Source organism: Balaenoptera musculus, chromosome 17 (genome assembly GCF_009873245.2).
Source record: "Balaenoptera musculus isolate JJ_BM4_2016_0621 chromosome 17, mBalMus1.pri.v3, whole genome shotgun sequence".
Lineage (NCBI taxonomy): Eukaryota > Metazoa > Chordata > Mammalia > Artiodactyla > Balaenopteridae > Balaenoptera > Balaenoptera musculus.
Window position 1 is genome coordinate 32,982,372 of NC_045801.1, and position 1,153,433 is coordinate 34,135,804.

The 1,153,433-nt window shown below is 37.6% G+C and overlaps 7 protein-coding genes, 1 long non-coding RNA gene and 3 pseudogenes across 26 annotated transcripts; 4 read left to right on the top strand and 7 right to left on the bottom strand.

Moving 5' to 3' along the window:
- Positions 1-29,210: 29,210 nt before the first annotated feature.
- RIMS2 (regulating synaptic membrane exocytosis 2) lies at positions 29,211-618,458 on the bottom strand. 14 transcript variants are annotated; one of them, XM_036830452.1, is made up of 30 exons: positions 617,933-618,458; positions 498,704-498,736; positions 498,213-498,299; positions 479,473-479,683; positions 464,860-464,871; positions 415,797-416,107; positions 328,128-329,053; positions 304,199-304,407; positions 302,592-302,711; positions 300,373-300,472; positions 299,319-299,442; positions 297,955-298,001; positions 294,570-294,682; positions 284,662-284,792; positions 280,052-280,223; positions 277,829-277,982; positions 249,603-249,671; positions 247,217-247,373; positions 245,478-245,594; positions 220,643-220,822; positions 219,627-219,736; positions 196,225-196,257; positions 178,791-178,891; positions 158,965-159,137; positions 114,167-114,408; positions 36,220-36,361; positions 32,558-32,670; positions 32,163-32,264; positions 30,653-30,792; positions 29,211-30,149 (listed from the first exon to the last, which is right to left on the bottom strand). In XM_036830452.1, the coding sequence occupies exons 1-30, from the start codon at positions 618,106-618,108 to the stop codon at positions 29,931-29,933; spliced, it is 4,824 nt and encodes a 1,607-aa protein (XP_036686347.1). In that variant the 5' UTR covers positions 618,109-618,458; the 3' UTR covers positions 29,211-29,930. The 14 variants fall into 14 exon arrangements, with proteins under 14 accessions (XP_036686347.1, XP_036686348.1, XP_036686338.1 ...); XM_036830453.1 differs by lacking the exons at positions 196,225-196,257; positions 220,643-220,822; positions 464,860-464,871; XM_036830443.1 differs by lacking the exons at positions 220,643-220,822; positions 304,199-304,407; positions 498,213-498,299; positions 498,704-498,736; positions 617,933-618,458 and adding exons at positions 288,486-288,533; positions 304,530-304,597 and having other exon boundaries at positions 479,473-479,531.
- On the top strand, positions 29,606-32,239 carry LOC118883521. Its single transcript, XR_005017041.1, has 3 exons — positions 29,606-29,693; positions 30,468-30,625; positions 32,170-32,239. It is a non-coding gene; the product is annotated as an uncharacterized LOC118883521 (long non-coding RNA).
- LOC118883752 lies at positions 227,534-227,809 on the top strand (annotated as a pseudogene).
- LOC118883753 lies at positions 507,325-510,160 on the top strand (annotated as a pseudogene).
- Positions 618,459-680,818: 62,360 nt separating the features above from the next.
- Positions 680,819-707,245, bottom strand: DCAF13 (DDB1 and CUL4 associated factor 13). Its single transcript, XM_036830401.1, has 11 exons — positions 707,050-707,245; positions 705,137-705,336; positions 704,455-704,562; positions 700,848-700,937; positions 699,113-699,268; positions 695,284-695,361; positions 693,311-693,393; positions 690,112-690,276; positions 684,741-684,876; positions 683,314-683,477; positions 680,819-681,484 (listed from the first exon to the last, which is right to left on the bottom strand). The coding sequence occupies exons 1-11, from the start codon at positions 707,117-707,119 to the stop codon at positions 681,397-681,399; spliced, it is 1,338 nt and encodes a 445-aa protein (XP_036686296.1). The 5' UTR covers positions 707,120-707,245; the 3' UTR covers positions 680,819-681,396.
- Positions 707,246-707,366: 121 nt separating this feature from the next.
- Positions 707,367-763,640, top strand: SLC25A32 (solute carrier family 25 member 32). Its single transcript, XM_036830402.1, has 7 exons — positions 707,367-707,813; positions 750,049-750,199; positions 752,036-752,121; positions 753,412-753,572; positions 753,948-754,061; positions 754,388-754,533; positions 762,403-763,640. The coding sequence occupies exons 1-7, from the start codon at positions 707,660-707,662 to the stop codon at positions 762,536-762,538; spliced, it is 948 nt and encodes a 315-aa protein (XP_036686297.1). The 5' UTR covers positions 707,367-707,659; the 3' UTR covers positions 762,539-763,640.
- On the bottom strand, positions 743,118-744,603 carry LOC118883754 (annotated as a pseudogene).
- Positions 763,641-787,994: 24,354 nt separating the features above from the next.
- On the bottom strand, positions 787,995-799,311 carry CTHRC1 (collagen triple helix repeat containing 1). The gene is made up of 4 exons (XM_036829832.1): positions 799,017-799,311; positions 793,978-794,199; positions 791,785-792,001; positions 787,995-788,527 (listed from the first exon to the last, which is right to left on the bottom strand). Exons 1-4 carry the CDS (start codon positions 799,167-799,169, stop codon positions 788,385-788,387), a joined length of 735 nt encoding a protein of 244 aa, XP_036685727.1. The 5' UTR covers positions 799,170-799,311; the 3' UTR covers positions 787,995-788,384.
- Positions 799,312-823,823: 24,512 nt separating this feature from the next.
- On the bottom strand, positions 823,824-860,171 carry FZD6 (frizzled class receptor 6). Of its 4 annotated transcripts, XM_036830988.1 has the most exons (8): positions 860,040-860,165; positions 859,174-859,292; positions 858,741-859,073; positions 837,097-837,293; positions 834,124-835,141; positions 831,139-831,287; positions 829,532-829,957; positions 824,044-825,337 (listed from the first exon to the last, which is right to left on the bottom strand). In XM_036830988.1, exons 3-8 carry the CDS (start codon positions 858,915-858,917, stop codon positions 825,169-825,171), a joined length of 2,136 nt encoding a protein of 711 aa, XP_036686883.1. In that variant the 5' UTR covers positions 858,918-859,073; positions 859,174-859,292; positions 860,040-860,165; the 3' UTR covers positions 824,044-825,168. The 4 variants fall into 4 exon arrangements, with proteins under 4 accessions (XP_036686884.1, XP_036686883.1, XP_036686886.1 ...); XM_036830989.1 differs by lacking the exon at positions 859,174-859,292 and having other exon boundaries at positions 823,824-825,337; positions 860,040-860,171; XM_036830991.1 differs by lacking the exons at positions 858,741-859,073; positions 859,174-859,292; positions 860,040-860,165 and adding an exon at positions 839,447-839,453.
- Positions 860,172-902,011: 41,840 nt separating this feature from the next.
- On the bottom strand, positions 902,012-998,291 carry BAALC (BAALC binder of MAP3K1 and KLF4). Its single transcript, XM_036831010.1, has 3 exons — positions 997,991-998,291; positions 917,314-917,480; positions 902,012-903,943 (listed from the first exon to the last, which is right to left on the bottom strand). Exons 1-3 carry the CDS (start codon positions 998,148-998,150, stop codon positions 903,833-903,835), a joined length of 438 nt encoding a protein of 145 aa, XP_036686905.1. The 5' UTR covers positions 998,151-998,291; the 3' UTR covers positions 902,012-903,832.
- Positions 998,292-1,053,560: 55,269 nt separating this feature from the next.
- ATP6V1C1 (ATPase H+ transporting V1 subunit C1) lies at positions 1,053,561-1,091,504 on the bottom strand. Of its 3 annotated transcripts, XM_036830609.1 has the most exons (14): positions 1,091,340-1,091,504; positions 1,078,384-1,078,458; positions 1,077,797-1,077,969; positions 1,076,444-1,076,512; positions 1,071,209-1,071,291; positions 1,068,529-1,068,623; positions 1,066,889-1,066,980; positions 1,065,611-1,065,709; positions 1,063,675-1,063,743; positions 1,059,366-1,059,458; positions 1,059,186-1,059,279; positions 1,057,446-1,057,543; positions 1,056,114-1,056,240; positions 1,053,561-1,054,381 (listed from the first exon to the last, which is right to left on the bottom strand). In XM_036830609.1, exons 4-14 carry the CDS (start codon positions 1,076,497-1,076,499, stop codon positions 1,054,286-1,054,288), a joined length of 1,002 nt encoding a protein of 333 aa, XP_036686504.1. In that variant the 5' UTR covers positions 1,076,500-1,076,512; positions 1,077,797-1,077,969; positions 1,078,384-1,078,458; positions 1,091,340-1,091,504; the 3' UTR covers positions 1,053,561-1,054,285. The 3 variants fall into 3 exon arrangements, with proteins under 3 accessions (XP_036686504.1, XP_036686501.1, XP_036686502.1); XM_036830606.1 differs by lacking the exons at positions 1,078,384-1,078,458; positions 1,091,340-1,091,504 and adding an exon at positions 1,090,294-1,090,436; XM_036830607.1 differs by lacking the exon at positions 1,078,384-1,078,458 and having other exon boundaries at positions 1,053,747-1,054,381.
- Positions 1,091,505-1,153,433: the final 61,929 nt, after the last annotated feature.

Genomic DNA, 1,153,433 nt, shown 5'->3' on the forward strand with positions numbered 1-1,153,433 from the left:
TAAGGAGGAGTTAGAGAAAGGTTCAACCTAGTAATATAACTCTTTATATGCTTTATATTTAAAAATTAAAGTATTTTAAACATTTTTGTAGACCACAAAAGAGTTGATGTTATCGTGTTACTACTAGTAGGGCTACCAATATAATAATAAATAGATAACATTTTTGGCAGTAGGTTTCTGCTTCTAGCCATATAAGTAAGTGAAGTGCTGGACTTCCCAAAACAACTATAAAACTGAACAATGTGTATGAAGCATCTGTTTTCAGGTATGAAACAACATTCAGGGTAGGACTGTGAACTTGAGGGGAGGAAACGCAGGAAGTGAGCCCGTGGGCATTCTGGCTTTCTAGCTGGGGACGCTTTTCTGGCTCAGCATAAGGAGGAGCAGGCCAAGCCGAGCTGTCATCCTGGTGAGCTAAGGAATCAAGGAGACAAGTTCTGGGCTGCTGAAGCAGCTGGAATTTTTGGACAGAGTACCTGAGAAAAGGGAGCTGTACAGAGATGTGACCTCAGAAGTCAGCATGATAATTCACCTCAGTTTCTGGGCTGAGGACCAGACTATGTATGAAAGGGCTAGACTTTAGAGATCAAATATTTTGAGGAGATTAGCTGAAAAATGATTCTGGGAGATGTTGGGATTTTAGACCAGCCAGAGTGGAGACACCTCCCTGAGTAGTGCACACATTGTTATTACTCCAGAAAGACCATAACTTAGGGATGAGGGCCATGCTCTAAGACTAATTTCAAAACTGAAACAGACCTGCCCTAACATAGAATGAAAAAAGTTTGACAGGACCCAAAGACCCAGAAAAAAGTTTGACAGGACCCAAAGACCCCACCAATGACTTAATAGTAATTTAAATACAAAGAAAAGCACATCTAGGTAAAATGTAATCAAACTGCTGAAAACCAAAGGTGAAGAGAAAATCATAAAAGCTGTCATATTTTTAAAAATATACTAAAAAAAGAGAAGGAAGAGTATGAATAACGGCTGACTTCTCATCACGAATAATGGAGGTCATTATGATGAGAAGACAATGGAATGACACATTAAAGTTCTACAAGAAAGAAAAAATGAAACAAAACAAACCACAGAATTCCTATAGTGCAGTTCTGATGGCAGGAGCTGCAGCTACCATCTTCAAGGATGTAACCTTGAAGAAAAAATAAGCCTCTATATTTTAAGGCTACTTTTACTGGGGACTCTTACCTATGACTGAATGCAATCTCTAACTAATTCAAGAAATAACTTTGGTTGAGCACTTATTATATACTAAGCTGTGTTGGATGTGGTCATTTCTTTTGTCATTTAAACTCCCAAAGCCCTTTGAAGTGGGCATTCTGCACCTCAGTTTACAGATGAGTAAACTGAAACAGAAAAGTAAAGAGTAAACAGAAAATTTCACCTCCTTCAGGTGAGCATTTCTTCCTAAAGAAAACGAACCAGCTCTTCCTCTATATGTGCCTGTCTAGTGTATATCTTATCTAGCAACTGACACAGATTTTAGGCATAAAAACATACACTTTGGACATATCCAGAGAATCCCTTTGCAACCCGGAATGGCTGCAATGGCATTGCTAGTGCTTGAACAGAATTTAATATATACTTTTTAAAAGTAAAATCAAGAGAATACACTGTCTTACAGTATATTCTTCAGAGTTGTCATTATTAAGAAGACCAGCTGTGCAGTGGAGACAAGAGCCAAGTGGCAATTAGTGGAGAGTTTTACCACTAGGAAACCAAAAACTAAAAAGTTCTTACAATCTGCGGTCTCCCTCCAGGACCACTGCTTGCTGGTGTCTACCCTCCAGTGCCTTGGACCCTTGAGCTATGGTCTATGTTTCTACCAGTGTAATTCACCATGTTAACAGAGTGCAGGAGAAAAAACATATAAACATCTCAATAGAAGGAAAAAAGGCATTTGACAAAATTTAATACCCATTCATGTCAAAAACTCTCAGCAAATTAAGAGTAAAAGGGAACTTCCTCAATATGATAAAGAGCATCTGCAATAATCCTACAGCTAACATAATACTTAATCGTTAAATATTGAACACTTCCCCCCGTAAGACCTGAAGTCTTGGGCAGAACTTACAGGAAAGATTTCGAGATCCAGGTTTCCCTCACCATCACAAAGTAGAACATTCCTGTGAAACCTTCACAATTTGAAATGACTTAAAGCAAAGAAGCAATTACTTTAGGGCACGTCTTACTAACGGGTGCACAAAATAAATGGAGGTAAAGCAAGACGCTCACAGACACAGTTGCAAGCGATGGCAGCTGGATGCTGAGATGTTGAGTGCAGTTTCTGGGGAAGGAGCTTGGCGGGGCCACTTTCACTGCTCAGGATGCGCGCTGCCTCTATAAGGGCGCACTGCAGAACAGACGCCGAACACTACTTTTGCTTTCACCTTTTCTCATAAAAGCGAAAACCCTCTTCAGATTTCTTTCGGTTAGTGAAAACAATACTAATGTAGGTCTTTCCTAAAGGTGAAGTGGTGCAAAGTGGAGGGTGCCTGTAGTTCCCCACCTGACTGTGCCCTTTGCTCCTCCTGAAGAACTAGATCTTTGGTTTTGTGAGTTTGGGATTATTTCTCTAACAGTCTTGAAGCACCATGTACCTAAAGGTTGATTGGATGGTCAACCTTGAGGGCTCAGCACCTGTCAGAACTCAGAACGTTCAGGATCAGTCAACCCCCCATCTGCTCCCCATACCACCAAAGCACTGGGGGTTTGGGGGACTATTTTGATTTTTGTTTGGTTAGTTTCATTTACTGTATTACAAGCAACTTACATAAGCTTCCTGGCTGTTAGCACACAAATCAAGAATGAACTAGGCAACATGCACCTTTCCCCACATTTTTCAATAGTTCTCCAGCAAGAGCTTGAAATTTGCTCAGAAAAGCTTATGATTGCCTAACAGACAGTTTCTTGTTACCATGCTGTTCATCTTTCCCAGGTAGGGCCTGAGTCATCCATCAGTGGTTCAGGGTTTGTGTACCCCAGCATATTGTCAGGGCCGGGCCCTGCTGTCCTTGAGTGGAAACCCAAGAAGTCTGTTGTCCCTGGCAGCCTACCAGCCAGACCTATGACAGAGGGGAGCCCAGACTCTGGAGGTGAGACCCAGAAAAGAGCCTGACCTATTTCTTGCTTAGGAAACATCCAGAGAAGCGCATGATCAGAATGCAAGGATCTGCCTACGAGGATTCTGAGGTCGCCCTGCTCCCATCTAGTGTTATCTTCCAGGAGACGGGATTTCCCCTCCCATTCCCAATGCTCCAGGACACACAGAGCCAGCCCATATGGAGTGAACTCTCCCAGGGTATTTTTAAAGTCCTAGCTTTTGGATAACTGCCCAGCTCTGTCTGCCCAGCTGCTCCCTTCTGAGAAGGCCCTGAGCTGCCTTCCTTCTTGAGATTCCTCACTGGGGTCTCTCTTGTATGCAGCTCTGACTGTGGGCTGCTGAATCCATTGGGGGTACCTTCATCTCCAGGGGAGATTAGGCAAAGTCTGCTATGAGGGAACTCAACAGACCCACCTGCAAATCCAGCAGCTGGTGCCCTGAATGTACAGAGGAAACTATTTGTTTCCTTAGGAGTGCTTGTACCTTCGATGAGACAGACCAACAAAGAATCAAACAGTTTTCAGGACATTCTAATTAATTGCTATGCTCATAATAGTTGGCATTTGCAAGCACTTATTTTATACCTTCATGATGCTGTGGGTTCTACATAATCTCATTTAATCCTCCTGAGAACCCAATGCATTGGATAGTTTTACTGTTCCTATTTTGCTGCTGTGGGTAGTGAGACTCAGAATATAAATGATATTGTCAAGGCTGAACACTAAGTGGCAGAGCCAGGAACCAGCCAATAGAGTGTAATTCTAAAACAAACAAACAAACAAAAACCCCCAAACTGGTTTGTTAAGTAGAAGTTAGTCATTTACACTCTTGGGAGTAAGTCACTATTTCATTTTATATTTATCACAGTGAGGAAAGAAGATACTGGTCATCATCAGACATGTGTCCTAGAGCTTTTACTGGCGTGTTGAAAAATTCAGAGGATATAAGGATGATTCCCTGGCAGGAGTGGTAATGGCCAAAGAGGCATGCAAAAATCTAGGGAGAACAAATCATCCTAATATTCCAACAAGAAAAAAGGGAAAGGCAGACAAAACAGAAATACATAAACCAAACATATAAATGAACAGTCTAATTACAGAGAGGCTCCACTGATGAGCTCTGATGAGAAAAGGAGGATAGCCTCACTTTATCCCATAAGTGAGGATAAATAGCACCTGCGCATGTACCTGTAGGAAGAGTGGTATGATGGGGAGAGCTTCCATGAGAAGGAAAAGAGCTGCCATTGGTGAGTACCCACTTTATGCCAAGTCCATATCCGTGTTCTAGTCAAATCCAAATAATAACTCAGAGAAGTAGGTATGATTATAACCAGCAACTGCTTCCGCCCTCCCCACCTCACCCTCCTCCCCGTGCTTTGTTGGCACCTTGCAGTAGGAGGAAAATATAATAAAGGTACTGAAATAAATCTGTATTTCAGTAAGTCATTTGAGAAAGGTTCTATGGATTGCCTAAGGATAAAGAGGGAAAATGCATGGTGGATGACGTAAGGTGAAGTGGTCTCATAATTGATCGAACAGCTCAGTTTGTTGTCAGAGGACCCTGGTTTGCATCTGGATATACCACTTCTCAGATGGGAGACGTTGCTCACATTATTTAAACTCTCTGAACTACAGATTTCTTAGGTGCAAAATAAAGATAATAACACTATTTACTTCATAAGGATTAAGTTAGATTATGTATATTAAAGGCATCTTATAAACTATAATGGTATTACATGACAATAACTATTAATATCCAGCAATATTACCAGTAGAGGATTACAAAGCTTTGATCTTGACCCTATTTTAGTCAACATTTTATCAAAGACATGGATGAAGACAGGAAACACCAGAGCTGGCAATGAAAGCTGATACATTTGATGTCTTAATAATTCAGAGTTTATGCTAGAGTTAGGAGAGTCATAGTGATTTTAGCAGGCTGGAATATTCAACAAACCCAATAAGAAAAAAATTTATCAAGAATGAACTTTTCTATCTGTGCTTGGCCAAAAACAAAATTCCACAAGGACAGAATGAGGAAGCAGTTCACTGAAGGAGGGTCTGGGAGATTTGGTTAACCTCGAGCCCAGTCTGAAAGAGCTATGTGAGGGGGCTGCAGAAAAAGCAACAGAATTTTAGGCTGTGTTTATAGAAGTAGGGGCCATAGTCTAGTACTCTTCTTGGGCCAGTACCCATCTGGGGTCCTTTGTTTAATTCTGGAGATGGCATTAAAAGACAAGCAAGATGACCAGGTTTCTAGTAAATGAGAAATGGTTGAAGGGATTAGAAGTGCCTGGGTGAGAGAAGAGTAAATAGTGGTAGTAATAATTATAATCACCATCACCACAGCAATGGTTAATACTTACTGAGTACTTACATGTCTAGAATTAATATCTGTTATCTCACTTAATGCTCGCAAAAACCTTGGGAGGTAGGTACCATTGTTATCCCTGCTTCCTCATTTTATAGATGACAAAGCCGACTTAGAGAGACTAGTGGCTCACTCAAGTTTATACAGCTAGTACATGAAGGAGCATATTTTTGAACTCAAGTATTCTTATCTAGAACTGGTACTTTTAGCCAACTTGCTCTGCTGCTTTCTTAGAGCTGGGGAAAGTAAAACAGCTAACAAAATATTTGAAGGACTATCATGTGGAATAGAGATCAGCCCTTTTTAATATAGTTCTAGAAGGTAGTGCTAATGTAATAGGGGAGAACTTCTGTATTCCATTACAAGTTCGTCACTAAAGGGATGTTTCCTATAAGCTTAAATTATACAAAATGGCCCATCTCTGGGAACCCTGCCTCCTAGGTAATGAGCATTAAGCTAAAAAACCTTTGTTTAGCTCTTAGGAAACATCCTGACCAGGCCCACCTGTGAATGACTGCAGGGAGGAAGAAATTAACACATCCGCTCTGGAGGCGGACCGGAACCAGGAAGTGTTTGACTTTACTCCCTCCCCTTTTAGTATAAAAGAAGCCTAAGTTCTAACTCAGGTAAGATGGTTCTTGGGGATGTGAGTTCGTCCTCTTTTCAGTCCGCTGGCTTTCTGAATAAAGTCGCTATTCCTTTCCCCAACAACTTGGTCTCGGTAACACTGAGTCTAGGAAATGTAAAACTCCAGAAGGGAGATTTAGGCTAGGCGTTAGCAAGGAGAGTCCGTCTAACTGTTAGAGACTATGGCATGGGCTGCATTGCCGAGTTTCTCTCTCCAGCCTCTTGCCAAGCAGAGGTGGGATGGCCGGCCCCAGTTGGAAAATTTTCAGGTAAGGCCTTAGCATCTGCCGGGACCACTTGTACTGAGGATCTTCCCTTCAGAATTCTCTGAAGTAACAGTGGCTACCCCAGCGCTTGGCAGTTGGAACAAGGAATCGACATTCGGCAGCTGGCGAGCTCCATACGGTAGGGTAAGTCACGCCAGTGTGTACAGCTGGGAACTTTCTTTTCTCTCCGTTTGGGGCTTTTTCTCTGGAATAAGCCAATTTGTTTTGCATTTGAGTGGGGTACACTGTTGGAGAGAGGAAAGAGTTGTTGGACTTCTCCCCGATTTGTGAACAGGTTCATTTGTTTGTTTGGATGCTGGCATTTGTGAGTGAAGTTTGTGTTTTGTTTGTCTTGAATTTCTGTCTTTAAAAATGGGGAATGTTTCAACAATCCCTAAAGTCCTCTGAGGCGCATTTTGGATAATTGATCTGATTACAGCTATGAACACATGGGTGAGAGGAAGATGATATTTTATTGTAAAAATGTGTGGCCAGAGTACCTGTTAGGATCTCCGCAAGGTGTTTAGGCAGGGTTATCTTGGGACTCTGTGCACCGTGTACTGCTATCCTTGCTGTGATAATTACGCGGTTTATGATCTCCTGTGTCATTGGTATATGTAAAACCCCAAGACCAAACTTGAGGGTTTATTTAGGATTTTCTGTTTTTCCTTTGGGTTTTTCATTTTATTTTGTTTGGTACTGTTTCTCCATTTACAGCCAAATCAGTTGTGATATTTAAAACTTTTACTGATGTCAAATGTAGGAAAGGAACAGGAAAAATAAATAAATAAATAAATAAACCTGTCTGTTCTTCTCCAAGAGTGGGACATTCCCAGGAAGAAGAGAAAGGTTCCACTTGGTTCCTAAAATCACCAGCAGCTACGAATAGAAGTGCCTTTTCCATAAATATTAGTAAAAAGGGTTTAGTCATCTAGACAGGTGACCTTGATTTGTCCCATCTGCCAGAAACCCAGTTTGAATCCAACCTCTTTTGTAACTGATAGGTTTTACATTGTTGTACCTGATTCATGGCTGAAACTTTGGAATGGGAACTATGAGGTCCCTGTGCTTTTTTATTTTTATTTATTACTATACTTCTTATGGTTCATAACATATAAACACAGACTAGTTCGTTGGTGAAAATAGATTAAGAAAACTCTTTGCGTCAATGTATCATGCCTTGCATTTCCCTTGACATTCAATGTCAAATCATAAATGAACTTCTTTTAAAAAAACTTTGCCCCCTTATATAACAAAATAACTTTTAAAATGTTTATATTTATTATGAAAATAACAATATATAGATGGCAAACAATAAAATATAGAAAAATAACAGACATGAATATATATTTATATGATATAAAATATTATCTTCTATTTGGTATAAAGTTAGTTGTGCTGTATTAAAAAATTGCTATTAATTTATATCAATTATATATCTCACTTTTTACAACTGAACTTTTCTTGAAATCCAATTTTTTTTCCAGTAGAAATGGGAAAAATATTTTTCCAGACTAATGGACTATTCTTTAAAACATTGAAGTAATCTTTACATGTTCTTAATTATGAAAGCATATTTAGTATTTCCCCTTTGACCTCCTTCCCCAGCATATTGACTAAAGCATCATCAGAATAGTAGTTTCCTATGGTGCATTTTGTGCGCTGACGTCCCCCCAAGAGACTGCATTTCTGACCTCCTCATTCTAAGTCTCTCTTCACATCTAGAGGATACATTTTCTCAATGTAAACATGTTTAAAAAGAAAATAGTCAACATTAGCCCATTTTATGAAGTCCAGATCCATTTGCTTTCATATTCATACAGAAATATTATGAGAACTGTCCAATACACAACTAACAAAAAGGGTAATCATAATATCAATGATCCTAGAGCACTAACAGAGCAGAAAACCTGAATTTCAACGATAGTCCTTGTCTCCATTTTGTCATCTGTAAAATGAGAGGTTATAGATCTTTCTGTCTCTCTGCTTGTCTCTCTCCCTCTAATTCTTTCTCACTCTCTGCAGCCAACATCTTTAGAGAAACTCTTCTCACATTAACAGGTGAGCATGCTCAAAGAGGATTCCATAAACTCACGCCAGACTCCTTTGCTGCTAGGAAAAGGCATGTCTCTTAGGTTCTGTCAAGTACACATATGCATAAAAGAAAAATACGGGGAAGAACCTAATAAAATTTAGAAACTCGTTTTGTAGCACAACACTTGTGGCAATCAAATCACGTTTATATATTTACTACTGGTCTTATCACATTTCCAAAATGCCCAAAGTTTGGTACCTTCTGGGAGACAACCTGAAGGGCTTGGAATAAATGATCTGCATCAATTGAAAGTCTATAGTGACATTTTTTCAAGAGTTAAAATGTGTGCATTTGGAAAAGAAAGTGAAGAAGTATAAATTATACCTCTGTTACAACTTCTGATACATTCATAGAATTTTTGTTCTTCATTGCAGCAGTCTGGGCTCTACTTTTTGTAGGATTGTTTTTGGGTTTTTTTTTCTTTCTTTTTTTCTTTTATTGCCTTGGCAGTAATTACTGTTAGCTTTTTTTTTTTAGTTTTTATTTTATATTGGAGTATATTTGATTTACAATGTTGTGTTAGTTTCAGGTGCACAGCAAAGTGATTCAGTTATACATATATCTATTTTTCAGATTCTTTTCCCATATAGGTTATTACAGAGTATTGAGTAGAGTTCCCTGTGCTCTATGGTAGGTCCTTGTTGATTAGGTATTTTATATATAGTAGTGTGTAGTGTGAATATGTTAATCCCAAACTCCTAATATATCCTTCCCCCCACCTTTCCCCTTTGGTAACCAAAAGTTTGTATTCTAAGTCTGTGAGTCAGTTTCTGTCTTATAAATAAGTTCATCTTTATCTTTTTTAGATTCCACATATAAGTGATAATCATACAATATTTGTCTTTGTCTGACTTACTTCACTTAGTATGATAATCTCTAGGTTCATCCATGTTGCTTCAAATGGCATTATTTCATTCTTTCTTATGGCTGAGTTGTATTCCATTGTATATATGTACCACATCTTCTTTCTCCATTCCTCTGTCGATGGACATTTAGGTTGCTTCCATGTCTTGGCTATTGTAAACAGTGCTGCAATGAACATTGGGGTGCATGTATGTTTTCAAATTATGATTTTCTCTGGGCATATGCCCAGGAGTGGGATTGCTGGATCATATGGTAGCTCTATTTTTAGTTTTTTAAGGAACCTTCATACTATTCTCCATAGTGGCTGTATCAATTTACATTCCCACATATATACATTCCCACATATATTGAGGGGCTATCAGTAAAGGATGTGTCAGAGTGTTCCCTTTTCTCCATACCCTCTCCAGCATTTGTTATTTGTAGACTTTTTTTTTTTTTTTTGCTGCCCTGTGCAGCCTGTGGGATCCTAGTTCCCTGACCAGGGATCGAACCTGTGCCCCCTGCATTGGAAGCGCGGTGTGGTAACCACTGGACCGCCAGGGAAGTCCCTGTAGACTTTTTAATGATGGCCATTCTGACCAGTGTGAAGTGTTACCTCATCCTAGTTTTTTTTTTTTTTTAATATTTATTTATTTAATTTATTTATTTGGCTGCACTGGGTCTCAGTTGTGGCACATGGGATCTTTTAGTTATGGCATGTGGGATCTAGCTCCCTGACCAGGGATCAAACCCAGGCCCCCTCCATTGGGAGTGCAGAGCCTTAGCCACTAGACCACCAGGGAAGTCCCCTTCATTGTAGTTTTGATTTGCATTTCTTTAATAATTAGTTGAGTATCTTTTCATGTGCCTATTGGCCATCTGTATGTCTTCTTTGGAGAAATGTCTATTTAGGTCTTCTGCCCATTTTTTTTATTGGATTATTTGGTTTTTTGTTGTTGAGTTGTATGAGATGTTTGTATATTTTAGAAATTAAGCCCTGATCTGTTGCATCATTTGCAAATATTTTTCCCATTCTGTAGGTCTTTTCATTTTTCTAAATGGTTTCCTTTGCTGTGCAAAAGCTTGTAAGTTTGATTAGGCCCCATTTGTTTATTTTTGCTTTTATTTCTATTGCCTTGGGGGACCGACCTAAGAAACAGTTGGTACGACTTATGTCAGAGAATGTTTTCCTTATGATCTCTTCTAGCTTTATGGTGTCTTGTCTTATATTTAAGTCTTTTAGCCATTTTGAGTTTATTTTTGTGCATGGTGTGAAGGCATGTTCTCCACTGATTTACATGCAGCTGTCTAACTTCCCCAGCACCACTTGCAAAACAGACTGTCTTTTCCCATTTTATATTATTGCCTCCTTTGTCTAATATTAATTGACCATAGTTGCGTGGGTTTATTTCTGGGCTCTCTGTTCTGTTGCATTGATCCATATGTCGTTTTTTGTGTGCCAATACCACACTGCTTTGATTACTGTAGCTTTGTAGTATTGTCTGAAGTCTGGGAGCATTATGCCTCCTGCTTTGTTCTTTTTCCTCAGGATTGCTTTGGCAATTCTGGGTCTTTTATGATTCCATATAAATTTTAGGATTATTTGTTTTAGTTCTGTGAAAAATGTCATGGGTATTTTAATAGGGATTGCATTAAATCTGTATATTGCTTTGGGTAGTATGGTAATTTTAACAATTTTATTTCTTCTAATCCAAGAGCATGGGATATCTTTCCGTTTGCTTAAATCATCTTCAGTTTCTTCAGTTAATGTTTTGTAGTTCTCAACCTATAAGTCTTTCACCTTCTTGGCCAGGTTTATTCCTATTTTTTTTTTTTTTTTGGTGCTTTATTAAAAGATACTTTTTTTTTTTTTACTTTCTGCTATTGCATTGTTAGAGTAAAGAAATGCAACCAATTTCTGTATGTTAACCTTGTATTCTGCTGCCTTGCTAAATTCATTTATCAGTTCTAGTAGTTTTTGTGTGCCAGTCTTTAGGATTTTCTGTATACAGTATCATGTCATCTGCATATAGTGACAATTTTACCTCTTCCCTTCCAATTTGGATACACTATTTCTTTTTCTTGCCTGATTGCTGTGGCTAGGAATTCCAATACTATGTTGAATAGAAGTGGTGAGAGTGGGCATCCTTGTCTTGTGCCAGATTTTACTGGGAATGCTTTCAGCTTTTCACTGTTGAGTATTATATTGGCTGTGGGTTGTCATAAATAGCTTTTACTATGTTGAGATGTGTTTCCTCTATACCCACTTTGGTAAGAGTTTTTATCATGAATAGCTGTTGAATTTTGTCAAATGCTTTTTCTGCATCTATTGAGATGATCATGTGGGTTTTTTCCTTTCTTTTGTTGATATGGTGTATCACATTGATTTGCATATGTTGAACCATCCTTGTGAACTTGGGATGAATCCCAATTGGTTGTGGTGTATGATGTTTTTTGTGTGATGTTGGATTTGGTTTGCTAGTATTTTGTTAAGAATTTTTGCATCTATATTAATCAAAGATATTGGCCTATAATTTTCTTTTTTGGTGGTATCTTTATCTGGTTTTGGTATCAAGGTGATGGCAGCTTCATAGAACGTCTTTGGGAGTGTTCCCTCCTCTTCAAACTTTTGGCAGAATTTGAGAAGGATCAGTAAAATTCTTCTTTGTGTGTTGGTAGAAGTTGCCTCTGAAGCCATCTGGTCCTAGACATTTTTTGTAGGGAGTTGTTTTTTTTTGTTGTTGTTTGTTTGTTTTATTACAGATTCTATTTCACTTCTAGTGATTAGTCTGTTCAAATTATCTATTTCTTCTTGATTCAATTTTGGTGCACTGTATGTTTCTAGAAAGTTGTCCATTTCTTCTAGGTTGTTGAATTGGTTGGCATATAATTGTTCATAGTATTCTTTTATGGTTATTTGTATTTCTGTGGTATCAGTTGATATTTCTCCTTTTTCATTTCTTATTTTGTTTATTTGGGTTCGTTCTCTTTTCTTCTTGGTGAGCCTGGCCTGAGGTTTCTCAGTTTAGTTTATCCTTTCAAAGGACCAGCTCTTGGGTTTTTTTTGTTTGTTTGTTTGTTTGTTTGTTTTTTTATACTGCAGCTTCTTATTAGTCAGCAATTTTATACACATCAGTGTATACATGTGAATCCCAATCGCCCAACTCAGCACACCACCATCCTCACCCAACTGCGGTTTTCCCCCCTTGGTGTCCATACGTTTGTTCTCTACATCTGTGTCTCAACTTCTGCCCTGCAAACCAGTCATCTGTACCATTTTTCTAGGTTCCACATACATGCGTTAATATACGATATTTGTTTTTCTCTTTCTGACTTACTTCACTCTGTATGACAGTCTCTAGATCCATCCACGTCTCAACAAATGACTCAATTTCGTTCCTTTTTACGGCTGAGTAATATTCCATTATATATATGTACCACAACTTCTTTATCCATTCGTCTCTTGATGTGCATTTAGGTTGCCTCCATGACCTGGCTATTGTAAATAGTGCTGCAATGAATATTGGTGTGCATGTGTCTTTTTGAATTATGGTTTTCTCTGGGTATATGCCCAGTAGTGGGATTGCTGGATCATATGGTAAATCTATTTTTAGTTTTTTAAGGAACCTCCATACTGTTCTCCATAGGGGCTGTATCAATTTACATTCCCACCAACAGTGCAAGAGAGTTCCCTTTTCTCCACACCCTCTCCAGCATTTGTTGTTTGTAGATTTTCTGATGATGCCCATTCTAACTGGTGTGAGGTGATACCTCATTGTAGCTTTGATTTGCATTTCTCTAATAATTAGTGATGTTGAGCAGCTTTTCATGTGCTTCCTGGCCATCTGTATGTCTTCTTGGAGAAATATCTATTTAGGTCTTCTGCCCATTTTTGGATTGGGTTGTTTGTTTCTTTAATATTGAGCTGCATGAGCTGTTTATATATTTTGGAGATTAATCCTTTGTCCGTTGATTGGTTTGCAAGTATTTTCTCCCATTTTGAGGGTTGTCTTTTCGTCTTGTTTATGGTTTCCTTTGCTGTGCAAAAGCTTTGAAGTTTCATTAGGTCCCATTTCTTTATTTTTGTTTTTATTTCCATTACTCTAGGAGGTGGATCAAAAAATATCTTGCTGTGATTTATGTCAAAGAGTGTTCTTCCTATGTTTTCCTCTAAGAGTTTTATAGTGTCCGGTCTTACATTTAGGTCTCAAATCCATTTTGAGTTTATTTTTGTGTATGGTGTTTGGGAGTGTTCTAATTTCCTTCTTTTACATGTAGCTGTCCAGTTTTCCCAGCACCACTTATTGAAGAGACTGTCTTTTCTCCATTGTATATCTTTGCCTCCTTTGTCATAGATTAGTTGACCATAGGTGCGTGGGTTTATCTCTGGGCTTTCTATCTTGTTCCATTGATCTATGTTTCTGTTTTTGTGCCAGTACCATATTGTCTTGATTACTGTAGCTTTGTAGTATAGTCTGAAGTCAGGGAGTCTGATTCCTCCAGCTGCGTTTTTTCCCCTCAAGACTGCTTTGGCTATTCGGGGTCTTTTGTGTCTCCATACAAATTTTAAGATGATTTATTCTAGCTCCGTAAAAAATGCCATTGGTAATTTGATAGGGATTGCATTGAATCTGTAGATTGCTTTGGGTAGTATACTCATTTTCACAATGTTGATTCTTCCAATCCAAGAACATGGTATATCTCTCCATCTGTTGGTATCATGTTTAATTTCTTTCATCAGTGTCTTATAGTTTTCTGCATACAGGTCTTTTGTCTCCCTAGGTAGGTTTATTCCTAGGTATTTTATTCTTTCTGTTGCAATGGTAAATGGGAGTGTTTCCATAATTTCTCTTTCAGATTTTTCATCATTAGTGTATAGGAATGCAAGCGATTTCTGTGCATTAACTTTGTATCCTGCAAATTTACCATATGCATTAATTAGCTCTAGCAGTTTTCTGGTGGCAGTTTTAGGATTCCCTATGTATAGTATCATGTCATCTGCAAACAGTGACAGTTTTACTTCTTCTTTTCCAATTTGTATTCCTTTTATTTCTTTTTCTTCTCTGATTGCCGTGGCTAGGACTTCCAAAACTTTGTTGAATAATAGCGGTGAGAGTGGACATCCTTGTCTCGTTCCTGATCTTAGAGGAAATGCTTCCAGTTTTTCACTGTTGAGAATGATGTTTGCTGTGGGTTTGTCATATATGGCCTTTATTATGTTGAGGTAGGTTCTCTCTATGCCCACTTTCTGGAGAGTTTTTATCATAAATGGGTGTTGAATTTTGTCAAAAGCTTTTTCTGCATCTATTGAGATGATCATATGGTTTTTATTCTTCAACTTGTTAATATGGTGTATCACATTGATTGATTTGCGTATATTGAAGAATCCTTGCATCCCTGGGATAAATCCCACTTGATCGTGGTGTATGATCCTTTTAATGTGTTGTTGGATTCTGTTTGCTAGTATTTTGTTGAGGATTTTTGCATCTATATTCATCAGTGATATTGGTCTGTAATTTTCTTTTTTTGTAGTGTCTTTGTCTGGTTTTGGTATCAGGGTGATGGTGGCCTCATAGAATGAGTTTGGGAGTGTTCCTTCCTCTGCAATTTTTTGGAAGACTTTGAGAAGGATGGGTGTTAGCTCTTCTCTAAATGTTTGATAGAATTCACCTGTGAAGCCATCTGGTCCTGGACTTTTGTTTGTTGGAAGATTTTTAATCACAGTTTCAATTTCATTACTTGTGATTGGTCTGTTCATATTTTCTGTTTCTTCCTGGTTCAGTCTCGGAAGGTTATACCTTTCTAAGAATTTGTCCATTTCTTCCAGGTTGTCCATTTTATTGGCATAAAGTTGCTTGTAGTAGTCTCTTAGGATGCTTTGTATTTCTGCCGTGTCTGTTGTAACTTCTCCTTTTTCATTTCTGATTTTACTGATTTGAGTCCTCTCTCTCTTTTTCTTGATGAGTCTGGCTAATGGCTTATAAATTTTGTTTATCTTCTCAAAGAACCAGCTTTTAGTTTTATTGATCTTTGCTATTGTTTTCTTTGTTTCTATTTCATTTATTTCTGCTCTGATCTTTATGATTTCTTTCCTTCTGCTAACTTTGGGTTTTGTTTGTTCTTCTTTCTCTAGTTTCTTTAGGTGTAAGGTTAGATTGTTTACTTGAGATTTTTCTTGTTTCTTTAGGTAGGCTTGTATAGCTATAAACTTCCCTGTTAGAACTGCTTTTGCTGCATCCCATAGGTTTTGGGTCGTCGTGTTTTCATTGTCATTTGTCTCTAGGTATTTTTTGATTTCCTCTTTGATTTCTTCAGTGATCTCTTGGTTATTTAGTAACGTATTGTTTAGCCTCCATGTGTTTGTCTTTTTTACGTTTTTTTCCCTGTAATTCATTTCTAATCTCATAGCGTTGTGGTCAGAAAAGATGCCTTATATGATTTCAATTTTCTTAAATGTACTGAGACTTGATTTGTGACCCAAGTTGTGATCTATCCTGGAGAATGTTCCGTGCGCACTTGAGAAGAACGTGTAATCTGCTGTTTTTGGATGGAATGTCGTATAAATATCAATTAAATCTATCTGGTCTATTGTGTCATTTAAAGCTTCTGTTTCCTTATTTATTTTCATTTTGGATGATCTGTCCATTGGTGTAAGTGAGGTGTTAAAGTCCCCCACTATTATTGTGTTACTGTCGATTTCCTCTTTTATAGCTGTTAGCAGTTGCCTTATGTATTGAGGTGCTCCTATGTTGGGTGCATATATATTTATAATTGTTATATCTTCTTCTTGGATTGATCCCTTGATCATTATGTAGTGTCCTTCCTTATCTCTTGTAACATTCTTTATTTTAAAGTCTATTTTTTCTGAGATGAGTATAGCTACTCCAGCTTTCTTTTGATTTCCATTTGCATGGAATATCTTTTTCCATCCCCTCACTTTCAGTCTGTACGTGTCCCTAAGTCTGAAGTGGGTCTCTTGTAGACAGCATATATATGGGTCTTGTTTTTGTATCCACTCAGCAAACCTGTGTCTTTTGGTTAGAGCATTTAATCCATTCACGTTTAAGGTAATTATCGATATGTATGTTCCTATGACCATTTTCTTAATTGTTTTGGGTTTGTTTTTGTAGGTCCTTTCCTTCTCTTGTGTTTCCCACTTAGAGAAGTTCCTTTAGCATTTGTTGTACAGCTGGTTTAGTGGTGCTGAATTCTCTTAGCTTTTGCTTGTCTGTAAAGCTTTTGATTTCTGCATCAAATCTGAATGAGATCCTTGCCGGGTAGAGTAATCTTGGTCGTAGGTTCTTCCCTTTCATCACTTGAAGTATATCATGCCACTCCCTTCTGGCTTGTAGAGTTTCTGCTGAGAAATCAGCTGTTAACCTTATGGGAGTTCCCTTGTATGTTATTTGTCGTTTTTCCCTTGTTGCTTTCAATAATTTTTCTTTGTCTTTGATTTTTGCCAATTTGATTACTATGTGTCTCGGCATGTTTCTCCTTGGGTTTATCCTGTATGGGACTCGCTGCACTTCCTGGACTTGGGTGGCTATTTCCTTTCCCATGTTAGGGAAGTTTTTGACTATAATCTCTTCAAATATTTTCTCTGGTCCTTTTTCTCTCTCTTCTCCTTCTGGAACCCCTATAATGCAAATGTTGTTGCATTTAATGTTGTCCCAGAGGTCTCTTATGCTGTCTTCATTTTTTTTCTTTAGTCTGTTCTGTAGCAGTGAATTCCACCATTCTGTCTTCCATGTCACTTATCTGTTCTTCTTCCTCAGTTATTCTGCTATTGATTCCTTCTAGTGTAGTTTTCATTTCAGTTATTGTATTCTTCATCTCTGTTTGTTTGTTTGTTCTTTTATTCTTCTAGGTCTTTGTTAAACATTTCTTGCATCTTCTCGATCTTTGCCTCCATTCTTTTTCCGAGTTCCTGGATCATCTTCACTATCATTATTCTGAATTCTTTTTCTGGACGGTTGCCTATCGCCACTTCATTTAGTTGTTTTTCTGGGGTTTTATCTTGTTCCTTCATCTGGTATATAGCCCTCTGCCTTTTCATCTTGTCTATGTTTCTGTGAATGTGGTTTTTGTTCCACAGGCTGCAGGATTATAGTTTTTCTTGCTTCTGCTCTCTGCCCTCTGGTGGTTGAGGCTATCTAAGAGGCTTGATGGGAGGCTCTGCTGGTGGGTAGAGCTGACTGTTGCTGTGGTGGTCAGAGCTCAGTAAAACTTTAATCCACTTGACTGTTGATGGGTGGGGCTGGGTTCCCTCCCTGTTGGTTGTTTTGCCTGAGGCAACGCAACACTGGAGCCTACCTGGGCTCTTTGGTGGGGCTAATGACAGACTCTGGGAGGGCTCACACCAAGGAGTACTTCCCAGAACTTCTGCTGCCAGTGTCCTTGTCCCCATGGTGAAACAGAGCCAACCCCCACCTCTGCAGGAGACCTTCCAACACTAGGAGGTAGGTCTGGTTCAGTCTCCCCCGGAGTCACTGCTCCTTCCCCTGGGTTCCGATGCGCACACTATTTTGTGTTCGCCCTCCAAGAGTGGGGTCTCTGTTTCCCCCAGTCCTGTCGAAGTCCTGCAATCAATTCCCACTAGGCTTCAAAGTCTGATTCTCTATGAATTCCTCCTCCCGTTGCCGGACCCCCAAGTTGGGAAGCCTGACGTGGGGCTCAGAACCTTCACTCCAATGGGTTGACTTCTGTGGTATAAGTGTTCACCAGTCTGTGAGTCACCCACCCACCAGTTATGGGATTTGATTTTACTCTGATTGCACCCCTCCTACCGTCTCATTGTGGCTTCTCCTTTGTCTTTGGATGTGGGGTATCTTTTTTTGGTGAGTTGCAGCGTCTTCCTGTCGTTGGTTGTCCAGCAGCTAGTTGTGATTCTGGTGTTCTCGCAAGAGGGAGTGAGAGCACATCCTTCTACTCCGCCATCTTGGTTCCTCCTCCCCAGCTCTTGCTTTTATTGATTTTTTTTCTATTGTTTTTTTTTAAACCTCTATTTTATTAATTTCCTTCCTTCAGCTGACTTTAGGTTTTGTTTGTTTGTTCTTCTTTTTGTAATTCTATTAAGTGGTAGGTTAAGATGTTTATTTGAGATTTTTCTTGTTTTTTGAGGAAGGCCTGTATCACTATGAACTTCCCTCTAAGAACTGCTTTTGCTTCATCCCATAGATTTAATATGGTTCCGTTTTCATTGTCATTTGCCTCAAGGTATTTTAAAATTTCTTCTTTGATTTCATTGTTGATCTATTTGTTTTTTAGTAGCATGTTTAGTCTTCATGTGAGTTTTTTCTCGTTTCTTTTTCAGTGGTTGATTTCTTGTTTAATACCATTGTGATTAGAAAAGATGCTTGAAATAATTTCTACACTCTTAAATTTTTTGAAGCTTGTTTTGTGGCCTAGTATGTGGTCGATCCTAGAGAATGTTCCATGTGTACTTGAAAAGAATGTGTATTCTGCTTTTTTTGGTTGTACTGTCCTGAAAATATAAAGTCTAACTGTTCTGTTGTATCATTTAAGATCTCTGTTGCCTTATTGATTTTCTGTCTCAATGATCTGTCCATTGATGTGAGTGTGGTGTTAAAGTCTCTTCCTATTATTGTCTTCCCATCAGTTTCTCCCTTTATGTCTGTTAGTATTTGTTTTATGTATTTCAGTACTCCTATATTAGGTGCATATATGTTGACAAGTGTAAAATTCTCTTCTTGTATTGATCCTTTTAACATTATATAGTGTCCTTCTTTATCTTTCTTTATGCCCTTAGTTTTAAAGTCTATTTTGTCTGATATGAGCATTGCAACCCCTGCTTTCTCATCATTTCTGTTTGCATGAAATATCTTTTTCCATCCCCTCACTTTCAATCTATGCATGTCCTTTGCCCTAAAGTGGGTCTCTTGGAGCAGCATATTGTCGGCTCTTGTTTTTTTAACCAATCTGTCACCGTGTGTCTTTTGATTGGAGCATTTAGTCCATTAACATTTAAGGTAATTATTGATAGATATGTATTTATTGCCGTTTTAAACCTTGTTTGCCCATTGATTTTGTATTTCTTCTTTGTTCCTTTCTTTTTCTTTTTCCTTTTGTGGTTTGATGATTTTCTTTTGTATTATGCTTATGTTCTCTTCTTTTTGTTTTTTTGGAATCTATTATATGTTTCTGATTTATGGTTGCCTTGTTTTCTCAAGTATATTAACCCCTTTCTGTATCTACTTGCTTTAGACTGATAGTCACATAGGCTCAAACACATTATAGAAAAAAAAAATTCTACAATTTTTTTTTTTTTTTTGCTCTTCTTCCCCACATTTTATGGCTTTGTCCCCTTTATATCTTCATGTTCATCCTTTTGCTGTTCATTGTGGTTATCATCTCTTTCACAGATTTTTTATAAAATTCTCTACAGGCTTATTTAAGTGATTTACTTTCCAATTGTGATTTTCTCTTTCCTGTAGATTCTTACTTCTTTCCTTTTTAGAGAAGACCTTTAATATTTCCTTTAGGATATGTTTTTATTGCTGTATTCTTTTAATTTTTGCTTGTCTGAGAAATTCTTTCTGTCTCCTTCTAAATGAAGATCTTGCTGGGTAGAATATTCTAGGTTGCAGATTTTTCCCTCAGGACTTTGAATATGTCTTGTTACTCCTTTCAGGCATGCAACGTTTCTATAGAGAAATCAGCTGATTGCCTTATGGGGACTCCCTTGTAATTAACTCTTTGTTTTTCTCTTGCTGCCTTTAGAATCTTCTCTTTAATTTTTGCCAACTTAATTATAATATGTCTTGGTGTAGGTCTGTTTGAGTTTATCTTATTTGGAACCCTCTGTGCTTCCTGTACCTGGATATCTGTTTCCTTCTTTAGGTTTGGGATGTTTTAGCCATAATTTCTTCAAATACATTTTCAATCCCCATTTGTCTTCTCCTTATGGGATTCCTATTATGCATAGATTGGCATGCTTTATATTATCCCATAGGTCTCTTATGTTCTTTCTTTTTTTTTTCATTTGGGTTTCTGTCTGCTGTTCTAATTGGATGATTTTCATTATTCTATCTTCCAGATCATTTATTCGTTCTTCTGCATTATTCATCCTGCTATTCATTGCCTTAGGTCAGCTTTTGTCTCTGCAAATGAATTTTCTAATTTTTCTTGGCTCCTCTTTATAGTTTCTAGTTTGTTTTTTTTTGTTGTTGTTGTTTTTGTTTTTTTACAGTAATCTGCATTTCTGTCAATAGCCTTTCTTAATTCCTTCAGTATTTTCATTACCTTCTCTGTGAACTCAGTGTCTATTAGACTGAAGAGGTTTGTTTCATTGTTTGTTCCTTCAGGGGAATTCTCTTGATGTTTTAATTGAGAGTGGTTCCCCTGCTTCTTCATTTTTTTCCCCTTATATTTCTCCTACTCTGAGTTTAGGAGAAATAATTAACTACTGTGGTCTTGGAGGGTTATTTTTATGTGGGAGCATCCCTGTGTAGCCTGCGTGAGTTTAATATTTTTTGGTGCGAGGGCTGTTTTTAGTATGGATGCTTGCTGCCTCTTTCCTCAGTGTATGCTGGCCATTATCCCCTTAATAGGAGGTGTGACTGGTATTTTGGTGACCAGAGCCTGCACTGGATATTGAATGGGGCCTCCTTTTTGCTCTGTGGTTGTCACTGCCCTGTCACTGTCACTGCCCTGTCAGGGGCAGGGTCTGCTCCCTAGTTGTTGGAGTAGAAGCCCCCAATCCGTTTCTGAGCCGTGTTTCTGAGCTGCAGTATGAGATAGGCAGGATTGGAGTGTACCCACTGGGAAAGGAGCCCCTGGGTATTCCTCTGCCGGAGCTGTTCCCCAGTGAGTGTGCGCTGTTGTGTCACCTTTTTATCTGTTGTGCGGGCTCACAGAGTCCTTGGGAATGCCAGCACTCGGCCCTAGTGTCCCTCAGGCGTTGTTTTCACAAGGCCACCAGCACAGATCCACTAAAGTCAGGTTTTAGGACCACAGCAGTTGTGCACCTGGACCCACTGTGGAAGCTATGGAGGCAGCCCAGACCCTGGCCAAGCCCCCACGTGCACGCACCCACAAAGCCCACAGCTGCTAAGGCCAGACTGTCCCAGCAGCAGAAGCAGCCATTGTCCGTTTGGATGTCCCACAGGTGCTGAATTTACAAAGCTGGTGGCACAGGTGTAAAACTGTGGCTCACGCAGTCGCAGTCAGCCCTGCTTCCTAAGTCACGTGGCCCCTGGCACTCAGCTGTGGATGCTGCTTTTAAAGCGTTCAACAGGGAAAAACAAGAAAGATGATGCAAAACGAAATGCCATTTTTTTGGCAGTGACATTGGATTCCAGGAAAGCGAGTAACCCAAAGAGAGGTAAGCCACGACAGTAAGGAACAATGTACTTACTGTAAGGAGGAAGAACATTGGAAAACAGATTGCCCTAGGCTGAATCATAAGAAGAAACACAATAAGACGAGAGCCTCTCACATGGTAGGAAGAGAGGAACACTCTGATGAATGAAGAGGCCTGGGGCTCCCTTGGACTTGCCTAATTCCCCACACCCTGAGCCCTGGGTAAAATTGACAGTGGGGAATGAACTGCAAGTTTGCTGGGATGAAGGAGAAGATTGATCATCATTCTGGGAAAAAGCTGGAAGATGGCCCCAAATTCTTGAGATGTTGATATGGTTCCTGGCAAGCCCACTGTGTTGAGACCCTCTCTGACTACCCTGCTCTGGACCACTTTGCTGGTGGTGACATGAGACAGACGGTTGCTATAGGTGTCATCAAAGCAGTGGACAAGAAGGCAGTTGGAGCTGGCAAGGTCACCAAGTCTGCCCAGAAAGCTCAGAAGGTTAAATGAATATTATACCCGCCACCCCAGTCTTAATCAGTGGTTGAAGATGGTCTCAGAACAGTTGGTCTCAACTGGCCATTTAAGTTTCATAGTAGAAGACTGGTTAATAACAACAATGCATCGTAAAACCTTCAGAAAAAGGAGAATTTTTTGTGGACCATTTGTTTTGTGTGTGGCAGTTTTGTTATTAGTTTTTAAAATCAGTATTTTTAATTGGTTAAAGCCCTCCTTAAGGAAATTATCCCCTGATTTGGATTAAGGCATTGGAATTACATTCATCCTGGAGACCACAATCAACAGGAAAACCCGAGAAAATGGATACTAATTTAACTTGAGATAAGGCCTTGCCAGTTGCCCTGCTATGGATCAGTGGCTCCCAGTAGCAGGCTTAAATTAAGTCCCTTTGAAACACTGAATGGTAGGCCATTCCAGGTGTCTGCCCAGGTGAGAGAATCTATAGATGCTTTAAAAGACCTAGCAGTTGCCAATGATGTTGAAACTTTGGGCACTATACTAATCTCTGTTCATGAGTTTGCCTCCAAGAGGTCTGCCTATCCAACTGAAGTAGATGGGAATTTCATAGTAGCTGGAGAAGGGTCAACCATGTTGTTTAATTTTGTCCAAATAAATAGCACAGGAATTTAGTATATGTATTGGGAATTGGAACCAAGACACCCAAGTTCAATTACAAATTAGACAACAAAGTGCTAACGGGCTTCATCAGGTTCAGATAGTTGTAGATACAAAAAAGGACTGACTAAATATTCTAAGGAATGTTTGTCACCTCCGGAAGTAGCCAGAGCGGTCTTTGTCCTTTTCCCACAAGTTGGTGGAGTGGACATTGTCAGTCAGGAATTGTAATAGGAAAGAACCTTTGTATTCTATTACAAGTTAATCACTAAAAGTATGTTGCCTATGAGCTTAAATTATACATAGTGGCCCATCTCTGGGAACCCTGCCTCCCAGGTAATGAGCATTAAGCTAAAAAAAAACCTTTGTTTAGCTCACAGGAAACATCCTGACCAGGCCCACCTGTGAATGACTGCAGGCAGGAAGAAATTAACACATCCCCTCTGGAGGTGGACCGGAACCAGGAAGTGTTTGACTTTACTCCCACCCCTTTTAGTATAAAAGAAGCCTGAGTTCTAACTCAGGCGCGATGGTTCTTTGGGGCACAATTTCACCATCTTCTTGGTCTGCCAGCTTTCCGAATAAAGTCGCTATTCCTTGCCCCAACAACTCATCTCTTGATTTATTGGCCTGTTGTGTGGTGAGCAGGATGAGCTTGGACTTGGTAACACTGAGCCCAGGAAGTGCAAAATTCCAGAAGGGAGATTTAGGTTAGGTGCTAGAAAGGAGAGTCTGTTAGAGACCATGGAATGAGCTATATTCCCGAATTTCTCTCTCCAGCCACTTGCAAGCAGAGGTTTGATGGCCACCTTTTAGGGTTTCTCTTAATGCTATGAGATTGTCCTAGGTAACCTCAAAGGCTCCTTCAAGGTTCTACGATTCCATCAGCCTTGTCCTTGGCCAAATGTATTAATTAGGACTTGTGACTTCATATAGCAGGCACCCAACTAACCAGAGCTAGAATGTATGGGCTCTCTTGGAAGAGCAAAGATGCAGCTGATCCTCAGTCGTAACGGAACCAGGAACATGAAACCTGCGGGACTCTCTTCAATTCATGCCTCCACTTTGGCTTTGCTCACTTTCTTTTCTTTCTTAATCCAATTTCCATCATATATCAGAAAACATAGCCACTGACAGCTCCTGGCCTTTTTTTTCCCCATCTAATAGTTTCTGTCACTGGAGATGAACTGCCTCTTTGGTATCAAGGCAAAAAATAACACATCTTCACAGGCAAGAGTACAGACTGACCCATTTTAGGAGTCTGCACCCCCTATACCACCATCAGTTGAAGCCAGAAGAATGGGATTAGTTAGAAAATGGCAGGTCTCTTGGGAACACTATGGATAGATCAGAAAAGGAAGCATACTAAACAAAATAGTCCCCTACCTCAAAGCAAAATGACAGGAAGCTGGTGCTTGGGCATTAAGAACACCACAGGTTTAAAGTCTTTCTAACTACACCATATACAAACTATGAACATAAATTTTAGGACTCGGGAATCTTCCAAGTTGATAACCACAATCTTTCCTAGAATATCTGAAAGGGATATTCACTGTTAATGCTGTGTATTCGGCAACTGTAATGTGCTTAGTGCTGAGCTAGGTGCTATGCTGGGTACAGAGCTATAGACCATGGTTCCTATGTTCAAAGATCTAACAATTGAATGGGATTAAGGACTGAGGAGCATTCTGAGAACCATTTTAAATATAATTAAATAGAGGATTATCCCTTACCGATGACTATTTATGAATAGTCCTCGCATCAAGTTTAAGTTAAAACTATCTTCTCAAGGAAACCCTCAGTGGTTCAGAAGTAGCTTAGGCTGCAGAAATCTGTATTGTTTATTCATTTGTTCACTCATAAGCACTTCGTATGAACTCACCTTTGCTTTAGACACACTACTAAGTGGTAGAGTTACAGTTCCCTACCCTCAAATTTCTCAGCTGCTGTTCTCTCTGCCTGGATTATTCTTCACCTAACTCCCATCTCCCATTGCCACCATCACCTTGTATTTAACTCCTGTTCAGTTTTTTTTTCTTTTTTTTTTTTTAGAAATTCACGTTCTTATTTATTTATTGATTGATTGATTGATTGCTGTGTTGGGTCTTCGTTTCTGTGTGAGGGCTTTCTCTAGTTGTGGCAAGTGGGGACCACTCTTCATCACGGTGCGCGGGCCTCTCACTATTGCGGCCTCTCTTGCTGCGGAGCACAGGCTCCAGACGCGCAGGCTCAGTAATTTGTGGCTCACGGGCCCAGTCGCTCCGTGGCACGTGGGATCCTCCCAGACCAGGGCTCGAACCCGTGTCCCCTGCATTGGCAGGCAGATTCTCAACCACTGCGCCACCAGGGAAGCCCTCCTGTTCAGTTTTATAGATATTAGCCTTCCTCGACTCTCTTGACTGGGTTAAAACACTGTTGTATATTTCCATAGCTTTTATCCCCTTTGGAAAGTTATCTTACTTGTAATTTTTTACCCAATGTGTGTCTTCCTTAGTAGAATGAAAGTCCCATGGGGACAGGGCCATGCTTCTTCTGTTCACTACAATGCCTAAAATAGTGTCTCAAAATAGCAAGGACTAAATATTCATTAATTTGGCAGGTACTTATGGAACATCTATGTGTCCAGCATTGTTCTTATCACTGAGGATACAAAAGAGGGGGGAAAAAACCCATATATGGTCCCTTCCTTGAAGGAGCTTATAAGTTAGTCAAAGTGTTGATTTAATGATGGAAGAATGTTTAACTCAAACTCCTTATTTCCTGGGTGAAGAAATGATTGCCAGAGAGACTAAGTGACTTAAGTCATATGAAGAATTTGAGTGCTGTAGATTTTGTTTTTGTTTTTTATTCCCTCTTACACACTGCTTCTCAATACACATTTCACAAACCAAAGGTGGATGTGTAAACTTCTGTTCATTCAGTCCATGGATGCTAGAGGATATTGAGGCATCATGAGCTGTGTGAGTGGAGACAGACATGCAGAGAATGTGATTTTTATGCCAAGAATGTTAAAGGTTAAGTCAGTATAGACAGACAGCTTTGGTGATTTCTTGGCCAATTCTCCCACAGCCCCCATGATAGTGACCATCATGCCCTTCATCTTTGCTTGTGGACCCTCGGTGTCTGGAGTTCCTGGGAAAGTGAAGGTGTTAGCGTCGAGGCAGCCATGTGGTTAGGGTTTAGTCAGGAACTGCTACAGGAGAGCTCAGTCCTGAGCCAGGAATTGTAGGAAGGGACTAACATGGATCACTTTTGAGAAAGTAGAAGGGCTTTTCAGGAGAGGGCATATAAAAAGGGCAAGGAGATTTTTAGGAGTGTATGAACAGCAAAGAAATAGCTTGCTAGAGCAGAGAGTATATATTAAATAGTGAAAAGATAATATGGGATAGATATGGGGGACTGGGCTGGAATCAAGTCCTTGGAAATGAAACGGCTGGTTCAAGGAATGGAGAGAGAACTAGGTTTGGATTTCAGTTGGATTTCTAATTAATCAAACTCACTCTTAAATTTAGAGCCGGGGAGGACTTCCACTGGAACTCTGCTGGGGTTCTTTCTCGCAGTTTGAGGAACCACCCTAGAAGGGTGTGGAGAGACCCTCTCCTCCACTCATACTCACACGACAGAAGCCAGTCTCTGGACAGGTTGTTATATATCAGTTGCTCCATGTCAGGTTACCACACGTGTGTCCCCAACTGAAAATGCACCCCACCCCAGTCCCCCACAAAGTTGAACCGACACATCAGTGGAAACACATAGCATAGTGCCAACTGTCACCCTCGCCATCTCCAAACAGGGAATGGCAGAGCCTGTGTGTGATTCTCTTTGACTGCTGTTAGTGGAGGCCACACTGACTCAGAAATCTCACTCATTTAAATCTGTGAGTTGCTGAGTCATTTCATCAGAAAGCACCTCAATCTGCAATAACCTTTTTTAAAAGCAACCAGTTTTAATGATGTGAGCCGAAATCCTTTGGCATTTTAAAGAAGTGCTCTACTGAGGGCTATCTGCTAAGACCAGCAGTTTGCTTCTGTTATGGAGAGGTGGAAAAGATGATTTCATCGTCTTTAAATCATGTGCGGGCTCAGGGAATGAGCTGTAGCAGGCTTGGGAATGTGTGGGAAGAAGTCAGAAGGCCATGCATACAACGTCTGCAAAGAAAATGTTTTATTTAAAGTGTTAAATACCATCACGAGAATGAATTTGAGTTTTACATTAGTTGGTGTTCATTACAGGACTAATCTGCCCTTTTTTTTTTCCAACTGGAATTCCCTTTACTTTTAAAACATACTATGTACAGGGCAGCAATGGTCACTGGAATAGTGCTATTTACATGACTAAACCACAAGTCGAGGTGCAGACGTGAAAATTAAAAAAAATACACCAACATTAAAATAAATACTGCATAATGACAGGTATGTACAAATATTCCATACAGTCATGTCCTTCTTATTAAAATTAGAAATAATTTATATAGGAATATGCACAAAAGATTATGTGACTGCATCTTAGTATCAGGAAAATGGTAAACGTTTATTCTAAGGGAGAGTATAGACACTATAGGTCTATTAAATCAATTGTTGCTGGTACACAAGTGTCTAAATTATTTCAATAAAGTTTTATTCGTTCTTTTCAACTTTACCTGGGTCCATCGTAGGTCTCAGAATGTCAAGACACAGTCTCGGTGTATTTCGTATTGCACCACATAAAGAGAAGGCATTTTTAGTGATACTCATTTTTAACTTTTGCACCATATCAAGCATGATAGTTTTGAATGGTCAACACTGAATTTAAAAAGGAACACAAAAGAGCAATTTTTGTGCGTGGCCTTAACTTAAACAAATGGTATGTACGTGGATTTCAAAAGTTGTTGCAAGAAGTTAAAATCCATCTATAAGAATGTGTTATCAAAGTGCACAGAAAGAAACAAAGAAGTATGGGTGGTTTATTACATTACTAGGTGACTTTTCTCCTAAGTCGGGGAACTTAAGAGAAATTTGACCTTGCAGCACCACCCAATGGTAATAACTGTCTGTAAAACCAAAGGCAGGGGTTTGATTTTGGGGATTTGTGTGTAGACTTTCAGTGATGGCATCAAAGAACTGTTAATAGGCAGACTGACTTTCTTTGAGTCACCTAAAAATTAGAGCTTTAAAATTATCTGTTGCGGGCTTCCCTGGTGGCGCAGTGGTTGAGAATCTGCCTGCCAATGCAGGGGACACGGGTTCGAGCCCTGGTCTGGGAAGATCCCACATGCCACGGACCAACTGGGCCCGTGAGCCACAGTTACTGAGCCTGCGCGTCTGGAGCCTGTGCTCCGCAACAAGAGAGGCCGCGATGGTGAGAGGCCCACGCACCGCGATGAAGAGTGGTCCCCACTTGCCACAACTAGAGAAAGCCCTCGCACAGAAACGAAGACCCAACACAGTCATAAATAAATTAAAAAAAAAAAAAATGGTTAGGTTTAAAAAAAAAAAAAAATTATCTGTTGCAAATTTATGTTTGCTATATTTCTTTAGAAATATAATTTGTGAAAAATTGAATTTTACTACAGAAAAATGAATTAATAAACAGCCTTGTGTTTCAGGGCTCCAAATTGTTAGCAGTGTTTCTATTCACATAGTAAATGGAAATTGGCTAAAGGAATTGCTTTAATTAATTAAAAAACAAAACACAAAACCTAAGACCTTCTAGAAATAATACTTTAACCCCTGTATGAATAATGCTGGTGCTAAAAACAAATTCATTAGACATTACAATGGCCACATGATTTTAGGATTTTCCTGTAAACTGAACTTTGAAGATGAAAATAAAATTACCATGCACTGTACAATAAATTGCAAAAGTTCAAATATCTTCTTTATCAAATACATGCTGACTTACTCTAATGTACTCCCAAGTCATGTTGCAAAATCCTTTTCAACATGCTTGAAATAAAGAAAGCTCTTAAATAGTTTTTTCCCCCCTTGAGAAATTCAGAGATTCAGAAGCATCTATAGCTCTGAATCAAACATGGGGTATAAGAGAGTATCAGGTCAAAAACTTGTAATTTTTTAGCATAATGTTCACTCTGGTAGGCAGAAAGAAAATAAAAGATTAAAAGAGGGAGAAGAAGAAAAGTGAGATAGATAGTGGAAGAAAGATGTGAACAATTTGCACATATTGAACTTTGTAAGATTTGCATATTTAACATGGAAATAAATTGAATATGTTATACTTATTTGTCACATAAAGAGAATTTTAAGTATTTTCTAGAAAGTATTTTCTTCTGTAATGTCTGCCAAAACACAGACTATGATTACTTTAAAGAATAAACGTGGTGTGTCTTTGTATCACCCTGTTGCATTCTCTCCCTTTTTTAAAACCATGCACTAGTGAAATTTATTTTTAAAAATAATATAAATTGTTGAAAATGGCTGATTTTTATTTTTATTTTTTGCAAGTTGCAGCCCCAAGAAAATAATTTAAGTATTCAGCTAATCTGTGTCCATGCAAAAAAAAGTTTCTTTAATTTCATTCAGTACAGTGTAGCCACAGAATTTTGTTTTTCAGAGTCCAACTCATCTTGGCATTAGTGAGCGCCACGCCTGCTGGAGCTCCGGAGTCTGCCACTGTTCACGCTGTCACGTTGGACTGGCTGCTCCCGTCCCCGTCCAGAGGAGGGCTGACGTTTTTTGTCCTGGACCAAGTCTTTGGTCTCTTGCTTTTCACCTGATGCTTCCTAGGACTTCATGCCTTGACTTGTAACATGGCTTAATGGCTGGATAGCTCCATTTCTGTGGCATCACAGGACTTTGGGGTCAGAGAAATGAAGAAAAAGGAACGATAAAAATATAAAGGTGCCATTGAAAAGGGCTTTTGCTGCATGAAACTGATTCTTTGAGATTAATCCATGGCTTCAGATTGGACCAAAACGTGAGTGTTATTGAACTCCAAACCTGATAGTTCGTCATAGCTCCGCTCTTTCACCTGAGGGCCTTCTTTAGGGCACAATGTGTGCAACTTCCTCTGAGAACACAGGATCGCTTTGTATCCCTAGAAACAGGCTCAGAAGACACAACATTAAGCATGCAGTGTTACCAGGGTTTGCGACCTGTGGGTTTTTTTTTTTTTTTTGTAACGCTGGTTGCTATGACAACAGTTTTACAGCTGCTATGAACGAGAGTAAGAAGGTCCAGTTGAACTTTCCAGAGATGATTGGGAAGCTCTTCTTGTCAGAGGGGCCAAGGTTGGATCTACTAGGGAGGAAGGGGGGAAAAGTTTGAACCAGCCAATCACCATATTGGATAGCTCCAGTTCATCTAAAAGTATCTGGGCCACTCCCATAAAGGATTTGTGATCCATGCGGCCATAGTCTCCCCAGACTATGATCTGTTGGCAAAATTAAAAGAGCAATGTCAGTATAATCATGTATGTAAAAGCTTGTAAACTAAAATACATTCAGTTAATGCGCTGACATCAAACATCAAGTTATGTAGTTGTATTTAATTACTGGGATAGTTGTCTTTACTAGAATCCGAAGGTACGTTAGGAAAACTTTACAGGAGTGTTAAGATCATAAGCAATCAAGGAAGATGGGAGCTTATGTGTGATGGGGGTTTACAAGTCTATAGTCACTTTAAAGGAAACAACAGTGTGTATAGCTTTTTTTTCCTTTCTCACATTCATTTCCATTATGGTTTATTACAGGATATTGAATATATCGATAGTTCCCTAGTGTGTATAGCTTTATAGCACTGGCCACTGCTTTGAAGTTTCCCAAGGACTTCAGCTGTGAGGAATGGAAAAGGAATCGATAAGAAAAGATGTTGGATACAAATTTTGACTCCATGAAGACACTTTCTTAGGTAAGGAATATATAATTCAGTAAATACCTGTAAAACCTTTCCCTGGGGACTTTCTTCAAAAGATAATAGCTGCTGGTAGAGGGGTTCCAGCGTCTTTCTTGCCACTTTTGTTTTCTTTTTGGCTATGCAGACTCCATTATCTAATAGATACACCTTTACATATGGTGCTTGGGAAAGAAAACACAGAGGAGAGTTAAGTGATGAGCTCTGGTTACGGAACACCCAGCTTACGGGTGACGTCTGCCACAGCTTAATCTTAGGCTGGAAGAGCCAGCGGTCAAAAATCACTGGCCTTTCCACATTACGTCAAAATCATTAGCTAAACAATAGGTAACTATCAGCCATTCAGGTAGTTTTAGGCAATGTTAACATAGCCTCTGAGTTGATTACTATTTTGCCATCAACTGGTTATATGGATTTGAACAACCGCATTAAAAAAAAGAGAAATGCTTCCAGTTCCTAACAATTTCAAGGAAGATGTCTCGCTCAGTTTTTCATGTGTCAATACTTAAATCTACTTAAACATGCTCGAAATTATATTGTTTTACTCACCCATCCCCACAAATCATTGATCACTCAAAAGGGTTTATTTATTGATGGTGTGGGTACACAACAGGGGTGGGGTTTGATGTAATATGTTCAAATTAGCCAGGAAGAGGCAACTAATTATGAATACCATGGGTTGAAGTTTTTCTGACAGACTCTTCATAAGAACATTTTCGTGCGTGTACAAACTGCAGTGTTCTTTCTAGCAGAGTCAGTTGACTAAACGCCAAGACGTTTATGAACACAAGTGTCTTAATCACCACTGCAAGGCTGTACAATAGGTAACATACATTACAATTCGGAATTTCTGCAAGGACAGGGAAGCTAGAGATTCAAAATTACAATTCAGTCAGTGGAGGTGCTGAGGTGAGAAACCAAGTTTCAGAATTGTTCTATACTTCAGATCCAATGTTCTCTACATCTCTGCATCAGACATCTGGAATCTGTGGCACTCCCCATGGCTCTAAGCACCTTAGATTATGACATTTCGGTAAGAAATATGTGACATCACAATAAAAACTTATAATGGTGCCTCTCTATACATTACAGGAAGTAAGAATCTTATAATTAGAATGTCCTTCACATATGGGCTTATGCTACTTTGGGAGCCTGTAACTATTTTTATTCTAATTCCAGGACTCTAAGGATTCTTAAGGAGAATTTAGAAGCTCCAGATAAACTGAAGAATAACACAAACACCAGCTAACAAGAACTTCTTATGTACATGTCGTACAAAATGAATGTGATAGGTTTTATTTTGCAGTGGTTTCTACCACATATGTGCTTATCTAACGACTTGTCTTATCCCCGTCAGACCACCCTCACTGGGTGCTCACTCAGGACAAACACACAAACTACCACTTAACTGTCTCATTTATTAGTATCCTTGATCATTTAAGAGCAAAGTTTCCAGCATCTAATCAAAAACAAAGTCTCTGAATTGAAAAGTGTGGATTATGACCAATAATAGAAGAATATCTTCTGTTCTTACCTGGCAGTGTCTTGGAACCTGGTTTTACAACAAGGCCGCGGGCCCGAATGATTTCCACCTCCAACTGTCCCTTTTTGTCCATCATTCCTACCTGAATGTCACCTAATGGCGTGTGAGGAAGAAACAAACAGTAAGAGAAATGCTTGTGCCAAAGATCTTGGTTTATCATTGTTTCATCATTTCCTACATCTTTTCCTAAATTCAAATATATTTAAAAATTTATCAATGATACCTTACTTTAAAAAGCATATAAATTAAAATGGAAAAAATTAGTCAAAGTTTTTTGTTTAAATCTAAGCTACTCATTCCTGATAATACTGCTAAAGATCCTATTAAATTAAAGAATGTGATTTTCAATAATCTAAAAGAAAAACAATTACGTGACAAATTCTTACCCATGGCAGGTGTGGCCAGAGTCTGGCGCCCCACTAGCTGGGCAGGGCCAAGGCCATCCAGAAAATCACTGAATTGGCTATCAGAGGCCAAGCGGACACCAGGGAAAATCAGACTAAAAGTAAAATAACACACAGGATTAAACCTTTGACTCCTGTTTCCATCTAGCCCCCTTTCCGTGGCAGGAGCAGTTGGTACCTATTTTGCCACTTACATTAATTGGATCCCAACCTCCCCACTGCACCTCCACGGCTCTCCCTCCTTATCCTCTAGCAGCCCTCGTCCTGTATTGCAAGCCTCTGTTTATGTGTCTTTCTTTTCCTTGTCTGGAGGGCATGAACTGTGATTTCTATGTATAGCACTCAGTACACTTTGAGCACTTATTCCATGACAGGCATTAGCATATTGAATCTCTTAGCTGCACTATGAGAGGTTCTATTATTTAACCCATTTTATCGATGAAGAAAGTCTTCAGATCATTCCCATCAACACCCAAACACACTGCTATTTCTTCCACCTTAAAAAAATCCCTTTCCTAACCTCCTTCCCTCCCCAGCTACCACCCCGTTTCTCTCCTTGAAACTTCGTAGAGCTGTCTCTATGTACCATCTTCGATTTCTTTCCTCTCATTCTCCTTTGAAAATCGAATCAGTTTTTCCTTGCTCTCTTCCTCACTTTTTCTCCACTCCACCAAAATTTCTCTGATCAACGTTACCTAGCAGCCACAGTGGTAAATCCGACCATTAATACTCCAGACTTGTCTAATTGAACATATTAGCCTCATTTGACCCAACTGATCCCTCCCTCTTCCTTGAAACACTTTCTCCACTTGGCTTCCTGGACTCTCTAGCCTCCTGGTTTTCCTCTTTGGCTATTCTTCCTCAGTCTCCTTTGCTAATTTTACCACTAAATATAGGAGGCTCCATCTTTTGACTTCTTCTCTGTAAGTCCTGATTCCCTTGGCAATCTCATCCAGTTTCAAGGTTTTAAACACCATCTATGCTCATATCGCCTAGACTGACATCTCCAGCTTGGGCCTCTCACTTGGGCCCCAGACCTGTATTCTAACTAACCGCTCTGTCTCCTTACCTGCTTGAATGTCTAATAGGCAATTGAAACTCAACTTGTCCCAAGCTGACTCTCAAACCCCAAACAAACAAAACATCAAACTCTGCTCTTCTCGGAGGCTTCCTGTCTTAAATGGCAACTTCATTCTTTCAGTTGCTCAGCCCTGGAGTTGTCTTTCCTCTGGACTGAATATTAAAGCCGTAATCCTCAGTATGACTGTATTTGGACGTAGAACCTTTAAAGGGATATTTAAAGTTCAATGGGTCATAAAGGTGGGGCCCTAAGCTAACACGACTGGTGTCCTTCTTATAAGAAGAAAACACCAGGGGTATCCATGAAGAGAGAAAAGACCATGTGAGGACACGAGAAGGTGGCCATTTGGGAGCCAAGGAGAGAGGTCTCAGGAGAAACCAAACTTGCTGACACCTTGATCTTAGATTCCTAGCCTCCAGAACTATGAGAAAATAAATTTCTGTTGTTTAAGTGGTACTGTTTCTGTGTATTTTGTTACGGCAGCCCTAGCAAACTGATACACTCTTTCTCTCACATTCATATCAAATGCATTATTGAATCTTATTGTCTCTACTGTCAAAATACATCCAGAATCCGACCTCACTAATGCTACCACTCAGGTGCAAGCCATCATTTTCTCTTTCTGTATTGCTGCAACAGCCTTCTGAATGATCTCCCCGTTGCCACCTTTCTCTCCACTCCCACAGCAATCAGAGTGATCTGTTAAAACTGAAGCCAGATAATGTCAGGCCTCTGCTCACAATCCTCCACTGGTTTCACATCTCGATCTGGGTAAAAGCAAAGTCCTTGCAATGATGTATAAAGACAATACAACCTGTCCATCCCTGCCCCCCATATCTTAATTCCTAGTTTTTTTTTACTACTCCTGCCCTTATTCCCCAGTGCCACCATTCCCACTACTGATGCCAGGTAAGCTCCAGCCTCAGCATTGCTTCAGCCTGAAATGTTCTTCCTTCAAACATTCACGTGTTCACTAACTCCCTTCAGATTTTTAATCAAATGTGCCCTTTTCCCTGTCTAACCTACATAAAACCCTACCCTTAACCCCTGCCATCTCTTCTCTCACCTTTTTCTCCTTAGCACTTATACCACCTAATCTATTATATATTAAATATTATATATTTTCCTAATTTTTCTTTTATTTGAACAATTTTTCAAGTTTATTGTCCATCTTATCTGTTAGACTGTAAGTTTGATGAGGGTAGGGGTTTTTTCCTTATTTGTTCACTGATATATATCCAGCATTAGAACCATGCCTGAAATATTGTAAGTACTTGTTAAACTCAATCAATTAATTAACTAAAATGAATCTTAAAAAAATCACATAACTTGCCCAAGTTTCTACAGCACCAAAAAACAGATTAGAATTTAAGCCTATATGATTCTAAAGCCTATGGTCTAACCACCAACTGATTTTTGCTTCCTCGTATGACATATCCCCAACTCATAGCAAAGTGCCTAGAACACTAGGAGGTATGGAAATATCTGTTGAATGAATTTATGAGTATTCATCCCATTGCTCCAATAAGACTATAAACACCTGGAGCACAGGGGTCATAGTTTAAACATTTTTATATCCCTAACAAACAGTGTCTAACACAGTGCTTTGCAGTGATGAGTGCTCACTGCACATTTCTTTTTTACTTGATTCTCCATCTCTTTTAAGACTTCCTTGATTAATGTCAAATCTATTTCGTCCCCCAAGCTTAATTCCCAGATATACAGTTAATCTGAACATTTTTAATGCTACCATAAATATCCCACATAACCTTATTTATAAATGTATGGAAACCATATAAATCTCTTGTATTTATATAATTGTGCTAGCTGCTCCTATGACCTCACATCTGTGAACTGACTACACATAAGTTGCCTAAGCACCTGATGCTTCCATGGTGATGACAGATGAGGTCAGTAAACCCCACTTTCCTCTATTAATGTCCTTTACGCACCCATCTACGATCTGCAGTTGCTAATTATTGTTAATTTGTTGGGGACAGGGCTGTACAATCTTTACAAATGCTTTAAAAATATCTCAGACACAGTGGAGTCAAGGGAAAGCTACATGATAACTACCTAAAAGAAAGGCTCACCAACTTTGTGGCATTTCTTTCTGGCTGTTACATTTATCCGAACTGTTCGTTACTGGATGGAACTAAGTATGTATCAATATTCTATATTTTTTAGTAATAACTCTTAGAGCAAAGATTTAAAAAATCAGCATCGTACATGTGGCATGGGCACAAGTGCTTATTATTTCTGTGCTTTTATGTATTATTTCAAGGTAGGGCAAACTTCTATTTGTGACAGTCACATTTTAGCATCTTGCCCTTAAATTGAAACACTTTATCCCCAAACCTATTTCCATTGACATAAAAAGCCAGATATGCCACATTTCTCAGTGGCACGTAAGCAAAAGTTTTCTTCACAGCAAATCAGCCAGTGAAAGTTAAAATGGTGCTATAGGGCATGTGAGTTAGCTTTGGTGAAAGCACAGAGAGTGAGGTAGAGGAGAAGGTCTCCAGCAAGGCACGGAGACCACGGCCCAGCCAGCATCACTCACTTTCCTTCTGAGCTGTAGCTGTTCACGCTGCCGTCTGTAGATTCTCGGCTTGCCTGTCGAGTCATCCAGTTCCTCATTTCCACAGCCAAGCCCGTCTCTGTACTTCTCTGCACGGTGCTCCGTAGCTTTTTACCACCGGCTTCTGCACGGACAGAAAACAAAAGGGGTGATCGTTTTGTCATCATCATCTGGTAACAAAAAATAGCAGCCAATGCTTTGAGGTCCTCAGATGAAAAACCTGCATAAATACAAAATGCTTTTATGAAGGAGACAGAGAGAAAAGGTATTTCAAATCATGTCTTGTTGAGTGGGGTGAAAACTTTCTAAAAAATCTTCAAGAAGCACAAAATACCACTGTTTTATTTCCATTTAAAACAGTGTTCAAATTGGTAACAAAAGGAACAAAAAGGTTCAAGCTATGTAAAATAAGCTTTGTTTTCATTGTAATATTTAAATCAAGATGAATTTATGCCTGTCTTTTTCTTTTTTCTTTCTTTTTGTCATAGTCAAAGAAGTAGGCCTTCACATTATTTCCAAAGAATAGGTGGTGAGTAATCCTCAATTCTAGCTTTAACTTTCACACAAAAACCTGTTTTTGCAGGGTGATAAGTATTAGAAAGCAAAGAAAGCTACACTAAGGAGATAGCCCTGCCTGATAACACTTTCACAACTGTTTGTAACTTTCAGAGAGATTCTCATAAGGAATGCAAAACCCAGCAATGCCACATGAAAAAAAGAGCTTTTAAATTTTTGGTCATAGATAGTCATGTTCTTAAGGATCTTCCACAGTTTGAATAGGAGATTTGCTTCTGGAAGCCAATTAGAAGACCAAACAGGAAACTGAGTCAAGTACCACAGATGTAACAGAGGTACGAAGTGCCATCCGCAGAGGACAGGGAGGAAGGAGCATCACAGAGGGAGTTGGGATTTGAGCTGGGCTTGAAATAGGGCAGATTGGGATCCAAGAAACAGCCCCAGTTATCAAAGGCCTTGCATGTTGGAATGTGGAGCTGAGAGATGACTAAAGCTGGAGCAACAGGGGGATGGTTCAAATTACTTGTATTAATTTACTTCCTGTCAGGTCTAAATATTTATCTACATTGAATATTCATATCATTAGTATTTTGGGATATGGGAAGCTCTTTTAGTGCCTGGTATTAATAATTTCATTTTAGATCAATAAATATTTGGTGATATTGACAGTGACTTGTGGAAATCCTTTCCATCAAACCTCTTATAATATTTGCTCACCATTTTGAAACACTGTTTTAAATTTCATCTCTTCTCCACTTCCAACTTTAATGTACATCAAAATGCTTTAAAAAGTATATATAAAATATGTTATCACTGATCTACAACTCAGTTCCATAATCTGAGCCTATTTTAGATAATTGATAGTAAAACATGTTGTACTGATATGAACTATTGAGAGGAGCTAAAGCATCCCCCATTGATGACGGAAGGCTCTTCCTTCCAGAGAAGTGGTTAGTTAATACATGCAAAAAGTGAGAAAATTTTAAAATTACCAATTGGCAACCTCCAGTGGAATAAATGATTCAAATAAGGCACATCAATGGATGCTAATGCCATTAGATAAAAGGATATTCATATGAGCCAAAAAAAATCATCCCACAAATTAGTTCTAATTGTTAAAGGAAAACAAGTACTTTACTACTGGGAAACCTGGCTATGGCCATTTTAATCAAGTGAGCAAACTTAGCACTAATAGTGGGGCAATCACTGTAGCACCTATCAAGTTGTTCTGGACAAAAGTACACAACCTGTTTCTAATCAGGTCTTTGCAACCAACTTCTAAGTTTTCAAAAATAGGATAGAATAACAAGATAAAGGATACACACACACAAAATCAGACAAACCCAGAACATGGGATTTTGTTCAAGGGAATTGACCTAGTCTCTTAAAGTTAATATCATGAAAACAAACTGACAAGGTGGGGGAATTGTTCCAGCTTTAAAAATATCACAGGGATGTAACTATTAAATGCTATAAGTATACTCTGATTGGTTTCTTTTCAAGAAAACAACAACAACAAAAATGAAACCCTAAAAGCAAAACACTAAAAGCAATATTAGGACAAGTAGGGAAAATATGAATATGAATTGGGTATTAGATGGGATAAGAAAATTGTTAATTTCCCTAGGTAGATAATGGCATGTATTATAAAAAATTTCCTTATCATTAGGAAATACATACGCTGAAGTATTTAGACATGAAATGTTATATTGTTTGCAACTTACTTTCAAACAGTATAGCAAAAAATACACATATACATAAAACAGAGGATGAAATAACAACAACAATAACAGAAAGGATGGGGATGAAGAGTAGACCTTGATAGCTATACATTCAATATTTATGATTTTGTTTGAGAGTGATCCCCAAACGGTCACATTAAACTGAATGAAGTAAGTCAGACAGAGAAAAACAAACATCATATGATATCGCTTATATGTGGAATCTAAAAAAATGGTACAAATGAACTTAGTTACAAGACAGAAATAGAGTCACTGGTGTGGAAAACAAACTTATGGTTACCAGGGGAGAAAGGGTGGGGGGGGGGGATAAATCGGGAGATTGGGAATGACATATAGACACCACTATGTATAAAATAGATAACTAATAAGGACCTACTGTATAGCACAGGGTACTCTACTCAGTACTCTGTAATGACCTATATGGGAAAAGAAATCTAAAAAAGAGTGGATACATGTATATGTATAACTGATTCACTTTGCTGTACAGCAGAAACTAACACAACATTGTAAATCAACTATACTCCAAAAAAAATTAATTAAAAAAAAAGTAGTAAAATTTTGTCCAGGTGTGAACTGGAATCATGAAAGGTGCTGGGCTGGTGTGAGGGAGCCAGGCCAATGGCCGAGTCCTGGCCTCTCCGCGTAGCTTTACCGTTCACTTCCTGTGAAGAATGCCTATGAAGAATGAAAAACCACCACCAAGTGAGATACACAACTTCAGTGACGTTTGAAAATGCAGAATGAGGATAAGTACAGAAAACATGACTTCCTGAAGGTCTCAGGACATGGCCTTTGCAGTGTCAAAAATCTACTGGTTTTCATTTAATGCCTGACTCTTACCACAGCAAAAGTGACTTGAAAATCTGCTATTTTAGGGTGATGAGAACTAGTCACCATTTGGCAAAGAATAACAATACAATGAGCATGTAATCCTTTTGTTTACAGATTGCTTTTTACATGTGTCCTCTTTAGAACAACTCTCATAATCCCCATTTTACAGATCCAGTATCCAAGGGCCCCAGCAGGTTACACAATTCCCTGAAGCCAAACAGAAAATGACAGAACCAGAGTTTATACACAGTTCCCTGACTCCAAGTTCTCTGCTATTCACTATTTTGTCGTCAGAATATAACCAATGGGTAGCTTGGACAGCTGTCCATGGAGATGATACTAAGCTAACTCGATGAGTACATGTGGGAGGCCCTGCTAGAAGCAGCTGGTGGGGTGGAAAGAGCAGAGAATAGTGAAGAGGTCAGGCCCCGGTGTCCAACTGTTTCTCTCAGAATCCCTACTCTATCATGTACTAGCTGGGTGACATAAAGCAAGTTACCTTCTCTGTGACTCAGCTTTCTCAAACTGTGAAATGGCAATGATAATAGTAATGCCTACCTGATATAATTTTTGTGACGGTTAAGGAAAATAATATATTTAAAGTGCTTAGGATAGTGCCTGCTATATGGAAAATCTTCAATTAATGGTACTGTTATTATTATTTCTACCAGAAAGGAAATCAGAAAACATGTATTCTAGGCCAATCTTTACCACTGACTAGCTGGCTCTATGGCCTTCTCTGAGTCATATCCCTCTCTGAGTTTCAGGTTCCTCATTTATGAAAAGAAAACAAAGGAGGGGGAGGGTGCCAGATGATCTCTGATCTCTTTTAGCTCTAAAGTCTATGAGTTTGTGTCATTAATGTATGACCAAGACCATGATTAATAGCAAATATTGAGGAGATAAGGCTACTCCCTGTCATCTGATGGAATCAAAGAATTCTAGGCATACGCTGAGCATTTATAATAGCTTTTTAAAATATGTCTTTTAAATGTACTTTGATATATTTATAGACTTATTTTAAAAGTATGTATTTTTCTTTCTTTTTTTAACATCTTTATTGGAGTACAATTGCTTTACAATGGTGTGTTAGTTTCTGCTTTATAACAAAGTGAATCAGCTCTACATATACATACATCCCCATATCTCCTCCCTCTTGCGTCTCCCTCCCACCCTCTCTATCCCACCCCTCTAGGTGGTCACAAAGCACGGAGCTGATCTCCCTATGCTATGCGGCTGCTTCCCACTAGCTATCTATTTTAAAGTATGTCTTTTTCAATACCACAAATCCTTTGCATCACATTCACAATAAAAGTAATTTAACCTAAATATAATTCATTATGGTGATTCACATTTAATGTTTTGAATGCTGTCATGTTATTCAACCTAAAAACTGAATCTATATAACAGAGAATGCCTATATAAAGTATAGTAGGCAGAATTCTAAGATGGCCCCCATGACTATGTTACTTTACACGGCAAAAGGGATTTTGCAAACATAATTAAGGTTACTAACCAGTTGACCTAAAGATAGAAAGATTATCTCGGTGGGCCTAACACATCCACATGAAAACTCTAAAAGCAGAGTGCTTTCTCTGGCTGGTTCCAGAAAAGTCAGTCAGGGAGATCTGAAACACAAGAAGGATTTGGTGTACCTTTCCTGGCTTGAAGATGGAGGGGACCATGTGGGAGGACCTGAGAGCAGCCTTCAGCAATGCCTAGCTGACAGGCAGCAAAAAAACTGGATTCTGCCAACAGCTGAAGATCCTGGAAGCTGACTTTCCCCAGAGCCTCCGGACAAGAACTCAGCCCAGCCTACACCCTGATTTCAGCCATGCAATACCCTAAGCAGGATCCCAGTCATGGCATGCCAGACATGTGTCCTACAGAACTGTGAACTAATAAATGGGTGTTGTTTTAAGCTGGTAAAAATTTGTGATAATTGTCAAGCAACAACAGGTACTTCTTTAGATTATTGTTTTAATGGGAGATCTATAAAAATAACCTGTTGTGACCACAGGAGTAGAACAACTGAAATTATCTGTAAGAACTCAACAGCCATAATAGAAAAAGTATATATTTAAAAAAGTATATATACATATATACACTACATACATATCATATATTTATATATATGATATGTGTGTGTGTATAAAGATGTTTAAAAATACTCAGGTAGCAAACTACAAAACTAAGGCCCAGATTATGTTGTTGCAGAGTTCTTAAACCACTCATTCTGGTGTGGTATTTTAAGCCAAAGTATATTTGGAGAAGGTGCCTGTAGGTAAAAATCAAGTTCTTGAATTACAAAAGATCACAAGCATAAAGCAACACAGGAGGTGTCCTTGTTATTCTGCTCTGCTTAGTCTGATGACTCATTTGCTTGGCACCCTCTAAATTCAAAGAAAGCCACTTGAGTAAATAAACAACCAAAGTGTCAGTTTCCCCTAACAATGCTGAAAACCAGGAAACCCTTTGAGTGACTTGACAACAAAAATCAAAAAGTCCTCTCTGCTACTGACTGGAAAACTCTCCTAAGCCCCAAGATGAGACTCACAGTTAAATGCCTAACTTAATGTCAGGGCGACCTCTTTCCAAATCTTGGGTCCACAGAACCCATTCCTGCTTGCTCTCACCTGGAAAGTCTCATCCCCTTTTGCAGACAGACTTACTTTAGAGTCAAGATTTTCTTGATGTTAATATGGGAAATGATTTATGGAAACAGGTTGAAGACAGGTTGGTAGATTCTGAAACATGACTTCCCATCAGCAGATATTACATCCGGACATGAAGAGGTTGATTTATCTATTTGGTCCTGCAAGACCTCAATATGGGGACACTCATGAGTAGATTACTGTAGTTGTGTACAAAAGCTTGTGCACTTACATTTATGTTTGTCAGGGCTTCTTACTATAATAAACATAATTCAAATCTCAGAAAGTCTAAACAAAATACGGACAAATATCTGACAATTTCTTTTGGGCTAATCCAGGATTGGCATTAACAATTAAAATAAATAGAAATTTAACAGCTGATTTCCAAAATTGTTTCAGAGTTTAACACAAATCCATTCACTCCAACAGCTTTGTCACAGCTATTATGAAGTAGTAAGTGAGTTACAAGTAGAGGTCACAATTACGGTAGACATTAGGGCTGTCTAAATTCATTCACATTTCCCTCACTTATGAAGTTCAGTGTGGTCATGTAACTTGCTTGGCCAATGAAATGTGAGCAAAACTGGTCTGTGTAACTTTAGGGTAGAAGCTTCAAATCCAACAATGTATAAAAAGAATTACACACCATGATGAAATGGGATTTATCCCGGTTATACAATGCTGTTTCAACTTTCAAAAGTCAACTAATGTAATGCATCACATCAACAGGCTAGAAAAGAAAAATCACATGATCATATCAACAGGTGCAGCAAAAGCATTCAACAAAATCCAACACCTATTCATCATATAAACTCTCAGTAAAGTAGGAATAGAGGAGAGCTTCCTCAACTTGATAAAGAATATCTACAAAAAACTTCAGCTAACATCATACTTAATAGTGAGAAACTTGAAGCTTTCCCTCCAAGATCAGATACAAAGCAAGAATTTTCCTTCTTACCACTCCTTTTAACATCATACCGAAAGTTCTAGCTAATGCAATAAAACAATAAAAGGAAATAAAAGGTATAGAGATTGAGAAGAAAGAAATAAAACTGTCTTTGTTCACAGACAGCATGATTGTCTACGTAGAAAATCTGAAAGAATCGACATAAAAACTCCTGGAACTAGTAAGTGATTACAGCAAGGTTGCCGAATACAAGGTTAATATACAAAAGTCAATTGCTTTCCTATATACCAACAATGAACAGGTGGAATTTGAAATTAAAAACACAATACCATTTACATTAGCATCCAAAATATGAACTACTTAGGTATAAATCTAACAAAATATGTACAAGACCTATATGAGGAAAACTACAAAACTCTGATGAATAAAATCAAACAAGAACTAAATAAATGGAGAGATATTCCATATTCATGGATAGGAAGACTCAATATTGTTGATATGTCAGGTCTTCCCAACTTGATCTATAGATTCAATGCAATCCTGATCAAAATGCCAGCAAGTTATTTTGTAGATATTGACAAACTGATCATAAAGTTTAAATGGCGAGGCAAAAGACCCAGAATCACCAACACAATATTGAAGGAGAAGAATAAAGTTGGAGGACTGATACCACCCAACTTCAAGAGTTACTATAAAGCTACAGTAATCAGGACAGTGGTACTGGTGAAACAATAGACAAGTAGATCAATGGAACAGAAATATAGAACCCAGAAACAGACCCACATAAATATAGTCAACTGATATTTGACAAAGAAGCAAAGGCAATACAATGGAGCAGAGACAGTCTCTTCAACAAATGGCGCTGGAACAACTGGATATTCACATGCAAAAAAAAAAAAAAAAAAAAAGAAAAAAAAAAAAGAATCTAGAAACAGACCTTAAACCCTTCACAAAAATTAACTCAGAATGAATCACATACCTAAATGTAAAATGTAAAACTATGAAACTTCTGGAAAACCTAGATGACCTTGAGTATGGTGATGACTTTTTAGATACAACACCAACAGCATGATCCATGAAATACAGAATCGATAAGCTGGACTCCATTAAAATTAAAAAGTTCTGCCCTGCACAAAATCCTGCCAGGAGAATAAGAAGATAAGCCACAGGCTGGAAGAAAATATTTGCAAAAGACATATCCAATAATGGACTGTTATCCAAAATATACAAAGAACTCTTAAAACTCAACAATAAGAAAACAGACAACCCGATTATAAGATGGGCCAAACACCCTAACAGATGCCTCACCAAATAAGATAGTATATAGGTGGCAAATAATCATATGAAAAGGTGCTCTACATCATATGTCATCAGGGAAATGCAAATTAAAACAATGGGATACCAGTACACACCTATGAGAATGGTCAAAATTTAGAACACTGACAACACCAAATGCCGGTGAGGATGTGGAGCAACAGGAACTCTCATTCAGTGCAAACTGGTACAGCCACTCTGGGAAACAGTTTGGTGGTTCCTTACAAGAGAAGGCGACTACCCCAGAGAGTCAGAGCACTCTGCTCCTGTTGTTATTACTTGTTAATATTGCTAATAATTATTTATTTTTTTTTAAAAAAATTATTTATTTATTTATTTATGGCTGTGTTGGGTCTTCGTTTCTGTGCGAGGGCCCCCCCCCAGTTGCGGCAAGTGGGGGCCACTCCTCATCGCGGTGCGTGGGCCTCCCACTATCGCGGCCTCTCCTGTTGCGGAGCACAGGCTCCAGACGCGCAGGCCCAGCAGTTGTGGCTCACGGGCCCAGCCGCTCCGTGGCATGTGGGACCCTCCCAGACCAGGGCCCGAACCCGTGTCCCCTGCATTGGCAGGCAGACTCCCCACCACTGCGCCACCAGGGAAGCCTGCTAATAATTATTAATCCTTATTTTAGCAAGAAATAAAACCAAGCTTATGACTCTTTTGCAGTAAGATCATTCTAAGTTTTTTCCATAAAAGTTGAGGCTTATCATATATATATACATTTTTTAAAATAACAAACCACCCCAAACTTAGTGACTTTATTTATTTATTTTTGGCCACACTGCATGGCATGCGGGATCTTAGTTCCCCGACCAGGGATTGAACCTACGCCCCCTGCAGTGGAAGCGTGGAGTCTTAACCACTGGACCACCAGGGAAGTCCCTCATCTTGGTAATCTTAACACATTTAAATATAAGAAATTATAGCTCTCACTGTACTCTTTTGGGGGTTGTCTTTTTTATGGTACTTTTTTGTTCCTACTACCTGATGTTACTATTATGGCAAATGAAATTATTTAGAAAATTGTTCCCCCTGCTTTTTGGCTTTTTTTTTTAACTGACATCTGTCCTTGGCCACGCATCAGCCCACTGATATTTGTGCCTGTTTCTCTCTCAAAAATGGACATGAAATATCACGAACCTCCTCTTAACTCTCAAGTTAGCTATTTTGAGGCAGCATTTTTGTGGTGAGAAGAGCATGCCATTTTAGAATCAGATGATATGAGTTCAAGTCTTTATTCGATCATTAGCAAACTCTGGGCAGGTAACTTCCTTCCCAAAGCTCAGACTTCTTTTGTGCAAACTTGAGATCAGACTTAGCCTATGTCATAGAATATATGAAATGTAGTGGTATTTAATGAGTAGTGATAAATAAGGACCAGATACTGTAAGCTCTGTGAAAAAGTTTTGAAAACTGTAAAATGCTATACAAATCCTTCTTTGAAAAATGACTGGAATAATGTGAAATTATCCTAAACTTGCAGGAAGAAAACTATATACAAAAAAGTGGGGCCTTGCCATAGAAATGGGGAGAGCCTGCTGGCCAAACTGGATTAAGGGGCTGCTTTCCCACACAAACCCACAGATTTCAGATGATATCAAGGTGGTTGCCATTGAGAACAAAGGAAGTAGGCAGGGCACAGAGGGTGGAAACTAAAAGAACAGAATCTCGAGGCTTAAAATCTTTGTCCAATGAGGTGTTTGGTTGGAGTCACTCACACTTGAAACTGGCTGGAATCAAACAGCCTCCTGAATTTTTGAAGGATCTGTATAGAAAAAAATAATTACTAGCCCATTTACAAAAGCCTGTTCAGGAATTCCCTGGCTGTCCAGTGGTTAGGACTCCATGCTTTCATTGCTGTGGGCCTGGGTTCGATCCCTGGTTGGGGAGCTGTGCAGCATGGCCAAAAAATTAAAAAAAATAAATATTAAAAGAAAAAGCCTGTTCAACCCCTAAGGTAACTCCTACTTTTTTCCTAATCTGCACTAGGAAGAAGTGGGCTATGAAAGCTATGAAATCCCCTCTTCAATGCAAACCTTTGTGGCCATAAAGAATAAAGGACAAAGAAACACTTTCCAGAAAACAGAACCCAGGGTCCCAGATGAGTAAACCAAGAAATGTATTCTACTCTCAATCTTCGCCATTCCCTCCAAGTGGGAAAATTCCTGTGGATGACTGATTGCTTTGTGCTTCCTATTCTCTCCTTCAGAAATGAAAATTTTTATTTTGGTTATCCTGCTGCTATTTTACCATTTAAATTGGATGTACTGGAGGCAGATACTGCGTCTTTAGGTTTACAGGTCACTATAACCTGAAAAGTTACATGTGGATATGAAGGAGAGTACTATACATCACTCAAAGATCCTAGATTTCAATCTGCATGGTATATGGATGACATTTTAAGGTTGTCTTTCTGGGGGAGGGATTGACTATGTTCTATATGCAAAATAAAAATGTCCATAGATATTTTGGGTGGCCAAATCTGCAGGAAAAGTTAAAATTAAGAGAGCCACATACTTTACCTTATTGAGCAAAGACCAAATAGCAAGCCAGTATTTTTAAAGACTTAAAAATAGGTAATTAAGGCTTCCCTGGTGGCGCAGTGGTTGAGAATCTGCCTGCCAATGCAGGGGACACGGGTTCGAGCCCTGGTCTGGGAAGATCCCACATGCCGCGGAGCAACTAGGCCCGTGAGCCACAATTACTGAGCCTGCACGTCTGGAGCCTGTGCTCCGCAGCAAGAGAGGCCGCGATAGTGAGAGGGCTGCGCACCACGATGAAGAGTGGCCCCCGCTTGCCGCAACTAGAGAAAGCCCTTGCACAGAAACGAAGACCCAACACAGCCAAAAATAAAAATAAATAAATTAATTTTAAAAAAAAAAAGGTAATTAGGCTGAGCTTAACGTTTTTCCCCCCCCACTGGTAATTATATAATTAGATGGATATTTGTTAGGGTTTTTGGCACACCAGCATTTGAACCCTCTTTCTATGTATGAGAAATAACCCATCCTTTAACTGTAGAAGCTAAAATTGTCAGCTGTCATTTTTCCAACCTGCCTGGCAATTACGACATGAGTAAATGGCTGAGGTTCTGCTGATGAGACACCACCGCCCCAAACTTTGAATCTGAAGCTACTAAATTTGGAGATAAAGAGCAAAAAAGCTTAGTTCTACTAATTCACTGGGCTCCTAAAGGGCTTTGGAAGGTAGGGAAGCTAAACTGAATGTAAGAACCAGATTGTGAAAGACTTTGAATGTTAGGCTAAAGGTTTTATTTAGTAGGAGATGGGAATCTACCGAAGTTTTTGGAGAGAGAGTAGTGTCAAGATCAAGATGATGGGGACTTCCCTGGTGGCGCAGTGGTTAAGAATCTGCATGCCAATGCAGGGTACACAGGTTTGATCCCTGGTCCGGGAAGATCCCACATGCTGTGGAGCAACTAAGCCCGTGCAGTACAACTACGGAGCCTGCGCTCTAGAGCCCACGAGCCACAACTACTGAGCCTGCGTGCTGCAATTACTGAAGCCCTCAGGCCTAGATCCCATGTTCCTCAACAAGAGAAGCCACAGCAATAAGAAGCCCATGCACCGCAACAAAGAGTAGCCCCCGCTCGTTGCAACTAGAGAAAGCCCGCGCAGAGCAACGAAGACCCAACACAGTCAAAAATAAATAAATAAATAAATAAATAAATTTTAAAAATGATACTTTAAAAGTAGAACTGATATTATCATTTTTGTGTTAGCTTTTTCTTCAACTGAAAATGATTTCAAAGATGGACTAGTTCAGTCCTAAATTATCAAGGACTAATGATATCAAGGTGATAATGAGAATGGGAAGGAAGAAAAAGAACTGAAAAAAGCTGGGAAGGAAGCATTTCCTTGGCAGAAGGTGCCAACTGGTGGCACACATTTAAGCCACACTTGGTCAATAGCTATGTGGGTTCAATTAATAATGTTTAAATTTTTTCACTTAGGCACTAACAATTTAAAATTTAAAGGCTTTAAGTAAACATTCAGATTTATAGCTTCTCTTGAGAAGAATAAATTTGCCAACCCTGGGCTGATATTCAATTTGGCATCAATTAGCTAGAACTGAGTATTCACCATTCCTTTTTGGATGGATAAGCTTTCTCCAGATTTTCAGAGTTCCTGCATTTTCCCTCTTGTATTATATCTGGCCTACTTCACTGAAGTATGTTACTTTCCTGGCCCTCGACTTACAGGAATAATAAGAGAACAACTGATCACTGGAATAGCTAAAATAAATGACCCTTTCATTTTAGTCTCATTAGGCAAAATCTAAACCTTAAGAAATGATACTGCAGGGACTTCCCTGGTGGCGCAGTGGTTAAGAATCTGCCTGCCAATGCAGGGGACATGGGTCCACAACTACTGAGCCTGTGCTCTAGAGCCCGTGAGCCACAACTACTGAGCTCACGTGCTGCAACTACTGAAGCCCGCATGCCTGGAGCCCATGCTCTGCAACAAGAGAAGCCACCGCAACGAGAAGCCTGCGCACCACAACCAAGAGTAGCCCCCGCTCACCGCAACTAGATAAAGCCTGCACACAGCAACGAAGACCTAACACAGCCAAAAATAAATTAATTAATTAATTTAAAAAAAAGAAATGATACTTTAAAAGTAGAACTTATCATTTTTGTGTTAGCTTTTTCTTCAAGTGGTCAAATAGTATTATATATACATGGCGTTAGGTAAATCCCCTCCTCTCCAATCAAATACCATTACAATATGAGATAAAACAAATATACAGAACGATGTTTTCTGGTCAATAATAAGGGTCTATGAAGACCAGCAGAGAGCACTTAACCATAGTCCTTGGCAGCAACTGGAAGCTGCCATTACAGCTAGTGAAACTTACTAGTGGGTTTCTTTTATAAGTCATTATACACAAGATGTCTCCATAGGAAAGTGTGTCCCCGTTTCTAGTTTTTGGAATTTAGTGAACCTGCTGAAGGATGATAGCAAATTGGGGTTTAACTTGACTTTTGTATTAAATTTAAATTACTTTAAAGGGTATTATTTGGACAATTGGCAGTGAAAGATTCTGAATCTTAGATTAAAAATGTAATATCTGATAAGCATTATGAGTGGAACTGTTCTTTGATTTATCCTTTTAAATTCCAAAATATTTTGCTTCACTTTATCGACCTAGAATATAAATCTAATATAAAAATTGTGCTACTGTTGAATATGACGTGGACTCGTATAAGGAATGGTTTATTATACATAACCAATCATAATCTAGGAAAAATAATATACCCTAATAAAAGACACATATTTGGACTATTATTGTCCATCCATGTCCTGTCCCCAATATTGGCATTGTGAAAATGTACAAAAACTATGATCACTGAATTTTAGTAAGTCTAGATCACATGTTATAATTTTAAAATAGTATAAATATGATGGCTAGCAGTCAGTTACATTGATATTCAGCTTAAAAAGAATGGTAGAACTATATACTGTTATTCTTTTACTGTTACTATTAATAGACACTTAGTGAATACCTACTGTGCTAGACATGATGTCTGTACTTAGGAGGATTATATTTAAGTGTATGGAGAATTTTTTATTCCAATGGAGCATGGGCAAAGTGTTAAACTCCATTTTAATCAAATGGGACTGCTTATTAAGAATTAACTGCACAGGGAACTATATTCAATATCCTGTGATAAACCATAATGGGAAAGAATATAAAAAAGAATGTATATAGGTATAACGGAATCACTTTGCTGTACAGCAGAAATTAACACAACATTGCAAATCAACTGTACTTCAATAAAAAATAAAAATTAAAGAAGAATTAAGTGTATTATTTACAAAGGGATTAGAATAAGGTAACGTAGCCTCTTAAAGAGTGGGGGATAGTTAAATAGGTCTTCCGGTTACAGTCTGTTTAGTTCCTTTTATATCAATTCCTCATAGCTTCACTATCACCTGTAAAGATACTTTCCTCAGTTTTTCTGGTGATGTTTAAACAATTCTTGTTTCTTAGATGATTTTCCTGTAACTTAATTTTCAAGATAGCGGCATGTAAAAGAAATTAAATAAGTTAATTTATTCAGTTAAATAACCTTAAGATGACAGGATCTCTTCTTCTGTATAATTGCCAAGCCATATTTTAAACAAAGAAGGAAGGCCATAAAATCAAGCAAATCAAATTCATCACATATTATATGTACATTACTGAACAAGAATCACTAGCCCAGAAACACAAGTCACTTTAAGATAGCTTGAGAAACCAGATCTACAAATATTAGGATATGTGCAATTTCCCTACATTATATGACCGTACCATTTGCTCTTGGATCTGTGGGTGGGAGGGAGGCTTGCTTCTCCTGCTAGGAATGGTAACCATTTCACTGGTTCCTTCTCTCTTAGAATTATCTGTAATGTTTAAAAATTCTACATACAGTAATATTCTATATTAGGGAGGTGGGTTCAATGTTGGGGCCAAGTAGTTTATATAGTGAAGCTAATACTTATCTCAGAGGGCTCAATGATAAATAAACATAATTTATAAACAGTTAAAGAACACGTAGGTGCTATTATCCTTACTTTTACTTGAAAAAAAAATTACCCAGAGATTTGGAGAACAGTTATCTGGAATATGTCCCGAGACAAAGAACAAAAAGTAAATTAAAATAAAAAAGAACTGCAAGCAAACAAAAGAGATGCTACAAAGACCAGTCAACAATCTTAACTTATTTTGCTTATACGAATGTCCCTTTCCTCCTCACTTAAGTCAGCCCCACTGAGATTATAATCTGTGGCCAAGTTGTTTAATATCTCTAAATCTCAGTTTTTGCATATATAAAATGAAAATGATAATCTCCTTGAAGAATCATCATGAAATCAAAGGTATACGGCACAGAGAAGGTGCTCAATAAATGGTAACCATTATTATTGTACTTGATTTTCAAAACACAGCATATTACAAGAAAATGCAGTACAATAACGAAGAAACAGTACACAGAGTAGTTGGGATTTTAAACTTCAGAGCCAGATTATGGGTTTTGATCTCAGCTCCCCCACTTACTGGCTGTGGACTCTGGGCAAATTGCTTTCAAAGGTGTGCAGGAGGCAATGAGAGCTATCACTGTTTAACCCTCACTGTCTCAGGGTACCTACCCTTCTCTAACTCCAATTAGGTTTTCGTATCATCTCTTACTGCACTCTGTACTTCACCCTCCTAAGCCCTGTCACAGTTTTAATTACATAGTTATTCCTATTAATATCTATCTCCATTAGACTGTGAGCTCTAAGAAGGTAGGGAGCATATTCAGCTAATTCAGGGACTAGCATAGCGACTAACACATCTCAGAGCCTCAATAAATATTTCTAAATGAATGAATGAGTGAAAAGAATATGGTCTCTCAATAAATTTCTCAGCACTTCTTGTGTAGAATGGTAATTCCTGGATGTGCTGTCCAAGAATAAAATGAGAATATGGAACTGGAAGGCAGAGTACATTTGAGATTGGTTAGCTATTGCACTATATCTGAAAAAAAAAAAAAAAAAAAAAAAAGAAGAGAGAGAGAGTGTGAGAGTGAGAGAGAGAAGCTGTAAAATGAGATAGACTACTGATCAGTTACTTCAGCCAAATCACAATAGTTGGTAGACCACTGCTCTCTTTAGAAAAGCTGTTCTCAACCAGTGTGAAAATCATCTGTTGTGATGGTTTTTCTTTATAAATTAGAATGGGTTTCACAGTTGTGACTATGATAACATAGTCCTGAGTAAGCTTATGAGAGTATGTTATCCACATGAACTTTATGTGTCCTGTGTGGGTGTCTCAAGAGAAAATAATTGCAGAGAAGCACTGCTCCAGGCCAGTGATTTCTAACTTTTATAACTCTGCAGGGTATGTTGAAATACCCTCAAAAATCTCAGGACTTTCAAGGGTGGTAGGAGTATAGCAAAATCAAAGAAGAAAGTTAGGATTTCTTCTCTTGGCTGTAAAATCACTACACCCCAGTGGAAAGACTTCTATTTTATGGGGAATGCCTCCTCTCTAGTTACTTACTTTGGCTTCATTTTGTCTTGGCGACTCAAGAAACCATATTATAGGACAGAAATCTGTTCCAATTTCCCATATGTAGATGTAGGAATTTCCTTTGGGATTAGTCTGTATGAGCCAAGGTTAAGTCAATGTACTTTAAATTTTGAAAAAATTTCACACTTACATAAGTTTTTCTTGTCTCAAAAAAGGCTTTTAGGATGGTATGTTGTAAATCCAATTAATTCTAGCTACAACTTAAGAAAGAATGATGATAGTTCAACTGAAGCAAAGTCAAGGCTGAAGACTTGGTGTAAAAATTAACAATTGAGAAATGAGTGTATAATAATGTGTTTTATCTAAATATGTATTTTTAGGCACACCTGGCTTTGAGTTCTAGTTTCACCACTTACTAGGTATGTGATTGTGGCCAAGTATATGCAAATAATAAACTAATATAGCTTGGGTTGGGTGCACAGATTGTGTTGTTGACTGCCTGGGTTCATATGCTAACTCTATTACCTACTATCTGGGGGACCTTGAGCATGTTTCTGAATTTCTCTGCCTCAGTTTCCTCCTTTGTTAACTGGAGATAATAAAAGCACTGCCTCAAAAAAAAAATAAAAAAAATAAAAAAAATAAAAGCACTGCCTCATAAGGTTGTTATGGGCCTAAAAGAGTAAGTGCATGTCAGGTTCTTAGAATAGTGCCTAGATAATAGCTGATACTGAAAGTTTTAGCTACAATTATGATCATTCATTTACCCAATTTGATTTTCTAATATCTTGACTTGCTTACATTTCCTGAAATGTTAAACATTTAATAGTAGAAAACGAGTAAAATGTAAATGTACAAACAAGAACAGCAAAAGATTAGTATGAAAATTAAAAGTCACATTTATATAGAGAAGTACCCTACCATTAAACCTGTACTGATCTAGTGCAAACCGATATTGCAACAATAAGCTAGAAGAAACCTGGATAGCTCTAACTAGCGAATTATCTTAAAGAACACTTTTCAGACATATTATTAATCAGCCATCTTCCTCCTCCCTGCCCTCCACTGGGAAAAATCGGGGAAAAAAAAATTTCTACCTGTTCTCAGAGCAGGTAGTTAGTTTCTTCTAAATCAGGGGTCACTACAGATTTCCTAGTAAGAGCTCATTGATTGTCACAGAATAAAAGCCAAATAAATCCTACTCTATACAATGATATATACAATAATAGAGGTAACATGATGATGACCAACCCACTCTGGATATACGTGTGTGCAAAGATGAACACAGTTTGCAACTAGCTTATCAATAAATTAATAAACAGCATTTCAAATGTTGGGATGCTATTATTTAGCAGTCAATTCTTACTTTGATTTACAAATTATGTTTTTAGTATCAGTTGTTAAATCTTATAGGAAAGTTCTTCACAAAGAAAACGTATGTTGTATTATTGAAAAGTTTATGAAGGACTTGCAGTCTCTTGGTGAAAAGTTTGAGTCCCCTTTGCTGTTTTTCTCATTAGCTTAATTATAATGACATCACTCAAACACCAGAGACAAACAACCAACGGTGAGATTCATAGTGTTGTGCCTGCCAGCGAAGTTCCAAAGGCCCACAGCACAAACCAGCCTCCTTTAGCACTATCAACCTTTGACCTGTCCATTGTATCACCCTTTCCCCTCATTCGGATCTTGAGTGTTCACAGGCTGGGATTCCTGTTTCAAAGTTTTGCTGCTGCTTTTCCCTTTAAATTCTGATTGTTTGTGTCCTCGAAATCAAATGCTAATACCAAGACTTCGGGAGTAAACGAAAACAAAACAGAGTTGGGTGCACCCAACAGGGCCGCCTTGCCTCCCACCCGTCTCCATCCTCATCCAACTGCCAAGCACTGTTTAACTCAACTTCATTAGGAAAGCCTCTTCCCAAGTCAGCGCCTGTGGAGCTCCCCAAATAACCAATCAACAGAACTTCTCCTCGGCCCAGCTGGTGCTCTGGGGGTCTCCCGCTCCACAGTCCCCCAGAGAGGAGGGGGTAGGGACACTGCTACTTGGAGTTCTCCAACCCTGTCAACCCTCCAACCACCGACCTTCCGAGATGCGAGATGTACACAGACAGACACACTAACTACAGGCTCACCTCCTTCTTCCTCTTCCAGTGAGTTCATGCAGGGGAAGTAGCCGGCCAGCGCCTCGAAGGAGGCGGAGAGGCTGCTCCGGCTCTGGGAGCGCTGCATGGAGCGCCCCGCGGCGCCGGCGCCCCCCAAGCCCTGCCGGCCCATCTTGGACGAAGACCCGCTTTTCCCGCGGTACAAGATACGAGGCGTCTTGGCGGCTGGGGCGCGGCGACCGCAGCGCTTCGCGGGCCGGGATGCTGCCGCGGGACCCTGGGGTACTGGCCCCTGCCTCCCTGACCCGGTCCGGACCAGACGTGGTCTTCCTGGCTGCCGGGGCCTCCACTCCTTTGGGGAGGGGTACGAGGTGGGGACCCAGGCGGTGGCGAGCGGGGACGCGGCTGCTCGCTGTGAAAGTCCGAGGTCTCGCCAGGAGGGAGCTGAGGTGCCCGGAGGCTGCGGCGGCGAGTCGGTCCTGCCGCCCTCCCCTCGCAGGGAGATGCTGCTGATGCTGAGGTCTCCGCCAATCAGCAGCCGGAGGGGAGGCGGCGGCGGCGGCGGCGGCGGCACCTCGGCGGGCTGGCAGCTCCGGAGCGCGCTCCTCGGCTTCGGGGCAACTCTGAGCCCCGAGGAGCTCCTGCAGCTTCCGTTTCTTCCCTTCCCCCGCGTGATTAACACCAGGGAACGGTCGCTAATTAGACGCAAGACGTTAGGCATCGCAGCTGGGAACTATCTCAGGCAGATTTTGGTAGTCACTTTCCCCAGTCTCACTTAAAATTGGTTAACGTTCCTCAAGCGTAGATAGGAAATACTGAAATTTTCTCCAAATCATAAAACAAAGGCTCCCCAATTTTCAACAGGTCCCATGAAAGCCTAGAATCAAAGCTTTCTCGTTTACTTTCTTTCTTAAAAAGATTAAAAAGTCAACGGAAGGTAAAAAACGTTAAAAAAAAAAATCAAGAGCCTGAAAAAGAACCAACACTAAAAAAGTACTGTGATGTTTATCAATTTTGCGGTAATTTTGGGAATTTTTAATGCTTTTTTTCCCTCCAAATTAGATAATCTGCTACCTATTGTTGCTAAGAATGACAATGAACTCTGTAAGGCTTTAGTATCTAAATAACAGGTAACATCCTCTTAACATAAATTTGGAAGCAACACAGACATACCAGAAACAAAACAGTTTATAAGTGAAATAACATCACATTCTGCAAACTGCAAATCTCTATCCCAGAACATAAAGCAACCGTAATTTCATTTTAGCATAAGTCAGAAGACTGTCCTACTTTTTGTAACTTTAGACAAGTCACTAGACCTCTCAATTTCCCTATCTAGGCAGGTGGGAAGGTAGGGCACAATGATTCCAGTCCTAACCATGTCATAGCTTGATTGTTGGCTGTGTGTTTTAGGGGATTTCAAAAGTGTTTTGTAAATGTAAATTATACAATCTAAAATGGTTCTTTTATACAATAAATATTTCCTGAGTACTATATATGAACAAGTTCTTTGCTTGATGTACTGGGAAATACAAATACTCATTCAATTAATAGTAATTGAGCTCCCAGTGTATGTCAGGTACCTTTGTAAACACCTAGGACATACAGTGATCAAAGCAGATAAAAATCTCTGCTCTCATGGAACTTATATTCTAGTAGGGGGAGAAAGACACAGTAAATCAGTAAATTATATAGCGTTAAAAAGGAGATAAATGAAAATGGCAAAAAATAAAGTTAAGGGGTATGGGACAGTCTGCAATTTAAAAAAGAGCTGTCAGGGTAGGTATCATTGACAAGGCAACATCTGAATAGATGTATGAAGAAGTTGAGGAGGTAAGCCATTCGGATATGTGAGGAAGAGAGTTTGAGGCAAAGAGAGCCCGCAGTGCAAAGGCCCTAAGATATGATGTCCTGGTGTGTCCATGGAACAGCAAAGAGGCCAGGGTAGCTGGAGTGGAGTGAGTAGGAAGGAAAGGAGGTCAGAGAGATAAGAGGCAGAGAAGGGGACAGATCACACAGGGCCTTCTAGGTATGTTAACAGCTTTGGCCATAGCACATCACAATTTAGAAAGTACAAAACAACGCACTCAAGTAATAATCCTCCCAAATCTTTCTAAAAATTAGGCAACTTTCAAATAAGAGTGCTCTTACATAATAACAACTTTTGGTTGCTTAGACTTAGGATCATCCAGGTTTCTTGCTTCTGTTTTTCTGATAGGCTTTTGTCGTTTCTCATTAACATTCCTACAACTCTCTCTTAGTTCAATTTCCTATTCATTATTCACCTTCCTAAAATACCAGCATTTCAATAGACACTGATAAAACCAGGAACTCTGAGTATTTTTTCATACCATATTGCTTTTATTCAGAGAATAGAAATGTTTTTATTAAATGAAACTTTCATTATAAGAATAAAGAGAATCATAGAATTTTGGAAACTGAAAGGACTATTGTAAGTCATCTAATGTATTTTTTATAACTGTGGGTCACAAATTTTTAGTGAGTCACGAAAATAACTTATCATTAGAATGATCAGCATTCTAAAAAATAAAATGAAATAAAATATTAGAGTGTAGACCATGTAGTTATTGTATCAATTGCAGTATTGTTTCATGAATGTGTATGCACCCCTGTGTGTTTGTGTGTGTTCACATGTGTGTACTAAGTTGTGATCAAGAGAAACGTTTCAAGGAAGAGGGACTAAGTAGGAAAATCCTAGGAAAATAAATTGGCCAAGGGTGGAAAAGTTTTATTTTGGCACCCAGGGACATCATAATGATAGTTGAAAGTCACTTAGGAAGGGAATTATCTTGGGTTTCTACTAGTGACTGCATGGGGATAGGGAATCTAAGAACTCAATCAGTGGTCACACTCAAGTTGCTTGGGCCCTGCCTTCTCTATGTTAATAACCTGACTTTATGCACCAAGAAGAGGTTAGTCTGGAATAGCCCAGATGCATCTGTTTCTTCATGAGCATCACTTCTCTCTTGCAGTTTCAGAACAAAGTTGTCCTGGGAAGCTTTTTGATATTTTTTCCTATAGTTGGGATTTGAGAGATATAGATAAGTGATAAAAGAATGACACAAGGAGAAACAGGAAGTACTAAAGAAAGAAGAAAATCACCTTATTTCAGGGAAGAAAGCTTCAAAGAAAAAGAAGACTATTGGCACACAGGTATCAGAGAGACAAACCACAATAATGGCCAAGAGACTTCTAGTCTTGAATGATAACTTGTGGAATATACTGAACTTACTGAGAAAACTTACAATTCCACTTTTTTTTTGTCCTATGCTCAATTGTTTTCCTATATAATAAATATTATATAAATAATATTTCTGGTTTACATATATTTTAAAAGTTGATTTACTATTCCTTATCCCATTCTGATATATGAACTACCAACCCTAAAGGAATTTAAAAATTTATATAAAAAGAAACTACTGATAAAAGATAAGAAATGTCATCTCCTCCACACCAGAAAGTACATTCAAACGGCTTTGGATGTAGTTTTCAAATGATGGGCCACTACATAGTTTCATTATATAAAACTAAGTGTAATTCCAGAACAATTATAGTCTAGTATTCAAATTATTTATAATACATTTATAACTTTCTTACTCATCCAAAATAATCAGAGAAAAAGTGACTCACAAATATACATACTAATTGTTTTCTAAATGCAAATTCTGGCCTTGAAAAAAGATTCCACTACTGTATAAGAAAATCATATTTTTGAAGAAAAGATATATAGATTGATACAACTTGCATAAAAAATCATAGCATTCTATTTGATGAATATGAAACATATCACACCAATTATGCCACTTAATTCTTACATCAATCCTGAGAGTGTCATCATTATTTCTTCTTTATAGATGAGCTAATAAAGACTCAATAATATTAAATGACTTGTTTAATTAGAAAGTGGCAGAGCCACTGATTTTCTGATTTCAGGTTCAGTGCCCTATACACTGTATCACAGGTGTCTCATACCATATACATAAGCACAGATGAAACACATGCAAAACATAGACGATAGATATAATATGAACTATGTAGTAAATTATTTGGTTCAAAATAAAATAAATATTGAAAAAATATATTTAAAAGCCATAATGTTTATTCTAACTATATACCAATGTTAAATCCACATTTGCCCATTTAATCAAAACATATTAATATTACATAGCCATATATGTATTTCAGTTCATCAATTCTTAACAGGCTAGAAAGTTACTTGTCATTTATGTATCAGTTTTTATAATAGTTTCCTCGCCAAAATAAATCACCAAAATTTTAAAGTATGTTAAATTAGTTTATTCCTGAAATAGAGGCTTGGTCACTGATGTGAATGCATAAAAAGGTTATTTTGTGAAGTAGTTACGTAGCGTCTAGACCATGGATTAGTTCAGCTGGGAACATACTTATGCCTTTGGCAGCCTTGCCCTTTTCTATGCTAGAAATGATGTAGGTGATGATGATGAGAATGCAAACTACTACTAATGAAGAGAAGGAAAGACGGAGTAAGTCCTTTTGGGAAGTATTGGAACAAACAAGTAATAAGGCCTAGAAGTGGATATGCTAAAAAGAGATAGAAAAAGGACTCTTATTGCTACTCTGTCGTCACTATTTAGTGTATCTAGTCAACCCAGAAATGGCTGGTTGCTAAAAGAGATAGGAATTGCTCAGGATAGGCTATAAAGCCACACTGCAGACTGAATTAACCTCTTTCTTCTTGATACACATTTGCTCTTGATAATATAGGAATTCATCTCTACCTCAGTCTTCACAATTGATGTCAACTACCTTTGCCACTTTGGACTATTCCGCTCTACAGCAAATAATTCTATACTAAATAGAAATATTTGTGGATATATTTTGGTTTGTTTTATTCAAAACCAACTCTCAAAATACTTGCAAACAATGTGACCAACAAGGGATTAATCTCCAAAATATACAAACAGCTCATGCAGTTCAATATCAAAAAACCAAACAATGCAATCAAAATATGGGCATTAGATCTAAATAGATGCTTCTCTAAAGAAGACATACAGATGGCCAAAAAGCACATGAAAAGATGATCAACATTGCTAAGTATTAGAGAAATGCAAATCAAAACTACAGTGAGGTATCACCACCTCACACCAGTCAGAATGGCCATCGTCAAAAAGTCTACAAGTAATAAATGCTGCAGAGGGTGTGGAGAAAGGGAACCCTCCAACACTGTTGGTGGGAATGTAAATTGGTGCAGCCACTATGGAGAACAGTCTGGAGGTTCCTTAAGAAACTAAAAATAGAGCTACCATATGACCCAGCAATCCCACTCCTCGGCATATATTTGGAGAAAACCATAATTCGAAAAGATATATGCACCCCAATGTTCATTGCAGCACTATTTACAACAGCCAACACATGGGAGCAACCTAAATGTCCATCGACAGAGGAATGGATAGATGTAGTACATATACACAATGGAATATTACTCAGCTATAAAAAAGAATGAAATAATGCCATTTGCAGCAACACGGATGGACCTAGAGATTATCATACTAAGTGAAGTAAGTCAGACAGAGAAAGACAAATATCATATGATATCAGTTATATGTGGAATCTAAAAAGTGATACAAATGAACTTATTTACAAAACAGAAACAGACTCATGGACTTAGAAAACAAATTCAGTGTTACCAAAGGGGAAGGGTGGGGGGAGGGATAAATTAGGAGATTAGGATTAACATATACATACTATTATATAAAATAGATAGTCAACATGGACCTACTGTATAGCTCAGCGAACTCTACTCAATACTCTGAAATAACCTATATGGGACAAGAATTTGAAAAGAATAGATATGTGTATATGTATAACTGAATCACTTTGCTGTATACCTGAAACTAACACAACATTGTAAATCAACTAGGCTCCAATATAAAATAAAAATTAAATTAAAAAACCCAACTCTCAGAGTCCATATATATACACACAGAGTCCTTTAGGGCAGTGGTCATGGCAAGGATGGTTTCCAAGTTTGAGAAACTTCCTGCTCCAATATTCTCTTCCACTATTCCAGCCAGTGCTCTGGCTTTGTGATAAACTTACACAGTCTTCATAGTAACATTCTCAAACATTTGAGAGAAAAGAAGAAACATTTCTTCTATTATAAATGCCTTGGGATTCTAGATGAACATCACCTAGCAACTTCTCATATCGTTATGAGATCAGCATCACAGTTTTGTGAGTGTCAACATTCTGCCCAAATACACAGCAAGGTTTAAAAATTAGATATACATTTCAGGTACCAATGCCAGTAACTATACAATATTTATAAAAAGTGTGTTCATTTAAACTGCTTTATTCATTCATTATTAATTTATTCATTCACTATTCATTTACTCATTACTCATTTATTCCTTACACCACAGTGTGATGAGAATAATATTAGGTATGCATGGAAAATAGAGGGATTCTCTTAATTACAATTAAGTCTAATTCCTACTTGTCACTGTTCCTTCTTTTTCTTTACTGGCTAAAGCTTCATGTATTCACTTCAACATACATAGCATAAAAGACGGATTACCATTTAGTTTAACTGAATCATATGTTCGTTGTATATAAATGGTTATACACTGTTTAAACTGCTTGATACCATGCTGATATAAAAATAGAAAACTTAACATTTTTCACAGAAATTTGGCTTAATTGTCCGGTTGACTTTTAAATTGCAGGCACCTTAATTATTTTTCATTATATATCAAGGCATAAAATTTATAACAAAGTTATTTAAAGTTGTTAAAAATCAAAGGCAGTAAAAAAGAATGAGGATTCTCTCAAAGCATTAAAAATTGCAGGATTTTAAATAGCGTATTGCAAAAATAAAAAGCCCAGGAAAAACATTCATGGTATACAGATCCAGGTCAAACATCACCTAGATTGGGCATTAGTGAATTGCTGCCTGAAGGAAGTTCTATTCAGAGCTCAGTACCTTTGGTAAACAGTTAAGATTGTGTGCAAAGTGGCCAATTTAGGAACCAAACTAAGCAACTCATTATCAGCTGACACCCACTTAAGGTACTCTGTGTTAAAGATGCCTTTAAAGTAACAGTTCATCTGTCGTGTTGATATGAAACTTCATAATAGGAAACAGCAACACAGATTAAACATGTTTCCCTCCGAAAATTCAATTCAAAATGGTTCCATCTAATATGCTTCATTTATACTCCCACAATAAGATGAGAAGCTCAGGTCTAAGAAGACAGAGGTTTATTTCCCAGAGAAAACAGTCTCAGTAAGAGGTAAATTTGTGGTGTCACAGAAAAAATCTCTAAGAAACGCAAGTAATTATAAAAAGGCAAATCAGTATGTATTCTAGTTATGGGAATATTCTGTAATGCTTCTCCCTGACTACTGCTTTATAACTTGGATTCTTCTGCTTGGCAACTCCTTCTGCAACTCAGCCTAACAGAGTAGTGTTTCAAATCCCAAACTCCTTTCCCATACTTGACACCAAACTGGGAAAAGACATTTAGAGAGGAGCCAAAAGTCTTGATTCACAGCCTAAAAAATAACTAAATATGCAACTGTATGTGTATATATATATATATATATATATATATATATATATATATACTTAAATTTGGCCACACCATTCAAAAAGCTTTTCCAGAAATGTTTATTTGTAGTGTAGCCACCATTTATCAGCATTTGGACAGAGAAAAACTGTGGTGTAGAATTTCTGAGTTCCTTTATTTTCTGTTCTGTTACTTATTTTTTTGTGATTATCTGGCATTTGATCTAACATCTGAAGAAAGTCATTGCTTCACAACTCACTGTTATAAACTATTAATTTCATTTCAAATAATAGTGTATTTCACACTATGAAGGCAGCATTTTAGGGGTTCTCTGGGTGAGGCAAAAATACAAACTTTATATCTTAATAAATCTTGTATTGCAACTGAATAAACACTGAAAGACACTTTTCAAGAACAGTGATCTTAAAAAATGTAATTGTTACATATTTTATCACAATTCAAGGTGACTGCAATTTTAAACCAATATAACATTTTTGGTTCTATTGCTAATTTCATTTATTAAAATGATTCATTTTTATTCTCAACTTCAGATTATAGGCTAAGATCAGTTGACAAAGGGTACGTTTTCTGGTTTCTACAGCCACTTCGAAGGTGCTTGTCAGAGAGCCCTAGCGTTCGGGAGTCAATGAGAAGTCACAGCGTGAGTGAACAAGCCCCTTGTCAACCTTGTAAGACAGTTTGCCCCCATCCTTGCAGAACTAGAGCTCCACTCACCTCCTTACTCTTAGATCTGAGTCCCACCTCCATCCACAGTCTTATCCCAACTTTACTCTCAACCTCGTTCATTATTACTCGGATCCCGTGATTACCCTGGATTTACCAAACCACCATGTCTCCTTTGCTTACACCACTCTGTGGATGAACTTTTGACATAGATGATGGGATGGAAATGTCCCCCTATAACTGAAGTTCCTCTTTGCGTCCATACATTACAGTACTCCTTTTAATACAAGTTTTTGTGAGAAAGATCACAGTTTTTTTCCATAGTGGAGTCCATTAAGAAAAATGTAAAACAGCACTGGAGACTAAATAACTCTATGAGAATCTATTATCAACATGTATTTCTCACTATAATGATCACAATAACTATAAGAAAAATTCTCCAAATTATATTTTCTATAATGTTCTGTGTGTGTGCCGGTTTAAAAAAAATAATGCCAACGAAACAATTATTGACAGTTTTGTCAACAATATTCTAAGAATCTCTATAAAAACTTTTCCTGTAAATTTCTTATTTGTACTGGCCTCCAATTCATTGTTTGTCTTCCATTTGTGGACCACTGCTTAGAATTTTAATGTTTCACGTTAAACACCTATTAGAATTCATTCTTTCAGAGTCATTCTAGAGGGAGCAAGCCCTTACATACTCCTTGAGCTTACTAACATCTTCTACTACAATTGAAAATAATTTATTCCAATTTTAAGGGACAGTCCAAGAAACATAAAACAATAACTTTGGTCTACTGAAAACTCCATATACAGTTCCAAATGCTCAGCTTCTGACATTTATTTCCCGTGGTTTAGTTTTTCCCATGTTTTTAGATATTATGTCAGTCTAATGCATAATACTTTTGTTTTATACAATGACTTTCTCTCAAGTATTTTTTCAAAATCTATACATTCATGTCTAAAACATCTCTATGTAACCTGTCCGTGCTAGTCCTCATTTCTTATGTGCTAAAGTATAAGGAAGATAAAAGGTTACACATCCATTAGTGATAGGATCTGATGAAGCCTAGACAGTTAAACTATGGGTTTAAACCTTTTTTACATTTCTGCACATTGAAAAATTGTTCACAAAAAATATATGTAAAGGGTCAATGAATATATTCCTATCAAAAGGTAATCTACTGAAAGTGTTTAACAAAGACAACTGATTGTTAGCCTAGTAGAACTAATTGACCATTCAAACATTTGTTATTGAACAATATTAAACAAATATTTACTGAATGCCACCATGTCCATGTACAGTGTTAAGCAGTAGAAGTAGTAAACTGTATCATTTACTAATTAACTGACCATCGATTAAATCTATTACTTTTACTTATTTATTATTATTTCAACTGATAAATATAGAAAAGCTAAGGAAATGGATCAAGTAATGCTATGTAATTAAAAATAAAGAGATAATGATGCACTAGCATGTATTTGGAACATGTGTATGCAGCTCAAAAGCATTTAAAATATGAGCACCAAAGCAAAACAAAGACAGCTTAAGTATTCTTGTTTTGATTATAATAATGCCACACTTTCAAGATCATGAGACATTAATTTTAAAAATTATAGGACTAACATTTCTAAAATACAAGTTTGGAAAAGCACAGTATTCAACAGGAAAATAGAACTAAAGGGGAAATCTGAAGATAAATTACTTTGGTTATTACACACACACTCAGAGAGGCATTAAATTGTAGAGGCACAAAATGACTCAGAAAGAATAAACCAACAAAAATATAATAAATTGAAAATAAATCTGCTCTTTAGAAGGTCCAAAATGACCACCATGTTGTCACATCCAATGGGACTTTCAAGTCCTCATCTTACTGGCTCCCTGAGCAGCATTCTACAGAGTTGACCACTCTCTGGTCTGAAAGCATTATCTTCTCTTGACTTCCATTGGATCACATGCTTAGAGTTTTTCTCCCATTTCTCTGGCATCTCTTCATCAACCCTTGTGGCTGACTTCATCTCTTCTATCAAATTTCTACCTTTAACATCTTTAACACATCCTGGACCACCTTCTCTCATTATACTTTCCCCCTATATGATCAGTTCCATTTCCAGTTTTAATAACCATTTGTATTCACTCAAATTTATTATTGAGTGCAGACCTCTCATCTGAGTTTCAGAGCTGATTACCATCTATTTGACATCACCACCAGAATATCTCACAGACCTCTCAAACTACACTCTTGATTTCTTTCCCACAGAAATCTACTTCTTTTCTTATCTTCTCTCTCTTAATAAATGACATCATCAGCCAAATGGTTGCTCAAACCAGAAATTTGGACAACCTCTTTTATTCCTTATTTTCCCATACTGTATGCCTCTCTCATCCAATCATCATCAGACTCTATCGATTCTACTTCTAAAATAGATCTCATGTCTATCCATTTCTCTAATCCTATTCCAAGCCACTTTCACTCTTACCCTCAAGATATTATTCATAAAGCAGCCAGAATTATCTTTTAAAAATATATGGGATCATGTTACTACCCTTCTATCACTGCAATTACATAAAACACAAACACACAGCATGACCTCCCTCTAAGATTATATTTACTTCTTCATATTAAATGGTTTTCCTTATTACCCATTAAGACTTCCGTGTGGTGTCCAGTTTCTGTTATTCACTCTAAAAATCACTGAGTATCTTTCTCCATTGTGGTTTTTCTTGTTTTGCCATAGTGATATCCACTACAGAAAGTATTCTGCAATTTTAAATAGACCCTTTCCTCCTTGCTTCTCGTATTTAAGTTTAAAGAGAACTATGTAAAGGTTAGTCAGTTCCTACCAAACATGTTTTCCCAGGTCTCATGAAAGGCCAGGAATTCTTCATAGCTGTATCTCAACTTGGAGATTATTTAACACAACAATCACTTGCTGGAAGAGGGCTTTAAAACTTACACCTGCTTCCCTGAAGAACCTGTGACTCATTTATGCAGTGAGCTGCTATTACTGATGAGAAAGCATGGCATTCTTACGATGAAAAACAGTGGTGGTAGGCTCAGAAGCTCAGGACCATGATACAGGCTGTCAAATATTGTATATTATTATTCGTTAACATTTCATAATTTAATAATATTATTATATTATTTGATCCCATCAACATAACTATTTGCACAGTGGTTAATGGTGTGAACTCTGGAATTAGACAGGCTTGGATATATATCCTAGCTCTTCCACTTCCTAGCTGTATGACCTTGGGCAATTACTTAAACACTCTGTGCCTCAGTTTTCTCATCTGTAAATGGGACATAATAATAGTAATGACCTTGTAGGTTGTTGTGAGAATGATCTCATTTAACAGTGAGCGTGAAGCTCAGAAATTCCAAATCATCAGCTCCATATTTCTCCTCTTCCAATTAAGACTTCTACTCTCGAAGCACAGCTACCTTCAGACCGGTTTTAAGATTAACATGAACTGGTGAAATGGATTCATCTTTCAGACATATTTTCATTTTCAAACAATATCCTTAACTAATTGGTGAAATTTCAGGCAATGCTAAGTGATTTTTTAAAATACCTAGGCAAATTTAGGGAAGAATTGGTACATTTTCTCACACATAAACAAGGCTCTCCTGAGATTTTTCTCTGAGCTCAGTTCTCCTGAGTACCAGCTCTGTTACAGCTTTTCTCTGTCCTCTAAAAATGAACAAAGGCCAAATAATTTCTTTTAAAAGTCAGGTGTTCTAGAGGTGTTCCACAGGTGGAGGTTGAGGGGTTGGGGCCCGCTTTTCAGACAGGCATTTGTATGTTAAAGAATTATCTGTGCATATATGTTTAACATATTCAAATTTCATTAATACTATATAAGAAATTTAACACCAGCCTCTGTGAAACACTCCTTTGAGGCAGAGGGAGAACACCACACACAAATATTACACATTAACCTAACAGCATTACGTTGGACAAGACAGGTTCTTGATTAAACAAAGCCTGACAAAGCAGCCATCTTAAGGTGATTCATTCCAATTTCAGGACATAAGTTTATCACGTAGTTTGCATTACTTCATGACTATGATGTGAACATCACAAAGATTATTAAAGTGTCACATGCATTTACAGAAGTTCAGAATTTCCCCCTAACATTGTATACGTACATAAACAGGTCCACAATGTGGAATACTGTACAGTACATTTATTTATATTTTAATGTAAGTCCATATGTGAATAACTGCTCACAGATTTTATTTTATTCAAGTGGCCAGATGGATTCAGGATAAATTTATGTCCCCAAATGATTTTGCTATGTTTTATCTAGCATTTTCATGTGGGTGGAGTGGAAGGCGGAGGGTCTTGCTGCATCGACTACTCCTGCCACATTGACCGTGGAACAACTTTGAAGACGTGGGAAGTGTCAATTTAAAATATTCAAACTATTGGTTTTGCCTCTTCCCTTACTCAGTGAGAAGTAGCTATAGCCATTCTCTACATAAATCACCAAAGCAAAAGGGCAAAGTTTGAACTGAATGTTTCAGAAGTAGTTCCTAGTGGATGAATTCTTTCAATCATTTCATTTAGTGTAATTTTTAAAATTATAGCTTCTAGTTGCATGAAAAATAACTTTTAAAACTTGTGTTGAAAATTCAATTGGTTTTATATGGTCCTAAGTTGCTCTCTTAACTTAGAGCCCATCTGATCACTTATTTTATTATTATTATTTTTGACCATGCCTTGTGGCATGGTATCTTAGATCCCGGACCAGGGATTGAACCCGTGCCCCCTGCATTGGGAGTGCAGAGTCTTAACCACTGGACTACCAGGGAAATGCTGAGCCCACCTGATTATTTAAATAGGTTTCTGCATTTGGGTCATAATATATTTATGAGACATGATAACAGTTTAAGAAATTTACTATTTAAAAAAACCCTCTCACACATCTTTTCTAATATAATTCTTTTTTTGAATATAATAATAGACATACACTACATAATGAAATTTTGTGGTATTAAAAATTGTATGTAACTTTCTATTCTCAAAATTAATTTGTTTCTGGTAAACGAACTGTATAATTATATTGTGTGTTACTACCACAATTTTTTTGTAGTTTCTAGGCCTGATAAATCATTTTGTATTTGGGGGATTGGGAAGAATGACAATAACTTTAACATCTGAAAATGTCTTGAGAATGTACTGGTATAATTTCTGTCTATAAGAACAACTTTACATGAAGTCAATCAATTATACTTCTCTTCTAAATATTTGGAAAGATGCTTCCTAACCTCCTGTACTTCCAGGGTCATGGAAGTCTTAGAGACACAACCCTTTACATTTCATTCCATCCTTGGTCCTAGTAAATTGAAGAAAATTTATTGTGATTCATATCTCTTATATATAATGCCACATCATAGGTGTTATGGCTGAATTGTGTTCCCTCAAAATTCATATGTCAAAGTCCCAACCCCTAGTATGTCAGCATGTAATTGCATTTGGAGATAAGGTCTTTAAAGAGGTGATTAAGTTAAAATGAAGCTGTATGAAGCATTCAAACCTAATCCAATATGACTGGTGTTCTCATAAGAAGAAATCTGGGCACACAAATTGACACCAGGGATGTGTGTGCACCAAGAAAAGACCATGTGAATAGGCAGCAAGAGGGTGCTCTCTACAAGTCAAGGAGAAAGGACTTCCAGCCTCCTGAACTGTGAGAAAATAAATGTCTGTTGTTTAAGCCATGCAGTCAGTAGTATTTTATTATGGCAGCCCTAGCTGCCTATCCTTTGAGATAGATTAAGCCCCCTATAATCTTTATCTTTACAGTGCTTTCAAAAGCTTTCATTTTTTTTCCTAAAAATTTAAGAAGTTTACTTAGCATATTTAGATCTATTCTATTTTTTTTTAAACACCCTGTACAATTTTGATGTCCCAATAAACCAGGTCTTTTTGTATCATAAAAGTTTAGCTGAAAAGTGAATTTCCATAAATCAAATGGTATTTTCTAATTACTTTTGCTGTTTTAACAGCTGGTGTTTCTATGCCAATGGTGGATATTATGCTTCCAGTTTAAAAAAAGGTAAATTATTTACATAGTCTCTTAAAAAAACACATTTGCCAAAAAAATCCCACACTTTTCACTACATTTTTATATATATAAAACTAAGTTTCTTAAGGGCAGAAATTGTACTTTACTGATGATATTATTTGCATTCCCAGAGCCTACCACCATGATCGGGGCCGAGTTCACTGATTTGCTTCTAAGGACACTATTTTACCTAAATAAATTCTGATAAAGGAGCTGTTCGTTACCAACAGGCATACGCAAATTCTTATTTCATTATTCTGTTAAAGAAAAGGGTTAAAATGAAAACTGCGAATACCAGCTTCTGTGGTGAATGTGAATGAATCATCTGACTACTATTATCGTGGATGTGGCTCTTGAAATTGATTTTTCTTCATTAGCATTCCAAATCATTACTTACAAATTACATTTTTTTGATATTTAAAAGGCTCTACCGAATGCAGTTCTAACTTATCCAATTCAGCAAAGTAAATGGATGCCCTGAACACATCTTCTATTACCTCCACTTATCAGGAAGCAAATCGAAATGTTTCAATACGTTTCTTACTTTCATCATATGAAGTGTTCAGTACTAGAAGCCAAGCTAATTTTTTAAACACTGAATACATTAAAAATTAACTGTGTCATTTTCTACCTAATTAATTAAATGTAATAGAAATGTAAAATCTTGTATTTCTAAAATGTCTTAATCCAATATCATCATTTAAACCTGTGATGTTGAATTCTTTATACCCCTCAAATTGTTCATTTGCTTTCATGACCATCTCCTTCTCCTAGACATCATTAATGACATATATCAAACTGAAGTGAGTTAAAATTTATTTTGTGAATATTTTGAAAATTTTGTGATAGTTCTGAAAGAATATAGACTACAGAAACCCGAAGTGTTGTTACTAAATTAGTGTTGGAATGCACTGATCCACCTAGCAATTTTAAATTCCCATAAATTTAAGTATATATTTATGATCCTAAACCTATGTCATTCACACACAGACACACACACACGGACAAAGCAAATATATCTAATTATGTTCTTGAAATTATTTCAAAAATCAATTCTTATGCTAGGATTAAAACTTCGTTTCAGTGCACATTGGCATAGTTTTAAGATAAAAATAACTATTGATGCTGGTGCCAACCCAGATTTACAAATTGATACAATAAATATTTCTTCTTTTCAGCTTCCAGTCTCCATGCCCTGGCCCCAGACTTCTTTACTTGTGTCTGGATTCTTTCACAACCCACTCATTGGCATTCCTGCCTCCAGTCCCTCCCTTTTAATCCATTCTGGACATTTGTGCCAGGTACACATTTTCATAGAATAGATTTATTATCAAGTCTCTTTCTAAGAAAAATAACAAACAAACCTTCAGCGAGTTGATAGCACAAAATCTATTCCACCAATCTTGGAATTCAGGGCTTCCGACAAAAAAGAACTTTCCAACGTCACTCCTACTTTTCAAACACATACAGCTTTAATCAAGCTTTGCTACTCTATTCACTGCCCCCCACACACCTTTTTGCTTCTCATTTCTTATTTTCTTTCATGTGGGCCCATTATTAGGGTGGGGAATTCGTCTTCTTTGTCCAAAGCCTCCTGTCTGCTGTGCCAGACCTAAGTGCAACCCTGACTCTTTCCTTTATCCTGGAGCTGGAAGCTATTGGATTCCCCATACCCTCAGCCTCTAGACCCTCAGCATCTCTGATAGAGCTTCTAGTCTGACTCTGAATATTGCCATTTCTAGGCAGTTTCTCTTGTCACCTCGCCCCTCCCCACTTCCTTTTATCAAGTGGGTCCCGTTTCCTCACATCTCTCTTTACAGTACACTTTAGACTGTGAGTCAGGGTGCTAAGGAAGAGGGTCCAGCTCTACAGCATCTCCATCACCATCCAGTCCAAGTTTCCTTCCTCCCAATCCTAGCTTATGAATTCAAGGTCCCAGCAGCCTTGTAAATACAGAGCCTGTTAAAGACATGAATGTGTGCCAGTCAGAATGCTCTCCTGCATCTCTGCTTATATACAGTGCCTGTCCTTCAAGATTCAGTTTCATTCCACAAGCTCTCTGAATCCCCTGGTCCATAGTGATGTCTTCCTACTCTGAAATCCCTTTATCTCATTCACTCTTTGGGTACTTATCATAGTTTACCTGCATTATTACTGAACTTTTCTGTTTCAACTGCCTACTGTACATCTTTAGTTGAAAGTTCTAGAGATATAAACCCCTCAAAATATCCCCAAATGCCTCATCCTCTGCCAAACTTGCTCCTAATTCTGTACTCCCTCTCTTAGCAGGTGACAGTACCATTCATTCACTCAGTCCCTCAGGCAGGAAACTGGGGTCATTTTTGACTTCTCCCTCTTCTTCGCGCCCCCATCCATATCTAATCAATCATCAAGTCCTAATTCACACCTTCTAAATATCTATGAAACTGATTCTTTTTCATCCCAAGTTCAAGGCCTCACAATCTCTCACTTCTGTTATATAAGACTCCTAATTTGTTGCTCTATCTTTAATCCAAGTACTTTTCAATCTGTTTTTCATGAAGCCAGATGATCTATTTAAATAGCAAGTTAGCCCATGTCACATTGCTTTGCTTAAAAACTTTTCAGTGGTTTTCCTTCTCTTGGCCTAAAAGGCATGCCTACTATCCTTCTTTCTCTCTTGCTTCTTCCTGCCTCTCACTCCCAGCTCTAGCAATACTGGATTGTGTGAGTTGCCATGTACCTTCCAGGCTACTACTTACCTCCCACATGTATTTGAAGGTGGGATACCTGGAATGCCTTCCTCCCTCCTTTTCTCTTTACCTAGACATTTTCTACTTATATGTTCAGGTATCTTCCAGGGAACAAGTTCTAATCTCCTGAGGAAGTAAATGCTCCTTCTCTGAGATTCCACAGTATCTGGAGTCTGTCTCTACTACACAGTATTAAAAGCTATGTTATAATTATGTTCATTCATTCATTCATTCAAGTACTTATTGAATACCTATGACAGGAAACTTTTTGTGCCATGTAATAGATATTCAATAAATGATTTTTGCTAATGAATGAGTGAATAAGCCCAACTGAACTTTAAGAAGAACACTGTTATATTTTATTTATTTGAATTTATTTCCATTCACCCTCATGTCCTTACTCTATGTCTAACATAGTATTTTATATGTAGTAATAGCTCAAAACACACTTTGTTTGGTTTATTTTTACATTCAGTCTTGACATTAAGATGTTTTTGAGAAAAACATTATCATTGATTACAAAACACTATGAAGATTTAAAAAATTATATGATCATACAGTATAAATAATGCACAATAATATTTGTAAACTCGGAAATCTTAAATGCTCATAATTTTGATAAACTATTGGCAGAAAGCTTGCTTTCTCCAAAATATAAATTTTGGAGTCACAGTATCTGAAGGTTACAGAGTAATCATATGCAACAAAGAATCAAATACAAAAGTGGAATATAGGAGCATTTTGGTAATATGAAAAAAATTAAACTCTCATAATATTGACAGTTTCTATGGGAATTTATTCTAAGCAGTCTGGAAAATATTGCAGCTACTGTGAAAAAGACCATTTAAAGATCCTCACAGGGCCAAGGCACTATGCCCATACTGCCTAATGGTTAACAGTCTAGTTTGAGGGATTCTGGATGCTTCCAGATTTTACCCCACCACTTTCATAATGAAAAAAAAAATCTTCCAGATGATAGATTTGGAGAAATTTTCTGTAATATCTCAAACCAAAGAATGAATTAATATCAGAAACTGTTGAAAACCAAAATGATAAAGATAGCAGTCCCAACAAAAAAAATGAGCAAGAGTTAGAAACAGGCAATTCACATAAGAGCAAACAAAAAGATTGATGGGTATAAAAAGATTTTCAAACTCATTAGTTATTAGAGAAAAGCAAGTTAATACAACAATGAGAAATCACTCATTGCTAATATCACTTATATGATCAGAAATACTTGTATTAGATATTAAAAATTAGGAAGTAATGCCAATTGCTGGCATGGATGTTGGGATATAGAGACTCTTATGCACTGCTGTTTGGGAAGTAGACCAGAGCAGGAGATCTGGTGAAAGGCTGACAGAACTTGGCCAAATTAATTAAACACACACTGAACAACTCGATAAATCTAGTTCTGGGTATATATAGATATATGTAAAAGAAATTCTCACCCAGGCTCATAAGGAGACATAAATGAGGATATTCATCTCAGTGTTATTTGTGGTGGCAGGAGTTGGAGTCTATCTGGATGTCCAGCATTGGAAGAACAGAGAGGAAAAATGTGGTAAATGCATACCATGGAGCATACTACACAGCAGTTAGAAATACAGGAATAAATGTACACACAGATGCTCTGAAAACCATAATGCTCAATGAGAAAAATAAAAAGGGAATGTAACTTAAAAATGCATAAACACATATATGTATATATATAAAACAATAATGCACATTTTATAAGAGCACATAGATATACTGAAGGTACACATTAAACATATTAAAATAACCATCCTAACAGATGGAGGGAGGAAAATATGGATTAAAGGGGATTCAGTAAAGAGGGAGACAGAGGCAGACAGAAAGGAAGAGAGAGATGGAGAGAGAAACTCTTCTCTCAGTGTGGACCTGTGTGACCCCTCTTCACCCTGTTTCCCTAAGTGTTTCCTTGTGCTAACTCCTTTCAACCACTCCACAGTGTGATTATAGGTTAAATGTCTCTTCAGCCAGGTCTTAATTCACATGATGATGGGTACCATGTGTCTGTCTCATTCACTGCTGTATCCTCAGTACCTGGTACTATGCTTGCCCACAGTAGGTATTCAAGGAATATTTGTTGAAGGAATGAATGAATGCACAATTTGACATTGGCTGACCCATGCTAACAGAAAGAAAACCAAAAGCTGAACTTAAGATCTTGAAAAAAAATTTCACATGGATCTTTTCAGTTTTAAATTCCAGGTTTCATCTCAAGAAAGGTAAGTCCTTAGGTTTCATTCAAGCGAAGCAGATAGAGCAGCAATTCTGTTTTCAATGATACTCATATGTGGCACTGGCTGAATCACTTTTGTATTAGGTTCTACATTTAAAATGGAGAGAATAAAGATTTTTATCTTCAGCTTTTTTTATGTTAGCAAGATAAAGAGATACTACTGTTCAAATGGCAAGAAATGCTTTTCTCTTTTAAAATTTAAAGTGTGCATACTATAATTTTCCTATCGAAATAGGATTTTTATGCTCTCTTATATTGGAATTTCTGAGTCACAAAAGCTCTCAGTGAGTTTTCCTTTAGTATGTAATGTAACATTACAACATGATTCAGAATAGCATTTGACCTACAGTTTTACAAAGTATGCATTTACAACGTATTTCACTTAGAACCAAATAATGTACTGCCAAAGAGATATACAGTATGGAACAAATGACCCTATCCTTTCAATGCAGATACTGTTGATCCTTGATTTTTCCACCAGAATTCATAAATGTCCATTCACTACTGCCTGCAATTGAAAGAACTCTTACCTATGAATAAACTTCCCAAACAAAGAATCTTTTAACTGCTTTAGCATCCTAGCTTCTCTTTTACAGTAAAACTACATTTTTTTTGTTCATACATATTATAGTGAAAATTTTCATTAGACTTAATTCTTCTGGGAATGAACATTTTTCTAGGATAACTGCTCTTCTTGGGAAATGAACTTATTTTTCAGGACATAAGATAATTTACTTAAACAGAATTCTGCCATAGGGCTATGCTGATCAGCTCTAAACTAACAAGTCTGCATTGCACCATTTGATTGCTTATTATTAACAGATTAGAAATAGTCAGATATTTTAGGGTTAAATACTAATTAATGCAAGATAATTTGCACTTAGACAATAGTTTCTTTGGAATTGCTAAAGCTTCTAAATAATCTCTTCTGGCTTTTAATCATGTGTTACTTTCAATACATTTTCTTCCAAACCTCTTTCTATATTGGTCTTGAGCTCAATTATTTCTTGGAAAAGCACAGAAGTCACTCTAGTATGCATAGTGCCCCACTTTACTAACTCAGATCTTTACTGATCTGAAAAACCAGGGTCCTGAGACATATATATATATAAGATAGGTAATTAGAAGAAGTTTATTTCACCACAAAATACCTATTAGGTAGAGTGTGCTGATTCATAAAAATGGAAATTTACAAACAGCTATATTCTTTGCAGGAGCCTATTCATTTCCTAGGCAGAAGCCATGGCACAAATCTTTACAAAAATAAGGCTTGAAATGATAGGCTTGATTATCACTGTCTTGAGAAGCCCACCATAAATCCCACAGGAATATATATTACATTTCACTTCACAGATTAATTTTTTTTTAGTAGCCAATAATGAAAATTAGATCCTGCTAAAAGAGAGACTCCAAAAAAGCAGAACACTTTAGGTAACAAACTCTTTGTCTCTTCTGGTTTTTAGAAATGATCATTAAGAACTGACTGGATATTTTTGCTTGATTCTATATATTACCAAATTTCCCTACTCTTTCCCACCCCAGAAAAGAAAGAGATTAAAACACACTCACAAACAGAAAAGAGAAAGATTAAATGTAACATTCCTCAAATGTTTGAGAAAGCATTAAAAGCATAGGCTTTTAAAATAGTTGCAACCCTCTACAACAACGCAAAACCTGACAGCAGTTAACTGCATCTTTCTTATTTTTGATGGTTTGAAATTATCGGTGAAATGGTACTGCTGTTAACTAGTTTCCCCAAAAGCCAGGGTGCTCTTGGGCTGCCAAAATAGATGCATACTCTCAAATCTATAGGAAAGGAGGTGACAGGCCATTTTGCGTCAATGTAGTCACTGCACACTCAGAACCTTACTCACTTTTCAGTGCCAAACTTAAGGAGAAATACAGGCAAACTTGAATACATTTGGAGGAGTAGAATCAAAGCATTTGGAGACTTGGATAGTAAAGACAAAAAGGGTAAATACTAAAAAGGAAACTCAGGCAGGACATCAGAACTGTCTTTGAAAATATGGAAAACTGTCATATAAGAGTTACACAAGTCCAACAAGTAGAACTAGACCAATGATTGGAAGTCATAGCAAGTTAGATACAAATCATAATCAAAGCTCTTGGAAAGACGAAGTAAGTATCCTTATCTTTAAGTAGTGAGTTCCCTGTCACTGGAGGTGGTTAGCATAGGACAATGGCCCTGGAAGGTGATATGACAAGATTCAAGAAACAAATGGGTAGTTGGATTAGATGGTCCCTTCCAGTTCTGGCATTCTATGATCTCCGAAGCAAGGCGATGAATGAGTTTTTATTTGTCTTCAGAGATTCATATTAAAATTGGCTTGTTTCATAAGTTAATAATTAATAAAAATATACCACCTCAAATTATAATTTTGCAGCCATTATTCAGCATTAATTGCATATATATATCATATATATATATATTTGAAATATATATACATTTGGAGCATATATTTCTTGCTTTCCATATTGATATTTAGCCAGGACTTTCCAGAGTTTATGCTAGATATCAAAGAATGCTACTATTTCATTCTTTTGGACCTCTAGAGAAATAATAGGTTCAGTTCAACAGTAAGAGGGTATCAGAGGTAAAGGGAGCACCTAAGGGAGTGCACAGTTCTGTGCCATCCCCAGGTCTGGAAGATGGACCAATGACCTCGCGACAAAAGCCTAATGATTTGTCCTCCATCAGAGACCTAAGCATGTACGTTCTGGAATGTTTCTCTAATGCCAAGAGCTTTATAAGTCTTAAGGAGAGAGAAGATGTTCTTTTCCAGTTCCTTCTCATTTCTTCTTTTGGAAACACACTGGAGGCTTCCTTTTCTTTCTTTGATTTTCATAGAAGCAGCTATACTGTAGGATAACTTATGGAAAATTCTGGCTATTTACTGATCTTAAAATAACTATTAAGAAGCTGACTCACAATTTATTTTTTAAAACACAAAAATATAATTTAATTTACAAAGCAATTAAAGTTAAGGAAGATTGAGCAACTTGTAGACATGGGCAAACCAATAGAGGAATACTTAGGAAAGGTCAATATTTGTAATTCTCAAGACTAGGCATGCTCACTAGCAGTGCTATACAACTGCCGTTTTTTTTTTTCTTTTAAGAATATAAAAGAATGTATAGTTTTTAAATATGATTGGTTTATTGTAGAAAACCTGGAAAATACTGAAAAGTCTAATGAAAAAAATAAACTTTATACTTTCACTACCTGAATGAAGGAAACTATATTTTGGTATATTTATTATTTGTAATTAAATTTAATGAAAACTGAATCATACCCTATAATTTTGTGTCCTTTTCAAAAATTTACCCATTGTGAGCCTTTTCCCATGCCAACATTGCAAACGCTCATTTGGATACCACATTTCTCCACAATATTCACTAAAATGTTAATTATTTCACACCTCTCAGATGGGGCACACATTATATCTGACTTATCTGATAGATTTTGAGTGTTTCATGCATAGAAAATATATAAATTTTATTTATATTTGACTATCTAGGAGTTCTATAATGCCTCACACATAATGGACACTAGATATGTTTATTATTTACTCTTTGTGAATTGAATACAGGATTATCCTGAAATGAATACTGGGAATCTTGAGGAGTTTTTAGCTCAGGATAGCTCTAGGTAAAAAATTAGATAGATCAACTACATACTTAGATGATTTTATACATACACACAGACATAGACCCTCTCTATTTAAACAACTCAAACTCCTACTTCTTTCATAAAACCTTACCTGACAAATGGTACCCAAGCTGAACTCCCCTTTCTGTAACTTTCATTACCAACCAGTAAGCACTGTCCTATTGAACAGATGTGTTAGGCTCCATCAATTCCCATCCTATAAACTATCATTTTTTGATGACTCTTAGATTTCCTATTCTGTCTATGCAGCCCAACCCAATCCCCCAACTGGTGTATCAGCTGCCTCCTAGCTTTTTCCATAGGAATGTCAAAACTCATCATTCCCAAGATGGAAATAGTATTTCTCTCTCCTTGCCTTCATTCACTTTTTGATAAATGCTTCCACCATTACTATGGACTAAACTGTGTCCCTCTTAGATTCATATGTTGAAGCACCAACGCTCCAATGTGAAGGTATTTAGAGATGGGGACTTTGGGAGGTAATTAGGTTTAGATGAGAGTGGGGCCCTCACGATGGAAATAGTGCCCTCATAAGAAGAGACACCAGAAAGCTTGCTTTCTCTCTCTCTCCCAGGCATTAGAGGACATAGTGAGAAGCTAGCTGTCTGCAAGGCAGGAAGTGAGCCCTCACTGGAGAACCAAATCAGCTGGCACCTTGATCTTGGACTTCTCAGCCTCCCGAACTGTGAGAAACAAAGTCCTCTTGTTTAAGCCACCCGGTCTATGGTATTTTGTTATAGCAGCCTGAGCAAACTACAATAGCTACTAAATCAATCATATATCTCAAGTATGGAAAACTTTCTAGATTCCCTCTCACATTCATTTATCACATCTAATGTCTGTAGTTTAGTCAACATTATTGTACCGATTTAGATTTCCTGGTTTTGATATTATACTATGTCTATTGAAGATATTACCACCAGGGGAAGCTGGCTGAAGGATACACGAGACACTATGCATTATTTTTGCAACTTCCATAATTATTTCACAATAAAAAAGTTATTAAAAACCCCTTTCATATCATTTCAACCTCTAGTAATAAGAATTTCTGACAAAGAAGTGTGTGTGATGTTGGAAGATATTCACTGTTAAGAGAAGCATGTTGGATTCAAGCCTGATAAATTTTATCAAAATGAAGACTTAAAGGGTCTGGCTGGTCTTACCCTCTACAGAATATCACGATTTCTAAGTAGTAAATAATATACTTGAAATATGATTATGTTTTACTTCCTTAATTATTCATAAAATCATTTAAAATAATTCAATAAAAATACAAGAATAAAAGAAAAACCTTCAGCCAAACAAAATGGATTTCATGCCTCCAAATAAAACTTTAAAAAGCAAACAATGTTTCGCTTTTCATGTTGAAAGCAAGAGATTTAGTTTTCAAGTAGGTACATAGCTAAATAAAAATAAAGTTACATTCCTATGGTAGATCTAAACATAGTGATAGAACAAAAGACTCTTGCTTTGAAATGTTTCAGTTTCACCTACAGATTTATTTTCTAAGGCTATTTTAACTCTGCATTGATATTCCACTAGCAGCAGGAAACTATCTGCCTGTCACATCACTATGTTCCTTGAGATTTATTCTTAAACACACTATAGATTATCATCATTATATTGTTCACATTAGAATCACTGAATAGAAATTCTCACAGTGAAGAGGAACGACAAACCACAGAACCACGTGCCTACATTTTGAATTCTTTTGGAATTTACAAGAACATATATTTTCCACACTTAAATTTCTGTGGAGTGGGCCTCATGAAATCTATGGAGGAAGAGCAAGAGTCATGTAACGACTTTTGCATGGATTATCTTTGCTCCAAAGGCAACCATTTGACTTCTTGTAAGAGAAAGCATATTAAAATCACATAACTTGAGACTTGAGACTAATTGTGGCTTTGTTCTACTTCTCAGTCTGTCAGTACTGTCTTCTCATCCTTTCTTTCTTTTTCTCAGACCTCCCTGCGGAAATAGGTTCTTCCCTCTATTTTCCTTTGAATCATATTCTTTCCCGCACTTTGGAAAAACCAGTTGATTGCTAGAGTCAAGCAAGGGGTATGGCCTTTTTTAGGTCAGAAGAGCTTTTTTTCTGGATCCTGAGTTGGTCCTTGGATAAGTAAAAGGACAAGGAGATGGAATATCAAATATTCTCTAATACAGATGCCGGAAACTATCTGGCTTTATGTGGAGAAGCTTTTTACACTGCAGCTCAGCAATCTATGAGCAGGTGAGGCCTAAAAGAACAAAAGGATGTAGCTGGTGGAAGGCAGTAACACAGAAGGCCAGAGGCCTGACTATTAACATGAAGGGCCATTCTCAGCTCTTGGAGTTCTGAGAATGTAGTAACATTGGTAGTCAGCCCTATAGACAAAGAGAATTATTAATTCCCCAACTTTTTCTGCCTCCCCACTCTCTACCCTGGCAATGCTACAAGTCAGAGCCCTGAGAGTAAAGAGTGGTAGAAATATAACTAAGGAGATCTTTAGTGAGGGAGAAAACCATGAACTTATGTTTAACCTTTAGATGTTGATTACATTTGGAGTTTTTAATGATAATCCTTAATGTCTATTTATATCTCTTAGCTGAAGGCTCTCTTTAATATAATTTTACTATTTGCATTAGTGCATTTGGTCAGGATTTTGGGCTACAGATAACACTGATCAGGCAAACCTAGAAAGAATGAATGGCCTTAGGCCTTTTGGAAATAACACCTATATATTATTTAGACACGTCGAATGACACTTCATTCTAATCAGAAAATAAAAGAACACTTAAAATGACAGCTTTGAAAGGTTACAGAGATCAGGGATACTTAAAAATTTATGTATAACCTGCTATCACCAGGAAGGAAAAACATAAAAGTTTAATAAATCATTTTTGTTTGCAGTGAAATATAATTAATTACTGGCTTAAGCAAGATTTTATGCTTTATTCTCAGGGGTTACTGAGTTGAAATTAAGTTACTGGGATAAAATGTAAATGTTAACTGTAGAAATTTAAACATATTTTCATTTATTCATATGCATAAAAATAAATAAATAAATCTTCATTTATTCATATGCGTAAAAATAAATATTTAAGGCAATTATACTTCACACAAACCAGGGTTAACGCTGAAAATATTTTACAACTTACCAGTCAGAACAGATGCTAACTAGTACTATTGGTATACGCAAAACAGCAGAAGTGAAGCAAAAAACTATTCCATAGTCCATGAATTTTCTCTTTGTTTTCTTCTCTATTATAAACTTTTGCTAGAATCTTACTTTCTTACCATGGTACGTATGTACATATATCTAAACTAAAAGGTTTCCTAAACACAGTACTTTTCAAAGGAGGTAGATGAGTCTTAAATGACTTGTTCTTGATTACTTCCAAAATCAATCTTTGTTTTACTAAGAATTTCTAGGAAGTACATCACTTTATTTTATCTTAATTTTTTACTGAATATTTTAGGATTAACCAAAATAAAATAAAATAAAAAGTCATTCAATAGCAACTACAAGAACACTGAAAACTTCTTTGATCTATTTGGAAACAGTTCCAAACCTAGATATTGAAGAGAAATCATAGAGACTTAGGATCATAGTCAGTGAGCGCTTTTATCTTGATACTATCAGAAAGAGTATTTATGACCAATCAAGAAAGACATACCTGTCACACTATCCAATAAAAATACTGGTTTAGATATAACAAGATAGGTAAAAGAGTTATAATAAATGGCGTTTTCTCTCTAGTAGTTTTTTAATCTAGCTGGGTTGACTGTAACTCACATTACAGAAAAATAAAACACATAAGGTTGAGTGTAGATGCTTTAAGAATAATAGTTTCTAAAGAAGATAAAATCTTTGTGTTTGAGAAGCATATAATCTAATTCAGTATGAGCAATCTAAGGAGACTGTAGACATGATAACCTTGAGAAAATAAATACAGGGCATCAGAAATAGCGTCCGTCTAAATTTCATGTCATAGGATTGCTACCTTTTTTGTCTCTGGTGCATAGATGACCTGTTTTTAAAAAATCACGTTATATACCGTTTTCTACATAATGAGGTAGAGTACAAGTTATGACATAGACAGCTCACAGTTTATTTCTTTTTCCTTTCTCCCTCCCTTCCCTCCTTCCTTCTTTCTTTCCTTCCTTCCTTCCTCCCTTCCCTCCTTCCTTCTTTCTTTCCTTCCTTCCTTCCTCCCTTCCTTCTTTCCTTCTTTCCTTCCTTCCTTCCTTCTTTCCTTCCTTCCTTCTTTCCTTCATCCCTTCCTTCTTTCCTTCCTTCCTCCCTTCTTTCCTCCCTCCCTTCCTTCCTCCCTCCCTTCCTTCCTTCCTCCCTCCCTCCCTTCCTTCCCTCCTTCCGGGAACCTTTCCATGTTTTCATAATCTTTATAGATGAGCCCATACTAAAAGCAAGATTCTTCAATGTTAACTGAAGAAACAATAGTTTTCTCCTCGTAGATCCCCATAACGTAAGACCACTATTGAGTGTTATAGGAAGTTTTACCAAAAGTATGTTGCTTTCATAGTTTTTAACTCTAGCCCAGACTTCAGAAGTTATCTATATCTGCAGAACTTAGACTACTTATTGCTTTCCCCAAAAGTCCTCTAATGATAAAAATATATATAATTAATGGGACTATCAAATATAGACCATAGATTTAATTCTATTACACATCATTAAACTTAGTTATGGTAAAAGCAGTGGCTCTCACCTCCAGCAAAATCATATTCTTTTATATTCTGATGACTGTCCAGAATTTAATTTTTTAAAGGATTATCTGTAGCATTTCCTAAATTTCAGTCCTATATTTTTTGATAACTTAGCTTTTTCTCTTTGTAAAAAAGTCAAAGTTTATTTTCAAAATAATGTTCTTTTTTTTTCATGGTATTCTGGAACTTTTGCATTCTGGTGTGAATAATATTTTAGTATTCAGAATTGTCTAATTAATATCCTATTAACTTTAAAAATCTGTAAAATTTGTATTTATTTACATTTCTGGTTTTACAAAATGTATGAGTTTACTTAAGAAGGATAAGTGGAAAAAATAATGGTAAAATAAAGTAGAAAAAAAGAATGAAAAATAACAAAATGTAAATAAGTAGAAATATACTGCTATAAAGTCCCACTTAATTGTTATAGTTAAACTTCAAATTTAACTTTGAACTTCTTGGTAGCCAAAGTAATAAGGAGTACAGAATTAAATATTTAGACAGAAAAAAAATCCAACTCTTCCATAGAAAACAATCTTTTTCCTAATTTAATTCTTTGGAAGACTAGTACGTGAAAGGGTTTATCTTGTTTAGCTGTACTCCATCAGAAAGAATAGAACACAGAGCAGCAATACAACTTTCAATATGGGGTGAAAGTTGTAGTTGCTTCTATATTTTCATGGATTCATTTTCAACACCTTTATTTATTTCATTTTTTCTGAGGCTTAAAGGAAGAACGTGCTTTTAGTTGCATCTCTGGAACACCTGCAACTGCAACACGAAATACTATAAAAATCATCAATATTAGTAAACAGCTGACAAAATATCTTCACATACATTTTATAATTTGATTCTTATAGTAACCCATTGAAATGGATATTATTTCCATTGTACAGATGAGGAAGCCAAAGCTCAAGAATATGCACATCTACAAAGTGGAGGAGTCTGAACCTGCGCTGTCCAAGACAGCAGGCACAAGCCACACATGGCAAATGAGCACTTGAAATGTGTCTGGTCTGAGTTGAGATGTGCTATAAATATAAAATGCATACCAGTTTTCAAATACATGGTACCAAAAATTGAATGTAAAATATCTCTTAATAATTTTTATTGATTACACAATGTGGGTTAAATAAAATATATTAAAATTAATTTCACCTGTTTCCTTTTACTTTTTCAATAGTGTTACTAGAAAATTCAAATTTATAGATGTAGCTGACATTCTATTTCTCTTGGACACACTTGTCTAAACTAAATCTCAGAGCCCTATTTGACACTTTCCCAATATACTTTGCTCTGAATATTCACATTAATAATTCTATTTTATAAATAAATAATCCTTTTTGTAAAAATTTCTCAATTGTTGCCTTTGGTAGTTGTAGCTTTCATCATTTGTGGTATACATCTTACTCTATGTCCCTCAAAGTTATCCCCAGATTCTACATACACAACATTAAGGACATTTTAAAATAATTACAATATTCATACTATGTTTTATCACCACATTGTATTTCAAATCTACACGTCCCATTAATGCCATAGGTACCACTTTAGATTAGACCAAATCATTTCCAGCTAGATCACTGTACCTTTATTTCACCTGATTCCTTTTCTCTATCATTGCATCTTTCTTCTTCCTACTACACCTGTCATCTCACTTATTACCAATGCTGCTCGTTCTGAGTGGTCTCCTTATGATTCAGTGAAAGAATGGAGCAGAGACACATAAATCAACTAAGAAGGCCATTTTAGTCCTTAGTCAATCCATTTAATGTAAAATGTAACTAGAGATATGCAACTAGATAATCAAAGAAAAGTTTGTCATCTACTTCTAACTCTATGTTTTCTTAAAAACATATGCTGCAATTTAAATTTAAGGATGTTTAGGTGTTTTCCAAGGATATTAATTCCAAGATATGCTTCACAGACAAAGGGTTGGTCAAAATGAGTCAGAGAGAAGTTACATATTCTAACTTTCTTTTGAAAAGTCACAAAATACATAAACATAGCAAAGGACTTTATGAAGTCCTGCAATTAAAAAAACACATGTTAAAACTGTTTAACCCACATTTTCTATACTTATTTGACCATGAGCCCTATTTTTCTGTTTAACATCTGTTGCTATCCAGAGACCTATTGTTCTGAGGTATACTTTTCAAGAAATGATACTTTAGGTGAAAACGTTTTCCATTTTCACGCCTGATATTGTCCATTTTTAACGAGTAACACATTTAAATGAGGAAAGTTAGAATGCCACAGGCATAGAAGCCTTTATTAAACATGCTTCTTTCTGATTACTTTTGCCCTTGTTCCTGTCACTTTGTTAATTCATTTTTAAAATTTACTTTTTCATGCCTTTGAAAACATTGATAGCTGGAAATAGATTTTATATTGGCAAAAGGCCCAATGTCATATCAATACATTAAATAGTGCAATGACTTTAAAAAGCAATAAATCACAGATAAAAGTTTATGCTTCAAAGAACTACACAGGATACACTACAAAGGAAAACAATTTTGCTTTCTTTTTTGACAACATGACATATAATGCAGATTTGGGGTTGGGAAGGAAAAAATATTGCTTTTTCCACTCCCTCCCTTTTTTAAAAAGCAGAGAGTCATATTGATCCATTTTCTAGAGTAGCAGGGAACAAATGAAAAATAATTTCTGAACATATCTCAAGTCAATGCTCCAATTAATCTGTGATAGACCTGGGCGGATGCACCTTGAAAGTACACTTGGAGGAAGAGAGAAAATTATTTTCAGAAGATCTGAGGTTGTATTTAGGAAATCTAAAGAAAAAACTAGCAGAATTAAATATTAACTAAGAATTAAGTATATGAGAAAAAAGTATTAGAACTAATCAGAGTTCAGTTAGGTGGTACAAGATTTAAAGCACTATTTAAATCAATAATTTTAACAGATGAATACCAAAAATAACCAGTTAGAAAATGTAATAGAAAAAACAACCATGGTATTTACAATAGTAATATAAGTTACAAAATACCTAGGAATAATATTAACAAGTTATGTTTAGAAGACATATGATGAAAATTATGTAATGTTACTGAAGGACTTAAAAGAAGGCCTGAATCAATGGCAAGACATACTATGAGTCTAAATAGGAAGAATCAACATTATAAATATGCCAATTCTCCCCAAATTAGTCTAAATTTTAATGCAACTTTAACTCTACAGCTTACCAAGTAAAGAAAATATGGGAGTTTAGACGAGAGAATTTTGAAGATGAATAATAATGGTAGTCTTGCCTGCAAGTTGGTAAACTGAATTATAAAGATAGATTAGTATTTAAAACATTATGGTACTGCTTTAACTCCTAAAATTGATAGAACAGAATAGAAAATAATCCAGGAACAATAAAAAATAAGGACAATTTGATACATATAAAGGATGGGATTTTATGGAAATAAAGTTTGGGTTATTCAATGAATTACCTAGGGCCAGCTATCTATCTGGAAAAAATAAACTTAGATTTATAATTTTCACCATCTACAAAAGAAATTCCAGCTGCATCAAAGATCTAAACTCATAAAAACTTTATAGACACATCTGAGAATAAAATATAATAATATTTTTATAGCACTGGAGAGGAAAAATGTTTACTAAATATGATGGCACAGAACTAGGAAAATGGGCAAAAACTATGAACTAGTATTTCACAGGAATAAAGAAATAAAAATGGTTTATAAACCAATAAGTACATTGAAATATTTGTTACCCCACCAATAATCAAAGAATGCATTCAGTAAGTGTTTGTTGAATACTGAATAAAATGAAAATTTGTGCTAAACTAGCAAAAACACAAAAAATAAACACTAGTATAGCCAAGAGTGGGCAAAAATGAGCTTTCTCATAATCTCTTGGAGAGGATGCAAATAGTACAATGCTTCTGGAGATCAATTTGCAATATTTTTCAAAATTTAAAATGAGCACACCCTTTTAGCTATTCTACTTGCAGGAATTACTCTACAAATACGTCACACATACACTAGGATCAGTGTAAGGATGTTCACTGTAGCATTAAATAGAAAAGCCTAAATGTCCTTCAATAGAGCATTATGTTAAATCTATGAGGTAAAAGAGTAGTCAATAGAATTCCCTGAAAGATGAGATAAATCTATACATACTGACATATAAAGATTCCAAAATACATTTTGAAGTGAAAAATCCAAAGCAAATTGCAATAGAACATGTGGAGAGTGTATACTGAAAGATACATAGATGAAAGTTTGGATGATTAGCTTCTGCAACAAAATGTTAACAGTGGTTATCTCTGGGAGATGAGATCAAAGGGGAGGAGGTGGGTAAGTGAGGAAGCAACTTTTATTTTCTATTATAGGTGTTTGTATTATTTTGTTTCTTAAAAAAGAAAAGCAAATATTGTTTTTTTAAAATAGAAACACAGAAAAGCAAATATTTTTGATGCATGTTTTCCTGGACAGGCAAGGTGATGATTATACTTAGTAGATGCATATTCATCAGAGATTTACAATTTGAAAATAATGTGCTATTATTTTATTACATTTTCCTTAGTCAATCCACTTACTTCAGTGGCTCAGTTTACTTAACAACAAAATAGATATACAAATTCTAAAGGAGAAAATTTGGTGTAGTAAGTAATTAGTGGTTACATAAAATTCTGAATAAAATATCATATTTTATTTTATGAAGCGAAAATTGACTCTCCTGTGCATTATTATTAATAAAGGCTAGTCAGAGTACAGGAGAAATCAAAATTTTCAGTACAAATCCAGAAAAGATCTTCTTAGAATCCAGTTCAATAAAATAATAAACATGAGCATGAAGAACTGAGTGATTACCAGAAGCTTATCATTATAGAAATCCAATTATCCCATTGCACTGATATTTCATACATAGTCACTATTACTGAACTATTACAATGTATGTTTCTTGTCCTTGAAATAAGAAGATAACCAAAAAGATTCTGATTCTTAATTAGTAGGAGACATCTACTTTGGGTTTTAATAGATTAACCTGAGCTATTCTTATTATTATACCCATGTCTATACCCATATATTTCTATGTCTAATGACACAACAGCAAAAACCTGAAGGCCACTAGTCATACCAGGACTATGGTTCAACAATCAAGAAACTCTATTCAAACAACAAATAAACCAATTAAATGGAGACTATTAAAGATTTTATTTTAAATTAAAAAAAATCAATTCAGGTAAACGTCTAATAATTACCATTTATCATGGTATTCCCTAGCAACTGCAAAGACACTCATGTCCTTAATAAAATAAAATCCCAGTTTTCTCAAGCCAGCAATATTGTAAGAATTTCCACATGGAGAAGCACATTTTGAGCACAGTTTCTCTTACTATTCAAGAAAGTCTTTGAGGTTTTCCTGCTACCTGCTGTTGATCCTCCTCCAAATCTGTTTTAAGTATGTGTGGTTGAGTGTCCAACTTTTTTCTTAATTTCCCTGAGACATAGTAGAGAGATGATTGGAACAGTTAAATATGACTTCACACGTGCTTGTAATATCAACAACAAATAAATGTAAATTTTTAACCTGAAACTAGATAATCTCATTTATAAAATATAGCTTACTGTTTCTAGGGTCCTGTGGTAGGCAGAATTCCAAAGATGTCCCACTAAGATTCCGATCCTGTGGTTACTTAATCAAATACTAATCTAGGTGCTGATGTTAAAATTAGGAGATTGTCCTGGATTATCCACATGAGCCCATTGTAATTAAGTGAGCCCTTGAAAGCAGAAGAGGAAGGCAGAAGAGTCATTTATAGAGTTGTATTAAAAGAGGAAACTGGATCCACCAGAGGGCAGACAGCAGAAGCAAGAACTACAATCCTACAGCCTGTGGAATGAAAACCACATTCACAGGAAGACAGACAAAATGAAAAGGCAGAGGGCTATGTACCAGATGAAGGAACAAGATAAAACCCCAGAAAAACAATTAAATGAAGTGGAGATAGGCAACCTTCCAGAAAAAGAATTCACAATAATGATAGTGAAGATGAGCCAGGACTTCAGAAACAGAATGGAGGCAAAGATCGATGCAATATTGAACAAAGACCTAGAAGAATTAAAGAACAAACAAACAGAGATGAACAATACAATAACTGAAATGAAAAATACACTTGAAGGAATCAATAGCAGAATAACTGAGGCAGAAGAACGGATAAGTGACCTGGAAGACAGAATGGTGGAATTCACTGCTGCAGAACAGAATAAAGAAAAAAGAAAGAAAAGAAATGAAGACAGCCTAGGAGACCTCTGGGACAACATTAAACGCAACAACATTCGCATTATAGGGGTCCCAGAAGGAGAAGAGAGAGAGAAAGGACCAGAGAAAATATTTGAGGAGATTATAGTCAAAACCTTCCCTAACATGGGAAAGGAAATAGCCACCCAAGTCCAAGAAGTGCAGAGAGTCCCATACAGGATAAACCCAAGGAGAAACACACCGAGACACATAGTAATCAAATCGACAAAACTTAAAAACAAATAAAAATTATTAAAAGCAACAAGGGAAAAATGACAAATAACATACAAGGGAACTCCCATAAGGTTAACAACTGATTTCTCAGCAGAAACTCTACAAGCCAGAAGGGAGTGGCAAGATATATATAAAGTGATGAAAGGGAAGAACCTACAACCAAGATTACTCAACCCGGCAAGGATCTCATTCAGATTCGATGGAGAAATCAAAAGCTTTACAGACAAGCAAAAGCTAAGAGAATTCAGCACCACCAAACCAGCTCTACAACAAATGCTAAAGGAACTTCTCCAAGTGGGAAACACAAGAGAAGAAAAGGATCTACAAAAACAAACCCAAAACAATTAATACAATGGTCATAGGAACATACATATCGATAATTACCTTAAATGTGAATGGATTAAATGCTCCAACCAAAAGACACAGGCTTGCTGAATGGATACAAAAACAAGACCCATCTATATGCTGTCTACAAGAGACCCACTTCAGACCTAGGGACACATACAGACTGAAAGTGAGGGGATGGAAAAAGATATTCCATGCAAATGGAAATCAAAAGAAAGCTGGAGTAGCTATACTCATTTCAGATAAAATAGACTTTAAAATAAGAATGTTACGAGAGACAAGGAAGGACACTACATAATGATCAGGGGATCAATCCAAGAAGAAGATGTAACAATTATAAATATATATTCACCCAACATAGGAGCACCTCAATACATAAGGCAAATGCTAACAGCTATAAAAGAGGAAACTGACAGTAACACAATAATAGTGGGGGACTTTAACACCTCACTTACTTGAATGAACAGATCATCCAGACAGAAAATTAATAAGGAAACACAAGCTTTAAATGACACAATAGACCAGATAGATTTAATTGATATTTACAGGACATTCCATCTGAAAACAGCAGATTACACTTTCTTCTCAAGTGCACATGGAACATTCTCCAGGACACATCACATCTTTGGTCACAAATCAAGCCTTGGTAAATTTAAGAAAATTGAAATCATATCAAGCTACTCTTCCGACCACAATGCTGAGATTAGAAATAAATTACAGGGAAAAAAACATAAAAAACACAAACACATGGAGGCTAAACAATACGTTACTAAATAACCAAGAGATCACTGAAGAAATCAAAAAGGAAATCAAAAAATACCTAGAGACAAATGACAACGGAAACACGATGATCCAAAATCTATGGGATGCAGCAAAAGCAGTTCTAAGAGGGAAGTTTATAGCAATACAATCCTATCTCAAGAAACAAGAAAAATCGCAAATAAACAATCTAACCTTATACCTAAAGGAACAAGAGAAAGAAGAACAAACAAAACCCAAAGTTAGAAGGAAAGAAATCATAAAGATCAGAGCAGAAATAAATGACATAGAAACAAAGAAAACAATAGCAAAGATCAATAAAACTAAAAGCTGGTTCTTTGAGAAGATAAACAAAATTGATAAACCTTTAGCCAGACTCATCAAGAAAAATAGGGAGGACTTCCCAGGTGGTGCAGTGGTTAAGAATCCACCTGCCAATGCAGGGGAAATGGGTTCGAGCCCTGGTCTGGGAAGATCCCACATGCTGCAGAGCAGCTATGCCTGTGTGCCACAGCTACTGAGACTGCATTCTAGAGCCTGCAAGCCACAACTACTGAAGCCCATGCACCTAGCACCAGTGCTCCACACAAGAAGAAGTCACTGCAATGAGAAGCCTGTGCACCGCAACAAAGAGTAGCCCCCACTTGCCGCAACTAGAGAAAGCCTGGGCACAGCAACGAAGACCCAACACAGCCATAAATAAATAAATAAATAAATAAATAAATAAATAAATAAAAGAAAAAGGGAGAGGACTCAAATCAATAAAATTAGAAATGAAAAAGGAGAAGTTACAACGGACACCACAGAAATACAAAGCATCAGAAGACACTACTACAAGCAACTCTTGCCAATAAAATGGACAACCTGGAAGAAATGGACAAATTCTCAGAAAGGTATAACCTTCCAAGACTGAACCAGGAAGAAATAGAAAACATGAACAGACCAATCACAAGTAATGAAATTGAAACTGTGATTAAAAATCTTCCAGCAAACAAAAGTCCAGGACCAGATGGCTTCACAGGTGAATTGTATCAAACATTTAGAGAAGAGCTAACATCCATCCTTCTCAAACTCTTCCAAAAAATTTCACAGGAAGGAACACTCCCAACTCATTCTACGAGTTCACCATCACCCTGATACCAAAACCAGACAAAGATACTACAAAAAAGAAAATTACAGACCAATATCACTGATGAATATAGATGCAAAAATCCTCAACAAAATACTAGCAAACAGAATCCAACAACACATTAAAAGGATCATACTCCATGATCAAGTGGGATTTATCCCAGGGATGCAAGGATTCTTCAATATACACAAATCAATAAATGTGATACATCATATTAACAAATTAAAGAATAAAAACCATATGATCATCTCAATAGATGCAGAAAAAGCTTTTGACAAAATTCAATACCCATTTATGATAAAAACCCTCCAGAAAGTGGGCACAGAGGGAAACTACTTCAACATAATAAAGGCCATATACAACAAACTCACAGCAAACATCATTCTCAATGGTGAAACACTGAAAGCATTTCTTCTAAGATCAGGAACAAGGCAAGGATGTCCACTCTTGCCACTATTATTCAACATAGTTTTGGAAGTTTTAGCCATGGCAATCAGAGAAGAAAAAGAAATAAAATGAATACAAATTGGAAAAGAAGTAAAACTGTCACTGTTTGCAGATGATATGATACTATACATAGAAAATCCTAAAGATGTCACCAGAAAGCTACTAGAGCTAATCAATGAATTTGGTAGAGTTGCAGGATACAAAATTAATGCACAGAAATCTCTTGCATTCTTATACACTAACAACGAAAGATCAGGAAGAGAAATTAAGGAAACAATCTCATTCACCACTGAAACAGAAAGAACAAAATACCTAGGAATAAACCTACCTAAGGAGGTAAAAGAGCGGTACTCAGAAAACTATAAGACACTGATGAAAGAAATCAAAGATGACACAAACAGATGGAGAGATATACCATGTTCTTGGGTTGGAAAAATCAAAATTGTGAAAATGACTGTACTACCTAAAGCAATCTACAGATTCAACGCAATCCCTATCAAAATACCAATGGCATTTTTCACAGAACTAGAACAAAAAATCTTAAAATTTGTATGGAGACACAAAAGACCCCGAATAGCTAAAGCAATCTTGAGGAAAAAAAACAGAGCTGGAGGAATCACACTCCCTGATTTCAGACTATACTATAAAGCTACAGTAATCAAGATAATATGGTACTGGCACAAAAACAAAAATATAGATCAGTGGAACAGGATAGAAAGCCCAGAGATAAACCCACACACCTACAGTCAACTAATCTATGACAAAGGAGGCAACGATATACAATGGAGAAAAGACAGTCTCTTCAATAAGTGGTGCTAGGCCACATGTAAAAGAAAGAAATTAGACCACTCCCTAACACCATACACAAAAATAAACTCAAAATGGATTAGAGACCTAAATGTAAGACTGGACATTATAAAACTCTTAGAGGAAAACATAGGAAGAACACTCTTTGACATAAATCACAGCAAGATCTTTTCTGACCCACCTCCTAGAGTAACGGAAAGAAAAACAAAAATAAACAAATGGGACCAAATGAAACTTAAAAGCTTTTGCAAAGCAAAGGAAACCATAAACAAGATGAAAAGACAACCCTCAGAATGGGAGAAAATATTTGCAAATGAATCAATGGACAAAGGATTAATCTCCAAAACATATAAACAACCCATGCAGCTCAATATTAAAAAACCAAACAACCCAATCCAAAAATGGGCAGAAGACCTAAATAGACATTTCTCCAAAGAAGACATACAGGTGGCCAAGAAGCACATGAAAAGGTGCTCAACATCACTAATTATTAGAGAAATGCAAATCAAAACTACAGTGATGTATCACCTCACACCAGTTAGAATGGGCATCATCAGAAAATCTACAAACAACAAATTCTGGAGAGTATGTGGAGAAAAGGGAACCCTCTTGCACTGTTGGTGGGAATGTAAATTGATACAGCCACTATGGAGAACAGTATGGAGGTTCCTTAAAAAACTAAAAATAGAATTACCATATGACCTAGCAATCCCACTACTGGGCATATACCCAGAGAAAACCATAATTCAAAAAGACACATGCACCCCAATGTTCACTGCAGCACTATTTACAATAGCCAGGTCATGGAAGCAACCTAAATGCACATCGAGAGACGAATGGATAAAGAAGTTGTGGTACATATATACAATGGAATATTACTCAGCCATAAAAAGGAATGAAATTGGGTCATTTGCAGAGATGTGGATGGACCCAGAGACTGTCATACAGAGTGAAGTAAGTCAGAAAGAGAAAAACAGATACCGTATATTAACGCATATATGTGGAATATAGAAAAATGGTACAGATGAACTGGTTTGCAAGGCAGAGATAGAGACACAGATGTAGAGAACAAACATATGGACACCAAGGGGGGAAAGCCGGGGGCGGGTGGTGGTGGTGGTGGTGGTGGGATGAATTGGGAGATTGGGATTGACATGTATACACTAATATGTGTAAAATAGATAACTAATAAGAAGCTGCTGTATAAAAAAATAAAATAAAATACAAAAAATTAAAAAATTAAAAAAAAAGAGGAAAGTGAAGGAGAGATGAGGCAGAAGGAGAGGTCAAATAGATTGGGAGGCTGAGATGGACTTGACCAGCTGTTGCTGGCTTCGACAATGAAAGAAGGTACCCACCAACAAAGGAATGCTGGCTGCCTCTAGTAGCTGAGAATGACCCCCATCTGAGAGCTAGCAAAGAAATGGGGACTTCGGTTCCACAGCTGCATGGAATGAAATTCTGCCAACAACTACATAAGCTTGAAAGAAATGAGGTTGAAAGAAGATTCATCCCCAGAGCCACCAGAAAGGAACACAATCCTGCCAACACCTTGATTTTGGTCTTGTGAGAGTCTAAGCAGGGAATCAGCTGAGCCACACTGGACTTCTAGCTAAAGAAAGTGTTAGATAAAAAACTTGTGTTGTTTTAAGCCTCTAAATTCATGGTAATTTGTTACAGTAGCAACAGAAAACTAATATAATCTCCCAGACTCTAGCTCATCTTAGTCTCTTGCCTGCTTGCATGTGGTAGACCCAGTCCGTCATTAGTATTCCTTATCTGCAGCTTTAGTATCTTCCTTTAAGTCTAGAACCGAGAAAGCAAGGGCCAGAGAGAAATGCATTGTGGAGACACCATTACCAAACACCACTTTGCCTCAGTCTGTTACAGCCTTACATATGTATTCAATGTGTGGTTTTTCCTTCTTTGCCTGTGTAACTAATTTGAAGAAATCTCCTTTAAGCATTGTTATTTTACCTTTATAATCATTTATTATATGTTAGGAAAATTTTTCAGAAGCAGTTCATCTTGACTGACATGTAAAAGCTATAAATTGGGCATAAATTTGTGCTATCTTATTAAGCAAGGTATCAATTTAGTTCTGAAAAAAGTAAAGATAGTACATATGTTATATAAATTTGTCATCCTGATGTACTCCTGAAAATAGCTACTATATAGACAGCAGCTATGAATTTACATAGAAACTTTCCTAGTACAAAGGCAGCACAATCACATTATTAAACAAAGAACTAGCTTTGATCTTTGCTTTGTTATTAATATTATTATGAGAACTCAAGAAAGTCACAACATTTTTTGCTTTAGTTTCACATTCACAAATAATCTCACCAATATTTAAACATATTATAGTTGACTAACTCATATTATAAAATTGTTCTATGCACATGTGTATGTTGGCCTTTCATATTTCAATATGTATACTGTTGTTGAATTCGTGACATTTCTCACGTATGTCAAATAACCATACTGCTTGTAGTTAAGTAAATATTTGTAAAGGTTGCTAATGATAAAATAAGAGTAATACGTAAAACCATGTGCTTTCTGCCCTTCAGTTATATGTTCAAAAGTATACACAACTTCTATATAGTTCAGAAATATTGATAAAGCCTGGTGGAAGAAATATGACTATCATTTAATGATACCTGATAAATTTATTTGTTTAAAAAGAACATTATCATATAATGTTTATGCATCTCTTCTTCATTATGCCTCACCTTTCCTCTCCACAGCTATGGTGATACTATTACTTTTATTATGGAAATAGTTTCTATAATCTTACATCAAAGAGGAGAGAATAAATAAACCAGTAGCTTAAAGCAGCAGAATTAAAGGCAGAATTAAATGCCCATTATGTTACGAAGCCAGGCCAGGACTGGTGTAATGGAATAGACTGGCAAGAATGATGATGGTGGTGGTGGTGGTACTAATGGTGGTGGTAGGTGTTCAGTGTTATAGTCCAATCAGAGAAAGTTTCTAGATTGTTCCTGATTCAGCATGCTATTACAATCAGAAGAAAATTGCTTAAGAAATCTACCTATTACCTTAGTTCTTTGGATGAGTTTAGAATGGAAGACAGGAAAAGAAGCCAGAGCTGGAGAGCTGGAGATACAGGTAAAGCCATGAATCAGAACCAGCCAAGAAGCTAGAAGGGAGGGAGCACGTGTTGCCAGGGGGTCAATGCAAGACAGCACAGCTGTAAGAAAGTCAGAGCAACAGATATGAAACTGTAGGGCCAAGGCCTCCTGATATGGATATATTTCCCGCCTTAGATAGAACTGTAGATAGAACAACAGGAGAGAGAGAATGAATTTGCCATCCTGAGAAGCCAAACTGGTTTTGGAACATAGCTACGGACTTTATGCCTTTCCCAAGATAGAGAGGTATGTGCAGCTTGGCTCAGTTCTTTTTCCTCTTTAGGGGAAAGAAGAGTGAAAGAAGAGAACATACATTCGTGACTGGTCACCTCTAGAAACTGTGCTACGACCTGGCTCTATAGAGATTGCTGGGTCTGCTCAGTGATGCTTCAGATGTTGCTACTTCTGCAAGCTTTATGGAAAGAACTCCTCCAAGGTGTGAAAGCCGTACATGACTAATGATGGTACACTTTTCTCTACTTGTTCTTTGTCCTTGACGTATCCTCTGATTCTTCAAAATTCATATTGAGGAATAGTAAGTTTACTGCACCTAGGAGGGATTTAACTTCCAATAATGTGAATAGAGAAGTCTCTCTGCTTGTTAGTGCAACTTAAAAGTTACTGAAAAGTTGTTATGCTAAAACCATAATATTTTAGCAGGTAACACATCACTTGGCTTAACAATGGCAGCTCTTCAAAAGTGGACTTGGGTATGGAAAAGAAAGGAGATTATATAATCATCATGGGGTGATTTTGGAGATACAGGGAGACTCTTTGCCTCTCCAAACTTTTCTCTCCACTTGCTGATGCCTGAAATCTCAACAATACAGCTTCACTATTTTGGTTTAACACTCCAATTCTGAATATACAAATACTTGTAGAGGGCTTTTAAGCATTCCCAACTATTATTCTATATCCTAATGGGAATGAGTAGTCAATTATTTCCTGAAAAAAGAAAAAGGTGAAAAAGTCTGGAAATATTTAAGGGGGATCAGCTATAGAAAGGAAGGGAGTCCATTCAAAGAGAACAGAAAGTAGCGACCATCAGAGAAAATTCTCCTGCTTCACAATTTTGAATAGGACTTGCTCAAGGCATTGTTCCTCTCCTTCCCCGGCTACCCCCACCATCATTCTTCCTATTGCTTCTTTCAGTTTCCTCAAATAAAAAATGAGAGGTAGGGATTATAATCCCCACTCTGAAGAGCAAATATGGAGATCAAAAGAGTTAATAAGTTAGAACATAGCTGGTACTCCAGTAAATGTCCATTCCTCTCTTGCTGTGGCTCTTGGCTCTGTTTCATTTGGCTTAAGAGGAAAAGCATTTTCTCAATGAATTTGACAGTAAATAAACAGATATCAAGAAGATGATACATTAACATTATTCCTAAACTTTTTTTTTAGCCCTATGTGCCCTTTTAAGTTCAAACTCTTTCAACTTGCCATTTAACCTTCATCCCCAAGAAAAGATTTCAGGAACCTATTAACAACTATCACAAGGGCCTGCTTTAAATTTCACTTATTCGATTCCTTTTTGTCAAACATTTTTAGTAATGGCTAAAATGTTCCCTTTGATGTTACCCATTATCCGTAACAGATAATGCATAACTTAAGAGTCCTAGAATCAGATTCAATTACAAAAAGTCACAAAAGCTACAGCAGTAAATATTTTAAGAAAGCAATAGCTTATAATTTTTTCTTCTGTATAAAACAGACTTTTGCTTCATAACAATATAGAAGCTCATGAACAAATTCATAGTAAAACACACTGACTATTACTTCAGTAACATAATCTGATGTTTATTAAAATAAATAGCATTCAACGTCAACCTACAATTATCCACAAAAAACAGAACGTGCTAAACTACACACATCTGGAAGAAGCATGGCTTAACTGCTATGATCGTGTCATTTTTCTCAAAGACTGCCAAAATCCAGAGATAAAAATTCTAGGTTACAGGGTAAGAAACAAGGATCTTCCAATAGCATTCTGGACAAAGTGGAGAAATGATAAGGAACACTGCAAAGAATTTTTTCTTTTAACATGTATTGAGTTTGTTATACTTGTTTTACAATCTTAAATGCTTATGCTATATTAATCCAAAAAACAAAATGAGAAGATCAAAAGTGAGAGGAGGGACTTCCCTGGTGGCGCAGTGGTTGGGAGTCCGCCTGCCAGTGCAGGGGACACGGGTTCGAGCCCTGGTCCGGGAGGATCCCACATGCTGCGGAGCGGCTGGGCCCGTACACCACAACTACTGAGCCTGCGTGCTGCGACTGCTGAGCCCGCACGCATAGAGCCCATGCTCCACAACAAGAGAGGCCACTGCATTGAGAGGCCCGCACACTGCAACGAAGAGTAGCCCCCGCTCTCTGCAACTAGAGAAAGCCCGTGCGCAGCAACGAAGACCCGACACAGCCAAAAATAAATAAATAAATGAATAAATTAAAAAAAAAAAAGTGAGAGGAAACATCGTTCAGTGAACCAAAGGCAGCGGTGGTAAACAGGACAGCTGTCATTTTATGCAGAGCGTATGACAATTGTGCTAGATGGCAAATGTATGGACACTGATAAAATTTCGAGGTTATTTTAGTGGAAAACCCCACTCTCTCACAACAAGGGAGCAACACTTCTTGACTGGATACTCCTGGAGTGATCAGCTTTGCCAAGGTAGAGAACTCCTTTTGGAGTTTGAAAGAACTAAAAATTAAGCAGGAGATAGAAAGCTGGCTGGACTAAGTGACATTTAAAGTCTTTTTATATTTGAGATTTTTAAATTATCCAATAAAAATGTTTGGGGGTCTTCTTCTACACTTCGTCATTTCCTCTCTTATCTTCAATTACTCCCTTCCCTATAAGTGCAATCATAAAAAGATTTTTCTCATCTTGGAGGATAAAATCATGTTTGGATCCCCACCTGTAACAAACTAGACAAGGGCTTGGCCAACTTTCCTTGTAAAGGGCCAGATGATAAATATTACAGGCTTTTTGGATCACATGTTTTTCTCTGGCAACCACTCAGCTGAGTTGCTATAGCACAGAAGTAACCATGGACAACACGTAAATAAATGAACTTGGTTGTGTTCCAATAAAACTTTATCAAATGAAAAAATTATTTATCGAGAAAAAAAGCAGCATGGCCAAATTTGACCTTTGATCCATAGGTTGCCAGCCCCTGAACTAGAGCTTTTCTATAGCAGGGACCTCCAGATTCTACCACCCATTTCCTCCTTAAAGCCCTGATGATCTGGCTTTCTGCTTTATTAAAAGCTAATATTTATTCAGGATTAAATTAGGTAATGCATTAAAGATAATTAATAGATAATGCATTGAAGACAGTGAATATGATACTCTTAACACAGTGCCTGGCAAATAGTAAGTGCTAATACAGCTTTATATTCCTCAAAGTAACCTCAATGGTTCTCATTGCCTATCTCAATAAATAGCAAAACAATTGTCTACCCAGTTGCTCAAGCCAGACTTTCAGAAATCGGCTTTGATTCCTCTCACTTCCTCACCTCTAACTACCATCTACTCCTATTAATTCTCTCTAATCACGCCCATTCACATCCTCCCTCCCCCCATTATTACCTGGTGGTCCAGGCCATTACCTCCCTTGAAAAATCACTGCAAAGCTCTCCAGCAGCTTCTCCCTACCTCTAGTCTCCCTTTAGCAAAACTGTCAATAGTTTTAGGTTAAAATTCAATTTCCTGAACATAACTTTTAAGATATTCCATGATCTGTCCTCTGCCCAACTCTCCATCCTCACATCTCAACCCTATCTCTTGTACTCTATGCTTTGGGCACCCTGAACATAGCTTAGTTCCTTGAGCATGCCATACTCCCCTCTGAACACCCTTACAGATTATATTGTCTGGCTCTTCCAAATATTAAAAGGGTTCCGACTGCTTAGAAAAAAGTTTGAAAACCAACACTTGAGTCAAATTAGATCACTGATATTTCTCTGATGCATACTCTATGTTTTCCTAAACTTATACTACTAAAGTTTTCTGTGTTTGACATGCACTCCTGTATCATTTCATTAATCTTAAAATTCTGGCTACTTAATCTTCAAATTCTAGCTCAAATCGTAAACCTTCCAAGAAGCCATCCAAAATTTCATTCCAGTCAGAAGTGATCTTTCTGAAATCTTACAGTATTTTCTGCTACTGAAATGCTATCTAACACATCTTCCCTAATAGATTTTAAGCTTTTTGAAGATGTGTCTGTGATTTGTATACTCTTTGTATAATTTGTATAATTTTTTAGTAGTCCATAGTACCTGCACAGCACTCTTACTTTATTAAAAACACAGTTAATCATATTGACTGAATATTTTAAACGTGTAATACTTTTAAAAAGTCAAAGTTCAGTGCTAGTTTAATAGTCTATTTAAAATTTTAAGCAATAGTTAAATGCAATGGAATTTTAACTGACCTTAGTATATTAAAATGTCTCATTGGAAACAAAATGAAAGTAAATGGGGACTCTTACAAGAACAAAAATCAAATTACACCAAGAATAGATAAAGAAAGAATTAGCAACCATAAAAGACCAAAAAGATAAAGCAGATTAAAACTAAATGAACTTATACAGTTCTCTTATTCAAAATGAAGCAAAGAGCCATCATAAGATTTTACTGACACACAAATATTCCATGAAAAAATCACTATGTTTATATAATATTTGTATAATATTTTCCAGTTTAAGTTTCTACTCATTAAGATAAATGCAGAATAAATACACATCCAGGGAATACTGAATATGATTGAAAGGATTAAAAAGAGGAATAGTCCATTATGCAGTCAGTGAGGAAATTTTATTGAAGTTGAGATTATGTAACTCAGAATGAGAAGGCTAATTCATATCTAAACATGTGAAATATTATTCAACTATACAGAGAATGTGAACCACTTGGTCTTCATCGCTTAAAATATAAAACAAAAAACGATTTGATTGTAAGCTGGATTAAATTCTAGAATATGATTCAAAGAGAGGACCCTAAGTAGGCTTAAAATTGTGCATGTGCTGTATGATTTGGAAGAAGAAATATTATACTTCCTTGAGGAAGGAAATAAACTTCAGTTTTCCATTTCAGTTGGAAATAAGAAATGGACTTTCAAACATAGAGTTATAGGTATTTAGTTATATGGTATGCCATCTCTCTCATTGTTCAGTACATTTACTATTTTGTTTCTAAAACACAGGTATTTTCATTTGTGCAAAATAATTTTTAATGTCCTTATTTTGGGGGGAAATCTTTCAAAATGAAATAAGTCAAATGAACGCAGATTCTTAAATAGCATTTGTATTTTTTAAAGGAATCTATTTTAACATACTGAAGTAGAACTAACAAATTGTCGTTTCCTGAAAGATAATTTTACAACTGACTGGTTAAGAGAAGAATTCAGCCTGGTTGAGAGGAAGTAAGAAACCTCTGGTCGCACATCTTCCCTTTGACACAGATAGCTCTAATTCAGGATAAATTAGCTCTGGCACAGGAAGGAGGAAGACACAAGAGGAGGCTGGTGGCCATTGTTCTCCTACATTTTGCTACTATCCTGCCCTTAGAAAGGAGGGTTTGGATGAAAGGTGCTGAAGTAGAAATGACTCAGTTATGAGCACATCCCACTGCAGGTTCTCTGTGGTTTTCTGCAATTATTTCCCTGTCTCTACACATTTCTATTTTTTCTTACTTCTGCATTCCATGCTGCCTCACCATCAATTTCCTCATCAGTATATTCCCCCACCTCATCTCATACTTCACTATTAGCTATTGTCCCAATCTCATTTTGTAAGCCATCATGAAGCTTCAAGTAAAAAGCAATGAATTCCTCACATACTAGAACAAAATAAAAACCCAAACCCAAACCAAACCAAACCATTCTTCGGACTAAAAGGTACAGAAATTACATTCTCATGTCAGTACCAAACTTTAATGCATAACAGAATTATACTGGATCCACTTTCTCACTGTTTCAACCAAGCATATATCTAGGTTAAACTAGTATCTATTGCCTCTCTCCCTCAGAATATACATAGTATACAAATTCAGATCCTATACAGTTGAATTTAAATCCCTTTTCAAAAGGTCATTTGGCTTTCAACTGTTTTTAACAGAAACACACACAGATGCCACAGGGAGATTATTTGTGGACCATATTCATAAATGTGGAGATTGCTGAATAAACCATACATAAAGACAGAAGGGCACTGTACGTAAGTGCATATCATTCAATAGGCATTTGTTGAAACCCGACTATGTGCAAGAGCTGGGGTGGATGTAAAGATGAGCCAGACTAAATCAGCATCTCCTGTGATATGCTTTCATGCTACGTGGTACATTTCCATCAAGGCAAACTTTGTAATTTTGACTAATTATTACTTTATTTATTTGTTAAGGCCTGTCTTTCCCACTGGAACATAAATACCATATGAAGAGGATCCCAGTTAATATACACCATGGTGTCTGCCACAGAGTAGAATTTCAATAAATATTTATTAAATAACAATATGGGGACTTCCCTGGTGGCGAAGTGGTTAAGAGTCCACCTGCCAACATGTGCAGTGGACACAGGTTTGAGCTCTGGTCCGGGAAGATCCTACATGCCGCGGAGCAACTAAGCCCGTGAGCCACAACTACTGAGCCAGCGCTCTAGAGCCTGTGAGCCAGAACTACTGAGCCTGTGTGCCACGGCTACTGAAGCCCGCGTGCCTAGAGCCCATGCTCTGCAACAAAGAGAAGCCACCACAATGAGAAGCCCGCGCACCACAACAAAGAGTAGCCCCTGCTCGCCGCAACTAGAGAAAGCCCACGTGCAGCTACAAAGACCCAACACAACCAAAAATAAATAAATAAATAAATTAAATAATTAATTTAGAAAAACAATACGCTAAGATGTTATAAGGTAGTGAATAGGAATGTCAGTTTTTAAAAAAAGTCATACAATAAAAAGTTAGAAGGATTTGTCTACTTAGAGCAGCATCAGAGAGGAAAGATAGATTGTCTCAGTGTTTTTCATTCTATAAAGTCTGTGATACCAAAGAGGTTTCAAAGCCCAAGGGGACAATGAGCCAACACTCCTACCTTCTTCCATATGTTGAGAAAACAAATTACGATTACTCCTAGTAGAATTGTACACTGCTTAGCTAGGGCTTTATTACATTTCCAACAAATACCTGCAACTGTCTCTTTGGAAGTCTTCCTAGTGGGTAACAGAAAAAGGACTCATCAAATAAAAAGCACCTAGTAGCTCCATATACCTATTCAGAATTTCATTAAAAATGGCCTTTAACTTAAAATTAGATTTTTATACTCTGTTTATACTCTGTGCTCAAAAACCTTAAAGCACTTAATTTTAATAAAACTAAAAGACTTCTTTTCTTTAATATGTGCTGCTTAGCTTACAATTAAACTCATTATGGTTTAGTTATTTATTGGGCCTTTACTGATAACTAGGATGTACAATCTAATACTCTGGCTATTTACATCTTAAAATTATGTCCAATTACATTAAATAAAACCTACATTAAATTAAAAGTAGTTCCCTGAGAAACTTTTATTTTGAAGAGAACTTTTTTTCCTCTTAATGATATGAAAAGAACTAATTATTGAAACATTCTGTTAGCAGCAGTGGGGTCACATAAAGAGTACTAGCTTTGAGTATATCTGTCCACCAGGCAAATTCTAAGTCTCCATTTTCTAATATGTGAAATGAGGATGATAAATTATATATCTCAGGTTGTGAAAATTAAAATGAACAAACTCACGCTATTTTTAATTATGTCTTTTTAATGACTGACAAGTTATTTTCTAAATTTTATATTAGAAAAAAAGCTTATATCTTAATAACTGGTATGTGTTCTTTGGTCAGATACTGTAAATTGTGAAAGTTAACTTTTATTTCCATTTTGTATTGACTCCCAGGAAGCATACAGGATGTAAATAATAAATAAAAAAATATATCTACAATATTTCTTGAATCTCCCCACTTTTCCATCTCTATCCACTATCATCATTTGTGATAGGCAGAATCGTCCCTTAAGATGTCCATGCATTATTCTCTGGAATCTATAAATATGTTACATTATATTGCAAAAGGCACTTTGCAGATGTAATTAAGGTTAAGGAGCTTAAAACAGAGAGATATCCTGGATCATCTGAGTGGGCCCAATCTAATTACATGAGCCCTTAAAAGCAGAGAGCTTCCTCTGGCTGGAGAGATGCAGCAGAATGGGTACTCAGAGAGATTAGAAGCACAAGAAAGATTCAATGTGACATTGTCGGCTTGAAGATGAAGGGGGTCATGTGTCAAAGAAAATGGAAACCTTAGTCCTACGAAGGAAAGGAACAGAATTCTGCCAACAACCTGAATGAACTTAGAGAAACAGTCTTCTCTTGAGCCTTCAAATAAAAGCCCAATACTGATGACACCTTGATTTTGGTCTTGTAAGACACAGAGAAGAGAAACCAGCCAAGATCACCTAGACTTCGGACAGAGTGGTAGATTTCCACTGTTTTAGGTAACTAAGTTTGTTTTTGGTAATTTCTTATGGCAGCAATAGAAAACTAATACACCATTGATTAGGCCTGTATCATCTCTGCTCTAAACTAATAAAACTGTCTCTTATTTTTGATCTCAAGTCTTTATTGACAAAATCTTTCCAGCTCTGATTGTCATGACCCTGCTCCAAATCCTGCAGTAGCTCCCTACTGCCAACTCTATGGTTTGAACTATTTGGCCTGACATTAAGTTTTTTGTAATCTTGCCTCAACCTATATTGCTCGTGTCATCTCCCACTAAGTGTCAACTACTCTTTGCTCTGCTCATACAAAAACTGCATTTCCATGTCTCTGGGTCTAATACTGCCCATGTGTGAAATATCCATGCCTATTCCCAGCATCTTCACAAGTTTAAACAACATTTAAAATTCAAGGCTCAGAACAACTGTTACTTTGGCATCAGTGTTGAAAGTAACCATTTCCACTGCTACACTAATGATAATATAATAATAATAATATTAACAATAACAGCTAAACTAATGTTAATAATATTAACAGTCGCAGCCACCATTTATTGAGAACTTGTTGGACAATGTTTTACGTGCTTTCATAAGTGCACATAACAACCTCATGAGGTAGGAAGACAGATTCCATAATTTATACAGCTGAGAATGGAGGTTTAGAGAGGTTAAGTAACATGCCCATGTAGCAGAGATGGGATCTAGTATCTAAAACTCTAAAATCTCTTTTCTCCAATCTGTTACACTCCCTTATAGAATATTCTTTGTTCCTCTTGCTTGTCCTCATCATGTTCCAACTTGCTTTATATTTACTCAAGCCTACAACTCATTTCTTCTAGTAGATTTTAAGATTGAGTATAACAGCTATGAGAGAGTGGGGACTCCATTTTGTTAAGTTTTGTCTTCCATAGCACCCACTAAGATGCCTTCCTTGCAAAGAGTGATAAAAATGTTTACTTAATGAGATAAATAAATGCATGGTAATGTCTGTGCTTTAGGGAAATTATTAAAATACCGTAAGAATTCATTAGCAAATTTTTAATAATTTGATTAAGAGTGTAATATTTATGCTTGAGAAGGGATAATGAAAGATAATTTGCATTTGTAGATTTAAGTGGATATTTCCTTAACAATATCTTTCAAGAGCTCTGTTATTCTTTCCATAAATAATAATAACAAAACACGAGAATATGAGATGAGAAATAAGAAATATTTGACATATATTTATATGATCATTTATAGCTTTTAAAACTTCAATGTAGCAGTTTAACATCTGGAGGAATATAGTTTTAAGTTTTCTTGTCTATAACAAAGATGCACTGAATTGTTCATTCATTCATTCATTCAAAAAATATTGAGTATTTAGTGGATATCAACTATCATCTTAGGTACCATAGATATAAAAATGAATGAGATATAGTTCTTTCCATCAAGGATTTGAAGTCCAATGGGATTCAGACAAATTCAAATAAGTTATATATAAAATGTTATTAATACACAGATGACCCTTAAGAATCTAAAAAACAGGCTTATATTTTTCTGCCATAAAAAATATTTTTCAACTCAACAACAACAACAAAATAAACAGTCCAGTTAGAAATTGGTTTTCTATACACTAATAATGAACTATCAGGAAGGAAAAATTAAGAAAGCAATCCCATTTACAATTGCATCAAAAAGAATAAATTACCTAGGAATAAATTTAACAAAAGAGGTTAAAGGCCTGTGCATTGAAAACTATTAGACATTGGTGAAAGAAACTGAGGAAGACACAAATAGATGGAAAGATATTCTGTGCTCATTGATTGGAAGAATTAATATTTTTAAGATGTCAATACTACCCAAAGCAATCTACAGATTCAATGCAAGCTCTATCAAAATTCCAATGGCATTTTTCACAGAAATAGAATAAACAATCCTAAAATTTGTATGGAACCACAAAAGGCCCTTCAAATAGCCAAAGGAAACTTGAGAAAGAAGAACAAAGTTGGAGGCATCACACTCTCTGACTTCAAATTATATTACAAAGCAATAGTAATCAAAATAGTATAATATTGGCATAAAGACAGACACATAGATCAATGGGACAGAGAGCCAAGGAACAAACCCATGCATTTCTGTCAGTTAATTTACAACAAAGGAGCCAAGAATATACAATGGGGAAAGGACAGTCTCTTCAATAAATAGTGTTGGGAAAACTGGACAGCCACATGCAAAAGAACGAAACTGACCACTATCTTACACCATACACAAAAATTAACTCACAGTGGATTAAAGACTTGAAGGTAAGACCTGAAACCATAAAACTCTTAGAAGAAAACATAGTAAGCCCCTTGACATCCATATTGGCAATGATTTTTTGAATTTGACACCAAAAGCAAAGGCAATAAAAGCAAAAATAAACACGTGGGACTACATAAAACTAAAAAGCTTCTGCACAGCAGAGGAACCGTCAACAAAATGAAAAAGCAACCTACTGAATGGGAGAAAATATTTGCAAATAATATATCTGATAAGGGGTTAATATCCAAAATACATAAAGAACTCAGAGAACTAGTAGTAAAAAACCCAAACAATTCAATTTAAAAATGGGTAAAGGATCCAAATAGACATTTTTTCAAAAGGACATACAGATAGCCAACAGGTACATTAAAACATGCTCAACATCACTAATTATCAGGGAAATGCAAATCAAACCCACAATGAGAATATCACCTCACACCTGGTAGAATGGCTATTATCAAAAAGACAAGAAATAACAACTGTTGGTGAGGATGTGGAGGAAAGGAAACCTTTGTACACTGCTGGTGGGAATGTAAATTGGTGCAGCACCTAAAGAAAACAGTATGGAGGTTGCTCAAAAAATTAAAAAGTAGAGCTACCATATAATCCAGCAATTCTACTTCTGGGTGTTTATCTGAAGAAAATGAAAACCCTAACTTGAAAAGATATTTGCACTCCATGTTCACTGCAGCATTATTTATAATAGCCAAGATAGGGAAACAACCTAAGTATCAACTGATGGATGAATGGATAAAGAAAATGTGATACACACACACACACACACACACACACACACACACACTATTCAACCATAGAAAAGAATGAAATCTTGCCATCTGTGAGAACATGGATGGACCTTCAGGCTTATACAAGTAAAATAAGTCAGACAGAGAAAGACAAATATCATTCTGTTTGATATATATATGGAATCTTAAAAAAAAAACAAAAAGCACTAAGCTCATAGATACAGGGAACAGATTGGTGGTTGCCAGAGGCCAGGCGGGGGTATTGGTAAAATGGGTGAAGGGAGTCAAAAGGTACAAACTTCCAGTTGCAAAATAAACAAGTCATGGGGATGTAATGTACAGCATGGCGACTAATAATAATGCTGTAATAATAATACTGTATTGCATATTTGAAAATTGTTAAGAGAGTAGATCTTAAAAGTTCTCATCCCAAGAAAAAAAATTCTGTAACTATATAAGGTGATAGGTGTTAACTAGACTTATTGTAGTGATCATCTCACAACATATACAAACACTGAATCATCATGTTGTGTACCTGAAACTAATATAATGTTGTATGTCAGTTATACCTCAATTAAAAAAAAAAAGAAAATGGGCAAAGGACTCAAATATACATTTCTACAAAGAAGATACACAAACAGCCAATAAGCTCATGAAAAGATGCTCAATATCACTGATCATTAGGGAAATACAAATCTGAACTACAATGAGAGACCACCTCCATTTCAGTAAAAAGAAAATTATAAATTATGTATTTACTTTTAGAAAACATAAAATACATACAAATATTTTAAAAGATTAAAATGCAATAAATATTTGCAAATGGTAAAATAAGACTTTATGCTCTCAAGAAAAATATTTGAAGTAATGTACATTATAGTTTTAAAAGATATTGGTTTGCTTCCAAAACTGCTTCCTCTTTTTCCTGAGCACTCCCTAGACGACATTTCCCAACCTCCCATTTTCTAGCATCAGCCTTGTGACTGAGCTGTAGCCAATGAAATAAAAGCAGAAGTGACTTCATTATTTCCAAATCTTGCCCATAAAAACTTCCCATGTGCTGGCTGAATACAGAGGGCCCCAAGGCTCTAGAAGACGGTAGAGCCACGAGATGAAAAGAGTCTCAAACTCTGAATGACAATAGGCCACCGGCCCACTGGGAATAACTGCATTGGACTGATATTTGCTCAATGAATGAACTTCTTTTGTATTAAGTTTTCAAGGTTTATATTTTATTGCAGCTGGCATTATGTTAGCTACTAAATAGAGCAACTCAAAGGTCTGCTTCCAAATTCAGTTTTCTCATACTTAGTTTTAATAATGTCATAGTTGAAAAAGGAACTTCACAACAAAACACCATAGATCATATAAAGTATAAATGTAGGGTAAAGTTCATTGTTAATAATAGTATATGTAAATCTGCATTTTATTAATTTTCCTGAGAACTTAGGATTTTTTAGTGACTTCCTGTCAGATCTTAGAGTGTCACTGTGTTTATTTCATCAGTGGCTAACGAAAAGCCTGACTAGGAGTAGAAGTTTCAGAACTACCTTTTCTGTGTAGTTGCAGTATTAGTATCACACTTAATCCAGTTGCATTGCAGGAATCTTTGTAGGCCTCTTGCCCATTTTCTTGTGGTTAAGGAAACTAGCACCTCCAGAAAGGCATGCAACACCTGACTGACATCCTGACCAACTGTGCAAACTAGGGTGAAGCCATATATTAAGTATGGTAGTGCTTAATTTCTTTTTTGTCTTTTAGATTAAAAGGAAAAATAAGTTCTACCATTTTCATTCCATCCTCCAGAGAACTTCATCATGAACGCCAAAGGAGTACATGGGCCTTTCATCAGAGATCACTATATTTGATACTATACCAGACACTGAGAAGGATGTACAAAATAATAAAAAACAGTCTAGTCAAGAGATAGACAAATACATAAATGATTACAGTTACTAAGTGTTATAATTAGAGGAAATATAGAGTACTGGGTGAGCTTAGAAATTACTGCAAGATGAAAAGAGCAGAGATTACTGAGTGGCCACAGGTTATAACAGCTGATCTCTACTTAAGCTCTGGATCCGAAGCTCTCTCACCTACTCAGTTGTTCCCACAAGTATCCCCTCTCATTAAAAAACCAGAACTCTTCTTTGATCTATTTCTTCCAAGCTATAGTCCTATTTTTTTGTTTCCCGTTTTATCAAAAATCCTAGAAATTGTTTTTATTTGCACACAGTAGTCACTAATCATATGTGCCTACTTAAAATTATATAAATTAAAAATGTAAAAAAATTAAAAATTCAGTTAGTCACACAAGCCACATTTCAAGTGCTCAATAGCCACATGTTGGTTGTATGGTAGCCACATGTTGGCTACCATATTGTATTGGATAATGCAGATATAGAACAATGCTGACACTGCTAAAAGTTCTATTGGACAGTGCTGGTCTAGACTATAACAGAATAATTAAGAATGAAGTCTCCAGATCTATACTGCATGGATTTAAATCCCAACTTCGACCCTTAACTAGTTAAGTAAACTTGGGGAAGTTACTCCCCTTCTGCCTACTTTGATTCCCTCATTTATAAAATGAGGGTAATAGTAATTAATTCTTGTTTCATAACATTGTATGATTTAAATGATTTACATGTAAAGTGCTTAAAACAGTGCCTAGCACATGAAAGTGCTCAATAAGTATTAGGTGTTCTAATTTTTATTCTTGAAATTATTCTCACGGACTCTACTTCACCTCCCATTTTTGTTAACCTGCTCCAATCAGGCTTTGTCCACCATTGCAAGGTTTGTCAAGGTTTACCAGATTCCTCCATCTTGCGAAATCCAATGGTCAACTCCCAATCTTCATCTTATTTGAACTACCAGAAGCACTTGACAGAGATAATGATCTTTCTTACAATATTTTCTTCCTTTGGTTTCTAAGATACCACATTCTTCTTTTTCATTTTCTTTAATGGCTGCTCTCTCTTAAGTTTCCTTTAATGGATTCTCTTCCTGATATCTAAATGTTGGCCTATACCAGGGCTCTGTCTTTAGTTTTCTTCTTGATTCAAGTTACACAAAGTAATATTATCTAGTGCCATGGCTTTAAATATTACCTGCTGATTACTCCCAAATTACATGCTTAGCCTTGACCTACTATGGACGCATATCCAACTAACCATATAATGACTGTACTTAGACATCTCATGGGCATCTCAAAATCGACAAGTCTAAAATAGAATTCCTGATTCCCCATGAAGCGGAATTTGCTACTGATAGCTTACACCTATAAAGTGATTTTTAAGTTCTGAAAGCATTTTCTTATACATTTAAAGTATTATCTTTATAAAAACTCTGTTAGGACAGTAGGTGTTAAATCCAACTGTCAGATGAATATTCTATGACTCAGATATGTTGGGCAGGTTTTTTTAAGAGGCCATATTTGATATCTTATATAACCCAGAGTAAGCAATAGCATCCAAGTCTTCTTATTCATCCTATGTGCTTTCTACAATGTTGTGATGTTTAGCAAGATATATTTAAGCTTTAAAAATGGTGAGTTTCCACTTAACAGTCAAAGAAGGATACAAAATAGCCTGAGAAGAGAGATATGACTTAGCTACTATGTGTATTAACCAACATATCTTTATAAATGGTTTCCCCTTTACCAATTATTGTGTATGTATGATTAGTGATCCTACATAATCATACATAATCATAATCCAGAATAATTTTGACATTCTTTAGAAAGATACCATTTTGCTGAGTTTTCTACTCTTCAGAATTCAAGTAAGCAGTCTTTATCTGGTCTTGAAATCCATACTGGTAAAATGATATTTACTTTTACAATGATGAGTATCATTTTAAGAAGTTGAAGATATTATGGTATATCATTAATTAAAAGATAACTATAAATTAATTACATGCAGATCTCCATGCAAAGGCCAGAAAAATCAAACAAAGGATCTATTGTAAGATCCAACATCATAAATCCATTCATTGTTTTAGATAATGTTATCATATGATCAAAGAGTTTAGGTATTAAATTTGAAGATTTCAGTTTTAAACACTGTTAGAGCTTGTCACTGCATTTTTAAGAAAAGAAAACATAAAAACCTTACTTGAGACATATACACAGAAATACAGAATTTAGAAACCCACTGAAAGTTTGGAGTCCAGTAATTACAAAACAATCTCTGTTGGCTATTCTACAGTTAATCTCCGGCTTTAAAGTGAGAGATATTCTGAATTCTATTGTCAATATAGGTCAAAGCTATACGGTGTGTATGTAGGAATGCAATTACACATTTTAAGAATGATAAAAAATTTAACCATTATAATGTTACCGAATATAAATGTAGACAACAACAAAAAGGAACACGTTATTTTCTGCTACGCTATATACATAAGAAGGGGCTATATGGTATAACAAGGAACTAAACTACATTTCTTAAATCTGCTAACATCACAGTGTTTTTGACAATAAAAATCAAATCAGTGTATGATCAACAGATCTCTATTTTTAAATAAAAATATTGTCAAAGAAAGATATATGGGATATTAATGCCAAAACTATGAAGACATGAAATTGATCATTGAGAAATATTGACCATCTTCTTCAAACGTTCTATACTCTTAGCTTCTCTGACACTACTCTCTCATAGTGTTTGTCCTTTCTTCATGATAATTTCTTCTCGGTCTTCATTGACTCCTGTTCCTCTGTCCAATTCTAAAAGGTTAATCTTCCACAGAGTACTGTCTTCACCTACTGCTCTTTTATCTGTAGTGTTCTTCTTGGGCAGTCTCACTCATGTTCATGGTTTCAAGCAACCTCTAAACGTTATAACTCCCAGATTTATGTCTCTGGTTCTGACACGAGCTTTAGAAGAGTTTATTTAAATATGTTCTAGACATTTCTACTTCGATATTCCATAGATATCTCAGATTCAAAGTGTCCTACATTGACACCTCTCCTTCTCCCAACCTACCCCTTCTTTTATACTTCCAATACCCATTAATAACACCACAACCATCCATCCAGGGATGCAAGCCAGAAATATGGGGATTACCTTAGAATCTTCTCTCCTTCACCTCCCCACATCCGACCCATCAATAAATTGGGTGACTGACTACTAATTTTGCTTGTTAACAATCCCCTGAATTTATCAACCCCTATCTTTATTATAACTGACAACTGACTTAGTTCAGGATCTTATCTCTTAACTGAAATATTGTACTACTCTGCTAATTCATCCTAAAATCCTCTTTACCAGATGCTGACTTATGTTTACTTCTTTATTGCAGCTCCACTAGATATAAGCTCCAAGAGAAGGATCTCTTGTCTTGTCCATGATTTCTTTAGAATACAGCATATGGTAGATGCTCAAAAAATATTTGTTAGATAAGTAAATGGCAGTCTGAATGGCCTACAAAATATATATTATGTAAATCTAACCATATCAATTCTCTACTGGAAACCCTTTAAAACTTCCTATCACCTACAAATTAATATGATCTATAAGACTCTCCATGACCTATCGACCTTGCCTCTAGCCACATTCAGTCCAAAATTTTTTGTTAAAATCACACCTATTTCCTATCATTCCTGTATATGTCATACTTCCATTCCTTTGTCATTATGGTTTCTATCTGGAACACCTTTCTAATTGTCCTTTACCTGGTTAGCAATCACTCTTTTTTCAGGCCTTGGATCAGGCAACATCTCCTCGAGGTATTCACTCCTGGAATTCTAGGTTGGTTCAAACAATCCTCCTCTGAGCACTCAGCACACTTTCTGTGTAATTCTAGTTTTACCACTGACATAGGATCTTGAAGCAATCTGTTTAAGTATCTATCTTCTACTAGAGTATAAGCAACTCAGGTTATAAATGATTTCTTATTCATCTGTGTTCTCCATGTGCCTGGCACATAGTAAGTGCTCAAACCCCTGAATGAATAGAATTATTTATTTCATTTAATACCACATATTCTCTAACTTGCAGTCTTATCAGTGTCTATTTTAGGTTCTTCATTTTTTAGATTAATAGACTTTATTTTTTTAGAGCAGTTTTGGGTTTACAAATGTTTGTAAGTTTTAAAGAGAAAAATGCAATAAATAAAGTTCTAACTGCGAGAGAAAAAAACCTCTCAATTTCAAAAGGCCAACATCTATCACTTTAGCACAACACAGTTAATTATGTATAAATGTTAGCAATTTACAGAATCCTTTAAATATGATCTCTATGTTCATAAATTAAATTTCTAATTCTATATTAAAATGCAAAGTAACATTTTAAAACACCAAGTGAAAAATTACTCTAACATAAACACATTAAATATAGTAAGTTACAACCAGTATATAAGGAATGCCATCAAATAATTATTTCAAAATAATACTATTATATAAGGCTCAAATTCCAGAATCACAGTTACAGTTTGTAAAACCAAGGTTAGCCGGGTCCAGGAATTAACATATCCTTAAATTCTTTTGTGCTGTAGATTTATGCCCTGGCTTCTCTGTACCAGAACCCTAGTATTCAGACATAAATGAGATTTAATCCATTTGCCTATAATTTATTTGCTGTAAAAGAAACACCGTATTATATGCTTTTGTTTGTGTGTTAAGTAGAAGATATGTTATTATATCCAAGATACCAGGGACTTAATGCTTAATTATCAACACCCATTTGAAAAAAGGCATTGCTTTGACTCACAAATTTCTTAATTACTAACAGTGGCTTTTCTGAGTAGGAGTGTGGTATCTAATTTATTTTTGCAGATGTGATTAGAGGCTGAATTTTAAAGTAGCAAAGCTTTGAGTATCTTCCCTGTCAGCAGAAAATTCCTCCATCCCTGCTGCTGGAGAATATTGCTGCTTGAAGTGTTAACAGGGAAATAAAAACTGCAGTGAGAAAATTGATACAACTGGTAAATGCTGCTTACAAACTGAAAAAGAAGTTAGGTTGTCAGCAATAAATGAAGTGTATTATTCACACAAAATATGTGGTGTCATCTTCATTACGGTAACTTGCTGGGAATGGAAATTAACTTGGCTGGTTCCAACTTGAGGAACCTAAAGAAAAGCAAATATCTCACAGATCAGAGTACGTTTACAAAGGACCAGCAACTGACAATCAGGAGGACCACAGTTTAACTCCTCTCTGAGGAGAAAAGACGTTAAGTGCATTTCAAGGACAGTATCCAAGGTTCACTGAGAAGCAGGTTCATTGACCACTGAAAAGCAAAGCTATTGTTATATTTTCGGAAAAGTTAACTAGTTTAAAATGCCCCTTTCCTTCTGGAACATGTCATCATCTACACATTACTGAGACAGAATAAGTAAGAGAAAAGAAGATGTATTGTAATTAATTACAACTCAATTAGGAAGTCAAAAAAGTAACATAAAAATGCCTACCCGTTTGGCTGAGCTGAGAAGCACTGCGGCTTTTCCGGGAGAGACCAACAATAGCTACCATTTTGGCCCCAATGCTAGAGCGCCGCTTTTTGCTGCTGCTGCCCAAGGCGCCCACTGCAGTGTCAGACTGGCTGCCATCATTCTTCTCCAGCGAGCACATGTCTCCGCTGATGCTGGTGCTTTTAGTCATGTTCTTCCCTGAGATGCCCATTTGTCTGCTTTGCATTTTGGATGTAAAGACACTGTAGGCCGATGGATCATTAAAAGTGAGGACAAGAGTAAAAAGGAAAAGACAGAAAAGGTATTTTAGATGAAATATCTGGAGTATAATTCAATTATATCATCAGTGGGACATATTTTTAGGACTCAAAAATTTTCAAATATCATGGTGTTGAATGGGTTTTACCATTCAGGGCCAACCTTAACGTAACTATCCAAAATCAGACATGATTTCCTTTCTGCCTTCAAAGAAGGCACTGGTTTGCATGGCCACAGGAAAAAAATATTTGCGAAAAATCCGTGGGCTCATTTAAGAGAATATGCTGTCCTGCAAGTGCAATACACTTTGAGGCAGCCATATAACATATGAAAGAGGTTTCCAAAGCATTCTTCTCGAATTTGCTTTACTATAGCTTTCACAGAGAAATTCGATGAGTGGGGAAATTTTACAAAAAATGGCAAAAATTACAGCATCTATTGCTAAGAGTGGCTCTTTAAGTTCTCTCATTTTATTAATAAGATTTTTCTAATAGTTGTTAAACTTTCTAACAGGGATTGATGTTTTCATTAGTTTTGAATTAAAAATAATTTATTTCACTTTACACTTTCATATATTGATATGTTTATATTCCAAAACTGAAGAAAAGATTTTCCTCTTGCATTCATTTGAAAGAAAGAAGCATCATTATCAGTTTTCTAGACAATATGGTCAGAAGGAAATAATTTTTTAAACATTTAAAAAATTTTTAAATATTTTTTCCCCTCTATCCTAGAGGAAAACCTAGTGAAAGGTTAGGACCAGGGATCAAACCCGGGCCCCCGGCAGCGGAAGCATGGAGTCCTAACCACTGGACCACCAGGGAATTCCCAACACGTTACCTTTATTAACCTATGTTCGTTTCCTCCAAGTATTTAAGAGGGAAAAGACTCAGTATGAAAGGTTTAAAAAAGACAGTAAATTGTACTATTTGATACTTCGCTGTTAAGATAAACAGCAAACACAGGACAAATTCTGAGTTTGTGAGAGTATGAGCATAAGAGTAAAACTGTAAATAAAATATACAGTCATGAAAAAATATTTCATCTTATTGAGCGCTGGGAAGGTGGTTAGGAGAGAACCTGCCCAAGGAATTAGAGACTAGAGTGACTCAGAATTTTATGAATGAAGTATAGAGGGCCCAGCAGCTCATACAATGGAGTATGAAAACTGCAGCGCAGGGGCAGAAAAGACACTTGAGTGGGACTATTTATAACATCTTAGGCTAGTAAGTGGTGCTAGAGAGGGCTTGGAGGGCTTAAAAGTTAGAAGGAATAATGATAGAGTTATTATCATTATTATAGGAATAATGATAGAGTAGGAAAAAACCCAGTGAGACTGGCCAAGTTCCCAAACATTATGCCACCTTGAAAGCCTTAATTCCCTTTCCTTCCCATTCCTGTGTTTCTGGAGGCAGGTGCCAAGAGCTCACTGAATACCTATCACTATGATCACTCAGATTCGATTGCACCAGTTCCCAGTCATTGAGTGAAGGTCTGGATTTCGAGTGCCATTTCTTGAATTCTGGCATATTCCTTATGGGAGGGGGGAAGGGAGGGTAACAAACCCTGCTCCCATCTAAAGTTCACCTCACTAAACATTTTCTCTATATTAAATATTATTTCTTTCCTATAATGTGGAATTTGAAATTATTATGATCCTACATTACAGTTTAATAAGCTATATTTCATTTACTCAAATGACCATCTACAGTTTTCGGCTAGTAAAGTAGTAACCATTTATTCAAATGTTTATTGAATATATATCCCCACAAATATAGGGATACAAAAATAGTATGACACAGTCCCTTTTAATTAATGTACTGGCAAAAATATCAGCATGTAAAATGCAAATATAGCTGCATAAGAATGTGTTCTTAACTTATAACTGAAATTCCAATGATCAGCTCTAACATCAAGAAACCCTAATTAAGTTAAACATTCAAGAAAACATCTATCTCTGAAGAGTATATAAAAACTGAGTTTCTCATGCTAATTCTTTGATTGCTGGAGATGACAGGAATTTAAAATTTAGTATTTTTAACATTACTGCAGGTACTGTATATAAATGCATTCTATTAACATACTACAATGTATTAGTATAGTATCTAAATGTCTTGGAGGGTATGTGTGTGTATGTCTATGTCACAAAGTTGATGTCCAGAGTTAGGGAAGAATATTTAGCTCATCAATAAATTATTTTTAGTCAAAAACATCTGCCTTGATTATAGTTATTAGTAATGAAGCTGTGTTTAAATGTTCCTTAGTCTTGGGTCTCATGATAGGAAGCAGCGCCTTGCTGGTTACAGAGCAGCTCACTGCACACTTAGGATAGTTTAAGGAGCGCCAAGAAGGCCGGTCATCTCCAAAACTCCTTTCCCAACAGCTGCCTAATGCCTAAAATGCCACTATATTAAAGATTTCTTTAAGAAAAAAAGAGTTATTTCTTATTTTGAGGTTTGCTCCCTTTTAACACTTTGCTCCCTTTAACGATCAACTCCCAGGATTTGATCGTTCATTTAAAAGATATTTGCTTTGTACCTACTACGTGGCAGGCACTGTTCTTGGAGTTAGAAATACAACAGAGAAAAAAAGAGAATGTCCCTGCCTTCACGGAGCTTTCCTTCCTATTGTTGTGGGGAAAGACAATAATGAAGTAAATAAATGCCAACTTCAGATAATGATAAGTGATCTGAAGAAAGTAAGAGAGAATACAGTGGTAACAAGGGACAGGAAAGTTGGGGGAGGGACAACATTAAATGGGGTGGTCAAGGAAGGCCTCTGGGCAGAGGAGACAATTGAGCTGAGTACTGAATGAGGAAGCCAGTCACGCCGAGAAGAGTATTCTAAACTGAGAGGGGGGCAAGTGCACACACCTAGGGGTAGAAAGACACTTGGCTGTTGGAGGAAATTTATAAAACCAGTGTTAACTGAATGAGGTGAAGGTGAGCATACTAATATAAGGGGAGGTCAAGAGAGGATAAGGCCTGAATGTGTTGGAATAAATACATGTCCTGTACTGCTTACCCTTAGTTAACTGCCTATTCAGATACTATAGCAGAGCAGCCCTAAGTCTGAGAACATTGCATAGTTGGTTGCACCAAGAGCCCTGGGATCCAGCCCAATATTTTACCTCTAAATATATCATTAATGGACATTCTGGAGACAACATAATTACCTTCTTTAAACAGTGACAAATTTATAAAGGCTAGATCATTAAAGGAATAGGAAGATTGCTTTATTAATTGAGCATTCATAAATCCATTTAAACTCTTAGGTCTGTCTACCTATCTATCTATCTATCTATCTATCTATCTATCTATCTATCTACCTACCTACCTACCTATCTATCTTTACTATCTCTTGAATTTATAAGTTCTCCATCAAATCATTGAATAACAGATCCCCACCCTGCCATGAGTTTGAAGAAACTTACTTTAAGGAAAAATGTTAAACTTATTACTTTATAAATCAAAAGCGTATGTTTCTCTCTCTGCCTATCACACAGTGATTGAGACTTTGACTTTGTTGAGACAAATGAAATGTTAGTTGGAAGTGAGTCCTAGCACTTCTGTGGAGAAGCATTTAATCGGTGGTGTTCAACTCCAACTTCTCTTTCCCTCTGCCCCTGGGACTGTGAAAGACAGGGCCTCTATCAGGCTGAGCCCCTGAGTGACTATAATGGACAGAAATGAACTTTTGTTGATTATGCACCTAAGAATTCAGGGTTGTTTATCACAACAGCACAGTTTAATATGTCTTGAGTAACAAAGTCAGGAGAGACTGGCTACGGAAAAATCAATTAGGAGTTTATAGCAATAATACTGGGAAAGTAAATAAGAACTTAGGCTACTGTAATGCTATTACTAATAGAAAGCAAAGATTAGTGTAAAAGTTATCTGGAAGGAACCTTCTATACAGCTTAGTATCTGGACCTGGAAATAAGATATAATCATAGTTCAAATTAGTAAGCATTTACCATATTCCAGAGGCTATTTCAAGTGCTTTATATGAATTAACTCATGTAATCCTCACAACAACTCTTAAAGAAAACCAAGATCCTTAGAGAGTATAGTGTTTGCCCAGGTGGTACTGATTTAGGAAACGATCAACACTGGAACCAGTGGAATTTCCTGATGGAAAGGCTGAGTAGGAGGAGGCTGTACACTCAGGCCAAGTGTTCAAGGGAATAGTCACAGCTCAACAGATGGAGTCAATAAGTATTTGTTGAACAGGAGAGGACAGATGAAGCTAGGATGGCCTAAGTAGGCAAGCCAAGAGTGTAAAGAGAGAAATGAAAAAGGTTGAGAAGACAGTCCAAGGAATACTTATATTTTAAGATTAGGAAAAAGAAGAGTGACTAAGGTGAATAGAGATGCATTCTCAGAAATAAGAAAAATAGAATAGGGTTAAATTCCACAGAAGACAAGAGAAGAATGAGGTTCAAGAAAGTTGTGGTGGTCAAATGATGCAGAGTTAATTAGCAGGAACATTTAAGAAAAGCTATGGATTTAGAGATTTAGAGGGCACAATTTACCTTTAAGAAAGCAGCTACTGAAATAGAGAAATTCCTATTGAAATAGAGAAATTCCTCCAAGATGGAGAAATATATGAGTTTAAAAACTCAAGTGAAAGAGTTTGATTTAAAACATTAAATTTTTATGCTGTGAGGAATTTTATTCAAGGGGAATAGAAGGAACCCATCTGTATATCTGTTTAATAAAACTGTCTTATCACAATTTCTAGATTCAAAACTACACGGGTAATGGTTTACCAGAAAAGTTTCTTTTACTCATTGGTCCTCCTTTTCCTAACTTAGCGAATGAGGAGGTTAAAGATCATTGTTAAGGTACTTTTAACCTCCAAATTTTTGTGACTATAATACCTCTGTTAATGTGGTTTTTAAAATTAATCCCTTTCAAATTTTCACAGTTATTTTTCTTTTTAATTCAGCTTTGCCTATTGTTCCCCACAATTTCCCTTGATATATGTATTTTAAGCAATAACATGTCTCCCTTCACAAATTTCCAGAATAAATTCCATAATTCTAACCCATCAACTCAATGTGTGTATCATCTCCTTAAATTTTTCGATTGTTTTACCTGTACTTTTCAACTAACCTCATTATTTCTATATGTAAATATTTTAGGCAGAAATAGACTTCTCTCTAATTCATTTTCATGTCAGCTTTTCTGATTTTACCACATGATTACATAGTACTTTCAATAATATGAAAAAGTCCATGACAAATTATCAGAAGGTACGTTCACTGGCCTGTTACTTCAAGGATCAGTTTACAAATTTCACCATTCTTACTAATATCAAAGGAACACTAATAGTTATAATTTTGTGGGAAAAAAACCCCAAAAAACTGAGAACTTGATTTATTCTTGCTAATCATCCAGCTCTATAATCAGAGTATCAAGTTTTGTAGAGTATTTAACAAATGATGAATATTCTGCACTATTGCAATGATTACACTACATAAAAATTCACATTATGCTGCTAAAAATAACACTGAAAGCTAAACTATAATATGAAAATATTCTTGGACTGTAATTTTAACCTAAATAAAATCACTAGATGTTGAGTTTCAAAATGTATGAAAATGTATAAATGGCTATAGATTAAGGATATTAATTCCTCAGACTCTAAAGTACAAAGTACATTAGTTCCATATTTTGAAAAATAGTGGATACTCAGATTTTTTTTTTCAAAAACTTGATTACAGGGCTTCCCTGGTGGCGCAGCGGTTGAGAATCCGCCTGCTAATGCAGGGGACACGGGTTCGAGCCCTGGTCTGGGAAGATCCCACATGCCGCGGGGCAGCTGGGCCCATGAGCCACAACTACTGAGCCTGCGCGTCTGGAGCCTGTGCTCCGCAACAAGAGAGGCCGCGATAGTGAGAGGCCTGCGCACCGCGATGAAGAGTGGCCGCCGCTTGCCACAACTAGAGAAAGCCCTCGCACAGAAACGAAGACCCAACACAGCCATAAATAAATAAATAAATAAATAAAAATAAAATTACTAAAAAAAAAAAAAAAAAAACTTGATTACAAATCAAATCCAAGTTAAAAAAAAAATCTCTACTTTGTGTAATCACATTGCATCATTTGTAATCACATTGCATCAAACATATTTTAAACTTATAAATCTTGATTAAACTTAATTATTATCTATAAAACTCCCATATCTAATTAAAATCAATCTTTCAAATTCATATAGAAGAATCTACCAGAATTTCTGGAGTCCCAAAGGATTAACAAAACCAAAAACTCATTCTAGAATTTTTTTCAAGAGGCCAAATATATATTATCCATACATTATTCCTTTATATTTAGAAACAAGGTTACTTTATTGAAGTTGTCTATGTTTTCCTTATACTTGCCTGACAATAACTGAGCAAAAAGAAGTTGTTTCTTGCCCTTTTATCTTTCTTAGCATGTGTGGAGTCAGGTAAAATAACTTGTAGAGAACCAGAAATAACTTCCACTGTTCCAAGTTCTTGGAATTTGCGGCATCATGTCACCTGGCACATTATTCTTCTAATGAGCTTTGCATTATTGCTATAGTAAAGCCTTTGTTATCAGAAAAGATAGCCATTTTTACCATCTATCCTCTTTAACAGATAGCAGGGCTCAGGAGACTGGGCCATAGGATGTGGAAATGTCAGTGAAGAAGAAGAGCACATTGTGCTTTCTGAGACAGTGTTGTTATCAGTTACCAGGTCCTTGCTTGCTCAGGAGAAAATGAGGGTTCTGGGCTTAGATAAAAAGCCAAGAAGGAGCTCTTTCATCAACAGCACATACTGACAGGCCAATGATTACAGATATTTAAAAATATCTAAACAACAAAGCTCCAAGTGAAAATTTTTTGTCTTTCTTAATTCAATTTTAGTGGGTATTAAAAAATTAACGTCTAAAGAGTGTGTGTGTCAAAAATAAACTCAAAATGGATTAAAGACCTAAATGTAAGGCCAGACACTATCAAACTGTTAGAGGAAAACATAGGCAGAACACTCTATGACATAAATCACAGCAAGATCCTTTTTGACCCACCTCCTAGAGAAATGGAAATAAAAACAAAAATAAACAAATGGGACCTAATGAAACTTAAAAGCTTTTGCACAGCAAAGGAAACCATAAACAAGACCAAAAGACAACCCTCAGAATGGGAGAAAATATTTGCAAATGAAGCAACTGATAAAGGATTAATCTCCAAAATTTACAAGCAGCTCATGCAGCTCAATATCAATAAAACAACCCAATCCAAAAATGGGCAGAAGACCTAAATAGACATTTCTCCAAAGAAGATATACAGATTGCCAACAAACACATGAAAGAATGCTCAACATCATTAATCATTAGAGAAATGCAAATCAAAACTACAATGCGATATCATCTCACACTGGTCAGAATGGCCATCATCAAAAAATCTACAAACAATAAATGCTGGAGAGGGTATGGAGAAAAGGGAACCCTCATACACTGTTGGTGGGAATGTAAATTGATACAGCCACTATGGAGAACAGTATGGAGGTTCCTTAAAAAACTAAAAATAGAACTACCATACGACCCAGCAATCCCACTACAGGGCATATACCCTGAGAAAACCATAATTCAAAAAGAGTCATGTACCACAATGTTCATTGCAGCTCTATTTACAATAGCCAGGACATGGAAGCAACCTAAGTGTCCATCGACAGATGAATGGATAAAGAAGATGTGGCACATATATACAATGGTATATTACTCAGCCATAAAAGGGAACAAAATTGAGTTATTTCTAGTGAGGTGGATGGACCCAGAGTCTGTCATACAGAGTGAAGTAAGTAGGAAAGAGAAAAACAAATACTGTATGCTAACACATATGTGGAATCTAAAAAAAAAAAAACAAAAAACAATGGTCATGAAGAACCTAGGGGCAAGACAGGAATAAAGACGCAGACCTACTAGAGAATGGACCTGAGGACACGGGGAGGGGGAAGGGTAAGCTGGGACAAAGTGAGAGAGTGGCATGGACATATATACACTACCAAATGTAAAATAGCTAGTGGGAAGCATTTGCGTAGCACAGGGAGATCAGATCAGTGCTTTGTGACCAGCTAGAAGGGTGGGATAGGGATGGTGGGAGGGAGGGAGACGCAAGAGGGAAGAGATATGGGGATATATGTATATGTATAACTGATTCACTTCGTTATAAAGCAGAAAGTAATACACCATTGTAAAGCAATTATACTCCAATAAAAACGTTAAAAAAAAAAGTGTGTGTGTGTGTGTGCGCGCGCGTGTGCATGCATGTGTATGTGTACTGATTATATTTTTTATTTTCAAGATATTATGATGTTTTGCCAATTTAAAAACCTTCCTGGCTGGGGAGAGATCGCCCCTTCAGGTGCAAGCCAATTCTTACAGGCAGTAAAGGGCTCAGCCTGGAGCATGCCTTTGATATGCAAATTAGCCAAATCCAGAGACAAACCTCTTCTATCTGGCCCATTTACACCAAAACAATATTTCCCTGACCTAAATCATTCCAGGGCCTGGTACAAAGCAACTAGAGACCACCCCTATAACCCAAAGCCCAGCCTGCAGAAATTATTCAAACTAGCTAATCTTCAGCTGTTTACTCTGCCCTATCTTGTCTTTTTCTGCCCCCTCAATAAAGGTTCTGTCCTCGACTTTTCTCTCACTCCTGCGCCTTCTGCCTCCTGACCTACCCTGCTGCTTTCCCACATGGCTCTGCTTGGTGTGGCATGCCTCCTGTTTCTCGGGACGAAGTTTATTATAAACTTTGTTTTCCTGAGCCCCTTCTGTGTCTCCTCTTGTGGCCATATCTGTCCGACCATCACATAGAACAAAGAATAGTATGTATGTATGTGCGTATAAAATAACAATACTTCTTGTCAAGAACCACGGTTACTGGTATTCAGTATTACTGAATACTGGTAATTTCTCTTTGATTAAATGCAGTGTTGATAAACCCAGTGTCTTCAAATTCCCGACATTATCTCTGTGTTCACCCTAAGGAAAATGTTATTATTCTTTCATGTAAAAATGTGCAAATACATGATTAATTTAGTATATTTGCTTAGCTTGTATTTATGCATGTAGATAATGTTCCAGTCATCATTAACCAAGTATAAGCTTGCTTTACATGTCACTCAGAAATCGTCAAGAACAGAAAGATTATAATCTCCTTCAGTGATTACAATGACAGTAATATTTTGACAAGATGTCCTTGGTCATATATACTGAATCTTCCTTGGAACCATTTAGAGGAAAGCCTTCAGCTTCTCAGAAATCTAAACTTATTTTTTCTTTTTAGATTCCCAGTCAATCAGTTCTACAAAGATTGTGAATTTCTGTTCTGGAACTATGTCTCGGTACACACAATGCTAGTCTTTTAAGGTTAGAAAATCCACTGGAATTGGGGCTAACATACGGAAGTTAGGTGGACATTTTTTAGTTTAGTGCATGGTTTTTGAAGTTTTCCTACTGTTATTATAAAACTGAAAGACAAAGAATAACATGGTAAAACCATGCAGTGTAAAATAAAAAGAAGTATTGCTAAATTTTTCTGAGCTAAAGTATGCTTTCTTTAATGTTTAGAATTTCTGACATAAATGTGAGGTATTAAGTATTGCATCTTTGGCCTCATTAAACAAACAAAGCAAAATATACAGTGAGAATGTCAAGAATAAATCTATGCTTCTCTAAGTATCAGTATTTTATACACTTTCTTCGGTTGGAGTAATCAACAAAATGATTTTTTAGTGTTTTACATTTTGCTTGCCAAAAAATAAGGTATTTTAAGAGAGTTACTGTTCAACATGCTTCAAAGAAAAACAAATTAGATTTGAAATGGGCCTAATTCTTCATATCGGAGTAAGGAGGTAGTTCTTCTACTTTTCAGATTCTCTTAAGCTTAGGTCATGGTCCCTCAAAGGAAAAGTTTTATATTTGATTCTTAGGTAGATATGTACTTCAACAATATTAGTGATTTATTCAAGGCAACAAAATCTGGCAATTTCATTAAGAGGTGAAATGCAAGTTTAGGTTCAAAGTCAGTCAGACATGGGTTTCTATCCTATTTCTATCATTTAATAGTTCATGACTTTGAGCATACTTCTTAACCTGTTCTGAACTTTAGTTTTCTCATCTTTTTATTATATACCTTTCCACTTGAAGCTGTATGGGGCAAGAACTTTATCTGTTTTGTCCACTGCTAGAGTCCAGGTTTTAAAATAATGCCCGGGGTCTCCACTGTAACCTGGGCACATTTGTGGCAAAAGTGCTCACATGAAACACTGAAGTATTATTTTCTCAAGTTTGTGTTGAAAACTAACAACAAAAATTAATTCAAGGATATTATTACCTCCACTGCAGTTAGCTACTTTATGAAACTAATACACTTTCATTTTCAAATGAATTTTGAGAAGCCAAAGGCTAGAAAATAGCGTAGATAATATCTATTCACCATAATGAAATAATAAAGATAAATAGAATTTAAGCAATTTGTAAATGTCGTGTTTCAAACATACTTCTCCTGCAGTTTATTTATTGGCTACTTCTGCTTTCATGGATACCTGCCACTTCTCTTAAACTCATGTTTGAATGAGTGAATAATGAATTGCACGCACAAATGAGAATACAAAGTATTTTTTTCACCTTGACATTTCTTACAGTATTCAGTTATAAGCATATAAAAAACAGATGTGTTTATATTTCATGTTACACTGAATATTTATTTTATAATAGGATTTTGACTTTATATGTTGAAACCAATAATGTTGCTAACTGTCATTAAGTGGAAACCCTAAATTTTAAATGTAAAAATGTAAATTTAAAATGTAACATATATTACATTCTACAGGATTAAATCCTTATACTTAAAAATTCTTATGTTCCATAAATGGAAATTATAAATCCTCAGAACTTTTGAATGATTACATTATAGATTAATATACTATGAAACTATTAAATTGCCCAAGATTTATCATTAGTCATTTAGAGTCAAATTTATCTAAATAAACACAATTATGCCATATATATATATATATTTTTGCTAATAGGCATATATAAAAAGTTTAATGAAAAAAATTACGGTAAAGAGGATTTACCAATAAAGTTGTTGTACTAAAAGGGACCAGAAATTTGTAGCAATTTGAAAGTCTATTTATTTAAAACAAAACTATTTTTCTTTCTTCTTTCTAACAAATATGTATCTTTCCTTACCAAGATTTCTTAAACCATGCTTTTCTCCGGAGAAATAGACACAGAGCTTGACTTTGTATTACTTTGTTCAATTATACTTTTTGAAGGCTCTAGATCTCACTGCCCAGTACTATGGGCACTAGCAACATGCGGCTTAGGAACCCTTGAAATGTGCCTCCTCCAAATTGAGGCGCACTGCGTCATATACACACTGTTTAGATATATTATACACTGTAATACACACAAGGCTTAGAAGTGTTAGTACACCCCCCAAGAGAAAAAAATGTGTTAATCTTTTTATATACATTAAAATTTGAAATGCAAATATTTTGGATATATTAGATTAAATAAAATATATTATTAAATTAATTTCACCTGCTCGTTTTAATTTTTTTAATGTGCCTACTCAAATATCTGATCTTCCAAATTTGGCTCACATTATATTTTTATTGGATTCTGCTGCTCTAGATAACTGGTTTAAAATGGCATAGATAAATTTCAGCAAAAATATTTGATATGAAGTGTAGTTTCCTATGTAAATTATCATTTCCCTTTGATATTAATTATGAAATTACTGTTGTGCTGTGAATAAAATGGACTAGTGCAAAAACCTTATAAACGCAATCAAATGCTATCACTGACAAAATATTAAGCTTAATACTAAAAATAACAACTATAATACGACACTCAAAAGGTAAAATAAATACGTTGAAAGTGAAAATATAAAGCAGTAAAAGAATATTCAGCAAACAGTTATTACAAAGATGAGGCCGACACATGCTCTAAAATGAACAATCTATTTTTCTATTTTGATACTTATTAAGACATATGTATTTCAACTCTATTAAGGGCAAGGATTCCTAGTCTTGAACAAAGAATATCTATGATTTGCATATCTAGTAAGAAAAATAATTATCTACTGGGAAGCCAATTGAGTTTAACCAGGAGACTCACATTTAAGATGAAGTGTGCTACTCACGCTATAACTGAGTAATCAAAGTAGTTTGTGTCTCAGCTGCCCTATTACATAAAATGGGGAAAATAATATCCCAACCTTATTCAGAAAGTTGCTACGAGGCTTTTCTATCTCCTTTCTTTCTAGCTCATTTCATCAGGTATTCTCACTATCAGTATTCCGAGAACTTTAATTTCTTCACTTTTTCTCCAATTATCAGCCCCCTCATCTTCACTTACATTTAACTAGCTTAGACTCTATAGCCTATCATTTCAATCACTCTTTTGCAAATACCCTCAACTTTTTTAGTATCCCTCTTTATATGGCATCCAACCGGCAGAACCTTTTGATGAAGGCTACGATGTGTTTCTTCTATGCCTACATCTCAACGCATGAGCACCGTTGAGAAAACAAAATTCAGTAGGACACATTGGTTCCATTATAATTCACTGTCATCAGCCACAAAGGTTACTCTTCACACCTGCTCCCCACTCTCCACAATAACCACCGCACTCCTTCCTGCTACTCAAACCCTTTTGCTTTTCTCTTAGCAGAAACCTTTTCCTTACACTTCATAGAGAAAATGGAACTATCAGAAGAAATTATCTTACCTTAAAAATAATATATATACACAAATATTTACACCTATATATATAAACACACATACATACACAAACATATGTATGTATATATGCCAAACATCTCTAAGTTTAAGTTAGCTAACTAAGCTACTTTTCTGAACTCCAGCACTATCTACCCAATCACCTACTTGTCACACAGGATATCACAAATTTTATGTGTGCCAAACTGAACTTAATCTTTTTTATCAAATATATTCCTCCTTCAGTCTTCCCTGTTTCAGTAAAGAGTATAACTGTTCACCAAGTTGCTTAAGTTGGAAAGTCAAGGGTGCACATCATTTCATGAACCAACATTACATTTGACATCATGGACTTTCGGATGCCAATTACAGTGTTTTCTCAGGGTTTTATTATATCTCCATTATATAAATTATATTGCAATTGTTTGCTCTAATGGAACTCGGATAATTCATTTTTCAGTGTATTTCAGCAGCCCAGTACCTGATACTTGGCACTAAATAGATCTAAAGAAAGAATTCATTGAATAAGTGAATTCAATAAATTCATTATATGAATGAATGCTCCTAGTAATGTAGGGATAATTAAATACTAATGTTTAAGTGGCATCTAGTAAGTTTCATAAATCATTCTGGTGCTCAGTAAATATTTGCTGACGATAAAGAAAACAAAACTTCCTAATAAATGTTTTAGAAATAGATAGATGTCAATTAATTTATTTTTATACACACTATGTACAAGACACTGGAGTCAATACTATGCCAATTATAAAGAAATATAAGACACGGCATTTGTTCTAAAACCACTTATAACTCAGTTTGCTAAATGAAGCATAAAGACAACATATAACCCTGGGCAAAACATGGTAAGTGTCAAGTAAATGCTAAAGACACCAAATAATAAAGAATTTCAGATAATAAATTAAGAATGCTACTAATCTCCTCTGTCCATCTGTACACTTCACAACAGTCCTCCATCCCATGCAGGCCATGCAGTTCCCGGACGCTGCACTCATTTTTGCTTCTATGCTGGTACTGAAAGCATTTCACTAATTTGGAGCAGCTTCCTTCTTTCTTCCACTTAAACTAATCCTTTTATCTTCCATTATATTTAGCTTACATCTTCAACAATGTGCGGATAGTTAAAGCATACAGTGAGATGTCGGCAAATATTTTTATTTACTTGTTATACAATCTTGTTCTTAAGTCTCAGTTCTGTCTCTACATAAAAACAGCCTAGTCTAGAATGTATCACTTTGCTGTTCAGTTGCTTTTTAAAGTAGGGATGTAAGACATAACTTAAGGAAGAAATTGTATTTGGATCTAGAATGGAGTAACATTCAGGAATTGCTACATCAGATCACATTTTAGCCCACGGAGCCTAAGATTTTATAAACAACAAATACATTTTTTTCTTTTACAAATTGAAGACATTTAGCCATGCTATTTAAAACAGGTGAAAACACTCTATTTTAAGACGTTTACCCACTCTATTTACATTTAGCCTAGCATATCAAATAAACAAAAATTTTAATGAAATAGGGCACAGCTGACTAAATTGTACCACTTATTCTGTTATGTCAGAGAAAGATTATTTTTATATCTTAATTCCTCAAGGATTAGAAGATAAAATGACCTATTACTTGACTATTTAAAATGTAGCGTTCTGGTAACATTTTGAAAAGCCATTACCCTTGGAAATGCCCTTGGAAATTGTTTGATACTCAAATATCCAACTCACCAGCACAGACGAACTTCTAAATACCCTCCTCAAAACTGGATAAACACATTCTTGGCCGGGTTAGCTGTATGATCCTTCTCATCAGATGGTAACTGGGGAGAATGTAAATTTGGTGCTAGATCATTCCCACTCCTAAAACTAGCACATCTGGCCATCTTCTCAGGTACAACCAATGAGCTGTCATTTCATTAGACTCAGAAGACCCTCCCTGTTTCACCTGTTTTAACTAAGCTAAATACCTTTTCAATTTGTAAGAGAGAATATTTACTGTTGCTTATGGAATCTTGGGCTAGGTGGGCACCCTCCCCCTTTTCCTAGGTCACCAACCTGTGAAGGAAAGGCCTGCATATGAGAGATATGGGCAGAGTCAGTATCAGTTGGCTACAATTGAGTTACCAAGCTAGTCTTCATGCCTAGAAATTTTAAATTAGTAGTACATGACTTTAAAGTGTTGGTATTTCATGTATAAGTTTTACCTTTAAAGTTACAGTTAATATTTCTTTTTTATTCTATTTTAGCAAATAATTACCAGTGCTTCCTATGTGTCACTGTTATAAATGATTTGTTAATTTTCATTTACCTAATCCTCAAACAATCCAGTGAGGAAACTGTTAATATCATCACAATTTTACCGATGAGGAAACTGGGCACTGAGAGGCTAAGTAACTTGTCCAAGGTCTGTGCACAGACAAGATAGTAAGTAGAAAAGCCAGGATTCATACCCAACTGTCTGGTTCCAGAGCCTTCACTTTTAAAATAATGCTATATCCTACACACATTACTCTTTCATTCATTTACTCATTCATCCATTCTTTCTAACATTTAGTGTGCACTTACTATATATACCAGCATTGGGCATTGAGTAAGATACTCAGAAGATTTTTGTTGAATTAATGGTTTTACTTCAACTTTATTCCATTTTTGTGAATCCTTAGGTCACTTCTGAAGTAATTATAATTTAAATTAAAACAAGTACAACCTTAAGAGGCAATATTTTAGAATAGGCAAGAGTAGACATATTTATGGAAATAATTAGCCTGAAAGAAGTGAACGTTCTAGAGAGTTAACAGAACAAAAATTTAACATATATATGGTATTATATATTTTCCTACCTTTTACAAAAGCCACTGAAATCATTTAACTTTTTCTTGATGACTAGGATAATTATAAATATCATTTATTATTCTGAGTTTCAGATAATTTGGAACTTAGGGCTGAATGGGCACTAGCTTCACAGTGGCCATGATGGAAATAGGTTTGAAAACTTGTACTTTCTCTTTGACCCTTTATCTCTGGAGGCAAGTGTTAATCTGTACTTTCTCTTTGACCCCTTATCTCTGGAGGCAAGTGTTGCTGTATAAAATTAAAGACCAAAGCAACTTTATCAAAGGATATTTCTTGCCTTAAAAAAATCTTATTTTCACTAATGTCATCAACGTGCTTTGGATTTTCAGTTGCATTCAAAATATCTTTCTCATACTGCTTCAAAAACAACAGCTTCTAACGTCTAACATATTGAATGCTCACTGCATGCTAGCCATTGTGTTAAGCACCTCACATATATTTTATCTCGTTTCACATTCATAACAAACTTTAAGGTGGGTAATTATCCCCATTTTGCTGATAAAGAAACTTGACTATTTGGGAAGTAACTTGTTCACTCTGACAAGCTGATGAGTAGTTTTGATTTAAACCCAGGTTTACCTGGTTCTAGAGACCATTTGCTGAAGCACTGTACTCTACTGCAGGCCTGATGCACCCACTAATAAAACCTCATAGGTTCTTTCTAAAATCAGTTTATATCCATCACTTGACTTCACTGGCACTATTTGATATCTAGCCATCGAAGAGTTTTGATACCCTCAAGTGAGTTTGGAAATTATGTTTCACTGAAGTTGCAAAAAGGTAGAAGAACCAGTAAAACATTATTTTCCATTTATGCATTAGCTTACCTTTTTTTGGTTGGGTCAATCTTTTATTTTGCTTTTTTTTTAAAGATTTTTTTGATGTGGACCATTTTTCAAGTCTTTATTGAGTTTGTTACAATACTGCTTCTGTTTTATGTTTCGGTTTGTTGGTCCCGAGGCATGTGGGATCTTAGCTCCCCAACCAGGGATCAAACACGTACCCCCTGCATTGGAAGGCGAAATCTTAACCACTGGACTGCCAGGGAAGTCCCTTATTTTGCATTTTGACAGTAATTTCTCAACTTCCATACTTCTATTACTTTTCAGTAAGTAAAGTTAGAGTGGACTTGCTTTTTACCAGTCATAGTTAAGACATAAGGAAAATAGTAAAAAATTGACCAAAATTCCGATTTCTCCCTACTAGGGAGGGAGGAGTCTCTGGATCTGGGGGGTTAGGAGGATACAGAAATTTTTTTTTTTTTTTTTTTTTGGTTGTGCCACATGGCTTGCAGGATCTTAGTTCCCCAACCAGGGATTGAACCTGGGCCATGGCAGTGAATGCACCGAGTCCTAACCACTGGACCGCCAGGGAACTCCCCACAAGTTGGTTTTTATTAGGAAAATACTAGTGTTACAGCACTGAAATAAATTTCACTAGTCTACTTCTTAATTTCAAGCACAGGAGCACTAAACCTTGCTTCTGAGGAGGAGAAACTTTCCAATACAGAGAAAGACCAGCAAAGATGAGCCTATTACAACTTCATTTCTCACACATTTGGAAGAGACCCTCAAGATCAACAGCCATTCATTTATTCATCAAGTATTTTGGAGTTGTGAATGCTTTTCCCCACAGAAAAGATTTACCTTGCATTTTTAAGTGGTTAAATATGTGACCTTTTGAAAGGTCTAGGATAATAATTTTCTGACACCAAGATTAACATACATTTAAGAAAAGACAGTCAATTCTTATTTGTTTTCAAACTGGAGACACCTGATTTACTGACGTGAGCCATGGTGGAAGCGGGCGGTCCTTATATATGTTATTAGCTCTCCAAGATTGTTCAGGAGAGTCCTGTGTCAATGGATGCCTTATCTGCAACGCCAGGACATCCTTCCAGAGCTTTAGGATTGCTGACATTTTACTCAAGTTACGTAATTTTGTCTCTTAGTTTGAATAATAATAATGATAACAACAACCACTTATGTGCTAGGCACTGTTCTAACTGTTTTATGTATATCAACTAATTTAAACCTCTTAAAGAATCTACTATGTAAGTACTATTTTTATCTCAGTTAAAGACAAGAAAACTTGAGGAAGGTGTGGAATCAGGGCTCAAAGTCAGTACGACCCTAGAGTTCGTGCTGCCTCTCTTGAAGTGATGAAGCGCACCTTCTTAAAATACACATCGCTCAGTCAATTGGCGTTTAGAAGTATTTAGATTTTCAACTTGACCAGAAGTAGAGACACTTACTTTCTTTTCAACTTCAGTCACTCAGAGGTGATTGGTCGCGATGTCTTGATTTATATGTGTTCATGACACGGTCCTGTATCGCGGGAAGCACAACTCAATTACATGGATTGCTTGGATTTCAGTCTTTCCTCTGCCGCTCTCCTCTGGGTGCTCTCCTCTGGGTGTCTGCTGCTGACCACCTCCACTGCCTCTGCACTTCTCCTGCAACTGCTCACCACTAGCTATCTTTTAATACAATCTCTTTTCCTGTCACTTCTTGTTTTTCATATTCAGTGGCAAAACCTTTATAGACATGACCGGTAAGTCAAAGTGTTCCTTGTTCTCCATGGGACAAACTGACAAATCACAGAATGCTGACTGTAATCTTTGTAATCTTTTCAGCTTCTCTTACCGTGGGTTGGACAAATCTGCTGCTCTTTCGGCAAAGCTTTTGGGGATAATTCCAGAAACTTGAAGGTTCCTCAAGTGAGCTGGGCAATGAGCCAAGCAGTAAATTTTGTTCTTGACTTATAAATATTGTTCAGTTGGAAGAGTATATGAAGTACACAGTTTCCAGATGAATTAGAAGAGTAGTTCTTAAATTTTAGTGTTTGCCAGAATCACCCAAAGAGCTTTTCAAGCGTACAGTCTGCAGCTTAGTCTCGGGGATTCTAATATGCTATTTCTGGCATGAGAGCCAGAAATTTGCATTTTAAAGCTTCTCTAGTGATTCTAATGCAAGTGACCATACAAAAACCACTAAGAAACTCTGGTGTAGGCGAATAAGGAGTGACCTTATTAAAATATCTTATTTAGTTAGTTTTGCCTTTTAGCTTAGATAGAATTTTATGGTTAAATTCCTAAGTCTATCAGCAAGCAGATATTACTGGATTTCTCCAGCCCCAGTTACACATATTTTTGGAACCATCTAACTAAAGGATGATCTGCATTATCTTTAATTAGTTCTTCATACACCTGGAGTCATGTTAGATGCTTCTTCGTGTTATTCTAATTCGCATACACTTAAGAATGATTTGGATAAAAAGTATTTGTTTTTCCCTCATGTATAGATATGATTGTATATCATTAAATATTTTTACACTGGTTGATTTTAAATTTTGAGAAGAATAAAATAGTATTTTTGGTACAGCAGTTGGTATGATTTTACAGGTCCACTTTGGTTGATAATTCCACACATAAGAAAATCAACTTTGGGATTTTTTTCATGTATTTATATATAAAATTTTATTTGGAAATTAGCTAATTTTACTTTATGTATTCTGTGTCTTATTAAATTTCTGACCTTACTAGTCTCTTATTTTCCTGGAGTTGAAATAATTTTTGACCACAGAAGGCTTTAAACATTTGACCATTTGTATTTTGAGCTTTGAAAATAATTTTAAATCACTATGAAGCAACCTTAGACCTGTATATTAAAATTGGTTAAAAAAATACAAGTTAACCATCATTTGCAATTTTTTTTTGTAATCTACCAATGTTTTACATTTGGCTATATCCTGTTCCTATATGGAATGTATTTAAGAAATAACAGAAAGATCTAGTTTGCATATCAAATATGTTATTTTAAAAAAATCATCTACTATTATGCCTCAGCTTACTGTCCTCCTTTCATTCCCGTAATAAGAAATTTAGTGTAAATAATACTTGTCATACTCTTCAGTTCTTAAGTACTATTTTTATAACTAGTGTAAAACTTTATTCTTAGAGGTTTTTATTTTTTAAATGGGAGAAATGTTGCCTAAGTAGAACGATCTGGGGCATTCCATACTAAACTGAAGGATACAAATGATTTTTCTGTGACTCAGACTTTCCAGAATTATTGCTTATAATAATTAGAATAAAAACTTTTTAGAGTTGTTGAAACATCATAAGGCCCCTTCATTTCCTATGATCCTAGATTAAGTAAAATCAAGAAATATACAAATCAAATGAAGGTTAGCGTTATAAAATAAATGTATTTTATAAAAGGTAATTAAATATATTTTTTTCAGATGGCAAAAATCTAGTTACTCCCATATTCAAATGCAATATTTTCTTTGCTTAAAAATGTCATTCCACTTCACTCTCTAATTTATTGAACATTTTTTGTGGGATTACATTATACAAAAATAACATGACAACAATGCAAAGACCTTAGCAAACTGAAAATTAAGATATCAAAATATAGTGTCATTTGGTAAATCATATATTCTTTCCTTTATTCTGCAGTACAAGAAACTTTCTTTAGATTCATGTTTCTTGGCATTCTGAAAGGAAAAGAGTAATTTTTTGATAGTCAAGTACTCTATTCAGGAAGTATATAGGGTAATAGGAAATTTAAATGTCTGCAGAGGAAACAGTTTAAAATAGTCTGAAAGTGGTATAATTAATGACTTATTTTTATTACCATAGCTTTAAAAACTAAAGTTAAACATGAAGTTAATATCTATTTCAGTAACAATAACACGGATGGTTTCTTGTTTCCTTTTAACAGATTATACGTGTGAATCTAAACAGAAATATGCAAATCCACTCTCCAATTAGCTTCAGGCCAATTTCATGCCTTACTTTTAAAAATTCAAAAATTTGAAACTCTTTTACTCTTCATCTGCTCAAAATTACTAACCCTTTAAACTTCCCAACTTTTCTTTCAACAGTCATAGTTACCAAATATAGGAATACTGAGGTTTTCCACCTCTTCCTTTCCCTTTGCCCCCTACGTTGAGGACAAGAGGGAACCCCAAGCATCAGTGGCTACGTGTAAGATCACCCCTCCAACACCACAGGCTTGAGGGAAGTGGGCCCTGGAACTCTGTGTGCTCCTGCTGAGAAACCCCAACTCCAGCAAACAGCCTCACCCCTGCTATCAGGACTAATCTCACTATCTATTCCCTTCATCCCTGTTAATTTCAGTCACCACACAAAGCTCAGAATCCTTAAACCTGCACTAACTTTCTGGATTCAGATCTTCCCCTGTTCTCTGGGCAGTGAGGCAACGTTTCCATCTCCTTTACTCTAGCGCACTGCTGTCCTCCTCGCCTCTCATCATCTCACATCCAGTATATTTACTTCTTTGTCAGTCTCCTCCATCAGAATACAAGCTCCATGATGGTGGGAATTTTGTCCGTTAGTCCATTACTGTATCCCAAGCATATAGGGCCTGGCACTTAATAAGCACTCAATAAATATTTGTTGAATAAATGAATGAAGTAATTCAATCAATCATCAAACCCTATTGACTAATTTTTTGTAATAGTCTTGGATTTTTCCCTTTCTTGGCCCTTCTTGCTATCTCCAGTCCAGTACCTTATTAAAACCAAACTAACTCCATTTTCAGATTAATTGGAATAGTAATACTCTGAGGTAATAAAGCAAATGCTGAAATATGGTAAAACTGGGAATGGGCATTTGTTCTTTAGAACTTGACTGGTGTGTCTTCCCTTTACACTTCCTTACATAAGGAAAAGGTGGAATCATTGATTATTTAATATGTGTAACTTTATAATATTTAATATATGTAACTATGAAATATTCAATTATTGAATATATCTTTATAATAGCAGTTATAATAGTGTGTTGTAATTATTTAAGTGTCCACGTCCTCCACTAGCTTTGACTTCCTCAAATTAAGAACTGTTTTCATACATCTCAGTACCTCTCCAGGAATTATCACAATTGCCAAAATGTAGCAACTGAAAAAATGGCTGGAGAAACAAAGGGAGGGAAAGAGAGAAAGAGAGGAGAGGATGTGGGAAGAAAGAAGGCAAGAAAGAAGGAAGTTAATTAGTCCATTCACCTGTCAAATACTGCTAAGGAGAGGGGCCACTTAGTTAATCTACATGTTCATTTCTTTCTACATTTCAGTGGTGACTAGAGGGAAAGGACTGGATCCTTCATGTACCTATATGCAGTGATATTTCCCCCACAATGCAATGGAATTCATTATGTCTGGACACTTTAAAATGTGATTTTTTTTAGGTCTTTTCGTTTTTTCCTCCTCCTCCTTTTTGTATTTTAGTTTTATAGTACTGTTGCTGCCTATTCTAAGATTAATATCCCAATGTTTTTCCCTAGAAAACTTGTTTAAAAAGTTTTAAATAAAAATCAGTGCTTAAATTGATTATACATTCTGTGTTATAAAATGAACCAAAAGAGTGAATAAGAATAGCCTTTAACTTTTTTAGTTAATAAGTTATTTATTTAATCTAAGGCAATACACAGTTCTCAATGAGAATGAATTACTATTTTTGGTTGATGGATATAGTAATTACTAATACATTGTCTTCACTCTCATGAACAGCACAGTCTAGAAACACATCTCAAAATTATAAAATGGGGAAGAAAACACAGATGAAAAAGTTACTAGATACTTTTTCAAGAAATTATCAATAACTAACTTGAGTTACTAAATGGCTCATTCAAATTATAATATAAATATGATCTAGCTCATATTCTTTGGAGTTTAGATTGTTAAATACTTACCTTAAATGTTACTTAAAAGTTAAAATTATGATAAAAATCTGAGTTCAGTAGGTGAAAGAGACTTGAAGATCATCTGGTTGGCTCTCTATATGACTGCAAAAACTGAGAAATGAAAATACTTGCCCCAGGTCTCACAGAGTACCAATAGCCAGATGGAATTAGAATCTATCCAATTGAATGCTGTTTCTACTACAACATATGGAAATGTGTAGGAAAATTATTGCACATTAACTCTGCTTATCACAATGTGCTCCATATTTGTTAAAAATACAAGAGCTTTACTATGCTTAAGTAGAAACAGAGTTCCAAAATAATCTTTTATTAAACATGAGAGAATATTAATCTCAATCAAAATTTCTGTCCATATATGCATTTGCTTTTGCTGTTCAATCAAAAGATAAGGGTGTGCCACTTTTGCAGGCTCTAGGTCACTGCAATTTTTCAGTCACCATTGGTTTTATTTTGAGCAAGACTGCAGCAATATGACAGGCAAGAATGGTTAAATTGCCCTTATTCAGCTTCAACCTGGGAGCACTTGATTCAGACACCAATCAAGGAGAAGCTGACGGCCAGAACAGACACGCTTTATTTGTATTGTAAATTTTGTTTCAGAGAGAACACTGAGAAATCAAATTTAGAAGTAAGCAAAAATGAATAACGTACCATAATTTTTTAATTTAAAAATATTTTTTTTAAGTTAACATTTAGACAATCTTACCCTAATGAATAAGTGAACACTGGGGCATTTTGAACTTATTTGAAAATTTTACTCTTCAAACTTATGGGTAAAGTATATTTTGCAAAGTATTTTTCTTTAACTGCTATATATTTATATATATATATATGTGTATGTATATATATATATATATATATATATATATATATACACACAGACACATAGCATGCCTAAAATACTATAAGCACATACAAAGTTCTGGTTCTATACAATAATTTTTAAAAATATGTTTTATGTACATTAACCATGAAACTTTAACCTAGGAATTTATAATTATCAACTGGAAATAGAGTGAATCTTCTTATCAAGTTTTTTCCTATGACATTCTCATAAACTTCTTCCTTATAAAGTTCTTTCTTCATAGTAACACGTCTCTCTCATACTACATAAAGAATTCTAAAATTTAAAAATTTCTTATCTATCATAATAAACAGATAAAATAAGAGTTAAGAAAAGGAAACTCCTCTATCATTGGGATAGCTTTCTTAGTCATTGGAAGTATTTTTACTTCCTTCTCATAATTCATTTCTTCTACTGAAATCTTCAGTAGTCAATGCCAATAGAAGTTCATAGCATATTCTGTCCAGAACTGCAATGCATTTCTACTGTGCTCTTCACATGATTCTAAACAATCTGTGTAATCATAATATAAATGTTCCAGTAGGAAATCAATTCAAAAACTTAAGAATTCCCTTAAATTATACATTTAGATATTTAAATGTGCATAGATATTGAGCAGCCTGAGTGGAACCAGAAATTTGATAAGGTTATGTAGACATCTCAGAATTCAGTATAAGAGAGAAGACAAAATTTCCCAAATACTTATCTTAAGCTATTGGGTTTTGTTGATTAAAGCAGAAGATAATACTCTGCATAACCAATCAATAGAAAATGTAAATATTATTTTGCGCATAGTTACATTCTCTGGAAATTCTCAAAGATAAGTTTTCTTTCAAAGGTATATATTCCTACAAAAATTTAAAGTTCCATTACCCTAAAACTGTAAACCTGTTTGAATGCATTAGATTATATCCATGAAATAAAGAAAATATGCCAATATACACACTGTATGCTCATATATATCATTTATATAATTTAAATATTAACATGTACAGTGTGATGAATTTTGGACAAAGTTGTATTAAACTTGCATAAATAAATTTGAGTTACTAGATCAAAAAAAAAAAAAAAAAAAAGACGGCAAAGCTGTGAGCAGATTACCAAAGCACAGTTATTGATGTTATTCAGTTATTGAATTACTCCAAATTCATGCAATACTTTATTATACTTAGAGTGATTAAGAAAAGGTCTTTATCATTTAAAAAATAAATCTGAGAAGTATATTATGAGAGATATACTGTTTATACTTGTTAGATCAATAGAAAAATTGGTCTTTTTTTTAAAAAGGAATCTTATTTATCTTTATAAATAATAATAATTACTACGTTGTAATATGCCATGCCTATTTGGTTTTAGACACACATTTGATCAGAGTTAAAAACAAAATGGAAACCATTCTCTTTCATGGTAAATTAAATAGTATCTCCTAAATTCCAAAACTACCAGCTAAAAGTATCAAATTCAGTTTATCTCACTGTATACCATTTGAACCCTAAATCAATCAAGAATAGTTATTTAATTTTGCATTTTAAAGAGCTGCTTTTATTAAAACCATTTTTAGAATTTAACTGTTTTCATTTTCTAACAATCTCAATAAAGCTTAATTAATTTCCCCTTAATCTAGGTAGTCATATTATAAAATATAGAAAACAGTTTTTCACATGGGCAGCATCATTTATTTATACTTATTTAGCATTTCTATAATTAGCTCCACTCCTACACACTTAAAATCCATTACAGAACTTCCTTTTGTATCTGTTAAGGACTTTACAGTATTATACACAACAATTCCATATAACATCCTATTATTTTGCTTGTTATCAGAGAAAAGTGAGGCAGAGCCAAAGTTTAATTTGTTTATAACATCTCTCTCTCTACCTACTTACCTACCTACCTATCAACTTACCTATCTAGATAATCATTAACATGAATATTTTAGAAATGCAATATTCTGATTAATCTGTATATACATTACAAGAATGCTCTAAAACACATGAGCAGTTTTCTTAGAACAATATGAAGATATAATTTATTCCTTTTTTGACCATTTGGAACTTTTAGTAACTCATGGTCATTATTTTAACAATAATTACTATTTCAGCTGCAAACTCGTGGCCCATCCAGCAGATCTGGCCCACTGATGTACACCTTCTTTGTCCAGAAGAGTGGTTTACAAAGTTAATATAAGAATTAGGTGTCTTGGTTTCCTGAAACATGAGATCTGGCAATATTGCCTGCATGCCTGTGTGGCAACAACTGGCTGAAGCCAAGCAGTAATTTCCCCCTTCAAAGGGAGCATGCCCTTTCCAGTTGGCCAGAGTCCCAACACTACTTCGTTCTTAAATCTGATTTTAATCACTCATATTACCTACATGGTCCTGTTAAGCCTTTTGACTTTAAGATCCCCAGACTAGTATTAGAACACTGTAACTGTAGGAGTCACAGAAATTACACTTAATAAGTCTGCAGAAAATTCTGTGAAGGTTGCCTTTAGAAGAAATCGCAGTTTTCCTGGTGTAGGTAGTTTTTATGGTACTTTCCTATTTCTGGTAAAGCATGAGAGTAAATTGTAACTAATTACAATTCTAGATAGTTTGTTTCTAGTTTGTCAATACCAGAAACACTGAGCAATTGTTTCTACATTGTCAGGAGGAAAAGTGAAAGATTTTGTCCTAATAAAAGTAATCTAAATTGGAAAGGAAGACGTAAAACTTGTCACTGTTTGCAGATGACATAATATTTTACATAGAAAATCCTAAAAATGCCACCAGAAAACTACTGGAGTTCATCAATGAATTTGGTAAAGTTGTAGGATAAAAAATTAATATACAGAAATCTGTTGCATTTCTATACACTAACAACGAACTATCAGAAAGAGAAATAAAGAAAACAATCCCATTTACCACTGCATCAAAAGAATAAACTACCCAGGAATAAATCTACCTAAGGAGGTAAAAGACCTGTACTTGGAAAACTATGACACTGATGAAAGAAACTGAAGATGACACAAATAGATGAAAAGATATACCATGTTCTTGGATTGGAAGAATTAATATTGTTAAAATGACCATACTACCCAAGGCAATCTACAAATTCAATGCAATCCTTATCAAAATACCAATGGCATTTTTCATAGAACTAGAGCAAATAATTTTAAAATTTGTATGGAAACACAGAAGACCTCAAACAGCCAAAACAATCTTGAGAAAGAAGAACAGAGCTGGAGAAATCACGCTCCCTGACTTCAGACTATACTGAAAAACTACAGTAATCAACACAATGGTACTGGCACAAAAACAGACACATAGATTAATGGGGCTGAATAGAGAGCCCAGAAATAAACCCACACATTTATGGTTAATTAATCTGTGACAAAGGAGGCAAGAATGTACAATGGAGAAAAGATAGTCTCTTCAATAGGTGGTGCTGGGAAAACTGGACAGCTACATGTAAACTAATGAAATTAGAACATTCTCTAACACCATATACAAAAATAAACTCAAAATGGATTAAAGACCTAAATGTAAGACTGGAAACCATAAAACTCCTAGAGGAAAACAAAGAACACTCTTTGACAAAAATTGTAGCAATATAGTTTTGGATCCATCTCCTAAAGCAACTAAAAGCAAAAATAAATAAATGAGACCTAACTAGACTTAAAAGCTTTTGCACAGCAAAGGAAACCATTGACAAAATGAAAAGACAACCTACGGAATATGGGAGAAGATATTTGCAAATGATATGACTGATAAGGGATTCATAGCCAATATACATAAACAGCTCATACAACTCAACATAAAAAAAAAAAAAAACCTTGATTAAAAAATGGGCAGAAAACCTGAACAGACATTTTTACAAAGAGAAAATGCAGATGCCCAACAGGCATATGAAAAGATGTTCAACATTGCTAATCGTCAGGGAAATGTGAATCAAAACCACAATGAGATATATCCTCACACCTGTTAGAATGGCTATCATCAAAAAGAACACAAATAACAAATGTTGGCAAGGATGTGGAGAAAAGTGAACCCTTGTACACTGTTGCTGGGAATATAAATTGGTTCAGCCACTGTGGAAAACAGTATAAAGGTTTCTCAAAAAACTAAAAATAGAACTATCATATGACCCAGCACTTCCACAACTGGGTATAGAGCCGAAGAAACCCAAAACAATAATTCACAAAGATACATGCACCCCATATTCACAGCATCACTATTTACAATTGGCAAGATATGGAAGCAACCTAAGTGTCCATCGACAGATGAATGGATAAAGAAGGTGTGGTATATATATATATACATATATATATGTAAATGGAATAAATGGAATATTATTCAGAAAAAAGAATGAAATAATGCCATTTGCAGCAACATGGATGGACTTGGAGGGTATTCTGCTAAGTGAAATAAGTCAGACAGAGAACGGTAAATACTACATGATATCACTTATATGTGGAAGCTAAAAAATATAAGAAACTAGTGATTATAACAAAAAAAGAAGCAGAGTCACAGATATAGAGAACAAACTAGTGGTCACCAGTGGTAGAGGAAAGGGGGGAGGGGCATTATAGAGGTAGGAGATTAAGAGGTACAAACTATTATGTATAAAATAAGCTACAAAGATATATTGTACAACAAGGGGAGTATAGCCAATATTTTATAATAACTATAAATGGACTATAACCTTTAAAATTGTGAATCACTATATTGTACACCTGTAACTTCTATAATATTGTACATCAACTATAATTCAATAAAAAATTTTTTTAATTAAGTAGAAAAAACAGATAAATTTAAAAAAAGAAACAAGAAAAAAAAGAAACAGCTGTTATTCCTATGCAATTTATTTCATTAAAAGTTTAAGAAATTTAATCATTATTATTAAGATTATATTTTATGATTTATAATTAATTGAATGCAAATTTAAATACATTTATACTCTCAGCTTCAGAGTGCTATTATATTTTGTCATTGTGGAATAATTATTATAAACTATTATGTAGTAATATTCTGAGATAATACATCTAGTTATTTTCAATTCATAAACAATATTGACTCACAGGTGTTCTCATAGTTAATAGAGTTTAAAAATTTGCAATCCTTCAATGCAAACTTAAAAAGCTATCAGGGTTTAAATATTTTTCTTAGAAATTTATGTAAATGAAAAATTTAAATAATTAAAAAAAGAAAAAAACAAAATTGAACAATAAAAGCATTGTAGGAATATTGAATTTTTAGTCTATTATTCTCCAAAGCAACTCTCCTGATGATTAAGGCATGGATATCTAATCCATCGCTTCAGAAAAATGGCACTCTCAGATTTTTCAAAGTAAAGGAGTTGGTTCTGGAGTCTTACTTTGACTAACAGAAATATTAGATATTAACATTTATGAGCAGATTTCTAAAGGCTTAAATACTACTAATGACTAGATTTGACTTTACACAAAAGACTAGTTAGAACATTTTATAGCACACTTTATATATTTCTTAAATAAAATATATTAACTAATTCTTTCAATGTCTTTCATATCAGAGATGAACACCTGTGAGTCCTCTTTCATACTCATTTTCCTGTTTTTTTTAAAAAAATAATTGTTACAAACTTATAATTTTAAAACTTATTTTAATAATTTTAATTTTTTTAATAATAATTTTAAAACTTCAAAACATATAATGTTTTAAAATTGTGCTAAAGAGGTAAATTTTCACATTTTGAAGTTATTTTCAACCTTTCAATACAAGATGTATGATGTATTGATTTAATATTAAATTGTGCAATAACCTCAAATGGAGAAACAATTTGTACATAGTGAGTGAAATGCAGATATAAATGTAATAGAGATAAATGGAACATGGCAAACATTTATCCTGGGAAAAAACACCATTTAAAATGCCCAAATAGAATTTCACTTAGGTATGTGCTGTTTTTGTTTTAAAGGTAAATAATAATTTTAAAACAACAGTAAGAATATTTTAAACACACTTGGAGAACATGAAAATGACTTTCCATGTAGAAATAAAATTTGACATAAACTAGGAATTCTAATATCAGAGCAATGTATTTGTTAGAGACAAATTTAGATATTTAATAATCTAGGTTTATTAACTACACAAGCTGCATAACAATATATCTACAAAATAGATCATGATTTGACATTTCCCTTATTTGTGGTGTTTTACTTTTTAAAAAAAAGGAGGCTATTATTCCATTATCCTACCTTATACTGTGGTAAAAGACTAAAAACTGTGGATTTAAAAAAATCAATGAATTGCTTAAACATCTTTTAGTAGCCCTCAATAAAACTTGATAGTGGGAATAGTTTGTTGTATTGAAAAAAAAAACCCCACATAATTTGAGATCAGCAGTCTAGGGTTGGAGCATAAAGGATCTATAAAAAACATGAAGAACTGCACCGAAGAAGAATTATCATATGCATATATATTTATGTACAACGTTGGTTATATATATCCCACTGATTATAGATTATATTTATATATTCTATTATTACATTATATTTATATATTCATATATATATATATAGTGTATCTATATATAAAACCAGTGGATTAAATATAACTTGGTTCACTTCTGAGATGATAATCCCTGACACAACTCCCTCTTCCAATCCTGTTTTCATGTTCTTAAAGTTGTGAAATATAAATACAAAGGAGTGCATAAGACATATGTTTGATTAAAGAATACTTATAAATACTTTTATAATCACTCTCCAAATTAAGACATTGAACATTTTTTTAAAGTTAGAGGCAGGTAGGTTTTGGCTCAATTAAGGAAAGTCTTTCTGGTAGTTACAGATGTCTAAGAATATAATGCTGCCTTATAAGTTTAGACAGTTCTGAATTCTTCAGGCAGATTAGACAATCAACCATTAATGATATTGTATAGGGTTACTGATCATCACACCTAGATATACTGGAATAGAATGCTCATATCAAGGGTACAGAATTATGTTTTTAAAAAGCTCTCCTAGTGATATGTTTATGAGCTTGGTTTGGGAACCACTGATATAGGAGGATTCCTTCCTAAATTCAGAGTACTAGATAACTTCTAAAGTCTCTTCCAATAATGATGTGTGGCTTTCTGTGTATTATAGTCCAGCTATGAAAGAGAAGCTCTACATTAAGATTTTGTGAATCACTAATAAGAAAAATTGTAATTAAGCAGAGGGAATATGATGATTACAATATTTCATAGTGGTTAAAGGAATAGTGGGAAAAGGCACTTAATTTTATCTAATTATTTGATATTTTAAAATATTCTTTAGAATTGTCTTTCTTATTCATTGTCTTTCAGCTGTTTTAACAAAAAACACATTTTAAAAAAATACTGAAATAATTAGGCATTCGTTGATCCATTCATTCTTCAACAAGTATTTGTTGAGGGCCTACACTAGGGACTGGGGACTGGGGATACAGCACTGCCAGAACAGATGAAGACACTGCTCCCATGAAGCTAAAATTTCAATACCGCCTAAATATCTGACAGCAGCACGCCTAAATCAAAGTTTCCTTTCATTTTTATAGTGATAACCACTTGTACAGATTGAACCAAATTTTAAATTTATTTTATTAGAGCAGATCAGAACCTTAAACCAGGAGAATCCTCATCTCAAAATGTAAATAATAAAACCTTCTCTGTCAACCTCTCAAGTTTACTGTTAAAATCTCATCCTATATACATATGTATATATGATATATAAATAATGTGTACATAACATATAAATAATGCATACATATAATATTAAAGTATATAATGTATCAATATACTATATTATATACTTACATATATCATATTTGGATATATGTATGATATATAAAATCAGTTTTTAACCAATAAAGCACTCTACAAATATGATACTAACATTATTATTTATTAAAACAATGATAACAATAAAGTGGTGGAGACTTTGAAAGTATACTAGCACAATGAAGTAGCTATATATTAACGAGTACATAAATATGTCCCTTATAATATTCACTTATTACTTTATTGATAGAACTTGATGAATATTTTATGTATCCTTAAACATAAAGAGAATTTTGTTGTTTATTCTATATAATGTATAGACTTAATTCTTTTAATGAAGAGTATGTATACCAATAAATGGCGGAAACACTAAAGCTTAATGACGTGCTAAAACACTGGATATGGGAATCATGCACTACATGACTGTTAAATAACAATGTAAAACCAACTCTGGGAGTCTAGAAAATTAGAAATAAGAAGGCATCAAGTTAGAGTAAGATGAAGTAATTCATAAAGAGGGAAATTGGGAGACTTTTACTAAGTGTGTGCTAGATTAGAGCATGGCATGTATACACACATACACACACACATACATATATATACACACATGCGTATATATGACATAAATAAAGCTCTACACCTGTAATCTCCTTTCATCTCTGAAAATAATGGTTCCAAGCAAATGTGTTATTGCAAGTATAGAAAAGGATGAAAAAGATATAAAATGGGCCACTCATCAACTCCATTTCTTTACATTGCAGCTTAATTGCTTTATTTGAAGTGATTCCCTAAACAATAGAGTGAATTAAACTTTAAAATATACATGAAAAGTCAGCAAAAATGATCAATGTTCATGATATTTGTTGAAATATATAAGCTATTTTTATGTATCCCCTCTATTACTGTCATTACTTGAAAGATAAATCTTATCCATATTCCTTGGATAGTACTTCTTTTTGTTGGATTTGCTAATTCCTATTTGATTTTACAATTCTTTTCCTAGTCCCACCTGTCTGCTTCTTTAGGGACAAGATCAATCCCTACAGTAAGTTTTCTCAGCTCCAAGGATCTCTTCTGGGCAATCCCAAATTTTGTACCAAAATTCTATGCTTAAGCTCAGCAAAAATAAAAATATTTATTTCACGGAGAGAATGAAAGCGAAAGTTAGAAATGAAAAATTGAAGCATGTCATTGAGATTAAGGCATATTTCCCAAATACATTTTGAAAACATTATATTAAAATAGTCCATCATAAAGTTTGGGGAATGTTGGCTTAAACAACTTTTTTGCAGAACTTCTCAGAATGCTGATGTATACTATGAATCTTGAAGATAAGGATAGCATGTGTAGTACAAATTTATTGACCTTAAAACCATTTATTTTTAATCATCAGTTCATGGGAATTTCTGGAAATGCACTTGGAAAGCATTGATTCAAAAGATTTGTTCTTATATTTCTAAGTATTCACACTTCATATTCTTACATTGCTGACTGATTTTAGCTGGAGACAGACCCTTCCAGATTTACATAGCAGGAAGATTAAAAAAAAGCAAAACAAAACTAAGTAGGAGAACCTAGGAGACTCAAGTGAAAAATAATATATAATGTTTTAATTATTGTATTTTTTTAAAGATTTTTTAAAAGCCTTATGCTTGGTTTGCATCGGAGCTAAGACAACTATTTGAAAAACTTCAAATATGTTCTTAAGCTATTAATTCAGAAAGACTTTAAATGGTTAGTGGCTTATAAGAAATTGTGGATTTTCTTCTGAGATTGTTTTCCTATCCTGGATAATGCTGAAAGAGTCACTTGTCTCTTCCTGTCTCAGTTCACTTATTCTAAATGTTTTACTAAAGGTAAGCATTATCCAATCACATATTAAAATTACTTTTTACACTTTTACTCTATATTGTAATCATTTATTTACTTCTCTATCTCCCCTCTGGACTTTAAGCTCTTTGAGGGAAGGAATTAGGTCTTGTTAACCAGTATTTTAGCACAGAATCTGGCATATAGAAGATGTTCAAAAATATTGGCTGAATAAACGAAGGCAATTTAGGAATAAAATCATTTTAACTCCAAGACCATTAAAGGTCCATCACTTCAAACTATGAAACACATCCCATAAAAATTTTCCAGAATCTCTACTATATTTATTACTTTGTGAAATGATCTTACAATAAAATCTTTTTTTGCATTTCAGAAATTATTTTCTCTTGCACAAAACATAAGAAGGATCTATCTTATTCTGAATTGTCATCTGGCAAAGTGTTATAGGAAAGTTTCTATGAAATATGCAGATCTAAAAGCTTTAAAAAGTGAGAATTTCATAAATGTATTTTCCATCTCCTCTCCTTTTCTTTCTTTATCAACCCCTATTATATATCAAATGCTTGTCATGTGCCAGGAATGATGTTAGAAGCTTTCAGGATATAATCTCGTTTAATTTTGATGGCAACCCTGCAAGAATATTATTATTATTACCCCCAGTATATAGGTGAAGAAAGTGGTTTTTATTTGCCCAAGTTTACATTGTTAGCAACTGGCAGAACTAGGATTCAACCCAGTTTTGTCTGAATCCAGAGCTAAGTTTTAGCCATCATGCTATATTATCTCTCATGTTTATTTTCGGAGGACTTAGGTATTACTTATTATAATACTAAAAATACATTCTGGATGAGGATAAGTGATATTATGCTTACTATGAGTCAGTGTAACATGGCACCAAGTTCTTATTCACAACTTTGCAAAGCAAGCCAGCTGAATCCCCAACGTGCCAGACTGGAAGGCTAAGTCTCTGCACATGACAGGTGCATCATGGAAGGTAGTAATTCATGCTCCATGATAAACAGAAATAGTAAAATTAAGTTGGTTAATTCTTAGTGTCCTGAAAATATGCAGTTGTCTTCAGATAACTTCAGTATTAAGTGCTACATATCATCTATCCAAAATATTTTGATAGAAAGTCTCAGAAGACCAATTTACAAAGTTTCTTATTTTTGCCATCCTCAAATCATAGTCATTTCTCTCATCTTTGCACCTTTCAATAGGATTTTAGAATTCATTTTACACTATTCTTTTGGGACACATTAGATTGGTATGAGTTTGTCTAATCTTCAAATACTGTCTAATGAACGCTTTGCTATCTTTTCTTGTCTGTTTTTCTCCCATTCTTGTTAGACTTTATACAGGATTTTTATCTATAAAATAATGATTATCATTCATCATATATCAAATCAGTAAACCAGCCAACCAACTAAATCTTTTCTAACTGGAATACATATGTGTCATAAAACAAACTCCTCTGAAGTAAATTCCACTGACTTCTGAAATAAATAGGTTTCTTTCCACTGGGGAAAAAAGTGACCTCTTGGTCATTGTTGTCAGAGAAGATTGAGATGAGCATTTTGGGTACTGCACTATGTCAGAAGCTCTTCACACCTCTGAACTTCCACTGCTTTATTATGGTCTCACTGATTCACACATTCATGCACAAACTTTTATTGAGTGTCTACTATGTGTGAGGTATTGTAGATATTGAGAGGTAAGACAACAAAAAGATAAATACATATCCTCAAAAGGCTAACTAATGGTCAACAGTGGTAGATTAAATGTATGCATAATTAACTATATCACAGGGGAGGAAAATGAGCACCACAGGAGAAACTGTTACTGTAAAAGAATATTAGATAAATTGTGGAGGGAGAGCAGAGGAGGTGTCTCTTGGATGAATTTGTATTTGACTTGAATATTGAAGGATGGGCAGATACTTTACTCATAAAGAGAAAGAAAGAAACTATGCTTTCGACATCAGAAGCAACATGAGCATATACACGAAGGAATAAAAGCAAGAGCCTGTGAGGGAAAGGGCCAGTAAATGTGAAAGACTGAAGTCAAGATAAGGTTAAAAATTAAAGATTGGAATTGTGTCATTAAGGTTCTAAAGTCTCAGGCTGGGTGTTTGTGGATTTTCTTTTTTTGACTTTTGATCGCTTAAGACTAGACTCCCCCTTTCTATATGGAGAATCAGCGTTTGAAAATGAAGTCACACCATATAGTACCACACTGTACTGATATACTGGCATCTAACACAGTAATACTCATGACAGTAATACTCATGCACGGGAATCCTTTGACTTCAAACTTGATATTATTTTTATTATTTCTAGAAAAATCAAACTTCTATATGTTAAATTTGTTCATCCTGAGGGATACCTGTAGTTCTATTAGGAGTCACTGTCAGAATATTGTATGTAGTCTAGAATAACAGTTGTGAATTAATCATCCTTTTTGGCTTGTAAAAATAAATATTGAATATGATGGAAACTACTGCAGCAGTTTTTTCTACTGCTATTATTTTGTATGGTAGAAGTCATTCCAATTTAATTATTTCTCTACTTTCACACTAAATTTATTTTACTCTCTAACATACAGCCAGTGGAGAAAATGTTAGAAATAAATGTTAACAATGTTATAAATAAAAATGAACTGTATCCATTATAGCAGATAAGTAAATAGAAACATTATTTACCTATAGGTTAATCAATAGTGGTAATGCCAGAAAACAAAAATTTAATATGTAAATGAATGCTAATGGACATTTTAAATGTATATAATCCTAAATTGCTATTCTAACCAGAATGCAATTAATTCATCAGTAAAAATGAATCTGGGTAGGCATCTCTGAATAAGATTTCCTGTGTGATAACCAGTCACCAGAGAAATACAGATTAACAGAAATTGCTAATAATGATTACACTACAAAGTCAATTAAATCGAATAAGTCTCTTTCAGTTACTCTTTGAATAAGTTTTTTAATTTATGTAAGATGTGGGAGTAAATTTTAATTAACATCGATCTCCGATTTCATATCAAAGAATAGAGATGTGGTATTGAAGTATAAATATTGAGCTAGCTGTAAAGACCGCTCTGAAAATGTGGTGACACCAGCAGCAAAGCAACGCCAGGTGGCGCTGTTACAAAGCTATCCCCTGACCACTCATTCCTAACCCTTTTTACTACCATCTTAACTAAAACCTGGTGCTTTCTTGAACACACTGCTTCCCCTGAAATCCCCTCTAGTGCCAAATACTTATCCTTTTTCATAGGTTGTCATATTTCTAACTACTGACTACTTTTAAAAAATATATTTCTCTTCTAGTTTATTTAAAAGTTAAAATTTCTTTCCAGCTTAGGACTTCTGGCTATGCTGACATATACCAATCCTTTTTTCCCTTTCATCCTGTCATCTGATGACCTCATGGTCACTGACTCATTCGTTGAAGTCTTTAGGAGCTGGCTCAGTCTTCTTTTCAATTCCCAAATTCTCATAACAGTATGAAATATAAGTATTCATTAAGAAGACCTAACCAGATGCCTCATAATTCTGAAACTCACATATCTCCAGTTACCTTCATTTTTATTCTTTTCATCCACTCCTCTGCTCACTCCAATGCTTATGTCTTAGGATTTGTCAACTAACGAAAATAGCTTCATCACAAAATCTTGTTTCAATGACATACTGTAACTAAAACCGCTTATCCTCCCAACACCCTAAACTTACTTTTTGACTACAAGATCTAGTTTTCCAATTCTTGGATTTTCTCTGTACTGTCCTAGTCTATCAGTTCCCATCTGGACTTTTCCTCCCTCTTGTCTATAGCACTAACATTTACACAAGCACCCTCAATTGCTTTCCACTGCTATTTTTCCAACAACCCCATCCATCAAAACTCCCACTTCTCCTCAAATGCTACAATCTGAGTTCTGTTTCTCCACTTGGATGGGCTCAGTGCTGCTAGAAAAGATCACACTACTCTCCCACATTGGTGTCTCTTGAAATTGCTGGTCTCCAACCCTCAGCTAGATCTGCAGAACTATTCATCAACTTTTAAATTTGCCTGTGGTAAGCTACTTTCCCCTATTTTTTTCAGTGATTACTCCAAATCTTCAAATTAAATCTCAAATTCAACTTCCAAACTCTTATACTCTTTCCTCTTATGTGTTTGAGAACATTAGGGCCATTAGGCAGTGACAACCAACTTCCCAGCTCCCTGTCTAATAAATCATCTATTTTATTATCTGTCTTTCATCTGGCTTGAGCCAACAGAGAGTCCACCTATGCTTCTGACCCTAACCCCTCCTCCATCTCCAGGTTCTTACTCTAGTACCTGTGCCTTCCGCATCTTCAAATGCCCTTTCTCTTCGGACCATATACATGATCAAATCTCAAACTTCTCACTTTCAATGATCCAATATGGAGACTGTGAAGTCACGGCACACTCAGATTTCCCACACATGGAAATTTCCCTAAATTTTTATGAGAATAGCTTATTTACTTATTAACTGAGGAATCTATCTATCTATCTATCTAGAGAGACAGAGACAGAGACACATAGAAAGGGAGAATTATTTCAGAGTTTTAGGCCAACAATTATATTTATGTGAAAAGGATCAATCTGGGGCTGCAAAAAGAAGGAAAAGTAAATCATCGTCTTTTCTTGAGAATAAGGTCTGTGTTTTATTCATCTTCAGCAACCTGGTGATGTTAAAAATGTATGCAAGAATTTTAAAAAAAGAGAGAGATGAACATTTTAAGGAAAGGTGGCTCTTAAGAAGTATTGGAATAGAAAAAAAGACATACTTGACAAACTTAACCCTAAACAAAATATCATCTGCATTTTATCACCACTACACTCATAATAGTTACTGAAGAAGCAACACAAATTACAGATTTTTTTTTTTTTGCAGAGACCTTTTGAGCATTTTAAAAGATATATTCACATCCCATAAAATTCATCTATTAAAAGTATACAATTCACAAAGGAACAACTTCAGAAAAACTGACTACTCATGTTTTTATGCTATTAGCATAACGAGTTCAGATTTAAGGGCTATTATTTTTAAAAGACAAGATTTTCCTACTAATCTATGAAACTAAACTACTAAACTAATCTCCATAAGAGATAATAGCTTAAATTATAGAAGTAGATACAGGGTTAGGGAGAAATGGAATACTTCAGAGATAATTAAGCATTAAGATTAATAAGACTTGATTGGAGGGAGGGAATCGTGCTCAGTGGAGAAGGACTAGTCGAGTGATGCCTAGGTTCCTGGTTTGGGCGAGTGGGAGGATGCCGGTGCCACCCACCGAGAGAGAGCACAAAAGGAGGAGTGGGTTATTAAGTGGGTAGTTGCCTGTTCTGTGACAGTATGATGAATTTAATTTTACATGCTGAGTTTGGTACGTCCCCAGGACAGAAAAGAAGATGGCAAGGACAGGACTGGATAGATCTGGCAGATGATTAAGGAAGAAACCTGGGCTGGAAATCCAGTTTTGGAAGCCATCAATACACAGATGCTACTGGAAGCCACGGAATAGAAGGCAGCATCAAGATAGAACACGTAAAGAAAAGAAGGCCTAGTATGGGATTCTGGAAAATGTCAACACGGAAGGGGCAGAGAGAATGCTCCCAGAGAAGACAGAGGTGATCAGAGAGATGGCTAGAGAACTAAAGGAGTGTACAATCACAAGAGCTCAGAGAAAAGAGCATTTCAAGAAGAGAATGTAAAGGTGTTGAATTCTAAAGGTTGGCATGATACTATATAAAAACTGTTTCGATTTAGCAGCATATACAATTTGAGGCAGTTTTTTTAAATAGTTACATAACTCAATTGTAATAAAATAGAGGTAAAGGAGCAAAGCCTCAAAAAAGAGGCAAAAATAAAAATATCAATTATTATATATAATACAATGATTATAATATAATGTAGTTCAAGAAATTGAATGGAATTATCATGTCTTTGGCTATGAATTTGAACTTCCTGATAGACTAGATAAAGAGAACATACAATGGATTACATTGTTTTGTTTTCAGTGAAGTAGATACATCTATTCTTTAAGAGAGCTACTCACAAAATTTTAAAAGAAAGTTTCATATAGACTATTCTAAAATGGATGAGTGGCACAGGAGACATCCTCAAAAATGCTTTTAGAGCTAATGCAAAGTAATTCTACTAGGCTGTTTCTTTTAAGAACTTTCCATGAGCATTTCTATTTAACGTTGTAGTGATGGTTTTAGCCAGGTCAATTAGACAAGACAAAGAAATAAAAAGGCATTCAGATCAGAAAGGAGGAAGTAATCAAGTAATCTTGATTCACAGATGACATGATCTCATATAGAATATCCTAAAGAAATAACTAAAAACTTTTAGAGCTAATAAATGAATACAGCACAGTTGCAGGTTTCAAGGTCAATTTATACAAATAAATTGTGTTTCTATATACTAGCAATGATCAGTCTCAAAATGAAATTAACAAAAGAGTTCCACTTACAATAGCACCAAAAATAAAATACTTGGAATAAATTTAAAAAAAAGAAGCATAAGATACGTTCCCTGAAAACTATGAAACATCATCGAGAGAAAATAAACATAAATAAATGGAACACCTTGTGCTCATGGATTGGAAGACAACATTTTTTAAGATGGCAAAAATCTCCAAATTGATCTAATTAAACACAATCCCAGTCAAAAATCGCAGCTGCCTTTTCCCCCCCAAATTGACAAGCTGACCGTAGCATTCATTAGGAAATATAAGCAACCCAAAAGAGAGGAAGGACAGAATCATAACCACTTGGGGGGTGTTTGTTTTAAAAATGCGAATTCCTGGGTCCTTATATGATCAAAATTCTAAGAGTGATATTAGGTGTTTTTTTAAAAAGTCCCCTTTTTATGCACAATCATAAAACAGAGGAGGTCTATAACATAGGAGTAAATATGCGGTACACGTCGTTATATTACATAGTCAGGAAAATGTATTATCACATTTCAACTCTTATCTGTAACTCTGATCTGTAAGTTAGCAGTAATAAATATTTCATTAACAATTATTCTGCTTGCCCTTTTAAAGACTATAAGAACTTTTTGCTAGATAATTTAGATGGCTTAAGTCTTAAAAACAGCTATTCATGAATATTTGAACTGATGCCACCTTTTTCCTTTAAAAAATTTTCCTAACTCAAGAACGTTTTCTTTAAAAAGAGAAAACATAATTCCATACCGTTTATAGACATGCCTGAGAACTAAAATTTTTTTTTTGATTTTTGAAACTTTTAGTTTATATTTTGGTCTTACAAATAATCATTTTTAAATTGACTCTTCTGTAAGAATGTAAAGCACAAAAATTTGCTAAATATCAGATCCACACAAATCCACAAAAGGTTTTCTGTGTAGTCTTCATTAATGCAAATCTTTGTGTGAATATTTCACTCTTACCGTAGATCTTGAATCTGTTCTACAATAATGAAGCCATAAAGTTTTTAGGCAGTGCATTCATTATAAACTATAACATTTCTATTAAAAGGAAAGCTGGGTAATACAAAAATATGAGAGGATCTGAGAAGCAGGCAATCTGTTGAGGCTCGGTATATCTTATTTGGTTATCTATGAAAATTTATAGATAACGAGTTTCTTGAATTATTTTTTCTTTTGTCTTATATGCCCAGAACAGAACCTGGGGGAATGGATGAGTAATTTGATCACAAAGCTACCAAATGTTGTTGGTTTTAACAATACTATACTGTTCAATATTTGTTTTTCTATCTTCCACTGCAGATTTACTTAAGATCTCCACTTTTGTGACAAATTCTTTCATCAAATATCCTTGTGAATTAGTTTACGTTTCTTGATGAAATTTTCTGGATATGGAGCTATCCTTAAACATCCATCCACACAAGTCTAAGAAACTGCTTCACCCTCAGGCTTAGAAGTTTAGAAATGCTTAATTTCACCTCTATCCCCCAGTTCATAGTATATATTGCCTGAGAAAATTTCTAAATAAATATTGGTTGAACGAATGATTTCTCCTTACATCTGAACACTTTTTTTCTGGGCCAGCCTACCACATATATATGGTATGTAATCAGCAAATGTAGATAGATATAAAATTTAAAGCATACCTATGTACACAGAATGAGAAAAATATTTTAAATGGTAAATATAATTTTGGATTTTCAAGAAATGATTACCAAATAATCATTAATGATAGGGGGGCATTTAACCAGGTTAACATGCATGTGTGGAAATATAAATAGCTAAATGTGAATGTATTATTTATTAATCAACTTTGAAAAAATATTATATTCAAATATTTAATGGACCTTTTTTTGAATTTACTTTTTGCTATTCATTTCCTACTAGTACATTCAGAAGACTTACTTTAATAGACTTACTATAACACAAACAACATAATTCTGTATCACACAATGAGATACAATTACTGTAATGAAAATAGCAACTAAAATGGATTTGGTTCATTGTAGTCACTGTGTTAATTTTAAGTATACCAGCATTGCTATAGATACTTAAACCCTGAAGTCAGAAAAAAATTTTTCCTTTACAAAAGTTGGATTACAAGTAAATGTCAATGATGCATTATAGAATAAGACTATTTCCAATAATGTTGTATAAGCACATAAATTGTTTTTGGCATTTAAACAATCTATGATTCTGTTCATCAACTACCAAAACAAAATGTTACTGGCAGTACTCAGACATAATTTCTCTTGGAATAAAGACTGTTCATTTTATTCTGAGAAATGAAAGCAAATTCAAGATCCTATGCTGCAATAATTAATTAGCAACACCAGCATTTTCTCACAAATAATTGCAGTTGACACTTTTTGCCTTCGTATGGAGTATATGTTCCCTAGAGACATCAGCCTGGCCCCCCTAAAGTTTACAGTTGCGAAAGTATTATATCGTTACTTAAGCAGAGTACAATGCCTTGATGACTCATTGCTAGGAATATACCATCTTTCCCTTTCCTGTGTAAAATAATGTGGTCTTTTCAAGAAGAAAATGGTGAAGAAAGTAATATTAAAAAATCGAGAACTCAAGGTTATAATCTTCTTCAAACTTTTCCCCACGAAGCCAGATATGCTAACATAGGCTTTTGGCTTCAGGCAGACACCAAGGGGCTCATGTGTTCTCCTTTACACAGTTTATAGAATGGAAAACACATTAGAGGCTCACATTTTGCTCTGCTTTTGGAAGAAAGGAAACTCTGTGTCTCTTTCCAAGGAAATCTTGGAAAGCTTTTCTCTGTGAATTAATGATGAAATGACCCTATGCCAAACAAACCAGAAAAATGGTCTTCATTAATAAGGTAATGTAATTATCAAAAGTTAGATAAACAACAAAGATAGACTTGAAATTACTAGTTTAGACTTGAATTACAAAATATGCCTAATTTAAGATTTACTTTTAGGTTTTGTGTCTGTTACATAGAAACCTTCATAGATCACAGATATAGTTAAATATACCAATCTGAGACAGAAAGTGAAGTGTCATAGAATTAGACCACAGAATTTTATACCCAGGGGGTAAACATTTATTCCAATTATCTTTCTCATTAACTCTGAGTAAAGCACAAACTGAGATTGGATTTAGATACAATAAAGCAAAATTTGGCTTACAATCGGGGTGAGTATTAGGCCAAGTGCATACTAGCACAAAATCAAGGTCTGGACGGATCACTAGAAAACCAAATTCCTCCAAAATGCACATGATTTGCAATTCTCAGTCTCAGAGGAATGTAACTAGACAGATCTCATCTCCTCAGGCAGAAGGATGGAGTCTATTGTGGACTTGTGCCGACGTGACTTTCAGTACGGCACTGTAAAGATGGCTTCATACTTACTTAGTGCATTGTGTTATGAAAATGAAAACATAGTTGTTGTTATGCCTTGCTGATTATGTTTCTTCCCTTTTTCCCCTGTTCAAAGCTCCTTCTCTGGCAGTTTCTCTAGCTGAATGAATTTCTAGAGGGGCCTAAGCCAACGTGTCTGCCTTCTAATAAGCCCCAAGGCCTCTATCTTCTCAGAGTATCAAAGAGCACTGTTCCTACTCCACAATCTTCCTCTGGAATCGGAACTGCACTAGACACCACCAGATAACTATGATGAGGCAAGGGACTTGCTTTTTTCTTTATTCAGAGACAGAATAAAGCTTACTTTTTGCTACCTATTTTGCCATTCATTTAAAAAGTTCTAGTATATAGTATTTCTTATAGTGCAGGCTACATTTTTTCAGCCCCTTCAGAACCTCATTTTAAAGGTTTGACTCTACAAATGAGGAAGATATACAGTAATTCATGCTAAAAAAACTAAAGGGAGATTTACCTTTGATCCACCTAGTCAAAAAGAACTTGAAAACCCAATTAAATCAGACTCTCAGAGCTATGGTATACAAATTAAAGACTGTTTAATAAATCAATCTGTTAGGTAATAATTTGCTAACATTAATTAGTTGCATTAGAAGCTAAATAGATAAAACACAAGAAAATAAACCAAATGTAAATGGCAAAATAGTTTTTAAGAGTAGGAGAAAGGACATTACTAATGGGAAATGTCTACGAAAATGAGCAAATTTTACCTGTCATCATCTTGCGAGAATTGCTTTTGCAAATCCTCTTTATTCCACTGTTCTTTTTCTTTCCCTTGTTCAGGTATATCTTGTGTTTTTTCCTCGTCTCCTGATTCTCTGTTTTTCTCCTTATTACATGTTTTTGTAATCTCTTTCCCTTTCTCATTCTCATTAATTCTTTCTTCCTTTACCTCTTCCTCCTCATGAACTATCTCTTCATGCTTATCCCCTTCTTTCCCTCCCTCTTCTATTCCCTTTGGCCTTTTGAAAGCAACATAAATTGGAGGCATGCAAATAAACACAAAAAAGAAAGAAAAAGTCAAGAAAAAATGCATACAAAATTACATAGAAAAGTAATGATAACTACTAAAACATAAATAAAAATGACATCTTTTAAGCATTGAAAACTTTTTCTCCAGTGTACACCAGAGAAGCACTGTGTAAGCAACACTTAAATCATAACTGTTTTTAAGTCATATTTTCTTGTTACAAAATTGCATGGAAAAAAGTTGTGGTCTCTCCATTATTGGTTTTTTTTGATCCAATAGGAGTAAAAAAAGACTAATTTAGCTCAGGTGACCATAAAGTCTATAGGTTGGGTGATAAATGAAAATTATACTAACAAACATACATTACATTTATAAATTTTCTTGAGAAACTGAGAACTTTTTCCATGCATTTATAAAAATTTTCAAGAGGATGGGAGAACATGTTACTGAAAAAGTAATGTTCTTGTGTTTTCTGAACTACTAAAATGTATTCAGCTAGGAAAAATCCCCTCTAAAATATGATTTTTCATATTCCTTAGAATATTAAAAAATTCAGGTCTTCACTTAACCATCACTTTAATTTCAGTAAAGATATAAGAACAGAATTACTTTTTACATAACAAACATGAAAAAATAGCTAATGATATTATTTCAAATCATCTAGTAAGAAAATAGTTATAAGTTCTGTAAAACTCTTCTGTGCAAGAAGTTTGAAATGGAGACCAAAATATAATTAAAAGTAATCTGTACAGAAGTTCTTATTGTCTTAATGATATATATTAACCTTTTAGAAGTAAAAGATTTTACATTTATCCAAAGAAAAATAAAGACCTTCTAAAATATATTTAGAGGAATTTCCTGCTTAAAGTCCCCTTACTCACCTGATTTTCTTATTTCCTCTTGGCCGTTCTGATTGGACAGACATGTAGCTTGTGCTGCTGAAACGAGAAGCACTACTAGTCCTTGAAACCGCTGATATATCACTTACATCACTGTCCGAAGATTTAGTGGAAATATTATCTGCCCCTCTATGAGGATCCCATCCTGATCGATACTGTTAACACAGATTGACAAATACGCAGAAGTCGTCAGTATTACCACACAAAGCAATTATTCGCTTCTCCTATTTCAGCACTTTAATTGTCCACAGAGGATACTGCAAAACCCCACTCAGTTGCATATAAAATGAAAGTGAATGGCAATTATCCTAAAAGAAAAATTCAGTTTATATGAAACCCTTGTTTTTAGCAATGACAATTAGAGAATTTTTACCACACCCCAATGAAGACCATTAGAACAGTTTCACAACAGGAATGGCCTCAGGGAAGAACATTTAGGTAAAATCTGGGAAATAAACATTTGGCTTAATATTAGGAAGAAAAATTTTTTTTATTTCTGAATAAAATTTGAAAAAAAAAGTATGATGAAGTTGCCATTGTAACTTATAAAAACCAATTTTAGTAGCATCAATTTTCTCTTTAATCCATTATGCTTCACTGAAAACCTAGAGATAATATAAAATCTAATTATTAAAACACTAACTTTTTAAAGAAAAGCCAAGAGAAAAGAGAAAGTTTAATTTCTGAATGGTTGCTGGAATTTTGATGAATCCTAGAAGTACTAGAAAAAATCGTTATTATTTACAATAGTTCAAACTTCCTGGAACTGAAATAATCAGATGGTCATCTGGCACAGCCAGGGTGCAGGGTGTTCTGGGTGTTCAAATATTCTGATAAATTGAAAACCTTCATAAATGCTTTATGTTAATGACATGTGGAATGTAAAAAAGAACAGGTTTTGAAGTCTGAAAAATGTGGAGTAAGGAAAACTTACTAGCTGGGTAAACTTGAGCAAATTATTTCACCTTTAAAACACTGTTTATAAAATAATAGGGAAAATAATATCTTCCTTGCAGGGCTGTTTTGAAAATTAGAAATAATACATGTGTGGTATCTGGTATAATATAAAATAATGCAGCCAGTATTATTACTGTATGATTACTACCTGATGGCTATTACTAGGTTAAGAGACTATCTGCTAACAGATTTTTTTTTTGTTAATATGCTCTTAAACATAATGGTGAAAAATCCTTACTTGGTCAATTTCACAATGGAGATCTTTTAAATCATAGATACTGGCAAATTCCATAAAGCATTAGAAAGATGATTATCTTATGTAAACCATTTACTGTGACTTGAATAATCATTACCCTAATAAATAGTTCCGTATGAACAACAATTCACTGAAAATATTAGCTAGATATAAACATTTTGGTAAGACAAGTTGAATGGCAGTAGGGTGTAGCGTAAACATTAGATCAGATTCAAATGAGCTGGGGTTTTTTTCCCCCAGGATCTCCCAGTATCTTGTTGTATATTTTTGAGTTAATAACTGATCATTTTCTTTAAGTGTAAAATATAAGAATTATTTTGAAGGCTACACAAAATTTTAATAATCAAATCCTTAATCTAGAAATATATATTTATATTAGGTGAGATATGGCCTTTCTTAATCCACTCTAACTTTCGACTTTGTTGGAATTCTCAATTATCAAAAAAAAATACAGTTAAATTCTTCAAAAAGTTATTGCCTTTTTTTCAGGAAATATCTATGTAAATAGAACTGTTATGTTTGATTTTAAAAGGAAGACTATTTATTTACAGTGGATTTATTTGGAGAACATTTAGTCCATGGTATTTTTTTTCAAACTAAAGTCATTTTAAAATATCAAAAACAATTTACTTTACAATGTCTTTACAATGTCTTCAGCCATTGCCTAGAACAGCATTTCAGTGGATGGATCCAACATTATCTATGTTAACCATTATATTTAAAATATATATATATAATATATATACATATATATAGCCAGTATATACTGGCTAGCATAGATAATGTTGGATATATGTATATATGTATATTTTTCCACGATATTTATTAAAAGTAAATTTGATCTCAAGTTGAGACACAAATGGAAGTAATTTCCATTTTTGGACATTTCATATATATATGAAAAATGGATGTTTCAAGAAATTTCTCAAAATTATTAAATTGTTCCCAATACTACACTGTATTGAGAGAACTTTATCTTACTCATTCTTAGAATTTATAATAAAAGGAAGCATATTGCTATTTATGTCTTTAAAAATAGTTTATCATTGAATAGAAAAGCCGTTTTGGTATTATATTTTTTTCTTTGCTTTTGCTCATGGGATTATTATATCATCTAAATGCAAATGAAAAGCCACAACTTTTATCTTCAGGAAGCACTAAGGGTAAATGTAATCATGAAAAGCACATGCTCTGGAGTGAGACTGAATCATTGGTATGAATCTTGGCTACATAAATTATTAGGTTTGTGATCCTGAGTTCCAGTTTTTTATCTGCTAAAATGTGGACAGCAATCATACCCATCTCCTAGGTTTGCTGCAAGGATTAAATAAAATAATGTACATAAAGCACTCAGCACAGTATTGGACACGTAAGAAGTGTTTAATAAATGACAAATGATGACAATGATGATCATGATGATTAGATAGAAGCTGAATACTGGCTTAGTATCAATTCCAGGAATATATTTACCAAAAGAAATATTAGGTAAAATACCCAAGAGTAAATATATTATTTTAAGACTGCTCTAAGCTATAATAAAAATGTAACTATTTCTATATATATCTAAGAGATACATTTCAGAAAATATATTTATAAAGCAAAATAAAATATTAAATCAAACTTTCCCCCTAATATGTTCTCAGGCCTCACCTTCCCATTTGGACAGGTTCATTCATATCCCATCGCCTCATAGGGAACTACTGATTCTCAACTGCAGGATAAGGAATAGCTTTATCTCAGCAGGAAATATATGACACTTCTTGGCTGACATAGAAGATGCCTCATTTTTAATATTTGCTTCTGGTACTTTATCCTAATATCCAAAGCCACCTGGTACCTGTGTATCCCATGTCTTCCTGATTGGTTCTTTTCTGATTTTCTTTGCCTTCATTTCTGAATCCTAACTGCTTTTTGACTTTTGTATTTCAGTAGTTAGGATTCTGACTTTGCATATTCTAGCCTTTGTCTTTTCAGGTCATCATGACTTTTGATTCTGTTGCTATGATTCATAGGTACATACAGGCTAGCCTAAGGCTTAAGAATTTTTTTTTTTTAAACACACATGGTATATATACATTGCACATATCTTTGGCTAAGACCTCTCACATAATCTAGTTTGCTGAGCTAAAATTTTGGATATGCAAAATTTAAGGAAAGATAAGATTCCACATACTATAGTTTTAAGCCTTTATATAATTCATCACATGCTACCTCTTGTTATAGGTGTGTGTGTGTGTGTGTGTCTGTGTGTGTGTGTGTGAGTGTATTCATATTTATTGGTAGTTTTCAAACCTTCTATTAGAATAAAAGCTCCAAAAAGCCAGAACAATATCTTCCTTATCTTTGTAAGTCTCTTAGCACCTAAGAGTCAAAGATTTAACTTAATTTAAACTCGGAGGTTTGGCTTTTGTACCAGTAAGATAAGGATAAATTTCATTTTAAGGATTCCTGTGAGGAGTAAGAGAAATAATATATTCAAAATACCCAATCATGTGCTTAGTGCATAGCAGCTGCTCATTTCCAGCACCGAAAGCAGCGGGTCATAAATAAAAAGACACTGAACGGAATAGTTTAAATAAAGAAAAACTACGAATTAGCTAAAAGCTCTAGTTTGATGATGATTTTGTTGTCTACCTAAGGCTTGTACCAAATGCATTTTTCTGTCTATTTCTAACATGTTTACCTTCGGGATATAGCTCAGGCTTCCATTAAAAATAGACACATGATTAACAGAATGAGAAATTTGGAAAGTGAGAAATAGTGGGAAAAAAGTTTTAAAAGTAAAACTTCAGAGGAACATATTTTGGATACATTTAGATTATAGCATCTTCAAGTATATAATTCACAAAAAAACCCAAATCAAAGTCATAAATGACCTACTACGGGAGTTTACTTTTAAAATGGTTCATTCTTTTTGCTTTTCCTAAAGTATGAAAAACAAAAGTTATATAATTTAACAGTGAGACAGAAGCAGCTAAATTATTATTATACCAAGGTAATGAGTTACGAATGTGAATAAGTTCATTTATTTAGGAAATGGTTGGTATTGTGTTGGCACTATACAATAAATGTTTTAAACAATTAGCATCTATTAGTTTCCAGCTGACATGAACAATGGATGATGTGCTCATCATTATCTTTAATGAAACAGAAAAAGAAGGTTTACTGCATAGGATCACAGGATCTCAGCTGAAAACTGTGCTGACTGTAGATCATTAAAGTCTTGGATGACAGTGAGGGAGCTTTTCCCGACAACATTTTGATGTTTTGTACATTACTATTAAGCAGAAAAATTTACGGGAAATTATTATTCTCCGGGATGTTCCAGACTCTAGAGTTCTTAAGTGGCCTGGAAAAGTTAATGTTCTCCCTATTTATCTAACATTAGTGGAAAGTAACAGTACATCAGCAGAGCTCTATTGCAAGGAAAGTTATTATCAAAATTTTATAATAATATTCCTGAGAAAAAAGTAAACTCAGATTTCTAAAATAAAATTTTCATTTTCTCCTATATACTCATTTCAAGTTCTTAGATTAAGTAATTTCCTAGTTTGAGTTCTCTACAGCATCTCAGCAACTCAGGTCATCTGAGTTTTGTACATGAACTTCTATGAGACGTCCTTAAGCATTGCTTGTCTTCAATTTACTGAATCTCACCATAAAACTGCGATTTATTGTCTAAAACTCTAGTCCAAGAATTGGTTATGGCAAAATACTGGGAAGCAAGAAAGCCCACGTTTGAAGAAAAAAATTTTAGGCCATCAAGAAGACTTGGAGGAATATTTACATCATATTCAGAGAGAAAACATGAGTGGATCGAAAAGTAGGAAAAAATTGGGGCAAACATAATCTTTGGAAGATAAGAGAGAGGCTGAATTTCTGGGCAGGGCTCTTGATATCAGTCTGGCGGGTCTAGACGAGAAAAGAACAGAGCAGAGGGAGTCCTGGCACTGTGGTTAATGTGGCTCATAAGAGCAAGAAGATGCTCTCATTTTCATCAACTTATTTTTATTCCATATAATAATTCAAAGAGAGTAGAAGTTGTGTTTTGTTAGTAACACAACTGTAGGTACTCGCTTTTTGAGGAGCTATTTCCAGATGATTTTTTCTCTGTCCTAGCCAAAGTTCTTATCATTGTCTGATTTGAATGCTGCACTGTGTAAAAATCTGCTTGTCAATAGATAATTTTCTAAGACAGGACTCCTAAAGAAGGTATTTTGTGGTAAGTTCTCTACTTTGGAGGGAGAAGACAGTGAGGAAAGGCCACAGAAAACTGAGGGTTAATTTAAGATTTCGTTTTGTAAACAGTACCCTGCAAATGAAATCCCAGCTAGAAAACTCTTTAATTCCCTCAAAGAGAATTAATCACTGCTTTGAGTATTCCTAAACTACTTTATTTATGACTTTCTTATACTTTTATCATGTCTTTCTCAGTCTCTGTCTCTCTCTTATCTATCATCTATCATCTATCTATTTATCATCTATTTATCTACCATCTATCTATCCTGCTAGATTATAAATTCCTTGAGGATAATTACTGTCATATTTATTTTAGTATTCCCATTATCTAGATCAGTAGTGCCTGACTAGAAACTCAATGAATGTTTAATGAATAGAAATGAGTGGAATGGTTGTTTTACCTGGGCTATATACTGAGGTATTATCTCCAGTATGAAGTATCAAATCAGAGTATAAACTACTGTAATGATAGCTGAATAGAGTTGAGTCACTTAATCCTTTCATTCTCTGTGATGGGTATAGATAGGAAGTGGTGTGCTTATACGTATTTAACAACCAGCTATCCAAAAGGAAAAAGTTCTGATTTACAGAGTTGGCTCATTTCTGAAGGCTAAATACTCCCACTGTGGCTGATTTCAAGTTACCAAATGGTCACTGAATGCAGAGTTGGTGCATACCACCAGGGGCGGGGGCTTAGAAATAAATGCATTATTTGTAGGACTCACAAAGACTTGTTAGGAGAAAAGATGTACGTGACAACAAGATATCATTTCTGCAAATTAATCATCTTGTGAAAGATGGAACAATAACAGCTTAAGATAAAGAAACACAATTGCAGACAGAGTAGCCATTAGTTTGGAGGCAAAGACTTACTAAAGAGCCACTGTCTCTTGGTCTGAAGGAAATTTGTAAGTTTCCTGGAGAATTTGTAGAGGAGGAATTAATGCTAGTAGTCAATGATGACTTTCTCAAAGGCTTGGCTCTGTGGGAACTCTGTGTCTCTTAGTAATTAGCTGTTCAAGGAACCTCATCCTTTATTTACTTCCATTGATTCCTCACAATTTTCAGAGATGGAAAGGTCAGTTCTGCGATGAAATCCCAGGTTTCGAAATCTCAGGTAGTTGCAGAGCTTGTGCTTTTGCATTTAACAAATGCATTTACTATTTTCCTTCTCAGGATCCTTAACTCTTCCCCCATTCTAATCTATCACTTACTAGAACTGTTCTCAAAAAACAAATACCAAAAATGTCCTAATTTATCAGCCAGTAGTGTCTTCTTTCTTGATTTTGCTATTACATCTAATACTGTTGAAGTCCTCTCTTTTCCTGAAACTTTTCCATAATGGCTTCTCAGATAATGTCATTCATGGTTTCTCCCCTATCTCTCTAACTATTTATTCTTTTTTTAAATTTTATTTATTTAATTTATTTATTTTTGGCTGCATTGGGTCTTTGTTGCTGCGTGCGGGCTTTCTCTAGTTGTGGTGAGCGGGGGCTACTCTTCGTTGCAGTGCTCGGGCTTCTCATCGCGGTGGCTTCTCTTATTGCAGAGCATGGGCTCTAGGCGCGTGGGCTTCAGTAGTTGTGGCACGCAGGCTCAGTAGTTGTGGCTCGTGGGCTCTAGAGCGCAGCCTCAGTAGCTGTGGCACACGGGTTTAGTTGCTCCACGGCCTGTGGGATCTTCCCAGACCAGGGCTCGAACCCGTGTCCCCTGCATTGGCAGGCGGATTCTTAACCACTGCGCCACCAGGGAAGGCCTCTAACTGTTTATTCTTAATCTCCTTTGCTGGCATCACTTTCTCTAACCTGATTTTAAATTATATTCTCCCCAAATTTCAATCTTTAGCCTTCTTTTCTTTTCACTATATGTATTCCCACAGAATGATCTAATCCATTATCTACCCATGTAATGACTAAAAAATCCTTATCTTTCCCCCTCACTTCTCTCCCAAGCTTCAGACCTGTATTTCCAGGACATCTAACAGGACATCTCCCATATGTTGTTTTGTAGGTACGTCGATTTCAATGTGGCCAAAATCAAACTTATTCTCTTTCACTCCAAACCAGCTGTTCTTGTATCTCTTATATTCCCTCCGTTATTTAATAGGCTTAATAACCAACTAAAACCTAGAAAACTTGTGAGTTATCTTTGACTTCTCCCTCTCCAATATTCTCCATTCTAATCAGTTAAGAAGTATCACTCATTTTATGCAAACAAATATCTTGATAACAAGCTACTTGGGACTTATGAATGGGTCCTTGGTCTTTCATATTCATAGTTAGAGTCTGTTATACCTACTTATTTGTCTCACTTGCTGTTGAATGCCTACCAATATTCTTTCTTCCCCTTTGTTCTTTACTAAAAGAATCACATTTATTTTGGTGGTCCAACAGCAACACCAAAAAAGGAAAAGAACTTCATTTTTTAGGATCCCTTGTAGCTAGGGTGATCCTTTCACTTGAGTCTGGCCTCTGAGGTATAAGCAGGAATTTAGGGGACACAGTTTGGAGAGAACTATTACTTTTCTGATTACAGTGGGCTGGCTTAGCTGTTATGGTCTTTGCCTTTCCCTCTTTGCTTTTCTTTCTGATTGGAGTTTACATATGAGCCTAAGTTAGTAGTCATTTTGTGACAATGGGGATGAATGCCTTACTGTAAGAACAGGGAGCAGAAAGACAAGTTCTAAGAACAGAGAGCTCGGCTTTTGAAACAGTAGTACCAGCCCTGAACTGCTGCTTGAATTTCTTGTTCATGGAAAAAAAAAATCCTTATTTACTCAGATGACTTTGTCTGTTTATTTGTTATGAACATCTGAACGCTAACCCAAATGGTATATCACTCATCCTGTTCTGTGCCTATTCTGACCTCATGGTAAAAAGGTACACTCTTTAACCATAATGTAGTCATCTAATTTTAATGATAAGAGCCAGTATAGCATAATGACCACAGGGTATAGAGTTAGAAGATATGAATGTGTAACTGCTCTCCCACTTACTGGTAGCTATGTGATTCTGGGCAAATCTATTAACTTCTGTGAGCCTGATGTGAGCTTTGAATAAGATCACAGGTGCTGACACATAATAAGTATTCATCATGATAATAATTAGGAATGTAACTGTAAGTTTTTATTATATGTAATAAGAAGTTTCCATGATGAAACTCCAGAAGCTCTAGATTGTGATACTCAGTTTTCATCATCATTTGGCTATGATCGCAAACATTTTATCTTGAATTGAAAAAACTTGAAAATAGCTATGAAAACTTTATAAGTCCCTATTCCATATCTCATTTAAAAAATAAGGCATTGTCCTTTGACACCAGATTGGCTTATTTACTTAGGGTAGGATAACACTAAACCTGACTTGGAAATTCATGTTTTTTCATTCTTGAAACAGTTAACCTGGGTTGGTTTTTATAATTATGCTTATACTTGGCGCCAAGGAAAGTTAAACCAAAGAACATAACAATCCATGACCATAACACTAATAATTACTAAAATGTGAATAATTTTAATGGTTTACAAACAACTTTCAAATCTTTTATATATTATCTTCTTTTCCCCAACATCTAAGACAGCTATTACTTTTTAAATTTACAGATAATATGTATTAATACTTAGCCATTTATTATTTTAGATGTAGCTACATACGGTAAATAATTGTTTTCTTTTTCCACAGCCTTACTGAGTCTTAGATTTATTTTTATGCCATTTATTTTTCAGTAATATCTCAAACAAATGTCATCTGAAATTTCTGCCTCAATCAAGAAGTCTGTTCTTCCTAGACCCTTAAATGTATTAATAACAATATCTCATTCTGATATATGTAACATTTCATTTACATCCAAGCTCACAGAGAATAGAACAGAATGCCTGCTACTAGTGCAAAAACCAATGAGTCCATTATTCTTCCACAAAAGGAGTTACTATTAAAGCAATTATACCATTATTATGATTAAATGCTTCTCCAAGCCCCCGGATTATAAGCTTGTAAGATCCAGCTAGAATTAGGAAATATCATAAATAAACTCTCCTTAGTCATAAAATTCCTGACATTTAGTTCTTTGTAAATATCTTTAACTATTATGTGGCTTATTAAGTAATTTTTTAGAGAATATTTATATCTTTTATTAGGACATAGGGTGGTGATATTATAGATATTAAGTAGCAGGCTAGCATCCCAAAAGTTGTAACGGAAATAAGACATGAGAACATAGCAGTAGGATCATGGTCCTGGGAATCTATAACAGGCAAAAATACAAGAAAAATTAATGGATTGAGGATATGAAGTGGTGTTCTCTTTCAAATATTAGTACCTTAGAAAGTAATAAAGTAAGTCAAGGTACTTGCATCTAAGAGAATCAGAGCTAAATAATAGCCTGAAAAACAACATATTATTGAAGAAACTAAAAGGGCCTGAGAATTGCCCTGATGGATCAAATTCAAGCACAGGGCAGATATAATTACATTCTGTTGAAAATCTGGAAAAGGCCCACTACTCTTACTCCTTGTGTGAATAGGTAGGGTAGGATCGGTTGGATTTGCATGAAGACCATTTGGGGTGGAGTCAACAATCAACATGGCAAGGAATGACAATTATGTCTTGCTCAAACTCTAGCAGTAGCATCTGAATAGGACTCCTTGCCTTTAACATCCTTTTCAAATTCATCTGAAGTATACCATTAGAGTATCTTCTAAAAGCACAGATTTGTAGATACTGGTGACTTAAAAAACCTTCAAAGCTTATGATTTTAAAGAAGAACATTCTGGATTTTTAACTGAGTGATTTAAAGCCCTCCACAAACTGGTCCCAGACAACTTTTCCATTCTTACCTCTTAACATGTATCCCAATTTGTTAAATGTTTCTATTCTAAAGAACTGTTCCTTAAAACATAGCTTGTGCTCATATGCTTTTATAACTCTGCTTAAGCGCTCCCTCTGCCTGATATGTCCTTCACGTCATGTCTTATTCTACAATGTATTCCCAGATTTCTTCAAGCCAAATGAATATTTCTCTTTTTATTTTTCCTTTGTGTGATTTACTTGTATTGTACTACTTAACACGGCCTACTTTGTACGAGCACTACTTTTTGTGCATGTGTTTCCCTAATTCAATTATGAACTCTTAGACTGGAAGGATTATGCCTGCCTGCTTCCTCCTTTCCTCCCTCCCTCCTCTTTCTTTTTTCCATTTCTTCCGGCCTTTATCCCTTTCTTCCTTTATTCCTTCCTCATTCACTTAGTCCTCCATTTTATTATTATTTATTTGATTGTTTTTCTGGTAATTTTTCTTCTTTTAATGTTGCAGAACCAGAATCCAGACTTAAAGCTGATTAGCTTCAGAGATACCTGCGGTATGCAGTTCTGAGTAGCAGGAAAGAGAACATTACTAAATGTTCCCCGAGATAACAAAATACGTTCAGATATTAAAAAAAGAGGACTCATATAACCATCCTTTAAGAAAAAAAGCCCAGGAAAATTATTTGGCACTGAAACATACTTTTAGTTATTCACTCGTCACTGAGTCATTCAAAAAAATCACAGTATTTTAAAGCTGAAAGTGACTTCAGAGAGGATGTAATCTACCTTCCTCATTTTACGGATGAGAAAATTGAGAGAAATAAGTTAAATGAATTAACTAAGCTTATACAACTAACTCGTTAATATTAAAGTCATTCTATTTCTTTTCATCAAAATAAATTGTGAACCATAAATTCATGTTTAATGGGATACTAGGCAGCATATTTAGAACCCAAGCCATTTCTTTTTAAAATATTCACATATAGTTTTCTTCTTTAAAATAAAGATTTTCTTCCTTTTCTGAAATTTGAAAACTATATAAAATGACATGTATAATCAGAATACAAAACCAGCATGGAAATAACACTACTATACTACTTATAACTATATGTGAATGAATTTTAAACAAGTAAGATATTTAAATAATAAAAAAATAAAAACTAACCTGAATAAAAAGACATTTTATGTCATTTTGAAATAACACCTTCATATTCCATCTAAAATTCCGATGATTTTTCTTTTTGGCAGAAAGTGAAAATGGGCTTGAGAAGTAACATGTTCTTACATGACTGACCCTGAAGACTGTTAGCCTTGAAGTGAGTATTCCTAGTCATGAAAATTGACCTAACAAGGGTCAATCATAAAATCATAGCCATTTTCTTTGTTAGTCAGAAAGTTACATTGAATGGTGGGTTTTGGTTCATCTATCAGAATCGAGTTCAACTGTAAAGTTTTTGTTATTACTCCTACCTCACTTCTTATAATAATAAAAACAGCTACCATTACTGGGCTTTCCCATGTGCCAAGCTGAGTTCTGTACTCTTTTACATACAATATTTCTACCTCCTGAAATTATCACCAGCCAAAAGTTCCTTCTCTCATAAGAGATATATTCCAAGGTTAGCTATATTATTTCCAGTCTGGAGTATTATTTTACAATTTTCAAAATTGATGATGTAGAAATAATCAAAATTCCATGTTTAGGAAGATATTAGTAAATTAATTTTGCTAATAAATAATATCTGTAATCCTTCCAACTGAAGAAAATTACAACTAATTTTTGTGCTCATGAGCAAAGCTATTACATAATAAAATTGTAGATATGTTCAAATTATAATTAGCCAAATTAAATTGAAATTATAGGTGTGGAAGACTCCATGCTGCCCTCCTAGTTGACTGATTGCCTTAATTGACTAAAGGTTTTGACTTAAGTCTCAATTCAAACTTAGTTATCAATTATTTCATGTGAAGTATGAAGCAAAAACATTATACACATACATTTATTCTATAAATCATAATTATTATGCCATAAGTTAATTATAAAATCTGTAGATTCAATCATTCGTGAGAATACATTGAGTAGAGAGCCTGACACTGATCAGAGATTACTGAATCAATAATGAGACAACACTAGATAAAGGAAATGAAATACAGAAGATCTAGTTCAAACTTAATTTTAAAGATTAAGCTACAAGATTAAATGATTTGCTTAATTAATGATGAGCCTGCCTAAAACCCAAGTGTTAATACATAATGATGTTTTTCAATGTGGCCTCCAAACTACCATATATTTGTGTAGCACTTGATAGATAACACAGAATTTGTACACAGAAAAAAGTTGGGTTGTGAAGAACTATTGGGCAATGTATCCAAAGTCTTATCACATAAGTGGCAGAATCAAAATTAGAACCTAAGTCTTCCAATTCTTTCTGAGTATTCTTTCTATTATGATTAACTCTAGACAGAAACCAATAATCATATGTCCATCAGAAAATTTGTTTTAGACTCTTGGGTAATAACCTACCCATACTCTCTCCAGAAGTTCATATCTTGTCCTTACTTGCCCCTGGAGAGACTACAGAGATGAATAAACTATATCCCCATTCTCAAGAAGTGTGAAGTTTAATAAAAAGGTAAGAAATAAGCAAATAAGCACCACATAAGACAGAATATATGTATTTTAGGAAGTCATAAATGTCATGGTTGGTTCAGAGGGTTTATATGTTTTCATATCTCTGTTGTCTTGAATATTCTTATATTTGTAAATTTTTATACGGCTATACTTAATCCTTTTAAATTATATGAAATTTGAGTTGGAAAGAATGTTTCTGCATTATTTATCACATTTTCTTCCTTCCTTATTCCTCTTATCCTCCTTGATTCTATAAAGCAAGATCTCTCACCCTTCGGTGACCCATATCATTCATTCCTTGTATCCCCCAAAGGGTGCTCTAGTTGTTAGCAAACCAGCAACCCTGGAGGCTTGATGAAAGCAAAGGTGAATGCATAAATTTCTATTTTTGCTGGAGGTAAAAGAAAAATGTTTCCCTTGTGTGTTCTTAGGAAATATATAGGAAGAAATTATGCTCTTGGCAATAGCAGCTATTGTCCATAGACTGACCCTTTTACCAGAGAGTACCTAGATGCAATTTATTTAAAAATCTTTCTTTTGTTAGTTTTTAGCAACATTATATTTACTAAAAAGAGAGAAATTACAATTTCTTCTGTAATTTTATAGTGTTCTACAACATGTAAGTTGCTGTCCTAGTCATCTCAAATGACTTCTTCATAATTAAAAAATATCTTTTTTATATTTCCTGACCTGACATGTGGTTTTCCTGGCCTGATATGTGATTATATAGTATGAAGTAGCAATTCACAAATATAATGTAAAGAAAGAAGACACGTGCTTGAATGTCTGGCTAAGAAAAACATATTTAAATTTAAATGTGGTTTTATAACTATGAAAAATAATTTTTAAAATGAACTTGCAAACACAAAAATATTTCATCGCCTAGGATGTGAGAAGGTAGTTGGAGAAATAGAGAAAGTAAACACAATTTTAAAAAATCAAAAAGTTTGAAACAAAATAGCTATAGTTAGTTGCCTAAAAATACATATTTACATTATAATCAAATATGCTTTCATAATGCATTAAGGTGATAAACTAAAAGACCATTAACTACTTTGTATAGATATGTTATAGCTCAACTGTATATCCCCCAAATTCATATGTTGTAGTGCTAACTTCTATTATCTCAGAATGTGACTGTTTTGGAGATAAGGCCTTTAAAGAAGTAATTAAGGTAAAATGAGGTCACACTGGTGGGCCTTAATCTAATATGACTGGTGTCCTTACAAGAAGAGGAAATTGGAACATAGACACACACAGATGGATGACCCTGTGAGGACATAGCAAGAGTGTGGCCAAATCCAAGCCAAGGAGAGAGGTCTCAGAAGAAACCAAACCCGCCAACATTTGATCTTGGAATTCTAGCCTCCAGACTGTGAGAAAATTAATTTCTGTTGTTTAAGCAACCTAATCTGTGGCATTTTGTTATGACAGCCCTAGCAAATGTTAAGAAAAAAAGAAACCTAAAGTTAGAAACTTTTATATTCAAAGATCAGTCACAGATAAAACTATAAAATTTCTAAAATTCCATTAAAATTATCTACTATTAAGTTTGTAACTGTGGGTCTGTTACATAAAGTGAGGTATGTTTGTACATGTGAAACAAGGAAGAAATAAATAGTTGTTGCTTCCATCAGCTAAAATATGGAGGAGAGGAATTCTCCTTTGGCTCAGAGCTTCAGGATATGTGTGTGTGCATATCATAGATTTAGATAAATTATGTGTAAATTTAATTTTATCTCTCTCTATGTTTAAGTTAAATTTGAAGTACATTCCAGCTGGCTAAAGAGTAGAAATGGCAAGAATGATAATTTGTGGTAGATAAAAATTTGACTAACCTGATAAAAATGAGACAACCCAAATCACTTTTTAACTTTTTAGTTTATCATTAGTTTTTACACTTTTCCTCCCTTTCCACCCACATATTTTTTAGGATTACCTTAAAGATATACTAATCTGTATCTAGTAGATTGTTGCTGGCAACAGAAATAGACCTGGTAAGAGCAGGGTATCTGTTGAAAATGATTTCTCTTTTTCTCTTTCTTCCCCATCATCATCATCATCATCATCATCATCACCATCACCATCACCATCCCACCATCATCATACAACAGCTCACATTTACTTATTCCTTATTATATTCCAAACTCTGTTTGAGTTATACATAACATATAAATAGACTTAATCATGAAAACAATCCTATGAGGTAGGTACTATTACTAGCACACTGTGCTAACTTTGCTAAAGAACGTGAAGCTATCTTATTGCAGGGTTATACAGAAATGAACACAACAATAGAGAAAATTGACAAAGTAGATAGTATTCAGTATTCAAATACTTTGAATACTATAGTATTCTGTTCAGGCTGTGTTCTCATCTCCTACACTGTACTCAAGTACTGCTGCCATATTTTGGTGATATTAGAGCCTTAAAGTACTCCTGACTCACAAACACCAAACTTATAAGCAGCCCATAGATGCCACTCCTCACCAGCCCCAACCTGTCTCCCCTCTTCTGGTCCCTACTGCTTGTGTTTTGAAAGTCAATTTAAAACACTTAAGGCTAGCCTTAAATATGTATTCTCAGTGTTGAGAAGAGAGTAAGCTCTAATTAAGGGAACAGCTTAGTTAACAATGGTGATCTACTTGCCAAAAATACTTTGCCTTTAACAGTCTGAATTTTTTTTATATTGATACTGCCTACAGCTCCATCGTGTGAGGTTTATTTGTATTTACAGACCTTTTTCTTTAAACTATCTCTGTGTTGTGTAGTTCATATTATAATGTAAGTTACTTTAGTGGGATTGCTTTCTTCCTAATATGTCTCTTTGAAATCAGTGAATGGATCCTTACAAGACAAGAAGCCTGGAAGAAAAGGTGACAAGTGCCCAGGATCAGGTATGTACAAAGAATGGAGAAAAACTCTTTTTTTTTCCTTTCTTTTGCTGTGCTGTGCTCCACTCCCAGAACACTGACTCAGTCTATTAGATTGCAGGTTAAATGGATTAATATGAACTTCTGGTCCACATCTGAAAAGTTCTGCGAAATTTATGGGCTACCTTACTTAATTCTAGAGTGATAAATAAGAAAACAGAAGATTATAAGTGCTACAATAGGGGTAAAATATTTTTGTGATAATTTTGTGGGAACATTACCAACAAAAAGGAACATGTTTTTCTACAGGGAAATAAGCTTTGAGTTCCAAATAAACACGGTATCAATAAACTGTGTAGCTTCTCTGTTGAAATCTGATGGACTACCCTTTTAAAAAATATCCTCCAAGTTCACTTAAAAACATTAAATATGGCTAATTTAAAAAGCAAACATCATATACTTATATAAATATTATCAAATTCTCCATATTAATTCTCAGATATACCTACATTGTTTATCAATTATTGCTAATTATTGTAATTACGTAACTCAGGGAAGGGTAGCTGGTCTATGCTGAATTATAATTCACATTGTTAAATGTAATAAACAAATCATGTTTTTCTGAACCAATGAAGAGCAGAGAACATTGGTTTTAAGTTGATCCTTAAATTATGCTGAGAGTAGAACAGATGAATCACATGTAAACTGGGATAAAGACAATGCAATAGGCATGAAAGTGTGCATTGGCTACATAGTTAAATTCTGTTTTGAGGGGAAAAGCCCTGAGAAATCATCCACTGATTAAACAGGAATCATGTCTGCATGTGGTTTTGATGCTTTTTTAAATATAGGCTGTCTGCTTACAAATTTCCTCATATACTTAAAATATGTTTAGAAAGACAGTAACTTAATAGGCATTGCTCTGCAGGTACTTTCAAAGTGAATTACTAAGGAGATATTTTATAAATTAGTAAGAATTGTTTACAACTGTCAGTGCAGAATGCTTGAAAAATTCAGGGAAGCAATGTCATTTAAAATGGGGAATGTGTAGTTTAAAAAAAAACTTCGTTAACAATTATATTCCATGAAAGCTTCTTAATAGCTTCACTAGAATTTCAGGAATATAGCTCATAAGTATAGCATATGCTCCATAGGCTTTGGATTTAATCTCAGTTATCTCAAAATTGAAAACCAGATTAGCTACAAATAATACTTTCTATGATTTAATGTGAACTTGGGTAGATTACTTAACCTTTCTATGGCTTAGTTCCCTTACCAATTAAATGATTTTTTCACGAATTAGAGTTAATATATTAAAGTGCATAGCTCAATAGCAAGTATTTAATTGGCACTTGTTCTAAAACAAGGAAGAAAAGAATGGAAATATAAGGTGAATATCCCTAGTTAAAAAGAGAGGGGATGCAGTTGAAAATTTTAATCTAAATAATTGTTAGTATGGAAATGAATAATAACTAAATCTATATATGTGCTTGACCGAAAAATAATCCTCTGTAATTTTCTCTTTGATCCATGAGAGAGTTAGATCAAGGTAGGGATGATAGGCAGATAGATGACCCAGCAAAGATAGTTCCACATCAGGAAATTTGTAGTGGAACAAAATAGAGTTGTGCTTTGGATCCTTTTCAAAAGTTGTACCTTAATGACTTGATTTCATTTTTGGTTAGGCTGAGTGCACAACTCCAGCAATAGTAAACAGAATTCTATGTACTTGACATTCAACAGATAGGATTTGTTAGATACTAGGAGAGGCCCTGTAAAGGAGTCAGATCACTTATTCTCAGAAGAAAGTCTCCATTTTTAAATGACATCATCCATCACTGGCTTCTGGCTAAAACCCTAAAAAGAGGAAGTCAACTCATTCAGTTACCTGGAAGTAAATTTTACATGCAGCCCACCTTAGAGCAGTGGTTCTCAAACTGTAGTCCACATCACAATCACCTGGGAGGCTTTTTAAAACCAGGAACATCACCCCTAGAGTTTTGATTAAGTAGGTCTGGAGGGGGTCAGAGAATTGCATTTCCAAAAGTCCTTGGGTGATGTTGAGGTTATTGGTCTGGGTCTACACTTTGAAAACCACTGCCTTAGAGAATACCTAGGAAATTATATTGCTTAGCATAATAAGTCCTTTGCCAAGACTTAAATTTTTTCTAACCTAAAATAATTGGTACCAAAGTTATAAAACTTTGAAGCCTCAGGCATTCTTTAGTATTCCTTTGGTCCATCCCCTTGTAATGAATTTCTGTCAGGTATCCATAACAAGAATCATTGGCATTGCTTCTAAGGAACTTATTTTTATTGTATGAACAATGTAAATCACATAAGTGACCCAGTTTCCTTTTCTGCCTTTGCTGCTTGTGAGGAAGCTCACAGTCAAAATATAAGCCCCACATGTAGCAGGTGTATAGGATCTCACACTATGCATTTTGTTCACAAGCTTTACTTCTGGCGTTACCTTGTTTTTTCTTGACCTCATTTTCCCTTGATACTCATTTCTTCATTGACGATATTATTGAGAGTATTTTATGTATTTTTAAGAATCATCTACATTCCTTCCTGAAGTATAGTGGGATATAAACAAACAAAACAAATATGTGTTATCTTATGTTTATGGAAGCTTTAATATCCTATTTTATCAGGACTTCATGCCTTGGTCTTTGGATTATATAATATGAATAAATGAGAGATTAGAGCATAGCAGATGCCACAAAAGATCAGGTCTTTCTTCCTATTTAGCCCTAGGCAGAAATATTTTAAAAAGTACCTGGAAAGGCACAGATATCATTTCTGATACCAAGCTCAAAAGGTTAGAGATGTATCTGAAATATTCTATCACTGCAAATCTGTTTTCTACGAAATTCACTGAACCTATTTGAAGCTATTCATATTTTCATTTTAGAATAAAATTTCTATAAGTTAAAACCTGCTAAGTAAAGGCAAGGCTATTTTTTGTTTGTCTTAAATTTACCTTTCTCTTGGCATTAGGCCTGTGCCATTTCCAGGACAGCAGAACAATCCTGTATTCACCACATCAGTCAATATTCATGTACTCTGGGGAAGAGATTGGTGGCTTGGAAGGTGATGCTGAGGCAAGAATATCTGCCTCCTCTAGGTTGTATAATGGAGAAACTGAAACCTATGCTACCTACCACATACGCACATCCAGCATAGCCAGTTGTGCTTTACTTCATAAGTCTTATCTCCACTGAAGAATGGGCTATAATTGAGAGAAACTGAAGGTAAGGATAAAATAGACCTAACTGTATAAAAATCCAAATTGCTTTTCTCTAATACACAGATAACAGACCACAAATATTACATGACTGCAATGATTAGACCACATAATAACGAAATGTTAGGAATAAGTTTTGCTATTTTCATTCTTTTGTTAAATCTTAAATAGGTACATCAGAGCAAAGTCTTTGAATGAATAATACGATGAGCTTAAAAATGTTTTGAAAATACAAAGGCAATGAAGGGCAAGAACAATGAAATAATACTTTTTTTTCCTACATTGGTAGACTTCACACCTCAATTTATCACCAAAAAGTGGTTCAAAAAGATTCTCACTAAAAAACATTTTGAATTCTTTACAACACCTCATGAGTATGTATTTTGTTCCAATAACTTATTAATAAATCAGATTGAATTAAAATGCTATAAAATAAAAAAATTCTATATGTAGGAAAACCATAAGATGATAATAGAAGTTCTTCCTAAACATTTTTGAGGGTGTTAGGGCCTTTATAGGTTTTATAAAATGAAAAATTCTAAAAGCTTTGTTCTTCAGATCATTTATGAGTTTCATTTCCTTAATCTCCTATATTATATAATGATTTTTCTAAATATTAAGGCAAGTCTATACCTAAAAGTTGGTATACAAACACATCATAAATTTTAGCATTTAATAATATCATGGGGCCATTGCATTATATGTTTGTGTCTGACTAATCTGCATTCAGCAGTTTGAGAATCTAACAGTTTCATATGATTAACTGATTATTTTACAACTTTTAAAAAGAAAAATGTCTTGCCTTTGATTGGTAATCTTGTTCCAGTCTGGGATCTGATCCGGCTACCTGTTTGTATTTGTTAATTTTCATTTGGCGATTTCTCTCCTCTATATCCATAGCACCTATCGAGTAGAAAAAAACCCATAAAATTAATGTTCAGTTCTTATTTCTGAGCCCAACTTACAGGATGTATAAAAGAAGAAATGCTAGGCTGATATACTACTTTCATTCAAGGTAGTATGTACAAATTAAATGTCATTTTTAGATTTATTTAAGTATGCAATTTGGTGAATAAAAGCATGATTATTAAATATGTAAAATAATTTAAATCTGAATAAAATGTAAACAAATGTAAATAGAAGACAACAAATCTTCATTAGATAGAAAACACCTTCTGTTACATATATGTCCAGGAGAATATACTTGACAGCACATAAATATGACAATAGCAATATTATAAGAATTTTGGCTTGTAATGAATTCATCAAGGTTCGAATTATTTACTGGAAAGAGGTTGTAAGTCTCATTGGTTTCAAATACAATTTTACAATTGCATTTAGAATTATCATAAAATTGTCCCATGTATTAAAGCAGGTTGCTCCAACATACGTGTGGATGCAGTTACTAAGATTTTTGAACTTGAATTTTCTAGAACTAGGATCAAGAAAGAGGCACTTGGAATAATACTCCTGAAAACATACCATGCCTGTAAAGGCACAAAGTATTACTGAAATCATTTTAGGGGAAAAAAAGAACATAAGGAGGTGAGAAACTGAGATAGTAAGCCTATTACAAGATGAGATTAATGCTGTCTATAACAGGTGCTTCCTCAAAACACATCAACTATAGATATCAAGAGGGTCTTTAAGAACTTTGGTTAGAATAAGAACTAAATTCAGTAAGCAAACCTTAGCAAACATGAAAAAGTGCTTTAAAATTATATTTATGATTTTTATTAAAGAGATTTTATAGAGAAATTCCATTTCTCATTAATAGGCATAATGGAAAAACAAAATCTCAGTTGTATGCTACAAACCTACAAACTGGGAAAAACAATCATAGCTTAGCAGGTTCAGTGGGTTTCTACAATAAAATGTTGTCATGAAAATCCAAAAACACTGGGTCTAGGTAAGAATGTAAACATACACACACATACCCCTGGCTTAAGATCAGAACTTTAAAACTGCAGTAAAGACATATAGACAAAAGTGTGCCCATTCAAAAATAGGTGTTTTAACACTCATCCTGAGAAAAACCTCACTGTATATTTGATAATTGCTAGTAAAAAAAATTTAAGTAAAAATTGATAATTAAAATAAGATACAAAGGGAAGAAAATGTTTCAAAAAGGATTAAGAAAATCTTGACTAAAAGAATGTATAAAGAGTTTAGATTATATGATATCTAAGAGCAAATTTAAATCAACTAAACAGTTTGAGTCAAATTTTAATAATGATTTGATTAACTGATTCTGTGCCAAATTATAAAATGGGGAATAGAAATATAATGTTAATACCAATTGAATGATACACAAAATCAAGTGAGTGCTTCCATGATATAAGTGTGAAATATGGTCAAGTATAAATGTCTATTACTCTATTAAAATACAATATTGGAATTGTTTGTACCGCAAGAGATATTCTCAGATAAATATATTTATTTTCTCCAAGGGCAAGGGAACAAAAAAGCCATCCCAGCTTCAAAAAATTATGTGTGCTGAAAAAAATATTAGCTAAATTAAGTGTTTGGGAAGTTTCTTTTAAAAAGTTTAATTTTGATATTATAGTAGCAAAACAGTATTTTAAATATAAATAGCACCAATAGACAAAGTTTAAACACATTTTACATATACATATATAAATATATATAGACATATACATATAGACATATACACGTACATACATACATACATATATACATTTTCTAATATTGAGACTATTTCCTGGACATCGACCTCCTATGACACTACATTAAATTCTTCCTGATTATTAGATAGTAATGTGTAATATTCAAATTGTCTCAAATTCTTTTTGGTATAAGGTAAATTATTAATCAAGTAAACTAAGAAAATATGATTTCTTATTTCATTAATATCTTAATAACATAAGCCATTTAAGAGGTTTACTTGTTTTTAAACCAATAAACTAATTGTGGTTATTTTGAACTTAAAAAAGACTACTTAATGTGTCCAAAAAGTTAAAAAGTCATATTTATTGTGTTGGTATGGCAATCAAGTAAAAAAAAAAAAAGTTAAGTTATAGGTAGATTTTGTAATCAGAGATGCAATTGAAAATGGCCATATTAACCAACAGTAAGACAGTGGTTGCTTAGGTTTCTACATTTACACCACGAAGATCATCAGTACACCTTCAGTGATTTCTGTAGTGCACTTCAAACAATAGTTTTAAGTTTGCTTTTCCAAACACACACACACACACACACACACACACACTCTTGGGGTCCCAAAGCAGCTTCACACACCACACTTCTTTGAAATAGGGACATAGGTCTGGCAATAATGCAATTCATAATGAAGCTAAACAGTGACCAGAATATTGTAGGGCTGCTGACTCAGTGACCCATCTTGTGATCTTAAGCAAGATGCTCAAATCTGGGGATCTTAAGAGGGAAAAATCTCAAGTCCAACAGCAAAGCTCAAAGAAAGAACACCAAAATTCAGAAAACAAATTAGAGAACCTATGATTACAACATCAGGGAAGTTTAAGACTATTAATCTTATCTAAATCCAGAAACTGCATTGGTTAGTATCCTAAATTTTTGTGGCTAATTTAATGATTTTTCTCTTTTCCCCACCCTATCCTTTTCTTCTATCGATATATAAATATTTGGCTTCAGGTTTAAAAAAGTCTTCCTTTAACTGAGATTAAAAAGTTTCATTTCACTAAGTGGCTATCTGTTTCATGAGGGTTTCTGATGAAAATAATCACATCTGTGATTCCTTTTTTCTTTGATTATTATATGTCTTCACAAAACTTAAGATGTGCCTTTAAATAATCTGAGATTAGAAAACAAATTACATTGTTCATATTTTTAACAAAATAATACATCAAGAATTTCTGGAGTGATCATTAAAAATTTACATTTTATAACTGGATTTCTTCTAAATTTTATCCTTTTAAAGGTACATGTTAAATTTGCTTTCCAGTTAAATTTAAGAATTAAAGACATTTGTGCAATGTCTTAATCAAATTTTTATTAATAGTGAAAGATTTCCAACAAAAACTATTCCTTGTCGAAACTATCTAAATAATTGATGACAATGTAAATAAAATGTATTTGCACAAAATACATACAGAGATATCATAAATGTAGTCTGAACATAAATCAAAATATTATCTGAGGCTTTTTTCTGATTGAAGCTAAAGAAGTATATTACTTACCTATTAGAAATCTATTTATAAAATTAACTATATTTTGCCAAATCATCAAAGAAAGGAAAAAAATAATTTTTGATAACTATCCTATTGAATCCTAGTTTACAAACTTTTCTTCTAAAAAAATACAAACAATCTGGAAGAGGCACAACAAAACAAAAGATGATTATGGACAATAATGATGACAGTGACAGAAATAACGTATTCCAAATGGACAAAGTTTAAAAGGCCAAATTCATGTACTCTTTAAATGCTACAGTCACCAGTTAGGCATGCACCAAATTAAGTGTAATAAAAAAAGGTATAATCAGTGTATGCAGCTGTTTTCTCACTTTGAAGTAACAATTACACAAGAAAAAGCATGGCTATTTGTGTGTTTATTTTCTAGATTCAGTAGGGTAGAGTATAAAACAATTTACTGATATCTTTCAAAAGTCAAAGGAATAAGAATAGAAATTGTTAAAATGCATCGAGATAAGAATATGTAATACTTTGTTATAATTTTATTTTCAAAGGCAGTGCAATTCAAAAAGAAAATACTGTCTTTGGTTTTATTTTACCTGCTCTTTCAAGAGTCTAATAACTGCAAAAACACTTTTCAGAGTGACAGTAATAAACTAGCTGTTGACAAAAAAATTAACGGTCATTTATATGAACGCTTTCCAAAGTACCTGATGTACAAATATTAAAAGCAAATTACTTAAAAATAAAACATATTTGGTACTGTGTATTAAAAGGCTTTACAATGGTCATATTTTTGACCCTGAAATTTCACTTCCCAGGATCTTTCCTAAATAAATAAATCAATGTGCGAAGATGTACATACATATTCATTACACCACTGTTTGATAATCGCAAAGGCCAGGGAAAAGAAACTCCAAATGTCCAAAATAGGGGATTAGTTAACTGCATTTATGGTGTATCTACAGAATATTATACACTCACAAAAAACGATGAGAACAGTGTGCATGTGCATTCACATATATAAATTATATAAAATAAAGATGCTGCAGTTAGTAATTATAAAACACTAAATGGTGGATATGGTACTATAGTCTGTAGTTTAAAAAACCATATATATTCATAAAAACATATATGCACAAAATTGACAAAAAAGACAAAGACACGGAGTGAAAAAGATTTAAGATTTACACACCAGAGTAGTTATCAGTTATCACTGGTTATTAGAAGTTAGTATAAGTGCTTTTGGTTTTTATTTGGGTTAATATATAGTTTATAAAGTATCCACAATGATTATACATTATACAGAAAAAATATTTTAGAAACACACAAAATATGATGTTTATGTGAACAAGGACAACTTATCCAGTTTGAAAACCTTATATTTTTGTCATGATTTGATAGAATGCTTTGGAAATAAATGTTAAATAATTTTTAAGATGCAAATATGCAATCATTCATTATTTAATTTATCTTAGGGACATATATTTGTTAAATAAAAGCTGTGGGTGTATTGATTAAAAGTGGTACAAAATAAGAAATACTTCCAAATGCAATAAAGTGCAGATCTTTCCAATTTTTATGAATGTTAATACAAAAAATGATCTGACATGTTTTTAAATTTTCCATATTAGTTTTTTCAAGTGTAGGACTTAAGAAACTATGCAACAAAATTTAAAGAAGTTACTTTAAAATGATTTCTTCACAATCACTTGCCTGTAATGAATTTTCTCATACTTTTAGACAAAAACTTTATCATATACTAGAACCACATAAAAAGTACACTTTTGTTAGCCAAATTATTTGTTAAAGGAGATGTAATGAAGGGAATAACAAATATTGGAACACATTAAATTGAGAAAAAGTATGGAAATAAATATTGTGAAAAAATTAAAAATTATGCACCAGATTATTTTGTATTACTACTAGGGCAAATAGAAGCATTTTCTTTTAAAGTGTAAATAAACTTAGTCTTAACTGTGCAACTAAGATACATGAATTTTGAGGAATAATTATTTCCAAATCAATCAATTTTGAGGATTTTTCTACTGTCGTCACTAGGAAATAACACATTTGGAATGAAAGAAAATATAATTTATTTTTCTTATAATGTGTTGACTTATTTGCTCCTAGGAATGCAGGAAAACTGAACTTCATAGTTGCCTAAGTAAAATGTGGAATTAAATGAAACATAAGAGTTCTAGAAACTTATAAACTGTTGTCCTACTGTGAGGTTCATAGTTATGGGCTATAGTCTTTTGAATTATGTTCTAAACCTTTACTATCTGTTTTAGATACTTAGGTTACCTGTGTATCTGTATTCTGTTTCTCTATTAACTCTCTGCCATATTCATTAAATAATACTTCAAAGGAGATGTTATAGATAAATTTCAGACTCCTTTCACTATAGTCAAAAAAAACTAATATGCAAACTACTTTAGGACATAAGTTATAAGGAGTGATCTAGTGATCTCAGGAAACAGAGTATGTCTACTTTTGACATCTACATTCAGTGAACAGACTTACTGAGATTTTATTATTCAGAAGACTTGGATTTTAGCACCATTTTAGGTTTCAACATGTAAAATCAGGATGTACTTGGGATCGCGGTGGAAGATCAGGGTTTTGTCCATGGAGAGTGCAGAGGAGGTAATCATCACAGAGTTGAAAGGGCTTTGGAATTGCCCAGATTTAGGGTAATGAGTATATTTATGATACATAGGATTGAAGAAAATCTTAAAAACAGCACTGGTTTAGAAGGTGAGAGTCAAGACTTGGGTTCGAGTCTTAATTTCATGAGCCCTATAACTGCAAGCACTTCATTTTACCCTTCTGAGCATAAAGTTCATCATCTGTAAAATGAATAATTTTGGACCAGATACTCATTACGATTCCTTCTGCTCTACAGCTCTCTGGTTAGTTAATTCTGAAAGCAAATGATGCTTGTTTGTTCTTTTATATTGTAATACCTACTTCATCAATATAGATAATGTAAAGTGTACTAGAAATTCTTGCTCTATTTGCCCTGGTATTGCATTCATTAAAATTTCCTTTATAGAATGTGTGTATGCGTGTGTGTGTGTGTGTGTGTGTGTGTGTGTACAGAGGCAGGGAGAGGAATGGGATGAAGGAAGAAGGGAGGGAAGGAGAAAGGCAAAGAAAGAGGAAGGGAGGGAAAGAGAAAGAGAAAATTGAAAAGCTCATTAAACCAGGAACTTTGCCCAAGAAAAAAATCATAAAGGTGATCTAATCTAGAAGCATCTTGTAGACTAGCTAAAGTGTAACTGTTTCACCTACATATTGATACATTTGTCGCAGGGTGTACAGTGACATCTTTAGGAGAAAATGTTTAGGAAACTTCTAATAACTTAATTATTTTAAACTTGTTAGTCACAATTCCTATATCTTTAAAATAACCTTTAGTTCAGAGGATAAACTAAATTTTAAAATGAAAGCCCCTCAGAGAAGGAATGCAATGATTATCATTAAAATTGCTTTTAAGAAAAAATGCAATAACCATTGATAAAAGATAAATACATGAGTCAGATTCATCAGGTTAATAAACTATTTCTCATATGTGTTCAGCACTTTGGAATGTTCTGACTTTTCCCTGATAGCTAAAATCTACATTAAGGAAGAGATAATCCACAGAGTAGCACATATTATTACCATGCGTATGACTTGTCTCCTACTGTGTTTTGGTATGACACAATTATCACAGACCACTGTGTCCCACATCTGGGGCCTAATTAACATATCTTTAAGATATATTTCAACTACATCCACTCTTTACACACATCAAAAGATTGCACAGAAGATATGAAAGCATAATAAAGAAATTTAAATGCATCTTTACATTTGTTTGTTTAGAAACAAACAGAAATTTAAATATACTTAGAAATATTGACAGTTAATGTAAAAATCATGAAAAAAAAATATCCATCATATAAAAACTGGGATAAGACCTATGCTGGAAAAGAGATCCATATAATTTTTCTTATGTATATTAGTGTGGCAATTAATAATAAATCTATATATGCCCTTGAATGAAGTATTTAGATATATGGCTTTCAAGTAGTACTTGTGCTTGGACATCAAGCTGTATTTCTTTCTCCAAGGATGCTAATATTGATTACTATTGGCCAATGGTACAGGAATGACTATACAGAGCAACTAATGTCACATAGTATAACACTCCCTCAGAATTCAAAGAAATGCATCCTAAATATTTCATGAATAGGGACATTTTACAAAACTTTCCTGTTCAATACTGAGAAGAAAGAGGGATAAAATTTAGATGAGATCACTCAGAGAAAGAAGGATGAGGATTAGATGAAGAGGCATCAGGAGAGACTAACCTAAGTTAAGAGACTGAAATGAATTTCATTCAACTTTCCAAATACCCACATGGTAATATCAGTTGCACTGAGGATCCTTAAATAAAACTGCAAATTGGATTGAGTTGGTCTCCACTGACATTAGTGTTCCCTTTCTGAATTCCTCTCTTCCTGCTCTCCTCTTCCTAGACCTCTAGTATTGTTCTTTCATGTTGTTCGCCGTAAAATGTCCCCTCTTACATTCTCCACCTTGTCACAGATGAAGTGCCCATTTCCTGAGGTTAAGGGCATGGATTCTGGCACCAAATCTGATTCCTTCAGTTTAAATTCCAGCTTTAAATGACTGGAGTAAGTTATTTAACTGATCCGTATCTGAATTTTTCAATTTATAAACTAGAATTTAAAATAGTATTTACAAAGAGTGGGAAACTCAGTTATGGATTAAAATAATTTATACTACAGTGACTTAAAATTATCCAAAATGTTGACAGCATTTCTGAAATCTGTGATTGAGGAAATGCAAAGTTCAAATTGGTTTTGATCACTGAGTCCTAGTTTTGCAACTACTCCAAGCCCAAACCCTCCCAATCCCCTTGTCTGAGCTAGTTCTTACACTGGGTCTCCCAAGAGTAAAATCTATAGTATGTGGAATTAACTTCCAAGTCATCAATTATTCATCACCATTCCAAGTTTGGTAAGTGGGGCCCACCGTATCTAGTATAAAAACAATGGATTTTTACATGATGTGAGCATTTGTGCCTGTATAAGTGAGCCTTATATATTTGTGCTATAAAGTTAGAATACCCAAATGTAGAGAGCCTCTTACGGTATCTCCAATACTGAGTCAAGTGCAATATGTTATCTGGTTACTGCTGGTTCCTTCTTATTTCATGGTGACTTTACTCAAAGAAAAACGTTATCATTGAGTACTGTAGTTAAGTCTGATATTATGAAACTTATGTCTCAAAGGTTCCCCCAAATGTCATATTTGCCAAACCCAGTGATCATTCCTCAGAACCATTCTACTGGCCCTCACTGCAGCATTTGATATAATTACGACACTATCCTTGACATTCTCTCCTTCAACAGTTTGGCCCTGCACTTTAATGCCACTCCTTAGTTCACTCTTTACCAGACATTGTGTTGGCTCATCTTTCTCAGTCCATCTTACAAATACATGCATTTCCTAAAGTTTTATTCTATCCCTGAGTGATTCTGTCTAAATCCACAGCTTCAACTGTCACTTCAATGATGAGGGTTCCTACCTTCACCTTTCCTGTAACCCTAAGATTCACATTTCTGGTTATCTCCTAAATGCACCTAAAATCCCCCATCAGTACCTAAAACTCAGCTTGTCCCAAACAAGTTAAAGTTACTTCTCATGTCTCCTCTTCCTTTAGTTATCAGTAAATGTCTAAAGTATCCAGAATCTATTTCTTTGTTAATTGCCTTGCTTGTTCTTGATCTTTCTTGGTTAACTGACCACTGCTTTAGACTCAAAGCTTTAGTCCTTTCTTGGTTTCCCAGCTCATCCACTGTAGTCATCTCTTCTCTCTGAAGCTGTAGGTCAACCCTATCCATTACCATGCTCTGTTTTGGGGTGGGACTTGGCTCTTAATTGCTTGAGTTGTGTTAGATTAAGTAAGTTTTTCTATTAGCATATATTTAGTACTGTTTGAGTAATATATTAAAATTCATTTTAACTTTGTATATTTTCAATAATTTTTAAAGTCAGATTTATTAAGGCATAATTTACAAAAATTAATATTCACACTACTTAGGTACAAAGGTCTATGACATTTGATAAATACATATAGTCATGCAGCCTCGCTGCAATCAAGCTACAGAGTATTTCTGTCACCCTAAAACGTTCCCTGGTGTAGCTTTGCTGTCAGTCCTCTCTCTGCCAGCTCAGATAACCACTGATCAGATTTTGATCTAGCTTTTAATTTTTCTTCAATAATGTTTTTAGACTAAAATTTTATTTGATCAAGGCATAGCAAATGAAATGTAACAACGCTTTTAAAAATACAGTTAAAATCTTGCATTCTAGAACTTGATACTAATGTTCTGGCACAATTAAGTTCTTAACAATGATAGTAATACTCTGTACATGCCAAGAATTGTGTTGAGAGCTTTGCATGCATTATAATTATGTTACTCAATCAGCACAGCTGTTTGTGGTAGGACTTATTATTTTTTCAATTTTACTCATTAGAAAATTTGTAAGGTGGCTGACATCGGTTTGTTCTCCAAAACTTATAATCTGAAATATTTAGTCATGAAATGACTCTCTCTCTCTCAACACACCACTCTCAACTCGTTTAATTCTTTTTTCTTCCCAATGTTCTCCCTTTTAAAACTTCCCTTTTTCGTTTCCAGCTGCATCTCCTCTTTGGCTAATTTTCTTTTTTGGTAATGCTTCTTCAACTTATTTCCCTATGAGCCCAGTCTTAACCTGTGATACAGTCATTTTTAATCTGTAATCTTCCTTTTAGAGATTCCTTCTGATTCTCATCCCTTAATTTGAATTGGTCTATCAACTTCCTTCACACTCTGCATGACCTTATAATCTATGACTAGGTTCTTCCCATCAGCTGCATCATGTAAATAATTAATGCAATACTTCTATTTATTGTCTTTCATTTTCCATTAAACTCTGCCTTTCCCATTATTAGTTCCCTTCCTCATCCCTACCCTCACATCCCACACCCCATCTCCTCAAGCCTTCAAGCAGGCTGATAAAAGAAACTACCATCTGTCAAGTCACATCTTTCTCTTCAGTTAAATTATAACCTAATTTACATTCCCTTGGCAATTATCTCCAATATAGTCGTGCCAACTTACCCTTTTTTATATTAAACCTATTTATTGCTCATGCCAACCCATTTATATTACAATATTTTTATAGATATTAAAATATAGACCTTTAAACAAGCAAAGAGGAAGAAAGTGATCTGAAAACAATCATGATGTGCTTTTACCATGATTTATGAATATTCAGCAAGTATTGTGTATATGTTAATACTTATTAAATAACTTGCTTACTAACTTGGCTTAACAATATGTACACTTTCCTTTCAACTGAAATAATTTCAAAAAAATATATTTTAACCATAACTACCATCCAGAGCTATACTTTCTTCATTCATCTGTCTGGAAGCCTGAAATATTTAAAACTCATCTGCCACTGACATTTAAATGCCTTTTCAGAAAAATACTTTACAGCAAAAATAATTCTTCTCTTCTGAAATTTAAATGCCCTTATTTTACCTTTTGTTTATTGATCTTAATTACATATGTATCTCCTGGCTCCTTTACATAGTTGGGTTCTTCTTATTCTTCTGGTTTAGTGCAGATATTACTTCTTCAGTCCAGACTTCCTGGATTACTCCATTTAAAATAACCTCTTCCTCATTCCAGTCGCACTAGGTTACATAAGTGCTTTTAATAGCACTTATAACTATCTAAAATTATGGAATTTAGTGACCATTAACCCTCCCAAAAATATAATTTTCACAATGGGAGAGACCTTGTCTGCTGTTGTCATTGTTATATCCCCAGCACCTAGAATAACATCTGACATATAATAAATATTCAGTAGATATTTGTTGAACAATGAATTTTCAGGCTGTGAAATACCTTTATATCACTGGAATAAGAATTTCAGAAATACCTCTCTTTTAATTCAGCCAATTGTGATATATGATAGTTTAATATGCCATTATGATACCTATAGAATTATGCGTCTGGCATAGTCAAACTTGAAGATTGTGTATTTTATAAAGGTATCTTAATAACCTCTGCTTTGGATTTTTCTTCCGCTCTTAATAAAGACTAATTATCATTATTTACACAGCAAACCTAGAATTAACTATAATTCTGAGTAGAAAATATATATATTGGTGTTCAAAAAACATTGAGAAGGAATTTGAATAGTTTGAACAATTCATGACATATGTATTTAAAATAATTTTGGCTACCTGCCACACACTTTATGAAAAATTTATCTAATCTTTAAAACAATCTTTCAATCCTATATGAGAAAAGTGGTAGCTCACAGTTTTTTTGTTTATTTTTCTTTTTTTGGCATTTATTTGCTTACTCTTGAAATAGAAATTTTTTCATTTTGGCTGGTCATTTGTTTTTATTCTTCTGAGGATTGAAACTATATGCATACACACACACACACACACACACACAAACACACACACACAAATTATCAACTCTCTTTTACTAAAGAGGAAACTGGAATTTGGAGAGATTATGATGCCTAAGATCACAGAGGCCTTCAAATCTCATACTTTACTGCTACATCAACATTCATGCTTCCTCAATAGGACAATAGAGGATAAAACATTACTTGTTTGACTGTCCTTTAAGTAAAGCATATTTGTTTTTTTAAAATATCTAGAATTAAGTAGTTTGTCTTGTTTCTCATGCTACAGATGGACAACCAAACTGGTCAATAAGCACAGTCCAATGCCCAGCTCTATTAAAATATTTTTCTCTCCATTTTTAAACAATCCTAGAAGTGGGTATATTATCTGAACTCCTTACTCATTCATTGTTTATGCAGATTATTGGTATATTAAATTTAGATTCAAAACGCTATTGCAAAACCCATGATTTTGCTAATAACAAACATAAATCATAAGTGAAGAGCTAAATAAGTATATCTTTCTGAAAAAATAACCTTTGGTATAATTTGTTTTAGTAGTAATAATTAAAAAGAACTACCATTTTTTGATTATCTAGTATGGACAAAACTCCATGACAAGTTCTTTACAAGTATTACTAGTTTCAATTTTTTTCAAATTACAAAAAATATAGAAATAATTGTTTCTCATTTCTATGTCAATAAAATTATTTAGTTAGATGGTTGGATATATATCATAATTTATTTACCCATTCCTCCATTACTTAACATTCACGGCAGCATCCTTTTTATTGCTACAAATAATGCTTTAGTGAAACTTGTACATACATTTTTATCTGAATCTCTATTTCCACCATATCAGAATCTGCAAATATTTTTAAGGCCCCTGGTGTATATTTTAAAAATTGCTTTTTAGAAATATTAAATTATGCTGCCACTATTTTACTATACTCTCCCCAGCATTAAAATGCTGTTTTTTTAAGTAGGTAAAACATAGTATCTTTAAAAAAAAAAAAGGCACCTATATGGTTTTGAAAAAAATAAAGTATTTTTTATATATTTACTGACCACTGAATTTCTTGTTTAGTGAAATGTCTGTATATGTCTTTTGCCCATTTTTCTATTAGAGTTTTATAGAATATATAATTTGTTCAACAAAGTGATTCAAGTGTTAAGGCTTTTAATACTCTGAGTTGCTGCAAATATGTTTCACAATTAGTTGTTTGCCTTTTAACTTGCTTATGCTGATTTTGATATTTTGAAGTTTATACCTGCCACACTGTAGTCAGATCTCTCTTTTTAAATTTCCTTCACTGCTTTTATTGTTAGAAAGGCATTCTCCCTCCAGAGAAAAGCTCTTTTATGCTTTCATTAAACATAATTAACTCAATCTCACTGCAGTTCATTTTGTTTAATAGGAAGTATAAGCAAGCAGCCCAAAGTCTCGTCCCTAGTGGGTGACAAAACTTGGTTTAGAATTCAGACCTAAATGGGTTCAATGTTCTTGCTGTTTCTATCCAACTCTCTTGCCTCAGAAGTGATAAAGTTCATTTCTGGTGTAGCAGTCCTGATGCACAAGTTTGTACGACAACTAGCTCCTAAACTGGTAGCCACAAACTAGTATAAGATATGTGTAATGCATAAAACAAAATAAATTAATTTTATCTTTCTATCATATCATGGAAAGGATGCTTACACATCAAAATGCATTGGCTTCAATACAGCGGATTCAAAATAAAAATAGTTTTTTAATATGTTTTATACAATAATAAAATAATAGCTTCACTTGTATAGTGCTTACTATGTACCAGACACTGTTTTTAGGTGCTTTACATATTAAATATTAACTGATTTCATCACTACAAAAGCACTTTGATGTAGCAGTATTCAGTTGGCCAAAAAGTTCGTTTGGTTTTTTCCATAAGATGGCTCTAGTAGCGCTTAGTTGTCTTTAACTTCATTCGAAACAATTTTGTTAGATTTTATTGTGACAGCTGTCGTATCAGTGTGCATTTTAAAAAAACTTCTCAAAATTGGTGAATTTTTGTGTAGCCATTTTAATATTGAAGATGGAAGAAAAAAAGCAACATTTTCCGCATATTATGCTTTATGATTTCAAGAAAGGTAAAAGCACAACAGAAACACAAAAAATGATTTGTGCACTGTCCAGAATTAGTCAACAGAAAATGCATAATCTTCCATCAGTATAATGCAAGACCACATGTTTCTTTGATGACCAGGCAATAACTGTTACAGCTTGGCTGGGAAGTTCTGATTCATCCACTGTATTTACCAGACATTGCATCTTCAGATTTCCATTTATTTAGGTCTTTACAAAATTCTCTTAATGGAAAAAATGTCAATTCCCTGGAAGACTATAAAAGGCACCTGTAACAGTTCTTTGCTCAAAAAGATAAAAAGTTTTGGGAAGATGGAATTATGAAGTTGCCTGAAAAATGGCAGAAGGTAGTGGAACGAAATGGTGAATACGTTGTTCAATAAAGTTCTTGGTGAAAATGAAAAATGTGTCTTTTATTTTTACTTAAAAACCGAAGGAACTGTTTGGCCAACCCAATATTATTATCTCCATTTTACAGGTGAGGAATCTGAGGCAGAGAGAGCAACTTTCTCAGGATCACACAGCAAATAAGTGGTGAGACTGACCAGGCAGTCTAGTTGTATAATCTGTGCTCTAATACTGCTTCTCAGACTGTTTCTTACCAGAACAATACTTCCCTCAACACAGATATTCTTATGAAAGAGAGTTAAACTGGACAATTGGCCCAGGTAAAATTGAATGTCATAGTATTGACAGGGCATGAATAATATTTTGAGAATTTAGCAGTAACATCTTACAATCAGGATTAAGTTCTTAATGCAGATGTAATTTTATTTCCATAAAAAATGTAAAAACAATGCATCCTAAACCCCCATTTTAAATATGAGACAGCTGAAACCCGAAGACATTAAATTACGTGTCTGGAATCACAGTTCACTAGCAAGATTAGGGTTAAAACTAGGTCTCCTGACTTCTAATAATCTTTCCAATTTCCTCCACACCACCCCACACAAGGAAGAAATGCTCAAAACCATGTTTATTCCATGTTTGGGTATTCCTATTATTTCAAGATCCAAGAACTTTCTTAACTCTCTTCTCTTATATTTGAGTATTTATAGGCTTTAAAGAATTAAGTATTACACTTTATCAATAGTAGCTTTCATATATGATGTGATGTTTTCATATATATATGTACATACACATATTTCATTTGAGACTTTTTGGTTAAAATATCACAATATTACTTAATAAAATGTTAAGCTTAAACTTATATAAAAAATTTCTCGAATCTACTGTGTCTCTCATAACATCTAAGCTACCTAACACAGTATTGAACGTAGAGTTGACATTATGTGCCTCCTTATAAACTGAGTGATTCTCATCTTCTGATAAGATTTCAGTGAACTAGGGTTATGGTTTTCATGACTGAGCAGTCTTGCACATTTTTTTTTTTTTTTTTTGGCCATGCCGCGTGTCTTGCGGGATCTTAGGTCTCTGACCAGGGATGGAACCCGCATCCTCGGCAGTGAAAAAGCAGAGTCCTAACCACTGGACCGCCAGGGAACTCCCCATGACTGAGCAATCTTGAGTACCTGTGTCTTAGACTTTTGTTAATAATATTAAGTTCATTAAATATAGGATGTAATGAAGAACAGAGAATATCTATAAAATAAATAGAATATGTAACGAGAAGTTTGGTAGTAAATCAATAATTGAAAATTTGGAGAAATTTCAGTAACAGTTTATATGTGCATTTATATGTATACACATATACACTTATGTTAAACTTCCCCTACAATGAATGTTACTTCTTTTTACCTTTTAGAACATAATGCAAGTAGAACAAAATGTCAAATGAAAGCTCACAGCACTCAAAATATGGTATAGATGCCAAGCAAATATAATAAGAATTGAAGTGAAAATTTGAAATACATACCAATGAACAATATTCAGAATAATCAAAGAAACAAAACAAAAAAGGGAATCATTTTCATGCTAAAAAGAATACTGTGATTGCAATAATTTAGCCCAGACTTCTCTCCAGAGTTCCAAACCCATACATCCAATGACTGCTATTAGATATTTACACTTAAATATTCCAAAGGAACCTCAAACTAACCCATCCCCAAACTGAAGTCTTTATTTTGCACTTAAATATTTGTTCAACCCATATTCCCTGTAAGATAAAATATACCACCATATATCCAAACATTTCAGTCACGCAAGATTATCTTATTCTTCCTTTTCCTTACATCAGTAATATCCAATCGATAACTGTCTTATAGATTCTACATCTTTAAATAACTTCTCATGTATCAACTGCCTCTATTGATTCAGCCCATTATGATCTCTTAACTGATTTATGCAAATCCTTATAAATGATCTTTCTGCTTATATAGCTCCACTCCATTTTTTACCTAGTTTCCAAAGTAGTCTTTCTAGAAACAAATATCTGATCATGTCTCTCTCTTGCTTTACACACCTCAATAACTTACACAATCTTCAGAAACCCTCCCCTGCCTTCTTTTGCCTAAACTTGCTTGAAGCCATTTTACCACATTGTTTCCTCTGCCTGTCATATTCTCTACACACAAGGCCAACATATTTCTGGTTTTTAACGTTCAACTCAAGGATCATTGCTTCTGTGAAGTCTTTCTTGAACTAATATCCATACTGCTCAGGTGGAAATAATAACATCATCCTTTGTGATTCCATTGTAGTCTATATATACATAAATCATGTATATATAGATTTCTCATAGCACCTATAATATTATTGAGTTTACTTGTTAAACTCTCAATAGAAAAAGCCCATGAGGATGGGGGCCATTTTGTGTGTCCTGTTATTTCCAGCACCTAGAACAGTACCACACAGCATGTGCTTAATAAATGTGTTGAATGAATGTTCAAGTTTTAGTCCAAGTGTTACTTCTTTCATGAAGCTTTGTCTGGCCATCTATTTGAAACATATTTTATTTGACTTTATACCTTTGTAGAATATATTGTTAGAGTCATCCACATTAGCACATAAACACAGCATGTTACCCACATATTTTAACTCCTCTGTGATACTGACAGCTTGTTTAGGGCATGTATTAGGTCTTTAGTATTTTCCATAATCTAGCACATTGCTGAACTCAAGATAAAAATAAAATACTTTTAGAATTATGTATTAAAAAGCTGAAAACAAGTTTTAAGCCTAAAATAAATTTAAGTACAAGTTATGATTAATTTGTCAATTTAATCTACCTGACTATATATAAATATACATATATGTGAATCTGGAGTTAGTTACCCAGTTATGGAAAAAATGCATATACACCTATGACATAAAATTAATCATTTTATTTTTATCCATCTAATTGGAGCAGTTGCTGTTAAAAGTTGAATATACAACTACCTAAAATAAAAATGCCTGCAGATTTAACATTTTGTTAATATAGGAAGAGAATGAAAAATTATAAAATAAGTAAAAAACAGTAAAAAATTTCTAAGACAAGTTAGATAAATGAAAAATAACAAAGAAAAGCAGTAGAAGAGACAGACCTGCATGTCTTCTCCTTGTGGAGTCCACTTCTTCTGTGATCACATCGTGTAATGGACAGACATAGACAAAGGAGATGGATGTGAGTGGATGTACTCAAAAGGTAAAAAGTGACACTGAAGGAAAGGGCCTCAAATCATTTTGAGAAAAGATCCTGTGCACAGTTGTAGGGAAGATATAATCATATACATACCATATTAAAAGAAAAAAAATATGGAAGAACTGATGGTGAACTGGTTAAGCCACTATGGGTTAGCAGGATCAGAAAAATAAAGTTAGTGTAGAAATAAAGAGGATTCAAAAGTTTACAATTATTTATGGACAGCCAATCCTGAACAGTGATGCTGAAGAAAGATACCATTAGTAAAAACAACATTACTTGTATGACCATATTGTTTAAGATGTTACTGAGTCCATTTAAGATCTGTGAAAATGCTTTTAGAATTTTTACTTATCATTGAAAGGAAAGAACTTAATCGAATCATCTTAAAAAGAGCAACAAAAATAGCTTGAGCAGACTTCTATGCCTTTTAAGTTTCCTAAATTGATGAGTACATACATGAAAATAAGTATGACCAATAGGCCAATAATTCATTGAGTTACTTCAGTACAGAAAAATATTATTATAAAAATATTCTAGAGAATAACAAATATAATAAAACTCATATAAAAAAGAGTAGCTGAAATATATGGCTTTATTTAAATATTAAAGATTCAAGTTAATCTTCAATTTAGACAAATTTTCTTCGATCATATTCCCTTATGAGGCTTACTTATTCAGAAAATTCTTACAGACACCACATAACAGATCATTGATGTTTCCATTTAAATTTGCCCATCCAAGTCCAACATCTACTATACCAGATACAGCACATATTTTGGAAACACTTCTTTACCCATTGGTAGTGGAGAAGTTCAGAAGACATTTTATACAGTGATTAAGGAGGATATGTCTGCTAAACTGAGCATTCTAAGAAAACTTTTTTCCAAAAGATATTAATGAGTTAGTATTAGTATGACTGATACAGAGAAACAATATAACACAAAACCAAAATGTCCTATTTTAATTACCTTCTTAGCTTCAAATTAGTTATTACAAAGTTCTTAATTCAAAACACCACATTCATTTCTGCAATACTTGTATCATAGTTTCTGAGCGATTTATAGAAAAACATGTTATACCAAAATATATTTGGAATATTGATATATTGAAATGATAACTCTTGAGAGAAATCTTTCCAATAACAAGTTTATCTCTTTCTCTGGATAGTGAGAAAATGAAAATTTTCCACTAGGAAAGAAGGGCTGAGATATCCAAAACTTTTTTTCTAAGAGAAAAGAGAAATCCTAGTATGTATTATAGAGAACTGGAAAAAAAAATGACACATTTTGAAACTTAACAATGCCATTTTGATTATTATGTGAGCACACCTTTGACCTGTTCAAAATTAGACAGTAAATCTCATCATGATTATATTACAAACTAGACTTTGCCAATAGGATCGACCACTAGAAAAGTATTATCCTCCTGAAATGTACTCCTACATTAACATGCTATATGTCATATTTTCTTTTGCATCTCCTGTCCACCCATTTCTCAAAGAAGATAAAATAGAAAAATCTGAGATATATTAATATCATAGGTTAATGCTGAATTGTATCATATTTTGCATTATTTTTTATAGGCAAAACTTCCCTATATACATATTTACCACACTACTAACGAAGTTTCCACACATGCTAAATTGAAGTTGATATGAATTGGATGAAATAACTGCTTAAGTATATTCTACCTCTAAGAAAACATTTTATTTTTTTGCAGAAAACACAAAAACAACATAAATATCCTTTCACTACCTAGTATTTTCCTGTATCTTGACTATTTTATAATGGCACTGAGGCAATATTTTTCATGTTATATGGATTCAAAACATTCAAATTTCTTTCCAACCCATTTATTAATTTATTATAGAGAATAACTGAAGCACATAGAGTTCAAGTGACTTACCCAAGGTCATAAAACAAGTTCAATGGCAGAACCAGAAATAGAACAGAGGTCTCCTGATTACCAGGTCAAATTTCTTTCTACTAGATGCTATACGACCCAATAAAAACATGTGAAATAAAAAGTCTAGTAAGGGAAAAAAATCTTTTTATGTTGATACCTGAACTGGACATTTTATTACATAGTATTAATTAGAACGTTTTTAAAAAGAGGTACATGGTACAACTATGCAAGTAATTCACCAATACTTTTTACTCTTGTGAGGAATATGTAACTTAGCACCAACAATTTAATTGTTTTTAGAAAATAATACAAAATTTATATTTTAGAAAAGGATGAAAATGAAAGATTTTGACCAGGATCTCACTGTTAACTTAAAGTGCCCATTAAATCATTTTTCCATCACTTATGTGAATATGATCCATTAATAAATAGATCATAATTAATCTTACATAAAAATCACTTAACTTTAATTAGCAGATAGAATACTAATTTAAATCATAAAATTTCAATGTATAACTTTCAATTATACCAAATATATTAAAAATTTTTTTGACTTTCTTTTCTTCTTCGTGGTGACAGTTTTTAATATATACTATTTGTATTAAACCAGCCACATTTAAAAAGAGAAACTATATCCTTTAAATAGCTAGGTCTTATTTAAATGACAATAAACTATAAAAACTTATTTCATATATATTATTGTAATGAATTGCAGACTTCAGTGAACCTTGAAGGAGGTAAGAGTACCCCCTTCACTCTTCCTATCTCCCTAATTTTCCTTTAATCGTTACTTTGCCACAGTCAAACATTCTACTTTCAGTGCTGTTAATGGCAGTTCTAATGAGAAATCTTTCCAACACTTCATTTAACCAATAACCAGTTAGAGTGATTAAAGATAGTAAAAGTATACCCTCTCTTAGGTGTCTATTACTGTCACAACTGTGGCTGGATCTTAGTTTCAGATTTAGAAAATATAAAAACTTTGTAATAAGAGTGTACAGTATTTGGGGGAGGTTCATTACATCACGTGAGCTAACAAAAGAGAAATAAAATATTTTCATATACTACACTGAAAGACATTAATAAAATATAATGAATAACTCATAAATATCATTTATGGTAATTATTTTGGCAAAATATTTTTAAATTTAAAGTACCATCAATGTGCAAACTATAAAAAGAATGGTCCTTAATCAAGCAAAGTAGTAATTATATATATATATATATATATATATATATATACACACACACACACACACAATAAACCTGTCTGTATTGGTCCTTAAAGTTATAAAAATCTACTGAAGATAAACAGATATATAATAAAATACTCATTTTCATTAAGTTATATGGTGTAAAAGTAAGTTTATGAGGATGAATATAATATCAGCTTTTATGTAAAATTTTGTGCAAACCAAAATTTTCCTTGCTAATATAGTGTATTAACTACCATTATATTTTAAATGAACACATCTCAAGTTCAAACAGAAATAATAATCTGTAATCAACTTAATTTAAAAAGGCATAGACATGAGGCCTGTTTATGCATAAATGCAGTTTTTAACAAGGGTATATGATATCTATTTGAAAATCTGTTGACTAACAACAGACATAATACTGGTTCTATTATCAGATTTAATTGTACTTGAGTAAATATCAATATATATTGTATAGAAGGAAGTATTCTCTTAGAAAGATTCCAGACAATGAAACAGAAGCCTCAAGACTTTAAGTGTACATTAGAACTTGCACGTAATTAAAAGTTAATCATAATTATGAGGGCTTTTTAAAGGTCATAGGAGCCTTAGAATGTTTCCTTTGAGGGAAGGCAAGATACCTTTCAAAATAAAGCCTAAAAAAGCGTCTACTTAGTAGGCGTCTCAGTGATACAAAGATCAGGACAGACCTAGAATATAAAAACAAAATATTTACCAAAGTTTACAGATTTCAAACTAAAACTTCTCCACTGTGACAAAAGTCTTGTTGAAAAATTCCTCAAAGTTATTTGAATTTATTTTCTAAACTAATTATTACTTTCCATGATTTTGCCAACAACCATAAAATTATTGAATATTTACAAAAGCATCTACCTACCTATTGAAATGAGCAAAGTACAATCTTTTAAAATATTAAGCTATTTTTAAAACTAACAAAAATGTTTCTTTTTTAAATGTTTTGTTTCCTAGTTCTAGCTGTGCCAGTTTTTTTTTTTCTGATTCTATCCTTAGAGACTGACATGTAATGCAATTTTAAATGCAGAAGAAAAACACACTTAGAGTATTTATTGAGGGTGTTTAAAATAATTGATTTTCAAACTATAGGATGCTATATCATAAAAAAGAAAGTCACTTAAGTACAGGCTTGGCCTTATAAACTTATCTGTATGTTTAGAGGAAACTGAACTAACTTTAAATGAGCAACTAAATTCATAAATCATGAAATCTCACTTTATTCCAGGAGAACATCCTTGTTAACAAACAATGCTGTATTTACATCTGAGGGTATTAGTAGTACTTAATTCCAAAATTCCGTCAGTTGATTTGTGTTCTATAAGATATTTACTTAGCTTGTTTTACGTCACTTTCTTCTGCCAAAAATAAAGTACATCCATTCTACAACAATCCAGAAATAATCAGAAATTACCAACCTGCTAATATTGACCAAGAACACAACCTCGATTATTTTTACCAGATTAGATGAATTAGACTAGCATCTAATTAGAAGACTAAATTAGAATATTGATTTAGACTGAAATAAATTGCTTCTACTTTAAAAACATGTCAAATTATTCAATAATGAAAGGAAGCAAAAGTTCATAACACCAAAATAGTCAAGAAAAAATTTAAATATAAAATTCACCCACAAAATACACCTTTGAATATTTAATTTTCCTGATGATAAATTTTATAAAGCATAATTCCAAAGGTTGAGCTAAGTAAAAGAAAATCCCTACCTTCACCATAGTTACAAATCCATAAAGAATACAATATGGAAATGTCCAGGTTGGAAAAAATTAAAGGTTAATACATTATATCATAACAATGCTAAAACAAGGGGCTTATGCACACAAAAGCAAGTAGTAAAACACAACTTGTTACTTTGAATATTTTCAATTTCCAAAATACTGTATAATCATACAGTAACCCAACAAAGTGTTTCATTGCCCTCACTTTTCCAGAAAAACACAAGGATTTATTTTCCAGATAAGATACAGCAAGGTAAGTAGCATTGTCATGATTCAGGATAATTAGAGAAAAAGTAGCTAAGTCAATTCTAGATTTTCCTACGTATAGCATACCTTCTACTTAGAAAATGACAAATCAAGGTGGGCAATCTTTTTATGAATAGTATCAAGTAATCATCAAACATATCAGAAATCATTTATAATTACATCTCAAAGCAGATTCTGAACTATTTAAGTCCAAGACTTTCTTATTTTGGAGAAACTGAGAATCTGTATCAGTTCTAAAACATTCATTTAGTCTAACTGAAGTTAGCTTTCTCACCACACTACTTTTGAGTTTAAGTAAAATATGAGATAAAATATTTTATGTAAAAATATGCTCTTTTCCCAGATACTGTCCTAGTTACTAGAAGAACAGATAAACTCACAAAACAAAAATAATAAATTTAACAGATTAAACTTTGTTTTCAATGTTTAATAACACTGCATTACCGTAGGCCATAGTATTCTCATCTAGAATCAGATTGCTCATTGAGAAAATAAACAACAGATTTTCCATGCTCATATGTCCTTGATTTGCATTAAGAATGTTTTGTTAAATTTACGGCCTAAACAAAATCTAATCCACATTCTAAATGAGGAAAACATTTAGTGATTTACTCTGAACATCGGCCATAAAATCTGGGTTTTAAAATCATTTGTAGAATTCTTATATTTTATGATCACATCAAAAATACTAATATGATAAACATCATTATCTTTCCCAGCGATTTTCATCTACATTGCTGTCAGTTAAGTTAGAAATACAGAAAAAAAAAAATCACCCATTTTGCTCATAATTCTCTCAGGACAGCCTAGTTCAGAGATGTATTTTTCTTAAAAGAAGCAGATAGTAATGCATATTACTTAAAGTTCATCTAAGTATTTGTTAACCCATTTTCTAGTCTATATAATGCCATTTAGTCCTCCAGTTCCATAGTCTTATATTTAAAATAAAAATTTCAAGTGATGTTTTAATTGTTAGTATACATCCTTAAACTGGCAAAATTCCCAGGTATTGTTCTTGCATAGATTTTCATAAAACAGCAAAAGAAAAAGATAACGATATATGCTATTGATACATAGCTAACTTTGCATCTTGGGTTTGGGTTCTAGTCTTTACAAACTTTTTCTAATGCCACAAGTTTACTACAATAATCATCTGATGAAGAATCCTTGACTATTAATGGAAGATGATCTCTTAGATTTTAGTGAATAAAAATTATGTATTAAACCCTGATTACAATTACTAAATTATTAATATGGTAGATGTATCTAAATATAAAACAAAGAATGAATCCAAACATGTCTTCTGTAAAACCCAGGCTCATAAACATGTTATTGAAATGCAATTAGCCCCACCTGATATCCCACTATTTTCCTCCCATTCTATCACTCCAAAGTTTCAATAATTAAAAATATTCTCAACATATCCTACCTCGCTTTTAGAAACAAACAAATAAAAATATTTATGAACACTAAAATTTAACACAGCATACGGCCTTAGCATATTGCATACTTACTCACAACATTTAGGATTTGAATTTCCAGGAATTTCCCAGTATATAGGAAAATGCACAACTGCCAAGATTGAAAATCTATAAGCAATTTAAACCATGACATTAAGGCACTCTAATTACATTAATTTTCCTCTACTGCACACATAGCTTATACTCAGTTAGAAGGCTTAAGTGATAAAAAAATACATGCAATATATGAGAATACACAAATTAATAATATCTAAAGAAAATTTAAAAAAATTTTGTGAGATTTAAAAATATGTTTAGCCAAATATTGCATTCTTTCATGATTTTAATAGTCAATGTAATTTATTTACCATAGATATATATGGCCACAAACATATTCATGTAATCAGAGATGATGGCAAACAAGACAAATAAATAATAATTTATGACCGAGGATAACCTACATCACACAACACAGCAAGGAGACACTTTGAGAGTAATAGTTTTTGTTGTATAAATCATAACATAAAACCCATTTTATACTTTGTTTACTTTTTAAAATCCTCTGAAATATATTAAGCTAATTATTATTTTCCAAATAAGTGATTCTTAATTGAAGATTTGAAAAAACATGTAAGATATTTTTCTTACAATTGCATGAATATATTTAAATTTGCAATGTGAATTCCAGTTTATTTTTTTATTTTCAGTATGTAACTGTTTCACTAAAAGAGAATTCACAGATTAAGCCATTTGCACTATGGCATTTTTCCTTGCTCTCCAGACTTATGTAACATAATACTTTTGCTCAAAACATCCTATTCTCCTTAATAGCACTATCACAATTATAATAACTAAATCTTTAGTTATAATTATTTTTAACTTACATATTTTTGCCAGAATGTAAGCTCTATGAGGGCAATTGCGGCATCGTTCTTGTCTACCGCAGTAACTCAGTGCCTACCATAATGCCTGGCATATGACAGGATAGCAATGAATACTTGTTAATAAATCAGTTTAATTTATATATTGACATATTTTAAACTATATGTTTCAGAGATTTAACATGAACCAAGTTACCACATAAAAATACATTAACCCTGTTACTACAGACTCAGCCATTTAATGATGATAGTGTTATAAAAAAATCCATCTGTATTCTAAAATTTTAGAATGAATGAAATTTTAGAATGAATGAAATTTTCATTGTACTCTTATCCAATTACTGATTAAAAGTAGTACTGATTATTCAGTTGATTGGTTATCTCTGCATTTTGCTTCTCTTCCTTTTACTCCTGGTTCAAGTTTTTGTCCTCTGCTTAATTAATCTTATCTCCCCAAAAAAGAGAAGAAAGAGAGAGAAAATAAAATCACTTCATTTCAATTTATTGGTAGAATTAATGGTTTGAAGAGGCTCTTTATTGAATTAGAATACTATGCTATCATTCCATCTTGGTTTTGTTGTAATATTTTTAGCTCCAGAATTTGTAAATAAATCATTACCAATTGGTAAAATATCTCGATAGCATTTGCAATTTAAAATAAGGAATAGCCTATGAAGACAAACTTTAAAAAAAAATATATTGAGCTTTCTATAGTACTTTTTTAGGGATGTAAGCACCTCTCATGAGGGTAGTTTAATTTGGATCAAAATAACCAAATATGTAAGTTAAGCTGTCATTTGTGCTTAAGTGAGTCATTTTTTTCCTAAAGAAATAATCTTAATAATAAAATAATTATTTTCCCCAAAATATGTGTAATTAGTTTTCTAAACAAATCTTGAAATAAAGTTTTCACCACTCTAATCTAAACAGACTCTACACAGTCTAAAGTTCACACCAAAGTGAGAAAAATGAGGTACAACAGCACACACATATTTAAAAAGCATGAAATGCAATGCTTATCGCCTCATGCTTTCAGGGGCTTTCCAAATCCTGACAAACCTGGCTCAGATTGGTGTTTCTTTTTCGGCAATGGTTTGTCATCACTTAATGTACCATTCACCTTTTTCTGCTGGTCTTCCCATGTAACTTCTAGTATAAATCAAAAAAAATAATCAGAGTTTGTCAGAAACATTAGATAATTTGTGTAATAAGAACCTAAAATTACTTCAGGGATCTAATTATTTTTTAATTTTTTTCCCCTAAATTCTCCCGTAAACTTTCAGTAGTACATAGTTAATGTTTTAAATATAGAAATGTGACACTTAAAATTGTTTTATAGATTTCAAAATCCAAAGCATTTAAGTTTACTTCCAGGAAATTCTAAAATCTATTTTCAATAAAAGAATTTTTGAAGGTATGAAGAAAATGATGATTTAAATAATTTGTCAAATAAAGTTTTCTTCTAAGTTGACATTAAATAATTTTATTTTAGAAATAAACATTTTGCTAAATATTATTTTAATGTGGTGAAATGAAATGTTTATATGGAACTAAAATGCAGAGCTTTTCATATATATTAAGAGAAAATCTGTAACATTTTAATATATAATAAGATAAGATGGCTATTTATTTTACTACCGTATTTAGTACTTTCATTAAACAACAGAAAAATGTATGTGCTATGGGATATTATTTCAATAAAAATTAGTAACAGTTTGGTGTCACTGAATATGAGTTACCTGGCTTATCTAAAATCATTTGGAGTTATCTGTAGCATAATATAATATTCATTCACTCAACAAATATATATTCAGCATCTACTATAACCTAGGCATGTCTAGGCACTGGGGATACAACAGCAAAAAAAAAAAAATAGACAAAAACCTATGCTCTCATAAAGTTTATATTCTAGTGGGAGAAATAAATTATAAACAAGATAAATGAGTAAAATATTTTGTGACAGATATTGATAAGTACTAAGAAGACAAACATGAAGTAGGTAAGAAGTAAATAAAATGTGCAGGGTGTGATGAAAATTTTAATAGACTAGTCATGGAAATCCTCATTAAGAAGGAAGGTTTTGAGTGAAGAACTTAAGGAAGTAAGGGAGTTACCCTATGGTTATTTAGGGAGGGAATTACAGGTAGAAGAACAGCACATGCAAATGTCCTGAGGTGGGAGCATGTCTGACATTTTTCTAGGAAAGCACAAAGGTCTCTGTGGCTGGAGCAGAGTAAACAAAAGGGAAAGTCATAGAAGACGAGGTTAAAGAGGGAATGGAATGGAAAGTGGAGGGAGTACAGATCATGTAGGTTCTTGTAGGTCATGTATCAAAAGATTCACTGGTCACCATTTGATCTTAATCTCATAGTAGCATTCATAAACACTTAAGTATACACTTGCTTTTCTTTTTAATCACATGTTTCTAAAGCAGTAAGTCAAGTAGACAGTTACTATCTATGTACATTTTAATCCCCAGGAAGTTTCACCATGCCATAAACAATTCTCTGGTACTTATTCACCTCTGGCCATAAATAGTGAAATACTAACCTATTTTAATATTTAATAATATTAAGCTAAGCAAAACATTAATAGGAAGATAAAAATCACTATCAAAAATGAAAAAATATGCTATACTGCAACATCAAATATGGATGATTTTGGATACACCACTTTGATTACTTATACTGCTAGAAATGACGGCATTAAGTGTAAGGGTTTTCCAGTTCCTAGACCTGAAATAAATGTTATTAATAACGGACATTTGTTCTGTTCCAACATAAATCAGTTACTGCAAGGAAACAAACTTCTTGCTTTGAGAGTTAAATTTACACTTTGGTGTGTAGTTGACCCCCTGATTTCCTAATTGGTAAATAATCTGATAAAGATGCAATATAGTTTTCCCAAGTGGTAAACAATCTGGATAAAGATGCTATATTTGAATCAACTGCTAGTGGAAAGAAAAATCTTAAAACCTTTAAAGAATATACAAATCTTCTGGCAAATTCCAAGACTAGTTTAGCCCTCTTTAGCTAAAAGAACAAAGGAATCATCTGCTCCTTAATCAAAGTTAACCTGTAGTAACACAAAAACAACAGACTAATTTCCCCATGTTGAGGAAAATAATAAACTCATTTATAATACAGTATTTCTTGATTTTGAATAACCTGCACTTTTGGTTATCTATCAATATATAATATTTAAGATTTCACAAGCAATAAAGGGTTGTTCCTAAAATAAAATTTTCTAAAATCCTATACATTTGTCATTTAAAAAGTTGTTTCACCTATCACCATTTGATAAAGTTTGTGATGTTCCAAAAAAGAAGGACACGCTACCTTCTGAAGTAAAATTGAGTGTATAGAAGTAGAAATGGCTTGTTTTGAAAATGGTTCAGTCTTTCTATGTACCGGTAGAAAGCATTTTCTGAAGTGTGGAGGAAAATACCTTAACATATAATAGGGTTAATTTTTAAACACTTTCTCTGAATTGACAAACATTTTAGTTTAAGAAAATCTATTACATGGCAGTAACAACAACAACATAAAACTCATAACCATCCATTTATGAATACCAGACAATATAACAATGAAAGAAGACCTAGATCAAGGCTATCAGTGACATGAAGGAGGTAACAGATATATTACTGGGCTGAGGTGGCTTTTAGGAACATTTCTGCCATTAACTAGCTGCATAACTTTAGGCAAATGTCATAGCCCCTCTGCCTCTAATCTGTTACATTTGAGGTAAGAAAGCTGGTCTTGAAATTTCTAAGGTTATTTCCAGCTCTAAAATTAGAGTTGCTCTGGCTTCTTATCACTGATTAGTCAGGTTTTCTGGGAGAGAACCTATACCAGAGATGGTAAAATTAAGACACTGAGTCTAGAAGATTTTCCAGAAGTTCTAAATGTGCCTATTATCAAATCCTATGTTGAAACCCAAGTGTCTATTTTAAAACAGAATTAAAGTCATAAAAAGAACAGAACTGACAACCACCTCATTAATTCCTCACCCAAAACACAATGCCAAGGACAGCTCATACCTAGCCCTATTGGAGTTTATAGGTCATATAATTAAAATGAAATATTTAATGTAATTAAAAGCAAACTAGTGGGCTTCCCTGGTGGCGCAGTGGTTGAGCATCTGCCTGCCAATGCAGGGGACACGGGTTCGAGCCCTGGTCTGGGAAGATCCCACATGCCGCAGAGCAACTGGGCCCCTGAGCCACAATTACTGAGCCTGCGCGTCTGGAGCCTGTGCTCCGCAAGAAGAGAGGCCGCGATAGTGAGAGGCCCGCGCACCGCGATGAAGAGTGGCCCCCGCTTGCCGCAACTAGAGAAAGCCCTCGCACAGAAACGAAGACACAACACAGCCAAAAATAAATAAGTAAATAAATAAAGTCTTTGATCACATCTCCCTTTAAAAAAAAAATAAATAAATAAATAGCAAATGAGGAAAAGCTGGCTATATTTAAAAAAAAAAAAAAGCAAACTAGTTTTACGCCAGGAAAATGCTCAAATTGTTTGAAAAGTGTTTTAGTTACATTAAAGAAAAAATAGCAAAAAAGCTCTAAGTATGCAGCACCTTAAAGATAGTCTTTTCTATTAAAGGACTCTTATGGTAATTAAAAAAATAAAATAGTCTTCTTAATGTTAAATAATAAAGATCTTAAAATTAAAATTTAAGTACAAAGTGGTAGCCCATGATATTGTACATCTACTACCAAAGAGTAAAAGTGAAAAATGCATATGTAATTTAATTATAAGTATGACTTTGAAAGAATATGTCACATTGCTCAGATGCAAACTAGAAATCCATTCAAGTACAGAAAACATTTTGTTCTAGGGGGATAATTGCATCAAGTAAATAGTTGTGAATTTAATTTGTAGATAGGGAAGCTTAAAAATTGATTTAATAACTATCAGATAATTTGAAGAAACAATTTACTCATGAAGACTTAACTATGAGGTTAAGTGATATTTTAAAAACCCACATTTCTACAAACTAACTATATTCCAGCTAGTTTTCATCACACCATGTAGCCAATCCTATATCAAGACAACAATTTAAAGAGCACAAATTCCTATATTAAAAGATTATACTTGTATAATACTATGTGTTTCAATGTGCTTTCACATACAGCATCATACTTGATCCTATAAAACACAGAAAGGATCTTCTATCAGGTGGTTTCTACAGGTAAGAAAACAAAGAGCTGATTAATAAGGATAAGAACTAAATAGGTATCTTGGTTCACAAACAATTTCACATGCGTTATCTCATTTGATTCTCAAAATAGCATATTGAGAATAAAAGAGATATGCTAAGATTTCCGTTTCTCAGATGAACTAACTTGGGTTAAGGGCCTAGAGTCACAAAGTTGTTCCCTAGAAAAGGCAGGCCCTGAGCCAACGTTCCAAAACCTGTGCTCTTTCTGTAGTACCATATCACCTTCCTAAGATTATGATATTTTCAACAACAAACAGAAGATGGCCTTAGGTTTGTATTTAGGAAGCCACAATGACTTGTTTTGAAAATTGGCCAAAGTTTGCAGAAATGTATGAGGTGGAAGGGGTTCTCTCCTAAATCTGATTAGTCAATTGAAGCTCTGGAAGTCTAGAAGAAATAAAATGAGCGAAAGGGGAAGAAAAGAAAAGTAAGGAGGAATGGCCTCCAAGAAGGAAAGGAAAGATTAGGAAAAGAAATTAGAAAATACTTGTTTACAAGTTAAGTGATAGAGTCCATCATATAATTGACTACTGAAATAACCTAAATAGTCATATGTCCTCAGTCTCTTCTCTTTCAAATCCATCGTGTTCATTGTCACCAAGTTATTATTCCATAAGACAGATGTAACTGAATAAAATATATGATAAATTCCTTGCTATTTTAAAGTATCCCTGAATCTCTCTCATTTTAATTTTTGTCAAATTGTCATTTATCTAAGTTGGCAGGGAATGCTGTACTTAGGAAATATCTACCAATGCCACTATAAAATCCACTCCTATCTAGATATCAAATTTGGATGTCAAATTTGGAAATTAAGACATGGTATTGGTATTCTCCTCACTCTAGAAGCATTCATGAGAAAACAGAGAGGCAGCAAAACAAAACCTGTCCACACCCTGTTACCCTAAATGCTATCCAATTCCTTGAATGCTTACAGAAGCAAGCATCCATTATAAAGACTGTCAAAATTATTTTATTATTTTTGGTTCCTTTGTAACCTGTATTTTCCCCCCTCTTCTTCCCATCCTTCCTTCCTCTCCTATTTATAAGGTTATCTATATATGAAATAATGTAGGCAACTATACACTGAGACTCAGAGGAACAAAATATTTTTCCTTCCATCTCATTGTATATCTTCAGGGACTTGACTTGTGAAGGCAGTATATTAGGGTTTAGTTTATAATCCCACAGCAAATGGCTCACTAACAGACAATAGTAGGTTATATCTGTTAAGTTTCCAAAACCAAACCAAACAAACAACAATAATGACATAAGCAATAAATTAAAAACAAAACGATTTGAGACTTTACAATTTATTAGCCACGTCTCCAAAACACTTAGCTTCTGTTAAAAATCCTTACAGGATAGTTTATTATACAGAAGAGATAACTGAGGTTCAGAGAAATTAAAAACTTTGCCAGAGAACACATGCTCAGTAGTAGAACTGAGTTTAAGACGCAATTTATTAACTTCCAATGGAGTTCTCTAAACATTATGAAAAGTCCAAATGGTTTAAACAATTTTGACTTATGCTAAATATTTGCATGTTGAGTTTTACATGTGGATTGAAACGTACAAATGTTGGGCAATATGCAACAATTCATGCTGCAATCCAGTTGATTTCTTTCCTCCTTGTACTGTTTCTTATGCAAGCTATGTGATCAAGAATTACTATTTTCCTCAAAACTACTAAATAATATGTATTGAATAATTGGTTCAGAGTGATGATCATAATCAGGTTTAGTTTCACTTTAAATCCAAAGTTTTCAGATTCTGTGCTGAAAATACAAAATTATAGCAAGAAATAATAGTACTTATTATGTGACAAGTATTGTTATAAGCAATTTAAATATACCAAATTATTTAAGAAAGTTAATTTATAGCATATCTACATAGCAAGGAATGTTATTTAGAGTAGACAGGGGCTAGTTCAAGGCAGATTTTATCATTATCACCCTCCCAAGGTACCCAGTGCTCTTCCACATTTTCCAGCATCTCTCTCCCTACACCTGACTTTCTCCATTCACAGGCTCTAACTTGCTTCCTATGAAATGTGTGTGTAATAATAACTTGGGCCAGTCCCTAAGGAATATTTACATTTCAGTGTTCTGGAAAGCCTATGCTTTATATTATTAAAATAATTAAGCCATTAAAGAATATCAGAATACTAAGTACTATCACAAGTAGTGGGAGAAATATTTGGGGCTGAAAAAATGCCCATAACACCTCAAAACTTACCTGCTCTATACGTATCACAATCTTAAGAGACTCTATGTAAGTGACATGTTATAAAATAATTTTACCAACTATGTTTCATTTGTTATCATTATATTATTACTGTTTTATTTTTCCCTTGGGAGCTCCCCAAAGCAGGAAATATATCTTATTGATCATTGCATCCTCAATGACTACCTAGTACAACAAACTAAAAATAGCAGCTATCGGTTGAATTGAGCTAAACTGTTAACCAATATCTAAAATAAAACAAATGGTTGAAACACATGCAAGGAGAATGCCATTCATCTGAGAAGGCATGGTATATAAATGCACAAGATTGGGAGTCAAGACTAGAGGTCTGCTCCTATGTGGACTGAAGAAAGCTAATTGTCCTCTAGAATTCTACTCCTTTATCAGTAAAGAAAAGCTGTTTTATTAAAAGATTTATAAGGTTCCTTCCAAATCTAAGTCTTGATTCTAAATCTAGGAGCAAAGCTACAGAACACTGATAAATGTCTTGGCAAACTATAGGCAGATGGCTTGGGGCCAGATGGCTCTATAGAACAAATTGGCAGATCTCGATTTAGAAGTCAGAGAATGAACATAAAGTTTCCCATATATCTTTCATGTATTCTTGTTCCCCTGACCTCTCCTCTTAGTCTAGATTTCTATTTCCTTTCTTCCCTTTACAGCCAAACTCTTTAAAAGGTGCGTATACCATCTCCATTTCTCTCCTCTTTCAAATCCACTGTAATTGGCCTTTTACCCCCTACAACTCCACCAAAACTACTCTCTTTTTTTTTTTTTTTTAATTTTTATTTATTTATTTATTTATTTATTTTTAATTTATGGCTATGTTGGGTCTTCATTTCTGTGCGAGGGCTTTCTCTAGTTGTGGCAAGTGGGAGCCACTCTTCATTGCTGTGCGCGGGCCTCTCACTATCGCGGCCTCTCTTGTTGCGGAGCACAGGCTCCAGACACGCAGGCTCAGCAATTGTGGCTCACGGGCCCAGCCGCTCCGCGGCATGTGGGATCCTCCCAGACCAGGGCTCGAACTCGTGTCCCCCGCATTAGCAGGCAGATTCTCAACCACTGCGCCACCAGGGAAGCCCTTTTTTTTTTTTTTTTTTTTTTTTTTTTTTTTTTTTTTTTTTAATTTTTATTTATTTATTTATTTATTTATTTTTAATTTATGGCTAAAAACTACTCTTAATAAAGGTTAACACAGTGACTTCCTATTTGCTAAATCTAGTGATCATTTCTCAGTCTTGATAATTCTCTTCTGCTTCAAGTACCTTCCTTATTTCTATTCAGAGACACTATAATCCATGGTGTCCCCACTACCTCTCCTCCTACTCTTGATGCTCCTCAGTCTCTTCCTGCTTCATTTCTTCAACTTCTAAATGTTAGAAGAGTTGAGCTCATAGTCCTTGGTCCTCTTCTTTTAGCTACCTACGCTTGTTCTCTCAGTGATATCAATGGGGCTCATGGTTTTAAGTCTCTCTTTGTAAGGATGAATCCTAAACCTATAACTACAGTCCAAATCTCTAACCTGAAATCCAGAACATATTTCAAACTGCCTGTTTGACATCCTATCCTACATGTCTAACAGCATCTCTAACTTATATCCAAACCTGAGCAGCTGATATTCCCACCAAATCTATTAATAGAAACTCCATATTTTCCCACTTACTGAGGCCCAAAACATGGATTTTATCATGGGATCTCTCCTACCCTGTCAGTTAATTCTGTTGGTTCTATCTTTAATATCTATCCAGAATCCAACTGCTCCTATTATTCTGGTCTAAGTCACCATCACCTCTTTCCTGGGTTATTGGGAATGCTCCCTAACAGTTCTCCTTGTTTCTAATCTTAATTCTTTCGGGTTATTCTCAATGTAACAATCAAACTGATCTTTTTAAAAAAGAAATGGTATTGTGTCACCTTAATCAAAATCTTCCTATTTCACTCATGGAGATCAAGAAATAGATAAAAATGACAAATATGTAAATAGACATTGGGAGCTCAGTTAAATTTTTGTGTATTTTTATGGAGAATATTCATTAATTACAATACTTGATATAATTTTATTTATTTTGCTATACTATTTTCACCTTTTCATAATAACGTAGCATATTTTAAGAATTTTATGCTTGGAGAGGTATTAATGAATAATTAACACTCCAAAGTAAGAAGAATTATAAAATTATTTTAGTGCTAAATCGATCTTAAATGTGACATTGTAGACATTATTTATAAAAGATGAAGACTGGGAAGAAAGAGTATATTGAAATCTAAAGGACATTTCAACTAAATTACTGAAGCACAACACTATGCATTTCTTAATTTGGCTCAGTAACAAGGGAAATTGTTAGGATAAAAAGATATTTTAGAAGGCTGATTTTTTTTTTTGATGTAACCATTTTAAAATGCTGACATTCTAAATCAACATGTGTAGCTATATTTGATTATCAATTACTGCAAAACATATACAGTCCTACTGTTTTTTGTTTTTTTTTTTCTTGTTTTATAAAGAGCTTTAATCTTTTTGAAAAAAAAAGTTAGGTCAAAATGCATACAATAGGCATTTTATGTAATGTAACTTTAGCTGGCTTTAAAATCAGTCCTACTGTTTTTGACAGAACTTAGTTGTGGGGGATGACAGAATTGTCACTTATAATTATAGGAAAAACTAAATATAAGTATTAAAATCAATCATATTTTTTACCTGCCTAGGCAATATAATAATGTATAAAACTGCAAATATTAGTTTTAGTACTGTGAAAAATCTACAAATATCACAAATGTTTGTTTAATACTGTTGAACTCATAATTAAGTTGATTTCTACTTTAAAATATTTTTAAATGGTTCAATTTTAAAATAATTTCTGGGTTGAAAAATATGCATGTTGTGTTTTTCTAAATGCATAATATCATGACCATAACTATCTTCCTCAGAATCTTACTCCTTATTATGACCAACAAAGCAAAACTTTTTAATGCCATACATTTCAATAGAATAGGGTTGTAACAGGATCCAATAATAAGGTAAGTACTTCAGAAACAAATTTTGTATTCAGAAATGTATTTTAAAAAGAGCATACACTTTAAATATTGGATAACTTAAATTGGGACTATACTTGTATTTATACTTATTTAAGAAAGCATATTCATGCACATTACAAATGTCAAAACAGAGTGTCTAATATATAGAAAGGCACTCTTAACTTCATATTAGACTTGCCTTTTTTCCCATTATTAGGTGGGCTTGGTGTTTCTCCCTCATTGTCTTTATAACATTGAAAACAGACAACGGTGATTAATAATTAAGGTCATTAACAACCCAAATAAAAACCAAGCACACCACAAAAGATGACATCACACACCAGAGAAACAAATCCATGCACTAACATGACACCTCACATTAATGAACAGAAGAGTAAAGTATACACTTCCTAGCCCGTAAGAAAAGTAATAAAAACAAAAATAAAATGAGGAATAACGAGTCATTTTATAATAAGTTAGGAAGATTGTAGTTACGGTTTTATTCTAAGAACTAATGTAATTTACCAATTTCATTTTGAGAATTAAGCATAGGCGGCAAACTGGCTCAATAAATGGGCTTCTTTATCTTAATAAAGTTAAAAATAAATAAAAGTGATATTAATTACTGCTGAAGTCCCCAAACTAATGATATACTAAACAATGACTTTACTGCAAAAGCCAATTCGTGAACAGTATGAAAGTCTTTCGATATTCGTATGGACTAGTTTCAGATACGTAGGAATGGGCAAGCAGGGAAACATTAACTACACAGCTAAATTAAAATGAAATTCCTTCTTACAGTATTCCCTAAAAATGTTATTCCTATAGCACTTCGGGGAACTGGAAGATGTGTGACATTCTAGTAGTTAGTACACGATATGTTCAGAACAGAGATAGTTATACTTTCTTATTGATATAAATATGCGTCTAAATTTGCCTTTGTTTTCATTACCAGATGTACTCTGATGATTTTTCTCACCTTTATGACTTTATAAATAGCTACTAAAGAATTTGCAATTGCAGTTTAAGAGGTTTTCTGTCTTAAACCACAAACACTACTGCAAGAATGCATCCGTGAAAATACATCTTATGCACAATATACATAATAACATTGCTTTCACACAATGGTAAAGGAGAGAACAAAAGGCACATAAAGTACATGCTACCATTCATGAATACAATACTTTCAGAAATATTCTGACAAAGAAAGTGGCAAAAATTATGGTATGTAAACATAATAGGGGCTTAAAAACACCAAAATGAAGTGTCTTCATTCCATTTAGAAGGAGGACTCTTTGGGGAGAAATTAGGATTGTCAATAAATAGCGCAATATTGAGCTGGGATGAAGATGAAGCTACAGTTTATTGTTCTTAATTTAGAAAAAAGTTTATGGATAAATTATAATACTTTCTAAAAGTTTCAAGAACTAAAATTTTGTAATTTATATTCTGCTCTATATTTACTTGTAATTTATCTCTAAAAAATCAAAATTGTTGAGAGAAGAGACTAGGACTTCAATGAACCTGCACTCAGTGAAATACAGTGTTTTAGTAGGTACCCAAAAAACATTTTTGAGTAAATATATGAACTGAATGTAAGGCTGGGGTAAAGGATAAGTATAAATCTTGGTGAGAGGCATTGTCTATAATTTCAGTTTGATTTAAACAATAAGGAGAATGTTCAAACGGGTAAATTAAATACCCTGATAAGTTACCTAGCTAGCTCATGTAATATCTTTCCACTAATAAATTTAAGTAATTATTTTAAAATTAGTACTGAACAATCTGTTCTTTATTCTGTATTTATAAATTTGGAGCGTAAAGTCTTACGTGAAATAGAAAAGTCATACTTCTAAAACATTCGATTATTTATTTTGGACACACAGTCAGACAGACCTGCCTTGACCTCTTCACCCTGCTTTTCTCCCCCCTGCTCTTCCACATGCCCAGTTACTTCATTAACTTCTGTATATGCAAAAGTAAAAGTAAAGAAAAGGATAAGACCAAATATGTACATCTGTTACTCTTAAGTAAAACAAAACAACAAATTTCAAATTATTCATAATATGAGTGATTATAAGGAGACAAATAGATTATTTTTAATGAGTTTCTGACATGTTATGGAAGCACATAAGTATACTGTTAATAAATTATCTTACTGTCTCCTTTTATAACTTTGATTTATAAAAGAAATTGTGGCCCATAAGTATTTGTAATATGTAATAACTGTAAGACAGGCAAAATACTTCATCTATGAACTTGATATACTCTTAGAAAAATAATACTATATAACTTTTCTTCTAGAGAAACAAAAAATAATATTATAAACTCATTTTTATTTTTATAAAATGCCAGTACATCAAAGTTAGGGGTAAATTAAAAATAATAATGCCTTACAGTTGTTTAGTACATTGTACTTTCATTATATTGTTTCTAGTTTCTCTGACTCTCAGACAAAAAGAAGATGACTAATACTGTACCACTGTCAAGACCAACAAATATAAGGTTTTAAATTAATTAACAGACTAAAATATATCCCAGGTCAAAATGAATTAAATTAGGACTTGCTCATTTTTCAGCTATTGAACAGGATCAGAAAATAAACATGTCATTTCTTTAATTCTAAAACAGTGTCACTAAATTATAACATCTGACAACTTTTTAAGAGATAATCCAAACATAATTCGATTTAGACCATTAATCCATAGTCAATATTGGGTTATACCTTTAACTTCAGTTAGAAGTTGAAGACTTCTAAAAGAGATATTATACATTGCCTTTAAAGCTAAAGAAAAGGTACAATCATGTATTTGCTGGAGTCTTCATATCAATATTTATGAAAACACTGCTAAAATCATTCACACTTTTAAGCAAAACAAAACAACCAAAACTCCCCAAATCCTTTTATTTCATACTGGAAAGAATAAGAGAGGTTTTTGACACTCCTCTCTTTTATTTATAAAAATTGAAAAGTCACAATTAGAGACATTATAGGAAAACTGTGGTTTTTATAGATTCTATAGGGCAAAACCAGATAGAAAATAGAATGTTTGTTGACAAGCCCATGAAAAACTTCCCTGACCTTCAATATCAGCTTTAATGTCAGTTTTTTTGGTATATTTATTATTACAAAGAACGGAACAACTCATATCTCAATGGACTATTGCTACAGAAGATATTAAAACTGAATTTAGAAAAAATTATGGCATGAATTATGTTTCTGACTTCATATGCCAACAAATGACGCCAAAACTCTATCTTTAAAAATTGTGGGGAGAGGAGACAAAAGATTCTGTATGTATTACAGAACTTTCCTTATGGAAAGTACTTTTAAAATTATACACTCCTATTTTTATGTAAATAATTGACAACTATAGAAATGCTAATATCTTTTTATCAGGCTGTATAACAGACCATTAGTCACGATAGCACTGAGTTGTTTACAGTTATAGTTCACAGTACATAGTAAATAAAAAGGACCACAAAATAGGAGTTGATAAATCATTCAACTACAACTAACAAGATCACAACTTGTTCTAAGTTATGTAAGGCAATAAAAGTACTGCTGCTCAAATGCAATGCACTTAAAAATGTGTTACAAATATGAATTTTACTATAAACATATATAGAATTACAAGATTATTTTAATGGTACTTTTTACACCATTTGAAGTAGCTTTTCAATTTGTAAATAAATATTTCATGCATTCATTCAACAAATATTTATTGAGGGCCTATAATGTGCCAGGCATTAGTCTATGTGCTGGAGATTCATCAGTAAATAAAACAGTTAACAATTCTTCAAAGTTACAAAGTCAGCTGCAGAATTCTATAATCAGCAGAGGAATTTTTATTGTCCTGGTAAATGTATGACACTCCATATTTCATGACTCAATATTTTCTCTTGAGTCATAATGTAGCATTGACAATCTAACTGTACATATTTAACTTTGTTACACTATAAACAGTCTTGCTACAACATGAAAAATGATGCAGGAAATACAAAGCACAATCACTATCTAATGCAATAATTTTCTTTTCTAGAAAGCCAAATTTAATAATTGAAAAATCATCATAAATACAAAATGAAATATATGATGATAAATATAACTAGACTAGGTGTACATCCTCAATGACATAAACACAGACTGCAATTGATATCTTTGGTTAAAGTCTTACACAAAACATCAAATTCTATTTAAAAAGCAAATTTTTTAAAAAAGAAAATTTTACCTTGTGATTTAAAAGAAGTTAAATTCTTTGCATTCTTACTTGATTGAATCAAAAAATTTAACTCCTTTGTATATTTTCCAAGTAAAACAAAAGTCAAATACTTTACCGGAATCATAAAACAAAGTAATTTTACTGTAATAAAGGTCTATACAGTGGAGGGACATCAATTGCAGTTGGGTTTATTTTTGCTCACATAACCCCCAGAAAGGGTGTCAGCACAAAACAAACCCTCCTTTATGTACAGACCTTCATAAGGTTCTATCTCCTTGACTCCATTGTCTAGGAAAAACAAAATAAAAACAAAACAAAAAAGGGAACCAAAGCACAGGGGTTAAAAACAACAGAAATTTCCAAAGGCACAGAATGTATCATCTATTAAAGAAAAGTTAAATGGTGACTTAAATGTGTTTGTTGGTTTGTTTGTTTTGGTAAAGCACATCCAGTTACCAAATAAAGGGACCATTTTAAAAATGACATTAAAAATTATTATATTTTATCATCCATGCTTTTAGAGGTCCTTTATCCAAGAGTATACAGATGTTTGGGGAGTACGTTCATCTGTGTGTAAGCAAATAGTGCTTCTTATGCAAAAATTTGAAAGTATTAAAAATATCAGTACCACATGCATCTTTCTTGTATATTCATGATTACCTTTTTCTGGTACTCCAGTTTTGAGAAGGATCACCATTGTTGTGCATCAGCTAACCAGTCCTTTGCAGTGTGTGAAAATTGATTTGGCTAGTTACTAATAAACTTTATGTAACTATCAACAATTACATAAACTTAGTTGTAGCAAAGAAACATCACCCAACTGCTTATTTAAGAGCATTAAGTTTACTTCTTAAAACGTAATTATTAAAGTTTGAAAAATGTGCAAGAGCAATAATGATAGTTTATTTTTGCCTGCAAAGATTATAAAATTTAAATGCAAAATATATAATATTTATAAATATATTTATAAATATAACTACTAGCAAATGCAGCTAAGATATTCCATTAACAAAAGAAGAAAGCTAACACAAAGGTAGTAAAAAAAATTCTTGATTCACCTTAGCTTCCATGGGTATTTCCTATATGACACAATTAGAAATAAAACTTACTTCTCTCCAATGTTCCCTTTGGTGGAAGTTGTGGGAGTTGACGGCCCCTTCGTCCTGCCACTGGAGTACTTGATGGGCTTGTTTGGACAGACCCAGTACGAGGGTGAGACCTACAAGGTACATCATTAATATTCATTTTTCAATAGAATGAGTTAAAACACTTTTAATACATTTGGTTCATATGACAGCTGTATGGTGCAATTTTAAAGAGGTTTAGCTGCTGATTAAAAGGTTAGGAGAGTAGGACAAAATATGGATATTTGAATGATTATCTAAATAGCAAAAGATGTTTATACTTTTATGTAATATGCATACATACACAGATACATGCACACAAAACCTTACAGTAAAATCCATGGAATTATTAATGTAGATCAGTATTCTATCCATATGAAAGCAAGAAGAGAATTCTGCAGCTCAAAAAAAATGAAAGATAATGCTTACATTTCTTTCTACCAGATTTCAAACTCTTAACACTAACCTCCCTCCCTTGATCCTAAGAGATTTTTACTCAGGCTTATATTAGATATCCCTTTATTAGAAATTATCTCACAAGACTACAAATAAAACCCTGAACAATTCAAAATTCAGCTAAAGAAGATATTGGTTAATACATGATATTAGTATTGATAGAAAGAAACTAAAAATCTAGTTTTATTTATTGTCATTATGATGATTATTCTAAAAGTGATGTCTAATGGACACAAACAATTTCTCATTCTGTAGGAGAACATGATAGTCATGAGGTGCATTATGTGGGGATTTACCCAGGACTCCTGATAAATGAGAAATCACAAAACAAATGAGGTCAGGACAGTTAATAAACAAATTACAATGGTAGTCACACACTATTATATCCGCTGAATATAAATAGTGTGCTTACACTGAAAAGGTTAGTGTCGATTGTTATTAGTGATCAGCCAAGGATGATAGAAGAGACCACTTAGCTGCTGGGAAAATAAAATGGTGTGCTGGTGGGGCAAAGGGGAAGTTAGTCTGATTGATTTATCTTTCACCTCGATAAGGCAGGTGAAGGAGGGGCAGATCTTCCAGTCATTAATGAAGGCATCGACCTCATGAGGTTTGTATCAGGACGTTCAGTGGATCGGGAGCGGGTGGTTGTCCGCTCTAGGAGAGGCCGTTGTTCTGTTGATCTGGATCTGTGATATGGCTGTCTATCTGCTGCTTCACAATCCCTGAAACGTTAGTCAAAAAGCAGCTCAGTTGATCTTCAGTGCCCTTCTGCTATTTTGTTATGATGCATCAAACTGATTTTGAAAAAGGTAATTGTTTAAAATTATTGAGTATGGAAAAAAATGTTCTCTTCCCCAACATATTCTGAGTAAATTCTCACTAAACTTCGTAAGAATTTTTAAGGAACCAACACCTGCCTTTAATAGCAATTCCCAGTGAAGACAATAGGAGTTGCTCAGTTATAATCAAAACAAAACTGTTTTCCAAAATGAATTCTCTAAATGGAACATGTGAAATATGTGAAGTATTCTAATATTTGAAAAGAATTCTTGGACTTTTCCTAACATTTTCAAAAGAGAAAAGAAAACCATAAAAGCACTAATTCTCAAGTCCTTAAGGCTGTTTATTAGTATACCAACTAAGATATAAAATGGCTTTCAGCACAACCATCGTGTATTGATACACCTGAACATTCAAACGGCAGAATCAAACTGATACGAGAAAACTGTGCAACTTTGCAGTCTGTAGCCATATTTAAACATGGTCCACAAGAAAAATCACTGTATAGAAAAGGAGTTAATCAACCAATCTATGCCATTTATCTCAGTGCAGTTTAGCGATGCCAACCAACACAATTCAGAATGGGTATTAATTGATTGAAATAATAATGGTTCTGAAACAATGTGATTTCACACAATTTGACCACAAATAAATCTAACATCAAAACCTAATCCTTCTTGAAAGAAGCAGACTCAAATGAATAACCTATCAATACTAATTTGTGTATCCCTGGAGTCTAGCATAATGCTTTTACATCTAACATGTATTCAGTAAATGTCTCCTAACACCAGCCCCACTATCTATGGAACAACCCAAAAAACACTAGCTTTGGCTCTAGGACTCCAAAGTAACACATACTCCAAAGTATACTTCAAATGAAACTATTACCCCCGCATGTAGTTGTAACCACGGCAATGGAAATGTTTATATATTATAGACAGTAAAGAAAGCAGTAGTCTCCCTCAAGACTAATGTATTAAGGACTTCCACTTTACCTATAAATTCTCTCAATTTTATTTTTGATAATGAAAAAGGCAAGCAATTAAAGAAAAATCAGAAAAGAAATGACACAATTTCCCAAATGTAAGTAATTATGTGGCATATTGGACCACTAGGCATTAGATTAGATGACTTTAGGAACTGGATACTGGATTTACTCTACAACATTATCTTGTGATTATCTCACACTTTAAATTCATAGGGTAACATATAAGACAAATAATTTTTAAACTATTTTTAAGTCCATGTACTATAATATGATTGATTTCTTAAGAATTTAGTTTTTTTATAAGTGTATCCAGAATATGTCAAAAGAAGCTGAGATTAAATGTAAATACATATACAATATTCAATTACTAGTCAAAGAGAGAAATGAAAAGGCAACCTGATAGTGTAAGAAATCATAATTCTATTTTTGTTCCTGAAAAACTATTTTAGAGAGAACACTCCTCTTTAGAAATAAATATGCTCAGGACTTCCCTCGTGGCACAGTGGTTAAGAATCTGCCTGCCAATGTAGGGGATACAGGTTTGATCCCTGGGCCGGGAAGATCCCACATGCCGCAGAGCAAATAAGCCCATGCACCACAACTACTGAGCCTGAGCTCTAGAGCCCGCGAGCCACAACTATTGAGCCCGCGTGTCACAACTACCGAAGCCCACGTGCCTAGAGTCCGCGCACCGCAACGAAGAGTAGCCCCCGCTCATTGCAACTAGAGAAAGCCCATGTACAGCAACAAAGACCCAATGCAGCCCAAAATAAATATATAAATAAATTGATATTAAAAAAAAAGAAATAAATATGCTCAATATTTGTTAAATGTTGTTGGTGTACATATCTTTGTATATATTCAACACAATAGGTAACCAGAATCAAAGGGATGTATATACCTTAGATTCCTTAAAACCTATTTTTGGAAAGTACCAATCTTTACATTATTTTCATATTTCCTATTATCTTAAATCAGTAATAAACTTATTTCATTATATAACATGTAGTAACACAACTTTCTGGAATATCTATGACTATCCCAACAGAAAATTAAGTTAATATTTCACTTATTTATGCAAAATTTGATTTATTCTGATTCCATCGAGTAATTTTTCCAAGTGGAATGTGAAATATCAGCATATACACTTACACTTCTTTGACACTATATTTTAATAATTGAAATATATAATCGTGAGTGAAATCCAGAGAATTATTTCAAATGTGTTGCTAAGTTCTATGTCCTTGAAAGAATACTATTATTTTTAAAGAAAACAGATCACTCTTTAGGAAATATCCCTTAAAAAAATTTCTTTAGTGAAAACGTTGTTTGAAGATTATAATCAATGTTTTAAATTTTACTTATACTTTTCTTTCCATATTCATCAATAATATGAATTATATGATTTCCATAGCGTGAAATGAAAATTGTTTAATAAGTGAAACATGACAAGAACCACAGTAGAAGGTAGACATTTACTGAAATGTTCCACCACAGTTCAGGGGAGGGGAAAGCTATCATATTTTAAACTTTGATAACACAGTAGAAGGTCAAGATAGGCTCCTGCTCCCACAATTGGGTAAGAAAAGGTCTTACTAGGTGAGAACTAAGATTATTGCTGAGAAAATTGAAAGCAGCAATGCCTAAGTCTCATATATAATACCCAGCTTCATAGCAGGTTCTTTAAGGGACTGAGATATAAAACTTGCCAACTTCCACCTAAATTCTTAGTGAGTTTTAATTTTAAGGTAATAACTTATAAATAATTAATTTTGAATAGTAGCAACTGAGGCATGGGAAATAATAGATAACCATTTGCAAGGCATAAAATATTTAAGTGCCTACCTGGGTTCCTGAACTTGGGGTCTGTATTTCAATGTAAATAGTTTCCTTTGTGATCCTACTTATTTACTTTATTTTACCTTAAGTATTTCAAAATATTATTCTAAAAAGGGTAAACAGATTTTACAAGACTGACAAAATCAAGCCATATAAAAGTTAGGAAACACTGACCTGTATATTTAAATCTTTCTTACGTAAATAATTTAGTTGTCTTTTAAAAGTGATTTAATATCTGTCAGAATTCTATTCTTAAATAGTTTACATTTTCTGATATATATGTTTAAAATAGTTCAGAGTTTGTATGTGCCATTTACCTGGATAGATACAGATTACAGCTCTGCTTATTTAGTGGCTGCTATTCCAAACTGCAAGCATTTGCAGAGGATACTCCACAAATAGAGCTAATTCATATTTTTTTAAACCACAGAATTTATTTTCTTACAGCTCTGGAGCCTGGAAGTTCAAGATCAAGTAGGTGGCAGGGTTGGTTTCTCCTGAAACTTCTCTCCTCGGCTTGTACATGGCTGTCTTCTCCCTGTGTCTTCACAACATCTTTTTTTTTTTAACATCTTTACTGGAGTATAATTGCTTTACAAAGGTGTGTTAGTGTCTGCTTTATAACAAAGTGAATCAGCTATACATATACATGTATCCCCATATCTCCTCCCTCTTGCGTCTCCCTCCCACCCTCCTTATCCCACCCCTCTAGGTGGTCACAAAGCACCAAGCTGATCTCCCTGTGCTATGCGGCTGCTTCCCACTAGCTATCTATTTTACACCTGGTAGTGTATATACGTCCATGCCACTCTCTCACTTTGTCCCAGCTTCCCCTTCCCCCTCCCCGTGTCCTCAAGTCCATTCTCTATGTCTGCGTCTTTATTCCTGTCCTGCCCTTAGGTTCTTCAGAACCACTATTTTTTTTTCTTTTTAGATTCCATATATATGTGTTAGCATACGGTATTTGTTTTTCTCTTTCTGACTTACTTCACTCTGTATGACAGACTCTAGGTCCATCCACCTCACTACAAATAACTCAATTTCGTTTCTTTTTATGGCTGAGTAATATTCCATTGTATATATGTGCCACATCTTCTTTATCCATTCATCTGTCGATGGACACTTAGGTTGCTTCCATGTCCTGGCTATTGTAAATAGAGCTGCAATAAACATTGTGGTACATGACTCTTTTTGAATTATATTGACTGACACTATTGAAACAAGACCCAGTATTGTAACAACCCAGCTTTAAAAGCATATGATAGTACGTGCAGATTTGATGAGGATTTCTAAGGGAAAAATCATTTTATAATCATCAAGCGAAGTTGTACGTTTTCAATCATTTTTCCTCTCGTATAGTCGCCTTTGAAAGATTTTTTAATTTCCAGGTATCTGGCACAGCTTCCTACTTATTTCATCACCTTTGCTACTTACTTCTCCTAGTCTCAAAGTACATGGGAGTTATGCAGTGTAACAGAAAAGAATAGGCCAGTGAGCATTTTCTTTCACTTACATACAACCATTGCAATGATACAACTCCAGATCAACATAAGCTCAATGTAGACTATCTCTCTAAATACGATAGAATACTAAGAATACTAAAAAAATGAAAAACAAACATCACAATGCTTCAAAGTATTATTCAGATATCAATGAAAATTGTCCTAGAATGTAACTCAGACTTTAGAGTTTATGTTAAATCAGACAGACTTATTTTGCATTTATACTGTAAAGATGAGATAAGTAAATGTAATAGGGTTTTTTTTTAAAAAATAGACTTGTAAAAAGTAAAGCTACTTAGGAATTACTATTTTTTCTTTTTTATAAAGAAATTATTTCTTTATAAAGCTGAAATCTTAAAAATAAATTTGGATGTATCTCTGAAGGACAAGAAGTATAATCTCATGTTTGGGGCAAGAAATGACTTCCCTATATCTATATTATGTAATATAGTAAGCCGATTAACAGCAGCAGCATTATACTTTTGATAAAACACCTTCAATGTTTAGAGATTTTCTGAGCATTAGCTGCATAATTGAAGAAATAAATATATTACAGAATTTTAAAATGAGATATTTTAGGGTAATTAATATAAAATATGTTATATATTTGTATAACATATCAAGTAATTTAAAGCAATTATATAATTCAACTCTATAATTTTCATGCTCATCATATTGTGCAAGGTACAGTTTAACTTTTTAAAAACTCTATATTATTTTAGAATTGCTTCCAAAGTTAAGAGAATTGCAAGTACACAAAATACCACGGTAATAAGTACATATTCAGAAATACTTATTTACCATGTGTATGAAGAGTAATATTTTATTATTTTGGAGGAAGATAGATTAATTTTCCTTGGGCACAATAGCACTTTTTTTTTTACAGAGCATTTCTGTTCAGTTAAACATTAAGTTCTGTATGTTAGTTAAAAGTAAATGATTTTATTCAAAAATAACAGCAATATCTAGGGTCAGCCAAGTTAATAACAATCTAACATGTGAAAATGGTAATAATACACATATTGATGAGAGAAAGCAAGACACTTTTAATGTAGAAAAACATGTTACTATTTCTCATAACCCTATTTTATCATCAAAAAGAGAAGTAAAGTGTTCCCTTATCTATAGAAGTATTTTCTTAAAAATAGTCAATGTTGGAAACAGCAAGAAGAAAAGATTACCCCAATTTTCTCCAGAACAATAAAGATATATTGTATTAGTAGACATGCACACACAGAAACATGTAAAATATAAATATCTTGAGGATATTTTGAGTATTTTATTAGTAGTTATATCAGTTATAGTAGTTATAATTCTCAATGTTATTTCATTTTTACTTCAAAAATAACAGGAACAAAACAACAAATAAGCAAGATTATTTACTCAGCAACAATGAACATACAGCAAATTAATACATCTTTAAAATCTGTTTTTTCAAAATCCTGAGAGATGATATGATTACCACCTTCTATCTATAAAATTCTTATTTTACTAAATAGTTTCCATTTTCAGTGGATGTTGAAGTATAATACCATTTTGATAACTGTAAGAAATTCAAGTTATCTCACTAAAGTATTGATAGTATGTTTTCCCTTCCCAGGTCCTCAAAGATTCCATAAAATATCAAACATCTTAAAGATGTATCTTAAAGATGTATCTCTAAAGAACCAAATTATGCATTGCTATTGTATGACATGAGTAAATGTGATTAGGCATGTTCCTCACTCTAGAATATCTGAGTGCCATGTTCAAAAGTTTCATTGGTCAACTTTGAACAATTCACTAGCATTTCTTTTGTTTGCTAGTTTTACATGGATAGTGGAAACTCCTCATATACACTGCTGCCTGCTGCCCCTAGCTGTTACTTCATAATGTCAGTTCAAATCACATAGAGGTAGTAGTCAGAGGACTGATTAATCCCCTCCTAAATACACATACATACACACAGAACAAAAGGTATGCACATTTTCAGGCATAAATACTATCTGCCTCAGTCACTAATGATGACATGACGTCTAACAGTCAAAATTACTAGAAACACCAAAAAGCAAGAAAGATAAGGCCCAGTGTCAAGAGACAAAGCAATCAACAGAGTCAGACTCAGCTAGGACACATGTTGGGACTATCAGGCAGGGAATTTAAAATATTATATTATTGGCATGTTAAAGACTATCTTAGAAAGGATGAACAATATCTCCTGCATGAAAAGCTGAAGAAATATCAGCAGATAGACGGCGACCATAAAAAAGAGTCAAACGGGAGGCCGGTGGTGAAGAAGGACGCCATGTGCTGTGCGGTCCTGGGCCTGGCACACAGTGGGTGGGATGGAGGCAACTTCTGAGTAGCACTTGGAGGACGCAGTGAAGAATCCATCCATTGATGGAGTCCTGGTCACAGATTCACAGGGACTTAACCTGGGCTGCCGTAGGACCCGGTCAGATGAGCAGGCTCGGGTGATATCTGTTCTAGCCCAGCAAGCAGCTAAGCTAACCTCTGACCCCACTGATATTCCTGTGTTGTGTCTAGAATCAGACAATGGGAACATCATGATCCAGAAACACAAAGGCGTCACAGTGGCATTGCACAAAATGGCCTTCTGACGTCTCATGTCTGTTCTCCAGAAGCCTGTGATAGGGACTACAGTCTACCTATGTTAATTATCTTAAAGAGTTATTAAAGTTTCAATAGTTAGGTCATTCATTTAATATGCATTGGACATTTTTCTATTAATTTTAGAGTAAGCACTTTTTGACATTGTATGGACTGACCTATCAAAATGTTAGTAAGAAAAGATCTTGTTTTGAAGCAACAGGTCTAGGTCACTTTGTATATAGAATTTTGTTATGGTCAATAAATCTGGCTGGAGGGGAGAAAGAGTAAAATGGAAATACTAGATATAACAGAAAGTAGAATGTGGTAAAATGTTAGAAAATTAGCTTGGAGTCAGTTTACAGAGATCTTAAACATCTAGTTAAGAGGTTAAGACAGGGTTTAATTTTCAATGATAGTGACCAAAAAGTTCTGAACAAAGGTAATTTTTAAGTAATGAATTAAGAAGATGACTTCAGCAGTAGTGTATGGAATGAATTAGAGTAGGAAAAGGCTGACTTGTAGTAAAAGTTTGGAAACAGAAGAAGGTATGGATGACAAACATAAATCACAATGTACAAAATATACAATATACAGAATTATACAAACAGAATTTTAAGGTTAGAAGGAATCTCAGAAATTGTATAATTCAATCTCTCTCATTTTAGAAATAAGCAAACTAAGGCTCACAGAAACTTGGTCAAAGTCACACAATTAGATATTTTTTGAGCTGGAATTTGAATTGCGCTTTCTTGGTTCTAAAGCCTGTTAACTTCTTTGACCAGGGATGGTTTTTTTTTTTCCTCTATATAATGTTTGGCAAATCACCATATGAATTAAATGAAAGACATGAATAAACCAAAGAAAGAGCCTGAAATTCCCAGCCTCCAAAATGAAAGGATGATCTATTAACAGAAATAGAAGAATTCTTGGGAAGAACGAGAGTAACTTCAGGTTTGGACTTAAATTTGTGAAGCGCTGCAAGAATATTCTTGTACAGATGTCAGTCAGATAATCAGACAGTTTGAGAAGTCACTGCATTATATTAATATTTCACTATTCATTAGAGAGGCTAAAAAGAGAAGTGGTTAATAATGGCAGATGCAAGGACATAACAAGGATAAATATGTGTAAAAAGATACAGTAAATAAGAACCATGGAGAAAATCATTTAAAATAAAGTGCTGGAAGCAGAGGTCAGACTGTAGAGGGTTAAAGCTTAGGAGCTGATGAAGGAGTGGAGAAAGCATATGTAAAAATACATAGTCAAGAAACATGACCTAAGGAAGAGAGAGAAATTGATCATTCTCAAGGGAGCTTGAAGGTGTGGCAAGGACATAACAAGGATAAATATGTGTAAAAAGATACAGTAAATAAGAACCATGGAGAAAATCATTTAAAATAAAGTGCTGGAAGCAGAGGTCAGACTGTAGAGGGTTAAAGCTTAGGAGCTGATGAAGGAGTGGAGAAAGCATATGTAAAAATACATAGTCAAGAAACATGACCTAAGGAAGAGAGAGAAATTGATCATTCTCAAGGGAGCTTGAAGGTGTGGCAGAATAGAAAGAAGGTATTATTAAGGAGATTTCAACAGTCCTCTGTAACAACAATTTGAGGAAAAACAAATTAATAAAGTAAGAGAGATTGAAATGTAAGAGAAACAAGAAATAATGAATGGAGGAAAATTCCAGAGAAATTAAGAAAGTGTGCAGTCAGAAACACAAACAGAAGATTATTTGTGATGGAGAAGAAAATGCTTCTAAGAGGAAAGGAGAAGGTTTGTAACAATGCAAAGAAATTAAGGCAAAAAGGGGAGGGGTAGCTCAGGAAGTGTGAATTACTTAGATTTGATCCCATTCACTAAGGGCTTTCAGTGTACTTCTCAGATAGGGCATCTACAGGAAAACATTCTACATTCCACACAGGAATCTCATCCTCCTGTGACTCCACTAGTTTTGTAAGAAACCTTTCTCTAATTAGGGTCCTAGTCATGGCCCCAAATACCTTAAGAAAAGACCATTCACTACCTCTCTTCAAACGCGATGGCATCCCTCAGCACTACTCTAGCCTCAGGTCAGACCCTTCCCAGAACCTAACTCAGTTCTGGCACCAAAACAACTTCCAATTCTGGCACCAAAACAACTTAGGATAAATTTAGGATAGTTGAGGTATATCACTTCCATTTAAGCATCTTATCTCTGTAATTCTTAGTATCAAGTAAAGGGCAAGCCCAATTGCCCCCTGATATCTTCTCTCTAAATTCTTCATTTCTTGTACTCTCTTCTGTACCATTTTAATCTTCTCTGATTCTCTTAGCTATATTTTCAAGAATCCTCATCCATTGTTAACTAACTTCCTTACATCATCAACCATTCTGCAGAATGGTTTCTGCATATCCCTACCTTAAATAACATTTAGCTCAGCTCTGCAGACTCTCCTTCCAGTGTAACTCTCACCTGCAGAAGCTACTTATTCTTTCACATTTCAAAGTCCATGGATTCAGGAGAGATTGGTTCCCTAGAGACACTCTGGCTATTACTCTCCCACTGTAATGTACATGTCCTTATTTCTATTAAGCATGCCCCTTGGCTATAAGATCCATTATTAATTCAGGTTGCTAATATCTATCCAACTTCCAATCACTATCCCTTAGTCACTGATAATTTGAGTAATTGGTTGTCAGTCGTCTTCTTTACCGTAATTCCTATGGTAATGCTAGGAGATTTCAATGCACAGGCAGAAAATTGTTCAATAATCTTGAACCACAACTCTTGGATCTTCAAAACTTCAATAATTGTCACTTTTCCCCTGCATCAGTGCTCCCTCCTGGGGAAATACTGTGGATCTTAGAATCCAATGAAACTATTTAAACTCAGAAATATTAAACTCCAATATCTCAAACTGATGACAATCATTATTTCTGTCAGGTGTTTTATAATCTCACTCCCAATTTACTTGATCTCCATTTGATACTCTTTGTTCCTTGGTCCAACCAATTCCTGCCAGTATATAGCACCCTCTTTGCTTTTCTTCCATCCTTCTCATCCTAGACTCTATGATTGATCATCTGAACCCCTCCTATAAAAACACTCAGATTCCCTTCTATACCAAATCTTCCAAACATGCACCAAAACCCTAAAATTGGTTCAATGCCATAATCTGATTCTTCAACATCTAGATAACTGGGTATTGCTTAAGCAAAGCATACATTCATACAGGTGGGCACATTGCAAATTCATGGTTTCCAACATTTGCTGTGGTGGCATCACCAAAAATCTTTTTACTTATATTTAATCAGTTCCCATCAGTTTTTACCCAACAACTATTTAAACTTTCTCATTTTCAATCAAACATCGTATTCAACCTCTGGGAATCCTCAGGAATTTGTCTCAAAAACAATCATGTAATCTCAATTACAGCAACAACAAAATTAAGGTTATCAAACAAAATTACCTTCAATTTAACATCCTTTAAAAACTTACTTAGTTCCAACTCTCTCATCTATTTTCCTCCTGTCTCAATGGTAAATAAGAGCTTCTTAATGTTTACAAACTCCATCTGTGTGGTTAGCCCTACCTACTGCTCTAAGACCTTTCCTCCAGTCATCCTCTTTTTTTTCCTGTGTTTTCAACCTATCTTTTTTTCCTAAAGCATTCTTTCCTCCAAGCCTGTCAACACAGGGTATATTTCTTATTCTAAAAGAAAGAAGCCTACTCTGGTATCACATACCCCTATCTAATACTTCTCCTCCACACTCTTTTGGTGTATTTATTTTCTCATCTCCCACTCATGCCTCAGGCCACTGAATTCTGCCTTTCTTCCCTCACTACCCTTCCAAAATCATCAGTGGAAGTCACCAATGACTTCTCCCTTGACAAATCAATGGGCATTTTTCATTTATTATTTTTATTGCTGACATTATTTCTTCCTTCTTAAAACTCTCTAATTTTTTAGCTCTATTCTTCTTACTTTTCTCATTCTTCCTTCACTATGTCCTTCAGAAATTTCTCTTCCTTCGTCTACCACTTAAATGTTAATGTTTCCCATGGCAGAGGAAAACTCCTTGGCTCTCATTTCATGGGTAGTCTTTCTGGTTGATTTCACTTTCATTTTTGTGGCTACTTCCCACTAGTAGTAAATTTACTCGCAAATTGCTCTACATAGACTAAACTACTTCTTTAAGCTTGAAAATTATTTATTTTACTCCTTGCTAGAGGTTTCCTCTTAGCCCTCTCAATAATTCCAAAACTGAACTTGTCTCTCACCTAAACTGATTCCTCTCCTAACAATTCCCCCCATCTTTGTTAAGGTATCACAGGCACCCAGTTACCCAAGCTGTAAGACTAGGAGCGTTTCTTGACTCTTGGTTCCCCCTCAACATCCAAATCCCATTGTTTACCAAGCATTATTGATTTTAATTGATTAACTCTCATCTTCTATCTCTCCATCCACTACCTTACTTAGTTCAGGCCCTCAAAGAGTTTCTGTTGTCCTATAACAAGGCAAATACCTCGATATGTGCTTTTCTTTTCATACCCTTTTCTCTCAAATCAACCACCCAGAGAGTCTCTAGAGTAATTATTCTAGAGTGAATAAATGTATTATAGCCATCCCCAAACTAAAACCCTTCAAAGTACCTCTATCACGTACAGTCTTAGACCTAAGTTCCTTAACAGAGTATACAAGGTTATTCATAATCGGGACCATCTCTATCATTCCAGATTCATTTCTTGCTATTCCCTGCCTTGTGGCTAATGCTCCAACAGCACTAAAACACGGTGTTTATTACTTTAGTAACTTTGCTCATACATTTCTTGAAAATTCCACCAACACCCTACCTTACCTCCCCCTAAATAATTCTAACTCTTCCTTTAAGATATAGCCTAGTTGTCATCTCCTCCATCACATTTTTATGTAAAAGTTGCCACGTTGTCCACCAGCAATGTCAGTGATTCCTTAATATGCTATGTATAGCTTTAAGTAAAGATAATTACTAGGAGGAAAAGTAGGGTTGGGGTAAATTTTAAAATATAAAAGATACATTTATTGAAATAAAGGATATATCTTAAAGGGAAATCAATAAAAGGTAACCTGATATCCATTCTAAATATGTTTGTTTAAATGTTGAATGTGTTTTAAAATACACAATGATCAGAGATAATTTTGCACTGGTCAGCATAACCTGTTCAGAAGAAAAAAAGTTTTGATTCTTAATATTAGTTAAATATTTGTTTCCTGAAGTAATATAAAAGAAGTTTAGCAAACATTATTTAAGCTTCTCTTCATCTGTTCCAAAGAGAAAGCACTCATAATGTTTCATTTTAAAACATGAAACAGAGAGACCAATTGTTCTGATTCTTCACATATTGGAGATGCCATGTTGAGTTTACTATATTTATTCCATTCAGAAAATTCCAGATTTCATACAGCCAAACTATGGTCTACTTGGAACTATTAACACATATTTATTCACAGAAAGGGAATTCCCAGACCATGATAGTTAGTGCCACCTTGAAATCTAGACCAGGAAACTGGATACTTAGAAAGTTGGTGCCAATTTCTTTTTATTCTTTCCACAGTCCGCAATAAAGAGGTCACTTTTCCTTTAAATGTTCAGTTATTTTTTTCTCGAGTAGGTAGTTAGGGAGAACTTGGGTAATTTAGATCAAAAACCATTTGGCAAGAGACAGAGATTGATCCACATTTGGACTTTGTCAAATAGGTAAAAGTAGAACAATGTAGCAAGGGAACTGAGGATATTTCTGAGAATGGATTCAATCTCTGGATATGTAAGTAAGTAAAGAAAAGTGGAGTCTAATTGGGAAAGGTAAATGGGTAAAGAGAGTGGAGTTGTCTATTGAGAGAAAAGAACCAGTGAGTTAAAAGTAACTCAATGAAAGAATAAGAAAGAACCATGTGTAGTTCTTGTCCGAGAGTGAAGTATTTTGTAATAATTGTAAATGGAAAGTAACCTTTAAAAATTATATAAAATATTAAAATTTTTTTAAAAATTTAAAAGATTTCAAAGGTAGAACAATTTCAAGTGACGATAATATTCAGAGCATGGCCATGGGAGTGACTGAGTGAAGTAGAACTGGGGGTAAAGTTCACTACCTCCAATTTGAGATGGTCAAGGAAGTGAGTGGGTGCTGAATAGATCATTCAGGTGAATGCTAACAGCACTCAGGCTCATGGCAGAAATTGTGAAAAAGAGGAAGACTAAAGCCACGTGCATAAAACAGCATAACCAAGAGGTCAACAGATGATATCAACGTGTAAGGGAAATGGGTGATTGTGTTCAGTTGCATTACCTACAAAGGTACAGGGGTTAAACAAGAAGCATGGAATATTACGGTAATAAATAAAGAAGAAGGGATAGGTGACTAGATGAGTTTTTATATTTTCAACAATCCCCAGAATCTCATAGTGGATTGAAGTGGGAGTCAGAGGGACTGAGTAACTCAGAAAGTTAGCAGAGTGAAATAAATGATCAAAGTTACTTTAAAAAAAACAAAGGAAGGAAATATTAAGCTGAATATTCAGTACAGCATTTACTACTTCTTTGGAAGAGGCATATGAATGCAATAGGCAAGGAGCCTATAGGTAGACGCAAGGAGTATAACCAACCATATATTCTGTTCTTGGTTCGGGTAGTAGATTCATAAATGCTTATTTTATTACTATGCTTTGAAACATGTACACATTCTTTTGTATGTGTCAAACTAATAACGATAAAAGATAATATTTTAAAAAGCAATTAAAGACTGCATTCTCACAAAATCTATCCAACTTTTCCAGAGTAGGTATACACTAGACTCACAAATTTGAATCATTTAAGTGACAGCAAATCTTATAGTAAGTTATTTGATAACTTGTTTCCTAAAACTGATTTTTCTAACCTTGTTTTACTTTAATATAAACATCAATGATATTGTGTTTCCTGAATATAAACTAAATTATGGCACAAAAGACAATTCAGAAATCTCTCTTTCAAAATAGGCCAGCTAGGCTGAGATTGAGAATTTGAGTAAGTATATGAAATTGATAACCAACCTAGAGCTGATCAAGAACTGGTTCTATCTATGTTGGGTTACTGAAAGAATAAATGGTATGAAGTAGACAAGCTACTTATTGATAATTAAGAAAAATACAAAGTATAAAAAACTAATGTGGGGCTTCCCTGGTGGCGCAGTGGTTGAGAATCTGCCTGCCAATGCAGGGAACACGGGTTCGAGCCCTGGTCTGGAAAGATCCCACATACCGCGGAGCAGCTGGGCCCGTGAGCCACAATTACTGAGCCTGCGCGTCTGGAGCCTGTGCTCCGCAGCAAGAGAGGCCGCGATAGTGAGAGGCCCGCGCACCGTGATGAAGAGTGGCCCCCGCTTGCCACAACTAGAGAAAGCCCTCGCAGAGAAACGAAGACCCAAGACAGCCATAAATAAATAAATAAATAAATAAATAAAATTGAAAAAAAAGGGAAAAAACTTAAAAAAAAAAAAAAAACGAATGTGGTTCATGATCTTAATTTACATTTAAATGGAAAGATACCAGTGTAAGAAGAATAAGCCTATAATCAGTAATGTCTCTTTCATGCCACCCACCTTAAGAAAGGTCTTGTCCAATTATAAGGATTATAAAACTGTTTTTTGCCCAATTATAAATTATAAAACTGCTTTTCACATTTTTGTAAGATAAATGTATGATCACTGCAACCAAAAAATAGTCTGAATGTAATATACAGCAATAATAAAAATAAAAGACATTAACAACAGCAAAGTAAAAATTATTTAGTATTGAAGCAAAATAACAGAAAAAGAGACTGAGAAATGTAAAAGAAAATAAAATATAGCAATAACCACTATCATATAATAAACTGGAAGACACTAAATTTCAGTTACATTTACTGAAAGACATCACAAAATTTGAATTATTAGGAATTTATTATTGATGATATCTCTATGTTTCCTTCCACATTTGTCTAAATGAATTCAATCCTTAGGAATTTACCCATTAGTTTCAATTATTTTTTTCTAAGCTCTTTCATTATCAACTCTTAATTAACTAAACTAATAGGATAAAAGTGGTCACACATAACCCAAATCACTTTGAAACCATAGTCAGAGTGAGTACAGCACATAATTCCTTATCTATACAGCTGAATCCACAACCACATTATCATTGCCATTCTTTTCTCTGCCTACCGGGCCTAAAAATGTTGTCACTGAATTGGCTCAAATCCCTAAAGCTACGTTTAGCCTTGAGAAACTGCAAGCTTTACAGACCTTCTTTCCCCACTCGATTTCCTTCTAGGATTAACTAGAAAGCTAATCCTCCTTTCTGTTAAATGCCAGGTAATTTATATTTCCCTTCAGTACAAGGAGAATGGTGCTAGACTAGAAATACCGGGTCTGGGTAGACAGACCCAGTATTCTCCAGGGATCTGGGTTCATCTACTATGAACAATGAGTAGATCACAGCCACCTCTGACAAGGTAACCATAAACCTGAGTTTACCCTCATAAACCTCAGTCCAACCTAAGCACTTTCAAGGACTGACTGCGGAGGGAGGTGGGGGACGTGGGTTGTTAAGATATGTACCAATCAACTAGTGCTACCTAAATATCTAATTATCAACTAGTGCTGCAGAGGAAGGCGAGCTGTCAAATGCGATTAATTTTTAATAATACTGTTATTCTACTTTTGTACCTAATAAGAGTCAAATGTAATTTCTGGTGAGTTAAACTTTTAGAATCATCAAAGAGATGATCCTAGCCCATTAGGGGAAGCTATATTTTTGACATCCTAATACAATTAAAGTGTTTATATATGCTTTATTTTCTACTATTTTATAAGGATAATACTTCTATATTTCATCAATAACCATATATGTATATATAAAAAACAAAAATAGAAGTGAGTTATATCATATCAATAGACAGGCACATGCAATTCTACGAACAGACTCAATTGTAAGAAAAATATACCTGCCATCCCTGTGATGATGTTCAATGGTCTGACTGTATCTGGAGCGAGGTAGAGTAAGAAAATGACTGCAAGCATGGTAGAAACAAGAATATAAATGAGACTCAGGAAAGAAATGAGAAAGTATATTTTAATTTTTAAAAGTGAGATTCAAAAAAGATAAGCAGATAGTAAGCAAAGCAAATGAAAACTGTTACTGGAAAGCTTGCTCCTTCCTCCCAATGTCCATTGTAATATGGCAGTGCTAAAGGTTAAAATATTCTAAATATTCTAAAACAAAACACAAGAAAATGTAACAAATTGAGATTAAACAAATAATATTTCAAAATAAAATCTTATCAATTATTACTCAAACATCTTTAGCACCATCTATAAAATGTTATACAATATAGATGCTTTGTCATTTTTTAGGAGGAAAGGTAGAAAGAGAAAAATAATAAAATAACCAGAAAGCTTAAGAAGAAAATAATAAAAGAGGTAATTTCTAATACTTATCACACTTAGTAGATTTTATAAGGTAGCTATTTCTTTTTCAATCATTACTAATTAAAAGTAACTAAAAGAGTTTATAAAATTCCATTTAGTAAGGAGAAAACTGATTCAAATTCCTTTATTTGAATACTAATTTTATTTTGTACATGTATTAGATGCTATCCATTTTCCATTCACTATGTTTATTATATGTTTATTACATGCTATTGGCTCTGCTACACTTCATGCCTCATGACTACCATAAGCCATCAAAGTAGCACATTGACCTTTTTACCCTTCTGTAGCTGATTCTCTTCTTCCTATAGCACTGATCTAAAATCTTTCTATTCTTTTAAGTCTTTCATGGCAAAACACTTAATTTTGGCAGATGATCATTATGTTTCAGTAAAAAATGGAAACCAATCTTGGTCTCTCTCAGCACCTCTAAATATAGAGTACATAATATATTTATATCTCCACTTGTCCTCTTTTGCAACAAACGAAGAGGCAATTCCTCTACTTGTAATCCCACTTCCCACATGACCTTGCTTCATTCATTTTTGTCTCATGCCTTCCCTTCCACAACTGCACTTAATCCTAAAAATAAAACATCACTAACCTTGCCTTCCTCTGACTTCTTTTTCATCAAAAAACATCTTAGACATATCTACAATTCTTGCTACCACTTTCTCACTTCTCATGCTTAAAGCTTATTGTGATCTGATTTCTGTCTCTACCATTCTCTTGAAGCTGTGAATATTATCTGTGAAATTCTAAAAAATCCTTTAATTTCCTCTTGATCTTCATCACACTCCACTTATCTATGGTTTTAGACAATGATTTTCAACCTCTATTTCTTGACACTCTCTTGGTTTCTGAAACACTATTCTCTCTGGCTATTAGAAATTTAGAATGGATAACAAGGTCCTATTGTATAGCCCACGGAACTATATTCAATATCCTGTGATAAACCATAATGGAAAAGAATATTAAAAAATGTCTATATGTGTATAACTGAGTCATTTTGCTGCACAGCAGAGATTGGCACGACACTGTAAATCAACTATACTTCAATGAAAAAAAATAGTGTTTATATAACACTTAACTATGTGCCACATACTCCATTAAAGCTTTGTCTATATCTCATTTACTTCTCGTAACAACTCTTTGAGATAGGGTCTAGTATTTCCACAGACAGAAACTAGGCTGTGAGTGCTTGCGCACAGCCATAAAGTAAGTAACAGGACTGGTTTCAAACTTGGGGCTTTCTTCAGCCAAAATTCAGGCTCTTAACATGTATGTACACATTGGTCTGGTCTCTGCCTATTAAGTGCTTCTTTATCCATTTCACTTACTGATTCCCTTTCTTTTTATTCCTCAGAGACAGTGGTTTCCCAAGATTTGTTCCTCGACCTTCTTTATACTCCAACACCTTCTTTCTGGATAATATTATTTGTTTTTATAGTGTAAATTCTCACTTTGGTTTAGCCTTGATTTGTCTTTGGGTTTCACATTTCCAGCCGCTTCCTGGGATCTCCACATGGCTGCTTGAGTGTCATGTAGGCATTTTAGAAAAACATATGTTAATTCTGAGACAAGCAAGACATTGGCCTATTTGGACATTTGGTGCTACATTTGTGAAATAAGGGGGCTGGAGCTGTAGTTTTCCAACTTTCTTTTTGAGTGGAAGACCAGTTGTTTTTTTCAAACAAAATTTTATGTAAAACCAATATTTGGGAATTCAATAATATCAAAATGGCACTGCTACAGAGGGAGTAAGAAGCTTAGACCCTACCCATTTGGCTTCATCCTTACCTACAACAGTAATTCTTCACGTACCTCTTTAGAACATAGAACCCTATAATCTCTAAAGGCCCTTCTAGTTTCATATATAACTCTTTAATCCCCCTTTGGAATTTAATATAATACTTCAGCTATTCCTTTTCTTTTAATTCCACTTTCAACTAAGGATTTAAATATTTACTTAATAAACCAAGCTTTAAAAGCTCAAAATTTAACTCTTCCATTTTCCTTATTTTCCACATTCAATTGATTTACAAACATTGCTCATTCTAATGCCTAAATAACTCAGATTTATTCCTTCTTTTCCTTTTCTTCTGCCACTACTTTAAATCAGGCTTACCATGTCCACTGAAATAACCTTCTATTAGGTCTCCTTTCCTTCAGAATCCAACCCTCTCCTGGTCCACTCTGTCTATGGAAGTATATTTACAAAGTATGCTTCTGATCATGTAGGCACATTGCTCCAAATCCTTCAATGGCTTCCCATATCAAAAAACAAGTATATATTCTTTAAAATGGTACACAAATTAAGTTGTAAGCTACATTCAATCTTCATCTCCTATTACTTCCCTTTTCCCATACCACAACTTTTTATCTAGGTACAATAGACTACCTAAGATTCTCTAAATATATCCCATACTCTCCTGACTTCCAGACTCTGTTCATGCTCATCACTCATCCAAGAATGCCCATCATACTCCCTGTCTTCACTTCATTGACTTTCCAAATTCTTCTCATTTTTAAAGTCCAACTTCTCTTTGAAGGTCTTTCCAATAGATCCAAGCAAGTAATTTTCTCTCCAATCTGTTCCAACACTACTATGCTTAGGCCTCCTAGTCTTCTACATTTTACAACTAGTTGGTATATTGTATAATTAGTTGGTATGAATTACTTAGTATAATCAGTTGGATCATCTGTTTATCTAGACCAGGAGGAAGCCTATTTTAAATCTTTGTGCATAATGCGTGACCCACTCAATAAATATATTTTGGGTTGAATTAAAAAGTATAATACAATTACACTGTTTTCATGGTCAACCTACTGTCCAAAGAGAGCAGTCATTCACATAATCATAGAAACATTCTAGAACTGTAAACAAAAAATTACAAACCTATGTAGTATAAGAAAATAAGGAAAACGGTATCAAAAAGAGACTTTCCTGGCTTACAAAAAGGAGAAAGAAAATCCAACAGTAGTGATGTTGGGATTTATTGCATTAAAAAGGAATCAACTGTCTCTGAAAATTACTTAAGAGTAACAAAAATGTGTAAAATTCAAAGCTTGTTAAAATTTTCATATTCATAGAACATATATATCATCATCCAATTTCTAATATTTTCCTTGGGGAGGCTTATAATTAATTTTGTCTCTATAACGTGAAAGAAAACATTATACAGGAATCACCTTCATCAAGCAACAGTTTGCTTTATTTCCCTTTTTGTGATGGTTAATTTTATGTGTCAACTTAATTGGCCAAGGGGTGTCCACATTAAACATTATTTCTGGGTATGTATGTGAAGGTGTCTCAGGATGAGCTTCTCATTTGAATCAGTGGAATCAGTAGATTTCCCTCTTCATTGTGGGTGGACATCAGGCAATCTGGTGAGAGCTTGAGTAGAACAAAAGTAAGAAGAAGGAGGAATTTTTCCCTTTTTTCCTGCCTCATTTTTGAGCTAGACATCCCATAACTCTCTGGTCCTCTGACTGAGATTTATACCGTCAGCTCTCAGGTTCTCTGGCTTTTGGACTTGGACTGAATTATACCACCATTTCATGGGTCTCCACCTTGCAGACAGCAGATGGTAGAACTTCTCAGCCTCCATATTCGTGTGAGCCAATTCCTCATAATAAATCCCTCTCCCTCTCTCTATCCAACCTACTAGTTCTGTTTCTCTGGAGAACCCTGACTATATAATTTTCTATAGATGTGTTATACCTCTTAACTTAATCTGGTCATGATCCCCCTTGAGATGGAGTGAAAAGTATAAAGACGCATCTATGAACATTACACAAATTAACCATACTGTTTTAGTAAGCCCCCTAAAATCCACTTAAGATACAGAAGTCCTTTGCTGCATCCAATTAGTACAACTTAAAAACATTTTATTTACACTTCTCTATTAAAGTATGCTTACTTTTCTCCCCAAATTAACAGATATTATAAAATCTAAGCAATAAATACTGTCATGAATATACATAATGAGTTAAACAAAGTTGTCATATTACAAAATGCATTTAATCCAATTTGTTTGAAATTTTTAAAAAATTTAGCAGAGCTGTAATTCACTGTAAAAGAATAAAATAGAAAACTAAAAAAGTGACTAAATTGTAAAAAGAGAAAAAAATGAAGTAACAGATTCTCAAATCATGAGAAAAAAATATCACTATTCAAAGAACTGAACAAGATTACTGATCCAATTTCCTGACACACTCTGATTCTTACTAAGAAATATAATCTTTGAAGACAAAAGAAAATTATATTTATAATGAATTATCCTTCTATATATTTCATTAGCCTGAATGTTCCCTTTTAGGACTAGCAGATACATAAAAAGGACTGCAAAAGGAGATAAAAATCTTATTCTTAAGTAACCTGTAGATTTTTGAAAGCTAAGTTTCCAACAATCTCAACCTAATACCAAACTTTCTGCTCTGTCTTCGATATTGTTACTGTTTTGCTACCTTATAGTTCCTAAAATATACTATGATTTAAATAAGCTAAAATATATTCCTGAAATATAATGAATAAAAAGTTGTATTATTTTTGTACGATGAATTCTCTTTTTTCATTTACTTTCTCTATATTTTCAAACTTTCAGAGATGTATTTCTCTCATAGTTTATAACTGAAAGGACCACAAAAAGACTATAAATAGTTATAGGTATATTTGGCACTTTCTGGTAGCTGGTTGCCTGATAAAGAGTAGAGAAATAGCGCGTGTGTAACGTATTTCAGAGATCCATATAACAGGGCATTTTTCTTTTTAGAATATAACTGCATTCATTGAATGCACAGAAGAAAAAAGTTTATGAAGTAATATATCTTCTGCCAGTGTTATGTTTTTTTTTCTTATTATGCTAAAAGTATACTCTATGGAATTAAATGCAACCAATATATTTTGGTCTCTAGGATAGACATAAAAATGTGTACTGTAAGATATCTCTGACATGTTACAGAAATAGTATCTAGTACTCTATACTTATTCTAATAGTAAATTAACTCCTGTAAACAAATAAGCTCTTGAAATGATTTCTAATACTAAAGTCACATGGTTTGCCCCAGAAAAATGATGTTCCTTGTTGTAGTAGTTACCAGGATTTACCAGAGAAACAATGATACAAAAAGTATGGGCGATGAAAAGGAAGATGAAAGATGTCCATTACAATTAATCATTTTTAGTTAATATCCTTGTATCCAAGTTTCTGAATTACTTGTAATGAATCTACTTTCTTTTCAAAACATAATAGGAATTTGACTCATGAAAATAAAGTGAGATGTGCAGAGAAAGACCCAATCAAAATTTTATATATAATTCTTTTTTATGTTACCTATAGGAAAAGGATATTGTTACACCCTTAAGTTTAACCAGGTACTACAAATTAACGTCAAATAGCATCATTTCTCACCCAATATAGCCAATGTAAAAGCCATTATCTTCATTCACAACTTTCCAATATGTTCCCAAGTCCTTCATCCTTCGTACTGGGTCTTTCTGATGTACATGTGTATTCTGCCTCTGTGTCTTTGCTTTTGCTCTTGCCTGAATAAACATGCCCATTTTTTCAAGGTCCAACTCATGTCCTACATTCTCTACAAACGTCTTTAAAAAACACCTGAATTGACTGATTTCTCTTTTCTCTGCTTAATTGATAAGCACATTAAAATGTAAATTATTTGTAAGCCAAAAATCCTTTTAAAATGTTAAGAGTAAGGCACCTTTTTTGAGTACCATGCAACTGGAGGCACTATGTCACTTAATCTACCGAACAACCCTATAAAGTTGGTACTAATATTCTAATTTTATACATAAGGAAATCAAGTGTTAAAGAGATTAGTTTTCACAAAGATACACAGCTAGCAAGTGGCAAAAAGCTTAAATTCAAACCCAATGCCATTTGGTTCCAAATCCTATGAAAAAAGTACATTCCATGAAATACTATTAAGGTCAGTGTGTCAATTCTTACTGACAAGAAAGGTTAATGCACCACTCAAAATATCTAAATTTTACCTACTCTCTCAAAGGAAATTCTCTTTTAGGCTTTTTAATCAACAGTATTATTGATTGACTCTATAAAATGCTGTTCATGAAAGTTTACTGTAAGAGGTCTAAAGTATTCTTACCTTCTAAATAGTACATAAAAATTACAATGCTTTCACATGCATTCTATTATAGAAAATCTTTTAGAATATTAGGATAAAACAGAAATTAAGAACCCATTGTTTAATAATGTGATAGACTACCCACATGAATAATACTGTATTTTTATTTTTGATTCTTCATGTTAATGAATAATGATTACAAAAATAACTCAAAATATATTAGAAATGGTTTTACAGTCCTATTTAAATGAAATTCTATTTCACTTATTTCAAAAAGGATTTGAAACAGCTCACAATTAAGAGTAATTATGATCTGGTAATGTACAACACAAAAGTAATGAAACCACATGGATCATCTTCCCCCAAAACTTCTGAATTACTTGAACATTTTTGCTAAACTAAAAGATTCATAAAGTTATAAAGTAAACAAGAAAATATGACATTTCAATTATAACTAATTCAAATACTAACTAATACCAAGGATTTAATAGCATTTTTCTGGTCACTAACCTTAGGGCTATATGTCTTAAAATATTGATAAAATATTATGCATTTGATATGATAGTGACTATTTTTGTTTGTAAGTATAATTCTAGAGGTTAATTTTATTCTATTCTTCTCTGCAGGATTTAGACCATACCGTATTTTCTTCAGAGAAAATATCAAGTCCATTTTATATAAACTTGGAAGATTTAAAGCCATTTCAGACTTTTCTCCCTCATCATTTGCTTAACAAACCTTCAATGAACAAGGAGCTTATGAATCATTACAGAAATAATTTCCAAAAATTACTGAATTTCTGTTAGGTAACAAAAAACTCATTTATCCACCCTAATATGACTCCTTCCTAATCACACTAACGTATTCACTATTATTGTACTTGATAAGCATCAGTTTCTATAGGTAGCATGCCTATAATTACCCCTAAAGACACAGACCACTATGAAAAAGTCAAATAAATGAAAAAGAAATAAAACACTACATTAACTTTCATTCAACACTAAGAAAGATATTAATTTAATAATTTCCTATTTCTTCTTAGATCTCAGACACAAAAGTCAACACTTGCTTGACACTATTAAAGACTAAGATATTCCCTGTCTTTTCTTTTGGAAAAGTGTACTCCAACACAATGAAATTATAAGCATGAACTGAGTATAACCTTAGACTTAGATAAAACAATTAATATATAAATATTGACAGCAAATTTTCATATCAATTGATTGAAAACCCCCAAGTGTTTTTACTAAAATTAGTTTAGGATGCATACAAAGAGACTTCTGAGTTCACGTGTTATTTCATCATAATAGTCTCTGAATAGTAATTTAAGCTTTCTATCCTAATCCTTATCTTAAATCCTTTTAATAGTTTTGGGGAAATATCATAGCATTTTCTATTTTATATGTAACCAAACCATGAATTAGAGGGTTAACCAATTTGCTTAACTTAAAAAAATTAGTAGTAATTAACGTATGTATTGAAACATACCATATTACCTCTAAGTATATCACATTTACTAGAGCAAATTCAGAGAAGTCTCTCAAGTACAGCAGCTGACAAGCATGATTCTTTAAGTTGCTTAAAAGGTTTACTGAAAGCCATGAGGAAAAACCTCTTCATGAATCAGTTTTTGTGTCTGTTTCCTAAACAAACCAGACTTGTCTTAACACTTTTATACAAAAAAAGTCACACTTATTTCCCTGATGAATGTAAAAGACTTTAAATCTATTGTCTCATGAAAGTATTTTTCTATATGATAATTGGTTATGATAAGGTAAAAATAATAAAACATCTTATTTTCCTTATGATTATCATTATAACCTCATGTTCAAATTCACTAACTTAACTGGTTTGATTTAACAAAGTACCAAAATTGAAAGAGCAAAATGAATTTTTTTTCTTACCAAACAAAAGGTTTTGTTTTTTTAATTTTTTTTAATGATGTGGCAATCAAAAGAATCAATGTAGGTATTGTAAAGGAAGCATATGGTTTTACAAACTAAGATAAGAAGTACCCAAGTTCAGGATGAAAATATTTCATGGTAATACCTTCTTCCTGAAGGCAGCAATTATAATAAGCTCTAATAGTATTTGATCATATTTACCTGTCTCTATCTGGAGAATAATGGTCATCCATGACACGATGTCTATCCATTCGGCTAATTGTATTATAATGTCCCGTAGTAGAGCGTGTCCCTCGAAGTCCCTGTTCCACATTCCGACTGAAATAGCAAGATCCATTAAATATCCTAATAGACCATAGTCACATATTATACTAAGAAACAAAGTTTATTAATATAGTAGAAAAAGACAAAAATCACTGTAATGTCAAGTCCAAGGTTTTTGTTTTGTTTTAACTAATAGGAGATTGCTGCTATAACAGAGGTATAACATAAAAGTAAGCTAATATCAATGGGGATGGAGATAAGGATTATCAAAACTATTAATGGATGACTCCCAGGTGTATAGTAGTGATAACGAGATATGTAATACAGGAAGAGGAATAGATTTGTATGGAGAAAATGAGTTCAGCATGTTGCTTATAGACAATATACTGGTGGATCTTATTTTAGGGATATTAATTGTTATTTCTTTTAAAATCTAACTGATGTCTTTAGAATTGATTAATGACTATTTTTTTAAGCTGCCATTCTTGGCCTGGATTGTCTACTTATATACTTCTTTTTCATGATGGAATAAACCTTCTACATAAGCTCCTGTTATTACGGGCTTTCTATTATGTGCAGGTGAATCTAATCTAAAACCCATGCCAATTTTCTATTGGCATGTTCAAATATTTTTTCCCTGGTAAAAGTCAAGTATTCTTTTTTTTTTTTTTTTAACAAGGAAGGACTTAATTTATTAAAGCTACAAATTCAAAATCTCTTTCTCTCTTGCACTTTAAATTTCAGATTACAAATCTTATTACTCTACTGATAGGCCTACCACATTTAAACAATTACTTTTCAGAAGACTTTTAATAATTTTAGTCCCATTTACAAATTTAGTTAATTCAACATCTTCAAACATTTTAAACTATGTTTGTTAACATATTAGATTTTCTCTTCAATTAATTGTCTAAATTAACACTTTTAAAGTCCTTAATATCCTTATAAATTGTTAAATTTATAAATATAATAAACCTTTTTTCTTAAATAGTCCAATACATGTACAAAATTAAGATTACAATTTAAAATTCTAAGTCTAAATGCCTAAAACTAATCAATTACTCATTTAAAGTAAGTGTTATAAGGCTGTCATTCTAAGAGTTCAAATATCCTTAAACATTGCAAGTATATAAAATGTGAAATTATGCACATATTTCCTGTTAGGAAACACATTACTTCCACGGTTCTTACTCCATTAAACCTTTCTGTACTTAAATGGATTGATCAGAGTTTTCCACTAAGCATAAGACCTGGAGTTGCAGATTTTCCAAGCAATTCTTCCCACTGCCCGTGCATTCCTTTTTAGTCTTCTCATGATTGTTCTTAATTGTATAGCTCCATCAAATTTTTTTTTCCAATTCCTTAAATTATCAATATCTATGTCATTCATGAGTATAATTAGTTGGGTCTAACTAGATCTGCTCAATATACATATGAGACTGGAAGTTGGATCTTCTTTATAACTGTAACTATAAAATTATATATAGGTCATCTTAAGTTACAAAGTAGCCCATATTTCATCTTACTCTCATTATAGAGGCTATTGATAGCAGGTATGTTTTTCCCTAAGTAACTTTTTTCTACAAGAATTTATTATCTTTGAAAATTTCCAATAATATTTTATGATAAATAGGCTTATAATATCATCTTACAAATAAAATGTTATGCTGTCTTACCTCTGTGGAGGAGGGACACTGGGTGACCAAGATCTAGTCCTTCCTATAACATCTACTCGGTGAGGAGACCCTGATGGTGAACAATAGTTTGATGACATTACTTGTTCTGGCACTGACAATGTTGAGCTTTGAAGATCTCGACCATTGTGTCGATAATCTAAAGGTGGAAATATTAAGATTATAGTTATCTATACACTAAGATCTTTTGTATTTTGTATTTCACTGAAAAAACATAAAATGTTAGTGAAGTTGAAAAGCTCTGAATATACTAAATGTAAAGCATAATGAATAAAGCATAATACTAAGATAAAATAATATCTTATAAACACTTACATTGAAAAGGAAAGACAAATATTCAAATATTTAGAGAGCTACTATGTCCAAGGCCCTATGCTCGGTAGAGTAAAACTTTTTTACACAGTTAATAATATTCAGTAAAAGATTCAAGTTTATTCTAAAAACATTTTCATCTCTTCATTGACCTAGAAGAGCTTCAAATAGTTCTCAACAATTATAAAGGAGGGAGGCTCCAATAAAGATGTTAAAAAACAAAAAAAACAGTGGGAGGGGATATGGGGATATATGTATGCATATGGATGATTCACTTTGTTGTACAACAGAAACTAACACAGTATTGTGAATCAATTATACTCCAATAAAGATCTATTTTAAAAAATAAAATAAATAAATGATTAACTTGACAAAAAGTTTCTAATTTCTATAGTCTATAGTTATTTCTTTAAGAAATAAACAATATTAGAAAGCACTCTGAATACCATTTGAAGTAAATATGTAAATTCTGACAGATTCCAAGTATTTGAAGTTATCTCCATATCCTTTTTATAAACATCAAAATCAGGACTATGGTATTGTAGTTTTTGAAATGTTATCTTTCAAATGCATTATTAAAATATGGTATATGATGAAAAAACCATGTCTCAAAGATTACACTGGATTTCAAAATAGCAACATATAGGATATTACAGCAGTCTTTTTTCCTCAATGGATTATTAAATGATTCACTATATAGTAAAAAAATTGATAACAACATTGAGACAAGAAACGATGATGTTTCATGGTGGTAAAAAGTAATGAACCCAGGGTAAACACTTTGAGTTGTGTAGGTTTGCGAAATACTATTCTGTAACAACAAAAATTTTTCCAGAGAGTATTAACCAAAATAATGAATGATTCCTGAAAAGGTTTTTTCAAAAGATACAGTTCCTTTAACAGAATGGAAAAATAATAACATGATCATTTTTTTGTCATCCTGGAAATAGAAAATAAAAGAATTGAGATATGCCAAAAATGGCATCAAGATAAAGAGCTTTAATGACCTGAAGGAAAATATTTTGGGTGAAAAAAATCTGATGTGGCTAGATATTTAATAAAGAGAAGAAGCTGAAAAGTCAATTAACAGACTAGAACACAAGCAGGAAAAAACTGCTAATGATCTCCAAGCAAGAGATCATGAGAAATATGACTTTATTAAGGTTTAGTTCACAAGCCATAAAACACAAAAAATATTTTTGCAGTCTTAGTGAATTAATATATTGTTAACCCTTAGTGCAAAAAATAAAGGCTAAAAGATAGTCATTGGGTTTTTTAAAAGTAGTACACTGGTAGCATGCAAACTGACTCATATTCTATCAAAAAACTGTCCAACAAAAACTATCAGTCACTGATGCAACTGCAGCACGTCTTACATACAATAAAACATATTCTGTTCATGATAAAATTGGTTATGCTTATGAAATTTGCTAAGCTAATTAACCTTCAAGAAGAAGAGAATCAAACATTTTTATAATATTTTGAGTATAATATATATAAAAATTTTGCCAGAATTTATTAAAAATAGCTACTTACCTAAAATATCAAATCATCAGATAAATTTCTAACCATAAATGAGTCAATATTTTAAACTACAATACCATAATTTCAGAATGTAGCTGTACCTGATACTAATCCACATAACAACAATGAAAAAAATTTCAAAAAAGTGGATTCAAATATTTGACATACTTGGGTATGTTAGTGATATTAAAAAGATTTTTTTCACACTGTTAGTGAAGTATAAAGAAGTTTCAGTTATATAACTTCTCAAATTTATTGTGAAATCCTTATTACTTAGTAGTTTAAAAATAGAAAATTGGTAAGTATTACTTATGAGACATCTTTCAATAGAATATTCAATCTAAGAACTGGTACAGGTATTCCAGCAACTAGAATTATTCAGTTTAAACTGCCATAGGCTGTTTGTGGGGAGGGGGCATAAAGAGGTAAGTCCTTTGTACCTCATTATATTTATCTATTTACATACTTACTGGTAAATAATGATGAGTTACACTTCCTTATTATTACTATAAAATAATTCTGAAATTCTTACCCGATACTACACCAATTCCATCATCGCAGTCATAGTCAGAGACTTCACTATCACTTATTCTCTTTGACCCTATGAAGCAAACAATAGCAATAATTAAAATTGCTGATCATTTAAGGAAAAAACCCCTCACCAACCTGAAAAACAAATGAAAGGAATTTGAATGGAATACTTGAGAATAAAAAAAGAGAGAAGAAAAGTCATTATGACGTCACAAACACCTGTTTTTACATATATTTCATTATGTGAGGATATTATTTTTGAAATGTATAAGATAAAGTTCCTAAAAGGATTAAAGCTTGAACTAATATTAAATATTAAATAATACATGTTAGTGATTTGATGCTGATTGATAAAATCTATTGGACAAAAAGCCGAGTCAAAAATAGCTCAATCAGGTCAGTTTTAGATGCTTGTAGACAAAGGCATTTAAATCTAGTAAACTTCAAAATACAAACAATGTTATATTCAAAGACATTCATGTGTCTTTTTCTAATATGCATGACTAATGAATTAAATATACCCAATTCTTTAATCTTTATTTTTCACACTCATGGAGAGGAAGCATAATTTAAGACATCTTAAATGTCCTTCCCTTACTATTACTTTAGTTGTTTTCTGTTGCTCTGAGAAAAATACGAGAAATAAATCATCCACAAACTGACTTACACATTGTGAACTGTTATGTTTTCTAAGAAACAACATAAGACAGAACAATAATAATTACTATTATTCAAGAGCCCTGTGTGTGTTTTCCTTACAACACAAATCTATAACAAAACTTTAAAACGTTAATCATGCTATGGCAAAAATAACATTAAATTGAATTAAGTAGAGCTTTGATGGCTAAAGCAGACTGTCTTCACACTTAATGATGACATATATCACATATATAAATAAACATGTTATAATTTGTTTTTTAATCTATCTTTTCTCCTACATGTGTCTCAGGAATAGGTACACCTTACATAAGAGAATCTTTTATTAAAGCATTTTTCCCTTCTTTGGTATCAGAAAATATTTAATGATAAATGAAGACAGTGTTGCTATTTCAAAAGAGAACTTGTTTTGTCCGTCTACTTACATAATACATTACTCATTACATAGACTAAACTCTGTTATCAGAAAATAAATACTTTCCTGTAAGGTTTATAAAACACTGAAAGCTCATGTTGCGTAAAATAGCAATAATTAAAACGTTCTAGGAATGCCCTCCAACATTTGCAACCTCTCCTTAGAAATACTCTCTCTATATTTTGTTTGTTGTAATCCCTGCCCTCTTGGGAGAGGGAGAGTCTTTCTTTTTTGCCGGGAACTGCAGTTCTTGTTTTTCTCCTTTTAATGTTTAGGTAGAAGATACCTATCTTTTTTGGTCATGTCGTCCCACTGAGTGTACTCACTACTGTTTTCCTTCCAAATCCATATGTCATAAAGTTTTGGACCCAATTGAATCTGAGGCTCTTATAGCACCCATTAATATGGTTGCTATAAGAGCCTCAGATTCAATAACTACAGTTATCTGACAACATCCCAACAGAATGCTCACAAAAGGATTTATAGAATTAGGACATACATTCTAAATGAACTTGGGAGAAAGGAGGGATAACACAGATGAGGCTATTGAGGAGAGACTTAAGAAAAATTGCTCAGCTTGTAACAAGATTTTACCTTGTAAATGATCAAGGACAAAGCAATGATTAGTTTAATGTGCCAGGTACAGTACAGAGCATAAAGATTACGTGCTTTTTGTATTGGTCAAGGATCAGATCTGCCTTTAATGTAAAATAAGAATGACACTAGCAAAAGATGAAGTTCATTTTATCAGCTTTTGTGAGCGAGCCATCTTGTGTGTGAGGGTGCAGGTGAGAGTGGGAGGTGAGGTATATATGTGGTTTGTAAATGCTACTTCCTTTCAGAATCTTGATTACTTTCCTGATGGAAGTCTTGACCTATTTTGATATTAATCCTATAGAGGTTAAATATATTGCAGTTATGTTCTATGTGGATCTTGTCACATTCTGATGAAATCAAGTACTTAAGTTTAATGTCACTGAATGGATCAATCTTCTTTTTTAAAGAGAAGAAATTTTAAAATTTCTTTAAGAAATTTCCTGAGCTTGTATACAAGCACAGAGATACCCTTATTTTCTTCTGAAAGTTTAAAAATTTTGCTTTGTGCATTTATATCCTATCCATCTTGAACTAAGTTTCTGTATGGCATGAGATATGGATGCAACTTCACTTTCTATATGGATAACACGTATCTCAGCATTGTTTATTTAATCATTCTATCTTTCCACAATGATCTGCAATGTCACTTCTGTTATAAATAAATGTATTCTATCTGCTAGGATTTGTTTGGTACTCTACTTCTTTTTCCTTGTACAGGCTCTCTATCTATAAACCAGTAACTCACTGTCTTTGTTATTACAATGTTATATATTGAAAAGCAACTCCTTTACCTAATTATTCATATCTTTGATATTTCTCCTTTGCGCTTCCATTTAAATTTTAGATTCAGGTTATCAAACTGCACAAAAACATCCTATAGGGATTTTGATTTGAAATGCACTGAATCAATACATTAATTCAGGGAGAAATGGCGTATTTTACAGCATTGTTTTACTAGCCATGAACATGGCATTCTCTTCATTTAAGTTTTCTTTAAGATCTCTCTGAAATTTTTAACTTTGGTCACTCAAATTTTCCACATTTGCTGGATTTATCCTTTGTATCTTATCATTTCTATTGCTCTTAGAAATACTGTTAAAATTATGTTTTCTAACCTAATTGCTCCTAAACAGAAATGCAATTTTATTGTAAAATAATGTGAATCAACCATCTTGTTAAAGTCTCTTTTTTCTTTACTTCTAATAAATGTATTATGGTTTAATTGGAATTTTTCTATGGAGACAATTTTCTTCCCAGTCCTAATGCCTTTTTTCTTTCTTTTTCCTGTCTTTCTATGCTAGTAAGCATAATACTGGAAAGAAATTTTACATTTCTTTCTAAATTCTGATTTTAAATAGAATTTTTCTAATATTTATCCATTTAAAGTGATATTTGCTGAATTTACATTCTATCAGATTGAGGAAAGTCTCATAAGTTCAGTGATATTTCATAAAGGATTTTCAATTTTTATTTACAATTCATTCTGGCCTGTTTCCTTCCTGTACTAACCTTTTGGTTTAGAATCAAGGTTACACTAGCCCAACTAAATATTGAGAATTAGTCCTTTTTTATTCTCTGGGAGAATTTGTGTAGATTAAAAAAACAAATCTGTTCTTTGAAATTTTGAGAGAATTAATCTATAAAATTACCATGGTCTGGTGTTTCCTTTGTGGGTATATTTTAAATTGCTAATTCCACTTTTTGGTAGATGTAGAATGACTTACTAATTCAAGGTTTAGTAAATTATATATTTTATAGGAATTTGTTCACTTTGTCTAAGTTTTCAAAGTGCTTGTTACAATGTTTAAATTTTATTTTATAATCTATTTTCTGATATATCAATTATACATCCATTTGAATACTAACCGTACCTTCTTTTTATTGTCAATAAATTTCACTACAGGTTCATTTTGTAATTCACTTAAAGGATTAAATTTTGGGCTCCATAATCCTAACTAGAAATTTGTTTCTTGTTTTATTTAGGTTTTGCTCTTATTGTTAGGATTTCTTTCCTTCTATTTTTAATTTATTTCATTATTCTTTTCCTAAAAAACTGAATGAGTACATCATAATTTTCAACCTTCGAATGCTTTGTTAACACAAGCATTCTCTCCCAAGTACTTCTTTGCATTACACAAATATTTGTATGTAGTATATTCTTTAAAGTTTAGTTCTAGGTATTTTCTTCTTGGGTCTATAAGATATTTACCATATTTCATTAAATTTAAGACACTATTAACTGAATAATCCATGACAGTTGCAGAGATAATAGATCTTGAAAAAAATGTTCTTTAGAGTACAAGTCCATTTTTAAAATTTAACAAATGTATGGGTATAATTTATCTCTTTTTAAAAACCTTTACATAGTAACACTCTAGTTGAAGAAAATAGCCTACAGCATATCAATTCTTTGAAATTTGTCAAAAAATGAATTATTGAATAGTATATTAATAATTCTTACAAGTGTTTCATGGACATAACAGATGAATATGAATTCATCAAATGTTAGGTTCAGAGTTCTTTGACCATGAGATTAAATTTGTTAATTCTGTGGTTTGAGTCTCTTCTACCCTGAATTTTTGTTTGCTTGACCAATAAATGATTGAGAGAGAATTATATTAGACTCTTCTTTAATGGTGGTACATTTGTTGATTTTTCTCTCTAGTTCTGATTTAATGCTTATTGAAGTTATTTCATTTATACATGCAGGTTTAAAATTATTTTAATAGACGTAAAAAATCATGTGAAAAAGTTTAACCCCCATTCATGATAAAATGTATCAGCAAACTACTGAGAAGGAAACTTCCTCAAACTGATAAAGGGCATCTACAAAAAACCTACAGCTAACATAACAATTATTAAATATAGAATGTATTCCCCCTAAGAGAAAGAATAAGCCAGTGATGTCCACTACCACCCCTTCTATTCAATACTGTACTTGCATGACAGTAAAATACAGCAAGGGAAATAAATGGAAGGTATACAGATTAGAAAGCAAGATGTAACATGATCACGTAAATTAAAAATCTGAAGGAAACTATAAAAAACTTAAGACTAACCAGTGAATTTAGCAAAACTCCAAGATACATAGTCAACATACAAAAATGAACAATGAACAATTAGAAAAATGTTTTCAAAACCACTATCATTTACAAGAATATTCAAACACATGAAATGTTTAGGAATACATTTAAGAAAAAAAAGTGTAAAACATGTATGCCTCAAACCACAAAACACCACTGTGTTAGTTTCCTATGGCTTCTATAAGAAAGTACCAAACACTATGTAGCTTAAAACAACAGAAATTTATTGTCTCACAGTTCTGGAGGGTAGAAGTCCAAAATCAGGGTGTCAGCAGTGCCATGCTCATTCTGATGTCTCTAGGGAAGAATCCTTCCTTGTCTCTTCTGGCTTCTGGTGTTTGCCCACAATCTTTGGCATTCTTTCACTTGTAGGTGCATCACTCCAGTCACATAATCGTCTTCTCCCTGAATGTCTTCAGACTGTCTTCCTTCTGTGAATGTCTATCTCTACGTCCAAATTTCCCCTTTTTAATAGGGTCAGCAGCCATATGTGATTAGGGTTTGCCCTTACGACCACAGACATGAAAACTTGATTACGTCCGTAAAGACTCTATTTCCACATAAAGTCACATCTGGAGGTATTGGTTAGGGCTTTAACATATATTTTTTGGAAACACAATTCAACTCATAACAACTGCTGAAAATGAAAGAAAATTTAAATAAACAGAGAGATTTTTCTGCAAAGTTGGAAACCAGAAGTTGTTAGATTAACATTATCAGGGTGCTAAGAGAAAATAAAAGTCATTCTAGAATTTTATACATAGCTAAGTGTTCCACCAGGAATGAAGAAATAAAAATATACTCAGAAAATCAAAGCCTGTTTCCAGTTCTTTGAAAGAAACTCTAAAAAACGTGCATCTCAAAATAGAGAAATTTATCCCAGAAGGAATGAAAACAAAGGAGAGCAAAGAGAGCTGTAAAAATACAGATAAATATAAACAAACTCTGAATGAACAAAATGACAGTAATTATAATAATTAGTAATTTGGAAGTAGAGGCAAAATTCTGGCAGTAATATGTTAAATGGTAGGGGTGAGGTTGTGAATCTGATTTTAACTCTTTTATATGGTTTGGGAAAAAAGGTAGCGATGTTAATATTACTTTGTTAAGGGTGCATGTTATAATTTCAATAGTAACTACTAAAAGAATAGAGATTAAAAATAAAAACAGAGGGCACAGAATATGTTAGAAAAAAAGAATTATCTATATATATTTGTTTGTGTATGCATAGAATATCTCTGCAAAAATATAGACACTGGTAACAGTGGTTCATTCAGGGAAGGAGAACTAGATGTTTAAAAATTAGGGGTGATAGTTTTTTTTCACTATATACACTTTTGAATTTATACCCTATGAATGTATTACTTAATTAAAAATCAGTAGCAAAATTTTACATGTTTCATTTGTAGGTGAAAAGCATTTATGTTCTCTGTTGGGAATATGTTCTATTAATTCAAGTTGGTTAACTGTGTAGTTCAAATTTCTGGGAGACGATACTATGATTGTGGTTTTTTAACTTCTCTTTTCAATTCTTTCTGACTTTTATAATAGGTGTGATATAACCAAGTCTAGGATTTTAGATGTTCGTCTGGCTCATGCTGGTTCTCCTCCTACAGCTTCCTCCAGGCCTGTGCCACGCACATCTGCAGTTGCACACAAAGGACACCGGCTGCTTCTGCTGGTCACCCACAAAATCAGGGTTAGAGACAGACACCGGTTCTAGTTTGTCCTCGTGGGTTCTGGTTTTCCTTGATTTTCCTGGTTTTCATGCATTTTTCCTTTCCAACCTGACCTATGACTTGCAGTAACTTTAGGACCCCCTAGTGGATGAACAGCCTTCCATACTTTTCACTAGCTCCCCTTTGTGGTCTCTGGCAAGTGACTTTACTCAGATTCTTCAATTATACTCTTAAAAACCTTCTTACAAAGAAGTCCCAGCTTATCTTATAATTTTGTAAAATTTAATCTTTATAATAAATCTCTTATTCCACATCTGTAATAGTGCTTTAACTTCCTGACTGAAGCTTAACTTATATAGTATTTAAGTTCTTAATCCAGCTAGAGTTAATTTTTTTGTACATATTGCAAGACAGGAGATTTAATTTAACCTATTTTCTTTTCTTTATGGATAATAACTTTTTCCAACTCTTTAATTAAATTGCCTATTTCCCCCCTCTTGGTCTGACATATTACTTCAGATCCTTATATAAGACAGTCTTATATAAGAGATTCTGCTTCTGGGCTCTCTACTTATTCTACTGATTGATTTATTCTCATACCAGTTGCACACCATGTCAAGTACATTAAGTGATGATATCTGATCAAACAATTAGCTCCTCCCTGCCCTCACAAGAAGCTTTCTAACTATTTTTTGGCCCTTTATTTCTCTGTACACTTAAAATCTGGCCATCAGTTTCCATAAAGATATCTGATAAGACTGCAACTGAATTGAAACATTAGGTCAAACAGGGGAAATTGGCAATAATGTTGAGTCTTCTTATCGATGGTTATGGCATATATCCATTTATTTAAGTGTTCTTTAATAGTTCTTAATAAAAGTTTAAAATTTTTTCCTATGGTAGTTTTACACAACTTCTGCTAGATTTATTCCTAAATATTTGATATTCTCTGTTACTATTGTAAATTACATCTTTTAAAATTTATTTATTCTATTTGATACTAGGGTATAGAAATGCAATTGACTTTTATATATTAATCTTATATACAGCTTTCCTGATAAATCATAATTTGTCTATAGATTCTTTTCAAAGTTTGAGTTAAACAATCATGTCAACTGCAAATATCTTTTTTCTTCCTTTGAATCCTTAATGTTTCTAAATTCTTTTGTCTCATGTACTAAGACCTCCATTACAATCATTTTCTTGTGTGGGTTTAAAACAAAATAATTCTATCATTGGCAATTTAAGATGAAATTTCCTGTAGATATTTAATAGATATTCTATCAAATTGAAGAAGTTCTTTTCTAACTAATAATTTGCTAAAAAATATATATGAATTTATGTTGAATTCTACAAAATGTTTTTTATTCATTATTGAAAATGACCATAGCTTTTCTCCCTTAATCTGTAAACATGCTTAACCACATGAATAGATTTTTATAAAATTTTGGAATTGATTTCTTATTTTCAATACCTTTTTGGTCATCTATATTTAGGAGTGAAATGGACTTATAAATTTCCTTTCTTTGAATGGCTTTGTAGAATTTTGGTATAAAAGTCATGCTAACTTTGTAAATGAGCTTAGAAATGTTTTTACTTTATTTATATTACATTCCAGAGTCTTATTAGATTAAGATAACCTGTTAAAAGTTAGTATAAATCATCCATAAAAAATGACTGGTTCTAGTGGGTTTTTTATTTTCAAAAGTTTTACTACTTTCAACATATTAATAATATTTGTGGTTAAAGGAATGTTTAAAGTTTTTATTTCTTATTGAGTCAGTTTTCATAAATACTATTTTTCTAGGAATTTGTCCATAATATGTCCATGTTTTTGAAGTTATTTTTGTATACTTGTAGACAGAGTTCCAACAGCCTAATTGAACTTATTATAATATCAACTTTATCTGAAATTATCTCTTCCTTTACGCTATTATTTTTTTGTGCCAAGTCTGTTCCTGATAATGTCAGAGTTTTCAGAATTTTATCTATTTAGTTATTTTTTCTTTTGTTAGTTTTCTATTTCATACATTAATTTGCATTTATTAGAGCTGTATATAAATAGAATCATACAGTCTGTATTCCTTTTGTCTGTCTTCTTTCACTCAGTACAATTGTTCTGAGATTCATCCATGCTGTAGTGTATATCAACAGTTCCTTCTTTTTTATTGGTGAGTAAAATTCCATTTTATGTCTATACCACAGATTGTTTGTCCATTCCCCAGTTGAGGGGCTTTTGGGTTGTTTGGCTATTACAAATCAAACTACAATAAACATTCATGTACAAGTTGTTGTTTGGATATACGCTTTCACTTTGGTAAATACCTAGGAGTAGAATGGTTGCGTTATATAGTAGGTGTATGTTTAACTTTTTAGAAACTGCCGAAGTATTTTCCAAAGAGGCTGTAACATTTTACATTTCCACAAGCAATGTATGAGAGTTTTAGTCACTTCCCATTGTCCCCAATATATAGCACAGACAGCCTTTTCCATTTTAGCTATTCAAGTGTGTAATAGTATCTCATTTGCATTTCTCTGAAGACTAATGTTGAACATCTTCTCGTATATTTATTTTCCATCCCTATATCTTCTTTAATGGCCTTTCATATTTTATGTCCACTTTTTATTGGTTGTTTTTCTTACTGATGAGTTTTGACAGTTCTCTATATATTTTAAATATAAGTTCTTTATCAGATATATGGTTTGCAAATATGTCTCCCAGCCTGGGGTGTGGCTGTTCATTATCCTAACAGTGTCCTTTAAAGAAAAAAAAAAAGATAATTTTATTTTGAGGAAGGCCAATTTATCAGTTTGTTACTTAATGGAACACAATTTTGGTACCCTAAGAAATCTCTGCCTAACCCAAGGTGACAAAGTTTTCTCCTAGGAGTTTTATAATTTTAAGGTTTACATTGATTTTGAGTTAACTTTATAATGGTGTGAAATGTGGATAGAAGTTCATTTTTTAAATCACTTGACCTTTTGTACCTGGCATTTTATTTAGCATAACATTTTTTTGTTCAACCACATTGTTGTCTGTATTAGCACTTTGTTCCCTGTTATTTATAGTAATCCACTGTATGGATACCACATTCCACTTTTGACCATTATGAATAATGCTGTACATTCAAGTACAAGTCTGAGTGGATATTCACTTTCATTTCACCTGCCTGCCAGTGAATTGCTGGGTCATATGGTAAATTTATTTTAAATTTTTTAACAAACCACCAAACTGTTTTCCAAAGAACTATACCATTTCACATTTCTAGCAGTAAACATATTATGGTTCTAACCTCTCAATATCCTTGCCAGAATTTGTTATTATTCATCTTTTGTATCATACTGATTGCAGTGGATATGAACTGATAATCTTAATGTGGTTATAATTTGCATTTCACTAACAAGTAATGATTTGAGGCATCTTTTCATGTGCTTATTTGTCATCCGTACGTCTTCTTCCATTAAATCACAATTGAAATTTTTTTCCCACATTTTGATTGCATTATTTGTCTTCTTATTATTGAATTTTAAGGTTTCTTTATATATTGTGGGTGCAAGTATTTGTCAAATATATGACTTGTAAGTATTTTCTCCCAGTCAGTGGCTCATCTTTTTACCTTCTTAATGGTGTCTTGAAGCCAAACATTTTAATTTTTTATGAAGTCCAATTTATTTCTTCAGTCTTCTATTAATTTTGCCTTTGGTGTTGTATTAAAGAAATCTTTGCCTAACCCAAGGTAATACAGATTCTCTCCTATTTTTTTTCTAAGAGTTTTATAGTCTTAGCTTACAGTCAGGTCTGTGATTCATTTTTAAGTTAACTTTTATGGATGGTGTGAGATAGTTTCTAAAATAATCTTTTAACATGTGGATATTTGATTGTTCTTGCACTATTAGTTAAAAAGATAATTCTTTTCCCACTGGATTGCCTTGGCACCTCTGTTGAAAATCAGTTGACCATAAATATAAGGGCTTATTTTAAAATTCTGAATTAGGTTCCATCTATTGGTACATTTATCATTATGCCAGCACCACAATATTGTGATTACTGTAGCTTTATAAGTTTTGAAATCAGGAAATGTAGGACTTCCAAATTTGCTTTTGTTTTTGTTTTGGCTGCTCAGGATCCTAGGCATGTCCATGTAAATTTTAAGATCAGCTTATTAATTTCAGCAAAAAGTCCTGCTTAGATTTTGATATGGATTATATTGACTCTATAAACCAATTTGGGGAAAAATCACCATCTTAATAATATTGAGTCTTTCAATCCATGAATGTGAAATACCTCTCAATTTATGTAAATTGTCCATTAATCATTTCCAGCAATTTTTGTGATTTCTTTAGTATGCAAGTTTGCACTTATTTTTGAAATTTATTCACAAGTATTAAAAATTTTTTTATTCCGTTATGAATGAAAATATCAATATTTTAAATTTCCTTTTCAAAATGTTAGTGGATAGTATATAAAATACAATTGATTTCACATATTGTTCAATTATCTTGGAACCTTGCTGACACTGTTTATTAGCTTTAGTAGTTTTCTGTGGATTCTTTACAATTTTCTACGTATGGAATCATGTCATCTGTGAATAAAAACAGTTTCACTTCTTCCATTCCATTTTGAATGCCTTTTATTTATTTTTTCTTGCCTGACTACTTTAACTAGAGTCTCCAGTGCACTGCTGAATAGAAGTGGTAAGAGCAGACATCCTTACCTAGTTCCCAATTAAAGGGAAAACATTCAGTCTTTTACAATTAAAAATGGTGCCAGCTGTAGGTTTTTGTACGTTCTCTTTATCAGGTTGAGGACGTTCCCTCCTATTCCAACTTTACTGATAGTTTTCTTTGTGAATGGATGTTGGATTTTGTCATAGCTTTTTCATCTCATGTGAATGATCACATGGTTTTTGTCCTTTTTTTCTATTAATATGTTGAATTGATTTTTAGTTAGTAAACCAACTTTACATTACTGGGATAAATCCTTCTCAGTTATAGTATATAACATATTGCTGGATTTGATTTACTAATATTTTGTTGAGGATTTCATATTTATATTCATGGATATTGATCTATAGTTTTCCTGTGATATATGTTTGTCTGACTTTGGTATCAGGATAATATTGGCCTTAGGAAATTAATTAGAAAATATTTCCTTCTCTTTTTTTCTCAAAGAATTTGAGAAGTATTGTTATTTCCTTTTACATGTACCATAGAATTCATCAAATTCATCATTGGTGAAGCCACCGGGCCTAGGCTTTTCTTTGTGGGAAAATCTTCACTACTGATTCAGCTTTTTTATGTGTTATAGGTTTATTCAGACTTTTGGATCAGTTTCTGTAATTTATGACTCTCTAGAAATTAGCCCATTTCATCTATGTTAATTTCATAGCATAAAGGTGTTCATTATATTCCTATGTGATTTTCCAAAGAATTCCCATAGGAATCCCTTTAATTTCTGTTAAATTGGTAGTGATTTCCAATGCATTTCAGTAATTTGTGTCTTTTTTCTTGGTCAATTTTGTTGAGCTCTTCAAAAACCATAGTCAATTCCTTTTTTGTTTTGTTTTTTAAAAATTAATACAATCCAACAATCTCTATAAATTTTCTCTGTGTAATTTGAAGCTGCATTATTACATGTTTAAATGTTGAGGATTGGTATGTTCTCTTGATTAATTTACCCTTTTATTATTATAAAATGACATTTATCCCTGGTAATATTCTTTGCTCTAAAATCTAATTTGTCTAATATTAATATAGGGTAATCCATATTTCTTTTAATTGATATTAATGTGTTATCTTTTCCATACTTTTCATTAAACCTCTTTGTGTTTTTATATTTAAAATGGGTTTCTTGTAGGCAGCATATAGCTGGTTTTTGCCTTTTAAAAAAAACCAAAATGCCTTTTAATTGAGGCATTTTTACTATTTACATTTAATGTGATCATTGACTTGGTTGGTTTACATCTATCAACTTGCTATTTATTTTCTATTTGTCCCATCTGTTCTTTGTTCCATTTTCCCTCTTTTTCTGTATTCTTTTGGATGAAATGGCTATTTTTCTGGTCCCATTTTCTCTCTTCCGTTGGCTTATTAGCTATAACCCTTTGTTTTGTGGTTTTAGGGCTTACGGTATACATACTTATTACAATCTCCTTTCAATTCATATACTACTATTCATATAGTATACTATAAAAACACTACAGTCATACACTTCTATTTTTCCTCTCCTAACCTGTGTGCTGCTGTTGTCACATATTTCACTTTAACATATATTGCAAACCCTATACTGTATTGCTATTGTTTCAATGGTCAATTATATTTAAAGGTATTTAAACAACAAGAAAATATCTTATATATTTATCCATGAAGTTACCATTTCTGGTGTTCCTCATTCCTTTATATACATTTCTATTATATATCTCTGTCTGGTATCCTTATTCTTCTGCTTGAAGGACTTCCTTTAACATTTGTTTTAGTGCAAGTCTTCTAGTGAAGAGATCTTTTAGTAGTTGTATGCTTGAAAACTCTTTATTTTGCCTTCATTTTTGAAAGAAATATGAATGGGTATAAATTCTAGATTGATATTTTTTTCTTTAAGTACTTGCACTGTTTCCAATGAAAAATCTGTGGTCATCTTTACCTTTACTCCGCAGTTATGTGCTGAGTTTGTTTTCTCTGGGCGCTGTAAGATTTTCTATTTGTTATTAGCTTTAAAGAACTTAATTTTAATGTGCCTTGGTTTATTATTCATGTTTCTTGTGCTTGGAAGTTCAGTGAGATTCCTCGATATGTGGGTTTATGGTTTTCAACAATTGATCAACAATTATTTCTTCAAATATTTTTGTGCTTTCCCCCTCTCCTCTCCTGTAGGGACTTAAATTACCTGTGTATTAGGTAGCTTCAAGTTGTCCACAGTTCACTTTGATCCTTTCAGTTTTTGCTCTAAAAATTTTTTAATGTAATACAGTGTTCACTTCTAGGGCTAACTGTTCTCCACTACTGAGGTCAGACATTTCTGCATACTCAACACAATGTCCCATGAAACTTGATGTTTTCAGACTCACTGAAAAAAACAGACACTATTCTCAGGTACTATTACCTCTAATCCTTTTGGGTGGTTCTTTTCCCAGCGTTGGGTAGATTCCTCCATTCATTCACTGATCAAGCTCAGCTGAACACTTGAGAAGGACCCTCTGTGGATCTTTGAGTTCTCTCTTTGCACAGTTCTCTCCTTTCCAGTATTCTGTTCTGTGAACTCTAGCCTTCTGTCTCCCTGAATTCAGCTCCATCTCCCTAACTCTGGAAGTCTGTAGGTTCCATCTGTGTTCCTTCCACTATGCTGTGTGCAGGAAACTCTCTTAAAGAGAGGTAGGCAAGGGCAATTTTAGGGTTCAACTCATTTGTTTACCTTCTTTTAGTAATTACTGTCCTCAGATGCCTGATACCCAGTGTTATTCAAACAGTTATATCATGTATTTGTCCATTTTTGTTGTTGCTTGAGGTGGGAAAGAAAGTGCAACCCCTTTTACTCAATCCTGGTTGTAAATGGTAAATCCTTCCTTTCATTTTCATTTAGGGACTGAAATTTCAGTTTCCTATTCCTAAGTTTTTAAAATAATTTTTCATTTAGGGACTGAAATTTCAGTTTGCTATTCCTAAGTTTTTAAAATAATTTTTTCCTAATCTTATTCAAGAAGAAAATTTTTTTAAATATAAAAGTTCATTAGACTAAATATATTTTAAAATATTAACCTTACTAAAATTGTTAAAACCAAGAGAAATCCCAGTAACCAGTTAAAAAACTTAACATCAGTTTAAATATCTTGACATATACTCTGTGCATGTGTGAATTTAAAAGTCATTGGAGTAGAAAACCTAAATCTATTCAGTTTTCTTTGGAAGATATGAAAAAAATGGCTAAAATGATAGAAACTACAGCAAACATTGCAGTTTTAATTCAACATACTTAGAATTTTTAACACTATCCCTCCATAAGTCAAAAATATACCAAATTACATCCATATAAATTCAAAAGTTCTGAAACAGTGTACATGATAACACAATACGCACTAAAACATACTTCATTGATGAAATGATACCATACTAAAGGAGACAAGATTAGACACACTGAAATCATAAATCACTATATTTCAACAAATGGTTTTTAATACCAAAATAATAAAGATGTCAACATGGAGATACTGGAAAATTTCTATAGGTAGAAAAAGGAAGCTAGTGATATTTTGTTTAGGAATTTAACATATGCACAATAGCCAGACAAGGCACAAAACAACAAACCAATTAAACTGTGCATGTGAATACATGCATTAAGCATTGCACATGCTAAAATTTACCTGAATTATATGAACATAAGGCTTTATCTGGAAAAAAAAAATGTTAAAGTGTCAAAAATACATTTAAAAATCTTTATATGCAAAAGGGATATTAAAATCTAATTTCTGCTCTACATTACAGACTGTCATTTAACATTTTCATTTAAAAGTTTAAAAGGCCATACTAATTCAGAATAAAATAACGAAGGAAGATACATCATACTAAATTAGTAAAAATTCAAATTATAAATATGTTAGTAGAGACTTTGATTAAATGAAACAATTAGAGGCTAAGAGAGAAGTACAAATTAGAGAAGGTACATAAAATCAAAGGGACTGCCCTGCATACTAATGGTTATCAATTCTATTTTATACTATGTGGCCACATAACATACCATGAAATGTAAGAGATAATTGTTACACACAGAAATTTGGTATACAAGAAGCAACTAATGAACTTAAATTGAAGGGATCTTCGTAGAAAAACATTATTAATTTTGGAATTCCTGATTTTGGAAAGAGTATATTTTAAAATTGATTTCTTTCTGGAAGAGGAAAACTTTGAAAATTCATAAAGAACAAGTTATTTTGATGTTCTCACTCAGTAAAAAATATAAATGTAGAAATCATCACAGGTAAGTTAGCAGAGTACAAATTAGCTAGATTCTTCTATTTTTAAATATTTACTAAGTTTCAAAAGGTAGCACAATATTAACAAATTGTTTTTACATTTAAAGATAAGTAAATTATCATCTGAATATACATTAGAAATTTAAAGGAATGTATGAACTATCAGGCCACAAAAATACTAAGTAGTGAAAAGATGCCATAATACCTGGAAAAAAGTAAATATTTACCCTGACACATATAAGTTGTTAGCCAAAAGACAATAAATCACAGGAAAATGAAACAACAGGTTCACTGGTTATTATATAGAAGCTTAGTTTCTAATGTTTAATTAATTTTTTTTTAAGTTTGAATGACTTGATTCTAAACTTTACTTAACAAACAGAGAAGTAGTACATTAGGCCTTATTATACATGATTGATCTGTCCCATTGGTAATCTATACATTGCTGGAATTATATAGATTATTTTGGGGGGAAAAAAACTTTATTCTGGCACCTATATAGGAATTTCATAAGAGCATAAGTATAAAATTGTAGAAATTAGAAAATAGTAGAGTTAAATATTTTGTGTTGTAACATTTTATCAAGGGCATATTTTCATAAAATAACAATACACTGAATCAACTAGATTAAACTAGGATTTTTAAAAAAATCAACACAAATTCTAATTTATTTGAGCAACACTTACTATTACTCTAATTACCAGGTTTCAAACTTACTTTACAACATTTTCATTTAAAATAGATTGACTATATTCATCACAAATTTTTTAAATCTATTGATAATCTCTGAGTTTCCTTCCATTACTTTAATATAGAACTTGGTTAAATACTCACTCATGTTTTTCTAGTCCTTTAACATTTTAACTTTTTAAATTTTGTTAATTCTGAAATTAATTTTGGTATATGGTATATAAAGGCAGTGGTGTGCTGGTAGAGGTTGAACAACTGTCTCTCTGGGGGGAAAAAAAGCCTTGACTTGTAACATTTGCCTATTTCCGTAATGTAAATACTCCCATATAGCCAATTTCAAGCTACCAAAGTCACAGTATGGGAAGGGAAGAGATACATATACAATTGGCTCTATCTCCAGCATACCATTGGAAAAGAATTGTTTACCATACTGAAATTAAAATATAATGGGAAGAAATGATCTTAGAGGAAGCTACTAAGGTAAACTGAAAGTAAAAAGACTGATGGCGCTTCAAGATGTCGAAATCTCTTCTTAAACCACAAAGTAAAAGAAAAGCCTGAAAGAAACAATAATTAAGAGCCTCATCATCCAAAAATAAAGACAATGAAAATAAGAAAAGAAGAGATAAAGTTACAACAACCTTTCTAAACAAGAAAAAAAAGCAGAAGATAAAGTAATATTTTAAAAATTACACAATCAACAGATCACATGCAAATAACTGATACTGCAAAATTGTCATAAAAAGAGGTAATCACGAGGCATGCAGCAAAAAATTGTAGGAAAAAGCATGATAGTGGTGTGTTGTTATATAGTTAATAAATAAAAATAACGTTACTTTAAAAAAGATATAATTGCTATAATGTATATAATTTTAAATTGTAATATCAATTGTTATATAACATTTCCTTAAAAACACTGAACATAATTGTAAATCTAAGTAAATATCTATATCGAAAAAGTATTTTACATGCTGATACAATTAACATTTTGAGTAGTTTTAAAATTCTCTGTAGACATCTTTGTATCATGTCAAATAATTTTTATTAAATATTTAGAATAATAATATTCATAATCATAATGATTTATCCATATATGCAAATTCATATTAATATAACATATCTAAACCCTGGAATTTAGAATGGGTATATATTTAGTAAAGAAAATATTTTTGTAGTGTTCTCCCTTCTTCATGTCATTCTGCTGTTTGTGTTCGTCAAAGATAACTCTGAATCATGCAACTTTGTTCTTGGGAACAGGGTCCACATGTAACAATGTGTCCTCAGTAAAACTGAGAGTATGCTCCACATTAATAATATATAATGCCTTTTTTGTCAAGAATACTATGGTAAAAGTATAATTTCATATCCTTCTTACATCTTGAATGATCTGGACACTATGGTTTAATGACATATTTAACTGATCTAAGTTTACTATGCCCTTTCTCTATTTCAAAGGTATTATCTGAGGATTTTCTGTAAAGTACTGTGTTGTTAAGCTGACCCCCAAAATGGTTTTTCACTTATATCATTATATCAATTTTAAACTCAGAGGTAGTCCCATGGTGATTTTCTTTTTTTATCACTATTAGTCTAATAAATATGCACTTGGGAAGAAAGGAACATAAAATGAAATAATCAGTCCAACTACCAAGATTATAAGGTTTAATTCAGCAGTGCAAGTTTTCACTGCCAGAATTTAGAATAAGACATTTTAATGAGTTTAAGATTAACAATCAAAGGATTATACTATTAAAACTGTAAAATGGGCATCACTACAATCAATATAGAATTAAAGACACTAAAGTTTTCAAACTGTAGCTCTTTCTCCACAAACACTGTAAAGTACCTAATATTTTAAAATGACCTTAGAAAGTGAATATGAGTGTTTTCTGTCAAGGATATAGTTCTTTCGTCTTTCTAAAATTAAAATTTCTGTTCACTATTTTAAAAATCACAATATATAAAAAGTTTTCAAGTAAGGAAAAAAGGTTAATTGTTAAAATATTTCAAGGTATTAATTAAAGCTTACATTTTTATTGCAGACATTTTAATAATAGACAAATAGAGGAATGCCATTTCCCCCTAATTTTTTTCATTGCAGTTTGCTGCTTTCCCTAATATCTACTACATTTAACTTCCTTCAATTCCAAAATACATGAATCTTCATTTATAAGCAAGATAGACATTTGTTTATATGCTACAATGAAGGGAAATCCCTCCCCTCAAAGCACATTTTTTTTTCATGTTGCAGCACATCAAGGAAAAGTAACAAATCATGTTAAGATGTTACTGTGTTATTTCTTTCATTCTTCTACCCTCAGATTCTATTTAAATATTAAAATCTCCTAATCCTTTGCCTGGCACACAATGATTTCTGCAATAATTCTTATCATACTATTTACATTTTATGTCTTTACCCTTCCAAGCTTACTGTTTACTTCTCTCATCTCCATTTACTGAAATTCTACTTATTCTTTACCCTGCTAAAGGACAAGACTTGGCAGAATCTGTAAGGAGACAATGGTTAAAGAGCCTTGTAAATAATAGGAACCCAGGCTCTAGGACATCTCCAGAGTCCAGTGATATTTTAGGATTACAGGATAGTAGCTACATGATGCACCTGGGAAGGCAGGATGCTAAGTACCACAGCAACCAGCATTAGTAAAAATTGCCATGGGTAGACCTGGCTTCAAGTAACCATTGCACACTGGGACGTATCAGTGAAGCTCAGTAAGGAATAAAAATTAGTGGGTCTTTCCTGAACGCTGTCCTTTTTCAGGGTTTTCTAAGCCTAGGGTTTTTTTTAGAGGTTTTCTAGAACCTCTGTTGAGTGTTGGGAGTAGGTAAGGAGAAGGAATAAGACAGATATTTGACTAGGAAAATGGGTACCTAAGAGTCAGATTAAATATAATTTTTTTAAATTGTATTTCATATACATGTTTGTGAATAAGGGTTTTGCTTGCTACCTAAGTATAATGAATCTTTGGATCAATCACAATATCAAGCACCATAAACATAACAGGCAACTAAATATTTGTTGATGTCATTAAAATAATGTAGATTTCAAAAGAAAGCAAGAAAGGAGAAAAAAAGGCAAACCAAAAATAAATGATGTGTAAAATATTAAGCAAAATTTATAAGAAATTACATTAAATGTAAATGTAAAATTATCCCAATAAAAGATAAATCTTGTCAGAATGGATTTAAGAAGAGAAACTTTACGTTGTTTTCAATAGACAAATCTTAAATATAAGGAAACAAAGAGATGGAAAATAAAAGGATTGAGAAAGATATACCATACAAAAACAAGTAACAACAACAAAAAAAGCAGCTGCAGCAAACATCAAACAAAGCAGGTCTTAAGGAAGAAGTATTCCTAGACAGAGAGACACTATGTAATGATAAAATTATCAGTCTATTAGGAAAAATATATAATAATTCTGGATTTGTATGTATGTACCTAATAACATAACTTCAAAATATATAAAGCAAACAGTGACAAAATCAAAAGGAGAAAAATCCACAATCACACATGGAGATTTTAACATACCTCTCTCAATAACTGATGGAGTAATCAGATGAAAAATCAGAAAACACAACCCAGAAAATTTGAAAAACAAAGTTAATAAACCTGATAAACTTGATATATGTTGAACAGGTACCACACGGTGACAAAATAAACATTCTTTTCAAGAACATTTACCAAAATTGATTACATGTAGCACCATAAAGCAAACAACTAATTTTACAGATTCCAATTATTTAAAGTATGTACTCTGACAAGAGGGCAATTATGCTCAATATCAATATTTTTAAAAATCCCTAGAGTTTGGAAATTTAAAAATACACTCCTAAATAGTCCACAGGTAAATGAAAGTACAATAACATTATCACACCACATTAAAAATTATCTATGTATCCTTCTGAAGAAATGAGGAGAAACAAACAAATTAAACTTAAAGAAAGTAAAGGAGAGAAATAACAAGAATAAGAAGAAAAATAATGGAAAGAAAACAAACATACAGCCTAGAAGTAAACAAAACAAAAAGTTTACTGTTTGAAAGACTAGTAAAATTGACAGCTCATCAGCAAGTCTGACCAAGAACAAAAAAAGGAGAAGGAACAGATTACCAATATAAGGGAAAAGAGGATATGACTACACATTCAATAGACATTAAATAGATAATAAGATGCTATTATGAACAATTTAGTGCAAATAAATTTTTTAAAAATTGGAGAAATATTCAAATTCCAAGAAATATCCAACTTAACAAAGCTGACACAAGAAAACATAAAATTTTGAATAGTTCTAAATCTAGTAGAGAAATTGGAATTGGAATTGGAATTCAACACCTACACACAAAGAAATTGCCAACCTTGGAAACATACATGGTGAACACTTCTAACCACGTACAGAAAAAAGAATACCAATAATGTACATCTTCTGTCAAATAACAGAAAATGAGGATATACTTCCAAACACTTTATGAGGCCAGAAAAACACTGAAATCAAAGCTTGACAAGGACATTACAAATAAAGAAAATAAAAGACATCAAATAAAAAAGAAGTAAAATTTCCTAATACTTTTATGAGCACAGCAGCATAACACTGATAACAAAAGCAAATAAGATGTTACAAAAAGAAAAAAAGAAAAGACAATCCTTCTCACTCACTCTCTCTCTCACGAATACAGTTGCAAAATTTCTACACATATTAACAAATTGAATCCAGAGATAGATAAAATGATAATGCATCATGAGATAGCTGGGCTTATTAAAGGAGGGCAAGATAACTTTAACATTTAAAATCAATACAATTTACTACATTACTAGAATAAAAGAGAACATCATAAGGTTATATCCATGTGTACAGAAAAAATCTAACACAACTCAAATCCATTCATGATTAAAAATTTTCATCAAACTAGGAATAAAATAGAACTTCCTGAATCTCACAAAGTAGCACAAAAATCTTACAAAAAATATCAAAATATAATGGGGAAATATTTAAAGCTTTCCCAAGGAAAGGGGAACCAAACTAGATGCCAACTTTTACTCAACAATATCACTTCCACACAGTATTTTATTATAGGACCTAGCCAAAGCATTAAGAAAAAAAAAAAAAAAGCAAGCTATAACAATTTGAAAGAAAGAAAAAAATTGTCATTATTCACAAATGACATATATTGTTAAATCAAAATTCAAAATAATATATGGAAAAGTTATTAGAAGTCTCTTAATAATAATGAATAATAAATTTTATTTCTGTATACCAGCATCAATCCATGGGATTAAGAATGAGTTTTGATCTCTACCTCACACAAAATAAAAAATTAATTCCAGATGAACTGTAGATTTAATGAGAAGAGCAAAGCACTATTCTAGGAGAAAGCATAGGAACATATCATTATGATCTCAAAGAAAAGATTTTTTTATATAGATCATGCCAAAAAGAGCACTAACCCTGAAGAAAAAATTGAAAACTAAAAAACATTAACATTTTAAATTTTTGTTGATCAAAAGATCCCATTAAAGAGTGGAAAGGCCAGCCATAGAGTAGAACACATTTGCAATACATATATCCTATAACTAATTCAAATCTATACTTTAGAAAACACTCATAAATCAATAAAAAAATAAAGAACCCCAAAGAGAAATGGGCAAAACATTCGACTAGGCTCTTCATAAAGGGGGATATCTAAATGGTCAGTTAACCTAAGAAAAGGTTATTAGAGAAATGAAAATTAAAGCCACAATGAGGTAATACTGCACACCCACCTGAATGGGTGGGTGAAAAAAAATAAAAATACCTAATATAAAGTAAGATATAAGGAAACTCAAACCCTCATTCACTGCTGTAGGAAGTATAAATCTGGACAGTTTGGGAAAACTTTGATAATATCTACTGTAATTGAATATATGTATGGCCTGTTACCTATCTATTCTATTACTAGGTATATCCATAGCAAAAATGAACACATATGATTACCAAAAGGCAAGTATAAGAATGTTAACATAAGCACTTTTAGGAATAGCCAAAATCTGAAAGCAAACTATCAATCAACTGTAGATTTTTTAAAATTAATTAAATAATTTAATTCCCCAAAATCAGACTTTAAATCAGACTTTAAAGCCAAGATAAGCAACCCCTTTGTATAGTTATTACCTCTGATCAATTCATAAGAAATTACTTAGACAAATAGCTTTCATAACCAACCTAAAAATAGGATATATTGGTGTATATTTATAGAAAGAAATTGTATATGGCAATGAAAATCAATTTCGATTATATGCAACAATATTGATGAATCTTACAGAACAGTGGTAAGAAAAAAGTCACATGTAAAAGAGAAATATATTGTGTAATCTCATTTCTACAAAATTCATATATGTGTGCATATTCCATTTATATGAAGTTAAAAATAAGTGAAAATATTCTATGGTATTTGTTATCTTGACGGGGGAATAATTACTGGAAGAGAGCAAGAGAGAGGCTGGAAGGATGCTGGTGATGTTTTATTTCTTGATGTGGGTGCTAGTTACATGGTATGGTTACTTGGTCAAAATTTACCCATGAGAATATTTATGATTTATACATATTTCTATAAGAATTCTATACTTCTGTAAAAAGTTTACTTAAAAATGTAGACTTCTGCCTCTGAGAATGATAGAATAGCTTATATCGGACTAACTCTCCTGCCAGTAATAATTCTAAATTCTGGAAAAATATTTTAATAAAAAAACGGTTTAAAGATACCAGAGAACAAACAAATTCAGGCAGAAATTGGTAATATGACCCTTGAAATAAGAAAAGCACCTATTTAACCAGTTTTCCCCTAAGGGCCTTCCCAATTTGGTTCACTGTAGAGGAATTACAGCTCAGGAAAAAACCTCAGTCTTACAAGGCTAAGCCAAAGGTCAGAATTCAGAGTTGTGAGAGCAGATAGAATTGTAGGGGAAATCCTGGAAAGGGGGAGCCAGATAAGGAGGAGACCCAAAATTTACACTCAGTGCTCCCAAAAATCCTTACCTAAATTGTAAATTGCAGAGAGAAAAACAAGAAGAAACTCAGCAGAAAGCCACAGCTGAAAGACTAAAAGAGCTGCAAGAAAATTTCGGCAACTTCCTGATGTACAGGATACAGAGTTTGGAGATTAAATCCCATTAATTATAGGTTTTGGCCAATATCTTGAACTTTGTCTACAGTTCAAAACTTAGACATAAGAACCACAAACTAGACTAAGGACTATACCTTAGAACTATGCAAAGAACCAAAATAGAATGAAAATAAAAAGTTAACACATCTTTCATTGGTTTAGCATGTCTGCTAAAATGACATGCGGTAATTCTTCAAAATCCAGAGTCTCTAAAGTGTATTAAACACAATGTCCAGTACACAAAAACATTAGTAGATATATAAAACATATAGAATGTGACCCCTAATCAAAGGAAAAAAGAGAAATGTTAGTAAGCCCACAGAAGACTAAGATGTTGGAATTAGCAGACTTTAAAATAAACTATAGATATATTAAAGAATTTACAGGATTATATATATGGATATAAATATATATTATTTTTTTTAAACATCTTTATTGAAGTATAATTGCCTTACAATGGTGTGTTAGCTTCTGCTTTATAACAAAGTGAATCAGTTATACATATACAATATGTTCCCATTTCTCTTCCCTCTTGCATCGCCCTCCCTCCCACCCTCCCCAGCCCACCCTTCTAGGTGGTCACAAAGCACCGAGCTGATCTCCCTGTGCTATGCGGCTGCTTCCCACTAGTTATCTATTTTACATTTGGTAGTGTATATATGTCCATGACACTCTCTTACCCTGTCACATCTCACCCCACCCCCTCCCCGTATCCTCAAGTCCATTCTCTAGTAGGTCTGTGTCTTTATTCCCGTCTTGCCACTAGGTTCTTCATGGCCTTTTTTTTTTTTTCCCTTAGATTCCATATATATGTGTTAGCATACTGTATTTGTTTTTCTCTTTCTGACTTACTTCACTCTGTATGACAGACTCTAACTCCATCCACCTCATTACAAATACCTCCATTTCATTTCTTTTTATGGCTGAGTAATATTCCATTGTATAAATATATATTATTAATGTATTATATTTATACACATATATATTTATATCTACATATGCATAGATATAATCTAATCCTATAAATTCTTTAATATATCTACATATACCTACACATATATGTTTGTATACACATACACACATACAATAGAAAAAGGGGAATTTCAGGAAGGATATAGAAACTTCTAAGAATACCAAATATAAAGCTTGAAATGAAAAATACAGTATATTTAATAAGACAATTCATAGTATGGTTTTTGCAGAAAATTGGACACTGTAGAAGAAACTATCAGTCAAGTTGAAGACAAGTAAATAAAAATAATCAAAACTGAGGAAGAGAGAAAAAAATATTAAAATAAAAAACAACACAGACTCAATAACCTGTGGAAAAATGTCAAGAGGTCTTTATACATGTAACTGTCATCCAAGAAGGATAGAGGTGAGACAACTGGGTAGAGGAACTGAAAGAAATATTGGCTCCAAATCCCCCAAAATAGTTGAAATCCTGAGAAACTTTAATTATGAAATCATGCCTCTTTTATTTTATACCTTTCAATAGTATCATTTTAGTTTAATCTCAATGATTTGTTTCCATTCACTTTTCTTTGAAGACTTGTGGTCATGAGGGTGAATAAAAGTATAGTAGATACAATGTTTTCTATTTTAAAAAGTGAAAGGGTTGATATATTATACTTCGCCAAGTAAAGAATTAATATTTGAGACATCAAAGTGATGAATCTGGTTAATATGAGAGAAAAAAAATGAAGGATCAAATTAAAGAAAACTCTGATTGGATCGTTATGGTTCAAATTCTGATGAGAATTGTAAATAAGATATCAAGGAATAAACATATTTGTAAAGGAAGATTTTTGCCTTAAGACACTATACAACTTTAACTGAATAACAGTAAAGAATACAACAATAAAAATGTAAATATCAAAATACACTTTTCAGAACAATCTTTTTAGGTTTCAGGAAAGTAATGAATAAAGTTTCTCATCAATGAATCAAAAATAAAATTATGTGAATATGTGAGATATTTTGCCAACCTCACTTCTCTATTGATACATTTTAATTATTTGAACTCATAGCTTTAGTCTTGCATACATTTTCAAAAATGCTTAATCAATCACTCCTTGAAATATGCACTGCTCTTCCCATCCTTTGGTAATGTCAAAACAACAGTGTCTGTGAAGGGAGTGGGCAAGAGTAGCCTAAAGCAAAATTGTTGGAGGAAATGTTAATTCCTCATCATCAAAATTTTGATTTCTCATAGCCTAATTTCTTTCAAACTTTTGAACAATGAGCATGTGATCATTACTAGATTTTTAAATACATACAACCTTCTTATTTTTCCACATGCAGGAATACTGGTATAAGAGGTCATCTATTTCAAACACTTTTACCAATATCTTTATTTGGGAAATCATTTAAAGTTTATAATCAAAGTTGTCTGGACTCTATCTAGAAAATATTTTTTCAGAATATTTAAACTAACTACAAAATATGAAACAATTATTTTTACAATGGTTTTTATATATTTCCTTATATGTTAGTAAATAAGTTACTAATATCTGTTTAATGAAGTATTGCTTTGAATCATTTGAATCTACAAATTTAAAATAGGAAATCATCATGGGAAGAACAGAATCCCAACACCAACAACATTACCATTTATTTATTCTGAATAACAGTAAATGTCCATGTACATTTAATAAGTTCATAGACTCAGAATGTTATTCATAAGCCTCAGAGATTGAATTACCAAAACATTATGTGAATGTAGGGAATAAATAAGGGGTTACTATACATTTTTGATGGTTAACTGTTCATACATATATGTTCCATATATGATCTTAGGCAGTTTAAACATACTTGTAAATAAATTTCATATAGACCTTTCCATGGAGAAAAACCCTAAAGGAGGTTCTTGTCATCAATAAAACTTTACAATAATTCATGTACTTACTTATTAATACCCTAACTTGAACTTGTCATTGATGAGCAATATATATCAATACTTAGTCAATGGTACTGTCTTTAACTTTCTGACTATTCCTGAGTGTTATTTCCTAATCTTCTTTTATCATATCATTTTTATCTATCTTTACGCCTACACATTGCTAATAAATTATGACAACATTTTAGGTGTAAAGCACCAAATTCAGTCATATATTCAAATATTGAAAATTAATTTTATTAGAGGTTAGTTGATAGTGGCAAGACTCACACAGTACAACATGGAGCTATTATATTACCCAGGGATAAATTTAATATTATTAATAATTAAGTAACAGAAGAGCCATTGTGAGGATGGAAAACATTAAAATCTGCAAAATTGATTAAATTAAACTAATTGCATGAAAATCCATGATTTATACAACTAACTAGAAAGTACTCTATTTTTGTTGTTCCTCACGTACAGTATTCTTAGCTAGGGCAGAAAAAAATAATGAAAATTATCGGTAGATTTAAGAGTTTCAGATAATGAGAGTCATCAAACCTACTCCTTATTGCAATAACAAGTGGAGTAAATAGAGAAGAGGCCAATCCTATAAGAAAGGGCAATAGTAGCTAGCAATAATAGCCTATAAACCTAAACTATAAGAATTAGTAGAAAATGAATTATACTAGTAAACTTCATGTAGTAACCCACCATCCCACATTGTGATTTAGAGACAATGTACTGAATAGATTACAGTGACCAGAAACAGCAGACACTCTGAATTTAGTCCACATAAATTTCATGGTAATGTAGATACAACAAAGGATGTTGTAATGGCAACTGCAAATAAGGGGGGGTAGGTGTTTACTCTGTGAGGAAGTTGAAAAAAGTGAGTGCTGTAAAATTAATGTTAAATTAATGCCCTCCAAGGGTAAGAGACTGTATCTAATGGAAATAAAATTCCAGTCATTAGAGACATTATTTTAAAAAGAAGTGAAGATAATTCTCTACGCTTTCCTATGACTAACTATCCCATAAGACCAATGCTTTGCTCTAATTCTCTATTCAACAAACAGCCTTCTGATATGTAATTTAGCCCTCTATTCAGCAGAAAGGGTGTGATCCATTTACACAAGAGTTATTTGTTATATGGCCAAGTATCCTTTCCATGATTGATGCCATGATGACATGGCATTCATGCTTATAAATTTACACTTCTGAAATTTGGTTAATCTCAATCAGTTCTCCATTACTTGACAAAAATGTTGCTAAACCTGAAACATGATGGCTCTATGAAGATAAAATTATTCCATGAATACTATCCAAAGCAAAAAGCACCCCCTTCACCTTTCAATAAGATTCATCAGAAAAAAACAAATAAATTTGAGCTGTAGGAGCATCAAACCAACAATGCCACTTTTCAATGTGGAAAACATTTGAGTTTCCTTTAAGATTCTCTGGATTGATCTGTTTTATAGTTTGGACTGTGCGTAATTCAGAGTAAAATGCAAACACCGATAATAATAATAACAACAACAACAATAATAACATCAGTTTACATTCCAGAGATTAACTCTTAGAACCACTCTGTGATGTAGGTATTATTATTTCCATTTCCTAAATGAGGAAAGTGAAACAGAGAGAGATGACCTACCTCAAGTCATACAACCCTTAAGTGAGAGGATTAATATTTATACTCAGGTTTGTCTGAGTAATGTTCATGGTCATGGTTTCAACCACTGTGCTATACTTGTTATCCTACATATTCATAAAATACTTGGCTTAATGACAGTGGAAATCATAATTTCAGATATCTACAGGTACATGACCAAATTCTACTACATTAGCTATCTCATTCCTATATTTTAGATTCTAAGAGGTAAAATTAAAACATAACTGTGCTTCATTGTGTGTCATACTGTGATGAGTGAATATTACATGTATACAGTTTAGTGTATCAAACAATTTAAAAGCTTCAATAATAGCTATGAAAATACTAACAGATGCATGTTAATACCCATAATGGTATCTTCAAATTCTATGTCATATATATCATTCAAGATAATTCAATAAAGGTACAATAAATTTTACTGAAAACTTACTTTGCAACCTCCGTGTTGGGCTCTCTCCATGTAGTTGTCGTCGTGGCATATATGGAGAAGGGTGGGGAAGTGGCAATGAAGAAACATCGTGGGTCTGAAGTTTGTACCAATGTGGTTCATCATCTAATAAGGCTGTTTCTAATTCAATTAAAATCTACAAAGCCAAGAGACAAAGGACTGTCTTATGACAATAATACATAAATTCTCTTAAATAGTTTCATTATAATAATGATAATTATAATAGTACTGCTATTAGGTCAAAAAGCAAGGTTATACTGCAGAATTGCCCATATGTTTGAAAATAACTAAATAAGAGATAAGTATATATAACTTCTTATTGATTTAATGGCTTTGAATATCTAAGACATTTATTTTGTAGACCCTTGAACACCTATCTGCTAGAGGCTGTTAAATATGCCATTACATAAATAGCACTTACTACTAAAAGTCTGTAATAGTAACTGGTATATATATGCCATTTTACAGTTTAAAAACATTTTCATTTACATTCATTAATTTAACCTTTACAAACTCTGAAATGGAGAGATTAAAAACAAATTAGAAGTGCTTACTGTGTGTTAAGAACCATGTCATATGTTATCTTAATTCTCAGGAAAAAACTACTAGGTTGGTCTTATTATTCAACTTTTACAAATAAGGATACCAAGGCTGAAAAAGGTTAAAAAACTTGTTTAAGCCCACATCATTGGTTAGTGAAAGAGGTGTAATATAAATCAAAGGCTGTCTTACTTAAAATTCTGTTTAACATATCATGCTGCTAAGGATTCAAAACAGGAAAGAAAAAAAAAAAAAAAGAATGGATTTTCAATATGAACCATGTTATAATATGAATATCTAATAAATTTACAAAGGAAATCAGTCCTTAGAAATAAATGATTCTTTTTATTTTCTTTTAAAGTCATGTGCAAATATGACAGTGTCTGGTTTAAGTGTATGAGAACTGCTATATAATGATAAATCACTATTTTGCTATGGGAGGTAAAAATGTAAAACAACTAAGGTACTCTTCATTCTTCCTAAATTTTCCCTAGTCATTTTCAAAATTATAAGCACTGTGTTCCAAATGGTGACACACACACAAATTTAATTCTCACTCTAACCCTGAATTGCATACTACTATCATTCTCACTTGATTGAAGAGGAAACTAAAGTACAAATATGTTAAATAACTTGCTCGAGGACCAAGGCCAGGAAGTAGCAGCGGCAGGCATGCAGAACCAGGCAGCTGGCGCTGACCTCTGCTCCTAGCCATTATGTTACCCTTCTTTCCAACTGGTTTACCACTCTTTGATTCCTTAGCTACCAACATTCAGTTCAATATGTCTATGGATTGTTGCTTTTCCCATGGTGTTACATTTAATTTACTCAGGAAAACCAACCACGCTGAGAAAACTGAAAGCAGTTCTCTTAGTGCGTTAATAGCAGGAAGACTGCCTCTCATGCGCCCCTGTCCAATTCATTCTCCACATTACAGCTAGAAATATTTTTCTCAAGTACAAATGCAATCAAGCCAGTCTCTTTAAAACCTGTCATTTGTTCCCATTATCTACAGGATAAAATCCAAACTCTTAATATGATATATGAAGGGACAAGATCAGGTGTCAATTTAACCCTCAAGACGCATTTCTTACCACATTCCTTTCCCATTTCAATGCAGTTGTCCAAGACCCCCGCAACTCTAGTATTTTGTTATTCCCTCTGCAGGAACTCTACTTCCCCTGACTATGCTAAATTCCAGTTTCTCTGTGGATCCTTCCATGGACCACTTCCCCTTCCCTGCACAGCAATTATGTATTCCTACTGCACTTTCCCTGAAAGAGCATCTGCCACACTATGTTATAATTGTTCACTCACTTGTGTGTATCCCAGTGGATTATAAATTCCTTGAAGAAAGTAATATACCTCATTGACCTTTGACACCTCAGTCCCTAGCACATTACAGATACAGTACAGGGCTGAAAAAATGATCTATAAATAAATGATTTAATTACTAGTTGTACAATTGGTTCAGTAAACAAAAAGGAAATACATGTACTATAGAGGCATCAATAAGTTTTTTCTTAAAACAGCAGCTAAATTCATTCTGCTAAATTATGTCTAGGTGTTTCAATAATTCAAAATATAATATTTTACTGATAGTCATATAAACAAAAGTATTCAGGATGACATGAATAGTCTAAGCTTTAAAATAGTTCCAGGTACCTCTCCTAAGAATTCACTTTCTTCCTCTCGAACTCGAGCTTGATCCCAAAGGGTAATCTCCAGCATTCGTTCCCGAAATTCTCTTCGGTGGACTGGAGAATAAATGAATGTTTGGTTCCATTTGGGTTCCAATGTTTTCTTTACTGTTTTAGTTCTTCTTTTGTTTTTATCACTATGAAAAAAATAAAAATAGATGAGCTTACATAAATCTTCATTTTAACTTTTGCCCTAAAATTTATTAATTTAAAATTTCTCAGGGAAGAAGTCAAGTGAAGATTTCCCACAAATTTATCATACCTTAAATATATTATAGTCTTTAAAATTACTATTAAAATTTATAAGGTATATAATTATATCACTTTATAAGCATGACTTAATAATAGAAATATTTCAATAAATCTGAAAATTTTCCATGATAGATAATTAAAAACTTAACCTTTCTCAAATTCTAAATAAAACCAGACTGAAGAATCTTAACTCTAATTTTTTTTAACACATTGCCCTATTGGAAACCTTTAAATTGGAAATTAACCTGTTAGTTACATATACTATTACTTTTAGTATTTGTAAATATGCAAATGCAAATACTGTACTTAGTATTTGTAACCAATATACTATTCACTTAAACTAACAGAAGTCCTTGTACAATAAGTCTAGTGAATTGTGATGTTCACAACTTTACATCCATATAGTTTAGCTAATAAACAATTGTAATTACATCTTATCAAGTTACTCACTTATGTATAATTAATACATACTTGCTCATTTGACATCTATCAAGTTTTTAAAAACATAGTAAAATTATTTCTGTGTGAGGTAGCTGCTATAATCTGGGCTGCAAATGCAAGCTGGCCATCCTGATAGACAGAACTTCCAACTCAGAAGCTTTCATACATTTTTTTGACTTCATATTTCTATCAAGTAAATGCTTTTGATTATGCATTCCATTGTGTACACATATATTTATAAATATATTTATAAATTGTATGTATTACTATATTGTTGTACTAATATATTGTATTCATTGGTAAATATACAAAAATAGGAATTAAAGATAGGTGAAAATGAAAATTCAAATATTTCTTTATGAACTCCAATGAATTGTTTCATACGTCTCCTGGGTACATCCGTTCTTTTTGGAGATCACTACTCTAGCTTATTAGAGAGGATCAATGTCTGAATAGGAATGAAGAAAATTATCTAGGACGGCAATGTTAAGCTATTAGAAGAGCCTATTTGAAGTGAGAAGTGCCAGTGAACTCCAAGTGGAACCATATTAACTTCTACAAATTCTCTCAACACAGCACAGTTCTAAGAGTGTTGGGAAATAGGAAGCAGGGAGAATTAAGAAGGGATAGAGTGCCTCCAAATTAGGGAGGGTATGCGACTTCTCCCAGGTGAATACAGAGCTTAATGTTTAATACAGATTTGGCTTACTCAAGAACACGTATATTTCCAAAGCATATATATTTAATGTAGCAGAAAGCCATTTTAAAGCAATGTATCTTTATTCATTTCTAAGGCCTCCATAGGAAAATAACTTTGGAAACCCACATAGGAAATTTTATCTCCATTCAAATTTATGAAAAAGAAGTGGTACTGTAAATAAAAATACCTAAATAAGAGAAATAATGACTAGGACTATGACTTATGACTCTTGTCACTTCCTCCTTCTAAAATTTTAACAAATATTTATAAAGCGTCTACTTATATTCTATCTATTAAAGAATGAATTATGAAACCCTGTCAGAGATAAAATCCCTTCCACCAAGGTCAGGAAGAAAGCATTTAGGGGGAACCTTGCCATCTAATCCAAGAATGGTTTATTCTGCAACCTGAAAGGAAACAGAAGAATAAGCTTTGACTTCCTCTTAAGGAGTGAAAAAAGTTCTCAAAGAATTACTATTTTAGAGGGGATTTCTAATCCTGGATAGGAGGGAGACTAGATAATCTCTGAAGTTCCTCGCTAACCTACCTTGTATTATTACAATTTAATAAGGCAATTTTGCGTGTATTGAAGCACCAATCCATGAAAAGAACCATGGAAAGTTACCTTATCTTCAGCAAGTTACAAAAAAAAGTAAATGAGTTATTCTTTTCAAGAAGTATAACTAAAGCCTTCAAAATAAGATCATTCTGTATAAGTCAAATACTGAAAAGTTGCTAAAATTATTTAAAAACTAAGATCAGTAAGCATGTTATACAGATATTTTTAAATAGCAGCCTAAGGATAATAAATAGATAATTGATCTCTAACATCATTAAAATGTTGAGAAAGTATTTTAAAAAAATCTAACTAAAGCTTTTTCTATTTATTTTCACGTCACCAGTACTTTTTTTTTTCCATTTGATTTAACAGCACGCAAAGACTTGATATTTTTACTCAAAATGGAGCGAAAAATATATTTTGACTGGCAACCAATAAAAAAAAGATATAAAAAAGAGTGTTAAAGCATGCTTAGCTATTTTTTAGAGTACCTAGCATATTATATAGAAAATAAATGTTTTAAATGGCTTAACTGACATACTGACATTCTAGACTAAATTCCTTCTATGTAGCCTCACTTGTCCCTCCAGGAATTCTTATCAATAAAAAGGCATCAACTGTTTTTTCTGTTTACTTTGTCAAGTATAGTTGGCCCTCAGTATCCACAGATGCAGAGCTATGTCATTTTATATAAGCAACTTGAGCATTGCAGATTTTGGTATCCATGGGCTTCCTGGGACATGTAGTTTTTCTCCCAAGAAATTGTCAAGAAAAAAGAAGTAACTCATACCAAAAGCACATATAGTCCTTTATTCATGTGTAAAAACTTGTGTCAACAGAAAAAAAAAAGTCGAGATGATAATGTAGTGATAATGTAGCTGTTTGAGTTGACCAGAGAATTCTTTTTTCGGTTAAGGATAAAACCCTGACACAACTCTATCAATAAAGTGAGCTACAAACTTGCCTAAATATTCTTCAAATTCCTGATAACTGTCAAGAAAACTCAGCTGAGAAATAATCTGAGAAAAAAATATCCAAATGTTTCTCACATTCTTTGCTATTGAGAAAAGATAAAAACCCTACATCTGGAATATAAAGGAGTCTTTAAAGGGACTCTCCCTTCCATTTTACCTCTATCTGCTCAGAAAGTGAGGGGAGGTATAAAAAATAAATTAAAACTAAACACAAGTAGTCAACCAAAAAACAAAACTTTGAGAGACTTTTATCATCTTGAAAAGCAAGCATTTTTCTTCAAAGGTCTGAATAAGTAGAAACTTAAGTTATGTGTGTGCATAAAAGCACAGATGGGAATACAGCACTTTCTGCGAGTTTTTATGATGGCATTCTAAGGATGCTTAGACTAATAAGCTGTGCTCTGAGAAGCCAAGTGACTTGGCCTCCATCCAGGATGGTAGGTAATATGGCTGTGACATCTGTCATCCAACTGAAGTTTAAGCTGGAGTTGAGTTTTAAGTTATTGCATATCCTCTACTTCCCTTGCAGTTCAAAGTGTATCCCTCTCCAAAAGACAACCTAAGTTGTTAGAGAACAAACTCCTTCGAGTCAACTTTGTAAGATAAAATTATATGGCACAGCTTCTAACAGCTTAAGAGGCTATGGCACCCTTGCATATTTTCTAATTCATTTTACAAATTTTATTTCAAAATATATATCAAATAAAGTGTAAGACCTTTGCTAATTGCCTACTTCCTTTCTTTTGTTATTTTCTTTGTTGAAATTGTTCTTCAGATGATACTTTGGCACTCAACACTGATGACTTTTAACTTGAACTGAGTAATAGAGGGTCCAAACGTGTATAAATATGTTTAAGATCACATCTGTGCCCAGCTACTTCCAACCTGAGAAAAATGACCAGACCAGCCCTGAAAACCAGTGTTGCAGAAGAGCTGGGGAAAGGGAAATTGGTGCATTACTTCTTTCTTTTTTCATGATGCTTATTGAATTATCTCTTCTATTTTGTATGTGACTGAAATTAAGAATGATTATATGATTTTTGATAAGCTATTTCTCCTATCCTGATTCCTCTATTTAAATCAGGGTAGATCAATGTCATGTATGTTGATTAGCATGGACACAAAGCAAAGGACACTTTAGGTAGCTGATTCTAGGCCCAGTGGTAAAGATTCCTTGGTGATATGGGTGGTGAAATATAAAGCACATTCACTAATTTTACATAATATAGAGAAATAATATCTTAGTAAAAGGAGGTAAAAATTGTAGAGGAACATGATGAGTATCCTTTAGTACCATTTCCAGCTTTCTGCCTCTGTAGTTTATGTTAAAAATGTATTGACTTAAAGGAGCATAATTTTAATGAGTTTGATTTTAAAAAATACATTATTTAAGAAGTAAGCCACACAATCTAAAATAAATATTTAATAAAATAATCTATATTATAAACATTTGACATAGGTTTTAAAACAATCTCAAAGTATTTACTGTCACTATTTTGATTCTTAAGAATCATTATGCTTATATTAAACTTCATAAGTATCTAACTGGCATGATATTTTAAAATAAATGATACAGAATCAAAACACCTCCTGCTATTAACATTTCTCATTTATTTTCAAGAACATTTATTTTTGTTTCATATCCCTACCTTCTGTCTGGAAGAAAGTAAATTTTAACATAAGGATTCCTTGGCCTCCCATCTTCCCTGGAAGGGAGATCCTTTGCTCCCAAAATTGTAACTATTAATTGGTGACCAACCTTGTCAAACCATAGTTTTATCTGAAAAGCAAAAATATTCATTTATCAGCTTAAACATTTACTAATATAACGTAATGTTTACATTCCCAATCTTTGCCCCATTCTCTTACACTAATATTAGCACAGAATATAAACTTCACTTGGTAAATTGCAGTTAAGGTAAAAGGATATGCTATAATAACTTCAATGAACAGAGAAATTATTTCAGATATTTTAGTGTGATTGATAAATCACTTGAACTTTTTATAATCTAATTTGATAGCTTATTAACATGCACATAATAATTACACTACCATAACTAAGGACTTTATATAGGATTGCTTTGTATCTACCTTTATGCAGGAATCACTGTAGTTCATTTTGGTTCCCCTACAATAGTGAGTTCAGAATAAGTGCTCAAAATGAATTGAATAGATAAGTTCCTTATATGGAATTCATAGGGAATTTTTAAGCAAATGTTTTATGTTATACCACAGCAAAGACCTTTCAAAAATTATAAGTAACTGGGAATTACTAGAAGCTTTAGTAAATCTACTCCTTAAGTTTGTATTTAAAACTGTAATAAATTCCCCTTTTAAAATTTCTTATGCAGACATAAAGTCTTTTTTTTTGTTTGTGAAGCAAATGTATTTATCCTCAGAATAATAAGGGTATATTTTATAATTCGAGATGAGAAAATTAGAATAATTTGCCTATGCCATAATTAAGGATTAGAACTTCACATTCAGCTGCTGAATTCATTTGACTTAACAATTGTCACCTCCCACACACATACCTCACACTCCCACACCTAGCTAGTTGATTTTACCATATCAGGATCTATGATGACTATGGCTCTGATCCACATTCGGTTCAGAATTCAGCACATCTCTGACCACTATCTTGAAACTGAAATTGAATTGGAAATTTGGAATTTGGGAAAAAGTTCTATTTAGGTAATATGTATTTTTCATTTTATATGTGTATATATGTGTGTGTGTGTGTGTGTGTGTGTGTGTGTGTGTGTGTGTGTGTATCCAATGGTTTGATTTTTTTTCTTTTAACTTGGATTTACAATGTTTGCGGTAGTTTAAAAAACTTAAATATACATCTCATGTCAGTCCCTTCCTCTCTTCTCCAAAGCAGACAGTCAGCTCTGGGCCAGGCTCTAGGATATATAAATAAATTTAGACCATCTACATAAAAATCATACAAATAAATATATATATATGATATATCAGTAGTTCAGTTCCAATTCTAACATGGCTTTGTTGAGTCCCTCACTTCATATCTTAGAGAATGAGAGGCCGAGCAAGACTTTTAAGTCAGAAGACTAATGGCCCAGAAGAGTATATAAAATTATTTATACGCTTTTCTTTTTGGTCAAATGGAATTAGTCCTCAAACATTTAAATTTTAAAAATGATTATTACTTCTCTTTATAAGTCCTTATGTTTAACGCAGGTATTACCTTGCGGCTGTGTAACAAAAAGCTTTCTGGATTGAGTTGATAAGTACAGACTCTAGACAAGTGTTTCTTAAACTGTGGTTCACAAAACTCCTGCAACAGTATTATCTGGAAAGTTACAAATTCCTGTGGCCCACCTTTCACTTACTGAATCAGAATGGGCCCCAGGGAATTTGCATTTTAACAAGTGCTCCAGGTGATTCTCATTGCCATTAAAGCTTGAGAACCACTGCCTTAGACTAGGGGACCAGCAACCTGAAAAAAAAGCCTCTGACATTTAAACGGAAAAAACAGTTCAACACCTGAAACTAACACAACATTGTAAACTATACTCCAATATAAAAAAATTTTTAATTACTATAAAAAAAGAAAAAAAAGTTCAAATATTTGCTTGCCTGACAAAAGTAGAACAAAGATACAGATGAGGATAGATGGAAAAAAGAGACCATTCTGGCAAAAGATATGAGGGGGGAAAAAAAAGTAAGAAATACTAGAGTGTCTCATGTATGAGATGAAACAGGTGTTGTCAGAGAGCACCATGGTTCCTCTAAATTTGTGACCAAAACCACATTAATTTCTAATATTCTTTATTTTCTATATCAATAAAAAACTTATGGCTTTATTTTCCATGATATTAAAAAACTTATGAAAGGTTAAAAAATTGTTTTCCAATAAGCAGTACATTTAAAAAATAAAGAAAAAAGTATTATTAGACTAAGCTCATAGTTATTGGAGCAAATTATTGATTTCTGTGAGTTTTTTTTTTTTTTTCAGGGATTGAGACTACCTTTGCCGTCATTTCCACGGGCAATATTTTTGCTTCTTTAAAATCATTACAGGTAAACATTTAAGATATATGTTTCAAATGCCTGATAAATAGTATTATTTTTAGATTTTCTTATGCCATGGAAAACCAAAAAAGATCACTTATTAATAATATTCATTTCTCACACAGATATTAGGCATATGGCTTTCATATTTTCATATTAATATTGTACAGTTTATTAAATTATACTTTACAAATATATAAATATTAAAATAATATAGCTATGAAACAGGCACACTTTAATTTTACTGAGTTTTTAATCAAAATTATAACTTTTAATAAACTGTCAAACTGGGCATTTGATCAATAGCCTTAATTTTCATTTTATATTACAGGACTTGCATTGAAGTTTTTAATAGATATCCACTTCAAACTATCAAAAAAGAATTATTTTATTTGCTAGATTCTTTATCACATTCCTAAATATCTTCTCTGTGTTTTTTAAATGAATGATTAGAATATATCTGTTGATTCTTCAAAATAAAATGTGTTTCCACAATTCTAGGTATGATATACTTCTTATTTTACCTCATTTTCATTAATAAAAATCTTGATATCATTTTAATTGCTTTAATACAATTTCCATGTAACCACTTTTAAATTTCCCAAGTAGAACCTAAGTCTAAGTAAATATTTTACACTACATAGTGTTAACTAGAACAACTCCAATTTTTAAAATTTAAACTAAATTAGTATTAAAAACCAACAACAGCAACAACCAAAAAAAAACATGCAGCAAAGCAAGGAAAGCATAATACTACTTTAAAAAAAAAAAAACTTTGTTGACATTACTTTACCAAATAAGGGTTTCCTAATGAAAAGAGGCAAACAACTTGTACCCAAGTATTACAGTAAAATTAAATGGAATTACAATTACGAAATGTAAACAAAATAAACCCAATACATTTTATTTGGATTGTGATTTTTGTTCTTTCAAAATAATATACTTTCCAAAAGTTGAAACTTATATATAATGTGCATAAAATTCATATTTTAGATAAGGTACAAATTTATTTGCCAATCTCCTCAAGGAGTTATTGCTTGGAAAATGCAAGAGAATGTAGATGTTAAGTGATATAATGAATGATTTAAAGAGACAGCAACCTTAGTGTAATAAAGGAAAATATCAACAGTATCAAATCAGCTATTTCTGTCAAAATTACCAATGTAAGTAGAATCTACATTAAATGCCAACCAGAAACCTATGAGTTTCAGTATTCAGTCCATCATATAAAACCACTAACAAAGATTGTCTCTTTAAATTTTTATTGTATTTTAATCCCCATGCAGAATTTTACAAGCTGGCTCATAAAATGATTTGAAAGTCAATAATATGGTTTGGAGCAACACACCAAAAAAAGTTTTCCTACGCATTTTCCAAAAACATACAAATAAGGGTTAAAACACAACTTTAGTTTCTATCAGGCAGACAAGGCCTTTACCTGAACCCTAGGAACAAAAGGCGTTGTTCTTCTACTAAGGCTTTGGCTCTGGTAAGCAAAATTAAAGAAAAAAGCAATAAAACAAAACCAAAAAGGACAACACGCTGGAACTAAAAGACCAAAAGTAAAAAACACATACAACTATCCCTTAAGTACATTTTTCCATGAGAATATATATCTAAATTAAGTAGTTCAATGTAATGAATAAATTAATTTTCCCAAAATGCTTAAATAGATAAAAACTATGTAAAATCTTAGAAGTTTTAAATCAGGTTTTTAAATGTAATCAACATAACAGGAATTAAGACTGAATGTAAAATAATAGATTCGGGCTAATATATTCTGAAAGAATGAGTGTAAACGTAATACAAAGTCAAGATATTTCAAGTTTCACCCTTGAACACACAACATAGAAAAAAATCATAGTCCAAGAAGAAGTCAGATGAAAATACATTTTATAGAATTATTAGTGAAAAGTCATCTGTAGAAGTAATGTTTCCAAAGGGACATACATGTAACTTTCCAAAGGGATAATATGGCTAACAAAAGTCTAAAAAACATTAGCCAAGTTGGCTTTAGCATTTCTTAAAAGAATAAACACAGAAAGATAAAAAGTGTGCTGGAACACACTGGAATAATTAGTTGATTCATACTTTAAGAATCTATAACAGGCTCTAGTACTTAAACATCATTTTCAGACATTTATTGTGTACCACCTGAGATAACACTGTTTAGAGCTAATCATACTTATTAATGACAATAATATCACATTTCTTTTTATTTATACAGTTCTTCATATTTTTTTAAGCCTTTACTGACAGTTACTGCAAGTTTATTGCCTCTAACAATGCTGGGAGGTAGTTGCTGTTATCTCCAGTATGCAGATGAGGAAACAGAGACATTTTTAAAAAGCTAGATAGACTTGCTCACACTCAACCAAAAAGTAAGATAGTGTAAAGGTAGAAAATAAAACCCTGGGACTTCTCTGGTGGTCCAGTGGTTAAGAATCTGCCTTCCAATGCAGGGGACGCGGGTTTGATCCTTGGTCCGGGAACTAAGATCCCACATGCCGCTGGGCAACTAAGCCCGTGCACCGCAGCTACTGAGCCCGCGCGCTCTAGAGCCCACTCGCCGCAACTAGAGAAGCCTGCACACCACAACTAGAGAAGCCCATGCGCTGCAACAAAGAGCCTGCACACTGCAACAAAGACCCAGCACAGCCAAAATTTTGTAAAAAAGAAAGAAAATAAAGCCCAGTTCTGACTAAATCATTCTATTTCAAATTCTTAGAATAAAATCAGATTTCTTTTTTTTTCCTCTTCTAACTTATTTTGTTTTCATTTTGAAACAGTTTCCAAAGATACCACAATCATCAGAATGTTGTGCCTTTATGTTAACAGTTAAAAGAGGAACAAAATCAGGTGCAAGTCTCTGTGTTTGGGAATGGATTTCAGGGCATTTAATCTTTGTTCTTTCACCAAGATTCCATCCCATTCCTCACATTTCTCATGGATGTCTCTCTTGTTTAATTAACAGCTGTATATAGTTAAAAGGCTTCAGACTTTTCCACTGCTATGTGGAAACAGATGATAGGTACTAGGAGGACTGTTGTCGAATTCAACGATCATCAGACAGACCCTGAAGATAGTTTAAGACATAAATCTAAAACCCAAAGGAAAGCAAACCTGAAAAGCAGACTATCATTCGATCATGAGTCATCTTTCTTTTCAAAAACCAAGACGATCTCAAGTCTAAGATGTCTTCCTTTTTGTGTGGAGACATTTCCAAAGGAAGAAAGGAATGTTTAGATAAGGAGTGTTACTGATATCTGTCTGCATAACCCTAGATGGATAATTCTCTAGCCAATGGGTAAGGGATATATGAAATTCATAGAGATTAACTAGGCATGCTGAAGAAAAGGACAAACAAGTCACTCAATTTAGAAACAGATCTTTTTTTTCTTGCCTTCTCACCTGTCCTACCTGTTTTAGACCAAAAATATCAAGGTAATGAAAGGTTTTTGCAAATAAATATTACTTTATAACTAAAAGATTTATTTTGAAAGAAATAGTACTTTGAAATAAAGTAATCCTTTAAGGTAAACATTTTTGCATCTTCTAAAATGACCTCAAATGAGCAACTCACAGATTTTTTGAAATCAATTGTCTAAAATCTATGCCAGTTTAAACCTAATCTTCACCCGTAAGCTTATACATTAAACTTGGCTACGTAAACATAATTTGTTTTGTCAGCTTATTTTAAATTGAGGTGACATTAAAATAACACGCAATTAACCATTTTAAAGTGTACAATTCAGTGGCATTTAGTGCATCCACAATGCTGTGCCACCACCACCTCCCTCTAGTTTCAAAACTTTTTTATCACACCAGAAGAATATCCTGTACCTATTAAGTAATCAGTCACTCCCCATTTCCCCATTGCCCCAATTTCTGGCAACTACTAAGCTGCTTTCTATCTCTTCAGATTCTAGATATTTCATAAAGAAATGGTGAAGTATTATGTATCTCACTTCAATTTGTAATTAATATTAATTCATTTATTTTAAGCATGAAATATCTGATAATATCTATAACAATTCAGCCTCACACAAATGAAGAATTTGAATTTGTACACCACAATTTATTTTGTATTTTTAATGTCCTTCCTACTTTATACCACACTACTAACTTCAGGGCATTCCTTTTATGCAACGCTTCTAAAATAACAAGGTTGTAACAATGACATATAAAAGATAAAAGTTCAAAGAAAAACCTTTCATTTACAGAAAGTTTTAAAAAGACTATCGAGTTTCTAAGTAGATATAAAGGACACTTGCCTATACTTCAGTGACTTATTCCCTTTAAATGGGAATATAAAATGGATATGTACAATATTTACAAGCTCATCACTAAAAGTGGAGTCAGAAAAATATTAAAACAAAGTAACTTAGGGAAACATTGCAACCATAAGTCAGCCACAGACCCTGAAGTAAAATAAAATATGTTTGTCAATAAGAATTAATGTGTTCCTATAGAAAGAAAGAATTCTGAGCCATTCCTCACTTTGAAAAGAGTTAAAGGCTATATCTTATTTTAGCACTCTATCAAAAAATTAGTCAAAGGCTGTAAATTAATTTTAAAATATTGAGAGAATTACAAAAGTAATCCTCCAAAGAAGAAAACTGCTAAATTATGTTAGAACACAAATTTTAAAAAGAATCAAAATAAGGGAGTGCTGACACTGAAAGGCTAATATACAGTCCAGGTGTCATAAACCTGAGCTCATACTAATTTTCTCACCAACTACATTAATGGCACTTTCATAGTTATGCCCTGGAATAATAACAAGTAGCAGCACAATTCAAGCATGGAAAAGAAATAAATGGAATAATTTTTTTTAAGTCATCAAGAGCCTTGTGCATGAAAATAAATAACAATTCGCATTATACGTATATTATATATTTGAGAAAATATCAGTCTGTGAACTGACATAAATATATTAGGAAGGTCCGCTCACATAATATACAAATGATCTTTGTTATCAGGCATTAGTAACGTCATGATTTTGTAAGTGAGCTAAGGGCCCAGGTAAAATCTCACCAAAAGCAAAAATACCCAAAGGTAGAATAGAAGGATATAGGAATCATAATGTTGCCTTGTGACTTCCTAGAAGTTTTCTCGAAGGATGATATTTGTGGACAAATATTTTCCCAACCTCTACATCATTAGAGCAAACCAAAATTGTCTCCAGTTGGCAGAAATGGGGTTAAATATAAAGGAAAATACTATATCCAAAAGGGTATCTTGCTTATGTCTTGCTGCATACAAAGAATGAACATAAAATTAAGTTTCATGAAGGTAAAATCCATGGCTATCTGTTCACTGTTGTATTCTCAGCTACTAGGATTATGACTGACCTGGGGAAAGATCTTAAAATACATTTCTTGAATTGATAATTGTAGCTTAATTTGGTAAAAATATTTTGGAGAAAAATTTTGGTAAAAGATTTCAAGAATCTTAAAACTTTTTTTTCTTTCATATTGTAATTTTACATCTGGAAAAGTTATCCTGACAAAGGAATTTTGTCCTAACAATATATGCAAGATTTATATTCAAGGATTTCCATGGCATCATTATTTAAAATACTATAAATTAGAAACAAGCAAGATATCCTATAATAGCAAATTAAGTTAAAATGGAGTATTAAATAGCTATTAAAATCATTTTAGGAGGAATTTTTAAAGAAAAATGTTTAAAGGAAAAGTACACAATATATTACTAGTGAAAAAGCAAGTTTCAAAATAGTATACACAGATTTATTACAGTTTTGTTTAAAACTTTATATGCATGTGAATGATTATGTTTTAGTGGCAAGATTACAGGTGATTTTTATTTTTTATTTATTTATCTGTGCTTTCTAGATTTACCAAAACAAATATGTATTATATTTATAAACATTTTCTTGCTGGAACATACTCCTTCTGAGTCATAAAAAAATGATAAAATGGTACTCATTTTAAATTACAGTTATATGGATTTTAAACCAACATCACTTATAAATACAAATACCCATACTTTTAAGTTTATATTTCCCCCAAATATTTAACAGTCTTACCTTTCTACCATATTCACTTTGAACCATGATGAAAAGTAGTTGAATTTGAAATCTGTCTAAATGCCTGCACTATCCTCCTCAATCTCCCCTCCTAGTCCAATTTCTAATACAGCCTTGGGATTTCAAAAGAAGCAACAAAGTGGTACCTACTTATTATGGAAGTCTAACTTCTGCTCCCTCATCCACCAACTGAAGCCAACTACACACACACACACACACACACACACACACACACAGATTTATTTATATACTGGCATCATCAGCCACCCAGAGCATTATTTATAGGTGGAATATTTAAAGGGAGCCACAATTAAAAATAAAAAAAGCTAAGATTTATATCACTTTCTAAAATGGTGGAAGAAAATACACATATATTCGTAACCATAAATGACAACATCTGCGCTGTCAATATATGTAAGAGAATAAGTAAAAAGATGCTACTTATTGTGGAAAATGGAAAAAACACCACTGTCCTCAAATGAAAAAGTTCACTCTGTTTATGAAAGAGAAAGGAAAAGAAAGTAATAAAGAGAAGAAATTCATTTTAGTAAGACATTTACAATCTCCTAATAGTATCTCATCTTTCTTACATAGCTTTTCTGTTATTACCACTTTTGTGATCAAAGTAGTCCCAGAACAGACACATCTAATGACTTTTACTAAGTTAATTCAGCTTATACTTCCTGTATCTCCATTTAATTAATGAAAATTCTTCAGAAAAATCAAACACTTCTCCTTCCTCCAGAAAATAAAAGGAGAAATTTTGTACCTGATTTAACAAAAAGCTAGAAATTACTCTTAAAATATCAGCCCAAGAATAGTTTAGTTTTTAACTATAACATTAACAATTATCCAAAATTCAACGTCTGAATTTTGAGACTCTAAATAGTTTTTAATAGTCATAAAATTTTAAGTTTAGTAACTCATCAGAATTAGTGTCAATATTAACCTGTTTGTTTCTAAAATATAGGTGGATAAATTTTAATATTTTAAATTTTAGAAATTAATAAAATGTGAGAGCCTGAATTTGCAAAGCTCTTCTAATATGGGTATATGATGGTTAACTGAATTTTTAACTTTTATTACAAAATGTTCAAATTAGGGATCACTTAATATGAAATCTACCTGATACACTCAGTAATCTATTATATATGTGCCCATTTACTTAGTTGAGCAAAAATCATGACCTTGAATTTTGGAAAAATATTACTAAGGTGAAAAAGGTTTTAGATAGCATCACAAATTCTAATTCTCATTAAATTCCAGAAAATCTAACTCTAATAAAGAAAGCACTCTGATAGATAATTATAATTAAATTTACATTAATTAAAATTACTAAGAATGAGAAAGTTGATGGTTAAAAGCACAATTATATTCTAAATAGAACTTGGTTTACAAAACAAATACCATCATATAGTAAAAACACTACTTGATATTCCAAAAAGAGAAATTAATCTAGTGATTACATACTGAAAGTTGTCCAGATAAGAACTGTGGAACATCCCTCAACATGCCAGGACTCATGGGAGATGTAACGGAAATAGAAGGACGATCCATTTTTTGAGATTCAAATGAGCTAGAACCTGAAATGGTAATTATACATAAAGAATAATAACAATGGCTCTTCATTAGTATTTAATAATCTTTACCATATATCTTTTATTTTTAATGCCCACAAAATGCCATTATATACATCATTTTCTTAGCCACAATGTTCCAGATATACTTAGAGGGGTTTTTTAAAGCATAGGTGCAGCTTAGGGATTCTCTCAAGACCAAGGGTAAACCATCTTCTGTGCCAATTATAGTAGAGACAGACCTCAGAACTTAGTTACTTCATCTGTTGTGGGTACTAAACTCATATCTTACAATAACACACCAGGAAAAATTTAAAATAGAAACTTAGGGAGGAAAAACCAAAACCTAAATCAATAAAGCAACTCAAAGATGGTCTAAACTTGTAATGTTAAAACCGTAAATACTAGAATGCTAACTGTGAAAAGTTTTCAGGAAGTGATTTTTAACCATATCTGGAAGAATATAATAAATTAGATGGGCAAAAAGGAAGTGAGGGGCTATGAAAAAAAGATACAGAAGAGCAGAAGAAGCAGAACTTCAATACCCAGAAGTTATATGTATGAATTTATTTGTATGGAGGGGAAGGAACAAATTGGAAGTGAATAAAAATGGGGCGAATGAGATACTGACAGAATTAAATGCCTGGAATTCTGGGCTACAAATTTTGGCACTAATAAAATATCCATGCTAAACTTTTATGAGTAAGGTAATAAAAACTGCATTTGAGGAAGATGTCTTTACCATCTTTTTAAAGTGTAGACTGAATTGAGTGAGATGGAAAACAGTTAAGAACAAGTGGAATTCAATAAAATAATAACAGGAATGACTAGAAAATGGAATGGAAAGAAAGAATTGAGGCAATATTACAAAATTAGAAAATGAGGACTCAGAAACTAATTAGATATGAGAGATAAACGATAAAGGGGGGAAAACATGAAGATTTCAAGTCCTGTAACCAGATATGGAGACAAGAAAGTCCCCTATGTTTCTGTCTTGTTCTCTGCACAGGACAGTGCTGACATTCCCTGGGCTGTAGAACACTGGAGAAGTCCTGTGTGTCAGGGAATGGCCGGAGAAGTTAATTTGGAACCTGTCACAGTGACCCTGTGACACCTCAGAGACATCCGAGGGGAAATGTAAAGCAGGTAACAGGATATGTGGATGGGACCAAATGTTGAGTAGATAATTAGTGTTAGAAATTAAACTGCAAAGTGTGTCCCTAATTGGAGGCCCAAATGGATAAAATTCGCTTCTAGCAAGAGTATAGTGTAAAATGAAAGGGGAAACTGCAAGCCTTGGGATCAGAAGTAATGGTGAAACCTTAAATAGTATTTAGAACTGGAAAGAATGCTGCCTTTATACTAAGAAATAAGCCAAGTTTTCTATATGCTAAGCTTCAAGTAACAGGAAGACACTTAGAACATATTCTTTAAACATCCAGGGATGAAGGGACAATGATAGATCATTTTGATAATGTAAACTTAGGAGTCATATGGCAATTAAAACCATATTAAGAGAAAAATTTACTGAGGAACTAAAAACAGAAGGTTAAGAATTGGGCCTTGGAGAAAGCTATTCTTCAACTTTTAAAGCATAAATTAATTTGAGAAGGGACCCCTGTCCTTACAGGAACAATTTTGGAATTGTAGCCTAGAGGCTTTTCAAATAGCTATAATAAGATAAAGGATTCCACACTGCTCACACAATATCTGAGTGATATAATGTAAGTGAATGAAAATTTTACCTACTTCATAGATTGCTGTGAAAACTAAGTGGGATAGTGTAGGTACAACATCTAGCACAGTTCCAGGCACTTATGATGATGATATTATTATATATAATAATTATTATCATTATGTTAGTACTTATAGTTTTATGTGATCACGATATTATTTTGGATAAAATGATTTAGCAACTAGCCAAAAGTACTAAATCAAATAGGTCATACAATCATATTTTAAAGTTTAGAGCTATGCCATTCCAAAAGGATTTCACCTCTCTGGTAAAGATTTTTTTTTAATTTATACTCATAATTGTAATATAAATGTAAAAAAAAATAACATCTATTTTAACAGTACATTCTCAATTGTTGTGTGTATAGAGAATCCAACCACTTCTCACCACCTTCACTGCACCCACCATGGTCTAAATTACCATAATCTCACCAAATACTGAAATAGTCTTCTCGCTGGTCTCTCTGCTTTCGCTCCATTTAATCTATTTTCAACATAGTAGCCTGATTTTAAAACATAAGCTTCTCCTCAAAAACATCCTATGTAGCTCTTGATTTCCCTTAAAGTAAAAGCCAAAGTCTTTACAGTGCCTTATAAAACCTATGCAGTTTGGCTTGCCATTACTTCCCTGTCCTCCTTCCTGCCATTCTTCCCCTTGCTCACTCTTGCAGCCACAACAGCCTTTTTGCTTTTTCTTAAATGCACCATAGGCTTTCCTGCCTTAGAGACATTGAACCTCTGGTCCCTATTCCTGGAGAGCTTTTCCCTCAGATCGCTACTCTTTCAAATCTTGCTCCAATCCTTCCTTCTCAATGTCTATCCTGATCAATGTATTTCAAACTGCAACCCTCCTTCTCTCTTCTTTCACAACATGCCTTACTCTCAATCAACAAACTTAATTCATTGGAAAAAATTCATTTGCTTAGTATCTGAAATAGTACTCAAACACAAGTAATAAAAAGTGTCTATATACTTAATGTTATTTTAACTTATATGTCTATTGTTCCATTACTACTCTGTTAAATCAGAACTATTACCCCATTTTCTCAAAATATAAATTAGAATATATGTAATTATTCACTAGATTGTCCCAAGCATTCCCTTCATTTACTGAGGATTAGTTTACAAAGCAGTAAATTTTAAAATTAGGTGAAATTTGGGGAGGGGGTGAAATTTTGGGGAGTGATGATATGTTCATTATTTTTTATTATGATAATGGATTCACATGTGTATCAAAGCTTACCTAATTGTGCACGTTAAATACATTCAGTTTATAGTAGTATACCTTAATAAGGCTATCTAAAAATACACAGTAGTTAAGACAGTGTGGTTTAAAAAAACCATCTTAAAATATTATAGACTTTTGTACTTTTTTCCACAATAACATGAAATAATACTAAATTTTCCATCTTTATATGACTGCATACTTGATAACAACACTATGATATTTCTTACTTTGTATTAATAGATTAAAGACTTCATTTGACCCCTGATGATGAACGACTTTATTAATAACATTTTCTTCTAAAATAAATGAAACTTACTGGACTCCAGTTGTGCGTGTGTGCTATCAGGTATTCTAGGTATATCTCTGAAATGACAGAAAAAGAAAAAAAACAAGAAATTGTTTCAACAAATAGTAGCAACTGCTATTTTGATCATTATCAAACTATATTATAACAGGACAATGTAAAATGGACAAAATTGTGTATCATAGCAGCGCTATATAAATAAGGAAAAAAATGTCGTAGTACTTTTTGCTAATAAAAGTGTTCTGCGCTAACCCTATTACTTAAAAGGAATTAAAACTCATATGCATTTAGAGCAGATTTGTAAAAATATATACTTTATTTCCTATGTGCTTCACTACACAATTATCCATTCTAAAAAATTTCTATATTCAACAGGGTTTTATAGATATATTTTAATTATATTCTACTCTTTTACCTGCTGTTGTTCAAGTCAGAACATTGAAATTCAAATAAAATATCACCAAAACAAAAGTTAAAATATTCAGATCGTCATTGAAATTTTTTAAACATAATAATTCTACTGAGAAAAATGCAAATATGTTTCTTATTGGACTTAACATAATTACCTTGTAACTGCATTTACACCAAAAGTATGTACATTTTTGTTTGAGATTTGCCAGGAGGGGTATATATTAATGGTTAAGCTCATTCAGAAAGCTGCATCAAAAATATTTAAGACATTAAACAAAAATATGATTACAGCATCCTTTAACACCAAGAAATATATTTGATTAATACCTTAAGCTGATACAGTACAGTTTTACCACATTACAAAATTATGAAAAGACAAAATATAAAATAGATGTAATTTCATGTGACAGATTGGAACATAGTACACCGAATTATATTTATCGCCAACTTAAAAAGTCAATGAGTAATTGACATTTGCTTATTTTTTATGTTACCTTAAAGATGTTTTTTTCCTTAAACGGTTGCCACCATCTAGGAAGAGAATGCCCTTAAGCCCTCTCCTTTTTATATGAAATCTCCATTTTGGAAAAAATATATAAAATTCATAGAATATAGTTGATTCTCATATTTACAATGTAGAGAACCATAGCTTATGAAACTTCTTTTGAAAGTAATTGTTACTATAGTCCCCTTCCACTAATCCTTTTTTCCATTTCCTGAGCTACTAAGATAATAAAAATAATACACCTAAATATCCCTTCTTTTGTAATTAACTGTATATTCTAGCATGATCAGATAAAAAGATGTCATGATTTTTGGTGAGGTATTTTTTGTAAAGGAGGAAAAAGCATTGTCCTCAAAATAATTTAGTTTTATAAAGCAATCAGACATTATTGGATTGCACATTACAAATTATTTAATAGTAGTCAACTTTATACATGTATAAAGTATTCAAACCAACTCACCCAATAGGTCTTGAAACAACAAGCTCCACTTGTGGTTCAGGTTTGGATTCCAGGATGATGTTATATACTTCTTCAAATGTGGCTCCTTGCAATAGTCTTCCATTCCATTCTAATACTTCATCACCTACAGTGTGTGTCAGTAATGATAATCTTAGAAAGAAAAACTAATCCCATAAAATGCACTTGAAACAAAAGCAGTCTCAAACTGCGATTAATTTTGTAGAACAAAATCACCTTTATGGAATAAGAAACATACTGAGAACAGCTCCAGTGGCATAAAATTTGATGACCAGGATGATTAGTGTATTTCACACAAAAGGACAAGGAAGGGTCAGAGGAAAAGATTACATAAAAGTTGTATCTGTGATTTCTAGAATTTTCTCAATGGTGTCTTGTCCCTGAATAGTTGTTAGTTGTTTTCCTTGCAAGGGGAAGAAAGCTGGAAACAACCTATGTCTCCAACTTCGTGACATCACTCTTGTCTCTGTGATTTCTCAATACAAATTCCAATTCTAGAAACTATTAAGATAAGTTGCCTCTTTGAAAATTTTATAACTCTGTATTCTAGGATTCTCAATATACATGCAGCTGAGCACCTTGTCTAAACTCTTTTGTAAAAAGCTTAATACTAAGCATCTCACTGAATCCTCTCCAAGGCACTCAAGGATCTCTTCAATAGTATCCATTATCAAAGAGATAAGGAGTGACACATTTCAGGAAATATGTATTTATCCATGAAGTTTGTTTCCTAAATTATATTGGAAGTTCTTCAAAAGAAATAGGAAGGCTTATGGGAAACAAATTAGGTTAATCTAATCCTAGATACAGACTAGGAATATCCATCAGCAAAAAAATAAGATCAGTAAATATAAAAATATTTTTATCTAATGTGACTCAAGAACTAGTAGTTACAACTTCCCATTAATGAATACAGATTAATATAAGTTAAATGAACTTTTTATTACCGGTGAAGTCACTTCTAAATGAGGATAACTTTTTCATAACTACTCAAGTTTAACAGTTTAAATGTAAATAATCAAAGATTGAAACTTACCTGGTCTAAGATGTCCTACAGTATCAGCTAAACTTCCTTTTTTAACTTTGGTAATAAATGCACAGAGCCGACCTGATTCAGTCATCTTTCCTCCTACAACCTGTTTAAAAGAAGAAAATGTTAAAACAAGCATATTGTTCAAATGAACACAGCTGAAGATTCAAGTAAAAAATAACTAGACAATTTGCAGGTTTTGAAACTATAGTTTAATATGCTAAAAATAATTTTTAAATAATATAGTGTCACTAATAGGAACTGAGTACATGCCCCAAGTGTGGACTCTACATATTCCAAATGTTTAACAATTTAATCAATTATTTGTTGAAAATGTTTCATACCTTAGAAACAACTTAACGATTTATAATTTTTGCCTTTATTACAGAATTCTTTTGTCATTTCTAAAAACTAATTACAGTACTACATAATTATATTAACATTTCTAGTTATAGATGTCAAATGTCATAATATATATTTTGTTACTTTTACTATAATTATCATATCTTCTAAAAATTTTATTAGTTGGTAATATTTGGGCATATTGATAATGTGCATGATGATCATGATGATTCATTTTTCCTGAGAAAGTTACAAAATATACTTAATCTCATCAGAATTAATGTAAACCTTAGATCATCTGCATCCCAATTTTTCTGTTTTTACCTTTCTATTAATACATGTCTTTCAGAAAAAGAAAAAACAAAGGTTGGCAATAATGCTGTGAAGTCATATGTGTAGCTATAAGACTGGCCTCTTAAAAATTAATGCTCTGATTCTCATTAACTACCATTCAATCAATAAATCAACTTTATAGCAAGTTAAGCAAATAATAGTAACCAACTTCATTGACTAGAATAGTTTTTTTCCTCTTCTAAATTGACTGAACAACACAGAATTCAAAAATCATTGATTTATCTTACTCCGTGTATTTAGTCCCCAGTTGCAGTGAATTACACTCAGTTGCAGTTCAGTTAATATTAAGTCATTATTCTTATGTTTGGTTCTGAAAATTATATATATAGATATTATGGGCTGAAATCCCTGTGTTAATATTTTTAAAGTTTCTTGGCTTGATAAACTTTAATAATAATAATTATACTGATTATATTATTATTGAAATCTCAGAGTGCCAGGCACTGTACTAAATGTTTGTATACTGCTTTATTTAGTCTTATTAGATAATAATTCAGTAAGTATTATTATCTCCATTGCACAGATGAGGAGTCTGAGGCTGAGAGGTTTAGTTACCTAACGTTATGTAGCTAGTAAATGCTATAACTAGAAATCAAGCCAAGACTTTTCAACCTCTATACTACACTGCTCTAACAGTATACTGGGCAGATCTGGATTTAATTCTCACCTTCATCACCATCTTTAAGACCATGGGCAAGTTACGACACCTCTCTAAGCTTATTTCTTATCTGTTTTGAGTGTTAATAAAATGATAGATATAAAGTGCTCAGATGAGTGCCAACTGCATGGCAACCAGCCAATAGGTGATGCTCAATTGTATTTACAACCAAAGTTTTCAAATATCTTTCACTTACTGGAATCCACACAACTACTTCTGTAGCAATGGCTTAACTCTAAAACATTTACTCTCTTCGCATTTCAGCTTTTAATTCGCCTTATAGATGCACAAAAAATAAACAGAGCTTTCTTTGGTGTATTACCAAATAATTATCTGGTATTTTACAGTAAAATATAAATCAATATTTATATTAAATCTCCTAACATAAGTATTTTTGAGTTTCCAGACTTCAAACAGTATTCTCTCTCTCTCTCTCTCTCACACACACACACACACACACACGCACACACATTTTGCTACTCTAATACAAAAATTATATTCCTATGTAATATGTAATACATATATTTCCCAAGTTTGTACATTTAATAATTGAATGAAGCTATCATTTTAAAAGAATATAAACACGTATATAGACTTAAAGGACAAACAATAGGTAAAATAAGTTTGAAGAACTCAAGTATGTAACTCAAGTTCTATTTTCCAAAATTATATAAATATTATTGTAGAATAATGGCAACTTCTTAAATAATACTTGGAAAATGAAAAGGTTTTGGGTAATGAGTGCAAATATTTAGGAATTCTTGAAAATAGAAAAAAACCCCACTAAATTGGTATAGTTATTATATCTTTTGCTTTTCTGATAAATCTGTAAAGGAGTATAGAGTAACATCTCATATATTTCATCACATACCTTCAAGCCAAGCATTGCTCCTGAATCTCGAGGTACACTTCCATCTTTTAAACGCTTATTTAATAAAATGCGACCAATTAAACGATCTCCATCTTTAGATGGCTGCCACGTCACAGGGTGCTGACATATTGCATCAATAAACACAAAATTAATGTTATTTTATGATAAATGACCCCTTAGTGTGCAATCTTTCTAAACTTCCAACTTCCAAAGTGTTATGATTACACAAACCAGTTTTTATTCAAAACATTGATCAAAAGGGTTTACTAGATTATGTTTATAACCTCATTTTAATAATCTCAAGTTTTTTCAAAATCCAGTTACTGCAGATTCTAACAGTGCTCTGACAAAATACTGAAGTTCTATAGTTCTACAAAATCTGAGAAACCTTGAAAATACATGCAAACTCTAATTATCTACACACTGAAGATTAAAAATTCACAAGCAGAAAAGAGACTGCAATTCTATGCACTCGAACTCATTTTAAAATGAGAATTTAATCTTCAAACACTTTTGGAAGACTTTGAAAGACTTTATTACAGTAAAAGTTAAAAGGTCACACTATATTAAAACATGAATTTGAACCTCTGATGAGGGCTTTCTTGAAGTAGGTTTCTAGATTAAAATTACTAAAAATACACAAGCTCCAGTAACTTTCCAAATGAACGTGCATGGGAGAAACAGGCCTAATTCAAAGGTGATAATAGATTATATTTCTCACTTTTTGGAGGTTCCTTGATTCTTTCAGGTCTCTGATCTATTTAGCAAATTAATTTTATTTGATAATTCAATGGTATCCATTGTTAACAACGTTGAAAATATTAGTAGTTTATCTCAGGGCAGAACCAAGCCTTTTATAAATCATGATACCATTCCATTATGAATCATATATCAAATAACAAAGTAAATGATTTGTGTAATCACAGTTTCACAGTTATCTGAAAGTAACATGCACATCTTCATGCAAAATTTAGCAGGCAAAAGGCAAGTTCCAGTAAATCACATCTATATGGTAAAAAAGATTTCAAAAGTCTCACTATACTAAAAGCAAAATAATAAATACCAAAGCAGATGGCAATGGTTCTAATACTAATTAATACTACACTAAAATGCTATGACAATAAAACAAAAGAGAAAAATGACAGTGAAAGGGAAAAAAGAAAAACAACTTTTTCTGTGCAAACAGACCCAATCATCTCCCTTTTGCCCGGGATTCAAACTGTTAATAATTTAATTTTCATCCCAAGGAAAATATATGCAAGCAATCAAATAAGCCAATCCAAAAAAATTCTTTATATTTGTGGTGTATAATAACATTACAAAGTTCTTTCATACGACCATAAACAAAACATTCCTTTGTTCCTAATTTTTATTTTCAATTACTTATTTTTTGGTATGCCATCAAAAAACAAAAACAGCAAAGCAAGCAAGAAGTATTTTGGTTGGTTAGTTTGTTTTGGTTTTGTTTTTCTTTTCTGCACCTTAAGAAATGCTACATTGATCCCTGAAATGCCCTGTCCTTTTATTATGTTCTGTTTGAATGAGTGACAGAGAGCAAACGAAGACCAAATGAGCAGGTTAAAAGACAGGCTCCACAATCTCAGTACCTTATCACTATGGCTATGCTCCTCGTTAAGGGTTGTGCTACTACAGGTATCTACCCCAGAGTCCTTAATCTGAGGCTCAGACCATTCCAAATCCTCTTCCAAAGAGTGGCCACCAAAGTACATCATTTTCTTTTGTCTCTCAGACCTGGTGTTAGAGTCCGACAAAACTGCCTGCTCACTAGTTTTTCTTTTTCCCTTTTGACTGTCCCCTACAGGTGAGGAATAAAAAAAAAAAAAAAAAATACAAAAAAGAAAACATGCAAAGGTGTAAATCAAAAAGGAAAAGTGAAATGATAACGGAAATTAAATAGTAAGGCTCCACATGTCTCACCAAAGACATTGGGGATGCCTCACTGCTATGCCAAGACGTATGGTCCAACCAGTTGTAATCCATGTCTCCTGTGAGAGTCAGACAGACAAAAGAGGGAAGTAAAGGAGACGGCGAAAGAAAGGACAGACAAAGACATAATAAACATTTTAAACTGTGTGATCCTCTCCGGTTCTAAGAACTTTGTCTGTAGCACTCACTATATATACCAAGAGAAAGCTAAGATTTCAAATGACTAAAATTTATAGAATACAGAATATATAGTTTATGTACTCTAGACAGACCCTACAGGACAAAAGTGCTGCAAGAAGAGAAAAGGCTAATAATAAACAGGAATAGAAATGAAAAAAATTATATATTCTGAAAAAGAAAAAGACTTTCAGCTAGGTCTGTTACTTGTGCTATTTTTTTCATGCTGGTCTATAGACATGAGTTTTTTCTCCGAAGATTAAGGAACATTTTAAAAATTAAACAGTGGTTTGCTAATAACCACTACAATGAAAAGTGAAGTACTTAAATGTTGTTTCTGGAAGGTAGTATGATATTCCTTATAATGCTGAAACCACCTAAAAATTTTGAGTGATTAAAAAAAAAGAATTGGTTACACAAAAGATTATATGAAAATGACAAAACAGGTTCACTCAATTTCTATTAGTAGAAATAAACTTTCCTTAAATATCATGAATTACTTAATATTACTCTGAAACAATTTTTCAAGTTTTTTTTCAGAAATTGCATTCTCCTAAAAAATAAATTTTCTTTAAAAATAATTTTTTCAGACAGTTTATGTAATTGGCAACTAAGAATGAATATCCATTTCCCAAACTTATGTGCTCCTTATTTGCCTTACCTTTGAAAAAGAATTTTTTCATCTATATGTGCACATGTCTTTTTAAGCTCTATTCATACTTTCATTTATTTAAAAATATTTAGTAAACACCTTCCATTTGCTATGCATTGTGCTAAGTCTAGCATAAGGGGTAAAACAACGAGACATGCAGCAGAATGGAGATAAATGCAATATACAAATCACCAGTGTCATATAGGAGAGTACAAAACACTAAAAGAGTATAATAACATCTAATTTAGATTTGGCGGTCAGTAAACACCTCTAAAAAAAGTGATGTTTAAGATGAGAACTGAAATATGTGACTTAAAGGACAGGTAAAGATAAAGGCAGATGAAAAGCATAGGAAAGAGCATTCCAGGAAGAAGTAACAAGATGGTACTGTAAAAAGACTGATGGAACACCAATGTGTCTGAACCAAAAAGATTGAGGGAGAATATGGTGCTAAATGAGACTGGGGAGGCAACACAGACCAGTTTAGAGAGGGCTTCTTATACCATATTAAACATTATGAATTTCATTCACTGAAGGATTTTAAGCAAGATACATGAACTGATTTACATTTTTAAAAGATGAATCTAAATACTAAAGAGAGGTTGGGTTGGAAGACACCATGAGTTAAAAGACAGTTGCGGGACTTCCCTAGTGGTGCAGTGGTTAAGAATCCGCCTGCGAATGAAGGGGACATGGGTTCGAGCCCTGGTCCGGGAAGATTCCACATGTCACGAGGCAACTAAGCCCATGTGCCACAACTACTGAGCCCGCGCACCTAGAGCCCGTGCTCCGCGACAAGAGAAGCCACCGCAATGAGAAGCCCGCGCACCGCAATGAAGAGTAGCTCCCGCTCGCCGCAACTAGAGAAAGCCCGCGCACAGCAACAAAGACCCAATGCAGCCAAAAATAAATAAATAAATAAATCTATTTAAAAAAAAAAAAGACAGTTGCAATAACTCATGCAACAGGTGATTATGGCTTGAACATAGGTAATGGTAATAGACATGGTAAGAAAGGGAACTGAGAGATGTTTTGGAGGTAGAAATAAGAGTGTTAAGAAGGACAAACATCAAGGATAACTCCCAGGTTTCTGGCATTAACAACTGAACAGAATTAAAGACCATTTATGAGAGGAAGAAGCACTATTTATTAGGTAAGGGAGAGAAAAGAGTTACTTTATTTCATGGAATCTGTGAGATTCATAGATATTAAAATAAAAATATGCATCTTAGAATTTATTAAACATGGTGATTGATTTTGGATGTATTATTCCAAATACCTGTAATTTATTCAGGAAATCAATTGGTTAAATTATAATACAGCTTAGAAGGAAGGTCTGAGCTGAAGACAAAAATTGGCCATTATTAGCATACAGCCATGAGTAACTAGATCACTGAGGAACAGAGTAAAGTAAGATATGAAGAGGATCCAGATTGAATTCTAACAGAGTTTGAGATGAGAGAGAGAGACTGAGAGCAGGCAGAGACAGAAAAGAAGAAAGGAAGGAGAAAGATGGAGGTCTCCAGACCAAAGAGAAAGAGAGTTTCTTAAACAGGAGGGGAAATCAACTACAGAATGATTTCTACACATCACCTAAGATAAGGAACGGAAAATTATGCATTTGATTTGGCAACATTAATATCAGGAAGGATGTTAGAAAAAGCACTCTGGGTAGAATGATGAAATTAAAATCAGACTGAAGGAACTGAAGAGTCAAAGGAAGATGAGGAAGTAGGAAAATTTTGTGTAGATGAATGGTTCACAAAATCCCTAAACTAGCATAATCAACAGCACCTGGGAATTTGTTAGAAATGCAGATTCTTGGGTACCACCTAGACTTAATCAGAATTTCTAGGTGAGGCCTAGAAATTTGGTTTAACAAGCCCACCAGGTGATTATGATCTCACTGTTTGAGAACAGGAGACAATTCTTTTTTTTTTTTGACCTTAATAACTTTATTGAGATATAATTCCCATACCATAAAACTCACCCATTTAAAGTGTACAATTCAATAGTTTTTATTATATTCACAGAAGTTTGTTTGTGAAGGACGATGAAGCTGTGCTATTAACATACGCAAAGTTCAATTTGTAGGGGAAAAAATCATTCTTCAACCTGTTAACTAGAGAAGTGCTTCCCAATCCTTTTCACTGCACAAATGACAATTAAGATTTTACAGCTACCCAAAACCCTGAGCGTATCTGTATCTCAGAAAACCTGTAACTCTTTCGAAATACACCACTGTTCCACAACAAAGTATTGATAAATCTCTGAATTGGATTAAATATAATATGGAGACTATAAATAAAATTTTTTGGCTGGTTTATGTGAAGATGCGAGACTTCAGCTTGCAATCTCTCTTCTCCCCGTATGCCTACAAACCACCAAAATTGCGGAAATGTAGTTTTTCCCTCTGTGAATAAATAAGAAATCAGCTGTTTGACTATTTGAAGCTAAAGCGAAAATATCAAACAAACAAAAAAAGTCACATATGGTAGGCCCTCAGTAAACATTTCTTACATGAGTAAATATTAGTGTTACTGTAAGAATTAAATAAGGTAATCAGAACATATAGAATAAATATAGAAAATATATAGAAAATAGTCCTGAACTATCAGGACTGCTAATATTTAGATAATAATACTTATCACTTAGTATTCTTATTTTATATAGCTTCAAAGGGCAGAACTAAGATAATAAGATGTTTTTCCTTTAGTAGCAGTCAAAAATGTACTGCTGAACTTTCCAGTTCTAGAACAAGAAATAGAAGATAAAAAGAACAAAATGGAAATTTTAGAACTTTTTGAAAAATGATTGAAATTTAAAAAGCAAATGGATGGGTTCAAGAGCAGAATGGAAAGGACAGAGGAACAACAATGTACTTGAAAATAGAACAGAAATTACCCAATCTGAAAAACAGAGAGAAAATAGACTAAATAATAAAATAAACAGAGCCTCAGGGACTTCGGGGATTATAATATATAATTAAGATAATAAAAGATTCATGTCATTGTAGTTCCAGGAGAGGAGAAAGATGGGGTCAGAAAAAGTATTTGAAGAAATAATGACTGAAAATTTCCCAGATTTGCAAAACATGTAAACCTACTGATTCAAGAAACTACATAAGCCCCCAAACAAGATATACACAAAGAAATCTGTGCCAAGACACATCACAATCAACCTAAAAACTAAAGACAAACTGTTTTGAAAGAGGCAAGAAAGAAACAACAACTGATCTAAAGGGGAAAGACAATTCCAATGACAGTGATAAAATTTCTCATCAGAAACCTTGGAGGCCAGAAAGAAATGGCACAATATTTTTCAACTGCTGAAACAAAAGAAATGTCAACCCTGAATTGAAACAAAAAAAAGAAGGAACCTGAAAATATCAAGAAGGAATAAAGAACATGGTAAGTAAAAATATGGGTAAATACAACAGGCTTTCCTCCTCCTCTTCAGTTTTCTAAATTATGTTGAAGTTTGAAGCAAAAAGTATACATTGTCTGATATGCCTTTCAACATACATAGAAGAAATATTTAAGATAATTACCTTATAAACAGGGAAAGATACAAGAACTTAAAGTATGTAAGGTTTCTACATGTCTAACTAGTAAAATATCAACACCAGCAGGATGTGATAAGTTATACATATGTAACATAGTACCTAGAGCAACCACTAGAAAAAAATCTTTGCAAAGAAATACACTCAAAAACACTACAGATGAATCAAAATGCAATTTTTAAAAAAAAGCTCAAATAACTTATAGAAAGACAGGAAACAGAAAGCAAAAATAAAAAACGGAACAAACAGAAAACAAAAAAGAAAATGGCAAACAAGAAAAATGCAGACCAATTCCCTCATAAATACAGACACATAAATCCTTAACAGAATATTAGCAAATATAATTCAGCAATATATAAAAAGAATTATACACTCTGCCCAAATGGTGTTTATTGCTAGAATGCAAGGCTGGTTGAATATTAAAAATCAATGTAAGCTATCACATTCACAAGTTACAAAAGAAAAAATATCATGATCCTATTCATTGATGCAGAAAAAATTCATGCTTAAAAAAAAAAAAAACTCACAGAAAGCAAGGAATGAGGAGAACTTGCTCAAATAAATAAAGGACATCAACCAAAAACCTAGTTAAGATCATACTTAAGGCAAAAGGCAAACCAAAAACCTAGTTAAGATCATACTTAAGGCAAAAGGCAAAATGCTTTATGTGACGAGAAATTTCACGAAAATGAGTATTTTTATTTGTAACAGCCAAAAAGTGGAAACAAACAAAATGTCCTTTAATAGGCAAATGGCTAAACAAACTGTGTTATATCCATACCATGGAATAATACTAATAAAAAGGAAAAAACTATTGCTACATACAACATAGATGCACCTCAAGGGTAACATGCTGAATGAAAAAGAAAATAACAAAATATCACATACCATACTATATGATTTCATTTATATAGTATAAATGATAAAATTATAGAAATGGAGAATAAATTAGTGGTTAGCAGAGGTTAGGGATACGGTGGGGAGGGAGGAAGGTATTACTAAATATAAAGTGACAGCATAAGGAAGATCTCTGTGATGGTAGAGTAGCTCTGTATCTTTGTAACAGTGGTACTTACATGAATCCATATATGTGATGTCACAAACCTATACAAACACATTGTTCCAATGTCAATTTCCTGGTTTTGATATTGTTCTATAGTTAAACAAGATGTAACCATTGGGGGAAACTAGGTAAAGGGCACATGGGATCTCTATGTACTATCTTTGCAATTTCCTGCAAATTTATAATTATTTTGAAATTAAAAGTTAAAAATAATGTGTTGCTGCTTTCATAGGTATTGATAATCCCATCACTGGAAGTGTTCAAAGAAAAGCTGGAGTACCACTTGTTAGCATGGTATAGAGAAGAATGAGTGTAATAAAGTTACATTAAAAGAGCACTAAATCCTACTGAACTCTGATATTCAGTGATTCTATTAGTTTGAATTAAACACATTTAAACACATTTAAATTATTTTTGATTAAAAATAATCAAAAGATTCACATCTTAGGCTAAGATTTTCTCCTTCACTTATCTCTACTGCAAAATATAAACTAACCCAATAGTACGTGTGTCTGTGTCATGTTGTGTTTGATGCACAGAGGATAAAAAGTTCAGATATTCTATTTATAACATTTTCCCTACAGTCATTAAATAAATGCAAGAGTTTATAAACTGTTTTATGTCACAGTTTTTCATTTGTTTAGGTTAATAAATGTTTTCAATTAAATCACATACTATACAAACGTATTCTTCAACATCTTTATTTTTAACTTAATCATGTTTATAAAGTCACAGCATGTTGCAACAGAAAGAGTTTTATAGCTGAAGCCACAAAACCTATGTTAAAGTATTGGCTCCACTCCTTACTAACTTTGACTTGGGCAAATCACGTAATACATTAGGCCTCATTTACTCATTTGTATAAAAAGAGATTAATCGTGATATTTCACAGATTGTTGAGAGGCTTAAGTAAGATAATGGTCATGAAAGTGTTTGGCAAATTATAGAGTCATACCAATGTTGATGGTATCATGACCATCTTCATCATTATTAAAGTAACATAATCATAACTTTCATTCTAAATAGATAGGGAAAATTTATCTATGGCCCTTTTATTATTCCTCTCATTTTTCTTCTTGGTATTTTACTTTCTTCCTCAGCTTGTCAGGCTATTTGAGTTGGCATTTTCCAACAGGAAACACTACTTCTGCAAAATGTTAATAGGCTTGAGTGATATAAAGGTCCTCTAGTCAAATAAGCTTAGAAAACTCTGGATTAAATGTAATTAAATAGATTTCTTGAGTGCAGAATTTTTCCTATAGTAATGACAATATGCTTCTTTACAAGAATTATGTAACCTACAGTTTCCACAAACTTATTTGGAACACTAACCTTTCCCGTAGGACAAGTGTTCCAGGAACTATATTTTGATACATATTGCTGAAACCTTCCTGGAGGGTCATTTTTCCTAAGAAAGCCATTAAAACTGATCATAAGGCTTAAGACCTTCAAGGGAAATATTCAGTATTAAGGGAGACTAATAGCCCAAGTTAAAAAAAGAAAAAAAAGTTGTATATTGGGAATATTATCAAAGGCAATGGTTTTCAAACTATGTTCCATGGAGTTGCTTCAGAGACAACTATTGGGGTGAGCGTGCAGAACTGAGTCTAAAATGGTGCGCATAATCCCCACCTCATAGTGTTCACGCCTTTGTAAAGGATCTGTGACTTGCTCCTAATCAAGGTGGTGGAATGGCATAGTGATGGAATGTCACTCTCATGATATTGTTAAAATATCCACCCTAGCTAGTCAACTTGCTCTAAGCCTCCTTTGCTTGCTTGATGAAGTAAGCAGCCCATGTGGCAAGGAACAGCAGGCAGTCTTTAGGAACGATGGGCACCATCTAGGAAGTTCAAGTTGCATCCAATCACAAAGATATGAATTCTGCCAACAATCTGATTGAACCTGAAATTAGATTCTTCCCCCATCAAGCCTCCAGAAACACAGCCCAGGCAACAACCTGATTGTAGCTTGAGATCCTAAGCAGAATACTCAGTGAAGCCATGCTGAGACTCCTGATCAACAGAAATTGTAAGGTGGTAAACATGTGTTGTTTTAAGCCACTAAGTTTGTGGTAATGTGCTCCTAATGCATTGCCAGCTCTGAAAGCAGCAGATTTTAAAGACAGGGACCAAACCATAAAAGTCAGTAGATCTAAAGGGCCAGGTACGCTTCAACCAACTCTCAAGTTCCAAAACAAAACCAAGGCTAGCTAAAATATAATATTTGAAATAGGAAGGTAAATTATTCTCCATAATTAGCTTATTTTTTAAACATCTTGCTCCTTTGGTATTACCAATGTATTCTTCTTTAATAACAAGTGACTGATTAAATGGCTGTATAGATTACACACATCAGAATTCATCTTAATGATTACACAGTGTGAAACTGTTTTAGGATCTGTGGGTGCAAATAGGACCTCAAGAAACTTACATTCAAGAAAGGTAGACAGACAGGTAAAACATACGACAGCACAGCTTAGTGTAACATATCTTAATATATATCCATGCTATCCTATTTCATTACAGCTAAGTTGCTATCAATTAAAATATGCACAATTATTTTATATATCACTAGAAAGGAAAAAATGCTACCATTAAACGATGCCAAGCATTTGATGTCAAAAAGAATTTATGTTTTCAAAATGTTATAATGTGAAAAAAATTTGCTTCTTAGTATGAAAAAACTATGGCATTTCATGAAAAATGTTGATTATTCAGAAAGGGGAGAAATTTTTTAAAACTTAAGAAATGCTTCACTATAGAGGTGATATTTAAACTGTACCTTGAGAGATGCAGTAAGATTTTACTTATTGGCAGATTTTACTTTCTTAGAGGAAAACAACTGGACAATCCTGGCAGAGAAAAGAGAATATATCAAACTACTGCTGCCGATATGAATATATATAATATGTTTGGGAAATGGCAGGTAGTAGATTAACAAGTAACCTTTTCCTAGACCTGTAATTGGATATTGTTTCATGATATGGATCAGTAGTTCTCAACCACTATGTTGTAACACAGTTGTAAAGTGTGTCACAAGTAATGTTACTACTGATAAAGTGACATAGTTTACAAACCAATTTTTAAAAGAGTAAATTTTAAATTAGAATAATTTCAACTTTGCATCTATATTAATGTAAATCCCAGTTAATGTCTTAAGTGAGAGGGAAAGGAAAGGAGTAAAACTACCAAAAGAAATTAGAAATTGCCCATCAGTAGGAAAGCATTAAGGCCTGAGTATGAATTATGTTTCATATTGTAAAAAATGTTTGGGAATTGTTGGTCTTTATTATCAATTCACATAACTAATTTCATCAGATGTAAGACAACATTGATTGCTTTATGTATTACCAAGGGAAAAAAATAAAATGCTGCCAATTCTGTCCTAATTTCAGAGATGATAAAACTGTGGGGGAAATGTGTAGATCTGATGAAATACTATACTTAATCCTGGGAGCTACTCAAAGAGAATTATGAATCAGAAGACAAGAATCAAAATCCAGGCCGTGAACTGGATTATGCCAATCATTTTACAAAGCGAACCATTTTGCAAAGATCCTTTCCCTTCTAATACAGTGTGATTAGTGAATAAAGGACTGATTGAATAACTATACATGATAACCTGCTATGGTATCACTGCCACCCTAAGGTACTTATCCAGAATTGAGGCCTCATTTCAGGTTTTATTTAATAATAATAATGACACTTATTGAGTACTTACTCTGTGCCAGGAATTGGGATAAACACTTGAGTGGATTGTATTTTCCAAAGGTGGCTACACCATTACACACCCCATTCCACATGTTCTTCTTAAAATGTGACAATGACATCCCTCTACTGAGAGGACAATGTCTATATTCCCTCCCCTTGAACCTAGGAGGATTTAGGACCAACATAATGTGGTAGAAGTAACACTTCTGTCTTCTGAGGCTAGGTTTAAAAGGACAGCATGGTTTATTCCTGAGTCTCTCTCTCGGGACACATACCTTGGGAGCTGTGAATCCATGTGTAAGAAATACACATATCTAGAGAAAAACACAAAACCACGCTAACTAGTCGCCATGAAAACTTATAAACACTAATTCCAGGTCAGCTCTTATTGCTTCCAGGTAATTGTACTACATTTCCTTAATTCATTATCATCTCCATTCTCCTGGAAAAGAATTTCACATTTTTTCTATCCATAGAACTTTAACCTCCTCCCCTGATCCTGATTCTCAGATAATGGTCCTGCTACCTTTTCCATTTCCAGAAAAAAAGAAAAAAATTAGACGAGACATTCCACACTAAATACGGTTTAGAACCAACCATATTTATCAACCAACATGCATCCGTTTTCATATTTTCTGCCTTCCTTCCTATTATTATAAACACACTGCTTCTGTCCCTTTAGCAAGTCACCCCACCTACTAATGCACTAAATCCTATCATCTTTCATTACTTAAGGATAAGGTTCAAACGACTGTGTTCTCTCTCTCCAGCATCAACAAATTTTCCCTTGCTATCACTGCTATGAGAACACAGACATGCTGTCTTATCTCCTATCTTTTAAAAATCCCACTCTCTAGCCACCAATTCCTTTATTGTTCTTGTTCCTCTCTACAGCAAAACTCCCCAAAAGAGCTGTCTCTACTATTTCCGATTCCTTCCTTTCCTTCTTTTCTTGAGCCCACTTCAGACTTCCAGCTCCACCACTACACTAACGGTGCTCCTGTCAAGGTCACCAACACCAGCAATCTGTTCCTGCATTGCTAAATCTAGTGGTTAATGATCAATCAACCCTCATCGAATTTGACTCCTAAGCAACAACTGACACAATCAATACTTCTTTTATTTTTTTTAATCTTTATTGGAGTATAATTGCTTTACAATGGTGTGTTAGTTCCTGCTGTATAACAAAGTGAATCAGCTATATGTATACATATATCCCCATATCCCCTCCCTCTTGCATCTCCCTCCCACCCTCTCTATCCCACCCCTCTAAGTGGTCACAAAGCACCGAGCTGATCTCCCCTTGAAATCCTTTCTTTAGTTGGATTCTGGGATATCACTTTCCTCCTGGTTTTCCCCCTACTTCACTGGCCAGTTAGTCTCAATTTCTTTGGCTGGCTTTTTCTCATCCTCTTCTAATTGTGGGAGTATTCCCCGGGTTAATCTCTTCTTTTTCCTAGAAACATACTCCCCTAGTAGTCTCTTCCAGCTGCCTGGCTTTAAATATCATACATATATTGATGACTTACAAATGTATGTATCCAAACCTAACCATGCCAGTGAGCTCCAGATTAGTATATCTGCTAGGTTACTTACCACCTCCACTAGATATCTAATAGGAAAATCGAACAATATGTACAAAACTGAACGGCTGATCCTCCCTGCACTCTCCCAAAAATCTGTGTCTGCCACAGTTTCCTTATGTTAATTAATGGCGACTCTTTGCTTCAATTTGCTTAGGCAAAAATCTTTGCAGTAATCCTTAACTTACTCCTCTCCTACTGTCACACCCATCTCTAAACCATCAGAAAATTCTGCTGCCTGTACTTCCAAAATATATCCAAAATCTGACTACCTCTCTTCACTTCCACTACTACCAAGTTGGTACAAACAACCATCATCTCTCATTAGGTATTGGATTAGCCACATAACTGGTCTCCCTGAATTCATCTTTGCCCCTCTCAAATCTGTTTTCAACACAGCATCAAGAGTACTCTTCAAAAGGTAAATCAGATGAAGTCATCTGGCTTCTCATCTCACTTAGAATGAAGTCAAAGTTCTTGCAATGACTTACAAAGCCCTACATGATCTGGCGTCTTACTACTTCTTTGACCTCAGGAAATTTGCCTGTTTTTTGTTTGTTTCTTTAACTGCTGTTGCCTCTGGCACACATAGAAGTGCCTGGAACACAAAAATTAATTGAATAAATTAGTTGATGAACTAAAATATCAAGTCCCCATTTTCACACTTCTTTATGCAGTGGAGTCTCTTTCCTAACAGAACTCCCTAATATAAAAGTGATTAAGAGCAAAATTCGGTTGAAACAAAGTGGAAGATCCCAGATAGTCACCCATGCTCTCTGACGTTCTTCAGCAGTTCCTGAAACATTACCACAGAAATCTGGTGCTCTGGTTTTGGTATCAGGGTGATGGTGGTCTCATAGAATGAGTTTGGGAGTGTTCCTTCCTCTGCAATTGTTTGGAAGAGTTTGAGAAGGATGGGTGTTAGCTCTTCTCTAAATGTTTGATACAATGCACCTGTGAAACCATCTGGTCCTGGACTTTTGTTTGTTGGAAGATTTTTAATCACAATTTCAATTTCATTAATTGTGATTGGTTTATTCATATTTTCTATTTCTTCCTGGTTCAGTCTTGGAAGGTTATACCTTTCTAAGAATTTGTCCATTTCTTCCAGGTTGTCCATTTTATTGGCAAAGAGTTGCTTGTAGTAGTCTCTTAAGATGCTTTGTATTTCTGCAGTGTCCATTGTAAATTACAGACCAATTTACAAAAATCCCCAACAAAATACTAGCAAACAGAATCCAACAACACATTAAAAGGATCATACACCATGATCAAGTGGGACTTATCCCAGGGATGCAAGGATTCTTCAATATACGTAAATCAATCAATGTGAAACACCATATTAACAAATTGAAGAATAAAAACCAAATGATCATCTCAATAGATTCAGAAAAAGCTTTTGACAAAATTCAACACCCATTTATGATAAAAACTCTCCAGAAAGTGGGCATAGAGGGAACCTACCTCAACATAATAAAGGCCGTATACAACAAACCCACAGCAAACATCATTCTCAATGGTGAAAAACTGAAAGCATTTCCTCTAAGATCAGGAACAAGATGAGGATGTCCACTCTCACCACTATTATTCAACATAGTTTTGGAAGTTCTAGCCACAGCAATCAGAGAAGAAAAAGAAATAAAAGGAATATAAATTGGAAAAGAATAAGTTAAACTGTCACTGTTTGCAGATGACATGATACTATACATAGAGAATCCTAAAGATGCCACCAGAAAACTACTAGAGCTAATCAAAGAATTTGGTAAAGTTGCAGGATACAAAATTAATGCACAGAAATTCTTGCATTCCTATACACTAACAACGAAAGATCAGAAAGAGAAATTAAGGAAATAATCTCATGCACCATTGCTACAAAAAGAATAAAGTACCTAGGAATAAACCTACCTAAGGAGGTAAAAGACCTGTACTCAGAAAACTATAAGACACTGATGAAAGAAATTAAAGATGATACAAACAGATGGAGAGATATACCATGTTGTTGGATTGGAAGAATCAATATTGTGAAAATGTCTATACTACCCAAAGCAATCTACAGATTCAATGTAATCCCTATCAAATTACCAGTGGCATTTTTTACAGAACTAGAACAAAAAATCTTAAAATTTGTATGGAGACACAGAAGACCCTGAATAGCCAAAGCAGTCTTGAGGGGAAAAAACAGAGCTGGAGGAATCAGTCTCCCTGACTTCAGACTATACTACAAAGCTACGGTAATCAAGACAATATGGTACTGGCACAAAAACAGAAATATAGAACAATGGAACAGGATAGAAAGCCCAGAGATAAACCCATGCACCTATGGTCAAAACTAATCTATGACGAAGGAGGCAAGGATATACAATGGAGAAAAGACAGTCTCCACAATAAGTGGTGCTGGGAAAACTGGACAGCTACATGTAAAAGAATGAAATTAGAACACTCCCTAACACCATACACAAAAATAAACTCAAAATGGATTAGAGACGAAAATGTAAGACCGGACACTATAAAACTCTTAGAGGAAAACATAGGAAGAACACTCTTTCACATAAGTCACAGCAAGATTTTTTTTGATCCACCTCCTAGAGGAATAGAAATAAAAACAAAAATAAACAAATGGGGCCTAATGAAACTTAAAAGCTTTGCACAGCAAAGGAAACTACAAACAAGACGAAAAGACAACCCTCAGAATGGGAGAAAATATTTGCAAACCAATCAACGGACAAAGATTAATCTCCAAATATATAAACAGCTCATGCAGCTCATATTAAATAAACAAACAACCCAATCAAAAAATGGGCAGAAGACCTAAATGGACATTTCTCCAAAGAAGACATACAGGTGGCCAAGAAGCACATGAAAAGCTGCTCAACATCACTAATTATTAGAGAAATGCAAATCAAAACTACAATGAGGTATCACCTCACACCAGTTAGAATGGGCATCATCAGAAAATCTACAAACAACAAATGCTGGAGAGGGTGTGGAGAAAAGGGAACCCTCTTGCACTGTTGGTGAGAATGTAAATTGATACAGCCAGTATGGAGAACAGTATGGAGGTTCCTTAAAAAACTAAAAATAGAATTACCATATGACCCAGCAATCCCACTACTGGGCATATACCCAGAGAAAACCATAATTCAAAAAGACACATGCACCCCAATGTTCATGGCAGCACTATTTACAATAGCCAGGTCATGGAAGCAACCTAAATGCCCATCAACAGATGAATGGATAAAGAAGAAGTGGTACATATATACAATGGAATATTACTCAGCCATAAAAAGGAACAAAATTGAGTTATTTGTAGTGAGGTGGATGGATCTAGAGACTGTCATACAGAGTGAAGTAAGTCAGAAAGAGAAAAACAAATATCGTATATTAACACATATATGTGGAACCTAGAAAAGTGGCACAGATGAACCAGTTTGCAGGGCAGAAATAGAGACACAGATGTAGAGAACAAATGTATGGACACCAAGGGGGGAAAGCTGGGGGCGGGTGGTGGTGGTGGTGGTGGGATGAATTGGGAGATTGGGATTGACATATATACACTAGTATGTATAAAAGATAACTAATAAGAAACTGCTGTATAAAAAAGAAATAAAATAAAATTCAAAAAAAAGAAAAAGAAATCTGGTGCTCTATTTGGCATAGTTTTTAACACATTGAGTCTATTTTCTTTATTTTTGAGTGGAAATTAAAGACCAGAAAGTTAAATTACCTTCCTAAGATTACAATGGCATCACTGGCAAAGCCTTGAAAAGAACCTGCTGTGTGTATTTTCAACCCATTGCTCTAATATACCACATTGCTTCTCTCTAAAAAAGGATAATTAATAAACCTATCAACCACATTAGCTCCTCAAAGGCTTATTAATTTCTTAAGGAAAGGAAATGTCTTTCTTCATCTTTGCCCCACTCCAATGTCAAGCAGTGCCTGGCAAATAGTCAGTACTCCATAAAAATTGTTCTTACTGACATAATGGTTATACTCCAATGTGTAGAATGACCACCTATCCCCATCCGATACCTGCTTTGTTCTCCTGGAAAATTCTATTCAACCTTCAAAACCCAATGCACATAGCAACTCCTCTGTCAAGTCCTTCCTCATAAGTCAAGGCAGAATTATAGGTACCTTCTCTAAATTACATCGATGTCTCGTATTAAATTATTTCATATCTAACATATTGTATTCCTCTTGTTTGCTTACATGCTTCTCTCTCGAGCAGAGATCATGCTGTACTCATCTTACACATAACACTTAGCACAGCATCAGGCACACAATAGGCATGGAATACATTTTTTTCCTACTGAATTAAACTGTATTAAACAGAATTTGAGAGTGAGGTTTGAGAAAATATCGGTATTATTATCTGTATTTTATGGAAGTTTAAGCAGAAATATGCTTTCTTTCACATCACCATATGTTTTATCAGTTAAACTAGATTCTTATCAAACTCATCATATCTGAAACCTATCAGTTATTTCTCTTTAATGACTTTTGCATTATTAATTAATTCTAATTTTCGTTTCTCTTCTGCTAATCTTTACTTGGCATTTACAATTTGAATATCAATCATTTGATTTGGGTCTTCACTCTTACAAATATTTTAAAAATCATGTTTATACAATTTTTAACTACTGGAAACCACTATAAAATAGAATAAAAACAGGAAAAAATATTAGCAAATGTTAAGCATGCTTTCCTAAATCAATATCATTTCATAATAAGACAATGAGTTTTAATGGGTTCTATCAGTTATAATTCATAAAACTAAATAGTTATAGTTTTTTTCTGAACAAATTTAAAAGCTTTCCAACACCTAACGTAGTCAAGGCTATTATTAATAAATAAAATGTAAATTCAAACATAGAATGGTGGCATTATGTACTTCTAATACTAGTTACTTAATATAATTAAAATTGTGTGAGGTAATCAAGCTGATATTAAAGGTCTTGCATCATGGGGAAATTCACACTTAAATACAATCTTAATTTCATATAAAGTCTATCAAAAGGGAATCTGCAGGGGAGGGGGTGAAGGGGAATGGGCATTTGGTTGCACAACATATTTTCCTTTTCTGTGTAGTTCTCAAGGTAGCTTAATATTAAACAAAAAGTACCTACACTAGCCCTTCTAATTTTCTAGCGTTAGAAGTATTTAATTAATAGAATCTGTTCCTCGATGTGGTGATTTAAACAAAATAGATTAATATTATAAGGTGGGTTGGATTAAAAGAAAAGGATACACAATTTACGAGCCTACCTGAAATATAACAAATCTTGACTGAAGGCACCACACAAAAGTGTCAAGTGCATGAAGTGGGGGGTAGACAACAGGAGCGCAAAAGAGAAAGAGATGGGGAACAGGAAAGCCTCAGTGGGAAGCAGAGAGATACAGAGAAAAAGAGGAAGAACAGAGAGGGAGACAGAGCATGTGGTGGGGGCATATGAACCAGCTCAGCAAAAGGGTAATAAAAGAAGCAAAGTGCAATGACAATTAATTTTTCCAAATATAGCTAAGTATAATTGGATCACAGAAACAACTGCAGTTGTCTCAAAATAAATTAGATGCAGACTATTTAGCCAGCATTTAGTTTATTTTTGTTTACTACTTCATTCAAATAAATCTGTCAAAGTGAATGTCAAACTTCTCAATCAATGGAAGTTAACCAATGGTCAGAATATGCTATTGATACCTACATTTGAATATACTTGCCTGGCCTGAAATTCAAAATCAAAGTTGTCTTATTTAAAGATGGTACACATTTTCACTACAAATAAATGTATTCCAATATAGCAGTTTGGTAATATCAACACCACATTGTTGATATGCATTCATTTCAGTTTTTAATAAATAAGCAGAAAAGGGAAAAATTTTATACAGCATACCTTAAAAAGCATTTATTATTTTATATAATATTTGCAAACGAATATTTAAATCAGAGATCTTAATTCATTATTGTTACTGACATTTTGGAGATGAAAAGTTTTCTTTAGAAATTTTTATTTTGTGCTAGTGGCCATTTTACACTATAATGGAATCCCTCTTTTGTGCAGAGTAGCATTGCATATGACAGAAAATAAAGATAAATCAACTAGGAGACTGCTTGCTATATTTTGATATCAACATTTTAAAAAAATGTTTTGCATCTATTGGATATAGTAATCACTTAAGTAGCCTGTCAAAAGTTTTCTCAAGTAATGAATTGTCCTATTAGATTCCATTAAAACGTCAGTCTTGAGAAATTTCTTGAAAGGACTGTTACACGTTAAATGCTTATTTCCAGCTTGTAAAGATTCTGGAAGGCTATGTGATCTGGGTAAGGCATGCATATCAAAAGGAGATAGTAAATGAATGACTAGTTTAATTTTATTTGAATTTTAATGCAAATATAAAGATGAAGCATAAAGCATAAAAAAAGTCAACACCCTAGAAAATTTGATGGTGTTGTTAGGAAAATGTTATGGGGAAATGAATGTTGTTATAAAGTAAATAAAGGTTTTTTTTCACATTTTTTAGGCATTAAGCATGATCTACCTAATGCATAAGATTATATTCACAATATTTTTTGATATGTACTCTGAGAGTGCATGGTGGATGATCACTGAAGATGGAATACAGTAAGACAACTTAGTTAACAGTTTCCTTTTTTCATTTTTATTACATAAACATTATAGCCATACTAATGAAATTCTACTTTAAAATTTTTTTTACAAACTGTTGCCCCCCAAACTTCTAATATATCCTTATTTCTTTCTAGTTCTATATGCATATCTCATTTTAACATAGCAGACATAACTTTTAATTCAGCTTCTAAAATAAGTTTACATTATAGCCTGGATAATTTTCCTTGTTACCATAGCCTCCATAATTATCAAAACTTCAAATAGATTTTAGTGATATGGTAACTAATTTTTAACAACCTGTTTTCTAGGGAGAAAACAGGTCCTGCTTTGTAACATTTGTCTACTTCCATAGTGCAAATACTTTCACTTAAGCCAATTTTGAACTACCAACAGTATGTCACTGAATGTGGAACTGGGAAGAGATGCACACAACTGGTTCTCACAAGTTGGTATCAACCAGCTCCAGCACATTATTTTTGTAGAGTTGAGTTTTCTCCAGTTCTGCACTATTATAACCCTTACAATGAATACTTTTGGCAGGCATAATTGGTTCTCTACCCAACAATTACTTCCTATCCCTTTAGAACTGTGAACTCAAAGCCAATCTTGATAATTCTAACTCCATTGCCAGCGATTAGTTAGGAACTGGCATGAGTAACAATTATGGCCAAAAAAATACATGAAGAAGTATATAGAGGAGGCTTCTAGCAAAGTTTCTCTCAGTTTCAAAAGGGTATTTGAGTACAGGATGCTTAAAATTGTTATATCCCTCTTGTAAACACAAGGGGACAAGACTCAGAACAAAATCTTAGTGGATGTTGTTGTATACTACCCGTATGAACCCCTCAGAACTGCACTCATTCCTCAAGCTGCCCCAAGTGTTGCATGCTCAGTGCTCATAGCTGAGTCCTTTACCACCCGAGAAGAGTTATGCCCCTCCCACCCGGGGCAGCCGGATGGAGCCCTCCTGGCCCCTGCCTCAGTTAGGTCATCTCTGAAGATCTTACACCAGCTTCAAACTCCTGTGGGATTGGTTGAGGTATCTGTTCACAAGTTTACTTCCGTCTTCAAAGTCTTTTCTGCCTTATTCCCTCACAGATGTTGTTACTAATTTATCAAGTTCTAACAGTGGTAATTACAGCAGTCCCCAAACAGACAGATTTGGCATTTGGAAGAACTAATATTCCTTGGCCTGTGGGATTAAGTACTATCATAATGGGGACTTCCCTGACGGTCCAGTGGTTAGGACTCCACACTTCCACTGCAGGGAGCACGGGTTCGATCCCTGGTCGGGGAACTAAGATCCCGCATGCCGCGTGGTGCGGCCTAAAAAACAAACAAACAAACAAAAACTATCGTAATGGGCCAACTGGAAACCTCTGAAAATACCCTCCCCAACTGGTAAAGATTAAATAAAAAATAAGGATGAATCATCCTGCATCCTTATTTTTTATTTAACACATTACATCTCTGTTTTATTTAATTTTATATTTTATTGAAGTATAATTGACTTGCAATATTGTATTAGTTTCAGGTGTACAACATAGTGATTCAATATTTTTATATATTACAAAATGATCAACACAGTCTCATTACCATCTGTCACCATACAAAATTATTACAGTATTTTTGACTATATTCCACATAACACTCTATGAAGAAGAAAATTACACAACTGAACCCTGTCTGAGTTCCAGACTCGCAAAATCATGATAAAGGAAGAACTTCTGGCTCAGTGGCTTGAAGTGTCAACTAGTTCTCGTTACAAAAAACCAAGTAGAAGCCTGGATGAAACTGTCAAAAACAACAATTGCATGACTGTGGAAATCAAACAAAGCCACATTAAAAAATTGAGAAAAATGCTAGAGTTTCAGAAAATAACAACAGAAGTCGGTTACTTTCTTACTTGGAGCTGCTCCCACAGCCCCCTTCTGTTATACATACATAAAGGATCAATAGTTTCAGCAGCACAAGGCTGGCTGGGAAAACCAGCAGCTTTGCTACTTGATTTGGGGTGGGGTGAAAACCCATGGCTCTGTCTGCTAGAAGAAGCAAACCCAATAGGAAACAAAGAGAGAACCAACAGCTTAGCTAGCCTAAGATTGCAGTCGCACATACAGTGAATGGCAGACCAGCCAGAATTTGACAGGGAAGCCCTGGAAATGAGAGACCCACAGAAAAAAAACTTGATAACTCTCCACACATATCATACTGACTAGGAAATTATACCATGTTCAGGGTAGATCCTGAGATATTCCAGTAGAAAGTAAAATCCAAGCAAGTGACTTGAAAACTGGCTGAACTCCGAATGTGTCCCCAACACTATATACAGATTGATTAGCAGAGGGTGAAAGCCTTAAAAGCTGAGAATATTTGAGCACAATTTCTGTCCAAATCTCTAGCTGGCAATTAGACTATGCAGACACAGCAGCGACCCATCGGAAGGTAAGCCTCTTATCACCAGAAGAAACTGCAATGACATATGCAAAGTACTGAGAGAGAGGGAAAAACTCTGTCAACCAAGAATTCTATATCCAAAGAAATTATTCTCCAAAAATAAAGGTGAAATTTTAAAACTTTCCCAGATTAAAGCAAAACAAAACTAGGCATATGTCTTTTATACCACAGGATCCAAGTACCTAGCTTAGTGGCTGGAACTGGCTCCTTAAATTTGCTGAATCAAATAAATAAAAAGATATAATTTATTGTCACTTATTATTTATTTGAAAAAATACATAAAGTTTAAAATTAGAAACACATATTTCCTGTTTCCTCAGTAAAATTTGGAGACTTGCCCCCTCTACTATCTCAAGAATAGGATATGAGGCCCACATTCTAGGTTAATCAAAACCTAGGTACCCTTAATAACAAAGCAAAGGGCAATGGTCCCATGGGAAATAAATTTTTTCTTTAAAAAATTCTCAACATGTAGAGTAGGATATGCTGAAATAAAGTGGCTTTTACAATCATCTGTAAGAAAAAAATTTAAACTCGATTGAACTGCTGACTCTTTGAACATTGTGTGCACATTCACGCATACACACACACACTTCTGAATATGTGTACTATTGTGTAAGATATAATCATATCTATTTTTTTTAAGTTTTGAATTTTATTTTACTTATTTTTTATACAGCAGGTTCTTATTAGTTAACCATTTTATACACATCAGTGTATACATGCCAATCCCAATCTCCCAATTCATCCCACCACCACCACCGCCCCCGCCACTTTCCCCCCTTGGTGTCCATACGTTTGTTCTCTACATCTGTGTCTCTATTTCTGCCCTGCAAACTGGTTCATCTGTACCATTTTTCTAGGTTCTACATATATAATCATATCTAAAAGGGATTTGGTTTGAAGAGACTGAAATGTATTCCATTCATACTCATTTATTCTAAACCTAGAATTTTAGCATCCTTTTATTCTCTTTTAGTTTCCTTTTTTTGATGTCCTTCATCTTACATACAGTCTAACTTTTCTTATCATCTTGATCATTCATTACAGTTCACAGTTTTCATGATCTTACTATTTTATTCAACAATCCATTCCATGAATTAAGGTAATTATATATTTCAAGATTTGGACAAAAGTATCAGGAGCATCTTAGATCCCTATGAAATGAAACCTTCACTTATATTTCATTAGATCCTCTGTTGAAAGAGTTAACAACATTCTTGCACTCTAGGATTCCACGCTTATTGTGTCAGGCTGACTTTATTTGCTCCTGAAAGAGATCTTTACCAACCTAAACCCTACAAAAAGAGGCAGATAACCAGTACCAGGGAGAATGGGGTTAAGGATGGCAATAATTTGAGCTGCCCTTTTGCTTTGAAACACATCTCCCCATATCCCAAGTAATTCCTCAAGAAGCCCTTCTCATGGATACATCCTAGAAAGGAAAACAGACAGCTCCAAGTTCAAGCTAACAAAAACAAAAGTCCAACCTACATACAATTTTCTTGGATGAGTCAGCTAGCACAAATGCAGTCAAATTTTCAGCACAGTTCTTACTCCTGTTCTACAAAGCTGCAATTCTAGGGTGATAGGAAATGCTTTCATAGTTCATGTTTCATACTCTAGTACTATAATTAATGATATTTAATATAGTTTAGTTGAATGATATAAAGAATGAATGAATGAATGAATCTACTGTATACTTCTCAAAATATTGAAATAGACTTAGATTCAACTTTTCTGCTATTTCAATGCTTTTATAAGTCAAATAAAATTGGTTTGTAAAACATTTGTAACACCATTAGGGTATTTGCTCTGATATGCCTCTTACCAATTAATAGCAATATGTCCTTCACAAAGCTTTGTATTTTTCTATTCATTGAACCAATTGCATCATTAAAATTTTAAAGCTATTCTAAATAGCAATATATAGGCATCATCTACTATATTCTAGTTCAATTTAACAGAGACTTCAGCGTAAGTTAAAGGTTAACGTTTCCTATTTACCAAACTAACTTCAACAACTAGTCTATAATTTAACTCTGCTTTTAATTTTTCATCCAGCTAGCTAAACACCCTCTCAAATATCCCACAAACTGAAATCTGAAAGATTTTTCCCTTGATATATACTAGATATGTTTCTTGGATACTAAGTTTTCCATTAAAAACAATCCTTTTTCTTTAGGCAAATACTTAACATAGTGTTTTATCCATAATTAACAAGGAAATATTTTTACAACTAGAAGGAATTACTATCTTAAACATTTTACATGTTGCAATTTATCAAGAAACAAAAAACTCTCCTTTATTCCCATTTGTAAATCTACCTTCTGGCTATGCACTTACAAATCAACTTTGAGTTAGTTTAGCTTCTTAATCTGCTTAGATATCTATCAGGTGTATTGTGGCATTTACCAAAATAAATTACAGAGAGATTAAAAAGTTAAAGTTTAAAAAAATAAATAATAAAAACATGAGAAAGTATACAGTTAAATATTCAACTGATTTGGGGATGAATAAAGAGTTTCTAGGGATAAAAGGAATGGGAAAAAATCACCAAATATGCAAAAACTTAGCTATACTAAATTCAGTATTTCCAAATGACCAAAGAAAATTAGCAGCTAAACATCAAAATGGGAAATACATTTGGAACAGATGACAGTTAAATGGGTTAAATTATAACCATACAAAAATATCTTAAAAACCAATAGGAGCAAAACTAATTAATACCCAATAGGACCATGGGCAGAAGAAATAAAAGCAACAAACAAGACAATTCATAGAAGAATATATCAAACACCAATAAACATACAAAATATTCATCTTCACAATCAAATTCACATTAAAATGACAGATACTATTTTTTTGTGGTCTATTCAAATGGCAAAAATTTGGTGTATCAAGACTGAAAACTCAAGCACATCTGACAGGAGAATGGAGTGTTATAACCTTTCTGGAGAGCAGGTTGGTAATCTGAATTAAAAGCTTAAAAGAATCAAAGCACAAATATGTATTTGTGAAATACTCAGAAAACAGGCAAAAAATTATGTATAAAGATAGCCATTATAATATTATTTATACCAGCCACTGGAAGCAACTGCAATGACCCCAGATAGATGAATAGTTTATGGTACAGCCTTATGATAGAACATCAGTGCAGGCATTTAAAACATTTCTGAAGAACATCTAAAGGCTTGGAGAAAAGTTAATGGTATGATATCAACTGAAAAAAATCAGAATACAAAATTATATAGTATGATACCAATTTTGTAAATATGTAAAATACACATGCATCGGAAAAAGGGAAGAAAATACAACAAAATGTTAGCAATAGCTATATATGGGGGAAAGGATTGTGGATAGCTTGTATTTCATTCTTTACACTGAGCAATTTTTCAGATGTCCTATAGTAAACATATTGTTCCTTTTAAAAGGAAACACACAAAAAATGTTATTTTTACAACTATAGCTAATATGTATTTTTAAATATGCCATCAAGTGATGCAAGAACATTTTCAGAAACAAAGCAAAAACCAATTCTTAAAAATGTCAATAGACTTTTCTACTGCATGAATTACCGAAGATATTCACTTTTTATAACTTGAAATTTTCTTCACATAACCAGCATCATTAAAGAACTTAAAAGTAGTAATGTCTAACAATTAAATGTCTACTCAGAAATACAACCTAAAAAGAAAACCCTTATCTAATCAATTACAGGAAAATGTGTGATTAGAATATAGTGCTTACCTTTTTCACTTACACTCTCACTTTCAATCTCAACATCATCGCAACTTGTATATTCAGGTGTAGAAGCTAATTCCTCCTCTGAACTGCTCAATGAAACCTGGCGCATTTTACCTCCTTTCTTTGACTTATGAGGCTTTGGTGGTGGAGGTCTCACTGACTCTGACTGGTCAGAACTGAGAGAATCGTTCCTTAACATTGTTTCCATTTTTTCACGTTTTGTTTTCCTTACAGCAGAGCTAGGATCTAAGTGCTGTTGTTTCCTTAGCGAGTCAGTATGTCTCATGTCTGGTCTATCAATGGGTATTGGACTCCTCCGGGGGGTAGGAGGACTATGGTTTCTGGTCCTTTGTGGATAAGAACTTGGTCCCTGAGCCTCTCGAGTTCTTTCCATTGAATAAGATCGCTGATTTTCCATGGCAGCTCTACGTTCAGATACAGATCTTTGCCTTGATGGTCGTTCCATCCTTAGCATGGAAATCCTGGAGTCTTCCAGTTCAGAATTTGCTAAAGAAACATCACTGTGCCTTCTCTCATGCCTGGCTCGTGACACTTCAGCATGGATACGCATTTGTTCTTCATAGGGTTGTGGCTTTACTGGATAACGGGCCAAATTCGGATCACTTCGATAGCGTGCCTGGTATTCCTCCTCTCTCCTTTGTCTTTCATATTCATCTCTGCCCTCCGCATCCTCATTATCTACAATATATTCTTTGGAATGTCTATGACTTCTCCTGTTGGAGTCCCTATAATTTATATGATCAGACTCTTCATAAAACTGAGGTTCACGTTGAGACCTCCTATCAGCATAATCTGATGGAGATCTAGGCATCGCGCTGTCCGAAGTAGCATACTGTGAATATTCTTCTCTTTCTTCCCTTTGGTCGTATCTTCTATTCTGATCTCTGGACACTGATGGACTTCTTTTCCTAAGTAACCAAAGAAAAAGAATAAGGAAACGAGCAGAATTTAGGCAATTTCACATTTTACTGATTCACTGGCAGGTTGATGGATAAATTCAAATACTTCTTTTGCTCCTTTTTTTAAAAATTTCATTTTAAAATCACACCATAACAAAAGTTTTACTAATATTCATTTTATTCAGTTCAAATAGGAAATTTAAAAGGTACTTTTAATATGCTCCTTAAATGCCTGGCACGCCCATATGGAATATACATTGGCCCTGAAATTAGATAATCAACATCATACTCTACTGCAGCAAAAGAACCTTTATTCTAATTTCTTTGCTTGGCTCAATACACTGAAACTATCTCCCAATTGTTATTCAGAAGCTTAGAAAAATTCCACCTTCCTTTCTCTCTATTCCTGACACCTTGATTTCATAGTCACTTGAAAATGTGATGAAGCCAAACTGATTCAGCTCAAGAGTTGATGCTTTCAACTGAAACTAAGGGTTGGCTCTTAAAAATCATTTTTCATTCAACATCTACCTAGATCACTCCTAGTATCGGTTCATCTAAATCTTCATTTTATCATTATATCTCCAATCCTTTACTGCTCTAACTTGAGATAATCAATTTAAATAAATACCAACTGTAATGATTTGTTCATTTAAAAAAGTCACAAAGATCTGCTATTTTTATTCCATCTTCATTAAATTAAGGCCAGCTCCATGACACTTCTCTGTCTTCATAGCTGACTCCTAACATGTCCTTACAGACTCAGAAGAAGAGAGTGTTTGTTAAGTTTTCAACCTGCCCCTCTAACACCAGTATAACCTGGTAGAACTTGCAATCACACATCATACTCTTTGTCAACAAAATATTCACGCTGTCCTCTTCTCTGGCACAAACTCAGATAATGGCAATCATTAGACATGAGAAGCAATGGAACTGGAATCCTGAAGATGACAGAAAAGGTTTAGAATAACTGTTACAGAGATTTTACCAGGACACATGAAATAGTGGGGTCAGTTGAAGTTAAAGATGACCAAGATTAGATAGCTCAGTTGAGAATTTCTTAGACAATATTTTTTTGATTCCAAAAGAAAAAGCAGAGAAAGGATACACATGGAGTGACCCAACCCAGCTGCATCATCATTCTCCTCTCAATCCTTTTTTGTATCACCTAGTCCCTTTCCCCCATATCTGGAATGCAGTCTGCCAATGCATCAGTTAAGGTTCGTTAACAGAAACAAAAGTCACTCTAGGTTTTCCAGGGAGCCGGGGTTTCAATATAGAAATCAAAACTACACAACTGTTGAACCTGCTAAGGAATGAACGTCAGAGAAGATAATGCTGTTCTTAGTCTGGAAAACCAAAGACAGGGTTCTCAAAATGGTCATTAGGAAACTGCTGTGAATTCCAAAAGTCTTGAGGAATTTGCCACCAATTACCTCAGCTGCCTACAGCATTAGGGTGGTCAATTAAAAGGAGTTTCATCTAGGAGCCACTAAGACTTTCACATCTGCCTATCTGCCTGCCAACAACTCTGCTCGACAATCATGGTTTCTTTAACTTTTCTACCTTTCAAATCTCACACATGTGCATTGTTAGGGTTGACTCTAACCTAGAGCCATAAAGGGGAAAGTATTGCAGTAAATGAAGGAGCTGGCCTGTTCCCTTAAATGTTTTATGATTAAGCAAGTGTATGTGCTTTTTTTTTACATTTACATATAAAACATTTAGGACTTGATTACAAATCTTTTAGGTTACAATTGTTACATAACACCATAGATTCCCACAGTTTAAAATATACAATCAAAACAGAGCACTCAAAATAAATTATACAGTATTAACCTACATAATATCCTATTTATGTGTCTGTTATGCATAATTCATTTTACTTTTTGTCATTATTTTTATACATATGAATAAAGAAAAAATACTCTAGTATGGTAGCAATGTATCATGAAAAGAACACTAAAGTTAAGGGATCTGGGTTTCTTAGTCCTACTTCTGCTATTAACCAGTTACTTGAACCTATAAAGCCATTTAATCTTTGAGAGTCTGTGCTTTAAAGCGAGAGACATAGATTATACACATTAACTCAAATATTATTTTAACAAATATGTATTAGGTAAGAACTAAATGCCACACACTATAATATAGATTAGGAATACAGGAATGATTAAGAGATAACCCTTATAAGAAGCTGAATGATTCTAAAACCCTCTTCCATTTCTTAGAGATTATGATCTTATACTATTGATACCACAACTTCATCAAGTTAATATGCCTAAATGAAAGCTTAAAGCATCGCAAAAAATAATAAGGATGCTCTTATCAAGATGTAATTAACTGACTAGCGCCAATTTTCAATATACTCACATCTCATTAACTAGCTACTTAGTACTAACTATACCAAAAATACATGTACTAACTGAGATAAGTGAGAATTTCTCTAGGGAACTCTAAAGAATAAGCAATTAAATTAGTTCCTTCTCAAACTGACCATCTAACCTCCATTAGATTAGATGTAGAATTTATGTTAGGAATTCAAATTCATTTCAGTATGTTTAAAATAATATAACAATTTTTTCCAATCTAAGTTAATAAATATATTTTCTCTAAAAATGTGTTATTCATAAATCTAATTTAATATAAAGAAATTGATACTGTTTCAAGAGTAAGGCTAGTGTTTCTCAGATTTATATGGTACATAAAAAAAGAATTTTTTAAATTTCATTTAGAGATTGCTTAATTAAATAAATTTTAATTTCCTTAAAATGCAGTGTGGACTGAATAGGAAATTTTATAGCTATATATAAGCATATGAATTTTCGAAACATAAAAAAGGAAGTCAAATGTGATTTGCTACATGAAAGCAGTATTACTTCATTACAATAGGCCAGTAAGAGCAGCTGTGTTTCCCCAGCATATTACTACTCATCCTACAGACAATTACCTAACTAGTGTTCTGCGCTGTCCACTAGACTTCAAATTTTGAACCAGTAAGGACTATGTCTAACACACCTTTGTACCTCCAGTATTTATTCAGTCACTCAACGAATATTTATTTAGTGCTTACTATGGGCCAGGTATGATTCTGGTTGCTGGAAATGCAACAGAGAAAAGACACATAAGGTCTCAGCCCTCAAGAAGTTCTTTCTAGTAGGGAAGACAGACAGTAAGCATATAAACAAATTAAGGTAATTTCATATAGTAACAAGTCCTATAGAAGAAAACTGAAACAGGGTAAAATTACAAAAAGTGACTGAGTGAAGCTACTTTCAATAAGGAAGTTCTTTCTAAACAAGTACATTTGAACTAAGACCTGAATAGCATAGTTACATGATATGTAGCCCATTTATGTAAAACATACAGCTTTGCTGGGGATGTTTTGGGTATTCTCATTAAGTTGCTATTCTTTTCTTTCCCTTTTTTTTTACTCAAAGCTGTTCTATAAAATATAAATTTACTGAATTCTTAATTGTTATTTTATTGAATCAAAGATTGTCCAGGGTAGTTCATCTCTAGAACCCATCTAAAAGCAGTCCACTAAGCCTTTTTCACATGCTCCTCCCTTCCAAAAGATTTCATGCTCCCAAATGAGTAAACTGTAATTTACCATATTTGGTAAATACCTCATCATATTTTATCTCAGTTGAAAGTCAAAAGAAAAACAAGCAGACTAAATCAGAATGAATGGACACTGGTTTTACAATATTATCAAAAATACTTACATGCCTAAGATTGTTAATACAAATTAATCTCTAAAATGTGGAGCTTAAAGCCATACAAGAAAGTGAAGTAAAAAATTTCAGAAAATGTTCAGGGAAAAACTGGATATTTTGAAGGACGGTCAACTTAGTGATGGCCTTCTTCCTCACTGCACTTCTTCCCTAGGTAATCTTACCCATTTCTATCCAGAAATGTCTATAATACTCTTTAAAGTTAAGTTTCAAGAGAACAGGCAACCTGGGTCTAAGAAGGATGGCAGATAGTAGGTGCTCAATCTTCTGAATTAAAGAACCGAATGATTAATTCTCCCTTAGATTATCTCTACTTTTCATGGCTTGCTCTCTTCTTTTGTACTCAAACCCACTGATGTGCTAAAATAGTCTAGATCTTCTCTTTTCCCTACTACTCCCATGGCAGTAATAGGGCCTTAAGTGCAATGAAGAAACTACTTTTATTAGTAGTGTAATTTAGCTCTATTGTATGTTAATTTGGCTTTTGTTGAACTTCAGACTATTGTTTATAAAATGACTTCTTTGGCAAAAATGTATTTTGAGTGTCAATCCCTTTAGAACTAAACATTTAGAACAAAATCTCTTTGTAAATTAGGGATTTCTAGTAATACATTTAACATCATGCTGGGTATGGACAGAAATGGGGAGAAAAAAAGCAACACTTCATCCCTGAGGAATTAACATAAATTTTTGAAAGTAAGTAGGGTAAAAGTGAATATAGTGAACCTATATAACACAGGAAATATATATTCTATTGTATTGATAAATAAAAATATTTATTCATTAAACAGTTCAATTCTAAAAGAAATTCTATTATTAATTAGACCTTAGCAAGCTATTTAAGTGCTTTTTAAAGATCATACCTTAGGAAAACTGAATCCAATATTAAATCCAGCAATCACTTTGTTCTAGAGATTATAAAATTTGCCTGAAGCATGTGACTCAGACTGTAGATGCTGATTTGTACTGGATTTAAGTAAAAATAGAACACTGGTCAGGATTGCTGAAATTGGGATGACTATTGTCACTGTTCCTTAACATAATTTCTGAAATTGGGATGACTTTTGTCACTGTTACTTAACTCTATGCTTTCAGGTAGAGTACCTGATAGTATATTTATTAAAGCCATGTTAGAAGCAAGGCAAGATTTTATTCTAAGAATACTCTTACCAAACAATGATGAATCTGCTATCAGTTATTCCAAAATATTCAAATACTCGTCAGAACAATTTTTACCAGTCACATCATTATTTCATATATACTTTCTTTGACTTAAAATTGCTATATATCTTAGACACTATATTTTTTTCAGAAACTGAAGAAAATCCATGAAAATATAAGTACTACATCTTTAACCTTTATTTTCCCTACTGACCTTTATAAGCAGGCCTTGGCATTTATTATTATCAAATGGAAAACATTTAATAGGAAAAAGAATATAGTGATAATCTGTACACTTCTCTGAACAATCATAAAGCATTTAACAGTATTTAACCCATAAATTTTAATTCAGAAGAACGTTGCAATTCATCTAAGATGTTATATTTCACTTAATCCTTCAAAGACCCTTAGAAATTAAAAGGCAGAATCCAGAATTAGGACTTTTTTAGAATAAAATGTATTTGTGACATTATGTAGTGCCTTAATTTTTACTCCTATTCATCAATCAATCTCTAGTTCTAATATATAACAATATCAGTATTATATTCACTTTGTATTTACCTAGTATCTGTTCATCTTACTTCTCTTTATTAAAACCTAGGTTGCTACAATTATTTTCTCTTTCACCATATTATAGTGGTCTCAACTGGAACTAGTTTATAGAAAAATCACATAAAGAAATGTCCTAAATCTATTTTTTTTTTTTTTTTTTTTTACTTTTGGCTGCGTTGGGTCTTCGTTGCTGTCCGCGGGCTTTCTTTAGTTGCAGTGAGCGGGCTTCTCATTGCGGTGGCTTCTCTTCTTGCAGAGCACAGGCCCTAGGCGCACAGGCTTCAGTAGTTGTGGCTCGCGGGCTCTAGAGCGCAGGCTCAGTAGTTGTGGTGCACGGGCTTAGTGGCTCCGCGGCACGTGGGATCTTCCCTGATGAGGGCTCGAACCTGTGTCCCCTACGTTGGCAGGCAGATTCTTAACCACTGCCCCATCAGGGAAGCCCCTAAGTCTACTTTAATCAGTAGCATTTCTTGTTCACTGCTTATAAGTTTTTTGTCATCTGGACTAACTATTCAATCTATTTCTAAATATTCTAGCCGTATATTCACACCCACTCCATTATAAATGTCTGATTAGGCATAATAGGTTGAGCAAGAAACTCTACCAATTAGTGTCTTTAAAATTCCATGTCTAAAAATCATATTGACTGATAGAGAAACTCCAAATAAAAAGATTCTTTCCCAATTAAAGCCACTGTTGACAATTTCCCAAAGGCAGTCTCAATTTATATACTGTATACTAATTCATGATGTTTTAAATATTAGTTTCTATTTTAATATTTACAACCTTTAACATCCTATGTGGCTTGTGTTATTAATACTACCTAGAATACTGCCCATATATACTATAAAATAATCATCAAGTTTCTGAAAATATAATCCAGTAAACATTTGAAAACATTTACAAGGACAGTGAAAGGTTACGTGGAAACTTAAGTTTTAATATTCATATATTTTTAACTCTTAAGACTTATGCAATTTTTAAGAATCAAAATGACATTGAGAGAAGAGTGAAGAATTTGAAGATTACTAATTTCTGTAAATTCAAATCTATGTTATAACAATTAAGCACTACCTATATGAAAATCTCTTACTCATAATGTTTAATTAGTAGAGGTTATTAAATAATTGTCATTTTATATATAAAAGAATAGAAATGACATTTGAAGAGTCAATAATTTGAAAAAACCTCCGTTTTAAAAGCATGATGTTGCTAAATAAATTGAAATAATTAATTCAATTACACAATGCTAACCATACAGTTTAAACATAACATTGCAATCAATTTCTGAAATTTGAAGCTGTTAAGACACATTAAATCAAGGATTTAACAGAAGCACACGATCCTGTAAAGCATAAAATATGCAGGTTCTATTCCTATAATTCCTACAAAAAGGAAGTTTTACAAATCAAACAATTTATATTCATCATAAAACATGAAAAAAAACCAATCTTTTTTACATTTCACAGTATTCAACACATTTTTATATTTTTACCTTTCGCTCAACCAATGCACATCTGTCGAGCATGAAGCATCATGTTGACAAAAACACATCGGCACTATGCCGGGCAGTGCTTTCATTTAATCCTTCTAGCTCTAGCAAAATCATAGGAGCCATCCTTAATCAGATGATTTGAAAGTCTCTACTTGCTCACAATCATTTTATTTCAAAACTCAATTACCAAAAAGTTACAGATAAAACAAAACTCATTCACGGATGGAGTCATAAAATCCTCTAGTGATGGGACTGTTAAGAAAGAGGTTATTCCTTAATGCCATTACTATGTGGCTGTATATAGCTCAGGTCAAGTAAGAACGTACCCTGTAAGAAGGATTATGGTACTTAGCTGATTAGAGCCTCACAATACTGAACACCAGATGCATCCTACATCCAAGGCATTTCTGGGCACTATACTTAAAATGGACAGATTCAAAAATTGTAAACCACGTTCTCCTATATGAATTACAGTATTTCTAAACTAACAGGATTTGTTGTGTTTGCTATTGATGTCTACCACACTGCTTTCACTATAAAATGTAGAGTGATAGCAAAAGATGGTGATGGTTTAACAGGTCTACTCTATCATTTCTTTTCAATTATTCAGTAAGAAGTTTCTTAATCTTTACGAAAAAGAGAATGCTCCCCTAAAGGCGTAACGAAACAGGAAGTAGCAGTTTCTGTAAAAATTTAATTAAAAATGTGTTCCGTGAGCTAAGAATTTGGTTAGACACTGAGTTTAAATCAAGCTTTGCTCACTTTATTACTTCAATGCCTCTATTCAGTCATTCAAAAAACTAAAAAATAGGAAAAAAGATAACACCATGGATTCCTTTCTACCAAAAGCCAATTACCTAGATGTTAATGTTATACTTCTGAGAATTATGTTTAAGTGATTCCAAATAAACTTATATAAAACTGAGAAAAAGTCAGTGTTTGAAGAGTAGGGAGAGATGCGAAAGCAGTGTGCTGTGTTTTGGTCTCCCAAATTTCAAGTTTAAATGAGGGTTTAGGAATATGTTGTAGCACCATTCAACTACTTATGCAGTATTCATCTACAGAATTCTCTCCTAAAATGTAGACCTTGGAGACATTGGGCACAAGGGGCGGCTGGGGGGAGGCAGGGAGTGGGGAACAGGGACAGATACAGTCATTTTTACCCTCTGAGAGTCCTAATACAGACTTGTAGACTATTCAAACAGAAATGCAATAAAAATTAGAAATGCAAGTTAATTCATTTTTACAGAAATATTAACCAATAATAAAATTCAACCACTTAGACCCCACAGTTCATTTCAAACTGAAAAAAAAAATTCCACATAATATTTTGATTCTTCCAAGCTGGTAAGTCCAGAAGATTTCAGAAACAACATTACAGTTGATGCGATGATAGCAAACTGTCTTCTGTACTTTTCCTTCCATTCACTTTTACCCCTTCAGTGAGCTCTTGGCAATGTTTTCCCAACTGTAATGCACACTCTGCTGCCCTTCCTCTCCTCTCCCATTAACCTTGTTTCTAACTTCTCTTATTTGTCCACCTCAGACTGTCATTCGTATCATTTCTAGCACCACTGCTGCTTTCTCTTTACTCTCTACAGATTGTTCTATGTCTCCAATTTCTTCTTCCCCACCCTTTGAGAGTTATTGGGTTGGCCAAAAAGTTCGGATTTTTCATAACATCTTATGGAAAAACCCGAGCGAACTTTTTGGCCAACCCAATATCTTGTCCTTTTTCTAACTCTTTACTTTGACTTTTTTTTTTTTTTCCAATTATTCCCTAGATAAGCACTTCTTATGCATTCAAATTTATGAAGTTCCAATTTGGGGTTTAAAATGTTTTCATGAGAATATTACACTTTTAGTATCCATTGACCACTTCAGAAATACAAAACAACAAAAAGGTTCTGTGAAGCAGGTACCAGCTTAAATTAACTTTATTTTATTCATGACAATATTTTCAACTTATATTTGAAAGATGAAGATCTAGTACATGCAAATCTCTAGGAAAGAGTGCACAAATGATGCTCCCTTATAGTAACACATTGGGCCACTCCCCTTTCCCCACTATCCCTCCCAAAATTGCCATGTCAAAAAGAGACACAAAGGCTAGGAACCATTCTGTACTAGAAGGTAATTTGAACCTGTAGTAATTTTATTTCCCTTCTTTAAGGTGCTCTATCGAAGTCTATGGCAGCCTTAGAAACAATCCTACAATAAAGATTCACTGGAATCAATACAAAGAAGTACAATGAGCAACACAGAAGAAATAAAAGAGGGAAAAAAAGAATAAATAAGTTTATCTAAACTTCCATAATCATCAGAGAAAGGCCCTAGAAAGAGTTATTTTCTTCTATTTTCCACTGAAAACGTTATATTCTTTTAATATTACTGCCCCTCTACTGAACTTCAATTATTGGTTTCATACACTTGTTCCATTCTCTCCTCCTATTTCTATTTGCTCCAAAGAGGCAACAGATTTTTGGTTAGGGCCTGCAACTATAGTTATTCAGAGAAGAGAAATATTTTCCTGTAAAATGAAACAAACATATCTAGAAGTATATATCAAATTTAAAAAGAGATGCTGTTTATCTGCAAATCAATCATGCATATAATTAATTTTCATCTTAAGGGTTTATTTCCTTATTGAGAAAAAGAATCATACAGTGTTTTAAAATATAGAAAATACAGGTAAGTAGTTTTAAGGAGAAGCGGCATTTTCTGTCTCAGTTAATGGTTATTCTTTCCTTCTAGTTATTCATCCAATCCATGAGGAAATTCTGCTGGGTCTACCTTCAGAATATATCCAGAACCCAAACACTTCTCACCAACTCCACTAGTACAAGCCTGATTTAACCAGTATTTCTGGTGTGAATTACTGAAAAACTTCCTAACTGGTCTCCCTGCTTCTATTCTATCCCCCTTCAGATCAGTCTCAACACAGCAGCAATAATGTCTGTCAGATCATATCATTAACATGCTTGAAACCCTTCAGCACCTCCCCATTTTGCTTACAAGGCCTGTAGGATCCGGCACCCATTGCTCCCTGTACTCCTCCCCAGCTGCTTACCCCTGGCTCACTCAGATCCAGCCACGCAGGCTTCCCTGCATGTTTTCACTTAAGACCATTGCTCTGGCAGTTCCCTCTGCCTGGAATGCTGTTCCTCCAGATATCACTAGAGATATCTAGGCTGCTAGTCAGTAGAGAGCTTCTTCAATTCTTCCCTCGTATCTCACTTTCTCAAAGTGAAACGTGGTCTCAAGGAGGCCTACCCTGGCCACCCTACTGAATACCGAATAAACATTTGTTTATTTTTGTTTTTATTTCCATTACTCTAGGAGGTGGATCAAAAAGATCTTGCTGTGATTTACGTCAAAGAGTGTTCTTCCTATGTTTTCCTCTAAGAGTTTTATAGTGTCCAGTCTTACATTTAGGTCTCTAATCCATTTAGTTTATTTTTGTGTGTGGTGTTAGGGAGTGTTCTAATTTCATTCTTTTACATGTAGCTGTCCAGTTTTCCCAGCACCACTTATTGAAGAGACTGTCTTTTCTCCATTGTATATTCTTGTCTCCTTTGTCAAAGATAAGGTGACCATAGGTGCGTGGGTTTATCTCTGGGCTTTCTATCCTGTTCCATTGATCTATATTTCTGTTTTTGTGCCACTACCATATTGTCTTGATTACTGTAGCTTTGCAGTACAGTCTGAAGTCAGGAAGTCTGATTCCTCCAGCTCCATTTTTTTCCCTCAAGACTGCTTTGGCTATTCGGGGTCTTTTGTGTCTCCATACAAATTTTAAGATTTTGTTCTAGTTGAGTGAAATATGCCATTGGTAGTTTGATAGGGATTGCAATGAATCTGTAGATTTCTTTGGGGTGTATAGTCATTTTCACAATAGTGATTCTTCCAATCCAAGAACATGATATATCTCTCCATCTGTTTGTATCATCTTTAATTTCTTTCATCAGTGTCTTACAGTTTTCTGAGTACAGGTCTTTTGTCTCCCTAGGTAGGTTTATTCCTAGGTAATTCTTTTTGTAATTCTTTTTGTTGCAATGGTAAATGGAAGCGTTTCCTTAATTTCTCTTTCAGATTTTTCATCATTAGTGTATAGGAATGCAAGAGATTTCTGTGCATTAATTTTGTATCCTGCAACTTTACCAAATTCAATGATTAGCTCTAGTAGTTTTCTGGTGGCATCTTTAGGATTCTCTATGTATAGTATCATGTCATCTGCAAACAGTGACAGTTTTACTTCTTCTTTTCCAATCTGTATTCCTTTTATTTCTTTTTCTTCTCTGATTGCTGTGGCTTGGACTTCCAAAACTATGTTGAATAATAGTGGCGAGAGTGGACATCCTTGTCCTGTTCCTGACCTTAGAGGAAATGCTTTCAGTTTATCAACATTGAGAATGATGTTTGCTATGGCCTTTCTTATGGTGAGGTAGGTTCCCTCCATCCAACTTTCTGGAGAGTTTTTATCATAAATGGGTGTTGAATTTTGTCAAAAGCTTTTTCTGCATCTATTGAGATGATCATATGGTTTTTCTTCTTCAATTTGTTAATATGGTGTATCACGTTGATTGATTTGCATATATTGAAGAATCCTTGCATCCCTGGGATATATCCCACTTGATCATGGTGTATGATCCTTTTAATATGTTGTTGGATTCTGTTTGCTAGTAGTTTATTGAGGATTTTTGCATCTATATTCATCAGTGATATTGGTCTGTAATTTTCTTTTTTTGTAGTTATCTTTGTCTGGTTTTGGTATCAGGGTGATGGTGGCCTCATAGAATGAGTTTGGGAGTGTTCCTTCCTCTGCAAGTTTTTGGAAGAGTTTGAGAAGGATGGGTGTTAGCTCTTCTCTAAATGTTTCATAGAATTCACCTGTGAAGCCATCTGGTCCTGGACTTTTGTTCACTGGAAGATTTTTAATCACAGTTTCAATTTCATTACTTGTGATTGGTCTGTTCATATTTTCTATTTCTTCCTGTTTCAGTCTTAGAAGGTTATACCTTTCTAAGAATTTGTCCATTTCTTCCAGGCTGTTCATTTTATTGGCATAGAGTAGCTTGTAGTAGTCTCTTAGGAAGCTTTATATTTCTGCGGTGTTTGTTGTAACTTCTCCTTTTTCATTTCTAATTTTATTGATTTGAATCCTCTCCCTCTTTTTCTTGATGAGTCTGGCTAATGGCTTATCAATTTTGTTTATCTTCTCAAAGAACCAGCTTTTAGTTTTACTGATCTTTGCTATTGTTTTCTTTGTTCCTATTTTATTTATTTCTGCTCTGATCTTTATGATTTCTTTCCTTCTACTAACTTTGGGTTTTGTTTGTTCTTCTTTCTCTAGTTCCTTTAGGTGTAAGGTTAGATTGTTTATTTGAGATTTTTCTTGTTTCTTGAGGTAGGCTTGTAATGCTATAAACTTTCCTCTTAGAACTGCTTTTGCTGCATCCCATAGGTTTTGAATTGTCGTGTTTTCATTGTAATTTATCTTTAGGTATTTTTTTGATTTCCTCTTTGATTACTTCAGTGATCTCTTGGTATTTAGTAACGTATTGTTTAGCCTCCATGTGTTTGTGTTTTTTACTTTCTTTCCAGTAATTGATTTCTAATCTCATAGCGTTGTGGTCAGAACTTTACTGAGGCTTTTTTGTGACCCAAGGTGTGATCTATCCTGGAGAATGTTCCGTGTGCACTTGAGAAGAAAGTGTAATCTGCTGTTTTTGGATGGAATGTCCTATAAATATCAATTAAATCTATCTGCTCTATTGTGTCATTTAAAGCTTGTGTTTTCTTATTAATTTTCTGTTTGGATGATCTGTCCATTGGTGTAAGTGAGGTGTTAAAGTCCCCCACTATTATTGTGTTACTGTCGATTTCCTCTTTTATAGCTGTTAGCAGTTGCCTTATGTATTGAGGTGCTCCTATGTTGGGTGAATATATATTTATAATTGTTATATCTTCTTCTTGAATTGATCCCTGGATCATTATGTAGTGTCCTTCCTTGTCTCTTGTAACATTCTTTATTTTAAAGTCTATTTTATCTGATATGAGTATAGCTACTCCAGCTTTCTTTTGATTTCCATTTGCATGGAATATCTTTTTCCATCCCCTCACTTTCAGTCTGTATGTGTCCCTAGGTCTAAAGTGGGTCTCTTGTAGACAGCATATATATGGGTCTTGTTTTTGTATCCATTCAGCCAGTCTATGTCTTTTGGTTGGGGCATTTAATCCATTCACGTTTAAGGTAATTATCGATATGTATGTTCCTATGACCATTTTCTTAATTGTTTTGGGTTTGTTTTTTGTAGGTCCTTTTCTTCTCTTGTGTTTCCCCTTTAGAGAAGTTCCTTTAGCATTTGTTGTAGAGCTGGTTTGGTGGTGCCGAATTCTCTCAGCTTTAGCTTGTCTGTAAAGCTTTTGATTTCTCCATCAAATCTGAATGAGATCCTTGCCGGGTAGAGTAATCTTGGTTGTAGGTTCTTCCCTTTCATCATTTTAAATATACCGTGCCACTCCCTTCTGGCCTGTAGAGTTTCTGCTGAGAAATCAGCTGTTAACCTTATGGCAGTTCCCTTGTATGTTATTTGTCGTTTTTCCCTTGTTGCTTTCAATAATTTTTCTTTGTCTTTAATTTTTGCCAATTTGATTACTATGTGTCTCGGTGTGTTTCTCCTTGGGTTTATCCTGCCTGGGACTCTCTGCGCTTCCTGGACTTGGGTGGCTATTTCCTTTCCCATGTTAGGGAAGTTTTCGACTATAACCTCTTCAAATATTTTCTCGGGTCCTTTCTCTCTCTCTTCTCCTTCTGGGGCCCCTATAATGAGAATGTTGTTGCATTTAATGTTGTCCCAGAGGTCTCTTAGGCTGTCTTCATTTCTTTTCATTCTTTTTTCTTTATTCTGTTCCGCAGCAGTGAATTCCACCATTCTGTCTTCCAGGTCACTTATCCGTTCTTCTGCCTCAGTTATTCTGCTATTGATTCCTTTAAGTGTATTTTTCATTTCAGTTATTGTACTGTTCATCTCTGTTTGTTTGTTCTTTAATTCTTCTAGGTGTTTGTTCTTTAATTCTTCTAGGTCTTTGTTAAACATTTCTTGCATCTTCTTGATCATTGCTTCCATTCTTTTCCTGACGTCCTGTATCGTCTTCACTATCATTATTCTGAATTCTTTTTCTGGAAGGTTGCCTATCTCCACTTCATTTAGTTGTTTTTCTGGGGTTTTATCCTGTTCCTTCATCTGGTACATAGCCCTCTGCCTTTTCATCTTGTCTATCTTTCTGTGAGTGTGCTTTTTGTTCCGCAAAATTGGAACTGCAGGATTGTAGTTCTTCTGCAGGATTGTAGTTCTTCTTGCTTCTGCTGTCTGCCCTCTCTATGATATATTTTTTATTTGTCATGTTTTCTGTCTGCTTCTTCATGTGTAAGTTTTACAGGCAGGGATCATTGTTTTGGTCACTTTATCTCAAATACGTGGCATACCGTAGGTACTCGATAAATATTTATTGAATAAGTAAATAAAGCTACACAAGCAAGGTATTTTTTACACTATGATGAAAATAAATGTCATTCACCCAACTTTCCCAACCTATCTACAATATAAACTTAATAGGATTAGCCAAAACTAACAAGACTTGTTTTCTTTTTTGTATTTTACCTTGAAAAATACACTGACAAATTACTCAAAATAGTACTCTCAGGTGAACAAGCAAAAGATGTGCCTTTGATGCATGAGTTTTGAGAATACTGACCTCTTCACTTTCCCAGCTACTGAATCTTTTTGTCCAATTTTGTTGATTTTTAAGAGTGATTTAAAAATTTAAGTGACTTTTTCAGAAATGTGGAGAAAACTGCATTGCTGAGATAGGGAGAGGTGAGGAGTTAAAGAAAAGCTGTTTCTTGATAGCAGAAAGAAAGAATATTTGAAAATAGAGCTAGTTCTGTCAATTAGCCTGCCACTAATCTGCATGAGAATACCACGCAATCAACTTATTTTAGAATGTAGCGGGTACATAGAAAGCATTTTCTGAACAAGATTTTTCTTGGAAGAGAATTCATGATAAGATAACCAAATCAATACCGTACTGTTTGGAGTAACTGCCATGACAAAACAAAAACAAATAAACAAAATAATAATATATTGTATTTAAATGTGGGAAACTTCATTATACCAGCATTTGTGGAAATAGAATTTTTCATGAATTATTCCTGTATTTTTAAGGTACCAATAAATACTCACATAGCATGTTATATATCTTGATACCAAGCTGAAGGAACTGACACAAAATATTTCTCAATGATCTGCACATTCAGATCTGACTCAATTAGATTTATTAAAGAAACCAGATTTATCTTCCAATTAACAGAATGTTCTTTCTCAAACACAGAAAACAGCACCTAACATCTGCATGCTAGCATGATATGTTGGAGTTCCTTAGTTATGGTTATCAAATATTGCATTGCTTCAAATTATGCATCAATCAGCACTACTGTTTACATATGCAGTATATTCTCTGGAAGTAGATACTCTTGATTCCTTAATTCTTCAAGACCAGTAAAAGACCATCAAGTGGAATCTTTAGCAGATTGTCTTCAAAAGTGGTTGAAAGTAGTATATAATTTTATCTTGGGGCACCATTCTTTTCACTCCATTCCCAGTCTCAGAAAGTCTACCCAAAACCCACATATCTACATGGGTTTAATATTAAAACATGATGGAAAATTTAAGGAAGGTTTACTGAGGAGGTGAAGAAGATAGTATTGCCCCCAATAGAGCAAACTTCCATAAAACATCCTCTAATAATTCTGCTCTTTCCTTGAAGTAATTCTCCCTTCAATAAAGCTCTCTTAGTTTCTTATCAGCTTGTCCCCCACACTCTTCTACAAATTCCCTCTGTCAATGATGTATTACAGCCAGGGAAAAAAAGAATGATGCTTGCTAGGCCCCAGAGGAGATGAAACAGAATGCAATGGAAGCCACTGGTGGGGCTGAGCTTTGTGAAAGAAGGCTGTTAAATTTCAACTGTTTTTCTGTGGTTTTATAATATTTAAAACATGTGATGTCTTCTTTTAAACACCACATTAAAAGAGGGATAAATCCGTGAGGATGATGAGTCACCAGATTAGACATTGGAGTTAGGACTTCCTTTTGAATGCAGACATGTTTTGTAATACAAATTCCTCCAGATAAATCATGTATTTTATCATCCCACCTAAGCAGGTCCAGTCACAATGATTCTTAAGGACATTTGCCTGTCAGTGGTGATACAGATTTCCTGTTTTATGATTGAGAAGTCATATAACTCTCAGAGCTACTGAAGTCAATTTTGGGTCATGAGTTGGGGGAGTCTTCCCAAAATGGAGTCAATATCCACTTAGTGACAATTAAAAATAGAAAGAAAGAACTAACACAGAGTTGTAGGCCAACTATACTTCAAAAACAAATAAACTCAGAGAAAAAGAGATCAGATTTGTGGTGGGGAATGGGGGATGGGGAATTGGATGAAGGCAGTCAAAAATTACAAACTTCCATGATTAAAGAATATGTCAGGCAATCATTTAAAATATTGTGCTATTTTTTCTGGATTTTATGATGTGTGTGGTATTTGCCATGCTTCCAAATTTGTGATTTATTTTCCCTTTCTAAATACACATTGACTTTTGTACTTAATTTTGAATTTGTGAGTTTGATTTCTTTTCTTCAAGAGGGTCACACAAATTTGGTTAGCTTCAGGGCCCACAAATCTGGACCTGCTTCTGGTAGGAGATGAAAAGATCAGAGATTTGTAGATTATTCATGCTTTGTGTAGGTACTTTAAAAAACATTTTTAATCATAAAAAATGAGTATGTGCTTTAAAAAAAGTTACCAACTTCTAGTTGTAAGATAAATAAGCACCAGGGATGTAATGCACTAAATGATAAGTATAATTACCACTGCTGTGTGTTATATACGAAAGTTGTTAAGAGAGCAAATCCCAAGAGTTCTCATCGCAGGAAAAATATTTTTTTCTATTTCTTTAATTTTGTATCTATATGAGATGATGGATGTTCACTAAACTTATTGTGATCATCATTTCATGATGTATGGAAGTCAAATCATTATGCTGTATACCTTAAACTTACACAGCGCTGTATGTCAATTATACCTCAATAAAACTAGAAGACAAAAATAAAAAATAAAAACAAATAGAAAGAAAGAAATTACATCCTAAGTCATATTCTATGAGATTCAGGGTCAATCCTCACCTGAAGCAACATGTACCTCCAGAGTTCTGATTCAGGTAAACCAATAAATTCCCTTTATTTCCTAAACCAGTCTCAGTTGAGTTTTCTATTACTTGCAACTAAAATCTTCCTGTCTGGCACACAATCTGTAATACAGACTCTAAAGTCTGTATATTACTTCTCATCAGCTGTCATGATGCTTATGAACTCTGTTTCTATGAAAATTGGTTTTTCCTTTGTGAAAAGCCAGCACACTGGGACTCATGTGCCCTGTAGTCATGTGGTTTCTTTAAAGTAGTTTTACACTAAATACAGTCACTTAATGAGATCAAAATCTTTCCTGGGATCAAAAATCGCAAGACTGGATGTTTAATATTACATTTCATTTGGTAATTATGATAGTAGACTGATTCTACTTAAGCCCAGAAAGCAATAAAAACAAATCACACCCCGACAAGTCTCAAGCAACGGCAACAAGCTGCTTTTTTTAAGTAAGTCACATTGAACTATCCCCCACCCAACTTCTAAGCTAATTCAGAAATACAGAAAAGAGGTAGGAGACAGCAAATGAAATATTACTTTCATTACTGATAAAACTGAAATTGGAAAATTGACCTATATCTATGTAAAAGTGAGTTTCCTAATACCATGCCTCAGAATCGTAGGAGCACACCTATTCATGCTCAGACAACCTGGTCTAGGACTATTTATTTTATAGCCTGTCCCTGTAAAACTCAAGGCAGGAACAGAAGAGAATGCATGCTGTGAAGCAGCTTGTTCCCAAGAGACGCAGAAAAGAAACAGAAAGTGCTACTTACACTCAATCAATTCCTTATCCCCAAGGGCAAAGTAGAAGAGCGAGTAGAGGGAAGCCAGGAATAGTATTCTAGAGCAGCATTCTCCATGTAGAAGGAACCATAGGAATAAGGAAGGAGGGTATCCTATCTACTAAAACCCTAGAACATTTAAGTCTAGAATTGTGTTAAGTTAAAGCAGCTCTACTGAACATAGGACTTCATAATTTAGGGTTCTAAATACACTTTGCTTAAACTGTTAGTTGATGAGACAATAGTAGGGAATTAGCTTTATAAAGTTCATAGGGGTGAACCAGGACCAAAGGCAAAAGAGAATGTGGCAGACACGGTTGTGTCTTTTCTTTCTTACAAATAGAATCATAATCTTATTCAGATCAACAGTGTGCTTAGTCTAAAAAAACTATTTTCCAGGTGCTCTTGTGGCTAGGGGTGGTTATGTGACATAGTTCAGGCAAATAATATTTAGATAGACGTTTACTAAGTACAGCTTCTACAAAGCTAATTATTCCTAAGTAAGAGATAGACCCAACTGGCATGCACCTATCATACTTTGCCCTTCCTCCTGTATGACTGGAATGTTGTCCTACTTCCTATAACTCAGCCCTCTTTTAATCATAAGTTTGAAAGCCACACACTGTGGGTAGCAGGGCAATAAGAAAAAAAAAAAGAAAAGAAAAAAAACAGAGTATAGGTCTCTGTTGATTTCCTTGAGCAGTCTATCTCCAGACTTGTTTTTACATGAGAAAAGCATAAACTCCTCCTTTATTTAAGCATTGTAGTTATGATATTTGTGTTACGTATAGCTAAACACAATGCTAACTGAGGCCAGAGAGAGATTTGTCTCTAGGGAGAAGTGTAAGGCATCTGGAGTCATTAGCTACCTGGCTCTATTTCAGTAGAAAATAAACAAGTAAATAAGAGGCTACCATAGGTGAAAAGGTCTAGGAACAGAAAATAGGTGCAGGTTATCTAATGAATATAAGCCAAGGGGAGAGTGATTTCAAATGACAGAGACAGAATAGTATAGTGCAGATTTTAATTCCTTATCCAGTGGTGCCCTGGAGTCAAGAGCCCATTGTAAACATTTCCTCCCAACTCCGTGTTCAGTGAAGTCACAATGGCAGCTTAAAATCAGGCATGCTGGCAATATTTACATCATGAAAATCGGCAAATGCTACAAACCGGGGTTTTCATTTTTCTCTTTGGAAAGCTGATTGTCAAATATTTACCAGCACACCACTAGTTATACCCCACTGCTCAGCTAAACAAGAGCCTAGAAAAAAGTGCAATGGTTAGCCAAAGAGCTATCACTATTCATCTGAGACTTCATTAGTGCAAAGAATATATAATAGAGATCCTGACATTTAGCACTTCAGTCACTGTTTGAGAAAGGAACAGAAGAAGGGAGAATAAAAGAATTTTTTTCTCAGTCATTGATAACTATAGAGTTAATCTGACTTTTCAAAAGAACTAAAAATAGGAAAACAAACTCCTCAAGTTTTAATTTAATGATACCTGAAAATCTCTGCAATTCTTTGAATATGGCATTCCACTCACAATCCTACACTCTTTTGTTTGAATTGCATGTTGTGACAGAGTTTAAGTGTATTTATAAAATCAAAACATGTTAGAGCTTAGAAAAACCTTAGTAAGCATGATGTCCAAAGATCCAGTGGTCAGTGTAATGACAGCAGACAGGGAAAGAGGGTGTCAAAGAGCATTTAAAGTTCCCCTGAGTTATATAGAGAAAACTGAAAGTAGTTACCACTAGATGGCACTATATTATACAACCAAATCTACATCTTGAGATAACCACAATAAAGAACCATTCTCATTTTTTCATTATTCTAGATTTTTACATTATGCAAAATCCCTTTACATTGTTTTATTTATTGGAGTTATTTATGTGTAATTCTTGGCACAAAAAATTTTAAATGGCACAAAAAGTAAAATACAGAAAAAGTTAAGTAGAAACAGAAAACCAGAATCAAACTCAGGAGTGGCACAAGAGGCCAGAAATGAAAGCTGGGTGAAGATTTAGAAGGCTCGTGTACCATGCTAAGCATTTTGAGGCTTTTATCCTGTAGGCAAAGGGGAGGTCATCAGATGTTTTGTGTTAGCAAGTTAACCCAAGCAATAATCTGGTTAAACCAAGGGACAGAAGCAAGTCTAATGGCAGGGAGATCAACTGGATTATTCCAATGATTCTGGTAAGAAATTATGAGGTCCTTAACTAAGGCAGTGGAAGGAGGAATGAAACAAAATATATTTAAGAGGCTAAATCTGTGAAAGTTTTTGACAGATTTGATGCAGGAGGTAAGAAAAAAGAAACAAAAGCTGTCTATGAATTTTATTTCTTGAGGGACTGAATAAATAAGATTTAGAGCAGAAGAAAAGGAAAAAGTTTGTAGGAAAAATATATATTCTATTGTCCAATGAATAAATGTATTTCATAAATGACATTGCACAGTAAGAATCTGGCAGTGTTCCTCCATCACTGAACAGAAGAGAAGATATCCTAACTAGCCAATATGAGCATTTTTGTCTACTTGGTAGATTATATTTTATAATCAATCAAATTATTGATTTTATCATTATGTGGTAGTGGTGGTTGTTTAGCCAAACTGAGCACTGACTGTGTACCAGGTAATTTTATATGTATCCACTTTCAAGATAATCCTGTGAAGAAGGTACCATTATCATCATCCCCATTTTTCTGATGTGTAAACGGAGCACAGAGTGATTTACCTTGCCTAAAATCACACAGCTGGAAAATGGTACAGGAAGAATTTGAAACTAGTAAAAGAAAAAGTTGCCTTTACAGCCATCAGCTTGTAGCCGGCCTAGCTGCTATTGGTTAGGCTCTTGTATGCCCCCAGTAAATGTAAACAATTTCATAGAATATCACCATCAGACAAGAGCTTTCTGTGACTATTATGGAACAAGGCAAAAGCAATACCACTCCACAATCAGATCTGAACAGAGATAAAACCAAAGACACTGTGCAATCAAAATGAGCAAACATTCTCCTCCCCTAGCTGCAAAGTGACTACTGCTTCTTCTCCAGTAGTAGTGCTAGCACTGTTCTGTTCCTCCTACCTCCTAAATAAAAATTAAGATATTCAAACTGCCCCTGTTTTCTAACAAGCATCCAATTCAACATAGATCTCCATTTCTTTGAATGCTCTCCCAAACCACCTAATACAAACCCAAATCCTGTAACAAGCTTCCCTTGACCCCTTCTGGCAAAGATACCCCACAATTTCACAAGGTGCGTGGTCTTCCTTGCTGCAGCAAATAGTGAGACCCAGCTTTCTTTGACTAGAGATGTGTTCCTGGTTGTCTTTGGTTAGTGGACAACACTAGCTCTTCAGGCTCTAGGGCTTCTGCCTTAAACACTATGCTATATGTGAACACCCCTCACACATGAAGGATACATGGTATCAGGGAAACTGTCACTCTTAAAGCCAATTGAATAGCTGGCAAAACTAACAAATAAAATGAAAACTAAAAATTAATGGATTTGATTTAAAACAATAAGCACTTGCAGTTAAATGGTTAACCTATATGCCTAATTAATAATGATGCATGGGATGTTATATGTTTCATTAGATTTTTTTCTGTCTTATTCCACAAGGGAACTATATACTACATTCATATTTCATTGCTTATAAAAAATGAAAATCTGATCACACTTTAACAAAATAATAGGCAGAGTCAGTTTTAAACCTAGCTCTTTTAAAAAAGTTAAATGAGATAATATATATTCAATGCTTAACACGATGCCTAGCATACAGTAAGTACTCACTGATGAAAGGCATTGTTTTTGGATGTTTCTGCTCACTGGGAATGCAGAGATTACAAAGTATAAAAAGCAAATTTTCTATCTTTACTTGAACCTAAAAGAAATGTTGAATTTTTTTAAATTTGTGAAACATATTCTGTCACATCTTTTACTCTAGTTTACCCTTTCCTTAAGCTCCCAAAGGCCTAACAACGATGGCCATTAACATTTATTGAATACTTATCTGCTAAATACTACGCATAGCAATTCACTATACCATCTCATTTACTTCTAACAAACAACCCTATGAAGAAAGTTCTATTATAATACCCTTTGTGCAAATAAGGAAAGTAAAACTCAGAGAGATTAAGTAAAAGAAAACAATGAGGGAGTGACAGAGCCTGAATTTGAGCCCAGTTTGTTTTACTCCAGAACCTGTACTCTTAAGACACTCCATTCCTTTACGTGTGCAATTTAGTGAGTTGTCTCAGCTTGCCAGGGAATAAATATGAAAATGTTATTATTTTTCTCCAATCAGTGCATTCAACTATGTTCTGTTGAATCTACCCTTCTCATTCCATAATGACATCTAGAATAGCTCAAGTATAGCCACCTTCAATGATGTTGATCTGACCTACAGGAAATTCACTGTCGTAGATACTACTAGAGTCCTGTGATACCAAAGTATCCTCCCCTTCTGAGCACACAGATGACTGTACTTATCTCCCTTTCCCAACGGGAGAGGCCAAGTGATTGATCCTGTCCAATGAGCTTTGACGGAAAGTGTATCATTTCTGGGCTGAGGTGGTAAAAAAAAAAAAAAAAGCCCATGCCCAATTCTCCAATGTCTCTCCTTCTGCCCAGATACTAGATAGTACAGCTGCAAGATGACGGAGTTGATATGGCTGAACCACATGTGAAGAAAGTCCTCTGGAAAGTCACCCTTATTCAGAGTACCACGCTATACCATACTACACAAGACCAAGAAGTAAACATTTTTCTGTGTTAAGCATTGATATTTTAGAGTTGCTTGTTACTGCTACATAACCTTGCCTATCATGAATAATACTCTTACACATTCCCTTCTACCTCACTTGGAAATACAGGCTGTTCTCTGACCATGCCCCCTACTCCCACTCCCCTTCCAATTACCTTTTCCTCTGTTGAAATAAGCACAGGTTAGATAGATCAATAACTCAACTACCTAAGTACTTAGCTAACCAGAGAATAGAATGCTATCTATCCCCTTCCTGATTAGAACCTCTAATCGCTACAAGTAACTCAGAGATTCCCTTCACTTGGTTTTTGGTAGAGAGGGATAGTATATTCCTTCCCAAAGTGGTAGAAAGGGGAGGAGAAGGTCACTGTACTCCCCAACTAGGCTCCAGATTCATTATTCGAGTTGTGTTCTTCCTACTTCCCTCCTCCTGGTCTCTTTCTTATTATGCAAAGTGAAGATTCCCCTGGGGGAGATGGCTCAAGGTAGCTGCCAGTTTATCTAATATTGGAAAACCCTGAGAGAAGTGTTGGGTCCCAATTACTGGCGGGACTTTTGTTTAATGATGGGGTATTTAATGCTTTTTTGTTCAACATTAGGTTCAGTCTCTAATTCCAAAGCAACAGGAAAAGACCCACTTTAGTGTCTTATGTTATCGCAAGCTAGCATTTTTAGTACTTATTTAAGCTTATTTAAGCTTATTCAATACTGAAAATTTCTTCAAGCCACAATTATCTATTTCAACTGTATGTTATAAAGAACCACTCAGATTGAATCCATTTATACACATGTATAAATGACAAAAATATCCATCTAAGGGGCCTCTACTTTCCCTTCTCTGTAAGATGCATGATTCCAACTAGAAAATGAAGATCCCCTCTAGTTCTACCTTACTGCAGTCCTGTAATACTGTATACTCTATTGTTGTAAGTTATGATCCTTTAATACTAACTACACTGTTATATAATTTTTACTACCCATCCAGGAGAAATACACCACGATAACTTTAGGTAATTAGGATCTGAGTTAAGGTTAGCCCAGCTAATCTCCATGCTAATTTAATTCTCTTAATGTTACATGATAATCCAATGTTTTTCTATATACCAACATTAAAACAAATTGGAAAGTTCACTTTTTTACTTTAATATTTAAAATTGAAGGAGCCTTTTCCTTTATGATTGACTAAAGGCACAGAGGATCCAATGACTACTACCAAAATGAATATCAAATTTTTAAATATATAACACAATCTAAAGAAAGTTAGTTAATTAACATTAACTAATACTTGGTAAATAATAATGTCAGCAGCAATTTTCATTTGTTCGAGGGTTTCTGTACCTCCTATTATGGGTAGGAGGTTGGCATTTTTATAAACTAATATTCTCCTGGCTATGTTAAAGCTGGTAAATCAAACAAACTATTAATGGAAATATTTAATTAATGTCTTTCATAGCTAGTATTATATATATATGCTGTTTTTATCATAAGTAGAATCAGTGTTTTGGTTATTTAAAAATGAATGTTTTTAGACATAGCCTGAAAACTGTAAAAGGCCTTCAACTTTCTCCTTTTCTTGTGCCCAATTTTATCCCTCTTTTCAAATTGCCAGGTGAACTTGTTCCTAACAAATTACTCAGTAACAACTGAAAATTATCATGAAGCAGACATGACAACATCTAAATAAAAGATGTTTTGGAATGCCCTCCCAATGCAAAAGTCACCGATGAAATGCAGTTTTATATTACTATGTGCCACGTTAGTCAGTTAAAACTTGTATGTAAAAATGCTTTGTAAACTGCAAAATTTATATTTTACTATTGTAATATTACCTATGACCTTCCTTCAAAATTCAAATAAAGAAAAACATTTTTGTGTACTTAATTCATTGATAAACTGCTAAAATTAGTTCCAATTCCCTACATGAGTCTATTGCTATTACACCCATACTATATTCTATTTGTCACTAGCTGTGTTTCTTAGTTCTATTAGTGCTGATTCCCCTCATGAAAACCAGCTGCTGTGTCATAAGAAAAAAAACAGGATCCTGGTCTTGCTGGAAGTTGCAACCATAGTTTTACCATCAAAGTAGCCTCTTCATTCTCTAATATAATGTTTCGGGGAGAAAAAGTCATTAGTATCCGTCCTATCTTAAAGTAAGGGAAAGGATATAGAAACTGCAGTAGAAGACTAAATATCTATCTGCCTGAATATCACTTGCAGCATCTACACAGGAGAGGATAGGGAGCTACAATTCACATGTCTCTGCTCTTTTCTTGGCTCTTTACAGTGTTAACCATAAAATAATTAATGATTTTTCTAAAAGTACAATTACATTTTCATGTTTTATTTACCCTTACAGTACAATCAAGAATATAAACAGAAAATGAAGTCATAATATATATTCTGTCCCATTTTTGACATCACTGTAAATAATTTCTTTAGCTTTATTTATTTAAGACCAAACTATGTCATCTTTTTAATCTTCAGCTTTTGGGCCAGACACGTATGTATTTGTGTACATATACATCATATACACACAGGTATACACACATATATGTACACAATCAGCCTGCAGCTAGCAATTGTAAGAATACTGAAGTCAAACTATTTTCTGAGCATGAAGAAAATGAAAAAAATATACACAACTGTTAGTCACATATTTGAAAGCTAATTGTTCTACCTACGTAGAATACAACTTTTTTATTTACATTCTTTTTCTTAGATTTCTTACTCCACTCATTTCAAGGACTCCTCCCCATAACATTATCAGATTTTTTCATATTTTATGGACACTACAAATACTTTTAAATTATCAAAATTATAGGGCAACTTTACAGATAACTAGCAAAACATAATAACAAATAGCCCATAATTCTTATTAAAAATATACCAATAGAAAATTCACAACCATTTTAACAATTTTCCTGGCTCTAAAAAATATCAGTAAGAAAAATGATATATAACTATTTGACTATAACTCTGAACTTTTTATTTCCCTTTTGATCTACCATATTACTTCATAAAGAAGAAAACTTTAAATGAATATTAAAAGAGTTGTTCACTATGCAATGCCGTTCATGCCTGAATGTAAAAATTCACATCAGGTATGACAGTAAACAATTTATAATATGAGACTATAAAGTATAATGCGAGTTTAAAATTAATTTTCCAAAACTCTGACAAAGTGAATAAATGCCTAGGATGTTCTTTAACATTTATATAAAAGTTACCAGAAGCTTGCCCCACTCAAAGACATGGTAGATTTAATATAGAAAATAATATAGTTAATACACTTTATACTCAAGAATTAGCTGTCTTATCCAGTAGTAGGTACTGGATAAGAAAGAATGCAGGATTCTAAATATACTTCTAAATAAGAAGATCATGTGCAACAGGGCAGATCCAATATATTTTAATCATTCGTATTAAAAATACATGACTTACCTACTAAACCCCAAGTCTACTTTCTTAGCTCTGCTCCCTTAGAGCTGTTAACAGGAAATACAAGTGCAAAGTAAAATTAGAAAGTCATAGTCATGCAGAAAGAATAGGCAGCTACAAAAGATAAAAAGATCAGAATGACGGTGCCTCCAGTTTCTTCACCCTCCACCAAAAACCAGAGCATTTGGTCTTTGGCATTCATTGGAGAACTAAAGAGGTACCAAGGAGCTACACAGGAAGATGATCCTTCCTCCAAGATAGCAGCCTCTGTAACAGGACTCCAAATGGCACACGCACCAGAGGAAGTTACTGAGCCATCAATGACTTAAGGACCTCGAGTGTCAGGGAATGAGAATTTGATTGACAATTTGTTATCACTACAAAGTTTATATTACATTTTAAAATTAAATACCCATTTCATTAAAATGTTTTCTTAAAATGGGATAGTATTTTATTCTCTTCCTCTGCAAACAAGTTACAGATGCACATCTTGGAGATTTTTCATATGTAATCATGTGATTAAATAACTACATTTAAACAGTGAGTATTCCATCAGTAATGTTATCTTCAAGTATAAAGAAAAATTTCTGGAAAAGTGAGTGAAAAAAAATGTTAATACCTTATTAGATAAGATATTGAAAAATTTCCCAATTTTAAACTATTTCTATCTTTGCAGTATGAAATCCATTCAATATTTGAGCTTTTCTACATTCATCCTCTTTACCCAAGTTATATGTAAACACATATTTAGATCATTTTTCCTCTCAACACTTTTTCTCGCTAATTACTCTATGAAATATATAGATTCCTCCTTCTCTAGCCAAAATGGCCAATTCTATATGAAAGGGTAAAACACTGAAATCAGTCCTTAAGTCTCTTTATTCCAAGAAGTGCACGTAATTTTTCTTTCTCCTTATGGCAGACACTGTTAGTGTCCTTCCCATCTCCCCTTCGCCAGGCTGATGAATCCTCCCCACAGCTGCTGTGTTGGCTGCTATAATGACATGCACTGCCCCCCTTCAGAAAACTGCCCTCCTCAACTAACACGAGTCACCTCCTCTGGAAAGTAGCATGGCCATTTCCTCCCCAGGTATAGCCCAGAGCCAATCCCCTACTGAGATGGAGATACCAAAGTCTGCCACTCTTGCCTCAAAGGAGAAAACACTGTCTTGTGATTAACTCAAGATCCAAGCCCCCAAACATACACCTTCCCATGCATACACATAACCAGGCTAAGCTGGGCTAGGCCAAGACAAGGCTTTACCTGAGACTACATCCCTCTTCAGCTCTTTCCCCTTCTCTAGCCTGCTTCTATCACCTCCTTAAAGGTTTTTCTGGAAGAACAGTTCCTCAATAAATCATACACACAGAAATCCCTGTCTCAGTCTCTGCTTCTAATGAACTTGACCTAAGACAATTAATACCAGGAGTGAACCTAGGAGACAGACTCTAAGAAAGATTCTGGATTTGGTTCACTCGCTGGCTAACGGGAAATGAGTAACTTATTATTGGTGTAAGTGCAATACTGATGGTCCCTGACATGCAATGGTGATGAAGTTGTAAAGATTTTCACCTGTGGTGAATTGGAATGGATTATAGGTAGAAAGGGATACATTGGACTGTGCAATATCTCTGTCATTTGAGGAGTGTGAGAGAAAGAGTAATTGTAAGGAATGAAATTGGATGGCTAGTGCTGAATGCCAGTCAGACGCATTGAAAATAAAAAATGACAAGCTCAGGGCAGCCAGTCACCAATATAAAGCAAAGTGTGCTAGTCAAAGGGCCTCCCCAGCCTCATTTAAAGGGTCCTCTTCCATTAAAGCCGGAAGAAAGACAGAACTGAAGACTAGTTCAGAATTTAATTACAAGAGTGCAAGAATTTCAGAAAAGTCTAAATTCTCAGCCTAGGCAAATTGTCTATGTCAAAGTGAGGGCCCTGACAGGGCAGCAATAGGAACATGAGACTTGAGATGGGACTCCCTAAGTAGTTACACAAGAGGGCCCTGAAACTCAGATTCCCTGAATCCTTTAGGCCTATGGAAGTGACCTACCCTCCCCACCTCCACTTATTGGAAGATGGAGGACCCCCTTGATTGAAGACTATGCAGAAGCCTCAAGTGAGGTAGGGGCCTTCCAGCACTATGCTGGCTTCCCTCGGGATCTGCCACCTGATCAGCAAGGGTCAAATCTTAATATCACCCAACTGAGAAAGTGCTGGCCTTGCTAAGGATAAAAAGAGATTATACCTCAAAACCAAACCTAGCTAACACATTCCAATAGGAACTGGGAGAGTACAACTGGCAGTGAATCCTAAAAGTGCTGAGTCAAAGAGGGTAAAATATAAAGCTAGATAAGAGAATTTAGATAAGACAGGATTTTAACTCTGGCAATAGCCACAGCAGATGGTATTAATATGCAACTAGATTGCTCCTGAAAGCTTAAAAGTGATGATTTACATTAAATGAAATAGGGATGCCAGTACTGCCCTGGAAAATTGTTGAGGGAGGGAGCAAAAAACTTAGTGAAGTGTGTATGATGGAATAGTTCTGCTATATAAGACTGGAAAATGTACTGGCTGACTATGTTCCTCAGGAGAACTTGGAGGACATTCCACTTACCAACTTGGTACAAAAATACACTGGTGAGGGGGACGTGAACATAGCTGATGAGCTAGTGTTGGCCATCCTCTACAGGCCCAGGCTAAGAGTAGAAGATGCTATTAGAAAACTGGGCTCCCTAGTATCAATGGGGATGATGGGAAAGGGGAATATCCAGACCTTTTGAGGGGTGGATACATGATCCACGTGGACACTAATATCCAGGGACCTAAAGCACCATCATAACCCACCCCCCACCAATTAGAGAAGGGGCATGTAGTGTCAGATAATAAATGAAGTCCCAGCCCATGTCTGCCTCACAGTGGACCCAGCCAGGGGTTATTTACCTGATTCCCAAATGTATCATCACAATGGACATACTCAGCAATTGGCAGAAACATAAGATTGGTTTTTTAACCTGGAGAGCACCTGTAACCCCACCACCACCGTCAAGATAGTAAGTGAAAAACAATTTGCATTCTGAGGGAAATGTCAGTGACTAGGGCCACTCTCAAAGACATAAATGGTGACTCACTGGTGGTCCCCATAATTTGCCCATTTAACTTACCAGTCTGGCCTTTGCTAATCCAAATGGACCATGGAAGATGATGATATACTACTGTAAACATCACCAAGCAGTAGCCCCAGATGCAACCATGTTGTGCCAACCATGGTATCTTTACTAGAATTGATGAACACAATATTGAATAAGTGATGTGTTGTTATTCATTGGGTGAAACTATTTTTCCACCATCAGAAAGAAGGATTAGAAGCAATTTACATTCACATAGGCCAAACAACTGTATATATTCAGACTTACCCCAAGGTTATGTTAATTCTCCTTCTCTCTGATATAATATAGTCAGAAGGAAACTTACTAACTAAATAAATGTTCCACAGAAATCACTTTGGCCAACTACTTTGATAACAGCATGTTAACTGAACCAGAACAGCAACCCGAGGGTAATGTACATGCATTCCAGAAGAGGAAGTGAGAGAGAAACCTCAAAAGTTTAAGTTTTTAGGATTTCAAGGGTACAGAACATTCCAGAACATCTCCAACATAAAGGAATGTTGATTGCACCTTGGACCTCCAAACACTAAGAAAAAAGTCTAAAATTTGTTAGAACTCTTTGAGTTTTGAAGGTAGCATTTTCTGTACTTGAGAATACTGCTCTGACCCTTTCTGGCAGAGAAAAAAAGGGCTGCTTGGTGTGAGTAGGGCCCAGAGCAAAAAAAAAGATCTGCAGTGGATCCAGGCTGCTATACAATCCCATAGAACCCATGGTACTAGAGATATCTGTGGTAGAAAAAGAAGCCATGTGGAGTCTCTGGAAAGTCCCGATAGGAGAACTGCAACACAAATACACAGGATTCTAGAACAAGGCCATGCTATCAAAGCAGAGAACCACTCAAAAAACTGCTTCTGTCATGCTACTGGGTCCCAGAGGAGATGGAACATCTGACCTTGGGATATCAAGTGACCATACATCCAGAAGAGCCCATCATGAGACCAGCAAACCATAAAGTCGGACAGGCTCAGCAGCGTCCCATAAAAAAATGAAAGCAATTCATCTGGGATTAGGGTTGAGCAGGTCCAGAGGGAACAAGTAAGTTGCCCAAACAGGTGGCCCAGGCTACCAAGCATCAATGCTTCCTCTGAAGTTCATATCCACTTACAATCAGCTGAAGAGGAAAGAAAAAGGCTTGGATAACGAATGGGCCAGCTCTGTATGTGAGTATAAGCTAAAAATGGAGTGCTGCTGGACCTCAGATTCAAGGTTGCCCCTGAAAAGCAGTGATGAGGGGCAATCCTCTCAACAGGCAGAGCTTATCTACTTTGTGTGATGAGAAGAAAACATATGGACTGATGGATAGTGGTGAATAGCTTAGCTGATGGATCAGGGGCCAGAATAGAAGCAAGACTGAAAGATGTGAGACAAGGAGTTCCAATAAAGAGATATGTAGATAGAACTATGAGAGTGAGCTAAAGGTGTCTGGACCTTTGTACCGCACATTACATGTACCAGAGAAAAACTGCTACAAAAGAGGCATTAAATAATCAAGTAGACCAATGAATTGGCCAGCCTCTGTCCTCACCAACCCCACCCAACTCCATAAGTGAAATAAAGCCATGGCGGCAGATATGTAAGCTATTCATGTACCCAACAGCATATTCCATTCTTACCATGATTGATAAAACTCCTTCACCTGCTGAATGTCTGACCTGTCAAGGACAGAACGCCTGAAATATGATTCCATTCTTCAAAGAGAACGACTGGACGTTTGGTAATAAATTGGCCGCACTGGACACTTTATACCCTATAAGGGCCTATATTTCGTTCAAACAGGCATTCAGGTATGGGTTTGCCTTTCCTGCTCAAAGTGCCTCAGCAAGTACCACTGTACTATGAGAGTCAGTCTATGTAGCAGGTGAGTCACTTAGACCAAAAGAAGTGGGGGGAAAAGGGGAGTTGATAAGTATCAATTATGGCCATAGGGTCAACTGCAGTGGTAGGAGAGAGCCCTCCTATAAATTTTTACAGAAACTGTGAATACAGAATCCTAGAGGACTTGTGCCTGAACGGACTAAACTTAATCGTCAGAGGCAATTGTCTCCAAATGGTGAAAGGGATACAATAAAGTACACATTGTTGGTGGCTTGCCCAAATCCCCTTTGTCAGGTCAGTGCACCCATCTTCCAGCTGCTGTGAGTGTTGGCAGCTAATTGCTCACAGCTACCCTTGCTCACCAAAGAAATGCCCCCAAATGATGACAGCTATCTCACCCAAGAGGGTACCCTCATCCAAGAGATAGCACTCAACCACTGAGGGACTGCGAGAGGAGAACATAGACAGCAGGAACAACTCTGAGGAATGATTCATGCTCAAGAGACCCCCACCCCAATGGCTAGACTTAACCTGAGACCACATCCTTGACTAGCTCTGCCCCATCCCACTTCACTCATTCCCTTACAGTTTTTTCTTAAAGAACCTCACTCAATTAAGTGTATGCACCTGCATTCCTGTCAGGCTCTGTTTCTAGACAACTTGCACTAAGATATCCTCTTTTTCTTTTTCTAACTCTAAGCATAAATTCTACTGAACTGGACTTTTCACATGCAAGACAGCAAGAAGAAAGTAGACTTCAAGATTAATATTAATTAAATACCAATTTTCTGACTTCTAGTCCTCAAGCCCCACATTCCATACAAACTAAAAAAGGAAGTGAGAGAGTCAGTCATCTGCAAGTGACTTTTCAGTTAGAGCAGAATCAAGGTGGAATCAAAAGCCTAGTTTAAGAATGGTTCTTTTTTTTTTTTTTTTTTTTTTTTTTAGAATGGTTCTTTTAAACATACGTTTTCCTTGTAGTGAGTTAACATGTCACAGTATAAGTTCTCCAAGGATAGAGGCCTTGGATACCGTCTTTCACCAACTTCCCCCCCAGTGCCTATAGGGCACTTGGCAAATTGTAGGTACGTAAGAAATATTAGTAAAATAAAGTACTTGATAGCTGCCTTTGTTTAAAACAGATACTTTTCACCTTGTTGCAGGTAGAAAATTATGAATACCTGGTGCCCCAGAAAAGGACTTAGCAAAAGTTAATACCGATAGCAGGGTCAAGGTTCCAGATTAAAATTAAAGGATATGGCTAAGTTTTGTCTAAGGCTGTGCAAATCTCCACAAAGGTGGAAAAACAGAGAAAAAAGAATCTGCACAGAAAAGGTTGTGGAAGAAAAAAGCCAGGTAACATTTCAAACAGTGCATAAGACACCAAATTAGGAAAAACAGGAAAAGAAGCAAATCAGTAGATGATAAACTGAGAGAAAGCATCAAAAACATAAAAACTTTGAGATGAAGTACAGGTAACATTTATCTCACTTGATTTGATCAAATCCTTCTACTACTCCTGCTATAATGGAACCATATTTGGGGCCCAGGGATGTCTCAATCCAGTTAAAACCTGGAAAATGATTATCAAACATCCTTGCAAAGGCTATGAATTCCTTCCTATGACCTCTCTTGCTCTTTCTTGCATTTGTTTTATTCTGCAGTCTGTATATTCAGATCGGAATTATCGACCTATTCCTCTTTTACTTAACTAACCATTATGTTTCCTTCTGGCCAGACTTATTCCACTGATAACAACATGCTAGCAGCATATGAGTGCATGCCATAGTAGAAATGTCCGAATTAGGAACAGTGTCTTAAGCCAATCTGACTGGAGTCCTTTTAAAAGAAATCTGGACACACCAAGAGACACCAGGAATGCATGCTCACAGAGGAAAGACAATGTGAGGTCACAGCAAGAAAGTGGCCATCTGCAAGCCCAGGAAGGAGGCCTCAGGAGAAACCAAACCTACAGACACCTGGATCTTGGACTTCTAGCCTCCAGACTGTGAGAAAAAAATGTCTGTTGTTTAAGCCACTCAGTCTGTGTTACTTTGTTATGGCAGCCCTAGCAAACTAATATAGGTGAGTACATGGGATTTTTTTAGTATTTTAAAAATCTATTTAATAACCAATGAAATTAAAAGTAGGACAATATAAAAGCAACCAATGCCAATTATGAAAAGCAATTTTATGTGTTCATTAGGAAACGTAATTAGCTTAACCTTTTAGGAAAGCAATTCAGCAATAAGAGGAGTCTTAAGAAAAGTTGATAGCTTTTGACCTAGTAATTGGACTTCAGGGAATCTTTCAGAGAGAAATCCTGAATAGAGAAAAAGGTGTAATTAATAATAATAATTAACATGGGCTTCCCTGGTGGCACAGTGGTTAAGAATGTGCAGGAGACACGAGTTCGAACCCTGGTCCGGGAAGATCCCACATGCCGCGGAGCAACTAAACCCACCCGCCACAACTACTGGGCCTGTGCTCTAGAGCCCACGAGCCACAACTATTGAGCCTGCTCGCCACAACTACTGAAGCCTGCGCACCTAGAGCCCGTGCTCTGCAACAAGAGAAGCCACCGCAATGAGAAGTCCGCACACCACAACAAAGAGTAGCCCCTGCTCACTGTAACTAGAGAAAGCCCACACGCAGCAATGAAGACCCAATGCAGCCAAAAATAAATAAATAAAATAAATTTTAAAATAATAATAATAATTACCATTACTATTATTATTTACTTAGTGTTTATTATTTGCCAGGCCATGTTCTAAATGCTTTACATATTTTAGCTCATTTAATTTTCATAAAATTTGTCATCTTGTTTATTTTTTAGTTATATTTTAAATTATAAAACCCAAAGCATTTGCTGTTAATATTTTGGTATATTCTCTTCATTTGTTTTTTCTATGCTTTTTTCTTATTTGTAAAACAAGAACAAAAACCACATCTATGTTCTTTTTTCATTTGACATGGATGAAGTCAAAAAGCATTATTCTGTTACTAAATCACTGAAAGTATAAAGGAAGTCAACAGAAAACTGGGAGTTTGCTTTTTGTGCAAGATTTTACGAACCCACACAAAATGAAGTTAAGCTTTATTTCTTTGAATACCCTAATTTCATACATTTTTAGCTTTGTTTTTGTTTATTTTTCAGTTCAATTATAGCTGCACTAGAAGTAATGCTAATATGGGATAAGTATCAGACATAAAGTATTTCTTAATGCCAATCCTCAAATGTCTACAGATGTATAATCAAGTGTAACCACAAATAGGATTCAAAAAAATTTGGTGAAAGCAGTTTGAGAATTTTAAACAGATGCTAAGAAACATCCGAACCATCTGTAAGATTTGATGGAGGAAAATGTCCAGCTGACTAGCTTAACAAGGCTCACCTGCGCTTCTGCACTAGAGACAATAAGATAGGGCACTGCCAGGCTGTGAGGACTGAAAATCTTACTCTGATTCACTTGCTTGCATCTTATTGCTGATAATGGACATGCACACTGACAGAAAACTGACAAGTCTAGTTTTTTCAGTGTTTTACAATAAACATCCAAATAAAAAAAGATAATTCATAAAGTAACATCAGGTAGGAGAGAAAGAAGTTTTAAAATAAAACCTATTCTTCAGAGGTAATAAGAAAGAAGGCAACAATTTCAGATGTGGAAACAAGTTTTACAGATTTAGCATTTATTGTTTCAGATAAAAATAAGATAAAAATCCAGAAGAAATCCATTTCCCAATAGAGGTGTGTGTAGAGGAGAGGGAAATTGTGATAACTAATTAATTGAGAATAAATAAATTAAATAATTCCCAAGCGACAGCATTAAGGACCTAGATGAGCCTCATTTAATAATGTTACTGACAACATAGTTTTTCTCAGCAATCTGGAGACTTTATCCATAAAAATGTTAGACCCTTTGTTCTTTAAGGCCTGCTCTACACCCACTACTGCTGCCAATTTCAAAGGTCTTCACTTACTGATGTAGGAAAGTTTTATACCTTGCTTTGGTAGATAAAAAGAAAGAAGGAAGAGGAAGGGGAAGGAAGAAGGGAGGGAGGGAGGAAGGAAGAAATGGAGGGAGGGAGGAAGAAAACTTCTGGTATGAGCACACTCATTTAAAATACATTTATTCTATGACTGTTTTCCTTAAATTAACAAGTGCACCTCCTGGAGATAGCTATGTTTAAAATTGTTCAACTTTTTCTATTAAAGTTTTACTCTTGAATTGTTTCGTTCCCACTTATGAATGCATTGAACTATCATTGTCTAAAAAACTTGTAAGAAAACACTTTGGTATTATCTCAAAGTTGAACATAAAAATGGAATATATCTAAGAGAAACTCCTACACACATAAAACAAGAGATGTTCATAGCAGCATTTTTCACAATAGCAAAAGTTTAGAAACAATCCAAATACCCATCAGTGGAAGAGTGAGTTAAAAATTGTGATATAGTAACACTATGAAATATCATACAGCAGTCAAAATAAATGAACTACCACAACCCATATTAGTATGATGCAATGTAAAATTACATGAAAAACAACAGAATACCTTTATATAAAGATAAAAACACTAATGCTTTTTAAGAATACATACATATTAATCTATCTATAGATATAGATGAAATCTACATTTAAAAAGAAACCTAAGGAATGATGAACATGGGTTCTATATAATAACTGCCACAAACGGAAGGATTCAAGGAAATGGGATGAGATAAAGAAATGGTTAGATTTAAATTATTGCCAAGGTTCCAGCTCTTGTTTGAGATGGAAGGTTCGTGGGTGCTTATTAAATTATTATAAAATAATTAACAGATTCCTGAGTAGCTAGTATAATGTTTTCCTTCTTGCCATAAACTGTATAACTGGGCAGAATAGATGACACAATCACTTTAGGGCACTGGACATGACACAGATTGAAGTTCTAAGAAAGGAAAACCATTTAAGGGAAGCTTCACTCTAGTTTTCTGCCTGGAAACAATTCCACAACTAGAGCATGAAGAATTGAAGCCCAGGCAGAGAGCACAGGACTTACTAAGCATATGAAACAATCTGGTGTTAAAAACAGAGATCTCAGGCTTACTAATGCAGTGGTAATTTGTGATGTAGGTTACTAGAGAGAAGGGAGCTAAGAGAAGAAACTCTAGAAACAGAGTTTTTACTCAGGTTCCTACCCAAATCCTAAACTGTACTTACTTTAAGCAGGCTTTCTGGAGCCTAGGAGATCGCACCTATTAAGGGCTGAGAGATGAAGAGAAATTTCAGAAGTCACTGATTAAGCACTGAAAAATCCAAGGCATCCAGTTGAGACACCAGAAAATTCAGGTATTAAGAGTAAGAAACTATACCCTAGAAGTAAGAGCAGTACCCTATGACACAGAAAAAAGGAATGAGTACTGTCCAAAGCCAAAAACCGAGCTTTGACAAGACCAAGGTGATCCTCTTTAATTTAACTGCCTGACAAGATTTTTTTAAAAAGGATTCTTTAGATGAAAACATAATGTAGAATCTCTACAATGCATCATTTACAATGTTCAGCATACAGTGAAGTTTTAAGAGACATGCAAGGAGGCAAGAGATGAATCCATAATCAAGAGAACAAAAAGCCAACAGAAAGAGTCCTAAACATGGCCAGGATGTTGCAATTAACAGACAAGGACCTCAAAATAGCTACAATGAATATGTCAAAGAATTTAATGGAGAGTTGAATACAGTAGGGAAACAGAGAGAGAATTTCAGCAGATTAATAGAAGCTTGAAAAAAAACCAAGTGTCAATTCTAGACTGAAACATGCAATAAGAGAAGTATAGAATACATTACACATGCTTAACAGTAGAATGGAATAAAAACAGCAAAGAGTGAACTCAAAACAAATTACTAGAAAATAAAGACTGAGCACAGGAACAGAAAAAAAATGAAAACAGAAAAGCATGTGAGATTGGTAGGGCAGTATCAAACAGTAAAACACATATATTATTGGAGTCATACAGGGAAAGGGGAAACAGATGGAGCAGAGGAAATATTTAAGGAGATAATGACCAACATTTTTAAAAATTGATGACTGAAATCATTCCATACATACAAGCAGCTCAGTGAACCACAGTGAGAATATAAAGAAAAACACACCTAAATACTTCAAACTGCTGAAAACAAAAGACAAAGTGCTATCTTAAAAGCAACCAGAGAAAAAGGACACAATACCTGTAGGGAAAAAAAATAATGAAATCACAGCTGACTTCTCTCCATGAACAATGAAGGCCAAAAGACAATTGAATGCCAAGTCTCAAGATATGTCATGTGACAAGCTAAGAATGACATATGTTTAGAATGATATATCTTAAGAGAGAAGGAAAATGTTCACCTAAATCTGTATCTAATCTGTAATTAAACACCCTTCTAAAAATTGAAGGCAAAAATAAAGATTTTTTTTAATCTAAAAAGGCTGAAAGAAGATCACCCATACAACATGAAATACTAACAGAAGTTCTTCAGGTAGAACAAAAATGATACCAGAAAGAGGCCCGTATCTGGAGAGAAGAATGAAGATAACCAAAAACAGTAAATATGTGGGTAATTATAAAAAAATTATTTTTAAAAATAAAAAATGTTGATAATTTAATGAAAAATTGGTAATGTATGGTAAAGTTTCCAATATTTGTGTACAGTAAAATATATAATGACAATAGCAAAAGTACAATGGAGGTAAAAATGAAATTATTCTGTTAAAAGGTTCATATATGGCATACGAATGTTACAATATTAATTCATGGTAGAATTATAAATTAAGAACGCATATTATAATTCCAAGATCAACACTTCTAAAAAGTTATAGTTAAAAACATATTAGAGGAGACAATATGGAATACCAAAAACTTATTAATAAATCAAACAAAAGGATTTTTTAAAAAGGAGAAAAAAAACCAACAGAAGAAATACAAAGAAAATAGCAAGCTGATAGATTAAGTCCAGCTACATTAGTAATTATATGAAATGTAAATAGACTAAGCAATCCAATGAAAAAAGTGAGACTGGAGAAAAATCAGGATCCACTCATATGCTGTTTCTCTCTCTGTCTCTGTCTCTCTGTTTCTCTGTCTCTCTCACATACACACACACACACACACACACACACACAAAATATAAGGAAGCCAATAGGTTAAAAGAATGGGAAAGGATATTCCACACACACACTCACCATAAAAAAGTCAATGCAGCTCAATAATATCAGATGAAATATAATCTAAGAAAAAATATTACCTGAGTTAAAGAGGAAGATTTCACAGCAATAAAGGATATATTCTTTTAAAAAAGCATAATAACTCTAAGTATTGTTATATCCAATAACAGAAAAATAAAATACATGAAGCAAAAATTATATACTACTATAAGAAATAGACAAATATGCAATCATAGTTGGAAGTTTTAACACTCTTTTCTCGGTAAATGATGGAAAGCAGACAAAAAATTAATAAGGATATAGAAAATGTGAAACCACAAGAAAAGAAAATAACAGGCCATATACCTGATGAACATACATGAAGAAACCTCAAAAATATTAGCAATATGACTTCAACAATACATTAAAAGAATCATATACCATGATCAATCAAAGTGATACACCATTTAACAAAATTGATGATACAGCAATTAACAAAATGAAGGATAAAAGTTATTTGATCATTCTAACAGACACAGGAAATGCATTTGACAAAATACAACACCCATTCATGAAAAAAACTCTCAACAAAGTGGGTACAGAGAAAACATACCTCAACATAATAAAGTCCATATATGACAAGCCTACAGCTAACACTATACTCTAAGATCAGAACAAGGCAAGGTGCTCTTCCTTGCCACTTTTATTCAACATAGTACTATAAGTCCTAGTCAGAGTAATTAGTCAAGAAAAAGAAAAAAAAGGCATCCAAAGCAGAAAGAAGAAAAACTGTCTCTATTTGCAGATGACATGATATCATATAGGTGTGCATGTGTGTATGTATATACATATATATATGAAGCTCTACCAAAAAAATTGTTAGAACTAATAAACAAATTCAGTAAAGTTTCAGCAAAGAAAATCAATATACAAAAATCAATTGCACTTGTATACACTAATAACAAACTATCAGGAAGAGAAATTAAGAAAACAATCCCATTTACAACTGCATGAAAAAATAAAACCCTAGGAACAAATTTGATCAAGGAGGTGAAAGGCCTGTACACTGAAAACTATAAAACACTGATGAAGAAATTGAAGCCGAAAAAAGAAAAAAAAAGAAATTGAAGCACACACAAATAAATGGAAAGATATTCCATGCTCATGGGATGGAAGAATTAATATAGCTAAAATGTCCATACTACCTAAAGCAATCTACAGATTCAATGCAATTCCTATCAAAATTCCAATGGCATTTCTCACAGAACAAGAAGAAACAATCCTAATATTTGTATGGAACCACAAAAGACCCCGCATAGCCAAAGCAATCCTGAGAAAGAAGAACAAAGCTGGAGGCATCACACTTCCTGATTTCAAACTACATTATAAAGCTATGGTAATCAAAACAGTAGCATACCGGCATAAACCAGACATATGGTTCAAAGGAATAGAATAGAAAGCCCAGAAACAAACCCACACATATGTGGTCAATTAATTTATGACAAAGGAGCCATGATATATAGTGGAGATATGATAGTCTTTTCAATAAATGGTGCTGGGAAGACTAAACAGCCACATGCAAAAGAATGAAACTGGATCACTGTCTTACACAATACACAAAAATCAACTCCAAATGGGCTAAAGACTTGAATGTAAGATATGAAACCATAAAACTTCTAGAAAAAAACACAGAGAATAAGCTCCTTGACATCGGTTTTGGCAACGATTTTTTGAATTTGACAATAAAAGCAAAGGCAAAAAAAGCAAAAGTAAACAAGTGGGACTACATCAAACTAAAAAGTTTTTGTACAGCAAAGGAAATCATCAAGAAAATGAGAAGGCAACATGTGGAATGGGAGAAAATATTTGCAAATCATATGTCTGAAAAGAAGTTAATATCCAAAATATACAAAGAACTCATACAACTCAACGGGAAAAAATCCAATTAAAAAATGGACAGAGGATCTGAATAGATATTTTCCAAAGATGACAGCAAATGACCAACAGGTCCATGAAAATGTGCTCAACATTGCTCATCATCAGGAAATGCAAATCAAAACCACAAAGAGATATCACCTCACACCTGTTAGAATGGCTATTATCAAAAAGACAAGAAATGGGGCTTCCTTGGTGGCGCAGTGGTTGAGAATCTGCCTGCCAATGCAGAGGACGCGGGTTCGAGCCCTGGTCTGGGAAGATCCCACATGCCGCGGAGCAACTGGGCCCGTGAGCCACAATTACTGAGCCTGTGCATCTGGAGCCTGTGCTCGGCAACGAGAGGGGCCACGATAGTGAGAGGCCCGCGCACCGCGATGAAGAGTGGCCCCCGCTCGCCACAACTAGAGAAAGCCCTCGCACAGAAACGAAGACCCAACAAAGCCATACATACATACATACATACATAAAAAGAATGTAAGCAGACAAGAATAGCATTAAAAAAAAAAAAAAAAAAAAAAAAAAAGACAAGAAATAACAAGTGGTGGCATAAATGTGGGAAAAAAGGAACCTTTCTGCGCTGTCAGCAAGAATGTCAATCGTTTCAGCCACTGCGGAAAACAGTATAGAGATGCCTCAAAAAATTAAAAATAGAACTATTATATGAATCAGCAATTCCACTTCCCAGTACTTATGCAAAGTAAATGAAGACACTAACTTGAAAGGATATATGCACCCCCATGTTCACTGCAGCATTATTTATACCAGCCAAGACACAGAAACAACTTAAGTGTCCATGGATGGATAGATAAGGAAAAGGTGCTATATAAACACAATGGAATACTATTTAGCCATAAAAGAAGGAAATCCTGCCATTTGCAACAACATGGATGGACCTTGAGGGCATTATGCTAAGTGAAATAAGTCAGACAGAGAAACATAAATACTATATGATCTCACTTATATGTGGAATCTAAAAATGAATTCATAGACATGAGAAGAAATGGGTGGGCATCAGTTGGAGTCGGGGGGGGGGGAGCGGGAGAGAGAATGGAAGGTAGTTAAAAGGTACCAACTTCCAGTTATAATATAAATAAGTCCTGGGGATGTAATGTACAGCATGGAGACTATAGTTAACAATACTGTATTTTATATTTGAGAGTTGCTAAGAAAGTAAATCTGAAAAGTTCTTATCACAAGATTTTAAAAATTGCAACTGTGTGGTGATGGATGTTAACTAAACTTATTTTGGTAATCACTTTGCAATATATAAATATATCAAATCATTGTATTGTATACCTACAACTAATATAATATTATATCAATTATATCTCAATTTTTTAAAGAATTATTATTAAATAACAAAAATTAAAAAATAAAAATGGACAGAACTACTCACCAAGGAATGTAAGAAGCCTCTACCAGCTGAGAGTAGCTCCCAGCTGACAGCCAGCAAGGAAACAAGGACCTAGGTCCACAACCACAAAATACTGGGTTCTGCCAACAAACTTAATGAACTTGGAAGTAGATTCTTCCCATTATCTTCTAGATAAGAGCCCAGGCTAGCCAACATCTTCAATCAGCCTTGTGAAGCCCTAAATAGAGAAGTCAGAGCCCACCTGGACTTCCAACCTACAGAGCTGCAAATAATAAATGGGTATTGTTTTAACCTACTAAGCTTGTGGTAATATAGAGCTAATACCCATATTAAGTGTTTTATATAGTAATGAACCTTCTTTATATAAGCCAACATGAATAAAAATAACTAAAATGAGAGAATTAAAAGATTCATATGCTCATGTAGGTGATGAACTCCATATAATCTTTGGGCAGTATTATCAAATTGTGGTACCATTTTTCATTAATATTGCTCATCTATATATTTGTTGCAATGTCAGTGACAAAGGATATAATGAGCATTTCTCTAGCTCTGTGGGCTTCATGGAAAATACGGTAATATTCTTTGAAACACACATTGCTCTAAGTGTATTTTCATCGTCAGATTTACATTTTGTGCAAACAGTTTTATAAAAAACTTCAATTTCTTGAGAAAAGGTAATGTACTCCATTTTTATGTTCACCAAGTTTTGTTTCAAAATTAAGATATAACTCAGCAGACCCAAAGAAGTAATGTTCAGAAAAATGTTCAATGCAAAAAATACATTGTGACATTGGAAAAATTATTAATTTAAAAAATGGGCCATGATTACAAATAATTATCAAATTTTCAGCATACAGTTTTTATTTTTTATATTGTGATTGACACCAGTTGAAGAATCAATTGGTGACTACTCTCACAAAGAGGAACTTCATCTTTAGCCTACTCATTGTCATCACAAACATGATCGAATTTCCTTTAAAAATTCCCTATAGAAATTATCATTGAAATATGATGGCTTTTGTGTCTTCATTACATCTGATCATTTTCTCTTATAGTTAGATCAGTTATATCAATCTTATGCTTTCTATAAAGAAAGCCTATCCATACATTGCTCATATTTTACCACTAGCAATAGTCATTAGAATATGGATGAAATACAGTAGTAAAGAAAGACTTTAAGCCACCAGTCATATATGCTAAGCATCTGAAACATGGCTGGTCCAAATCAAGCTCTTCTGCAAGTGTGAAATACATACCCGATTTTGAAGACCTTTTACCAAAAAAGCACAATTTAAAACATTTCATTTATCATTTTATATTGATTATGTGTTGAAATGGCAATTCTTTGGATATACTGAGTTAAATAAAATATATTATTAAAATTAATTTCCAGGGAACTCTACTCAATACTTGGTAATGACCCATATGGGAATAGAATCTAAAAATGAGTCGATATATGTATATGTATAACTGATTCACTTTGCTGTACAGCAGAAACTAGCACCACGTTGTAAATCAACTACACTCAAAGAAAAAATAATTATTAAAAAAATTTTAGTAAAATAAAATTAATTTCAAAAATGAAAGACTATTTAAAAGTTACATATTCTCTCTATATTCTGATGATACAATGATAATTTAACTAAAACATGAGGTTCGTAATCAGTCACTGTCCAATGATATTTGGAAAATCACAACAAATTACAGAGAATGAAGATGAGATTACAAAAGTAGCTACAGATATAATTTCTGCCAGCATAGCGTTTAACAAATGCAATTAAAAATACTAAAGAACAGATTCCTCTTTTGATAATGGCCAAACAGCTCCCATCAAATGAACCATCCCAAAGATAATAATTTCTGGGCAAAATATGAACAAAAAGCTATTTGAAGGCCCTAGAGAGTAACAAAAAGAAGACAGACACTGGGGTGCAGTTAACATTGGAAAAAGAGAATGACACTGGATGAGTTTCCCATTTTTATGGCTTTTAGCCATACCTATCAATACCTAAAGGCTGAATCCATATTAGAAAACTCAGTCTTACTAGCTCGAAAAACCAAAGGAAAGAGTTTGAGCAAATATAGCAGGTAGAAAGCGAGGACAGAATGACAAAAAGAAAGCTACAGAAAGAAAAAATTAAATTCTGTGTATAATAAACCACTGCCCAAATCTCATGCATACAGAGGAAGAATTCAAACAGTTCAGTTAAAATTAAAATAATTAAACCAAAATTTCAGCTGTTGTACCTCAGGGGAAACAAAGTATGTAGTTCAAGCTCTGCCATATTAACTTCCTGCTTTAAAAGTAATCAGGACTCAGAACAGATTTCAGAGTCTTTATCTATAAAGTATTGTTAATCATGTCCAAGATATAAATAAAATTTACTTGATATATTAAGAAATAGAAAATCATGATCCTTACTCAAGAGAAAAAACAATAAACAGAGATTGAGAGCAAACCTGGATGTTAAAATTAGCAGAAAAGGATTTTAAAGCTACTATAGTAACTATGTTAAAGGAAGTAAAGATAATATGCTCATATGAGTGAAAAGATGGGAAATCTCAACAGAGAAACAGTGACTATAAAAAATAACCAAATGGAAATTTTAGAACAAAAAATAAAATTTCTGAAATTAAAAATTCACTAGATGAGCTTTTCATCTGATAGAGATTATGAAAGAAAGACTCCATGAACTTGAAAATTACACAATCTGAAAAAGAGAGAAAAAAATTTTAATTACGGACTATCTGGGATGATTTCTAAATGGTCTAAGATACCAATAATTGGAAAATCAGAATGAAAAGAAAGTTAAGATAAAAACACTAATCAGCAAAATAGTAGACAAACAAGAGAGAAAATCAACAAAGCTAAAATAAAAAAATAAACCGATCAAGCAAAAAGACAAATTTCGTGAATTACAAAATACCAATACCAAAGATAAAAGAAGGGTTATCACTATCAATTCCATAGACATTAAAAAGATAATAAAGGAAAATTACAAAATTTGTAACTTTTTTAAAACTGTTAATAAACTAATGGACTATCACAACTTCTATTTAACATTGCACTATTTGTCCTAATAAGACAAGAAAAAGAAACAAAAAGCATAAATACTGGAAAAAAAAGTAGAACTGTATCTATTTGTAGATGACATGAATGTTTACATAGGGTATCATAACAAATCTATAAAACAATTATTAAACTAATAAGTAAATTTGGCAAGGTCAAAAGATACAATGTTAATATTGAAAATAAATTATTTACATAAAAGCAGAAAACAACTAGAAACTGCAATTTTTAAAATAATTCCATTTATAGTATGATCAAATACTTTATAAACTTATGAAAAAAATAGTCATTCAAGACCTCTACCCTTAAAACTACAAAACATTCTTAGATAAATTAAAGAAGACCTAAATAAATGAAGAAATATCCAAAGGGAAAAATCAATGTTTTTAGATGTTAATTCTCCCTAAATCAATGTACAGAAATACAACACAATCCTAGACTCAATCCTAGCAAACTTTTAAATCAAAATTAACAAATTGATTATAAAATATATATGAAAATGCAGAGGACCTAGAATATCCAGCCTATCTTGAAAAAGTATAAAGGTGGAGAACTTACACTACCTGACTTCAAGATTACTATAAAGGTAAGACATTAGGATACTGCAGAAAGATAGACAAATAGATCAATGGAACAAAATAGATAGCCCTGAAACTGAATCATACTTATACAATTATTTAATCCTCTACAAAGGTGACAAAGCAATCCAGTAGAGAGTAGAAAGTCTTTAAGTTTTTTCAGCAAATGGTGGTAAAACACTGGATATCAACCAGGAAAAATATAAATCTTGACCCCTACCTCACACCATACACACAAAAATTAATGTGTGATGCATTGTATACCTAAATTAAAAAGCTAAAACTCTATAAAGCTTCTGAAAGATATATAGGAGGATAGTTTGACGACTTAGGGATTGGCAAAGAATTGCTTGACAGCACACAGAAAACAAAAACTCTAAAAGAAAAAAATTGATAAATTAGATTTTATCAAAATTAAAACTTCTGCTCATCTAAAGGAATTACTAAGAAAATAAACAGGCAAACAACAGACTGCAAGATATATTCACCGAGCATATATCTGACAAATGACTGATATCTAGAATAAAGAACTTTTGCAACTCATTAATAAAAAACAAAAACAACCTAAATTTAAAAAAATTGAATAGACACTTCACAAAGGAAGATATTTTCTAAACTTTTGAACAGACACTTCACAAAGGAAGATATACAAATGGCCAATGAGCATATGAAAAAGTGCCTGACATTGTTAGTCATTAGGCAAATACTATCAAAAGGAGTTGCTATTATAAACTCACCAGAATGACAAAAAATTAAAAAGATGTATATCATCAAATGTTGGAAAGTGTGTGAAACCACCAAAACTCTCAAACATATTTGGTGAGAGTTTCATTGTTTTTAAAAAATGATCTGGCATTATAAAACTAAATATAGACCTATCCTATCACCCAAGAATTCCTCATCTAGGTATTCATCCAAGAGAAATAAAAATATATGTCCACAAGAAGATTAATATAAGAGTGTAGAATATTCATAAAATAGAATACTACTCCTAGGGAAAGGAAAAACTACTCATATATGCAACAACATGGATGAATTTTTTTTTAATTATGCTGATTAAAAGTCTTTTATAAAAGAGTATCACCTACATGGTTTCAATTACATGAACTTCTAGAAGAGACAAAACAATCTATACTAAGAAAAAAAAATCACAACAATATTTGGTTCTGGAGGCTGAGGGGAGCCAGTATTGACTGTAAAGAATCATGAGGGATATAAGTGTGGGAATTCAGAGGTTAATAGATATATAGCCCCAAGAGGCTCACAGTATAGTGACTTCACCAATATCACACAGCCAGCAAGTAGCAGACCCAAGACATGAACACAATTCCTGTGTTCACTACACAATGTAAAGCTACCACAATATATGCAGAAAAGTCAGGCACAAATCAACTGCTGACTAAACATGGCAGCTCTCCTTGTGGTTTTCCTTTACCTCTATATCTGACATTACAAAGGTCATGCAATGAAATGGAAAGTTTAAAGGAACTCAACTAAGAAGTCCTGAGTTTAAGTAAGCAGCTGAAAATCGTGTTTCTTATACCCTAATCTGGGTCCCATGTCTCACTTTCTAAACCAGAGCTGCTCCACTTTTAACTGCTTTACATATTGAGTTAGATTTTAAAGGAAGTGTTCTCTGCTAAAATCAAAAGACAAACAAAAACCATGGCTTGAAAAACACTAGACACAATAAAGATCCCTCATACTTTAAGATACCACAATTTTAACATGCCATGGCTTTTTTCACTTTGCCCCAAAAAAAGTGCTCACAAACATTTCTGAGATCCTTAAAACTTCTCAAATTCAGAACTTAAATTCCTAGATCAGCCCTAGGAATTCTTTTCTTGGGTACATGAATCTTTGTCAGTAATTCATAAATGGATATGAAGACAGCTCATAGCATATATGAAGTGAATTCACTTTACTATTCAGTGAATAGTGCCAGAATTAAACAAAATAAGTTTACCAGTAATTATCTTCTTTGAGTTTTCTCAGATTCCTTACAATCATATAGAAGCTGATAATAAAAAAGTATAGCTAACTTTTACATGTCAGTCATGAACAAAAACAGTAACTTAAATCAAAAGTCACTCTGATTAGAAATATAAAGAGACAATTGATAAGATAAACTTTTATGTCTATAATATAACTATTATCATAATAATTATATATTTAACAAGGTTTATACATGTACATATATGTGTGTGTAGGTATGTGCATGCACGTGTGTACATTCATATCAGACTCTTGGGTGCTTTATCTTTCAGAATACAGACTGTTCATGAAATATGTTCCTATAATGAAAAATCGATTGTGCTGTGATCATAACAACTCCAAACAATGCACACTGTGCAGACTGCACTCCCAGAACTATAAAAAGAAAGCATGCTGTTCTTTCAATGTCAAAGTAGTCGTTAATGTGCCATGATGAATAACAGGTGTCTGTGCCAAAAACCCTGAGCATAAATTGATGGCTTCATTATAAACCAAAGCAATAGTAAATGCTATGTAAAGGACTACATACTTCTGACCAAAAACACTACCAGATGAAATAATTAAATATTTACTTTGCAAAATCAAGTTTTATTTAAAATAATATTAATGCTTTAGAACTGTGGGAATGTTTCAGAGGAAAAGAGCCCATTTACACTAGGTGAATTCAAGCTTTACATTTCAGTTTTATAATTAGAGTGGCTCTGTAATTTATTGTCAAATAACAACACTTTTGGGAGAGAAAAGCAGTACTAATAATAATCAGTGGGGGACAGCAGGCATAAACTGGGACCAGTCCAGGCAAATCAGATAATATGGTTACCTTACTTGTAATTGAAAACACCAACAAATCCAAATCTTCTTTGATCTAGTAGGTTTTTTAAATCTTACTTTTAAATATTAAAGCCTGCATAACTCATTATATGTAGATGGAAAAGAGAGAAAGACTGTCTCTATTTTATTATCTATTTTGAATAAATTCCAGTCCTGTTATGCCCCTGTGTGGCCAGCCATCACAGCAAATTCACTGTCACACATTTAGTGACGGAGAAATAATTATAGTTTTGTAGGAAAATACAAGACATGTTACTAAAAATCCGAAAATGGAAAAACTTAAGTACATTTTTTCCACAAATATTATCACAAAAGATAGTCATCATTATGTTATTTGAATACTGCTCAAAGCAATTGATTACTCAAGGCCCTGAACACTTAAAAATATGCCTTCTAGCATCCCAACATTTTTGTTTGCTTACAAGATCACAAAATTTAGATTTCATAATGAATTTAGTACTTGAGAACTTTTTGCTGGTAACAAAAGCAATTATCTTTGTATCCTAATTAAATAATTTAATTTGGGGAAAAATGAGTTTACATTAAGAAAATTTGATAATAAGAATTTAAAGTGTCATTTTATCAAAACCTATCAAGTGGATTTACATTGGATGCCAACACTAATTTTTTTTTCTTGTTGGATCTTCGGTTGTTTTATTTTAGCTGTAAAAGAAGATAATATCCTTCCTCTTCCTTTATGCACAAAAATGGTACTCAAGAACCACAATGATAAGAGAATCAGCTAAGAACTTTCAGTTTGAAACATAAGGGTCATGCTATATGGTTTCCAACAAAAAGCCCATCTAAAATATTTTGATTTTTTTCACTCATAAATAAATTTCAATTATTCATTAGATAACAAAATATTTTAACAATCTATAGTTACCTCCAGTTTAGTGACTTATGATGCATAAATATTATTGTGTATTGAAAATCTTTGCTTCTTTGACAAGTTGAACCTGGAAATGCTTTTGGAATAATTATTATGGGAGATTTTCATTTTTAACCTTTTATTGCTTGTATGTCATAGAAGTAAACTGCCCTACCACCTGAAAATCTGATGAAAGTTGAGTTGCAAATTTAGGGACAAGATTAGTTACCTAGAAAAAGTCTCAAGAAAACTATTTGACAGAGTTCCCTCTCGATAATAGATTGTCTACTATTAACGCATAGTATTATTCTAGTAATTTCTCCTAGAAAGCAATTCAGAATAAAATATAATGCAATTGTCCATATCTATGATGTTATGTTTCTGTCACTTTAAAGATCATACTTAATGTCACAATACAATGACTGAATATTTCATTTCAACTAATCCAATTAAACAATTATTATTAATGTAATAACCAACACTGTTCTTTCCAGAGTGACAGTTATAGAATTGATGCTTCAACTTTAAGACCTTTATTATGTCCAGTCCACAAAGTTGAAAGGCCTGTTATTTAGAAACATTTTTAAAGTTGTTGTAAGAGCACATCATCTGATGACATACTCAGATCATCTTTGTTCCATAATTTTTTCTTCAAGAATGATTTTTTAGTCTACATCTTACTTTTCTGATTCAGTGTCTAAGCAGAATAAGAATTTTAAAAGTCCACTGTATCTGATCTGAACACAAAGTAACCAAAACATTAGAATATGTGGCAATATTAATTATAAGTTCATATAAACTTATTTTCACCTTTGATACTTCTAAAATAATAACTATTTGTATAACTGGTTTTGCTTGATTAAAAGTAAATCAAGTAGTTTGCATTTATGAAAATCAGTAGAGCTACATGTGAAAAAATGTCATGTTTTCTGAAGACTAAGAAGTCAAAAACATATAAAGGCAGGGGATTTATTCCTCCTAAAACAGAATAAATCTTTATTGATTAACTGGTAGTTTCAGATAATTTTAGATAAAAAATCAAAAAAGTTAAATAAGACTGGTCTCACAGAAGCATTAGAAACTTCACAATTTAATGTTTAACTGCAGCAACATAAAATTCCAGGTTTTTCAATAATGAGAGCATTGCAATTATAAGTATGCCAACAATAATAGAAACTTGAGGCCAAGGAAAAGAATAGTAATAGGGATACACACAATTCCCTCAAAAAATAGATATTCTCATATTTTAAAACTACTAACATACACTTTAAAACTAATTCCATACCATGCTGTTAATAGCACTACTTCTAAAGTGAATGTACACCCAGCCCAAATATTAATATTTTTAACACATAAATTCTTGGCATAAAAAAAAAAAGAAATAGAAATCAAACAAGGAATAGATGTATAAAGGATGAGTACCAATCCTAAAAGTCTGATAGCTTCAGATCATGAAAATTTTAAGAAAGCCATACTGCCTCTTTTATGTAAATGTAAAATGCAATACAGATTATTTTTATCATTACAGATATTCAAGCAATGTATTACTAAACTAAAAAAAAAACCAATATCTTAAAATATAGATAGCCTATTTTAGAATATCACAGAATTTCATAACTCACATATTTTAAATTAGTCCAAAAACTAAACGTAAAAAACAATCAAATTAGTTAATTGAACAGAACTGTATGGGGAAAGAAGTGAAATTTTATAAAAAACCGATATGTTATTCTATATTCCATGAAAAGGTCATAGATATATTTATCATCAGTAAACATTTTAAATGTCAACAAATTCTAAAAGCCTCCTTTTCATTTGCTAAATTAAAACATATACTGTGTAATAGGTATTTTTTAAATCTCTAAAATAGGCTGCCTCACATTGTTCAGAGATCCTAAAAGGAAGAGACCAGCAAAAACCATTCAATATTCTATGCACTCTTAGTTCTCCCTCAATTTCCAGAAGGTTTCAGTGCATTATCATGTTCACAGAATTTCCTTCTCAGTCTTTCACCACATGTATTTAGTTTAAATGGGGTCTTTTCTACACTAGGTATATAACATTAGAAATTCTCAAAACGCAAACTTTAATGAGGGGAGAACTGGGTAATAAAACAGCATTTTAAAAGCATTCTTTAATAGGCTATCTCTTTTAGTGTAAGCCAGAGAAACCATCTAAAACATATGTCCATAATTTAACAACCTTCACCACACACACACACACACACACACACACACACACACAGACACACACAGACACACACACACACACACCAAAAAAAGATCAGGTTGAAAAAGCAATAGGAATTTATAACAAAGCATCCTTCCAAACTAGCTGACCTAATACAAAGCATTATTAGCAGTTCCATAATATAGCTTGTTTTAAAGTGATTATTGATCTACCCTGCATAGAGAAATGTCTTAGACCTAGAAAACATCTTCTGCATGTTTTATAAAGAGCATGCATGATTGCTAATTCAGATTTTCCGACAAATCACATATGATTATATAGCCCCATCCTTATATATGCAATGTAATCACTGGCGTGATCACAAAGGAAAAAAATCTATCAGACATTTTAAGTTAATCATTTTATTAGAAAATGAAATCATGAAACAGCCTGTATTATGTTTCAGAGGTCAAGCTAGTTAAATTTAAGATGCTTTTTGTGCTTTGAGGTAAGCTTATTTTCCTTCTTAAAATCAATTAAGAACTACATAAAATTTTATATTTATGATTAAAAAGACAACACCCTTATAATACTAATATTTCAATACTGAACAATTTTACAGACATATAAGATTATTATTCTGAAAAATATCAATACTAGAAGAATATATAGTTTAGCTTTACCCACCTTGCATTGTTCAGTGTTTGTCCAAAAAGCTCATTTTGTAAAATATTTGGTGGGGATGAAAAAACCCCATGAAAATGAGATAAAACAGAATTGCAGACCTGGCGCAATGTCTCAAATTGCATTTTCTTTCCTTTTTTCTTCCTTCTCTTATTTTTCCTTACCACCTGTCTTTAAAGTCATCTATTTGCAGACACCATCAAATAAAAACATGCCAATCAAGTTCCATATTTCTCCTGAGCTCTGTAAAAACTGCGCTTAAATGAGCAAAGGTTGATAGTTAATTGTACAGTCATTATTCTTCTAATTCAGTCGTAGAAGATTCAGTACCCGTGCGGCTTTCAGCTTTCTCCTGACTGTAGCAAGAATTTTAAACAGCAGTAAGCTTTTTGGGCATTCCCAGCTGAAGTGCGAAGCTGAGCTGCTTTCATGTACTCTACTCATATTTCTCTCAGCCTATTAAAAACACGCAATGAATAGATGCTGTCATCAGGAGTTTCAGCACATCTGGCTACCAGCAATAAAATCTGAGAAGTAATAAAAATGGGGCAAGGTATCTTCTCAATGTTACTACTGGGTAAGAGGGAGAGAAATTATACATTTCCCAACCCTTTTCTCTTTCCCTGAAAAATGAATAACTCCAGCAACAGAGTATATAGGTCTCATCAATGTACAGGTTGCTGCATAGGACCAGAACACTCAAAAAATAAGTAGTAGGCTTCCCTGGTGGCGCAGTGGCTAGGAATCTGATGCCAATGCAGGGGACACGGGTTCGAGCCCTGGTCCGGGAAAATCCCACATGCTGCGGAGCAACTAAGCCCGTGAGCCACAACTACTGAGCCTGCGCTCTAGAGCCCCCAAACCACAACTACTGAAGCCTGTGCGCCTAGAGCCCATGCTCTGCAACAAGAGAAGCCACCGCAATGAGAAGCCCGTGCACCGCAACGAAGAGTAGTCCCCGCTCAAGGCAACTAGAGAAAGCCCAAGCGCAGCAACGAAGACCCAACGCAGCCAAAAATAAATAAATGAAATAAATAAATTTTTAAAAAATACTTGAAAAATAAAAGTAGTATATCCTTCTTTTGATATCATGAAGCAATAAAAATATAACAGACAATAGGGCTTTTATTGCCTGCATTTATAATGCCATAATTCTCAAGAGACATTTGGAAAACATGTAGTTGTCGTAAATCTTATTTAATTTTAAAATGCCTTCATCTATTTATTTTTAAAGGAAAGTGAACAATGTTCAATCTGGGCCCTTTCTAAAGGCCATGCATAGTGACTACATGATATTTATGTAATGGTAGAAAAAAATTATACCTTATCAATTAAAACTCACTTAAACAGCACACATAAAATATGAACTTTCTCACAAATCAAAAAAACACAACGAAGGCCAGAGAGAATTTATCAACTATTATTAATTTATTTCAATAATGGTGGTCACAGTATTCTTCAGAAGGATATTTCCTGACGGCCCCAGTGGTCTTAGAGTACCCCAGACCACCATCCATTCTTAATGAGTAATGCTGGTTTAGATAAAATCTTAGGTTACTCTATATCCAGAATCATCCATCTTTCTACAACAGATGCTCTGGTGTAGCTCTGGTGAATTTAAAACCAAATTTTAAAGATCAACTCACTTACAGAAATGATTAATATATTTGTTGATCTCTAATTGTTCCTAAATCATGACATTTCTTTAACAGATACATCCCTTTTAGCCCTTGTTCCCTCAACTTTTAGCCTTAACCTCCTCTATCCCCTTCCACACACATACCACTATCAATAAATACGCACTTAAATACACTAAGAAGTTTTTTTAGAAGTGGTGAATTCTTTTTTGACATGAATAAACATGTCACAAAATAACACAAAATAAACAATAATATAAATTTTTAAATGATACAAAGTAAACATGTAATAATATAAACTTTTAAACAAATCATTTACTTCTTTTATAAACTAAGACCTTCACTTATGGATTTGTCCTCAACTAAGAGTGCTCCTATTTTGCTTATTATTTTAGATTTTTATAGGTGCACACTAATCTATTTATGAAATATACATATACACATAATAGTCATAAAGTATTTTTTGGCTTATAAAGTACTTCTAAATTTTTTTAGTATCTAGAAAACATTATGAGTAAGTGATAATGTTGCTATCGTTTTATAGATGAAAAGAAACTTAGGTGTTATGGGATTAAAGATCACACAGCTTGTAAAAGATAGAGTATTTGAATGAAGGTCTTTGCTTCGGACTCCACTTCACATGCTCCTTCCCTGTTATTCTATCTTCTATATACGTGCACACGTGGGCGCACACATACACATATACACACATCTATTTGTAAATAGATCAGTCTCCACAGATGAACAGGAAACCTACCTGCCAGTGACCCAGTCAAGTATATTTCAGTTAGAGCAAACATCTCAAATTTTTCAACTCACAAGTAACTTTAACTGGGTTTCTTCCATTTAACTCAAACAGAAGCAACCTGATGTGCTTCAAATTTTTAAGCCTCTGATTACAAGGTTGATTTTCACATCTATGAAAGGTCAGTTTCCATAAGTGGAAATATGTATTTTTAAATTCTTACTTTCAAAGCTTATACTATCTGTGATATACACATATTTTTTTCTCCCTTGTGGGTAGATTCAATTTTTATAAATAATCAAAAGCCATTTTAAAGCAACTCTATTAAATAAGAAGGTGATTACACTGCAAAACACTCTCTGTCGTTAAAAAAAAAGCTTCTTTGAAGGCAAGCTCACAGCAAGAGTTTCAAAAATGGTCTAAGCCATAGAAAGACTACTGGAATGAGCCTCAAAATGGTTTCTTTGAAGTAAACAATATAGCAATGACCTTCCTCAGAGCCTTATTTTCCAGCTGTCACTGTACAACACACACTTCTGGTTGGCTTTCTCACAGTTCCTTCAATATCTCAGAGGAGATTTCTTCCACTTTCCCACCTCATTATCACCTTTCACCTTCTCCTACTCATCCTTAAGGGCTCAAATGTCCCTTTCTCAAAAAGACTTTCTTTGACCTGGATTAGGGCTCCCATTATGCACTCTCACTGTACCCTATACTTTTTCTTCACAGCATCTGATAAAAGCATAACTATATATTTACTTGAAAAAGAATGTTTAATGTCTTTCACCCTCAGTTCCATGAGATTAAGGCCCACATTTATTTGTTTACCACAGTGCCTAGTATAGAGTAGGTGCTTAATAAATAAGAAGCCTAAATTTTATGGAAAACTTAATTATTTTTTATTCACATCCCATAAGTAGGATAGGAAACTGCTCAGGGCTTAATTTGGTTCTTAGTTTCTGTGTTTGTTTGTTTGTTTGTTTTAGCCTACCACATCGTGTTATAAGGAATAAATAGAAAAAAGACCAATATTTGCAACCCAAAACATTGTTCATTGGATGGACTTTGTAATTTGTTATAAATATCCTAAATATTATAAAGAATGTTTATAGCTAATATTTGTTTTAAATTTTCTACATACTGAAGGCTCACAAGTAACTTAAATATCAGAGGCTTCTATAAGGACAGAAAGAACATGGCACTTGAGGTCAAATGGCCTGGATTTAAGTACTGACTCCTAATACTATCTAGCCCTAATACTTCAGGATGTTCACTTTATATATCTGAGATATAGTTTCTTCAAATGTAAAATAAGCTACATCACTTATTTCATAAAGTTATTATTATATTAAAACATGTAATGTATATAAATGCATTTTATAAACTATAAAGTATATAGTACTTGGAAGTAACCTCACTATGAACCATCTAAGGAATCAAATTATTAGAACCAGGATTCTAACTATAATGTTAGGTGTCTTTTACTTATCTTATTTATTCATGCAAAATATATTTATAGAATTTCTTTGGGTAAGTTTCTATATCCCTGTCCGTTAGATGCTGAATGAAGGGATGCAATGCTTATGCTTACACCTTTCTGCAAAAATAAGATAAATTCAGAATGTCCTTCAAGTAAGGTCAGCTCCATACTTACATCTAGTCCTGCAAAGAGGCATTAACTCTCACAAATGGTGTAGCTGGTGGCAATTGTTTTCTCTATGACTGTTCTATTAGAATCTTTAGCTCCTCAATGGAAATGACAATGCTAACTAGAGTTCCCAAGGAAGAAGAGATGTTAAGAAACTTTAAGCAGCACAGGCAATTTCATTAAAGATGATAGCAAAAAAGTCAATCAACGCTTTAAAAAGTTCAACCTAAAAGTAATCCCCAAATTTCATATAAAAATAAAAACATAATTTATTTTGCCTATTAAATTGGCAAAGTATTGCCCAGAACTTCAGAGAATGGGCACTCTTAAACCATATTTACTGGCAGCAGTGTATACTGATAGAACCTTTTCGAGAAATATTTAGTAGTATGTAGTAAAAACTTTTACAATGTTCAAATTCTGAGAGAACACTAGAAGCATAAACACCAGAATGTTAATATTGATTATCTCTGGGTGAAAACATCACAGAATTTTTTTCCCATTATACTGAAGTTTTTGGTACAGTACCCACAAGAAAAGCCAAAATTTAACCTACGTATTGTGAAGACTTCTACAATTACAATGAAGTCATTCATTAACCATAATATATTAAGTATGATGTTAGCCCATAAACTTTTGCTTAGCAATGCTCAAGTAAATCAAATACTAGATTATTAGTTTTCCCAAGATTGGCTATATCCATTAACAATGGTATCTATTCTCTTCTTTATCGATAAGTTCCTAAAATTCTGTAATAAGTCAAATTATTTAATTAGTACTATGAAACATCCAAATGAGATGAGAAAACAAAACTTAGTACTAACTTCTTTACATCACCCTCAAAAATATTTGAAGTATGTCTTAAATTAAAATTATTTAAGAATCTTGTGTCGCAACTAGAGAGCCTGTACGCCGAAACTACTGAGCCCGTGCGCTCTGGAGCCCGCACACCACAGCTAGAGAGAAACCTGCGTGCTGCAACGAAGATCCCGCGTGCTGCAACTAAGACCCGATGCAGCCAAATAAATAAATAAATTTTTTTTAAAAAAAAAGAATCTTGGTTTACAAATACCTAGTGGCAATAAGCTAGACGTCTCAAGAAATTTAATGCAAACTCAAAAATTAAACGAAAGAATAAAAATTGGGAAATTATACTCTTCTTAACAATACCAGTGTCTTACTTAAGGCACAATCACTCATGGCATATTTAAATTTTACAGTTTTAAAGATGTCTGGGTTTATTTTTAATTTTTAAGAGTACCAAAGTGTTTCTATTAAAATGCTCCACACATGCAAACACCTAAACATTACTAATCAATTAGTGAAACCATATGTTATGTAATATGTATAATCCATAATAAAAAATCCCTGAAACACTAAAGGAATTTTTTCATTTTCTTAAAATAGAGATCTGTAGTTCTATCTATATAATTAAAACAACTGCACTATCTCTTCTATTGCATTATTCATTATTCTTGTTCCATGGACTTTCTGAAGCATCTGATAAAAATCTAAGGCTTATAAGAAAGATGGTCCAGAAAACAAGGTCCAGAAAACAAGGTGTCTTCATATGTTTTGCAAATTAAAGTCTTGCATTGTAAATATGTCTCTGAGGCAAGACCATGAAACCATTCACCTCAGGGATAACAAATAAACAAAGAAATAAAAGGCAGATTAAATTTCCCACAAAAGAAGGAAAGAAAAGACATTCAATAAGCATAAATTGGCCTGTGCTTCAACTTAGGGTGGACCATACAGTACGTCCAGGGATGAAATAGAGGAAGAATAGCCCAGACCTAAATAATTACATGACAAATCTAAAGATTTCAGATAAAAATCAGAAAACAGTTTAGTTCAGAATACCTACAGCAGTTCTCATAGTAAGTTTTTTTAATGTGTTGATCCTCAGTTATTTTCTGATGTACCAAAAAAATTCTGTAGCATTTCCCAGGGCTTGAACTCTGTATCTATCTCCCTAGTTTTGACCATTGAGGCAGAACAGCCTCCACAGTTTCTACCATCTAATTCAGAAAGGAAAGGGAAAACAGTGAAAGCCTCCACAAATGTATGAAGTCCCACCATCATTATCATCTCCCCAACTCCTCTTTCTAGGCCAGATATATGAGGGCTAATCCTACTGTGCTTTGAATCAAGCTGCATTATTAGGAGAAGTATTACAGAGCTGCTTCAACAGTCCAGAGCAGCTCTTACCAGAGCAGTCCCCACACCTACAAGCTGGCAGCAGGAATACCTTTCCTATCAGACTCAAGAATCATGCTGTAGAGTGCTAATCCTAGATTTAAACTCTAGAATGAAAATATCCAGAGTGATTATCTGCTCTGACACCTAGAGGTTCTATCTGTTAGAGGAAAGAGAACCAAGACCTCTGAAAATACATTCTGGTAAGTCCCTCCAGTATTAGGACTGCTAGTCCCAAGTAAATATTCCCTTGATAATTATCAAGAGCATGACTGGAAGCAACACTACAATTTCAGGGAGCAATATCCATATGAATAAGATCCAACTCCATCTCTAATAGCGCCACTGTCCAGGAACGACGGTATAGAAATATTTATAGCCTTGGGACTCCAAGCACTCAACTTAAGCTTGCAAACTGCCTCCAGAAGACACCTCTACTACCTAGTAAATCCCAAGTATCCCTAGATTCTTCAAGAAAGAAATACTGACTGCACATTGTCATTATATGAAAATGAAAAATGATAATCATTGGCACAACTATAAATGTGTTTTAGCAAAATATGAGAACAAATGAAATACTGTGCAATAATACTGGCCTCCAAGAGTTCCCATCCACAATCCCTTTCTTTCTTTCTTCTTTCTTTCCTTTCTTTCTTTCTTTTTTTATCCTTTTCCATTATGGTTTATTATGGGATATTGATATTGAATATACACAATATACACAATTCCTTTCTTTCACGCAATTTCCTTCTACTTGTTACATCATGAAAAAAGGGAGGAGTGGAGACATCATAAATATACCAAAAAATTATCTCACCACATGTGGACGAAAGGACATCAATTAGAAAGTTGATATGGTAGTCAAACCAAGATATTAGTTGGCTTGAATTAAAATGATCACAGTAAAATGGAGACAAAAAAAGACTAAAAAGGTAGATGTTGAATCAACCAAGACACAATGATTGATTTGCCACAGGGGTGAGAGGTAGTATATGAAGGTCATGAGAGGAATCAAAAATGACTCTCAGATTTCTTTCTTAAGTAATCAAGCAGATAATCTTAAAATCTGCTGAGAAAGAGAACCCTAAAGGAGGAGCAGATTGAGGGAAAAGGAAGGGGAAGAAGATGAGTTGTTGAATTTAAGGAGCATGTAAGATAGCTAGAAAGCCAGATAAGTAAGCAATTGGATATGTCACTATGGAGTTCAGAAAAGAGTTCTTAGCTAAAGATATAAATTCAGGAAGCATCAGCATCTTAGAAATGATTAGATGAGATCACCCAGAGCGAAAGTTCAAAGTGGAAAAAAACAGTCTAAGACAGTGTACCAGGGAACTAAGTTCCACATTGTCATCAGGTAAAGAAGAAGCATAAAGAAGAAAGAAGAGGAGAAGCCACAGAGGTAGGAGGAAATCAGGAAAGTGTGGCGGTCTCTAAGCCTTAATAAAAGACAATGTTTTAAGAAGAATGGTATGATCGGACTTCCCTGGTGGTCCAGTGGTTAAGAATCCGCCTTCCAAGGCAGGGGACACGGGTTCGAGCCGTGTTCTGGGAAGACCCACATGCCACGGAGCAGCTAAGCCCGTGCACCACAACTACGGAGCCTGCACTCTAGAGTCCGCGAGCCACAACTACTGAGCCTGCGTACCACAACTACTGAAGCCCGCACGCCTAGAGCCCATGCTCCGCAACAAGGGAAGCCACCGCAATGAGAAGCCCACACATCGCAACAAAGAGTATCCCTTGCTCGCCTCAACTAAAGAAAGCCCGCGGGCGGCAAGGAAGACCCAGCGCAGCCATAAATAAATAAATAAATAAATAAATAAATAAATTTAAAATAAATATAATAAAATGTAAGCTACTTTTACAGTTTATAAGTGTTCCCAGAATGTAAAAAAGAAAGGATTATGTGAAAATATAAATAAAAAGACCAATGTAGGTCTTGGACATAAACATAACCCCCAAATCTCATATTTTTTGAGAGAATAAAACACAAAGATGCACTGAAGCACTGGATCAAAATATATTTAGGCAGAAGGGGGAAATACTGCAATGAAAAAATCAAATTTTCATAATTCTCCCCATTCACATGACTAATTCTTATTAAGCAAACTCAACCAGAAGAAACGGGTTTCTTACCACTTTCCAGACAGAAATATTAAATCAACCTCAAAACTTTCAACCATGTCAAATAATTTATACAAATGAATTTCAGATATATACCACTGAAGTGAAAAAGTTATTTTTACATCACAACAATTTTGAGTTCATATATTCTGTAGTCTTACAATCTTGGCTGTTTGAAAAAATATAAACTTTTTCTGAGAGATGTAACTAAAATTTGTCAATCCTGCTCTATGAACACAAATCAACTCTCACACAGAGAAAAGGAAGACTAAAATAGTTTTAAAGATTGGATAAACGGAAAACTCAATACAAATTTGAAAATATTACTGAGAAAAAATAAGTTGAGAACTAACACATAAGAATAGACAAACAAAAAAATGCTCGGGTGGAAATGTAATAAAAGAAAGAACTGAAAAGAAAAAAATGGCTGGGGGTTGCATCAGTAGAGAGGGGAGGTCACCCTTAAGTTTAATTTTCCAGTTCAAGCACTGTGTAATTAGGTAAGCACAGTGAGAACTGTTTCACCAATAACCTTCAAACAAACCTTGAAAGACCTTTCCAGACAAAGAGCTCCAAATCATATCTCAGAACTTCCAACTCTGTCAAATAACATATACAAGCATCTCTCAGGTATATATCATGGACATAGAAATAGTTGATTATAGGTAATAACAATTTTGATTCTCCACACTATTTATTTTTGTTGCATTATTTGCTTGAAAAAACTAGAGTAGCCATAGATTACTAAAGAAGAAATCCACAAGATTCTATATTAATATTCCTAACAGCAAACTGTATCCCAAATCTTAGGACAACAGCAATTTATCATGTATTGAGCTATCTTGAGATGCATGAGACTAATTCATTCTTTAGGATTCCTAGAGATAAAAGAGATCACACAAAATTAAAACAAAAACACTTAAGAGAAATACACACTAGTACCATTATTAAATACTGTACACACACACAAGAATGGACATACATAATTAAAAATAAAAATGAGAATTTCTGTAAACTGCTTACAAATTAAAAAATACATTTTGAAAACTGCTCCTGAGTTTTAAACCAAATTTCTCAATGGCTGCAGCAACTTTGCAGGTAGAGGCTACAGTCAAAAGGTGCCAGGATCACTTCAAGAAAAACCCCTGTCCCAATCCACTACATATTAAACATATTCCTACTACTCCTGCTAGAAACTAAAGTCAGCAAAGATCTTTTGCACTTACTTATCAGGAGGAGCAGAGCATAGACAAACTCAAGGACAAAACCAGAGAGTTTCATATTGTTTAGGTTATCTTTTATAATCCTGTCTGTATATATTTAAATACTCTATTGGTGATGAAGCAGGAGACTACTAAAAATTTAATCTCCAGTCTAGCAAATCTTGAAAGTGTAGTCTAGTGACCTTAGTGGGGTCCCCAAGACTCTTTCAGAGAATCTGAAGGGTCAAACTATATTCATAATAGTACTAAAATGTTATTTGCCTTTTGGACTTTCATTTTCTCATGGGTGTACAGTGGAGTTTTCCAGAGGCTACCTTATGTGTGACATCTCAAGATGATAAATACACAAGGAGATAAAAGAGTCCAGCTGTCTTCCACTAAATCAGACATTAAAGGGATATGCAAAAATGTAAAATAATGCCAATTTTCTCACTAAATTTTTCTTTTCTTTTTGAAATACTTGAAATGTTAGTTTTTATTTACATTTTCATTTAAAATATTGAAATATTTGTTTTATATTACTGCAGAACACATCATCACACACTTGGTGGTAGCTTAACAAAACATGTATTTATTATCTTACAGTTTCTGTAAGTCAGGAATTCAAGCATGGTTTAAAGGGTGTAATCAAGGTGTTGGCCAGGCCACATTTCTTCCTGAAGCTCAGGGTCCTTTTCCAAGCTCCTATGATTGTTGGCAGAATTCAGTTCCTTGTGGCTCTAAGACTGAGGCCCCATTTTCCTGCTGGCTGTCAGCCAGGGGTGCTATCAGCTCCTAGAGACTCCACCACATATGCCTGCCATGTGATCCTCTCATAGCCCTTTCACAACATGGTAGCTTACTTCTTCAAAGCAAGCAGAAGAATCTCTTACTTCAGTCTAAGACATAGTCTTGCATAATGTAATATAAGCACAGAAGTGACTATCCCATCATTTTTGCCATACTGTATTAGATAGAAACAAGTCACAAGTTCCATACGTACCCAAATGAAGGGTAAACTCTTCACAGCTCAACTTAGAATTCTATCTACTCCATATGCAGTGGGTTTACTGTTATTTTTAAATTAATTAATAAAGATATATTTTAATTTTTTCTCAGTTTTTATTCCTAATATGATAAATATCAATAAATATAATCCATATAAACAAACGCTCTTTGAGGTCCTCAATCATTTTTAAGACTGTAAAGAGATCTCAAGACCAAAATGTTTGAGAACCATTGCTCTAATCTAAGCTGCCTCTTATATTTGCTGCCTCTTATATTTGACACATGATAAAAGATAAGAAAACAAGGGAATTCCCTGATGGTCCAGTGGTTAAGACTCTGCTTTCACTGCCATGGGCACAGGTTCAATCCCTGGTCGAGGAACTAAGATGCCACAAGCTGTGAGGCGCAGCCAAAAAAAAAAAGATATGAAAACTTACTTTCTGCAAGTAGTGTTTCTATTTTAAAACAAACAAGCAGTAGTCATGCTCCCAATATAAAATGAAATTTTAAATTTAGGAAATGACTCAAGTTATTTAGCTTTCCATATCATATTTAGCTTGAAAATTTGAACTATAATCATTTACTTTTACAAATGTTTAAATATTCCCCATCCAATCCCATACTTTCACAATTTCAGGGAATTGTAGGAGCAATCTTCTTGAGTAGATAAAAACATGTGGGTTCTATGCATAACTGGAACAGGGATTGTTTATCTATAGTAAAATGCAAGAAGTTAGAGAATATGAGCACAGATATTTCAGTGTAAATGAGTACAAAAGAATTCAAAGACCCCACCATGATGCTGACTACTATTATTCATGTTATCACGGATTGATGAATTTAGATGCCTGAATCCTTGAACAATTAAAGATATCAAATAGGGAAATGTATCTTTATCTTTATTTAAAGCTTGGACTCCAAATCCCTATTTTTTAACTCTAGTGAGATATGCTAGCCTTTACATGAGCCTTGAAAAGACTATTCTTGCTCCTTAAGTTTCAGTACTAGATAAGACAAATATAGTGGCTGGCTCCTCAGTCTCACTCTTCTTCCCCTTTGATCTTCCAAAGGGTACTTCGCAATTGTTTCATCTCAGGCCTGTCTTATCACATCAACTATAAGAGATGAAAATATACAGTGCAAAAAATGGAAGTAGGCATTTACCTCAAAGCACTTTCATTGATTACCACTTTACTCACTTTACTAAAAGATCTGAGAAACACTTCTACACTCACCAACACTCACCCTTGCTCACCTCAATATGGCAGTCCAGTTTCATAACCCTTATCTATCACATCCTTGACCAGCATCAGAACTGCTTTACTTGATGTATATCAGGAGAGCCAAAGAATAAAGGGAGAGGTGGTGAAATCCCCTAGAAGTAAGTACATAACATTAATATTGTCATAAAAGCCAAACTAGAAGCAATATACTCCCACAGCTCACTGTGCAGACTCACACATACATTTCTACTGCCAATATATCTGTAAAAAAAAATCTGTGTAAAAGGATTATATGAACATTTATGCTAATATTAGTTTAAAAATTGTTACAATTTATTAAATTTTATATGTTTAATGCATGAGTGACCCAAGTAATTCAAGATACATATTATTGTTGGAATGAAAAAAAAGTCTCAAAAATGGTCATTTTGGTGTTAACCAATCATTTTCTCAGCAGCAGCTTAAAAAAAAGTGCTGCTGCTAACAAAACCACCACCAATACCTAATAAATTACCCCCATCTTAATGTCTTACTAGCTATTCTCTCCTTCTAACTTTACTACTAAAGCATTTTCCTTGATATCATTATCAAAACCAATATAGAGCTATATTTTGGAAGTGAATAAAAGGCACTCAAAAGAAACTTGTTAAAAATGAATTTATAGACACTTTCAAGAAAGAGTAAGTAATAAGTAGAGTCTCAGTCAATTAAATGTCACTGATAGGAGAATGGATATTGGCTTATAATATTTCAAGTATGACCGAAAAGCAACTACTTCAAAAGTCACCAGTATAGTCAAGTCATGCTCTAAAGAAAGTAACAACCTCCCTAGACTTCAAATAAGAGGAACAAAACAAGTAGACAGTAGACTAAAAGGCAAAACTTCTATAAGGCAAAGTAATTATGACTGAATGTCATTACACATAAAGTAAAAAGTCACCAAATCCAGCCAGAGACACAGAGGAGTGGTCACTGAAATCATCCCAAGGATACCAGCAGATATAAAGGTGAGTTGAAATTGGAATAAATATAGTTCTAAGATATAGATCAGTAGGGAACATGGAAAAGGTTAAAATGGAAAGAAGTATCCTACCAAAAGGTCTTATTCTGTCTACAGCATTTTAAAAGGAAGACGATAGAATGATTTTCAAATGATTACTGAGACATTCCCATAATGAATACAGCTGCCATGGCTTATAAAACCAGACTGTAAAAATATCCATATGCTCAAGAATAAATAAGTAATCTGAACAGTTCTATACCTGTTGAAGAAACTGAATTCATAGTTTTATAAACCTAGCCACACAAAAACCCCAAGCCCTTGGCATCAGAGACAAATTCTACCAAACATTTAGAGAAGAAATAATGACAGTTCTACACAAACTCTACACAAAGTTCTTTCTACACAAATTTGCAGAAAATTGAAGATAGAAAAGCACTTCCTGGTGGTTAGAAGGGATTAGGCCAGCACAGGTACCAAGGTCTGAGATTTTCCGGGCTTGCCACCAGAGGGCATCATTCTGGTCCACAATCTGGAGGATGTCTCCCTTCTGGAAAGGCAAGCTGGCATCCATGCAGGGGATGGCGGGATCCTCCTGGGGCCAGTACTCAGTCATGGCACGAACATATACCTAACAGTAGGTGCATAATGACACCTCAGAAGAATCCTTACCCCCAGGTTGTTAAGACTTAAAACCATCTCTCCCACTCTTCCACCTACTGGTGCTATCTTTCCTCTCCATCCTCACCAAAAAGAACTTCCTTCTTGAACTGAGTCTAAGAGCCATGAAAAAACAAAAGTGAGTTTGGGAATAGAAACTTTTAGCTCCGAGAAGTTTTTGCTCAAATGCTCACCATTCTTGACGTTACTTCTTAACTTCTTGGTACCCCATCTCCTGTTACTGTATTCATTTACTGATTTGCTTCTCATGTCATCAGTATCGAAAAATATGCAATACATATAGGATAATTGCAACAGGTAAAAGTTATGGGAAAGATAGCTATCTGCTTGTCTTTTCAATGATTCAATTTATTTCATTTCATTCCAGTTCAACTAATATTCAAGGAGTGCCTACAATTTCTAGAACCTAAACTAGACATGCATGGATGCAAAGATATAAAAGAAAGTATGCCCTCAAGTTGTTCAAAACAAAGTAAGAGGAAAAAAAACACTGATAACAAGTACACTAAAGGTCAGACAGTGGTAAGTGCTAAAATATACAAATATGAAGTATAGATGTATATATATATATATATGTGTGTGTGTGTGTATACATATGTGTCTATGTATACACACACACATATATAAAGGTACCATATATATAAAGGTATAAGCAAAAAATATAATTCTTACTGGGAAAAAAAATAAAAGAAAGCTTCATGTAAGTAGAGACGGGGACTTGACTTTGAAGAAAAAGTAAGATTTAGGCAGACACACCAAGACACACCCTTACTTAAGGATCTTGGCCCTTGCTATTTTTCTGCCTGGAGTGTTCCTCCCCCAGATATCTACATAACTTACTCCTTCACCTCCCTCAAGTCTTAACTCAATGTTAAGGCCTTCCCTTACCTCTAATTAAAAATTGTTAACCATCCCCCTCAGAAATCCCCATCCCTCCTCCCCCCGTATTATTTTCCTCTGTAGCAGGGCCTGGGAGGTGCCAGCGACAGGGTGTGCCACTCACATCTACGTGAATGGCTCCCTCTAGCGTTCTTCTCAGCACAGCCCGTGAAGTCGAATGCACAGGCCTCAAGCTGTATTGCTATCCAGTATACTAGTTACTTCCTATTCTTTTGTCTTCCCCAACTGAAAAGCAATCTCTGTGAGATATTTTGTCTATTTTGTTCATTGCTATACCCTCAGCACCTAGAAATCTGTCTCTCACACAATCAACACTCAATAAATATTTGTTGAATTAGTGTAAACCTAGAGAGAACAGAATTCTAAATAAGAGGAACAGCATGAGCAAATACTTAAAATTTTAAGAATGAAGGATTTTTTTAATTCATTAGTTATCTGCTGTAGCTGTAGGTTGGTGGGGGGAGAGAAAAAAAGTGGTGAGTGATGAGGTTAGAAAGGACAGATGATAGTGAGCCTCAAAAAGTAGAATGGGGGCTTCCCTAGTGGCGCAGTGGTTGAGAATCTGCCTGCTAATGCAGGGGACACGGGTTCGAGCCCTGGTCTGGGAAGATTTCACATGCCGCGGAGCAACTAAGCCCGTGAGCCACAACTACTGAGCCTGTGCGTCTGGAGCCTGTGCTCCGCAACAGGAGAGGCCACGATAGTGAGAGGCCCGCGCACCGCGATGAAGAGTGGCCCCCGCTTGCCGCAACTAGAGAAAGTCCTCGCACAGAAACGAAGACCCAACACAGCCAAAAATAAATTAATTAATTAATTAATTTTTTAAAAAAAAGTAGAATGATAGGGTTTTGAGTCAGAAAAAACAATGTTTCAATTGAAATTCTACTTCTAATTTTGGAATCTTGAGAAATCATTGCCGTATCAGAAGGGGTCTCTTAAATCCCACCTTACAACATCATTATGGAAATTAAAATTCAATGCCTTAAATTTTTTCACAGAGCCTAGAACAGAGTAGGTACTCAATAAATGTTAATTTCCCTTAGAAAACTAAGGATTGGAACTTTAAGTACAAAATGGGAAGACATCAAAAGTGAGCAAATAAATGACTTCATCATATCTATACTTAAAAAGCACAGTTCTGGAAACAAAGTAGAATATGTAGAAAAGCAAATAAACTGAGAAGCAGGAAGTCAGAAAGAAAGCAAGACACAGTTAATGCCTGAACAGAGCAGTAACAAAAGTGGAATTGCCCAAAAACTTTCTATGAAAATCAAGAGGAAGAGGATTAGGAAATCATACCTAGGTATCTTAACTTGGGCAGCAGGATGACTGGTGGTGCAACCAGCAGGGCTAGAGAATGTCAAGAAAGCTGCTACTTTGGGAGGAAACAGACACAAGATTCAGAACACTTTGATTCTGACATATTTGTGGAACAAAAGGAAAGACTGCACAACCTGCAGTTGAAAATACAAGTCTGATACATGAAGACCTCAGAACTAGAGATAAACATTTTGGGGATAAATATCATATTTGAATATGAAAGGCAATGATACACAAGAAGTACTGTATCTCACAATCTCAAATGCCAGCTTAATCCACGTATTAGTCTACAATCGACTCTGTATCTAGTTCAGGTGGAATAATCACAGAATTAACTTGTCTTGCTTTTGAGAAGTACTTTCACCATCTGGTGGCAAAAATTATAAATACAGGTTAATTTTTAATCATTCAAAAGCTGAGATGATCCCTTACTTGTCATTTGGCTTATCAATGGCATTTCCAGCAATATATTACACGGAAAGGATCTTTCATTCTTCATTTCTATCATAACTGCTATTTCTCTTCTCATTTTCACTCTGGCCACTAACACATTCAAAGTATATAACTGGAAGAAGTATTGGTAAAAACATAACCTTTCAGCTCTCCAGGACTTTCCCACTTCTTCATAATTCACTCATTGCATAGTCCAATATACACCACAAGACAATTAAATAACTATGAAATTAAGGGTATTACTAAAGCTCATGTTGCCAAGTTTCTTGCTTTCAACAACTAATAGTTTGGATTGTTTAAGGAATAAAATGGTTTTTGAAACTAGATACATGCTTTGAACAAACTGATCAATAGAACAGTACAGAACACCTATAAAAATATAACTCTAGCATATAATTCAATATGTGATAAAATGGCATCTCAAAGCAGTGGGAAGAACAGATTGACCATTCAATAAATATAGTAGCCAAAGGAGTAATCGTGTGTAAAATAAAGTAAGGTTGGATCTGCATCTCACACCATAGTTTAGTAAATTTCTGACAGCTCACTCTTTTACAATGTAAAAGTAAAATCATAATGGTATTAGAAGAAATCATAGCAATATTTTTTAATCTTAGTGAGGAGAGGGCCACAACAAAGGATTAGACACTTCTCCATTGAAGATATATAAATGATCAATAAGCACAAGAAAAGATGATAAACATCATGAATCATTAGGGAAATGCAAATCAAAACCACAATGAGATAAAACTTCACACTCAATAGGATGACTATAATCAAAAAGACAAGACAGAAGAATCTAAAACATATGTCCACACAAAAACTTGCATAACAGCATTATTCATAATAGACAAAAAGAGTGGAAACAACTCAAATGTCCATGAATTGACGAATGGATAAGCAAAATGTGGTATATCTGTACAATTAAATATTACTCAGCCATAAATGAACAAACTACTGATGTATGCTACAACATGCATGAACCTGGAAAACACTGTGCTAAGTGAAAGAAGCCAGACACAAAAGGCCACATATTGTATGATTCTATTTTTATGAAATGTCCAGAACAGGCAAAACCATAGAGATATAAAGTAGATCAGTGGTGTCAGGGAGCTGATGGCAGGGGAGGATGGGGAGTAACTGTTAACGGGTATAGAGTTTCTTTTGGGGGTGATGGAAATGTTCTGGAATTAGACAGTTGTAATGGTTGCACAAATTCATAAATCTACCAAAATCCACTGACTTTTATACTTTAAAGGGGTGAATTTTTTTGCAAATGAATTATATCTCCATTTTTTTAAAAACATGGAGAGTAGTATAAGAAAAAATATTCTACTACAGTAAAAGGTGTACTTATGTTTATACATTGGAAAAAGAACAATATAAGCAAAGTCAAAAGATAATAACAAACTGGGAAAAAGTATTTGCAATCTGAGGTAAGCAGACTTCTAAAATAACCCCTAAGATTCCCACCACCCTGTGTACAAACCTTGTGTTATCCCCTTCCCTGGAGTGTGGGCAGAACCTGTGGATATGACGGGATTTAACTTCCATGATCAGGTTACATTATATGACAAAAGTAAGGTGATTTTTGGATATAATTAAGATATCTACTCCGTTGACTTTAAATTAATCAAAAGGTAAATTATGGAACGTGAGCCTGATCAAGTAAGCTAAAAGATAGTTTATAGAGGTCAGAGAGAGAAGTCAGAGAGACTCAGAGCAGCACAGGGATTCTCCTGTTGGTTTTAAAGAAAAACTGTCATGCTGCGGGGAGGGACACTTGGCAGGGAACTGTGGGTGGACTCTAAGAGCTGAGGCCCTCAGTCATACAACTGCAAGGCACTGAATTCTGCCAACAATCAGTGAGATTGGAAAAGGACCCTGAGCATCAGATGAGATCACAGCCCCAGCCAACTCCTTGATTTCCGCCTAGTGAGACCCTGAGCCAAGGATCCAGAATAACCTGTAGCCTGACCTTGACCCACAGAGACTGAGATAATAAATTTATGTTGTTTTAAGCCACCAGGTTTGTGGTAATTTGTTACACAGCATTAGAAAATTAATATACAATCCATTCCACAAAGGGTTATTTTCCATAATACAAATGGAGATGCTAAAAATCCATTTAGATAAAGACTAACAACTCAATAGAAAAATGGGCAAGCTATTTGAAGAGAGAGTTCAAAGAGAAAAAAGAAATCTAAACGTTCTTAAACATATACATAAATGCTCAACTTGACTTATTTATGATATAAGAAAGAAAGATTAAGAGTATAATGCAGACTGGTAAAGATTAAAAGTTTTATAACATTGCATTGGCTAAAGAATTCGAAAACAGGATTCCTAATAATTGTGGATAGAAGTATAAATTGGTACATTCTCTATAGCAAACAATTTGGCAAGGCCAACAAAAAATTAAACTGCACATAATTTTGACCAAGTGATTCCACTTCCAGAAATTTTAGTTTATCTTACAGATTTACTCTATACAAAATTTTTTAGTATAAACATATATATGTATCCATATATATGTGAGATTATTTATTACAACAGTGTTTGTAATAGCAAAAAAATTTGGCAATAACCTAAGTGTCAATCATTAGGGACTAAATAATTTTGACGCATCCATTAAAAATAATGGTGAAGAACAATCATTAGGTACTGGTAAACATATGTTATTAAATGAAACAAAATAACAGGATACTTATATATGCTATCATTTAAAGGAACACATATGTACATATATTTTATATATAAATATTTATATATTTACAAATGTAAATATTTATATATGTAAAATATATTCTCATATTTGCCGAGAATAACTATAAAATACACACTAACAACAATAGTAACAGTGATTGTAGGAGAAAAAGAATTGGAGTGGCTAGGGTATGGAGTATGTATATAGAAGAGGGAGATAATACATAGAAGAAGAAATACACTTTGAAGCAGTAAGACAATCCTTCCATATGATCTCGAAAGTCTTAAAATTTACTCCAAAACAAGAAGTTCAAAAGAAGATGCGAATCAAAAATGTGGGTAATTATGGAATAAGATCTTAAACCATATTTCAAATTACCATAGTTATTTTTCAAGTAGCTATCAAAGCTATCTCTATAGAATAATGCTAAGAATATAGAATAATACTAATTCATTTAGGAGAAAATAACTCCTAACACTTGCTGATAAAGAAAAAATAAATTAATCTAATTTTACTAAAAATTATAGGCCATGAATGAATTCAGAAGTTGCTGCTCTTGACTTTGCACCCAGTTTAAGAGGCATGAAACATAAAATTCTATTTATATCCTTTTTTAGACCAGGTGATTTTTTTATGGTCCACTGGGAAGATCAATTTTGATATTGAATGTCAGACCAAAATGCACACAGCCCATCCTAAAATACTCTTATATAGTAAAATGGTGAGACATGTTAATAGGTTTCAAATAGCAAGAGTTATACTCCTGCTCTATCTCAACCCTAAGTAGCATAAATCCTAGTTCAACTATGTGTTATCTCAGACTTTAACTGCATTTTCATAGCAAAGTTTTGTTTCTTAACTAATCAATCTGTCTATATCGCTTTTCTTTAAGTAACTTACCATATAAATTCCCAAGCATTATGTACAATACATATGCCAATAATATACTGATTTTCAATATGAAGGCTACTACAATACTCTTTTCATTCATTTATTCAACAAATTTCTACTGGTGGTCATCCTTCCCACCATGTAGAACAGCTGAATAGTGAAAAACATTTTGGAGAGACCAAAGAATAGAATAGATGGGCTGAGAAACAGAAAAAAAGATGCTGAGATAGAGTTTGTAGCATTTGAATCCATAACTCCAATTGTTCATAAAGTCTATCCTCATTCTTTTCCCGGGGTTCTTTCTGTCAGACACCCCAATATCCTTATAATTCATCCCCCCTTTTCCTTAAGCTATTTTATTATTCCATTCATTCAGTTTTTCAACAACTGTTCACTGAGCACACTACGTATCAATTTCTATGTGAGGTGCTAGGAATACATTGATGAAGAAAATACACATGACTCTTGCATCATGAAATTTGTCTAATTTGTTCAATTCCTCCCTTACTTTTGTAGAGAAAATTTTCAGTGTCTTATAGTTGCTAACCACCACTTTTAAAATGCTTTTTAAAAGGTCAACACTTACCAGTGCAATGGCGTTCTTCTGTTAATGAAGCCAATAATTTACTTTTTGAGTGCACAAAGAAACTTGGAATTCAAAACGACTAAAATTAATTTTAAAGCACAGTCATTTCATGTAAAAGAAAAGTCATGCTTCACAGAATGACATACAAAATACACCTCTGTATCTGTATTATTCTGTCATTTTTGGTTCTTCTTAAAATAACTACACTAACTTTTGAAATAGATGTTGCTTTTTTACCAGATATTATTTTCTTTTTTGAATTCACGTATTCAGTGACTATGAGCCCCCTAGTAGATGGCAAATGAAACAAAAATTTTGTACAGGTTACACACAATCAGTTAAAACACATTTTCATTTTTTAGCACCTTGCTGATGAAATATTTACTGCAAAAGTTTTTTAAATTACCGAATAATAAAATACATAAATAGTTGTATGTTTATACTGTGCAATAAATGACAATACCACTGTAGAAAAACATCCAGACTACTTTCCATACATTCTACAAGATTGTTCAGCCTCTATTTCTTGCACATATTTCATATGCACCTATCTAAATTTTCCAAAGTCTCACACAAACCTTGATTCCTGCACCTCAAATGCTAAAGAATGAGCCATGACAAAGCTGGCCTATACACCAAAGGGTAAGTGGGGCAGCAATGTCAAATACCTCTTACACCACCACCAGAGACCTTTCAATCACACTTCATTTTGTCAGCAAGCACTCTGCATCCTGTCCTTAAAAGAGAAATGTTCGTTACCTTCTGTCCGAAAAGTTGGGGAAAAGATAGATTATTGCTGGCTGTATTTCAGATGAGAATTCTGTTCACTGCACATGAATCCCACACAGAATGAAGTCACATCAGAAGCTATAAGTACCAGGCGGAGACCTATCAAACTCCATCCAGCTTATAATGCAACGCTTAATAAAATCTTTCACATAAAAAAATCCAGGACAAATGCCAACCTATGCAGGCTGCCAGGAGAGCAGGTGTAAACTGGACTGTCCTGGGCAAACTGGCATGTATTGCAATTCTATTTATAGGTCACTTAAATGAAAGAAACTTGACAATGGTTCAAGCTTAATTCAATTGAAAACAGGGATACTCTCTTTTTTCACCTAAATATTGACATTAAAAGTATTAAAATTACTTATTCCAAGTGAACAGCCTATCTGACTTCTACACAGTCAAACCAATTCTCATAATATGTTAAACATCCTTTTAAAAAAAAGTCATACTTTGTCTTCAGGTACTCATATCATATTCTTAAAAATAAAGACATCTCTTCAGTGTTGGCTATATGAGAACATGCCATTATATATCTTCATGTCTACTGATTGATCGTTCTGCCAATAAAAGACAAAAGATGCTACAGAAATGACACTGGTCACGTCAAAGGCATTAGTATTACAGTTTGCACTCATTCAGCATCTGCACCAACTATTTATTGAATGTGCATAAATTACTGGAAGTGCCACCCAATATCTAGTCATCTTTGTTGCCTTGTTGTTTCATCTGATAGTCTAAAAATTATAGAAGAAATATCTAGGAATAAAGGTTATAAGGCCACTTGCTTCCACATTATTAAGATTCTTTTTCTCCTAAGGCAACCATCGGAGTTTTACCTCTTCTAGTTCCTTGGCTCTTTACAGTCTAATCTCTTTCTTAACCATACGTTGTTTCCCTTTAAAAATTATTTCCCTTTACATGTCTTTATCCACCTCCTCTCATGTTAGTTTTCCCTCGCCACATACCCCATATAACCATTTTGAATAAGATTCATAAGAATTATGTCACAGTTTCATTGGACAGCTCATAGAAACAATCCACATAGTCTGTACATCATATGTAATCCACACTTAGTAAACTCTAAATATAATTGGTTTGATTCTAGGTCTACTATCAGCATTCTATAAATATGGACACCTCTGAATCTATTAAAAAGAGCCATTGTTGAAAGATTATGAAGAAAAATTATCTACTTCTGATGCAATTTCACAATAAAGCTTAAGTATTTAATACCAATAAAATTTCAATGAAACTAGCAATCTTAAAATGTAGGAAACATAAGAGAGAAGATCTTAAAGGTTCTCATCACAAGAAAAAAAATGTATAACCAAGTGAGGTGATGGATGTTAACCAAACTTATTGTGGAAATCGTTTTGCAATATATACATGTATCAAATCATGTTGCACACAAATTAACGCAATGTTGTACGTCAATTATATTTCAATAAAACTGGGAAATTTTTTATTTAAACAATTTAATGTAGCAATTATAAACATAATTCCCTTTTAATTTTTTATTGAAATATAATTTACATTCAGTAAAAAGTATACAAATCTTAAGTGTAACACTACAATAGCTATTGACAAATATATACAACTAGTAATCCATATCCCTCTCAAGACACAGAACATTTCCATCACTCCAGGAAGTTTCCCCAACAAAAGCATTGTTATGATTTCTTCCACTAAAGATTTGTTTTGTCTCCTGTTGACCTTAATATACATGGAATCGTATATTATATACTCTTTTATGTCTAGATTCTCTCACTCAGCACAATGGTTTTGAGACATCCGTGTTTCTGTGCATGTAAATAGTTCTCTAGTTTTATTAATGAACAATACTTTTATTTGGATTTACCAAAATTTGTTTATCCGTTCACCTGATTGGTGGACATGTGGGAAGTTTCCATTTGGGGGCTACTAAGAACAAAGCTGTGATAAACCTTAATACACAAGTATTTTTGTACACATATGATTCCATTTTTCTTAGGTAAATACCTAAAAGTAGAATTACTGGGGCACAGACAAGTGTATATTTAATTTTATAAGAAACTGTCAAACACTTTTCCAAAACGCTTGTACCATTTTACATGTTTTAAACTCTCACCAGCAAAGTATTAGAGATCCAATTGCTCCAAATCTTCACAGATGTTAAGTGATATCAGGTTTTTCATTGTTTTTTTTTTAAATTGTAACTTCCCAAGTGAGTGCATCAAAGTATCTCATGGTCATCTTGCTTTGCATCTCCCAAATAACTAAAGACATAGGACATTTTTCTTTTGTTTATTAGCCATTTGTGTATTTCTGTTGCGAAGAAAATACTTTTGCACTTTTTAGGGTTATTTTTATTTCTATTATTTAAATGTAAGGGCTCTTTATATTCTTTTTAAGTTACATGTATTGAAAATATTTTCTCCTGAAATTTCTTGAAGTATAATTTGGTTATACATTTTCTTGGTATCTTTGATGAACAAAGTTTTAATTTTGATGATGTCTATTTTGTCATTTTTTTGCCTTTTATGATTAGCACTTCTTGTATTTATCTACAAAATTCTTGCCTACGTCATGAAGATAGTCTCCTCTGGTTCCTCCTGGAAGCTTTATAGTTTTAGCCCAAAGCAAGGTCACAACAATTTTCTTCTATATTTTCTTCTAGAATTTATACTTTTAATTTTTATATTTACAGCTATGATCCATTTTTGGGTTTTTTTTATGGTAAAAAAGGAAGCTTCAAATTTCATTTTCTAAATGGATATTCATTGCTACAGTACAACCTGCTTTAAGTCTTCTTCTCCTTTCTGTTCTTTCTCTGTTTAATTGCCTTCGTACCTTTGTTGAAAATTAGTTGTCAATATGAGTGGGTACATATTACAGACTCTCCATTCTGTTTCTTTGATCCACTTTTCTTTATGTCAATACCATACTGTTTTAATTACTGCAGACTTATAATGTTTTCAAATCAGGTAGTGTTTGGACCTCTAACCAAGATCAATGCTTTAAGAACTTTCTTATTTTCTAATACCAGTGTTAGTGCTATAAATTGTGCCCTAAGTACTGCTTTAGTGGCATCCTACAAATTCTGGTGTTGTGTTTTCATTTTAATGAAAGTTTAAAATGTTTTCTACGTTCTCTTTTGATGTCTTCTTTGATCTGCAGGTTATTTAAAAGTGTGTTATTCAGCTTCCAAATATTGGGGGATTTTCCAAAGGTCTTTCTGTTACTGATTTCTAATGTAATTTCATTGTGATCAGAGGACATATTTTTATTACTTGAATTCCTTTCAATTTAATGAGACTTATTTAAAGGCCAGAACATAGTCTACCTTGGTTACTATTCTATGTACCCCTAATGATTTGTTAGGGGTAACAAAATTGTTGTTTGCTGGATTGTTCTGTAAATATCAATTAGGTCAGGTTGGTTGATACTGTTGTTCAAGTCTACTATATCTTTGATGAGTTTCTGCCTACTTATTCTATCAGTTATTGAGAGAAGAGTATTGATATCTCCAATCATAATTGTGGATTTGTTGATTTCTCCTTGTAGTTTTATCAGTTTTTCCTTCATGTATTTTGAACCTCTATTAATATAGACACAGATATTTAGGATTTTTATGTCCTATTGATTAACTGACTTCTTTATTACTGTGATGTAACATTCTTCACTCCTAATAAGATTGTTTGCACTGAAATCTACTTTGATCTGAATATAGCTAGCTTATGAGTAGGCTTAGCACGGTATATCTTTTCCATTCTCTTACTTTTTTAGCTATGTCTGTCTTTATATTTAAAGCCTGTTTCTTTTTTTTTTTTTTTTTTGGCTGCATTGGGGCTTCATTGCTGCATGCAGGCTTCCTCTAGTTGTGGCAAGCGGGGGCTACTCTTTGTTGTGGTGTGCGGGCTTCTCATTGCGGTGGCTTGTCTTGTTGCAGAGCATGGGCTCTAGGCATGCGGGCTTCAGTAGTTGTGGCACGTGGGCTCAGTAGTTGTGGCTTGTGGGCTCTAGAGCGCAGACTCAGTAGTTGTGGCACACGGTCTTAGTTGCTCCATGGCATGTGGGATCTTCCTGGACCAGGGCTTGAACCCATGTCCCCTGCATTGGCAGGCAGATTCTTAACTACTGCACCACCAGGGAAGCCCCTAAAGTCTGTTTCTTGTAGATAGTGTATTGTTCGGTTTTCAATTACTACCAATCTGAAAATCTGTGCCTTGAGGTGTTTAGACAAATTATATTTAACACGATTATCAATATGGTTAGGTTTGTCCATCAATCTTACTCTTTGTTTTCTACTTGTCTGACGTATTTTTTCCTTTTCTCCCCTTTTTCTGTCTTTTGACTGAGTATATTTTGTATTCCACTTTATCTCCTTTGTTCATCTATTAGCTATAATTCTTTGTTTTGTCATTTAAGGGTTTATAGTACACATCTTTAACCTATCATAGTCCCTCTTCAAACAGTACTACACCACTTCATATATAATGAAAGAGCTTTGCAATAGTGTACTTCTATGTCTCCCATCCCAAATGTTATGCCATTGTTGTCATATATTTTATTTCACATATGGTATGAACCCCAAAATACATTATTATTGTTTTTATTTAAACAATTATCTTCTAAAGATTTTTAAGTAACAAGAAGAAAGGATTATATATTTACCCATGTATTTATCACTGCCATTGTTCCTCATTTCTTGTGTAGATACATATATCTATCTGGTATAATTTTCCTTCTGCCTAGAGGACTCTGCTTATCATTTCCTACAATGCAGTTATGCTGGTGATGAATTTTTTCAGCATTTGTATGTCTGAAAAGGTATTTTTGCCTTCATTTTTAAAAGATTTTCACTGGGTATAAAATACTGGTTGATGGCTTATTTATGTTTTTAAATCTCTTAGTACTTTAAAGACATTTGCTTCATTCTCATCTCTCTTACATTGTTTCCAACAAGAAATCTGCTGTCATCTTTATCTTTGTAAGCATGTCTATATATAAACATGTCTTTTTTCTCTGGCTGATTTTAAGATTGCTTCTCTATTACTTATTTTATGAAACTGGATTATGATATGCCTTAGTGTAGTTTTCTTCATGTTTCTTGTGTTTGGAGTTTGTAGACCTTCTCAGAGCTAAAGATTTGTAGTTTTATGAAATCTGAAAAAATTCTGGCAATCATTTCTTTACATTTTTCTTTGTACTCTGCATGCTCTCCTCCCCCTTCAAGGACGTGTATATTAACTGCTTGATATTGTCCCTTAGTTCATGATTCTCTTTCACTTTTTAAATTATTTTATTCATTTTTTTAATTCTGTGTTTCAATTTGGATCATTTCTATTGGTTTGTCTTCAAATCCACTAATCTTTTCTTTTTCAATACCTAAACTTCCATTATCCCCATCAAGTGCATTTTTCATTTCCAATATTATAATTCTCATCTCATTTTAGCATTAGATCATTTTAGCATTTATTTTCATATATTACATATTTCTACTTAACTTTTAAAATTATATGGAATACAATTATAGTAACTTTTTTAATGTTCTTGCCTGCTCATTCTAACATCTGTGTCACTTCTGGATTGGTGTCCAGTGTCTGATTACTTTCTCACTATTGATTGTGCTTTCTTGCTGTTTTGCCTGGTTATTTTTGACTGAATGCCAAACATTGTGACTTTAATCTTGTTGGGTGCTGGATATTTTTGTATTCCTATAAATCTTCTTGAACTTTGTTCTGGGAGGCAATTAAGTTACTTGGAAACAGGCTGATCCTTTCAGGTCTTGTTTTTATGATTTGTTATTCTGTCTGAGAGCAGTACCCAGTTTAGCATTGATTATTCCCCACTGCTGAGGCAAGACTTTCCAAAATACTCTACCCAGAGTTCCAGGAATCTTGAGGTTTTCTAGTCTGGCTGCTGGGAACAGACACTATTCTTGGTCCTGTGTGAATGCAGGTCAGTGTTTCTCTAGTCATTTTGGATGATTCTTTCCCTGGCCTCCAGTAGTTTCTTCACATGCATGTCCCAATCATTCCTCCACTGAATACACAAGAATTACCATCTGTAGATCTCCAGGATATCTTGCTGTTCAGCTCTCTCCTCTCTGGTACTCTTTCTAGAAAACTCCAGCTGCCTTGGTCTCCCCATACCCTCAGAACTGTCTCCTCAACTCAGGAAGACCTCTGGGCTCTGCCTATACTCCTCTCCCTTGCAACATCCTGGAAACTCTCAAAGCAATTATAAGGCTCGCTTTATTTCCCATTTCTCAGGTATTATTCTCCTTTGTTGCCTGATGCCCAATTTCTTAAAAACAATAGTTTTGTCAAATAGTTTGTCTATTTTTACAGATGTTTCAGGCAAAAAGGTAAATCGAGGCCCTATTATTCCATCTATACATATAGCAGAAGTCTTAAACATATATTTTAATTATTACTTTTACTTTAAAATAATCAAATGCTCACAAAGACACTTGGAAGGTCAACAGTAACAGACAATAAAGAAATGATGGTTATTACCAAACTGCTAACTATTCATTATACAAGTTTTAACTTGCTTTAAAACTTTACACTTTAGATCTAAGATAATCGATTTATATTGTATTACTCTCTTGTCATCACTTACACCTGGTAGCATTTTTCACCATCTAACAAAATGCACTGAGATGTAATTTAGTCATATGACTTTTCTGTTTTCCACTCTTGTCTAATTAAAATTCCAGACAAAATCATAATGTAGTCTCTCAGTATTTTCATTGTGTCATTATTTAAGCAGTAAAATGCAGAAATAAATACTTAAGAATCTGTAATGCCTATAAAATATTGTTTCTTTGTAATGATGCTTCTTAAAAATGCTTCATAGTCCATTAACAGCAGGTAACTCTGTTACTTTTTCCTATCACTTTTAAACTTTTGTTTCACAATAGAATAAGTAGGGGAAATAGAGTAAGAAATATTACATAGTAATACAATTACAAGATCACAGTGAAAATGTTCTTAGTGAAGATTTAACCTAATATTGCCAATATATTCAACTTTAAATATGAATCATGGTGAAATTATTTGGCCATGTGGTAACAAGTAATATCTATACTGAAATTCGATAAATATTTGTTGAATAAACTGATTATAAAAATGAGTTTAATACGAATGAATACAATCCTCTACTAACTGAACACAATACTATCAATTATAGGAGAGGAAGAAAAAATGGAAGAGAATGCTTCCAAGTTTATACCATGGCAGAAGACCATAAAATACAACATAACAAATAATTTTAGACCTGGAGGTCTTTTCAAGATCTTGGAGAATGCCTTTCCTATTTCAGAGATGAGAAAAGTGAACACAAAGAAAAGATATACATCTACAAATGCTAACAGTAAAGGGAAGAAGTTAGAACAGGACCTATATCTTCTAACTTCCAGTTTTTGTATCTCTTCCACCATACAAATTAGCAATAATATTTCTTACTCTTTAACTTCTCCCAACATTCCAAGAAGTACTAAATAAATAAATAGTAAAATGTTACATGAAAGAAAAAACCAATTAGCTTTTTCCTAAATTTCACTAATTTTCAACTATGGAAAATATGAGCATCCAACTTTTAAATAATTCCAAATGTATAAAACATCAATTCAATGTTCTAAAACAGTTTTACTTTGGTTTTTCTGTAATTTTTTAACAAAATAATATTGTTTTAAAAATGGCTATTTCACCCACCCTCCTCTAAATCCCATCTTAGATCCTCTAACCCAGTGGTTCACAACCCTCTTCCACGCCAAAGCCTCTTTGTAAAACAAATTCTTTGTAACATCCCCTTTACTACCCTGAAAAGGAAATCCAGGGAAAAAATTGTCCTAAGAATTTACATAATTTTTAAGACACATATATATTCCTAACTCTATAATAAAAGGGAAAATAAATAATTTATAAAAAATAAAATATATTTAAATAAGTAAATGCTCAAGCACAACAACCCAAGATGTCATAATAAAGGAGTCAGATACTTACACCTACATGAATGTCGTCAACCTGTGCCCCACTCAGTAAATGTGTCAAAACAATATACTCAAATGTGGAACAATGTTGCCTCTAAGAGCCACAAAGGTCCACTAAGTGTTATGCCTCTTAGTGACAGAGCTACAAAGGACAACTGCCACTGAGCTATTAAAGGACACTGGTGTTTCCCTCCCTAATATATCTCTAGATGCCTTTGTGCTTTGCTACTGGTCTCCACTAGTAAGTAGTATTGGCATCACTTGGGAGCTTGTTAGAAACACAGATTCTCGGGTACTACCTCAGACCTATCAAATTCAAATCTATATTTTAATAAGATCGTCAGGTTATATGGATGTAAATTAAAGACTGAGAAACCACTGGGCACTCCTGGGGGAAATAGTAAGGGAGAGGGTAAACAAACTGCACATAACAAAAAAAGTGGTTATTTCAATACGTATTTTGAAATTTAAAAAAAAATATTTGAAAATCTCTAACAATATTTTGTACCAAAGTTGATAATAAACATTTGCCATTTTTATGAATAAATGAATTAAGTAAATACTCATTAACTCAAAGCTAAGGTCTAGAGCCAACTTGGTATTCATTCACTCAGTAAATACTAAAGGTCTATGTGTAAAGCACCGTGCTAAGATCTGTGAGAGAAGTCAAGAGTCATAAAACAGGTCAAAACCACTGCAGTATATAGTTAAAGATTAAACTAAAGCTCCTAAAAAGAAGGAAATGTAACACACTTTTCTCTCAAACATACTTCTAGGTCCATAGATTTAAATTTAATTAAACTGAAGTTTCTCTTTTTGAGGCCACTGGTTTCTGAATGGTATTGAAGAACAAATTACTAAGAATACTTTAAACTGGAGTTATATTTTTTGTGAGATGCTCCATTTTACTGTCCAAGTCAAATACTGCTGAAAGACCCATTGTGGTAAGAAAGGAGAAAAACATGGGGAGAGAGAGACAGAGACAGAGACAGAGACAGAGACAGAGAGAGACAGAGACAGAGAGAGAGAGGAGCGGGAGGTAAGGCTAACAAGAAAACAGGCTTAACTGAAGTAATTTAAATAGTAACAGAAGAAAATGAGCAAAGAAAGGAGAAATTTCAACACCACTAAGAGAACTAACTACTTACTCTCTTGGGCAAGAAAAGGCAAACTTTTTTTCTAAAGGGTCATAAAGTAAATATTTTAGGCTACGAAGGCCATGTAACATGGTCTCTTGCAGCTACTCAACTCTTATAACTACAATAGTAGCTGAAAGCAGCCATAGATAATAAGTAAACTAATAGATGTGACTGTGTTCCAATAAAACTCTATTTACAAAAGACAGATGGCACAGATTTGGTGCCAGGGATGTAATTTGCTGATCCCTTGCTCTAGGGGAAAGAATTCAAAAGGTTCAAAGATACATGCCTAATAAATTAATATAGAATCTGCATTTAAAAAATAATAAACCATAGGCTCTTTCTTGCTGATGATAAGGGGAATTAAATTACTCTTGAAGGGAAAGTACTTTCCAAATAAAACTTTATACAAATTATAACCAATTCCATTTTCTAGGCATAACTACCAAATCTGATATTAAACTCTAACTTCTTCCCTGACTAAAAGTAATTCTTATTAACAAAAGAAGCTATTGGTCTGACTTGTATGAGGTTCAGAAAGCAAGGATATAATTACAGGATACACTGAGTCATTAAAGTGTGCATTTACTAGTTATAGCTGTCAAAGGCACCAGGCAAAAGAAAAAAAGGAACTACTACACCTTGCTTCCCCATAATGGGTCAGATTCTACTGTTTATTCAGGCTAGTAGTTTCTCATTGAAAGAGGCATTAAGAGATAATATTGAAAGAAATATATTTGTTCTTATTACCACCTTCTTCAAAGATTAGAGATATGCTTCTAGCTTCCCTACAATGATGAATTAATTACTCGTAAATTTGTTGGATTTATTTTTAACATCCGTAACCTCCTGACAATATGCACTCCAAAACTTACTAATCGATTATGTGACCCAGTGTTTTAGTATTTCCTTTTTTCTTCCCAAACCAACCTCTCTAAAGTCCAAAGGAAACTATCTCATGCAGCTATCTAGTTTTTGCAGGAGTCTGCTCCCATTATCCATTTTATTATCATTCATTCATTTAAAATCCTATCTCCATTGGTTATCATCTATTTTTTTCACCCAAGCTCATATACCTTGACCATTTCACTTGCCATTTTACAAGTTTTCTTGATTTCTGTCTCAACCCACGTTGCCGTATCCTTCACTGTTCCCCACATAGTAATGTTTTCTTACTGTATTTTTAATATTCTGCCTGAGTGCTTTCTCTGGCACAGGAGCATGCTTGAGCAATGAGTTCTAGTGAGTTAACAACCCCAGGAACAGCCCTAGACCAATAAATAGCAAAGGAAACTTATGGATAAATACTCCCAGCCTCCTTGCCCATTATATGGGATAACTTTGAGGTCATAATACCAGGTCTCCCAAAAGTCCCAGTAAGATTAAGACACAGCTGCTAAAAGAGGTTACCTGTTCTTGAATGCATCCAATATTGTATTCTTCCTCTTAATTGGATCATTTCCCACTTCCCTACAGGTAGTGCCTGGGATTGCCTTCCATATAAACTACCTGCTCTCAAATCTTTGTGTGCTTAAGGTGGTCCTCAATCTAAGATGGTCCTCTAACCTTAAAATTCCTGGGTTCCTGAGATTTTGCACTGAGACGAGTTCATAGCACGCCAGCCATGAAATCACCAACTGTTTTGCCCAAAGGTAGGATGACATTGTTTCACTTTTGCAAGTTTTCAAAAGATCTGGCACAGCCATCATTGTATTATTCTCCCAAGACATAGCAACACACCAGAGTGGTGGCTTTAGCCACCCTCTAAAGTGACTCCCAGTTACCTTACCTGTTATAACTGAGTGCTCACGTAATAGGAGCGGGTATGCCTCGCACCAAGCCGCGCACAGGAGAGGCTGGGACGCTGGTGTGGGGTGGGGCATGGACGCAGGGGCGCGGTCCAGTCGGTAGCTGGCCTCGCTCGGGTTCTTCAGGCTCAGCTGAGCCCGTCCCCCCAACCCTGCATACCTGAAGGCTCACAGCCCTCCAGTTCTTGGCCAACACTCCCCTCGTTTGGGTTTGGGGCTTGAGCTTTTCCATCCCCAGCACCTGGCAGGGTGTTGGGCCAGGGAAGCCTGATCAAGTGGCCCACAGCGGCTGGAGGGCAGCACCACCACGCCCAGCGCCGGACCTCAGGCCAGCAGTCAGAGCCCAGGCTCCGCAGAAAGGCAGGTAAGGGCTGTCGCTGTGTAAATGGGCAGGGGTCAGTTGCCCTCAAGTTGGAGGAGGGTCTACATCACAAAACATAACTCAACTTTTGTTACTAAGGGACTCGGGTTGAGCAAAATCTGATGTTAACTTTAAAGGAGAGATTTGTTCTTCGCCTTCAAATTGTAATAGGGGCGGGGCGGGCGGGCAGCCCTTAGCATTCCACCCTTAATACCTGGCCAGCGCGTGGCCGTTAGCACGAGGCCCTTAGAACAGCGGTTAGAGGTCCCGCTCTGCCAGCAGTCAGCCTCGCAGCGATCCTCCGGGCAGTAAGTGCCGTGAGCGGTGGATTGTGGCCTTCTCCAGGGCTCGAGGCCCTCCGGCCTCCGGGCTGGTGGGTGAGCTGAGGGGCCCAGGACAGGCTGAGGGCTGTGTCCTGCAAAGCTCCAGAGCCCTTGCCGTGGCCGCCCACTGGCTGGCCCAGGCCATGACCTAATGGCGGCGGCAGTCTCCATGGGTCCCAGTCAATGGAGGCCTCGGCACCTGGAGTATATGGACACTGCCACTAAGGTAACAGCTTCAATCAGCTTCAGTCTGTCCATTCAAGTTTTGAAAATTGGTACAGCTTAGATCAGTTGTCTACCCAACTAAGAGGTGGCCGGAGGTCAGGGGTAAGTTGCAAGAACACTGCACATCATTAGTTCAGGTCCACCTCTGCGGTTGGGGCTCTTCTCAAAGAAGGACAACTGTTGTGAGCTGGGAATTCACCTGACAGGTATTTGCTACAAGTGATTCGCTCCAGTTAAAGTGAAAAGCCTGAGGGCCAGCTGGGTCCTGGGCACTTGGCTCCCTCAGTGATGATGGCTGGGCAGGGTCTGATAACCCGGCCCTGAGGGCACCACCAGCTGAGATCTGCCTCTTCAGCCGGGCCTGGGCACTGGCAGGAGGACCCAGACTGGGTGCTGGACGAACGCTCCCAGGCAGGGTAACGGCCCGTGCTGGGACCCCCTCCTCTTAGCCAGGGCCTGGACCCTGGAGGGAGAAACTTGAGCCTCAGGACCTTGCCCTTTCTTGTCAGAACAGGGAAGAACATTCATTTTGGTGGAGGTTTACAGGAACATCGTTACCTGACCGTGATCTGACCTCAAGAACAAAGGTTCTGACACCAAGAAGTTTGACAACTAACTACACCCCTCCCTCACATTTCCTATAAAAGTGTTTTGCTGAAAGCTTACGGGGAGTTCAGGGTTTGGGGGGCCCTGAGCCACCCGTCTCCTTGCATGGCCCTGCAATATACCTTTCTCTGCTCCAAACTTTGATGTTTTGGTATTTTTTGGCCTCACTGTGCGTCGGGCACACAGACTTGCATTCGATAATGCTCAGAACCCACCATCCTATAAGTACAGTTTAGATTTGTTTTTCCACAGAATGCATGACTTTCTACTTGTTCACATGTAAATGTATCTGCCAATTCTAGATAACAAACATAGTGTAAACCAGATTTTGTTTTTAATTTTCAATTTAAACAGAGGAACGTGCTATAGAAAAATAATCTTCCCAAGAAAACTTTTCATTCTCCCCCTTCCAAAAGTAGGAACTCTAAGAACCATAAGCACTGTTTTAAAAAGTCTAACCCTTTGAACATGGAGAAGCCCATAGAACTGGGCCAAAAGAGTAAATAACAAGAGTTAGCCCATGGAAAAACCAAACTCACGAAACCCTTCCATCAATATTTACCTGCTTGGAAGACCACTTAATCCGTCAACCCGAGGTAGAACCTTTGGAGACATCCTTAATCTTCCCCATTCTCTTAATTCCTCTTCCAGTTAGTCCCATCAATCGAACCTCTCCAAAGTGTCTTAAAAAAAATCTCTTCTTCATTCCCCTTGCTCTTATGCCAGTTTGTCTTTCCTGTGACCATAACCTCCTATCTAGGTTCCCTGTTTCATTTCACTTCTTTATTCTGGAAAAACCTGGCACTCCCACATCAAACTTAAGACTGTTCAAACCTATAAAAGCTCAAGTCCTGAACATCACTTTCAGCATTTCTATAAAACATATGGACATTTACATTATATTTAGACAACACATTTGTTGCCTAAACATTTCATGTATTTTTATTTCTGTTTGGAATGAAGATTAAAAATAATGTTTACCGGGGGCTTCCCTGGTGGCGCAGTGGTTGAGAATCTGCCTGCCAATGCAGGGGACCCGGGTTCGAGCCCTGGTCTGGGAAGATCCCACATGCCGCAGAGCAACTAGGCCCGTGAGCCACAGTTACTGACTCTGCGCGTCTGGAGTCTGTGCTCCGCAACAAGAGAGGCCGCGATAATGAGAGGCCCGCGCACCGCGATGAAGAGTGGCCCCCGCTGGCCGCAACTAGAGAAAGCCCTCGCACAGAAACGAGGAGCCAACACAGCCGTAAATAAAATAAATAAATAAATAAATAAAAAAAAAAAAATAATGTTTACCTAAAGATTAAGCAAAATGTTTACCTGTCTGAAGCTACGTCACTGGCAATTTGGTGCTTCACTCCTGACCCATTTTTAATAGAATCCTGTCTTGTGAGCCCATGAGATCGACTTTTCTCCACTGCAGGTACAGATAAGTCACCTGAGGGTCCTTGGAACTGGGCCTGCTCATGCAGTTTTGCTTTCTTCTCCTGAGGCGCCTCCTCATTCCGCAGTCCTCGGAGAACCTTTTGATCAGGTTGCTGTGGTGTATTAGATCCACTATTATAAAACCATGCTCCTGATTTAGTGAGGATTTCTTGTTGTTTTCGGCACAAATTACATACCCACATAACCTGCACACGAATATACAGGGAAAAGAAATTAGTGTTTCCAAAAGTTAAAAGCAAATAAAAATAGAGACAACAACTCAAGCTAACAAAAAAAGTACATGGTTATCCTTTCTGAAGTTAAAATGTAATCCTGATTAACTGCTATTGTTAATTAAATCACATATCTTTTGTCAACAGACAAAATTGACAATATTTACTGGCAGTAGAAACACCAAACTAGAATGTGAAATTACTAGTTGTTTATTTGTATTCTTTAATTGCTTTTTATTTAAATTAGGGGCATAGTATAATACACAGAAAATGGATTTTGAGGTTAGAAAAACTTGGGTTTAAATACCAACTGCAAGACTGGAAACTTGGCAACCTTCAACAAGGTACTGAACCTTCATAGCTATAAAACTTAGTTTCCTTAATGATAAAATAGAGAAATAGGTATAATAATATTCATTCCCCTATATTGTTTTGAGGATTGAAATAATTTATATAAAATGTCTGGCACAATGCCTGGTATATGTTGGACTTCAATAGATTACCTACTAATATTAGGTTAATCTTCTATCACCAACTATATTACACAATTTCTTGAAGGGGCTTTTATTTCTTTTGAGTAGCTCCTAATGACTAAAATAAAGCTAGGAACATTGCTAATCCTCAATAGAAACCTATTAATTGCTCATAACTTTAGTAGGACACTTTACATAAAATGTACCATTTTAACCATTTTTAAGTGCAGAGTTCAGTAGTATTAAGTATATTCACATTGCTGTGAAACAGATCTACAAAATGTTCATCTTGCAAAATTCAAAGTCTATATCCATTAAACAGCAAATCCCCTTTTCTCCCTCCCCCCATCCCTTGGTAACCACCATTCTATATTTGATTTTTTAATGATATGTTTTTCAGACTCCAGTAATCTAAGAATATTAAAACTAACATCTGTTTGACCAGAAAACCTTCACCTTCTTCTGAAAAATATTTTTCAATTAGAAAAAAAATCATAGATTCATGAAATAAAAGGTAAGTTAATATTTCAAGTGTTTTTTATGTTTTATGTCAAATATTGAATCTTACACAGCTCTCCAGATTGCTAAACATTTCCTCATAGTTTAAATAAATTATAGATAATCGCAGTAAAATAAAACTTCAACATGGTATTTTCAACTGATACAAGAATGCTTTTGTAAAATACCATTTAAAATTTTTGCTTAACTTCTCATTATTCCCAGTTCACACTGTTTGTATAGTTTATATCATACAACACTGTACTTGATCATTTTTTTATTTTGTTCTCTCTTCAAATTGTATATACATTTCTCTTTTCTCCAACTAAATTGAAAGCTTACTGGGGGCAAGGTCTATATCTTCTATTTGCATAATAAGACCTTATAAATTATAGAACAATAAGACCTTCTAAATGTTTGCTAACTTGAATTCTTTTGAAGTCTTTCTGAGGGATGTATTATAATAAAACTTCTTATACTATTACACTAAGATTTATGTTTCATCCATTTCCAAAAGAATTAGTCAGAAATAACATCAACTTTTGTGACTATCTTATTTTTAAAAGTAAATAAGAAAGTATTTTTGATATTAAAATACCAAAATCTCACTCAAATTTTTAAAAAATACATCATAGTTCAAATTTCTTTTGGTTTGAATACATACAAAATATAAATATATCTTAACTCATCAATCGTCTCAAAAATCAAATTTCAACCAAGATCTTCAGCCTTTCATTGCCATCTTGTGGCAATTGTAGGTATTGCAGATCTCTTTTAAAAGTGAAAGGCGGTGTATATATGTCCATGACACTCTCTCACCCTGTCACATCTCACCCCTCCCCCTCCCCATATCCTCAAGTCCATTCTTTAGTAGGTCTGTGTCTTTATTCCCATCTTGCCACTAAGTTCTTCATGACCTTTTTTTTTTTCCTTAGATTCCATATATATGTGTTAGCATACTGTATTTGTTTTTCTCTTTCTGACTTACTTCACTCTGTATGACAGACTCTAATTCCATCCACCTCATTACAAATACCTCCATTTCATTTCTCTTTATGGCTGAGTAATATTCCATTGTATATATGTGCCACATCTTCTTTATCCATTCATCCAATGAGGGACACTTAGGTTGCTTCCATGTCCTGGCTATTGTAAATAGAGCTGCAATGAACATTTTGGTACATGACTCTTTTTGAATTATGGTTTTCTCAGGGTATATGCCCAGTAGTGGGATTGCTGGGTTGTATGGTAGTTCTATTTTTCGTTTTTTAAGGAACCCCATACTGTTCTCCATAGTGGCTGTATCAATTTACATTCCCACCAACAGTGCAAGAGTGTTCCCTTTTCTCCACACCCTCTCCAGCATTTATTGTTTGTAGATTTTTTGATGATGGCCATTCTGACCGGTGTGAGATGATACCTCATTGTAGTTTTGATTTGCATTTCTCACACTACCAAATGTAAAATAGATAGCTAGTGGGAAGCAGCCGCATAGCACAGGGAGATCAGCTCAGTGCTTTGTGACCGCCTGGGGGGGTGGGATGGGGAGGGTGGGAGGGAGGGAGATGCAGGAGGGAGGAGATATGGGAACGTGTGTATATGTGTAGCTGATTCACTTTGTTATAAAGCAGAAACTAACACACCATTGTGAACCAATTATACTTCAATAAAGATGTTTTAAAAAAAAAAGTGAAAGGCGCACTAAATATAGAAACAAAATAATGTTAAAATAAATTAAATTTGAATTTCAACTTTTCTGCTTTATTTTAAACAAATTCTCATTGTACAAATAGCATCATTTCCGTATAGTGCAAAATGAAAAAAAAGACTTGGAAGCACTATGGGCTTAGTTTTCCTCATCTGTTAACACCCAATAGATATTAATATAAGATAAATGACTGTAAGGTGTGAAGGATGGTGTCTGACTCTCTATGTATTAATACCCTTCCCATACTCTCTGGGCTATCCACACTGGTTGCTCTTTTTCAGATTAGATCCTATGTTCCCTCCTAAACTGCTGGCTTCTAGTAATCCTTATATCCTAACAACAAATTACCCTTCTCTTACTATCTCCTCCTACTCTTGGATTAAGAGCTTATTAATCTTTAAGGCTTAGGAAGCCTAAATTCACTCACTTAAATTAGTACAGGGACTGACACTTTCAGTTGAAACCCTTTACACACATTGCAACTTGTAAACTGATGATACTGCAGAATGCCTTACAAACACATACACATGCTATGAGATGACTTTTCACTAATTGGCTGTGAAATAATTAACATCTATTAGAGGTAAAGTCTGTGTCCATGGAAAAAAATTTAACTAATTTGGGAATAAAATAGCAGGACTTTTCTTAATGGAACCCTTTAACCAATTAAGTTAACCAGCAAATGTATCTTATGATGAACGCTGTTAAAAATATCTTAGAAATACACATGCCTGTAAATCACCATGGTTAGAGCCTATTAGTTTGGCTGGTCATCATTTATCAGAAAACATCTAGGCCCTAAGAATACAAAGACATAGAGGATTCAAAATTATAAGGTAATATTACTGTCAGTTCTAAATATGCCAATATTTGGGACTTCCCTGGTGGTCCAGTGGTTAGGACTTGGCCTTCCAATGCAGGGGGTGCAGGTTCGATCCCTGGTCGGGGAGCTAAGATCCCACATGCCTCGTGGCCAAAAAACCAAAACATAAAACAGAAGCAATATTGTAACAAATTCAATAAGGACTTAAAAAAAATTGGTCCACAGGGCTTCCCTGGTGGCACAGTGGTTAAGAATCCACCTGCCAATGCAGGGGACACGTGTTCAAGCCCTGGTCTGGGAAGATCCCACATGCGTGGAGCAACTAAGCCCGCATGCCACAACTACTGAGCCTGCGCTCTAGAGCCTGTGAGCCACAACTACTGAAGCCCGCACACCTAGAGCCTGTGCTCCGCAACAAGAGAAACCACTGCAATGACAACCCCGCACACCACAACGAAGAGTAGCCCCTGCTCTCTGCAACTAGAGAAAGCCCACGCACAACAACAAAGACCCAACACAGCCAAAAATAAATAAATTAATTATTTTTTTTTTAAAATGGTCCACAAAAAAAAATGCCAATATTTTCAAAGTAATACAGCAATATAAGAGATGGAACACTAGTGACCCAAATTTGTCACTTATTATCGTATGTTCCATTCCACAGACATCCTTGGGGTTAAAAAGGAAAAAAAAAAACACTAAGGAAAATAGGAATATCTCTTTAAAACCATAAAAATGGTAAATGTAATAGCTAAACTGCATAGTCAAAAACAAAATTATGTTAAGTGCATACAATAACTAAAAGGAGTTTAAAGCTCTGAAAACTCTGATTTTCATCTAAATAGGGATAATAAATAATAGAGTAATTCAGAGAAGGGAAGGATTACTGGTTAGAGACTGGTGCTAATGAGACCACAGGCAAAGCTCATAAGACCAGCTAACTCTGCACAGAATAAAAGAATTTACTAGACTCCAGTCTAATCAGACTACACTCTATTGCTAATCAACAATGCTTATAAATGTGTGCATTTGTCAGAAAAGAGTGTAAATTGATCAGTTTAACCCTATCACATGACTAGAAAACTGTGGAAGATGCTAGCTAGCTATTAAACTTACTTCCTTTTTCTCTTAGAAAACTACATTTCCCAATCTCCCTTGTAGTTAGAGATGGCCATGATCATACGACTGTGTTCTGGCCAATGGATTATAAGCGAAATGATGTGTGCCATTTCCATGACCATTAAAAACTCTCATATGCTACTGTCATGCTCTTCATTCAAGACCCTGGGGGGTAAAGGAACCACAAAAAAAAAAAAAAAAAGGAACCTGGGAATCTGCATGAGTACTTGGAAAGGAGCCCTCTGATAATCAGCCACACCAGTGTGGACTTCACATTGGTGAGAAGTAAACTTCTATTATGTTGAGCTACAGAAACTTTTTAAGTTTTATCGTTTGCAGTTGATATCATTTCCTTAACTAATTCAAATCTTTTTAAAGTACATGCTCTACTGAATGTGTCACCAGCAGAATCTTTGTATGTGGAGAACAATGCATTACTAAAACTGGCATATAAATGTGCTTCAGTGTTGTTCTGGACCCAGCTTTCACTGAGTCCCAAGAACTGGTTGTGCACATTTCTTCTCAGCTCTGCATTCGATGAAGTAACCTGGATTACTTGAAAGTAGCCATGGTGAATGTTTTTAGAATATGAAAGTTGGAAAATGCCACAGATCAGGGCTTTTTCTTACAGAGAGCCCGTTGTTAACATTTATCAGCACACCACTGAATATAATGTATCTCGTATAGTCTACTAAATGATTAATACTACATTTAGTATTAGAAGATAAACTTGGATGAAGCTGTAATTTACCATAAAATTAATTCAGACCATAAAATTCCCATTTATTTATAGATGGACAAATAACTATTAACACTAATTCATTAATTATTTATTCACTCATACAATATTCACTAAATGCCTAGTGTATGCCAGGCACTATGCTAAGAGCTGGTGAATACAGCTCAGCAGCCATAGATTTTGCTGTGGAGTTTACAGTATAGTGGGGGAGACAATAAGCAAATAATTGCACAAATACTGTTTACTTACAACTGTGATAAATGCTACAAAAGGAATACAGTCACACCATAAATCCCTGATGCTTCCTCTCCCCTGGCCCAGGCTGTGTTTGGAAAAAATGAAGAATGCAGAGATTTGCAAAAGGCCTAGAAATCCAGAAAGGTCAACTACAGCATTAACCTAGTGTTCCCATCATCAGATCTATGGTGATTCTGTCCCTCAAAAGGCAGAATTCAGCAGCACTGTGGGCTACTAACCTACAAGCCCTTCCCCAGCACTATCATGGTGGATTTGGAAAGTTGAAGTACCAGCGCATATCCTAGAGCAGCGATCCCCTTTTCGGCACCAGGGGCCGGTTTATGGAAGACAATTTTTCCACTGACAGGGCAGGGGCGGGGGGGGGATGGTTCAGGCGGTAATACGAGCGATGGGGAGCGATGGGGAGTGGCAGATGAAGCTTCGCTCGCTCGCCCATCGCTCACTTTCTGCTGTGCGGCCTGATTCCTAACAGGCCATGGACCTGGGGGTTGGGACCCCTGGCTTAGGGAACACACTTGAAAAACCTTAACCCTCTAAGATAGGGGTCCCCAAGCCGTCCGCGACCTGTTAGTAACCGGGTCGCACAGCAGGAGGTGAGCGGCGGGAGAGTGAGCGAAGCTTCATCTGCTGCTCCCCATCACTCGCATTACTGCCTGAACCATCCCCCCCGCCCCCGTGCGTGGAAAAGTTTTCTTCCACGAAAATGGTCCCTGGTACCAAAGAGGTTGGGGACCGCTGCCCTAAGCAATTAAGGGATCAATGTAATTTCTATATAATAGGCTTCTAGATTACAAAACAAATATCAGAAAATTTCCTTCATCTGATACCCCAAGACAAGCAGCAAGACTTTCCCAGATTCCTCATGAACCACAAGCATGGCATCTCTAGCTACAGTCATATTTGTAAGCTGATACAAGAGAGTTCAATGGTGTCATCCCTACGTCCCTCAGGAGACAGCAGCAGTACAGAAGAAACTTTAACTTGGAACATCTCCAAGTCTTAGGTGGCTATTGTTGCGGCTTTGAAAAATTACTCACAGAGAAACTTGTTTATTTCTCTATTTTTGATCTGATTTTTCCTCAGCAGCATACTAGCCAGATTTCTTTTAAAGCCACCTACTAAATTTTTGTCTGCTAAATAGCTCCTTTGGATAAATTCTCTATGTCTGATATTACTTCACCTTTCCCTGCTGTTTTCCAAGAAGGTATCTGGGTGTCCCATGGGGCTTCTGCTGCTGAAATCTGCAGCTCATCTAACTCACAGTCTGGTACTACTCTATTTAGACAGGACTGTGCTCCACTGTTGACTTGATCTCACTTCAGCTCCCAAGGCACTGCTGGTTCCTCTTAGTCTCAGAACAATCCTCCATTCAGCCATGGCCCAAGCTACCTGTACTGCAGTCTCTTCTGCAAAGTGACCTCATCCCTCATCCCTCACCATCGGGGGAGTGTCACGACAGGGACATGCAGCTACTTTTGTGTCCTCCATGCTTTCCAGAACTATCCTGGTACTAAGGATAGTTCTGGAAGGCTAATGCTGGCAGGGCATCCAGAAAGATGATCTCTTCCGAGAACCTCAAATAATAAGAAGGGTAAGAGCTGCCCTTTGACTGAACCAATATGTATCCTCATCCTGAGCAAAGCCTAGAAAGAATAGACTAGAACATGCCTCTGATCACCTACTAGCCTTACCTCTGTCTTTCTCCTTCCTCATAATATACGGAAATAGAAGGGGCAGGCTCTTCCTACACTTCCCTTTTCTGTATACCTGACACTCTCCCCAAGAACCCTCAGTCTTGGACTAATGATCTCCAGGCTTCCCTTAACCCATCTGTTGCTTTCATGGCAAAAAGGAAAAAAGAAGCCAGCTTACTGATAAAATAATCTAAACTGGGAGGCACTTCAAATATACTATACCTATTACACTGTGATCTGAATACTGTCAGCTATGTTCAGAGATTAATATTCGCCTCAGAGATTAATATTCGCCTAAGTACAAAGTATGAACCAGATCCACAGAGAGCTTCAAGTTTCTGATAAAACGGCTGATTCCTCTGCTCTGGGAAGGAGTTGTGGGGTGGGAGGCTGCACAGCACAGAAAAGTAACCTAGTCTTTTAAAAGACAGAAAATGAAAGACAATTAAGTTGAAAATATAATCATTTATTGTTTTGCCATGCAGTCAATATTACTGAAAATTTGGGGTATCTGCACTGTTTATCAAAACAAAACACACAATTGCCAAAAAATGCAATTTTAATTTATACTTAAAACCTCAGAGAAATTATAGAGAATTAAAAATTATAGTGATCTCTACCACTCTACCTAAACTTAAACCTTTACACCTCTTTCCTTAAACTCTACTTTTATTTCTGTATATTGGTTTGTCTTATGTCATGATATAAATCTTACTTTTAACATCTTTCAGCTAAAATAGACATTGCTTGTACAGAAAGATTTTTGTTTCTGCTTCCAGAATTTTAGCTTATGGAAAAATAGAAATAAATAAATTAAATTAAGTTAAATTAAAACAAAAGAGAAATGATGGCAGATAAGCAGAGCTGAAGCCTCGGGGCCACTGTGCCCCCAGCCAAAAAGCAGGCACCAATAGCTGAGAGCATAGCTCTTTTGGGATAAAAGAACTAAATGTGCCCTATATAAAATGAAAACCTGGAGTCAGGTTTACTTATTGATGCCCAGGTCCTTCTTCACTAATAAAAGGAGCTGGAAAATGCTATAGAAAGCTGCCTCAACCTACAGATTACACATAGCTGTGGGTTCAGAAAAGTGGGACACAGTCTTATAACAAGACGCTGAACAAAGCCAACCATGACCTTGGTTTGTATGTATGAATTTGCAAGATCATTAATTTAAAATACCACTAATATATTAATTTGCAAGATGACTAAATATCAAGATGGAAACAAGATCCCAGCTCACTCCTAAAGACCGGGTTCTGGATTGGAGAGCCCAGATACTGCATGAAGGCAATCACAAAATTGTTAATAAGGAAGGGATAAGCTCAGGGGAAAGGCAGAAGGGAGGGAAAGAGGAGGATAGAGAGAAGAGGAAGAAGCTACAGTGAAAACTTTTTTTAAAAAATCATCTCACAAAAACAAAAGAAAAAAAAAATGAGGTCTAAATGGTTTTACATTTGACTCCTACCGAACACTGAAAAAACAGATAATCCCAAACTTTTTCAAACTATTATAGAAAGGGGGGGAAAAAAAAAAAAAAGGTAAGGTCCCCAGTGCAATTTATAAGACTAGAAAGATTTTAATGGCAAAATCAGAAAAGGGCAGTAATTCGTTTCCTGTGGCTGCTGTAACAAATTACCACAAACTGGTAGTCTAAAACAACAGAAATATATTCTCTCACAGTTCTGAAGACCAGAAGTCTGAATTCAAATTCAGTATCAATGGGCCAAAATCAAGGTATCAACAGGGCCACGCTCATTCAAGAGGCTCTAGGGGAAATCAGTTCTTTGCCTCTTCTGGCAGTCAGCTTCTGATGGCTACCAGCATTCTTTGGCTTGTGGCCACGTCAATCCAATCTTCAGGGACAGTATCTTCAGATCTCTCTCTGCTACATCCTCACATCACCTTCTCTGTGTGTGTGTGTGTAATCCCCCTCTTATAAGGATACAAATGATTATATTAAGGATCCAGGCAGATAATCTCCCCATCTCAAGATTCTTACATAATGACATCTGCAAAGATTGTTTGTTTGTTTGTTTTGCTATATAAGGTTATTCACAGGTTCAGGGATTACGGCATGGATATTTTTTTGAGGGGCAATTTTCAGCCTATCACAGACAATATAAAAGTAGAATTATAGGCCAACAGCACAAATAAAAATGGATGCATTGATCTTAAAATCAAATGCTAAATTTCATACAGCAAATATATATGATAAAGAACAAAAAGAACCTATCATGACAAAGGGAAGATTATAACAAGAATAGTTTAATATCAGAAAATATACCAATGTTAATTCATCACATTAATAGATTAAAATAGAAAAAAAGTGATCATATTGATATGGAAAAACCATTCAGCATTCATAAAATGTAAGACTCATTCATGTGAAAATAAAATCTAGCAAACAAAAAATAGAAAAGCAATGCTTAAGCCTGATAAAGGGTACCTACAAAAACTTATATCCTATTTTATACTTAAAGATGAAAAGTAAGAGCATTTCCCTTAAAGTCAGGAATGAGCTAAAGATCCCAAGTATCATCACTTCTATTCAACACTGTCCTGGAGGCACTAGCTTATTAGTAAATCTCACACACACGAGACAAGAAGAAGGATGAAATAAAACTGTCCTTCTCTAAACACTATATGATTGTGAATACCATTTGATTATGACAGAAAAATCCAAGAAAATCTACAGACAACATATTAGAAGTAATAAGAGAGCTCCATAAGTTTCCTAGATCAAAGATGGACAAAGATAAGCAGCATTTCAGTACACCACTAATAACCAATCATAAGTATTTAATAAAAAAATTTTAAAGATACCTGTTTCAAAGAAAATTAGTATACAAGAGTCTAAAAGAAAACTTACATAAATGGAAAGATATACTCTGTTGCAATGAGAAGACCAAATACCACCAGGATGTCAGTCTCCCGAATTAAATCTATAACGTTCAGTGCAATTTTAATCAGACTCCTACCATGTTTTTCATAGAATTTATCAAGCTAATTCTGAAATGAATATGGAAGAACCAAAGATAAGAAAATCTAGATAATTCTGAAGATAAGTAACAATTTAAGGTGGACTTGCTCTACTTATTATAAAGTGACAAATTAAGACAGTGTGGTATCAGTAGAGAAGTGGTAAATAGAACATGGAGCATACTAGAGGCTCTAGAAACAGACTCTCACATATGCCAGTGATCACATTACAAATCAGTGGAGAAAGGACGCACTATTAAATTAATATAGCCAAGACAACTGGTTGTCCATAATGGGGGAAAAAATAGATTCACACCTCACACCATATACAAAAATCTGTTCCAAATGGATTAAACAGTGAAACATGAAAGACAAAACTTCCAAACTTTTAGAACAAATGTCAAGAAGCAAAATATTTGTAACTCAAATACAAAAAGCACAAACTAAAATTTACTATATTAAAATGTTTAAACATTTTTGAATAGTAATATAATATGATAAAGTAAAAGAAGAAACCACAACCTGAGAGAGGTTTTACTGCAATGTATACAGTTTATAAAGGATATGCATTCAGAATATATGAGGAACTTCCATAGTTCAATAAGAAAAAGACAAACATCACAGCAGAATAATAGGTCAAGAAATGAATATACAGTTCCACAGAGAAACCCAACTGGACAATAAACAAATAAAAAGGAGCTTAATCTCACCAGTGAAAAATTACAAATTTTTAAAAATTAGTTACTATTTCACTCCCATTAGTTTGACAACATTTAAAAGTCTGACAATAACAAGCATTTCAGAGGAAGTAGACGAGCCAGCACTCAGAAACATTCCTCCCAGGACTGCAAAACAGTTTGGAGATCCACTGTGCAATATCTAGTGAAACTGAAAATGGCTACTTATATACTCTATGATCCAGAAATGTTACTTCTACCCTAGAGAAATTACAAGACATGAACAGGGATGTTCATTGAGCACTACCTCTATTAGGAAAAAATATTAGATAACCTAAATCAGCAGATAAACTAGCATATTCATGCAGAAGAATTATATTCAGCAGTCAAATGAGTGAATTAGATTTAGATGAATCTAAATTTTGAGATAACTGTCAAAATATAGAGTTAAAGAAAGCAAGTTTCAGGAAAATATGTACAGTATGATCCATAATAACCTTGTAAAAACCTTGTAAAAAAATACTATATATGGTTTAGCAGTGTTTAGGTATTAAGTTAAACTATACAAATAAAAACATGTAGAATGATAAGTATTCGAGATAACTGCTCTATCTCTAAAAAACACAAAGAAAAATACCCAAAAAATGGCAAAATGTTAAGATTTGTATAACTGCTCGGTAGTCTCTAAACTTCCCGACATGTTTGAAATATTTCAAAATGAAAAAGGGAGAACCAGTTAAGGTTAATTGGACTAGTGAAAACATTTACTGATATTCATAATCACACTAAAAGGAAATGTGTATTTACCATAAATATATTAGTTAACTGAGAACTAATTACTGAATTTTCAAACAAATATAATTTTTAAAATACAATACAGCTTACTTCCAGGGTTTTGTTTTGTTTTTTATGGAGAGGTGTGAGTGAAGGAATCAGATTACATAAAAGGTAACCAATTAGCTGTACATGTTTTGTAGTGTTCTTTTCTAGTTTTCTTTTCATCAAAGCACTTGAATCATTTTATAAACTCCCTGCTCTAAATTAAATTTTATCCAAAAAACTAGGGAAGTGGTTGTCAAAGTAAATTAGTCATTGAGGAGAATTTAATTGTACATTGATTATTATCAGAATAAGTAGCTGTTGCCTTCATAATAAATATTTGACTTTTAAATCTTATTTTAATTCAGAATTGCATTTTAAATTTAAATTTCTCTAAGTGTTTTTAAAAGAAAAGACAATTCTTAAAGCAGTAGGTATATCCAGCAGTTCTAAGGGAAGTAAACATTTCTGCAGTTATTAAGTTTTCCCACTAGTCTGTGCTATAGCACTTTGTTCAATATGGACTACTGGCTTCTTTGCATATTAGCACTACCTTGTTAACCTACTTTTTTCCCTAAAAATAAATTAAATTTCAGTTAAAAATATAGTAACTTTAATAAAATTAAAAAGTGAGTTGAAAGAGTATCATTATTCTACATTATAAAATGTGATGGTATTAATTAGAATAATTATTTTCCATTGCGTGTTAACTTACTCAAAAATTCAATAGAGTACCAACGTACTATCAGTTGACAGTTTTCTTTTCCAACATATATAACTTAAAAGTTATGCTTATAAATTATAGAACTATAAAGTCATTTCAATAAATTTAAAGTAAAATTATGGCTTAAATTGGAGAAAGCAAGTTTAATTTTTCTTAAAATATAAAGCATATTCACTTAGGTTTCATTTAAAATGGAGAACAGAACATAATTTCTGAAGAGGACATCTTATAAAGGGAGAGGCCAGAACATAATTACATGAAGGTTAGAAAATGATGCTTTATCCAAATTGAAAAGAATCAGAGGTGTGAAACTAGAGGAAATAGTAACAAATCACTAACAAAACACTGGTGGTATGGAAATCACTAGAACACTCTTGGGAAAGAGAAATTTTTAAGGAAAAGGCATTAATTCAGAGAAGAAAAGTTCTTTAAAACTTTAAGATTAATGGATAAAACTATATGAGATCCTTGCAAGTAAATTTCCAGAAGCCATGCACTACTATATGGACTTCGTTTTGCAAATTGTGCTTCTTGCTCCTGTAACTGCTAAAAGGCAATAACATCACTAATCATGCAGTCATCTGATCTACTTCAAAGCACAGTTCAATGTAAGGCAAGTCCAACTTGGCCCACCCAAGGGAGATTTACTATATGAAAGATAAACTGTATCACAACTCTATCACAGCACAAAATTAAAAGCACTGACTTTTATCTAGTTTCAGTGCATTTGTATTTTGATTCATCTCAAACTTAACGAAGCCAAAACTGAATTCCAGACCTTCACCCCCAAACTGCTCCATCCACAGTCTTACTCATAGCAGTTAATGGCAATTCTGCATCCTCCCAATTTGCCTCGGGCCAAAAATCTTGGAATAATCTTTTTCTCTCATACCCCACATACATTCAACTAGAAAATCTTTTTGATTCTACTTTTAAAATATATCTACAGAGATGACATCTCACCACCTTCAGCACAACCACCCTAATCTAAGTCACCACCATTGCCTGCCTAAATTATTGCAATATCCTCATAACTGGTCTCCTAGATGCCACTCTTTTCTCACTCTCATTAATCTATCCCAACAAAACCATCAAAGTAAACTCTTCAAAATGCTTTAAAATGTAAGTCACGTCATGTCACTTTTTTGGTCAGAATCTTTTCATACTCCCCATTTTGCTCAGAATAAATGCCAAAGTCCTTACAGAAGGTCCTCTGCAATCCAGAGATCCAGAAGGTCCTCTGCAATCTCACTGTCTAACTTTGTGTCTCACTATTCTCATCCACTTGTTCTGCTCCAGCCACACTGACTTCCTTGCTATTCTTCCAACATGTCAAGCATGCCCCTACCACAGGACCTTTGTATTTGCTATTACCTCAATCTAAACTGCTTTTCCCCTAAATATCGGCAATGTTAGCTCGCTCATCTTTTTCAAGTTTTTCAAGTTGCTGCTCAACCGTCATTTTTCAAGACCATCCAAATTAAAATTCCATCACCCAAAATTAAGTATCTAGATTTTCATTTTCTCCAGGGCACTTACACCTTCTAATATTTATTTATCTCATTTGTTGTGTGCATCTCCTAATTAGAATATACTCCCCAGAAAGATAAGAGGTGTTTGTCTATTTTAGTTCACTGCTATATCCCAAGTACCTAGAAAACACCAAGACATGTTCAATGAATGAGTGAATTAATATATTAACGATAAGTATGTAATAGTTATACGTTACTTTCTTTAAAATCTGTTTGCCTAGCAAATTTCTATAATCCAAATACCATGGACCTCAAGAAATTGTCTTTAAGGAAAAAATAAAATAACATTTAAGAATTTCCCAAATACAAGTATTATTATGAAATATATTTTTTCTGATCAAAAGTCAAAATGCACGAAGTATTTTAAGATTATTTTACATGTATTAAAATTGCTTAAATATTTAAACGAAAGTAAAATATGTATAGCTTACCTTAGAGGTTTCCAGACTTGTTCAATCAATGTCCTACTTTTGATCTAACCCAACTGATTTCAGAATACTACTCGGTTTTTTATTGTGGGTGACAGAGAGATCACATTTAATTATGGGTGTGTGTTTGTTTGTTTGTTTTGGAGGTGATGGATATGTTTATCACCTCAATCGAGGTGATGATTTCACGGGTGTATGCATATGTTCAAAGCCATCAAATTGTATACATTAAATATGTGCAGTTTTTTGTATAACAATTGTCCCGCAAAAAAGCTGTTACAAAAATTTAAAAACAAAATTGTGGGAACTGCATTGGATAAGTTGAGAATAGCAAAATGATGTACTAGACCCATGCTTCTCAAACTGTAATGTGCATTCCAATCGCCAGGGGAACTTGTAAAATGCAGATTCTGATTCCTAAGTCTGGGGGCAGAGAGGCAAGGATTCTGAATTTTTAACAACATCCCAGGGGATGCTGCTTCTCCTGGTCTGCAGACCACACTTCGCACAGACTGGACTGGGCGTCAAACTCTAGGCTCTAGCCACAACCCTGGTGCTACTACTAATAACACCACCACCACCACCACTACCACTGCCACTGCTACGCTACTAACAACAACAACAGCAACAAACAGAACTTTCTGAGTTCTCACTATCTTCTAGACACTCGTCTAATTCTTGCATATTTGTTATCTCATTTAGTCTACACCTTAGTTATGGATGAAGAAACTGAAGATTGAAAAGGTTAAGTCACATAGAAAAGGTCTTCCAGCCGATAAGTAATACAGCCAGAATTCAAACCCCAGCCGCTTATGACCTAGGACATTAGATTTTTTTGCATGAAGTCCATCCTAAGTCTCATGTTGCAGATTATTTTGGCACTCCTTGGTTCACATCCGATTTCAGCCATGCCTATGGACAGTGGTGGCAGCAAATGAACTCAAAAGAACTTCACACGCCCTGTGATAGATATAATGTTTTTTTAAAACAGAAAATAATAAGTGCTGGTGAAGATGTAGAGATATTGTAACCTTTGTACATTCATGGTACACATAAAAAATGGTACAGTCTCTGTGGAAAAGTTTGGCAGTTCTTTAAAGATTAAAAAATAGAATTACCATATGACCTAGCAATTTCATTACTAAGTAATACCCAAGATAATTGAAAATATATGTTCACATAATTTGTAAGTATATGGTCCTAACAGCATTATTCATAATACCCAAAAAGTATAAACAACCTAGATGTCCGTCAGTTGGTGAGCAAATGTACAACATATGATAAATCCATGCAATGGGATATTATTAAACCATAAAGAGGAATGAAGTACTAATTCTTGCTACAGCACAGATACCTTAAAAGCATCATACTAAGTGAAAGAAGCCAGACGCAAAAGGCCACATATTGCATAAATCCATTTATATACAATGTCCAGAATAGGCAAATCTATAGAGGAAAAAAAGTGGATTACTGGTTTCCTGGGTATTGGGTGAGATGGGAGTGATTGCTAATGGACGCAGGGCTTCTTTTCAGGGTGATGAAAATGTTCTCGAATTAGGTAATGGTGACAGTTGCACAACATGTGAATATATTAAAAGCCACTTGAAAATGGTGAATGTTATGTTATATGAATTATAGCTCAATTTAAAAATTTTTAATACTTCTGCAGAAAATCTCAGGCCAAAATGGTTTTTCCTGTTTTGGGTTTCTCCACAATCAGATCCTGAGCCAAAGATTTGAATGCAAAGTAGTTTGTTTACTTTAAAAATGATACCAAGAAGTACAGTGAAAGAGTGGGGAAGTAAAACATGGAAGGAAAAAAAAACCAATAAACAGTCAGTTAAAGAGTACATTAGGGGCTTCCCTGGTGGCGCAGTGGTTGAGAGTCTGCCTGCTAATGCAGGGGACACGGGTTCGAGCCCTGGTCTAGGAGGATCCCACATGCCGCGGAGCAGCTGAGCCCGTGAGTCACAATTGCTGAGCCTGCGCGTCTGGAGCCTGTGCTCCGCAACGAGAGAGGCCACGATGGTGAGAGGCCCGTGCGCCGCGATGAAGAGTGGCTCCCGCTTGCCACAACTGGAGAAAGCCCTCGCACAGAAATGAAGACCCAACACAGCCATAAATAAATAAATAAAAACAAATTAATTAAAAAAAAAAAAAAAGAATCTACTATTTAAAAAAAAAAAAAAGTACATTATTTCTGGAGGCAAATGGAGCTTAGTCTTGATGGAACCCTCTTAGAATCATCTCACTAAGAGGCAAGGAGGCTGGGGTATTTATCTACTAGCTCACTGGCACTTCTGTGCCTGTCCTTCATGTTAAGCCTATTCCTTTGGCCATAAAATGCCCTTAGGCAGAGAGATGCAGGAAGCTACTGGTATGTTGAGGAACAATTTGTAGCTGTCATCTGGGGTGGGCTGAAGGCTTATCAGAAGGTTACCTAGAGCAATTGCTGCAATTTTACAGGTGAATTCTATCACACTTTTAAAGGACCATTAATTCATATCCTATATAAATTGTTTCATAAAACTAAATTTAAAAAAGAACAAAACTCATATAACTCATTTTACGAAGCAAATGGAATTATGACATAAGACAAGAAAAGCACAGACCAATTTCATTCACATATAGGTAGAGTCAAAACATAAACTAAAAATTAAATGACAAAATCCAAGACAAACAAACAAAAAAAACATGTTATATCACTATCACCCACAATTTAACCCCAGGAATGTAAGGATAGTGCAAAAGCAGAAAATCTAGTTAAGCAATCAATATAACAGATTAAAGAAGAAAAATCATATGATTATCTCAATCAATGAAGGAAAGCATTTAATAAAATTCAATACCATTTTATGGTTTAAAGTAACTTAGAAAACTAGGAATATTAAATTAACTCCTAGGAAAACTAGTATCTCTTTACCTTGAAAATCAAAGTAGGAATAAAAGGGCATTTCCTTAGGCTGGTAAAAATTGTATATCAAAAACCCTCAGCAAAGGTTACACTTAATGGAGAAGTTTAGATCCCTCTGACCAAATAAAACTTTGCTTTCTCCCATACTTCCTTAGAGCATAAAGTAGTCTATGTTCGCAAGATAAAAGTAGGCAGAAGAATCTGAAATATCAACAAAACCATAAGACAAATAATCCAGAAATATAGATCCTTATTGTTTACAGGAGATGACAGAAATGAGGCTCCAGTTGTGTCATATTGTTAATGACCTTGTTAACTGGGTAAGTTGTAAATAAACTATACTGTAATGTGTTTTTTTGTCATGTCAATAATCTGGAGTTACCAATTCTAAGAGAAGATTTTCAAATCAACACTAGCATCACCTCAATGGAATAGAAACTGCAGATGAGCAAATTCACCTAGCAGTCTTATTATACATGAAATCATGATTTTCTTAACTTAGTTTCTCAATACAGCAGTTAAGTATTTATTATAGATAATTGACAAATAGCTTGAGAAGAAAGAAATATGTGGCTACTTCCTGTCATATATTCATAATACAAACAATATACTTGTAGATGAGATACTGATATAAATGGAGTTGTGTCAACAGCTAATGCCAATACTTGCGTATATGTGCAGAGCTTTCTTCTGTGTTCAGAGAACATTAGGGTTGCTACAGTTATACATCCATGACTAACGACGGTACTGGCTGAACAAACTTTGAAAAAAGCCATAGCAAGAATCTAATTCTGATTGCAATAATACTAAAAAATATAATTTAAGGGTAAGAAGCAACTGACATTATCATTTTTAATTGGCACTGTTCTTTATAAAAATATTTTAATTGCTAATAAAGTAGATCATACCTTATAAAGCCTGTTTGTGATATGCTACCCAACAATAAACTAATGCCATTTAATAACTTGTAATTTGTTAAAATCCATTCAGGGTTAAGAAGGGAGTTACGAGAATATATAAGAAAATGCCCTCAGATATACACCCCTTCTGGGAAAGTGACTCCAAACTGTGAAAGAATGCACTGCTCCAGAAAGACCATAAGAGAGACTGCTCTTGATACATTATTGTAAAACAACAGCATGAAACCACCTCTCTTGCTACACATCCTTTATTTGCAAAACATTCAAACCTTAAAGAAAGCTGTTAATGTTAGAAGAAGAATACTCAAGGTATTAGAAATTTACAAGTAGAAATCAAGACTGACTTTGGAAAACTTTTACAAATTAATATTGCTCACAGTTAAAACTAGAAGGTCCTATATGACCAAAAAAAAAAAAGTTATTATTCTGCTCCACAAGTGAATAGCTAAAAAGATGATAGCTGGTAAGTCCATCAGCACAATTTTATTAAAGCTTTATAGATACCGCCATACTTTGTAGAGGTCATAAAATTTCAGGAGGCATTGTTCAGCAAGCAGATTGTGACAATAACTGTGGTAGATAGAAGATGTTACTTACACATTGATTAATATATAGATGTTTCCAATCATTCCCAGTTTTACTACAAACAACATAACTGATGAAATTATAACACACAGTGACTTGCCCAGGAATCAACTGGTGACGAGATTTCAAAACTGTGAATACCAATATTCAGGTTGTTTGGGGCTTTGTTGGCAATGTAGGATCTCCGTGAATGGAGGTGATTCAGTGAGTAATCCCAAGAAATAGCATTATGGATAATACCTGTAACTTTAAGCCCTTCATTGAGAACATTTCTATTCATAAAGAAACTGTCCGCCAAAAGTTGAGTCCCTATTTCAGTATCAGATGCTATTATTAAAATGGGAAATATTATTACTGTAATATTAATATATAACATTCCATTTTTTTTCAAGTGACACGAGTAAATGTGGTCTACTCATAAACAGCTTTTGTCACATTTAAGAAATCACATTAAGATTATTCAAGAATATTAACATTTTTTTAATTGAAAAATAAAGTGAGATTTTTCAGAAAATTTCATTTGCCTAATAGGTTTGACGACAAGGACTAGCTTTACCTAGTAGCTCATATGTTACATATTTTCCATAAACTAAGCTAAATATGCAGTTCTAAGATATTTATACAAATAATTTAAAGCAAAGGCAAAATAAATTTATCACTGTAAATTGTAATTGGTAGGTACTAAAATTAACATTTTCCAAATCATTTTTAGTATACTGGTTTAAACAAGATGCCTCTAAGTGAAAAAGTAATAAGAATAAATAGTCATTAATAAGTTTTGGTAAAGCCTTTTTGGTATAACTCCCAGAAACTGACAGACTGAATCACTAACTGGGTAACAAATCATTTTGCAAGCCTGGTGTTTTCAACTCCTTGCTTTGAACAAACTGAAGAAAAACCTAAATGAATGGTCAGCTCTTATATAACTCAAAATAACTTTTGATGGTAGATAGCTAGATTTTTTGTCAGATAATTTGGAAAGAGTTCCAAGAATTGAATGAATCATTATAACTAAACCTCTATTCACATTAATGTGAACAAATTTCTAGTCATGTACTCTAGTTGTCAATGTGAACAAATTTCTTCAGTACTTGCATCTATAAAAATAAATAAAAATTGAATTGATGCTGCATTCTGTCTCAGTCTGTAATAAGTAATATTCACATATGGATTTATGAACAAAGTTTAAAAGAAAACCAGTTCCATCCATTTCATTAAGAAATAAATTTCTAGTAAATTTTATTTCTTATATTTAATAATTTTTAATCAAACTTTATATTAATGTTATTTTAACCAATTGTGAATTAATAATAGACTAAATAAGTGGTCAGCTGATATATAACTTAAAATAATTTTTATGACAGTTTATTATTATATTTACTATTGGTAATTATCATAAACTCAATCCATTAGAAATTTTTCAAAACTTTAAGCCTTATGGTCACTGAAATGTTTTAAATATTTAATTTACTATATATTTTTTATTGGAACAAAGTATAAAAAGGTGATTTTTTTTAAAGATTTCTAGTGAAAAATATATGGGGATAAAATATTGTGAGGGAAGTGGAATGTAAATACATTTTCAAGGAAAAACAAGGAAGGAAAACTTTCAGTTGTTAAAAATGACTTTGTTCATTGATTTTTTAAGAATAATGGAAGCTGTCAAACTGATACATGATTTTGAAAATATTTTTAAAGAAGCTATAACTGTTTTACTATGATGTGTCAGTATTAGTAATATGCTAGAAATTATACTCTGCAACCATTTAAACATGCAATGAAAATGTTAGATGTCTTCTTAAAAAATATGTGATGAGGTAAAAAGTTTTAAAAAATTAACTTGGGGACTTGATATAAACACATTTCAAGGTCAATGTCTGAACGACAATCTCAGCTACTGCTTATAATATTCAGCCTCCTACACTCCCAAACTTCAGACTAATCAAGTTCTCCAATCCATAGTTATCTTATATTGAGCTAAAGTACACAATATTTTCTGAGCAGAGTCCTGTAGACTGTAGGTGGCCATCCTCTACAACAAGCCCTTATGACCCAGGCCTTGCCTATTGAGGTCTTCCTTCCCTTCCCCACCAGCTGGCTGCTAAGAAGCCAGCAGGAATCTAGGTTTAGTCAGCATGGCTTATGCAATAATACCCACTAAGGTTCTATTTAATCATCATTTATAAAATTGTTTCTACAAGAAAATATCAATACATTTTGAGTTCCAACTTGGTATGTAAAGAATATATATTCTTCCCTTCACTGCCCCACAATCCGAATAGTAGTGATTATTACGAAAAGAGATGAAAAGCTACATATTCCTGAACATGTAAACTGCTCATGTAAACATATTCCTGAACATGTAAAGAGAATGTAAACTTGACATTTTTGACCAAAAAAAAAAAAAAAAAACAGTATCTAACTCAATCATTTCCCAGCCGTTCTGAGTTAAGGTACAAAGAGCAAATAGGCTCTCCAGGCCAGGAACAAAGTTCATATTTATGAATCATTTCTTGCTTAAAGGTTTCATCCACAGGCTCTCTGTATACAATTTTATTCTTCATACATATTCTATCTTTGGAAATCTAGGATTCATGACATACTGATTTCTGAGTGTATTAATACTGAAAGAAAGGCAGTGCTTCAAGTTTTAAAAGGTATCTTTAGAGTTAGATAAATCAGTGGTGTCTAATCTTGACTATGCATTAGAATCATCTGAGAAATATCATAAAAATAAACATCCTGGGGCTCACCCTTAGCTAGTCTAATTTGGTCAGTCCAGTGTGTGTGGAAATGTGTAATTTTTTTTAAAGCTTCCCAAGATAATTCTGATAAAACCAATCAAAGGATAAGCATTAGGGAACTCCTGAGATAAATATTCCTAGATCTGACACTTGTCTTAGTTGGGGAACTCTGGGTAAATTACTTAATCCATTTGAGGCTCTGTCTTCTAGATTTTTTTTAAAATGCAGATAATTGAGCTCATGAAAGAGAAAGACTGTGTCTTATCCAGTTGTATAATCCCTGGGCACAGTATCTGGTCATTAGTAGCTTCTAAATAAGTGTTGTTGATATATTGCATATTTAGGAATCCTTAAATGCAAGAAAATTCAATCTACTCTTTCTATTAAGGAATATCTGCATACTGTTTGGGAATTTAAAATTCATGGAATATATTTTAAATACATAGCAAAAAGTTCTCAATTAAAAAAATTTGTTTCTCTGATGCTCACCTGTCAATGCTTATCAACTGCACATGAGTACAGCAACCATGTGTGTATTAATATAAGCAAAAAGGCTGTGGTAGTATTGACTACAACAGCTACAGTATTTAGGAACTCTAAGAATGGAAATAAATCTTTCATTTTTAATGAAAACCACTCAAAAATGATTCAATATATGTAATTTTCCTTTAGAGATAGTTTTTCAAGACTAGCCTTTCTTATCTTTTCAGAGGTACATGTGGTATGCAATTTGAAAAAGTAGATTTGGTATTAATACTATTTTTAATATAATATAGAATACACTTAAATTTTCATTTTTTATCAATAATTCTAAATTGCCTCTACTAAGCAAGAATTTGTTGCCATAAAAAGACATAAAAAATCAAATTGCATCCATATGAAATGAATTTTGGTGGTGATGTTTAATGCAGAGATGAAGTGACAAGTTTATGGATAAACCAGAAAATAACATAGCTTCCTCACATCACCTTTCATTCTTGACATATCCCAGTCCTAAGAAAAGTCTCAAGCTCAAGTGAGGCCAGGCTTTCACCCCAAGAGTTGGCTATCTATTGGGCATGATGAGTCAGTTATGTATTTATTCTGTTTCTTAACTGTATGAGATGACTTTAATTACGTTTGAGTTAAGATAAGGATGAAAACATTAAACCTCTTTCCCTCACAGCTCCTACAGAGCACAATAATTTATAAAAAAATAAGTATATACAAAGAAAAATAAGAAATTGAGGAATTAAAATGTTTTCCATAGAAGTAAAGAAAATTCTTTCTCTCAGCTTCTTCCTTTCTATTAATTTTAAAACAGTATTAGGGAACAGGAAGAATATCTTTTAATTATACAGGAGGAACAACAATCATACACAATCACTACCTAAAAAGGGGGGAAAAGGAAAAAAGCTCTTGCCCATTTCATTCACTCTACAGGCACTGACTAAGCACCCAGGACTAATACCCAGCCAGTATATGAAATTATGGAATAATAGCCATTGTCTATTCTGACTAGTCAGTTATATATTCTGATTGGTTCGTGTCAAAGGACCTGCTGATTGTAAAATAATTTGAATATCAACTGTGTAAGTATCTCCTATCTCTTAGTAATTGTATTAAATGCTTAGGATAAGGAAATTAACAAAATTCAATCTTTGCCCTCAGGAAAACAACAGGCGAGATATATAGGTAAATGAATAAATTAGAGAACAACCTGATAAGGACGGTAATAACATTCAGAAGACTCTGAGTAAGGACTGATAAATCCTATTAGGGTTTAAGAAAGAAGAAATATCTAGGCCGGATTTGGAAGAATCTGTGTGAGTTTGTTAAATGGACAAAATAGAGAAGGAGACTCTAGACAGAGAAAATAATGTGTAAAAAGGAACAGAAACATTAAAGAGATTTGTGTCTCTTTAAAAAGAGAGAAAACTCAAATTATTAAAATCATAAATGAAACAAGGGACGTTACTGATTCTACAGAAATAAAAATGATTATGAGAGAGTAAAACGAATAATTGTATGACAACAAATTGGAAAACCTAGATAAAATAGACAAATCCTGAAAAATATACCTAACAAAACCAAGAAATCACAAAGAAACATAAAATCTGAATAGACCTATAACTAGTAAGGAGATTGTATCAGTAATCAAAAATATCACAACAAATAAAAGGCCTGGAGCAGATGGCTTCAATACTGAATTCTATCAAATATTTTAAAAACTAATACCAATTCTTTTCAAACTTTTCTAAAAAACTAAAGAGGAGGGAACACTTTCTAACACACTTTATAAAGCCAGCATTACCCTGATACCAAAGACATTATAAGAAACCTACAGACCAATATCTCTTATGAACATTGATGAAAATATCCTGAACAATACACTAGCAAACTGAATTTAGCTGCGTTTTAAAACAATTATACACTATAATTAAATGGAGTTTATTCCTGGAATGTAAGGATGGTGCAGCATGTGAAAATCAATCAGTGTAATACACCACATTAGCATAATGAAGGAAAAAACAAACATGATCATCTCAAATGATGCAGAAAAAACATCTGACAAAACGTTGAGACCCTTTCTTGATAAAAAACACTCAGCAAACAAGGGACAGAAAGAAACTACCTCAACATAATAAAAGTCATATGTGAAAAACCCACAGTGAACATCATACTCAATGGTGCAAAACTGAAGGCTTTTCCTATGAGATCAGGAACAAGACAAGAATGTTCACTTTCATCACTTCTATTCAACATAGTACTGGAAGTACTATCCAGAGCAATTAGGCAAGAAAGAGAAATAAAAGGAAACCAAATTGGAAATGAAGTAAAACTACCTCTGTTCACAGATGATGTGATCTTTGATGTAGAAAACCCTAAAGATTCCATGAAAAGAAACTCTTAGAACTAATGACTTCAGCAAAGTAGCAGGATACAAAGTCAACACACAAAAATCAGTTGCATTTCTATGCATTAACAATGAACAATTTGAAAAGAAAATTACAAAAACAACTCCATTTATAATGTTTTTTATCCAAAAAAATATTTTTATTATTAGGAATTAACCAATGACATGAAAACCTTGCACAATGAAAACTACAGAACATTGTGGAAAAAATTAAAAACATAAATAAATGGAACATATCCCATGTTCATGTATTGAAAGACTTAATATTATTAAGATGTCAAACTTCAAAAACTATAGAAGAACGTTTCCTAAACTCATTCTTTAAGGCCACCAATACCATGATACCAAAGCCAGACGAAGAAAAGAAAACTACAGATAAAAATCCCAATACTTAGGACACCTCAAGATGGCGGAGAAGTAAGACATGGAGATCACCTTCCTCCTCACAAATACATCTACATGTGGAACAACTCCTACAGAACGCTGGGAGAAGACCTCAGACTTCCCAAAAGGCAAGAAACTCCCCATGTACCTGGGTAGGGCAAAAGAAAAAAGAAAAAACAGAGACAAAAGAATAGGGACAGGACCTGCACCTCTGGGAGGGAGCTGTGAAGGAGGAAAAGTTTCCACACACTAGGAAGCCCCTTCACTGGCAGGGATGGGGGTTGGGGAGCTTCAGAGCCACGGAGGAGAGCGCAGTAATACGGGTGCAGAAGGCAAAGTGGAGAGATTCCTGCACAGAGGATCAGTGCCGACCAGCACTCACCAGCCTGAGACGCTTGTCTGCTCACCTGCTGAGGCAGGTGGGGGCTGGGAGCTAAAGCTCGGGCTTCAGAGGTCAGACCCCAGGGAGAGGACTGAGGTTGGCTGTGTGAGGACAGCCTGAAGGGGGCTAGTGCGCCACAGCTAGCCAGGAGGGAGACCAGGAAAAAGTCTGGACCTGCCGGAGAGGCAACAGACCATTGTTTCGGGGTGCGTGAGGAGAAGGGCTTCCTGCTCTGTGTGCCCACAGATGGCAAAGCACCGCCTAAGCAAACTCCAGAGACAGGTGCGAGCCGCGGCTGTCATCTCGGACCCCAGGGACCGCTAACGCTGCCACCGTTGCCACAAAGAATCCTCTGTACAAGCACGGGTCACTACCCACACGCCCCCAGAAGCCTGTGCAGCATGCCACTGCCAGGGTCCCGTGGTCCACGGACAACTTCCCCAGGAGAACACACAGCACGCCTGAGGCTGTTGCAATGTCACACTGACCTCTGCCGCCACAGGCTCGCTCCCCATTCCAATTGTGACTACCGTACCCCTCCCTCTCCCTGGCCTGAGTGAGCAAGAGAGCCCTAATCAGCCTCTGCTTTAACCCCCACCTGTCTGGGTGGGGAACAGATGCCTGAGGGTGGCCAACAGGCAGAGGCGGGGCCAAAACCAAACCTGAACCCCAGGAGCTGTGCCAACAAAGAAGAGAAAGGGAAATTTCTCTGTGCAGCCACAGGAGTAGCGAATTAAATCCCTGCAATCAACTTGATAAACACTGCATCTGTGGAATACCTGAATTGATAATGAATATTCCCAAAATTGAGGCGAGACTTTGGGAGCAACTGTAGACTTGGGGTTTGCTTTCTGCGTCTGATTTGTTTTTGGTTTTATGTTTATCTTAGCTTAGTTTTTAGTGCTTCTTATCATTGGTGGATTTGTTTATTGGTTTGGGTGCTCTTCTTCCTTTTTTCTTCCTTTTTTCTTCCTTTTTTCTCTTCCTGTGAGTGCGTGTATGTATGTTTCTTTGGGTGATTTTGCCTTTTCAGGTTTGCTTTTACCATATGTCCTAGGGGTCTGCCTCTTCTTTTCCTCGTTTTCGATTTTTTGTTTCTTTCTTTCTTTTTATGAGTGTGTGTGTGTGTATGTTTCTTTGTGTGATTTTGTCTGTTTAGTTTTGCTTTTACCACTTACTTAGGGGTTCTGTTTGTTTATTGTTTGTTTGTTTGTTTCTTCCTTTTCTTCCAAGCCGCGGGGCTGGCAGGGTCTTGGTGCTCCAGCCGGGTGTCAGGCCTGAGCCTCCGAGGTGGGAGAGCCAAGTACAGGACATTGGACCACCAGAGTCCTCCCAGCCCCACATAATATCAATCAGCGAGAGTCCTCCCAGAGATCTCCATCTCAACACTAAGACCCAGCTCCACCCAATGGCCAGCAAGCTTCAGTGCTGGATGCCCTATGCGAAACAAATAGCAAGACAGGAACACAACCTCACCCATTACAAGAGAGGCTGCCTAAAGTCATACTAAGTTCACAGACACTGAAAAACACACCACTGGACGCAGCCCTGCCCACTAGAAGGACAAGATCCAGCCCCATACACCAGAACACAGGCACCAATCCCCGCAACCAGGAAGCCTACACAAGCCACTGAACCAACCTCACCCACTGGGGGCAGACACCAAAAATAACAGGAACTATGAACCTGCAGCCTGAGAAAACGAGACCCTAAACACAGTAAGTTAAACAAAATGAGAAGACAGAGAAATACGTGGCAGATGAAGAAGCAAGGTAAAAACCCACCAGACCAAACAAATGAAGACGAAAAAGGCAGTCTACCTGAAAAAGAATTCAGAGTGGGCTTCCCTGGTGGCGCAGAATTTAAGAATCCCCCTGCCAATGCAGGGGACACGGGTTCAAGCCCTGGTCTGGAAAGATCCCACATGCCACGGAGCAACTAAGCCCGTGCGCCACAACTACTAAGGCTGCACTCTAGAGCCCGTGAGCCACAACTACTGAGCCCGTGAGCCACAACTACTGAGCTCACGTGCCACAACTACTGAAGCCCACAGGCCTAGAGCCTGTGCTCTGCAACAAGAGAAGCCACCGCAATGAGAAGCCCATGCACTGCAATGAAGAGTAGCCCCTGCTCGCCGCAACTAGAGAAAAGCCCTCGTGCAGCAATGAACACCCAATGCAGCCATAAAAATAAATAAATAAACTTTTAAAAAAAGAATTCAGAGTAATGATAGTAAAGATGATCCAAAATCTCAGAAACAGAATGGAGAAAATGCAAGAAACATTTAACAAGGACCTAGAAGAAATAAAGAGCAAACAAACAATGATGAACAACACAATAAATGAAATTAAAAATACTCTAGAAGGAATCAATAGCAGAAAAACTGAGGCAGAAGAACGAATAAGTGACCTGGAAGACAGAATAGTGGAAAAAACTGCCACAGAGCAGAATAAAGAAAAAAGAATAAAAAGAATTGAGGACAGTCTCAGAGACCTCTGGGACAATATTATATGCACCAACATTTGAATTATACGGGTCCCAGAAGAAGAAGGAAAAAAATAAAGGGTCTGAGAAAATGTTTGAAGAGATTATGGTCAAAAACTTCCCTAACATGGGAAAGGAAATAGTCAATCAAGTCCAGAAAGTGCAGAGAGTCCCATACAGGATAAATCCAAGGAGAAACATTCCAAGACACATATTAATCAAACTATCAAAAATTAAATACAAAGACAATATATTAAAAGCAGCAAGAGGAAAACAACAAATAACATAAAAGGGAATCCCCGTAAGGTTAACAGCTGATATTTCAGCAGAAACTCTGCAAGCCAGAAGGAAGTGGCAGGACATATTTAAAGTGATGAAAGGGGAAAATCTTCAAACAAGATTACTCTACCCAGCAAAGATCTCATTCAGATTTAAGGGAGAAATTAAAACCTTTACAGACAAGCAAAAGCTAAGAGAATTCAGCACCACCAAACCAGCTTTAAAACAAATGCTAAAGGAACTTCTCTAGGCAAGAAACACAAGAGAAGGAAAACACCTACAATGACAAACACAAAACAATTAAGAAAATGGTAATAGGAACATACATATCGGCAATTACCTTGAATGTAAATGGATTAAATGCTCCAACCAAAAGACACGGACTGGCTGAATGGATACAAAAACAGGACCCATATATATGCTGTCTACAATAGACCCACTTCAGACCTAGGGACACATACAGACTGAAAGTGGGGGGATGGAAAAAGATATTCCATGGAAATGGAAATCAAAACAAAGCTGGAGTAGCAATACTCATATCAAACAAAATAGACTTTAAAATAAAGACTATTACGAGAGACAAAGAAGGACACTACATAATGATCAGGGGATCAATCCAAGAAGAAGATATAACAATTGTCATTATTTATGCACCCAACATAGGAGCACCTTAATACATAAAGCAAATGCTAACAGCCATAAAAGGGGAAATTGACAGTAACACAAGAATAGTAGGGGATTTTAACACCCCACTTTCACCAATGGACAGATCATCCAAAATGAAAGTAAATAAGGAAACACAAGCTTTGAATGACACAGTAGACTAAGATAGACTTAATTGATATTAATAGGACATTCCATTCAAAAACAACAGACTACACTTTCTTCTCAAGTGCACATGGAACATTCTCCAGGACAGATCATACCTTGGGTCACAAATCAAGCCTCAGTAAATTTAAGAAAATTGAAATCATATCAAGTATCTTTTCTGACAACAATGCTATGAGATTAGATGTCAATTACAGGAAAAAACTGTAAAAAATTCAAACACATGGAGGCTAAACAATACGGTACTAAATAACCAAGAGATCACTGAAGAAATCAAAGAGGAAATCAAAAAATACCTAAAAACAAATGACAATGAAAACATGATGACCCAAAACCTATGGGATGCAGCAAAGCAGTTCTAAGAGGGAAGTTTATAGCAATACAATCCTACCTCAAGAAACAAGAAACATCTCAAATAAACAACCTAATCTTACACCTGAAAAAATTAGAGAAAAAAGAACAAAAAAACCCCAAAGTTAGCAGAGGAAAGAAATAATAAAGATCATATCAGAAAAAAATGAAAAAGAAATGAAGGGAGCAATAGCAAAGATCAATAAAACTAAAAGCTGGTTCTTTGAGAAGATAAACAAAATTGATAAACCATTAGCCAGACTCATCAAGAAAAAAAAGGTGAAGACTCAAATCAACAGATTTAAAAATGAAAAAGGAGAAGTAACAATTGACACTACAGAAATACAAAGGATCATGAGAGATTACTACAAGCAACTATACGCCAATAAAATGGACAACCTGGAAGAAATGGACAAATTCTTAGAAAAGCACAACCTTCCAAGACTGAACCAGGAAGAAATAGAAAATATAAACAGACCAATCACAAGCACTGAAATTGAGACTGTGATTAAAAATCTTCCAACTAACAAAAGCCCAGGACCAGATGGCTTCATAGGCAAATTTTATCAAATATTTAGAGAAGAGCTAACACCTATCCTTCTCAAACTCTTCCAAAATACAGCAGAGGGAGGAACACTCCCAAACTCATTCTACGAGGCCACCATCACCCTGATACCAAACCAGACAAAGATGTCACAAAAAAAGAAAACTACAGACCAATATCTCTGATGAACATAGATGCAAAAATCCTCAGCAAAACACTAGCAAACAGAATCTAACAGTACATTAAAGGATCATACACCATGATCAAGTGGGGCTTATCCCAGGAATGCAAGGATTCTTCAGTATACACAAATCAACCAATATGATACACCATATTAACAAACTGAAGAAGAAAATCTATATGATCATCTCAATAGATGCAGAAAAAGCTTTTGACGAATTTCAACACCAAGTTATGATAAAAACTCTCCAGAAAGTGGGCATAGAGGGAACCTACCTCAACATAATAAAGGCCATATATGACAAACCCACAGCCAACATCGTTCTCAATGGCGAAAAACTGAAACCATTTCCTCTAAGATCAGGAACAAGACAAGGTTGCCCACTCTCACCACCACCATTCAACATAGTTTTGGAAGTTTTAGCCACGGCTTTCAGAGAAGAAAAAGAAATAAAAGGAATCCAAAGTGGAAAAGAAGAAGTAAAACTGTCACTGTTTGCAGATGACATGATACTATACATAGAGAATCCCACAGATGCTACCAGAAAACAACTAGAGCTAATCAATGAATTTGGTAAAGTAGCAGGATACAAAATAAATGCACAGAAATCTCTTGCACTCCTATACACTAACAATGAAAAATCTGAAAGAGAAATTAAGGAAACACTCCCATTTACCACTGCAACAAAAAGAATAAAATACCTAGGTATAAACCTACCTAAGGAGACAAAAGACCTGTATGCAGAAAACTATAAGACACTGATGAAAGAAACTGAAGAGTATACAAAAAGATGGAAAGATATACCATGTTCTTGGAATGGAAGGATCAACATTGTGAAAATGACTATACTACCCAAAGCAATCTGCAGATTCAGTGCAATCCCTATCAAACTACCAAGGGCATTTTTCACAGAACTAGAACAAAAAAATTTTACAATTTGTATGGAAACACAAGAGACCCCGAATAGCCAAAGCAATCTTGAGAAAGAAAAACGGAGCTGGAGGAATCAGGCTCCTGGACTTCAGACTATACAACAAAGGCATAGTAATCAAGACAGTATGGCACAAAAACATAAATATAGATCAACAGAACAGGACAGAAAGCCCAGAGATAAACCCCACACATATGGTCACCTTATCTTTGACTAAGGAGGCAAGAATATACAACGGAGAAAAGACAGCCTCTTCAATAAGTGGTGCTGGGAAAACTGGACAGCTACATGTAAGAGAATGAAATTAGAACACTTTCTAAAATGATACACAAAAATAAACTCAAAATGGATTAAAGACCTAAATGTAAGGCCAGACACTATAAAACTCTTAGAGGAAAACATAGGCAGAACACTCTATGACATAAATCACAACAAGATCCATTTTGACCCACCTCCTAAAGAAATGGAAATAAAAACAAAAATAAACAAATGGTACCTAATGAAACTTAAAAGCTTTTGCACAGCAAAGGAAACCATAAACAAGATGAAAAGACAACCCACAGTATGAGAGAAAATATTTGCCAATGAAGCAACTGACAAAGGATCAATCTCCAAAATACACAAGCAGCTCATGCAGCTCAATTTCAAAAAAACAAACACCCAACCTAAAAATGGGCGGAAGACCTACATAGACATTTCTCCAAAGAAGATATAGATTGCCAACAAACACATGAAAGGATGGTCAACAACACTAATCATTAGAGAAATGCAAATCAAAACTACAATGAGGTATCACCTTACACGGGTCAGCATGGCCATCATCAAAAAATCTACAAACAATAAATGACAGAGAGGGTGTGGAGTAAAGGGAACCCTCTTGCACTGTCAGTGGGAATGTGAATTGATACAGCCACTATGGAGAACAGTATGGAGGTTCCTTTAAAAACTAAAAATAGAATTACCATACGACCCAGCAATCCCACTACTGGGCATATACCCTGAGAAAACCATAATTCAAAAAGAGACAAGTACCACAACGTTCACTGCAGCACTATTTACAACAGCCAGGACATGGAAGCAACCTAAGTGTCCATCGACAGATGAATAGATAAAGAAGATGTGGCACATTATACAATGGAATATTACTCGCCATAAAAGGAAATGAAATTGAGTTATTTTAGTGAGGTGGATGGACCTAGAGTCTGTCATACAGAGTGAAGTAAGTCAGAAAGAGAAAAACAAATACCATATGCTAACACATATATATGAAATCTAAAAAAAAAAAAAAAAAAAAAAAAATAGTCTGATGAACCTAGGGGTAGGATAGGAATAAAGATGCAGATGTAGAGAATGGACTTGAGGACACAGGTGAGGGGGGGAAGGGAAGCAGGGACAAAGTGAGAGAGTGGCACTGACATATATATACTTCCAAATGTAAAACAGATAGCTAGTGGGAAGCAGCTGCATAACACAGGGAGATCAGCTCGGTGCTTTGTGACCACCTAGAGGGGTGGGATAGGGAGGGTGGGAGCGAGGCACAAGAGGGAGGGGATATGGGGATATATGTATACATATAGCTGATTCACTTTGTTAGACAGCAGAAACTAACACAACATTGTAAAGCAATTATACTCCAATAAAGATGTTAATTTAAAAAATCCCAATACTACCCAAAGAGATCTACAGAGTCAATGCAATTTCTAACAATATCCTGATGACATTTTTTGCAGAAATACAAAAACCCTTCCTATCATTTATACGGAATCTCAAGGGACCCTAAATAGCCAGAACAATCTTGAAAAAAAACTAAATTGGAGGACTCATACTTCCTGATTTCAGGAATTACTACAAAGCACAATATGTAGTCAAACAGTACAATACTGGCATAAAGACAGACATGGACAAATGGAATAGAAGAGAGAGCTCAGAAATAATACTTTACATATATAGTCAAATGGTTCTGGACAAGGGTGCCAAGACCACTCCATGGGGAAAGTACAGTCTTTTCAACAAATAGTTCTGAGAATATTAGATATCCATATGCAAAGAATGAAGTTGGATCCTTACTTAATACCACATGCAAAAATTTACTAAAAATCAAAGACCTAAATGTAAGACCTAAAACTATAAAATTCTTGGAAGATAACATAGGACAAACCTGTACAGCATTGGATTTGACAATGATTTTTGGATATGACATCAAAAGACAAGCTATGAAAGAAAAAAAACACAAGTGGGACTTCATTAAAATTTAAAATTTTGTCCATCAAAAAACAGAGTAAAAAGGGAGCCCACAGAATGGGAGAAAATGTTTGCAAATCATATATCTGATAAGTGATTAACATCCAGAATATGTAGAGAACTCCTAAAACTCAACAACAACAACAACAAAAAAACAATTCAAAACGGGGAAAGGACTTGAATAGACATTTCTCCAAAGAAGATATATAAATATCCAAGAAGCACATGAAAACATGCTCAACCTCATTAATCATTAGGTAAATGCAAATCATAACTATTGTATGATACCATTCACACTCATTAGGATGGCTACTATCAACAAAACAGAAAATGACAAGTGTTGACAAGGATGTGGAGGAACTGGAAACATTGTACACTGTTGGTAGAAATGTAAAATGGTACAGTCACTGTGAAAAACAGTATGACATTTCCTACAAAAATTAAAAATAGAATTATCAGATGATCCAGCAATTCCACTTCTGGGTATATACCCAAAAGAATTGAAAGCAAGGCCTTGAGGAGATATTTGTACACTCATGTTCACAGCAGCCTTACTCACAATAGCTAAAATGTGGACACAACTCAAGGGTCCATTAACAAATGAGTGGATAAGCAAAATGTGGTATATACATACAAGTGAATATTATTCGGCCTTAAAAAGGAAGGAAATTCTGACATAGGCTATAACATGGATGAACCTTGATGACATTATGCTAAGTGAAGTAAGCCAGTCACAAAAAGACAAATACTGTATGATTCCACTTACCTACATTAGTTACTTAGAGAAGTCAAAATCAGAGACAGAAAGTAGAATTGTGGTTTCCAAGGGCTGGGGTGGGGGGTGGAGGGTAGTTATTGTTTAATACATACAGAATTACACTTTTAAAAGGTAAAAGGAGTTATAGAGATGAATGATGCCTATGGTTGTACAACATTATGAGTGTGTTTAATACCACTGAACTGTACATTTTGAAATGGTTAAGATGGTAAATTTTGTTTTTGTATTTTACCACATTTAAAAAAAAAATGTTTTGTTAAAAAGAGGGACAGAACGGGGAAAAAAATCCTATTGATGAAAGGTATTATTCACCATTACAGCTAAATCCCATTAGCAATTATTAGCTTCCTCTTGATCCTGTCCTCTCCTCAAACTAAATATATTTAATCAAATCAGTGGTTCTTGGACTCTGTCTGGCTCTTGTATGGGCTACTTTTGGTGCATTCCTAGTGAACATTATCTAACTTTTAATTGGCCACTTCCCTGCTTTTTCAACATCACAATAAATTCTGTATACTATTAGGTTAATACTAGCATCACTTGGTGCCATCTTCAACTAAATAAGTGTACCCTCAATTCCAAGAACCATAATGTGCTGGCATTTTTAAAAGGCACACACAAACAACTCAGCAAATTCTCTTCTGGTAAATACCTAAAAATAAATTCTGGACAAAATGTTAAGCCAGCTACCAATGCACATCCTGCCTAGCAGACACAAGTCCCTGAGGGATCACTACCTATTCACTGAAAGCCCAGTTCAGTTACTCTGTGGCTGGCTAGAGCTAATGCAGAGCTATTCTTAGAGTTGGAGTTTGGTCAGCTCCCAAGTTGATTACACTCTGGTGGGCTTGCAAGAAGTCTGGATCCAGAGTCTCTTGCAACGAAGTACTCGAGGGCTGCAGACCAGAACATACCTTTCTCATCTATGACTGTTTCAGTTCAGTTCCTCCATGCAATATAAAAAGTACAACCATCAAAAGTGGAACAGACTCTAAGATACATGACCATAGCACTTAAGGACCTAATCTATGATTAGACTTAAGGAAAGTAGTATATTTTGTTACTAGAGACTACCAGTCCCCGAGACACAGATTTTAAAAATTGCTTGGAATGATGACTGAACCAAAAATTAGAAAACTGATATTAACAGAAGAATCAGCAGGCCTGATACAGCCAGTTTCATCTAGGCTCACTTGCTTACCTGACCACTTTTTAAAATTTGAAATAATACTGGCGCTGAAATCAAAGTAATTGAAATTTTAAATCTTTCTACTTCAATTGGCTTTATGATGCTGTTATTTCTTAAAAATAACAAAATAATTATCTAATTTTATGTCTTTTTTATTATTTCATCTGCTCATTTTGGGTTGAGGGCAGGGAAAATTTAAGCGATATCAGGAAATATCTCTTTCATTCAATCACTTAATTATTCATAGATTCACAAAGTTATTGAATACTCCCTACTATGTGCCAAGCCCTATGCTGCTTACTAGAGATACAGTGATAAAGAAACAGACAAGTTCTTTTCTCATGGGGCTTACAGTCTAGTGGGGGAGACAGACAAGTAAACGAACATATAAGCAAGGTAACTTAAAAAACTAAAAATAGAACTACCATACGACCCAGCAATCCCACTACTGGACATATACCCTGAGAAAACCATAATTCAAAAAGAGTCATGTACCACGATGTTCATTGCAGCTCTATTTACAATAGCCAGGACATGGAAGCAACCTAAGTGTCCGTCAACAGATGAATGGATAAAGAAGATGTGGCACATATATACAATGGAATATTACTCTGCCATAAAAAGAAACGAAATTGAGTTATTTGTAGTGAGATGGATGGACCTAGAGTCTGTCATACAGAGTGAACTAAGTCAGAAAGAGAAAAACAAATACCCATGCTAACACATATGTATGGAATCTAAAGAAAAAAAAGAAAGGTTCTGAAGAACCTAGGGGCAGGACAGGAATAAAGACGCAGATGTAGAGAATGGACTTGAGGACACGGGGAGGGGGAAGGGTAAACTGGGACGAAGTGAGAAAGTGGCATGGACATATATACACTACCAAATGTAAAACAGATAGCTAGTGGGAAGCAGCCACACAGCACAGGGAGATCAGCTCGCTGCTTTGTGACCACCTAGAGGGGTCGGATAGGCAGGGTGGGAGGGAGACGCAAGAGAGAAGAGATATGGGGATATATGTATATGTATAGCTGATTCACTTTGTTATAAAGAAGAAACTAACACATCATTGTAAAGCAATTATACTCCAATAAAGATGTTAGAAAATAAATAAATAAATAAATAAATAAATAAATAAATAAATAAATAAAATAAAGTAGGAAAAAAATAAAATAAACAAGGTAACTATACATGTGTGCTTTGGAGAATATTAATAGAGTGATATGATAGACAGAAAGTGGTATTGAATGGGAATAATACCCTACAAAGCGTAGGTCAGAGAAGGCCTCTCTGAAGTGATGACAGGTGAACTGATACCAAAGATGAGATGAGCCTTCCATGTGAAAAGCTGGTGAAATACATTCCAGGTAGAAGAAACAACATATGTAAATGTCTATAGGTAGGAAAGAGCTTTGTGGCTTCAGGGACAGAAATGCCTGGGATAAAAAGCAATGAGGGGGAGAAGAGTAGGAGATGATGTTAAAGAGACAGAAGCCAGATCACGAATCACCTTCCCTGTATGCCCCAGAAAGAAACTGTGTGAGAAAGCACTTAAGCAGAAGAATGACAATATGGTTGCATTTTTGAAAAAGATCACCCAAGCAGATGTATGCAGACTGGGTTGGAGAAAGGAAGCAGAGACTAATTAGGAAGCTACTGCACAAGGAAGTATATCTCTGCTTATATGATGGACTAACAAGAAATTCCCTTGAGAATTCAAAACGTTGTCCTGCACTTCACATAGCTTTGTAATTTGTAGCATGATCCAGGAACCCACAAACCCAGAAATTATCAAGAAAATTGATGCCAGGACAAAAATTTTACAAAAAAACTTGGAAGAAAAAAAATTTTTAACTGCTTGAGAGCTACACGATCAACAATGGCTACAAGGTGCCCATAGATTGAGGTCCTCTGAAATCACATTCTTCTCCAGTACACATGGAGCATTCACCAAGAAACAACACATGTTGTCTCAGTAAATCCTAAAGGATCAAAACCTCACAGAGGTGTTCTCTGACTGCAATGGCACTAAATTAGAACTCAATAAGATATCTAAAAAGTACCCAAATACTTGGAAATAAAGCAACATATTTTAAAATAACCTACAGATCAAATTAAAAAATCAATAAGGAAAGAAATTTTAATATTTTACCTGATGACAAAATGTAAGCACACCTATCAAAATGTATGTGCTAAAGCAGTTCTTAGTAAGAAATTTATAGTTTTAAATGCCTGTGTTAGAAAAGAACAGAATAAAATTAATAAGGTATGCTTTTACTTTAAAATCCTAGAAAAAGAAACAAAATAAACCCAAAGCAAGTAGAAGAAAGGAAATAATAACGATAAGAATAGAAAAGAACTGACTCAAAAGTAAACAAAACAACACAAAAAATAAATAAGTAAAACCAAAATTGATTCACCACTACATGGCTGATTGTGGAGACAGACAGAAACAGAGAGAGAGAAAGAAAACACCAATTATCACTACCAAACATGAAAAAGGGACATCTCTACAGATCATATCAACATTAATGGTTAACAAGTGGTTATAACAAACAGCTTAAAGGCAACAAATTCAACAACTTAGATAAAATGGACAAATTCCCTCAAAAACAAAACTCAACAGAAACATACAACAAGAGATAATCTGAACGGCTTTATATGTCTTTTAAAAAATCGAACACATAATTTTAGAACTTCTGCACAGAGAACTCTATACTCAGTCAGCCTCACTGGTGAATTCTATCATACGCTTAAGGAAGAAATAATACAAACTCTTTCAGAAAAATAGAGGAGAAATAAAACCATTCATTTTATGAGATCATTATAACCTTAAAACCAAAACCAGAAAAGAACAGAGAAGAACAGATGATTACACACCAATATCCTTCACGAACATAAACAGAGAAATCCTTAACAAACTACTAGCAAATAAAATCCAAATATTTTTTTAAAATATTATATCATAACCAAGTGAATTTTACCCTAAGGATGCAAAGCTGCTTATGAAAATCAAGAATTTTGATTTACCACATAACAGATTCAAGGAGAAAAATCATGTGAAGATATCAATAGATGAAGAAAAAAATCCTAAATAAAGACAAAATCAATAAGAAAAATATTTTATGATTTCTTTTCAATGTCCTCCTTGGCCTTTGTATGAATTTTATATCAGGTTAAAAACAAAAATCTGCCTTTTTATCCCCATACACCCACCCCATCTTAACCACTTCCTCATTAAGTGGCCCAAAATTCTTATAACTAACATGTCTCAGTGACTGTCCTTAGAATTGGAGCTGGCCAAAACTTAGCAAAAGACAAGAAAGAGAGTTGGATGGTGTATAACCCTTAAAAGACCATGAAGTAGGAAACTGGTACATCAAGAAACCTCTAAACAAAACTGGAAAAACTCTGCACTGGAAATGGAAAACATGTTTGCACAGGGGCAGTGAGTGCAGGGGGAGAACTTGAAAGTAATTATACAATTGTAAATTTTAAAAAACAACAAAATGACAACTTATATAGATTATTCTAATTATATATGTGAATATATTTTTATTTCAGATTGTTTTGAAGGTTCTGGTTAATACAATTTAAAAAGAAATAAATGAGAAAGGAGGAGGTAAATTATTATTTTCAAGTCATATGGTTTTGTACTGTTAAAACTCAAAAGAAACAACTGAAAAACTCTAATAAACAATATAATTTAGAAAGGTGGCTGTGAACATACAAAGATCAATATATTCCTATGTAAAAATAAGTTTAAAAAAAGGACTATTTCACTTACAATTCTAAAATAAACTATTGAGAAATATGCAAAATTAATATAAATAATGCTACTGAGAGATATATGGGAAGATGAATAAATCAAAAATCATATTCTAATTTTGAATATGAAGACTTAATACCATAAAAATGACAATTCTTTCCTAATTTTTCCATTATTAAATGTGGTCTCAGTAAAAAAAATACCTATATGATTTATTTAGGACTAAACAAATTAATTCTAACATATAGAAGGAAAAATAAATAAGCAAGTATAGCCAAGGGCATACCTTTGCAACTTTGGGGTAGGCAAAGATACCTTAGACTGCAAAAAGCACTAACCATGAAAGAAAAGGTTAGTAAATTGGACTTCATAAAAGTTAAAATTTTCTATTCTCTGAAATAATGTCATTTGCAGCAACATGGATGGACCTAGAGATTATTATACTAAGTGAAGTAAATCAGACAGACAAAGACAAATATATCACTTATACATGAGATCTTAAAAAATGATACAAATGAATTTAATTACAAAACAGAAACGGACTCCCAGACATAGAAAACAAACTTATGGTTTCCAAAGGGGAAAGGGGGGAGGGGATAAATTAGGAGTTTGGGATTAACAGATACACACTACTATATATAAAAGAGATAAACAAGGACCTACTATATAGCACAGGGAACTATACTCAATATCTTGTAATAACCTATAATGGAAAAGAATGTGAAAAAGTATATAAAACTGAAATCACTTTGCTGTACACCTAAAACTAACACAACATTGTAAATCAACTATACTTCAATTTAAAAAAATTTTCTATTCTCAAAAATATGCCATTAAGAAATGAAAAGACAAGCCATAGACTGGTAGAAATATTCTCAATATATATATCTGATACTTGTATTCAGAACATATATAAGGAGAATGCCTGCAAAACTATAATAAATAGAAAAAAATGAACTTTTCAAACAGGCAAACAGTTAAGCGGACATTTCACAAGCAAAGTAATATGAATGGCCAATAGACACTAATGATGCTCAAATCATTAGTCACTAGGGAAATGGAAATAAGACCCAAACCACTTCATACTCACTAGAATAAATTAAATGAAAAGACTGACAACACCAAATGCTGGCAAGGTTGTAGAGAAACTAGAACTTTCTTATATTGCTGATAGAAGTGTAAAATTGCACATGAACTCTGGAAAACTGTCTGTAATAAAAGTTAAACATACATCTAACTTCTTGTCCCAGCAATTCTACTTCTAGGTGTTTATCAAAGAGAAATAAAAATATATGCCCACAAAACAACCCATAACACAAAAATTTATAGCAGCTTTATTAATTATAGCCAAAAAAGGCGGGGAGAAACAATCCACGTGTCCTCAGCAGGAGAGTGGCTAGACATATTGTGGTATATCCACATAATTCACACAATAAAAAGGAACAAACTATTGCTACAGGCAATAACATGCGTCGCTAGACTTTGAATTGAGAGAAAGAAGAGAGTACATACCATATGATTCTATTAATATTAAGTTCAGAAACAAGCAAAGCTATCTATGGTAACAGAAGTCAGAAAGGTGATTGCCTATTGGGAGAGGGGGGTGAACTTCCTAGGAGGATGGGAATAATATACATCTTGGTGAGGGCAATGGTTACAGGGGAATACACATACTTTTCGAAACTCATCAAACTGTACTTAAATCCTGTGCGTTTGATTGTAAGTTACACTTCATTTTCTTTAAAAAGAAAAAAATAATAGAGAATAGCCAAGAAATTTTTGAAAAGAAAAGAAGAGCATTGTGAGGAAACTAGCTCCAGTGGAAGGGGGTTAGGGATTTGATGTAATCTGCCCCAGAGGGAAGGAGTATTTTATTACTAAATGGTTTAGAATTGCCTGAACATGGAGATAATAATAAGCAGGCCAATTATTATTAGCTTTCTTATTTTGTTTTTAATATTCTCTACAGACAACACTTCCCCCACCTCATACTGCCTGTGGCCAGGGTGGCCCACTCCCACCACTCCCTAGATGCCACTGAACAAGGGCTACAAGGTATTAGTAACACATATTGAAAAGGTACAGTCATTAAACCATGTTGTACTTGGTACTGGCTCAAGAATAGAAAAATCAATGTGCAGATTAAAGAGACTAGAAATGGACCCTAATCATATGGGAATTCCATATGTGAAAAAGGTGGCTATGTATATTAAGGGATAAAAAATGAATCACTCAATAAATAACATTATGACATTATGACAAAGGGGTCACAATATGAAATAGAGTTGATCTATACCATATAACCTACACCAAAATGAATTCTGAGTAAGTTGAAGTCCTCGATATTTAAAAAAATTGAATACCTCCCCCTGACAAAAAACAAGCCATGATAGAATATGGGAGAATTTGTTTTTGGAATCTTGGCGTAGAGAAGGTTTTACTATGTGTGATATAAAATCCATATTAAAAAAAAAAAGATAAACGACTACAAGGCAATTAAACATTCTTACATATAAACAAATAAAAGAAAAAGGAACAACTGGGATATTTGCAGCATATGTCATAAAGAATTACGTTATTTAACATAAAAAAGACTCATTCAAAAAAAAACTAATACAAATGAGCAAAGAATAGTAAAGAATAAGAAAAATGCAAACCCCTACATGATAAGGAAAAATATGAAATCAGAACTAAAGTCTCCCTCTACTAAAGGAATAGGATTTTGATTAAAGGGACTTATTAGTAAATGCCTCCTTAGTTACAAATACCCATTATCTGAACTCATTAGACTAAAATCAAATGTGTCAGTTCAAGTGGGATTTTCCTATAACCTACCTCCCATCATGGGTTTTATCTCCCTTATGTTTCCTGACACTTAGTATCAAAGAAGAAAACAGCTTTCAGATGTATTACAGAACCTGTCTTTAATCTTTAAAAATATAAATCCCATCTCTACATTTATATATATTTTAAGTTTTTAGAAATATTTGAAACATTTTAAAAATGAATGCAGGGAAGTCATAAAACACAGTTAAAATGGCTAACAGTAATGGTTCATAAATTGCACTTATTTAAGACATAAATTACTTTTGCAATGAGCTTGCTAGATAAAATTGTTTCTCAATGGTCATGAGGAAAAAAAACATGAAAATTATCATAAAATTTTTTAAAACAGAGTGGAACTGTATTTTTTCTACCTTATTCTAGCCCCTTTGTTCTTCAACCCTATATTTAAAAACATAGTGAAACATCTAGTGTTTGATAAAGCATCTTCATTCAATATGAGTACATAGTAATAATAAAGGTACTTTTGATGATTTCAAAACCCAAACACATTGCAGAGCCTTGCTCTTCTTTGAAAGCATGAACAGATAGTACAAAGAAAAGAAAGCACAAATGGCTTCTAAACATGAAAAGATGCTCAATATCACTCATAGTAAAATAAATGCAAAGTAAAATTATAATAAAATTGGTGAAGATTAAAAAGCTGGATACATTGTGTTGTCAAGGATGTGGGAACGAGCATTCTCATATGCTGTTAGTGGAAAGAGAAATTAATACAACTTTAGAGAGGGCAATTTGGAATACTGAACAAAATTTGAAACGTTCTACAATTCCACTTCAAGGAGCTTATCCTACAGGTATACTTGCACATATGCAATGTGACATGTACAAAAATATGTTTATAATAGCAAAAGATTAGCTATAATCCAGTTAAGTAAGTTGTGGCATAGCCATACAAAGTAATAATGAATTCATTTACATAAATGTGATAATTCTATATGCACCAATATAGAAAAAATCCAAGATATACAAGTAAGAGGTAAAATTAAGGTGCAGAACAGTTGTGTAAAAGCCATATGTCTATATAATATCTGTCAGAATATACAGAAGACAATGATAACTGGTTGCCTATGGGGAAAAGAACTGAGGGACTGGGAAACTGGGGAATTGAGGGCCAGGGATGGAAAAGAAACTTAGTTTTCACTATATATACTTTTGTATCTTTTGAATTTTATACCATATCCCAATATTACTTATCCAAATACATAATAATTTTCTTTAAAATAAGCATAAATATTTTGTATATACTCTAACATGGCAGTGGTGAAGAACCAGAGTCTAGAGAGACATAGGAAATGTAGGATAGGATGGGACCAGAGGAAAGAATTAAGAGACTGAAAGTGCCATTCAGGTGGAGGGGCATTTGAGAGCAGAGACTGCTAAAAAGGAAGATGAAAATGGAGAAGATCATGAAAATAAGAAATGAGTTTATTCTGCCAGGGAAGTGGACTCACAAGCAGCTCCATACTAAGAAGAACTAGCCCATAGCAAGTTTTCTCCTGGTTCTGTCCTGGTCAGATGAATTAAATCAAAGCCTTGGAGAAACCAAGCAGAGCCAATAGGGGAAGAATACCTCCAGGACCTGGTAGATCACCATTGGACCCAATGACTAAGAATATCACAGGACAATCACTAAGCCAATACCATATATTTGTTCTATTTCACCTTTTCTGTTAAAATATAATAAATCCTCCTATTTATTTTTGGGACATGATGGTGGGTTTTAATTTCCTTTTTGCACTTAGGAAAGAGGGTCCTCAGAGTCTTGGGGAAGAAAATAATGATCAAACACAATAACCCTACGAGTTAGGCACTGTTAACTGTTAAATTACCTCCATTTTAGAGATGAGGAAAAATGAGGTTTAAAGTGATAAAGTGACTGGCCCAAATACTATAGTTAGCAAAGTGATAGAACCTGGTTTTAAACTCAGAATTCTGAGACTAGAGTCTGTGTTCTTAACTATGTTGCATCGCACCTCAGCCCCTATTAGGCCTTCTCCTACAGCTCACTGTTAGATGAAAATTGTCATGAGAATTAAATGAATTCATACATGTTAAAAAGTTTACTATAGGGGCTTCCCTGGTGGCGCAGTGGTTGAGAATCTGCCTGCTAATGCAGGGTACACGGGTTCGAGCCCTGGTCTGGGAAGATCCCACATGCCGCGGAGCGGCTGGGCCCGTGAGCCACAACTACTGAGCCTGCGCATCTGGAGCCTGTGCCCCGCAACGGGAGGGGCCGCGATGGTGAGAGGCCCGCGCACCGCGATGAAGAGCGGTCCCCGCACCGCGATGAGGAGTGGCCCCCACTTGCCGCAACTGGAGAAAGCCCTCGCACGAACCGAAGACCCAGCACAGCCAAAAATAAAATAAATAAATAAAAATAAAAGTAGCTATAAACAATCTTATGACATCATGTTAAAAAAAAAAGTTTACTATAGTACTCTTTACACATAATGATTGTCTAATAAATGTTAGCTGTCATTATTAATAAACATCTCTTGCTTGGTTTTGTAAAAGCTCTTCAAACTCACTATCTCCATAATTAAACTCACTGTGCCTTCCCTCCCTGCCCCAAATATGCCCTCCATCCTTTATATACTTACTGGCTTCAGCACAAATATCCTCATTCAATGCAAAAAACTGGTTGTCATCCTGGCTCTTTATTCAACCACCAATTCTCAGTTTTAACTCTCAGCTCTCAAATCCATCACATCATACAGCCACTGGCACTCTTCTATTTCGGGAGCTCAAAAACTCTCATTCACAGCACTTAGTAGTGATGGGACTCCCACAAAGGATAAAGAAATAGGTCTCATTTTCAGTTATAGATTGGATGGAATGGTATACACGATTGGAATAACATGATCAGAGAAAAAGTTATCCAAGAGATGGAAAAGTAGCACAATACATAATCAAAACATATGATCTATCCCTTCTCTCGAGAAGTTATCTATGCTGCAATTGTAAATATACTTTGTAGTCTTCCAACATCCTCTGAACTCTATCAGAGCCAAACTGAGTGTCACTTTAGATCAGTTCTTATTAGTAACATCAACTACTATAAGACTTCAGCATGTTATCTGTACCAGTATTTTCACTTGTCATATGTTTTTCATAATTTTCTTGTGGCATATTTTATTTCACAGGATTTTCACAGTGTAAGTTTTTAATCCCTTTTTATAAGAGAATTAGATTTTCAAAGTTCACTTACACATGTAAGAATTCTGGTCTTTGTCAGGCTAACAGTAAAAGAGGCAGAATAGTAGTAGTAGTATTTAAACCTGTAATTTTATTATAAGAGTTGGCCCTGACAGAGCTATTATATTCAATTTCTAGAACAATTTTATTAAGGTCATATACATGTTATATTGTAATTAAATAGAAATGCAGAAGCAAATAAATTAATCTACCACTGTTAAGGCAATATTTACTGGAATGCAGCTCCCTAGCTATTGCCCAGATTGAAATGGAATAATCAAACATACTATAACTTGAAAAGTACTTTTAAGTATATGCTAAATTGCAACTCCATATGAGAGTAACAATGGGCAGCTACATAAACACATAGGGTATGGAAGCCTGAATAATGTGCTTAAATCAGAAAAAGTATCAGACTGCAGTAAAAACAAAGAGCAACTTGCTCTGAATATCATAGTTGCAGCTGCAGCCCAACAGATAACCTCTATACTTCTGAAATGTGAGAAATACTATAGATCATATATCATCCTTCCACACCCTTCATTTCAATAACAATATAATTAATAACATTATTTTTTACAGTAAAGCTCAATAACCTGTCAAAAATGTTGTCTCAAGAGATACTGGTATCTTAGAACTAATAACTTGTAAAAAGAGAAAGAGGAATTATTTAAGATCCTCATTAAAATGGTCTCTATATAAACAGATAATATTGTCTCTAGACAGTGAAATGAGCACCATTTTGTTCCCAAAACTATAATTTCACTATATGCTCTTACTAGACATGAGTAGATCAGTATTTATTTAAAGATGAACAGTTAGGTATATGTCCTAACTTATGGAAAATAATTCACCATGAAAGTTTATTTCCACACATCCTAAAAAATCTGAGAAACATCTAAATTATATATATATTTTTAAATTCAACCCCCTTTACTTTGATTCTATATATGAAATAGAATAAATTCATATTAATGAAATAGTCAATATCTAAGACCAAAATATTCATACTAATTTACTGTTTGCAACCTGAGGTAAGTTCTGTGTAACATATGAGCAGATGTGTTAAGTGATCCTGCTTCTTCAAACATTTATAGAGGCAAAAGTAGATAGATCTGGGCAATGATCAACATGTACTTCTTTATTCTACTTCTGTATTTCTGAAGAACAACCCTAAATGTTCATATGGTTTCCCTGTTGTATACTGCATCTCCAGTAATGTTTCCTTAGAAATGCTTTTGGCTATAAGAAACAGAAAATCTGACTATTGATGGCAGAAACAAATTGGGGATGGGAATTTTTCTCACATTCGGGAAAAGTGTCTGATGGTGTTGGATCAGTCGCTCAAGAATGTCATAACTAATGACTCAAATACTCTTGGCTTTTCCCTTATCTTCACAAGATGCTGGTGAAGCTCAGAACACCACTTTTTCATTAAAAAGTAGCACCACCTATATCTTTATTTTTTTCATGACTTCCTAGAAGCCCTCATAAATTTTCTTACAACTCATTTGCTAGAACTATGTCACATAGCCATTCCCAGTTGCAAGGAAAACTAATCGATTTTGTATTTTTCAAGTCCCACTATTGGGGATTTCAAGAGAGAAGGAAATTGAAAACGTCTGTTAGGATAGTGATTGAACAGGGTCTATAACAGTCTGCTTTCAACTACTCACAATTTCCATACATATAGTTTACATGTAACACATTCCCCCCCTCCCTAAGGGAGATAATTCCCAACTCTCATTTAGTTATAAAACCTAGCTCTGAATCTAAGATCTGTGAAGAAGAACAAATCTTTCCATCACAGTCTAGTGCAGATTATTATTAACAACTGATATTGTAAATCACTGTATACAATGAAAGACAAGTTATCTGTTCTCAACACACCCAATACAACATGATATAACTGCAACGAAAACTCTCATTCAAAAACAGGAAGAATGAAAAATATACCGTGGCCAATTGTCCATAGCAAACAGCAATCCCTACACAAACAACACCTAAATTTCTTTGGTTATTCTATCTGGCAGGTCCTGATTTAGCAATCTAGGAGGTTCTCCCTTCCTTGACTGTTGTCATTCAGATTCCCTTGTTCTGCCCTTTGAAAGGATGTCCCTTGTCCATTATCCTCCTTGACTATATATGAGGTTGGCATTGACAGTGTACCCTTCTCATGTTCTGTCCAGTTTTATCTCCACTGATAGTATACACATCATACTGCTACTATGTGTGCAGGGAATTGCCTTAGAGATTGAATAGTCATACAATGTCTGCTATCCGGACTTGGGCTTTCTTTAGCCACTAGCCACTTATGACAATTTAAATTTGATTAAAATTAAATTGAAAGTTCAATTCCTCAGTCACACTGGCCACATTTCAAGTGTTCAATAGCTGCATGTGACTAGAGCCTACAGTATTATGGTGAAGATATAAAACATCTTCATCATTGGTGACCAGTGCTACAGAAAGAGTATCATTGAAAGGCCTGTTATATTTTAACCGCAGTGTTCCAAATCCACATAAAATTAGTATTATCTGTTAGTCAATCCATGGCTTAAAATATAGACTGTTACATTATGAAATTGTGTCAGTACATGGAAGTCATTTCTATAGCTTAGCTATCACTGTATGTCTCATTGCTGGGATAGGTGTCAGAATTCATTGTGAAAACTACAGACAATAATCAAACCATTATATATCCTGTGTTAACTCTGGACACAAAAGTCGCACCAAAGATTTTAAAAGGCTTTGAATTGCCTAAATTGTACTACTTGAGAGTCAGCTAATAAAGTTGACTGGTAGAAAGCTGGCAGGTCTTCTAGAGGACCTGCTCTGGATTGAGATGATGCACAGTATCTTTTCTTCTGCTCAGAGAGTTCATTCTAAACTCATGTCAGTATTTGCCAATGTCTACCTTATCTCCAACCTAGTAACTGAAGACTGAAGAGAAATGAAAAGGCTCCAATTGACAAAAAAGAAGGCACTGTTTAGAAGACCTCAGCTAAAGGATGTTCTCTTTGGGTTTTATGCCAGTTTGAATTTGGAAAGTTTGAAAAGACCTCAAGTTTTAGTCTGATTCATCGTAAAGAATCAGAATAGAAAGATTTTATCTTTGTTCGCAGGAAGTCACCAGGCTCCAGAGCAGATCCAAATTCAAATCAGACTTCTAAAGGCAGACATTAGCAAATTATTATAATCTAGTGTATTGTCAAATTTTATATTCCTATATTTAAATTTTAATTACATCTAATACTCAACATGAGGATATAAGATTTTACCAATCTTTTTACCATTTTTACCATTTTACCAATCTCTAAAACATATTGTTAAGAAAAATTAAGATATACTAAATACTTAAATCAACTATAAATATAAACTTCAGAAAACCCATGTTCAATGTTATTGTGACTCATTACAAAAATTGAATCTTTATACTAACTCAGAACCTTATTTTAAAAACTCTGACCAGTACAACGATTAGTTTAGGGAACATAATAAGATTAAAGGAATTCTTATCACAATGAGGAATGTTATAAGATCTCTTTTAAAAAAACGTTAAATTTTAAAAAGGCAAGCCTCTTTAAGAATCAAGTAAAATAATCAAAATTTCATCTATAATAAAATGTGTTTTTCAGTAAATTCAGATAGCATGCTTAAAATATATCTTAATGTTTAGCAATTGTCATGCACTACAACTGTAACAAAACACTTAAAAGTATATATAAATTAAATGTAACTACAAAATTAAAATTAGTAATAATAACAATAAGAAAAAAAATAATATCAGACAGAAAAAAGACTCTAACCACTTTGTCCTCCTGGTGTGAATATCCACGAAAGCAAGTTAGAAAGGACAGAAAAGACAAAACAAAAAAGAAATAATTAATCCCATTCTTAAAACGAGTAAGACTTTTTAAGAGTTCATTTCATAGTGAAATTAAACTTCTGAAAAAGTCTAAATTACATTTTGACTGAAATATAAACATTATAAGAGGAAAATTTTTCCATACATTTCAAGCAAGAACATGCTATATACTAGAATATATTAAGATATATAAATGGAATAATTTCTATAAAAGCAAGTAAATACCCAAACATCAGAAAAAGGAGAATGCTCTTTTGACAAATAAAATCCTAATTAAACACTCAATTAACTCAAAGAAAGAAACTGAAAAACGTTAAGGAATAAAGCTTTTATGTACAAAGACAATAAAACACAGTATCACTGTTTATCTTTAATTTCATCATATACTATCAAAAGCAGACAAAATATAATTCTATATGAATTATGCACATTGCTTCTAAAAGTTTTTTTGTCCCATTAATTTAAGTCTTCTAAACTTTATAACTTAAAAGAATAAATAAGTAGAAACGGTCATTAAAAATAAAATATTATTGATTACAATTGGTAATTTGGGGTCATAGTTCCCCAACATCATAAATGTAGAAAATAAAATACATAAGATACATGACTTCTGAGAAAAGAATCTAAAAAATAATGAATATATGTATATGTATAACTGAATCACTTTGCTGTACACCTGAAACTAACACAACATTGTAAATCAACTATACTCCAATTAAAAAAAAAAAGACATGGTACATACATACAATGGAATACTACTCAGCCATAAAAAGGCATGAAATAATGCCATTTGCAGCAACATGGATGGACCTAGAGATTATCACACTAAGTGAAGTAAGCCAGAAAGAGAAGGATATATATATACCATATGATATCACTTATATGTGGAATCTAAAATATGACAGCAATGAACTTATCTATGAAACAGAAATAGACTCATAGACATAGAGAACAGACTTGTGGTTGCCAAGGGAGAGGTGAGGTGAAGGAGGGATGGAGTGAGAGTTTGGTATTAGCAGATGAAAACTATTATATATAGAATGGATAAACAACAAGGTCCTACTGTATAGCACAAGGGACTATATTCAGTATCCTGTATAAACTATAATGGAAAAGAATATTTAAATAAATAAATAAATAAGATACATGATTTGGTCAAGAGAACGTATTTAAATATGGTAAAGTTTTAAAATGTGGCATTCCTCTTTATTTAAATATAAAATAATGATAATAATAGTAAAATTAATAATGTAATAATAATGACCTGATATATTATAAGAACTTATATAAATTACAAGTTAAAATCATGTGTTTTGAGGTATCACTGTTTGTCTGAAACATTTCTAGCTGTATATCTTATGCAATTTTCTTAAGCTTTCTAGGCCTTTACTTCCTTATCTGCAAAACAGGAAATTAATAATTACTTTATATGGTTTTCTCAGAGTTAAACAACATGAAAAGCTCTCAATACAGTGTCTGACACACAGTTCTATATCTGATATTCTAACTGATTAAAACATAGGATATTGTGTAGAAGGGATAGGATTGCATCCTTTACAATACTGTGTTCTTGACTGATTCATTTGTTACAAAAGATCATATAAAAGCTATTGTACACAGTCAAGGAAAATTATTGCTAACCATTTAGTCCAACAAAAATCATTTATGGAGCACTCATATATATGTATCAGGCACTACACTAGATTTATAAAACATTAAAAAATGAGTAAGACAGTTTCTGCCATCAAGGAATTAAATGTATTGAGAGGGAAATGAACAAATTACTGTGGAATAGACAGATGTCTGAAAGCAAGGGAATAACAAAGCACTGTGGAAACACAAATGATTGAGGAGATAGCAAGACTTGGAAAAAGGAATAAGAGAAAGTTTCTGAGATGTAAGCAGGCCTTTAAAGTAATAAAGAGAATGTCGGCAAGACTAGTGAGGGAGAACATTTTATGCAAAGAACATGGAATATGCAAGAAGCACAGAAGCACAAACATGCTTGGCATATTTGGACACAAGTAGCTGGAAATGACTAAATTATGAATGACATGTTTGAACTAAAGTCTCCATGGTTAACTATATTAATATCTGGCAAAAGCTTAGAAGCACAATACTTGCACAAAATAACTCACATTGCAGAAATTTTTTTAAAAAGAAAGAAAAAAATGAAGTCATATCTAACGAATTTGCTAATAGTTAATCCCTCTTAACAGATAATACAGGTCCAATTTTAGTTATACACATGAAAAACTTAGCTATAATATACACATGAATATTACTCTGCCATTATATCTTCACTATCTTTCAATAAGGATAAAAAATAAATACAAAATCTACCATATGATTTATAAATAAGGCATAACATTATTTGCTACTACTTATAAAGTGTTTACTTTGCTAAAATGTGCAGACAGACTGGAAGAAGATAAGTCTGGAAGCAGAGAGACCAGTTAGGAAGTTGTTGAAATATTTGGGGTAAGAAACAAATGTGATAGTGGTATAAACTATAGTAGTAGCAAGAGGAAAGGAGAGAAGTAAACTGATTTAGGAGATACTGAGAAGTAAGGCCCCTTATGACTTGATTGAGGAAGAGGAAGAAGTAGAGGACTCCCAGAGTCTGGTTTAAGCAACCAGGAGGATAAGGAGACAATTCCTTGAGAGAAAAAAACACATGGAGAAGCAGATTTGGGGGAAAATAATGACTTCAAGTATAAACAAGGTGAATCTGAGGTGCCCATTAATATATCCAAGCAGAGATTTTTCAGTAGGCAGCTACAGAGGTGGATCTGGAGCTCAAAAGAATAATCCGGCTAGTGAAATCATATCCGTAAATCATCAGCATACATACAGAATCTGAAGCTATGAAAGTGAATAAAATCTCCCAAGGAAATTTTTAAAGGAAAAAAGAAAAATGAGGAAGATGACCCATAATCAAAATGGTTCTTCTCTTTGAACTGGCAAGCCTCCAAAGAAAAGAAATTCAAAACAAAAGGACTAGTAGTCTCTTCTAATCAGATTTTCGTAATACAATTTAAGTCAGAAGTTTCACTGTATTTGTCAAAAGTGATTTTAATCTCATCAGTAATCAAACTGGAATTGAGCTGCTTGAAAAACAAAGGTAACGTATAAATATAAAATATTATCAAGGTCCTTAAGACAAAGACTGATTAAAATCTCCTGTGAAATATAAAAATTAACTTGCTGTGGAAGAGTAGTTTAATTTTAAACATATGGAAAACTTGGATATTTTTAAATGGTTAAAAGTGAATCTTCAATTGAATCATTTGGATATTTACTTCACCTTTATGCTTAGTCTGTGTTTAAAAAAAGAAAAGACTAAATGGTCAATTCAAAGATTAAAGATTAAAATAAGGTATATATATTTACATACATATTCATAATGACAGACTCAGTTTAGGTATACAGTAAGGAATATACTAATCCAATCTACAAATATGATTACCTAATTGAATAAGAAAACATATGTGAAAGCATCTTGCATGGTACCTGACATATATGTTAGGTAAGAAGAAATCTAATAGCATAGAAATTATTGCAAAACACTTTTAAAGCACTCACTGTGTGCCAGGTACACGTTTAAGTGCTTCACAAATATTAATTCATTTTATTCTCACAATAGTCTTGTAAGATATGTACTATTATTACTTCTATTACTTATAGATGAAGAAACTGAGGCAGAGAGACAAAGCATCTTATACAAGGTCACATAGCTGGTAAATGATAAAGCTGGGATTTAAGCTTAGTCTCACTTCAGAACTTGAGCTGAAGCCACCACACAGCGTTGCCTCTATATAATGCCAGTGTCCTCTGTTGGCTTTATGTATCTTTTCTATAATTTAATTGATGAATTAATGATTTTAGGTCATAATTACTAGACATGAAAACTCTAATAATAACTTAGAGTATGTCCAAAAGCATTTATTAAAATTTTAATAGTACAAATTATATTTTTTAATTTACTTTAAATAGTTATTAAAAATTTATTGTATTTTACATTCTAAAAGAATTTTATACTTAGCATTTTTTCCTCATAATCAGCTCTCCCTATGGCCATCCTTACTGTCTTACCACTTCTGCTGATAAGCAATCACATTGCCTCTTCCCAAGATCAATGTACTTTAAGTATTAATCTACCTTCTATCACTGGCTGTATTGTTCTCTTTCCTCTCTGACATTTCCTCTTGATAGTCATAGCACCATTTCAGACTAAATATGGCAATTTCATCTGCCAACAACTATTCTTTGTGCAACTTTTCATTAGTTCCCCAGTCACCTAGGAAACTAATGTCAGCTCCCCTCAGATTCCTTCTCTAGATATTCAGTCTTTCTCCTACTACTTGCTCATCTGTATTGCCAAAAAGATATATCCCTCTCTATATATCGATGTTGTACATTCTCCAGAATTATACCACCATCACCTGTCTCTCTCTTCTTGCCTACTTTCTATAATCAATCCAAAACCACCTCTCTTTCACATCACTACAGTAATACTCCATCTTCTCTCTCAAGCCTGGACTCTTTTTTTCAAGAACTGCAAGAATTACATACTGCTGTATAGGCAGTATAAGTTTATCTTTTTATTCATCCACAAGTTTGGACCGCCATCTTCAAGAAAACATCATCACAGTGCTGAGCTGCAGCAAGAAGCTGGATCAAAAGACAAAGCTTGTCCCAAAATAACATGCCCATGATAAGTACACCCAATTTCTTTCCTCCATTCATTCACTCAACAAGTATTTAATCAATCAATAATAATAAATGTTAAGAGTAATACATTAGAAGTCTGTAGAATTCATTGAGGCACAAAAGAGTTAGTGGTTAATTCACAAGGGATACCCAAAGAAAGCATCATGTATAAGTCACTCTGGCTTATACATGATTTGGCTTGAACTTTATGCTAACTAGAACAGCCTGTCTTATGGCCTGTCAAACATGCATTGTACATCTGCTTTAGCCATTAAAGAAAAGAATGTGTTTAAAAATCAAAACGAAGTGACTGTTTCAGGCATTCAAATCAGAGCTGGGTGACTATTGTGGATGTGGTTTCAGACACGTTCCTGCATCACTGAGACCCTGAATTTTCTGAATTGTATCAAACTCAAGGACACCACCAGCCATTCTCAAAGCAATATCTTCCAGCAGTTACCAGCTTCAACCTTATGGTCTCATAGGTCTCCCCTTGTAACCTTGCAACCATTTCAGACCCCAATCAATCCTTGCTTAGTAAGCACTCTTACTTCTTGCCAGATCCAATCCTAATTCTTGACAAGCAATTTATGTAACTTTGCAGTTCTTCCATATATAAGCCTCCCCCATTTTTTAGTTTGACTGAACACAATTCAAGTCCTTCTTGAATCTGTGTCTCCCAGGCTATAGTCCTCAGTGTGTCTCAAAGAAAACTCTTTCCTATTCTTATTATAGACTGTTTATTGCTTATTTGTGTCAATAGTTCCAAAAAACAAAACTTGAATATGTGACACTGGTAACTATTTACATGACATTTACACTCTATTTACCACTATTTATATAGCATTTATATTGTATTAGGAATTATAAGCAATCTAGAGATGGTTTAAAGTATACGGGAGGATGTGCATAGGTTATATGCAAATACTATGCCATTTTACATAAGGAACTTGAGCATCCATGTATTTTGCTATGCATGGGGAGGGGGGGCCAGTCCTGGAACCAATCCCCAAAGGACATGGGACATCAAGGGAGGACTGCAATGTAGTTTAGTCGGGGTATACTGAAAGCAGTGAAGCTTATTCTTTGAGTTAGGCAGGGAATAAACCATAGGGAGAGGGCTCTTTATGCCATTAGAAACTTCACTGAAGAGATGAGGAGTCACTAAATAGTTTTTAAGCAGAAGGTAAAATAATCAGATCTGCATTTTACAGATATCAGCATAGCAGCATGTGAAGGATGTGTTTGAGGAATCCAGATGGGAGCAAAGAGACCAGTTAGGAAACTAACATTAGTCCAAGTGATGGAGGATGAGAGCCCAAATAAGAGAGCAGTTAGTAGTTTATGTAGACAGAGAGGAAAGAATAAAATGCAAAATTTGTGGGGAAAGAATGGTGAAGGACAGAAACCTGAGATGATTCCTGGCTTTCTAGTTTAGGTGATATAGCATATAGTGGTGCCATTCAAAAAGTTGAAAATTATAGGAGAAGTAGATCTGGGCGTTGTTCCAGCAATAGGAAATATATAGTCTGTTCTGGCCTAAGTGAGAGTCAGGGGTATTTTAATATATTTATTGAAAGGGAGTTTAAAAGACAAGACTTCAAAAGAAGAAGCTTATGTCCCTTTTTTTTTTTAATTGAACCATTTATTTATTTATATAGATATATTAAAACTGCATATATTTTTGTATACAATTTGATGAGTTTGAACTTACAAATATATCCATGAAACCATCACCACAATCAAGTAACAGACATATCTGTCACCTCCAAAATTTTCCGTGAGTCCCCTCATGTCCTTTTCATGGATCAGAATTATTTTTAACTTAAAAAAAATTGCTTCAGATAGGACTTCACTTGTTTTTGCTTATGTTTGAAGTTAAGTATTTCTGTTGGGGATGCTTTAAAAGAAATTAGATGAGATTTATTGGGTGAAGAAAGAGAAATTCATGACCATGTCTAACTGTCCTCTCACAATTACCTGCAATTCTATTTCCACTGTGCTCCACTATCTAGTGTCTGCTTTACCATCCTAAAGTTCTGGTGATATCCTGAATTCCTTTATTTATTAAACTCTATATAGTCTCCTATTATGATCAGAACTCATTTCAGATGCTATTACTAATCTTCTCCATATATACTAAGTAAAATCTATTTAACCTGGTGCTCATCTTATCTAATGATAAGGAGCTCACTTTATCTATTGATGAGGACATTAGGTACTGAGCAGTATCCTTTCCACCAAGAGGTTAGGAGCAAAGAGATACCAAAGACAACTCTCAAAAGCACATCTGCCAATAACCAAGAATACCTTGCACCTGTTATACATCAGGAGTCTACAAATATTTTTTCTCTTTTCTCAAATCTCTAAAACCACGTACCCCTTGCACATTTTTAAGATAGCATTTAAATTTTAAGTTTAAATAGTTGGAAATGATACATTTTCAGATATATTTTGTATTGTAGGTGTGATTTAATTATATTTTTATCAAAGCTTGGAGCTGCAGATTTACCTCATTCAATATACAGAAAATGTCTACTTTATATAACCTATTTGGCAAACTAGTCCACATTGTCAAACCGTCACACAAATCTGACTTTATATCAAAAAGAGTCCAACTTCATTTTTAAATTCATATAAATGTGTTATTATGGGTCACCATGATAATCATCTCAAAATTCCAATTCTGAAAAACAGAGATGAGGCACCAGAGTCTCGCCAAAAGTCTGTTGCCTGAATGAAATAATGTGCTGCCTCGTTCTATGTTTCTTACAGAACTTCTCACTGCTTTGCCCTCATGAATCTCTCCTTCAGGACAACTCTCCTTCAGCGGCAACTCTCCTTGTCACTTTGCCTGGTGCCCCAAAGATTTTTACATCCTGAGGCAATATACTATATAAAGACCAAAATTCAGATTACGTATGGTTGAGAAGCATGCTTTTCTTTTGAAGAGTAGAAGCCACCCAGTTATAAAAGTGAGTTGGAAAGAAAAATTTACAAAACAGAAAAGTGTTCTCAGGTAGATCAATTTTAAGAAAAAATGAAGGAATACATATGGAAATCTGTGCCCTTGAAGTTATTTGCACCCGTCTCCTCTCCAAAACACCTTCCTTCCACATCAGGGTACACTTTCAAGACCACTGCCAAAGCTTAACACACAATATACGAGACATACTGATATAACAGAATTAATGAAGTTTCTCAATTCCCTTTATAAATTCTTTAAGCAGTAGAAATATCTGACTATGTTCCTTTCCAAGGATTACATGAATAATCTAGTATTAATTTAAAAATCATAAAATGTTAAGCCCAGAAGAGACCTTAGAAATCATTTAAATTGATGCTGTCATTTTACAGATTTTAAAACAGAAGCACTAAGACATGAAGTGATATGTCAACAAGAGTCATGTAACACCAGGGCAGGAACAAAACTTGGTTCTCCTAGTTGTCTCAACTTAAGTCACCCTGTTCCTAGAGAATGTCAAATTTTTACCAATATACTGGAATGTAGTGATTTCATAAAAATCTAACAGAAAATCCATACATGATATGTTTGATTTGGGGTATGGGAACTGATTATATATTGCACAAGCACACTAACCACAGACTGGCAGGTAATCACAGTGACTTGAATTTTTTTTTAAAAGACTTACCATCTGATATACTGAACACACATATATCAATATATTTTAAGGGACTTTCTTAAGAATCACTTTCTTTTACAACCATACTAAAGGTATCATTCATTCTGCTTCAAATCTGATAATTTATAGTGAAAGAATCCATATCTGTTACATTTGCAAATTAAACACTATAATTCTAAAAAACGTATATTCTTTATTTTTTCAAAATTAGATTATCCATTGAGAGATAGTAATCTATTTTTCCCAAAAAGTAAAAGAAACAAAAAATTAATGTTGCCACACTTTGAAGCTTAAAATAATCCTGACTGTAAATTACTTTTAATGTTTTTACCACTAGAGTCTCTATTCCATGATTACAAAATAATATCTCCCTTAGAAAGTCGTTATTTTTCAATTTAACTAAATATATAGCTTTAATTTATTAAGGAGTATCATCTCAAGAAAATCAATGAAAGCAATATTTCATAAAATCTTATTATACTGGTACTCCATAGTCCTGTGCTTCATTATTCTCTCTGTATCCTAAATGCACCTCAGAAGAGTTAACTAATTGTTAAGGATGGTTGCATATGAAAGACCCTTAAAATTAAAACAAAAGATTATTTTATCTTGTTCTCTTAGGAGATTACTGAAATAATTTTTAAATCGATTTATAATTAAATTTTAAGCTATAAAATATTTATATTGTCATTATTCTACTTCATAAAACTAATCTTACCAAAATGCACTGAGCTTAATCCTTTGGAGCTATGATAAATCAAAAAATGTGTTCAGCAAACGTATGGACACCAAGGGGGGAAGGGGGGGGGGGGGGGGGGGGATGAATTGGGAGATTGGGATTGACATATATACACTAATATGTATAAAATAGATAACTAATAAGGACCTGCTGTATAAAAAAATAAAATAAAATAAAATTCAAAAAAAAAATGTGTTCAGTATCTATTGTGAGCAAAAGCCTTCTTCTAGTACATAAGGCAACTGAGTATACGTAGGAAGATCCAATTTGAAAAGAGAAATTAAACTCATTATTCTTTTCATTTAGAATATAGGCCATATATATATGTATATATATATAAAAGGAATGCTTTCCCAAGTAAATTATGAATGAAAATTATTTTTTATGTTTAGTCCCTAACATTTCCCTCAGATCTAAGAAAAAATATGAGAAACGTGGGAGTTACTCTCTTTGCTTCCTTTCTTCTTCCATAAATCATCCACATCAGGCTAATCCACGATATATAAAGTTTTATAGTTGATTACAATACAAAAAATGTTCAAGGGGTGTTCCAGTTTTTCACTGTACTTAACTTATTGACTAGAACTTTGCTCAGCATAAAGAGACCATATGTTAGAAACCAGAAAAGATATTTTTAAGCAAACTATATTTAGATGTCATTACAGACTTCTGCTTGTGGCCTAAATGGGGTAGCAAGGGCTAGATTCCTTCCTCTGCCTGAAACAAGCAAACAAACAAAAAATAGGCAAAATGTATGAAGAATGGTTTTCAAGACAATGGACATCAAGCAAAAACGGCCAGCTGAAATATGGGAAACAAACAAGATAAGCTCTACAATTGCCCCAGGTTACTGTTTTGAGAGGCTTTCCAGGCAGCAGAGTAGTACAGAGCAGCTGAAACTCACTTTGGCAGACATCCTAAGTTGAAGAGAACAAACTAAGCCTGAGGAGGCCAACACAGCTAGCTTTCATTGAACAAGTTATCAGAAAAGAGAAAGGTGAACAGAGGAAGAAAACTCCAGAGATCTACAGAGAGACTCTTCAAGTGTTCAACTTAGTAATGATCAGTGAGCAGGAATGTGATTAAATACCCAGGAGTGGGGAAAAAAATCATCTGAAAGGATTAGAGAAAACAGTAAATGTTCCTACCAGCTAGACAAGAAAAACTCATAATCATGGGGTATTGGTTAAAGTACTCAGGAAAGCCTTGCCTCTGTAGAAGAGAATAATTAGTGCTAAACTGAGCACTGTTCCAGATCTACCTAACAAATCACAAAAGCAAGATACAAAAGTTAAATTGTTTCCATGTAACTTAATTGCATTCCAGAACAAAGCTCAAGGAGAGTTACAGGAATGCAAAAAATATCTAGCACCCAACAAAGTAAAATTTTCAATGACTGATATTCAACATAAGATACTAGGCATTTAAAGAGTCAGGAAAACACATACCATCAATCAAAACCAACCCAACACTGACAAAGATGTTAAAATTAGCATAGGAGAACTTCAAAACAATTATTACAGAGTGTGTATTCTACATGTTCAAAAAGTTAACTAGACTGTGGAAGATATAAAAATGTCTAAAATTGAAATTCTAGACATGAAAACTATAATGTCTGAGATGAAAAAATACACTGAATGGTATTAACAGCAGATTTGACACTGTAGAAGAAAAGATTAGTAAACCTGAGGCATAGAAATAAAACATAAACAAGATGAAAATGAAGAAAATTAAAATTTGATTTAATAAAAAAGAATGTAAGTGAGCTGTAGGACAACTTCAAGCAGCCTAGTGTATGGGTAACAGGACTCCCTGAAGGAGAAGAGAGAGAGGATGGGCCAGTAAAAATATATGAAGAAAAAATTGACAACATTCTATACAGCCTATGAAAACTATAAACACATAGATCCAAAAAGCTCAAAAAAACTCCAAACACAACAAACATGAAGAAAATTAACCAGGAAACATCATAATTAAATTGCATGTAACCAGTGATCAAAAGGATATCTTAAAAGCAATCAGACAAAAAAGACACATTATATACAGAGAGATAAAGATGAGAATGGTATTACAATTCTAATTGGAAACAGTGAAAGGGAGAAGGCAGTGAAGCAAAAATATTTAAAATATTGAAAGAAAATAACTGTTAAACTAGAATTCTATACCAAGCAAAAATATCTTTTAAAAAAAACAAGGGCAAAAATTTTAGCATAAAAAGTTGAAAGCATTCATCACTAGCAGGCTTGTAATATAGCAAATATTGAAGGAGATCTTTCAGGCAGATGAAATATGATACCAGACAGAAATATAGATCTACAAAAAGAAATTAACACTACCAGAAATGGTAACAACACAAGTAAATACATAATATTTCTTTATTATTTAAAACTCCTTAAAACATAAGCCTTTCAAACAAAAAACAAACGAACAGTGTATTGTGGGATTTATAAAACAGGTAAAAGTAAGCTATATGATACCAATAATATAAGTCCAGAAGGGTAGAAATGGAAGTACACTATTGTATATTCTTATACTATACTATACACCAAATGGTATAATATCAGTTAAGGTTGACTGTGATCATTTAAAGATGTATATTACAAATCCTTAAGCAATTAATAAAATAACAAAACAAAGAGCCAACAAAGCTACCAAAGAAAGAGTCAACAAAGCTAATGAGCTAACAAAGCAGATAGAACTGAATTTAAAAAGTACTTGATTAATCCAAAAGGAAACTAAAAAAGAAATAAAGATCAGATGGTAAAAGTAGAAAAAGAGCAAAATGATATAATCAAACTTAACCGTATCAGTAATCACATTAAATATAAATTATCTAAACACCCAATTGAAAGGCAGGGATTGTCAGATTGGCTAACAAAGCAATACCCAATTATATGCTGCCTATAAGAAAAGTACTTCAAATATGAAGACACAAATTAGTTTAAAGTAAAAGAACAGGAAACATAAACAATGTTACTACTACCCAATAGAAAGTTGGAATGATTATAGTAAGATTAGACAAAACAGATTTCAGAGCAAAGAATATTACCAGGAATAAAGTCACTTGATAATTATAAAGGAGCCAATTATTTAATAGGATGTAATAATGCTAAATGTTTATGCACCTAAAAACAGAACTTTAAAATACATAAAGCAAAAGCCAATAAAACTGTAAAAAGAAATGGACAAATCCAAGAATAGTTATATATTTCAATACCCTTCTCTTAATAATTGATAGAATAAATAGGTAGAAAATCAACAAGGATATAGTAGACTTGAACAACTCTATTAAACAACTTGACCTACTGGACATTTAAAAACACTGTCAAAAAATAGCAGAATATACACCCTCTTCAAGAACACACAGAACATTTGTCAAAATAAACCATATCCTGGGCCATAAAATAAGTTTCAGTACATTTCAAAGGATTCAAGGCATACAAGGTATATCTAGGACCACAACCAAATTAAATTAAAAATCATTAATAGAAAGATCTCTGGAATCCACCCCCAATATTTAAAAAATAAATAACATACTTCTAAGTTATTCATAGGTCAAGGATGAAAAGTAAAATTAGAAAGTATTTCAACTGAATGAAAATGAAAAGACAGCATAGCAGAATTTGGGGGATGTCACTGAAGCAGTACTTAGGGGAAATTGACAGCACATGATGCCGTATTAGAAAAGGAGGAACATCTTAAAGCAATGACCTCAGCTTCCACCTTAAGAAACCAGAAAAAGAGGAGACAATTAATTACAGTTAGCAAAAGAAAAGAAATAATAAAGATCAAAGATGAAATCAACAATTTAAAAAATCAATAAAACAAAAAGCTGGTTCTTTGATAAGATCAATAAAATTGATAAATATCTGTCAGACTGAGCAGGGAAAAAGACAGAAGATGTAAATTACCAATATCCGGAATGAAAGAGCTAGCATCACTACAGATTATACAGATATTGCAGAAACTCTACTAAAACACTGGAGAGGAGGAAATACTGCCCAACTCATTCTATCCAGCCAGCATTACTCTAATACCAAAATCAAAGAAAGACACTGCAAGAAAAGAAAACTATAGATATCAACCCTCATGAACACAGAAGCAAAAATTGTAAACAAAATTTTATCTAATCAAACCCATTAATATGTAAAAGATATAATCCATCATAACCAAATGGGTTTTATTGCAGGAATACAGAGTTGGTTTAACATTTCAAAATCAATCAATGTAGTTCACCATATTAACAAAAAACATATAATCAATCTCAATAGATGGAAAAAAAGTATTTCACAAAATCTAACATCTATTCCTGAGGTAAACAAACAAACAAACAAAAACTCTCAGCAAATTAATAATAGACAGCATCTATGAAGAGCTGATAGCTAACGTAATACTTAATAGTGAAAGACTGAATGCTTTCTCCCTAAGATAAGAACAAAATAGGGATAGCTTCTCTCATCACTTCCAATCAGAATTACACTGGAGTTTCTAGCCAATGCAACTAGTCAAGAAAAAGAAAAATAATCAGGTAAACCAGGGAGAAAGATAAGGAAAAATAAAGAAAAGTTATTAGTTCTGGGCAAAACAAAACAATGAGAAAAGCGAAACAATGAGAAAATGGAGAAATAAAATCACAAAGGGGAACAAATTCCCATAATTACGTCTAAGTAATGTATGTAAAGACATCAGCTTCATATTTTTAAGCTACCTAAGAACTGAGTGATAAAATACTACGAAGGAGATAAATACAAATTATAAAGAACTTAGTGAGACAACAATTTAAAATACTGCTTTTACTAATTTCAACATAGCATTTTTTGGGAAATATTAATATATTCCCTAAAGTGGATGGATAAACTACAAAAATCTAGTACAGGTGTGAAACACAGGCTTAACATTTCTTCTTTAAATTCCATAGTCTTAATGTTTATTTCATTAATGTTAAAACAAAAATAAAGAGTAAAGTAGCCTCAAAAGCTATAGAATTACGAAAAACAGAATCTCAAAGCCGGAAAGAGCCTTTTTCAAAAAGAAAGAAAATGAAGGCCAAAGGAAGAGCAGATCTACCAAGTTTATAAAATTATGTGAAGTAATCGAAAAAGCTGTGACACAACCCAAACATTAATCAGTTGTGTGACTTTAAGATGAATTTTAGTGTCTCTAGATCTGAGTTTTCTACACCTATAAAATAATGAGTTAGGTCAATTGATCTCTAAATTCTCTTCATCTTTGAAAGTCTAAGACCCTATGATTCTAAACAAAATCATAAGCTAAAGAACATAAACAATGAGACAAATACCTTTTTAATTCAGAGGAAAATTTTTTTAAATTATTTTATCTGAATTGAAGACACTAGGGAAGGTTTTTATTCATTGATTAACCTGAATATTAATTTCAGTTGTCTATTTTATTCAAGATAAGCTTAAGAGAATTATGAAGTGTAATTTTCATTCTGTACCTTGTTTGAGCGTAATGACACTCGACCTCCACAACGAGCACAGAACTTTGTTTGGCAATATGAACAGTTATGGCCACATCCATCAGCAAACTTTGTTTTGTGGCAGATACCACAGGTTGGAGCATCACCTTTCTGTTCTTGCTGCTGCTGTGATTCTTCTCCCATCTTCTTTACCTGCTCCTTATACATTTCAAACTGCTGATGAAGTTTTCTGCAGAGAACACAGATAAGAAAAATTTGGTTTCCTGATGTCTCAAAAAAAAAATAATTACCACAATCTGTAGACACAATTTTATATACCAAAAAAATCCATAGGAGAATACAGAATAAAAATTTAATTTTATGTTTATAGAATAACATCTTTTATGGCACATCACATCATAAAAGTGTTGTAACTAGTTCTGCCTTCTGATATACATGCTAATTTAAGAAACAATACAATTAAGATACTTCTCTGAACTGTAATTGTAAAATTTCTACCAACCATTTGCAATATATTTTCAATCATATACCGCTGTAAAAATATTTACAATGTTATTTTTCAACAGTTTAGCTTCACAAAAAGACTGATTTGACTTACACAGTGAAACCAAAACCTAAGAACTTCAAATCATTGAGACAGAATCTCAATTGGAATGATCTTAAGAATCCAAACAGAGGGGAAAACATTGGATGACTGGTCTCACTAACTGTTTAAATCTATTCAATAGTCTCGACATTAGCTGGCTGCAAAGACACTATGAAATATTAGAAGCCTACCAAATAAGGCTGTACAAATAAAAGTAAAGCCTTTATTTTTTCTAGTTAAAAATAGTGATAAAACTTTTCACTTCCATTGTTTTTATAAAGGATAATTTAAAATATTTAAAACTATAATTTTGATTTATAAATCAAAGTTCCTAATCAGAACTAATGTTTAGGATTTACAAAGCTGTAAATAATGTCACTCCCATCCTACAAAGGACAAAAGGCTAGATAATCTAAAATATCATAACTTGTTTTGAGCCCATCACAGAGTTGAGGTTGTAAGGCAACCAAATAATCTAAACTCCAAAGAGCAACAAGCCCTTCCAAAGAGCAATGGGCCACACTGTTTCTCCTTTGGCAGAACACAAGAGAAAGAGGTGTTTCCTCTTACAATTAGGTAAGAGGAAATTCATTAAAACTTTAACAAATTGGTAAAGGCCAAGTGTGGTTAACATGACAGTTTGGAATAGTTAGGGGCCCAGACTCAAGGGAAGTTCACACTCACTCACAAGCACTCTTCCACATACCTCCACTGGTTATTCATCAGGCATATTGAGAGCAGGGCATGAGAACAAAAAGAACCCTTTGGGGGTGCACATGTGCAGGTATAACAGAAGTGACTGACTAGTGGCTGCTAGGACGCAGGCACATTTTCCCAGACTATTTCTCCTAAAAAAGCCAAAGCTATAAGCCACAGGAAAAGGGAGTAAAGTCTTGTCATCCCCAGGGCAAAGGCAAAGATCCATTGTAGCTAGGGAAAAGCTTGAAAAAAAACCCTCTTCCCATGAAAGAGGGACAGGAAACCATCTTCAACCAAGATCTTACCCACAAATTAAAGGCCTTTTATCACTAAGGGAGGGGTGGAATCTCCTGCCCCAAACCATTCAGAGATACAAGGCAGATTTGCTTCCATGGGAAGGAGGGAATAAAAACCTTGAGCAAGCCTCATCCCTGAGGCCCGGGTGGACAAAGCCTGTTCAAAGAACAGGAAGATAGAACACATACAACAGAACACCCCGTCCCTATCACAAGCCTAGGATCAAGAAATAAGCACAGTAGTCTACCTCTGGGGAATGGGCAAGAACATGGGGAGAGACCCCCTCCCTCTGTGACATAAGTGGATAGGAATGGTTGAAGGGGTAGCAAAACATTAAAAACTAACAAACAAAAACAAAAAAAAACTGACAGTACTCCTGCATCCACCCCAAGCAAAAAGCAACAGTAGCCCACTGTTAGAGGAATTTGAAGATAGTAGTGCACTAAAGATAATGATGGCAACAACAAAATCCAAACCTGTCTGAACCCCTGACTTGATTGGTGACTTAATCCCCAATACTGACAGTCTGACAGAAAAGGCATGCCAACTTTAAGGCATAAATACAACTCAAAAGCATGAGACTCAGGGAAAAATCACAAGGAATAAACAACCCGTTGTCAAGAGATAAAATAATCACTACAAGTAGATTCAGAGATGACAAAGATGATGAGATTATCAGACACAGACTTTAAAATGATTAAAATTATTAAGGTAAAAGATATAGAGAAAAAAGGTGGACAACAGACATGACCAAATAGGGTACTGAAGCAGAAAGATGGAAACTGTAAGAGTCAAATGGAAATACTGGAAATAAAAAATATGTCCTCAGAGATGAAGAATTCCTTTGATGGTCTCATGAGTAGGCTTGAAAGAACTAAGGAAAAGAACAGTAAACTTGAGAATAAGTCAATAAGAATTATCCACGTTAAAACAGAAAAAAGAAAAAAAGGTGTAGGAAAAAAAGAACATCCAAGGGACTTCCCTGGTGTTCCAGTGGTTAAGACTCCATGCTTCCATTGCAGGGGGCATGGGTTCGATCCCTAGTCAGGGATCTGATCCTGCATGCTGTGTGCTGTGGCCAAAAAGAAAAAAAAAAAAAAAAAGAGAGAGAGCATCCAAGAGCTAAAATGATCTAACATGTAAAACTGGAGTCCCAGAAGATGAAGAAAGAGAAAACAGAACAGAGGAAATATTTGAAGGGATAATGGCCATGAATTTTTCAAAACTAATCAAAGGCAGCAAATCACAGACACGTGAACTTCAGAGAATCCTTTGTAGAACAAATACCACACACACACACACACACACACTTTTACACACATCATAGTCAAATTGCTAAAAACCAAACATAAAGAGAAAACTATAAAAGCAGCCAGAGAAAATAACATATTATGTACAAAGAACCAATGATAAGAATTACAGAAGATTATTCTTCAGAAACCATGCAAGTTAGAAGACTTTGGAATGACATCTTTATAAAGCACTGACATGAAGAAAAAAAAAAAAAACCTGTCAACCCAAGATCCTATATGCAGTGAAATTATGCTTAAAAAAATAAAGACAAAATAAAGGCTTTTTCAGGCAAAGAAATGTTAAAAGAAGACCTTAACTGCAAGGAATTTGAAGTAAGTTCTTCAGGCAGGAGTATGATACTCCTTGGAAGTATCATATGGAAAACCAGACCTAGACATAGAAATAAATGCTTATGTCAAAAAGAAAAAAGTCTCAAATGAGTTTCAAAAAAAGAAAAAGGAAAGTTAAACCCAAAGAAAGTAGAAGAAAGGAAATTTTAAAAGATTAGAGAAGAAATCAATGAAACCAAAAACTGATTCTTTTTAAAATAGAAACAATAAAATTGATAAACCTCCAGCCAGAATGATCAAGGAAGAGAGAGAGAGAAAGAAAGAGAGATGCAAATTACCTACAACAATGATAGAGGGAACATCACTACAGACTCCACAGTTAAACAAAATTAAATGTAAAAGATTATAAGAGAATACTACAAACAACTCTATGCCCAAAATTCTACAACTTACATGAGAGATAGACCATCTTCTTCAAAGACAGAAATAAGTACACCTCACTCAAGAAGAACTAGATAGCCTGACAAGTCCTAAAGCTATTAAAGAAATTTAACTCATAGTTTAAAAACCTTTCAAAAATAAAACTCCAGTTCTCTATGGCTTTATTGATGAATCCTGCAAAATATTTAAGGAAGAAACAATACCAATTCTACACAATCCCTTCCAGAAAATAAAAGTGAAAGAAACATTTCTTAACTAATTTCCTAAGGCCAACATTACTCTGATACCAAAACCATACAAAAGTATAAGAAAAGAAAATTATAGACCAATATTCCTCATGAGAAGGTACAAAAATCCTCAACCCAACATTAGCAATCCAAATCCAGAAATATGTTAAAGAATAACACATCACAAATAGGTGATGTTTATCCTGGGAATGCAAGGTTGGTTCCACATTCTAAATTCAAGCAATATAATTTACCACATTAACAGATTAAGGGGAAAGAAACATGATTATGTCAAAATATGCTGAGAAAGCAGCTGAATCAGCAAACTAGGAATAGATAGAAACTTCCTTAATGCAATAACAGTATCCACAAAAGACTCTACAGCTAACATCATACTGTATTTGAAAAATTGAGTGCTTTCCCCCTGAAATCAGGAACAAAGTAAGGTGTCCTCTCTCACTACTCCTAACCAACACTGGACTGGAAATCCTAGCCAATGCATCAAAGCCAGAAAAACAATAAAAATTAAAGCCATAGAGATTGCAAAGGAAAAATTTTAAACTGCACAGATGGCATAATTGTCTATGTATAAAATCCCAAAGAAACTATAAAAAAAATCTCCTATAATAAATAAATGAGTATAGCAAGATCACAAGATACAAGCTCAATATAAAAAAAATTGTATTTTTATATACTAGCAATAGACAGCTGGAAATCAAAATTTTAAAAAGTAGTCTGCAATGGCATCAAAAAAAATAAAAGACTAAGGTATAAATCTAACAAAATATGTGCAGGCTATCTTTGGTAAGAACTAAAAAACACTAATAAAAAGAATCAAAAGAGAGATCTAATTAATAGGAGAAATATACTGTATTCATCAGTGAGAAGTCTCAATATTGTTAAGATATCAATTCTCTACAAATTGATCTATTGATTCAATGTCATCTCAGTCACAATCTCGGCAAGAATTTTTTAAACAAGTTGACAAGCTAAGTCTAAAATTTGTATGGAAAAGCAAAACTCTCAGAATAGGCAGAATATTTTGAAAAACAAAAAGATTGAAGGACTCACATTACCTGATTTTAAGACTTACTAGAAAAGCTACAGAAGTAATCAAATATTGGCAAAGGATAAACACACATACAATAGAACAGAACAGAACAGAGTCCAGAATAGTCCAACACTTAATTGGTCATTACTTTTTTAAAAGATGCCAAGGTAATTCAATGATAAAGAATAGCCCTTTAAAGCAAAGGAAAATTCATGTGTAAAAAAAGTAACTGGAAATCCATGTGTAAAAAAATGAACCTCAACTCATACCTCACACCTATACAAAAATTAACTAAATGTATTACAGAACTGTAAACAATACATTACAGAACTAAATAAAATGACTAAAACTATAAAACTTCTAGATGAAAACATTGACAAAAAATGAGGCCTTGGGTTAAACAAAGACTACTTAGCTAGATTAGGCAAGCATACCTTCAATAGAATCTAAAAAGCATGAACCAGAAAGCAACCAATGGCAATATATAAATGAATGAGCATAGTTGTGTTCCAATAAAATATTATTTACGGACACTGAAAACAGGCAGTGGGCCAGATTTGGCCTAAGGGTCACAGATTGCCCACTTTTATATGATATGGTTTCATTTATATAACATTCTGAAAGAGGCAAAATTATTAGGACAGAAATCAGATCAATGGTTGCTAGGGGCTGGAGTAGAGCAAGGGGATTAACTACAAATGGACACAAGGAACGTTTTGGGGTGAAGGAAATAGTCTGTCTTGATTATGGTGGTAGATATTTAACTGTGCATGTTTTCCAGAATTCAGTGAAGTGTATGTCTTAAAGGTGAATTTTACTGCAAATAAACTATACCTGAAATAAGCCTGACTTTTAAAAAAGTTAGTTTCAAAGTGCTAACCTAAAGTCAGTAGGTAAATTAAAAATAGATCTATGGGGCTTCCCTGGTGGCGCAGTGGTTGAGAATCTGCCTGCCAATGCAGGGAACACGGGTTCGAGCCCTGGTCTGGGAAGATCCCACATGCCGCGGAGCAACTAGGCCCGTGAGCCACAATTACTGAGCCTGCGCGTCTGGAACCTGTGGTCCGCAACAAGAGAGGCCGCAATAATGAGAGGCCCGCGCACCGCGATGAAGAGTGTCCCCCACTTGCCACAACTAGAGAAAGCCCTCGCACAGAAACGAAGACCCAACACAGCCATAAATAATAAATAAATAAATTTAAAAAAAAATAGATCTATGTAAGTTCTTTTACCTACTTAACCACAAAAGCAGACTTCCTTTTTCACACCTAATATTAGTAAATTCAAATAGCCGTGCCAGTTTTCTCAATTTTTTTCTATAACTTCAGATAACATACTGTTTTTGCCTGATGATCTCCCACCAGGTTTAAGTGAATCTCTGTTAACACAAAATAAGCACCACTACAGGAAACTCAAGCTCATAAACATGTACCAGAGCAAGCATGATTTTAAGTGGACCATTGAATGAACTCTGCATCAGAGCTTCTCCCAACCATTTAGAAGAACTATCTTTCTATGTGTGAGGTATATTATACATTTCTACTGTATATCTGTGTACACACTTATGATCTCTGGCATATCTTTCAGCACATGGCTGAAACCCACTGGGAAACAGAGAAAGAAGAAGAAAATTAGAGCAATGTTTTGTTTTAGTTCTAGAGGCACTGGAGTACTAGGCAAGTTACCAAGTCACACTGGAACAAAAAGCAGAAATCTAGTTAAGTCAATTGTTCTACATTATAGTGTCTCAAGGGAAGTAGAAACCCCATTTCACACACAGGGAGAAGGCCAATCACATTAGCAGAAAAATTAGTAATTATGTATCCCAAAGTGCTAGATTAGAGCTATTTAAAACCCTTTTACATAACAACTGTAGTAATCCCAGAGACTACAGCATTATTAGGGCTGTAGGATGGGATCAAATCTTCCCAGGTGTAGGGAGCAAAGAGAGAGAGAGAAGCCGAAATTCAGATAGGACTAGACTACAACAGTTTGAGGCGACAAGAGAGGACTTCTAGAGAGATTCTGTGTATTCATCCTTCCAGTCCTATAAAATGAGAAACTACCATATGTAGAAGTGGTGGTGTACAGGCAGATTCAGGAGCTAAATTATATTCCTTGCCAAAAAGAGCATTTCTTCCCTTCCCATTTATAAATAGGCCAAATTCTATCTCTGCTTCCTCACCCCAGTCACTCTTCAACCAACCTAATCTAATTTCCAGTCTACTTCTTAATTCTCACAAAGTTTACCAAGGATCTCCCTGTATCTAAAACTAATGGACAAATTTTTTTAATCTCCATCTTACTGAGTTCTCAACAATACTTGAAATTATGTTCACATGCCCACTGGGCTTTCATTACGCTCTCCTGGTTTTCTTCCTGTATCTGCCTTTCATTTTCTTTCTCCTTTGAAGGTCAAGACTCAGGCTCCTCTTCTCTTTTCATTCTGTCTTCTTAGGCAATCTCACCCACATCTAAAACTGCAATTTCCGCCTATATATAAATTACTTATAAATGTAAATCCTCAGCTCAAACTTCTCCTCTGAGCTTCAATATTCAATTGCCTACTTGACATCTCTATTTGGAAGTCTCGATGCCAGCTGAAATTCAGTGCGTATCAAAGCGAACTCCAAATTTTCCTATTAAACTAAATTCCCTTCCAGTGTTCCTTCCAGTGCACAATTTCAGTGAATTGCACCACCATTTAATAATGCAGGCCTGAAATCTAGAATTAGTCTAGAAATATCTCACTCCTTCAAATGCATAATTAATCTAAGTCCTTTCAATTTTACTTCTTAAATGTGTCTTGAATCCTTCCGCTTGTCTCTGAATCCATTGTCAATACCATAGGCCTTGTTACCATCAATGCCCACCTAGCCTCCTGGCTAGGCTACTCACATCCACACTTCTCCCCTTCTGCGTACTACAGAAAAATTATCTTGTCATCTCACTGCTTAAAATACACTAATGGCTTCTGATTGCTTTTAAGAAGAAGAAAAGTCTTCTTATGAAGACATACAAAGCCTTGAATGTTCTCGCACACATTCACCCCTTCAACCTCATTTTTTGCACTGCTTCTTTCCCCTCTTTCTGCTAAAGCCACTCATCCTTTAGACTCACTATGGTGCATCCATTATAGGGCATTTGTATTTTATACATGCTTTCGCCTCCTCCTAGGATAGATTACAATGCACACCTTTTTTTAAAATTTTCTTTCTCTTTTTTTAAACCGTTAGGTATCCAAAATAGAGTTGATCATGAGCTTGGTTGCACTGATCCATGCTTGGCTCCCATTTTAATTAACTATTTTCCCTTCCCCAATGTGACTTCCCTTCCCTCAGGAACCAGTCTTTACATTTTTATATTAAAATCTAAATAGAATAAACAATAGCTAATGCATACGGTGCTTATTGTGTTATCAGGTAGATAGGTACTATTATAAATATTCTACTATTATTCTATTCTACAGAGAAGCTATTTTTACTTACAGTCACACTGCTAGTAAGTAAAGCCAGATCCAAATTTAGTGTTGCTGCAGAATCCAAGCTCCAACAACTATAAGTTTACACATTTTAATGGCTGTATAATGTTCCCTATTTACATTTTATTCATCCCTTTATTTTTTAAAAGTTGGCACTTTATTCTGAAAAAGAACAGATTTATATGTATAACTGAATCACTGTGCTGTACACCTGAAACTAACACGATATTGTAAATCAACTACACTTCAATTAAAAAAAAGAATTAGTAAATAAATAAGTTGGCCCTTTATAATTCATTACTGTGTATTTCCAATAAATTGTAATATTTCTGTAATGAGATATTTATAAACACATATATGTTTTTCTCTGAGATATGTACACAGAAATATAACAGACATACTCAAGTTCACTAAATATTTCTGAACTTCCCTCCAAATGGCTTAACCCAGTTAGCACACCTGCAAGCAGTGTATGAAGGCTCCAGTTTTCTCTTATCCTTGCCTATACATGATATTATTCAATTTTTAAAATTTTGCAGCTTGGGTAGGTATGAACTGCTGTTTTATTTTTTTAAGTTCACGTTTTTCTGACTCCTAATGAAGTTCAGCCAGTTGAACTGCCCTACCTATGAACTACCTATTCATGCCGTCCTTTACCAAAACTCTATTGGTTTTCCTGGCGGGGGCGGGGTGGGGGGGTTATGGGGTTGTTTATTTGTTTTTGCTGATTTGCAGAAGAACCCTGTAAAGCCTATATGTTAATTCTTTATAAGCTGAGCATAGCAAATGTCCTAGTCTGACAAATGACGGCTAATTCTGTTCTTTGTTAAGCAGAATTCTTTAATTTTGATGCATTCTAATACACCAGTTTCTCCCTGCACGGTTCGTGGTTTTGGTGGCTGGCTATAATAAAAATCCTTACTTACCCCTGAGTCAGTCACAAAAAATTCTACAGTTTCTTCTAATAGCTTTATAATTTTGCCTCTCACATTTAGGCTTTTAATCGATCTAAAGTTTATTTTTATATGTGATGTGATGCAAGAACTTAATTTCAATCTTTTCTGTATAGAGACTCTATTTTCCCAGCACCATTAAATAGACCATCCTTTCTTCCACTGATTTGTGATAGCAATCTATCATATACTTAGTTCTCACATGTGCAAATGTCTATTTATGGACTCTGCATCCTATTTCATTGGGTTTTTTGTTTGTTCCACTCCAAAACAACATTGTCAGAACCAAACTCCAAATACAAAGAAAGGTCTAAACAATCTTAAATATATAAGCTTATGTAATTAAGTTTATAAATATAAATATAAAGGTAAATACATAAGTTTCCAGTGATGTAAATCAGAGGTAAGCAAACTTTTTCTGCAAAGGGCCAGATAATAGATATTATAAGCCTTGTGGACCATAGGTCTTGTCACAGCTACTCAGTTTTGCCAAAGGGATGTGAGAGTAGCCATAGATAAACAAATAAATGAGCTTGACTGTGTTCCAATAAAAGTTTATTTACAAAAACAGGCAGCAGGCAGGATTTGACCCACAGGCCATATTTTGCAGATCCCTGATACAGATAAAAGAGTCAAAGATGTACTCACATTTAATTTAAAACTTTTATGACAAATAAATATTTAAAAGACATATACAATAATATATCAATTTAGAAATATTGCTTTTTCCACTTTCTTATTTCAAAAAGCTGTTGTATCCAAATTTTTCAAGTCTATTTTCTCCATCCTCACCAAAGCAACTCATTGAACTGTTTTCCAAAGTAAAATTTCTTCACTTCTGAGTTCTTTAAGAAAACAGAAATTTTTCAATCTGTTAGCTCCTAGTAATCCTGCTGTGCCTGGTAATTTTATGCCCAGCCACATAGGTTTTTGTTGCTGTTGTTGTTTTCCCATTCATCTTATAAGTGTGCTTTCATGATTTCCATAACACTGACTTTCATCAGATGATGAGTTTGAAGTTGTGCTTTCTACAAGTTCATGGCATGAAGTTATAAAATGTGATCATTAAATGTAGTCACACACATTATAGAGTGCTTTTCAAACTGCAGAGTGCAACCCAATACAAGGACATAAAATCAATTTAGCAGGCCAAGACTCATGATTTTTAATGAAATAGAATAGCTCATAGCATTGGAAAGAGTGCAAGTAAGATTTCATATAAATCTTGTTTCTATTACACATATATATGTATATTTCTATGTAGGTATGTGTATACTGGGTTATAGTGCAAAATATATTTCTTTTTATGGATGGAAGTTTCTAAAAAATGTATGAGGGGGCTTCCCTGGTGGCGCAGTGGTTGAGAATCTGCCTGCTAATGCAGGGGACACGGGTTCGAGCCCTGGTCTGGGAAGATCCCACATGCCACGGAGCAGCTGGGCCCGTGAGCCACAACTACTGAGCCTGCGCGTCTGGAGCCTGTGCCCCGCAACGGGAGGGGCCGCGATAGTGAAAGGCCCGCGCACCGCGATGAAGAGCGGTCCCCGCACCGCGACGAAGAGTGGCCCCCACTTGCCGCAACTAGAGAAAGCCCTCGCACGAACCGAAGACCCAGCACAGCCAAAAATAATAAATAAATAAATAAAAATTTAAAAAAAAAAAAAAAAAAATGTATGAAAGCCACTGCTTTACTAATCTGCTGACAGAACGGACTAATGTCCTTTTATTAAAAAAAAGAATAAACATATGTCATATAGATGGCCATCCCAGTCACATAGCAGGTCTCTCCTCTGAACTTCTGAATAGCTGCCTAAGTGACTATTACAACTCTGCTGTTTTTCTAAAATACAAATCTGATCATATCATCCTGTTCCTCTGCCTGGAATGCCTTTTCTCCCTTTCTTGGCCAGATGCAGAGGCACCAAAACATCAAACAGTAGGGCATGCTCAAGAAATGGTATCTATAGCATTATCAAATAAATAAATGGGAAGCTAGAGACATAGACACCCTGACATAGTAACTAGATTTAACATTTGAAAATATTTTTAAATAGCTGAAGTACTTCACTTTCACAAATAACTATAAATTTTCCAAAGTATTACGAAAAAATAATGGCATCAGAATGTATACCACAGCACTATTCATAGCCAAAAACTGGAAACAACCACAAAGTACAGAAATAGTAAAACATAAATGAATTGTAGTATATTCAGATACTAGAGTACCATACAATCATGAGAATGTATGAAATACAACTATATGCAATCATATGAATGGATCTCACAAACACGTTAAGCAAAGTAATATAGATACAATATACCATATGATTCTATTTGTATGAAGTCTAAATATTAGTAGGCAAAAATAATATGTGGTGCTAGAAAAAATTCAAGATAAAAGCCACCCCCTGGGGTGGTAGACAGTCCTCCCTGGAAGGGAGCATAAGGAAGAGATCCTGGAGGGCTGGTAATGTTCTGCTTCTTGTTTTCAGTGATGATTTCCAGATATATTCACTGTCTGACAATTCAATGAGCTGTATATTTTCAAATTGTGCACTTTTCACTACATATGTTATGTTTTAATAAAAACTCTACTTGGCAATAAACACTTTGGTACTTTTATCAATTTTTCTAAATGCATTTTCTGAACAAGCAATCTATCATCATAATTTTTCTTTATTTATTGATCCCTTTTTTGAGCCAAAAGGAATTTAAGGTGGTTCTAAGATACATGACAAATGCAGTCAATTTTAGACCACTCAGGTTGAAGACTATCTATGTTGGACCTGGAAACATATTCATGTGCAGGAACTGCCTTCACTATTTCACAAGTCCATATCAACTGCTTTGACCAGTCAAGCACCAATAAGAAGTACGTAGCTTACAAGAAAACATCTTTGTCCATGTCATCCTCAAGCTTCAGAAAAAGTAGAAAAAAAACAAGTGGAATTTTTTAAAGTAAAATTAAATTAACAATATTCTCAATGACCCTTCAATTTCCATTGCCATTAGCCTTCAAAACAATAAAATCAACTTTTGGGGAGATCGATCAGCTTCCCCTTATAAGTTAATAATAGGCTGCCCAGGCATTTAGTATTTCACTTCTGACCCTAGAGTCAGCTCTATTGCAAGTTAACATGATTAAGCACAGCAAAGGAATCATGTGATACACTTAGTCTTATCATCAATGGGTACAAGCAGGATTTCCAAAACATCCTTCTAAGGAACACTCTATGACCTGAAACCTACAGATTTAGTCTTCTGGAAGAGATAGGACAGAAAAACTACCTCAGGGTTATGATGGAAAAGACTGTTAATAAGTCATGTTAACAATTAGCACTTCAACAAAAGCCTCAAAATGTTGATCTTTGGACTCATGTTTCACAACCAAAAAGACACAAACAATTTTGCATGGACTGTTGGAAATCTGCTCCATCAGGAGACCTTAAATAAAAGAATCTTAAGAATCCCCAGAAACAAATGGTCTTTGGAGAGAAAGAGCTAACCAACGACTCTTGGATCAAACAGATGACAAACCAAAGTAGACAGCTTCCATCCAAGAACAGAAGAATGATTTTCTGATATCTCGCTCCTCCCTTTAAAAATTATTTTGTTTACTCTTTATCTTATTTATTATTGTACTTTGTAATCTCTAATGTTCAACTAAGGGTTTCTCAGTATGCTTTCATATATTTTCACTGTTAACCCATTTTTAATCTCCTTTCACTGCCACCTAAGAGAATACCAAAAAATCTCCCTGTAATCCCACTGACAAAATTGAATTGGTATTCCTTGAAACACTACATACAGCAAATTTCCTTCCTTTGAGAGGATACTTCTGTATTTGAATTTTCTTCATATTATTAACCTCACCCTTCAGTATTGTAAAAATTAGATCTTGATCTCAAGTCATTACTTACAGCAGTTTCAGAAGAACCAACAGTACCAAGAATGGGGACTAATACTGGAGTTATCTTTGCTACTACAGCATTCTTTTGGCACATCTTTATCATTTGGCATCCTGAAATATCCATCTCATTGCAATAAATAAGAATCAAATGTAAACTAACTGTACTAGATGTTACTAGTGCTCACTATATAGAGTTGTCTCTCTTCATGAGGACATGGAGTTTCTAGACTTCCTTGCAGTTAGTTAAGTGCCTTGTGACAAATTTTGGGCAATGAGTTATGAGTAAAAGTGACCTATGTCACTTCCTGTCTTACACAATTAAGAATAAATGTGTGTAAGTCTTTCATCATATAAATTTCCCTATAAGTATTGCCTCAGCTTCATCTCCCAAATATTAATATGCTGTATTTTCATTTATTTCTGTTCAAAATATATATGAATTTCCTTTTTTTTTCCTTTGACCCATGGATTATATAATAGTTTCAAATATTTGGGGAGTTTTAAGATATCTTTCTGTTATTAATAACTAATATAATTTTGGTCATAGCACATAGTTTTATGGTTGAATTCTTTTAAATTTATTGAGATGTTTTATGGCTCATAGAATATGTTCTATTTTGTAAAATTTCTGTGTGTACTTTAAAAGAATGAGTATTCTGCTGTTGTTGAGTAGAAATGTTCTAAAAAATTCATTCCCTTCAGTTGGTTGATAGTATTGTTCAGGTCTTCTGTATACTTACTGATTTTTCTGTCTACTTGTTCTATCAATTATTGAGAGATAGATTTTGTAATCACTGACAATAATTAAAAATGTCTCTATTTCTTCAAAAAAAAAAAGAAAAGAAAAGAATAAATGTGAGTTTTCCATTCTCTCTCTCTTCCTCTGATGCAGCAATCCTGGTAGCTATGTGTTCTAATTGGCTTGCCAACAAGATGGAAGCAGCCTAGATCCCTAAACTGACACTTGGAAGAGAAGCATTCTATAATCCTATAAATAAGTCTTAGTCTTTTCATGGGCTAGTGCCCCTGGGCTGTGACTGTCACAAGTGCTTCTCAGTTTCTTTTCCTGTTTTGGAGAGACAGGAAGGTTAGGGGGACAATAATTGGGTATTTCTCTACTCTCATGTTGGTTAGGCTCTGGCAAAGTAGTTTCCTTTGAGAATGAAAATCTCTGGGAGTTATGTCAAAATGGTTACTTTTCCCATCCCTCTGGTGAAAGTATGAGGGAATTTTTCACTGATCTTTACCTTGAGAACTTGGTAGAGTTCATGGAGGTAAAACTCACAAAACTGGGGTGGGGGATCCCCTAAAGGTGGATTTCCAAGAATTTTTAACTCTTAAGTTACTCCACACCCAGCCTTCAGTATTTCATCAATTTCCTACCAGCTCCTAGCTCCAGTGGTTTCTGCTCCCAGGAAGCTGTGATTCTCTTTATTCACCTCTTCTTTCAGTTGTCAGGGCATTGATTTGTCCTGTGTCCTCAATTTTCTGGGATCTAAGAAGAGTTGTTGATTTTCAGTTTGTTCAGTTTGTTCAGCATTTTTCTCGTTGTAAGGATGGGAGTGACAGCTTCCAAACTCTTTATATGTCAAAGAGGAAACCAGAAGTCTCCACAATATTGTTTTTAATTACTTATCAGCATGTTTTCCCTCTTGAATATGAAATATTTGAGAGCAGGAAGCATAGTACTTTTATCTCTGGATGCCTAGTACCGTGCACAGTGTGAGAATTTTCAGGGCTAAGTCTTGGACCTTCTTATCTGCTCTTCATCACATACTCTCTCTCTACGTCATCTTGTCTCCTCTTCTAGTTTTATGCATCATACTGACAACTCTGAAAGTTATATCTGCAGCTAATCCATATCTCTCCTTCAAAGCTGGTTAACTTATTAGCATATTAAACTTTAAAAATTTTAAACTTCAGTTTTAGTTTCTACTACTAACCTGTTCATCCTTTCCCCTTCTTGATCATAGTTAATGGTATCACCACCCAATGAGTTCTTCCAATCAGAAATCTGGCAGTCTTCTTTGGTTCGTTCATCTTCCTTACTAACTTCTTCTAAATCTACTCCACTAACAAATCATGTCATTTCAACCTCCAGATATATCCCCAATCCACTTCCCTCCATCTTCAGTATCATCAACCTGGTCCAAGTCATCATAATCTCTAGCCAAGTCCTTCACAAAAGCCTCCTCATTACTCTCTCGACCTCCATCCTCACTCACTCTACTCATAGAACAGCCAGATTGATTTTTATATATAAATTAAATTATGTGACTCCCATGTTTAAAACTTTTCAGTATCTTCCCTTTATACTGACATTCAGATCCAAACTCCTTCTCACTCTCTAGAGAAACAGTGCCCTGTCTGGGTCCTACCTCCAGAACCTCACTTCCTGTCGCACTCCCTCTTGTCCACTATATTACAACCACACTAGTCTTCTTTGTGTCTCTCAAACCCTTTGCTACCTAAAAACTTTCACCTATGATTTCCCTATGCTTAAAACACTCTTCCCCTTAGCATCTTTTTCCTATTAAAATACCTCATTATCAAAGAGGATTACTATATTAGTGGCCATCTCATTCCAATATTTCAAATTTTAGATTTTCCTATTATTTCAAAAGTACATTTATTATTTAACATGTCACAACATGAATAAAACTGTTATTACATGAAAATTCAAAATCAGACTAATCTAATTGATTAGTTTAATTAATCTGTATTAAAAAACTTACCTTTGATGTTATGCTACATATTGGCAACACCAAGTTAAAATAACAGTTGCATTAAATAGCATTTATCATTTTTTCCTAGTATGCCCATTTTAATTATCCAAAGACTCATTTACACCTTAATATAACCTATATTATATTATCTTCACAGACAATTTTCCCTCATTTTAATATTAATGTGAAAAAATAGTGAAAGAAAGAAAAGAATTTAAAATTATTTAATTTGTATATTAAGCAATTTCTGCAAAGATTGAACGAACTGACAATTGAAAATCGGCTCAATCCATTTTCTATGCCTCAGTACTTATGGAAAGTCAAAATTGGACACATTGTTCTACTTATACCTATATTTTCACATGAATTACCACATCAAAATTACATTACATTCAAAGTTCAAAATTACATTCCTGTTACATTAAAAAAAAAACTATGAAATAAACAAATTCCAAAAATACAGACCTCAAAGAACCTATATTATTAAAGCTTTGAAAATCACAACATGGGATTTATAGAAATTCATTAAAATGAAATTACTGTTCAGGAAATATTAGATTTTTAAATACTATCTGATAGAATATTTACTTAGCTATTCTACTGTGAAAACGTTCATACAGAATATGAAAAGCATAAGTCCTACTTTTTAACATTTATAAATTAAAATGAATACCTAGAATTCAACTCTCCAAGATAATTTAATAGGTGAGTGAATAGAAAGTAAGCAGATAGGATGTTATCTTTCTCAAATGGTAGTCAAAGAAAGAAACAAATGAGGTGATTCAGAAATAAGAAGTCCTAGACTCTGATCAAAGAGAAGATTAATTAAAGGAGAAGATTCAGAAGTACCCCGATATGTGGATCAGAAAGATAAAAGGAAAGCTCCTAGAAAATTATATATATCAGAAATCTTCAGCACAATAAGATTGTAAGATGAAGAAAGTAGCTATTAAGAGAACTTATTAGTTCTGATTTTTTTAATTGTATAAATCACAGAACAAGAAGAATGAATTAGTTGTCCACGAAACATTAATGGAAATAATAGTTATTAATATGGAATTAATTTTTAAAATATCGGAAAGTACTAGTCTTTTCTCCTACAATCTTCCTAGCCAAAAGTCAAAGCAAACTGTATTATATTTATTATTGAAATAAAGCTATTTCTTTTCAAATTTGCCTTGATCTTTGTTTATCCCAAACAAATGTCATTGTTTCAATAATTAGCAATCACTTTTTAAAGTTACTAACAAAACATCTATTTTATTTAATGTCCACTGTAATCTACTAAATAACATAACAATCTTGATTATGTTCTAAAACATGCAAACAAGATACATAACTGACATCATTTAAAATTGAGACAAAGTTGCATCTAATTATATTTTGCTATTGATTTTACTACCTTATTATGTTTCAGTGCCTTAGAGAAAAATCAGCAAAACAATGACATTGTGTGCAATTTTAATACAATTTTTGCTGATTAGAGAAAGATTACTGAATTTATTTCTATTCCTTGGGACACAGTATTCTTACATCATAAAAGGGTAAAACATGTAAAATCAGTTGTGAAGACGCATTTATTGAGTTCCTACCATGGATCAGTCACTCTGCTAGATGGCAAGAATAGAATGTAGACAAGACAAATACGGGTCTTGACTTCAACTGGCTTAAATACAGCAACAATTCCAACCGTAGAACTACATTATCAGCTATTAGGAGAAGCATATCACAATACAGTTTTACTTCAGTTGAAAATGAAACACTGACCAAATTTAAAACAAAATGCATACAAGGTAACATAAAATGGATGAGGGATTACCCTCAATAATAACAAAACAAAAAGACACTATCTTCTAGTTTTCATTAAAGGCAAAATGTGAATGCTTTTCTGAATGTTTCATCTTAAGGCTCCTGGTAGTTATTCTTGTTCTCTCCTAGAGCTCATGTCACTTTTCAATCTACCCATTCCTACAACCAAACCATCTTCTCCATAGACATAATTCCTACTTTTATGAAGTGCAGAGGCGGACTGGTAAGAGCATTTCTGAGTAAGATGGCAGTTATCATGGGGAGTGTGGAATTTAAATCTATGCAATCTTTCTCACATTCTCAAAGAAACTTCCACTTTACAACATAAATAATATTTCTTGCACAAAGTTAAAAAGATACAAGTATGAACAACTTCTTAAAAAGTGTATTTTAATCTACTAATAACTGAAATAAATGGAATTGACATTTTTTAATGTTTCAGACCAATATGATAATAAATTGCTGGATTTCCCAAATTATGTTTCATAACCTAATAAAATGTTCAGTGAAAACAGGATTCAATAGTCACATAAATTTAGTTAATATTGTATGTTCTAATACTTTGGAGCATATTTAGATACTCAGAAGTATAACAATAAAGAAATCTTCTTAACCTTTTTTAAAAGAACCCTTCCAAAACTACTTGAATTGGGGCGTAAATACCTCTTAATGTCTTCTGGAATTATTTTTGAAAGAAATATGCTTTGGAATATACTGCATTATTGGAGAAAGATATTTTACTGGATAAATACAGTTTATATAATTTATACTAAAGTTGGGGGGAGAATTACCTCTTCGTTCTTACTACCCTATAAATTATCCTTGTTTTCTTTTAATATTTCCATGGGAGATGAAGTATCAAAGGTGAAAATATCAAACTCATAACCTAACAATTTTCATTTCTGGGGAATGTTATTCCAAGGGCAGTATACATACTCTTCAGTATGTTATGCTATTAGAGAAAATATTTAGTCTGTACAGATCAGCTTACTTACGTCTGGGGCTCCTTTTCATTTTGTTGTTTTTGCTGGGGCTGGAGAACGTTATTTACCAGTTCAGTGATCCCACTAAAGGGAAACCACCTGTTTAAATAAGCAAATAATGTGACTGAATAACCAAATGAATAAAACAATTGTAGGTCAAATGTTTTCTTATCCATACTAATAAAAATACACAGGCACAAAAGCTACAGCCAATGGAAATATGAGCTCCAATTATCATCCAGGCAGTCAGAATATAGGGAAATTAAGTTTGAATACTTAACCAGTCCACAAGCAGGCAGCAAAAAACTACATCTAGTCAGTATGTAGATGAAGTAAGAAGCTGCAGGCAGCTCTCTTACAAGCCAGAGAGTCAAAAAGCAGAAGACACACTAGCTGCAGCCTATCCAGTATTAGTGTAAGCTAATACCATCCAAGGTGCAGAAAGCAGAATGTGGCAAAGGTACAGAAGTCAAGCCTATTGAACTCTTAATACATTTACTTACTGTGTCAGTTGTGGTTTGTGCTCTTCTTTGACCCTAAAAAGATAAGTTTGCACAACTGAGTGCACTGTACTAGGAACAAATTTCTATCTACAGATCTGTGGTCATATAGAAATGAAAAATGAGGTTTGTTACATAGAAAAGCTGAATGTTTTGCTATAAATTGGAATTATACATTAGAATTAATTTGACACAAAAAGGAAAAGTTGTATTATTTGTTCTTAATAGAGGGCTGATATTAAAATTCTACTCCTGTCCTAATGATTCCATGATTTGGTCCTCAAGTTTTCTGCATATTTGTATTAATATTGATATTGAAGCATTTAAAATAATTATTTTAAAGTATTATATTAAACACAGTTACATTTGGCCTACAGAAGATAAACAGATTTCCTCTTTATTTTTAAAATTTCTTCCTTAATATAAATTGAAGTAAAGGCATAAATATTTTAAATAAAATGTAGGGTTCTATAAATGTATTTTAAAAGCCTTACAAATGGATTCATTTACTTCACAAAGGAGCAGATAAAGGAATTGGGGGATTATGCATCTAATACCTAAAAATGGCTACTAAAATAATTATGTATATTAAATTTAAAATATTTGTAAGCTAAAGTAAATTATTCATATAACTATAACAGACTAAAAATGCATTTAACCTATGATCAACTCAGTGCTTCACTGAAATAGCACTGGATATCTAAAAGGTAGAGAAAGATAAAACACAAGGATAGTGATGCCTCTGAAATGTGGCTTCCCACACTTTGCCTGGGACTGGTCCTGAGAGATAAACCTATGACTCAGTGATCAGTTGATTAGCTTTTACTTTCCCAAAGAAAGACTAAGAATTGGTTAACTAAAATGGGTCACCAAAATCTAGGACTTTCATTACGAAATTATATTAACATTGTAAATTAAATTCTCTTTAGATTAAATTGATTTTTTCAGTGTTTTCTTATTTTAAATGATATAAGCAATAAGTGAAAAGGTATACCCTTATACATTTTTGTGGCCCAATGAATATAATTGGTATTTATATTTCTCTATATTAACTAAAAAATATCCCATGGGGCTTCCCTGGTGGCGCGGTGGTTGAGGGTCTGCCTGCCGGTGCGGGGGACACGGGTTCGAGCCCTGGTCTGGGAGGATCCCACATGCCGCGGAGCAGCTACGCCCGTGAGCCACAATTACTGAGCCTGCGCACCTGGAGCCTGTGCTCCGCAACAAGAGAGGCCGCGATAGTGAGAGGCCCGCACACCGTGATGAAGAGTGGCCCCCGCTTGCCACAACTAGAGAAAGCCCTCGCACAGAAACGAAGACCCAACACAGCCATAAATAAATAAATAAAAATTAAAAAAAAAAAAAAAATCCCATGTTCTCTGCATAAACTTCAAAAAGTACAATAGTTTTGACCTAGAACTAAAGCTACATCATTTAGTATTTAAATAGAGATATAATGGATTAATAATAAAAGATTATATTTAGCACCAAATATAGAAACACACAAATACAAGCAAACTATAGTGACAATGGATTCTACCTAGAAAACTTATCATGGTATTTCTTTGAGAATAAGATACAAAAATCTCTTAACGTTTTAGAACAAAACAGTACCCATATAGATAATGACAAAGAAAAATTACCATACCAGCTCATCAAAATGGAGAACAATTCAAGAGTGTCCTTCACCAAATAATATGCATGATAAGCAAAAATATTTAAATGAATACATAAAAGAGGAGAAGATATTTGTTAAAGAAGTCCTGGGTGATTCTCTACAAGGAATCATATTTGCTTTTAATTAGTGACAAAAGTTTTTACCATAAACAAATTTATATTAATCATAAATCAGTTTCTAATTTCAAAATCTGTACTTGAAAATATTAATAGACATAAAAATTTAAATTACCAATTCAGAAATTATTTCTGGGCTTTGTAAAATATCTATATGTGAAATATACAAACATTTACATCAGCTTCCCAAATAAAATATGTGTCATAAATATGGCGGTAAAAATATTTATCTTGTCTTTAAATCAAGAGTATAAAAATTTTCTTCTTTTGTCCAATATGCTAGATAAAATCAAACCTCAAAGTATCAGACCATAATTAAAATTCATGTTGAGATAATAATTTAAGAACTTGTAATATTAAAAAGTAATTATAAAAAAAAAAAAAAAGTAATTATATATTTCTTTGACAATACATTAACATTATTGACAATGAACTCCTACATTCCCGCATTCCAGAAAGTGTATGTGGGGCTTCCAGTTTCCAATAAGATACATAAAAAGCTTGGAAATCATCACTCCCACCCTTACAAGAGAAAAAGCTGAACAAACCGAAAATCAATAGCTCTTCTTAGAGTCATCAAAGAATTTAGGTCATAGAGCAGGCAAACTGTAGCCATGAAAACTAGAGAAACAAACAAGTGGATCCAGACTATCACAGTTTACCAAGAGTACAAGCCCAGGAGCAGAAGCCCACACCTGGGACCAGTGTCTGTTGGAACACTTTTAACTATAATTGGCCAATTGCTGGAGACTCACTGTGGACTAGATTGAGAGTTTAAACTTCCAAGGAGTCCCAGTTTGGGGCATACCACCACACTTTCATAAATTTTATCTCCAAAAGCCATACCAGTTGCTCACTGTGAAGATCAGAGAAAAATTTCCTCCTGAAGGGAAAGAAACCATTTTGAAATACTCCCAGAGCTCTCTGCTCTCTTTAACAATCCTAAACTCAAGGGAAAATATTTTACCAGAGCCTAACCAACTGGCATTTTACCAAAACCAAACAAGCCTGTGGAAGATAATTACCTATTATATCGCCCTCTAGCCTTTTATGTGGGAGAAGGACAATACCAAACTACAGCTCCCTCCAGCCTTCAACAGGGGGGAAGGCAAATACCTAACTCAGGCACACTAGAAGAATAAGACCTAATTATAGGACTGTTGAATGCTTGTCCTGTAGCAACACCTTACCACCAAATCATTAGAGTTCTTGAATAATAACAGGATTACAACTATAAGAACTGCAAGCTTTAAACACTATTTAGTAAGAAGTCTCCAGGGAAACACAAAACAGAAAGGAAGACAAAAATAAAGACAATAGAAGAGAGGATTCTGGAAGATGACAAAGTAGAAAGCAACAGAAATCTGCCCCCCCAACCTAGACAATCTGTCTGACATAACTAATTTGGAAATCTGGAGTCTACTGAAGGCTTTCAACTTCAGAAGAAGGCTTGGACTGTACCTTGCTGTTAATTTCAGTCAATTTGAGCTCTTAGCATAGTAGCAGCTACCCATCCCCTACCACCCTGCTCCATGGAAGGTAGCTGTTTACCTGTTCTCAGAGTAATCTATACACAGTTTGCAGGAGCAAGAGTGGGTAAAAAGGCCACTGTCCTCCAAATATCGAATTTGTGCTCTGATCCCTGATTACCACTTCTCATCTCAGAGGTTCATACAAAGAGGTAAGTGGCCATTGTTGTTGCAATCCCCCCATTGTTGTAAGTCCCTCCCCCTTTGGCTAAGGTGACTTTCAGGATATTTTTAAAGAGCCTGGGCATTTTCCCCCCCTACCTTTGTTTTTCTATTTTTCTCCTTTTGGAAGCCAGACATTAAAGACTGAAACATTCAAAAGCAACTGCGTATGAGAAAACAAAAAGTCACCACATTTGCCCAGGGAAAGGAACAGATTCAGAAAAGACCTGAGAAAACCTTAAGTTTATAACACAGCCTGATCCTCAGCACAGAGACAGCCTACAACAAAAAAGAACAAAATAAAATAAAAACAATAACAGAAAATAATAAAACTTAGTGAAGGGTGAGAATCTGATTTCCAGAGTTACCACATATTTAGATTCAAATGTCCAGTTTCCAACAAAAAAGTCATGAGGCATACTGAGAGAAAGTATGGGCCACTCAAAGGAAAAAAGGAACAACAAAAACTGTCCCTGAAAAACACCTGGCATATCTATTAGACAAAGACTTTAAAACAACATTGGTGGGGTTGGGGGGAGGAATTGGGAGATTGGAATTGACACATATACACTATTGATACTATATATAAAATAGGTAACTAATGAGAACATACTGTATAGCACAAGGAACTCTACTTAATGCACTATGGTGACCTAAATGGGAAGGAAATCCAAAAAAGAGGGGATATATGTATACGTATAGCTGATTCATTTTGCTGTACAGTGGAAACTAACATAACATTGTAAAGCAACTATACTCCAATAAAAATTAATTTTTAAAAATTTTAAAAATTTAAAATAAAAAATAAAACGATCATCTTCAAAATGCTCAAAGAACTGACGATGTAGAGAAAGTCAAGAAAACAATGTGTGAACAAAATGGAAATACCAATAAAGAGACAGAAAACCTAAAAAGAACCCAAAAAGGAGTCTGGACTGAAAGCTGTTGGGACTGAGAGCAGGCTACCCCAAGACATGCCACAATGGCATATAGATTATTTTGAATTAAAGTTACTTGAGAATCAGTCAGAGAGAAAAAAAAAAAAACCAATACTTAAAAGAAAACAACACTCTGATCCTTCTCTTTCCCCCTGAAAGCAAGAAAGAAATCTCCAGTGTGAAAGTATTCCCCCATACCCAAAGTATAGAAAGCATCCTTATCAACAGAATTAAGAAATTCAAGGCTAAGAAAGCTGTATACAAAAATCTGTGTGACTTCTTCATTAGTCTGTTACCACAAGTACAAGCCCCTTTGTTAAATCTTCACAAATGATTGTTTCTTTGTCTAAAATTAATTTTTTTTTATAAACAGCCTGCCTTGGTCACTTCAGGGGTTCCATTTCTATGAGACCTCTGTGCATACAAATTAAATTTTTTTTTCTGTTAATCTGCCTTGTGTCAATTATTAGACCAGAAAAATCTCCCCCTTCCAAAAAAAGTACAAAAACAGACATGAAAAATTCACTAGAAGGATGCAGAGGCAGATTTGAGGAGGGAAAAGAAATAATCAGTGAACCTGAAGATGAAACAATGAAAAGTACTGAATCTGAAGAACAGAAAGAAAACAGATTGAAGAAAAGACAGTCTAAGGGACTTGTGGGACACCACTAAGCAGACATAGGTTTGATGTGGGAATTCCAGAGGAGGAGAAAGAATATTTGAAGAAATAATGGCTGAAATTTTCCCAAATTTGATGAAATACATTAATATAAACATTAAAGACAATGAACAAATTCCACAAAAGATGAAATCAAGGAGACCCACACCAAGACACAATAAGCCAACTAAGTCAAACAAACATATAGAATACAATACCCAACAAGAACAGGAAACACATTCTTTTCAAGTGGAAATGGGACATCTTCCAGGAGAGACCATATGTCAGGCCACTAATTAAGTCTCAATAGACTTTAAAATGTAGAGATCACATAAAATACTGGGGTGGCCAAAAAGTTCATTCGCGTGTTTCCATATGACGTTATGGAAAAACTTGAACGAAATTTTTGGCCAACCCAATATCTTCTTCAAATACAACAGGATAAAGTGAGAAATTGAAAACAGAAGGAAAACTAGAGAAATTACAAATTTGTAGAAATTAAAAAACATACACTTTAAGAACATTGGGTAAAAGAAAATACAAGGAAAATTAGAAGATACTCAGAGACAAATCAAAACAAAACAAAACAAAAAATGTACCAAAATTTATGGGATGTGGTTAAGTAGTGCAAAGTAAGAAATTTATAGCTATAAACAATTATTGGCTGGGCCAAAAAGTTCATCTGGGGTTTTCCATAAGGTGATACAAAAAAAACCTGAACAAGCTTTTTGGCCAATCCATACATTAAAAAACAAGAAAGACCTCAAAACAAGAGCCTAATTTTGCACTTATGAAACTAGAAAAAGAAACACAAATTAACCCAAAGCCACCAGAAGGAAGGAAATAATAAAAGTTACAGCAGAGATAAATGAAATAGAAAAAAATACAATAGAGAAACTCAATGAAACTAAAAGTTAGTTCTTTGAAAAGATTAACAAAACGAAAAATTTTGTTAGATGGCCTACGAAAAAAAGAGAAAAGAACCAAATTACTAAAACCATAAATGGAAGTGATAACACTACTACTGTTCTACAGAAATAGAAAGGAATATGAGTACTATAACAACTTTATGCCAACAAATCGGACAGCCTAGATGAAATGAACAAATTCCTACAAACACAAAACATACCAAGAAATCACAAAGAAATAGAAAATCTGAATAGGCCTCTAACTAGTAAAAAGATTGAATCATTAATCAAAAATCTCGACAAAGAAAAGCTCTAGACCTGATGCCTTCACTGGTGAATTCTACCAAACACTTAAAAATGAACTAATACCAATCGTTCTCTAACTTTCCCAACAATTCAAGAAGAGGGAACACTTCCTAACACATTGTTTGAGATCACCAATACCATAATAACAAAGCCACACAAAGATGCTACATGAAAAGAAAACCACAGATCAATATCTAAATACTATGCAAAGCAATCTATAGATTCAATGCAATCCTTATCAAAATCCCAATGATGTTTTTGCCAAAATACAAAAAGTCATCCTTAATTCATATGGAATCTCAAGGGAGCCCAAATAGCCCCAAAATAATCTTGAAAAGTAAGAACAAAGCTACAGGAATCACACTTCCTGATTCCAAAACTTACAACAAAGGTACAGTAATCAGTGTGGTACTGGCATTAAGACAGACATAGACCAACAGAATACAATAGAGAGCCCAGAAATAAATGCCTTATATACATAAAATCAACTGGATTTTGACAAGTGTGCCAAGACCATTCCATGAGGAAAGGACAGGCTTTTCAACAATGGTGCTGGAAAATTTGGTTATCCACATGAAAAAGAGTGAAGTTAGATCCTTGCTTAATATCATATGCAAATATTAACTCAAAGTCAATCAAAGACCTAAATTTAATACTTAAAACTGTAAAATTCTTAGAAGAAATCAGGGACTGTGGTATCTCCAGCTTTGTTCTTCTTTCTCAACACTGTTTTGACTATTTGGAGTTTTTGGTGTTTCCATACAAATATTAGAATTATTTGTTCTAGTTCTGTGAAAAATGTCACTGGTATTTTGATGAGTACTGCACTGAATCTGTAGATTGCCTTGAGTAGTATGGTCATTTTAACAATATTCTTCCAATTCATGAGCAGGTATGTCTTTTCATTTGTTTGTGTCATCTTCAATTTTTTTCATCAGTGTCATAGTTTTCTTAGTACGGGTCTTTTATGTCCTTGGTTAGACGTATTCCTAGCTATTTTATTCATTTTGATACAATTGTAAATGGGATTGTTTTCTTAATTTCTCTTTCCAATAGTTCTTTGTTAGTGTATAGAAACGTGACAGATTTCTATATATAATTTTGTATACTGCAACTTTACTGAATTCAATGATGAGTTCTAATAGCTTTCTGGTGACATCTTTAGGATTTTCTATATATAGTATCATGTCATTTGCAAACAGTGATAGTTTTACTTCTTCCTTTCCAATCTGGATTTTCTTTTATTTCTTTTTCTTGTCTGATTGCGGTGACTAGGACTTCCAATACTATGTTGAATAAAGTGGTGAGAGTAGGTGTCCTTGTCTTGTTCTTGATCTTAGAGGAAAATGATTTCAGCTTTTCATCACTGAGTATGATGTGTTAGCTGTGGGTTTGTCATATATGGCAGTTATTATCTTGCAGTATCTTCCCTCTATACCCACATTGTTGAGAGTTTTTATCATAAATGGATGCTGAATTTTGTTGAAAGCTTTTTCTGCATCTAGTAAAATTATCATATGATTTTTATTCTTCAATTTGTTAACGTGGTGTATCACATTGATTTATGTGATCACACTGATTCACAGATAATTGAGCCATCCTTGTATCAGTGGGATAATTCCCACTTGGTCATGGTGTATGACAGATTTACAACATGAAAGCATTCTTGAGATGGTTGGTAGTAATGCATTAATGCATAAATACATTATGAATGTATTTAGTGAAACTGAACTATACACTTAAAAGTGGTTAAGATGGAATATTTTATGTTTGTATATCTTACCACGAAAAAAAAAATTGGAAAAAATTTAAGGACAATAGAGGAAATTTTTAGCCTCTGACACCACAGCTACACCAATCAGTAAACACTGCCAGATAAATATAAAATCTGCCACACTAAAGGACTACCTACTGGCCTACCTACCTACATTCCTTTTACCCAATAAACCTTGTCTAGCTTTCAACAAAAAATACAAGGCATTCTAAAGGCAAGAATAAACAGTCTGAAGAGACAAAGCACACATCAGAAACAGACTCAGATAAGGCAGAGAACTGGAATTGGGCAAAATAAATACAGTTAATATGTTAAAGGTGCTAATGGAAAAAGCGTACAACATGCAAGAACAGATGGGTACTGTGAGCAGAGAAATAAATTGTTTAAGAAAGAATGAAAAGGAAGCTCTAGAGATAAGTAACACTGTAACAAAAATGAAGAATGCCCGTGATGGACTCATCAGTAGACTACACTCAGCTGAGAAAGAATAAATGAACTTGAAGATATGTCAATAAAAACTTCTAAAACTGAAAGGCAAAGAGAGAAAAGAAAAAGATGGAACAGAATGTCCGAGAACTGTGGGATAATTACAAAAAGGTATAATATACATGCAATGGAAATGCTGGAAGGAGAAGAAAGAAAGGAACAGAAGAAACTTTTAGTAATAACGACTGAGAACTTTCCAAAATTAATGACAGACTCCAAGCCACAGATCTAGGAAGCATGAGGAACACCAAGCAGAATTAATATAAAAAAAATTTTTTACACCTAGGAAAATCCTATTCAAACTGCAGAAAACCAAAGGCAAAGAGGAAATTCTGAAAGAAGCCAGAAAGAAGACAAACACCTTACCTACAGAGAAACAAACATAAGAATTACTTTGGACTTCTCTTCAGAAACCATGCAAGCAAAAAGAAAGTGGAATAAAATATCTGAATTGTTGAAAGAAAAAAACCCCACCAACCTAGAATTCTGTGTCCAGTGAAATTATTCACTTCAAAAGTGAAGGAGAAATATACCTACTCAGACAAAGAAAAATTGAGGGAATTTGTCATCAATAGACCTGCCTTGCAAAGAGGGTAAAAAAGGGAGAAGAAAATGATATAAGTTGGAAACATCTATATAAAAAATAGGAAGAGCATTAGTGAAGGAATAAATGAGGGCAAAATAAAATCTTTTCTTTTTCTTATTTTTAATTGATCTAAGTTTGTTCAAAATAATAGTAGTAACATTGTATTTGATGATTATAGCTTAGGGATAAGTGAATGAATGATACCAACTTTCAAGGTACAAGAGGGGAAAATTAGGAATACTCTTTTATAAAGTACTTATACTACCCCTGAGGTGGTATAGTGTTATCTGAAAGTAGGCTTGGATTAGTTGTAAATTATTGAATCAGTTGCAAACTCTTCAGCAACCACTAAAAAACATTATTTTTAAAAAGGGAAGTATAATTCATATGCAAAGTGAGGAGAGAAAGTGGAATCAAATCATATAAAATGCTGAACTCTAAAGTAAATAAAGAACAAAGGCAATGATTGGAACAGTTACAAATATGATAGCTATTAATCCAATTATATCAATCATCATTTTAAATGTGAATGATCTAAATTCACCAATTAAAAGGTAGAAACTGTCAAAGTACACAAAAAAATAAAGAGAGAGAGAGCACCAACAATGTGTTTTCTACAAGAAACCACTTTAAATAGAAAGACACAGTAAAGTCAAGAAGAAAGATATACCATGCTAACACTAATAAAAAGAAAGCTGGAGAATCTACATTAATTTCAGACAATGACCTTCAGAGCAAGGAAAATAATCAAACATAAAGAGGGGCACTCCATAATGATAAAGGGGTGAATTTCCCAAGGACACATAATAATCCTTAATTTGCAGAGCCTAACAATAGAATATCAAAATACAAGAGGAAAAAAATGTCAAAATACAAGAGGCACAAGAAATATACAAATCCTTTATTACAGTTAAAGACATCACACTTCTATCAGTAACTGACAGATCCAGTAGACAGAAAATCAGCAAGGATATAGCTGAACTGAATAGCATCATCAATAAAACAGATCTAACTGGCATTCTATAATACTTCATCCAATAATAGCAGAATACACATTATTCTCAAACTCATATGGAATATTCACCAACACAGACCACATTCTAAGCCATAATACACTCTTCAACAAACTTAAAAGAATACAAATTATACAAAGTATGCTTTGAGTTCACAGTCAAATTAAACTAGAAATCAGTTACGGAACAGTAGTAGGAAATCCAAAAATACCTGGAGATTAAACAATACATTTCTAAATAACACAAGGGTCAAAGAATTCTCAAAAGAAATTTGAAATATTATGAATATATTTCAGCTGAAGTGAAAATAAAAATGTATCAAAATTTGCAAGATGCAGCTAAATATGTGCTTAGATGGAAATTTCTAGCATTGGATGCATATGTTAGGGAAAAAAGAAAGACCTAAAATCCATAAAGTAAACTTCCACTTTAGGAAACTGGGGGGGGAAAAGAGTAAATTAAATCTAAAACAAGCAGAAGAAAAGAAATAATAAAAATTAGAGCAATACGGTAATAGACAGTGGAGACAGTGTCACCCATGTCATCCCTGTGGCTGAAGGGTATGTGATTGGCAGCTGTATTAAGCACAGCTGTAATATAACAGCTGTGTATATAACACAGGATGTGATATAACATATTTTACATGTATGTAATATAACATATTTTATTCAGCAATTGCTGAAAGATGGAAAAGTAAGAATCCATCAGAGCAATCCTTGGGAACGTTAAAGGAGCACTATAGTTATGCCTGCCCAGATTTGGTCAAAGAATTTAACAAGTATGACACAGATGGAGCAAAGTGGATTAAACAGTATACTGGAATCAATGTTATCTAAAGAAAGAATTCTCCATTGGTGGTGTTTATTGAGAGATTCTTGGGACCTGACGTTTTTTTCATCTAGAGTTTGCTAATCCAGGCTTTACTCAACCTATCTCAGAAGTTGTAGATGAAGTAAATAATCACAATTGTCCTACTGATGTCATAGATCCTCTCTACAAGAATATTGTCCTCTCTGGAGATTCAACCATGTTCAGGGACTTTGGACATCACTTGCAAAGAGATTTGAAAAGAACTGGAGATGCCAGGCTGAAATTAAGTGAGGAACTGAGTGGTGGTAGACTGACATGAAAACCTATCGATGTACAAGTCATCACACCCAAAATGCAGTCACATGCAATGTGGTTTGGAGGATCCATGCTGGCTTCTACGCCTGAATTCTACCATGTATGCCACACCAAAAAGGATAATGAAGAAATTGGGCCTAGCATTTGTCATCATTATCCAGTGTTTGGAGTTACGTCATAAAATTAACTTCGTAGTTATTGGGGTTACGGAAGTGAGGAAGAAATAATCTTTCTGATTGCCTTTTTTGTCTGGATGGCTGGTATTGAGGTTTTAACCCTGACTTGAAATAGGAAGACCAAACTAAATTACACAGGAATATTTTAGTAAGTTTATCAACGTGGGAATGTAGAGGAGAGACAAAATGATTAAATGTTTTTCTTCAGATTCAATATTTGAATTGTATGTGTAACAAAAAGAAGCAAGTGTTAGTTCTTTCTGTGCCCTGATAGGTTCTATACTATTGAATTAGCCAAGATTTGACAGTATGTAGATAGCTCTGTAATGCTTGAATTGTACACTTCTAAGTGTACAATGCAAGAGCTTGTTTGTATTTCATACTTTTTATACTTTCAGGGAAAAGTCACAGGAAAACTAGTATTTGAGGAAAAAAAGTGACCAAGTAAAGGACAAATTCAAAAAGTAGCCTATGACACTTGGTGAAGACACACGCTCAAGGGATTCCAGTTATTATGAATTGCTTTCATACCTTGTGTCCCCCAGTGGTTTTCTTTGCAAGTGCTTTTGGAACTAAGAAGCTATTATCTTGGATTAACCGATGCCTGCTAGTGCTTTCTGTTTAACTCTCATTCTGTTTCTTGCTTTAAAGGAAAAGTAAAAATAAGACCATTGGACCAGTATTGCAGTTCTAGTGTCATTTCTTATTTTAAAAAATGAATAATTTGATTACCAAAATTGGTAATTTTTAAAGCCTAACAACATTCTAATAAAGGCACAAATTTCTTTTGAATACTTGTTTCAAGTTCTTTTAAGTTAATAAGTCTATTTTCTTCAAAAAAAAAATTAGAGCAGACATCAGTGAAATATAAAATATGAAATCAACAGATAAAAGTCAACAAAACCAAAAGCTGCCTCTTTGTAAAGACCAATAAAATGATAAACCCTTATCTAGATTAGTCAAGTAAAAGAGAGAAGCCACAAATTACTAATAACAGAAATGAAAGACAGTCCATCACTACTGATTCTGTGATATTAAAAACAATTTTAAAAATGTTAAGAAGAATTCTATGCCCAGAAATTTAATAACTTTGATGAAATGGACCATCTTCTTGGAAGATACAGTCTACAAAAGTTCACACAAGGAGAAACAGGTAATCTGAATAGGTCTACATCTATTAAAGAAATTGAATCGATAGCTAATAACCTTGCAAAGCAGAAATCACCAAGTTCCAGACGGTTCCATCTGTGAATTCTACCAAACATTTAAAGAGGAAATGATACCAATCCTCTACAATTTCCCAGAAAAGGAAGCCAAGGGAACACTTTTAAAACTCATTCTCTTAGAGCAGCATCACCTTTATATGAAAACTAGGCAAAGACATTAAAATAAATTAAAATTATGACATCTCTCATGATCAAATGCTAATATATTCAACAACGTATTAGCAAATTGAATCCAACAATGTATAAAAACAATTGTACACCATGACCAGGCTGGATTTATCCCAGGTATGCTGGTTCAATATTCGAAAATCAGTTCATGTAATCTATCACATCAACAGGCTAAAGAAGAAAAATCATATGACTACATCAACAGATGCAGAAAACGCATTTGACAAAATCCAAGAACCATTCATGATAAAACCTCTTAACACACAAGGAATTGAGGAAATATCCTCAATTTTATAACAAAAAAACCTACAGCTAACATCAGACTGAATGATGAGAAACTAAAAGCTTTTCCCTTAAGATCCAGGAGGAGTTAACAACAAAGAGGTACAGAAGAATTTTTAGGAAAACTGTTGAAACTATTCTGTATGATACTGTGTTGCTGTATACATGACTACAAAACCCACAGGAAAAAAAAAACCCACAAAAAAAGTTACAAAGAGTAAACCTTAATATATACAAATTTTTTAAAAGTCAATCAGAAGGATAGGAGAATCCTAGGATGGAATGCAGAATGTGACAAATGAATCTCTGTATGGAAAATGTATAACATAACCTCACTGACAGGAATGGGGGGGAAAGTTGCTGTCCTAAGTAACATTAGGAAAGGACAGTTTAGAAAACTGTAACACTAAAGACAAAAAAAGAACTATATATAAATTCTGCAATCTAATTGGCAAAGTTGTTTCACATTGCACAGGTTAGCGATTCTGATAGTATTCTACATGTTTGCCAGGGTTAAACAATAAGTAAATGAATTGTTGATAATGAGTCCCAGATTTCTCACTATCAGAGAAAGAAGTTACAAATAAGCAAAGAGAGGAGGCTAGAATGGACCCTGCCTGCAGTGCTGAGTTTAGAGTCAAAGATATTAGTCTAAAGACATGCATATGTCATCACTTTTATTCAACATAGTTTTGGAAGTCCTAGCTATGGCAATCAGAGAAGAAAAAGAATAAAAGGAATCCAAATTGGAAAAGAAGTTAAACTGTCACTGTTTGCAGATGACATGATACTCTACATAGAAAGCCCTAAAAACGCTACCAGAAAACTACTAAATCTCATCAATGAATATGGAAAAGTTGCAGGCTACAAAATTAATACACAGAAATCTGTTGCATTGCTACACACTAAGAATGAAAGATCAGGAAGAGAAATTCAAGAAACAATCCCATTTACCAGCACATCAAAAAGAATAAAATACTTAGGAATAAACCTACCTAAGGAGACAGAAGACCTGTACTCAGAAAACTATAAGACACTGATGAAAGAAACTGAAGAAGACACAAACAGAGGGAAAGATATCCTGTGTTCTTGGATTGGAAGAATCAATATTGACAATCAATATTGTCAAAATGACTATACTACCCAAGGCAATCTACAGATTCAATTCAATCCCTATCAAACTACCAATGGCATTTTTCACAGAACTAGAACAAAAACTTTCACAATTTGTATGGAAACACAAAAGACCCCGTATATAGCCAACGCAATCTTGAAAAAGAAAAATGGAGCTGGAGGAATCAGGTGCCCTAACTTCAGACTATACTACAAAGCTATAATCATCAAAACAGTATGGTACTAGCACAAAACTAGAAATCAGATCAATGGAACAGGATAGAAAGCCCAGAAATAAACCCACGAACCTATGGTCAATTAATCTACGACAAGGGAGGCGAGACTATACAATGGAGGAAAGACAGTCTCTTCAATAAATGGTGCTGGGAAAACTGGACAACTATATGTAAAAACATGAAATTAGAACATTCTTTAGCACCATACACAAAAATAAACTCAAAATATATTAAAGACCTAAATGTGAGACTGGTCACTATAAAACTCTTAGAGGAAAACATAGGCAGAACAATCTTTGACATAAATCACAGCAATACCTTTTTCAATCCATCTCCCAGAGTAATGGAAATAAAAACAAAAATAAACAAATGGGACCTATTTGAACTCAAAAGATTTTGCACAGTAAAGGAAACCATAAACAAAATGAAAAGACAACACACAGAATGGGAGAAAATATTTGCAAATGATGTGAGCAACAAGGGATTACTCTCCCAAATTTACAAACAACTCATGAAGCTTAATATTGTCAAAACAAACAATCCAATCAAAAAATGGGCAGAAGGGCTTCCCTGGTGGCGCAGCGGTTGAGAGTCTGCCTGCCAATGCAGGGGACACGGGTTCGAGCCCTGGTCTGGGAAGATCCCACATGCCGCGGAGCAACTAGGCCCGTGAGCCACAACTACTGAGCCTGCACGTCTGGAGCCTGTGAGCCACAACTACTGAGCCTGCGCGTCTGAAGCCTGTGCTCCGCAACAAGAGAGGCCGCGACAGTGAGGGGCCTGCGCACCGCGATGAAGAGTGGCCCCCGCTCGCCACAGCTGGAGAAAGCCCTCACACAGAAACGAAGACCCAACACAGCCAAAAATAAATAAATAAATAAATAAATAAATAAATAAATAAATAAATAAATAAATAAATAAATAAATAAATAAATTTATTAAAAAAAAAATTTTTAGGCAGAAGACCTAAATAGACATTTCTCCAAAGAAGACATACAGATGGCCAAGAGGCACATGAAAAGATGTTCAACATCAGTAACTTTTACAGAACTTATTACAGAATCAAAACTACAATGAGATATCACCTAACACCAGTCAGAATGGCTATCATCAAGAAATCCACAAACAATAAATGCTGGAGAGGGTGTGGAGAGAAGGAAACCCTCCTACACTGTTGGTGGGAATGTAGATTGGTACAGCCACTGTGGAGAACAGTATGGAGGTTCCTTAACAAACTAAAAATAGAGTTACCATATGATCCTGCAATCCCACTCCTCAGGCATATATCGGAGAAAAACATGGTTCAAAAGGATACATGCACCCCAATGTTCATTGCAGTGCTATTTACAACAGCCAACATACAGAAGAAACCTAAATGTCCATTGACAGAGGAATGCATAAAGAAGATGTGGGGGTCAGCAGCCCTTTTAGGGATTCAGGGGGTCTCTGAAGGGGCCCGTGAGGGGTCTTTCAAGGTTGAGAAGGTGGGGTCGTCCAAAGGGGGAGGAGTGCGGTCCTGAGAACCGGGCGAAGAAAGCCGGTTGTGAATTTGGGATCCTCACCTCGGGCCTTGCGCTGAGTCTCCTGGTCACCAAGGCTGGGTGGCTTCTCCATGGAGCTCAGGATGGAGCCCAGTAGGTCCGCCATCTTGGGAGTGACTGAGAAGGGGCAGAGCGTCTTAAAGGGAAGGGCAAAATGCCTTTAAGGCCGGAAACACGTCGGAGGCGGAAAACCATGCACCCGCACCGCCACGGCTCAGATCCCTGCCCCGCGCGCCTGCAGCCTCCCGCCGGCCGAGGCCCCGCCCCCCCGCAGACAGAGGCCGGAGGCTGGCTAGTGCAGCGATGTTTAATGGCAATTCGTAGAAACCAAGCCCATGCACAAGTAGAAAGTGCTCGTGGAGCCGGCAGGAGGCCCCTGCCGCGCCAGGAGCCACAAGCCCGGCCGTGTGGCCCTCCCTGCGGCACCTTAAATAGATTCTTCACTATAAAAAAAAAAAAAGAAGAAGAAGATGTGTACATATATACAATGGACTACTACTCAGCCACTGAAAAGAATGAAATGATGCCATTTGCAGCAACATGGATGGACCTGGAGATTCTCATACTAAGTGAAGTAAATCAGACAGAGAAAGAGAAACATCATACGATATGGCTTATATGTGGAATCTAAAAAAAAGTGATACAAAAGAACTTATTTAGAAAACAGAAACAGACAGACTTAGAGAAGGAACTTATGGCTATGTGGGGGAAGGGTGGGGAGGAGGGATAGGGAGTTTGGGATTGACATGTACACACTGCTATATTTAAAATGGATAACCAACAAGGACCTACACAGGGAACTCTGCTCCATTTTATGTAACAACGTAAATGGGGAAAGAATTTGAAAAAGAATAGATATATGTATATATATAACTGAATCACTATGCTGTACACCTGAAACTAAAACAACATTGTTAATCGACTATACTCCAATATAAAGTAAAAAGTTAAAAAAAAAAATAAAGCCATGCATATTTACATACTATAGATAAAAGTGATAAATGATAGGTAGGCAGATAAAGAGAAAGAGAGAGAGGGGTTTTGGGTTTGTCCCAGACTACCACAATAAAGCGAGTATCACAACAAAGCAAGTCACAAAATTTTTTTTGGTTTTCTATTGCATATAAAAGTCCTGTTTATACTATACTGTAGTCTATTAACTGTCAAATAGCATTATATCTAAAAAACAATGTACATACCTTAATTTTAAAATATTTGATGCCAAAAAATGCTAACCATCATTTGAGCCTTCAGCAAGTCATAATCTTTTTGCTGGTGCAGTGTTTAAATATTGCAAGAATTATCTAAATGTGACAAAGAGACATGAAGTGAGCAAATGCTGTTGGGAAAACTCATCGATAGAGTTGCTCAAGGCAGGGTTGCCACAAACCTTCAATTTGTAAAAAAATGCACTGTTTGCAAAGCACAGTAGAGTAAAGCACAATAAAATGATGTATGCCAATAGACAGATAGATAGACAGATAAAAAGAAAGAAATACATGTAAGTGTTGTCTACATGGGTTAATATACATACATATATTTCCTCATTATGTCCACTGAAAGGGCCTAAAAATAGTGAAACCCCAGTAACAATGAGCACACCTAGCACCAGATCTTGGCTTCTGTATACCATTTTCCAATCAAAGGAACCAAGGCTACTTGGAGAAATGGCTGATTTTCAGGCTAGGAAGGAAAAATACAAGATGAACATAGATTATCTTGTAATGCCAGAAAGTAAGAAAAAGAAAAAGAAAATGGAGCATATCAATAAGATATAGAAGCCAACCTGAAAGAGCTCCCAGTGGCCAAAGCTGGAAAAATTTGAGGACAAAATAAATAATAATATTGATAATATCCCCCCAAAATAAATATTCATGAACTCATATTGATATAAATAAATAGAGAAGGGACATATCTTCTTTACAGAAGAATTCCAAATAATAAATGTAAAAGGTATGAGGCAAATAGAAAATCCCCATTAGAATATCACAGTAATAACTGCTGCAAATAAGATGGTGGTCACAACTTAAAAGAGAAGGAGAATATTTGCATAGCCTCAAAGTATCTGCCCCCCAAATATTTATTAACCACCGCAGTTTTAATATATGTCCACAAATTCTGTGATATTCCTCTATCAAAGGTAGTGGAGCTTAACTCCTCTGCCATTAAATGGGGACTGGAATTAGTGACTTACTTCTAATAAATAGAGAATGGAAAGGGAAAAAATAGTAACTTTACAGTGGAGAAACTTGACAAGACACCACCCTAACCATGTAATCAAAGTTAACCCACTGATATAATGTAAAGGCCACTGTGGAATTCTTCCCCAAATTCATAACCCCAGTCTAATCATAAGAAAACATCAAAACAAACCGAAATTGAGTGACTTTCTATAAAATACCTGACCTCTTTGAAATGTGAAAATAATGAAAACAAAGACTGACTGAGAAATTGTCACAAATTGGAAGAGACTTAAAGAGACATGACAACTAAATGGAGCTCTGTATCCTAGATTGGATCCTGGAACACAAAAAAGATATTAGCAGGAAAAACGGTAAAACTCTAGTACAGCTTATAGTTTAGTTACCAGTGCTTTTTTCTTTGCTTTTTGTACCAGTGCTTTTTTCTTTGCTTTGATAAATACATCATGGTTATATAAATTGTCAACATTGCAGAAAGCTAGGTAAAAGGGATACAGCAACTCTCCATAACATCTTTGCAACTTTTCTGTAAATCAAAAATTACTTCAAAATGAAAATTTGGGAAAAAAAAAAAAAGAAAGAAAGAAAAACCTTCCCACAAAGAAAATTCCAGGCCTACATAGCTTCAGTGGTGAATTCTATCAAAAATTAAAGGAATAAATAATACTTATCTTTCACAGATATTTATCTTTCACAAAATCACACATCTTTCAAAAACAGAAGAGAGAACACTTTCCATCTTGTTTTGTAAAGCCAGCATTATTACTCTGATACCAAAGCTAGGAAAAGTCAATTCAAGAAAAGAGAACTACTGACTAACATCCCCTATAAGCACAGATGCAAAAATCCTTAATCGATCAGCAAACTGAATCCAGCAAAATATAAAAAGGATAAGATATCATGACTGTGGCAGGCTGAATCTACTATGGCCTACAACCTAAAAAGCCGAACAACAAACTAAAAACATGTACCATATGATCGGAGTTCTGAAACAGATAAGATGTGCCAGTTATTGAGTTATTATTTCTCAGCTCCAAACCTACCCCCTACACTTGACTCTGATTCTGATGCTGTGATATCACCCACCACCCACTTCTGCTTTGTCAGCTGGCCCTATAGTAGGCTCTGCCATTAGGAGGTGCTAGTGGGAGACTACAAGACTGGAAGAGAAAGAACGTGTACTTTCCTATTTTTTCAAAATGTGTGCTTTCTGCTTGCTTTCCCCCTGCTTCACGTTCTTCTTAGCAACATTTTCTTCTATATATTCTGACAGATATTATATAGACATATGATTTTTAAACAAATGGTCTGTACCTTAATTTTATCTCTTACTTGTATATCTTGGATTTTTTTTCTGTATTGGTACATATAGAATTATCACATTTATATTAATGAATTCATTATTACTTTGTATGGATATGTCACAACTTATTTAACCAGATTATAGCTAAACTTTTGCTATTATAAACATATTTTTGTACATGTCACATTGCATATGTGCAAGTATACCTGTAGGATAATTTCCTTGTGGTAGAATTGAGGAACATTTCAAATTTTGTTCAATATTCTAAATTGCCCTCTCTAAAGTTGTATTAATTTCTGTTTCCACTAACAGTGTATGAGAATGTCATTCCCACAGCCTCAACAAGACAATGTATCCAACTTTTTAATCTTTACCAATTTTATTGAAATTTTAATTTGCACTTATTTTACTATGTGTTTCCTTTTCTTGGTACTGTCTGTTCATGCTTTCAAAGAAGAGCAAAGCTCTGCACTGTATTTGGGTGTGTAAGTAAGCATGACTATGGGTCTCAAGATAATGGCAAACACTCTAAAAACAAAACTAGAGGTCAGCAGCACTGCATGGGCAGCTTCCCAATAAGGTCCATGGGAATCCCAACTGGCTTCTCAGTGGTAAGTTCAGCAGAGACCCCCAAGAGTGGATATCCAATGAGTTCTGAGGGTGTTCATCCAGTTTCCCATAGAATTCAATAGCACATTCCACAGGTGACTTGCTAGCAGCTTTCCAGGAAGTCAGCCAGAACTCCAGCCCCCTTCCTGGAAAGTTCAACAGTACTCCCCCAAAGCAGATTTTTGGTGAACTTCATCAATACCCCAGCAAGCAGTTTCACTCCCAATAGCCTCCAGTTGAGGGTTTCCTACCTACAAATGTGCTGGGCCTTGGTAACCTGCCCACCACCCTCATCCTGCCAGCACCCAAGTGTAAAGCTTTCAATCTGCCAGCCCCAGACTGTGGTTCTCCTCCCACCATCCTTCCTACTGACAATGGCCAGCTCTGGCCCAGAGCAACCTAACAAACCTCTCTCCACTATCCAATGGGCTACAACTCCATCCTCTCCAACAAGTTCTGAATCCAGCCTTGAGGAGGGACCCTGGCTTCCAAGTTTATTCTTTCCTTGAGTACTCCTTCAGCCCTAGGGCATTCTCTTTTATCCCTGTTCAGCACTTAATTCCCTATAAATAGTTCACTTGTTATATGAAAACTTCCCTTTTCAAATTTTTGTATCTCCTGACTGGACCCTGACTGATAGCTGACCAAACAGTTAAGGGGACAAAGAATTACTTATCTGTATCTGTAAAAGAAACAACAAAATAAAGTATATCCATCATACTCATATATGTACCCAAATACATCAAGCAATAAACAAATCTACAGGAATAAACAGAAAAATCAGCGATTATAACTGAAAATGTAAACACAGCCATCTCAGAAACTGCTAAAACAAGTAGACAAAAATAGATGATAGAGCGATAGATAGAAGGAAAGAGGGAGGGAGAGAAGAATAAAGACGATGATGATAATAGGTAGATAGATAGAATATAATTAATAAACCAGAGCTATTATGCTCAAATTATTAGATTAACCAAGAGTGGAGCTATGAACACAAGCATTTGGTTTCATTCTCTCCCAAAAACTACCCCAAAGAAACAATAATAGTGTTTTGTTTGTTTATCGATGGAATGGGTTAAGATCTGTCAGGGAGGAGGAAATTTCCCCCCTACTCCTCTTGAGTTCTTTTGGCTGGTCTAATAATTAAATTGACATAAGACAGATAAACAGGAGGAAAAAAAACTATTTAATTCATATGCATGAAGGTCCCATAGAAATGGTTCCTCTGAAGTTAACAAAAGCAGGCTGTGTATTTATCATTTTTAGACAAAGAAACAATTATTTGCAAAGATTTAATAAAACAAAAGGACTTGTGCTTGGGGTTGCAGGCTCATGAAGACGTAATAAAATTTGTTTATACAGGTCTCTTAGCCTTGAATTCCCTAACTGTTGATAAGGATGCTTTCTTTCTACCCTCCTGGTACAGGGAGGATACCTTCACATGGGAGGTTTATTTCCTGCTTTTAGGTGGAAAGAGGCAGCTCAGAGTATTTTTTTAAACACCATTTTTTTTTCTCACCAGCTGTTTCTCAAGTCACTTTAATTCAAAATAATCAATATGCATTGAGGCATATTTTGGGGCAGCCTGCCCTGGATCCTAACAGATCCAATGGTAGCAAAATTTACTGAGTTGCAAAGCAGACAGACAAGTGGTAACTGACTTCAGCAGGCCCAACAAAGCTGAATCTTAAAGTAGCAGTGAAGAAAGCAAAGAAGCAAATTAACATCCTGGAACCTCATTAGCTACACCAGGTATCTCTAGAAGTGAAGAGTAAAAATGGAACTAAAATCAAGTTGAAAGTCTCTTTAAGAACAAGATTAGGACCCAAATTCCTGCACTCACTCCATGCCTCTCCCCAACCTCAGTAGAAGATTAACAGCATCTTCTCTGGAGAGGGTAAAACAGAGAGTGATTAACTAGGGGATACCAGCAGAGATGAGGGCAAAAGCAATATACTGAACACAGAGAAAATAAGTAAAATCTTATATAATGAATGTTAAGACTCTAGCTTAACAACGTGGCACTAGCAGCCAAGCATATATCCTCTAGCATAAAGTCTGGAAGATCCTGCTCTGGGAAACCTAATTCAAGGAAGCAGCCCAGCTATATCACAGACCTTAGAAGGGAACCAAGAAAGAGGAGGCTAAGGATATTATGAAACGATATTAAAATAAAACTAAGCCGCCAAATATTTATAATATCAGAATTACAAAAAAGGGAGAAGGGGCAAAGAGAAGAGACCACATAGTGAAAGACTTCTACTCTCTAATATAAATATAAACAATATTAAATAAGACAGAATAGAGACCAAAAACTTTCCTGCTGCCTCTGCCTCTACCTCTGCCATCAGCACTTAAAGCTGCTACACCGCCTGCCCACATCTCTCCATGATCCCCATTTAATCTGTACTTCAGTCACTCTGGCTTTCTTTCAGTTCCTAAAATGGGCCAGGCACTTTCTGCCACAAGATCTATGAAAATATCTGGACATATTCAGGGGAAAAATATGAACATTTCCATTAATAACCACATAACTTCCTATATAATGCCAAACATTTTAACATTTGTAAACATCTGTAAATGCACCAATTTTTTTTTGCATGTTACTCACAGCAAACAAATCAGTGTTTTAGAAATGATGGTTCCAGAACCTTAGCTATTGCTACCTTTGTCTGTAAAAATGAGCCACTATGCTTATGAATAATGGAAGAGAACATTTGTCAAGCTGTTAGTCAATGAAGTGATTGTCAATGAAAGCTGAAGTCCTTTCCATATTAAGTTTAGTGGACAAAAGTTACATAATTAATCTGGATTATATATGTGACAACTTTTCAATGCCAAATTGTTCTCCCCCTAACACCAAAAGATGTTCCCTCACTGCCACACAGTATTTACTCAGGGAATGCAAATGTAAATTTTTTTGTAAGTTAAATATATACATAACAGTAAATCTATAATAGAATGTAAATTAAAGACAAAATGATTTTTATTTCTTCTTTTATATTAACACGAGCAATGAAATATTGACCGTATCATTTAAAAACTATAATCTTTTCTTCATACATCTTTTCCCAAATTTCTTTCACTAGTTACTCAAGTTTACCATTATCAGTTTAGTGTAAAAGTCTATTTCCTAACCATTTTCTGAGGGAAAAACAACAACATTTTAATGTAAACTCAATTGAAATTCCAAAGCATTAATTTGTGTAAGATAGCTGATGAACAAAGAGAATGGGCTCAGGATAATTTAGACAGAACTAGTTCCTATTTCTTAGCTATGTTACTTGATATTCATGTGATCATGAGCAACTTACTTTATTTCATTGAACCTCCATTTGTAATTAATAAAATTGTGACAAGACTAGATAGATTAAATAAGATACTTGGAAAGTGCCTGGCACATAGTGGTTACTCAATAAACGAAAGTACACTTTTCAAAACTGAATTTCCTTTTCAAAACTAAATTCAAAATTTTTCAAGTATCCCTGCCTTTAAATTATTTACATTTCATTTCTATGAATATATTCTCCTTAGCAAAGAACAACAGATAAATGGGGAAAAGTTTTGGAAAAGAAACTTTTCACAACATATTTTTATAACTTTTATATTACATTGCATTGTATTATATTATGTATATGTATTGAAAATAAATCAATAAAATAGTAAACCAATATATCCAAAACATTTATATTAAATAAATGTAGCATATAAAGTCCTAATAATTTTATGTAAGTGAGCCCCCTGAAAGCAGAGATTATGTCTTATTCATCCTTGGGACAAGAATTTTAAACAATGCTAGGCACACAGTAAACATTCAAAAATATCAGGAGGAGTGGACGCATGGTTGAGACCTCTATGTACATTTTGGTCATATATATATGGTAGCAAAAATAAGACTGAAAATGGCTCTCTACAGTTTCTAGCTACCTAAATTACATAATAAAACATGAGTACAACTTAATTAACTGTTCTATCAGGGAAACCAAAAATAATTGATTCCGCAAATGATACATTTAGTGTCTGTACATAGAGAAACAATCCAAAATACATGGTAATTTGCCATAGCATCAAACATTTTTTTAAAACTATCATTAATTTTTAGAGATTTATAGAGAAAAACACATTTCTCAAAAATCTAAAAATTGCGCACAATAAGGTCATTACTTCTTATAACTGAGAAAACCAAATAAATCATGAAGAATGAAAAATTGTTTTTCCATAGTAAATTATAAGAATTAATAATCCAGAGTGGACAAGGCAACAAATTAGTCCATGACACAAACATACACATTTTGAAAATCCTTGGCATCATCATTATAAATCATACAGCCTTGGGTCCAAAAGAGACGTTAGGATATTATCTGCAAGATTAGCTCTAAGTTTTTTGTTTTTTTAATGCATAAGATTTTTTTAAAGACAAGCACGAAATACATCAAAATATTATTACTGTTTTTATTAGAGTAGCAAGATTGTGGGTAGATTCCTGCCTCTATTTTCCAAATTTTCTCTAATGTAATTCTCTTTTCTCATAATAAAATATATATAATATTTTTAAGATATCACCTGGTTTAAAAAAGAAGAAACCATCCAGTGTACCCTATGCTTATAGACAGTTTAAAGATTAATCTTACATATAGATATGTAAAATCCATTTTCAAAGTACCCAAGAAAAGGGATTTACAATTAGCAACACATGTTCAGCAAGGGAACTTGCTAAACAAGCTCTTTCTGCCCTCATCACGGTGACTTAGATTGCTCGAGGAATCGTATGTATATGTGCTCTGATCCTTTGAAACCCGTAAATTCTCTGTGGAGGTCGTTAGAGGAGAAATGGTGATAGGATTCAGTATACTGGTCCTGTTTAAAAATGCTAATTTGTTCTCCTACCGTCTCTGCTATCAAATGAAGCACTGTCCACAGGCAGGTAGCCAAGCAGCCAGGTGAACTGCTCTAGTCACTCAGGCATTTGCACACGTCTAAAACACTTTATATCCTTTTATGATAAAATTACTCAAAACATAAAGAAAGGAAGTAGCAGCAATAAATCATGCTGGCATAGCACAGGTTATTTATTCTGAACAGGATATTGCTGACAAAGGAACCTGCTGTCGCAACATATGAGAGCACTTAAAATAATGAGGTTTTTCAGAAAAATACTTAAAAGGAATAAAGAAAGACACTAAGTGTCTGATCCTATCCACAAGATACTCTCAAAGACAGTGAGGATGATGAGGATTTTGTTCTGACATACTGGAGGTTGATAACATGATCTCCCAATTTAATTTTTCAGTTTTTATATGGAAGAGTATGGGCTTTAGAGTCAAGCAGACTGAGGTTTGAATATTGGCTCCAATGTTCACTACCTGGCAAGTTACTTAACCATTTTATAATCCACTTGTAAAAATGGGAACTAAAATAGCTAGCTACCTCATAGAGTGGTAGTTAGAATTAAATAAAATAATGGATGAAAATACATGGCACATGTTTATTACTCTAAACGTTTCTATATGTTTGGAATATTATAAAAACATGTGGTACATTGAGTGGCACATAATGGACTCTCAATAAATGTTGACTCACTTCCTTGTTACACACATAAGAATTAAACCAGAGTGGTTTTTAGTTTAAAAAAAAAAAGAAAAAAAAAGGAAGGGACTAAAGGAGGCCACCAAGTTCAGACCTCTGCCTCTAGGCAGATTTATCACATTAAATAAATATCATCTGATGACTTTCAGCACAAGGATGTAAGAAGGACTGTTCTTAATGCCTAAGAGAAAAGGACCACAAACAGGAAAATGTTGATCAATTAAATACAGAAAAGACAAAGTTGATGCTGATTGTAAAAAGGAACCCGCTTTTAAGGACCCCTACAGTTTAAATGGCTAAAACACAAAGCCACAGTGATTAAATAAAACAAAATCCATAAAAGAGGCAGTATCACAAATGAATGCAAGAAAAAAATGCAATGTCTTGGTTGATAATATCATAGAAACTCACTATAAGAGGAAAAGTGAAATTATGTATATCTTTATACCAGGGGTCGGCAAATTATTCTATAGGGCCAGAGTGTAAACATTTTATGCTTTGCAGGCTTTACAGTCCCTGTTGCAACTACTCAACACTGCCATTTTAGCAGAAAAGCAGCCATAGACAATACATAAATGAAAGAACATGGCTGTGTTCCAATAAAGCTTTATTTATGAAATACCAAAAACTGAATTTCATATGATTTTCACATATCACAAAGTATTATTATTCTTTGATTTTTTAAACATTTAAAAATATAAAACCATTCTTTACTCATGGGCTGTACAAAAATTCAGCCAGATTTGAGCCAGACTTGGACTTGGGGCTGTAGTTTGACAAGCCCTGCTTCACACCATTAAAAGAAAAAAAAATTCCAAATTGATTATTAAGTACTAAATGAGAAAGATAAAACTTTAAAACTAACATAAGAAAATAGAGAAAACATCTTATTAACATCTTGTAGTGAATAAAGATTTCTTAACATGACGATGAAGTAAAAAATTATACATTTGACTACATAAAAATTAAAGATGTCTGTTTAATGAAGGACATCATGGGACACCTACCATAACAGGAAGGTAACACACTGGGAGAAAATATCTGCAACATTAAAAAGGCATTAATGTCTAGAATATTCAAAGAATTCTTACAAATCAATAAGAAAAATAAAGGAAATCCAATTATATTTGAATACTGATTGATGCCATTTACTCTCAGAAAAACAAGGGGAAGATTATGTTTCTGCTTTGCTGTTTAACGAGGTTCATTATCAGAATTTCTTTTCCTTACTGTCAATGTGAAAATTCTTAAAGAAATAATCTAACCTCTGGCATATATGTGTATGTGCATAATCTGAATAGTGGAAGTCATTCACTTGTGGGATTTTATTCTATTTTAGTACACAAACAACTACATAGTGATTCACTATGTACCAGGCGTTGTTCTAAGTAATTTACTAACATTAACTCATTTAACCCTCTTAACTCTAAAAGAGGTACTATTATTATCCTCATTTTAAAGATGAGTCTTATGAGTGGTTTTCATCTTTATACTTATCTTTATTTTCTAACTTTTAAGCAATGCATATTTATACCTACATATCCACACAAAAATTAATAAAATAGTGTACAGAAACACACTGTTCCCTTTTTAGGGGGAGGAATGTGAAGGGGTCAAGGAAAGTACAGGATTCAAATGCAATACCTACAGAACTCGAGTTTATGTTTTGTCACATTTTTTATATAATTAATGTTTCCTGCTTCCATTGGCTACCTTTCCTGTTCATTCTTCTATTAACATATACAATGTTTTGGGGTTGGAAAAGGGATAGGTATGTAAAGGGCTGAGGGGTTTTGTTTGTTTCAGAGCATAATGAAACCTTCTAACTACAAAGCAAAGCTGTCCATCAACAAATATTTTTTAAGCACCTACTATATCAGGCATAGTTCTAGGCAGTAAGGATAAAGTAGTAACCAAGACAGATAAAGACTCAGAATATGTCATTATCTGTCTTGGTTACTACTCTATCCTTACTGCCTTTAACTATTGATACTTACTGCCTAGAACTACTTACTGTCTAGAACTAGAGTAGGTGCTACTCAAAGAACTCAAATTCTAGTTTGAGAGCTAAATTCCAGGCCAGAGTACTGCAAAGGCAGAAATGAGAAAATGGATTTTAAATAGAACACTCTGCTTTTGTTTGGCTTTGTATTCATATACAAAGTCAAGTATAGGATGCTTTATATTAACTAACATAGTACCTTAGAGTTTATAAAATGCTCTCCCATGCATTAATTTAATTCTTACAACAACATACAGAGGCAGAATTATTTCTAACAAAGCCCAACTTAACATATTGATAACTAAAAGATCATATAGTTTAAATGATATCTTCAAGATCACAGTTTTAATAATGGGTATAATGATTTTTAAGAAAAAGCAAAATGAGTAAATATCATCTATGTTAATTCAGTTAACATTTCAAATATTTATTGAGTGTACACAGGTCTGACATTAACATTTATAGTTGTACCTTGATAAAATACATAGACTGCATACCTGCTGGCCTTGTACAATGATTCTATTCATATATATATGTATGTATATATGTACATACTTTTTTATATATTATATATTAATACTATTTTATAAATATATATACATTTAAATATATACATATACACACACACATACATACACACATGGATACACACTACCAGGAATATAAATATTCCTCAATAGAGTATGAACTCCTTAAGAATAGGGACCATGTCTTACTCTTTTTTGTGACTCCAAAACCTAACACAATGTCTGTCATATAATAAATGTAAAATAAACGTTAAATGAATGAGTGAATTATGAATTTCCCTATATTTTAATACTTCAGGTGGCACATTATCAGAAACATAGGGGATAGATTTAAATTTATGATTAACTCTCATGAGGATGTCTCTTTCAGATATTTCTATTAAGATAATTGTTGAAGTTTAATACTTGAATTTTGATTCATAGATTGAGGATAATCAATTCATAATAAAGCATGATTATTAAGCTGTCACCCTCTTCTATTACCAACTGATTATAATCATTCGCTCCTGCCAATTTTTCTTTGATCTGTATAGAAACTTAACAGGGCAGTCATTGAAGAAGTAATACACTAGCAGAAGCCAAGAAAGAAAATAACAATAATAATAGTAATAATAACAATAATAACAAAGAAGTCCATAAGTAAAGGCAAATAAAGGACTGCAACTGCAAAAAAGTGGACATCAGCTAAAAATTATAACAATTAAGCAGTTCATCAAAAAAATAAAAAGTTCTCAATTTTACAATGGAGAACAACTGAGCTCTCTCACTGTAAGATAATGATAGTCAAATCAAAATAGAAAATAGTAATGAGTTGAGATCATTTTAGTCAGAGTAGAAAGTAATCATTTTTTATGCTTTACATTTAGATACAGCATACTTTAGTTGCTTCAAATTTATGCTAATCTAGTGCCTTTGAAAAACCTAAATGCACCTGCTTCTTTATATAACTGGGTACCTAATTTGCAACTCTTTTCACGGCTACTGGTGCTCCAAAGTTACAGAGAGCCTGGATACATATTAACTAGACCCATCTAACAATTTCATAATCCAGTATTTTCTGTGACTTCTTTGTAATTAATGTAATATTATTGCCAAATTATATAAGGAATGGGAATGCACTGGGGTAAACAAATATAGTGAGAAAACAAAAGATTAGGAGAACGAAAAGTAACTATGTCTAATTCCAGACAAGACGGAGTAAACACACACCATCTGATTTCTCTTACTAATTACAATCTTTAAACTCCCAATAAAATTCTAAAAGCAACTGACAGAAGACACTAGAAGACAAAGAAAAGAACGTGGACTGGATAAGAACCTTGAGACTCAAGGAAAAACCTCTGGGAATGAGATACCTGAGGCCTTTTATTTTCCCCCCCCCCATGTCCTATATATCCTAACATAAGCACTAAAGAGATCCACAACCCAGAAACACCAGCAGGCATAACAACAACAAAAGTCCCAAGAAAAGCCTGATATCTCTAGCCAAAGGATCATGAAAAAAGCAGTCCAGCAGAACATTTACAGTACCTGCCCTACTCCAGGCAAACAGCATGAAAAAAGATAGATTACTTCTCTCCACTCTCCACTAAGCCCTACAACTGCAGAGATTATGAGAAGAGCCCTGCCTAGCATCTCCACAGTACCCCCTCCCCAGCTGTGGGGACAATGAGAAGAGCCCAGTCTTCTATCCTCATCCTGTAATAAGGAAATAGGTCCCTCTCCCAGCTACAGACTCTGAGCAGAGCCTGTCTTGCATCCTTGCTTTGCAATAATGAAATGGTACACCTTTCTCCCCACTCTGGGTGCTGCAGCAAGATAAGTGCCCTGTCCTCCATCTCCATGATGTAATCATGAGGCAGAACACCATTTCCTCCCAACTGGAGAGTGGAGGGAAGATTATCAAGAGGAAGGGATTAGAGAAAAGGATTTTCTAAATCTGCATAGGAAGTCCTGGGCAGATCTATGTGCAGCCAGTGCATAAAGCTAACCAAAATTAACACAGCAAAAGGTTTGAGAACTACAATGTGAAATACCACCCAGGTTCCATATTGGCCTCTGGATAACACATAAGTAAGGCAAACCAGAAGAATACTGGAAAGGTTTCAAAAACTAAACTGCCGTTTTAACCATAACCCAAAAAAGTGGGCCAGGATGTGCATATTTAACCTAAACAGGTTGAATACACACTAAAATAAAAAACAGGAAGAACAGGCAGAATAGTGTTGGAGGGCCTTCAAAGCCTCCTTCCCAGAGAAGTGTCGTTATTTGACCTGTCTGGTGGTACCCTGGAAGAGCCCCATTTGCAAGGCTGTCTTTATTTTACCTGACTTGGAGCCTGCCCAATACAAAAAAAGCCTTTTCCCTGGAGGACTTTGTCAAAAACAATTAGAGGCAATGGATAACAACTGGAGCAAATAATAGACTAACCAAAAAGTTTAAAAGGAATGACATGTTCATAGGGGCTTTGAAAGCTCTAACATATTCCTGGGACTCTAGAAGGCCACACATGTGCGTAGGACTGTGCCTCTGCTCAGGAAAACAGGAGAAGGCTCTAAGCTCTCACCTCTGGCTGACCTTTGGGACAATGCAAGCAGGAAGTGAAGGCAAAGGCAGAGTTGTCAACCTGCTTGGTTGAATGTTGAAGGCATGCCTCAACACCCACACAGAGACCCTCAGCAAAACTTGTTGCCGGCATTTAAGGAAATCTCTGTCCAATCATTAGCTTACCACCAAGCTAACCAAGTACAGATTTCAGTGGTCATCCATGACAAAGAAAACAGACTTTACAGAATTAGTTCAGAAAAGTCATCAAACAAGCAACAGTAAACAGCAAAAACAAACCCTGGGGAAGGGGGAGAATCTTATTTCCAAAACTACCACAATATATTATGTCCAGTTTTCATCAAAAAACTAGGAGATATGCAAAGAAACAAGGAAGTATGGCCCATACACAGGAAAGAAAGCAATCTATAGCAACTGTGCCTAAGGAAATATAAAATCTAGAAAAATCTAGATTAATATAAATATAAAATATAAAATCTAGAAAAATCACTCAACTGGAATACCAGGTATATTATTACATATAACTATCATATGTAATATAATACTAGATGGATTAATTTAAATCTTTCCACATCTAAGGTCTCTATCATTCAGAAAATCTCAGTGTTCTATTACAGCCAGAATCAGCACCAGAAGACATGATATCATCAATGCCCTTGACACGAAAAAAAGGAATTACAGTATCTTTTTTTTCTAAACTGAAACCAACATTTTACATTACATTTTTTAAGTCATTCTATCCCAAGAAAGACATTATATGTAGTTATAAAAGATCCAAGGCAAGATCAATTGATATCTATGAGGGAATGGGACTGAAATCAGGTCAGATTTTTAAAATTCAGTCTGAAAAAAATGAGGCTGAAAGGAGATAGAACTAAAATCTAAATAAAGAATGAACATAGTAAATAGAGGACAAGGGACTTCTATTCAAGTTTAAGGAGATAAATTGAAAATAGGCATGAAGAAGTATTACTGCCTTATATCAGAAGGTTTAAAAATAACAAATAATAGGCACTGACTGCCCTGTCACAGCATGATGATTTTTAGCAGGATTCTCTATATTACACATAGATCTTGGGTTTTCAAGTGAGAATAAGTTTCTCAAGACAAAGAAGGCAAGAAGGTATTCTGCCTTCTAAATACGATGAAAATATAAAAACAAGGAATGCTTTGTAAGAAATGTTAGTGACGGGGTACTGGGGAGTGGGGTGGGAATAACATCCCGTATATTTTGAGACTGGCATTATGAAGGATAAGTCTGAGTTCCAATGAATCATCCAAGGATATCACTGTTAAAAACAATGTTTTAGGCTCAAAAGAGATGGAACTGACTCAACACGGCAAGTCTGTTTTTCTTAAATACTAACCAATTAAGGAACGCACACACAAATGAGTATTTCCACGGTGCTTCATGTAAATTGAAAGAAATGAAGAAATTATAACACATGAGCAAGTGTGTCTAGTAACCACTCATTCTGTAATTCTATTCTTCTAACATCAGTTAAAAAGCAGTAAGACTCTTGGCTACCACATGACCAAGGCTAATAGATACAGCTAAGCAGTAAGTTGTCTCCCTGACTGAAGCTTATTTTACCAGTGACGTCTGATTCACAGACATCTGGGTAATAGTGGAAAATTAGATTAGAGCTCCCTAGACCTCTAAATCATTGTAAGCTAATTTAAAGAACAGATATAAGCCTAGGTTTACAATATCAGCTGTATTAGGACCATCAAAGTGCCACAATAATATTTTAAATTATTACTTTAAAAATCATAATAAATCTAATGACGCCTACACTCAGGAAGAAAGCACCTTAATGGAGGCAGATTGAAATGTGTAGTACCCCGTGGCCACATTTTATGCTCTTCTATACTTCACAAAAGAAAAAAACAATATTAGCTTTTCCAATTAATCAAACAAGCATTCTTTAAGCACACATGAAAGTGTTTCCATATATACCTCATTTGTCTGCTCTATATGTATTAATTTACTTATGCCTCCACCTGTTTCAAAAAGGTATTGAACTGGCTTAAAATAAAAGTACTCTGAAGTGGTTTATAATAAATTTAATGAAAAGAGTATAGGATTTGGGGTCGCTTAGTTTTAAGAAGCCTAGTTCCAACACTTTCTAGCTGTGCGAAAAATTTTAACTTTTTTACCTTTGAAATACAGGTAAATAATATTGTCCTGTGAAGTGGTTGCAAAGAATAAAACGTGGTTAAGTATTCTAGTATTGTGTCAAAAACATAGGATTAGGAGTCAAAAAGGGCTGAATTCTAAGCCAGTCTCTGCTATTTCTAGGTCACTGGGGCAAGTTACTTAACGTCTCTAAGACTCAGGGATCTTACCATCTTAAAAACAGGGATAATATCTGAGGTTGTTGTGAGAATTAAGTTAAATAATGCATGAAAAGTATTTAGCACAGTACCTAGGATATAATAAGCCAGAGTTTTGTTACGATAGCTATTATCCAGGAAGATACAAACAAAACAAAAGATAAAAACATAAAAGAGCTAATTAGTAATTGGAAATGAAAGAGAAATGTAATGAGATACATAGTTCTAAAAAAAAAAAAAAAAATGCCAGTTCTCCAGTAAAGTCAAAAGTTCCCAATCTCTGTTAAGAATTTGTCACAAGGGTCTTCATATAAAGAGCAGTGAACAAAATATTAAACAACATCCTCAATAACATTGTTCCAAAACATGTAGAAATGACACAGCTGTTAATTCTGGGGGACTTCGGCAATTTTCAAAAACATAATATTGAATCAGTTTTGTAGGCAGTACAGAGATATACTTAGATATTTATACAGCTTTCTGCTGATCTTTCACATAGAGAACAACTGTGGAAGCTTGAGAAGAAAAGGGAGTGGCTATAATCACCATAATTTTAAGAATATAAACTCTGGAGTCAGACACGCTAGGTTTATATCTTGATTTCACTGCAACCTGTGATACCTTGAACAATTCCCTTCTCTCTCTGAGCCTGAGTTTCCTCATTTGTAAAAATGGGGATTAAAAACAATATCTACTTCACAATTTGACATTTGAATAAAATACAGACGAAACATAGAGAAAAGTCCTAGTCCACATATTAAGTGCTCAACAATTGGTAGTAGTAGTAGTACTTGTTGTTGTTGCTGTTGTTGTTGTTAAGAAGAAAATAAAGAGGAGAATAAAAGTTTTAATATGCTTTTTAGACAACTCCTTCATATCAGCTGTCTCTCCCTAGCCCTTGGCAAAAACTGAGAGAACAAAATATTCAAGGCTATGGTGGCTAAGAGTAGGTCTTCAAGTTAACTGAAAGAGCATTTAGCTAGAAGATACACAGATGGTAAAGACAGTAATTTATTGTAAAAGAAAAAAAAGATCCTACATTGGACATGCTATTTCTGCATAGAAGCAGACTATAGAACTACGTGTGGTCAAAGCCAGGACTTTTTTGTTGTTGTTGTTATTTTATTTTATTTTTTAACATCTTTATTGGAGTATAATTGCTTTACCTTGTTGTGTTAGTTGCTGCTGTATAACAAAGTGAATCAGCTATACATATACATATATCCCCATATCCCCTCCCTCTTGCGTCACTGCTTCCCACTAGCTATCTATTTTACATTTGGTAGTGTATATATGTAAATGCTACTCTCTCACTTTGTCCCAGCTTACCCTTCCCCCTCCCTGTGTCCTCAAGTCCATTCTCTACGTCTGCATCTTTATTCCTGTCCTGCCCCTAGGTTCTTCAGAACCATTTTTTTTTTTAGATTCCATATATATGTGTTAGCATACGGCATTTGTTTTTCTCTTTCTGACTTACTTCACTCTGTATGATAGACTCTAGGTCCATCCACCTCACAACAAATAACTCAATTTCGTTTCTTTTTATGGCTGAGTAATATTCCATTATATATATGTGTCACATCTTCTTTATCCATTCATCTGTTGATGGACACTTAGGTTGCTTCCATGCAAAGCCAGAACTTTAAAAAAAAAAAAAAAAAGCAGCAGCTCTATCTCAAGTTTTTTTTTTTTGGTTGTGTTGGGTCTTTGTTGCTGCGCTAGGGCTTTCTCTAGTTGCGGCGAGCGGGGGGTCTACTCTTCATTGCAGTGTGTGGGCTTCTCATTGCAGTAGTTTCTCTTGTTGCAGAGTACAGGCTCTAGGCGTGCGGGCTTCAGTAGGTGTGGCTCGCGGACTCTAGAGCACAGGCTCAGTAGTTGTGGCACACGGGCTTTGTTGCTCCGCGGCATGTGGGATCTTCCCCGAACAGGGCTCGAACCCGTGTCGCCTGCATTGGCAGGTGGATTCTTAACCTTTGTGCCACCAGGGAGGTGCCTATCTCAAGTTTTTGAGCAAGTATTTAGCTGAAACCTCAGATTTCTGTACCTTAAACTATGGAAGAGATGCTCTTGGTCTGAAATATTTTGAAAATAGCACTTACTGCTGAAAACCGTGTTCATATGATAGCATAAGGTTCGAAGAACACTCCCCATTCAGGCAAGTGACAAATAATGTCCTGGTACCAGGACAGAGCATAGGGATAAGGATTTGCTTCTAACACTATTTGTTCTTTTTTTTTTTTTAACATCTTTATTGGAGTATAATTGCTTTACAATGGTGTGTTCGTTTCTGCTTTATAACAAAGTGAATCAGTTATACATATACATATGTCCCCATATGTCTTCCCTCTTGCATCTCCCTCCCTCCCACCCTACCTATCTCACCCCTCTAGGTGGTCACAAAGCACCGAGCTGATCTCTCTGTGCTATGTTCTTATTTGTCGGAAATTTGCTACCACTTAAGTCAGCCAAATTTCTGGTCCTAACACAGTACACAATCCCCTACTGCATATTTTTCTGACAAAAAAATCATTATCTCAATGAATTTAATTTTGTAAGCTATGAATAGGAAGATGAATAAGGACTTCAATATCTGCACATCTTTCAGCCCACTTTTATTAACCTAGTCACTTCTAAATGTAGCACAGAACGAAAGGAGCTGCAACAGAGCTTCAAATGCCACATGCTACTGAATTACTTTGCAATCCCAGTTTCCATGGTGGCTTCACCAAATTAAATGCTGAGTCAGGCATCTCAGAGACAGTAATGTTGTTCTGGGGCTCATGCAAAGCTTTGTGATAGAATTCAAGGGCTTCTACTGTAAATCTAGTTCAAACCCACTCTTTCAAAATGGATTGATCTCTTTGAATAAGTATCATCTGAAAGCAGCCAGACCAAAAGTAAATTTTCTACTCAATGATATTCAAACATTTTTTAACATGACCCACAGTAAGAAATACATTTTACACATAGTATATACATTTATATAAGTGCATATAATAAAATTCCATGACAAAATACTTACTAAGTGTAATACACAATGATATTGTCTGTTCTTTTCAATTTACTTTCTTTTAATTGCTAGTTGTACTTCCGCTAAGTTGATTTCACGAGCCACAGTTTGAAAAACACTCCTGTACAGTAACTACATGTAGATTATACCTTATAACCTCAGGCCAAATCCATATCTTCTGAGTTCCTCATGACCTTCAGAATATTCCTAGAGTTTAGGAGAGCAGGTTAAGACTCAAAAATAGCCAAATAACATGAGGTGCCTTTATAATCACCTATTACACATGCAGATATGATAGGCTGTTGGGTCCCCCAATAGGTTTAAATCATTGTAATTCTCCAGGTAAAGGAGTGCAGAGGAGGGTAAGTCACAAGAGGAGGGTTTACTAGGGCCATAAGGTAGGCATGAGCACTGAGCGGAGAAAAGGAAATAAAAACTGAGTAGGCAGAGAGGCAGGAGGTGTAGGACCCACTGGGCTGACAAAGGAAGCAGAGAATGGAAGATAAACAGAGCCAGGGAAAAAAAAGTAGAACCTGAAGCAGGAGGCTAAATGAAGCCAGAGCCAAAAGGGAAAGCAAAAACAGGCACACAAGCGGAAACAAGGCCAACAAAAAATAATGTGCTATGCCAGAAAGCAAAAAAGGCTGATGGCATTTGGCTGCCTCATGCATGAGAGCAAAAAGGCATGGAACTGTGCTATTATATGTGTTCTCTCAGGCTATCAGAGAACTAGAACTTTATATGCAGCTAAAACTCAGTATAGTTAAAAAAAATATGGTCTTGGTTTATTATGCTCTATTAATTAGCATCTCTTTCCTGTCAATAATTTTGACCCATTTTAATTGAAATGCTCAACTGACTAAATAAACATATATTCTTCCTCTGATAATTTTTGACTGCCAGAATTTAGAATCAAATTTAATTTCTGCCACATTGTTTTACATTCTTTACAGATCCAGTTTCCCAGTTTCTTTAATACTCCATGCATATAATTATGCTATAAAAATACATATGCTGTTTTACTGGAAAAAATACTTTAAGATTTATATGACAAGGAACTAATTTTTTTATTTATCTTTTTTTTAGTCTTTACTAATAAAAAACTATTTGTAAGAGAATTCAATAAATTACTGATGCAGTTGCTACAAAGTGATCACCATTTGGCAATATTTAAGCTGTGTCTCTGAAAAATAACTGGATAGGTTTTTTGTTTTGTTTTGTTTTGTTTTTTTGCTTTTTGCTTTTTTTTTTATTTCTTAGAAAAGAACAAGAATCAGCAATTACGTAACAAATTAAGGGAAAGTTCAAACTGGGGTCAGATTTAAATTTATCAGAATCAGACATTTACATTTATGAGAAGAACTAGTTCACCACCTAGTAAAATTCACCAAAACCTATTCAATCAAGTTCATCATTAGGCAAATGTGCCACAAACAAAATTTTTAAAAGGCCTATGTGGTATTAGCTATCATATTAATTGATGAACACCTAAATTAATTGGCAAAGAATTATTCACAGCTAAATTTCAGTAACAAGCTAACAGAATAAAAACAAATACCAATTTTTTTTTTTTTTAAAGAAATTCACGTTCTTTTATTTATTTATTTATGACTGTGTTGAGTCTTCGTTTCTGTGTGAGGGCTTTCTCTAGTTGCGGCAAGTAGGGACCACTCTTCATTGCGGTGCGCGGGCCTCTCACCATCGCGGCCTCTCTTGTTGCGGAGCACAGGCTCCAGATGCGCAGGCTCAGTAATTGTGGCTCACGGGCCCAGTTGCTCCGTGGCATGTGGGATCTTCCCAGACCAGGGCTCGAACCCGTGTCCCCTGCATTGGCAGGCAGATTCTCAACCACTGCGCCACCAGGGAAGCCCCAAATACCAATTTTTGATAATTAAATATTATATAAAATAAAATTTATATAGCACTAGTAATATCAACAATTTTAAAATTTAGAAATTGTCCCTAATCAATTGACTTATTAGATAGGAAATTACAAAAACTTTTACCAAAAAAAAAGTTTTTGTCAAAGAAAAATTTCAGAAGAGCAATTTAGAAAAATTTAAAGGAGCAAAAGTGCAAATACCCTACAATCCAAGAATGTACAAGCATGTTCACTGCCACATGGTTTGTAAGAAAGAAATATTAAAAATAACCTAGTAGTAGGAGATAGGTTACCAAAAATAACCATTTCACTATTTTTATTCATTTATTTGTTTTGGTTTGGGTTTTTTATTGAGATATATTTAATATATAACATTGAGAAAGTTTAAGATGTACATGTTGATTTTATACATTTATATACTGCAATATGAGTGCAACCTTAACATTAGCTAACACCTCTATCACGTCACATAATTATCTTTTATGTGTGCGTGTGCACACACGTGTGTGGTGAGAAAATTAAGATCCAGTCTCTTAGCAACTTTGAAGTATATGATATTGTTGACCATAATCACTCTATTGTGCATTAGCTCTACAGAACTTATTCATCTTCTAGTTGTAAGTTTGTACCCTTTAACACTTCCCCAATACCCACACCCACAGGTAATTACCATTCTATTTGAGCTTGGCTTTTTTAGATTCCACATATAATTGATATCATATTTGTCTTTCTTATCTGTCTGACTTATCTCATTTAGCATAATGCCCTCAAGGTCCATCCATGTTGTCACAAAAGGCAGGATTTCCTACTCCATTGTGTGCGTGTGTGTGTGTGTGTGTCTGTGTCCGTGTATGTGTGTGTCTGTCTGTGACTGTGTCTGTGTATGTGCAATCCCATCCTCTTTATCCATCCATCCACTGATGGAGACATAGGATGTTTCCATATGTTGGTCGTTGTGAATAATGGTGCAATAAAATTGGGAGTGCAGACCCCAGTGTTCATTGCAGCACTGCTTATTATAGCCAAGACATGGAAGCAACCTAAATGTCCAACAACAGAGGAATGGATAAAGGAGATGTGGTACATATATACAATGGAATATTACTCAGACATAAAAAAGAATGAAAAAATCCCATTTGCAGCAACATGAGTGGACCTAGAGATTACCATACTAAATGAAGTAAGTCAGACGGAGAAAGACAAATATCATATGATATCACTCATGTGTGGAATCTAATTTTTTTTAAAAAATGAAACAAATGAACTTATTTACAAGACAGAATCAGACTTACAGACATCAAAAACAAACTAATGGTTACCAAAGGGGAAATGTAGCAGGGGGAGGGATAAATCAGGAGCTTGGGATGAATATACACACACTGCTATATATAAGATAGATAACCAACAAGGACCTACTGTAAAGCACAGGAAACTCTACTCAGTGTTCTGGGATAACCTACATGAGAAAAGAATCTTAAAAAGAATAAATATATGTATATGTATAAGTGAATTACTTTGCTGTACACCTGAAACTAACACAACATTGTAAATCAACTATACTCCAATAAAATTAATTTTTTTAAAAAAATTGGGAGTGCACATATCTCTCTGATATCCTGTTTTCATGTTCTTTGGCTGTTTATCCAGAAGTAGAATTGCTGAATCATATAGTAGTTCTACTTTTAGTTTTTTTGAGGAACCTCCATACTGTTTTCCATAGTGGCTGTAGCAAGTTACATTCCCACTAACAGTGCACAAGGGTTCCCTTTTCTACACATCCATGCCAATGCTTGTTATCTCTTGTCTTTTTGATGATAGCTATTTTAACAGATGTGAGGTAATATCTCATTGTGGTTTTGATTTGTATTTCCCTGATGATTAGTGATGTTGAGCATCTTTTTGTCGACCTGTTGGCCATTTGTATGTCTTCTTTGGAAAAATGTCTATTCAATTCCTCTGTCCATTTTTTAACTGGATTGTTTGTACTTTTGTTATTGACTTGTATGAGTTCTTTAATATTTTGGATATTAATACCTTATCCAATATATCATGTGCAAATATATTCTTCCATTCCATAGGTTGCCTTTTCCTCTTGTTGATTGTTTCTTTTGCTGTGCAGCTTTTTAGTTTGATATAGTGCCAGCTTGTTTATTTTTGCATTTGTTGCTTGTGCTTTTGGTATCATATCCAAAAAATTATTGCCAAGACCAATGTCAAGGAGCTTGCCCCCTATGTTTTCTTCTAGGAGTTTTATGGTTTCAGGTCTTACGCTCAAGTATTTAAGCCATTTTGAGTTGGTTTTTGTATACAGTATGAGAGAAGACTAATTTCATTCTTTTGCATGTGGCTGTCCAGATGGTTTTCTAACACCATTTATTGAACAGACTATCCTTTCCCCATTGCACATTTTTGGCTCCTCTGTCATAAATTAATTGACAATATTTATGCATGGGTTTATTCTGGGCTCTCTCTTCTGTTCCACTGATCTATGTGTCCGTTTTTATGCCAATACCATACTCTTTTGATTACTATAGCTTTGTAATATAGTTTGAAATCAGGAAATGTGATGCCTCCAATTTTGTTCTTTCTCACAATTACTTGGCTATTTTTATGATTCCATACAAATTTTAGAATTGTTTGTTCTATTTCTGTGAAAAGTGTCATTGGAATTTTGATAGGGATTGCTGTGACTCTATAGATGACTCTGGGTAGTATAGACATTTAACAATATTAATGTTTCCAACACATGAGCACAGACTATCTTCCCATTTATATGTGTTGCCTTCAATTTCTTTCATCAATGTCTTATAGTTTTCAGTGTACAGATATTTCACCAGTTTGGTTAAATTTAATCCTAGGTATTTTATTATTTTTGATGCAATTGTAAGTGGGGTTGTTTTCTTAATTTCTCTTTCTAGTTCATTATTAGTGTATAGAAACACAACTGATTTTTGTGTATTGATCATGTATCCAGCAACTTCACTGAATTTGTTAATTAATTCTAACAGTTTTTTGGTGGATTTTCAGGGGTTTCTGTATATAGTATCATGTCATCTTCAATAGTAATAGTTTTACTTCTTTCTTACTTTCTGATGTGGATGTCTTTTATTTCTTTTCTTTGCCTAATTGCTCTGGCTAGGACTTCTAGTACTGTGTTGAATAAAAGTGTGAGAGTTAACATCCATGTCTTATTCCTGATATTAGAAGAAAAGCTTTTAGCTTTTCAACAACAGTATGATGTTAGCTGTGGGCTTGTCAAATATGACCTTTATTTTGTTGAGGTATGTTCCTTCTCTACATAGTTTGTTGAGAGTTCTTATCATGAATGGATGTTAAATTTCATCAAATGCTTTTTCTGCATAAATTGAGATGATAATATGATTTTTATCCTTCATTTTGTTAAGGTGGTGAATCATATTTATTGATTTGCATATGTTGAACCATCCTTGCATCCCTTGAATAAGTCTCACTTCATCATGGGATATGATCCTTTTAATGTACTGTTGAATCTGGTGTGCTAATATATTGTTAAGGATTTTTTCATCTATGTTCATCAGTGATATTGGCCTGTAATTTTCTTTTCCTGTAGTATCCTTGTCTGGTTTGGTACCAGGGTAATGCTGGCCACATACAATGAGTTTGGAAGGATTTTCAATTTGGAAGTCTCTTCAATTTTTAAAAGAATTTGTGAAGAATTGGTATCGTTCTTTAAATTTTGGTAGAATTCACCAGTGAAGCCATCTGGTCCTGGACTTTTGTTTGCTGGGAGGTTTTTGACTATTGATTCAATCTCCTTACTAGTAATCAGTCTATTCAAATTTTCTGTGTCTTCATGATTCAGTCTTGGAAAGTTGTACCTTTCTAGAAATTTCTTTCATTTCTTGTAGGTTGTCCAATATAATTGTTCATAGCAGCCTCCTATGATGTTTTGTTTCTGTGGTATCAGTTGTAACATCTTTGCTTTCATTTCTAATTTTACTTATTTGAGTTCTTTCTCTTTTTTCATTGGTGAATCCAGCTAAAGATTTGTCTATTTTTTATCTAAAAAAAAATGTATTATTCTTTTCTATTGTCTTTTAGTCTCTATTTTATTTATTTCTTCTCTGATCTTTGTTATTTCCTTCCTTCTACTAATTTTGGTCTTCATTTGTTCTCCTTTTTCTAAAATTCCTTGAGGTGTAATGTTAGGTTATTTACTTGAGACTTTTCTTGTTTCTTGAGATAGGCTTTTATCACTATGAACTTCCCTCTTAGAACTGCTTTTGCTGCATCTTATAAATTTTTGTATGTTGTATTTCTATTTTTGTTCCTCTCAAGATATTTTTCAATTTCCCTTTTGATTTCTTCTTTGACCTATTGGTTGTTCAGTAGCATATTTTTTAATCACCATATTTTATAAGTTTTCCAGTTTTCTTCTTGTAACTGATTACACTTTCATACTATCATGGTTGGAAAGGATGCTTGATATGATTTCAATCTTCTGAAATTTATTAAGACTTATTTTGTGGCCTAACATATGATCTATCCTGGAGAATATTCTATGTGCACTTGAGAAGAATGTGTATTCTGCCACTACTGGATGGAATGTTCTGTAAATGTTTGTTAGGTTCATCTGGTCTAATGTGTAGTTTAAGTCCAGTGTTTCCTTATTAATTTTCTGTCTGGATGATCTGTTTATTACTGAAAGTGGGGAACTGAAGTCCCCTACCATTGTTGTATTGCTGTTTATTTCTCCCTTCAGGTCTATTTATATTTGCTTTAGATACTTAGGTGCTCCTTTCACAACTTTAGGATTCTAATTCTCCCTTTCCTTCCCAAACCACAATAGAGGATATCAACATACACCCAACTTCTTCATTATACCTGACTTCTGAAATTTAGTCAGTTCCAGATCTGATATTTCCATTACATAATTTCCCTAATTTATTCCCTCTTATTGTTATATGATTCTTTTAATGCTTGTATTGCACCAGAACTGTCAAACATGCCTGTTAATCAAGCAGACCTGTACCTTTTTGTGGTGGATGCTGTGGTGCACTGTTCAGATACCCTTTCAGGATAAAGTCATGTGATATGCCAGTGCTTTCAAGAGTATTGCCTGCTGACAGCTTACAATGGAATGCCTCCCCAGAAACTTCCCTCAGTTGAAGGGAACTTCCTCATCCAAGTTTATTACCTTCCCAAAGGCAGCTCACAACCAATGACCCAGGGATAAGGACATGCAAATGCCCAGCAACTTGGCCTCAAGTCAGGGCAACCCTGAAGGGCCATTCCACCTCCAGAACTCCCCCTGGACTCAGTTAAGGGCCTTATTACAACTGCACCACAGTTCAAATTCTCCCTCTCCTTAGTTCTGCTTCCTTCACTCCCTCCTTGGTATTACCAAGGGCACTCTCCAATAAACTTCTGCAGGCAAATCTCTATCTCAGAATCTATTTCCTCAGTAATCCAACCTAAGATATTCTTTCACTGCTCTTCTCTAGTTACTCTGTCACTATTGCACCAAAATTGGTTTTTCTACTTGAATCATATCTATGTTCTCTTCCTGAACATCATTTTCATCTAATTTCATTTCTCTACTCTGTATAACTCACTTCCCTTGCCCCCTCATCAGTGGCATTTAACTCCATAAATTTGACTGGAAAAGAGTTGGTAATTCCCCTAATCAAACACTTATAAACTGAAGTCATAGTTACTCAGAGTTCCTTTACTGGAGTATAATATAAAAGTGCACAAATCATATGTGTACAGATCAATTAAGTTTTACAAACTGATTACACCTATGTAATCAGAACCAAAATCATTAGATTATTACCAGCACTCCAAAAGGTCTCTGTGCTCTCAGTCATTAACACTTCCCAAAGTTAACCACTTTGCTGACTTCAATAGCTATAGGTTCTTTCTACGTGTTTTTGAAATTTATAGAAAGAGAATCACAAAGAATATATTCTTTTTGTATCTGGCTTCTTTTGTAAATGTTATGTTTGTGAAAGATTCATCCACATTTCTGGGTTTAGTATTAGCTCTTTCATTTGCATTACTGTTTAGCATTCAATTGTACGAATATAACACCGTGCATTTATCCATTCTACTCTCAATGAACTTTTAAGTTGTTTCCAGTTTGGGGATTGTGGTAGGCCAAATAATGACCCTTCAAACATGTCCACATCCTAATCCTCAGACCCTGTGAATATGTAATCTTATGTGGGAAAAGGAACCTTACTGATATGATTAAGTTAAGGATCTTTAGATGAGAACATAATCCTAGACTATCTGTGTGGGCCAAATGTAATCTTTATAAGAGGGATGCAAGAAAGTCAGAGAAGAAGGCAATGTGACAACAGGAGCAAAAAGAGAAAAGGCAATGAAATATGGGATTACAAACCAAAGTATAAGGACAGCCTGTAGAAGCTGGAAAGGGATTCTTCTCTAGAGACTCCAAAAAGAAGAAACCTGACAGCACTTTGATTTTAGCTCTGTGAGACCCATTCTGAACTTTTGACATCAAGAACTCTAAAAGAAATTTGTGTTGCTTTAAAAAGCCACTAAGTTAGTGATAATTTGTTACAGCAACAATGGGACACTAACATAGGAACATTACAAATAATGCTGCTATGGACATTCTTGCCTTTTCTTTTAGTGTATACATGCACTCATTTCTGTTCCATATATACCTGGGAATGAAACTGCTGGGTCATGGGGTATCACATGTCCAGTTTTAGTCAGGGTTTTTTTTTTTCATTTTTCAAAAGCATTTGAATTCATTTAAACTTCCAAAAGCACTGTATCTGAATTACTGTTATTCAATATCCTTGTAACACTTGGTATTGTCATTTTTTTATTATTATTTCAGCCACTCTGATGGGTACGCAGTAGATTTTGTTGTGGTTTTAATCTGTATTTCCATTGTGACTAATGATGCTAAACACCTTTCACATGTTTATTAGCCACTTGTATAACCTCTTTTATCCATTACTTTCACAAGTACCTTACCCATATTTGAATTGGGTGGTTTGTTGTTTTGTTGATTTGTGTGAGTTGTTTATACATTCTGGATGAGTCCAATGACACATAAATTAGAACCTTTTTAGAGTAAAAAAGGAAGCATTCTCATGGCTCTACTGGGGATTTTTCCTTATAAAAAACTTTGAAAACTACAATGCTGACATTGTGATTTTTTATCATAAACATTCAATGTAATATGGCTAAAAGTCTAGATTAAAAGGTACGTCAGAGCAGGGGCTAAAAATATCTCCTATCTCCTTTGTATCCTCTGAAGATCCTAGGCACTAAGTATACATTTAGTGTACACTAAGTATGCATATAAATAAAAGAGTCCCCTAAGGTAAACAATTCATTTATCTTCCAAAGTAAGGGCTTCCTGGTAACTAGCCAATTACTAAAGCTCAAGCAAGTGTATATACCAGGCCAAGTACTAGGAAGTCCCAGGAACCAGGCAGGACCAAAAAACATATTTTTACAGGGTAATCAAAGACATCTTATAAAGAGAGAATGAAATTGCAGTGAATGCAAACATTAACAATGTTATCAAAGCACAGTAGTTACATATCAGAGGAGTAAAGTGAAGAAATAAAAAGGAAAATGAATATCTGGAAATAGGAACAAGTCAATCATAATGAACTGGGCCAAGGAGTTCAGGATAAGGCTGTGAACAACATTACATTGAGAGATACTTGTTCTTATGTGACAAAGTGTTAGTGAAAAATGTACAAGGAAAGACTGGTGTAGGGAATTATGGACTGAAGATTCACTCCTGTAAGAAAAATAACAAAAGCATTCCACACCAGAATTATTGTGGTTTTTAGAAATACCTTTGGTCCAAATATCTTTCTATTTAATAAACTGGGGAAGCTTAGGACAAATATAATATCCAATTTTACTGTGAATAGCATCCAGTAAGTGCTGTCTCTTCGATAGTACCAAACAGATTACAATAAAAGTGAGCAGTTGACCTCACAAAAGAATGAAGTCTACATATACTAGCCAGAGGAAAGACTTTTTAATAAGAAAAAAAAAAAAAGCTTACTGGAATCAATGGCCAATTGAGGAAAATCATGGGAAAGATGCAGAAACCTGAAACAAGTAAATACAATATTGACGTACCAGCTGAAAATAATATAAATATCTAAAAGAAATCTGTGTAGAGGTAAAAGACAAATTCTGTCTGAATCACAGGTTATTCTAGTCACTTGCTTTAACAAGCTTTGTTTTATCTACACTGGATTTCATTATTTTTTAAATAAGTATAAATAATATTTTGAAAAGTATCTTTTGTCATTATTTTATCTGCTTCATTTTCCTTTCTTCCATCTAAAACTTAAGGTTATCATAAATCAAATTTCTTGTAAAATACAGATAGCTTTAAAGCATTTTGAAACTGTGAAAAGTGATTTGTTTTAAAAATTTCAGTAGTCTAAGATTTTCATAATTTAACCACTCAAATAATGTACTACTATCAAATGGTCTCACTTAAAAAAACACAACACATTTAAGAAGTTTATAATCAAAACTGATAATACTGTTGGCCTCTGACAGTTGCAACTGATCATTCAATGTTTAATATGGAACTCTCTGTTACTAAGCAGCATGGTAAATAAAATGTTTGTTTAGTGGACATATATGTTTTTTTTTTATGTGTCCCAGATCACTTTTCTTAGGGAATGACCCTACCCCACACTACGGGGTTCTAATAAGGCTGTCAGTGGGGCCAGGTAGATAACTCAGCTCTTAGTAAATATGGGACCATTATTTCTTTACGCAGAGAAACTGGGCTGAGAATGGGCATGTTACAAAAGCAAAGACAATGAGTTCTTCCCTGAGCTGATACGGCGCAGAGAGTATAGCATAGTGGTAAGCACATAGAGTCTGCCTGGATTTCATGGCTCTATCACTGACTAGCTGAATGATTACACTGGTCTATCTCTTAATTTCCTAATCTTTAAAATGTAGCTACTAATAACACTTTCCTCACAGAGCTATGATGAAGATAAACACTGTAAAATGCATAAAGAACTTAGCATAGTAACTGGCATATAAAAAGAATTAAATAAATTTTATTATTAACTACTAATACCATTACTATTACTATTGTTATTGTTTTTGTTATTGGTGTTATAAACACATGGTAAGATTGCTAAGTTTGGAAAATGTGGCCTAAATATGCCAGAAGTCTCTCACTGTCAGTTGCAGAACAGATAGAAAAAAAATTTTTTGAAGCCAACAAATAAAAGGAAGCAGAACCAAGAGAATAGAGAAGAGAGTCCTAAAGACATTCTTTGAAGCCCCAGATCCGATCACTTACAGGACTTGCAATAATTTTTTTTCCTTAAACTAACTTAAGCTTTTAATTCAAAGAAAAAAGTACTGACTATTACAACATCTTATGTCTAGAAATCACAAAATGAATGAAAATGTACACAAACACACATATCAAATAATTGGGTTTTAATTATTTCTTGCTGCAATATATATATACAAACACATACAAACACACACACACACAAAAGGGAAGCAGATTTACTCCATATACACAGATGATAAAGAGCTGAATACAATTGGGTGGTAACATCTTGTTACCATAGAATCTTGGCCAAATCTTCTAATAACCTGTTTCCATTAATATCCTCTTACAGTATTTTCAAGAAACCCCAAGCAGACTGGTGTGCATAAGGTGAGAAAAGGGGAATAATGCAGATAAGATGGGAAAGGTAATTTGATCAGGTTATCAGGGATGTCGTATGTCATGTTAAGGAATTTAAATTTTATTCTGTCAAAAATAGGAATCCATGATGTTTTTAAGAAGATAAGTGACATTCACTTACTCATTCGGTAAATACTGAGTACCTACTATGTGCCAGGAGCTATATCAGAGCATAAATATACATGAGAGCTGCTTTAGTGGAATTTATAATAATGTGATCACATCTATGTTCTTTAAAGATAACACTGATAAGGATGGATAAGAAAATGGGTGAGAATAGATACAGATAGATTTTAAAAAAAAAAAAAAGGAAAAATCAGAAGTGGACATTAGTCACTAGGATAGTATGAGAGTAGTCAAAAATGACTCCAAAATACCTATTTTGAGTAACTGGCTTCAGAAAAACAGAAAAAGCAATAGGTTTTGTCAACAAATACAATAAACTTGATCTTAAAATTCTGAATCTAAGTTCTTCCTACCAGAACATAACTTCCATGAAAGTTCCAATCACTATTTAAACCCAGGATCTACAATAGCATCTGGCCTTTAGTAGGTGCTCAATTAAATGTGTTATTTTTTTGAAAAAAACTATCTAAGATTTTCAGGTACAAGCACTGATTTAATTATGAATTTATTGATAAATATTATGTGTCAGGTACTGTGCTAACAATACATAAAACACAATTCCTTGCCCTTAAAAAACTCAGTCTGCTGGAGTATTCTTAACCTTTTCCATCTCTAAACACATTTTTCACTCCCCTGTCAAAATTTTTTCCTGGAAAAAAAATGTCCACAGAAGTAAAGCATCAGAGAATGAATGGAGTAGGAGAGACTTTTTCATAAAAACATTTGATATGCATGTGTATGCAGTAAACTCATTTAAAGAACAAAATGTCATTTTACCAGGGATAGATAAGCAATGAGAAAAAGGAAATTAAGACTGATAATTTTTTAAATCCTGAACTCTATTTTTTCAAAGCTGGCCTTTTTTTTCCCCAAAACTCCATTCTATAGGTATTATAAATAAGATGAGGGAATAAGTGCCATTGAAAGATAGAAAAATGAACCTTATTTTGTTGTTACAGTTAGAATTCACAGAGTTTCAACATTAGCTATTATTAAGTAGTAAGTAAAGCATTCACAAATTTCAGTATTTCAAACTACTGTTAGTAAGAAATATTTGAGACAAACCCTCTCACTAACGGTGGCGCACAGGTATATTACAACAGCAGGACAGAAAGCCAATCTAATGGTTTACCTGAGAGGTCTAGAAATAAAGCTACAATAACAAAATATTATACATGTGTATTGTATAACGAGAGGATAGGTAGGGATTAATAGCAACATAAAGAAGAGTTATGGACTAATTCAGTCCACAAGGGACTATGAAAACTTCCCAGAGATGATATTTGCAAAGAATATTAAGAATTGAGTAAATTAGAACTAATTGCAAGATACAAGACCAATATGCAAAAATCAATTGTATTTCTATATACCAGCAATGAACATTCCAAAAATGAAACTAGGAAAACAACAGCGTTTAAAAATACCATCAAAAAGAGTAAAATATTTAGGTATAAATTTACCAAAACTAGTATAAGACTTGGAGACCTTCAAGACGGCGGAGGAGTAAGACGTGGAGATCACCTTCCTCCCCACAGATACATCAGAAATACATCTACATGTGGAAGAACTCCTACAGAACACCTACTGAATGCTGGGAGAAGACCTCAGACTTCCCAAAAGGCAAGAAACTCCCCATGTACCTGGGTAGGGCAAAAGAAAAAAGAAGAAACAGAGACAAAAGAATAGGGACAGGACCTGCACCTGTGGGAGGGAGCTGTGAAGGAGGAAAAGTTTCCACACACTAGGAAGCCCCTTCACTGGCAGAGACGGGGGGGGGTGGGCGGGGAGAAGCTTCAGAATCATGAGGAGAGCACAGCAACAGGGGTGCAGAGGTCAAAGTGGAGAGATTCTAGCACAGAGGATCAGTGCCGACCAGCACTCACCAGCCTAAGAGTTTGTCTGCTCACCCGCCAGGGTGGGCAGGAGCTGGGAGCTGAGGCTTCGGCTTCGGATGTCAGATCCCAGGTAGAGGACTGGGGGTGGGTGCGTGAACACAGCCTGAATGGGGCTAGTGCACCACAGCTAGCCGGGAAGGAGTCCGGGGAAAAGGCTGGAACTGCCTAAAAGGCAAGAGAATATTGTTTCGTGGTGCGCAAGGAGAGGGGATTCAGAGCACCACCTAAATGAGCTCCAGAGATGGGCGTGAGCAGCGGCTATCAGCGTGGACACCAGAGACGGACATGAAATTCTAAGGCTGCTGCTGCAGCCAACAAAAAGCCTGTGTGCAAGCACAGGTCACTATCCACACCTCCCCTCCCGGGAGCCTGTGCAGCCCACCACTGCCAGGCTCCCGTGATCCAGGGACAACTTCCCCAGGAGAACACACAGCACACCTCAGTCTGTTGCAACGTCACGCTGCCCTCTGCCACCACAGGCTTGCCCTCCATTCCGTAGCCCTCCCACCCCCTGGCCTGAGTGAGCCAGAGCCCCCTAATCAGCTGCTCCTTTAACCCCGTCCTGTCTGAGTGAAGAACAGAAGCCAGAGGGTGACCTACACAGAGAGGCGGGCCCAAATCCAAAGCTGAACCCCAGGAGCTGTGCGAACAAAGAAGAGAAATGGAAATTTCTCCCAGCAGCCTCAGGAGCAGCGGATTAAATTTCCACAATCAACCTGATGTACGCTGTATCTCTGGAATACCTGAAGAGACAATGAATCATCCCAAAATTGAGGCGGTGGACTTTGGGAGCAACTGTAGACTTGGGGTTTGCTTTCTGTATCTAAACTGTTTCTAAATTGTTTCTGCATCTAATTTGTTTCTGGTTTTATGTTTATCTTAGTTTAGTATTTAGAGTTTATTTTCATTGGTAGATTTGTTTATTGATTTGGTTGCTCTCATTTTTTTTTCCTTTTTCTCTTTTTGTGAGTGTGTATGTGTATGCTTCTTTGTGTGATTTTGTCTGTATAGCTTTGCTTTTACCATTTGTCTTAGGGTTCTGTCTGTCCGTTTTTTCTTTTTTTTTTTTTTTAGAATACTTTTTAGCACTTGTTATCATTGGTGGATTTGTTTTTTGGTTTGGATGCTCCCTTCTTGCTTGCTTGCTTGCTTGCTTGCTTGCTTGCTTGCTTTTCTTTTTTAAATTACTTTTTAATTTTTTTGTTTTTAATAATATTTTTATTTTTTATTTTAATAACTTTATTTTTTTTTCTTTCTTTCTTTCGTTCTTTCTCCCTTTTCTTCTGAGACGTATTGCTGACACGGTCTTGGTGCTCCGACTGGGTGCCAGGCCTGTGTCTCTCAGGTGGGAGAGCCAAGTTCAGGACATTGGTCCACCAGAGACCTCCCGGCTCCATGTAATATCAAATGGCAAACGCTCTCCCAGAGATCTCCATCTCAACGCCAAGACCCAGCTCCACTCAACAACCAGCAAGCTACAGTGCTGGACACCCTATGCCAAACAACTAGCAAGAGAGGAACACAACCCCCCCATTAGCAGAGAGGCTGCCTAAAATCATAATAAGATCACAGACACCCCAAAACACACAACCAGACGTGGTCCTGCTCACCACAAAGACAATATCCAGCCTCACCCACCAAAACACAGGCACTAGTTCCCTCCACCAGTAAGCCTACACAAAACACTGAACCAACCTTAGCCACTGGGGGCAGACACCAAAAACAATGGGAACTACGAACCTGCAGCCTGCGAAAAGGAGACCCCAAACACGGTAAGTTAAGCAAAATGAGAAGACAGAGAAATACACAGCAGATGAAGAAGCAAGGCAAAAACCCAGCAGACCAAACAAATGAAGAGGAAATAGTCAGTCTACCTGAAAAAGAATTCAGAGTAATGATAGTAAAGATGTTCCAAAATCTTGCAAATAGAATGCAGATAATAAAGAAATGTTTAACAAGGACCTAGAAGAACTAAACAGCAAACAATGGTGAACAAAACAATAACTGAAATTAAAAAGTCTCTAGAAGGAATCAATAGCAGAATAACTGAGGAAGAAGAATGGATAAGTGACCTGGAAGATAAAATAGTGGAAATAACTACTGAAGAGCAGAAAAAATAAAAAAGAATGAAAAGAATAGAGGACAGACTTAGAGACTTCTGGGAGAACATTAAAAGCACCAACATATGAAATATAGGGGTCCCAGGAGAAGAGAAAAAGAAAGGGACTGAGAAAATATTTGAAGAGATTATAGTTGACAACTTCCCTAATATGGGAAAGGAAATAATTAATCAAGTCCAGGAAGCACAGAGAGTCCTATACAGGATAAATCCAAGGAGAAACATGCCAAGACACATATTAATCAAACTGTTAAAAATTAAATACAAAGAAAAAATATTAAAAACAGCAAGGGAAAAACAACAAATAACATACAAGAGCATCCCCATAAGGTTAACAGCTGATATTTCAGCAGAAACTCTACAAGCCAGAAGAAAGTGGCAGGACATATTTAAAGTGATGAAAGGCGAAAATCTACAACCAAGGTTACTCTACCCAACAAGGATCTCATTCAGATTCAACGGAGAAATTAAAACCTTTATAGACAAGCAAAAGCTAAGAGAATTCAGCACCAACAAACCAGCTTTACAACAAATGCTAAAGGAACTTCTCTAGGCAGGAAACACAAGAGAAGGAAAAGACCTACAATAACAAACACGAAACAATTAAGAAAATGGTAATAGAAACATACATATCGATACTTACCTTAAATGTAAATGGATTAAATGCTCCAACCAAAAGACATGGACTGGATGAATGGATACAAAACCAAGACCCATATATATGCTGTCTACAAGAGACCCACTTCACACCTAGGGACACATACAGACTGAAAGTGAGGGGATGGAAAAAGATATTCCATGCAAATGGAAATCAGAAGAAAGCTGGAGTAGCAATTCTCATATCAGACAAAATAGACTTTAAAATAAAGACTATTACAAGAGACAAAGAAGGACACTACATAATGATCAAGGAATCAATCCAGGAAGAAGATATAATAATTGTAAATGTTTATGCACCCATCATAGGAGCACCTCAATACTAAAGGCAAATGCTAACAGACATAAAATGGGAAGTCGACAGTAACACAATCATAGTACGAGACTTTAACACCCAACTTTCACCAATGGACAGATCATCCAAAATGAAAATAAGTAAGGAAATACAAGCTTTAAATGATACATTAAACAAGATGGACTTAATTGATATTTATAGAACATTCCATCCAGAAACAAAAGAATACACATTGTTCTCAAGTGCTCATGGAATATTCTCCAGGATAGATCATATCTTGGGTCACAAATCAAGCCTTGGTAAACTTAAGAAAACTGAAATCATATCAAGTATCTTTTCTAACCACAACGCTATGAAACTAGATATCAATTACAGGAAAAAATCTGAAAGAAATACAAACACATGGAGGCAAAACAACACACTACTTAATAACCAAGAGATCACTGAAGAAATCAAAGAGGAAATCAAAAAATACCTAGAAACAAATGACAGTGATAACACAATGAACCAAAACCTATGGGATGCCCCAAAAGCAGTTCTAAGAGGGAAGTTTATAGCTTTACAAGTCTACCTTAAGAAACAGGAAACATCTCAAATAAACGACCTAACCTTACACCTAAAACAATTAGAGAAAGAAGAACAAAAAAAACCCAAAGTTAGCAGAAGGAAAGAAATCATAAAGATCAGATCAGAAATAAATGAAAAAGAAATGAAGGAAACAATAGCAAAGATCAATAAAACTAAAAGCTATTTATTTCTTTGAGAAGATAAACAAAATTGATAAACCATTAGCCAGACTTATCAAGAAAAAAAGGGAGAAGACTCAAATCAATAGAATTAGTAACGAAAAAGGAGAAGTAACAACTGACACTGCAGAAATACAAAGGATCATAAGCAATGACTACAAGCAACTATATGCCAATAAAATGGACAACCTGGAAGAAATGGACAGATTCTTAGAAATGCACAACCTTCTGAGACTAAACCAGGAAGAAATAGAAAATAAGAACAGACCAATCACAAGCACTGAAATTGAAACTGTGATTAAAAATCTTCCAACAGGGCTTCCCTGGTGGCGCAGTGGTTGAGAATCTGCCTGCCAATGCGGGGCACACGGGTTCGAGCCCTGGTCTGGGAGGATCCCACATGCCGCGGAGCAACTCGGCCCATGAGCCACAATTGCTGAGCCTGCGCGTCTGGAGCCTGTGCTCGGCAACGAGAGGCCGCGATGGTGGGAGGCCCGCGCACCATGATGAAGAGTGGCCCCCGCACTGCAATGAAGAGTGGCCCCCGCTTTCCACAGCTGGAGAAGGCCCTCGCACGGAAACGAAGACCCAACAAAGCCATACATACATACATACATAAATAAAAAGAATGTAAGCAGAGAAGAATAGCATTAAAAAAAAAAATTAAAAAAAAAAAAAATCTTCCAACAGGGGCATCCCTGGTGGTGCAGTGGTTGGGAATCCGCCTGTCAGTACGGGGGGCACGGGTTTGAGCCCTGGTCCGGGAGGATACCACGTGCTGTGGAGCAGCTGAGCCTGTGTGCCACAACTACTGAGCCTGCGCTCTGGAGCCCACAAGCCACAACTGCTGAGCCCACATGCCACAACTGCTGAAGCCCACGTGCCTGGAGTCCATGCTCCACAATGGGAGAGGCCACTGCAGTGAGAGGCCGGTGCACTGCAATGGAGAATAGCCCCCGCTCGCCAAAACTGGAGAGAGCCTGCGCACAGCAACGAAGACCCCACGCAGCAAAAATAAATAAATAAAATAAATTAAAAAAAAAAAATTTTCCAACAAACAAAAGCCCAGGACGAGATGGCTTCACAGGTGAATTCTATCAAACATTTACAGAAGCGCTAACACCTATCCTTCTCAAACTCTTCCAAAATATAACAGAGGGAGGAACACTCCCAAACTCATCCTACAAGGCCACCATCACTCTGATATCAAAACCAAACAAAGGTGTCACAAAGAAAGAAAACTACAGGCCAATATCACTGATAAACATAGATGCAAAAATCCTCAACAAAATACTAGCAAACAGAATCCAACAGCACATTAAAAGGATGATACACTATGATCAAGTGGGGTTTATCCCAGGAATGCAAGGGTTCTTCAATATATGCAAATCAATCAACGTGATATACCATATTAAAAAATTGAAGGAGAAAAACCATATGATCATCTCAATAGATGCAGAGAAAGCTTTCGAAAAAATTCAACACCCATTTATGATAAAAACCCTCCAGAAAGTAGGCATAGAGGGAACTTTCCTCAACATAATAAAGGCCATATATGACAAACCCACAGCCAACATCGTCCTAGGTGGTGAAAAACTGAATCCATTTCCACTAAGATCAGGAACAAGACAAGGTTGCCCACTCTCACCACTATTATTCTACATAGTTTTGGAAGTTTTAGCGACGGCAATCAGAGAAGAAAAAGAAATAAAAGGAATCCATATCGGAAAAGAAGAAGTAAAGCTGTCACTGTTTGCAGATGACATGATACTATACATAGAGAATCCTAAAGATGCCACCAGGAAACTACTAGAGCTAATCAATGAATTGGGTAAAGTAGCAGGATACAAAATTAATGCACAGAAATCTCTTGCATTCCTATACACTAATGATGAAAAATCTGAAAGTGAAATTAAGAAAACACTCCCATTTACCACTGCAACAAAAGGAATAAAATATCTAGGAATAAACCTATCTAAGGAGACAAAAGACCTGTATGCAGAAAATTATGACACTGATGAAAGAAATTAAAGATGATACAAATAGATGGAGAGATATACCATGCTCTTGGATTGGAAGAATCAACATTGTGAAAATGACTCTACTACCCAAAGCAATCTACAGATTCAATACAATCCCTATCAAAATAACACTGGCATTTTTCACAGAACTAGAACAAAAAATTTCACAATTTGTATGGAAACACAAAAGACTCCAAATAGCCAAAGCAGTCTTGAGAAAGAAAAACGGAGCTGGAGGAATCAGGCTCCTTGACTTCAGACTATACTACAAAGCTAGAGTAATCAAGACAGTATGGTACTGGCACAAAAACAGAAACATAGATCAATGGAACAAGGTAGAAAGCCCAGAGATAAACCCATGCACATATGGTCACCTTGTCTGTGATAAAGGAGGCAAGAATATACAGTAGAGAAAAAAACAAACACCCAACCTAAAAATGGGCAGAAGACCTACATAGACATTTCTCCAAAGAAGTTATACAGATTGCCAACAAACACATGAAAGGATGCTCAACATCACTAATCATTAGAGAAATGCAAATCAAAATGACAATGAGGTATCACCTCACACCAGTCACCACAGCCATCATCAAAAAATCTACAAACAATAAATGCTGGAGAGGGTGTGGAGAAAAGGGAACCCTCTTGCACTATTAGTGGGAATGTAAATTGATACAGCCACTATGCAGAACAGTATGGAGGTTCCTTAAAAAATTAAAATTGAACTACCATATGACCCAGCAATTCCACTACTGGGCATATACCCTGAGAAAACCAAAATTCAAAGAGACATGTACCACAGTGTTCACTGCAGAACTATTTACAATAGCCAGGACATGGAAGCAACCTAAGTGTCCATCGACAGATGAATGGATAAAGAAGATGTGGCACATATATACAATGGAATATTACTCAGCCATAAAAGGAAATGAAATTGAGTTATTTGTAGTGAGGTGGATGGACCTAAAGTATGTCATAAAAAGTGAAGTAAGTCAGAAAGATAAAAACAATACTGTATTCTAACACATATATATGGAGTCTAAATTTTAAAACATGGTTCTGATGAACCTAGGAGCAGGACAGGAATAAAGACAAAGATGTAGAGAATGGACTTGAGGACATGGGGGAGGGGGGAAAGGGAAGCTGGAAATAAGTGAGAGAGTAGCACTGACATATATATACTACCAAATGTGAAATAGATAGCTAGTGGGAAGCAGCTGCATAGCACAGGGAGATCAGCTCGGTGCTTTGTGACCACCTATAGAGGTGGGATAGGAGAGTGGGAGGGAGGTGCAAGAGGGAGGGGATATGGGGATATATGTATACATATAGCTGATTCACTTTGCTATACAGCAGCAACTAACACAGCAATGTAAAGCAATTATACTCCAATAAAGATGTAAAATAATAATACTAATAACTGTTTGAAAAAATAAAAAATTCAAACAAAAAAAAAAGAAAACTGCTGCCTATAAGAGGCTTACTTCAGATGTAAAGACACATACAGACTAAAAGTGAGGGGATGGAAAAGGTTACTCCATGCAAATAGAAATGAAAATAAAACCGGGGGAATATATATATATATATATATATATATATATATACACACACATATCAAAATAGACTCCAAAACAAAGAATGTAACAAAAGACAAAGAAAAACATTACAAAATGCAACAAGAAGATATAACAATTGTAATATATACACAACCAACATAGGAACACCTAAAATCATAAAGCAAAGGGGCATAAGATATTACTACAAACAACTATACACCAATGAATTGGACAACTTGGAATGAATGGATAAATTTCGAGAAGCACACAATCACCCAAGACTGAATCAGGAAGAAATAGAAAACAGAGAGACCAATTACAAGTAATGAAATTGAATCCGTAATTTTAAAACTTCCAACAAACAAAAGCCCAGGACCAGACGGCTTCACGGGTGAATTCTAACAATCATTTAAAGGAGAGTTAACACCTATCCTTCTCAAACTATTCCAAAAAGTCAAAGAGGAAGGAACACTTCCAAAGTCATTCTACCAAGCCAGCATCACCCTGATATGAAAACCAAAGACACCACAAGAATAGAAAACTACAGACCAATATCACTGATAACCATAAATGCAAAAGTCGTCAACAAAATACTAGCAAACTGAATTCAACAACACAATAAGAGGATCACACATCATGATCAAGTGCAATTTATCCCAGGGATGCAACGATGGTTCAATATCTGCAAAATCAATCAATGTGATACACCTAACACATTAACAAATTAAAGAATAAAAGAATAAAAATCATGATCATCTGAATAGATGCAGAAAAAACTTTTGACAAAATTCAACACCCATTTATGATAAAACATCTCAACAAAGTGGATATAGAGGGAACATACCTCGACATAATAAAGGCCACATACAAAAAACCTACAGCTAACACCATACTCAATGATAACAACCTGAAAGCATTTTACTCTAAGATTAGGAACAAGACAAGGATGCCCCCCTCATCACTTTTATTTAACATAGTATTGGAAGTTTTAGCCACAGCAGTCAGAAGAGAAAAAGAAATATAAGGAACCCAAATTAGAAAGGAAGGAATAAAATTGTCACTGTTTGCAGATGGCATGATACCATATATAGAAAATCCTAAAGACACCACCAAAAAACTCATCAATGAATTCAGTGAAGTTGCAGGATACAAAACAGGAAACAGAAATCTGTGGCACTTCTATACATGAACAACAAACTATCAGAAAGAGAAATTAAGAAAGCAATCCCATTTACGATTGCATCAAAAAGAATAAAATACAGATTGGTTCAAGATGGTGGAGTAGAAGGACGTGTGCTCACTCCCTCTTGTGAAAGCACTGGAATCACAACTAACTGCTGAACAATCATCAATAAAAAGACACTGGAACTCACCAAAAAATATACCCCACATCCGAAGACACAGGAAAACCTGCAATGAGACAGTAGGAGGGGTGCAATCACAATACAATCAAATCCCATAACTGCTGGGTGGGAGACTCACAAACTGGAGAACAATTATACCACAGAAGTCCACCCACTGGAATGAAGGTTCTGAGCTCCAAGTCAGGTTTCACAACCAGGGGGTGCAGCAATGGGAGAAGGAATCCCCAGAGAATTGGACTTTGAAGCCAAACAGGATTTGATTGCAGGACTTTGACAGGACTGGGGGAAACAGAGACTCCACTCTTGGAGGGCACACACAAAGTAGTGTGTGCATCGGGACCCAGGGAAGGAGCAGTGACCCCGGGGGAGACTGAACCAGACCTACCTGCTAGTGTTGGAGGGTCTCCTGCAGAGGCGGGGGGTGGCTCTGTTTCACTGTGGGGACAAGGACACTGGCAGCAGAAGCTCTGGGAAGTACTCCTTGGCATGAGCCCTCCCAGAATCTGTCATTAGCCCCACCAAAGAGCCCAGGTAGGCTCCAGTGTTGGGTTGCCTCAGGCCAAACAACCAACAGGGAGGGAACCCAGCCCCCATCCATCAACAGTCAAGTGGATTAAACTTTTACTAAGCTCTGCCCACCAGAGCAACAGTCAGCTCTGCCCACCACCAGTCCCTCCCATCAAGCCTCTTAGATAGCCTCATCCACCAGAGGGCAGACAGCAGAATCAAGAAAAACTACAATCCTGCAGCCTGTGGAACAAAAACTACATTCACAGAAAGATAGACAAGATGAAAAGGCAGAGGGCTATATACCAGATGAAGGAACAAGATAAAACCCCAGAAAAACAGCTAAATGAAGTGGAGATAGGCAACCTTCCAGAAAAAGAATTCAGAATAATGATAGTAAAGATGATCCAGAACCTCGGAAAAAGAATGGAGGCAAAGATCGAGAAGATGCAAGAAATGTTTAACAAAGATCTAGAAGAATTAAAGAACAAAAAAACAGAGATGAACAATACAATAACTGAAATGAAAACTACACTAGAAGGAATCAATAGCAGAATAACTGAGTCAGAAGAACAGATAAGCGACCTGGAGGACAGAATGGTGGAATTCACTGCTGCGGAACAGAATAAAGAAAAAAGAATGAAAAGAAATGAAGACAGCCTACGAGACCTTTGGGACAACATTAAACGTAACAACATTCACATTATAGGGGTCCCAGAAGGAGAAGAGAGAGAGAAAGGACCAGAGAAAATATCTGAAGAGATTATAGTCAAAAACTTCCCTAACATGGGAAAGGAAATAGCCACCCAAGTCCAGGAAGCGCAGCGAGTCCCATACAGGATAAACCCAAGGAGAAACACTCCGAGACACACAGTAATCAAATTGGCAAAAATTAAAGACAAAGAAAAATTATTGAAAGCAGCAAGGGAAAAATGACAAATAACATACAAGGGAACTCCCATAAGGTTAACAGCTGATTTCTCAGCAGAAATTCTACAAGCCAGAAGGGAGTGGCATGATATACTTAAAGTGATGAAAGGGAAGAACCTACAACTAAGATTACTCTACCCGGCAAGGATCTCATTCAGATTCGATGGAGAAATCAAAAGCTTTACAGACAAGCAAAAGCTAAGAGAATTCAGCACCACCAAACCAGCTCTACAACAAATGCTAAAGGAACTTCTCTAAGTGGGAAACACAAGAGAAGAAAAGGACCTACAAAAACAAACCCAAAACAATTAAGAAAATGGTCATAGGGACATACATATCGATAATTACCTTAAACGTGAATGGATTAAATGCTCCAACCAAAAGACATGGACTGGATGAATGGATACAAAACCAAGACCCATATATATGCTGTCTACAAGAGACCCACTTCAGACCTAGGGACACATACAGGCTGAAAGTGAGGGGATGGAAAAAGATATTCCATGCAAATGGAAATCAAAAGAAACCTGGAGTAGCTATACTCATATCAGATAAAATAGACTTTAAAATAAAGAATGTTACAAGAAACAAGGAAGGACACTACATAATGATCGAGGGATCAATCCAAGAAGAAGATATAACAATTATAAATATATATGCACCCAACATAGGAGCACCTCGATACATAAGGCAACTGCTAACAGCTATAACAGAGGAAATCGACAGTAACACAATAATAGTGGGGGACTTTAACACCTCACTTACACCAATGGACAGATCATCCAAACAGAAAATTAATGAGGAAACATAAGCTTTAAATGACACAAAAGACCAGATAGATTTAATTGATATTTATAGGGCATTACATCCAAAAACAGCAGATTACACTTTCTTCCCAAGTGCACACGGAACATTCTCCAGGATAGATCACATCTCGGGTCACAAATCAAGCCTCAGTAAATTTAAGAAAATAGAAATCATATCAAGCATCTTTTCTGACCACAATGCTATGAGATTAGAAACCAATTACAGGGAAAAAAATGTAAAAAACACAAACACATGGAGGCTAAACAATACATTACCAAATAACCAAGAGATCACTGAAGAAATCAACGAGGAAATCAAAAAATACCTAAAGACAAATGACAATGAAAACACGACGATCCAAAAACCTATGGGATGCAGCAAAAGCAGTTCTAAGAGGAAAGTTTATAGCTATACAAGCCTACCTCAAGAAACAAGAAAAATCTCAAGTAAACAATCTAACCTTACACCTAAAGGAACTAGAGAAAGAAGAACAAACAAAACCCAAAGTTAGCAGAAGGAAAGAAATCATAAAGATCAGAGCAGAAATAAATGAAATAGAAACAAAGAAAACAATAGCAAAGATCAATAAAACTAAAAGCTGGTTCTTTGAGAAGATAAAATTGATAAACCATTAGTCAGACTCATCAAGAAAAAGAGGGAGAGGACTCAAATCAATAAAATTAGAAATGAAAAAGGAGAAGTTACAACAGTCACCACAGAAATACAACGCATCCTAAGAGACTACTACAAGCAACTTTATGCCAATAAAATGGACAACCTGGAAGAAATGGACAAATTCTTAGAAAGGTATAACCTTCCAAGACTGAACCAGGAAGAAACAGAAAATATGAACAGACCAATCACAAGTAATGAAATTGAAACTGTGAATAAAAATCTTCCAACAAATTAAAGTCCAGGACCAGATGGCTTCACAGGTGAATTCTATCAAACATTTAGAGAAGCGCTAACACCCATCCTTCTCAAACTTTTCCAAAAAATTGCAGAGGAAGGAACACTACCAAACTCATTCTACGAGGCCACCAGCACCCTGATACCAAAACCAGACAAAGATACTATAAAAAAAGAAAATTACAGACCAATATCACTGATGAATATAGATGCAAAAATCCTGAACAAAATACTAGCGAACAGAATCCAACAACACATTAAAAGGGTCATACACCACGATCAAGTAGGATTTATCCCAGGGATGCAAGGATTCTTCAATATATGCAAATCAATCAATGTGATACACCATATTAACAAATTGAAGAATAAAAACCATATGATCATCTCAATAGATGCAGAAAAAGCTTTTGACAAAATTCAACACCCATTTATGATAAAAACTCTCCAGAAAGTGGGCATAGAGGGAACCTCCCTCAACATAATAAAGCCCATACATGACAAAGCCACAGCAAACATCATTCTCAATGGTGAAAACTGAAACCATTTCCTCTAAGATCAGGAACGAAACAAGGATGTCCACTCTCACCACTATTATTCAACATAGTTTTGGAGGTCCTAGCCACAGCAATCAGAGAAGAAAAAGAAATAGAATACAAATTGGAAAAGAAGAAGCAAAACTGTCACTGTTTGCAGATGACATGATACTGAGAATCCTAAACATGCCACCAGAAAACTACTAGAGCTAATCAATGAATCTGCTAAAGTTGCAGGATACAAAATTAATGCACAGAATGCACAGAATGATGAAAAATCTGAAAGAGAAATTATGGAAACACTCCCATTGACCATTGCAACAAAAAGAGTAAAATACCTAGGAATAAACCTACCTAGGGAGACAAAAGACCTGTATGCAGAAAACTATAAGACACTGATGAAAGAAATTAAATGATAATACCAACAGATGGAGAGATATACCATGTTCTTGGATTGGAAAAATCAATATTGTGAAAATGACTATACTACCCAAAGCAATCAACAGATTCAATGCAATCCCTATCAAATTACCAATGGCATTTTTTACGGAACTAGAACAAATCATCTTAAAATTTGTATGGAGACACAAAAGACCCCGAATAGCCAAAGCAGTCTTTAGGGAAAAAGACGGAGCTGGAGTAATCAGACTCCCTGACTTCAGACTATACTACAAAGCTACAGTAATCAAGACAATATGGTACTGGCACAAAAACAGAAACATAGATCAATGGAACAAGATAGAGAGCCCAGAGATAAACCCACGCACCAATGGTCAACTAATCTATGACAAAGGAGGCAAAGATATACAATGGAGAAAAGACAGTCTCTTCAATAAGTGGTGCTGGGAAAACTGGACAGCTACATGTAAAAGAATGAAATTAGAATACTCCTTAACACCATACACAAAAATAAACTCAAAATGGAATACAGACCTAAATGTAAGACCAGACACTATAAAACTCTTAGAGGAAAACATAGGAAGAACACTCTTTGACATAAATGACAGCAAGATCTTTTTTGATCCACCTCCTAGAGTAATGGAAATAAAAACAAAAATAAACAAATGGAACCTAATGAAACTTCAAAGCTTTTGCACAGCAAAGGAAACCATAAACAAGACAAAAAGACAACCCTCAGAATGGGAGAAAGTATTTGTAAATGAATCAACAGACAAAGGATTAATCTCCAAAATATATAAACAGCTCATGCAGCTCAATATTAAAGAAACAAACAACCCAATCCAAAAATGGGCTGAAGACCTAAATAGACATTCCTCCAAAGAAGACATACAGGTAGCCAAGAAGTACATGAAAAGCTGCTCAACATCACTAATTATTAGATAAATGCAAATCAAAACTACAATGAGGTATCACCTCACACCAGTTAGAATGGGCATCATCAGAAAATCTACAAACAACAAATGCCGGAGAGGGTGTGGAGAAAAGGGAACCCTCTTGCACTGCTGGTGGGAATGTAAATTGATACAGCCACTATGGAGAACAGTATGGAGGTTCCTTAAAAAACTAAAAATAGTATTACCATATGATCCAGCAATCCCACTACTGGGCATACACCCAGAGAAAACAATAATTCAAAAAGACACATGCACCCCAATGTTCATTGCAGCACTATTTACAATAGCCAGGTCATGGAAGCAACCTAAATGCCCATCGACAGACGAATGGATAAAGAAGTTGTGGTACATATATACAATGGAATATTACTCAGCCATAAACAAGAACGAAATTGAGTCATTTGTTGAGATGTGGATGGATCTAAAGACTGTCATACAGAGTGAAGTAAGTCAGAAAGAGAAAAACAAATATCGTATATTAACGCATGTATGTGGAACCTAGAAAAATGGTACAGATGAACCGGTTTGCAGGGCAGAAGTTGAGACACAGATGTAGAGAACAAACATATGGACACCAAGGGGGGAAAACCGCAGTGGGGTGAAGATGGTGGTTTGCTGAATTGGGCGATTGGGATTGACATGTATACACTGATGTGTATAAAACTGATGACTAATAAGAACCTGCAGTATAAAAAAAAAAAAAAACAACTAATACTAAAAGAAAAAAAAAAACAGTATGGTACTGGCACAAAAACAGACACATAGATCAATGGAGCAGAATAGAGATCCTAAAAATAAACCCACACTTGTATGGGCAACTAATCTATGAGAAAGGAGGCAAGAATATACAATGGGGTAAAAATAGCCTCTTCAATAAATGGTGTTGGAAAATCTGGGAAGCTAAATGCAAAAGAATCAAACTGGAGTACTTTCTCACACCGTGTACAAAAATAAGCTTAATATAGATTATGGACTTAAATCTAAGATATGAAACCATAACACTCTTAGAAGAAAACATACAGTATGCTCTTTGACATCAGTCTTAGCAATTTTTTTTGGATATGTCTTCTCAAGCAAGTTAAACAAAAGAAAAAATAAACAAATGGGTCTACATCAAGCTGAAAAGCTTTTGCAGAGCCAAGAAAACTACCAACAACATATATACACTACCAAATGTAAAATAGATAGCTAGTGGGAAGCAGCCGCATAGCATAGGGAGATCAGCTCGGTGCTTTGTGACCACCTAGAGGGGTGGGATAGGGAGGGTCGGAGGGAGGGAGACGCAAGAGGGAAGAGATATGGGAACATATGTATATGTATAACTGATTCACTTTGTTAAAAAGCAGAAACTAACACATCATTGTAAAGGAATTATACTCCAATAAAGATGTTAAAAAAAAGAAAAAGAAAACTACCAACAAAATGAAAAGGTAGCCTAGTGAATGTGAGAAGATATTTGCAAACAATATACCTGATAAGGGGTTAATATCAAAAATATACACAAAATTCTTACAACTCAACATCAAAGAAACATACAACCTGATTTAAAAATGAGCAGAGGGGGCTTCCCTGGTGGCGCAGTGGTTGAGAATCTGCCTGCTAATGCAGGGGACACGAGTTCGAGCCCTGGTCTGGGAAGATCCCACATGCCGCGGAGCAGCTGGGCCCGTGAGCCACAATTACTGAGCCTGCGTGTCTGGAGCCTGTGCTCCACAACAAGAGAGGCCGCGATAGTGAGAGGCCCGCGCACAGCGATGAAGAGTGGCTCCCACTTGCCACAACTAGAGAAAGCCCTCGCACAGAAACGAAGACCCAACATAGCCATAAATTAAAAATAAATAAATAAATAAATAAAAATTTAAAAAAAAAATGAGCAGAGGATGTGACTAGACATTTTCCCAAAGAAGACACACAGATGGCCAACAGGCACATGAAAAAATGCTCAACATCACTAATCATCAGGGAAATGCAAATCAAAACCACAATGAGATATCAACTCACACCTGTCAGAATTGCTATTATCAAAAAGACAACAAGTAACTAGAGTTATTGAGGATGTGCAGAAAAGGGAACCCTAGTTCACTGTTGGTGGGAATGTAAATTGGTGCAACCACTACAGGAACAGCATGGAGATTCCTCAAAAAAAATTAAAAATAGAACTACCATATAATCCAGCAATTCCACTTCTGGTTATTTTTCCCAAAAAAACAAAGAAAAAGCCAATTTGAAAAGATATATGCACCCCTATGTTCATTAGAACATTATCTACAATAGCCAAGATATGGAAGCAATCTCAATGCTCATCAATAGATGAATGGATAAAGATGTGATATATGTATACAATGGAATATTACTCTGCCATAAAAAAGAATAAAATCTTGCCATTTGCACCAACATGGATGAACCTAGAGAGTATTATGCTAAGTGAAATAAGTCCAACAGAGAAAGACAAATACCATATGATTTCACTTATACATGGTAAATAAAAATTGAAACAATAGAACAAATATAACAAAACAGAAACAGACTCATAGATAATGAGATCAAACCTGTGGTTGCCAGAGGGGAGGGAGGGTGGAAGGGATGAATGAAATAGGTGAGGGAGATTAAGAGGTACAAACTTCTAGTTACTAAATAAATAAGTCACATGGATGTAATGTACAGCATAGGGAATATAGTCAATAATATTGTAATAATTTTGTATGGTGACAGATAGCAACTAGACTTATCATGGTGATCATTTTGTAATGTATAGAAATACTGAATCACCATGTTATACACCTGAAACTAATATATAATACTGTAAGTCAATTATACATCAATTTTTTAAATGTTAATAATAAAAACTGATTAATGGATAAATAAAATTTAGTATATCCATTAACTGGACTATTCTCCTGTCATTTAAGAAAAATGAAATAATATAAATGTTATGACATGGGTGAACCTTGAAAACATTATGCTAAATAAAAGAAGCCAGACACATTTTGTACAGCAAAGGAAACAATAAACAAAATGAGAAGACAACCTATGGACTGGGAGAAAGTATTTGCAAATGATGCAACCAACAAGAACTTAATTTCCAAAATATACAAACAGCTCATACAACTCAATAACAACAAAAAAAAAAATCGAAAAAATGGGCAGAAGATCTAAATAGACATTTCTCTAGAGAAGACATACAGAGTGCCAACAGGACCATGAAAAGATGCTAAACATCATTAATTATTTGAGAAGTGGAAATCAAAACTACAATGAGGTACCACCTTACACACACAGAATAGCCATCATTAAAAAGTCTATAAATAATAAATGCTGCAGAGGGTGTGGGGAAAAGGGAACCCTCCTAAACTATTGGTGGGAATGTAAGTTGGTGCAGCCACTGTGGAAAACAGTATGAAGGTTCCTCAAAAAACTAAAAGTAGAGTTGCCATACGATCCTGCAATTCCACTGCTGGGCATATATCCAGAGAAAAACATAATTTGAAAAAATATATGCACCCAATGTTCATTGCAACACTATTTACAATAGCCAAGACATGGAAACAACCTAAATGTCCATCGACAGATGAATGGATAAAGAAGATGTGGTATATATATATATACATACAATGGAATACTAATCAGCCATAAAGAGGAATGTAATAATGCCATTTGCAGCAACTTGGATAGACCTAGAGATTATCATACGCAATGAAGTAAATCAGAAAGACAAATACCATATGATATCACTTGTATGTGGAATCTAAAATATGACACAAATGAATTTATCTGTGAAACAGAAACAGACTCACAGACATAGAGAACAGACTTGTGATTGTCAAGGGGGGTTGGGGAAGGGATGGATTAGGAGTTTTGGATTAGCAGATACAAACTATTATACATAGAATGGATAAACAACAACATCCTACTGTATACAGCACAGGGAACTATATTCAATATCCTGTGATAAACCATAATGGAAAAAATATGAAAAAGAATGTGTATATATATATATATAACTGAATCAATTTGCTGTACAGCAGAAATTAACACAACACTGTAAATCAACTATACTTCAATAAAATAAATTTAAGAAAATAAGAAACCAGACACAAAAGATTTCACCTTACATGATTTAATTTATATGAAATATCCAGAATAAGCAAATCCAAAAGCAGATTAGTGGTTGCCAAATTAGTGGCTGCCAAATTAGAGGCTGGGGGAGGGGGTGATGGGGTGTGACTTTAATAGGTACAGGGTTTCTTTTTTAGGTGATGAAAATGTCCTGGAACTAGGTAGTTGTGACAGTTACACAACATCGTGAATGTACTACATGCCACTGAATTGTACATTTTAAATGATTAAAATGATAGATTTTGTTATGTGTATTTTATCCCAATCAGAAAAAAAAAAAAAAGAAATTATGTACTGACATGTGTTACAGCATGGATGACCCTTGAAAAAGTTATACTGAGTGAAAGAAACCAGTCACAAAGGCAACATATTGTATGATCCTATTTATACAAAATGTCCAGAATAGGCAAATCCACAGAGATAAAAAGTAGGTTATGGTTGCTTAGGATGGGGAAAGGGGTTAATGAGTGCTAATGGGTACAGGGATTTTTTTAGGGAGACAAAAACGTTCTACAATTAGATCATGGTGATGGCTCAACACTGTGAATATACTAAAAAATATTAAATTGTACACTTTGAAAGAGTGATTTGTATACATGAATTATATTTCAATAAAGCTGGAGAAAGAGAGAGTGGCAGAGAGAGAGAACCGATTAAGAATTTAGCCAAGAAAATGAAGGGTTAGTATAAAATAGGAAAAATTAAAACAACATATAGAACAAGGATATGGGAAAGGATATAGAACAAGATCACCACTGCTCTTGAACATTCCCTACATCTTGTTCCAGAGTAGCTACCACCTAAACTGTAAGACTAGGAGACTGGATACTGTTAGACAGGAGGAATAGGAAAATATCCTGGGGGAAATAACCAACAAATGTTCACCACAAAATATAAATACAAGTAAATCAATATATACAAGCAAATATTAAGTAGACTGTATAAAAATGAGAGAGTTCATGTGCTATGGACTCCATTTTCCCAATGTAGTAGGAAGTCAGGTCACCAACTGAGAGTGAAGAGTATGGGAAAGGAGGTGAAAATTCAAAGAGAATGATAAAGTTTGGGAGTATCCCTGAAAGAACTGGGAAAGAGAGCCCTCTTCTTGCTTTCTGGCACTCTAAGACTATAGCACTAGTCTTGACCTCTTTTCACCCTTAGTAAAATTCTATATTTCAGTCTTCTCAATTTTCTATTTTTTAGATTTAAGTAATCATATTAATACAATTCTATAGGAGGCAAAAATATTGGGTTGGCCAAAAAGTTCGTTCGGGCTTTCCGTAACATTGCCAACATTTGCTGAAAAACTAAATAATATCACAAAATCAGAACCAAGATTTCCTCGCTCTCCCTCCTTCACTTTAGCACCTCTACATCTTAACAAAAACCACTGGAACTAAAGAGAGTTGCTGGAAGGTAGCTTTGTGAAAATGTACCTGGAATATTCTGTCCCTAATCAACGCACTGATGCTATGTATTCCGATGCTAGGTGTAAATCTTAGTCAGAGATAATCAACTTCTATACACATACATGTCTTTAGCCCATATGTCCATCAAGTCTCAGTTGAGAGTCTAAATAGGATCCAGCCAGAGTCCCCAGTACGAGGCTTCTCTAAATGTTTGGCTGAAGATATGAAGATGGAACTAATGTCACCAACAGTGGGACTCTCCTGCTGACGCTCTTGCTCTTTCTGTTCTTTTACTCTCTCTTTTGTGCTTTCACTCTTACAAAAGATGCCCATGCCTAATCCCTAAAAAATGTAAACAGTAATGACAGAATAGTTGGAATAAACCTATAGTCTCCCAAGATGACTACTTTAAAGGAATAAATATCCGTTCAAAGGTATAGGATCTGATATGTTTATTAAAAACCAGTTCATTTTCCCCTATAATCATATTTCAAATAAACACATGAGTTAAGAGTTGAACAGAGAAATTAATTTCAGAGCATGTGTTACAAATGTTATGTTCCTCTTCTATACAGGAGAATTAGGACCAAAAATGTGCAACAGACTTAAACATTGCAGTGCCACAGTATAAACTGTGCTTTGAGGACACGAAAACAGTCCAAGGGAAAACACCTGCCTATATAAAGATCTTGAGTAACCCGGTCAGGTAGGTGCTAACTCATTTTTATGGTTGTCAAGTAGCTAATGTTTATTAAGTTAAGATATATTAGGAGCACACCTTTTTGTTTTGTTGCTGTGGTTGTATTGTTGTTGTCGCTAATGTGAGTAAGGAAGTATATATATTTTTTTTTTAAGGGAAATTTTTCTCACTGGATCAGAACTGGTGATTTGTTTATGTATGTATTGACATCCACCACAATAATATATAAATAGTTTTAATCATTGCAAAACTAGTAAATCAGATGTCAAGATGTAGTAATTGGGTCATATGCCAAATGTTTAAGTAGCTATCTCTAAGTGTAAGGATTACTTCTTTATATGCCTGAGTTTTCTAAATTCATACAATGAGTACAGGTTTCTTATTTTAAAAATACATTGCAATTCCTATTATTTTTTATCTATCCAGATGAAAGTATCTAAAATAAAAAGTATATAAAAACTGCTCTTCATAAAGCCTATGCTAGATTGTTATCCTTAAATATGAACAATTGATATAATCCCTTAAGATGTGTATATTTCAGATTCCAGATCACAGAGAAGAAAAAAATGGCAGGAAGCTGTACTCTGTTAAATTAAGCCAGATAGTATAAAAAGCTCATGACCAATTATTTGGAACAGCTGCAACTGAGTCACTGTGCTAAATTTTAAAACCAACTTAACTTTGTCAAACAAATTCCAAAACACATATAAGAATTTAAAGATACAGGCAGTAATTTTGGTTGCTGGTTTGTTTTCATTGGTCTATGGTTTGTGGGGTTTTTTGTTGTTGTTGTTTATTTATTGGTTTGTTTGCAAGCAATACTAGTCAAGTGGCTAACCAATTCCACTTAACGTAAGGGGTACATCTATATTCATTAACAGAACCTCAGAAGAACATAAATATAGTATCTGGTGTTTCATTTCATTAAGGTATTTGAAAAAGTGAATGAAAGTCTTGAATTAAACTTTTTTAATTTAAAACATCTTAAATGTCATGGTTGTACAATATGTTCAGCTTGTGTTTTTGAACACTCTCTAAATCCCTGGACATTGGCATGCAGTCTCATTACTTTATATGTAAAGCACTTGAATTGTTATATAAGCTACCTTTCCATCCCCCTTGATTCAAAATGTAAATATAGTCAAATGTTTGATGTGTGTATTCAACAACATTCAAGAATTTACTTAAATACTACTTTCAGAGTGTACTCTTCTCTGAAGATTTTTAAATAAAGGTCACATGTTTATCAGTTTCTAGTATTTTAGTGAATAGAGATAAAGAAGATTAAATCTAAATTTGCCTTTTCATCCTTTAATATAACAATAATTCTAGTAAAGAATTTATGTTGGGAGACAATTCTCCATGAGTCTCTCTTTTCAGCCTGTCTTGTGAACAGAGGCACTAACTTCTGATTCTTTTGTAGTACCTTCTCAAGGATGTCTGTATAGAACAGCGGCCCCCAACCTTTTGGGCGGGGGGGATGGGGGGGAATGGTTCAGGCGGTAATGCGAGCGATGGGGAGCGATGGGGAGCGGCCAATGAAGCTTCGCTCACTCGCCCGCGGCTCACTTCCTGCTGTGCTGCCTGGTTCCTAACAGGCCGCGGATCGCTACCAGTCCACGTCCCAGGGGTTGGGGACCCCTGGTATAGAAAACAGACCTGGAAGATAAGATGTGCCTCCAAAGGCAAGGGCAGATATGGTTACAGCCTTGGAAGAAAAAGATGTCTCCTACCGGAGCAAAGGACAAGCATGCTTATTCCACGTTATAAAAGATTTGAGGTTCTGAGGCTCAGAGTTCCTCAGCTATAACTCAACCCACTGCACGTGCAGGTATTATCTGGCCCTCTTCGGGTCACTATGAGGGAATAGGTGTTCAGAGATTGGCAGAAATGATCACGCTCTGGCTATTGCTATTGCTGTGAGTAATAAACTGTCCTTCCTCTCTCACTCAGAATCTCATACCTTCTACCAGCATCCATGAAACTGTGGCAGGCTAACTTGTAAGTAGAGTAAAATCTCAGACTTTTCACAGTTCTTGACAATCTAATGAATCAATATCAGTAAGTACTTATCGAATATCTTCCATGTACTTAGCACTATGCTAGGTGATATGGGGTTGGTTTTTTTAAATTTCTATTCACACTCCTCACCTATTCTTGAAAACATGCAACAGTGGCCAGCAACAGAGAAAGGGATTTCTTTAAACCTAGAAGTTAAAGAATGTAGCATCATTTTAAAATTGTGCTCCTCTACCAAAAATTATCTTTTGTTCTATATGCTTTTACCATATCTATTTAACCAATATTGAGATTGTTGGGTATTTATCATAAAAGAGAATATTCCATGTTCAGATCTTTGGGTAAATCCTTACCCATAACCAGGATGGCAAATTTTTAAGTAGAAATGCTGCAATATAGAAACTGCAAAGATGTAAGGATTTTGGTTTATCAGTAGCCTTCTTACCTAGTCTCCTTGCTTCTCAGTCAGTATAGTTGGTGTAGGTGATACAGTTTTAACTTACAAAGAATAAGGTTTGAATTCTGGATCCGCACTGAGATAACACTATCATTAGAACAATAACACATTCTATAGAGAAGCTACTTTTTATATACCTTTTTTAAAACTTTAAAATCACAAAAATTTCTTAGAGCTGAAGGAAGCTTAGAGTTCCTTCCAATTTTACACATGGTTGGAGGAGTTTATATAACCTGCCAAGCTGCACATTTAGTTAGAGGAGAGTTAGAACTAGAGCACAGATTACCCACTTTCAGTACTCCTTCTACAATACCTAAATACAATGTACATACAAATACATATAAAACTATTTTGTTGTGCTTGACCTATATACACTTTCAAAATTGTGGCCTGTTAGGCCTGAATTATAACTGAAAGAGTGTTGAAAAAAGCAAAAATGTATGGAGCCAGAAAATTGTTACTGTCATTACTTACGGAAATAACACTGATATAGAATGTAAAGTCCACAGTGGTAGAAATTATCGATGGGTTTATTTGATGGTTTCATTCATTGCTGTGTCCCATAGTGCTAGAACAATGCCTAGAACATAGTAGGTGATAAATGTTTGCTAAGTGATATATAAACCATGATGCTTTAAAATTATCACCCAGGCAACAGGCCAGAACCAGCGGCTTCGGGTGGTCATCGTTCACCCCTGGAGGCTTCTTCCTCCCCAGCAGGAAGCTAGGCCCTTTCTCCTGGGAGCCGCTGTAGTATCCTCTCAGGCATCAAAATGTACTGCAGTGTCTTGTTTTCACAAGTCCATCTCCTTTAAGACTGTGCTCCTGGGCTTCCCTGGGGGCGCAGTGGTTGAGAATCTGCCTGCCAATGCAGGGGACACGGGTTTGAGCCCTGGTCCAGGAAGATCCCACATGGTGAGGAGTAACTAAGCCCGTGTGCCACAACTACTTAAGCCCATGTGCCTAGAGCCCGTGCTCTGCAACAAGAGAAGCCACCGCAATGAGAGGCCCGTGCACCACAACAAAGAGTGGCCCCCGCTCTCTGCAACTAGAGAAAGCCCGCATGCAGCAACAAAGACTCAACACAGCCAAAAATAAATAAATAAATAAGTCTATTTTAAAAATATCACATCTAACACCAATATATAACTATGTTTACTCTTTTCATTTTGCCTAAAGGTGGGGAAGAATAAGAAAATCAGAAGGAATACACATGGACATTTTTCCCAAGAATGCCAAGAAAGAAAAATAAGGATACGACACTCTCAGGAGTTAACAGTCTATTCAAAGTGAATGAACCATTTGATGCTGGCAGTTAAGAAGAGCCTTGAAAGGCTTTGACAGGACACTGGCTAGCAGCCTGGTGTTAAGATGAGGTTGTTCTGTCCTAGTTCAGAGACAGAATGGAGATTATATTAAGTACTGTTGGTAATCGTTAAGGATCGGTATTATGGGTGAAAGGGAGAAAGGAGCTATCATTTTTTGAGAATCTACTAGCAATTACAGAGGCAAGCACTATGTTAGGTACTTTATATAATAATATATATAATATTATTTCATTTTATTCTCACCAGTCCTTTAAAGGTAAGGTTTCTATCTTGATTTGCATTTCTGGTACCACTGATCCAAACTCTATTTGTGCAAACTGTCTCCAACTGTCAAATAGATTATACTCCAGAATTATCTTTCTTACATTGGCTGTTTATAACCTAGAATGCATATTCCCATAGAAGTATCTTTAGGTCCCTAGGCCTACTAACAAAAACTAAACTATAGCTGAATACTATAAGGTTGCAATGAATGAGAGTAGGAAACCCTGCTAAAGACGTCACATTATTTGTTAGGTAAGTTTTTGTTTTTTGGGGTTTTTTTGGTTCACCTAACTTTTATCAATAACATTTTTTTCCTGTAGAAATATATATCTGGTATATGAAGGAAACACAGAAATACTGAGAACATGTCCAACTACCAGGTAATGGATTGTCAACAACATAAAGGAAATAAGATAACTTGCAGAATATTGAGCTTTATGGGTAACTTGATCTGGACATAGCATGTGCTGGCTGAGCTAACATATAAAATTTCCCATGAAGGAGAGGCAGATATAAACTCAAAAAAACTAGATCAAGTCCTGGCTCTCCCAGTACGACTCTGGATGTCACCTAACTTAATTTAAGTTCAGTTTCCTCAGCTGTAAAATAAGAATATTATTTTTCCTGCTTTAGGGGACTACGATAAGGCTAATTCCACATGTTCTTTATACAACAGAAATTGACCTCATTGGCCATAAACCTCTACAGTTACCGTTTTTTCTTTTTTTGCAACTAACCAAAGTATAACACATAGCCAACCAGAGAGCCACAGGGTTACTTCTATATAGCTAAACACCTCCCATCCCCACCATTTGATAGAAAAAAATATGCCACAGAAGACTAACACTAGCATTTCCCCATTAGTTGAAAGGTTAAAGAAAAAGACGATGGCAAAAACTATAATCAAGCAGGAATCAGGGACTATTAGGCTACAGCAAAGTACTACGGTATTAAAAATTATAGTTTCCCTTTACTGACTGCTTACCACTTCAGACATGTAAATACTACCTTATGAAGTAAGTACTATCACCCCCATTTTATATGACAAAGCTGATGCAAAAGAAATTAAGTAATTTGAAGGTCAGATGCTTAAAAACCAGGCTTGGAATCCAAATCCAAGATCTTAAATCAATGCACTAGTACAGCAGAGAACTGGGAGAACTATTCTTTGGTAAAAATATCAGGACTTACCAAAACTGTCACATCCTCAAAAATATCTCTAAATAAAGTAGGAGTTTCGTGAGACACCTTTTGTTGTTGTTGTTGCTGGGTTTTTTTCTTCTTTTTTTGTTAAGAATTTTAATTTTTTTTAATATTTTTTTCTTTTATTTATATTTTATACAGCAGGTTCTTATTCGTCATGCATTTTATACACATCAGTGTATACATGTCAATCCTAATCTCCCAATTCATCCCACCCCCACCCCCACCACCCGCCACTTTCTCCCCTTGGTGTCCATATGCTTGTTCTCTACATCTGTATCTCTATTTCTGCCCTGCAAACCAGTTCATCTGTACCATTTTTCTAGGTTGCACATATATGTGTTAATATATGATATTTGTTTTTCTCTTTCTGACTTACTTCACTCTGTATGACAGTCTCTAGATCCATCCACGTCTCTACAAATGACCCAATTTCGTTCCTTTTTATGGCTGAGTAATATTCCATTGTATATATGTACCAAATCTTCATCCATTCGTCTGTCGATGGGCATTTAGGTTGCTTCCATGACCTGGCTATTGTAAATAGTGCTGCAATGAACATTGGGGCACATGTGTCTTTTTGAATTATGGTTTTCTCTCTGTATATGCACAGTCATGGGATTGCTGGGTCATATGGTACTTCTATTTTTAGTTTTTTAAGGAACCTCCATACTGTTCTCCATAGAGGCTGTATCAATTTACATTCCCACCAACAGTACAGGAGGGTTCCCTTTTCTCAACACCCTCTCCAACATTTGTTGTTTGTACATTTTCTGATGATGCCCATTCTGACAGTGTGAGGTGATACCTCATAGTAGTTTTGATTTGCATTTCTCTAAAACTTAGTGATGTTGAGCAGCTTTTCATGTGCTTCTTGGTCATCTGTATGTCTTCTTTGCAGAAAAGTCTATTTAGGTCTTCTGCCCATTTTTGGATTGGGTTGTTTGTTTTTTTAATATGGAGCTGCATGAGCTGTTTATATATTTTGGAGATTAATCCTTTGTCCGTTGATTCGTTTGCAAATATTTTCTCCCATTCTGAGGGTTGTCTTTTTGTCTTCTTTATGGTTTCCTTCGCTGTGCAAAAGCTTTGAAGTTTCATTAGGTCCCATTTGTTTATTTTTGTTTTTATTTCCATTACTCTAGGAGGTGGATCAAAAAACATCTTGCTGTCATTTATGTCAAAGAGTGTTCTTCCCATGTTTTTCTCTAAGAGTTTTATAGTGTCTGGTCTTACATTTAGGTCTCTATTCCATTTTGAGTTTATTTTTGTGTATGGTGTTAGGGAGTGTTCTAATTTCATTCTTTTACATGTAGCTGTCCAGTTTTCCCAGCACCACTTATTGAAGAGACTGTGTGTGGGTTTATCTCTGGGCTTTCTATCTTGTTCCATTGATCTATGTTTCTGTTTTTGTGCCAGTACCATATTGTCTTGATTACTGTAGCTTTGTAGTATAGTCTGAAGTCAGGGAGTCTGATTCCTCCAGCTCCGTTTTTTTCCCTCAAGACTGCTTTGGCTATTCTGGGTCTTTTGTGTCTCCATACAAATTTTAAGATTTTTTGTTCTAGTTCTGTAAAAAATGCTATTGGTAATTTGATAGGGATTGCACTGAATCTGTAGATTGCTTTGGGTAGTATACTCATTTTCACAATATTGATTTTTCCTATCCAAGAACATGGTATATCTCTCCATCTGTTGGTATCATCTTTAATTTCTTTCATCAGTGTCTTATAGTTTTCTGCGTACAGGTCTTTTGTCTCCCTAGGTAGGTTTATTCCTAGGTATTTTATTCTTTTTGTTGCAATGGTAAATGGGAGTGTTTCCTTAATTTCTCTTTCAGATTTTTCATTATTAGTGTATAGGGATGCAAGAGATTTCTGTGCATTAATTTTGTATCCTGCAACTTTACCAAATTCATTGATTAGCTCTAGTAGTTTTCTGGTGGCATCTTTAGGATTCTCTATGTATAGTATCATGTCATCTGCAAACAGTGACAGTTTTACTTCTTCTTTTCCAATTTGTATTCCTTTTATTTCTTTTTCTTCTCTGATTGACGTGGCTAGGACTTCCAAAACTATGCTGAATAATAGTGGTGAGAGTGGACATCCTTGTCTCGTTCCTGATCTTAGAGGAAATCCTTTCAGTTTTTCACCATTGAGAATGATGTTTGCTGTGGGTTTGTTGTATAAGGCCTTTATCATGTTGAGGTAGGTTCCCTCTATGCCCACTTTCTGGAGAGTTTTTATCATAAATGGGTGTTGAATTTTGTCAAAAGCTTTTTCTGTATCTATTGAGATGATGATATGGTTTTTCTTCTTCAGTTTGTTACTATGGTGTATCACATTGATTGATTTGCGTATATTGAAGAATCCTTGCATCCCTGGGATAAATCCCACTTGATCATGGTGTATGACCCTTTAAATGTGTTGTTGGATTCTGTTTGCTAGCATTTTGTTGAGGATTTTTGCATCTATATTCATCAGTGATATTGGTCTGTAATTTTCTTTTTTTGTAGTATCTTTGTCTGGTTTTGGTATCAGGGTGATGGTGGCCTCATAGAATGAGTTTGGGAGTGTTCCTTCCTCTGCAATTTTTTGGAAGAGTTTGAGAAGTATGGGTGTTAGCTCTTCTCTAAATGTTTGATAGAATTCACCTGTGAAGCCATCTGGTCCTGGACTTCTGTTTGTTGGAAGATTTTTTTTTTTGGAACGTTTAGGATAGTATTTGGTATACAGTAAGGGTTTGTCTTTAGCCTTCCTCCTTAGGATGATATACATGTTCTTTCTTTCTTTCTTTATAAACGTATTTATTTATTATTTATTTTTGACTGTGTTGGGTCTTCACTGCTGCACGTGGGCTCTCTCTAGATGTGGTGACCAGGGGCTGCTCTTCGTTGCAGTGTGCTGGCTTCTCATTGTGGTGGCTTCTCTTGTTGTGGAGCATAGGCTCTAGGCACCTGCAGGCTTCAGTAGTTGTGGCACACGGGCTCAGTAGTTGTGGCTCGGGGGCTCTAGAGCAAAAGTTCAGTAGTTGTGGCACACAGGCTTAGTTGCTCCCCAGCATGCGGGATCTTCCCGGACCAGAGCTCGAACCCGTGTCCCCTGCCTTGGCAGGTGGATTCTTAACCACTGCGCCACCAGGGAAGTCCCAGTTGGAACATTTTTAATCACAGTTTCAATTTCATTACTTGTGATTGGTCTGTTCATATTTTCTGTTTCTTCCTGGTTCAGTCTTGGAAGGTTATACCTTTCTAAGAATTTGTCCATTTCTTCCAGGTTGTCCATTTTATTGGCATAGAGTTGCTTGTAGTAGTCTCTTAGGATGCTTTGTATTTCTGTGGTGACTGTTGTAACTTCTCCTTTTTCATTTCTAATTTTATTGATTTCAGTCCTCTCCCTCTTTTTCTTGATGAGTCTGGCTAACGGTTTATCAATTTTGTTGACCTTTGCTATTGTTTTCTTTGTTTCTATTTCATTTATTTCTGCTCTGATCTTTATAATTTCTCTCCTTCTGCTAACTTTGGGTTTTGTTTGTTCTTCTTTCTCTAGTTCGTTTAGGTGTAAGGTTAGATTGTTCATTTGAGATTTTTCTTGTTTCTTGAGGTAGGCTTGTATAGCTATAAACTTCCCTCTTAGAACTGCTTTTTCTGCATCCCACAGGTTTTGTTTTTTGTTTTTTTTTTTTTTTTTTATTTATTATTTTTTTTTTATTCACACACACACACACTGTATTTTATTTTTACAAGACATAAATAGACTGACACCAAGCATTGTACATGGATGACCACAACAAAAGCAACAATGATTGCAATTACCAAACATGAAACACACTCATACTATGTCATAATATTGACATTCAGTCCAGTAATCCTCCACTGTAACAGCTCCTTTACTTTGCAGTGAAAATTGATTTGTATATTCTTTGCCTCTGAGTCCTTGTGGGATTTTTTTTTTTTTTAAATTCAGACAGAAAGTCACAAAAATTATACTCATCCTCATCAGTTCACTCAGTCCCATGTAATTAATTTTTTTTTCATCTTGATCTTTTGTTAGCACTTTTATGAGTTCATCAGTTTTTCATTAGAGTTCTGAAAATGCTTATTCATTCAGTTCAGCAGTACAGTCAGTTACCAGAAACCTGTACTTGTCAGAGTCTTTTCCATGAATTTCTTGAAGATGAAACCCTTTTATAGGAACATATTTGCAAAATCATCAGAGTACACCCAGAACTGTCTGTAAATGACAAAAGACTTAAAAATGACCACGGTTAAAGATTTAATGAAAGTTCATAATAATGCAGTTGACAAGAAAATTAGTTATTTCTGAGATATACATTTTAAAGTAATAACTAGGATTATTACTTATAACATTATACCAGAACATATAAGATTTTTAGAAATTTCATGTAATGTCTGAAACATTTATATTAACATATTTCCATACATATTTCCATACAAATACAAATATAAGATTTTTAGAAATTTCATGTAATGTCTGAAACATTTATATTAACATATTTCCATACATATTTCCATACAAATACAAATATAAGATTTTTAGAAATTTCATGTAATGTCTGAAACATTTATATTAACATATTTCCATACAAATAACCCAATGAAAGTTTAGTATTAGTTGTTTTGTTTGTTTTTTTATACTGCAGGTTCTTATTAGGCATCAGTTTCATGCACATCAGTGTGTACATGTCAATCCCAATTGCCCAATCCAGCACACCACCATCCCCACCTCACCGCAGTTTTCCCCCCTTGGTGTCCATATGACCATTCTCTACATTTGTGTCTCAACTTCTGCCCTGCAAACTGGCTCATCTGTACCATTTTTCTAGGTTCCGCATACATGCATTAATATACGATATTTGTTTTTCTCTTTCTGACTTACTTCACTCTGTATGACAGTCTCTAGATCCATCCATGTCTCAACAAATGACTCAATTTCGTTCCTTTTTATGGCTGAGTAATATTCCATTGTATATATGTACCACAACTTCTTTATCCATTCGTCTGTTGATGGGCATTTAGGTTGCTTCCATGACCTGGCTATTGTAAATAGTGCTGCAATGAACATTCGGGTGCATGTGTCTTTTTGAATTACGGTTTTCTCTGGGTATATGCCCAGTAGTGGGATTGCTGGGTCATATGGTAATTCTATTTTTAGTTTTTTAAGGAACCTCCATACTGTTCTCCATAGTGGCTGTATCAATTTACATTCCCACCAACAGTGCAAGAGGGTTCCCTTTTCTCCACACCCTCTCCAGCATTTGTTGTTTGTAGATTTTCTGATGATGCCCATTCTCACAGGAGTGAGGTGATACCTCATTGTAGTTTTGATTTGCATTTCTCTAATAATTAGTGATGTTGAGCATCTTTTCATGTGCTTCGTGGCCATCTGTATGTCTTCTTTGGAGAAATGTCTATTTAGGTCTTCTGCCCATTTTTGGATTGGGGTGTTTGTTTCTTTGATATTGAGCTGAATGAGCTGTTTATATATTTTGGAGATTAATCCTTTGTCCGTTGATTCATTTGCAAATATTTTCTCCCATTCTGAGAGTTGTCTTTTCGTCTTGTTTATGGTTTCCTTTGCTGTGCAAAAGCTTTGAAGTTTCATTAGGTCCCATTTGTTTATTTTTGTTTTTATTTCCATTACTCTAGGAGGTGGATCAAAAAAGATCTTGCTGTCATTTATGTCAAAGAGTGTTCTTCCTATGTTTTCCTCTAAGAGTTTTATAGTGTCCAGTCTTATATTTAGGTCTCTAATCCATTTTGAGTTTATTTTTGTGTATGGTGTTAGGGAGTATTCTAATTTCATTCTTTTACATGTAGCTGTCCAGTTTTCCCAGCACCACTTATTGAAGAGACTGTCTTTTCTCCATTGTATATCTTTGCCTCCTTTGTCATAGATTAGTTGACCATAGGTGCGTGGGTTAATCTCTGGGCTTTCTATCTTGTTCCATTGATCTATGTTTCTGTTTTTGTGCCAGTACCATACTGTCTTGATTACTGTAGCTTTGTAGTATAGTCTGAAGTCTGGGAGTCTGTTTCCTCCAGCTCCATTTTTTTCCCTCAAGACTGCTTTGGCTATTCGGGGTCTTTTGTGTCTCCATACAAATTTTAAGATGATTTGTTCTAGCTCCGTAAAAAATGCCATTGGTAATTTGATAGGGATTGCATTGAATCTGTAGATTGCTTTGGGTAGTATACTCATTTTCACAATGTTGATTCTTCCAATCCAAGAACATGGTATATCTCTCCATCTGTTGGTATCATCTTTAATTTCTTTCATCAGTGTCTTATAGTTTTCTGCATACAGGTCTTTCGTCTCCCTAGGTAGGTTTATTCCTAGGTATTTTATTCTTTTTGTTGCAATGGTAAATGGGAGTGTTTCCATAATTTCTCTTTCAGATTTTTCATCATTAGTGTATAGGAATGCAAGAGATTTCTGTGCATTAATTTTGTATCCTGCAACTTTACCATATTCATTAATCAGCTCTAGCAGTTTTCTGGTGGCAGTTTTAGGATTCTCTATGTATAGTATCATGTCATCCGCAAACAGTGACAGTTTTACTTCTTCTTTTCCAATTTGTATTCCTTTTATTTCTTTTTCTTCTCTGATTGCCGTGGCTAGGACTTCCAGAACTATGTTGAATAATAGTGGTGAGAGTGGACATCCTTGTCTCGTTCCTGATCTTAGAGGAAATGCTTTCAGTTTTTCACCATTGAGAATGATGTTTGCTGTGGGTTTGTCATATATGGCCTTTATTATGTTGAGGTAGGTTCCCTCTATGCCCACTTTCTGGAGAGTTTTTATCAGAAATGGGTGTTGAATTTTGTCAAAAGCTTTTTCTGCATCTATTGAGATGATCATATGGTTTTTATTCTTCAATTTGTTAATATGGTGTATCACATTGATTGATTTGCGTATATTGAAGAATCCTTGCATCCCTGGGATAAATCCACTTGATCGTGGTGTATGATCCTTTTAATGTGTTGCTGGATTCTGTTTGCTAGTATTTTGTTGAGGATTTTTGCATCTATATTCATCAGTGATATTGGTCTGTAATTTTCTTTTTTGTAGTGTCTTTGTTTGGTTTTGGTATCAGGGTGATGGTGGCCTCATAGAATGAGTTTGGGAGTGTTCCTTCCTCTGCAATTTTTTGGAAGAGTTTGAGAAGGATGGGTGTTAGCTCTTCTCTAAATGTTTGATAGAATTCACCTGTGAAGCCATCTGGTCCTGGACTTTTGTTTGTTGGAAGATTTTTAATCACAGTTTCAATTTCATTACTTGTGATTGGTCTGTTCATATTTTCTGTTTCTTCCTGATTCAGTCTGGGAAGGTTATACCTTTCTAAGAATTTGTCCATTTCTTCCAGGTTGTCCATTTTATTGGCATAAAGTTGCTTGTAGTAGTCTCTTAGGATGCTTTGTATTTCTGTGGTGTCTGTTGTAACTTCTCCTTTTTCATTTCTGATTTTATTGATTTGAGTCCTCTCCCTCTTTTTCTTGATGAGTCTGGCTAATGGCTTATCAATTTTGTTTATCTTCTCAAAGAACCAACTTTTAGTTTTATTGATCTTTGCTATTGTTTTCTTTGTTTCTATTTCATTTATTTCTGCTCTGATCTTTATGATTTCTTTCCTTCTGCTAACTTTGGGTTTTGTTTGTTCTTCTTTCTCTAGTTTCTTTAGGTGTAAGGTTAGATTGTTTACTTGAGATTTTTCTTGTTTCTTTAGGTAGGCTTGTATAGCTATAAACTTCCCTCTTAGAACCGCTTTTGCTGCATCCCATAGGTTTTGGGTCGTCGTGTTTTCATTGTCATTTGTCTCTAGGTATTTTTTGATTTCCTCTTTGATTTCTTCAGTGATCTCTTGGTTATTTAGTAACGTATTGTTTAGCCTCCATGTGTTTGTCCTTTTTACGTTTTTTTCCCTGTAATTCATTTCTAATCTCATAGCGTTGTGGTCAGAAAAGATGCTTGATATGATTTCAATTTTCTTAAATTTACTGAGGCTTGATTTGTGACCCAAGATGTGATCTATCCTGGAGAATGTTCCCTGCGCACTTGAGAAGAAAGTGTAATCTACTGTTTTTGGATGGAATGTCCTATAAATATCAATTAAATCTACCTGGTCTACTGTGTCATTTAAAGCCTGTGTTTCCTTATTAATTTTCTGTTTGGATGATCTGTCCATTGGTGTAAGTGAGGTGTTAAAGTCCCCCACTATTATTGTGTTACTGTCGATTTCCTCTGTTATAGCTGTTAGCAGTTGCCTTCTGTATTGAGGTGCTCCTATGGTGGGTGCATATATATTTATAATTGTTATATCTTCTTCTTGGATTGATCCCTTGATCATTTTGTAGTGTCCTTCCTTGTTTCTTGTAACATTCTTTATTTTAAAGTCTATTTTATCTGAGATGAGTATAGCTACTCCAGCTTTCTTTTGATTTCCATTTGCATGGAATATCTTTTTCCATCCCCTCACTTTCAGTCTGTATGTGTCCCTAGGTCTGAAGTGGGTCTCTTGTAGACAGCATATATATGGGTCTTGGTTTTGTATCCATTCAGCAAGCCTGTGTCTTTTGGTTGGAGCATTTAATCCATTCACATTTAAGGTAATTATTGATATGTATGTTCCTATGACCATTTTCTTAATTGTTTTGGGTTTTGTTTTGTAGGTCCTTTTCTTCTCTTATGTTTCCCATTTAGAGAAGTTCCTTTAGCATTTGTTGTAGAGCTGGTTTGGTGGTGCTGAATTCTCTTAGCTTTTGCTTGTCTGTAAAGCTTTTGATTTCTCCATCGAATCTGAATGAGATCCTTGCCGGGTAGAGTAATCTTGGTTGTAGGTTCTTCCCTTTCATCACTTTAAGTATATCATGCCACTCCCTTCTGGCTTGTAGAGATTCTGCTGAGAAATCAGCTGTTAACCTTATGGGAGTTCCCTTATATGTTATTTGTCGTTCTTCCCTTGCTGCTTTCAATAATTTTTCTTTGTTTTTAATTTTTGCCAATTTGATTACTATGTGTCTCGGCATGTTTCTCCTTGGGTTTATCCTTTATGGGACTTGCTGCGTTTGCTGGACTTGGGTGGCTATTTCCTTTCCCATGTTAGGGAAGTTTTTGACTATAATCTCTTCAAATATTTTCTCTGGTCCTTTCTCTCTCTCTTCTCCTTCTGGGACCCCTATAATGTGAATGTTATTGCATTTAATGTTGTCCCAGAGGTCTCATAGGCTGTCTTCATTTCTTTTCATTCTTTTTTCTTTATTCTGTTCTGCAGCAGTGAATTCCACCATTCTGTCTCCCAGGTCACTTATCCGTTCTTCTGCCACGGTTATTCTGCTATTGATTCCTTCTAAGTATTTTTCATTTCAGTTATTGTATTGTTCATCTCTGTCTGTTCTTTAATTCTTCTAGACCTTTGTTAAACATTTCTTGCATCGTCTTGATCTTTGCCTCCATTCTTTTTCTGAGGTCCTGGATCATCTTCACTATCATTATTCTGAATTCTTTTTCTGGAAGGTTGCCTATCTCCACTTCATTTAGTTGTTTTTCTGGGGTTTTCTCTTGTTACTCATCTGGTACATAGCCCTTTGCCTTTTCATCTTGTCTTTCTGTGAATGTAGTTTTTGTTCCACAGGCTGCAGGGTTGTAGTTCTTCTTGCTTCTGCTGTATGTCCTCTGGTGGATGAGGCTATCTAAGAGGCTTGTGCAAGTTTCCTGATGGGAGGGACTGGTGGTGGGTAGAGCTGGCTGTTGCTCTGGTGAGCAAAGCTCAGTAAAACTTTAATCTGCTTGTCTGCTGATGGGTGGTACTGGGTTCCCTCCCTGTTGGTTGTTTGGTCTGAGGCGACCCAACACTGGAGCCTACCTGCGCTCTTTGGTGGGGCTATTGGCGGACTCTAGGAGGGCTCACGCCAAGGAGTACTTCCCAGAACTTCTGCTGCCAGTGTCCCTGTCCTCACGGTGAGACAGAGCCACCCCCCGCCTCTCCTGGAGACCCTCCAACACTAGCAGGTAAGTCTGCTTCCGTCTCCTATGGGGTCACTGTTCCTTCCCGTGGGTCCTGATGTGCACACTACTTTGTGTGTGCCCTTCAAGAGTGGAGTCTGTTTCCCCCAGTCCTGTCAAAGTCCTGCAGTCAAATCCCGCTAGCCTCAAAGTCTGATTCTCTAGGAATTCCTCCTCCCATTGCCGGACTCCCAGGTTGGGAATCCTGACATGGGGCTCAGAAACTTCACTCCAGTGGGTGGACTTCTGTGGTATGAGTGTTCTCCAGTTTGTGAGTCACCTTAATATTTATTTATTTACTTCTTTAGACTGCACCAGGTCTTAGTTGCAGCACTCGGGATCTTCTTTGCGGCATGTGGGATCTTTAGTTGTTGTATGCGGGATCTTTAGTTGTGGCATGCGGGATCTTTTTCAGTTGCAGCATGAGGGCTTTTAGTTGCGGCATGCGGACTCTTAGTTGTGACGTGCAGACTCTTAGTTGCAGCATGTGAACTCTTAGTTGCAGCATGCATGCAGGATCTAGTTCCCCGAACAGGGATTGAACCCAGGTCCCCTGCATTGGGAGCATGGAGCCTTACCCACTGGACCACCAAGGAAGTACCTTGTGTGACACCTTTTGAACTGTTATAAGTTTTCATTTCCAAAACTCAATTTCCCAATTGTATTCAGCCTTCTTCAGAATTCATTGCCATCTGCTCTGCGGAGTTATACCCATATCATTTGTACATATCTCAATTACAATTACAATCACTGTTCACTTCTTGGTCTCCTTTACTAGACTATGGTATTAACTGAATCTCTATTATGTGGCCAAATGCTTTATAAGAATTTTAATATATTCTCTTATGTAAAACTCACAGAAAAATCCTTTAAAGTTAAGTATTATAAACTAATTAATGAATGAGAAAACCATGACTTAGAGAGATTATGACAAAGACCATGTCTTGTTCATTTTTATATTCCCCAGCGCCTAGCAAAGATGCTATTGCATGGTGGAGATAAAAGTTAGATTAATAGATCAGTGAATTAATCAATTGTTAGTTTGTTTTCGTTTTACAGCCTATTGACAACATCTGAGGCTTTCCTTCAGTAGATTTCTTCTTATCTTTTCTAAACTTTACAATTCAAAAACAGACATTACTCAGTCAGTCTGACCAGTGTATATCTTGAGATTTTTTTCACAATTTCTACACACCATGTTAATACTTTCTCATTAATTCATTCTTATTGCTTTTCTTAGTCCATGGAAACTCTTTAAGCCTCCTCTACACATGTAGCACATCTACAAAAATATATGAATAAACTTAAAAGTTTTTTCTTATGTAAAATCTGTCTTCATTCCATACCCACAGAAGTGCCCTTATGTGTTTCTACTAAGGCAAAGTCAAAAGAGCTTCCTCCTAAAGTTTAACAACAAAAATAGAGATCAGAATATTCTCTGCAGTTCCATTCCCAGGAAAAAAGTTTGGATCAAACACAATTGGACTTCCCAATAAAACAAATTATGATGAAGCTGAGGTCAGAGGTGTCCCAAACTGTTGTTTCATTTTTGGCTATTTCCCCTGCTATAGTATCTACTTGTGTCAACTGTATCGTTGGAGTCAAGTACTGAAGACAGATGGACTGGGCTCTAATCTACTACTTACTACTTTAAATTACTTGATCTCTGAGTTTATAAAATAAGCATGGTAGTGCCTCACTCTCAGATTTTTTGCTGTAATTTAATAAAATGATACATGTAAAGCACCTAGCACAGTGTCTGCCACTCTAAATTTTAGTCCCTTCCTTAACTTTGCTCCTTATGCCTTTTCACCTTCTCTCCTTCACTCTAAGCTTATTCAGAAGATTGTCAAAGTTGAGCCCTACACATCTTGCCACATTTAGCTACCTGAAAGCCTAACTCATCACCCCTTGCTAAGCCTATCATCAACCCAATTTTTTGCCTCACCTTTCAACAAGACTAAAAGTGCAGAAGAAGCAGACCATATGGCCAAGGTTCACTACTGGCTCTTGGAAGCTAGTTCAAAAGCTAACGTAGAACTCTGACAAAGCTCTGCAGGTATCTAAGCAGTTCTTTTGGCTGTGATCACCTCAGTGATGGGGTAAACATTATAATATTAAAATCCTGGAGATATATTGGAGGCTGATATGCCATTTATGAATGAATATCACATTTATGAACAAGGCTCTTGGTAGTTTCTAATATCAGAGTCAAAAGCTTAGAATATGGGTGTAGATAAGGCTTTTCTAGCAGTATAGCTCATTGCTAGACTATTTAGAAGTAATTAAGGGTGAACTGATAGGCTGCATAGCAAGGGAGGAAGAAGGACTTATACTAACCCTCCACACCTACTCGACTCCTACCAGCCTAATCTCTACCAGAGCTAATTCTGACAATGCTAGGATATAATTTCATTGGGAGAAAGGAGCTCTGACTTTCAGAGCTGATGATGAAGATAGTTGTTCTAGTTCTGTCCACAGTTTACAGTTGTTTCTGCTTAGTCCACACTTTGTAAAGGACGCAAAAAAGGACATGATAATGTTGAGACCAACCATATATAATTATATTCTTAAGTTGTAAATAACAATTTATATTCAAAGGTTCCTCAAAAATATTTCTTTTAGCAAGAAAGAGGCAATAGTAAACTGGACATTTCAAGCTTAAGATTCTTCTTGATTACTCAAAGAAGAAAGCCAACACAGTGTACAGACTTCAGGTAGTATCTACTAGTATTTATTGGCCTAAATCAAAGGTCAACAAACTTTTTCTTTCAAGGGCCAGATAGTAAATATTTTAGGCTTTGGGGTCAAAAGACAAAATTGGGGATAATATGTACTACTAACATAACAAGAGAATAAACACATTTCCACAGAATTCCTATTGACAAAATTCAAACAACTGAGAGCAATAATATAGGTCTGTTAATGAGAATATACAGAATTCTTTTGTGGGGAGAATAACACTTTACTTAGTTGGGATTCAAAGTTAGTCCTCCTAGTCTTCCAAATCATCCAAATCAATCGCAAATGTTCTTCTGTTAATGCTGATCCAGAATATAATTTTACATATTTCATCTTAAAAACATCTTTTGACACAGATAAGAAATATCAAGTACTGATATCCATATCCATATCCATGAGAATATGATTTAATTGACTATATTCTTCACTAAGAGGACACAGGGAATTGAATTAGATTCTTCTCTTGATATTTGCCATTTAGCACATCATTACATTGCAGATTAAGTTTGAGTGGTAGCTCTTCAATTGCATAGTTAAATGAAGCTTTAAATATGTAAATTTTTTGCACTTGCAACAAAGTCTGGAAAATGCTGTTGGAATCAAAGTTTGAGCTGAGAAAATAGATCCACCAGAAACTTGTGTGGGAATGGAGAGCTTCCTACTTGTTTTAACTTTTGCCAGCATGGGAAGCATATAAAGCAACTGAAATTATTTGTGATAAATATTAGTTGTCACTGAAATGACTTTACAACAGTATACGTTCCACATATAAACACAGTTCTGCCTTGTAATTATAGTTTGAACTCAGAAACTTTATCAATTCTGCAGCAAAAGCAAATTTCCAGAGCCATTCAGTGTTCAATAACAGTGGATAAGGGTGTTTTTCTCATGCAGAAACAATTCAAATATGAGCCCTAAGCTCAAAAAATGGTAATAAAATTTTAGCACTTCTAAGCCATTAAACTTCTATGTGATGGAGCAAGTCATGATAGTCAATTTCTATTTCTGACAAAAATGCACAGAACTAATGGTTAAGTCCTCAAGAGGGAATGAAGTTTCACCGATGACACTACTGCTTCAATAATCCATGATGATTCAAATATTTTCTGCAAAGTACCTACTTATAAATAACACAATAAATAACCATGGGCTTTAAACAGCTTATATTTTCACAGTCTTTGTAAATCTGTCCAACTTAGCCTTTTTCTACCTATACTTATTTTTATCATCATCATTTTTAACACATCTTAGCAGATTTCACTTCAGGTCATACTGAATCAGTGTTTTCTCAAATTTTTTGAAAATGTTGTTGCCTCTTGTTGTTCCACATTGACTGTTCATATAGGCTTATTCTTCAGTCACTTCAAACAGTACTGACTTTTCAAATAAACAGAGCAGTATCAGTAACAACCTGTCAACTTGGCAAGAGCCAAGAAAAAGCACTCAAAATCATTTGTCTTGCTTTTCAATTCACCATGAGATGTTGCTCCTAATGCCCTCAACTCTTTGAGAATCTGTTCTCATTGAAAGGGTTAACAGTCTTAAACAAGTTTATTTTCTCTGGGTACATTTTTTTCAGTTGCTGCAATCAAATGTGATTTAATTAACTCACCATGGTAAATGGATTGGCTAATAAATTAGCCATTCAGAAACTTTTTGATTCAAGACTCATTTTCATTTTTTAAATTTTCTAATTCTCCCTAGATGGGAATATTGTGATAGGCACTTAGTAACGTAATATCTACATATACTGTATTCTTTTAGCACAACTATAGCATCAATACATAATAAACACAATGTTTTGTCAACTAACTTGATAACAAAATAATCCACTCACTCTACTATGCTTTAAAAGTACATTTGAAGTCACTTTTTCTTCTCTTATTGTTTTGACATGATGGATATGCACTGGTCAGTAAGAAATAAATAGAACTAAATATCACAGTACAGCAGTACACATAGCACTCAAAATACTGTTAAGTTTTAACTGCAACACTGCAATTTGGAATGGAACAACCAGGAATGCAAAGTGAAGAGAGCGCCACATACAGTCACTGTCTCAACTACTCAACTTTGACATACAAGTGCAAAACAGCCATAAACAAGACAAACAAATGAGCATGATTCTGTTCCAATGGAACTTTATTTATAAACACTGGAATTTGAATTCCATACAGTTTTCAGGAGTCATAAAATATTCTTTTGATTTTTTTTTAAACACTTAAAAATGTAAAAATCATTCTCACAGGTCATACAAAATGAGAGTGAAGCAGATTTGGCTCATAGGCAGTAATTTGCTAACCCCTAGCCAAAACCCATCAATAGAGTGAGAGATTTAAAAATCAGAAAGTCCTAGAGAAGTTTTTCCTTCACTCCTAGGACCACACTTTAGACATAATGAATCATAATTCTGTGATGTAATTTGAATGAAACAGAGGATCATATTTGTGGACAATAAAGACCCAAACTATGAAAGAAGACGATCTGATAGGAACCATAAGAAAGCAATTTCCTTCAGCCTCACCTGGCTGAGCATTTCTCCGTAACTTAATGGGGAATAATCGGAAATTAACACTAGAAGCACACAATAGTTATATCTGCATATTACTGTACTTTACTGTACATATTTATACCTAAATTAACCTTAGTTAGTTATTGAACATTGCATAGTGTGTCATTTCTAAATATTTCTCTGGTCTTTATGTAGCCTCAGGTAGAGAGCCCCTGCGGCACTGAGACTAGAACAGAAGATAAAATAAATAATTATTAACTGTAAATACTATGCCAAGCACTGTATTTGGTACTTCATATGTTTTATCACTTCTCCCAGCCCTGGGTAGATACTATTACCTTAAATTACAGTCCCTCAGGGTAAATAACTTATTAAAGGCCAAACTAAGAGATGGCAGAAGAAATATTTCATACCAGCTTTGTCTGCTTCCAAAACCTATGCTGTTTCCTCAATCCAATAAAGCCAATCAACATTATAGTAAATGTTCTGTTGTTCAAAGCGTGACCAATTTATATCTTAGAGTTTTTAAATAATTTTAAATGACATTAAGTATTGATACTAAATGTATCTTCTGTATTAGATACAATTTTAAAGTCATAACCATAGAACAGTGAATGTTACAAGAATTAGCAGAAATTGGATATGTACTGTTCAAACTCTTAAAAGTTTTATATTTCAATAATCATAAAAAACCTAAAGTAAAATTCATTAGCTTCATAATGCAATAAGTGGGTAAAAAATTAAAAATTTTTCTATTAATAGAATTATAGCACATTAAAGGTGGGGAAAACATCATCGAGATAATCTAACCCAGCCTCTTAAATTTACAAATGAAGGTATGAAAGGCCACAGAACTAATGGATGGAAGAGGTAGGACTAGAGCCCAGATGACCTGATTCCTAGCACAATGTTCACTTCTATTCTTTATTTATAATCATAATTCTCAGAGGAGACTGTGTGAACTCTTCACTATTTTCTACATAAAGGTATAAAAATTGACTTTCCAGTATGTGATTAAATTGAGTTTGGCTAACCAGAAATGGCCCTGAGTTGTGACTTTACAATAATCATGTTTATATTTTGCCACTAGTGGTATCATTGCCAACCTAAATCAGTATTATTCATTTATGTATCAAACAATAATGAGTTCAAACTATGTAATAAATAAAACAGAGCAAATATCTTAAGTAGCTCAGGGTCTAGTGAAGAGAGAGACACATACAGATCATTTTATTATAGTGTCATAAGTAGAAAATAGAAAAAGGCACAGTCCCTTTGGACTAAATATATTGTTATTTAATATAATACTTAAATAAAGTAGGTCCTTTACCAGCAAAAAAGAACTTCATAAGATCCCATCTGAGCAACTGTACTAATGAATATAAGAAATAGGTCAGTAGACAAAATATCTGACATAATGTGTACTATATCTATATTGTGACTGTATTTCCAGTCATGTTATGATTTTCACCCAAATTTTTAAATACCTTCTACTCTCTGACTTGCTTTGTACTCTTTAGGAGGTATTTTCTGATGAACACAAGTTCTTATCAATATAATACAATTTACCGATCATTTGCTATATTCCTATTAAGAATTCTTTTCACATTCCAAGTCGTGACGATTATTTCCAAAATTATCTTTTAGAAACTTTATTTTATGCTTTCACCTTTAGATCTGGTATTTATATCTGGGAATAGTGTAAGGTATGAGGAAAATATAAATTTTTTTCCACCAGCATATCACAATTGACCCTATACCATTTATTGAAAAGACAGTGTCTCCCCACTGCTTTGCTGTGCCTTTCTAAATCCAAGTGTCCACACATCTATGGTTTTGTTTCTGGATTCTCTATTCTGTTACATTGATATATTTGTCAACCTTTGCACCATTAACTCAAAATCTTAATTATGGTAGCATAATAATTCTTAATATCTAGTATAGCAATTGCTTTCACTTTATTGTTCTAAAAGAGTGTCTTTGACTGTTCTTGGTCCTTTGCAGTTCCACATAAATTTTAGAATTAGCCTATCAGTTTACTTAAAAAATGAACTGCTGTAATTTCCATTGGGATTACACTGAAACAGATCAATTTGGGGAGAATTAACATTTTAATAACATTGAGCTTTCCAACTTAATCAACATTATTTAATCCTATTTAATTTATCTAAAGAATGTTTCATAGTTTTCAGCATGAAGGACTTGCATTATCTTTTCTTGGATTTATTTTTAGTTATTTGATGTAAATCATCATATTTTAGATTTATTTTCTGGTGCTGTGTTTATACAGAAATACACTTGATTCCTGTATATGAACTTTGTATCCAGAAATCTTACTAAAATCCTTATTAATTCTAAAAGTATATTTTTAGTTGTTTTTTTTTTTAATTCTCTCCATATCAACAACTGCAAATAATAAAGCCTTTTTTTTTCTTCCCAATCCCTATACAATGTATTTCTTTTTCTTACCTTATTGTACTCTTAGGACTCAATAGAAATGGTGAGAGTGGGCATCATTTTCTCATTCCCTATCTCAAAGAGAATGTTCCAACATATTAGCATATAAGTAGGGTATCTGCTACAGAGTCTTGTAATATTTTTATCAGACTAATAATGTTCCTAACAATTCCTAATTTGCTAAGACTTTTTATCAAAAATGGATAATGTATCATATCAAATACATCTTCTACATCTAATGACATTATCACAGTTTTTTTCTTCTTTATTCTGCTAATGTTGTGAATCACATTGATTTTCAACCTTACATTCCCAGAATATACACAATTTAATCATGATCTATTATCTTTTTTATTTCCTGATAGATTTCTATTTTTTTATGCTTTTTACATCTACATTCCTGAGAAAAATTTGACCTGTAATATTCCTTTATAGTAATGTCAGGTTTGGGTATCAAAGTTTTGCTGACCTCATAAAATGAATTTTTAATTATTCTCATTTTTCCTATTCTCTGAGTTTAAGATAAGTATTATTTCCTTCTTATATGTCTAGTAAGCCATCTGGTCTTAAAGTTTTCCTTGTGAGAAAGTCCCTAAATTACAGATTCAATTTCATTAAGAGTTATAGGATAGTTCAAGTTTTCTGTTTCTTCTTGTAGCAATTTTAGTAAGCTTTTAGTAAGTTGCTTTTTCTAGGAATTTGTCCATATCAATGAATTTTAACTGTATCATCATAAGATAGATCATAATAGCCTTTAATTACTTTTCTTAATGTCTATAGGGTCTACAGTGATGTACTCTTTTTCATTCCTGATATTGGTTAGTTCCATATTTTCTCTCTTTACTTTTTTTTAACAGTGTTATCAGTGATACTTTTTTTAAACTTTTATTAACCTTTTCTTTGTTGATCTTCTCTCTTTTAGGTTTGCTTTTCCTTTCAATAATTTCTCTCTTGTCTTTATTATCTACTTCATTCTGCTTTCTTTGGGTTTAATTTGCTGGAGATTCTGTTCTTACTCTCTTGAGATAAATGCTTAGATCATAAATATTCACCCATTCTTATTTCATGATATATGCCCTTAAAGCTATTAATTACCTTCAAAGGACCCTCACTGCATCATACAAATTTTGACAAGTTGTGGTTTCAATATCATTCATGTAAAAATATCTTTAAATGTTTCTTTTGATTTCTTCTTTAATCCTTGGATTTTTTGGAAGTGGATTTCTTGATTTCTAAATATATGCGAATTTTCTAATTATCAATTTTTTATTGATTTCCAGCACTGTGGTCAGAGAACATACTCCGTATATTTCAATTGTCTGATTTTTGTTGGGAATTGCTTTATGATCCAGGATATAGTCAATTTTAGTATTCCATGTGCATTTGAAAAGAGTATGTATTCTGCAGTTGTTGGGTGCAGTGCTCTAATATGTCATAAGGTACAGCACATTAATCATTTTGCTCACATATTCTATATTACTATTAATTTTTTGTCTGCTTGATCTATTGAGTATCTGAGAACTCCATTATTTGAATCCCTTGTGAGCCTGTTGCTATGGTCTTTGTTTCTCTTAGTTGCAGTCATATGATCTTGTCTCCTGTATGACTGGTTATTTTTGGTGTGCATGCAAAACATTTTATGTAAAAACTATAGAAATTATCTGAGGCCTAGGATGATGTTATCTTCCTCCAGAGAGGATTTATATTTGTTTTAACAATTGGTTAGAGTCACAATCCTGGAAATCATTAATCTAATTAATGATATGGATGATTCTAAATGGGGTTTTATTTTATAAGTAGATCATTCTACTTCTAATTCACCTTTACTCCTAAGGCATCCAGAAAAGCAGGTGGACTCAAAGTCAATCATATCTTTTTTAGGCAAATAATAGATGGCAAGTAAGTTGATGCTCAATCCAAAATTGAAGGTGGCAGTTTGGCAGGAAATGAAGGGGTACAGCGACAGGGAGTTTTAGAGTAGTATTAGAAATACTCTGTACAGTTTGGCAGGAAATCCTTTAACACAGAATGGATACTGAAGATTCAAGACCTTCACACTTACTCCTCTATGGTGAAGAGTAAACCATTTCTCATGTGCTTCCCCCATATGTATCTATGTATGTGTGTATGTCTCTGCATCTGTCCCTCTCTCTCTCTCTCTCTCTCTCTCTCACTCACACATACACACACACACACCCCACATCCTCATTAATGGCTATACCAAAATGATTAATTCAGGTTTACCTTCAGGGTCAGCTTTTAGAGTATTTCTAATGCTACTCTAAAATTCCCTGTCACCGTACCCCTTCATATCTTCTATCAGTACCTTGAAATTCTTTAAACAAGGTGTCTTTAATTCCTTCATTAACTTATTACTGAACACCTACTATGTGTCAGGCATTATGCTAACTAACCTCAAAAAGGAATAGAGTGATACATCATACACAATTCTTGCCCTGTCTTCTCATACACATAACTTACTAATAACTGGCTGAACCTATAAATACATATCTGCTTAACGTTATAACTTTATTATTAGCCATTTGGAAATTTTACTTTTTTTTATTATTTTCCATTTGAGAAAATATAAATGATTGATCACTCTTTTTCTAAGTGGTAGAGATTGAGAAGATTAAAGAATAGGATGGCAGTAAATGCCCAAAGAAGTCATTTGCAAATAGGGAAAAAGTATCAAACGGGAAAACTAGGAAGAATGCAAGATAGGTTCTGAGGCAGGAGATAGATGGGCCCCAGGCTGAGCATCTGGAGTTTGTCCCCTGTGGACAGATACTGCAAAATAGCAGGAGCAAGAGACAAGCTGAGCCCTGCCCAGATAACAGACAAAGACCACATATTTCTCATACTCGAGGTCAAGGAGACCTTCCCGACTATACAAGCGCAGAGAGGCTCTTTGGAGGTCAAAAACGGAGTGATGTCAACCTACCCATAGGCCTCTTTGCTGTAATCCATCTTGGCTACGGGATGCGCACACACATGGGAGGACCCTGAGATAAACCAAATACAGACTCAGAACCAGGCAAAGCAAGATGATTGGCCAAAGGAAACCTGGAAGAAATGCCCCGTATAAGTGATTCAAACTACCACAAGGGCACGGCTCTCTCTCTGATCCCACCTGTGTGTGCCTATTCACACGTATTCTTTTTCCTCCTAATAAACACTTCACTTGTTTCACTGCTTTCCATCTCTTTGTGGAAATTTATTTCTACAAAGCTGACGGGTCAGGGCCTTGTCACTGGCCACTGGCCCCTGGTGGTCTAATGGTAGGATTCAGTGCTCTCACTGCCTCGGCCTGACTTCAATCGCTGGCCAGGAACCGAAATCCTGCTTCAAGCCGCTGCAGGCCGAGGCCACCCGAGATCAGGTTCCAACAAGTTCTCTATTGTACCGTGGCCAAGTCCTCTTTATCATCAAACTTGGGCAGATAAATAGAAACTGCATTGTCATTAGAAACATGGTCTTTGGGCCACAAGAATCACAACAATCCTGCTTCACAAGACTACTGATTTTTTTTCTGTTTTACTAAGAGCTATGTCCTCAGAGGATTTATTAATCAAGGTTATCACTCTACTCCATATAAACCTAAGGAAAATATTGGTGAAATTTAATTATAATTCATCTAGTGTTCCTTAACCTTTCTCTTAAGTAGATGCTGTAAAACTCTTACCCACATTTTAATATTATTCAGGTCCAAGTGAACATATAGTCTGAAGGAATCCCCTAAAAACCAACCAAGAGGGCTTCCCTGGTGGCGCAGCGGTTGAGAATCCGCCTGCCAATGCAGGCGACACGGGTTCGAGCCCTGGTCTGGGAAGATCCCACGTGCCGCGGAGCGACTGGGCCCGTGAGCCGCAATTACTGAGCCTGCGCGTCTGGAGCTTGTGCTCCGCAACGAAAGGCCGCGATAGTGAGAGGCCCGCGCACCGCAATGAAGAGTGGCCCCCACTCGCCACAACTGGAGAAAGCCCTCGTGCAGAAATGAAGACCCAACACAGCCATAATAATAAATAAACAAATACTTTAAAAAAAAAAAAAAAAAAAACCAACCAAGAGCAACTAAACAGCAATTTACAGAAAAATGTTTGCAACAGAATAGAGAAAAAAATAGGAAAATATCTGGATAAGCTACTTCACAGTGGAAGGGGAACTTCAAGGGAATAGACTCAAAGAAAAAAACAAAAACATAGCTAACCTGGGAATTCCCTGGCAGTCCAGTGGTTAAGACTCGGCGCTTTCACTGCCCAGGGCCCAGGTTAAACCCTGGTGGGGAAATAAGATCCCGCAAACCACGTGGCATGGCCAAAAACAAAAACAAAAAAACACAGCTAACCTGTTATATATATAAATTATCAATAACAGAAATTGGAGAGTGGGGAGGAAGTGAGTGGGCAGCAAATGGAGGAGAAAAGAGAGGGAAAGCAAAAAGAAGGAAGGGCTACCAATATGCCATAAACTGGAACCCAAATAGGCAGAAAAAGGCTCAGAGACTTTTTAAGAGTGGGAGAGTCTAATTCAACTTTGAATTATCCACTATGTGGAAACCCCATCATCATTATCCCTAAATCTCCAGAGAAAGTCTATGAACACGGCTGTCTGATATGAGTAAAATTTTAAAATCCAGGAAATAAAGCTGTGTTCCACATTTGGCTTGACTCCAGGGCAGAGATAAAGGCAAAACATACAGCAAAAATGAATACTGGAATGCTGAACTTTTTTTGCTGTAATTGCAATTAAATGTTCTGCAGGTATTAAAAACAAGAATGGAGGAGAATCCATTCTCCCAAAGAGAATTAATATAAATTTAGAAGTACTACTATCTGGTCAATTTGAAAAAGTTATGAACATCTTTGAAATACACACTTGTCAAACTACATATTAAGTCCATAGCAGGGCTTACATTTGGATAAGTTATTTGCAGAATTTAAAAAAACAACTGTTTTAATACCATTACTTTTTAATTAGTTGTAAAAAGACTTTAAGATACAATTGTCAGGTTACTAATGACAAGAATAGAGCAAAGCTGAGATTCTGATTAACTATTTTCAGCATGTTGTTTATTTTAAAAATTTTTTAAAACCACCTTTCGGACTCAAGAGGGCCATTTGCTATACTCAATCTAAAGAATCTTTTAGTGAAGAAAATGTTCAAGGACAAATACCCAGATGAATTTCACCGATGTTCTTCTCACTTCCTCTCACTCTAGTCTCATCTTCTAATCTCAAGATTGACCTTCATATAAACGAATGAATCTAACTTCATATAGGGATGGCAAGCACAAGATTGGTAGCAGAAAAAGTAACCTAAAATGCATAGCGCTTATTTTTTCCTATTAATGTTCATCATAAATCTTCTGTGTACCTGGTACATTATACTTGCATCTCACCACAACCCTATGAAACAGGTGTTATTGTCCTCAATTTATAGTTAAAGCAACAGAGAATCCAAGAGATTAAGTGACTTGCCCAAGGTCACACAACTAGTAACTGGCAAACTAGGATATGACCCAGAGTTGACTAATGCCAAAGCCTTCCCGTTACGCTGCTTACACACTGCATTGCTTTAACTCCTTGAAAACAGCTAAGGAAACATAGAATAAGGAGGAAAATAAGAAGAAAAATCAATATTTGCAATCATAAAAATCTGGCTACTTATATAAGCTATCTGAATTGACTTAGACTATAAAATTCCCCTAAATTCTAACCACATAAAAACAGGATCCATAAGAGGGAAATTTTTACTAGAACTCCATCTTATATTGTTAAAGGAACCAGCCAGCTCTAAATCATGTTTCTGACTCTAATTACTTTAAACAGAGGTAAAAGACAAGTAGCAAAGCCATAAAGGACTGAGATTAGACTACTGAACCTAGAGCAGGAATCAAGAGTGCTAACTGAGGATAAAGCATTGCTTATGTTAATAGCCTAGAAAAGTGTCCAGGAAAAGAGAAACAGTAGAGATCTGACCCTCAACGGGAAGGCTAAAACAGAGATTATTCATGAATCACAGAAATGAATGAGAATTATAGGGTAAAAGCTGGGACAGAGCTGAGAAATGTGAACTGGAAAGGGTGGGAAAGAGGAGAGTGTTTGAAAACATTGGAAATATTGAAACATATGGTAAACTGTCTCACGACAGTTTGAGCTATGGCATGGTTATATAAATTCCTGCTGCAAAATCTGGTGGCAGATTGGAAGCATGTGTTCCAAAACAATTCCATAAGATTTCCTATTGAAGTTGAAGAAAATGAGTAATGAGAGTTTTATGTCCTTAGTGGTATGTGAGTCTCTTCAAAAGATGGTTTTAGAGACTTCCCTGGTGGTCCAGCGGCTAAGACTCTGCGCTCCCAGTGCAGGGGACCCGGGTTCAATCCCTGGTCAGGGAACTAGATCCCTCATGCCGCAACTAAAGATCACGCACGCTGCAACTAAACATCCCGCGTGCCGCAACGAAAGATCCCACATGCCTCAACTAAAAATCCCACACTCCGCAAGTGAAGATCCCGCACACAGTAACAAAGATAACACGTGCCGCAACTAAGGCCCAGCGCAGCCAAATAATTAATTTAAAAAAAAAAGATAGTTTTAGCATAACTTTTTAAATGAAAGCACCACTGATTTGTTCCCAATCTCAAATATTTAAGATACATAGTATATATGATATATTAATTCACTAAATCATATATTCCATATATGCTCCCCTTATAAGAGGGTCCCCCTTTCCCTACTTCAGTGCTCCAGGAACAGTGAAAATCTTACGGCTAAAAGAAAAGATCTATGAAAGGGAAAGGTGGATGATGAGCTGGAAAGAGTTTGGGGAGAGACTGTGAAGGAACTTGTGTACAAAAGTAAGGAGTCTGAATTTTATCCAAAGCTAGAGGAAGGCTAAAGAGGTCTTTAAACTAGGGCATGAATGATTTAAATTTGATTTTTAAGACGTTACTCTGAAACTATACAGAGGATAAATCCAGGATAGAAACACAAGATTCCAGAATACGAGACACTGGCAATACTGGTGGAAATACACTGGTGAGAATTCTCACACTAGCTAGATTTTCTGACACTAAATCAATGGAATTTATGAATATACAGGCCCTAACATGCTCTTATTTCAAAATCTTTCACGGCAATCAAACATGCCAGTGATATAAATTCAAATTTCTTAACATGGCATACAAGCATAGATGGTTCTAAATATTTAATAACTGATACAACCATATAAAATTAATATACAAATAAATATATAAATTAACATTAAAAGTAAATTTCTATTGGGTGTAAGATAGGATCAAGGATGTGTTGTACAACATGGGGAATATAGACAATATTTTGAAACGACTATAAATGGAAAGTAACTTTTAAAAATTGTAGGGGCTTCCCTGGTGGCGCAGTAGTTAAGAATCCGCCTGCCAATGCAAGGGACATGGGTTCGAGCCCTGGTCTGGGAAGATCCCACATGCCGCGGAGCAGCTAAGCCCATGCGCCACAACTACTGAGCCTGCACTCTAGAGCCTACGAGCCACAGCTGCTGAGCCCACGTGCCACAACTACTAAACCCTGCGCCTAGAGACCATGCTCCACAACAAGAGAAGCCACGACAATGAGAAGCCCGTGCACCGCAACTAGAGAAAGCCCACACGCAACAACAAAGACCCAACGCAGCCAAAAATAAATAAATTTAAAAAACAAATTAAAAAAAAATTGTATAACGTTTTTTAAAAATTATAAATAAATTTAAAAATAAATAAATAAATTTCTTTTTTCCAAATAAGCTATAGATGCTTACTGTGTACAGTAGTCCCTCCTTATCTGCGGTTTTGCTTACTGCAGCTTCAGTGATCCGCGGTCAACAGCAGTCAAAAAATATTAAATGGAAAATGTTTATTTCAGAAATAAACAATTCATAAGTTTTAAATTGCACATCATTCTGAACTGCGTGATGAAATCTTAAGCTGTCCTGCTCTGTCCCACCCAGGATGTGAATCATCCCTTTGCCCAGCTCATCCTGCCTATTTGTCACCTAGTAGCCTTCTTGGTTATCAGATCAACTCTCACAGTATCACAGTGCTTCTGTTCAAATAACCCTTATTTTACTTAATAATGGTCCCAGAGCACAAGACTAGCAACACTGGCAATTTGTAAATGCCAAAGAGAAGCCATAATGTGTTTCATTTAAGTGAAAAGGTGAAAGTTCTCAACTTAATAATGAAAGAAAAAAATTGTATGCTGAGGTTGTTAAGATTTACTGTAAGATCAAATTCTCTATCTGTGAAATTGTGAAGAAGGAAAAAGAAATTTGCACTAGTTTTGCTGTCGCACCTCAAACTTCAAAAGTTATGGCCACTTGAATGATAAGTTAAGATGGAAAAAGCATGAAATTTGTACAATATTTTGAGAGAGCACATTCACATAACCTTTATTACAGTATACTGTTATAATTGTTCTATGTTATTTTTAGTTATTGTTGTTAATCTCTTACTGTGCCTAATTTATAAATTAAACTTTATCATAGGTACTTACATACAGGAAAAAAACGCACATATGGGGTTCAGTACTATCCACAGTCTCAAGCATCCCCTGGGGGCTGTGGAACATATCCCCAGCTGATTAAGGGGGACTACTGTAATAAGAGTTGTAGCATAAATTATACACATAGTCATTTTAACATTTTCCAAATCACTTGTTAAGTTTTAGATGTGTTGATTTAATCTCTTTAAAGGGGCCATGATTTGATATTTAGAACCATACCAAGCTTTTCCCAACATCTTTCTCATTAAAATGACAGTCATTAGTCCCTGGTACCCAGCAGCACTTTGCTGCAGCTGTAAGGCAACTGGGCTTGCTGCCTGCATGTCATTGTCACATAGCATATGGATGCTAGTGTTTCCCACAAGGTATGAAACCCCTGTGCCTCAGGACATTCCCCCAAAAAATGGCACCACAGAAACTACCTGCACTGCAGCCTGTTCCATTACCTCCAACAACAGGAAATGCTGAAGTATTAGGCAGGCACTAAAACTCCAGCTCCAGTCACTACGTGCCTTCCAAGGACCACATTAATCCACACCAGCAACGTTACTAGGACATGGCATTCACCCCTACAGATTGCACTGGACAACATCATTAGGTAACATTCTCCAATAAAAGTTACCAATCTGCATGAAAGTGATTCAATGTTTTAATAACTAGTATCTCTGTACTGGTACACATCAGTTGAACACCAGTCCTTCATACAAGGCCCTGTACAACTGACCTCTGCCAACTAGCTTCTACCACTCCATCCCTTCCTCCCATCTTTCAGGCACCTAGCAATACAGGAATATTTTAAATGGCTGGTGACAGTTATAACATCAATGGCCACTGTGATTATGACAATTAACACGTTATAGCAATTTATAGCTCACAGGCACTTTCATTTACAGTGTCACCTTAACCCTATGAGAAAGATACTACAGACCCTAATTCCTTATCCATGATTCCAAAATCCAAAAGCTCTGAAAACAGAACTTTTTTTGTGAGTCTGTGCCAAAATTCTTGATCTGAATGAATTAGCATGAGGCCTTATATAGTCTTTATTTAACCTACTTGTAAATATTCATGTTTCACTAGAGAAATATAAATGTGTTCGCTTAGGGGCTGCTGTCCTGACCCGCTAAGAGTTACACATTTCCATGGTATATGCACCTTTACATTTCTAAACTCCAAAATACCTGCATTCTAAAACACAGCTGGCAAAACAAGTTTCAGTTAAGGAATTTTGGACCTGTGTTTTCGATCTCCATTTACAGAGTTTAGGGAGTTGAAGTGACTTCTTCAAGATAACATAGCTTGTAAATGATGGAGCCAGGACTCTAATCCAGATACCCAAATCTTGTTTTTTATTCCTTATCCAAGACTGACCATAAATGAAAAAACCTTTTTCTGCATAAAAAGACACATTTCATATTTCATGTAATATCATGTAACCATAAGTTAATATAAAAATTTTAAATGCAAAAATTTAAAGTCTGTATCTAACCTTCAAAAACTATATTTCCTGCTGCTTAAATATGTTTCACCCTCCCTATTTTACACAAATGAGTAAGGTCACTGTCAGATTTGAGGTCACTGACCCAGAAGTTAAGAGCACCATCAATTTTTATGTTGATACTATTTTTCACTAAAATTCCTAAAAACTACAAAGCAAATTAAACAATTTTTAAAGGCAGAATTATAAATAATTATTCTAGGGATTGACAAACTTTCTAACACCAATCCTGTCAATCCTGTGGTAGTTATATTTTTCAACAAATATTTCTGATTCTGCTTCTATCCATGGTAGGATTACACTTTTCTACCCTGAGTTAGGCAGGATCATGTAACTTGCTATGTATGGCCAATGAAATGTGAGCAGAAGTTATATACATATTTCTGAGAGGAAACTTTAAGAGACAACTTGCAATTCACCAGTCTCTCTCTTCATCTGCTCTCAGTGTTGACTGTGGAGTGAAGACCCCAATTGAGCCAGAAAAAACATATAGCACGAAAAAGAAATAAATCTATATTGTTTTAAGCTACTGATATTTGAGGATAGCATAGCCTACCGTAAATTTATACATGTATTGCCTCTCAGCTCCTAATCCATCCTTCTTTGTCCTACTTGGTGATACTGGATCTGGACTCTATGACCATTTCTCCTTTACCAGTTGGCACAATGTTAAGTTTTGTCAGTAGAGGGAGCCAGAGCAAAAGGAAGAAGGGGCTTTTCTTTTTGGTTCTGGGAGTTCCGTAGTGTTTCCTGCGATGCTTGGCTGCCAGGAGCTTACAGGATACCCAGTGGCACTCACTCTCCTAGCACTTTTCAACAGCACCCCAACAGGCATCGTTCCAGAAATTTCAGCAGCATCCCAGCAGGCAGTATCCCAACAAGTTTCATGGACACCCGTGGGTGGCTCCCCAGTGAGGGACTTTCCTGAGCACTCCAGCCATCTTCTCAGCAGCCAAAATCCCCACAGATGATTTCCTGCCTGCTTGCCCCAGCTGGTGGCAGCTCAATGGGACACTGCCACGACCTCCAAAAAGGGCTGAATTTCAGCCTTAGTCATGGGGGAAGGGACCTCTTCCAGGTTTGTTCCTTCCTTGAGTACTCAGCCTCAGCCCTAAAGGAGGTGGCTGTTCTCTGCTACAAGTTAATAAACCTTTATATTAAAATTTCCCTGTTCAAATTACTATTGTAGTTTCTGTCTCCTGATTGGACTCTGTTATCTAGTCTACTCCAACATATAAAACTATATGCTGGACTTCCCTGGTGGCGCAGTGGTTAAGAATCTGCCTGCCAGTGCAGGGGATACAGGTTCAATCCCTGGTCCAGGAAGATCCTACAGGCTGTGGAGCAACTAAGCCCGTGCACCACAACTACTGAGCCTGCACTCTACAGCCCATGAGTCGCAACTACAGAGCCCGCGCGCCACAACTACTGAAGCCCATACACTCTAGGGCCCACATGCCGCAACCTCTGAGCATGTGTGCTGCAACTACTGAAGCCCACGTGCCTAGAGCCCGTGCACCGCAACAAGAGAAGACACCACAATGAGAAGCCGGCACACCGCAACGAAGAGTAGCCCCTGCTCGCCGCAACTAGAGAAAGCCCGCACGCAGCAACGAAGGCCGAACACAGCCAAAAAAAAAAAAAAAGAATGGTAATTACTAACATATATAAAAAAAAAACGATATGCTGAAACATGAATTTGTGTTAGTAGTTTTGAAGGACAACCTTGGTTATTTTCTTTTTCTAGCTATTTCATAGCTACTTTTAATATTTTATGTACTAAAGTAAAAACAATAGATTACATTTTAACCACTGACATAAAATTTAAGTCATACTACATACTATATCTTTTCATTAAATCAGACTTCTTGGCTAAAAATTATAAGAAAGAAAAATAATATATGAAAGCACATTTATTGTGGGGTAAGAAATGGCTCTTCAACCAAACATGCCAAGAAAAACTACATTCTCGTCAAAGACTAAATCCCAATCTTTATTTACTCATACTATAATATAAAGTTTATACTGAGTCTTTTAAAATGGCCATCAGATAATGAAAATGTTGCATTTGGAAAGGTTTCAATAACTCTTCACTATGTTAGTCGTATGGCAAATTTATTTATTCCTCAATCTATAAAAATAAATCCAATTATTAACGGAAAAGACTACTCAGGAAGAGTACTTAAGTGTTCTTTATGTGCAGAGCTAAGAACAACTCTCACTGCTTGCCCCCAACCCCCCAACCCCACTTCCCATTTGACCAGTATTTTAATTCCAGAGGAAACTTAAATAAATGAAAAGTGAAGAGCAGATTGGCAGTAATTTGAGGGCAATAAAGTGTAATAAACCTATGGAAAAGTACATTGTAAAATATTATTTCAGAGATACCATTCTAGAATTTGTGTCTCTGAATACAAAATACATTTTTAAAAATAAGAGTAGCTCAATGTCTCCTTTATAAAAACATATATCCAAACTTATATCTAGTGGCACTTACTATAGAAATGTAAGGAGAATAATGGTTGCCCAAAGATGTTCATGTTCTAATCCCAGGAACATGAATATATGTATCCTTACATGGTAAAAGAGATTTTAGAGATGTGATTAAGATGGGAAGATTATTCTGCAATATCTGGGTGTGCCCAATCTAAACATATGAATCCTTAAAAGAGAAAAATCTTTCCCAGCTGTGGACAGAGAGAGATGCAGTGACAGAAGAACGGTCAAAGAGATGGCATCTTGAGAAGAACTGAATGCCCCATTGATGGTTCTGAGACGTAGGAGGCTATGTGCAAGACTGGAGAGAGGTCTCTAGGAGGTCAAAACAGCATTCAGCTGATAGTCAAGAAGGAAATGGGGATCTCAGTCCTATAACTTCAAGGAACTGAATTCTTTCAACAACCCAAATGAGCAAGGAAACATCCCCCTGCCAGCTTCCAGAAAGAAACACAGCCAGTTCTTTTGATTTTGTCCAGTAAGACCCATGTCAGACTTCTGACTTAACAGAACTGTATGATAATACATTTGTATTGTTTTAAGCCACTAAGTTTGTTAGTAGTAGAAAACTAATTAATACAAGGGATACTACTTATAACCTTGGAAGATCTAGGTCATACTTTATTAAAGGAAGTAGCAATGTCTTTTCAACAGGTATTAAAATATTGGGGATTCATAAAAGTATTTATTGAAGATAAACTGGATTGATATTCTCCATAGTTATCGATGCTTTCCTCTTTCAGCTAATTTATTTATTTAACAAACACATGATGTTTATTATGTGCTAGGAACTCTTCTAAGAGCTTTATAAATGTAAACTTAATCCTCATAACAGCTTATGAAGTAGGTATTATTATCCCCATTTTACAGATAAAGACACTGAGGTGCACAACTACCAAGTAACAGAGCTGGGATTCAAACCCAAGCTTGTCTGACTCCAGAGTCCAAGTGCTTCAGCACTAGGCTCTTAACTATTTTCCATAAGACTAAACAGCAATGTGATGGAAAGAGACTGGGTTTTGGAGTTAGAAAGATCTAGGTACAGATCTGTGTTCTGATAAGCTTTGTAACCTGGATCCTACTACATAGTAGACACTGAAGAAATATTAATTCCCTCCTTCAATTCCTGCTACAAGTCTAGAGATATATTCAAATTCAAAGAAAACCCTACATGGAAGAGGCTTAAGATAAAAAGTGAACACTAGTCTCATACTCTTGAATTTCCACTTCTCTTTCCTCAATTTTACACACTCCTCTTCAGATCTCAGCTAAGACAACCAATGGTACCACAACAACACCTCTCTAGGAGTACTCTAAGCTCTCACTATCATATCAACAAAAATATACTGGAATTTTACCATTAAGAACATAATTACAAAGTAAGGGGGAAATTTTTTAAGAAATTAAACATGAGGTAAAAAAGAAAAAAAAAAATGAGGTATAGATAGGGTAAAGCCTCTTTAAGGAAATCTTAGCCATAGATTACCTCAAATGAAACAGCTATTACACACACCTTCTGGTTCATTTCTTTGGCTCAACTTTGTTACCACGTTACCTTATTCTTGTCAACATATTTGAAGAGTGGTCACTGACCATATGCTAATATTCTTTATATTGTTTATCATCTAGAAATCAACTTCATCACCTCATATTCTAGACGTTGAACCTGGTCTTAACAAAGATGCTTTGTCCTCAAAGCTTCCTATCCCTGCAATACCACCATTATTATTGTCCAGAGATTTTTTTTTTGTTGGTGGAATTCTCTAAAATGCTAACTACTATTTCAAATAGAAAAATACTTGACACTACAGCAAAAAAAACAGTGCCTACTGGTGCACCAGCAAAAGGTGGCTTAATCTCTCACATCCTTGAATAAATGTTTATTAAATGAAAAGTCTTTTAAATGAAAAAAATACTACTTATTAAATGTATTTTGTTCTCAACTGTTTTGATCTGCTGCCCACTACCTGTTAGTTTAACACCATGCACCATAACCAATAGCTCTCACGTCCAGGAGAAGTAACAATAAACCTCTTACAAATGCGACCACTAAATCCTAAAGATAATCATTTCTTGAGGTATCAGCAGCTATCCACTCTGTCAGTCAGGCAGTGCCAGATTTAATCATTCATTCAAAAAAAAATTTATATCCACTTACAATGGACCACCCACTGGGAACACTGCCCTTTTTCTACAATCTATCAGAAAAGAGGAAGAAGTCACCAACTATAACATAATAAGGTGTGGTTATTAAGAGTACAAATTCTGGAATATGACTGCTTGGGCTTAAATCCTCGCTCCCTACTGAAAACTCTGAGCATATAACTGGAGTCTTCTTTTTTTTTTATCTGTAAAACTGGGAAAAATAATAGCTATCTCATAAGATTGTTGTAGCGGCTGAATCAGATAATACATATATAATAGAGCATAGCAACAGCACAGTAAGCATTCAATAAATGTTGGCTAGTGAGTATTAATGTAGTATTAATGTATATAATATAAGTATATAACAAGAGTTTGTAAGAGCACAAACGAGAGTCATCTAACCCAGTTTCCAAAAGGTTGGAAACCTGAGATGAATCTCAGTTAAGACCTAGGAGGACTCAGCCAGAGAAAAGTGCCTAGGGCTTTCTAGTCATAGAGAACAGTATATGCTAAACTACAACAGAAGATGGAAAAAAAAAAAAAATAGGGAACTCACTTCAAATATTTTGATACAATCAAAACAGGCAGTGCTCATGAAAGACTGCCAGGATATAAAGGTTGATAAAACATCACAAAGGGACTTCTATGATATACCTAGAAGTTTGAACTATATCGTAAATGCAATGGGGAGGTACTGAAGAATATTAAGAACATTAAATTTGTATGTTAGAGTGTTGTACTATTATAGAGGTTGGATTACAGGAAGTGAGCCTGAAGTAAAGATCCGTGTTTAGAAATGAATAATTAAGGAAAATATAGTAAAGGCATGAAACAATGCAGTGACAATGAAGATGGAGAGAAAGAGACAGATTTCAAAGATATTTGGGAGATAATAATGACAGGATTTGGTAACTGATTATATTTGAGGACTGAGGAAGAGGGAGGAAATTAGAATGACTCCCATGACCTCCAGGTTTTATTAACAAATGTTTATTGACTCACAACTACGTGCCTGGTACTACCCTGGGCATAAAAAGATGATTAAAACTTGGTCCATGACATCAAAGAAACCTGTTATACTAAGAAGAACATAGAGATTAGTAACTGATATTGAAAATCTGAAACATTATAAAATAATTATTTACAAAATGCTATGGAAATTGAAAGGAGAGACACCCAACTGGTGGAAATACATCAGAGAGATGTATATCTTCACAGCAATGGAGCTAGGCACAAAACAGCATATCAGGTAAAGTAAGAGGATGTGCATAATCAAAGAGTTAAAGAACATGACACAGAGAGGGATTCATAAAAAGATTACTATGATTACATAGAAGGAAGTGGGTTGTGAATACCTAAAGTCATGGTCCATTCACATTCATAATCCCAATAAATTTTTACTGAACTCCGGTGTATCAGTCTGGGTCCTGGCAGGAAACAGATGGCATATTCAAACAGAGTAACTAAAGAGAGTTTAATAAAGGGACTGTTTTACAAAGGTGTGGGCAGGGTTTAAGGAAACCAACAAGGGAAAGTGCAGTATGGGGGCTAGCAACAGTGGGAAGCAATTTCCAGAACCAGAAGAAAAATAGCTATACTAAGAGGGCCACCAGACTGGTATGGAGGAAACCTGGGAACAAATAACCTGACCTCATTCTGCTTCCATCCAATCTGCCAACGTCTCACATCAACAGAACCCACCTGGAGGTCAGAGAACAAGGGAGCCTGCTGGTGCAATCCACAGAGGTCAGCCTCCTATAGTACAAAGCAAAGTGGGAAAAAAAATAATGGAGTAGATCTGGAGTGGTGAATGGAAAAATATGTAAAATGCAGTGGTAAAGTTCAACAACATTCAACTGTATCTCCCTCTGGTCTTATAAAATTCACCTGCCAGTTTTGTAAATCTTCCTAACCTTAAGAGCTTGGAGATGGAGTTTAACCATTAGCCTTCAACCTGCAAAACTTTTAACATGAAGCTTCAATTTGTTCTAAAATGGATCCTTAGCGTTGTGAATTTTTCTTTCTCGTCATTAAGTCTATATGCTATGTTAGCTTCCAGAGCAAGTATCTCTGTTAAGATACAGTATAAGTACTTTCCCGAAACGTCAACAACAAATCCTCAGTTGGGATACAGCCCAATTGTCACCAAGCAGGTGGAAAAGACACTTCCTGATAAATTCTGTATTCAAGAATCAATGACTGAGTTAAGATATAGGTTAGGTTAGACCAAACAATCGTTGAAGTGAGATCAGCCTGTGATGGTAAAATTCAGTACCATGGAAGTACTTCTGGATTCGACCAGTGCAGATGTGAACTTTAAAGCTTTTCCAAAGTTAAATAAGTAACAGGCAGTAATCATAAGAGAATTTGTATTAGATTAGGTGATATTAGCCACAGTAAAAGATATGCCTCCAAAATCACAATGACTTAACACAGAATTATATCTCTTATTCATGTAAAATCTAATGCAGGGTTGGGGGGCAGACGGGGAGGATAATCATCAGCCGGAGCTCTATTTCATGAACCCACCTAGATACAAGAGGAGCTGGAAAAGGCAGTCCAGGGCTAGACAGCTGCTGCATAGCAACAACTCTATGAAAGAGGAATATAAATCGTTGATGAACACCTAGCTACCTCCACCACAAAATTCACTTTTGACAAAAAAAAATTTTGTGCCAATAAAAGCATTAATTAATTATTTCAGCTTTCGGTCAAAAGGAATTATGTGTGATGTGATATGTGATTAAACAGATTTTTCATGCATGTGCCTGAGAAGCAAACCATTACAACAACTGTAATAGACACCTCATACGCCAACAAAACAAGATGGATGTCAGCATCATCTCCATCTGTCAACTGAACAATACCAAAGCATCAAATACCAATAAACACCACTGTGGTTATTCTGCTGTCTAGCTATATTATTTAGTGTATCCTTTTTTCCCAGTTTTAGCATCCCAGAAGCCTAGTTGCGGGATGTTGTATGGAAAATATAAATTAGAGCTTTTTGACGTGTATATATAATACATGTTCATAACATATAAACTATATAAAAGTTGTTCATTCTTAGCTTAATTTATACTATGTAGTTGCCCACCAGTTTTTTGATAACAATTATAGAGCGAGAGTAGGTGAAACAATATTATATCACTCCTGGGTCTAAACCTGTTCTCAACTTTTCCCTTTCTATAGTCCTAGCTCTAATCCTATTTCTAGAACTTCCCATCACAAAATCCAACAAAATTTATAAATTCTGCAATAATTCAGTAAGCTCATATAAAGAGGAAAAGAATCTTCATCAACTGCAACATGTCATTTCCACAGCTAATCTCCTCTCTATAGTTTCCTAAAATACACTCGCATTTCCAAAATTTCCTCAGAAGGAAATTAGGAAGGTATATAGGAAGATATACAAAAAAAGGAAGTTTGTCCTAATTAAATCTAACATATACAACAAAGACTGCATAATAGTTTTAAACACCCAAAGAATGAAACAAAACCAGTTGGTGAGAAATTCACTGAGACTAAATTGTCAATGGGAGCAAGGAATGTTCAATAAAAGGAAGACAGACCTGGAAAAGATTACATGGCGTTAATATATCCAGCAGGAAAAAGTATTATAAGCAAAGATATTTATTAGGGTTCCTTCCTATTAGGAATGGATTCAAATAGTCCTGACCTTGTTCTCCCCTTTTTCTTTGCCTTCTTTCCTTTCTCCCTTTTTATTACTGCTCTATTATCTCCCATCCTACCCCCACTACATCCCAAGTTGTAGTCACTTCTAGTTCTCATATTCATGTTATAAACTCTTTAGAATAACTAAAACAATAAAAGAAGCCACTTCCCCACCACCCTCTCAAGAGAACACTGGTCCTGAAACTAGATGGGTTCAGAGAGCTGACCATCAGTGACATAAGCAGACAAAGACAAATAGATATTATGTATACAGCAGTCAGTTGAGCAAGTCAGGCATCGTAAGAGCTTACTTCACCCTTTACACACAGTTGTCAAGTCGTGGCCATTTGGCTCCTAAATTTTTCAAAATCTGTCCTGCCTCTCCACCTCCACCATGACTGCCTTATTTCATATCTTCATCATTTATCACCCAGATTACTGTAAGAGTCTCCCAACTACTGCCCTTGCCTCTAGCATTACGTATTCTCATCAACCCATTATACTTGTAAAAGTGGTAGGGGGAGGTAGTTTGACAACAAAAGTCTGATTATATTGCACCAGTGCTTAAAATCTTTCCTGGACTCCCTACTGCCTTCAGGATTAAATCCAAATCCAAAGAATAGCATGTAAAATCTTTTCAACTCTGAACCTTGCCATCTCTCCAGTCTCTTCTACTAACTCACCTCCATTTAAACCCTGTGCTCCAGACCTTCTGAACCACTTCAAGTGAGTTTCTCCACCATTCCCTGCCTCTCTTTTACAAATGAAAGGTAAAGTTTTGGGGGAGAGAGATGTGGGAGTTTTAGTATTTTTGTTCGCAACATCTTCCTCTGCCCAGCCAACATCTACTCATCCTTTGAGACTCAGCCTAGATGCTATCTCCCCAAGACTGGATCAGGCACTCCTCTTGTATGAATATAGCCACGATATACTGTGCTCAGTGGTCTCCTAGCACTTATTATGCAATAGTTTAGTTGTGGTTTATCATGGTTCTTACAGTGAGTTCCTCAAGGATTAGCTGACAATGGTTAAAAGTGTTTTTAACACCCAGAGATGTCTGCATTTCCTTACATGACTAGAGAATACAAAAGTATTGATATCTCTAGTCTCTACTATCTTTAATATCTAGGAGTGAAATTTCTAGAGATTTTAAAAGAATGAACTGTCTGACACCCTCAAACAATACCAAAGAGACAACAAACTACTCACTGGATTATCTAACATATTTTGCTATGGTTATAATGTGCTAAAAACAACTTTACAGTGTTTTTTCACGGCACTTTATATCTGTATGTGTTCATATGATTATGCTTGGCCTTGGATTGTCCACTCCTGGAGGAAATGAATTATTTCTAACCAGCACATTCTGTGTGTTCCTTACCATTCAGCTCTGTTAAACATACTGAAATTTGCAAATGCTTTAAAAGTAAAGTAATCATTTTTAAAGTAAAATATTCCTTAATTTGCAATATTCCTTAAATGGAAAATGATATATCACAATATTCTTCTGGTTTCTAGTCAAAAGAGATATGCTCTTAGTCCAAACGAAAGATGAGCTGCAATCATACAAAAATACTGTAAGTTTGCTTCCAGTAAAATAAGCAAAACTGGACGTATGTTTAAAACTTACATTTCATTTCAAAAACAAGGGCACTACTACCTAAGCAAACCTTTCTCTTTTAGATTACTGAATTTTACCTTGAAAGCAAGCACTATCTAAATGAACATTTTCTAAATGAACATTTAATTTCTAAGTGAGCATTTAATTCCCAATGTTTCATTCATTCACCCAACTAATATTTTTCAGTGCTACAATGTGTAAGGCATTGTGTTAGATTAGAAGCTGAGGCTGAAATGATAAACGAGACAGACATGGTGCCTGTTCTCTGGGAGTTTATAATCCAGCAGGGTACACAGATTATAAACAAAGATTCCAATGTAAACTTTGATAAGAATAATTGGGGAAATATTAAAGATGTGATGAAGAATAAAAGAAAGAGCTTTCCTGCCCATGCTTAGAAAGCATGGGGAGGAAAGCGCAATCTAAGGAGACAAATTTGAAGCTAAGGCCAGAAGGATGAGAAAGAGGCAGGCATACAAAATTGTGTGTATTTAAGGGGCAAAGGAAAGGAGATGAGCATTCTAAACTCTAAAAACCATGCTTCAGGATTAGATTAACCTGATAAGATTCTGAGTCCTCATATATAATATGAATAAGACAAATAAGTAAATACATATTTTTGATTTACTAATAGAGTGAAAAATTGATCCAGGCAAATCTAAGAACAATCACAATGTAATTTCCACAAATTAGTTCCCTCACATTCACCTAGGACAATCAGTATCTTGCCAGTAACCAATAACATGGTGTCAGGATTATTTTCACTGCTACACCTTAGTTATCAGACTCCTTATTAATGGTTTTTGCTGAGGAAACTGCTTCCAATTCATCACCTTCCCTCTCCTCATTCTTAGCCTTCTAGACAAATAATGAAGTCACCTAAAAGTCCTCCAGGCATATTCTGACTTCCCAGTAGACAAGGAAAAGAATCTCTCAAAAAAAGGGGGAGGGGGGACAAATTTCACCCAGGAATGCTATAATATTAAGGTTTAGAGACTCCTGTCTATAATCAGTTAATAACAACTATTTATTTCACACCTATTTGTGCCAGGACACTTAAATAGTCTATATTGATTACAACAATCCTTCAAGGTAGATGTTATTACTCAGATAATACAGATTAACACGGGCTCAGAGAGTTTAATAATGTAAGTAAGAACTTACAGTTATTAATTAGTAAAATAAAGTTTCAAGTCGAAATCCATCTGGCCCAGCACACTTGTCTCCACTACCTCTCTCTTCATCACACTGTACAATCAATTTTTTATCAATATATATTGTCAACAAGATATTATTTAATTGTCCTAGTTACTTTAAAATATAGAATATATATAAAGAATTTATTAGGTACTCTCTCATAAAATGCCAGTCAATTTTTTAGAATGCATTTTGAATCCTTAAAAATTATAGAGTTTCAAGTTTTGGCAATGACCATGGTTATTTACATGTACAATAACGATTTTTATTTACGTCTTCATGATTGTTACATCATTTATCTGACATGCCACACTCTTAAAATTTCATTTAGCTATAAGAAAAAATATGGTAGTATTTCAAATATTAGAATGAGGAAGATCATTCTAAGCATATCACAAAACCCGAAAGCCATAAAACAAAAAGTAATAAATTTAAATACATTTTTAAAAACCCTGACTAGTAAAAAAAGGTATAAACAAGGTCATAAAACCGGTGACAAATAAAGAGATTCAACAAATCACTAAAAATGACAAACAGAAAAAGAAATACAAAAGGCTCTAAACAAATGTAAATGGCTCTCAACCTCCCTGATAGTAAGAAAACTGCAATGAAATCTAGAATGGCATATTTTTCACCAAAACATTGGCAAAGACTATCACATACTGAGTTAACAAGGATGTGTGAAAATCTCCCTAGTATATGTCACTTATGCATACTTCCTTTATGAAATTCAATATTTATTATTTTTTTAATATTTATTAAAATTTAAATTTTTTATTTTATATGTTATAAAAAATATAAAAGTTATATTTTATGACCTTTTGACCAAACAATCCCATTTCTAGGAATTTATTCCAGAGACATATTCACACATGTGGGAAATGACATATATACAAAGATATTTATCACAGCATTATTTCTAATGGCAAAATAATTAGAAATAACTTAAATACCTAAGAATATGACACTAGTTAAAGAAGTTACAGAACATTCATAAAATGGGATATTACACAGCCATTAAAATGAATAAGGCACATATATTCACAGGTATGGAATTGATCTCCTAAAAAGTAAACTGCAGGACACATTTATGTTTCTTTATGTTTACAAATATGAACCCATACGTGTGTGCACACACATACCTACATATACAGACACACAATATTTGACACACACACATATCTACACTCATGCATAGAATATTTCTGAAACAGTATACAATATGCTGGCAACAGCAGTTGTCTCTGGCTAGGGGAAATAGGTAGCTAAGAAATTTTGTACATTATGTATGTGTTACCTATTAAATAAAGGAGTTTATAAATTGACTTTGGAAAGTACTTTTAAAATTGAATTATTAAAAAAAATTAGAACTTCTTACCTATGTTTTAAATATAAGCTAAATTATTACCTTGATCTATCATGGAAATTTTTACTTATCATCTTCTTTTATTGGGGGAGCAAATTATCCCTTTGACATTAACAGAAAATCTAAACTGAGAATGAAAAGATAATTTACACGTCAAGAAACACATAATTTCTAATTTGTTGCAAAAACATCTGAAAGACTATGATATGCAGATAGTAGAAACTCAATAAGTATTTACTGAATGAATACTTCTCTTTTTCAGTAGGTTTGCTTTCCTCATACATTTTTTTCACAATATCACACCAAAAACAACAACAAAAACTCGCTGGAAAATATAAACTTGTAATAAATTATGTACTTTTGTCCCAAAAATTTCATTTTCCCAACAAGTTTGGTAAACTACTTGTTAACGAACATTACTACAATTTAAATCAACATCGCTTACTAGGTACCTACCACGTGCAGGTGTTAAGGATGCTGCAAAACACAAACTCCAAAGAAGGGTACGTTTTTATTCTTGCCCTCAAGAAGTTTAGTCTTGAAAGACAAGGTTTAAAAACTTTAATCAATAAAAGGACATTACAGATTTTACTGATAGATTGCATTATCCAAACTAAAACTGTTAAAGGAATTTACATAAGGATAAAAAAAGTAATTATTGATCTACTGAGGGATCTACTGAGATATAAAAATGCTTCCAAAGGCCTAATATCTCACTCACACTTAAAATGGTATTATTTGATGGTGACCAAAGACTTCCAGAGTATGTGGATATTCAGCTAGACTTTGAAGAAATTGCTAATGATTAAACAAATATAAATAGTTTTTAATTATTCAGGCTCCTTAGAAGAGAGATTACTGTAGTGGTCTCAATCAGTTTTGATCACTCACCTCTCTCACTAAAAATATCTCAGGCACGAACTTCTTAAAATATGTACATTTATTTATAAATTATATGCATCTTCACACTGTCAATCTATATATTAAGTATTAGTAAAGCTTAATTTCTTTCTTTTTCAAATAGAAATGTAAATATGTTTTAATTATTTTCTTCCTGTAATCCAATACATCATCTTATGATGCCCTTGGGTATGCACACTCCACTTTGTATGAATACTTAACATGAATATTGAAACTCACAGATCATGCAAAAATATTTTCATGCAACAGTTTCAATTTTTCACACAGCAAACTTATTTTTTAACCTAGTTGTTAAAAGGCAGCAGACATGAGTTTGAATTTCAGTTTATTTCTCTCTGCCCATGACCTTTTCTCAGAATAAATGTTAACATGCAATTAAATGGACATCACTAAAGAGAAACAAAGTGTGGTCATGACCAGATAAATGGCCCCTAAAACTTAATGGGAAATAGTAATGATTGAAGAATATTAGTATTATTTTTTTCTTATAAATAGCCTTTGTAACTTAATACCCAACATTGAAAATATATTACTTAGTAAATTGTCAAATTCTTCAAAACAATTTGTCTTTCATTATTATCATTCTATTATAAAGTCTATTCTTTTCCTCATTTTCTTTGCCAACTCTTATTTTATTACAAAAGCCAAAAGTATTTTTAAAGAACATTAAAAATTAAAGCTTCAAATATATTATGCTTTAACCTCCAAATAGCTTCTTGTTAAAATGAATACAAAAATAATTCTGAAACCATGTAGATCATTTTGAGGTATGACTCCTTCCAAGTCTCAGTTAGGTAAAAATGCAAATAGATATTTTAAATAAATGTGAACAGATTTTTCATCAATGTAATTTCATATACTGTATAACTATTTGTGTAGAGAATGCTTGTTTCTACCTAAACTATGCAAATATGAATGCACAAACTTTATATGATTTGCACAGTATGTAGGTTTACATAGAAATGTAATATATTCACATGTACCTACCTGGAAAACCCTTTCATACTATATAACATATAGTTCATTTTGAGTAATTCTTAATTCAGTACTCAAAACTTCATTTAAATTTCTATATATTAGAACAATAAATAGATTTGGAACTGTAGTGAACTAGCCAGTAAGTACCATGATTTATCATACCATAAAAAAATAAAAACACATTCTACATCTAAATATGTGAGTCAGAGAAATAAAACCACATTTAATTTGAGCATCATTTTGAAAATACTTATTTTGTAGCAATTATAGTGAAAAATACAGATTCCTATATCTAAATATCAAATCTAAGTCATCGAAAAGCTTGGCATTGTTAGTATATATAGTAAAGTTGAGCAAAATTAGAAGTATGCTCAAAAAACTTTTAAAAATAATGTTTTATTCTTTATTAGTTGAAATAAGCTACTCAAATCTCTTAACCTTTTTCATTTCCCGAGCCTACTAATAAATCACACTCCCAAACAAGTATTCAAACCCAGAAATCAGTTTCGAAGAAGCGATTCTTCTTTATTTCAGTTAATATGTTAGGAGCACATTTGCTCTCTTAGTGCTTCAATATTTTTGAGAACTAGTATTTTTCTTGGACATGTAAATATATTTGATACATTTGTTATTATATTATTTAAAGGAGTATTTTTCATTAAAATATGCAAATATGTATGCATAGACAGAGAATTGTTTCTTTGTAAGTGCAAAAGAATACTGAATGCAACAACCTGTTTTCAAAAGTTAACGATCAGAGGTCAGTGTGTTAGTTCCCTCCTAGAGGAACTCTTACACTTTCAACTATGTGTTTCTGTGGAGAATATGGGAGAAGTATATTTGATAACACAGAAAATAACTGTCGCACCTTTGGCATATAAACTGTACAAATTAATCTCTTAATGAATAATGCATTTCAAGCAAAAATGAAAGAGTTGAATTGGAAAAACATCAGAAGGGTTACACATCTTCTGCGCACTCTCACGTAGTAACTGAGAAATCAAATAACCGTAAAACATTTAAAAGCAAACCTGCAGAAACAAATCTCTTTGCTAGACTGACAAGAAAAGGAGTCTCAAAGCTACAGATATCTGTCCGGACAGTTCCCTGGTGCTGAAGTTACACAGCCTAGCGCTAAACTGTGCGTGTGCCTGGGTGCTGCTTTCACCGTCCCACCCTCGGCAAGATCCCGGCTGCCTAGCCTATCAGCACGAATAGTAGAACTTCACAAGGTAGGAAGCAACCCAAAGCGCAGTAATGGGAGGAACTGGAGTCTCTTCAGAGTCTCTTCAGGATTAAACAGATTTACTAGTTGCAAACAGGAAGAGCAGCAGAGTGCAGGGTGTTAGAACCCGCCGAGGGGGAGGGGGTGGAAGATGGCGGCGGTCGCACACCCACCCGAAACGCAACAGAGCTTAGGCCCCTCGCCCGCACAGCCTCCCTCCTGCCCGCGACGACAGTGGGCAGCTCTGCTCTCCGAGCCGCCCTGCGGAGGCGGCGCCGAGGCGCCCCCGGCGGCGCCCTCATCCCCGGCCGGCGCGCCTTTGCCCGGGTCCCGGCCGGGGAGCACCTGTGCACGGCCATATTGGATTCCTTGCCCCAGTCACTGCCTCCGCGCGGGGGCGGCGGGAAAGGAGAAGGGACGCGCGGAGCCTGGGTTCAGCCCCAGCCCCGCCCGGAGCCACGGAGCCGAACTGGCCCGCGGGGAAAGCCAGAGGGACGCCCGGGAAAATTACAACGCCCAAAGGCTCGCGACCCTCACCTCAGCCGGCCTCGGCGCCCTCCCTCCCCGACACACACCCCCGCGCTCTGACACCCAGAAAGCAGCGCCGGCGGCCGCCGGCGGCCGCAACCCTCGTGGCCCGGGCGCCGCCGGCGGGAGGGAGGGCGGCGATCCGGGGCGCGCAGGCGGCCGCAGGGCAGCGACCGAGGGGGCGGAGGGCAGGGAGGGAGGCGGGAAGATGGAGCCAGGTCCTTACTTGAGCACCGACTGCTCCTTCTCCTCTTCTTTCTTCTGCCGATCCATGACGGCCAGGATGATTTTCCTCTCCTCCTCCGTGAGGTGGCTGAGGTCGGGCATCTCGGGCTGCAGAGGCGGCTGAGAGGCCGCCGGGGTGGGAGCCGGGCGGCCCCGCGGCCCGACAGGAGCCGACATATTTGGTGGAGTCTAACCACCCTAGGGAAGCAGGGAGGCAACTCCACTGGCGGCGGCGGCGGCGGCGGCACCCGCGCGGGCGGCTGGGGCAGCCTCCGGCGCTGGGACAAATACATACAAATCAATGGCCTTCAATCCCAGGCGACAGCCCCCCTCCTCCAAGATAGAAAGAGCGGGGGGAGGGGAGGGCGAGCGCGGGGGAAGGGAGAGCTGATGAGTGCGCTCCGAGAAATGTTTCTTCTTCCCGGGGGCGAAGGGCTGGCAAGTGAGCGGTTGGAGGGAGAGAGGAGCGGGAGGCCGGGCCGGGACGCGGAGTGAGCGGAGCGGCGGGGGAGGGTGGTGGAGTAAGGTGGCGGGGACGACTAAGGGTGGGGTGACTGGAGGGAGCGGGCAGGAGGGCGGCGCGCCGGCCGGGGCGCGAGTGTGTCCGGCCGCGGCGGGGGCGGGGGGGTGTGCGCACCGCTCGGAAGAGAAGGAGGAGGCTGCGACCCAGCCCCCCCGGGGGAGTCCGGGGAACTCGCTCCGAGCGCCCAGAGGCAGCGTCCCGCGAGCCGGAGGGGCGCAGAGGGGGGAGGGAGGAAGCAGGGGCTAATTTCCCAGAGAAGCAGCTGAGCCGTCCAGCCGGCTGACGCGTCACAGGGCTCCCGGCGCCGCGGAGGGAGGACCCCCCTCTAGCCACGACGCGAGAAGAGGGCCGCGGGGCAGGGGACGGCCGCCAGAGACCCCTCCGGGCTAGAGCGGGGAAGCGAAAGCGGAGAAGGGATGACAAGGGCTAGCGGCGGAGAGTCCCGGGGCCGGGGCTACGCGGCTGCCAACGCCCGCATCCAAGCGAGCTCCGACGCGCAGCAGGGTCGGGCGCCGGTCCTCCCTCATCACGCGCCCGCCCAGGGTCCCTCAGCCGCCGCCGCCGCCGCCGCCGCCGCCGCCTCCCCTTGGGTCCGTAGAGTGGGTGCGGTGGGCCCGCTCCCTACGCCGCTGCTGCCGCCGCCGCCGCTCGGTGCCGCCGCCGCGCCTCCTCCGCCCCTCCGCCTCCCGGGCTCCTCCCGCTGGGCCGCGTCACCTCCCGGCCGCTGAGGCCCGGGCACCGCGGACGCCCAGCGGGCGGCGGCCACCCCTCCCGAACGCGATCTGTGGACTGGGGGCGGGCGGGGAGATGTGGTGAGGCTAAGAGTGTGAGGTGGGCGGAGGCGGGGAGCGGGAGTTTCAAGGGCGGGGGCGTGGCGAATGTGAGCGTGCGAGGCTGCGTCTGGAGAGAGGAAAGAGCGAGAGCCGAGGTGGATGGGGGCGCCCTGTGGGTCAGCCGGAGAGGCAGAAGACTAGGAGGACTAGGAGTGTGGGCACAGGCGGCGGGGCGTGTCGCGTCCGGAGATCGGGTGTGATCCGGCAGTGAGGGCTCCCAGGGTTTTGGAACGGGAGGGCGGGGGGCGGGCATGGTGTCTGGCTGCCGGTGAAAGAGTGTGAGCGCGTGGAGGGACTCTCGAGATGTCATGGGAGGGGTCCTGGAAGGAGGGAGAGTGTAAGCGTGGCGTGGGGTCCCCATGGCAAAGAATGCTCGGAGAGCTACTGAGCCGAGGGCGTAGAAGAGCCTGGAGAAGCGGGGAGGTGAGATTGGGGAAGATAGCGTTTGTCTGGGACAGGTGTGAGGATGAGGACGAGACAAGAGGCTGCGAGTGGGAGCGCGAAAGGACTAAGGATCAACCGGAGGGTGAGGATGAGCCTCTGCTGGGCCAAGGGCTTCGGTTCTATTTGGTCCTTTTTGGAGGGCCTAGTCTAGAGAGAACTGGCAGGGAAGCCAGGGGATGGGGTTAGTGTCAGAGTCTGGTTTTCCGAGCACAGGGACGGGTAAGATGAAAGAGGTTGAGAGTGGACAGAAAACCCGCTCCTGGAGGATGGCCGTGGCTGCCGCTGCCTTACGTTATTGGTGGGGCTGGGCCCAGCCCACAACCTTCTGGGTGCGGGCGGGACAGGGAGCTGGTGGAGAGGGGTGGGGTTGAGGCCTGGGGACGCGTTGCCAGGGATCAGCCCTTCTGCCTGCTCTCGGCAAGCACGGTGGATGACAGAGTTGGGGGTGTGTGTGTGCGCGTGCGCGGGTGTGTGTCTACGTATATATACACACCCCTACCCCACGTTCCACGCTAGCTCTGTTTAGCACCCGGCCAGATTATGCTCTGATGAGTAGTGTAAGCCCTTTGGGGTTTGTATTATATGTATACTCTTGGTGTGTAGCAAACTCTCTCCTCCCCCTGTCCCCCAGGTACCACCTGACTAGCTCCCAACCTAAGAGAGCTGGGGAATAGACACAGCAGCCCTAGAAGTCTCTTGTGATTTCTAAGCATTTATGTCTTATGTTTCTTTTCTCCCACCCCTTGTAATTGGGAAGAGGGAAAAGTTTACTTAAGTGCTTTTATTTACTTATTTATTTATTTATTACTTATACTACCTACTTCAAATCACACTCTCACACTCTAAATAATTCCGTTTTCATCTCTTTGGAGCTAGTTTGATGAGATCATATGAATCCCAATTTATGTAATGTTGTTGTAGAGTTAGAGAATTTCTATGTATCTCTAATCCAACCTCATTATCCTATGGGAAATAGAAGACTAAGATCAGCCAGCTAGTAAATGGCAGCACTGCAACTGGAACCTAGATACTTTTGCTCCTGTTTGAAACCGTAGTGGTTTTCAACGCTGGCTGCACATTAAAATTACCTGGGTCACTTTTTTCAAATACCACCTGAGTGTAACCCTAGAGCAAATGAATCAGGCTCTGGGGTTAGGACCCTGGTCATGGGCATATTTTGAAAATTCCCCAAGTGACTAATATATAGTAAAGGTTGGGAATTACACTATGTGCATTACAATAAAAGATAATGGAGGAGAAACTGGGAAGTGGAAAACAAAGAGAAACACGTCTAGAGAGACTGATTTTTTTTTTTTTTACCTAAGATTTAAATGTTGAGTTTTTAAATAACATCCACACTTTCCTTTCCACTCATATGCAATGACAGGTACCAGTAAATACATATATCTGTGACCTTTGCCTTGGAAACCCTCACTGCCACTAAAATACACTAAAAGCTCCTTTAAAAGAAAGGAGAACAGAACTAAAAACAAGAAGGATGGGTGGAACACTCTACCTTACTCAACTGTTTCTGAGCCAGGTTTGAAGTAACACCACCTCCACTCCCCAGCCAGCTATCAACCCAAGCAGAAACAGACTACCCTGAGGCTAAAATAGCATACTTATTTTGAGTACATAAAATGTGAACCTAAAAGAGGTTGTCCAAATTGGACGATTTTGGCTTCCTTTACAATAGAGTCACACCCTGGGCCAGGGACTGTTTTCTACCAGACACAAAGCACGCTGGGTGCCTGCAGCTGTCTCTCAGAACCCCCGCTGCCTCTTACCTGCCTGGAGACAGTGCCAGCATATAAAACTCAGTGTGCATGAGCTGGTACCACTGGGACACCTGACTTCTTACAGGATTGAATAAAGCAGAAGTGTGTTTCCTTTTTACATTTCTTTACTACAAACAACTACTTGTGTTTTTCCTATTAAAGGGAATCCTTAGCAGTGGAAGCATCTTAAAATCATCTTCCACCCTGACTCGTACACCTTTTCAAAATAAAAATTTGTCACAGTATTTATATAACATATAGATAGAATCCCATAGAATTTCAAATGGGCTACTTTTCAAAGTAGTAGGCCCTATTTAAAGTAAGATTGCTCTGCTGAGAACTAAAATACCTTCCAAAGGTCTCTATCTTTTGATTTTACTACAATATGGATCTTAGAAGTGCTTTGTTTTCTCTGTTCCGGTTTAGTATTTTACTAAAATGTTTTATCACATCTCATTATATCTTGTATGGCATTATGTTTTACTTGGGCATGTCCCTCAAATATATGAACACATTTGAAGTTGAGTTGAAAGTGCATTGTTCTTATTTACCTTTAGAAGTAACTAACCATCTTCATCTTCATCCTTCATTGAGTTCTCAAGGTCTTCTTGACAGGCCACAAACTAACTCCAAAATGCAAGTCCTTTCTTCAGTTCCTATAGAAGCATAAGTTTGTGAAGACTGTAAGCCTGTGGACTTTCATTTTTACATGTGAGTAAGGGCTAATTACTTGTAATCTACTAAATAATTTATAGGAGGCATATCTAAACTAAAATCATAAACTGAAATAATCACTAGAATTTACTGAGGACTCAGTACTCTGCTAAGAGATCTGGCTGCCTCACAATGCTTGGAATCATCTCAGTTTCTCCTAATAGATCTCTCTGCTTCTATCCTTGTGGCTTTACAGTCTTTTCTCAACACAGCATAAAGAGAAAGCCTCCTAAAACATTAGTCGGACCATGTCACTACACTGATCAAAATCCTGTGGTGGCTCCCCACTTGACTGGGTCAGAACTAAACTCCTTAAATGGCCTGCAAGTCCCACAGAACCTCTCTGACCTCATCCTCTACTCCCTTGTAGGCTTTCCTCTAGCTGTTCCTTCTGCCCAAAACACTATTCACCAAGATATCCACTTGGCTGACTCCTCTTCTCCTGCATATTTCTGCTTAGTTATCCATCCTATTTAATACTCTAGCCTGCCCCACCTGCTCCCCGGTCACTCCAGTCTCCTTTAGCTTACCCTACTTTTTCTTTTTTCCATAACACTTGCCACTCTCCAACTTTACTTTTACTCTAAGTTGAATAATATCCCAGCTTATTACGTTTATCATTAACCTTTAACTTCCCCCACTAGAATATAAGCACAGGGACAGAGTAGGATTTTTACTCATGTATCCCAAGCACCTAGAACAATACACGGCATATAGTAAGTATTCCAACAAATACTTGTTGAATGAATTTCTGGGGAGAGAATTTGCCATGACTGGTTTAAGTTGGGTGGGCGAAAAGGAAAAAGCAGCCTCGAAAGAGGGAAACACAGGTGCAGAGAAGTAAGATCTAAACTCTGTCAAGGTAAAAATAGAGGTTCCTTTAGGATTCAGCTACTGCCTACCTCTGTAGCCTTATCTCCAACCCAGCCTATGAACACGCACCCCTCTTCAGCCGTAACAACTGACTTGCACTTTACTGAATATGTAGTTTCTCGTCTTTGGGACTTTCTATTCCCTCAACTTGGACCACCCTTTCTACTCCCTCTCCCATAACCTCCCTCTCTGTCAGTTAACTTCTTTGTCTTCTCCACCATGTGCTCATGCCTCCCTTTTTTCCTCCTCCCTCCTGTTTGCCCCAAGATCTCTTAGCACTGCACATACCCTGCTCACAGATAGCACTTGTCACACACTGTTGGAGCCATTTATTTCCCTGTCTGCCTCCTCAACTAGACCATGAATTCTTTAAGGGCAAGGAATATGACTTTCACTCCAGTTTCCCTAGGGCCTATCAAACTGTCTCATATATTACAAAGACTCGATAAATATATGCACAATTACATGAGCAGTCACAAAACAATGAGAAAAATCACTGTTACTGGAGTATGAAGACAGGGAAGCAGGGAGTTGCAGCAAGAGATAAAGCTAGGAAAATAGGCTGTGGCAAGATTATGCTACAACCTTACATGCTCTGCTGAAGAATTTGAACTTGTCCTATAGGCATTAGGCAGGCAGTGGAGGTTTCTTTAGCCAGAGAACTGACATGATCAGCTTTGATTTTCAGGAGAATATCCTGCCTTCCATTCCTCATCCATTTCCAAAACACCTGCTAAGAGAATTGCTGAAAGGACACAGATGTGTGGTGGTTTAGGTGTGGAGATACAAATAGCAGAATTTTTTACTTCCTGTCTTCAGAATTTATTTTTCTGGCTATTTTGCTCAGTAGATTATAACAGCATGATAATGAGGCCAAGGTCATGGTTTAAATCCCTGGGTGAGTCAGTCAGTGCAGTGGCCACAGCTGACTGTTAATCTTTGCCAGTTGTCAGATGACAACATGTTATTTCTTGACCAGGAACTGTGTGGAAGGATATGACTGGTTCATCAAAAGTTAATCAGCATTATTGGAAAAGTAACTCAAAGTGCTTAACTGTGACTATAGGACCATACTGTAATTTTAAATAAAAATAAGAATATTAAATTGGTGATTAACAAAAGAGCACAGCATCAGAGAAAGAATACATTGTTTGTTCCTAGAAAAGAAGCTAGAGATTAGTACAGTTTAATTATTGGTATTTGAAGCCAAGAAGTAATGAAAAATTTCGAGGATGTTAGTGTAGATAAGCTTTATTAATTACTTTTTGTGTATCTAGCAATATAGGAGGTTATTACTTAATTATTATGTCATAAAATCCATAGAGCCATTTATATTAAAAAGGTCTGGGAAAATCATATTCTAATCATCTTTCACTTATAGCATTATAAAGTTATTTCTATTTTTATTCCCTCCTAGCAATCAATGAGCACATCTTTAAAGTGAAATAGGACAGTATTGGAGGTTGGGACATATAGGCGTAACTGATGTAAATATTTTCTTAATTATATCTTCATCTTACTTACAACTCTGACCATTTTCAGAAGTAACAAAAACAAGTGAATTTTATAAGATCAGAAATAAATATAAAACCCTTAATGAAAAGATAGATCTAGGCATTAAATATCAATTAAATAGCAACAGCTGCTAACATAATAAAAGATAATCAACCAGGCATTATGTGCTTCCTGATGGAAAAACTATACAACCTGTGAAGTTGTCTGGCCAAAAAAAAAAAAAAATCAAACCTGAATTTACAACATCTTCTAGATCCACCTACCAATTTACAGGAAATACTGAGAACAGAGGAACATATTAAACTACACCATGGTCCCCCACTAACTGGTGACCTGGAACAAGATAGTGACCTCCTGGAGCCTCAGACTTCTCACGCATGACCTGGTAAGAAATGTTCCCTCATAGTGTGGTTGTGAGGACTGAACAACTGGGCTTACAGCATCATGCAGAGTAGAAGGTATATAATAAAACTCTCTTCTCAGAGCTATTCCTCCATCAAGTTCCATTTTAAGTCTCAGTTTCCATGATCACTTTGACTACATTTATTTATACTTATTTAATTTTTTGTATCTGTTCCATCTCCCCAACTTCATTGTAAACTCAAGGCCAAATTTTACTATCCTCATTGTAAAAAATATTTATAACACTTAAGAGCCATCCTGTGTGTCAGATAGCATGCTAAGCGCTTCACTTACCTAATCCTAACAATGACCCACTGAGATATTAACCCCATTTTAGAAACCTAAAAAGGGAGGCTTACTTCAGACAACTAGTGAGTGGTGGAACCAGAATTCACAATGAAGTGTCTCAATTCTAGTCTCTGCTCTCTTAAACACAGTGCTTCTATCCCACTCAGGCACATTGTAGGAACACCATAGGAATCTTTGAAAATTGCAAGTAGACCCAATATATGAGATACCATACAAGACATACAAATGTGCATGTTAATGACAGAGCTTACTTGAACAAGACTTGTATTAATATCAAATAAAATTTATTCCATGATTAAACTGCACCATGGGATTGCAATCTGTGGAACACTCTATAGAATATTTTACAGGGCAAAACCCAACTGTTGTTTTTTTTCTTTTTTCTTTTTTTTTTTTTTGCCGTGCTGCGCGACCTGCGGGATCCTAGTTCCCCAACCAGGGAATCAAACCTGGGCCCCCCAGCAGTGGAAGTGCAGAGTCCTAACCACTGGACCACCAGGGAATTCCCTAAAACCCAGTTTTTTCAGCAAATATATTGCAAGGGAAAAAAATTAAAAAGAGATGGAGGGGGCATCTATATTTTAAATGGAACTTAAAAGACATCAACAAAGTGCAAGGATTTGTGGACCTCATTTGGACCTTGATTTTAAAAAAGAGTGAAAAAACTTTTATAAGAGAACTGAAAATTTGGACAGTAACTAGGTACCTGATGATAATGGGGAATTATTGTTGCTTTCTTTGGTTAATAATGATATTGTGATGATGTTTAAAAAAAGTAAAGAATCCTTAGTGATACATACTAAAATACCTATCGATGAAATTATGTGATATCTGAGTTTGCTTCAAAATAATATGGATGGGGGTGTGCATGGGGCAAAATTGGCCGTGGAAGATAGTAAAAAATTCTTTGTAATAAAAGTTTTTAGAAAGAAAATAAGAGTCTCTAACTTCCACTCTAGCTGCCTTTCATTAAACTAGAAAATCAACAAAGTCGACATTCATTGTCAAGCATTCATTATTTGTTGGATAGATAGTACGTCAGCTGCTTTCACATTTTTTACCACCTTCTCACACCATCCTACAAAGAATAAGTATTATTCTATTTTATAAGTAAGAAGACAGCCTGAGAGGTTTAGTGATTCGACCAAAGGAAGAGATTGAATTTCAAGGCAAATTTTCAATCTAGGTATCCTGACTTTCTATCCAGTATTCATGCCACTATACACAATTGTTTAATATAGCTATATGTATATATTCTGTTTCCCTGACTAAAGTCTGAGTATACTTTACTGTAGTGTCTGGCATGTAATAGGCATCATAAAATAGTTATATTTAACCCAACCTGCTCCCTAATAACTATAATACTTAAAATGCAAAAAAAATATTATAACAGAAACAAATGTTTTGTTAATGTTCCAGTTTGCCTGACATTATCCCAGTTTGCCCGACACTATCCCAGTTTGCCCAGGACAGTCCTTGTTTAATCTGGTGATCAGGTGTAATTATTAGTTGCAACTCCTTTCAAAGTATCCCAGTTTGCACCTCAAATTTTATGGTCATGCTATATTTAGTGTAATATGAATTAGGCTCAGGTGTACAATACATAATGGGTATAGAAATTTCTATAAAATTCAAACAGTATTTCCAAGAGGAAAGGTCTATGTCATAACCATCCTGTAATTACCACACTATATGGTAGACATTTAATAAATTTGGTTGAAATAGAGTTAGTGAGTTCTCCATTACAAAAGAGTAAATTTTTAAAAAGTAAATCACTCTAATTAAATTATATTCTCCCCTAGGACAAGATTTTTACCCCAGCTGGAATCCAGAAATAGCTAAAAGGAATACCAGGAAAACGGAGCCCATCTTTTAACAAAGAATCATGGCAAAATGAATCAAACTGCCTAGAATTTGTAAGCCAAGCATAATAAATAATTGATATAGAAGTCATCAACATAGGCTGAAATACAGTGCAAGAAGATAAAGTCAAAGGAGGCTACCCAACTAGAAGAAAACATAATGGTTTTTATTTGAGAGCATGTAGGAAGGAATTGTAGAAATCTGGCCAAAATCTAATCACGTAGGAATAGCCTGCAATACAAGATTTCCCACAATACTGTGGCTTTCAAACCCACAACGGGTGGGTTTATCTTTTGCAATGTAAACTGACTGCTGTATACTGCAAATGTCTCCCTCTGCCTATGAGGATTGCTTTGGTCTTATCAAGATGGTGCCTGATCCAACTGCTTTCGTCCATGTCCTTTACTCCGCCAGACACTGTGAAATTCAAGAAACTGCATCTTAGATCTGATGAAAGGAGATGCAAAGCTTACTATCAGCTGTGTACTGATGGTACTGCATCCCTAATTACTTCACTATCTTTCTGATTAGCATCATATAACACTAAAGTGAAGAGGAGATAGAAAAGAGTCCTGTCATTTGCCACAAGGGAAAGGTGAGGAAAAGATAAGCAGAAGAGATAGAGAATAATCCAAGTTTATTAGAGTCTTTACCTTACTTAGTCAAGGGAAATTTAGTTCATTCAAAAACCAGAGAGAGAAAAATAAGTTTATCATATTTATTGGCTGAATACTTTGTGGGGTGCCTAGTATATGCAGAGAAGAATGTCACCATGCCAATAACTTGAAGTCATTCAACTTTGGGGGCTTCAGTTTTCCTCTTGTAAAATAAAAATCCTCTACAAGGATTCTTTCTACCTTCTGAATGTAGCCATTGTATGAAATACTGCCGTTATCTAATACTCTCTTTTGAAACACATCATTCAAACAGCAAGCATGGATCGGGAACTACTGAGAACAGCATGACTATATGAAAAATAATGTCTACCTCAAAAAGTTCACAGTAGTAGGAGAGACACACAAGTACTTAGAATCCATTTGATACATGCTGTAAGAGAGGTATCTATAAAATTCTGTAGAGTACAAAGAAGATACTCCTAACTCTTATGAGAAACCACAGAAAGAAAAACTTCAAATGGGTATTGAAGATCAGGGCAAAAAAGGTTTTTAGGCAGCAGAACAAAGGTGCATACTCAGAATTATAAATTATTTTGTACAACATTGATTATGGGTTTTAAGAGATTGGAAAGGGGCAGTTGCCAGAGATGATGCCAGAAACTGAGCTAGACCAGAACCTCTATGATATGTTAAAGAGTTTGGACTTCATCCTATTAACAGTGCTTCTCAAACTTGAATGTGCATAAAAATCACCATTATATATTTCATTAAAATACAGATTCTGATTCAGTTAGTTTGGGTGGAGACTGAGATTCTGCATTTCCAATGAGCTCCAGGCAATGCCTCCTATACTGCTGACCCATGGACCACATTTTGAGTGTGAAGTGTATTCTAAAGAATGGAAGTGATATGGTGAGATTGTTTTTAGGAAAGGTTACTCTATAAGAAGGTAGGAAGTGAAATGGAGAGAAACAAGCATGGTAGTAAAAAGACAAATTGAGAAGCTGTTAAAATAATAAAGGTCAGATAGGACCTGAACAATGGTAATGCAGATGGAAAGGAGGTGATATCTTTAAGATATTCTGAAGATGTAGGAAGAATAGGACTTAGTGACCAATCAGCTGGGACAGGTGAGGGAGAGAGAAGAGTCCACAAAGGAATCCAGTAAACTCACTTAATTTGGTGTTTGGGGTTTTTTTTGTTTTTGTGTTTGTTTTTTGTTTTGCTGCACTCATGGCTTACGGGATCTTAGTTTCCCAACCAGGGATCAAACTGGAGCCCATGGCAGTGAAAGCACCAAGTCCTAACCACTGGACCGCCAGGGAATTCCTATCACTTAATTTGATTTAAACAAATAAAATCTCATTAAATCAATGTTGAACTTCATCCCAAAGATACGAAAAGACTGTAAAAGTACACTTGTTTTGGGAATTCCCTGGCGGTCCAGTGGTTAGGACTCTGTGCTTTCAGTGCAGGGCGCATGGGTTTGATCCCTGGTCAGGGAACTAAGATCCCACAAGCCATGCAGTGCAGCCAAAAGAAATACACTTGTTTGGCTACAACAATCTTTTGCCATTTTTTCTATTTAACTCTGTAATAGTCTAAGGTTGATCTAGAGCTGTGTTGTCTGATATGGTAGCCACTAGCCATAGCCACACTAGCCACAGGTGGCTAGTAAATTTAAATTTATATTAATTTATTATTAAATTACTTAAAATTAAGTAACATTAAAAATTCAATTCTTGGGGACTTCCCTGGCAGTCCAGTGGTTAAGACTCCATGCTCCCAATGCAGAGGGCATGGGTTCAATCCCTGGTCGGGGAACTAAGATCCTGCATGCCACATGGCACAACCAAAAAAAAAGAAAAATCAGTTCTTCATATGATCCAGCAACCCCACTCCTGGGCATATATCTGGAGAAAACTAAAATTCGAAAAGATACATGCACCCCAATGTTCACAGCAGCACTGTTTACAACAGCCAAGACATGGAAGCAACCTAAACGTCCATCAACAGATGAATGGATAAAGAATATGTGGTATATATACACAATGGAATATTATTTGGCCATAAAAAAAGAATGAAGTAATGCCATTTGCAGCAACATGGATGGACCTAGAGATTATCATACTAAGTGAAGTAAGTCAGACAAAGAAAGACAAATATCATATCTGCTTACACGTGGAATCTAAAAAAAAAATACAAATTAACTTATTTATAAAACAGAAATAGACTTACTGACATTGAAAACAAACTTATGGTTACCAGAGGGGAAAGGGGGGAAGGGATAAATTAGGAGTTTAGGATTAAAATATACACACTACTATATATAAAATAGATAACCAACAAGGACGTACTATAGCACAGGGAACTATACTTAATATCCTGTAACAACCTATAAGGAAAAAGAATCAAAAAATGAATATCTATATATATCTATATCTATCTGTATATCTATATATATATATATAAAACGGAATCACTTTGCTGTACACCTGAAGCTAACACAACATTGTAAATCAACTATATTTCAATAAAAATTTTTTAAAAATTCAATTCTTCAGTTACTAGTCACATTTCAAGTGCTCAATAACTGTATGTGGCTAATGCACAGTATCAATATAGAACATTTTCATCTCAGAAGAAATTTCTATTGGACAGCACTAATAGAGGCTCATCTAGGCATCTGTATTGCAAGGAGTCAACATTAGGAAAAACATTCCGTTATCTTTATTCTTTGTTTATTTGTAAGATAGTTTAGTATTTGTTTTTAAGTGTGACAATGAATTAAGAAACGGGAACAGGACTTCCCTAGTGTGGTTAAGAATCCGCCTGCCAATATAAGGACACGGGTTTGATCCCTGGTCCGGGAAGATCCCACATGCCGCAGAGCAACAAAGCCCCTGTGCCATAACTACTGAGCCTGTGCTCTAGAACCCGCAAGCCACAACTACTGAGCCCATCTGCCACAACTACTGAAGCCCACACGCCTAGAGAAGAGAAGCCACCACAATGAGAAGGCGGCACACCACAACAGAGTAGCCCCTGCTCACCATAACTAGAGAAAGACTGCGTGCAGCAACGAAGACCCAATGCAGCCAAAAATAAAATATTAATTAATTAATTTTTTAAAAAAGAAATTCAAATTAGAAAAAAATAAAAATAAAAATGGGCAGAAGACCTGAAAAGACATTAAAAAAAAAAAAAAAGAAAGAAACGGGAATTTTTTTTTTTTTTTAGTTGTGGCTCACGGGCCTAGTTGCTCTGCGGCATGCGGGATCCTCCCAGAGCAGGGATCGAACCCGTGTGCCCTGCATTGGCAGGCAGACTCTCAACCACTGCACCACCAGGGAAGCCCAAAATGGGAATGTTTGAAAACCGTATTGAAGGTGAGGAGATCTTGGCAGACTCAACAACATTGTTTTCTTTTGAGAAACAACACCAAGGTTTGAAAATCCCAGACGTCTCAAGACCATAACACCCTTGAGAAAATGAGCTCATTTTTAAGTAAGTCTGTGAGACTGATAAAAGATACATTATTCCCCATATGTAAGCAATAAGTAAATAAGGTTCAATTTTAAAGCCTTGTGCAATTGTCATGAGCAGTTTAGTCAAGAATAAAAAACTGAGTATAGAGGTTTAAAGAAAGAGTCTATTCCAGGACTTTTCCCCATAACAACAGTAAGCTTACCAATAGAGAAAGAATGCTTTACCTCATGGGATGCTTTCAGTGATGTACACAGAAAAATTCGACACAAACTGACAAATAAGGAAAGTTATTGGCTCATTTAACTAGAAAATCCAGAAGTGGGTAAGGTTTCAGAATTGATTGGTCTAGCAGTCTAGCTATGTTTTATCAAGGATTCAGTTTCATTCTAACTCTGTACATGGTGTTGACTTTATTTTAACAATGATTACTTTCACTGACATAATATGGCTGACAAAAATAATCAGGGCCTCTTCATACCTAAGCTAGTCTGCTCCCATATCCATTCAACAGAAGTTCTAAACTGTGCACTGATTAGAGCACTTATTCATCCCTGGGGCCAGGGCAGTCCATGCTCTGATGACTTAGGTGTGATTAACCTGAATCCATCATCGTAGCAAGAGGCTTGGCCTACCCAAACCACATGGTTGCCACATAAAAGGGGAAGACTGAAATAGATGTTGGGGAAATAACCATAATATTTAGTGTCAGCAGAAAAAGAAGACAATTTTTTAGTTCTCATTTATATCAACTTATTTTTTTAAATTCTTACATTCCAAGCCATTTTTTCTTGATAAGAAAAAACACTGTGAAATGTGAAAATGAGCAAATGATGTTTCAGATTCACAGATAAAAATCACATTAGAGAAAGTGTAAGGAAGAAAATGGTGGCATGAAGGTAAATTTTACTTTTTACTGCAGCCACAAAAAGTGGGGGAAATAGGTTCAAAAAGAATTGATGGTATAAGGATAATTGGGATATATTCAGATTTTACTCTAAAACTATAGATGAGAATCTTTCATAAAATGCAAGTGGTACCAAAACTAAAGTGGAAGGACTTTGGCCACCCTACTGTTAAAATATACACACATAGGAATTAATTACCTTATAAATAGAGTTTCTAATATACAAATATGTATTGAATTGATGACCATGATAAGGTACAACCTTAAGCAAGTTATTGCTTACCTTTCTCCACTGTTGACTGGAAGATTTTTATTCAAATCCAGTAGAAACGTTTCAAAAGTTTTTTCAAAATAACTGAAGGTTTATTCCCCTAATGTTTTTTCAAGTAACTAAAAGGACCCCCGGTGGATGCAGGAGATTAAAAAAAATAGTAATAGTAATAATAATGCCCACACTGTGTTTTACTCTTACTTGATGTTTAATGACAAAATTATGGTTTCAACGTCTACCTCAATGAAACTAATATCTAAAACTGTATCTCATTTCACTTCTTCATTCTCAGCTGTCTATGAAGTATTTATACTTGAGGGTTCCACTACCACCTCAATCTTAATATGCCTAAAACAGAATTTATCCACTATCCCTTCCCCAGCAACAACAAAAAGTTCCTTTTCCAACTTCTATTTTTCTGTCCTTGGAATCATTATTCCCACTCCCACCCCCCAGCCCCAAATCTTCTGTGGCAGGAATGTTGAAAACATCTGTGATTACTCCTTATGTTTTTTCTTATGTGTAATCAGCCCCTGCATACTATCAATTATTTCTTTATCATATCTCAGAGATATCCCATAAACTATTCTCATTGCCACCACTCTAACCTAGGTTATTATCACATCCCACTCAAATAATTGCAATATCTTAGTCGGAGAAAGATCACTGGACTTGAACTCTGTATACCACCAATTAGTTATGTCATTTTAGGTATCACAATCTTTGAGCCCCAAACTCCTCCATAAAATGAATAGGGCTAGGACTTCCCTGGCAGTCCAGTGGTTAAGACTCTGCTCTTCCAATGCAGGGGGCGCAGGTTCCATCCCTGGTCCGGGAAATAAGATCCTGCATGGCATGTGTGTGGCACAGCCAAAAATTAAAAAGATAAAATGGACAGGACAAGGTTGTCACTATGTTCTCTTCAGTTCTAAAATTTTGAGCCAGAACTATTTCCCCTTGCTTCAGTCTCTTCTACTTTTCCCCTCCAAATCATTCAGTACACTGCTATCAGATCAACCTTTAAAAACACCCCTTTTACTATGACATGTAGGAGGCAGACTAAAGCAACAGTTCAGAGGGCCAGCTCTAAGGTCAGAATGCAAGGATTCTAACCTCAGCTCTGCCACTTATCAACCATGTTACAAAGCATGTTCCTCATCTGTTGAACAGGGAAAGAGATAGCACCTCATTAAAGAGCTCAAAATTAAATGAGGTAATACATGTATATGCCTGGCACATTGTTAAGTGCTCAATAAATGTTTATTATTCTTACATTACCCAATCAAAATCCAACAACTGATCCTGCCTACAAAACAAGTCCAAAATCTGTAGCCAGAGTTTTAATTTTTTCTGCATCTACCTCTGAACCACTTTTTTTACACTTGTCTTTACTGTTACATTCTATAGACCCTCCCTCCCAAACATGTTGGTCTACTGTTTATCTTCAAGGGCTTTCTGACTTATTTGCATCTCTTCAATGCCACTTATGCCTGGAACACGGCAGCCTCTTTTGTCTGCTTATTTGAAATCAAAAGGCTTTCAGCTACATGTAAAACAAACAGACAAACAAAAACCTTAAACTAGGTTAAACAATAAGGAAATGTTTGGCCTGGTGGCAAGGCAGGTTTTATTTTATTTTTTTAATATTTATTTATTTATTTATTTGGCTGTGCTGGGTCTTAGTTGCAGCACGCAGGATCTTCATTGCAGCATGCTGCAGCATGCAGGATCTTTAGTTGCAGCATGCAGGATCTAGTTCCCTGACCAGGGACCAAACCCAGGCCCCCCGCATTGGGATCGCGGAGCCTTAACCACTGGACCACCAGGGAAGTCCCAAGGCAGGTTTTAGATTGGCTGGATCCAGTGGCTCCACCTCTGTTTCTCTGCAGTTCTCTTGGCAGTGCCCTTGTCTGTATATTTCCTTGACCCTCTGGCTGACTTACTACCTGGAAAAAAATGGCTCTAGTTGTTCCAGGCTTCATATTCATGCACCCTGTTGTTTGAGGAAGAGAGAAATTCTTCCCAGTATTCCAAATAAGAGTCCTGAAATTCACCTTGATTGGGTCATAGTCTCCTCTTCCCATCCCCCACCCTCAGCCCCAACCAAACAATGATGTGACCAGGGGAAATGGAATGTGCCAGTGATTAAATTAAACCAACCACAAATCCCCCTGAAACTTGAGGTGGGATCAGGTTCCCTCCAAATACTTGAGCTTATGGTAGAAGATATTATCCAAGCTAAAGCCTGAATGCTCTTAACAGTGAGGAAGCAAATAATGAATATTGGTTATGGAGCCAAGAATGTCCACTCCACCCTCCCTAAGGCCCATTTAAAGACTATCTCTTTGACGATGTTAGTTTCTATAAACACTGCTTTGACTTGCTTTATACTATGTATATGTCTTGCCTCTCTCAGTAGATTATAAATTCCTGAAGTCAGGGACATTACATTCCTACTCAGCACTAAGCACATATAGAGGGCACTCCCTGAAGGATAAAATAGTTGAATGGTGGATTCAGTGCTATGTATTTGGAAAGTGGAACTAGGTGGTTGAAAGAAGTGGGGTGGGTAGAAAAGAGTATCACAGCTCTTAGAACAGTTCTGGGGGAGAGGAACAACCTAGGTAATGGATCACTGGGTAAAATAACTCAGGAAGTTTCACTCCCCAAAATAGGATTAGGAGAGTGATAGGAATCCCATTTCTACTTTCAGATTTGAGGCCAATATGATTTTCTAATAGCTCTGTTTGATGATTATATTTATGCCTCCACAAGTGGCTTTCTTAGCCTTGATAATCTCAGTTTAAGTTTCTTATTTCCTTTGGATCTCGCAAAGTGTTTCTCCTCACGTGGTATCAGGGAAAACATATTCTGTTCATTTACTTCATAACTGCTCCCTTGACCTCTTTATTGCTCCCCTAACCATTAGAACCCAAGATGCTCTTGCAAACAGGACTAATTATTGACAGTCTTCATCTTTTGCAAATGGAAGTGATGACAGACCCACTGCTTTGTATAAAAATATTTTGCTATTTCTATACAAAATATTTTATTAATGGAAACCACACAGTATGTTATATTGAAATGTTATGACTTGAAATTTGGGTATCTAATGTCTCTAATAATAAAGGCTTCACAGTACAACTGTTGCTTGTAGATTTGCAGCTGGCTGGCATTTTAACTTTTAATTTACATTTTTAATTTAAATATGACTGATCTGAAATATTTAGAAAAATTCTCCTTGAATCATTGCATTTCAAAAGAAGAAAGCAAATCCAGCTGTCTAATTGTGAGGCAACCTTTTATTTATAAATTGAGATCATTAGCACTCACTTGATGCTTTCCTTCTCTCTATTAAATATTCTCCTAATGATGCTAAATCAAATGAAGGCTCTTTATATAAAGTCAAATTCACCAGAACAACATAGCAAAATATAGAGGTGAGAATTATTAACATGTTATGAAAAAAAAACTCATTTCTAAAAACAGTTTCAATAAACAATAAGTATGCAAATAACTACTGCAGTTTCTCTTTCTCAAACCTTAAAAAATTCATGTTTAGGTAATGGTTCCAATAATTGTTCTGTCTTCCCCACTGGATTTTGAACTCCTGAAGGTATGTGAAATGCCTTATTCTTATTATTCACTTATTCTCTAGCATAGTGCTTTCTATACCACTGAATATTTATTAAATCTAATTAAAAATCAATAAGCCCTGCTAATAAACCAGCAATTGATAGGAAATATTTTGACTCTAAAATTCTGACACTTGAAAGAAAAACATCTAAGCATAGGAATGTGATTTTCCTCATTTAAAATGCAGAGGTGTTTTTTTTTTCCTTTTGCTTTTAGCCTTTATTGTTAACCTAATTATTGAAAAAAAATTAAATATCTGGTTAGTGATAAAACATCACTTCACATTTTCAAATCCTAGATCACCTTCGTTTTAGTTTTAATTTACCTTTTAATTTAATTTTACTTTTTTAGAAAAAGAAGAAAAATGATTAAACTCGTTTTTAATGCTGAGTGTAGGAGGTCATAATTTTCTGCTACAGGATTGCTGATATTTTTTCCTTCTTCATTCCCATGTGTTTCTATGGAAGGACTATTCTTTTGTTACTGTGTATGTGTTATAGTGATATGATTAAAGTCACTTTGTGATGATGATGATGATGATGATGATGATGATGATGATGATGATGACGCTTTAGATCACTTCCTCACAGAATGCTCAAGAAGTTGGCAGATCTGTTAACCTCAGCCAGAAAGGTTTAGATATTGTGTGAATTCCAATAATTCCGATAATCCACTATGGATAAGGTATATACCTCAGGCTAGAAACCTGAACTGCGTAAGAAGACCCCAATTAATCTGAGACATTTAAGCCAGTCTCCTAAACCTTAGTCCAAGAATGAGTCAGTATGTGATGAAAACACCTCTCTTGTGATGGTACTGAGATGCCTTGTCATATAGAGGTAGGGAAATGAAAGGCAAGAAAACCGTGCTTGCAAAATTGATCTAATCCTTTAAGATTTCTGTATGGCTATAATTATTTCATAATCAAAAACACATCTTTTTATATATATTAAAAAAAAACAAAAAACACATCTTTTGGGCTTCCCTGGTGGCGCAGTGGTTGAGAATCTGCCTGCCAATGCAGGGGACACGGGTTCGAGCCCTGGTCTGGGAAGATCCCACATGCCGCGGAGCAGCTAGGCCCGTGAGCCACAACTACTGAGCCTGCGCGTCTGGAGCCTGTGCTCCGCAACAAGAGAGGCCGCGATAGTGAGAGGCCCGCGCACCGCGATGAAGAGTGGCCCCCGCTTGCCACAACTAGAGAAAGCCCTCTCACAGAAACGAAGACCCAACACAGCCATAAATAAATAAATTTTTTAAAAAAACGAAAAACAAAAAACACATCTTTTATGCTTGAGGTGGGGTTTTTTTTTTTGCTATTTCCTTTAATTTTTTGTTCTATCTTAATATTTAGTGAAGTTTTCAAAATGACCACTTATTTATTCTGTCCTAAGGAGAACTAAGGAAGGAAATATTGTTCACATTTGGACCAGAGTTTGGTACCCAGCATAATTCAAGTTGGGACAGCACAAATCTTCCCAAGGGAAGATGAAAATGGAGGTGAAATAATTAGGGTCATTTGCTTGGCTTCTCCTCCTAGAGATTTTCCTTCCAGAATTTTCACTGAAAGAACTTCAGAAGGTTTTGTGTTTTAGCTTTTATAAGAAAAGGGTTGTGACACAGCATCGTGACACATCATATTTTTACAAAGTTTATAAGATCATTCTTAAGCATGAGTTAAGCACTCTTAACTCATGTAATTTCCCTAAGAGAAGGAGGTAGCAAAAATAGTGAGGAAAATCTCAGCAAAACAAGACTAAAGACATGGGGACATCTTTGGCTAGTACCATCACCATCAATTTAATTATAGAGCCCCATGGTGCCTGATGATTACCTTCTACTGCACCTGATGCTGTGCTAGGCTGGTACAGAGATAAGTCCCTAATGCCTTCAAATATGTAGTAATAATTGGGAGTATGAGATTTAATAGAGTTGAAATAATATTGAGAGATAGTAAAAGAAGATATAAAATTCAGTTAGAGGAAAGTTTAGAGGAGTTAAAATAAAAGAGAAATAGCATTGAAATCAGGGGGAATTGTGGGTTGGGTCTTTACAAATATAACTGAGAAAAAAATGGCAGAATAAATGGCTGGGGAAAAAAATCTTTACCTATATATATTCCTGAGTTTGAAGGGAAGAAATTATACCCAGGAGGTACATAAAGGTTGGAGAAATATGGTCCTCATTAGCTTCAATAAACCAATTAACAGTGTCTAGAGCCTAGAGCATTTTAATCAATTTTTCTAGGCTTGTAGACTAGGAGAAATGAGAACTGCCTTTGACTCCTCCACTGAGTCCCCTATATCTGTACTGTCACTAAATTCTTTCTACTTTGACCATTTTCTCTACTCTTACTTTTTTCTTTCCTTCTCAACTGCCACTTCACCAGACTTCAACTTGTCTTGTATTAAGGCCAGCAGATTAATATTCCTAATAATTATTTTCATCATGTCACCATTCATCCTCTCAAGAATCTACATTGCCTAGAGTATCAAGGCCAAGCTTCTCTTTCTGAGAAATAAGAGTCCTCCACCATCCAAGTTCACCCTCCTTGTATAAATTTTACTTCCCAATACCGCCTAAAACATATACTCATTTCAGACAGGGACATCTATCTAAGCACTTCCCCCACAATGCCAAGCCCGTTCTTGCTTTACTGACTGTGCAAGTGCCAGTGTATTGCTGAAATGACCTTGCTGCTGCCCTGTTCACTAAATTGTCTCATTTTCAAAGTTCAGTTCAAATCCCACTGCCAGAAAGAGACCTTTTTCAGTTACTCTGGCTGTAACAACACAGATGCATCCTATTTCTGAAATCATTCTCTCCTTAGAGTTAGTGCAAGTAAGAAATATTTCTTTCTTTAAAGCTTTACTAGGAAGATTATAAGCTACTTGGGGCCATGTTTTTAACTCCTTTTTTCTCCAGTGTTGTATAAAATGAGTTGGGCCTTTGTTTATTCTTAATGCTTTGACTCACAGAAAAACTGAAATTTAAATTTGAAGATTATGATTTAGGAAAAATTTTTAGGAATTTGTACAAATTTAGAAATGTATACAGTATTGGCGTGGTGTAAGTTTTTACTATTTATATTAAGTAGCTTCTTAAAAATAAACTATACTCATGGCAAAAGAAAATTCAAAAGTTTTCCTCTTTATCCCCAGTCACACTATCCCCAGTTCCACTCTACAGAGGTAGCCAGTATTAACGGATTCTGCCAAAATCATTCAGAATATGTCTATGCATATACAATATGTACTTAAGGCAAATGAGATCATAATTTACATACTGTTCTGCCAATTTGCATTTTTAATTAAAAATATATCTTGGAACCCTTTCCATGTTAGTACTGAATGATTCCATCATCCTTAATATTTTGCAGAGTTTTCCATTTATAGCAGAGCTCCATAATTTATTGAACCAACCCTCTATTGATGAGCATTAAAGTTATTTCCAGTTTTCTTGCTATTACAAACAAAGCTACAATTAACATTTTTTCGCACATTTTTGTGTACTCATACAAGGGTATGTAGAAAAGAAATTCCTAGGTCAAATGGTAGATGTATGTTACTTTTGGTTTTTTTTTTGGCTGTACCTCTCAGCTTGCAGGATCTCAGTTCCCTGACCAGGGATCAAACCCAGGCCCTGGGAAGTGAAAGCGCCAAGTCCTAACCACTGGACGGCCAGGGAATTCCCTGTTACATTTTTAAATAATTGCCAATGCTGTCTTCTAACAAAGGTTGCACAAACTTATTCTCCCACCAACTGTGCAGGAGTGCTTGTTTCCCTACACTCTCAGCAGCACTGGGTACTACAACTCTCTTTAATCTTTGTCAGCCTAATAGATGAAAAATAATACCTTCCTGCTATTTTAATACTTATTTCTTTAATTATGAATGACAAACGTTTATTGGCCATTTGTGGAGAGTTGCTACAAAATGTCTTTGCTTCTCCTTTTTTGTCTTTTTCTTACTGATTTCTAAACTTAATTGCACATGAGGGAAATTGGTCTTTTGCTGTCTTATGTGTTGAGAATATATTTTCCAGTTTGCCTTTTTTATTTTGAATATTTTTATGATGTATTTTTCTCATATTGCTGTTTCAATTTTTTATGTTGTCAACTTTATTATTATTCTTTTGCTATGTAGTCTGTACTTTGTACCATACTAAAGGCCCTCTCATTTCTAAAAGTATTTTCAAAAATGTATCCATTTTCTCATTGGCATTATTGTGGTTTCATTTCTTTTTTTCTTTCAATAAATTTATTTTATTTATTTATTTTTGGCTGCGTTGGGTCTTCGTTGCTGCTCACGGGCTTTCTCTAGTTGTGGTGAGCAGGGGCTACTATTCCTTGCGGTGCACGGGCTTCTCATTACGGTGGCTTCTCTTGTGGCGGAGCATGGGCTCTAGGCACGTGGGCTTCAGTAGCTGTGGCACGCGGGCTCAGTAGTTGTGGTTCGCGGGCTCTAGAGCACAGGCTGAGTAGTTGTGGCGCACGGGCTTAGTTGCTCTGCAGCATGTGGGATCTTCCTGGACCAGGGCTCAAATCCATGTCCCCTGCATTGGCAGGCGGATTCTTAACCACTGCGCCACCAGGGAAGCCCCCCCCCTTTTTTTTGATTAACTATTTTATCTGTCTGAATTGGGGAAGAGGGCACTGTAAGAAATAGAGATACATTTTTTTCCTAAACAGCCAGTTGTCCCAAAATGATTTATTAAATAATCCATCTTTTCCTGACATATTTATGATATATATACATATCTATATATATGTTAGCAAACTTTGTTATTAGCTTTTTTATTATTGTCAAGCACAAGGTAAGATCTGACTAATAGATTTGGCCAGAAAAAAACAATGAGCCTTTTTTTAGATTCAGACAGTTTATGACTTACCTAGACAGCAAAAAGAAGACTATCCAAAGGTGCCAGCTCCCCATGGACCTTGCTCATGGCAACACCAAAACATAAGAGGCCAGATGACTGCCACACAAATGATGGGACACCCTTTTACTGAGAAGCCAATGCCACCCTGCAGCTAAGCAGTTTTACAGGCTGTGGCTGTGCCCTAGGTAGGGGGCGGGGGCAAGGCAGAAAGCCTTAGACCTCATCAGACCCCAGGAGGTGATGGGAAGCAGTTTCATGATACCCTCCCTGATAGTTAGGGAGCGAGTAGGAAATGGCCATATGGCAACAACTCACAAGCCTCCCATGCTCCCCTGTTCTGGGAGAATCACAAGCCTTCTGCCAAGTCAGCTGAGGTTCAGTCTTGCCTATGTGGCCTATGTGGATACAGGCAAGGTTGTCAAGCCCCAGCATGGAGCTATTTCCCCACAACTGCTAGTCTATCCTTGCTGCTGTCATATGAAACCTGAAGCTCCAATATATAGGATTAATGAACACATAATAGCTCAAATTTGTTTGAGGTTTATATAATATGGCTGAATAAGAGTATTATCTGGCCTAAGTGGAGGGAAGGAGTGGGAATGAGATGAATTATACTCCCCAAGTCAAATATTTGCTCTAAAACTTTTCTTTAAAGAAAGACTGTGAATAGAAATGTTAAATTGTTATGTACAAAAGAGGAAAAAGAGGTGTCCAAATAACCAGTTTTCCTAATTAAAGACCAAATTGACTTGTAATTTATATGAAGTAATTTTTTTCTTTAATAACACACCAATGTAGTATCTTAAAACTAAGAATTTGATGAAAAAGTTTCAAATGACTACACTAATTGCTATTAATATATTTTTCTTAAACAGTATATGCTCAGATTTTAATTAATTCATTTTAAAAGAAGTTTTAAATTAAAGTAGTATTGTCTTCAAAGTATTAGCACACTCTATATAACCATTTTAACTAGAATTATAAATATGTTGATTCCTTAAGAATTTTAAATATACTGAACTTTTTAATTCTATATTTGCATATGAAAATTTCCAGGCAATATATTTTTCCAAATTGTTATATTTATCAAATGTCACATTAAAAATAAGCATTTCTGGGGCTTCCTGGTGGCACAGTGGTTGAGAATCTGCCTGCCAATGCAGGGGACACGGGTTCGAGCCCTGGTCTGGGAAGATCCCACATGCCGCGGAGCGACTAGGCCCGTGAGCCACAATTACTGAGCCTGCGCGTCTGGAGCCTGTGCTCCGCAACAAGACAGGCCGCGATAGTGAGAGGCCCGCACACCGCGATGAAGAGTGGCCCCCGCTTGCCACAACTAGAGAAAGCCCTCGCACAGAAACGAAGAGCCAACACAGCCAAAAATAAATAAATAAATAAATTTAAGAAATTCTCCCCTCAATAAAAAAAAATTTTTTTAAAAGCATTTCTTTCTTTTTTTAAAAAAAAATTTATTTTATTTATTTATTTTTGGCTGCATTTGGTCTTTGTTGCTTTGCGTGGGCTCTCTCTAGTTGCAGTGAGTGGGGGCTACTCTTCACTGTGGTGCGCAAGCTTCTCATTGTGGTGGCTTCTCTTGTTGCAGAACATGGGCTCTAGGTGCACGGGCTTCAGTAGTTGTGGCACGTGGGCTCAGTAGTTGTGGCTCGCAGGCTCTAGAGCGCAGGCTCAGTAGTTGTGGTGCACAGGCTTAGTTGCTCCGAAGCATGTGGGATCTTCCCGGACCAGGGCTCGAACCTGTGTCCCTTGCATTGGCAGGTGGATTCTTAACCAATGCGCCACCAGGGAAGTCCCCCAAAATAAGCATTTCTTTTAAAAACAAGTTAATATTGTTAAATTTATTTGGCCCTATTATTCTAAATTGAAGATTCCTTAAAACATATTTAAACTTATTTTTTATGAGAATATTTCTAAATGAAAGATGAAGATTTTAAAATATTAGCCTGCTTGATGCAAATTCAACATATGAACATCTAGATGTATGGAAAGCACGACTCTACAGACACCACTTTTATAGGAAATTCAGATTCAAGTAATACCTTTCAAATTCTTACTATATGACAATTATATGCCTAGTGCTTTCAGACACAATATCTTATGTGATTCTCATGAGCCCACACATACTCAACCCTTCTTGTATCTTTTAATATAATTTGAACATCTGCCTAACCATGGGGAAGGATGAAGAAGTGGCAACAGACTTTGCAGAGTGGATTAGGCCAAAACCTAAGTGCTTGCTGGGGGTGAAATTGGTGGGGGCAGGAGGAGCTTCAGGAAGGGAGGATATTAAAGAGAATGAAGGAGATTTAACCTTAGAACCATGGAAAGGCTTCAACTTGAAGGTCCAAGATACAGCAAATGGCAGAGGTAAGGTTTGGGGCTGAAAGAAGGATTGGTTGAAAAATCTGGACAGAAAATGATTAGACTCCCTAGGTTCCCTTTTCAACCCCATGTAATTTATGACTCCGTATCCACCACCACCCCATCCTCCACCCCTACCATATTCCCAAACACTTTCACCACGATACCATAGATATATGAAGACCCTGAACCAAAGAGGCTCTGACTTTTGTCCAGGCTTGGGGGTAAAGTAGGAAGACAAAGGGTTAACAGAAGAGCTTAAGCCAATCTAATGGACCCCCCTCTCCTGCCCTGGTTCCAGGACAATAGGCACCAATACCTATTGTAGTCGACTGACAAGTGTCCTCCAAAAATTAATGTACACCCAGAACCTTAGAATGTGAACTTATTTGTAAATAGGATCTTTGCAGATGTAATTAGGTTAAGAAGACACCATGCTGGATTAGGGTAGGCTCTAAATCCAATGATTGGTGTCCTTATAGGAGGAGAGAACACACAGGGACACGTGGACAGAAGACCAAGTGAAGATGGAGGCAGAGATTGGAGTGATACAGCTACAAACCAAGGAATTCCAAAGATTGCCAGGAGCCATCAATCAAGGATTGCTGGGAGCCATCAAATACAATGGCTAATCCACCAGCCTTGTATTTGGGGGTATCTTTGTGAAAATTGTTTAGACTCTCACCTACTTATTCAGTACTATTTAGCTTTTTAAATTACTTTGATAGGGACAAAAAAGTTTATTTTAAAGACAAAGCAAGGAAGGAGTCTTCCCTAGAGCCTTCAGAGCATGGCCCTGATGACACCTTGACTTCTGACTTCCAACTTCCAGAACTGTGAGAGAACAGATTTCCATTGTTTTAAGCCACCCAGTTTGTGGTAGTTTGTTACCCTAGCCCTAAGGAAACTAATACATCTGTCCTTAGGCAGATTGGAAGACTATTTTCTGGAAAAACTGAAGAGTCCCAGAGAAAAGCCCTACAAATATTGACATTTAGGAGTTTCACACATACAAGGAAAAAACTGTCTAACTGTCAAATGAACCAACAGTGAAGCCTAATTCCCACCTGCTCACTACCACAAATCAATCTTCAAATCAGGTCCTTAGTGCCTCACTCTTAAATAGGAATGGATAGCCAAGAATCATCAGTCATTCAAGGAAAGTCTCCAGTACCTAAGCCAGAGACTACAACTGTCCCCAATATTCATTCTTCTCCTTTTTCTTTTGGTAATAGAACCTCTTGAATTTTTGCTGGACATGTGACTGTTCAGTTAAAGACTGTTTCCTAGCTCCCCTTTGCGCTAAAGCGGTCAGCGGGATATGAAAAGAGAGGCGTTGCTCCTTCCAATGTATGTCCTTAAAAGAAAGCTGCTTGGTGTTCCTCTCTTCTTTTCCTCTTCCTTCAGGCTGGAACATGGACTTTTTGGTGGTGAGCGAGTTTCAACCACGCAGGAAAGAAAACTACCTTACAGGATTTGGGAGTAACATGGTAGAAGGGTCCCTGGATGACCCTTTGGAGCAGAGCTACCCACCCTCCTGGACTGTTAAATGAGAGAAAAATACATTTCTATTTTGCTTGAGCCTTTGTATTCATGGTTATTTTTGTTAAAATAATTTAGCCTCTCACCTAAGAATTCGTTATTATTTAGCTCGTAAAAATTACTTTGATAGAAGTAAAATTTCATTTTTAAAAACAAATTTGATTTAAAAAATTTTTTAAATAAAAGATGAGCCTGGTCTCTCCTACCTTCAGATACTGTGTGTCCCTTCAGTTTCTAGATAATAATACCTGGGTCTTCAGCCTGCTTGACCCCAGGAAGTCTTACCTTCCAACAGATTATTTCCCAGGTGTTTCTAAAAGTCCCTAAAGATGCTTGTATCTTCTGCCATAATTGGAACATAGTAGGAGAGCAATAAGTATTTGTTAAATGAATGAAAAATATTATTTGATTCACAAAAATTGACTTGACACTATGTACAACTTTTTAAAAAAATAGAAATTCTTTCTTAGAGTTGTTTTAAGTTCACAGCAACATAATAGAGAGAACAGAAATTTCTCATATTATACCCCTGCTCCCACACATGTATAGCCTCCCCCATTATCCACATCCCACAGAGTGGTACAAAGTGATGACCCTGCACTGACACATCATTATCACCCGAAGTCCACAGTTTAGAGTGGGATCCTCTCTTGGTGTTGTACATTGTATGGGTTTTGACAAATGTATAATGACAAATATCCACCATTATAATATCACACAGAATAGTTTCACTGTCCTAAAAATCCTGTACTCTATTTATCCCTCTCTTTCCTCTAACCCCTGTGCCTATCTTTTTAATATCATGAGTTTTGGGAAAATGAAATTCACTTGATTTTTTTTCTATTCAGTTTGCAACCCGTTTTATTTCTCAAGCAATTTCAGTGTTAAACAAATGAGACAAAGTTATAATTTGGTGACTTTGGATTGTATTCTGGGGAAAAATTTTTTTACTGTATTTTAAAAAATAAACTTAATATTTTGTATTTTCATTTAAATATTGCTTGGAGGGAAGACAGTTTTATAATAAAAGGCATGGTTAGGGTTCTTATTCTTGTATATTAGAAGAAAATTAATGTAATGGTGAAAATGTGTTCACCAAGTAGTTTTCCACTCTAAGCAAATTATTTTGTATAGTTGCGTGACATCATACATGAGAGTTAAGTTTTTAAATTATCATGGAAAACAAAACTTTTAATTAATTGAATTTTTAATTGAAATGACTTTGAAGGTGCCAGTTTGAAGACTGGGCTTGTAACTAAGCAGTACCCCATGGGGCCTTCCCAGGACAGACCCCTCCCCCATGCCCTCTGCTTTAGCACCTCTCTGAAGTACCTAGATAACAGTATATGATGCACATTTCCTGAGTTGTTTTACTGATGAGAAAACTCCCACCAAATGGAAGATGCTAACTACTTGATGACCATGAGCACATAGCCCCCAGGCCTCGGAGCCTAAGGACTGATAATGTTAATCCCTGTGACACTGCCCGGTTACCTCACAAGTGACCAATCAGAGAACTGTGCACAAGCTGATCGCATACCCTGCAACCCCCTTCCCTCACCTGTCCTTTAAAAATGCTTTCGGAACCCATAGGAGAGTTTGGGCTTGTTGAGCACTAGCAGTCCTGAACTCCTTGCTTGGTGCCCTGCAATAAACGCTGCACCGTCCTTCACCACAACCCGGTGTCAGTAGATTGGCTTTACCACACGCAGGCAAGTGGACCTAAGTTTGGTTTTGTAACGGGATTGCTAGTTGTCCCCAATATCCATTTTCCTTGCTTACTTGGTATTAGAACATTCAGCTGGCAGGTAGCCACCCAGGATAAAGACAACATTTTCCAGCCGTGTTTATAGTTCATGTGGCCTGTGTGGCTAGGCTCTGGCTAATGGAATGTAAGAGTGAATGTCCTGTGGCAGCTGCTGGGAACCTCTCAAGAGAGACCTGGAGCTTGCCCTTGGCTCCTCTTCCTACATGCCTTCCTGCATCCTGCTTTTGAAATATGGATGCCACATTGGACCCTGAGGATGAGGGTCTGTATCAGTCAGGGTTCTCCAAAGAAACAGAACCAACAGGATGTATCCATCTATCCATATTTATATTCATACTTACTTAATCATCCACATGTTCAACAAATATTAATGAAGTATCTAGTACATCCAAGTTACTATGTTAGGCTCACCATGGGCTACAAAATAAAAACCTTACCTTCAAAGAATTCACTATTAGCATCAGAGTAGTATCAACAAATTCACATTAGTAATAGCCAGAACTATCCAAAGAGAAAGTTTTAGCATTATACTGTCTCTTAATTTTTCAAGTCCTTCACTAATATCTCTTAAAATACTACAAAATAGTATTACATTTACATTTATAGATTATATTATAAGATCTAATCTATAGAAATATAGCTTTCCATGAGTTTGGAAAATGCATTAATCAATGTGTTACATATCAGCATAGATTGTTCAGTCCAGTACCACCAAGGAGTCAACAAGCAAAACACGTGGTTATGTAAAACCCTCAGGAAAACCTCTTACAGAAGGGGGCAAATGCCTCACAGATCTTTGTTCTTCTCATGAGAAGCAGATGGGATTAGCAGACCATGACTATTGTATACAGCTATTTACAGTAAATTTTTCATTGTCCCTTCCAAAAAAAAGAATAAGCTGTATATCTGCACTGAGGAAGAAAAACATGTAAGACCTACAAATTCCCTAAATCTCCTTTGTTTACAAATCCTGTTTTCTTGGTCTTTTGAGATATATACACATATTTTTATATTATATACGATTTACATATTATATATAGAATAATATATTATATGCATTATATATTATGTATTGATATTTATATTATGTTATTATATAAATACAATATATATGTATTATAAATATTTCTTCATAAATAAATTAGGAGAAATTGATCTCTCAGGATCCCAAATAAAGTGAAATGAGGTTGTCATTGGTTGCTAGTATGTGCCAACAATGTCTACCCTAGGCAAAGTAATAAAAGGCAGGGGGGTGGGAATTCCCTGGCAGTCCAGTGGTTAGGACTCAGCGCTTTCACTGCTGTGGAACTAAGATCCCACAAGCCAAGTGGCAAGCCCAAAAAAAAAAAAAAAAAGCAGAGGAGGACAACAACCCAGCACCTCCCATCTGATTATCTCCACAGGCTTGGCTGTGGATGAAAGAAGATACCTCTATCCATCGCAGAGCCAAGCAAGCCCTCCCAAATGGATCCAGAACAAATCAAGAATCTCACCTTTGGTGAAAGGTTGAAAGCATTATAGGTAAAAGAATCAAAATGCAATTTAATGGAGAGAGATGAGAGGCATCCTTAATTTGGGAGGACCCCAAAACAACTTCATAAAAAATGTCTACTTTGTATTTTAAATTATATATTTAATCTTTTGTTGCCTTTATAAGATATGTCAGTAGTAAGTAATATGGGAAGAGTGTTAAATCTAGTACCAATGTAAGAGGAACATAAGAGCTTGGATTCTGGAGCCAAACTGGGTTCAAATTCCAGTTCTACCACTTAATGACTGTATGGTCTTGGGAACCTCTTCTATAAAATGGACAGAATAATAGCACTCACGACATAAGGCTCTTCTGAGGAATATATAAATTAACATATATGCACTTAGAAAAGTACTTGGCACAGAGTAAAGATTATACAAAACCTCTTGCTGTTATAAATGCCTTGGCATCATTTGGGAAGTGGGATGTGGTATTCTGTGTTAGCTTGCTGTCAGTAAAGATAGATTGGAATTCTATCAAATTTTAAAACTCCCAGCAAAAGATTTATGACCCTTTCTCTTTTCCTACAATTTTTCTGGTATCCAGTCGCCTGCTATATTGCAGTTAGGCCTTGGAGGTAAATGAAGAGGGATACGAAGATTCTCCAGCAAAGACCCACTTCTTAGGAAGAGAAAGCAAGAGAGCAAAGGTGTCATATCAGGTACGGTCTTATACATTCATGCTATTCCTGCCTCACTGCAATTGCTCCTTGTGCCACAAGCCATCAGAGGGTAACCAGTAACAGTAGTAGTAGTGGTAGTAGTAGGCATACCATCTGAGTGTGTGCCAGGCAATGGGCTAAGTGCTTTAAATACTTAATTTAAATTTAATTCTCACAAGAACAAGAATGCTATGATGTAGGTACTGTTACTGAGAGGGGATACCGCATGATGATTTTGACGGTGGGCTTTAGAGGTAGACTTGCCTGGGATTGTATCCTGGCCCCATCATTAGCTGGCTGTGTCATCTTGGGCAAATTACCTAACCTCTCTCACCCAGAGAATGAGGATAATGATAGTACTTATCTTACAGGGCTTTTGGGTGAGCATTTCATGAGGTAATACATATAATGTCCTCAGGTTTGGACTGGTTTAGAATGCAGCCTGTGAAAACAGGCTGCTTGGGTTTACAACTCAGCTCCATTACTTAGGAGCTAAGTGGCCCTGGGCAAGTTACCTAACTTATCAGTGCCTCGGATTCCTCCTCTGTAAAATGAATGTGGCCAGAAGAGTACCTACCTCATAGAGGTTTTATGAGGATTAAATTGGTTATATCTGTAAAGTGCTTAGAGAAGGGTCTGGCAATATAAACTTCTCCCCCCTTCTCTCTCATCTCCTGGGATTCCAGCTACATGTGTTAAACCTATTCACTGTGTCCCATTTATCTTTTCCTCTCTTTTCTGTCTTTTTTTTATCCCTTTTGGAGCTTAAGTCAGAATACTTTTTTCTGACCCTTCTTCCAGTTTGTTAAATCAAAAATAAATATTTACGTATACTTTGTTGTCTAAATAAAGAATTCTATGCACTCTCAAAATAAAAAAATAAGTGAATAAGTGAGTAGACACTGTACATAGCATATATTTGATGCATGTTTGTTATGCTTATTAACCCCTATATAACACGAGAGGAAACTGAAACTTGGGGAGGTCAAAATACCTTTTCAAGGTTACACAGCTAGCGGGTGATGCAGCTGGTATTTAGACTCAGAGTCCAGAGCCTTAATTACTTTATCATACTATGCTGCTATTGCCAGAAAACTAGTAGGACATTGCAGATGTTTGGTGATTTACCTTGTTCTTGAGGGTGGATAGCGGCTTTGTTATCTAGTATGTGTGTATATTTTAAGGGCTTTGTTGGGGGGGTTGTCATTTCAACCTAATCCACCCTACCTACATCATCCCTAATTTTGCTCAAAATACCTAACTCCCGATTAGAAAGCCTAATTCTTGTCCATCATTCTGCATATGCAATCAGTGGGAACTCGCCACCCAGAAGAGAAGAGCAGTAAAACTAACAATTCTCGGGCAAGCAGGCTGTGATTCCAGAATTAACCTCATGCTGCTGCCATCATGAGCCCTTGGGCTGAGATGTGGCTCTGGCAGAGGAAATGAATGAATCACCATTAGGTTTTTTTGTTAGTCTTTAGCTATTTGGAGCAGCACCACTTTAAATAATTAATGAAATTTGAAGGAAAAAAAAATAAAAGAATTAGTGATTTCTTTCTTTGCTGATAAAGCCAGGATGTATCAATATTAACTAGCTGAGAAAGAAGAGAGGAAAAACTTACAGATGATTTTCTAGGAACAGTTCTGCTTAACTAAAAGGCTCAGATAGCAGGAAACCAGATATAAAATTGGAATGGCAGACTATAAAGTATAATTATTATTTTGTTCAACCATCCACTTGCCATCAAATACACACATATACACAAACATTATTCTTTTTACAGTAAGTTCAATGATTTCATTCTGTCTCTCCAACCATTAGCTTTTTTTTTTCCAGTTTATTCTTCCCCTAAAATATCATCTGTTCTAGGGCTTCCCTGGTGGCGCAGTGGCTGGGAATCCGCCTGCCAATGCAGGGGACACAGGTTCGAGCCCTGGTCCCGGAAGATCCCACGTGCCGCGGAGCTACTGAGCCTGCGAGCCGCAACTACTGAAACTGCGAGCCGCCGCTACTGAGCCCGTGAGCCACAGCTACTGAGGCCCACGCGCCTAGAGCCTGTGCTCTGCAACAAGAGAAGCCACCATGATGAGAAGCTCGCGCACCGCAACGAAGAGCTGCCCCCGCTCGCCATGGCTGGAGAGGGCCCACGTGCAGCAACGGGGACCCAACATAGCCAAAAATGAATAAATAAATCTTTTTAAAAATATCTATTCTATCAGTTTTGATGACCACATCTATAGGTGACACCTGAATTTTCATGTCTTGTGTCTCACATTTGTAACTACTTCTTAGAAATATCTGTGTGCTTATCTTGCCATCAGCCCAAATCAAATATATTTAAAAGTAAACATAATTCCACTTCTATCTAGGATGGAGAGAGCTGAAAAGAATATTGTTTCCACCTTAATAAAAAGAAAAAACAGGTCAATCAACATAATCATACCTTTTCTTAAGCCCATCAAACAGCTGATATCACAGGGCAAAAAAAGTACGTTGAAATCCAAAGAAAGACAGAAACTTCCAAGGAGAGAGAGGTCGAGAACACAGGCTCACTTGTGGCAGAGCACGAAAGGGAGAAACTCCAGGTTCAGCACAAGCAGGTAAGAAGGCTACAACTAATTTTTTAATGAATTGCTAAAGGCTGAGTGTGGGCTAGTGAGAGAGTTTAGAACCCCTGGGAGCTGCAGACACAGGGGGAGATCACACCCACCTGCAGGTTCTTCTCCATGAATATCCACTGACTGTATCAATATATGCGTAGTGGAGAGTACATGGTGTCTGAACAGGGCCATTCTGTAGGGACAGGAAACATTTACAGATGAACATCAGTGAAACCATGGTGGGGGAAAAAAGTCACAGAGGACTACACACAGCTTGAATATCATGCGCACACATGTGCTTATGTTTGGGAAGGAAACTAGAGGAGGCAGGAGGGGGACAGGAGTTCTCAATTTGCCTTGGAGATGAAAGGTTTTAGGTATCAACTATAGTGTGGCTTTTTTCCAACAATTTCCTATCATGAGGCTTGGCAGTTGTTAGTACCACGATGGGAAGATGTAGAGGAAGCAGTGTGAAATCAAGACTGAGAAACGGGGGGACTTCTCTGGTGGCGCAGTGGTTAAGACTCCGCGCTCCCAATGCAGGGGGCCCGGGTTCCATCCCTGGTCAGGGAACTAGATCCCACATGCATGCCGCAACTAAGAGTTCGCATGCCGGAACTAAGGACCCTGAGAGCTGCAACTAAGGAGCCCACTTGCAGCAGCAACTAAGACCCGACACAACCAAATAAATAAATAAACAAATAAAATCATTTAAAAAAAGACTGAGAAACGGTTGAGACGAAAGACAAAGTGTGGCAACTTTTCTATGTGGCTGTTCCCTTCTCAAAAAAAGCCTTATCCATCACCCCTACCCACGCCACTTGCTTCCTTAGGCTTACATGTCAATTTCTGCCTGCACTTCTGCTGCCAAGGGTATGTTTATGAAGTTCTTATCATATTACCTGCAATATGGACCATCTCTTTTTCCCTTGTCTGACTGCCCCTTGGGTTTTTCTCCCACCACAGTGAGTGAGGGCAGGGCACTAAATAAGAGCCCAGGAGAGTATCCCCAGGTTTGCCTTATCTGGCTGATGTCTGTCTCTGAACCAGATGCCATCTTTTACTGACACTGGACACGGGTATGGGTCTCCCATTTCTGAGATAGCACAGTGTCATATGCCCTGTTTTCTTTTGTTCACTTAGAGAGCTGTTTCTACCACCCAAGTCACTTCGTTTTAATAACTTCCAAACCTTTTCCACATTCTAAAGTCAAAATTTTGTGCTGCCTGTGTTAACCACTGGCTTCAATTAGCAGCTTTGTTTTAAAAAGAAGGCTACAAAAATCCTCTATATTAAAATAGAATTGGTCTTTGGGGAAGATGAGCTCTAAGAAAAATGTGTTTGGAGTTTAATCACACCGCCAACAAAATAATTTAAAAGTCATTTGAATTACAAGTAATCAAAAACATACCATTGCTCACCAAACCTAAATAACTACATGAACCTCTACCTGTAGGGAAGAATGGAGCAATTGTGGTAGAAAGAGAATAAAGAATTGGAACATGTGTTTCTTTGGTTTAACCTCAGACATAGGGAAAATTTGTTTTGAAGGAAAATGTATGTAAAAGTTTTTCACTATGCTGCAGTCACACATTGGATTTCAGTGCGTGCTGGGGAAAAAGGTACATTTTGACCCATTTCAGTTCATTCTCAGGACTAGACACGGCATGATTTGGAGGTAACTAGAAAGATCTCATACCCCAAAATAATCTTTTTTATACCTTGGGACAAAAATATATCAGAATAACCCCCAGAGAGTATCTTCCTAGAATTCCCTGACTGGTACGTTTTGGCCTCATCACCTGTCATATGGACTGTGGCTTTTCTTTTAATTAATTAATTAATTTTGTGTCTAATTTCCCCTCCTTTCTGAGTCTTGTTATCTCATCTCAGGCAGTCAGCACTTATATTTCAGCATGGCTTTGTTCTGCAGTGAAAAAATTTCAGGATATAAATTATCCAGAGTGATAGGAGTACAGTCTAGCTTTTTAAACCAGTTTGATGCTTCTTAACTCATTAAACCCAAGTTTAACAGACTGTTACTCAAAATTCACTGCCAGGTCAGTTGGTGATTCAGCTCAGTTCTAGCCACTACGCACTGCCCTTGGTCCCAAATGAAAACAGCTTTCTCTCTGTAACTTCCGGATGCTGCTTGAACAGTTCTCTTTGGATTCTATCCTAAACCTCTTTATCAAATTTCTAATCTCAGGAGCCCTAGGCCTATTCAGGTGAAGTGATTTAAGCTGCTTCTTCCTCCTTCTAAGCCTTTTCTAGATAACTTATCTGTATAAAGCTTATGTACTTCTCCCACTGGACTCTCCTAGCATCCTTCCTGCTCTGGTTCCTCATGCCTCTGGAACTTTCCCCAAGTGTCTCTTTAAGTAACTTCTACCTTTCACTTTATCCATCTTTTCCTCTCATAGTTTTACCTCCAGGACTTCCAGAACCTTCATCCTATCCCTCTTGATAAAACATAAAGCCCATTTACATTTCAGTTACTCTTGCTCCCATATGAACAAGAGCACTATATCCTTAAATCCACACATTCAGTGGGGAAGGGTTATCTTTTTTTAGTCACAAGTTTAATCATCAAAAATATTGTTAGCCAAGACTGCTTTACATTTGGCACCTGATTAAGACAGGAAGACCCTATCGCAGGGCATAGACTAGGACCTGGATGCAGAGATGGTTAGGAACCACATGGAAGATTACAGTAATTCATTAAGGCTCCAGATAGAATACAGCTCCAAAATTTGGGGATGAGGTCAAGGAAAGGTTAGCTTCTGATATTCAAACTAAAAAAATTGGATAGGACTGCATCTGCAAAAATGACTCACTTTCAGTGATTTAAAAACATGTCCTGAATGGAGCCATTGTCTCTTAGTCCAATTAAGAAAGTCACTGGGTTTCTCAAAATACTGTAGTCCACTCAGTGATATTGTCAAATGCCTCAGATTCTTGTTGTGCTGTCATAACAGGAGGATTGGAAGTCGGCCTCAGACCTAAGAAAAGGAAGGCAAGAGAGCAAGCTGATATTAGTCTTACCCAGCATCCCCAGATGGAAGGACACTTTGGCTTCAGAGGACCAATGTCAATTATTCAGTTAGACTATACCTAGAATAGAGCAGGGGCAAGGTACACTTAATTTTATAAAAATAGCCAGTAATTACATCTAACTATTTTTGTTGTTATTATTTTCACCAAGTGTTGCAGTAGGCAGAGAGAACTAGGAAGAGGAGCGGATAAGAATGTCATGGATGAGGAAAATAATGTACATTTAGTGCCAGATAGGAAAATAAATTGCTGAATGGAAGTTTCACAAGAGATGCAGCTCAGGAGTGGGTGAACAGAAAGAAAGACTCGGAGAAAGGCAAGGCTGACCTACTGATAAGAGAAAGTTAGGATGAGGCATAATCACAAGGGAGTGCATTTATAGATAACACCTGAATCTAAATGCCTGCATGAAGAGGAAAATTGGGAGAAGACGTCCCATGTGGAGCTTGCCATAGTAAGCATTTTTTTCCCAATGAAGTTGATATTTTGTAACGTCAAGCAATTGAGGGGTAAGCATTTAGAACCAAAGTAGAAGATAGGGAATAGCATTTGATTAGTTGGATGTATTAAATCAGCTATCAAGACAGATTGCATAAATGCTGCTAGAACTGTGTTACTTAATATAAGAAATAAGTACAGGGTTTCCCCAATTTTAGTCTTTGGGAACTGCCTTTATCATCTTGGCCATATCCTCATACCACTTATACTCTGTTTAATGTAATTCTTTAAAACAATTAATTTTTTTCACACTTTAGCTTCATCCTAAACAATAGTATCTATGACCCCATGAGTTTGATAAGCTAGTTACATCTTTTTCTAACATATATTAACATAAATGTATAACCTTAAAAGTTCTTCATCTGTGTGACAGAAGAAATCAACCTGTGTACTGTACAACTGGTGATACACAGATCCCATTCTGAGAAACCCTAAGGTATATCAATATATTGTTTGTCTACAGGAATGTTGTGGTTTGGTGTGTAAGAAAGTAAGTACTAAATGCACTTAGAACTCACTTTTTCTTCAGGTTCCTTCCCTTTTGAGAGGAAAAAGGAGGAAAAATATAGCATCATTAATTCCCTCCTACTTGGGTGGCTCAGGGACTTATTTTTAAGTTTTTGAAACAACTGATTACTCAAAGTGTAAGCCAGGGGGTAGCCATTTGTAAGAGGGCTTTAGATTAATAGAAGAGCAAGCTCTCCCCTGGTATGGAAGGAAGTGTACGTAGAGAGGCAGATGGAGTGATTGATTGTTCCTGGATACACTGAATATGCTTTTATTCAGGCTACAACCCACCATAAAGAAAAGCTGTGGATGGGAATGAACAGTGTACCTGTTGAAAGACAGACCCTCTTTGGAGAAAATCAACTAACATTTATATTCAAGTACCCACATATTATGAAGAACAGGTAAAGATCCAGCCTACTTGGACCCACTGCACACATCCTTACTGAGTTTCTACCAAAATGTAGCACCAACATTTTGTCTCCCAATTGGATTTACCACTAAGAGAGCGAAGTTGAAGCAAATAGCCAATGTTGGCATCTGGATAGATATAATTTCTGTAAATTCTGAAATTGGCATCCTAACTTATAAATCAGCCTCTTCTGAGTTAAGTTAGAATGAATGAGTTGCCCCTAAACTTGAACAATTTTGTAAGAAGTAAAAAAATAATTTTTCAACCTGCAAGGCTAAACATTTGTGGAGGCTCTACTAAGAAAATCATTCATAGCTGGGGCCCAGGTTGATCAGAAGGCTAGCCTATCTTTCTTTGAAACCTCAGTAGGTAAACGGGTACTAAAGACAAACTTAATCTCTGGTCCAGTTTTCCAAAGGCTGGCTCTGCTCGTTGGATAGCATTCTGAGCGGTTCCTATTACTCATCTCAAAGCTACATCTAACATCTTACTAATGGAGGCTCTGCCTTGATATTCAATGAAAGATATTCACTAATGGAGTATTTTAATAAATGAAATGAGTTTATGTGGTGGGTAGAGTATTTTGAAACATAGCAAAGATTGGTTTGTGCTAGAAGCCTTCATTTGGTGAGAAGACTGGCTTCTTTTCACCAAACCATCTGCCTGTCTTCCATGGGCTATGCCGACCTTCTTGTTAAATTGTCTTTTGCTCACTTAGCTCATCAGTTAACAATCTCTGTTAATTAGATGCTAAGAGAACAAGGTGACCTCTAGGTAGCTGGGTAGCAGAATCCAGAACCAACTTCTAATTATACAGTACTGAAAACAAAGTCTTTATCACTAAATAAGCTCTGTCTGGAGCAGGTTAGTACATAAACTTTATTTCTCTTTACTTTTCTTTTAAGTGGTCACGCTGTGTTAACTTCACAAAAGTAGTTAATGCTATAAAAGTCTTAGAAGAAAACACAGTGGTAAATCTTCATGACCTTGGGTTTGTCAATGGCTTCTTAGCTATGACACCAAAAGCATGAGCAATAGAGGAAAAAAAATAGATAAATTGAACTTCACCAAAATTTAAAACTTTTGTGCATCAAAGGACATTGTCAAAAACTGAAAAAACCCACATAACTGGAGAGAAAATCTGCAAATCACATATCCAAGAGGGGACTTGTACCCAGAAAATACAAAGAACTCTTACAACTCAATAACAGAAAAATAAATACCCCAATTAAAAAATGGGCAAAGAGATGTACAGATGATCCCTAACTTATGGTGATTTTTCGACTTTATGATACACATTCAATAGAACCCATACTTTGAATTTCGAATTTTATTCTTTTCCTGGGGCTAGCTAGCGATATGCAATAGGATACTTTCACAATGCTGGGCACTGGCAGTGAGGTACAGCTCCCAGTCAGCCACGAGATCATGAGGGTAAACAACCGATACACTTCCAACCATTTTGTACCCATACAACCATTCTGTTTTTCATCTTCAGTAGAGTATTCAATAAGTTACATGAGATATTCAGCAGTTTATTATAAGATAGGCTTTGTGTTAGATGATTTTGCCTAACTGTAAGCCAACGTAACTGTTCTGAATATGTTTAAGGTAAGCTAGGCTGAATCATGTTCAGTAGGTTAGGTATATTAAATGCATTTTTAACTTATGATATTTTCACTTTACAATGGGTTTATTGGGACATAGCCCCACCAGAAGTCGAGGAAGATCTATATAGACTTTTCTCCAAAGAAGACATGCAAATAGTCTACAAGCACATGAAAAGATGCTCAACTTCATTAGGGAAATGCAAGTCAAAACCACAATGAGATGCCACTTTACATCCACTAGGATGGATATAATTTTTTTTTTATAAATTTATTTTTTTATTTTTGGCTGCGTTGGGTCTTCGCTGCTGCATGCGGGCAGTTGTGGCGAGCAGGAGCTACTCTTTGTTGTGGTGCATAGGCTTCTCTTTGGGGTGGCTTCTCTTGTTGCAGAGCACAGGCTCTAGGCGCGTGGGCTTCAGTAGTTGTGGCATGCAGGCTCAGTAGTTGTGGCACATAGGCTTAGTTGCTCTGCGGCATGTGGTATCTTCCCAGACCCAGGCTCGAACCCGTGTCCCCTGCATTGGCAGGCGGATTCTTAACCACTGTGCCATCAGGGAAGTCCGTAGGATGGATATAATTTTTAAAAAGGAAAACAAGTGTCGGTAAGGATGTGAACAAATTGGAACTCCTGTACCTTGCTGATGGATAACTAAAATGGTGCAGTTGCTGTGGAAAATCGTGTGGTGGTTCCTCAAAAAGCTAAACATAAAATTACCATATGACTAGCAGATCCACTTCAAGGTATGTAGCCAAAAGAATTTAAAACAGGTACTCAAACAAACACTCTCACATAAATGTCTATGGCACTACTATTCACAATAGCCCAAAGGTGAAAACAACCCAAATGTTCATCAGTGAATAAGTGGATAAACAAAATGTAGTATATGAATACAGTGAAATACTATTCAGCCGTAAAAGAAATAACGTACCAATACCTGCTATGATGTAGATAAACATGATGCTAGTTGAAGGAAGCAGACACAAAAGGTCGCATATTGAATGATTCCATTTATATTAAATATCCAGAATAGGTAAATCCATAAAGACAAAAAGCATATTGGTGCTTGCCCCAGACTGAAGGGAGGTAATGGCGAGTGACTGCTTAATGGGTATGGGTTTTCTTTTGGGGTGATGAAAATGTTTTGGAACTTGATAGAGGTGGTGGTTGCACAACATTGTGAATATACTAAATGCCAATGAATTGTACACTTCAAACTGGTCGATTTTATGTTATGTGAATTTAACCTCAGTTTAAAACCAAAAGCAGTTGATGATTGTTATTTAATGATCTGACATGCAAATTTGAAGCCAGAATCAACAGAATGCACCACTGTTATAGCCATGACTTTTGATGGAGTATACAGCCCATTGAATTGAAATAATTTTCTAAAGAACCATAAAAGGCTATCTTTTCAGGGGAATCCTTTTTATGAGTGTGTATGCCCAAAGTTTAGCTAATATCTGTTAAATAGCAGTATAAATTACTTAGCACTGTTTCCCCATAACGGATGGCGAATTGGTTCAGAACAAGTGACATTAATTTGAACACGACTGGCTATCCGAAGTGACTAGGAGATCCTGAGGAACTTGATAGTGTCAGGTGATGAAGCTGATAGATACATGGCACTGCAGCTGACAGCTTAGAAACTATAGAAGTACATCTACTATTCTGAGGAGTACTAATTAGGACCAGGGGAAATCAACAGGAGAAGTGCTTCAGAAGAGTTGTACATCACTCTACTAAAAACAGGTGAATCTGCCAGGAGAGCAGGTTCTATTTCCGGGGATACAGATTTGGGGTAGAAAAACTAAGAATCCTTACAGGGAAGATGTGCTTTCTACTGTATGGAAGTTAGTTTTATTAACTTACACACGAAGAAATGCTTTGATATGAGCCACCTGAACCTCTGATTAAAAGGGATTAACTTTAAATTTGCTCTTTCCTGTAACTGGCCTCATTTCCCAAACTGGTTCAAAATTATTATCACCATAAGGATGATTCTTGAACTGTGTTACATGCACAGCTTGATAACATGCAAATGTTTCCATAACACTAAATTATCACCTCTCTTCCACCCGTTGGAAAAGTCGAGTTTACATACCGAATTGAAAAAAGCTTATAATGATCACTACAGATGGAACAATCTCACCTAAAATAGCCAAGAAATAAAATGAAAAGTATGTTTATCCTTTGGGGTAGGGTGGGGGGTGGTTAGACTGAAACTCAAACCAAGTCTGGTATCAGTTAAGATGTTTTCTTGGCTGTAAGTATTCAGAAAATCAAACTAACAGTGGCTTAAACCAGTAGGGATTTATTTGTCTCACAGAATTAGCAGACAGGAGGTCAGATTTCCTGCTGAATGATGCCATCAAAGACCCTGGCCTTTTCTACCTTTCTATTCCATCCTACGTAGCCTCATACTTTGGACTCATGGTCACAGTATGGCTACCACCGTACCAGATATCAAGTTCACATTTAAGACATAATGAAAGATGGATGAGTGCTGGGAGGAAGAAGGTGGCATCAGGCACATCTGCCCCTTTTTAGGAAAAAAAAAGCTTTCCCAGAAGGCTCACAGTAGATCTCTGCTTATGCCATACTGGCCAGAACAGGTCACATGGCCAGACCTAACTGTAAGCCTGGTAGAAAGAAAATATTTAGCATTTCTAGCCTCCCTAGTGGAGGGCTGGGAATGGGGAAGAGGGCGGGGAATGGGTTTAGGCTGGTCTTATTTCATTGTTTGCCACACTTTTCCTTGTACAAACATTAAAAAGATTCTTAGATGGAGAAATAAAATAACCGATTTTATGGCTAATAACAAGAACATGGACAATGTATGACTCCTTTTCCAACTCTCTTAATCTAGGAAGTGTGAAGATGCTTGTTTCCACTTCATTTCAGAAAAAAGGAAAACTGATCTTCTACCTTAAATGGTTTGTGGCCTTCCTTTTCAGGTCCTAAAAGATCTTCATGCATATTGACTCGTTTGGTTTTCCTACATTTAAGAGAAAGACAGTGGAGATTGGGGATGAGGGGAAGATGAGAAACGAGCCACATGATCATTTACTTACCCAAATTTAGAAATTTAAGGGGTCCTGGTTTGGAGTTCAGGATATTTTATCCAAGTATTTTGTCTCTACTATTCTTCCTCCCTGTAAATGCCCAATTAAACACATACACTTACTCACACACACACACATACAGATTATAAACAGTCACCACCAGCATAAGCGAAGGAAGAAATTACCTAAACCTTGGTCTGGGCAATGGAAGGCTGTGACCGAATACCCAATGCCAGGAAAGGAGGGCAATTATTATTTCCCTAGGGAATACAAATCTCTTTTAAGTTATCACACCTGAGAAATGGATTTATGCAGCAATATTTTAGGGAACAGTGGTCAGATTTATGATGACATAAAATACATTCAATTTCCCAAAAAAATCCAGCTTCCTCTTTGTTATCCACAGAACCTATCTTACCCAACCAGGCAAAGTAAGCTTAACCTTGACAAATTGCCTCCCTGCAGGAAATGCTTGCATCAGCTGGCAGATTTTCCCAGCTACGGATTTGTAATGACTTTCTTAATTTTGAAGAACAGACTAAATGACTACATAAGGATCTGAATATGACCACCCACAAATCTTTCTGCTAACTGATTAGTATGAGTTATTATTAAGTGGGTTTTCCACGTTTCATAAGCATTTCCTGTGCTGGCGCATCCTTTGTGATGCTACATATTGCCTCTGACAAATGATTCAAAAATAAAATATGAGCTTCAAAGGAAATGAAGCCAACTGTGTGGTAGAATAGATTTCAAGGAAGAGTTTAATAACATCTTAGGGGGAAGAACTTTAAAAATACATTTTCCGAGGAAAAAAGATAGTAGTAGCTTTAAGGTTTGCACATTAATGGAAAAATAAGTTTTAGCAAAAGAACAAAAGTCTTCATAAAGTGCAATGTTTATAGGTTTAGCATTTGAGCTTTAATAACTTGGTTGCAATTGTGATAGGAATAATCTGTAAATATCACTGGAAAGGCAAAATACATTCTCTTCTCCCAGGTTGAAATGGACTTCTAATCTGCTAGCCAAAGGGCATAGTTTAACTATCTCTATGGCAACCATTTTTTTTCATTTATCTCAGCGTCTGAAGAAAGAACACACTGTGTACAGCTGGGTAATGCAGTTGTCCCAGCCTTTAATAAATTTGCTTTTACATGCTGTTTACAGACTTCCATCGTATCTACAATCTTAGATAGTAAGGTTGAGAGATACACAGGGTCTTCATAAAGTTCTTCTACAGATATCTGGTTATATTAATTCCCTTTGGCAAACTCTTATAGTACAATGTTTTATATTTTGGAAAGTACATCTTAATCATTTCCATTTATCTTCCCAATACCCGTAAGGATGGAGTAAGCTCCAGACGCGGAAAGTGTTGGTTAATATTGAAGGCAGAAGAGTCTGCTGACCTTTCATAGACATTTTACAACAACGATCAGAGGCTGAGAAGACAGAAAATCATCTTGTCACAAATGCCATAATGAAGAAGGACAGCCAAAGTTGCAGGCGTGAGAATCTAATATTGGAACTGAGAGAAAGAAAGAGTTAGACCTACTAGCTTCCAAACTTGGAGAATAGTAATAGCTAGCCCATAAGTGGTGAGCTAAGAGTGCTGGGCACTGGAATAAGTATTTTACATACTTAATTGTCACTGAAATCACACAAGATGCCCGTGAAGACGATATTACCACCATTTTCAGATATGGAGAGGAGGCTTAGGGAAATTGCTCAGTAAAAGATCCCTTCTATGCTATTCTCCACTATGATGATGTATAACAAATGATAATCATTCACTTGGTCATACTTGATTTCATGCTGTAAGTATTTAATGGACAACTGCTTAGTGCTAGGTACTGTGCAAGTGATTAGGAAAACCAAAGTAAACAAGACCAGCATAAGCCCTCCCCTCGCAGGCCTAACTTGGTTAGTCTAATGTGGTGCAGAGTCCATGTTTAAGAAGTGATAATAGCTAATACTTGCATAGCATGTGTTTTATGCCAGGCACTAATTGTTTGACATATGTTATTTCACTTAATTCTCCCAACATCCCTACCACTTTACAGATGAAGAAACTCAGTCAAGGCTAGAGGTTGAGTAATTTACCCAGGGTTATACTCCTTGTGATTGGCAAAGTCAGGATTTGAACCCAAGCAGTCTAACTTGAGGGACCACGATCTTACTACTGAACTATTCTTTCTCTCTAAAATTACTTATTGAAATAGGTTGATTAGAGACCTCTCTCATTGACTGCCAGGCCTGTTGGTTAACTGTTGGATACATTTCGCTTAGAGAGAGTCCGAACGAGAAAAGAATGAAAGAAATAACATCTACTCAGAATATAGGGAAGAGGGGTTTTTTCAGGGATGTGACAAAGCAGGTCAGGGAGCTGAGAATACAGCTGAGGATAAGACAAGCATGGTCTGTGCCCCCTTTGAGCTCTCAGAGAAGCGCTCAGAGATTTCAGAATGAGGGAACTTCCTGCCCTATGGGGTCCAGAAAGTTTTCTCTGAGGAAATGGTGCTTGAGAAAAATCTGAAGAATTTGGGACAAGCCCTGAGGGCAGAAGGAACAAACTGTGGAAGTTTTGAGGCAGGAGAAAGCACAATGTGATCAAAGAACTGAGAGAAGTTCAGTTAGGTGAATGCAGAGATGGAGGAGGCGTGTGGCACAAGATGGAGGTGTGATGTCGATTGAGAGGGCAGACCGTGTTGAGAACCCTGGACTTTATTCTAATGGCAACAGTCAGCTATGGAAAAGCTTTTCAACACAGGAGAGTCATGGTGAAATTTGCTTTTTTAAAAAGATTACTTTGGCCAAACGGTATAGAACAAATTAGAAGAGGGAGAAATTTATGTAAAAAGACCTATTAGGAAGTCTTTGCTTCCTAATTGTACTTTGAGTGAAGTTTGGTAGAGGCTAGATTGGGGTGTTGACAGTGGGGATGGAGAGGAGAGGGAAGACTCGAAGATAATTAGAAGGTGCTTAGGACTTAATTACTAATGGAAAGACAGGGAAGAGCCCGGGACATCCAAAGGTAGAAATCTAGCGTCTGGGTAATTATCAAACTAATTAGTGGAGCAATGCTAGCAAGTTGCAGGGCAGATAGAAGAAGCCGGAGGTTGCGTGTAGGATGCTGGTATGGCAGCTGGAGGAGAAGGCAGGAATTGATGCCTAGCATGATGGTAGGAAGAGGAATGTGGGTGGTTGTGGGGAGGGAGGCTCCTGAGGTTTCTTTGCCACTTTCAAAAACACTTCTTAAATATTTTACTAAAATTCACTTTAGCTCTCTGGTGCAGATTTACTGATGAAGGTAGAATTTGAGCAGATAATTTTAAAAGGGAGAAAAGTTATTAGCCAATTCATATATTAAGATCCTGTTAATATTTTCTTCATCAACACAAATCAACTTTGAGCTGAAGTCTCCTTTACCTACTAAATCATCACTGGCAACATTAGTACTGGAAGGGCAATGTCTAGTCTACCTGAACTTGCCTTACAGAAGTTTATTTGTAAGACTACTATTTGACTCTTGGAATATAATTCCTAATAGAATAAGTTACAAATCATGAATGAGTTCCCAAACCAGTTCATAAAAATTTATTTTAAGCCTTAATGTAGCTAGAATAAGAATCTATATAAATCATGTTGAAGAGATCCATCACATTTATTCAACAAGCTCAGTCTAGCATCTGTTAGATTCTGTTTATGTGCTGAGAAATCAACAATAAACAATACAAAGGTCTTTGCAGTCTAGTTGGAAATAAGGGGCTGAGGATAGGAGTTATGGCAACAAGGTTTTCTTTCCTCTTCTACCTTTACCCCTTTCTCATTTCTCTACCCCAAGAGTGGAAAGCAGAAACTGCCCAGGGAATGTAGGAGAGTGAAGTTTACTAAAGTAGAAATGTGATAGGCTTTCCTTCCTGCCTCTTCTCCCCTTCCCAGATGCTGCCGCAGATTCCCTTCCTTTGTGCTCCTTCTCCCTATGGAATCTCTCTTCCTTGACCAACTGGGGCTAATCTGTGGATCAGTGGCAGGAATGTGGAGTAGGGCAGGGATTGAACAATGAGAAAAAATAGTCTTTTTTTTTTTAAATTAATTAATTTCTTTTTGGCTGCATTGGGTCTTCGTTGGTGCCTGCAGGCTTTCTCTAGCTGTGGCGAGCGGGGGCTACTCTTCGTTGCAGTGCGCGGGCTTCTCATTGCAGTGGCTTCTCTTGTTGTGGGAGCATGGGCTCTAGGCACGTGGGCTTCAGTAGTTGTGGCACATAGGCTCAGTAGTTGTGGCACACGGGCTTAGTTGCTCCGTGGCATGTGGGATCTTCCCAGACCAGGGCTCGAACCTGTGTCTCCTGCATTGGCAGGCGGATTCTTAACCACTGCACCACCAGGGAAGTCCCAAAAAAATAGTCTTGAGAAAAGCAAGACAGACTTACAGATGGAAAGAGAAAGGGAAAGATACATTCCCAACAGGAAAAAAAAGAGTCCCCATTGAAATCAGAAGAGGAGGCAGTTCATATGCAAGATACCCAAATCAATACAGGGCTTACCATTTTTTGTAGGATTCTCACTCAACTGTTTTTTTTTTTTTAAGAAAATTAATTCTCTGAAAGGCAAGATTTACTTAAGAAAAATTTAATAGAGTTATTTCTAATGTAACTACCAAATGGTAATTTCCTAATGAATTAATTGGCTCAGAGCTATATGCTTGTTCTTAAAAAAACAGAAACTGACTATTGCTAACTTCAGCAGAAAAGGAATTTGTTGGAAAGGTAGAGGATAGGTCATAGATTGGATGGGAAGGCTAGACTCCAAGGCTGGAAATTTGAGAGGAGCCAGGGAAAGTTAGGGAGCAGGAACCAGGCCAAAGTCCCACCGCAAGAAGGGTCTGTTTGTGATGTCTCAATGGACATGACAGCCATTTTTGCCTTCTGCTGCTGCTGGATGCACCTCCATGTGTGAATTCAAAACTGTCCCTGTATAATAGTTTCACTAGTGCCAGGTTCAAAGCGCTGGGCAGAAACATCCAATTGGCTTTTCCCATAAGGGAATGCGGAGAGGGAACGTCTGGCTCCGTCACTTCCAGTAATCACACAGAATGGATTCCATCAGAGTAGATACTGGGCAGCCACAAAGAGGACAAATGCCCACTGCACCCTGCTTCTGATAATTTACTAAAGTGTTATTTTAATGAAAGGGTAGAATTTCAGCCAAGGATTTCAAAAGCATTTGCAAAGGCAGCAAAGAAATTCTGCCTAACAGTTACTTTCACTGGCTGACTCAAATAATAAACACCACCCAGGTCTACATTTGACTTTGATTCTTAGATCTTGAAGCACACATCTTCGTCAAGATTGCCATTTGCCTACTTGTGGCATTGTCTCATTAGAAACCCTCAGCTCTCTGAAGGTGTAGGTATATCCATTTTACATACCCATTTTACATATGACATGACTGAGTCTCAGGATAGTGTTTTGCCTATGATCACGTACTATAGGCCTAATTGGTTATTATGGAATATAAACAGATTTGCAGTAATTAATTTCTTCTACCTTATTTACTCCAATTTAAGTAAAACATGACTAGTAAAATTATTATTTTTTAAAATTATTTTTGTTAATTAATTAATTTATTTATTTTTGGCTGCGTTGGGTCTTCGTCGTTGCACGTGGGCCTTCTCTAGTTGCAGCAAGCGGGGGTTACTCTTCATTGTGGTGCGCAGGCTTCTCGTTGAGGTGGCTTCTCTTGTTGCGGAGCACAGGCTCTAGGCGCGCGGGCTTCAGTAGTTGTGGCGCACGGGCTTAGCTGCTCCACAGCATGTGGGATCTTCCCGCACCAGGGCTCGAACCCATGGCCCCTGCATTGGCAGGTGGATTCTTAACCACTGCGCCACCAGGGAAGCCCCTGTAAAATTATTCTTTAAATATATATTTCCTCTAGGATTATTTCACATTTTTTCTTCATAAAATGAATGATAGTGATTTGAAAGTCCCTGATGGATGAATAGGACATTTCTTCGTTACAATAGAAATTGAGTCCATTAATTATAAATCAGAATAGATAATGCTATTCAAAGCTTCACATTTCACCTGGAAAGAATCTAATTAACAAGATTGCTTTTTATAAATTCATTTCTGACCTATTTCCTTAAAGAACTGAAACTAGACTCAAATATATTTGTTCTAGTTAGTTGTTGTATTTGAGTTTGAAACTTTTATATTTGCGATTCCATGTACAGTGATAACAAAAGTTCAAATGAATTTTTTAATTAAAATTATGGATATTGAGAACAAAAGCTTTGAGGAATGTGTATTACCATCATGCCAAACTCAATATTTGGGCTTAAATTCCCTACAAATTCTAATTGTTGAAGGGAACTTTTTCACAAGTCTAACGTTGTGAAGTTTTGATTAAGGAATCCTTGGGGAAACGTTTCTTCATGAGGAAGTTCAAGGTGTTAAAGCCAACAAAAAGCTTCATAAGTCATGCAAAGCAAGGCTTCCTGAACGTGTTAGCAGGACATCAACACCTCTGTACAGAGTTTCTATTTTATCCCTGCTAAAGTGAAGATAAAATTCCCTTTGAGGTAATTATGAAGTCTGCCAAGTTTGTTCTCAGGTGCAAGGCATGCTGGGACCTCAGCAGCAAGAATAAGGTCTGGCCTGGCAACACAGGGGCTGTGGATGCTGGTAATTCTGCAGTGCTCTCAGAGGTGCTGTGGTTTAGCAAGCTCGAACAGCATTCAGGGGCTTATTAGCGGTTGGTCAGAGCATGGAGGGAGGGTTTCTGAGTGGTGGTTCAGTGTAGGAACCAGACAAGACACATACCAAAGCATCCATTATGCCAGAAAGTAGGGCCTGGCCAGCAGGATCCAGCCACGGGGGAGGCTAATTTAGTAGGAACTAGTTAGGGTTCCGTGGCATTACTCACCACCAGGGCTCAGGGTGACCATAGAGAGAAAGGAGGATTGGGATCTACAACCAGACACAGGGAGACATTGAGGGTCTAGGGAGTCTAACTGAATTCCAAGCCTCCCTTGTACTTCCTACCTCACTTAGACACAGCAGAGGCAAGACTGGGATGTGTTTGGGGCCAGCATCAGGAGACCTGGAGTAGAGGAGCTAGGAAAGCAGAGGCAGTCAAAGTGAGTTAAGGTTGACATCAACCTCCTCTCTCCGTGCCCTTCTATCAACTCAGGAGTGACCTGTCCCATACTGTGGACTCCCGAGTCCTTCCTATTTTCTTCACCTCCTTGCCCATATCGAAATACTGATGTGGTTTATTTTGATATGATTGCTGATATGATTGCAACAGACTGAGTGCTATTTGTTTTGATGGTTAAATGAACCGTATTAAGCATTTGGGGGACTTGCATCCCCAGAGCTCATTCTGAAGACGTCCCACCTCTAGCCCATGCTATGCGAGTGGTCAAGGGCAGATCTGCTGGCCAGGGCCTCTGACGTGACTCTGCCACAAAGGACTCTGCCCCCAAGTAAGTGATTCCCAACTAAGGGATTTCCCTCTCTCAGGAATTGAAGTTGAAAGACATAGAGGTAAGGAGCCAATTGATGCGTCAAGAAAGCCATGCTGAATCAGGCTGGGGCAGCCGTTTGTGGACTTGAAGAGTTGAAGTTACAAAAAAGCAGCAATTACAAGCAAGGAGAAGCAGCCAGTTGGTAGAGAACAGGCAGAGCAGATGCAGGAGTCTCGTTTCCTTGTGGCTCTCCAACACCCAGCTCCAGAGTCCTGGCCATCTGGCTCAGCTGTACTGGGGCTCCTGTCCTTGGGTTTCTGTGAGATTCCTCCCCACAAACCTCTTGAACTGCCTTGGGGAAAATACTGTTCCTTGTAACAAAATGACCCTCAATCTATACACAACAAAACAAAACAAAAAATCAATGTATTAACCAATCCCTGTATTTTCAATCTTTGTGTTTAGTTGCAATAACGAGATGGTTTATTTAGTGGGGGCAAAAATCATTCAGGCCTGTTTTTGAAGCTGGCCCTAAGAGTTAACCTGACTCTCTCCTTTGTGTGGATGAGTTATGGGCATAAAGATCAGAAGACGTCTTCCCTTTTCACTGCGGCCAGCCTCCTCCCCGCTCCTTCGCACACATGGGCACGTGTGTGGGCACCTGCAGGCGGCTGAGCTTGCTGTGGGTCACCCACCGGGACCTGCAGCGCACCCTACTCTGGCTCAGCACCTCTGCTGCTCACACCCACCTTTATATTTACCTGCCACTTGCCCTAAGACCCCTCGATATAATTTTTGTGCTTTCTGATCCCTTAATCTTTAGTGCCTAGTGAAATGCCTATCCTCAACTCTCTTATCTCCCTAGAGAATATTAGCCTAAACCTTATATATTATTTGACCTAGGTAATAGGTTTCTGATAAGCATTGCTGGAACAGTTTCTTTCATTCATAGTGACACATCTGAATGAGGGATCACAGATTTATTTTGAAAACAGTCCTGCTGTGTTTCTACTCACCCAGGCAACACGCCAGAACCAGCGGCTTCGGGTGGTCATCGTTCACCCCTGGAGGCTTCTTCCTCCCCAGCAGGAAGCTAGGCCCTTTCTCCTGGGAGAGGCTGTAGTATCCTCTCAGGCATCAAAATGTACTGCAATGTCTTGTTTTCACAAGTCCATCTCCTTTAAGACTGTGCTCCTGGGCTTCCCTGGGGGCGCAGTGGTTAAGAATCTGCCTGCCAGCGCAGGACACGGGTTCGATCCCTGGTCCGGGAAGATCCCACATGCTGCGGAGCAACTAAGCCCGTGCGCCACAACTACTGAGCCTGTGCTCTAGATCCCACGAGCCACAACTACTGAGCCCACACGCCACAACTATTGAAGCCCGCGCCTAGAGCCCATGCTCCCGCAACAAGAGAAGCCACCGCAACGAGAAGCCCACACACCGCAACTGAAGAGTAGCCCTCACTCGCCACAACTAGAGAAAGCCCACGTGCAGCAACGAAGACCCAACGCAGCCAAAAAAAAAAAAAGACTGTGCTCCTTTCAGAATCTTTTATACTTTGAGCACAGAGTACAAAGACTAAATATGGATTATAAAGGGCCTTCTTTTGGGGGTTCTTAGGAGAATTGAAAGTAAATGAATTTAAATTAAGTGCATGCAAAGCATTTGCAGTGTTGTGAGAGTTCCATAAACATTAGCAGCTATTGTTACTATTACGATTATTATTAATAAAATTTGCTTCCTTCCACCTAGCTTTCTGTCTGGGTATCCCTGTGGGTGATGTGCCATTAAGAAATAGGGAATTAAAAAGGAGATAAAATTTGGGAGTTGGAGCAAAATAATGAGTTCATTTGGGGGCATCAGCTTCAATGCTTATGAAGAGACCCAAGCATAAGGCTAACTTAAAAACACACACTCCCATTGTCGGGACTCAATAAATGCTGACTAAATGAGAGAATGCTCATTCATTCATTCATTCATTCGTTCAATAAACGAGTTCTTGGCCCTGATTTAACCCTAGCTCTTCAATAGCTTTAAGGAATGGGATCAAAGTAAACGTAATGTTTATTTTAAATTGTATATACCATTAGCACTGTTATGAATGTTATAATACCAAAAAACTGAAGAACACTGATCTATTGTATGTTTTTAAATTTCTTTCACCAAATAATCAAATATTTATTTAGTACCTTCTAATATGGGGCTTTAAGGCCCTGTATAAATAATCAGTGTTCACTGGGCAGCAACCAATTTTGGATTCATTGTTCAAACATCCAAACTGACCACGAATGTTCTCTAAGGACTTAAGATGCCTGATTTCTTGATTATCCCTCCTTACCGATAACTAGTCCTCAAGTCTCCCTACTATGTAGATGTCACAACATCTACATACTAGGGAGAATGAAAAATTCTCCCTAATCTGTTCTGTAACTGTAAAAACATAGAAGCAAATGAAGAAGGAGGAGGTGGAAAAGAGGACGAAGGAAGAACGAAGGAAAGAAGAAAAAGACAAAACGACTGTTCTATGTTCACATCACTAAGTGGGTGGCAGGTGAGGGAAATTGATTGTTCTTTTCCCTTTCTTTTTTCTGAAAATAAGATGAGTGGAGATTATTTTTAAAAATAGGTTGAATAACCATCTGCTTCCTCTGGTTCTATCAGATAAGTGTTCTGGCAGTGACTAAGTGGCAAGACTTAATAACAAGGTATTTGAGGCAACTTTTCTTTCCTGAGGAGCTACTGGAAACCCTTTGTATTTACTAACATTTCTCTATCTCCTTAAGCAACACTTTCATATCACCACCATTCTTATTTTCTCCCTCAGCGTTTTACCCTAATAACCTCACTTCTTCAAACATCTCTGTGCATTTTATTCCAAAAGATTTTGACTGGAAAATTTACTCTTCAGAATGGTCGAAATCATGTTTCCATTTCAAGATTAGTAAAAGGCTCAAATTACAGGAAATTGCTCGTCTTTAACCAGTCAGGTTCTGTTGAGAGCAATTCACTGAGACGTCACTATGGAAACCACAGGTGGTAGCAGGAGGTCAATCCAGTGACTCAGCAGGTGGTACTTCCCTTCAAGTCAATAGTAGCCAGCGCCCTGACAAGATGCCGAGCAAACACCACACTACGGGTGTTGCATTTTTTAGGTGGTATACACTCTGAGTTCACTGGGCTCAGGTGTAACCACATTTTAGATCAGCCAAAACACGAGCAGGAAAAACAGCAAAAGAGAAAGATCAGAGTCAAGTGGTGAAAGAGAAAGAAAAAAAAAAAAGAGTAAACTTCCATTCTACTCAGCTTTGTAAATCACTTGAAAGTTGGCTTCAGTGATTGGAACTGATTACTCAGGGGAAGCTGTAAGGGAAGGATGCGCTTTCCTGTTAGGCTCATTCTTATGACCTGTAAGGATAAGATACTGCTAGATGATGATCAGCTTTGTTGCCTGGAATCTTTTTTTTTTCTTTTTCTTAATGAAATATAAACTGTTAAAAATGTGCAGTTTTGCATTTTGATTTAGAAAAAGAAGGATCCCTGGTGGCATTTTTGTAGCAGCTTGGCTAAATTTGACTAAAGCAGGCTCTCTTGACGATGGCACTATTGACATTGTGGACTGGTAATTCTTCCTTGTGAGGGTTCTGTCTTGTGCCTTGCAGGATGTTAGCAGCATCCATCTCAGGCTTCTACTTACCAGATGCCAGTGACAATATTACCCAGCCCAGGCTCGCTCTGCTCACCATATGACAGGCCAATAAATCGGGAGACGAGTTGTTGGGGGCAAGGAATAATGACTTGAATCAGAAAGCCAGCAGACGGAGAAAATGGCAGACTTCAAAAAACCGTCTTGCCTCAGTCCGAATTCGGGGCTCCTTTTATACAGAGGAAGGGGAGGGGGGGGCCACCGCGGTGTCAACCAATGGCTGAGCAGGACTGCTATCGGTGGCACCTGCCCCACCCCTATTACAACAAACTTCTACCCCTACCCAGTTGGTTTTAACAATAAAAAATGTCTCTAGACATTGTCAAATGTCCCCAGGGCAACACAACTGCCCCCAGTTGAGAACCACAGGTCCAAAGGTAAAAAGTCTTGCTCCCAGGTGTCTGGGAGCTGTGAATCCAGACCCTTCTTTAACATTTTTGAAGAAAAAAGTTTTTTAAATTGAACTTTAAGCTTCAGTGCCAGAGGAATAAGACTCATTTCAGAAGTTTTCCCCCTCCCTAGACATTTGCAATATATGTGCCAAGTATAATATATATATACTATATATAATTACTTTATACTGTTTTTTAGAAAATGCTTCTGTCCATTCATTTTATCAGCCTCTCTCTTTGACTTCAAGTTGAGAACTCCGTCATCATACTTGAGAGTAAGCTCTGTGACCATTCACCCTCCATCATTTCCCTCTACACTGCCCTCAAGTATAAATGAGAAAGAATGATGGCAAATATGGAAATTTTCAAAAGTGATCAAATGGCTTGTGGATAGGCCAGAACACTGTATGTACTAGTACTAGGGTTTCCACCATTGAATACCCTTGCCCATCACCTTCAATAAGCAAAAAAATCTGTGGTCCTCCTTTATGCTTTGTAAAATTTAAGAAAAAATATAGCATGGTTAAAAAGAAATCAAGCAAAAGGGAAAACTGGGGCTTTGCTTTTTAACTACATGACCTGATACATGCACTCTCATCCCCTGTCCCTTAGGAGTCATGGCTGGGTCCTGTTTCAGTTACCGTGATTACTCTTCAACAGAACAATAACATCAGAAAGGTATCTTGTAAACATCCGTTTGGCCTAACTTTAAATATTTGACTGAATTTTGGTATGTGGATATATTTTCAATTATTTTAATCAATTATTTCAATTTATTCAAATTGAGGTGTGGTATGGGTGACAAAAAATATCTTGAATATTTTCATCAAAATGAGTTTAACCAGGGACTTCCCTGGTGGTCCAGTGGTAAAGAATCCACCTTCCAATGCAGGGGACGCGGGTTCAATCCCTGGTCGGGGAACTAAGATCCCACATGCCACGTGGCAACTAAGGCCGTGCGCCACAACTACTGAGCTTGTGCGCCACACTAGAGAGAAGCCCACGTGCCGCAACGAAAGATCCTGCGTGCCGCAACGAAAGATCCTGCGTGTCGCAACTAACACACAGTGCAGCCAAAAAATAAAGAAATAAATAAAATGTTAAAAAAAAAAGACTTACATTGATTAAAAAAAAAAAGAACGTAACCAGCTATAATGCATAGTTCAATGAATTTAATCAACTTTTTGTTGTATCAAATACAATTTTTATTATTAGAACCATCAAAAAATTGAGCCACATGTTTTTTATTCATGCATGTGGACGATATTTTTTTTTTTACTATTTCAGGACAAAATATATTTTAAGGCAGCATTCTCCTTACATAGGGACATTCTGCATTCCTTGGCTTATGGAGGACAATGGCATTAAGGAAAAAGAGCTAAGTCATGAAAATACATAACTACAATCATAAGCAAATATTCTACCAGGAGCCCAAGTCTGGGTTTTATTTTATGTCAACAAACACTTACTGAGCACCCACTATGTGCCAAGTGTTGAGCTTGGCTGCTTTCTCTCCCACAGTCACTCCCAATCACCTAACAGTTACTTTCACTTAAGGCCAATATTAAATTAATATCATTTAAGTGAATATCACTTAAGACAAATATTTAAATAGCACTTTGCAAATGAACTGCACTTTCACTTACATTAATTTCAGGATAAGTAAAAAAATTACTGTGCACTTAACAGTGATCTGAGATCTCCTGTACAGAAATACGAATGGGTATTTAATCATAATGACAATGGGCACGAAAGTGGGTGGCTGTAGCAGCCACAGGAATGTGCCACTCAGATCTCCTTCAAGAGAACTGGCAGTGGGGAGCGTTGTTTCCTAAGAACCCCAGCTGCAAACCCTCTGGATCCACCACCAGGCTCCTGTCAAGCTACACTTTCCTGGGCTGTTCCCAGCCAGTGACTGAGCACAGCAGGGGTCTTAGTGCTGGCCTGTCATCAAGGGACTCAGGGCTTCTCTGACAGGCAACTCTGTCTCAAGGACTCCCCATTGGCTTGGCTAAAGGCTTCCTAGAGCTGCATTGCAGTCTGAGGCTCTTCCTACTCAGACCTTCCTTCCATCTCCTGTCACAGGTGTCAAGCCTTCAATACAGGTGGAAGGCTCTTGCCGTCTACTCCTGCTCCCTCCCCTTTATCCTTCACACACAGTTCCCTCCAATAAATCTCTTGCTTGTCTAACCCTGATTGGTGTCTGTTTCTCAGAGAACCTGAACAAACCCAGGTGATACTGGGAGTGATTCAAGAAAACACATAGACAGTAAGATGGAGTTTGGAAATAGGCTCACTCACTGCCTGGCTGATAAAAACTATCCTGAGCGGCCCAATTGCTGAAGATTTCAGCGGTGATGACCTAGAAAAATATCCTGATGAAGGAAACTACCATTGCAGGTGTGATGATTCAAGCATCTGAAAGATATGAGGGGCAAAAAGCCTGTAAGGATTGCAGAGTCACTGGTAATTAAATTGTATTGGTGCCCTGCAGAGCAACAAAGAGGGCCATTAACAATTAAATGTAAGTGTGAGAGCCAGAGACTAGAGCCTTTGCTAGCTTCCAAAGAGGCCCTCAGCTGCTGCAGTAAAAGTGCAGACAAAGCTGAGAAGCAGACAAAGGATTTGATAATGAGAGTTGTAGAGCTCCCGAGACATTTAAATGCTCAGCCAATGTAGGTCTGTTATGCTGAGGGCTCTGGTAGAGAAAACATAGGATTTTGAAATATGGGGTGGCAGATCTCTAAGGATGTCCCAAGGATTTGGGCACTGCAAACCTCCCTGAATCCTTAGAACTTGGACAGGTGGTCCACCCAAGGGCTAGCACTTCCCCACATGGGAAGATACTGCAGAGGCTTCTCCCTTGCAACGCAGCAGGTATGGAGCTCTCCCCATCTACACTGCATGCTGCCAGCCCAATAACTAAAGTTAAATTCTTGTCTGGGGATATGTTGGCCGTGACAAGAGAGGAAAGAGTTTACACATCAAAGGAGCCATGTGTACAGTGGCAGGAGCCAGGGGAGTGCTGCTGGGATTGGATCCTAAGGGTGCTTGATCAAGGGGGCAGGAACATAACACTGAAAAAGGAAGAATGCATTGAACCGGGGGCACTTTCTTACTTCATGGGATTTACCACCCTGGCAAGGACTCAGGAGATGGGGCAAACAAGTGTGGCTCTTAGAAGCCTAGAGAAAGTGATGGCCCATGTTGAGCAAAGTGGAAACACCTGTGTTGCTTTGGTAGCCTATAAGGAAGAAATGAAGTGCTGAAGGAAGTTGGCATGCTGGATGGATATATTATTATGTTAGGCTAAAACCGATTATGTTCCATGGGAAAGCCTAGAAGACACACCATTCACCAAGGTCAACAGGAATGTGCTGGTGAGAGGATCACTAACATCACCAAACTGTTCATTGCTGGCTCTCCTCTGCAGGCCAGAGCTGGGCTCATTAAAATCTATGGTGACCATACCTTTGCCCCCAAATATATACCAGTAATAGAGGTCAGGGGGTGGTGCTTCACCATTAGAAGCCAGGAGGCTGTAATGATCAGCAAGGCTGAGGGACAGCCAAATAGTCTTAATCTGCAGGGAATTGTGAAAACAAAGCATGGTGTCCTTTAGGCAAAACAGATGGGCATCCAATGAGGGTACTCCTTGATGCCTACAACCAGACAAAGGCAAGACTGTAGGACTAGGGGGGCCAAGTGTAGTCACAGTAAAAAGCGCAAGCTCTTGCTCAGTTACCAGACCTGAGCCAGCTTTCATAACTGGAACCACTGATTGGAGAGGTGGCTGGGTCCCTAGGAGGAAGGACCTTGCAAAACCACAGCAAGTATGCGCCACAGTGGTTCCTCAAAAGGACCTATGACCATTTACTCAGGGAACTGTGAGAAACGGGGAATAGCTAGATATTGCAAGGACTTTTGGACCCAGAGTTTGATTCCCAAAGACCTAAAGAGTCATCATGACCCTGTTAGAATGGAAGCTCATGAGGGCCATTTAATAAATGAAGATCTATCTAAAGTGTAACTTATAGACTGGGTAAGTTATAAGTCCAAGAACTTACCCAGTTGTCGTTTCCTCAGTTCCCAAATGCATAAATGGGAATGATATAGTTGGAGTAAACACCATATTGAATCCTTGCCCTGTAAGGTAAGAGGGTAAGGAAAAACAAGTAAAAAACTTCTTAAATTTCACCCCATCCTCCCAACCAAGGTAAATCTAGCAAATAAAAAACAATACTGCATCGGGGGTGGGTAGGATAGGGAAGATTAGTGCCATCATTAAGGACTTAAAATATGGCGGCGGGGGAGCAGGGAGAGGAGCAGGTGTGGTTTCTTTCATATCTCTGTTTAATTTGTCAGTCTTGACCTCTGCACAAACCAGATGGATTCTGGAGAATGCCTGTAATGTCAATGCAAGCAGGCCCAATCACAACTGCTGTGACGGACATAGTACCGTTGCTAGAGCAGATGTGTTGCTAGGCCTCAGGTACATGGTATGTGGTTATTGATCTGGCAAATGCATTTTCTATTTCAGTTTAAAAAGAGGACCAGCAACAGTTCGCATTCACATGGAATGAATACTATTCATTTAATTTTGCCCTTGGGCTGTTAACTCTCCTGCGCTCTCTCATAGTCCAAAGAGATCTGGACTGACTGGACATCCCACAGAACATTACATGTATCCATTACATTGATGACATTCTGCTGATTGGACAGGACAAGCCAGAGGAGACTAGTACACTTGAAGCCTTGGTTAAGACACATGCAGTCAAGAGGGTGAAAAATTAATCCTAAGAAAGTTCAGCGATCTGCCACTTCAGTGACTTTTTAGAGGTCTAGCGATCAGAGGCATGCCATGATATCTCTTCCAAAATATTGCATTGGAAGGAAGCACTGTGCCTGGCAGGCCCCTTTGAGTTGTGCAGGTAACATATTCCACACCTAGGAATATTTATGCTCTGGCTCGTATGTTGGTAACATGGAAGCCTACCAGCTTTGCATGGGGCCCAGGGCAGGAAATAGTGCTGCAGGAGGCTGTGGTGCAAGCAACCCTGAAACTTGGGCCACAAGATCCAGCAGACCTTCCGGTACAGGAAGCATCACTGGTGGGAAAGATGCAGTGTGGAGTTTATGACAAGCCCCAGCGGCAGAATCACAACACAAGACTCTAGGATTCCAGAGCAAAGCCGTGTCATCTGCAGCGAATTAAGCCATTTGAGAAATAGCTCCTAAAATGTTGCTGAGCTCTGGTAGACACAGCATGCTTGACCATGAACACCAAGTAACCATGTGTCCAGAACTGCCTGTTATGAGTTTAGTCAGACCCACCAAGATATATAAAGTTGTATGAACTCAGCAGCAGTCCCTCAGAAGACAAAAACGGTACATATGTGATTGAGCCCAAGCAAGACCAGAGGGTACAAGTAAGATGAATGAGCAGGTAGCTCAGACCTACACGTCAATCACAGTTGCATTAACGCTGTTTTCCCCATTTGTACGTACAGCCATATGGGAAGGTGGGGTACAACCAGCTGAAGGAGGACGGTGCCCAATACCAGTGGGTTGGCTTGGCTCAAATTGTGGGTGCAAGACACAAATGGACCATGGCTGCATTAGAGACATATAAAGGGGTGGGCCTTGACAGACAGTAGTGAAAGAAAATCTGGGAGCAAGGTACCTGCTCATAGTTTTATGTAGAAGTGGCCTTAGGTGAGATTCCTGGGCCGTGGTCAATGGCTGGCCCTCTGGTGAGGGTATGGGCATCCACCATAGAAGAGGCACTTTCATCTACAACCAAGTAGATAAAATGATCCCATCATTTGACACTGGCCACCCTGGAAGAGGCAAAATGGGCACATGGATAGAACTGCTTGTGGCAAAGATAGAGGCTATGACTGAGCCCAACAGATGAACTCCCACTTACCAAAGCTGATCTAGCTATTGTGTTTCTGACTGTCTGATCTGTCAGCAACAGAGACTAATGCTATGTCAATATGGTGCTGTTCCTTTAGGAGAACAACAGACCACTTGGTGTCATCTTGACTACACTGGATCCTTTTGATTCTAGAAAGGCCAGCAATTCAACTTCACAGGGATACCTATTCTGATATCCCCAGATACCAGAGCTACAAAGTCTCAGCCAGCACCACTATTTGGGTGTTAATGGAATGCCTAATTCACAGGCATGAATCCCAGCCCAAAACAGTTTTCATCCAGGGGATCTATTTCAGCAAAGGAGAGTGGGCCCAACCACAGAACCCACTGATCATATCACAAACACAATCTGCAGTCTCACAGATCACTGGAATGGCCTACTGAAGACACAATGTAAGCACCAGCTCAGAGGCAACATGCTGAAAGGATGGGGTACCATCCCTCAGGATGCAGTATATGCATCAAATCACAAGATGAGAGGATACAAGTGATGGCTCCAATTACCATCACTTCCAGTGACCCACTGGAAGACTCTGCTTACCATTCCTAAAACTCTGGGCTCTTCAGGGTTGGAAGAATTGGTCACCAAAGGGGGTACACTCTTACTAGGGTACACAGCAAAAGTCCTACTGAACTACATGCCATTATTGTCACTAAGGTACTTTGGACTTCCTATGTCCAGGGACCAGCAAGCTAGAAGAGCAGTCACCCTTCTGGCAGGGGTCACTGACGTTGCTCAGCGGGAGGCGGGGGGATGGTTGAACTATGTGCAGAACACAGGTGACCCATTTGGTGCCTACTGGTATTCCCTTGCTCCAGTGCAACAGTAAATGGATATGTGTAACAACCCCAGCCTGATAAGGGTGTGATTAGCAAAGGTTGGAACCCCTCAGGGATGAAGGTTTGGGTCACACCATTAGGTAAGCCACCAAAACCTGCTAAGGTGATAGCTGTGGATGAGGAACATTTAAAATGGATGATGGAAGACAGGATGAATACTAGATGTGGCCCTTCAGTGACAGGGGATACCGATGATCCAATTCAACTCCTCCTTAAGCAAAGTACATAGAAATCACGGAGTTGTTCCCCAATCCTGCAAGAAGTGGGTCTGTGGGGTGCAAGGGGTGCAGCTATAGGAATGCTCCGTTCAGAATTCCTTCAAGAGAATTGGCTGCAGGAAGCATAGCTGACTGAGTCCCCGCTGAGGGGTCCTGGCTGCCACTGCTCTGGATTCAACGCCGCATTCGCTGCAAGGCCGGGCTTCCCCGGGGCTGCTCCCTGCCACTGACCGAGCACAGAGAGGGTACCAGCGCTGGCCCGGTCTTGCACAACATGGGACTCCTCTGACAAGCAGTGTGCGCTCGAGGACACCCCAACAGCCTGGCCCAACCTTTTTCAGAACTGCATTGCAGTCTGAGGCTCTTCCTAGCCGGTCCTCCTTCCTTCCTGCTCTCCTGCCCCAGGAGTCAAGCCTACAGTACAGATGGAAGGCTCTGCCTGCCTCCTCCCGCTCCTCCTCTTTATGCTTCAAAGACACTTCCCTCCAATGAATCTCTCGTGACATGTCTTCCATAGGCATCTGCTTCTTGATGGAATCAAACTGACACAGAAGCTCAGATTTACAGACCAGTGTTTGCGTTATTTTCTTTGAAACCACACCCAAACTAAGAGCAGTACAGATGCCCAAGAGAACTTTGTTCACCTTGCCAATCAAGTAATTCCAGGCCTACAATAGCTCCTAAGGATTAAAAGGGAAATGGGTGATATTATCAGCCTTGAGAAAAACATGATGAAATATTTAAGATATCCAAGAAAGCATTAAAAATAACAGAATGAACACACAGCTTAGGAAAGAAACCTTATCGGGACTTCCCTGGTGGTGCAGTGGTTAAGAATCTGCCTGTCAATGTAGGGGACACAGGTTCGAGCCCTGGTCCGGGAAGATCCCACATGTCGCGGAGCAACTAAGCCCGTGTGCCACAACTACTGAAGCAATACTGAGCCTGTGCTCTAGAGCCCACATGCCACAACTACTGAGCCCACATGCCACAACCACTGAAGCCCTGCACCTAGAGCCTGTGCTCCGCAACAAGAGAAGCCACCCCAGGGAGAAGCCAGTGCACCACAACGAAGAGTAGCCCCTGCTCGACACCAACTAGAGAAAGCCCACGCGCAGCAACGAAGACCCAAAACAACCAAAAATAAATAAATAAATAAATAAACTTATATATTTAAAAAAACCTTATCAAAAGAGTTGAAATCTCCTGTGTATCCCACTCTGACTGTACCCTTCTCCCACTCTCCAGATTTTGATCTTTATCATCGCTGTGCATGTTATAATATTTTTACTACAAATATATGTTGGTTTTTTTGGGGCTGCGCTGTGCAGCATGCAGGATCTTAGCTCCCCAACCAGGGATCGAACCCTTGCCCCCTGCATTGGGAGCACGGAGTCTTAACCACTGGACTGCCAGGGAAGTCCCTAAATATATGAATTCTTAAACAACATATTTTTGCTTTGGATTTTTAATTTCTTTTTAACTTATAATTTCCTAAAAATTAGACTTATATGTATTTATAATACAGTTTACTAAACTGATGACTAAAAAAAAAAAAACCAACCTTTGTCACACAGAACTATTTATAATTTAGTGAGATTAAAGTGAAATTATTTAGCAGAAATGGATCAAAGTCACAATGCTGAGAAAAAGGACGTTTTATTATCTTGACTTGACCATATGTTATAATTATTGTTTATAAAAGTTATATAAATGTAGGCTGATCATCTTTAATGTCTCAAAAAGCCAAATAAATAAAGCACAGAAAATAAATTCAACTGAAAAAAGTTCTGACATAATTCTTCTATGTGTTTATGGAATCCTAGGAAGAATCGCTGCAATAATTATCTAAAGTAATATTAAAAGGTAACAAAAGAGATGTTTGGTCTTAAATGTAAATTCAAACATAGAGTGTCTAAAATAACAAATCAAAGTGAAAGTATATCTGCAATTTCTAACAGCAAAAAATAACTTAGTTTGTAAATACTGTATTCTTTAATGCAGTAAGAAAGAAGATCAGGAATAAAATGTTGGATAGTCTTATCGACCAGGTCACATTTAAAAATAATTTTTTAGGATAGCAAAAATGTGCAACGATTAAGCTCTACACATACAACTAAAACATTCGTTGTTATACTAGAGCCAGTACTTTTATTTGTAGAGTTCACAAATCAAAACATAACAAATACTTAGACATCAGTATTGGTAGGAATACCAAATATTATTTCACAACTGCCACTACGCGTTTCTTCTTCTCTGACACCCTCTGCACAGATCCAGGCTTGCTATGTTTGATACGATTCAGTTCCCTAGAAATAAAACAAAATACACAAAATATAAGCAAGTTTACGAGAAATCATCTTAACCAAAGAAAACTTCCTCAGAAAAATCACAAGGCATTTTCTTTCATTGGAAAACCATCTATTAAAAAAAAAAAGTTTTCACAATGAGATTATGTAAAAAGCAGCTAGAAATCAAGTTTTGTTAACTTATTTATTAGCTTCTTCTCTTATTACCTATCAGTGTCCTTTACTAACTTTAAAAATCTGCTGCAGTTGTTAAAATATTTAAAAGTGACTCAACCCCAACATCTACCCAAAGACAACAAAATAATCATTTGAATAGTCTAATTAAAAGAAAAAAGAACTCTGTCTTAGAATTTCTGTAACACTTCACATGAATTCAAAGACTGCAAGGAGAAGAATATTCCACAGGGGAAATGGTGGTGATGGTGGAACGCTATGCTTTAGAGCCAAAATGTTAGATTCCAAATGCTATGATGAAGCATATTAGACAAATTTTTATCTAACAAATGTTCTTGGCAGTCTTTAAGCTGGAAAATACACAATACCTCTTAATTCCAGCTACGTTAGAAATTATTTTTTACAAACATTCTCCATTTATAATAGTTTTTTAGCATGAGCAGAAGCATTTTCTTATTTTGATATAAGTCACTGACATTGTTTGCCCTTTAAACATATGCTCAAAGATAGGTAATGAAAATTCTCACCACGTGAGATGACCACTGCTTCCCCCCTTCGTCAGGAAAAGGAAAAAGGCCCAGAGAAGTATTCAAAAACACCTCTGACAACCCAATCAAAAAATGGGAGGAAGATCTAACTAGACATTTCTCCAAAGAGGACATACAGATGGTTAAAAAGCACATGAAAAGATGTTCAACATCACTAATTATTAGAGAAATGTAAATCAAAACTACAGTGAGATACCTCCTCACACGGTCAGAATGGCCATCAGCAAAAAATCTACAAACAATGCATGCTGGAGAGGGTGTGGAGAAAAGGAAACCCTCCTACACTGTCGGTGGGAATGCAAACTGGTATATCCACTATGGAGAACAATATGGAGGTTCCTTTAAAAAACTGAAATAGAGCAATCCCACTCCTGGGCATATATCCAGAGAAAACCATAATTCGAAAAGATACACGCACCCCAATGTTCACTGCAGCACTATTTACAATAGCCAGGACATGGAAACAACCTAAATGTCCTTCGACAGAGGAATGGATAAAGATGTGGTACACATATACAACGGAATATTGCTCAGCCATAAAAGAACAAAATAATGGCATTTGCAGCAACATGGATGGACCTAGAGATTCTCATACTGAGTGAAGTTTAAGTCAGAGAAAGACAAATATGATATCGCTTATATGTGGAATCTAAAAAAAGGCTACAAATGAACTTCTACAAATCAGAAATAGAGTTACAGATGTAAAAAATAAACTTATGGTTACCAGGGGGGTATGGGGGGTAGGGATAAATTGGAAGATTGGGATTGACACATACACACTACTATATAAAACAAATAACTAATAAGGACCTACTGTATAGCACAGGGAACTCTACTCAATACTCTGTAATGGCCTACATGGAAAAAGAAGCTAAAAAAGAGTGGATATATATATATGTATAACAGATTCACTTTGCTGTACACCTGGAACTAACACAACATTGTAAATCAATTATACACCAATTAAAAACAAAAAAACACCTCTGATGCACAACAGCACATAAACTATTCCCTTGAAAGGCACGTTTTTTTGTTTGTTTTTGGTGAGACGCGAGGCAGGGAGTTAGAAAAGGGTACTGAGAGAGAGTCAAATGCTCCAAAACATACTTTCGTCGACGAGCTTCTTTCATGACGCGCTGTTCCTGAATCTGGCTGTAGATAGATTTTGGTAGATGTCGGTGACGAGAAATACGTTTTATGTGAGGATGATGTTGAAATTTCTCCTTTAACCTCTGGTTATAATCTGTGGCTGCTTTTTCTCGTGACGTAAGCTGAAAAAATGCATTTTGATATTTTAATGAATGGTGTGTTTGTTTTGCTTCAGTACAACAAAGTTAGGAGCAATGTTTCCCCAAAAAACTAAACTTCCATGACGTGCGACCAAAATTGCTAATGTAACTATACCCTTTACAAGGTTATGTTAGTGATACCAGGTTTGTGAGCACTGAATCTCCTTTTAGGCAGCATGCCTACAATGTAGATGGATGCCACCAAGTGAAAAAGAGCAGTGCCAAGGGAGCTGGGCTCTGTGGACCACTCTAGGCATAGTAAAAGCACTTAAATGAATCACTCAAAAAAATTTTTTTCTGTAAAAATATCTTCTGAAACAGAAAAGAAAGCGTCTGATGCCATAATAACTAGCCTTCGTCTAACAACTGTTAAGGATGATATGATTTAGAGGAACATTTAATGATGAACTGAAACCTAGGCATAGTGTAGTACTTAGTAATCATTAAACCTAAGATAAAACTATCTTTAATTACTACTTATCATATCTTGATTTTCCTTCCAGAGCTAAGTAGAAAATAACCCACACTTAACCTTTCCTTCTTAAACTTAATATTTCAGTTACGAATACCCTGTATGAAAACATGAGACATTTAGAAAAACATTAAGAACAAACAAAAATCAACCATAACTCACAACCCAGAGGTAGCTAGCCAATGGTAATATTTGTTATATTTTCACTGAGTCTTTTTTAAAAGTCTGAAGCTGTGTATTTTTTTTAAGTGTTTCACTGTATCCTTGATATTGAAATACCTCACAGAGACTTGCAGCCTTTGACTTACCTGATTACTATTCCTTTAACAGAAGAAATGGGCGTTCTAAGTTCTAAGCCTCTAGTCCCTACATCTTCTCTCCCCACCTCAAGGAGAATACAAAAAAACAAGAAGGCTCAAATATGATCAAACATTTTAATTAACAAAAGCCTCTGGGGGAATTCCCTGGCGGTCCAGTGGTTAGGACTCAGTGCTTTCACTACCAAGGGCCCAGGTTCAATCCCTGGTCAGGGAACTAAGACCCCAGAAGCCACGCGCGGCATGGCCAACAACAAAAACAAACAAACAAACAAAAAACAAAGGCCTCTGAAGGTGCCTTTGACATGAAAAAAGAAAACCTCAATACAACCCTGTTTTGTTGCTAGCCTTTTTTATCACAACTAACGCATTTCAAATAAATTCTTTATAATATAATGATATTCAATAAATCTAGAAACTAGCTTTATGACAATGAAAGAAAATGGGGTCTCTTACCACACCCAACTTTTCAGAAGCATTAGCTTTCCATAGACGAATGTTCATTTCATCAGATCCACACATAATGTACTTGCTGTCAGAAGTCCATTTTACACAGATAACATGTTGCATTCTCTTTGTGTGATAGACTTCCCTATAGAAGAGGAATTAAGTTAAAACTCTTAGGATTTTGATACAGATTTTCTTTAACCACTGCCTATCAAGTATCAGGATAACATTTTTGAGTCTTAAAAGAGTATAAAAGAGAAATTAAAGTTCATTTAAATGTACTTTTATGGGACCAATCTAACAAGATTCTATTCTAAGTGTTCAGGAATTAAAAATTCCTGCCCTCAGAGATTTTATAATCCAATAAGAAAAATAAGTATAAACAAACTAAGCAAAACTAGATGTCCAGAAAAGATCACAAAATAACTGAGGGCATATAACACAAATAAAATATGTTGAAGCTGGAGTAATTTTGTAACAATAAGGTCAACCACCACACTTTTTTTGGGTTTCATTTCACTGAAAAATAAATGCAATGGCACTCTAAGAGCACATCCTGATATGTTGATCCTAATGTCTGATTTCTGTTTTGGTCAAATTGTTTAAAAAGCTCAATTAATTGAAGTGAGAGCTGATGATTTACATATGTGAAAAGAAATGGAGGGCTACAGAAGTGATGAGTTGAGGTAAGGATCATTTAATAAATGGAGATGTCAAATATCATACCTATTTGGAAGGCTGTGAAACATACTAAGTGAATTCACAGAAGATACTGTATTAGTAAGTGTTAAGCAGAGCATTAAAAAGCAAGTAAAAGACAAGGTCAGAAAAAATAAAAGGATGAGAGTTCTAGAGAAGTAAAGTTTCCATATCTCGATTAAGTGATTCAAAATACAGACTACTTTAGAGAAAGGAAACTCGCTCAGCAAATTCTACACAGTAAAAGAAAACCCGTATGTGATGATGAAATCAAATAGATTTCATATCTATAAAAACATCTCTGAAGTACACTCACAAAACTAGTCTATTACACTGTTTCTAACAGATACATTTTGAGCTCTTGAATGAACATGTAGCTAGACCATAAGAAATTTATTTCTAAAAGAGAGGATGGTTAGAAAGAACATCCTATTAAAAGGAAAAGTAGATGAGACAGACTGCTTTTTCTTCTTCTCTCAATGCTCTGCTTTTACAAGACTCAATTCTTATAACCTCTACCTATTTAAGATGTCTTTTTTTCCCAAAGCAATGTATTGAATTTAAATATTAGGAAATTCAATTAGGCTTTGGTAAGCATTAAAAATAACCTATTCATGTATTAGATCAGTTCATGTATTAGACCAGACAAATCCAATGGTTAGTCACTTAACCAACTTAGAATCCTCCTTAATGGTAAACTACACAGGGTTCTTAACTTCTAGATATGTTTATGCTTGTACTTAAAATAGATACATAAAGTTCATTATAAGTTATACTATTTGGGGATAAATACATTTAAAAACTTAAATTCTTTATATACGTAGTCAAGATAAATGAATTGTTCCGTGTGAATGCAACTGAATTTACTTGTTTGCTAAGTAAATACTGAATGAAATCCCAACAGAAGCTTACCTTCAAATATTCATTTACCTGTACTTTTTGAAAACCTACTCAAAATTTACTTTTAAAATACACTTTAACTACTTTAAGATCTTTCAAAGGAAAATATTTTAAAAATACGTATCATTCAAAGCACTGCCTGTGTTATTTGATGTTTGTAATGATAGGAAACTAGAGCAGACCACAGAAACAAACCAGAAGCAGCTGTCAAGCAGACGAAGGTCAGAGGGAATATCATTTATAACTAAACCCAACAGGAAGTAACACATATTATATTGTGATTACAAAATCTCCAAATGACATCAGGAGACAATTCCCTGGAAATGGGGTATAAGAACTCCTTACTTCATACAGTTTTGGAATAATTTGAGCTTTTAACTAGACTTGCATTTAACTGCCCACACTGGCTGCAGAACAATTCAGCTGGAGCTCAGCTGCAGGGCTCTTGGGATCATAGGTGCCTAAACATTCCCATTTCTCATACTCTTCCTTTGTTCTTCATGTCTGCTTATGCGTCATGTTAGAAAAGTATTGTCCTACTTACTACCTTTGGCGGTCCTGGTGCCAAGAAATGATGGAGGGCCACACTGTCTTGATTCTTAATATTTTCCAGAGAGGTGAGAAGAATGGAAACTCTCAGCCTTGCCTTGGGTCTGACTGAACAATTCCCAACAAACCATTCATTTCATGATTCATTCATCATTTTCTCCAACAGTTTGGAGAATATCAAGTTAGTTGTAACAGCCATATAGGAACCAACCCCAGGAGGAGTTCCACAGCAGAGATGATGGAATGAAGATCAAAGTCACCAGAACACCCACTCAGTATGCTTCTGATTCAAATTCAAGCACTTTTTTAATCATACACATGACGATGCTGACTATTATTTGCTAGCAATTCATGATTATACAAAAAGGTTTAGGAATTAATATGGTTTCCTCAAATTAGAGGGGAGAAAGATGCAACTATCACAAGTAAAAATACCAAAGAGTTAGACAAGCAGATTGGCTATGACCAAAAAAAGAGCTGTGTGACTCTAAAGAAGCGGCTCTGTGTGAACACAGGGCTGGGACTAGGGTGAGGCAAATGCGGTGCCTACAGTATAAACTTTAAGGAAGCATCTCTTCAGGGTGGTGCAGATGCAGGGCTGGCACTTGCATGACCCTCAGAATGGGTAACTCCTTGAATTCTGAACCATAGGCAGCTCGCTAAGATGTACTCTAATCCTGGCCCTGCTGGAACAGAAAGACGGTGAGTCAGGAGGATATGTCTTTTTTTTTTTAACATCTTTATTGGAGTATAATTGCTTTACAATGGTGTGTTAGTTTTACTGGGCATATACCCTGAGAAAACCATAATTCAAAAAGAGTCATGTACCACAATGTTCATTGCAGCACTATTTACAATAGCCAGGACATGGAAGCAACCTAAGTGTCCATCGACAGATGAATGGATAAAGAAGATGTGGCATATATACACAATGGAATATTACTCAGCCGTAAAAAGGAGGATATGTCTTTGAAAATGAACATCATTTTTTCAGAAAGTTCAGACACCTTCAGCATTGTAGAAGCTAGGCTAGTTATCATTAAAAGTAACGATCAAAATTCTCATCATTGCGGGCTTCCCTGGTGGCGCAGTGGTTAAGAATCCGCCTGCCAATGCAGGGGACACAGGTTCGAGCCCTGGTCCGGGAAGATCCCACATGCCGCGGAACAACTAAGCCCGTGCGCCACAACTGCTGAGCCTGTGCTCTGGAGCCCGCGAGCCACAACTACTGAGCCCGTGTGCCGCAACTACTGAGGCCTGCGCGCCTAGAGCCCGTGCTCCGCAACAAGAGAAGCCACCGCAATGAGAAGCCTGCGCCCCACAACAAAGAGTGGCCCCCACTCACTGCAGCTAGAGAAAGCCCGCGTGCAGCAGCAAAGACCCAATGCAACCAAAAATGAAATAAATGAATAAATAAATAAATTTAAAAAAAAATTCTCATCATTGCACTAAAATGGTGAGATTTCTACACCCTGTTATAGTTACAACACCAAACTGAATGTTCTCTAGGTTTACTTTTTTTTAAGTGAAGGAAGGGACCCAGAAAAATTCTCTGCTAATCAATCTTTATGTAGCTGGGGAAACTACTTCACCAGCTCCACACTGTTGTCCCCTAGAACAGATCATCACCTCCCACCCTCAGTATACAGGTTCTCTGTTCTTTCTTTTTCCTGATTCTGCTTTTCTCCTTTCCTTTTCTATGACTTCCAATCATTCCCCTTTGTCTTTCACCACGTCCATCTTCTCCTACACTAAAGCAAGACTAGGTCACCCAAGCAAGTATATATGTATATGCATGCATGTATGTGTGTGTGTGTGTGTGTGTGTGTGTGTATATATATATATACACACATATACATGTATATATATATTATCTTAGAGAGAATATTTATATTTTCTTTTTACATTTTAATGTTACTATTACTACTGTGTTAAAATGGAGGTGGTGATATCTTCAAGTGTGAGCAACACCACCATAATCCTTTAACTATCATTTTTTATGGGAAAATTTCTTCTAGTTTGCTTGGATTTGCTTTGAATATGCATGAAAGTGCTCTGTAAATCATAGCACACTATACAAGGGGCTGTATCCTACATAGGAGTTAAGTTTTAAAGTTGGCCTATAAAGCAAAAGATCAAATTCAGTCAAAATTATCCTTGAAAACCTTAAAATGCCACAGTTTACTGTAAACTACCTCAATACAATAACATATGACATAATAATAATATGGATGTATAAATATATACTACATTCAGTAACTTATAATATGTAGTAGAGGGCCAAGCTGTACAAAACAACACACATCTTAAACACTAGAATTACATTCAATGTGCTTATACAATGACACACAAACAGAGCACACGACAGCTGAGCATTCAGATCTCCCACCTCCCGATCATTCCAGGGCGTATACCTACTAGAGTGGGATGGAGGGAAAATGGTCCTGACAATTTAAACTGTTATTTTTCTCTTTTTTATTTTTGCCTCAGTGTGTAGGAGCTGAATTTAAATAAGTAAGAAATAACAAACGTAAGGTATTATTGTTATTAACTGCCCTTAAACTGTATTAGGGAAAACCTTATCTAAGTTCTTCGATATCAAATTAAAAAAATTTTTAAGTTTACTATATTTTAGGGCAGTGAAAATACTATGATAGTATCATGATGGACATATGTCATTATACATTTATTCAAACCCATAAAATATATAATACCAAGAGTGAACCCTAGGTAAACTATGGATTTGGGGTGATTATGATGTAGGCTCATCTTACATTCTGGTAAGGTAACAAAAGTACCACCCCATAAGGAATGTTGATAATGGGATAGGCTCTGCATGTGTAGGGGCTGGGAATATATGAAAAATCTCTCTACCTTCCTCTCAATTTTGTTGTAAACCTAAAACTCCTCTAAAAAAATAAAGTCTTTATTTAAAAAAATTACTATAAAACACTTAAAAATAATTCTAAAATAAAAGGTTTTGCCCTAAGGCAAACACTAAGATTTCATATAAACAAATTATATAAAGATAATATCCTGTTCAATGAAGAAACTGCCCAGTAGGCTGATGTTTTACCCATAGATGATGCAGTGGAAGTTGGTACCCCAAGTCACAACACCTGGGTGTGAGCTCCATCATATACACACAAGCAAATAACCTTTCAAAAAAGATAAATGATCAAGACAAGGAAAAAAATCAAACAAAAACAAATGTTTATCGGTAGTAACATACCTGCTTCTACTTTTGTCCACAGGAAAGATTCGAATAGATTTATCAAAACTAGCAGACACAAAGTCTTTCCCAGTGGGAGAGTAATCCACATCAAGCACCGCAGATACGTGATCCATATGTACCATTACAGGAGTGTCCAGTGCACGCATATCAAAAGTATATAAGCTGTAAAAGAATTTTTAATTATTTGATACAAATTTCTATTAAAAAAAGCATATGTAGTACTAAGAGACACTAGTGAAAATAAGACTGCTGGCTAAATAATGCACATCTAAATAAATAGCTCAATTCTTTACACAGCAGGTGAGGGATAGGGAAAAATATCAACAGTTTTTATTATTCCTTAAGATTACACTTACACACTTTCAACCTTATAAACATAAATCTCATTGTAGAAAATGTGCAAACTTCAAAAGAGTACGAAGAGTACAAAACTTACCTTGAATTCCACCACCCAGAGAAAGTCAGTTAGCACAGTGTAATTATTTCTAATCTTTTCACCATACTATTTAATTATGTACCTTTTAATAAAATTAAGATAATACTGTATAAAGCTCTATATCCTGATATTTCATGTAGCATATTATGAACATTTATCCATTAAATAATCTGAGAATATTTTTAATGTTTTCATATGTAAATATGAGTTAAAATAATTATTTGTTTAAATAAATCTATTTATTAATAAAGTTTCCAACATTTTACTATAAATAATTCTTAAATGAAATTTTAATTTTTGATATTTAAGTTTTAATTGAATGGGACAGATTCAATTAGATCTGAATAGATTCTTACAAGTAGAAAAGACATGAGCATTTTTAAGTCTTTTGAGTCGACAAATCATTTCCAACGAAGTTGCACTAATTTATACTCCATCAGTGATCTATAAGAGTGAGCACAGCTTTTCAAAGGGTATACTAAAATTAGAAAACTATACTTTGCGCACAATTGGCAAAAACAATGACTTCATGATTTTCGAGGTTTAAAAATTCTTAATCAACAGCTAAAAAAACAGTGCTTCAAATGAGCCAACATGGATGATGGACAGTAGTAATATAGCATTACCGTGACCAAGTTCCCAACATCAAAATACTTCCAGATGCAAAGATTAAGTTTGAGGAGAAACAAGATATCCACATAATTTCAAAGTATCTCCCCAAAGACATGCATTAATTACAAAAGGAAAAAATAGTAAGTTTATAGTGGAGAAAACTGGCAGACAGTACGTTAATAAGTGATCAAGGTTAACATCACCAGTAATATAATAAGATACACTGACATAATGTACCCCTGATTTGATGCACCAAGAAGGGCATATCAATTTTGTGGTATTCTTGCCAAAGATGCATAATCTCAATGAAATAATGAGAAAACACCAGTTAAGCCCAAATTAAGGGCAGTCTACAATATAATTGACAAGAAAGTCCTTCTCAAAAGTACTAAGGTCATGAAAGAAAAGGGAAGACTGAGAAAGTCACAGAGTGAGCAGGCTAAGGAGACATGGCAATCAAATGCAATGTGGGATCCTGGACTGGATCCTAGAACAGTAAAAGAACATTAGTGGGAAGACTGGTGATGGGATAAAGTCTGTAGTTTATAGTAGTATACCAATGTTAATTTCTTGGTTTTGCTAATTGAACTGTGGGGATGTAAGGCATTAACATTTGGGGAAATTGGCTGACAGGTACTATTTGTGTAACTTTTCAGTAAGCCTAAAATTATTTCAAAACAAAAATCAAAAAAAAAAAAAGACCTAACACTTCAAAAAGAATATTTTTAAATGTGATTATTATGAAAAGTCATTGATGCTAATGATACAAATTTCCAAATACCATGAAATTCTCATCAAGAGACAAGTCATTGTTCTCTTTCATAATCTTCAAACATACCACAGGATTGTCAGCCAAGGTCATACTGATCTTTGAGGTTAAATTTCTGAGTTGACAACTGCTTTACAGTCCCTATCTAAGGCAGTGGTTCTCAACCAGGTTTGTTTTGTTTTAGAAAATTTTGTTTTTTAGTAAATTCTGTTTTAATTTCTACATGAGAAAAAGGCTAAAAGGGCTTCAATTAATGTGGTTTGGTATTGCTAGTTAATGAGAGTCCAACTGAGCTTCTTTTTAGTACAGGAAAGTCATAAGAGATGTTTTTAGTTGGTACCACTAAAACATCATGTAATAAGTCCTATTTCTGAGCTAATTTATGCTTTCATAAATAAGAGTAGTGGAAAGAACAAAGAACTTAAATACAGACGATCTAAAGTTCAATCTAATGACAAACTTCCACCTTCCCCAAAAAACATGTATTAAGAATCCATCATATGCATAGCACTACAATAAATGCTTGGATAAAAAAAGATGAATAAGACACTCTTTCCTCATCAGGAGATTAAACTCCCTACATCAATAGCCTCATCTGTAAAAAGGGAATAACATACATGTCCTATCCACCTTACAGGGATACTGCAAAGATAAAATAAGTTAGCTGATGACAAATGCTTCAACAAGTTTTAAAGCAGTATATAAGAAACCATAAAATTCCATCTAGGTCAAGAACATAAGGCTTCTATGTCACCTTTACATGAAGTCACAGAATAATATATCTGCAAATATTAAGGTAAAGGTTGAAACTTTATTTTTCCTTTTGTCTTACTGAAGTAATAGTGGTAGCTGATAACATGACCACATGAGTATCAACTACCTGAAGAACTACACACTTTGTAGGCAGATATTTTTAGTTTCTTAAAACATGTATGATTCAGCCATTATTTATATGGTCTATGTCAGGGATCAGCTAATTTTTTCTGTAAAGGGCCAAATAATAAACATTTTTGGTTTTGTGGGTCATATGGTCTCTGTTGCAACTACTCAACTCAGGCATTATAGCACAAAAGCAGCCATATTCTATACAGAAATAAACGTGGCTATACTCCAATAAAACTTTACAGAAACAGGCAGCAGACAGGATTTGGTCCACAGATCACAGTTTATCGTCGCTGGTCTGTATCATTTTGAAAACTGAGAATACTTTTTAAGAAGCACTTCTCTAATTTGGGAAATATTTTTTTTTTAGCAAAACAAACAGCAATTTTCTAGAATATATGAAGGAATACTACCTAGGAAAACATATTTCATTAGTAAGACATACAACTGAGTTATTTCTGATAGAAATTAAGTAAGTTTTAAAGAGGGAAACTTACTTGTAATCTTCATTTGCTGCAGTAAAAATGAAAGCTTCCATAGGGTTCCAGCAAATTGTATTTGTTCTCATATCTAATATGACCTAAGAAAAGAAGCATACACTAACCCATTACTATGAAATTAAGTCCCTCTAAAATGGATAAATTCCTACTTCATTTCCTTTCCTTCTTTTCTCATTGATTTAAGCAAGTACTTTAGTAAACACCTATTATGTGCACAGTACTTGGCTCAATGCAATAGGAAAAGAAAATCAATAATTGTTTCCTGAACACAAAGGCAGAGTGCTAAATACTGAAAAATATAAAAATGCTTAATAAATGGTCCCTTGACCTCAAAAAGCTTATAGTTTAGTCAGGAAAATGAGATACACATAAGAAGAGTTAAAATATAAACAGTGAAGCAGCAAATAATCAAGTATCAAATCAGGGGCAAAATTAATGGTGAGCTTAGGGTTAAAGTGGAGAAGAAAGGTTTCAAAAGATAAGCATGATTTGAGCTGATCTGTGAAGGTCCAGTAATATTATAGTGTTTCTCAACAGGAACATTTTGGGCAGGATAATCTTTTGTTGTGTGTGACTGTCCACCGGAGGATATTTAGCCTCTCGGGAGCCGGCCCAATAATGCGAGTAACAGTCTCTTAAATGTCCCTCCCACACTTCCAAAAATATACTTGGTGGGGTGGTACAACCCCTGAATGAGAACAGCTACATTAAGGAGAGAAAAGATAGAAGAAACATTGATAGTCTAGTAGGTAGAACAGAGAAATAATAGAAAATAGCATGTCTGCATCCATCAACGTGACATACATGTAACAAACCCTTACTGACTAAAGCAAATAAATAAATGGAATACAATTTGGGACCAGATTTTGGAGGCCCTTGAGAGCTACAGTTCTTTTCTTCAACCTAAAAGTAATGAAGCACTATTATTAACAACTGAGAATGGAGGGGTGAAGGAGGTAGAAATTACTATTATTAAACTAGTACTTCATGTTAGCATTCTGCTAAATGCTTGAATATCTTGTTTTATTCTTACCATTGGGCTGCAAGGTAGCTATTAATACCACCATTTCACAGGAGAAACACAGGTTAAGTTACCTGCTTAAAGTCTAACACCAAAGTTCATGCAGGATCTTCCCTCCATATCACATGAATGAGTGAAATGATTGGAGTGGTACTATACTTTGGAAAGATTATCCTATTTATCTAGTTCAAACTTCAAAGGATATACTCTACTCCTAATATTTCTGAATTTATTATCTGTTAGGAACAACAAAAATATTAAAAGCATTTCTGTTACGTGTGGACTATGACATCGGACTCGTGGCACATGAACAAGGTCTAGCTCTTCTTGCACTCTCTCAGTTCTAGCACCTGAAATCAACTTTATACCTATTTACTTATAATGGCACTCCCCTCTTTACCAACAATATTTCTCTCCCTCTCTAGAAACAGCTTAAGGTTGTATTAACTTTGATATCTAAGTCCTGGAATGACTGCTTTAGAACTGTTGGGAAATCTGACACCTTGAACAGGATAGAGCTTGTCTAAATAAAACGTCAAACCCCTTGGCATGTAACTAAACAAATAAAGGTAGTTATGTGAATTAGTTATAAAACCTTCTGGAATAAAATACCATGTGTGTCATATGATAATCACAGGGCCTGACATAACGGGATGCAATACTTTTTTAACAACTTCCAATTCAGTAAGTACAAACTAGATGCCTAAAATCTGCTGGCATTATGGAAGACACAAAGACTAGGATACAGTACCTCATGGAAATTTAAGGGTCTCTAACAAGCAACAGGAAATTGAGAGAATGCCATTATGATCATTTTGGGTTCTAAGGACACCTCTATTAAAGAGTTTTTTTTAATTCTGAAAAAACATTTGCTCCATATTTTCAGTCACTCCACTTACAGGGGGATGCATTAACAACTGTATAAAGCAGAAGACAAATTGAAACTCACCTTTTTCAGAGGAGTAGCTTGCCTCATATCATATAGTACTATATTCCTGTCAGAAGCACAACTTCCCAAGAGAAATGTCTAAAAATAAGTATAACAATCATCAGTTAAAAGCTAGGCTTGGCAGCAAACCATGTCCATTCAGTGAACAAATGATTTAATTACCCTCAATGTTTATGTTTAAGATACAAAGTTATAACATTAAAGTCCACTTTCAGAGGGTACAATGAATCACTCATAATCTCAGCAACCTAAGCCAAGTATTTTCACTGTTAAATCCCCACTTTAGATGCCTGTGATGATACTGTACAGATAATTCTGCATTCTATTTTAAAACAACATATTTTATTTATCTATTCTTCAACTTAGACTTGTTTCCTGTTCTTCAGTATTATAAATAACACTTCAAAAAACATTTGCATACATTTAGCTCTTCTTTTTCTAAGGGTAAGATTTTAGTAGTGGCGTTACTCAATCAAAAATATGAACAATTTTATGGCTTTTGATATTTAGGAGTAATTGTTTTCCAAAGAGTTGTACCAATATACATTACAATGTGGAAATATATTAATTTTACTGCAACTGGGCAGCAATAGGTAGTGCCATTTAAAAATAATATCTGTATGGCAATATTTCCTATATACTGTCATCCTTTGGCATCTGTGGGGGACTGGTTTCAGGACCACCCACGGATACCAAAATCCACAGATGCACGAGTCCCTTGCCCTCTGTAACCACAGACACAGAACCCGCAGATATGGAGGGCCTACTATATAAATTATTGCTTTATTAGCAGTTAAACATTTCCTGTTTATTAACTCTCTGTATAAACTAGGCATGTCCTTTGTCCAACTGTTCCAAGATGTTTAAAATATTTATTTGTAAGTCAGTTATAAATGTGCTAAGTGCTTACATAATCCTTGGCATTAAGTGAAAATAAGCCGTCTACCTACCAGTGGAGTCCCAAATCCCACCCTCTGTAGTACCATTCCTCCTCACCCATGGTTCCTGATACAACTCTTGGCTTCTGCCTCTATTATTCCTACTGCAAGCGCTAAGAGGAACTAGAAGAGTTATTTACTAAGCAGCTGTATGGCCTGCTAGCTCCTACTACATGGGTGTATATAGTTCAAATAAAACTCATAAAGCCAATGCTACCATCACGATCTCGTCTCAGTTTTTTCCAAAACCCTCCTTCTTAAACCACTTCTTCTCTGAGCCTTTCCCCTAGTTAGTGACTCCTCTCAACCTTTCTTAGTTTCTCATTATGTCACTCCAAAGCCTGACCAGGTTCTGTTTCTAAAAGTAAAGACTTTAATTTGAACAAAGCAAAAAATTCTACCTAGACGGAAAGCTGACTTTCATACTGTAAAATGTAGCGCTGCTCAGCATAAACTTTTGGCTTTATGAGAATTCTAGGCTTCAATATTTTAACAGAAAATTAATTATTAATGATTAGGAGACAAATACACTCCATTTGTTCATAGCAACATGCCCTTTCCATTAAGTTTAATACAGGGTAAGAGACATGCACACCATTTGCTTTTACCACTAAGTCAGTTTGTAGGTTAATAAAACACGCATTCACCCACAGCTGAACAAATAGAGTTTTTATACAGGAAAATTTGAATAACATGGTTGCTAGGTCATCACTATTAATTAATTATGATTTTAGAATTGGCCATCAGCTCTTGTGACCCTGGTGTTCACCAAAATAGAGAAACAAAAGATCTCGTTTACCCTTTAGAGAACTAGGAATCAGTATCTGTCTGTTCCTCCTGTTTATTTTTTTTTTAAATAGCAGTAACACCACCATCTTAAATTTGGGTAGCACCTTTTAAAAACATTCACATATATTATCACATTTTACGCTTACAACAAACCTATGAAGTACAGTGGAAGATATAATTAATCTCATTTTAAAAATAAACAAATACAGAGAAAAATTGTGACTTGTATAAGGTCAATGCAAAGGCATCCTGGCAGGAAATACAGTTCCAGCCTAGGTCCACCACAAGTAAGACATAAAATGTTCCCACAAGTTGCTTGTGTTTGTAACCTGCTTCTGCCTAGTGTCACCTTGGGCTGGCTCTGCAAAGCTGGCTTGCCCCTTCATGCCATATCTCACTTCTACAACCAAGGGGAACACAGGGAAGGTAGATAGAGGATGGAGTGAGGAAGATATAGTAGGGACAGATACCCTGTACCAGCGAGCAGCAAACATTTTCTGTAAAGGGCCAGAAAGGAAGTATTTTAGGCTTTGTGGGCCATATGGTTTCTGCAGTGCTTACTCTACTTTGTAGTGCAAATGCTGTTACAAACAATAAATGAGCAAAAGGGCACGGCACTGCTGTGTTACAGTTACACTTTTTTTTTTTTTTAACAAAAACAGGCAGTGGGCTCACAGACCATAGCTTGGCAACCCCTGCTCTAGACCTGCAGCCTCTCCCAGAAGTGTATATGCAGGTGTGTGCTGGAGGCAGGAGGGCATCCTCTGACTGACTTCTCAACAGCACCTCAAAGCCAAGTTCACATCACACTGCAGCACCTCAGTCTTAATACGCTGCTACTCTGACTTAACCTTTTTCCTCCTTTTATCAGTTAGGGTCTCTAAGAGTGTAAAACTTGCAGATCAGGATTTTCTCTGATACCATCTAACAAGATAATCTCCTGATAATTTCTAAAATCAGCTTACACATGCAGTGATTTCCTTTTCTTTCTGCAGGAAAAGCCATCTCTACTGAGTCTTCTGGAAAATGAGTTCATCAATTGTTATGTATTCAGGAAAAGCTCAGGGAAAAGTCTGGAGTCCAGGGGATAGCTTAGCCTTCAGGGAAGCCTCCTTTCCCAAATTTGGACCTGAATAAACAATAAGTAGGAACTTCCCTGGTGGCGCAGTGGTTAATCTGCCTGCCAATGCAGGGGACAAGGGTTTGAGCCCTGGTCCGGGAAGATCCCACATGCCACGGAGCAACTAAGCCCATGTGCCACAGCTACTGAGCCTGAGTTCTAGAACCCGCGAGCCACAACTACTGAGCCCACGTGCCACAACTACTGAAGCCCGTGCGCCTAGAGCCCGTGCTCCGCAACAAGAGAAGCCACCACAATGAGAAGCCCGCACACCGCAACGAAGAGTAGCCCCCGCTCGCCGCAACTAGAGAAAGCCCGCACGCAGCGACAAAGGAGAAAGCCCGCACGCAGCGACAAAGACCCAATGCAGCCAAAAATAAAATAAATAAATTTATAAAAAAAAAAGTAGGCTAATCTCTAACTCTTCCCTTAGACCTGGAAGAAATTAGGAATCACAGTTCAGACTTTTGAGCAAAGAAAAATATAACTAATTATCATGTAGTACAAAAATAACCATGCATATTATTTTGAAGCACTGGTGCCCCTGCCACGTACAAATAATTAAAGAAAACAATGCTCAACACTCCTTCTTCTGACCTCCAAGAGAGTTAAGAAAAATTAACATTTTCCTAAAGGTACAAAGATGTTAATCTGTGGAACATCGAGTGTTGAAGGCACAAATAAAACTGGAGTTTCACAGGACAGTACGTGCTTGGATTCTACCCCCACGAGCACATGCACACACCCACCTCTTAACAGTGCTGAACACTAGTATCTGGGACTGTAACTGCAGGCAAACATGTCGAGACCTGACCAAAGGTATCAGAACTCAGATATAATCTGGAAAATGGACCGAATGCTAGAACACCATGAAAATTCAGAAAATTCTTGTATCATACATTCAAAAGTTTCCTAAACAGAGCTGAAATTACTAGATAATAAGAAAACAACAAGCAGAACATATTTCAAAAAGGAACATTACCTCAATTGGGTTAAATTTAACACTGCTTATACTGTCAAATCCCCAAGTCATTGAACATATAGGACTGCTTCTTTGTTCATCCCAAATGTCTACTTGCTGTCCACATGTGGCAAAAACAGCTTCTTTCCAGTGATGATCAATTCCTGTATATACTGTCTTTTAAAGCAAAGATGTTGTTACAGATGAGTCTTTTCATTAGTACTTCAAATCTACAGAATATTTTAAATATATTTCTCTACACTCTCATTTGTTTAAGAAAATCCCTGTTCACAAAGAAGTTTCTGTGAAGCCCTCACTGAAAGGAGAAAACTCTACCATAAGAAGTGATGTTTCTTATCACACATTCTGGGAATAAAGAAAAAAGTTAACATGGGATGTATTTAATTAAGTTTGAATACATATCACTGAAGTAATTTTTAAATCATCATTGGGTATTGAAGGATCTTGGAACCAACTAATGAAACACAAAGGTAATTTCTAAAAACCTTAATTCCACATTAAACATATGAAGTACTGATTCCCAGGACAGAAACACAGATACAGACAACTGATTAAAATTTATGGGAAGAAATAAAATTGGTGAGCATGGATGCTAAGACTGTTAAAAGCAATAAAATCTCATAAATTTGGTATCATTTACTTAAAAATATGCGACTCATCTATTCAGGAGCAGCTTAAAGTCTACCTTTGTACTGTATGGCAAAAAATGTTTGCAAAGCAAATTAAAGGCAACTATTTAGCCAATACTTTAAGCTTTTAAGAACTCTTATCAGCATCCGCAGATTTAGAATTATTTTCTATTCATGAAGGCAAGTCCTACAAACTTTTCCATAATAAGAATTAACCCCCAATACCACAGAGAAGGGGTAACACTAAATGTTTCAAAAATCTTTGGCACTCCTAGAGAAAAGACATTTTACAAGAATGAAACCAATTTTGTTATACGAATTACTAATTTTTTACCATCTGCAAATTATTTCCATTTCATACTAATATCCCACCTCCATGTCCCTTCAAGAACACTTAGATCGACCATTAGAACACAGGAAGGCCCTGATCATGGGCTGGACCCCTCATTTAAAGAAAGAACATTTAGAACTTCTTGAAACCTGAAAAGCAGAACCTAAATATATACTAAATATAATACTGAAATGACAAAGAGATTTTAAAGATGTGATATTTAAAGATTAATTCTAATTTTAGAATTTCACTTAGTATCAAAACGTAAGCATTAAAAAACATGGGTAGGTCAAATTATCTGAATTATTAAGCTATTAACTAAACTATATCATCTGATTTGCAGAATGTTAAGAAATGTAAGTAAGATTTATACAAAAACCACGCTATTACATTTATTCATTTCCTAAAGAATTCTTTCAAGTAAGAAATTCTGAGCTTTGTGAAAGATCCATGATGATATAAATCAGAAGCTGAAGCATTTTTTCCTGACCTTACAGATTTCCTCCCATGTTCTTGCTATAGGAAATGTTTCACTGCATCCTCTAGCTAAAAACAGAAACTGAACCCTACTGTAATGAACACCGAAGAACTGTTCAAATTCTTGAACTGCAAAGGACATTCATTGCATTAAATGTTGCTTAGAACAGGCCAATTATTGCAGCCTAAAGTCTCTGATTTCTTATTTATATTTTTTTTGAAATTAAAATTATGAAATAACTGTAAGTAAAAGAGAAGAATTCTAATAGCCCAAGTATGGGTCAATTTATTTTTGTACCTTTCCTAATATTGTATGCAATGGTTCCTCCTCTTCTCCAAAGCTTGGTCCATCCATTTTCCACTGCTTCACAGTTTTGTCATCACCAACCTAGAAATATTTATGATGATGATGATAATGAACAAGTTATAAACTGTAAACTTGCCAACACATACATCAAATTATAAACCTCTCAGTTTAAAAAATAACACATACCATATTCTTCCAGTACTGTATTTATTGATGCATTTATGTCCCACCTTGTTATAGTAAAGATTTGTGACAAACACATGAAGTACATAAAATTTAAAACAGCATGAGCAGAGCAAAAGAAGAGCAGGGTAGAAACAAAGTTAGGTCATAAACATGGCAAAAACTGCATTATTGTAATAAAGATGACTTCTTAAATTAGGGAGAAAAATGAATTACAATAAAATGGTATTGTGAGATCAGATCGGTCATTTAAGAAGTATGAACCAATCTGACATCTTATATAAAAATAAAATTCCAGGTAATTTTAAATGTAAAAAATGCAACAAAACCCATAAAAAATACTAGAGAGAAGGCATTTTTAAATCTTGGCATGGGTAAAGTCCTTCTTTGCATGACACAAAATTCCAGAAACTATTAAGTCAGAGGTTGTCAAACTGTGAAGTATAGACTTCTGAAGGACCCTGAGAATTTTTCAGGGGTCCAGGAGGTTGAGACTATTTTCATGTTAGTAAAGGCATTGCTTGTCTTTTCACTAAGCTGACAGTTGCACAGATGTTGAAAGAAATGGTGGGTAGAACTGTTGGCGCCTTAGCCCAAATGAAAGCAAGGCAACAAACTATGGTAATTTAGACTTTGGTATGTGGCAGACATGTTCAAGATATTAGGTAAACATCGATTTTACTAATTTTTTTTGGAAATGTTTCCTCAGGCAAGGGAAACAAATGGGACTCCATCAAACTTAAAAAACTTTTGCACAGCAAAGAAAACTATCAACAAAATGAAAAGGCAGATGATATTTGCAAAAGATATATCCAATAATGGGTTAATATCCAAAGTATACAAAGAACTCATACAACTCAGTATCAAAACAACAACTCAAATAAAAAATGGGCAGAGGCTCTGTATAGACATTTTTTCAAAGAAGACAAACAGATGGCAAATTAGGCACAGGAAAAGATGCTCAACATTACTAACCATCAGGCAAATGCAAATCAAAACCACAATCAGATATCACCTTACACCTGTCAGAATGGTTATTATCAAAGCCAACAAATAACAAGTGTTGGTGAGGATGCAGAGAAAAGGAAACCTTTGTGCACTGTTGGTGAGGATGGAAATTGGTGCAGCCACTATGGAAAACAGCATGGAGATTCCTCAAAAAATTAAAAATAGAACTACCATATGACCCAGCAATTCAACTCCTAGGTATTTATTGGAAGATAACAAAAACACTAATTAGAAAAGATATAAGCACCCCTATGCTCAATGCAGCATTATTAACAATAGCCAAGACAGGGAAGCAACCTAAGTGCCCATCAACAGATGAACGGATAAAGAAAATGTGTTATATATATACAATGGAATATAACTCAGCCATAAAAAAAGAATGAAATCTTGTGATTTGCAAGAACATCGATGGACCTAGAGGGTATAAGGCTAAGTGAAATAAGTCAGACAAAGATAAACACTTATATGTGAAATCTAAAAAACAAATGAACAAACATAACAAAATAGAAACAGAATTATCAATATAGAGAACAAAAAGATGGATGCCAGAGGGGAGAGGGGTGGGGGAATGAGAGAAATAGGTGAGAGAGATTAAGAGGTATGAACTTCCAGTTGCAAAATAAGTGTACAGTGTATATAGTCAATAACTATGGGTATCTATATATGGTGACATCATAACTAGACTTATTGTGGTGATCATTTTGAAATGCATAGAAATATTGAATCACTATGTTGTACACCAAGAACTAACATAGTGTTGTAGGTCAATTATACTTCAAAAACAAAAAAACAAACTTATAGAAAAAGACATGAGATTTGTGGTTACCATAGGTGGAAGGGGGAACTGGATGAAGGCAGTGAAAGGTACAAACTTATTTATAAGATAAATATTAGAGATGTAATGTACAACATGATAAATATAATTAACATGGCTGTATGTTATATATGAAAGTTGTTGAGACTAAATCCTAAGAGTTCTCATCACAAGAAAAAAAATCTTTTTTCTATTTCTTTAATTTTGTATCTATATGAGATGATGGAGGTTCCCTAAACTTACTGTGATAATCATTTCATGATGCATGTAAGTCACATCATCATTGCTGTACACCTTAAACTTACACTGTACTATATGTCAATTATACCTCCATAAAACTGTTTCTAATCCCCAAAATAAAAATGTTTCTAAACCTAACAACTTTCAACTGTTTTCACTCCCCAGGATTGACTATTATTGCTTATGCAGACTATTAAAACAGCCTCCAAACTGATCACTTACTGCTGTCAAAATCTCAAAGCTCAGCTTAGATTCTGTCATTCCCCTATTAAAAAGCTTTCAATGAACTTGAACAGGTATTTGTACATGATAGCATTATTCACAAAAGCCAAAAGTTGGAAATAACCCAAACGTCCATTGATGGATGAACGGATAAACAAAATGTGGTATATACATATAATGGAATATTATTCAGCCTTAAAAAGGAAAGAAATTCTGATACATGCTACAACATGGATGAGCCTTGAGGACTTTATACTAAGTGAAATAAATGAGACACACAGGGACACACAGAGACACAAAGTACAAGTAATTACCAGGAGCTCGGGGGTGGGAGGTAGGGGTGGGAGATGTGGAGTTAGTGTTTAATGGGTACAGAGTTTCAGTCTGGGAAGGTGATAGTGGTGATGGTGTACAATGATATGAATGTACTTAATGCCACTGAAATGTACACTTAAAAATGGTTAGAATGGTAAATTTTATGTTATGTATATTTTATCATACTCACACAAAAATCCTTCAATGATGTATTACTAACAGACAAAGGAGTACAAATTACTCATCTTGTTTTGTTTTCTTTTTTTAAAGTGGCTTGCTTTTTTTTTTTTTGGCTGCCTTGGGTCCTCGTTGCTGTGCACAGGCTTTCTCTAGGTGTGGCGGGCGGGGGCTACTCTTGGTGCACGGGCTTCTCATTGTGGTGGCTTCTCTTGTTGCAGAGCATGGGCTCCAGAGCGCAGGCTCAGTAGTTGTGGCACACAGGTTTAGCTGCTCCGCGGCATGTGGGATCTTCCCAGACCAGGGATCAAACCCGTGTCCCCTGCATTGGCAGGCGGATTCTTAACCACTGCGCCACCAGGGAAGCCCCTACTCATCTTGTTTTAATCTCACTTCTGAGTGTCCTATAGAATATTATTTCAGTAATATGTTAAGTAATTATGTATAAAAAGATTAAAAAGTATGGAAAAGGCTGGATTACATAAAGAAAACCAGGACTTTTCCAAGTTTTAATAAGTTATTTTGCATTGTGAAACTCTGAAAGGGCCCTGGACCATGTAAATGAACTCAGAAAATATTCAATTACATCAGTCTTAAACATGTTGAAAAGAGTTAATGATTTAACTGCATTATACTTACAGTAAAAAAGGAAGTCCCACAAAAGCGAGTACATATTCCTCGTACAAAACCTTCATGTGCTTGTATCATATGAATACATTTTCGTTTAGTTAAGTTCCAAATTCTAACCTATGAAAAAGCATACTAGGAAATTTCAGTGAATTATAAATAAAAAACGTTCAGGCACAAGAGTACATTCCAAGAAAAATAAATTCAACACTGAAAAGGCTGTAAACCACTCTACCAGACAGCTAAAAACAAAATCCTCTAGATTAAAATAATGCAATGTCTATGGATAAAAATATCAACAAGCAGAAAACTGAATCTGTTAAATACTCTGTTGATTCTAGTTTAAAGTGTTTCAAAGTTTTCTTTCTTTGCCAGAGTGGGGAAATTAAGTGTTGAATTGTTAATAACATCCTCTGTGAAAAAAAACTCAGTTAAATATCTGTACTGTAAACATGCCTTATTACTTACTGTCAAATAGCCTTAAGTTACTACATTTTAAATATCTTAGGTTTTGATAAGAAACTACTGAAATTACCAATTCAAATAGAATTTACTCTTGAGAATTAAAAGAAAACAGAACACAGAAAAATAAAATCAAACCAGTTAAAACCCACAGTAACGCACAACTAAAGGAAGAACATTTGTAATAAAACTATTTTTAGTTTAAAATATCAACGTTTAGAGTGACACTTGCCTCTCCATCACATGCCCCAGAAAGGACAGTAGCCAGACTCTTCGGATGTTTTGCCAAGCAACTGACTCCGTCTCGGTGACCATCCAGGGAAGCAAGGAACGGTTTCGCAAAAACCCGTTCCAGTTTGGTGGCATTTAAAGCTCTTACATATTCTCGTGGGACCTCAAAAGGATGTAAGGTAGGATCATAGTTTCTTGGAACTGAAATAAGAATGATTCCTCTTAATAAAATAATTCACATTTAGTATTTCCTGTGGTCTTCCTAAGCTAACCATTCAATTTGTTACTCAAAAAACCTTTATCAGGGACACTGTGCCTAGCACTGTGGAGAATACAAAAGTTGAAGACCCTCTGTCCAAAACCTTGCCGAAATTACCAGAAAATCATGGAAGTGTCTTCCTTATTTTATGTTTCACAGAGCTCCAATACTTCAATCTTCCCATTTTGTTATCTATTAACACTTCCATTCAGAAACTATAAAGAAATAGGAAGATATTATAAGAAATAAGACCCTTAATAACAAGATCAGGTAACTAATAACTTCCTAACCTCAAGATTCTGTGACCAGCCAGTCATTCACTCATTCCTTCATTCAGACATTAATAATGCAACTACTAGGTACCAGGTGCTGTCTAAATACAGGATATAGAACCAAATACAATTGTACCACTCTCTGCAAGCTCAGTCTGATGGGAAAGACTGATAGTCACAATAATAACGAGGCAATGTAATAAAAGCTCTGATATTAGTATAAAAATATGTGACAGAAGCATAGAAGGAGAGTGCTTAAGTGTGTACAGGATGGGGGGAAATGTGCAGGGGGTAAGTTTGGAAAGACTATTGTTCAGAGAAAGCTTCCCAGAGCTAGGAGAGAAACTGGGTAAGGGCTTGTGACACAGGATGCCTCACAGAGAATAACTGAAATGCACTCAGACTGGCAAGAGTAAATGTAAGCTAGTTGTGGGAAAAGTAATCACTGGTGAAACTGAAGAGGAAGATGGGACCAAGTTCAAGGAGTAGGGATGATGTTAAGTCCAAATGACACAACCTAATTTGCATTTTAGAAGCATTACCGTTTTGTTATTTAACCTGTAAACATTTTGTGAGCAGAGACCATATATTTACTTAGCATTGCTCATAATATATATAATCTCCACGACTCAATGATAGTGAAATATTGTTCCAGCCTCACCTTCTACGGCTTACCCCTTACTCAAACTCCGAAGACATGGCCCTTTTCTTATACCTTAAGTTTATTCCTGCCTTAAGGCATTGCACCTGTTATTCTCTTCGCTTAGAATAGTCTGTTCATACATGGATGGTCCCTTGTCATTTAGGTATCACAAGTTATAATTCATAAGCAGTCAGCATGTTAATGGGGGAACAAGACACCCAGTAACAGAAAAATAAAGCTCATTAATTTCACTTTAGCCATTCCCACATCAAACTTCTCCACAAGTTTTTAAGAGAGAACTGATGGCTTTACGTTTCACCTTTATCTCTTCCCACATCCAGAAGGACGTAATTTTAAGTAGTAAATTAGCCAAAAGTTAGAGCAACGGGAAAGGTTTAAAGAAGTCTGCTCAATTGTTAAATCCTTCAATCCACGAGTTTGGCTCACTCAAGTTCCACTTTTCAGCAGGAACCTGAGAACAATCAGGGGGCAGCAGCTGTTAAGGGGGAGGTGGAATCATTTCCCCATATAACTAACTTTCCCTCTTACCACTAGAGAAAGTTATTAGAAAAAGGACTTGAAGACAAGGGTTCTGCTACCCAGTACCAGAACGGCTTCATGCCCTGGCGAGAGGGAACAGGAAAAGAACGAGAGTGGAACACCAGGCTCCCCTCCAGCTTTATTCGGTGGAAGCCGAGGCCAGATCCAAGCCTGGCGGACTCCGGACTAACTTGTCTCACCTCTCTGTAAGTCCAGTTTGGTTTCGCGGACATAGCTGTCCGGGTTCCGGCTCAGCATCTTCACCTTCATCTTGCTCCTAGTTCTTCCCGACTCCACGAGCCTTCCCCTTCTGGTTCCCGTTGCCGCCGCCGCCTCCTCCTCCTCCTCCTCCTCCTCCTCCACCAACACACACCACTTCCACTTCTTCTAGACTACTTCCTGTCACGTGACGTCCGCGGAGCGGAAACCGGGTTCCGCTGGGCCCTGCGGTGCTCCGTAGTTTTGCGGACAAAGGTTGGCCGGGGGCGGTGTTTCAGTGGCGTTCTCGCATCCACGCCCTTCGGCCTAAGCCAGCCGCCGAGGTGGGCGAGGCGGGGCGGGGACTTGGCGGAGGCGCCCCGCCCCCTCTCACTCTCCTCCGGGTAGGCGTGGCGTGCGGCAGCACCGTTCTCTTGTACCCCTGGCCCCTGGGTCTCTCGGCTTCAACCCGCGCCCAGGCGTCTGACTCCACGCGCGGGTTCCGGAAGTGGGCTCGTGCCCTGCGGTTTCTGCTCCAGCGTGGCGACCGTCGCCACGGTGGCGGCCACTGCATCTCGTCCCACTTCCACGGCATCACCGGGCCCTGAGCCCATGACGGGCCAGGGCCAGTCGGCATCCGGGTCGTCGGCGTGGAGCACAGTATTCCGCCACGTCCGGTACGAGAATCTGGTGGCGGGCGTGAGCGGCGGGGTCCTTTCCAACCTTGCGCTGCACCCGCTGGATCTCGTGAAGATCCGCTTCGCCGGTAAGAAACCGCTCAGACCCTGGGCTTCTCCTTGCTGTCACCCCGAACTGAGTGATAAAAGACGCAGACGGAGGCATTGGCCTCTCCTGCCTCTTCCATACGGCAGGTGAGGCGAGCGTTGAAGAAGCTGCTGTTTGTCCGGGCTCGCCTGGGGCCAGATTTGAGGCAGGGGAGTTTGGTAAAGTGGTCTGGCCGCCGTCGTCCCCTTTCCCCAATACTGAGGGATGAGGAACATGGATATAAAAGTCTGAGAAAAGTTCTCATTGGTATAGAACGTGGGACTCAAAGCCTGATTTATAAAATAAGAAAGGGTTTATCACATTTTAGGGCTTAACCCTCACAGGTGTAAATCATTCACCCTTGGAGGTACAGGTTTCCCCCGCTGTTCGAAAGTTCGCTTTACAGCACCTCGCTTTTAGGAAAGGCTTACATTAGTACCTGTTTTCCGCTAACCCAAAAATCCGAAAGAAATCCGAAGTGGATTTTCGCCATTACAAAAAAAAGACGAAAAGCGAAAATAGCATTCAGCGTCTGTTTTGCAGCAAGCCCTTGTAGAGGCAGCATGCACCGCCAGCAGCGCGAGTGGCACCACCAGCTCCTTTCCTGGGAACTGCACTCAGCATCTCAGCGTCAAGCCGCCATAACTTTGAACTGTGTCTGTGAGCATCTGTGCTGTATCTGGATTTATTTTGTGCATCCATTAGCAAGGTGTGTGTTAAGGTAATTGCTTCTTCGCTTTATGCAATTTTGGCTTATTAAAGCTTTCATGCTTTACTTTCGCATAGCCAGGGAAACCTGTACTTTGAAAGTTAAGGATAGTCACGTGTTTGGCCTCAGGGCTGAGAGGGAAATGCAAGTGCTTGGAGTAGGGAGTAATCCTTAGCAGATGGTTAGGAATGAGGTTGGGATAGAATTCTCTTGAAAGTTTGTTTTTGGTGTTTACAGTGTGGTACAATGTCCTGTGAAGGAATAAGTAGCTAGAATTCAAATAGTATTGTTTTTTATTTAGCTTTATTGAATTAAGTTCATTGAGTTAAGTGAATTAAGTATATTGAAATTAACAAAGTACTTTAACAGATAAACTCAACATTAAATTCTGGAAAAGATAGCTTCAAAGAAGGTCTTTGATAACTTTATTTGGAAAGTATTTTCTGTCATTTCAGTTCTCTTATTACTGTTACTAAAAGTGGGGTCCAGCTGCTCGGCATTCAAAAGCCAATAAAGAGGCAAAGTTGGTGGAAGGGAAAGTTTGCTTTATTTCAGGGACAGGCATCTGGGGGCGGGAGGGCGGCCTCGTGTCCAAAGGCTGATTCCCAGCCCCCCTTCCCGGACAGTCAGTGGGTAAGACCTTTTATAGGCGGAGGGAGGGGGCTACATGTAGAAACAACACAGGCAGCTCTGACAGTCATCTTGAAATTGGTCATGCAGCATAATCTTGATTGTTTTAAGTACAGTTAGTCTTCAGTTCCAGGGTCGGTTTGTTCCCATTTCTTTGAGGCCAGTTCGTGGAATTGTGGCAGCTTATGTCATGGCTAATCTGGTCATCATGTAGTTAACTTCTTCCACCTGGTGAGCATTTCAGTATCTACAAAACAGCTCAAAGGATATGGCTCAGAATATTATCTGCAGCCCTTGAAGAGGAACTAAAGGTCCTTGACTTTGCTTAATGAGTAAATTATTATTGTTTGGTCCTGTTTGACCGTTTTCCTTTGCTTCCGTATTTTCTCACTTCTCTAATTAAACTTATTCTTTGACCAAAGTTTTTCTACAGGCAAAAGGCAGGCGGAGGATGTGGGGGGAAAGGACCATAGGGTCCTGCTCTATTTCATTACTACAAGTTAGTTTCTACCATGAGAATTAGATCAGAAGTGGATTATCTTAAAGAGTTAGGTAATTGTATTCTGTTCACCTGGTGTATATTGGTCTTTTAACATTTGTAGACTGCTGTATGGGATACAGAAGCATCTAAAGTTCTTGCCCTCAGGAAACTTGCATTCTAATGGTGGGTTTGAGACTTAGTCAAATAAAAAGTAATTGTAGACAACATAAAATTAAGGGCAAAATGGAATAAATCCAAATACCAAAACATGAGTAGACTGTTAAGAAAAGTGTCGGGGCTTCCCTGGTGGCGCAGTGGTTGAGAATCTGCCTGCCAATGCAGGGGACACGGGTTCGAGCCCTGCTCTGGGAGGATCCCACATGCCGCGGAGCAACTGGGCCCGTGAGCCACAACTACTGAGCCTGCGCCTCTGGAGCCTGTGCTCCGCAGCAAGAGAGGCCACGATAGTGAGAGGCCCGCACACCGTGATGAGGAGTGGCCCCAGCTTGCCACAACTAGAGAAAGCCCTCGCACAGAAACGAAGACCCAACACAACCAAAAATAAATAAATAAAATTAAAAAGGAAAAGAATTTTAAAAAAAAAAAGTGTAGATTGGTGATGACCACGGATATATGTCTGTATCTGTAAATGTTCCATTAGATCTTGAGGTTCCCCAGAGAAGGACTAAAATTTTGACAGCTGGAGAGGAGGCAAGAAGCCATTGAAAATCGGTGAAAATTATGGAGTGTTCTCCCTAGAAGGAAACCCACAGAGGCATATAATTTCCATAGTTTACCATGCACACACAAATAATAATTATGACAACAGGGAACATTCATTGAGCATTTACTTGCAGCAAGAGCAATGAACTAAGAACCTTACTTGCATTATATCATTTACTACACTGAACAGCCCTGTGAGTTTATTATCCCCGTTATACAGGTGAGAATAATCGAAGCTGACTAACTTGCCCAAGTCACAAGTTTGTAAAGATAGATCTGGAATTTGAATCCAGGCAGTCTAACTCAAGTACCCTCTGGCACTTAACGACTTACCCCAGTACCTTTAGGAGTTCCTGGTATACTGTGGCTTGAACATGAAGGCAGGAATTCTGGACTTGGCTGCAGGTGCAGACCTATATGACTTGGTATTTCTCTTCTGCAGCATTTTATGTAAGAGCAGAAGAGGTGATGGTTGAGATGATCATTGAGGAATAGTGTGGTTGACCTGATGAGTTTAAGACAGTGCTGTGAAGCAAACTGTGCCTGAGAAAAGGGAATTCTTGGTACCTGAGAATATTGGTAGTCTTTATGAAATGGAGAGACTATTGGGAGACCAGTAGGGCTGAAGTGATTGAGATAGGATTGGGGGACAAAATTAAAGATCTAGGAGTTGAAAAAGAACTTTGTAATAACAAGCCCATAGTGTGGCTGTGAAATGGTGATAAGAAAGAAGAAAACTTAGGAAGATGAATAACTGAAATCAAAATAGTTGCCTGGCCACCAGCATTAGTACTAGAGTTTCTATGCTTTCATAAAATTAAGCCCTTATAATAAAATTATAATACCTAGTGATGGGGGTGTTAGTCTTGACCATTAAACCAAACCTGCAGTATTTCAATGAGTTCAGGTACAGATTGGAACTCAGAGGTGTCCAGAGTAGTCAAAGGATTAGAAGTCATTTCATACGAGAAATGACTGGAGGAACTAGTTTAACTTAGGGGGTGGGAGGGACTTAAGGTGTTTAGAGAACTGCCATGTGGGAAAGGGAGCTGCCTTATTGCAGGTGATCTGAAGGGCAGACAGAGGTTGGGTGGAAATTACAGGCAAGCAGATTTTGGCCTGGCAAAGTGGTGGTGCTCAGAAGTGAAACTGGCAATGACTGGCAGTGGTTCAGCAGTTGGATGACAGAGGTTAGAAAATATTCTTGTGTTGGGTGGAAAGGTTACTTGAGGTGATTATTGAGGCCCCTTATAACTTCAAGACTTAAAGTATTCAAGGTGACACTTTAAGTCATTGAGAATGATGAGAGGGAGCCCCAACAAAGAATGTGAATGAGGTATAAAGATAGTAATTTTCTAAAATAGCCTGAAATCCTAATCTGTAGGTTAATCAAGGAACCAAATGTAGAGCCCGTAACAAGAATAACATACAGTCAAGTTTTGTATGTATATGGTATTGCAAGACCCAGTAGCATAAATAAAGTAATACTTACTGAATGTTTGCTATGTGCCAGGCATGCTTTTAAGAGCTTTATATGTATTAACTCACTTAATTCTCTGTAACTTTTAAAGTTAGGTTCTGTTATTTTTCCCATTTTGTGGATGAGAAAACTCAGGCACAGAGTAATCTAGTAACTTACTCAGGGTCACACAGTAAGTGTTGGAATTGGGGTTCAAACCCAGGAAGTCTGGGTTTTCATAGCATATGCTGTTAGACTGAAACCATAAGTGGGTAGTTTGGTATAACTAAAGGGTAAAATGCTAAAGGTTGAAATGAAAATTATTCCAGAAAGTTAAGCTTCTGGATTGACACATCTTTTATGCCATGTAAAAATGGAAGCCAGGTCTGGATGTTAGGAATGAGATCAGGACTAGAGATGTAGAAACCATAGCGCAGGGATAGAAATTGAAGCTACTTAATGATTGAGAGACTACCCCTGTTGAGTGGACAGACTGCCTAAAAATCAGCATTTAAAGGATGGGCAGAAGAGAAGGAGGCTGCAAAGGAAATTTAGTGGCCAAAGAAGTAAGAGGAAAATCAGGAGAGAGTGAAACTAGCCCAAAGAAGTGTGTTTCAGGAGGTAAACGATGTCAGGTGCTGCTCAAGGGTTAAATAGAGAGGAATCCCAAAGTGCACTTGGAGGTCTTTAACCTGCAGTAGCAGGTGGAGGCCCAAACCAGCTTGCAGTGGATTGAGAAGCAATGGAGGTGAGAAAGTCCATGCTGAGATTGTAGTTATCTCTTCCAGAAGCTTAACTGACAGGGAAGCACTGGTATCTGAGAGGAGACACTCAGGAGATACTTTAGTGTTTACGTTTTGATGGGAAAAAACTAAAAGTGAGAAAGAGATTGGAGATGGAGACAGGAAGATAATGAGTGAGATTTCTAAGGGGTTTTAAGCAGAATCTAGAGCAGTCTCTTTCAAACTTTTTTGGCCACAACCCTCAGTAGGAAATAAATTTTATCTTTGCTATCTGGTGCGAGCACGCATGTACACATATTACTGAAACAAGTTTCTTATAGTAATAGTTATCCTTACTACTTGTGATGTCATTTATATTGTCTTCTATTACAGTCTGTTGTTGGTGCAGTTTTTTTGTTTTGTTTTGGGGGTTTTTTTTGTTTTGTTTTAATGATCTCCTCAATCAATTTCTTGACCCATCTGCAGGTTTCAAAATGCTGACATAGAGTACAGGTAGAGGGGATTGGTTTTATTAAGAGGGACCAACTCTTCAGTGTGACAGAGGAAAGGAGGGGTAAAACTAATACCCAACAAATGAAACAGGTTGTAATAGGGTAGTAAAAATTAGTGTCCCCTGTCTTGGCTCCCTCCTGCACAGCAAACTTTTCTATCTTCCAATTGTGTCTGTTGACATCTTTTAGTACTATTGTAGGCCATTGTAACAGTTATGCAGGAGGTATTTAGATGTACCTACTAAATCTTCGGTGGCAAGTGTTTTTAAGACAATTATGAGGCCATTTAGGCCAAAAATATTCACTGTACAGTAAGTCCCCTACATACAAACCTTCAAGTCGTGAACTTTCAAAGATGCGAACGTGTGTTCGATGTCCAATCATGTAAGTTCACGTGTCTGGCATACATTGTCACGTGCGTGCATCCTCTACAAGTGGTTTTGCTTTTGTGTACTTTACAATACTGTGTAGAGTACAGTAGTACAGTATCTTTATTTCAAGCCCATGATGTCCAGAAGCAGGTGTAAAAGCAGTGGTGACGTAGCTGGTACTGCTAAGAAGCACCAAGTAATAACGATGGAAACAAAAGTGAATAATCAAGAGAGTGGAGCGAGGCAAAAAGATGGTAGATGTCGCTCGTTCTTATAACATGAATTGTTCAACCATTGGCATGATTCTAAAGAACAAGAGCAAGATCACGGAACTTGTGAAGTCTGCTGTGCCAATGATGTTGACAATAATATCAAAGAAGCGTCGAAAAGTGATGGAGGAGATGGAGAAACTTCTCAGTGTGTAGATGCAGGATCAGCATCAGCGTCGAGTCCCGCTCAGCTTAATGCTGATTCAAGAGAAAACTAAAAGCCTTTATAAAGACTTGAAGAAGAAACACAGCAGAGAATCAGAGGGTGCATCTTTTCATGCCAACCATGGCTGGGTTCATCGGTTCAAGGCTAGAGCTAACCTTCACAACGTAAAAGTAAGTGGTGAGGCAGCGAGTGCAGATACGGTAGCTCCCTGGGAATTTCCTGAAACACTTTGAGAAATTATTGAAGGCATGTGTTTACCCGAGCAGGTTTTTAATGTGGATGAGACAGGACTGTACTGGAAGAGGATGCCAGACTGACGTTACATCAGTAAGGAGGAAAAGTTGATGCCAGGCTATAAGGCACCAAAGGATAGGATAACTCTGGTGGCAATGCTTCCGGTGATATGAAGCTGAAGCCTCTCTTAGTTTATCATTCAGAGAACCCAAGACCCTTAAAAACATAGCCAAGGGCTTCTCTTGTGTGGAAGAATAACCCCAAAGCCTGGGTTACACAGGCCATTTTCCAGGACTGGTTTTTCCACCCCTTTATCCCAGAGGTAGAGAAATACTGCTTGGAGAAGGATCTCCCATTCAACATTCTTTTGCTGCTTGACAGTGCTCCGGGCCACCCTCCATTCATGGACAACTTTCATCCCAAAGTCAAAGTAGTGCATCTGCCGCCGCATAGTACATCTCTCATCCAACCTGTGGACCAGGGAGTTATAGCGACTTTCAAAAAATATTTTTTACATCACACTTTTCGTTAGGCAGTAAAGGCGAGTGATGAATCGGGAACAACCTTGCAACAATTTTGGAAGGACTGTAACATCTACAAGGCCATTAAAAACATTGACTTTTCTTGGCATGAGGTTACAGCTGTCACCATGAATGGGGTTTGGAAGAACCTTGCCTGCAGTTTGTTGACGATTTTCATGGGTTTGAAAAGGTGGATGGAATCCAAAGAGCAACTTAGTGACCCTCAGCGAAAAGCTGGAGCTAGATCTGCAAGAGGACGACTTCACTGAACTCCTTGCTGTGTAAAACGAGGAGCTTACTAATAAAGACCTGATGGAATGGGAGGCCCAGAGAAAGGACGAAGAGACGAGGAAGAAAGAGTAACTGAAGAACCGAAGAGATTCACGATGCAGGAAATGGCAAGGGGATTTTCTTTTCTTTATTTGAGGAGGCACTGTTCGTTTGTGAGGCACAGGACCTGAATGTAGAACAGTACACAAAGGTTGCAGCAGGCGTTCAGAATGCAATCCAGTGCTACCATGTCATCTGTGACAAGCAAAAAAGAGCTACTACCCAGACATCACTGGATCGTTTTTTCAAGAGGGTAGATAGAATTGAATCCAGCAAGGAACCAGAACCTGTGCCATCAACGTCAGGCGTGAATGAAATTGCAGCTTGCCCTCCATCTCCTGTTGCTGAGGATCCTTCAGCTCTACCATCTCCCACCTCCTCTCCCTCCTCCAGTCGGTAACTCTTCTTGCCTGTTCACTCGATGCCAGCCCCTGTATGCCAGCTGTTGTACTGTACTACTGCACTTTTCAAGGTACTGTAAGATTAAAAATGTTTTCTTTATTTTTTGTGTTTGTTTTTTATGTATCGTTTGTGTGAAGAGTATTATAAACCTATTACAGTACAGTACTGTATAGCCAATTGTGTTAGTTGGGTACCTAGGCTAACTGTGTTGGACTTATGAACAAATTGGACTTACGAATGCGCTCTCAGAATGGACCTTGTTCGTATGTAGGGGATTTACTGTATTTTATTTACATAGTGATTTTAATTCTACATTAGAGAGGCCCTAATTCAGATCCTCTTCATCTCAGTAACTTTGCAGTGGCCTCTTATTTTCTTGCTTCCAGGTTTTCCACCTTCAAATTCATTCCCCCCAGGGTGCCTGGGTCTCCTTTCTAAACACATATTTGGTTATCTTAGGCACACTTGAACCCAAGTTTGAGAAATATGGGACTTTGAGATCATAGGCAGACTCTCTTTTGTGATTTTCAAGAACCTTTGCAATTAAGGCTCTTAGTCTGCTAGGGCTACCATAACAAAATACCACAGAGTGGCTTAAACAACAGTAAATGATTTTCTCATAGTTCTGGGGGCTGGAAGTTCAAGATCAAGGGACCAGCAGGGTTAGTTTCTGGGTGAGGCCGTTCTCCTTGGCTTACAAATGACTTCCTTCTGGCTGTGTCCTCACATGACCTTTTCTCTGTGCATATGCACTCCTAGTGTGTCTTCCTCTTTATAAGGACCCACCAGTCCTATTGAATTAGGGCCCGACCCTTATGACCCCATTTAATCTTAAATATCTCCTTAAAGGCCCTATCTCCAAATACAGTTACATTGGGGGTTTGGGCTTCAATATATGAACTGGAGGAAGGACACAATTCAGTCCTTGAACAGGCCCTTACCCTTCTTTAGAGGCTGATTTCCTACCAACCTTTCCCTCTAACAGCTGTTTACTTCAGCTGTACCATGCCCCCAGTATTCTCCCCAGCAGTGCCAGGTGCTGTGATACTTCATGTATTTGTACCAGCTGTTCCACTTGTCTAGAGATAAACTTTCTCTCCTTTTCCCAAAGACAAGTTTCTAATCAATCTTCAGTGCTCTACCCAGTATCTGCTCTCCCACTTTCCCTGTCACCCTCCTACATCCCCCCAGTTCCTCCATACACAAGTGTTGATCGTGTTTCCTCTATATTCCTATAGCACTTCATAGGTTTACCATGGTGCTCATAACTTTGTAATGAGATTGCTTGTCCATTTTGCCTGGCAGATTGTATCTTCCTCAGGGTCAGGGTTTGTGTCCTACTTAGGTTTATATTCCTTCTTTGCCTGGCAGTGATAGTCAATAAATCATTTTCTTAATTTTTTTAAATAAATAATTATCTGTGAACAAGCAGACATCTTTCAAAATTAAAGATTTGATCCTAACTATATGCTAAAGTAGATAAGATTATAGTGTTAAGGAAGTATAGGGTACAGAATGTTGTTGCCTATTACTGAGATACTTCATACTCTACACTTCTAGGATTGATTTTTTTTTTTTTTTTTTTTTATTTTTCGCTGTGTCAGGTCTTAGTTGCGACACGCCTGATATTCGTTGTGGGTTCTTTTGTTGTAGCACACGGGCATAGTTGCCCCGCAGCATGTGGGATCTTAGTTCCCCAACCAGGGATCAAACCCGTGTCCCCTCATTGGAAGGCAGATTCTTTACCACTGGACCACCAGGGACGTCCCTAGGATTGACTTCTTAAAACAAAGAAATCATTGGTTCATATCTGTGAAAAGCAAAGATGGTGTTTTGTGATTTGTATTTTTTTGTTTGCTTTTTTGTTTTTTTTAAACCTCAAGAGAGAACTTGTGTTGTGAGCTTATTATTGAAAGGAAAATTTACTTAGAAGACATTTATACAGGAGAATGAGAGCCATAAAATCCAAGGGAAGCATCAGAAAGATTATAAAGAACACAGCAAAACATTTCTTGAGAACCAGTAACTCTGCTACTTGCTTTTAAACTTATATTCTATAAACCTCACGACAGCCTGCCAGGTAGGTAATATTTATCCCCACTTAAAGAGGACGCTAAAGCTCAGGAAGAAAAGACCAAGTAGCTAATTAGGGAAGTTAGATATCAAACCCAGGTCTTCTAACAAAGCCTAGTGTACTTTAATCTCATTTCATGGTGTAACATTGTCAGGTTAATGATGAAAGAAATTGACTTTTCCCCCTTTGCCTGGCATTGGTAAACAGTCAGTGGTTCTTTGCCAGGCTGCAGTATGCACAGTAAAGTAGTGGCAAGGGGACAGTGAACTGGGCATGCCTGAGTATGACTAGTGGACTGTAATTTGTATAAATTTTCTGGGGGGGCAGTTGCTATGTGTATTTGTAACAAATTTATACTCTTTGACCCCTTCTAATTCCCATTCTAAGGATATAAGAAAAAAAAATTGTTGAACAGAATTTTCTTTAGAGACCTTTTAATAATAGCAAAGAGAAAAAAACAATTCACATGTCAACTAGAGGACTGTTTGTACAAATGATGGGATATCTGTGAGAGGCAAAACCATCATGTCATTGTTGAAATCTTTTTTTTTTTTTTTTTTTTTTTGAGTCTTCTGGAAATCTTATTTTACGATATACCAATTTTATAAAAACATAATTAAGATTATAAATTTGGCATTCTCTTTCATGCCATTTCCCTGTAGGAAACAAAAGGCACATTCAAAATAGTATAGCTCTGGGGCATGGGGGTGCCTAAAAGGATTGTTTACAAAGATGTAAGCAGATCATAGGAAAACCGTAAGGAATAATGTAGTATTTGGGGCTAGAAACAGTTTGGGCTGCTGTCACCTGAAGGGCCAAAGGACAGGGAGAAAGAGTCATTGAGAGAGGGCCAACTTGAGAGGAGCTGTGACCTTCAGTAGAGGAATGCAACCTGCCCAAGGCAACCCCTGCAAGAATAAATAGCTGCATCTGCTCTCTTCCATCTCTTTGATCTGCCAGGGCTCCCCACTAACCCAACTCAGCTAGAGGCTAGAAGGCAAGATCAGGCTTCTGGAGCAGAACATGGTTGAGAGGGGTGGACCCTGAATCTGGAAAGGAAACAGAAGAATATTCAGGCTATATTAATTGAACACACATATATTGAGAGCCTGCAATGTACCAAGCACTATGTTAGGAGTAGGCATATTGCAATGAGGAAGTAGTAGTCTCTGCCCTCACAGAGCATCTTGCTACTGAGAAGCCAGGATAATTGAACAAAAAAACTAATAATTGCAATGAAGAGTGTTTTATTATGGTAGGGAAAGTATGGTATGCCATGGGAACAGAGAAACTTGACCCCATCTAGAGGGTAGGAAAGGATCCCCAAAGGAAATGATTGTTAAACTGAGACCTGAAAGAGGAATCAAAGTTAACTGTGTGAAGGAATAGGTAAGAAGAGAATGTTCATGGCAGACAGAGTAGCCTGTGCTGAAGTGTTAAGGTCAGAGACTGTATAAGAGCTGAAAGTTGTTGAACATTCTAGCAATTTTCATCAAATATTTTGAAGTGTAAACTTCAATGAGCCAGGCGCTATGCAGTAAGTTCCATAAGGCAGCATCACTGAATGCAGGGAGAGAATAAAGAGGAGACCGGGGCTTGTTGCAGAAGAGTGATGGAGGGTCTTATGTACTATGTTAAGGAATATATTCTTTATTGTTTGGGGTGTAGAATAGTGTTAAGTAGATAAATGACTTATTGAAATGCATGTTTCTAGAAAGGTTACCTAACCTACAGTGCAATTAATGGGGGCAGGGCAGCAAAACTGGATATAAGAAGGCTAATTTAAATTCTGTTGCTAGTTGAGAAATGGTGTCCTGAAGTAGGGTGATGGCAGTGTGAACCGAGAGATGTGAATGGGTCCAGGAGAGACTTGTGATACAGAATCAACAGGACATCTTAATTGGTAAGAGGTTGTAAAAGGAGGAGTGTTCATGGATGGTCCCCAGGTTTCTGTCTTGAGCATCTGTGTAGATGGTAGTTCTGTTTATTGACCAATACGGATCAGCAGAATAAGAGCAGCTGCAATAGGTATAGGGAATACTAGTTCAATTTTGCATATGTTCAAACTGCAACTTCTCTTAGTTGCATTTATCTATGTAGATCTGAAGATAAGCAAAAAGGTCTGGTCTAGGGATAGAGAACTGGCATTTATATTCACAGACAAAAGAAAGGGAGGAAATATACCACAATAAAGGTAGTCATCTTGGAGTGGTGGCATTGTGGGTGATTTTATTTTCTTTATTCCTTCTATATTTTGTAAATGTTCTACAGTGTACACGTTTTGCTTTTCAAAAAGCCATTTTTAATGATTGTATGCTGGTTTAATATTTATTACATGAAAAAGGTTTTAAGATTACTCTATTTCAGTTGCAGATATAAAGCATCTGAAAATGTTCTTGGGTGAAGGATAATAGAAATAAAAACTTTAAAAATTTCCCTAGGGCTGCTGTTTTATTTTATTACAAAAGGTATATGTCATCTTTGTTTACTTTTTACATCATGAAATTTGTATTGTTGAATTCTCTTTATCATTCTCCCCCTACAACCACTCACAGCCAGTCTCGTTCCCTGCAGATAGCTACTATTAACCATATGCAGTGTTTCAATCTATTACTTTCATAGCTCTCAATTTTTCTAAATATTCAGAGTAGTCCACAGTATACATATATCATAATTTATTTAAACATTTCCCTATTGGTGGATGTTGAAATTACTGTCACTTTTGCTGTTGCAGAAGACGCTTCAGTGAACATCGTTCTATGTGTATCTTTTTAGATTTGGGGCTATATTTCTATAAGATATATTTTTAGAAATGGAACTGCTAAGTCAAAAAATAATTTGCATTTGAATTTTTATTAGTGTTAAACTGCTCTCAGAAAGGCCATGAAAGTGTCTATTTCCAAACACCCGCACCAACACTGGGAATTAACAAACCTTAAAATTGTTTTCCGTCTGGAGGGCAAAAAAAAAAAAAAAAAGCTACCTTGTCTAATTTGTATTTTATTGGTGAGGTTGAAAACTTTTTCAGTGCTTCTTTTTTATTGAATAGTTGATGTACAATATTACATGTTACAGTGTACAGTATAGGGATTCACAATTTTTAGAGGTTATACTCCATTTATACTTATAAAATATTTGTTTTATTCCCCATGTTGTACAATATATTTTTTAATATTAATATTTCTTTTACAAATTTTTTTATTTTATATTAGAGTATAGTTGATTTACAACGTTGTGTTAGTTTCAGGTGTACAGCAAAGCGATTCATTATACATATACATATATCTATTCTTTTTCCATATACATTATTACAGAGTATTGAGTAGAGTTCCCTGTGCTATACAGTAGGTCCTTGTTGATTATTTTATATATAATAGTGTGTATATGTTAATCCCAACCTCCTAATTTATCCCTTGCCCCCCACCTTTCCTCTGTGGTAACCATAAGTTTGTTTTCTAAATCTCTGAGTCTATTTCTGTTTTGTAAATAAGTTCATTGGTATCATTTTTTAGATTCCACATATAAGCGATATCATATGATATTTGTCTGTCTGACTTCACTTAGTATGATAGGTCCATCCACATTGCTGCAAATGGTATTATTTCATTCTTTTTTATGGCTGAGTAGTATTCCATTTGTGTGTGTGTGTGTGTATACACCACATCTTCTTTATCCATTCATCTGTCAGTGGACATTTAGGTTGCTTCCATGTCTTGGCTATTGTAAATAGTGCTGCAGTGAACATTGGGGTGCATGTATCTTTTCAAATAAGAGTTTTCTCCAGATATATGACCAGGAATGGGATTGCCGGATCATACGGTAGCTCTATTTTTATTTTTTTACAGACCCTTGGTACTGTTCTCCATAGTGGCTGTACCAATTTACATTCCCACCAACAGTGTAGGAGTTTTCCCTTTTCTCTATACCCTTTCCAGCATTTATTGTTTGTAGACTTTTTGATGATGGCCTTTCTGACTGCTTTGAAGTGATACCTCATTGTAGTTTTGATTTGCATTTCTCTGATAATTAGTGATGTTGAGCATCTTTTCATGTGCATGTCGGCCATCTGGATGTCATCTTTGGAGAAATGTCTATTTCGATCTTCTGCCCCTTTTTTGATTGGGTTGTTTGTTTTTTAATATTGAGCTACGTGAGCTGTTTGTATATTTTGGAGATTAATCCCTTGTCAGTTGTATCATTTGCAAATATTTTCTCCCATTCTGTGGGTTATCTTTTCATTTTGTTTATGGTTTCCATTGCTATACAAAAGCTTTTAAGTGTAATAAGGTCCTCTTTGTTTATTTTCTTTTTCTTTTTATTACTTTAGGAGGTTGATCCAAAAAGATATTGCTGCGATTTATGTCAAAGAGTGTTTTTCCTATGTTTTCCTCTAAGAGTTTTATAGTATCTGTTCTTACATTTAGGTCTTTAATCCATTTTGAGTTTAGTTTTGTGTATGGTGTTCGAGAGTGTTCTAATTTCATTCTTTTACATGTGGCTGTCCAGTTTTCCCAGCACCACTTATTGAAGAGACTGTCTTTTCTCCATTGTATTTTCTTGCCTCCTTTGTTGTACATAATTGACCATAAGTGTGTCAGTTTATTTGTGGACTTTCTATCCTGTTCCATTGATCTGTAAGTCTGTCTTTGTGCCAATACCATGCTGTTTTGTTTACTGTAGCTTTATAGTATACTCTGAAGTCAGGGAGCCTGAAGCCTCCAGCTTTGTTTTTCTTACTCAAGAATTTGTGTTTCCATACAAAGTTTAAGATTTTTTTTTTTGTTCCAGATCTGCAAAAAATGCCATTGGTAATTTGAGGGATTGCATTGAATCTGTAGATTGCCGTGGGTAGTATAGTTATTTTGACAATATTAATTCTTCCAGTCCAAGAACATTGTATATATTTCCATCTGTTTTGTGTCATCTTTGATTTTTCATCAGTGTCTTATAGTTTTTGGAGTACAGGTGTTTTGCCTCCTTAGGTTTATTCCTAGACATTTTATTCTTGTTGATGTGATGGTAAATGGGATTGTTTCCTCAATTTCTGATCTTTCATTGTTAGCGTAAAGAAATGCAACAGAATTCTGTGTATTAATTTTGTGTCCTGCAACTTTACCAAATTCATCGATGAGCTCTAGTAGTTTTCTGGTGGCATCTTTAGGATTTTCTATGTATAGTATCATGGCATCTGCAAACAGTGATAGTTTTACTTCTTTTCCCATTTGGATTCCTTTTATTTCTTTTTCTTCTCTGATTTCCATGGCTAGGACTTCCAAAACTATGTTGAATAAAAGTGGCAAGAGTGGACATCCTTGTCTTGTGCATGATCTTAGAGGAAATACTTTTAGCTTTTCACATGTTAGCTGTGGGATTGTCATCTGTGGCCTTTATTATGTTGAGATATGTTCCCTCTATGCCCACTTTCTGGAGAGTTTTTATAATTGGGTGTTGAATTTTGTCAAAAGCTTTTTCTGCATTTATTGAGATGATCATATGGTTTTTACTTTTCAGTTGGTTAATGTGGAGTATCACACTGATTAATTTGCAGATATTGAAAAATCCTTGCATCCCTGGGATAAATCCCACTTGATCATGGTGTAGATCCTTTTAATGTGTTGTTGGACTCAGATTGCTAGTATTTTTTTGAGGATTTTTGCGTCTATGTTCATCAGTGATATTGGCCTGTAATTTTCTTTTTTTGTGGTATCTTTGGTTTTGGTATCAGGGTGATGGTGGCCTCATAGAATGAGTTTGGGAGTGTTCCTTCTGCTGCAATTTTTTAAAATAGTTTCAGAAGGATAGCTGTTGACTCTTCTCTAAATGTTTGATAGAATTCACCTGTGAAGCCATCTGGTCCTGGATTTTGTTTTTTGGGAGGTTTTTGTTTGTTTGTTTTTAAATTTTAAAAATTTATTTATTTATTTATTTATTTTTGGCTGTGTTGGGTCTTCGTTGCTGCGTGCGGGCTTTCTCTAGTTGCGGCGAGCGGGTTCTACTCTTCATTGTGGTGCTCGGGCTTCTCATTGCGGTGGCTTCTCTTATTGCAGAGCATGGGCTCTAGGCATGCGGGCTTCAGTAGTTGTGGCTCATGGGCTCTAGAGCACAGGCTCAGTATGGCGCAGGGGCTTAGTTGCTCTGTGGCATGTGGGATATTCCCGGACCAGGGATCGAACCTGTGTCCCCTGCATTGGCAGGCAAATTCTTATCCACTGCGCCACCAGGGAAGCCCTGTTGGGAGTTTTTTAATCACAGTTTCAATTTCAGCACTTGTGATTGGTCTGTTCATATTTTCTATTTCTTCCTGGTTCAGTCTTGGGAGATTGTACCTTTCTATGAATTTGTCCATTTCTTCTGGGTTTTCTATTTTATTGGCATATAGTTGCTTGTAATAGTCTCTTATGATCCTTTGTATTTCTGTGGAGTCTGTTGTAACTTCTCTTTTTTCATTTCTAATTTTATTGATTTGAGCCCTCTCCCCTTTTTTCTTGATAACTCTGGCTAAAGGTTTATCAATTTTGTTTATATTTTCAAAGAACCAGCTTTAAGTTTCATTGATCTTTTGTATTCTTCGTCTCTATTTCATTTATTTCTGCTCTCATCTTTATGATTTCTTTCCTTCTGCTAACTTTGGGTTTTGTTTGTTCTTTTCTCTATTTGCTTTAGGTATAAGGTTAGGTTGTTTATTTGGGATTTTTCTTGTTTCCTGAGGTAAGATTGTATTGCTATAAACTTCTTAGAAGTGCTTTTGCTGCATCCTGTAGGTTTTAGATCATCGTGTTTTTGTTTTCATTTGTCTCTAGGTATTTTTTGATTTCTTCTTTGATTTCTTGAGTGATCCAGTGGTTGTTTAGTAGCATATTGTTTAGTCTCCATGTGTTTGTGGTTTTTTTTACTGTTTTTTTCTTGTAGTTGATTTCTAATCTCATAATGTTGTGAAATTCAATAAAATTCAATAAATTTCAATTTTTTAAAATTTACCGAGGCTTGCTTTGTGGCCCAGCATGTGGTCAATCCTGGGAAATGTTCCATGTGCACTTGAGAAGAATGTGTATTCTGCTACTTTCAGATGGAATGCTCTATAAATATCAATTAACTCCATCTGGCCTAACGTGTCATTTAAGCCTGTGTTTCCTTATTGATTTTCTGTCTGAATGATGTGTACACTGATGTAAGTGGGGTGTTAAAATCCCCCACTATTATTGTGTTACTGTCAATTTCTCCTTTTATGGTTGTTAACATTTGTGTTATATATTGAGGTGCTCCTATGTTGTGTGTGTGTGTGTATATATATATGTATATATATATATATATATATGATATATCTTCTTCTTGGATTGATTCTTTGATCGTTATGTAGTGTCCTTCTTTGTCTCTTCTAACAGTCTTTATTTTAAAGTTTATTTTGTCTCATATGAGTATTGCTACTCCAGCTTTCTTTTGATTTCCATTTGCATGGAGTACCTTTTTCTATCCTCTCATGTTCATTCTGTATGTGTCCCTAGATCTGAATTGGGTCTCTTGTAGACAGCATATATACGGATCTTCTTTTTATATCCATTCAGCCAGTCTTTGTCTTTTGGTTGGAGCATTTAATCCATTTACATTTAAGGTAGTTACCAATATGTATGTCCTTATTGCCATTTTGCTAATTGTTTTGGATTTGTTTTTGTAGGTATTTTTTTCTTCCTTTCCTTTTTTGTTCCCTTCTCATGTGATTTGAAGACTATCTTTAGTGTTGTGTTTGGATTCCTTTTTCTTTTTTGCGTATCTATTGTAGATTTTCAGTTTGTGGTTACCATGAGGTTTTGCTATAGCAGTCTTTATATATAGAATATTGTTTGAAGTTGCTGGTCTCTTAATTTCAAATGGATTTCCAGTATCCTTCATTTGTTCTCTCCTTTTCTCACAGTTGCTGGTTTTGATATCATATTTGTGTGTGGGTGATTTCCTACCTTTACTGTATGTTTTCCTCTACCAGTAAGCTTTCCATTCGTAATTTTCTTGTTTCTAGTTGTGGCCTTTTCTCTTCTGCCTAGTCAAGTTCCTTTAGCATTTTTTTTTAACATCTTTATTGGAGTATAATTGCTTTACAATATTGTGTTAGTTTTTGCTGTATAACAAAGTGAATCAGCTATACATATACATATATCCCCATATCTCCTCCCTCTTGTGTCTCCCTCCCACCCTCCCTATCCCACCCCTCTAGGTGGACACAAAGCACCGAGCTGATCTCCCTGTGCTATGCGGCTGCTTCCCACTAGCTATCTATTTTACATTTGGTAGTGTATATATGTCCATGCCACTCTCTCACTTCATCCCAGCTTACCCTTCCCCCTCCCCATGTCCTCAAGTCCATTCTCTACATCTGCATCTTTATTCCTGTCCTGCCCGTAGGTTCATTAGAACCTTTTTTTAAAAAATTAGATTCCATATGTATGTGTTAGCATATGGTATTTGTTTTTCTCTTTCTGACTTACTTCACTCTGTATGACAGACTCTAGGTCCATCCACCTCACTACAAATAACTCAATTTCGTTTCTCTTTATGGCTGAGTAATATTCCATTGTATATATGTGCCACATCTTCTTTATCCATTCATCTGTCCATGGACATTTAGGTTGCTTCCATGTCCTGGCTTTTGTAAATAGTGCTGCAGTGAACATTGTGGTACATGTCTCTTCTTGAATTATGGTTTTCTCAGGGTATATGCCCAGTAGTGGGATTGCTGGGTCGCATTTTAGTTTTTTAAGGAACCTCCATACTGTTCTCCATAGTGGCTGTTATCAATTTACATTCCCACCAACAGTGTCCTTTAGCATTTGTTGTAAAGCTGGTTTGGTGGTGCTGAATTCTCTTAGCTTTTGCTTGTCTGTAAAGCTTTTGATTTCTTCTTCAAATCTGAACGAGATTCTTGCTGAGCAGATTATTCTTGGTTGTAGGTTTTTCCCTTTCATCACTTTAAATATATTGTGCCACTCCCTTCTGGCCTGCAGAGTTTTTGCTGAAAAATCCTCCAATAACCTTATGGGGATTCCCTTGTATGTTATTTGTTGCTTTTCCCTTGTTCCTTTTAATATTTTCTCTTTGTCATTAATTTTTGTCAATTTGATTAATGTGTCTTGGTGTTTTCCTCCTTGGGTTTATCCTGTGTAGGGCTCTCTATGCTTCTTCTAATTGGGTGACTGTTTCCTTTCCCATATTAGGGAAGTTTTTGTTTTTTGTTTTATTTATTTATTTATTTTTGGCTGTGCGGCCCCCCAAGCCGTGGCGAGCAGGGGCCACTCCCCGCCGCGGTGCGTGGGCCTCTCACTGCAGTGGCCTATCCCACCTCAGAGCACAGGCTCTAAGGCACGCGGGCCTCAGTAGTCACGGCACATGGGCTTCAGCAGTTATGGCTCTCAGGCTCCAGAGCGCAGGGTCAGCATCCCCAGCACATGGGCCCAGTTGCTCCGCGGCACGCGGGATCCTCCCCGACCAGGGCCCGAAGCCACGTCCCCACCACCGGCAGGCAGACTCCCAACCACTGTGCCACCAGGGAAGCCCCTAGGGAAGTTTTCAGCTATTATCTCTTCAAATGTTTTCTCAGACCCTTTCTCTCTCTCTGCTTTCTGGGACCCCTATCATGTGAATATTGGTGCATTTAATGTTGTCCCAGAGGTCCTTTAAACTGTCTTCATACCTTTTTGTTCTTTTTTCTTTATTCTCGTCTGTGGCAGTGATTTCCACCATTCTGTCTTCCAGGTCACTTATTCATTCTTCTGCCTCATTTATTCTGCTATTGATTCTTTCTACTTTATTTTTCAATTCGGTTATTGTATTGTTCAACTCTGTTCTTTATCTCTTCTAGATCTTTGTTAAACATTTCTTGTATCTTCTTGGTTTGTACCTCCATCATTTTTCCGAGATCTTGGATCATCTTTACTACCATAACTCTGAATTCTTTTTCAGGTAGATTGCCTATCTCCACTTCACTTAGCTGTTCTTCTGGGGTTTGTCTTGTTCCTTCGTCTGTAACATATTCCTCTGCCATCTCATTTTGTCTAACTTTCTGTGTTCTGCAGCCTGCAGGATTATAATTCTTCTTGCTTCTGGTGTCTGCCCCCTGGTGGGTGAAGCTGGTCTACGAGGCTTGTGCAGCCTTCCTGGTGGGAGGAACTGGAGCCTGTCCTCTTGTTGGTAGAGCTGAGTTTTGTCCCTCTGGTGGGCATGGCCGTTTCAAGGGGTGTGTTTAGAGGTGCCTGTGGACTCCAGAAGACTTTAGGCAGCCTGTCTGCTGATGGGTGGGGCTGTGTTCCCACCATGCTGGTTGTTTGCCCTGAGACATCCCAGCACTGGAGCCTACAGGCTGTTGGGTGGGGTCAGGTCTTGGTGTCAAGATGGCTGCCTCCAGGAGAGCTCACGTCAGTGAGTACTCCCAGGTACCTCCTCCACCAGTGTCCTTGTCCCCACAGTGAGCCACAGCTGCCCCCTGCATCCCTGGAGATCTTCCAAGACCAGCAGGTAGGTCTGGCCCAGGCCTCTGTGAAGTCACTTCTTTCACCCTGGGTCCCAGTGTGCATGAGACCTTCTGTGTGTCCTTCAAGAGTGGAGTTTATGTTTTGCCCAGTCCTGTGGAGTTCCTGCGATGAAACCCTGCTGGTCTTTAAAGCCAAATGCTCTGGGAGGCCTCTCCCAATGCCTGACCCCCAAACTGGGGAGCCCGACGTGGGGCTCAGAACTTTCATTCCTGTGGGAGAACCTCTGCAATATAGTTATTTTCTAGTTTCTGGGTCACCCACCCAGCAGGTATGGGATTTGATTGTATCGTGAATGCACCCTTCCTACTGTCTCGTTTCTTTGTCTTTGAGTGTAGAATATCTTTTTTGGTAGGTTCCAGTCTTTTTTGTCGATGGATATTCAACAGTTAATCGTGATTTTGGTGTTTTTGTGAGAGGAGGTGAACTCAAGTCCTACTCTGCCATCTTCTATTAATATTTCTTTAACTTTCAGTGGGCTGCCTCAGAGCCCATGGTGCACTGCCTGCTGGCTGTGCCCTCAGCCCCTGCCCCCATGGCAGAGAGCAGACCTCAAGACTCTTTCAACTAATTCTTTAAAGCTTCTATAACAAGGTTCCCTGCTTCAAGCTCTCCTTTGATAATACTGAATAGTGTTAGGAGTTCCAGCTTGATGAGGTTTTCCAGATTCATCCTGAAAGCCTGATAATTGGCAGTCACACTTTAGTCGTTAAGCATAAATTCTTAAGGCTTTCTTCAGTTAAAATTTGGGAAAACTGACAAATATATTTAGAATGCCATCAGCATGGTAGAAAAGTGTCCAAGCTTTTCCTGGCACTCTGGGCTCCGCTTCCTACCACCTCCACCACCCACTCCATCCAGAGCCCCCCAAGGCCCTGCCCCTCAACCTACAATATATTCTTACAACTTATTTTATACCTAATAGTTTGTACATTTTAATCCTCTACCCTTATATTGCTCCTCCCCCCTTCCCTCTCCTCACTGGTAACTGCTAGTTTGTTCTCTGTATCTGTGAGTCTGCTGCTTTTTTGTTATAGTCACTAGTTTGTTGTATATTTAGATTCCACATATAAGTGATATCATACAGTATTTGTCTTTGACTTATTTCACTTAGCATGATGCCCTTCAAGTCCGTCCATGTCGCTGCAAATAGCAAAATTTCATTTTTTTTTATAGCTGAGTAGTATTCCATTTTGCAGATATATTGTACTACAGCTTCTTTATCCATTCATCTGTTGGTGGGTACTTAGGTTGCTTCCGTGTCTTGGCAATTGCAAATAATGTAGCTATGAACATTGGGGTGCCCGTATCTTTTCAAGTTAGTGAGTGTTTTTTGTTTCTTTTTTCCCAGATATATACCCAGGAGTGGAATTCCTGGGTCATCTGGTAGCTCTGTTTTTAGGGGTTTTTTTTGAGAAACCTACATACTGTTTTCCACAGTGGCTGCACCAATTTGCTTTCCCATTGACAGTGTAAAAGGGTTCCTTTCTATCCACAACTTTCCCAACATTTGTTGTTTGTGTTCTTTTTGATGCTAGCCATTCTGATGGGTATTAGGTAATATCTCATTGTGACTTTGATTTGCATTTCCCTGACGATTAGCGATGTTGAGCATCTTTTCATGTGCCTGTTGGCCATCTGCATTTCCAATTTGGAAAAATGTCTGTTCAGGTCTTCTGCCCATTTTTTTAATTGGGTGTTTGGTTTTTTTGTTGTTGAACTGTATGAGGTGTTTATATATTTTGGAAATTGAGCCCTTGTTGACTGCATCATTTGCAAATATTTTCTCCCAGTCCATAGGTTATCTTTTCATTTTGTTTATGGTTTCCTTTGATGTGCAAAAACATGTAAGTTTGATTAGGACCCATTTATTTATTTTTGCTTTTATTTCTGTTGCCTTGGAGACTGACCTAAGAAAACAGTGGTATGATTTTATGTCAGAGAATGTTTTGCCTATGTTGTATTCTAAGAGTTTTATGGTGGCATGTTTTATATTTAAGACTTTAAGCCAGTTTGAGTTTATTATTGTGTATGGTGTGAGTGAGTGTTTAACTTCATTGATTTACATGAAGCTGTCCAGCTTTCCCAAAACCACTTGCCGAAGAGACTATCTTTTCTCCATTGTATATTTTTGCCTCCTTTGTCAAAGGTTAAGTGACTGTAGGTGTGTGGGTTTATTTCTGGACTCTGTATTCTGTTCCATTGACCCATATGTCTGTTTTTGTGCCCATACCACACTGTTTTGATTACTGTAGCTTTGTAGTAGTGTCTGAAGTCTCGGAGGGTTATGCCTCCAGCTTTGTTCTTTTTCCTTGGGATTGCTTTGACAATTCTGGTTCTTTTGTGGTTCCAGGTAAATTTTAGGGTTATTTTTTCTAGTTCTGTGAAAAATGTCATGGGTAATTTGATAGGGATCTCATTAAATTTGTAGATATGACCATTTTAACAGTATTGATTCTTCTAACCCAAGAGCATGGGATATTTTTCCATTTCTCATCTTCAGTTTGCTTTATCAATATTTTAGTTCTCAGTGTATAAATCTTTCATCTCCTTGATCAGGTTTATTCCTAAGTATTTTATTTATGTAAAAAAATGATTCAGATACATATATTTTTTTCATATACTTTTCCACTATACATTATTACAAGACACTGAATATAGTTACCTGAGCTATACAGTGGGTCCTTGCTGTTTATCTCTTTTATACATAGTAGTGTGTATACATTAATCCCAAACTCCCAACTTATCTCCCCACTATCCCCTCTGGCAGCCACAAGTTTGTTTCCATGTCTGTGATTCTATTTCTGTTTTGTACATAAGTTCATTGATAGCATTTTTTTGGATGCTACATATAAGTGATATCATATGTTTGTCTTTCTCTGACTTATTTCACTTAATGTGATAATCTCTAGGTCCATCCATGTTGTTGCAAATGGCATTATTTCATTTTTTTTTATGGCTAAGTAATATTCAATTGTATATATATACCACATCTCCTTTTTCCATTCATCTGTTGATGGATACTTAGGTTGCTTCTATGTCTTGGCTATTATAAATAGTGCTGTTATGACCATTGGGGTGCATGTATCTTTTCAAATGAGAGTTTTCTCCGGGTATATGCCCAGGAGTGGGATTGTAGTATCATAAGATAACTTTATTTTTTTAAGGAACGTCCATACAGCTCTCTGTAATGGCTGTACCAATTTACATTCCTCCCACGTTGTAGGAGGGCTCCCTTTTCTCCACACCCTCTCTAGCATTTATTATTTGTAGACTTTTTAATGATGGCCATTCTGACTGGTGTGAGGTGGTACCTCATTGTAGTTTTGATTTGCATTTCTCTAATAATTAGGAGTGTTGAGCATCTTTTCATGTGCCTGTCGGCTATTTGGATGTCTTCTTTGGAAAAATGTCTATTTAGGTTTTCTGCCCATTTTTTGATTGGGTTGTTTATTCTTTTGATATTAAGCTGTATGAGCTGTTTGTATACTTTGGAAATTAATCCCTTGTTGGTTGCATCATCTGCAAATACATTCTCCCATTCTGTGGGTTGTCTTTTCATTTTGTTTATGGTTTCCTTTGCTGTGCAAAAGCTTTTAAGTTTAATTAGGTTCCATTTGTTTTCATCTTTATTTTCATTACTGTAAGAGATGGATCCAAAAAAATATTCCTGTGATTTATTTTAAAGAGTGTTCTGCCTGTGTTTTCCTGTAAGAGGTCTTACATTTAGGTCTTTAATACATTTTGAGTTTATTTTTGTATGTTTTGTTAGAGAATGTTCTAATTTCATTCTTTTACACGTAGCTGTCCAGTTTTCCCAGCGCTACTTACTGAAGAGACTGTCTTTTCTCCATCGTATATTCTTTCCTCCTTTGTCATAAATTAATTGATCATAAGTGTGTAGGTTTATTTCTGGGCTTTCTATCCTGTTCCATGGATCTATATGTTTGTTTTTGTACTAGTACCATACCGTTTTGATTACCGTAGCTTTGTAATATAGTCTGAAGTCAGGAAGTGTGATTCCTCCAGCTCTGTTCTTCTTTCTTAGTTGTTTTGACTATTTGGGGTCTTTTGTGTTTCCATACAAATTTACAAAATTTTTGTTCTAGTTCTGTGAAAAATGCCATTGGTAATTTGAGGAATTGCATTAATCTGTAGATTGTCTTGGGTAGTATAGTTGTTTTGACAATATTGATTCTTCCAATCCAAGAAGAACATGGTATATCTTTCCATGTGTTTGTGTCATCTTCAGTTTCTTTCATCAACATCTTATAGTTTCCAAAAACAGTTTCTTTGCCTCCTTAGGTAGGTTTATTAGTAGGTTTTTTTTTTTTCTTTTTGATGCAGTGGTAAATGGGATTGTTTTCTTACTTTCTCTTTCTGGTATTTCATTATTAGTGTATAGAAATACAACAGATTTCTGTATATTAATTTTGTATCCAGTAACTTCACCATATTCATTGATGAGCTCTAGTAGTTTTCTGGCAGCGTCTTCAGGATTTTCTATGTGTAGTATTATGTCATCTGCAAACAGTGACAACTTTACTTCTTTTCCAGTTTGAATTTCTTTTATTTCTTTTTCCTCTCTGATTGCCATGGCTAGGACTTCCAAAACTATGTTGAGTAAAAGTGGCGAGAATGGACATCCATGTCTTGTTTCTGATCTTAGAGGAAATGCTTTCAGCTTTTCACTATTATGATGTTAGTTATGGGTTTGCCATATATGGCCTTTATTATGTTGAGGCATGTCCCCTCTATGTTCACCTTCTGGAGAGGTTTTTTTTTTCTTATCATAAATGGGTGTTGAATTTGTTAAAAGCTTTTTCTGCATCTGTTGAGATGGTCTTTTAGTTTTTACTCTTCAATTTATTCATGTTGTATATCACATTGATTTGCAGGTATTGAAAAATCCTTGTATCCCTGGGATAAATCCCCGTTGATCATAGTGTATGATCTTTTTAATGTATTGTTGCATTCGGTTTGCTGGTATTTTGTTGAGGGTTTTCGTATCTATGTTCATCAGTGATACTCACCTATTTTTGTGATTTTTTTTTTGTCTGGTTTTGGTATCAGGGTGTTGATGGCCTCATTTAATGAATTTGGAACTGTTCCTTCCTCTGCAGTTTTTTGGAACAATTTCAGAATGATAGGTGTTAACTCTCCTCTAAATGTTTGGTAGTATTCATCTGCGAAGCCATCTGGTCCTGGACTTTTGTTTATTAAGTGTATCTTTTCTTTTGGAAGAGTTTGAGAGGGATTGGTATAAGTTCTTAGTACGTTTGATAGAATTCCCCAGTGAAGCCACCAGTCCTGGACTTCTGTTTGCTGGGAGGTTTATGGGTTTTGTTTGTGGTTTTTTTTCTATATAGTTTCTATTTCACTTTTAGTGATCATTCTGTTCAGAGTATCTGTTTCTTCTTGATTCAGTTTTTGGTGGGGTGTATGTTTCTAGAAACTTGTCAATTTCTTCTAGGTTGTCCAGTTTGTTGGCATATCATTGTTCATAGTATTGTTTTATGGTCTTTCGTATTTCTGTGGTGTCAGTTATTTCTCCTTTCATTTCTTAATTTGTTTATTTGTGTCCTCTCTCTTTTCTTCTTGGTGAGCCTGGCCAGAGGTTTGTCGATTTTGTTTATCCTTTCAAAAAAGCAGCTCTTGGTTTTATTGACTATTTCTATTGTTTTTTTAACCTCTGAATTTATTTCCTCTCTTATCTTTATTACTTCCTTCCTTTTGCCAGCTTTAGGTTTTGTCTGTCCTTTTTTCTTTTAGGTGGTAGGTTAGGTTATTTGAGATTTTTCTTGCTTTTTGAGGACCGCCTCTATTGCTATGAGCTTCTCTTAGGACTGCTTTTGCTGCATCCCATAGATTTTGTATGGTTGTGTTTTCATTGTCATTTTTCTCACGGTATTTTTTAATTTCCTCTTTGATTTCATCATTGACCCATTGGGTTTTTAGTAGCATGTTATTTAATCTCTATATAATCGTGGGGTTTTTTTTTTTCTTATTACTCTTTCTGTGGTTGATTTCTAATTTCATACCATAGTGGTCAGAAAAGATGCTTGAAATAATTTTTTTTCTTTACAAATATTAAAAACGTGATTTTTAATAATGTAAGTACAAAATTTTATTTCTTTATACAACTGTAATGGTATTTGGATCAAACTGCTAGAATTTATTTAAAAAACAAAATAAAACAATGATATAAAAACTGCAAGAAAGTTTGAATCCAAAGGTTTTCCTCTAACAGTACCAAATACCACAAGGAACAGATTATTATACAAATGTGTACAAATTTTAAATACAAATACAGTAGGGTTGGATTTTAAAGGAAAACAAACAAACAAAAATCAGGTCCTCATCAGGACTTCGTTAATGTGTACAAATGACAGTGGTAGGATTGACTTCTTCCTGTACTAATCCATGTCTCTGAGGCCCTTCCTTGATACTCTGTGTCAAACAGGAAACTGACATGGGTACAGAGGAGGCGTGGGACAGGTGCTAACACACAAACTCAAACCAGGATTTCTGCTGTTCGTGATTTTGGTTCCCAAACATTCCTGTTTCCTTCTGTTTCCCCAGTTAAATATCAAAACTGCTCTGAGGTGAGAATGGCATTCAGCAGCCAGAATACCTTTAAGAAAAACAGCACTGTGACCACACTGGTGGGAAGAAAGGAAGGAATTAAATAGGATGCAGGCTGGCGGCACTTTCCTCAAAGATCTACTTTGATACTACGGTGCTCCATCCAGGCCAAGGGAAGAAAGCAGTCACCTCAGAGCCTGGTTTTGATGTGGACTCTCAAACCAAATTTAAAAACAACCCTGAAGCCCTCAACTGTTTTTTTTGGAACTGGGAAGCAAAAATCTGGTTCTTTGGAAATAAGGGCAGCTGGTAATGGTAACAGTCCTTTTTATTTAGTTTCTTGACATTGTTCAGTTGTAAAGAACTAGAATCTCAATATGATTCCTTTTCGAGGCACAGTACCTGAAAGTGTAGATAATTTGGAGTTTGCAGAGGAGACCAGAGGAAGGAGGGGAGGAAGAAATGACAAATCTGTATCTTCCACATGCTGTTGCTGGTGGAGGCTCTTGTTTTTAAATTATATATACAGAAATTTACAGGATAAGTTAAAATGTAAGAGAGTTTAAAGAGTTAAATACACATAATTAAAACACATCCACACACGCACATAAACAAACCTACATGAGAATAGAGTACTTTTTTCGCAATTTGCTTAAGTGTGGAATGCAGAACACTGTGTATCTGCCCAGCAGGGGAGCCAATGAGATGAACCCAGGAATCAGGCTGGGCAAAGCTCACCTTCCACACCCGCCAAGCAACTAAGCAGCAGAACTGTGAGCTAAGCTGACGCTGCCAATGGAAGTTACCAGGTCTTAGCTCTGCAGACCAAATGCTGTGGGTCAGCTCACAATATAGGCCATTCAGCTGGTGGCATTGACGGCCTTACCCTCTCCAGGGCTCACAAATCTCCTTGGCTCCGACTGAGGCTGCCAGTGGTACCAATGATTACAATAAGTTTTGAGACATGGACACTGGTAGAGCAGGAATTGGAATGAACCCTCCTACTAAGTTCACTTAAGCCATCGCAACAACTTTCAGATGGGAACGATGTTATCACCTCCCACCTAGGTCACTTCAAGTTGAAAAGCTTTGTACTTTCAGTTAACTGACGTCTTCCCATAATCTTTCCCATTGCATTTCAGACTGTAAGACAGGTAAGGCAAATGGTCAGTGATGGGTCTGAAGGTACAATTGAGTTTGGAAAAAAATCACATTTTGGCTGACCTTAAAGCGATGCACTTGACATCCAGAACAAGCCCCAGCCCCCAAGTTACATTGATTTTTTTTTTTTTTTTAGTATAGAGAAAACTATAGACTAATTTTATTTATTAATATGTATGCAAAAATTCTGAATAAAAGTATTAGCAAATGGAATCCAGCAATGAAAAAACAATAATTATGATCAAGTAGGGTTTAGCCAAAGAGAGCAAGGATAATGAGATACAAAGGAAATCTATCAGCATAATTCATTATATCAATGAAGGGAAAAATGGTCATATTAATTAATGTTGAAAAGTCTTTAGATGGAATTCAGCACCCATTCTAGACAAAAATGACGTATAATTGGTTTAGAATATCTGGCAAGTTCTGAGGTTGGCTAATCCTGACCCATTCCTAGTCTCCTTTGTTGGAACTGGTTCCATTATTTTGTTTGTTTGTTTGTTCTTTTTTTTTCACACACACACACTGTATTTTATTTTTACAAGAGATAAATAGACTGACACCAAGCATTGTAAATGGATGACCACAACAAAAGCAACGATTGCAATTACCAAACATGAAACACACTCATACTACATCATAATATTGACATTCAGTCCAGTAATCCTCCACTGTAACAGCTCCTTTACTTTGCAGTGAAAATTGATTTGTATATTCTTTGCCTCTGAGTCCTTGTGGGATTTTTTTTTTTAATTCAAACAGAAAGTCACAAACATTATAATCATCCTCATCAGTTCACTCAGACCCATGTAATTAATTTTTTTGTCATCTTGATCTTTTGTTAGCACTTTTATGAGTTCATCAGTTTTTCATTAGAGTTCTGAAAATGCTTATTCATTCAGTTCAGCAGTACAGTCAGTTACCAGAAACCTGAACTTGTCAGAGTCTTTTCCATGAATTGCTTGAAGATGAAACCCTTTTATAGGAACATATTTGCAAAAGCATCAGAGTACACCCAGAACTGTCTGTAAATGACAAAAGACTTAAAAATGACCACGGTTAAAGATTTGATGAAAGTTCATAATAATGCAATTGACAAGGAAATTTAGTTATTTCTGAGATACACATTTTAAAGTAATAACTAGAATTATGACTTATTATACCAAAACATACAAGATTTTTAGAAATTTCATGTAATGTCTGAAACATTTATATTAACATATTTCCATACAAATAACCCAATGAAAGTTTAGTATTAGTTGTTTTGTTTGTTTTTTTCTATACTGCAGGTTCTTATTAGTCATCAATTTTATACACATCAGTGTACACATGTCAATCCCAATTGCCCAATTCAGCATACCACCATCCCCACCCCACCGCAGTTTTCCCCACTTGGTGTCCATATGTCTGTTCTCTACATCTGTGTCTCAACTTCTGCCCTGCAAACCGGCTCATCTGTACCATTTTTCTAGGTTCCACATACATGCGTTAATATACGATATTTGTTTTTCTCTTTCTGACTTACCTCACTCTGTATGAGAGTCTTTAGATCCATCCACGTCTCAACAAATGACTCAATTTCGTTCCTTTTTATGGCAGAGTAATATTCCATTGTATATATGTACCACAACTTCTTTATCCATTCATCTGTCGATGGGCATTTAGGTTGCTTCCATGACCTGGCTATTGTAAATAGTGCTGCAATGAACATTGGGGTGCATGTGTCTTTTTGAATTATTGTTTTCCCTGGGTATATGCCCAGTAATGGGATTGCTGGATCATATGGTACATCTATTTTTAGTTTTTTACGGAACCTCCATACTGTTCTCCATAGGGGCTGTATCAATTTACATTCACACCAAGAGTGCAAGAGGGTTCCCTTTTCTCCACACCCTCTCCAGCATTTGTTGTTTGTAGATTTTCTGATGGTGCCCATTCTAACTAGTGTGAGGTGATATCTCATTGTAGTTTTGATTTGCATTTCTCTAATAGTTAGTGATGTTGAGCATCTTTTCATGTGCTTCTTGGCCATCTGTATGTCTTCTTTGGAGAAATATCTATTTAGGTCTTCTGCCCATTTTTGGATTGGGTTGTTTGTTTCTTGAATATTGAGCTGAATGAGCTGTTTATATATTTTGGAGATTAATCCTTTGTCTGTTGATTCATTTACAAATACTTTCTCCCATTCTGAGGGTTGTCTTTTTGTCTTGTTTATGGTTTCCTTTGCTGTGCAAAAGCTTTGAAGTTTCATTAGGTCCCATTTGTTTATTTTTGTTTTTATTTCCATTACTCTAGAAGGTGGATCAAAAAAGATCTTGAGGTGATTTATGTCAAAGAGTGTTCTTCCTATGTTTTCCTCTAAGAGTTTTATAGTGTACAGTCTCACATTTAGGTCTCGAATCCATTTTGAGTTTATTTTTGTGTATGGTGTTAGGGAGTGTTCTAATTTCCTTCTTTTACATGTAGCTGTCCAGTTTTCCCAGCACCACTTATTGAAGAGGCTGTCTTTTCTCCATTGTATATCTTTGCCTCCTTTGTCATAGATTAGTTGACCATAGGTGCGTGGGTTTATCTCTGGGCTTTCTATCTTGTTCCATTGATCTGTGTTTCTGTTTTTGTGCCAGTACCATATTGTCTTGATTACTGTAGCTCTGTAGTGTAGTCTGAAGTCAGGGAGTCTGATTCCTCCAGCTCCGTTTTTTTCCCTCAAGACTGCTTTGGCTATTCGGGATCTTTTGTGTCTCCATACAAATTTTAAGATGATTTGTTCTAGTTCCATAAAAAACGCCATTGGTAATTTGATAGGGATTGCATTGAATCTGTAAATTGCTTTGGGTAGTATAGTCATTTTCACAATATTGATTCTTCCAATCCAAGAACATGGTATATCTCTCCATCTGTTGGTATTATCATTTAATTTCTTTCATCAGTGTCTTATAGTTTTCTGCATACAGGTCTTTTGTCTCCCTAGGTAGGTTTATTCCTAGGTATTTTATTCTTTTTGTTGCAATGGTAAATGGGAGTGTTTCCATAATTTCTCTTTCAGATTTTTCATCATTAGTTTAGAGGAATGCAAGAGATTTCTGTGCATTAATTTTGTATCCTGCAACTTTACCAAATTCATTGATAAGCTCTAGTAGTTTTCTGGTGGCATCTTTAGGATTCTCTATGTATAGTATCATGTCATCTGCAAACAGTGACAGTTTTACTTCTTCTTTTCCAATTTGTATTCCTTTTCTTTCTTTTTCTTCTCTGATTGCCGTGGCTAGGACTTCCAAAACTATGTTGAATAATAGTGGTGAGAGTGGACATCCTTGTCTCATTCCTGATCTTAGAGGAAATGCTTCCAGTTTTTCACCATTGAGAATGATGTTTGCTGTGGGTTTGTCGTATATGGCCTTTATTATGTTGAGGTAGGTTCCCTCTATGCCCACTTTCTGGAGAGTTTTTATCATAAATGGGTGTTGAATTTTGTCAAAAGCTTTTTCTGCATCTATTGAGATCATATGGTTTTTGTTCTTCAATTTGTTAATATGGTGTATCACATTGATTGATTTGGGTATTTTGAAGAATCCTTGCATCCCTGGGATAAATCCCACTTGATCGTGGTGTATGATCCTTTTATGTGTTGTTGGATTCTGTTTGCTAGTATTTTGTTGAGGATTTTTGCATCTATATTCATCAGTGATATTGGTCTGTAATTTTCTTTTTTTGTAGTATCTTTGTCTGGTTTTGGTATCAGGGTGATGGTGGCCTCATAGAATGAATTTGGGAGTGTTCCTTCCTCTGCAATTTTTTGGAAGAGTTTGAGAAGGATGGGTGTTAGCTCTTTTCTAAATGTTTGATAAAATTCACCTGTGAAGCCATCTGGTCCTGGACTTTTGTTTGTTGGAAGATTTTTAATCACAGTTTCAATTTCATTACTTGCTATTCATCTGTTCATGTTTTCTGTTTCTTCCTGGTTCAGTCTTGGAAGGTTATACCTTTCTAAGAATTTGTCCATTTCTTCCAGGTTGTCCATTTTATTGGCATAGAGTTGCTTGTAGTAGTCTCTTAGGATGCTCTGTATTTCTGTGGCGTCTGTTGTAACGTCTCCTTTTTCATTTCTAATTTTATTGATTTGAGTCCTCTCCCTCTTTTTCTTGATGAGTCTGGCTAATGGCTTATCAATTTTGTTTATCTTCTCAAAGAACCAGCTTTTAGTTTTATTGATCTTTGCTATTGTTTTCTTTGTTTCTATTTCATTTATTTCCGCTCTGGTCTTTATGATTTCTTTCCTTCTGCTAACTTTGGGTTTTGTTTGTTCTTCTTTCTCTAGTTCCTTTAGGTGTAAGGTTAGATTGTTTACTTGAGATTTTTCTTGTTTCTTTAGGTAGGCTTTTATAGCTATAAACTTCCCTCTTAGAACTGCTTTTGCTGCATCCCATAGGTTTTGGATCATCGTGTTTTCATTGTCATTTGTCTCTAGGTATTTTTTGATTTCCTCTTTGATTTCTTCAGTGATCTCTTAGTTATTTAGTAACGTATTGTTTAGCCTCCATGTGTTTGTGTTTCCTACGTTTTTTCCCCTGTAATTCATTTCTAATCTCATAGCGTTGTGGTCAGAAAAGATGCTTGATATGATTTCAATTTTCTTAAATTTACTGAGGCTTGATTTGTGACCCAAGATGTGATCTATCCTGGAGAATGTTCCATGCGCACTTGAGAAGAAAGTGTAGTCTGCTGTTTTTGGATGGAATGGCCTATAAATATCAATTAAATCTATCTGGTCTATTGTGTCATTTAAAGCTTCTGTTTCCTTATTTATGGTCATTTTGGATGATCTGTCCATTGGTGTAAGTGAGGTGTTAAAGTCCCCCACTATTATTGTGTTACTGTCGATTTCCTCTTTTATAGCTGTTAGCAGTGGCCTTATGTATTGAGGTGCTCCTATGTTGGGTGCATATATATTTATAATTGTTATATCTTCTTCTTGGATTGATCCCTTGATCATTTGGTAGTGTCCTTCCTTGTCTCTTGTAACATTCTTTATTTTAAAGTCTATTTTATCTGAGGTGAGTATAGCTACTCCAGCTTTCTTTTGATTTCCATTTGCATGGAATATCTTTTTCCATCCCCTCACTTTCAGTCTGTATGTGTCCCTAGGTCTGAAGTGGGTCTCTTGTAGACAGCATATATATGGGTCTTGGTTTTGTATCCATTCAGCAAGCCTGTGTCTTTTGGTTGGAGCATTTAATCCATTCACGTTTAAGGTAATTATCGATATGTATGTTCCTATGACCATTTTCTTAATTGTTTTGGGTTTGTTTTTGTAGGTCCTTTTCTTCTCTTGTGTTTCCCACTTACAGAAGTTCCTTTAGTATTTGTTGTAAAGCTGGTTTGGTGGTGCTGAATTCTCTTAGCTTTTGCTTGTCTGTAAAGCTTTTGATTTCTCCATGGAATCTGAATGAGATCCTTGCTGGGTAGAGTAATCTTGGTTGTAGGTTCTTCCCTTTCATCACTTTAAGTATATTATGCCACTCCTTTCTGGCTTGTAGAGTTTCTGCTGAGAAATCAGCTGTTAACCTTATGGGAGTTCCCTTGTATGTTATTTGTCATTTTTCCCTTGCTGCTTTCAATAATTTTTCTTTGTCTTTGATTTTTGCCAATTTGATTACTATGTGTCTTGGCGTGTTTTTCCTTGGGTTTATCCTGTGTGGGACTTGCTGCGCTTCCTGGACTTGGGTGGCTGTTTCCTTTCCATGTTAGGGAAGTTTTTGACTATAGTCTCTTCAAATATTTTCTCGGGTCCTTTCTCTCTCTCTTCTCCTTTTGGGACCCCTATAATGCGAATGTTTTTGTGTTTAATGTTGTCCCAGAGGTCTCTTAGTCTGTCTTCATTTCTTTTCATTCTTTTTTCTTTATTCTGTTCTGCAGCAGTGAATTCCACCATTCTGTCTTCTAGGTCACTTATCCTTTCTTCTGCCTCAGTTATTCTGCTATTGATTCCTTCTAGTGTAGTTTTCATTTCAGTTATTGTATTGTTCATCTCTGTTTGTTTGTTCTTTAATTCTTCTAGGTCTTTGTTAAACATTTCTTGCATCTTCTCGATCTTTGCCTCCATTCTTATTCTGAGGCCCTGGATCATCTTCACTATCGTTATTCTGAATTCTCTTTCTGGAAGGTTGCCTATCTCCACTTCATTTAGTTGTTTTTCTGGGGTTTTATCTTGTTCCTTCATCTGGTATATAGCCCTGTGCCTTTTCATCTTGTCTATCTTTCTGTGAATGTGGTTTTTGTTGCACAGGCTGCAGTATTAAAGTTTTTCTTGCTTCTGCTGTCTGCCCTCTGGTGGTTGAGGCTATCTAAGAGGCTTGATGAGAGGCTCTGGTGGTGGGTAGAGCTGACTGTTGCTGTGGTGGTCAGAGCTCAGTAAAACTTTAATCCACTTGACTGTTGATGGGTGGGCCTGGGTTCCCTCCCTGTTGGTTGTTTTGCCTGAGGCAACCCAACACTGGAGCCTACCTGGGCTCTTTGGTTGGGCTAATGACAGACTCTGGGAGGGCTTACGCCAAGGAGTACTTCCCAGAACTTCTGCTGCCAGTGTCCTTTTCCCCTCGGTGAAACAGAGCCACCCCCCGCCTCTGCAGGAGACCTTCCAACACTAGCAGGTAGGTCTGGTTCAGTCTCCCCCGGGGTCATTGCTCCTTCCCCTGGGTCCTGATGCACACACTATTTTGTGTGCGCCCTCCAAGAGTGGGGTCTCTGTTTCCCCCAGTCCTGCCAAAGTCCTGCAATCAATTCCCACTAGGCTTCAAAGTCTGATTCTCTATGAATTCCTCGTCCCGTTGCCGGACCCCCAGGTTGAGAAGCCTGACATGGGGCTCAGAACCTTCACTCCAGTGGGTGGACTTCTGTGGTATAAGTGTTTGCCAGTCTGTGAGTCACCCATCCACCAGTTATGGGATTTGATTTTACTCTGATTACTCCCCTCCTACTGTCTCATTGTGGCTTCTCCTTTGTCTTTGGATGTGGGATATCTTTTTTGGTGAGTTCCAGTGTCTTCCTGTCGATGATTGTCTGGCAGCTAGTTGTGATTCTGATGTTCTCGCAAGAGGGAGTGAGAGCACGTCCTTTTACTCCGCCATCTTGGTTCCTCCCCTGGTCTACATTGATTTTTAAGGCAGATTTATCCACCACAGGAGAAGAAATAATCCCAAGCCCATATTCATGCCAAGGTTTCCTCTTGGCTAAACCTTTGCCATTTCATAAAATTATTAAAAGGAAAGTAGTTACAGTCCTATGTATATATTATACATTATATATACATATATATACACATTATACATATATATAAAAATTTAAAATCTGCACCCAGAGGCCAGTGAAGGGATCTGGAGCAGTCACATATACACAAGCCAGCAACAGGCAAAATAAGGTTTCTGTCCCAGGAGTCTTTGCTGTCACGGTCCAGGCATGATGTAAGCAGTGTGGTTTAGTGTGTTTGACAAGACCTGTTTGGGACAGCCATTCAGCTCAGGTAGTTGTGTGGTCACACACGCCAAGGGGCCAAGCACACAGATGATGGAATCCAGAAGCACTGACAAACTGCCAGACACAGCCACCATGCCCTCGGTTTCCTGCAGGTGGTGTCCAGTGAGGCTCAGGGACTCTCCCAACAGCTGGAGATGAGTGGCCACATCGACAGGCTCTGTCTCGGGGGCTTTGTCTGGTGAGGCGGGTAATAATAGCACGTTGGTGGGTGGGGATTTCTTCGGGGTGACAGTACTCCTGCAGAGGAAGCTTTCACTTTCATGGAACCTTCTGAGCTGGATGCTTTTCTTTTCACAGTTGTAGCTTCTGCTTTGTTCTGTTTGTGTTGCAGATGCTGAGGTTTTTGCTTCCAAATCAGTTTGTCCTTCTCTGGCAATTGCTTCCACACCTCACCCAGTTTTTTACTCAGTTCCCCAAAATCTATGCCTGGATGGTCAGCCACAATGGTTACACGATACTCCTTAAAGAACACCTGGTAGGCCGACATGTTCTTCTTTTTTGGCTTTTCTCCTCTGTCTCTCTCTTTGTCCTTCTCCTCTCTTTTTTTTCTCACTGTGCCAATCTGTGTGGAGGCCAGGAAACGTGGGGGAGGGGCGGCTGCTCCAGTGTATGGGATGCTGGGCGGAGGGCCGGGCAGCGCTGGGACCTCTCCCACTGCAGCAGCATGAAGTCCCGACCTTCTCTTGGACTTGGAGTGTCGCTTCTCTTTATGCTTCTCCTTGTCCTTCTGTTTGCTCTTCTTTGACTTCTTGTTCTTCTTGATTTCCCGGTAAGAATCATCAATCACTAACTCCCCAGCCTCCAGCTCCCCGCCAGAGGAGGAGCCTGATTCTACTAGAATAGGTTCAGCCCTGAAAGATCAAGGTTAGCACTGTGGGATTCTGGGAACTGGGAGGCATCAGACCCATAGCCTTCAGGGCCAGGAGACGAACGTGAATCTGAGAATGACTTGTGCTTCTTCCAGGCTGTTTTCAGAAAGCTCCGTAACTCGTGTCCTAGGAGTAAAGCACCTTGCTCATCTCAAGCTGACTTCTTAGAGGATTTTTTCACAGTTGCTTGTTGAGAGGGGTACTGAAAAGACTCCTCATCAACTGAGCTGATTCCCTTCTCCTTTGGTGAGAGAATAAGTTTCATCTTTAACCCGTCAGGCTCCCAAAGGGTTAGTGTCTCAGTGTTCACATAGAGTGGTTTCATTTTTTTGGATTTGTGGGAACCACCATCCCCCAGGGACAGCTCCCCACTGCTTCCGCTGACTTTCTTCCTGTGGTGTTCCTTTTTACTCTCTGAATGGCTTGATGAACTGGAGGATTTTTCTCCTGTCTTTTTGGGGGGCTTGGTGTCTTTTGCCAGAGGGGAAGTGATCCCTTTCAGCAGGTCCATAGTTGTATCAGCAGATTAAGGGCTGGACTTTTTCTTTTTCTTCTGTGATGATTCCAAAGACGAAATATCTGGTGTATCACAAATGAAGACTGGTCTTCTATGCTGAATCCTCCACAATACCAGCCCTCCACCTCTCTCCTCCTTCACCCTGGTTTATCGGCACTCAGAACAAGAATCACTGTCCTCCGTAGTAGTAATCATCAGAGGAGTGCTTCCTCTTCTTGTGCTTGTCCATCCCCAGGAAGTAAAGTTCACTGTCCTTTAACCTCTTCTTGGAAGAATTCCTGACCTGAGCAGTGATTTCTTCCTCTTCCCTTAAAAAATCTTTGTAAGAACGTTTCTTTTCTTGTTGGCTTCGGCCAGCAGCTAGCCCTATGTCCTCAAAGCTGTGATCACCATCAAAGCAATCTTCACTAGGCTTGCCCGGATCCTGCCTCAGTGCGCTGACTGCCGCCATCTTGGAGAAGGAGCGAAAAGCGCAAGCAGCCAGGGAGCCTCAGTCGAGCCCAGAGCGCAGACCTTGAAATAATTTCTATCCTCTTAAGTTTGTTGAGGCTTGTTTTGTGTCCCCCTATGTGGTGTATCCTAAGGAATGTTCCGTGTGTATTCTGAAATACGCCTGCTTGAAAAGAATGTGTATTCTAGGGGTTTTTTTTTGCATATAATGTCCTGAAAATATCAATTAAGTCTACCTGTTCTATTGTATCATTTAGTATTTCTGTTGCCTTGTTGATTTTCTATTTGGAAGATCTGTCCATTGACGTCAGTGGGGTGTTAAAGTTTCCTACTGTTATTTTATTCCCAGCAATTTCTCTCTTTGTTAGTATTTGTTTTATGTATTTAGGTGATCATATTGGTTGCATATATATTGAGTATAATATCCTCTTCTTGTATTGATGCTTTTATCATTATATACTGTTCTTCTTTATCTTTCTTTGTGACCTTTGTCTTAAAGTCTATTTTGTCTGATATGAGTATTCCTACCCTGTTCTTGTCATTTCCATTTGCATGAATATCTTTTTCTATCCCCTCTCTTTTTTTTTTTTTTTGGCTGTGTCAGGTCTTTGTTGCTGTGTGCAGGCTTTCTCTAGTTGTGGCAAGTGGGGGCTACTCTTTGTTGTGGTGCATGGGCTTCTCATTTCAGTGGCTTCTCTTGTTGCGGAGCACAGGCTCTAGGCGCATGGGCTTCAGTAGTTGTGGCGCATGGGCTCAGTAGTTGTGGTGCACGGGTTTAGTTGCTCCGTGACATGCGGGTTCTTCCCAGACCAGGGATCGAACCCATGTCCCCTGCATTGGCAGGCGGATTCTTAACCACTGCCTCACCAGGGAAGTCCCTATCCCCTCACTTTCAATCTATGTGTGTCCTTCGCTCTAAAGTGGGCAGTATATTGGAGGCTCTTGTTTTTTTAATCCAATCTGCCACTCTGTCTTTTGATTTGAGCATTTACTTCATGAACATTTAAGGTAAATATTGATAGATAGGGATTTATTCCAATTTTAAACCTTGTTTTCCAGTTGATTTTGTACTCTCTGTTTCTTTTTTCTACTTTTTTGGTTTGATGGGTTTTTAAAAATTATGCATGAGTTCTTTTTGGTTTTTGTGAATCTGTTGTGTTTTTGATTTGTGGTTACCCTGGTTTTCAAGTACATTAACCCATTACTATATACCTGCTTTAGACTCATAGTCATATAAGTTCAAACATTCTTAAAAAAAAAGAAATCTATGTTTTCTTACTCCCCTTCCCCACATTTTATGATTTTGATGGCCTCTTTTACATCTTCATGTTTATCTGTTTATAGTTATAATTGCTTTCACAAAAAACATTTATCTTATTTAAATGATTTACTTTCCAATTGTGATTCTCTTTCCTATAAATTCTTGCTTTTTTTCTATTTAGAGAAGACCTTTCAATATTTCTTTTAGCATAGGTTTAGTATTGCTGTATTCTTTTAGTTTTTGCTTGTCTGAGAAATTGTTTATCTCTCCTTCTATTTTAAACAATAATCCCACTGGGTAGAGTATCCTAGGTTGCACATTTTTCCCTTTCAAGACTTTGAATATATCTTGCCATTCCCTTCTGGCCTGCAGCATTTCTGTAGAAAAATCAGCTGATAGCCTTACAGGAGTTCCCTTGTAATCAACTTTTTTCTCTTTATCTTTAACTTTTGCTGTTTTAATTATAATATGTCTTGATGTAGACATCTTGGGTTTGGGTTCATCTTGTTTGGGACCATCTGTGCTTCCTGTACCTGGATATCTGTTTCCTTCTTTAGGTTTGGGAAGTTTTCAGCCATAATTTCTTCAAATACATTTTTGATCACCTTTTCTCTTTCTTCTCCTTCTGGGATCCCTATTATGCATAGATTGCCATGCTTTAGATTATCCCATAGGTCTCATATATTGTTTTCATGTGTCTTTCTGTCTTTTGTTCTGATTAGGTGATTTTCATTATTCTGTCTTCCAGATCACTTACTTGTTTTTTGCATTATTCAGTTTGCTATTTATTGCCTTTAGTTCAGCTTTCTTCTTGGCAAATGAGTTTTCTAATTTTAGTTGGCTCCTCTTTATAGTTTCTATGTCGTTTTTACAGTAATCTGCATTTCTGTTGGTATCCTCGCTTAATTCCTTCAGTATTTTTATTACCTCCTTTTTGAACTCAAGGTCTAGTAGACTGGCAAGGGCTATTTCATTGTTCTTTCAGGGGAAGTCTCTTGATCTTTTAGTTGCAAGTGGTTTCTCTGTTTCTTCATTTTATTTATATTTCTCTGACTATGAGTTTAGGAAAAACAGTTATCTACTGTGGTCTTGAAAGGCTGTTTTTATGTGGGAGCATCCCTGTGTAGCCTGCGTGAGTCTAATATTTTTGGTGCAAGGGCTGTTTTTAGTATGGGATGCCTGCTGCTTCTTTTCTCAGTGTGTGCTGGCTGTTATCCCCTTGAGAGGGGGTGTGATTGTTGTTGTGGTAACCAGAGCCTGCACTGGATCATGAACGGGACCTCATGTTTGCTCTGTGGTTGTCACAGCCCTGTCAGGGGCAGGGTCTGCTCCCCAGTTGTTGGAGTAGAAGCCCCCACATTCAATTCTGAGCTACAGTGTGAGGTAGGTGGGACTGGATTGCTCCTGCTGGGATAGGAGCCGCTGAGTATTCCTCCTCAGGAGCTGTCCACCAGGAAATGCACTCTGTGGTGTCACTTGTGTGAGCTCACAAAGTACAGTGTTGTTGGCACTGCCCTCAGCCTTGGGAATGCAGGCAGTCGGCCAGGATGTCCCTCAGGTGCTGTGCTCACAAAGCCGCCAGCACAGAGCCACTGAAGTGCAGCATGGGGATCTGCCCATGAGAGCTATGGAATCGGCCCAGACCCCAGGCCCACCTCCACATGCAAGTGCCCACAAAGCCCACCAGTGCTAACACCAGACCTGCTCCAGTGCCAGTAATATGCTCCAATGTCCCACAGGCACTACACTTTCAGAGCCCCAGCAGCATAAATCCACACAGCTGCTGGGACATGGCTCAGATTTCAGCCCTGCTTCTGAAGTCTCCAGCACTGGGGATCTGCTCAGATTTTAGCCTCATCTCTGTGTGTGGGCACTTGCGTACTCCCAGAGCTCCTAGAAGCGGAGTCGCACCTGCTGTGAGCACACTGAGAATGAGGCTGCTATGGCGGGGCCCCACCCCTCACTTCGTGTGTGTGTGTGTGTGTGTGTGTGTGTGTGTGTGTGTGTGAACAATGGGGCTTTTATGGCAGATCTGGGCTGCACCCTACACACACCCTGTTGTGGCCCAGACCACACTTCAGTCCCTTTGGGCAGTCTCTGCACAGCCAACCCCCGTCCTCTCCCCCAGTTTGTTTGCTGCAGCCCGTGTTTCAGCACCCAGCCCCTGTGCCATGGGTTGTTTGTTTTTTTGATGTTGAGTTATAGGAGCTGTTTATACATGTTGGATATTAACCGCTTATCGGTCATATCATTTGCAAATATTTTCTTGCATTTGGTGGGTTGTCTTTTCGTTTCATCAATGGTTTCCTTTGCTGTGCAAAAGCTTTTAAGTTTAATTAGGTCCCATTTGTTTGCTTTTGCTTTTATTTCCTTTGTTTTAGGAGACAGATTCAAAAATATGTTGCTACAATTTTATGTCAAAGAGTGTTCTGCCTATATTTTCCTTTAGGAGTTTTATGGTATCTGGTATTACATTTAGTTATTTAATCCATTTTGAGTTTAGTTTTGTATATGGTGTTAGAGAATGTTCTAATTTCATTCTTTTACATGTAGCTGTCTGGTTTTCCCAGCACACTTACTGAAGGGACTGTCTTTTCTCCATTGTATATTCTTACTTCCTTTGTCATAGATTAATTGACCATAAGTGGGTGGGTTTATTTCTGGGCTCTCCATTCTGTTCCAATTCTGTGAATTGATAGTTTATGTAATTTGCCCATAAGTTTTTTAGAGGCTGTTTGTCATTTTCTTATTGATTTGTGAATCCTTTTTATAAATTAGATATATTAACCCTATACTACAAACTTTTTTCAATCTGTTATTGGTTTGTGGAGTCTTTCATGAAATAGAAGTTATTTAAAATAAGCATTATCTTTTAAACTTCCAAAACAGATTTGAATTCTCCTTATTTAAGTAACATAGAATGTGTGTAGTATCAGTTTTTGTTTTACCCTATCATGTTTTATTAATTTAGAACTTTTGAGAGTAAGAAAACAATGGATGGGATTTTCTACTTTCTATTCTGATTTCTCTGTGTGTGTGTGTGTGTGTGTGTGTGTGTTGGTGGGGACTGTGGCAAGAGAATTTCCAGGCAAGTTTATCCCATTCTCTACATTTGCTTTCTTATCGCTCCTCACATCTTTTTTTTTTTTTAATTTTTTTAATGCTATTCTTGTCTGCTTACATTCTTTTTATTTATGTATGTATGTATGTATGTATGGCTTTGTTGGGTCTTCGTTTCTGTGCGAGGGCTTTCTCTAGTTGTGGCAAGCGGGGGCCACTCTTCATTGCGGTGCGGGGGCCACTCTTCATCGCGGTGCGCGGGCCTCTCACTATCGCGGCCCCTCTCGTTGCCGAGCACAGGCTCCATATGCGCAGGCTCAGTAATTGTGGCTCACGGGCCTAGTTGCTCCGTGGCATGTGGGATCTTCCCAGACCAGGGCCCGAACCCGCGTCCCCTGCATTGGCAGGCAGATTCTCAACCACTGTGCCACCAGGGAAGCCTCGCTCCTCACATCTTTATCCAAGTTTTTATTGAGGGTATACTACACACTTAAAACTTAGATAAATATATGAATTTATTAATTTAAAAATATCAAATCCTGGAAAATAATTTTATCTACCAGAAAATTTTTTCTTTTGAATTTACCTCCTTTCTGTGATTGATTGTGTGATATCTATATGTTTATATGTAATTCAGAGCTAGAACTTTGCTCCCACCTAAGTCTGTGTATCCTTTACTGCAGTGAGTGATGGATTGGAACTGAGACCGAAATATAAAGGAGTTTTGCATTGCTTGACCACCATTTGGAAACTTGATGGACTACGGGGACTTTACCAAGGAGTAGCCCCAAATGTGTGGGGTGCAGGCTTATCCTGGGGACTCTACTTTTTCTTGTGAGTAGGTCTGGGAGATTTTACAGTAGTAAATAAGAAGGAATTTATGTTTTTAATGATTTTTTTAAAAATCAGTTGGTGAAGCAAGGTGAGTCATTTAATCAGTTTCTCTGAATTGGAAGGGCTAGAAAGAGCAAAATGGTGTATTAGTCTCATTCTCTGTAAACTATTATCAGAGGCATTTAGTCTGGAAAAAAGTTATTAATAAGAAGAAGGTAAAAGGATGAGATGGAGAAACACTCTTCCAGAAGCCATTTCTGTGAGATGGATTCAGGAAGGTGGCTTCCCAAAATACACTGATTCATAATGAAGTTGGAAAAGCAGAAGAGGACAGATCTTGGCGTCCTCATAAGAACATGTATCACAGGATAGCCCTATGGGAACAGAAAGCCAAAGCCAGTGCATGACTGAAAGAGTCTAAGGCATGTTCTTTCTTACCTCCTATTTGACCTGCTCCTTCATCTTTGTAGCTCATTCATTTCCTCACTCCTTCACTGTCAGGTATCATCACCGTTTGTAATAACTGCTATTGGATGCTTACTGAAGAAGCCACAGAAAGCACCTGTGGCAGCCATATTCAAGTTGTTGAGTGTACAAGGGCATGGAAACAAAGTATTATCACACTGCACTGGAGGAGTGGGTGCTGCTCTGAGCTTGCCTCTGATATCTGAAACTGAATCCATGAATGGGGAGGCTTTTGTTTTAATACATGGCATTTTTAGGAAAACACCAATACCTGGTATATTTGCCTTCTTCTCTTTTGTGTCTTACATTTTACTTGATTTCTCATAATCTTATGGCAGTATACAAACCAACCTTAAAATATTTCCTAAGTGAAATCAAAATAAAAATCACCCTTAATATTGTTTAAATATTTTTCCTATTTTCAGTTGTAAGACATTCCTAGATGGGTGAAACCGTATGTATAAAATTTATTATGTTAATAATTTCAGAGCTGTGTGGGTTCTTTAAAGAGAGTTTCTAAGGGCAAGCCATGTAAGGTTTATGTGCTGAAATTATCATAAAACAGTATACTTGTTTTATGATAGAATGGATTGGTCAAGTTTGGAAAGATTTATTTAGTTGAAGTCTTCTTCCTGGAGGAAAGTGGAAATTGGAGTTTGACAAAAAAGGTGATTTAACTCCCTTACTCAGAAGCATTTTGTGGCTGTTTTCTGCCAAGTAAAGCATAAATGTCAGTGTGCCACTCAAGTGTAGCTCAGTTTGCCCTGTCTTCCCATCCACCCCTATAACTTTTGCTCATGCTTGTGTTTCCCTATTGAAACTGCACCTGTCTCTCCATACCTGGCTCAGTGTTGCCTCCTACCCAAAGCCTTCTCTGATCTCAGTAATAGTTCCTGAATCTCTCATGATACTGTTTGTGTTATCTTTTGTTATGATTTCTTGTGTGCCACTATGGTCCTTGTTGATCTGTTAGGTGGGATCCGTGGAGTGTTTTATGTATCAGAATTGCCAGCCACAGTATCTGAACGTAATAGTTAGCTGCCCCTTTTTTGTCTGCCCAATTGCTGCACCAGTACACCCTCCCCCTTCCAGTTTTCCTGTTTGCTGTTTTTATTAATGGTTGAACATGTGATGAAAATATTTTACATATGTATTGCCAGCCTACATATTTGGGGGGAGAGATGGTATAGTCTTACAGTAAACCATTTCCAGTAAATCCATTATTTGAAAAAGGTCTTGTTTTGTAGTTGGATTATGCATTGACTTCTACTTCTGAGGTATTTTTAAGTTACCCACACTTTAAAATAGAATTTACTGCTTTATGTCACCCATTCAAATATTTATCCAACTGTTCATGTTTAATTCTTTTAGTTACAATGCCATCAAATCATATAAGACAGAAGGAAGAGCTGAAAGGTTAGAGGCAACAGAATATCTCGTCTCAGCTGCTGAAGCTGGTAAGGTAGTGTTTGAAATATAAAACATCAACTTCCAACTTGATTTTCACTTTTCTTTATTTGCCTTTTTTCCTATGAACACCGGAGTTTAAATATGCTCATCTAACTATACTAATCAGTTATCACATGAAATTTCTTAGAAGGCAAGTATTCTGATGGATTACTCTGGATAGATTTCAAGAATTTTACTTGTCACAAAGGGTGTAATATTTAGAAAGGTTATGACTCTCTAATGATTTAAGATGATTTGGTATAGTGTTTTTTCCATTAAAATATGATTTCAGTTTTCAAATTAAACAATTTAATAGTCTTGTTTAATTGCCTCATGTATGTATAATATTCAGAAGGAAAAACAAAGTAGGACTCATAAGTCTTTTAACTCCTACTTTGATACCTTGTTACCTTGGTTTTTTGTTTTTTGTGGTTTTTTTTGGCCATGCTGCACGGCTTGTGGGATCTTAGTTTCCCAACCAGGGATTGAACCCAGGTCCTCGGCAGAGAAAGTGCTGAATCCACTGGACTGCCAGGGAATTCCCCACCTTGGTTTCTTAATGTTTACTGATGGTTTTTTAAGGCAAGAATTATCTTGCTCATTTTGAATACCTAGCTGCTAGCAGAGACCTGACTCACAATAGGACTCCATAAATACTTGTTGAATAAAGGACTACTTAGGAAACTTGGCAAATGAGAAACTTAACCATTTGAATTTTTTTTTTAACAAAATCATCACTCTCTGTAAAGAATGTAAATATTTCTTTTGATATTACATAGTATTTAATTTTTGAGGTGTCATGTCTAGTTTGAGTGGGTTTGAGGAAGAGTGTGATAAAGTTGGGGTGGGTATACATGTGCACGTGCACAGATGATTGAGGTGCTGGATTGCTGGTCCTTTTCCCCTAATCTTGAGCCCCTCTGGGTTGTACTGTGTCCTCATCCTAAGTATATGTATCTCCTTATCAGCATCTGCTTCCCAGGACCTCGGTCTGTTCTCCACACTAGGCCACTTTGTTTAGGAGCCAGGACATCTTTGCTACCCTCACACCTCAAAGGGAAAGTGTTTCACGTTTTCATCACCTTTTAAAATTTATTTCTCACTAACCACATGGGGAACTTTTTAAGACCACCAAAAACTATGTCTACCCATTAACCCTAGGTCTGTGCCTAAGGGACCACACCTTGCTGTTGCAGGTACAGCCCCATTCTTTATATAAATGGACTGTTCTTAATTCAGCTTGTCAGAAGTCAGAAAGTACCTGTATGCTGAGTAATATTATTTAAATCTGATTTCAGGAGCCATGACCCTCTGCATTACCAACCCATTATGGGTAACAAAAACTCGCCTTATGTTACAGTACGATGGTGTTGTTAATGCCTCACAGCGGCAATATAAAGGAATGTTTGATACACTTTTGAAAATATATAAGTATGAAGGTGTGCGTGGATTGTACAAGGTAATGAATTATTATCAATATATTTTAATAGCTGACAATTGTAATTTCCCTTGGCTCTATTGTCTGAGTTCTGAATGACCTGTACTCAGTCCTGAAAAGAAACCAGACTTAGGCAAGGAACAATTTAATGACAACCAAAATCTGTATTGAAATTGTACTTTAAATTGTTTATCCTCATTACCATAAGAAGTATCATCATGACACTGGTGGGTGTGAGAAGGACTGTCTAAAATAAAACTTTGTAGAGTAACCATTTCTCTAAGTCACACATTGAGGCCACTCATTCCTTACTCCCCTCCCCGGAAGCTGTGGTCCCTTGGAAACTTGCTTAGTTTAGCTTTTTTTTTTTTTTTTTCTTCACTTGTTCCTTTCTAGGGGTTTATTCCTGGGCTGTTTGGAACATCACATGGTGCCCTTCAGTTTATGGCATATGAATTGTTGAAATTGAAATACAACCAACATACCAATAGATTACCAGAAGCACAGTTGGTAAGGTGATACTTGAAAAAACACTGTATTTATTTTTATGGGCATTTAATAGATGGAAATTTTGTCACGTTTACTTTGGTAGTATTGCTATGATGATAAGTACCGATTTTGCCACTAATTTAATTTATAGTTAAATACTTTACAGGATAATGGCACACAACTGTAAAAAATAGAACCCCATTGCACAGACCTTGTTTCAAGAGGGGAAACAGTATTTTTCACTTGTGGATCCACTTCAGTGTTGGTTTCCCTATGTAAATTTTACTTCTATATTTTTAAAGAAACCCTACCTAAAGAAAAACAAATGTTTTCTGTTGTCATTTTAGAGCACAGTAGAATATATATCAGTTGCAGCATTATCCAAAATATTTGCTGTGGCAGCAACATACCCATACCAAGTTGTAAGAGCTCGTCTGCAGGATCAACACATGTTTTACAATGGTGTATTGGATGTAATCACAAAGACATGGAGGTAAGAGTATGTGGTATATCAAAATGGCTCTTAGGAGGTACCTTGTAAATCTTACACCGTCCAGTTGACATCATTAGTTTTATAGCAAAGACCAGTGTCTGTGGTGAAAACATGGCTGATGGACCCTTCCTCCCCATATCCCATTTACTCCATGGAAAACCATGAGCCTCAACTTCTTCATTTATAAAATTTGAATATCTAGGTTGACAGAGTTGTTTATAAAAATCAAATGAGATGTGTGAAAGTACCTTGACAAATTAATTAAAATTTAGGTGTTATAAAATATTTGAATGGCATTGAACATAGGAAGTCATAAAAAACCTAGTTTAATAGAATTAAGAAGGCCCCAAGGTGGGGCAGAGTCAAGATGGCAGACTAGGAGGACACGGAGTTCGTGACTCCTCACAACTAGGACACCTACCAGGCACTGGTGGGGGACCACAGACACCTAAGGGGATGAGAGGAGCCCCCGAGCAACCAGACCCCGGGGAATATTAATCAGGGTGAGGTCTCCCGGAGGTCCTCATCTCAGCACCAAGACCCAGCTCTACCCAACTGCCTGCAAACTCCAGTGCTAGACACCTCAGGCCAAACAACCAGTAAGGCAGGAACACAGCCCCACCCATCAAAAAAAGCGAGACAACAAAAAAATTTTATGAACGAAGGAGCAAAGTAAAAACCTACATGACCAAATAAATGAAGAGGAAATAGGCAACCTACCTGAAAAAGAATTCAGAGTAATGATAGTAAAGATATCCAAAATCTCTGAAATAGAATGGAGAAAATACAAGAAATGTTTAACCAAGACCTAGAAGAACTAAAGAACAAACAAACAGTGATGAACAACACAATAACTGAAATGAAAAATACACTAGAAGGAATCAATAGCAGAACAACTGAGACAGAAGAGCGAGTAAGTGAGCTGGAAGGTAGAATGGTGGAAATAACTGCCAAGGAGCAGAATAAAGAAAAAAGAATGAAATGAAGACAACCTAAGAGACCTCTGGGACAATATTAAACGCACCAACATTCGCATTATAGAGGTCCCAGAAGGAGAAGAGAGAGAGAAAGGACCCGAGAAAATATTTGAAGAGATTATAGTAGAAAACTTCCCTAACGTGGGAAAGGAAATAGCCACCCAGATCCAGGAAGCACAGAGAGTCCCAGGCAGGATAACCCAAGGAGAAACACGCCGAGACACATAGTAATCAAACTAACAAAAATTAAATTCAAAGAAAAAATATTAAAAGCAGCAGAAGAAAAGCAACAAATAACATAGGAGGGAATCCCTGTAAGGTTATCAGCTGATTTTTCAGCAGAAGCTCTGCAGGCCAGAAGAGAGTGGCAGGATATATTTAAAGAGATGAAAGGGGAAAACCTACAACCCCGCAAGGATCTCATTCAGCTTCGATGGAGAAATCAAAAGCTTTACAGACAAGCAAAAGCTAAGAGAATTCAGCACCACCAAACCAGCTTTACAACAAATGCTAAAGGAACTTCTCTAGGCAGGAAACACAAAAGAAGAAACAGACCCACAAAAACAAACCCAAATCAATTAAGAAAATGGTAATAGGAACATACATATCGATAATCACCTTGAATGTAAATGAATTAAATGCTCCAACTAAAAGACACAAACTGGCTGAATGGATACAAAAACAAGACCCATATATACGCTGTTTACAAGAGACCCACTTGAGACCTAGGGACATGTACAGACTGAAAGGGAGGAGATGGAAAAAATATTCCATGCAAATGGAAATCACAGGAAAGCTGGAGTCGCAATACTCATTTCAGATAAAACAGACTTTAAAATAAAGACTCTTATAAGAGATAAGGGCACTACATAATGATCAAGGGACTAATCCAAGAAGAAGATATAACAATTATAAATATATATGCACCCAACATAGGAGCACCTCAATACATAAGGCAAATACAGCCAAAAAATGACAAATCGACAGTAACACAATAATAGTGGGGGACTTTAACACCCCATTTACACCAATGGACAGATCATCCAGACTGAAAATAAATAAGGAAACACAAGCTTTAAATGACAGGATAGACAAGATAGACTTAATTGATATTTATAGAACATTCCATCTGAAAGCAGAAGAATACACTTTCTTCTCAAGTGCACATGGAACACTCTCCAGGATAGATCACATCTTGTGTCACAAATCAAGCCTCGGAAAATTTACGAAAATTGAAGTTGTATCAAGCATTTTTTCCAACCACAACACTATGAGATTAGAAATCAGTTATAGGAAAAAAACTGTAAAAAATACAAACACATGGAAGCTAAACAGTGCGCTGCTAAATAACCAAGAGATCACTGAAGAAATCAAAGAGGAAATTTAAAAATACCTAGAAACAAATGAGAACGAAAACACGATGACCCAAAACCTGTGGGACACAGCAAAAGCAGTTCTAAGAGGGAAGTTTCTAGCAATTCAGTCTCACCTCAAGAAACAAAAATCTCAATCTAACCTTATGCCCAAAGCAACTAGAAAAAGAAGAACAAGGAAAACCCAGTTAGTAGAAGGAAAGAAATCGTAAAGATCAGAGCAGAAATAAATGAAATAGGAATGTAGAAAACAATAGCAAAGATCAATAAAACTAAAAGTTGGTTCTTTGAGAAGATAAACAAAATTAATAAACCTTTAGCCAGACTCATCAAGAAAAAAAGGGAGAGGACTCAAATCAATAAAATTAGAAATGAAAAAGGAGAAGTTACAACAGACACCACAGAAATACAAAGGATCATAAGAAACTATTACAAGCAACTCTATGCCAATAACATGGACAACCTGGAAGAAATGGACAAATTTTTGGAAAGGTACAACTTTCCAAGACTGAACTAGGAAGAATTAGAAAATATAAACAGATCAATCACAAGTAATGAAATTGAAACTGTAATTAAAAATCTTCCAACAAACTAAAGTCCAGGACCAGATGGCTTCACAGGCAAATTCTATCAAACATTTAGAGAAGAGCTAACACCTATCCATCTCAAACTCTTCCAAAAAATTGCAGAGGGAGGAACACTCCCAAACTCATTCAACGAGGCCACCATCACCCTGATACCAAAACCAGGCAAAAATATCACAAAAAAAGAAAATTACAGACCGATATTACTGATGAACATAGATGCAGAAATTCTCAACAAAATACTAGCAAGTCAAATCCAACAATACATTAACAGGATCATACACCAAGATCAAGTGGGATTTACCCCAGGGATGCAAGGATTTTACAATATCGGCAAGTCATTGTGATACACCATATTAACAAATTAAAGAGTAGAAACCATATGATCATCTCAACAGATGCAGAAAAAGCTTCTGACAAAATTCAACACCCATTTATGATTTAAAAACTCTCCAGAAAGTGGGCATTGAGGGACCCTACCTCAACATAATAAAGGCCATATATGACAAACCCACAGCAAACATCATTCTCAATGGTGAAAAACTGAAAGCATTTCCTCTATGATCAGGAACAGGACAAGGATGTGCACTCTCACCACTATTATTCAACATAGTATTGGAAGTCCTAGCCACGGAATCAGAGAAGAAAAAGAAATAAAAGGAATCCAAATTGGAAAAGAAGTGAAATTGTCATTGTTTGCAGATGACATGATACTGTACATAGATAATCCTAAAGATGCCACCAGAAAACTACTAGAACTAATCAATGAATTTGGTAAGGTTGCAAGATACAAAATTAATGCATAGAAATCATTTGAATTCCTATACACTAACAATGAAAGATCAGAAAGAGAAATTAAGGAAACAATCCCATTTACCATTGCAACAAAAAGAATAAAATACCTAGTAATTAACCTACCTAAGGAGTCAAAAAGACCTGTACTCAGAAAACTAAGACACTGATGGGCATTTCCCTCTTTTCCCTTATGTTCTTCTCCTCTTACACCAAAATGACTGCTGTTGCCAAAAACACAACCCGCAAGTTAGAATCTAGTCCAGCATCATCTGTCTCTGGCAATCTGGCCTACAGCTGCTGCCTGGTTTAGCATCTTTGTTTGTAATGTGCTTTTAATGTAGAAACCCTCTTTTCTGGTCTCTAAATCAGTAAATGCTTTGTCTCAAAAGCTTCTTATATTTCTGCTGCAGGTCAGTGGACCTGGCACAGATTTTCTTACCCTGGCCTCATCATACCTTCCCTGACTTGAGGAAACATTTGGATAACAACAGGCAGAGAAAGAAAACCCCCAGTGGGATGTTTTCCCGTTGAATACAAGACCCTCGGTTGAAGGTTTTTAGATCCTTTTTTCATCCAGAGGAATCCCCTTTACACCTCATATAGTGGGTAACCAAAACTGAAGTGTACAGGCTTGGGGTATCATAGGGAACAGAAGAGCATTGCTTCCAGTACAGGTCACAGACATAGGATGGGAGAAAGGCTTCGTTGTCTGTCGTCTTATGGAAAGATGATCTTAGCATAAAAGGCTGCCTCGCTGTGGCTGGTGCATGCCCGTGGTCACTTGCATGGTCACCTTTGGGTTCCATAGTTTGGATGCTGAATGAGCCATTAGGAAATGCATGTGTTTCCCACACCAGCTAGAATAGCCATACGGTACAATCCTGGGTTCCTGCCATCAGGAGGAAGTTACGAGATCTTCCCACTGCTTCCCAAGCCCTCTTCTCTTATAGGCATTTCTGGAAAGCCTATTAGAAAAGCAAAGAGAATTCCGAATCCAGCTTCCCTCCCCAACCCTACCCCAAGAGTCAAAGTAGATGGTGTTGTGTGAACATTTATATATATACACACATATGTTTGCACTGGTTTAGTTTCATATATACAAGTAAGTGTTTATGTATTGTGCCCTAAATAATAATAACAATACTAGTGAAGTTTTTTCCCAAGCTTCTTGTTCCTTGGTTCTGGCTTACATGGGGGACTGTGCCACTGACCTGGCTTAGTGTTCCGGTCGGGGTTTGGAGAGAGCAGAGTAGCCCGGCACCCTGGGGGAGGTGGGGACCACAGGGGCAAGTGTCTCAGAAAGTGAGCAGTGCACACTCCCAACCCCAGAAAGGTGACTTAGACAAACCAGGGGAGCAGGGCTCTTGCTCAGGAACCCCAGGGGACCACTTTGCTTTCAGGCCTGTGTCTACCCCCTCCCCCGACCCCAGCTCTGTTACCACAGCTCCCTGCTGTCTCTTGGTGTTTAGTATGTCTGTAGGACAGTGGCATCCTTAGTCTCTCCAGAAAGGGGCCTCAGCATGGCCTTGAAGGCCTGACCAGTGAATTAAGGGATTCTGCACCCCACTTTTCCTGGTCCGTTAAGCTTGGGGTGGAGGGCGGCAGGGGGGTCCCCAGGCGTGGTACAGAGGCCAGAGCTGTGCCAGGAACGGTGCGCCTGTCCACCTCCAGGCTTCCTGCCATGAAGCTTTGCGTTTGCCTTTGTTTTTAACCTGTGCTGTTGTGAGTTTTGGTGTGTTTCTTTGTGAGTTTTTATTTAATTGTGTAACTTTGTTTTTCCGTTACTGTGAAACTAAGGTGTTGTACTTTTAATTTTTTTTAACAAATGTTACCATTCTTATTTAAGAGAATAAATTCCAAACAGTCTTTAAAAAAAAGAAAAAGACACTAATGAAAGAAATCAAAGATGATACAAACAGATGGAGAGATATACCATGTTCTTGGATTGGAAGAATCAACATTGTGAAAATGACTATACTACCCAAAGCAATCTACAGATTCAGTGCAATCCCTATCAAACTACCAATGGCATTTTTCACAGAATTAGAACTAAAAGTTTTATAGTTTGTATAGAAACACAAAAGACCCCTAATAGCCAAAGCAATCTTGAGAAAGAAAAATGGAGCTGGAGGAATCAGACTCCCTGACTTCAGACTATACTACAAAGCTACAGTAATCAAGACAGTATGGTACTGGCACAAAAACAGAAATATAGACCAATGGAACAGGATAGAAAGCCCAGAGATAAACCCACGCACCTATGGTCACCTAATCTATGACAAAGGAGGCAAGAATATACAATGAAGAAAAGACAGCCTCTTCAATAAGTGGTGCTGGGAAAACTGGACAGCTACATGTAAAAGAATGAAATTAGAACACTCCCTAACACCATACACAAAAATAAACTCAAAATGGATTAAAGACCTAAATGTAAGACCAGACATTATAAAACTCTTAGAGGAAAACATAGGAAAAACACTCTTTGACATAAATCACAGCAAGATCTTTTATGACCCACCACCTAGAGTAATGAAAATAGAAACAAAATAAGCAAATGGGACCTAATGAAACTTAAAACTTTTGCACAGCAAAGGAAACCATAAACAAGGCAAAAAGACTACCCTCGGAATGGGAGAAAATATTTGCAAACGAAACAACTGACAGAGGATTAGTCTCCAAAATATACAAATAGCTCATGCAGCTCAATATCAAAAAAACAAAAAACCCAATCAAAAAATGGGCAGAAGACCTAAATAGACATTTCACCAAAGAAGACATACAGATGCAACAGGCACATGAAAAACTGCTCAACATCACTAATTATTAGAGAAATGCAAATCAAAACTACAGTGAGGTATCACCTCACACCAGTCAGAATAGCCATCATCAAAAAATCTACAAACAATAAATGCTGGAGAGGGTGTGGAGAAAAGGGAACCCTCTTGCACTGTTGGTGGGAATGTGAATTGATACAGCCACTGTGAAGAAAAGTATGGAGGTTCCTTAAAAAACTAAAAACAGAACTACCCTATAACCCAGCAGTTCTACTACTAGGCATATAACCTGAGAAAACCACAATGCAAAAAGGCAGATGTAACCCAATGTTCGTTGTAGCACTATTTGTAAATAGCCAGCTCATGGAAACAACCTAAATGTCCATGGACAGATGAATGGATAAAGAAGATGTGGTACATATATACTATGGAATATTACTCAGCCATAAAAAGGAACAAAATTGGGTCATTTGTAGAGATGTGGATGGACCTAGAGTCTGTCATACGGAGTGAAGTAAGTCAGAGAAAAACAAATATCATATATTAATGCATGCATGTGGAATCATAGATGAACCTATTTCCAGGGCAGGAATAGAGACACAGATGTAGAGAACAGACGTGTGGACATGGTGGGGGGGAAGGGGAGGATGGAATAAATTGGGAAATTAGGTTTGACATAAATACACTACCATGTGTAAAATAGCTAGCTAATGGGAACCTGCTGTATAGCTCACGGAGCTCAGCTCCTTGCTCTGTGGTGACGTAGATGGGTGGGATGGGGGGGTGGGAGGTCCAAGAGGGAGGGGTATATGTATGCATATAGCTGATTCACTTCATTGTATAGCAGAAACTAACACAACATTGTAAAGCAATTATACTCCAATTAAAAAAAAAGAAAAGAAAAAAAGGCCCCACATCTGCTACTGGTAGCAGAACTTTTGCAAACACTTGTTTCCATGTATGGAAGAGATGCATGTCTTCAGTGTGGGAATGGTTAAATTGTTATAGGTATACATCCCAACGTTTCTTTTTAATTCTAAAAGGCCAGAACAGAGTATTTAACCGTTTAAATTCAGTTCACTTTAGTAAATATATATATTGAGAACGTAAGTGAAAAGTTTCAAGGCTTTATTCCAATTCTAGGCATTAAGAAAATAAAGTTTTATTTTTGTGTGCTATATTTAGTGTTGTCTAGCATTTTTGTTAGTTATGAGATGTTTAATGCCTACATTAGATCAGCTAATACTCCTACATGTTCATACATTTAAAGGCATTTGAAAGATGGTTATGATTATATCTTCAGGCTAGCTCTGTAGGAAATTAAGTATATATGTATATATATATATACTTTTTTTTTTCTCTAAAGGAAAGAAGGCATCGGTGGATTTTACAAAGGAATTGCCCCCAATTTGATTAGAGTGACTCCAGCCTGCTGTATTACCTTTGTGGTATATGAAAATGTCTCACATTTTTTACTTGGCCTTAGAGAAAAGAAAAAGTAAACTAAAAGAAGATAATTCCAGTACACCTGCCCAAGGCAGCCATGTGCTCCTTTGTATTTGAGACATGAAACTCAGAAGAATACTGCACAGCAACATGGCTCATAATTAGAAGTCACAGAACTGCTAAGCCTTCACAATGTTTTTCTGCTTTTGCTTTCCCCATACATATGGGACTTGGCTTCCTCTACCTGAAATGGTTGCCAGCAACACAACAGTAAAACTGACACCAAATGGAGAGTTTCACAGATTTTCTCCGTTTCATTGTCCAAGCAGAAGCTGATTTGCAGCATTTGCTGAATGGATTTGAATACTGCTCCTTTTTCTGAACTCGTTTGTCTGTATTGGCTTTAAAATCAGCCTCTGTGCAATAGCAAAAAAATGGCTTCTTAAAAGATGTCATTGCTGTTTCAAGAGTTTGCTGGGAAAGATGTTGCCCAAATCCTGACCATTTTTGAAATGGGAAAGTTTGGTGGGGAAAAAAATCCACTGTAAATGTGCTTTTGTTTTACTTCATTTGGAATGCAGTTATGTACTTCTCTTAATTTTGAGAAGTACCTGACATCTGTTGTCATTCCATCACATTTTTTTCCCAGAAGCTCTTTCATAATTTAAAATGTAATCCTGGATCACATTAGTTTTCGGCATAGATACTTAGTGTCTTTTTATAAAATCTGAACTAGGATCCAGCTGTGTCAGCCCTTACTTAGCATATTTGTCTATAAATCACTTACTGGTGTTGCTAATATATCACCTTATATAGATACTAGAATGACTGGGGTACATTTGTTGACAAACTGTATGGAAATGAGAAGCTTTAACTTTCTACTTCAGATTTCAGATATATGGGTCCAGATCCCAAATAAGTAACCAATCTACATTGGTTGCTCAAATTCACGTTTAAATACAAATTACACTAAAGGCCATTTATTGATTTTACTTTTGAGTTACGGTAATTTTTCTATACATATAAAGGCCTGCCCCAAAAGGGTGCCAGAATGATACTAACATTTTTATTTACGTAAACATCTATGAATGCTTTTTGCAGTACCATCTATTTGTTATAAATAAAATACTGCGGCTCTCAAAGCCATATTTAAATGGTTCTTTGAAAAGAGGTCTATTTTTTATATTTTGAAAATGGCTTTATTTTAAAAATAAAGATAAGTACTTAATTGTATTTACTGTATCTCGTTACATGCAGAGGAATGCATTATAAATTAAATGTGATGTATTTTCCTCCTTCTGAATAATACTATTATTCATATGAAATCCTGATAGTAGTTCCTGTATGGAAAGACAAGTTACAGTTGATATTTGGAGATTTAGAGGTAATGCCATTATTTGAATGCCTCCTGTGTACCCCTAAATTAATAAGCCATAATTCCTGTCCTCTGAGAGCATACAGGCTTGTGGGATGAATAAGCATTAAATAACTACAGTTCTAGATTAAGAACATGCAAGAAGATTTCTACAAGCCCTGCAAGTTCTGAGAAGAGAATTCATTCCACTCGATCAACAGTTACAGCACTCCTTCCTGCGCTGTGCCATGTATGTTACCAAGCAAGCATTGAGGATATAGCAGTAAATGAGCTACAAAACATTCCTGCCCTCAGGGAATTTTCATTTTAGTGTGAGTGACAAAACATAAATATGCATAATATAATTTCAAATATTAAATGCTAGAAGTAAAACTAAGGAGTTGGGAATAGTGTTGCTATGCTAGGTAGGACAGTTGGGGTCAGGAAAGGTCTCTGAGGAGGTAATATTTGAAACATTTTGACATGAGTGAGGAAGCAAGCCACGATGAGATGTCGACAAAAATCAGTCAACCTAAGAAATGGAAACTGTTATTCAAGCCAAATTTGAATATTACAACCCAGGAAGAGCATCTCAGAAAGCTCTGAGAAGTGAAGTAAAGGCACAGTTATAGAAGTTTGTTGAGACAGAAGGCTATACATTTAGATGACGTGTTATTGACAGTTTACACAATCCAAGTCTAACCATCATCGTGGCCCCTTACAAGATCAAGAAGGAATACTGTCTTTTAAGGAGTTGTCTTTTTGATGCTAGGAGAGTGTTGCTGTTTACGGTTGAGCAGGTATTTCTGCCAATGGGGAAGGTTTGGCCGATGCATAATGCAGATACACAATGCATAGTAGTGGGGATAGAGGTCACCAAAGGGCAGAGAAAAGTTTGTTTTTCTTGTCTTGCCATAAAATATGAACTTTAATGATCAATGGGGGGAAAGTGTGAAATAATCTTTCAGTAGAAAGTGTTAGGTTATCAAATATTTGGCCCCTCAAAACCAGAGTGGCTGCTTGCCTGGCCCTTGATGCCAGGTCCTAATGGCCTGATTCTCTCCTTTTGGGGGAGTTGTACTAGCAGGATGTTTGGCAAGGACTGACATTCAATTCTAAGTTGTCCAGTAAGACTTAAGCCAATTTTCCTCACGTGTGTGGGGTATGTCCTTTATTTTATATAGAACTACAGATGTGATCTATAGTTTCAAGTCATTTAGACATTATCTTAGTATGAGTAGGTGACACAGCGTGAAAGGCAGGGAAGTATCAACTTATAAGTTCCACAAACTAAATTGGTAGTAGTAGCAACATCATTAGCAAAGATTTAAGCCAAAATCCTCCTGAACAAAACCATTTTCCTAGTATTTCCCCTAAACTGGGAAGAGGATTGTTCAGAGCAGAAATCTGACACTTCATGGGTCATAAGATGAGTAAACAAATATCATGGCTAAATGGTCATGCCATTTGGAAAACTGATAGTAACCAGAGTACTCACATTACAGATTGACAGGGGCTGTTTACACGGTAGCCATAGGTGACCTTGAGCCCAAGGGAAACCAGTTTTTATCTTCTTAACCAACCTGGGGAGAGCCAAGGTCATAAACTTGTTCAGTGAATCCAATGGGTCCTGTTAGGAGCTACCCAATATTCAACATCTAATAAAAAAGGAGTATTATGGCCAGGTTCAGAACATGCACCATTAATTGGCCAGGTAAGAGGGTATCTCTTAGTGATATTGGTGGCAATGTTAGCTTGCATGGTGCTAGAGTTTCATTTGAAATAAAATTTCTAAGGACCATCCAATTAGAGCTTTGGAGAGGAGAAATCCACCAAGGCAACCTGGGAGTACTGGTAATTGGCCACAAACCCAGCAATTGGGTTGATTTTTTGAAACTTGCATGTGATTGAGCCCAAGAAATACATTTGGTTCATTAGCAAAAGTGTGAGCAATTGTCAAAGTAATCAGTATACAGACCTGCTCTGGCATCTTGGGTCAGCTGTCTACTTCTCATGTACTATTCTCATCCTGGTCTGGTAGTGCTGGTCTTAGTCTAAGTCAGGTGTCAGAAATTGGAGTTGCAGTTCATTCAGTTGTAGAGGTCTGATAAGGTCCCTTCCGAAGTGGCCAAAAAGAGTCCTTTATCTGATGTCTTTTCCAGTATGCGTAACCTGGTTGCAGGTCATGATGCATCTTGATCTTCTTCCAAAGTTAGGTTACTGTGATAAACTTCAGAAACAGTGTCTTTTTAATGACTAAACAAGGAGTTATCTGGGAAGTGAGTCTTCGCCAGTAAATACAGACATCAATTAACAAAACTATAATTCTGTATTCACTGAAACAATTTCATTCTAAAAGTACTCTCATTTCTACCGAATATAGCCAAATTAAGACTTATTTGTTTGCAAAATAAGTCTGGGTAATTGACCACATAGACTTTTAAATTGGCTGTGCTGGAACTTTTCATAAAGAATCTCAGATTGAACTTTAAAAACCTCAGGGCTAGTAAACCCATACCAAAGGAATGTCATAGATTCAAACTGTGATATCTGTAGATTTGGGTGATGGATTTAGGCAAATTCCTCTCTTCTCGAGGTCCCCAAAATACTGTGAGGTTCCTGTACCTTTTAGGAGGTGGCCTTCCTTATATGCCTGATAAAGCTGCTGGGAACCTAAGAGTTTCCAAATTCTGGAGGCATCTGGTAGAGAGAAAAGATAAGGTTTCAGTTCTACTTACAGAGGTATATTTTAAAGGTTTCATTATATCTGGAAAACAGATTAAAACCCAGTAATATTTCAGACAAAAACCAAAAATTATAACCATAGTCTGTTCACCCACTCCTATGTGACTAGTCCTTGATCTTAATCTTTTGGTAACAGTTACATGAAGCCATCCAGTTTATTAGAATTCTAATTTCTTACCCAGTTCAGCAGTATGATGTGAAAATTATCAGAAATCTGTTCATGTCAAAAAGTACTTTCTGTGGATCTTCTTGAAGATGAAGCATTTTGCAAAAAGAGTACAATGATAACTGCCTATAAATGTCAAAAGACTTAAAAAGTCAAGGTTAAAGACCTGATTATAATGCAATTGGAAAACTTGGTTACTGCTGTGACACACAACAATTTAAGATAATTACTAAAATCATGACGGATATAATTTACCAGGACCTACCAGAATTTTAAGAGTTCCATATAATTTCTAGAATATGTATGTTGGTAACATTTACCCATAGGATACAATCTAAGTTTTATCACCACTTATTTGACAATGCTTCCCATGTAATTTAACATACCAAATAAGCCTAATTAGTTTAATATTCCTCTCTCTGAGATGGAGAGAAAACAAATATTTTGAGGTATTCTAGGGACCCTTTGTAAAACTTCAAAATTAGCTAGAGGTCAAATGAGCTTCATTTAGGATTTTATCTTTGGGACATTTGTCAAAAATATCAAGAAGTTTTACAACACTTGGTCAAATAGAATCACAGGTCACTGTGAAACAATACCCATTCACTTAACTAAAGTGTCAATAAAAGATCTCACTGGCAAATACAGATCACTTAAACACAAAGAAACTCACAATCTATTATCAAAAACAGTTCAATATTTTAAGAAAACTTTGTCCTTTTAGAGAACCAAATTCAGGTTTTGTACCACTTTACTTTTAAAATTCACTTTCTTAATTAAGTTCAATCTTATCTAAGCCAATCCTGATCATGTACAAAATCTCAGTGTTCCCTTTCCACAAACATTTGACAATTTTATGTATCCATTTAGAAACAACCAGCTCTAGGACAAAATGACCTTTTTTAACAAAATGCATTTTCATTCCTCTTTTTTTGCTGAAAACACACATCCTACTTTCCTTGCATACTGAAATGTTTCCCTTATAATTCTTAACCTTAGAATCTTAATCTCTAGCAAAAACCAAGAAGCAAGTAATTATAAACTGTCATACCAGCATTTCCTGATTGACAATTATGAACGTATTTTATAACCTCTAGAAACATACACCTTCTTATAGAATTTCTTTCCTCAATGTGATACAAGACATGTATCTAATAAACATCTTCAGTTTCTCATAAGACAAAAGTAGGTAAACTTAGGCCTGCCCAGCAATTAATGTTCTAGTATTTTATCCTACTTGTAATGACCCAGATAGTGAAGAAATTCTCGTAGTTTAACTTAGTTTTGTTTCAGGTTACCAAAATCTGGAGATATTATCCTTAAAGTAGACATTCCCAAAACAGTTATTCCTAAAGAGTTTACCTAAAGCTCTTATCTCATTTACCTCTATTTTATTTACTTAAAAGTTTTCATACCATTATTTTTCTTGCTGACAAACTTTAACAGTAATAAGGTCTTACTTGATTTCTAGTAAACCTAGGTACAGTAAAAGTATTATATTTGATATTGATGACTCAGACAGGAAAGGGGCAGGGCACAACCTTTAAAAGAATGACATAGCCCAAGGACGCATCATAAACTGGTTAGAAGCAACTAGGTCCAAGATGGCAGACAAGTCGACTTGAGCCTAAGTATACACTCATTGTAACACATCAGCACACTAAATGACACATCCGCAGGTGCCATGACAGTTCCAAGGCCAACCATAAAAGGTCAAAAAAGTGGGCAGTGGCCCAATTCCTGGAAGTCCCCACCCCTTCCCCAAAATAGCTGGAATACTCCTCCCATTCATTAGCCTATGAAATTACCCACCCCTATAAAAACTGACAGCCCTATACCCTGGGGCCTCTCACCTTCCAAGAATGCCCACACTGTCTGTGGAGTGTGTGTCTCCCATTGCCTCTTGCCTTCTGAGATGGCCCACACTGTGTCTATGGAGTGTGTACCTCCCAGAATAAACCTTTCACTTTACCATGGCTCGCTCTTGAATTCTTCCCTGCTCGAAGCCAAGAACGCACACTTGGTGGCCATTCCAGGGACTCGCCCGAGACCTGGGACACGACCATCCTTTCGTGCCCCACTCTTTCCTGCAACATCTTTTCCAAAGACGTGTCCGTATTAATCAAACCAACAAGCTTAGGCTAACTTTAGTACCACATATTAATTCAATACTGAATATTTTCCAGATCACGTGAATCTGAAGTTCATTCTGGCCAGTTTCTTTTATATTTCCAAGTATTTTTGTAAACACTTATTTCCTTTAAGCCAATTAAGTAGAGCTCTTTTACAAATTAATTTTGGCAATACCACACATCTGCAACACACATCTACAACACACATATAGCTACGTACAAACACACAAACACACACCAGAGACCTCATAGTTCCCATTCCAAAATTTCAGTCATGAATCAGGTACAACGATATAATATCGATCAGTTACAAAAGAGGTTGGATTCACATTGGGTTTCTGGCAGATGGAACAAATCAAGGTCACCTGTCTATGGCAAAACACTTTTTACTAATATTTATGGAAAAGACACTTAAGATTTCTATTTGTCCTTGACAAGTTCCAAATTACCCTACCCCCTTTCCTGGAATTTGCATTTTAAAAACATAGCAGAGATAAGCGTTCCTGGAAAAGACAAGTAAAACATTGGCATCTCAAAGGCATAGGAGGAGAAAGGCAAGTTCCTCCTGGGATGACTTTGTTCCCATAAAGCCAGAAAACAATTTTTTCCCCTCAATACTTACAAGCCTCTTATGATAAATAGGGGAGGTTTGGGGAGTGGTAAAAGGATTGGTAGGCTTTGGATTATTTCTGGATCCACACCTCTGGTCCTGTAAAGACTAGACTTGTAAAATAAGGACAATTTTTTTTCCTCAAAGAATTGGGTGGCCACCTCAATGATATCAAAGGACTGACACACCCATTCATCTATGTTAGAATATTTTACTTTCCCTCATTTAGCTTAGGGGAGAAGTGCCCCTCCCCCAAAAACAATTCCTATCAGGCTCCAAATATCAGTTATGGTCAGTTTAGTCAGATTGGTGGCCTCCCATTTTGGGAATCCACTTACAAACACTTTTGAGGATCCTCCCTGGGTTTAACTATGACCCTCAGTTTGGCCTTTGATATGAAGAGGCTTGCCTACAGCCTCATGTGGTCTCATTTCTAAAGGTAACCATTTAGTAGTGTCTTCAGAGTAGAAAGGCAATTCAGAAGATTACTAGAATGAGTACTCAAAGAAGGATAGAGGGAAACAGTAGTTAAAGTTTTAGGTACCTTTTATATCATTACTTTCATTAGCCTTCTACAACAAATCTTTCAGTGAGGCTATTTTGGAATTTTGAAATCTTTTGGGGCATCTACATACCAATTAAAATAGGTACAATAGCTTAAGATAGATAAGAGCTCTCTAAAATTTTAACAACTTGGATGTTTCTCCAAAGGATCCATGGAGCTAGCCCTACAAATATTTTCCCCTGCTAATCTAATTTTAGAAAAATATTACCACTGTTGTTTCCAGTAAACCTTGCAGGCACAGATCCAAAAGACTGCCGGCTTTAACTTCACACTCAAAATCATTTTGGAGTGTCCAAAGGACCCCAATTTGGCCATTTCAGGGCCCGATTTCCTTTAATTCCCAACTAAGTACTTGCAAGCATATGTAAACCCAGCTGGTATTCCCACAGGTGGCTCTTTGCACGGGCACAATTTCCCAGTATTAATTTCATAGCCTAATTCAGATATGAGATATGATCTGAACAACCTTCTGAGGGCAGTGTGGTGGATCACATGTGTGCTGCTTCTGAGTCTAGCTCCCCAAGGAGTTATCCTTGGATGGGTTCGACTTCTTTTATGTGGGTTGGTTTCTCCCTATGATGGCCTAAAACCGTCATGGGTGGTTGGGGGGCTAGGTTATCAGCCTATGTTATGCCACCTGGTTGAGCAGTACTTACTTTATGGTCATAGTGGGGTTCCCCTATAGGACTGCCTTGTGGCCAGGAGGAGCAATATGTCCCTTTATTCTTCCAAGGTGAATAATTCAGTCTCTCATTTCAGTAGTAGAAGTTTTGTTCGGGCCATGTATCAACTCATTCTTTAAAATTTAAGCCAAATTTAACAAAAACCCAGCCACCTATGCTTCCCTGGACCTCTTGCCCAGACCCTGTAAGCCCTGCCTAGGAAATGCACCAGTGCCCCTTAAGATTCCAAGTCTTAAGTGAAAACCAGCCCAAATAAAATTTTGAGGATCCATCATCACCTAAAAAATGAGATACGAATACCAGAAGAACTCATCAAAACACCTGAGGAGTACCGAGAAACCAGTGGGGCCCAATGGGCCCATGCTGGTACCCAGTGCTGGTTCTGGGTAGACTCCATGTGTCCTCTGTCAGGTGTCTGATATCCTGCCGACTATGCCAAGTATATGTCGACAAAAATTAAATCAGTCAATCTTTTAAGAAAGAAATGGAAAATTTTATTCAAGCCAAATTTGAGGATTATAACCCAGGAAGAGCATCTCAGAAAGCTCTGAGTACTGTTCCACCCATTTGTTAAGTCAAGGCACAGTTACGTTAAGTTTTTTGCGACAGAGGGCTGTACGTTAAGTGATGCATTATTGACAGTTTACACAATCCAGATCTAAGCATCATCATGGCCCCTTACAAGATCAAGAAGGAATACTATCTTTGAAGGAGTTGTCTTGTTGATGCTAGGAGAATGATGTCTTTATGGTTGAGCAGGTATTTCTGCCGATGCGGGACTTTTGGCTGATGCATGATGCAGATACACGATGCACAGTAGCAGGGAGACAGGAGGCCAGAGACAAAATTTTTATATGTAAGTTTTTCTTGTCTAACTATAAAATATGAATTTAATTTCACAAACACTTTCTAGGCAGAATAAGGAGTACAAAGGCCCTGAGGCGGGAATTAATTTGGCCAGAAAGGAGGTTGGAGAAGTAGTCATTACACTGGTGGGGAAGAGCACAGGCTGGGAGCCAGACTGTCTGGCTTCAAACTTCAGCTTTCCCATTTTCTGTTTGACCTTAGGCAAATCACTTTACCCTTCTCTGTCTCAAGTATCGTCATCTGTAATATCAGTTCCTCTGGAGCCATGCCTGAGATGGGAATTCTTGGGCAAGTATTTATTGAGGGAGTGCCCTTAGAAGAAATCTATAAGGGAGTAAAGAAAACAGCATTTGGCAGGGGAAAAAGAGTTTTCAGAAGTTCAGCCTCAGCCTGACCCAGCAGGGCACTCTGCAGTATGGATGGACCACAGAGGTTGTCCTGCCCAGAGTTGAGGGGCTAGGCTATTATGTTCCCATATCAGGCAGTCCTTGACTACCTGTGGTGTGGGAAGGAGGAGTTGGAGGGCTGGCTGGGTGCCTCTCCTCAGTCAAGGGCAATCCTCCAGGTAAGATGGAGGTGTGAGCTATTAGCCAACACCTGCAGCAGCTGGGCTGTGGGTGCACCAGTCCTGTAAAAGGGATCTGGGTGGGTGGTCAACAGTATCTACTGCAAGTGAGGATATTAAAAGTATGTAGCTCGGGAGGCCTTCAAGATGGCAGAGGAGTAAGACGTAGAGATCATCTTCCTCCCCACAAATACATCAAAAATACACCTACATGTGGAACAACTCCTACAACACCTACTGAATGCTGGCAGAAGACCTCAGACTTCTCAAAAGGGAAGAAAATCCCCAGGTACCCAGGTAGAGCAAAAGAAAAAAGAAAAAGAAAAAGAGACAAAGGAATAGGGATGGGTCCTGCACCTCTGGGAGGGAGCTGTGAAGGAGGAAAAGTTACCATACACTAGGAAGCCCCCTCACTGGTGGGGACTGGGGGTTGGGGAGCTTCAGAGCCACAGAGGAGAGCGCAGCAACAGGGGTGCAGAGGGCAAAGTGGAGAGATTCCCACACAGAGGATTGGTGCCAACCAGCACTCACCAGCCTGAGACACTTATCTGCTCACCTGCTGGGGTGGGTGGGGGCTGGGAGCTGAGGCTCAGGCTTCAGAGGTCAGACCCCAGGGAGAGGACTGAGGTTGGCTATGTGAAGACAACCTGAAGGGAGCTAGTATGGAAACACAAATGACCCTGATTAGCTAAAGCAATCTTGAGAAAGAAAAACGGAGCTGGAGGAATCAGGCGTCCTGACTTCAGACTATACTACAAAACTACAGTAATCAAGACAGTATGGTACTGGCACAAAAACACAAATATAGATCAATGGTACAGGATAGAAAGCCCAGAGATAAACCCACGCACCTATGGTCACCTTATCTTTGACAAAGGAGACAAGAATATACAATGGAGAAAAGACAGCCTCTTCAATAAGTGGTGTTGGGAAAACTGGACAGCTACATGTAAAAGAATGAAATTAGAACACTTCCTAACACCATACACAAAAATAAACTCAAAATGGATTAAAGACCTAAATTTAAGGCCAGACACTATGGAACTCTTAGAGGAAAACATAGGCAGAGCACTCTATGACATAAATGACAGCAAGATCCTTTTTGACCCACCTCCTAGAGAAATGGAAATAAAAACAAAAATAAACAAATGGGACCTAATGAAAAGCTTTTGCACAGCAAAGGAAACCATAAACAAGATGAAAAGACAACCCTTAGAATGGGAGAAAATATTTGCCAATGAAGCAATTGACAAAGGATTAATCTCCAAAATATACAAGCAGCTCATGCAGCTCAAGATCAAAAAACAAACAACCCAATCCAAAAATGGGTGGAAGACCTAAATAGACATTTCACCAAAGAAGACATACAGATGGCCAACAAACACATGAAAGCATGCTCAACATCACTAATCACTAGAGAAATGCAATCGAAACCACAATGAGGTATCACCTCACACCGGTCAGAATGGCCATCATCAAAAAATCTACAAACAGTAAATGTTGGAGAGGGTGTGGAGAAAAGGGAACCCTCTTGCACTGTTGGTGGGAATGTAAATTGATACAGCCACTATGGAGAACAGTATGGAGGTTCCTTAAAAAACTAAAAATAGAACTATCATTTGACCCAGCAATCCCACTACTGGGCATATACCCTGAGAAAACCATAATTCAAAAAGAGACATGTATCACAATGTTCACTGCCGCACTATTTACAATAGCCAGGACATGGAAGCAACCTAAGTGTCCATCAACAGATGAATGGATAAAGAAGATGTGGCACATATATACAATGGAATATTACTCGCCATAAAAGGAAATGAAATTGAGTTATTTGTAGTGAGGTGGATGGACCTAGAGTCTGTCATACAGAGTGAAGTAAGTCAGAAAGAGAAAAACAAATACCGTATGCTAACACATATGTATGGAATCTTAAAAAAAAAAATGGTTCTGATGAACCTAGGGGCAGGACAGGAGTAAAGATGCAGACCCAGAGAATGGACTTGAGGACACAGGGAGGGGGAAGGGTAAGCTGGGACGAAGTGAGAAAGTGGCATGGACATATATACACTACCAAATGTAAAATAGATAGCTAGTGGGAAGCAGCTGCATAGCACAGGGAGATCAGCTCAGTGCTTTGTGACCACCTAGAGGGGTGGGATAGGGAGGGGAGGGAGGCTCAAGAGGGAGGGGATATTGGGATATATGTATACATATAGCTGATTCACTTTGTTATACAGCAGAAACTAAAGCAACATTGTAAAGCAATTTTACTCCAATAAAGATGTAAAAAGTTTAAACTGTATGTAGCTCATAGGATTAAATGGATTAATTCAAGTAAAGTTCTTAGCACAGTTCCTGGGCCAATAGACATTAGCAGGAGCCAGATCTTATAGGCCATGATGAGGGGTTAAGACTGTATGAGAGACAGTTCTAGTGGTAGTATGGAGAAACAAGTAGAAGACAGGCAAGAAGCAGGGATACTAGCTAGAGAGCTTTTGCAAATATTCGGTCAAGAGGGCTTCCCTGGTGGCGCAGTGGTTGAGAATCTGCCTGCCAATGCAGGGGACACGGGTTCGAGCCCTGGTCTGGGAAGATCCCACATGCCGCGGAGCAACTAGGCCCGTGAGCCACAACTACTGAGCCTGCGCGTCTGGAGCCTGTGCTCCGCAACAAGAGAGGCCGCGATAGTGAGAGGCCCGCGCACCGCGATGAAGAGTGGCCCCCGCTTGCCGCAACTAGAGAAAGCCTTTGCACAGAAACGAAGACCCAACACAGCTAAAAATAAATAAATAATAAAAATAATAAAAATAAAGGAATTCCTTTAAAAAAAAATATTCGGTCAAGAGCTGGTGATAGAGCATGGACCTGGTTAACAGAGTTGGAGGTAGTTCAAGTTTGGAGGAAACTAGAGCAGGGTTCATGGAGGGAAAATATTTAAGCTGAGCCTTGAAGGAAGATATTTCCAAGGGAACCTTGGAAAAAAGCACAGATGACATGTCTTGAGCAGTGAATAGTCAATGTAGTAATGGAACAAGAAATGGAAGAGGAAGTTGAAAGATTGAGACCAGAAAGATGAGGACTTTCAGAGCCTTACTAAACCTGTTTATTTGATGCATAAAAGAGCAGTGAGAGAAATTAATAGAACAGAAAGACATGGCTACGTCTTAGGAGTGACAGAGGAAGACCAATCAGATAAGAGGATCAAAGAAAAAGGGGTTATCAACCATGTAAATATTTTGGTAGGATGAAGATTAATGCCACTGATAACTTGAGGCAGATTCAAATTGTAGCAGCTGAAGACAGATTGCAAGCAACTAAGCAGGTGGGGAAAACTGCAAGTCTTCATTTCACTACAGGCTCTTTCCTGGATTTCAGCAGATAAAGGTAAAGAAAGAACTTTAGCATGAAAAAAGTACTAGGAGTCTAGGAGGGAGTGGAAGTGGCAGAGGCTGACAAAGGGAAAACCAGAACATGATTGTAGGAGAATGCTTGAAGATTAAGATGCAGGGCAAGAGAAAAAGAAAAAAAAAAGCTGCTGGAGCTCTGTACCAGAGAATGAACATAAGGTACAGTGTGATCCAAGACAACGATGGGAACCATGCTTTGCGAAAAGAAGGCTATCAAGCTTCAATATGTGTTTTTACCATGGCAATTTTAGAGACTCTTGTTTTTATATAAACACCACACTAAAGAAGGAATATCACAAGTGACTTCATGAGTCATCAGAATGAGAATTTGCTCTTGAATGTGAACACTTTACTGAATATAAAATCCTCTAGATAAAGTTGCACTTTTGTAGCAAGGTCTCTTTGATTATAAGATTACTTATAGAAATTAAATCATTTCACATTATTTTACCTTTTTATTTTCTAAAAATGTGTTAGGTAACATGCAGAAAATATGTGAATTTTGAGGTTACCTAAAGTCTTAAATTTCTTTGAGTAAATAGGAAATAGACTCTGGAAGTACCTATAATGAATACCTGTTATATGGCTGCCCAGTATCTATTTTTCTTCCTTCTTGGAGTAATAGCCTGAATTTCTTTTCAGTACCTACCCCTTCCCTCCATTCTCACCTTTGTGATTAGATGGAAAATGGGCCTCACCTGCCCCAGAGAAAGGCCCTGATTCATAGAGCCAATCTGAATGTGCCATCTCTGAATGTTTTGGAATTGGCACAATTACCTAAGTTGGTCCAATCAGTGACTCTTAGACACTTTTGCTGAATATATGATATAGATTCTCTTTGTTTCACAAAAAGGATTCATGTAATTCTTGAGTTCCTCAAAGTCAGTTTAGGATTATGAACTGGAGGCGGGGTGGGGGGGGGGGCGGAGCGGGTAGGGAGGGAGTTTGTCCAAAAACAGTCAACACCAGGGAAGTGACAGTTAAAAATGGAAAGAAACTAGGTTCTAAGTCACATTATGTGAGCTTCTAGTCTCACTCCTAGCAACATGTATCTCTGTAGTTTCAAAGGAAGTTAATTGGTTCACTCTATGTAAGCCATTCTCAGTTGGGTTTTTCTATTACTTGCGGTACTTGAAAGCTTCCTAGGTGACAGAATCTGTGATCTAGACCCTAAAGTCTATGTGTCACTTTTCCATCAGCTGTCAGGATGTTGGTGAACTCGTCTATGGAAATAGATGTCATTTTTATGAAAAGTGAGCATTTTGGGACCCTTATGTACGTTGTATAGGTTCTTTAAAACGTTTAGTTTTACAGAGAAACTTTTTTTTTTATAATAAAGATATTCAACTCACCATGAAAAACATAAGAGATTGACCAGTCGACTTAGAAAAATAACTAAAATCTGCTTATAGTTGAAGGCCCAACTACACAAAAGTTGGATTTGAAGGTTGTCCCTTATATATTTTCTGACAGCAAATATTGCAGGATTGTTTGTTTATATTAATGTAAGTTTCAATACATGTTAATTATGAATAGAACAAGCCTAGAAAGTGATAAAACCAATTCACACTCAACTTGTCAAAGGAAATAGCAATAAGCTTCTTCCCTTAAGTGAAGCATGTTAACCTCTTCCCCACCCAGGTTCTAAAGTAATACATAAGGAGACAAGAGGTATGTGGAACATGATGTATTATCTTTATTACTAGAACCCTCATTCTCTAATTTCAGCCTTATATCTGTGTAAAAGAGGGCTTCCTTACACCGAGCCCCATAATGATACAGACATACGCATCCAGCCACAGACAGCACTGGACCCAGACTATTTCCACCTGCCCTTGTAAGACTTATGGAGAATTGGGGTCCAATGTACGCTTTCTGTGAGCAGCTTATTCCCAAAGAGAGGGGAGAAGGTGCTACTCATGCTCACTTCTTTGTCCCAAACTCAAGCAAGTCATCACACCTCTACCAATCTAGGTCCAACCAGGAGACAGAACACGGTAAATTTAACCAGAATTGTTAAGCTATAATAGAGTGAAATAAATACAATTGCCCCTCTGTATCCATGGGTCCTGCACCCCGGATTCAACCAACTGTAAATTGAATTGCAGTAGATTGAATCCTCGGATGCAGAATCCTCCAATGCGGAGCCCCAGGGTACTGAGGGCAGACTGTACTTCTCCATTTTATATAAGAGACTTCAGCAATCGCAGGGGACTGGGGGTGGTGGGGGGGAGCCTTAGAACCAATTCCTTGCTCATGCTGAGGGATGACTGCGTGTTGAGAACTCTTAACAGTACCCTAGGGCAGAGGGAGAGTACCCAAGGAAAGGCAAGCTTGGAAGAGGATCCCCCTCTGTCATTCATACCTCTGATAGAATAAAATTTAAAGGCAGGACAAAAAAAATTAAACATAAAATTCCATTTGGGCCTTCTCCCTCCCTAATGTCCAGTGTGCATCTGCATTACACATTAAGCAGAGCTCCTCAAAGGTGGGAGTGCCTGCTCAACTTTTTTTTCTTTCTTCTAAAGCTAGCAATGTAACTTCTTAAAGGAATAGTGTTCTTTCCCAGCTCTGCAGGGGGTCACCGTGACTCCCTGCTCGCTTTGTATGTGCTTACCTGGACTATGTATCTTCGGTGAACTTTGTATAAAATATCAGCATGTCATTTTGATGTATGATTCTTTGTCTTAAAAATGTATAAGTCTATGCCTTCAACTTCTAACAGGTGGAAGAGGTCTCAGTGCTTTCTGAGAATCTGCTTCCCGGGTTATAATACTCAGTTTGGCTCCAACAGAATTCCCTTTTTCTTAACTTGATAGTTAACTGAATTTTGGAGAAGGTACGGTTGCAGACGACCACTGGCCGGTGAGAATGTTTGCTGGGTTGCCTGTGCCAGAACTGGTTTAGGGTCATCTGATAAACAGGAAACAATCACCTAGGACACAGGCAAGCCAAGGCATGTAAGCAGGTTGCTGAGGAAGCTGGGATGTTTCTGCAGGTGCCAAGCCAGAGCGGACATTGTCCACCTTGGAAAGGTCTCAGGAACAGCCCTGCAGGGGGCAGAAAAGTCGGGCCTGGTCATGCTTGGGAATGTGTGTGGTGAGGGCTGTGGGTTGCTACAGCATGAAGCCAGAAGCATGCGGTGTGCCTTTTAAGACCGCAGAAAGGTGATCACCAAGCCTCCTGGGCTGGGGCTACAAGGCAGTCAAAGGATTGAGCACTCTGGGTGTGCAACTGGAGAATGAATTTGGAGCTGGGAAGCAATAAGTTCATAACCAGCTCAGTCTACCCCTTTGACTTTTCAGCTTTCATATGCACCATTCTACACATATTTCAACACCTGCCCAACAAAGAAACTACATTTTAGCAAGAAACAGCTAACCCTCTGATAAGTGAAGTTCTTGCCCTTCCCCCAAGTAAAACACAAAGCCTCAACGGTCATTGAATCCATTGCTGCCTATATTAATTAGGCCTCAATTTCAGTCTTAGGTCCCACTAAAGACTACACTGTAAAGTTGACCTCCACCTAGTGTTATATAAAATTAAAATGGGAAGGAGAAGTTAGAATAAACACATACATATAACAGAAAATATGCAAAGCTACCAGTCCTGGTTTCTGTAGTTATTCACGAGGTCAGAGTTGACGTCTATAGCTTCCACCTTCACCCACTTATTCCCTACTTTCCTTGCCCACAGCCAGAACCCACAGCTCCAGATTCTTTTCTGGTAGAATGATTCAATCCTTCCCTTCTGAATGGTCTGAATTCTCAATTGTCCTGCCTTTTTCCAGTTCCTGTAGCTTTCCATTGATCTTTACTGTTGGCATGGAAGTATTGAAAGGAACCTCAGAAAATCTCCTGGGTTCCAGAGAAAATCTCCTGGGTTCCAGAAAAAATCCTCCTTGCTTCCATTATAAAGGCAACCAATTTCCTGCAGTAACTGAGATCATAACACCAGTAGATTAACCTTTTTCACCTGTTGGTTCAGTGGTATAAGGAATGTAAGATGGCCAGGGGGCAGTCTGTGGTAGGCAGAATTCTAAGATGGATCCCACAGTTCCTGCCCCCTGGGGTAAACACCAGTGTAATTTCCTTTGAGCTTTGTAGGGACCTGTAAATACAATTGGATATCACCTTCATGATTATACAACAATATGGCAAAAGGAATTTTACAGATGTAATTAGGGTCCCTAATCAGTTGACTATAATTCAAAGGGAGATTATCCTGGTTGGGTCCAACCTACCTAATCAGCCAAGTCTTTTAAAAGCAAAAGTTCTATTCTCCAGGATAGATCACATGCTAAGCCACAAGACAAGTCGCAGTAAATTGAAGATTAAAATCGTATGTTGGGCTGCACCCCACAGGCCTGCAAGCCTTGTAGTTGCCAGCCTCAAGACTGAAGAAAGAGCCTAGAGACAGCAACAGAGACATCAGTGACTTATTGGACAAGGGCTCTTACACACCTGAAGCAAGGTCCTGGAGCAACACCTCACTGTTTGTGGCAGACAGCAAGCAGGACATGGCAGCAGTCTTTGCTACTCGGGGGAGAAGGAGGCTACCATTTATAGGGGGAATTAACGTCAGGTTGGCTCATAAATCACCAGGGAAACCAGCAGCTGGGGCAGGGAGCAAGCATATAGGCAGTTACTAATTAAGCCCTATAATTAAGAAGATTGGATAGTCATGTGAGTGAAGCAGGTACTGGCTGAACGGGATATACAGAGCAAGAGGACAGTCATCCTGAACGGCCTGGTCAAACACTCCACCCTTACATATCCTGTACAACCTCTATAATCTTGGCCCACACTTCTTCTGCTATATCCCTGAGGACAGGTAGGTAGAAGTGCAACTGCAACCAAATACCACAAATGCAATACAGACAGTCCAACAATTGGGCAAGCTTTGGAACCAGGTGCTTATCAAGTCAATTTTTCATGGACTCTCAGAGGTTGACAATGGCATTTTGCTGTAGAGCCAGCAATCAAACTCATTTCTCAGTGAGGCCACCATTGTCACCCAGTCCACAAACAGATTCCCTTCACTCAGAGTAGGACAAGATGCAAGATGTCTAACAGGCACAATATAGGGAAGATCATGACTGTTAAGCAAAATACAAGCAGTAACATCATTCTGAGGTAATGCCACCCCTGTCTAAGCGTTTTGTCCTGGCCTGCAATACCATACCACCTGCCCACCCTCAGTCTCCATAGCCAGTGCCGAATACTGGAGAGGTGGTGTAACAGTACACAGGGTTAGTATAATGGTGCCTTTCTACAGTAGAGGCCTGGATTAATTACCTTAGTAATCTGAGGTGGGGCTGCATAGAAGACAGGTGAAATCTGTAAATCTGTAAACCTTTCTGATCCTATTCCCCAATGGGACAGCAAACCCAAACCACTGAGGACTTACCTGCCAGTCCTAAGGGCTATTTATAATATGTTCCCCTGGGGGTAGATCCTGTGAAGGGCAAAAATGAGTTGCTGTCCTGACCTGTAGTTGGCAACAGTCCTTCGGTGGTCAACAGTTGAACTCAAACGGTGTTGACTAGTTACCTCCGGGTTAACATGGCGTCGGCACTGGGATAATCGCTCCTGGGATGTGTCCACATGTTAATAGTGAGTTTTCCATCTCAATTGTTGTTTAAGTAGTCTCTTCATAGCCCGGTAGCAGTGGGGTTGTAAGGCAGGTGGAAATGCCTGTGTATGTCCTTTGTATCGGCCCATTCCTGAACTTCATGGCCAATAAAGTAGATTCCTTGGTCACTATCGATGTCCACAGAGATCCTATATGTTGCATACAAATGAATAGTGGTTTTTTGCATGCTCAAAGAATCAGGTAGTTTTTTTGTAATGTCTTCCACCTGTTGTAATGTATTGTAGACTGCATATAGCTGTTGTTCCATCACACTCTATCATTGCTCTGCCCCCTTCCATAGTTGGGATCAAAAGCCCAAGGGCACTCTTATTATTTTGCTGTTGCCACAGACCTCAACCAAACACTCCCGGGTAACGGGCCATGTTCAATTCACAAGTCTGTCTCTGAATTCATATCCCTAAAGCCTGTGTCTGTAATTGTTTAGGGGTGGTAGGTCAGGGGTATGCTTGTATTTTTGTAGATAATCCAGGTCCGTGAGTTTTGTCTCTATTCACCAGCCACCCCCGTGCAGTCAGATGAATGAGGAGCACTGGGCTGCTACTTTTAAACTGGAAAAAGACTTAGGTTAACAGGATATCATCAACATAATGGAAGAAAAAGACACCTCTCATGGTACACAGCTACCACAAGGCCCCACATGCTAGTAGACGGCCTCCTCGCGATCACCTCCACAACTTTCTGTTTCCCATCCTTATGTCCTGACATCTCAGCTCTCAGGAGTTTTCTCACCCAGAGACAGCAACAGAGACATCAGGGATTTATTGGATAAGAGAAACTTACACATGAAGCAAGGTCCTGGAGCGACACCTCACTGTGCGTGGCAGACAGCAGGCAGGACACGGAAGCAACCCTCACCACTCCTGGGAGAAGGCGGCTACCATTTATAGGGTGAATTGATGCCAGATTAGCTCATCAATTACCAGGGAAACCAGCAGCTGGGGCAGGGGGCAAGTAGGTAGGCAGTTACTAATTAAGCCCTATAATTAAGAGGATTAGAGAGTCATGTGAGTAAAGCAGGGACTGGTTGATCAGGGGAGGTACAGAGAGCAAGAGAACAGCCATCTTGAGGGCCTGACCATACATCATAGCAAGCATCTTTTCTGACCACAGTGCTATGAGACTAGAAATCAACTACAAGGAAAAAACTACCCAAAACACAAACACATGGAAGCTAAACAATATGCTACTAAACAACCAATTGGTCATTGAAGACATCAAAGAGGAAATAAGAAAATACCTGGAGACAAATGAAAATGAAAACACAATCCAAAATCTATGGAATGCAGCAAAAGCTGTTCTAAGAGAGAATTTTATAGTGATACAAGTCTACCTCAGAAAGCAAGAAAAATATCAACTCAACAATCTAACCTTACATCTAAAGGAACAACAAACAATACCCAAAGTTAGTAAAGGAAAGATATAAAGATCAGAGCAGAAATAAATGAAATAGTGACTAAAAAAAAAAAAAAATAGAAAAGATCAATGAAATTAAGACCTGGTTCTTTGAAAAGATAAACAAAATTGATAAACCTTTAGCCAGACTCATCAAGAAAAAAAGAGAAGGCCCCCCAAAATAAAATCATAAACAAAAAGGGGCAGTTACAACAAACACCACAGAAGTACAAAGGATCATAAGAGATTACAATGAACAACTATATGTCAATAAAGTGGACAAACTAGAAGAAGAGGACAAATTCCAATAAAGGTACAATCTCCTGACTGAATCAGGAAGAAGTAGAAAATATGAACAGATTGAATGACCAGGAATGAAATTGAGTCTGTAATAAAAAATCTCCCAACAAACAAAAAATCCCAGACCAGATGGCTTCACAGGTGAATTCTACCAAACATTTAAAGAAGAGTTAACATCTATCCATCTCAAACTAGTTCAAAAAATTGCAGAGGAAGGAACTCTTCCGAACTTATTCTACGAGGCCAGCATCACCCTGATACCAAAACTAGACAAAGAGAACACAAGAAAACAAAATTACAGGCCAATATCACTGATGAACACAGATGCAAAAATCCTCAACAAAATATTAGCAAACTGAATTCAACAACACATTAACAGGATCATACACCATGATCAAGTGGGATTTTTTCCAGGGATGAAAGAGGTTCAATATCTACCAACCAATCAGTGTGACACACCACATTAACAAACTGAAGAATAGAAATCATATGATCAGCTCAATAGATGAAGAAAAATCTTTTGACAAAATTCAACATCTATTCACGAAAAAAAAAAAAGGCCACCTACTGAATGAGAGAAGATATTTACAGAGACAAATATTGTTTGGTTTCACTTATATGTGGAATCTAAAAAACAAAACAAATGAACAAGCACAACAAAACAGAAACAGAGTCGTAGATTCAGAAAACAAACAGCTGGTTGCCAACCAGACTTACCATGGCGATTATTTTGAAATGTATAGAAATATCGAATCACTATATTGTACAAAAGGAACTAACATAGTGTTGTAGGTCAATTAGGTTTCAAAAAGAAACAGACAAACTTATGGAAAAAGAGATCAGATTTGTGGTTACTAGACGTGGGGATTGAGGGGAGGGGGAAGCGGATGAAAGTAGTCAAAAGGTACAAACTTCCAGTTATAGAAATAAGTACTAGGGATGTAATGTACATGATAAATGTAATTAACACTGCTGTATGTTATCTGTGAAGGCTGTTAAGAAAGTAAATTCTAAGTTCTCATCAGTAGGAAAAAAAATTTTTTTTCTATTTCTTTTATTTTGTATCTATATGAAATGATGGAGGTTCACTAAACTTATTGTGATAATCATCTCAAGATGTGCTTAAGCCAAATCATTATGCCGTGCACCTTAAACTTATACAGTGCTGTATGTCAGTTATATCTCAAGGAAACTGGAGGGAAAAGAAAGTTTCATAATATCCCATGCTGGCTAGGGTAGGGAGAACAGAAATTCTCCAACACTATTGGCAGGAGTGAAAATTGTCATAATATTTGAGAGTAAGTCAGTAATATATCAAAATTTGAAACGTGCTTCCTCTTGGACCCAGGGATAATTTGCCCTACAGGCACACTTGCAGAAATGCCCCAGGACATACTGTGTGTGCAAGGATATTTCACTGCAGCATTGTTTGGAACAGCTGGAATAGAAAGCGATGTTAACAATCAGTCAGTCACTAGGGTCTAGCTAAATAAATGATGATCTATTACTATAATGGAATGCTGTGTAGCTGTTTACGAGGATGAGGTAAACATACATTTGTCTACGTGAAAAGACATTCTTCGGACTTCCCTGGTGATCCAGTGGTTAAGATACTGTGCTTCCACTGCAGGGGGGAATGGGTTCGATCCCTGGTCGGGGAACTAAGATCCTGCATGCCGCACTAGCGGCCAAAAAAAAAAACCAAAAAACCAAAAAAATCCCACCAAAACAACAACAACAACAAAAAAGATGTTCTTAATGTTAAATGAAAGATAAAAACATGTTTCAGAACAATAAGAAAGCAGAAGAGTTCTCTTGCTAGTCTGGAAGCAAAACAGCCATGTTGAGATAGGAGGGGCCGCATGGCAAGGCCCTGAGAACGACCTCCAGGTGCTGAGCGCCATCCCCCGCTGACAGCAAGAGAACAGGGACGTTAATCACGCAGCTGCAAGGCACTGAGTTCTGCTAACAACCACATGACCTGTGCAGAGGACACTGAGCCCCAGATGAGATTGCAGCCTCAGCCAACACTTCGATTTCAGCACGGTGACACCCTGAGCAGAGGACTCAGCTAACTTGTGCCTAGATCCTTGACCCACAGAAACCATGGGATGAAGACATTTCTGTTATTTTAAATACATAGTCTCATCTTCCAATTCAGTGGAAACATTGTTGTATCCCCTGGCAGAAGCATTCCCTTACTGGATACTTAGATATCCCAACCAGCAGAGCTCAAAGTTGTCAGGACAGGAAGCAAAAATCTGCAAATGGGTTATAAGATGTAATAGTGAGAGAAGCCACTTCCACTTCTGCCACTTGTATTCTGGCTATAGGAGCGAGAACACCATGTAATGCTTTCTGATCTAAAGCATATACTGCACCTGTAAGACAGAACCCCATTCTTTCAGGATGTTGTCTACCAACTGGTACCATCAATAAGTCCTCAGTAAGCCATTTCCCCTTTCATTTAGGCCAGTCACTTCCAGGTGATGGGGGATGTGGAAAGACAAGTTAATTCCATGGGACAAGCCCTATCGCTGCACTTCTTCGCTGTGATATGAAGTTTCTTGATCAGAAACAATGCTGTTTAGAGACTTACCTGGTGGTCCAGCAGCTAAGACTCCGTGCTCCCAATGCAGGGGGGCCTGGGTTCAATCCCTGGTCAGGGAACTAGATCCTGCATGTCGCAACTAAAGATCCCACACGCGGCAATGAAGATCCCACGTGCTGCAACTAAGAAACAGCACAGCCAAATAAATAAATAAATAAATAAATAAATAAATAAAAGAAACAATCCTGTTTAGAATGTAAGGTGGTGGATAAGGCATTCTTGTGAGTCCATGAATGGTAGTGCTAGCAGAAGCATTAAGGGCAGGGAAGACAAATCTGTATCCAGAATATATGTCTATTCCCATGAGAACAAACCTCTGCCCCTCCATGATATAAGTCCAGTGTAATCAGCCTGCACTAGGTGACTGGCTTGTTCCCCCTGGGAATGATGCCATATTAGAGACTCAAGGTTGGACTCTCTGTTGGCCCATTAGGCACTCAGCAGAAGCACTAGCCAGGCCAGCCTTAGTAAGGGAAATTACATGCTGTCGAATACATACATAACCTCCATCCTTGCCACCTCAGCCTCTTTGTTTAGGGGTCTATTGAACTAGCACTGGAGTGCTGGGGAAAGAAGCTGACTCACATCCATAGCGAGTTATTTTGTCCACCTCATCATTAAGAGCCTCCTGTGCAGTTGATGTCCTTTGGCGGGCATTCACATGGGACACAAATACCTTCACAGTCTGTGCCAATTCAAAGAGGTCTTAACTAATGTTCTGGTCTCCACTCAATACGTCCTTAATCCCAGTCCCCATTTGTCACAACTTTTACCCATCTTGGTTAACTTCTACCTATCTTCAACATTATTTCATCTAGACCCCCTCTCACCCACTTTTCCTTTCCAGGTTATTCTGAAGCAAATTCCAGACATCATATCACTTTATCTTGAATATTTCTGTATCTCTAAAATATAAGTGCTATTTTAAAATAACCACAATACTACTTCACACCAAAACCCAAAATCATTTTATATCAAATATCTATGTTTAAATGTCCTGAACTATCTCAAGCATCCAAATAAAGTCCAAACACCGAAAAGAGTTAATACCTATTAAATCTCTTTTAATCCATGTTTTCCTTTTTCTCCTTTGTTGCAGTATATTTGTTGAAGAAACCCAGTTGTCTTTCAAGTTTTCCATAGTCCTGATTTGCTGATTATAATCCTATGTCAATTAACATATTCTTCTATCCCCCGTATTGCCTAAAATTTAACGGTTGTATCTGGAGGCTAAATCAGATCCAGGTTTGATTCTTTCTTGCAAAACAACTTCTTGGGTAGTGTTATGTGCTTTCCTTAGGGAGCACATAGTCTTCTTTTCATGTTGGAATGTTATCAGTCATTGATGATCATTGCTAGAGCCCTAAAATCATGCAGGGTTGAAAAGAGGGATATCCTATCACTTTCATTTGTTATCTATACCAATATATATTACTATAAAATACACACACACACACATTCCATAGAGAAATTTTCCTTCATCAACAATTTGGTTACCCAGAAATACAGTTCATGTAGAGAAAGCAGAACAAATGCTTTGCTTTTTTCCCCAAATTTCAAAGTAACAAGTTGATTTCCTGGCATCCTCTAAGTTGACCAATGAATTTTATTTTAATATCATTATGAACTCATGCATTTAAACATATCTGATGTGTTTCAAACCATTCCAGTTGTTATCTTCATTGATGCTTAAATCGTATCATCTTTGCCAGTGAGAACCAATCCACATTGGCTCTTGGATCCTGTTGAGTCGTCTTTCATAGTTGCCAAGATGTTCCAGGCTCATCTTGTACATTTCCTGCCCCAGAGCTGAAATCACCCATTTCTTCAAGGTGCCTTAGTTCCTTTTAGTAGGAAATGGTATATAGAGATCACAATCCGGGCATTACTAGTTTGGTCATTATTTCTAGGTCTTTTCAGTAAACAAAGCTAGGAGTTTCTGTTGTTAATTGTTTTATAGCTTTATTTAGGATACCTTATGAGTTCATACTGACACTTCCAAGTCAAGCCCAGGATTTACTTAACTTTATCAGTCTTACACCTGTACTTCCTTCATCATGAATTCTTTCTGATCACCTCAGCCAGAAGTGATAGGTCTTTCTTTGAATTATACCACCTCTTCAACAACTTTTGTCACAATCAACATATTAATCTTTGATTTGTTATTTTTGTGTGTATCTTAGTTTCCCTACCAAATGGTAAGCAATTTGAGACCAGAGTCCCCGTCTTTTTACTCTTTGTTAAATTAAGATAAAATTTGTAAAGTGCTAGTGCATTTCCTGACACATAAATATCCCTTTCTCTTTGAATCCCTCAAAATATGGAACAGGACTATACATGTACTAAATTTAAAACATGATTGTTAAACGGATAAATACAAAATCAGGTTTATCCTCAACTTTCCAGATATAAAGTACCAGAAACCCTCATTTTAGTGGCAATTACGTTAAAGATATTAAAGTTGTTTGAAATAAGTTTTATTTCACAGATATAAAACAATTCTGAACATTTACAACTTATACAAAGACTGGTAGCTTTTATATTTTAAAAAGTGCTACACTAAGAGAACAGGAAAGAAACGGAGACCGCAATAACATTCCAAATTATAGGTTCAGGGAATGGGAATATGAAGAAAGTATTTTAATTTTCTACAAAAATCCCAAAACCAGTTTTGATGGAAGGAAAATGAATACTGGATCTAAAAACAGTGTGAAATCACACTTTGGTGTGTAAACACATTTAGTTTTGTTTTTTCATTCTGATGTACACATAAAAATTATATAAGGGGTCACTAAAATGAACCATTCAAAGGTATAATACAAGAGAGGTAGGGAACAAAAACGAAAGGATTTATTTTGGCAGCTCTTCAATAATGATACGAGACACTGAATTCCACCCCGTAGAGGCATCTCCTTTCGGGTAATCTGAGCAAGTTCCAACCCAGATAGCAATGTCTACTAGTCCGGCACCAATTCCTTCACAGAGTCCTTCCACTGCAAAACAAGGTGAGAATTACAGATCTCTATAGAACAAAAAGCAAAAACCTTTAGCTCAACTGTATTACTTCAGCAAGCTAGGTTAAATCTACTTAATGTACAGGGAATTAAAAATGCTAATACTTAATAAAGGTCTCATACAGATAAGTTCTCTTTTTCTTAGCACATAAATATTTTTTTAAAGATGTATACATATCCATTCTATGAAATAAGCTTCACGGGGAATTTTCTTAGAGGTTTTAATCATAAAGGGAGACTTTGTTTAGTTATAGAGATGACCTAAAACAAAAAAAAGCAATTTATTTGACTAAACAAAGGAAGCCTACACTTTTAAAAGCCAAGACTTCGACGTGATATGTAAGTCTTTTGTAAAGAAAGCCCTTTCCAACACTTACCTGTATACACTTGATGGTATTCAACTAGAAAAAAAAAAGGACTTTTATAACATTAAAAGAAAATTCTAGCGTAATCATTATATCAGTCCTTCAATCCAGAATTTCCTCACCATGAAAAAAACAAAAAACTAAGTAAATCCTGTTTTTCCTCTGTGTTTTTATGGTTTATAAACACGTGCCTTTTCACAGGTCCTCTCGACTTTCACATACTAATATATATAAGTTGCATTCCTTCTTATCAAGGCTCTTCTCCAACATTAAAAAAAATTCCCCCAGTGTTGATTTTAATAGGCAAAAGGTACAACCCCTTTGACGTCTGTGTCAGGGGGAAAAGGTTGGCAGATTGGCACATTCTTTAAGAAAACGGGTTCTTACATATAAGTAGGGTAGGGATGACCGCATGTGACTGGTTAGTTTTCCTATCTGGTTAAGGTTAGTGCATTTGAACCGAGCCAGGGGTTGCAGGCCTAAAGCAATCTGCTTCCACCAGCTGTGACATCAGTGAATTGAAGGCAAGTCCCTCTGAATCTGGGGACCTGTGACTGGTTCAGGCCCCTTTCAAAGTTGGGAGAACTAAGCAGTGCGTGCCCACAATCCCATTTAATCTAGAATTCTCAGTATCATGCCAGGTGAGAAAGCCTGGAAATCCTCATGTTCTCCCAAGGTCTTGACATCCACGGCCTAAAAATTTGTTCACTTCATCCCACAGGAGGTCAGACAAGTTTGCGTTCAGTGTCAGCCTCACATGGGACGGGGAGAGTCAAGTGGTCACTTCATGGTCTTTAACAAATGAAATAATGTTTTTTGAATGAATGAACATTTCTTCTGTGATAAGGTAGTATTGCAGCTTATTAAGCACTTAAACTATGTTGGATTAGGGGTTCTCAACCTGTTTTCCTCCTAGATCCAGGTAAGAAGATGACATCCTAATGTATGTCAAACTCCCATGGACATATCCAAGGCTTAATGTCATCCTCTGATGTGCAAACTGTAAGTGCATCCCTTTCCTTTCCCTCAAGAAAGAGTATCAGTGTGCAAGGGAAAGTGAATTTATTATAGAGGTAACCTTTAACTCATCTTAAGACAAAAACTGTTATGAATAACAAATTACTTCTGACATTCTACCCAATTGATCACACCAAATAAGTTTCCACAACATGGTTGGGAAATGCTATGTTAAATAATTTACAAAGTATATGTATGTATAGGTCACAGTTCCTAGGCCTGAGAGCTTACATTATAGCAAGATATTAACACACACATTTAAAGATACTACAATAGAAAGTAAGTTGCTTATATCAACTACTATTTAAACACATATCATTTCCTAGTCAAATTTTGTATTTTATACCCAGATTTTAAAAATTTTAGTTACTGCTTCTCAGATGGAAAGCACCTCTTCCTTTATAGCACAGAACTTAGTGAAAAGGCTTTTTCATCTGATCAAACCTTGTCTTGGGAGACAAGAGAGCAGGGCTCTGGTTTCTGCTCTCCAGGACAGAGTCGACTGTTCAGGGTAAGACACTTTATTTCCCTGGACCTCCTCTATGTGCAGAGAGAAGGGGTTAAAGTATCTTCTTTACATCTTGAGGATATTGTGGGGATCTGAGGAAGAAAATGGAAGGGATGCCCTTGATTTCTTAGGGATAAATGTGCTCTATTAATTTGGGGGATCAGTATCTGACTTGATCCCTAAGAATGCTGAAATATTTCTTCTGGTTAGCAGTGAGGGGATCTCTTCTCTTCCCTCTGACATTTTTAAGTACAAGATTCATGAGAAATCCTTTCAAGAAATCAGGGAAATGAAGCTATCGCTATCGACACCTTGTGATTCTTTCGGCATGTGTTGTGTTATGGTGTGCCACACTCCCAGCTCCTGCCACACAGCAACTCAAGAAAGCAAAATAGCTGGCAGCCAAATACTCAGAGTGGTGTGTCTGGGTGATGACATTAATAGGTAGTTTTTTCCCCTTCTACTTTTTGGTAGCTTCTAAACTCTTTCAATGAACCTTAAAATACAGCAAAACAAACCCCAAAAAACTCAACAAAAACAAAACAAAACAAAACAAAAAAACCAATAGTTTTGGGTCTTTTTGGCCACGCACAGCATGCGGGATCTTCCCTGACCAGGGAGGGAACCTGCGCCCCCTGCAGTGCGAGCGTAGGGTTTTAACCCCTGGACCACCAGGGAAGTCCAAGGTTTTTTTTTTTAACAGTTTAAGTGACCACTGGTTTAATTGAATGTCGTTTCTTTTATAGGAGGTAGAAGCAAACAGAGAATGCAGGAACAATATAGAAATGTTCTCTTTTATAAATGCAGCAGACTGTACCTACCTTTTTAAAGAACAAGGCAGAGAAATCAGCCTTCTTATCAATCTAAGCCAGTGGTTCTCAAGCTTGGCTGAACATTGAGATAACCAGGAGAGATTTTGGAAGTTCCATTGCCTGAGGTGCAACCAGGCCTGTTAAGTCAGCCTTCATGGAGGAGTGTTACCCAGGCACGGTGATTTTTTAAAGTTCCCCAGTTGAACACAAGGTATAGCTAAGGTTGAAAACCACTGCTCTACGGCATTATTGGCTATTTCGCCATTTCATCTAACTCAGTGATTTTCAACCTTGTGATCTTTTAAAAAATACAGCTGCTGGGGTCTTACCCCAAGATTCTGATTCAGTTGATCAGAGATGAGACCCAGGCATCCACATAGTTTTTAAAAGATCTATAAGAAATTCTGAAGTGCAACCAGGATGGAGAATTATGCACAGAAAGCTTGCTATGACCTACCATGATAGTGGACTCAAAACTAATCTTTAGTCTCTAAAGATCTGAGGCACATTCTGCAACGTCACCATTCTACGTACCAGAAGAAGTGCGATGAATATTAATTGTCGAATTCAGTTCAGGGCTTCCTTGGTCCAAATAAATTATGGCTTCAATAGGAAGAGGTCCTGAACATTCAGCTCCATTGAATGTGAAATACCAACGCTGACAGCATGCGCTTCTGCATTTTAACCGAAGCGAGCCACTGAACAAAACTCTTAGGGCGCTGTTCGAACGCATCTTTGTGAATGTACACTCCTGTCACAAACACAGAAATAGGGTTTAATTAGCATTTTCAATTTTAATTAAAAAGATGCTTTCAAATTGTATTGTGCATTTTATTTAACTATCCTTTTCCCCAAACTGCATTTTAAAAACTTAGCTTTTACAGAGGGAAAGCAGTTCTCTGCAAATGGAAAAGAGACTCTGATATTAGAAACTCTAAGAAAATAGAATTATGGCTTTCTTAGAATTATTCACTCCATTGAGGGTATCTTTCAGTTTTTACCAAAAACAGCCAGTCTTCAGTATTTTAGACCAAAACAGTCTATATATTTACTTTTCTTTTTATTCCAAAATTATTTCCTACGTTCTGGATACTATAGATACAACAGTAAACAACACAGAATCCCTGCCCTCGTGGAACTTACATTCTAGACTAGCACTGCCCATATATATTACTTTGACCTGTTTCTTTTTTTTTTTTTTTTAATATTTATTTATTTATTTGACTGCGCTGGGTCTTAGTTGAGGCATGCGAGATCTTCATTGCCTTGTGCGGGATCTTTTAATTGCAGCACGCGGGATCTAGCTACCTGACCAGAGATCGAACCCGGGCCCCCTGCATTGGGAGCACGGAGTCTTAACCACTGGACCACCAGGGAAGTCCCTAACCTGTTTCTTTTTAAGCAACAGAAAACAGTATCAGGAGTAAAGCATAGGTGGGGTTTTTAGTCTTTACCTATATGACACAATGATAAGACCCAGGTCTTTGCAAAATTTGTTTGTCTATTGGCTCATGGTCCTACTACCTTTTACCTGTAGAAGGCTCCCAAACCCATTCTGACCACTGCTGAAAGGAACTTGAAAACATATTGTATTAATAATCCAGAGTCCACAGGGCAAGTTTTTAGAGAGGACTCAGCCAGCAACTTTTGATGAACTATAAATAAGCAACCAGTCTATCAACGTCAGGTGTTTAAAGAAGTAGGCAACATTTTAACAAAATGCTTTCTAAGAAATCACGTGTGAAAATATAACTGGTCAGTCACCAAACTATGGAAGCTATATGGAAATTCTACCACACAGAAATCAAATCAAGACAGTCTCAAACATTTTTATAGATAATAGAGCGGACATTAAAGAGCTGAAAGAGGAGCAGGGATAATACACAGATTGCTACTTAGAACCTGAGAGCTTTATGAAAATAAAATCTCTTCCATTTGCCTGGTGGTAGTAGTGGTTAATATCAAGGAATAATATATTGTGGATATAGAACCGTGTACAGAGTCTGTCAACAAAAGAAGAAAGAGGCTTGAAATGGCACCAACTTCAACTCTGTGCCAGCCCAGTGGACTTGCCAGTTACTTTGGAAGCAAACACTAATCAAAGTGACTGAGTCATTAATCCAAATGCATTGCCAGACAAGCTATTTTGAGTAATTTTTCTCCCTAAATATTACAGAATAATTTTAAATGGTCATTGTAGTGTATCTCTGGTCCATTCTACTTCTCTTAAGCTTAGCAATTTTAAGCTGGGCCTGCTACCCAGAATAAGGACAAATACCAATGGACTTCCCACCTCTAGATAATTCCAATCATGTGTTAATTTCTTGGATATTTCTTTTCACCTTTATATCTGGAACCACAGCAGAATTTCTTAGACTAATTTAAATTCACTTTAGGACAAGATTGGAAAGTTGCTTACTGTCCAACACAGACACCTATGCTCTCCCTTTTTGTTTCCATTAAAAAAAAAAAGAGTAAGTTATTTTAAGTATTGTTAGGGTTAAAATAATATGGTGATATATTTATCTCAGAAATAGCTTTATAAAATTAATTCTGAAATGTTATCAATGTTTTCACTAATTCTAAGTTAGAAGTCACATGGTACCCATTCCTTAATACTTTTTGTCTTTTAGTAAAAATAAAATAAAATCACACTTAAAATTATCACTCAACTATGAAAACCTTTAAGTTTTACTTCAACTTTAAAATAATTCAGACTTTACTTACCGCAATTTTTCCAAGGTCTATGCCATAATTCAGTGAACTCCACGAACACTGCTTATAGTTAGGTGTCCAGGACTCCTCAAAGACTTCCCTCAGGCATTCCCCCTTTTCTCCTTTGAATCCATCTCGACCTGGGATCCCAGGGGTACCAGGGATGCCATTGGCCCCAGGGCTCCCATCTCGCCCAGGCACCCCCGCAGGCCCTTGTAAGCACATGCCATTATACTGCAACAGAAAAAAGAAAGGGGGAAAAACTCCCTTCACTTAAGATTCAAAGACTCAGTCTGATCAGAACTGCATTTACTTTGAGGCCTTGGAGTCAAGAATCCCTTCATACCACTTGCCCATGTTCCAGATGAGTTATTTTTTATATATAAAGAACGGATTTTTAAACTTATTTCTAAAATATTAGGATTTCTTTCCTATTCTTTTTTTTTTTTTTTGCAGACTTTACACACACACACAATCAAAGAAGAGAAAATGTTTTCATTTGTCTGCTTTTTTCTACTGCTCATTAAAAGCATACACAATTTTTAAATGGCTGTATTCTAAGGTAGACATAATTTGATATACTGCTCTTTTCTTCTAACCCTACATATTGTAAAGAGACTTGGATTTCAGAATTATACTTTTACAATTTTATGCAAACATTGCACTATTTTGGGATCGTTATTTCTATTTTTTTTCTATCGTTAACATTATTGTAATGAAAATCTTTATCCACATAGCTTTTTTCTTCTTTTCAATTATTTCCCTAAGATAAATTCTCAGAGATATAATTATAAAATAAAATCTTAACTCAATAGTTATCTTACACTGGCAATATCTCTAAGTTGGATAAGCACACATGCTTCTCCTCCCTATTTTCATGTGGAGGAAGTGTTGGAACACTTCTGGCCTCCAACCCCACTCAGCCCTCCCCACCAAGAAGGAATAAATAATCTCATTGCAAGTGACCATTAGTCTTTAATAGGGTGGCAGTAATCTAACAAACTCTTAAGTGCTAGGATTATCTCTGTTTTCCTTGGGGGGGTGGTGCCGTAGTATCACGTAGAAGTTGAGTGATAGATTCTAGAGTCATATACTCTGGATTTTAATCCTGGCTCCACCATTTATTAGCTATGTGAGATAGAGCAAGTTATTCAACATTTCAATGCCTGTTTCCTTAACTGAAATATGGGGAAAAATAATAAAGATTCTTACCTTGTAGGAGATTTAAGTGAGATAATACATAAAATGTGCTAGAGCAGTACCTGGCACATAGTATATAGTCAGCCATGAGTATTCTTATTATTTCCTCAAGACCATGTGAGATAGTGGCCCAGGGCAAGTGTGTCCACTCCCTTGAGTGGACTAGGACTGGGGAAGAGAGCATTAGCAAACCTGCTGGGTAACACACATAGCCATAAGCCACCCACAGCAATACAGCTGCATTGGTGGTAAAGCTGGATCTCCATCTGCCTAATCCTCGTGCCTATCCCTGAATTGGTCCATTATTAGACCCTTCAAACCGCAAGCCCAATTCATTTAAATTTTTACTTTAACAATCTCTATTTGTATAAATGATCTAATACTATCATTCTCTATAAATATACTGTCCAGTGAGAACAAAAAAAATCAAGATTCCTTATATATTAAAATAACTTCAAAGCTTTTTTTTTTAACATCTTTATTGGAGTATAATTGCTTTATAATGTTGTGTTAGTTTCTGCTGTATAACAAAGTGAATCAGCTATATGTATACATATATCCCCATATCCCCTCGCTCTTGCATCTCCCTCCCACCCTCCCTATCCCACCCCTCTAGGTGGTCACAAAGCACGGAGCTGATCTCCCTATGCTATTCAGCTGCTTCTACTAGCTATCTATTTTACATTTGGTAGTGTATATATGTCAATGCCACTCTCTCACTTCATCCCAACTTACCCTTCCCCCTCCCCGTGTCCTCAAGTCCATTCTCTACGTCTGCATCTTTATTTCTGTCCTGCCTCTAGGTTCATCAGAACCTTTTTTTTTTTTTAGATTCCATATATATGGGTTAGCATACGGTATTTGTTTTTCTCTTTCTGACTTACTTCACCCTGTATGACAAACTCTAGGTCCATCCACCTCACTACAAATAGCTCAATTTCATTTCTTTTTATGGCTGAGTAATATTCCATTGTATATATGTGCCACATTTTCTTTATCCATTCATCTGTTGATGGACACTTAGGTTGCTTCCATGTCCTGGCTATTGTAAATAGTGCTGCAATGAACATTGTGGTACATGACTCTTTTTGAATTATGGTTTTCTCAGGGTATATGCCCAGTAGTGGGATTGCTGGGTCATATGGCAGTTCTATTTTTAGTATTTTAAGGGACCTCCATACTGTTCTCCATAGTGGCTGTATCAATTTACATTCCCACCAACAGTGCAAGAGGGTTCCCTTTTCTCCACACCCTCTCCAGCATTTATTGTTTGTAGATTTTTTGGTGATGGCCATTCTGACCGGTGTGAGGTGATACTTCATTGTAGTTTTGATTTGCATTTCTCTAACAAAGCTTATTTTTTATTTCACCATCTAGGGTTAGATATGGTCATATTATTAAATACAGTAATGACACTGCCTAGGAAAGATCCTTATGTATCTAATGTTTGCCAATCAATCTTCTCACATCACCAATTTGATCTTTATTTTGCTAAATGATTTTTATGACTTTGACCAGTGCCATTTTCCTGACTTTAAGAAAAAAAAAAAAAAGACACTTCTATTTATTTGCTGCCAGAGAAATAATAAGAAATGTATTTAACAAAATTGCAAAAGTACTCAAAGACATGCTAAAGTATAAAACATTCTAGTTGGCTTAATTTTATACTTAATTTTCATTTTGGTAGATATACTTTAATTTTATTTAGATTTAAATTTAAATTTAGTAGATATACTTTAATTTTCATTTAGTAGATAGGTTACTTTCACTAGCAGATATATGCAATGTTTACACATAGATTTCAAGTGGGAAGGGAGAAACAATACAACTTCTGGTATTCTTTGATTTTTTTTTTCACTGTTATTCCCCTCAGAGCAAAGTTTTATTTTTCTATATATGAGCAGTTCTTAACGGGGGACAATTTTGTCCCCCAGAGGATACCTGGCAATGTCTGGAGACATTTTCGGTTGTCACAGCTTGGGAGGGAGAGATTGCTATTGGCACCTAGTGGGTAGATGGCAGGGATGCGGCTAAGCATGCTAGATGCACAAACAATAACAAAGCAACAAAGAATCATCTAGCCCCAAAAGTCAATTGTGCCATGGTTGAGAATTTTTATTCACCTTTTTATCTAAAAACTGCATTTCAGAGACCACATAATTTTACTGAATTCGGTTCCACAGGTATTACATCTGCCTTCTTTCACTTCTTTCACTAACCCAGCACATGATTAGTATCAGGTAGGGGTTCCATGAATGTCTGCAGAAGGAACCCCTGTTTCTTTCACTGGCCACCAGGGGGCAGAGCTTGTTGCACGCTTGAAAGGAAGGCTTTGAAAGATCCTGTACAAAGAAGCTGCTTTATAGAATCTGTTGAAACCTTAATGACTGTGTGGATTCTTTCCCCCCAGCAAAACCAAATCCAATCTACAGGATGCACCTGAGCCAGGCTGCACAATAAAGTTTTCCAAGTCGGGCTAGAGTTGTGGGAAACCGCAGGTACTGTAAATCCTTGGAGGGAAAGAAAAAAAGTTGCTAGCTTTATAGAGAAAGGGGGTATTTTGTGTATCATAACGACAGATTCATAAAATGCAGACTGCACATGAACCACATTCATTTGGTAGAGTTTTAAACAATTTAGGCACTAAAAATAGAACTGTAGCCCTGAACACACAGTCTGCTTTGTGGAGCAAAATTACATAGCACCACACCAAAAAGTGCAGTGTGGAACGGCAGGAATTTTTTTACAGAGCTTTTGAATCTGGCATAGAACTAGCTGCCAGGGAGTTTGGCTTATCAGCTCAGTTTACAATGGCAGCTTGACAAATTCGAAACAGTTTTTTATCAAAAAAATGCCCCCTCTTATGTCCTGCAATGCCTGTAACCCATATTTGTCTGCTTAAAGATTGAAGTTTATTGTATGCCAAGGAATATGGTGGTTTTGAAACTATCACTCTTGCTCCAGGGTAGAGAACCACTCTGCCCTTCACTGGGTTTGTTGACTTTTAGAAGGAAAGAGCTTTAAGTAAACAGACCTTCCCATAGATTACTCCTTCAGAGAGCACTTGGGCTATTTATTTGCTCTGCTGGTAACTGTCTTCTCCCTTAGTTCAGCTGTGATGCTCCTACCTGGTGGTCACAGGCTGAAGACCCAGGGTGTCTGGAAGGGCTGCCCATCTGTCTAAACAGAACAATGAAATGGGCCCTTGGAGGGTTAGTGCTGGGCCCCTTCATTTCCCCTTCTGATCGTAAACCCTCTGAACAATTCCTGGCCCAGCTGTGGTCGTCCAACAAAGTAAACTGCAGCCCATACTCCCTAGGAAGATGACCCAACATGACTCACTGTCATCAGGTTACAAAGAGTTGGACGGATGTTGGGTGAGGATTGTTATTCTCTCCCGCTGGCAGATGTGGCCACCAGCCCCAAGAGAGGACACGTTGCAAGTCCCTGGCCCAGGCCCACCCAGGAGGTCAGTTAGTCCAGGGTGTCCCAGGCAGCTCCCTGGCCCACGTTCTAACCTACCCAAGCTCCTCATTCTACTCTCATTGCAGCCCTAACCCTCTCCATCCCTGGGGGGTGGGGGGGGCGGGAATCGATGGGGGCTCAGAGGTCAGAAATTATTGGGCGACTCCCTGTACTCTGGGGCGTCCCACACGACCCGTGGGGCATCTCTGGTTCACGATGGCCCTCTCATATCGGTCTCCCTCGCCAGTTCCAGGACTCCACTACCCGCAAAGCCCAGGTCCTTCCTTCCCCGTAGACTCAGACAAAGCGGGACCCCCAGGCGCACGCAAGACATACACCCCCTCCCCCGTCCCCGCTCGGGGCTCTGTCCCCTCCACCGGACTCACCAGGTCCACCACCTCCCTCTGCCGGAGCAGAGCCTTTTGCTTCCCCTTGGGGGTCTCGGAGGCGCTCGACGGCGCCCGCAGCTGCAGCAGCAGGAGCAGCAGGAGGCCGAGGAGCCGCTGCGGGGAGGCGGTGGCGGGGCCCTGGAGGCGCATGGCGCGCGGCGGCCCCGGGACGCGCAGAGCAGGCGAGGAGGAGGAGGAGGCGACGACCCGGGAGCCGGGACGTGATCACAATCCGGCCCCGCCGCGCTCCGAGGCCACCGCCGGCTGCATCAATGCGCCTTTCAGCCGCATGCTTCCCCCCCGCCCCTCTCCCTCCCGCCCCCCGGACACAGGAGTTTCCCTCCCGTCATAGGTCGGAGCCCTCACCCCGAGCCCGACGTGGGGCGGGCCGACAGCCGGGCCCGCCCCCTCCTGCGGCCGCTCAGCCCGCGCGGACCCTCGGGGGCTGTGCAGACAGCTGGGATCAGCCCCCTGCAGAGGCGGGGGAGGGGATTGGGATTGGGAGGGGTGGTGCGGATGCGGGTGGCCGTGTTTAGTGAACCACAGGTGGAGGCTTCGAGAACCGAGTGGAGACCGCACCGTTGAAATGAGCATTGAAGAGGCCCGTGCCTTCACCTGGGTCCAGGAACACCTGGGTCAAACCCTGGCACCGTGGGCGAGCTCTTTTGAGAGATGACGTTTCTGGGGCGCTTAGGAAGGGGTGGGAAGGAGTCATAGATAGCATCAGGTTCTCCCAGGGGCCCATGACCCACATAATTAAGAACCCGTGCTTCACGGAGTGCTAACACAAAGCTCCAGGAACCACATAGTCTTTAACGCATACTCTCTGTCCTCTTGGCAGTACTGTGGAAGTTGATACCTCCTCTGCTTGCCCCATTTACAGATGAGAAAACTGAGGCTCGGGAGGTTAGGCAACACTCAGTGGTAGAAGTCCACTTTTGAGCAGTCACTCTTGACTTCTGATTGATAATTAGCTTTTTCTAACCCCCTCTGTCCTCCTTTGTCCATTCTGGAAGAAAGCATCCTCAGAGACCCAGGCCACCCACCAGCTAGGGTCAGGCTGGAGCAGGAGTTCCTTTATACACCACTGGCTGGAGTCAGGCAGGACAGAAGTCTTGCCACACCACAACCTCTTGGCAACGATAGAGGTTGCCAACAGAATGGCGCTGATGCTGAGGTCAAATTCAGCACAGCAGGGTTCTCTTTACAGACCCAGCCAGGTTCTGGGAAGTTATGGTGGGCCCAACAGATGGATATTAAAAAGAAGGAACAGTCTGGCAAGGGAGCAGTTCAGGGCAGTTCTAGGAATGTTCACTCCTGGGCCAGTGCCTAAATTCAGGTAAATTCCATTCCTGTTTGTCAAAAGAAACAAACATCCAAATGGGTTCTACAGCCAGGACTGGCTGCATAATATGTGGAGCCCAGTGCAAATAAAAATTCAGGGTCCTTTGTTAAAAAATTGTTAAGAATTTCAAGACAGTGTTAACAGAGCAATACACCAAGCAAGGGACCCGTCTTAGTGCAGCCACACGGGCTGCTCACCCGTGAAACCGGCCCTGTGTAAAGCTGAACAGGGTCCCAGCTGATGCCCTTATGTAGACAAACCAGTGTGGTGGCAGCAGTCTACAGGCTGGAGAGGAGAAGAGGGCACCACCAGAGTCTGTCTTCTATCCACAATTCTTGCTGCTGTTACTGCTGCCACTACTACCACCCAGTGACTTCAGATGGTCCCTTTCTGTGTGAATTTGGGGTCGAGATTAGCAATTAGCTAATCCTGTGTTAACATTCATGCATTTTTAATCTACACATTCACATAGTTAATTAAATTACACTGTAAGATAAGTAAACCAGATATTGTTATCTATATTTCAAAGATAATATATAATAATGTATAAGTGCTTTACAGCATACAGAGGGCTTTCACATACCCTGTCTCTCAGATCCTAAAATTATCATAAAAGTACTCCCACTATGGGTCTGATTAACTTCGCTCTCTCTATGCTTACTTCTATACCTCTGTGGGTTTGCAAAGTCATTTTTCTTACTACCTCTGGAATTTGAGTTTTCTTGGTTTAATACTTAGACCCATTCTACCATTATAGATTTTTAGTTTACATTGGGGGTTATGGATTAAAGTCCTAGGTGCTATTTCCAGAGTGATCTTTCCTGAAGATTTCCAAGTGTTCTACATATTTTCTGTTCAAATATTTAACTTTTTTTCCTATCGAACTATTTTTTTAAATTAAAAAAAAATTTTTTTAATTTTTTGGCTGTCTTGCCTGGCATGCAGGATCTTGGTTCCTCAACTGGGGATCGAGCTTGTGCCCCCTGCAGTGGAAGCACAGAGTCTTAACCACTGGACCACCAGGGAAGTCCCACTAGTGAAGTATTAATGCATTTCTTATCTGTCATAAAAACGCCTTTTTTTATAGAGTTTTTTTTTTTTTTCATACAGTTAGTAACTTTTGTTTTTCAATTTTATTTTTGGCTGCATTGGGTTTTTGTTGCTGCATGTGGGCTTTCTCTAGTTGCGGCGAGCGGGGGCTACTCTTCGTTGCGGTGCGCGGGCTTCTCATTGTGGTGGCTTCTCTTGTTGCGGAGCACGGGCTTTAGGCGCGCGGGCTTCAGTAGTTGTGGCTCGCGGGCTCTAGAGCTCAGGCTAAGTAGCTGTGGCACACGGGCTTAGTTGCTCCCCGGCATGTGGGATCTTCCCGGACCAGGGCTCGAACCCATATCCCCTGCATTGGCAGGTGGATTCTTAATCACTGCGCCACCAGGGAAGTCCCATAAAAACTCCTTCAAGAGTGACATCTTTAAAATATTTAATTTTCCCATTTAGATACATAATATAGCTCCCCATTTATCCAAATCCTATTTTATGCATAGGTAAAATTTTTCCTTATATAGGTCATATATTCTTTATCATGGCTACTATGTATTTTGCTGCTGTTGCAAATGGAATCTACACCCCCGCACTGATTGTATTATTGTTATATTACTGTGTAACAAATTGCCACAATCTTAGTGACTTAACACAAATTTATTACCTCCCAGTTTTGTGAGTCATGAGTCCAGCACAGGTTAGGGTCATACAAAGCTGAAGTCAAGGTGTCATCCAGGTGAGTCCTCATCTGGAAGCTTGACTGGGAAAAGATGCACGTCCAAGCTTCCTTAGGTTGTTGGCAGAATTCATTTCCTTGTGATTGTAGGACTGAGGTCCCTGCTTCCTTGCTGTCTGTTATCTGGGGACCATTCTCAGCTACTAGCAGCCACTGTCAGGTCTATGCCTTATAGACCCCTTCCATAGATCCTCTGTCACACTTTGAATCTCTGGCTTCAGGAAGGGTGCAGTTCCTTTTAAGGACTCACACAATTAAGTTAGGCTCACCCAGGATAATCTCCCTTTTGAGTAAGTCAAAGTAAACTGATTAGGGAACTTAATTTCGCCTGCAAAATCCCTTCTGCCATATAAAGTAACATAATCATGGGAGCAACAACCACCATATTCACAGTTTTGCTCATTCTCAAGCAGAGGTGATTATACAACATAGGGCAGAAATCTTAGCAGTCATCCCAGAGTTCTGTCTACAAAATGTATCAACTGGCTATAGCTGGAAGCTTTTGATTTTTAACAGTTTCCTTCTTATGACATAAAAGGTAACCAGTCCTTTAGGTAGGTGGCAAGAAGATCAAGATGGCCAATAAAACTATCCTAACCACACTAGTGGTCAGAGTCAGCCAACAGAGTTCTGTATTTCTTTTGTAGGAAAGCAAATACGGGAGATTCTCAACTTCTATTTATTTTTAAAATTTATTTATTTATTTATTTGGCTGCACCAGGTGTTAGTTGTGGCACGTGGGGTCTTTGTTGCAGCATGCAGAATCTTTAGTTCCTGCATGTGGACTTCTTAGTTGCAGCATGCAGACTCTTAGTTGCAGCATGTGGACTCTTAGTTGAGGCATGCGGGCTTCTTAGTTGAGGCATGGGGACTCAATTGTGGCACGCACACGGGATCTAGTACCCTGACCAGGTATTGAACATGGGCCCCCTGCATTGGGAGCGCAGAGTCCTATCCACTGGACCACAGGCAAGTTCCTCAGCTTTTAAATTGTTAAGCATTCACATATCTCTCCATCACCCTTTGCATGCTAGGTGTATCTTTGATGCATCAGTTGATGATAAACATTTCAAAGTATCACATAATCACCGCCTGTCAGTCCAAAATTTCATTTCAGCAGCATTTCTATCTTTGTAAACAGTATTTGTGCAATTATTTGATAATTTTTTCGTATTTTCTAAAAAAGTAGTGATAGTAATGATAAGAACTCTTAAACTTAGTATAGTTGAGATACATATAGAAATAAATGGGCTGAAAGTGCCAATTGTTTAGAATCAATGGCACACTTACTAGAATTAAGGTGGAAGAACTTTTGTATTAGCCAAGGTCTAGTCAGAGTAACATAAACCATGCTAGATATTTCAACCAGAGGAGATTTAATACAGGATATTGTATTGTATTTCCAGATGTTGGAAAGCCAGGATGCTGAGATAAATCAGACAGTTACTGAAGGAAGCAGCTACTACACCTAGGGCTGGAATCCAAAAGGGAAGAGTCTCTGGGGGAGGTCCTAGAAGCTAGAGCTTGGAGGAAGTCCCAACCCCAACTCGAGGGTGCATAGTTGGTCCTTAGACTTCTGGCTGGAGCACCAAGTGCATAGTATTTGGACCACCAAGGAGGTCATGGGCAGCTGGTGCTGGTACCTCTGAGGGAGTATAGCATGGCTGCTGTCAAGAGAAGCTGGAGGCTAAAGCTGTAGCTATCCTCTGCTGAGTTACTTACTCAGTACTTTTACCTGGTACTTATAAAGTGCTCAATATGGGGCTTCCCTGGTGGCACAGTGGTTGAGAATCTGCCTGCCAATGCAGGGGACATGGGTTCGAGCCCTGGTCTGGGAAGATCCCACATGCCGCGGAGCAACTGGGCCCGTGAGCCACAACTACTGAGCCTGCGCGTCTGGAGCCTGTGCTCCGCAACAAGAGAGGCCGCGACAATGAGAGGCCCGCGCACTGCGATGAAGAGTGGCCCCCGCTCACCGCAACTAGAGAAAGCCCTCGCGCAGAAACGAAGACCCAACACAGCGATAAATAAATAAATAAATAAAATAAAACAAACAAAAAAAGCTCACTCACTTTAAAAAAATTAAATTAAATTAAAAAATAAAGTGCTCAATACACATTAGCTATTATTATTTTTATTATAAAAGTAGGGGATTCTGTATAAAATTAAAGGAAGCCTTGATTTAATAGATGACACTTAACCTACAAAACAATTGTATCATTCAGGATCCAATTAGGAGACAGAAACCACTCTGGGTATTTAAAACAGAAGGAATTTAATGTAGGAAGTTGACCACAAAGGCTAGAAGCTCAACAGGGGACAGTGAAGCAACCCCAGATTGGTCATAGCTGTAAGCTGCTACCACTCCTAAGCTGGAGAGACATAGGTGACCAGTCAAAGCTGGGATCATACTGGGCCTGTCCATTGGAAGCTGGAGCCAAGGAAGAGGTGAAGCCACTACCAGAGAGGGAAGATGATCAGTACTCTGGCTTCTCCCCTTTTGCCACCCTCCAATTTCTGATGGACCAAACCCAGCTAGAGGAAGAGAAAGGAAGGGAGGGAGGGAGGGAGAAGAAAGGAAAAGTAGTGGTATTAATGATAAGAGCCTGGGAAACAGACAGAAGCCTGGAAACAGCCTGCAGAGGTCAGCCTCCTGGGATACAGAGCAGGGCAGGAGAAGCACAAAGAACGGTACTGAGGGCAAACAGCACTGATAAGTCCTGAAACGGGGGGGCTGAATTCCTCCCTCCACTGGCTCAAGTTCACACGTGCACACACAGTCAGCAATAAAATCCAACAATGTAGTGGCTTCATCTGCATTCCTAAATCCCTAGATTACCAGACTGTTCAAATTAGTACCCACATCCTGCACTGATAGACATTAAATATACATTTCCCTTACCAGCTCATGAGTGATTGGAATTTTTATAGTTCTAAAAGAATAAAATTTGATGGAAAATTATAGAACCGAAATCATTGATGAAAGATGAGTAAGAGTCCCTTGCCCAGGATCGTGGCAAGTACATTCTACATGCACCCTGTTTTACTTGTGCATATGTATACAACTGGAAGCTGGCATCCTTTGCAGTGCTTGAGGGCAAGCCCTGGTCTGTGTTAGACCAGAAGAGTTACACTTCAAGTTACATTTCGTTTATTCTGAGTCATAGCGTGCTACATGCTTTCTACTTGGGTAGTCTTGCATTTCCTGTCAAATCTTCCTTTTTCTTAAGTTACCCGAAGCTGTGCACTTTCTTTCCCTCTTCATTATGCCCTGTGTACAGAGGTTTTGAAATCAGCATCCTCTGAACAGACTCTGCATTGTAAGAATTCCTTAGAAAATTCTTCACCAAGGAGATCTGTGTTTGAAAATGGTGAAGATTAAAGACGTTTCTGGGCAGTTCAGATGAGTCTTTGCAGCCTGTGTCTCTTTCCAGGCACAAAGCACTGTCTGTTTTATGATAAAAGAAAGCCAAAGTAAGCAGGATATTTGGAATTACATCTTAAAACATTTAGGTTTACAAAATACATCCAGGTCTCCTGTCCCCCTCCACAGATATCCAACTCCATCAGCTAAAACGTGGTTTCTGGTTATTTTTTTTCTCCAGCTCTCCTGATATGATTGCTTTGTTGATACAAAGTCAGACCATTGCAATGGAAATTGAAATAAGCCAGTAATATTAATCTCCTCCCTCACCTATCAGAGTTTTTATTAAATGAGAAAGCAAGCTGAATGCAGTTTTACATCTCCCAAATCTGTCCAATAGCGGATGCTAAACAGTGACAAAATGGGAATTGACTGGTGACAGGTGAGAGATAGAGATCAAGAGGTTTGGATACAAAACACGAAATGGGTAAATGGTCCAAAGAAAAAACAAAAGTTAATGGAATAGGGGACTTCCGTGGTGGTGCAATGGTTAAGAATCCACCTGCCAATGCAGGGGACACGGGTTCAAACCCTGGTCCGGGAAGATCCCACATGCTGTGAAGCAACTAATCCCGTGCGCCACAACTACTGAGCCTGCGCTCTAGAGCCCGTGAGCCACAACTACTGAAGCCCGCGCGCCTAGAGCCCATGCTCCGCAACAAGAGAAGCCACTGCAATGAGAAGCCGCGCACCACAACACAGAGTAGCCCCCGCTCACCGCAACTAGAGAAAGCCGGTGCGCAGCAACAGACCCAACGCAGCCAAAACTAAATTAATTAATTAATAAATTAATTAATTTTTAAAAAAGTTAATGGAATAATTCATTGTCAATTATGGCATAAAAGTTAGTGGTCATAGGACTTGCTACCCACTGTGTAGAATTTAAGTCTAGGCAAACTCCCTTCCCATGTTCCTTACCATGATTTGAAAATAACCCTTTGGCAACATTAATAATACTTTGGCAGTATTATCAGAATTATCAGAATTACAGAATTATCAGTGTTATCAGAAACATCCTCTTACCGCTTTTCCTTCTAACTCTTGGTTAGATTAATGATTCCTATTTTTATGGACACTGCCCCCCCCCATTTATTTATGGATTCTATTGGAAGCATGTTTGAAATTTATAGATGACCCAAAGCTGGAAGAGATAGCTCAAGCTGTCTGCACTAAAGCCAGATGGGAAAGATCAGCTTTGCAGCAGTTTCTGAGAAAAAGATCAGGGAGGATAGATCTGTGGGTGAGGGGAGCAGGGCGGAATTAGCCACTTGCTAAATGAAAACCAAAGAATTGTTATACAGAGGAAAGTCATCTGACACTGAATACTGAGAGAGAATAAAAAGTCTCACTTATTCATTAAACAGATATAAAAGTCTACTAACCCCATCCATATACAAATTTCTTTTGGATCTTAAATTCACTGATTAGATGCTGCCACTAGTTGTGTGTGACTCCCATACCAGGGGTGATAAGAAATACCCTGGAGCTTGACCTCCTCAGGGTTTCATTGCGAAATCTCTTCATTAGGTAACTGGAGTCTTTGGCATGGACCTTAATTTTTAAGTGATCGCTCCCTTGAGCATCACAGGAAATTTGTACTCGTGTCCTAGTCCTTTCTACCACTTTTGTTTAGGCAGAATTCTTCTGAGAGCCAGGTCACATTCTCAACATCTGCTAGATATGTCTCCAGGAGCTTCTGCTTCTTGGTTATCCTTTATTAAGTGTCTGATGACATGTCAAGGTTGTGTTTGGAATGTTAGATTCTTGGGCTATCTCCCAGTCCCCTTGCCTCCCCAGCCCATATTCATGCACGTAGACAAAGTCCTGAATTTCTGCTCTGATTATAATTATATGGCTCCATATTTCACAATTATCAAGGCCAGGATGATGTGGCTACTATAAGCAAAGGTAATCTTAGTGGCATTATAACCACTATAAGAAACAAATCCATTGACAGACATACACTGTCTCGCATGGTGAAGAACTTGCTGGAGTACTGTATTCTCTTCTAGGCAACATGTTTAAGAGGAACATTGGCAAATACAGCACAGGAATGTTTCTAAGTAGAGTGAGCATGAGTTTAAGGGGGTTTAGAAAGCATCTCAAAGAAGGAACAGTTGAAAAAATCAGAGTGTGGTGGCTTAAGAGGAGACAAGATGCAAAAATCTGAAGGGCTGTCACAAAAGGGAGAGAAGAGCCTTGGTCTATTGTACTAATAGGGTGGTGTAAACTTCTCTGAGAGTCACGGCTACATTCCAGGAAGTGCGAAGAGTGGAAGTGATCATTGAGGATGTTGCTTGCGTTGCAACAGACATCCCCGTGCCCTGGCTGTGGGTAGACAGGAGCAGAGGTGCTGTCAGAACGTGCAGTGGGGGAATTCCCTGGTGGTCCAGTGGATGGGACTCCCAGCTTTCACTGGCGAGTGGCAGGCATAGCCGGTTGACTATTGGGTAGGCACCTGAGTGTATCTGCCACAAGATAAGATAAAATGAAACCCTCATAGTGATAATCTTGCCATTTCCCCCTTCCTGTCAACCTCAGGAAAGTCCTTGGTTTATTTATCCAACCAACCATCAGTCATTTCAGTTCTGGATATCTTTTGGAGATGGGAGATTCCTGGGTGACAGGCTTAGGGCAAAGCACCAGAGGAAGTAAACCCTTAAGTTCAAAGGATGTATCACCAAGTTCCATTCATAGATATTAACCCATGATACCTGCTCTCTTCTTGTACTGGTACTTTTCCTAGTATACAAAGGCTAATCAGAGAATGAGCTCTAATTTTAGGGCAATAGCACCATCTCAGTGTGGTTGCAATGGAATGTTCCTGAGAAGATCCATTTTTATGAGTGGTTTATGCAAAGTCCAAGAAGCTTGCACACATTTTTCTGCTTACTCAGTGTCTTGTCTGGAATGTTTGCTTCCCCCCTCCACAGTAATTCTAATCTCAAAGGAATGTGCCTTTTCCTTCTGGGGTGATCATCTGGGGGGCCCCACTTTCCAAAGAGCCTGTGTAAGTCTGGGAAATGTCACTGACAAGTGAAGGTTTTCTGGTCAGTCATTCTTCCATGGGCAGTTTACTGTCTCTTGATAATGCCTCAGATGAAACTTAGGTTCTCTCCTGATGCTCATTTTCTTTCCTAGGCTCATTACAGTCTCCACGTTCCTGAAGGATTGGTCCATTGGTAGAAACTCAGTTATTTGGCATTGGTTTCCAAATTACTATTAATGATTGCTATCATGCCTCTATTATAATAATCACTATTGTACTTTAGCTCACTGGTTGGTTGTTTCCACACTAGTCTTTTTTTCCACTGATGTGGTCGTTATTTCCTCACCAAAGAAGAAAATATGAGTCCTTGTGATGTTTTCTCCATTTACAGAGTTCTCCACCAATTTATCTATTTGAAAGAGGTATAAGATGATTGCTCCATTCCTTCTTCTACTCTGCTTGCTGTAGTTCAGTGCATCAGTAAAAATGATATGTCTATGCCATTTATAAGTTTATAAATTAATAGTTCTCAGTAAAACACCTGCCTAATTGATCATCACCTTTCATAAAATATCTTTTAAATGTATGTAGATAGAAACTTTGAGTTTTAATTAGATCAAAAATTTTCATGGTAAGTACTTAGAGGGGATAACACACATCTGGCAATTAACCTTTTATGTCCTTCAGTGTTGTCTAATTTTTTTATAGCCATATTTTTGGTTCCCCCAAAGATTGCCAAAATGGCAGGGATTGTATCTGACATGTCTTTGTATCTTTGACAATACTTAAAGCAATGTGCGGGGACACATAATAGATGTTAAATAATGTGCATTATATTGAACTGAAATTCTAGCCTTGCCTTCCTATGATTCCAGAGTAGCCAAAATAGATGGGATGAGGATCAATCTCTTTTGAAATCTGTCACCAAAATAAAGTTAAAAATTTGGCTCAACAATGAGAAAACAAATATCCCTATTAAAAAATGGGCAAAAGACCTGAGCAGATACCACACCAAAGAAGATTTATAGATAACAAATGAGTGTATGAAGAGATGTTCACATCATATGTCATCAGAGAATTGCAAATTAAAACAACAGTAAGGTACCACTACATACCTATTAGAATGGTCAAAATCCAGAACACTGACAACACTGAATGTTGATGAGGATGTGGAGCAACAGGAACTCTCATTCATTGCTGATGGGAATGCAAAATAGTACAGTCACTTTGGAAGACAATGTGGTTTTTTCTTACAAAACTAAACATATTCTTACCATATGAGCCGGCAATTATGCTCTTTTGTGTTTACATGAGTTTAAATGAGTTGAAAACTTAGGTCCACACAAAAACCTGCACATAGATATTTATAGCAGCTTTATTCATAATTTCCAAACCTTAGAAGCAGCCAAGATGCTCTTCAGTACGTGATTCCAAGTAAATGACATTCTAGAAAAGGCAAAACTATGGAAAAAGTAAAAAGATCAGTGGTTTCCAGGAGTGGCAGGGTCAGAGGAGGAGGGAAGGATGAATAGGCAGGGCACAGAGGATATGGTGGGCAATGAAATTATTCTGTATGATACTATAATGATGGACACATGACATTATTTATTTGTCAAAACCCATGAATATACAACACCAAGAGTGAACCCTAATATAAAGTGTGGATTTTGGGTGACAATGGTGTGACCATGTAGGTTCTTCGGTTGTAACAGATGTACCAATCTGGTGAGTGATGGTGATCATGGGAAAGCCTATGCATGCGTTGGGCAAGCGGTATATGGGAAACCTCTATACCTTCTGTTCAACTTTGCCGTGAACTTAAAACTGCTCTAAAAAAAAGTCTGTTGTTTTGTTTTGTTTTTAAATTGGGTATGATTGTGTAGAATAGTATCGTGTTGAATAAGGTCCCCATGAATTTATGGCTCTGGATCATTTTTTGAACAAAGTCTTCCTAGAATTGCCATTTCCCCCTTTGCAAAAATCACTTTGAATGTGCAAAGCAGATCTGTATGGAGTGGTATTTCTCTAAGTATGTACAAAAGAGTACAGGAACTTAGGGCATAGCCAAAAGCTTTAAACCTGTCATCTAAAGGCTCTGTATCTGTTTCATTTTTTCTCACCAGACCTCAGATTGGGAAAAGCTTTCAGCTTACCAGTTATTATTCTGCTCTGCCATCATTCCCCCATGTTTATAGCAGAATTTTCAAGGATTTCATACTGAAGGTTGAAGTCCCTGAAGGCATAAACCACATTTCCTCAGCCAGCTGGTTACTGCTGCCTTCCCTGCTGACTCCTGACCATCAGTGATCCCTGGATGTGCTCACTCCGCATAAACCCTACCATGTCCTTTTACTTTGCAACTCATTTTGCAGCATAAACAAGCTCAAATTCAGTCGTATTGGGTGGAATGATGTAACTCTAGTTGAGATCATCAGAGGTCTGATATATACATTCTTATAATATTTCAATGAACATTTATTGAGCATCATTTGTGTGATAGACACTTTGTGTTGGGGGGCTATGTATCACCCCCAAGGAGCTGATTCTTATATCAGTTAAGATGCTTTCAGCAGCAGGTAACAGAAAATTGTGTGGCGTAAACAATAAGGAAATTTCTTTTCTCTATTAACATGAAGTTCAGAGGGAAGGCTGTTCCATGTGACTGAACACATCATCAAGGATTCAGATTTTCTCCATTTTTCTGTTCTGCTACTCTTAGGGTTTTGGCTTTGTCCTCACGTCATCACCCACCCTGGGGAGAGAGCCAGTCCAAGTGTCCCTGCTGCATGCAACAATGTCGAGAGAAGAAAAGGACCATCTCTCATGATGTCTCCTTTTTAGGAGGAAGAGAATCTTTCCCAGAAGCCCCCAGCCCTTTTACATCTCATTGGCCAGAAGGGGGTCACATACTCAACCCTAAAATAGGCTTTAACTAGGGAAAGGTGATAACCACCATAGACTTCAGCAAATCAAGAAGACTCTCCACGTAGAATAGAATTGCTACGTGAGTAAATTGGGGTAGTTGGTAATGAAAACAGATAGGGGAATGAATGTTGAGTTGGTAACCAACAGCTTCTGGTTGAGGACACAGGTATGTATAACAGGATGCTAAAGATGACTGTTCCCTTTTCCTCAGAACTTTGGATGAAGCCTGAGTAGAGGACACACCCCCGCACATTCTACGGGGAGATGCTAGAAATGCCTGTAGCACAACCCTTGACCCCTCAGCAGGCCTAGCCTCATACTCACCCCCTTCAGACTATGTACCCTTTGTGTACTCATGGCTCTGGCTGCCTTTGCTCAGCATAATATTTTTGAGATCCATCTATTATTACAAAATCAGTAGTTTGTTTCTTCTTATCACTGAGCAAAATTCCATGGTTTGTTTATCCATTTATCAGAGATTATACCCCATCATCATTTACAGTTTAGGATGAGTGAGTGCATCAGCTCCTTTCCAGAGAGCAGGATGTGGCCCCAGGGGCTGGAGCTCTGGGGTGTTCCCACTGCAGAGGGATGACCCCTGCGGCCAGGAATGTGCTGAGAGCAGACGACAGTGTGCCAGTGAGCTGCTTCCACCGGTGGAGGGGGACCAGATGCAAGTCCCAGGGAACTCCTGGGGATTCCCTAAGAAGGTGAGAAAGTACAGATTTCCCTCTCCTTATAACTTGTCACCAGAGCTCCTTTTGTTCTGGGATTTTTGGACTTTGCATCAGGAGCAAGAATCCAAGTTATACCATGGGCAGCTGCAATGGAATTTTTCCCCTCCTGCCTGACAGAGTCCTGGAAAACAGAAGGCAGAGGGAGACAGGGAGGTTCCCCTCCTGTCTCAACTCAGCAGGGTACATTATTAGCAAACTCTTGGCCTTGAAGTTAGGAGTCAAGTCCAGTATATCTATTTCAATTCCAATTTTCTGTTGGTGTGACAGTAATCCTAGACCTCAGCACATCCAGAACTATGAGCTAAACATTTAATTCCTTAGTATATTTAACTCATGTGGTCATGAGTCACTGTTAATACATTCAACAGATATGCCGGTCTCCAAGCTGAATATCCAAAGTCAGGGTTTTAACTGTTTTTCTTAGTGATTTGCTCATGTCTGCATACCAGCCGTCCAGCTTGGCTGATCAAAGCCATCTTGAAATATTTAACTTAGAATTCAGTATAGGACTAAAACACGTCAACTATTTCTAAGATCTCTATCCGGAGATACAGATCACTCATCAAAGTCAAGTTCCAAACCAAGTTACAGTAGGAAGTAAAATCAACTACGTACTTTATACATTAATATTAAACATGGAATGAATGAAAATTTACATCATGTAGGAAATTTTCATGCATGTAGAAACAAGCATATTGTGTCTTTTACAAAATTGAAAAAAAAAAAAAGGAATATTTATCTAGTGAGCAATAATTTTCTTTCTTTCTTTCTTTCTTTTTGGCCACACCACACCACGCAGCTTGTGGGATGTCTTAGTTCCCTGACCAGGGATCGAACCCGGGCCCCCGGCAGTGGAAGCTCAGAGTCCTAACCACCGGTCTGCCGGGGAATTCCGGGACTGAAGCCTTAACCTGTTTCCGTCTCCAAACAGCCGGTGTCAGAATTGAATTAACTGCTTGGTGGTGTGGAAAATACACCCACGTTGGAACAGATTTTCTATAACCTGCTTTTTTTTTTCACCAGTGATACTTCCTGGACTTCTTTCCCTATGAATATTTAGAGTTCCTCTTTTTTTTGTTCTTTTTTTTTTTAAAGGGATATTACTGAACATAGTTTTTGTTTGTTTGTTTGTTTTTAACAAACTGTGTTGGGTCTTCATTGCTTCGCCCGGGCTTTCTCTAGTTGCCACGAGCGGGGGCTACTGTTCATTGCGGTGCGTGGGCTTCTCATTGCAGTGGCTTCTCTTGTTGCGGAGCAGGGGCTCTAGGCGTGCAGGCTTCAGTAGTTGTGGCTCGTGGGCTCAGTAGTTGTGGCTCGTGGGCTCTAGAGCGCAGGCTCAGTAGTTGTGGCGCACAGGCTTAGTTGCTCCGCGGCATGTGGGATCTTCCCGGACCAGGGCTCGAACCCGTGTCCCCTGCATTGGCAGGAGGATTCTTAACCACTGCGCCACCAGGGAAGCCCCCTCCTTGTTCTTTATAATATTTTCACAGTATTCCATTCAATGGAATGAATTATATAACCAGTTGTATATTTGTAGACACTTAAGTTTCTGTTATAAATGATGCATCAATTAATATCATTGAATAATATTCTAGTATAAAGCTTATCCCTGTCTGAATTTACCTTGATGGTTTATTCAGTTACTTGCTTATAGTCTGACACCCCCTGGGATATGAGCCCCATGAAAGCAGGGGCTTGTCTCTTCTTCCTCATTATATTGCTAGCATCCAGGAGAGTTAATATTATTTGTTGTTATTACTGGGAGCACTTGGACATTTCTAGATCCCTTCCACGAGGCATGAAAGCCGAGGGGAACGTGGGGGGAGGTAGCTACTTCTGCTCTCTCCCTGCCTAGTTCCCTCACTTAGCCACTTAGAACTCTTTTCTGCCTAAGCAGTGCCCTTTTGGAGATTTGCTTCTCTGAAACCTTCAAAGTTTCCAGTCTGAAAATTAGGAACCAGTTCAGGTCTCTGGCATTCCACCCCCCGCCCAGCTCCTTTCCTTTTTACAACTTATCTGGCTGCATGGGGTAGGTGGGGAGGCAGGACACGTTCAGTCACTCACATCCCTAGACCCCTTTGCTCTTGATGGAATCCGATGGATTATTTCCCATCTGTGTATCTTCTTTGGTGACGTGTCTATTAAGGTCTTTTGCCCATTTTGTAAATTGGGTTGTTTGTTCTTTTGAGTTTTAAGGGTTCTTTGTATATTTTGGATAACAGTCTTTTATCAGATGTATCTTTTGCAAATATTTTCTCCTAGTCTGTGGCTTGTCTTCTAATTCTCTTGACTGTCTTTCATGGGGCAGAAATTTTTAATTCTAATGAAATCCAGCTTATCAGTTATTTCTTTCACGGATCATGCCTTTAGTGTTATATCTAAGTCATCTCCAAACCCAGGGTCATCTAGGTTTTCTCCTATGTTATCTTCAAGAACATTTTTGTGTTTTATATTTAGGTCTATGATCCATTTTCATTTTTGTGAAGGGTGTAAGTTCTATGTCTAGTCTCTTTTTTTTTTTTGGCATGTGGATATCCAGCTGTTCCAGCACCATTTGTTGAAGTAAGTGAATTGTTTCAATCTTTACTTTGACCTAGCCAACCCTGATTAGCAACACAGGGTTTCAAGAAAGCAAAACCTGTCTTCTTCCATTTGATTTACCAAAATCTCTATGGCTTGTCTGAGTGGTTCCTTGTTTAGTTTTACCTCCTTAATTTTCAAGACTGCAGGCTAAATTTTTGTCTTCGGAGGTCTCTAATAAATGATACCTCCGTCTGAAAGCAACTGAGAGATTGATACAGAAGTCAGACAGACGAAGATAAAAATCCTACTTTTGTTAACATTAAACACCTACTGGAGGATGTGGCTTATTGTGAGAGCCACGTGGGCCTGCTTGTGCTCCTTGCCTCCCGAACCTCCAAAGTTTACACCTCAGAACAGGTCACCCAAGGGAAAACTGGAGCTTCCAGCACAGACTCATTTGCCTGAGTGTGCATGATGGAGGCTTGATGTGGGGTTTTCTTAGAGGTTCCCAAGCTTACACCCACTCCCATCACCCCCCAAACACCCCCCCACATTTAATACTTATCCATTTTAAACTGGAATACCAAGAGCACCCTTTGCTTTCCTTCATGAATAGGCTTTTACAACCAGGAAATGATCCTGTTTCCAATTCCAAAGTGATATGGAATAAGTGTCTTAGCAAAATATTAGAAAAAACAAAGTTGTATTGTTGTCATGGACCCCTGTTCTTTGTGTGAGACACACCATGTTAACTCCTTGGCGTATCTGGAGTCCCATTCCAGGAGGAGTTTGCCTGCAGCCTGGGGTCCAGAAAATGGCTGCCTTTGGGACCTCACCTCCACCACCTGGAAATGCTAAGGAGGGACTGTAGCACCTGCCTCTTGGGAGGAACACAATCCAACTTGGACACCAGCCTCTAGTTTTGCAGAAACCATAAAACTGAACCAAAGCATACAAACAAAATAGCTACTGGGAGTCCCTGAGTTCAGGTTTACAGTGTGTGCGTAATCTTGCCAAAACATAACTTACCTTTTCTTCTTGGCTTGTTTCTGGAGCTGAATGGCAGACCCAGCAGCGGGAGGCTCTCATGGCCCACAGCTGGGCCTTGTCTTTGGCTGATGCATATAGTACTCCTATTGGCACATTTAGTGAATCTTTGGTTTAAGTGTCAGGTGGTTAAGAAGGTTATTTTTGCTCCTGGCAAACATGTTAAGAGGAGAAGTTGACTCACCTGGTCTGGAGGGAAAAGACCATGTCAATTGCTAAAATCAAGACCTAATCCCTTAGCAGTTGAGGCGGCAGGAAGGTACAGACAAGAAAATTATTCCCTTCACAGTCCAGCCTGAATTTGGAACTACTGAGCCAGCTGGGAACGGTTGATCAAAACTAGGTGGTCCCAAGAGGACCTAGCCAGGCTGCTAGGACAGAGCCAGCCACAAACAGCCAACTTCTTTCTCAGATCCGTGGGCCCCAATCCCTCAGCCCAGGACTCAGGAGCCTGGGCCAACTGCAGGGCTCTAAGGGGTGGGTGAATACATGGGGGGAGTCACTAGAGAAAAGCAGGGGTCTGCCTTCTTCAGAAAGCCACAAATGCCTTAGACTCTCCCTGACTTTCAGATCCCAGACTCTCGCATTCACTTTTGACCAGCTTCTCAACCTGAAATTCATGAACACAGAAACAAATTGTATGTTGAATTACCCACTGCTGGAGCGCTTGAGGTGGTGGTGGTCTGTGTGTAGGGGGGTGGGAGGGTGGAGGGGTGGTGGATAGAAAGGATTTGCCATTGTGGTTGTTCAGCTGAATTCAGCCTACTGCAGCCTCTCCTCCTTTCCTCGTGTCCCCCCGTATCACACTCTGTGGGGCTGGTCCTCTGGTCCTCTGTCTCTCAGTGCTGGATCAAGTCAGCAGGCCTAAGCTTTATTTGTGGGGATGGGAGTAGAGTCTGGGGAAGGGACGTTCTCAAAGCCCATATGCTGATTGCCAACTAAAGTTTGTTTCAGGGACAGAGAGAAGCACAGGAGGGAGGAAGCAAAGGGAGTTTGAACTGGATGAGCTGATGGCCTTTCCAGATCTCATTGGTGTGGGCGGCTGCCCCTCCCTGGCCTGTAGGTGTGCACATCAGTGACGCAAGGACCCTTGCAGCCATATGTGGGTGGACCCACTGTGTCACCATTAGCTAGACATGTGCTTAGTAGATCTTCTATTAAAAAATTAATTCTTAATTATACCATGTGATATATTAATAGATCTTCCTTATAAAAATTTAAACATTACAGATCAGGCTAAAGTCTGCTTTGATCATCACCTACGATGCTGGTCCCTCCACAGAGATAACCCACGTTACCACATTTTCCAGAGTCCCTGCTTATGTAACTAGAGAAAGCATTCAGCATTATTCTGTGGCATGGGGGTTGTTCACATACGTGCTGTTACCCTGTAAGTATAGTTTTGCCACTTGCTTTTTTGTGCTGAGCAATATTTTGGAAGGCTTCCATGTCAGTGCCTTTAGATTTCATGCTAATTCTTTAGATGTTCTTACCTCTTGCATGTGTGAAGTCAGCCCCTTCCGTCAAGCTCTATGCTTGCTGAATGGAAGGGACAGGATCTTATACTGTCTTTGGTCTCTTCAGGGTGTCCAGGGTAGCCAGACTCTACCCTGCCTCCAAAGTCCCCAAGGCACCCTGCCCCTGAGACAGGCTAAGACCTGGGACCCTTTGCTGAAGTGCTTGCACTTGGAGAAACGTCTCTTTGAGCCACGGAATACAAAGAAACTAGAAGGCAGGGGGCCCCAACAATTTTGGCACCAGGGACTAGTTTTGTGGAAGACAATTTTTCCATGGGGGTGGGGGGGATGGTTCAGGAGGTAATGCGAGCGATGGGGAGCAGCAGATGAAGCTTCACTCACTCGCCCATCGCTCACCTCCTGCTGTGTGGCCTGGTTCCTAATAGGCTGCGGACCGGTACTGGTCCACGGCCCGGGGGTTGGGGAGCCCTGCTATAAGGGACTGAAAATAATTGCATGCCTGCACAGTTGGGGCAAATTATGAACAGTAAGGTACAAAAAGACCAAAACCCAACTGCTACTTCTGAGGTGCCAGGAGCAAAAGCAGGGGCTGCCCATGATCCCTGCACACGGCACCCCCCGGGGGCAGGCAGACCACCTAAGCCGTCCCTCTGGCCTGACCCACCAATCCACTCCTACCCTCACCCCATTTAAGGGACCAGCTCACCCCGCCTCGGGGAGCAAGCAAGGGCACCTGTTACCTGTCTTCCCTCGCTCATATGGCAGCGTGAGTCCCAGAAAAGCCTTGCCTGAATTCCTCGTCTGGCCTCTTAGCAATTTCTATTGATTAAGGACTCTGAGAACCCTGGTCGGTAACACCCCGGTTTTGGATGTGCTGCACGCCCCTCTCTTGGTCTTTGCTTTCATAAAGAAAACCTTTGGATCTCCCAGTGTCTGCAGGGCCAGCCTGGAACGCCCTACCTGGAGTCTCAGAACAGTGACAAAGAGGCAGTGATGACTGTCAGTTGAGGAAACACAGTCCTCCTGTTGTGTTCTACTGTACTTTTTATTTGCACACAGCCTGCCAACAAGGTCAGCTCTAGAAACACAGTGTGTTATTCTTCTTCACTTGGACTCTGAACTAACAGGGTTGGCAGCTAAGAGGCTGAAAATGCCAGCAAGGGGTTTTGCCAGTGGTCAGCTTGGTTTACAGGCTCTGGAGGTTCCTGTTTTATGAAAGTTTTCATGGAGGCACTGGACTGGCCATTCAGAAGGACTGAAACCGCTAGGGAGCTTGTACTTTGCTGGTGACTTTTCCCAGATAAAATCTGGAGTCTATATATTCAGATTCATATATTTCCTGACCGTGAAACTAATTAGCTCCTAGAATAGGCCCCCAAGGAAATAAACTCACAACTAGACAGTTTTGCTTTGGTTCGCACTCTGGAAGATAAAATGGAGAAGATATTAAGATATTTTATTTCCTTTCGAGTGTAGGAAACAGTTTTTCTTAATCTCTGTTGATTTCATACCTCTTTTCTCAACATATCCTAAATGTAATAGTATGCAATAGTGTATTTATAAACATAGGTATTAAACGTAGGGTTTAATAAACGCTTTGCACTTAGGTATGTTAAAACCCAGTATAGGGACTTCCCTGGTGGCGCAGTGGTTAAGAATCCACCTGCCAACGCAGGGGACACGGGTTCAATCCCTGATCCAGGAGGATCCCACATGTTGCAGAGCAACTAAGCCTGTATGCCACAACTACTGAGCCTGAGCTCTAGAGCCCACGAGCCACAACTACAGAGCCCGCGTGCCACAACTACTGAAGCCTGCGTGCCTAGAGCCCATGTTCCACAACAAGAGAAGCCACCACAACGAGAAGCACGCGCACCGCAACAAAGAGTAGCCCCACTCGCTGCAACTAGAGAAAGCCCGTGCACAGCAACAAAGACCCAATGCAGCCAAAAATAAATATAATTAATTAATTAATTAATTTTTAAAAACCCCGGTATAAGTGAAACCAAATAAGTAGGAATTATTTAAAATAGGACCACTGTAAATGAAAATGAACTATGGCATATATTTGGAAGATAGTTTATTGGAAAAAATTTCTCTAAGATGTTTCTATGAAAACTTAAGTAGCTTAACCCCCTCTCACCCCCTCCTTTTGTGGTGGAGAATTAGAAAACCTACTTAGAACATTTTCCTGGTTTCCCCTTTTTTTCTTCTTGGGATGGAAAATAAAAACCTCCAATTTGCCTGCTAAAATGTGTTCAACTAGCAATCAATTTTTTCATTTGTTTTCATTTCTAACTAGTGTTTACAACTTCCAGTTCCGCCTTCTGTTTCTTTTATCACCCTTCTTTCATACTGCTTCCTTTGGTTTCCACTCCTCCAGTTGTGTTCACAACAAACTTTACTATGTCACTTTCGTTACTGTTTAGCTCTGGGTCCCAATGTCTTTTGATACTTTTGGATTAGCCTTTTCTTCTCTTTTCTCTTTGTTGATTCACTGCTATTGTGAGTTAATGAAAGTGTGATTCTTCTGCACATGATAAACCCCAGTGGCCACTGTTAAAACCTTTAGCATCTGGAATTTTAAGTCTTTGACCTGCGGTGTGAGCAGTGAGGTATTAAAGATTATGCTTTCCATGCAGCAAAGTAACAGCAGGGCTCCTGTGGTTATTAAAATATTATATCTTTCATTTCCTGAGAGTACCAGTGTTTAACTGCCTTGGCAGTGTTAAAACTTTCCAGCAGTAGTAACTGGAAACTCTCACCAGTGGTATAGTTCTGAGAAGTAAGGAAACACTAAAACTGTGACTTTGATGATGGGTGGCAGTTACAAGCTGTTTTCGGGCCAGTTTTTCAAGGAGAGTCTAGGGCCAGTTTCCTTCAGTACCACGAATAGCCCAGCAGTGATGGATCCCAACGAGGTACTGAGTTTTTTTGAAAGATGGCATTCCATAAAGTTCTGTTGAGGATTTGTGGCTGACTGTCATAAAAAGCACTGAAATGCTGCTTTATCACATCTTTACTGCTGTTGAGTTCAGCTGCACATTGCTCATGCCAACCTTGTCATTGTAAATGTAAACATATTATGTAATTTAGGTTAAAACGTTCTTGGTTAAAAAATGCTATGTAAATTCTTATAAAAATTAATGTCACCAGCTCTGAAATAGCAGGCTCTTTTTGCGTCAAAGACTCTCGTCCCACGAAAAAGAGAAACTGCCCTTTTCTTTTGAATTAGATGATGGTTTTGAAGTTTGTTATTAAAAATGAATACTTAAAAAAATTCAAGCTTACTGATTACAAAAATTATGCCCATGGTTGAGACATCACTTGGAATATAGGTGGCTATAGATGAAAATTTTTATCCTAAACAAGTCACTAACAAATCAAATCCAGCAGCATATTAAATGATAAACCATGATCAATTACAGTTATTCAAAGCATGAAAGGATGACATTATACATACTAGGAAAAGTACTGACTACGTCACATTTGTAGATTGAAACATTGCTATCCAGTTGCTCATTAAGCCTGTTTCTTCGCCCTCCCAGGCACACACCTAGACCACATTTCTCAACCTCCCTTGCACTTGGGTATGGATCCGTGCCTGAGTTCTGTCAAATGGAATGTTAGCTGAAAATGATGTGAGCCAGCTCCCGCTCCACCCATATTTTTGTGTGTGTGCAGTCGGTTACTCTTTGTCTCTCTGCCTCCACCTGCTGGCTGGGTGCAGACAATCCTGCAGAAGAATCTGAAGCCCGAACGGGTGGCAGCGTCACAAGATGGAAGAGATGGGTCGTTGAATAATCACTTGGAAGTCTACCTCAAGGACATCTGCATCTGTCGTGTGAGTGGTAACAGTTTCTTAAGCTACTAAAATTTTGAGGTTTGCTAGAGCAGTTAGCCCCCTTGACTAATACTGATAACAAAAATGCATTTGATAAAATTCAACACCTACTGCTAATTTAAAAAAATTGTCAAATGGAACAGGATTCTTTATTAACTTGTTAAAAATATCTACCTTATATCAAATGCCAACATCATTCTTTTTTTTTTTTTTTTTGCCAACATCATTCTTAATGATGGAGTACTACAGGCATTTTCATTAAAATAAACAAGAATGCCTGCTGCTACCACTATTAATGATCACTGGCTTCAACAGGTGAGAAATGAAATTATCATTATTTGATATGAAAAGATCACCCACCTAGAAAGTCCAGGAAAAATCAACTACAAAATTATTAGGGACTAAGGGACTTTAATAAAGTCATTTGTTACAAAATAAAAATTAAACATTAATATATTTTCTATGACCTTTAAAAAGTAAATTATATATCTTTCAATATATATAAAAGAGTCATAAAAACAGGAAGATACTACTTAAAAAGAGGAGATAAAATGCTCTGTGAAGTTAAAAAAGGGTAGCCAAAATAAAAATTCAATAGAAATTTAGAAAAGTTGGAGATATTTTCTTAGAAAGAGAACAAAAATACAGAGATGAACAAAAGGAGAGGAAAGATAAGAAAATTGGAGCATCCATCCAGCTGATGAAAAGGAATTCCAGAGACAAAGAGCAAGCAGAAGGGAGGAACTTATCACATACATAATTCAAGAATATTCCACTGAATTGAATGACAAAACTAAAGCCCATGCTTTACTCAGATTTTGTTAGTTTTTATCTAATGTACTTTTTCTTTTCTAGGATACCACGTTACATTTACATCATGTCTCCTTAGGCTCTTCTTGGCTGTCACCGTTTCTCAGACTTTGATGATCTTGATAGTTTTGAGGAGTACTGGTTTTGAGGAGTATTTTGTAAAATGTCCATCTGCCTAGATTTATGCGACTGGACAAGTCATGACTAGAGTGAAGTTATAGATTTTGGGGAGGAAGATCACAGAGGTCAAGTGCCATTTTCAGCACACAGTGTGAAGGGTACATACTCTCAACATGACTTACTACTGTTGATATTGACCTTTACCTGGTGGAGGTAGTGTTTGTCAAGTTTCTCTACTGTAACAAATACTCTTCCCCCACCCTGTTCCCATACTGTATTCTTTGGGAGGAAGTCACTATGTGCTGTCTAGACTGAAGGAGTGGAGGGTCTTATACTGCACCTCAAGGGTGGCATATCTTTATAAATCAGTTGGATAAACACGTAGGAGTGTGATTGCTGGATCATATGGTAAGACCTTATTTAGTTGTGTGAGAAAACGCCCAACTGTTTTTAAAGTGACTATACCATTTTGCATTTCCATCAGCAATGAAGGAGCGTTCCTGTTGCTCTGTAACCTCAGCAGAAATTGATGTTGTCAATTTCTTGGATTTTAACCATTCTAATAGGTGTGTAGCAGTATCTCATTATGGTTTTCTTTGCTATCTTTTTAAGTTATATGAGTTTAATGAACCTATGCCTGGTAATTTAGGAGCATCTCTGGATCTTTTTCTCTTGTCTGATGCTTGTGCCAATTCTTGTTCATGTATTGTCTTTTTGCATACCTGACTACGTTTGATTATATGATGGACATTACATTTGAAAAAGTATTCACAGTGTATGTAAAATGACATTTTCTTCCTCCAGAGAAGATTTTCATTTGCTTCTGCCTGGTGCCTGAGGGTACTAGTCATCCAGAACTACAGTATTCTAATTCCAGGGTTAGAGATTTTTCTAGTCCACCCAGGTAACAAAGCAGGGTTGCTTTCCATATAGATCATCTTACTCCTAGATGTATCCCTTTGAGGTCAAAATTCGGACTCCCTTCTCCTTGTCCTCCAGACTTTGAGGCTGTTAATAGCACTGCTAATATCTCAGCCAGCTTTTCCAAATCATCAAATGCTCCCTAGGCAAAAGAAGCACCAAATGTTGGGCCTGGCAGTATGAATTTCTCTTCTCCCAGATCTTAACCTGGCAATTTCACATGATCTTATTAGGTTTTTCTAATGTTTTCAGGATGATCTTGTTTTATTTCCCACTGTCAGGAGTGAAAGCAGGGTCCTGGGTTCCCTTTGCTTTACCCCATATCCCAGGTCTAAAACTGGCTTAAAAAAGTTATGACAGGGGGCTTCCCTGGTGGTGCAGTGCTTGAGAATCTGCCTGCTAATGCAGGGGACGCGGGTTCGAGCCCTGGTCTGGGAAGATCCCACATGCCACGGAGCACCTAGGCCTGTGAGCCACAACTACTGAGCCTGCGCGTCTGGAGCCTGTGCTCCGCAACGAGAGGCCGCGATAGTGAGAGGCCCGCGCACCGCGATGAAGAGTGGCCCCCGCTTGCCACAACTAGAGAAAGCCCTCGCACAGAAACGAAGACCCAAGACAGCCAAAAAAATAAATAAATAAAAGAAAAAATAGTAAAAAAAGAAAAAAAGTTATGACAAATATAGCTCTATAATTATATTTTGGGAAGAAACTGTGACAAAGAGAAAATAACACAAGTCCTGACTGTCTTCTCCTTCTCTAGTTAAAAAGAAGCTACTGGCTTATTAGTCATGGAGCCACTGATCTGAAAAATTATACCACTTCCTGGGCCAGAACCACTGTGCATAACCACAGAATACTCTACAATCTCATATACAGAGAAAATTTTATTACTGAAAAGGTCACACAAAGTTTTTGTATACAAAGTTAAAAAATGTGGAAAAGTTAATATTTACAACCTTTTTCATACAGTACATGATAATTTTCTTTTTAAGCTTTAACAGAATGTTAAATAGAGAAAAAAAAGTATAAGAAAACCTTGTTCAAGGAATAATAGTCATTGGAAACAAAATTAAGAAAATTCTTTAATATTTCAAAGTATGTTATATGAAATACATTTTATTCTGTTTATCAGGACTACATTCTTTTCCATTTGTTTGGCACTAACACTGCTAGCACATTTCTGAATGTTCAGCAAAATCCTATTTAGCTGCAGAGATGAATTCTACCTGATGTCTGAGAAAGATACTGTACAAATGCAAAGGGTCTGTAGTATTCTAAATGTTAAAAAACAAAAGTTAAAACAAAAGTATAAGCAACTGTAAATGGTCATACAAACATAATCTTGGGTGGTCATGATATATTAAAAAAAGGAAATCAATTGCACTTGGCTTAATTTATAAAGGAGTAACATTTCATCTACTAATCCTTCAGGACATTTTATTTTAAAAAATCGGAAGGACCAGCCAGCAGCATAATATTATCAACAGTGGACACTCAGTAAGCACCTTATTTCAGCTGCATAATAGATCTGTGAAATTCCTAAACCAACTAGACTTTATAAAATTCACACATTGAAGATGATAAGGTAGAGTAAATGGATTTTTTTAGTTGAATTCCCATTATAACATCTTTTGGTGTATCAACTATTTTTTATATTATAAAAGAACACTATTTTTCAATTTTCTTAGAAATTCAGTGTAAAAGCTACCAAAGCAGTGCTAAAATAAGGTATTGGAATAACATAATAAAAATATTTGAAAAGACTTTCCAGGATTTCTAAAAAAAGCTCAAAACATATAAACTTGTTTTCAAATATATAAAAAAAAGATACAAAGGTAAGTTTTAAATACTTCAGCAAAGAAAAATCTTGATTTTATACCATAAAAGTGAAAGAGCATAGTACAACTTAAAATACTTTTAACAAGAGTAGAATCTTCATAAATAGAAAAGGAAGGTTCCTCTAATACTCCCTCCTCCCACACAACTTAAAAAATATCATTAACCTGCACATTTCCGTTTTGGGGGTATACTGTTGTCAATTAACCTCTATGTGAAATGAATCATATTCTCAGAATCTATTGTTTCCAGTGTAACAGGAGGCAATGTAGCTTTAAGTGCAGAAGAAGAATATAACAGTGAGTCTTATAAGACAGTGTACTGTCACCTCCAGTGTAACAGGAATTCACTTCTTAGTAACACGATGATCTGGTTTTCAAGTATCTGAGTGACCACCAGTGCCCTGCTCTTTTCCAACTCCTGACGCTGAGTGAACAAGCAGTGATGTGGAGCCTTTGAGGCTGCTTGGCTCTGAAGACCTGGGAACATGCAAGCTGTGGCTCTGCACCGGGCCAGTTTCAGTGACATCACTCTTTGGAGTGACCCTAGGTAAAAGAACAAAAGCTGATGTACATACACACCAAAGCACAAATGTGATGCCAGTTGTCCTCATAATTGCTGTTTCTCTTTCCATGAGTTTTACTCCCAACCAGTATCCACTTTTATCAGAAATAATTAACTCTTTATGTATACTCTTAACTCCTCAAAGTACAAATAATTTATTTTCAAATACAATTTTTGCTAACTTCAGAAACTTCATCAAGCACCACCCATGTATGGGCTGAGCATGGTGTCTCGTGGGGAATAAGACAGCTTGATTCCTGCCTTCAGTTTAGCAAATTTTTTATTGATTTCCTACCATGGATCGGACACTGTGTAAGAGGTTGGGAGCACAAAGATGAGTCCGACCTCAGCTCTGCCTTCGAGAAGTTTACGAATCTAGTGGAAGATAAAGGCATGTATCTAATCATACATAATCCAGTATGCAAAAGCTGTTGGAGGTACATTTGGCCTATTTGGGAGGAGATGAGGTAAGACAACCTTGAGACCTTAAAGTAGTCAGCTGTCAATATTTTGGCTAATTCGATATTTACCTGTGTTAGGATCACCTATGACCATTTGGAAAAATTAATTAAAGATAATGTCAATATCCTTTCATGTTCAGAAAGTAAAAACATTTTATAATCATCTTCATATAAAATGACAAATACCTTTTATTTATTTTTTTTTCTGCATCTATTGAGATGATCATATGGTTTTTATTCATCAGTTTGATAATATGGTTTATCACATTGATTGATTTGCATATATTGAAGAATCCTTGCATCCCTGGGATAAATCCCACTTGATCATGGTGTATGATCCTTTTAATGTGTTGCTGGATTCTGTTTGCTAGTATTTTGATGAGGATTTTTGCATCTATATTCATCAGTGATATTGGTCTGTAATTTTCTTTTTTTGTAGTATCTTTGTCTGGTTTTGGTATCAGGGTGATGGTGGCCTCATAGAATGAGTTTGGGAGTGTTCCTTCTTCTGCAGTTTTTTGGAAGAGTTTGAGAAGGATGGGTGTTAGCTCTTCTCTAAATGTTTGATACAATTCACCTGTGAAGCCATCTGGTCCTGGACTTTTGTTTGTTGGAAGATTTTTAATCACAGTTTCAATTTCATTCCTTGTGATTGGTCTGTTCATATTTTCTGTTTCTTCCTGGTTCAGTCTTGGAAGGTTATACCTTTCTAAGAATTTGTCCATTTCTTCCAGGTTGTCCATTTTATTGGCATAGAGTTGCTTGTAGTAGTCTCTTAGGATGCTTTGTATTTCTGCGGTGTCTGTTGTAACTTCTCCTGCTTCATTTCTAATTTTATTGATTTGAGTCCTCTCCCTCTTTTTCTTGATGAGTCTGGCTAATGGTTTATCAATTTTGTTTATCTTCTCAAAGAACCAGCTTTTAGTTTTATTGATCTTTGCTACTGTTTCCTTTGTTTCTATTTCATTTATTTCTGCTCTGATCTTTATGATTTCTTTCCTTCTGCTAACTTTGGATTTTGTTTGTTCTTCTTTCTCTAGTTCCTTCAGGTGTAAGGTTAGATTGTTTATTTGAGATTTTTCTTGTTTCTTGAGGTAGGCTTGTATAGCTATAAACTTCTCTCTTAGAACTGCTTACGCTGCATCCCATAGGTTTTGGATCGTCGTGTTTTCACTGTCATTTGTCTCTAAGTATTTTTTTATTTCCCCTTTGATTTCTTCAGTGATCTCTTGGTTATTTAGTAACGTATTGTTTAGCCTCCATGTGTTTGTGTTTTTTACGTTTTTTTCCCTGTAATTCATTTCTAATCTCACAGCATTGTGGTCAGAAAAGATGCTTGATATGATTTCAGTTCTCTTAAATTTACTGAGGCTTGATTTGTGACCCAAGAGGTGATCTATCCTGGAGAATGTTCCATGCGCACTTGAGAAGAAAGTGTAATCTGCTGTTTTGGGATGGAATGTCCTATAAATATCAATTATATCTATCTGGTCTATTGTGTCATTTAAAGCTTCTGTTTCCTTATTTATTTTCATTTGGGATGATCTGTCCATTGGTGTAAGTGAGGTGTTAAAGTCCCCCACTATTATTGTGTTACTGTCGATTTCCTCTTTTATAGCTGTTAGTAGTTGCCTTATGTATTGAGGTGCTCCTATGTTGGGTGCATATATATTTATAATTGTTATATCTTCTTCTTGGATTGATCCCTTGATCATTATGTAGTGTCCTTCCTTGTCTCTTATAATATTCTTTATTTTAAAGTCTATTTTATCTGATATGAGTATTGTTACGCCAGGTTTCTTTTGATTTCCATTTGCATGGAATATCTTTTTCCAGCCCCTCACTTTCAGTCTGTATGTGTCCCTAGGTCTGAAGTGGGTCTCTTGTAGACAGCATATATATGTCTTGGTTTTGTCCATTCAGCAAGCCTGTGTCTTTTGGTTGGAGCATTTAATCCATTCACATTTAAGGTAATTATCGATGTGTTTCTTAATTGTTCTGGGTTTGTTTTTGTAGGTCCTTTTCCTCTCTTGTGTTTCCCACTTAGAGAAGTTCCTTTAGCATTTGTTGTAGAGCTGGTTTGGTGGTGCTGAATTCTCTTAGCTTTTGCTTGTCTGTAAAGCTTTTGATTTCTCCATTGAATCTGCATGAGATCCTTGCCGGGTAGAGTAATCTTGGTTGTAGGTTCTTCCCTTTCATCACTTTAAGTATATCATGCCACTCCCTTCTGGCTTGTAGAGTTTCTGCTGAGAAATCAGCTGTTAACCTTATGGGAGTTCCCTTCTATGTTATTTGTTGTTTTTCCCTTGCTGCTTTCAATAATTTTTCTTTGTCTTTAATTTTTGCCAATTTGATTACTATGTGTTTCGGCATGTTTCTCCTTGGATTTATCCTGTATGGGACTTGCTGCGCTTCCTGGACTTGGGTGGCTATTTCCTTTCCCATGTTAGGGAAGTTTTCAACTATTATCTCTTAAAATATTTTCTCTGGTCCTTTCTCTCTCTCTTCTCCTTCTGGGACCCCTATAATGCGAATGTTGTTGTGTTTAATGTTGTCCCAGAGGTCTCTTAGGCTGTCTTCATTTCTTTTCATTCTTTTTTCTTTATTCTGTTCCGCAGCAGTGAATTCCACCATTCTGTCTTCTAGGTCACTTATCCGTTCTTCTGCCTCAGTTATTCTGCTACTGATTCCTTCTAGTGTAGTTTTCATTTCAGTTATTGTATTGTTCATCTCTGTTTGTTTGTTCTTTAATTCTTCTAGGTCTTTGTTAAACATTTCTTGCATCTTCTCGATCTTTGCCTCCATTCTTTTTCCGAGGTCCTGGATCATCTTCACTATCATTATTCTGAATTCTCTTTCTGGAAGGTTGTCTATCTCCACTTCATTTAGTTGTTTTTCTGGAGTTTTATCTTGTTCCTTCATCTGGTACATAGCCCTGTGCCTTTTCATCTTGTCTATCTTTCTGTGAATGTGGTTTTTGTTCCACAGGCTGCAGGATTGTAGTTCTTCTTGCTTCTCTTTATTTTATATGTATATATATATATTTTTTAATTTATTTATTATTTATTTTTGGCTGCGTTGGGTCTTCATTGCTATGCGCAGGCTTTTAGTTGTGGCGAGCGGGGGCTACTCTTCATTGTGGTGCGCAGGCTTCTCACTGCAGTGGCTTCTGTTGTTGCAAAGCACGGGCTCTAGGCACGCGAGCTCAGTAGTTGTGGCTCACGGGCTCTAGAGCGCCGGCTCAGTAGTTGTGGCGCATGGGCTTAGTTGCTCTGCGGCATGTGGGGTCTTCCCAGACCAGGGCTCGAACCCGTGTCCCCTGTGTTGGCAGGCGGATTCTTTACCACTGCACCACTAGGGAAGTCTGACAAATACCTTTTAGACAGTACTATAATGTAGTACTAATTGAAACTTAATGGCCTGTATTGTATATGAATCTTAAACATTTCCCTAAATATACAAGCAACTGTTAACAATTACCACAGAAATGAACATTACTTTTCTATTTGAACAATAAACATGAAAGGGTCTTCTCAATGCTAAGAATTAAACTACAAAATAGCATTTATAGGCAAAACCCAAACTTCCTTGGATTAAGTGTATAGACATGTCATCTCAAAGAATGCTTTCTTTCCAGATATGACATGCTTTAATGAAAAATGTGTAATGCAGTATTCAAGAGTCATGGTTTAAGATAGCAAAGTCCAAGCTCACCTTCCTTCATTCCGTGCACTTTCAGACACACTGCTCTTATTCACATTGCCTGCCCGGCCTTTCCCATCAGTCTGTTCCCCGCAGAGTCTGGAGCTGGATGCTGCTGGGGAGGCAGGTTCCTCACAGTCCTGTTCTCGTAATTTGGAGGTGCTCGTTCCATCTGCTCTCACCTCTCTCACTGATGTTTCTGGTGAGGTTTGTATTTCTGTCAAAGTTTCTTGTCCTAAGTAATCATGGTTAGTGATTGCTACTGCAGAAGTGCCGTGATTTGCTGTAGCTCCTGTGCTGGTTCCCATGGATTTGGAAATGACCTTCAGCTTATGTGAACTTGGTTTGTAGTGCTTCTTTTTGTGTTTAACTTTAGAATTGTGCTTTAAGAAAAACTCACACGACTCCTGTAGTACTCTTCGACTTTCACTGATTGGACTGTAAGAAAATCCAAGGAGAGAGTTTACTTGATAAATGTTAAGCGTTATAACAGAAATCATAAAGCATATCACATATCTTGTGCCAAAAATCCTAATTCATTAAAGTTACGTCTATATGATTTACATTATTTATAAAATCTGGGATTATAAATACTATGAGATATAAGTAGATTGCCATGAAATGAAATCTTTTTGTGCATACAGTTAGTTGCTTTTGTCAGCATAAAGCTAGAAAGAAATTAAATAGGCAAAATCAAAAGATGAGGGCAAGAAAACTCAAACCAGCATAAAGTAGGGGATTATCTGTATGTGTATCATATATAAATATATCAAATATGAAAGTAAACCAGAGAGAAAGAACACAGAATATAATTAATGGTCTTTGTTTAAATGCAATTGCTTTCTTTCTAACATTCAAGTTATAGCAAGTTATTCTGAAGTTAGTGTGGGTATACAAATACAGGATAGAGATATAATAATAGTTCAAAAAAATTAAAGTCCAGTTAAATGCAATTCTTCAGGCTACGAAAACTTATTTGTGAAAAGGTTCTGAAATTTTTACCACAAAATGAATTCATTAATCAAACCAATTGGGAACAGTTTAAAAAACTCTATACTACATTGTTGATTGTACACAATGTATAACATATATAAATAACAAAATGAACTATTTACTCATAAATGTAAATCTACTATATTGTTACAGAATATTCCATAAGCTCAAATTTTTACGATCTTAAGCAAGGCAAATAAGTGACATGTTAAGTCAGTATTATGTGTAATAAAATTTAAAGGTAATGATTGTACATCACATTTGAATCATACTCCATAGACTGCCTTACATATATTTGACCCATTTCATCTTTCATCATTGATAAAAAAGGATAAAATTATTTAAAATTCTGAACCCAAAACAATGAACTTAAAGATAGCAGTAATAATACTGGATATATTCTAAGCCATGGAAAGAAAATGCACTTTTTACAAACTTTTCATTCATATTTCAATAGAATAGTACATGTCAAAGACTATCATAACAAATGCTAAAATAAAGCATATCTCTCCATGAAAAAGATTTCAACTTGAAACAACAGTTGACATAATGAAACTCCAGTACAATGATTTGGTATTTGATCTATTTATTTTAAAACAATGTCAGATAATTCAATAGATTCTTACTCTTTCTTGCGACTTCGTTTAAAAAACCCAGCCCATTCTGTGCATGTCTTTTTGCTTCCAACCCAGAAGACAGCAGAGATGCCAACAATTAATGTCATCAGATATTTTATCATAAATAAAGCCAACTCTGGTCGAGTTTCTGTTTTTGCCTACAAAAAAGTAATGAATAAGAATTTTAGTGATACATTTAAAGTGGAAAAAAGTCTATACAGTCAATGCAAAACTTGAACAAAAAGTATAAATCAGTTTGTTTTATTATGAAGTGTTTGATATAACATAATATGAAAAGTGCTTTAAGTGTAATATAGAAGTTCTGAACAAAGAACTTTTATCAAAATATATAGCTAGAAAGGGAAAAATACTTATTAAATATATTTAGGAAGGACGTCTTACATCTTGGCTTGATATCTGGCATTTTTTTTTCCTATAAGTACAGCAGCTTCTTATAATTGCCAAAATATCTGCCTCTCAATATTTATCTTTTCCTTCACTATAATCTATAAAAAAATACATTTAAACTCATTGTAACAACATACTATTTTAGAGTCTTTATGTATTGTTGATGTTTTGTTACAAAAACTTAGAGCAAAATAAGTTATCAGTAAAATGTAAAAATGTGGAAATTTTCTAAAAATTAAATCATACTTTTCTTTCAAGCATAAACTTTCAAATATTTTTTAAATGTTACAAGTATCAAAATACTACACATTATGCATTATATCTTGCGTTTTTCACTTAGTAATATTTCTTGGAGACCATTCTAGAGCACTTCATTCTTTTTAAAGGCTGTTCCATTGTGTGGATGAACTATAATTTATTCAGCTATCCCTACTAATAGATATTCAGGTTATTTCCAACCTATTGCCATTGCAAATAATGTTGCAGTGACTATCTTTGTATGTATATAATTTCTCACATTTGTGAACAGAGCTGTCGATAAATTCCCAGAAGGACAGGATAAAAGAGTATGAGCATTTTAAATGCCAGATATTATCAAAATGCTTTCCACAGAATGTTGAACTAATTGAACAGCAAAGTCTAGAATGTGTATTTTGCCAGTTTCATCAATGCAGTGGTTATAAAACCTGTCATAAGCAGAAATATAATTTTATTATAACTTTAATTTGCATCTGCCTTATAACATTTTTCATATGTTTAAGAACAGCTTTTTTATTTTCCTTTTTTGTGACCCCTCTATACATTCTTTTCTCATTTTTATATCAGATTGTTGGTTTTTTTCTTATTGATCTATAGGAACTCTTTATAAATAAGGAAATTAGCCCTTCAATTATGATGTGATGTGTGAATAAATTTTCCCAGTTGGTCTCCTGACTTTGATTATGGTGGGGTTTTTTGCCATGCAGAATCTGAAAAAAGTTTTTTCCTTAGTCAAATTTAGCAGTCTTTTCTTTTATAGCTCCTGGATTTTATATCATAAAGTCCTTCCCCACTATAAGATTAGAATTTTCTCACTTTATCTTCTAATATCGTTTCTTTCTTTACATGAAACGTAATCTTAAAAAATCATATATCTTGGGCTTCCCAGGTGGCACAGTGGTTGAGAATCTGCCTGCCAATGCAGGGGACACGGGTTCGAGCCCTGGTCTGGGAAGATCCCACATGCCACGGAGCAACTAGGCCCGTGAGCCACAACTACTGAGCCTGCGCGTCTGGAGCCTGTGCTCCACAACAAGAGAGGACGTGATAGTGAGAGGTCCGCGCACCGCGATGAAGAGTGGCCCTCGCTTGCCGCAACTAGAGAAAGCCCTCGCACAGAAACGAAGACCCAACACAGCCAAAAATAAAAATAAATTAATTAATTAAAAAAATAAAATAAAAAATCATATATCTTAAACTTTTAAGTAGTATGTAACAGTTGCCTTCCCCCCCTAGTTTGCCAAAAATACTGAGGAATCTAGGAGACATTTAATACAGCAGTATCACTTTAAGAGAGCTCACTTATTAATCATATAGTAAAAACAGACAATGGATAACACACTATGGACAGGATGTAAGGCAGGTAAAACCATTATCCCCACATATCAGTATGTAAAATAGATTTCACTGTGTTACAGTGCAGTAATTTTCTAGAATATAAATTATGTAAAATAATTCAGCCCACACATTGCTTGATCTGATACACTGTGATGACAGCACTCACACTCAATATAATTAGTTAACACCATATATAAATATTCAAGAAAATGTATAAAATCTATTAAAAACAAAGTTTCTATTTAAAAAAACTCAACTAAAATGCTTTAAGAGATTTTCTATTTTCAGATATTTTTTTTAAATCTTAAAATCACACTTTAATCCAACCAGAAGCATCAGAAACATATGAAACATATTTTGTTTTAATTGTGTGCTTTGTCATAAGAAATGACAGGGTGGTTTCGGCATAAATTCTGTTTTTATAAGCATATACAAGCAAAGTATAAGATGATATATACCATTTTATTATAAACCCAAATAAGGGTTTCCCCAACCAACTAACTGAAGAATTAAAAACAACTACTTCTCTCTCTCTTTTTTTTTTTTTTGGCTGCTCCGTTCGGCTTGCAGAATCTTAGTTCCCCAATCAGGGATTGGACCCTGGCCCCCTGCAGTGGAAGCGCCGAGTCCTAACCACTGTACCACCAGGGAAGTCCTGCAAGTTACTTCTCTTTTTCTCCCTATGACAAGACCTGTTCTTCTGATTCTGTTCTGTAGTACTATTCATCTGCCTTTGCAAGCCAATTTAATTTTTAAAAGAATAGCTAAAGGAGGCACTTTACTATTGTAACTGAAGCTAAAACTTCAGGAAAGAACTTTTGGGACACTCACCCTAGTTTCAACTGAGGCATAGGGAACAACTCCCTCTGTCTATTGGATTTTCTCACCTGAAATCTAATTTTATGGTCATGACTAATTCAAAGATATTTCCAGGGAACATTTTCCATGTTAAAATTAAATAGTGAAATAACACAAATGATAGGTTTTTACCTGGTAAGGACATGGGATGTGGTACTGACGACAATGGTCAGAGACCCAAGTTATCTCCCAGGTTATCCTGTTCACTTGCTCATAGACGTAACATCCAAGAAGTGTCACTAATGGCACAAGATACAGGCCACTGAAGACTCCAATTCGAATCATAAATTTCTTTAGTTTCTCTTGGTTCCGGCCATCATGTTGTATAACTTGTCGAACATGATTTAAGGAAATAATGCCAGCTAAAAGAAGAGAGAGCCCGACAAACACACAAAGGCACAGTGGCAAGAGTACAAAGTAGCGAGAGGCATCCAGGTCATAAAGGCCGACAAAGCAAACTCCACTAATATTGTCCCCTTCAACTTTGTTCATAGCAAGAAGCATAATGGTCAGAAAACCTGGTATTCCCCATGCAACAGCATGAAACCACACTGCTTTTTGTTCAATGGCTTCACAACTCCATTTTCTCCCAGCAGCTAAGAACCAAGTAATGGTAAGAATCACCCACCACACAGTGCCAGCCATTGTGAAAAAATACAAAAACATAAACAAAACGGTGCAAGCCTTATTTTGAGAGCCTAGAACAACTGTGTCACCAAGTTCTAGTTTCTCATCTGCCTTATTGCAGGCTGTGCTATTGCCTAGCAAGAATCCAATGAAGTACATAAGAGATACAATGCTGTAACAGACAGAGTAATATATAATTGGTCTCTCAGGGTATCTGAACCTTCTAACATCAATTAAAAAAGTAAGGAATGTAAACAGAGTTGCACAAAGACAAAATATTGAAACTATTCCAATAAAACTTTTTGCAAACTCTAGCTCATCACTTTTAAAATACATGTTGGGGCATGGAGGTGCACACTGGTCAATTCCCAGAAACTTATAGCCTTGTCCCCCAGAAGTCTTAAGATGCCTTGGACACCAAAATCCAATGTCTCTTTGGACTTGTTCTGTTTTCTTGTGAGGACTGAGAAACTCTGTGTGTTGATCAAAAGTTACAGGAACAGACTCGTCACAGTACTGTAATCTGTAAAGATTTTAAAAAATAATACATGAAGTCGACATTTTTGAGTCACTATTTTAATACTCTGCTTTCCAACTATAAAATATTTCCTTATGCATTCATAACTGATGGGAAGACATACGAGCTTAAACAGATTACAGCTTTAGAGCTGGGGAGAAAGTTTTGAAGTTGACTAAAAACTTGTAGATGTTAATGAGGCCCCAACACACTAACAAATATATTATCAGGCAAGTGAACATGAAAACTCCCTTACTCAGAAAACAATCAATTAATAATTGTTAAATAATTTCTGGTTTCAAGACTAAGTACTTAAGAAAGAATTTATCTTGATTGGTATTCTCTAGACAAAAAAATGCTGGCTTGTCTGTTAAAGCATTTGAAATATGTCTTGGGGAAATTAATTTTTATTTTCTAGCGTCCATGAGCAAAGTAGATAAGCCTCATAGTAAGGTGATGACAACTAAAATGACTGAAATGAGATCATTTCCCGGATGGAGAGGATAGAGTTCAAGTGATATCTAAGTTCATAAAGAAGGGCAAGAAGAGGAAGGCTGAGGACGAGCTTAACTCACATCACCGTTTTGTTGCAGTGTGGCTGTTTGCCTCCCTTGTTTATGGGCAGACCGGAGTGATAGAAAGGGATATTGCTGTTTTGTGCAGAACTTTATCACTGAGTTGTCTCCACACACCAGAATTATTTTGGAGGATCTACATAGTTTAGAAATTAGTGGAGGTTTTTAAGGAGAAAGTGGTTGAAATATGCTTTAGATAAGAATAGAAAATAATAAAACATATGCCCATAAAAACAACACAGATGTATCTACAAGCTGTTTCAAAAGGTGGTATGTCAGTTTTGTTTTATATCTTTTTAAATAAAGCAATATAACATTACAGATACAGTTTGGACCCCTTTCTGGTCCTATTCTCTTTTCTCTCTCTTCCAAAATATTCACTACAAGTTCAGTTTTTATTTCTCCTCATGCATTTTTAAATATTTTACTATGTTATTTTCCAACTACAATGTTATATAGTATTATTTTACAGGTTTTGAACTTTATATAAATGACATTGTGCTATATACATCATACTTTTTTTTAACTTATGCTATAATTTTTAGATTTATCCATATTGACAGATGTGGGTCAACTGCATTCATCTTATAACTGTATAGCAGTATTCTAGTGTGTAAGTACATCACAATTTACTTATCATTCTTACAGTGGACTTTCAGACTTTTTCTCATTTAAAAAAAATTACGAATAATGCTACAATAAGTATTCTTGCATATGATTCCTTGTTTGGGGAAAAGTTTCTATAGAAGGGGATCTCCTAAGATGTATGGCATGAGCATCTTCACCTTTACTATGTATTAAGTTGTTCTGGAAAGTGATTATGTATCTACCAGAAATGTATGAGTTCCACAAGGGTCTATAGTTTCTTCAGTCTACAGATAAAGAAACAAAAAGAGAGCCACCTTCCTTCCCAGATTTATTATATGAGGTGTCATTATGTTAGTAGAATATTTCAAATTACAAGCTCCCAACGTCTAGAGAATAGGAGATAAAAGTAATTAATCAAGACAGATGCAAAAAGGTCCATGAATTGATAATAAGGCCCATTTCTCCCCAGTTTAGGGCAAAGGCACCATCACACATTCTCATAGAACTATGCACCCTCATTTGTTGTATTAACACAGTTGTAATTTTGCATTTATTTTTATGATTATTTGATTACTCTCTGTTCCTCCCACCCCACTGTAAGTTCCCTGAAAACAAGAACCAAGTCTGGTTTTGCTCACCACTGTTTACAGTGTTGATATATAGTAAGTGCCTAACATATATTAAGTGTGCAGTAAACAGCTGTTGACTTAAATAATGAAAGCCTGTCACTAATATTCTGGAAAATTAATACCAATATTGAAATATCATCAGTAGCTTTCAGCTGAAAACATAATTTACCTGTCACATTCAAGTTCCTCAGGCCATCGGATCCCAAAAGTGTCCATTAATTTTTTGCAGTCAGAATACACTTTCTCACAAAATTTACGACAGGGTGGAACCACATCAATTTGCTCTGTGCAGGTTGGTACGAAAGCTTTGCAAAGGAAAGTTTCAACATTTGGTGAACATTCCAGATTTGCAAGAGGAAGAAAAAGCTATTAAGAAAAACAGTAAGATAAGGTTAGAAAACATTTTAATATAACAAATGAATTTTTTAGTATATACTTTTTCACTTAGTCTCCAAAAGAATCTTTAAATCTCACTCTCAATATAATCAAATTTGAGGAGATAATTTTGTTTAGTTAGACATAAGAACCCTTAATACACAGTGAAATATTATTTTATTCAACTATGCATTTTTCAAGAAAACATGCTAAATCAAAACAAATCAAAAGTATGATTTGATTGCTAGATGAAATAGATCATACAAATATTTAATTTGTAAGTATATGCTGAAATACCTTAACGCTTCACTGCACATTCTACAGAATAAAGGAATGTTTGGGGTGGAGGAAACAGCATGAAAAAAGGCACGAGGATCACAAGAACATGGAGTATTCAGGGCAAGAAGTCCAGTATGACTACAAGATAAGGTCAAAGAGGTGAAGTCAAGGACAGAGTAGAGAGAGATGAGACTGGAGAGGTTCTCTGGACCTGATTGTGGAGAGCATGGATGACATGCTAAATTGCTTGGATTCAAAAATAAGGAGTGGGATACTATGGGAGAGTTGTAAGCAGGACGTGTCTCTACAGTCTGACAGCTAAGTTTGAATGCTAGCTCCACATTTACTAGTTTTATAACTTTGGCAAGTTACTTAAATTCTCTGTGCCTTAGTTTCTTCATCTGTAAACTGGCAATAATAACAGTACCTGTCTCATAAAATCTTCATGAATACTAAGTTAATAAATGTAAAGCATTTGTAACAGTGTCTGCCATACAGGTAAGTACTCAATAAATATTAGTTATTGTGATTACCCTTTAGAGAGTGTGGACAGGTTCTGGAAAAACATGGTAGATTGAGCACATATGTTTATCTCCTTTCCCTCCTCCTTGCTTCCTTAGTAACATGACAATAAAGAAAAAAAAAGGTACTAACCTATTAGTAAGTGAACAAGATAAACTACATTAGCATATCTGAGTTTTCCAAAGAACAAAAATGAAACAAAACAACAAAAAACAAAGCCCCAAACTCTGAGCAACAGAAAGCTATTAGAGGAGTGATAAGTCACTTAACGGGACAAAGCTGGAGTGGAGGGATTCACATGAGAATGAGCTGATTTGTCCTAAAGAATCTGAGAGTCTCAGTTCTTTGAAGCACCAAGTAGCATAAAAGGCTAAAATTGGAGGAATGTTTACAAATTACTTCCTCACTATGTCACCCCCCATCCCCACCCAGGCAGCCAGATGACCACCGCATTCTACCAGAGTTGTTTCCAGAAGAGATGGCACTAGAGACGTTCTGCACTTGGCTATCAGGCACAGAGCAGGGCAGAAGTACAATCCACAGTGACGAAAGGGGGACTGAGTAAGAGTCTACCTACAGAAACAGGAAGCCCTCACCTTCTTTTCCTGCTCTATTCCCAAAAGACTGGCAAACAGGCATACACCTACCATCCCCAATCTTTGAAAAAACCCAACAGTCTTGGAGAAAAGACTTCTCTCTACACATTGACAATGAAAAAGCTAGTTGACCTCAAGCTCACCTTACCAAGAAGCCCACCGGTGACCAGTCCTATTCACGCACACAGAGCTTTTCAGGGCCCTACAAACATGAACGGGCAGCCAAGGATCATCAGGCATTTGAAGAAAGCATCACGAAAGACAGAGACCAAAACAAGCAAGCAGATAAAAGGAAATTTGGAGGAAATAGAGACTATGCAGGGAACAGAAGAAAACAAATCACCAAACAAACAAAACCCTGAATAACTTAAGTGAGAAGCTATCGCTTCCATTAAAAAAGAATAAGATGATATGGAAAATTTAAAAATAATAAGATAGCTGAAATTAAAAACTCTATAGAAGGATTAGAAGATAAAGCTGAAGGAAGAGATGGACAATAGGAGGATCACTCCAAGTGTCCAACTCCTGACTAAAGGACTTCCATAAAGAAACAAGGAAAATGCGAGTTGGGGTGATAATCAAAGAAGAAATTAAGAACATTTCTCAGAACAGAAGGATACCAGTTTCCACACTGAAAAGGTTGGCAGCACACTGCAATCCTGCTACTAAAACATTTCTGGGCTAAAACATCAGTCAATGAACTCTCTTTTACAGAGATCTCTCTCATATTCTCCTCTTTTTTCAAACCTCCAGTTCCACACCCCATCCTCTCAGTTGATGATTCTGTTCCTAGTTCACTGAGAAATCAAAAATAACCAAAAGACAACTTCCTTATTCTCTCACAAAAGGTACCAAACCTAACTGCAGCTTATCCACATTCTCTGCCTTCACTATTTCAATGGTTGAATAACTTGAACTCCTAATCAACCAAGTCTTCCGTTTGTACACTGGATCTCTTCCCACTTGTCTAGTCAAGGACTTTGCTCTGGTAACTGTCCTGTCTCCTATTCTTGCAGTAATTTCCCCCTCTGTGTTACAGTGATTCCCCCATCATACAAACTTATTCTATTATCTCTCACCATAAAAAAAAATCTTTCCTTGGGCTTCCCTGGTGGCGCATTATTAAGAATTCACCTGCCAATGCAGGGGACACGGGTTCGATCCCTGGTCTGGGAAGATCCCACATGCCGTGGAGCAGCTAAGCCTGTGCACCACAACTGCTGAGCCTGCGCTCTAGAGCCCATGAGCCACAACTATTGAGCCTGCGTGCCACAACTACCGAAGCCCGTGAGCCTAGAGCCCATGCTCCATAACAAGAGAAGCCACCGCAATGAGAAGCCCGCGCACCACAATGAACAGTAACCCCTGCTCGCCGCAACTAGAGAAAGCCCGCGTGCAGCAACAAAGACCCAATGCAGCAAAAAATTAAAAAAAAAAAAAACAACTTTCCTTGACTCCACATTCCCACCCCCACCCAGCTATTATTTCATTTTTCTCTTCCTCTTTATAGAAAAAACCCTGAAAACAGTTGTCTTTACCCACTTTCTCCAATTCTGCTCTTCCTTTTTTTTTTTTAACATCTTTATTGGAGTATAATTGCTTTACAATGGTGTGTTAGTTTCTGCTTTATAACAAAGTGAATCAGTTATACATATACATATGTTCCCATATCTCTTCCCTCTTGAGTCTCCCTCCCTCCCACCCTCCCTATCCCACCCCTCTAGGTGGTCACAAAGCACCGAGCTGATCTCCCTGTGCTATGCGGCTGCTTCCCACTAGCTATCTATTTTACGTTTGGGAGTGTATATATGTCCATGCCACTCTCTCACTTTGTCACAGCTTACCCTTCCCCCTCCCCATATCCTCAAGTCCATTCTCTAGTAGGTCTGTCCAAGGGGATGGGAGTGGAGGATTGGAACTGACAGATTATATGATATTCTGAGCATCTGAGATAATTACTGCTATATGTCTAACAGGTCTGCTGGGACATCTAAAAAAAAAATTAACCATAGGTACACAGAAAACAAAGCAAATGGGGAAAAATGCAGTTGCTGTATTAACTACGTGGGGGGGGGGAGGTTTTATGGGAAATAAATGCAATCAAAGTATACTACTTGATTCAGCAGTGAAAAAAAAATTGTATTAGGAGGTTGAGAGGAGAAGTAAAAGTGGTAAAGTAAGATAAATATATTATCAACTACCATAATGAAGGAAAGACTAAAAGTCTACTGCCTGAAGTTCTAAATTGATGAATCCAAATAACACACTAAGCATATTAGGTAGAATATGGCCTATGTAGCAGAGGAACACCTAAAAGAGTTCAAAGTGGCTGCCACTGGGGAGGAGGACTGGGTGGGGATAGAGAACAGTGGACAGGGATTATTGTTTTTCTGTTAAAAGTCTTTAATAATGAGGGTTTTTTCCCAGCTTTATTCAGGTACAATCGATGTATGATAAACTGAACATGTATAAAGTGCGCACATTGACGGGTTTTGAAACCATTACCATAATCAAAGTAACAAATTCATCCATCACTACCAGAAGTTTCCTCTTGCCTCTTGGTAATCCCTCCTCTTATCTCCCCTCTCATCAACACCCTCTTCCCCCACCTGTAACCTTCCCTGGCAACCATTGCTCTGTTTTCTGTCACTAAAGAGTGGTATTTTCTAGAATTTTTCATGAATTTATACAGTATATTTTCTTTTCTGTCTGGCTTCTTTCACTCAGCATCATTTTGAGATTCATCCTGTTGTTCTGTGTATCAATACTTCATTCTTTTTAATTGCTGAGTGGTACTCTATTGTATGGCTATGCCATAATTTGTTTATCCATTCACCCGTTGATGGACAGTATGAAGTGCCTGTGGGACATGTGAGTGTGGATGTCTACTAACAGGAAGTTAAACAAATAGAGCTCTGCAGGCGAGAGACTTTAGGTTAAGGATATAGATGAGGAAGTCATCATTATAAAAACAGTAACTGAAATAATTGAATGTAATTATCCAAAGAGAACACGTAGAGTTAGACGAAAAATTGGATTCAAAAATCTGATTCAACGCACTGAACTTATATATTGTCTTCTTCCTTTCCAAATACCACTGAAATGTGAGAAAATGTTTAAAGATAAAAAAGAAAATCTACAGCTGTACAAAAAAACAGGGGAAGGGTCTCATCAGTGAGCTATGAACACTGAGACCTCTCTGAAAAATAAATAGGAGAATGAGGACTTCTATTTTCAGCACTGTGACCAATTAAATATCTCTGGCCACAAAACATTCAGATTCTAGATAAACCGCAACAGATATACATTAAAATGCATTGCTGAGCACTGCATACGCCTAATAAAATAGCATAAAATATGTAAAATGAAAAGCAACAAATCTATAAGGAGAAGTGGACAATTCCATGATCACAATCAGAAATTTCAATTCATATTTGTTAGTAAATGAAAGGCCAAGCAGACAAAAAAAAGATTAATAAGTAAGTATGAGATGTGATTACAATACTACAATTAACAAGTCTCATTTAAAAGGCACACCCAACAATTAGAGGACAAGAGCTGTGGAGGACTTTTGGACCAGTGGAGAATTCACCCTGCCCTGATGGGGGCAAAGTGACTGAGCAAAGACAGGGCTGCCACGGTTGTATACTGTATCTCGCTTATCTGAATGGTGCTGAGGCCCAAACCTTTGCCACCTAACAAGAGCTTGTTGGAGAGCAAACAGTAGGGTACTTTTCCCAGTTTTCTCTGTCTGGAGGGGGAGAAAGCCCAGCTTGTGTGAGTATCCCCCTCTCGGACTGAGGTGGAATAAAGGGAGGCATGGGCAACTGGTAGCATTTACCTCTTTGTTTCCTGTTCCAAGTAAGCCTAGTTCCTACAAATTTTGAGTGTCTGGTAATCAAATCTTATGATGGAAATAATTAAAACACACTGTTTAATTCTTCTAACTCAGAAGCCATTCTACAATAGCTATAAATAAATTGACGGTCAGCACTTAAGAACTATTATTGTCCAGGGCAGGCAAAATGAAAGTAACACGAGTACTTTTTGCTATATTAGAACAATTTTCTTATGGGGCAAACATGGCAAGTCACATCCTCTGTTTAATTCTTCTAGAGTGCCAACACTGGTTAATCCAATAACGTTGCTGTTCATGCAATCCGCAGGGATAAATCAGATGCTGAAAACTCAAATACCTTCAGTGGCCAGGCAGATAAATTCAGAAGGGTATAAGACAGCAGGAGTAGTTGGGGAGCAGCTGCTACTCAGTTCTAGCGGACTGTTATTGGAGAGTGGAAGCACAGAGCTGTTAGGTATTTCAATTTTTCATAAGAAAACAGAACCTGGATTTGTATGCGAAATCTCCAAATTAAAAAAAATTTTAATGTAAACATTTAAAATAATGTACAGGGCAAACAAAACATGTCTTCAGATCAGATCTAGTGTGGGTCACTAATGTTCAAGCTCCGTTGCAAACTAATAGACATAAAGAAATTTTTTTAGACTTGGAAGGGACCTGAGTAGACTTTTAAGCCAGTTGTTTTTAAAATGTGTGTGTGTATTCTGCCAAGGAATAGTTTCTTTAACTAAGAGGTTACAAAGAAGCTTAATATATTAAATAAATAAAAGCACAGCTGCTCCGGTTGAACAGGAAGCCCTCCCTCTGAGACACCTCTCACTGCTCCCCTTCCCCACCGGTGACCTCAAACCACCTCCAGAGATCACAGTTTGAAAACTACTGAGCTAATCCATTTTCTCAGATTACAAGTGAGAAAATGAAATCCAATTCCTCACTGAAATTGTTACTGAAATCCCCAAATCTAGCCTAAATTAGAATTAAGTGCCCTTATTCCTGAGATAATGCTACTGATAATAAATGAGATTTATTCAGCACCTACCATAAACTAGGCACTGTGCTTTCTCATATACCAGTTGTTTTTACAACAATCCTGTGAGAGAGATGTTTTTTTTTTTTTTTTTTTTTTAAAGTATGATTTTTTTTTTTTTTAATATTTTTATTTATTTATTTATTTATTTATGGCTGTGTTGGGTCTTCATTTCTGTGTGAGGGCTTTCTCCAGTTGCGGCAAGTGGGGGCCATTCTTCATCGCGGTGCATGGGCCTCTCACCACCGCGGCCTCTCTTGTTGCGGAGCACAGGCTCCAGACGCGCAGGCTCAGTAGTTGTGGCTCACGGGCCCAGTTGCTCCGTGGCATGTGGGATCTTCCCAGACCAGGGCTCGAACCCGTGTCCCCTGCATTGGCAGGCAGATTCTCAACCACTGCGCCACGAGGGAAGCCCGAGGGATGTTCTTTTTGCTCGGGGTTCTCATTGCGGTGGCTTCTCTTGTGGAGCACAGGCTTCAGTAGTTGCAGCGCATGGGCTCAGTAGTTGTGGCCCGCAGGCTTAGTTGCTCTGCGGCATGTGGGATCTTCCTGGACCACGGATCGAACCCGCGTCCTCTGCATTGTCAGGCGGATTCTTAACCACTGTGCCACCAGGGAAGTCCCTGAGAGGGATGTTCTTATCTCCACCTTGCAGATGAGGAAACTGAAGCTCTAAGAGCACCTTTCATAGGGTCACATAAGTAGTAAGTGGCAACCAGGATGGGAACCTGGGTCCAAATGACTCCAGATCTGTCCTCTGTAACCCTGATACTAAGTTGCCACCCAACTCTCCCTGAAAATTACCCTTCCCCAAAGCATGAGACAGGCAGGAATGCCAATAAGAATGAAGGGGAAGAAGGATATCAAAAGAGGACTGAGAATCTTCTAACATGAAACAAAACTCAACAAATGTTCACAGGACACATTAATCAAAGACAGTAAAACCTCAAACTATGTTTATCATATTCAGATGATACATGTACCTCCTGAAGCAGGTAATTCTGGAACAGGTAATTTTTAAAATCTATCTACCTATCTATCTATCTATCTATCTAAAAAAAATTTTTTTGGCCGCGCCATGCAGCTTGCGGTATCTTAGTTCCCCGACCAGGGATCGAACCCATGCCCCATGCAGTGCAAGCTTGGAGTCCTAACCACAGGACACCAGGGAATTCCCTGGAACAGGTAATTTTAGAACAAATAATAGCACTTTAAATAATGGATAGTCAGCCTGTTATTGAACTCATCCCAAATGGTTGAAAAAACAGAATGAGCATATTTCCCTAATTGTTTAAATAAAATTCTTGACAGGAATCTTTTATGTTCTTCCATAAAATGTCCTAGGTATCATTCTCAGAAACCAAACCTTGACTGAGATGGAAAGACTACTAACCTGACTCATTGTGACATTTCTTGTGTCCTTAATCTTATACTCAGAATATCAGATTATTAAACTAGTATTTAGCATGGTAAGTGCTATGTAAACCCATGAACTGAGCAATGTTCAAACTTTCTAGGCTCTTCAGTCCGTTCCCTCTCTCCTCCCTGAACGACACACCTTCTTCAACTCTCTCAGTAACCCAGAGCCTTCATGGTCTCACACAAGAATTTCTCCTTTTCAAATTTTATTCTCAAAGAAGGCTCAGAAACTCACCCAATAACTAACCACAGCATTAAAAAAATCAATGCTGCTTTTGAAATTCTAGCATTAAGTAATAATTAAAATAGTCCTGTTGATTACACTTTTAACACTCAGAGAAATAAAAGGTAGGAACCTTTAAGAAAATGGTCAGTTCCTGGTAGAAATCCTGTGGTAGTTACTATCAGTACTAGCAAGGACAAGGAAGAAGAGGGCAATTAAGAAGGCAAACTATACCACTATTCTGAAAAAGAGCAGAGCCAAACTATGATATATAGACAATGAGAACCAAAATATGTGGAGTATTTTATATAATCATTTGCTGGAAATAATGCCAGCATTGTAATTCTGGTTCCAACTCTGTCATTAACTGCTGGTGTCACCTTTGAAAGATAATTTTCTGTCTTTGAGTCTCAGAGCATTCATCAGTAAAATGAACATGATGAACTACTGGATGGTCTCTAAGGACACTTTATGGCTCAGAAAGTTTATGAAGAGGGTAACAAAGACTTGAATAACAGAGCTGGACATAAATTTCAAAGCAACTGTAGGTACCACAATGAAATTTTCTCCTTGTTAGTTAACTAACTCTGTCTTACACTGAGCTTTACAGTGAACATTTCCATATCCATCTGCCCAGCAGTCCTATTCTGGGGAATCCCAAAGTAGGTGGGATGTTACAGAAGCTTAAGGACAGATGCAGGGGTGCAACCTGACAACAAAAACATAGGCACATAATCTAAGCTTGGCCAGCTGGATGCTCCAGGTATTGAGATTCTTGTATAAAAGAACAGTCAGATTATTTGAGGCAGTTGCAGTGGGATCAATAATACCCACAGTGCCAAAATAAGTGTCCAGGGACAATGGTTCAGGAAGTGTCCACTGGCGTTGGCACTGGTGACAGACTGATCTTATGGCATGATCTTAGCTGTGTTCTGGTTCCCTTTGCTTCTCCCTGGTTTTCCAGCCTCTCCATTGATCCGACAAGCTACCCAACATCCACCCATTTTCTGCTTCAGTTAGTCAAAGTTGGTTTCTATTGTTTGCAACCAAGAAGACCAACTGGCATAAAAATTATATAAAGAACAAGTTGTAAGTGACCTCGGTGAAATGGGAAGAATTCTAGAACTGGTTTTCTGGACTAACTGGGGCCAAAAGCGAGCAAACATTCTGTCAGTATTCAAAGATGGAAATCTGGCAGCCCATGGTATATAGCAGAAAAACAACTAATTGTATTGTCCTTATAATCACTTAGATTCAAAAAACTTCTTAGAATTATGTGCCCAGTGAAGACAAGGCTGAGTGGCTGCTGCCAGACAAGCAGAGAAAGGTATAAAGACCATCACGTATTCAAGGACTATGGGCTGAAGTGAGTGCTTCTAGGGGCTTAGGAAGAGAGCGACATACTGGCATCCCTGAATTCTTTGCTCAAGGTGTGGAGTGAAACAGAAAGATTAAAAGATGCAGACCACTCCAGATTGGTAGGTGGCAGATTTAATAAGCAAGAAAACTTAAATACGAGGCTTGTCTTGGGTGGCCACGAGATGAGCAGATCTCCGTACCCGCCCGCCAGAATCTTAAAAGTTTATATAGAGGCCTTCACTGGGCTCAGTCACACATACCGTCCAGGTGGTCTCAGCACCACTTTACTATCTCAAGACTGAAGTTGAAAACCAAAGGCACAGTTTGATCCTGCAGGTTGCCAAATTATATCAGTTAAATTTGCTTCCCTTTCACATTGGAGATCCAGTGATATTGTGATAAGAAGGCAGTGGGATGTCAAGATCTGAAGTGGGGATACATGACAAGGTTCAGAGTCCCCACAGAGGACTCTGAACCCCCAGCCCTCAAAGCAGACCCTCATCCCTGGTCTGTTGAGGCACTCATCTGAAAGATTTACTTTGTAAGAAGCAAATAAATAGCCTCATACCCCATCCCCACCATGCTTCAATGTCTCAATCTATAAGAAAAGTTCTACCCCACCATGCCCTGGGAGGGTCAAGTCAAAATTAAATCTGAAAAAAAGGATTATACATTATTTGTAAGACACTATACATTTATATTGGTTTGAGGGTGCTGGATTACGGAGGAAAGAACAAAATTTTAGATGGTGCTAATACTGATAGGCGTGTACTGATTCTAGATTCAACGTGCTAGCTTCAGAGACTGGGCTTTTGACAGGGGCTTGGTGGGACCCTGTTGGAGGAGATAATCGAGAAGACATGACCCATGAGCTGGACCCTGGCAAACGGAAGTCCCTCATCCCCTCTCCTGTCCTTGGAAGGTATGTTCCACTGGCCTTCCCCACACTACAAGCTGCCCAAGGCCTCAGCCTTGAGATAGTAAAGTGGTGCTGAGATCACCTGGACGGTATGTGTGACTGAGCCCAGTGAAGGCCTCTATATAAACTTTTAAGATACTGGCAGGTGAGTGCGGAGATCTACTCACCTTGTGGCCACCCAAGACAAGCCTCATAAGTAAGTTTTCTTGCTTATTAAATCTGCCACCTACCAATCTGGAGTGGTCTGCCTCTTCTTCAGTCTCTCCCTGCCCTCTGTGTATGGGGGCCAGTTTCAGATTACACAGGGGCAACTCCGGAGGAGGATGCAAACTAACAGATCCCAAACCCAACCCAGTGTAATTTCCCAAGCCCAGGTGTGTATACTTCAAATAGCTGTATTTCACAATAGCACAATCACCATACTGGCTTCCTGGATAAACATTTTTATGGTCAAGGTGGCAAAACAAAAAACATTAGAGGTCTCCCTCTACCATGATAGAAAATCAAAAGCAATACTGTAGACAGGGCCTTCAGAGATGAGTGACACCATCAAAAACAGATTCAGGGGTAGTAATCGGTGGCACCTGTCCATTTTAACTGGATATGTTATTAATACATTGTCTTAAGCAACCTTAATCAAATGGCTAACTAAGGTACTTTTCCAGATGTGGTCTCTTTACTATAGCAAATCAGTACAGCCTTGGCAACACATATGCAGCTCTAATCTGGCCAATGCTTTTTCCTCCAAAAGGAATTTACTTTCACCTAACAAGGACAGCAACACATCTTCCCCAACTTGCCTTAGAGCAGTCATTCTCAAAGAGTGGTTCCTGAAGCAGCAACAGCACGCCCCACTGGAAACTTGTTAGAAGTAAATTCTCCATCCCACCCCAGATCTACTGATTCAGGAATTCTGGAGGTGGTGTCAGTGATCTGTGTTTTAACAAGCCCTTCAGACGATTCTGATGCACACCAGAGTGTGAGAAGCACCGCCTTAGAGTAATATCAGCTCTTCAGCTCTGTGCCTCAATTTCATTTGACGAGAGACTCTAACCATATCACTATTTCACAGGACATCACGCTGGCCCATCATATTAGGACATAAAGCTGGTGAGGCCATAGGTATGTACCAATGAGGAGATTAACCCTACATAAATAAAAGGAACCTTCCACTTTTGATTCTGCTAATGATTCCTGGTAGATACTGGACACAACTATGGGACATCTAGAGATAATCAGCCCAAGACCTCTCATGAACTGGGTGTTTTCTAGTCACCTATTTATGACATCAGGTGTAGCCAATATCATTCCCTCTTCAAGTGGCCGGAGTAGATTTTAAAGACACGGGAAAGCAGCATGAGCGTACTGCTCACACTCTCAGAACGCCTACTTCTGTCATACTACACCTTTTCCTTAAAACACACCAGCTAGCTCCCCATGATCTAATGACATGATAATGGAAGGGACCATAGTATAGACCCGGGGTTGCTGGTGCTATAAGATCCTGAAGAGAAACTCTGGGTTAAAAGGCTAATAGAGAGGGATCAAAAGAAGAAAATATTTTGATTTTAAAAAATACATAAAGCTAAGTCTAAGCAGAGTGGGCTTGTGGCAGTATCTTGCCTGCACCTTGCCTCCCTTAGTAATAAAGATGCAGGTTATATAGACATTTGTCACTTTTCTGAAGCATGAATCAGAATCCCCCTGGTACATGGAAGAAGCCACTTTACTAGTGACCAAGGCCAAGTGACCGTAAAGCATCTGATTCTCATCTCAGGATTTGTGCTTTCTACTCATGGTGTCACACAGTAACTCTCAAGAAGTGGTAAGAGCTTTATTTCTTACTTTAAAATGTCACCAAGGGCTTCCCTGGTGGCGCAGTGGTTGAGAATCTGCCTGCCAATGCAGGGGACACGGGTTCGAGCCCTGGTCTGGGAAGATTCCACATGCCACGGAGCAACTAGGCCCATGAGCCACAACTACTGAGCCTGCACGTCTGGAGCTTGTGCTCTGCAACAAGAGAGGCCGCGACAGTGAGAGGCCCGGGCACTGCGATGAAGAGTGGCCCCCGCTCACTGCAACTAGAGAAAGCCCTTGCACAGAAACGAAGACTCAACACAGCCATAAATAAATAAATAAATAAATAAAAATAAATAGAATTTTTAAAAAAAAGTCACCAAAAAGAAAGCCAACCTCTAGTGATAGTAATGAAAATTGAGAAAAAGTGAAGAAGTTTAAAAAAATGATTGAAAAAAAAAAAGTGGTGTGCCTTAGGTAGGCAACAGACTCACTAAAGATCTAAAGGGGTCCTTAAATGTTTACACTTCACAGAGCAAATACTGTCAAAGTGGTTAGGAGAGTTGAGTAAATTCTTTGAGAATGTTAATGGACTACTGTATAATCAAGTGGTACAAACTCTGCCACTTATTATCATGAATGTGACCAATCTCAGGCAAGTCAACTTCTTTTTAAAAAATGCAAACCAGGGCCTGGAATACAATACAAGAATAAAAAACAGAAATCTGCATTATTTCCACAACAGAAAACTTGTTATTTTTTAAGTAGTTCTTAGCGAGCACTACAAATTTTAAACTATTTCTCCAAAAGACCTTTCCTTTAGAAATTAGACAAAGATATATAGTAAGTGGTTGGTACTGCAAAATAATCTGTCCACTGAAGAGTCAATTATTTAATTTAAAACTTGTAACTTAGAGAGTGTGGCCAAGATGGTGGAGTAGGAAGACTCTAAGCTCACCTCCTCCCACGGGCACACCAAAATTACAGCTTTACAGAGCAACTATTGATGAACACAACCTGAAGACTAGCAGAAAAGATTTTCCACAGCTAAAAATATAAAGAAGGAACCACAATGAGACAGGCAGGAGAGGTAGTAATACAGTACAGTCAAGACCCACTCCCCAGGGTAGGCAACCCATAAATGGAAGGATAATCACAATTGTAGAGGTTTTCCCCAAGGAGCCAGGGGTCTGAGCCCTACATCAGGCTCCCTAGCCTGGGGGTCCCGCGCTGGGAAGATGAGCCCCTAGAATGTCTAGCTTTGAAGGCCGGCAGGGCTTGCATACAGAAGAGCTGGAGAGATGCAGGAAACAGACACTTCACTCTTAAAGGGCACATGCAAAACTTCACACACTCCAAGTCCCAATGCAGAGGCAGTAATTTGACTGGGTCAGACCCTCTTACTGATCTTAGAAAGGCTCCCAGAGAGGCAGAAGGCCGGGACTCCCCCTGGGGAAATAGACACTGGCAGCATCCATTTTGGGGAGCTCATTCTACCACGAGGACACTGGTACTGGCAAGCACCATTTTGGAGTCTTCCCTCTAGCCTATTAGCGGTAAGTGGGTACCACTACCTCTGGCAGCCACCATACAAGGTAGGGACTTGCAGCCAGCAGGGCTGGGGACCAGCCCCACCTACCAGGGTGCTCACAGTTGTTAGCCCTGTCACAACAGAAGGGTCCACACAGCCCACATAGTGGGCACCCCTAGAGCATACAGCTCTGGTGGCCAGAGGGGAGTGTTCTACTGGGCCCCACAGGACGTCTCTTACATAAGACCAATTCGCCAAGACTGGGAAACATAACTGACCGACCCAATACATAGAAATAAACACAAGGAATTTGGCAAAATGAGGAGACAGAGGAATATGTTCCAAACGAAGGAACAAGACAGAACCTCAAAAGAAGAACTAAGTAAAGTGGAAATCAGCAATCTACCAGATAAAGAGTTCAAGACAATGATCACAAGATGTTCAACAAACTCAGGAGAAGAATGGATGAACACAGTGAGAAATTTAATAAAGAGTTCGAAATTATAAAGAAGAACTAAACAGAACTGAAGAATACAATAACTGAAATAAAAAATACACTAGAAGAAATCAACAGTAGATTAGATAATACAGAGAATCAGATCAGTGAACTGGAATACAGAGTAGTGAAAATCACCCAAGCTGAACAGAAAAAAGAAAAAAGAATTTTTTAAAAATGAGGACAGTTTGATTTAAGAGACCTCTGGGACAACATCAAGCATACTAACAATTTGCATTATCAGGGTCCCAGAAGGAGGAGAGAGAGAGAAAGGGGCAGCGAATTTATTTGAAGAAAACTTGTAACTTGAAAAACTATAATTCACATCAGGTACACATTCAACAAACATTAATGAATGAATACATACATATATACAAACTAGAGTAATAAAACTTCATTATCTACATGCCACATTCTCAAGGAAAGGAAAAAATCACAACACAACAGTCTTCCCATGGTCTAAAAGAACCACGTCTCTTTGTGGACAGGCTCTCCTGAAGGCATAACTAATAATATCCTAGACTGTGGAATAACAAGGAATGACCCTAGGGACTTTGTGCCTATCAGCAGAGACTCCCAGGAGAAATACTGTCCTCTGTTCACATACAGGTCTAACCCTGATTCTGTAGACTCAGAATTAGTCAAGGTACTTTCCCTACTACTGCAGTACAATGTCAGAAAGGAAGGTAAGTTTATAGTTTCTACATTTAAAACCCAGCAGTAGCCACTATACACACAACTGATCTGGAATACTTTTGTATATTTATTTCATTTTAAATGACTCGATAGCTTACTTTCAGAATAATTACACCTATTTTCAGAAAGTCTTCCCTGAAAAATAAAGAGGTTAGTCACACTAAACATTTTCTTTCCTTTTGTATGGGGTAGAAGAGTGGAGAATAAGGAGGAAAGGAAGGGATCCACTAGACTCATCTAAAAGCAGATGAATATGTTTAAAAACCAATAGAAACAATTTTTCTTTAAAGTTTGTTTATACAGTTTTTCTCCATCCCTTTACTTTTAATTGATTAGAGACATTTTACTAGTGCATATTAACAGGTGGAAAGGAAAGGATTTTTTTTTTTTTTTGGCTCACTTCCCTTTAGACTGTTCAAAAGTAGAACAACCACATGCTGTTCCAAACACAATACATGACTTAGCTTTGCCTAGGCCTTAATGAAGGCAATTCAAAAAGAAAAATACAATATTCTGGTCTCCATTTTCCCTAGATCAATCTCAGCTCTTTCTGGATGAAATCAGTCTCTCAAGGGACATCAACCTCACAATTTGAGAAACAATGCTCTAGATATGAAACAAAAAGCAACACAATGGAAACCAGCAACCATTTGTTTTTCCACTTGGGAGAGTTAGACTGTACAACATCCTTTTCATTACAAAGCCAAGTTACTATTCAGAATTTTAAATTAACTCTTTGTAATAATACAAATGACTTCAGTCTCAGATAATAAAATAAGGAAAAAATTAAAGTCCCTTATTTCAAGCAATCTCTGGAACAAAACTAAAGGACCAGGATATCTCAGTCAGATCCTTTGGTTTGTGATAAATTTGACCTAAAACTTATCTGGAAAGAAAATAACACATACACATATGGTAACATATTAATAAGAATGCACAATAATGATTTTTATTACATGCTTTATGTGTGCAATCCTTAAGAACATTTTCAAGTACTTTAAACCAGGGTTCAGCAAACTACAGCCTGTGGGCCAAAAGTGATGCACTATCTGTTTTTATAAGTAAAGTTTTATTGAAACATCCACACTCATTTGTATTGGCTACAATTGAAGAGTTGAATAGCTGTGACAGAGACTGAATGTTTTGCAAAGCCAAAAATATTTATTATTTACCCCTTTACAGAAAATGTCTGCATTCCCTGCTCTAAACCACTGGGTCTCAAATTTTAACACTCATAAGAAACACCTGGACAGCTTGTTAAATCAATTTCCTGAGCTCTGCTTTCACAGATCATGATTCAGTAGGTTGGGATGGGGTCCATGAGCTTGCATTTCTAACAAGCTCACAACCTGCTAGTCTATGAACTAAAGTTTGACAACCACTGCCCTAAACCATCTCATATAATCACAGATCAGCAATGACCACAAATGTTATAAATTCTATAAACCAGGATAACCATCACACATAATGAAAACTAAGGCATAAAAGAGGAGGGAAATAGATCTCTTGACTTACATGAAATTCTTGGTAGCTAAGAAGGCACAATTGGTTGCCATAATCATCAGATAATTCTGCAGCCCCTCATCCTAACGTTAATTCATAGTAAACACTGGAAATCCAACCGGGACCAGCAGGAGCCAAAGGCAGTTGGGTTGGAAGTGTAAAACACAATCAGTTCTTTAGAGAAACTATAAAACACTTTTTAAAAGTAAAAGCTGAGGTATATTCAGTTATAATTTAGTGTTTGACTGGACTAGAGATTAAGTACTGAAGTACAATGTTTGAAAAGAAATCTGACACATATAGTTTATAACACAATGGTCCAATCAAAAGATTAATTCTTTCACTCCATATAAATAAATATAAATGGTTAAAAAATCTAATCTTTTAAATAAATTCAAAATAAACATGTGTCAAGCTAATAATGGGAAAGAACATAGAGGATATCAACTGATGTGTTTTATTAGAACTAGGCTCAGGCAGATCAAAGGTGGATGATATGTAAACCACATAAAAATATTAGTGCCTTTCAAAAACAGAAATATAGATCAATGGAACAGGATAGAAAGCCCAGAGATAAACCCACGCACATATGGTCACCTTATCTTTGGTAAAGGAGGCAAGAATATACAGTGGAGAAAAGACAGCCTCTTCAAAAAGTGGTGCTGAGAAAACTGGACAGCTACATGTAAGAGTATGAAATTAGAACACTCCCTAACACCATACACAAACATAAACTCAAAATGGATTAAAGACCTAAATGTAAGGCCAGACACTATCAAACTCTTAGAGGAAAACATAGGCAGAACACTCTATGACATAAATCACAGCAAGATCCTTTTTGACCCACCTCCTAGAGAAATGGAAATAAAACCAAAAATAAACAAATGGGACCTAATGAAACTTAAAAGCTTTTGCACAGCAAAGGAAACCATAAACAAGACCAAAAGACAACGCTCAGAATGGGAGAAAATATTTGCAAATGAAGCAACTGATAAAGGATTAATCTCCAAAATTTACAAGCAGCTCATGCAGCTCAATATTAAAAAAACAAACAACCCAATCCAAAAATGGGCAGAAGACCTAAACAGACATTTCTCCAAAGAAGATATACAGATTGCCAACAAACACATGAAAGAATGCTCAACATCATTAATCATTAGAGAAATGCAAATCAAAACTACAATGAGACGTCATCTCACACCAGTCAGAATGGCCATCATCAAACAATCTACAAACAATAAATGCTGGAGAGGGTGTGGAGAAAAGGGAACCCTCTTGCACTGTTGGTGGGAATGTAAACTGATACAGCCACTATGGAGAACAGTATGGAGGTTCCTTAAAAAACTAAAAATAGAACTACCATACGACCCAGCAATCCCACTACTGGGCATATACCCTGAGAAAACCATAATTCAAAAAGAGTCATGTACCACAATGTTCATTGCAGCTCTATTTACAATAGCCAGGACATGGAAGCAACCTAAGTGTCCATCAACAGGTGAATGGATAAAGAAGATGTGGCACATATATACAATGGAATATTACTCAGCCATAAAAAGAAACGAAATTGAGTTATTTGTAGTGAGGTGGATGGACCTAGAGTCTGTCATACAGAGTGAAGTAAGTCAGAAAGAGAAAAACAAATACCATATGCTAACACATATATACGGAAACAAAAAAAAAAAAAAAAGGTCATGAAGAACCTAGGGGCAAGACAGGAATAAAGACACAGACCTACTAGAGAATGGACTTGAGGATATGGGGAGGGGGAAGGGTAAGCTGTGACAAAGTGAGAGAGTGGCACGGACATATATACACTACCAAACGTAAAATAGATAGCCAGTGGGAAGTAGCCGCATAGCACAGGGAGATCAGCTCAGTGCTTTGTGTCCACCTAGAGGGGTGGGATAGGGAGGGTGGGAGGGAGGGAGACGCAAGAGGGAAGAGATATGGGAACATATGTATATGTATAACCGATTCACTTTATTATAAAGCAGAAACTAACACACCATTGTAAAGCAATTATACTCCAATAAAGATGTTAAAAAAATAAAAAATAAACAAAATAAAAAATAAAAATATTAGTGCCTTTCACATAGACTCTGCAGAAGATAAAGGTGGAAGGTAAAGATTTGGAGGGAAAATTCTCATTGATGATTTATTAGAATAAGAAACATCTTCTTTTCCTTTATTTCGCCTTCATTGAACATCTACCATGCTCAGAGGCACTGTACACTGTACTAAGCATTAGACATAGAAATGAATAAATATCCCTACTCTCAACAACCTCAAAAGCTAGGGAGAGAGCCATGTAAATAAGTGCAATACAGCACGGTAAGTATAAGAACAGTTGTATATATTATGTACTATCAGAGTGTAGAGAGTGAGCTGATTAACTATGCTTGGGAGAAAGGTGAAAGGAATGCTTTGCTAGACACAGAGTTATTGCTTTAATTGAGATGTAAAGAAATTGAGCAGATGAAGAAGGGTAGGTAAGGAGCCCAGGAGGCAGTGGATACAATATGTGCAACTGTATGGAAGTGAGAGGGAGTAATATGGACCTGAGCTCTACATCTACAAACAGGTCAGCTTGGCCGAAGCAGAGTGTGTAACATGGGAAGCAACGAGATGGGAAGCTGGACAGGAAGGCAGGGTCTCATATAAAGAACCTTAGGTGCCGCACTGGTCAGGTCTTTATTTTTCCAGCTTTAGGAAAATGGTGACGAATTTTAAACCCAGAGTGGACTGCATGGATTTGCATTTTACTGAAATCACTTTGGCACTACCAGAGGGGACAGGCTGAAGCCAAAGGATTTTATGTTTGATCTAAAAATTTTGACAAGACTTTGTATTCAAGGCATGGATGAGAAACAGAAAGGTAGAGCTGATTAGAGGTTAAAAAAAAATCTCCCAGCTTAATTTTTATCAAAATGAAGTTTAGGAAGAAGCAGCAAAGATTGAAATTAACACAGGACATTCTAATCTTAGGAAATATTTTCTTTTTTATCCAATAAGGTCAAGGATAAAAAAACACCCCACAAAAACCGTTAAAGATGACATTATGGTCCATGTTGACAGAGAAGACTGCATCAGATTATAGCGCTCAGATCTTGGACAAATCATAACTTTTCTGGGCTTCAGTTTCTTCACCTATATAATGACAGGTTCAAAGCTTCCTAACCTGGGCTATAAATAGATGTATATTTCAATATAATTGGTTTCCTTTGTAATCCTACTTATGTTATTTAAATTTTAAAATTCTGAGAATGGGTCAATGGCACAAAAGAGAATAAGAAGCTCTGCATGATATTTAAGTCACAACTCTCGAATTATAGAATTTTGGACATTCAATACAGGAACTAAAAGAGAATGCCAATGGCTAAGGACAAATAAGGACAGGGCAATAGGAAAAGCGTAATACACTGAACCAAAAAGATAATTTATAGGGATTTAAAGTCTGATTTAGGTTGATATTATTTTGCCTTTCCATTTCCCTTTCTTTTTTTGTAAACTTAGGTTAATGCTGGTATTAAATGACTGCTTGATGGCTTTCTTTTATATCCTTAAACCAACTGAAATGTGATTTATGGAATAAAACTTAATATTAAAGGCTAAGAGAAAGTGTAGATTATATAATGAAGAGATTAGTAATGTCAGCAATCAAATAAAGGAGGTAAGAACAAAAATGCCTTCTTAATATCAAGTCCAGACACAAAACTACCCGGGAAAGAAGCTAGGTAAATGAAAAAGAACCTTTTTTGGGTCAGAAACAATTGGTTTTAAAAAGACATGTCTAGAACAAAAACTAGTTCTTATCATCTTATAATTATAGTATTTAATAGCAGGGATACATCTCTATCTTCATAATGGTACTCTATGATAAGGAATTCTAAATTATCTGAATTTATAAGGTCAATGTCAGCATTCAAAATGCATGTAGCTACTATACAAAAAGGAGACCAGATTTAAAAAAATTTTTAAGAACTCTATAAGATATGAGTTATAAAACACTTACCAGAAAAAATGTGAATGAAGGTTATAATTATTCCTTGAAGTTACTCATACTACATACTTTATTTAATCAGATTAAACAATCAAAATGGTTCTGATTAACCAATGGAAGTCTCACCACATCATCTGTTCAGTGTTCAAAAAGACACCCACCTTGCACTGGTTTGAAAAACCACTGAAAGATTATAGTAATATAATTTGCAATATCTTTTAAAAGTACTTCTACTTAGTATTCAAAAGCCTTCCTATTTTAGACATGAGTCTACAATGAGGTAGCTGGACAACTATTCAACTAAACAACAATGGAAGACTTTAGAAGCTGCGAAATCAAGTCTGGTCAGTTTTTAAAGCTGTGTCTATATTAAAATTGCCGGGGTTTCAACTCTTAGAAACAATCTGAGGGGGAAAAGCCTTTACCATCCTCAGTTTTTCTGGAAAAAAACTACAGAAACATTAGTCTTCTTTCCTTCATGAAAGTTATCCACCTAACAGACCTGTAGGAGAGGACAGGTTTCTACAGGTAACTCTTTCTTCCCACACCTCCCTAGCAATCTGCGTATCTCTAAACCAGAGGCAGGTAACTGAGGCACCTGAGGCAATCTTTAGTGTCACTCTGCTCCTCCCCTGATGTTATTTTTTTTTTTTAAACAGGTATCTTACAAAGAATACTGAAGCACTATGCTTAAAGAAAAAAAAAAGTCACTTTTTAGCAAAACGCTATCTACAGCCCCAAAATCTTCTAGCCATTGATTTGCTTCAGAAAAACAGGGTCAAGTGAACGTAACAACTACTTATGAAAATACATGTAGTCCAAGAACTTTTAGTCCAGGCAATATAGATTATACGTTCAATCAATTAGGAAAAATTCAGAATTCACATTTCTAGAGGAACTACCATAATTTACTCAGGAGAGCAAAATATTTGACAGGTGCAAGACATTGCAAAATCATTCATAACTATACTTCGTATAAAATGAACTCGATCTTAAGCAAATCCACTAAGCAGGGCCACAGATGTACACGAGCGTAAGTTAGTAGGGAGATTTAATTCTCAAAGGGATTTATTCAAAGTAGGACTTATATACAACTTGAAGAAATCCCTTACTGTGTCTGTGGTTTTTTTAATAAAAAGGTCCTATTTCTAGTTTATTCCAGAACAGAGCATAAACTATTTTTCCATAAAGATACGAAGAACTACTCACCTCCATTTCCACAGCCGCAATACTCTGGTCATAATGACCCATCAGATTAGGGAAAAATGTCATGTTGTAGGCCATTTTCATACATCTGGGAACAGTAATTGGTTCACAGGTGAAAAGACTGTGCCCTCGTACGAGGGGTAGAAACATACATGTCCACAAAAATGTAAACGTTTCCATTCTCTTCAAATTCCTAATTTTACCACATGGCTTGGATTAATCGCTCTTTTCATTCTCAGATTTCCATCCAAAGATAAAATGCTCAAATTCCTCGTTTAATTATTTTACCATTTTGAAGGAAGCTCTTTTTCCTGAAAATGGGTTCTGGGTCAATTACTGTAAAAACAACCAAAAGGGTGTATCAGCAACGTTTGTCATAGACTCAAATGCGTACGTCAAAGTGCAGAGTTAAGATTTTTCACCCTAGGTAACTAACACCGGAAAAACGACGGAAAATTTCGTCCCGTCGAGATCCTCTTCCACCTGCCTTGGCACAGAATCTATCGCCTGCTGAGGAAGTCTCATCTCTAGGGAACGGATGATAGGAGGCTTGCGCTGTACGGAACACAGGGTAAAAGGGGGGCACTGGATGAGTGAGATGGAGAAAATGGTGGGGATGGGAATAAGTTAAGAAGGACTAAAAGAACTGTAAAACCTAAAAGCCCCTGTTGGCTATCTTATTACGCACGAGAAAACCGAGTCCCGGGGAAATTCCTTAAGATCTCATGAGTTCTTCAATTCCTTAAAGACTCTAAAGGGCCAGTTTTTGTGGCACTCTTCTGGAGACACACTTTTACGTTTTTTAAAAGGCCAACTAGAGGGAGACTTCTAGGATTCCTACTGCGGAGGAGCGAAACTAGTATTCAAGGGCTGGGGGGAGTAGCGATCTCACGGAAAAGGGAAATGAGCAAAGCTGTCCCGCGGCGGCGACGGAGTTTCGGTGGGAGGGAGGCTGTGGGCCCGGAGCCACGAATAATCGCACGCCCCCACCCCATCCCCCAACACACACCGGTGCCCCGACTTCCAGCGCCAGGCAGGGCAACTCGCCCCACCCCCGGGCACCTGCCCCGGGCCCAGCGTCGGGCACCTGCCCCTAGCCCCGCGGGGACCAGCATCGCCTTTCCCCAACTTCCGGGAAAACTTTGGCCGGTGCGGACCGTCCCGCCGCCGCCGCCTTCCCCGCACCTGCGGCTCCAAGCGCGCGCCCCCCGCCCGCCCCGCACCCCTCGAGGCCCGCCCCCGCTCACCCCGGCACCCGCCCGGCCGCGGCCGCCCGCCCAGTCGGGGCCCGAGGACCCTCACCTCGGGCGGCGGTCGAAGGCACCTTCCTCCCCGTCCCCGTCCAGCCCACCGTACCCCCGCGACCAGAGACGGCTCCCGGGAGTGTCCGGGACTCTAGCCACCTCAGGAGCCGCACCGGGAGCGAGAGCTGAGGAATCCCGCGAGACTGCGCCGCCAGGTCTGGCGGGCAGGTCACGGCTCGCGGCGGCAGCGGCGGGTCTGGCTCTCCGCCAGGGCCCCGCCCGCGCTGTGCCGGCCGGGCCTGGTTCTGGGCCGGCCCCGCCGGGCTGGGGTGAACGCTGTCGCGGTGTCGGGGTCCAGCTTTTGGGCCGGGGAGCCCCCTCCACTTTGCCGTCTCTTATGTGCCGTCCAGAGGGGTTCAGCCTAGAATCCCAAATAAAACTTCTTTTAGAAGAACCCAATTTATTCCGAATTTCAGGAGCCAAGAATTCTTAAACGGGGCCAATTTGCTCTGGAAAGTCAATTGCCCAAGTGACCTTAGTTGGAGAGTGGGTAACTTGCTGGGTATCTGTCTTAAAAAAACAAAAACAAAACAAAACAAAACAAAAAACCAAAAAAACCTTTTATTAATTCAGGGAGTCTGGTCACCAACTGGAGGCACAGGTGGCAATGGGATTTCAGCCCTGGCAGGTCCTGTGGTTTATTGATGCAGAACCGTAATAGAAAGTTCAACTGCTTTAGGAGTCAACCCAGTTTGTAGTACCAGCTGTGCCACGCGTCATCTCACAGTGCTTACCTATTCATCCCTTCCCTCTAACGTTTGAAAATCATCAGATCTTCATACTGTCACCAAGTTTGGTCTTTTCCAGAATGTCATACATTCTCTTTTCCAGTGGAATCGTACGGTATGTAGCCTTTTCAGACTGGCCACTGTCACTCAGTACTATTCCTTCATGTCTTCTCATGGCTTGATAGTTCATTTCTTTTTAGTGATAAATAATATTGCATTGTCTGGATGGACCACAGGTTATTTATCCATTCACCTACTGAAGGACATCTTGGTTGATTCCAAGTTTTGGCTCTTATGAATAAAGCTGTTATAAAAAACATCTGTGTGCAGGTTTTTGTGTGGAAGTAAGTTTTCAGTTCCTTTGGGTAAATAGCAAGGAACCAGATTGCTGGATCATGTGGTAAAAGTATATTCAGTTTTATAAAAGAAAAAATAAAGTGCTAAACTGTCTTCCAAAGTGGCTATACCATTTTGCGTTCACACCAGCAATGCTTGAGAGTTCCTGGTGTTTAACCCCTCGCCAAGGTTTGATGTTGTTACTGTTCTGGATTTTGGCTATTCTAACAGGTGTTTAGTGATATCTCTATTTTAATTTGCATTTCCCTGATGAAATAAGATATGGGCATTTTTTCATGTGCTTATTTGTCATTTGTATATCTTCTTTGATGAGGTGTCTGTTAAGGTCTTTGGCCTGTCTTTTAATTGGGTTGTTGATTTTCTTATGGTTGAGTTTTAAGAGTCCTGTGTATATTTTGGATAATATCCTTTATCAGATATATCTTTTGCAAATATTTTCTGCCAGTCTGTGGTTTAACGCCTAATTCTCTAGACCTCATCTTTCACAGAGCAGAAGTTATTAATTTTAATGAAGTCCAGTTTGTTAATTTTTTCTTTCATGGATCGTGCCTTAGGTGTTGTATCTAAAAAGTCATCACAGGGCTTCCCTGGTGGTGCAGTGGTTGGGAGTCCGCCTGCCAATGCAGGGGACAGGGGTTCGATCCCTGGTCTGGGAGGATCCCACGTGCCGCAGAGCAGCTGAGCCCATGCGCCACAGCTGCTGAGCCTGTGCTCTGGAGCCCGTGAGCCACAACTACTGAGCCCATGTGCCACAACTATTGAAGCCCATGTGCCTGGAGCCCGTGCTCCGCAGCAAGGGAGGCCACCGCGGTGAGAGGCCCGCGCACTGCAACGATGAGTGGCCCCTGCTCGCCACAACTAGAGAGAGCCCACGTGCAGCAGCGAAGACCCAACACAGCCAGAAATAAATAAATAAAATAAATTAAAAAAAAAAAAAGTCATCACAAACCCAAGGACTTCTAGATCTTCTCCTATGTTATCTTCTAGGAGTTTTATAGTTTTGTGTTTAAATTTAGGTCTGTGATTCATTTTGAGTTAATCTTTGTGAAAGGTGTAAGATTTGTGACCAGATTTATTTCTTTTTTTGCATGTGCAGTTGTTACAGCACTGTTTGTTGAAAAGATGATCTTTGCTCCATTGTATTGCCTCTGCTACTTTGTCAAAGATAAGTTGACTGTATTTATATGGGTCTATTTCTGGGCTCTCTATTCTGTTCCATTGATCTATTTGTCTGTTCTTTCACCAATACCACACTGCCTTGATTACTGTAGTTTTGTAGTGAGTCTTGAAGTTGGTAGTGTCAGTCTTCAACTTTGTTCTTCCTCAATATTGTGTTGGCTATTCTGGGTCTTTTTCTTCTCCGTATAAACTTTAGAGTCATTTTGTCGATATCCACAAAATAACTTGCTGGGATTTTGACTGGGATTTCATTAAATCTATAGATCAATAGATTTGGGAAGCACTAGTTGGGAAGCACTAGCATCTTGGCAATATTGAGTCTTTTTATCTCTGAGCATTAACTATCTCTATTTATTTATTTCTTCATTGATTTCTTCCATCAGAGTTTTGTGGTTTTCCTCATATTGATCTTATATATATTTTGTTAGTTTAATGCTCAAGTATTTCATTTTTCGGGATGTTAATGTAAATGGTATTGGGGTTGCTTATTTGTTTGTTTTTAATTGGTATTGTATTTTTTATTTCAAAATTCACTTGTTCATTGCTGGTATATAGGAAAGCGATGAGAGTTATGTTAACCTTGTATCCTGCAAGCGTACTATAATCACTTATTAGTTACAGGAGTTTTTTTTAGTAGATCTTTCCAGATTTTCTACATAGACAATCGTGTCATCTATAAACGAAAACAATTTTATTTCTTCCCTCCCAGTCTGTATACTTTTTCTTTCTTTCTTTCTTTCTTTCTTTTTTTTTTTCTTTTTTTGGTCTTATTGCATTAGCTAGGACTTCCAGTACAATGTTGAAAAGGAATACTGTAGTGAGAAGGAACATTCTTGCCTGTTCCTAATCTCAGCAGGAAAGCGTCTAGCTTTTTAGGATGACGTTAGCTGTAGGTTTTTTGTAGATGTTCTTTAGCAGGTTGAGGAACTTCCCCTCTATTCCTAGTTTGCTGAGAGTTTTTATCTTGAATGGGTGTTGGATTTCATCAAGTGTTTTTTTCTGCATATATTGATATGATTATATGATTTTTCTTCCTTAGCTTGTTGATGTGATGGATTACATGAATTTTCAAATGTTGAATCAGCCTTGTATACCTATGATAAATCTGAAGTCTGCTCTTCTGAAATTAATATAGCTACTCCAGCTTTCTTTTGATTAGTGTTAGTGTGGCATATCTTTCTCCATTCCTTTACTTTTAATCTATATGTGTCTTTATTTTTAAAATGGGTTTCTTGTGGACAACACATTGTTGGGGTTTGTGTTTTCATCTACTCTGATAATCTCTGCCTTTTAATTAGTGGATTTTTACCATTGATGTTTAAAGTGATTATTGATATAGTTGGATTATGATACTATTTTCTATTCATTGCCCTTGGTCTTGTTGCTATTTCTTCCTTCCTCTCTTTTTCTGCTTTTTGTGGTTTTAATTGAGCATTTTGTATAATTCCATTTTCTCTCCTTTCTTAGCATATCAATTATACTTCTTTTTTTACTTTTTTTTTAAAGTGGTTGCCCTATTGTTTGCAATATACGTTTACAACTCATCCAAGTCCACTTTCAAATAACACTATACTGCTTCAGGAGTTGTTCAAGTGCCTTATAATAACAAAGCATTCTTAATTCCTCCCTCCCACCCTTTATATCATTGCTGTCATTTATTTCACTTATACATAAGCTATAATCATTGAATATGTAGTTGCTATTACTGTTTTGAACAAACTGTTATCTCTTAAATCAATTAAGAATAAGAAAAATAAAAGTTTTAGTTTGCTTTCACTTATTCTTTCTCTAATGCTTTTCTTTCCTTTATTAGATCATGCTTCTGACCTATATAATTTTCGTTTTCTCTGAAGAGCTTATTTTAACATTTCTTGCAAGGCAACAAATTGCCTCAATGTTCGACTGAGAAAGTCTTTATTTTTCCTTAACTTTTGAAGGATGATTTTGCAGGATACAGAATTCTAGGTTGGTGGGTTTTTTCTCTTAACACTAAATATTTCAATCCAGTCTATTCTTGCTTGCATGATTTCTGAAGAGAAGTTGGATATAATTCTTGTTTTTCCTCCTCCATAAGTAAGATTTTCCCCCCACTCTGGCTTCAAGATTTTTTCTTTATTTTTAATTTTCTTCAGTATGCATTTTATATGCCTAGGTGTAATGTTTGTTTTCTGCATTTATCCTGCTTGGTGTTCTCTGAGCTTCCTATATCTGTGGTTTGGTGCCTGACATTAACTTGGGGTAGATTCTCAGTCATTATTTCTTCAAATACTTCTTCTGTTCCTTTCTCTCTTTCTTCTCCTCTGGTATTCCCATTACACATATGTTACACTTTTGTAGTTGTCCCAGAGTTCCTGGACCTTCTATTCAATTTTTTTTTCAATCTTTTGTCTCTCTTTGCTTTTCAGTTTTGGAAGTTTGTATTGACATATCCTCAAGTTCTAGAGGTTCTTTCCTCAACTGTGTCCAGTCTACTAAAGAGCCCATTAAAGGCAGTCTTCATTTCCATTACAGTTTTTGATCTCTAGCATTTCTTTGTGATTCTTTCTTAGAATTTCCATTTATCTGCTTACATTATCCAGTTGCTCTTGCATGTTGTCTACTTTTTCATTTACAGCTCTTAGCATATTAATCATAGTTATTTTCAATTTCTGGTCTGATAATTCCAACATTACTGCCATATCTGAGTCTGGTTCTGATGCTTGCTCTGTTTCTTCAAATTGGGTTTTTTGCTTTATAGTATGCCATGTAACTTTTTGTTGAAAGTCAGACATGATGTACTGGGTAAAAGGAACTTGGGTAAACCAGGCTTCAGTGCTGTGGTGTTAAGGTGGGGGTAGTGTGGGAAGCATTGTATAGACCTATGATTAGGTCTCAGTCTTTTAGTGAGCCTGTGGCCTTGGGCTATGAACTTCACAAGTGCTTCTCAGTTTATATCCCCATTAGGTGGGATAGTATGGCTAGAGTGGGCTGGGATTGGGTATTTCTCTTCCCCCGGTCAGTTAGGCTCTGATAAAACCCCAATAGATCAGCCTCTGGTAAGATAATTTCTCTGAAGAGCAGGTCTGGTTAAGAACAGAATGCTCTGACATATTTCAAATTGTTTCCTTTTCTTTTCCTCCCTGCCAGAAATGTAAGGGGCTTTTTCTCCAATATTCACTGTGAGAATCTGGTAGAGCTTCAGAAAATAAAACTCACGAAAGTGTGGGTATCCCCCAAAGACTGGGTCCCTGTGGAGTTTTTAACTCTAGCAGTCTTCTGCACTGAGTCTCCAGGAGTTCATCTATTACAGTTCAGGTTTTCATACTGCCTACTGGTTCCCCTGCAGGTTTCTGCCCAGTAAGTTGTGATTCTCTGTTTCTGCCTGTTTGTCTCTCCAATTTTGGGAGCAGCAGTTTGCTTTGTGATCTCAATTCTCTAACAGGTCTAAGAAGAGTTGTTGATTTTCAGTTTGTTCAGCTTTTTACTTGTTAGGATGGAGTGATGGTGTCTATACTCTTTCCATGCCAGACCAGAAACCCCAATCCTTCATTTTCTAAAATAAGTATTGTTTTAAGAATTTGATTGACAATTCCAACTGCTACTGCCTTAGCGGAACAAAGTTCCTCCAAAAAATTAAATTTAAAAATTCCAAAGCTACAATATTATGTAATTTGGCATTATTATTAATAGAACACTGGTTATATCAATATGAAAATCATGATTATAACAGCATCATTAAATGATTTTGCCGAAATGAAGGGGAGAAAATAAATTTCATAGAGTAAGTTGTGTGAATTTTTATTTTATTACTTATCCAAACATCTACAGCCCTTCACCAGACTATGCAGACACACACGATAATAATTAAATTTTTTCATTGCTGATAGCTTGTCCATACTAATTAAAATATAGCTTTATACATTACAAAAATTTTTATCTTAGGATAAAGGTAGGAAGATTGAACATATTTAACAGTTTGTTAGCTTGATTTGTGACTTTTAACTATGTAAACATAGAGGCGCAGCTACTATGGAAAACTGTATGGAGGTTCCAAAAAAACTAAAAATAGAGTTGCTATATGATCCAGCAATCCCACTCCTGGGCGTATATCTAGACAAAATTATAATTTGAAAAGATACATTCACGTCAATGTTTATAGCAGCACTATTTACAATAGGCAAGACATGGAAACAACCTAAATGTCTATTGACAGATGAATGGATAAAGAAGATGAGGTATATATACACAATGGAATACTACTACTCAGCCATAAAAAAGAATGAAATAATGCCATTTGCAGCAACATGGATGGACCTAGGGATTATCATACTAAGTGAGGTAAGTCAGAAAGAGGACAAATACCATATGATATCCCATACATGTGGAATCTGAAATATGACACAAATGAACTTATTTGCAAAACAGAAACAGACTCACAGACATAGAGAACAAATTTATGGCTACCAAAGGGGAAAGGGGGTGGGGGAGGGATAAATTAGGAGTCTGGGATTGGCAGATACAAACTACTATATATAAAATAGATAAAAACAAAGTCCTACTGTATAGCATGGGAAACTATATTCAGTATCCTGAATGGAAAAACCATAATGGAAAAGAGAATGAAAAAGAATATATATACACGTATAACTGAATCACTTTGCTGTACACCAGAAATTAACACAACATTGTAAATCAACTCTACTTCCATAAAAAAAATAAATAGAGCACGGTGCCCTCCTTTGTACTCTTGCCTGGGGCCTACAAACATGTGGGTAGGCCTGCTTGTGACCACTCATGTGATGCCCAGGCTTTAGGGGGCTGAGGAGCAAACAGCAGTAGGGGGACCTCCACTGGACGAGTCTGAACTGAGCAGAGGCATAGAAAAGAACAGAAGGAAAGAGAGGAACTTGGGCTGCATGGGCTCCTTCCCTCCTGAAGTTTCCTCCCAAACTCTTCTTGGTCTAACCCTTGAAAGCTCTCCCCATGGCTCCAGTCCCTCCAGGTGACACGTGTGAATTTGATGGTTTATTGACTTAATTTAGGGGAGTCTATGGGCACAACATTGAGGATAACCTCTATCTAAAAGCTTTCACTTGAAGTATGTTGCCTGTCGAGCCCTGCTATAAAAGCTAATTACTGCTCTGCAATTAGGTTCATGGGTGCCGTATGACCTAGTGGGGTGGGATAGGGAGGATGGGAGGGAGGCTCAAGAGGGAGGGGATATGGGGACATATGTATGCATATGGCTGGTTCACTTTGGTGTACAACGGAAACTAACACAGTATTGCGAAGCAATTATACTCCAATAAAGATCTATTAAAAAAACAAAGCTAATTACTGCAGTGTTTGTAGCATAACAATTAACCTTTTGCTGTGCTTGTATCCATTATGGTTGGCCAGAAATAATACACCTTCTAATTACTACCTCCAGTATTACTGGAAAATAAAAATTTTGGTAGTAACATGACACTGCAGGAAAGAGCCACATATTTTCATGACAGTTTGATGTATAAGATTGCCTTGTTGGAGCTCTGGTATTGTCATTTGCAAGTAAAGAGATTCATAATGCAAACGAAAACCAGCTTCAGCTCTACTAATGCTTTGAGTTGCATTTTGTGCCTGTGATTTTACCCTACTTGGTTTTGTTTTTAGTGGCTTCACTACCTTCCATCTGGTCATCTTTAATATTTAATATTTTGTCCCTTTTTCTAGCCGATTAGCTATATTAAGTCAAACACTAGAAATTGTATTTCCCTAAATCTTTTTGCACCTAGAAAAGGGCTTCTGCCTCAAATGTAATGATAAAGATAATAACTAATGTCCTTTGATATGCAAAGCCAACTTTATACCTAATTGTGCATCATGGGCTGCTCATGACTATATGTCATTTTCTAAAATTGACTTAAAACAAATGGGATAAGTATGTGTTGTAGGGTGATAAGTGGAGGAAAATATGGAATTAAATTTTAAAGAAACTAGAATTAAAGAAATGTCACTGTTTCTGCTGTTCAGTAGAAAAGATTTTATAGAGGAGGTGGGCTTTCGGAAGCAACTGGAATGTAAAATTCTTGAGAGATTTGGTGTTCCAGACATGGTATGTGGATTGGGAAACAGGATAGTTTAAAACAATAGACCTTGTGTGTTTTCACTGGAAGGCAGAGGCAGATTTACCATGAAGCTAATGAAGCTCAAGCCTGAGAGCTCCATTTAATTTTACATTTGAAATCTGACCTTCTCTTAAAAAGAGTCCCTAAAATTTGTAAGGTTCAAGAAACTTACAATCAGAATTCATTCCTCTTGAAAGAAGGAAAACAAGATAGTGGAGGCGGGAGAAATGGAGTAATTCAGGTGGACTTTGAGGCAGTTAATAACAATTAGAAGAGTCTAACTGATTTCCTCTAGGTAAGGGGAAATAACAGGAGGTGAGGCTACTGACCTATGTTCTTATTAATAATAAACCTTGTAGAACTAGTTAACTTTTGTTTGTATAACTTTGGCAAAACTTAAAACTTTAATTAATTAATTAATTTGAGGGGAAATGGAGTGCTGAGCCGGACACGTACATGCCTGTTCTTGTTGCAGAAATCTTCAAGCCAGGGAAAGCCGTGCCAGTCTTTGGCCCTCCACCCCTTCCTCCAATCTAGAGGCCCTTGCTGCCAAAGGGAGAGTTCATGGGAAAAGGAAATTCTTCTCCCACATTGCTTGGCCTGGCCCTTCACCTTCTCCATTAATGATGAGGCATTTCTTCCCATTGGGGTGGAGGTGGAGGGTGAGGATGGCGGATGGGGACGTGGTCGTTATCACCCTCTTCCATTGGGTGGATTTTCTTTCCCACACTGCCTTATCGGAAAGTAGAATCCACACTCAAGGTGGATTCGGCCTCCAAATAAACCTACTAATGAACAACTAAAACCACAATAAAAATTTGGGTCAATTTCAGTCTCTTTTTATATATAATTTCATATGATCACTTTCATTTTTAATTTGAACATGTACTTTTTACTTAAATAACTATACTTTTGCTCAAATTGAATGGATTACAATCTTAAGGATAATATTTTATTTAAAAAAGAGAGGTGATTTAAACAGGAATTTTATGAATAAAATATTTCCATTTTAGTAAAAACTCTGGATAAAATAAATATTGTATTTGAATTTGATGAATAAATCCACTGTAGCAAAAATGACAGTAAGAGAATTACATGGGTAGTTTGACAACCAGAGACACCAGAGATTGTAAAATCGTTTCTCTGGGCTTATTGTAATTATAAAACAAATATCAAAGTTACAGAAAGTTTTCCTAAATAAATTTAATTATTTAAAAACAAAAACACACTGACAAGTCTAAGCTTGAGTTGGGTGAGACCAGGACATGGTGGGAGGGATAGAGATGCAGAGGAGAGATAAAAAGATATACTTCTAAGGAGGTATAAGAAACTGTTGATGTTGGGTCCCTTGTGGCTGGTTAGAATATTAGAGTCTAAGGCAGAGGCTGATGTGCAAAGGGGACTTTTATAGAGCATATATTATCTTTATAAAAACATTTTGTAGGAAAATCTTACAATGTAGTATATATACAACAGAAAAGAAAAAAGAAAAACACAGTACTAAAACCAACAATGAGATACCACTATACATCTATTAGAATGGCCAAAATCCAGAACACTGACAACACCAAATGCTGACAAGGATGTGGAACAACAGGAATTCTCATTCAGTTGCCAGTGGGAATGAAAAATGGTACAGCTCCTTTGGAAGACTGTGTGGCAGTTTCTTACAAAACTACACATACTCTTACTGAGATAGGATGGGACCTGGGACCTGGGACCCTTTGCTGCAGTGCTTGCACCCGGACAAAGATCTCCTCGAGCAACAGAATACAAAGAAACTACAAGGGACTAAAAATAACTGCGTGCATGTGCAGTCGGGGTAAATCATGAACAACAAGATACAAAAAGGCCAAACCCAACCGCCACTTCTGAGGTGCCAGGAGCAAAAGCAGGACACTGTGCGCGATCCCTGCACACGGCATCACGAGGAGGTGGGTGGACCACCTAAGCCGCCCCTCCAGCCTGACCCACCAATCCACTCCCACCCTCCCCCCATTTAAGGAACCAGCCCACCCCCTGCCACCCCTTGGGGAGCAAGCAAGGGCACCTCATACTTGTTTTCGCTCCCTCGTGCTGCAGCATGAGCCCCAGTAAAGTCTTGCCTGAATTCCTTGTCTGACCTCTTATCAATTTCTATTGATTAAAGCCTCCAGGGATCCTGGTCGGTAACTTTCCATACAACCATATGATCCAGCGATCATACCCCCTTGTATTTACTGAAATAAGTTGAAAAATTATGCCCATGCAAAAACCTGCTCTCTGATGTTTGCAGCAATTTAATTTGTGATAGCCAAAGCTCGGAATCAACCAAAATGTCCTTCAGTAGTGTTAGGGACTGAATGTTCGTGTCCCCTCCCCACTCCCAAATTCATATGTTGAAGCCCTAACCTCTAATGTGATGTTATTAGGAGGTGGGGTCTTTGGGAGGTAAGTAGATTTAGATGAGGACATGAAGGTGGAGCCCCCATGATGGGATTAGTTCCTTGCAAGAGGGAGAAGAGCACCAGAGCTTTCTTTTTCTACCATGTAAGGATACAGCCAGAAGGCAGCCATCTGTGAGCCAGGAAGAGCACCGAATCCACTGATGCCTTGATCTTGCACTTCCCAGGCTCCAGAACTGTGAGAAATAAATGTTTGTTGTTTAAGCCTCCAAGTTTATGGTGTTTTGCTATAGCAGCCCAAGCTGACTGAGACAGTGGGTGGATGGATAAATAAACTGTGGTACATCCAGACAATGGAATAGTATTCAGTACTAAAAAGAAATGAGCTATCAAGCCATGAGAAGACATGGAGGAATCTTAAATACATATTACTGAGAGAAGACAATCTGAAAAAGCTACAGAACTATAGTATGATTCCAACTCTATGACATTCTGAAAAAGGCAAAACTATGGAGACAGTAAAAGATCGGTGGTTGCCAGGGGTTAGTGGGGAAGGAGGGATGAATAGGAAGAGCACAGAGGATTTTTAGGGCAGTGAAACTATTGTACATGATACTACACTGGTGGATACATAGCATTAGACATCTGTTAAAACTCACTGAAGGTACAACACCAAGAGTGATCCCTAATGTAAAGTATGATCTCTGAGTGATGATGGTGTCAATGTAGGTTCATCAATTGCAACAAATCTCACCACTCTGGCGAGGATGTTGATAGTGGGGCAGCTGTGTGTGTGAGGGCAGGGAGTGTATGGGAACTCTCTGTACTTACCCCTCTACTTTGCTGTGAGCCTAAAGCCAGTCTGAAATATAAAGTCTATTAAAAAGAAGAAAAGAAAAAGAAAAAGAGAAAGGAAGAGGAAAAGAAAAAGAAAGGGTTCCAGGAAAACTTCCCAGAAGATTGGAATCTTGCTTTTGAGAGCTTGATGGTTAGTCTAAAGGGATAGGTGAAGTTAGGAGTCCCTATCGGGACCTTAAAAAGCCACAGGCAAGAAGGAGTTGAGATTACAGAATAGTATAATTAGTTAGACAAATGGGTAAAATAAAAGGAAGGTCTTCATGCAGACACACAGGCATTCACACTACTCTGCTAGGGTCAAATCCCTAGCACTGGGATGGGAGTGGAAAGAGACAGAGGCTACCCACTCTCCCACGAGAGGTCTCTAAACACACACAGAATGGGAGGGAAATGAGTACTACCTCCTGCTCTAATGGAAAAATTAGATAAGGCAGAGGAAATTTCTAGAAAAGTGTGTATGTCTTGGTCATTTTTCATCCAGTTTGGCAATTGGAGTTCTCCCAAAGAGCTATACACTAGCAGACTGCAAAAAATGTTGGAATGGATATATTCCTTGGCTTTTTTCCTGTTGGACTGGTTTACCTATGGTTGAAGTATTGGCAGTCCATTTTATTCAACAAGAAAAACAGTGATTTAAGACATTTTGTAAATATCATGAGCTGCAGGGAAACTGTATCATGGAGGAAAAAAACCCGACACATCTTGGACATTAAGCATGATTATTAGATCTGCTTTTGTCATTTTATTTAGCATTTGATTCCCTGGTTAAGCCTTTTTGCATAAGCCCATCTCATGTATTTTTCTAAACCTAATTTATGCACATTTTCATTCCTGGGTAGGATGGAAACTCTCATACTGGAAAATTGATTCTCTTTTAGAAAAGGAGGTTTTTTGTTTTTTGTTTTTCTAATTGCTCCCATGCTTTGGGTAATGAGTCTTTTACAACATTTCTCCTGATCATGGTTCTAAACTTTAAGTATAACAATGAAATTCCTTAGAAACGGGAAGTAAGAAAAACAACTTTGAGATGGGAGAGGCCTGGAAAATGAATGGGGTATTCGGTGACATCCCAGGCTCTGTAAAGAGAGCCTGGTGAAAGGCATTGGGGGAGTATTTACAACTACCAGGTTTTGTGAAGTTATATATAGTTCCTGCAGGCAATCTTCTCCTTTACATCAGATAGCAAGAGGCAGAGTAGTGTGGCTAACATCTAGGGCTGTAGCTTTGGACTTCCTGAGTTCAAAACATAGGCTAGACATTTACTAACTCTGTACCTTAGATAAGTGCCTTCAGTTCTCTGGCGTGGTTTCTATATCTGTCAAATCAGTTCAATAATAATACATTTCTCACTAGGTCTTTTGAGGCTTAAGAATTAATTTACATAAAGCATTAAAACTATGGCCTGGAGAGTAGTAAGATGCCCAATTAATGTTGACCACTAAATCCATTGAAGAAAGCCCCTGGAGGCCTTCTGGAATATAGGTAGATGATGGTGGCATGACCTATTCTGATTGAGACATCGGGCATTCCCTGTCTCTTCCTTTCATCTCAGGAGGTGCTTTTGAGAAACACACAACAACCACTATTGCCCATGAATTTAAAGGTTAAGCTCTCTCATGTATCTGTGATCAGCTACAGGTCAGCTAGGTGACTCTGCTTCCAGGGGTTGGATGGCTATTGGCTGTGATACTTCTCCATATGGCCTGGCATTCTCCAGCAGACTACTCTAGCTAGGGTTTGTTCATATGGGTCTCAGAAATTTCTAGAAGGAGAGTGAAACTCTGCCAGGCCTTTTGAGATCTAGACTCAGAACTGGCATAGTATTGCTTCTGTTGCGTTCTGTTTGGTAAAGCAGTTCACAAGGCCAGCCCAGATTCAAGGGGTGGGGAAATGCCATCTCTCAATGGGCAGAGCTGCAATGTCATCTTGCAAAGGGGAGTGGAAAAAGGGAAGAAAATAACCGCAGCCATTTTTTGCAAACAATCTTCTACAGTGCCCAATTTAATAATTTCTTCTACAGATTTTCTAGCAGGTGGTCACGTAGCTGGAACACCTTCAAAAATGGGCAGGTCACTGTTTCACCCGGCAGCTCTCATTGTTAAAACGCTTTTCTTTATTATGCCTCTGTAGAGACACTGACTCTCACAGAATCTTTGAATCACAGAATTAAAGGTCATCCAGGCAATGAACTTTTTGAAGCCAGATTCCTGTACAGGAAGCCACATGAAGTCTGCAATTTCCAATGATTTGTCCCAGTTCTACCTTTTGGAGCAAAACAGTACATTCTGTATGTATTACTTATTTGTTTTCAAGAGATTCTAATTAAGGCCTACTTGGGCATTACATAACAGGTACATACTCTAGTTCCCATTCATGCATTTTTTTCATTTACTTGTTCATGCATTTAATATTTATGAAACAGATTCCATGGGCCAGGCACTCATCTTAATATGAGTAAGAGCATGGTGTTGCAAAGCACTCATATTTAATGCAAAGTTTCATTCTACCACTTGCCAACTATGTGATTTGGAAAATTTATTTAATTTCTCTAATTCTCAGTTTCCTCATGTGAAAATTGGGTATATAATATCTCTACCTCACAAGGTGGTTGTGATAATTAAATGAAGTAACAAATATAAAGTGCCTGGCCTTTAGTAGGCCCTCAGTTAATGGCAACTATCACTATTATTATTATTATCAAGGGATGATTGTAGCCCTGGATATGTTTCCTGGGATCTCATGGTCTCCTGGGGTCTCAAATTACTCTCCACTTCTTGGCAATGCTTCTTTCTTTAGAATGAGTTATATTGTACACAGATAATATAGTATGGTGTAGCAATTTGAATAAATGGCCTTTCCAGTCAGACATAACTGGGTATGAATCCTGCCTCAGCCATTTATTGTTCTGTGACTTAAATTCTCAAAGCCTCAGTTTATAAATCTGCAGAATGAGAATAATAATAATTTATAGATTCGGTATGAGGAATATATGAGAGAATGTACATAAAACCCTTAGCATGGTGCCTGATGCCTAGTGAGTCCCTCCACTGCCCATTCCCTACTACATGGATGCTGTGAATTTTACTTGATGCTTTTTCATGATGTGTAGCATGGCATCATGGAAAGAATCAGAAGAAAACTTGGGTCAAGCCACTCTAGCTTTACCTTAATGTGTAAGGGAGGAGACGGATTCTGTGGTCCCCAGGATAGCTTGCAGCTCTAATAGCCCGCGATTCCCTTCCTCCAGGTTCTCTTACTCTTTTTATCAGAAGTAGAGTTATGTAGGAGTGTTGGGATGACCATAGAGAGTGCAAGAAAATGGAAATTCAAAGCCCTTCCAAGATTAAATGATCTCATATTGTGAGTCTCAGCTCCCCACGAATGTGCCAGGCCACGCTGTTGTTGATAATCAAGAATCGTGGTCTAGAAAGCCAAAGTTAGAGAGAAATTGCCCTCTTTTGTCCAGGCATCATGCCAGGAGTTTCACACAGTGCTAAAGGGCGCCACAGCAGCTGTAACTCAGGGGACGGCAACTAGACAGAGTCTCTTTTGGAAAGCGGTAATAGCACTGTCAAATGTTACAGGTAAATGCTGAATAAACTTTCTTACGTTTTCCTTTCTGTGTCCTCTAAAGTGTAGGAAAACAACTGTTTGACTGCCTCTTCATCTCATCTGCATTTTCTCACGTGCTTTCTTCTGATTTTCTTCAAGTGACAGTCTCGTATGCATAACCTATGTGGAAATGACTTAAAATTGAAAGACAACACTCACTGATGACCTGCGGCTAATCTCCCGCCATTGGCTTAAATGTTGTTCAGAGTTAGAAAGGAAGATTGTAGCAAATTACTGACTTCTATGTTCTAGTGCCTTAGACTGCTTTAAAAAAAAAAAAAAAATTGATCCTAGTCTTAGCAAACGACGTCCTTAAGGACCACTCTCCCAGACGTGAGGACTAGATTTAACATGAGAGGGACAGGAGGATGGCAGAACTGGGACCCTGTGATTTTTTTTTTTTTTAACTTAATGTAAAGCTCTCCCACTAGTGTTAATAGCATATACACAGGAAAAATTCAGAGCGTACACGACTTTGACTGGCTTAAGTGCCATGGACATGTCATCAGGGAATACTAATCACAGCCCCCTCATCTTGCTACTGTTGTGTTAGGTTCCATTTAAAGCTCAACATTCCTTTTATGTTTACCCTTTCCTCATGGGGCTCCCTCGTAAGTTATCTAAGAAATGTACCATGTTTAACAATGTAGTTGAGCAAATTATATATATATATATATATATATATATATATATTTTTTTTTTTTTTTTTACACTCATGAGAGAATGATTTCACTCCTGGGTGTGTCTCATTAGCACTGTTTCTGATTTGAACCAAGATAAGGTGCTCCTCCAACACCCTTGCAAGGATGGCTATGTCTTGTGAAATTCCTGTCATTTTCAACTGGAATATTGTTCTCTAAGCAGCTGACAACATATAGGCCATATCAATGTTATTTGCGTAAAAAATAAGTATCCAGATGTTACTCTGTTTGTCCAAACCATCAAAAAGCAGAAAAGACTGTGGGAAAGATAGCTAGTTTGGGCACAAAATAATATATTTTGTAATAAATTATCATATTAGAACTATTATAAAACATTTACAAATCTTTCAGAATATGATAAGGAAAAGGTAAACATAAACATACAGTGTAATAAAGTGTGATTAAAGCCTCATAGCATGTCATAGTGGTGCCAGAGAAATCACCCCGGGGAACAAAACAGTAAAAAGCAACAAAACTTCTATCACTGTGTCAAGTCCAACAAACGTTATTTTGGCATAGTTGTGAACTTCTATAACGTATGATAATTAAGTCAGTTTTCCATAATAGTATGGCTTTAATAGTATGGTAATTATCAGTCAAGTTAAAACAAAAAACAAAAAACAACCAAACAGTCTATATATATTATAAGAAGGACAGAAAGACTAAAATCTCTTGCTAGACAAAGAGACAAAGAATAACATAGAAAAGGAAAATGTTCAGCAAATATATGCACAGAATTATAGCTAAAAGAAACATTGGGAAATGAATTAGACTACCATCTCTCTAAAGACTTCCTGTATCTTACCCTCTCCCTCCCAATAAAAATTTTGGAAATATTTATTTTAGATGATAATTATAATGAACATTTATTTGGTACTTAACATGAGTCAGGCATTTGCTGAATGGTTGTGTCATCTTGTTTGGTTCTACTAATAACTCTCTAATCCTGGGAGGTAAGTACTATTATCATTGCCATTTTTACAGATGGCTTCTAGAGATCGGGTAACTTGCCCAGGGTTACACACTAGTAAGTAGAGAGCAAGATGGAACCCAGGTCTCTCTGACCTTTGACCCTCTACCAGTCATTTGCCTGTTTGCTCTCAGCTCCAATCTAGCCCTTCCGTGATCTGCTCTGCATTGCAGGATGCTAAATCTGCACTGTCCAATACAGAAACCACTAGCCACATGTGATTCTTCAAGTTATATTAATTTAAAATTAAACACAATTTAAAACTCAGTTCCTCAGTCATAGCAGCCACATTTCAAGCACTCAATAGTCCCCAAGTGGCTAGTGGATATTGTATCAGACAGCAAAGATGATAGAACATTTCCATCACTGCAGAAAGTTCTACTGGACAGTGCTGAATTCTAGATCCTGAAAACTACATTTCCTTTCAATAAACTCCCAGTGCCAATGGATGACACTGATGGGAGGTGGGAGAAGGGGGGAATGGCTACAAACTCCAGTGCCATTAGGCAGTTTTAGTGGCCCACAGCTGCTGCTGCAGTGGGTGGCAGCTGTGGCAGCACTGGGCCTCAGTGATGTGTCAGTAGTTCTGGCAACAATAGTAAGCCTCAGTTATTAGAGAAATGCAAATCAGAACTACAATGAGGTACTACTGTGTACTGGTCAGAATGACCAGTAACTTCTTAGAAACTCAAATTATCAGATCCACTCAGGACCTCCTGAATGAGATGTTCTGAGTGTGGAGCCCAGCAGATCTGTGTTTTCAGAAGCCCTCCAGGTGATTTTGCTACACACTGAAGTTGATTACCACTGGTCTAAAGACAACTTTTATTATCCATACCTGTAAATCCTCCTAGAGTTCCATAAGCGGGGTCCAAAAATTTCAGTCATTTAAAATGCAGGGTTGCATTATTGTGGGATTAATGAATTGATTGGCATGGGCTTTCTGAGGAGAATGAAAGCTCATAGAGTTGTGCTTTGTCTGAATTCATTGCAGGGCAAATTATGCTGGGGTTTTATGATAAATATATGTCTTCAGAATATATACACTCTATACTGAAATCCATGGTGCATTTAATAGACAAAAGGCTAGATGAATTTAAATAGAACTCAAGTTCATGGAGACCACTTGACACCTGTGATGTTTCACAGAATTGGAGGAAGCTTGGTTTTTTTTATTCCTACCTCTGCTTGTCTGATGGCTTCACTTTCTCAAGTTTGATTTTTCTTCTATAATTCTTTCTTCTCTCCTCCACCTGTGCAAAGATAGTGGATTTCCATATTTTGTGAAAAAGACCATCGCCTCCTGTATTGGAGAGGTTCCCTCCCCAGTTCCCCCCATGGAGTCTTTGCTTAGCCCAATGCATTACATTTAGTTGCCTGTGGATCTGTCATACCCCCACTAAATGGAGGACCTGACCCCTTGTGAGCAGAGACAGTTACTTACACCTCCCTGCATCCCTAGTTTTCATCACAAGGCCTGGTAGACAGCCAGAGTTCAAAATAATGGTTGAATGAATGAAGCAATGACTGAACATTACAATTTATGAAATATATTCATCTATTCAACATCAAAATGTTTTGCATAGCAAATTTTAATACAAGAAATGCATGCCAGGAATTTTACCTACATGAATTTTAATATGTGAGGAACGCATGTACTTAAAATGCTGTGTACTGTGCTGTTTATCATTTGGTTCATCTTAACCTCATCAATTTTTCAGGAACTTCCAGCAGATGGCACCAATAAATACTGTCATGGGACTGAATTGGAAATTGGTTGATATATTTCAACATGAACTTAAAAAAAAAAAGGAAGATAAATAAAACTTTAGTTCAACTGATAATAATAATTAGCACCTGTCTGGCATTTTCCAGTTAACAAAGTGCTTTTATATCCTTGTCTCAATTCTGTCTCAAATTATGTCAACGTATTGAGAAAATTTTATTATGTACTTTAGATTTTTGTTGACATGTCATTAAGTCACAGTAGCAGGATAATTTATGCCAGTTAATGACTGTATTATTAGTTTATATTTATAATACACACCAATCTTTCAAAGATCATAATTTTCTTTGGAACATTTAGGCATGATCCTATACATGAGAACTGAACAGTAACTCAGACCACTAATAATTTAGTGAACTGTTTCCCTGGCTTATTAAACAGTAATGATTCCTTTCATTTATATGGTGTACTGTGAATACAAAGCACTTGCTGAAATGTAGATCCTCTGATTCTTGCAACAACCATATGATGTGGACCAAACAAATGTTACTTTGTGGGTGAAGAGACAGTAGTTCTCTTCCTCTCCTTCTTTCCCATTCCTCATGCCTCCTCCTGGGCCCCATTGCTGGCCTTCCCAGCTTGATTAGCTCAGGCTTAATATGTCATAAATCCAGTGATGCATGAATTGCAATTAACATTAGCTTCACTTAGAAAATTTCAAGGAAATACTTAGAAAGGTTAAAACTCAATATTTAAGGATATGCCACTATTTGGGAAAAAATAGGAAATAAAACAGGAGCCAAAGAGCCTTTAGCCTGTGGGTAATCACTCTTATAACTTAAGATGTGTATTAGCTCACGCTGCCATAACTAAATACCATAGACTAGGTGGCTTAAACAACAAAAGTTCATATCTCACAGTCTGGAGGCTGGGAAGTCCAATATCAAAGTGCTGGCTGATTCGGTTTCTTGTTAGAGCTGTCTTCCTGGCTTGCAGACAGCCACCTTCTCACTGTGTGCTCACATGGCCTTTTCTCAGTGCATGTGCTTAGAAGGAGAGGGAAAGGGAGAGGGAGAGGGAGAGGGAGAGGGAGAGGGAGAGGGAGAGGGAGAGGGAGAAGGAGAGGGAGCTCTCTCAGGTTTCCTTTTATAAGTTACAAGGGCACTAATCTCATCATGAAGGCCCCACCCTCGTGAACTCATTTAACCTTATTTACTTCCCAAAGGCCACATCTCTAAATACCATCCCATTGGGGGTTAGGGCTTCAACATATGAATTTGGGGCTGATACAAACATTCAATCTATAACAAGATGTTACTGACTTTAAGACTGACAGTTGCTGATTTGCAATCAACAGATTTTCCCCCATTATTTTCCCTTGTCCCTTTAATACTCAGTTGCTTTCTTCCCAGTGAGCACGTTTTGCAGAGGATGCCTTTGATTGTTTTGGAAATGGACCATTTTCCCTTTCACACCGATAACAAGCCCAGAGCCTAAAGGCACCTGACAGAAAACACAGCCCTCAGGGGAGCACTATCTGTTCAGTACTTTGAAGTCGCACAATTAATACATAGTGCATACCCAAGATCTGGAGTATTGCTGAGTATTTATTGATTTAAGTATAAAGCACATACTCAAGGCAAAGCTCATCACAGTTCAGCAAAATTGTCTCATTGGTGTTTCAAATTTCAGGAGAACTAAACCACTCACTCAGGAAGACTTTACGTGCCATAAATGAGGTAGAACCAGCTGTTTATCATGTTGTGTAATCTTACACACCCTCTCCGCCTTGTTACTCAAAGCAATTTGGAGCCAGACAGACCTCATTTCAAATCCTAACTCTGAAACTTAGTCCTTAACGTGGCTTTTATAAACTCTTTGAGTCCCACTTTCTACAAATGTAAAATGGAGGTAATTATCTACCTCATGGACATTCGAAAGATTAGATGAGCTAGCACATGCCAAGTGTTCAGCAGAATGCCTAGCCAAGTAGCAAAGGTTTAATAAATATTTCAAGTTGTTTTACATTATTTTTCTTTTTCTCCTTCAATATTGGGTTTTCTCTATGTCCTGGATATTATATGCTAAGTATAAGTGGTGAACAAAGCAGATGTCCCCTTTCCCAACAGAGTTTAAAGGCTAATGGGAAAGAGAGGCACTAAAGATGTAAAACAAGTGTCAATTACAAATTGTGATTAGGATGCTGAGAGAAAAGAACCTGGTGCCCTGGGAGAATAGCACAGGGGCCAACTGAGATCAAGCAGACAAAGAAGCTTTTCTGAGGAGGAGCCAGTGAAGCCTAAAAGACTAGGAGGAACCACCTGGAAGAAAGGGAGGGAGCAGTATGGGGGAAGGTTCTGAAATGGGAAAAAGCTTGACGTGCTCAAGTATCTGAAAGATGAGCAGTGTGGATGCAGCATGTGAAGGAGGGAGAAGATGGCTGAGAGTGAAGAGTGAGGCCAGGGACAGAAGCAGGAAAGCCTTGTCGTGTAAGAGTGAGGAGGAAGAGGGTGAGGAGGGAAGGGAAGGATAGCTGAGATTCACTGGGCGCTTGCTATGTGCCAGCACAGTTCCAAGAGTTTTACATTTATGAACTTACAAAAAACTGTAGACAGGAGGTCTGCTATTATAGGCCATGGAAAGGAGTTTGTTTTTATTTTGAGTGCAATGGGAAACCACTGAGAGATTTAAAGCAGGAGAGATACGATCAGTTTTAAATTTTGCAAAGCCCCTGCTGCTGTGTTGAGGAAGGATCAGAGATGTGCAAGAGTAGAAACAAGTCATTACATATCCAGCCACCCTTTTGCTCTTCCCCCATAACTTGACGAGTTGTTGTACATAAAGTGCTTTCCAATGAATGTATAAATTTATTATGGGAAGTTTATTGCAAGTGCAGCAGGAGAGAAAAGCAGAAGTAAAAATGTAACAACTGCAACATGTGATTGTTCTATACCTTGTATACAGCCTTGTGGGTGAAAAGTTTCCATTGAGATAAGAAGTCACATTTTGAGAGGGTAAAAAAAGGATGATGCTGATTCTTTGGTCTCCTAAGAATGGGACCTTACAGAATAGCAATCAGGTTCACATAAAGAGGGTCAATTGCACTTTTTCTGCAAGTCAGAAAAGAATTTTTTAAATGAGTCAAAGCTGGCCATATAAGGTGCCTACAATGGCATGAGAATCAGTCTAGTGAAATGTACAGTACTTCCGGGATCTAATGTACAGCATGGTGCCTATGGTTGACAATATTGTATTATATACTTAAAAGTTGCTATGAGAATAGATAGATCTTAAATGTTTTCACCACACCCACACAAAATGGTAATTATGTGAAGTGATGGAGGTGTTAACTAACCTTATTGTGGTAATCATTTTGCAATATATATACGTGTATCAAATTATCACTGTTGTACACCTTAAATTTACACAATGTTATATGTCAATTATATCTCAATGAAGCTGGAAAATAAAATAAATTTTTTAAATAGATAAATAAATAATATAATAAAAAGAAAAAAAAAGTGTGGTACTTCCGCAAGTGTGTCAGTGCCACCGCTGATGGATGGGGCTATCAGGGTGCTGACCAATTTGCTGAGTCTTAGCAGAAGTGCCGCTTCATCAGGAGAAATATTAACTTTAATATCTAACACTGGTTCCTTACACATGCATAATCCAATATAAAGAATTTAATGGGCATGTCTGAGTTAAAATCAAGGACTGACTACAGTGAGATTTCATGGTTTACTTTCCTCCCTCCATGCTTGATTTAGCAAATTAGTGACCTTAGAATTGAGAGTATGTCTGCCATCTCTTTTCTACCTTACATAGTGAATTAATTTTTTAAGGCTTAAATAAAAGTTCAAAAGGAATGGTTTTGAAGTTGATTTCTTTGAAGATACGTGAGAATTTGCAAACTCCTTCTAGATTGTGTTTAAACCTCTTAGTACGGCAGGACCTGGGTCTCTGGTTCTAGCAATCTTCGCAAGGCTCAGGTGATTTTACTGTGTCTAGTGTTTCAATCTGTAATCTTTTACGGTGAGATATAGTACTGGGGGAGACTAGTTAGACCACAGAAAGATCACCGTGAGTTTAAAGCCTGTTTATTTCCATCTGTTAGAGAATCAGATTTTGCTTTTGTTGTATACAGAGTTAGAGCCAGGCTTATTGTTCTGACTGAGAGGAGGATGACGTCATTTCTCTGCTGACTGCAGTAATTGTTCAGGAATGTATTGATACGGTTTTCTATAGCTGAGTTTACAAGTGTTTTGCTTGTAAATGGCAGAGGTGTACAAGGGCATCTTTGCCTAGACAGGCCTTTGCACCCATGGGAAATCTCTGCTTTTCTTTCTCTCCTGGTCCCTGAGTTGTGCACAAACTCCTTTCCCCCTTCCTTTACCATTTCTTAAGCCCTGTGATCCAATGTCCTGGGATTTATCAGTCAGGATTTAGTTACAGAGAACAGAACACTCTTTCACTGGTTTTAGCAGAAAGGGATTTACTACAAAAAATTAGGTTCTTATAGAACTTCTGGAAGGGCTGGAGGGGCAGGGTCTAGGCTAAGCTCCCCAGGGATGAGCTCTAGTTCAGAGCTGACTTGGCCAGGGAATTGCTGTAAAGGAAGAGGAGAAAAAGTTAAGCTCTTGGTCAAAGCTTTTCCCATGAATTTGTCATTGATTAAATATATGGATCAATATCATTGCTTTATTATGGTGACGTTGGGGAAAAAACTGACCTATCTCTTAGGCAGTACAACATGGTCCACAGACCTGTAGCATCAGATCCCTGGGAGCTTGCCACAAATGCAAACTCTTGGGCCTCCACCCCCATTCCTACTGAGTTAGAAGCTCTGGGGTAGCCCAAGAATCTTGCTTAACAAGTTCTCCAGGTGATTCTGATGCAAGGGTGACCCACTGTCCTGGTTTCCCTGGGACTGCTGAAAGGATTCTTGGGACACAGGACTCATATTGCTAAAACTTGAAGAGCCCTGGGCAAGCCAGGACAAACTGGTCACCTCAGATGCAGCTCAGATTTGGGAACTACATCTTAGGCCATCTATGGAGCCGCTTGTAGGCAGGGAATGGGGAGGGTGTTTGTGAGTCATAGATATGAGGCACAATATTATTGAAGCAACGTGACAGCGAAATTCTGCTCTCTCAAAATAACTTCAGTTGAAACAGCAAAACGCTCATTTGTCACTCCTTTTCAGACACAATTGAAGAAAGAAGGTGTCAAAATTCTGAGCTGAATGACTTCTGAGTGTGAGATCTGACAAACTGAGAACGTGTGTGTTGCAGATAAATTTTCTCGAGTCATACACTCCGCTATATACATTCCTTTTCCTATAACTGAGCTTAATTTTCAACTCAGGTCCCCATTCTGCCTGATGGCAGACTGTAATCCTCGCCATTCTGAAGAAAACTTAGTCAAATCAGAGTTTTCTCATTCAAAGCAGGTGGGTTTTTTCAGTCAGTTCATGGTTTTCCCCACCACCCCCCCATTCTCTGGATTAGGTCTAAATTCCGGGGAGCATTCACAGAGCCACAGTGTTGAAGGAGGGGGAGGCATCTGTCCCTGCCGGCATCTATAGAGATATACCTCATCCCTGCAGGAAATTTCTAGGACATCTGGGCTCTCCATCTGGTCTCTGGTGGTTAGTCCAGGAAGTTCACCCTGCATCCCTCTCATCTCAATCTCAAAGCATCTTCAGGTCTGCGGGCCTCTCTCGGCTGTTCTTCCCCTCATCACACAGTCCAAAGGATGCTTATCTCATCTGGGGTGAGAAAATTTGCTCTTGCGTAACCCTATTCTCTATATTTATGGTTTCAACTTTACACCTTGAGTTCTTCAGGAATGTGGCAGAGATTGCTATTTGCAACATTATATTCATTCTCCCTTTCTACTTCCCTAACACAATATTGATTTTATTTATATCAGTTTTGTGCCCTACAAAAGATTATATTTTCTAGCCTCCCTTGCAGCTAAGCATGGCCATGTGACTAAATTATGGCAAATGAAATGTAAGCCTAAGTGTTGTGTGGGACTTCTAAAATGGCCATGTAAGTGAGTTGACTCAATGGGAAGGGGCTTTGCCTTTCCCTAGTTCCTATTTCTTCAGATGTGGATATAATGGTCGGAGCTCTAGCAACCATTTTGTACCAGGAGGTAGTCTTGCAGCTGCAAGGAACAAGGACTAGGAGGGAACTGAAATATAGAGGAAGTCTGAGGATCTGATGACAATACCAGCTTTACACTACCAGACTGCTTTCATAAGAAAGAAATAAACTTCTATATTTACTATATTTACGCCTTTTCCGTTTTTTTTGTTTGTTTGTTTTTCTGTTTTCTGTTTCATGCAGCTTAACTAACTCTAACAAGGGATTTGGCTTTTGTTCTTGAAAACCCTTTTCTCTCAAGCTACTTCCTCTGTCATTCATTTCAAAGGTCTACATTGAAACTTAAAAGCTAAAATCAGATTCCCTTTGTTTCTTTGCATTTATACTGTAACAACCCTTTCCATAAGGAGGACATCTTCTTGCTGCCTGAAGGAGTAGAGAGAAAGAAGCAAATGTTAATACTTCCAAATGTTATTATCTTCCCACATGAAATTTATCCAGACTGTCACCATGTCTCGGATTAAAGCCTGTAATTTAGAGCTTTACAGATCTAAGAGAAACCAGAGAGAGAAATGAAAGATTTTCAATAAATTTGATGAGGTCCAAAATTTTCTCAATAAATTTGACAATGTCCAGCTCTACAGGAGTTTGTTTGAAAACAGTGGCTGCAGATGGCATATTCTGACCTGTCACTCCCAGCCACTGCTACTCAAGCCTAAGAGTTCTCCCCTCAACAGCTGAGGAGTCAACATTTGTATCATATTTCTCTGTATCTCCTGCTGAATTTCACAGTGAGCCCTTAGTTCACATTTCCTTATTGTTCCGGGGCTTGTCAGTTTGCCCCTTCGTGGCACAGATCACCAACCTCATGAATAACTGCAGCTCCTCCGTGTTGACGAATGTAGCAAATATTCTATTCCTTCTTAAGGAAGTAATGGTTATTCAACCATGGTTAACTAAATTCAGTTTCCTGAAATAGGTATGTATGACAGGGCATGTCTATCATTCTTAATTTTATTTTTCTGCAAGGTTGTGATGAATTTGGTTACCTAAGTTGATGGAATGGATGTTGATTTAGCTCTGGAATCTAGAGAAATAGAATTAATTCCAATAAATATTCAGTTTGTATTAGAACATAGTAAAATAAAAGTAAAGATATTTATGTTTCATCTCCAAAATTATATTCCCCCTTTGAAGGTCTACTCCCCTTCCTTTTTTAGATATTTATACAACCTAACTTCAAGTTTTACAGTATCAATTTACATGAATTAACTTGATTCTTTGATCATGCACCAGCAGCACGACCATGTAGACAAGGAGGCCGTGTGACATTTTTTCAGGACAGTCTTGATTTTTGTTTAATTATTTTATACTCCACCCCATTCCACAAAGAATACGACACCACTCACAAGAGCATACACAATACTACCAATAAAATTCAAATACAGAATCAGGACCAAGGAAAATCAAGATCAGAACAAAGAAAACTTAAACATATAAAACCCAGGAATCTGAGCCAGCAATTGTCCCATTTGTCTTTGAGCTTCCGGAAAGCCAAAGCAAAAGAGAAGGCACAGTAAGTCACATAATTCTCATTATTAGAAAAAAGGAAGCAGACAACTTCCTCAGGAGGTGCATATTTTGTCCTGGAACCAAATTCTCAGAGAAATTTATCTTTTTATTTATTTATTGACTGCGCCGGGTCTTCGTTGCTGCGCGCGGGCTTTCTCTAGTTGTGGCGAGCAGGGGTTACTCTTCATTGCAGCGTGAGGGCTTCTCATTGTCATGGCTTCTCTTGTTGCGGAGCACAGGCTCTAGGCACTCAGGCTTCAGTAGTTGTGGCATGCGGGCTTCAGTAGTTGTGGCGCATGGGCTTAATTGCTCCGCGGCATGTGGGATCTTCCCAGACCAGGGCCCCAACCCATGTCCCCTGCATTGGCAGGCAGATTCTTAACCACTGCGCCACCAGGGAAGCCCTGAGAAATTTATCTTCTGGGACTTTATAAGGGGCCCCAAGTCGCATGGTGGACAAAATCCTCAACAATATTCACAAAGTAGCAAATTGTTTGTGACTCATTTTGTTTTACTTTAAAACAAAGCTGAGGAAATACCAGTTAAAATTCTGTGAATGACCTCTAAAATTGATATTCTAGGGAACAATGTTCTGAGAATATTAGTATGAGTGTAACTTAAAAAAAAAAAATGTGTTCCACGCTCAAATAAGTTTAGGAACCACTGAGTTAATCAAAGTCAAGCAGATTTCTTTGTTGCAGGATTTCTCACAAGCTTTGATGCGTAGATGTGCGTTGTGGTTCTCAAAAAAAAAAAAAAAAAAAAAAAAGGACTACGCAGTGCAGTGGCTCTTATTTTACCATGGAAGCTTTTCTTCTGAGATTCACCTAAGAATAATCCCCAAGTTCTGTGACACATAGTTTGGAAAGGATGAGCCATGGTAAACTGATAGAAATACAATGATGTGAGGGTAGGGCAGCTGCTTTTGTGATTAAGAGCATGTGCATTGGTTTTGGGTAGATTTGGGTACAGATCCTGTCTCTGACACCTACTGGTTGCATGACTTTGAAAAAGTTACCCAAACTCACTGAGTTTTCGTTTCCCATTTATAAAATGAAGTGCATTAATTAGAAATATGTTTGGCTACAGGAACAAAAAAATCTGTCAGAGTTACTGGAGATTTATTTTTCTGATATATAAAGTCCAGGATTGGTCCATCCAAGAACCAATGAAGCTATTAATGAATGTTGTCTTGCTCCAGGTTCACTCTGTCTTTCTGCTTTGACATCCTTAGCATGAAGGCCTTTGTCTTCATGCTTATTGCCTCATGGTTGCAAAATGGCTGCTGTACCCTCATTCTCAAACCAGCATTTCAGTCACGAAAGAGGAAAGGGATGTAAATTACTTTTGAGTAGCCATTCCACAGGGTCAGCCATAGGGAAATAATAAGAGACTCTCCCTCAAAGAATTATTTTGAGAATTAAGTGAGATAATGAGTATAGAGTGCTTACATAGTGCCTGGCACTAGTTAGTGCTCAATAAACATCAGTTATTAACATTCATATATAGCTTTGGATTCAGTGTGATACAACTCTAGCAATTAGAGTTCTGAGAAGACTGAAGAACACATTCTTCAGCCAGTGACCAGGGACCATCTCTTTTCTCAGTGGGGCTTAATTAGAAGCAAAAGATCAGACTGACACTGTCTCTTCTTATAAGGCTCTGGAATACTGGCAGGTAGAGATGCTGTCTGAGAGCAGGTACTCTAGGAAGTGGACAAGCAGGAGGAAAGCTGGCATCCTATTGTACAAACAAGGAACCTACCAGGACTCTCCTTGAGAGGAGACCTATCCATCTTTAAATAGATGCACGCTATGGGGCTCCTAGGTCAGAATTTGATTAGGAAGCAATTTTGATGACAAAGCTTGGTCAAGTCCAACAAATATCTATAGCACAGAATGTAGTCAGGATGATTTGGGGATGTCTCAATTCTAAATTTTCTGTCCCATTGTCAGACCATGGATATAATGATGAATCCTGACTTTTGGGTCACAAAATAAAGTAACTGTATATAGAGATAACATTTTGAAATATTAACTAACGAATACGTGTTGAGCATTTACCGTGAATCCAATATTGTCTCATGGTCATGGGGAACTGATTAACACTTTTTTGAGCCATTTTGGGAAATATTGGGATAAATATAGTACATATTAGGAGAAATTCATTGGCAATTAGAGGGAAAAGAAAGAAAAGTATTACAAAAATAGCTTAACTTGGGGCTAAACATTGCCATAGGTAATGAAATTCAGGCTAGTATGGTGATGAGGAGGAAGAGGGTGATGACATTGATCATAGCTGAGAGCAATGAAGCTGTCTTTTTTTATGAAAATGAGATGACTTGGACCACTCCTAAGGATGGGAGCTGGTTGCCAGAGGAACCAACCACCTGATTAGAGGGAGGGGCTTTCAGTCTCACCCCTAGATCTACTGCGAAGGGAGAGGGGCTGGAGATTGAGTTCAATCACCAATGGCCAATGATTTTAATCAATCATGCCCGTGTGATGAAGCTTCCATAAAAACCCAAAGGATGGGGTTCGGAGAGCTTCTGGGTAGGTGAACACATGGAGATTTGGGGGGAGCAGCAAGCTTGGAGAGGGCGTGGAAACTCCAAGCCCTTTCCCCTTACTTTGCCCTATGCATCTCTTCAATCTGGCTGTTCCTGAATTATATCCTTTTATAATAAACCAGTAATCCAGTAAGTAAAATGTTTCTCTGAGTTCTGTGAGCTGTTCTAGCAAATTAATTGAACCCAAGGAGGGGGTGTTGGGAACCTCTGATCTACAGCAGATCTGTTAGAAGCACAGGTGACAACCTGGACTTCTGGTTGGCCCCAGAAGTGGTGGAGACACTATCTCCAAGTAGATAGTGTCAGAATTCAGTTGAATTGTAGGACACCCAGCTGGCATGGGAGAATTGCTAGGTGGTGTGAAAAAAAACCCCACACGTTGGAGCCAATTACTCCAAAATTTGTATCTCCAGGCCTGACCATGCTCTCCTACCCCCAAGCCACAGACTTGAACATCCATCTGCCTTTCTGACAATATCTACTCGATGTCTAATAAGCACTGAACACTTCAGTCCCCAAACAAACTCTTCATTTCTCTCCCAAACCTGTTCTTCCCTCTATCTTCTCTTTCTCAGTAAATGATACCATCAACCAGTCAATTGCTCTAACCCAAAATCTAAGAATCATCTATGATTTCCTCACTTGTTCTCTGGCCCAATTCTAGGCCCAAAATGAAATTTTAGGGGCTTAACCTCTAAAGTGTATCCAAATCCATCTACTTCTCAAATCAGTAACCAGAGGGACCTTTTAAAAATAAAACCCCCCCACCAATTCCTTGCTACAGCCCATGAGGCTTTGCCAACCCGGCCTTGGCCTTGCTGTCCCGTCTCACCTCCCTCCCTCAGCTCCAGCCACCCTGGCCTTTCCCAATCCTCAACCACACTCAGAGCCTTTGCACTTGTCCTTGACTTTGCCTGGACTCCTCTTTGCCCTGATCTCCATGCAGCTGGCTCCCTCTTGTCACTCTGGTATCAGCTCAAACATTCCTTCAGTAGAGAGGCCCACTCTGACCACGCATCCTGTACTGGGACAGAGTCTGCCTGGGGAGCGAGAGCTGGGCTGGAGCCCTTTGGACTCCTGCTCAAGAGGACAGCTTGGGAGGGTGATGGGCTGCAACAGAGGGAGTCTTTGGAGTGGACCCCTGGAACCAGAGGCAGAGTGGGGAATGGCAGCCACACAGCCCCCAGCACAGGAGTGGCAGTTAGAGAGGCCCAGCAAGGGAGTTTATGAGGAGACAGAAAAGTGCTCAGGCAAAAACAACAACAAGGAAACAAATAAGAATTTACAGTGTCAGAAGACCCTGACAACTAAAGCAAGCTTTTAACTGTGAAGTAAGAACTCTCGATTCCTTTCCCCTTATTATTTGGCAAATTCTGGAATAGGGCAGTGAGCAGGGAAGTGATGTGAGCTGATGAGAACCCCTCCTCTACAGCAGGTTGGCCACTTCCTGCAGGCCCTAGCAAGGGGGAAGTTGAGGAGAAATCTCTGAGTGCAGACTGACTTGTTGATACCTTTGTAGGACTTGCCATTCTGATTTCTGAATTGAGACCAAGTTTACAATCTTCAGTGACTACAGGGCTTTCTCTTACCTAAGAGTGCTCAGAAAAGTCTTAGGACTGCTGGAAGTGGCAGGAGAAAACCTTCCCATTTAGGATACATTTTAAAGGAACGCCATATTGTAATCATGTCCCAGGAGCTGTGCTACCCACTGTGCTGCTTACACTGACAAGCAGCCCAGCCTGGAGCTGAGCCTGGGTCTGTCTGTCTCCCAGGCCCTTGACCTGAGGCTGTTAAATGTGATCAAGGCTTCAATAGTAAATGTAGGGTTACCAGAGTTTCACCCACTCTATCTGCTTTGTCCAGAGGCATTCCCATGTTTTAACCTTGAGACAAAATGAAAGGCAGAGGACTAGGTACCAGGTGAAGGAACAAGATAAAACCCCAGAAAAACAACTAAATGAAGTGGAGATAGGCAACCTTCCAGAAAAAGAATTCAGAATAATGAGAGTGAAGATGATCCAGGACCTCGGAAAAAGAATGGAGGCAAAGATCGAGAAGATGCAAGAAATTTTGAATAAAGACCTAGAAGAATTAAAGAACAAACACCTAGAAAAATTAAAGAACAAACAGAGATGAACAATACAATAACTGAAATGAAAAATACACTAGAAGGAATCAATAGCAGAATAACTGAGGTAGAAGAACGGATAAGTGACCTGGAAGACAGAATGGTGGAATTCACTGCCGCAGAACTGAATAAAGAAAAAAGAATGAAAAGAAATGAGGACAGCCTAAGAGACCTCTGGGACAACATTAAACACACCAACATTTGCATTATAGGGGTCCCAGAAGGAGAAGAGAGAGAGAAAGGACCCGAGAAAATATGTGAAGAGATTATAGTCGAAAACTTCCCTAACATGGGAAAGGAAATAGCCACCCAAGTCCAGGAAGTGCAGAGAGTCCCAGGCAGGACAAACCCAAGGAGAAACATGCGGAGACCCATAGTAATCAAATTGACAAGAATTAAAGACAAAGAAAAATTATTAAAAGCAACAAGGAAAAAATGACAAATAACATACAAGGGAACTCCCATAAGGTTAACAGCTGATTTCTCAGCAGAAACTCTACAAGCCAGAAGGGAGTGGCACGATATATTTAAAGTGATGAAAGGGAAGAACCTACAACCAAGATTACTCAACCCAGAAAGGATCTCATTCAGATTCGACAGAGAAATCAAAAGCTTTACAGACAAGCAAAATCTAAGAGAATTCAGCATCACCAAACCAGCTCTACAACAAATGCTAAAGGAACTTCTCTAAGTGAGAAACACAAGAGAAGAAAAGGACCTACAAAAGCAAACCCCAAACAATTAAGAAAATGGTAATAGGAACATACATATCAATAATCACCTTAAATGTTAATGGATTAAATACTCCAACCAAAAGACACAGGCTTGCTGAATGGATACTAAAACAAGACCCATCTATATGCTGTCTACAAGAGACCCACTTCAGACCTAGGGACACATATAGACTGAAAGTGAGGGGATGGAAAAAGATATTCCATTCAAATGGAAATCAAAAGAAAGCTGGAGTAGCAATACTCATTTCAGATAAAATAGACTTTAAAATAAAGAATGTTACAAGAGACAAGGAAGGACACTACATAATGATCAAGGGATCAATCCAAGAAGAAGATATAACAATTATAAATATATACGCATGCAACATAGGAGCACCTCAATACATAAGGCAAATGCTAACAGGTATAAAAGAGGAAATCGACAGTAACACAGTAATAGTGGGGGACTTTTAACTCCCCACATACACCAATGGACAGATTATCCAGACAGGAAATTAATAAGGAAATACAAGCTTAAATGACACTATATACCAGATAGATTTAATTGATATTTATAGGACATTCCATCCGAAAACAGCAGATTACACTTTCTTCTCGAGTGCACACAGAACATTTTCCAGGATAGATCACATCTTGGGTCACAAATCAATCCTCGGTAAATTTAAGAAAACTGAAATCATATCAAGCATCTTTTCTGACCACAGCGTTATGAGATTAGAAATAAATTACAGGGAAAAAAACTTAAAAAACACAAACACATGGAGCCTAAACCATACGTTACTGAATAACCAAGAGATCACTGAAGAAGTCAAAGAGGAAATCAAAAAATACCTAGAGACAAATGACAATGAAAACACGATGATCCAAAATCTATGGGATGCAGCAAAACAGTTCTCAGAGGGAAGTTTATAGCAATACAATCCTACCTCAAGAAACAAGAAAAATCTCAAATAAACAATCTAAACTTACACCTAAAGGAACTAGAGAAAGAAGAACAAACAAAACCCAAAGTTAGTAGAAGGAAAGAAATCATAAAGATCAGAGCAGAAATAAATGAAAAAGAAACGAAGAAAATAATAGCAAAGATCGACAGGACTTCCCTGGTAGTACAGTGGTTAAGAATCCGCCTGCCAATGCAGGGGACACGGGTTCGAGCCCTGGTCTGGGAAGACCCCACATGCCGCGGAGCAACTAAGCCCGCACGCCAAAACTACTGAGCCTGCACTCTAGAGCCCAAGAGCCACAACTACTGAAGCCCATGCACTTAGAGCCCATGCTCCTCAACAAGAGAAGCCACCGCAACGAGAAGCCTGCGCACCACAACAAAGAGTAGCCCCTGCTCACCACAGCTAGAGAAAACCCGCGCACAGCAACGAAGACCCAACGCAGCCAAAATTTAAAAATAAATAAATAAATAAATTTATTTTAAAAAAAAAGATCGATAAAACTAAAAGCGGGTTCTTTGAGAAGATAAACAAAATTGATAAACCTTTAGCCAGACTCATCAAGAAAAAGAGGGAGAGGACTCAAATCTATAAAATTAGAAATGAAAAAGGAGAAGTTACAATGGACACTGTAGACATACAAAGCACCATAAGAGACTACTACAAGCAACTCTATGCCAATAAAATGGACAACCTGGAAGAAATGGAAAAATTCTTAGAAAGGTATAACCTTCCAAGACTGAACCAGGAAGAAATAGAAAACATGAACAGACCAGTCACAAGTAATGAAATTGAAACTTTGATTAAAAATCTTCCAACAAACAGAAGTGCAGGACCAGATGCCTTCACAGGTGAATTCTATCAAACATTTAGAGAAGAGCTAACACCCATCCTTCTCAAATTCTTCCAAAAAACTGCAGAAGAAGGAACACTCCCAAACACATTCTACGAGGCTACCATCACACTGATACCAAAACCAGACAAAGATACCAGACAAAGATACTACAAAAAAAGAAAATTACAGACCAATATCATTGATGAATATAGATGCAAAAATCCTCAACAAAATACTAGCAAACAGAATCCAACAACACATTAAAAGGATCATACACCATGATCAAGTGGGATTTATCCCAGGGATGCAAGGATTCTTCAGTATATGTAAATCAATCAATGGGATACACCATATTAACAAACTGAAGAATAAAAACCATATGATCATCTCAATAGATGGATAAAAAGCTTTTGACAAAATTCAACACCCATTTATGATAAAGACTCTCCAGAAAGTGGGCATAGAGGGAACCTACCTCAACATAATACAGGCCATATACAACAAACCCACAGCAAACATCATTCTCAATGGTGAAAAACTGAAAGCATTTCCTCTAAGATCAGCAATGAGACAAGGATGTCCAGTCTTGCCACTATTATTCAACATAGTTTTGGAAGTCCTAGCCAGCAATCAGACAAGAAAAAGAAATAAAAGGAATACAAATTGGAAAAGAAGAAGTAAAACTGTCACTGATTGCAGATGACATGATACTATACATAGATAATCCTAAAGATGCCACCAGAAAACTACTAAAGCTAAGCAGTGAATCTGGTAAAGTTGCAGGATACAAAATTAATGTACAGAAATCTCTTGCATTCCTATACACTAACAATGAAAGATCAGAAAGAGATATTAAGGAAACAATCCCATTCACCATTGGAACAAAAAGAATAAAATACCTAGGAATAAACAGACCTAAGGAGGTAAAAGACCTGTATTCAGACAACTATAAGACACTGATGAAAGAAATCACAGCTGACACAAACAGATGGAGAGATATACCATGTTGTTGGTTTGGAAGAATCAATATTGTGAAAACGAGTATACTACCCAAAGCAATCTTCAGATTCAGTGCAATCCCTATCAAATTACCAATGGCATTTTTTACAGAACTAGAACAAAAGGTCTTAAAATTTGTATGGAGACACAAGAGACCCAGAATAGCCAAAGCAATCTTGAGGGAAAAAAATGGAGCTGTAGGAATCAGACTCCATGACTTCAGACTATACTACAAAGCTACAGTAATCAAGACAATACACTACTGGCACAAAAACAGAATTACAGATCAATGGAACAGGATAGAAAGCCGAGAAATAAACCCACTCACGTATGGTCAACTAATCTATGACAAAGGAGGCAAGGATATACAATGGAGAAAAGACAGTCTCTTCAATAAGTGGTGCTGGGAAAACTGGACAGCTACATGTAAAAGAATGAAATTAGAACACTCCCTAACACCATACACAAAAATAAACTCAAAATGGATTAAAGACCTAAATATAACGCCAGACACTATAAAACTCTTCGAGGAAAACATAGGAAGAACACTCTTTGACATAAACCACAGCAAGATCTTTTTTGACCCACCTCCTAGAGTAATGGAAATAAAACCAAAAATAAACAAATGGGAACTAATGAAACTTAAAATCTTTTGCACAGCAAAGGAAACCACAAATAAGACGAAAAGACAACCCTCAGAATGGGAGAAAATATTTGCAAACGAATCAACGGACAAAGGATTAATCTCCAAAATATATAAACAGCCCATGTAGCTCAATATTAAAAAAACAAACAACCCAATCCAAAAATGGGCTGAATACCTAAATAGACATTTCTCCAAAGAAGACACACAGATGGCCAAGAGGCACATAAAAAGCTGCTCAACATCACTAATTATTAGGGAAATGCAAATCAAAACTGCAAAAGGTATCACCTCACACCGGTTAGAATGGGCATCATCTGAAAATCTATAAACAATAAATGCTGGAGAGGGTGTGGAGAAAACGGACCCCTCTTGCACTGTTGGTGGGAACGTAAATTGATACAGCCACTATGGAGAACAGTGTGGAGGTTCCTTAAAAAACTGAAAATAGAATTACCATATGACTAAGCAATCCCACTACTGGGCATATACCCAGAGAAAACTATAATTCCAAAAGACACATACACCCCAATATTCATGGTAGCACTATTTACAATAGCCAGGTCATGGAAGCAACCTAAATGCCCATTGACAGACAAATGTATAAAAAAGATTTGGTACATATATACAATGGAATATTAGCCATAAAAAGGAACAAAAGTGGGTCCTTTGTAGAGACGTGGATGGACCTAAAGACTGTCACACAGAGTGAAGTAAGTCAGAGAGAGAAAAACAAATATCGTATATTAATGAATATATGTGGAATCTAGAAAAATGGTACAGATGAACCGGTTTGCAGGGCAGAAATAGAGACACAGATGTAGAGAACAAACGTATGGACACCAAGGGGGGAAAGCGGCAGGAGTGGTGGTGGTGGTGGTGGTGTGATGAACTGGGGGATTGGGACTGACATATATACACTAATATGTATAAAATCGATAACTAATAACTTGCTGTAAAAAAAATAAAATTCAAAAAAAAAAGTTAGCCTTGATTTTGCTCAAGAAGTAGTAGATGCTCTAGAAAAAAAAAAAAAAAAGAAGTAGTAGATGAACTGTCCCTATTCTTCTTTTAGAGTTCTCAAAGCTGTTTTAGAAGGATCTTTTCTTTTAAAGGATCAATTTTCTGTGCTCATTCAAGTGATATATTTGAATATACATATTTAGTTGAATCTTTCCTGGTTGTGACAGCCAGGGAGAAAGCTGGGATGTCTTAAGAACAGACAGAAACAAACAGGTCTGCACAGGATCTGCAGGGGTGTTGCCAGCTTTGTCCAATATGCTGGAATGGGGCATTCTGTCTTCCTAGAGAACAGAATCGCATATTTGATACCAGCGGCTGGACGTTATTAGTGCCAAGGAAAACTGTGGAAACCCCAAATCCATGGCTGTATCACTCCTCACACGGGACTCCTTTACATCTAAAATCATGTCTCACTTGCTGGTTACGAATCTGGGGACGACTACCCTCCGGAGAACTTACCAATGAAAGCTCAGACAAGTTTAAAGGGACAGCATAAAGTTTCCAGAACCCAAAACTAACTAAGCAAGCTTTCTTCCTCTGCATTATCCTGGGTCAGTTCTTCTGCCCAGAGTAAAGCACAGGCTCCTTAGGAAGATTTCTTGAAGATGGTTGCTGTCTTCATCTCATGATGCCCAAGGTACATTTTGTATTGGATAAGAAGTACTTATCTTGGGAAAAAGGTACATTTGTGGTGCATGAGAAGAAACAAAGTACTTAAGTAAGGAGCCAGCTCTCTGGTACATTTACCTTTAAGAGCTGAATTTTATATGTCAGGCCTTGCCCATGTCCTGGAATTTTCAGGGCTGGATAACAGTTCAACAATAACAAACAACCTTGTGTTTATCCTCATATGCTGGGCACTGTGCTAAGAGCTTTACATGCATCAATACATCCTTACTAAATCCTCCTGCTATCATTGAGACAGGCTGGGACCTGGGACCATTTGCTGCAGTGCTTGCACCTGAACAAATGTCTGCTGGAGCAACAAAATACAGAGAAACTATAAGGGACTAAGAATAACTGCGTGCACGCTCAGTTGGGCCAAATTATGAACAACAAGATACAAATAGACCAAAGACTTGACTGCCACTTCTGAGGAGCTGGGAGCAAAAGCAGGGGACTGTGCATGCACCCTGCACACAGCACCACCAAGGGGGTGGGCAGACCACCTAAGCTGCCCCTCCCACCGCCAACCAATCAGCCCCCATCCTCACCCCATTTAAGGGACCAGCTCACTCCCCCCACTTCAGGGAGGAAGCAGGGGAAACTGTTACTTGTTCTGGCTCCCCCTTGCTGAAGCAGGAGCCCCAGTAAAGCCTTGCCTGAATATCTTGTCTGGTCTCTTATCAATTTCTATTGTTTAAGGAGGTCAAGAACCCTGGTCAGTAACACCATGAGATACTGTTAGCTTCATTTTATAAACAGGCAAACAGGAACATGAAGAGCGTAAATGACTTACCCAAGGTCATAAACCTAGTAAGTGGTGAAACCAGGATCCAAACCCAGGGAGTCTGATTTAAGACCTTCTCAGAGAGTTTTGGAGACACCAATTCTGTCTGTGATCTGCTAAGGCACTGGTTCTAAATCCTAAAAGCGCGTTAGAACCGTCTTGGGAGTTTTGAAACGTCTTGATATACAGGTTGCACCCTAGACCAATTAAATCAGAATCTCTGGGGGAGGGAACAGGCCTGAATAGTCTTTAAAGCTTCCCAGGTGATTCCAATGTGCAGCCATATTGCAAACCGTCAGTGCTAAGCAATCATAATTCTTTCCACCTGCTAAATTTTTTTTTTTCCACTAGAAACTAATTCTATTCCATTTCATCCCTTTCTGTAAGACAAAGTGCTGCCCTTTCTCCTGGGGGACCCAGTTAGCCCAGGCCTTCATCTTCCTATTCTAGAACAAAGAGGAAGGAGTGATTACTATGATAGATCTATAATACTTAGGTTTGCAATACGTTTTAGAAAGACCCCCAAATTTACTAGTATTACCTTCAGAGGAATTTTAATATTGTGGCACAACCAAAAGATGGCTACTGCCTTTGCTGCTGTTAAGAAAAAAGTTTAAAAGAAACAAAGATGAAATTTCACAGATTTGTATCCAGGGTGCTGTCATTGATCCTGGCATTAACACGGACAACTTGGTGGTGCTGAGACACCGATGCTATAAAAAGGGCTGTGAAGTCACTTGCCATCCATCATGACAGGAAGAAGATTAACACATTCTAGGTACTTACTCATGGTGCAGTGGCCTGAGCAGGCGTTTTCCCAGACAGGCAGACATAGGTTCAAATCCCAGCCCTGCCGTTTAGTAGCTGCGTGGCCTTTGACCTTCTAGTCTCCATTCCTTTTATCTGTAAAGGGGAGCTAACAAGGCTCATGTGGCGGACAGCTTTATTGATTACAAATCGTGTGACACACCAAGCACTGTACCTGGCACAGGGCCGTGATTATTATTACGTGGCACACAGTATGTTATCTGTGTTATATCATATAACATGTGTTATCTCACTTAATTCTCACAACACACTTTCAGAAAGATGCTATTATTTCCCCTGAGAGTCTCCACCATTTGCCCTGGGGCACAAAGCTGTTAGATGCCAGGTTAGGATTTGTCTCCTGCACCTGAAGCCTGTCTTCTCTGCTTTTCCTGGCTGTCTGGCTGCAGCCCCTTGTTTCAGAGGCCATCCCATGGTTGATTTATCTATTAGAACAGAGGGAGACTTTCTCTGGATAATAAAATTTAAAAAGCGAACAAATTCAGCCACCTCCCTGGCACACGGCGATGTTATGAAAACAGCTATTTGGATCAGAAAGGGCAATATTATTTACCCTTTTTCCTTTTAACATGAAGTCCTACCTGGAGAAGGTCTAGTTAAGAAATTAAAACTGCAACGCTCACTCTGGCAATACGTGCCCAGACTTAGCTCTCTGCTGGGTTGCAGTCTGGGTGATCCATTGTCTGATAATGTCAGGGTCGTTTCACTGTTCCATATTCCCAAGAGAATTAAGTATACATCCCTTCTGATTCTGGCTTTTATGGTCTTCCATCAGGGATGGTTTTAAGGAACAATTTGAAGTAATTTAAGGAGAATTAAATATTGCTGAAGTAGTTTAGGAACTCACAGCAAGGGAGGCTGGTAAACATGGCCCAGCTGAGAGAGCCACCCGCCCTGTCAAAAAACCCAAACAAGTTTTTTCACTTCATCCTATACTATCTTACCAAGAACCTGTTGATCAAAAAAAACCTTAGGAATCACATTGGTTTGTCCCTTCTCTTCATTTCCTACAACCGATCCACGAGCAAATCTTAATGTTTCTATTTCCAAAATGTACTCAGCATCCATCCACTTCTACCCATCTTCACAACCATTATTCTGTTCCTTATATCTCTCCCCAGGGCTGCTGCAGTGGCCTCCTAAATGGTCCCTGCTTCCATTCCTGCCTCCCTCCAATCCATTCTCCTGTTAACATTTTTTTTCAGCATTCATCACCACCTTAAATTATCATAATAATTTCTTTCTTTATGTCGTTATTGTCTGTTTTCTCCACTAGAACACCAGCTCCACGAGGGCAGGGTACAAGTCTATTTTATTCCTCACCATATCCCACCTTCTGACATATTGAACTTCTTGATAAATACGTATGGAGTAAGTGAAAGGGGAAGTGAATATAGAACGTTAACCATTAAATCATGTTTGTCGTTTGCCTACACAGAAAATTCTCCTGCGATTGACTTTCCAGAATGTGGAATGGGGTAAAAGGACCTTCTATATTTTGATGACTCCTAAAAAGAACAAGAAAACAATATATTGGGAACACAGTTTGGAGCAGGGGTTGCAAACACAAATGTCTCAGGGCTCCAGCAGGTAACAAATGGGGAGGCTGCCGTGTGTCGGCCACAGTGAGTGGTGGGGGCCCTCACGAGCTGGAGACCCCCAACTTCAGCTAACACAACCTTATCAGCTCCGGCTTACTGTATGTGAGTGACAACAAGGGCCCAAGGATGAAAGGTCTTCCAAGTTTTCAAAAGAAGATAAAGTTTGTATATTAATTAGAATTAGGTTTGGCTGTGAGTAATGACCTGAAAAAGCAGCTTAAATGAGGTAGAAGTATATTTCTCTCTCACAAAAAGAGGTCTGGGGTGTATGGTCCTGGGCTCATGGAGACTCAATGGAATCAGGGATCGGGCTTCTTCTAACTTGTTGCTCAGCATGGCATGTCTTCCATTCCCAAGGTTACCTCATGATCCTGGGGACTGCTGTGACTCCAGCCATCACCTCCTCATTCCAGGAAGCAGGAGGGAAAAAGGGGAAGAAAGGGTCTGATCATTCTTTTATAAGGAGACTTCCTAGATTCTTCCAAGCCTCACTCATTTCATTGACTTTAAAGGAAGCTAGAAAGTATAATCTTTATTCTAAATGGGCATGTGCCCAGATAAGGAAGAAGAGGAGAATGGATACTGGAGCTCTAAACTAGGCGTCTCTGCCAGAGCTGACTTTTTCTGTGACATTCTCAAGCTTTAACACCATAACAGCCAAACAAAGCACGCCTGCCATCTGGATCAGCAGAGCTGACAGTTTTGTGAACCCTACTTAGGGGAGCAAATAAGGATGGGATACATTTCTGTGGCATGTGTGGCAGCCAGTGAGCAGGGCTGGTGAGGGTCGTAAACAGCAGGTCTTAGGGCATGGAAGCAGCAGTGTGTTCAGGTGGCCTGGGAGGTGGGGGTCGGGTGGGAGCACTGGGGGGGGGAGTGACAGCCGGGAAAGGATGAGGAGGTACAGCCCTTCACCTGGGCACCCAGAGAGCGCTCGGGTGTTGCCAGAAGTGGCTGCCCTGGCTTCCATCTCCTTTAGGTCTTAGCAGCTCTTCTGAGGGGGGCAATTTCAATCTCCTCTGAATCCTAAGGTCTCTCCTCTTTCTGACCTTCACCGAAGACGCCTCTCACACTAGGTCAGGGTCACCCTCTCTGGAGGGAGAAGGGAGCCTGGCCAGACCCAAATGCCCCAGGAGCTCACCAGCCCTCTCTTGTCACTGCTGTCACCCTCTTAGATTTGTGCCCAGCTTAATCTCAGCTCCGTGGCAGTTCCCCTCCAAATGAATCTCCCAGCCACGCTAGACCTTCCTGCTGGGAAAGGCCTCATATTATACAGTAGGAAAAGCCCTGGATGTGCCAGCAAACTTCCCTCACTTGAATCCCTGCTCCTCCACTTACTGGATGAGTGGACCATAAATACTTTTTAAACTGTAAATGTATATTGTGTTCCCCTTACCTATTTCACAAGGCTTTTTGGAGGATTCACAGGTATCGCTTAATGTAAAAGCCCTTTGTTTAAAAGAAACAAAAAATCTAACCAGCTCTACACACAAATTTAAGGTTCCAGTAAAGATTCTCTGTAACTGTCCATGTGTTTGAAATTGATGACTTTACTGACACAAACTTTGCAGTAGAAAGTGTTATGCTAATAGGACAGTAAGACTCAGTTCCTGTATCGTACACACATGAAAAAGTTGCCAGATGAATTTCCAGTAACATGGTTTAACTTCTGGTCTTGGTGAAATCCAGATTGTTCTGGAGAGGGGAAGATCATATATGCCCTTCATTCTCCTCTCCTCCAGAAGTGAGAAACTGTTTCTATATAAGACAGAGTCACCCTCTCAAGCTGATAAATTCCAAACAACGTGCCGCAGTTAAGTGATGCAAAAACAAGGTTGCAAAGAGGAACGAGGCTTAGCTGGTGACTGGCTTAGCCGGTGAAGAAACACTCTGCACAAAAACACAGTGCACGTGCCCTGGGACAGCAAGCCCTTGAACTTGCAGGATCAATGCCAAACTTTGGCAGTGGGTGGCTCCTGCTGAATCATACCAGAGGGGTCATGGAAGTCACAGGTTTTGCTTTATTATTATATTTAAAAGTTTCGGAACATGAAGTTTCCTAAAAGCCCTTTCTCAAAGAATCACAAAATGACAAAGGTTTGGGAAAGTGTAGTTTTGTGCATAGTAAAGGCTTGGACAGTGGTTAGGAGAATGCCCAGATCTGGAGTTTAGGACAGAAACCTATCCTGGCTATAAAATTAAGATTACACTGCAGAGCAATTCACACCATACACTATACCCCAGCGTCTAAGCCAGGCCCCTAGTTATTAAGTTCACTGTCAAATTCAGGATATACAACCATGACTGGCCAGACTCCAAATCTCTCAGCATCTGCACGGTGCCTGACACAGGGTTGGCATTTAATGTTTACTGAATAAATATACAATCCATGGAAGGAAGGAAGGAAGGAAGGAAGGAAGGAAGGAAGGAAGGAAGGGACATTGCCCACTTGTGTTTGAGGAATAACAGAGTTGGCAGGTAAAGAGGCCAAGTATCTGAATTTTTAACCTTCTCCGGACTATGATAGATAAACACACACCATCAGACTACCTATTTCTGCTAAACATGGAGTTTATTGGTATCATTCGCTACAACTTTAGTCCTACCTTTCCCAATTCCAGGCATGTTAACAGTCCTTTAAAAATCATGCTACATTACTTCGGAGGAAAATACTTCCACCTTAACATGTTTAAAGAAATGCCAGAAAATTTTATTCCTACCGATTTTGTTTTGTTTACTGCCTCAGCTACAGATTTCTAACACAGTGCATGTGGATCTAATGTCCATGTGAACGCACACCAACTAGGTACTGACTTTTTAAAGCGATTCCTTTGCAGATACCAAATGACACAGTCCTGGGCTGTGCAGAGAGGCCAAAGGGAAGCCAACATGTTCCAGATTTTCTCCCTCTTGTGAGCCTGGTCTTTGATTAACAACTGCAAATGGCCTTATTGGAGAGAAAAAACACAAGAACACAAGCAAAGGGAAGTGGAAAGCTGGAAAAATGCAATGCCTGCTGAGCCTTGAGGGCTCCGAGGTGACCACTACTGTGATACTATGGTTCAGAAGCTGACGTGGATCCTGGCCCGGGGGGATGCTGAAGGCAGATGGGAGAGAAATGGGTGTGACTGTATCACAGAGGCCCTCCCTGGGATACACCATGGGTGTTGGTGGGGTTAGTTTGTGTAAAATTGGATCTGAATCTGTCTCATCCTGAGCTAAGGAAACAAGAATAACAGTTTTCCTGTTTCTTGATTCCTCATACATGTGGGTTTAGAGTTGGGTGAAAGCCAACTTTTAAGTGAACACGGTAAGCTGTGAGATGGTGGTATTTCAAAAAGGAAGAATGATAGAATAAGCTTGCCTGAAACAGTGCGCACGACCATGGCCAGGAGAGCTCAGAACCGACTGTGACTCTTTCAACCAGGAACCTATCCCTTCTACTTTTCCGTTTCCTAAACTGGCCCGTGCTTTTGCTCGCCACTTTTCCATCAGACCACACTGCAGCAGTTGCAAGGGGCAACTGAACATACATTTGCAGTTTATTACCCTATGAGAGTACTCTGCCAATACATTTATGTGATAAATAGGAGGCTGAGAACGTCCCAACAGGCTAAGACAGTCTCCCAAGGCACTCAGCAGCGTTCCCACACAGCAAGGGCCACCCACGTCTTCAAGGTTCCGCGATGGGGTCCAGGATGTGAAGGGCACCAAAGAAGTCCCTCTGCCCTTCAACTGGTTGAACACTCTGCTAGTTGACGCAGTTCTTTGTGATTCTTCGACTTCTGTCCACCTGTCGGATGCTGTCTGCGACGTTAATGGTGACTTCTTTTCCAGACGTCCGCTTAGCGTCTCTTTTAACCTGTTAAAAAGTTTAAACACGGTGAATTGAGTTACTAGGAAATATCCAAAGGTCCTGACATTTGCATTAATCTCTTGAAGTCGTTACACACACACACACACACACAGATGGAGGAAGAACGACCCACAAGGACACATGCACATATACTCCTTTTCATAGGCTGCTCTGTTGAATCTTTAATACCAACCTAGTGCAGAGCTTGGCATAGAAATGCTCGGTAAAGCACCGTTGAATGAATGGATGAGTGAATTGGCGAAGGTCCATCAAAGGGCAATGTGATTCCATATATATGAGTCAGCATACGGTATTTTTCTCTTTCTGACGTACTTCACTCTGTATGAGACTCTAGGTTCATCCACCTCACGACAAATAACTCAATTTTGTTTCTTTTTATGGCTGAGTAATATTCCATTGTATATATGTGCCACATCTTCTTTATCAGGAATAAAGTGGTAGACATAGAAAATGGACTTGAGGACATGGGGTGGGAAGGCGAAGCTGGGGCAAAGTGAGAGTAGCATCGACATATATACACTACGGAATGTAAAGTAGTTAGCTAGTGGGAAGCAGCAGCATAGCACAGGGAGATCAGCTCGGTGCTTTGCGATGACCTAGAGGGGTGGGAGAGGGGGGGTGGGAGAGGGAGGATGGGAGGGACGCTCAAGAGGGAGGGGATATGGCGACATGTGTATGCATATGGCTGGTTCGCTTTGTTGTGCAACGGAAACTAACACAGTATTGTGAAGCAATTATACTCCAATAAAAATCTATTAAAAAAAAGGGCAATGTGAGAGGTTTCACAGCTGGCTTTGGTAGAGCAGCTAAGGGTTTGAGCTTTGGAGTCAGACAGACTTTGGTTTGGACACTGACTATATAATTTCACTGTGGGCAAGTTTTTGTAACCTCTCTAACCCTTAGATGAGTTTCCTCATCCGTAAGTTGGAGGATAATAATAGTACCTAATGCATAATGTTATTATAAGGATTACCTAAGGTAATGAATGTAAGGTACTTAGCACAATGCCTGTCATTAACTAAAAATAAGGGGAAAAAAAGACTTGGTAAGTATAATAAGTCAAACGTAGGATATATTATCCATTTCTTTTTTTCAATTTTTTTATTGAATGAAAGATTCTTTAAACTCCATAGTGCCTTACAATTTTCAGAAGTTTCACACACATGATTTCATGTAATCCCGTAATAACCCTTTTTTCCCCCAACCTTATATTGCCCCTCCCTCCTTACCTCTCCCCACTGGTAACCGCTAGTTTGTTCTCTATATCTGTAGATTATCCACTTAGAAGTGAAGATAAGTGAGGAAAGTCCAGAATCTATATTAAATACTAAAGTATTGACTAAATTGCAGGTTCTTCAAGCATACGTGCACAAGCCTCCCATTCCCCCTCAAGGGAAGACAGCTGGACCAGTGGCCGTTCCATTCAGTGATCACGTGCTCGGAGTGAGCCTGAAACTGGCCTCACGAGTTGTCTCCATCGGGGATGGACAGAGATGTGTGCCCCCAACCCCTCTCCAGGAAGGCCCTCTGCCCAGCTGCAGGGAGTGCAGCAGGCAAACAGCCTCCAGCTGTCCCTTCAGGGCGGCCTCAGCTGCAGAGAGACCCGTCACCCAGGGCCTTCCCTTCCTAGGTGGCCCAATGCAGGGGTATAAACGCCTGGCCATTTGACCCAAAGCAGGCCAGCTCTGACCTGCCATTTAGCTTCAGAGCTTCCCATGGGGTGGGGTCAGCCGAGGCTGTGGGCGGGGCTGCATTGTAGCTCCACTTCTCCCTCTGCCCACTCCTGCTTCCGGCCCTCCCTCCCGCAGTGTTGACAGGGCACTTCCCAAAGAACATCTCTTATAATGACATCTCAGAGTCAGCTTCCCGGAAAACAGTCAGTCTCGATCTGTGGGAGCATCTCCCACGGCGTGAGCATCTCCCCATTCTGGATGTCAGTCTAGTGTTGATAGATGCAGATTTTTCATACAACATGGTCCCTGCACATAAGCCAAGTATCAATACTTCATCTGTACTGCATCCCAAGAAATGGTGGTCTATCACACCACTGGGGAAAAATAAATTGCTCTATTGTATTTATTAACAAATGATATGCAGGTTTCTAACAAGGCACATATATCCTGTGTAGTAGCCGCTGGTGATGCCCCTTTCAGATTCCGTTTACTTGGCTGGTGCATCCATCCCTCAGCTGCTTTGAGTTTTGGCTGCTAATCACTCAGAGCTGCACCCTTCTTTGGAGACTTGCCCTCATCTGATCAGAGCCACCTCATCCAGAAATACCAAAGAGGTTATACCCTAATTTCTAGAGACAGCCTAAAGCCAATGCCTGATTATTGGGAATATAAAAGCTGGTCCTTTTGCCTCAAGGGGGTATAAATCTATGATGCCATTCATGCTCTGGAGTTCCCTTTGGGATCAGGCTGAGGCTACACTACAGCTGTTCAGTTGAGCTCACATATTTGCTGAACTCGGTCCTCTGCCCTACTGTGTTTCCCACTACCTTAAGGGTTTCTTTCACCTAAGACTATGCTTTCATTCACTTACTTGCACAAGAATCCTCATCTCAGGCTCTGCTTTCAGGGACCCTGACCTAAGATAATACTCTATGGGTAATTTGAGGGATGTTTAAGGATCATTTTGACTATATGCAACTTTAGCCTTATCCATTGATTTCATGAGATAGGATTTCATTGTTTTCCTCTTCAAGTTCCCAGTGCCTAGCACAGTCTGAGACCTAAGAGGCCCTCCATTTTTTTTTTTAATTGTTATTTTATCCAGTGTTTATTTAGTACCCATATATATACTGCTTTTTTGGTTCTTCACTCCTTGCTATATTTCTAAGGTTCTATCTGGGATCACTTTCTTTTTGCCTGAAGAACAGTGTTTAAAATTTCCTTTAGTAGGTGTGTGCTGGTAGTATACTCTCTCAGGTTTTGTTGGTCTGAAAATGTCTTCATTTTACTTTCTTTATTGAAATACATTTTTTCTGGTATAGAATTCTAGAATTCTAAGTTGACGGTTACTTCTTTTTAGCATCTTGTAGACCTCTTTTCACTGTCTACTGGCTCCCAAAGTTGCGTGTGAGAATTCAGCTCTCATTCTAATTATTGTTTCTTTTAGGGTAAAAGATCTTGCTTTTCTGGCTACTTTTTTTTTTTTTAACATCTTTATTGGAGTATAATTGCTTTACAATGGTGTGTTAGTTTCTGCTTTATAACAAAGAAAATCGAGGCCTTCCATTTAACTTTGGTTGAATAAATGGATGAATGAATGAATAAACACCATGCATTTCTTAATGCACCCCTGCTTTAACAATCAGAAGTCAGTGCTGTCTAAGGACTTATTAACGCTCAGCTCCTCCAAGCCTGAACTGGCACTAGGGCCTAGCAGTGACTTTTATGGGTTTATTTTCCCCTAAAAGCAGAGAACTCATAAAGTCCCACAACCAATTTTGTTTCCGAAAGAAAACGGTGGCAATTATGAGGCTAATTCCATCTGATTTCCATTTCGGGTGTTAATGCATAAAAGCTTCGAGGACTGGGACGTGGAATAGAGACACAGAGGCCTTATTTGAAATGAGCCAAGTTGAGGACAGCATTCCCCTCAAACCGGTGGGCAGTGAGAGAGCTTTCCAGAATGGAAATGTAAACTTTCTGAACTGCATAACTGCTTTTCTTTAGAGTTATTGGCAAGATTTCACAAAAAGTTATTAAAGATTCTACACAGAAAGTGCTCTGCTCTATGTTTCAGTCTGTCTTCATAAGCTTAAAAATTCAAGCAAACATTCAATAGTTGGATGACTCTTAATTTTTCAGCCTGTTTAAGAATCAAAGGCTACAAAATAGTCATTCTCAGAACAGCCACAGAATATGTATGGTTTGCATCTGAAGTAGAGTGGGGCAATCTCTTAAATCTGTGTAGCAAAAGCCTGACAATGGAGATGTTCAGAGGACAAGCTTCGGGGCCAGGCAGACCTGGATTTGGCACAAGGCTTTGCCATTAGTTAGCTGCATGAGGCACTGCTTTAACCTCTGAATCTCAGTTCCCTCATCCAAAAGCGGGGATAATGCCTACTTCTTAGTGGGTTTTTTTGTTTGTTTGTTTCTGGGGGGGGAGAGAATTAAGCATGTCACTTAGCATTAATAGGGTGATCAACTTCTCCTGGCTTGCCCAATGCTGTCCGGTTTTCAAACAGAAAGTCCCACATTCCAGGAACTGCCTCAGGCCCCTGCAAACCAGGACAGTTAGTTGCCCCAATTATATAATAGCTTTTGACATTAATTCTATTCGCAAAATAATGTCAGTCAAACATACCAAATTTAAATCAAAAACTTTCTTGTTCTACTGAAATCATGACTATTGCTACGACTACTTCTAAATACTACTACTAATAATAACTCTACAAGATCCACATTTGGATAAAGAACAAACTGGAGTTCTATATTCTAATGATGGGCACAGAAGGTTCCAAGCCATAAACAAATCCACTTTCAAATAATTACACTGTATTTAATTTGGCAAATTAAACAACCAGAACAACAATGCATTGACTTAAGGTGTTTTATAAAAGAGAAACTTCCGAGTCCGAGACCTCAGAGAGGCACCCACCCTTTTTATAGCAGCGCGATTATCTAGGAGGTTGGTAGTTGCTGAAATCTAGTCACAACTTGGAAACCTCAGACTTGAAGCCCAAATGAGAGGGACAAAGATGAATGAGAAAGAGAACCACAATGCCAGATAGTTTCTCTAGAAGTTCCAAGAAAGAAGTTGCTTTGCCCTCCTCTGAGAAAAGAGCTATATAGATACACGGAACAATTACACCATTTGTACCTCTGGGACTATGACATTTTGTATGACAGATATTTTCCCCTCTGATATGGTTTTTAGCCAGCCAAACCTTTTAATTTAGCAGCCAACCCTCTTTATTCAATGATAGGAAAAGAAAACGTGTCCCTATTGCAATTACTGTCTTAAAAAAAAAGTCTTATACTTCCCAACTCAATGCTGAGAGAAGCCTATTTAGTACCTTTTCCTTTTGCAGCTGTCTGCTAATTTCACTTCTAAAATTCTTGTTTTGTGAGTTTTATCACCATTGATTTTTGTTAATGGGCCACACTCTTGTTTCTCACCTGGTTTTACAGCTTTTCTATTCTTCCCTTGCCTCATTTTAACTTCTGCAAGTTTAGAATCATAGACTTTAGTCCTCTTGATACTGCCTCTTTAATTAAAAGTCATTTATTGGCCGCCATTTCTCAAAGGTAACCAGATTGACTGTGATAACTTCCTGGCAGATGGATGTGTTTCTCTTGGGGTTTAGAAGTCAACGACCTAGCTCATTCTCGTGGAAGGAGGCCCGGACCCAAGAGGGCAGCTAAGTCAGCTCACCTTTTCTCATTTTCTCCCAAATGGAAAGAACAATGTTCTCTGCTTTAATTTGACTGCACAAATATACCTAACACGGGCTGCACCAACCTTTCCACAGTTCCTTGTAGACAATGAAGAAAAAAGGCTTACCGAGTTCATGATTTATCAGACACCAATTTTCTGCATAACTAGTATTTTTTAATTATAGAAATGATACATAATTATGGTAAAAGAAATTCAAAGAGTAGAGAAAAGCACAGTGAGAAGTAACACTTGTTCCCATGCTCTGGCCATGCTGTGTTTTCCCCAGAGGTAATCACGGCCAGTCATTTCCTAGGGAGCGTTGCAGGGATTTTCTAAGCAGACACAGTATGCGGCCGCCTTATTCTCTCTCCCGGTATTCTGTACTTTCTTCTTGGCCTTTAACCAGACTTTGGATTATATATTTATTTGCTTGTTTACTTGCTTATTTCTACATCTTCATCAGATTAAAACTTCAAGGAGGGAGGGACCCAGTCTGTTGTGTTCACCACAGCGTCCTCAGCATCTAACTTGTTGTTCATCACATAATAGACCTCTGACAAATAATTTGATGAAGAACATGTGTGTGAAGATACATCTTCAGAAAGAAAGAGAAAAAAATCCTGGGGAACAGAACCTGTCTGCATTGCCCTGCCTAAACATTCTAGAACTTTCCTAGGATTTCAATCATGCTCGTGATTGATTGTTCCTTGCACCATCCCTGAGGCACGGCCAGGAATGTAGCTGTGTTCACTTTTCCCGAGGAGGCAACTGAAGTCACTCAGGCTAAAGCAATTTGCTTGAGGCCAGTGTCAACAGAGGTGGTGAGTTGAACTAAAGATGGTGGGAGGCTGGACGTGGGCTGTGGGCCTCACACCCAGCCTCCCACAACTGCCAGTGCTCACACTAAATTCTCCACCATTCTGCTTCAGGAAATGAGAAGAAAGATCATGAGGTTTAGAGGGAGACAGACCTGGGTTTGAACTCCAACACAGCCAAGTCACTACTCCTTCTGCCACGCTGGCCAAATACTTCACCTTCCCGAGCCTGTTTTCCCAGCTGGGGAATCATGCTACTTACCACTCAGAGCTGTGAGGGTTAAAGAGAAGGCCATCCACATAGCGTGTCTGGCTCACAGCAGACACTCTGACAATGTTAGTTCCTTCCTCTCTGCCTTCCTGAAAGATTAAAGCCTGAGCCTTGTCAGCTGCAACTCAAGACATTTTTCTTCTTTTCAGTCAAGTCCCATTAAAAGGAGACACACAATAACAGACTTCGAGCTGTTCCCAAATTCCATGAATTTATTTGCTGCTGCTTCATTGGCATTAATGAGAGGTCATTCAGGAACCATTTGATCTTAGCAACTCCACCAAGGGCCAGGATGCTAGCCTCCAGGGGCCGGGATCAGACTATGCCTCAGGCAAAACTCTCAAGAACTCCCCAAACCTCAAGCAAATCCTGTGCAGCAGTTGGGCTCCAACAGAACAGTCTTCAATCACTAAAGGTGGGGAAGGGGGTGAGGGGGGAGTGGAGCCATGGGAAATTTTTCTAATATTTTTTCTTGGCTGCATCCAGTCTTAGTTGTGGCACACGGGAATCTTCGTTGAGGCCTGTAGGATCTTTCACTGTGACACATGGGCTCTTCGCTGCGGTGCGCGAGCTTCTCTCTAGTTGTGGCGCCCGGGCTCCAGGGTGCGTGGGCTCAATAGTTTGTGGCACTCAGGCACTCTAGTTGAGGTGCGAGCTCAGTAGTTGTGGCGTGCGGACTTAGTTGCCCTGGCACATGGGGGATCTTAGTTCCCTGACCAGGGATCGAACCCGCAGGTGGATTCTTAACCACTGGACCACCAGGGAAGTCCCAATTTTTCTAATCTTAATGAAGTCCTAGGCCGACCTCATTCAAGCAACAATCAGTGAGTACATAGTAGGTGCATACCCCTGAAGCAGGCTCAGGGGGCAAGGGAAGAATACAAAGAAGAAGGAGGTCTCTGCCCTGAGAGTCTTCTAATCGAATTGGTTTTTCTGCAGACCCTTATACGAATACTGAGTTTTGCAATTCTTCGTCTACATAAGGTAACAGCTGATATATAGATGCATTGTGGAAATCACCACACACACACACACACACACATCCCTATGCTGCTACATTGCTTCCTTTTCCCAGGCTTAAACTAGAATATACATCAAAGTGTCCTTCTAACAGGTTTCCCTCTCTGGTTGTCCTCAATGGTTTCTTTTTTTCGCTCTCCTTTTAATGTCATGTTTTTGTTTCTCTAGGAGAAACTCATATTTACTTTCCAAACTCTCCTCACGGATCTCATATTACCACCATCCAGGAGAAATTCTGGGCTGGTCCCATCCTCCTTTCTGGATTAGGCCTCCCTCTTTGGTCACATCCACGCGTCTGAGGCTTCACCTACCTTTCCTGGACCGCACCAAGCCTTGCTGACAGTCAGACACTGGAGGGGGTGAGGGGGAGGGGTGGGCAGGAAGCGCAGGAGGCCGAGGCTACTTAGCTGAGAAGCAGTCCAGGCATCAGCTCATTTCTTTGGCAAGGTCCGGCCACTTTGCCAAGAATAATAAAGCAACTAAAAACGATGCAACTTCTGAAGACGTGAAGGCTCACTGGGAGGCCAGCCAGACTCAGAGCTTCGTCTGCCCCGAGCTACATCCACCATCCACTTTTCTACCTTAGCTGAATACTTGAGGCGATACCTCTGGAGTAGAAAAACAAGAGTCCTAAGCCTGAAGAAACGGCACATTCACGTTGGAGAGTAAATGTCTGGAGGCAGCCCAGAGTTCCTGAGCAATTAATGAGCAGGAGAGAACAAGCAGCTACAGAGCTTCCCCTCGCGTTGTTTGTTGAGCTCAGGGAAGGCGGGGGGGAGGAGACAGTCGATGATTTATCAGATGCTGCACAGTCAGAAAGGTCCCAAGTGACTGGAGCAAATCAAGGTTTACTAGAGAAAGAGCGCCCCACTGAGACAGTTCCAATTTGTGAGACATCATTTGTGCCACAATCTTTCTGCCAGTTAGCACCTATTAACACTGGGCATGAGACAGGGTCCAGAGGGAATTGAAAGAAGAAGATGTGGTTTGTTTGGCGAGACAGAGAGCGGAGAAGCGCTCCGAACGCTGCTGCTCACGGCTGCTCACAGGCCTCAGCAACGTCAGCTGCCCCTCGTGGCCCTTTGGAAAGTGACCTGAACTGTGGACCACATCTATGTTCAATCGAGTAGTTGCTATCCCCTTCCAGGGGCCTTTGCTTTCCTTCGCAGCACCATTTCAAATCTGTCTTCATTTATTCTGTATTATCTGCCTCCCCAGGCTCAGCGCCATTAAAATTGGCAGCTGCTGGCTTTGCAGGAGCAAAGGGTGTGTACTGAGAAGACTGCAGAAAGCAGGGAGACTAAGCACGGTGGAACCAGGTGACAGGAAGCATCAAAAAGGACAGACAGAGACATCTGGATTCCGAGGAAGTAGCACCACATTGCTCAACTCCAAAGGCAGCATCTGCGTTGCAGGCTGTGACTGCCCCGTGCACACAATGCAAGGGAGTGGTAGAAGCTGCTTCCTGAAGGTGCACAACAGAGGCCTGAATAGAAGACCCTACAGGGTCCCCATGGTTTCACTGAGCACCTACTATGCACAACATCCTGAGCTGGGCACGTGTTCCAGAACCTGGGAGAGTTCAAGGCACATGCTGCTGCTATATCACGTGCCCCTTCGTCCCAACCCTGGTCCACCACTTTCACCTGGCTAGCCCTCCCCCCTTCCTTCTCCTGCTCTCAGATGTGGCTCCTCTTCCCCCAGAAAGCTTTCTCTGACATCCAGGTTGGGTTTATTCATTCAATCCCTTGACAGACTTTTGTTGCTCCCCTGCTAAGTGCCAGGCGCTGTACTGAGCACACAAGAGGTGCCCCTCCTGGGGGCTCCCTCAGCCTCACATGACCCCCTGTATAATAGCACTTACCACACTGTGTTATAATAGTGTATCCACTGCTATGTCTCTTCTACTAGACTGTGAACTCCTTGAGACCAAGGACTCTATTTTATTAAACTGTGCCTTTCTAGAACATCAAAAAAGAAAGAAAATTGGCAACTGCTTCAGAGCAAAGGGCATGTGTGCCTGTTCCACTCTTGGATCCTTGGCATCAGAACAGTGCCTGGCACCCAGCTGGCACTCAGTGGACGAACATCAGATGAAGGAATCCAAAGAGTGCTTATAGGACCTGATGAGGAAATTTTCCAGGCCCAGTGAGGACTGGACAAACTTGGTCTATAAATCTGAACGGGAACACTGTGTAGACACGTGCATGAGGATGCATGCTTTATGAACAGGTTCTTCTGGAGAAGGAAAGCTTTTAAAAAAGTGCCCAAGAACCATCAGCAGGTGGCCTGATGATGTCCAGGGGAACGCGGTGAAGTGCTAATAGTTCATCTTTGGGGGAGCAAAGGCAGACCGGAAGAGGTGAGCCAGACACGGCCTGAGCCAGACACAGAAAACGCAGGAAGCTCTAGCCTGCAGTATGAAACAAGCTAGGAAGAGACAGTATGTCAAAGGCCCTGGACGGAATAGGAAGAAAATTATTTTCCTTAGGCAGATTCTAGGCAGCTGAGATCTGTGTTGGCACGAGATAGCTCTGCTGACAGAAGCTTCAATCAGAGGTTGACTTGTCTTGTAAGCTGACACCTTAAGTAGAAACCTTTGCCTTTGAGGAAGTCAGGATGCCTGGTGGCTGGTGAGGTCTCAGGACAGGAAGACCCCCTGATGCATTTTAGCAATTGTCTGAATGCTTAAAACTGAAGCGATCTGCTCCCTGATCTTATTTTGGAAATACTTACATCACAGCATCGTTCACTGAATCGTGAAAACAAAATTTCACAATTTTGTTTCGTGGCCAGCTTATCAGTGTGTGACATCTGCCCCCCGGTGCTGTGTTGGTCAGGTGTGTGGTCCTCACTCCCCTGCGACACAGTTTTCACTGTGGCTGGAGCCCGGGGCGGGCTGGCTCCACCCGGCCCCATTTTAACTACCACACAAGCTCCCAGAGTGCACACGTGTGTGGTGTGGGGAGAGCTTTCCTGAGCCGCCTGAGCCTCCATTCTTATCTGTGAACTGGAGACAACAATATCAACACTGTAGAGTCATTGTGAGGATCAAGTGAGATAATACAAGGAAGTGCTTAGCACCCCAGGCGGCACCTAGAAAGCTGCTCTCACGGGCCTAAGAAAGACAGGACTAAGCACGACTTACTGGCCTTCAATTCTTATGGTCCATAACTGGAACTTATCTGCTGCTGGTTAGCATGTAAAGTGGTATAACCACTTTGGAAAACTGTGTCAGTATCTATTAAAGTCAAATATATCCCCATCCTATGAGCCAGGAATTCTACTCCTGGGTATATACCCCAGAGAAGTGAATGTCCACCCAAGGGTACAAGAATGTTAACAGCTATATTGTTCACAATAGCCCCAAACTGGAAACAACCCAAATGTCCTTCAAGTAGAAGGGTTAACTTGTGGTATATTCATTTAATGAAATATACATAGCAATGAAAACGAGGAAATTTTTGCAACTCACAGCAACATGGATGATTCTCACTAGCATAATGTTGAACAAAAGAAGCCGGACACGAAAGAGCAAATACTGTATGATGCCATCTATAAAAGTCAAAAATAAACAAAACTGGTCTATAATGCTAGATGTCAGAAGAGTGGTTATATTGTTGGGGTGTGGAAAGTGAGTGGCACACCCCAGTCACCGTGGTGAGGGGCACACGGGGGATTTTTGGAGTAGTGATACTGTTCTGTGTCTCCATATGGAAGATGGTTACATGGGTGCGTCACCTTATTAAAATTCATTGAACGTATGACAGAGTTGTACATTTTTCTATATATATGTTATATGTGGTAGACTGCACTATTGCTCCTAATCTTTTCCTGTCTCTCTACCGGGGACAGAGTACACTTCCTTGTCCTACTGATGTTGGGTTTGGCCAATAGGAGGTTAGATGGTATGGTGTGAGCAGAGACACGAAATGTGTTTGCCCTCTTGGGTTTCTGCCATAGCCATGATAATATACCTCAGAGAGCTGCTGCTCTTTCAGCTTGATTCACAGAATAAAATACACAGAACAGACTGAGCTAGACCTGGAGCCTGGAGCCTGAAGTCAGGCCTAGCCATTCAAATTGTGGCTGACTGTGAGGAGAAAAAGATGGTTGTTTTAAGCCACTGAATGTTGATTTGCTTTGTCATGTAGCATTATTGTGGCATTAGCTGACTAATACATTATTCTTTGACAAAAAAGTACTTTAAGATCTCTATGCTCCACTTTTCTAATAGTCACCTGTTTCAATTTAAAGTTACCAACACCCATCTCTAGCACTTATATGACCTATTCATGTCATCAATCAAGCGCATTGCAGTTTCCTTGTCTCTGAAATGGGATGATGCTTACTTTACATGCTCTTGGGAGGATTCAATGAGCCAGTAGACCTAAAAGCGCTATGTAAATTGCAGAACACAACTTTAGAGTGATGGAAGTGAGGTTGGAAAGCAAGCACGTGCCAGGCAAAGCCACTTCCTCCCATTCATGGAACATCTTAGCTCAAAAGGTGAGGGCACAGTGTGGGGAGGAGGTTAGGGTACAAAAGTCAGGGCCTGCCCTAGAGCAATGACCAAGCTTCTGAGCATAGTTCTGTGGGGCACAGACTGCCTTGGGAGATGGCAATGATGCTTGGGCCTCTAGAAAGCCAGCTTATGCACAGACAAAGCAGGCAATACAGGATACCAGGAAGGCCACTGCTGCCCTCGGATCTACCCCCCACCCATGACCTTCTACATGTCTGAAGAGCCACCATCAGTGTTTCCTTTAATTGGCCTGTGGTGCTGGGTGCCTTACTGCCTTCTCACAGCACCTCTCAGTTCACAAAGAACAGGCCCACCTGTTCTCTCATCTTGGTACTATTTCCATTGTGTGGATAAAGAACCTGAGACTCTGGGAGACTGAGTGATTCCTGCAAAGCTACTTAGTTAATTGAATTTGCAACAGGTTTTCTGACCAAAGCTTGGAAAGGGAACTCACTGATGTGGGCAAGAATTCCATCATTAGATAACCCGGTTGGATCCTCAGAAAACAGACGGCGCTTGCCTGAGAGACAGGACCAGTACGTTTTGACAGGGGAGAGGGGAAAAATGGATTTGGAGTATTGAGTAAGTAGTGGACTTTGAAGGTGGGAACTAGAAGGGATGGGGAAGATGAGGAAGCGAGAGGGAGGAACGGAGTGGGGAGAGGAGGAGACGGCAGACCGCTGCGCTGGTCTGCTAAGGAGTGGTCAGGGGCAGCAGGAGGAACACTTCCCAACAACAGCTCTGAGAGAAGAGAAAGAATCAGACAGGATGCCAGCTAGGTCCAGGGACTCCATAGCCCTGCCTCATCTCCCACAGCAACAGTGTGGGGTGATGCTGTCACCACATTCTGCAACAAGAACCCCCCTTGCAGACCCTCCCACTGCCCACCTGGTTGGAGGGTGTGAGGTAGAACACCAGGCTTGTCTCCTACCACGCTGGTCTTCTTCCCTGCCAGCCCCTAAGGTGGTCGACTGCCTGGCCTGAGACTAGTTCCCGTAGCCAGTACAGACCTCACTATCAAGATGCTGAGATCTGCGACAGCAAAGGAGGTCCTTGAACAAAGCTGTATTTAAACAAACACACACTTCCTTTAGAGCGCAAATATCAAGGACCCATTTCCGCTGATTCAACGAAACACAGCCTCAAGGCAGGGGGTGGGGGGTGGAGCCTTGCTATTTTCTTTGCAACAATTTTCACACGGGTGGGTGGAGAATTTCCTTTGGCAAGGTGCGCTGTCACCGCTCCTTCCCTGGGTGCTGTCTCAGCTTGGCTCTGCCCTGAAGCAACCTTCTCCCCCTGCCTCCGGTCCCAAGTCTGTTCTGTGGCTGCGACCTACCTCTGTGGTCCGGAAGCCATTCTGTTTCTGGGTCAGGGGGCCTGAGCTGAGGCCCTGGGGATTTGGGCACTGGGTCCCACAGCTCATCTTCTTCTCTGGGTTGGATATTCCACTTGGGGCTGTCGATCGGGGCACACTGTTGGAGGGCACGCCATCTTCCAGCCCACCTGGGGGAGGGAAGCAGAGGATGCGACTAGAGTCTTGCACATAGCAGTTACTGAAAACAATCTCCATGAGTGTGGAAGAAAAAGACAGCCAAAAAGAAGAAAAAAAAGTCAAGCAGAAATCCCACCATGCAGAGCTACCATTTTCTATAAGAACATGTGTGGTTATTTTTTTTTTTTTACAAAAATGAGAATGTAAAATAATTTTGTAACCTGAAATTTTAATTTAATAATACATCAATGACATTTTTCCATACCCTTAAATATCCTGCCATATTATTTTTCACATACTTACTCTGTCATTGTATGGATGTGTCACCATTTATTTAACTAAACCCCTCTAATTGGATATTTGTTTTCACTTTTTCATATCAAATGTTACTGTGATGAAACTCCTTGGGGTTAAAGCTTTATTCTTAATTACTTCCTTAGGATAAATTCCTAGAAATGGGTTACTGGTTTGAAGGTTATATATTGTTTTTTACATAATTCCACCTCAAGGTATTGGACTGAGCATGTGTTCCTTCCATGAAATGCCAAGAAATGATAGAATGAAGTTTAAATATAGCCTCATTGAAAAGCAAGAGGAGGGAATTCCCTGGCAGTCCAGGGGTTAGGACTCTGCACTTACAATGCCAAGGGCACGGGTTCAACCCCTGGTCTGGTCAAGGAACTGAGATCCCACAAGCCACGTGGCATGGCCAAAAAAAAAAAGAGAAAAGCAAGAGGCGGACTACAGAGAGAAATTCATGGATAACGAGTATCTGATTGAAAAGATAAAAGGCGGCCCAGGGAGCATGAGGGCGAGTGCCAAGCGGGAGACGAGAAGCCAGCAGAGGCTCTGTCATGGCCGCAGGGAGGCCAAGGGCAGCCAGGTAGGTCAGTCATTCTACTCCTCCACCAGCTGAGGCCAGTCAGCAATGACGGAGCAGTCTGTGAGGGTAGGACATTGTGATATAAAAAGAAATATATATTTGGTCTTTGTCCCCAGTTCCTGGCATAGAGTTCCTAAATCTCTTGCCATTTCCTGAGTAACAGGGGTGACAGCAGCACCTTTTGTTACAACATTTGGTATTTGCTCGCACTTCATGACACAGGGCTCCCAAATTCCTTGGAATTTCACGAGTGATAGGACAGAGAGGGCACTATTTGTTATAACAAGGCAACTCCTGGTGGCCCCCTAGATAGCTTCAGAGGGGGGCTGGTTGCCAGGAAGACCTAACCTTGATTAGGAGCTTGGAACTTTCAGCCCCACCTTCCAACCTCTGGGGAGGGGAGAGGGGCTGGAGATTGAGTTAGTAATTGATGATGCCGCATGATGAAACCTCCATAAAAATCCCTAAGTGACAACGTCTGGGGGAGCTTCCAGGTTGGTGACAGCACATATGTGCTGGGAGGGTGGCACACGCCAAGTCCACAGCATCAGAAGCTTGTCAGAAGCTCCTGCACTTGGAACTCTTTCGGAGTTCTAGGTACCTCTTTATCTGGCTGTTCATTTGTATCATGTATAATATCTTTTACAATAATCTGGTATACATAAGTAAAGTGTTCCTCAGTTCTGTGAGTCATTCTAGCATATTACTGAACCTGAGGAGGAGGTATGAGAACCCTGATTTATAGCCAGCTGGTCAGAAGTCCAGGTGGCAGCCTGGGACTTGCAACTGGTGTCTGAAGTGGGGGAGAGGCAGTCTTGGGGGACTGGGCCCTTAACTTGTGGGTCTGTGCTAACCCCAGGTAGTTAGTGTCAGAATTGAATTGAGTAGTAGGACACCCTGTTGGTGTCTGGAGAGTTGGAGAATTGGTTGATTTGGGGGATAAAAACCCACACATTTGGTGTCAGAAGTATAGTGAGTAGAAACAGCACAGAGAGGGCCTTGGCTCAGAGAGAAGGGCAGTGCTCTCAGGGGCTAGTGACACCTGAGAGAAAGAGAAAAGGCGTGCCAAGAAGGCTGGCTTTCTGAAAACAGTACCAGTAGAGTAAGCCAATAGTTGTTTCCATCCTTGCCTTCCAAGCTGGCTTCTTAAATAGATGCAGCTGATGTTCTAACAGGAAATTTCAGTGACAGGAATTAGTACAAAAATAAGAATATACAAACAGTTGGAGAAGGTCAACACCAAAAAAGAGAGACAACAAACTCTATAATGGAGACCTCAAAGGAAATGGAATTAATATAGGATGTAGCACAGAATTTTAAGTAAGTGTATTTAATCTGCTCAGAAAAATAAGGGAAGATAATATGAGGACAAGAGTGACCAAAAAGGTTCAATTAGAAATATTTGGAATAATAATTTCGTTTTTTAAAAAAATTATTTATTTATTTTTGGCTGCGTTGGGTCTTTGTTGCTGTGCGTGGGCTTTCTCTAGTTGCGGGGAGTGGGGGCTACTCTTTGTTGTGGTGCACGGGCTTCTCACTGCGGTGGCTTCTCTTGTTGCAGAACACAGGCTCTAGGTGTGCAGGCTTCAGCAGTTGTGGCTCGCGGGCTCTAGAGCACAGGCTCAGTAGTTGTGGCACACGGGCTTAGTTGCTCCATGGCATGTGGGATCTTCCCGGACCAGGGACTGAACCCGTGTCCCCTGCATCGGCAGGCGGATTCTTAACCACTGCGCCACCAGGGAAGTCCCTGAAATAATAGTTTTAACTGTTGAAATGAATTTTAAAAACTCAATAGAGAAGCTGAATAGCAGGATAGACACAGTTAAAGAGCAATTTGGTGAAGTGGAAGAGCAAGCCAAGGAATTCTCCTGGAAGGGGTAAGTGAACGTATGAAAAACACATTAGGAAACACAGAATAGAAATCCAGAAATTACAACCTTAATCTAAGAGGAGTTCCAGGAAGAAGGAGCAGAAAAAAACTGAGCAGAAGCCAATACTCACAGAAATAATACTAAGTATTTCTCAGAACTGAAGAAAGACATGAAAGCCCAAATTGAAATAGCCTACCAAGGGAATGTAAATTGGTGAGGCCATTATGAAAAATAGTATGGCGGGTCCTCAAAAAACTAAAAATAGAGTTGCCATGTGATCCAGCAATCCCAATCTTGGGCATATGCCCAGACAAAACTATAATTCAAAAAGATACATACACTCTTATGTTCACAGCAGCACTATTTATAGTAGCCAAGACATGGAAACAACCTAAATGCCCATCGACAGATGAATAGATAAAGAAGATGTGACATATATATACAGTGGTATGTCACTCAGCCATAAAAAAGAATGAAATAATGGCAACATGGATGGACCTAGAGATTATCATACTTAGTGAAGTCAGAAAGAGAAAGACAAATATCATACGATACCACTTATATGTGGAATCTAAAATACCCCACAAATGAACATATCTATGAAACAGAAACCGACTCACAGACATAGAGAACAGTCATGTGATTGCCAAGGGGGAGGAGAGGTGGGGGAAGAAAGGATTGGGAGTTTGGGATTAGCAGATGCAAACTAGTATACATAGAATGGATAAACAACAAGGTCCTACTCTATAGCACAGGGAACTATATTCAACATCCTGTGATCAACCATAATGGAAAAGAATATGAAAAAGAATATATATGTATAATTGAGTCATTTTGCTGTACAGCAGAAATTAACACAACATTGTAAATCAACTATACTTCAATAAAATTTAAAAAATATATATGAAATAGCCTACCAAGCACTTGGCAGGACGAATAAAAAGAAAAACACAACCCAGACAGATCTTAGTGAAATTTCAGAATGTCATTGATAACAAGAAAAGTTTCAGAAGAGGGAAAAAAAATCAAGAATGAGATTGACATCAGGCTTTTCATCAGCAACTAACAGATGTAAGGAAACTATGCAACAATGTCTTCAAGATTTCAAAAGATATACACATTTTAAAGTCTTTTGCAATTCATTGCCAGATTTATCTCTATAAGTCTTTCTCCAATCACCCTATTGCCCTTCTGCTAACAGTATATGAAATGGCAATGTTCCCCAAACCCTCACAAACACTGAACATTTTCTTGCTTCTTATCTTTGCCAACTTAAGAGGCAAAATAAATTATCTCATTGCTTTGGTTTATACTTCTTTTACTAGAGATACTATTTATGTGCCTATTGGCTAATTGCATGTATGTGTTTTTTAATTGTCAAGTCATTTGCCTATCTTACTTTTGGGGTGTTAGCCTAGGTTTGCTTTCAATCAAACTTAAGGAAAACAAACAAAATCCTTTCCCAGAGTGTTGAGAAATTATTTGCCATGAGGCAGGCACAGTGTGTCTGATATACTAAGGGAGGGAGGAGCAGAACTGATGAGGCTGCAGTCCCAACGCAGCGGAGGGAGTAATGATCTAAAGGACACACATGTCCACATGTCACCCACCTGCTCTGCAAAGTGCAGGCTCTCGACCATGGCCATGGGATAGAAATCAGAATTCAAAGCATTGTAAGTCACAATAGAAGATGCCTGGTCCAAAGTTTCCTGACTGGCATGCACTGTGATTAAGTTCCAGATGTGCAGAGAAATGGATTCCTTCAGCTGGGCTCGCCCCAAATCTTTGTGCCCCTCTTCCTCCACCAGCTGGCAGCCTGCCCCCCTTCTCTTCCCATCCTCCCACCATCCTGTATCAACAATGCCTCAAATGCATGTGTATAGACACCCCAGCACACATACTCAATCTCCATCCCCACTGCTCCTGCAAACAGCTGTCCCTTGGCCTAGGGGAGTGCAAACCCGGAGAATGAATCGGGTGAAGAGGCCCATGAAGACCCTGGAAGCAGGTGTGGTGTGATTTGTGCTGTTAATTCCAGGGTCCTGGCACCCACAGAAGAGTCTAAAACAGAGCTTTGGGACTTCCCTAGTGGTCCAGTAGTTAGGACTCAGCGATTTCACTGCTGTGGGCCCGGGTTCAGTCCCTGCTCTGGGAACTAAGACCCTGCAAGCCATGCAGTGTGGCATGCATAGATATTTAGATAGATTAGATAGATAGATAGATAGATAGATAGATAGATAGATAGATAGATAGATAGATAGATAGGTAGATAGGTAGATGATAGATAGATAGATAGATAGATAGATAGATAGATAGATAGATAGATAGATAGATACATATAAATAAAATAGAGCTTCTCATTGTGGTCCAGGCAAACTGTTGTTACTGGTCTGCTGTGGGATAAGTATAAAAACTGAACACAAGCATTTGGAAATATCTATGACAATCTGACACTGCTGGAACACCAAAGATTGAACTTGTCTGATCGAAGAGGGTATAAGACCAGTACCAGTGCTGTCAAACTCACATGGTGAGTCACAAATGCTGTGAGCTGTGTATTAATCACGCACATAGGATCACATATTTGTCTGTGATGGACTGGGGGAAAAAAGGCAACTGGTCCTGAAGGAGGGATGGAGGCTTTGGTAGGTATGATCCCTTGGCTCCTGGATAACTTGCCCTGTATGGAAGGGTGGAGCCTGGGGGCGGTGGGCAGAAAGGGGGGGTCTCTAAAGCACAAGACCAAGGCAGATACCTTGCTTACCTAAGTGTAGGGTGCTTCCTGCCCTTGGGGCTGCTGAGTGGGATTCAACATTGGCCAGTACTGCCTTGACTGTTTACTGCAAGGGGCCACGTGGATGTTACCATTTTCTCTGTGGGTCATAACTTGGTACCTGGGTTGAGGGCAGGTAAGAGGCCCTACCGAGCCATCCACTGAATGCACCATGGTGCTTCCAGCTTGCGTCCAGATGACCTCCACTCTGTCCCACCCTAAGACACTTCAAGATGCAAACCTGACCCCAGTCCTCCCCTTGCCCATGGCCAGGCCCCTAAGGGGGTTAGAGGACATGGAACACAGCTCCCTTCCCCCGCAAGGTAACCCAGTTGTTGACCCAGGAGGAAGGTGGCAAGGCAGGCAGGGGAGGCTGAGGGCACCAGGGGCCAAGAGCAGACAGTGGAGAACACATCGAGGGAAGCAGAGAGGCAACAGGAAGTGGGACCAGGCATGATTTAGAGCTCCAAGCCCCCGGCACACGTGCCATTGTTCCACAGGATTTCACATACAAGACACAAATTCAAAGACAAAATTATTAAGAATTTCAAGACGGCGACTGCAGAGCATTAAATCCTAAGCACAGGCCCCTTCTGAGCCCGGCAGGCCCTGTGGGGCCGCACTGGTTGCACACCCATGAAGCCAGTCCTGACAACACTTAAAGGAGATCAAGGCAGAGCTGCCCTGGCTGAAGTACAAATAGGCAGTCCTTCCCTCTAAGCAGCGCAGTTATTCCCTGGGCATCTCTACTGAGCCTCAGGGCTTCTAGAAACCCCGCTGGAAAGTCACTCATTTGGTCTAGTGTTTTCAGTTTTCATTGGTAACTGAACAAAAGTTAGAACTCTGTTTCCTTTTTTTTTTTAATATTAATTTTTACTGGAGTATAGTTGTTTTACAATGCTGTGTTAGTTTCTGCTGTACAGCAAAGTGAATCAGCTGTACGTATACATATATCCCCTCTTCTTTGGATTTCCTTCCCATTTAGGTCACCACAGAGCACTGAGTAGAGTTCCCTGTGCTGTACAGTAGGTTCTCATTAGTTACCTATTTTATACATAGTAGTGTATATATGTCAATCCCCATCTCCCAATTCATCCCACCCTCCCTCCCCCCCTTGGTATCCATACATTTGTTCTCTACGCCTGTGTCTCTATTTCTGCTTGGCAAATAAAGAACTCTGGTTTCTTAATCCCCAATCTGGGGACTTCCTCATTGATTAAATGGGAAGAACAATTCCTACTTCATGGGCTGTTGTAAGGTGTAAACAAGACAATATATATTAAGGTTCTAACGTGTTTGGCACATACATTGTACTTATTATTACTTATGGTCCAACACCAGCTGCCTCGTCTCCTCATGGCATCTCGCTCCATTAGCCATATTAGTTACATTCTTGATTTATGAGTCACACAATCAGGCCCTGTGAAGTGCTAAAAGACTGGCCCACTGAGGCTGATACACAAGCAGGAAAGCTCTGACCATAAGCAGGGAGACAGGGCCAGGCTTGGGGGCTGGCATTGCCAGCAAGCAGGATCATCTGCTCAGTGTGGTCAAGAGTTCACTGCAGGGGGTCAGGAATATGGGGTCATTTACTGTTACTTCTGCCTGCAATAAATCAGGTGGTTTTGCTGCATGGATTTTTTTTTTTTTTTAAATAACAACCAGTTTATTATCTCTCATGATTCTGTAGGTTGGCTAGGCTCAGCTGGGTGGGCTGCATGGATTTAATTTGACATGTATTTTCTAGTTCCCAAAATAATAAACTCAATATTAGAAAACCTATAAACGATAAAAGCGCACAAAGGAAAAATAAGTTTTACCTCATCATGCAGAGATAACAAGGAGGTGATGTCCTTCTGACAGATGCTATTGGTGCCCCCGCCAAGGTTCACTTACCCGACCCCTGCACGCATCCCCCAGCTGTGGTGGATGCCGGTGGCTGATAGCTCAGGCCTGCCCTCTTCTCCTAAGGCTTGTCCTTGGCCAAAGGAGGCCCCCTCATGGGCAGAGGCTTGGCTGATTATGTCAGGTACAGCCCATGGCCGATAAGTGTCTAAAAGTGTGTGGGTGGGATAGGTGGGGGAGAGGTGTGTGTACGACAGCCCAGCCCCCTTGCCCCTGAGCAGGACAATTTCCACAAAGCAACTTTTCTCCAGAGTAACTCAGGGGATCAGGCCGGGGCTAGACTGATCCTGAAACTGAATCTTTGCCCAGCTCCCTCCCCTGGCCCATCCTGCTTCCCTTGTTCCCTCCCTCACACGGTTCTCCTCCAAGGAGCATCTCCAGGAGTCACTCACATAAAATGCCCATGTTGGGCTCTGCTTCTAGAGAACCAAACCTAAGACAGCATATATACCCTGCATGCTGGATACGTTCTGTCTGCCCCTCCCCACTCACTCTCCCCTCCTCTTCACCCTGCTCCAGGTCCCAGAACACTGACTTGAAAGCACCATATTAACAGGCTCCCTTGCCCACTGGCTTCTAGTTGGGTTTGCCAATGGGCATCATTAGCTACTGAGGTGGAGGTTTTTCAGCAGCATTCTGAGGTTGGGTCTTTATTTTCTTAGCTCCCTCCCGGCAGGGTTTCAACCGGTGCACCGTGTCCTCTATACACTCCTCCACCAGAAAAGGGTAGAGAACCAAGAAAATCCAGGGAGGTTGTGCCATTAGGAGGTTCCTGAGGACTTCAAGGAGAGCTCACAGGAGTGGCGGGAAGAGAGAACAGATGGTAAGTTGCTGAGTAGGGAGGTACAGATGCTGTATCAGTCAGAGTGCATAGCTGCAAGCAACAAAAATCGACGCTGGTGAATTAAAGTAGAAAAGTGGCTCATTTAAATGATCTGAGGTGCTCAAAGAACATCTGGAAGGGCTAGAGGTTGAGACACAGAGGCTATCAGTCAAGGAACAATGTCCCAAATCCTTCTATGGAGCTTGTCCCACCAACCCCTGGACCCTGGAAACTCACCTCAGCATTGCTGCCACACTTATACTAAAACATTGTTGTTGTTTTTCTGAAATTCAAGTTTAATTGAGTGTCCTGAATTTTATCTGGCAACCCTACTGGGTGCCAAGTGCCCCAGACTGGGGGGGGACACTGTTGTGAAAGTTGCATTGTACTAGACCCCGATCTCCATCTGCATCTCTACTCCACACCACCCCTCTCATGCCGAGTGCGTGGAGGAGCGACCCTTATTTTATAGGAGAGAAAAACTGAAGTTTAACTCAGGTTACGTATATTTCCGAAGTTTGTGGTCTTAGTAAGTATTCACATTTCCTTTGAGGAAAAACTCCCAAGCAGGCAGTTCTCAAATTTTAGTGTGCATGAGAGCCACCTGAAGTGTCTTTTAAAATACAGATCCTTACATCTAATCCCCAGAACTCCTGATTCAGTAGGGGCCCAGGAACATGCATTTTAACAAGTTCTTTCCATCCTTCCTCACCTCCAGTGATTCTGAAGCAGGGAATTCTAAAGACTTCACTTTTAGGCTCCTGACATAGAGATCAACACTCCTACTGGTTTTGAAGTTTGCCTGAAAAATGTCCATCTCTATTTCTTTCCACAGTGGTAGTAAATTGAGGGACATTTGTGTGCCCCTAGGGTATGTCTTTTTTGGACACCCTTCACAAAATGTTCATTCCACCCGTAAGACAAGCCAAATCACTGACTTTGCCAAAAGATGGGAAACAGCTGTGTCCAAAGCTTGATGATAAATTGCAGCCAAGGACTTCTTGCCGGTTTCTTGCTATTTTGGAAATGGAGCTGGGAGAGGGGCAGAGCATAGAAGATAAAAGATGATAGCCAGAAGCCATGTGGGGAGCAGGACAAGGGGCAATTCCTCCTTAGCCCTCAGTGAAGGTGATCACAGATTTCAGTCACTGAAACCACCTGCAAGTCATTCCCTCAATGATCAAAATCCAAAGTATAAGTAATTAGCAGTCTGTTTGGGAAGAATCTCCTAAAGTCACATCAGATAAAATTCTGGCTCATCAAACACTATCTGGGCTCAGGCTCGGAACACATAGGTGATGGTAATTCTGTGTGAACTGAGTTACAAATTAAATAAACTGCAACTACCCAGCCACTTACTGAGAATCTGTTTCCTCATTTTTCAAAATGAACTAGAATAGGAAGGTGTCTGTCATTTCTTCAATCTGATGGGTAATTTTTAAACATATACAATGTGTAAGAGGCTTATACAAAACTTTTTGTATGGCTAGTATAAGAAAATCCTTAAAAATGGTGAGCAACCCTTACATTTACTGTCAATTGATTTTGGGCAAGGGTGCCAAAGCAATTCAATGGGGAAAGAACTGTTTTTTTCCAGTGTGTAGGATAACTGAATATCTACACGCAAAAGACTGAAATTGGAACCCCACCTCGCAATATATACAAAAGTTAACCCAGAGTGGATCAAAGATCTAAATGTAATTGCTTAAACTATTAAACACTTAAAAGAAAACATAGGCATAAATTTTCACGGCCTTGGATTAGGCAATGGTTGCTTAAAAATGACCCCAAAAGCATAAGCAACAAGAACAAAAAGTAGATAAATTGCAGATCATCAAAATTTTAAACTTTTGTACTTCAGAGGACACCACAAGTAAAGTGAGAGGACAATTCACAGAACAGGAGAACAATTTTTGAAACTATGTATCTGGTAAGGGATTCTTACTCCCCAAAACTCATACAACTCAACAATAAAAAGACAAATAACCCAATTAAAACATAGGCAAAGGAAGTGAATAGACATTTCTCCAAAAAAGATATGCAAATAGTTAATAAGCACATGAAAATATGTTCAACAGCACTAGCTATCACAAAGATACAAATCAAAATCACAATGACGTATCACTTCACAACCACTGGAATGGCTACAAAAGAGACAGATAATAAGTGTTCACAAAGACGTGGAGGATTTGGAACCCTCATACACTGCTGGTGGGAATGTAAAATGGTGCAGCCACTTTAGAAATCAGCCTGGCAGATCCTTCAAGGATTAGACATAGATACCATACGACCCAGAAATTCCACTCCTAAGTATATACCCAAGAGAAATGAAAACCTACGTCCACACAAAGACGTGCACATGAATGTTCATAGCAGCATTATTCATAACAGCCAAAAAGTTGAAATACCCTAAATATCCACCAATTGATGTATGGATAAATAAAATAGGTATATACCTACAGTAGACTATTATTTGGCAGCAAACAAAATGAAATACTGATACATGCTGCAACATTGGGAAACCTTGAAAACATTATGCTAAGTGAAAGAAGCCAGTTACAGAAGGCCACATATGGTATGATTCCATTTACATGAAACGTTCAGAAAGAGGCAAATCTACAGACAGAAACGTAAATTAGTGGTTGCCTGGAGCTGGGGTGGTTGGGTGGTGGGGATGAGGAATGACTGTTAATAGACACAGGATTTCTTTTTAAGGTGATAAAAATGTGCTAAAATTGTGGGGATGGTTTCAGAGCTCTGAGACTACACGAAAAACCATTTAATTGTACACTTGAAATAGGTCAATTGTATGGTATGTGAATTATAGCTCAATGAAGCTGTAATTTAAAAAATGGTGAGCAACACATTTTGGAATGTTATACTGTCTAGAGAGAATGAAGCACATTTGGATTTGAACAGCAATAGTCAGGGAGAGGGATTGACCAGTGGATTTCAAGTCTATACGGACACCTGCAGCACTAGCCTCACAGTCCCCAAAGGTCATGGGTCCTGACTGGGAGGGCACTGGAGATGAATCACCAGACTGTCACATCTGCCCTTGGCCGTGGGGCTTGGTGGTGGAAATGGCTCCGCCACCGTGGTACCCAGCAGCGTGCAAGAAAGACGCCTGCTGAGAGCAACAGCTGGAACGGAAAGGACCACGAGAAGGAAGGAAAGTCCCATCTGTCCTTGGTGAAATCAGGCCTGACTTCTTCTCTCCCCAAAGAGACACCCAGGAGACAGCAAACAAGCTAGTGAACTGGGAGGCAGCCCAAAAGGAAAACTCAAAACCTCACTTTTCTTCTCCCTACTGATGCCCTTACAACCTGTCAGTCTTACCCTTCCCTCTCTCTTTGATCCCCTCAGTGGCACCTCCCTTCCTTGCGGCTTCCACTCCTGCTCTGAGATCGTTACAGAGCAGATTCTCCAGGGTGGGTGCGGGCCATATCTCTGCGTTAATTACCGTGCGGCTGTCTCGACTCTAATGAAAACTCAGTTCTCCCTCCCATCAAAGATCTTATTGCTTTTCTCTTCTGACTTACTTCACTCTGTATGACAGACTCTAGGTCCATATATGTATAGCTGTTTCACTGTGTTATAAAGCAGAAACTAACACACCATTGTAAAGCAATTACACTCCAATAAAGATGTTAAAAAAAAAAAAAAGATCTTATTGTTTCTAAGGTAGGCAATACTGCTATGACCATAACAATACCTTAGGCTTTTCTGAAGCCTTCCTCCCAAATTGCTCAAAACACTTCTCTGATGTCCTTCCCTGTCCTCTTTGTCTTTCCTTGAATACTTCTCTCTCTTTTTTTTTTTTTTTGGTGGCTATAAGGTTACAGGTTATTTTTGTTTGTATTGAAGAAATATTTTTTTAATTGAAGTATAGTTGAAGTACAATATTATAAAAGTTACAGGTATATTGAATAATTATCTTAGACTTTAAAAATGTCTACCTTGTGTATTAGTTTGCTAGGGCTTCCACAACAAAGTACCACAGGCTGGGTGGTTTAAACAACAGAAATTTATTTTCTCACAGCTCTGGAGGCTAGAAGTCCTAGATCAAGGTGTCAACAAGGCTGGTTTCTTCTTCTTTTTTTTTTTTTTAACATCTTTATTGGAGTGTATGCTTCACAATGTTGTGTCAGTTTCTGCTTTATAACAAAGTGAATCAGCTATACATATACATATATCCCCACATCTCCTCCCTCTTGTGTCTCCCTCCCACCCTCCCTATCCCACCCCTCTAGGTGGTCACAAAGCACGGAGCTGATCTCCCTGTGCTATGCGGCTGCTTCCCACTAGTTGTCTATTTTACATTTGGTAGTGTATATATGTCCATGCCACTCTCTCACTTCGTCCCAGCTTCCCCTTCCCCCTCCCCGCATCCTCAAGTCCATTTTCTACGTCTGCATCTTTAATCCTATCCTGCCCCTAGGTTCTTCAGAACCTTTTTTTTTTTTTTCAGATTCCATATATATGTGTTAGCATACGGTATTTGTTTTTCTCTTTCTGACTTACTCTGTATGACAGACACTAGGTCCATCCACCTCACTACAAATAACTCAATTTTGTTCATTTTTAAGGGCTGGTTTCTTCTTAGATCTCTCTCCTTGGCTTGTAGATGGCTGTCTTCTCCCTGTGTCATCCCTTTGTCTATCTGTATCCTAATCACCTATTCTTAGAAGGACACCAGTCATACTGGATTAGGACCCATCCAAATGACCTAATTTTACCTTAATTACTTCTTTAAAGGGTCTATCTCCAAATCTAATCACATTCTGAGGGTACTGGTTGTTACATCAATATCCCAATTTTGAGGGGACACAGTTCAGCCTGTAACACCTTGCTTTTCCTTTTATAAAATGATGTTTCTATTTTGCTGATATAAGAAATAGATGTTTCATGTAGAAAACTTGACTATATTGGTAAGAAAAATATAAGAAAATGAAAATTATTCATAATCCCACCAACCAGTGATAGCTGTTAGTTGACGTTTTCCCTACTATGTCCTCAAACATTTTTCACTGCATTGACACACATAGTTTTTAAGAAATGAGATTATACCCTAAGCCTGTTCCATTTTCCCCCTTATCTATCACACCATTTCTACTCAGGTTCATTCCTCCTTCATCTGCTTCTTCCTCTTCATAGATCACTTATTCTTTTATCATCCGTCTTTCAATTATCCCAACATTTGAAAAATATTTATTCAGTGCCTACTATGTGCCAGGCGCTATGCTGGGTGCTGGGCTTATACCTGCGACTGAGAGTCCAGTAGGGCTGCAGTCTCTCAGCTCAATCCTCCCCCCACCCACCTTCCTTTTCCTCCTGCCTCTCCCGGTCTCTTCTAAGTCCCCGAGTTCCACACCAGAGAGGATCCCGAGGATGGAGGGAAAGATTGAATTCTCATTGACGGGAGAAGGAAGACAAGAATTTGAACTGGTGTTGACACAATTCTCTGTGAGAGATGGAGGGCGAGGCAAGGCAGAGGACACTCAGAAGACAATAAATCAGATCCATCATGTATCCGACTCTGCCTTCCTCATCCACGTGGCCCAGTCTGGAGCCCACCTTCTTACTCAGGCTGAAACTGCCTCTCCAGGGAACTGTTCACCTGAGCAACCGCAGGCACCTTGACAAGCGGTGTCCTTCCCATGGAACACTGTCTCAGGGAGATGCACCGATGCCTCAGAAGAAAGTCCCACGAGTCGGGTGGGAGAAGTACGCTCCTCCAGTGGCTGGGGCAGTCCTTGGCCACGGCCCTGCCCCTCGTGATCCCATTTCTTGGTAAGTGAGCTTGAATGGGGAGGCTTACTTTGATCTTTTTTTCTTACCTCATTTCCTTATGTGTCCAGACAGACATCCTGCTTGTGGCCTGGCTTCTTTCCACAAAGTCTGCCGATCTAATCAGTCAGGGATTTAAAAGCACCTGGGGGGCTTACACCTCACACTGCTCCAAAGGTGGCTGGCTCCTTGAGAGTCTCCATGGCCTGCCCTAGACTCTTGCTTAGTCAGTGAAACTTGTCCTCAGGGAAAAAGTCTTCCAATGCAATTTTCTTTTTGCCTTGGTTCAATCACTTTTGGGGTGGTTAGCCCTTTAAGGAAGTGGCAGCTGGCTTCCTGTTTTTTTGTTTTAAACTCCTTGACATTTTCTAAGTTTAGTACAACCAGCTTCTTCAGCAGGCTCTTTCCAGGCCAGCTGTAGCTGGTACTAAATTGTTCTCTTAGGTGGACATTAGAAATTTCGTGATAAAGCCTTATTAGATGTAAGAAGTATATTTGGGTCAATCAGAATTAGGAGATTTAGGTCAATTGAATTGAAATTTTAATTCTTGAACATGTAAAATCATCCAAAGCAATCTATCAGTCCTCTAGCATCTCTGAGTGCCTCCCCTGTGCCTACCGGCACTGGGCTGTCCTTAGGGGATATAAAAGACTTGCCTGCCTGGATCCTTCCTGCTTCTGTAATTTAATTGGAAATTTAACAGCTTATTTAAGAATTCCTGGAAAACAGAGCCATGCAAACTTTAAATAACAAGGTATCATTTCTTACCCATCAGAGTGGCAAAAGTTAAGAAGTCTGATAATATGAAATGTTGAAAGGGTGTCGGTGAATGAGTTCTCTCATGTATTACTGGTGGGAGGGCAAACAGAACTATATATTTTGGAGGACAATTGGTAGAATCTACGCAAGTGTAAAATGTGTGCACATCATGACTCAGCAATTTCAATCGTCAGTATCTACTGTAGAAAACCACTTACCAGAGGCCTGTCAAGGATGTTCTTTACACCCCCATAACAGTGAAAAATGGAATCAACGTAGCCATTCATCAGTTGGATAATTACTAAATTAACTGCGTTTTATCTACACTGTGGAACTGTATACAATAATTTAAAAGTATACAGATTTATGTAGATAGAAGTCCAGTATATAATAATGAATGGAATAAAGCAAGTAGAGGATAAATATGTACAAATGACAGCTTTTGCGTAGGAAAGAAAAAGCTATATTACATACTATGTCATTATTGTTATTTTTTTGCATAATGATACATACACACATATAGATGTGTATAAATATATCTATCTATATGTATATATATGTGTGTGTGTGTGTGTGTGTGCATGTGCATGTATGTGTGTGGTGTGTATACACCCAACAAACTGATAACAATGTTTGTCTCTAGGGAAAAGACAGGGGACCAAGATCGGAGGGTGGTTATAGGGACTTATCTATTACAGTTCTACTTTTTAAATATATTACTTGTGAAATAAAAATGATTTTTAAAAAAACTAGAGCTAGGTCATATTCTGTCTTTTCTCCTTGGTAATGGCTTTGGACCCACCCAGAATATTTGGCTATTTGGCTATTTGTTTATTTATTGGCTGTGCTGCTCGGCTTGCAGGATCTCAGTTCCCCCACCAGGGCCTGAACCTGGGCCACGGCAGTGAAAGCACCGAATCCTAACCACTAGACCACCAGGGAACTCCCAGAATATTTGGCTATTTAATTTTTAGTTGTCATTACATTTAATCATCAAATATGCTATCAAAAATGGTAATCAAATATAACGACGCCCAAGAACAAGGACGATACACAAGAATTACTGCATTGCTATTAGCCTATTCTATAAAGGCAGTTCAACCACTTTAAAATCAAGGGGTGAGGGACTTCCCTGGTGGTCCAGTGGTTAAGAATCCACCTTCCAATGCAGGGGATGCCGGTTCAATCCCTGGTTGGGGAACTAAGATCCCACATGCTGCGGGGCAATTAAGCCCGTGCTCTAAAGCCGGCGCGCGGCAGCAAAGATCCCACGTGCCGCAACTAAGACCTGACGCAGCCAAATAAAAAAAAATTTTTTTTAATGTTAAAAAAATAAATAAATAAAATGAAATCAAGGGATGAGATGTCTGACTCTCTGTGGGGCAGTCAGACAGTTCACTGAGGCACCCTAACAGTACATGTGGATAGAGCAAATTATAGTTGTTGGTAAGAACCTGGGGATTACTCATGTGACTGAGTTCAGATGTGGTTAGTCCTCACAGGAGAGAGGATTCTTGAGCAGTGTTTAAAAGGAAAGACCAGGCGGTTTTGGCATGAAGGGTAATAGAAGAAATGAAACAAAATTCACATTTGTGGGCTCCCAATAAGTGCCAGCCCCATGCTCAGAGCTAAAAATATAAAGATGGAAAGACTCCTGAAATAACTGGTAGCTAAGAGCATAGGTCTGGAATTTGATTCCCAACTTCACTTCACTATCGCACCAAGCTTCAGAGTAGGTGTTATGAACCTCCCCCCTCCTTTTTTTTTTTCAGAAGCGGAAACTGAAGTTCAAGGAGGTTAAGTAACCTGCTTGAGGTCAATACCAGGCTTCTACCCAATGTCAGTCAGACTCTAGAACCTTTGCTTTCACATGCATTTGTGTTTACTCACATCATTTTAAAAAATCTACAACGAATCATATTCTCCCTTTGCAGGGCTAGGCACTAACAAGGAGATGTATGGTGCCATCAAAATAAATGAAAGGCTGCTTGTTTGTTGTTTTATAGATAATCCACAGCTCAGAGAGGTCTTACTCCTCCAGGGTGGAGCAGGTCTTTGGAATACTTCAGAATCCAAGTAACTTGCCAGCAGAATCAAGGTCACACTGAAGCACAGACAGCGAGGAGATGAGTATATTTAATTAAACCACCTTTGTGCATTTTCTACCTGTCGGACTCCTGATACTGTCCTCCTGCCAGGTGCACAGCTCTCTGGTCCCCCATGGAAAATTCAGCGTCTATTCCCTAACACTCATTTTCTACACTCAGCACCTCCCGTTTCAGGGATGCAGCCAGTTGGCCTTGGACAATCTCTACTCCAGGTGGGAACATGACTACTTGCTTGGGGATGGAAAATAATTCCAGGGACGCTCACAAAGCCAGGGTGTTGCAGGCATCTGGTGACCCAAGCAAGAGGGCAGAGAGAAGCAGCCAAACAAGGAGGAGAAGGGAAGGTGGCCTGTGGATCCATTCCTCACCAGGCAGCCGGAACAATCTTGTAGAACCACGAATCTAATCCCGGCCCACCCCTCCACTGACTTCTCACCGCCTTTAGGCGAAAGACCCCAATCCCTACACGCCCACAAGACGCTTGGTGAGTTCTCCTGCCTCCTTGGGCTTCACGGGTTCACGTGTGCTATGCTCCTGCCCTGTTGCATGCAAAAGGTGCCTCACCCCCTATACACGCTCTCCCTTCTACTCACAATGCTCTTCTCTCGGCCTGGCTGATTCTCCGTCTCAACCTGAGCGTCACTTCCTCGGGGGGCCTTCCCAGACTCCTCCCTCACACTGACTTGGGTTCCCCTGTTTCCCTCCCAAAGCACCCTGTATGTCTTTGAAGCATTCATCACTGTTGGAATTTTTTGTTCCAGACCTGCCTGCCCCACTAGTGTGGTTGCTCCACGAAGCCAAGGACCGTGCCTATCTTGTTCATGACCAGGCCTGGCATGTATTAGGCATTCGAGAAATGTCTGTTGGAAGAGTGGCGAACCACTGAGCAGGTTGCCAGAGCTGGTATCATCACTCAGGAAGAAGCTGCCATATAGACCTCTGTGTGTTCAGTGTTTTCTCCCTTGATGTACTGAACAGCCGGAATTCCAAAGGAAGCAAGTGCAAACGTGCAACATGCCAGCAGTTCCAATGACTGTGGAGGTATCAGGGAGTAGAGGAAAGAGCTCACATAAACAGTATAATCAGCCCCCAGGAGAGACGTGTCAAATGCTGCCAGCCACTCACCCCACACTCCTCTTCAGGTTACTGTGACTCCCAGGGGCTCCCAAGGCTGCCGTCTTTCCAGGATTTGGGGCTGCGTGCAAACCCAAAGGCAGTACTGTAGGTCTCCCCAGATTCCATTTGCCCTTTGGGGGCTCATGCTGCAGGAAGGAGGGATGGCTTCCCCTTATCATGAATGTCACAGCCCTCTGGCAAAAGCAGTTCTCCCACAACCTTAGCCCAGTAAGGTCACCCTGTACCCACCTACAGGAAGGGCTGGTGACCAGACTGGGCAATGCTGCCTGGGGGCTGGCGACGGTACAGGCGAGAGGTGAGTCACACTGGCCTTTCCTTTCCCCTCTCTACAGATGGCTGCCTCACTGCTGGGAAGGGGAGTTTTGATGGTGGGGCCTGGGAAAGGTGCCAAGGGCCTGACCCCTGGGCCTTTTGAGTCCAGGCAGGAAGGTCTACAGGGCCAGCTTTGTACAGAAGAAGAAGAACCCCCCAGCCTCCAAAGTGCTCCCTCTTTTCCACCGATGCTTGAAATTCCTTACCCAGGGGACAGTATCTTTTATACTATGATTAGTGCTAAGGTATAAATTTTAGTTCCAGGAGAGAGAGCATGGTAACTTAAATTCACCTCTCTCCACCTCTCCCAATCTTTTAAAAGCAGAGAGGACTCTTGCATGCTAGAATGACCTCATGGCTTGCTTCTGAGTTGAAGAATCCAGGTAATTAACGGGTAGAAAGGAAATCAAAGAACAAGGAGACATTAAGTTGATTTACTTATTAGGGTCTAGGCGGAGAAGGAGCAAGAAGCAGAAAAGCCATGTCAGGGACAGAAAGAGGAAGGAGAGAGATTTAGGGAGAAGGGAGCCATTGCCTGGTTTCTAAAAAATGTCTGAGTCAGAGGATTTCAAAGAGGTTTGGTTGTGCATAAAAAGTAAACTCCTTCCAAAATCCTGCCATTTGTGACAACATGGATGAACCTGGAGGGCATTTTGCTTAGTGAAATAAGCCAGACAGAGAAAGACAAATACTGCATGGTATCACTTATATGTGGAATCTTAACAATAACAACAAAAAGTTAAACTCATGGAAATAGAGAGTAGAAAAGTGGTTACCAGGGGCTGAGGATGGGGGAAATAGGGAGAGGTTGATAAAAGGGTACAAACTTTCAGCTATAATATGAATAAGGTCTGAGGATCTAATGTATAACATGGTGACTGTGGGTGATAATACTATATTGTATAATTGAAATTTGCTGAGAGTAGAACTTAAGTGATGGGTATGTGTTAATTAATTCGATGGGGGGAAATTCTTTCACAATGTACTCATATATCAAGTCATGTTGTACACTTTTAATATCTTACAGTGCTATTTGTCAATTATACCTTGGCAAAGCTGAAAAAAATAAAAAACTCCTTCTTTCGTGATACTTTTCTTGTAAGATAGAGCAGGACTTGAATTGCTTTTTTTCCCTTCATTCCATATCTCTGAATCTGCCTCCATTTTGAGACTGAACTTCTTGGGGCCCTAAGTGCCTGTGAGCTGAATGACTTAAGTTCATAGTCATTCAGCAAGCGTCACTGGTGGCCGGCTGGCTGTACGTCCAGGACGCGCGTGCTACAGTGGGGCAGCATTGGAGCCAGGCAGGCCTGGGTTCAAATCCCAGCTCTGCCCCTTACAAGCTGTGTGACCTTTCCAAAGTGACTTAATAATAACGTTCACCATTTTTTCCTTTCTTGGCCTACCAAGTATCAAACTCTCTGCTATAACTATTTCCATTTTACAGACTAGGACACTGCCTCGGAGAAGTCACGAAACTTGCTCAAAGACAAACAGCCTGCCAATGGCGGAACCAAGACTCAATACTCAGATCTGTGTGACTCCAAAGACATCTTGTTCCCATCTTCTGTCTCTGTCATTGCCCCACTACTTAGCATCACTAAGCCTCAGTTTCCTTGGGTAAAGGATGAGAATTATGATATCTGCATCAAAGATTGGTGATCAAAGGGAAAAAGGGTAGGTGAGCCTCGCTCTGGGCCTGGCGCACAATCAGGGTTGATTTCTCAACTTCCCACCCCCAGGCACAACAAGAGCTGATATCAGATCTTTTCTTAAGAATAAAGGGATGCGGGGGTACTAGGTGGGTGAAAGAAAATGGAGAAAAGAGATGGAGAGAAGAGAGTATTATCAAAGATCAACTGTGCCAATTCTACAACTTTGTCCCAGATCCGGTCAGGGCACAGCAACTCCTAAAGGGTATAGGACCCAGAGACTACAGGGCCCCAGGAAGCCCATCAAGAGGTCAGAAGGTTGAGCTAATGTAGGAGCCCCAGATTACAGAGCTGACTGGTACATTAGGGTCTCTTTACTATATGTTATCAGAGGGCTGATATGTGACACATGTGACAGGGATAAAAGATAAAACACAGTATCCACAAGCCCTCACTGGGCCTCACCTTCTTTAGAAGGACAGATCATTTGGTGCGTGGCCAGCTATGGGCCTTTGTTGTGCTGAAGAGAAATGCACAGAGCCAGAGAAAACAGGTCATGGACCAGCGGTTCATGAATATTTACTGCACTTTTCCGACGTGCCAGGCTCTGCTCTAGGGCTGGGACCCAGCAGTGAAGGAGGGAGAGACTCAGTCCTTGCCCTTTGGAGGAGATGTTCAGGATGCAGGCAAGAAAGATGTCCAAGAGGTATTGTTGGTGGCAAAGTACAAAAATAGGCCAAAGAGAGGCAGAGGCCAAAGCACGGGTGGTCACAGGCACCTTGTCAAGGAGTTTGTCCTGTGGGCAATGGCAGCCGGAGAACAGTGTGGAGGATCCACTGGAAGGGCTTGAGCCTGGAGGCAGGGAGTCCAACACGGAGAGCCTTGCCTTTGGGGCTCTGCCCCCTTCTGGAGACTCCCTTAGCCCTCTGAATGCATTTTTAAGGTGATTATCTTCCCAGCTGGAGTCACCAAATTGGAAACCACTCTCAGAAGGCTGCGACTGGTAATTATGCCACTTCAGAAAGATGCCTTTTGCCGAAATACACACCTGACAAGCGCAATTGAATATTTAGCAAGAAAGGGGCAGAAAAGGAAAACAATAGTAAATTAATTAGGATAATCAACTGTAACCACAGTCTAGATGAAAAGGTTTTCAGTAACAATTTCAAAAGGACACAGCCAGAATGGACAGGATTAAGCTTCACAAGCCATTTTCTACAGCTCACTGTGAATGTTTAAGTAGTTGGTGAGATCTAAAATCCCTCTGTAGCAGTCACATAAGACAGATACCATGAGATTTCTATCAGAAGCAGAAATTAAAACTCCAGTGGGGCTGCTTTGATTTTGTATTTCTAAAATGCACTAATTGGCTCTTATATCCCCAGTTCCTGTCTCTGATCTTTCCCTGGATAGTTTTTTTTTTTTTTTTTTTTTTTTTTTTTTTTATAAATTTATTTATTTATTTACTTATTTTTGGCTTGTGTTAGGTCTTCGTTTCTGTGTGAGGGCTTTCTCTAGTTGTGGCGAGCGGGGACCACTCTTCATCGCAGTGCGCGGGCCTTTCACTGTCGTGGCCTCTCTCGTTGCGGAGCACAGGCTCCAGACGCGCAGGCTCAGTAGTTGTGGCTCACGGGCCTAGTTGCTCCGCGGCATGTGGGATCTTCCCATACCAGGGCTCGAACCCGTGTCCCCTGCATTGGCAGGCAGATTCTCAACCACTGCGCCACCAGGGAAGCCCCCCTGGATAGTTTTAAAAGCAGGTTTAAGCTTAATTTTTTCTTCTTTGAAGTCAAGTTCAAGCTTCCCACCCTCAACAAGTTCCTGCAAGGTTCCAGGAGTAGGTGCAGTTGGCTTTGCTATAAATCATATTACCGTTCTCGATATTTACAGAAGGAGGTGGCTCTTCCAATGGAAGGGTTTGGCCCACGTTACCTGTAAAGTCAGTAGCCTGCTTGTGTGACCTGATTCCATCCCAAATGCACGGATTCCATTTTGAAACAGGTTCTGCTGAGTTTGGTATAATAGAACCAAGGGATGTGAAGCCTGAGAAAAATCAAAATCCCTTCTAGGGATTTTCTTCATTGTAAAACAATAGCAAAACTGATTTTTCTCCAAGCTTCCCAAAGTATCTAGATCAGACCTCAGGAACATACCAGAAGGTAGGTAGCCCTGTGGGAAAACATCATGAGCCCAAGGTCAGGCAGGGACTTAGACAGATGCAGTCCTGGGACTGGCATACTCAGGCCACTACTGACCCCTGGCTCTGTTGTTGCTGTCCAAAAAAATCAGCACATGGTGGCTCATACTTCACTGAGAAGATGGAAACTCTAAAAATCCTTTCCGGGGTGGAGCCTGTGCAGGGTGGCAGGGCGCCAAGGCCCGAGCCGCGGGACCCGAGCAAAGGCGGTGCCGAGGCCACTGGGCCCCAGTGGGCCACCCTAGCCGCTGCCACGGGCATCAAATCTTTAGAAGTTATCAAACCTTTCTGTTCAGTTCTAACCAGAAATTCAGAAACCTGAAAGGAAAATCCAGTTTAGAGAGAAGGTACTATGGACAGCTATAACCTTCTTCATCTTCTTACTATGTTGTCAGATGCCACTATTTGGAATCATGTCATCAGATTCTGCAGATCCTTTCTACTGGATGAGGGTTATTCTTGCATCCAACAGAGGAACTTTAATGGAATTGGGTATCTCCCCAGTTGTAACATCTGGTTTGATTATGCAGTTGTTAGCAGGAGCCAAAATCACTGAAGTTGGAGATACATGCAAAGATACAGCCCGATTCCATGGAGCCCAGAAACGTGAGCATCAACCCCATTAAAGAGCATTTTCCAAATTTGAGAAAAAACAAAAAAAAATCTTTTCCCCGCTCTGTGATAATATATTCCTCTCTCAGAGACTACATCCATCTTCACCTTCAATTTCAACTTCATCCTCAACTGAGTTAAACTTCAATTTAACTCACATCTGATATCCAACCCTCTGCTGCTATCTGTTCACCTCAACCAGTACCTGCTGAACCCAATACACGCCAGACACTTCACCAGACTCTGGTGCCTCACAGAGACACAGTTAGTCTTCACCCAACAGGTACTCACATTGAGCGACAGAGTCAGATATAGAAATCACTGCAGTCCTTATATATCAAGTCATCCTTGTGCTCCAGTCTCAGAATGACATCAGACTGAAGGAAACCACATTCAACACTCCTAAATTATTAGAAAATAATCTAAATCCTTTACTTGCTTTTCTTAGAGATAAGCAAAAGGAGTTCCAGTCATAATCTACTGCAACACTTTATAATATCCCTAGATCCATACTGAATTAGTAATTTGGGAAACCAAATTATGGGCATAGTGGAAATATGAGGAAAAGTTCAATGACATGGAAGATGATGGATTAAAGAGGATGAGACTGGAGGAAGGAAACTTGGTTAGGACTATTACACTCTCTGGAGCCAGGAGGGGATGAGGACTTCAACTCAAACAGTGGGGTGGGGAGTGGGTTGAACGGGATGGATTCAAAAGATAGTTCGGGGAAGCGAGAGGGTGAGATTCAGGAGGAGATGCCCATGGTCCTGCAGAACCAGCTGCAGTCCAACTTTTCTACATGGAAGTCCCTCAGGTCACGTTAGACTCAGCGTATACAAAGTGAGCTTACCATATTACCTTCGATCCAGTTCCCTTCCTGACTCTCTCATGTATGTCAGTTATGCCATGAATTTTCTATTTCTAGCCTCTGGTCTTAAAAGCTTGTGAGTTATTTCCTTTCTCTTTTTCTTCTTCCCTATCATCAAGTCTGACACTAAGCTTTGTCATTTCTCTCTTTTATGCATCTTCCCAAATAGCTCTTTACTCTCCTTTTGCTCCCATTGGAGAGGTCCAGCTCACCTCTCCTCTAGATTACTGCAAGAGCTGACAGCTGGCCTCCTTGATTCCAGTCTCTCTCCACTGTCCAGAACATCTATATCATGACAGAAAGACAAATCTTCCCAAAGCCTGGCTTTCCTCCTCATGCCATATTGCCACACTGCACCAGATCCAAACACCTCTGCCCTGCTCTAAAGAGCTCCATTGTGTGGCCTCACTGTCATTACACAGCTTGCTTCTAACTACACACCTTACCCTCCAGGCAGGCTGGCGTCCTTATACTCCCCAGAAGTGCCAAGCTCACGCCCACTTCGGTAACACTGCTCAGGGTGATCTCTTCCCTGCAGGGCTCTCCTTCCCTCCTTCACCTTTCCAACTGGTGAGGGACGACACGGACAGTGCTGCTCAATAACATCCACACCTGCCATCAACATCCCCCAGTTCAGCCTAAATGATTCCTTGTTTATGCAAAGTGCCAAGGTATGCTCTCCCTAGAGACGATGGTCATTCCCTAGGGACTAAAGTCTGTCACTTTGCCCAGCTACTTCTGCTAAACTAAGAAGAAGAAAGATCTCAAGGGAGCTTTGGCATTTAGTTTTTGCTCTCATTTAAGAAAAAAACAACGCTGGTTGTTCTTAAATAAAAGCATGGGAAATATAACAATAATTTTGGAACACATTTGCACACAATTTGTTCTCTAAGTCATTTTTAATATTAAATTACATATTTTATTTAAAATGAAAACTATAACATAGGTTTAAGTCTTATAACCTCTTAGAAAACATGAATACTCACCATCTCTACAAACTATAGGGATATAGTCCATTTTTTTTCCTTCATCAGAATTTTTAATGGTCCCAAAAGAAATCAGAAGGGAGTTTCTATTTATAGAGAGCCTATTACATGTCAGGTACTGGCTATTTGCTTTCTTTTTAAGCCTCCCTACTATACTGAGACAGGTACAAAGGCATTTTTTTCTTTAAAATTGACTTTTATTTAAAAGATATGCTTAAAAATAGCACTTGGGTATGAAGTTGAAGAAATGCAGTTTAAAATCTAATGGAAATTAAAAGTACTTCAATTGCCACTTTTTTTTAAAAAATTAATTAATTAATTAATTTTTGGCTGCATTGGGTCTTCGTTGCTGTGCGTGGGCTCTCTCCAGTTGCGGCGAGCAGGGGCCACCCCCCGCCGCGGTGCACAGGCCTCTCACTGCAGTGGCCTCTCCTGCTGCGGAGCACGGGCTCTAGGTGCACGGGCCTCAGTAGTTGTGGCAACGCAGGCTCAGTAGTTGTGGCGCACAGGCTTAGCTGCTCCGCGGCATGTGGGATCTTTCCCAGCACAGGGCTCGAACCCGTGTCCCCTGCATTGGCAGGCAGACTCCAACCACTGCGCCACCAGGGAAGCCCCAATTGCCACATTTTGACTCTTTCGAAGAAAAAATAATGAAACATTGCTTTAGAAAGTTGCTTAATAAAATAAAGATGTGAGATTTCACAAGAAATTTTAAGAAAAAAAATTTTTAAGCATGAATAAATTAAGATATAGAAAAATATAAGTGTTCATCACAGTTGAATACACTGTGGCATATTATCAAGCAAATATCAAACAAAGTGTTTATACATTTCAGGTATTGAAAGGTTGAGGCAGGGGGGGGTGTGTCAAATGAGGGGACTCTATAAAGCGTATAAACTGGAGGAACATGCAGGCAATACTTCCTTTCCATCAGAGGTTCCTTTAAACTCCCTGCACCTTCCCAGAACCCATGCTCCCCACACCGTGCAGTCCAGTTTGCTAATGCCATAAAATTATCAATCCTTTCTCATTTTAAAATGATATATTCTTCATTAGAGATTCTCTCCCTGATCTCAGTAGTAATCCCACAGACGCCTTTGATAGAACCTAAGATTCTAAACCACAGCAGTCGGCTTGTCCCCACGCTACAGTATCTTTCCCAGTAACCTCACCCTCCCACCTTCTGACTGGGTCATCTGAGTTGGAGCATGTGACCAAGGGCAAAGCCAATCAACACTCCGCATTCTCAGGGACCATGGGATTGGCTCAGGGGTATCACATGACCCAAGCCAGAAACTCTCAGGACCTCTGCAGGAGCTAATGGAAGAGGCTCTCTTTCCCACTGGACTTGAATCTGGGAGCTTTGAGGTGGGGCTGTGGCAGCGCGAGGGAAGACCCTTTCTGAGAATGGAGCCCACACAGAATAAGGGGCTTGAGAGACGGAGAGGGAGACATGGGGTCCCTGACATCATGTAAGCCTTGAACCCAGTCTCACCGCAAGGCAGTCCTACACCTGGCCTTTCTGTTACCTGAGCCAATTACCGTCCCTTTTTTGCTTAGAGTTTTTATCTGGTGGATATTGATCTGTTTGTTTATTACTTGCCACCAAAAGAGTCCTAACTGACTCACAGTGTAGATCTTCAATAGCACTCATCCAAGTTCTGTTCTGAGTTGACTGGACATCAACTCACAAAAGATTCTCTCAAGTTCGAGCTTAAGCTGAGACCTGCACTGGAGTTCAGACATGTCAGGACCAACTGGTGGGAGCTAGCGGCATATTTGCATTAGCCTCCCCCAAATAACTCACCCTAAGGGAAGAGGAGCCAGGCCCGGCAGGCCTCACCCAGTATGGAGAAGAGCCAAGCCTCAAGGTCGGAGGGGAGGAGCAGTTTTAAAGAGAATCAGCCTTTAGCCCTGAGATCTGTCTTCTGTCCACAACCTGACCCAAGGAAGCAAAAATTCAGAAAGCTGCTTGTCAAAAATTTATCTAAGTCATAGGGTACAAACAACACCACTGGGGGACCCCGCTAAGATTACAGCATAACACAGAAATGGGAGAGAAGTCTTCTTTCCTACTTGATAATATAACTCTGCTCATTCTGGACATCCCGGGCCTAGAGCAGGGTTTCTCAGCCTCAGCGCTATTGACATTTGGGGATGGATAATTCTTTGCTGGGGTGACTGTCCTGAGTATTGCCGGAGGTTCGGCAGCACCCTGGCCTCTACCCACTAGATGCCTACAGCACCGCCCCCGAGTTGTGACAACCCAAAATGTCTCCAGACCTTGCCAAATGTCCCCTAGGGGGCAAAACTGCCTAGTTGAGAACCTCTTCTTTACAGTCTTAGTGGTTGTGGCCATAACTAAGAGGGGACTTCAGTGCCCACTGGAAGTGGCGGTGATGCCCAGTTGCAAAAATAAAGGTACTTGGAAGATATGCCAGTGCCCGGGATATGGGTGTGGGGAGTGAGGACAGCAAGTGAGGGGGCAGTTTCTAAAACAGAAAGTAAAAAAAAAAACAAACCCAAAAAGCAAAAACAGGACCCCAGGCTAGCAGAACAGCAGCTGGCCAATCCCACCTTGGGGACACCCTGAAATACTTTGGGAGACTGCAAAGGCTAGGGGACCGAGAGAACAAGTAAGCAGTGGTGAGAAACAGTGAAACATGCTCTTTGTTTTTCCTGTGAGCTCCTCTGTACCCAGAGGCCAGTGAGACCTGAGGCTCTTTGGATTAAACCTGGAAAATCCCATAACTTTGAACCATACCAAATAGTTTTGGCTCAAGATTACCCACTACTGTTCTCTCGGTCACAAGTCAATTTACCCACAGCCAAAGGAGAATAAACTCCAGACTCTGTTTCTGGGGTGTGGACATTCCAGTATGTGCACTGGCAGACAGAGAACGCAAGAAGGTGTTTCCTAGGCAAATTTAATCAAGAGTCTCCAGGGCAGCAGGAAGATTAGCTTGGGTGAAGAGGAAGCATTGAGACAGAAAACAATCCCTGGGCAATGGAAGTGGAGCTTGGTGACAAGAAGCAAGGCCCCTTGGAATTTTCAAAAGGAACCAGATTCATTGACTCACCACATTTTCCTTGGCCTCTTATGTCTGATGCTGAGGTGCTACAGTGTCATGAGAATTGGCTTTACTGTCAGACAGAGCTGGAGTCCAAGCCCTTCAACATCACCTATTTGTTAAATGATCTTGAGCAAGTTACTTCTCTAAGTGTCAGTTTCCTCATCTAATAAAGCAGCTAGAGCAGGCCTGACACTAGAGCAGGTGCCTTACGACATGCTAGCTGACTTTCCCAAAGGGAAGCAGGAGGTGACTCCTGGACATTCCTTCAGTGGATAGTGATCACTGGGTGCTGTTACTTGATGGACCCTGTGGGGGAATCACAGGCCAATGAGGCTTGGCCCCTGCCCTGAAGGGGCTTGACATCTCATTCTTCAAGCCCACTGAACAAACATTTAAATAATGTGCAAGTATAGAAGTGGGCATGTGGGCTACAGTGAGTGCTAATGCAAGACCCTGGCAACAAGCAGAGGAAAGAAAAGAGGACTCATATAAAAAGGAAATGGAGGGTGGGCCCCACTCTCCAGGCATAGTAAGTGGGGAAGGAGACAAAGTAGTGAATCCAAGCTTCCCACAATTGTCCACTCCCATGGTGCCTTGTATTTCAAGTTCAAAGCCCTTTACACACTTGTGACTATTTCATTAATGACTTGGTTACTGTTTGTCTCCAGTGTTAGAGAATACACCCCATGAGGACAGGGACTGTGTCTAACTTGCTCTACACTATACTCTTAGCACCAGCACTTAGAAGATACTCAGAAATAGTGTACATCTTGATATGATACTATGCATAGAAAATCCTAAAAAAGCCCCTGGAAAACTACTACAGCTCATCAATGAATTCAGTAAAGTTGCAGAATACAAAATTAATACACAAAAATCTGTTGCTTTTCTATACACTAACAATGAACTATCAGAAAGAGAAATTAAGGAAACAATCCCATTCACCATCACATCAAAAAGAATAAAATACCTAGAAATAAATCTACCTAAGAAGGTAAAAGACCTGTACTCAAAAAACTATAAGACAATGATGACAGAAATTGAAAATGACACAAACAAATGGAAAGATATACCATGTTCTTGGATTAGAAGAATTAATATTGCTAAAAGAAGACCTAAATAGACATTTCTCCAAAGAAGACATAAAGATGGCCAACTGGCACATGAAAAGATGGCCATCATTGCTAATTATTAGAGAAATGTGAATCAAAACTACAAGGAGGTACCACCTCACGTGGGTCAGAATGGCCATCATTAAAAAGTCTACAAATAACAAATGTTGGAGAGGGTGTGGAGAAAAGGGAACCTCTTACACTTTGGTGGGAATGTAAATTGGTGCATCTATTATGGAAAACAGTATGGAGGTTCCTCAAAAAATTAAAAATAGAGTTGCCAGATGATCCAGCAATCCTGGTCCTGGGCATATACCCAGACAAAACTATAATTCGAAAAGATACATTCACCCCTATGTTCATAGCAGCACTACTTACAATAGGCAAGACATGGAAACAACCTAAATGTTCACTGACAGATGAATGGTTAAAAAAGATGCAGTATGGGAATTCCCTGGAGGTCCAGTGGTTAGGGCTCCACGCTTCCACTGCAGGGGGCACGGGTTCGATCCCTGGTTAGGGACCTAAGATCCCACAAGCCACATAGTGCAGCCAAAAAAAAAAGAGAAGAAGATGGGAAATATATATATATATATATATACACACACACACACACACAATGGAATATTAGCCATAAAAAATGAAATAATGCCATTTGCAGCAATATGGATGGACATAGAGATTATCATACTTAGTGAAGTAAGTCAGAAAGAGAAAGGCAAATACCATATGATATCACCTATATGTGGAATCTAAACTACAACACAAATGAACATATCAATGAAACAGAAACAGACTCACAGACATAGAGGACAAACTTGTGCTTGCCAAGGGGGAGGGGTGGTGGGGAAGGGAAGGACTGGGAGTTTGGGACTAGCAGATAGATGCAAACTAATATGTATAGGATGGATAAACAACAAGGTCCTACTGTATAGCACAGGGAACTATATTCAATATCCTGTGACAAAAAATAATGGAAAAGACTATGAAAAAGAATATATATATATATATATAAAACTGAATCACTTTGCTGTACAGCAGAAATTAACACAACATTGTAAATCAACTATACTTCAATAAAAATTTTTTTAAGAAGTATGGTACTGGCACAAAAACAGTCACACAGATCAATGGAACAGGATAGAGAGCCCAGAAATAAACCCACACACTTATGGTCAATTAATCTCTGACAAAGGAGGCAAGAATATACAATGGAGAAAAGACAGTCTCTTCAATAAGTGGTGCTGGGAAACTGGACAGCTACATGTAAAAGAATGAAATTATTATAGAACATTCTCTAACACCATATACAAAAACAGTCTCAAAATGGATTAAAGACCTAAATATAAGACCAGAAACCATAAAACTCCTAGAGAAAAACATAGGCAGAACACTGACATAAATCACAGCAATATTTTTCTGGATCTGTCTCCTAAAGCAAAGGAAATAAAAGCAAAATAAACAAATAGGACCTAATTAACCTTAAAAGCTTTTGCAAAGCAAAGGAAATCATCGACAGAATGAAAAGACAACTTATTGAATGGGAGAAAATATTTGCAAATGATATGACCCATAAGGGGTTAATATCCAAAATATATAAACAGCTTATACAATTCAACATCAAAAAACCAAAATTCTCAACTGAAAAATGGACAGAAGACCTGAACAGACATTTTTCCAAAGAGGAAATGCAGATGGTCAACAGGCATATGAAAAGATGGTCAACATCACTAATAGACAGGGAAATGCAAATCCAAACCACAAAGAGGTATCACTTCACACTTGTCAGAATGGCTATCACCAAAAAGAACACAAATAACAAATGTTGGCAAGGAGGTGGAGAAAAGGAAACCATCGTACACTGCTGGTGGGAATGTAAATTGGTGTAGCCACTGTGGAAAACAGTATGGAGGTTTCTCAAAAAACTAAAAATAGGACTTCCCTGGTGGTGCAGTGGTTAAGGATCCACCGGCCAATGCAGGGGACACGGGTTCGAGCCCTGGTCTGGGAAGATCCCACATGCCACGGAGCAACTAAGCCCGTGCACCACAACTACTGAGCCTGCGCTCTAGAGCCCATGAGCCACAACTACTGAGCCTGCATGCCACAACTACCGAAGCCCATGAGCCTAGAGCCCATACTCCACAACAAGAGAAGCCACTGCAATGAGAAGCCCGCGCACTGCAGTGAAGAGTAGCCCCCACTCGCCGCAACTAGAGAAAGCCGGTGCACAGCAACGAAAACCCAACACAGCAGAAATTAAATTAAAAAATAAATAAATAAAAATTTAAAAATAAATGGGGCTTCCCTGGTGGCGCAGTGGTTAAGAATCCACCTGCCAATGCAGGGGACACGGGTTCAAGCCCTGGTCTGGGAAGATCCCACATGCCACGGAGGAATGAACCCCATGAGCCACAACTACTGAGCCCGCGCGCTTACAGCCCGTGCTCCTCAACAAGAGAAGCCACCACAATGAGAAGCCTGTGCACCACAACAAAGAGTAGCCCCCGCTCACGGCAACTAGAGAAAAGCCCGCATGCAGCAACAAAGACCCAATGCAGCCAAAAATAAATAAATAAATAAATTTAAATATATTTATATAAATATATTTATATATTTATAAATATATATAAATATTTATAAATATATATATAAATAAATATATATTTATATATTTATAAAAATATATTAAATATATTTAAATAAATATACAATGCAATACTACTCAGCCACAAAAAGGAATGAAATTTTGCCATTTGCAGCAACATGAATGGACTTGGAGGGCATCATGCTAAGTGAAATAAATCAGAGAGAGAAAGACAAATACCATATGATATCACTTATATGTGGAATCTAAAGAATACAACAAGCTAGTAAATATAACAAAAAAGAAACAGACTCACAGATATAGAAAACAAACTAGCGGCTACCAGTGGGGAGAAGGAAGAGGGGAGAGGTAATAAATATAGGGGATTAAGAGGTACTGTTATGTATAAAATAAGCTACAAAGACATATTGTTCAATACAGGGAATATAGCCAATATTTTATAATAACTATAAATGGAGTATAACCTTTAAAAATTGTGAATCACTATATTGTATACCTGGAACATATAATATTGTACATCAACTATACTTCAATTAAAACCAAAAGGAAATAGTGTACATCTTGAATTCCAAACAGCACATTTTTGTTTCTGATATTAGAGTATATTTTTAAATTGATGCCATATTTTATCCTCTCAGTGTTTTCCCCTCTTAAAAGCTGTTAAGCTCATCTCACAACCTGCAGAGTTCTTAGAACTGCAGAAAGGTGTTTCCTAGCTAACTGAACAGTGCAAGCAGGGAGCGGTAAACTGCTCCAATCTCCTCTCCTCCCTTCAGAGGTGAGGGATGGGTTTCCATTCCAGTTCTAGTGCCCCCCCAAAATTCAGCGACTGAGATGCCCCACCATTCAACCGTTTCTAAGAAAGACATTGTTTCCCACAGGTGTATTTGGGAAGGAGAAACAAACAAACACAAATTTAAGGCAGGTGCACCTAAGAAAACAGACCTCTAGGTCAGCACATATGGCACCTTTGGAATTGCAATACCAAGCTATTCCTTGGAGGTAAGATGTGTTCCATGGAAATGCAGCTGACCTTCAAGAACGGAGTCCCAGCGCTGGAAGGATGCACACCCGGCTCTTGGTAAAATGCACACTGGTTTCTGTTTTCCCAGACCACGTATGAGGCAGTAATGCAGGCCAGCTGGGTCGAGAAGCCCTGGCATAAACTAAAGTATAATGCCTTATTAGGGGGAAAGATAGTCTCTTAAGTAAATGATGTTGGGAAAACTGGATATCCACATGCAAAAGAATGAAACTAGACCCCTGTCTTATATCACTCACAACAATTCGAAATGGATTAAAGCCTTCAGTGTAAGACCTAAAATTGTAAAACTCCTAGAAGAAAATACAGAAGGAAAGCTCCTTGACACGAGTCTTAGTGATGATTTTTTGCATTTGACAGCAAAAGCACAAGCAGTAAAAGCAAAAATAAAGAAGTGAGACTACATCAAGCTAAAATTCTTCTGCACAGTGAAGGAAACCATCAGCAAAATGAAAAGGCAACCTACAGAATGAGAGAAAATATTTGCAAATCATGTATCTGACAAGGGGTTAATATCTAAAATATATAAGGAATTCACATAACTCAATAGAAAAAGAACAACCCAATTTGAAAATGGGCAAAAGATCTAAATAGACATTTTTCCAAAGAAGACATACAAATGGCCAACAGGTAAATGAAAAGGTGCTCAACATCACTAATTATCAGGGAAATCAAAACCACAATGAGATATCACCTCACACCTGTTAGAATGGCCATTATTTAAGAAAAAGAGAGAAATAAGTGTTGGCGAGGATGTAGAAAAAGGGAACACATGTGCACTGTTGGTGGAAATATAAATTGGTACAGCCATTATGGAAAACAGTATAGAGGTTCCTCAAAAAAATTAAAACTAGAACTACCATATTATCTAACAATTCCACTTATGGGTATATTTGAAGGAAATTAAATCACTATCATCTTGAAGAGATACCTACACCCCCTGTTCATTGAAGCATTATTCACAATAGCCAAGATATGGAAACAACCTAAATGTCCATTGGTGGATGAACGGATAAAGAAAATATAGTATGTACATATACATACATAATAGAATATTATTCAGCCATAAAAAGAAAAAATTCCTACCATTTGTGACAACACGTATGAGTCTTGAGGGCATTATGCTAAGGAAATAAGTCAGACAGAGAAAGACAAATACTGTATGATCTCATTTACATGTGGAATCTGAAAAAACTGAACTCATAGAAACAGAGAGTAGATGGGTGGTTGTCATGCGTGGGCGTGGGGAGTGAATGTGGTCAAACTTCCAGTTATAAGATGAATAAGTTCTGGGGATTTAATGTATTGATACATCCTAATAACTATAGTTAACAATACTGGATTATATACTTGAGAGTTGCTAACAGAGCAGACCATAAAAGTTCTCACCGCAAAAAAAAAAAGGTAACTATATGAGGTGATGGATGTGTTAACTGACCTTATTGTGGTGATCACTTTGCAATATACATATACCAAATCATCATATTGTACACCTTAAACTTACATGCTATATGTAAAGTTTATGTTATATGTCACTTATATCTCAATAAAGCTGGAAAAAAATAAAGTATGCTTCATTAGTACCATGGAGGTTAAACCCTTATGTTCAAAAGTACCCTTCAGATATGGATTTTTTCACAAATGCATTAGAAAGGATTAGTATACTTATTATAGTTAAACTTATTATGTTTATTAGTATACTTACTCTATTAGTACAATGAGTTGAATTGTGTCCCCCCCCCCCAAATTCATATATTGAAGTCCTAATCCCCAGGACCTCGGAATGTGACCTTATTTGGAGGTTGCTGTAGATGTAATTAGTTAACTTAGTTAAGATGAGGTAATTGTCCTAATCCATGATAACTGGTGTCCTTATAAAAAGGAGAAATTTGGACACAAACACACATAGGGAGAAACCATATAAAGGCAGAAGTCAAGTTGATGCTTCTACAAGCCAAGGAACCCTAAAGATTGCCAGCAAACTACCAGGAGCTAAGAGAGGCATGGAACAGGTTCTCCCTCACAGCCCATAGAAGGAACCACCCTGCCGACACCGTGATCTTGGACTTCTAGCCCCCAGAATAGGGAGAGAATAAATTCTTGTTGTTTTAAGCCATCCCATCTGTGGTACTTTGTTGCAGCAGCCCTAGAAAACTAACACACTTAGTATCAAAGAGAAAGGACTAGCAGAAATCAGAGCTGGTGACAGGTGACTGAATCCTTTCTTTCTCAAATGGCCCTGCTTGGGGGAGGAAAGATAACACGGTATCAACAGACTCCAGTTTACAAACTCCCCAGATCACTCACTGAGGTGTCTTTGGTTACAAGTTTCATCACTTAACCTTGAGGCCTGGGACAGAGCCCCACGTGTTAATCTCAAGCACCAGTGTCTTTCTGTTTTTTTTTATAGGAAGGAATTAAGCTCACACAGGAACAAGGAAAGGTATTTATAAACTTCAGATCTTGATAAATTAAGTGTATATGTTACAACTTTAGGATAACCACGAGAATAGAAAGAGACTGCGAAAACTCCAAACTAGAATGGGGGAAAACATCAGAAAGGAGAAAACCAACAACAATCCAGAAGCTGAAAACAGAGGGAAAAAAACAGAAAAGTTGGGAGAAGAAAATTTGAAAATTTCATTGGTCCATTTCTCAGCAGAAGTAGGAGGCGCAATGCTCCCCTGAGAGGAAGGCGCCAGTGATGGGAATGAGGGTCTGCAGGGCGGTGAAGGTTTGGAGGGTCAATGAAAGGAATGAGAGACGAGGCCAATCTAGATTGAGTCAAACGGTCGACTTGCAGTAATCAGGGCCTGGCTGAGGGCTGGCACGGTTTTGCAGGACAGCCAATTAGCCATAAAAGACCAAATCAGGCAGAAAGTTGCTTGGTGAGTACAGAACAGAGCACAAAGAATGAGAAGCTTTTGAGGCTATTCCAGCCAGGCTTTGGAGTGGTGAAGCCCAGGACAGGAAGATTGCTCTACTCTCTGTCATGACACTTGTGCCCTCCCTTTACAGAGGGCTGGATAAAAACACTGAGACATTCTATGACACAGATCCTGCTTTCAACAGACTCCAAAGGTAGCCCTACATCAGGCAAGTTATAAATCAACAAAGTAAATGACAGCCCTCTGTGCTCTAGTCCAGATAGGTCTCCCGAGCCTGCCCCCCTGATGGCCTTCTGTTGTCTGCAGTCGAATAGTCACCAGTTCTCTTTGGATGAGTCACCGCTTCTGGTTGCCCCTCTCATCTAGGTTAAGTTGATTCTCCTTGGCTTCAAGTTCAGAGGTGACTTCTTACTGTGTTTTTGTCCATCAACCCCACATAGATTTACATTTTGAAGTCTCTGGGCCTGTTTGGGAGGAGCAAAAGGTAGCAGAAGGCAGCACGGACTGGAGGACATACAGACTGAATTCCACAGGCACCAGCTGTGTGACTAAACCTCTGTGAGCCAGCATTTTCTCACTTGTAAATTAGGGCTTGAATGTTGACAGATTAAATGAGATAATTTATAAAGCACCTACTTTACTGTCTGACACACAGAAGACACTCAGTGAACGGCAGATCTCAAGGTTTCGAGCACAACTCTGACTGGGGACACGGTGTGGCAGGCAGAAATAATGCCCCTCCACACACACCACAAGTGTCTGCTCCTAATCCCCAGAACCTGTGACTGTATTAGGTTACATGGCAAAGGGGAATTAAGGTTGCAGATGTAATTAAGGTTGCTAATTCCAATTAAGGTTGCTATTTTAAGCTGACTTGAAAATAGATTATCCTGGATTATCCAGTGTAATCACAAGAGTCCTTAAAAGTAGAAGAGGGAGGCAGAAGAATAAGACTCAAAGGGTGACATGGCTACAAAAGGAAGGCACGGAGAGATGCAATTTCGCTCGTTGGCTTTGTGGAGGAAGAGGCCATAAACCAAGAAGTGTGAGCAGCCTCTAGAAGCCAGACAGAGCAAGGAAATGAATTCTCCCCTAGAGCATCCAGAAAGGAAAGCAGCCCTGCTGACACCTTAGCCCAGTGAGACCCCTTCAGGCTTCTAACCTACAGACTGGAAGGTAATAAGTTGTGTTGGTTAAGCCACTACATTTGTGGTAATCTGTTACAGCAGCAACAGGAAACTAATATACCTGGCATCACGAAAGTTTTCCCCTCCTGCTTTCAGGGACCACACATGGGAATTCGGTTAGTACCTAACAGCGCTCTGCAAACTTAGGTATTCCAATGACACAACCATGACTTCTATGCCTGGGACCAATTTGAGTAATTATACACCTGGGTTAGTGGGGCAGTATGCAGCAGGGGTGATGGGGCTGGGTAGGTGCAGTACTCACCCCAAGCTCTGTGCTGGAAAAGTACTGACCACTGCTAGTGATTCTGTGGCAGCTGTACTGAAGCCTAAATGGTCCACCTACTACTGCAGGGACCTCCTGACACCTGGGGCAGGGCGGCTCTCCCACTGGTCCCTATTTTCTAGTTTACTTCTCTCTGGACCCTGTAGTGAGTCACGAGGAAGGACAGAAGATCTGAAGGATGCTGAAGTTGGAAGCCTCTTCCTTGAACTGCTACTGTGTGTGAGGTTGACACCCTGCATCTAAAATATCTTGGAAGCAGACCCTGTGCCAGCCAGGCCTGGATTCTGCCAAGATTTTTTGGAGGTTAGCATTCAAACCCCAGTTCCAGAGGCCGTATCTTCCCCGTGGCCAAGCGCATGAGCCCTGGTGCAGGCAGCCTGGAAGACCCGGATTCAGGTTCCCGTGCAGTCAGCTCCCTAAGGACCGATGATGACTAGTAACAACGAGCCACTGGCACTGCTGGGTTCTGAACGCTGTGTGGTTGCTTCCTCTGCCTTGGGCTCCACTGTCTTCCGTTCTCCATCTTGGAACAGTGTTCCTCCCACTAGCCTGCTCTGTCCTACCTTTGCCCTTATCTCTTAGCTATAAATCTGCTCCTTTCTCTCCCTTGTTCTTCACAGCTCCCCAGTTCCGCATCCCCCTCTCTTATCACTCTCTCCTGGGCTGCCAGGAATCCCAGGACCTCGCATTCCCTCTGGCCGAGAGCAACAACTCAGGGCTCCAGCGGTGGGTACAGCCACCCCTCCTTGATCAGGAACTGGGAATTCTAGTCCTCATTACACATCCCTAAGCCCTGAGACCCTAAGGCCACCATGACCCTCGACTACCCCCATCCACCTCAGTACCATTTCCAGTACATCAGCACATAACCGATGCTCACAAAGTTGTAATGACTCCACAGTGACTGGCTCAAATCCATTTTGGAACAAGAGAGAGCTTAACTGAATGCACTCCGCCAGGAACTAGCTGTCTGCCTTTAGAGAAGCCATCTCCACTCACAGCTGGAAAATGAGGAGGTTGGACCAGACCTAGGGAATGTCTGAGGCGTCTGTTCTGCTAAAAGTCTGTGACTCTTGGTAGAGCTCATTGTGCTTCTGTCCAGCACAGGGACCCTGTAATTGGTAGTTTTATTTGTGAAGAACAATTACCCAAAAGCTGGAAGAGATGATAAATGTCATGCTAGGAACACTTCCTAACAAGCTCACCTAAAGGTCTTCAGGCTCCATGGACCCTGAGAGTCTAATACCGTGGTTCTTAACCAGGATGACGTTACCCGCTAAAGACATCTGGAGACGTTTTGGTTGTCAACTGGGGGGCAGCTACTGGCATCTAGTGGGTAGAGGTCAGGGATGCTGCTAAACGTCCTACAATGCACCGGACAGCCTCCCACAACAAAGAATTTTCCAGGCCCAAAATGTCAATAATGTTGAGGTTGAGAAACCCTGTTCTAGAGTATGCAACTTTGTTCACACATTTGGTCATGACCCAAATACTTTATAATTCTGGGAACTGATAATGTGTTTCTTTTCACTTGCTAGAGAGGGTAACCCCAAAGACTATGGTTTTTTTCCTTTTTTGCCCCATAGGATATAACGAGTTTTATATTTAATTTAGTAACTTTATTTCAGCTTCCTTCTTTCCACCGCCTGTTAAAAAAAAAAAGTGTCTCATATTTTTTTCTGAGCTATATTTTGTTTTTAAATTAAACTTTTTATTTGTGTAGATTCACATACAGTTGTAAGAAATAATGCAGAGAGCTCTGTGTGTCCTTTACCAGTTTCACACAGAACTATATACAAGATCCCATCCAGGGTGCTGACATGGGTACAATCCATCCATCTTACTCAGATTTCCCCAGCTGTGCTTGTATTCATTTGTGCATCTGTATTTAGTCCCATCCAGTTTCACACATATGTAGGTTCATGTAGCCATCACCACAGTCAAGATACAGAACAGTTTCATCACCACAAGGATCCCTGTTGCCCTTTTAATAACCACACCCGCATATTCTCTTTTGACCTGGCTTTATCATCCTGCTGTGACCCTTATTAATGAGTTAAAGAGTGACATCTGCTCACTGTTTGTATGAGAATTAAGGTTTTAACATTTTGAGAAATACACTTTGACATACTCCTTTGCCATTACAAAATTACCCTACTAAGTAGCAGCTCCAGGCTGAGCTCTGAAGACAATGGTAGACCAGATGGTTCCTAATTTCTCCACCATTGAGTATACTAATGAAAACCATCACTCTATGTGCCAGGAACACAGAATGACCGTAAGAAAGCTACTTCTCTTCTCTGTGATTCAGTTTCTTCTTCTGAAAAATGGGAACAATAATAGCTCCTATTTCAAAAAGGTCATGGAGAATTCAACAAGTTAATACATACAAAGCGGGAGCTTCCCTGGTGGCGCAGTGGTTAAGAATCTGCCTACCAATGCAGGGGACACGGGTTCGAGCCCTGGTCTGGGAAGATCCCACATGCCGCAGAGCAACTAAGCCCATGAGCCACAACTACTGAGCCTGCGCATCTGGAGCCTGTGCTCTGCAATGGGAGAGGCCGCGACAGTGAGAGGCCCGCACACCGCGATGAAGAGCGGCCCCCGCTCGCCGCAACTGGAGAAAGCCCTCGCACAGAAACGAAGACCCAACACAGCCAAAAATAAATAAAAATAAATAAATAAATTTATTTTTAAAAAAATACATACAAAGCACTTGGAATATTGTGTGGCACATAATAAATTCTCAATAAATTTTAGTTACGGTATGTTCTCTCATTTGATACCCACAACTACCCTACTAGGTAAGTGCTCTTATTATCCCAGGACAACTGATAAGAAAACCAGGGCTCAGAAAGTTCAAGTAACTTTCCCAGAGTCTTAATCTAGTAAGAGACAAAGTCAGGATTAGAACTCTGGACTCCGTGACTCCAAGTATCACCTTTGCCCTACTCACTTTGTGGGAATATTAGGCAGCTGTACGCAGAGTAAAAACCAGAAACTGAGGTTCCAGAGGAACACAGGTTGTTGAGGAGGTGGGGAATTTTGCATGGGATAGGTGGCTATCAAAAGAAACTGAAATTCTGAGATCCAAATATCCCCACCATCTTATTTCTAGAGTTTGAGGACTATCCATCTGAACAACAGAAACCCAAAGGAAAACCTTTGTAAAATGAGTAAAAGAATATTTTGTCTAAACTTTCTTCCCACACAAGGCTGGAAACACATGGGGAAAAGAAACCAGTACTCATCAGCTCAAACTCATTCAAGCCTAGCAAAGGGACAATAGTCAGTAGAAAGGGAGGACAGGGTCCCAGAGCCTCCACCCTCAAAAAACAAAAGTTTTTGATCCACAATTCTTCCTTTGAAATATTGATTTACACTGAGGCATAATGAAAAACTTCCTGGATCATGACTTAAGCAAGATAAAACCCCAGCCAACTGGTAGCCTAGGAATTGAAAGCCCACAGTTGGAAAAGACTGGAAGGAAACCAATCATAAGCAGAGGTTGAACCATCCTCACCAGCCCCTCCCATCTCAACTTCTTTGGAGCTGAGACAGCAGAGGGCAGAGGTTCCCAATGCAGCGTCACAGGGATGAGATCTCCAGTGTGCTGCACGATGAGAAAAATGAGTAACTGAAGAGGGTAAAACAGTCTGCCACATTCTGACCGGCTCTGTCCTGTATAATTGCATGCATGGGGATGGAAGTGGGGAAGCCTCCTTCAGCAGTGGTTCCCATATTTTTAAAATGATCTGAAAAAATTGGGGGAATCATGGCCAGACTGCTAGCTGCCATCTAATGTTAATCCTTTGCTTTTGCCTTAGTAACAGAGTCTTGGTTTTTAGCTTGGCATGTTGCCACTCAGCTAAAAGACTTTTCCCAGCTTCCCTTGCAGCTAGATGCGGTCATGTGACTAAGTTCTGGCCAATAAGATATAAGTGATATAGGATACTACCAGGAAGTTTCCTTAAAGGAAGGAGGCAGGTCCTTCTCCTTTCTCTTCCCCTATCTTGATATCTGGAATGTGAATGTTATGCCTGGACCGTAAGTTTAAAGGCCACCTGAGCATGGCAGGGCAGTAAGCTCATGGCAGAGCAGTGAGCTAGAGGAAGCCTGGGTTCCTGAGGACTTAAGAGCTGCCATACTGGCCCTGGAGGGAAATAAACATGTATCTTGTTTTAAATCACTACTTTTCAGGTTTCTTCTTCACAATTAAACCTAAGCCTAATTGATACAGGAAACAAAACAGGGTTTTGGACTTTTTATTTTGCTAAATAAAGCTTGAAAAAATCAAACTACTATATACCATCACACTAAGAAATATCAGAATAAAGAATTGTCTTTTCAATTGACTGATTTTTTCATTCGCTCAATAAACAGTGAACATTTACTATGTGGCAGACACTGTACTAGGCGCTAAGGATACAGCAGTGACCATATGAAGAAGACATGGCCCCTACCCTTGTAGGGGTAACACTTCAGTGACACTGTGAAAATCTCACTAAACTGGCTCTGTTTCTCGTTTTGCTGCAAGCCAGTGGTAACTTGGTCAGGACTGATACTGGTCCATATGCCATATTTGGGAACCACTGCCCAGGTGGGTTATGGTAAAGTCTGCAAATCCAAGTACATATTAAGCATTGCCTATAGCTTGAAAAAATGCTATGTCTCACATGTTAACTACTGTTTTCCAAATGTAGGTGAACTCAAAAAAGGAAATTCATTTAAAAGCATTACTGAATTCATAATAGCTTTTTGTCAATTGGGGGGGCAATTTTTCTCAATTTTTAAAAAATTTATTTATTTTATTTATTTATTTTTATTATTTTTGGCCGCATTGGGTCTTTGTTGCTGCGCGCAGGCTTTCTCTAGTTGTGGCAAGCAGGGGCTACTCTTTATTGCGGAGTGCGGGCTTCTTATTGCGGTGGCTTCTCTTGTTGCGGAGCACAGGCTCTAGGCGTGTGGGCTTCAGTAGTTGTAGCACGCAGGCTCAGTAGTTGTGGCTCACGGGCTCTAGAGCTCAGGCTCAGTAGTTGTGGCACACGGGCTTAGTTGCTCTGCGGCATGTGGGATCTTCCCGGACCAGGGCTCGAACCCGCGTCCCCTGCATTGGCAGGCAGACTTGGCAACCACTGCGCCACCAGGGAAGCCTGAATTATTGAATATTGAAAGTTTTGGACATTATACTGAATACTGAAATTTTTGACATTATAAAACAATCCTTGTACTAAGAATGGTGAAAACTGTGCTAGAACAAACAAGCAATTTTTTTCTTCTTATGACCATTTTTTTCCTAAGCAAGGATTGTGAAAGATCACTGATTCCTGTTTCCATAGTTTTCCATGTTAGCCCTGAGAAAAGACTCTCCCCTTTAAAATTCTTGGCTTAGAGACCCTGATAGCTTCTCCCCCATTAAGGGTACACTTTCTAATCTATTTACAAAGTGCCTTGTCCCTTAAGGATTCCCCTGAGACACTGCCCTTGGTGAGATCTAATGGCATTAACCCATGGGGGTTGGAATGGAGTTGAGGAAAGGCTAAATAGGTAATCAAAACCTCTGCCCTCGTATCCCATAAAATGGTGTTAAAAGGGACAAGCTGCTGAGCAGGTGATGCAGAAATCCTCTGCCAAAGGCCAACTGTGGGTGTAGAACCCCATCCCGAGTAAGCAACACCATATTGGAGCTTGGGACCACACAGTCCTTTGAAGTGGTCACCTCCAGGCAAAGAGTTGAAAGCAATGCAGGTGATACCTAAGAACAGTCTGAGCACTGAATTTAATAGGGAATAAAAGACCACGTGAAACCCTCTGTCTAGTTTCCGTTCCCCGGCATCCTGACATTCTTTGTGCAGTCCAGCCTTAGAAAGAGGATTCCCCCTACAAAACTACCTTGGTAGAGACTGCAAGAACACTTATGAAGCAAAGATGTCAGGCACATCTGCGAGAGCATTTATGACCTGTGTAATAGGTAGAACTGTCAGAAGGATCTGAATGTTACACCTCACAGATGTAAAACAGTACAAACAGATAAGATGGGTAAGAGGCAGCAAGAAATACAAGATGCCCTTTCTGATAGGAGGACCAAAGAAAAGCATGTGGTGTGGCCAGTCTGTGGACTCCAGTAACCTCAGGATGGACCCAGACTTGTAAATTTCCTCAGTGACACCACTATGATTCAGTCATTCGTGAATTCATCTCAAGTGATGTTTCCCAGAGTGAATTCGTTGGAACATTAAGTTTCCAGAATGATAACTGGGTATTCTGTTATGGTAAGTTTGGGCAACTCTGCATTAAACAAAGATGTATTTGTTTCCTGTGGCTACTGTAATAAAGTACCACAACCTTGATGGCTAAAACAGGAGACCTTTATTCTCTCACAGATCTGAGGCCAGAAGTACAAATTCAAGGTGTCAGCAGGGCGGGCCACCTCTCTCTGGCCTTCCTTGCCTCATCTAGTTTCTGGTGGCTGCTGACATTCCTTGGTATTCCTTGGCTTGTGGCTGCATCCAATCTCCGCCTCTGTCTCCGTGTGGCCTTCTTTCTCTGTGTGTGGTATAGTGTTGAAACTCCCTCTGCCTCTCTCTTCTAAGGTTGCACATTGTTGCATTTAGAGCCCATCCTGATAATCCAGGATAAGCTACTACTCTCAAGATCCCTAACTTAATCATATCTTTTGTCATATGAGATAATATTCACCTTTTTCCCATATAAAGTAATATTTACAGGCTCTGGGGATTAGGACTGGTGACCTGGCTTTGGGGCCACCATTCAGGTAAACAGGTTTATTTACTATAGGATTTCTCATAGCCCTTAATATGCTCATGTACATTGTGACTCTAAGAGGAGTTCACAGCGTGGAGCATTTCCCAAGCTTATCCAACCAAAGGGCATAGCCCAGGCGCCTTCCTAGAGTGAATCTAAAGAAGTGGGTGCCTGTATCCTCAGGTCTCTTCCAGGTCCAAATATCTATGAATTATCCTTTGTACATCGTACATTTCCAAACACACTCGTCTAGGGTTTCCTCTGACCCTTGTCCACATCTTTGTACTGCATAAGGTGAGCCCAGAAAATCAGCTAGCTGATATCCCCAGAGCAGACACCCAAGGTCTGGGAAGGGCAGCAGCGGTGCCATGAGCACCACGGAGGGAGCCCTGCCCAGGTCTTGGCCCGGAGTTTGCTTTGCTGCTGGGCTCCTGGCTCTGCCTGACATGAGAAGCTGTGGTCTTGTTTCAGTTTGTTCTCATCAAACACACAAATGACTTTCTCCTTTATTTCCAGAACACACTGGCACTTTTTTGAGGGGTGATATGCCAGAGGGGTTTCCCTGACAACCAAGTTGGAATTTGTGTATTTGTCTTTTCCTGCAAGAAGTCCATCTCGATGCAGGAGACTTGAGGAGTAGCTTCAGAATCTAGTCCCTCTTCAGAATCTAATGAGCCATCAGCTTCTGGGGTTCAGATCCTCCAAAAGCTGTACTGTGTCCGGACTGTATAATTTTCATTCTCAGGGTTGTTTACAGGGCAAGGCCATTTTTTTTAAGGTGTGACTTTTATAAGGACTTTTTTTTTTTTTTTAGCTTGAGATTTTAATTTTATTTATTTATTTATTTATTTATTTATTTATTTATTTATTTATGGCTGTGTTGGGTCTTAGTCTCTGTGAGAGGACTTTCTCTAGTTGCGGCAAGTGGGGGCCACTCTTCATCACGGTGCGCCGGCCTCTCACTATCGCGGCCTCTCTTGTTGCGGAACACAGGCTCCAGACGCGCAGGCTCAGTAATTGTGGCTCACAGGCCTAGTTGCTCCGCGGCATGTGGGATCTTCCCAGACCAGGGCTCGAACCCGTGTCCCCTGCATTGGCAGGCAGATTCTCAACCACTGCGCCACCAGGGAAGCCCTATAAGGACTTTTTGAGGATGTACATGGTTTTGTATATTTTCTAGCAGAGAGAAAGCAACGTCTAGGCATCTGGTGTGTATCTGGGGACATCTGGCATGGAATCAGGCTGTCTGGTGTTGGCCCCAAGGTGTCCAGCATGAGCCCCAGCGTGTCTAGCATAGATCCTAGGGACATCTGGTGTGGATCCAGGGCATCTGGCATGACCCCGGAGTGTCTGGTGTGGATCAGGGTGTACAGCATGACCCTGGGGTATCTGGCATGGGCCCTGGGGTGTCCAGCACAGATCCCAGGGATCCAGTATGGATTGAGGTATCTGGCATGGGCCCCAGAGTTTCTCTGCTAGGATAGCTCTTGCTCATTGTGAAAATGGTTTCCTTTCCATAGCCTCTTCCTTCTTTATGTGATAGGTTTGAAAAGTAATTTCTCAAGGGCCTTCTGGTTCCTATGAAAATTGCACGACTGGGGCAAGGACCATAACTAGTTTTGCATTCTGCACTTCATGTTACACACTTCTGGCACCACTGTTACCAGTTACTTAGATTCATAATTCAACTTTGTTAAAGTTTAAGTTGAGTAATGTTTTCCCTGATCCTTTTTAAATTTTTTGAAACATGGCATCATTGGTACCCAGTTGATTTAACTTTAAATACACAGGTTGGAAATCTCTGGCCTTAGTGGATGGTTTTGGCATAAATATCATTAAAACTTTCCTTCACCAAGTGACTACTACACACTGGATGCTTTCTTACATCTGGGTTAATGTGCCTAAAGATGCAGGGGTCAGCAAACTCCTGGGGGGACTGAGGTTATACTCTTGTGCTTCCATTTGGATGATAATTGTGAAAAAAAATTATTATATGCATATCTGTGATCATCCGGATGACTTCAACTTAGAAGTCCATGATTTGATGCCCATGTTTGCATTATTTTTAAGGCTGTGTTGGCACCAACTCCTTTAATAGTCTTGAAGTATGAAGAAAGGAGTGTATAAACGGGACCTCTGCACTATGAAGGGGAAATGGTTTCATGGATAAAGACTTCTGAGTTATTTAAGTAGAGAAAAGGTAAGAGACTTGTGTCATCACCCAACGCAAGGAAATAGAGGGCACTGAGCTGGAAACAACGGTATCCCATTGTAAGCAGATGTGGTGTACAGTTCCCATCCTTAGAGGAAACAACCTGCAGGAAGTGTAATGGATGGTGAATACCGGCATCACTGTTAAAATGAAAAATAACAGTGATAATGACAATGACACAAATGATGGTCCACCACTGTGTTCCAAAATCAAAAGCATCAAGTGGGGCTTCCCTGGTGGCGCAGCGGTTAAGAATCTGCCTGCCAGTGCAGGGGACATGGGTTCAAGCCCTGGTCTGGGAAGATCCCACATGCCACGGAGCAACTAAGCCCGTGCGCCACAACTACTGAGCCTGTGCTCTAGAGCCTGCGAGACACAACTACTGAGCCCGTGTGCCACAACTACTGAAGCCTGCGTGCCTAGAGCCCGTGCTCCACAAGAGAAGCGACTGCAATGAGAAGCCCGCACACCGCAATGAAGAGTAGCCTCCGCTCGCCGCAACTAGAGAAAGCCCGCGTGCAGCAACGAAGACCAAATGCAGCCAAATAAATAAATAAATAAAATTTCCTTAAAAAAAAAAAAGCATCAAGTGGACAAAAGTGAAATAGAAAATAAATAAACTTATCTTTCTACCACTAAAACTAACAGTTGCAATTCAGTTTCTACAAAACAAAATTACCTGTTAAATTAATGCTATTATTCAGAATGCAAATTAATAATAATTACTAATTAATTATTAAGAAAATTACTAATTATCAGCTATTCTTCAGGCTTTCTTGTTTGTGGGTTTCCCCTTTGTAAATTATTTTTTGTTTTATGACTGTTTATGAGCTGTTAGGAGTGGCTTTTCCTAATTCAATGTGTACGTTCTTAAGCAAATTTTAAATTTAAGTTATCCGTGGGTCAATTAATCTTTACACCTGTGAAGCTGGCATTATTTTTTTCAACTTCCTAATTTATCCTTCTCCCCACCTCTCCCCTTTGGTAACCATAAGTTTGTTTTCTAAGTTTGTGAGTCTGTTTCTGTTTTATAAATAAGTTCATTTGCACCATTTTTTTACATTCCACATATAAGTAGTATCATATGATATTTGCCTTTCTCTGTCTGATTTGTTTCACTTAGTATGATAATCTCTAGGTCCATCCATGTTGCTGCAAATGGCATTATTTCATTCTTTTTTATGACTGAGTAGTATTCCATTGTATATATACACCACATCTTCTTCATCCATTCATCTATTGATGGACATTTAGGTTGCTTCCATGTCCTGGCTATTGTAAATAGTGCTGCAACGAACAGTGGGGTGCATGTATCTCTTTGAATTATGGTTTTCTCCAGGTATATGCCCAGGAGTGGAATTGCTGGATCATATGGTAGCTCATTTTTAGTTTTTTAAGGAACCTCCAGACTGTTCTCCATAGTGGCTGTACCAATTTACATTTCCACCAACAGTGTAGGAGGGTTCCCTTTTCTCTACACCCTCTCCAGCATATACTGTTTGTAGACTTTTTGATGATGGCCATTCTGACCGGTGTGAGGTGATACCTCATTGTATCGGTAATTTTGATTTGCATTTCTCTAATAATTAGTGATGTTGAGCATCTTTTCATATGCTTTTTGGCCATCAGAGTTGGCATTATTTTCGCCATTTTTACAGGGAAACTGGTGCTTAGAAGGTCTACAAATTAGTCTCAGCAAATAAGAAGCAAGCCAGAATAGAATGCAGGCTACATAATTCTCACAACCTTCTACTGACTTCTTAAAGCAAAACATGCTTCCTTGGATAGGATGTTTGGCCTCTGGATCATTTTGTCAAAAAATAATTCACCCAAAGGCAACTCATTGAAAGACCAATTTGCCAAAAGTTAATGAGTCAAATACTCTTTTCACTGGAAAAAAAAAAGCCACTCAATCCCCAAAGCACTATCAGACAATTACTTTTTTAATAAATTTATGTATTTATTTATTTATTTTTGTCTGCACTGGGTCTTCGTTGCTGTGTGCGGGCTTTCTCTAGTTGCGGCGAGCGGGGGCCACTCTTCTTTGTGGTGCGTGGGCTTCTCATTGCGGTGGCTCCTCTTGTTGCGGGGCATGGGCTCTAGGCGTGCGAGCTTCAGTAGTTGTGGCATGTGGGCTCAGTAGTTGTGGTGCATGGGCTTGGTTGCTCCGTGGCATGTGGGATCTTCCCGGACCAGGGCTCGAACCCGTGTCCCCTGCATTGGCTGGCGGATTCCTAACCACTGCGCCACCAGGGAAGTCCCCAGACAATTATTTTAAAGGCAGTCTAGAAAAGTCTGCTGGAACTATACACTGTCCCATGCAGATGCAGAAGGAGACAAGGACAGGGGCAGGGGTTAGAAAAGGGACAGAAGCAGAGGAGAAGTCCAAAGAGAGAGTAAGGACAGCAAAAATGGATTTAAAGGAAAGCCTAGTCATTCACACTTAAAAGAATCCTGGAGTAACAATTCCAAGATAAAGCAGCTGCAGCAAAGTTGAGGCAGAACCCAAACCGGGGTGCTACATAATGACAATTTTATAGTGTTCAAGAAAAATTAAGACATATACTAAATGAAACTTCCAGATAACAAATGGTGTAGAGAACAAATTCCTGTTTCAGGGAAAATCACCTTCCGTTTCTCAAAGCACATTTCATTTCTAAGAACACTAAGTTACATAACAATATTCATCTGTGTTAGTTTCTGGGGGCTGCCGTTAACAAAGTACCACAAACTGGGTGGCTTAAAATAACAGAAATTTATTTTCTCCCAGTTCTGGAGGCTGGAAGTCTGAAATGAAGATGTTGGCAGAGTTGGTTCTTTCTGGAGGCGCCGAGAGACAGAGTCTGTCCTATGCCTTTCTCCTGGCTTCTGGTGGCTGCTGGCAATTCTTGGTGTTCCTTGGTTGGTAAATGCATCACTCCAGCCTCTGCCTCTGTCTTCACATGGTGTTCTCCTCTTTGTGTCTGTGTCCAAATTTCCTTCTTATAAAGACATTAGTCATTGGATTAGGGTTTACCTTAATCCAGTATAACCTCATCTTAACTTGACTACACCTGCAAAGACTCTATTACCACATAAGATCAAATTCAGAGGTTAGGGTCACTGGGCGGGGAAGGGATCGGGCAGCGGTTAGGACTTGAACATATCTTTCTGGGAGACACAGTTCTACCCACTACCTCATCCAATACAAAACCGCCAGAACCATCAAATCCTTTTTCTCTACTATAACCAAGGTTTTATTTTATTTTAAGCAGGCTCATTGAACTCCAATTTTTAAATGGAAAATTTTATAATTGCAATTGCAGTTAGCTCTATTCTACTCCCAAGTCCCACTAAAACAAATGTAAGGGATTTTTTTTTTAATGGAATAAACCCACAAGGACAAAGAGGAGAGGAGAGAAAACATAATACAAAATTTTGGAAGCTGGAAAGGAGATGAGCATGTGGTTACTGGCTTAGCCGTCTAAGAAAGATGAATCCTAACAGAAGATGGGAAAGCTGAGAAGCATGAACATGGTTCATATCCTTTAATTAGAGACAGGAATTAGAGACAATGGAGACTTTTGGAAGTGGGAGAGAAGGAATTTGTGGGAAATCAGGTTAAGAAGCAGTTAGAATCCCAGGTTCTCTCCCCAACATAGTAGATCTGAATGACTGACCCTCCTCCACCCTGAAGGAGGTTGTAGTGTTATTTTCTGGTGAAAATTTCTGGACTGAGGATCACTTAGAACAATGGTGGTCAGGGCTATTAAACTGAAAATAGGGAGCATGAGACACCAGACTTCTTCCCCAACTCAAACAGGCAGACACCCTCCATGCAGGAAATTGGAAGAATCTGCCCAGTGGAATCTGATCACCCCCTCCTTTCAAAAAGGCCTAAAAATACAAACATCAAGAGTTCCTCAATGGAATGACCCAGCCAGATACTCCACGGTGAAAAGGACAGACTTCAAGCCCCAACTTTGTGCATGGAGCTTCCAAAATCTTAGTGGTCTCTCCTTATATATGAGCAAACAGCCAAGGGCTGAAAACTTCCAAATGAACAACAGGCAGAAAAACAAACAAGGGAAAAATAAACGGGAAGAAACGAAGACTGTAGGGGAAACAACCTAATTAAAATCATCACCAAAAAGCTACTGCATGTAAAAAATGAGAATGGATGCTACAAAAAAGGAACATTCAGAAAACCGAGAGGGTTTAGAAATTAAAAATAAGGTAGGAAAAATGAAAATTCCACAGAAAAGTAGGAAGATAATGTTGAGGAAATCTCCCAAAAAGTAGAGCAAAAAACCAAAGAGAACCTTCTAATTTCATTCTTTCACATGTAGCTGTCCAGTTTTCCCAGCACCACTTATTGAAGAGGCTGCCTTTTCTCCATTGTATATTCTTACCTCCTTTGTCATAAATTAATTGACCATAAGTGCGTGGGTTTATTTCTGGGCTTCCTATCCTGTTCCATTGATCTATGCATCTGTTTTTGTCCTCTAACACCATAAACAAAATAGACTCAAAATGGATTAAAGACCTAAATGTAAGACCGGATACTATAAAACTCCTGGAGAAAAACACAGGCAGAACACTCTTTGACATAAGTCGCAGCAATATTTTTTTGGGTCCGTCTCCTAAAGTAAAGGAAATAAAAGCAAAAGTAAACAAACGGGACCTAATTAAACTTAAACGCTTTTGCACAGCAAAGGAAACCACTGACAAAAAGAAAAGACAGCCTACTAAAGGGGAGAAAATTTTTGCATATGATATGACTGAGAGGGGTTACTTTCCAAAATATACAAACAGCTCATACAGCTCAATATAAAAAACACCCGATTAAAAATGGGCAGAAGACCTGAATGGACATTCTTCCAAAGAGGAAATGTGATGGTAAACAGGCATATGAAAAGATTCTCAGCGTCATTAATCATCAGGGAAATATAAATTAAAACCACAATGAGATATCTCTTCTACACCCGTCAGAATGCCTATCATCAAAAATAACACAAATGACAAATGTTGGCAAGGATCTGGGGAAAAGGAAACCACCGTACACTGTTGCTGGGAATGTCAATTGGTGCAGCCACTGTGGAAAACTGTATGGAGGTTTCTCAAAAAACTAAAAATAGAACTAACATATGACCCAGCAATTCCACTCCTGGGTATATATCTGAAAAAACCAAAAACACTAATTCAAAAAGATACATGCACCCCAATGTTCAGAGCAGCACTATTTACAATAGCTAAGACATGGAAGCAACCTAAGTGTCCGTCGACAGATGAATGGATAAAGAAGCTGTGATATATATATATACAATGGAATGCTACTCAGCCATAAAAAAGAATGAAATTTTGCCATTTGCAGCAACAGGAATAGACTTGGAGGGCATCATGCTGAGTGAAATAAGTAAGACAGAGAAAGACAAATATCGTATGATATCACTTATATGTGGAATCTAAAAATACAACTAGCTAGTAAATATAACAAAAAAGAAACAGACTCACAGATATAGAGAACAAACTAGTGGTTACCACTGGGGGTGGAATATCAGGTTGGGGGAATGCGAGGTACAAACTATTGGATGTAAGATAGGCTGCAAGGATGTATTGTGCAACGTGGGTAATTTAGTCAATATTTTGTAATGACTGTAAATGACTGTATCCTTTAAAAATTGTATAAAAAATTAAAAATTAAAAAAACCCAATGGAAAAATAAAACAAAACAGAAAAACCCCAAAGAGATGTAAACTAGGAAAGAAACGATAAGAAAAATAGAGGACCAGTCTACGAGAAAAAATAACTTGAGAAAATGTTTCCATAATTGAAAGCTCTTAGGTTCCAGATTTTTAAAAAAGTCTCGCAGGAGGGAGGAAAGAGTATGCAGGGGGATGGGGGCAGGGTGGGGAGGGTAGGGATGGGGGAGGACGCCAAATTTCATATGAATGATCACAAATCAGAATGACATCAGATTTCTCAACAGCAACTTCGGAACCTAAGGAATGTGATTTCCATCCTAGACTTTTATATCCAGCCAAGCTATCAATTAAATAGAGAAGGCATAAAGAGATGTTTGAAATGCAAGGTCTCAAAAAACATTACCTCCCTGTAAATCAACTATACTTCAATAAAAATAAATCAATTAATTTTAAAAAAAGTTACTTCCCACATAGGAAGGTACTTGAAGATGTTTTGGGCCAAAATAAAAGAACCAACCAAGAAAGAAGACACAGGATCCAGGAATTCAACACAAAAGAGAGGCCAAGGGGATCCTCAGATTAATGGTGAAGGCAGATTCTGAACCAAGAGCTGTGCCACTCTCCTGGAGAGCAACTAGCCCAGGACTGCAGCAGGTCAGAAAGCTCCAAGGGCAATTTCTTCAAAAAGAAAATAACTGAAAGAATTCCTAATGTGCTTGAACATGTTGAAAGGAGATTTGCACAACCGGAGGACAGTTTAATGTGAATTAGTGATGAGTTCAAATAAAAAAAAAAAAAATTCTTAGCGCAGCAAAAAAAAAAATTGTGTGAAAGGAAAAGTAATCACAGTATATTACATGGTTCAGCTGTAAACAGTGTTAACAAAATGTACCAGTAGAAACAATGAACACTGATCTAACCAAGCTATGTACAACTATATTGGGAGTGGTGCAGGTGGGGGTGAAAGAGAGAAATCCTCACCTTCCGTGTGGATAATTAATAGATCAGGCCTTAAACTGAAACATCAAGACAAGATCTGCATATTATTTAGAGACAAGTAAATACCAAGAGAATCAGTTGAAAGAGGTGAAAATAATGTCCCCTTGGGAATTGAAAAACTAGGAAGTATTAACAGGGGGCTGTTGATTTTCATAACAAGCCTTACAGAAATGATTGACTCTGAAGTATGCGCATGGACAACTGAAAAATATTTTAAAAATTTTAAAATGTAATTGGATCAAGTTACTCTCCTGGTCATAACAATTCCAAGGCTTCTCACTGCTGTTCGGGTGACATCTCAGATCCTTATTACGGTGGACAGCGTTCTGTGTGATCCAGCCCTGCCTGCTCCTCTCACTCACTGCTCTCAAGATGCTCCAACTGCACTGCACTGGCTGGAGGCCTGCCCCAGGCCTTTGCACGTGCTGTTCCTTTCGCTAAAAATGTTCCCATGTCAACCCAAACCTGGTGAATCCCAAGCACTCTTCAGTTTTTAACACAAACATCGATATCTCAGAGGAGTCTTAGCCGACCCTTAGATTGGGTTACATTTCTGAGTTTTATTTTCCCATAGTACCTGGCTTCTCCTGTAGCACTTACAATGATTGTAATTCATTAGCTGTGTGAATCAGTTAATCTACCTCTTCTTCTACCTGTGTTTTCCAATACAACAGCCAGTAGCTACAATGAGCTATGTAAATTTAAATTGACATTAAAGAATATAAAAAATTCAGCTGCACTAGCCCCATTCCAAATGACCCATAGCTGTCGCTACTGTATCGGACAATGCAGACATAGAACCTTCCATCATCACAGGAAGTTCTATTGGACAGAGCTGCTCTGACTGTAAACTCCACAAGGGCTCTTCATAGATCTATCCTGAGTGCTTAGGACCATGTCTTGCACTTTGTCAGGGCTCCCTAAATAACTGTTGAATAAATTCATTCATTCATTTTTTAAGGTAAAAAGTAGGGACACTTCGATGACTAGGAGGATGTCAATATTTGGTCCGCCTTAGTCTCAAGCCCTTCAGTAATGTCTATTTCTATATCATCCCAATAGCAAAACCTGCACCAAAGAAAATTAAAACTTAGGTAACAAAATAAATAAATATTCATGACATCATTTGAGGCATAATTGTGGAGTCAAGTGATTCATAAAGGCAAAAGGATTACATTTCATCCAGAACTAGATTCTCGATTTGTTTTATGAACCAACCATTCGAATTAACCTGTAAGACATGTATTTTCAGAGTCCATTTGGATGTAAGCATCCTAATGTATCTGTGACTGTAGTAAGCGAAGTCACTTTGGGCATTGTGGAGTATAAATCCACTTTAGATGCTGTATTCAGCATTACACACAGAGAAAGGGATTAAATAGATATGATTTTCTCTTAAGAGGATTATTACCAGTCTTTCAAAGATGCCCAAGCACCTCATTAATGGTTAATGTGTTCATTGGGTTTGAACAAATTCAACAAACCAGAGACACATTCAAATATATTTATCTGAATAAACCACTCAGGAGATTTAAAAAATAAAATTGGATCTTTCTGGATAACAATAAATCACTAGCTCCCTCTCCCCAACCTGCTGGCTATGGGAGAACCCGCTTGCCAGTGTCCTGCCCATATTCCAAAACATGGAATCTGTCTTCAGGTGCTCCCCTGTGACAACATCTTCATTTCAAGCCCTGATTCAAGGAGGTCCCTGGCAACCAAGAAAGTATTCCTGAGGCCTGAAAAAAGCAGTCTGGGAAAGCAGGGCTCTCTCTTTAGTGATGAATATGTAGTTTCTACCTCCTTTTTTATCTGCCTCCCTCGCCTCTTGTTCTCTCACTCTCTGAACAAAAACAACCACAGGGTAGCCCTGAGCGTTTCAGGAGCAGAGACTGATGCAAACAAGTGCTTCTATAATTACAGAAGCAAGTGGATTCTAAGAACCAAGCATGACACGGAGTGGCAGAAGTTTAAATTCTGGGTCCCTAAAGGAACTTGTGAAAAGATGACCTCCTCTCCCAAGATATATCTGTGTCCTGTACCCACAATGTGTGTCGTTTCAGGGAAAAAACAATGGTGGCCCTACTCGGACGACAGAACTAGGACCTCTGAAGTTGAAATTGTATAACCTAGAGGAGGGAAGGACATGGGGAGGAGCACAGGGGGACAAAGTCACAGCCATAATGAATGATGGCTAGCGTTTACTGAGCACTACTGACAGCTGAGTCTTCGACATATATTACACCATTCTATCCTCCCCATGACATTCTGGGGGTGCGTTGTATTATTTTTTAAAAGTGGCATAAAGAAAGTAAGTGCTGTGTGGCCTCATCTGCAAAGTGGATGTAATCTGACCTCATAGGGTTGCTACAAATATTCAGTGAGTTTTGTTATGTGGTTAGAACAGTATCTGGCCCAAAGTAAGTAAAATACACATGTATTTGTTATATAAAAACAAGTAGGGACCTCCTTGGCAGACCAGTGGTTAGGACTCTGTGCTTCCACTGATGGGAGCCCGGGTTCGATCCCTGGTTGGGGAACTAAGATTCCGCAAGCCGCACAGCGCGGCCAAAACAAAAAAAGTAAATCCCTATTTTACAGATCACAGATTTTAAAAATGCTTTCCAGTTTGGGTCCTGTGGCTGACAAGCTGTGGGACTTCAGGCAAGGCCCTTAAGCTCGCAGGTCTTGATTATCTCATAAAGACTTCAGGACTTGTGCTTAACAATTATGTGGATCCCTTTCAGCTCTAAGCTTTTTCTGATGAGTACAATTTCTTTGTAACTTTTCCTTCACCTTACTCCCCTGTCCTCATGATCTAGCGGTCTTAACAGGTGCGGAGAGGGGGAGTATGGAAAGGCACGGGGACGTTTTGGGTTGTCTTGATGATGAGAACCATACTGCGATTTGGTGGCAGGGTCAAGGGATGCTTAATGGTTATGCCTGCATGCAGCAGCCCCACCCCAAATGCCAACGGCTTCCCTATGGAAAACCCAACCAACCTCAGAACGTTGGTAGAAATCTTGATGCAATTCACAGAAAAGCAAAGGGAAGTTTTTCTGTCAAAGCAATGGAACCGCATGGCCATGCAGCCACACAGCCATGTAGTAAAGTGGCTGGCCAGCCATGCAGCTGTGCAAATTGTGGCCGGATAGCTATGCTTCCATATACTCATGCAGCTAAACAACTGCACAGCCATGCGATCATGCAGTTATGTGGTCATGTAGCGAAGCAGTCACGAGGTCACTGCAGCACACAGTTATGTGACCGTGCAACCACACAGCTAAATGCCCGTGGAGCTGTGCCCGAAACCCCATTGTGTTACAGCCAAGCAACAGCTCATCATCTTCTTCAAATGCAAGACAGAATAACAGACTGGTGTTTGCCTATCTTGTCAATCTCACAAAACATTAATGGAGCTCCTATTTCTCAGACAATGAGCAGGACAAAATTTCTGCCCCCAGGAATCCCTCATTCCTGCAGAAGGACGGACCTGTGCACATGCACCCAAGGCTGACCAGAGAGCAGTGGAAATAATGATTAGAAGAAAAATAGGGAAATAGGGAAACAGAGATTGGTTCTACCTGGGGAGAACCTAGGGCGGTTAGGAGGTTTTGCAGAGGGCGTGGCTTTGGGGTTGGATTTGTGCGCTGAGCAAATGTGAAGGTAAAATATTCCATCTGAGCAAGCAAGACTAAAGACATAAAGAAGAAAGGAAAGGGCAGGCTTAGGAAGCAGTGAGGGTCAAGAGTGTGGAGCTGGTAGGGATAGAAGGTTCAAGCCAGAGGGCCAAGGGTCTAGAAGGCCATGCTGAAAATTTTCTTCATTTGTCCAGTGGGAAACAGGGCTCATGAAACATTTGGGGCTCTGAGTGACAGGATCACATCCATGCTCCAGAAAGAGCCTGGCAGGAGTGTGAGGAATGACTGAAGAAAGGAAAGGTCAGAAGTAAACAAGAGGCTCAGCGCCTCTATGGGGGTAATCCCAGCTCTGTTTCCCACTGCCCCGGAAACGAAGTCCACACTCCTGCCCATCACCCACAAGGTGCTACTACATATTCCATCCCTACACATATCCTCTTCTACTATCCCCCTCTCTCAGTTCCCACCAATCACTGTGGCCTCATTCTGTGCCTCCATCACATCAAGCTCATTCCAGCCTCAGGGCCTTTGCACTTCCTGGTGGCTGTCCAGGAGCACGCTGGCCCCTAATGTTCACAAGGCCAGCCCTGCTTTTCACTCACAGTTTAACTCACATACCACTTCCTCAAAGAGGCCTACCCCGACCACACAATCTGTTAGCCCTCACCCTATCCCAAGCTCCATCTATTTCATTACCTTGGTTTTTTTCATGGTGCTTACAAATATCTGAAATTACTTTGGTGATTTACTTCTCTGCCCATCACCATTACACCCAACCTGAATGTAAGCTCCAAGAGCAGAGCCTTGTCTGTCTCGTTTTCTGCTACAATAGCTAAAACAGTGCCTCCTACCGCCCACAGTGGGTGCTGAAGAATATTCGTGGAAAGGAAGGAAGGAAGGGAGAAAAGAAGGTTGTTCACTGGCTGAGAAATCCAAAAAATTCAGCTGAGCCTGTGGTTTGGGGAGAGACAAGTATGGGCAATGAGAGAGGAGGGGGATGCCTGCCTCACCATCAGGATGCCCCACATGCAGGAAGGTCCATGGGAGGCTGTTCAAAGGTGAGCATTAAGGAGGCCCTGAGCTAGGGCACTGGTCCTGGGGCCTGAAGACAACTACTCATTCCAAGAGACATTTCAGACACAGTCTGTGGGATCTGGTGCCCCATCAGATGTGCAGAAAAAGAGAGAGAATGATGGGAGTAAAACAAAAATAACTTTGAAGACTTGCACCCAATCAGAGGATGACTGTGGTAAACTGAGAGGGAATGCACAGTAGGAGGGGCAGGTGTGTGGAAGAAGAGATGAATTTGGTTTTGGGAAAACTGAATTTGAGGCACCTGGTTGACAGCAGCCAGATGTCTTTCGAGCAGTTGGAAATGTGATGATTCCCCAGGAGTGAGCATGCTGAATGAGGAAAGGGAGCCAGGACAGGGCATGAAGAGCCACGTACCTATGGGAGGGGGGTGAAGGGAAACCGGGAAAGAGGAGCCAAAAAGGGAGAATGAGGCAGAGAAGATGTAATCAGAGGTAGAAGGGAAACTCACCAGTGGCGGGGGCGGGAAAACTCAGGGAGAAGGTTGATTTCCAAAGTGGGGAGGAGGGTGTGGGCAGAGGAGATTGGTCAGATCAACGCAGTGCTGAAAGCTGCAGAGAGGTCAAGGGCAATGAGCGCTGACTCTGCATTTACAATATCGCTCTTTGGGAGAAGAGTTTCAGTGAATTTGTAGGCACAGAAATCTCCTGTAACACAATCTACCGTGTGTGCAGGAATCTGGACCCATCTGCGTCACCCCTGTGAGACTTGGGGAAAAAGGAAACTGATGCAAATGCTAACTCGCATGAGGCTTGCTGCGCCATAGTGATCAAGTCCTTTGTTTCTGACCCAGGAGTCTCATGTCTTACCAGCTTCCAAGACACTGTCACAGGCCAACCTGTCAGGTAAAATCTCAGACCCTTAACAGTTCTTAAAACTGCCATGCTCTTCTAGAACCCTGCTGTTCTTTCATCAAGGGATGGTGTCTAATTCCCTCCCTTTGAATCTGGGCAGGTTTGTGACTCACTTGTAAGCAATCGAAGGCAGGAGAAATGACACCGCGTGACTTCCAAGGCTAGGTCACGAGAGGTAATACAGCTTCTGCCTTTTTAGCTGGGACACGTGCTGGAGCTCGGAGTAGTTATGTAAACAGTCTGACGGCTCCGAGGTCACCGTGCTGTGAGGAAGCCCAAACTAGCTCATGCAGAAAGACCATATGGAGAAGCCCTGGGACTGTGCTCATAAGGAAAGATGCTCAGCCAGCCCCAGCTGCTCCACCTGAGAGCAAACACCCAACAATTTCATTCACCAAATAACTTAGGGACTTTTTGCTCTTCAAAATATCTCAGTCATCCTCAAAGGATGAAGATTCCCAACTACTGAATATGGTCAAAAGAATAGGCCTAGAGATGTAAACAGATGGTATACACCTAGGAAAAAGGCAATTTGCCCATAGTCATATGAAAAGACAGTGACCTCACTCACAGTGATGCACATTAAAACTAAGTGACAATTTCTTACCCATTAAAGTGACAAAATCCCCTAAATTGGACAATATACTCCGTTGGCAAGGCTATGGGACAACAGGCACTCTCAGACACTGCTGATGGGAATGCAACATAGTACAACTGCTGTGGAGAGGAATTTGGCAGTACCTGCTTGCATTCAGCCTAGTCATCCCACTTTTAAGAATCTACCTAGGGCTTCCCTGGTGGCGCAGTGGTTGAGAATCTGCCTGCCAATGCAGGGGACACGGGTTCGAGCCCTGGTCTGGGAAGATCCCACATGCCGCGGAGCAACTGGGCCCGTGAGCCACAACTACTGAGCCTGCGCGTCTGGAGCCTGTTCTCCGCAACAACAGAGGCCGCGATAGTGAGAGGCCCGCGCACCACGATGAAGAGTGGCCCCCGCTCGCCGCAACTAGAGAAAGCCCTCGCACAGAAACGAAGACCCAACACAGCAAAAATAAATAAATAAATAAATTTATAAAAAAAAAAGAATCTACCTAAAGATACACTGGCAAAAGTGAGAAAACACATGGACAAAAGTCTAGAAACAACCCCAATGAACTATGACATATCCACACAATTGAGCATATGTAGTTATGAAAAGAAATGAGAAATTTATCTATATACTGCTCTGAAGTGATCTCTGGAATATACTAAGTGAGAAGGCCAACATACAGAAAAACAGAGGGTATAGTATGCTACCTTTTATCTTTAAAAGGCAGCATGTGAATGTATGTGTATGTGTGTTGTGTGTGTGTGTGTGTGTGTGTATGTATGTATATATTGTATAAATATATGAAAAGATAACCAAAACTAGAGGAGGACAAAGGGAACAGAGTAGATGGGGCAGAAATAAAAGTTAGACTTCTTAAATGCAGCTTGTTTTGTACATTTGTCATTGGACCCATGTAAATTTTTTACCTAAATATAAAACAAAATTAAACTGAAATTTTAAAAAGCAACAATTTGGCCACAAGATAAAATAAATAACCTACCTCTATGGCAAGTTGATAGCTTAACGATACAGCAAGAAATTGTTTCAAGTTACTGTAAAACATAGCAATCTAACTGTATATTTCTATTGTGCTACACCCTAAGGACAAAACCCCATAAAAATCTAAAAATATTTTCAGTAACATATTGTTAGATATATAAAAAGTAAATAAGTAATTCTAATGTTGTTAGGAACCAAGATTTTCAGCACCTAAAAAAAAGAACAAATACAAAAATAAAAAAAATAAGAAAAGCCCTACAATTGAAAGTTTTGAATTGATAATATCAATACAAATATATCATCTCTTTAAAAAAGAAAATAACTCCTAGCTCTGTCCTCTGAAAAGGTCTATAAACAACAACCAACCCAATAGCAATGAGCACCCCAGGTGCCCAGGCTGTAGTCTCTAAATATCATATTTCAATTAAAGGAACCAGGACTCCTTAGAGAAATGGTTAATTCCAAGTCTAGCACAGGAAAAATACAACATAAGTCTAGAAAAAACATCATATCAGAAAGCAAGGACTATCAAAGACTATTGGAGTTGTGTAAAAAGGAATCAAACCAAGGGGCTTCCATTAGTCAAAAATGGAACAGTTCAGGCACACACAAATAATAATAAGTGCAATGAATTAAAACTCATCAAATAGAGGGGAGACCTTCAAGATGGCAGAGGAGTAAGATGTGGAGATCACCTTCCTCCCCACAAATACATCAAAAATACATCTACATGTGGAACAACTCCTACAGAACACCTACTGAACGCTGGCAGAAGACCTCAGACTTCCCAAAAGGCAAGAAAATCCCCACGTACCTGGGTAGGGCAAAAGAAAAAGAAAAAAGAAGGACAAAAGAATAGGGACGGGACCTGCACCTCTGGGAGGGAGCTGTAAAGGAGGAAAAGTTTCCACACACTAGGAAGCCCCTTCACTGGCAGAGACGGGGGGTGGGCGGGGGGGAAGCTTTGGAGCTACAGAGAGCGCAGCAACAGGGGTGCAGAGGGCAAAGCGGAGAGATTCCCGCACAGAGGATCGCTGCCGACCAGCACTCACCAGCCTGAGAGGCTTGTCTGCTCAACTGCCGGGATGGGTGGGGGCTGGGAGCTGAGGCTCAGGTTTCGGAGGTCAGATCCCAGGGAGAGGACTGGGGTTGGCTGCGTGAACACAGCCTGAAGGGGGCTAGTGCGCCACGGCTAGCCGGGAGGGAGTCCAGGAAAAAGTCTGGAGCTGCCTAAGAGGAAAGAGACCACTGCTTCGGGGTGCTCGAGGAGAGGGGATTCCTTCCCTGTCTGCCCACAGAAGGCAGAGCACCGCCTAAATGAGCTCCAGAGACGGGCGCAAGCCGTGGCTATCAGCTCGGACACCAGAGACAGGCATGAAACACTAACACTGCTGCTGCAGCCACCAAGAATCCTGTATGCAAGCACAGGTCACTTATCCACACACTGCACCCTCCACCCCCATCCTGGGAGCCTGTGCAGCCCGCCACTGCCAGGGTCCCGTGATCCAGGGACAACTTCCCCAACAGAACACACGGCACGCCTCAGGCTGTTGCAACGTCACACTGGCCTCTGCCGCCACAGGCTCGCCCCACATTCCGTACCCCTCCCTCCCCCCAGCCTAAATGAGCCACAGCCCCCTAATCAGCCGCTGCTTTCACCCTGTCATGTCTGGGCGAGAACAGAAGCCTGAGGGCAACCTACACCCAGAGGTGGGGCCAAAACCAAAGCTGAACCCCAGGAGCTGTGCGAACAAAGAAGAGAAAGGGAAATCTCTCCGTGCAGCATCAGGAGCAGCGGATTAAATGCCCACAATCAGCTTGAGATACCCTGCATCTGTGGAAAACCTGAATAGACAACGAATCAACCCAAAATTGAGGCAGTGGACTTTGGAAGCAACTGCGGACTTGGGGTTTGCTGTCTGCGACTGACTTGTTTCTGATTTTTATGTTTATCTTAGTATAGTTTTTAGCGCTGTTATCATTGGTGGATTTGTTTATTGGTTTAGTTGCTCTCTTCTGTTTTTTTTTTCTATTACATTTAAATTTTTTATTTTAATAATTTTTTTATTTTAATTACTTTATTTTATAATTTTTTTTTCTTTTTTTCTCCCTTTTCTTCTGAGCCATGGGGCTGACAGGGTCTTCGTGCTCTGGTTGGTGTCAAGCCTGAGCCTCTGAGGTGGGAGAGCTGAGTTCAGGACACTGGACCACCAGACACCTCCCGGCCCCACACAGCATCAATCAGCGAGAGCTCTCCCAGAGATCTCCATCTCAACGCTAAGACCCAGCTTCACCCAACAGCCAGCAAGCTTCAGTGCTGGATGCCCCATGCCAAACAACTCAAGACAGGAACACAACCCCACCTGTTAGCAGAGAGGCTGCCTAAAATCATAATAACTTCACAGACACCCCAAAACACACCACCGGACGCAGCCCTGCCCACCAGAAAAACAAGATACAGCCCCAACCACCACAACACAGGGACCAGTCCCCTCCACCAGGAAGCCTACACAAGCCACCCCTCAGGGGCAGACACCAAAAACAACGGGAACTACAAACCTGCAGCCTGTGAAAAGGAGACCCCAAACACAGTAAGTTAAGAAAAATGGGAAGACAGAGAGATATGCAGCAGATGAAGGAGCAAGGTAAAAACCCACCAGACCAAACAACTGAAGAGGAAATAAGCAGTCCACCTGAAAGAATTCAGAGTAATAATAGTAAAGATGATCCCAAATCTTGGAAACAGAATGGAGAAAATACAAGAAACGTTTAACAAGGACCTAGAAGAACTAAACAGCAAACAAACAATGATGAACAACACGATAAATGAAATTAAAAATTCTCTAGAGGGAATCAATAGCAGAATAACTGAGGCAGAAGAATGGGTAAGTGACCTGGAAGGTAAAATAGTGGAAATAACTACTGCAGAGCAGAATAAAGAAAAAAGAATGAAAAGAATGGAGGACAGCCTCATAGACCTCTGGGACAACATTAAACACACCAACATTCGAATTATAGGGGTCCCAGAAGAAGAAGAGAAAAAGAAAGGGTCTGAGAAAATATTTGAAGAGATTATAGTTGAAAACTTCCCTAACACGGGAAAGGAAATAGTCAATCAAGTCCAGGAAGCACAGAGAGTCCCATACAGGATAAATCCAAGGAGAAACACGCCAAGACACATATTAATCAAACTATCAAAAATTAAATACAAAGAAAAAATATCAAAAGCAGCAAGGGAAAAGCAACAAATAACATACAAGGGACTCCCCAAAAGGTTAACAGCTGATCTTTCAGCAGAAACTCTACAAGCCAGAAGGGAGTGGCGGGACATATTTAAAGTGATGAAAGGGAAGAACCTACAACCAAGATTACTTTATCCAGCAAGGATCTCATTCAGATTCAATGGAGAAATTAAAACCTTTACAGACAAGCAAAAGTTAAGAGAATTCAGCACCACCAAACCAGCTTTACAACAAATGCTAAAGGAACTTCTCTAGGCAGGAAACACAAGAGAAGGGAAAGACCTACGAAAACAAATCCAAAACAATTAAGAAAATGGCAATAGGAAGATATATATAGATAATTACCTTAAATGTAAATGGATTAAATGCTCCAACCAAAAGACATAGACTGGCTGAATGGATACAAAAAGAAGACCCATATATATGCTGTCTACAAGAGACCCACTTCAGACCTAGGGACACATACAGACTGAAAGGGAGGGGATGGAAAAAGATATTCCATGCAAATGGAAATCAAAAGAAAGCTGGAGTAGCAATTCTCATATCAGACAAAATAGACTTTAAAATAAAGACTATTACAAGAGACAAAGAAGGACACTATATAATGATCAAGGGATCGATCCAAGAGGAAGGTATAACAATTGTAAATATTTATGCACCCAACATAGGAGCACCTCAATACATAAGGCAAATGCTAACAGCCATAAAAGGGGAAATCGACAGTAGCACAATAATAGTAGGGGACTTTAACACCCCACTTTCACCAATGGACAGATCAACCAGAATGAAAATGAATAAGGAAACACAAGCTTTAAATGATACATTAACAAGATGGACTAATTGATACTTACAGGACATCCCATCCAAACACAACAAATACACTTTATTCTCAAGTGCTCATGGAATATTCTCCAGGACAGATCATATCTTGGGTCACAAATCAAGCCCTGGTAAATTTAAGAAACCTGAAATCATATCAGGTATTTTTTCTGACCACAACACTATGAGACTAGATATCAATTACAGGAAAAAATCTGTAAAAAATACAAACACATGGAGGCTAAACAATACACTACTAAATAACCAAGAGATCACTGAAGAAATCAAAGAGGAAATCAAAATATACCTAGAGACAAATGACAATGAAAACACAACGGCCCAAAACCTATGGGACGCAGCAAAAGCAGTTCTAAGAGGGAAGCTTATAGCAATACAATCCTACCTCAAGAAACATCTCAAATAAACAACCTAACTTTACACCTAAAGCAATTAGAGAAGGAAGAACAACAAAAAAAAAAAAAACCAAAGTTAGCAGAAGGAAAGAAATCACAAAGATCAGATCAGAAATAAATGAAAAAGAAATGAAGAAAACAATAGCAAAGATCAATAAAACTAAAAGCTGGTTCTTTGAGAAGGTAAAAAAATTGATAAACCACTAGCCAGACTCATCAAGAAAAAAAGGGAGAAGACTCAAACCAACAGAATTAGAAATGAAAACGGAGAAGTAACAACTGACACTGCAGAAATAACAAAGGATCATGATGGATTACTACAAGCAACTATATGCCAATAAAATGGGCAACCTGGAAGAAATGGACAAATTCTTAGAAAAGCACAACCTTCCAAGACTGAACCAGGAAGAACTAGAAAATATAAACAGACCAATCACAAGCACTGAAATTGAAACTGTGATTAAAAATCCTCCAACAAACAAAAGCCCAGGACCAGATGGCTTCACAGGCGAATTCTACGAAACATTTGGAAAAGAGCTAACACCTAGCCTTCTCAAACTCTTCCAAAATATAGCAGAGGGAGGAACACTCCCAAACTCATTCTACAAGGCCAGCATCACTCTGATACCAAAACCAGACAAAGATGTCACAAAGAAAGTAAACTACAGGCCAATATCACTGATGAACATAGATGCAAAAATCCTCAACAAAATACTAGCAAACAGAATCCAACAGCACATTAAAAGGATCATACACTATGATCAAGTGGGGTTTATCCCAGGAATGCAAGGATTCTTCAATATATGCAAATCAATCAATGTGATACACCATATTAACAAATTGAAGGAGAAAAACCATATGATCGTCTCAATAGATGCGGAGAAAGCTTTCGACAAAATCCAACACCTATTTATGATAAAAACCCTCCAGAAAGTAGGCATAGAGGGAACTTTCCTCAACATAATAAAGGCCATATATGACAAACCCACAGCCAACATCATCCTCAATGGTGAAAAACTGAAACCATTTCCACTAAGACCAGGAACAAGACAAGGTTGCCCACTCTCACCACTATTATTCAACATAGTTTTGGAAGTGTTAGCCACAGCAATCAGAGAAGAAAAAGAAATAAAAGGAATCCAAATTGGAAAAGAAGAAGTAAAGCTGTCACTGTTTGCAGATGACATGATACTATACTATAGGATTTAGAGAATCCTAAAGATACTACCAGAAAACTACTAGAGCTAATCAATGAATTTGGTAAAGTAGCAGGATACAAAATTAATGCACAGAAATCTCTTGTATTCCTATATACTAATGATGAAAAATCTGAAAGTGAAATTAAGAAAACACTCCCATTTACCACTGCAACAAAAAGAATAAAATATCTAGGAATAAACCTACCTAAGGAGACAAAAGACTTGTATGCAGAAAATTATAAGACACTGATGAAAGAAATTAAAGATGATACAAATAGATGGAGAGATATATCATGTTCTTGGATTGGAAGAATCAACATTGTGAAAATGACTCTACTACCCAAAGCAATCTACAGATTCAATGCAATCCCTATCAAACTACCACTGGCATTTTTCACAGAACTAGAACAAAAAATTTCACAATTTGTATGGAAACACAAAGGACCCCAAATAGCCAAAGCAATCTTGAGAAAGAAAAACGGAGCTGGAGGAATCAGGCTCCCTGACTTCAGACTATACTACAAAGCTACAGTAATCAAGACAGTATGGTACTGTCACAAAAACAGAAATACAGATCAATGGAACAGGATAGAAAGCCCAGAGATAAACCCACGCACATATGGTCACCTTATCTTTGATAAAGGAAGCAAGAACATACAGTGGAGAAAAGACAGCCTCTTCAATAAGTGGTGCTGGGAAAACTGGACAGCTACATGTAAAAGAATGAAATTAGAACACTCCCTACACCATACACAAAAATAAACTCAAAATGGATTAAAGACCTAAATGTAAGGCCAGACACCATCAAACTCTTAGAGGAAAACACAGGCAGAACACTCTATGACATAAATCACAGCAACATCCTTTTTGACCCACCTCTTAGAGAAATGGAAATAAAAACAAAAATAAACAAATAGGACCTAATGAAACTCAAAAGCTTTTGCACAGCAAAGGAAACCATAAACAAGACGAAAAGACAACCCTCAGAATGGGAGAAAATATTTGCAAATGAAGCAACTGACAAAGGATTAATCTCCAAAACATACAAGCAACTCATGCAGCTCAATATCAAAAAAACAAACAGCCACTCATTTATTTATCTTTTCCTATGGCTGCTTCGGTGCTAAAAACAGCAAAGCTGAGTAGTTGCAACAAAGGTCAGTGGCCCATATAGCCTGAAATATTTACCATCCGGGCCTTTACAGAAAAGGTTTGCCAGGCTCTGATCTAGGACCTCCCTTCTCTACAAGAGGTCCAAGCATCACTTGAGAGCTTGTTAGAAATGCAGAATCTTGGCTCCACCACAGACAGAGGGAATGCCTCTCAGTGTTGACCTAAAGAAGCTGTTAAAAATGCAGGAGTTCCGGCCCCACCCATCTACCATATTTGAAGCCCCAGGTTTGGGGTGCAGGCTTCATTTTAGGTTCCCCAAGAGAACCTGATGTGCAGCCCTTGGGCAAGGTACCTCACCTCCCTGACTTCCCCCGATCTGTAAAATGGGGGTAACAGAATTAGATACTGAATATGCAAGTCCTGGCACGTGCTGGGCACTCAGTTAACAGAAGCCATGCTCACGAGGCAGTGGCTATGTTCCTTAGTGTTGGCTCACACATCACTTATCTCCCCAGCAAGCAAATCTGAACCTGGCTGCTACGAAGACTGTCCTTGAAAAGTAACTCTTGGACGTAATAATTTATGAACGGCTTGTTGTCAAACACAACTGTTGTTTATGGAGGTGTTTAAACCTGAATCGTCCCTCCTGTGAAGGGCGCTGGCCATCGCCACTTCCCTTGTAACTGCTGCTGTGCTGTGCCCTGTTGTTATGGCGACCAGTTTCCCAAACAGCCCTGCTATTTTCTACAAATCCTTTCGGTTTCCCTGTGCCCTAAAGTCCACCAGACCTAGAGACAATAGCAGGGTGATTTTTTTTAAACTTTCACAGGAAATACTGTGAACTCTTCTCCAGCAGAAGCCCCCAGACAGGGCATCAGAGCGACCCTGCACAGTGAACCTGCACAATGTTCCCACTAATTGGAAATCGGTACCACAGAGGATCAGCTGGCACATCAGTTTCCGGCTGAGATGAACTTTGCAAGAAAATGAAGTGGAAAACAAGGAAATGTCCACCACGCGTCGCGTGTACACAGCACAGAGTCTGATGTCAAAAGACCATTTTAAAAGATTTCAGTTTGGGCTATTGCTGCAGTATTTCTGAGATTAGTTCAGTATTGGCACATGTAACTTTTTCAGCAAATATTCACCTTTATGAATTCACTTGACACATGGGAAAGCTAAAAACACATAATTATTATTATTATATATTATTATTACAGCAAAATCTTAATACTAGTAATTATGTTGTTTTGGTTTCTGGCAGACCTACCCCTCCTCCCCTCTCTACTTCCTTTTCTCCTTTCCCCTGACTCCTGCTAGTTTTCTCTCCTCTGACATAGTCTTAGGATGAAAGGTACATGCACCTGCCTGCAGCCTACCCAATATCTGTTCTCCCCATTTTTTCTTTGCAAAAGGACCCATTACTTTTAGGGTGTCATGAGCCCAGCTAAAAGTCTTGATCTCCTAGGCTCTTGAAGTCTGTGATAGCCATGTAACACGGTCCTGGCCAGTGTGACATGCAAGCAAAGTTTACTGGATTCTGGGAAAGCTATTGTTTTACAGATTAAAAAAAAAAACTTAGGTGGAATGCTTCTTTCTACCTTTCCTCCTTCTTCCTATCTAAAATAAGATGCCACAGCAACTTGCAAAACTACGAGGATGAAATCCACACAATAAGGATGGCAAAACAATAAGCTCAAAGAGCCCAGGCCCTTGATAGCGGCCTTGAGCAGCGTGGCTACCAATCTCCAGACGTTTTGTTAAGTGCAGAAAAAAAATGGAACCACCTGTGATGGCCTCATCTATTGTTACAACAAGGAACAATCTAGAATCCAAACAGGCAGATCTGAGGAGAGAGGATGGCTAAAGATGTTTAAAAACTCTGAGGTGGCAAGAAGGATAGACAATAGGTGATTGGAGGAAAAGATGGGAGAACTCACAGAAAGTCTTCCACTTTTTTAGCATTCAGAGGGCAAGAACAGAATAATATCGGGAGTATTACATGGGGACTAAAACAGCATATTAATAAGGAACTAACAGAACTGGTAAGGACACTGAGCTTCTAGGCATGAATCACTACTGGATGCAATCGCCAACACTCATGACTTTCAACAGCAATGCCAAGCAACTCAGAAACAGGAGGGGTGACCCCGGGTTTGCGATTGGCGAGATGAGTCCAGGGCGAGATTGAGGAGGCGAGGGGATCCTGGGTGCCAGGATGGGCAGCACTGAAACACTATGCCCTTATTCTGCTTTATTACCTTTAAGGAAGAGGAACCAGTGAAGAAGATAATGGAAAAGAAATAACGCAATGTTGGTCTTAGTAAATGTGAGATAAAAGTAGCCATGTCGAAGGAACATCATCAGCAACAGCAACAGTGGGGATCCAGAGGCAGATTTGCAGAAAGAGCTCGTGCAAGAGGTGGGGACCAGCACAGTGGTTATGGGAAAGCATCCAGGTGAGGTGGTCATCAAAATAGCTACAAACCATACTAAGTTGTTCCACTTGCAACTTATCCCCAACAGGTGGTGAAGCAGTATTTTCCAAATTGAAGATTCATTTAAAGGTGGCCCCTGCCACCTGCTGATAGCCGTTCAAACTAAATTTTTTGTATCAAGTCCCCGAACGGAAGTATGATGTTGGGTCCCTCTGGAGTTTAATCCTGAGTTCTCATTAAAAGAAATTTGCTTTCATTGCTTTATTTCTTAATTGCTATGCTTCAGAATCAATTTGTGTTTTATGCCCTGCACTCCCTAGTATTGTAGAGCAAGTCTTGTGTTAAAAGCCCAGTGTGACAGTGTCATGATGTAGTAGGGTCTTACTGGTTTTTTAATAAATCCTTTTGTATAAAAAGAAGAAAGAAACACTATGCCCTTCATATTTGTGAGTACATGAATTCTGCAGTGACTCCCATCTTATAATGTGGAAGCTGAAACCCAGAAAAGCTAAGAAACTTGCTCAAGGTCACACAGCTGGTAAATGTCTGTTGCTAAAGTCTAATTCCTTAACCACTGAACTATACTATCTCCAAGCCAAATAACAAGGAAGATGATGATGATGATGATGATGATGATGATGATGATGAAGAGAAAAGTTAGGACATGGTCACATGAGAAGGAGCTGGTAAACAGAGAGATCAGATCTGGCTGAGTGGTCCCGCAGGTGTGGCTGTCTGACAGCTGTGGGTGCAGTGGCTTGGAGGAAACGGTCTAGAGGCTCTGGGTTGGACTTCCAGGCTGAAGCGTATCTAGCTAGGAGCTGCTGACTCAGCCTTGCCCAAATGCCCATTAAAATGCCTATGAAGACAGAAAAAGACCAAGACTCACAACATTACCCAAAGTAAGGACTAATAGACAACCTAATCCCGGAATCTGGGAAAAACTGGCACTATCTGTAAAGCAGACAGAGCTAGATTAAGGAACATCTACTCAGGCTTCTGGCTTTGTTTCATTACACAGAAGCCACATGGCAAGATGTAGGCAGACACTCCATGTCTATCCCGCCTGACACAGAGACCCAGAGCTGCAGTGTATGGGGTTGTAGCAACCCCAATGCTGGGCAGCCAACCTGCACGACCTCATGGGCATTTGAGACTCAGACAGAGAGCTGGTACACGTACACACACACACCCCATGTTTCTACATCCATTAAGCAACTCTAAACCCCAGCAAACAGCTAGGTAGAATATTAAACAGCATCCTCAGCCCGAGCCAATTGTGGGGGATGGAAGGGAGGTGAAAGGGGGCGGTGGAGGGGTTACACACAATGGACTCACACTACGCATTAGCCTAGCATATAACTTACCTGAATTCAACTATGTGTGCTTAGCACTGAAAGAAAACAGGGAGAAAAATCCCTTCGCTGATCCACGGTCTTTGCCCCCTGCTCTTCCCCGATTCAAACTAGACTTTGGCTGCTGCCACCTCTAAATATTTTCCTGAACACAAAGAGAAACAAAAAAGTTTTTTCTCTTGGCCTTTGAGCTTCCAAACAATTTGAGGGATTTTTTTCCCATGCCCCCTCAAACTTTAAACATAAACCCTACAGAAGATACAATGTGCACCATATACACCTAGATGCAGGACCTTAAGGACAAAACCTAAATGTTACAGAGGCGTTATTTCCTTCTGTGTGCTTCTCTGCACTTTCTAGATTTTCTTGAGGAGCACCCATTTCATTTGAAACCAGAAGAAAATCTTATTCTGCCCAAAGACTATTCCATCTTTAACGAGCCCATCAGGTGAGTGGGATGCAGGTGATTTTCTGAGCAGCCCCGGCAGCCCTGCTTGGGGACACTCAGCACAGGCAGGGGGTGGCATTAGTGTCACAGCGCTGCACGTGTCTCTTCAAAGACTCCTGTTCTCATCCTTGAGAACGCTGGCAGGAGGCTCCCACTCCAAGTGGCTCATATTTTCAAAAAAGCCAAACCAGATGGGGTGGAGGAGGGCCCTAAATTTGTGCTTAGTCGTTAGCACTGCCCTGCATTTAGAAACTAGAGAACTGGATTCTGAGCTGGGTGTTTCCACTTCCTGGATGGGTGACCCCGCTCAATCTCTTTTATTATTAGTATTGTTATTTTTTAAATTTTATCGTAGTTGATTTACAGTGTTGTGTTTAAACCGCTCAATCTCTTAATCTCACTGAACCTCGTTTCCTCATCTGGTAGATGGTGATAGCAATGATTTCTGAGGTTAGTTTAGAGAGTTATGTAAGCTAACATCCCAAGAGAAAAATTCTCACCTATAGTAGATGCTCAATAAATGCTATTTGAATATAAATGACAAGGAAAGAGACCCAATCTCTGAAGGAAGTGTGAGATAGTGACCACAGAAAGCCTCTCTCTTATTATTTCCAAATGTTCAGTGTCTGTGCTCATAAATACATGTTTATTACTCTTCTGTAGCTGCTGTAACAAAGTACCACAAACCAGTTGGCTTAACAGAAATGTATCGTCTCACAGTTCTGGAGGCTAGAAGTCTGAGATCAAGGTGCTGGTGGGGTTGGTTCCTTCTGAGGGCTGTGAGGGACAATCTGTTTCATGCCTCTCCTGTAGCTTCTGCTGCTTGGCTGGCCATCTTTGGCCTTCCTTGGCCGTTCAATCTCTGCATTCATCTTCACATGGCATTCTCCCTGAGTGTCTGTCTGTCTGTGTGTTCACATTTCCCTTTTCATATGGACACCAGTCACATTAGATTAGAGCTCACTGTAATGACCTCATTTTAACTTGATTATCTCTGTAAGTACCCTATCTCCAAAAAACGTCACATTCTAGAAAAGAACATAGGCAAAATGTTCTCTGACATAAATCGTACCAATGCTTTCTTAGGTCAGTCTCCCAAGGCAATAGAAATAAAAACAAAAATAAACAAATGGGCCTTATCAAACTTACAAGCTTTTGCTTATATAAAACGAAAGGTTTTTCATAAACAAAATGAAAAAACAACCTATGGACTGGGAAAAAATATTTGCAAACAATGAGACTGACAAGGGCATAATTTCCAAAATATACAAAGAGCTCATACAACTCAATAACAAAAAAGCAAACAACTCAATAAAAAAAATGGGCGGAAGACCTAAATAGACATTTCTCCAAAGAAGACATACAGATGGCCAATAGGCACATGAAAAGATGCTCATCATCGCTAATTATTAGAGAAATGCAAATCAAAACCACAGTGAGGTACCACCTCACACCAGTCAGAACGGCCATCATTAAAAAGTCTACAAATAAATGCTGGAGAGGTTATGGAGAACAGGGAACCCTCTTGCACTGTTCCTACAAATGCACTGTAAATGTAAATTGGTGCAGCCACTATGGAGAACAGTATGGAGGTTCCTTAAAAAACTAAAAATAGAGTTGCCATATGATCCAGCAATCCCACTCCTGGGCATATATCCAGAGAAAACTCTAATTTGAAAAGATACATGCACCCCCATGTTCATAGCAGCACTATTTACAACAGCCAAGACATGGAAACAACCTAAATGTCCATCAACAGATGAACAAAGAGAGAAGATGCAGCACATATATACAATGGAATACTACTCAGCCATAAAAAAGAATGAAATAATGCCACTTGCAGCAACATGGATGAACCTAGAGATTATCATACCAAGTGAAGTAAGTCAGAAGGAGAAAGGCAAATACCATATGATATCACTTATATGTGGAATCTAAAATGTGACACAAATGAACTTATTTACAAAACTGAAACAGACTCATAGACGCAGAAAAGAAACTTATGGTTACGAAAGGGGAAAGAGGGTGGGGGAAGGATAAATTAGGAGTTTGAGATTAGCAGATACAAACTACTATATCTAAAATAAACAACAAGGTCCTACTGTATAGCACAGGGAACTATATTCAATATCCTGTAATACACCACAATGGAAAAGAATATGAAAAATAATATGCATATATATGTATAACTGAATCACTTTGCTATATACCAGAAACTAATACAACACTGTAAATCGAATTCAATAAAAATAAAATAAAAACAAAAACCAAAAAATGTCACATTCTGGAGGTTAGGACTTCGACATATACACTTGGTGGGACACAGTTCAGCCCACAGCAACATTCTGAAAGGGCTTTATCTCTGGAGAGAAGGAGGCAGTTGGGCGGGGGGCAGAGTGGGAGGGGAGCACGTGAGGAAGTGAACTCTGCTGGTGGCTGGGCTGGAAGGGGCTGGACCACAATGTGGCTCAGGGTTCACCCACCCAGTCTCCTCTACAGACGGAAGCAAAGGTGGCATTGGGACCAGCCAGAGAGCCTCTGTAGGAGTCCTAGCAGGGTCAAATAGTCTTCTGAGAGGGGCTAGAGGCCATGGGCCTGTCACAGAAGGGCTCCTGGGATGAAAGCCCAGGCACCATGGGTAAGGAACAACAGGCTCAGACTCCCAGCTTCACTAAAGGACAGAATGGTCTTATCTGCGGGAAGGGGCTGAGGGTCACAGGTGCACAGATCCCAGGGTGAAGGCAGGACCTCCAGGCGTTGGGGGATTGCTGAGTGCACGAAAAGACTCCCTGCTGATTGAGAGGGGACTCTCTTCCTCGCATTGGGGCCCAAGCCTGGAGCCTTAAATTCATTTCTGATCAGAGCCAGAATAGCTTTATCTAGTGTCCAATGAAGACACGGTTCACTGGACTAATGTCCAAGACAAAATCATCTAAGATAGGACTCAGGAAAGAGGGTACAAGACAGACAGACAAAACTCACTTGCCTAGCTGGATCATTCATCCACCTAGGTACTTTTACAGTCATTCAACACACATGTGGTAGATGCCAGGCACGCAAATGCCAATCACGCAGTCCGCAACCTGGCAGAGCTCACAGGCTAGCCCGAGACAGACGGGAACAAGCCCGGCAGTGCAGTGTGACCGCTGCTCTCACTGGGCTGGACAAAGCACCTGGAGAGCCTGGGGCAGGACGGGTGACTGCTCAAGAGACCGGGGCCATGAGAGGTGAGACTTCCTAGATGTTGATGAACTGCCCGGGTTTGCTGCCACCTGTTTCTTGAAGTGATTTTTGCAAAACCACCCTTATAACAAAGGGGCTTGTGTTTGGCAAAGGGGGCGTAGAGAGGTAAGGATGTTTTCTTACTATACAACCCACCAGGTAGACAAGAACCCGAAAAGGACGAGCAGATGGAACTTTTGAGGAAAGAAAACATCATCTCTGGGCACTGCAGGAAGAACGAAATGGACACAGAGAAGTTTTAGGAGATGTATTCATTCAAGAGAGATCGCTTGAAGTCCTACTATAGCCAGGCCCAGCGTTAGGCACAGGACTACAATGGCCAGTGGAAAGACACCTTACCTAACTATCAGAGCAAGTCATTCCCATGGGGGCAGACCTTAGTAATTGTTTGAATATCTTGTCATAACCTATAATGGAAAAGAATCTGAAAAATTATATATAATATATATATATAATCACTTTGCTGTACACTTAAAACTAACACAACATTGTAAATTAACTATACTTCACTTTAAAAAATTGTTTGAAAATATAACCAAGTGGTAACAGGTATACAGAGAGAGCTGGGAGAAGCGGGGAGGCTTATCCACCAGGAAGCCCCTGGTGGCTTCTGCACAGGTGCCCTCACTCAGGGAGGGAAGCAGGGTAACCGGCTGTGCAGGTCTGCAGGAGCAGTCCTGCTTTCTTCTGCAGGGAAGCCTCCTGCAGGGGTCTGTACACACTGGCCCCTCCCCAGGCAAAATGAACTACTCAGTCCTCTGCACTCCCCCAGCACCCTTCCTTCATGCTGTTCCAGTGTGCACCATGCTGACCTGAAGTGTGTCCACCTGTGTCCCCTATACTATTAACTTCTTCAGGTCGAGGAACATATCTCACTCATCTTTGTGCCAGCGGTATATTGAATAAACAAACGAGCAAATAAATGCCCTTTATCTTTAGACTTCCAACATAGGGCAACGAAGACCTAGACTATTGTCTTCATGGCACTATCAAAATGAGTCAAGGTCAGTAAGTTTAAACATTAAACTGAAACCAACAAGATTAGTTTTAACAAGAAGAAATATAAAAATCCCAAATTTGGGATATGGAAATCAATAGTACGAATGTAGGATTCATTAGGGAAAAAAATTCACTCATTCCACAGACATTTATTGAGTGTCACCTATATTCTAGACACTGTTCCAGGTGCTGGGTATGTAGAGTGAAAACCAGACAATGTCACTGATGTCATAGAACTTAAATGTGACTAGAAAGAAAGATCTAAGGGTTTTAACTAATTGCAAGCTTCATGTGAGTCATCAAGGTAACATGGCAACAACAACAGCAGGAAAACAAACAAATCCTAACCTGGTTTTAGCTGCATCGGGAAAGGGTCAGTGTCCACATCATAACAGACCTCATATTTCCTTCTGCTGTTCAGCCGACGTCAGCAGCTTGGAGGTAACCATAGGTCCCTTGTATCAAGAGGGACTTTGACAAACCAAACAGTGCATTTGTAGGGATATGGTCAGTCCCACAGAAGTCTGAGAAGTGACTGAAGGAATTGCATGTGTTTGGCCTGGAGGACCAACGGTGAGAGAAAATACAACAGCAATCTTCAAATGTTGAAGGAACGATCTATGTGAGACCAGGTGGAAATTACAAGGCAGCAGGAAGAGTTTCTTGCAAGGGAAACTGCTCGACAAAGGTATGGGGAGACCCCCTTCCCTAGGGAAGAGATATCCTTTCCTCAGAGATGCTGCAGAAGAAAACTGTGCTGAGACCAGACTAGACTACCAAGAGATCACACTAGACTTTGAGTACCATCCACTGTCAAATCAAGAATTCTATAGTTGATCCCCCCACTCATCAGGAAGGCAGGATTTAGGAGTGCGGGCTTTGGATTCAGAAAAAGCTGGATTCGAGTCTTGGATCGGGAAAAGTTACTGCACACTCTAAGCCTCATTCCCTCACTTGCAAAAGAAGGATAGCAATAGTTCTACCTCATCCCCCCTCGTGAGGATTAAGCGAGATGATTTACATAAAGTGCTACTAAGTACGGCGCCTGGCCCTTGGTAAGATATCAATAACTGTTAGCTAATGGTAATATTAAGTGCTCTTCATTTCACCTGACATATTTCAATTGATTTAGATAAATCATTTTGATGTGAGTCTAATTCTGCAATCTTCCATCTTGCATTCACTAAAGCACTTACTATAGCAATTTAAAACTATAAAGTAGAAGCATTTTAGAGAAATTTGAAATGTTTTATTCTCTAGAGACATTAGAAAAATACTAACAGTAGAAAAGGGAGGGACCTGCCAATGCAGGGGACACAGGTTTGAACCCTGGTCCAGGAAGATCCCACATGCCGTGGAGCAACTAAGCCCGTGCGCCACAACTAATGAGCCCACGTGCCACAACTACTGAAGCCCACGCACCTAGAGCCTGTGCTCCACAACAAGAGAAGCCAACGCAAGGAGAAGCCCATGCACCACAACGAAGAGTAGCCCCCGCTTGCAACTAGAGAAAGCCCGTGCGCATCAACGAAGACCCAACCCAATGCAGCCAAAAAAAAAAAAATCTATAGACTATCTAAAATAGTCTATGTCCTATACTAGGTTTAAAAAAAAAAAGAAAGAAAAGGGGATCTTTACGGATGTAACTTAAGGGACTCGTGATTAAATTGAGGTGAAGCTAGGAAGTTATTCATGTATGCAATGGCTGAGCTAGGCTGGGGCAGAGCAACCTCAGAGACCCCCTTTCTCCACAGGAGACCTCCACCAGACCACAGAGGTAAAAATCAATCCAGCAAACTGATTTTATGAGAACTAAATCACACCAGACCAATTTAATTTCCTCCTGTGACAGAGAGACAGGCTTCAATGACACAGATAAGCAATGGATATCAGATATTGCTGCTTCAGTTAGGTCTTTAATTCCAGCCTACATAATAGCCAAATCTAAAAATCAAATTCCGCTGGCAAGTGGAAGTGATCCCCAAACACAGAGATCAAAGGCTCAGGATCATGTAAGGATCCTGTAAGTAAGGAGAAGAAGGAAAGAAACTCTCTCCTTTGTGGAACTGGCAGAAAAACATGCCTCCTTCCTGCTGTGAAATGCAGAATTCATTCAGCAAATAATACTGAACACTTGTCATGTGACGTGACCTCAATTTGGACTGGACTAAGAGAAATAGACATGAGGTTTACAAGCAGATGTGCTTAAATAGGGCTTTTTGGTAGCTATGGGTGTGGAGTTGAGGTTGAGGGGTGGTGGCGCTACAGAAGAAACGGCATCTTTGAGCTGGGCCAGGGGTTTCAAGGGGGTAGGGTAAAGCTGGGGGCACTTGTTAAAGAAAAGCTGTGGGCTCAGAAAGACACTTGGAGGAATCTAGGTTAAACTCATTCAAGTGGGAAAACATCAGCAGCAAGGGATGCAAGGCAGAGCAAAGGGGGAGGGAATCTAGGAAGAGCTGACAGGGAGGGCAGGTTTAAACGGAGAGGCTACTCATTCAAGAAAATCCCAGCCGGGGGCTCCACAGTGTAACTGGCTAAGCACAAGATATAAAGATGCATTAGCCCACTCCCTGCCCTCAGAGCTCCTGAGGTTGGGACGGCCAGAAGAAAAGTGGCTTCAATTTGCTACTAAAGGAGAGTGACCAGGGGCCCAGAAAGAAAGGACTCTTGAGGACTGAGGGAGCGGTGGGTAAGAACTGTGAAAGCACTGGGAGGCTGTGCAGTGCAGACTGGGGCAACTTAACTGAATCCCATCTGCCTGCAACAGATGACCTTCAGAGAGCCTCTCCAGCTCTACAGTCCTAGTCATGAAGCCATTAGTGATGATTTTACAATCTGAATTACCCTAAATCCAGCTTTCCCTCTTGTCCCCCCATCAGAAAAGAGTTGACGGAAACAGGAAAAAGTGGCATTCTGGCTTCTTATCACCACACAGTCACTGCGGGCCAGTGGGTGCCCCCCAGGAGACTGGAACTGAATTCACAGGTGGTGTACTGGCAGCAGGTGGGTGAGGCTGGGGGAGCAGGAGGGAAGAAAAGAATAAAGGATGCTGGCTAATCTCGCAGGGTGGCTGAAACCCAGGAGAACTGTAGCTTTCTCCAACGACCCACTCTGACCAAAGATGACCAGTTGCTAGTCTGAAAAATCCACAAGAATCAAGAAGGCATTTTTCTAAAGGTTCTAAAGGGAATGCCAGTGGATTTCCAGGGACGGCTGGAGTCCATCTTGATCTTCAGAAATGTTCCTCTCCTCTGAGGCTGATGGAAATTTCTAGGGAATTGAAATGATCCTGCCCATCTAAGTGTCTTGCCAATTTCAGGGCGCTGTTCTGAGACTGGAGCCGAGCCCTTCCTGTGAATGATTCAGGTCTTCAGGACCACTTGCCTGGCAGGGCTGTCCCATGTTTGGTAGGGTACCACGAATGAGCATGCTTGTCCCAGACCCCACCTGTTGCGGGAACCAGATCTCATGATGCATGATGGGACATGACTCAGGATGGCAGAGTAATAAATGAATAAGCATTGGAAACAAATAAATATGTACCTATTTAGCCATCCCATAATAACTCTCTCACACTCGTACACATGTACACACACACACCATATACTTCCAGTCACCAAGGCAACCATTCCCTGAAGCTGTACTTTGTTCTTTTCCACGTTAGATATTTTTAACCTTATTTCCTTGGAGTGCAGCTCTGGTCTTTTTGAGTGTCTCCTGAGAGGTACCATACCTCCTCAGAAAATGCTGTTACATCTAACATTTACCAGGTCTATTTTGAAGGCTCATGCCTTATCCTCATTCTGACACTGAATTCAACCAACACCATTTGAAAGCACGCTGAAAGCATCAGCAATACGAAATAACCATTACGATTGCTACTGTGAGTCAGAAAAATTAGAGACAAATGAAGTATTATGCCTTGCACAATTTTCACTGACGGTCCTCGCTTAAAAACAAAATCACAAAGTTCATGTGAAAAAGGACCCAGCTTGGTCCTAAAAGATGGAGACAGAGTCTCAGGATTAAAGTGACAGCTCTGGGGCTTCCCTGGTGGCACAGTGGTTGAGAATCTGCCTGCCAATTCAGGGGACACGGGTTCGAGACCTGGTCTGGGAAGATCCCACATGCCGCGGAGCAACTAGGCCCGAGAGCCACAATTACTGAGCCTGCGCGTCTGGAACCTGTGCTCCGCAACAAGAGAGGCCGCGATAGTGAGAGGCCCGCGCACCGCGATGAAGAGTGGCCCCCGCTTGCCACAACTGGAGAAAGCCCTCGCATAGAAACGAAGACCCAACACAGCCATAAATAAATTAAATAAATAAATAAATAAATAAATAAATAAATAAATAAATAAATAAATAAATAAATAACTGAAAAAAAAAGTGACAGCTCTTATTTAGGAGGCAGGAATTTAGGACTACTGATGTGTTAGGAGTAGTTGACATTTCTCTCCTCCTCCTTATAATATATGCTATTCTTCAAATTAACCTCATTTTCTATTTTAGATTTCAATATTCAAAAATGCCAGCAACATACAGGGAAATAGTTAAAACATTCTTATACAAATATTGATCTGGCTTCTGACAACATCCATGTAATAAGCAGTGAGGTTTTTTCCGTTTAACGTCACTAACAAGTTTATGATTAAAGGTCAGTCTGTGGCAACAGTCTGTTTTCATCTCTACGTTACAATTATTACTGTCTGCTTTAAAAGAAAAAAAAATCTGATTTGCGACTGGTCCAGAAAGTTCTTTGCATATCCTTCTATCAGATTTCTGCCAGAATGGTAAGAGTATTTAATTTATAGTCGTAATCCACTTTCATGCCCTGCCTCATATAAAGAAGCATCAAGGCACCGTAGGGTAGAGACGAATTTCTTGCTGTGAAACAACTGCTTGAAAAGTAAGCTGAAGTGCAGAACTAGTGATGGCGCGGCCGTTGTTTATTTTGCCCTGAACTAGGATTCTGGTTTTCAAAACCCGAGACACGGCAGAAAAGGGGGAAGCCACGAGGAAGAAACCACCCAGGTAATCTGGGTCAGTCTATAAATCAAGGGAGAGAGGGGCCAGGCGGCCAGTGGATGGAGTGGCCCGGCTGTGTGCCTAGGCGGCCAGAAGAGGAAACGGGCCGAAATCCAGCGGAGGCGAGTCCAAGCGGGCGAGAAGCCTGGGTGGGCGGCGGGATAGGTGTGCGAGCCGCGCGGGCTGTCCTCCCACCCCACCCGTCCCCGGCCAATGAGCAGGCACGGGCGGAGGCCAAGAGGTGCGGGGTTTCCGCGAGGCCCAGGGGATTAGCTCAGCCTTTTGTAGGGGTCTCTGGTTGGCCCTGCTCCCTGGGCCTGGGTCGGTCAGTCTGTCAGCAGGCAGGTGCTGTCTGTCTCCCGCCTACCCCCTCCCCCGGCCCCAACACCACCACCACCATTCCGCACAGAATTCTCTGAGGGACTGGGCTGCCCCGGCGCCCCCCGTCCCTCCCGCGTCCCCCTCCCGTGCCCCGCCTCCCAGCGCTGGGGGTCTGCGGGAGCCAGGCGCACTCACCTGCGTGCAGGCCGCCCGCCTCGGGGCCGCTGTCCGGGGTGGCGTTGCTGGGCGACGCGTCCGAGTCGGTGTAGGTGAGCCATGTGGACTCCGTCTCGCGAGTCCAGCTCTCGTAGTAGCGGGGCTCGATGGCATCCGCCCGGCTCCCGCCGCAGCCCATCCTCCCGCGCTGCTGGCGCGCCCAGCGGCCGCTCGGTTCGCGGTTCTAGCGGCGGCTCAGCCACTGCGGCGCAGCCCGGGCCGGCGAGGAGGCGGAGGCGGCGGCGGCGGCATCGCGTCCGTCGACCCGCCCGCCCGCGCCGCAGCCAGGCGCTCAGCTCCCGCGGCGCCAGCCGCCCCCTCCGCCTCGCCCGCTCCCCGCGCGCCCCTCCTCCTCCTCCAAGGCCCTCCCCTTCCCCACCTCTCCTCCCCCACCTCCCCTCGCCCTTGCTGCCCTACCCCCAACCCCGTGCCAAGTCAAACGCTGCCCCGCATGCTCCCTCGGTGCGCCCCAGCCGGACGTGGGACGCAAGAGCGGCGGCCCGAGGATAGGAGGAGGGCAGGATGGGGGTGGGTGGATTCCGCGAGGGGTTCAGTCTCGCCGGCTAGGGTTACCCCTTTATTTTTCCGTCTCTCCCAACCTCCCTCCCTCCCTCCCTCCCTTCCTTTCTTCCTTCCACCTTCGTTCCATTCATCCATCCTGGGGGCTTTGGAAGGTACCCCAAGCTTTCTGGCCACTTGTTCAAAACCAGTGGAGCTGGTGACAGCCCAGAAACAGGGCTACTATTGCTACTAAGAATTAAGGAGCAGTCAGACCCCCTGCCTGTCCCAGTTGGTTTGAGGAGCAGGGAGTAGGGCCTATAATTTCTGAGAGAGTTGGGCTGGACTCTCTTTCACTAACACCCTTTCCAGTTCTGTGACTTCGAACTTTGTTCTCAAGAAAGCAAAAGAGGATCAGGAATCGCAGGGCAGCCGGAACACTCTCTCTGGATGGGGCTGGGAGGTGTGGCTGGCCCTCCAAACCCACTGAGGGCCTTGATATTCCAGGTGCACACTCAGCTCTGCGTGCTCCATGTGAGCACACTTAGAGCTCACACTTGGGTAAGCCAAAGAATTCGCCTGTCCCAAAGGAGCCAGGACACATGGTAAAAGAAGGAAACTGCCTTAAAGAGACAGCTAAGAAAGAAGCGTTGAAAGAATAAATCCTCAATGACCAGGCTCTGTCAAAATGTCATAGTGTTGAGTAAGTATTGTTTTCATTCATTCAAGATTATATATACTTTTAATTGAAATATATTTGATGTACAATACTGTGTTAGTTTCAGGTGTACTACATAGTATTTGACATTAGTATCCATTATGAAATGATCACCCTGATAATTCTAGTTAACATCTGTCCCCATAAAGTTATTACAATATTATTGACCATATTCCTTATTCTGTATATTACATCCTCGTGGCTTATTTATTATATAACTGAAGGTTTGTACCTCTTAATCCCTTTCACCTATCTCACCCACCTTCCCACCTTCCTCCCCTCTGGCAACCATTCTTTTGTTCTCTGTACCTATGAGTCTGTTTTCAGCTTGTTTTGTTTGTTTGGTTTGGTTTTTAGATTCCACATATAAGTGATATCATACAGTATTTGTCTTTCTCTGTCTGACTTATTTCACTTACCACAATACTCTCTAGATCCATCCATGTTGTTGCAAATGGCAAGGTTTCATTTCTTTTTTAATGGCTGAGTAATATTCCATTGTCTATATACCACATCTTCTTTATCCATTTATCTGTTGATGGACACTTACATTGCTTCCATATCTTGGGTATTGTAAATAATGCTGCAACGAACACTGGGGTGCATATATCTTTTCAAATGAGTAGTTTCGTTTTCTTCTGGTAAATACCCAGAAGTAAAATTGCTGGATCGTATGGTAGTTCTACTTTTAATTTTTTGAGGAAACTCTATACTGTTTTCCATAGTGGCTATACCAACTTACATTCCCACCAACAGTTCCTGAGGGTTCCCTTTTCTCCACATCCTCACCAACACTTGTTATTTGTTGTCTTTCTGATGATAGCTATTCTGGCAGATATGAGGTGGTATCATTGTGGGTTTGATTTGCATTTCCCTGATGATTAGTGATGTTGAGCATCTTTTCATATGCCTGTTGGCCATCTGTTTGTCTTCTTTGGGAAAATGTCTATTCAGATCCTCTGCCCATTTTTTAATTTTTAAATGTTTTTTGATGTTAAGTTGTATGAGTTCTCTGCATATCTTGGATATTGGAATTGTTTGCAAATATCTTCTCCTATTCAGTAGGTTGCCTTTTTATTTTGTTGGTAGTTTCCTTTGCTGTGCAAAAGCTTTTTAATTTTATGTAGTCCCATTTGTTTATTTTTGCTTTTTTTTCCCTTGCTGAGGAGACAGATCCAAAAAAATATTGCTAAGACCAATGTCAAAGAGCATACTGCCTATGTTTTCTTCTAGGAGTTTTATGGTTTCAGGTCTTACATTTAAGTCTTTAATTCATTTCGAGTTTATTTTTGTTTATGGTTTGAGAAAGTAGTCCAGTTTCATTCTTTTGCATCCAGCTGTCCAGTTTTCCCAACACTATTTATTGAAGAAACTGTCTCTTCCCCATTTTCTGTTCCTGGCTTCTTTGTCATAGATTAATTGACCATATAAGCATGGGTTTATTTCTGGGCTCTCTAGTCTGTTCCATTGATCTATGGGTCTGCTTTGTGTCAGTACCATATGGTTTTGATTACTGTAGCTTTGTAGTATAGTTTGAAATCAGGGAGCATGATACTTCCAGCTTTGTTCTTTCTCAAGATTATTTTGGCTATTGGGGTCTTTTGTGTTTCCATACAAATTTTAGAATTATTTGTTCTAGCTCTGTGAAAAATGCCATTGGTATTTTGGTAGGGATTGCATTGAATCTGTAGTTTGCCTTGCAGAGTACGGTCATTTTAACAATATTAATTCTTCCAAACCATGAGTGCAGTATATCTTTCCATTTATTTGTGTCATCTTCAATTTCTTTCATCAATGTCTAGTTTTCCAAGTCTTTTACCTCTTTGATTAGAATCATTCCTAAGTATTTTGTTTTGATACAATTGTAAATGGGATTATTTTCCTAATTTCTCTTTCTGAAAGTTCATTTTTAGTGAGTAGAAGTACAACAGATTTCTGTATATTAATTTTGTATCCTGCAACTTTACTGAATTCATTTATTAGTTCTAATAGTTTTTGGTGGGGTCTTTAGGATTTTCTATATATATTATCATACCATCTGCAAACAGTGACAATTTTACTTCTTCCTTTCCAATTTGGATTCCTTTTATTTCTTTTTCTTGTCTGATTGCTGTGGCTAGGACTTCCACTGCTGTGTTGAATAAAAGTGGTGAGAATGGGCATCCTTGTCTTGTTCCTGATCTTAGAGGAAACACTTTCAACTTTTCACCACTGAGTATGATACTAGCTGTGGGTTTGTCATATATGGCCTTTATTATGTTGAGGTATGTTCCCTCATTCAACATATATTTACTAAATACCTATTACGGCAAAACACTGCTAGTAGATCTAATACATTTTGTTTATTACCAATTGTATATATACTGTACTGTGTACTGTTATTATATCTTATAAAGTATACAGAATATAGGTATCGTATTCATTATATCCTATATAATGGATAGAATGTAGACTAGGTTACATGGTCTATAGCACTCAGTATGTAGCAACTAGTAGGTAGGCCAAGTCCAGGGCATTCCTGGCACATAGTAGAAATGAGTAATGTGGGCTAAAGAAGATCTAGTTTAGCACAGAGCTGTTAGACGTCCCTCCGGCAGGTACTAATCAGGATCCATAATGCAGAAGTGAGCAAAGACTCACTGAGCCAAGATCAGGGGCTCCTCCTCCTCATGCTGAGCCCAGAGCCTGCCAAACCCCAGGGCCCAGCCTGGCCATTCCTCTGCAGGCTTTGCTTCTCCTTTTAAGATGCCGCAGCAGATCTTCTCAACCTTGTTTCAGCTGCCAGAGCATTATGAGCAAAGGAAATGAGATGAGCATGAGAGGAGGTGCAGTAGTAGTCTGGGCCAGCCCAGGCATGGAAAGGACTATAGAAAGGGATTTAGACTTCATCTTAAAAGCAATGGGAAACGCTGGAAAGCTTGAAGCCACGCACTGCCAGCATCAGATCTGCTTTAGTGAACTGTCACTCTGGAGGTAGGTGGAGAGTGGGTGGCAGAGAGGCCAGACTGGGTCCTGGGAGAGCATTAGGAGGCTCTCAGAGAGAGATGATGATGTGGGAGGATGCAAGGAGTTGGGTGGATAGGATTGCCAGTTACTGAAAAGAGGAATCCTAGAAGCAAACTAGTATTGTATCTGCATGGAGAGGTCTGGAAATGGCAGGTAGATGAGGAATACTGTTTTGGTTGAATTTGCAATGCCTCTGAGACATGAGTTCACATAGGTAAAGCACTTAGCTTAGTTGCCAGAATATAGTAAAAGTGGCTTTATAAGTGCTAATTCTCCTTATCACACGGCTCTAAGTCTAGAACTCAGGAGAGAGGTCTCAGGTAGAAAATTAATTTAGGAGGCATCAGCATATGAAATATACCTGAAGAAATGTCTCTCTCCCCAAATAGCTTGGCCTTGCCTGTTCTTGTTTTCTAGTGTTCAACCTCCCCAGCTCCTGTCTCCCGCCCCCAACCCCTTGCAGCTCAATCTCTCCTGTCCCCCATCTTGCTCCCTTTCTTATGAGAAGCAACTTACCTCTGTCCCAGCATCTGACTCCTCGTTTGATATTTCAACCACAGCTTAGCACTTTCTTCAGGCGTATCAAAGACTTGAAGGATGAAGATATTGTCCACACTCAGCTTTGAAAGATCCTCCATTACCAGGCAGTGGAGGATCATAAATAACAATCATTTTTTCTTGTCACATATTCAGATTCTAAATAAGGTATCTAATATATGTACCAATTGGGAATAGGGCCAATTGACATTTTGCCAGTGACCAGAGACAGGAATGGAAAACTGCGTAAACCGGCATCATGTTTCTGATTGATTCCAGCGATGTTTCAGTGCCCATGTGGATTAACGCCTCAGAAAGGTACTCTGCTAACGCAGCTTCCTGAGGCTCTGGGAGGAGGCTGAGCTGGAGTGGTGAGTGTGAAAAGAGGTAGGAATGGGGGTCATCAGAGTCAGAGAGCAGGTGCAGTGAAATTGTGATCTCGTTGACTTCGAGCTGCCCAGGTGGCATGTGTAGGAAGATGTCAAGTTGGCAGTTAGATAAATACAAAACTGGAGTCCAGAAGAGAGGTCCAGGCTGGGACCATAGGAGTCAGTGAGATCCTAGGGAGGTAGCATGGGAAGAGAAGTCTGGTAGTGAGCACGGAGGATGTTCAACATTTGGAGGGTGAGTGGAGGGAAAGAGCCAGCAAAGCCCATTGAGGGGAAATCGTAGAGGAGAGTGGCACGTCAGCGATCTTGAGAGAGGAGAGAGTTCTGACTGTGCATCTACAAAAGGCAGATTGCATCACACGGAGAACGAGAAGCGGACCGTGGGATCTAACATCAGGGAGGTCAAGTTCAGTGGAATGTTGGCAGTGGAGGCCAAATTGAAGTGGGTCCAAGAGTAAAGGAGAGGCGAGGGATGAGACAGCAATGTAGCAGCTGGAGGGAAAGTCCACATTAGAGTTCTTTTTTTAATTGAAGAAACTAGAGCGTGTTTAGGGCTAGAGGAGGAGGTGAGGATACTGAAACCTGGGGGTAGGAGGGGGAGAGCCACAGAAGTGCGATGGGATTGCCCCCGTGGGAGGAGGGCACCTCTATCTGCGCTATTGTAACAGGAGTGCAGGAGGAGGGCTGGGAGGATTTCAGATTTGGAACTAGGATGTTGAGGGTTCTCCAAAGGGATGGGGTTTATCTTCTCTGTGAAGTAAGAAGCAAGGTTAGCCACTGAGAGTGGGGTGGAGGAGGATTTCAGAGACTGAGAAAAATAGAGAAGGATTCCATCATTATTACAGAGACTGGAAGACTGAGCTGTAAGTTTTGGGGGGCAGTCCTCAGCCCAGTTGAGGCTGCTGATTGTGGAGATTCCTCAGCAGAGTTCAGCTACCCGGGTGCAAGTCCCAGATGAGTGAGGGTTCAGCCAAGCCTGGGAAGAGGTAATGTGCAAGGACAGAGGGACCAGGAAGTGACTGAAATAGTGGCACATGGAACCCACTGTGTGGGAGGGAGGTGATGGCGGAGGAGGACGAGGTGAGGCCCCATGGAGGCCAAGAAGCTTCTACTGTAGGGCCCTTAGGTAGCCAGTTGGGAGAAGAGGGGGTTGATGGTAGAGACAGCAGCAGCAGGACTTTGAAACCCCATGTAGAAGGACCCCTAAAAAGTGCTGAGATCAGACAACTGCCCATTCAAAACCTGTGGACAGGCTAAGGGGCCCGGGTAAGAGTATAAATGGAAACCCTCATACCATATATCGACATTTTAAAGGTTTATAAACCAAGTTAGCACACTTAGGGAAAATATGTTCTATCCTCTTATCTCAACAAGTTATCTTCGTAGCGACCTGAAAGGCCAGGTTCTAAAGTAGAATTTTCGGAGTCTTTGAAGTTCTGCGCTGAACATGGCAGAGCAGGCCAAGCCGACCCAGTCTGCGACTCCTCTCCCTGCCCCCAAGTCAGTCCGGCTCTACAGGAGTCCTTGTGGACACATGTCCCTGTAAACCCACAAGTCCACGTTCCATCTACACTCTCTTCCTACAAATCGCTGCCTTTGGCCACCCCGCTGGCTGAGGAGTCTGTGGCTGGGGGATGCAATCTGCCCTCCAGGGGCTTGCTTCCAATGCAGGCTCTGGAAGTAGGGTCAGGGCCTTTGGGGCAGGGAACTGCAAGGTCCCGGATACCCAGAAGGGAGGTTAGAAGGGGCTGGGGCCCAGACTCCAGGTGGATGCGGCCCCTGGCCCCTGGATTCCTTGCCCCTAGAGAAAACCAGAGTAGGGCCTCTAGAACAGGGGCCTGGAGCAGGGCTCCCTCTTGCCAGGTACTGTCCACTGATGTGAATGGAGTTGCAAACACTTCCAGAAAACAGGAGATAGTTGTAAAGTTCTCGGATTGAGTGTGGTCACTGATTGCACACACATTTCTGAACATCTACCATGTATATTTTAAGCTTCTCAAGGACAAGGATGTTGTCTCATTTAGCTTGGAATCCTTAAGAAAGATTAATTCAGTGCCTTCATGTAGTCAATGCTCATCAAATATTTGCTTAATGAATGAATGAATGACAAGAGGCAGTATGGGGATGTGGTTAAGAATATACATTCTAGAGCCCAACTGTCTGAGTGTGGAGCTTGACGCTGCCACTTACCAACTGGATAGCCTTGGACAAGTTACTATCACCTATGCCTCAGTTTTCTCATCTGTAAATGGGGATAATGAATTGTGCGAGCAGGTGTAAAGGCTTGGAAGAGTGCCTGGCACATAGAAAGCACTCATCAATGTTAGCTATCATTGCACTTTGGGGGAAAGGAGAAACAATGGCATCTCTCTCCCTTACAGAGGAAATCTCTGAAATTATGTGTTTTCACGTGAGATAATGCCTGTGAATTTGCTTAGCACACAGCAAAAGTTTGGTAAACGGTAGCCTTTTTTCTTTTCCTTCCTTCCCTTTTCCTTCCCTTTATGATGTTACTACTACCAACCTTGCTGAAAACAAAATTTCTTACCGCCATCCCTACCAAATCATTATCACAGAGCAACAGTCTATTTTTTTCATGGGATCTCTTCTGGCTATTATGTAGTGCCATAAATTCAGAGAAATTTTGAACCCAGAAAAACCTAGAGATCAGCTGATCCAGTCCTTCGATTTTACCAACTAGGAAATCATAGCTCAGAGAGGTTTGTGGAATCACCCAAAGTCACAGAAGAAGGTGCTGTCTCTGGTAGAGCTGAAGTTTCAGTAGGGGCTTGGAGCCTCTGCTTGGCTCTGTGCTCCTTTAATTACGACTCTCTAGCTGGTATTGAATTTTCTCCCAAAACTTTAAGAATAAGTGTAATAAATTAAACGTAATATGTAAAGTGTAATAAATTATGTTAAACCACCTGTTCAGAATCTAGAACTCAACTGGCACGGATTAGTCATCTTTTTCCATCAAGTTGAAAAACAAACAAAAGAATGAATTATTTTAAAGTGGGGATGGTTGCAACTTTGGAAAGCCTTAGCCAAAGTCATCCAGAGCAATGAAGTCGATTATGCCTTTCAAACTATTGCTGAATGCGATATCATCTCACAGCAGTCAGAATGGCCATCATCAAAAAATCTACAAACAATAAATGCTGGAGAGGGTGTGGAGAAAAGGGAACCCTCATACACTGTTGGTGGGAATGTAAATTGATACAGCCACTATGGAGAACAGTATGGAGTTTCCTTAAAAAACTAAAAATAGAACTACCATATGACCCAGCAATCCCACTACTGGGCATATACCCTGAGAAAACCATAATTCAGAAAGAGTCATGTACCACAATGTTCATTGCAGCTCTATTTACAATAGCCAGGATATGGAAGCAACCTAAGTGTCCATCGACAGATGAATGGATAAAGAAGATGTGGCACATATATACAATGGAATATTACTCAGCCATAGAAAGAAACGAAATTGAGTTATTTGTAGTGAGGTAGATGGACCTAGAGTCTGTCATACAGAGTGAAGTAAGTCAGAAAGAGAAAAACAAATACCGTATGCTAACACATATATATGGAATCTAAAAAAAAAAAAAAAAAATTGTCAGGAAGAACCTAAGGGCAAGATGGGAATAAAGACGCAGACCTACTAGAGAATGGACTTCAGGACACGGGGAGGGGGAAGGGTAAGCTGGGATGAAGTGAGAGAATGGTAGTATATATATGGACATACATACACTACCAAATGTAAAATAGATAGCTAGTGGGAAGCAGTTGCATAGCACAGGGAGATCAGCTCTGTGCTTTGTGACCAGCTAGAAGCGTGGGATAGGGAGGGTGGGAGGCAGGGAGATGCAAGAGGGAAGAGATATGGGGATATATGTATACGTATAACTGATTCACTTTGTTATAAAGCAGAAACTAACACACCATTGTAAAGCAATTATACTCCAATAAAGATGTTAAAAAAAAAAATAAAACAGGGATACAAGCTAACATTAAAAATATAAATGTAGACTTAGATTATAGAAGGAAGATGGGAAAAATATATAATAATAATTAATAATGCATTTAAGTCCTTCATTTAAAGAGAAGGCTTTTCAGATTGGATTAACAAACAAATAATATTGGACTACGTACTTTTATGAAATACTCACTAATGCCAGGTGATACAGAAAGGTTTTTTAAAAATAAGTATTAGCCATGATATGCCAGATAGATAATGGTCAATATATTAAAATTTTTAAAATACCTGAATATGTGGCAAAAAACATTGTATGGTGTACAGGCTTTTTTTTTTTTTTTTTTTTTTTTTTAAGGACGAGACAGTACAAAATAAAACTTTTACACCTTTAAAAAAAAAACAAAACAAACTATTGCTGAGTAGTATTTGTTACGTGATAGGATTCTCAAAATAACATATCTGAGGTTTAACACCCCTTGTGGTGGGTACCACCCCTGACTCATTTCTATGGAAACTGGAGCACTGGGCTTGGCTCTGCCCAAACTATGGTGAGCCAGGGAAAGGAGACCTTCAGTGAGGCCGTCAGGGTTCAGGACAGAAGCTCCACAGGACCCCAAACCTGCCATCAGGATCAGTCATCTGAAAATGAGTAAAGACAGATTCACTGCCTTATAAGTTTCAATTTTTCCAAGTGAAAAAAAGTAATACAAAGGAAGAACAATAGCAGCAGTAATTGTGGCCTCCAGGGGCGGACCCCAGCTAAGTCTCTTTAGTCCTGAATGCCAACCCTCAGCAAGGACTCCACTGCTCCAGATTCAGCGGAGCAAACCAGAACTGTAGCCCCTACCGTCCCCCTGGAGGATGTTAAAGCAGCTTCCACGGAGCACCCCTCCCAGTCCCCAGTCTTGGCTAGCTGACAGGTCCTCATTATTCTACAAATGGTAATTTTGTCGCAAAGGAAGAGCTTGAGGTTAGCGCCCCAAAGGACAAAATCTGATACCATTCTCTGCATCTGGGTAAAAAAAGTCAGCAAGTGCCATCTGACGTGGGCCCATTCATGCATCTCTCGCCTTTGAAGAATGACAACATGCCCCGGGGGAAATGTACGATGCATCTGGACTTCAGGTGATGCAGATAGATGGGGTAAACGTGACAACCAGGGTGGAAACAAGAAAGGGAAACTGAAATATCAATATTAAAATGGCAAAAGGGGAAATGAGTTTTTGACTTGGTTGAGGAGGTTAGAAAATGTGAAAAAAGGGAATTTTGGAAAAAAAAGTAATTAAATATGGTACCACAAAACATTTATATAGGAAATGAAATTTAAATGTGAAATGAAACACTGTAAATTCTCCCTCCACTAATCTTTAAACCAAATAATTCTCATGAGAAGAGAGGTCTGCTCCTTTGGGTTAATTCTAAAGAAATTCAGCAAGTTCTTTCAATAACTTCAAAATCTATCTCAGTGCCTGAATTAATGTCCTGTGGCACTTTATCATACCCCGAATAAAAACCCGGGACAAAGCAGTTGCGGATATTTCCGAGTTTCTGATTTCATTATGCTTCCTTTCTGTGTAGCACTGCTCATTAGTAAGATGTAAGGAATAACCAATTTGTTCTCTCACAAAGGAATATGAGCCACATTCTACTGGAAATGGCCTGGAGAGGAAAATCTGGTGATGATGAGGTGGACGGGTGAGTTTTTTAATTGTCAGAACAACTTCAAATTGTAGATTGTGATAGTTGGAAAAGAGGGGTACTGAATTAGAGTTGAGAATAGATCCAGAAAGGCATATTCACACAGAACTAATTCCAAAGAGAATTCTGAAAACCCAGAGAAGGTCTTGATGAAATATCCACATAACATTACATATTCTTAAGAACCTTTAGAGTCATCATTATCGATGTCTTCTAACATTGTACTGGCTGAATTAATAATATCGTCCTCTGCACTTCCTCTTCACCTAGAATGATGAAAGGTTCAGCAGATAATCTGATGAAAAGAGAAGAACTGAAATAGAGGGAATACAGTTAGGCTGATGCTTTCGAACAAAGGTTGCTAGTTTACAATGTCAGGAGCCCAGAGCACGGGGCTTGCGTTTCTAAGGCAAAGCTCAAGATGTGGAACAGAATGTTCTCCTCACCTCTGACCGTGGCCTGGAAAATGGAGGCAATTTGTTTCTTGGGGCTCTTGAAGGTTCTCAGAAATGTTCACGTAGCACAGAGTAGGCTAGATAATTGAGATTCTTTCTCTGAAAGAAAAGAAAGCACTTTCAGACCATCTTTGTTTGCTGTTTGCTTAATCATATGACAGTTAACCTGGACTTCTGATCACTAAAGAGAGGTGGTGTGTCTTATTCATTTCCCTTTGCAAAGAGTTGCTTGCCTCTTCAGACAGAGCAAATAAAAATGAGTCCCAGGCAAGTGAAAAAATACAAATTGATTTTCATATTTATTACACTTCTCCTTCAGGCGAGGCAGACCGTTAACTAGACCTAAGTATAAAGTTAGATCACACCACAGCAGAGCTAGGGCAGCAGATGGCAACTTTTATTCATCATTTCCCAGGTGAGGGGAAAAGGACCACAGTCATTTACACTGTCAATGCCATTTCGGTGTTGGCTGTTGTGATTGATGCCTTCATCAGATAAGGAATAGATCTAGAAGAGACGGCATGAGACCCTGGGAAGTCAGGCCATCTCTCAATCCTCTCCCCATAAATTAATGTAGAAATGAGGCTCAGTTTGCTTTCTGCTAGTCTTCAGTCAGCAGAAAAGTAATTGCCTTATCCTAAATGAAAAACATGACTTCCTGATTATAATAAATAGGGGAAGGAAAAAAAAGAGCAGGACAGACAATCAGGTCTTTCATTTGTAATAATCCAGTGAAAGCGCTGCCTCGGCAGAGAGCTGGCAGCTCAGGAGCTGACGAAAAGAAGCCGAGAGAGCCCACGGGGCATTTTGAAGGTGGAATTTGTCCAGATGCATAAAGCTCCCGGTGCACTGTCCATTAGGGAGGTTCACCCGACTCTGCCTGTGTTGGGGGGTAGGTAAACCAAGGATTTAGAATGTTTTGTGCATTTTCCCCCTCAAACAAACCTGTGTTCAAATTCTGGCTCTGACACTTACTGTGAGACCACAAGCATGTTTCTGTGCCTTGGTCTCATCTATGACGTGGAAATAAGCATGGTGCCTGCCTCACAGTGTTGTTGGAAAGAGGGCACGGTGCTTGGAAAGTTCTGAACACAAGTCCTAACACAGAGCAAGTCTTCAATAGATGGCAGTTATGATTTTAATCCTTAAAAATGTTTTATTCGGGGCTTCCCTGGTGGCGCAGTGGTTGGGAGTCTGCCTGCCGATGCGGGGGACACGGGTTCGAGCCGTGGTCTGGGAGGATCCCACATGCCACGGAGCAACTGGGCCCGTGAGCCACAATTACTGAGCCTGCGCGTCTGGAGCCTGTGCTCCGCAACAAGAGAGGCCGCGATGGTGAGAGGCCCGCGCACCGCGATGAAGAGTGGTCCCCACTTGCCACAACTAGAGAAAGCCCTCGCACAGAAACGAAGACCCAACACAGTCATAAATAAATAAATAAATAAATAAATAAAAGAACGTGAATTTCTAAAAAAAAAAAAAAAAAAAATGTTTTATTCTTGTCACTGTTGTTCCTTGACTGACTGGGACAGCCGGGTCTTCTTTCTGTCCAGTTTTCGACATTGCTGGGCTGCCTGGACCTGCTCTCTCACAGTGTCCTTAAAGCCCTGGCATCCTCAGAGCAAGACAAAGAGTGGGGACAAGCTAAGTTAACCCCCAGTGGGGCTCGGAAAGTACAGAGGCCCCTCTCCCTTTCTTGGTGTCTCCACTTCTGGCCAGAGAGGCAGAGAGCTCATAGACAGGTACAAGTTTCTGCCCAGAGGCAGCTGCCTTTTGCACCCAGAGGTGACCATGGAAACTGACCGGGCCTACTGGATGGTGTCCATCCCCACAAGAACACCTTTCTGATAGACAGGGGATCAGAGGGCCCTTGGCTGCACACGGACGGCTTCCAGGCTGGAACAGGTATACTCGGGGGAACAGCAGTCCTTCACCCAGCTCCTGTGACTAACGATAGCCAACATTTACAGAGCACTTATATGTCCCAGTCTCTGTATAATAAGCACTTTGAACATGGATTAGCTCATTTACTCTTCACAGCAACGTTAAGAGGTAGGTGCCATTAGAAGCCCCATTGTCATGATGAGAACGCTGAGACCTAGGGGGGCTAAGTGACTTATCCAATGTCAACCATAACACCAAAGCCAAGAGTTAAACTCAGGTCTTTATGACCAAAGTCCACGCACTCATTGATCACAATGCTGATCTCCCACTTGAGAGCTGTTCCCCTGGGCTGGCGACCTGCAAACATCTAAGTAGCTGCATATGTCATGGCTCCGGGGTGGAGAGCCTTCAAGTTCTTCTCCAAAGGCAACCCCACTGCGGGAAAGCTACGTGTGTTCTCCTACTGTTCACAGGAGAAAAATGAAGATTAATAAAGACCGTGGGAGAAATTTTCCAGTTCCAAGCAGTGTCTATGCTGTGAGTAATCCTATCTAGGATTGAGAAAAATAGAACAGTTACTGGAAATAGGGTGAAAAATACTCCTTCCACAGTTTAGAACTCCCTCATAAACAACCATGAGACCAAATCCAGGAACAAGCCACAAATATGAGAGCGATGATTTGATTTTGTTTATTATCTATGTTGCATGGCGTGTTATCCTGGCAGCGCTGGGGAGAAATGAGCTAGCAAAAAATTATGTGTGGGCTGGTAGAATGTTTGAATTATCTGCATTATTGATTTTACCTCCTGCTAGATTCTTTCATAAGGCTGAATGAATTGATGTGAATTTCAGGTTGTCAGCTACCAGCAAGCAACTCACTTATGAATCTCAGAGAATTGCTGCTATCACACAGGCCAGAGAGCAGGTGTTTTCACTCTTAACAAAGCATCTCAAATAAGAATAGAACTTCAGGATTTTTGTAGGTGCATTTACTAATAAGCCCCATACAGAAAGAACAGTGTATTTCTTTTGGTCCCTCGAGAATGTATGCAGATATTTTAGGGGGAAAAGGCAGGGCCTGGAGTGATTACAGAATTTTTGAAAAGCAGGTGATTGTGGTGGGGAACAGTGTAAAGCTAAATGGTACAAGTATATCTAAATCTATCTAGACATAGGCTTGGGTGGCTCTATTTGCTTGAGAGGCTGAGAAGCCTCTTGGGAGGACGATTTGGGGAAAGCAAGCTGGCTCAAAGAGCAAGGTCTTTGCTACCAGAAAGAGGGATGGTTCCTAGTGCCTCCCAGCGCTGTTATTAAGAGTCACCTCTTGCCCTCCTCATGCCCCTGGTCTCCCAAACTCCCCTCCTCTGTGAACTTGTGTCCAAATCCTATAGAAAGGAGGAGGCTGTAAGCAAAACTAGACAATAGTTTCACTCAAAAGATGTTTGCTGTTAGGGCACAGAGTTCCCTCCCTTGCACTCAACCAACCAGATGAAACGTACACAAAAATAGGAGAGATACGTGCTTTGGCACCTCTAGGGCTCCAATGTCCTGGCAGGAGACTTGGTACCCAGAAGAAGCAGACGCACCCAGAGAAATAACAGGTGCCCAGTAGAAAAACCATGGTGTCTGCTGTAAACCATGGTAAGAAGTTTGGATTTTGTTTTAAGAGCAATGCAAAGTATTTTTATCAGAAGAGAGAATAACCTTTGGTTTTTAAAAGATCACCTGTGTGGAGGACAGATTTTAGAGAGCCAAGAGAAAAAGTAGGGAGACCAGTTTGGACACTTTTGCAAGAGTCAAGGCAAGAGATGATAGTGGCTTATAGATTAAGGTGGTAGCAATGAGGATGGAGAAAATGGATCAATTTGAGACACATTACGGAGGAAGAGTCAAGAAAGCTGGCTGATGCTTTGGATGTCGGGGTAAGGAAGAGGACAAGAACGACCCTTTGATTTCTGCTTGCATATTTGGGTAGATGTGGAAGACTATAACAGGAAAGAAACTTTGTATTCTATTACAAGTTAATCACTAAAGGGATGTTGCCTATGAACTTAAATTATACTTAATAGCCCATCTCTGGGAACCCTGCCTCCCAGATAATGAGCATTAAGCTAAAATACCTTTGTTTAGCTCACAGGAAACACTCTGGCCAGTCCTACCAGGAATGGCTGCATGAAGGAAGAAATTAATACATCCCCTCCGGAGTCTGGCTGGAACCAGGACTTTACTCCCTCCCGTTTTAGTGCGAAAGAAGCCTGAATTCTAACTCGGGGAAGATGGTTCTTTGGGATATTAGTCTACCATCTTCTTGGTCTGCCGGCTTTCCAAATAAAGTCGCTCTTCCTCGCCCCAGCAGCTCATCTCTCGATTTATTGGCCTGTCGTGCAATGAGCAGTATGAACTTGAACTTGGTAACAAGACTTGATGAGGAATAAATTTAGAGAAAAATATCAGGAATTCTGCCTTGCAAATCAACAAAATTATCGACATAAAAGGAGACATTACAACTGACATCACAGAAAAACAAAGGATCATATGAATAACCATGTATCAACAAACTGGACGACCTAGAAGAATTGGAAAAATTCTTAGAACTATACAACCTACCAAGACTGAGTCAGGAAGAAATAGAAAATCTGAATAGACCAATTACTAGTAAATAGATTGAATCAGTAATCAAAAATCTCCCAATGAAAGAGTTCCGTTTTGGCTCCTTTGAACTTAAACATGCTTGGGAGATAAATAGGCAACTGGATAGAGAAGATGGGAAGTCAAAGGAAGGTGGGTGTCGGAGCCAAGAACAAAAGTGAGAGATTCCCTGAGTGTAGAGGGGGAGAAGAGAGGATGCCCTGGGATCAAACCTTGAAGAAACCACTCTGCAGAGGATGGGTAGAGGAAAAGGAACTTGAGAAGAAAGTTGAGGAGAGCAGAGAGTGGGAGGGAAACCAAGCAGGTGTGGTGTCCCAGAAGCCGAGAGAAGAGAACCTGCAGCACATGGCAAGTGATACTCAAATATTTCCTCTCTGGATATCTCCATGTGGCAATGAGCAGCGTGGGGTTGCTGAAGTGAAAGTTCGTGTCTGAGGACCTTCAGTTTCTGGACTAAATCTCTCTCATCTCTCTGGGCGGGAAGCTCCTCATCTTCCACGGAGCACTCACTGGGCAGTGGCAGCAGCTGGCTGGGCTCCTTTAGTTGGCAGTGGTGGTTCATGATGTGGTGTAACCGTGGGTCTGTAAACTGAGTTGTTCGGTAATCATGATCTACAAAATATATTCTCCCGGAAACTGTACTTTGGACTTCCCAACCGGGTGGCAGTGGTCCAAGTTCATCACAGTTCATGCTGTTGAGGTCTCTGGGTATCCTGGGGTCGTGCCGCGTGCTAACTCCAGTCTGCGTGTGCAGGAAGTAAGAGAGTATTCAGTTTTGATTAAGGCTGCTGAGAGGCTAAGTTAAGGGTGAAAGACAGCCCAACGCATTTGAGAAGGGGAGGTCTCTGGTGAACTTGGTACGAGTGACATCAGTGGAGGGGTGGAAGTCAGCGCCAGAGTAGAGGGTTAATGAGAGAGAGAACACAGGCATCTCATTTTACTCCTGGAAACCCAAAAAACAACAATGAAGCAATTGTATTTAACGTAAACCTGTAAGGATGATGAGAAGGGGAGAGGACAAAACCACAAAATTTTGAGAGCTGGAAACCAATTAGATTAGTTTTAACTGATCGAGCAGACTGAAGAAAGCTGAATTTGAAGTCAGCAGTGAGGAAATGTAAAACCAACACAATTTACACCTTCAAAGTCTCAGTAATTGGTGGCACCAGGAAATTTTAACCGTGGAGGTAAGGCAAGGGGGCTGGGAATTGGCATTAAAACAAGGAGAATTGGTTGAAAGCAGTTTAAAAAGTAAGTACATCTGCAGGATCACCACCATACCCTGAACAGTCTTTGCACTGCTCTTCCCCTTCCTGGCAGAAGACTGGATTTATTCTCTAGGAAGATAAAACACTGAGTCCCTAGACTGGGGTACCAAGTGGGAAGACTGAGAGACAGTGAGATTACTGGTGCCAAGGCTCCTCAGGGATCTTCCCCTCCTCACCTTCCAGAACACAGACAGGGAGGATTCTCTGGGGAAATGAACCAGTCCAGAGGAAAGATACTTACAACAGGGTCACCCAAGGAAACAGCCTAGCCAGACTGCCCTCCTATGAAGCTCACAATTGATAAGCTCCACTCATGTGAACAAAGCTTCAAATCAGCTATTTGGTCCTCACTGTCAAGTATAAGCAGACAGAAAGTATTACAAAATATCTGAAGAGAGCCTTTAATATGAAAGAGCTACTTGGAGAGAACTGAGACTATACAAGAGGAAGAAAACTCCCCACCAAGTTATTAATGTCCTCCAGATATCAGAGGGATATTGCAACCTCAAAAAAAAACAAACCCAGAATGCAAGTAAATTAGGAGTTCAGAGAACAAACAACAACTAAAACCCCTAAGGTACAAACTTCCAATTATAAGATAAAGAAGTACTAAAGATGTACAACACGACTATCATAATTAATACTGCTGTATGTGATATACGAAAGTCTTTTCTTTTTTCCTTTAACATCTTCATTGGAGTATAATTGCTTTACAATGGTGTGTTAGTTTCTGCTTTATAACAAAGTGAATAAGCAATACATATACATATATCCCCATATCCCCTCCCTCTTGCGTCTCCCGCCCACCCTCCCCTTCCCACCCCTCTAGGTGGTCACAAAGCACTGAGCTGACCTCCCTGTGCTATGCGGCTGCTTCCCACTAGCTATCTATTTTACATTTGGTAGTGTATATATGTCCATTGTCCATGCCACTCTCTCACTTCATCCCAGCTTACCAATCCCCCTCCCTGTATCCTCAAGTCCACTCTCTACATCTGTGTCTTTATTCCTGTCCTGCCCCTAGGTTCATCAGAACCTTTTTTTTTTTTTTTTAGATTCCATATACATGTGTTAGCATACAGTATTTGTTTCTCTCTTTCTAAGTTACTTCACTCTGTATGACGGACTCTAGGTCCATCCACCTCACTACAAATAACTCAGTTTCGTTTCTTTTTATGGCTGAGTAATATTCCATTGTATATATGTGCCACATCTTCTTTATCCATTCATCTGTCGATGGACACTTAGGTTGCTTCCATGTCCTGGCTATTGTAAATAGAGCTGCAGTGAACATTGTGGTACATGACTCTTTTTGAATTATGGTTTCCTCAGGGTATATGCCCAGTAGTGAGATTGCTGGGTCATATGGTAGTTCTATTTTTAGTTTTTTAAGGGATCTCCATACTGTTCTCCATAGTGGCTGTACCAATATACATTCCCACCAACAGTGCAACAGGGTTCCCTTTTCTCCACACCCTCTCCAGCATTTATTGTTTGTAGATTTTTTGATGATGCCTATTCTGACTGGTGTGAGGTGATACCTCATTGTGGTTTACTTGCATTTCTCTAATGATTAGTGATGTTGAGCATCTTTTCATGTCTTTGTTGGCAATCTGTATATCTTCTTTGGAGAAATGTCTATTTAGGTCTTCTGCCCATTTTTGGATTGGGTTCTTTGTTTTTTTGATATAGAGCTGCATGAGCTGCTTGTATATTTTGGAGATTAATCCTTTGTCAGTTGCTTCTTTAGCAAATATTTTCTCCCATGCTGAGGGTTGTCTTTTGGTCTTGTTTATGGTTTCCTTTGCTGTGCAAAAGCTTTTAAGTTTCATTAGGTCCCATTTGTTTATTTTTGTTTTTATTTCCACTTCTGTAGGAGGTGGGTCAAAAAGGATCTTGCTGTGATTTATGTCAAAGAGTGTTCTTCCTATGCTTTCCTCTAAGAGTTTTATAGTGTCTGGCATTACATTTAGGTCTTTAATCCATTTTGAGTTTATTTTTGTGTATGGTGTTAGGAAGTGTTCTAATATCATTCTTTTGCATGTAGCTGTATAGTTTTCCCAGCACCAATTATTGAAGAGGCAGTATTTCCTCCATTATATACTGTTGCCTCCTTTACCAAAGATAAGGTGACCATATGTGTGTGGGTTTATCCCTGGGCTTCTATCCTGTTCAATTGATCTATATTTCTGTTTTTGTGCCAGTACCATACTGTCTTGATTACTGTAGTTTCATAGTATAGTCTGAAGTCAAGGAGCCTTACTCCTCCAGCTCCATTTTTCTTTCTCAAGATTGCTTTGGCTATTCAGGGTCTTCTGTGTTTCCATACAAATTGTGAAATATTTTGTCCTAGTTTTGTGAAAAATGCCATTGCTAGTTTGATAGGGATTGCACTGAATCTGTAGATTGCTTTGGGTAGTATAGTCATTTTCACAATGTTGATTCTTCCAGTCCAAGAACATGGTATATCTCTCCATCTGTTTGTATCATCTTTAACTTATTTCATCACTGTCTTATAGTTTTCTGCATACAAGTCTTTTGTCTCCTTCGGTAGGTTTATTCCTAGGTATTTTTTTCTTTTTGTTGCAATGGTAAATGGGAGTGTTCCTTAATTTCTCCTTCAGATTTTTCATCATTAGTGTACAGGAATGCAAGAGATTTCTGTGCATTAATTTTGTATCCTGCTACTCTACCAAATTCATTGATTAGCTCTAGTAGTTTTCTGGTAGCATCTTTAGGATTCTCTATATATAGTATCATGTCATCTGCAAACAGTGACAGCTTTACTTCTTCTTTTCCGATTTGGATTACTTTTATTTCTTTTCCTTCTCTGATTGCTGTGGCTAAAACTTCCAAAATTATGTTGAATAATAGTGGTGAGAGTGGACAACCTTGTCTTGTTCCTGATCTTAGAGGAAATGGTTTCAGTTTTTCACCATTAAGAACGATGTTGGCTGTGAGTTTGTCATATATGGCCTTTATTATGTTGAGGTAGGTTCCCTCTATGCCCACTTTCTGGAGAGTTTTTATCATAAATGGATGTTGAATTTTGTCAAAAGCTTATTCTGCATCTATTGAGATTATCATATGGTTTTTATCCTTCATTTTCTTAATATGGTGTATCACATTGATTGATATGTGTATATTGAAGAATTGTTGCACTCCTGGGATAAACCCCACTTGATCATGGTGTATGATACTTTAAATGTGCTGTTGGATTCTGTTTGCTAGTATCTTGTTAAGGATTTTTGCATCTATGTTCATCAGAAATATTGACCTGTAGTTTTCTTTTTTTTGTAGTATCTTTGTCTGGTTTTGGTATCAGGGTGATGGTGGTTTTGGTATCAGGGTGATGGTGGTTTTGGTATCAGGGTGATGGTGGCCATGTTCTTGGATTGGAAGAATCAATATTGTGAAAATGACTATACTACCCAAAGCAATCTACAGATTCAATGCAATCCCTATCAAACTACCAATGGCATTTTTTACAGAACTAGAACAAAAAAAATCTTAAAATTTGTATGGAGACACAAAAGACCCCGAATAGCCAAAGCAGTCTTGAGGGAAAAAAATGAAGCTGGAGAAATCAGACTCCCTGACTTCAGACTATACTACAGAGCTACAGTAATCAAGATAATATGGTACTGGCACAAAAACAGAAATATAGATCAATGGAACAGGATAGAAAGCCCAGAGATAAACCCACGCACCTATGGTCAACTAATCTATGACAAAGGAGGCAAGGATATACAATGGAGAAAAGACAGTCTCTTCAATAAGTGGTGCTGGGAAAACTGGACAGCTACATGTAAAAGAATGAAATTAGAACACTCCCTAACACCATACACAAAAATAAACTCAAAATGGATTAGAGACCTAAATATGAGACTGTACACTATAAAACTCTTAGAGGAAAGCATAGGAAGAACACTCTTTGACATAAATCACAGCAAGATCTTTTTTGATCCACCTCCTAGAGTAATGGAAATAAAAACAAAAATAAACAAATGGGACCTAGTGAAACTTAAAAGCTTTTGCACAGCAAAGGAAACTACAAACAAGATGAAAAGATAACCCTCAGAATGGGAGAAAATATTTGCAAACTAATCAACGGACAAAGGATTAATCTCCAAAATATATAAACAGTTCATGCAGCTCAATATTAAAAAAACAAACAGCCCAATCCATAAATGGGCAGAAGACCTAAATAGAGGTTTCTCCAAAGAAGACATACAGATGGCTAAGAAGCACATGAAAAGCTGCTCAACATCACCAATTATTAGAGAAATGAAAATCAAAACTACAATAAGGTATCACCTCACACCAGTTAGAATGGGCATCATCAGAAAATCTACAAACAACAATTGCTGGAGAGGGTGTGGAGAAAAGGGAACCCTCTTGCACTGTTGGTAGGAATGTAAATTGATACAGCCACTATGGAGAACAGTGTGGAGGTTCTTTAAAAAACTAAAAATAGAAGTACCATATGACCCAGCAATCCCACTACTGGGCATATACCCAGAGAAAACCATAATTCAAAAAGACACATGCGGGCTTCCCTGGTGGCGCAGTGGTTGAGAATCTGCCTGCCAGTGCAGGGGACACGGGTTCGAGCCCTGGTCTGGGAAGATCCCACATGCCGCAGAGCAACTAGGCCCGTGAGCCACAATTACTGAGCCTGCACATCTGGAGCCTGTGCTCCGCAACAAGAGAGGTCACGATAATGAGAGGCCCGTGCACCGTGATGAAGAGTGGCCCCCACTTGCCGCAACTAGAGAAAGCCCTCGCATAGAAACGAAGACCCAACACAGCCATAAAAAAAAAAAAAAAAAAAAAAGACACATGCACCCCAATGTTCATTGCAGCACTATTTACAATAGTCAGGTCATGGAAGCAACCTAAATGCCCATCGACAGATGAATGGATAAAGCAGATGTGGTACATATATACAATGGAATATTACTCAGCCATAAAAAGGAACGAAATTGGGTCGTTTGTAGAGATGTGGATGGACCTAGAGACTGTTATACAGAGTGAAGTAAGTCAGAAACAGAAAAACAAATATCATATATTAACGCATATATGTGGAACCTAGGAAAATGGTACAGATGAACCAGTTTGCAGGGCAGAAATTGAGACAGATGTAGAGAACAAATGTATGGACACCAAGGGGGGGAATATGGCGGGGGGTCTGTGGTGGTGCTGTGATGAATTGGGAGACTGGGACTGACATGTATACACTAATATGTATAAAATGGATAACTAATAACCTGCTGTATAAAAAAAATAAAATTTTTAAAAATTAGAAAAATAAAAGATTTATTAGGAAAAATAAAAATATAAAAGTATCAACAACAATGAATCAACAAGGTAAAACAGAATCCCAATCTAAAAGAGGAAAAAAAAAAAAAAGCCTTGGCTACGCGGGCAGAATTTAGATGGGGCTGGAACTTAGGCAGGGGCGGGGTTTGGGGGGCAGGACCTAGGTGGGTGGGGAGTGATGTTTGAGAGTGGGACGGGGCGACGTTCAAGCGTGGGGCGGGGCCTCTGCTTAGGACCTGCGCAGAAGTGGGGAGGCAGCACGTGGAAAGGAGGGGCTCTGGAGTGTGGGGTTCCGGAGTTAGGAGGTAGGGCCCTGAGTGAGGGTGTGTGGGTGGGGTTTAGACCCAGCTGGTTAGAGGGGGTCTCCAAGTGTAGAGGAGGGGCCCTGGGTGGGGTGTAGGGGCGGGGCTTGGGCTCTGCGCAGGAAGAGGGAGGCTCCGAGGGCAGAGGATTAGGCCCGGGAGCCCAACAGGCTTCCCGGTGCCTAAGTGGACAGGGAAAGCACTGGCCTCGTTCCCTTCCGTTCCTTCATGCCCCTCCCCCACCGTCTCCCCCAGTGTCTCCCCCATCACCGCTGGACCCCTAACCGTGGGTGGGTCCCGCTGGGTACAGGAACTCCTTCCCTCCCCCAGCCACCCCTCAGGGGTGCTGGTCCCGGAGGTCCAGCCTTTACTTTTGCTCTCCCTTCCCTCCCTCCCACTCCCTCAGGACCCTTGCGGCTGGACCTCCTCAGTGGGCAGAGGATCAGGCCCGGGATCTCAGCAGGTTCCTGGGGGCCCAAGTGGGCAGGGGAAACCTGGCCACGCTCCCTTTTGATCCTCTGCCCTCCCAGTGGTTCCCCAATTTCCCCCTTCGGGCGTGGGATCCCTTCCCCTCCCCCAGCCGCCCCTCAGGGGCACCAGTCCCGTCCCGCCTCCACTTCTCCTCCCCCTTCACTCCCCCCACGCCCCACGTCCTACCCGGTCGCTGGGGGTTCCTCCCGTCCCCTTAGGTGTCCGTGGTCCCCCACCGGTGACTGGTAGGTGCCCTAGTTGTGAGGAGACGCGAATTCCGCGTCCTCCTAGTACGCCATCTTGACTCCGCCCCTCCAAAAGTTTTTGAGAGAGTAAATCGTGAGTTCTCATCACAAGGAAAAATGGTTTTTTCTATTTCTTTAATGTTGTATCTATATGAGATGATGGATCTTTACTAAACTTACTGTAATAATCGTTTCATGATGTATGTAAGTCAAATCATTACGCTGTACAACTTAAACGTATACAGTGCTGTGTGTCAATTACATCTCAATAAAATTGGAAGAAAAAAATTCTGAAGAAGTTATTTTTGTCTAGATTTTTAAAATTCCCAACAGTCGATTAAATGTTAGAATAAAGGCAGTTTCACTTGCAAGCTCTCGAAATTTTACCTCTCATACACTCTTCTCAAGAAGGAGAAAACAAAAATAGGAAAGATGAAGAGTTTGAATTCAGGCCCCAAGAAAAAGATGAAGAGAATCCCTAGGAAGACAGGGAAGGGACCTCCCAGGAGACAGTGCTCCACCAGGTCTGAAGGGTGGACTGGAAAAGGTCTAAACTGGCAAAGGTCTGAAGGCTCTGGAAGAGATTTCTTCAAGAGGATAGAACTGATAGAAAAATCTAAACATTTTGAGGGGAGAGTTAAAGAACGACAGTTTGAAGTTGAACTGCTGATAAGTACATAGAAAACTAAACGAATAAAGTTATTCCTAAGGAAAATGAAAAGTTGTATAAGAAAAAGTAATCTAGACTTACTACATGGCTCCGTTCTCAGTATCACTATGTAATCGATAAACACTGATTATCAAACTAAACAAAATTATGATGTAACCATACGGGCAGGGTCCACGTGTGTGCTGTGGGAAGAGAAAAGAATGGAGTTAAAGTCTCATCTTCTCTAAGGGAAGGTCAGTAGATACTGCTTAAAACTGAGTGATCAAGAAGTAGCAAAATACTAGCATTTTTTGAAAAACCCAGAGTTAAATGCCAAAAAACAAAAAAAATCAGCTAAAAGAGTTATAAGTAGTTGTCTGTGATAGAGGAAGCGGAATAGGGGACTGCTGTTTTTCACAAGTCTTGTAGAACTACTTGACTCTTTAAAATACATCCATGGGGACTTCCCTGGTGGCGCAGTGGTTAAGAATCCGCCTGCCAATGCAGGGGACACGGGTTCGAGCCCTGGTCTGGGAAGATCCCACATGCCGCGGAACAACTAAGCCCACATGCCACAACTACTGAGCCTGCGCTCTAGAGCCTGTGAGCCACAACTACTGAGCCCACGCGCTGCAGCTACTGAAGCCCACGTGCCTAGAGCCCGTGCTCTGCAACAAGAGAAGCCACCACAACGAGAAGCCTGCACACCTGAACGAAGACTAGCCCTTGCTCTCCGCAACTACAGAAAGCCCGCGCACAGCAACGAGGACCCAATGCAGCATAAATAAATAAATAAATATTAAAATAAAATAAAATACGTCTGTGAATCACCTTGATAAAAATAGAAACCAAATAAAAACAGAGGTAAGTGGCAAGTGAAGAGGTGACAGTGGCAGGTACAGACAAACGTTTTAAGATATTTGGTTCAAAAGGGGAATAGAAAAGTGGGACAGAGTAGCTTGGGTCAAGGGTGGGTTTTTTAAAGATGGGAAATAGAGCACATTTGAGATGAGGATTATCTCCCTCGGAGGGAGAGATTGATGGTGTTGCAGAGGGAGGATTCCAAAGGGAGCAAAGTCCCCGAGAAGATTAGAGGCATGAGATCCAAAACCACGGGGTAGGGATGAACTTTGAGATGGAAGGAACACCTCCTTCACGGAAACGAGAGGGGAGCAAAAGATAGATGCAGACGCAAATAGAACTGTAGGGTTTGCCATGACCCTGCTTCTCGTCAGGCCTCAACGAGACACCCAAAGCAGAACACAATGCAATACACTGGCAGTTATCTGAGAAGTAGCACACAAACTATAACCAGGCGTGTTCCTTCAACTGTCCTACGGTGTAGAGTGCCAAACTGCCTGTGCTTGATGAATAACTCTCACAATGAATGTGTCACCCTTTTACCTCACAGAAATGAGAACATCTACATTTGAAAATAAAAAGACTTTCACTGCTAATATGTTGGATTCAATCTTCTGGTGGGCCCTCCCAGCAACCTCCTGCTGCAAAACAACTACATCATAGGTAAAGCATACTTACTAATGCAATGTTGGGCTTGTAGGAAATGGGGGACATTGCCAAGGGACCCCCTCCCCACAAAAAGGAGCAAACTATAAGCGGAAGTTCAAGCAAAAAGGAACAGAATTGCGAAGGAGCAAATGCTATCAGCAGTGTGGTGATCCAGACACTAACCCTCGGGCCAGCAGCAAGGAGGGGGAGCCGAAATAGAACCTTCCATTAAGCCAGAATTCTGGAAGAGGTCTAAGTGGTTCCAAGTTGGCAGTGCCCCTGGCTCTTGGCAAAAGCAGATGCAAACCTTCCCGGGAGAGCACGCCTCCAGTTTAAGCCTGGAAGAGTTCCCTAGATGTAGCTCTAACAAATATGGACAAACACTCAGAGATCAACAGGCCTACCAACAGGGCAACGCCACCGTGGGTCACAGATAACATTTTAAAGATAAGATAGGAAAAGGAGATTTAAAAACCAATTTGTTGCTTTCCCAGTTCTGCCCTTTGGAACACATGTACCACTATCACCTGAGTGCTCACTAACATGCACTTTCTCAGTTCCCTTCCAAACCTACTGAGCCTGGGCTCTGGGGGTTGAGCCTGGGAATCTGCATTAACACTCACTCCCCACAGAGAGAAAACCAGACAGCTGATCACACAGACTCAGCTTTTCCTCCCACAGTCATGTTCCCGTAACCTTTCCCGTCCACTCCAGATGTGAACGCAGCAGGCCCAACCAAAGGCTAAAGCAAAAAACAACAACAAAGGCTACAGCAGAACTAACAAAATAGCTAAACAAGATCGCACCCCTAGTGCTGCCAAGACATAGGGACCGACCTGGCTTGGGTGCTGTCTGCCTCCTGTCAGAGCAGAGTATGCCCTTACCTGTCCAGCCCCTGAGCCCTGGAAACATCGCTGTGCTGGACTCCTGGTCACACTTCAGTGACTGCAGTGCACAAGATACTGTGGTTGAAGATGATGGGAAGTGGAGGCCATAATAATTACTAATGTTATAATAGCTTAACGTAGACCGTGTTCATCGGGAATTTAGAAGTGCTTAAAGAATCCCTGAGGTGGGCTGTCGGGAGACTCTTTGCAGGCGGGACCAAGGAGGGGCTGGGAGAGAGGCAGGCATAAGCTGGGTCCAAAGACAATGAGCCCATTTCACATAGAAGAGTTGATCTGGGTACAGCAGAGGCTGATTCTAATTTACCAGGGCCAATCTCCAATGGCCCTTATTCTAGAGAGTATTGGAAAAACAAAAGAGCAAAAAATGCAAACAGAAGTGCTGCTTTGAAGTTTTGTAGCTTAAGAAGCATGGGACAGGCTAAGAGGAAAATGGAAAATCCCTTGTGGGGAAATTGGCATTGACACCAATAGCCAGCCAAAGTTGAATGGCTACTATGTGCCTGGCAGGGTGGAGTGTTAAAACAGTCCTATCTGGCAGGCATTACTGTTATTATTTTACAGATGAGAAAACCGAGTTCAGAGAGGTTGAATAATTTGTTCAGTATCACACAGCAATAAATTATGGAGCCAAACTCAAACCCAGGACGGCTCGACTTCATAGGCCATATTCTTAAATTTTTTTTCTGATATGATTAAGTAGGTGATTTAATTTCATGGGTTAAGATTTAGAAGAGTTATTAGAATTATTACACTGAGAATTCCTTCTCTCACCACTGCCACCAGTCACCCAGCTCCCCTCCTCATAGACAACCAATGTCATTAGATGATGTGTGATATTCCCAAGATATTTTATGGATTTCATTTTGCTATATAAGCAATAGATTATACACACTGTTCTGAACCTCACACTTTTCCCTTGGGAACACGTCCTGTGGACCCATCCACGGTGGTACGTAAAGAACTTCCTTGCTCTGTTTCCAGCTGCAGGGTTTACTGCTGTGTGGAGGCACCATGGCCCTGTTTACAGTCTGCTGCAATAGACTTAACCACGTTTCCATTCGTGGAGTAGCCAAGCAGCCAATGCACTTTATTCTGAGCAAATTCCACTCCCTCAGGACGGATCTTGAGGCCCTCCCGTGACAGTTAGGCTCCTTTAGCTGCAAGACACATCAGCACTCTCAGGTCGCCTTGACCTGTGGGGATTTATTGTAAAGACACTAGCAAGAAAGGAAACGGAAACAGCTGGAGAAGCAGGAGGCAGAGCAGCCCTGCCCAGGCACCCTTGCCCCCTCCGCTGGGAGGTGCGCCAGGAGCTACCCTTCCTCTGCCGCTAAGGCTCCCAGCCCTCAGCATTATTGGGCTCCCTCTGGTGCACCTGGGTCCAGACCGCCACCCGGGAGAGGGCAGGGTCTCCAGCGCCTGGCCCCCGGGCAGGCTTGGGGAGCTGCTGGCCAGTCAGCTGCCCCAGGAGCACAGCGCACCCCTAGCCCCCCCCAGGTGTAGCCAGGCTGATGGGGTCAAGTAGGAGAGCATGAGTAGCCAGTGCATAAGGATCCATTTCCTCAGAATGGGCTTGGGACCCCTTGCTCAGAGCAAAAGAGACTCCTTGGTGGCACCCCCTGCCTGGGAATCCCAGAAGTGCTCAGGAGGAATTTGCATGGGCTGCAATTCCTGTTGAGCGAGTGAGGCCAGAGTCACAGAGTCCCTCTTGAAGTTACCTCGTTTTGAGGCCCAGGCTGCTTCAGTCTACGGGGAAAAAACTGGTCACATGGAACCACTTATCAGGCTTTCTAACTTAAAAAACAATTTGATGAACCTTAACTCACAAAAGTCTCCTGAGGTAGGCATTATGGGTAGCATTCCCATTTTACAGATAAGAAAACTGAGGCTTAGAGAGGGGCCTCAGTTTACTGGCTGTGCAATCTTGGCCGGCAAGATTGCACAGCCAGTAAACGAGACAGAGCTGAGACTCAAACCCAGGTCTTCTGACTCCAGTTTGCCTCCTTCTGATTCCTCATCAAGACAAGCCTTTTTGCCGGCTCTCCTTCCCCTGCTCACCTCTTGAATGTCGACACTCCCACGGTTCTCTCTCAGGCCTTCCATTTCTCCCCTTTCTCCATATGCTCTCAGGTTATTCTCATTTACTTCCTTCCCTTGGTCTAATTCCAAAAGCTTGACGGCCCCCGGTTTCTCTCTCCAGCCCAGACCTTTCTCCTGAGTTCCATACCTTTATATCTACTATCCTACCAGACACCCCCATGTGGCTGCCCAAGTTACCTCCAGTGCAGTGTTTCTAAAATGAAACTCACTGTCTTTCTCTTTCAATGGCTCCTCCTTCTGTGTTCACTGTCTCAGGAGCGGTAGCTTCTACTTCTTAAGCATCGACCATGTGCCAGTCACTTTATACTGCCAAGATAGTATCAGCCCACTTCACAGGTGAAGAGACCAAGGCTGAAAGGTATGCGCTTACTTGCACTAACTATAATATTAAGTAGTTGACAGAGCCAGGATGCAAACTGAGCTCTATTCTGCATTGCTCCCGCTGGGCTAGGCTGTCAGGTAACTGTAGGGCCACAGCTGTTCACTCTGTTAAACAAGCCAGAAGTCATGGGTCATCTTCCCACCTGCCCCAACCCCAGCTTCTCACCCTCACAGCTGCTCCAGAGCCAAGTCCATCCCCAGTTCTACGTCCTAAATGTTTCTCAGGTTGTCATGCCTTCCCTCCATTCCTCCATGACCACTCCACTCCCGTAAGTCGGCCCCTAAATGATTTCTCCCCCATTACTGAAATAGCTTGCTAGTTTGTCTAGCTAGTAACTAGTTTGTCTAGCTAGTAACTAGTTTGTCCCTACCAACACACCCCACTTCAAATCCCCTCTCCCTGAGAACGGGTTTTCTAAAATACACCTGATTATTGCCCCTAAGAGCCTCCAAAGGCTTCCTATTACCTTGAGGATGAAACCCCAACTCCCCGTTCCTGCCACGGCCTGTCCATTCAGGGTCTCTGCAAATGCCCATGGCGTCATTAGTAAAAATGGCTTTATCTCTTGGAGGTTTCCACTAAGCCAATATGCATACACCCTCATCACACATTGCACTGAACCCAGCCATCTATACTGTATGCCAATGAACTACAGAATAATGCTGCGTGAGAGCCATTTGTATGCAAAACTGAGAAAGGCTGAAATATGCAGGAACTATTGACAAGTCCACAGTAATCCATCATGCTATTATTTGCAATAGAGTGTGTTTACGTTGTCTTGGGTACCATGTAATTTGGTTTTATGAGTGTAGCCAATTAGACCCAGGATGGCAGGATGTGAGTGTTGCTGAATGATTTATTACTCCACACCTCAGGGAGAAGTGCACTTCATAAACTATCCAAAACTGTTCAAGAGAGAGCATGATTTGTGCTCTGCAGGCAAAGCATTCTGTTGTATGCACACTAACATATTAAAGGCTCAGAAAAACCCAGCAATGGAGAAAGTAGAGCAAATTTGTTCTCAGGAATTTTGTTCACGGTTTTCTCTCTGCGCGTCTATCTAGTTAATATCTCCTGAAAGCATTTTCCCTCCACAGATGTTTGGGGGAAGCACTGGAATGGAATGCAGAGGCCCTCAGGCTTCTGGAATTTCACCTACTCAGATGGCAGGGTGCAAGTGCAGACCTGCCACTCTCTGCCTGCAACAGCTCTGGTTAACTCCTGCTGGTCCTTCAAGGTTTGGTTCAGGTGTCACCTCCTCCTAGAAGCCATCAGACACACAGACACACACACATTTGTGACATGTAATCATACGTGATCCCATAACACCCCTCTCTCATAACGCTTCTCTGTATTTTCTATTGGTTGATAGAAAATTCAGCTCAGACTAGAACCTGAGGAGAACGTACAGGCTCAGGCATCCTGACTGCAGCAGCTTCTACCTCAACCCCTTGGGTTCAAGTTCAGCAGGAAAGCACAGACTCCCTCAGCGGGCCCACCTCATCAGTCACATGTCCACTCACTGTGTGTGGGGAAATTAGTTCAGGATTGTTAATACCTGTGGCCTGGACCACAGGTGCCACCTCTGAAGTTGAGAGGAAGCAGCCTCTCAGGTACGGGATGGTTTCCAAGAGAAAAGGTGGGGAAGGGAGGATATGAGATGGCCCTGAACTACCAGTGCACAGCCCAGAGCAAACACAGCCAGAGTTCTGTTTACTTACCGATCTCCCCTGGCTGACTGAACTCCGGGAAGGTGGACCAGGTCTCAACTCCATATCCAGCCCCAGCACCTTACCTGGCATATGTTGTTTGGAACGAATGATAAAATGGGGACACAAAATGTTCAAAGCAAGACTCCTAGCTTGAAAGAGTTTATGGTCTAGTCCAAGAGTTAGTATTCGTACAGTAAAAATCAATGAACCGTGACAGGATGACAGGATATAAGTGCCAAATGAGTGATTAGGGTATTGTCAGAGGACAGAGGAAGGGGACCACAGAAACCTGCCGCCGAAGCCCTACTCTCACTAGCCCCAGGCCTCAGGAGGAGATTCAGGCAAGCTACCCCCGCAGGGGCCTGCATCCAGGTGGCTGGCTTGCCCCTGGGAACCGGGTTTTCCAACCTCAGTCTTTGAAATTCTTGGCTTTGAAATCTGAAACCCTAGGCCTCTCCTATCGCTAACTCAAGATTCAACCTAAATAAAATTAATGAAAGAGAACAATGGTTTCTAGCGCCCTGTATGTAATAATTGTTTAAAACATGTCCCTATGTGAATATGTGTTTAGCCACAATAAAGAGAGTGGGCTCTGTTGATCCTTTTATTCCCAGGAAAGGAGGTTCTAAGGTTAATTTATCTAACTATAAGCTCTTTGTTAAGAGAGTAAAATTCAGTATGGTATGAACAGAAAAACATCTTGATTCTGACCACTGCTTCTTTAAGCAACTGCTGTCAGGTTGTTCTTCCCTGTCCCTGGATGAATTCCAAGAAAAGTCCCATAGATTTTCCAGTCATTCTATTTATTAATGAATAGTCTCCTTTTTCGAGTATTGGAAAGTCCAGTTCAGTCTACCTCAAAGCTATAACCCCACATCCAGTTTACAATTCAGGCCTGACTCAGGCTAAGAAACTCAAAATAAAGGAGGAACACGGTGGACTTCTCCCCAGTTCCTCACCTTGCTCAAATCCTCTTCTGATCCCTCCAGACTTGGAGCAGAGAAGGGGGACAGGGAATGCCAGGAGAGTGCTTGATCAGTGCAGCTGTCTGGAACCAGTGCCTGGGTATGTCCTTCCCAGAAGCTTACTCGTTCCCATGGGGAGCTTCTGCAGATCCCTCGGAGATCCCGCTGTGAGGACGTACTGGACACAGGTGCTGCTCCTCAAGCTGCCCACTTACAACGGCTCCCAGCCCTGGCTTCTGCCACCCACCCCACCCCGAGTCACTCTGTTGGGGTCACCTTGCCTTGCAGATGGTCCTTTGGGGCAGAGTCCCTTTCAAGGCAACTCAGCGCCAGCTCTCTTCTGAGGGTCCTCCCGCCGCCATGGAAACTCCCACCTGAGCCCTGCGGTCCTGCGTGCAGCTCACTGCAATGCACCCCTTTCCTCGGCCCGCCACCCTAGGCCACTCCAACCAGGCTCTGTATCAGTGGCCCAAGTGTCAGTCCCTCTGTCCCTCCAACTCTGGAGGGTACCTGTCGAGCTCTCTGGGGGCGTTCTGAAGCCTCCGAGTTTCACTAGGCTTCTTGTGGGGACCGGGGGTGGGCGGGGCTGGAGACAGGGGTGTGAGGGGAGGAGCACCCGCCCCATTCCCGCACAGCTCTCACTCTGGAGAACTCCTCCCTGCCTGTCTCTTGCTGGGTCACCCAGCCTCATCTTACTTAGTCTCCAGGCAGGTGATGGGCTAGCGGTCTCAACACTGATCTCATAACCTCTTAGTGAGGCCTAGATAAGCAGCATCCTATTTTTCTTTTTCTTTGGGGGTCTCTGCTGAAACTCTGAACCAGCAGGACTACTTAGTTTCATCTAACGCCCTGGTGCAGGATTCACAGCAGGCTTTCAAACGTTTCTGCTGCTCCTCGCCGGCACCGCAAGAGATGGACAGGCCAAGCTCGTCATGAACTATGGAGAGGGCCTCCATAGTCCTCCCCCCTCCCGTGTGACAGATGAGGAAAGTGGAAATGTGAGTTACACAGCTACAAGCAGAGGGAGGGGGAGGCTGAACCCAGCTCCTGTGACTCAATCTGCACGCTCTTTCCGTGGCAAGAGGCCAGCATGTGGGGCTGGAAGGATCCCCCAGTGGCCACCTGGGGGCAGTCACCAACATGCTGGTCACTGCAGCCCACAGCCCAGGCGGGGGGGGGGGACTATGGAGGCCCTCTCCTCACTCATCACCTCCGGCCACGTCCGCCTCCTGACCTTTCTCCAGGCACACCAAGCTCTTTCTCCTGCTAGGGCTACCAGAGCAAAGTACCACAAACTGGGTGCTAAAACAACCGAAATGGATTCTCTCATGTTTCTGGAGGCTAGAAGTCGGAAATTAGGTGTTGGCAGGATTGGTTTGTTCTGACGCTCTGAGGCTGAACCTGTTGCATGCCTCTCTCCTCTCCGGTGATGGCCAGAAATCCTTGGTGCTCCTTGGTTTGTAGATGCATCACTCAAATCTCTGCTCCGTTACTTTCTTCCCCCACACCCTTATGGAAGCCCACACTTAAGACAGATGGAAATCTGATGAATGTACAAAGGCCTCTAAAAATCTCTCTAGGCTCCCAATCTGATATCTGCCGGCTCCATGATGTCTATTTTGAAACACTGAATTACAATTCAGGCCCATCTTCCTCTGCCTGACCCTTAATTGAGGGTGGTAACCGGGTCAGGGAAGGGCGATGTCCCTGCCTTCGCCTAGCAGGAGCGATGGCTCATGTGACCGAGAGAGAGGCGTGTTTTCTCTCTACATTAAGTAAACACCGACAAGAGTTAGGTGATCTTCCTACACCCTGCACTGCCTTGTTCGGAGGAAGGATTTGACTTAACCAAATACAAAACCTGACAGGTGTTTCTCCCAAATGAATCAGTGGGGAGGAGCTGAAGTGAATTTTCTTTTTATTTAAAGAAATGTAATATTTAAAGAGAGAGTTCTATTCCCCCTCCTTGGGGAAGGGAACCCTTAATTTTCCCATCAACTCTGACACGTGTGAATCACAGCCCTTTCCTTCCTATAAAAGCATCATGATTCCTCACCAACCCTGCTAGCTGTGGGCTGTGCTTTATTCTTCTGACAGGGCAGGCTTTCCCCAGAGAAGAACGCTGGGAACACACCACCCCCAGCTGCGTGTTATTAAGAGCCAGGCCCCTGTTTACTTCTTCTCAGAGATCGCGGACGGACTAGGATAACCTTAGCGCCCGTTTGAGCTTGCGACGTATTCAGAGGGCTCTGCAGAAGGGCTATGCTCCCATCTTCATACGAACCAGGTCACCTTGGATGAGAAAGCAAACTGCATTTTTTTATTTCAAATTTTGTGCGTGAAGAAAAACATGATTAGTTCTTGAATTAACTTTACTGAAGTATACATTATATACAATTAACTACACCCATTTTATGTATACAGGTTGTTCTGATAAATGGATACACCTGTGCAACCTCCAGCCTAATCAAGACGTAGAACATCTCCACCATCCCCCAAAGTTCCCACGTGCCCATCCGCAGTCAGTCTCACCCACTTCCACCCCAGGAAACCACGGAGCTGCTTTCTATCACCATAGATTAGTTTGGCTTATTATAGAATTGCATCTAAGTGGAATCACGTAGTATATACTCTTTTGTGTCTGGCTTCTCTAGCTCAGTATAATGTTTTTCAGACTCACTAAGGTTTTTGCATGTATCATCCATTTATTTATTCTAATGGCTGAGTAGTGTTCCACTGTATGGATAGATCACAATTGTCTTATCTACTCACCTGTTGATAGGCATTTGGGTTCTTTCCAGGTTTTGGCTATCGTGAATAAAACTGCTATGAACATGAATGTACAAGTCATTCTGTGGAAATATACACTCATTTCTCTCACACACCTACTTAGAAGTGGATCAAACTGCTTTTCTAAGAATTCATCAAATGTGATGAAGCAGACCATGATGAGGAATTTGGGGGAAATCTGAACATTGTAAGTGATTTATAAAAGAAATTATAATAGTGTAATACAGTGAAAATCCAAATGATGTGGGCTCCTGTAGGATGGGTGATATGGCAGCAGGTACGGAGAGTCCTGGAGTCCAGGGATTTAACAATCCCTTGTTTTTCTCCAGTCTGCATGAGCTTGGAGAAGTCCCTTACCTTCTGGAACCATCATAAAATGAATATCTGATCCTTCAGTGAGCTTTAAGATCATCTATTGGAAAATGTTGGATCCTTTGAGAGAACTTTAGCTATAAAAAGCCAAGGTGGTGTACACTGTACTTACAAATATGGACTTAATGCAGGAGGTCAGGCACAGAACAGATATATATGGTGGGTACTACTGCGAAAATATAACTAAAAACAAAATCTTCTCCCAACCCAGAAATTCTCTCCACAAAGGTAGTGGAGAACAAAATCCTTTTTGTTATTGAATAAGCATTAAACCAGAAGGTGATGCACGGCACAGGCAATCCACCAAGGATTACAGAGGCAGAAAGAAATCTCACCCTTTTAGAGAGCCACACAGATACAACCCGTGACATACATGTTCTCAGGATAAACCATCACTGGTCCTCCAGTCAGAGGACTTGACAGCACCATTGGTCACACACAGTTCATCCTAACTTTACCTGGTAATTGGGGTGACCAGTTAGTTAGCTAACTGACTTTATCCAGAGGAAAAACAAACTCCTCCTGCTTCCTGACAGGAGGTTGTTTTGCAATTTAGAGGGAGGGAGGCTCCTGGCCTCCCACCTAAGCTGGAAGACAGGGGCCATCTCCCTTGGTGTTTGCATTTCAAAGAGGTGCCCAAGGAAGACGTCCCTGGGTCATAAAAGGGACAAGATGCCAATCTAGTCTTTAAAAGGACTTATATATCTCTCAAAGAAGGAAGAAAGTACTTACAATGACAAGCTTTCTGAAGTCAGTACTCAAAGAAAAAGGAGGAAAGGGAAATCTCTTCCTTTATCTTCAACAGGGAAGATCGAACCTCTTGTTTTTAATTTGCTCTTGTCCTGACAGTACACAGTGAATGTTCCTTACAGTCATGCATCTCCTAATCTGGGGCCTCGGGGTTTGGGGTGAGCCACCCCAAGGCTCCTACCCCTGCAACCCGACTCACACAATGGCCTCTGTGCTTAGTATTCTCTTCCGATCTCATCTTTTCCATCTCTAACTCATTTTTATTCATGAGCTCTCTTCTCCTAAGAAACCACCCTCCTTTTTCCTCCCACTGCTAGCTCAAGGGTCCCTGCAATCCTTCTGAAGCCCCAGAAAAATCCCTGATTGGCCCCTCACCTCCAGAGGCCCCCGGGTCAAGAGGGACATAAGCGTCGCAGGGACCCTGGGGCCGGGCACTGTTTCAGTTCCATGAGTCAATCTCTGTGAGGGTCGCAGAGAAACTCACTAGCTCCAAACCCGGCCATGACCTGCACACCCTCTTTCCTGAGCTGATTCCCCTATCGTTCTGTCTGAAAAGAGACATCTGTGAGCTGCCTGATCCAATTACGGCAGTTGCTTTCTCTCTAAAATGCCACCAATTTCTAAATGGTTTTAACTGAAATTGGGTGACTTCCCTTTCTAATTAACTCAAGTGGCCTCTTCGCTGACGGTGACGGCTATAATTACACCTCACTTCACTCTGAAAGGACTGTTCAAATCTGGGGAATGTGCAAGGTGACCTTTTTATCACCCCTTGTTTATCTGGGCTTGGCTGTGGGGAAGAGAAGGAAGGACACTGCTGGGCAGATGTGTAGTTTTACCCCCTTGGCTGCGAGGGCTGCCTTGTGACCTACGTGCGTAGTTCCATGCATTTCCAGCCCGCAGAGACTAGCTGACTCGGTGGGTGCAGAGCCAGAGAGTTTGTGTTTGGTGGTGTGTGACACTGCGGGAAGAGGAAGGCGGTTGATACTGTCATTATTTAAAATCACTTCCACCCACTGGGCTGAGTCACTAGAACGTCACTGCCTGGGATTTTGCATCAGTCTCAAAAATATACCTCTGCAGAGCTTTCCACGCTCAGAAGCATGCCCGTTCCCTCACTCAGGCCCCCTCAAAAGGAAGCCGCACGGATCTCACGCACAGCTACTCCCTGTCCAGTGCCTCAACTCCCCCTCTGCGTCTTCCTGACGACAGTGATGTTGCATGTCTGTGCACACTTGACGTGCCAACCTGAGCTCTGAGGGAGGTGGTGCTATCCCCCCACTTCCACACGCAAGAAAACGCAGATTCCAGGAGCCAGAGAGCAGCCGGGGCTGGAATCCGGGTTTCCTGCCTCCTGGTCTGATCCTGAACCAGTAAGAGAGGTAAAGGGAACTTCGGGTCTGAAAACATGGACCCTCCCCCCAACACACACACACACAAAACGGACCTGCAGTGGCCAAATGAAAAGAGACAAAAATCCACTTCGGCTGAAATGATTTGAACACTTGACATTTAGTTTCAGATTTCAAAACAAATGAGACCATTTCCTGTTTTTCTTTCTACCCCACACTATGATAAATATTCTCTCCCTCCAAGTCCAGAACAAGAGCCTTCCTATAAAGGCTTGGCTGGTTTCCAGGATACTTGTGACTATTCACAAGGAAAAGAAGGATTTCCCAGCAGTAAGTTCTAGTGGTTCAAAGAAAGCAAGCTTGGGGAGAGCCCTGTGTGACTTTGGGCAGTTGACCATGACTCTGTCTCTGGTTACCTACAGTTATTATTATCCCAGGGTTGTTATGAGGATTAAATGAGATAACGAGTGTAAACCACTTAGTACAGACACTTATTAAGCCTTCTATAAGTGTTGATGATAATGATATTATAAATTTTCAATAATTATCTCATGCTACATATCTGACAGATACTAGATACTGTGAATAACGGCTCTGGTCTTACTTTTTCTGAGCACCTTCTATAATGACAGCCCTTTAAGATATCCTCTGTAAAAAGATATTTAAGCATGTATCTTAAACTCTACTTCCAATAACGCTACCAAGGGACTTCCCTGGTGGCGCAGTGGTTAAGAATCCGCCTGCCAGTGCAGCGGACACAGGTTTGAGCCCTGGTCCAGGAAGATCCCACATGCCGCGGAGCAATTAAGCCCGTGTGCCACAACGATTGAGCCTGCGCTCTAGAGCCCGTGTGCCACAACTACTGAAGCCCACGCGCCTAGAGCCCGTGCTCCGCAACAGGAGAAGCCACCGCAATGAGAAGCCCGCCCAGGGCAATGAAGAGTAGCCCCCACTTGCTACAACTAGAGAAAGCCCGCGTGCAGCAACGAAGACCCAACGCAGCCAAAAATAAAATAAAATAAATTTATATTAAAAAAAACAAACAAACGCTACCAAAACAAATCTCCTACAATGAAAACATTCATTTTATGTTTGTCCTATGGGTAACTGGAGCCCCCTACTGTCAGGGGAGCCCCAACTACCTGGTTTTGGGTTTTTTTCCCATTCAATTCTCAGTCAAACTCCTAGGAACCTTCTAGGAGTCCTGGAAAGGCTCAGGAGGATTGATTAACCATGACAACACGTCCCACACTGCTAAGAACAAGAGAAAACCAGCCCTCTCCATAGTAACAGGGCATGCTCTCCAAGAGTGCGGTAAGTTGGGATTTCTTGATGCTTCTTGAGTACTCTAGAGCTTCCCCCCCAGATAAAAGCCTCCATCCTCATCATCTCCTCCCAAAGAGCTGAGGCCCCTCTTGCTGCCCTTCTGTACCTGAGGTGTCTTGGGGGCTCTTTGCTGCATGGATACCAACCAGAACTACCCACGGCAGACACCTCATTGTCCCCACTCTGCCCTGCTCTGAGGAAGGGATGGAACCCGGGAGCCTCCCTCGGCCTCCTACCCTTTAGAACAGCGGTCCCCAACCTTTTTGGCACCTGGGACCAGTTTCGTGGAAGACAATTTTTCTACGGACTGGGGCAGGGGGGATGGTTTCGGGATGATTCAAGCACGTTACATTTATTGTGCACTTTATTTCTATTATTATTACATTGTAATATATAATGAAATAATTATACAACTCACCATAATGCAGAATCAGCGGGAGCCCTGAGCTTGTTTTCACTTGCCACTCACTGATAGGGTTTTGATATGAGTCTGCAAGCAATTGATTTATTATGGTCTCTGTGCAGTCAAACCTCTCTGCTAATGATAATCTGTGTTTACAGCCGCTCCCCAGTGCTAGCAACACCGCCTCAGCTCCACCTCAGATCATCAGGCACTAGATTCTCATAAGGAGTTCACAACCTAGATCCCTCGCATGTGCAGTTCACAGTGGGGTTCTCGTACCTATGAGAATCTAAATGCCAGGACTTCCCTGGTGGAGCAGTGGATAAGACTCCACGCTCCCAATGCAGGGGACCCGGGTTTGATCCCTGGTCAGGGAACTAGATCCCACATGCATGCCGCAACTAAGGGTTCACAGGCCACAACTAAGGAGCCCATGAGCTGCAACTAAGGAGCCTGCCTGCCACAACTAAGACCCGGCTCAACCAAATAAATAATGTTTAAGGAAGAAAAAGAATCTAATGCCGCTGATGGGGAGCAGCTGTAAATACAGTTGAAGCTTTGCTCGATCGCCCACTGCTCACCTCCTACTGTGCGGCCCTATTTCTATCAGGCCACCGACCAGTACCGGTCTGTGGCCTGGGGCTTGGGGACCCCTGCTTTAGAAAGTGAGGTCTAAAATAGGCAGTGGAGGGATCCAGTCACATGACATTGGCAAGGGCTGGAGTAGAGATGTGCCATCTGCACAAAATTCAGACCAGCACTCCCACTGCTGATGAGTGGCTACTCAAATGAAAAGTCCAGGTCCATCTGTTTGGTCATTTGGGAACTATAATAATAACATAACAACAGACAGACAGACGTATACAGCACTCTGTGCCAGGCGTGGTTCCAAGCACATTACGTGTATTAACTCTTCAGTCCTCTCCTCAGGCCCCAGGATGGGGAGAGTCTGAATTCCTTCCAGGTCCTGGGGTAAGGAAGCATGGCAGGTAAGAGGAGGAAGGAAATGAGCGAGCTTTCTCTTTTCTGGAACATCTGCGGACTTGGAACCCCTCCCTACCTGCTCTGAGATGTTCTGGCTTGACAGCAATTCAGCCGATCTTGTACTTCAGAAATGCAGCATCTCCACGTATTTTCCCCCTGCAATGCCTCGTGCCTGTCCCAGCACCATCACCAGACCACCAGGTGGCCCCGAGGTTGCACTTGCCTTCTCTGAGTCTCAGTTTCCCAGGTCATCGTCAGCACCCTAACCTAAGCGGCTGCCTCCATGTCCTCTGGCCCCAGAAGAATGAAAGACCCTCTATCCACAAGGAAAGGTCCAAAATGGACCCCTGAGCTGCAAAGTAAATAATATTTTGAGTCCTTTCAACATTGCCAAAGGAATAAACAAACAAACCCATGAGTTTTTCCAGAGTCAGAATTTTTTCTTTTGCTTTGTATCTCCTACAGCTAACAGTGACCAACACACAGTAGCCACTCAGCAAATGTCTACCCTGGAAATGAATGAATGATATATTTGTCCCACTGAGCACACTCCAAACTCCATTCAAGACTATCAAGGTTCAGTGCGTAGTTGACGAGGAGCTGGTGGCAGGCATTTCTAACCAGAACACGGTACCAATACGTGAGTGCAGAGACTGTGGAAAAGAAATACGTTGACATTGTGGAATTATAAAGTCCCTTGTTCACCTGCCAAAAGCAGTTTGAGGGCAGATGTGTTGACGATGAGGGCAGAAACAGGCTGTCCTTTAGAAGCCCTGTCAGTTCAAGGATTTCCCACCAGGTCAAAATTTCAGAGAGATTCCTTAAGGGGTCAATAATGGATGCTGGGAGAAGAAACGAAGCTCTAGCTGCCCTCAGTGCTGTCAAACCTACAGGATTCCGCAGAATGAGCCCCCAGCTGACACCAACATGCCCAAGAGAAAGACCCACGGAGATAAAATGCGAAGGGAGAGGTGAACAGGTTGAGAGCTAAATCTGTTCCTGTGAAAGGTGGAGAGAAAAGTTACCCAAAGGGAAACTCATGGAGATCGTGGAGAGGCCTTATGAACGCATAGAGGGTTGAGGGCACTGAAGAGGCCAAGCAAAGAGGTGCACTTTTAAAATAACCGATGATAACTGTATGTCGTTTTGATTAAATATTATTATTTTACCAAGTTTTTTCAAATGCAAATTTTGGTTTCCTGTGTTTTGCAACAGCAAAAAAAATATTCATTGTCATATATTTAATGTTACTGTAGCCTTTGAGGAAGAGGAAATGTACCAGAAGCTGAGTTCAAATGAATCCAAAGAAAATCCCATTGCCCAGTATCTGTGACAATGCCTTTTGAATTTTCAAGATTTTCTGGAAATCCATACACATCAGGTGCTTGATGGGCAGGCAGTTAGCTTTAAAAGCAGGTTTCTGCTTCGCTGTCTACCATACATTGCATCAAATAAGCCAAGAGGCAGGTTGGGACCCCCTACAATCAATTCTACTGGACACAGCATCAGCTAGTCGGGCTTCTGGAAGGGCATCAATGAAAAGGCATTTTTCTAAGCTCCCCTGGTCCAAAGCAGGGCCCTCCCCAGTCTGGCTCCCCACTAGCTCTGGAAACTGGTCTCCTCCTAGTTTGCCCATGGCTCATTCCATTCCAGCCACGCTGACATAAACTGTATTTATCCATGCCCAGCGATCTCCTGCCTCAGGGAAATTTGCACTTGCTGTTCCCTCTGCTGGGATGCTCCCACCCCATGTATCTGTATGGCTCCCTCCTTCATCTCCCTTGTTCAAATCTCTCACTTTCTCAGGAACCCTGATATCCCATTTATAACGACACCCTTCCCCCCACATCTCCAGCTTTATTTCTCTCCATTGCACTTGTCATCTTCTTACATTCTCTGTTTTACTTGATTTGTTGGTTGTCTGTCTTCCCCTTCTAGAAAGTAAAGACCTTAAGGGCAGGGATTTCTTTCTGCTTTGTACACTGCTATAACCCTAGCACCTAGATCCTGGCACACAGTAGGCTCTGAAAATATTTCTTAAATGGATGAAGCAAATGACGAGTATTTATTGGATTTGAAAGTGACTTTACCTTTTTGACAGATCGCAAAGGGGCAAAGCTTAAAAATTTTTAAATGTTATTTGTGATTTTTACCCATGTCCTCCTCGAAATATTAATATTATGAATGTTTACCACAAGCATGTCTAAAAAGGCTACAGTTTTAAAAATGGATACAAGGCTTAAAATAGTAAATGATACTGTTTTCTTTCCTTCTTCTTCTATCTGCCTCATCCTCTCCACCATCACCATCAGCTTCCCCCACCTCACCCCTGCCCTCCACTAAAACACATACATCCTCTTGGATGTTTCCCCACTTTAGCATCTAGACTATTTTGTAAATTGAAAAATACCATGATGTACGGGGGAAAAAAAAAGTCTGTTTTTTGTTTTAAAAGCCTAGGCCCTGAGAAAATTCAGAGCACAGAAAAATCATGAGTATGAGCCAGGTATTTATACCCTCAGACCAGAAAAAGATTGCCCAGGCTATTGGGGGCAGAGACTAGGAGGACAACAGGAATGAGGAGGGAAATGGAGAGGTCAGCAGAGCCCGAAACAAGGGGCCCTTATACATGAAAGGGTCTCTGGTTGAGGAGCTAAGCCAGCATCCTCAGCCTCCAACCACCCTTTTGGTTGCAAGCAACATATCTGTCTAAAGATAGCTTAACAACGGAGACACTTAGTCATCTTATATGAAGTCTTTTTTTTTCTGGCTGCATCGCGTGACATGTGGGATTTTAGTTCCCTGACTAGGGATCGAACCCGCATCCCCTGCAGTGGAAGTGCAGAGTCTTAACCACTGGACTGCTGAGGAAGTCCATGAAGTCTTAAGAAAGAATTCTTAAGGTTGGTTTGGCAGCTTAATGTCATCAAGGACCCAGGCTCTTTCTTCTGCTATCTCAGAGGATTGGGGTTTTTCTTAGGATTGTCAACTCGTGGAGGCAACATGGCTGCCATGGCTCCAGGCATTACATCCTCATATAACTGCATCCAAAGAAGAATGAAAGGAAATGGGAGAGAAGAGTTCTTCTTGTGCATATTTCTTTAGCAGGGAGGAAAATCTTTCCTAGACACTCTTCAGCAGTCTTCTCTTTACATCTTATTGATGAGGACTGGGTCACCTGCCCTCCCCAAGCTGCAGTGGAGGCTGGGAATGTCTGGCATATTCAGTGTCCATTGTGGGAGGTGAGTTCTTCCAACAGGGTATGAAGGGAAAAGGAATTTGAACAGCTCTATGAAGAGACAACCAACAGTGTAAGCCACAACCTCCCTGACACCAGGTTGTCTGTCATCCACTAGCCATCCTCCACCCCACCATTAGACAGGGGGCACCTGTCTGTGTCCAAGACTTGGTCCTTTTCACTTACACTTTAATGTCCCAGGACAGCCATAAAGCCTCTTCAAGGAGAGGAGGTCCCTAGCCACTTGTCAAGGTGATGGCACTGGAGGAGGGAAATGTTCCACATTTGTACCTGGAGGCTAATGGGAGCACTTGCTCAGGATTCAACTCCTTGCTACCCCTTCAAGCCAGGACACAAAGGCCTCCCCAGCCCAGATCACACTAGAACATGGAAGGCTCTCAGCCACTTCAGGCCCTGCGATCAGAACAATCACTAGCAAAATACCATGAGAAGAGTGAATCCAAAATTGAATGTTTTTATTTTGCAACTGGTAGTTTATACCTCTTAATCTCCCTCACCTATTTCTCCTCCCCCCTCCCTCCTCCCCTCTGGCAACCACCTGTTTGCTGTATCTATGACTCTGTTTACATTTTGTTATGTTTTTTGATTCGTTTTGTTTTTTAGATTCCACATGTAAGTGAAATCATACAGTATTTATCTTTCTCTGTCTGACTTATTTCAGTTAGGTCCATCCACCTTATCACAAATGGCAACACTGCATTCTTTTTATGGCTGGGGTGAGGCCAGCAACCTGTGGTCTAACAAGCCCTCTGGGTGATTCTGATGCATAACCAAGCGTGAGAACCACTGAAGGAAGGGTTGGGCAGAAAATGGAGGAAAGCAGTGCAAGAAAAGAGAAGAAATGATAGTTTCTGGAGGAAGAAGTGGTCAATGGTGACAAATGCAATGGAGTCAAGCAGAGCAGAAACTACATCTGATGAAACAGGATGCTCTCAATGACTTTGCCAGGAATAGTTTTTTCATGGATGGGAAAATTGAGGGTTTATCTGGAATTTAAAAAATAAAGGGGGGGGAGTAAAAGGAAAAGGAGAGATCAATAGTAGCTGTAGAGGGACATAGAATCAAGGGAGAGATTTTAGGATGAAAGAACAGAATTATGCTTATATAATACCAAGGGGAAAAATAAACAAGAAAGAAGTGAACATTACAGGAGCAAAGTGCCAGATGCCTGTGACTGGATAGTAAGATCAAGCAGAGTGTTACATGTAGACAGGGCAGGGAAATACTGGTTGGAACAGGACATACCTTTCCAGAAATGGGAAGGACAAAGGCAGAGAGAAGTCCGGAGGTGTTGGAAAAGCAACGGTGTTTAGCACTTGGCATGATGCCTCGCACCCAGCACGCTCTTAGGACTAACAAGCCCAATCACTTCAAATTACAGTAAGTCCCCGACATACGAACCTTCAAGCTGCGAACTTTCAAAGATGCGAACGTGTGTTCACATGTCCTATCACGAAAGTTAGTTCATGTGTCTGCCGTACACTGTCACGTGTGTGCATCCTCTACAAGTGGTTGTGCTTTTGTGTACTTTACTGTACAGTACTGTACAGAGTACAGTAGTACAGTGCCTATTTCAAGCCCAGGATGTCCAGAAGCAAGTGTAAAAGCAGCGGTGATGTAGCTGGTACTTTTCAAGGTATTGTTCTGTAAGGTTAAAAATGTTTTCTCTATTTTTTGTGTTTGTTTTTTATGTATATTTGTGTGAAAAGTATTAAAAATCTATTACAGTACAGTACTATACAGCCGATGGTGTTAGCTGGGTACCTAGGCTAACTTTCTTGGACTTATGAACAAACTGGACTTACGAACATGCTCTTGGAACGGAACTCGTGTGTACGTAGGGCTTACTGTAAACCCGGTTTGACCGCTCAGTGGCTGTGTGGCCTTAGGCAAAGCAACTGACCTCTGAGTCTCAGTTTCTCCCATCTGTGAAAGAAGAGACCAGATCTTAAGCAGAAATCAAAGGGGCAGGAGTTGGGAAGGGGCCTTGAAAAATAGGAAAATCTGGAACAATTCCTGTGAAGAATGGGAGACAGAGACCAGTAAAAAGAGCATGTACAAAACATGGGAAAGGGTACATAACCAGGTTGTGAAACCAGAGTGGTTGTAAAACTTAAAAATAATGTTCCAGCTCTGGACTGAGATTCTAGTCCTTATTTTGGTTCAACTTCTGTACATATCAAACAACAAATAACCCCAAGCCCAGGACTGTGTGGTTACTGAGAAAGGAAGAGCTGCTTACAATGGATTAATTTTATGTATCATCTTGACTGGACCACTGGGTGCCCAGAGAGTTGGTCAAACATCATTCTGAGTGTTTCTCTGAGGGTGTATTTGGGTGAGATTAATACTTAAATGGGTGGACCTGAATAAAGCAGACTGCCCTCCCTAATGTGGGTGGGCCTCATCCAATCAGTTGAAGGCGTGAATAACACAAAAGGCTCACCTCCTACAAGTAAGAGAGAATTCTCCTGCCTGACGGCCTTTGAGCTGGGACATCAGCTCTTCCTCATTCTACAGCAGCTTATGGCCTTTGGACTCAAACTAGGACATCAGCTCTGGAGATCTGGGACTGTCCAGCCTCCATAATTGTGTGAGTCAATTCATTATAATAAATCTCTTCATAGAGTATCTATGTGAGTATCCTATTGGTTCTGTTTCTCTGGAGAATCCCAACTACTCCATTGCCTCGCTGCATGATTTTACCATTCATCCACCTCAGCTTCAGAGAGGATTTGAAATGGTCGCTCAGCATCATGAAGTTTCGGGCAAGTAAGCCTTTCAACTTGCAAACTGCAGTCCTTACAGGAGAAAAAAGCAGGTTCATTGGAAAGGGGTACTGAAATGGAGAAAAAAGGAAGACAGAATAAAAAACAGAAGAATCACCAAGGTGAAACAGTCAAAAGGGATCCAGAATGTTAAAAGATTGTGACCAAACAAAATAAGGCATGAACTTGTCGACAAGCAAAGGCATCAAAGAAGGAAAAAAGGAGAAGTCTAATAAACGTTACTGTGGCCTTACAATTTCAATGTGGGATTTGAGGAGTTGTGGGAGACTGATTGAACAGGAGAGTTAACTTTCCCAGACAGGAGGAACTGAAGCTGTGTGCCTGAGTGTAAAGATAAGACCTTTCCAAATCATTTATTTCAGAAAAGAAATTCTGACACGAGGGGCAAGCAGCCCATTAAAATCTGTAAAGCTTTGTGGAAAACCTGACACTTCCTTTCAACTTGAGTACCTAATTAGACAGGCCCCACTCCAGAACTAACACTAGCACTTCTCAAGCAATCAATTCATAGATCCCGATGGTCACACCTCTGCAAAGTTACAGTACTGCTCCTGAAAGAATGTTAGGAATTCGATAATAGCTGAGCCAAATGAATACCTTAACTGACTTAAGAGGCAGGGGCAAGAGAGAAGTGAGAGTAGCAACAATCTATATGATAGATTTATCTAATAAATTAATGAGCGGTGATCACAGCTTCTTGTCTCCCAGCAAAAGGCCGTAACAGCCTGAAGCAAAAGGACAACTTTCCCCCGTCATGAATGTGGAAATGAGCCATACAGACATAGTGGGAAAATGGGAAGAAAACCAGAGGGCCTCCCACCCACCACAAGACCCCTGTTGTCATCTATTGGCTATTGTCAAAGGGCTGCAGGGTTTGTTCGTTATGTATCAAATAGGATTTAAACTGCCAATTAATTTTATAAACACGTGATGACTAGGATTTTGAAGAAATCAGGGCAGCTGCGAGAGAAATTAGTCATAAAGTTGACAAATTACTAAATTCTGCCTGGATCTTCGTTGACTTTTGCAGGAGAGCACCGAGTCTCTTTGCAGAGCACTCTTAAAGAGTGACGGGGTGGACAGCTTTGGGGTGCACAGTCTGGCATACTTGCTAGCATAGAATGTTCTCAATAAATGCACGCACTGGGCTTCCCTGGTGGCGCAGTGGTTAAGAATCCGCCTGCCAATGCAGAGGACATGGGTTCGAGCCCTTGTCTGGGAAGATCCCACATGCCACGGAGCAACTAAGCCCACGCACCGCAACTACTGAGCCTGCGCTCTAGAGCTCGCAAGGCACAACTACTGAGCCCGCGTGCCACAACTACTGAAGCCTGCACACCTGGAGCCCGTGCTCCGCAACAAGAGAAGCCACAATGAGAAGCCCACGCACTGCAATGAAGAGTAGCCCCTGTGCACCGCAACTAGAGAAAGCCCGTACACAGCAACAAAGACCCAACACAGCCAAAAATAAATAAATAAAATAAAATAAATTTTTAAAAACATAAAAAAAGAGCAATGTACTTTAAAAATAAATAGATGTAGCTAAAGGGAAACTGATTTCAATTCACATTAGAAGAAACAAAAAAGAAACAAACATCAAATACTATTTTTTTTAAAAAAAGGGATAATACTAACAATAAAAAGAGCAGTTAACAATGTTGCCATGCGCCCTCCTCTGTGCCATGTATCTTACTAGGAAATTGGTACATACCATGGGGTTTAATCCTCACAATAACCCTACAGTTATAATTATCTCTCTTCTACAGATGAAGAAATGGGTTCAGACCCCAGGATGTCAGGCTCCCCAAGATCACGCAAGAAGAGAGCACAGATCTGAATATGGCAGGTGTGTCTGGCTCCGAGGGGCCAGCAGGGACAGGAGACCACTGGAACATTCCTTACCAGCACCCATGGTCTAAATTCCCCATCAAAGAGACTCCAGTCAAATTAAAAAACAAACATTAAACAATATTCTGCTTTTGGAAAACATGTAGAGAAGCTAAATTAAAAAGAAGGAAAACATCCAATGTGCACAAAGGGACATTATTCTGTGGGTGTGTGAGCTCTTCAGATCTGTGAGCAGTGAGTGGACATTCCTCTGGCAGCGGTGCTCAGGTGGACTGAGGGTGAGCAGGGCTGGGGACAAGGCCAGTTAGGAGGCTGTCAAAGCAGGCTGGGGAAAGGGAGGGCTGGGAGTGGAGGAGCAGGAAGAGGAACTTCGAGAATGCTGGAGTGCCTGGGTGCAAAGGGTGAGGGAGACAAGGAGCACAGAGCAGAGGTGTGCGCACGAGGCTGGGGCAGGGAGGAGCTTGGCTCTGGATGTCACCCCAACCTCCTGTGGCCAGTTGTCCTGCCACTGGGCTTAAGAATGAGGCAAGATCCTTGCCAACACATCACTCATGAAAACCACCCACGCACAGGGTGCCCTTCCGTTCATACACAACTTGCCTCTTTCCAAGGCTGCTCTGTAAAGTGCTAGACTTCTTGCTGGAGACCTGAACTGTTCACTGTTTTATGAACTTCTTAAATTCCTAAAAGAGTCAATAGAGACAAAAAATGTCATTCAACATACATGTACTGATGGTCCCCTTGAAGTCTCCCTGCAGGGTCTGGCACGGCAACTGCCCTGCACACAATGAACGCTAAGTGAGCACAGACTGACAGAAGAAATTACATTCCCATTAGAGCCGCACAGCTGTGTTTTCAATTCCGCTGATTCAATATTTCCCATCAGAAACAGCTTGTGGTGTTTCAATATTGCAACTGGTTTACCCTCGTGCACATAAAGGCACAAAGTATATGTAGTTGTCTTTTGTGATCAAAGAGAAAGCTGTCTGTGCAGCAATCTGAGGCCCATCAACAATGATTCAGAAAGCAATCCTTTCCTCTCCTGGGAAATTAAATCTGGCAATCAAAGTGAAAAGAAGCTAGGCTGGCTCTGCCAGTTAAGAAACAAAGAGAGCCAAAGGATATGCGGCATACTGGAAACTCAAGGGCAGAACAGTTCATTACTGCGATGTGTCCAACCAGACCCGCGCTGTCCAGTGTGGTAACCACTAGCCACCTGTAGCTATCCACATTAATCAATGTTAAGTAAGATTAAAGATGCAATCCCTTACTCACACCAGCCACATTTCAAGTGATCTATGGCTACATGTGGCAGAGGCTACACTGGGTGGCAGAGATACAGAATATCCACCACCATAGAAAAATCTCTCAGACAGTGCTGAGCCAGACCAGCCACGTGGTCAGATCTGAAAAAAACATGGGTCTATTCTGTACCCACTGACTGATATTATAGGTTGACTTTTCTGGACAGATATCCTTAAGTATGTTTTCAGACTTTGGATGTGACAGATCAGTAAAATACTTTTTCTCATTAGGGGCTGCCAAGTTAACATTTTGTCAAGTAAGGCTGCCACCAGATTACTAGCCTGTAAGGCCCATCATGGCACACATCGTGCCTTTTTACTGCCCAGCATCATATCGCCTGTACCTAAAACAATGCCTGGTTCATAGTATGTGCTCAATAATTATTTGCTAGATAAGTGATTATACATGCACACACAGACAGACATACTTATTTTTTTCATTTTATTTTTGGTGAAAACTTTGTCACTGACTGGCACCAGTCACCTGAAAGGTGTTTGGGTTCTACAAACACACACACACACATGCGCGCGCACACGAGGCTGGACTAAGTCACAAAATGAATATATGAGTCATCTAACATTTTCTGAGAACTTTATATTAATAAAGACTTGTAACAAAATATTACAAATCACAATGGGCTTCTCTAAATTGTATATTTCATAACCAACCATGGGTGGAGTGAGGGGAAGAAACTGTTTGCTTTTCAAAGGCACCAGAGTGCCCTCTTGTGGTAAAAGAAAGTACCCGTGTGGTCACAATTTTTATTTTAAAAAACAAGTTACTTTACATTTCTAGTAACACATTAAAACCTGTACTGACCTGTAATTACTGAGAATCAGCCCAAATATGTATGCCAATAGTTAACTGTAAAATCTGGCAAGTTGTGTTTGTGAAAAAGATAATTAAGAATGATTTATTACAGAACTATCCAACGGGGTCATCCACACACCTAGGAAATAGTGTTATGAGAACTGCTCTTTGGATTTGACATTCTGGAGTTTCTGTTTATCCTCTGGTTTTAAAAAAACCCTACTTTCAAGTTCAAGGCAGTGTTGTACATACAGTTTATTCCTCTTTTGGTCTAGCATCAACAATAATCTTTGCCACATCCAACTTATTTTCCACTTTGATATTAATATCCTTTTTCTGTTGTTTCCTCATACAAACCATTCTTTAAAACTCTGTGTTGGACAAAGGATTAATCTCTAAAATATATAAACAGCTCATGCAGCTCAATATCAAAAAAAGAAACAACCCAATCAAAAAATGGGCAGAAGACCTAAATAGACATTTCTCCAAAGAAGACATACAGATGGCCAAGAGGCACATGAAAAGCTGCTCAACATCACCAATTATTAGAGAAATGAAAATCAAAACTACAGTGAGGTATCACCTCACACCAGTCAGAATGGCCATCATCAGAAAATCTACAAACAATAAATGCTGGAGAGGGTGTGAAGAAAAGGGACCCCTCTTGCACTGTTGGTGGGAATGTAAATTGATACAGCCACTATGGAGAACAGTACGGAGGTTCTTTAGAAAACTAAAAATAGAATTACCATTTGACCCAGCAATCTCACTACTGGGCATATACCCTGAGAAAACCATAATTCCAAAAGACACATGCACCCCAATGTTCACTGCAGCACTATTTACAATAGCCAGGTCATGGACGCAACCTAAATGCCCATCGACAGACGAATGGATAAAGAAGATGTGGTGCATATATACAATGGAATATACTCGGCCATAAAAATGAACAAAATTGGGTCATTTGTAGAGACGTGGATGGACCTAGAGACTGTTATACAGAGTGAAGTAAGTCAGAAACAGAAAAACAAATACCATATATTAACGCGTGTATGTGGAATCTAGAAAAATGGTACAGATGAACCTGTTTGCAAGGCAGAAATAGAGACACAGATGTAGAGAACAAATGTATGGACACCAAGGGGGGAAAGCGGGGGGAGGGGTGGGGGTGGTGGGATGAACTGGGAGATTGGGATTGACATGTATACACTAATATGCATAAAACAGATAATAAAAACCTGAAGAAAAAAAAACAACTCTGTGTTATGGTTGTGCTTTTACACTTTATAGGCAGTGATAAATCACACCCAAAGTGGGTTTTCAATTAAAAGATAAAAGTGTGACTTTGATCATTTTAGATGGTTTTTGCAAATTTCAACTTGATACTCTATGGCCTTGCAGGGGTAAAGGACACCTACACTGGTCAGTTCCAGCCAAGGCAGAACTTTCTGGTTCTACTGATCAATGATGTAGGATGCTTCTTTGGGTGACAGGGTAGGAAAAACTGACTTATCCATGATGATCCTATTAAGTGTGGTCCGTGTGAAATAGAGAAGAATCACTATCTGAATGAGACCTCAAGATGCTCACAAATTCTAAGTCAACAACCCCATATGGGGGCGGGAGGTAGGAAGAAGGATCTTTAAAAGGCAGTCTCAGATTGCAATTGGCTGACACTAGCATCTGAGCCTCCTGGGTGTTTGTCCTTATACAGTATTCCTCAGATGTACTCAAGAATGTAAACCACAGCTCTATACAGTTTAGCAATGAATTTGCATTTTTCTTAAATTCTGCAAATAAAGAACTACTGTGGATATAATCAATTTCAATAATGAGCAACTGTCAGGAAATGTCCTGTTTGTGTTTGCTGACTGCCTTTTGCTTCAAGCAAACACAAACAGGACTTGTAAACTTTTTTCTTCTTCCATTATTTTGACCATTCTTGGTATGAAGCGTGTTGTCCTGTTTCTCCTCAGTTTCATTTTCTTCTCTAGCTAAACAATCCCAGGGGGTATTCTCTACTGCTAATCACTTCCATGGTTTTATTCTGTTTCCTTTTTCTCTCACAAGTCATTGGGCTCGGATCTAAGAATATTCTAAGGATAATCCGCCAGTAAATAAAATAGTTCTGATGTGTCATATTACTTTTAAAAAAAGCTAGAATTACATTCATATATTAATCTAAAGCTATTTATGCTAGAAAAATAAAGACCATAAATAAGTTTATATTACAGAAATGGGTGAACTTCAATTTAGAGACAAGAACTAAATTAGGAACGTTTTCAACACGTTTCCTCTAGAACATAATACTATTACAGACTTTCTAGGACAAACCATCTCTTACTGATGCTAACAGGAAACAATAACCACATTTTTTTCTAAAGGTCAGCAAGGTTTTCATTATAAGCTGTTTCATAATATTTGTGTATATGGTTTTTAACCTTGTGCATGTTACCTTAATTTCGTCTTTTTTTTTTTTTTTTAAAGAGGCAGCCAAGAATGAAGGAGAATAAGCTCATATCTCGATCAATTTCTTTTATTTCCAACACTTGGGACTATTTAATTTTAAAGTGAGAGCAAGGAAAAGTTCACATCTGCCGAGTGTTCGTTACATACAGAGTATTACTTTAAAGGTACTACTTGATCCGTGCTCATTCAACAAGCTGTACAGAGTGTGCTCTACCCAGAACACACAGCGCCTGTTTAAGAGCAGCTCCAGCATGTAGGGAAATCTTCCAGGTCGAATAACGTAGTCTACAGAAACTAGCACGGAATACCTGGGCACGTCGTCACCGCTCACTGACAAAATGTTCTGGGCCAAACACTGACGCGATTCGGTATCTGACGACCCACACCCCATGCCTTTTCTACATTACTGTCTGTCTTGGACTAAGGTTAAGGAACGTGTTTGCCTCACTTGTTCAGCGCCTAGTAAAGATGGGAGGCACGACAGGAAGGAAAGAGCCCAGCAATCGGAAATCTTAGGTTCAAATTCTGACTCCAACTCAAAATTTGTTGAGTTTTAATGAAGAAATCACTTAAAACTTCTTTGACCCTAAGCCTCTCCTGGTACCACGGGGACTGCGGGTCCTCCCAGCACCAACATCATGGGGAAGGGAGGAGGTAATGGGGGTGAGAGCACCAGGAGAAGGGTCTCTGTCAGACACTCGATAAATGTTTAATGACTCTCAGAGTTACCTGAGCTCCATCCTAGAGGAGAACCAGCAGATGCCAGAGCAAACAAAGCACGGCAAGCAACAGGAGCAGGCCCTCCCAGAAATGATAGCTGCCATCAACACGGACTGCAGCTCAGAGACTCTCTAACTGCTGTTAACGTTGCGCTACAGACACAGACTGTATTCCTTACCCCACCCTCACCCCCCACCACCCCCCGCCCCACACACACACACATCACTACTTCTTTCTAACCTTCAGACTCCACAATGACTCACGCCTTGAAATTCCCAGGTTAAACACAGGTGGAAAAGGAGCTACTGGCCCTCCTCTAGGACTGTCCGCCCATGAATCAAGCTCTCCTCGTGCACCACTCCAAGCACTGGATGGGCCGCTGGATACTCAACCCGACAGACTAGGAGGTGGGCACTCTAGCTACCCCATTCTACCAAGGAGGGCGCGAGCACTGAGACCACAGGGCTAACTGGTAGCAGAGCTGGGGTCTGGCTGCAGAGCTACTCACGCAGCTGCTCTGCGTCCCAGAGAGAAATGATAGTCAAAGTCCCATAGTTCCAAACATATGCTGGAATTTTAAACCTGACACAATCCCCACCTACTCCTATCACAATAATACTAAAGTCTAAGAAAAGCCATCAAGTCGTCGTGTGGGCCTAACAATCTTTTAATCATCAAAACACATCCCCCCACGATAGAGATTATACCCATTTTACAAACACTAAGACTCAAAGAACACTTGCAAAAGAAGACAGAACCAGAATTTGTTGACATCAAAACCAAAACTTTTCAGCTTCCTCTTATCCAAAGAAAAATTGAAAATAAAACTACATTCCAATCATGTCTTGAACTGAGAATTCTGACGATAACTTGGCAGTTATGTCAAAACTTTAAATATATATACCCTATGACCTACCAACCCTACTTCCAGGATCTTTCTTACAGAAATACTACGAATACTACGAATCAACAAAGACATGTATACAAGGATGTTTACCGCATCAGTGCCTGTAAGAGCAAAACCAAAAACAAGGTGAATATCCATCCAGTTAGCTACACTGTGACACAAATACATGATAGAAAACCACTGTAGCCAGTTAAAAGAATGAGGTAGCTCTAGACACACTGACAAGATACCCTGGCTATACTAGTAAGCAAAAAAAGCAAGTGACAGAATATGTGCGATATGATCCTATTTTTATTTAAAAATAAACTGTGTGTGGATATATATGTTGTAGAGATACAGGAAAAGGCCTGAAAAACTATGTAACTTCCTTGCGAAGAAGAAACTTAGGGGGTAAGAGGGCTCGTCTCTCATGTTTTACTTCATAGAAGTCTGGATTTGTTTGAAGTTAACAATTACTTTTGACATAACAGTATACAATTTTGAACTAAAACGGATTTGAGAGGCTAATTTTCTAGATGGAATACAGTAGTTTAGAAATGCCCTTAAAACGTAAATTTCTTTCTCCCATTTACAAGCCTGTGAGGGCACAGGAAGGGGAGCACTGCCACAAAATCCTCTTTTAAAAGCTCACTCAGGATGCTAACCTAAGTCTCATTTCAGAGATTTGTAAGGTTAGCAATGCCTCTTTTCAGACTACATCAGAAATGACATCAATGTCAAGATGAAGGCAAAATTAACAATCTTAAAAAAGAAACATGTAGATGGTGGTGTGCTGGATTGGGCAATTGGGATTGACATGTATACACTGATGTGTATGAAACTGATGCCTAATAAGAACCTGCAGTATAAAAAAACAAACAAAACAACTAATACTAAACTTTCATTGGGTTATTTGTATGGAAATATGTTAATATAAATGTTTCAGACATTACATGAAATTTCTAAAAATCTTATATTTGTATTTGTATGGAAATATGTATGGAAATATGTTAATATAAATGTTTCAGACATTACATGAAATTTCTAAAAATCTTATATTTGTATTTGTATGGAAATATGTATGGAAATATGTTAATATAAATGTTTCAGACATTACATGAAATTTCTAAAAATCTTATATGTTCTGGTATAATGTTATAAGTAATAATCCTAGTTATTACTTTAAAATGTATATCTCAGAAATAACTAATTTTCTTGTCAACTGCATTATTATGAACTTTCATCAAATCTTTAACCGTGGTCATTTTTAAGTCTTTTGTCATTTACAGACAGTTCTGGGTGTACTCTGATGATTTTGCAAATATGTTCCTATAAAAGGGTTTCATCTTCAAGAAATTCATGGAAAAGACTCTGACAAGTACAGGTTTCTGGTAACTGACTGTACTGCTGAACTGAATGAATAAGCATTTTCAGAACTCTAATGAAAAACTGATGAACTCATAAAAGTGCTAACAAAAGATCAAGATGAAAAAAAAATTAATTACATGGGACTGAGTGAACTGATGAGGATGAGTATAATTTTTGTGACTTTCTGTCTGAATTTAAAAAAAAAAAAAAAATCCCACAAGGACTCAGAGGCAAAGAATATACAAATCAATTTTCACTGCAAAGTAAAGGAGCTGTTACAGTGGAGGATTACTGGACTGAATGTCAATATTATGACATAGTATGAGTGTGTTTCATGTTTGGTAATTGCAATCATTGTTGCTTTTGTTGTGGTCATCCATGTACAATGCTTGGTGTCAGTCTATTTATGTCTTGTAAAAATAAAATACAGTGTGTGTGTGTGTGAATAAAAAAAAAAAAAAAAAAAAAAAAAAGAAACATGTAAAATACTTAGACAAAACAAATGACTAAAACTGCAGAGTTCTACTACACTTTATTCAAAAATTGGCCCTACCTCCTAATTGAGAGACCTGAAAGTCTAGTGTCCAAATGTAAATACCCATCACGTGTTCAAAAATAATCTTCAAACTTGAACCATAATCTTTGGAAGTTACACACACCACAATCCACCTTTGCACAGGTAATTTTATTCTCTCCTGTGGGTGTCAATAGTGCTCACAGATTGTAATTTGAAACATTCAGAAAGCACATACCTGAATATTGTCACATTTCTTTACATCATGATTCAATAACTATTAAACAATTATGTCTACTAAATACAGTGAACAAAATGGTATAACTGTTTACACCATTCCCTTGTACACAAGGCTTCTGTCACAACAGTAACAAATGGAATTAATGCATACCACAATATCGATGAAGTAAGACCTTCTTTTTAAATAAACTATTCTGTTTATAAATAAACTCTGATTTTTTTTTTTTAGCACACATTTACAGACCTGATCAATAAAAAGAAACAAGACATATAGTTTCCTTTTAAAAACAAAATGTTGACAAATGGACCACTACGAGAGAACGCGACTAGGAAAGGGGGTGAGAAGCAAGCAAGGGGTAAGAGAGAGTTAAAAGTACAGCCAAACTACAATCTATGTCTGTTAGCAAACACCGACACCGACACAAGGGCAGGGCTATCTGGGGGGCTCATTTTACTTGAATTCCAGCAAGTTGCAATCGATCTTGTAGTACACATAGGGGTAATATTCCTGTTGACTCAGGTTTAAGCCTGGAATATCCATAGGAGCCTATTGAAAAATCAGATGATTATTCAACTAAGTACTTAAAGAAATAAAACAAGAAAAAAAGTATTACCATTCATAGGCATACCTTGGAGATACTGCAGGTTCTGTTCCAGACCACCACAGTAAAGCGAGTGGTTTCCCAGTGCATATAAAAGTTATGTTTACACTATACTACAGTCTATTAAGTGTGCAACAGCATTATGTCTTGAAAAACAATGTACATACACCTTAATTCAAAAATACTTTATTGCTAAAAAATGCAAACCATCATCTGACAACGCAGGGTTGCCACAAACCTTCAATTTGTAAATTGAAAAGTGCAGTATCTGCAAAGTTCAATAAAGTGAAGCACAGCAAAACAAGGTATGCCTGTACCTTCTTAATGAACATCTACTCTGGGCTAAGTTTATACATTTTTGCTAATTTAATCTGAGTTTGGCATTGCTAACTCCATTTTGCAAATGAGAAAACAATCTCTGAAAGGCTGACTTGAGACCTCCCTGGTGGTCCAGTGGTAAAGAATCCACCTTACAATGCAGAGGATGCGGGTTCGATCCTTGATCAGGGAACTAAGATCCACATGCCACGGAGCAACTAAGCCCGTGTGTCACAACTACTGAGCTCACGGGCCCTGGAGCCTTCGCGCCACAACTAGAGAAGAGAAAATCCACGCGCCGCAACGAAAGATCCTGCATGCCTCAAAGAAGATCCCGCATGCCACAACTAAGACCTGACGCGGCCAAAAATAAATTTTAAAAAATAAATAAATAATAAATTAATCTTTAAAAATAAATAAATAAATAAAGGCTGACTTGCCCTAGGAAACAGAGTGAGTAGTAAAGCCAGATTGAAGCACTCTCTGCCCTCAAAGCCTGTGTGTGTTTAACCGTCACCCCACCATCCTTTCTTATGCATACTGTATAAAATTACTTCTTTAATCTCAGGCTTGGTGTATTGAGTTTAGGAGACACATGGCTTATAAAATGCTGGATAAAAATAAACCAAGTGTGATTTTTACAGAAACCACTTATTACATATGCATGTTATAGGAATTTACTGGTAGGAAATTATGTATCAAACAGTTAGACTTCACATATTATCAACTCTACAAAATGTAGAGTCATTTCCTGCATTTTCTTCTATCAAAAAACCCTGATTTTTTTCATGGGTTCTAACTAATGCACATGTGAAATACTGCCATCCTAAACTAAAGAGGAAAAAAATCAGCAAGATATTTGAAATCAAAAACATAAAAGCCTATTACAATTTTAAACAACAGCAACAACGAAAAGCACACATACTGTTTGTATCTTTCTGTTTAAAAAGAACACATAAACACATACCATTTTAGAGAAATGATAGTTCCCTTTAAAATGCTCATCTATTGACTCCATTACTTCTACCAAATAAAGTTACAATAACTACTTATTTTCTTGCTCTCTGCAATTTATAACTTTTGTAAATAACTAGTATCACTGGTTGTGTGTGTATTTCTGCAGCTATAAACATCGGATCTACAGCAAGATAACTGGCTTTTAGAAATACCAAGAAGCAACTAGTAAAATGGGGTAAACAAGGTAAATTATTTGCTAAGCTATCAGGTAAATTAATTACTAACAAATTGAGACTCTTAAAGCAACTTTCAAAAGGTTAAATAACATCTTATCTGCTTCCAATAATGTTTTCTGAAATTCATCCAGTTCCTCTTCTACCAGGCTGTCTAATAAATACTTACATCAATAATAGCTGCTGCACTGCTATCTAGATGTTTATACAATTCATATAATACTTCTCTTAGTTTCTTCATTGTTTTCTTATTGGGCTGAAGGAGCATTGCTTGGAAGTTCACTGGCAAGCCATACCTTATAAATAAGCAGAAATACAGGATGTAACACAAGCAAACATATGCAGAGATTTTCTTTTTAAAGCAAATACTCTCATACTCTTCTTTAATCACAGTTAATGGGGAAAGGGTACCTCACTTTAATGACCATGTTTACAAGTTCAGCTAATATACACAGAAACTCAAACCTTCCCTGGTCCTCAATGTCCATTAGAAATCTTTCTTTAGGATGAGAGCCAACTGTCTACTAGGAATTACTTTTAATTACTCTTCAATTTTTAAGGTAATCTATGAATACCCTCAGCAGACAGTGGTAATATGTAAACTTAGTACAGTGTCTCTAGGTATCTGCAGGGAATTGGCTCCAGGACCCCTGTGGATACCAAAATCCACGGATGCTCAAGTCCCTTATATAAAATGGTGTAGTATTTGCATATAACCTACACATATCCTTCAGTATACTTTAAAATCATCTTTCGATTACTTATAATACAATGTAAATGCTATGTAATTAGTTGTAAGTAAAATGCAAATGCTATGTAAATCGTTGCTAGTGCTCAGTAAATTCAAGTTTTGCCTTTTGGAACTTTCTGGAGTTTCTTTTTCGAATATTTTCAATCCACGGTTGGTTGAATCCATGGATTCGGAACCCAAGAACATGGAGGGCTTTCACGATAATAAACAACATGAGATTACTACCCACGTCTACTATGAATATTCAAAGAAATTTACAAATAGTGAGCATGACTGCAGATAAGCATTTTGAAATATTTCTAATATGAGCAACATGTACAGAGGATCACAAGATGACTGAGATTTTAAGTACCTCAAAATAAAAAAATATTTTAGGTTAATTGAAATGAGGACTTCAAATAAGGCATCGTTAGGTATACTGCGTACCAAACTACATGTAAAATATTTGAATGATCTTCTTTTAAACAAACACTGGCTAATATTTCATAATCTACATTTAACTTAAGTACATAATAAGAAAAGAATCAGAGAGCACAGCAGCGTGATCTCTTTCTTCAAACCCAGTATTAAGGGACAAGACCAACGTGCACGTAATAAGCAGTATGACACTGACAATCTCTCCCTCACGATTGGCCCTTTGGTTTCTCCAAATCAATTTCCTATTAGTAGACTGTGTGTTTTAATAAAGAGGTCCAATGTAAAGGGATCTATAAATTCTTTAGTTGAAGTTTCTCAATTAACTTCCTTTACCTCAAAACAGACTCAACAAAAACCCTCAACGCTTTTACATGAATCCACGCAATAAACGCCTCACTGAAATTCACTTTCAGCCACCGTACAAGTGGTCCCTAGAGAAAGAAAGAAAAAAAAAAAAAAAATCACCACAAATTTGGTCCTGAAAATGGCAGTTAGAAATTAGATAAATCAAGTATTTTTAAAGGAGCAACTATCCAGTAAGAATCTTTAAGAGCATTAAATCACATTATAATTCACTTTAAAAATGTTTCATTATTCTCATTATCTTGGATACTTTACCTTAAATTAGATGAAAAGATTAAGCCACTACTCTGTAACCTAAGTAGATACAAAAATCCATTGAATCTATTCACTACACAGAAAAAGGTATATATATATATATATTTTTTTTTTTTGGCCACACCACGTGGCTTGTGGGATCTTAGTTCCCCGACCAGGGATCGAACCCACGCCCCTTGCAGTGGAAGTGCAGAGTCCTAACCACTGGAGCACCAGGGAAATCCCAAAAAGGCCTATGTTTTAATGAAAGTCATTTAAAGTGACACAGAATATAGACGTGTCCTTCTACAGGTTTGAAAACCAAAATATAAAAATCTAAATTTACTATCCAATACTCTTAAACATTTTATACATTTAAAATAGAATTCAATTACACACAACTTCTCAGAAATAACGAAAAATAGCTATGTAGTAAGTCATTTAATATCCCTAGGTGTTAGTTTTCTCATCTGTAAAATCAGGGGGTTGATCTAGATCCCTAAAAGCTGTTCATCATGTTCTAAATTTTTAATGGTTCTATTATGTAGTATAAATTCTTTCTGAATTTAGTTATTCAGTACTTCTAAATAAAAACACTTCTTTAAAGAAACAAATTACAAATAACTTATTACCACCTCTCCATACTTAAAAGACACACATGATCAGTTCAGCTAATATTTAGGTAACATTATTAGGCTCATTTGGATGTAACAATCAATTTACGCAAAAAGGATAATACAACGAGGTGAAAGTCTTTGGTTAAAATTATCTGTTCTTTAAAAGGGATCTGGACCTCCCTAACAAGTTGGTTTTATTCGACATTACTTGGTTAGGGTTAGTTTTCTCCCAACTGAGATGCAATGGCTTATAAAGTACTTGGAAATAATTTTAAATGGAATGTGCTTTTATTTCCTCTTGCATTACAAGAGAAATACATTTTCACTCATCATGTTTCCCCTTCCATACAAGCTTCAGTCTTCACAATAATCCTGCACTTGAGATGGCAAGAAAGTCAACACCATCTTTCACTCACAATTCCATCCCTGTTCTCCATTGTGCCTAGAACATACTAACTCACCAATGGTTTAAATACAAATTCCTCCAATAAAAGACTGCATGCAGCATTAAAAAAATCTGCCTCAAAAAATGAAATTTCTTACTGAAGAGAGAGAACTACTACTTAACTAAAATAACCCCTCACTATATGGGTATTAATCAAAACACTGCATTTAAAATTAATTTCTGATATGGACTTAGGGGTATTAATTTTAAGATAATATATTTTAAGATAAGGATTCACAGATCTCAGTTTGCTTAGAGAAAACTTATTTTGATTATTTAGTAGAAAAAAAAGCTAGAATCAAATGTCTTAAAAGCAAAATCAGAAAAGTTTTGTTTTCTTTTAAATTAAAGAAAAGCAGTACCACTTTTTCTTCTGCTTAACACTGATAATACTAAGTATTAAAAAACGCATACAAATTGCTTTTTCTTGTCGGTAGAAAGCCTGTTCATTTCTTCTTTGTCTGCTTTCATCTCCTCTTCATTATACTGGAAGTCACGAACGATGAATCTAAATTGGGGGGGAAAAAAACCAAAATTGTCCACACCATGTATAGGTGATCTAACAAATTAAAAAATAAAAAATAATAATCTTACTTGTTTTCCCTGGCTTTGTGTCTGAAGTCATCAACTGCCTTCCTAAACAAGGTGACATTACACAGGTAACTGTCTTGGTCCTCTGAGAGAACACTAGAGAAAGAAAGACCAAGTCCATTTAAAGCTTTATATTTATTGCTCACGTTCATATTGTTGGCAGAATTCAGAAACAGGGGGAGGAAGAGGAGGGTATGGCAGCCCTTCCCAAACCACTTCAGTGCTTTTCATCTGTACTGCCTCAACACTGAAGACACTCAGTGTTTATGATGTTTTCATTTACGATGCCTTAACAGCCCCCTAGTGCATTTCTTCCTAACCAACAAAATTAAACATTAAATCAAGTAAAGCATCCAAACTCAAGAATCATGCTTTTCAATCTGTATCAGCACTAGGCCAGCCGAGGAAAAATTGTCCAGCACCTGGCTGGTTTCCAGACTCTCTTTACTTCCTTGCTAAACACCCTCTTCTCTTCTGGTGACTGAATTCTCTCTTCCTCTCTCCAGTCCAGCCCTGACCCATGAGTCCTGGCCCACCCCTTTTAACTTGTGCCCTCTCAAAACTATTATCCTGCGTTCTTGTTCCCAGTGCCCATCAGATCTAAAGCAAGGTAGCTACAAAGTGGACAGAACTCGATAAAAAACCTTTAATGATCCTCAGGTTTGCCAGAATTGACTCAGTAATGTGCAAACTGATTGGGATCAAAACAAAGCCAAGAGACTTCTCTGGTGGCCCAGTGGTTAAGAATCAACCTGCCAATGCAGGGGACATGGGTTCGATCCCTGGTCCGGGAAGATCCCACATGCCGCGGAGCAACTAAGCCTGTGCGCCACAACTACTGAGCCTGCACGCCTAGAGCCCGTGCTCCGCAACAAGAGTGAGAAGCCCACGCACCACAACAAAGAGTAGCCCCCGTTCGCTGCAACTAGAGAAAGCCCACACGCAGCAACGAAGACCCAACGCAGCCAAAAATAAATAAATAAATAAATAAATTTGTTAAAAAAAAACACAACAAAGCCAAATCCAACTTGACAGGCTATCTCAGATCCTAACAATATTCCACCACTATCATATTCATCTTTTAAACTTATCTTAACCTTAATTGATCTTTTTAACTTTAGTACTTTGCTGTTTTGAAGGTCCATGCAAACAAAGGGGTGGGGACCAGAGATGTGGACAATGTCAAACAGCAGGTTCCGTGACAGTGAAAAAGATGGAAAGAAGGCTCAGGTTCAAGAGTTGGGTTACAGTTTAAGATTCCAGACGTAAAGCCTCTCTAGAGGTTGAGGGTGAGACCAAGGGAACAGCTACAGAAATCAAGTGGAGATGACAGTCTGTGAGCTGCAGGCTGGGTCCCCAAACTCACTCTCTTCGTTTAGTTCTACTGCTGTGTAGAAACAGTAACGCTACCTCCTCACACCCGCAACCAGGCCGAGAGGAAACTGAAAGTCAACGCTTTCCGGCTGCCTCACGACATTTTCAGTCTCCCATGCGAGTGGCAGTGCTTCTGGAGTTTACTAGCTCTTCCTGCTGCTTCTGACTTCTTACCTCTCTCCTAAGACTCAGTCCTGCCATCTGCTCTGCTCCCCAGTCAACCTACCCACTTCATTGCCAAGGCATCTTTCCTGCTTTTCTTCATAAAAGTTATCTTTGCAACCCCTGCTCCAAAACACAAAAGAAACTTTTCTTTGAACAATGGCTAGTGTCGTTTTTTTCTAGGCCTTCCTCGCTAGGATCCTCTGGTTCATCTGGAACTCCAGCTCCCTGAACAAAAGCGTCTGTGAAGCACCAATGAGTTTGTGGTGCTGTTTTTCCAACAACAGAGAAAAGGCCGAAGTCAACCAGTGACGTAACCCAACCAGATTATCTTAACAAGCAAAAGTAGGCAGACAAAAAGCTAAGTGGTAATTCTGAAAGTACAAGTGAAAATCACCTCTTTCTGAACAGTTTTTCCAACAGAAAGAAGCAGAACAGCAACTCAGCCTCTCAGCTTCTTTGGCCTTTAACTCTGACTTGGCATTTATACACATCCCTGCACTTAACCACTCAATGATGGCAATATTTCACATGGTCCAATCTTTCAAGATTTATGTAGAATATTTTGCAAATAGCTAGATTTTGTGTGTTTTTTAGGTGAAATTATTTCTTTCAGGTTTAAAGATGGTTGTTTTCAATCTATTCTTCTTCCTCAAAAGTCCACTTTCATCTTCACTGCTTCCAAGAGTAACCACTCAGGTATTGTGCCAAAAAGCAACAAGTGACAGTATTACTACTTATAATTCACTTTAAAATAAAGCACTTAGAACAATGACCAGCACATAGTAATCACTCAAAAATGTTAGTTATTATGATAAGTGAAAAATCCAACATCAAGTCATAGAGATCTTTCCTAAACAGAAGTACAAAATTCCAGACTAACCCACTAAAACCTGTCTGCCCCACGTGAACTAAGCATCCTCTTCAGGTGCTGGCTGAACTACTGCATTATTCTCAATGACTAAATTTAAATAACTTTTCAAGTCAATGATTCCAAAAGTCTTTAGACTGATAAATAGGTGAACAGATGTTTTCACTGAGTGAGGAAGGGCTGGGGACTCTCAGGTGGTCAGTGAGCGCTCAGGGGTCATGCAGAGGACAGGTATTGCCTATACTCAACTGTTGGCATCTGAAATTTTTTTCCTTTTAACTACTAAAGTGATTTTTCAAAAGATGTAAGTCTGAAGCAATATTTCTAAAGCCCTTCTTTCCGAATAAACCTGGGCCTACACGCCGCTCCCCTGGACTAGGCTCACACACCACAGGGTGGGAGGACACTGTGTGCGCACTGGGTCCTTACTCTCCTCCTCTCCCTGCCCCCAAACGTAAAGACAACCTCTGTGACTTTTACGGTCTCCAGAGCACAAAGGTCTAAGAAGGCGTCATCTGTCAGGATAAACAGCTTCGGAGGAAAACCAGCATTAAGACACAACCTCAATCTTCAGTTTACCATGTGAAGGGCCAGTGTGAATGGAAAGTATTCCCCCCAAATGGGAAAAGAATTCACAATGAGCATAGGTTTGTGGTTTCATTCTCAAAAAATCAACATCTGTGAAACTACAATAATCATATTACCTTCTATTTTATATATCTTATCAAGCCTTAAAAGAACCTCATAATGTGTACAGGGAAGGTGCGATGCTCATTTTACAAAGAAAATGAGGCCCAGAGAAGTTAAAAGACTTACCGCAGGTCACATAGCAAGTTGGTAGCAGAACCAGCAATAGAACTCAGATCCCTGGGTCCAGGACTCTTTCCATTATACTAAGCTACCTCCCATATGACACAATGAAACTGGAAAAGAAAATATTTCATGGGCCTGGCCTTACTAACACCACTTCTTTACTACCTCCTAGACCTTTCTTTCACCATGCTGAGGGTATATGTATATATACACGCTGAGGGATATATATGTATATACAAAACAATTCTTTGGGGGTGCATATACACTGTACTTAATATTTTCTTGAAGAGTATCTTGTGTAGAATGGCAGAATGCAGGAAAAAATGACATGCTATGTAGTGTCAAGAGTGCAGGACTTGGAGTTAAAAGACCTGAGTTTTAGTCCTAACTTTGCCACTGCACACTTATACAGCCATATATGCTTTAGGCAATGACTTAACTCTTCTGCATTTTTATTTCTTCATCTATGAGAAAAAGTATAACTGCCAAAACTACTTCATGGAATTGCTGCACATATCAAATTAGACAGTGAATATTAATCCATAAGTTTAAAATTGCTTAATAAAAGTTTTGGGTTTTTTTTTAAAGGAAAGTACAGATTCAGTAGAATCTATGCTTACTGGAAAGTGATGGTAAATATTTGCAGGTCAACAGAGTACCCTAGTAGTCATTTTGGTACACTTCCTTTGCAAGATAAATGAGGAAATATAGACACACAGTAGGTATACAATAAATATTGAAGGAAGAATTTTGAGAGGATAGCACAGCAGAAAAAGTACCACACCAGAGATCTGGGTTCTAGTTACAGCTCTGTCACTAATGAGATGTGTGACTCTGGGCAAACCACGTCACCTCTGTGGCCTCAAACTTCTACATCTATAAACATGAGTGGGTTGATCAGACTGTACAAAGGCCCTTCCAGGTCTACAGTAGCTAGAGTTAATATAACTCACTTATTTTTAAGGTGAAAATGATGGCTCCAAAACTGTAAAATTTACCACAAAGGAAAGATAAAGATATCTCCTATTCCAACATCCAAACTACCAAAGGAATTCTACGAAAGAAACAGGCTTTACAAAGACTACTACTTACTTGCTAGACCTTGGAACCACCATTTCAGCTAGTGTTTCATACTGCTTAATCCAGTCATTGTGGTTTAACCTGCAGAAAAGGTACAATTAAGTTACTGGAAGAGAAAAACAAGTCCTACCTTCCTGCCGAGCCCAGAAAGAGAAAAAATTATGAGACAAATAGGAAATCCAACTATAATAGGTATACCTCAAATCTATTTAACAACAACAACAACAAAATCAAGTTTTCTACAGAGAATGAATTTCAAATACACTGAGTGGTAAAGCAGGAAATACAGCTCACCATCTCTTACATCCAGTAACTATTGCAAAAGAGGCACATTCTAGAACTAAGTTTGGAAAGGCAGCAAAGCAAAATACAGATTCTAAATTACTTTCCAACTTCAGGGTTGATATACATTATTACCTCACTAAAAAAAGAAAAAAAGGAAAGAAAGAGGGAGAGAGAGAAGCCATGCTGGAATCACTAACATTTCTATTCAGTGGCCATTATGAAGAGCTGGGTAAAACCACATTTACCAAAAGCACAGAGTACCAGGAAGTGCTGAGTAAATAAAGTGACAGTAAACCAAGCTGCCACAGATCACTGTGCAACAACCTTCTCTAGAGACCACTGGCTTTTGTGGGTGTGGCAAGAGAGGATTATATATGCAGTACAAAATAAAGAATTGTAGTATCTATAGCCAGGATAGTGAATAATCCATTATACAATGTATCCTAGGTCCTATCCGAGGTTTCAAGTACAGTGCACAGAAAACTATGAAAACTTCTGGTCTTAAACACAAATTTTAAATAAAGGTTGCATGAGACAAATCTTTTATCTGGGCAAAGGTTATTTTCCTGCATAGTATAAAAACACAAAGACACAGAAATTTTTTAGAAATAATCAGTGTTCTAGTATTCTGCAGTAAGGGGGGAAAAGCAGAAGTCAGGTAATACTGTAGCCACTGAAATTCAATGGAGGTCCTTTCCCACCCCTTTCCAGGAGGCATCATTTTCTAATATTCCCAGCGTCCTAACCAGACAAAAATGGAGAGCACAGCAAAGAAAGATTTCATGAATAATGCTCTGAAGAGTCCCCAAATCTCCCATCCCAGTTTGGATCCCCCGAAGATTCCCTGATAGTGAGACTTTAGTGTAAGTCAGAAGGGAAACCATTAACAGTGTCTCTTTCCTTCTCTCCCTCTCCCTCTCCCTCTCTCTCTCTCTCTCACACACACACACAGTTCTCATCTTCCAAAGGTTTCATTTTACCAAGATTACCAAATATTAATTAAAACAGAAGGCCTAACCTACAGGAGATTTCAAAGGATGGTCTAACCCAGCAAACTATGCCCATAACCTGTACACCTGTCTTTGTAAATAAAGTTCTACTGACACACAGCCACGTCAATTCATGTACACACTGTGTGTGACTGCTTTCAGCTACAACCACAAAGTTGAAGTGGCAGAACTGAGTAGTTGTATCAGAGACCATATGCCTTGCAAAGGGTAAAATACTTACTATCTGGCCCTTTGCAGAAAAAATATGCCAAGCTTTGATCTAATCCATCCTTTGCTTCTTAGAGGGCTTAATTCATCCTAACCAATCATCAAATATTTTTCAGAAAAACAAATAGCTCCCTGTTTTGAAAAATCTAAGAACAGTATTTCTTTTAAGTCCAATTATTTAGCATTATTTAATTTTTTAATGGGCCAACTCTACTAAGCAAATTTTGATCTGGAATATCAATTCATAAGTGACAGCTCTATTACCAGGTTATGAACTAAATTCTACTGTATGTGCCATATAAGTACATGTTGGTTGACAGAACAAATGACAAGGTGATACTCCCTTTACACTTGGGTTTATGGAAAACTTCAAATTACAATATCAGACACTAATATTTTTCTTGTATTTTAACAGGTAAAAACCTTCTGTAATAAAAAAGACATACTTGGGAACCACAACCAGTAATGTGACGAGATACTCTGAGTCAAGAACAAAGTCATCCTTCTTCACAATTTCTGCTAGACTTCTAGTTAGCAAACTTCCTCTGAGGAATAAGAAAAAAATCATTAAGCTGATAATTATGTGCTTCCAGAACACAAGTAAAGAAACAGCAGGCTAATTATAGTCACATACACTATATATACATCTCAAGAGAGGGATTAGCCTGAGTTAACATTTTATTTTATAAGAAGTCAAAATTTAGCTGAATATTTCCCACATCCAAACCCAAAGAAATGTAAACATTTTATCAGAATTTGCCTCTAGTGTCTCCCTTTGTGTTTGCTTTAATTATTATAACTCAGCTCTTCTCTTGATTACATATATAGTATCTTAACTGAGAAAGTGTTATTCATTAGGTATCAATTAAAGTCTACCTCATCATAATTATGAAATCATATCATCTAAGCACAACCTTTGATTTTCCTCCCTCTCCCTGGGTATCAATTTTGGTTAGTTAACCCAGTAATCAACTCTTTTAACACAGTCTTCATTTGGTCTCCTAATACATTTCACAGTGAAAATGACTTGCCCTGTTTGCACCACTGACAGTATCCAACCAGCTTTCTCTCTGGGATATGAATGCATAACTGGAAGAGTTAAGTGCTTAAAGCTACACTTGTAGTAGTCATACCACAGTGATATTAACCAAAACAAGAGTGGTCTATTTTAAGAAAACCTAATATGTAAAAATCAAAACTTGGAAAACAGAAAAATTAAAGAATGAGTATTACATTACAAAAGGATTCTTCTATAGAATTCTTTTAAGCAGCAGATAATTGCTATGTAATTAAACTATCATTTGATTTAAAACAATTAACTTTAGATAATTTTCAGTGAAAAACCAGATGGATAAAGGGATAAACCAGGACCCAACTCACAAGTATTATGTATGAAACGAGTACAATAAATCAGCCTCACATCTGTTTTGACTAGACTGAATTAGTGAGCTTTTCTCCATGAAGTGAAAAAAAACACCATTTTGATTATAGAAACAGCACAAAGTGGAACTTACTAACCCCTAACAATAGTTCATTCAGTGTATGCTAGAGTGCTTCCCCAATTCTTTTTTTTTTTGGCTGTGCCATGAGGCACACGGAATCTTAGTTCCCTGACCAGGATTGAACCTGCATCCCCTGCAGTGGAAGCACAGAGTCTTAACTACTGGACCTCCAGGGAAGTCCCTCCCAATTTTTAATTATTTACATATACTTGACATGCTTACGCATTCTTTCGTTCCAAATTCTGAAGATTCCCTTTCAGGTTGTTATATGCGGATGCTCGAGATTTCAGGTCATTGTCAATCTGAGTCACTCCCTTTAAAGAGAAAAAGAGAAAAAGGGAAACTTTTCCTAAACCTGCCTCTACTAATACAAAGTAGCTGTGCTTAAACTTTAAAAAACAAAACACCACTAGCTCCTGATGTAAAAATATTCTATTATTTTAAAAGCATGGCTTTAAAGGTCATTAAAAAAAATCTACTTCATTTTTAATAACTATGGTAATTTTCATATAATCTTTTCTATTAAAGATAATGTTTTAGTCTACATGTATTTTAATTATTGTTACTATATTACTTCTTAAACCATGTAAATGGAATCTAGGCCACTGGTTACAGAGATGACTAATTAAAAGGCTTTAAAACACAAGTCTCAAGGATTAATTTGTAAAGGAACTAAATCACATAGAGTTTTGCTGTTCACAACACCACTACTCTTCCACAAAATATTTTTGCAATAAAATTAAAATTATGTTTGAATTTATTTATAAATGTTACACAAGCTGATTTTTCAAAAAGATGATTAAAACTACTAACAACTTAGGGAGAAAACACAAAGCAGTAGATTTAACATTTGAAGAACTAATTTCAACTCAGCTCTACCATCATCAGCTGTGTAGCACTGGGGTAAACTACTTCACCTCTCTGAGCCTCTTTCCTCAACTATAATAGTATCAGGAAGAAGAGGACTAAATCCTTGATAAGGATCAAAAGAAAACAAGGCTCAGTCATAGTAAGAGCACCACTTCATATTATCTGACTACTCATTTTCATTAAATTATATGATGACTTGAGTTAAAATCCTTGATAGGCTATTCATTTACATTTAACCATAGAGCACAACGTACAAATAAAGCCAGTGGGAGCCAAGGAAGTCTGTCCAGATGATTTAAACCATACTTTTCATCCTAGCCAGGTCATAGAAATGCTGTCAAACAATTAATAGGTCCTTGTCTACTGCCTCATTATAGTTTCAGGTAAGACTTTTACATTTTTCTCTCAAGCTCAAGGACTTTGAAACACAAAAGGAGCTCTTAATTCAGTGAATTCATGGATGGGCTTTAACACCTGTGGACTCCCTGAAACTGTACATAAAATCATGTGGTACAAGAACACAGGCAATTTTTCAGGGTAGAGAATCAATACTGAACATCAGAAGGGAAGGTGTCAGAGAACCCATAAAGTTTAATCTGAATCAGTACTGTACATAAACATACTAAGTGACCATTATCATACATCTGAATGATTCATAAATCTCTCATCTATTCCAACTTCCTGTTCTATGTGATCTCAATTACGCTTCAAATTTACATAAGTAACTATAAAATTTTAAAGTTACTTTTCTTATTCAAACATTGTTGATGCAACATTTAACTTAACTACCTAAATAAACTACACAATTTGGATAATGTACACATGAAAGTGTTATCCTTTTTTGACACTTTTTTTTTTAGTAAAATTGTAGTAAGTCACATATAATTAAGCTGCCCTGTCAAAACCTAAAAGTATTTAATAACTAAATACTTATAAAATAAATAAAGCCACTATAAATCAATGTGTCCTACCTGTATCATTTTTTATCTTACCTTGGCAATTATTTCAGAAATATTTTTCAGGGACTGCTTGATTGGATATTTAGCCATGTCCCATTGAAACCTTGTTATATAAGTAACCAAGTCAACTGAAATAAGGGAAGAAATTAATTACTGAGGAGAAGCAATAGAATTTTTTATAGTTTGCTACACAGTAATAGGTTTTAGTGCTGAAACTGGCATTAAGAAAATCAGTAAAGATGTCATCATTTGTGAAGGGTCCTGGTTAAGTAAACGTGGAACTGTATTAAGTAACATGGATTAATCAAAATTTTTACCTTGTAATCTGACTGGATCTCTTCTCCTTACTCAAAATTTAATATATATTAAAATGTTCCTTTCTAATCTGATGACTTAATAAATGGAATATGTACATACCCATGATATGCCTCATATGTAGAAGAAAGAGACACAAAAAGATTAAGAATCTACTTCAGGGGATTCCCTGGTGGCACAGTGGTTAAGAATCCGCCTGCCAATGCAGGGGACACGGGTTCGAGCCCTGGTCTGGGAAGATCCCACATGCTGCGGAGCCTGTGCTCTAGAGCCCGCGTGTCACAACTACTGAGCCCGCGCACCTAGAGCCCGTGCTCTGCAACCAGAGAATCCACAGCAATGAGAAGCCCACGCACCGCAATGAAGAGTAGCCTCCGCTCGCCTCAACTAGAGAAGGCCCGCGCGCAGCAACAAAGACCCAACACAGCCAAAAATAAATAAAATAAAATAATTTAAAAAATAATATATTAAAAAAAAAAAACTTCAAACTGTCTGCTCAGTAAGTAGAATTTGACAAAAGTACGTTCTTTCTTTGCAACTTACCCAAACAAATTGAAAATGAACTTGTCTGTTAAAACCTTGTGATGACTGTTTCTAGGAGTCTATATTTCAGTAATCTTCAAAACATGGACCTTTCCACTTTCAAATGACAAGAATAAGAAATGCAGAGCCAAAGAGACATTCAACCACTAATTCCCTGGAAGCGCGGTAGTCAAGATGACTTTACTGCTCAAGTCTGATGGGATCAAGGTCAGGGAAACCAAATGTCAATTATGGTTAACTGGCAAAAGTAATTCATACCAAAATATCTTCTCTCCTCAACTTCTCCCTACATAATACCAGCGAGTCAACAACATAGATGGTATCTCCAAAAGCAGTTTTGGATGCAATGCCCCCTAGACTGTCATCGCCCACGCAGACTGACCGCCCTAGTTCATCAGGTACCTAGAGACCAGTGAAGGCACCTAAGTTGTTAACACACCTAACTTTCGTCCTGCCCCAGCCGCACGTTAACAGACACAGTAAGCAGCTCAGGATCGTTATTATTAGCAAAGAGCAAAAATAAATTATTAAATTTTTTTTTTTTTTACTGATTAAGTACTTCTGAGCATCTATTATTTGCAAGGAGAAGAAATGAGATTAGAGAGACACTGGATTTAAAATACACTGACTGTTGAGAGTTTAGCCACATCTCCATACTGTTGCCTCAGGATCCATTTCTGTGTGGCCAAGTGGCCTACAGGGGCCTAGAAGCTATACTAGATAACAGCCTGCAATCACAAGTAGATGTAAGCTCCTGATATGATTTCCCTGATATGAGCCTATGATAAGCACTCTCTGCTGCTGCCCAGGGCCTCCCCTGCTAGTGTACCCTTTAGATAAGCCCTCCTCGAAGTTAACCGAAACCCTTTTTGGTTTGAATCGACCAACCTGGACTTGGCTTGGGAACCCCAAAGCACTCCACCCACGGACCCTAATAAAGGCATGTGCCCCAGGTCCCGCCGCTCTCCCTCTGCCAGCACCCTGCCTTGACCTCCCTGCCTTGCCCCCCTCCTCCAGGACCTGTGAGTAATAAACTTCTCTATTTCTCTTTCCCTTGTGGTCTTTTGTTGAACCGTGGCTCACCAACCCATGACACCCCAGGGCTTTACTTAACAAACGTTAATTTAACCAAGTCACATCAGTGACCTTTATTTATCACAGTAGGCAATATAGGACAGAAAAAAAGGAAAGGGTTGTTTCTTATTATAATGACATATCACTAAAGATCAGCCTAATTGAAAATGAAGCAAGTGCTAAAGTGATATTTCAGGAGAAAACAACAAATGCAAGTACAAATGACAACAATGCGGTTGAAACCATCTTTATAAAGCCATTATTACATAGAGCAAACTACGTAAATACTAGTTTCTAGCTATAGAGAGGTTGGTGGTAGACTATTCTATGGGTACTAAAGAAATGTCACATTCAAATCTGAAGGGAGGAGGCATTACTCTGCAATAAAATTAATAATTTTTATTTTAAGGCTTAGCAGTTGGATGCTATTAAACACAAAAAGCTAGAGAAAACAAGTATTCAACTGGAACAATGCTGAGAGACATACTTGGAAACACAGTTGTTAATGGGAGTTGACAAATAGATTCTGGAAAGAACTAAGGTAAATCTTTATAATATTGCTTTTGGAAGGATCCATATCGTAAACTATATTATATATATGTAGGATTGTCTTATGAGAGGTTGTGTTTCAGAGGAAAGAATGTAACTGGCAATATCACAAATTCAGTAGTAATCATTCTATTTTAATGGCTTTCTATTGCATTTAATAATCCTTACCCATAAACCTTTTTTAAGTCGCTCACTTTATAGAAATCAATTTCAATCAGAAACATTAGCTTACCTCCGTTGGCCACAGATTCTCCTGAACTTTTCTTTACTGTCCTCCAGTACATCAGCCATATACTGAGCCACTTCTTAACCACCCTTGGAGAAAAAAAATCAACAATCACTTTCAGGAAAACAACCTAAATTCCATGCTATACAATGAACACATTACATAAAGACACGAATTTGACTCTATTTGTTCCAATACACTATCTGTATAATTATAGAACAAATGGGTCCTAACTTCTAAAATAATGTTTTAAGGACAAAAGCACCAGATCTTATTATATATGTTCAAACTCAACTGAGTAACTGTAGTTTTTTAAGGAGACCACATGCAACATGTTTACCAAGTCTGGAAAGAAATAGTGGAAAGCTACCGAGAATAGCTGGAAAAAACTGGGGCAACAGATCTCACTGCACCTGCAAAACAAAGGGGGAAGCAGGAGCTTTCATTCACCAGTTATGTGCTTCCCCTTAGGACAAAAGGGATCCCACAGGCAATAGAATACAAGCAACGGTAACAATGAAGAATGCGGTCCTACACTATTTATTCATTAACTATTTATTGAGCATCTACTATTTGAGAGAAACAATGCTAAAAAGGAAACCATGGTGCCAAAACTACTGAGGCACCTGCATATCACCTTGTCGATCCCTTCACTTTATAAATAAAGACACCCCCAGGTATAAAGAGAGTAAGTGACTTAGCCCCAAAACTCACAAAACCAGTTCCCAGCAGAGCTGTGACTAAAAACGTGGTGTCTTGACTCTGGAGTCTGGTGTTCTTTCCCCCATTCCTTGTCTGCCTCTGGGCCGTGGGTGGGATACAAAAGTATACCAGACAAAAATCTAGCTTCCCATTGCTTACAATCAAAATGGAGAGATACCAAAAAAGACGGATGACTAAATACAAAGCCATCTGTGATGAGCGCCAGCTGAGATGACCAGGCTACAGACAGAAACGCATAAAGGAAAAAGAATTCACTTCCAGCTTCTGTAATCAAAAAAGCATAATGGATCAGGAGCAGGGCAATGAAGGACAGGAATGGTTTTTGAAAGGCTGATTAGGTGGGAAGAATGTATATTCTTGCCACAGGGCATCATTGAGTCAAGATCCAGAGAGATAAGAAAAGCAACGAATGATGAGGGGTCCAGACTGCCGGGAGTGTCGTGCTCAGGAGAAAGGAGTTTTGTGCTAGGACGGCCGGCTGGGGCCAGACTGCAGGTAGATTGCCTCTGATGTCAGCCTTTAGGGAGAGGTGTAATATGGTCAAAACAGGACTTGGGACAATTTCTCCAATGACTTTGTGCTCAACAGCAGGGAGTGTAAACTGGAAGACAATAAGAAACTCCTGCAACATGAACCAATAAGGGCCAGAAAAAAGCAACAGAAGGAAAAATTTGAATGCAATCCTATGCAGAATGACCTCAAACCTAAGAAAGTGGAACAAATTCAGAAAAAATGATTGTAAGCCGTAAGTCTTCAACATGTTTAACTTGGGGATTTGTCCATACACTTGGCTGTGTCTCCAAAATTCACCCCATTCCTTCAAAGAAGACAAACCATTATTCCCAATATAAGTTGACGAGCATCTTGTAAACAGACCAATCTGCTATGAACATTCAAAAATGTGCATGTTCACAACATTGTAAATCAAACTCTACTTCCATATTTTTTTTTTAAATGTGCATGTTTACCACAGAAATAGTTCAGAGTATAGAACTGCCTGGTGTCAAATTTATCAACCTCTAACATCCCATAACTCAGACCTTGACAATCTCCCTATGCATCTCTAGAGGAGTATCCCTGACACATGGTGACCTTAAAAAAAACAAACTTGCCTCTAATGATTAGATTACTGAAAAAGTATAAACTATAATTTACTCCATCACAATGTTCAGACTTTAAAAACTGAACACTCAGTCATTAAGCTAGCATCTGTCAATTCTACCAGGTGTAACAACCATATGATTTTTTAAATTCCTCATATCTTTCAGGAAGACTGATAGAGACAAGATTGCGTAACAGTGCAGAAAAGAATAGCTGACAAACTGCATAGGCAACTTGCAATGCTTCTGACCAAATGAACTGCATTTGCCCTAAATACTTACTTCCCTAAAAATGTGCGCAAACCTTAAACTATACTCAGGACATCCACTGATGATTTAAAGAAGATCTAGAGAGCTACTGAGGTGATTAATAAGGATCTAAGTAAGTGTTAATAATTATATTCTCAGGAACCTCCCTTTCTCACCGTCCTCTTCGTTGTCATGACCTAACCTTGCAATGAGGCTGGTGGGACCACACAAAGGACAATCAACCTCAGGGGGGCGACCATGAAAGTTTACTTAATTAAAAACCTATAATCAAGAAACCAAGAGACAAAAAACTGATGGTAAGAACTGAGACTATCATCAAAAATTATTTTCACATTTGCTCTACTGAATGCATGGAATTATTAACCTAAAGCAGTTTGTTACTTTTGCTTTCATTCTCTCTTTTCCATTTTTATTGCCTAGTGCCTGCCCTTAGCTGACGTTTCAATATCTCTTGCATAAATCTACTGTAAAACTGGCCCCCAACTGGCCTTTTGCCTCATGAGTACATCTTTAGGTCTATGTATTTACTTACCACATGTTGTTATGTCAAAAGATCTCTCTGCAACACCTCAGCCTCTTACTACCAGAGTACTGCATTATGGTGGTTATATCAATTCAGAAAAGCATAACAGCATAAAACAAGAAAACCCTTCTGCACAGATTTTGAGAATAAGTTCCCTCTATTCAGGTCTGTTCCCTTAAAGCTTTAATCAGATGTACATTTCTAAGATTCTCCAAATTCTGGTTTTTTACAAATTATACCTATTTACCTAAGCCCTAAGTATTTAGAAAGCTCTGTACGTCAAGAGTCAAAGGGACTGTAGACTGAGTCTGTCAATTAATCAAATTCAGAAAGTTATTAAGGATCCCATACCCATCTTCAGCTAAAATACACAGTAACTGAATTTCAAGTGACTAAACCTGTAGCCTAGAAAAATCTTCTAATGTAACTGAATTTTGAAGACAAAAGGCATCACCAAATAAATCTTCAAATAAATGGCATAACAGCCCATGTTCATGAATCAAAGACCTAATATGTCAGGATGGCAATACTGCTCAAATTATCTACAGGTTCTACACAATCCCCATTAAAATTCCAGCTGACTTTCAGCAGATATTTGACATGGTGTTTCCTAAAATTCAAATGGAAATGAAAGGAACCAAACAGCCAAAATAATCTTGAAAAGACAAAGTTAAGTTGGAGAGCTCACATTTCCTAATTTCAAACTTACTACAAAGCTGCAGTAAAGAGGGCAATGTGGGTACTGGCATTAAGGACAGGAATATGGAAAACAAGTGAGAGTCCAGAATGAACCCTTACATTTATGTTCCATGGATTTTTGCAAGGGTGTCAGGACAGTTCAATGGAGAGAGAATAGTCTTTTCAACAAATGGACAACTGGATATCCACATGCAAAAGAATGAACATGGACTTCTCCCTTACACCATATACAAAATTCACTCAAAATGGATCAAAGACCTAAATGTAAAAACTAAAACTATAAAACTCTTAGAGAAAATACAGACATAAAACTGTGTGACCTTGGATTAGGCAATGTTTTCTTCCATAAAAACATCAAAAACACAAGCACACAACAAAAAGAGATAAATTGGACATTAAAATAAATGTTTTGTGCTTCAAAGGACACTATCTAGAAAGTGAGACGACCGACAGAATGGGAGAGAAAATATTTGCAAGTCACATCTGATAAGAGAGTTGTATCTAGAATATGTAAACAACTCTTACAAGTCAATAATCAAATGACCAATAAGCCAATTAAAAACAAGGCAAAGGATTCAAACAGACATTTCTCCAAAGAAGGAAACACAAATGGCTAACAAACACATGAAAAGATGCTTAACACGTTATTAGCCATCAGGGAAATGCAAATCAAAAACCACAATGAAGGGCTTCCCTGATGGCGCAGTGGGTTTGACAGTCTGCCTGCCAATGCGGGGGACACGGGTTTCAAGCACTGGTCTGGGAAGATCCCACATGCCGCGGAGCAACTAGGCCCATGAGCCACAACTACTGAGCCTGCGCGTCTGGAGCCTGTGCTCCGCAACAGGAGAGGCCGTTGATAGTGAGAGGCCCGCGCACCGCGATGAAGAGTGGCCCCCACTTGCCCCAACTAGAGAAAGCCCTCACACAGAAAACGAAGACCCAACACAGCCATAAATAAATAAATAAATAATTTTTAAAAAAACACAATGAAATTCTCTTTAATATCCACCAGGATGGCTATATAATCAAAAGATGGATAGTAACAAGTATTGTCAACAATTGTGGAGAATTAGAACCTTCGTACACTGCTGGTGAGACTGTAAAATGGTACAACCACTTTGGGAAAAAACAGTCTGGCAGTTCGTCAAAATGTTAAAAGTACAGTTACATTGACCCAGCAATTCCACTCCTAGGTACATACCCAAGAGAAATGAAAACACATGAGCTCACAAATACTTGTACACAACATTCATAGTAGCATTATTCATATGAGCCAAAAAATGGAAACAACCTTAATATCCATCAACTGATGAATGGATTAACAAAATGCAGTATATCCACACAATGTAATATTATTTGGTAATAAAAGAAATTAAATGTTGATACATGCTACATACACAGATGAACCTTGAAAACATTACACTAAGGAAAAGAAGCTAGTCACAAGAGACTACATATTGTATGATTCCATTTATATGAAATGTCCACAAAAAGCAAATGTATAGTGTCAGAAAGTAGGTTAGTGGGAAGTGGGGGGTTAGGGAGTAACTACTAATGGAACAGGATGTTTATGATAGTGGCAGGGGGATGAAAATGTACTAAAATTGATTGTGGTGATGGCTGCACAACTCTGTGAATATATGAAAAAATCACTGAATTGTACACTTGAAGTAGGTGAACTGCCTAGCATGTAAAATTATATCTCAATAAAAATATTAAAAGGAGTCACCATTTTCACACGTCAAACAGGTGTATTTTATTGTACGTTAATTGTATCTTCTAAAGTTGATTACAAAGAAAAAAAAGTCATTGTTTTCTAAAACCATTCCAATAAGCAGAATACACAGTGATAATAAAACCAATGCCCAGGTAGCCTAATAGTGACTCTCGTTTTGCTCTAGCCTATGCATATAAATACATTACCCTTCTACAAATGCATCCAGTTTAGCCAGGTTCATCCGACAAACCAACCAAGACATCCAGTGTGCCAACCTAGAAGTGGAAAAACAACATTTCATTACTGAGATTTCATCCTGTTTTTTTTTAACAATGTAATACAACATCTGAATTTGAAGGGCCTGCAAATCTTAAGTTCTCCATATTTTATTTCATAATATGGCAAGTGTGGTTAAAAAATATTTGCTAGACACTGCAAAGTATTTATATGTACAAGATAATCCTCTAATTCATGGGCACAACCCACCACTTAGATGTGAAGATTCCACAATAGCAGGCCTGTGCCTCTGGTGGTCCTGCCCAGTGGCAGTGGATCATTTGAAGTCATGGTTTACAAGAGCAGCTCTTAAGCGGGGTCCAGAGCTGTGCATAGAGCGTCCTGTAACTGAAATTGTGGTGTTTTTTTTTTTTTAAAGGAAACTTTATGATTATTATTATTTTGGCCGCGCCGCATGGCACACAGGATTTTAGTTCCCTGACCAGGGACTGAACCCGTGCCCCTGCAGTGAAAGCATGCAGTCCTAACCACTGGACCACCAGGGAATTCCCTGTAATCGAATTTGTACTCAAAACTGTGCATGTGTAAATGAGCGTGTTTTGGAAGAAATGTCCACAGTCTGTATCAGTGTATCAAAGGAATTCGTTAAGTCCCAAAATACTAAGAACCAGTGGTTTTAAGTATTTCTTAAACGAGTGTTGTATGTAACTGCCTCATTTGGTTAACCAGAAAAATATAAGTATCATGATCTTTTCCATTCTTTACAAAAGTTTCAGTCAACTGATTACTGGCAGCCTGCTTCACTTAGAGGCTGCTAGATTACTGATGTTTAATAAACGTTTAAATAGATAAACTAGATTAAATAACTAGGATAGATTTGCCAAGTATAATTAAAGAGGTACAATGGTAAAACATTTACAACATCAGTGAGTATTACATGAATTTAATAACAGAAAAATGGCTTCACTGTGATATTTAAGAATACATAGTCCCAAGATTTTTCACTTCTAAAAATCATATTTAAGTAATACATCGAGTATTTCATAAGATTTCTCATTAAATTTAAATTACAATTTAGAAAATGCACAAAAGTTTAGGAAAAAATGTTATTTTGTTTTGGTAGTTTCCTCCAAGACATCTCAATTTCCTTATTATCTAAAATTGAAGATCAGAAAGAACAAGATAAGTTTTAAATTATGCCAATCCCTAGAGATGAGAGTTTTCTTTTGAAGGAATCTGGATATCTCCTTTCTACCAAAAGGTAAGCAGAGACAACTGTCCTCTCCTTCTATGATGAACGATTTTGCACAGCACAGTTTTACCTTTAAGTCAGGAATGTTGAACTTTGAAGTAACTGCAAGATTGTTGTTCTTCGTAGTTGCCGCATGCAATTTCTCCCATGTTTGCTGACATGTTTTTCTCCCCAGGAGCTGATATAAGCCAGAACTCAGTCATGTTGGTTACCAGATATTTCTTCCCAAAATCAATAGAGACTCTGAAATGTAAAACAAAACAAACCAAAAGTACATTTAATATCACTTGTTTCTACATTACTTCAGAGTGATAAGCATAGCCTGTTGCAAAACTATCAATTCAACACTGGCATACAATCCTAAGCAAAGTCAAATCTACTTACCTGGTATAATCCATATAAATGGTAAATGGTGATTTATTTATGATACTAGGAAAAAGAGATGATAAAGACCTAATACATGAAGTACATAATTTTTTTAAATTACAAAACATCCTAAAATGGGAATTAGTCAAGAAGTGAGACTACCCAAAATATCAGCCACCAATAGTTTCATTCCACAAAAGAAGGTGGGAGAGTCACAAATTTATAGGTTTATCTTAAATTTTTAAAACATAAAACCAAAATAGGAAGTAAAAAAACATGCATAACTCTTACCTTTGAAAAAGAATTGAATCAATGCATTTGAACAGTAGCCACCAAATAAATTTGCCACATCTGGCTTAGCAAATCCTACAAGGTCAGCCAAACTGGTGGTTAATTTTCATCCATATTCAATCTAAGGGAATCTCCTCAATCCCTAGCATATACTTAGTGGCCATCAAACGCTTACAAATTTGCAAAAACAAAAAACAAAAAACAAAAAAAAAAAACTTGCCAATCAACCTTGTAAATCAGTCTCTTATTTAAAATATGACTTGGGGCGGGAGGGATGCATAATACAACACTATTGGATCTGAATTAAGAGGCTGTGGATCTCCCTTTCCAGAGTTCCATTAAGACACAACCAACCCTCTTCCACAATCTTTCTCCCTCTCCCCTTTTCCCTCTCTCCCTGACACACACGCACGCGCGTGCGCAGAGAAAAAGAAAATCCAAAACCAAATCTACTCAGAATCTAAGTAGGTAAAGCACACAAACACAGAAGAACTCATAATATAATAGTGTCATTATTTCTACTTTAATATGCTTTCATTAGAACCACCATAAACTTTCTACTACCACTGCTTGTTTAACCTTTCCTGAAATTTGGAGTCTTAGGTAGAAGATAACGATCTTACAAAGTTGTCCTGATAATCAATCAAATAATGAATGTGAAAGAACTTTGTAAATTTAAATTTCCTTTAAAATGTAAAGTATTATAGTTAATCGCAATGGACTTCCATAATTTCAAAAGGCAACTGAAATTAAAGTAATCCTACCGGGCTTCCCTGGTGGTGCAGTGGTTAAGAATCCGCCTGCCAACGCAGAAGACATGGGTTTGAGCCCTGGTCCAGGAAGATCTCACACGCTGTGGAGCAACTAAGCCCGTGGGCCACAACTACTGAGCCTGTGCTCTAGAGCCCGCAAGCCACAGCTACTGAGCCCACGTGCCACAACTACTGAAGCCCGTGCTCCTAGACCCCACGCTCTGCCACAAGAGAAGCCACTGCAATGAGAAGCCCACGCACCACAACGAAGAGTAGCCCCCACTCTCCACGACTAGAGAAAAGCCCGCACGTAGCACTGAAGACCCAACGCAGCCAAAAATAAATAAATAAATAAATAAATAAATAAATAAATAGTTTCTAAAAAAATGTTTAAAAATAAATAAAGTAATCCTACCAGGTCATTACACAATTGAAGGTGACCTGAACATATATGCCATTCAATATTCTTATTTTTTTCTAACTTCCATTTCAAGAGCATCTACCATGTACCAGGTACTACTCTAAATGTTTTATACGTTATTATTTCAATTAATCTTCCTAACACCTCTACGAGATACATATCATCCTCCCCACTTATAGATTTTTTTTAAATAAATTTATTTATTTATTTATTTTTGGCTGCATTGGGTCTTCATTGCTGCACACGGGCTTTCTCTAGTTGCAGTGAGCGGGCTTCTCATTGCAGTGGCTTCTCTTGTTGCAGAGCACGAGCTCTAGGCGTGCGGGCTTCAGTAGCTGTGGCACACGGTCTCAGTAGCTGTGGTGCACGGGCTTAGCTGCTCCGCAGCATGTGGGATCTTCCCGGACCAGGACTCGAAGCCGTGTGCCCTGTATTGGCAGGCGGGTTCTTAACCACTGCACCACCAGGGAAGTCCCCCACTTACAGATTTAAAAACATACTCAGAAAGGTTAAACTGGTGAAAATACAGATGGTGGTATTAAATGAATCTCAAGAATTGTACTCTAAGATGATTTTTTCCAACATTACTAAAAAGGCTGCACTAAGAGCTGCACTCTCTCAAATGGCCAACAAACTAAACACAGGATTAATAGTGATGGTAAGCCCAGACAAAGCACTCAGCCTGGCTAGAAAAACAGTATCTGATGACCTGCAGATCACCTCCTCTCCCTGCAAAACGGCAGGTGACAGAATCAATTGTTAAGGTCTTCCTTATGATACTGTTAAATTATCTAAACTGCAGCTTCTTCAAAGACTGTAACCATATGAGCTATTACAGTAGATGTCACTATCATACCACTTAGAGTTCTAGAAAATCTTTTTCAGCCAGCAGGTTTCCGAAGGATTTCAAGAAATATAGAAAGAGGACCCTATTTCCTCATTTATAAATACCTGCCTGACTCTACTGAGCTTTCATCAGGATCAAATGAAATAATGTCATGGTAATTCTAAACAAAACTAGAGTCCCATCCTGCCTCTAAAGGCTGTTCCCAGTGTCCCACATAGGAAATATCTTGTTTATTTACTATCTTGTAAATGCAACAATTATGCATTTATCACACTATTCTGCCTCATTTTTTTCATAACATCTTTTCCTCTCCACCTGACTGGGAAATCCTGAAGGGCCAGAATCATACCTTCTTTTCTGATGCTCTAAAAACCCAGCATATACAACTCCTGCCAACAGCAGGGACTTTATGAATAAATAAGAGACTTTATGAATAAGTCCTTGCTTGTTTTATGAATAAATGAAATATAATTATAACAATGACTCTGAACCAATCAAAAAGTCTGATTAGAGAAAAAAAATAAGGGCCAAGAAAAATATTTAAATGTTTTATAAAGCTTTTTTTTAAAATTTAGTCTTTCAGAAAACAAATCCTAACCTTAGAGTAGTATATAAATTAAAAATCAGTAAAGCTGCAGATTACTAAGCCTTTGTCTTTCGTTATTTTACAGGTGAATATAGAAATATAAAAGAGAGGGATTGAGAAAGAACCTGTTGGTACTTTCGGCAAAGCCATGGCCTCAATTCTTCTATCCTCTGGTCAAAGCAAACTATATAAGAGGAGTCTGATGGGAAAGACAAGCGACTTAAGTATCTAAGGATAAATGTAAGAACTGCCTATGAGAAGAGCATCAATAAGTCTTCTGCAAAATCCCTGTTTTTTTGTCCATTGTTATTCTGTCACTTAAACAAGTTACATAAAAAATTTCTCTTTGAAACTGAAGTACAAATTACGCTCAGTTCCAAAAATACCCTATCTTTGCAGATGAACATATTTGGGGGGGGAGGTCAAAAAATGAAATCCCTGTTGCTAAACACATTTCCCTTTCTGAGCCACACAGACAGTCAAAACTGGTGTCCACTGGTTATCATCTCACCAAAGGTCTGGACACCTCCACTTCCGCTGACTGCTTCAACTGACTTGTTTTTATGCCTTATTATTTCCCTTTGTTTCATCGTGTATATTGGAAGTCAGGCATAAATATAGGCAAATCATATGTTAAGCAAAAGAGAAAATGATTTAGAAGGCATTCCTCAAGACTCAGATCAAGGTTTAAGTCCCTCTCTTATATGTGTGTATACAGTTGCTCTCTGATGATCTTATTTATACTCAAGGCAATTCCAGTCTAGATGCTGAACACTATTCCAAATTGTATCTCCAGCCTAGGCTCCTCTGCTGCATCTAGAGCTGTACCCAACAAGTCTCCACAGCTGACTACAAGACATCTCCACCTGGATGTCTCCAAAAAAACCCAACATTTCTAGTCAAACTCCTAATGGCTTCCCCCAAACCTGGTCCTATTCCAGTGTTTCCTGAGTTAGCACAGTACCCCTGCAACATTAGACAACTATCAATAGAATTGTCAAATGTCATCAAGATAGCAGCCAATACTTATTGTGCACTTCTTATCTACCAGCACCAGTCAAAACACTTTACATGGATTAACTCATTTGGTATATCGCATGGATAGTAGTTACAAATGAAGAAACCAAGGCACAGAAAATGCCTCATATATTACATGAAATATATATTACAATATGTATCATGTCATATATCATGAGTGCATATATTACATGCTAAGGATGAATGTATTATATGCTCTCACAGCACCTTTTAAGTATTTCCCTGAGCAACACTTTTTATTGATGTCTTTCTACCAAATAAACTGTGCATTAGGGTAGGTGGAAACCATGATAGCTTTTGCTCACAACCGTACTCTCAGTACCTGGTACAGAGGCTGGTATGTAGAACCTCAAAAAGTATTTGTTGAATATTCTTGAATGAATAAGTAACTGTGAAGATTAAGTAAGATAATAAAGTTAAAATACCTGGCTTATAATTGGTTCGCTCCCTTCACTTCCTCCATATTTTTTAAAAAGTCAATTTCATTGAAATATAATTTATATACGATAAAATGCACCCATTACAAGAGTACAGTTTGATGAGTTTTTGACAAACATACACACCTGTATAACCACCACCAAGATCAAGATTAAGAACATTTCTGTCTTCCCAAAGCCTTCCCTCACACCCAGGCCCAGTCAATCCCTACCCTACTGCTGGCCCTGGGCAGATGTCAATCTGCTTTCTGTCACACTATAGATTCATTTGGCCCGATCTAGAATTTCATTGTAAATGGAAGTGCACGCTGCGTACTCTTTTATATCTGGCTTCTTTTGCTCAGCATGTCTGTGATATTTGGCTATGGCCTGTGTATCAGTAGCAGTTCATTCTGTTTTACTGCTTAGTGTTCCATGACATGAATGTACAATGGTTTGCTTATCCATTCACCTGTTGATAGACATTTGGATGGTTACTGGTTTGGGGCCATTAACAACAAAGGTGCTATGAATATTCCTCTACAAAGCTTTTGTGAAAATACACATTCATTTCTCTTGGATAACCATCTAGAAGTGGAATTTCTGAGTTGAATGATTAGCATATATTTAACTTTATAAGAAGCCACCAAACTGTTTTCCAAAGTAGATGTAATCTTTTATATTCTCATTAGCAAGATACACAGTTCCAAGATACACAGTTCCAGTTGTTTCACATGCCCACCAACACTTAGTGCTGTCAGCCTTTTTATTTTCAGCCATTCCAGGGGGTTGCAGGGGAATCTCACATTTCCACAATGACTACAAAGTTCAGGATCCTTTCATGTTCTTATCAACCATTTGTATATCTTCTTTTGTGAAGTTTCTATTCAAATCTTTTGTGAAATTTCTATTCAAATCTTGTGCCCAATTTTTTAAAAAGCTGCATTGATCTTACTGAGTTGTAGGAATTTTTTGTATGATCTTGATACAATTTGAGAGGTGTGTGTGTGTGTGTATTTCTTACGTATTTTCTCATGTCTTGCCCTTTCTTAATGGTGCTTTTGAGTAGAAGTTTTCAATTCTGATGTCCAGTTTGCTGACTTTTTCTTTTATAATATATGATTTCTGACATAAGAAAAATCTGCCTACCCTCAGGGTCACAAGGATTTATCCTGTTTGGAATTCAGAGAGATTCTTGAATCTGTGTTTATAGTTTTCAACGTTCATCCATTATTTTCTTCAAATTTCTTTCTTGCTTCTCTTTCCCTTTTTTTGAGACAAAAATGGCATGTATATTAAACCACCTGCTATTGTCCCACAGGTCACTGAGCATGCATTCACTTTTTTAAATTGTTTTCCTCTCTGGGCTTCAGTTTGGATACTTTCTTGCTACATCTTCTAGCTGGCTGACCTTTTCTTTAAAGTAATGTATTTGTCTCATGAAGTGAATTTTTCGCTTTAGATGTATTTTTCACCTTTATAAGTTCCCATCCTTTTAAACTTCTCTTTCCTCATTATGTCATGTTTTCTGTTAACTCACTGAGCATATTTACAATTCACAACATTAGATTGTTGATCACGGATTTGTTTTCTTCCTTTTAAGAATGTTGTGCTTTGTTCTGATGGTTACCTTACTGAGCTTTAGCATGCTTTCATTTCAAGCTTGTTTTTATACTTTGTTAGGCTAAGTCTAAAGCTTTACTCTAGAGCTAATGTAGCCCTTCTACTAAGATCTGACCGTCCGGGGATTCCATGGGATGCCCCAGGGATTCAATAAGGTATTCATATGCCTTCTGGCCCCATGAGCTCTGGCAACTGTCTAAAGCTCTCTAGTCATTCTTTGCCGGGCCTCCTACAGAGAGAGACTCCTTTACAGATGGTGGGTTTTCTGTCTAGCTCCCCCCTGTCAGCCAATCCAACCTGCAAATTCTAGCCAGATAAGCCTTCCCCAACTCCAAGTCTCCTCAACTCAGCAAGACCAACATGCTCTGCTTGGTCTCCTCTAAACCATGGTCCAGAGAGTGACTCCAGGCAGAAAGCCAGAGGGATTATAGAGCTCATTTCATTTGTTTCCTGTCTCTTGGTTCCTGTATTACCTCTGTTGTCCAAAAACTGGAAGCAGTTTTTTCATATATTTTATCCAATTTTCTAGTTGTTTATGGTGGGAAAGCAAGTATGGTACCAGTTATTCCACGCTGGCCAGAAGCTGAAGTCTCCTCTAGTTTTGCTGTATGTATTTTTCCTGAGTTTTTGGTTTTGCTAGGGATTCGACCACAACCTCCCAACCCCTCAGCCCCATGCTTTAACATTTAAAAGAAAACAGGATTAACAACAATGAACATGAGAAATATAACAAGTCTAGGCTGAAAGAAAGACTGTAATAATACTATGTGTGGGAAGAATGCAGCACTGCTTTGGCAGTAAGGTGGAGAAATGTTCATTTCTGTTTAAAAAAAAAAAGGACAGATGTAGCTTGAATAAATGTCCTACACATATGTGTCATTAATTTTGCAAATGGATAGCATGCTCGCATGATTGATAAAATATAAATTCACTTAAAAGCATTAATAAAGATACAATAACTTGCCATCATTAATATTTCCTCAATCTAAAATAATTATATATCACAGGATAACCCAAAAAAGTTCTGTAACTTTTTTAAAAAGGGACAATTTCTAGAAGGCAGTTTGTCAATGTTAATCAAAAGCCATAAAAACGCTGACACAGCTTTAAGAAAGAAGACTATATATAGGTATAAACATTAAATTGTTAAAAAAAACTATTAAAGATTATCTCTTGGGAGTGGATTATGAATGTTCATTTTCATTCTCTCTGCATATTCGTTTCCTAATTTTTTATTAATGAATTACTACAGGTAAATGCCAAAAAAAATCCACACACTTCATTAAAAAAAAAAAAAAAGTGGGGCAATATCCTCACACTTGAAGACACTGAAAAGTTTAGAGACCGTTAAATGGCATGGCAACAAAGAACCATGGATATAAATACAAAAGGTAAAGGCAAAGCTGGTTAGTAAAGCTGGTTAGTAGTAGCTGTGTCTGAAGTATGAGATCAAGGTTGGTAAACAGCCTTTTTAACTCACTGGGAATTTCAGTCAGAAAGAACCTAAATGCCAACTTCAGGAAACGTAGTGTGACGGCCACAGCACTGCACTGAGAATATGAAGACTTGGAATCTAATCCCAATTCTGCATATCATTGTCTGCATAAATTTCATTTGTAAAATGAGAGGACTGGATTACCATATCCAGGATCCTTTTTTGCTCCTATATTCCATGAATCTATACTGGGTAAGACCCAGGACTCTTTTTTTTTTTTTCTATTTTCTTGTTAAGTTCCTCAAATAAATCAGATTATCGGACAGGTTTCAGAACCACTATAGTAAAATAGGTATTTCCATGATTATATAGTGAGTTACATAGTAAATGTTACAAGAAATGGCAAATATTCCTTAATAAGATGGCTAAATGTCATACCATCATTATCAAGAATCACGCAGTATTGTTAGTTCTATAATACAGGAATGATTTTTGTTCTATGGAGTTCAGAAACCTTAAATACATGAACCCATTTTTTGCATGCTTTCTATGGCAGCTTACAAACTTAAAAAGTGAAAAGCAACATATGAAATCACGTACAGAACAATACGAAATCTGGGTAAACTACTGCTTTGCTCAAGAAATACACAATTTTATTTCATTTATGAAGGACAGACAGAGGATTTTAATGTCCTTCGTACAAATAGGTGGTTTTGTGACCACAGTGTTAGAATCCGGATTCATTCCCAAAACTTCTTGAAAAACTTTTCCAGCACTAAAAACATTGCTCTAGGTGATGGGAGGCTGAGTTACTCACAAAAACATATGCCCCTAGCCCTGCTTCTGCTCAGAAATAAAATTCAAATCTCCCATTCTTCACAGTCATCACTACTAATGTCCTTTGTCTGAGTTTTTCTGCCTTATCTTCACAATGTTCTGACCTCCCTTTATCCATCTTTACCTCAGGCCTGCTTGTAGTCTCTTTCTTACTTGCCTCTGCTCAACAGTCCATTTTGCAGAAAGCAACCTCTCTCCTCCTATTTCAACCAACTCAAAATTCTCTTAACAAAAAGATTTCCCCAACCAAGTCTAACCATGAACCAAATCCATTCATATAATCCCAAACTATTTCTCCCTCAACCCGCATGTCCACTGAAATCCATGTAACAGACTGCATTAAAGCAGACATCTATTTTACGTTTTTTTCCGCCCAAATATCTGTTTGATTGTAACTGCTTTCAAGTTAGGGTCATATCATTCATCAAATGTTTTAGGTGCTTAAATTCCCAGAACTGTGGTAAGAAGCAAAACAAAATGTACTCCCTGTCTTGAAGGAGCTTATACTTGTGTGTGTGTGGGTGTGTATGTGTGTGTAGGTCTCTACGAGTAGGTAGGTCTGTGTGTGCAGGGAAAGGTAGGAGGAAAACAATGCAGATGACAAGATAAAAAAAAAAAATCAAGGCAGAATACACTGGAGGCACAAGAGAAACACTAGTCAAAATTTTTAAACACTTCTATCTTGTCTGACTGCAATAAGTATTTTTTTGTTTTTAAAGCAGTAACAACTCTTTTTCAAAATGGAAGGAAGGAAAAGAGAGAAGAAAGGAAATCCTGGGTCCAAAGCTCTGAGACTGTTTATTTCATTACTGTATTGCCCACTTATGAGAATTTAAAGGCGGTGGATTATTTTCCTACCGCAAGTGATTTGAATGTAAAATAAAAGAGTAAGTAGTAACTATCACAACAACACAAAAGGTGGGACAATAACCCAAACAGCAACTAGCATTTCTTTTGTAAATGAAGGTATGAGCCTGACCCAGGATAGGGGCAACCACAGAAAACAGTACAGCACCCCTATAAGTGCTCCAATACTTAAGTCCTTTTAATGCTTTCAGGAACCAATATTTTAGTCTCTGAAATGCAACCACCTTTCACAGTAAATTAAATTTCTCAATAAAGGCTGGAAGGTGGGTGTAAATGCAAACAACTTCCTTTTTCAGTCCTTGAAATACCAAGTTGTTTACTAAGTGACTTATTTCAACAAGCACAAGAAGGCATACCTCAGATATCAGTGAAATATCACATAGCCTTCCAATTGTGACCATCAACTTTTAACAGAATTGATCAGTGCAAAACATTTACCACAATCCATTCATCTTAAAACGTTGCTACATCCTTCCCTAGAAATTTTTAACACTATACAATAAAGAGTAAGAATAAATGTTTCCTCTCTGAATGTTAAAATTCTAGCCTTCAAAACAGAAGCATCTTAACTGGGATTGTGGGAGGGACTTTGCTCACAATAAAACTTGTTTTAAAAGTTTTCCAACAACAATGGGGGATTTACCTTCAAGAGAGACTTTCGTGATTCACACAGAAGGAAATTTTTAAATTATCAGGACCACACACCTTCTTTAAATAAATCTTAACTTTTGTGTTGTTTTGTTTTCAACTGAAACTGTACCTATAAATGCTCTATAATCCTTTTAAGGATTACCTGAATTTCATGCCATAAATATACTGAAATATGAAAGACAATTTAATCTTTAAGTATTTTATAAACAACTGCCATCTTTTATTTTACAGTTGGCTAGAATAAATGTGTAAGAACCAAGCCTTACTTAGGCATAGATGCTGATCATAAAAACTGAAACCAGCTAGAAAGGTAACAACTCATAACACAATGTTAAAAAATCTCTTGCAATTTCTGCTAAAGCAAGCTGAATCGATAGGCAAGGAGGGCACTGTACCCCCATTACTAAAGGAATCATCAGAACCTTCTGAGGGCCCAGAGACTTTCTCTCTGCTACAGGCAACTCAACATTGACCAGGGAGCAAACAATTCCTTCCATGCCAGGCATACTCCCTGATTCTACACTTACGGCTCCCAAACGTTACTTTCCCTTCTCTTTCAGGCTGTTATTTATAACAGTGACTGGACCCACAACACCATGTTTTCCACTAGAAGGTGCTGATATCTCTAAGACAATGTATTCTAGCCTGAAATTCAACAAGCCAAAGACCTAAAACAAGCTTGTCGCCCCCAATTCATCACTCAAGTAAGCTTGAGATCCTGTTTCCTGGTAATGACAACCACTTATTGAATATGTGCTATGTGATTAGCACTTCAATATGCTAAGCAATTTTGTAATTGATTCCTTCAAAGAAGATGGTATCACCAACCCCACTTGCAGATGAGAGAACAGTTAATGAAAGTTCTTGCCCAAGGCCACAGAACTAGTGACTACATACATTTTACTTGCTAGTTTATTAAAACACTGTTCTTAACCTCTATATCCCCATCATCTAGTAGAGGGCCTGTCACTAACAAGCACTCAGATATGTGTCCAATAAATAAAGGATGGCACCACATGGAATGTTTCACAACCAAATGGTACCTCTCTCCACCAGGAGGAGTTTGGAAATCTCTGGGAGCATTTTAGGTTGTCCCAACATGGGGGCCACTACCACCATTTAGCGGATGGGGACCAAACAAGGGACAGTCCTGTCCAAAATGCCAACAGCACCCACTGAGAAACACTAAACTGGTTCACAAAGAAAACCTTTCATGGTAAAGTCAATCCACCTGTTAACCAGCTTAATTTATAAATAACTTCCTATTCATGGATAGTTTGCTTAAAATATCTTAAAAGATACATCAATCTCTTTCTATAAAACACCATTTTTGCATTTACCTGCATTTTATTTTCAAGTACAGAGCTAAGGCTCCATCTTCTATCCTATGATGTAACCAAAGTACATCTCCTCCACTGCCCACAGGGCTCCTCTTGGAACTCAATAAATGTATAGCGGATTTGCTACACATTTGGAACAGGATTTTGCTTCCTTATCAAGAATACAGTTTGAATTTTCTAGTTCCAAGGTTCACTCTTGTCAAAGGGGAACTTTAGACTGCCCTGCTCCACTGCCTGAGCTATCTTTCCAAGGTCACCATGCTAATGGTTTCTACTATGTCTTCAAAACATCAGTGAAATGCGAACCGAACATGAATTAGTTTATAACTAAAATGGTATAAAATTCCACATCCAAAGGGTGAAAAAGGTTTACTCCAGCACATAGATCAAATACATACAAGAAAAAATTTAACTAGTAGGTATTTGGTCAAAACTGCAGCAACACCTAAACAGGCTCAAGTGCAAAAGGAAGACTGACCGCTTGGGGACTGGACCACAAGAAGATCCTTTGGCAAAGGTTTATTTTGGCGTACCAGCTTTGCTCTTTAGCCAATGCAACTATTTCGCAAGCTGTGGAAATAATTACGGAATCAAATTTTTGAAGCCCAAACGTTTCTTTTAGGTAGAGAAAACTAATGTAAATAAGGCTCTTAAGACTAAATGCCAAAAAATAAAAATGATAATTTCCTGCCCAGTTCTAAAAGCAGTATTACACTAACCACCTAGCTCTCAGCATTACTTTAGTCAGATCCCGAGTACTGTTTCTTTAGATTTTATCTAGTCCCTGCAAGATACGCCAAAAAGAGAAAAAGATCCGGGAGTTCTGAGACACAAACCCGAGGCTCCGTCTTCAGCACAATTTGAGACTTGCTTGTTTGCCAAAGAACCGTGATTGACAAGCTGAGCGCCTTTTGCCCACCTTGTTGCTCGTTATCTCCTCCAGCTGAACTGTAAATCGAACCGCTTCACCCAAGCTAACAGAAAAGCAGTTTTTAAAGCACTGACCACCGCTGCCAAATCCCTTTGAAGCTGTCCTACTCAAAAAAGTTCACCGAAAGTGCTGAATCAAAGATTACAGTGCACTACGAAAAACTCACCCTTCTCTCTAGATGTAATTGTGGTTAAGTACTGTGCAGGTAATCGGCAATCAGAAGATGATGGAAGTTATGCTAGACTTAGGACACATCACTTGATGTCCATTCTAGGTCCAGGGTCTAGATAGGTCCCTAACTATACAATGAATGGCATTTTCATCTACTTTCTCTCAAAGGACCTGTGAGAACAAAATAAACAGAAAGGTAATTCCTGTGACTATTGTTCAATAAAAGATGTTCCGGAGTAGATGACAGTACCAAAGGATAAGTTTGGAAGGCCAAAACAGATCTTTGCTAAGGAGTCTCCCCTCAACCCCCAATGATCCAGGTCTCCCCTGTGTACTTCAGGACTGCTTTGGGGTAGCTATAACTACCCTCAGTTGAAGGGTGCAAACAGAATCTAACCAAACTTTCCTTCCCCTTACTCCTCTGTTTCTCAGGTGATTCAATTTGCCCGTGTGATTCTCCCCTCAAGTTCCTTTTCAGGGGTTTCTTCTTGCCTACCCTTCCCCCATTCTAATAAAAGTGGTTTCAGTTCTCTGGATTCTCGTTCTTTCCCCTGCCCACAAGGACCCTGCGTCCTCTCTGAGGGGCTCCTAGACCCTTTAAACTGCCACCCCCATACTCGCAAGCGCGTACACCCAGTGGAGGCTCTCGCGGTCGCTGTGACCTCACAACACCAACCCCGGATCCTCATCTGGGCCACTCAGTCACCTTTCATCCCCTTCAATCAAGGGGACGAGCATTCGCTGTGACCCTCACTCCAATCCAAGGAGAAATATCCCAGACCCGCAGTGTTTATTTCTGCCTCTGCCATTGAGTACCCCCTGGGGCCCTTTCTCTTTTCCCTCCTTCCTCTTCCCTAGAGACAGAACCTAGGCCCAAGGCGGCCACGAACCCGCACCAAGAAACCAGACACAGCCGCCCAACTGGCTCCAACGCCTCAGCCTCGGCCCCCGCGCCCGCCCCCATCCCTCCCCGGCGGCGACCGCAGCGCAAGCTTCGGCCTGGCCGGGGCTCCCCAGCCGGTGTAGCCATCGCTCACTGACCCAGGGAAGTGTCAAACGAGGAAGTGGCAGCAGTAACAGGTACAGAGGTGTACAGCCTGGCAGACGTTAACGGCTCAGCGCTCCATCCCTACCCGACCTAAGCTCCGGCCTCACGGCTTCCTGGACCCCAGAGCCCACGAAACAAGTCACGTGCCAGCCGGAGCAGTCAGCTGACCGCGGCGCGCGCCGCTCCGCCTACGCGCGCGCCACCGCGCAGCCGCCGCGGCCGAGCCATCGGAAGAGGGGAGAGGAGGGGAGGGGTGGGAGGGGAGGGGAGGGGAGGGGCGGGAGGGAGGGGAGGGGCGGGGAGGGGAGGGGAGGGGCGGGGAGGGGCGGGGAGGGGCGGGGAGGGGCGGGGAGGGGCGGGCCTGGGAGGCTCCCGGGGGATCCAAGGAGACCCGGGAGTCGCTGCTGGCGGCCGCTGTTCCGCGATCGGGTAGGGTTTCTGCCACCATCCCTAAGGTTATCCCACTTCTTCAGGTTTCTGCAGTTTGGAATTTGTCTCCAGCCCCTACACAGGCTTCTCCACTCGGGGTTTTCTTCGGACAGCCCGGTTTTCTGAGTAATATCCTTAATAGTTCACTTCGGCCGCTGATTCACCTTTTCCTTCCAGTCCATTTCAGGTTAATTCCATAAATGTTCATGGAGCATTTACTGTGCGATAGTGACTGTGCGAATTTTCTTAGGATTATCTGCTGGCGTGAATCACTCCTTGCAGGAGAGAGCCTGTTATCTAGTTCAGGGGTATGTGAAGCGTGTGATAAACATCATAAATAGTTGGCACCACATTAGATAGTGGGAAATCAAGGAAGGTTACACGGCAAAGGCATGGACAGGAGAAATCATGTCCTTTGGGGAAAAAAAGGTAGCAAGCCGCTCTTTTGAGCCCTGCATATTTCATTGGCTGGGGAAGGTAGGTGGTATTATTCTAATTTAGAACATAGTTTTAGAAATGGTAAAGAACTTGTGATTTTCTAATTCAGTACTTTTATATTTACAAATGGGGAAGGTGAAGAGCCAGAGGTCACAGAGCTGTTTAGCACAAGAGAATAGACATACCTGGTTTTAAATCCTGGCTCCACTGCTGGCCAGCTGTGTGACCTCAGGCCTGTAAACTTCAGCTTCTTCACCTGTAAAATGGTGGTAATAATACATCCCTTATTGGGGTGTTGGGAAGATTAAATGACGTGTACATTTGGCATAGTGCCTGGCACATACGAAACACCCAGTAAATGGTTGCCATTATTACTGTATATTATAGGACCCAGGTTTTCTGACCTATTTTATGCCTTTTCTGCTGTTGTGTCCCTGCAGAAATTCACCACAGAATTTCTTAGAGCCTTAGTAATACATTGGACAAAAAGTAACAACCAACCAACCTATCCCCAACCTGATGCTTTTCACCAGTTTTGGGTGATGTTCAGGCAATTCCAACAACCAGTTCTGTAACACAACTTTGGAAACTTGTCAGGAATTCCAAGGGCTTTATCTGGCATCACAAAAGGTGGGCCTAAAGGCAATGGTTTGTTATATCTGTACTGTCCAATACAACTTTCTTCAGTGGTGGAAATGGTATTCTGTGCTGTCCATATCATATCCACTAGACTTACATGGCTCCTGAGCAGTTGAAATGTGGCTAGTGTGACTGAAGGACTGAATTTTAAAATTTATTTCACTTTAATTAATTAAAATTTAAATACCCAGAGGAGGCTAGTGACAACTGCTTTGGGCAGTGCAATATTAGGGTCTGCATTTAAAACCTTTTGGTTTCTTTATGTTTGCATATGGCCCTGAAGCAGAATTCTCATGTCCATTTCTTAATTTTTGAACTCGAGTACATCTACTTCTGACGTCCAGACACTTTCCAATGTTTTAAACACCATGTTATACTTGAGAGGCAGTATAATGTAGTGCTCGATAAATGTTAGCTCTAATTATCATTAGACCTAGCATATCTCATTTAAAAATCTAGCAAACATGTTTAAAATAAGCAGAGCATGATTGCTTTCTAATGGCTTCTAATAGTTAGGGAACGTATTTTACAAAGAGTGGGGAAGCTCGCTTTTTGATACAATGCATAGGAGCATCCTAGGTATCTAAGTATGTGTAACAGGCATGACACACCTTTTCCTCCATTTCCAGGTATCTAAATACTCCCCATCTGGAAGCACCTTCTAAGGCTTAAAGCACTGAAAAAATACATAGAGAAGTTTTTTTTTTTTCTCATAATTTTGTCAAGGGAAAAAGATAAATGTTTTAATGAAACAAAGTGGGGAAAGTATTTGAAACTACTAGCACAATAGGAATCAAAATCATTTTTCACCCCCCTGTAATATTAAAAATATCTTGAAAGTTGGTACTGATATTCCTCTTAGAAAAGGAAATGTCCTTGTTTAGGAAAATACTTTGATAAACTAGCATAGTGGAAGATAAACTGAGAGCTTGGGTAAATGGAGACAAAGAAACAAAAGACATAACTACACTAGTTTCCAATAGAGATTGGAAAGGAACAGAAATGGGGTGAGGGCGTGTTGGAATGTGAGGAAGGCATAAGGTGAAAAGAGCAGAGAAAGAAGAAAGCAACACGATAAAGAACTTGAAAAAACACGACTGTTTAGAACCCCGTTTGAGATCACTTCAATTGCTATGATGTAAATCCATTGCCATCTGCCCAGACGTTTAATGAACTCAAATGCTTTAATGAGCTATTTTTTTTTGGTAGAAATTTATGGTATCCAGGTGACATTATATGAAGCTCTCAGACAAATTAATCAGAACAATACTAAGACCCCAACATGCAAATGAACAAAAAGCACAAAAAATTGAGAAAAAAAGAAATACCACTGGCTAAAACATATAGGGAAATGTACACTCTTACTAGTGCTCAAAAATATAAATAAGATAGCAAATATAAATATTTATCAAAATAAGTAAATAATATATAAAAATAAATATGAATAAGAACCTGTATTAGCAAAGATAGAAATATGTACACAATAGCCAGTGCTGGTGATGGTGTGATAAGACGGTCTCTTACACTGCTAGTGGAAATGTAAACTGGTACAAATTTTATGGTCAGCAATTTGACAGTATGGATGAGAAGCCTTAAAAATGCTTATTCCAGGGCTTCCCTGGTGGCACAGTGGTTGAGAGTCTGCCTGCCAATGCAGGGGACACGGGTTCGAGCCCTGGTCTGGGAAGATCCCACTAGGCCCGTGAGCCACAATTACTGAGCCTGCGCGTCTGGAGTCCGTGCTCCGCAACAAGAGAGGCTGCGATAGTGAGAGGCCCGCGCACCGCGATGAAGAGGGGCCCCCGCTTGCCGCAACTAGAGAAAGCCTTCGCGCAGAAACGAAGACCCAACACAGCCAAAAATAAATGAATAAATAAATAAATATTTTTAAAAAATGCTTATTCCATTTTGATCCATATTAGGATGGAAATAATGGAAAAGGTAGGAAAATATTTATGCAAAATATATTCATTACAATATAATGTCTGTTTTCATCATCAACAACATTAAAGATTTAGTTGAAGAACTAAGCCCCAATGAAGATGAAGCATTGAAAATGATTTGATGTGTATATCTGGAATTTTTAGAGTATAATGTTCAGGGTTAATGAATAGGATACACTAGGGAATTCCCTGGTGCTCCAGTGGTTAAGACTCCGTGATTTCACTGCTGAGGGCCTGGGTTTAATCCCTGGTCAGGGAACTAAGATGCCATAAGCCATGCGGCACAGCCAAAAAAAAAAGAGTAGGATACAGTAGACCAGTGGGTCTCAGCTAGAGGACATTTGGCAATGTCTGGAGACGTTTTTGCTTGTCACAACCTGTGGGGAGAGAGATGCTACTGGTATCTACTGAAATCAGGGTAGAAATCAAGGACGCTGCTAAACATCCTACAATGCACAGGACAGCTCCACAGCAAAGAATTATCTGATCCAAAAAATCAGTAGTGCTGAGGCTGAGAACCCTAGTACTAGACCCACAGGTTCTCAGAGTCCCAAATTCTTGATGAACAACATAGTATATAATACTCTCAGTTTTTTATCTGTGAAACTGAGACAATATTAACCTCTGTTGTAAGAATTACGTGGAATCATGTAATAAGTTATGGTCACACTGCTGCTTTGAGATGTCAGCTAGGCTCACTCACTAGCTAGGAGGTTGGCTCCTGTATGCCAGCCTCTCAGTGAACTCCTAACTCGTCACAATCACAAATTTCTACGTATCATGTCCCTTGCTTGGGAAGAATAGAAACAGAAAATTTTTTTTCAATACATACCAAATATTTACAGAATCACGGCTTTTTAAAACATGTTTTCATTTATTTCTGTTATAACAATGAATACATATTAATTATTTAATAATTAGGTAGCATAGATAAGCAAAAAGATGAAAAACATCACCCATTATTCTATGACTCAAGATCACTAGGGTACATCCTTCGAGAATATTTCTATTCAGATGCATGCACGTATGCCACCTGTGCCACAGGCTCAGGGCAGCAGGTGGAGAGGGTCTGTGTCTAACCTTCCCCAGAGCAGGAGTCAAGGACATCTGTCCTCCTGGTGCCCCAGTTACCTGCCGGTGACCAGGGTCACCACTAATGCCTCCCCATACATGAAGCTGCTCTGAACCCCAGAATGACATAGGACAACAATAACAACAGCTGGACTTCAAAAGCACTTAGCTTTGTGCCCAACACTCTTCTGTGCTTTGCGTATAATAACTCATTTAATCCTCACAACAACCCTTTGAGGCATTTATTACTATTATCCCCATTTTACATATGAGAAAACTGGGGCACAGGGTGATTATAATTTGACCAGTTAGGAAGCAACAGATTGGAGTTCTGAACCCAGGCTATCTGGTTCCTGGGTCCATGCTTTTAACCTTGTAGCATAAAGCCCCTCTTTGCACTGTTCCTTAACCACACTCCTTTTATACTCTGAATTCTCATGGCACTTTTATGGCATTTAGCTAATTTCACTTACATTTTATCAACTTTACCAAGACCACCTTTTGCTCAGAGAGTCTTGAATGTGCATTGTACATAGTAAGCGTTCAATAGGTGATAACGAAATAGATTTCACAACTAAAGGAAATGCCAGATTTTCAAACATTTTATGTCAGAGGGGAAGGGAAGAGGTTATCTGAGTAATTAAACCTATCAGTTCCTTTCTTCTGTTCCCTGTATTCTTGGTCCCTGAATTAATAGAAATTATCATCTTTGTCATTATCTCCTTGGAAATGTTATGAAAACTTCTTGGGAGCAGGAAATGGTTATAAAAGTAGGAAGATAAAATATTTTTTAAAGTAGTTCTGCCCTGTCACCTTCATTTCAAGATTTTGCTCCCTTTACTACTACCTTCTAATTTTCTCAACCCAGCTTTAAATGATACAGTGGGAAAGATTTTGAAGAACTACTGTTCTGTACTGAGAAGTAGTTGCCTATGGACTAAATCTATTTAATTTTCATCTTATTTACAAGTAATAGCACAGGAAGTTATTATTCAGTAGTTATAATGAACCGATCAGTTAAGGGAGAAAAAAGGCAAAAAACATGCCCCCATGCAGTGGTTAAGAATCTGCCTGCCAATGCAGGGGACACGGGTTCGAGCCCTGGTCCGGAAAGGTCCCACATGCCGTGGAGCAACTAAGCCCACGTGCCACAACTACTGAGCCTGCGCTCTAGAGCCCGCAAGCCACAGCTACTGAGCCCACGTGCCACAACTACTGAAGCCCGTGCTCCTAAAGCCCGTGCTCCGCAACAAGAGAAGCCACTTCAGTGAGAAGCCCGCACACCACAACGAAGAGTAGCCCCCGCTAACCGCAACTAGAGAAAGCCCGTGTGCAGCAACAAAGACCCAGCGCAGCCAAAAAAATAAATTAATTAAATAAATAAATTTATTTTTTAAAATGCCCCCAAAGCTGATGTATTTAATAATTATAAACATTTTATCATTATTCGATTTATTGTTAGACCTAGTTCCTCAATTCACATCTTTAAAAATAGTTAATAATACATAGGGCAACTGATTTACTGAGGGGAGAGTATGTTTAAAAAATTATCAACAGAAATAATCAACACATTTTCAGGCCAGGCTAACTTGTCGGGTAAAATCTCAAACCCTTCCCGTTCCTGATAGTGCTGGTGACAAGGATGGAATATCTCAGAGATATAGTTTTCTGGAAGAGAAAGCATGAGCACCTCATAAGTCAATTAATGGAATTTGCAAGAAGTCCATGGAAATTGATAGTAAAGCAAATTGTATGGTTCCTGGGAATCAGCTGTAGGCTAGATGGTATGGTCTGCCGAGCAATAAGTGGTCCTCTGCTTTATTGGCTGTTAATGAGGAAAACTGGAGAGGTGGTTTCGGTCCACGTAGTCTCAAAGACTCCAAACGGGGCCATGGTTACTACGCTACTAACTCTCTTCCCACCATTCTGGCAGTTAGCCTCAGGTCTGCCCCTTATAATGACTGGTACTAATACTTGTCCAGGGTAGGCAGAAGGTCCCACAGCCTGTCCAACAATAGTTATAGAGATCCTAAGGGTAATGACCACTTGGTTGAGCACACTGCCCACCAAGTCTCCCTTCAGTGGCCCATGGGTCAAAGTGGGGACATCATAAGTCACTGTAAGTTTATAAAATGCCTTGTCTCTCGTGCATGACTCTTAGAGATGAAAGGTCTGAGAGGAGGAAATGATTGGGGAAAGGAGTTACTGGAAAAGGACGCACTGAATTTGGGATGATGGAAGGAGAACAACAACCCACCACCTGGGCAAGTAACACCTTAGACCTCAACAGGTTATCCAGTGTCGGGGAGCAAGGACCTTAAGGACCTTTGCCCTTTGCAGTTGTCCCTGGAGCCTTCCTCAGGAAGGAAAACATCTTAGCGTGATTCTCCTAAACTGTTGCAAGCACCGTGATTTAACTCACTGCTGGGTCTGCCATCCCCTGCCAGATGGCTCTGAGCACGGTTTGAGGTTTGATCCCCCTTCCCCTTAAGCTAACCAAGACGTCTATCTGAAATAACAAGGGATGCCCCAGCTCCTGCACCTCACACACAAAACCCTGTCCATACCTCTGGATGTCTTCCCCACCCCCATTCCTACAGCCATTGCTCAGTCATTCCTTGGGGTGGAAAAATGTCACCCACCTGGTGACACGGACAAACAGGAGAGTTTAGTCTGACTGCACTAGGCAACTCCTCCATAAACAAGGACTAGACTTGATTATTCAAAGCAACCTGAGAACCCCAAGATTTAACAGCTGATGGAGAGGCCATGTTGGTGATACTGCCAACCTGTGTCCACTGAACAGTGTAGGTCTGACTTGAGTGTCACCGACAGTTGTAAGTAACACTTTCTTTCCAGGGCTACCATGTGCATTCCCAATAATTCCCATGTATTCTTGCATGGAAGCCAAGCATTATCTTGACTTACTTATTCCCCCAAACATGGTGACTTGCACCTTATAGGTGATCATAAGAGACCTTCAAGTATTTAAGGAAATGCCACTAATAGATCACATAGCTCTTAAATAACTGTGAGGCCCAAATGAAGCATCCTTTGATTACCTGGAAGAGCTTCCCAAAGAGATAACAGACTCATAATTTATGCACAATCTGTGGCTAGTTATTGCTCCAGTGGAAGCCATCTAATTAGAAAAAACAGTACAAAATTTGTCCCTAACTTTAGCTAAAGTGATCAATAACATCACCTTGGCCCTGGAAGGCATTCAGGCCAGCCTCAAATTACTGGTCAGGGATATTATAGATGGTAGAATTGCTTTAAACTTCTTCCTCATGGGCCACAGCAGAGTCTATAGGATTGCTTATAGGATTGCTAATAAATCCTGCTGTGTCTGCATTAATGCCTTGGGCCAAGGGGAAAGATCAATAAAGAAACTTAAGGAGAGAGCCCCATGACTTTTCTTAAGTTAGACCCTGGTAGTTTATGGGATTTATTCAGTGGGTTGGTTCTAAGACCCCGGGAGGCATAGCTGAGGTCATTGCTGCAGGATGGCCTACTCCTGTTGCTAAATTCCTGATCATAGTAGCCTTAATAAGATGATGTATGAGACAAATTGAACAGATTTGATCCTAGCCTCTGTCAGTTAAATTAATCAGAGTAGCCAGTGGAGTGGCATATTTATGGGAAAATTCACCAGAAACAACAGGTGGATATTGCTGAGAGACAATGCTTCATGGGTTTCTTGCACTTCTGCTATTGTTCTGGATTCTTTTTCCAAGGATGTTTGTATAACAGTGTTGGAAAGTAGAAATAGTACCTCCCTCTAGAGCGAAGGTCAAGTAAGCATTTTTTTAAAACAGGTATTTATTTTAGAATAGTTTTAGATTTACTGAAAGGTTGTGTAGATAGCAGAGAATTCCCATAAGCCCTACATTCAGTTTCCACTATTATCATCATCTTAGTATGGTACCTTTGTCTAGGTAAGCTTTTATGCTGTTTAGTCTGAAAGATGTGGGTTCCCTAAGCTCAGGATCCTCTCCTGTGATGCAACCCCCTGTGTGTCCAGGCATCCAGCTCGGTCTGTCCACATCAATCAACACTGTGGGACTCAGAGGCAAGGGGAGCTGACGTAAATATGAGTATGCTCACGCTGTTTACTGTGTGGGGAGTAATAAAGTCCCTTTTCTCTGACCCAAGAGATTTTTGTCTTATATCAACATCCATTAAAATATGGCAGGCTACCTTGTTAGCTTGCAAGCGGGATAAAATCCCAAACCCCTCACATTTTTGACAATCCCCCCTCTCCCTCCACCAACTCAACTCCTTGAAGACATGGAACAAGTTCCTGTTTGATAAATATATATTGAACTGAACTAAAATGGGCTAATGATTTATTTTAACAATTGTGTAGGATAAATTTGAGGTCAGAGGTCAGGCTGGTATCTGCATAGAACTTGGTCAAATCAGTCAGTCTTTGCCTATTAACTGAAGACAATGGAAGACACGCGACCCCTAAACGGCCCATGGGAGTAAAGCATTCTAAGAGTAGGGGGAGAGAAAGCGGACCGTTGGGAGAATTGGACAGGTAAGAGCTAAGGAGTGAGAGAAGCATAGGCCAATTGATGAAACCTGGTGTCTGGAGAAGTCAGGAACCACCCTCAGGTATTGCTGTCATGGGGTCATGAGGGCGCATGAGGAGGGCCGTAATGCTCAGTAAGCCACCTCAGTAGAGCACCGTGACAGGCAGCCCCAGCAGACGTCCAGTGAGGCCTATGAGCCTTTGGAAGGATCTTGATCTTTTTTTTCAAAGTATTTATTTATTTTTATTGGAGTATAGTTGATTTACGATGTTGTGTTAGTTTCAGGTGTACAGCAAAGTGATTCAGTTATACATACATATATATTTTTTTCAGATTCTTTTCCCTTATAGGTTATTATAAAATATTGAGTATAGTTCCCTGTGCTATACAGTAGGTCCTTGTTGGTTATCTATTTTATATATAGTAGTGTGTATATGTTAATCCCAACCTCCTAATTTATCGCCCCCCATTTCCCCTTTGGTAACCAACCATAAGTTTGTTTTCTATGTCTGTCACTCTATTTCTCTTTTGTGTATAAGTTCATTTGTATCTTTTTTTTTTTTTTTTAGATTCCACATGTAAGTGGTATCATATGGTATTTGTCTTTGTCTGTCTGATTTACTTCACTTAGTATGATAATCTCTAGGTCCATCCAACCTAGAGATCTGCAACAATCTCTAGGTTGTTGCAAATGGCATTATTTCATTCTTTTTTATGGCTGAGTAATATTCCATTGTATAAATATATCACATCTTTGGGACTTCCCTGGTGGTCCAGTGGTTAAGACTCCACGCTTCCACTGCAGGGGGCACAGGTTCAATCCCTGGTTGGGGAACTAAGATCCCGTATGCCGTGCAGAGTGGCCAAAAAAAAAGAAATCACATCTTCTTTATCCATTCATCTGTCAATGGACATTTAGGTTGCTTCCATGTCTTGACTCTTGGCCTGGAGTTCAGCAGTAGGATTTCAGTCCTGAACTGTATAGCTCCCAAAGGCATGAATGATATGGTACCTGGATTCCAAAATAGGAATCCTCAGACCGGTGGGGATGGACCTTGAAAAGTACCGTTAATATCATAATGTCAGTTTATTGGGGTGGGAGGCACAATGCTTTTAATACAAATTGACATCTGACAAAATATTCTTGGCATAACTGATCCTCTGGGGGCCATGAAAGTTCTGTGACTATCAGGAGTGAACGTGGGCTGGATAAAGGGAAGGAGTGTTGTAAAGCACAATCTTAGAGGGACTGGATATTAGGCAGGGACTCGATGGAACGATTAAGTTGGATCAGGCTTTGCCACTTGCTTCTGTGTATGATTCTGGGTTTTCGCATCTATAAACCCCAATGGGCTTATTAGGAGGATTAAATGAGATAATGCATTTAAGCAAGTACCTAGCACTCAGTGACTCCCCTACAATGATCATTATCATTTATGAATAGAATTGGAACATAAGGAAGGGGATTGAGTCTCAAAAAGGCTATAGCCAAGTTACTGGAACAGTAACCAGTTAGGGTGGTGGTCATGAATCTCAGCATGGGGAGCTGGAAGGCCTTGCATCCGCTCCCTACGCGTTGGTCTCATAGAAGAGAACAGAGCCTTGAGACTCCAGAAAAAACCTGCCTCAGAAGCTGAACACAAGCAGTGTCTGAAGAAGCAAATGAATGATCATAACCTATTTTCTATACACACACACACTTAAAACTTTTAAAACTTTCACATTTAAAAGTTAAAGTATCAAAAAAAAAAGGTTAAAGTATCACTAAACACCAGTTTGAACCAAAACAATCCCTGACATGAATAACACCCCCAAAGTATCAGTTTACTTACACAACACCTAGCTGTAGCTAATACTGTATAAATGCATATGAGGTGATCTTTCAAGTTAAAAAAAAAAATCCTATAAAATTAAATCCAGTTTATATAATACCACCAAATCCACCATGGCATACTAAAATAAAATTTTTTTTTTCCTGGCTCTACTACCTGCATGATCCTGGAAAAAATATCAAATTCCTAACCTGTTAAATGAGATTAATTTTAGCACCTCATAAGTGTTGAGGTTTGAGATAATGAAAGGGAGAGTGCTTTGAAATCAGACTTGCTATATCATTTTTGTTATGATTGTGATCATTATATACAGTTTCCAACTAGGTTTTACAAGTATCCAATCCAATGGTGTATCAATACTAGTGTTTTCATTGAGAAAACAAGATACATACATGCACACATACACACCCCAAGCAAAGGGAGTGATTACACCTCAGAAGTAAAAGGGTGAATTAACAGAGGGAGATAAATACTAATGGGATATAAATGGAAATGACATTGGCAACATGAAAGCAAGCATGAGTGAAGCTGCTGGATGGAATTTAGACTCTTTCTTTACTTTAGACAGTTAAATAAGAGCTGTAGCAAACTAAGGTTTTTTTTTTCAATGAACATACATTTTGCAATCAAAGAGGAAATAATAGTCTCTCCCTACACCTGTAAGTTCTCTGGATACAATAAATTATAAAGAAATCTAGGGTGGAAAAATTGGTGTTAGGGAAGGATAAACATGAGCCAATGTTTTCCATTCATTATTAAAAAGCAACCTGATAATTTTATGTGATTGTATTCTAAAATAAACAAATATCTTCAAACTTGGAAACCCTGTTTAACTGTTAAGCCATAATTCACCTTTTCTTCATCAGTCAGCAAGTTTAGGCCCAGAAGGGAAACTTTACACAAGTTCCCTTTGTACATATGGTTCTTTGATATGAACTATAGATCCTAGCAACCACTTTACAAATATCAGAAGGTAAACCGCTAGTTCTTTAATTTGATGATTCATTAAATGATTTTTTAAAAATTTTACCCACCTACCTCAACCACAGCCTAGAGCTACACTCCCTAACACTAACGGAGCTTGTCCTGGAGCCCCCTGAAGTTCTCGTGAAAAATGCAAATAACTGGGGCCCATGAAAAACACTCAATCTGAATTCTGGGAGTTGTGGCCTGGGTATCTGCACTTTAATAGAACCTCACTAAATTTGATCAGTCATTGCACTAGAACATGTTAGCAGTCCTTCTTCTGAACCTCTACGGCATGACGATGTTATTTATGTAGCATTTAGGGTGTATTAGTATGTATTCATTTATCCAACAAATATTTTTAGGTTCCTAGTGTGTGCCCAACACCGTACTAAGTAAACACTGCCTTTTAATCCCAGAGGCTGACAACATACCCTCCATTCAAGAGTTGCCCACCCAGCCTCCATTTCCTACTTCTTCCTTTCTAAGAGAATCCAGTTTTGTTTAGGGACCCATTCATACAGCCAAATACTTTAGAGGAAATTGTGAAAAATGGGTCTGATGCCTCTGAAGGCAATGCCATTTCACTCGCCAATGACTGCATCATGTACTTGCATGTGACCTAATTCTGGCCAGTGAGGCATGAGGAGAAGTCAGCTGGGGGCTTCTGTGAGGTTTCCTCACTCTTAGGAGAAAGTGACAGGAAAAGGTGGTCTCTCTTTTCCTCCAAATAGTTACATGTTCTTCTGTTGTGATATCTAGAACTGCTACAGCCATTTGTTACTTCCCTGAAGAAGAAGCCTCCACTGGGGATGGGGATAGCAGGGAAAAGAATTGGAAAAAACCTGGGTCCTTAATAAATTTGTTGAGCCACTAATCAACCAGTTGCAATGTTCACTCTGCCTCAGGACTTCCAATGTATTGTTAACACCAGTTTGAGTCTGTCTTCCTGTACTTGCAGCCAAAACATCCTCACTGATGCTCAGGAAATGTCAGTTCACGATGATGTTGACAATGATGTGAAAAAACAAAACGGTAGACTTGCCGTATTCCAAGATGGTGCCACCAGCCATGGCTGAGATTTATCTGTGAATAAAAATAAGGGTGCAAGTCCTACAATCTTTTGTTTTTTTGTGGGGGGGAGCCATGCCACTGGGCATGCAGGATCTTAGTTCCCTGACCAGGGATTGAGCCCACGCCCTCTGCAGTGGAAGTGCAGTGCAGTGCAGTGGAAGTGGAACTACTGGACCACCAAGGAAGTTAAGACCTACAATCTTTACTGCACAGAGCTACCCTCTTTCTCCTAAGCCCCAATGGTCTCCTTATGTGCCATCAGGAAGCAGGAAGGTCAGGAGAAGGTGAGTGACCCCCACAAATGTCTGGCGGCCGCCACCATCCTTTCCCTTTTTTGACCACCCCGAATTTCCTGGCGTCACTCTGTCTCCTCTCTTGGTTTACCTGACACTCGCTTATTATGTCAATTTTCTTCTTGCCTGACCAACCCGTCCTCCCTCTCCTTCAATGCCTCCCTCCCTCTTCTACCCAGAAAGGATGAGTCTTTCCAAAGAATGAATTCTTCAAACTCTGTTTCTTCCATTCAACTAGAGTTTAAGCCATTTACTCATCCCACATTTGCAATTGCTTAGTGGACAGTTTCACCTAGATGTTTCACTCTAATCAAAAGCAATGTGTTCAAAGTCAGACCTACCAATTCACATCTGAAAACCATCTTCTTTTTCTGGAAATGATACTATAATTTTATCAAGGTGAAGACCTTGAGATCCTCTTTGATTTTCTCCATCTTCCTTGTAATTTTCACCCAGTTCCAAGTCCTAACAAGTCCTCTTGCATAATTTCTCTCACACACACTGCCTTCCTTTCTGTTCTTACAGCCACTATCCTGGTTCCGGCTCTGACTTTATCACTTTAAACCTGGAACACTGCAATATCTCTAAAATACACTCCTATCTGTGCTCTCTCCCTGCCCTGCCCCCCAACACTTCCTACGCATCCCCGAACAGATCCCTAGTCAGAAACCTTCACTGAGTTTCCACTGCCTTTAAATTCGTACCCAAACTCCCTAGCCTAGCAAGGCTCCAAAATTAGACTCAAAGTTATCCTTTCAGGCAGAGTTTCAAATATGCCTCTCTACAAATTCTTCAACTCAGAAAAGCTAGTTTACACCTCATTACCCACATACTCCTTATAGTTGCCTCCTTGAGCCTTGGGTTTGTTAGACAGCTCTTTCCCTCCTCCCTGTCTACATCTACCAAAACTAAACCCTTTTCCCAAGGCCCGATTAAGAGTCTGAATGTGTCCTGATCACCTCATATGGAAGTTATTCATAAAAGTAATAACGATGATTTAAAACAATAGCTACCATTCATTAGTGCTTACTCTATTCCGGCCACTGTAAAATCTCATTCTTGTAAAATGTGGATGATAAAAACTACCTAATGGAGTTGCCGTGAGGAGCCAGTGAGTCAATGTACATACGGGGCTGAGCCCAGACCCTGAGATATGTGGAAGATGCCCAATGAGAATTGGCTGAATTGTCGCTAATTATGCCATTGAAATGCCACAGTGGGGTTTTGCTCCCAGTCAAAATGCCATGTCTTGGTCACTCAAAAGAGAATGAGCTTCAAGGAAATGACTAAGATGCAACATTGGGATCAGGGAAGGACAGACTCAGTTCTGGTTCCTCACAGTATCCCAGCACGCCTTTCTGAGCCTTAGGCAAACAAAAATGTCTTTGTTGCAAATTGCATATATTGGCTGGCGATATGCTTGTTCTTTACATTTCTGTTATGTGTGTGTGTCTTACATATCCCTTCACTTCCTTGTTCTGGGCACCAAAATGAAGAACTCAGACAGCATTAAGAAAAAAAGAACTTTCCGATGCGACCAGAGGTACAAAATCATGTGGGACACTAAAGAGAGAAAGCTCTTTTCCGGTGAGCAGAAGCCCTTCGTCTCCTTTAAAATAAACAACAAAATTTCCCCCTCATGGTGAATTTGTTCTTGCTGCCTCTCAAACCAAAACGCAATTTAAGAGACAGTTACTACAGAGGAATGTTAAATACGTGGCTTTCAGACTAAATCTGTGACAATCCTTACATTCCAACGCTGGGAAATTAGCAATGTAAATCTCTCTTTGAAACCTACTGTGGACTTACTCCTCAGCACTTCCCCAAAAAAACCCCAAGTTGCATTCAATTACACTAAGGTTAGGACATAAGTATGATTTACATAAGTGTCTGCTATAATTTACATAAGTATCTGTTAATAAGTAAATATTTCACTGAGACGGGAAGTGTAGTTAGAACTCAGACCTACTTAAAATGGTTCTTCTAGTGCAAGGAAAGGCTAACCTGGTGCTTTGAAAAGTATGGCATCATACATTTATGAATGACACAGGATTTAAAGTTCCTAGAGATGGAGTCATGTCCCCCTACCCTACCCCACCCCCCGCCCCCCTGCCTGCCCCAGCAGGGGGCTGGATTATAACCCCCAGGGAATGCAATCTCCGTTTCTCAGGGAATTCCAGTATAAATTAGCTTGGCAAGGACAGACGAGCTTTCCTGGAAAGTCACAGCATTTTCTTCTATCCCAGCATTTTTATATAGGCAAGACCCCCTACTTAACGTTTTATCCCCAGATCACCTGGGATGCTTGTTAAAAGTACAGATCCCCATGCTCAATCCAAGGCCTGGGAATCTGTATTTTTAACAAACACCCACGTTTTGGTTGACTCATCCCTCAATCCAAAATCACTTTGCAGCAAGAAGGCTGTTGTCATTTGTTTGTTTGTTTGTCGTGGTAACAGATCCTCTGGTTTTCTCTTTTTGAAGCCTGTCCTTCCAGGGTGCTGAAGACTGCCAACCCCCAGCTCTGTCCTCTGCAGCAGATCTTTCTCTTCTCTTTTGCTCATCAATATTCACTTTTTCTGTTGTACCATTTCTTCACTGGGGGATGAAGCTCATCTGATGAGTGTTAAAGGAAAACTGTAACCATCACTCACGTGAGCTTTTATCTGTGACTTTCAATACCTTAATTCCTTTTTTTTTCCTTCTTCCATGGACCCCTCTTCAGAATAGTGGTTTGTTTGTTTTTTAAAGATTTATTTTTTATTGATTGATTGATTGATTGATTGCTATGTTGGGTCTTCGTTTCTGTGCTAGGGCTTTCTCTAGTTGCGACAAGCGGGGGCCACTCTTCATCGCGGTGCACGGGCCGCTCACTATCGTGGCCTCTCTTGTTGCGGAGCACAGGCTCCAGAAGCGCAGGCTCAGTAGTTGTGGCTCACGGGCCTAGTTGCTCCGCGGCATGTGGGATCTTCCCAGACCAGGGCTCGAACCCGTGTCCCCCGCATTAGCAGGCAGATTCTCAACCACTGCACCACCAGGGAAGCCCAGAATAGTGGTTTTAAATGCATAAAATAAAATAAGGAAAGGAAATCAATCATATTGAAATACTATTCTTAAAATATGTTTTAAAATGTGAAATAGTAATACACACATGTTCTTCTTTATTAATACATTAGAAAACAAGATCCAGAGGCAGGTCTAGTAGTTTTCTTAATTTCAAAGTATGATGAGTATAAATGATGTTTTGAAATAGTCACAGCAACTGTAATGAAAATATCTGTGATTTTTATTGGTGACCAAGTCTTAGGTAGTGCTAAGTTTTGTTCTGCACATTCATAATTAAAATTTCGGTTAGATGAGAGTGAAAATAAAAATACAATGTTTTCCTCATCCAAGTTCACGGGCTCGCTGAATTCAAGGTCCTTGGGCTGTGGGTCTAGGTTAAGAAATCTTGCCTTAATCAAATGGCTTGATTAATCATAGCAATTCCAGTCACTGCAGCTGGCCAGTGCAAACTCTTCCTACGCAAACAGGATGTGTTGTGAATTTTTTTAGCCATAAGTCTCTAACTGTATTGCCTGGCAGTTAGTAAGTGATTAGAAAGTTTTTGGAAGCTTCTCTACCTTGGGCGTTTATCTGTGCTGTGTCCCCATCCAGTTCCATCTATTCCAGTGATGCCCCCAGGCCTTCCTGCTCCCATCCCATCCTCCTCTGGAATCTTCAGCTGCCGGTCCGGCCCCCTTTCCTCCTCTCTATCAGGCTGGATGCTCCATCTTGTGCCTGTTCCACGCCCTCCCCTTGCGCTTCTTCTGCTTTTCACTGTGTCCCCTACAAATCCCCCATCCCCTCCGGGAGCTAACCTGGCTGTGTTCCCCAGTCTGTCAGCAGGTGCTTACAAACCCTTCAAGGCTCTAGTCCCATGAGGGACACAGAAAAATACCATTTCTCTGGCCCCACTGATCAGCCAGGTTTGGAAGTAACATTTTTCACTCTGTGGTCCCAGGCATCAGTGATAAAGACACTTCGGCAAGTCATTTGGCTGCAGCCTCACTGGATGCCAAAGCACTGACCTGACCCACTTCTCTAGTTGAGTGCCAAGCCTGCAACACACATCCATATAAAAAGAGGCACTTCATATCCTTGAGAGAGAGAGAGATTATTATCCATGTTTTACAAAGGAGGAAACTTAGATACGAGAGGCTCAATAACATGTCTAAAATCAAACAACGAGTCCGTAGTGGATCCAGGATTTTAACTGCTGTTGTCTGATGCTCATCTGTAAACAGTAGGTGATCAAAAAAGGGTGATTGTAATAATAATAATAACAAATAATGATCATTATTATTATTATTATTACAGAGTTGGTGGTTTTACATTTGTATTCCCTGGAAGCAGATTCTGAGACAAGGAATATCCATAGGAAAATGATGCATTAGGGAGTGTTCCCAGGAAAAACCCTAGGAGAAATAGTAAGTGGGGCCGGAAAGAAATGAGGACCAAATAAGGGAATGACATGAAGCAGAGGTGATTTGGAGAGGGGGTGGGTCACATCTCACAGTTGTCCCATCAGAGGAAAGGGAATGGGAACATTTATATCCCCATATCTGTCAGTCATTGATTAAGGGCTGCTCTTGCGTGTTGTAGAGGGGGGGAAATCACCAGGGAAATCTGGCTGTCTTAGGAGCACAGGTTAAGTGGGCTATGGCAGAGAAGTTGGGGCCGGTGGTGGAAACCACCCCCAGAACCACACTGACAGCATCTGCCAGGGTGATCTTGAAAATGAAGCAGCGTCATAAAAGGAAACAACATACAGCTCTGATTTTGCTATGTTTTATTTCCATACGGATACCCAGCACACCCTCAGCTTCGCCTCAGAACCATGTGCAACCTTAGAGGCAACACTGAAGATTCTAAGTAAACGCTTGTTGGTTGACTGAAATCATTTTATTATTTCAGCACCGTAGGAATTTAGTTCGTGGCTAGCCTCCAAGCCCCCTTCCTGCTGGGTCTCTAACAGCAAGACTTCCTCTCATTTTCCATGTTTCTGTTATTCTTCGGGGTGGGGGGGGTTGCTTTTGTATATATGATTCAGCTCTTCAGAGGGAACCCATGACAGTCATGTGAGATGTGTTTAATTTTGTACAGTTTAACTGTATATTAGTAACAGGGTTTACTGGATGACTCTGCTTTTCCAACAAAACTGGAAAGGAAAAATCATTCCAGATTTGTTTTTCTAGGAGAATTTAAAATTGGGAGACATAAATGACTATTCTCTTTTTAAGTATCCATGCTATAATGAAGTAATAGCAAAGAGTGGGCTTTTTCCCCAAAATGTATGAATAAGTGACTCTTTTTTTTTTCAGTCTCAGATGAGATTGATGCTGTTAGGCCTGAACTCTAGTTTTATAGTATTCTTCAATTAGTTTGCAGCTGGAATGAACTTTCGTCAATGCTGTTATTTGAGGCAGAGTTGGGTGTGAGGAACGTGACCCCGATGGCATGGTTGACACAGAGATGTGCTGCCCAGGTTCCCCTCAAGGAAGGATGTGCTGCCCAGCTGTGGGACTGTGGTCCAGCAAACAATATCCAGCTGTCAGCTCCTTCAAGGTGGGCCTCAGCTGCCTCATCCCAGGTCCTGCCCTTCCCAAGACAGCCTGAATCCAGTGACTGCAGAAAGTAGGGATAGAAAGGCATAACCATTTTGGCCTAACGGGGGAAACCCTGACAAGCGGGACTGCTCCAGATTTTCCTGTTGGGTTGCCAAAGATTTTGCTGCGCCGACGTCATAGTTAACTTCTTCCTCAATGCAATCCTGCTTCCTCTCTCATCCTTTTACGGGAGTGGATCTCTAATAACATCTTGCACCGCAAACTTCCAGCGACTCTAACCTGCAGCAGTGGTTGCAGGACTGGTCTCAGAAAGCAGGCAATAAAGTGAGGGTTTGGAAGTGGATCACACACCATCTGGCTAGCCATGAGGATCCCACAGCTGGAAGCAAATAGAGTCCAGACGCCAGTAGCACAGTGGCCACTGAACTGTTAAATCTTCTATGGGGAGTGATCTGGGCGTGTGTACCAGTAAGAGCAAATACACTAGCAGGTGCAGTGTATCAGGTATCTGCAACTCTGAAGCAAAAGGTAGATGTAAGGATGACAAGATTGAGTAGCTATGGCTAAGTGCCACTGATGTGCTACAGACAGATAAGAAGCAGCTGGGGGCGAAAGCCAAGTATGAAACCAGGTGTGAAAGCCAGGAGGCTCATAGGATATACAAAGATGCTTCTTTGGCCCTGCAATGGCAGGACAAAACAAGGTTTGGACTTGCCCAGCCAAGATACTGAACTTCATAAAAAATTAAGGCAGCTTTGTGTCAAGGTCAGGGCCTAGGTTAGAAAAATCTTTAATCCTCACAGATGGAATGAAGACATCTTGGTGGATGTCCCCAGATGTTTCCACATCACAGGCTCTGAACTTCCTAAGCCATCGGCCACCCTCAGACTGGCATGCTGGGCACATGAATGGAGTGGCCATGGTGACAAGATGGACACTGCAGATACTTCCAACGGCACACAAGGGCAGTTCTCGCCTTGCACAGTAGAACAGGATGGTAAAAATGACCATGCAACCTGGGACCAGGTAAAGCAATCTTAGTAATCAGTGGGGAAAATTACAATTGCTCTGTGACTTTAAAAAAGTTTTGTCAAAATATTAAAAACAGTTTTACTATAGGGAAGTGAAAAACAGTTGTGCAACTAATATTTGTTAGTACACTGCGACTTAAAATATTAGAAACACTGAAAATTAAAGTGGTTGATTTCTATCTAAGTACACTTAGCAAGAATAGTTTGGGCAGGGACTTCCCTGGTGGCGCAGTGGGTAAGATTCCGCACTCCCAATGCAGGGGGCCCTGGTTCAATCCCTGGTCAGGGAACTAGATCCCACATGCATGCCGCAACTAAGAGTTTGCATGCCACAACTAAGGAGGCTGCGAGCCTTAGACCCTGTGCAACCAAATAAATAAGTAAAAAGAATTGTTTGGACAGTGCTTATCTTGGTCTTGTTATGCTGTTTTTCATATGGAGAGAGCATCTTTTCTATGCCTCTAAGGAGAATTGTATACCTTACTAAGTCTGGATCAGCTTCCAACATTTTATCCTTTGTACTTTCAATGTCATGAAAAATCTCCAAGAGTTGCTTCAACGTGAGATTTTTGCCAGGTCCACCTCCTCTGGAACATCTTCATCTTTTTGCTACAACAGTTTCTCAGTTACGTCGCTAAGTCTGCCTTCACTGAGTTCCTCTGCTGCCCATGTAGGGTCTCCCAAAGGGCAGCCATGTCCAAGTTCCCACAGTCAGCTGCTTTTTCTACTGCTTTATTCCATTCAAATTTCACTTCCAGGTTGTTATCACTTTTTGGATTTTTTGCTGCATTTTCATCTTTGTTGGCCAATTCCTCTTTCTAATATTCATTCTTATAAACTGTGACGTGGGTTTATTCATAGAGAAAGAGGCAACACAACTAGACGCCTGGCTGTGTGTGAGCTGAACAAAGATGTGCCGTGACCAATCACCAACCGACTTTGAAAGAAGTGATGTGATTGGTTACTGATCGATCATGACAGGATCTTCTATTTACATAGTGACTTGTGAACTAAAGAGCTAACAGTGAGGTTTGTACCCTATACAGTTATGCATGGTTAATACAATGTTGTAACTGAAATTTAAACCACGTTGTTAGGGGACTGGTGTGATTTAACTAAATAATAGTAACTGAAGTTTGTGCATATTGGAACCGTGCAAAGCCAGGACTAAATGTCCTTTCAACACTTACCAAGACTGATCTAGCTACTGCTACTGTCCAATGTCCAATCTGTCTGCAACAGAGGCGATACCAGCCCCCCATGTGACGCCGTTCCTCACTGAGACCAACTGGCCCTTGATGGCAAGTTTGCCCCTTCCACTTTGGAAAGGTGAGCAGTTTGCTCCCACGTGTTGTGGGTAGAAGCTTTCTTTTCCTGCCTGTAGAGCCTCATCCAGCACTATCTCTGAGGACTTAGAGGATGTGACTCACCAGCACCAGATCCCATATAACATTGTGTCAGACCAGGGGGTCGACTGAACAGGAAAGGAGGTGTGGAAATGGACCATGACCATGGATTCCACGGATCACACACCGCCCAGAAACTGCCAGCCTTATGGGCTTAGAACCATCTGCTGAAGACAGGCCTGAAGTGCCAACTCAGAGACTTTTCTCTGTGAGGACGCGGCCTCCAGAGTACAGCGTGTGCATTGAAACTAAGTCTTTAGATGGCTTTGTGTCCCCAGCAGGAAGAATAAAGAAGTCCAGATGACTTCACTTACTATTATTGTCAATGACCACTTCTGAGGGATTTTGTTTCCTGTCCCCGCACTCCTGAGCTTTGTAGGCTCAAAGAGGAGTCACTTTTGCCAGGGGACTCAGCAGGAGTGCATCAAATTATAAGCCTCAGTGGCTGCCCAAGCACTTCGGGCTTCTTGTGTTCAGGGACCAGCAGGCAAGAAGAGAAGTCACCATTTTGGCGGAGGTAATTGATCCTGGTCATCAGGAGGGGATAAGGCTATTATTACACAATGGGTAGGAGAAATAGAACTCAGGTGATCTCCTTGGGTATATCTTGGCATTCCTTTGCCCAATTATGACTGTAAATGGACAGGTACTAGAGCCTGGCCTGAGAAGGGGATAGTGACCAGGGCTCAGGCCCCTCAGTGACAAGAGTCTCGGTCAAGCCACCAGGTAAGACTCCAAGGCCAGAGGAGGTGGTAGCCAAAGGAGAGGAGGATCTAGAATAGATAGTGAAGGAGGGAAATTTATGTGGGTCAGTTGTAGGTGGAGACCAACACCAGAGATGGGGACAGAATTTGTCCCTCAAAAAGTATACCTTAAGAAGAGAGGCCACCAGAATCCCAGAGAAGCTACTTTCTCAATGCCCTTGGAGAATGAATCCAAGCAGCACAAGGGGTGGACTATAGCAGACATGACGGTACACAGCCCAGGACCTCCCTTTGAGAAAGGATGGACATGCTGACCAGCTGCAGGGAGGGGGTCAATGAATAGCCTCTAGTTGTCAGGGTTGGTACAGCTGCAGAGAGACTCTTCACCTGAGTTCACACCTTTCTCTGGTGACCTAGTAAGGCAGGCATATAAAGACCAGCCCTATCAACCTGACGTGGAACACTGATGGGCAATACACACTTCAGGGCTCCCGACCCGGTTGAAGGCTTTGTGGCACTACATCAGAGTTCAACTCCTTCTGCCCAATCTGCTTCCTCCCTTATGTTTTGATACCTGATAAATATCTTATACCCCAAATTCCATCTCAGTGTCTATTTCTGGAGAACCCGATCTCCAACAATATATGTCCACATCCTGAGACTTTGTTGAGTTAAACCTCTGTGTAGTCACCATATTTCAATTTTATTTTAGAAGTAATTTAAAAAATTTTCATCCTGTGATGGTGAAGATGTTCCCATTGCAAGAAAGCTGATAGTCCTCTAAATATAAGAACTCCAGTAACCCAGATTGCAAACATCACTATACTAAGTTGTGAAAGATAATGCTGTATATTTGTACAATGAGTCACAATTTACAAAGCACTTTTATATTTATGGGGTTACTTGTTCCAAACAGCTATTCCATGCACTAGGCAGATATTTGAATTCTCTCATTAGAGAAAAAAAGTTAAGATGGACTGCAAAATATCTAGGCATAAATCCCAGAGAAAATTTCCCACTTGTGCTCAAGGAGAAAATACAAAGTTATAAATACAAGACTTTTAATAGTGAAAAATTGAAATATTGAAAAGTTGGAACAGCCTAATGCCCCTCAGTAGGGGATAAATAAAATGAGGTATAATAATAGATTACAATACCATACTGTTAGTTAAAACAGATGCAATATAATGTAAAGTTTATAAAATATACCAAATTTCAATATAAATCTCTAAACATAATATCGAGTCACTGAATAGAAAGTTTCAGAATATATATACTGTGATATCACTTAGGTAAATTTTAAAATACTGAAATATAATTGGCATACAATATTATGTTAGTTTCAGGTATACTACATAATGATTTAACATTTGCATACATTATGAACTGATCACCACGATAAGTCTAGTAACCATCTGTCCCCAAAAAAAGTTATTACAATATTATTGACCATATTCCTTATGCTGTAAATTACATCCCTGTGACTTATTATATAGCTGAAGGTTTGTACCTCTTAAACTCTTTTACCAATTTCGCCCACCCCCTGACTCCCCTGCCTTCCGGCAACCACTCTTTTGTTCTCTGTATCTGTGAGTCTGGGTTTTTTTGGGGGTTTTTTTGGTTTTTGTTTTATGTTTTTTATTTTTTTATTTTATTTTTTTTAATTTTTATTTTTATTTATTTATGGCTGTGTTGGGTCTTCGTTTCTGTGCGAGGGCTTTCTCTAGTTGCGGCAAGCGGGGGCCACTCTTCATCGCGGTGCGCAGGCCTCTCACTATCGCGGCCTCTCTCGTTGCGGAGCACAGGCTCCAGACGCGCAGGCTCAGTAATTGTGGCTCACGGGCCTAGTTGCTCCGCGGCATGTGGGATCTTCCCAGACCAGGGCTCGAACCCATGTCCCCTGCATTGGCAGGCAGATTCTCAACCACTGCGCCACCCAGGGAATCCCTGTTTTATGTTTTTTAAAGGCAGACTGCCACGTGCAGCGCCTCATTTGGATGTGTCTGGAGTCTTGGAAGCTTGACTACCCTACGTTCTCCTACAAATGGACCTTGAGAGCTTGTTTGGAGGTTCTAGCAGGGGAGCGCAGCTACTGGTATACCCTTGACCGAAGAACAGTCCTCCTCTATCGGGGAAGGTCATCCTCTTTGACCGAGCGTGCAGCTTCGGGAGGGACGCACATGGAGCAGTGAGGGAGGAAGGGGACACCCGCCTAGCCAGCCAGATCACCCGAATCAATCCTGGTGATCAATGGGGTGACAGATGTCGCAGCCAGATTGCCCTCACATCCTATGAGTCTGTTTTAGTTTTGGGAGTTTTTTTATTTTGTCTTGTTTTTTAGATTCCACGTATAAATGCAGTATTTATCTCTCTCTGCCTGACTTGTTTCACTAAGCATAATATTCTCTAGGTCCATCTATGTTGTTGCAAATGGCAACATTTCAATTTTTTTATGGCTGAGTAACTTTACATACTTCTTTACCCATTCATATATCTATAGACACTTAGGTTGCTTCTGTATCTTGGCTATCATACATAATGCTGCAGTGGGGCTTCCCTGGTGGTGCAGTGGTTAAGAATCCGCCTGCCAATTCAGGGGACATGGGTTCAAGCCCTGGTCCGGGAAGATCCCACATGCTGCGGAGCAACTAAGCTGTGCACCACAACTACTGAAGCCTGTGGGCCTAGAGCCTGCGAGCCACAACTACTGAGCCCGTGCTCCTAGAGCCTGTGCTCCACAACAAGAGAAGCCACCGCAATGAGAAGCCTGCGCAATGCAACGAAGACCCAACGCAGCCAAAATAAATAAATACATTTATTAAAATAAAATAATAATGCTGCAATGAACATTGGAGGGCATATACCTTTTTGAATTAGTGTTTTTGTTTTCTTCAGGTAAGTACTCAGAAGTGATATTACTGGATCGTATAGTAGTTCTATTTTAAATTTTTTGAGGGACCTCCATACTGTTTTCCATAGTAGCTACGCCAATTTACATTCCCACCAACAGTGCACAAGAACTCCCTTTTCTCTACATCTTCACCAGCATTTGTTATTTGTTGTCTTTTTTTTTTTAATATTTACTTATTTATTAATTTATTTATTTTGGCTGTGCCGGGTCTTAGTTATGGCACACAGGATCTGTAGTCGCAGCATGAGAACTCTTAGTTGTGGCATGTGGGATCTAGTTCCCGATCAGGGATGGAACCCAGGCCCCCTGCATTGGGATTTCGGAGTCTACCCACTGGACCACCAGGGAAGTCCCTGTTGTCTTTTTGATGATAGCCATTCAGACAGGTAGGACGTGATAGCACACTGGATTCTGATTTGCACTTCCCTGATGATTAGTGATGTTGAGCATCTTTTCATGTGTCTGTGGCCATCTATATGTCTTCATGGGAAAAATGTCTATTCAGGACCTCTGCTCATTTTTTAAATGGGTTGTTTGTTTTGTTGATGTTGAGTTGTATGAGTTTTTGTATATTTTGGATATTAATCCCTTATCAGATATATCATTTGCAAATATCTTTTCCATTCAAGAGGCTGCCTTTTCGCTTTGTTGGTAGTTTCCTCCACTGTGCAAAAGCTTTTTAGTTTGATGTAGTCCCATTTCTTTAGTTTTGCTTTTGTTTCCCTTGCCTGAAGAGACAGATCCAAAAAAAATATTGCCAAGACAAATGTCAAAGAGCATACTGCCTATATTTACTGTTAGGAATTTTGTGGTTTCAGGACTTATGTTTAAGTCTTTAATCCATTTTGAGTTTGTTTTTGTATATGGTGTGAGAAAGTAGTCCAGTTTTTCCAACACCATTTATTGAAAAGACTGTCTTTTCCCCATTGTATATTCTTGCCTCCTTTGACATAGATTAATTGACCATACAACTGTGGGTTTATTTCTGGGCTCTCTATTCTGTTCCATTGATCTGTCTTTGTGCCAGTACCATACTGTTTTGATCACTGTAGCTTTCGGATATAGTTTGAAATCAGGGAGTGTGATGCCTCCAGCTTTGTTCTTTCTCAAGATTGTTTTGGCTATTTGGGGTCTTTTGTGTTCCCATAAAAATTTTAGAATTATTTTTTCCAGTTCTGTAAAAATTGCCGTTGGTATTTTGATAGGAATTGTATTGAATCTATAGATTGCCTTGGATAGTATGGTCATCTTAACAATATTAATTCTCTCAATCCATGAGCATGTATATATTTCCAACTGTTTCTGTCATCTTCAATTTCTTTCATCAATGTCTTGTAGCTTTCTAAGTATAGGTCATTTACCTCATTGGTTGGATTTATTCCTAGGTATTTTATTCTTTTTGATGCAATTATAAATGGGATAATTTTCTTAATTTCTCTTTCTGATAGATTTCTGTATATTAATTTTAGATCCCATAATTAAAATAACGTAAAAACAATACTAAATATTTATACTTACATAGAACTTTTAAAGCATTTTTAAACAGACTGATTAGTTACACACTACAGTCCCTGCAACGATTTAGGTGAGAGTAAAGGCAGGGAAGATCCCTTGCTTTGTAGAAATTTTTCTTGGATTTAAGATATTTTAAGACTGTATTGGGAGCTGGCAAAGAAAGATCCCATTGAATCATGGTCGGTAAGTACGCACAGTCTGATTTTTTAGCTTCCAGCTCTTTGCAGAGACCCGTGATCTTCATTTCCCTTTCTCCAGGGCTAACCCATTCTTCCCACGCTCAGATTTCTGATTCTGGAATACAACATGCGCTCTGTGAAAGTCTGGGGGAAAGGAATGCCCCTCACAGCCCTACCCTCCTAGCTTCTCTGCGCCTCCCCATCCTCATCACAATGAGGTTTAGTCCTGAGGTTAAGCCCAGTGGCAGTGAGCACTGGGACTCAGCCTGCCTCTTGGCACCTGGGGCAGGGATGCTCTGTCTGCCACCCCAGGACTGTATGAAGTGAACAGCTTAGTGGAAGTCCACAGAATCTTTCTTATTGAACGGAGTTTAGTCAGAAAGGGAGGTCCACTGAAAACCAACCTGGTGAGGGAGGCTCGCGCACGTTCGTGGCTCTCCATAGCGCCCAACACCTGAGTTACGGCAGATATTCCTCCTTCCCTGTTCAGTGTGGGCAGAGTGCTGAGCTCAGGGAGGAGGAAGAAGGTACAAGAACCTCATCTTTTCCAGCCTGGGAAGGAAAGGAAAGACGGTCTCAATGCCTCCTTGGGCATAAACTGCTGAGGCATGCTGCACTGTGGGAGTACCCAGAATCCATGCCAAACTCTCTAAGATTTGGCTTGATCTGATTTATCATTCCCAAATTCCACTTAACAGCACGTATTTCTTGATAATTTTATTTATTTTTTCACCCCTATCCTAACCGGAGTGCTTTTGAATTGCTTCTCTTCTCATGGGTTGAAACTATCAAGGCATCTGAGATCATCCCAGCTGTTAGAGTTCGCAGCCCAGGGAACAAAGAGAACAAAGAAATATTATGTCAAAATATTTTACATATTGAATTTTTTAAGCAATTATTTGAAGCTTTTGAAACACTAATGTATTCTTTACACCAACTTCAACCAAAGGGGTCATAGAGAGCAGAAAAGATTTTTTTATTATTGAGAATAAAGATCAACTCTATTTTACAAGACTGGGACATCTGAGAATTAAGTGAGACAGGGTTTGCAAAGCCCTTGGTAGATGGCCTGGCTCTCAGCAGGTGCTTAATAAACTCAGTTGCCATTCTGTTTTGTGTGGGCCATATTAACTCTTCAGTGCAGTTTAGAAAGATTCCCGCTCTTTTTAAAACAGTCCTTCTCACAGGTTATGTGCAAATAAATGACCTGGGGATTTTGTTAAATTGCAGATTCAGACCCAGTGGGTGTGGGGAGAGGCATGACAGTCCAAATTTCCAACCAGCTCCCAGGTGTTGCTGATGCTGCTGGAATGAGACTCACACTTGGGGTATCAAGGTTCTGCCTCATGGGTTGAAATTATCATTCCTACTCATTTCTACCCCTACAGTTGTGAGTATGTTGCTTTATCCCTGTTCACCCCCAATCACCTATTCAGATCCTACATAACTTTCAAAGTGTAGTTTAAGCCGCATTTTTTTATTAAACCTTCTTCCCCAATTTTTGCATCTCTAAAGGATTAATGTCATCTGATACCCTGAATCAAATTTAGTTGAATCTTTTTTATTGATATTAATACTGGTGAGAGATTGGTTAGTTCACCTAAAAAGTTGGTTAAAGTGGGAATAACATAATTTAAACATACCTACTTTAAATGTTTAATAAAAACCTTTAAATGCACATTTGTTGACCAATTTTTTGATGTGAGGCCTAGTCCTTTTGTTCAAGTAGGTCTCCTTTGAGATGTGTTCTGCTTCTTCTTTCTTACACAAACCATCCCTATTCATATTGTTTAATTGATTTTTTCTGAAACTTTTGCAGATTTCCTGGCCACCTAATCTGACCACATTTTTTTTTTTGATTTTTTTTTTTTGGTTTAAATTTATTTATTTTATTTATTTATTTTTGGCTGCATTGCGTCTTCGTTGCTGCACGTGGGCTTTCTCTAGTTGTGGTGAGCGGTGGCTTCTCTTGTTGCAGAGCACGGGCTCTAGGCGCGCGGGCTTCAGTAGCTGTGGCTCGCGGGCTCTAGAGCTGAGGCTCAGTAGTTGTGGCGCACGGGCTTAGTTGCTCCGCGGCATGTGGGATCTTCCCGGACCAGGGCTCGAACCCGTGTCCCCTGCATTGGCAGGCGGATTCCTAACCACTGCGCCCCAGGGAAGCCCCTTGACCACATTTTTTAAATGACTTACTTTAGTTCATTTAACGTGTTTTCCACAGACACTGCAACTCTTTCTTTTTGCTCTCAAATTTCATTGGTTTCATAATTTTTAAATTGAATTAGGTAGTTAGAAGAACAACCACAAAGACAGGTCTGGAAACAAACACAACCAACTGTTGGTAAGTGTGAAATTCACCTGTGGGAGAAGTTGAGGGATGGGGCCTGGGGCAGGCAGAATAATGGCTCCCCAAAGATGTTCATGTCCTAGTCCAGAAACCTGTGAATGTTACCCTATATGGCAGAAAGGATTTTGCAGGTGTGATTAACGTAAAGATTTTTATTTATTTTTAAAGTTTAAAAATTTTTTTATTTATTTATTTTTGGCTGCGTTGGGTCTTCGTTGCTGCACGTGGGCTTTCTCTACTTGCGGTGAGTGGGGGCTACTCTTCGTTGCGGTGTGCGGGCTTCTCATTGCGGTGGCTTCTCTTGTTGAGGAGCACGGGCTCTAGGCGTGCAGGCTGCAGTAGCTGTGGCACGCGGGCTCAGTACTTGTGGCTTGCAGGCTCTAGAGCACAGGCTCAGTACTTGTGGCTCACGGGCCTAGTTGCTCCGCGGCACGTGGAATCTTCCCGGACCAGCGCTTGAAGCCGTGTCCCCTGCATTGGCAGGCGGATTCTTAACCACTGTGCCACCAGGGAAGCACTTTTAGGATTAACTTTAACCCTAAAAGTTAAGGATTTTTAGATGAGGGATTATCTGGAGGAACTCAACGTAACCACAAGTGTCCTTACAAGAGAGACAAGAGAATCAGAGTCAGTAGTATATGTGACTACTGAAGCAAGAGGTCAGCGTGATGTGAACAAGGGGCCATGAACCAAGGAATACAGACAGCTTCTAGAAGCTGAAAAAGGCAAGAGAACAGATTCTCCCCTCAGAGCCTCCAGAAGGAACCAGTCTGGCCAATACCTTGACCTTAGCCCAGTGAGACTGATTTTGGACTTCTGACATCCAGAGCGGTAAGATAATAAATGTGTTGTTTTAAGCCATATGTTTGTGGTAATTTATTGCATTGGCCATAGGGAACTAACACAGGGCGCAAGTGTACTGCTCTGGAGAGGTAATCAGAGTGCTGTGGGCAGAGTGGTACTGAGGGGATGTGTTGGTCTGTCTGGCAGGTGCAGTAAGTAAAGTGTAATCAAAAGCACTTCTACTGACATGAAAAGATACTCAACACCACTAATTATTAGAGAAATGCAAATCAAAACTACAATGAGGTATCACCTCACACCAGTCAGAATGGCCATCATTAAAAAGTCTACAAATAACAAATGCTGGAGAGGGTGTGGAGGAAAGGGAACCTTCCTACACCTTTGGTAGGAATGTAAGTTGGTGCAGCCACTATGGAAAACAGTATGGAGGTTCCTCAGAAAACTAAAAATAGCATTGCCATATGATCCAGCAATCCTACTCCTGGGCATATATCCAGACAAAACTGTAATTAAAAGAGAAACATTCACCCCTATGTTCATAGCAGCACTATTCACAATATCCAAGACATGGAAACAACCTAAATGTCCATCAACAGATGAGTGGATAAGGATGTGGTACATATATACAATGGAATATTACTCAGCCATAAAAAAGAATGAAATAATGCCATTTGCAGCAACGTGGATGGACCTAGAGATTATCATACTAAGTGAAGTAAGTCAGAAAGAGAAAGACAAATACCATATGATGTCACTTACATGTGGAATCTAAAATATGACACAAATGAACTTATCTATGAAACAGAAACAGACTCACGGACATATAGAATAGACTTGTGGTTGCCAAGGGGGGTTGGGGGAGGAATGGATTGGGAGTTTGGGGTTAGCAGATGCAAACTAGTATATATAGAATGGATAAACAACAAGGTCCTATTGTATAGCACAGGGAACTATACTCAATATCCTATGATAAACCATAATGGAAAAGAATATAAAAAGAATGTATATATATGTATAACTGAATCACTTTGCTGTACAGCAGAAATTAACACAACATTGTATATCAACTATACTTCAATAAAAAAACCCACTTCTATTGTAATTAATTTGGAATTGTATTTTGTTCACTAAATCTTTCATATGTCTTACCAGATGAATGGTGGGTTTTTTGAGGGCATCAACATGTTCTTTTGCTGGCTTTGCATCTTGAGAGATAGCATTTTAAATCAGCAGCTAATCACTTTAGTTATTTATAATTTAAAAATTCTCTGTGTGGAGTTTTTGTGGCTTAATGTTTAGACTAGTATACTTAAGATTTTTTTCCTGTCAAAAAAATTGTATCCTCTACTGTGCTAAAAACCTGTAATCTAGGAGACAGGAGATGAAGAAAACATAGCAAAGGTTTTAGAGTCTTAGCCTGTTTTCTGCTATTGCCAACACTGTGGCCTTGGACCTGTTAGGGAACCTCTCTTACCTTAGTTTCTTCTCATGTAAAATGGTGATTAGAATACTTTCCACCTAACAGTCTTGTTAGGAGGAATGAATAAAGTACCAAAAAATGCTTGGCCCATAGATACACAACAGTGGTAGTGATTCTTACCACTGTATTGTTGATAGAGATAATACTCTAGGAAGGTGTGAAGGAGTGAAAGGACACTGAGAGCAGCCGTGCAGATCAGCAGACCTTTTATATTCTAAAGCCAGAAGGACTCTCCAAGACCACCTAGAATAGGGGTTGACAAACTATGGCTCACAGGCCAAAACAGCCTGCTTCCTGTTTTCATAAGTAGAGTTTTATTGGAATACAGCCACACCCATTCATTTATTTATCATCCATGGCTGCTTTTGCACTACAATGTCAGAGTCGAGTAGTTGTGACAGAGACTTTATGACAGGCAGAGTTTAAAATACTTACTTTCTGGCCTTTTACAGAAAAAGTTCAACAACCTTGATCTAGAACACCTCATTTACAGATAAGGGAAAAGGGCTAAATGACTTTGTCCACAGTCACATTGCTAGCTAGAGACAGAATCAGGACTCAGATGTAGATGCCTTGATCCCCAGTTCAAAGCCTGAAGGAGGGAGAGAAAATGACAGTTCTCTGAATCCAGCCCAGAATGGGGTCCTTCGGTGGAGTTTGGCTCTGATCTAGGTTTCTAGGGAAAAGACTGACAAGTGCCTCTCCAGACACTCCCAGGCTCGTTCACACCTCCACATCCTGATATGTGCAACTTATAGACCCACCCTGTGAGAAATGCTAACAGGAGTCCTTCAAGTAGAAAGGAAAGGATACTAGACAGTAACCTGAAGTCATATGAAGAAATAAAGAACACCAGTAAATATAACTACATAGGTAAATACAAAGCCAGTATTATCAAATTTTTCCTTTGTAACTCATTTTCCCCCTACATGACTTAAGATACAAGTGCAAAAACAGTAAGCATAGATCTAGGTTAATGGGCACATAATGTATAAAGACTTAATTTGTGATGACAATAACAACATAAAAAGGGGATGGAGTTGTACAGAAGCAGGGTTTTCGTATACTATTGAAGTCAAAGTGGTATTCATTCAAAATAGATTGTTATATATACACACTACTTATAGCACAGGGAACTGTACTCAGTATTTTGTAATAACCTATAATGGAAAAGAATCTGAAAAAGAAAGAAGAAGTCTCTTCCTGAGACAGCAGAAGTCCTGGGATTCATTCTGATTGGACTGGTGATGGGTCCTGGGGGATTTGGGGCCCTGATGTCCAGTCCTGTTCTGGAGTCTGGGTCAGAGCCCCGCCTTTAGGGTGGCCGCCCTAAAGGAAGGAGAGTGCTAATAATACCTGTAGAAGGGGGCCTCTCCACCACGTCCTCATGTAGGATGCCAGATGGTGAGAACACAAACAAGGCCCACACATTCTTCACTCAGATGTTCCTGAGGGGGGAGATTGGTCAAGAAGGGAGTAAGACGTAGCTGCATCCTCAGGGAGCCTCTAGTCCAACCCCCTTCATTGTGCAACTCAAGAAACTGAATCCAGAGAAATGAATGACTCCCACAGGGTTACAACTTCTTTGTAGCGCTGTGCCGGGGAAAGTCCAGGTATTCTGACCCTTTATGCAGACTGCTCCACTAAGTAACCCTAGCAGAAGGGGTTAATTAGTAGAACTTTCTGAATACCTTAGGACAAAATCTTTCTCGGCAATGGACAAAGATCATAACTTATACTTTCTCTACCTCCCCATATACCCAATAAGATGTTGAAATAGATATATGTGTGTGTACACATATATAGATTATATGTACATGTATGCGTATAGATATAGGTGTATACGTAATTGTATGTATATAAGTGGTGAGAGAGAGAGAGATTGATCACATTTTAGACTCATGCCTGTGTAGAAACACTTTAAAAAGCTTTTGTTTTTTTCCTTTAAAACGTATAGAGTTACAAGATAATTATTGTTCAGCACCAGGGAGAAGGAATTGATTGTCTCAACGTCCCCCCATAGTTTATGTCAGTTTTATTGATTTTTCTAAAGCTCATTTCCAAACATCTGAGTAAATATACGACATAACTATTCCTCTTAAGTCGCTACTGTTGTTGCGGGGTCTGGAAGCCAGTCCCTCACATCTGTCCCCCTTCCCACATGCATCAGTAAACTGCCAAATGAGCAGCAGTGTTGTGTGCTCTGCTGGAACATCTGGCGAGCCTGGCTGTTTGGCTGCAGTCACACATGTAGCCGGGCGCTGCGTTCCATCCAAGGCTAATCTCAGTGCAGCGCGTTTGACTCTATAGACTGGGGCAGAGCAAAAGGCCCTGCACCAAGGACATGAACATGGAAATCTCACACTTGAGACAGAGGGGTGTTTGTTCTTGTGATTTAACAGACATCAAATGAATCTAATCCAATAATCAAACACTGGTGCTAGGCTCAATGTATGGCTTTTTTTTTCTTCCAGGATAATCCAACACGCAACAGATCCCACCAAAAATTAACCTAGTTAAGACCCCCTTCTATAAGTTGGCTGCTCACTGTGGTCATGAGTCTTGACTACAGTTTTTAGGTGTGGTTCACATGATAGGTATCTAAAGGGGTTCTTTGACTTACAGCTTTGTAAATGTCTGTAATAAAATGAGCTTGGGACAGTCACTTTGGAAGACAGTTTGGCAGTTTCTCACAAACTAAACATATTCTTACCACACGATCCAGCAGTTGCACTCCTTGGTATTTACCAAAGAGTTGAAAAGTTATGTCCACACAAAAACCTGCACACGGATGTTTACAGCAGCTCTATTCGTAACTGCCAAAACTTGGAAGCAATCAAGATGTCTTTCAGTAGGTGACTGGATAAATAAACTGTGGTCCATCCAGACAACAGAATATTATTTAGCACTAAAGAAATGAGCTATCAAACCACGAAAAGATATGGAGGAATATTAAATGCATATCACTAAGTGAAAGAAGCCAATCTGAAAAGGCTATATAGTGTATGTTTCCAACTGTATGACATGATGAAAAAGGCAAAATTATGGAAACAGTAAAAAGATCAGTGGTTGACTGGGGTTGCAGGGGTAGGTAGGAAGGGATGAATAGGTGAAGCGTAGAGGATTTTTAGAGTGGCAAAAATATTCCGTGTGATACTAAAACAATGGATACATGCCATTATACATTTGTACAACACCAAGAATGAACCCTAAGATAAACTATGGGCTTTGGGTGATTATGATGTGTCCATGTAGGTTCATCAATTGCAACAGATGTACCACTCTGGTGAGGGATGTTGATAATGGAGAAGATTATGCATGTGTAGGGACAGGAGGTATATGGGAAATCTCTGTAGCTCCTCTCAATTTTTCTGTAAACCTAAACCTGCTCTCAAAAAAAAAAATAAAGTCTTAGTAATATAAACAAATAAATAAAATTAACTCTATCCAATAGCCACCAGTTAATTTAAGCTACTTAAATTTATTTATTCATTCTAAAAATATTTGCTGAGGGCTTCCTAGATTCTAGGCACTGAACTCCTGACTTAAGGGCAGGAAGCAACTCTACAAATAATATGCAACATTTTCTGATATCAACTCATCCTTCCTCTGTAGTGAATCAGTAAAAACCCTTAGACATGCTCATCCAGAAGTCTCTCTGTGTGGTTCATCTCAGCTCCTTTTCTCTGGTTGTCCAGTAAACCTTTTCTGCCTCACTCCATTCAAGAGTTTGCACTGTTGGTGGTTGTTAATCCCATCTACAATGTCTCTCCATTTGTACATACACAAAGCAAATTCTCTAAGTTCAGCCATCTCTTTGTCAAGAATATTCATGCATCTTGGCTATGGCAGGAATCCACATAATATTGGAGTTTAAGAAATTCCTATATTTTCAACATATAAGTTTTACAGTGTAGCCTGAAACCATGTGTCCTGTCACCCCCTTTGCCTGGAAATGCAGCTCTCATGGTCCATCAGAACTTCAGTAGAGTATTGAGAGGGGTTTCACAATCACTCACTCTGTGAAGGAAGTGAAAAGCCTCCAAGATGAGAACAAATTCCAGGTACTTTAATTACCTGGAAGAGTTTCCTCTATTGCTCAGAAGTTCTTGAACTCTATGATACTTCCTGTTCAACACCAGCTTCCTGTGAAGTTGGCATTCCTCTTGACTCCCCCAAATTGCCATGATCCTCTTCCATTGTAACCACTTGAAGTAGTTGCTCATATTAAATACTTTGTTTAGTGCACTAAACAGGAAGCAGGTGGTCCTAGGGGTGGATAATCACGAGGATGTCAATGTGTCTCATTGTGAGCTTCTCATGAGACTTTTCAGGACCTTATGCCGAACCCCCTGCTGCCTTGATCTTATCTGGGCAAACTGCTCACACTCAGCCCAAGCCCACTTGCCATAGGTCTATAATGGACCTTTTGTTTTCCTTTCTACATTCTTTAAATTTTTAATTATTTATTTATTTATTTATTTTTGTCTGCATTGGATCTTTGTTGCTGCGCGTGGGCTTTCTCTAGTTGCAGCGAGCGGGGGCTACTCTTTGTTGTGGTGCGTGGGCTTCTCATTGTGGTGGCTTCTCCTGTTGCGGAGCACGGGCTCTAGGTGCGTGGGGGGCTCAGTAGTTGTGGCTCGCGGGCTCTAGAGTGCAGGCTCAGTAGTTGTGGCGCATGGGCTTAGTTGCTCCGCAGCATGTGGGATCTTCCCGGACCAGGGCTCGAACCCACGTCCCCTGCACTGGCAGGTGGATTCTTAACCACTGCACCACCAGGGAAGTCCTCCTTTCTACATTTTAAAGAAAACGTTTTATTTTCAAAAGTCACACTTAAGGTGAAGGGTATTAATCTTGAAAATTGCATGAAGCTGACAGTTTTGGATGGCAGATTTGGGCAATCTGACCCAAGTGATTTTCAGTCCCTGCTCTAGTAAATTATCTGACGGCTGCTCCTTCTGAAATTCACTCTTCATCATTACTAGGACTTGATCAGGTCACCTTGCCAAAATTGGCAGTTTATTTATTTAAAGAAGAAAACTGTTCAAACTCTTTATCCATTTGAAACCACTCTTCTCTGTTCTGGAGCCCCAGTCTCAAGATCACCTAGGCCACCAAACTTAGTGTCCATTAGTGGAGGAATGGATGAGTAAAGTGGGTGGACTGCACACTGTGGAATTTTGTGCAGCAGATAAAAACAACAAATGTGATGAATGGACAACAAGCTTAGCTCCGTAAAACATAGCACTGGATGAGAAAAAAATTAGCAAGAAAAAATAAAATTTATAGCACATACACACAAAGCAATATACTTTATTTTATAAGATAAAGGTATATTTAAGGAAATATATGAAACACGAAAGTGGGTACTTAGGATGGGGAGTGGGGTTAGGGGATGAAGGGGAAAAATAAAACAAGAGAAGCTTTGCTGAAAATGTGATCATGAGGTAGCATGAACTGAGGAGTAAGATGAATTCTTTTGAGGCCTCAAAAGAGGCACAAATAAATACTAATTCAGAAACATCATCCTGTAGATTAATGCTTCCCAACAAGGTTCTGTGGAACTTGAACATTCTGAAAGATGTTAATGGGTATTTCCCCAAAGCAGATTCTACAGTCAAGCACATCTGGGAAACTTAGGTTAAACGAAGCTAATCAGGTCTCTTCACTTTAAGTGTTCTCAAAGCATATAATAAATAGTCTAATGTAAGATGGTATATGCAGCATTTCCCAAACATCTTTGGTCTTGAACTGCTCTTTGCCAAATGCCATTTTGCAAAACATAGAGCTCTGAACATTGACGATAGTTACTTTTTCTCTCAGGACATCCTTCATAATCCATCCACCTGTGCTCCAGGTCTCAACTCTTCCATGAAACCCCCTCTGCAGCCCACAATAATCTCTGTTCTGATCTTATTGCTGCAACTCTCTGGCCTATGGACAAAGGCCAATAAGCAATAAGATCAGAATACTTTACTGTTGCTGCAAAATACTTATTATTATAGCAGTCAGATCAGAATACAGCAGGCAAACTTTACTGCTGCTTCTGCACAGACTGCTTTCTTATGGACAGGTGTGACATTTTATTTTATCTACATCTAGATATTGGTTAAGTTGAATAAATTACATGAACGTTCCTTTCAGCCAATCATTTCACAGCATCTATTCAAATCGGGTTAATCTTTACAGTCTGCCTCTCTTACTGAGAGGTGAAGGTGGATGAGTCATATTTACAAAGCATCCCAACAGTCAGAGAAAAAAAGCTTTCTTCACAAAGTTTTGATGCTTTACAGGGAAGCACTCTGTCTTGAAGGATAAGAAGAATCTTGCAGGCAAAGAGTAGGAGATGACCATGACGTATTGGTAAATGTGTAAAACCGGCACTCCGGGAAGGGGAAAAGCACTGATGTGAAGCATTTGCTAATTTCCATGGTGTAAATTCTCCTGCTGCAGCAGAATTCAAGGTACCAACGTGATGCCACTGAACAGAGTTGGGACTAGATGTGCATGAGCTAGTAAGAGCCAGCCAGCACACCACTGGAGGGACCAGATGAAAGGAATAGCACATGCAAAGGCATGGAGGTCTGAAAATGTCTGGTGATTAGTTGGCTATTGTTGCGCGGAGTGTGAGACAGTAAAATCGAGCAGGACCCTGTGAGGTCTTCCAGGGGACAGACCCTCCCACCACCCCCCACCCCTTCTTCCCCCTCTACCTCTTGTTTGTAGAAAAGCTTTAGCCTCCCAGGCCTTCCCTGAGTTCCAAAAAGAAAAATTTAATCCGAGAAGTAAAAAAAAATACAGAAACAAAAGAAAACTGTCAAGCAAGACAAAATAATAATAGTTTCGCCATAAAATAGTCAAGGACCTTTAGTTCCTTTTCAAGGGCTGTAGATAATATCCTGAGCCATATCCTTGAGTTGTTCGGCAAATTCTAAAATCCCCACCAGGTGGAAGAAGTTAACTGCATGCTGACCACCAGTGCGAGACTCCAGGCTGGTTGGAACCAGAAGGTTGATGATTGAGATTCCTGAAACATCACCCTGTTACTTCACCATCAACCAGAGGACTGTGCACGAGCTGATCACACACCCTGTGACCCTCTCCCTCACACTGTCTTTTAAAACCTTTCCCTGAAATCCACTGGGGAGTTCGGGTCTTTTGAACATGAGCTGCCTGTTTTCCTTGCTTGACCCTGCAATAAACACTGTACTTCCCTTCACCACGACCCCAGTGTCAGTAGATTGGCTTTGCTGCGCATCAGGTGAGTGGACCCAAGTTTGGTTCGGTAAAAATAAGGGCTGGAATATAGATGGAAATGGAGAAGCTTGCACAATCTAAACCAGGTAATTCACAGAGAAGACAGGTGTAGCCTGTGATAGGAAAAACAGATCATGAAAGAAGAATTTGGAAAACAGTTTAGGAAGAGATTGCAAATAGCATTGAAAACTTTTGCAATTTTCTCTTTTATACAATTGATAGTGATCTAAACCATCCAGATTTTAGAAGAATAACTCTAGTGGCAGTATGGAGGAATTACTGTAGGACAGGGAGACTGGGAGTAAGGCAACTGGTTGACAAATGTTCGAAATAATCTTGAAAAGAGATCTAAACTGCCAATGCTTGGCATCTTTGGGCCACAACGCAGCCATTTCAGTACTACTCATGTATATTCTACCTGAAGGGGTTCTTTAACTCAGGTCTCTGGAAAACAACAAAAGGAAATAAAATAATTTTTAAAACTACTAAATATAAACTATACAATATAGTGCATAGCTTAATCAAACACAACTGTGTGTATATGCTTTTATATACTATGAATTCTTTTATGAATACCCAGTTCTTCCACAGCCGGGAATACGCTGTAGTTTATCTGCTTCTGCTTATCTTCTTATGGCTAATCCTTATTGCCTCTTCCTGAGTATCACACGGGTCCCATTAAGCTCTCAGATTTGTTCTATATTTGCTTGATGTTCAATTATACAAGAGCTCACCCCCTTTAACTACAGCAAAGTTTGTTTCTGCAGCTGCAGCGCCCCTGCTGCTTGTTATGCTGAGCCAGGTTTCCTTGGCATTAGTGCTGGAGCTGAACTCAACACCTACGCTGGAGATGTCACACTTTCTCAGGCTGCCTGGACTAAGCCACATGGCCCGGGAGCTGATGGCCCTGGGTCTATGTCAGCTGACTGGTTGGAAGGCTCCCTGATGAGTTCTAGTTCCCCTGTCAATAGTGGTCCATGAGATGGTCACGTAACTGCAGCCTCTGTGCTTTTGCCACAGGCTATTATGATTGTTTTCTAGGCACAAATATTTACCCCCATGGGTGGTCCTGTGATCTATAAAGGGAGGTGTGAGTGTGACAATGTCTACAGAATCTCATACCAACTCTCTGTCTCTGTCTCTCTCGAGCTCTTATTTTTTCCTGTTCCTCCTATATTTGGCATCAGAACGAAGCATTTGTTACCAGGGCTGGGACCACCATTGCCCAGCTCCTTTAACTCTTGTGCCACCAGCAGGTGGGGACAGCAGCAGCGGCAGGAGAGCACGGGAGGTGAGGGAGGGGTGGGAAAGTCCACTGCTGCTTCTCACAACTGCTCAACCGAATCCTTGGAGCCAAGAAGGCAATCTGCTCACTTCCTCTCAAACATGCTGGTATTAATGCCGACTCATGTCTCCGGCCACACTGGAATGTGCTGGTTAAGAGTGTGGGCCCTAGAGTCCCACTACCTGATTCAACCTTGCTCTATCACCTGCCAACAGGATAACCTCAGTAGGACTGCCAGATTTAGCAAGATCAAACAAATGCAAACAGGACACCTAATTTAACTTGTCAGGTAAATGATGAATAACTTTCAGTATAGGTATGCCCCATGCAATATATATACTAACCTATTTTTTGCTATTTATCAAATTTAACTGTATTTTATCTGGCAACCCTAGACCTCGGGCAAGTTACTTAACTTCTCTGTGCTCAAATTCTCTTACCCGGAACTTGAGAATAATGGAACTGTCCACCAGAAAGCATTGTCTTGAGGATTAAATGAGATAATATATGTAAAACGTTAGGAACCTGCTTGTTGGCACACACTAATAAATGTTATGTGGCTGGGACTTCCCTGGTGGCACAGTGGTTAAGAATCCACCTGCCAATACAGGGGACATGGGTTCAAGCCCTGGTCCGGGAAGATCCCACATGCCGCGGAGCAACTAAGCCCGTGGGCCACAACTACTGAAGCCCGCACGCCTAGAGCCTGTGCTCTGCAACAAGAGAAGCCACCGCAAGGAGAAGCCCGCGCACTGCAACGAAGAGAAGCCCCCGGTCGCTGCGACTAGAGAAAGCCCGCATGCAGCAGTGAAGACACAACACAGCCCCCAAAATAAATAAATTTATAAAAAAGAAATGTTATGTGGCTATTAGTCAATGTATTATGATGGAGTGCATGGACTTGGGAGCCATACAGACCAAGTTCAAGGTGACCTTGGGCAAGTTATTTAACTTCTTTGTGCCTCAGTCTCATCATCTACAGAATGGGGATAATTATGGTTCTTACCTTACGCTGTTGAGAGGAGTAAATAAGACAATCATTTAGGACAATTCCTGGCTCACAGCAAATATAACAAATAGTAGTCTCTGTAATAAATAGTCATAAGAACACCCTCCCCCGTCAATCTGTGAGCTCTCTTTGCTGTGCAGTGTCTCCATCCTATTCCAGTGGGCACTGATTTCTCTTCCTCTGAGTTTCTGTAGTCCTTGCTGATTTTACCCCAAACAGAACCCTCAACTATACCCTGCCTTGCACTGTTTGCTAACTACTCCATTTATGGACGCCTTATTTCATTGGTCAGATCCTGGAAGCCTTTTCTTCCAGCCCCTCCCTTGGGTGCTGGGCACCATTTTTAGTACATATCTGTTTTTTGTTTATTTTTGTTGTTGTTTTTGTTTTGTTTTTGTTTTTGTTTTAGCTGCACCGCATGGCATGCAGGATCTTAATTCCCTGACCAGGGATCAACCCCGTGCCCACTACAGTGGAAGCTTGGCGTCTTAACCACTGGACCACCAGGGAAATCCCCAGTACATATCTGTTGACTGATTAACTTTTTAGTGCCATCGTCATGGATGTGAGGCCCAAGAGGAAGAGTCACATCTGCATTATCCAATGACCTACTTCCTAAAATCGACAGGCAGAGAGGGGAAGTCCTGTTTAAAATGTCAGTGTACTTTCCCCTGCCCATGGAACCCTGGAGAAGGATGCAAAGTGGCAGGGCTGCCACTGTCCTGAGCATGCTCAAGCAAGGGGCTGAGGGGCTTACCTTCTCTGAGTGTCTGTCTAGGTCTCTGGATCCTTCTCTCAAATCCTGCAGATGGGGCTTGAGACATGAAGATGTTCAGCATGTGGTTACTGAATAAATCAACCATTATGCATTGGAAACACAGCCCTAGACCTTAGCAAGGTACAAAGCCAGGAGTTTTCCGTACATCCCAAACAGGATAACAATAGTAAAACCTGTATACCAGTGATTCTCAGCTTTGACTGAATATTATAATCAACTGGGGAGCTTTAAAAGCTGCCAAGGTTCTGGCTTAGTTGATCTGGATGGGGTGGGGCTGGATGTCTGGAGTTTTAAAAGCTCCCCAAGTGATTCTAATGGGCAGCTGTGGCCAAGAAACTCTGCTTATACTGCTTTAAATGGAAACTAATGACCTGCCTGATACGTGATTTTTGCAAAGTACAGAATATTTCTAAATTGCCTACAGGTTGACACCTAAACACATACTTTTTTTTTGCTTCGGGACAGTAGATAAAACAACTCTAAAATGACTTGATGTTCTTCCAAATTACTGTGTAATTAGTTATCACTGAACGAAGTTCTTGTAAAGCTTTGCCAGTAACCTATTCCTAAATCCTGTTTGGCGAGCAAACTGGGAGCCAATTTTCCATTGTGGGGTAAACTCTGGTTTGTGGGAACTGATTACTAAAATCACCTGGTGGCCCATGAAGGCAGGAGCAGGGATCACGAAACTACAGACTGTTAGAGCTGGAGGGGATGTGGGAGCAGAGCTTTCCTAACTTCAATGTGCACAAAAATCACCTGGGGTCTTGTTAATGCCCAGATGCTGACTCAGTGGGTCTGGGGTGGGGACCTGGGATCTGCGGTGCTAACAAGCCCCCAGCTGGTCCCAGGACCACATTTTGATAGCAAGACCTTGGAGTAAATCTGCCTTACAGAGCTTTTAAAAATTTCCGGTGCCTAAGCCCCACCCCAGATCTAGTGAATTAGAGTCCTAGGGTTGGGGTGTGGGGCTGAGCATCAGCATTTGTTCAAAGTTCCCTGATTCTTTCTTTCTTCTTTTTTTTTTTTTTTTTGATGTCCCTGAATTTTTTTTAAAGTGTTTTTTTAAATTGAAGAATAGTTGATTTACAATGTTGTGTTAGTTTCAGGAATACAGCAAAGTGATTCAGTTATACATACATATATATCTTTTCTTCTTTTTCAGATTCTTTTACCTTATAGGTTATTACAATATATTGAGTATTTTTGCCTCCCCAACTGATTCCGACGTGCAATTAAGGGGAGCAGGATACCTGACTCCAAAATATTCCACTTTGGCATGTGGATTATTTTGAGCCAAAGGGATTCAAGACCAAGCTGACTCAAGAAAAACTTTTATCTCTCCCTTAACTACCTAAAAGTATTCAGACAGGAGTCCTGGCTCAGAGAGAGCTATTACCAGAGATAACTTTTGTCTAAATGACTGACCTAGCTGTATGGCAGGCAAACATCTAATTACCAAATATCTGCTCTTCTTATCATCCTGTGAATTCATCCTCCTCCCCTTTGAAGCCACAGGCCCCTACCCCATTCCTTAGCTCAAGATGGCATACAAGCCTCAACTGTCCGACTTGTCTTTGGGTCTCACACTCTTATAGGGCTCCCCTACATATGTAATTACATTTGTTTTTCTCCTATTAACCTATCGTATGTCAATTTAATTAATATAGACCAGCCAAGAGAACCTAGAGGGGTAGAGGAAAATTTTTCCTCCCTACAGCAGCCAAGACTGAGAACCACCCATCTGGCAGCTGAGGAAACTGAGGTCCAGAGAGATGGAGTGAAAGAGGCAGCTGAAGGTCCCACCTTTTAAAACAGCACCCAGGATTCTGCCTATTAAAACCTTCTCCCTCAATTCTACAGAGACAGGAAGTAGATTAGTGGTTGCCAGGGGCGAGAGAGAGGAGGGAAGTGAGGGGTGACTGCTAATGGACACAAGGTTTCTTTTGGGGGTGATAAAAATGTTATAAAGTTGTATAGTAGTGATGGTTGCACAACTCTGTAAATATACGAAATGCCACTGGGTGGTACACTCTAAAGCGTGAATTTTGTGGTATGTGAATTATATCTCAATAAAGCTACATAAAAATTTTTTAACTTCTGCTTCTCCTCACCCTATCATTTTCCTTCATCTGATTAAAGAGATTCTAAGAGCAGTGGATGGGGGTGGGGGAAGGAGAGGGTGCACAGGTGTGTATAAATCGACTCCTGATTGGATGCCAGCTAACCCAGGGGTGTTTCCAGCTGAGCTTCCTTATCCCTTAAAAGGCACCTTCCTTCCCATATTCCATTAACTGCCATAGTTTCATGGCATCCTGGGGTCTCCGTTCTGTACGGGCTTTCAGCTGCAGGGTGAAATTTGGGGTTAAGTCATCAATGGTTCAATCACTGTTAGGTCACCTGCATCTCAAAGGCGACCCCCTACACTTAGGAATAGAAGATTTTTCTCCTATGCAAATTGGGACTATAGTAAAATAATTTCCTTGAGATGGCTTTTCTCTTCAGAGACAAGGAAATAGGAAGTGAAACTTTTTTCCATAGAACCCATCACTATCATTGTAATATATTTAAGGTTCACGCATATTTATATTTCAGAAGATTAAGTAGATCTCAATAATAAATAGGTTTAAGGTGATAAACGCTCAGCAATCTGTAGGTAATTGGCAGGCAAAAGTGTTTAAAAGGATATATCCACCAATTTATCAATAAAATATGGGAAAGAAATTCTGAAATTCCACATTCTTAGTCCTCATCATAGCAAAGAGTGGAGAAGTTAGAAAGAAAATGTCTTCATGGGATCTGATGGTGTTTCCTTTCTCAATATTACCCAAAAAGGGGTTTCAAATGACTCAGGGTGATGGAGATTCCAGAGCATTCCATACCCCAAAGGACATTCTATTCCTCCTAGTTAAATCCTAAAGTTCAACCATCGCCAATCAGGGAAGCTGTTTTCCCAGTCACTGGACTCAGACTGTTAATCCACACAATTTCAAGGCCATTAACCAGCAGAGGATTTCTTTATACACACTCCTCAAAAATTTTCTCCAAGGAATGGGAGGGTGAAAGGAGAAAGCTGTGATTATTCTTTCATTGCTTCAGCAAAATGAGAAGTCTTAATGGATGGATGTGAAGGCAGGTATTCAAAACCATTTGTTTTCTGGGAAAGGGTCGAAACTCCTTTCAGCATGCAGGGTGGATTTCCAGTCCGCTGAAGTTGCTTAAGAAGTCTGTTCTGTGGCATCTTTTTAACCTACCTTTAAGAGAAGGTAGGTTAGAAGGTACCTAAAAGGCACATAGAAAGACGTTTTTTCCCCCTTTCTTCCTGGGAGCTTATCAAAAACGCAGAATCTCAGGCCCCTCCATAGAACTGCTAAATCAGAACCTGCATTTTAACAAACCCTCAGGAGATTCATGTCGTGTTAAAGTTTGACAAGCACTAGTCTCGGTCAACTGTGGTTGAACTTGGCTGCACATTTTAACCACTTAAAAAGCTTCTAAAAGTCCCAGTCTTTAGAATATTTAATCAGAATCTCTCAGAAAAGGCATCAGTACCTTCAGTATTTTTTGTCTCCCAAATAATTCCAGTGTGCAGCCAAAGTAGAAACTAACGGTCTAGGTAAGGTGTCAGCAAATTTTTTCTGTAAAGAACCAGATGGTATATACTTTAGGCTTCATGGGCCATACCATCTCAATCACAACTACCCAACTCTGCCATTGTGGCAAGAGAGTATCCAAAGACAATATATGAATGAATGAGTGTGGGTGTATTCCAATAAACCTGACAGTGGACACTGAAATTTGAATTTCATCTAATTTCATGTGTCATGAAAAAAGTTATTTTTAAATTATTTCAACCATTTAAACACATAAAAACCATCCTAAGCCTGAAGGCCCTACCAAACATGGTGACTGGGTGGGATTTGACACTCCAGCCTTGGTTTGCCTATCCCTTAACTAGGTCACTTTCTTACCAAAGGATGGAGGGGAAAACCCTGAAGATTTCCACTTTAATTTAGGCTGATGCATATGACTTAGTCAATGCCAGCCACCAAATACCAATTAGCATTTCTAATGCAGCAAGCTTGATTAGCATGCTCCCAGGATGATTCTGGGTGAATAGAGAAACCTAAATGGGAGTTCTCCCACTCAACTGCCACGTCCCATGTAGCTTTGAAGATTCTGGTCAACACAACTCAGTATCAATCTAGGCTCCTTGCCTGCAGGACACGTCATTGGTTGCTTCGAGGAGGTTCAAAGGAACTAGAGAAAGCGAAACTCCTGCCCTTGAAGATTTTGAAAGGTAATGGGTGACAAGACAAAGGAAACTGTAGGAAGCTGGTCATATAATCAGTTACGCTTTGCTAACTATTTCTTGGTGGCATTTTCATTCTGAATAGGGAACCGTTACGTGAGCATCTGCATCATGGTGCTCTACCAGATTAGCAATGCGCTTTAATTGGATATTTTCATGCCTGTTTTCTAAAGAAGTGACTCACAGAGTTACGTGGCAGTCGGGGTGGGGGGGGGAAGGGTCGTTTAATTTTCTCCTTTCCTTCAATCTTGGTGCTGTGGTTTTGAGGGTGTGTGCTGTACTATATGAATGATTTAAAGCTGATGTGTATCGGTTCCTTTTCCTTTAAGATTTTGGACTTCCCTGGTGGCACAGTGGTTAAGAATCCACCTGCCAATGCAGGGGACATGGGTTTGAGCCCTGGTCTGGGAAGATCCCACAGGCCATGGAGGAACGAACCCCGTGCGCCACAGCTACTGAGCCTGTGCTCTACAGCCCGTGAGCCACAACTACTGAAGCCCGCGCGCCTAGAGCCCGTGCTCTACAACAAGAGAAGCCACGGCAATGAGAAGCCCGCGCACCGCAACGAAGAGTAGCCCCCGCTCGCCGCAACTAGAGAAAGCCCATGCGCAGCAATGAAGACCCAGTGCAGCCAAAAATAAATAAATAAATTTCAACAACAACAAAAAAAGAAGATTTAGGTTTGCCAGGCATCGGCAAGCGCCATCCATCCGCTGCCCCACCAAGAGAGGTGCTACAATCACCAGGCCCCATTCTGTGGGCTGCCTTAGCAGTCTCTTTTTACATTTCCTTTTAACCCTTTTCTGATGACTTTAAGAAGGAAGTCTCAGTTAGGTACTAGTTGCCTTTAAGGCTTCTCTAACACTTGCTACTCTTCCTCTTCTTCATTTTAACATAAAACAGCCTTAGGGCTCAGGGTCTCAGCCAGTATCCAGCTGAAATTTAATGACATTATTTTGTCTCTACTCTACTAATCTTTACAGTTAGCTGTAACTTGAGTCTCCATTTAGAGCAGTGACATATAGTTTTCAAAGTAAATGTATTTTATATGGATAAAATATAAGCAAAATGAATTAATGGCATAGATGTATTTAAGTTTATAAAAATAAGCTGAATTAAATAAAAGCACTATACCCCACCTTAAAAAAGAAATGATAATTATGTGACGAGATAGAGGTGTGAGCTAATGCTAAGGTGGTAATCGTATTGCAATATATAAATGTATCAAATCATCGTGTACACCTTAAACTTACACAATGTTATATGTCAATTATATCTCAGTTAAAAAAATTAAACCGTTATCTAAATATTCTGTATCCATGCACAGAAGGTATGTACATATCACAAATTGTGACATGGTATGAGAATGAAATATGGGGGAATGATCCTTGGGAAGAGAAATCAGGCAGCTACTGCAGCCCAAGGTCAAAGAGCTGAATGAACCTGGGGCACGGACAGCCTTTCTAGAGGGTAATGGGAAGATGAAGATGAAGAAGGGGGGCCTGAGGGGTGACTGGGCAGGGCTGAGAGGTCAGCACTCATTGTCTTTTCTCTGATCCAATTGGAAGGCCACTGAAATTTAACTCTTTAATCACCCACAAAAAGTATTAAGCTTTTAGGAGCCTATTCTGGTAATTGCTATTTTAAAAGCGAGAAAAAAATAAAGTAGCAAAGAAAAATATTTTTTAGTTTCTTTTCTAATCAGTAAGAGGAAGGCAATATATGCTCAAGGAATAAAATATGTTTGAATGTGGAATTAAAAATAAAACTTGCGAAGTATTTTAATAATCAATAGTTAAACACATATTAAGAGATTGACTATTAACTAATATTTAAATAGCATTTGTCAGTTTACAAACAGCTTTTAACGTACATTTCCTAAATTTATAATAGTTAGGTAGGTAGGGATAATTTTTAGTTTTCTTGTTCCTCTTTATTACATGTTAAACAATATGTGACCCAGAGAGATCGTGTTAATTTCCCAGTATCACACAGCTAAAACTTTAGTTCAAGTATACTGGTTCCAAATCCCACCTTTCTTTTTTTCCTGGCTCTGCATGCAACTAAACATCCACTATTGAACTCAAAAGATTTAGAAGTGTTTTGAGAAGAGGAAGGTGCATGTTTTTATCATTTTAACAATCAGTCAGCAAATGTTTCTTGAGGGGTTACTATGTTCCAACTGCTAGGAAGAATACATACAAAGGAGTGTGACGCCCTTTCATAAATACAAGAGAAGAGGGCACTTCTGGGGCCTCTGTGAATGGTCTTCAGGCTCTGCGTCCCAGGTCAAACAAGTGCAGTTTGACACCATCTGCGGCAGCCCTGGCACTTGGAGGGAAAAGGACATTCTCAAATGGGAATTATGAAGGCTTTTAGAAATCAATAGAGCAATTCTATTAGAATTTAAAATACATAAATCCTTTCAGCATGAGGGGAGATTTTAGGGTCTTGGTAATGTCTTATTTCTTGATCCAGGTGTTGGTTACATAGGGGATTCAGTTTGTAAAATTTCATCAAGCTGTGCAACTTATCTATGTAATATTTTAATGTATATTATTTCTGTATGTATGTTTTAATAAAAGGTTAAACAATAAAGATACACCTTCTGATCCAGTAATCCTTTTCCAAGGAAGTTATTCCATAGAAACAGTATGTTTATTGCATCATTTGTAGTGGCAAAAATTTGGAAACAACATGAATGCCCATCAATATACCAATTATGGTATATCCATGTGAGGAGCAGTATTCATTTATTAAAAAGAATGAATTATATTGACTTGGAAAGACTTTCATGTTGGTTGTTGCTGAATGAGATCTAGAGAGGTGAATATAATTTCATTTAAAAAATATCATGAACATTTGCCAGTACAAATATGTAAATATATCTATATCAGATTTTATGAGCACTGAGAAATAAGTGATAACACAAACCTGTTAACATTGATTTGTGGGGAAATAGGGAGGGGATAAACTTGATTCTTATATCCAAAATGAAGCAAGAGTCATAATGGAATTTTTTGAAAATAGATGTTATTTTTTAAAATGGTAGATTACAAAAAATAATCTTTACTTTTTTTTTTTTTTTGGCCATGCTGTGGCATGCGGGATCTTAGCTCCCCCGACCAGGGATCGAACCTATGCCCACCCCCCAACAGTGAAAGTGTGGAGTCTTAACCACTGGACCACCAGGAGAGTCCTGAAAGGCACTTTTTTCCTGCATTGGAAAGTCACATTTGTGTTTGGGTAAAGGATCTACATAATTAGATTCATTACTGCTCCTGGAGTTTTTAGAGTTACTCACTGCTATTTACATTTATATTTGAGAAAATCAGATCTTCTGTGATTATACATGGTTTTCTCTCCCACGTCTCATGATCACATTCCTTGGGGCTAGTGGAAGAGGATTAATCCAAACCATGAGGCGCTCTTGAGACACTGCCAGCTCCTAATGTTGTCCCTAGCACCAGGCCCTGATATACCCTTTTTATTTTTTAGGAGAATCCTCAATTTGTGAAAGACTAGATGGGAAGCAGGACACCTCCTGCCACTACAGAAGCTGGAGGGTGGACATGTGACCCAAATCAGCCAATCAGATGCTTATTTCAGGAAGACATCTCAAAGGACTGACACAGTAGTGCAGGGACATTATTCAATATGGCAGCAGCAGGGTTGAGAGTCCATTGGGTGGTGAAAATAGGTTTTGGTATCTGCAGCAGCAACCCAGCACTCCAGATTGTTCCTGTGGTGTGTCCTTGGCATGTTTTTCCTGCTGCTCGGCTCTCGTGGCTATTTCCTGAGCCTGATTCTCTAGCCCTCCAGTTGATTTTGTGAACACAGTATTCTTCCAGTACATTCCAGTAAATAAGTTATCGAGAGTCTGTTTCTGTAGTAGACACTGTGATGGGCTCTCTAATTTCCCTTTCAAGTCTGAAGGATTTATTTTGTCAGCTGTTGAGTGGGTTGCTGGCAGGCCGTGCTCAGCTGTCAGCCTGCCTCAGAACTGCCTCAGCTGAAGAGAGTCTCATAACCCAAGGTCACACCCCTTTCACTGGGGCAGTCTGAATCCAGAGATTGGTCCACATAGGGCAGAAAGACCTGGCCCCTCGTCCCAACTCAAGTGGGATTGCCAGATAAAATATACAATGCTCAGATAATTTCAGATAAACAATGAATAATTTTTTCAGTGTAAGTATGTTGCAAGTACTATAGGAGCCACACTTATATTAAAAAAGATATTCACTGTTTATCTGAAATTCAAGTTTAACTAGCCATCCTCTATTATTATATGCTAAATATGGCAACACTAAACTCAGGGCAACTCTGAAGGACCATCCCAGCCTCAGAGCACTCTGTGCGGTTGGCTGAGGATTACACTGAGACTGCATTTCAGCCCAGCTCCTCCCTCGGCCGCCTCCTGCTTCCATCTCTTCTCTTCCTTAGGTGGTGATCCCAAGACCACTTCCTGATATAGCTGCTGCAAGATGATCTCTGTCTCAGAGTCTCCCCTCAGGCAACCCAAGCTGTCACAGTTTCTCTCCCTTGCAATAGGGTGACCAACTGTCCTGGTTTGCCCAGGACTGAGGGAGGGCCTGAGATGAGTTGATCACCCTAGGTTTGGAATTCTACTGTCAATAGCTTGGGCGACCAGAAAGTGTCACTGCTCCTTCCCCTTTGAGGTGCCTGACAGTCTATGGGCCTGGGCTTTTGCCTTATTGTCTGAGACCAGTGCTCCCATACCCTGCCAGGACCAAACGTTTGTTCTGAATCCAAGCCTGTTCCACCGAGGCCCTGAGGTCCTGCATGAGATCATATCCTGTGCTGCTAGAACCCGAAGCTGTTACTTCCTGACTTGGGCAATTGTCTGGCAGCTAGGCTTTCCTTGTTCTAAATGCAGGATTGGCCCATCCATCCCCCGCCACACCACTATTACATGCCTCCAACTACACTTGAGATTTCTACTATTAATAGCTCAGATGTTCAGACTTCCCTGGTGGTGCACTGGTTAAGAATCTGCCTGCTAATGCAGGGGACAAGGGTTCGATCCCTGGTCCGGGAAGATCCCACATGCCACGGAGCAGCTAAGCCCATGTGCCACAACTACTGAGCCCGCACGCCTAGAGCCCATGAGCCACAACTACTGAGCCTGCGGGCTGCAACTACTGGAGCCTGCACGTCTAGAGCCTGTGCTCCGCAACAAGAGAAGCTACCACAATGAGGATCCCACACACCGCAAGGAAGAGAAGTCCCCGCTCACCACAACTAGAGAAAGCCTGTGCGCAGCAAGGAAGACCCAACGCAGCCAATAAATAAATAAATAAATAAATAAATAAATAAATCTTTAAAAAAAAAAAAAAAGCTCAGATGTTTTCTCCAGGGCCAGTCTCTCTCTTTCCAGAACTGACTCTTTTCTCTCTTTTGATAGCCCATGTTTCTGAAGCCATATGCCTAAGCATCCCTCTCTATTGATCGGAAACCTAAGAGCAAGCTGAAAAAGCATATAGATTCATGTTGTTTCCAATAATATTAATTGAACAATCCCTATATGCCACACTGTACCAGGAACTTCATTCATTCATTCATTCACTCGTTTGAAAAATGTAATGATTACCAGCTATGTGGCAGGTACTATGCAAATGACATTAGGGATATAACAGGAAGTAAACAGGAAGATGAGGTATCTGCTCTGGGGCTTCCTTTCTAGCGCGGGATGCAGTCAATAAGCAAGTGCAGCCAGTACTATCCCAGCCTCGCTCCCTGGGATCCCTTACAGTATTTCTGGGTGCCTCTGCCCTGACTCCTGTGTGCATTTGCTGTGATGGTCACTCCTGCCACTCTCCAGCAGCCTGCTCTTAGGCAACTGGAGGGAGTTAAAAGTGATTGGGAGTTGACCCCGCCCCTAGTCACTCTTAGACAATGACTGATTGGAGCAGGAAGACGAACATGCTGCTCATTTGCTTCAAGGCAGGATAAGCTCAGAGGCAGGATTTGCACTGCAGAACTCCCCTATAGGACCAGGTTGAGGCTGGGACTTCCCCTTATTTGAAATTTTTGGGACTTTACCTTATGGAATCTCACCTTTATTTGCCTTCTTCCCCATCCCCGTTCTGCTTCCCCCACACCCTTACTCATTTCCCCAGGGGAATTTCCTTAATATATCACTGCTCTTGAATCTTCTCAGGATCTATTCCAAGTGAGCCTGATCTAAGAAAGCAAGTAAGTAAATAAGTAATGATAAGCTGTGATCAGTCTATGAGAAAAGGAGTACTGTTATAGAGAAAAATGGAGGGACTTATTCTAGACAAGAAGACAGGACAGGCCACCCAAAGAGGGGACATTTCAGCCAAGAAGGAACCAGATACATGAAAAACCAGGGAAAGTGTATTTCAGGCAGAGGGAAAGGCAAGAACAAAGTTCTTAAGGCGTGAAAGAACTTGGCACTTAGCACGTTCTAGGAATTGTCCAAAGACTAGTGGGGATGGACGGCAAGGAGCCATGGGGACGGGGCACAGGAAGGCAGAGGCCAACTCACATGCTGCCTTGTAGGCCATGATAAGGACTTTGGAGTTTACTGTAAGTGAGATGGATACTGCTGGAGAGTCTTCAGCTGCGGTGTGATACATCTGATTAACTTTTAACTTTTTTTTTTTTTTTGTGGCTTGTGGGATCTTAGTCCCGACCAGGGATCAAACCCGTGTCCCCTATACTGGAAGCGTAGAGTCCTGACCACTGGACCGCCAGGGAATTCCCCTGAATAACATTTTAAAACAATTGCTCTGGCTATCTGGTATAGATGATGGGTGGAAGTAAGAAAAGCAGTTGGGAGACTATAGCAACAGTTCAGTACTCAAATGAGAGCTGGTGTCGACTGGGACTAAGGAGGAGGTAGAAGTGGAGACAGAAAGGGTATATTTTGGAGGCAGAATTCTTTAATTTTTTTTTTTTTGACGTGAACCAATTTTAAAGTCTTTATTGAATTTGTTACAATATCGCTTCTGCTTTATGTTTTGGGTTTTTGGCCACGAGGCATGTGGGATCTTAGCTTCCCGACCAGAGATCGAACCCACACCCCCTGCACTGGAAGGCAAAGTCTTAACAATTGGACCACCAGGGAAGTCCTTTGGAGGCAGAATTGACAGGGCCTGTTGATGGGTATTAGCAAGAAGGATTAGTTAAGAACAACCCTCAGGTTTCTGTCTTAGTAATTGAGTGAATGGTGATGTCTTTCATTAAGATAAGGATCACTGGGAAAGAATCAGGATGTGGGGACAGAGAATCCCACACATGATCTAATTCTCGCCAAAGCCCTTTAACCAATGTGGAAACTGAGGCAGGGAGAAGTAGCTGTCTCCAGTTTACAGCTAGTACATAGTAGTGGAGGACTTGAAACCCTGATCTGAACACTGACCATGGCAACTCTGGGCTGTCACAGCAGGCCACCAGAGTCTTATTTGCATAAGAGGCCCTCTGTCCCCAGAGAATAAGACTACAGGAGGGCTCATGCTAGATGCTGAGGTTAAGAGATGCGGGAAGGACTTCCCTGGTGGTCTAGTGGTTAAGATGCTGCGCTCCCAATGCAGGGGGGCCTGGATTCCATCCCTGGTCAGGGAACTAGATCCCACATGCTGCAACTGAAAATCCCACACGTGGCAACAAAGGTCCCACGTGCCGCAACTAAGACCCGGCACAGTCATATAAATAAATACATAAATAAATAAATATTTTTTAAAAATAAAAGAGATGGGGGAGATGAATCCACACTAATGCCTCAAAAGACTGATCAGGTAGCTCACCTTGAAAGGTTTTTTAACTCCTATCAAAGGCTTGGCTGAAAGAGCATCAAATAAAATCACCTATTATTTGGGACAGAAAAATGATGCCTCTTCCCAGTGTCAGGGGCAGCTATGGGGCTGGAGGGGTTGCAGGCAGGCCTGGCCGGGATTCCAGTGGACCCTTCCTCAGCCATCAGCTTTAGCACTACGAGGTCCCTCCTCGCTACCCCCCCGTGCAGCCCTCGCTCCAGCCAGGATCAGCTACCGACTGCTTTCTGAAGGCAGCAAGCTCCTTCATGCTTTGTCAAAGGGATCGCTGGTCCCTCTATGGGGTGCTGGGAATGGGGTTCCTTCCCAACCCTATACCTGGTGGTAACACCTCCTTCACCTCTAGGATTTAGCTCTAAAATTAGCTTCCTTGTGAAGTCGTCTCCACTTCCCCAGGCTGTGTTAGTCACCTCTCTGTGTTCCCGCAGTGTCCTGTCGAGGCCTGTGCTATGGATTTAACTATCTGCATTTTGCAGGCGGGGAGTATCTGAGCCTATATAGCAACTGAACAGAGGGGAAAGGGGTGGGGCTGGAGGTGGGCACTAGAAAATTCTGTATCACTTGAGCCACATGGGGAAAGAGAGTTTCCAGATGACCCCACCAGGCCTGGCTGGGTGAGGACAGGGATCCAGGAATGATGGCAGAGAAAGTGGAATTAGGGAAGGCCTGTTGGAGAGGCTGTGACATGGGTTATTTTATGCTCTTTCTAAAACCTTTTCCCACAGTGGTCCACAAATTGAAACTATTCCTTGTTGTGTCTTTTCTCTGGAACTTCTAAGAGGACTGTGGACCTGAGCACTTCACTTTGTCTGCCTTACTCAGGAAGACCCTAAGTGTGGCTCTTCACCAAAGTGACCCCAATTCATCCTGTCTGCACACAGCACTGTGCAAAGTAAATTAAAGAGAACTATCCCCTGCTTTATATGTCATGAGTTCTTGCCAATATTTGCATTAATAGAATCTCCCATTTATGCAGCACCTTGCAATTCACAAGCTGCCAAATTGTTTCATTTCAATTTTCACAAGAAGTCAGGGTAATTCTGCTGTAAACTCATGTTACACGTGAGGAAATTGAGGCTCCCATAGTTCAGGTACCCCAACAGGAGGTCACAGAGCCAGGACTAGAACCCAGGTGCCACTAATTGTAAGTCCAGGACTTACCTAAAGAATGACTAACATATGCTCCCTGAGGAAAGATCTTGCTTCCACTCTTCCAAAAGCCTGAGAAAATTCTAACTGCTTGACCTTCAGAACGCAGGAAGACCTTTTTGACTGTGGTTTGTGTCCTGGCCAAAAAAAGCATTATTACAGGGTTTTGTGATGACAGGGGCAGTTTGCAGCATGCCCTAACCAAACCAGGAAGAGCTCCATCATAGGTTGATAAATAACCCTGCTTCCATAAAAGAGAGATGATTCCAGAGAAAATAAACACTCAGAAAATTGCTCCTTGTAGTAGGAATGTTCCAGTGTGTGGGTATAATAAGAAGCATTTCATAAGGAAGGAAGAGAATGCTGTTGGGGGATAGGAATAGGAGATATTGTGAAAAAGAACTGAGAAGAAATAACAAAGAGCAAAAATCGGGATTGAACCATTGGCAAAAAGAAAAAGATGTAAAATGTGGTCCAACAGAAAGGCCTTGAAATGTCAAAGATAAACATTTATTTAACAATTTGAGAGTAAAAATGAAAGAAATGTGAGGTTCTGGATCGAATCAATATGTACTGAATCCCACAGGGTGATTGTGCCATGACAATCATGATTGTTGCCCTTGACTGTTGGGAGCTGCTTCCTCCAAGGTTATGTCCTCTAAGGCTGGGGCAGTCCACATCCCATGACTGGGCAATGACTGGTCATTGAGAGGGTACAATGGCCAGCCTCCTTGCCGCCACTGGAGCTGGCACTGAAGGGTTGCCCCAGCCCTCAGGTCCTGGTGGGATAAGCTGAGGCCTCTGCTGCAATTGCATCACAGTACAACTCCTTCCTTTGCCCAGTCTTGCTTTGCTCACTTCCCTATAGGCATTGTTCCTGAGAACACTCTGTAAAAAACTCTACATGCAGGTCTTCATTTCTGATCTCTTTTACAGGGAATCCACCTAAGACAAGGTGTAACTTAGAAAACTCTAATCAGGAAAAGTCATGTTCACAAAGTTGCCAGAGCCTGCTTTCCAGTTAGAAGACACGGGTCACCTTGGCGCAAGTCTTTGTTTGGAAAAGAATCACCTGGATGGTTTCCCCACTTTGTGTAAATGTAGGAAAGAAGGTACCCTTTGCTCTGGAGAAAGAAAGTTATAGAATATTCTTTGTAGCATGAGAAAGCCTGGCCCTCTCAAGTGTCATGGTGTATAGGGCCGGTTTGCTGGGGAGAAAGGATATTTTGCATAGGAGACCAGGAGCCTCCTGGGAAGGGAGGCATAGAGAATTGGACCCTCTCCCTTGTGAGGTTCAATGTTATTATAACCTCTCTGATAAATGGGATGGTCCCTACTGAGGTCCCGTGGTGAGAGAGGAGGAAAAGGCTTCAGTGAGGAACTTACCAGGAGCAAAGGGGGAGTCCCTGGGAAGCCCCTCACGTCCCAGCCAGCCTGGGGGGGAGGGTAGGCTTTGAGAGAAAGAGTGAACACAAGATTGTAAGTTAAAGAGCCAGAGAAACATTTCTAACTGAGGACAACACAGAAGGAATGAAGTCATCTTTTCTCAGAGGACGGCTTGGCCAGTGAGGAATATTAACTTGCAAGACTATCATCTCACACACCGTTTTACAAAACCAACTTTCACTATCAACCCTGTAGGGTAGTAACAGAATCAGCCACATGGAAAATAGGGGAGTACCAGGGCACTGATGAGGAATTCCTGTTGCCTTTCTCGAATGTGGGTGACTGGAGTTCCCAGTAACTGGCTAAGGGAGGCTGTGAGCAATTTAACACTCAGGAGAGACGTGATTGTATTGGTACTTTAATCTGGTGAAAGGGATCATGCAGGGTACAAAAAATTCCAAAACATTATGAGTTGTACATTAAGGAGAAATGACTACTGTCAGGGAGGAAGCCTTCCCAGAGGTGAGCCAAGCGAGGTCTTGCAGGCTGAGAGTCCGAAGGTAGATGATGAGATGCGGACATTGGTCAGAAGAGCATCCGAGACTTCCCAGGACAAAAGCACCAAGGAGAGAAGGCACACTGTCTCCTGTAAACAACCTGCATAGATCTGGAGCCCAGGAGGCACTGAAGGAGGAACTGCAGGTTGGGTGAGACAGTCAAAGGCCCTAGAAGCCAGGATAAGACATTGAAACTTGCCCAGGTTACCAAATCTTGTCGAGAAGAGCTGGAATTCCTGATTTTTATCAGACAGACCCAGAGTTTTTTCAGTTGGCAATTATTCCAAATTAAAAGAAAAAAACCATTGTGGGAGCTAAAACAAAACATCCTTAGAGGAGGCCACAGGTCTCTAGTTTGTAACTTCTGCTTAACTGAAGGGAGCTTTTAGACAGAAAAGTGGAGAGATCAGATTGGCATATTAAAAGTTCACTCTTGGCAGTATGATTAGAGAGAGTAAGAGACTAGACAGGAAGACTGGTTAACCCAACAACAAATATTTTGAGACTTCTGTGTATGGCGAGAGCTAGAGTCACAACAGTGGGTTGTGGACCTGAGCTTGGTGTGGGAGACAAATCTCAGCAGCAAGCACGCAAATGTGTAATTAGGCACAGTTACAAATGTGTGATTATTCCAGGGAAGAAAACGGGAGGGCCTAAATCGTGGGGAAATATGGAAGAGAACACATTAAAGAGATATTTGGAAAGTTTGGTAACAATTTTAGACAGGGAAAAGAGAGAAAGGGAGTTTCAAGGTCTTACTTGGGTGAGTGGGTAGATGCTATTTTAAAAAGAAGCATAAAAACGATCATGGGGAACTTTGCCACTACTGAGAGTTCTATAAACAGAGTAAGTATGGTTTAGACAGACGGGGCAAAAGAATGAGAGCTAAGACCTATATTTTAATTTTTATCCTGAGGCTTCCAAAATGTCATATTTGCTTCTTTCTGAAGATAATACCTGCCCTGCTTATCTCACAAAGCACTTGGATTAGTCAGGGTTCTCCAGAGAAACAAAACCAGTAAGAGTATAGAGAGAGGAGAGATTCATTGATTTAGTTAGTATAAGGAACTGGCTCATTCAATTATGGAGGCTGACCAGTCCTCAGATCTGCAGTCGGCAAGCTGAGGACCCAGGACAGCTGATGGTGTATTTCTAGTCCCAAAGCCAGCAGGTTCAAGGCCCAAGAAGAGGTGATGTTCAAGTCCAAATGCAGGGAAAAAACTGGCGTTCCACGTCCAAGGCAGTCAGGGAGAGGAGTTCCCTCTTAGCTGAGGGAGAGTCAGCCTTTTTGTTCTATTCAGGTCTTCAAGTGTTAATTTCATCCAGAGACACCCCCATAGAAGCACCCAGAATAATGTTTGACTACATGTCTAGGCACCCTCTGACCTAGTCAAGTTGACACATAAATTAACCGTCACAGAACCTTTGAGTGTAAAATGAAATAATTGAAAAGAAACTACCTTATGCAGGTCAAGGGCCATACATATATAATGTAGTAAGTAGAGAAAAAATTCATTGTCTATAATGTGTATGTTGCATATTCTCTGTTTGCCCCTCCTGCCCTATGCCTGGCAGGCTGGTCTCCGTCTACTGTAGTATCTGGACTCCCTGACGCTCTGGTTTCTGGTTTGGAGGTACAGCAATAGGTTGAGAGTAAGAGGAAAGAAAGACTGGGTGGGCAGGGCATTTATTTCCCCATTCCCTCTTTGTCCCACTTGTGACTTAGCCCCCGCTGGCATCTCCTCTTCCTTTGACTGCAGCTTCCTCCCCTACCCCATCAGGCCTAGGGGTGCTAACAGCTTCTCTCCGCTTGAATCTCTGGGTGCTTCTCCATACCTTATGGGGCTCTTACCCCTGCCAAAGAGCAAGCATCTAGGTACTGTATTGATAATGTTAACATTAAATTCATATCTGAGCTCTCAGAGGAAATTCTTGTCAATTCTATTTCTAATCTCAAATCAATTTCTTGCCATCTTTTTTCATTTAACTTAATAATGATGGCTTTAACATGAACATGTGTTTGACTCTCAAGAAACTGTCATATGTACAGGGAAGAGTGAGCGGCCCACTGAAAGGAATGCATGATGCTTAGGGATGGAGGGAGAGCTGTTTCTGGATCCAGGTGATATTCAAAGATAGCAAAGCAACTGAGAACTGTACTCATTTGAATAATCAGAACTTCTTCAACTACTGGGTCACTTCCTCCTTGGGGTAGGGCCTGAGTACAGGCCCTACCCCAAGGAAGGGCCTTCCCTTCCTTGATGGCGACATTCTTGGGCTGCTCCAGCCACAGCATGTGGTCAGGGTCTCAGCCGGCTCCTTTAGGGGCCTTGGGGACCACCTTGCGCATGCGCTCCTGCTCCCAAGGACAGGCAGCTGTGTGTGGGAGGTGGCAGGAGGTGTGACAAGCCTGAGCTACCAAGGCGCCCACTGGCCAGGAGAACTGAGCCTGCGATAGATCGATAGATCCGTCTGTGACACCAAGTATGGCACCAGGAACTGCAGCTCTGCGCCAAAGGGTGCCGTCTCCTTGCCCTGTTTCTTGCCACCTTCACTGCCAGTGCCCTAGTTCATGCCACCATCCTCTCCCTCCTGGGTGGCCGCAGGGGCCTCCTAACTGGACTTGATGCTCCTGTGCTGGGTATTTCCCTTGGTCTTCGGGATACCCTTCTAAGCTCTTCTCTATAATATGGCGTTGGGATAATGTAAACGAAACCTCCCCACCTCCCAGCTAGCTGGCTTCCTGTTAGGTTCTGCAATGTGAGGCATTAAAAGGAGAAAGAAAAGTGGAGGGAAAGGAGAAGGGACTTCTTTCCTGTTTTTCACTTCCTGCTTTTCGGCGTTGCTCCAGTAGCAGCATATAACTGGCCCCAGCTTCCAGAGACTTTGAGTGCTCCCAGCACCCCACAGCTGCCAACAGCACTCAGGCCCCACTCCCTCACCTGTGGAGCTGTTACCCCGGCAGGGGCGGGAGGGGAGGTCCCCTTGGTGGAAGCCCGATAGCCAGCACTCCCTCCTCAGAGGTCTGAGCAGGGCAAGCCTTCCTTCAGAGATCCAAGCACCAGCCCCCTGGGCCCCTCTGCCAAGCTCCTAGTACAGGTAATATCACCTGTTCCCCAGCCTTAGGAGGCAGGAGTTTCTTCTTGCAAGTATTAATCCCTGGGTTACTACCTTCTTCCCTTTTTTCTTTTCCTTTTCCTCTTCCTCTTCCAGCCTTCTAATGCCTGTGAAAGCAATTCTTTATAGTAAAGCGCCTCTATTTGAAGTAACTTGTTTGATTTCTGTTTCTGACTGGTCGCTGGGTGATACCCCTTCTAATCTATTTTCCACTCAGCAGCCAGTTATCTTTTGAAAATGTGCTTCAGATTGCATCACACTCCTGCTGTACTAGTCAAGATGCTTGCTTTCAAACCACAGACACCAGCACTGGCTGACTCTTAAACAGAAGAAGAATTGACTGAAAGTGACTGTGGAACTCAGAGAATCAAGAACAAGGTTTGGAAGAAGGCTTGCACAGTGAAGCTCCTGGAACGGTTTGTTGAGGATGTGGCCCCTGATTCCTTTTCACAGGACACTTATGGGCATCCAGGTGCCAGTGGACATTGGTCGCCATATGCTGGACTCTGCTGCCCTTGCACACTCATCCCCATGCACTCCTGACTGTACCACTGTCACCTTAATAATTTCTAATTGACCTTGCATCTTTGAGACATGCCCTCACGCTTCAAAGTCCCAGGTAGGAGCATCAGCTGGCCTTGTGCATGCCACAGGAGAGGAGAGAAAATACTTTCTCTTGCCTTCGACTTCTATAAGCCTTGGAACTAGGACCCTGCCTCTCATTAGTTTTGTGATTCCCAAAAATAAGAAGGGCTTTTGAATGCTGGCCAGCCAGTGACAAATGTCTGCCATACTGCCTAAAACCCTCCAATAGCTTCCCCTATCTCTTAGAGTAAAATCCCCAAATCTGGCTTTCACGCCATCAAACTTTCTGACCTCACCTCATGTCACTCTCCTTTGCTTCATGTTCCAGTCCCATGGAGTTTCTGTCTGTCCCTTGAACATGCCACACTCATTCCGACCCCAAGGAATCACTGTTTCCTCAGCCTGGAAGACCCTTCCCTGCTCTTCTCAAGGAACTTCCTTCTCACTTCCGAGTCTCAGCTCAAATATCTCTTCCTCAGTGAAACCTTCCTAAAAGAGCCTCCACCGCACACGTCTTTCCTTTGTAGCGCTTGTTTGTACCTGATATTTTCTTGTGTGTTTTATTATCTGCCTCCTCTCTCCTTGTCTGTCAATTGCTGCAGTATCCCAGCACCTGGGAGAGCATCTGGCTCAGAGCAGGTGCTGAATGTTTGTTGAATGGATGGATGGACGGATGGCCCAATTTTGTTTATTATAGAATTCTACCTGATTAAAAAAAAAGCAAAACAATTTTGTGATGGAAGAAACAGCAAATAGGATTACATGAAAGCTTTTTAAAATAATTAACTTTTTGACATTTCTTATGGAAGTTTTACTAAGGAGTTAGGGCTCTGAGGTGAGCCCTAAGGAGGCTATTTTGATCTTCTGGAGAAACTGTAGGTTTCCTACTAATGGCTGCCAGCTGGGAGTCCTCCATTTTGTGAATTAAAGCAGAAGGTAAAGTTTAGGTAAGGAAAACCACAAAGCACACCACATCTTACTGAGTATGAAAGAAGCCGTATCGTATAATTGTTATAGTCTTGGGTGTAAGATAGACCTGAGTTTTACTCTCACGTCTGATTCCTATTAGATGTGTGTTTGCTGGCTCTGCCACTTCTAGCTGTGTGACCTTGGGCAAGTCACTGAACTTCTCTTTGCTTCAACCCTATATCATAGGGTCGTTGTGAGGATTGAAATGGGTCAATATATACAAACCACTTAGAAAAGTGTCTGGCATTTAGTTAGCTTTGATAAAGCATACTATAAGCATAAGCTGTTATTATAGCTAGAATCGTGTTTGTCTGTTGATAAAAGGAATTTTTACAAGATAGAAGTTTATTTATCTTTCATATAAGTCAGAGATAGGCAGCCCAGGGTGGATACAGCAGTTCTGCGGTCATCAGAGAACAAAGTTCCTTCTTTCTCCACCACCATCTAATACATGCCTTATATCTTCAAAGTCCAAGATGGCTATTGAAGCTCCTGTCACCACATCTGCATTTCAGGCATCAGGAAGAAGGAATGGAGAAGGACCTTACGGCAGAGTCAATACTCTTTACAGAATCTTCCCGAAAGGCCCACATAGTACTTCCATTTGCATCTCATTGACCAGAATGTAGGCACATGATCACACCTAGCTGCAAGGGG

Excerpts from the sequence above, each read along its gene's own strand:
- SLC25A32 (XM_036830402.1), top strand. The coding sequence starts at position 707,660 with ATGACGGGCCAGGGCCAGTCGGCATCCGGGTCGTCGGCGTGGAGCACA. Across the intron at positions 752,122-753,411 it reads CGTCTCAGCTGCTGAAGCTG|GAGCCATGACCCTCTGCATT; the intron begins GTAAGGTAGTGT and ends ATCTGATTTCAG. Across the intron at positions 753,573-753,947 it reads GTGTGCGTGGATTGTACAAG|GGGTTTATTCCTGGGCTGTT; the intron begins GTAATGAATTAT and ends GTTCCTTTCTAG.
- DCAF13 (XM_036830401.1), bottom strand. The coding sequence starts at position 707,119 with ATGAAGGTGAAGATGCTGAGCCGGAACCCGGACAGCTATGTCCGCGAA. Across the intron at positions 705,337-707,049 it reads CAAACTGGACTTACAGAGAG|TTCCAAGAAACTATGATCCT; the intron begins GTGAGACAAGTT and ends TTCTTATTTCAG. Across the intron at positions 693,394-695,283 it reads AAGCTACTCCTCTGAAAAAG|GTCATATTAGATATGAGAAC; the intron begins GTGAGTTTCAAT and ends TTCTTTTCTTAG.
- BAALC (XM_036831010.1), bottom strand. The coding sequence starts at position 998,150 with ATGGGCTGCGGCGGGAGCCGGGCGGATGCCATCGAGCCCCGCTACTAC. Across the intron at positions 917,481-997,990 it reads GGCGGGCGGCCTGCACGCAG|GTGGGCTGGAAGATGGCGTG; the intron begins GTGAGTGCGCCT and ends TCCCTCCCCCAG. Across the intron at positions 903,944-917,313 it reads ATGGCTTCCGGACCACAGAG|GTTAAAAGAGACGCTAAGCG; the intron begins GTAGGTCGCAGC and ends ACTTTTTAACAG.
- ATP6V1C1 (XM_036830609.1), bottom strand. The coding sequence starts at position 1,076,499 with ATGTCTTGGTTGGTTTGTCGGATGAACCTGGCTAAACTGGATGCATTT. Across the intron at positions 1,068,624-1,071,208 it reads AGAATCTGTGGCCAACGGAG|TTGACTTGGTTACTTATATA; the intron begins GTAAGCTAATGT and ends CCCTTATTTCAG. Across the intron at positions 1,056,241-1,057,445 it reads TTTGTTGAGTCTGTTTTGAG|GTATGGCTTGCCAGTGAACT; the intron begins GTAAAGGAAGTT and ends CTTATTTATAAG.
- RIMS2 (XM_036830452.1), bottom strand. The coding sequence starts at position 618,108 with ATGTCGGCTCCTGTCGGGCCGCGGGGCCGCCCGGCTCCCACCCCGGCG. Across the intron at positions 284,793-294,569 it reads TCTTATCTGGACAACTTTCA|ATAAAACTATGGTTTGACAA; the intron begins GTATGTAATCAC and ends TTTGCTTTTCAG. Across the intron at positions 220,823-245,477 it reads TATTCTCCAGATAGAGACAG|GGATTGTGAAGCAGCAGATA; the intron begins GTAAATATGATC and ends CTAACGTTTCAG.
- CTHRC1 (XM_036829832.1), bottom strand. The coding sequence starts at position 799,169 with ATGCGCCTCCAGGGCCCCGCCACCGCCTCCCCGCAGCGGCTCCTCGGC. Across the intron at positions 794,200-799,016 it reads AGAGGGAGGTGGTGGACCTG|TATAATGGCATGTGCTTACA; the intron begins GTGAGTCCGGTG and ends TTTCTGTTGCAG. Across the intron at positions 792,002-793,977 it reads TAGACCTTGGAAAAATTGCG|GAGTGTACATTCACAAAGAT; the intron begins GTAAGTAAAGTC and ends TGTTTGTGACAG.
- FZD6 (XM_036830989.1), bottom strand. The coding sequence starts at position 858,917 with ATGGAAACGTTTACATTTTTGTGGACATGTATGTTTCTACCCCTCGTA. Across the intron at positions 831,288-834,123 it reads ACATCCCATGTCCTTACCAG|GCAAAAACAGAAACTCGACC; the intron begins GTAAAAACCTAT and ends ACTTTTTTGTAG. Across the intron at positions 825,338-829,531 it reads AGTGCACGGAATGAAGGAAG|GGTCACTCCAAAGAGTGATG; the intron begins GTGAGCTTGGAC and ends TCTTTTACCTAG.